The 1,153,433-nt window shown below is 37.0% G+C and overlaps 4 protein-coding genes, 2 long non-coding RNA genes, 1 other non-coding gene and 4 pseudogenes across 65 annotated transcripts; 4 read left to right on the top strand and 7 right to left on the bottom strand.

The window, feature by feature from the left end:
• The first annotated feature begins 74,595 nt into the window (after positions 1-74,595).
• Positions 74,596-174,182, top strand: LRP12 (LDL receptor related protein 12). 3 transcript variants are annotated; one of them, XM_009455780.5, is made up of 7 exons: positions 74,596-75,010; positions 131,577-131,633; positions 154,445-154,580; positions 163,880-164,082; positions 165,329-166,433; positions 168,212-168,344; positions 171,889-174,182. In XM_009455780.5, exons 1-7 carry the CDS (start codon positions 74,932-74,934, stop codon positions 172,753-172,755), a joined length of 2,580 nt encoding a protein of 859 aa, XP_009454055.1. In that variant the 5' UTR covers positions 74,596-74,931; the 3' UTR covers positions 172,756-174,182. The 3 variants fall into 3 exon arrangements, with proteins under 3 accessions (XP_009454055.1, XP_016815254.1, XP_054513438.1); XM_054657463.2 differs by lacking the exon at positions 74,596-75,010 and adding an exon at positions 75,061-75,139; XM_016959765.4 differs by lacking the exon at positions 131,577-131,633.
• Positions 97,336-97,772, bottom strand: LOC129135807 (NADH dehydrogenase [ubiquinone] 1 alpha subcomplex subunit 5-like; annotated as a pseudogene).
• A 22,204-nt stretch (positions 174,183-196,386) lies between the features above and the next one.
• On the top strand, positions 196,387-283,991 carry DPYS (dihydropyrimidinase). Of its 8 annotated transcripts, none has more exons than XR_010159644.1 (11): positions 196,418-196,769; positions 212,001-212,159; positions 215,913-216,092; positions 218,976-219,165; positions 233,701-233,857; positions 235,295-235,436; positions 239,038-239,180; positions 270,439-270,646; positions 281,626-281,783; positions 282,116-282,233; positions 283,587-283,991. XR_010159644.1 is itself a non-coding variant. In XM_003311890.7 (10 exons), the coding sequence occupies exons 1-9, from the start codon at positions 196,506-196,508 to the stop codon at positions 282,230-282,232; spliced, it is 1,560 nt and encodes a 519-aa protein (XP_003311938.5). In that variant the 5' UTR covers positions 196,387-196,505; the 3' UTR covers positions 282,233-282,246; positions 283,587-283,991. The 8 variants fall into 8 exon arrangements, 6 of the variants coding, with proteins under 6 accessions (XP_003311938.5, XP_054513440.2, XP_063673408.1 ...); XR_010159643.1 differs by having other exon boundaries at positions 282,116-282,246; XM_003311890.7 differs by lacking the exon at positions 281,626-281,783 and having other exon boundaries at positions 196,387-196,769; positions 282,116-282,246.
• LOC104007717 (uncharacterized) lies at positions 231,927-234,854 on the bottom strand. Its single transcript, XR_681999.5, has 3 exons — positions 234,692-234,854; positions 233,949-233,998; positions 231,927-232,430 (listed from the first exon to the last, which is right to left on the bottom strand). It is a non-coding gene; the product is annotated as an uncharacterized LOC104007717 (long non-coding RNA).
• A 22,691-nt stretch (positions 283,992-306,682) lies between the features above and the next one.
• Positions 306,683-314,821, bottom strand: DCSTAMP (dendrocyte expressed seven transmembrane protein). Its single transcript, XM_016959759.3, has 3 exons — positions 313,787-314,821; positions 308,186-308,494; positions 306,683-307,245 (listed from the first exon to the last, which is right to left on the bottom strand). The coding sequence occupies exons 1-3, from the start codon at positions 314,813-314,815 to the stop codon at positions 307,171-307,173; spliced, it is 1,413 nt and encodes a 470-aa protein (XP_016815248.2). The 5' UTR covers positions 314,816-314,821; the 3' UTR covers positions 306,683-307,170.
• A 65,353-nt stretch (positions 314,822-380,174) lies between these two features.
• Positions 380,175-388,713, top strand: LOC134810898 (uncharacterized). Its single transcript, XR_010159642.1, has 3 exons — positions 380,175-380,260; positions 383,490-386,423; positions 387,017-388,713. It is a non-coding gene; the product is annotated as an uncharacterized LOC134810898 (long non-coding RNA).
• A 16,342-nt stretch (positions 388,714-405,055) lies between these two features.
• On the bottom strand, positions 405,056-1,134,553 carry RIMS2 (regulating synaptic membrane exocytosis 2). Of its 50 annotated transcripts, XM_063816523.1 has the most exons (36): positions 1,133,470-1,134,553; positions 1,108,497-1,108,677; positions 999,129-999,161; positions 998,656-998,742; positions 954,053-954,263; positions 934,935-934,946; positions 890,493-890,803; positions 847,687-847,728; positions 772,014-772,939; positions 747,632-747,840; positions 745,988-746,107; positions 742,574-742,673; positions 741,632-741,755; positions 739,686-739,732; positions 736,415-736,527; positions 730,308-730,355; positions 726,817-726,947; positions 721,473-721,644; positions 715,262-715,415; positions 697,075-697,143; positions 682,673-682,829; positions 668,592-668,723; positions 659,792-659,857; positions 644,446-644,625; positions 643,455-643,564; positions 642,611-642,643; positions 616,696-616,728; positions 589,438-589,538; positions 564,391-564,563; positions 563,303-563,554; positions 510,601-510,842; positions 414,435-414,576; positions 410,673-410,785; positions 409,882-409,983; positions 408,326-408,465; positions 405,056-407,887 (listed from the first exon to the last, which is right to left on the bottom strand). In XM_063816523.1, exons 2-36 carry the CDS (start codon positions 1,108,541-1,108,543, stop codon positions 407,669-407,671), a joined length of 5,151 nt encoding a protein of 1,716 aa, XP_063672593.1. In that variant the 5' UTR covers positions 1,108,544-1,108,677; positions 1,133,470-1,134,553; the 3' UTR covers positions 405,056-407,668. The 50 variants fall into 50 exon arrangements, with proteins under 50 accessions (XP_063672593.1, XP_016815761.2, XP_054513423.2 ...); XM_016960272.4 differs by lacking the exon at positions 1,108,497-1,108,677 and having other exon boundaries at positions 1,133,470-1,133,744; XM_054657448.2 differs by lacking the exons at positions 747,632-747,840; positions 1,108,497-1,108,677 and adding an exon at positions 747,962-748,029 and having other exon boundaries at positions 1,133,470-1,133,743.
• LOC134810691 (small ribosomal subunit protein eS6-like) lies at positions 887,917-888,843 on the bottom strand (annotated as a pseudogene).
• On the bottom strand, positions 985,915-986,014 carry LOC112204318 (small nucleolar RNA U13). The gene has a single exon (XR_002937885.1). It is a non-coding gene; the product is annotated as a small nucleolar RNA U13 (small nucleolar RNA).
• LOC134810690 (RISC-loading complex subunit TARBP2-like) lies at positions 990,925-992,251 on the bottom strand (annotated as a pseudogene).
• Positions 1,073,226-1,073,631, top strand: LOC104007715 (mediator of RNA polymerase II transcription subunit 21-like; annotated as a pseudogene).
• Positions 1,134,554-1,153,433: the final 18,880 nt, after the last annotated feature.

Genomic DNA, 1,153,433 nt, shown 5'->3' with positions numbered 1-1,153,433 from the left:
TCTCCTTGCATAAATTTTGTGAGATAGGTATTGGAATCCATATTCAATCTAAAAAGAATAAGAAACTTATTGAAGGTTACATAGCATTAAGTAACTGCTGGACTTTGAACTCAAGTCTGTCTGTTTCCAAAGTACATATATAGTTCAAATCAATTAACATAGCCAATTTTCAAAAATTGATTTGCATAAGACTTCTATTTTTAAGGACTTAAAAATTATGATTTCATTTGACTTATTTGTTAACTTCTAAACCAAGTGTCTGCCAATGTCTCTTAGGCCCATCCTCGAACTGTGAGCATTCATTCATAGCTGATAAACATAATTTTCTTAAAGGTTTTAGGCCACAGCAGAATGGGACATCAGATCTTTGCCAATTAGGCAGTAAGTATCAATTTTGAGAAGAGTCAGCTAGGTTTGTACCCCTCCTCAACTAGCAGTGGGACCTAGGCAAGTCATTTACTCTCTCTAAGCTTCAGATTCCTCATCTAAAAATGGGGATAATAATAGTATATGTCTCTAATAATAGTATATGTGTTTAAAGATGAAATTAAGTGGTATTAAAGCAATTCTTATAGCACCTGGTGAAGAATAGGGTTTTATCTGAATCACTACGTACAGTCATTTGCAGGGATCCAGGAGTTTGGTCATTTTCAAAGCAATCTACACATATCCTATATTGAAACAGAAATCCCTAGGATTAGTTAGGGTCTATTTAATGTCCCAGGAGTTATGAGTATGTACTGAGGCTGCTTTGGCTTCAAACAACCCAGTCAATGCCTATAGAGACCTAGATAAAGATCGCTTTATACTGGGACTTGGGCACTTGTTTGGGCAGGCCATAAGAGATAATTATACCCACCTTAGTGCACTCAGCCAGAACAATCCAACGACTGGCAAAGAAAGGAAGTACTGCCATTCATCTTCCATCTGTCTGTGACTGGGCCACACCAGTGCCTTGCCCTTGCCAATCCCTCAGTATTTAAGGATCAGAGTCATGCCATTTACCTTAGTATGCATCTTGAAGCATATGCAATAATTTATCCAGGCACTATTCTAAGGACTGGGGATGGAGAGGCAAGTAAGACAAACAAGGACCATTCTCCTAGGCAGCTCCCATTCCCAGTAGAGATACACACAATAAAAAATATGATTTTTCAACAGCAAAAGAAGTTATGAAAGAAATGAAATGGGACATTGGGATAGAGAGTGATTGGAGGGTCCAGAGTAATCTTAGAAGGCATCTCTGAGGGGTAACATCTGAGCTGGGACTTAAAATACTTTAGAAAGTAAGTGGTGACATAGGAAGTAAGGGAGGCAGTCATTAAAAGATCATATTACATAAAAGCTAGTACACAAGACCCTGGAGTGTCTCAGAGATATTAAGACTGTAAAATAAATGCATTTTTTAACATATTCACAACGAAACCTCTTGCATCATAAGAGGAAGATTAACCATAAAGTTACGTGCACTTCTAAAGTATTTTGTCCAGACATAGCATCCTGCCTGTCTGCTTCTATTTCCTGCCATCTCTGTTAAAGACCAAGATACTATCCTTAAGTGAAAATGACTTTTACCTCTTTAAGCCTCTGTATCCTCATCCATCAAATGGAAATAACAATGCCTCAGAATTGTTTCATGACTTGTAGTGAGGACTAAAAGAGACCATAGACACAGAACCATCTACAGAGCATATGCTTCCAATCCACCTGAAAAAAAAATGGCAAATCTGTGTGACTTTGAATAGACATGAGAGAGATTCAGAGTGATGTTTTTTAATGTAGCTGTGTAGGATTTTTTTCATAAAAGTTTAAATATGTGAGATCTTTGCACTAACAAAAATATAAGAACCATAGAACCAAATAAGAAAAAGCAAAGCAGGCCAGGCACAGTGGCTCACTCCTGTAATCCCAGCACTTTGGGAGGCTGAGGAGGGCAGATCACTTGAGGCCAGGAGTTCAAGACCAGCCTGGCCAACATAGTGAAACTCTGTCTCTACTAAACATACAAAAAATTAGTTGAGCCTGGTAGTGTACGCCTGTAATCCCAGCTACTCGGGAGGCTGAGGCACAAGAGTCACTTGAACCCAGGAGGCAGAGGTTGCGGTGAGCTGAGATTGTGCCACTGCACTCCAGCCTGGGCGACAGAGCAAGATTCTGCCTAGGAAAAAAAAAAAAAGCAAAACAGATGAGTATTACAAGGTGAGGAAGGAATGGGAGAATAAAAAAGAGTGACATCCAGCCTCCAGAGGAATGAATGCAAGCCCCAGAGGATCTTGATGCTGCCTTGCCATCAGGAAAAGTACTGTGTTCCTGAGTCACAGAGTCCCATAGGCCTTGTTCCTGAAAGGCACATCAAGGAACCTTACTAGAAAAACTAACAGGCCTGAATTCATGTTTTCCCACACACAGCATTACTTTCCATCTCCTTTGGATTAAATCAATTTGGATGTTTTGTGAGCAAAAACATTATAGTAGAGAATTACAGTGGTTATTTTTTCATTCAGTCCACAAACATGCACTGATCCCTTTTCATGTACCATGTATCATGCAGGGCCCTGTAGCTGGGAGAGTTGTGAGGTCCTCTTCACTCCTACTCTCATGTCAGGGCAGTGCTTCTGGGTGTGAATTCCCAATGGAATGAAATCAATTTACACAATGCTTGTGCACAAGTTCTTGAAATGGAATATTAAGCCATTGCTGTAAAGCTAATAGTGGATTAGCATATTCCCTTTGGAGTGTGGAAAAGGGAGTAGGAGGCATGGTTAATTACCAGAGGAGGTTTGAGAAAACTAGTCAGTTATCTAACAACTTAACATTCTCCAATGCTGTTTAACATTCAACAACTGTAAATGGAAATTGGCCCTAGCTACTACTTATTAAAACTAAGAGAACACTGTCGAGAAAGATTTATGGTTTTAGCATCATCAAAATATGCATTTCCAGAAAAAATAAAAATCGAATGGCAAGAAACAGATGCTATTTGGAACTTAGCAAATACTTGGTATCATCTATAATTCAGATTACAAAACCTTTAAAAATATAGAGCATATCAAAAATAAAATATCCACTCACTAGTAAAATCAACATAGTATATAGTATTTTATCATTATGTATTACAAATACCCAGCTTTCTTTCCAATGGTCTTTGTGTCTGCATTTCAAATGGTTGTATTCTCAACCTAAGCCAGGGTTATGCATTATTTCCCCAAACTAGTCTTAGAGAAATCTGTTTCCCATAATTGCCGCTTGTTTTGCTGAAACAAATCTAAACTCAGATAACTACTTAAAAATATATCTGTTTAGGGAGAGAAGGGTGTCTCATGTGTAAAACATGTAGCAGATTTATTCTGGGTTTTCTAGGCATGAATGAGGGCATCATTTACACAAATACATAACAGGTGACTTTAGAAACTTCATTTATAACTAAGTCTCCTTTATAGAACTTAAAAACTAGGATTCTATGCATCAAGCACAACATTAGATTTAGTATACAGCATTTCACTTGGTCTTTAAGGGTGGAGTAGGTATCATTATCCCCATGTTACATGAAATGACAAAACTGAAACTGAGTGGTTATGTTAATTTTCCAAGGTCATTTAGCCAGAATTCTGAAACATGTCTGTCTGGTTCCAAAATCCATGTATGTTGTATAATATCCTGCTACTCTTATTGTCCATGGCTCCCTTTCAATGTCGCCATAAAATGACACTATGGCAAAAAAAGTCAAATCATACCTGATTTTCTACATAGTTGTCTAGAACTAAAGAATCAGAAGGAACTCTAGAAATAATCTAGATTAAACATCTGATCTCAGATAAATGTATGGTATTTACCTGTAGTGCTCAGAGGTAATAGTAATGCCACTGAAAATTGCAAGCTGGTATCCTTTTTGCTACCTAGTGTATCATTTTTAGTTTTGGAAGGAGTGTGGTGATATTTTTTGCTCAGAATTTTTTTTATCTTAATGATAAACAGAAATCACATTCAGTCCTCAGATTTGCTATTTGGATTTTCAACAATTTAGAGAAGTCTTCAGTTCAATAGCATTACATTTAGCTTTGGATTTCAACAACTTCAGAAACCCAGCTAAATTAGTCAGGAATCTTTCAATTGCAAGTGACAGAAATACAACCAAACTGACATAAGCAAAAACCATTTAAATGGCTCACGTGACTAAGTAGTCCAGAGGATTGTGGTTTTAGGCACGACTTGGCTCTAAATAAGCTCTCCTCATATGTTGGCAAGATGACCACCACCACTTCCAGGCTTGTGTTCTACCAGCTGAATGACCATAACAGTCTCTTTCCTAATAGTTCAGCAAAGTCTTGGGGTTGAATTTCATTGGCTCAGTCACTGTTAAACTAAGTGTCATGACTAGATAATAAAAAATGTTGACTGGCAAGACTTCAGTCATCTGCCCATCACATGGACTTAGAGTTGGGGATGAGGGTGGGAGCCCAAAGGAAAACTGAGATACCATTTCCCAAAGGAAGAAAAATGGATTCTGAGCAGCTAAAAATAGCTGGTATGCACCCTGCACGGTTCTTACTTTATTGTTATGTCATTTTTTGTTTGCTGTTAACATAACAAATCACAGAAATTCATAAAGTACTTTCCCGAGAAGTACTTTCTTGTTCTCAGGATATTAGGATCAACTCTGTTCAAGAAGAACTTGGTATATAACATACACCTTCAGGCAATAAATGCCCAGTTCTAAACATTGACATTGCCAAGCTCCAAATGGTTCCCTACATCTATGGCCCCCTAAGGGATAGGCTCAACCACCTCTACCAGAGGACCAAACAAGACAATTAGGCAAAAGGTTTTCCAGGTGTATGGGCCCAATGCTCTGAAATTTAGCATCAGCATTTGTTAACTTCTGTATGCTTGATTGGAGAGCTTTTTGACACTTTACGAAAACAGATGAATAGGCAAGTCTTTTTGAGACTTTATGAAAACAGAACTAGGACTAAGTACTAGAAAGCAAGGGGGACTTGAAGGATATCCAAGAAGAGATAATCCCGCAAATAGCCCCAGCATCAAGGCATTGCAGGCACTGCTGTTACTTGTCAGGAAATGACAGCCTCAAGGTTTTCTATAGTTTTTTAACCAGCCACACTACAGAGGACTTTGGTAGGAGGTTTGGGGAAAGGTGAGGCAACTATTCCAGAAGACAAGGTAAATATGGCATACTGGAGTCTGAGTATACAACTGTCTACTCATTTTACACTATACATCTACAAATATACCCTTTGTCAAAGGAAAAATTCAGCAATCCTAGAAATGCTAGGCTGCATGTGTATAACAACAAACACTGTATGTATTGTATGTGCTATGCACTAAGCCAGCTCCTTGACATGCCATATGGATAAATAAATCAAGATCCATGGTGATTTAACAGCTTTCTCCAGGTCAAAGATTAGCAGGCAGCAGAGCCAGACTTTGAAGGCAGATCTGTCTGACTTAGAAAGGCTGACCTTCTCCAAGGGATTCATGTCTCCCTGCTGCTTCCCATAAGTGACTTGGTCCTTGCCACTTTCCAACAAATGTCCCAGATATCAACCTCCTCCCTCCTATTTTCTTGAGTCTCCAAATATCCTTTGCTCCTGAACTCCCCCTTATTGGACCCAGCTTTGGGTCTTCCTGGTGCCACCTGCTCTGACTACAACTGTTCTATTGAATAAGCCTCCTCTTTCCATGACTGACTTGGTTTGGCTCTGTGTCTGCACCCAAATCTCATGTTCAATTGTAGTCCTCAGTGTAGGAGGTAGGGCCTGGTGGGTGGTGATTGGATCATGGAGGTGGTTTCTAATCCCCTAGTGTTGTCTCATGATAGAGTTCTCACAAGATCTGGCTATTCAAAAGTGTGTGGTATCTTCCCCTTTGGTCTCTCTTCTGCTCTGCCATGTGAGGATGTGCCTGCTTCCTCTTCGCTTTCCACCATGATTGTATGTTTCCTGAGGCCTCCCCAGCAATGTTTCCTGTACAGCCTGTGGAACTGTGAGTCAATTAAACCTCTTTTCTTCATAAATTACCCAGTCTCGGGTAGTTCCTGATAGCAATGCAAGAATGGACTAATACAATAACCTATCACCTGGACCAGTTTTTTTTTTTTTTCCTAGAATTTGCTGGGTTTGTTCTCTTGCTCACTCCTACCTACATGGGCTTTCCAGACTCTAGTATCTGCCAGTCTATCCTGTTTTGCTGAAGTTAATGAAATTGACCTTTTCAAGTTCCAAGATAATCACTGTAATCTTCCTTTGGTTTAATGAATATATTCATCAACAGAAAGAAAAAAATGTCTTTAGGCATTCTTCTAGTAAAAAGCTTCAAATTTAGGCTCTTGATTCACAAACTCTAAGAGTAAGTGGAGTGTAAAAAGATGAGATTGTGGCCTATGTAATTTAAAAGTGTATCCTATTATTGAGAAACTCTCCAGGGGATGAGAATTTCTGCAGCTACCTGGAGTGTAGCCTGTCAACAGAAATAAATTTTATATATACATGGAATTTAACCTCTCAGTCCTGCTTCTGGTACTTTATAGAGACAAAAACTTCAGAACCTACAAGTATATATATAAGTATGTTTGTTATAGCACTGAGAAAGTTGGCAAAACTTACAACAACCTGCATAGGAGAGAAGTTGAATGAATCATAGTACATTCAAGCTAAGAATGCAGCTCTTTAAAAGAATTAGCTAGATCAATAACTTAAGCTGCATGGAAAGTCTGGTCCCTTAGGGCAGCTTGATGTTCTAAATACCCTGTAAACACCTACTGATGAATGAGCCATGGACCATCCTTCTACATTCCTCAGCCAGTCTCACCCTGACCTGGCTCTACCACTCCAAATTCCTAGCTCATCCCCTCACCTTGAACCTATTTTTGGCCTTTTGGCCTTTGCTATTAGGTCACCCTCATATTTAACTCTCACTATTCCCCCAATGGACTCTAAAAGTAGCCCTTAAAAAGAGTGAGTCACATGCATATATATGGAGCTACAGGAAAGTCTAGAATGTTGCAAGGAATTGTATTATAGGATGTCATTTTAGAAAAACAAACAGTGGCCAAGGATATAGATACAGCTGTAGATAGATAGACAGATAGATATTTTTAAGAATTTGAAGAAAGTTACAAAAAATTTTTTTCACTGGGGTGTTTTTCTTGATAACCTCAGATGTTAAGGATGGAAATAGGGACATGGTGAGGATATATTCCTATGATTTTTTAAAAAATTTAGTAATCTTTGATTTATTTCAACAGTTAAGTCATCACATGTAATTAATATAATTTTGGAAGAGAACTTCAATAACAAATTTTAAAGGAAAAATAAAGTTCAATAAATATACCCATGAGGAAAGGGAGCATAATAAAAAAACTTCCCCTTTACAACTTCAGGGACAACTCTTACCTCTGTGAATGCCACCCTCTTCCATCTCCTAGGAAAACAACTTAAGAATACAATAGGAATGGTGCTGTCTGGAATTATATAACACAGCAGCCCAATATTAGCCATTCCAGGCAAAAGGAACAGCAAGGGAAAAACATGGAGAGGTGAACCTCTGAGCAGTGTGATGAGACTGGCACACATGTAGAGGACAGGAAATGATGAAGCTGTACAGGACAGCACAAACTACCAAGCTTGCAAATTTTGCTAGCAAATCTCAAAACATGTTTTTCTCAAAAAGAGAAATGACAAATAATGATTTATTTCATAACACACTCCTATGAGCACACCACAGTTTGATAAAGTCCAACACTGTAATAATACATAATCACCTTTGGTAGTAACTATCAACACATTTGGAATGGGAGTAGCTTGCAAAAGATTTCAACATTGGCCTATGATAGGCCTCAGATTATATGCAATTCCCCAAGACTTACTTGTAACACTGTACCTATCATTTCCAATCAAGAAAGCACCTCAAATGAGAGACTGACAAAATATGATTTAGAGAATAGATTTGCTCTCATTTGTATCGGGAAAAAAACTTCACAAACTTTAGTACGTCATTATGAGCAACAAATTGCATGAGACACACCTAAATGTGACTGCACACACACCTAGTTGATTGTAACACACTAGGATATTCTGACTTTATATCGGAGATTGTTATGGCAAGTAGTGAGGTTCTAAGTAGAATTCTAAACGTGATTGTTAGAAATGGAGTAACATAATTTGATTCATATTTTCTAAAGTCCCCTTTAACAACAGCACAGAGAACAATATCTACCCAGTCCCAGATTCCAGTCTGGGATGCCAATCACCATGTACACACCCACTGACCAACAGACATAAACCATGGACCATTCTTGTAGGTTCCTCACCTACTGTCGGCCTAACCTAACTCTACCCAACTCAAAATTCTTCGTTCATCCCCCAGCTAAGAACCTCTTAACAGAAAAACAAAACTCTGTAAAATATTTTAAAGAGGTTTATCCTGAGCCAATATGAGTGACTGTGGCCCAGGGGAAACATAAACTCAAGAAGCCTTGAGTAAGTGATCCTGAGGCGGTCAGATTACAGTTTGGTTTTATACAGCTTAGGGAGGCAGTAGTTACAGGCAAAGTCGTAAGTCAGTACATAGAAGGTGTACATTGGTTTGGCCCAAAAGCAGGGGTTTACAGGTTACATATATATACAGATTATATATAGATGGATTTGGAGATTTTTTAATTTGCAGTTGGAGTAAGGCTCTGTCTGAAACTTGGAGTCAGCAGAAAGGAATGTTTAAGTTATGTCAGTGTCAGCCACAAAATATTGGGTTCAAGCAACCTGTTAAGATTGACAGCCTGCAAGCGTGACTTAACCTTTGCCTCACATGGCGTTAGGTCTTACTTATAATTTGGTATCTTATTGCCACAAAGAGTCTGTTTTGTCAGTCTTACAATCTCTATTTTTAACATTAATGTTGGTCAGTTGTGACTAAACTCCAAGTGGGGGGAGTATAATGAGACACATCTGACCTCCCTTCCTGTCATGGACAGGAACTCTGTTTCGGGTTTCTCTGAGGGTCCCCTTGGCCAAGCAGGGGTCTGTTCAGTTGGTGGAGGGCTTAGGATTTTATCTGTAGTTTACAAACCTATCTTTGGCCCTTTAGCCTTTGGTATTTGAACCCTCCAGTGTTTAACTCTCCATGTTCTCCAGTGGACTCTGATTTCAACATGTCTGTTGACTTCCTCCACTCATAGGCCACTTTGAACAGGAGTCTAGGCTGGTCTTGCCTCCTCATACTCAATACCCACTGCTGGCCTTGATGCAAATCCCAGCTGGGCTAGTCCCAGGTGCTCCCTAAGGAAATGACTGGAAATGATGAGTTAGGGGTAGTGGGAACTGGAGGCAAAAAAACTGGGGAGAGCAAAATTATAACAATTCAAACCAGAGGCAATGGTGAACAAACTAAACTTGGAAATATTACACTGCACAAAGAAAGTACTGAGTTGACAATGACTAATTCTAAGAGATGAATTGTGAAAAGTGCACTAAAGTTACTAACTTAAGCAAATGTATACCACACACACATACACACACACACACACACATACACATAGAATACATAATATAAATTGAAGCTTTGATATTAACTTTAATTCCTCCACACTCAGGAACTTATTGAAACAAAACTTTCAGCCATACATACTTTTAAAATATGATTCTGAAATGTTTTATTTTATCTCCATTATAAGAAACAATTTCTTTTTTGAGGGCTTTCATAGTCATTGCAGAAAATTATTTCACTGCATACAATTGCTCAAACTTCAAACCCTAAGCATAGTATCTCAGGGTTCATAAATAAACCTCAGTGTGTTTTATAAGGTCATTTTTTCTTTTAGTTCAAATTGTACCTTAAAAGGTATCATAACATCATGGGTGTTGTGCTTAGTGGCAATAAAGACACCAATATCTTACTTGCAGCCCACTTCGTGCTTTTATGCAATCCTCTTGGTCCCTGTTTACATTTATGTTAGTTGCTTGGCTCCTGTATGCATTTCAGTTTATTATCTCTCATATTATTTTCATAGGTATATCTATATATCATTTTATCTGCTACTACTCAGATGCACATAATATGGGATTTACAGTGCCTTCATTCTCCCCCAATATTCATTTGCCAAAGTTGTTATTGCTGCTGCTGTTACTGCTGCTGCCTATAGCTAGGAATTCTTTCTCCCACCTCCTGCCCCCTGTTTTCTCCTTCTGTCTCCATTTCCCCCTCCCTTATTCCTTCCTACACCTTCCTCAAGGATTATAAATTCAGACTGAGTATTACCTGAAAAGTGACCTCCACAGTACCAAAGTCATGACACTAGCTTACTTCCTGGGTTACACTATTAGGCACCAGCCTGGGTCCTGGCCAGCCAACTCCTGCAGGAACACCAGTTAGTAGTTTCATGGCCTTCCATCAAAAAGCCTGAATAAAACTATTTTTTAAAAAGTCTAATTCATTACATCATTTGAGAAATCTTTCACTCTGCTCAGTTAGATTGTAAATTAGGCGACTCTACAGCATTAGACATATTTCTAATCAGCATCTAATTACATCATATCACAAACAAACCATCAGCATCACAAATTGTTTATATTTCTTATCTTCAAACATAATCTACCTTTTTTAATTCCCAGTGTTTTACATCTCTCTGCTTAGGAAAAGAAAATGTAGCAGTTCTAATAACATTTTTAATTTTGGTAAGGGTGGCATGGACACTGTTCACTATGGCAATTATCCTTCTCTCCCTGTGTTATGGATTGAATGTTTGCACCTCCCCCAAATTCATACCTTAAAGCCTTAACCCTTAATGTGATGGTATTTGGAGGTGAGGCATTTGGGAGGTAATTAGGTTTAGATTAAGTCATGAGGATGGGACCCACATGATGGGGTTAATGCTCTTATGAGAAGAGGTAGACAGATCTCTCTCTCTCTTTCTTTTTTTTTTTTTCTCTCTCTCTCTCTCTCTGAGCAAACAGCAAGAGGGCGGCAGTCTGCAGCCAGAACTGTGAGAAATAAATGTCTATTACTTAAGCCACCCAGTCTATGGTATTCTGTTATAGCAGCTCCAGCTGACTAAGATACCTGGTAACGAATGTAATAATCATAAAAATCAAAATTAATAAACAAGTTGCACATCTGATGACAAGTCATCAGCACATTAACTTCTCTGTATGCAGAACTAGACATGTTGCCTTATTTGTTGGTGACTCTGAAATGATCTGCATTAAAACGACCATCTGCTCTGCTTGATTTGTAAAGTGGAATTAAGAGAAGAAACAGTAAGTTTATCGTTAGTACAACTTAAGCTTATGTAACAGAAGGTAAATGATCTTTCATTTAGAGGAAGTGAACAGAATATTCTCCAAGGATATAACTTAAATTAATGCTTGTTTTGTGACAATTCACGTGGATTTTTCATTTGGATGGTTTTGTCTCCAGTGGACTTAATGAAAGCTGAATATTCACACTTTTCTGACTTGAACATTGAATTGTTGCATTTTATCACTCTTCCATGCTTCATCTGTGATAAGAAGCAGCAAACATTATATAAAAATTTGAAGGTCAATTAGGTTATTAATGATTATTTTTACTTTCTGCTCTGTGCAGACTATTGATGGCATCTTGTTTATAGAGTTTCCTGCTGATTATGGTGTTAGAGGATTCTGTGATGCTTTATGGCAGGAGTAAGGCTGTGCTCAATATTTAACATGAATGGACATCCTTCTGCAAGCTCTTTAAATGAATTGTCTGTAGTCATTTTGGCAGAAGTAGAACCTAAAAGCACTAGGAGCTAATTGGAAACAGTTAGTTGAACCAAACAATATAGAGCTCTCAGAATCAAAGCAACATTGGACAAGACGCGTTATTGTTCACAATGCATTCTTCCATGAGAACTGAGAAATTCTTAGTTGCTTTATGTTTGTGAACACAGATATTCAGGATTACTATGGTTTTATTTCTTGGCTGCTTGTGATTTTTCCAGAGCTTTTAAAATTATGTCCTTTCCACTTTTATGGATAATTTCCTATTACTGCCTGCAAGGATAATCAAATTATATTTATCACTTCTTCCAGGTCATTAAAAATGATATCCAATGTAAGTAGCCTAATAATAATAATCTCACTAGCATTCTCCTTAGATAACCTCTTCCTCTGTCAATTCACAACAGGACCATTTTTCATTATGTTTTATGTGCTCTTGCTCCCCCTCCAATCTATTCTCCACAGAAGAGTTCAGAACAATCTTTCTAAAACATGTCATTCCTCAGCTTAAAACCCTTTATTACCCTTCTATTATACTTAGGAGAAAGTCCAGAATCTTTCAACCATATGAAGGGCCATCCATGAGCTTGTCCCTAGCTAACTTTCCAGCCTCATCTCATGCCAGTTGCGCTTTCGTTTGCTAGTCTAGTGCCTTGGCTACTTTTTAGTTTTGCAAACATGACAAAGTCCACTTTACCTGAGGGCCCTCACACATACACGGGGAATAGGGACTGTATCCTAAAACTTAAGCTTCATTAGCTTCATGTTAACTTCCTTCTCTTCCCTCTGAACTTCTTTATAACATGTAACACAACATGGGCGATTATTTTCTGCCTCCCTAATTTGACTGTGAGCTCCACAAAGGCAAATCTGGGTTTGCCATATTTACCACCATATCCTCTTCTACAGATCATAAGTACTCCAACAATATTTATGGAATGAACAAATAACTCAGCGAGTAAATAAGTTTTTTTAATAATAAGCTTACATTTGAATCATTTAGCATTTACTTACAGATTCAAAAGAAAAAAGAAAAAAAGGAAAAGAATTGCTTTGATTGTAATAATGACAAAAGTTTCACTTCAGAAAACCGTAACACTTTTTCCTTTTTGGTCATCTCAGTAAAAAGGCAAAAAAGAAAAAAGAGAAATATATAAAGAATAACTTCGTGCCATAGAAGAAGGATGGTGTTTATTTCCACTATGTTTGAAAATTTCAAGTTTGGGGCGTATTCTAAAGAGACAGTCTAGTTCTTTCAATCATCTGCCTACATACATGATAGGTTTCATTTGATCATCTTTCATTTCTCATCAAGTTATGAAAGACAAATAGTTTGTACAGTCTTTTGACATAAACATTCTACTGAGTATAACAAAACTATATCCAGTGATGTGCCACTAAACATTTAATAACCAGTTAGGTATTGGGGGAAAATAAGTATGTACTGTGGCATTTGCCTATTCCTGTAGTGTAAATAGTACCAACATTGGGCCAGATGTGGTGTCTCATGCCTGTAATCCCAGCACTTTGGGAGGCTGAGGCAGGTGGATCGCTTGAGGTCAGGAGTTTGAGACCAGCCTGACCAACATGGTGAAATCCCGTCTCTACAAAAAAAATACAAAAATTAGCTGGACATGGTGGTGCATGCCTATAATCCCAGCTACTCGAGAGGCTGAGGCAGGAGAACTGCTGGAACCCAGGAGGCAAATGTTGCGGTGAGCAGAGACCACACCACTGTACTCCAGCCTGGGCAACAGAGTGAGACTCAATCTAAAAAATAAATAAATGGCAATAAATAAATAAATACTACCAACATGGCCAATTCCAAGCTAATCATGTTTAATAACCAGCTTCCAAAATTCCTAAAAATTTAACAATTGGTTCTTACAAAACTCTATTAGCATCTCTAACATACCATTGGCTACATAATTTCACAAAAATATTTTTGTGTTTTTTACATACATACACATACACACAGTTGTAGAGCATATAGAATAAGTTACCAATAGTAAAATTCACCTTCAAAATATATGCTCTGTGTACTATAATATGGAAGCAAAAAATTGTAGGTATAAAGAATGTATTCTTTCAGTTTACCGTGATGAAGTTTATTTTGTAATCGTTTGATTTCTTCATCCTATTTCCATTTAAGAGTCTGCCCCAAAGCTATTTCACGGCGTAAATCCCATCTGTTCCACTTTATTCTAAACTTTTAAGTAGTAAGATTGTAAGTGTTAAAGACCACAATAATACTTTCCTCCTAGTTACTAGGAACAACAGTAGCTTACCATTCTCCAATTTCCTCCCACTTACTGTCTGCCATAACTCATGCATTATGGAGCATATATGAGTATTTACTATGAGCCACTTACTGGGATGATAGGCTCTGGGGATTCAATAGACACAACCCCTAGCTTCAAGGAGCTCACAACCTGGAAAGGAGATGGACAAGGATAATTCCAGACAGAAAGTAACCACCTGGGGCCAAAAGAATACACAGAATGTGTGTATAACTCAGCACTCAGCCAGCATTGAAAAAGCCAACATTAATGTTTGAACTTGAAGAATGAGTAGGAATTGGCCATGAAAAGAAGGAGGGGGAAAGGCATTCCAGGGAGATGGAAGAGCAAGTTCAAAATTATGCACAGGCAGGTACAGCCGTGATTGAAACAATCAAAGCACAGAGTGTAAGAGGAGGTGGGAGGAATCCTGAGGCTGCAAAGACAGGTGATGGGGCAGCTTCAGGGGCTCATAAAGATTCTGTTGTGTTATGCAAAGGAAATTGGGTTTTATACCAAAGACAATGCATCAGAAGCATTTTAAGGCAAGTTGGTGAATGACAGGATTGCTGCTTTAGAAAAAGTATTCAGACACTGGATTGAAGTTGGGTGAGACAGAAGTGAGAGACCACATGTTGAACAATGAACTCAACTGAGTAATCAACTCTCCTTCCATCACAGTTTTCCCCTGAGTTCTCTATTCATCTTAATTCTCTGCAATTACCAAGTGACATCTTTTCATGTTGAAACAAAAATGGTTCCACTCTATTGTTTCCTTTGGTCCCTAAATATCTCTCTTAAGTCCACTTTCTCTAAAAATGGCACTCAACATGAGTCAGCATTTTGCATCACAAATTTAATGGAGAAAAAAGACATAGACTTAACAAAGTAAAAGGATCAAATGCCCAGAGCAAGTGTAAGTTTAACCAAGGGAATGTCATGTCTATTGTGGTTATCTGTTGCTACATCACATACCACCCCAAATTTAGTGGCATAAAACTATAGCAATTGTCAGTATTATCTCTTCACAATTCAGAGGGTTGACCAGATTCAGCTACATGGTTCCAGTCTCTAGTGCCATTGAATTCAAAGGAGGATTGGTGTGGTGGCATCTCAAAGGCCCTCTCACTCATATGCCTGGTGGTTGTTGCTGGTTATTTGTTGGGACCTCAGTGGGGGCTGTCTACCAGGCCTTGTTATGTGGTCTGGGCTTCCTCCAAGCAGTGCTGGGTTTCAAAGTCAGTATTCCAAGAAAAAAAGGCCTTTTCTACCCTAAACTGGTTATTCACATAGTGTCACTTCTGCCACATTCTGTTTTAGAAGTGAGTCACTATGGCCAGTCCATTCACAAAGGGAAGAGATTTAGAGTCCACTTCTTGATGGGAGATATGTCAAAGAATTTTCAGATGTCTTTTTAAAAATGATCACAATCACTTTCATGTTTTTGACCAATACAAGAGATATCCATTTTCATTTTGGCACACCAGGCAGGAAGTGATGAAATATAACAATAACCAACAATATCCAGAATACACTGAAAAGGAGTAAAACCTCCCATATATGCTCTCTGATAAACATTCAGTTCTTAAGAGGCTGGACCGAAAAATAAATATGGAGACCAAAGCTGAGACCAGGTCATCAGGGTCCATTTCAAAAAGCCAACATCTCAAGAGCAGTAAGAAAAGAATCCAAGTCTGTTCCCGTTGTATTATGGGATAAAGACTAATGCAATTTCCAAAGTGAGAAGAACCTGAAGACTGCTAGCAGAATCATTTTACTTTGAGGTATATACATATGTATGGGAAGTTGTAAATAGTTGTCATTATAGACTACGGGTTGAATAATTACCAAAAAAGCATTTACACTTCCAAAAGTTGATAAAGAACATCTCTAGCTATTATGTATATAGATACCTGGATCCTAAAGTGGGCAAAACTAGGTAAGAAGCTTACCTGACAGAATTTTCTCTTAACAATATTTATTTCTGTCCCAGTGTGATACACTTTACACATCTACCATGTAAGATGAGATATATTTGAAATTCACACAGCTTCAGTAGGTTAGACCAATGTAATTTACAATACCTACAACACTCAACAGTTATTTTTTTAAATCCTGATTAGAAGAGAGAAAAAATGAACACACTAGTTGTAAATACTTATAGAAAAGCTGAAGGGAGGCTGTTTCTTCTACCTGTTTTTAACAGTACTATTGGGACATGAGAAGAAAGCATTTTTATTCTCACCCCTTTAAAGGTTGCCTAATTTCTCAGTCTATTCTTCAGCAGGGCTACTTGGGTTAACAGAATAGAATGAAAGGATAATCCCTAGATTTAGCAATACTTTGTAGGCCTATATTTATTACCTAGTAATGATCATTTTGACAGATAGTTCTCAAATTTAAAGCTCATAAGAATCATCTACGGAACTTATTAAAAACTCAGATTCCTGGGTATCATCAGGAGACTTTGATTCAGCAGCATGTTTGGGGAGAAAAGTAAAATTTATTTGAGTATTTTCTGTGTGCCAATCACTGTTCCAGGCAGAGGGGGTGCAACTGTGACGACACAGTCTCTGCCCTCATGGAGCTGACACTCTAGACAGTGAGGCAGACCACAAATAAATAAATGTATTGTTTCAGGCAGCGAGTGCTATAAAAGACAAATAAGCATTCTAATTAGGCAGAGAGTACTGGATGGTACTCTTTTACCTAATTTATTTATTACTGTCATTATTGTTAATATTTTTGAGATAATCTCACTGTGTCACCCAGGCTGGAGTACAACAGCACTATCATGGCTCACTGCAGCCTCAACCTCACAGGCTCAAGCAACCCTCCCACCTCAGCCTCCTGAGTAGCTTGAACTACAGGCATGCACCACCACACCTGGCTGCATTTTTTTTTTTGAGAGATGGGTCTCACTATGTTGTCCAGGCTGGTCTCAAACTCCTGGGCTCAAGTGATCCTCCTGCCTTGGCCTCCTCCAAAGTGCTGGGACTACAGGCATGAACCATAATCCCTGGCCTGTTTTACTTATTTTAAATGGGATTGTCTTTATTGCTTATTATAAATGTAACGTATCTAAAGGGAAAAAAGCAAAATACCATATGTGTAAAATAGAAAGAGGAGGTCCCTTGACAGAGAAAAATGATTAAATTTTGCCCATTTTCCTGTGCTACTTCTTAAGAAGAAAATGATAGGAAACACGTTGAACATAATAGTGCAGAGATCTTAAGATTCATTTGTTCGTTAAACCATTATTTATTGAACACTTACTATGTTCCAACCACTGTTCTAGGAGGTGGAAACAAAGCAGGGAAGCAGACAAAGAACCTGCTGTCTTTAGGGGTAGAAATGCAGGCATTAAATAAACAACTAATATAATTTCAGGTTATGATAAATACTATGAAGAAAAGCTAGGCAGGTATAGTAGTCCATTCTCACACTGCTGTAAAGAAATACCTGAGACTGGGTAATTTATAAAGAAAAGAGGTTTAACTGGTTCATGGTTCCACAGGCTGCACAGGAAGCCTAGCAGCTTCTGCTTCTGGGGAGGCCTCAGGAAACTTACAATCACTGCAGAAGGCAAAGGGGAAACAGGCACATCTTACATGGCTGGAGCAGGAGGAAGGAGGTGGTGCCACACACTTTTAATCAACTGGATCTCATGAGAATTCTGTCACGAGAATAGCACCAACGGGGGCAATCCACCCTCATGATCCAATCACCTCCCACAAGGCCCCACCTCCAACATTGGGGATTACAACTCAACATGAGATTTGGGTGGGGACACAGATCCAAACCATATCAGCAGGGATAGAATAATATTCAAGTTTGGTTTAAGGGATGGTGGGAAATAAATGGAATCAAGAGTGAAAATATTTCTTGGCAAATAAAAGCAAAGAAATTTTATATCAGAAACAGGATAGAAACAGCAAAGAAGGAGTAGAGATAGAGAAATCTTAAAGTGAAGAGATAGAACCAAGTTTATGTCAGATGACCTTGGCTTTCTCACTCCAGTAGAAGGCCTTGTCCTAAGGAGATGCTAGAAACCAGAAAGAAGCCTGGGAATCCTGGGGTGAAAGAAAACTTTTGAATGATTGCAGTGGAAAAAGCAGAGTGAGAGTCAACAAGACACAAATTAAGAGATTGCTGAAGATCATAAAAGCCCAGAAAGCATCTCCATTTTGAAAAACTTGGTCCAAGCTTCTGTCACCTGTCTTCTGAACCACTCCTATCACATCTCCCCACATCCATCAAAAATCTCCTCTCTTGTCTCTCGACATCCACTCCATTCCAGTCTCCACAATGTGGCCTGATCAGTGTGCCTTGACCTGGGTCTTTTTTCACCCATCAGGCTCAAAATTCATGACCTTCAATTCCAGGGAAATTTAAAAAATCATTTCATTAATAGTTGCTTCACCTCTGTTTAAATTTTTTTTTACTATGAAATATACTATAAATTAAAAACCATACATTTTATAATATGTCATATTTTTATAAAGTCACGATCTCTGTAACCACCACTCAGGTTAAGAAATAGAACACTACTGGGATGCTAGGAGGCTGGGGAGACTAATTTAGACAGCATAATCAGGGGGAAGGCCTCTCTGAGAGCTAACACTGGGTGAAAGACCTGAATTAGACTTGAAGATCTGAGGGGAATCACATTCCCGATAGAAGGAGCAGTAAGGGTAGAGAGTCTCTGAATTTGGAAAAATCTTGACATGTTCCAGGAACAGCAAGAAGGCCCATAAGAATAGCACAAGGTGAATGAGAAATGTGGTTGAAGATGAGGTCAGACAGAGGCTCAGAGCAGCTCACAGGGCAGCATAGACAATGGTAAGGAGTTAGAATTGCATTTTGAGTATGATGGAAACTACTGAAAGATTTTGAGTAGTAGCTTATGTGATGTGATATACTTTTGAAATTATCACTCTGGTTATTACATGGAAAATTGATAGAGCAGGCTATCAGGAGCAGGGAGACCATCCAGGAGATGAAAAGTTACTAGATCTTAAATGTTGTAAAATATAAGCCAATAGGATTTGTTGATGGATTGGCTGTGGGGTGTGTAAAAAGAAAGAAAAATGTCAAGGATGACTCTTGGGGTTCAGATATGAGCAATTAAATACATAGTGGTGCCACTGACTGAATTGGGGTGCCCTAAGGAAGGAGCATATTTTTCAAAAGCCATGGATACAAGAGTTAAGTTTGAAATGCATATTAGATATTCAAGTGGAAATGCTGAGGAGGCAATTGAATATGAAAGATTGGCATTCATGGGGAAAGATCGGGGAACTCAGTGCAAAAGTTCACCTAGGAAGTGAGAATAGATTATGAAAGCAGAGAAACTAGCCCTTCAGTTCTTCAAAATTTACAGATAAGGAAAGGGGGAAATCAAGGAAAAATAAGCTACTGCAGTAGGAAAAAATCCAAGTAAGTGTGCTGTCTCTGAAGACAAGTGAAGAGAATTTTCCAAGAATCAGAAAGTGATCAACTGGGTAAAAGGCTGCTGGGAAATTGAGAATTGGCCATTAGGTTTGACAAAACTGAGGTTGTTAGTAACCTTAGTAATCAAAAAGATCAGTTTCTTGGAGTAGTGGGAACAAAAGCCTGATTAAAGTTGGCTGGAGCAAGAAAGCAAAGTAAGAGACAAGTATATAGAGTTTTTTCAAGAGGTTTTGCTAAAAGGGAAGCAGAGATATGGGCAGTAGCTACATGGGAATAAAGGGTCTAGAGAGTTGTTTTAAAACTAGGAATAATACAGTATGTTTGTGTACTGAAGGGAATGATCCAACAGAGAGAATTTAATGATGCAGGAGATGGGAGTGGGCTTGAAGGGAGGGTAATTGTGATGCAAAGTCCTCGAGTGAATTAGAGGTGATAGGACTGAGTACACAAGTGGAAGAACTGCCTTACATAGAAACAAGTCGAGTTCGTCTATGGTAGCAAGAGGAAAGGTATAGGAATATGGATTTTTCATGTGCACCCTAGGTGATTCTAATATGGTTGGACCCATAATTCATCTGGAGAAAGACTTGTTTAATTAAACATTTCTTATGCAAGGAAGGGGAGTAGATTCATTCAGATGCCAACAAGAGATATGAAGAGAAAAAATGACTCTGCAAAGGGCTGGTCCACTTTCATGTAAACTGGGCTGTCAACATCATCCCTAAAATGGAGATGCAGTGAAGAATCACGAAGGGGTATTGTGGGACATTGCTACCATCATTCAAATTCTAAAGATAGCGCACTCTGGCTGTTTGCCCACTGCCACTTCCTACCAAATTCCTTCCCAGTTGCTCTAGGCCAGTGAGGCTTAACATTCTTTGGGTCACTGACTGAATTAAAGAGCTAATAAAAATTTGTACTTTCTTCCCAGAAAAATGTACACATTCTCTAGAGCTCTTTTGGTTGCAAACCACGGAACCATCTTTGGCTTCCACAAGCAAAAATAATTTATGGAAGCAAATGAGAGATGTGATAGTTAATTTTACGTGTCAACTATTTTACACCATGGTACCTAGATATTTGCGGGGGTGGGGAGAGAGAGAGAGAGAGATGGAGAGAACTCGCCAGCAGACTGCTTTCAGACTTGGACTGCAGCATCAACTCTTTCTTGGGTCTCCAGCCTGCTGACCTATCCTGCAGATTTTGGACTTGCCAGACTCCGCCCACATTCATGTGAGTCAGTTCCTTAAAATCTCCCTCATTTTCTGGAGAACTCTGACTCACACAGAGAAGTTCACAAATACAATGAAGAGGCTAACGGACTGGAAAAAAATAGAATTATGTAATTCTAAAGGGTTTTGGTCATAGGATGCTCAGATCATCTCTGCTAGGATGAATAAACTCCAACTGATTTCATTCTTGTATCACTTGATTCATGATTTAAATTCCAAATGGTGGCTGTTCAATTCGCTTAACATGGGTCATATGCCTAGACCCAGGCTACTGAAGCACAGGCACCTTTGTGAATAGCTTCCCAGAGTGGAATCAATGAGGAAGAAGCTATGCTCCCAAAGAAAACCAGGATGATGCTATTACTAAAATAATGTAGAATTCAGCATACTAGAGTACCAAAAATATCTAATGTTTCAACTACATGTAAATACAAAATTTTACATATAATTTTGGAAGGCTCACAGACTCTCTCTCACTCTATATACAGCCTATATATGTATCTTCTGGGATTGTTGAGCCCTGCCCACCACCAGGTCAAGAACCCCTTGTCTAAACATAACTACTGTATATTCTTGGTTCTCACCTCACTGAATGGTTAGGCTACTGGGTTATTCTGTGAAATGGAGAATGTGGTGGCTTCTTCTGTTTCCTCCCATCCCCAGTCTCAGAAGGTTGGGTTTGCATCTTCTTGAAGGAGAAAGACAGCATTAAACTGTTGGCAAGAATTTACTGTAGCCCCTCATGATACAGGAAAAGAGGTCTGAAACAAAAGAATATGGATTTGAATTCTATTCCTATCAACCAAGAGACCTTCAGCTTGAGGACCTCTTTGAGCTTCAAGTCCTTGTCTTTAAATTTCCCTGCTTGCCTCAATAGATATTGTGAGGTTCATGTAATTACCTCAGAATACATTTTGTAAACTAGAAATTTATGAACAAGTTTCAGATGCAATCCCTATATCTATGTAGATCCATAGATTGAGAGAGAGTGAGAAAGGAAGGAAAGAAGGAAGGAAGGAAGGAAGGAAGAAAGGAAGGAAGGAAGGAAGGAAGGAAGGAAGGAAGGAAGGAAGGGAGGGGAGGGGAGGGGAGGGGAGGGGAGGGGAGAGGAGAGGAGAGGGGAGGGGAAGTGAGGGGAGGGGAGGGAAGGGAAGGGAGGGGAAGGGAAGGAAGGGAAGGGAGGGGAAGGGAAGGATGGGAAGGGAAGGAAGGGAAGGAGGGAAGGGGAAGGGAAGGAGGGAGGGAAGGGGGAGGAAGGGATGGAGGGAGGGAAGGAGGAAGATGACAGATGATAGACAGTACTTCAGTGGTTGTCAAGCCTGGTTAATAAAAGAAACATCTGCTAATATTTTTAAAATGCAGATTCTCAGATTTCCACCTAGACCTACTAAATCAAAATCTCCATAGGTGAAGATATAGATATCTTCATGCATACATGTCAAGTTTCCCACATTATTCTTAAATTTTCCAGATTTCAGGTCCCCATCACATTTCAAATCAGAATTATTCACAGTGTGTTATTTTGATAAAAGTCAGTATTACTATTTGCAAGACTATCTAGAGGTTGACTGGATAAAAAAAATACTGTTAACTTATTTCACACATGTAACCAATCATATATAGTCACAGAATCCAACAGCCCCACTGGTGAAATGCCAGTATAGCAATAACTGGCTTAGAACAAATTCTGCTCTCATTTATATGCTCAGAATCATTAGAGTAAGATTTTACAGCTCATGATCATTTTAAGCATCATCAATTTATGAGTATGGCTATTTCCACAGTTTCAAAAACTTTGCAGAGAAATCTATAGCTTCCTGCAGCCCTTTAATATGGAGATGATGTAATGTATTCTTTAGTGGGGGAAAGTGAGAGAAATTAAGGAGAATGTAAAATACAAAATAATGGTGCCAGCCTTCGTGGTAGCAACATTTTCTTCAACATCTGATATGTCTTTATCATTGAAGTATGAGGATTATTTTCTTCAATGTTTCCTTAGAGGAGAAAGAAATTTCACAAAGTATTTAAAAATAAAGGCAGAAGTGACCTTCCATAAATACCTTTAGTTTCCTCAATCTTCTCCGGTTTCAGCTTTGCACTGTTTTACACTAGATCTTAATAATGTCTTCATGCTGCATCACATTTTTAAAAAATGTTAACTCTTATAACATAAGCCACAGGTAAGCATGACAGAGGTCCTGTCATCTCTCTTGCAGTGAGTACTAAGTTTCCTGGCTGAGGGTGATGTTGCTTTTAGTTCTATTTTCCTGACAGAATAAAAGCAACATGTTTCATCTGAATGCTGTGTCAAACTCTTCCAGTTTGGCTGCCTACAGATGGGAGCACCAATTCCTTCCTTGCTAGCATCTACTACACAGAAGGACCATCTTAAAGACGCCAAAGTGAAGTTAGGAATACTCTTAAGTCTGGATGTTGATCCTTGAATGAATGTATAAAGATGTTTAACATTTTAAAATTCTAAACAAAACTGATTAAAAATGTAAACTAATAAGTGAAAATACCTTCTTGCATAATTACAGTATCCCTCCTTATAATTTTAGGTGCAAATGACAGCCCCCAGTGCACCACCCATTGCAACACTGGAGCCCCCATCACAGGTTAGAAAGAGTTCATTCAACCTCTCCTCCTCCTGGGTCCGCCTCTCCTCCTCCTAGGTCCACCTCTCCTCCCACTGGGTCCACCTCTCCTGAATATTCAAAAAGCCCCCAGACTGCTTTCTGGAGTCCAAAGCTCCAATGAATCTAATCTCAAATCCCATTGAGGCCAGAATTCATAGAAGCTCCCTTCAGATGGGTGGAAGCTCAGCAGGAATGAAGGCTGGGCTTCTTCAGAAGTTAATATCATGCTGCTTTTGGCAGGGCACAGTGGCTCACGCCTGTAATCCTAGCACTTTGGGAGGACGAGGCAGGCAAATTGCCTGAGCTCAGGAGTTTGAGACCAGTCTAGATAACATGGCGAAATCCTGTCTCCACTAAGAATTAAAAAGAAAAAATTTAAATTAAAAAAAAAATTAGCAGGGTGTAGTGGCACACAGCTGTAGTCCCAACTACTCAGGAGACTGAGGCATGAGAATCACCTGAACTCAGGAGATGGAGATTGCAGTGAGCCAAGATTGTGCCACTGCACTCCAGCCTGGGTGACAGAGTGAGACTGTCTCAAAACAAACAAACAAACAAAATCGTGCTGCTTTTGCCACCATTATGTAGATATCGCTGGCCCCTGACTTGTCACTAATTGCTGATGCTGCGATTTGTACTTAAGCTCAAAGTTACCACTTGTGGAGACTAACAGGCCAGTCCCATTGATTCTCACCTTGTTAAAGCCGTGCAGCTGAAGGAGTCCACCTCTACTGAGGGCTGGTTGTTCTAGGATAGCAGTTCTCAAACTTTAGCCTGCATCAGAGCAACTCAGAGGAGTTGATAAAATACAAAGTGCTCATCCCCACTCTCAGAGACTTTGATTGAGTGGGTGTGCGGTGGGTCCTAAGAACACACACTTCTATCAAGTTTCCAGGTGATGCTGATGCTGCTATTCTGGGTCCACACTTCCCAGAACTGCACCCTAGGAGAAGGCCCTTCCCAAGGCTATCTGAAGAAACCCTCCATTTGTTTCCGCGGCTGCTGTTCTAAGGACATAAACTCTGCTGGTCTAACCTAAAGCAAGAGAGCTGGACTGAACCACTCCTGTGGTAGAGACTCCTGGCTGAACTGTACTACTTCTCATGGAGTGAGAGAGGAAGATCCTTCTCTGACCTGGGTTCCTGGTATCCTAGTTCTTAGAATCAGCCACTCAGACACCTCCTTAGAACTCAAGACTGCCACCTGGATGTAGGTAGATGGGTTCTCATGCCTACTGCCTCACAGACCCCAGAAAAACCCTTGATCTTTAATCATCTAACTTTTGCTTAAACTTTGGCTTATGGTAATTTTATCTCAGAATTGTATCACTGGAGTGTGTTTTTTTTTGGGTTTTTTTTGTTTTTTTTTTTTTGAGACAGAGTCTCACTCTGTTGCCCAGGGTGAAGTGCAGTGGTGCCATCTCAGCTCGCTGCAACCTCTGCCTCACAGGTTCAAGCAGTTCTTGTGCCTCAGCCTTGGAGTAGCTGGGATTACAGGCATGCACCACCACACCTGGCTAATTTTTGTATTTTTAGTAGAGACGGTGTTTCACCACGTTGCCCAGGCTGGTCTTGAACTTCTGACCTCAGGTGATCTGCCCACCTCGGCCCCCCAAAGTGCTGGGATTACAGGTGTAAGCCACTGCACCAGCCTATTGCTGAACTGTTTATGCCTACCTTGCCATTGAGCCTTACACAGGACAAGTAGGCTGCCTTAGTAGATTTGTATAACATTGAATTTGGACCCTTCTGTCCAAATCCAGGGACCCTTCTGTCCTAGAGGGTCCCTGGATTTCTAACACAATTTAATTCTTCCTTGTTTTAGCAATCTTCAAATTCCATGTTTAAGGGCCAGAAAGAGACCAAGTGTGACTAAGGGCTGTCAGTAGATTTTATCACTTTAGGTAATAAACTCTAGCTAACAGATACAATGCATTTTTGGAGAACAAATGTGTACACATACACACACATAGACACATACATAGGAAAAAGGAAATTACAGATTTTATAGCAGAACAAAGAAAAAAATCATGCAAGGCTTTCCTTTGTAATGAGATTGCTCTGCACCTTGGCAGTTCCCTGCCTAATAGTGGATTGAGCATTAAGTTATTCAGTAAATCAATAGTTGTCAGTCACATTGTACAACGCGTCCCCAAGTCCTAACCTCGGTAGTGAGCATTGCAATGTTAGCAGAAATGTGATCATCATTACCAAGTAGATCAGTAGACAGGTAAATCTTTTTTCATGATTGTTGACCTTTATTATTTCAGCAAGGTATTTTATTATATACGTGTCCCTAGTAGTCTTGGAAATAAATATTAATAATTACAAAAGCCTTACATTCTCACCAACATTTCCTTATTTGATACGTATAGGGTTTTCTATGCAAAACAAAGGCAAAATTTGCTCAAGGTTATTTACTACCAATGTTTACTCTGTAAAGTGCCTCAAGGCATTCTCGGTATAAAGGCTTTTATATAAAATATTATTTTCTATCCCTATGATAATCTAATAGCTAGAACACCTTCTAATATGGTTTAAATAAGAAAAAAATCACTCATCATCTTTCACAGGTAAACAGTAATGAAGTAGCAAATAGTAATTTAATAAAATATAAAATTTTTTCTACTGCAGATAAAAATTACATTTGTGTTTAATAATTTAAATGATATAAACATGACATAAAGATGTCAATAATTTTTAAAATTTTTTCTTCATAAATTTTTTCTTTCATTTTCTACATTTTGAAGTGTAAGCATTGACTTTGCTTTTATTTTATTGGACAAGTAGTACACAAATTATACATGGGTGATGGTCAATATTGAGTGTCAACTTGATTGGACTGAACGATGCAAAGTATTGTTTCTGGGTGTGTCTGCAAAGGTGTTGCCAAAGGAGATTAACATTTGAGTCAGTGGACTGGGAGAGACAGACCTGCCCTCAATCTGGGTGGGCACCATCTAATCAGCTGCCAATGCAGCTAAAATACAGCAGGCAGAAGTTAGAAGGGCTTGACTTGCTAAGTCTTCTGGCCTCCATCTTTCTCCTGTGCTCGATGCTTCCTGCCCTCGAATATCAGACTTCAAGTTCTTCAGCTTCTGAACTCTTGGATTTACACCAGTGATTTGCCAAGGGGCTCTCGGGCCGTTGGCCACAGACTGAAGGCTGCACTATCAGCTTAGCTACTTCTGAGGTTTTGGGACTCAGAGCTTGCTTCTCAGCTTGCAGCTGGCCAATCATGGGACTTCACCTTCTGATCATGTGAGTCAATTCTCCTAATAAACTCCCCATTCACATATACATCTATCCTATTACTTCTGCCCTTCTAGAGAATCCTGACTAATACAACATGGGTGGTGCTTTTATGAATTTTTTTCTTCTGTGAAATATAGCAAATAGTTATATGCACAAAGTAACAATGTGGAGTTCAACAAAGTGTCACAAAGGAAAGAACTAGCTAGGTATAACCAGGGTCAGAAGATGCTAGCAGGATGGGGGATTATTCTGCAGGTCAATAGACACTGTCAGTAACTGAAAGCCTCTGATATAGTTTGGTGTGTGTCCCCGCCCAAATCACATATTGAAATGTAATCCCCAGTGTTGGAAGTGGGGCCTGGTAGCAGGTGATTGGAACCTGGGGGCAGATTTCTCATGAATGGTTTAGCACCATCCCTCTTGGTACTGTCCTTGCAATAGTTAAGATAAATTACTCAGTCTCAGGTATTTCTTTATAGCAATGCAAGAACTGACTAATACAGCCTCCTACCTGTCCACTTCCAAACATTAAAATCCCCTCCCTGCAGAGGTAAGTACTATCCTGACTTACACACCAATCACCACCCTGCTTGTTCTTAGATTGACCACCTAGGCTTGCATTTCCTAAACCCTGGAGTTTAGTTTTGCCTCCTTTTTGAGCTTTATACAAATAAAATTATACATCACGTATTCTGTTTTGCCTGGCTTCTTGCACTTCACATTGTGTTTTTGAGATTCATCCATTATGAGTACATAAATGTAATTCATTCATTTTCATAGCTATAAAGTATTCCACTGTATGGAATAACATAATTTTCATATTCATTCTATTGTTGATGGACATTTGGGTTGTTGAGACAGTTGACACTATGAAACTATGAAATTCTTATAGGTCTTTGGAGCAATAACTTTTTCAGTAAATCACTAGCAGTCAGAAATATACAACACATTCCAATTCCACATCCTCAGTGTTGAGCACTGTGATATTGGCACAAATGTGAGCACCATTACTAACTACATAAGGAGACAGGTAATTCTTCTACATAATTCTTGGCACACACTTGTGAGCATTTCTGTTGAGTGTATATCTGGAACTCCTGAGTCATAGAACATGCGTGTCTTCAACTCTCCTTATATTACACCAAAGTGTAGTATTAATGTACCTCTCACCAGCATTAAATAAATGTTCTGTTGTTATTCATTCAGGTCTCAGCTCCAATTTTATCTCCTTGGAGCGTCCTTTTCTGGCCATCCTAGTTTATGTATTCCACCCCATCTTCCCTTATTCTTTAGTCCATTACTCCAATTTATCTTCTTGGTCCCCTTCCTGCTCTGTGAAATCACCTTATTTGTTTCTGGGCTCCTCCACTGAAAGGTAAGCTCCATGAAGACAGTGACTTTTTCTTGCCCCTAGCTAGGATAGTGTCTGGAACACAACAGACTCTCATAAATATTTGTTAAATGAATGGTTGGGAACTCCTTGTATATATATAGTATATGTTCACAATAATGCCAGTAGAAAAGACTTTACAGAATATAAACTTTGAATCTTCTCTTTGCAAGGAGCAATACTTTTTGAATAGGAGTTTCATGATCCATGTAATATGTTTAACAGCTAGCGTTCAGAAAAATAATTATTCATTTAGATTTTCCTGGTAGATGACCATCATGACATATGTTGAATAATAATTTTTCCTGTCTCATGAACACAGTGAATACCAGCATTTCATATCCACTGTGAGAAAACAGGTGCCTGTAAATCAAGGCTTCATGTTCTTTAAAGTGCAGACCATAACAATCAATTGACATCCTTCTGCAAATAATAATGCATGGTTTCTCAAGGAACCCAGCAGGTAATTGATTCCCTGGTCTAAAGAAGCTCTAGGACTGTGATTTTTTGATATCTATAGAATCTCTCAACTGACTTTATTGTCTTGTTTTTAGCTAGCACTTGAAATAAAGGTTCATGAATCTTTATTATATATCCAGTCTCTCTGGAATAGAGTAGTAGTGGTGTGTACGCTTGGAATATGCCCAGTCCTATCTGCATTTCTACTGTAAGGCCACAGTGACAAACCCAGTAGGGTAGGAGGATGTGGGTTTTGTGCATGTCTAGAGCCATCCCCAGGTGAATCCAGACACCTGAGGCAGGCGATGATATATCAGATTATATTTTACAATGGGGCTAACCCCAAAGCCCCAAATCGCCAACTACGAATGTGGCTATATAACAGAGAGGAAAGTTTTGTGTTCTAATGCGTTACTGTTCCATGGTTTCTGTTTTTTAAGGAGAGCTGACCATGTGACCTTACTACTCTGATCACAGTTAACTGGACCAGGAATGGGTGCTTGACTCAAGGCTGGCCAGTGACCTGTGAAATGGCATGAGACCTCTGCCAACAGGGCTACTCTTCTTGGGAAAGTGACCAACTAAACAAATTAGGTTATCTTTCTTTAAATGCAGGACATAGGTACCATTAGAGGAAGGTAGGAGAAAAGGAAAACATAGAATATGTTATTTTAAACTATATAATTTGAGATATATAAACCATAGTTTTATCTCTTCTATAATCCTGAAAATATTAAAATTATTCATGAGGATAGAAAATAAAATCAAATAAAAACCATGAGCATTATCTTGTGCAAAGATCTACTAATCTGTGGTTTAAAACTAACTTATGCTCTAACTTCTACCCAGACAACAACAAAACCATCTGTTGGGTAGAAAAGCCAAGCAGTCAGAAATTCAGAAAAAGGCAGGAGGTCCAAGCCATGAGGCAGGAGAATCTGCAAGGTGAGAGAAACCACAATAAGCAGAAACCAGGACTAGCAAGTAGGAGAGTAGAGAATGGTAGTTTTGTGAGCTCAAAGGTTGTGACTGAAAATAAAAAAGCAGAGTCATTACATTGATGGCATGTTAAGATAAGTAACAATAGCATTAAAGAGATAAAACCCATCGCCAGAAACACTGAATCACAAAGTCCTTACAGTTTTCTGTGAGACCAGCTTGTTTGGCTGTTGTGTTTCTTAGTCTTCCTCTCAGTAAAAATTTGGTGTAGATAATAATCACCTAGGATGTGAATTAAAAATCTACTACCTAAAGCCCTGAAAAGGTTCTGATCTAGAGGATGTGGTCCATGACCTAGGAATCTTCATTTTACATATCTGAGCCTGATAGTCCAATAAATCAGCCCTTAAGAAACACAAATCTAAGCTATCCTGAGGTTGTATATATTCCTTGAAACTGGAAAGAAAAAATCTACCTAATATAGAACCCATGTATGATTTCAATTTTGCAGACGTAGCCCAGAGTTGGAGCATCAGGGACACATTGCTGTATTGGTTTTATAATTATCTTTGCATTAAATAAAAGTCACTTTTAGAAATGCTACATTTTAAGTATTTTAAAATAAAAGGTTCTCCCTGTCTTCACCCCAAAGGACTGTATGAGGCTTGTATTCCTCTCTTCCCTTGAAGAACTCTGCTCTACTCAAACTCATTGATTCCCAAACATGGGCCAAATTCTGTTCATGTCTAAACCAATGCATATACTCACCCACCCTATCCCTACTTAGAGGAATAGCGAGGAAGGAGCTCAGAAGCTCAACTAAGGTTGACTGGTGTGGAATATTGGGTGAGGACACTGTTGGGTCCCACAAGACAGGGTCTGGGTGTTGGAATGGGAACTAGAACTTCCCCCTAAAGATAATCCAGCTGGGAATCAAGACAATAGTCAAGTCAAAGTCCACTGGTGAATACCAAGTTTTAAGACTGAAGACACTACGTCCAAAGACCAATGCAAAAGTTGGAGGCAGGAATCAAGGCAGAGGTCTTGAGAGGTGACAACATGCCAACAGCCCTCACTCGCTCTCGGTGCCTCCTTGGCCTCAGTGTCCACTCTGGCCATGCTTGAGGAGCCCTTCAGCCTGCCGCCGCACTGTGGAAGCCCCTCTCTGGGCTGGCAGAGGCCGGAGCCAGCTCCCTCTGCTTGCGGGGAGGTGTGGAGGGAGAGGCACGGGCAGGAACCGGGGCTGTGCACAGCACTGGCAGACCAGTGCGAGTTCAGGGTGGGCGTGGGCTCGGAGGGCCCAGCACTGGGAGCGGCTGGCGGGCGCCACTGGACCCAGGCAGTGAGGAGCTTAGCACCCGGGCCAGCAGCTGCAGAGGGTGCGCCGGGTCCCCAAGCACTGCCTGCCCATCCACTCCGTGCTTGAATTCTTGCCGGGCCTCAGCCGCCTCCCCATGGGGCAGGGCTCAGGACCTGCAGCCCGCCATGCCTGAGTCCCCCCACCCCATGGGCTCCTGCGCGGCCTGAGCCTCCCCAGTGGGTGCCACACCTGCTCTGCGGAGCCCAGTGGATGACCACCCGAGGGCTGAGGTGTACAGGCACCACACGGGACTGGTGGGCAGCTCCGCTCATGGCCCCAGCGCAGGGTCCACCAGGTGAAGCCAGCTGGACTCCTGAGTCAGGTGGGGACTTGGAGAGCTTTTAAGTCTAGCTGGAGGATTGTATATGCACCAATCAGCACTCTGTGTCTAGCCCAAGGTTCATGGATGCACCAATCAGCACTCTGTATCTAGCTAATCTGGTGGAGACTTGGAAAACTTTTATGTCTAGCTGGAGAATTGTAAATGCACCAGTCAGCACTCTGTGTCTAGCTCAAGGTTTGTAAATGCACCAATCAGCACCCTGTGTCTAGCTCAAGGTTTGTGAATGCACCAGTCAGTGCTCTGTGTCTAGCTAATCTAGTGGGGACTTGGAGAACTTTTATGTCTAGCTAGAGGATTGTAAATGCACCAATCAGCACTCTGTGTCTAGCTCAGGGATTGTAAATGCACCAATGAGCACCCTGTCAAAATGGACCAATCAGCTCTCTATAAAATGGACCAATCAGCTCTCTGTAAAATGGGCCAATCAGCAGGATGTGGGTGGGGCCAGATAAGGGAATAAAAGCAGGCTGCCCGAGTCAGCAGCAGCAACCCCTTTACGTCCCCTTCCAAGTTGTGGGAGCTCTGTTCTTTTGCTCTTTGCAATAAATCTTGCTGCTGCTCACTCTTTGGGTCCGCACTGCCTTTTTGAGCTGTAGCACTGACCGTGAAGGTCTGCAGCTTCACTCCTGAGACAAGCAAGACCATGAACCCACAGAGAGCAATGAACAACTCCGGACGTGCAACCTTTAAGAACTGTAACACTCACTGCAAAGGTCTGCAGCTTCACTCCTGAAGTCAGCGAGACCACAAACCCACCAGTAGGAAGAAACTCTGGACACACCATCTTTCACCATCTTTGAGAACCGTAACACTCACCATGGGGGTCCGTGGCTTCATTCTTGAAGCCAGCGAGACCAATAACCCACCAATTCCGGACACAGTCTCAGAGCTAGAAGGACAGAGCAGGCAGAAATAGAGTCCACATAAAGTACCTGGTCACTCTAGGCTAAGTGGCACCAATAACACTGAATGGTTGCAGCTGAAATTCATGAGCTGATGAGTACATGGAGATGTACACCAGCTTAAAGCCCTTGTGAATCAATCTGTCTTCTAACAACTCTTGTTCAATTCTCAGGACAGAAAGTTTGCCAAGACGATCTTTGCCCAGATGCTGGTACCATTTGTGGGCAGAACTTTCTTATGCTGTTTGGTCAGTACCATCTATTTCTGGACTGATGTCTCAATATCCTTATCTATAAAATGGGAATTATAATAGTACCTAACCTATAAATTAGTGATGGTTAGAAGAATTAATATGTGAAATACGATAATATATAAGTGCCTGGCACTTAGAAAACACTAAAAAATTGTTGATTGGGGATGAAGGTGAACAAAATGATATAAATGTATTTATTGCCACCGAACTATACACTTAAAAATGGCAAAGATGTTAAATTAAAAAAAAAAAACTTGTTGATTGCTGCTGCCACCATTGTTGCTGCTGTTTGCCAGTGTTACTATAATTAACAATTTCTCATGAACAACCAATTATTTTGACACCTTTCTCCTTTATGCTGGGTTTTTGTTGTTGTTGTTGTTGTTGTTTTGTTTTGTTTTGTTTTGTTTTTAAGACATGGTCTTATTCTATCACCCAGGCTGGAGTGCAGTGGCATGATCATGGCTCACCATAGTCTTGACCTCCCAGGCTCAAGCAATCCTCCCACCTCAGCCTCCTGAGTAGCTGGGACCACAGGCATATGCCACCATGCTCAGCTAATTTCTTTGTAGAGATGGGGTCTCACTATGTTGCCTGGGCTGGTCTCAAACATGGGCTCAAGCAGTCCTCCCACCTCAGCCTCCCAAAGTGCTGGATTATAGGAATGAGCCACCATGCAGCACACCGTATGCTGAATCTCTCGATACTGACTTCCTGCCTAGGTCATGACACATGTTGTTGGCTGCTTGTTTCCTTCTAGGTACTATGTTTCAGACAGAATTCCCTCATGAAAATTAGTCTGTTTGATACCACCGCCTACCACTTCCTGATAGTGTTACCCATCTCATCAGGTAACAGGTCATTTCCATTATGTCCCCAAATAACACAAATTTCTTCTTCCTTACCAGATATTCTTGAAGACCTGACTCAAATACTTTCTTTTTCATAAACTTTACATAACCTGAAGGGTTCTCCCAGCTCTCTGGAGTGCCTACTATATGTAAGCTGAATAATGAATCTACCAATTAATCATTTGCTTCTTCATAAAATCTTTTCTGTAAGTCCCTCAAATTGTTATTTAAATCATGTATTATTATTTAACTTATCATACATCCATCTTGTGTACACAGAAAGGTAGTACCCTCCTTGATGATAGCAACTGTTATTCATCTTTGTATGCCCCCCAGCTAAGCACCACGCTTTTCACAGAACTCAACAAATATATGTGATTTGATTTGAAATGCTTAGTTAGAATACCATAAAAGACTACCCATTCCACATTCAGAGGAAGTCATTAAGATTTAAAGAGGCCATTAAGGACTAATCCAATAACTCACAAGAGAGTAAACTGCTTACTTTCAGGCAGATGTGCTAACTTTCTAGGCCACTAAGGTTCTATTTAAGCAATTTACCATGAGTAAATTATCAAATGGATCCAGGTAGCTCAAAAAGGTTAATACCCGCTACTTCCTACTAAGAGGTAAGCTATGCCTCCTTTGCCTGCTCTGAGCAATGGCAGGCAAAACCATCTATTGCTTATAATGTACTGAGAATGATATTTAAAGAGTAACCATTTGGACTGAACATACATAGCTGAAGAAAGCAGTTCCATAAACTGTAAGATTACACTGCACTACTGGTACCCAGATGCTACTGACTTGCCCTAACATTGACATCACTCTTCTTTTCTTCCTACCCCATATTCTAAAATGGTCATATGTAACATGAAAACAACAACAACAACAACAACAATGGAAGAAGAACTCAGTTGCATTCACTGTTTTGTTTGTTTGTTTTGTAGATGGGGTCTTGCTCTGTCACCCAGGCTAGAGTGTAGTGGCACAATCTCGGCTCATTGAAACCTCCGCCTCCCAGGTTCAAGAGATTCTCCCGCCTCAGCCTCCCAAGTAGCTGGGATTACAGGCGCGTGCCATCATGCCTGGCTACTTTTTGTATTTTTAGTAGACACGGGGTTTCACCATGTTGGCCAGGCTGGTCTCGAACTCCTGACCTCAGGTGATCCATTCACCTCCGCCTCCCAAAGTGCTGGGATTACAGGCGTGAGCCACCGCACCTGGCTGTGTTCACTGTTAATTGTTGCAGAAATTGCACTCAATAGTAGGGATACAAAGGGATTTAAAGCCTGAAAACATGATACCTGTTTCATGAAACTGCCATTCTAGTTGTGAGTAAAGTGGTGGAAAGGGGAATGAGAGAGGAAACACAAACAATCATGAAACAATGTGGTGCATATTACAATAACGATATTTGCAAAGTGTTCTGGTGAGGATTGGGAACTCCTAACAGCTTTGGGGTAGGAGTAAGAGAAGCAGATGTTGAGCTGTGCCTTAAGGGGGCATCAGGAATTCTCCAAGGGAGACAAGAAGAGAAAAGGCAAACACAGAGAGATGCATGAACAAAGAAATGGTTTTGGCAAAAAGCGATCTTAGTGGTACTTTTGTCCAATCTGTAAATGTTATAGACCAAAGAGAACCAAAAATAAGACTGAGGGATGTTAGGTGACACATAGTCACAACTGGAAATGAAAAAACCAATCTTGAACCTGCATCTGTCTGACTGATGTCAAATCTGGTGGTTAGCCTGATTTGATAAATTGCATATTTAGTGGAATTTCAATGTAAAAAGGAGGCTTGGTAAGTAAATCCTGCTCAATTGGAAGTTCATTTTTACATTCATTCATTCAATCACTCAACAAGTACTTATTGGCATCAACTAGGTGCCAGGTACTCTATTAACAGGAAACTAAGACGCAAAAATAACGAAGGCATTCAAAAATCATGATCTCATGGAACTAACAAATTAGTAGAGGATATGAATAAATAAGCTGGCAGTTAGAGATGAGTGTAAGGGTTGTGAAGGGGAAGTACAGAGTGCCATGGGGGCAGGCTTGGGAGAAGCTTTACTGCATAGAGAAGCATCACCGTGTAGGCTAAAACCTGAGGAATTAGAAGGAGTTAGCAAGGTGTTCCATGAAGGGATAACAGCACATGTAAAAGCACGAAGGAACAAAGATCCAAAAATAAGAGAATGTATTATGTGTAAGAATTCAAATTTCAGTGTGAGTGGTGGTCTTCCTCCCTATGCTATCCCTTAGCCAGCTCCTACTTATCATTTACATTGCAAATGGCATGTAATAGCCTCCCTTTCCTAACACTCTAAAAATCAGCTTCCCATACTGCCCAAGGTAATTTACAGATTCAATGCCATCCCCATCAAGCTACCAATGACTTTCTTCACAGAATTGGAAAAAACTACTTTAAAGTTCATATGGAACCAAAAAAGAGCCCGCATCACCAAGTCAATCCTAAGCCAAAAGAACAAAGCTGGAGGTATCACACTACCTGACTTCAAACTATACTACAAGGCTACAGTAACCAAAACAGCATGGTACTGGTACCAAAACAGAGATATAGATCAATGGAACAGGACAGAGCCCTCAGAAATAACGCCGCATATCTACAACTATCTGATCTTTGACAAACCTGAGAAAAACAAGCAATGGGGAAAGGATTCCCTATTTAATAAATGGTGCTGGGAAAACTGGCTAGCCATATGTGGAAAGCTGAAACTGGATCCCTTCCTTACACCTTATACAAAAATCAATTCAAGATGGATTAAAGACTTAAATGTTAGACCTAAAACCATAAAAACCCTAGAAGAAAACCTAGGCATTACCATTCAGGACATAGGCATGGGCAAGGACTTCATGTCTAAAACACCAAAAGCAATGGCAACAAAAGCCAAAATTGACAAATGGGATCTAATTAAACTAAAGAGCTTCTGCACAGCAAAAGAAACTACCATCAGAGTGAACAGGCAACCTACAAAATGGGAGAAAATTTTCGCAACCTACTTATCTGACAAAGGGCTAATATCCAGAATCTGCAATGAACTCAAACAAATTTACAAGAAAAAAACAAACAACCCCATCAAAAAGTGGGCAAAGGATATGAACAGACACTTCTCAAAAGAAGACATTTATGCAGCCAAAAGACACATGAAAAAATGCTCACCATCACTGGCCATCAGAGAAATGCAAATCAAAACCACAATGAGATACCATCTCACACCAGTTAGAATGGCAATCATTAAAAAGTCAGGAAACAACAGGTGCTGGAGAGGATGTGGAGAAATAGGAACACTTTTACACTGTTGGTGGGACTGTAAACTAGTTCAACCATTGTGGAAGTCAGTGTGGCGATTCCTCAGGGAGCTAGAACTAGAAATACCATTTGACCCAGCCATCCCATTACTGGGTATATACCCAAAGAACTATAAATCATGCTGCTATAAAGACACATGCACACGTATGTTTATTACGGCATTATTCACAATAGCAAAGACTTGGAACCAACCCAAATGTCCAACAATGATAGACTGGATTAAGAAAATGTGGCACATATACACCATGGAATACTATGCAGCCATAAAAAATGATGAGTTCATGTCCTTTGTAGGGACATGGATGAAATTGGAAATCATCATTCTCAGTAAACTGTCGCAAGAACAAAAAACCAAACACCGCATATTCTCACTCATAGGTGGGAACTGAACAATGAGAACACATGGACACAGGAAGGGGAACATCACACTCTGGGGACTGTTGTGGGGTGGGGGGAGTGGGGAGTGATAGCATTGGGAGATATACCTAATGCTAGATGACGAGTTAGTGGGTGCAGCGCACCAGCATGGCACATGTATACATATGTAACTAACCTGCACATTGTGCACATGTACCCTAAAACTTAAAGTATAATAATAATAAATAAATAAATAAATAAATAAATAAATAAAAATCAGATTCCCTTAATGTCTTTGCTGTGAACTGCAATTACTGATTTATCATATGGCTTCCCCACCAAACTGTAAGCTCTTTGAGGGCAGGTATGATGTTCTTGATCCTAATCTCTTGAACCTGTAAATGTTACCTTGTTGGGGGAAAAGGGTTCCTTGTAGATGTGATTCAGTTAAGGGTCTTGAGATGGGAAGATTATCCTGGATTATCCAGATGGGCCCTAAATGCAATTACAAGCGTCCTTCTAAGAGAGAAGCAGGGGGAGACTTGACTACAGGCAGAAGAGAAGAAAGCCACAAGACCACACAGGTAGTGATTGGAATGATGCAGCCACAAGCCAGAGAATACCAGGAGCCACCAGAAGGTGGAAGATTCTAGATTCTCCCCCTCTGCAGACTCCAGAGGGACAAGCCCTGCCAAACCTTGATTTCAGCCCAGTGATATTGATTTCTTTTTTCTTTTCTTTTCTTTTTTTTTTTGAATCGGAGTCTGTCTCTGTCACCCAGGCTGAAGTTCAGTGATGCAATCTCAGTTCACTGCAAACTCCGTGTCCCAGGTTCAAGATATTCTTGTGCCCCAGCCTCCCAAGTAGCTGGGATTACAGGCACATGCCACCACGCCCTGCTAATTTTTGTACTTTCAGTAGAGATAGGGTTTTGCCATGTTGGCCAGGCTGGTCTCGAACTCCTGACCTCAAGTGATCTGCCCACCTTGGCCTCCCAAAGTGCTGGGATTAGAAGGTGTGAGCCACCACGCCTCACCCCAGTGATACTGATTTTGGATTTTGGGACTCCAAAATTGTGAGAGGATAAATTTCTGTTGTTTTAAGCCACCAAGTTTATGATAACTTATTACAGCAGCCACAGAAAACCAATACAAACACTGATATATATCTTTTCCCTTAAGAATTGTTTTGGTGTTTTAGCGTTAATTCCTTTGGATAGATTCCTAAAAGTGGAGTTGTGAATCAAAATGTATGACCCTTATTTTAGGTATAATGAAGATTACTGAATCAGTTTCATAAAACAATTTCTATAAATACCAATAACGTAAGAGTGTATCTATTCACACCATCTTCATCACTAACTATTTTCATTAATTTGAATGTATGCTATTTTGATATGCAAAAAGTTTTTCAATACTGTTTTAATTTATATTTCTTTGCTTGCTAATGAAAATAAATATTTTCCCATGTTTACTTATCAGCCTTATTTCTTTTGTACATGTGCAAAGTTTATTTTTTTAGAGAGATTTGTATGTATTTCTCCTAGAGCAAAGATATCACACTTTTGTTTCTTAAATTTGCTTAAAATGATTTATCTTACTCTATTGTTTGCCAGTTTTTTTAGGTTGGATTTAGGTTTCTGTCTTTTTAAAGGGGCTGTGCAAAACTTTCATCTATACAAATAAGACAAAGTACTGATCTTTTCCTTGGTGCTCCTTTTGTTTCTAAACTTAGAAAGCCCGCCACTCCTCTTCTAGAAGAACACTATAGAGTAAATTCTAGTTTCTTTTAGATTATTTATGGCTTGACTTTATATTTAACCCCTTTTCTATCTGAAATGTACTTTTGTTGTGTATAGTGCAAGTTGAAGAACAAATAATCAATTTTTTCTCCGCTGCTTTATAACACTTCTTTCATTATGTATTAAATTCTCATATACAATGGTATCTGTTTCTATATATTGTGTTTCTCTAATCCAATTACCTATGATAAGGTAAGTATTATATAGTTTTCAATATTGCATTTTAAAATTTGTTTCCAAATACGGTAGGCTTGCCTCATCACCATTTATATTACTTTTTTGAAGTGTCTCTTTGTGTTTTTAATATTTCAGTAAGTTTGCAAAAGTTGTTTAAAATTTTGTATGCTTTTATATCAAATTTATCTAGTTTCCTCCACAACAGAAGGTATAGTGACAGATCTATGATAAGCACTTATAAATTGTAGTGATTATTGCTAAATAATAACTTTTAAAAACATATTTTTGTCTACTTGATTTCTGAGCTATGTAATATTTCATTTTACCAATTATGAAACAACCAAGTCCAGGAATTTTAGCCAATCATCTTTTTTGTTGTTGTTTTTCAAATTTCATTATAGGTTCAGAGGGTATATGTGCAGGTTTGTTACAAAGGCATACTGCATAATACCGAGGTTTGGAGTACAAATAAATCTGTCTCCCAGGTAGTGAGGATAGTAAACAATAGTTCATTTTTGAGCCCTTCTCCCACTCCTTCCTTTCCCTCTCTTGTATTCCCCTGCATTTATTATTCTCATCTTTATATCCCTGTGTACTCGAGGTTTAGCTCCCATTTTTTATTTATTTATTTATTTATTGAGATGGAGTCTCTCTCTGTCGCCCAGGCTGGAGAGCAGTGGCACAATCTTGGCTGGCTACAACCTCCACCTCCCAGGTTCAAGCGATTCTCCTGCCTCAGCCTCCCAAGTAACTGGAACTACAAGCGCATGCCACCACACCTGGCTAATTTTTGTATTTTTAGTAGAGATGGGGTTTCACTATGTTGGGCTGGTCTCGAACTCCTGAACTCAGGTGATCTGCCCCACTCGCCCTCCCAAAGTGCTGGGATTACAGGCGTGAGCCCCCATGCCCAACTAGCTTTCATTTATAAGTGAGAACATGCAATATTTTGTTTTCTTTTTCTGTGTTAGTTTGCTTAGGATAACGGCCTCCAGCATCCAAGTTGCTGCAAAGGACAAGATTTTATTCTTTTTTATGACAGCATAGTATGACCCCATTAAAAGATGGGCAACGGACATGAACAGACACTTCTCAAAAGAAGACATACAAGCAGCCAAATATAGAATGATTCTAGGTTTCTTACTATCCTCCTTTTTTAAAAAAATCACAGATTTATCTCCTTTATATGTTGTAAATAATTCTATAAAGCAATATAACATTGCCAATTTCTTCTTTCATACCCTCATCATTTCTTGCTTTTATCATAACCAATATTATTAGTCAGTTTATATAGTTCCTGGTTCGGTCAATATTTTTTGCATGTTTATATGAGAAAATGCTCATCATCACTAATCATCAGAGAAATGTAAATCAAAACCGCAATGAGATACCAGCTCATAACGGTCATGACCTTGGTTTAAAAAAGTCCAAAACATCTAAAAACAGCAGATGCTGGTGAGGCTGTAAAGGGAAATACTTATACAGTGCTTGTGAGAATTTAAATTAGTCCAACCACTGTTGAGAGCAGTTTGGAGATTTCCCAAAGAGCTAAGAGTTGAACTACCATTCAATCCAGCAATCCCATTACTGGATATATACCCAAAGGAAAATAAGTCATTCTACCAAAAGACACATGAGCCATTTGTTCATTACAGCCCTATTCACAGTAGCAGAGACATGGAATCAACCCAGGTGCCCATCAGTTCTGAAATGGATAAAGAAAATATGGTGCATATACACCAGGAATACTACACAGCCAGTCTTCTTTTGGTGAATAAAAGCTTTGCTAAAACTCCACCCCCACCAACACACACACACATTTCTAAGTGGTGTCTGTTTTAAAAGACCTTAAAATATATAATTAAGAGAATGATTATTCCCATAGTAAGCTGAATAGACACAGTCTTTTACAAGCCTCTTCTTCAAGTCTTTAAAACTGCTGAGCTATACTTGACTCGTGAGCCCTAAAACCACATGTGCACTTCAGCAAAAACTAGGTCAATAGTGAAATTTGACTAGTGTGAGAAACCATCACTTCCTCATATTATTAGACACCTTGCTGTATCTTTCAAAATACAACAGCACAACAATGCTTATTAGAATTCATTGATCTACTTGCCTCCTTTTTATCCCTTGCCATGCATGAACAAGGCTAATCCTTAGGGATCACCTATGTATTCATTTAAATGTTATTTATTCTACATCTGTGTGTATCTTCTATGAGCTAACTGCTGGGAATACAAAAATTAATAAGACCCTGACCCTGCCATTAAGAAGCTCAGATATTGCAAGGGAAGTAGACAAATAAACAACTGCAATGGGACCCCGAGATAACGACTCGCTTCCTTCAAATGGGGTTAGCAAAGTTTTTATCTTAAGAGTAAGGCAGAGTAGAAACCACAGGAATCCCTCCCCCAACCCTGCTTTTCTTACTTTAAAATAGCAGCTGGTATCTCCTGTAATGACAACGCAATGACATGAAAATTGCAACAATATACTATGGCAGATGTCAACAGAGATGGTATTTAAACTGCACCCTAAGGAATAAGATGGAAAAAGGATGGAGGGCATTTCAGGAAAAGGTAACATGAGGGTGTGAGAAAACATAAAATGTTCTGGGAAAAAAAACTACTCCAGCATAGCAAAAGTGTAGAATTTCACTACACACAAATGTAGAAAAGATAAGATACAGAGCAGGGAATCAAGTCTTGAAAAATAAATTGGAGATAGAGTATAAAACTTAAATGCATTTGGTCTCTATGTTATTGCCAATGAGAGTCATATCAGACTCTAAAGAAACAGAGTAAGACAATTCATCAACCCAGTACTTTGTGGCTCTTGTTGCTACCACTTCACTAAAACTATACTTGTCAAGGTCAAACATAGTCTCCATGTTGCACATTAGTGTTTTTAAAACATTACGTTGGTGGCTATATAGAAAGCTGATTGAAGAGGGTTAAGACTTGTGGTAGCAGTACGAGTTGGGAGATTGCTGCTGCCACAATTAAAGCAAGAAATGATGAGGGTATAAAATAAGAAATTGGCAATGTTTATATTGCTTTATTGAATTATTTACAACATAGAAAGGGAGAAATCTGTGATTTGTAGTAAGTGGAGCACAGTGCGAAATCTAGGATCATTTTCTAGTTCCTAGTTTGGTCAATTGCATGAGAAAGATGAGCAATTTAAGGAATCATGTAATAATTTCCATGGTAGACTGTGTTGAATTTGAGTTGATTCTGGGCCATTCAGGCAGGGGATTCAAGGTAGAAGTATGTGTCTGATACTCACATGTAAGAGTAAGGGCTAGAGATATGGATTTCAATATCTTCTGAATTCGCCCATATTAATCTTACGTTCTACTTCTGTTCTCATGGAAACTTATATTTTAATCTGTATGTTCAAAGGGAAGATCATTCTACTTGATTTGTTATCGACAGCCAATATTATTAGTCAATTTACTTAAGTCATTCATAAAACATAACTAGTACTGAATCTGAATTTAGTGAAAAAGTTGAGAGCTGGCTGTAGTCAGAGAAGAGATCTATGTGAAAACTACAAGGACATTATTAGCTCCTAGGAATATTCCTAAAATGGTAAAATCATGTGTTTACATATTTGTGAGTTAGCTCTCATTCATTTGAATTCTTATTTTAGAATTCATTTGTCTTTTCAAAATAATTTGAATTTGAATTCTAAAATAAGAAGTGTTATAGTGTTTATCAACCTACTCCAATATGGCTTACATATTCCATGGAAACTATTTTTGTCAAGTTCACCAACAATCTTTGTGTTGAAAATTCAGTGGGCACTTTTCTTCCCTCATCTTAAGCAACTTCTCTCACCTTTCCACATAGAAAGGTACTTCTTTTTCTTGACATACTCTTCTGGCTTTGGCTTAGTTTCCTCCTGTCTCACTGACTATTTCTTTTCGGTCACTATCTCCTTCTCCTTCTCCAATACTCCTTCTCCAATACTTGACCTCTAAATGTCCCAGAGCTTCTCTTTTCTTTATTTGTACACTTTTCCCCAAGCCATTCCTGTACCTTCAAATACTTTCTATTTTTTGTGACATCCAAATTTATATTTAAAAGATCTAGGAAACAGACATATATATCCAACTGCTTATTTGATATCTCCATTTGGATGTTTCATAGGTATCTCAGATTTAACAAATCCAGTACAGATCTTTTGCTTCTTCTCCATCCACACCTCCCAAAACTGTTCTTTTCCTGATGTTCCCAATCATGGTAAGGGGCAGTTTCACAAGCCAGAAACATACAAGTCAACCCTGATCCTTTCCTTACCCACATTCACAATCCTTCTGCCTTCAGTCCATCAGTCATTTCTACCTCCAAAATATACTTAGAATACTCTCCACTGTCTCTGTCTCCTCTGCCACTACCCTAGTTTGAGCCACCATCATGTCTCACCTGGACTAATCCATTCAATATCTGACTGATCTCTCTGCTTCTTATGTGTCCCTCTCCAATCTACTCTTCATCCAGCAGTCAAGTACTCTTTTAAAAGTATATGTAGATTTATGTCAGTTCCTATGTAAGAAAAAAAAATCATTTACTTCCCAGAGCATTTGGAATATAACCCAAATTCTGCAAGGCCCCACAAAACATTTTCTCTTAGCCTATTCAACCCATTGCTCCCTGGGATGCAGCCACACTGGCCTCTCTATAATTCCTAGACCCTGCCAGACCTGTTCCCTTTTCTAAGAAGACTCTTTCCTTATTCTTTGCATAGTTGCTTCTTCATCTTCTGCTTGGATAGTAAATGTTCCTTAGAGAAATATCCCCTGGCCACCTTATCTAAAGAAGCCTGACCCCTTACATGTACCTCGTTCTCTACCACAGAATTATCTTTATTTTACAGCACTTTACAACACAAATTATAATCATTGTGTTTATATTTATATTTATATTTATATATTTATTCTCCATCTCCTCCACTGGAATACAACCTCCAAAAGGACACAGCCATGTCTGGTGGTCCATCGCTACACTGTTATCTCTCTGCTTGAAATAATTCTTCCTTTGGTTAACAGAATGACTCTCTTCAGTCCCGTGCTACTAATATTGCCACTCCTTCTACAGCCAGATCCCCCTCCTCCCTGGTCCTTTAATGTTGGTAATTGCCAGGGATACTGTCTTTATTTATTTCCAATATTAACATTCTCCTATGTTTCCCAGGCCTGGCGCATGGTGGCACTGAATAAAATGCTGGGAGGAAGGAAGACAAGAACAAGATGCAGGTAGGAAGGGAGAGAGGCAGGAAAGAAAGGAGAGACAGGCTGTAGGTAACCAGAAACTAAAGGTTTTATTTTCAGGGAAACTTCAGAGGATATTACATAAGGACAGTAGCTTCAGTTTTTGCAGTTCTTAAACACTGTGTCAGAAGAACTTCTGTAAGCAAACATTTGGAATTTGCCTTGTGACATCAACATTCACACAACCGAGAGAATTAAAGCTGGTAATTAAGGCTGGCAATCAGGGTTTTTCAGCTCTTACGGATTTAATAACTCTTAATTTGCAAATGCTTGTACCAGAAAGACTGAATCTTCAAAAAAATCAAAAACATGAAAACACAACTAATAAACAAGCACCCATGTTTGATTAAATATCAGAGGAAGAATGAAAACCTGAAGAAAACATTCAAATGATTTCATCTGTCCTAATAAAACATAAGGAAGAGAATGTTTGAAGGATGTTTTGGAGCGTGCTTGGCAGAACTGCGGTTATGCCAAATCTCACCTCCTTCCACCAAGTTTCAAAGGAAGAAGTATCTTTCTTGTTCTAAGCTAGCCCCTCCACCTGGGTTCCTGAATCCATTTCCTCCCATGTCCTCAAGTACTTTGCTTTAAATGTTATTTCTTCTTTCTCCTGTATTTCAACATCTTGCCCTCTCCATAGGCTCCTTCTCAAAAGCTTAAACAAGCTTAGCTTCCTATTTCAAAATACACACTCATTGGCTTTTAATTCTCCACTAGCTATCTCCATCTCTTCTCAGCAAGCTCATCCAAAGACTAGTCTTTCTTCCATTATTGCCTCTTCAGTGAACTGCCGTCAAGATTCTGCTCTTACTACTCTTGTGATACTGCTCTGGTAAAAGCCATCTTTGGCATCCTAATTTACCAGTCTCTTTTTTTCAAAATCTTGGCTTCTCTGCATCAACTGACCATACTGTTATCTCTCTGCTTGGAATAATTCTTCCTTTGGTTAACAGAGAATGACTCTCTTCAGTCCCATGCTACTAATATTGCCGCTCCTTCTACCTGCCAGATCCCTCTCCTCCCTGGTCCTTTAATGTTGGTAATTGCCAGGGATACTGTCTTTATTTATTTCCAATATTAACATTCTCCTATGTTATCTTATCCATTCCTATATCTTCAGTTAACACCTACATATCAGTATCACTCAAATTCGTGCCCCTAGGTCAGATTTCTCCTGTAATCTCAAAGTGCCTATATTGACTGGATTAAACACAGACGTCTCAAACCCATCTCCAATCTCTACTCTATGTTTGCTCCTCTTCTGAACTTTCCTCATCTTAGTGAATGGCCCACTATCTACCCAGTTATCCCAGCTGAGAATCTGGGTATCATCTTAGACTCCTCCCTCTTCTTCATTCCAATTCACAACCAAGTCCTATTAACTCTGCCTTTTCAAAATCATTTTTCCTATTGATCTCCTTGTTTTCAACTTGTGGCTATTGCCTCACTCAGTCTCATAGAAATCATACTCTCAGGCTCTCTCTGCCTCCAGTCTAACATTCTTTTTATCAATCCACCATGTTGTCAGAATTTTTTTTCTCAAATTACAGTTTTTTCTCTATGCCCCATTTCTTATACTTTTATGTCTGTTCATCTGCATTCTTTGGCCTGGAGTGTCTTAGTCCTTGTTTACTCACAGAGCATTTACTCACTTTCCAGGCACATTTCAAGAATAACCTTCTCTGTGGAGATTTCTTGACCCTCCCAACCCCATAAAATCAATGAGTCATCCTTTAATCCCATGACATTCAGTACTGACATGTGTCATGCCATCCTAACAGTGTATTGCATCTAAAGATAATTCTACTATATTCTAAGTTCCGTTTGCTCTATTTTAGGGTTTCTTGATGTCAGGAACTGAAACTTACTTATCTTTCTCCTCCCAGCACAAACACAGTGTGCAGCACATAATTGACAATAATGTCGCTTGCTGAATGAGTGAATAGCCCTTACATTGTCAAAAAATAAAAATACTATCATGAAAGACAGTCCTCTTGAAAGACATGAAAGACAATAGAGCACATTAAAAATTCACTACATCAACACTCATCTCTACCTCAAAATCTGGTTCTGCCTTCAAACTGAAATCCTAACTATAACAATAATGAAATATTAAATGTTCATTGAATAATATTTTCCAAGGCACATAGAAAGCATGGGTTTTCATGATTGCCTGGAGATTTGCTGTACAATCTAGTAAGACCTTTCCATTAACCTCAGCTCCTCTGCTCCTGCCCCACATAGAAGCAGTGTGCCTCTGCACTTCTAAATGTTTCTTCCGGCTACAGTTACACACCTGTGGATCCTGAGCCCTCTATGTGCTACTGATGCATAAGAGTGAAGAGGTCAAAGAACAGGAGCTGCATTGTTTTACATCAACACTCTGTACTTTAAATGATATCCTTGGTCTGGGGCCAAGCCCATGCTGGGCTCCTACTGAAGATGTTATCCAACACTCCTGACCTTGCCTTACTTAACTTTCTCTTCCTTCCTGAATTATTTGACTACCTGGATCTGACCCATTTTTTAAATCTAAACTTTAGTTCCTTCTCATCATTAGTTCCTGGAGGACATGGAACACATCCTAGAAGCAATGGGAGACAGTACCTAGGTAAGAGGAAATTCACTAAAATTTGGTGAGAATAATAAGAACAGAGCCAGAACAGGGGTCCCCAGTACCAGAGGTCAGAGATCAAGATTTACAAGGAGCTATTTGTTGATGCAGTCCAGTCTCAGATCCAGTTCCTTGAAATAAAAGATTACCTGATCCAAGGAGGTATATGCTGGGTAGAGCTTCAGAAGTAGAGATGGGAGAGTAGACCTGTCAGAATCGGAGGCAAGACATACCAAGATTTGGCCTAGCCCCCAAGAACATACAGTGGCGGAGTCACAACAATAACCCAGCTGTCAGACTCCAAAACTCTGTGCTTATGGGCCGAGCACCCTGAAACTTCAAGAGTGTCAGTAAAGATTAGAGTTAAGGTGCATTAAACACCTGGCTCAGTGCCTGGCACATAGGATGTGGTTACTATTCACGCTACTATTACTATCTTACAATTGACCCTACAAAGCCATTGGCCACTTTTTTCTTTCCTGATATATTTTCACTGGTTCAACAGTTCACCATTTGAAGAAGCTTTGTGTACTCTTCAAACTCAACAACTCCATTATGCTCCACAATAATTTTTTTAAAGATATTGATGGATAACTGTTATGATTTTTTCCTAGGGAATTTCTTCCACTGTGAATATTTCTCTGTGCAGATAATTACTTGGTGTACTTACCCCTTCTCCAATATACTTAAATAATAGGACTGTGATTTCAAACTATGGTCCCCTTTCTACTGTGACTCAATTTTGTTTTGTTTCGATGATAAGCTCCTGCACTCTCTTTAGGTACACATTTTCAGTTTCCTTGCGAGGCTTCTTTTCCTCCACTTGACCTTTAACTCTTAGAATGTCAATACACTCTGAAGAGTTGGGGTATAATAATATCTCATCAGAGGTCTTAAATATTATTATTTCTCCAATCACTAAATATCCAGAATGGACTGATTCCAACACCTTTCCTACTAACATGCTGATGCAGTAGTAGCTAAGCTCTTGTTTCCTATAAATGTACAACAAAAATCACTGATAAAATGTATGTTATTAGTGTATGTGAAAAAGAGGTGCATTTATAGGAGGAATAATCTTACTAAAAATTAATGTCCTGGGATATGAAGCACATAAGGAAACAAAACATCTTTTATGTAAGTATAACAACATTATTTTGTTTTGTTTTTGAGACAGGGTCTCACTCTGTCGCTCAGGCTGGAATACAGCGATGCTATCACAGTGCACTGTAGCCTCAATCTCCTGAGCTCAGGCAATCCTCCTGCCTCAGTCTCCCAAGTAGCTACAACTACAGACATGTGCCATCATGCCCAGCTAATGTTTTAATTTTTTGTAGAGACAGTGTCTCTCTATGGTGCCCAGGATGGTTTCAAACTCCTTGCCTCAAGTGATCCTCCTACCTGAGCCTCCCAAGGTGTTGGGATTACAAGTGCGAGCCACCATGCCTGGCTGACAGAACTTTAAAAGATATTTTTAAACACACCACTTAAAAGATATTTTAAAAGATACCAAGTTTGGAAAAGATCAACAGGAGGAATTTTGTTTATTTTTGTCATGTTTGTATTTTGAGTTCTAAATAATTGACTCCATGTAGAAATTGAAGGATCAGAGATTTTTAAATATACTCCAGGCAGGGCAAGATGGCGGACTTGAAGAAGCTAATGTGCACCACTGTCATGGAGAGGAAACAAACAGGTTAGTGATCACTGACCCTGTGGGCCAATCATCTAAGAAACCACATGGATCCATCAAGGAAGCCGGGGGACACAGAGAGCAGAGAGGAATGAAACTGGGCACCAGCCTACCTGGGCTCAGTGTGGAGCCAGGAAAACCTCTCCAACATAGGAAAGAGTGAATGAGTGACAGCTCCCAGGGAGATTCATTCTCTCCACAGGAACTGTGCAAGACTGAAAATAGAAGAATTCCCCTGGTCCCTCATGCACCATCCTACCTTCTAGACTGAGGCAGAGAGCCACCTGGACATTTTACAGGGGCACCTCTCAAGTTCAAGGGGACCTGTACAAGCCTTGGGTCCCTTAGCAGATCAGCACTGCCACCATCGCCCCAATAGAGGCTTTAGTTACAGTGCCTGGGAACAGTAAGTTTGCTCCACACCCCCTTGCTGGATGGGGCTTGGTGCCAGTTCTGGCCCAGGAGTCCCACCTTGTCCCAAATTCAGCTAGTCCCTTCACCCACCCCTACCACTGGTACTAACAAGCCTGCTAGAGCTTCTGGCCCAGAGGTATTGCTTCCGTGGCAATTCAGCCAGTGGGCGCAGCCTCCTGTTATCCCAAGAAGCATCTGGATGGCAGGGCAGGTGTCCCCACTGACCCCCACCACTGGTAGCCAGGAAAGCCATGCCTGCTACAGCAGGAGTCCCCACCCCTGGGCCACTGACCAGTACTGGTTCATGGCCTGTTAGGGACCAGGCCGTACAGCAGGAGGTGAGCAGTAGGCGAGCAAGCAAAGTTTCTTCTGTATTTACAGCCACTCCCCATCACTCACATTACTGCCTGAGCTCTGCCTCCTGTCTCCTGGATAAAAAGGCAGCATTAGATTCTCATAGGAGCACAACCCTATGGTGAACTGCGCATGTGAGGGATGTAGGCTGTGCACTCCTTGTAAGAATCAAATGGCTGATGATCTGTCACTGTCTCCCATCATCCCCAGAAGGGACCATCTAGTTGCAGGAAAACAAGCTCAGGGTTCCCCTGATTCTAAATTATGGTGAGTTTTATAATTATTTCATTATATATTACAATGTAATAATAATAGAAATAGAGTGCACAATAAATGTAATGTGCTTTAGGCACCCTGTAACCACCCCCTGCCCTCCCCACTCCAATCTGTGGAAAACTTATCTTCCATGAAACTGGTCCCTGGTGCCAAAAAGGTTGGGGACTGCTGTGCTAGAGCTTCCAGATCAGTGGTCCTATTTCTGCCTGAATTTGCTGAGGGGCATATCCTCCTGTTGCCCTGGAAACACCCAGGTGGCAGGGGGGCAAATGCACCTCTCTGCCTCTCATAACCAGATGGGCCACACCCAGACAGCTTCCAACCCAGTGGTCCTGCTTCCACCTGAATTCTGCAGGCAGGTGCAACCCCAAGTTTCCCCAGGAAGCACAAGGACAGCAGACTAGGGCCAACCTGGCCAGGGTACAGCTTGTCTGCCAACTACAGCTCCTGCCTGAGGGAGCCCCATGGACCAGAACACCCAACAAAAGAAATGCAGGCATGGAGATAGTATACAGACTCCTCCAAGACCCAAGAGCCGACTAGAATTGAAGTCAGTCAACTGAGCCCATCTTATACAATAATCAAGCCAAACGGCATCAGAGAAGAAAAAAGAAAAAAAAAAATCCAAAGAGCAACTTCAAAGATTGAAGGAACCCCACACAAATGAAACAGAACCAGCACAAGAAATCTGGCAACTCAAAAGGCCAGAATGCCTTCTCTCCTCCAAATGACTGTACTAGTTATTCAGCAAAGGTTCTTAACCAGGCTGAAATGGCTGAAATGAAAGAACTAGAATTCAGAATATGGACAAGAACAAAGATCATTGAGATTCAGGAGAATGTTGAAACCCAATTCAAGGAACCCAAGAATCAAAATAAAACAATACAAGAGCTGATAGATGAAACAGCCATTATAAAAAAGAACCAAACTGATCTGATAGAGCTGAAATACACACTACAAAAATTGCATAATGCAATTGCAAGTATAAACAGTAGAATAGACCAAACTGAGGAAAGAATATCAGAGCTCAAAGACCAGCTCTCTGAAATAAATCAGACAAAAATAAAGAAGAAAGAATGAACAAAGCTTCCAAGAAATATGGGATTATGTAAAGAGACCAAATCTATGACCTGTTGGTGTCCACGAAAGAGACAAGGAGAAAGCAAGCAACTTGGAAAACACATATTAGGATGCTGTCCATGAGAACTTCCCCAACCTCATTAGAGAGGCCAACATTCAAATCCAGGAAATGCAGAGAATCCCTGTGAGATATTACACAAAAAGACCATCCCCAAGATACATAATTATCAGACTGTCCAATGTTGAAATGAAAGAGAAAAATTTTAGAGCCAGCTAGAGAGAAGGGGCAGGTCACCTACAAAGAGAACCCCATCAGGCTAATAGCAGTTTTTCAACAGAAACCCTAAAAGCTAGAATAGATTTGGAGTCTGTATTCAGCATTCTTAAGTGAAAAAGTTTCCAAACAAGAATTTCATACCCAGCCAAACTAAGATTCAGAAGTGAAGCAGAAATAAGATCCTTTTCAGACAAACAAATACTGAGGGAATTTATTACCACCAGACCTGTCTTACAAGAAGTCCTGAAAGGAATGATAAATATGGAAAGACCATTATCAGCCACTACAAAAGCACACTTAAGCCCACAGACGAGTGACACTATAAGGAACCACACAAACAAGTCTGCATAATAAGCAGCTAGCAACACGATGAAAAGATCAAATCTGCACATAACAATACTAACCTTGAATGCAAACAGGCTAAATACCCCAATTAAAAGACATAGAGTGGCAAGCTGGATAAAGAACCAAGACCCAATGGTATGCTATCTTCAAGAGACTCATCTCACATGCAGTGGCATCCATAGGCTCAAAATAAAGGGATGGATAAAAATCTACCAAGCAAATGGAAAACAGAAAAAAGCAGGGGTTGCAATCCTAATTCCAGACAAAATGAACTTTAAACCAACAAAGATCATAAAGGACAAAAAAGGGCATGGTAAAGGGTTCAATTCAACAAGAAGATCTAACTGTCCTAACCATATATGCACCCAACACAGGAGCACCCAGATTCATAAAGCAAGTTCTTAGAGACCTACAAAGACACTTAGATTGCCACACAATAATAGTGGGAGATTTCAACATCCCACTGACAGTATTAGACACATTATTGAGGCAGAAAATTAACAAAGATATTCAGGACCTGAACTCAGCACTTGACCAAATGGACTTAATAGACATCTACAGAACTCTCCATCCCAAAACAACAGAATATATATTCTTCTCATCACCACATTGCAGTACTCCAAAATTGGTGAGATAATTCAAAATTTAAAAAGTACTCAGAAAATTCCAAAAAACCCAAAATCATACCAACCACACTCTTGGACCACAGCACAATAAAAATAGAAATCAAGACTAGGAAAATCACTCAAAACCATACAATGGCATGAAAAATAAATGAGCTGCTCCTGAATGACTTTTGGGTAACAATAAAATTGAGGCAGAAATCAAGAAATTGTTTGAACAAAGATACGACATACCAGGATCTCTGGGATACAGCTAAGGCAGTAAGAGGGAAGTCTATAGCACTAAATGTCCAAATCCAAAAGTTAGAAAGATCTCAAATTAACAACCTAATATCACAACTAAAAGAACTAGAGAGTCAAGAGAAAACCAATCCCAAACTAGCAGAAGACAAGAGATAACCAAAATCAGAGCTGAACTGAATGAAATTGAGGCATGAAAAACAATACAAAAAAAATCAATTAATCCAGGACTTGGTTCTTTGAAAACATTAACAAGATAGAAAGACTGCTAACTAGACTAATAAAGAAAAAAAAAGAAGTTGCAAATAAACACAACTGGAAATTATAAAGGGGACATTACCACTGACCTCACAGAAATTAAAAAAAAAAACCATCAGAGACTATTTATGAACACCTCTATGAACACAAACCAGAAAATTTAGAAGAAATGGATAAATTCCTGGATGCATACACCCTCCCAAGACTGAACTAGGAAGAAACTGAATCCCTGAACAGACCATAATGGAACATTTGGAACATAATGAGTTCCAAAATTCAGTCTGTATTAAAAAGCCTACTAACCAAAAAACAGCTTAGGACCAGATGAATTCAAAGCCTAATTCTACCAGATGTATAAGGAAGAGCTGATGTCATTTCTACTGAAACTATTCGAAAAAATTGAGGAGAAACGACTCCTCCCCAACTCACTCTGAGGCCAGTATTATCTTGATACCAAAACCTGGCAGAGACACAACAAAAAAGGAAAATTTCAGGGCAATATCCTTGATGAACATAGATGCAAAAATCCTCAACAAAATACTAGCAAATCAAATCCAGCAGCACATCAAAGAGCTAATCCACCATAATCAAGTAGGCTTTATACCTGGGATGCAAAATTGGTTCAACATACACAAATCAATAAATGTAATTCATCACATAAACAAAACTAAAAACAAAAACCACATGACAATCTCAATAGATGTGAAAAGGCTTTCAATAAAATTCAACATTCCTTCATGTAAAAAAATCCTCAGTAAACTAGACACTGAAGAAACATACTTCAAAATAATAAGACCCATCCATGGCAAACCCAGAGCCAACATAATAATCAATGGGCAAAAGCTGGAAGCATTCCCCTTTAAAACTTAAAACAAGACAAGGATGCCCTTTCTCACTACTCCTATTCAACATAGTATTGGACATCCTGGTGAGAGGAATCAGGCAAAACGAAACAAAATGAAAAGAATCCCATTCACAATTGCCACAAAAAGAGCAAAATACCCAGGAATACAGCTAACCAGGGAGGTGAAAGAGCTCTACAGCAAGAATTACAAAACACTATTCAAAGAAATCAGAAATGACACTTGTAACAAATGGTAAAACATTTCATTTTCATAGATAGGAAGAATCAATATTGTTAAAATGGCCATACTGCCTGCCCAAAGCAATTTACAAATTCAATGCTTTTCCTATCAAACTACAGATGACATTCTTCACATAAGTAGAAAAATAAAAGTATTTAAAAATTTATATGCAACCAAAAAAGAGCCCAAATAGCCAAGGCAATCCTAAGCAAAAAGAACAAAGCTGGAGACATCACATTACCCAACTTCAAACTATACTACAGGGCTACAGTAATTAAAACAGCATGGTACAGGTACAAAAACAGACACATAGACAACTGAACATAATAGAGAGCCCAGAAATAAGGCTGCACACCCATGACCATCTGATCTTTGACAAAAAATTAATAAAAGCAAGCAATGGAGAAAGGATTCCCCATTCAATAAATGGTGCTGGAATAACTGGGTAGCCATATGCAGAAGATTGAAACTGGACTCGTACCTTACACCATATACAAAAATCAACTCAAGATGGACTAAAGACCTAAATGTAAAACCTAAAACCATAAGAACCCTGGAAGATAACCTAGGAAATACCATTCTGAACATAGGAATTGGCAAAAATTTCATAATGAAGACACCAAAACCAATTGCAACAAAAGCAAAAACTGACAAACGGGATCTAATTAAACTAAAGAGCTTCTGCATAGCTCTTTAGTTTCAGGAAGGAAACTATCAACAGAGTAAACAGACATATACAGAGTGAGAGAAAATATTTGCAATCTACACATCTGACAAAGACTACATAAGGAACTTAAACAAATTTACAAGCAAAAACCAAAAAACCTCATTAAAAAGTGGGCAAACGGCCAAGTGCAGTGGCTAATGCCTGTAATCCCAGCACTTTGGGAGGCTGGAGGCTGAGGCAGGCAGATCACCTGAGCTCAGGAGTCCAAGGCCAGCCTGGGCAACATGGTGAAACCCTGTCTTGAAAAAATAGAAAAATTAGCTGGGCACAGTGGCAGGAGCCCGTAGTTCCAGCTACTTGGGAGGCTGAGGCAGGAAAATCTCTTGAGCCAAGGAGGCAGAGGTTGCAGTAAGCCATGATTGTGCCACTGCACTCCAGCCTGTATGACAGAGCCAGACCCTGTCTCAAAAAAAAAAAAAAATGGGCAAAGAGTATGAACAGACACATTTCAAGAAAGACATACAAGCAGAAACAAGCATATTTCAAAATACTCAATATTATTAATCATTAGAGAAATGCAAATAAAAACCACAATGAGATATCATCTCATACCAGTCAGATGACTATTACTAAAAAGTCAGAAAATAATAGATGCTGGTGAGGTTGCAAAGAAAAGGGAATGCTTATACACTGCTGGTAGGATTGTAAATTAGCTCAGCTATTGTGGAAAGCAATGTGGCAATTCTTCAAAGAAGTTAAAACAGAAATACCATTCAACCCAGCAATCCCATTATTGGGTATATACCCAAAGGAATATAAATTATTCTACCATAAAGACACATACATGTGTATGTTCATTGCAGCACTATTCACAATAGCAAAGACACAGAACCAATCTAAAGCCCATCAACAGTAGACTGGATAAAGAAAACGTGGTACATATATACCACAAATGCTATGTAGCCATAAAGAAAGAACAAGATCATGACCTTTGCAGCTACATGGATGGAGCTGAAGGCCATTATCCTAAGCAAACTAACACAGGAACAGAAAACCAAATATCACATGTTCTTATAGATAGGTGAGAACATATGGATGCTAGGAGGGGGAGGATCAGAAAAAATACCTATCGAGTACTATGCTTATTACTCATTTGACAAAATTATCTGTACACCAGACCTCCATGACATGCAGTTTACCTATGTATTAGTCTGTTCTCACACAGCTATAAGGACATACCCAAGACTGGGTAATTTATGGAAAGAAGTTTAATGGGCTCACACTTCCACAAGGCTGAGGAAGCCTTACAACCATGGCACAAGGTGAAGGAGGAGCAAAGGCACATCTTACATGGCAGCAAGCAAGAGACTGTGTGCAGGGGAACTGCCCTTTATAAAACCATCAAATCTCATCAGACTTATTCACCCTCATGAGGACAGCATGGGGAAAAACGCAACCCCATGATTCAATTACCTCCCACCAGGCCCCTCCCCCACATGTGGGAATTATGGGAGCTACAATTCAAGATGAAATTTAGGTGGGGACACAGCCAAACCACATCATTCTGTCCCTGGCCCCTCCCAAATCTCATGCCCTCACATTTCAAAACCATCCCTTCCCAACAGTCCCCCAAAGTCTTAACTCATTTCAGCATTAACTCAAAAGTCCACAGTCCAAAGACTCATCTGAGACAAGGCAGGTCGCTTCTGCCTATGAGCCTGTAAAATCAAAAGCAAGTTAATTACTTCTTAGATACAATGAGGGTACAGGCATTGGGCAAATACACCCATTCCAAATGGGAGAAATTGGCCAAAATGAAGGGGCTACAGGCCCCATGCAAGTTCAAAATCCAGTGGGGCAGTCAAATCTTAAAGCTCCAAAATGGCCTCCTTTGACTCCATGTCTCACATCCAGGTCATGCTGATGCAAGAGGTGGGTTCCCATGGTCTTGGGCAGCTCTGCCCCTGTGGCATTGCAGGGTATAGCCTCCCTTCAAGCTGCTTTCATGGACTAGCACTGAGTATCTGCAGCTTTTCTAGGCACATGGTGCAAGCTGTCAGTGCATCTACCATTCTGAGTTCTGGAGGACAGTGGCCTTCTTCTCACAGCTCCACTAGGTGATGCCCCAGTGGGGACTCTGTGTGGGGGCTCTGACCCATATTTCCCTTCTGCCCTAGCATAGGTTCTCCGTGAGGGCTCCACCCCTGCAGCAAACTTCTGCCTGGAAATCGAGGTGTTTCCATACATCCTCTGAAATCTAGGGAGAGGTTCCCACACCTCAATTCTTCTCTTCTGTGCACCTGCAGGACCAACACCATGTGGAAGCTGCCAAGGTTTGGGGCTTGTACCCTCTGAAGCCGTGGCCTGAGCTGTCCCTTGGGCCCTTCTGCCACAGCTGATGCAGCTGGGACACAGGGCACCAAGTCCTAAGACTGCACACATTGGCAGGGGGCCTGTAGCCAGCCCAGGAAACCCTTTTTCCCTCCTAGGCATCTGGGCCTGTGATGGGAGGGGCTGCCGGGAAGGTCTCTAACATGCCCTGGAGACATTTTCCCCATTGTCTTGGTGATTAATGTTCTGCTCCTCATTACTTATACAAATTTCTGCAGCTGGCTTGAATTTCTCCCCAGAAGATGGGTTTTTCTTTTCTATCACATCATCAGGCTGCAAATTTTCCAAACTTTTATGCTCTGCTTCCTCTTGAACACTTTGCTGCTTAGAGATTCCTTCTGCCAGATACCCCAAATCATCTCTCTCAAGTTCAAGATTCCACAGATCTCTAGGACAGAGGCAAAATGCTGCCAGTCTCTTTGCATAGCAAGAGTGACCTGTACTCCAATTCCCAACAAGTTTCTCATCTCCATCTGAGACCATCTCAGCCTGGACTTTATTGTCCATGTCACTATCAGCATTTTGGTCAAAGTCATTCAACAAGTCTCTAGGAAGTCCCAAACATTCCCACATCTTCCCATCATCTTCTGAGCCCTCCAAACTGTTCCGACCTCTGCCTGTTACCCAGGTTCAAAGTCACTTCCACATTTTCAGGTATCTTTACAGCAGTGCCCCACTCTCTGCAGTACCAATTTACTGAATTAGTCCATTTTCATACTGCTATGAAGAAACGCCTGAGACTGGGTAATTTATAAAGAAAAGGAGGTTAAATGGACTCACAGTTCCACATGGCTGGGGAGGCCTTACAATCATGGCGGAAGGTGAAGGAGGAGCAAAGGCACATCTTACACGGCAGCAGGCAAGAGACTGTGTGCAGGGAAACTGTCCTTTATAAAACCATCAGATCTCATGATACTTACTCACTATCATGAGAACAGCACGGGAAAAACCTGACCCCATGATTCAATTACCTCTGACCAGGTCCCTCCCAGGACATGTGGGGATTATGGGAGCTACAATTCAAGATGAGATTTGGGTGGGGACACAGCCAAATCATATCAACCTATATGACAAAACCTGCACATATGCTTCTGAACCTCAAATAAAAATTTAAAAAATACACTCCATGCCACATAGAGTGATTCAGTAATGATATAAATTTAGTAACACAGATTCCTTCAGATGAGTAATCGCATTGTTTCACCTAACCTCCACCAGACTCATAATCCGATTTTATTGTTTATAATATTTAAAGTGTTTTAAAATTAAAATCCGACTTCCTACACGGTATAAATTTCTGTGTTATTATTTTTCCTTTGTCTCAAATTTTGTTGTTGTTGTCCCATAGGACATGTGATTGAATGAGTGCAGAGTCTGCCAGGCTGGAAAGTTTGGCAAGTTTGCCACGACTACTAGAGATCACAGCACATTACTCACATAATCAGAACTGAGAACAATTTCTGCCTAAATGAAAACTCATTTATTGCTGATACTTACTGTTGGTAGTAAATAGTTATACTCACTCCTTAAAAGAAAGGAGCGAGGAGGAATTTGGAGTTTAGAAATTGATTCTTTCAGGGTCTCGAGTTTTGTTTTACAAACTTCACAGCATTATACTGATGAAGCCATGATTGCTTGCATTTCAAATGTTGAAAGAAGTGACCAAAGTGATTTGGCTATTAAACATGGTGAAAAGGGAAAAGAAAGATGTAGAGTTAAATGGTTATCCTCGATGCATAGATTTAAAAATATCTTTACAATTGCTAGTTACATCTGTTTCTAAAGAGTAATCTAATTTCTGATTTCTGTATGCTTGGTTGGGCTGTCTTTTGTTGTTTTTCCTTAATGGCCCACAGTTATCCTTCATGGTGTGAAAGGGTTATTTAGTGCTTTTAATGTGTTTCCTCTGCATCCCTTACTTGCATTCACTTCATTTAAGTTTTATGTACAGGAAATGCTTAGAGTTCTCATTATACAGCTCTTATATCTTTCAATATCCATTAAAAACTCTATTTTTAAAAAAATAATCTTATACTACCCTTGTTAAAGCCATGAAATTTGGAACCAGAAAAGCAACGAGACTCAATTTTGCCACTTACCAGCCTTGTAAACATGAACCAATCATTGATCTCTCTGAATCTGTCTCTTCTTCTGTAAAATGGGAATCATAATGACATCTCCTTTACTTACCCAACCTCCACCAGTAACTTGTTATCTAATTTTTGGCACATTACTTATCCTTCTGGTGCCTCCGTTTCTTCTTTTACAAAGGAAAGATAATAGTCCCTACCTTATAAGGCTATTTAAGGATTAAAGAGAGAATATATGTCAAATGTGTAAAACAGGTACATATTAAGTGTTCAAAAAATGTCAGCACTTATTATTGCTAAAAAGATAAAATGAGCTAGTGTATGCAGCATGACGCAGTAGAAAGAACAAGGGCTTCAGAGTCTAACAGATGGGTTCAAATCATTCCCTGCCATTTATTAGTTTTGACATCTTACATAAGTTACTCCACCTCTCTAAGCTTCGGTTACCTCAATTGTCAAAATTATGGATATTAACAATATTCATATGCATAAAGAGCAGTGTGGGTATTCAAGAAATGGTGGTTATTATGAGCATTATGCAAAAGTAACTTTTGTAAAAAATCACTGCTCAAATAATATTTATAAGAAGCTCCTATCTCAAGCCTGACCAGGAGAAGCAAGAAGAAAGCATATTCTAAAGAAACAGGAAAACAATAAAAACAACAGTGAAACAGAACAAATATATGACCATAACAAAATCCTTTACTGATGAATTTGTCAGAAATTTCACAAAATGAAGAGAAAGGTCTTTGGATTCACAGCTGTACACTTCTGCTCAGAAGGTTTGTCAAATATCAACTTCTGCTTGGTAGGTTTGTTAAATAGCAACTGTGTAATAGGAAATACACATATTTCCTTCTAAGAAAATCAGACTTAGTCAATGGGTGGTCTTCACCATAATCATAACAAAAATATTCATATATCTGGAGCTAAAAATGGGTAATGTATATGTAGCATAATGTAACACTAAAAATTGGGATGGTAACTTCTTGTTGGACCAGTTTGATATGCTAGGCTAGCATATCATAGATTATATAATGACATATTTAGTCCTATTTGCTGTAGTGAAGTTGATAGAATACTAACATTTCTAGGATCACGTGCCTAGAAATGGCACATGAATCAGTCCATGAATGATATTCATGGTGACATGAGAAGACAGTTCATAATCATTACCAATGTTGCTATTATTAAAGCCAAATGCCCAGTACTCATTATCATATGATATTCTAGAACCATTTTTATAGTTTAAAAACAGGAAGTAGGGAAAATATAAAAATATATGTTGAGTAAACACAAGCACAGAGAATGCCTGTGTTCTAACACATGTGATAAATATCTCATGTAGTGTTTTATATGTGGTATTAGGAAAAATGAGGCAAAGTGTTATAACAATTAAGCAAGTATATTCAACATATATGGCTAGAATGTCAATGATCTGGGCTATCATGCCCTAACTTACTCTAACAACTGAAGACTGTGTTACACCTATCTGGTTACTTTGGTTCCTGATTCAGGAGCCAATCTCATTCCTATGTAACAGGACAGTAAAACTCTCTAGTTAAGTAGCAAATTGACCCAGCATTAAGTCAGACGATGTGGAGTACATGTCCCCTGGGTTTCCCATTACTGCTTCCACACCATTCTTCCTTTCTTCTCCTTTCCATTTCCACTTAAGTTTGATTCTCATTTCTTCACATAATACCACTGTGATGGTTAATTTTGTGTCAACTTGGCTGGGCCATGGAACCTAGATATTTTGTCAAACATTAATCTAGATGTAGCTAGATTTTTTGAAGGTATTTCTTAGATGAGATTAACATTTAAATCAGTAGACTTAGAGTAAAGCAAATTAGCCTCCATAATGTAGGTGAACCTAATTCAATCAGTGGAAGGCCTTCAGAGCAAAAACTGAAGTTCCCCCAGGTAGAAAGAATTTTGCCTCCAGACTACCTTTGAATTTGAGCTTCAATACCAACTCTTTCCTGAGTCTCCAGCCTGCCAGCTTGGCCTGCAGATTTCAGACTTGCTGGCCCCCACAATTGCATGAGCCAATTCATTAAAAATTTCTCTCTTTCTCTCTCTTTGGTTCTCTCTGTCTCTTTCTCACTAGGAAGACAATGCTAGGAGATGAAGTCAAAGTGACAACCGGGGTCATAGAAGGAAGTTGCAGCTCAAGGGATGGCTTGTACAAATTGAAAGGCCTTTAGTTTCTCTCAGAATGAGTTAGGAAGTCCTTGGACATTTCTGAGTACGTTGACATGATTTGACATGTTTACAAAACTTTAATCTGGCTGTGGGCTGAGAAAAAATCACTACTCACAATCATTTAATTTTTCTGTACCCAATTTGCAAAACCAGTAAGTGAGAATTGGAGATCCTTTTAGGTTACATTGAACTTTTAAGACGTCATAAAAATACGAATGGAAAGGGTATTTTTTAAATCCCTGGTTTAATTAAATGTTTTGTAATTGATGGCAAACAACAAATCAGTTGCTCAACTTGATACCATTTTTAAAATAAATGCTTGGCGTAATTCATGATCTAAGCTACTCATCAAAGTGCCCTTCAAATTATCAGATTTTCCTATTTGCCACGGCCTCACAGTTATTTTCACATGTTCCCACTAAAACTTGGCTTAAAGAACTCCTGAAAGGAAAAATGGCAGAGATTCAGTAGATGCAAGATTTATTGTGACTCAAATTTAGATGAAACCAATCAAGTCTTGGCATGGGAAATTGAAGTACAATGTATTGAGATGTGTTGTTTTCCTGGTAACACTTAAAAAAGAAATCCAAATGCTTCTGGCCTAATCAGACAAAGCTCTTATACTTGTGATGTTGAAGATTTTTCTGCATTTGACTGACTTTCAGTGTGAAAACAGGCCATGTGCATGAGCCAAGTTTTCCAGAGAAACAGAACCAAAAGGATAGATAAATAGATGATAAATATATAGATAGAGATTGATTTTAAGAAATTGTCTCATGTGATTGTAAAGATTATCAAGTCTGAAATTTGTAGGACAAATCAGCAGCTGGAATTTCAGGCAAGAGTTGATGTTGCAGTCTTGAGTCCAAATTCCACAGGATGGAGACTGACGCAGTTTCTATGTTGCAGTATCAAGGAGAATTCCTTTTTCAGGAAACCTCAGTCTTTGTTCTTACGGCCTTTACCTGATTGGAAGAGGCCCATTCACATCATGGAGGGTAATCTGCTTTACACAAAGTCTACTGATTTAAATGTTAATTATATTTTTTTAAAAAAAATCCTTACAGTAACATTTATACTAGTGTCCGACCAAACAACTGGGTACCACATAGCCTAGTCGGGCTGACATATAACATTAACCATCACACCATGTTAACCTTCAGTCCAAAGCTCCTTCACAGGGTAGGGTCTAAGCAAATGCTGAAATGCATAACATTAATTTTCAAAGAACACAGATTATTCTACTCATCTGAAATCTGGTATCGTATTCTAATTATATTTTCATTTTCTTCACTTTTCTCTTTTTGCTGGAAATAAAAGCAAGAGGCACTATTCAAAGTTCTGTTATTAAATTCATGCATGAGAACAAATAATATTATTAATGAGGAATGAAAGAACAAGCTTTCTTCTACTTCTTTATTCCTATGTTGCTAATACAAGTTATATTTGAGAACTGCTACAGTAAAATCCCTAGATCAGGTTCATCTATTGTCTTAGACTGAATGTTTGTGTCTCCTTCCCAACACCCACGATTAATATGTTAAATACTAATGACCATGTGATGGTATTTGGAGGTGGGGCCTGTGGGAGGTAATTAGGTCTTGAGAGAAGAGCCCTCATAAATAGGATTACTGTCCTTATAAAAGAGACCCCAGAGACCTCCTTCACTTCCTCCTACCGTGTGAAGTTGCAGCAAAAAGACTGCTGTCTGTGAACCAGGAAGCAATCCCTCACCAGAAACTGAATCTGTCAGCATCTTAATCTTGGGCTTTGCAGCCTTCAGAACTGTGAGAAATAAATTGTTTACTAGCCACTTAGTCTATAGTATTTTTATAGCAAATTGAATGGACTAAGACATCTATTAAATGTGAAAAGTAACCTGATAATGCACAAAAATTGCTTTAAATCAAGTTGAGTCCGGGATATTAGTAGCGTCTAAATGTAGTTTCACAGGATTTGAAGCCCTATTCTCACAGCTGGAACCACTGAATTTCCACATACCAGGGTTTCTTAGAAAAATCCTTCTCTTAAGAAGAATGTAGGGGCTTCTACCTTAGCATCTTGGAACACACCATTTTTCTACTTTGTTTCTGTGAGCTCTGACCCTGTGCCCCAGTACTAGGAATCTCTCTTGCTCCAAAGCTGTAATACTCACCTTGAACATCCAGTCTAATGATGCTGATTATCTACTTTTAACCTAATTGGCATCCCAGTCTTTCTGGGATTGAAGCCTTGTCTTGCTCTTGTTAGACTTTCCTTCTTTCTAGGGGCAAGACATCTGCCTCTGGATTGAAGATGAATAACTAAGGCCCCAGCTACCAGCTCAGGGTTCACTACCTACCTAGATGTACACGTGCCAACAGATTGGCCTCCCAGTAACAGCTATGTGCTATCCATCTGTTGGAATACTCCTGCCATCTCAGCCCTTCATGTGCCATGCTCTTCTTTTTTTGGAGACAGAGTCTCACTCTGTCTCCCAGGCTGGAGTGCAGTGATGCGATCTCAGCCCGCTTCAACCTCCGCCTCCTGGGTTCAAGCGATTCTCCTGAATCAGCCTCCCGAGTATCTGGGACTACAGGCGCCTGCCACCATGCCCGGCTAATTTGTTGTATTTTTAGTAGAGATGGCATTTTGCCATGTTTCTCAGGCTGGTCTCAAACTCCTGAGCTCAGGCAATCTGCCTGCCTCAGCCTCTCAAAGTACTAGGATTGCAGGCATGAGCCACTGCGCCCAGCTTTGTGCCATGCTCTTTCCGGGAGTTTGGACTTCCTTTCTGAAAACCAGCCTGTCTTTCCTCCCTCACCTCTGCCCAAGGTCTACTTCTAGGTCCCCATTTCCCCAAGAATGCCTGTCCCTCAACAGAATTCACAGGGTATTATTACCCTTATAAAAATGGGCCTGGGTTTTCTCACCTGTAAAATTAGAAGATTGGACTAAAGATGACCCTTTCCGTTCTGACAGTCTTATGATTCTATAAATGCCTCTTCTGCTTAATGGTCCTTGACAACACCTCAGAGAAAATACAATCACACCAGGTCCTGAGTAGATTATTTCTATTCCTACATTTCTGTGCCTAGCTCTCTTTTCTGATAATAAAGTTCTCATCATTCATTTGGAGTAATGCTTCTATTTCTTAGAGAGTACTTTTCTTTAAATACTGTAGTCATTATCAGTTCACCCAGTCTATTCTAGTGAGACTATTAAGGGACGTACTAGAGATTTTCCTTCGCATTTCTTACATAACACAAATTAAAGGGAAAGCATTGCTAATCCACTGCTTCCTGCCCATGAGGAGCGTTAAGACTGAGCATTCTGGGCAGGATGAGCTCGCTGGTCCACACACGCCTCTGATAATGGGCCTTTGATGGTTAGGATATCTTTGGGCTTGTACACTTTCTCCTCTCTTTTGGTAAAAGAATATTTTTACATAGTGCGTTTATTAGGAACCTTGCTCCCTGAGGCTTAAATGTTAACAAAGGATTAAGAGCATAAATAATTTACATGAGATACAAACATATCCATGACAGCATAACACATTTTAAATGATACACTGAACAAAAGTTAATATAGTTTTCCATTGCATATGAGAATAGGCAAATCCTCTTTGTCATTTACCTTTACTTTTAAAAACGAAGTTCATAACAATAAAATTTTTCACTCACTGAGCTATTATTTTTTTCCAATCAGAGAACTTCGGCAGAGACTGTTTTAGGAAACGTGGTATCTATACTTACTGCACACATAAAATGAATCTTAAAAACGAATAATGAGATTGTTTTCCCTTTCTAAACAACTGAATTAAATTAAAAGCACGATCAAACTACTTGGCTGTACAGAAATCAGTTATTAATACTGATTAAAAAATGTAATAGGGAACAGCTGATTCAGTAGACATAGATATATTTGGCTTCTGTAGAGCTGAACTTGTCTGTCCCATACCACATTTGAAGTTATTCCAATAGTGCCAAGCAAAATAGTGACAGAGTAATTGGCATTAAACAAGATAAAGGGTACGTGTTCTTTGGCTATTATGTTAGCAACTGAGTACACTGAAATACTATCAGCCAAAAATATAATTGCCAAAAAGAACATTACTGATATAATAAATGTTTGTGACCTTTAAGTCTTCTAAAGGTATAGTATGGCTCTAGGAGGAATAATTAGGCATTCTTGCACCAACTTGTCTTCTATCTCAGGGAAGGATTGCTGTGCAGTAAGGGGTCACCTTAGAAGGGAATTGGGGAAACATCCCTGACCTCAAATCTCTCCACCCTGACACTTCCACTAATGACCCATTAAATTATAAATACTCTAGAAGAGTAACCATATTTGGCTTCAAGGTGGATTTGTTTATAAAGTTTTTTTTTGGGGTTTTTTTTTTTTTTGCCAGGAATCATTTCTGATGGAGGAAGGGAGAGGGTAAGAAAGCATCAACACACTGGGAGCCTGAAGTCGAAGGAAGAGAATGTAAGCAAGTCTGGGGAGAACAGAGGGGAAATAAAAAAGGAACCACTGGGTGGTGAAGACAAACTTTACATACTTCAATGTTGTATCCAGGGTCCATGCCGAATTTAGAAATCCCTAAGTTTAACTTTGAAATGGATAATGCTGTAACCTAACAGGCTGAGGGGAAAAAATAAAAAAGGACAAAATTCTTGATGAAATCAGAAAAAATAAATAAATAAAGATCACCAAGAATTCAGCTGTGATCTAAATCAAAGGCCAAAGAATTTTCTGTAGAGGCCTCTGGATAAGAACATTAGACTTTCTTGTAGGCAATTCTGTTAGTTCCTCTTGACCTCTTGACCTTTTATTACTTGAGCTCTCTCTGGCACAGACGCACTTTACCTTTCCTTTTTTTGTAAAATTTTCTTTACTTGGTGTCTACAATACCAGACTTTTCTTCGTCTCTTCCCACCCACTGGCCATACCTTCTCTCTCTCTCCTCTTATTGTAGGTTCCTCTTCCTCTACCATCTCTGACCCCTGCAATACTGATGTTTTCCATATTCTCTAAGGGAAACTTCATCCTCTCCAGAAGCAATCTTATCAATGCCAATCATCTTCTACCTTGGGCCCATTTTTCTCCTCTGAAATACGCAGTATACCCAATTGCCTGTTGAATTTCTCTACCTGAATGTGCTGGTTCTAAGTTACACTCATTATTTTCTCTGTCCTCTTCTCCCTACTTCACTCCATCTAGTTGCTCAAACTAGAAATCTCAGAGTCTTAAATTCTATCTGCTACACAACCACTGACTGTGTTCTCTACACCCCATTCCTACCGCTCCTGGGCACTCCTCAGTCCATCTAATCTCCTTGCTGCTGTCTGTAACCCCCTTCTGACTGCTCTCCACCTTTCCATTTCCTCCCATGCTGGGCTCTATCAAAATGGAGCCTGACTCCTCTGCTCAAAATTCTTTCAAGGCTCCCCAAATCCTGCATCATACAAAATAAAACTACACTTATTTGCATGTCACTTATAATCCTTGGTGATGTAATTCCTGATTATAGTTTGATTTCCTCACCTATTGAATCAGCAATACCAAACTACTTTATATTCCCAGAACACACCCTGTTCTCTTCTCCTATCTCTACTTGACATTCCTCTGCCTTCAATGCTTTTGTATTACCCCTCGCAAATCTCCTTCTTTACTGGCCGTCTCCTACTCATTCTTCATTTCTCAAATCAAGTGTTTCTCCTCTGTGAAAACTTCTCTAATTCTCCCCTGTGGTTCTGCTGTATCTCACACATATGTATCTCTACTGTTACCATGTTTGTTCACTGAACAGTCCCAGCACCTGGAACAATCACTGGCACATACTAGGTGCTCAATAAATACTTACTGAATGAATGAGTGTTGTTTATATTTATTGATATATCTGTTTCCCCCACTAGATTATAAGTTCTGTTGTATCTACAAGGACTAGCCTGACAGAGTAGAACCTCCATGGTTTAGTGATTGAGTCAGGTAATGTGAACATCTACACTGTCTACAATCTTTAGCATATTTCAAGTATTCAAAAATATAGAGTGGATTATGAGTAAAATCTCAATAACATTCTAGTTAATTTTTAGAGAATTGATTTTATTTTGCTGAACCATCAACTTTAGCAAATACACATTGATGGACAGAAGACAATATTGGTAATAGCAAATGATGAATAATAAAGATAATTTATTTTGGAGTTTCAAAGTTGGAAAGCGCTTTTTAAACTTATCATTCTCATATGTTAGTGACTGATGGCCCAGATATTCATAATGCATTGAACACATCTTGAATTCATACTTCAAAGATCTGGCTATTTGGGTTCCCTTCTCTGTTCCCTGATCCTGACTTCACACTGGGCATTAATTTCATCACCTCTTCAACTAATTCTAAGGAACAGTTTAACTTGACAGACAACAGAATTGGAATCTGTCTGCACATCTGAAGCAAAGTGTTAGCTCACAGCTTTCTGAAGAATGTTTTGAAAAGACTTCTTTTCTAAGGGCTTCTGCTGAGTTACAGAACAAAAGTCCTGTTTATTTTAATAGTCAATAAAATAAGTAGTATCCAACTTATAGGTCACATAAGGCCAACTGAGGCTATAAAAAGACCACAACTAGTATAGAGGAAATATTAAACATTGACAATAAAATAATAGAAAACTATGGCTTCAATACCAGATTTGTATTTGAAAAAATCTCATTAGGCAATATGTGGAATATCAGCACATGAGAATATGTGGGTCTCATCCTGCAGTGATATTTATTGGCTCTTTCTAAGACCAGGCATCAAAGATTCACTCCCTTTGTGCCTGGGCTCCAAACCTAGCAGTTTTCACTGGAAGGCCACTCGGGCACTAATGTCCAGACAAGTATCTGTCATATCTCTCTCTCTCTCCACTGCATTATCCCTGCCTAATAACTTGGCTTCTCATTTTCCCCAAGAATCTATTTAAGTCTTGAGCTTCTTTATTCATTCACTGAATAAATGTTTACTGAGCATCTATTTGGTGACAGGCCCTCTTTCAGGTGCTTCCAGTGAACAAAACACAAAAGTCCCTGTCGATCTGGAGCTTTCTCTCCTCCTCACTTTCCTTATTTCTCTTCCTCAATGAAGATAGGAGAATCCGAATATTCTAATTCTACTCCCCATATCTGCGAATGCACCAATCAATAAGCTATAGATGGGATTAGTGAATTGAGAGTACTTCTCTCATCTTCAGAGAGAGGTCTATGTCTCAATTCTTAACACTATTTGTTCAGAGTTATAAGGAATGTCCATGAAGTGCCTTGCCAGCAAGAGGAGCCTGTACCAGGAGGAGGCTTGTGGGGAAATTGGTTAACTATTCTGATGAGTGTGGCCAATGCTATGAGAACAGACTTCTTGAAAGACATCATCCACTGAACAGGAAGATGGGATGTGAGTGGGGAAGAATAAGTGTGCATAGTAGGCAGCCTGGGTGACTGCTTCTGCCTGTCTGAGGCAATGAAAAAGCACAAAATGTCCAGAGGAGCCTGGTGCCTATATATCCCAGTCTCTGGAGTGCTGAAGATTAGAACTGCTGAGAATCTAATCCAGAAGGAACACAGTCAGCACAGCTGCTCTAGGACTTGACCTTTCTTCCCCACTCACAGGCCAGTTGAGGCAACCTCCAAATAACAGGTCTCTACTTGTTCATTGCCATTAATTGCCTTTAAGTCATGCATTTAAAAGCTGGAAGTATTTTGTGAAATTGTGTATGTATGGGTATTTATAAATTGGAGTTACCATCTGAGGAGTGTCTGTACTTAAACAGAGCTACTAATTACATAGGAAAAAACATTGTCATGACTGGAGTAAAGTGCACTGGTGACTAGAGCCAGTCAACATAATGTTCTAAAGTGCTTAACTTTTTTCACTTAATTTGCTTTATTGAGTACAAGAATAAAATTTTTAAATTGAACTGCTTTTGACACAATTTCTTTCATGTCCTGTGCTGTGCAAGTGAGGCAGTGGACTCTGGGAATCGAAAGGCTTAGACTGTTCTTTTCCATCACAGCTGGTATGTATTCAAAATGCAAACCGGCCTGGGTATTTCCAAGGAGAATATTCTTTTCATGATGAAGCTGGAGTAATCTATTCTTTGGTAGAAATGACCTGTGTTTTCATGGCTGATAACTGAGCAGTTTCATATGATTTGATGTATTCTTTGAGATCAGAAAAAATCTGTCATAGATCTTTTCTGAAGATTAGGGCAATAAGCAACCTAGGGTTCTCTGATCTTCAAAGGAAACTATAAATACTGACTCCAAGGTCAACAAAAAAAATTACTACAAGCAGCAAAAAGCCAGACTTATGGCTCTTCTAATTTATATTCACTTGCTATTTTCAAAAATTCAAGGAAATAAAACTATAAAAAATAAATCTAAACGAGGTTTATGTCTATTTAGCTTAAACAGAATTTGAGTTAGTATGGGTTATTTCTGGGAAACAGGAGACAGAAAAATAACTATATAGATTTTATTTTAAATTGTATGATATGAGAAAATAGGATCATTTTGCTTATGTCATTTATATGTTTAATAACAGTAGCTGCTATTTATTGAGTACCTCGTAGGTGCCTGGTGGTATATTAAGTGCTTTACATACAACTTGGTAAAATGATTTAAGAGAGCATGCTCTAGAGTCAAACTGCCTGAGTCTAAATGCTGTCCATTTACTGTGATCTTGAGATAATTACTAAATATCTCTGTGCCTGTTCTTTTGAAAAATGGGGATAATCATAGTATCAAAATCACAGGATTGTTTGAGGACTAAATGCATAGCATACCCTAGGCATTCAATATATTGTAGCAATTGTTATCTCAAAGGTATGTAGATGATCAAAGAAGCCCCCGTTTTTTTTCCTGTTTTATAGGAGGAAATATGAGGTAAAAGAAGTTAGGTTCTTTACTAAGGTTGAACACCTAGATCAAACCCAGCACAGTTAAACTCTTAGGCTTATACCTTGTAGTAGTCTGTTCTTGCATTGCTATAAAGAACTACTTGAGACTGGGTAATTTATAAAGAAAAGAGGTTTAATTGACTCACAGTTCCACAGGCTGTACAGGAAGCATGGCAGGGGAGGCCTCAGGAAACTAACAATCATGGCAGAAGGTGAAGGGGAAGCAGACACATCCTAAATGGCTGGAGCAGGAGGAAGAGAGTAAAGGGGGAGACACTACATGCTTTTAAACAACCGGATCTCATGAGAACTCACTATTGCGAGGACAGCAAGGGGGAAATCCACCCCAATGATCCAATCACCTCCCTCCAGGCCTCTCCTCCAACACTGGGGATTACAACTGGACATGAGGTTTGGGCGGGTCATGAATCCAAACCATGTCAGCCTTTATCTGTTACAGTATACTATAGAGTTGACCCTTGAACAGCACAGGTTTGAAGTGCTTGGATCCACTTATTATGTGGATTTTTTTTTTCAACCAAACATAGATCAAATATTGATGGTATGAAACCTGCATATAGGAAGGCTGCTGTTATATAGGTGGGTTCTGGTCCCGTAGAGTCCACTGGACTTAAGTATACATGGATTTTGCTATATGGGAGAGGGAGGTGTCCTGGAACCCATCCCCTGCATATACCAAGGGGTAACTATATTTGCCAAATATACTGGGGAACCTCAAATCTTTTTTGGATTTAGGCAGAATAAAAACAAATAAGTTATATATGCCTGAAATTAGCAGTATTTCCCTATAAAGAGCCATCAGATTGCCATCACAGCAGCCAAATTCATTTCTGATGGGCTCATGGAGAGACATAGAATGAGATTTCATCCTACATACATTTCTAGCTCATATCCTCAGTCAATCATCAGAACTTAAACACAAAGTTATGTGCATTTTGAAACTTCGCAGTTAAACGACAACAAAAAAGCTCAGAGTATCTCTTTATATATGCCAATGTCTGTAGTTAATGCTCCCTTTACTTCTTTTTTCTTGGTGAGGGCAATTGTTTTCTACGTTTACAAGAGACAGATGTTATCACCACTATAAGTTATTGCATGCTCTATGGTCTGGTTTTACAATTAAGTTGAACTTATGAGGGAAAAACTAAATCTATTCGGATTTGTATTAGTTAATTTAGAGCCAGGATTATATATTTGACTACTTGGTACAATGGTGGGTATGCTGTCACAGCCCAGAATATTTAACCACAATAAATGTGCTAGTGAACTGGTTTAGAAGTTATCTAGATTGATGGATCTCATTTGCTAGCCTATATTATTCAACACCAATGGAAATTAGAATTCATTTGTAAAGGGATCTCATTTACTTAACTTCAATCTTAAAAAACTGTCTTTTTTTAGTTAGTTATATGTTTTTTCTCAAGTTTGTTTTTCTTTTTTAAACACAATATTCCTTTGAGGGGGAGTTAAAAGATGTAACTTTCTCTGGCAGCAGGCTGAATAGAAAACCCACTATCATCAATTTTCTTTCCAATAAAAGATGATTCTCAGAGTGGGAGTGATAATGCTCCCCAGTCTAACCTCAGTGTTGATGAGATTTTCAAATGCTACTAAATGAAGCAGAGTCTACATTAGGATGGAGCAAATTTTAATTGGTGACAAAAATTAGACCATTATAGCCAAACAAGGAAAAAAGAGAAGTTTAAAATCAAACAAAAGGATTATTTAAGGGCATGTTTCCATAAAGTGGAAGATTGTAGCCCTTTTCAAAATATGTCAAGGGAAAAAGAAGCAGTCCCTGTACTGCTCCACTCCCAATTGCATGTACCTGAGGAGCTCCAGAACCACTTGGAAAAGGATTAAGCAGCAACTCAAATGGTTGCCTCATTCAGTTTTTCTCAAACTTTTAAGAAAATGGTTGACACAATATTTTAAGAATCTGCTGAAAATAATGTCTTCTCTCTATAAAAGTACATGAACACAAAATCTTCATATAATTTCAGAAGGCTTAAGATTCTTTGAAGCCCATCGGTGGATCCAGAGGACTCAGATTAAGAATGATATCGGTCTCAGGGGCATGATTTATGCTTTAAATCATGCAGTCCAGAACACTGGCCAAGCAAAATCAACTAGTAGTACAACTGCAATGGAATTGTTACCAATATTAACCACTGCATAGCTATAGTTTTCTGGATTTCAAAGTGCTTTCTCACAGATGAACAATTTGATGTTATCAGCCCAGATGGCCAGCTCGGTAGATTAGGTGAGAGAAAGGGAGTAACGTTGAGTACCTATTCTGTGATGTGATGCTTATTAACGTCTGATATCCTACTATAACTGTTTTCAATAAATAAAAATGTTCCCTCAAAAAATATAAATACCCTTCACTGGTGAACATTGAGTACTTATTAGAGCCCTTCTAATAAAAAACAAAATACTTAGATTTTGAAGGCATTAAGGCAGACACCTAGATCTACATTTCTCAAAGTTTTTCTGGGGGTGGTGGGGGGTTAGCGGGGTGTCACTAAGACTATTTCAGGAAAGTACATGAGGTTCTCCCTTTGCCAATTTATATATTGCATGAGTCTAGATTTTCTTCATATACTTCAACCAAAACAACATATTGCAACAGATTGGATGCAGAAGCAGATATGAGAATCCAGCTGTCTTCTATTAAACCAGCCATTAGGGAGATTTATAAAAGTGCAAAAACAAAGCCACTCTTCTTAACTTTTTGTGTTTGTTTTGGAAAGCAGAGTTATGTAAACTTGTAATGCATGTTTTATTTTAAGTGAATTTAAAATAAATTCTTTTTTTTCTATTTTAATTTCTAAATGCTAAATATCAATAGCTATGACCCACATAAATAAAAGTTCTTTGGTGTTCTCACCAAATTGTAAGTGTTATGGGGGGTCCAGATACCCAAAAGTTTGATAACCTGGCAAGTCTGAGAAGACACATCTGGGTGGATGAGCAAGTGTAGGGGTGGAGGGGTGTGACAGGAACTGATGAGGGCACTGTGTGTCTCGTGTTCGGGACAGGATTCCTTGAATGGTACTAAAAGTGGACAGGGGAGGATGCAGTCCAGTCTACTCCTTCACTCTGCTTGTGGCCTGTTCTTAACACAGCTCTCATGGAAGCACAATTTAGAGAAAGCAATCTTAAGAAACAAGAAAGTAGAGTTTAGAATCCCAAAATTAGGAAAGACAACTGCAATTTGTTTAGTGAAAAACACTGAAGTTGCTTCTTTCCAACAAGAATGGAAAACATTTTTGGAGTGCTGGTTGCTTTTTTTACCAGATGATATAAGATTTGTTAATTATTAGATTTTTGTAATACTTATTAATACATTTTTCTCTTATCTTTTGGAATAGCATTTCCTGGTTTAAAAAAAAAAACAACTTAAAAGGGGGCAAATCGGCAGGAGACTGAGGAAAAGCCTAAATGTATTCCCCAGAAAGTATGTTTTAAATTTTAACATTTACTTACTGAGAGGTGAGGCCAGCTGAACTTCCTGGGTCGAGTGGGGACTTGAGGAACTTTCCTGTCTTACAAGAGGATTGTAAAATGCACCAATCAGCGCTCTGTAAAATGCACCAATCAGCACTCTGTAAAATGCACCAATCAGCAGGATTCCAAAAGTAGCCAATCGCAGGGAGAATTGAAAGAGGGGCACTCTGATAGGACAGAAACGGAACATGGGAGGGGACCACAAGGGAATAAAAGCTGGCCACCACCGGCCAGCACCTGGGGTCCTCTTCCATGCTGTGGAAGCTGTCCTTTTGTTCTTCGCAATAAACCTTGCTACCGCTCACTCTTTGAGTCCGTGCCATCTTTAAGAGCTGTAACAGTCACCGGGAAGGTCTGCAGCTTCATTCTTGAAGTCAGGGAGACCACGAACCCCCTGGCAGGCACCGACTCCGACACATTACTAGGCGCTAAGCATTGTGCTAGAGAGTTTGCTGTGGTATAGGGGCAACAGTCTTTACTTTGGAATGAGAAAAACTGTTTCAAACAACTTACTTGCCATCAGTAATTTAATCTCTCTCTTTTCTATAAAACATGGGTAATATTTATCTCACAAGGATGTTTGGGATTAAAAAGTGACAACCTATGTCAATAGGACAGCATGATGCAGTGTAGGTCTTCAATGAATAGCATGGAGAGTGCTTGCAAAGGGCAACGATAGAATCTAATATAAATAAGACGTTGTAGACAAACGCTTTAAAAACACAGGGGGTAAGGTCTGATGTGCCAGCGTCACTACAGACGTACGTAGAAAAGTGTTCTGGGGATCTAAGTAAAGGAGGACTCCCATTTGTTGGGAGTGAGGAAAGAGCTTTAGGGAAACTGCAGCGTGATGGGCAAATCCTCCTTTCAATATATCTACCCTGAAAGTCGGCTCCAGCCCTGCCGAACATCCTGGCCCAGCTGCACCCGACCCAGCGTGAGATGTCAAATGACCTCTTGGGGCTTCCACGCCAGACTGGAGGGGCTCTGCACAAGCCTTGCCCGACTCATTCCGGGCACCTTGAGCGTGGGAGTCCACACTGCCCCTTGACCGACCAGCTGCCAGGTTGGCCGCACTAACTTGAGCCCACCCCCACTCGAAGCTCCGCGCCGACAGCAAGTGGAGACTTGGGGGTACCGGATAGAGGAAGGAACTCCCAAGTTCTCAGCTTCAGACCATCCACGCCTCCCCCAACACGGAACCACCTTCAGCCTCCCAGCTGGTATCCCACCCCCCCCCACCCGCTGGGCCAGAGCCCAGGCCTCGGACAGCGACCGTGCTCCTCCACACACCCCGCGCTCCAGCCCCTGGGCATCCAGCAGCCGGCGTTCGCACGCTCTCTCATCGATTGGCGCTGCCTTGCTCCTTGGGCTCCCGTCGCGTGGAAATCGGCCCGAAACTTGGAAAGTCCAGCGGAGCGCGGGGAGGGAACCGAGGCAGGCGGGCCAGGGGATTGCCGATCGCACGGATGGGCGCGCGCTCAGTCTGGCGAGTGGCGGCGCCGGCTAGCCCGAGCGGCGCGAGGCCGGAGTCCGGCGTCCGCCACCCTCTCGTCTCGCGCTGGCGCGCGAGCTCCTTGCCCTTGCCCCCAGGAGGGCCGCCCCGCGTGGGGCTCTCGCACCGCCCGGGGTGGGAGCAGGCGAGCCGGAGGGAGGAGGGAGCGCGCGCGGGCGGCGGCGGCCCCTCCCCTCCCCCTCCCGCAGCCGCGGAGAGCGCAGGGAGCAGCCGGTGGCTCCGCGGCGGCGGCGGCGGCGTCTACCTCCAGCTCCTCCTCCCTCCTCCTCCGTCTCCTCCTCTCTCTCTCCATCTGCTGTGGTTATGGCCCGTCGCTGGAGCACAAAAGAGTCTCCGCGGTGGAGGTCTGCGTTGCTCTTGCTTTTCCTCGCTGGGGTGTACGGTAAGTGTCCGCGTCCCCGCGCCCCGCTGACCGAACAAAGCTGAGGCGACCCGGGCCCCGAGGCCTCCAGGACGGGGGTTCCCCTGGAGACTCCCGCGGAGACCCTGGCTACCGGCGGGACAAAGACCGGTGAGGGGGTGGATGTGGCGGAACGGGTGTCCCCACACGGAGATGCTTTTCTCCACTCGCCCACCTCCAGACCCTCGGGTGGTGGAGAGGGGCTGGGGGGCCCGGCCGGGAGGGCCCCGGCGGAGCGAGGGGGTGGCGGGCGGACTTCCCGACCTGGGTTCGAGGGCCCCCGTGGCCAGTTGCTCGAGGACCCGTAGCCCGGCACAATCCACACACAAAGATGCTTGACTGTGAGAAAGCAGAGGAGCTCGCCCCCGCCGCTGCCGGGACGGTCCTTCCCCCCGCCCCCTCAACCCGGGGTTAGGAAGTTCTCTCACCGGTGAGATTCCCACCGCGCCAGCCCTTGTCCTACTCGATTCCCTGAAAAGGCTTCCCGCTGACTTCTCCCCACTCCTCCACCTCGGGGGCAAGGGCTCTGCCGAATCCGGGCGTGCAGGGTCCTGTTGGTTCCCCGGGAGCAGCACGCGGGAGAAGGCCAGAAAATAGTTTCCAGCCCCACCTCAGTCTCTCCTGTTAGGGTGTACACATCTGTCCTGACTCCTAGTTCAATTGTAATTTCATCCATCATCGTCCGCCGCTGTGGTCACTGTTACTTTATTCCAGTCGATGGATCGGGTTAGAGATAACTCCTTTCGGGTTAAGAGAAGGCTGAAGACTGTGCGGACAGCTTTATATTGCGTTGGGGTCTGAGCAAGAGCTGAATGGAATTAATTACAAAGAACATCTATCTCTTAAGATAATTAAGTTACACTTCTGACTTCACCGTTCTTAGTTCATCAGTTAAACACACTGAATAGGTATTTCAGAGAGCTCAGTTTTAACCTTTCCTTTTTGGAGTGTTGCTCTGATTTCTCCAGAAAAAGAATTAGAAGATACCATTACTTTGGTAAATTTTACTTATAAAAAGTCTAATTCATTTGCCACAAACATTGATTTGACTAGTATAATGGTGGTGGTGGTGAGGTTTAGTCAACAGCCAATTTGTCAGCAAGTGTTATCTCTTTTGAACGCATTTATCTACGGAATTGAATGTGATGGTGGCTTTTGAAACCTGGCAAGTGACGCTAAAAGAAGAATTAATGAACGTAATTGGGCATTTACTGACAGCCAAGAAATTCTTTTTGGTACAATTAAGGATGTGCTGCTCCCGTACCTGATTAGTAGTATTTTTGTTTGTTTTGGTGAGGAGAGTAGTTTGGTCCATTTTTTATGTAGGGGTAATCGCCAGAGGTGTGCTTGTGTGGGACCAAAAACCCAGTACACGACTTTTGATTGTTAGCTGCATCAAGTGGCTGTAATCCCTGCTTGCCTGATGACTTGTGGGTTTGGGTCTACACCAGAGATCAATAAGCTATTACGTTGTTTCTTCTGTCCTGAAGGTGGGTATAGTTCTGCTCTAGGTTTGGTGTAATGGCCCAGGAGAGAGAAGAAATTGAGAGGTATCTTTAATTTAGGGTGATTAGGATTGTCCAGCTTTGGCCTCTACTATAATAAGAATTGAATTTCTGTGATGTCTGATCAGAATAGATAAATAAATGGGCTCTTCTTTCATTAAAACCTGTGTCATCAGTGTTTGAACTAGAAGTCTTTTGCCTCGAGGGATAAGAGGCTGTGAACCCCTCAATTTGTTTTGGTGCATTTTTTAGTACTTGTACACAAAGTGACTTTCTGGTAGGTGCCTATCAAAGCTTTATCTTTTTGGAATTTGTGTTCAGTGAGGAACACAAATTGTTAGTAAGCAAAGACTGAAACTCCTTTTTCCAACAGTGTGGGCCGCAGATTATAAAACCAGCAGGTGATTATGCCAAAGGTTGATGTCTCAAGCCACAGCAAGTTTCAAAGTGTAAAAAAAAAAAGGAGGTAGTGAACCAGGCAGAACATTAAACTATATCAGCAGAGATTAAAGGGAACCCTTCACCCTGGAACTGAGAAATCCTCTTTATGGCTGCATGTTTTTTGTCCTCTTCTGTCTCTAACCATATGTGGGTTTATAATAGTGAAAAAGGGCTGTAACAATAGTATGGGGTGGATGTGGTTCTATAACAATAGTGGGAATTGAGTAACTTAGAATATATAGTAGTTGTAATGGGTAGTGGATGCATCCTGAGAAATAGCTGTCGCCTTGAGCCTCTTAGAACAGATACTAGCTGTAATTTATGAAACTGTCCTCTATACAGTAAAAAGTGTGGGTGTGTGTTTTAAAAGGCTTCAAAAATAATTAGCTCTGTTAATGAAACTGAATATTCACAATCACTGTTAACAAAGAAAAGCAGGTTGATTGGCCAATATTTAGGGAACTGCAATATTAATTCTTCACAGAGTGACTCTTGAAAATGAAATGACTCTAAGGTGTGCTTCAGATTTTTGAAACATTTCACATACATAAAAAAATTTTTTGTTGTTTATTTTGGTGCTACTTTCCAGATGACGATTTTATGGGCTCTGATATGTGACTGTTGTACTTCCAAATTAACTTTTCTGAATGCCAGAGTCTTACCTGAAACTCTAAATTGTAATCTAGAATATAATGTTTTCTAGAAGTAGTTGTTCAAGGACCTGTAATTATCTTTCAGGGGCTACTGTATCTTAACCGCATTCAATGTGCCTAAGAGTTAGGAGAGAGTAAAGGTTGACCTCTGCCACCTTTGAAAGTTTGAAGGGATAAAAATATCAGTGGTGACAACCACAAGCTTTGCTACGCATTGTCCTAGGCTTACTGTAAGAGGAAAAAGTGCTTTGTCATTTTTCACATAGGGATGTCTTGCTTTTACAAATCTATGGGAGTTTCCAAAACCTCTGTCTCCTAGTCAATAGAAGCTGTTAGTCTTGCTCACCTCCTAAACCACAATTTGGTAATTCTGACAGTTCCGTTGCTTTATCCTTTCCACTTCTGTTTGTCTCCCAGATTAGTGTTTCCTAACTTTTACTCAAACCCACCCTTAAAATACACATTGCTTCGGGTACTATGTACATAGAGAAAAAAGTTAATGAAATCGTACTCTTAACTACCTGTGCACTCAGATGTTTTCTATTTATTCCTCCTCTTTCTCACCCTTCCCTTCTTCATTTGCTGGTCTGGACTCATTAAATAAATTTTGGATCCACTAATAAATTGCAGTCCTTAGCTTGAAAAACACTACCCAAGATGAAGCCTTAAAATATAGTTTAGAGGCCAGGCGTGGTGACTCAGGCCTGTAATCCCAGCACTTTGGGAGGCTGAGGCGGGTGAGTCTCCTGAAGTCAGGAGTTTGAGACCAGCCTGGCCAACATGGCGAAACCCCGTCTCTATTAAAAATACAAAAATTAGCCAGGTGTGCTGGTACATGCCTGTAATCCCAGCTACTCAGGAGGCTGAGGCAGGAGAATCACTTGAACCAGGAAGGTGGAGGTTACAGTGAGCCAAGATTGCACAATTATATTCTAGCCTGGGTGACGAGTGAAACTCTGTCTCAAAAAATAAATAAATAAATAAATGTAATTTAGAATGTTTTTTGTTTGTATATCATTTTACAATAAACTTCAAGAGTTGCAGATGGTTAATTTTTGGTTACTTGCTGCCAGAGCATTTGATAGTCGTAGAACTGTTCACAGCATATACTGATTGACTTGTGATAAAATTCATTTTTAAACTGGTTTTCAGCTTATTACAGTCAAGAGTCTTTACTGTTCACAGTAGTATTCTAGATGTTGTGGTAGCCTAAAATAATCTTTTTACTTTGCATATATGTAATGGATGAATCTTTTCCCATGAATTTTATGGAATGTTCAGTAGCACTTAATAACTGGTTTAAGGGTAGACAAGAAATTCCAATTTTAGAAAGGTTGTAGAAGTAACTGGAACATGAGGGAAAAATCTAAACCAGATACCAATTACTTCTTACAAAGTCAAGTTTGATTACATAAAATGTGTTGAATAAAATTGAATTAATTGCTTAACATAAACCCTTCCTTGAGTTCAGAATCTAAATTATATCCATATCCTTGGGAGAATATGAAGGTGGGCAGCACATTCCACAAAATTCTAGGTGGTTATCAGGCAGAAAGTATTAAACAAGCACTGTTAACTGTATTCTAGATAGAGTATGGAGGAGATTTGAATGATGTATGGTAAATGATTTATAAGGTTCCTAGAAAGTAAAATTTCTTTTGAAGAACATAAAAGGGATTTTAGCCTGAAAAGTGAGCAGCAGTTAAAGAAAATGTTGAGATTTACTTTTGTAATTAGAAAATTTAAAGCTTATTAAAATATTAAGGGAACAAGAGGGCCTTTTTGTGTTTCTGATATGAGATGTTGTTCCTTTTTTTTTCCCCCACTTTACCAGTGATACCACAATTTAAGGGGTGAAAGTTCAGTAAAAATATATATGAAATATAAGTGAGAATTATATAGATTTAAGTAAACATAGAATATTTTTATTTTAGGTATTAATCCTGTTCTTACTGCAAGTCTTTATAAGAAGAGGAAGGTTGTTCTAAATTTAGGAATTGGAAGTTGATGATCTCTAATTTCTAAGGTTACCTTTCTTTTCTGTTTTTCTTCTTTTCTCCTTATCACTCCCTGCTTTTTGAGAGAGTTAAGTAATAGATGTACATTATTTATTCCCATTTTCTAAAATTTAGGATTAGATCCTGCAAATACAAATTACCAATGTATCTATTCAAATACATGTTATCAGAGTCTCTTCTTTTTAAGTATATATAAATATATTATTTCAATACTGTATTAGCTTAGGGAATTCTTACTGTCTAAGTTATAGAAGGGAAGGAAGGAAACTAACATTTATTAAGTTTAATAGCACTTATTTACTTACAAGTACTTAATACTTACATTGAAAGATGCATGATTAGTCTTTATTTATTGCCAATTAATCTTTAGTAGGTCTTATTTGGCAATCCTATCAGATATGTACTCTTTCTTTTGTTTTATGGAAGAGAACATTGAAACACAGAAATATTGTGACTTAACTGAAGTCAAACCAGTATGAAGTAGTAGAGTCAGGATTGTAGCTTAACCCTGGCTGTCTCTTCACTTAGTTCATTTAGCAAATATTTATTGAGCCCTTGCTTATGTCTAGCACTGTGTTAGATAAAACCTGATGCACATAGTTTCTGCCCTCATGGAGCTTATAGTCTAATGAATAAGTTGTAATAAGTGCTCTCAAAGAAACAGACACGGGGCAGAGATAGTGAGTAACAGGCACAGAGTAATTAGGGGAAGACTTTTTCATGAAGGGACATTTATGAGACCTAAAGCATAGCTAACTGTGTTATGGTTGGGTAAGAGAGCTTTACATATGAGAACAATGCATGAAAGGCCCAGGATCAGGAAAGAGCTGGTATGTTGCAGATAAATTACTAAAAACACTGTAACTGGAACATAATGGTTGTAAGGGAGAGTGACAGGATGAGATTAGAGCAATACTTAGAAACTCTAGGATTTAGAATCCATGGTAAAGAGTTTGGGTTTTATTTTAACTATTTAAGTGACATAATATGATTTATGTTTTGAAACAGTCACATTTGCTACTATGTGGAGTATTGTTGTGAAGTGGGAAACAGTAGAGATGGGATGATCAGTTAGGAGATTTTGGCTGTAATCCAGGTGAGAGATAACAGGAGCTTGGACCAAGGTAGTAGTAGTGGAGATAAAGGAGTGTAGGTTGCCCTATTGATAGAGATAGGGGGATTTTTCCTCTTGCCGTAAGAGGTAAAGAAGAAAATATTGGTGCAAGTGTACTTAGGTCTGTAGGTTTTGGGGTGGGAAGGTGGACATTACATCTGATCGTTCTTATTTTCTCAAAGTAATATGACATAAGATCATCAGTGAAGAGGAGGAATGAGAAGTTGAGGGTGATTTTTGTTCCCTCAATTCAGTAGAACAGTTTGGACGCTTAGCAAGTTAGATTTCTGTTATTTAATCTAGAATAGAGAAGGCTATGAACACTATGCAAGCACATATATTGTGAATAGTTGTACAACAGATGACAGGAAGAGATGGACTTAAATTACAAGGGGAGGAACCTTAAGAAGGGTTCTGTGGAGAATTCAGTTCTGAGGGCAGTCATTTTGTCAATGAAATAAGTATAGAACATAACTTTTTACAATGTTTTAAGTGTATTTCAGGCAAGAAGCAAAGGGTGGAGCAAAAGCTGGATTTCCAATACCTTTTTGCCAAAGTTAAATGCTTTCTGCTAAGCTATCAATAAAGATTGCTTTAGAAATCAGATTGTCTTTGGTAGAGGCAAGAATGTATTAAAAGATTGGTGAATTTCAGAGCAGATTTGGAAAAATTGAGCTTTTATCTTTTTTTTTTTTATTGTGTAGCTTTACAGAAGATATAACTTTAGTAGGTCCCAAAACTTCAAAGTAAATAAAACTGACAAAACAGTTTTCTAGTTTTCCTCTTAAATAGTTAATAACTCATTTACTTGCTGGTATCAGTTTGGTGAAGATGTGAAATTGTTTTATGCTCATGTTTTGTCATTGAATGAGACTAACTTGATACCTACCTTTAATTCACTTACATTTCAGTTTTTAGAGAAATTAATAATGATGCCAATCTTTTAATATTAGGATTAAATGGAGCACAATAGGATGTTTAGTAGTTGGAATTTACTTTTTCAAATATAAGTGAGTAGACCTTTCATAATCTGACTTAATTTCATTAATAGTTAAGGCATCTTTTTACATATATTGGAGAAAACATAAGAATAATCTTTGTATCTGATATATTTTGAAGTAGAATTGTTTCGTGAAATTATTACTGCTTGTGAAAGTTTTGCTAAGAGAATACAGAACACCTATACAAAAAATGCCATGATTAATTCTCAATATCATTGTGTGAGGTAGGTATTATTAGAAGAAACTGAAGCTTTGAGAATAGTAGTTTTGCCTAAGGTTCATGTCTGTCTACTGCTGTGCTCTTCGTGTAGAGGCCCATTATTTTTTTTTGTCTACATTATTGTAACAGCCACCAACTAGTCTTAGCTCTAGTCTTGTCCTGATTGAATCATGTCACACCTAGCAGTAGCCAGAGTGACTTATCTAAAGTACAGATCTGATAATGTAACTTTCTTGCTTAAAACCCAACAGCAGTTCCCTGTTCTTAAAATATAAATTAAACTCAGCAGAGCTTTCATGATCTGGCTAGTTTTTTTTTTTTCACTTTTAAGTTCAGGAGTACATGTGCAGGTTTGTTATATAAGTAAACTTGTGTCATGGGGGTTTGTTGTACACAATTATTACATGGGGGTTTGTTGTACAGATTATTTCATCACCTAGTGATATGTTACATCCTATCTAGTGATATCTGTACATCATATCATACATAGTACCCAGTAGTTATTTTTTCTGATCCTCTCCTTTGTCCCACCCGCCACCTTCTGACAGGCCCCAGTATGTGTTGTTCCCCTTCCTCTATGTGTCCATGTGTTCTCATCATTTAGCTCCCACTTATAAGTGAGAACATGCAGTATTTGGTTTTCTGTTCCTGCATTTGTTTGCTAAGGATAATGGCCCCCACCTCCATCCAAGTTCCTGTAAAGGACATGTTCTTGTTCTTTTTTATGACTACATAGTATTCTATGGTATATGTGTACCACATTTTCTTTATCCAGTCTGTCATTGATGGGCATTTAGGTTAATTCCATGTCTTTGTTATTGTGAATCAGTGCTACAAGGAACATAACACATGCATGTGTCTTTATAATAGAACAATTTATATTCCTTTGGGTGTATTCCCAGTAATGGGATTGCTGGGTCAATGATATTTCTGTTTTTAGGTCTTTGAGGAGTCGCCACGTTGTCTTCCACAATGATTGAACTAATTACACTTCTGCCAACAGTGTACAAGCATTCCTTTTTCACCACAACCTCTCAAGCATTTGTTATTTTTTTGACCTTTTAATAATTAGCCATTCTGACTGGTGTGAGATGGTATCTCATTGTGGTTTTGATTTGCATTTCTCTGATTGGTGATGTTGAGCTATATTTCATATGATTGTTGGCTGTATGTATGTCTTTTTTTGAAAAGTGTTCATGTCCTTTACCCAGTTTTCAATGGGTTTTTTTCTTGTAAATGTGTTTTAAGTTCTTTATAGATTAGATTAGTTTTTTGTTTGTTTGTTTTGTTTTTTTTTTTGAAACGGAGTCTTGCTCTGTCGCCCAGGCTGGAGTGCAGTGGCACAATCTTGGCTCACTGCAAGCCCCGCCTCGTGGGTTCACGCCATTCTCCTGCCTCAGCCTCCCAAGTAGCTGGGACTACAGGCACCCACCACCATGCCCGGCTAATTTTTTTTTTTTTTTTTTTTTGTATTTTTAGTACAGACAGGGTTTCACTGTGTTAGTCCTGATGGTCTCAATCTCCTGACCTCGTGATCCACCCGCCTGGGCCTCCCAACGTGCTGGGATTACAGGCATGAGCCACCGCACCCAGCCTAGATTAGTTCTTTATAGATGCTGGATATTTTGCAAATTATGAATCTTTGTCAGATGCATAGTTTGCAAAAATTTTCTCCCATTCTGTAGGTAGCCTGTTCACTCTGTTGACCGTTTCCTTTGCTGGACAGAAGCTCGTCAGTTTAATTAGATTCCATTTGTCAAATTTTGCATTTGTTGCAATTGCTTTTGGCATCTTTATCCTGAGATCTTTGCCTATTTCTGTGTCTAGAATGGTATTGCCTAGCTTGTCTTCCAGGGTTTTTATAGTTTTGGGTTTTATATTTAAGTCTTCAATCCGTCTTGAGTTAATTTTTGTATATGGTGTAAGGAAGGGGTCCAGTTTCAGTCCTCTGCATATGACTAGCCGGTTACCCCAGCACCATTTATTGAATAAGGAATCCTTTTCCTATGGCTCATTGTTGTCAAGTTTGTTGAAGATCAGTTAGTTGTAGATGTGCTGCCTTATTTCTGGGTTCTCTATTGTGTTCCATTGGTCTATGTGTCTGTTTTTGTACGAGTACCATGCAGTTTTGGTTACTGTAGACCTGTAGTGTAGTTTGAAGTTTGGTAGCGTGATTTCTTCAGCTTTCTTCTGTTTGCTTAGGATTACCTCTGCTATTTGGGCTCTTTTTTGGTTCTATATGAATTTTAAAATAGTTTCTTCTAGTTCTGTGAAGAATGTCAATGGTCATTTAATAGGAATAGCGCTGAATCTGTAAATTGATTTGGGCAGTATGGCCATTTTAACAGTATTGATTCTTCTTACCCATAAACATAGAATGTTTTTCCATTTGTTTGTGTCATTTCTGATTTCTGTAAGCATAGTTTTATAGTTCTCCTTCTAGAGATCTTTCACCTCCCTGGTTAGCTGTGTTCCTGGGTATTTTATTCTTTTTATGGCAGTTGTGAATGGAATTACATTCCTGATTTGGCTTCAGCTTGACTGTTGTTGGTGTATAGGAATGTTAGTGATATTTGCACATTGATTTTATATCCTGTGAATTTGCTGAAGTAGTTATCAGCTTAAGAAGCTTTGGGCCGAGACTATGGGGTTTTCTAGATATAGGATCATGTCATTTGCAAACAGGGATAATTTGACATCCTCTCTTCCTATTTAGATGCGCTTTATTTATTTATTTTGCTTGATTACCCTAACCGAGACTTCCAGTACTATGTTGAATAGCAGTGGTGAGAGAGGGCATCCTTGTCTTGTGTCGGTTTTCAGGGGTCATGCTTCCAGCTTTTGCCCATTCATTATGATGTTGGTTGTGGGTTTGTTTGTCATAGATGGCTGTTATTATTTTCAGGTATATTTCTTAATACCTTGTTTACTGGGAGTTTTTAATATGAAGGGGTGTGGAGTTTCATCAAAAGCCCTTTCTGCATCTGTCAAGATAATCATGTGGTTTTTGTCTTTAGCTCTCTTTATGCGATGAATCACATTTATTGATTTGCATATGTTGAATCAACCTTGCATCCCAGGGATAAAGCCTACTTGATCACGGTGGATAAGCTTTTTGATGTGCTACTGGATTTGGTTTGCAAGTATTTTTTGAGGATTTTTGCATCAGTGTTCATGAAGAATATTGGCCTGATGTTTTCTTTTGTTGCCAGTAAGTTTTTTGTTTTTGTTTGTTTGTTTTTTTAATACCAAAACCGCCATCAGGTTTTGGTATCAGGATGATGCTGACCTCATAGAATGACTTAAGAGGGAGCCCTTCCTCTTCAATTTTTTTGAATAGTTACAGCAGGAACAGTACCAACTCTTCTTTGTACATCTGGTAGAATTCGGCTGTGAATCCATCTGGGCATTTTTTGGTTGGTAGGCTGTTTATTACTGACTTAATTTCAGAGTTTGTTATTAGCTTGTTCAGGGATTCAGTTTTTTTCCTGGTTTAGTCTTAGGAAGGTGTATGTGTCCAGTAATTTATCCATTTCTTCTAGATTTTTCTAGTTTATGTGCATACAGGTGTTTGCAACATTCTCTGATGATTGTTTGTATTTCTGTGGGGTCTGCGGTAGTATCCCCTTTGTTGTTTCTGATTGTGCTCATTTGAATTTTCTCTCTTCTTTATTAGCCTAGCTAGTGGTCTGTTTTATTAATTTTTTCAAAAAAAAACCAGCTCCTGGATTTGTTGATGTTTTGAATGGTTTTTTGCATCTCAATCTCCTTCAGTTCATCTCTGATTTTGGTTATTTCTTGTCTTTACTAGCTTTGGGATTTGTTTGCTCTTGGTTCTCTAGTTCTTTTAGTTGTGATGTTAAGTTGTTAATTTGCAATCTTTCTAACTTTTTGATGTGGGCATTTAGTGCTATAAATTTCCCTTTTAATACTGCCTTAGCTGTGTCCCAGAGATTCTGGGATGTTGTATCTTTGTTCCATTGGTTTCCAAGAACTTTTTTTTCTTTTTTTTTTTTTTTTTTTGAGATGGAGTCTCGTTCTGTTGCCCAGGCTGGAGCACAGTGGCGCAGTCTTGGCTCACTGCAAGCTCCGCCTCCCTGGTTCATGCCATTCCCCTGCCTCCCCCTCCCAAGTAGCTGGGACTACAGGTGCCCACCACCACGCCCAGCTAATTTTTTTGTATTTTCAGTAGAGACAGGGTTTCACCTTGTTAGCTAGGATGGTCTCAATCTCCTGACCTCGTGATCTGCCTGCCTTGGCCTCCCAAAGTGGTGGGATTACAGGCGTGAGCCACTGCTCCCGGCCTGTTTCCAAGAACTTCTTGATTTCTGCCTGAATTTTATTATTTACCCAAAAGTCATTCAGGAGCAGATTATTTAATTTTCATGTAATTGTATGGTTTTTAGTGAGTCTCTTAGTCTTGATTCCTAATTTGATTGTACTATTGTTCAAGAGATTGTTTTTTACTATTTCATTTCTTTTGTATTTGCTGAGGAGTGTTTTACTTCCGATTATGTAATCAATTTTAGAGTACGTGCCATCTGGCAATGAGAAGCATGTATATTCTGTTTTAGGGCGGATAATTCTGTAGATATCTGTCAGGTCTGTTTGATCTAGTGCTGAATTCAGGTCCTGAATATCTTTGTTAATTTTCTGTTTTGATGATCTAATACTGTCAGTGAGGTGTTAAAGTCTCCCACTATTATTATGTGGGAGTCTAAGTCTCTTTGAAGGTCTCTAAGAACTTGCCTTATGAATCTGGGTGCTCCTGTGTTGAGTGCATATATATTTAAAATCTTCCTGTTGAATTGAACCCATTACCATTATGTAATGTTCTTCTTTGTCTTTTTCGATCTGTGTTTTAAAGTCCATTTTATCTGAAACTAGGATTGCTTTTTTCTTTTTACCATTTGCTTGGTAGATTTTTCTCTCTTTATTTTAAACCTATGTGTGTCATTGGATGTGAGATGAGTCTCTTGAAGATACCATACCTATGCATCTTGGTTCTTTATCCAGCTTGCCATTCTGTGTCTTTTACTTGGGGCATTTATCCCATTTACATTCAAGCTTGGTATTGATATGTGTGGATTTGATCCTGTCATCATGATGTTTCCTGGTTATTTTGCAGACTTGTTTATGCAGTTGCTTTATAGTGTCATTGGTCTGTATACTTCAGTGTGTTTTTGTAGTGGCTGGTAATGGTCCTTCCTTCCCATGTTTAGTGCTTCATTCAGGAGCTCTTGCACAGCACGTCTGGTGGTAACGAATTCCTTTAGCATTCGCATGTCTGAAAAGGATCTTATTTCTCCTTTGCTTATGACGCTTTGGCAAGATATGAAATTCTGGGCTGGAATTTCTTTAAGAATTTTGAATATTGGCCCCCAGTCTCTTCTGGCTTGTAGAGTTGCTGCTGAGAGGTGTGCTGTTAGTCTGATGGACTTCCCTTTGTAGGTGACCTGCTTTTTCTCTCTAGCTACCTTTAATATTTTTTCTTTCATTTTCACCTTGGAGAATCTGATGATTACATGCCTTGGGGATGATCTTTTGAAATGTCTTACTTGAGTTCTCTGCATTTTCTCAATTTGAATGTTGGCTTCTCTAGCTAGGTTGGGGAAATTCTCATGGATGATATCCTGAAATATGTTTACCAAGTTGGTTCCATTTTCCCCATCTCTTTCAGAGACACCAATGAGTTGTGGATTTGATCTCTTTACATAATACCTTATTTCTCAGAGGTTTTGTTTGTTCCTATTCATTCTTTTTTCTGTTCTTGTCTGACTATCTTGTTTCAGAATGCCAGTCTTCAAGCTCTGAGATTCTTTCCTCTGCTTGGTCTGTTCTGCTATTAATACTTATGATTGCATTATGAAATTCTTAAAGTGTGTTTTTCAGCTCTATCAGGTCTGTTACATTCTTTTCTGTAGTGGCTGTTTTGTCTGTCAGCTCCAGCATTGTTTTATCATGATTTTTAGCTTCTTTGGATTGGGTTTCAACGTACTCCTGTAGCCCAGTGATCTTTGTTACTATTCATATTCAAATTTCTATTTCTGTCATTCAGTCATCTTAGCCCAGTTCAGAACCCTTGCTGGAGAGGTGATGTGGTCATTTGGAGGGAAAAAGGCACTCTGGCTTTTTGAGTTTTCAGAGTTCTTGCTCTGGTTCTTACTCATCTTGTGGGCCTGCTACCCTCAATCTTTGAGGTTTCTGATCTTTGGATTTTTTTTTCCCTTTTATCCTATTTGATAACTTTGAGTGTTTGTGGTATAAGGTGGATCCAGCTGACTGACTTCATTTCTGGAAGATTTTAGGGGGCCAGTGCTCAGCTCCCGACTCCTGGACGGCTTGCTCTTAACTCTGGGGGACTTGTATTGGGCCCCGACTTTGTTCTCTGGTTCTTCAAGGCTTCGAAATCCACTGTGCTGGATTGGGGGACCAACTTGCAGCACCTGTGCCAGAGCGCTAGCAGTGCCAGGGTGCCTGCCTTCCTGTGGGTGTTCACCACAGTGGTGGAGGCAATGCAGCTGGTCAGGGTGTCAGGGACCTGCTGCTGGTAACTGGAGGTGATGTTGGCTTGGGGCTCTAGTCACACTGAAGCTGATGTTGGCTTGGGGGCAGGGCACTGGTGGATCTGGATTCCTTCTCTGTGCCCTGCAAGCAGGAATGATCACTCAGGGGCAGGGGATCTGGCTAGTTTTTATCTTTCTGCCTCATCTTGGTCATTCCCCTTCACCCCTGCCCTTCCCCCTCTCCCACACCATGTTCCTGCCATACTTGTGACTTCCAGTCTTTATACACGCTGTTCCCTCCGCCTGCCTTATTTCATTCTCCACCACTTTCTTCTCTAGGCTAACTCCTGCTGTCCTTCAGCTTTCTTCCCATTGCTGCCTCCTTTGGGGAGTCTTCCTGGTTCCTCAAAACTAAGTGCCCTTCTTAGAAGCATCTCAGATATAATGTGAGCCTCAAGTGTAAATCACATATGTAGTTTTGAATTTTCTATTAACCACATTTAAAAAAAAGAAACAGGTGAAATTAATGTTAATATTTTAAAACTAATATATCTAAAATACTATCATTTCAACACGTGATCAGTAGAAAGTAATTATTAATGAGAAGCTCTACATTATGTTTTTCATGCTCAGTCTTCAAAATCCATTGTAAATTTTATACTTACAGCCCATCTCAATTCAACTAACCACATTTTAAATGCTGAAAGCCACTTGGAAAACAGTGTCTATTAAAGCTGTATGTAAACATGTCCTGTGGCCCAGGAATTCTGCCCCTAGATGTGAACTCAACAGGTATATAATGTGTGCCAAAAGACATGTACAAGAATATTCATAGCATCCTTATTGGTTATAATCCCAGACTAGAAACAACCCTATGTTCATCAGCAATAGAATAGATGAATAAATTATGGTATATTAGCATAAGGTAATTCTATTTAGCAGCAGTTTCCAAACTTTCGGGTCGCAGGACTCCACAGTTATTGAGGAATCCAAAGAATGGTTTTTGTATAGGAGCTATATATGTTTTTAAGAATATTAGGAATTAAAATTGAGTAATTATTAAAACATTAATTCATTTAAAATGACAATAAGAAACCTATTACATATTACCGTAAATAACATGTTAAATAAAAATATGTAAGATGACAACTGTATTTTCCAACAGAAACAAAAATTTTTTGAGAATAGTGGCATTGTCTTAGTTTTTGCAATTACCATAGGGCCAGATTTATATGTAAAACATATTTAATATAATGCCAGACAATACTTGTTGAATAAATGAATTCATTTATCTATAAATGGAGTAAATTACATTTATGTGATTCCTAATGTTGAATCATTTTTGCATTCATTCATAGGGCATACCACCTTGCTAATGATATATTTTAATCTGCTAGAATACATTTACTGATAATTTTTATACTTTGCATTTATATTTATGACATCAGTCCATAGTCAGTCTTAGCTTTCTTCTGCCCTCTACCTCTTTTTTTCCTTCCTGTAACCTAACCTCCCTCTTCTTCTGCTTGATTTTCATATCTGTTAATCCATTCTTTAGATGCACTTACGATCTTTTTTTTGTTGAGTTCAGTGTTTAGAAGTAGTATAAAAGATTCTAGTGTTCCAGTTATTATTATTTTGCCTTTTAAGATTAGAAAAAGAGAAGTAAGTGATTGTTTATGAACTATATAGGTACTGTAACAAGAAAGCAAAAATTAAAAATTTTGTACTAATAAATGCCGAGGGGAGAAATGTTTTCATTCCTAGTATGTTTAGACTTTATTTCACTAACCAAGATAATACAGATGAGCCTGTAAGAAGTAGATCCCTTCTTACGCATCAGCTATAGGACTAAGTAAGCCAGTAAGAGACCTCAGTGGAGATAGATCAGTTCCATTAGAAGTGGAACTCACATCTGAAGGCAGGAGCTGTGTGGGAGGTAAAATGGAGATGCTAAATGAGGACTGAGCTCAAGTCAGGGGGTAGGACTCCTGTATTCTGTCAGTAGGGTACATCCGGTTTGTGTGGATGACACTTTAAGACCAAACTAATTTGCTCAAAAAGTAGCAGACATAAAGTTAACCAAAATATGGCTCCAGTGCTATCTAAACTATGACCTAGTAGTGTACTAACATGATTACTTGTATATAAAAGTATTTGCCCAGGTACAAAGGATGGGAGATTAAGGAGAACCTACTACTATCGGTGCTGCTGGAGTGGATCACTGCACAGGGGCTAGGAGCCATATGAAAAATACAATCGAGTATTAAGAAATTGCATAAATTACATTTGTATACAATTCAACTTAACATTATTTTTTCTACTACGTAAGAATAAGAATCTGAGTGTTTGATTTGATTGCTGTATGTGGGTGGGTTAGAGAGAATTAGAATATATGATTTATCTCTGGTCTTTATTTTATTATTTTATTTATTCTTTTATTCCCTGATCTAAGTAGGGGGCTAGCTACGATAAATAGAAATTATGTTTTTTAAAGGTTTATTTGAACTCTACTCTAAAAGCATATGTTCATGATGCCTTTGGGGAAATAACTCTAATTTTCAATTCCTTCATCCTTGAGTCAGTTTTGCTAATTTATATTAAGTTATATGTTCTAGAACATTATTTTACCTATATTTCCATATTTGCTTTAAATTTATAAATAATATTATTTTTAAAATATTTTCTACATCCGTGATTATATCACCATAGTCATTCCTAATACCCATCTGTCTCTTGTCTGTCATTCTTTTCTTGAACAGACTTATCAAAGGTTTCTTTATTTTAGACGTTCTTCTCAAAGAACCAGCTCTTGGTTTCATGCTGTACTGCTTTCCTTGTTTTCTGTTTTATTAATTTTCTTTCACTATTTCTTTATTTTGTTGATTTTTTAGCTGGTTGTTTATTTTTAAATTTTGTTTTAGACATTATACAGTAAAACTGACTCTCTTTTTTTCTGGTGCAAAGTTATGTGACTGTTAACACATGTACACATTCATGTAGCTGCCACTAAAATCAGGATGTAGAACAGTTCATCACCCCCAGAAAACTCTTACCTGCTCTTCCTTTATAGTCACAACCATGTCCTCACCCATAATCTGTGATAGCCACTGAGCTGTTCCTAACCATAGTTTTGTCTTTTTAAGAATGTCATATAAATGGAATTGTCCAACACATAACCATTTGAGACTGACTGCTTTTACTCAGCATAATATCTTGGAGATTCATGCACATTGTTGCATCAATCACTAGTTTTATTCCTTGCCATTGTATGGATATACCACAGTTTATCAGTTCACCTATTGAAGGACATTTCCATTGTTTTCAGTTTTTAGCTATTATAAATAAAACTTCTACAAATATCCAGTATTTCTGTGTGGACATAAGTTTTTATTTCTCTAGGGCAGTGGTCCCCAACCTTTCTGACACCAGGGACCAGTTTTGTGGAAGACAATTTTTCTGCAGACCTGGGGGGAAGGGAGGATGGTGTTGGAATGAAACTGTTCCACCTCAGATCATCAGGCATTAGATTCTCATAAGGAGCTCCCAACCTAGATCCCTTGCATGTGCAGTTCACAATAGGGTTTGCAGTCTGCCACCAGGAGGTGGACCTCAGGTGGTGCATTAGTCTGTTTTCACACTGCTGTAAAGAACTGCCTGAGACCAGGTCATTTATAAAGGAAAGAGATTTAGTTGACTCACAGTTCAGCATGGCTGGGGAGGCCTCAGGAAACTTATGGTGGAAGGTGAAAGGGAAGTAAGGCACCTTCTTCACAAGGTGACAGGAAGGAGAATGAACACAAGAGGAACTACCAAACAATTATAAATCATCAGATCTCATGAGAACTCACTCACAATTACGAGAACATCATGGAGGAAACCACCCCCATGATTCAGTTACCTCCACCTGATCTCTCCCTTAACACATGGGGATTATAAAGATTATGGGGATTATAATTCAAGATGAGATTTTGGGTGGGGACATAGGCAGACCTTATCAGGTGGTAGTGCTTGCTCACCCACCACTCACTTGCTGCTGTGCTGCCCACTTCCTAATAGGCCACGGCCCATTACTGGTCTGCAGCCTGGGGGTTAGGGACTCCTGCTTTAGGATAAATACTTAGGAGAAGAATTGCTGGGTCCTAAGTTACACATACATGCTTAACTTTTTCAGAAACTACCAAACCGTTTTCCAGAGTGACTATATCAGTTTGCATTCTGACTAGCAGTGTGGGAGTGTTTCAATTGCTCTGCATCTTTGTCAGTACTTAGTATTGTTAATATTTTTATTTTTGTCATTCTAGAAGGGATATGGTGGTAGCTCGTCTGGTTTGCATTTGTATTTTTTAATGGCTAATGATATTGAACATCTTCTCATATACTTCTTTGCCATCTTGTGTGAAATGCTTGAGTTCATTACTCATTTTTAATTGGGTTGGTGGTTTTTTGCTGTTGAGTTTTGGGAGTTCTTATATATTTTTCCCCCCTCTGAATCTGTAGCTTGTCTTTTTTTTCTCTAGACAGTGCCATTGGCAAAGGAAAAGTTTTAAAATTTGATGAAGTTCAACTTGTCAGTTTTTTAATGAGTTGTTTTTTGTGTCATTTCTAAAAGCTCTTTACCTAATCCCAGATCAGAAAGGTTTCCTTCTGCTTTTTTCCTGAAAGTTTTAGAGTTTTATGTTACACATTTAGGTCTAAAATTCATTATAATTTATCTTTTTAAAAGGTATGAGGTTTAAAAAAGAGGTTCAGTTTTTGCATATGGATAACCACCAATTGTTCCAACACTACTTGTTGAAAAGATTATTCTTTCCCATTGAGCTGCCTTTGCATGTTTATCAAAGATCAAGTGGCTATATTTGCATGAGTCTATTTCTGGATTATATTCTGTTCCATTGTTCTGTGTCTATCATTTTGTCATTATCACACTTTCTTAATTACTGTAGCTTTATCCTAAGTCTTAAAATTGGGTAGCGTATGCAATCCTTTCAGTTTTATTCTTTGTAAAAATTAACTATTCTAATTCCTTTTCTCTTCCATATACATTTTAGAATCAGCTTGCTTTTATCTACAAAATGTCCTGCAGGGATTTTGATTGATACTATGTTAAATTTATAGATTACTTTAGGAAGAATTGATATCTTTACTATGTTGAGTTTTCTAATCCATGAATGCAGAGTTGCTCTGTTAATTTAGGTCTTTGATTTCTTTCATTAGTGTTTCATAGTTCTCAACACACAGATCCTTTGTATGTTTTGTTAGATTATACATATTTCATTTGGGGGGAGTTATAGGAAATAATATTGCTTTTAAATGTTGATTTTTAATTGTTTTTTGCATGTGTATGAAATGTGATTGATTTTTGTGTTGACCCTGTGTCTAAACTCACTTATTAGTTCTAGGAGTATTTGTGTAGATTTCTCTCAAATTTTCTGCATAATTATGTCTTCTGTGAATATGGACAGTATTATTTTTGTGTTTCCCAACTATACACCTTTTTTTAACTTATTTATTTTCTTGCCTTATTGCATTGGCTAAGACTTTTAGTACACTGAGTAGGAGTGGTGAGAGTGCTTGCCTGTTTTCCATCATGGGCGGAAAGTATTTCAGATTCCACCATTAAGTATGTTAGCTGTAAGGTTTTTGTAGATGCCTTTTTACCAAGTTGAGGATGTTCTTTTGTATTCCTAGTTTGCTAAGAGTTTTATTATGAATCTTTATTATGAACATTATTATGTTGTATTTTGAAAAATCCCTTTTCTGTATCTACTCATGTCATTATGTGATTTTTCTTTTTTGACTGTTAGTATAATGGATTACATTGATTGACTTTTTTCAAATATATAACTAGCCTTTCATTCTGAGGATAAACCACTTGGTTGTAGTGTATTATGCTTTTTTAAAAATAACAATTTTAAATGATGAACTTCAGCTTTTAAAAGTGTACAATTCAGTGTTTAGCATATTCACAAAGTTACACAACTGTCACCACTATCTAATTCCAAAATATTTGCATTGGCCCAAAAGGAAACTCTGTACCTATTAACAATCACTACCCATTCTTCCTACTCTCTAGCCCCTGGAAACTACAAATCAACTTTCTGTCACTATGGATTTGCCTATTCTGGGCATTCATATAAATGAAATCATACAATATTTGGTCTTTTGTGTCTGGCTTCTTTCATCTAGCATAATGTTTTCATGGCTTATTCATGTCATAGCATGACTGTAACATGGCTCAGTACTTTATTCCCAAAAATTCCATTGTATGGATATTCCACTTTGTGTATCTGTTCATTAGTTGACAGACATTTGAGTAATTTGCACTTTGGGACTATTATGAATAATGCTATGAATATTTGTGTGAAAGTTTTTGTGTGGACACATAGTTTCAGTTCTCTTGGGTATATACAGAGGAGTGGAATTACTGACTCATACAGTAATTCTGTGTTTACCTTTTTGAGGAACTCCAAACTCTTTTCCAAAGGGCAGCACTATTTTACATTCCCACTAGCAGTATGTGAGGGTTCCAGTCTCTCCACATCCTTGCCAACACTTTATTGTCTGTCTTTTTCATTACAGCTGTTTTAATTGGTGTGAAGTTGTATGTCATGGTGGTTTTGATTTTCATCTCCCTAATGGGTACTGATGTTGAGGTTCTTCTCATATGTTTATTGGCCTTTTGTGTTTATACTCTGAAGAAATGTCTATTCAAATCTTTTGCCCATTTCTTAATTGGTTAGAGTATCTGTCTTTGTTGTTGAGTTGTAAGAGTTCTTTAAAAATTGTGGTTATTAACCCCGTTATCTGATATATGATTTTCAAATATTTTATCCTGTTTTGTAGTTTGTTCTTTTACTTTCTTAATGGTGTTCTTTGAGGCACAAGTGTTTTCAATTTTCAGACAGTCCAGTTTACCTAGTTTTTGTTACTTGTGCCTTTGATATTATATCTAAGAATCCATTTGCTAACCCAAGGTCATAGGGGTTTACTCTGGTGTGGTTTTTTAATTCCCCTAAGAGTTTTATAATTTTGCTGTTATATATAGGTTTCTGATCCATTTTGACCTGTTTTTTGCATATGATGTGAGGTAGGGGTCAAATTCATTCTTTTGCACATAGTTTCCTTTGTTCCAGCATTATTTGTTGAAAAAACCAGTCTTTCTCCCATTTAATCCTCCTGGCACCCTTGTTGAAAATCAACTGGCTGAAATTAATGAGAGTTTACCTCTCAGATCTGTATTTTATGACCTATATTGTCTATCCCTATGCTAGTACCACACTGTCTTCATTAGTGTCGCTTTGTAGTAAGTTTTGAAATCAGAAAGTGTGAGTATTCCAATTTGTTTTCATTTTTCAAGATTGTTTTTGCTATTCTGGATTTCTTGAATTTTCATATGAATTTTAGGATTAGTTTATCAATTTCTAGGCACAGGGGAAGGTAGCTAGGATTTTGATAGGGATTGCATGGAATCTGTAGAGCATATTTGTCAAGAATTGTCTTACCAATCTTAGTCCTTCTGATTGATAAACATGGGATATGTCTTTTCATTCATGTAGATTTTAATCTCTTTCAATAATGTTTTGTTCTTAAACTATTTTATTCCTTTTCATGCTATTGTAAGTGGAATTGTTTTCTTAGTTTTCAGATTATCATTGTTGGTGCATATGGATATACTTTTTCTTGTATCCTATGACTTGTTGAACTTACTAGCTCTAATAAGTTTTTGTTTCTGTGAATACCTTACGATTTTTCATATACAAAATTTTATCATATGCAAATAGGGATGGTTTTACTTCTTCCTTTCTGATTTGGTTTGGCTGCATCCCCACCAAATCTCCACTTGAATTGTATCTCCCAGAATTCCCCTGTGTTATGGGAGGGACCCAGGGGAGGTAATTAAATCATGGGGGGCCAGTCTTTCCCGTGCTATTCTCGTGATAGTGAGTAAGTCTCCTGAGATCTGATGTGTTTATGAGGGGTTTCCACTTTTGGTTCGTCCTCATTTTTTCTTGCTGCTGCCATGTAAGAAGTGCCTTTTGCCTCCCACCATGATTCTGAGGTCTCCACAGCCATGTGGAACTAAATCCAATTAAACCTCTTTTTCTTCCCAGTCTCGGGTGTGTCTTTATCAGCAGCATGAAAACAGACTAATACACCTTCCTATCTAAATGGCTTTTTTTCATTACCTAATTCTCCTGGCCAAAACCTCTGGTATGGTGTTGAATGGAAGTGGCAAGAGTGGATATCCTTGTTTTTATTTGTAATCACCTTTAATTTTCCTGCTCTCTTACCACTTTCTTTGTCCTGTCATTTTTGTTTTTGTTTTTTTAATAAAATGACATTTATTATGGATTTTGTAATCAGTATATAATTATATATTTAAATTTTGCTTTACATACATAAGATCACAGCCAAGGAGGTTACCCATAATTTCACATTTTATCACCAGCTGCTTGTGCTATTTTATATTTGAAAATATTCACTCTTATTATTTACATCAAACAGTGATCTATAACTTTGTTTAAACAATAATAATTAAGGGCCTTTTCTTCTTTGGGACAATAAAAAATTAAATAACGTATTGAAGATACTACTAAGGAAACTCTACTTTTTGATTATGGCCTCTGCATTAAAGAGCTGTAGGAATTTTTCTAATTGTCAGATCTTCCCACAACCTCTCTGTTCAAAGAAATAACATCTTTGAAATAATTTGTGTGAGTACTTTACAAATCACAAGTTGATTCACAAGACCATATTAAAAGTCTCCTAAATATTTTGTATATCACTTCTCTTGATTATAAAATGTCAATAGTATGGACACACTCTTAATATAACAGAATATTAAATCAATTTCCTATCAACCCACGAAAGGCATTTAGTAATTGTATTGGCCATTTCCACTGATTGGCAGGAGGCTCTTACCCTAAGGCTCCCATGGTTTTCACTGCATCATTTTCCTCACCAGACTTAGTTAATTTTCAACCTGAGGAATCACCTCTTCTACTTGATCACCTTGAGGTTGGTCTTCTAATTTTTTAACATCTGGTTCTACTTTAACTATAGCCAGCTTCTCATTTATAATCTGTTCTGTATACTTTCTATGTGCTGCATTTTCAGGGATTTGCTCAAGAACATCAAGAATCTTTGTGTACAATATTCTCAGCCTCTCTTATGGACTCTTGCATATAGCCAATCCCACAAGGCCAGTGGTCTTCAGCACACCCACTATGACAGTGCCAACAAGCCAATGACCTGCCATTTTTTTTGAAGTCTTTAATCAGGCTGAATTTTATTTTGCTGTGTCCTCTCCCTCTCCCCCCATCTCCCCCTCTCCCCGTCTCCCCCTCTTCCTCTCTCTCCCTGCCCCAGCCTTTCTCCCCCTCTGTCTTTCCATTCTTCCTCCACAACCAAGTAACATGTATGGGGTGTGTGTGTGTGTATGTATTTTTTTTTTTTTTTTTTTGAGATGGAGTCTTGCTCTGTCGCCCAGGCTGGAGTGCAGTGGTGCGATCTCGGCTCACTGCAAGCTCTGCCTCCTGAGTTCACGCCACTCTCCTGCCTCAGCCTCCCGAGTAGCTGGGACTACAGGCGCCCACCACCACACCTGGCTAATTTTTTTGTATTTTTAGTAGAGACGGAGTTTCACCATGTTAGCCAGGGTGGTCTTGATCTCCTGACCTCGTTGATCCACCCGCCTTGGCCTCCCAAAGTGCTGGGATTACAGGCGTGAGCCACCGCGCCCGGCCTGGGTTGTATATATTTTTATGGGTACACAGCTAAAACTGTTTTTTTTATTTTGCCCTCACGTTTGAGTAATGGTTTGGCTGGATATGGAATTCCAGGCTTCAATATTTTCTTTCAGAATTCTGTGTATGTTATTTTATCCTTTTGTAACTTTTACGTTAACCATTTTGGTTCTCATACCAAAGAGTTGTCCTCTTAGAAGCTTGTAATTTCCTGTTTCTATTTGGAGTTTACAGTTTTCACAAGTATGTGTCTGTGAGTTTACAGTTTTCACAGTCATTATTACCGTTTGTTATTTGGCGGACCATTTTATCTGAGCATATCGATATTATTCTAAAATAGTTATTGTGTGTATATGTCTAGTTGTGTGGATATATGCACACATATGTATTTATTATGGATATGTGTGCACATATATATGTCTACACCTGTATATGTGTTTTAAATCCATTTTATCCTGAAGGTTTCATCCGTTTAGAACTATTAAGTGAATATTATATTACACTTAATAGAAGTACCTAGCTTTTTTTTGTCTCTTAGGTTTTAATATCCTTATCTTTTTATTCTATAATTTAAAGATTCTTCAGTTTAGTCTTCTAAATTATAATTTGTCTGTAATACGTCTATTTATGATTTTTTTTTTTTTTTGACAGAGTCTCACTCTGTTACCCAGGCTGGAGTGCCGTGGTGCGATCTAGGCTCACTGCAACCTCGACTTCCCAGGTTCAAGTGATTCTTCTGCCTCAGCCTCCCTAGTAGCTGGGACCACAGGCGTGTGCCACCACGCCCAGCTAATTTTTGGATTTTTTTGGTAGAGATAGGGTTTCACCGTGTTGGCAGGGCTGGCCTCAAACTCCTGACCTCAAGTGATCTGCCCGCCTCGGCCTCCCAAAGTGCTGGAATTACAGGTGTGAGCCACTGCACCCAGCCTAATTTTCTTTTTTTTTCATAACGATAGTTTTGTTTTTTTAGTTAGCTATGCGGCACTGATTTGTGTCTTTCTTATCTCCCCTGATTACTCCCTCCCTGCCCTGTCCCCTACTCTCGTCCCTACACCTGAGAATATAAGAATTGTAGGTCCTTTCCTCAGAAAGTAATGCCTCTGCGCACATTCACAGAAAATTTTGTACATAATGCGTGATTCTAGAATGTCTAAAAGCTCATTTATGACCTCTAGATCCTTGCTTTTCAAAGTGCTCTTGTAGAAACAGCTACATTGGTCCTGTCTGGTAGCTGGTTAGAAATGCTGAATCTCAGGGCCTGTGCCAGATACCAAATTGGAATCTTCATTTTAACAGATCCCTTGTGATTTATTTGATATTCAAGTTTGAGAAGCATTGCTGTAGGAGGTTAGAAACTTCTGTGATGTATGTGATATATATTCTTTTCCTGTTGTGTTACCTTTTACATATCTGGAGTATCATCTACAGCACTTTTAAAAAAAAATCATGACTTGATCACCAAAAGTGTAAAGTAGAAATATTTTGAAGTAGTTACAATATAGTATAGTATTTGAATAGCAAGCTATCCTATATGAAGTAGCAGGAGGCAAGCAGGGACTGATGTATACACTCATTCTTGTAACAATAGCAAACAGTTATGTAGTAGTTACTATGAGCCAGGCAGCATTCTAATCATTGTGTTTTTGTTTATGTATATGTGTTTGTATATATGTGTCTTAGTCCATTTGGAGCACTGTAACAAAATACCATAGACTGAGTGGCTTATAAAGAATAGAAATTTCTCACAGTTCTGGCGGCTGGGAAGTCCAGCATCGAGGCACTGGCAGATTTGATGTCTGGTAAGGGCTCACTTTCTGATTCATAGACAATGTCTTTTTGCTGTGTCCTCATATGGCAAAAGAGGCTAGCTAGTTCTCTGGGGTCCCTTTTATAAGGACACTAATCCCATTCTTGAGGGCAGAGCCCTCATGACCTAATCACCTCATGAGGTACAAAGACTCCACCTCCTAATACTATAACCTTAGGAGTTAGGATTTCAACCATATGAATTTGGGGAAGGATACAAATATTCAGACTCTGCGAATGTATGTATGTATATGTATTTATTTACACAGATTCATTTGCTTATCATTTGTTAATGATATATAATGACATATCATTATTAACAAATATATAATATAGTAAGACAGACCTAAGTTTGGATATTAGTTGTATGTCTTAGTTGTGTCCTTGAGCAACTTATTTACTATATCTGAAGTTTAGTTTGTTCATTTGTAAACTGGAGACAATACGTACCTCAAATATTTGTTCTAATAACTAAGTAAATTAAAATTTGGGAAAGTACATTAATTTGCTTATCATTTGTTAAGCAAATGAATCTGTGTAAATAAATACATATACATACATCAGCTTCGATACTATTTCCATTTTACAAATAAGGAAGCTGAGGAACAAAAAGGTTAAGTATCTTAGCCAAGGTCACATAATTAGTAAATGGAAGATCTAGGATTTGAACCAAGATAGCATAACCTAAAATCTGTGCTCTTAACCATTACACTATATTGTTCTTTTATAGTTGTACTTGGAGATCTCCATAAACAAAATGCAGCTCAAAAGCAAGCTGATTAATTCCTTATACATTTACCTTTTAAAATTTATTACTAGAACTCATCTGCTTGTGGTGCTGATAGATGAGCCAGACATGCCAGATCATTAATTCTTTCTGAATTAATTTTGGTTTGCTATTAATTGAGATTTCTAAATGGCAAGAAGCTAGATTATTGGATTTTACACTACCTACCCTCAAGGTTTGAAATAAGGTTATTAAATAACTTATGCAAATACTTTCTACATTAAATGTTAATTTTCTCCCATCTCCAGTAGATGGACAAAAGACAATTTATAGAAACAGTAATTGGATGGCTAATAAAATTAGAACAAAGATTAACTTCAAAAGCAGAGAAATACAAATACCACGTGTTAATTTAGTAAATATATAAAAATGAAACTGTTTTATCAAATATTCAATAAAGACATAAAAATAAAATGTGATTAGTGTTTAATGAAATGAGCATTCATACTTGATAAGTAGAAATGTTCATCTTTGCTGATGGGTTTGTTGGTATTATTTGACATATCATGGCCTTCTTTTCCTTACCACTTTTTTTCATAAACTATTTCCTAATTTTGAACATTAAATTGTTTGCAGTTTTGGTCACATAATGCTGTAATGAACATGCTTTTATCTTTGTTTGAATGTTTATTATGGTTTATAAAAGTAGAATTACTAGGTCAATGGTTGGAGTGTTTTCCAGGCTCTCATTAAAAACAATACCTAATTTGTATTGAATGCTTACCATGTGCAGTCATTACTCTAAATGCTTTACATATGTATGAACTCATTTAATCTTTACATCAAAAATATAAGATGGGCCCTATTTTAACTCTGTTTTACAGGAAACTGAGCCACAGTGGAATTAAAATAATTTTCTTAAAGTCACACAGTTAGAGCCAGGATTTGTTTTCCAGAAAGATTATACTACTTTACACTTCTGCTCGTAGAATTTGAGATTATATACCCTCTTATGACTTCCGCAGTAAAATGTTGTGATAATTGCACAATAGCAGTGAGCACAACTAGAACCTCTAAATTATGGTCTCTAAATACCATTCCTCACTGAAAGGATCCAAGGGTCATTGGATGAATGACTGATTTCCATTCTAGGGCAGAAAATACAAGCGAAACCAGGGATGTTCTCTTGTATCAGAAAGCAAGGAAGCTACCAAAGACTAGTATTTCCAGCCAAAAGGACACAATGGCCAATAAAAAGGGGACTCCCAGTGACCAAAAGATGAGAGAACTTGAACATGATGAAAGAATATAACGAAGGCAGTTGGTTGAAATGCACTGAATTTATAAAAACTCCTTGGTTTATAACAATAGATGTGTAATAAGGAACACAAATACACACACACCACTACAACAACAGTGAATTACTGGATACAGTAAAAACAAATAGGCACTAACTCCATACTCTGATAACAAGCAATTATGAAGAAAGAGGGAAACTTCTTTGCAGAATTTTTGTTAATGAATGTGGAAGTAATGACAGGATTAGAATATCATTTTGCCAACCCTAATGAAATGATTTATTCAGGCTGTGATCATCAGTGGATGAAAGCATTAGACATATGGTCATGTGAGAACTTCTCAATGGAGGAATCAGTCTGCCCTACCTGGACCTATTGCTTAATCTGAGTCTTATGAAAAGTAGGGTAAGGAGGTAGTGTATGTCTTCTTCTGTCATACGTATGAAACATACAGCATAAGCTCTGAAGTTTTCCAGCCAAAAATGTTGAGCCTGTGTCAAATTAAGATCAAGCTTCTGTAGCAGGGTTTGGCAAAACACGGCCTTTCAGTCAAATTCTACCTAATGACTGTTTTCAAATAACGTTGTTTTGTTTTGTTTTTTAAACACAGCCACTCTGAATAATTTACATATTGTCTGTAGCTGCTTTTGTGCTGCAGTGACAGAGTTGAGTAGTTGCAACAGAAACCGTATGGCCCACAGAGCCTAAAATATACTAGCTTGTCCTTTCACAGAAAAGGCTTCCTGATCCTTGAGCTAGATGAACCAAAGTTAAGTGACATCAGAAAGAAGCAACACCACAAAATATGGGCCTTCTACAGGACAGCTGATGTGGCTTCTTTAACTAGTCAGAGGTATGGAAAATGAGGGAGTGTCACTCTAGGCTAAGAGAGACTTAAGCGCAACAACCAAATGAAATCTCGAGACTGTTTTGATCCTGCTTCAAATAAGCAAACTGAAAAAACAGGAGACAACCAGGAAAATCTGATTATTGCCTGGCTATATTAAATGTCATCAAGATTTATTATGAATTTTAAGTAGTAGCATTATAGATAGCTGGATAACATATTTTGAGAGATATGTATGTTGAAGTATATGGAGGTAAAATGATATGTGGCATTTGCTTCAACATACTTCACAAAAAGAAAAATACAGCAAAGACAAATTGATCTCAAGATTCTTTGATGTCAAGGCTCATATACTTTATACTGTATCATCATGCCATCATTACTATCTATGGTAGGTTTTAGTGTTGCCTCCTAGGTTGCTGTGCACAACAGCTACCAACCTCTCTTTTAAATGCCCTAATTCCTTGGTTTCTTTGTCAATGTAAGCACACCGTTGTGTGCTTACTCCTGTTTCCGCTATATCTAAGCACGATTGACAGAGGGACATCCATCAAGACTGGATCTGTATCTTCTGATCTTGGTGGTAGAAGAGCCTCGTATTTGATACTTGATTCTGTTCTTCAGTAACTGTGAGATTTAGTCCTGACAGGTTAATTTTTTAGTCTCAACATCCTGGGCCTTTAAAGGGGGAATATCAGTTACTCCTGGAATTGTTTCAAAATTAAAGGATACGTTTGTTCTGTAAATAATGAAATTATTAACCCAAATGAGATCCATAAATATTTTGGAAGGTATAGTGAGGGAATTGATGCATGATCTTTATAATAAGACAGACCTAAGTTTCGATATTAGTTGTATGTCTTAGTCGTGTCCTTGAGTAAGTTATTTACTTATCTGAAGTTTAGTTTCTTCATTGGTAAACTGGAGACAATATCTACCTCAAATATTTGTTCTAATAACTAAGTAAATTAAAATTTGGGAAAGTACATAGTATAGCAACAGATACATGCTAATTAAATATTTTTTCTTTTTTTTCATTTGGGGAAATACACCTGTATAGTATAGCTAGACATATTTACAATGGATAACTTAAAAAACTTTTTTTGAATATCAAATGGTATGATTAACAAGAATTATGCAGAACTTACGTGAAGAAAATTCCTCTAACATAAAGAGGATACTAAATAGATGTCATTTTTTTTGGATAGGCATGTACAATATTGTTAAGAGGTCCTTTCTCTCTAAACTATTTTTTTTTTAATTAAAAAAGTTTTTATTTCAATAGGCTTTTGGGGAACAGATGGTGTTTGGTTACATGAATAAGTTGTTTAGTGGTGATTTCTGGGATTTTGGTGCACCCGTCCCAAGCAGTGTATGCTATGCCAAATTACCCAGTGTGTAGTCTTTTATCGCTCACCCCTCCTCGCCCTTTTCCCCGACTCCCCAAAGTCCATTGTATCATTCTTATGCCTTTGAGCCCTCATAGCTTAGCTCCCATTTATGAATGAGAAATAAAGTGTTTGATTTCTCCATTCCTGAGTTACTTCACATAGAATAATGGTCTCTAATTCCATCCAGGTTGCTGCAAATGCCATTATTTTGTTCTTTTTTATGGCTGAGTAGTATTCCGTGGTATATGTATACCACATTTTCTTTATCCACTTGTTGATTGATGGGACTTTGCACTGGTTCCTCATTTTTGCAATTGTGAATTGTACTGCTATAAATATGCATGTGCAAGTATCTTTTTCATATGACTTCTTTTCCTCTGGGTAGATACCTAGTTAGTGGGATTGCTGTATCAAATGGTAGATCTACTTGTAGTTCTTTAAGGAATCTCCACACAGTTTTCCATAGTGCTTGTACTAGTTTACATTCCCACTGGCAATGTAAAAGTGTTCCCTGTTCACCACATTCCATGCCAATATCTGTTATTTTATGATTTCTTGATTATGGCCACTCTTGCAGGAGTAAGGTGGTACTGCATTGTGGTTTTGATTTGCATTTCCCTGATCATTAGTGATGTTGAGCATTTTTTTCATGTTTATTGGCCATTTGTATATCTTCTTTAAAGAATTGTTTATTCATGTCCTTAGCAGACTTTTCAATAGGATTATTTGTTTTTTTTTTTCTTACTGCTCTGAGTTCCTTGTAGATTCTAGATATTAGTCCTTTGTTGGATGCATAGTTAGGGAAGATTTTGTCCCACTCTGTGGGTTGTCTGTTTACTCTGCTGATTATTTCTTTTGCTTTGCAGAAGCTTTTTAGTTTAATTAAGTCCCATCTATTTGTCTTTGTTTTTGTGGCATTTGCTTTTGGGTTCTTTGCCATGAAGTCTTTGCCTAAGCCAGTGTCTGGAAGGGTTTTTCAAATGTTATCTTCTAGAATTTTTATGGTTTCAGGTCTTAGATTTAAGTCCTTGATCCATGTTGAGTTGATTTTTGCATAAAATGAAAGATGAGGATCCAGTTTCATTCTTCTACATGTGACCTCCCAATTATCCCAGCATCATTTGTTGAATAGAGTGTCCTTTCCCCACTTCATGCATGTTTTTGTTTGCTTTGTGAAAGATCAATTGACTTTAAGTGTTGGGCTTTATTTCTGGGTTCTCTATTGTGTTCCATTGGTCTACGTGCCTTTTTGTTTGTTTGTTTCTGTTTTTTTTGTTTGTTTGTTTTTGATGAAGTCTTACTCTGTCACACAAGCTGGAGTGCAGTGGTGTGATCTCAATTCACTGCAGCCTCCGCCTCTGGGGTTCAAACAATTCTTCTGCCTCAGCCTCCTGAGTAGCTGGGACTACAGGTGTGCACCACCACACCTGGCTAATTTTTGTATATTTAGTAGAGACAGGGTTTCACCATGTTGGCCAGGCTGGTCTTGAACTTCTGACCTCAAGTGATCCTCCCGCTTTGGCCTCCCAGAGTGGTGGGATTACAGGAGTGAACCACTGCGCTAGGCCTACATGCCTACTTTTATATCAGTACCATGCTGTTTTGGTGACTGTAGCCTTACAGTATAGTTTGAAGTCAGGTCATGTGATGCCTCTAGATTTGTTCTTTTTGCTTAGTCTTGCTTTGGCTATGTGAGCTCTTTTTTGGTTTCATATGAATTTTAGGATTATTTTTTCTAGTTCTGTGAAAAATGATGGTGGTATTTTGATGGGAATTGCTTTGAATTTGTAGACTGCTTTTGGCAGTATGGTCATTTTCACAATGTTGATTATACCTATCCATGAGCATGGGATGTGTTTCCTTTTGTTTGTGTGGTCTGTGATTTCTTTCAGCAGTGTTTTGTAGTTTTCCTTGTAGAGGTCTTTCACCTCCTTGGTTAGGTGTATTCCTAATTTTTTTTTTTTTTTCAGCTATTGCAAAAGGGTTGGGTCCTTGATTTAATTATCAGCCTGGTTACTGTTGGTGTATAGTGGTGCTACTGATTTGTGTAGATTCAATTTGTATCCTGAAACTTTCCTGAATTCATTTATCAGTTCTAGGAGCTTTTGGGATGAATTTTTAGGGTTTTCTGGGTGTGGGATTATATCATTGGCAAACAGCGACAGTTTGACTCCCTTTTTACCAATTTGGATGCCCTTTGTCTCTTGTCTGATTGCTCTGGCTAAGACTTCCAGTACTATGTTGAATAGAAGTGGTGAAAGTGGGCATCCTTGAATAGAAGTAGTCAAAGTGGGCAATCTTGTTCCTGTTCTCAGGGGAAATGCTTTCAACTTTCCCCGTTCAGTATAATATTGGCTATGGGTTTGTCATAGATGGCTTTTATTGCCTTAATGTATGTACCTTCTATGTTGATTCCACTGCGGGTTTTAATTATAAAGGGATGCTGTATTTTGTCAAATGCTTTTTCTGTGTCTATTGAGATGATTGTGATTTTTGTTTTTAATTTTTGTTTATGTGGTGTATTACATTTATTGACTTGTGTAAAACTATTTCTGCATTTCTGATATGAAACCCACTTGATCATGGTGGGTTATCTTTTTATATGCTATTGGATTTGGTTAGCTGGTATTTTGTTGGGGGTTTTTGTATCTGTGGTCATCAGGGATATTGGTCTGTAGTTTTCTTTGTTATGTCCTTCCCTTGTTTTGTTATTAGGGTGATGCTGGTGGCTTCATAGAATGATGTAGGGAAGATTCCTTCTTTCTCTATCTTTGGAATAGTGTTAATGGGATTGGTACCAATTCTTCTTTGAATGTGTGATAGAATTCAGCTGTGAATCCGTCTGGTCTTGGACTTTTTTTTGTGAACAATTTTTTAATTATTTCAGCCTTGCTGCTTGTTATTCATCTGTTCAGAGTTTCTGTTTCCTCCTATTTTTCAGGAATTTATAAATCTTCTCTAGGTTTTCTCATTTGTGTGCATAAAGGTGTTTGTAGTAGCCTTGAATGATCTTTTGTATTTCTGTGATATCAGTTGTAATATCTCCCATTTCATTTCTAATTAAGCTTATTTGGATCTTCTCTCTTCTTGCTTAATCTCACTAATGGTCTGTTAATTTTATTTATCTTTTCAAAGAACCAGCTTTTTGTTTATATATATTTTGTATTGTTTTTATTTGTTTCAAATTCATTTAGTTCTGCTCTGATGTTTGTTTCTTTTCTTCTGCTGGGTTTGTTCTTGTTTCTCTAGTTCCTTGAGATGTGACCTTAAATTGTCTATTTGTGTTCTTTCAGACTTTTTGATGTAGGCAGTTAATGTTATGAATTTTCCTCATAGCACTGCTTTTGCTGTATTCCAGAGGTTTTGATAGGTTGTGTCACTATTGTGCCATTCAAATAATTTTTAAATTTCCATCTTGATTTCATTGTTGACCCAATTATCATTCAGGAGCAGGTTATTTAATTTCCATCCATTTGCATGGGTTTGAGGATTCCTTTTGGAGTTGATTTCCAATTTTATTCCACTGTAGTCTAAAAGAGAACTTGATGTAATTTTTATTTTCTTAAATTTATTGAGACTCGTTTGTGGCCTTTCATTTGGTCTATCTTGGAGACTGTTCATGTGCTGATGAATAGAATGTATATTCTACAGTTGTTGGGTGGAATATCCTGTAAATATCTGTTAAGTCCATTTGTTTTAGGGTATAGTTGAAGTCCATTGTTTCTTTGTTGACTTTCTGTCTTGATGACCTATCTAGTGCTGTCAGTAGAGTATTGAAGTCTGCCACTAATATTGTGTTGCTCTCTACCTCATTTCTTAGGTCTATTAGTAATTGTTTTATAAATTTGAGAGCTCCAGTGTTAGGTGCATATATATTTAGGATTGTGATATTTTCCTTTGGACTAGTCCTTTTATCATTATATAATGTCCCTCTTTGTGTTTTTATTTATTTATTTATTTTTTTACTGTTGCTGCTTTCAAGTTTATGTTGTCTGATATAAGAATAGCCATTTCTGCTCACTTTTGGTCTCCATTTGCATGGAATATCTTTGTGAGTGTTTATGTTTCAGATGAGTCTCTTGCAGACAGCAGATACGTGGTTGGCGAATTCTTATCTATTCTGGCATTTTATGTCTTCTAAGTGGAGGATTTAGGCCATTTACCTTCGATGTTGGTATTGAAATGTGAGGTACTATTCTTTTCATCATGCTATTTGTTGCCTGAATACCTTGTTTGTTTTCATTGTGTTATTTTTCATTGTGTTATTTCATTGTGATATTTCATTGTGTTTTATAGGTCCTTTGAGATGTATGGTTTAAGGAGGTTTTATTTTGGTATGGTTCAAGGATTGGTTTCAAGATTTAGAGCTCCTTTTAACAGTTCTTGTAGTGTTCACTTGGTAGTGGCAAATTCTCTCAGCATTTGTTTATCTAAAAAAGGCTGTATCTTTCATTTATGAAGCTTAGTTTTGCTGGGTACAGAATTCTTGGCTGATAGTTGTTTTGTTTAAGGAGGCTAAAGATAGGACCCCAATCCCTTCTAGCTTGTAAGGTTTCTGCTGAGAAATCTGCTGTTAATCTGATAGGTTTTACTTTATAGGTTACCTGATGCTTTTGCCTCACAGCCCCTAGAATTCTTTCCTTCATCTTGACTTTAGATAACCTGATGACTGTGTGCCTAGGTGATGATCTTTTTATGATGAATCACCTGAGTGTTCTTTGAGCTTTGTATTTCAACGTCTAGATCTCTAGCAAAGTCAGAGAAGTTTTCCTTGATTATTCCCTCAGATATGTTTTCCAAACTTTCAGATTTCTATTCTTCCTCAGGAACACCAATTATCCTTAGGTTTGGTCATTTAACATAATCCCAAATTTCTTGGAGTCTTTGTTCATTTAATTTTTAATTCTTTTTTCCTTGTTTATATCAGATTGGATTAATTTGAAAGCCTTGTCTTCAAGCTCTGAAGTTTTTTCTTCTACTTGTTCTGTTGTTTCGATTTTCCAGTGTATTTTCCATTTCTCTAAGTGTGCCCTTCATCTCCAGAAGTTGTGATTGTTTTTTATTTATGCTATCTATTTCTCTGGAGATTTTTCTGGCCATATCCTGTAACATTTTAAAAAAAAAATCTTAAAGTTGGTATTCACCTTTCTCTGATGCCTCTTTGAGTAGCTTAATAATCGACCATCTGAATTCTTTTTCTGGCAAGTCAGAGATTTCTTCTTGGTTTGGATCCATTGCTGGTGAGCTAGTGTGATCTTTTGGGGGTGTTAAAGAACTTTGTTTTGTCATAGTGCCAGAATTTTTTTTCTGGTTCTTTCTAATTTGGATAGACTATGTCAGAGGGAAGATCTCGGGCTCAAGGGCTGCTGCTCAGAGTCGTTTTTCCCACAGGTTGCTCCCTTGATGTGGTGTTCTCTCCCTTCCCGTAGTATTCCTGAGAGGTGAACTGCAGTGATTGTTGTTTCATTTGTGGGTCTAGCCACCCAGCAGAGCTACCAGGCTCTGGCCTGGTACTGGGGAGTGTCTGCAATAAGTCCTGAGATGTGATCCATCTTCAGGTCTCTCAGCTATGGATACCAGCATCTTTCCAGTGAACATAACAGGGGAGTGAAGTGGAGTCTGTGAGGGTCCTTGATTGTATTTTTGTTTAGTGCACTGGTTTTTTGTTTGTTGGCCTCCAGCCAGGAGGTGGCACTTTCAAGAGAGCATCAGCTGTGGTAGTGTAAGGAGGATACAAGCTTGCCCTAAGGTCACCTGGATAAGGTTTCTCAGGCAGTGGGTGGGACGACAGAGCTCCCAAGAGATTATGTCCTTTGTTTTTTGGCTACCAGGCAGGTAGAAAAAGATCATCAGGTGGGGGCAGGGTTAGGTGTGGCCGAGTTCAAACTCTCCTTGGGCAAGGCTTGCTGCAGCTGCTGTGGGGAATGAAGGTGTAGTTCTCAAGCCAATGGAGTTACGTTCCCAGGAGGATTATGGCTGCCTCTGCTGTATCATACAGGTCGCCAGGGAAGTGGGGGAAAGCCAGCAACGACAGGCCTTACCCAGCTCCCATGCAGCCTGAAAGGCCGGTTTCACTCCCACCGTGCTTCTCCAACAGCACCAAGTTTATTTCCAGGCAGCCGGTGAGCAAGGCTGAGAACTTGGCCCAGTCTACAAACCTCCCTGCTGAGAAAGCAAGCAGGGCTTTCAGGTTTCATGCCTCCGCCCCTGCCAAGACTTCTGTGCATGTATCTGCACTCCCCATTTTCCCCCTCCCCCGGATTCTGTCCAGTAAACTTCACATTCAGTTGAAATTGTTACAAAGTTCAATTGGAAGTTTCCTTCTCCCTGTGGTTTTTTGCCAGTTTCACTGGCAGCCCTCCCCAAGGACCCCTGGAAGACAAAGTCAGAAATGGCTTCCCTGTGGACCTAGAGTGCCCACAGGGCTCTTCCCACTGCTTCCTGTACCCCTATATTTCACTCAGCTTTCTAAATTAATCTCAGCTCCAGGTAAGATCAAGTTCTTTTCCCTTGATCTGGACCAGTGAGGATGTGCGTTTAGGGGCAAACGTTCCCCCCTCACACTTTGGGCACTCACAGTTTTTGGCTATCTCACAGAGCCTGCAGCAGCAAGCAGCTTCATTCAAAGGATCTGTGGATTCTCTAGGCTTTCTTGGTATGTCTCTGTGGTAGTTCTTGGAGCAAAAGTTCATGACGTGGGTCTCCACACACTGCTCTGTCTGTCTGAGTGGGAGCTGCAAGTTAGTCCTGCCTCCTGTGCACCATTTTTTTTTCTTACATTGGATAACTTTTATCAATTATGTGAAAAAGGATAATTCTCTGCTTCACATGTGATACTTCTGTAGAAAAATGCCAAGCTGACAGGTTAACTGGAAGATAGTACTTTAAGGTTCCATGAAAGAGTAGGTAAGCTATGAGATGACTTAAGTAGAAGTAAGTGAAAAGTTAGCTATTTGCTGAGAGAAAAAAAAAAATTGTATTTTTAGTAGAGAAGGGGTTTCCCCATGTTGGTCAGGCTGGTCTCGAACTCCCAACCTCAGATGATCTGCCCGCCTCGGCCTCCCAAAGTGCTGGGATTACAGGCATGAACCACCACGCCCGGCAAAAAAACAAAAAAACAAAAAAAACCCAACGTATTTATACATTTATTAGATTGATGGGCTATAAGCTGTTAAGAACCCAGGAGTCACTGAAGATCAAAAATGGTAAATTTAAAAAATGCCATTTTCTTGGTATCCTCCTCCCCAACAAGTTCTAAAGCTAATGCAGAGCAAAGTCCCTTACAATCTAAAGACTGAAGCTGCTCAAAATGTAAAATATTTGATAGTCATTTACCAAACATTTTGAAAGTCAGTGATAATAAATTTCTCTCTAATTCAAGGGAATAGTTGGGTTTGAAATCTTCCACTTGTGGCTTTCTGACTTCGTTCACTCGTGGAAGAATGCCTAGCTTTCTCTTTATACATTCTTTATCCTTTTCCTTCTCTCCTCTTACTTACAGTATCATATGAAACCAAATTGTTAATTATGCAGAGGATGTTTCATGCCTAATTCCAAAATCTGATAATTTTTATTCATTAAAACAACAAACATTTACTGAGATCTCACTGTGTCATAAATTGGGAGATGGTTGCTGGGGAATAGCAAGGCAGGGAGAAAGAGAGTAAGAAAGAAAAGGAAGGAGAGAAGAAAGAAGGGGAGAAGGACTTTCTTTGCCCTGAGGTAGTCAACATTTAGTGTGGAAGACTAGCAGTTAAAATGTGGTACATATGTATATGGAATACTACACAGCCGTAAAGAACAAAATCATGACTTTTGCAGCAACATGAATGCAGCTGGAGGCCATAATCGTAAGTGAATTAGCACAGGAACAGAAAACCAAATATCGCATATTCTCACGTTTAAGTGGGAGCTAAACATTCACGGATGTAAAGATGGGAACAGTAGACACTGGGGACTACTAGAGGTAGGAGGGAGAGGGATGTGGGTTAAAAAACTACCTGTTGGGTGCTATGCTCACTATCTGGGTGATAGGATCCATACTCCAAACCTCAGCATCACACAATCTACCCATGTAACAAACCTGCACATATACCCCCAGTATCTAAAAGTTGAAATTATTTTTAAATATTAATAACCCCAAAATATGATGAGGATTGTGGTAGTAATATGCTTATAACTCAATACGTACTAATACAATGTAATATGTGAGCATCAAGGAGGACCCCTAACTCATCCTAAGGTAGACAGAAATGTATTTCCTGAACTGGGTTGAAGGAGTTAGACAGTAACCAGTGGCAATGCACTCAACTTTTCCATGCAAAGGGTACATCATATTCAACAATGGCAAAATTTCAGAAACTGTATGTATTTTAGTAGTGCTGAATCCAAAATATATAAGTACAAGGTAAAGGCAGAAAAGGAGTAGCAAAATTTAAGGGATGGAGAGATAGAAGAGCCAGATTATGGTGAGCCTTAGAGACTCTTAACACATGGAAGGAATTGAACTAGTTACAGTTTTATAAGCTGAAGATTAATGTCAGATGTACCTTTAAAAAAGATCTCTGGTAGCATTGCAAAGAATGATAGAGGATTCATGAGAGAATAGTGCAAAAAGGATCAAAGAGTTGTGAGACCAAAAGTAGGAAAACCAGTTTGCAAGCTAATTCATTTATTTATACATTGAGCAAATATTCATTGACTGTCTAATATGAACCAGGCACTATTCTGTGTTCTGCCCCTTTGAAGCTTATATTTAATGCAGTAAGAAGGAAAGAAATATCAAAGACATGGAATAAAGAAATAGCAGGAGAGTTGGAAAGAACTGAGAACTTAAGGTATAGTGCATGAAGGGAAGGAAGGAAGGAACGATAAGGAAGAAACTGAAATGACTTCCAGGTTCCTACTTGAACAACTGGGAGATGCTGGTGTCATTCACCAAGGTAAGGAATATAAGAGGAAGAGCAGACTGAGGGTAGATAAGAGTTTAGTCTCACACCTACCTAGTTTGAGATACCTAGGACATTAAGGCAAAACTGTACAGTAGAAAGTTAAAAGACAGTATTTATTGTAAAAATTGGACTAACATCTCCTTCATAAGGTGATTGTGAAATTAAATGTACTGAAACATGGAAATTCCTTAGACCATCATTTGGTACATAGTACATATGTTAGCTGCTATTATTATTTCAAGATTATGGGCTTTGAGCTAGACAAATTTGCTTAAATACTGGTAGCACCACTTGCCACTTTTGTTACCTTGAACAAGTCTCTTCTTTGAGTCTTTTTTTCTGCATGTAAAACTGGAATAGTATCTATTTTAGAGGGGTGCTGTAAGAATTAGTAATGATGTATGAAAAGTACCGACTACAGTGACTGGCACAGTATAAGTGCTCAGTGACTACTGGGAGTCAAATAAAAAATTGCAGTTTAGGAGAAAGTTCAGATTAGGGGTTGAAATTTGGGATCTATCAATATGGAGTACTTGAACCTTTAAACATGTATGCTGAGAACAGACTTTCTAGAAAGGGAAAGGATAATATGCCAAAAGATCCCTGAATAGTTGGAAAGAGAGGCGATTTACTAAGAATAGTGGTTGAGGAAGTTTGTTGGAAACTTGAAGCAAATAATGGAGGGCTGATAGAGTTTTCAAGGGCATTGGAGATAGAGCTGAGTCAATTATTTGAAGGTTATTCAACAGCATTGAGTATCCAGATGAATTGAAACCATGAATTTACAGTGATACTGTTCTTTGTAGTTATATGGTTTTCTCCAACTTTAAGAAAAGTGGAGGCCGGGCGCGGGGGCTCACGCCTGTAATCCCAACCCTTTGGGAGGCTGAGGCGGGCGGATCATGAGGTCAGGAGATCGAGACCATCCTGGCTAACACGGTGAAACCCCGTCTCTACTAAAAATACAAAAAATTAGCCAGGTGCGGTGGCAGGCGCCTGTAGTCCCAGCTACTCGGGAGGCTGAGGCAGGAGAATGGCATGAACCCGGGAGGCAGAGCTTGCGGTGAGCCGAGATCGCACCACTACACTCCAGCCTGGGCGACAGAGCAAGACTCCGTCTCAAAAAAAAAAAAAAAAAAGTGGATTCAGAGTTGATGTTTTTTAGGATAAAGTGTTTTCTAAGTAGGTCATTGGTATCCGTTTCCACATGAGCTTCAGATGTGCTAGGGGTAAAAGCTAGATTGAGGAGGGTTCAGGAGTAAATGATAGGTAAGGAAGCTCTATTAATCAGTATAGATTCTTCTTTCAAAAACTTTGGCTGAGAAAGACCAAAATAGGAAAATGTAAGGAAGGAGATGCACTGGCAAGAAAGTAGTGGTTTTGCTTTTGTTTTTTAATGGACAGGAATTACTTGAATGTATATTTAAGAGGAAACAAGGGAACCAAAAGAGAGGAAAGAAAGGTCTGAAGTTGAAGCAAAGAGATGGGCTAATGAATGACTCCAGGATCCAGAGTGACCTTAGACCTAGTATGTCCTTGACACTCATTATAAAGCCTCTGATAAACTTGAGATTCATATTTATTTATTTATTTATTTATGACAGAGTTTTGCTCTTGTTGTCCAGGCTGGAGTGCAATGGCGCGGTCTCAGCTCTCTACAGCCTCCTGAATTCAAGCGATTCTCTTGCCTCAGCCTCCTGAGTAGCTGGGATTACAAGCATGCACCACCACACCCAGCCAGTTTTGCATTTTTGGTAGAGACGGGGTTTCTCCATGTTGGTCAGGCTGGTCTCGAACTCCCAGCCTCAAGTGATCTGCCTGCCTCCCAAAGTACTGGGATTACAGGCGTGAGCCACTGCACCCATATTAATTATATAATAATGATATAATTAATTTAATTATATCATTATATATGATATACAAAATATAATATAATATATAATTATATATAATTGTATATTATATACAAAATATAATATATAATTATATAAATTGTATATTATATACAAAATATAATATAATATAGAATTATATTATATTTTAATTATTAATATATATTATATATTAATATAATATATTACATATTATTATATATTAATTATATATTAATATATAATAAATAATATATAATATAATTATAATTATATATTATATACAAAATATAATATAACAGAATATTATATACAAAATATAATATAACATAGAATTATATATTATATACAAAATATAACAGAATTGTATATTATATACAAAATATATAACAGAATTATATATTATATACAAAATATAATATAACAGAATTATATATTATATACAAAATATAATATAACATAGAATTATATATTATATATAAAATACAACAGAATTATATATTATATACAAAATATAACAGAATTATACATTATATACAAAATATAATATAACAGAATGGTATATTATATACAAAATATAACAGAATTGTATATTATATACAAAATATAATATAACATAGAATTGTATATTTTATACAAAATATAATATAACAGAATTGTATATTATATACAAAATATAATATAACATAGAATTGTATATTATATACAAAATATAACAGAATTATATATTATATACAAAGTATAATATAATATAGAATTATATATACAAAGTATAATATAATATAGAATTATATATAATATATATAATATACAAAATATATATAGAATTATATGATTATATATTATATACAAAATATAATATAGAATTATATTATATTTTAATTATTAATATATATTTATTATATATTACTATATTATATATTTATTATATATTAATATATAATTATTAATATATAATATGTAATTATATATTATATACAAAATATAACAGAATTATATATTATATACAAAATATAATATAACAGAATTATATATTGTATACAAAATATAACAGATATATACAAAATATAACAGAATTGTATATTATATACAAAATATAACAGAATTGTATATTATATACAAAATATGATATAACAGAATTGTATATTATATACAAAATATATAACAATTGTATATTATATACAAAATATGATAGAATTGTATATTATATACAAAGTATGATATAACATAGAATTGTATATTATATACAAAGTATGATATAACATAGAATTGTATATTATATACAAAGTATGATATAACAGAATTGTATATTATATACAAAGTATGATATAGAATTGTATATTATATACAAAGTATGATATATAGAATTGTATATTACATTTAATTATATATTATATACAGAATATATATAATTATATATTATATACAAAATGTATAGAATTATATATGATATATAATTATATATTATATACAAAATGTAATATACAATTATATATAATTATATAATATATATAATAATAATTATAAGAATAATAATTATAAGAATGAAGAGGGCCTGGGATCAGTCTCCGAATGACAGGGGAAGGTAGTGGGCACTGGGCACCTAAAAATGGCATGCCTCTTCTAAAAGAGGTCAGCCACAGATCCAGCTCAGTAGGTATGTATGCAGAAATAGATGTACACAGATACTAATTTTTTTTCAAAAGAAGCCCAGAAATTCAGTATTTTTAGGTGAAAACTCAATTTTTAATGTTGGAGTTGGGTAAATCTGGATTTGAGTCTGTCTCTGCCACTTACTAGCTGTAGAATTGTCTAAGTTAATTGTATGAGAAAACCTGAGTGAGTTTTCGCATCCTTAATGTGGGGACGATGGAATCTATTCTTACAACTTTAGAAGGTAGATTTAATAATACATCATGAATTCGTACAATGTGTAATGCTTATTAAATGTTGACTGTGATTAGTGGTTGTCCAGCTTTAAAGGTGTGGGAACGGGATTGATTACAAGGGAACATCAGAGAGCTTTTTTGGGTTATGGGAATGTTCTGTGTCTTGATTGTAGTGTTGGTTGCTTGACTGGACATATTTGTTAGCACTTATCAAACCCTTGAAGTTGATGGATTTTTTGCATATAAGTTATACCTCAACAAAGCTGATTTTATAAAGATAACTGCCTTTCCCTTTTCTGTGTACTCCAGTTACATCAACTGTTAATAAAATAGAGTTGATACCAAAGGTTTCTAACATTTTTATCGCTAGTCTCTTACTGTCCCCTCTGAGCCCCAGTTACAAGCCCCACAGTGTGAAAGATCTTGCCCACTGGGAAACAAGAAAGAAAGAAAAAACTACCTTTATTAGTCCAATATACTCTTCTCCTATACTGTGCGAACCATGTACTGGATTTATCAATTTGGGTACTGTGCTTGATACATAATATGAGTAAAGCAGGTCACTTAGTTACTTTGCAGAAGTGTTATAATGTAATCTACAAGCTAATTACCCACTGTTTAGTAATAAGCTATAAAGCTTAATAAACCAAGAAGAAAAATTAGAAGCATAAGTAATATACAGGCATACATCAGAGATATGGTTTGGTTCCAGACCTCCACAATAAAGTGAATGTCACAATAAAGTGAGTCACGTGTATTTTTTGGTTTTCCAGTGCATATAAAAGTTATGTTTATACTATACTGTAGTCTGTTAAGTATGCAATGACATATCTAAAAAAATATACCTTAATTTAAAAATATTTTATTGCTTCGAAATTCTAATGAACATCTGAGCCTTTAACAAGTTACAATTCTTCTCCTGGTTAAAGGTCTTGCCTCAGTGTTGATGGCTGCTGACTGTCAGGGTAGTGGTTGTTGAAGATTGCAGTAGCTGTAGCAATTTCTTAAAATAAGACAGCAATGAAGTTTGTCACATCAGAAACCTTCATAAAAGCTTTCTCTGTAGCATGTGATGCTGTTTGATAGCCTTTTGCCCACAGTAGAATGTCTTTCAAAATAGGGGTCAGTCTTTTCAAACTCTGCTGCTGCTTTATCAACTAAGTTTATGTAATATTCTAAATCTTTTGTTGTCATTCCAACAATGTTGACAGCATCTTCCCTAGGAATAGATTCCATCTGAAGAAACCACTTTCTTTGCTGATCCCTAAAAAACAACTCCTCATCCATTAAAGTTTTCTCTGGAGATTGCAGCAATTCAGTCACATATTCAGGCTCTACTTCTAATTCTAGTTCTGTTGCGATTTCCACCATGTCTGCAGTTTCTTCCTCCACTGAAGCCTTGAAACACCTCAGAGGTCATACATGAGGGTTGGAATCAACTTCATCCAAGCTCCTGTTAGGTTACAGTTCATTGACCTCCAATGGAATCATGAATGTTCTTAATGACATCTAGAATGGTGAATCCTTTTGAGAGGTTTCAGTTTACTTTGCCTGGAACCCATCAGAGGACTCGCTGTGGCAGCCATAGCCTTACAAAATGTGTTTCCTAAATAATAGACTTGAAAGTTGAAATTACTCCTGATTCATGGGCAGCAGAGTGGATGTTGTGTTAGCAGGCATGGAAATATGTGGATTTCCTTATATATCTCCATCAGCGCTATTGGGTGACCAGGTGAATTGCCAACAAGCAGGAATATTTTGAAAGGAATCTTTTTTTCTGAGCGGATGGTCTCAAGAGTGGGCTTAAAATACTCAGTAAACAATGCTGTAAACATGTTTACAATGTGCTGTCACCCAGGCTTTGTTCAAGCAGAGCAGATTTAGCTTAATTCCTAAGGGCCCTAGGATTTTTGGAATGGTAAATGATCATTAGCTTCAACTTAAAGTCACGAGCTGCATTAGCCTGTAACAGGAGAGTCAGCTTGTCCTTTGAATCTTTGAAGCCAGGCGTTGATATCTTCTCTCTCGCTAGGAAAAGTCCTAGATGACATCTTCTTCCAATAGAAGGCTGTTTCATCTACATTGAGAATCTGTTGCCTCGTGTAGCCACCTTCATTAGTGATCTTAGCTAGATCTTCTAGATAACTTGCAGCAGTGTCTCCGTCAGTACTTACAGCCTCACCTTGCACTTTTATGTTATGTAGAGTGCTTCTGTCCTTAAACATCATGAACCAACCTCTGCTAGATTCCAACTTTTCTTTTGAAGCCTCCTCACCTCTCTCAGCCTTCGTAGAATTGAAGTGTTCTGTGTGCCTTGCTCTGTGTTAGGCTTTGGCTTAAGGCGATGTTGTGGCTGGTTTGATCTTCTTTCCAGACCATCAAAACTTTCTCTCTATCAACAATAAGGTTGTTTTGCTTTCTTATCATTTGTGTTTTCACTGGAGTTGCACTTTTAATTTATTTTAGAAACTTTTTCTTTTGCATACACAACTTGACTAACTCTTTAGCTTTCAGCTAGACCTTCCTTAATTAATAAAGGCCTTCCTTACTAAGCTTAATTTTTTTTGTTGTTGTTTTGTTTTGAGATGGAGTGTCACTTTGTCACCCAGGCTTGTGTGCAGTGGTGGGATCTCGGCTCACTACAACCTCCGCCTCGCAGGTTCAGGTGATTCTACTGCCTCTCCCTCCCGAGTAGCTGAGATTACAGGCATGCGCCACCACGCCTAGCTCATTTTTGTGTTTTCAGTAGAAACAGGGTTTCACCATGTTGTCAAGGCTGGTCTTGAACTCCTGACCTCAGGTGATCCACCCACCTTGGCCTCCCAAAGTGCTGGAATTACAGGTGTGAGCCACTGTGCCCAGCCCATTTATAGCTTTTGATTTAAAGTGAGAAATGTGTGAGTGTTCCTTTTACCTGAACACTTAGAGATCATTATAAGGTTATTAATTGGCCTAATTTCAATATTGTTGTGTCTCAGGGAAGAGGGAGGCCCGAGGAGAGGGAGAGACAGCTTGTTGATGGAACAATCAGGACACACACAGTATTCGTCAGTTAAGTTTACCCTCTTTTATAGGCACAGTTCATGTTATGGCACCTCAAAGCAATTATAGTCGTAACATCAAAGATCTCAGATCACAGATCACCATGACAAATATAATAGTAATGAAAAAGTTTTAAATATTGCAAGAATTGCCAAAATGTGACAACAGAGACCTAAAGTGACCTCATTCTCTTGGAAAAATGGTACTGATAGACTTGCTCTATGTAGGGATGCCACAAACCTCCAATTTGGTAAACAAAACAACAACAGAAAAACAACACTGTATCTGCAAAGTATCATAAAGCAAAGTGCAATAAAAAGAGTTAGCCTGTACTTAAGTATATAAAAGTTTAGTTCCTTAAATGAGAATAAAATACCTGAGTAACAGCACTCAGTGTCTTTGTGCATGCTTCTTTGGGTGTATGTGTATGTGTGTGTGTATATATATTTATATATATATATATATATATATATATGTATATATTTGTGTGTGTTCTATAAACACACGCAAATATGTCTTTCACAAACTTTTCCTAACTTCATTCTACCTCTGCCACTCTTGAGACTGCAAGACAAACTCCTTCTCTACCACTTCCTCCTCCTCCTCTGCCTACTCACCATGAAAACAGTAATTCACTTCCACTTAATGAACAGTAAATACATTTTCTATTCCTTGTGATTTTCTTAATGACATGTTCTTTTTTCTAGCTAACTTTATTGTAAGAATACAATCTGTAATACATGTAACATAGAAAATATGTGTTAATCAACTGTTTGTATTATTGGTAAGGCCTCCAGTCAGCAATAGGCTCCTAGAAGTTATGTTTTGGGGGAATCAAAAGTTATATGCAGATTTTTGACTGTGCAGAAGGGTTAGCACCCCTAACCCTTGTGTTCTTCAGGGGTCAACTGTATAATTATAAATTGTGACCAAAGCACAAGCATCAAAAGAAGACATAGGTAAATTAGACTGTCCTGAAAATTAAAAACACTTGTGCTTCAAAGGACACTATCAAGACACTGAAAAGTCAGCTTATAGAATGGGAGAAAATATTTGCAAATTATGTATCTAACCAAGGGATCAATATCTACAATGTCTAAAGAACTCTTAAACAACTCAGCAATAACAGAAAGACAGTCCAGCCAATTAAGAAATGGGCAAAGGATTTGAAAGGACGTTTCTCCAAAGAATAGCATAAGTGGCCGTTAAGCACATGAAAAGAGCCACATTATTACTCATTAGGGAAGTGCAGATCAAAACCATAATGGTATATCACTTCACACCCATAGGATGGCTAAAATGAAAAAGGTGGACAATAACAAATGTTGTCAAGGATGTGGAGAAATGGACCCTTATATGTTGCTGATGGGAATGTAAAATGGTATTGCCATTTGGAATACAGCTTGGCAGTTCCTCAGAAAGGAAAACATAGGGATACCATATGACCCACCAGTTCCACTCTCTCTACATACTAAAGAGAATTGAAAACATATGTCTATATAAAAACTTGTATACCAATATTCATAGCAATGCTATTCACAAAAAGTAGAAACTACCTAAATATCTGTCACCTAGTGAATATGTAAACAAAATGTGATATATCCAGATAATGGAATATTATTCAGCCATAAAAACAAATGAAGTACTGAGTCATGGTACAAGGATGAATCATGAAAACATAAGGCTAGGTGAAAGAAGTCAGACACAAAAGACCACATATTGTATGATTCCATTTATTTGAAATGACCAGAATAGGCAAATCCATACAGACAGAAAAACTAGATTACCTGTTGCTAGGGGATGTGGGGAAGAGAAAAGGGGGAATAACTGCTGATAGGTACAAAGTTTTTTGAGGTGGTGATGAAAATGTTCAGGCATTAGATGGTGGTGGTGATGGTTGTACAACTTCCTGAATATACTAAAAACCACCCATTGTGCACTTGAAAAAAGATGAAGTTCGTGATATAAAATATCTTTCAATAAAGTTGTTACTGTAAGAAATATAGGTGTGTAATTTTTTTTCCTGGAGTTCTGAATTCTTTCAGACTCATATTTATTCTTGTGAACCACAGTCATAGGTAGGAACCTTTGAACTTAGTAGTCCTAAAATTCCTTTTCCAGTTTATGTTGTGAGCTCTTTTATCAGTAGCTCAAGCTAATTTTAGAATAGAGAAGGTGATTTTCACCTGTATGAACACTCACTGAGATGCTCAGCAGTAGGGTGCATAAAGATCGCTGCATGTTCTTTAAGGGATCTGATTCATTCTCTGAATACTAGGAGCATGTGTTTGTTTAGTATTTGTACTTTAAACAATATAGTAGTTCGTTGTCATTATATCCTTATTTCCAAGACATTTCAAACATAAAATCTTACTAACTTAATACTACAGGAAGTCTAAACATATAAAAACACTGAACTCCCAAAGGTCCATTACAGGCGCGGTGGCTCACGCCTGTAATCCCAGGACTTTGGGAGGCTGAGGCGGGTGGATCATGAGGTCAGGAGATCGAGACCATCCTGGCCAACATGGTGAAACCCCGTCTCTACTAAAAATACAAAAATTAGCTGGGCGTGATGGCACGTGCCTGTAATCCCAGCTATTCGGGAGGCTGAGGCAGGAGAATTGCTTTAACCAGGGAGTCGGAGGTTGCAGTGAGCTGAGATCGTGCCACAGCACTCCAGCCTAGCGACAGAGCGAGACTCTGTCTCAACAACAACAACAAAAGAATGGGGTTTAAAAATTATAATGTATCTTTTCATTAAAAGTAATGTTATAAATAATTATTACTATTATTTTAAGTGGGAAATAGGTTCAAGCCTAGTTCATATAAATACATAATGGATGGCCACAATTAAAAAGTTACAGAAATAATACTTTTAGGATACCAGTAATTAAATCAATCAGGAAAATATCTTATTTCTCAGGGATTTCATAACCTTTTTTACAAAAGTAAACATCTCATTATAGGTATTTGTTAGACATTATGGAGCCTTTCCTTAGAAGAATGTACTGAATTTGTCATACACTTGAAAGGGATTCCCAAAAATCTTCATCTAGACCTACATGGGGAAAGTAGGTATATGAGTCTATTTGGACTACCATAACAATACCACAGACTGGGTGGCTTAAACAACAGAAATTTGTTTTCTCCCAGTTCTGGAGGCTAGAAGTCCAAGATTTAGGTGTTGTCAGGGTTGGTTTCTGGTATGGCCTCTTTTCCTAGCATGCAGTGTCCTCCTTACTGTGTCCTCACATGGCCTCTTCTCTTACTGTGTCCTCATATAGTATGTGTGGACAGAGATCTCTGGTATCTCCTCTTCTTATAGGAGGACACCAGCCTTCTTGGATAGAGCCCCCACCCTTACCTTATTTAGCAGAGGGCCAAAATTCACTGAAAATGTTCTCACTCAGTGAGAAAGTGACCACTCTGCACACTTTGATTCTAGATGTTAGGCCTGCCGACATGTAACACAAGCAAAATGAGGCCTCCGCTATCAAGCCTGCCTTTTTGGCAAACTATATTAGGGTTTGGCCTTACAGGTAGTAAAAAAATATGTATTTGCATGGCTTTGTTTTCTGCATATATATCTTCACAAATAAAAAGTGATGATCAGGCTACAGCATATCAGAGTTGAGGATTCTAGGACCTGGGTTTTGAGCCCTCCTCCCTCATTTTTTTTTATCTTCTCACATAATTTGACATGAATTATCTATAAGATTCTTTACAGTGCTGTCTTACCATAAAACTAAGAAAGAAATTTAAAATTATAATTATTGGAAATATTATTTTGCATAATTTGCATATGTGATACTAGATTAAGATACTGAGGGGAATAAAACAATGCTTATGATATTAACCCTGATCTTAATTCACCTACATGTTTTAAGATTCATAAGTCATTTGTACAAATCTCAAATCCAGAATCTTTTGTGTGTTGTATAATATGCTATCAGAGGGGTTTTTTTTGTTGTTTAAAAAATTTCCTATGGATAATTTCAAATATTTGTGAAAATAGATAGGACAGGATAATGACCCCCTATGTACCCAAAACCTAGGCCCTAACAGCAGTTATTAACCCAGAGCCAATCTGCCTCCTTGCTAGCCTGTTAAATTCTTCTGCATATTTTGAAGAAATACCAGACATCATTTCATCCACTAATATTTTAGAGTGCATCTCTAAAAGAACAAATATGCTTTCTTTTTAAATCAATAAAAGTGCCGTGCCATTATCTTAGGAATGATTGTTAATTTTTCCTCAGTTTTATAAAACCAAACTGGTTTGTGTTTACAGTCGTCTCATTAATGTCCTAAGTGTTTGTTTATGAATCAGAATCTAAATGAGGTCCACAGTTTGTAATTATTCAGTACTTCCTTTAAGCCTTTTTCAATCTGTGGACTTTCTTCACAACTTTAAAAATATATATATTTGTTGAAACAATTTAGAGTTTTTCATTCTGGAGTTTGTTGAGTATTCTTCTGTAATATGATTTAAAATGGTCCTCTGTCGTTTGCTTTTTCAGTAAACTGGTAAATGGATTTAGAGCTATAAAGCCTAATACAGTAGCCGTCAGCCACATGAGCTATTTTAAATTTAAGGTTAAATTAATTAAAATTAAATAAAATAAAAAACTTAGTTGCTAAAGTACACTAGGCTCATTTTAAATGATTAATAGCTACATGTAGCTAATGGCTACCATATTGGGCAGTGCCTTGATAGAACAGTTCCATCGTGTGGGAAGTTCTGTTAGTCAGTGCTGCTTTAGATAGAGTCTTGATCAAATTCAGGTTTCTCTTTCTTTGTGTTCTTCCATTAGGAGGCCCATGATGTGTGATGTCTCATTGTCCTTTTTTTCTGATGTTAGCAGTTACTGATAGTCAATGGCTGAATCCATTCATTCATTCAAGAATGCAAAATGTTGACCATAGGAGTTTAAAAGAATTACTTCTGCTTGAGGTGATCTCCAGAAGCTTTATGGCTGAGGTAACATTTAATTGAGCCTTGAAATTTCTCTAAAAATTTGATAAGTGAAGATACAGGGAGAAGAGGATTTTTGTGGTTTTGGGTTGTGGTGGTTGTGTTTGTTTTTGTTTTTTAAACAGGGCAGAAGACTAATGTGTTTGATGCACAAGGAGTATGGGAAATTAAAATTGAAAAGTATATTTGGAGCCTATACTATGTAGATCCTGAATGCAAGGACAAGGCATTGGATTTTATTTGAAAGGGAAAATGCTATAGTAGCTATTTGTTGATTGCCTACCGTCCAGTTATCCTTTTTCTCTTTTTAACAATGCCCTTAAATGCTTCAGAAAATGTAATTCAACACCTCACTCCTAGGCTTACGCCTATCATCATATTCCATTTTGTTTTCCTTGACAGGGTTGGGCATGTGACCTAAGCTGTTCTAAACAGAATGAATATCAAGGCTTTTGGTTGCAAGTGATGAGATACAAATACTGTCTCTTCCCCTGGATGTGGTACCTGGAAGTGCTGTAGTTATTTTGTCAGGATGATGAGGAAGCCAGCACACAGCCTGACAAAATAACACACAGAGAGATCAGGCAACCACTGATCTCTCTGTCACTATAGATTATTGTTTCCTGTTCTAGAACTTTATAGAATAGAATAGAATCATACAGAATGAATACTTTTGTGTTACTTCTTTTACTCTATGTTTTTGGAATTCTTTTTTGTCTTTTTTATATGATTTCATTTCCCTTACCTAGTTGTGGAATTGTTAGGTCATATATCTATATGTTCATCTTGAAAGAACTGTTTTCCAAAGTGGTTGTACTATTTTATATTCCCACTGGCAATTTTTGAGAGTTCTAGTTGAAGCTTGTTTTAAAGCTTTGCTAGGATAATTACAGAGTAGCTTTTACTTGGCAGTTAGCTCTACTCCTAAGGTGTGGGTGGACTTCCTGGTCTGGTAATACCCATGTGTTTATCAAGGTCTCTCCACTTTGGAGCTCTCTCTTGCTGGTCAGAACTTTAGCGTCTTCCAGATTTGTGAGATGGAAGTGTTTATTTAAGCTTTCAGCGGTAGTTCTTTGCCTATTCTTATATGGTGTCACCTTACACATGTGCAGCTTGACATTCAGCCTAAGACTAGGACCGTGATGCAAATTTTGGAGGTTTTTGTTTTTTGTGTTGTTGTCTTAAAAAACTGATACTGATACTCTCAATGTTTCTGTTGCCTGAGCCCCTCTAAACTCTCATCTCTGTCTCCTCAGCTTAGCAAGATCTCCCTGCTTTGCTTGGCAAGTTCTCCTTCAATATGCCAGAGTCCAGGAAGTCTCCAGGCAGAAAGGGCAGTAATAGGACTTACCTTAATTTGTTTCCCTTTTCTCAGGGATCACAGTCTTACATTGCCTGTTGCCCAGTGTCTGAATTTTTTTTTTTTTTTTACATATTTTTCTGTTTTCTTAATTGTTCACAGCAGAATTGCTGATCTGTTGCTAATTCCTCTTTTATAACCAGCAGCAGTTCCATGAGCTTTTTATTTTAATCTTTTTTCATTGCAACTGAAAATGGGGTCTTCTGCCATGTCTTCCAACTGGCTATCGTTTATATTTACAAATGCTTTGGATTTCTGTATGCTTATTTTATATCCTACTACCTTACTAAATTTTCCTGTTCTTTATAGTTATTTTTCTATTGACTGTCTTGGGTTTTCCAAGTAGATATAATCTGCACATGGACACAGTTTTACTTTTTTTTTAAAAACAATTCTTGTCTAATCGCACTGTCTAATATTAGTAACTATAGTGGCCACTCCTGTCCTCATCCCTATTTTTAGTAGAAAAGCCTCTAGGCTTTCCCCTTGAATAAGAAGCTTGCTAATTATATTTTGTTTGCTTCTGTTTTATATATTTTCAATTATTTTGTCAACAGATTACCAACTCTTCAGGAGCAGGGACTCTGCATGCCTCTTACTTACATGGACTAAGTATTCCCTGCTATGTGTTATGTTTTGTACTAGTTGCTGGGGTTGCAAAACAAAACCCTGCTGTGTCCCATCAGAATACTCCCCCCACCCCAAAATTAAGATCTAGTAAGGAATATAGGCATTACACAGATAAAACAAATGTGATAAATTTTCAAAAAGTGACAGTGTCAGATACTAAAGGAGTCTATAACAGAATGACCTAACCTAGTATGGGAGAATCAAGAGATACCTCCCCAAAGAAATAATGTTTAATGAAAATCCAAAGGCAAGAGAGACAGTTGATACTTTTCTAAAGGAGATCCATTATTACTGGAAAGAAGAGATAGAATGGGAAAGTGGGTCACAAGAGATAAAGATTTAGAAGTAGTTAGGAAGAATCGGACTGTGGAGAGCTTGGCAAGCCCTATTAGGATTATGAACTTTTCCCTTAAGTACAATAAAATAGGAACCATCTTTGCTTTTTTGTTTTATATGTTTATATATGTGTTTATATTTGATAACTAATCTCACTGAGCAGTAGAAAAGAAATTGTAGGAAGCTGAGCATTTTCATTTCTTGTAGCTGACAGTCATTTAACTTTTAAACCAATGTTTTTCTTACAAATTGGAATGCTGTGGCAGGTAGATTTTAATTCTGAGAGCTAAGCACTATTTCTTTTACAAGCAAGAAATATATTCATGTCTGAATCCTTTTTTTAAAAAAGTAAGGAACACAAACTTTTTAATGTTGTGGGAATTAGTATTGAACCTGAAATCTTTTTAAGAGGTGAGGAATACAGACTTTTTAATGACTGTGTATTTGAATGTTCAATCCATGCAGTTACTAGCTCTTTGGAAAAAAAAATTACCAAACTACTAGAAGCTTTGGTTTTCTCATTTGTAAAATGAACTGTTGTTTTAAGGATTAGCTGAGTGAACGCTTGTAAGGCACTTAGGATTTGGCTGGTACATACCTATCAAATCTTAGGTGTATTTATTAGCTATTCTTAAGAACTTTAGTTCTTAAATAAAAAGGACAGAAATATATAAAAGAAGACAGAAAGTTAATAAAGCAACAGGGATGCACAGACTATAAATTTAGACATTCTCTTATGATAACGTCCCCATTATATAAGTGAGCAAACTGAATCTTAGGAGTCATTTGAAGTTCATGACTATATAAATAGTAGAGCTGGGGTTTTATTACAGGAGTCTGACTCTAGAACTTAAACTTCATATCACTGTTGTATAGTTTCTTTCCTAAAGCAGCATCTATTTTAGTTGATTCTCTCTCATATTGTAGTCAAAACTACAGAAAGCAATAAATGGGGTTGGTTGATTACTTCTTGGTGTTTAGTGAGACCAAAAAATTGTCATAACAAACTATTTTCTGATTTAGGTGATAATCAAACTTTTTCGTACGTGAAAAATCTTTTTTAGGGTTTATCTACTTAACTGGTTCATTACATAATTAGCTGCTAATGTGTAGTTAAAGAAGTAATGTTTTATCAGACTTTTTTTTTTTTTTTCAGTATTTGCTACCTCTAAAGGGTGACGTCTGAAAAAATATCTGACATGGCTGCATTTGAACACTAGTCATAGTAAGATTGGTGGTGGGTGTTCATATTCATATATATGAAATTTTCTTGGGGTTTGGGAGGGGGCATTAAGGAGAATGTAATTTGCTTTGTGTTAACAAAGCGATTTTCTTTGGGCTATCTACTGGTAACCTAGAAATAATTGAAAGTGACATCTTCGTAAACATATTTTTTAGAATGGTAGTACACGTAAATTAAGTAGCCCACTTCTTCAAGTGATGTTCAGAAGCAGAAACATCACTTTGATGTTAACAGAAATTATCATTGATTTAACTTCTAAATAGTATTGTTTTTAAGCTAGAATAAATGTATGGGAAATTAATTGGCAGTATCATGTTTTCTGTTTTAAAGTGTTAACCATTTTTTAAAATCATTAATACTTTAATGAAATTTTAATATGTTATAATTAGCATGATATTTACCAGATTTCTGTTTATCCAGAATGATGGGAATGAACTATATATTCTGTTCACCTGTTTCTCCTTTTTTGTAATATAAATAAAATTTTTAAAGAAATCTGTGCCTGTTTGTAACAAATTTGGCCAATGCTAAAGTATACAATTCAAATCTTCCTCTCTAATTCCAGTTCCAGAGGTTTTCCTCCACATCAGTGTTATACCCTTAGGCTCATCAGTGTTTATATAAATGCATAGACATACATATGACATGTTTAACATCTGCATATTATAAACTATACATACATAATTTTAAAGTTAAAATTAAATCATACTTTACTGCTCATCTGAAACATTTTTAATTTAATATGTGTATCTATCCAAGTTAGTATATATATAATTATTTGTTTATTGAATATTATAAGGCTGTATCAGTTTATTCCTGTGCATGTTGATAATAGTTTTAGATTTTTTTTTTTTTTTTTTTGCTATTATAAAGAAGTTCACTAAGCCCTATAAGGTAGGTATTATTTCCATTTTAAAACATGAAATTGAGGCACAGAGAGATTGGGTAACTTGCCCTAAATTGCACAGCAAGAAGTAATGGAGCTGGTTTTAGAATCCTGGCAATATAGCTCAGAATCCACAGTCTTCAATATTACATTATGCTGCTTTTTTGCCTTCTGTTTTTGCTCTGTTTACCAAACTGGAAAAAAGATTTCATGTTTAAAATATATCTAAACTGGGTGTGATAGTACACTCCTGTAGTCCCAGCTGCTCGGGAGGCTAAGGTAGGAGGATTGCTTGAGCCCAAGAGTTCTAGTCCAGCCTGGGCAACATAGTCAGACCCTGTCTCTTTTTTAAAAAAGTAAAATCTGATATTAAAACTCTCCTGAGCATAATATGCTATCTTACAGATACTGGAAACATTAGTATCACAAATTATGTAACTGTGATTTGTAGCAATGTATAATATAGAAGTAGAAGATTTAAGCCCAAACCTTGCCAGTGCTTCTTAAACTTTAATGTGCATATAGATCACTAAGTGTGCATATAAATTCAGATTCCATAATCTGGAATGAGCCTGAGTCTCTGCATTTCTAGCACACTCCCAAGGTGGCCAGTACTGCTAGTCTACTCGTGAGTAGCAAGGATTTAGGCAGTTTATACTGACCTTTGGCAAACCTTCTTAGGTGTTTTATTGAATCAGTTTCATGTTTTGTTTCTGCTGCCTGTTTTTATAAGTTTTGTGTGGTAAAGAAATGGGTACAGTCTTTCTGGTCATTTCAATTCTGTATGTGTGACATTTAACAATAAATGAGAAAAAGAAATTGTGCCTTTTTTGGCATCAGTGCAGAGTACTTAAAATGAATATAATCATTTATTTGTATACTTAATATGGCCTTCCCACCTATCTCATCATTTCCACTGTTTCATTCTTAATTGAGGGAAATATAATGTATGTTTTCATTTTGAAGGGTATAGCTGTAGTTGAACCAAAAATATTGTTTTATCGCTGTTATTTTTTCTTTAGTAACAATAATATACTTTACACAGTTACAAAAATCAACACCTGTTCAATGCTATGTGCCAGGCACTATATCAAGTGCTTAATGGGCATGACTTCATTTTAATCATCAGGACATCCCTCATTTATTCATCTTTCAGCTATTTGTGCGCCTCCTCTGTATCAGGAACTGTGCCTACAGTGGGGAGCCAAATAAACACAAATTCTGTTCTCCTACAGCTTAGTGCATTGGGGTGGGGGGTGCAATACAATATTCAAGCAATTATAGAAGTGTGATACTTGTAAACAAAAAGTTGTTAATTACAATATTTGCTATTTTCTCCACTCTCAACCATGAAAGAAAATTCTGCTTTTGCCTTCTAAGCTTTTTCTGACTAGCTTCCTTCCCCACCTGACTCCAAGGAGAATTCTTTGTCTGTTCGGTTTCTGAGCTGTTGTGATGCCAGATCCAACTAATGGGTAAAGAGAGAAACCTTTAGAACTAATGATGTATAAAATACAAAATTTTAAGACAAATATCTGAAGAGACATTGCTTACATTAATTTGAGGGAGTAAATATTCGCAATATTTAAGATTGTTAGAATTGTTGGTGAGAAAAATTTGAAAGATTTTTTTGAAGATTTAGAAGACAATGCAAGACTTTTTTTTTTTTTTTTTTTAAGTACCAACATATGTGGCCGTGACAGATATTACACCGACTTGTGGCTGATTTGGACACGCTTTTAGGGGAATGCTATTTTTAACAAGCTGTATTCTCTTTTTTCTTGTAGCAGTACTGACTTCCCTTTTGATTATTAATTGATAGAAAATTCTTTCTGGTGTTGATCAGATCTATCTATTTGACCTTTATATATAACACTACCTTGTTGAGATTTCTAAAATGTTTGTTTTCCCCATTACTATTATGATTTTGAGCTTCCTAGTATTGTCTTGAAGATTATTATAAGAAACTTTAGCTTCTCTATATTAAAAGGAGCTCTATGTAGTTGTTTCTCTTTTAAAGGGAGGATCTGAAAAAATTTTGTAATTTTATCTTGGATATTAGTTTATTCATTATGTTTAATTTTAGGAAATGGTGCTCTTGCAGAACATTCTGAAAATGTGCATATTTCAGGAGTGTCAACTGGTAAGTCATTTTTTGTAATGTTTAAATTTCATGCATGACTTATATGGTAAATATTGAAAGCCACCTGGTATCTTACGAAGTGATATTTGGCTATAAAAATTATTACTGCTTTTTGCAGCATGTAATAAGGAATGAAGTAACTGGAACATGGAGAAATTCTCATAAGATAAAACTGATACTTGCATGCCCGTGGATTGATTATACTTTTCCAAACGGACTGCATAATTATTTTTTCATACAAACATTGAACCTAGAGAAAAGTTAGCTCAAGTTGAATTAGTATTTTCTTTCCATACAAAGTTATGTGACATGAAATTTACTGAAATGTGATTTTGAATGCTATCCCTAGGATTAGAGCCTTAGAAATTAAGCTTTTTGCTTGATTTTTATAGTACTACTCTACATATAACTATTGTATTTGAGCGCACAGTTTATTTGCTGTTAAAAGCAACACAATATACTTGTGTCCATGAAATTCAGAAATTCATCATTGTGGTTAATGTATTTTTTATACTCATCTAGGCTTTTATAACTTATAATTACTTTATAACTTTATAATTACTTAAAGACTTATAACTACTAAAATTTTTATTCTTAGGCCACTTCCACAGCTCCGTTACCATTTTTGCTGTCAACCACAGTTACTAGGAGAACTAAAATATTTATTTTTGCATATATTGAAATAGGTTTTCTTACTGTTCATTTATTATTTCCCTATATTGATAAGTTTTGTGTGGTTAAAACTGTACTTAGTGTATTTATCAATCCATTGATTAACTTCTTTGTGTCATCTTGTAATTTGTTTGGTTCTTTTTTCCTCACATGAAGCAAATCCTGTTCTTTTGTTTTATGTCTGACTTTGTATTCAGAAAGTTAATAGACTTCACAAATACTCTAAGGGTTAGTATGCCCTAGTCAAACACATCAAGCCCAACAAGCCTAGTTTCCTGAAAACGCAAAGCAAGTGCTTCAGTGCCTGCATCAATTTTTTTTCATAGTTTGTTTCACTTTTTTAAAAATACATTCTCAAATGATATATAATTGTATTTATCAAATAACAGTAAGGTTATTTTAAAGATGGCCTTCTCCCTTTTTCTTTGCATTTTGAATAGTTAATGAGAATTATAATTACTTTTCCAAGTTGTAACTATAAAGTATGTTTGTTTACAAACATTTTAATTTATACAACCAAATGGTTACTGTTTAATTCAGTAGTTTTCAAAAGTTTTGGTCTCAGGACCCATTATAAACTTTTAAAAACTACTGAGGCCTGTTTTAGTCTACGTGCGCTGCTGCAACAAAATACTACTGTGGATGGCTTAAATAACAGACATCAGTTTTTCTCACAGTTCTGAAAGTCCAACATCAAAGTGCTGCCAGGGTTGGTCCCTGGTGAGACCTCTTTTCCTGGCCTGTAGATGGCCACCTTCTCATTGTGTCCTCACATGGCCTTTTTTCTATGAATGTTCAGAGAAAGCAAGAGGTCTCTTGTGCCTCTTCTTCTAATAAGAACGTGAGTCCTATGGTATTAGGGTCCCATCCTTATGACCTCATTTAACCTCAGTTACCTCCTTAAAGGCTGTGTCTCCAAATACAGTCACATTGGGAGTTAGGGCTTCCACATATGGGCTTGAGGGGGGACACAGTTCAGTCTGTAACAAGGACTTAAAAGAGTTTTTGTTTATATGGGCTACAGCTACCAATATTTACTATGTTAGAAATTAAAACTGAGAATTTGTTTTAAAACTCATTAGTTCAATTAAAAATAACAGTAACCTATTGCATGTTTACATCAATATGTAGTATGGTTTTATGAAAAATATATATTTCAAAACAAAAAACATCAATAAGAACAGCATTGTTTTATAATTTTATAAAGTAATGATTGACTTAAAAGAAGATAGCTAGATTCTCATATCTGTTTCCGCATTCAGTCTTTTGCAACATCATGTTTTGTTTGACATACTAGGAGACAGGCCAGCCTCACAGTGACGTATAATTGGAAAAGAAAGGAATATTTTAATAGCCTTTTTCAGATAATTGTGAATATTCTGTGATACTACACCAAAACTCAACACGAGGTAGTTTCTTTAAGGTTAGTTGCAATGTGGAATCTGAAACCATATCATTGAGCGTTTTGTGCTCTGTTACATTAAAATCTAATTGGGTCTTTCTTACCCTTTGAATCAATTTTCTTACCATGTATGTTTTTATAATGTGCATTGATCACTTGCAAATGCAGATTTGCTGAGTTATGCAGATTATTACAGAGTATGAGAACTTATGAAAATTTGGAAATTTAGATAGATATAGTACTATATTCTGAATTTTAGATTATACTTATTTTTAGCTGTTTACTTGTGATTCACTAGGCTCTTCTTGAGCATTGATAATACCCTTAAATAAATTTCTGTTTGAAGAAAGAAATCAGCAGTAAAGATATTTTACATTTTTTAATCTTTTTTTTCTTCTGAATTTCAGATACACATTTAGAAATATGTATTAGTTTTCTAGGGCTACCATAACAAGATGTCCCGGTCTAGGTAACTTAAACAACATAAATTTATTTTCTCACTGTTTTGCAGGCTAGAATTCTGAGATCCAGGTGTCAGCAGGGTTGGTTTCTTCTGAGTTCTTTTTCTTTGGCTTATAAATGGGTGTCTTCTTACTGTCTTCACATAGTCTCCCCTCTGTGTGTGCTGTCCTGATCTCCTCTTCTTATAAGGACACCAGTCATTGGATTAGGGCCACACATATGACCTCATTTTAACTTTAACTCTTTAACTCTGTAAAGACTCTCTCTCCAAATCCAGTTACGTTCTGATGTATTAGGGTTAGACTCTAAAATATGAGTTTTGGAGGCAACACATTTCAGGCCATAACAAAATGTGTGTTTTAATTAAATATATTTATTCGTCAATAAAATACTCCATTTCAGAAGTGAGTAAAACCTTATTCATGGCTTATTTTTTCTAAAGTCTCATCTTACAAAATCTTTCTAACAGAATGAGAAGAATAATACATGAAATCTATTCTAATTATATTATTAAAAATAAATGGATGCTGTTTCCAGAGGTATGTCTGGGTACACAGAGTCATTGCTATTTTTTTTTTTTTTTTTTTGAGATGGAGTCTCACTCTCTCTGTTGGCCAGGCTGGAGTACAGTGTTGTGATCTCAGTTCACTACGACCGCTGCCTCCCGGGTTCAAGCGATTCTCCTGCCCCAGTCTCCCAAGTAGCTGGGACTACAGGTGTGCGCCACCACGCCCAGCTAATTTTTGTATTTTTAATAGAGACGTGGTTTCACTATGTTGGCCAGGCTGGTCTCAAACTCCTGACTTCAAGTGATCTGCCCACCTTGGTCTCCCTAAGTGCTGGCATTACAGGCATGAGCCACCGTGCCCGGCCTCATTGCATTTTTTCTGTGGCCAGTACGGAGCTATAGATGTAATGTTTAATAGAGTATAAGCTTTCTGAAATCCTTGCATCCCCAGTAGAAAGTAGGGCCCCTTCAGTGCTGGTCTAAATAGAGAGCTAGCCTTTGGAAAAATCTCAAAATGCAGGACTTGCTTTCTGTTGAGATCAGCAAGCCACAGAAATGGTGAGATGCTTCAGTATTCTGTGCTGCCATCTATTTCTGCTCTTCCCCTGCTCTTTTCACCTCTGCTACTCCATTTGCCGGTGCTCAGTGCCCTGCTGGATTGTCGTTTGCACTTTGGAAAGTATATTGATGATTTTAGAAAGAATTTTAATTGTCTGCACCTAGTGTTATCAGGTAATTTATTTTCCAAATCAGGACACTTTGAAAGCGAAATAATACATTATTTTTAATTATGCTGCACCAGTGACAAAACCAGGACTGTTCTGGACAAATCAGGCTGTATAGTCACCCTGTTGGCAATGAATTCAATTCATTTAACATGTATCAAGCACCTGATAGGACCTTGTGCCAAGGAGGGTGGAAGTAAGTGGTGAGTAAAATATTATCTGAAGGAACTTATCACTTAATAGCAGAAGTAAATGTGCAAACTGTACCTATAATATGGTCTTTTTTTTTTCTTTTTTTATTATTATACTTTAAGTTTTAGGGTACATGTGCACAATGTGCAGGTTAGTTACATATGTGTACAAGTGCCATGCTGGTGTGCTGCACCCATTAACTTGTCATTTAGCATTAGATATATCTCCTAATGCTATCCCTCCTCGCTCCCCTTACCCCACAACAGTCCCCAGAGTGTGATGTTCCCCTTCCTGTGTCCACGTGTTCTCATTGTTCAATTCCCATCTATGAGTGAGAACATGCGGTGTTTGGTTTTTTGTCCTTGCAATAGTTTACTGAGAATGATGATTTCCAATTTCATCCATGTCCCTACAAAGGACATGAACTCATCATTTTTTATGGCTGCATAGTATTCCATGGTGTATATGTGCCACGTTTTCTTAATCCAGTCTATCATTGTTGGACATTTGGGTTGGTTCCAAGTCTTTGCTATTGTGAATAGTGCCGCAGTAAACATAGGTGTGCATGTGTCTTTATAGCAGCATGATTTATAGTCTTTTGAGTATATACCCAGTAATGGGATGGCTGGGTCAAATGGTATTTCTAGTTCTAGCTCCCTGAGGAATCGCCACACTGACTTCCACAATGGTTGAACTAGTTTACAGTCCCACCAACAGTGTAAAAGTGTTCCTATTTCTCCACATCCTCTCCAGCACCTGTTGTTTCCTGACTTTTTAATGATTGCCATTCTAACTGGTGTGAGATGGTATCTCATTGTGGTTTTGATTTGCATTTCTCTGATGGCCAGTGACGGTGAGCATTTTTTCATGTGTCTTTTGGCTGCATAAATGTCTTCTTTTGAGAAGTGTCTGTTCATATCCTTTGCCCACTTTTTGATGGGGTTGTTTGTTTTTTTCTTGTAAATTTGTTTGAGTTCATTGTAGATTCTGGATATTAGCCGTTTGTCAGATGAGTAGGTTGCGAAAATTTTCTCCCATTTTGTAGGTTGCCTGTTCACTCTGATGGTAGTTTCTTTTGCTGTGCAGAAGCTCTTTAGTTTAATTGGATCCCATTTGTCAATTTTGGCTTTTGTTGCCATTGCTTTTGGTGTTTTAGACATGAAGTCCTTGCCCATGCCTATGTCCTGAATGGTAATGCCTAGGTTTTCTTCTAGGGTTTTTCTGGTTTTAGGTCTAACGTTTAAGTCTTTAATCCATCTTGAATTAATTTTTGTATAAGGTGTAAGGAAGGGATCCAGTTTCAGCTTTCTACATATGGCTAGCCACTTTTCCCAGCACCATTTATTAAATAGGGAATCCTTTCCCCATTGCTTGTTTTTCTCAGGTTTGTCAAAGATCAGATAGTTGTAGATATGCGGCGTTATTTCTGAGGGTTCTGTTCTGTTCCATTGATCTATATCTATTTTTTGGTACCAGTACCATGCTATTTTGGTTACTGTAGCCTTGTAGTATAGTTTGAAGTCAGGTAGCGTGATGCCTCCAGCTTTGTTCTTTTGGCTTAGGATTGACTTGGTGATGCGGGCTCTTTTTTGGTTCCATATGAACTTTAAAATAGTTTTTTCCAATTCTGTGAAGGAAGTCATTGGTAGCTTGATGGGGATGGCATTGAACCTGTAAATTACCTTGGGCAGTATGGCCATTTTCATCATATTGATTCTTCCTACCCATGAGCATGGAATGTTCTTCCATTTGTTTGTATCCTCTTTTATTTCATTGAGCAGTGGTTTGTAGTTCTCCTTGAAGAGGTCCTTCACGTCCCTTGTAAGTTGGATTCCTAAGTATTTTATTCTCTTTGAAGCAATTGTGAATGGGAGTTCGCTCATGATTTGGCTCTCTGTCTGTTATTGGTGTATAAGAATGCTTGTGATTTTTGTACAATTGATTTTGTATCGTGAGACTGCTGAAGTTGCTTATCAGCTTAAGGAGATGTTGGGCTGAGACAATGGGGTTTTCTAGATATACAATCATGTCGTCTGCAAACAGGGACAATTTGACTTCCTCTTTTCCTAATTGAATACCCTTTATTTCCTTCTCCTGCCTAATTGCCCTGGCCAGAATTTCCAACACTATGTTGAATAGGAGTGGTGAGAGAGGGCATCCCTGTCTTGTGCCAGTTTTCAAAGGGAATGCTTCCAGTTTTTGCCCATTCAGTATGATATTGGCTGTGGGTTTGTCATAGCTCTTATATAATATGGTCTTAATGTACTAAGGCACATTATGGCAAATAATGAACATATTAAGTTAGAATATGAATTTGTAAAAAGCCTAGTTAAAATATCTGGTGAGTAGTAAATGAATTAATATTAACTTTTCTTATTAGGCATAGTATTAAGGGCTTCATTTTGTTTACTCATGAATTTTTGGGGGAATTACTAATTTCTAATTAATAATATATTTTTGGTTCTTGTGCTTGGAATAATTTGTTCTGTTTTTAATATTCTGTTTATTTACATCTTCTTCCTCCTCAAATCCTTGCCAGGAAAGATAAATCTTTGCCTTTTTGCTCGTTCTGATGCTACAGGGTTGGCATAAGAAATTGTAGTTAAATTATCAAAAAGTATGTATCTAGTTGTTATATAATGGGAAATAATATTGGATAAAATCTTAATTTTTGTACTTATTTTAATTTAGAACTTTTCTTGGTTCAGAATTTTAAATCTCTCTTCATATATAAGCTAGAGAAAGGAGAAAAGACAAATGGTATTTTTATAAATTTAATAATATATGAAAATCATTATGAATTATACCACAGAAACTGCCAAGTAATTTAATTGCATACATAAGAGAGTAGGAAGGCTCTTTTAATCGCTTTTTTAAAAAGTGTCTAAATTATATGTTTCTTTTTGAAATGTTTAAAATTACCAAATTACTGCTCATCTGCTACATAGAATGAAATATATCTTACGTCAAGTTAATTTACCACAAGGCCCTTGTACACATTAAACAAATATATTTGATTTTTAAAAATATATCTACTTTAAACTGAATTACTCTGTAATCTGTGATATTGACTTTAATCAGGATATTCTAGAAATAATTTATGCTGTCTTTATTCTTGATTACTTCTAAATCAAGTTTTTTGTTTTCACAAATTCTATTACACAAGTTTCATTAAACATTTAGAAAAAAGCAAAAAGATTAAGAAAATCACCCGTTAACCCTACCTTCCTACAATAATTAATAGTAGTATATTAAATTTTTTATTTGTCCTTTTGTGTACATACCTTAAAAATAATTGTATATGCATTTGAATTATCCCTAATTTTATCTCCTGCTCTTTCTGTTTAACACTATGTACATTTTTCCCTTAGCCTTCATATTCATTATTTTAATGCCTGCATAAAATTTCCATCATGTGACTTCATTACAATGGATTGTTTCCAATGGATTTTGCCTAATTTGGATCATGCTCAAGAGACATATTCATATACAGTTGACCCTTGAACAACATGGTGGTTAGGGGCACCAATTCCCTGCATAGTGGAAGAAAAGCCATATATAATTGTTGATTCTCCAAAAGTTTAAGTACTCAATAGCATGCTGTTGACTGGAAATCTTAGCAACAACATAAACATTCAATTAAATTTATGTACGTTATATGTATTAAATACTGTATTCTTTTTTTTTTTTTTTGAGGCAGGGTCTGACTTTGTCACCCAGGCTGGAGTGCAGCGGCATGATCTCAGCCCACTGCAACCTCCACCTCCTGGGCTCAAGCCATCCTCCCACCTCAGCCTCCCGAGTAGCTGGGACTACAGGTGCGCACCACATGCCCAGCCAATTTTTGTTTTTGTAGAGACGGGGTTTTGCCATGTTGCCCAGGCTGGTCTTGAACTTGTGAGTGCAAGTGATCTGCCCACCTTGGCCTCCCAAAGTGCTGGTATTACAGGTGTGAGTCACCGTGCCCAGGCTTAAATGCTGTATTCTTAAAGTTAGCTAGAGAAAAGAAAATGTTATTAAGAAAATCATAAGAGAAAATTCATTTACAGTATGCTACTGTATTTATTGATACCGTAAGTTTACATTATCTATTTACAGATGAGTCATCTGTTTGATAAGATGGGCAGCTGCAGTTGCAGACCTCAGTCTACAGTACATATCAAGCAGTTCGGCTTTTTCTTGTAATGTCATGACTTTCCTTTGCTTCTTGGGAGCACTTGCAACATCACTAGTGGCACTTTGTATGGATCCCGTGGTGTTATTTGGGGTTTATGGTATTGCACTAAACACAATGAAAAATAAGCGAGAACCACCAGAGATCACATTGTACTGTGACACACAATTTACTGGAGATAACAACTGCTCACATGGAGATGATTAGCATCACACAGCGATTTAAGCAGATATTTGCAAATTGAGCTGACCAAAATAGCAATGGGAGGTGGCTACAGAATTATTAGTTGTATAGTATGTCCTATAATTAATTTTATTCAGTTATGATTTAGTATTCATCTCTATACTTCTCTTGAATGTAAATGGTGCTGTGTGTGGTCTGCAAGTGTTTGTGTAGGTTTTGATAAATTCTAACTCTTTATAATAGGTTAGTGTATTTTTTATGGTAGTAAATGATAGACTAGTATTTTACATATATATGCGTTCATGATATACCTAATTTTTTTTCAAAATTTCCAGTCTATGTGATTTGTCTGCAAGGTTTTTCAAATTGTCACAAATCTCCAAAAAATTTTCCAATGTATTTGCTGGAAAAAATCCATGTATAAGTGGACTTACACAATTCAAACCCATGTTGTTCGAAGGTCAACTGTGTATCTAGCCTTTTTTATTTCTAAGAATATTTCCTTAGCATACATTTCTGAAAGTGAAATTACTGTATCACAGGTCATAAATAATTTAATGACTCTAGAAACTTTTTGACAGATTGCCTTCCAAAAAGGATGTACTAATTTACACAGTTGTCTGCATTTACTTTCAGTACAATCATGTTTTTCTTGCTTAACTTTTTTTCTTATTATGTTTCCATTAAAGTCTCAACCTTTTATTTGCTGTCAAACTGTTTTTTTTAAGTAACATTTTCTTTTCTTCTTGATTCATGGCCTGGAGTTCTAACATCGCAAAGAATAAGAGAATGAGATTTGCTTTCCTTTATAGTTAGGCAAAAACTAGCCTGAAGTTTATAAAATATTTTCTGGTTGCTAATAGGAACAGATGTTAAGGCTTGCTGCTTTCTCAGGCAGAAGCTTTTTTTACATAGGAAGATTAACATGGTATTTCCAATTACCAATGATACAACTTCCAAATATTCCTACCTTTTAATGACAGCTGAAGTCTCTGTCTGAGGTTAGCTTGATTTTGAGTCTACTCTGCATTTGACTTAGAATCTTTTGTCAGGCAAATCTGACATTTCTGTGAGCTGAGAGAGAATATTTACTTAGGAAGTTTCTTTCTTAATCCTTATTCATATTAACTGAATTAGCAGAGTATATAAAATAGACTTCAGATAGTTTTGAAGTATTGTTTATGCTGTCAGAATTTTATTCTATCAAAATCATCACCCTTTCTTGCTTTTATGTATTTGCATTTTATAGTTTCTATTCTAATATTCGAAGGCCTAGCACATTGCTAATCCTGTATGCCTTTTACAACTAATAATTTAGTTGTGGCCTTTAAAATAGGGACATATTTTCTAAATTGCAATAAATTTGCTTTCAGATTAGTTAACATTTTGTAATAATGGAGAGTACTAAATTAAAATGGCTTTTGTTTTTAACCACAGCTTTGGGCTTAAATATTATAACATGGTATTTTGAAATTTTCCTGGAAAAACATTTAGTCTGATAAAGCTTTTATTATCCTAGAATGTTTAAGATCTTCCAAATAAAGAATCTGAAAGGAAATAAAGCTTAAATTGTAATTATCTCTGATAGAAGTTTACAATTATTTTTTAAATATAGAAAAGTTACATGAAAAAGTAGCAGGTCAAATGGTCCTTTGCACCTTTCCTATGTAATTTTAATATTATTTTACAATTATTCAATTAGGTACCTGGACCTCTTGTTAAAGTTACTGAGAAGAATTTCACTAGTTCTTTTGACCAGTGTTATAAAAATGTCTTTCATCCATGTTTCAGATGAAGAAAAGAAAGAAGCCTTATTACATTTTAGTTGATTATTAATACATTAGGGTTTTTAGGATTTCAGAATATAAAAACAGAACATAGTGTGAACCCAAGAAGCTATCCTTTATATAAAGAAAATGAGTAGGGAATATGAGACAGAGTACATTCTTGATATATATATATAAAAACATTACTATAGGATGCTAATAATTTTTAAAGTCATTGTCTACCTTCAGAGTTTACTTCTGAGACACTTAAAGTTTTAAAGTAGTGAACTCCCTTCAAGTTTTGGAAATGAAACTAATGGTGGTATTATTATTTCTATATTATATACTCTATAATTGAATCATGGCCAATGTCTTATATGAAACATCTTTATATTATATAATTGTAACCTATTTTATATTATATATCACATATTTATTGAACAATTATGTATTTATAACAAAATAATTATATGTTATATTTTTATGTTACATTACAGGTTGACTATCCCAAATCTGAAAATCCAAAAATCAAAATGCTCCAAAATCCAAAACATTTTGAGCAACGACATAACACTCAAAGGAAATGCTCATTGGAGCATTTCACACTTCAGATTTTTGGTTTTGGGATGCTCAACTAGTAAGTATATATCTGTACATATTCCAGAATTTGAAAAAAAAAATCAAAATACTTCTGGTCCCAAGGATTTTGAATAAGGAATACTCATTGTATGTTATAATAAACAATAACTCCAGCATTAGAACAGCATGTGTGAGTACCAGAACTATAGACAGAACAGGTTGTATTGTGACAGGGTATGCAGTGCTTAGATGGTAGAAGTGAAGTTCATCTGATGGATATATCCATTTCATTGAGTGAGCCAAACCTAGTGAAGGTAAAAAGGCAAGCTCTGTTCAAGCATTTGACATTTTCTTTTCCAGTCTGTAACTTTGGGAATAACTCTTCAAAGTGTGATAACATGTTGGTTATCTGTAATTTTTGCCAAGGCATGAATTTTAATTGGATGTACTGTGAAACTGTTGTGCAAAAGCCAGTCACTTGGTGGATAAGCAAACTGTACTTGGGTATCAGTTGACTAACAGCCTGATGTAAGTAAGGGGGTGATTTGATATTAAACTGCAGTAATAGAAATACAGAATCCAGAACCAAGCAAATGATAGTTCTTCTTTACTCTTCATGCAAACGTACTCTGGTATTGTTTATTTCTGGGTACCACCCTTGACAAAAGACACAGTAACTGGAACACTCATAGAAGATGTGAGTATACTAAAAACTATGTCAAAGCTGATAGAGATGACTTACAAAATCGTGAGCTCCAAGGCCAGTTTGTTAGCTTAAGTGAGGATTTCTGCCTTACCTTTTTATGCTTCCAGCCAGAGTCACAGTAACCTTCAAAAATTAGTAATTTTTCCCATTTGGGAAATAGTAGTAGCTTGCTTTAGCATTTTAGTCTTCTGTAGTCCTTAAAATAGGAAAATGTAGGTACCATGTCAGTAATTTTTATACCCTTGCAGGAAAAAAAAAATTGCCCTCATAAGCCCTTTAAAAAAGGCATAAAAGGATGAATCTTCTCTATTCATCTTACGTTATGCATTGTTAGCAAAATCCTAAATTATTCTTACTAAGAAATTTCAGGGTGAAGCTGGCTAGTTAGTTCCATTTTAGGTGGGTATATTCAGTTTCTTTGCTCTCCTCATCTTCATTCATACTGTGCTATGACCCGCTTTTTTTTTAAATTTCTCCTTCTCTCTTTATATTTTTGCCTCTTCTGACTTTGTATTTTATTTTACTGCCGTATAACCCTTGATTATAGTTTGATTGTTCTGAACATTAGTGACCTTCAAGATACCAAGAAATTACCTGCCTTGATTACAGCTGATAGCCAAGTAAAATATTTTGGTCCTTAAAGAATGTCACTTAGAATAATATGAATAAATATATTGCTGTATTCAGTCTTAAATATCGGTACTAATGCAGAAGAATATTTAAATTATAAACAGCTGGATATAAGATTTCCTACTTGCCATGGCACTTGCGGTTTCTAATAATAAGTCTCAGAGTAATGAGAGTCCTAAGTGGGAGTGATGGATTAATATCATTTTTTCTGCTTGCCTGATTCTTGTCTTTCAAGTCATAATTAAAACCTTTCCCATCTTAGACTAGTAAATATTGCTACAAGTTGAGCATCCCTAATCTAAAAATCTGAAATTTGAAATGCTCCAGGATCTTTTAGAGCACTGACATGATGCTCACAGGAAATACTCATTGAAGCATTTCAGATTTTGGATTAGGGATGTTCAACCAGTATGTATGCGCAAATATTCCAAATTTTGAAATCCAAAACACTTTTGGTCCCAAGCATTTTGGATTAGGGATACTCAACCTATGTTCAAGTGCTAGTAATTATTCCCATACAGGGAGAAGTTCAGTTTTCTAACTTCTTTTTTAAAAAGAATGAAATTTGGAGTAATTCTAAGGAAATCTTACTCATGTTCAATCTCTGTCCCCTTCCAACTCTGTCCATCCTCAAAATGTTGACTTCTGACATTCACATTATAACGCAGCTTGGCTCAGGTGCCAAGGAGTCAGAAAACCCCATTTAAAGAGTCTGGAGGGTCAGAGAAATCAGGACACTATTTAGGCAACAAACACAGTCAAGATACAGGAAGAGGACTTTTGAATCAAAGTCATTTCTGCCTAGCTGTGGGCGTGTGTTTCCTGTTCAGGTTACAGGGCTTAGTTATGTTATACATGGCAGTCCAACAAAGGGCAACTATAGTACTCTAACTTATTTTTCTTGCAGATTCCAACAGTTGGTCGGTCACTTGCCTTGTATTCTCAGTGGCCCATAGACTCTATGCTGAACATGTATGCTTTCCAGACTGTCCATTATTAAGTGTCTTTAAGTATCTGTCTGTTGCTCTTTCCTTTGAAATGTCTCCCTCAGCCTCCACTTCATCCCCTTATTGCTACTATTCTACTCCTTGCCCTAAGCATCTTACCCATAATTAACTATATGTATATATGTTCTCTTATCATTAAAAGTAGGTTCTAGAATGCTGTTTATAAAATTTTTAATACCAAAGATACTAAGAAGCTGGTCAGTTCTGCCTGTAGTTCTTAGATAATGTGTAGCAAATAAGGAATCAATCTTTAGAAGCTTTAAAACTACTAACTATACTTATTTTCTCTGTGTTATTATAGATTATCTACCCTTTCTATCCATGTTAATGTAGGACCAATAGTTCATTTTTCTAGAATAGACCACTTTTGTCATTTAAATGCTATTGAAACGGCTCCCTTCTACCTCCTTGGTAATTTTTCCAGATGTTATAGGGAGTTCGTTAGTGGGCAGCAGTTTGCCTTAGTGGTTAAGAATACAGCTTTTATGAAGCCTCTTGCCTGGGTTCCATCCCAGCTCTGAGACTTACAGCTTTTTTGTGACCTTAGAAAAATTACCAAATTTCTCTGTGCCTCCATTTTTTTCTTATCTGTTAAATAGGGATAATAATAATAAGTATTAAGGTACCTGACAGGTAGTAAGAGTTCAATAAGTGTTAGGTAATTTTATAACATTATCATCAGCTGTGGATCCAAGGCCTGCATACATGCTTCACTTTAATGATACTTACAGTTCTTGGACTTGGAAACCATATATTTCTGACTTGAAGCAGAAATCTCATCCTCAGCACTATGTGTCATACTTAGCCTTTTAAGTTTTCAAACTGCTATTATTTTCCTAAATTAACAGTAGGCCAGGAGGTACCTGATTTTTATGCTAATCATCTAACTACATACTCTGCTTTTTCCATGTTTGGGTGCCTTTAGTTGTTTGCATAAGCATAATATTTTCCATGTATTGAATGATTCACTTGTTAACTTTCAGAATAATTTTTACTGTCATCCCATATGGCCATTCAATCCAGACACCATTTGCTTACCAAATTTTTATTTTGGAGATGGTGGGTTTCTTTAAGTATATTTATTTCCATTGGAATCAAATCCTTCTTACTAGTTTTCAACACTTGGAATTGCTTTTGTACTCATCAGCCATAATGGAATTAATATTCTTTATAATACACTCTATACAGTACTCTGAAAAATGAGATGGCCAAATGACACTAACCACCGTTACCTATATATGCTATTATCCTTTGCTTATGAACAGAGTGAGCATGATTTTGCTGTCGTGAAACTTTCATAAAGTAAAATTGTACAAAAAGATGAGTTTTTATAATTGCTTTTTAGGTGATCTCTTTGCCTCACTGGTTTCTCTTCCCTCAATAACCTTTACAAAATACTTGGATCATATCACTTCCTTTTGTAGTAGGTCTGTCTTGGCTTGACTGCTGTCTATAGAATTTGGGTCATTAAATTCTTTTAACTAGTTTAGAGTATGCTTTTCTGTGGCTCTACCAACTTCTCTTCTATGAAAGAAATCTTTTGTTCATAGTCAAGCATAACCTTCTCTGTTCTATACTTGTATAATATAGGTTTTTGGTCGGCCTTTGTTTCTGTTTAATTACACCATGTGTATAACTGAACATGTGATACTTTGCCGAAAGTTACTTGTTATGCATTATATCATGTACTGTATTATCTGGTATGCTGTCATATTAACTGTTATATGCTTCTTGGATTCAGTTAAAAAGTATATGTCATTGTTATAAAACTATAATTTCCATGAGAGCATGAGTTCTCTATTTCTTTTGTGCCCTTCATATGTGTCTTATAAAGTTAGGTGGTCAGTAAACATAAACAGACATTTACTTGCATTTCAGTTTTGTGATTTATTAAAATCAAAGTCACAAAGATTTCACATAACTTTTAGGGTCAACTACTTTTTGTCATGAAGTATCAACTCTCGTCAGTTTTAAAAAACCCAGTTCTTCATCTGTGGTGCAGGAAATTATACTTTTTCTTTGACAGTAGTTCAGCTCTAATTGTAAATATGTATTTTTTCTGTAATTTTTTAGGTGTTTTGAAACTATGAAATCTCAAATTGTAAGACAACTTGACATTATTTTGAAGTGATCCTCCCTCTTTCATGTGTCTTCTTAATAGAGGCTGAGCACTGCCAATTTTTTAAATAATTGATTTAAATATAATAAGTATGATGCATTAATCTAGTTTTAAAACCATAGTCCTGTGCTTTTCTGTAGGATTATTAAAATAGTATAAGTAAAAACAAGAAGTCTTCAGTGTTTCATCAGTTAACTTTGCCCTGTTTTCTAAACTATACAGTGAGATCTTATATTTTAAATGAGAAAACTAATACCAAAATCTTAAGAACTCCATCAGAGGATCTCTACCTGTTCATTCTTCAGTTAATTCTCCCTTTCTTAATTGACAACATACATGATAAATTTTAAAAATATGTATTCAGTTAATCTTTTCATATAGTTTAACCATTAGCATTATAATAATGTCATTGCCTTTTTTTTTTCATTTCAGATGTCCTATACACTACTTCAACTGTAAATTAAATAGGCTTTTGTGGGGGCTAGTCAGATAGCCTGTAGGTTCCTACTAAGAAGATGCTATCTACGTTTGAAAGTTGCTATCTTTTGAATAAACATTTTGAACCTCTTTAATTTGGGGATTTCTATTTCTGGGTTATAGAAAATTTATAAAAAGTAGAGAATGTAGATCATCATTATCCAAAGTACTTGAATATTTGTTTATATCTAAAGATAACTGACCAACGTAAATTAGATGATGTTTGTAAAACAAAAAGTTGATACTGGCTGGGCTTGGTGGCACACACCTGTAATCCCAGTACTCTGGGAGGCCAAGGAGAGTGGATTATTTGAGCTCAAGAGTTCAAGACCAGCCTGGGCAACATAGGGAGACCCCATCTTTATAAAAAAATAAAAATAGTAAATTTAAAACATTGATGCAAGTAATTAAGAGATGTATTAAGGAAGCAAAATGAACAAAGACTAACAAGGCTTCTGAGAGAAGTGTTGGCATAGATCACTTACAACTACATACCTTTTAAGTATAACCCTAGCAAATAAAATATCAATCCAAATACTAGCACAGTCAAATACCTGTGGACATTTACAATTAGAATCAGTCTATATTCTGCAGCCATATATGCATAGGTTCATGCTCCCCCACTTAAAGGTATTTGCTTTTAATGGAGACCAATTTAATCAAAACTAAAAATACACTTCAGGGATATCCCTCATCAATTAAATTGTTTTGTTTTCATAGTGGTGTGATGTCTTCATATTTCCATCTGCATTTTGCAGCTTCCCAAGATAGCTTAATAGAGACAAAAACCAAGCAGTAATTTTAGCCAAAAAAAGTAACCACATTTTGCAATAAAGAAAGGCAGCTTCTATAGGGTTTTCATATTTTTTCTTAAACTCTGAAAACTTCTACCTCTGGTTATTTCAAATCATTAGCATGCTGGGAATAAGATCTTACATAATTTTGCATTGTACTGACAAGATTTATTTATTTGCCAATTACATATAAACTAATTCTTAAGGAAGAATTAGCCAGACCATAGCTGAAATAACTATGTTTAAGCAATAGAAAAGGTGTGAATAGAATGAATGTAAGCAAAAGAAGGTCAAGTTTGATGTATTTTAAACTGGGAGGATAGTCAAAATATAGAAAGATGAAGTTCAAACCATGTAAAGATTTTGATTTCAAACAAATATTTATTTCCTAAAGTAAAGTTTTGTGAGTATGTGTCCCAACCCTATCCTTCCCATGGCTTTTATCTGTGTCAGGTAACCAGTTAATCATGACATAATTTCTCATTCTTTCGAGTGCATAATAGTGCCCAGCACTTACAAAGTAAACAATCACACATCCTCTTTCAGTCACTGTCCTCTTTCTCACTTAGCCTGAACACAGCCTTAGTAGCCATCTCAATACAGCATTCCAGGCATTACTACCAACCACTCTGATTTGGCATATCATGTAATATTGTTTACTGACAGTTTACTGTAATACAAGCAGTGTGCTATGTCTTTTACCAAAATAATTGCATGTAATCCTTGGAACACCCTGTGTACTAGTATTTTAATCCCCATTTACAAGTGAGGAAATTGAGACTTAGTTTTTTTGTTTTTCTTTTGTTGTTGTTTTTTCTGTCATTTTTTTTGAGACAAAGTCTCGCTCTGTTGCCCAGGCTGGAGTCAGTGGCACGATCTCAGCTCACCTCAGCCTCCTGAGTAGCTGGGACTACAGGTGCGCACCACCACGCCTGGCTAATTTTTTTTTTTTTTTTTTTTTTTAAGTAGAGACGGGGTTTCACCATATTGGCCAGGCTGGTCTTGAACTCCTGATATCATTATCCACCCGCCTCGGCCTCCCAAAGTGCTGGGATTACATGCGTGAGTCACCACGCTTGGCCGGAGACTTAAGTTTTATCTGTTTTATCAATATTATAATAATAAGCCACCTCAAATCTATAACGTAAAATGAGTAACAGTAATATAAATATGATAAACTAGGAAAAATGAAATTACAGGTTATAGTAGGTACTGGAGCTGAAGTATTAATGATAAGTTGGGACTGGGAAGCCATTTATAAAGCACTGAAATAATGAAAAAATGGAAGACCCAGAGGAGGTCCTTTGGAAGGTTGGGGCAGATGTGTAAGAGATAAAACAGGCCTTGGTTCCCTAAGAAGTGGTGAAGGCAGGCTCAATTTCTGACTGAAATTTCCGGTTTTAATCTCTGTGAGGCCTAACTTATTTCCTGTCCTTGAAAATTCTTGAAAACCCCCGTAGTATTCTTCAATTTCTTTTTACTTCAGTACCTATTCCATCAAACAAATGCTGCCTGAGATGATGTAGATTCAGAATATAGGATATTCTGAAGACGGATTTGGGAAACACACAGGTCTGATCATGTTGAATTTGAGGTTAGAATGTCCAGTGGGCATTTGACTATGCAAAGCCTCTGGGTTAAAAATTAAACTCATGACCATAGTTGAAATTGTAAAAGTGGACGAAATCTTCCATTGAGAGTGAGAAGAGCAGAGGGCTTTGGAATTAACCATGAAACCAGTATCAAGGACTGGCTGGCTGGCTGGCCAAGGACAGAGGATCTAGTGCTAGAAAATTAACACAGAATAGAGTTAGAAGGAGAATTAGAGGAGGTGATATCCACAAAGTCTGGGTAGTACAGTTCCAAGTCTGGGTAGTCAGTGTCAGGTGCTCCAGAAAGATCAAGTACCTTGGGAATGAGTGTCCATTGGATTTAGCGGTGAGGTCACTGATGGCCTTTGCCTGCTAGCATGGTTTCTGTGGAGATAAGGTCAGAATTGAAAGTCTATTTCAGTGGGTCAGAGAAAAAATGCAAAGGAAGAAAATGAAAAATTTATCAATGTATCCCATTGAGCTATCAGAAATATAGTGGGAAGAGGTGCATGATTGAGGGCTGAAATAGACCTTAGAGGTAATCAAATAGCAACTCCTTATTTCAACACATGAGGAAATTATTAATAGCACCCCCCAAAATTTAGTAGTTTATATTGTGCAAAGCCAGTAAGTGGCAGGTAGAACAGACAGCATCTAGGTCTTCTGATACCAAATCTGCCAGTATACATAGGCAAACTCTTAACCCAAAAGGGAGTTAAAAATTGCTTTAATGGTTTCTTTTGGCTTTTGAAATGTATTCTTTCTTAGATATAGAAAGGAATACATTATGGCTGTGCTACAGCATATTTGTCTACATACTCAGTGTGTTGTACATGCAGAAATAGGTTGAAAAAAAGCCACTGGCTAGATCTGAAGCCAAATTCCAAATTCAGTCATGTTGGAAATGTGCATAACTAAATCAATATATATATTTATAACCAATTCAGGAAGAAATTTTAAGATACTATGGTTTTGTTTTTGATTAGGAAGAATCATTAATATTTTAAAATAATGTTATAAAAGTACATATTGAATTAGAAATATAAATGTTGAATCTCATAATAGTCATTCTTATTTATGGGTGGTATGTCTTATCCCTGGGCCGTTGCATGAAAATAAAATATTCACAAAATGTATTTTTGAGTACCATACTAGAATCTTCAGTTATTGGTATAAGAGCACCACCTATGGGTTTCTCATGTACTTGAAATTTTTTTCCTAAAAACCTAATAAAATTCTTTCTAGTTTTTCCCTATAATTAGTCTATCAATTTAGTCAAAGGTTAGGAATGTTCTTTGTCCTATATTAATCCCACCTTGTTTTTGGCTGTATGTCACTGCTGTTAAACCATTTAATAAATAGTTGAGTACTTACATGGTAGTACAGAATTATAATTGAGTTAAATGTAATTTAACTCAAAATTGTATTATTCTCTTTAATGTAGGTGAATCTTTTAATAAAAATGAACAATTTTCCATATTCTGGGGAAAGGGTGATGATTGTTTTTGGCTGTTTATTTATATGTTTGTTTATATTTTCATGAACTTAAGATTTCCTTTAGCTTACTGCAACTCCAGAATGCTGTGTTAGGAGATAATGAAAAGTCTCGCTCTGTCACCAGGCTGGAGTGCAGTGGCACGATCTCAGCTTACTGCAGCTTCCGCCTCTCAGGTTCAAGCAATTCTCCTGCCTCAGCCTCCTGAGTAGCTGGGACTACAGGTGCACGCCACCACACCCAGCTAATTTCTGTACTTTTAGTAGAGATGAAGTTTCACCATGTTGGCCAGGAGAAAAAGAAGTTCTTACAAATAACTTAGCTATCTTTTTATTAAATTATTGTAATGATAACTCAGAGTAAAGTGGAAGAAAACTGGCAGTTTATTATTAATAAACTCTTAAAGAATTACATTTGGCTACATATAGTCTTTTTCTAAAACATCATTTATTAAAATTAAAACTTTTTTGTAAGGGAGATTTACTAACGAAACAGCAGCAAAAAAAAAAAAAAGAAAAAAAAGAAGCTTTGACTATGCCTTGGCAATGAGATGAATGCTAAGCCCTTGATATATCTGTGTGCTGTATGCCATGAATCTGTTCTGAAAGCGATTCAAAACAGATGCCCTTTGGCAGTGCACCCTAATTCCAGGGCAGACCCATTTTTCGATATGAACTTTTTTTTCTGCAGTAGAATATACTTTTAAAGCTTTGATTGCATGTTTTCTTCAGGGAGTAGGTTATTCTATAGAAATAAGGATTGACTTTAAGTAATATAGCTTGTTTTATTTTGATCATTATGGATAAAATTCTTTAAATTACATAATATACTTCCTAGCATTCTTAACCTAAATTGAAAAGTGTATAACCCCTGTTACGGAAAACAAAAACAAAAAAAAGTTGCCATGCATGGTGGCATGCTCTTTGTAGTCCCAGCTACTCAGGAAGCTGAGGCAAGAGGATCACCTGCGCCCAAGAATTCAAGGCTGTAGTGTTCTATGCTAGTGCCTGTGAATAGCCACTGCACTCCAGCCTGGGCAACATAGTGAGATCTCATCTCTTAAAAAAAAAAAAAGTGCTGGGCGCGGTGGCTTACGCCTGTAATCCCAGCACTTCGGGACGCAGAGGTGGTAACATCACAAGGTCAAGAGATCGAGACCATCCTGGCCAACCTGGTGAAACCCCTTCTCTACTAAAAATACAAAAATTAGCTGGGTGTGGTAGCGTGCACCTGTAGTCCTACTTACTAGGGAGGCTGAGGCAGGAGAATTGCTTGAACCTGGGAGGCAGAGGTTGTAGTGAGCCGAGATTGTACCACTGTACTCCATCCACCCTGGAGACAGAGTGAGACTCTATCTCAAAAAAAAAAAAAAAAAAAGTCATTTTTCCAAATTACAATTGTAATAGTGGTATTTGGCCATCTCTTGGGTTACCTGATTTTTAAACTACAGCAGAACTTAAAAAGCATGGGAGTGCAGGCCGTGTTTTATACCAGTCATTTTGCCTATGCTGATTCATTATTCACTCAACAACTCTTAGATCAGTATGAATATTAATTTATTATGATGATATAATACAACAGTCTTACCTTTTCAGAGACAGGCAATATATAAATTATGAGCTCATGGTTTTTGAGTTTAGTATGTAGTGTTTGTTTTTCTGAAAATTTACTCGTCACTTCTGATAACTGTTTATGTACCCCTGGCAGCTACTCTCCCCACTTCTAATTTTCTGCATCTAATCTGCTGTTACTTTAAAATCAAGTAATCTAATTTGTTGAAATTGTATTAAATAAGACGTTCTAGAATTTTAAATTCTACTAAAGGCTTAAACATCACGTATTTGAGAGAGAATAAATTGTCACATTATCAACTGAATTCTGGATAATGTTAACTATATTGCAACGAGAGTTCCAGATAGTGCAAGAATAATCCAGGAAAGTGTTGGTATTAGTTTTAATTTATTCTATATGCATGAAGATTTTCCTCTGTGATATGCAGATATCTAATCACATGGTGATATTTTAAGCACTATTTCAAGATTTTACTTATAAATAATGTAGGAATCATTCATAACCCTGTAATAAATAGCTTGGAAGTATTAATGGAATAAATTGAAGAACTGCTTTGCAGTGATTTTGAGTGTTTTACTATCTTTATTCAATCATCCACTAACTTCTTAACAAAAATTACAATCCAGCTTCTTACTGTTAGGCTTATTTAGAGTACCCTAAAAGCAGCATTATGCTCCTAAGGATCTAAACAAAGTAGGTAAGCAAATATTGGAAAGGTAGTTTATGATAAAGAAAATAAACTTGAAAGATGAGTTTTGAAAAAAGATGGGTGGATGGATAGATCAGTCTCCATGGCCAAAGCCAGTAATCTTGAACTCTTGTTCAGTGATCCAGTTTGAAATTTCCTTGCCTGCCCAAAACATGTACAGTAGTCCCTCCTTATCTATGAGGGATACCTTCAAGACCCTCAGTGAATGCCTGAAACTGCAGAGTACCAAACCTGATTGCTGTCCAATTTAATGCCTTTTCCATCTTAACTAAGCACTTAGGTACTGCGGCCATTAACTTTTGCAGTTTGAGGTATCACAGCAAAACTAGCATGAATTTTTTTCCTTCTTCATAATTTCATGGATATAAGATTCATTCTTACCTTAGAGCTCAGACACCTCAGCATACGATTTTTTTTTCTATTGTTGAGAACTTTCACCTTTTCACTTAATGGAAGCACTTTACAGCTTCTCTTTGACATATCCGAATTACCAGCATCACTGCTTTTGTGCTTCAAGGCCATTCATAATGGCAAAATAAGGGTGACTTGAACACAAGCACTTCAATACTGTGACAGTTGATCTGATAAGTGAGATGGCTACTAAGTAACTAATGGGTGGGTAGCATACACAGCGTGGATACACTGGACAAAGGGAAGATTCATGTCCCGGGAGGGACAGAGCAGCACAGCAAGAGATGTCATCACTACTCAGAACAGCACACAATTTAAAACTTAAGAATTATTTATTTCCAGAATTTTCCATTTACTATTTTCAGACCACTGTTGGCTCCAAGTAACTGAACAATGAAAAGCAAAATGTCCGATAAGTGGGGCTACTGTATTTTATTGGAATAAGGGACTTTATCTAAAAGGGAGAAAATTGAAATATCTCATTAGAATAATAGCTTTTTAAAGTTGATACTACCATATCTTATTGGTTATTATTTGGTGTGTAAAGTTTTTTGGTTTTTAAAAAATAAACACTGATTTACCTAATACCATTTAAATGTGTAATAATAAGGAAAGATTGCTTTGGCTATCTTCCAGCTTGTGGAGAGACTCCAGAGCAAATACGAGCACCAAGTGGCATAATCACAAGCCCAGGCTGGCCTTCTGAATATCCTGCAAAAATCAACTGTAGCTGGTTCATAAGGGCAAACCCAGGCGAAATCATTACTATAAGGTAATTCTACCTTTCTGTATTACCATATAATTTATTACAAAACATAAATTCCATTTTCATTTATTATTACTTAACATGCAGTAATATAAAAAGAAGGCTTTTCAGGAGATGTAATAAAGAACAGCTATTAGCTATTGGTGTCATCTTAAGAGTAAGAATAACAGCCCCTCTGGTATGTGTTTTGAGTATTTTCTAAGGGTGGTAATGTATTTGCATTGAATCATCTATATTCTTCTAAGCTACTTTTTAACAAAATATAGACATTTGCAAAATAGCCTATTAGGGTCAAGACTAACCTTTGGCAGTGGAACAAACAAATAAACAAAACTCATTAATTCACTTGGATATCTAGCTCTTAACCTTTGTCTCATTAGTAGAGCCTTCTACCTAAATGAGTTAAAACACAATTTGTCATGCCTGTCTGTATATGTGTATGTATGTATAAAACTTGAAACAAACTGATAATGGAGAAATACTATATCTAGAAAAATCTTTGTTTATGACTTCGAAACAAAAGAACATTTGTTAAGAATACAAATGAAAGGCATTCCTAGGGGAAATAGCTGTAAGTTTAAGATTCTAAGAATGAATGTGACATATAAATAAGGAAGGTTAAGATTAAATTTTAAAACATTTAGCAAATTACTTGCAGAGAAAAACAGTACGGGAATACGATTGTAAAGAATATATTTAGTAGAACTAGATACTGCTTGCTTAGGAAAATTCTATCAAGGCCATTAGGAAAAAAATATTTACCTACAGGGGAAAAAAAAATAGCCCGAATGAAGAACTGCAGTTGGAACAAAACACAAATAAGAATGTCATTTCCATCACAGAGACAGTGTAGCACAAAGGCACCTTCAACATGTTTTCATGTGTAACATTGTATGGGTAGGAGGCATAGAATTTTAGATTTAGAAGAGACTTTGGAGATCATAAACTCAAATTCCTTCATTTTATGTTTTTAAAATAAGACTTATACATTTAGCCTACTTTCTCATCTTTTTTCATCTTCCTTTTTTGTATTTATTAACTGATGAGGAAACCAATCTCTCTTGAGAAGCATAACTGTCATCTATCTCCTTTTTTTGGTGGAAACCACAAACAAGGGCCATAGTTTGTTTTCCTTTTATTTTCCTCTACCCTACATTACCTCTTCTGGAACCCCAGAGCTTGGCACATACAAAAGCTGTTGTTCTCCTCCTCCATGCAGTGTTTTTCTCTTGCCTGATTGAGTGGTAGAATGCACCATTAAGGTTATCTTTCTGTAACAGGGTCAGTGTTTAAATGTAAATAATATACCTATTTTCTGTTACTTCTAGTGTGACTAAGTATGTTTACAAAATAACATTTTTACCACATATTGGGAGTTTTTTAGCATAAAACTAGAATTTATAGAGACCTTCACCTTTTAACCTAAAAATTTAACTTACAGCTTATAGCTCAGTTTTGTAAAACTTGAAAATCTTACCAGCACAGAGGAGATTACATGAAATACTGCCATCTGGTTTTGATAATGTATTGCATCCTTGAGATTTCATGAGGTTAAGATACACTGAAAACCAAGCACAATACTGAAATGCAGAATAAAATTGAAGTGAGCCCTACAGCTAAAGGAAAATTTCCTGAATTTTAGAAGGGAGCAATGAATTTCGATGTATACAGATCAGAAGGTGATTTTAGTAATTGTTCAGATTCTTTACTGAAGTCATTATCATGGTAATACCATAACTTTAAAAAGATGACACACCTGCATATACACAAAGACAAGTTTTACATATGATTATCATTGCATACTCTTAAATGATTCAAAAGAATCATATGCATAATTAAATGTAGCTCTTTTAGACATACAAATGAGTCAGTATTAGGAAATATTAAATTAACTTACCATGTAAACAAGTCAAAAGAAAAAGTATATGATTATCTAGTGTACACAGATGCTTTGAAGCATCTTGGTAAAAAAGAAAATCAGCATTCATTCCTGAATTTAAAATAAAAATTTTAAATTCTTAGTAAAATGGAATTAGAAACATGATTTTTAAAAATCTGGATAGAAGAGGGAAACTAAAGTTATGGAGTAAAAACAATACTGAGAACTGTCTGTATAAAACTTGCTTAAGATGGTGAAATAAAGGCATTTTTACTTCATTCCTCTCCCTTGGAACCCACTATAATCAACAAAGGCCACCTTATCCATGGGGAAGAGAGGATTGAATACCAGCACCCTGCTTGAAGCCAAGGACTAGGGACAGGCAATTTTGCTCCAGACAGGAGGCTGAAAAATCTTCCACCAACCACAGCCTGAATTTATATGGGGCTGAGAGCTTAGAGAGCTGAGAGGGCATAACCTAACAAACATGAATAACTATGTCACCTGCTGACTCCATGAAAGGATCTGTAATACTCTGAACCATCATTTAAGACTTGTTCTGGAATGTAGACCCAAGTAGGGGAACATAGAAGAAGAGAGGATTAAAAAAAAAGAGAGAAAACCAAAAAACTTCCATAAAATAAACCTGTAAACCAAAATTCCAGAATGTGTGAAAAAATTGAATGCTGAGAAAAACAGCCAAACAAAATTAAGTTGGAACTCAAATTTACTCCAGGCATTTTAAGATGTATTCTGTCAGGGATTATTTCTTAACTTTCTTTATGCCACGGCCACCTAGTATTCTGGTAAAACCTATGTATTCTTTCCCAGAATAATGTGTTTAAATTCATTAAAAAAAATACATAGCATTACAAAGGGAACCAATTATGTTAAAGTACAGCTATCAGATATTTTTTAATATTTGTAATGTAATATATGCTTATTTATGAACACATGAGCAAAATCAAGTGGTTAATTTCAAAGAAAAAATTTTACGTGTAAATAGTATTTTTAGATATCTGTAAAAACTGAAATGTAACATAAAAATATCTCTAATTTTGAATAGTGGTGGAGTGGCCAGTGCTATAAATACTGTCATGGTTTGTTGTTTATAAGTATAGGAAATGCTAAATTTTAGTAAAAGGTTAGTGAAAATAAAGCTTTAAATTGTTCCTACCCTATTTGTGATTTTTGAGGGGACAGGAGAAACACCGAATATTCTTACTTGGACTTTGTTAGAAAAAAAGTGTGTTTCAGCATTTCAGTTAAAATATCAAAAGGTAGCCACTGATTAAAAATAGAAGTAATATTGAGCAGTTAACAGAGGAAAAGGAACTTTAAAAATATATTCAAAAAAGACAAGAGGCTAGATGTGGTGGCTCACGCCTGTAATCCCAGCACTTTGGGAGGCTGAGGCAGGCAGATCACTTGAGGTCAGGAGTTTGAGACCAGCCTGGCCAACATAGCGAAACCTCATCTCTACTAAAAATACAAAAATTAGCTGGGCATGGTGGCACGCGCCTATAATCCTAGCTACTCAGGAGGCTGAGGCATGAGAACTGCTTGAACCCAGGAGGTGGAGGTTACAGAGCCAAGATCATGCCACTGTGCTCCAGCCTAAGCAACAGAGTGAAACCCTGTCTCAAAAAAAAAAAAAAAAAAAAAGGAAAGGAGGAAAATGAGAACTCTCTCCCAAGTAGAAAGGTTGTAACACATCTAAAACAAAACTAATACAGAATGTCTAAAAACAAGGAGATGGGCCAGATGCTGTGGCTCGTGCCTGTAATCCTAGCATTTTGGAAGGCCAAGGTAGGCTCAGGAATTCGACACCGGCCTGGGCAAGGTGGTGAAACCCTGTCTTTACAAAAAATACAGAAAACTAGCTGGGCATGATGGCACGTTGCCTGTGGTCCCAGCTACTCAGGAGGCTGAGGTGGGAGGATTACCGGAGCCCAGGAGGTTGAGGCTGCAGTGAGCCATGAATGCACCACTGCACTCCAGCCTGGGTGGAAGAATGAGACTTTGTCTCAAAAATAAACAAAAACAAAACGAGATAGAAAAGGTTAGTTTTGGAGCTACTCAAGAGAAAGCTAGTGTAGGAAGATTAACATCCATTGTAATTGAGCTTAAGGCACAAAATACTAGTAACAATTGGGGTATTCTACCAGGAAAATAAAACAGCAGTAAATTTCATGTACTTAATTACATAGCCTAAAATACATGCAAAGCAAAATGTGGAGAATTGCCCGGCAAATTTGACCAATCCACAGTTGCAGTGGGAGATTTTTAACACACCTTTAATACTTATTTCAACAAAGAATACACATTCTTTTCAAAGACATGTGGAACATATATAAAAATTGATTATGTTTCACATCACAAAGGAACTCTTAATACATTTCAAAGACTGTACATCATTCAGACTGTGTTTTCTTACCACAATGCAATTAAAATAAAAGAAAAAAATAAACCTGTATGTTTAGAAATATATTCCTAAATAACTCCTGAATTAAAGAGGAAATCACAATGGGACCAAATATTTTTTAAATAACCATAGTGAAAGTAATACATATTAAAACTGTTAGAATACATTGAAAGAATACTTAGAAAAGTTTACAACTTTAATGCATTGATTTAAAAATTAGAAAATAAATAAGCTCAGCATTTAACTCAAGAGTTAAGGAAAAGAATTAGAGGGTAAATTTTAAAGTAGCAGTAAAGACCAGGAAAATACGCAATAAAATTCAATAAAACAAAAAGCTGACTTTCTGAAAAACTCAGGAAAATAGATAAAACTCAAAGCAAAACTGAAGAAAAAGAGAAGATAAAAAGAGCAAAAGTGTCTATAGTTATAAACAAAATTTTTAATGTTATACGAGAATATTATAAGCAGTTTTATGTTAATACTTTTATACAAGTAGATGAATTGGATTGTTTTTTAGAAAATTTATATTACTAAAATTGATTCAAGAAGAATTAGAAAACGGATGAAATCAGTAGCCATTGAAGAAATTGAATCAGCATTCAAATTAAGACTCTAGAACTAGTTTTATAGGCAAGTTTTACTAAATGAATAGAAAAGGAATTTCCTTAACCTGGTAAAGGGTGTCTGTTTAAAAATTTTCAAAAGCAAATTTAATGTCAAAGTTAATTTTAGCACCAAGGACCAAGACAAAAATGTGTGCTTTTACTGGTTTTAGTAGAATTCTTAGTCAATGCAACAGTGCAACAGATAGAAATCAGTGATATAAAGAAAATAGGAAGGAAGAGAAAACTTTTATTTGCTAATTATATGTTTGTTTTAAGCAGTCTAAAGCAAACTTAAAGATCACAGATAGGAAAAAATGTCTTTAAATTGTATGAAAGTACTGTGTACAGAGCTTTGTAGTAATAAATTTTACTATCAACATAAAATCAATTTCTAAGAAAATTTAAATGGTCAAAAGTTTAAGAAACACTGATTAAACCAAAAAACATCAAGAAATTGAAACTCTCTCCCTGACTCAATATATTCTAAATAGGCACAGAGCACAAATATGTCAACAGTGCTTTTATTACACAAAGTACTATGAAGCATTTAAAAAACCAAAAAGTAATTTTACTTATTTAAAAATCCTAAATGAATTAGCAAACTAAAATAGGGTATACATGAACAGATATTTATTGTTTCTTATTGTAAACAAGGTTTCTGCCTTCATGAATCTTTTTTTTTTTTTTTGAGAGACACAGTCTCGCTTTGTCACCCAGGCTGAAGTGCAGTGGCGCCATCTTGGCTCACTGCAACCTTTGCCTCCCGGGTTCAAGCAGTTCTCCCGCCTCAGCCTCCCGAGTAGCTGGGATTACAGGTGTGTAAAAACTAAAACTCTGAAATGCTTAAAAAATAGTTGAACATCTTTGGGATCTTTGGAAACACCAAGATAGCTTAGAGAGGACACTAAATGCACTAAACATAAAGCAAAAATAAAAAATTAGACTTCATCAAGACTAAAATTAAAAACCACGCCCAACTAATTTTTGTATTTTTAGTAGAGATAGGGTTTCACCTTGTTGGCCAGGTTGGTCTCGAACTTCTGACCTCAGGTGATCCACCCACCTCAGCCTCCCAAAGTTCTGGGATTACGGCGTGAGCCACCTCTCCCAGCCTTTGCCTTCATGAATCTTAAATGTTTAGTGGACTAAAAGTTTATTAAGGGATTCCCTAGTTTGAATGGGACTAGACCTCCCATAAACAAGAGCTATTAAGTTTGGAAAAGATATTTGAAGGCTCTGGAGAGTAATAAAAAACTGGCAAAAACTGGAGAGTATTCCACCCCTGAAAGAAGGAACCACACTTCGTGAGATAGGCTTGTTTCCTACCAGTTCTCTGAAGATTCTTGCCAGTCTGTGCAACGTGGAGTGACTGGAACTCAAGCAGATCACCATGGTCTTGTCAGCTTGAGGTGTCAGGATGCAGTTGAGGATGGGACAGTAACTGGAAATTAATAAGGTAACTCCTGGAAAGGAGAGAACCACAAGCTGGAAAGTAACTGCATTTAAATTATTCTCGAATCCTTAGCTGACCCATGAATTGTGTGTGCTTAAAGAAGACTCCAAGGAACCTGCTGGAAAGTAACAGCAGGAAGGCTGAAGATTTCAGCTGCTGCACCCCACAGCAGAGGCAGCATGTGGAGTTTGAATCCTGTCCATCACAGGGGAGACCGAGTATAGGGCTTCATAAATAAATGCCTTGAGATTTTTAATGAAACTCTGTGTGTCATACTTTACAAGTAAAGACAGTGTCCTTAAACTAAGAATTCCCCCTAAGACTAAGGGCAAAGCAGAAACAAACTCACTTTAAACAAAGTGTAAAACCAAACCTCCTCAAGTTCATGGTCATCAGACTAATTTAACTGTGTGATAGAACAAAAATTAGTATCTTCTATGTTCTAGATAAATGTAAGAAAGAAGAATCTCATTTTCTACTTGAAAACACAAAAATTTATATAAATCTCAGCTATAAATGTAAAAACTAAAACTCTGAAATACTTAAAAAGTAGTTGAACATCGTTGAGATCTTTGGAAACACCAAGATATCTTAGGACAACAAATGCACTAAACACAAAGCAAAAATAACAAATTAGACTTAATGAAGACTAAAATTTAAAACTTCTGCTTATTAAAAGGTTCCATTAAGAAAATGAAAAGACAAACCACAGGCTGGAAGAAAATATTAGCAATACACATGTCTAACAAAGGACTTGAATCCATTTTTTTTTTTTTGAGGTGAAGTCTTGCTCTGTCGCCCAGGCTGGGGTGCAGTGGTGCGATCTTAGCTCACTACAACCTCCACCTCCCAAGTTCAAGCAGTTCTTCTGCCTCAGCCTCCCGAGTAGCTGGGACTACAAGCATGCACCACCACACCCAGCTAATTTTTGTATTTTCAGTAGAGACGGGGTTTCACCATTTTGGTTGGCCAGGCTGGTCTCGAACTCCTGACCTCAAGTGATCTGCCCACCTCAGCCTCCCAAAGTTCTAGGATTACAGGTGTGAGCCACCATGCCCGGCCAAGAATATAAAAGGGCTTTTATAACTTTTTTTTTAATGGGCAAAAGACATGAACAGATACTTCACAGAAGATATAAAAATGGCCAATAATCACATGAAAAGATGTTCAGCAAATTTGTCTTCAGGGAAGTGTACATAAAACCACAATAAGAGATCACACCCATCAGTGACTAAAATGAAAAAGACTGACCACACTGACTATTGGAGAGAAAGAATGTGGATGTAGGTGGATATGACATGTCTTACATAACATACATGCCCCCGAATAAGCTCATGTTTATAATATGTAGAGTTCTTAAGAAATATTAATGAATAAAGGAGGCAATTTGGAAAACAAGGCAATTTGGAGTAAAAGAAATAGAAATAACCCAAAAATTGGAAAAGGATTTCAATCTCAGTAAATAAAGACATGCTAAATAGAAGTGATAAATCTCTTTTGTCTACCTAATTGGCAAAACATTTTTAAAAATAGAATATGTCATTTTGCTAAACATGTGGGGTATATGGTACTTTGGTACATACTTGGTAGAACTGTAAATTCGTATAAACATGTTTTTCCAGTGTCTGTCAGATTTAAAGAGGAATTATTCTTCTGACCTAGCAATACTAGTTCTAGAATAGTTTGTCCTAGAGAAATTCTTGTTCTTGTAAGAGAGATATGTACATGTATAAGGGTTTTGTTTTGTTTTGTTTTGTTTGAGACAGAGTCTCACTCTGTTGCCCAGGTTGGAGTGCAGTGGCACAGTCTCGGCTTACTGCAAATTCTGTCTCCCAGGTTCAAGAGATTCTCCTGCCTCAGCCTCCCGAGTAGCTGGGATTACAGGCACATACCATCATGCCCGGCTAATTTTTATATTCTTAGTAGAGATGGGGTTTCACCATGGCCAGGCTGGTCTCAAACTCCTGACTTCGTGATCCGCCCACCTCAGCGTCCCAAAGTGCTGGGATTACAGGCGTGAGCCACCATGCCCAGCCAGGAGTTTTTAAAGCATAGTTCATAATAGTGCAAACCTGGAAACAATCAAATTGTCTATCAGCTTTTGTTAGTTATTCAGAATATTTGAAGAAGAAACATTCTGGTATAATAATCCTTGGGTAATTAACTTTATTATCACTTAGTTTAAGGCAAAGGCAAGAATATAAAGTCAGATCTTTACTTTTTGGTGAGGCATGTTCAGATATTGTAAAACTGTATTTTGGTTTCTCTTTTTTCATAAGCAGTGACTAATTTTCTGTGTGCATTTATTTATTTGATGTTTTTGGCCTATACTTATGCCCACATTTTATTAACTACAAGATAGTATTTGGCTATAAAGTGATTTATGTAAAAAAGTATTCCCAAACTCAAGGACTTTTCACCAAAAACATTTTTCGTGTGTTCCTTTTTCAGTCTTTTACCTTGCTCAGATTTGTGCTAATTACTCTCCTAAGAATGTCAGCTGCAAACTTTTCATTAAGCAGGTATTAATCTAAGAGAAGGCTGAGTTTCTCTGTGTTTACTTCAATTCATCAGACTGGGGAGAGGTGATTCTGGTTGGAACACAGAACAGTTTAGGATGTTCTGAGTTAGAAGTGGTCTTTCCCAACCATACACACAGAGAAGAAAAAGAAAAGGTGCCAACTGTCACCTGTTTTTTAACATTATTTTGGAACCTGGCATTACTTGTGAAGAATTATTTTTCTACAATCTGGGGAAGAAATACAAATATGAGGAACATAGAATTAGTATTATTATTTGCTAATGATATGGTTGTATGCCTAGAAAACCCAGGAGAATCAGTCAGTATATGGAGGCTTATAATAATATCCTCAGTTACTTTGTAATACGATTTTTTTTTCCAAAATTGACTTTTTAATAGACAATTCTGATTTTTTTTTTCAGTTTTCAGGATTTTGATATTCAAGGATCCAGAAGGTGCAATTTGGACTGGTTGACAATAGAAACATACAAGAATATTGAAAGTTACAGAGCTTGTGGTTCCACAATTCCACCTCCGTATATCTCTTCACAAGACCACATCTGGATTAGGTTTCATTCGGATGACAACATCTCTAGAAAGGGTTTCAGACTGGCATATTTTTCAGGTGTGTTTTTAAATAAGAAAGATATTGAACTGTATTTTATGGTATTAACTGCTCTGTCACTTCGGAGCTAATCTTCTAAGTAGTGTTCATTTAATTAGGAGTAGGCCCTTGAGGCAGCTGAGATTGAGGATTAGAAGCTAAAGTTAGATGCCCTAAAGCTGGGTCTCCAAAAGGTGTTTTGTATAATTCTAACAAAATGATTAACTTCATATACTAAGGTTAATTTTCTTTTTAAACATCTTAAATACATTTATTCTAAGAATAGCCTTTTCTCCCTCAAGTGCTTACTCATATTCAGAAAGTTACTTCAGAATGTATTTTTGTGGTAATTGTCATTGTTTTTATACCTCCAGAGAAAAGACCTAACAAATTTCACCTTCATAGTTTATAGTCTCAGAAAAAACGACATCTTTTCTTTTCTTAAACTGTGTCTAAAAAACATGACCAGATCATACAAATGTGAATAATTCAGAATTAGTCCTCTCTTTTAGATCAAAATGCAAGATCTTCATGGAATAATAATAAGTATTTAACAAGTTGAATTGTTGAGTAAGCATGCCAGTACTAATTTGTCATTAGAACCCAACCTGTTAAATCATTCCATTTATAAAGATACATACACACATACGTTGATTGCAGCACTATTCTCAATAGCAAAGAGATGGAATCAAACCAAATGCCCATCAATGATAGACTGGGTAAAGAAAATGTTGGTACATATACACCATGGAATACTATGCAGCCATAAAAAGGAACGAGATCATGTCCTTTGCTGGAAGCTGGATGGATGGATGAAGCTGGAAGCCATTATCCTCACCAAAATAACACAGGAACAGAAAACCAAACACTGCATGTTCTCACTTATAAGTGGGACCCGAACAATGAGAACACATGGACACAGGCCCCACATTTATTGTGGCCTTTCTAGGGAGGGTGGGGTGGGAGGGAGAGCATTAGGGAAAAGACCTAATGCATACTGGACTTAATACCTAGGTGATGGATTGATGGGTGCAGCAAACCACCATGGCACATGTTTACTCATGTAACAAACCTGCACATCCTGCACATGTACCCTGGAACTTAAAAATAAAATTAAAATATTAAAAAACCAACCTGTTTTTTAAAACTTCTAGCACTTGGGCTTTATGAACATTTATTATAAAAATATCACTTGCTGTTTTATGTCTTTTAAAGATTATAATTTTTCTCCTTCTCTTTCCATCTCTTTCTACTCACATCTTCACAGGGAAATCTGAGGAGCCAAATTGTGCTTGTGATCAGTTTCGTTGTGGTAATGGAAAGTGTATACCAGAAGCCTGGAAATGTAATAACATGGATGAATGTGGAGATAGTTCCGATGAAGAGATCTGTGCCAAAGAAGCAAATCCTCCAACTGCTGCTGCTTTTCAACCCTGTGCTTACAACCAGTTCCAGTGTTTATCCCGTTTTACCAAAGTTTACACTTGCCTCCCCGAATCTTTAAAATGTGATGGGAACATTGACTGCCTTGACCTAGGAGATGAGATAGACTGTGATGTGCCAACATGTGGGCAATGGCTAAAATATTTTTATGGTACTTTTAATTCTCCCAATTATCCAGACTTTTATCCTCCTGGAAGCAATTGCACCTGGTTAATAGACACTGGTGATCACCGTAAAGTCATTTTACGCTTCACTGACTTTAAACTTGATGGTACTGGTTATGGTGATTATGTCAAAATATATGATGGATTAGAGGAGAATCCACACAAGCTTTTGCGTGTGTTGACAGCTTTTGATTCTCATGCACCTCTTACAGTTGTTTCTTCTTCTGGACAGATAAGGGTACATTTTTGTGCTGATAAAGTGAATGCTGCGAGGGGATTTAATGCTACTTACCAAGTAGATGGGTTCTGTTTGCCATGGGAAATACCCTGTGGAGGTAACTGGGGGTGTTATACTGAGCAGCAGCGTTGTGATGGGTATTGGCATTGCCCAAATGGAAGGGATGAAACCAATTGTACCATGTGCCAGAAGGAAGAATTTCCATGTTCCCGAAATGGTGTCTGTTATCCTCGTTCTGATCGCTGCAACTACCAGAATCATTGCCCAAATGGCTCAGATGAAAAAAACTGCTTTTTTTGCCAACCAGGAAATTTCCATTGTAAAAACAATCGTTGTGTGTTTGAAAGTTGGGTGTGTGATTCTCAAGATGACTGTGGTGATGGCAGCGATGAAGAAAATTGCCCAGTAATCGTGCCTACAAGAGTCATCACTGCTGCCGTCATAGGGAGCCTCATCTGTGGCCTGTTACTCGTCATAGCATTGGGATGTACTTGTAAGCTTTATTCTCTGAGAATGTTTGAAAGAAGGTCAGTATCAAGACAGAACTATTGGGCCTCAATAAAAGCAGGCCCAAGTGTTTGAAACAAGTTCTTTGATGATTAGCAATGTATTTTTGTTTTATATTAGTTTAGAAAATGGTTAAAGATTGTTGATGATGTATAAAATTAGCGTGAAAAGCCCGAGACTCAGAAGGCCAGACACATTACAAACTAAATATTTAGAGTTATGAGAAAAAGCCCATCTATTTACCAGCTCCTGTTTTCAGATTAATCTGTTTTATAGGAATATTGTAAGCTGCAGCTCTCAGTTTTAGTGTTTTAACCTGTATTTTTCTAAATACAAATTCAAAAATTCCAGATATTCTATATGCTATGTTCAAAGCCTACAGGTAAATAGAAAAATGAATAAGGCATAATATCACAAGCAGTTTACAGTTAGGAGGAAGGAATTGGGGCATGGAATAAGATGACAAAAGTATAATACTATAAAGAGCTATGAAACAAAATGGTATAAAGTCAAAAATACCTAATCTAATGAGGGAGAGAGGCAGAAAGGCTTTAATTGGAGGGGTGCCACTTGAAATGCATCAGTAGAAGAATATAGATAGGGGAAAAGGTGTTGTTAAAGCAATAACCTGGGAAAATATATAGAAGTAGGAATGTCCAGCATTGCTCAAAAAGTAAGCACATGATTCAGTTTATCTGGAGCCCAGGATGCGTATGAAGGGCTAACAGGAGATACGATTGGAACACAAGACTAATGTCCTGTTGTAGAGTTAAGTGACAACAGCACTTCAGAGTTCTCAGTTCAGTAAGAAATGGTTAACTGTTAAAGGGTGACCTTCAGAGTGAGTAGTTTTCAGTTTGATGCAGGATAAATGGGACCTGGCAGAAGTTAATGGCAGAGATGTCCCTGTGGAGACAATGACCTTCAGTCCCAGGAGAATTACAAATAATAGATTTAACAACTTTTTACATAACAGATGGCTAATAGATGGCACACAGATGCACAGTATCGTAATAACCATTACTGCATCTTTTCTTTTTTTTCCTTTTTTTTTTTTTTTGTTGTTGTTTGTTTGGAGACGGGAGTCTTGCTCTGTCACCCGGGCTGGAGTGCACTGGTGCGATCTCAGCTCACTGCTCAGCTCACTGCACTCCGTCTCCCAGGTTCAAGCGATTCTCCTGCCTCAGCCTCCCAAGTAGCTGTGATTACAGGCGCCCGCCACCACGCCTGGCTAATTTTTCGTATTTTTAGTAGAGACAGGGTTTCACTCTGTTGGCCAGGCTGGTCCCAAACTACTGACCTCGTGATCCACCCGCCTTGGCCTCCCAAACTGCTGGGATTACAGGTGTGAGCCACGGCGCCCGACCACTGCATCTTTGGCCAAGTGTAAATGGCCAGAAAACTTTTTACCACATTGCAACAAAAGAGCACAATGAAGAGTCAAAGATCCCAGCTGGGCGCAGTGGCTTCAACGTATATTCAGTAAATACAGTATTCTTAGGAGTTTTTTAATCTTGTATTATTTCTCCCTTTACCTTTTACAGGGATTTTCATTTATTAAAACTCAGTGATCTAGGCTTCTACTAGCATAAAGCCCTATGAAGACAGACTGCCTGCATCAGCTTTGTATTCCCACTGTAGGGATAATACATATATTCAGTAAATGTTTATCAAATGACTAAGCTTTAAAATGATCAAATATGCCAAGATTCAGATTGTTTTAATTACTGATAATAGAAAATTGTTCTTTTTCTTCACTCCCCCTTTTAATCATTTTTCTTTCCATCTACTCTCAAAGATCATTTGAAACACAGTTGTCAAGAGTGGAAGCAGAATTGTTAAGAAGAGAAGCTCCTCCCTCGTATGGACAATTGATTGCTCAGGGTTTAATTCCACCAGTTGAAGATTTTCCTGTTTGTTCACCTAATCAGGTATATTGCAATGTGTAATTTCTATTACATTTCCTCTTAAAATGAAATCTGCGCCTGTATATATGATAAAGCAAAGACCCTTGACTGTCAGAATTTTTGCAATCAAGGATTTAAATGTATGGAAGATTTGAAGTCATAGTTTTCATTATAGTTTAACACTACAAACTACAAAAGTATATTTTTCATTCCTCTGATTTGGTTGTGCAATTCTTAAGCATTTTACTGTTCAGGATAATTTAGTGCATTATAATTCAAAAGCATTAAGCTTGGCAAATTATTTTTTACTTGACCTGAACATCTGCAAGATTTAAGAATGAACACTAAAATTAATATGCTAGCAATATAACATGCTAGATTAACCACTTATAAGTAAAAGTAATTAAAATGAAGTTAACATTTCTACCTCAGGAAAAACATCTTGAAGCTGGATTTTACAGTGTTTAACAATTTATAGCATTTTGTTTATATAGTAATTCATTATATGTTTCTGAATTCTTTCAATTTCTCAGCAATTAAAAAAATTTTTCTCGTAGTGCTTAAAAATGTGCCAGTGTTCATTTTAGGCATAAGGATTTATTCATTTAAATTGTAAATTCATTCAGAAACATTTATAAAAATTGTTGTTTCCAGTATTATAATTAAAACTGGTAAACATTGTTTTCCCAGTAATATAATTACTTTCAAAATAGAATACCATTTCCTTTTTGGTAAATGTGAGTTCTGATTACAGTCTATCACCTTATTGGAGTATTTTAGGAAATCTTTGGTGAGAATTTGTAGTTTCAAAACATTTCTCCATATGTAATTTCCTAAGTAAATCATTCAGAAGTTCCACTGTTGGAATTTTGTGTGCAAAGTAGGAAAAACCTAAGTTGTGGCTTCTTTATATCAGCCCTGCTATGGGGAAAGTTTTTTTTTAGGTAAGAATCAGATCACAGTTAATTTTACACACCTACTTCATTCTCTACCACCCACCATGCCTAAACCCCATAAAGTTAGAGAGAACACGGTTCACACAAGATTGTCTTCACTCCTAACACCAATTGCAAATTCAAGGAGTTCCCCAAATCCCCTTCAGGTTTGATAATTTACTAGGAACACTCAAAAAACTCACTGAAAGCAGCTCACTTGCGATTACAGTTTATTACAGGGAGAGGATACAGACACAGATTAACCAAGGGAAAAGATGCATAGGACAAAGTTCAGAAGGGTACCAAACATGGACCTTCCAGTTGTCCTTTCCCCATAGAGGCAGGAGGGCATTACTGTGTGAACACAGATATGTGACAATATGCATGGAGTGTTACCAATCAGGAAAGCTCACCCAGGCCTCGGGTGTCCGGAGTTTGTACTGGTGCACTAGCACATAGGCAGGATTAATTGCACATGTGGCCAATCCCAGTTTCTAGCCTTATCCAGAGATTGACTGACCCAAAGCCCTCACCCTACATGACACTGTTGGTGTGGTTCAGAGCTTCCACTCTAAATCAGTTTTACTATCTGGCTGGTCCAAGGCCCCCAGGCAAAGACACTGCTTTCAGACATGACAGTGGAAGGGCTTGGAGATGATGTACCAAAAGCCAAGGACAGAGGCTTTGGGTGAGGTTAAATTCTTTATTACCTCACACTACCCCAGTTTCTCAGGTTATATTTACCCTCGTGGGAGAATTCTACTTCAACCTTTTAGAATAAAATATGTTTATGGGTGGTAAGTTAGATTGTATTCATTTAATGAGATTAAAAACTCTCAAGTTTGAAGCTTTTGGTAACAAATTACCAAATTTTTATAGCAGATTTTGGAAAAAAATAAGTAATGATGTAATTCACCATCTCACTCAAAGGAGAAACGCTTTTTGAGGAATGCTTTCTCCTTCATAAACTGAAGAAGTATATGAAATTATTCCTAGAACATTCATGAGATCCCCTCATAAAATATAATGTTAGATTGCCAATCCTAATTAACTGACTTTTAACTAAATAGAGAGTTTCACCTCAGTATGACAAACCAAATGTTAAAGTCAGCAATAAAGTATGTTGAAGGCATTGTTGATCTTGATGGCTAATAGCAGCACAACAGAGAAGGATAACAGAAGAGCCTTTTGTTCATTGCTGGACATAATAGCATAGTGCTCAACATGAAGCCTTAAAACTTGCATGCTCACTGTTGAGGAGCACATCTGTGGAGAAGTTCATTATAAATGTGAACCACTTTTTCTTTTTCTTTTTTTTTTTTTTAATTTGTAGTTAGGTACTTCTTAATTGGTGAAAACTCTTAAACTCATCTGTATAGCAAATCCATGTGTGCTGATATCCAAATTTCTTATTGACAATCTGTGCCTTACTAATGTTAAGACTATGAAATGTTCCTATGATAGTAGCTTCTTATCATAAATTATGTTCATGGCACTATGGAAGGGCCTATATGGAAAGCATAAATAAATGCAATACCAGTCACAAAGAGATACAGAACATAAGAGGACATCTTCCTTATTTTCTACCTTCTTTCTTCTGTGAGGGGAAAGGGAAGAGGTGTGAGTTTTGGCAGGAGACGGTATCATCAACTGAAGGAGAGTATATCAACTTAAGATTGTTTCCTGGAAATATAATTTTTAAATACTAAATGCCAGGTTGGTGAAAGCTGTTTCAAGTTTGAATACTTCTTTTTATAACCACTAGATGGAGCTTAAAGACTATCTTATATAATGCTATATGCTTTTAAAAACAAACTCTAAACTCATTCATCTAGAAAAAAGAATAGATTTTTTATTCAGTTGGACAACCTTTCATGTACACTAATTACAGCTAACTAGTTTTCAAAGAATGATATATTTATACTTAATACTAAACTATAGAAAATAAAACTTTAAAGATTAAGAAGGAATCTAAATGTCAATACCATTGAGTAATGATATAAACAGTTTCTTTTGTTGTTTCTTGTTGTCTTCTGTGCTGTATTACAAATATAATTCCTTTATTTGTGACAATATAATTAAATCCTCAGTATCCATTCAGCAAATGCTTGAGAACCAACTCTGTGAAATACAATTTTCACATGTTTTGGAAAAGTTAAGCCTTGTAAATTAAATCTAATTTGTTCTTAAAAAAAAAAAAAGATAAAAGTCCTCGTTTTCACAAACTCATTTTGGTCACTTCGTCAATTATGTAGAGATTCTCCTATGTTCCTAGTTACAGAAGTATCAATTTTATTTTCTAGCTTTGGTACACTTTTCATGTTGGATTACGATGTGAGATTTTGAAACAACTGTTATAATTGACATTAAATATCATTTTTAAGTTGCATATATAAAATGGAATATCAAGAAAAGTTTAAACAAACAATGATTCAAGTTAGATTAGTAGATTAGATTCTGTAGTAGGATGAACCCACATAGGTAAGAGAATTTAATTTTTCCTTCTTAGACCCAAAAGCAACAATGAGTAACAGAATTTTTAACCACAACACATTCTTAATAGAAGGGTGTTTTTTTTTTTTATCTTAGTACCTTGTTGTTAACTATCTTAAGATCTTTTCTTATTTTTGTAGGCTTCTGTTTTGGAAAATCTGAGGCTAGCGGTACGATCTCAGCTTGGATTTACTTCAGTCAGGCTTCCTATGGCAGGCAGATCAAGCAACATTTGGAACCGTATTTTTAATTTTGCAAGATCACGTCATTCTGGGTCATTGGCTTTGGTCTCAGCAGATGGAGATGAGGTTGTCCCTAGTCAGAGTACCAGTAGAGAACCTGAGAGAAATCATACTCACAGAAGTTTGTTTTCCGTGGAGTCTGATGATACAGACACAGAAAATGAGAGAAGAGATATGGCAGGAGCATCTGGTGGGGTTGCAGCTCCTTTGCCTCAAAAAGTCCCTCCCACAACGGCAGTAGAAGCGACAGTAGGAGCATGTGCAAGTTCCTCAACTCAGAGTACCCGAGGTGGTCATGCAGATAATGGAAGGGATGTAACAAGTGTGGAACCCCCAAGTGTGAGTCCAGCACGTCACCAGCTTACAAGTGCACTCAGTCGTATGACTCAGGGGCTACGCTGGGTACGTTTTACATTAGGACGATCAAGTTCCGTAAGTCAGAACCAGAGTCCTTTGAGACAACTTGATAATGGGGTAAGTGGAAGAGAAGATGATGATGATGTTGAAATGCTAATTCCAATTTCTGATGGATCTTCAGACTTTGATGTGAATGACTGCTCCAGACCTCTTCTTGATCTTGCCTCAGATCAAGGACAAGGGCTTAGACAACCATATAATGCAACAAATCCTGGAGTAAGGCCAAGTAATCGAGATGGCCCCTGTGAGCGCTGTGGTATTGTCCACACTGCCCAGATACCAGACACTTGCTTAGAAGTAACACTGAAAAACGAAACGAGTGATGATGAGGCTTTGTTACTTTGTTAGGTACTAATCACATAAGGGAGATTGTATACAAGTTGGAGCAATATCCATTTATTATTTTGTAACTTTACAGTTAAACTAGTTTTAGTTTAAAAAGAAAAAATGCAGGGTGATTTCTTATTATTATATGTTAGCCTGCATGGTTAAATTCGACAACTTGTAACTCTATGAACTTAGAGTTTACTATTTTAGCAGCTAAAAATGCATCACATATTCATATTGTTCAATAATGTCCTTTCATTTGTTTCTGATTGTTTTCATCCTGATACTGTAGTTCACTGTAGAAATGTGGCTGCTGAAACTCATTTGATTGTCATTTTTATCTATCCTATGTTAAATGGTTTGTTTTTACAAAATAATACCTTATTTTAATTGAAACGTTTATGCTTTTGCCAACACATCTTGTAACTGAATATACTAGATGTTAAGGTTGTTAATGTACAAAAAAAAAAACACCCTTATACTCACCTGCGTTTTCATTTGTTTGACATTTGTCTATTATTGGATTTCATTATCATATGAACTTGTCAATGGGAAACAAACTGTCTAAAAATTTTTCTCTTACGTTTAACATACAATCATGTGAAATTTAGGCAGAGTTCGATAAATTACTGGCAAAAACAAAACTCTTTTATAAAGATTTTCTAATGTTGACTTTAATACTCTAACATGGTACAAACCAAATGGTAAAATCCCAAGTCATTTCTTTTTTCATCTCTATTTAGCAACAGAATTAAGTGGATGAAGATATTCTACTATGCATTAAATCTTGAACTTTATAAAACATGTACAAAAATTGTACAAGATAAGTTCCACCTGGTAATGTCTTTCCCTAATACAGGGTTGCGCTTGCATTGGACCCTAGGGATTTGCACTAAAATTATATCAAGGTCTCAGATGAGCTTAGTGCACAAGCACTATCACTTTAAATACTATTATTTGCTACCACAGCAACTATATATTTCCATAGCTTTTGGCTGGGGGCGGGGGACGTTTTTATTACAACTTGAAATTGCTTTGCTGGTTTCATATTTATTTGTTGTATTTAAAAAATACATTGTTGTAAGAGTGATTTTTTCAATATATTTTATTCCTGGGGGGGATCATGCTACACTCTCAAAAGAAAATTAAGAAATCATTCAGATCATCCCCCCTTTTTAAGTAGTGTGAATTGCAAAACCCAACATATTTTTTTTACTGTCAATTGCGGTTTATTTATTCTTTAGCTGTCTGTTTTAGTAGTTTAATGATTATGAAAAATGTATCTATGTGTGATTTGCTATTTATTAAATTTTAAGTACTTTGCTGAATGTCATTTTAAAGCATGTTTGAAGTCTTGTGTATTTGTCTGTGTTAATGCTGTCAGGAGGAACTGACTAAGATGTTTTAATATGTATCAAAAATTAAAATGATTTTTTTTATTGCCTTGAGGTACTTTTTAAATCAAAGCTGTTCTTTATTTGTTGAATTTTGGTGCATATACAAATTCAGGCCATAAAATATGCAATATATCTAGAATAAAAATGATTAGAAGGAGATCATTCCTTAACTACTTTATAGTAAAGTAGTAGCTTTTACCAGTACTCGAGGGTAAAATTTTCTAAGGACTTGAATATTATTTTGCTTGAGATTGCCCTTCAATTGATGTATCTCACAAGATGAGAGAGTTTAATTGATTAAACTGCCTTTTAATTGACGTATCTCACAAGATGCAGTAACACAATCAGTTCTCTTTTTAAATTGTTTTCACATACGTTTTAGACCCCTATAATATATTCTACTGGCAGAATTTGGGTTACCAAATAATCTTTTACGCCCTAGTACTAATATACTATCAAGTACAAGGGTTTTGGTTTTCTAGCATATGTTTTAATTTATTATTTTAATTAACTAATACATCATCCTGGTTCAAACAGTAAAATGTAAATTCCTCTTCTATCCCAACACCCATCTTTTAGTTCACTTGAAAGAGACACATATCAGTACCAGATTCTTGTATATCTCTCTAGAAATAACCATATATGTACATAGGCATATCAGTACCATATATAATAATGCAAATTGTAACATAACTATGCATACATTTTCTGTACCTTTTCTCAAAGGGAAATAATACATCATTAGAGTTTGAATATTAAAAGTAAGATCAAGCATTTCTGTTATTTGTTTTTTTTACATTTAAATCATTGATCTCTCCTGAATTTAGGGCTTCACTATCTTTTTTCCAGATGACTACCTAGTTTTCACAAAGCTATTTATTAAATAATAAATCCTTTCCTTACTAATTTGAAATGGAACTTATATAGTACATTTCCATATTATTTGGGTATGTTTCTAGACTCTATTTTCTTCTGTTGATCTGCTTTTCTCTTTTTGTACCAATCCTTTATTGTTTTAATAACTGTGATTTTTAAGTGTTTCAAATATTCTTATTTATATTTCCATTTGAATGACAATCAATTTGTTGAGTTCCACAAAACATCCATGGGTACTTTTTTTTTTTTTTTTGGACAGTTTTAATTTTATAGATTAATTTAGGGGAATTTGACATCATTATCATGTTAAAGCTTTTTATCTAAACCATGGTGCACTATCTAAAAATCATGCCCATTCATCTTTTTTTGTTTCCTTCAGATGAATTTTACACTTTACAGAGATCTCATACATTTTTAAGAGTTTTTTTTTAATTTTTACATTTTATTGCCTTTATTAATGAAATCCTGTTTATAATTTTGCCTAATTTTAGTGCATGTAAAGGCCAATTATTTATGTTAATTTTCTACCTGGCTACCTGATTCCATTTTTTTGTTGTTTGTAATAGTATTTCACTTAATTATTTTGTGTTTTCCAACTACACAGTCCTGTCATCAGCAAACACTGATAATGTAACCATTGTTACAGTTTGCATTCCTCTTTGTATCTTAATTGCATTGTCTAGTACTTCTAAAATAATGTTCAATAACTGGCTATAATGAATTGAGTTGAGATAGATTTAATCATATTAAGGAGTATCAACTAATCCCTAGTCTTAAAACTTTTTAAAGACTGCATGTTTAATTTTATCACATGCCTTTTCGACATCTGTGGAGATGATCATATGATTTTTTTTCCTTTGATCCTTTAAGATGAATTTTACTAATATATTTTGTAATTTTGCACTATCATTACATTCTTTAAATTCTTTTTGGCCATGTGTATTTTTTTAATATATTGCTAGATTGCACTTCATATTTTATTTAGGATATTTGCACTTGTATTAATCAGTAGTCTATAGTTTGTGTGTGCGTGCATACACGTGTTCACTTTGAGAAGTGTAGTATTTTATGCTTGTGGATTTGGAAACTTCCCTCCTTTTACAATGCCCTAGAACAGTTTAAATAGCATTGAAATTTTCTGTTTCTTAAAATTTCAGTGAAATTATCTGGGTTTCGTGGATGTTTGGCAAGCAGCTTTTTGACAACTTTGTTGGTATCATCTAGGTAATTAATCCATTTAGTTTTTATATCCTATCTGGATCAGGAACCATCCATTTAATCCCAAGTTTTCAAGTTTATTTGCCTAGTTGAGGAAAGTTAACTCTTCATCTTCTATGCATGTGGATGTTGCCCCTTAGTTTGTAAGTTTGTATTATGCTTTCTCCCTTATTTTCTTTTTCTTTTTTTTTTTTTTTTTTTGAGACGGAGTCTCGCTCTGTCGCCCAGGCTGGAGTACAGTGGCACGATCTCTGCTCACTGCAAGCTCTGCCTTCCAGATTCACGCCATTCTCCTGCATCAACGTCGTAAGTAGCTGGGACTACAGGCGCCCGCCACCAGGCCCGGCTAATTTTTTTGTATTTTTAGTAGAGACAGGGTTTCACCGTATTAGCCAGGATGGTCTCGATCTCCTAACCTCGTGATCTGCCTGCCTCGGCCTCCCAAAGTTTCTCCCTTATTTTCTTGATAAAGGTAGCTAACAGTTTACCTACTTTTTTAATTGTGTATTTTTTTATTTTCCCCAAACCGCTTGGATGTCTCTATTCTGTAATTTTGTTCTAATTAGTTGATTTCCACTTTAATAAGTTTTCCACATTTTGCTTTCCTTGGTTTATTTTGTTTTTTTCTAACTCGAGTTAGCATGTAATTTATTTTTACTTCTTAATTCTTAAGAAGAGATTAAGACATGGACTTAAGTGTGAGCACTGCTTAAGGCGAATCATTTGGCTGCATTAATGTCATTACTGTTATTTTCTAAATGTTCTTAAGTTTCAGTTTTGATACCTTCTTTAATCCAAAAGTTGTATAAAAGAAGTTTTTTTCTTTGCTTTTTTTTCTAGATAATGAGAATTTTTTGGTGTGAGTCTTAGTTTTGTTTTCTGATTCTTTTCATTTTATGGCATCAAAAACAGAATGTTAAGAGTATATGTGTTGGGGGGGCGGTTATTGTCTTTCAATTTTTAAATGTCCCAAGAGCACTTTTAGAAAGTGTGTTATTTCTTTACAGGATACAGATTTTAGTGGGAGTTACTCAGATTTTAGATCTTCTCAACAGGATACAGTCCTTTGTCTTGTCAGTCAGAGCACCAATATTAGTAGGGAAGAGAATGGAAACAAAAGGAGCTGTTATCAGAAGGGATCTATGGGCCAGAAGCCCTGTTACTGGCTCATGTCATACACTAGCACTAAGAATATAAAAGCACAGGATGAAGGGGTCTTTCAATAAGCTGTTGAGGTTTTAATTCTCACTACTGCTTACCACCGTCATCCACTGTTCATCTGGAAATAAGTGGGTAAGACAGGCTAAATGGGATAAAGGAAGAACAAGTTCATTGAATTCTCTAAGTGTTTATTGAGCACCTACAACAGACCCAGCAATGTTCACAGCAGTTTACAGCGGCCCTCCTTTCACCTGCTCCACCATTCCCTCACACCTTTTCCCCCAAATTCCAGGGGAGAAGATGACAGCAACTAGATAGGACCTGCTTTACTCAGGAAGGTCCCTGTTAAAAGTAGAAGCAGGCAGTAGAGAGAAAGGCCTTTTCTCTGAATACCTGAACTCTTGCTCAGGAATAGCATACAAATTGCAAATTGTATATAGTTATTGGCATGAGCTGAGAGCTGGCTGTGATTGCATTTGTTTCCTAAGGTAATCAACATTCAAGGTAGACAAATGATGCTAAGTAAAATTCACAGAATTTTAGAGCTGGAAGGAATCTTAAAATGAAGAAGTAACAGACATAGCTGTTTAGTCAGGAATTTTCTAGACAAAAGAAATCAATTATATACCCATATTATGTTATACATACAGGTAAACATAGGCCATGTATGCATACATGGTTTACCATCATGTGATGTCATGAGGTTTTTTCCTATTAGAAGTCAGGCCATTCTGACATTTTTGCACGTGCCTGCTCCTAAATGAGTGCATCCCACACCATGATGGTATTCACACCATCAAATGCTATTCTGCGAGCCTTTTACCACCAGCTACTTCTGCATTATAGGAATTTTCAAAGCAATAATATTTGCCCATTGTTGAGTGCCTATCACCTGCCAATTTCTTTATATGTATCCTTGGAATCTTCACAGTCCTGTGAAGTAACAAACTTACCTTCTATTTATCCAAGGTCATATAGCCAATAAGGGCAGAACTAAGATTTAACCTTAGTCGTGCCTGACGCAACAGCTGTGAATAACATGGATCATAAAGTGAAGTAAGATTTATCAGGAGAAATATCTATCAAGCTGGAGTTGACAGACCTGGATTATTATGCCAACTCACTGAGCCTCAGCTTTGTCATCTTGAGGTAAGGATAACAGCTTCTTCATAAGATCATTGTGAGGAATAAAGATAACGTGTAAAGGCCTTAGCACTTGTTCTGTCCATCTATTGCTGCATAAAAAACTACCCCCAAACTTTGTGCTTAAAGCAACCACAATCATTCAGTTTTCTCACAAATCAATAATGTGGGCAGAGCTCAGTGGTATTGGCTCATTCTGCTCCTCTTGGCCTCTGCTGGAGTTGGAGAATATACTCCCCAAAGAACTCACCTGAGTGACTGGCAGGTTTGTGCTGCCTGTCAGCTGGGTGCTCAGCCAGGAGCCTGGGATCCTCTTCATATGAGTCTCCCCAAGGTTGCTTATGTTTCCTTAGAGCATGGAAGCTGGACCCAAGAATGAATGTTACAGTATACAGAAGCTGCAAGGCTCTTATGACAGAGTCTCAGACATCCTAGAATGTTATTAGGTTGGTGCAAAAGTAATTGCGAGTTTTACCATTACTTTCAATGGCAAAACTGGCAATTACTTTTGCACCAACGTAATACTTCTGCCACATTCTACTTGTCAAATCACTGGCCAACCCAGATTCAGTAGGAAAAGAAATAGACTCACCTCTAAATAAAAGGAATAGCAGGTAAGTCATTCCATCTTTACCCCAGCACAGTACCTAATACATAGCAAGAAACATTAAGTTGCCATTATTAATATTTTAAGTAGAAAAAGTTTTACAGCCTTAGAAATGTATTTGCTAAAAGGATATAAAATTAACTCTGCTCCACTGTCATGTCGGGCATGTATGTGTATCTCATATCTGTTTATTACAAATACAAGGATAAAACAATTTGCCTTAGCATATTCAGTCAGAAATCACAGCATTGATGCAATTTTAAATAAACATATTTAGGCAGTTGGTAAAATTTAAAGATTAGCAGTTATTTCTCTACATTTAAAATAACTTGTATTAATATTTCAACATGTTGTAACCTATAAAATGTTTATTTTTAAATTGCTTAGAGGCAACAGTATAGTGCGTAAAAGTCTGGAGTCAGATTGCTTGGATTCTAATTTCTGTCTAACTCCTTACTGGCATGTGCCTTTCAGGAAGTCACTTAATCACCTGTTCTTCCATTCTTCATCTGTAAAATGGGGATAATAGGGCTACTGGAGGATCAAACAAATTAATATACATAATGCTCTGGGAACAGCATTGTAATATATACATAGCAGCTCTTGGCTTATAGTAGGTGCTGTGTAACTGTTTGCTATTATTGTCATTGTTTAAATGTTAAAACATCTGACCAGGTACGGTGGCTCATGCCTGTAATCCCAGCACTTTGACAGGCCAGGTGGGCAGATCACCTGAGGTCAAGAGTTCAAGACCAGCCTGGCCAACATGGTGAAACCCTGTCTCTATTAAAAATACAAAAATTAGCCGGGTGTGGTGGTGCATGCCTGTAATCCCAGCTACTTGGGAGGCTGAGGCGGGAGGATTGCTTGAACCCGGGAGGTGGAGGTTGCAGTGATCCGAGATCACACCACTGCACTCCAGCCTGGGTGACAGAGCAAGACTCCGTCTCAAAAAAATCTCTGAATCTTACATTTAAATAAGCTATCGTATATGAAAAGTTCTAAAATAATAGTGCTTTCTGAAGAGAAATAGAAACAGATCATTTTCCATTTCTTATGTGTGCTTATTCCTGGGATCATGAAAGTGAATTGCAACCCAGAACAAAGGTCAATAAGAGAGCAGGGGAGAAGAAAGGATAACAGCCCACCTGTGATAAGTTAATAGAATTCCAAGACCAAGCAGACACAGATGAAAGGATCCTGCAGAGTTCAGGGGGCCCAAGGAAGTTACTTAGTGACAGGGAACTAAAGCGAGGTCTTTACAGAACTCCTAGATCCGGATGTTTTTCAGATCACGTTGTTATCTTGTTGTAGCAAACACTACTAATTGCATACCCAGTATCCATGAAAAGAAAAGCCTCATTTTAAGGGTGATGGAAAAGGAAGAGAAAAAGCCTGATTTCACTGAGCAGTTGCATCAACCTTGGCCTGGCTATCTCTGGACTTCTAGTTCCATGAAAAAAATAAACCTGTATGTATTTAAGCATCTGGTAGGCTTCTCAGTTACCCATGGAGTAAGCTTCTTAACCAGTCTACTGGCTCTTAAGTCAGGAATAGTAACGGTGGAGTAGAGGATTAAATGAGATGATGTGAATGCAGCAGAACAGTGATGAGGAGGCACATATCAATGGAGCTCAATCAATGAGTTCAATCAATGTAGGTGCTCTGTCAATGTAGCTCCAGTTGATGGGTTCTCTCAGTAAACTGCTCATCCTTGTGTTCTCCTAACAGCAATTCTATTTATATGTTGGACTTTCCTGCAAGATTTCATTTGAACAGAGGGTTTTAAGGATTAATACAATTTGAAAACTAGTGTTAGAACATCACAGGACCAAGTCGCCTTCTCCTACGTAGGACACACCTGGTTTACTGAGAATGAAATGAGAATTTGCTTAGAGTGTTTTCCAGTAAGGATACTGAGGTGTCAATTAGGGCAGGTTTTCCCATATGTTGGAAGGAAGCTCAAACCCCAAAAAGCTTAATATCCCCCAAAAAGTGACTTGGAAGCTTTACTAAGGAAAAGTAATAGAGTACAGTGAGATGGAAAAGCATGGGCTTTGGAGTCAGGCACATCAAAATTTGAATTGTGTCCACTACTAAAGAGGTCTTTTTTTTTTTTTTTTTTTTTAGACGGAGTCTTGCTCTGTCGCCCAGGCTGGAGTGCAATGGTGTGATCTTGGCTTACTGCAACCTCCGCCTCCCGGGTTCAAGTGATTCTCCTGCCTCAGCCTCCTGAGTAGCTGGGATTACAAACGCACGCCACCACGCCCAGCTAATTTTTGTATTTTTAGTAAAGACAGGGTTTCACCATGTTGGTCAGGCTGGTCTCCAACTCCTGACCTCGTGATCCGCCTGCCTTGGCCTCCCAAAGTGCTGGGATTACAGGTGTGAGCCACAGCACCCAGCCTAGAGTTTTGTAACTGAATAAATCACTTGATTTTCTTGTCTCATCTGGAAAATGGGATCACACCTACCCTTAAGGGTTACCAGTGAAAAGATCAAATTTTTAAAAAAGCAAGAAAAAAATTATGCAGAAGCCTTTCCTAGAGCTTTACGCATAGAGATTGAAAACAAATTTTAATTGTCAATATCATAGATTCACTTTCCAAAATAAAACAGTCTTTTAAAAGAGCTCCCCTATACCATGTATTAAGCATTTTGTGTATTACTAGAGCTTTCTGAAAGAGCAGGTTTCTTATAATAGCCACTGTCCTGTTTTCTTGGTTATAGGGCAACTTGTGGCTGTATCTCAATGAAAACTAACTTCACTAAACAAAGGTAGAGTGATGTCTTGGCTCACTCCTTTTTATTATTTACAGAAGCCAAAATGAAGAACTTCCATGGAGCCCTAGAACAGAAAAGACGTGGCTACTTCCTGTGGGCTTAGCAACATATGTTGAGATCGTAATAATAACAGAAGTTATGATAAAAAGCAACATATAAACAATATTCAATGGAATATTCTCAATTGCATTATAATGGGAGCAGCTTTTTAAGATATTTCTATGTTACTGCTGAGCTCTGATTTCAAGTGACCCTGGAAATTCCTTATAGATTTAGTTTTCCAAAGTCTGGGTTACCTTAAATAAAAATTTTGTACAACAGTCCCCACCTTGTCTGAGGTTTCACTTTCTGTGGTTTCAGTTACCCACAGTCAACCTTGGTCTGAAAATATTAAATGGAAAGTTCCAGAAATCAATTCATAAGGTTTAAATTGTATGCTATTCTGACTAGTGTGATGAAATCTCATGCCATCCAGCTTCATTCCATGCAGGATGTGAATCCTCCCTTTGTCCAGCTTCTCCACACTGTGGACATTGCATGCCCCTGGTCACTTAATAGTGGTCTTGGTTATCAGATCAATTGTTGTGGTATCACAGTGCTTGAGTTTATGTCACTCTTATTTTACTATTCATACTGGCCCCAAAGCACAAGAGTAATGATGTTGGCAATTTGGATATGCCAAAGAGAAGCCAGAAAATGTGTTCTTTAAGTTAAACGTTGGAAGTTCTCCACTTAATAAGGAAAGAAAAAAAATTGTAGGCTGAGGTTGCTAAGGTCTATGATAAGAACAAATCTATGTGTGAAATTGTGAAGAAGGAAAAAAGTATATGCATAGTATGTATAGGGTTTGGTTTAGGCATCCACTGGGGGTCTTGACAGGTATCCCCCCTTATCGATGGGGGGATTTTCATTTTGTGAGTTTTAGCTGCATCCTGTTCCTATTTCCTTTGGTGGTACTTTGCACATTGACATTTTTTATTGAGATTTTACCATACAACCTAATTTCCATTTCTCTATCTCGTGTTGCCATTAGAGTAATTAGTCAAAGGCTGGGCTTGGTGGCTTACACCTGTAATCCCAACACATTGAGAGGCTGAGGCCGAGGAGGGAGGATTGCTTGAGGCCAGGAGTTTGAGACCAACGTGAGCAACATAATGAGACCCTTGTCTACTAAAAGTAAAAATAAATTAGCTAGGCATGCATAATGGCAAGTGCCTGTAATCCCAGCTACTTGGGAGGCTGAGGTGGGAGGATCGATTGAGTCCAGGAGGTTGAGGTGGCAGTAAGCTATGATAGCATCCGTGCACTCCAGCCTGGGTGACAGAGCAAAGCCTTGTCTCTAAAAAAATTGTTTTAATTAAAGAGTTGTTAGCCAAGTGTGCAAAGCAACTGTTTGTAACCAATTCCTTGCTTTTGAGTAAACATAAGCATTTATTGGTACTTCCTGAGTACCAACCCTCATACTAGATGCCTTATGTACTTTGTTTCTAATCCCCAGAGCAAATATGTGATGGATGTTCTTATTCAAACAAACAGCAGAAGAAGCATCAATAAGTACCTCCATCATTGGGATTGGAAGCAGTATAGCTCTTGGAAGTTGAACTAATTCTTTATTGTATTTTCACTTATAGAATAATTGAGGGATTTAATTTTCTATTTTAAATGTTATAGCCTCATAGTAAGGATTTATGTTTTATTTTGGAATCATATTTGCTTTACAAAAAATATAGAAATATTAGAAAACAACCACTTCACAATTACTGGGATGGCTGTAATAAAAAAGACAGGGAATAACAAGTATTAGTGAGGATGTGGAGAAACTGGAACCCTCACACATTGCTGGTAGGAATGTAAAACGGTGCAGCTGCTCTGTAAAACCACAGTCTGGCAGTGTCTCAAAAGTTAAATGTACAGTTACCATATGACCCAGAAATTCCACTCCTAGGTATATACCCAAGAGAAATAAAAACGTATCCACACAAAAACTTGTGCATAAATGTTCATGACAGCCTTATTCACCAGAGCCGAAAAGTGGAAACAAGGCAAATGGCCATCACCTGATAAATGAACAAACAATATGTGATATATTCATGCAATGTAATATTATTTGGCAACAAAAAGAAATGCTGTGCGATGAACCTCAAAAACACTCTACGTGAAAAAAGCCAGTTACAAAAAAACACAAATTGTATAATCCCATTTATATGAAATGTTCAGAAGAGGCAAATCTACAGAGACAAAAAGTAGATCGGTAGCTGCTCAGGGCTAAGGAAGGCGAAAGGAATTTGGAAGGAGGTGGGTGTCAGAGGAAAATTGTGCTACACAGTTGAACAGGCAAGGAAGACTTTTCTAAGACTTAAAATAAGGGGAGAGATCAAACTCAAGTCTGCTGAAACAAAAGGTCAGCAGGTTTGGAAGTGCTGGGTGAGCTAGTGGAAAAGTCCTGGAGGACATAGAAGGGGAGGTTGGTCAGTGTAATTAGGCCAACTGTGCTTGCTAATTTGTACTTAGTGAAGTTAGGCTCCTACCCTTCCACAGAGACTAGGAGATAGGGGCACCAGCTAACTTGATTACATTTGAAGGAATGGCTCTAGGTCCTTGAGAAAGAGATACTTGGGTTATTAAACTGGCAAGAAGCTGGAAGAGGATCTATCTTCATTTCAAAGGAGCAAATAATTTTCAATTACAAGTTTTCTAAAGTAAATGCTCTAAGAACAGGGAGGTCAGGGACCTATAATCAGGAAGGAACTTGTCTATAGGCTAGTCAACCTGAGGGGAATAATAATACTGTCTTTGCCAATGGATACAAAGTTTATTTTTGATATGATGAAAATGTTCTAAAATTAGATCAAATGAATGTTGTAAAACTCTGTAAATGTACTAAAAACCATTACATTGTACACCCTAAATGGGTCAGCTTTGTGGTATGTAAATTATAGCTCAATAAAGCTGTGTTTAAAAGATCAGAGAACAAAAATACAAATAATATCCCTTTTTTTCTGTTTGCTTTTAGAATTAGATCTAGCTATTCCACTATAAATAACCTTGCTTATTCTGCAGGAAACAAGTAGTTGCTTTATGAAACTAAAGTTACAGAAAATACCGGCCAGGCATGGTGGCTCATGCCTATAATCCCAGCACTTTGGGAGGCCAAGATGAGTGGATCACCTGAGGTTAGGAGTTCAAGACCAGCCTGGCCAACATGGCAAAACCCTGTCTCTACTAAAAATACAAAAATTAGCTGGGTGTGGTGGCACGCGCCTGTAGTCCCAGCTACCTGGGAGGCGGAGACAAGAGAACTGCTTAAACCCAGTAGGTGGAAGTTGCAGTGAGCCAAGATCACACCACTGTATTCCAGCTTGGCAGACAGAGCAGGACTCCATCTCAAAACTAAATAAATAAATAAACAAACAAATAGAGTTGCAGAAAATACCATTCATCTTCCTTTAGTCAAAAACATAGGGCTGAGTGTGGTGGCTCACGCCTGTAATCCCAGCACTTTGGGAGGCCAAGGCAGGTAGATCACCTGAGGTCAGGAGTTCCAGACCAGCCTGACCAACATGGAGAAACCCCGTCTCTACTAAAAATACAAAATTAGCCAGGCATGGTGGCGCATGCCTGTAATCCCAGCTACTCAGGAGACTGAGGCAGGAGAATCACTTGAACCCGTGAGGCAGAGGTTGCGGTGAGCCGAGATCGCGCCATTGCACTCCAGCCTGGGCAACAAGAGCGAAACTCCATCTCAAAAAAAAAAAAAAAAAAAAAAAATTCCATAACATAGTGAGTGTAGTGGTTGTAGGTACTATTGACATTAAAATTTGACCAAAGTAACTTACTTTGGCAGTTAACCTCTCTGAGACATAGCTTGTACATCTGTAAGATTGAGGTAATATTTCCTACCTCATGGAGTTCCTGTAGTGATAAAATCATATATGCAAGGGCTTTATAGTCCAGTGCCAAGCATATTCAAATTCAATAACTGACTATTCCATAAACATTGATGGGGGGAATCCCACATGCCAGGCATTGTTCTGATGAGTACTACTCTTGACCTCAAGCTCCAGAGCCCTGCTTGAGAGCACCTCTCCCTGGCTCTCCGCACCACATGCTTCCCTAAGAGGCAAGGAATTCACAGGGTTATGGAGAAATGAGTGCTACTCTTTCACCCTCCACTTCTAGACCACACTCTTGGTACCCAGAAACCTAGATTTTCCCATCCAAGTGGCCTAAGTCTACATGCAGGAACTCCCTCGTGTCTTCCTGGGATCTATCTTCCTGGGGCTGGATGGAACTGCTAGCATGAATATCCCAGGTCCCAGGGGAGTGAGGAACTTGGATGGACTGTGGCTAGGCAGGCTGCGGTGTCCGCAAGCACGAGCATAAGGCCTCTCATGGTGCAGGACAGGGCCTGGGATAGGAAGACAAGGGACAAGTGTTTGCCATCCATAATCCTGCCCTGAGCACTGCAAATATTAGGGGCAAGACAGGTTCTGGCACTGGGGATAAGACAATATCCAAAACAAATATGAATATTATTAAAAACACTGAATTATTTCTGCCATCTGGAAGAATACTTATAGTGCATTTAACTTTTTTCTTTTCTCTTAAAGCCCAAGCCCATTTAGCTCTAAGCGCAAAGCTATGGCCCTGAAAGTTTCTTGCCCCTTGAAGACTTGCTTGACTTGAACTACAATAAATGAAGAATTATTGCCTTTAGTAATTATGCATCTTCACTTCATTTCTAATTTATATTTTTTCTTGTTCCCATGACTCATTGCAAAGAAAATCCAAATGTTTATAAGAATAAAAATGCCTTATTTTTAAAAAGTCATTTATGCAAATTCCCTATGTACCATAATCTTTTCCCAGAGGGAAAAGTAGATAGGAATAAATAGATGTTAAGGAAAGGGGGGGAAATGTGGGATGGAGGAATGAAAGAAGAATTTTAAAGATATTTCATAGTTAGAGTCTGATGGAATAACTTTATTCTTTCTCTTTCTCTATCTCTAAATAAAAGTGGTTACTTATTTCCGTATTGTATGTGTCACTAACATTTTGATATTTCCCCAAATGTTCAAGTCTACATACATCAGGTATAATCAATGTATTCAAGTATAATCGATGTGAGAGTTAAATGCCTGAATAGGAATATGTAAATCAAGTGTATGTGAACTACATAATATTGGAATGTAAGATGGAAGCTTATTATTTAAGGAACTCCCATTAGTAAACCTCTTTTGAAGTGAATAATATGCTCAATCTGTATTTTCTTTTAATCATGATGTGAAAACTTTGCTTAATGTGAAGAATACATTGTATAAATCTAAAAAGCTATACTTTTATAATATAAAACTGGACTTATAACTTAGTGTGCACAAAAGGATGCAGTAGTCATATTCAAAGGGATCAAAGAAGCTACTTTCCTTTCCAATTTTGAAGGAAGGATAACAACTATATGTCAATATAGATGCAAAATCATCAGGAGTGACACTTTTTTGATGACAAATTGGTGAACAAGCCAAAGAAATAGTCTTTTCAAGAAGCCATCTAGTGGTTTATTCCAGCCTTACCCTTACATATTTTGCAACACAATTTGTTTAATAACTTGTTTTTTGTAACACTCAGTTGAACTTCCTTGAAATGAAAAGTGAATGATACTGAAGGTGAGTTTGGAGTTCCAAAGGAGTTTAAAAAAAGACTCCTGGGCCAGGCACAGTGGCTCACACCTGTAATCCCAGCACTTTGGTAGGCTGAGGTCAGAGAATCACTTGAGCCCAGGACTTCAAGACCAGCCTGGGCAACATAGGGAAACCTCGTCTCTACAAATAATTTAAAAATTGGCTGAATGTGGTGGCACACACCTGTAGTTCCCGCTACTAGGGAGGCTAAGGTGGGAGGATCTCTTGAGCTTGAGAGGTTGAGGCTGCAGTGAGCCTGCACTCCAGCCTGGGAGACGCAGTGAGACTCCATCTCAAAAAAAAAAGAAGAAGAAAAAAGAAAAAAAAAAGAATAGAAGAAAAATCTGATCTGTGTCCTTATTAATACAGACCAAACGCTAAAATCCCTGCATAGAGCCCCATATTGGAATGTTGATAAGGCAAAAATGAAAAGTTAGTGAGTTACTCTTTTTGCACTGCTGTTTCAATAGGTTATAGGTCTTTGAATACAAAAATATATGATGTAGTTTTGTTTCCCAGAAGTTCACAGATTAGTGCCCTTAAGTACATGGTTATGTAACAGATGGGCAGTCAGGTGTTATTCTTGACCCACAACAACATATTTACTGTGTTTACCGTGTATAGTTCTACATGAATATCTCTTACAGCAAAAATAATTTTCCCTCAAGAAGTATTTGTATAACGTGAATCACGTTTTTCATGAAGGAGGAAGGTAACACCATTACCTTCCATTTATATTAGAGAAATGCAAGTGTAGTGAAATGAGATCGCATAGACAGTGATGCAGAGGTAGAAAGGTTCTAACTTCAAGGAGAGTGGGAAGAAGTGCAGGTAAAAAGGGGCACACCATGACCGCCTCTCTCTGTATCTCAAAGTCTTGCTTACACTGATTCCTCCAACATCTGGATCATCAGAGCCTCACCAATGTCTCGTCTACATAACTTAAATGCAGTGTTGTGAGGGTTCTGGAACAGTGCCTGCTCTCCCTGCTCCAGCCCTAGCTGTGGTTCTGGCTTAGGGCCTCCCAGGGCTCCTGAAAAAGTTTCAGTGAATCCCAGTGAGGTGCACCTTTCACTTTAGACCTTGACGTCATTCAGAATTTTTGTTTTATATGTAGGGGACAGGAACAGTGCTGCCAAGTCACAGACGTTTAAAACCAAAGTAGGTAATCTCTTCCTCTGCAGATATCCTGCAGCTTGCTTTATATACAAGCCTAAAGTTAAATTTTCTTTTTAAACAAAATAAAATACAAATAATAGATTTGTAGTTGCCAGGGGCCAGAATTTGTGGGAGAGAGGATTGACTCTAAGCAGGGCACAAGGAAACTATTTTGGGGTCGTGGAAATATTCTCTACCTTAATTATGGTGGTGGCGACATAACTGTTTTTTTTTTTTTTTTTTTGCTGTTGTCAAGATTCACAGAACTCTATGCTTCTTAAAGATGACTTTTACTCCATGTATTTCAGCCTATTTTTATTAAAAAGTAAAATATATAATACAGTATTCAAACTCTGATCTATGTAGCAAAATTCCAAGTATTTTTTAATGCTAAATAATCTTGCTTCTTAATTCTCAAGATCAGAAGAAGCATTTCATAAGCTTGTGTATCTCACACTTACAAGTTATAACTACTAATGAAAAGAAAGTTGCTGAAATATGGGAGTAACATAGTTGGTTTTGCTAATAATATATAGCAAGCACTGTGCTGTGGGCTTTAAATGAATATCTCATTAAACGTTTACAGCCACCCTGTGGATTGGAAGCACCATTAGGGGGAAACAAGAGCTTAAGGGTAGTTAAGAAACTTATCAAAGAATCACAGATAACAGATAATAAAGTCAGAGTTCACTTCCAGATCAGTCTGGCTCCCAAGTACAAGCCTATTTATTAATTTTATTTTGCTTTATTATATTTTTTCTAATCAAGGGAACACTTTCATTATTCCCCTAAAGGTTATTATATGCTGGAATATATTTTGCTAAAAAACTCAAAACAACTTGGAAATTTATGACACAAGATGAGTGAGTTAAAGGAGTAGGAGGGTTTCTGTGGGTACAAGTGAGTGCTGTTGGCAGGATGGGCAGACAAACTTTTGAGCAGAGCCTGGTGTTTCTTTGTCATTTCTTAACAAAGACAGCATCCTTTTGTTTAAGGGCAACAATGTTAGGCACTATGATAGGCTAAATTATAGCCCCCAAAGATATCCAGATCCTAATCCCTGGAATCTGTGAATGTTGCCTTATATGGCAAAAGGGACTCCCAAGATGTGCTTAAGATAAGGATTTTTTAAATGGAGAGATTATCCTGGATTATCCAGGTGGGCCCTAAATGTAATCACGTGCATCCTTAGAAGAAGGAGACTGAGGGAGATTTGACACAGAAGAGGAGAAGGCAATGTGGTTACAGAGGCATCCGTAATGTGATTATGGAAGAATGAAGCGATGTGGCCACTGCCAATAAATGCCAGCAGCCACCAACAGCTGGAAGAGTCAAGGAAACAGATTCCTGTTTCATTCAGAGCCTCCAGAAGGAATCAGCCCTGCTAACACCTTGACTTTAGCCCACTGAAGCTAATTTTGAACTTCTGGCATCCATAAATGTAAGCAAATAAGTCTGTGTTCTTTCCAGCCACCAAGTTTGTGATAAGTTGTTAAAGCAGCCATAAAACTAATATACTTAGTTATCCCACTTATCCCTGATTTCACTTTCCAAGGTTTCGTTGCGCACAGTTAACCTGGGCCTGAAAACAGGAATCTTCCCTTTGTCTAGCCTACCCATGCTGTAGAGGCTCCCCACCCACCAGTCACTCAGTAGCCATTTCAGTTATCAGATTGGCTGTTCCAGTATCGCAGTGCTCGTGTTCAAGTCACCATTATTTTACTTCATACTGGCCCCAAAGCACAAGAGTAGTGATACTGGCAATTCTGATACACTAAAGAGAAGCAGAAAAGTGTTTTCTTTAAGTGAAATGGTAAAAGTTCTCCACTTAATAAGTAAAGAGAAAAAATCATATACTGAGGTTGCTGAGATCTACGGTGAGAAAAAAACTTCTATGCATGAAATTGTGAACAAGGAAAAAAGAAATTAGTGTTAGTTTTGCTGTTGCTCCTCAGACTACAAGAGTTACAGCCATGGTGTGTGGTGGATGAGTGCTTAGTTAAGATGGAAAAGGCATAAAGTTTGCGGAAGATGTGAACAGAAACGTGTTCCAGCTGATGGCAATCGAGTTTGGTACTATCTGCAGTTTTGGTCCTATCCGCAGTGTGTCCCCTGAGAATCAGGGAGGACTTACTCTACACTGCTAGAGCCAGCTTCTCCAGGATATGCTTGAAACTGCCTGTTTAGCATCAGAATATCTTTAACAAAAAACAAGCAAACAACCAAAAAATAATACCACTACCATGTAATACCAGACAATATTGGAAATAGGAACTTTTAAATAAGTATTTCCTTGAATTTCTTGGAGTTACACAATAGCATATCTGAAAGTTCTTCCCCCAGGCAGTTCAGTGTTGGTGTGTTGAATCTGGTCCCACCAAATTTGTTAATTTATTACAAAAAGGACTGCTTTATAATTTTTTTGAACACTGATGACATTGATCACCTGAGCAAACACATAGACTGGCTCTACAATATTGAGATGACTAAATGAACCAGCCTGCAAGCAGCAGACAGAAGTGAACAAGGTCTGAAGGTAATGTCCACGATGTCAGATTTCATTCCAGGATCATCATTGATTCATTTATGTAATCTGAGGCCCAGCTGCAGCCAGGATTTGGACATGGCTTTGGAGTGCGGAGTTGCATAGTGGGTAAATGACAGGTTCCAGAAGGGAAGGCCTTGCCTGCCATGTGATCTTGGGCAAATCACTTGACCTTAAAAAGCTCATTTGTTAAAGGGAAAAACAGTACTTAGCTCAAAGAATTGTGAGGATTAAGTAAAATACTGCACGTAAAAATCTTGGCCCAGTACTAACTTGATGTTAGTGCTGGACAAATCTTAGCTACTGTCGCTGGTACTGTTATGTGGATTACCTCTTTTCTCCTTCTGCCCAGGAGTGGTGCTTCAGGGACAGTATCCACTGGGGTTGTGTAGTGGGCCAGCTCTCTCCATGGCCCCCCAGAGTCAGGGGTGACCATCCCTGCCTACCGTGCATGTTAATTCTGAGCAGTGATTAAAATGCCATATCTGCTTTTCAGTCCAAGGACTTTCAAACCAGTCCCACCAAGCATCACAGCCCCATCCCCATGACTGTAGGTTTTACACTCTGTATGTAGCTCCTTTCCAAGGAGAGCCCCTTGGCCCCAGTGGAAGGACCAGGAATAAAATATTTCCGAATCTAGAAGGCAAATTTTACTTGGTTCCCAATTCACTCATCTGAATCTGGGAAGAGTGTAATTCTAGGACTACACCAGGAACTCTCCATTCAGAGAATCATAAAATTATAAAAGTGGGAAGGGTGGGTCTTACAAGCTTTTGCCAACCTAGCTGTGGAGGAGGCGGAGACCCTGAGCATTAAGTGACTCGCCCAAGCTCTCAGCAGAAGCTGGCATCAGATTACTATTAGATTAGATTACTATTTCCTCATTCAATTTTCTTCCACCCTTTCCATGCCATCTACCTTTCCCAACTTTCATCATTGATTCAAGTATAAATACATTACCCTGCCAGGGAATTCTATCCCTCAGTGGTCCAGGGAACTGGAGTTTCCACAGATGCTGGTGCACGTGCACTGCTTTGAGACGCCCAACTCTCCTTGCTCAGTCTCACTCACCCACCCTCACCATTCCTTCCCTGTGCCCCAGAGAACTCTTCCATTGGGTGGAAACAACAGCTTAAAAACCTCTCCTAGCCCACAGGAGCCTCTAGTAGGAGTGGAGAGGGTCAGGAGCAAAGGGAAAGCAAACTTGGCTCCTCCAGGATAGCCAAAGACTGAAATACAACTGACCCTGGTGGACTTGTTTCTCAAAATCTCAACCACTCAGTGGAGGAAGTCACCTGCTTGCTCCTCCAGGCTTTCTCTCCCTGTAGACCATCAAGCAGGGATGGGAGGCTCTTCTTGCCAAATCACCCTCACCTACACTTCCAGATAGATGTGTTTTCATGGGTTAAGCACTGACAATCTTTGTAACCATCCTGTAAAATGCTTCTTTAAAACTATTCCTCTGAGGGGTAATATGTTCTCAGACATCCTTGATATTTTCATCAATACAACTGACTCTCTCCCCAGCAAGAAGAATGAAGAACAGCAGGAGCTCTGCGTCCCACCTTTCTCCCAATGACAACATTGTGTCCCCTGATTCTTGTTTACTGCCCACGGAGGGCCTGGAGTGTCTGGGTAAGGAGGAGGCTGTGTAGGACAAAGAAAATGAAGGTGAGTGTGTGCTGAGAACAAGCTTCCCCCACTGAGCCGGTTTGTCCAGGCTCAGCCACCTGCCCTGCAAGCTAGTGTGCGGGAATGATGGCCAGAAAGGGGCAAAGCCCCTTCTGTTCTGTGAGCTAACATTTATCCCTAAAACTACCCCCCTCTCTCTTTTATTGCTGTCAGTTAATCTCAATGAGCCATTTCCTCCCACTTCGGTGACATTCTACAAGTCCCCTTTTCTGATAAAAGTTTGAGTTAATTAAATGTGGGAAGTTTGTTTTGTGTTGTGTTACAGGGCATTTCACGACGTAAACTGTGTAAGATAAAAGAAACCTTTGAAATCATTAATCTGAACAATTTCAGAAAGGATGGCACAACTGCACTGACATCCAATCTTATTTTCCTAAGGTGGTGCTTACTTGTACAGCTTGTAGAAATTTCATTATGTTTATAATTATCCCTTTCACCCTTACACAAAAGTCCCTTGACAATAATTGCATAACCTCCTTGGGTTTCTTGTTCCTGGCTTGACAGCCAAATCTACGGAACTTTAAATTATTGATGCTTTCTAATTTTTAATTATTTTGAGGTTTGTGTAAGCTGAAGCTTTAGGAGATTTGGCAATAATAATACCTCACATTCCACTATTGAAAATGCCATCTCTGAGGTCACATGTGGCCACCTTGTCTCGAAACATGAAGAAGATATCTTCCCAGTGTCTGTCAGTGGACCCTGCAAGTGACAAAAGACTCAAATCAGCTTAAGCCAAAAGTGGGAAGTCTAGGGGAGGGGGCTTTAGGCATGGTGGGATTCAGGAACTCAGTGTCATGAGAACCCAGCCTCTCTCCGTCTCTCCTTCCTGTTCTTGGTGTTGGCTCTGTTCACAGAAGGGCTATTTCTCTGTGTTGTCTAGAAGGCTCCCAGAAGCCCCTTGTTTACACTCCCTAGAATTCAAGTCCAAGAGGAAAGAACAAGCCTCTTGTCTGCTCAACCTAAAAATAAGAAGTCTTGGGATCTGCACTCACTTCTTGGGCATGAGAAGTCAGTTTGGAGCATGTGCCCATCCCTGTATCATCACTGTGGTTTGAGGATTCCCTGCCCTGATTGGAAGAGTCTAGGTGAGAGCTCAGTCGCAGAGCTAGAGGTCCCATTGTTACGGGCAGGTCTTTGTTCTTAGTGCTCTCAAGATGGTGGTGAGCCGCTCCCAAGATGGCGGCAAGCCTTTTGTTCTCTGACCTGGGGTTCTTGGCCTCATGGATTCCATGGAATGGAACCTTGGGTCATGCAGTGAGTGTTATTGTTCTATTAGAAAACGTGGGTCAAGGAAGAGAACCACGGAACCCAGCGACTAGTGTTCAGTTAGATTAGGACAAACCCGGGCACTTAGCCATGCAGGAACAATGGCGAGCCTCTAGCCTGAACTGGAGCGGCAATGGGCGCCTCGCTGGATCAGGAGCGCAGCGGACTCCCTGCTGGATTCAGAGGGGTGGAAGTCAGCGGCGGGTCTGTGACGGCAGCAAACAGCAGTGGTGGATGGTGAGCAAAAGCTCAGCTCAAGCCGTAACAAACACAGACCAGAAGAGTGTGCAGCTGCAAAATTTAATAGAGTGAAAACAGAGCTCCCATACAATGGGAGAGGACCCAAAGGGGGTTGCCGCTCCCTGCTGGAATGCCTGGGTTTATATCCTGATCATTGTCCCTCCCCCTGTGCTCTCAGGTGATATATGATTTGACTATTTCTTTACCTCCTGCTTTTAGCCTAATTTGTATTTTAGTGAGCCCTCTTTACTACCTGATTGCTAGGGTGTGAGCTGAGATACAAGCCCCATGTTTAAAGGTAGGTGTAGTCACCTTCCCCAGCTAGGCTTAGGAATTCTTAGTCAGCCTAGGAAATCCAGCTAGTCCTGTCTCTCACCATCAGTTTCTCCAAAACAAGTGTTCTGAGACTTCAGGCAGAGGATTTCCCACCAAAGAAATGCCAGTGACTGTTACCAGAATAAGGACAAGAATATATGCCTGGTCAGCAGATGTCCACCCCACCTCCCCATGACCCTTCATAACCCTTTCGCAAGATTCCATCCTGTTGCCCTTCTTAAAATTCTGCATTCCTGCCTTCCATCACACAGACCTGTGGTCTCCCTTCTCTCTGACCACTCTGTCTCTTCTTCCTCCTCCTCCCCTATAAGCAAAGGGATGGTCCAGGATTCAGTGTAAGCCTATCCCTCATAGCTTAACCACAGGGAGTGCATTCCTTCATCCTCTCTGTGCCTTTACACGCTCTGTTCACTCTACCTGGAGTACTATGTCCTCTTCCCACCACTCACCTCTGCGTGTTCACATTCTCTGTATCCTAGTTCAAACACCTCTTCACAAATCTTCCATATCTGATGTCTTTAAGCCAGAAATAAACTCACTCTTTCCTCTAAATTCTTATCTTTATCCCTTCTCAAAGATAGAATGTTCTGTTTTATATATTGAAATATGAATGTGTGTCACTGTTGGCTGTTAGCTACTTGAGGGTGGAAATGTGGTTTATCTTTCCCACTTAGCCCTCTAGCCAATCCCCCTAGTCAGGTAAGCTTTGTAGTCCTTACAAAGCCAGTATTTAAGTGAATTTGCATGGTGCTTCCCACTTTATTAGGGTGTATTCACAGCCATGATCATATTTGCTTCTCAAAGCAAATATGGAAGGCAAGAACAAGTATTAATCAATTTTATATATGAGAAAACTGAGGAACCAAGAGAATAAAAGATTTAACTGAAGATCTCTAAACTGGTTTTGTGGAAAAGCTGGGAGTAGAAATTTAAATCTTTAGAGTTACAGTACCGGTTATTTTCCAAGAAACACTTGCTGGTATGTGTTGTATCATTAAACTGTGGAGAATAGTTGACACCAAGTCGTTTTCTTTCAAATACATTAAATATTTTACTCTGATCCTTCCCTGTGTCTGCCAATTACTGGGATTATATGATAATTTGCTCCTCGCTTAAGAACATTTAACAGGAAACCCAGATCGAGTGGCTCTGTTCTGGCTTGGGTGGGTTTGGGTATTTTTGTTGCTGCTTCTAGTGATGGTTCTTGCTTTCTTTCTCCCTCTGGATCTGTCTTTTGGTACAAACACACCCCCAACCAAGGGAAAGGGTGAGGTGGATTTCTTTCCCTTTAGCACGTAATCTTATGATGAAAAACGCAGGTCCCTTTCTCTTAAAACTCCAAGATCTTTCCCTTCCAATGACTCCGAAGCCTGGGTGGATACCTCAACTCAGGGCGCAGAACACTTGGGGTCTGAGTGTGCAAGGACCATGCGGACCTGTTCAATCCCGGACTTTGGGCTCCAGTCCAGCCTTCCCGGGGGGAGGAGCCGCATATGCGGCCAGGTCATAAACCCGCCAGGCCGCCGGGCTCCGGATTTGCAGCCTGAGGCAGAGCTCGGGGGCTGTCGGTGGGGACCTTGCAGGAGGGCACCCCAAGCCCGCCAGGTCCGCCCAACCCAGCCCCTGCGCGCAGCCCGGGCCGAGTAGGACCCCGCGCGCCCCTCGCCATGGCGGCGCCCTCGCGGCTCCTGATCCGCGGGGGTCGCGTGGTCAACGATGACTTCTCGGAGGTGGCCGACGTGCTGGTGGAGGACGGCGTGGTGCGGGCACTCGGGCACGACCTGCTGCCTCTCGGGGGCGCTCCTGCGGGGCTGCGGGTCCTCGACGCCGCCGGCAAGCTCGTCCTGCCCGGAGGCATCGACACACACACGCACATGCAGTTCCCCTTCATGGGCTCGCGGTCCATCGACGACTTCCACCAGGGCACCAAGGTACCCGCCCCGCCGCGCCCCCGCCCCGCGGTACCCACGGAGGCTCGGGCAGCCTCCCCAGTCGTCCCGGGGTCCTCAGCAGGGCCGCCTCGCGCGGCGCGGCGCCGAGGGGATGGGTGGGCGGGAAGGAGCGCAGCCCCGGCGGGTGTCAGAGGGGACTCAGATTCTCTTCGCTGGGGTCCCTTCCAGGCGCCCCTTCTCGGCGGCAGCCGAGCAGCCTTGGCTCAACCAGATGCCCTCGACTCCTCCTTTAGTGGTTAATTTGACGAGTTTAAGGCCATCCCCTTACCCTAATTTCTCTATACCGCTTACTCCCCAAATCTCCCCGCAACCCCATTTTGATTGGTGTTCTGTGGAAGTCGCAAATCTTCCATACATTCTTTAGAATCTTTTTTTAAAAGTAGGCACTTCCAGCCATTTCTCCCAACCATTTCGACCCATCCTTTATCCGCAACCAAAACCAAATGAAAAATCCATTCACCTGGTAGTTACAGCCTTGACTCAAAGTGAGCAGTGTAGCAGGTGATGTGTCTGAGTAGGCTAGATGCCCACCGTGTTCACGTTCCCGTCCCCTACCCTCTGCCCCCACTCCCACCCCCAGTAGAAAAAATATAGCCCCGACCAGGGTTTAGAAGAGAAAGTATTCCAGAAATGATCTCGCAACACTCACACACACCAACGCAGCCTCGCAGCAGGCTCTTTTCTCCATCCCACTTGCGCTGGGGACACAACATTCTTGCTGCTGGAGTACCCATAGTTTTACTGATGTTGCAGGAGGGTAATCAGATCACCACTCCCCAGGTGAAGGTAGGCTTGGGTTTCTCTAGATACAAAGGCCTAGAAGTTTGGGTCAATGAAAGGAAACTTAAACCAAACTTGTCCAACCTGTAGGCCGCATGCAGCCCAGGACGGCTTTGAATGCGGCCCAACACAAATTCATAAACTTTCTTAAAACATTATGAGATTTTTTTTTTGCAATTTTTTTTCTTAGTTCATTGGCTGTCGTTAGTGTTAGTATATTTCATGTGTGGCCCAAGACAAGGGAAGCCAAAGATTGGACACCCCTGCAACATTTCCCCAAAGCTCCTCAACACAAGATCAAGAGACTAACAGAGCAGCTTTACAGGAACATAGAGTAAAAATTCTACTCTCAGCACTTGGGCTAAAGTAAAGCCCACATCCTCCTTAAGTCCTGTGTTTTGAGCTGCCTTGAGAGAAATGGCTCCTTCCAAAGTGAAGATGTATTGATATACTAAAGGCCTTGGCTTTTCACTTGGACCATACCTTGATGTGTGAAACAAGTTGGGCTATTAAGTCCAGTGTATAGTAGGCTTCCTTCCTCCCTCCCTCCCTCTCTCCATCGCTCCCTCCCTTCTTTCTCCCCCCGCTACCCCCTCCACCCCTCTCTTTCTTTCTATTCCCATGTTACTGTGGACAGGCCGACAGTCTTCCAAAGCAGTTTTGGTGATAGCTACTTCATTCATATACTGATTTCTGACAGTTTTGCTCTCCTTACACCTCCCCTTCTCCAAGTTCCCCAATCCTCTATAATTGACTGGAATGATTAACAGAAAAAAAGGAAGGCAGGTAGATTTGACCCAGAGAGAAGGATCTGGGCAGGCTGCTCAAATCACCATTTGGAAAGCTTCTCCCTGATTACTAATTATCAACCTATATCTTTATGTCAATAAAGTCTTTTGTGGGACAGATTGTTGTATGCTTTGAAAATTAGCAAACTTTGTTTTGTTTATTCGTTTTTCCCTTTTGCTAAAAAGTAATATGCACTGAATTTGAATGAACTTATTTTTACATTTTAAAGAATTTTTTAGCTATCAAAACAATATGTGATTATAGGAAACAATTGGAAAAATAATAGGAAAATTAAAAGAAGCAAAACATTAATAATACTCTCCCTCTCAGTGACAGCCAGTGTTTTGGTGTATTGCCTTTATGCTTTTTAGCATGCTCTATTTTACATAATCGATATCATATTGTGCATGTGTCTGTGTGTGTACACCTATATTTAAAATGTCAGAACTTGCAGTTTTCAGTCATAGTGCAAGCCCTTTCTGTTATTACAGACTTATCATTAACAAAGTGCTTTGCTGATGGCAGGGCATCCCATTGAACACTCCCACCTGCAAGGTGGGGAGCTGCTATTTCTGACCATGAGTTGCCCACTAGCATCATTCTCCCTCTTACAGCTGAGCAGTAGCTTTCATTCTCTTTCTGCCATCAGGGTTCCAGATGAAGCAGCAAAGAAGAGTAAGTGGAATGCTGTGGGGGAGGGGCATTCCCTCTCTTTCTCAAGATTATCTTTGCGTGCCCCAAGGTCCTGGGAAGTGGTTCTTGGTCTTCTATCTTTTCCTTAGCCATTCTGGGATTCTCTAGTTCAGAGAGATTTATAATTCTTAACTGAGAATGTAGGTCCTTATGGCGTATAGTCTGTTGTCAACATCTCAAAGGATTTATCCACCAGCTGATCCTCTAAGCATTTCTGTACTTAAAGGTTGTGAAAACATTAAACAAAAACATGTTCTTCATGAGCTTAGGATCTTAAACAAAAAATGATACGGTCAGAGATATTAAGGTCAAAGGTTTAGCAAATACCAAATTCCTGTTGAATATTAAACAGTACTTACAAAGGGGCTGTGTTGCAATAGTCTAGTTCAGAGTCAGTTGGTTGGATCCCAAGAGGTAACCACTCCCACCCCCAGAAACAGCTGAGGCTTCATAAAGTGAACCAGATGGGGAAATATAGATAAACATAAACATTACAGTATTGACCTGAATTCTGAAAGAAAGGCATTATAGAGTTATTTTGTCTACTTTCCTGGCCTTTGCAATAATCCCCAAAGCAACGCTGGTGGGTGTTTGTTTTGGGGAGCTAGAGACAAAGATAGGCCTTTTGTAAATACTGGTTGTATGATATGTTAAACTTGAAAAACATCTTCTTATTATACCTTTAAGTAACATCTATTTTGTCAAGTACATACCAGGCAATGCCCTAAGTTGTGCATTATCTTCCAAAAATCCCAGATGCCATTGTCTACTTTTTTACAATTGAGGAAATTGAAGCTTAAGTTACCTGCCTAAGGTTGTACACCTAGGGCTGTAACTCATTGAGTGGCTCTTCAAATTTAGTACTGCCTGACCCCGTCGCTAAAGCTGTTACCTATTAGTGTCTGTTCTTTTGAAAAAACATATAATGTTCAGATTTGTCAGGGTGGCAAGTGATAGATGACAGAGCCATATAAGTTGCATTTTAATGGGAGGCATCTTTTCTCAAAAATAGAGCAGAGCCATCTTTAGAAAAGACAATAACTCTTCACTTTCCTAAAGCTAGAGGCAGTTAAGGTTATCAAAATAAATACACACTGCAGGTATTCAGTTTATAAGGCATTTGTATAATACATACATTTATAGCCATATCATTTGTAAGGGTACAGAAATGGACCTTAAGTACAGAAAAAGCATAAAGTAAAAATGATATATTATACTTTCAGGAAATGGGCCCCTAAAGTTTAGACCAATAGCTGTTTGCATTCTACATCCAGCAGGCTGATCATTTATAATACCTGACAAATACAAAAGGATATTATTTGTGGTACTCTATTTATCGATCACTAGATTGTGATGGGACTCAATTTTAAAAATGAATATACATTAACTAAAGGTTATTTATTTTGTAAATCTAATTCATGTCAGAGATTGGCTTAAAGCCTATAACTGATTAGCTTAATTACAGGTAAAAGCTTTCTGAAGTAACTAATGGAAATAATGTTCTGCTTTAAAGAAATCATATTTCATTTCGTTGGTCTATACCAGATGTACAGTGGTCTTCAGATAATTCAATATCTATGAGGAAGGACAATGGAATTTTTTATTCAATGGGTAGTATGAATTCAATAAATTTGAAAGAATCGTGACTTTGCTTTTACTACATTCTGTGATAAGAGAATGAAGTATAAGAGTTTGGCAAGTTTTCAAATATACATAAATTTGTATTCAGAGGTGTATGCAGGTCAGAGTGGGTGGAGTTGCACTGAAAACCCGGTAGTGTCAGTAGCTGGCAGGAGGAACATCTTTTTAAAAATTGGGAAACCATGCAACACATTTTTCTTTTTTTCTTCTCTTTTTTCTTTATTGTAAAGGACAAAAAGTTCTCAAAATTATTGAGAAGGGAAATTACACTTTGCTTTGAAACTTTTTGGTAAAATGCCATTGTGGGGATTACTTACAAGGCAGTGTAAGGCATGTGATTAAGCACACCACACATTTAGTTGTATTTATAGAGCTTCTGCAACTTGTGGAAGAGCTGTGCTTCAAAAACCCTGGTTGCAAATCAAATCCCCTTTTCTGTTGCTTGCCAGAGCTCCCGGCTGGGCTTCAGGAGCTGCGTGGGCTGATTTTGTGACCTTAGGCAAGTAATTTCCTCTCTCAGGATTGTCAGCATTTTCTTGTCTGTGAATGAGGCATTGGTTAGATGAGCAATTCAAAAAGAGTTTTTTAAGTTATAAAAACAATATATACTTATCATCCAGACCTTAAAAAAATGCTGGCACATTATAGTCACTCAATATGCATTAGTTAAATGAATCAACTGCTTTTTCAAAAAAGAAAAATACAGATGAGTATAAAGAAAAATAATATTTAAATCACCTATAATTTTAACATTTGGCTCCCTATCCTTCTAGATATTTATTTGTTGGGGGAACGTGTAAACATTTGTTTCCTTCTACCAAATTGGGCATACTGATGGGAGTCAGCCTTGTTTATTAAACATTTCCCCCTGTCCTTAAATACCACTGGAGAATATGATTTTGTGGCCTCATTATCCTCTCTGAGGATAATGATCTCTGAGTCTCGGATCTCTCTCTCCAGCCTGCATATTCCTTAAGCATCCGGCCTCAATTTCTGCCTGTCTCTGGATATCACAACCTGGATATCCCAGAAGCACCTCAAACTCAGCATGTGCCAAACCAAATGTGACCTCTCCTTCAAGTTTCAAACTCATTTTTCTTCCTGTTTCCCAAACTTTGATGGTTCAGCTCTCATCTTCTCCATGATGGACATTTTGGTGATCTCCAGTGTTTATCCACTATATAGCAATGCTGTGACAGACATCCTTATATGTAAATTATTGTTCATATTCTTGATGATTGCCTCAGAAATGATCCCTTAGAGTAAAATGCCTGGGCCAATGAGTATTAGACACATCTTAAAGGAGTTTAATACATTCATTCAGACTGCTCTTCAGTTTATGTGCCCATTATCATTCCCATTTCACTGTATTCTTGTCGATGGTGGATAATGACATTTTATTTTATTTTATTTTATTTTATTTTATTTTATTTTATTTTATTGAGACAGGGTCTCACTCTCTCACCTGGGCTGGAATGCAGTGGTGCAATCCAGCTCACGGCAGCCTCATCCTCCTGGGCTCAAGCAATCCTCCCACCTCAACCTCCCGAGTAGCTGGGACTGCAGGTGCACGCCACCATGCCCAGCTAATTTTTGTATTTTTTTTTTTTTTTTGTAGAGACAGGGTCTCACTATGTTGCCCAGGCTGATCTCAAACTCCTGAGCCTCCCAAAGTGCTGGGATTACAGGTGTGAGCCACTGTGCCTGGCCTGGATAATGACTTTTTTAAAAATCTATGTCAATTTCAGAGGAAAAACGTAGCACTTCTTACTGTCTTTAAAAGATCATCTCTTTAATAACTGGTGAGGCTGAGCTTTGAACATTCGTGTTGTATTAGTAGTTTAGATGCTCCAGCTTCAAGGGTTTGTAATTCTGTGGTTCCCTTGAATGGCTGTTTAATGATTACAAACTTAACCTTCAGACTCATCAGAGGAAGCACAAAAAAACTCAAAGATGAACTGAAACCACTTGATGCTAACTAAAGCTTTGGTTCTGTTAAGGGTGTTGTGTATTAGGAATCCTTTCACTGACTTAGATTCCAAGACTTGCCTTATTTCAGCTTTGATAGTCCATAGTTCATGCTTTTCACCTCCACCCCTTGTTTTCTCTCTCACATGTCTGGCCTGGGTATTTTCAATGTCTCTATTAGTCTGTTCTCACACTGCTATAAAGAAGTATTTGAGACTGGGTAATTTATAAAGAAAAGAGGTTCAATTGACTCATAGTTTCACAGGCTGTACAGGAGGCATGACTGGGGAGGCCTCGGGAAACTTACAATCATGTTAGAAGGTGAAGGGGAAGCAAGCACATATTCACATGGTGGCAGGAGAGAGAGCAAAGGGGGAAGTGCTGCACCCTTTTAAACAACCAGATCTCATGAGAACTCACTCATGAGATCGACAAGGGGGAAATATGCCCCCATGATTCAATCACCTCCCACATGGTCACTCCCCCAACATTGGGGATTACAATTCAACTTGAGATTTGGGTGGGGACACAGAGCCAAACCATAAAATGTCTGAGAGAGGTAGTCTAGAAATCAAGGTTTCCATGATGCTTCTCTCAGGGAGGAAAGTCTTTTCCTTTACCCTCTTATGTTTAGTAATTGGGGGCCTGCAAATTAAACTGACAAAAGAGAGATTCACAAAAGAAAAGACAAATTAAAAAAATTCACATACATATATAGGAATTCACAGAAAAATGTGACTCAAGGAGGGGGCTAGATTTGGGGGGTTATACACCATCTTAACAGAACAAGGGAAGGCGGAGCAGGCACTTACAAAAAAACAACTTCTTAACAGGGGATGGTCACAGGGAGAAAAGACACATAGGAAAACAAATGACTTTTAGAAAAGATAAATGGGCCCTTAGAAGGAGATATGGGACATATGATAGTTTTGTGACAGTGTCTATTTAGGTATGGTGTCAGCTTCCAAGTCTCTAGTGATAAGTCAATCTTCCCTGGTTGTGAAACCCCTAGAGAGGGGATTTATGATAATTGAGGTCTTTGGGGAGGCTTTGCTTTATAGCAGATTTGGGACTTAAGGAAAAACAAAAACAAACAAATAAAAAAACACCTATTCTCAAATATCTGGAGCTCAAAATAATATTTATGCTACAGTGGTATATTCTAGAGTCTCAACTGCCATCTAGTATGGAATAATCCCAAACTAAGGATTTTTCAAGCTGGCTGCTAGGTTCCATTAATTCAGTCAACAAGTATTTCTTGGAAACCCACTAAGTGCCAGGCATTGTGGCTGGTGCAGAGGTTATAGAGATGAAAACCATGGTATTTGTTCTCAGCGGTAAACAGACTAGAGGTATATGGGTCTCTAATCTGTCTGGACTTTGATAATAAATTTTATATAGTAAGTTTGGGCTTTATAGACTTTGCTTTGATGATTGTGACAATTTTTTAGTAAACATGTGAGGTCAGTGACATCTGGCATTTTCCCTGTTGCTGAGTCATCAATCACAGTGGCCTGCATCACCTGGCTGTGTTTCTGACCTGCTTACTTGGCTGACAAGTGAGCCTGGGCAACTGGCCACCATCTACACCTCAACACTGCTTTGTGCTTTCTTCTCACACGTCAAGTAACAAGTTGAGAAAGGACACTTCAATTTTTTCTGTTATGTTTCATTGCATCTAACAGGGAAACTGTATTATATAGTGATAGTCACGGATGAGTTCCTGAGCCTGAGGATCTTTTCACACAGAAAATACCTTAAAATTCACCTGAAAGTAAAACAAAATGTAATCATTTTTAGAAGTCAAGAAAGTATTTGAGGCATAGATACAGAAATAAACTAAAATTGTGTTTGTTAAAAGTCTTAGTTAACACTGCTTTGGTAATGAACTTTGGAAAAACTGAGCATTCAGCCTTCAGATGTGGTCTGCATTGACACTCCATATTAACATGTTCATAGAAGGATCTAGGAAACTACAGGGCCAGGACTAGCAATATTTTTGGGAAATGACATTTCACACTAACACGCAACTTACACAGCTTTCCCAGTTTGCTATTGGAAAAGTGAACCATCATAATTATTCCATCTCGTGACTTTTAGGGAAATTCACTGGTCCTTCTCTTCCTTTCCCCTTCAAACATTTAGAGAATATTCATGTTCCAGGTACTGTAATGGGCACAGAATATACAGAGATGAACCAACATTGATTAAATCAGAATCTCTGGGGAATGAGGTAAACGCTTTCTATATGATTCCTGCATGATCCAGGGCTAAGAATTGCTTGGACTCAGCACAGGAATGGGTAGAGGAGGGAAGAACATGAATGATGTCTCTCTCTGAAATGGGAAAGTGCTCAGGTCTCCTAAGAGAGGCAGGGACAGTGTCAGTGGAGTGGAGTGAATGAGTTGAGAGGGAATAGCTCAATAGACAGCTTTGGAGAAAGCTAAAGTTCAGGTCATGCAGGACCTTATGGGTTGGGCAACAATTGTTTTTTCTCCATCTTAAGAGCAAAGAGAAGTCAATAAAAGATTGGAAGTGGCAGATATGGCTGGGCAGACATATAGTAGGTATACCTCCTACCTTGGAGTTGTGTTCACATTGTTGCTCTGAGGATTTTCTGGGGACTGAACTCCGGTTGCTCACAGTGGTAACCTACTCATTAACACACCCTCTTTATGGCCCTCTTCCTTTCTGTTTTCCCTCCCTTCTCATTTCTTCACTGTGCTAGTCCAGTGGGAAGACGAAGGTGGCACCGGGCAGTAGAGGTGAAGACGCAGGAGTAGAGAGGCTCCTGGAGTTCATAGAAGACAGCCTCCAGGGTCTTGTTGATGGATTGGATTTGGGGATACAGGGAAGAAGAGAAGTAGGTGTCAAGAGTAACTCTTAAGTTTCTGGTAGGTTGGATGATAGTGTGATTAATATTCCAAACTTAGGGAGGCAAGAAGCCAAGCATGGACAGGAATGTGCAAGACATCTTTACAAAGCTGAGTGTGCTTCTGGATTTGGGACAGACGTTGGGACCATGAAACTTGTTTTTGTAGGTTTCAGTGATTGTGAGAGAGCTAGAAATTCAGCCATGAACTTTTCTCATTAAGGCTCAAACATACCGTTGGGTTTCTTTTTGTTTTACTTGGGTGGTGCAGGTTCTGTGATGGATTTTAGTGAAACAAAGTCACTTGTTTTAGGATAAGCTTAGAAATAAGAATTTGGTGGCACCATAAAAGGGAAGAAAATGCATTTGGATACAGTAGTGTACCCTGAATCACAGTTTCAATTTCTCCAGTTACCTGAGGTCAACTGTAGTCCAAAAAACTTAAGTGGAAAATTCCAGAAAAAACAATCATAAGTTTTAAATTGTACAACATCCTGAGTAGTGTGATGAAACCTCAAGACATCCTGCTCCATCCTGCCTGGGACTGGGACGTGAGTCCTCCGTATGTCCAGCACATTCATGCTATAGACGCTCCCTGCCCGTCAGTCACTTAGTAGTTGGCTCGGTTATCAGGTCAACTGTTGCAATATTGCAGTGTTTGTGGCCACCCACAAGTCACCCTTATTTTACTTCATAATGGCCCCAAAGTGCAAGAGTGATGCTGGCTAATTGTTCTATTTTTTATTAGTTATTGCTGTTAGTCTCTTACTGTGCCCAGTAATAAATTAAACTTTATCACAGGTATGTACATATAGGAAAAAACATAGCATATGTAGAGTTCAATACTATCCTCAGTTTCAGGCATCCACTGGAGGTCTTGGAATGTATCCCTCTTGGATAAGGGATAACTCCTGTACTTTCAGTAATGATTTACAATGGAATATTCTTAAACAAAATCTTGTGTAATATTATGACCCACTGTTAGAGTTTATCTCAATTTCTGTTCCACTGCATTTCTTCTGGAAGCAGTGTGGGCTCCCCTGTCCCCCAAAAGAGTTTTTTAGATAAACTGGAAGGTTTACAAGGAAGAACAGTGAAAGTAATTAGGAGCTGAAATAATTGATTTGTGAGCCAGGTTAGAAAAGCTAAATCCATTTTGTTTGGCTAACTGACAAATAAAAATGGAAATAAGTCAATCAGGAATAAAAGCAAAGGAAATAACTAGGCTTCATGTAGCTATTTGAGAGAAATTGGCCCCAGCCATCCTTTCCCATTCAATACAGCTTCTCCAAACTCATTCCCAGTCTGGGGTTGAGGAGAGGGAGATAAGAATGGGGATAAGAAACAGAACAAGAAGAAACAAAAGATAAGTGGTTGTTCCTCTCCTGTCTCTTTCCTGCTCCTAGTTAATTAGGAAGGTGGAGCATTTGTGATCAACCCTCATTTAAGAGCTTTCAAATTGTAGCCCCGAGAATTTTCATTTGCTTTAGTTTTAGAAGAGTGGCCCTTTGACTATCATATCTTCAGTCTGGTAAGAAGACCATCAACAGCTCTGTCTATTTAATTTATACACCATTTATGGTCATGTGTCACTTAATAGCAGGAATACATTCTGAGAAATGTGTCATTAGGCAAATTTGTGGTTGTGAGACCATCATAGTGTGTACTTACACAAACCTAGATGGTATAGCCTACTACACGCCTAGGCTATATGCTATGACCTGTAGCACCTTGGCTACAAACCTGTTCAGTAGTTACTCTACTGAATACCATAGGCAATGACAATAACTGTGTATCTAAACATTGCTAAACATAGAAAAGGTACAGTACAAATATGGTACTGTGATCTTATGGGGCCACCGTCATACATGTGGTACTGTCATTGATCAAAACACCATTATGGTACATGACTGTACATATATATGCCCTGTGTCATATATTTATATGTAAAATATTTATTTTTCATATAAAATTATGATTTTAATAGAAAGTTTAGCAAATATTGAAAATAAAATTGAAGTAGGGGAAATTAAAATGACCTGGAATTATACCACCTAGATCCAGCCACTGTAAACATTTTGTCTTGGCTCAGTGTGGTTTTGTGTTCGTGCTGAGTGTTGGTATGTTCCGAAGCATGTTATTGTGGCTCATGTTGTCATGTCTGGCTTCTCGCTCCCTGGCCATTTCGGCCAGTCTCGGGACCTCTATGGCATCCTCTAATAGGTCACTCCTACATTTTCTCCTAGTCTTGTATGCTGTTTGGAAACAGGTCTGTATGTCTTCCTGTCTGCAAATGCCACCAGGTGGACATGTGCCCAAGCACCTCACTCTCAGGATGTTCCCCACTTAATTCACGTCCCTCCTAAGTGCAGATCATGCTCCTCCTCTGTCCACTCGCCTGCCATCGTCTCACTCATCCTAGTCAAATCAGCTCACCTGACTCCCTTCGCAACTAAAAACAATCATTGCCCTGTTTTCCTCCTCTGGGACCACCACTTTATATGGTCCCCAGTCACCTTAATTCTGCCCTTTAACATTTTCTGCTGAGCTGCTACCTCTTCCCCCCAGATCTTCTTCCTCAGAGCTTCTCTTCATGCAGTTCACATTTCCCAGAGGCTCAGGCTCTAGGGCCTGATGACTCAGATTCCAACCCTGCCATTGTTCCTTGCTGGCTATAAGACTTTGGCCAAGTTATTGATGGTTCTGTATTAAGTTTTTTTTTCTTTATTTTACTTTAAGTTCTGGGATACATGTGCAGAATGTACAGGTTTGTTACATAGGTATACATGTGCCATGGTGGTTTGCTGCACCCATCAGCCCGCCATCTGGGTTTTCTGTATTCAGTATTCACCACCCTAAAATGGAGTTAACCATAGTACCTACTGTAGAGCTCTTGAGATGGTTAAAATATGCAAAACATTGGAATAGTTCCTAGAGCATCATGGTGCACAAAAACAGCATCACAGCACTTGCTGTGAGTCAGATATCATTATACTTAATTGGAAACTTCCACGTGTATGTCCTAATCCTGATTGAAATCCAAGCCGTCTCTAATCTCTGAGTTGATCTTTCTCTCCTCTGAATTCCCAGTCATCTTTTCTCTGTACCTCTTCTAGGGAGCTTAGCAAATTTTACCTCCCTTTAGCAATTTTTATACTACTGTTTATTTTAAAAGTAGACTTGCTACCTGTTATTACAATCTAACTATTTTATATTTATTTATTCATATTTCTGCTTCTCCTATAAACACCCTGAGGGCAGAATCATTGCCTAATTATTTGTGTGATCTCCCACTCCCTTCACTACATACAGTGGCTTGGATGTGGTAGAACTTTTCTGGTTTTGTGGAGATAGAATCCACCTACAATACAATTCGGCCATTTAAAGTGTATAGGACAATGGCTTTTAGTATGTTCACAGAATTGTGCAATCATCACCACAATCAATTGTAGAATACTTTTTGTTTTGTTTGTTTGTTTTGAGATGGAGTTTCACTCTGTCACCCAGGCTGGAGTGCAATGGCATGATCTCGGCTCACCGCAACCTCTGCCTCCTGGGTTCAAGCAATTCTCCTGCCTCAGCCTCCCTAGTAGCTGGGATTATAGGCACCCGCCACCATGCCCAGCTAATTTTTGTATTTTTAGTAGAGATGGGGTTTCACCATGTTGGCCAGGCTTGTCTTGAACTCCTGACCTCAGGTGATCCACCTGCTTCAGCTTCCCAAAATGCTGGGATTACAGGCGTCAGCCACCATGCCCAGCCAAAACACTTTTGATACCCCCAAAAGAAACACCATACCCTTTAGCTATCACCTTGGACTCTCCTCATCCCACCCAGCCCCAGACAACCACTATTCCACTTGCTCTATGGATTTGCCTCTTCTGGACATTTCATATAAATAGAATCACACAATATATTATCTTTGTGACTAGCTTCTCTCACTTAGCATCATATTTTCAAACTTCACCCATGTCATAGCGTATGTCAGTACTTCATTTCCTTTTATGGTAAAATACTATCCCATTGTATGAATCTATTAGATTTTATTTATCCATTCATGAGTCGATGGACATTTGTATTGTTTCTACTTTTTGGCTACCATGGATCATGCTGCTGTGAATATTCATGTGCAAGTTTTTACGAGAACATGTTTTCATTTCTCTTGGCTATAGGCCTAGGAGTGGAATTGCTTGGTCTTGTGGTAACTCTATCTTTAACTGTGAGAGGAACTCCAAATTGTTTTCCAAAGTGGCTGTACCATTTTGCATTCCCACCAGCTGTGTATCTAGTTTCTCCACATCCTGCATGTGGTAGATTTTAATAGGGAAAGAATAGAAAGAATAGTTCTTTAAGCTTGATTTTCTAGTTCAGTAGATGCTAAAAGAGGACTTTCTTCTAATGCTTTAATTAACAGCAGATTCTATTAGAAAAATGTCTTTCATCCTCAAGGGATGTCTTGTCATACTGGGAAGACACTTTTAGAAGGAAGAAGGTAAGAAGATTAATCTGTATTCAAATAAAAATACAAAGCCTGAGGAATTTTTTTTCCTAGTATTTTCATTACATCAATAGGGATTTCTTAAGAAATGCAAATATGTATTGTTTTGCCACAGATAAGGCAGTGTTATTTAAAGGTGGAGACAACATACAGGATCCTGTATAAAAAGTGAAATTTTTGAGAGCAAAAAGAATTGGAGTGGGGCCAAGTAAGTTAAGGAAAAATAAAAATCTATTGAAGTAAGCAAGAAAAGTGGGAGTAGAATAGAGCTGGCATATCAGGTAGGACATGAGGGCATCCAGTGTATCTGGGGGCCGTTGGGGGAGGGTGGTGGGGGCCGGAAAGAGAGACTGAGGCACTGCCCCCTCCTGTGTTGTAACATGACCACATTTATGGTGATGAGGTAACACGATATAGGGAAGATGGAAAAATTCCTAATCCTGAAATAGTAGTGCTCAACCCATAAAGCACTTACCATGAATCAAACTCTGTACTAAGCACTTTATTTTTATTTATTTGTTTATTTTTGAGACAGGGTCTCTCTCTCTTGCCCAGGCTGGCATGCTGTGGTGCAATCATAGCTCACTGCAGCCTCAAACTCCCGGGCTCAAGTGGTCCTTCCATCTCAGTCTACCAAGTAGCTAGGACTGCAGGCGCATGCCACCATGCCTGGCTAATTTTACATTTTTGTAGAGACGGGGTTTTCACCATGTTGCCCAGGCTAGTCTTGAACTCCTGGGCTCAAGCTCTCCTCCCGTCTCAGCCTCCTAGAATGCTGAGATTACAGGCATGAGCCAAGGCGCCTGGACCTAAGCACTCTGTATACATTACTTCAGTTTAATCCTCCTATCAAGCCTATGGTTTAGGTACAATTGTCCTCACTTTGCAGATGGTGAATTAAAGGCACACAGAGGTTAAGAAATTGCTGAGATTACCACCGCGAGTAAGTGTTGATGCTGAGCTTTGTACCCTGGTGCCCGTGAGCCTCCCAGGTCTGTGGTCTAAGCCACTGTGCTAGCATCTGTCCTGTCTCTGTTTTCTTCACCTACGTTGTTTGAATACAACAATTAAAAACAATTAACCATCTTGTGATTTTAGTTTAAATGAAATTGATTTAAATAATTAGTCAAAGGCATGTGATTTAGTAACAGTTTTTAAATTAGTAGTGATGTAATGTAATATAATGTGCTAAGGGGTATATTGCAAGTTGAGGCAGAATGCAGGGATTTATAGACCATGTTATGAAGATTCCAGTTTGTGCAGAGGCAGGGAGAAGCACTCAGTTTTCATCTTTGGAGTCAAGTGGTTACATTTTTGCTTTGGAAATATCTCTCTCGTTGCAATGAGGGGTTTGTATTGGAGGGAGTGGGAGTTGAAGATCAATCAGGACTCTGTTACAATAGTCAAGATGAGGAATGAGAAGGATCTGAACTAAGACCAGGGTGGTAGCAGTGGACAGAGGGACAGATGCAAATCTAAGAAAGATAAAGGGGTCACCATTTGGTTTCTGGGAATGGAGGCAAGACCGGAACCATGTAAGTCTCCCAGGATTCTGAGAGGACCACAGGGCAGTTAGAGATACAGTTCATCAGGATGGATTCTAATAAAATGGAATTTTATAATAATGAATATCACTTCTCAAGAAAAAATATGTGCATTTTTTCCACTTTTCCATTTTGATTTTTCTTTACAATCCTCACTCTGTTTTCTTTGAGTCAAATCCATTTTCATCTTATCAGATATGACATTCTTTTTGCAGAAGCGATTCCAGCAGGTTTAATACTTTAAACTTAATTTATGAAAAGTCTATTCATGCCCTTCTGGGTCATTTAAACAGGCAGCATCTTTTTGCAATTTCCTGGACCCATCGAGTTTGCCCAAGTGCTTACAAATGCACATTGTTCAAGATGATAAATGACTTAACTAGGAAATTGATAGCTAATTTGTTGAAAACCTCTTATGATTCCAGGCTGCTCTCGCAGGAGGCACCACCATGATTATTGATTTTGCCATTCCTCAGAAAGGTGGCTCCCTCATTGAGGCCTTCGAGACCTGGCGAAGCTGGGCTGATCCCAAAGTTTGCTGCGACTACAGCCTTCATGTGGCAGTGACGTGGTGGAGTGACCAGGTAAAGCACCTGGATTTCAATGTGTTCCCATTGTCCTCTTGTCCTCACTCTGCACAAGAGCAAGAAACTGGTGACATTGATTGCTTCCTAGACAACAGGAGGACAGAACTGTCAGGAAGACTTTTCATTGCATATTCTTTTGTGTCTTTTGAATTTTTAATTCTGCGGAGTATTACCAATTTTAAAAACTAAATTAAAAAAATCATATAAAGACAATAGGATAAATCTTTTATGCTCATTCATAACAGCTTCTCCTAATATTTAATCAATGAATCATCAATGCTTTAAGTGTAATGTTTAATATACTGATTTCTCTTTTTCTTAAATTCAATATCCCCCGAATCTTTTAAACAGTATTTTCCCACAGGTTAGAACTTCAATAAAAAATGTTTAATTTCTCAAAAAAAAATCAAGGAAATTCTAAATTTAGAATTCTCTAGAACTAGAAGCCTGCCTTCCCACTCATGAGCCTTCTTTAGAGAGGAAGGGACAGGCCTGGACTGTTTCCAGAGTCTTCTCCAAGCTGTATCTTGACCGAGTGATCTTCCTACTCTGCTAATGTTACCACACCTGGTCAGATGATTTCATAATAGAGCTTAAAACAACCTTCCATGTCCACTAATTGCCCAGGCCATGGCAGAAATAACATGATTTAGATAGAAAAGACAGTTTTGAGAGATGTTAAAATATGTTGATTTCCTCCCACATAAATGTGTGTGTGAATTTTGGAAGAAACTTTTACTTGGAATTTAAATTGCAACATGTTTTTCCACATTGCACTTAATTCAGCAATCTTTTTACCAGAAAGAGTTCACCATTAGGACATTATTTGCGTATCTTATAATCTCACATCCCCCACAAACTCGGGCTTTAGACAGCAAGTTAATCTAAAACAAATAATCAATCTTTAACAGGTGGTTCAGCAAACATAATAGCAAGGTTTATAGTCCACAGCTAACGTTAGTTTTTCTCCAAAAATGCCATTTTTAGTGATGCATCTGAACTCTTATGCTTTTAGGATCGTCCCTCCTTTTCTTCCCTTCCCTCCCCTCCCTTCTCTTCTTCTTTTCCCTCCCTCCCTCCCTTCCTTCCTCCCTTCCTTCCTCCCTTCCTTCTTTCTTTTCTTCTCTTCCCTCCCTCCCTTCCTTCCTTCTCTTCATTTTCCTATTCTCCTATTTTATAAGATGGAGCAAAGGTGATGGTGTTTGTCCTTATCAGTGCTTCTCACACTTTAGTATACAAAGAGTCACCTGGTAAACCTTGCTAAAATGCAGATTGCAGATTCTGTTCAGGGGGGTTATTTGTTTGCTAGGGCTGCTGTAACCCTAGCAAACAGAACGTACGACAAACAGAATGGCTTAAACAACAGACATTTACTGCCTCACAGTTGTGGAGGCCAGAAGTCTGAGATTTAGGTGTCAGCAGGGTTGGTTCCTTCTGAGGGCTCTGAGGGAGAACCTGTTCCTTTCCTCTCTAACTTCTGGAAGTTTGCTGACAACCTTTGGCATTCCTTGTCTTGTAGAAGCATCATCCCAATCATTGCCTTCATCTGCATATGATGTTCTCCCCATGGAGGTCTGCATCCCAGTTTCCACTTGATATAAGGGCAGCAGTTACATTGGATAAAGCGCACATGCTCGTGTCCTCATCTTAACTAATTACATCTGCAAGGACTCTATTTCCAAACAAGGGGTTAGGACTTCAACATATGAATTTTGGGCTCACACAAGTCAACCCATAGCAGTAGGTTAGGAGCAGGTGGGACCTGAGATTCTGCATTTCTAGCAAGCAACCAGGTGACGCTGCTGCTGCTGGTTCAGTTGCCACACTTTTGGGGAGGAAGGCTGAAGCTAATATGCTTGCAAGTTGTATAATGAGATTCTTCCATGGATGTGGATGGCAGGGATGATTAATGAGGGCTCTTCTACTCAGGGAGCAAAAGATATTTCATGTAAGCAATGCAGATCATAATCCCCTTTGGAAGCCCATTATGTGAATATGCTAACAATGTTTCAAGCATTTTTTTTTCTGACTATAAAACTAATGTACTCATTGTAAAAAATTAGAAACTGTTAGGGGGAACAAATGAGGTGCACTGTCCCATGTTCTGTCCCTTGCTGTTGTCACTTAACCTAACTTGGAGCACATTCCATCACTTGTCCACTCTCAATATTTTGGTGCTTTTTTCTAGATTAATTAAGTAGCAATTAATTTATTCAATAAATAGTTATTGAGTGGGCACTATGCACCAGGCACTGTTCTAGGATACAGCAGTGGACAAGCCTTACAAGGCCCCTTCTCTCACGGGGCTGAAATCCTGGTGGGGCCGACAGGTGATCAGCAAGTAAGGACTGCTATGCCGGGTGATAAGCACCATCAAGAAAAGGGAGGGACATTTCCAAGGGAATAAACAGTGGTAGCAATGAGTAAATTCGCATGTAATATTATCATTCTTAAACTTTGCTGACTCAATAGAATTACACTGCTTTATTTTGCACTTTTTAGTTAGTAGGAAATTTCTTGCATGTGTTTTTAGTCATTTATTACTCCATGAATTGTTGCCAACATTTTTCAACATGTTTTTCTTATCAAGTTGAAAGAACTTTTATTAGCTAAGAGCAATAATCCTATGCTTGTTACACTTTTCATTGTGTGTGTGTGTATGTGTGGGTGGGTGGGTGTGGGTGTGTTTTAACATATAGAAGTTCAAACAGTCTTATTTGGTCAAATCTATGAGTTTTTCCTTTGGAATTTTTGATCCTTATTGAGACTTGAATCTGACCTACAAAAGCAATTATTGAGGCTGGGCGCGGAGGCTCATGCCTGTAATTCCAGCACTTTGGGAGGCCAAGGAGGGCAGATGACTTGAGGTCGGGAATGCAAGACCAGCCTGGCCAACATGGTGAAACCCCATCCCTACTAAAAATACAAAAATTAGCTGGGCATGGTGGTGCACGCCTGTAATCCCAGCTACTCAGGAGGCTGAGGCAGGAGAATCACTTGAATCTGGGAGGTGGAGGTTGCAGTGAACCAAGATCATGCCACTGCACTCCAGCCTGAGAAACAGAGCAAGACTCTGTCTCAAAAAAAAAAAAAAAAAAAAGAGCAATTGTTGAGATAGCTTTGATACTAACTTGCCCCTGACCCCTGGCAACCCTGAAGGCCTCTGAGCTTCCAACGGATCCAGAGTGGAGTCTCCAGCTCTCACCTCCTAGGAGCTGCCAATGGGTCCCATGCCACCACGGCTGGCTCTACAGCTAAACCATGAGTTTGTGCTTTCTTGGGCATGCCCGGGTCCATCTGCATCTTCTACTTTCTCCTTCTAAGAACTCCACCCATGGCTTTCAGATTGGAACCTGAATCCTTACCTCACATTAACGTTCATTCCTGCTGGATCCATGATTGCTTCTGTTGCTGCCAACATGGCTTCAAGGTCATTTTTTAGAATAATTTCCTCGAATCGGGAGATAGATGCAGAGAATTTTACATCCAAGTACAGAAATAAAGCACTTTGGGAAAAGCTATTCACTTTTTCATGATTTAAAAGTATGAGAGCAGCAGCAGTTTATCAGATGAAATGGGGTATAACCTGGGAAAAAGATCAAGGCCTTAATTGCATTTTTGTGGAACTAAACTATTGTTCTTATTTTCCTTATTTTACTTAGTTCTCTTCCGAATGCAACGTTTTAGAGAATGTTGAAATTATCATTTAAATTAGAGTAACGTATTGTTATGGTTGCTGCTTCCTTTTAGGTTAAAGAAGAAATGAAAATCCTTGTGCAAGATAAAGGTGTTAACTCTTTCAAGATGTTTATGGCCTATAAAGATCTGTACATGGTGACAGACCTGGAGCTGTACGAAGCCTTCTCTCGGTGCAAGGAAATTGGAGCAATTGCCCAGGTCCATGCAGAAAATGGAGACTTAATTGCAGAGGTACGCATTTGCATTCCAAAGCTACTATAGAAATGACAGCAGCCATAACATAAGGTGAAGATGATTGGGCCTACATAGGTAAACTCATTTAATGCATTGGAAGATGAGAAATCCAGAAATGGATTTTCCGTGGCTCGGAAACGGATTTTCTGTGGCTCAGAAACTCCCAACTCCATTTCCTTGAGTCCCTGCTCTCAGCTTTATGCAGGTGGTATATGCACTAGAATGAGGATTTCCCCTTTGCAAACCAGCTCTTAGATCTCAAACATGTGCAGTTATGAAAACACAAATACTTTTCTTTGTGTCCTCCAGCATACTTTTGGCTTTGTTGTTGTTTTTCAGAAGCTTAGGCTGCTGGTTCAGAATACCAAAGCGTGGTCAACATCAGTGTCATCTGATGACTTAAGCAGTGTATTAGGTAGCTGTTTAAAGCCCTGCTCTTTTCAGAAACTGGATATTAAAATGTGCTCTGGAGGAAACTAGATGATATTTATTTCTCATGTTAGTCCCATTATTAATGCCTGAAGGATACACCATCTGCAAGATTTAAAGAGCTGTCTCTTGCCCTTTATATTAGCTGACTTTTTTTTTTAATCTCCTTAGGCTCAGCTCCCATTAAAGTGAGTGAGATTGAGGCTCAGTGGCCACAAGGCAGAGAGGAATAATGAGAAGGGAGCGTGAGCTGTGAAAACAAAACAAAACAAAAAACAGACCAGGGTTTAAATTGGACTCTTCTGCTTTATAGTTTCATGACAACAGGAAGTATTTTTACCACTCTAAGTCTGGACTGCATGCTCTTTTTGTAAGGAAGAAATAACATTTTGAAGAAGAAAGATAACAGGTCCAATACCATTTAGTGGGTTGGATTGGGGAGCAAGTGAAGAGGATTATTCCGTAATAAAAGTAAAACTGATTACATAGTATGACAGTGAGTCACTTCAACAAGGATCCACAGTATTTTTATTTTGTCTGAATCAATATTGTCTTAAATATAGATATTGCTTTTCAAAGAATGTGATTAGAAATAACTTCATATCTTTTTCACCTTTTCTTTTTAAATTTTTTTATTTTTGTGGGGTACATAGTAGTGTATATATTTATGAGGTACATGAGATATTTTGATACAAGCTTGCAATGCATAAGAATCACATCATGGAAAATTGGGTATCCATCCCCTCAAGCATTTACCCTTTGTGTTACAAACAATCCAATTATATTATTTTAGTTATTTTAAATGGTGCAATTATTTTTTATTTGTTGTTATTATTATTTTTTTTGAGATGGAGTCCCGCTCTGTTGCCTAGGCTGGAGTGCAGTGGTGCGATCTCAGCTCACTGCCAGCTCCACCTCCCGGGTTCACACCATTCTCCTGCCTCAGCCTCCCGAGTAGCTGGGACTACAGGTGCCCGCCACCACGCCCGGCTAATTGTTTGTATTTTTAGTAGAGACAGGGTTTCCCCGTGTTAGCCAGGATGGTCTCGATCTCCTGACCTTGTGATCTGCCCACCTCAGCCTCCCAAAGTGCTCGGATTACAGGCGTGAGCCACCGCGCCCGGCCAAAAGGTGCAATTATTGACTATAGTGCCCCTGTTGTGCTATCAAGTACTAGATCTTATTCATTCTTTCTTTTTTTTTGTTTTACACACAATCCATCCCTACCTTCCCCCCTCTCCCCACCGCCATCCCTCCCCACTAACCTTCCCAGCCTCTAGTAACCATCCTTCTATTCTGTATCTCCATGAGTTTAATTGTTTTAATTTTTAGATCCCACAAATAAGTGAGAACATGCAATGTTTGTCTTTCTGTGTCTGGCTTATTTCATTTAGCATAATGACCTCCAGTTCCATCCATGTTGTTGCAAATGACTGGATCTCATTCTTTTTTATGGCAGAATAGTACTCCCTTGTGTATATGTACCACATTTTCTTTATCTATTCATCTGTTGATGGGCACTTAGGTTGCTTCCAGATCTTGGCTGTAGTGAACAGTGCAGCAACAAATATGGGAATGCAGGTATATCTCTTTGATATACTGATTTTCCTTTCTTTTGCATATATGTCCGGCAGTGGGGTTGCTGGATCATATGGTAGCTCTGTTTTTAGTCTTTTGAAGAACTTCCAAACTATTCTCCAGAGCAGTTTTATTAATTTACCTTCCCACCAACAGCGTACATAGGTTCCCTTTTCTCCACATCCTTACCAGCAATTGTTATTGCCTGTCTTTTTAATATAAGCCATTTTAACTGGGGTGAGATGATATCTCAGTGTAGTTTTGATGTGCATTTCTCTAATGATCAGTGATGTTGAGCACCTTTTCATATGCCTGTTTGCCATTTGTATGTCTTCTTTGAAGAAATCTCTATTCAAATCTTTTGCCCATTTTTAAATCAGATTATTAACTTTTTTTCCTGTAGAGTTGTTTTAGTTTTGTATATATTCTGCTTATTAATCCCTTGTCAGATGGGTAGTTTGCAAATATTTTTTCCCATTTTGTGGGTTGTTTCTTCACTTTGTTGATTGTTTCCTCTGCTATGCAGAAGCTTTTTAACTTGATGTCATCCCATTTGTCCATTTTTGCTTTGGTTGCTTGTGCTTGCTTTTTCCCCTTTTCAATAAAAAAAGTGATGGTAAAATATGCATATGGAAAATTAACTTATATGATTAGAATATCAAAATTATTTTTACCAAATATACATGTTATATATATATGTGTTATAGATATATTTACACAAATATGTTCATATACACACACACACAGACACACACACACCCCTATACCTAACAGATCAAAAGCCTGGCATTGCATTTAATTTATGATAAAATAATGATATCTGTCATTAGTAAACCTTCCTTGCACATATACACATTCCTGCTGTCTTTTTAGGGAGCAAAGAAGATGTTGGCTCTGGGGATAACAGGCCCTGAGGGCCACGAGCTGTGCCGCCCAGAGGCAGTGGAGGCAGAGGCCACGCTGAGAGCCATCACCATAGCCAGCGCTGTGAACTGTCCTCTCTACATTGTGCATGTGATGAGCAAGTCTGCAGCTAAGGTGATAGCGGATGCAAGGAGAGACGGTAATTCTCGAATGTAACCTCACTTAGAACTCAGTGATAGCTGAAGAGAAAAGTCCACGTCTGTAGCCTCTGCTTCAGCTTAGGAGAAAGTGCACGTGGATTTCCGCTACTTTTCTTCCTCCCTTTTTATTAGCCTCCTGGTTTCATTTATCCTTATGTGTGTCTGTTTTCCCCCACTTTTGTTCATCTTCATCCTTGCCTCTCTACCTTCAGGTTTTATTTGTTATTTCTTCTCTATCCTTGCGACCCCAGGACATTTCCTTTAGCCACCTGCCCCCACACTCAATGCCACTAGCAGCCACTTTTAAATATGATAGCTAAATGCAAAGCTCTCCGGTTTTTGTTTGTTTGTTTTGTGATGGAGTCTCACTTTGTCACCCAGGCTGGAGTGCAATGGCGTGATCTCAGCTCACTGCAACCTCCGCCTTCTGGGTTCAAGTGATTCTCCTGCCTCAGCCTCCTGAGTAGCTGGAATTACAGGTGAGCACCACCACACCCAGCTAAATTTTATATTTTTAGTAGAGACGGGGTTTCACCATGTTGGCCAGGCTAGTCTCAAACTCCTGACCTCTAATCATCCACCCGCCTCAGCCTTCCAAAGTGCTGGGATTACAGGTGTGAGCCACCATGCCTAGCCCTCTTTCGTTAATTTTGAAGAAGCTTCCCTATCTCTTAGGCAGCTCCACTACCCTTCCCACTACCTGAATCAGGGCAGTGCAAGGCACCTAGTACATGCTCAATAAATTTCTTTTGAATTGAATTGATTCATCTGACAGCCACTTGGATGTTGGAGCAATTGAAGCAATTATCCAAATGGTATTTTAATGATGGTTATTTTAAGATTTTAAAATCTAAGTTATTTTTACCCCAAACTGCCTAATTGCCTCAGTTCTCTGGTTCAGCCTAGTATGTAAATACTCATCTTAAAGGAAAGAGAAAATCTCCTATTTTTGATAAGCACTGGGCAAAGAAATGATTTCACTCTTTTGCCAATACTGGTAGAGAAAGGAGGAAAAATAAATAAGGTGCATTTTACTCAATGACTTTAGTCCCATGGTAGCTTCTGTCATCTCAATTTTAGGAATACAGATAATCAGAGACAGTGTTATAATTCAACCTTGCTGTTTTTGTTTGTTTTTTATTAAAACAGGCTGTATTTTTGTAAGATTCATTATAAAAATAATGGGTCTCACTCTGTTGCCCAGGCTGGAGTGCAGTGGTACAATCATGGCTCACTGAAGTCTCTAACTTCCAAGTGATCCTCCCATCTCAGTCTCCCAAGTAGCTGGGACCACAGGCATGTGCCACCATGCCCAGCTAATTTTTAAACTTTTTGTAGAGACAGGGTCTCGCCATGTTGCCCAGGTTAGTCTTGAACTCCTGGGCTCAAGCAATCCTCTCACCTTGGCCTCCCAAAATGTTGGGATTACAAGCATGACCCGCTGCATGGTTTTGGCATGTATATAATTGATACCAAAACAAATTTTGTCAAAATTTCTTCTTGTTGCATTAAGGTTCAGTAATGATTTTGTGCAAGCTGTGTGCATTTTTAAAATGTAATCCATCAACATCTTGCCTTAAGTGTAGGCTTATTTCACCTAGGATTTAATAATATCTTACTAACCAACCATTTCTGATTGCTATTCTCGCATGTAAAAGAATTTCGCCCCTTAAAAAAGAAAATATAAGTACTGCGATTTTAAAGTTATAGGTTTTTCCCACCAGATGGTGCTGTTGCCAACGCTATGAGATGAGTCGGTCTGTAATTATTTCCTTTGTTAAGTCGTGTACCGGGTCCATAATGTCAGAATATTATTTAAGGAACAGTGAAATCAGCAGAAATTTTCACTTCTAACCCACCTTCAAGCTCCAATTTTGACTGTTCTGTCAGGAAGCAGTTTCTTGATCTTGGGTATTTGTTTTGCATTGGGATAGAATTCCATTAGGAGCAAAGTAAAAGTCTAGGGAGGGTTTTAGAATACAGATCATAGGCAGAAAACTAGTAAATACAGACATTTTAATTTTATTGTAAATTATTTTAAAATTCAATATTATTTCTTGTATCTGTAAAACATTTACATGGCCCAAGAGTCAAAATTATATATAAAAATGTTCAATGAAGTTTTACTTGCCTTCTCTAGCTCCTTCTTCCCATACAGTATAAGTAATGATTTTTATTAATTTATTTCTGGCCTATCTTTACCATGTTTCTCTTTACCAAATAAGAATATAGTCCTTCTTTCCTACATAAAAGGTAGCATACTATACACCTTGTCTACACATTGCTTTTTTTTCCACTTGAAAATATGTTCTGAAGGTCAGCCCACATTAGATACAGAGATTTTCCTCATTCTTTTTTGTAAGTGCAGGGTATGCTACTGTATTTATTCAACAAGTGCCCTATTGATGGACATCTGGGTTGTTTCCAATCTTTAGCTGTTTCAAGAGAAACCACAGTGATGGCCTTACGCATATGCCATTTCAATTTGTGAAAGACATATTAGTTCTGGAGGTCAGAAGCCTGAAATGGGTCTCACCAGGCCACAGTCAAGGTGTCTGCAGGGCTGCATCCCTTTCTGAGGTCCTAGGAAGCCCTTGCCAGGCCCCTCGAATTACTGGGCTCGTGGCCCCTTCCTCCATCTTCAGCACCAGCCACAATGGGTTGAGATCTTCTCACATCACATTATTTTGACCTCTTTGCCTCTCTCTTTCACTTTAAGGGCCCCTTATATTAAGCCTACCGATTAATTCAGGATAATCTCCCCATTTCAAGGGCCTTAATTTAATCATATCTATTAATCCCTTTGCCATGTAAAGTAACATATTCACAGGCTATGGGGATTAAGATGTGGACATCTGTTGGGCTCCATCTTTCTGCCCACAAAATGGGTATCTTGAGAGTAGATGCCTAGAAGTGGGTTTGCTGGCTCAAATTGCATATGTAATTTTTGGGACATTGCTCATATTTTCCCCAAGGAATTGTAAACATGAAATATTTAAAATACCACCCTAAACGTTGTAGTTGAGTCAGACTTACTGTGACAGTATAATACTTGTGAAAATACCCTCATGTGCAATTGTCAAAGAGGCAAAATTGCTTCGGAATAAAATAGTTTGAAAGATTTCCTACCCCATGCATGTGACCAAGGCATGGGATCAAGCAGGGGCCCAAAGAGGAAGCGTTGGACATAAACTGTGCCCAGCTGTTCACATGGTGACTGCATCAGCAAACCAAAGGACAGATCCCTGGGTAGTACTGTGGGACAAGAGCTGTTGGACCACACTGACCTTTTACAGAAGATGCTGTCTGTACTCATTTATTATCTAACATCATTTCTAAATGTAAAAGAGCAAGATAGATGTAAATAAGAAATCATTCAGTTTTACACATTTATACTATGAAAATCTCCCATCTGTAAATACCATTGCCAGCCCATTCTTTTTGTTTTGTTTTGTTTTGTTTTGTTTTGTTTTTTTGAGACAGGGTCTCACTCTGTCACCCAGGCTGGAGTGCAGTGGCGCGATCTTGGCTCACTGCAACCTCCATCTCCTGGGTTCAAGCGCTTCTCCTGCCTCAGCCTTTCGAGTAGCTGGGATTACAGGCTCCCACTACTATGCCCAGCTAATTTTTTTGTATTTTTAGTAGAGACAGGGTTTCACCATGTTGGCCAGACTGGTCGAGGTGGCTCATGCCTGTAACCCCAGCACTTTGGGAGGCCGGGGCGGGTGGATCACCTGACGTCAGGAGCCCATTCTATCTTCAAGGGCCTTGACTCTCACAGTGTGGTCCCTAGAATGCAGCCTCCACATTGCCTGGGAGCTCCTTAGACATGCAGAGTCTTGGGGCCCATCCAGATTCCCTGAGTCAGAAAGTGCATTTATAACTAGAATCCCAGGTGATTCATATGCATATGAAAGCCTGAGAATCACGGCTCCAGGAGGCACAAAGGAGATCCAATTATTGATTGCTTCATTGTGGTAGCCTAGAAATATAATGCTATTAAATTTGATTTTATTGTTCAATTGCCAGCTCTATATCCAGAAGAGCGGGATAGTAATGATAACAACTAACAGCTTGTTGAGTGCTTAATATGTGCCTGGCACATAGTAGTATTTTAATCTCTTTTATCTTATTTCAGGTTTTACTATATTTTTATCTTATCAATGTGTTTTAATACACATTGTCTTTTAAAAAATTGTCATAATAATGCTTCATGCTCAATTTTACCACTCTTTTGTGACTGATGAAATTGAGGCTTAGGAGAGATTGGTGAATTAAGCCAAAGATCACTTTATTAGTAAGTGCTAAACTTGGAATTCAAGTCCAAGTCTATGTGACCCCAAAGCCCAAACTTTTTCTGTCACTCTCCACTGTGTTAAAGGAGAAATGGATCTGAAGTTGGGAAAACCTGGATATCAAGTTTGTATTTAATGGGTTTGGGGTTTATTTATTTATTTTTAGAGACAGAGTCTCTCTGTCACCCAGGCTAGAGTGCAGTAGCACAGTCTTAGCTAACTGCCACCTCAAGCTCCTGTGCTCAGATGATCCTCCCAACCTCAGATCCCAAGTAGCTGTGACTACTCATGTAAGCCACCACACCCAGCCAATTTTTAAAATTTTTTTGTAGAAATGAAGTCTCCATTTGTTGTTCAAGCTGGTCTTGAACTCCTGGCCTCAGGCGATCTTCCTGCCTCAGCTTCCCACAGCACTGGGATTACAGGAGTGAGCTACCACGACCCGCTGGCTTTGGTGTTTTAAAATTTGTAATTGTAATTGGTTTTTGGGTTTTGGCATTACATTTACATTTTTTATTTAAGACGTTATCATCATTTTGCTGTTTTTATCATTATTAAGAGATTAATTTTGGGGGTGGAAATGATGAAGTATTAAATGGAAAGTAAATATCTTCTATCTCCCTCAGCTCATTCTTTAGAGCCAGTGATTTTAAACTTATCTATCTTTAGTTTTTGGTGGTGACCTCTAAAATCCTAAACTATAAGTTTGTAGTGATTTGTAATTTTTGACAGTATCACTTGACTCTCAACTATGAAAAATGAATAATTTAGTTCCTGTAAACTTCTCACCTCCTGAGTTTTGTCAGTAATAAATGTCACTTCAAATGATATATTTAATTTTACGTGTTTTATTTTACCTGTTTTAGGTATTCCTTTTTTTTTTTTATTTAAGAGGCAGGATCTCACAGGAGATCTTGCAGTGGCAAGAACACAGGTCACTGTAGCCTCTTTCCTGGGCTCAAGCAATCTTCCTGCCTCAGCCTCCAGGGTGGCTGGGACTATAGGCATGCACCACTGTACATGGCTAATTTTTAAATTTCTTGTAGAGTCGGGATTTCACCATGTTGCCCAGGCTGGTCTCAGGCTAACCTCCCACCATGGCCTCCCACAGAGCTGGGATTAGAGCTGTGAGCCACCATGCCCGGCCTGACATCTCTTTACAGGCTGAAGAAGAAACTTAGAGGCCCTAAGTGCTCTCTCCCTCTGCCTCCTCCAGATGTCTACCAGCTGTATTATTATCTTTACACAGACTCTGTAACTCTAATTAGGTCTTCCATGCTTTGTCTATAGGTTAAGTCTAAAATTTAGAACTGTCACAGGGTAAAATTATGGAAATATTCTTCTCTGTAGAAACAATTAGTGAGAAGAGAACTTCAGAGAAATTTATAGCACTAACTTGCAGTGCAAGTTAGTGTTATTCAAATTGACTCTCAGAGAAGCAATTTCCAAGTGTCAAGGTCAAGTGAGTTTTCTTCATTCCAGTAGGACTCAAAAGCATGCCTTATTTTAGTTTGCTACATATTTAGACCATTATTGTCTTGCAAAGTTTCTTGTTTCTCCTGACATTTTTCCAATTAGCTCTTTTTAAAATAGGTTGAGAAAAGAAATATATGCCTTCTTTACCATATCATGAAGAGTTCTAGCTTCTTCATCATACTTTCTATTGAATAGAATCAGCTCTACTTGCAGAGATTCTTTGTGGGAGGAGAATCTGCTGACTTTCCCTTTCATTTTTGATAGCTGCTTGCTAAGCCTGCAGTAGAGATGTCATTCTGGGATAATGAGGTTGGATATACTGATTCCTGGTTTCCATATCTCCCTTTTTCTTGAATTACTTTGAAGATTTTCAGGTAATTTTTAAGGAAAAGTGTGTAAAAGGTAAATTTTCTGATTCCTTGTCTTCACGCTTACTGGGTGATTTGAATGGGCGTGGAATTCTTGGTTCTGAAATATTTCCTTCTGAATTATGAAGGCACAGTTTCCTTCTCTGCTGGCATCCAGTGTTACTGAGGAACAGGAAAACCCTATACAATTTCTTGTCTTCTTATCACAAACTTTTCATTATCTGTAAGATTTTTATACTTTCTCTTCATTTTAGATGTCCAGAAATTTCATTGAGACTATTACTGGAAAGGAGTTCCAGTCCAGACCCCAATAGAGGGTTCTTGGATCTTGCTCAAGAAATAATTTAGTTGAGTCCATAAAGTACAGTGAAAGCAACTTTATTAGAGAAGTAAAGAAACAAAAGCATGGCTACTCCATAGACAGAGCAGCCCCAGGGGCTGCTGATTGGGTATTTCTATGGTTAATTTTTGAATATCTGCTAAATAAGGGGTGGATTATTCATGAGTTTTTCAGGAAAGGGGCAGGGAATTCCTGGAACTGAGAGTTCCTCATTTTTTTAGGCCATATTGTGTAATTTCCAGATGTTGGCATGGCATTTATAAACTGTCATGGCATTGGTGAGAGAGTCTTTTAGCTAATATATTTTAGCTAATACATTATAATTAGTATATAATGAGCAGTGAGGATGACCAGAGGTCACTCTAGTTGTCATTTTGGTTTTGGTGGGTTTTGGCCAGCTTCTTTACCACATCCTGTTTCTGCAGCCCAGGAGGTTTCAGCCTCATTTTACCCAGCCCCTCTTCAAGATGGAGTTGCTCTGGTTGGAACACCTCTGACAAGCCTATATTTAGTAGTAGGCCTTTTAAAAATTCACCTGCATGTTCAGAGGGCTTTATCAATCTGACGACTGAGCTTTGATTCTGAAAATGTTTCTTCTGTATTTTCCTCCATATTCATGTCCTCTGTTTTCTTTTCCTGGGACTCCATCATAATCCTCCATGTCTTTTAACCATTTTCACCTTTTTAAAAAGATATTTGAATTTTTGCTATACATTTTAGGAAATATTTTTGTTTACTTTTTCCTGCCCTTCTAATAAACTTGTGTCTTGGTAATCACACCTTTATTTCCAAGAAAACGTTCTTGTTCTCTAAGCGCTCTTTTTTTCCATGGTTCCGTATTCTTTTTAATGTTTTTCTTTCAATAGATGCATTACTTTCTTTTTAAAAATAATTTGGTACTTTATTTGTTTTTTATTTATTTTTATATAAAGACATAGTCTTACTATGTTGCCCAGCCTGGTCTCGAACTCCTGGGCTCAAGTGATCCTTCTGCCTCAGCTGCCCAAAGTATTGGGATTACAGGCATGAACCATTGGGCTCAGCTTATCTTCTTAATCTAAGAATACTAATGAAGATTTCTTTTTAATTCTCTTCTGTTTCCTGGGTTACTCTGTTTCTTTCTAGTTCAATTTTTCAGGGTTTTGTTTTGTTTTGTTTTAGATGGAGTCTCACTCTGTTGCCTAGGCTGGCACGATCTCGGCTCACTGCAACCTTCTTCTCCCAGGTTCAAGTGATTCTCCTGCCTCAGCCTCCCGAGTAGCTGGGATTACAGGTGCCCACCACCATGCCCAGCTAATTTTTGTATTTTTAGTAGAAACAGGGTTTCGCCATGTTGGCCAGGCTGGTCTTGAACTCCTGGCCTCAGGTGATCCGCCCACCTCTGCCTCCCACAGTGCTGGGATTATAGGCATGAGCCACTGTGCCTGGCCAATTTTTCAGTTTTTAAAACTCCTGGTCTTCTTTTTTGTGTGTGCGTGTGCTGTTTGTGTTTTCTTCAAAAGTCTGGTGACCCTTGGCTGTCCGTATGTTGACAGGACAGTTCAGTTGGTCAGTGTGGGAATGGGCATGGATTTCCTCTTCCACCAAGCGTGTCTGTTTCCTGAACTTGCTGTGTGAATGCACATGGGGCATAGTCACTGGACAGCTTCAGTTTAAGGTGCAGGGACCTCAGTCTAGCATCAACACCACCTAAGAAGCTTTATTTCCCAGCAGAGGTAAGGGTGAGTGTTGACAGACCCAGACCTCCTCCTCCCCTCCCCTTCACTGCCCTTTCTGCCCCAGGAGGAAAGCTCTTCATGACTCCCTCTACTCCTTCAGGTTAGGCTGTCACTCCCCCTAACTTTTCTTTATGAATTATTGCCATCCCATCTGCTTTCCACATTCCTAAAATCTACCAAAACCCCGGTCAGCCATGATCCTTCTTTCAACCCCAGTACAGCTCTGGATTCTTTCCCTTTTGTCTGTCTTCACCAGGATTTTTTTGTGAACTGGGAAAGAAGAGGTGGGCAATATTCAGTGCATCCAAAGCCTGAGATTTCTTTTTGCTCATGCTTGATATTTTCTTTTAGCATTCTGCAATAAAAAGTGAAAAGCAGGTTACAGAAATAAGAAAACTTTCAAGTCCAAGCCATCGAAAGTGGTGTCACCTTTGACAGTTTGCAAAGAATGCCCATTTCATGCTTAAGTATTTTTTCGTCCAAGTTGAGTAACTATTAGGCTGGTGCAAAAGTAATTGTGGTTTTTGCCATTACTTTCAATGGGAAAAACCACAGTTACTTTTGCACCAGCCTAATAAAACTAGATTAGTTCTCATCCACCCTTCTTGTGAGAAGACACTTTTGCAGAGATGAGGCAAGGGAATCCGGCATTTCTCCCTAAAGTGTTATCCTTTTCTTCCAGAAGCAGAGTTTGTCTCCCTTGCTCCATAGCCCAAGTGTGAAGTTGGACAAACAAGTTGTCATTGTGTTTCATGTGGACAGTCCAGTCTGCCAGCCCCTGACTTCTATCACCCACTTCAGTCCAGTTTTTGTCCGAAGAATATATGTGTCAATGTGTGTCATTGGCTTCAGTGACCCTTTTTAAATTTTGGTCTGAGTAGCTATACATGTTCTTTTTCTGCCACAGTGTTGGCATATGGGATTATTCATGGCTTTTTAGGAAATGCATTGTTCACTTCACCTTCGTACTTCCCAGTAGAACCTGTAGGCTCATGAATTCACTACCTTTCTGTGATTTGTTTAGAATGGTGGCAATTTCTCAAAGCAATTTAACTTGATGCCCTAATTGCTGTGTATCTGGCGTTGTTTCTCATTTATGACTGAAATTGTCAATGCACTGCTTTGCTGTTGTTTTGGTTTACAGTTAAACTTGTTTTAACTTGTCTTAATAAAGTTTACGTCTATTTTAAATCCATGTTCCTTTCTTTAGGGTAAAAATATGATGCTCATTTGAACGTAACAAATATTTTCCTTATATTTTTCATAAACAACAAAGTTCTTGGATGCCAAGCGCATGCTAGGTACTGTGCTCTAGGCATTAGATTTGCTAAGATGATTAAGACAATTTCAGATCTCAAGCAGCTCACAGTAAACTGGACTAGATTGTGGTTGTTTAATGTGTTTGTATATTTGATTGTTGTTTATTTGATTTGATTTCGTTTGGTTTTGGTTTTGCTTATAGTTTTACTTAATAGGCGTATCTTTGTAAAATAAAAAGTTCTCTTGCAGAGAGGTGTAAACCAAAAATAAAATTCTAAGGCCCCTTAACCATCTGAATGGACCCCTCGTCTCAGTCAGGGCATTCCAAAGTTAACCCGAAAATCTGTTTCAGGCCATGCCGGGAAGGGAGGGTTGGACATGCCTCATTATGTCCTCCTCCCTTTTGGAATTCAGGAAAGGCTGACCAGCATTTAACATCAACACAGACCTTAAGTCTAATAAAAACCATTTACAATTTATTCTCTCTGAAGCCTGCTACCTGGAGGCTTCATCTGCATGATAAAACTTTGGTCTCCACAGCCCCTTATCATAATCCAAACACTTCTTTCTATCGATAATAACTTTTTCAACCAATTGCCAATCAGAAAATTTTGACATCTACCTATAACCAGGAAGCCCCCACTTTGAGCTGTCCTGCCTTTCTGTCCAGAACAATGTGTAGCTTACATGTATTTGATTGATGTCTTGTATCTCCCTAAAATGTATAAAACTAGACTGTGCCCCAACCACCTTGGGCACATGTTCTCAAGATCTCCTGAGGGCTGTGTCATAGGCCATTGGTTACTCATATTTGCCTTAGAATGAATCTCTTCAAATATTTTACAGAGTTTGACTCTTTTTGTCAACAGAGGCTTTGGAATTCCTATTTTCCATTTTATGTAAACTCTGTCTCCCACATATTCCTCTTGTGTTTTAAAAGATGGGGAGAAAAATCCACACAGTGGCCCCTCTCTTCCCAAGTAGTCACGCTGAGTGCTGCTTGGCAATGTTGAACAAGAATACACCAAATTTCATTTACTCATGTGCAATGAACTGATGCTTAGGCACTAGTGCTGTAGGAAGAATCGATGTGCAACTGAGTCCAGGTGATTTTGAGTCTCAGGTTTCCTGTCTTCTCTTTTTTTTGGAAAAAGAGTCGCGTTCTGTTGCCCAGGCTGGAGTTCAGTGGCATGACCTTGGCTCACTGCACCCTCTACCTTTTGGGTTCAAGTGATTCTCGTGCCTCAGCCTCCCAAGTAGCTGGGACTACAGGTGTGCACCATCATACCTGGATAATTTTTTGTATTTTTAGTAGAGATGGGGTTTCACCATGTTAGCCAGGCTGCCTTTCTTCTTTCTTGCATATGAACATCAGAACACTCCATTGTCCTTTAAATTTAGAACAAGATAATTTACATTATATCCAATTGCATAGCAGTTAAAAGCTAGCCATTAAAAAAATAGAATCGTGTGGCTATCAGGAAACTAACGTTTGTGGAGTGTATGAGTTTTCTATGGCTGCCGTTGCAAAGTGCCACAGACTGGGCCACTTAAACAACAGGAATTTATTTTCTCACAGTTCTGGAGTTTTGAAGTCCAAAACCAAGGTGACAACAGGGTTGAACAGGGTTGGCTCCTTCTGAGAGCTGTGGAGGAAGGATGTGTTCTAGGCTTTTCTTCTTGGCTTATAGATGGCCATCTTCTTCCTGTGTCTTCACGTTATCTTCCCCTCTATGTGTCCAAATTTCCTCTTCGTATAAGAACCACAGTCTTATTGAATTAGGGCCCACCCTAATGACCTCACTTTAAATTCACTACCTCCATAAAGATCCTTTTTCCAAATACAGTTACATTCTGAGGTACCGGGGTTAGAACTTCAACATGTGGATTTGGGCAGAGGACACAATTCAGCCCAGAACATGAAATATCTCCAGGGTCCCAGGAAGATTCTGGTTACTTTCATAAACATTAATTTATTTGACTTTCACAAAATTGCCACAGTAGAGGGACACTATGATCCCATTTCACAGATGAGAAAAACAGACTAAGAACAATGACTTACCTTGTACAATGTCACCAGCTAAAAAGTAGCAAAAGCAGGATTTGAACCTAAATCTGTATGATCCATTCTACCAAGCTGCTTCTATGTATTTTCCTTCTCAATTCTTTTCTTCCTTTGTAAATGTAATGTTTTGAATCAAAATAAAGTCCAGGAAAGTTTGGCTGTATCCTTTTGGCTAGGAAGATTTATTTCTATGAATATGTTTGGCCTCCTATTTAGTGGCCAGGGCTTTTGGCCCTGGATGCCTATGCTTTTTCTGTGCATCTTTCAACCTTCTCTAGCAGATCTCAGGACTCAATATTAAGCATTGCTTGCAGATCCAGACAAGGTGTTAACATCTGCTCTATCACCGTCATCTAATAAATGGGTTGTCTGGTCAGTGGAGAGTTTGGATTGGTTTGATCTGCTTCATTACTGGGAAATCTTGAGTATCTCTCAAAGGGTAAAACTCCTTTAAGTGGGAGGTTGCATCATAAAGGGCAGAATCTTTTGTTTGTTTGGGTTTGAGCCAAAAAATGGAGAAATAAGGAGAGAACATCTATGGGTAGAGACGATACAACCTAATGTGAAGCTTGCTAAGACAGTGGGAGGAGATTAATGATGAAGATGTTCCTTTCTCCTAAGAGTTGTTGAAACCCTCCAGTTGTGAATGTAATCAGAATAGTACCAGGCTGAAGACAGATAGAGCACTCTTCATTGCCAACCAGCTAAGTGTAGTAAATGAAACCAGTAAATGAAATTGGAAAAATGCTCAGCCACATCCACAAATAGCCTGTGCTTGACTTAAACATTTAGAAATACATGCTCTTTCCCAAGTAATAAAAAATGGCACTTTTCCTAGTAACATAGTGCATATGATATGATATTATAATACTATGACTGTAATTCTGGCTGTACAACTTAGTGCCAGTGTGTGTTGGGCACATTAGTCTCATTGAGCATCAATTTTTTCATCTGTCAAACCAGCATGAAGGCGGCTATGAAGGTCAAATGAGATTGCATTTGGGAGCCTTGCAAACTATAGAATGGTATGCATGTGTTAGCTATTTTTATTGTTATTTTATTTTTAGCCCAAATCTAACACAACCCATAATTATGCTGAATTATCCAGTTTGATTATCCAATTTATGGATTATCCAGGCCTCCTGTTTTCCTTCCCCTTTTTAGTTCTTGCATGCTTTTTAGTCCTTTGAAAATGCCTTAGAAATAGTGAAATAGGAAATAGAATATGCAGTTAGGAATTTTTACTTTTTAAATTTTATTTTGGATATTAACAGATACTAGATGGGGAGAAAGTTGAAAATAGCCCAGTTAACGAAGAGCTTGTTGTATATACCACTAAAGTGGCCTGTCACATTTTAAAGGAGCTAAGCCCTTCCAAGGAAATTACCTGTCATCTGGTTTCAAAACAGTCCTGGCAGACTCCCGGTAGATGCTGACACTTTTAATTTTTCCTGAGTGCTGTTAAAATTGCAGAACTTTTGGAACCATATTCCCGTATCACCTTGATGGGCCAAGTGATTGAATAGAACATGTGATAAGGATCTTTCCTCAATGATAAAGCACCATGGAAAATCCTCAGTCAGCGACTTGTAAAGTGATTGCAGATCAAGTCTCTGAGTTTTCATTGTCCAAGCATCTGTAAGACGTTCCCTTGGAATAGGAAGGTCTCTTCATACTTGCAAATAAAATATCGTGTCCATCTTCCCAGTTCTCCAGTAGATAGTACATTACCTCTTCATTCACTAAAAACGATTGGGCATATTCTATATTTAGAAAGAGTTGCTAATGGTGTTTCTCCTTTTCTGGGGATAGGGCAGTAAGAATCCGAATGGAGATGGGATTCATCCAGTAGGGTATGTCACGGAAGCAAAGTAACTTAGCCATGGCTAAGTCCCTGGGGGATAACTTTTATTGATACTTGGTTACTTAAGAATTGAAGTTCTTAGGCTTCAATAAGCCTTGCTTTCATGGTTTTTCAAATCCCTAAGCTAGCTAGTGGAAGATGGCTAGTTTGAAGAAGGATCTATGAAATAATAGGGTGCTGTGTTCCAATTTGATATGACTCAGGCAACTGGCGGCCATCTACTGTCAGTACTCTCTGAGGAAATCGTTAATTTCAGTTATATATCAGGATTTTAACTAAAACTCAGCATCTGATGAACCAGAGTGAACTAATTTGGTATGCCAGCATCTCTCTACTGTGCACTCTCCTTAATGATTGCCTGAATTTGATCAGGTTGATGCCAACAAACCTATTATTCTGACAAATGCTAATCAGAGATAGGATTCTGATTTTAATTTCAAATTCACTGTGCACTATTAACTTTTCTAACATTGTACACTTTTTTTTGATGGCCTCATTTGCATGATTTTTAAAATATGCATTTCTGGCTAAGACTTTATTATCTGAGTGTTCTTTCATTTAATACAAGTTTTTTGAGGAGTTCTTTTTTTCAAGGGCATGAAAAGATTATCAGTTGATTTGCAGCAGAGATATGCTGTGGTTGAATTCCATATGACCTAACTAATAATTATCTGTCATCAGGGTAGTAAAGCATAAAAGTTAGAACCACTGGAGTCAAATTCTGGGTTCAAATTCTGCCTTCTCCACACCACATAGACTGTATGTAATGTAAATGTAGAGAAATTATTACTCCATAGCTTTATTTTCATCTTTTTATGGAGATAACAATAGCATTTATCTGGTAGGGTTTTGGAGAAGGTTTCATTAGAATGGCTCTTGTACCAGCCAGCTTTTTCTAGGTTATATGGCCATAAAAATGGATCTAAAATATGAATAGCTTATACTTACAGAGGTTTATTTCTCATTCATATTTATGTTCATCATGGATTTTTAAATCCTGTCCACAAAAGTAAATTATAGTTTGGGATTCTGCTAAACTGTAGATATTACCCTCTGCTAGGGCAGAAAAGATTAATATTTATGTGTTTGTCATATGGTCCTCTTAAGAATAAAATTAAAGTGATGAATGCTTCTTTTAATCTTTCCAGGGAAGGTGGTCTATGGTGAACCCATAGCAGCCAGTCTTGGCACAGATGGCACTCACTACTGGAATAAAGAATGGCACCATGCAGCCCACCATGTCATGGGTCCACCTTTGCGACCAGACCCCTCAACACCCGACTTCCTCATGAATCTGTTGGCTAAGTAATCATTTTGCAGATGACTGGGAAGTGTATTGCCAAAAGAAGGTTTGGGTAGAAGGGAGCTCGTCCTCCCATCTGGATCCTCCACTAACCTCCCAGTATTCTCTTCTACTTGACCTGTCAGGTCCTGGGTACCCCTCACCTGCAGAGCAAAAAACATTGACTCAATTATGCTATGATATGTTGTCAAAGCCTTTCCTAGACTCTCAGAAATCAGATCGTTTTCACTGAAACTTTACTCTTTTCTGACTTTTTTCATCTCTCGTTGCCCAAACCCAGGGCTCTTCATTACACCTTACTTTTTATCAGAATATTGTTGAATTTTTTTCTATGCTGATATAATATGGGAACTAGGTTTTTGTATAGGTAACCCTGTTACTTTCTGGGAACATATGATCATTTTTCTTGAAAATTCTACCATTCCTGGGCCAGATGCAGTGGCTCATGCTTGTAATCCCAGCACTTTGGGAGTATGAGGTGGGCGGATCACATGAGGCCAGGAGTTCGAGACAATCCTGGTGAACATGGCAAATCCCCATCTCTACTAAAAATACAAAAATTGGCTGGGCGTGGTGGCTTATGCCTGTAATCCCAGTTACTCGGGAGGCTGAGGCACGAGAATCACTTGAACCCAGGAGGCAGAGGTTGCAGTGAGCAGAGATAGTGCCACTGCACTCCAACCTGAGTGACAGAGCAAGACTCTGTCTCGAAAAAAAAAAAAAGAAAAGAGAAAAGAAAATTCTACCATTCATGGACATCCCGACACTCCCCATTCACAGATACTCAGTCTCAAGCTAAGAGTTTTTCATGACAGACCGTACAAGAGTTCACTTACCCATTCTTTTCAGCTTCCTTCCTCCTTCATGATTCAGCATCCCCAAGATTACTCACAAGTCAAAGCAGGATTCCTGTCCCTGGTAATATCAGCATCCCCAGCCAGTCTCACCCTCTGTTCATCCCAGTGTGGCCGTGTGGCTAGGGACTGCCCCGGAGGGCCTGCCCTCCATTCATGAGGATCACCATGGTGATGTCTTTGTGGATGCAGCATTCTGCTCACAAGGAGTTTTCTCTCACATATTTGCTGGTGATTCTGAAGTTATCTTCATCAAGTACATGTGACTATTCATTTCTAGATGAGAAATGGAGTCTCGGACAAGCTCATATCACAGAGCTAGTAAGTGACGGAGCTGAGCTTAGAACTCAGGTTTCCTAACCCGTCTTGGATCATGCTTCCGATCAGTGTGTCCTCTGAAAGTGCTTCCTAGAATAGAGACAGGAGAGGGATGAAATATGTTCTTGAAAAAACTGCTCATTCTCCATTGGATTTTTCTGACTTCAATTGAGAAGGGAGCCAGGAGATTAGGAAAGGTTATGGCAGTTTCCTCCTAACATATTCTGTATACTCACCCCATCACTCTCGTGTTTTTTTCTTTTACAGTGATGATCTAACCACAACAGGGACTGATAACTGCACTTTCAACACCTGCCAGAAAGCTCTTGGGAAGGATGATTTTACCAAGATCCCCAATGGGGTGAATGGTGTTGAAGATCGGATGTCCGTAATATGGGAAAAAGGCGTGGTGGGTTTCACAGGTTCCAGCCTTGCTTTGCCTAGTTCTTCAGCCAGGATCCTGCCCATTTGAGGACCAGAGTGGCACAAATTTTCATAGAGAAGCTTTTTGATTGTTTTTACTAGGGAGGATACTAGGAATGCAATACTATCACCTCCACCACCATTCCATCCCTCAGTATAGCATCAGCAAAGAAATAATCTTCTCTGCATAGTTTATTTTAGTTTAGACGATGCATCGCACTATTTTGCAGAGACATTAGGGGATGAATTAAGATTGCATACAAAGAGGGTTATTCTTCAATTCTCTGAAATGGCAAAGCCCTTCTACTTGATTTCTCATGCTCTTGAATTCCAGTGCGTCATGTGTCATTGGCACGAATGCTTGAAATGATAAAAAATACACGAAGGGGCAGGGTGCAGTGGCTCACACCTGTAATCCCAGCACTTTGGGAGGCCAAGGCAGGTGGATCACTTGAGGTCAGGAGTTCAAGACCAACCTGGCTAACATGGTGAAACCTCATCTCTACTAAAAATACAAAAGTTAGCCGGGCATGGTGGCACGTGGCTGTAATCCCAGCTACTCAGGAGGCTGAGGCAGGAGAATTGCTTGAACTTGTGAGGCAGAGGTTGTGGTGAGTCAAGATGGCACCATTGCACTCTAGCCTGGGGCAACACAGACTCCATCACAAAAAAAATATATATATATACACGAAGCGTATTCGTTATGCTCATACCTCCTTTCCATGAAATCTTTGTTGATGTCAGTTCTTTTTTTTTTTTTTTTTTTTTTTTTTTTGAGATGGAGTCTTACTCTGTTGCCCGGACTGGAGTGCAGTGGTGCAATCTTGGCTCACTGCAACCTCCACCTCCTGGGTTCAAGTGATTCTCCTGCCTCAGCCTCCCAAGTAGCTGGGATTACAGATGTGCACCACCATGACTGGCAAATTTTTGTATTTTTAATAGAGAGGGGGTTTCACCATGTTGGCCAGGCTGGTTTCAAACTCCTGACCTCAGGTGATCCACCCGCCTTCACCTCCCGAAGTGTTGGGATTGACAGGCGTGAGCCACCGTGCCCAGCCTGATGTCACTTCTTAAAGAATCCTTGGATATCATGTTTTTAAAATTGCTATATGAAGTCACAAAAGTAATAATTTAAAGTCTGGAAAAAAATTTAAATGTCCATGACTACAAAACTTCTCCCTGAGGACGGAGAAGAATCACATGACTAAATGTCTATGTGTTCACTTGTCCAGCCAGTTGACATGTGGAGCTGTGAAGACCAGCAGAGGGGACTTGCCTGGTTAGACTTCTGGTCCCCAGTGTCATGCCCTTTTCACCCATCTCCTGGGATGCCTCCCTCAAATGACACATTAATTATATCTCACACTTCAGAATCCTCTTCAATTGCTTTTACCCTACACATACCACCTACTTCTAACTCTAATGAATTATTCACCAAGTCTTGTCAATTTTATTTCCAAAGGGCCTCCTTATTTCTTTCTTCGTTGCTACCATTCTAGTTGGAGGCTCATATTTTGTTTGGACCTTTGCAGTAATCTCACAGCTGGTCCCCATCTCCAGAGTCTCACTTGCTACAGTGTATTCTTTACTCCAGTACAAGAACTCTTGTTCTGTACTGAGAACAGCTGACAATGCTTTTATTATTATTTTTACAATATTATAGAGGGAGGATAGGTTTTGAATGGGAGTTCTCATTTAGAAATAAAGTTCTGTTTGTGCTATTGTTCTCTCAAAAACCCTTTACTTGTCTCCATTACTTATTGGATGATAGTTGAATCATTAACTTACAATTAGATCTTCAAAACATCTCTATAGCCCCATCTTCTGCTGATTATTTTCCTCACCCCCTCTTCCTCCACCCTAACTCTAACCATCCCAGATGACTTCTCTTCACTTAGATTTTCTTGATAACAGTTCAGGCTTCCACTTGAACTTCTGTTTTACAATGAATATCTTTATTATAGCAGATTTTCATAATCTATATAGTTCCCTGGTATATAAATGGCTTTACAGTGACTGAATAGTTCTTAATAATATATAGAAAACCATGTCATTTTATGAAACATTAATATGGTTTACTTATGGGAATATTACTTTCAGGGCATGGTTCTTAGTCATTTTTAAGGCAAGCACTGTTTGATAATTAAATAAACCTTTAGTACCCTCTTACCATATAAATAGGGATAAACCCCTAACACTTTTAAATTGTATTTTAGAGGAGCCACACCCCTCTGAATTCTGTCCATATTAAAATCTCTTGCAATGGACTATCCATCATTGTTGGTTCATGTAAAACTTCAGTTGCATAAAATTGAACCTCTTGAGTTGTTTTTTTATCTTTTCAAAAGGATTGCATCTGGGTGTGGTGGCTTATGCCTGTAATCCTAACACTTTGGGGAGGCTAAGGCAGGCGGATTGCCTCGGCCTCCCGAAGTGTTAGGATTACAGTTCCAGACCAGCCTGGGCAACATGGTGAAACCCCATCTCTATAAAAAATTAGCCAGGCATGGTGGGGCATACCCCACCATGCAGTCCCAGCTATTAGGTTGGTGCAAAAGTAATTGCAGTTTTTGTCATTAAAAGTGAAGGCAAAACAGATTGCTTTTGCACCAACCTAATGCTTGGGAGGCAGAGTGGGGAGGATCACCTGAGCCAAGGGAGGTTAAAGCTGCAGTGAGCCATGATCACATCACTGCACTCCAGCCTGGGCAACAGAGTGAGACCATATCTAGAAACAAAAAATTTTTAAAAAGCATTTTCACCTGATTCAAAAGTGTTGTCACCTATCCTCACTCTATAATATTCTTTTAAAAATAATAAAAGCATTGCCAGCTGATTTAAAAATGTTGTCCGCTGGGTGCGGTGGCTCACGCCTGTAATCCCAACACTTTGGGAGGCCAAGGAGGGTGGATCACCTGAGGTCAGGAGTTGGAGACCAGCCTGGCCAACATGGTGAAACCCCGTCTCTACTAAATACAGAAAATTAGCCAGGTGTGGTGGCGCATGCCTGTAATCCCAGTTACTTACTTGGGAGGCTGAGGCAGGAGAATCGCTTGAACCTGGGAGATGGAGGTTGCAGTGAGCCGAGATCGCACCATTGCACTCCAGCCTGGGCAACGAGAGTGAAATTCCATCTCAAAAAAAAAAAAAAGTGTTGTCACCTATTCTCACTCTATAATATTCTATCTAATGTCTACATGATTATTTCATAAATCTTAGGTCTGTAATAAATAAGTCAGATCATAAATGTGGTATTGTCAAACTTTAAAGGAGAATCGAAAATACCATTACCAAAATTTAGCTGTCACCTATAACAATTTTTGTGATTCTAGGATGAATGGGAAGAATTAGTGTGGATGCTAAGTAGTGGGGTTTTTGAAAATCATCTTCAGGCTTCCATATGTTACCCCATCATCTCCATCATTGGCATTATGACTGTTTAATACTTACCAGCATCCTCAGATGCTCTACAATATAAGAAATTAGGTACAGTTCTGTTTGTTTAAGAGATGCAAGTCTTGTCATTTTATTGATAGGATACTTTTTAGTATTTGATCATTAGAATGATTCTTTGAATTGCTTTACAGCATAGTGGTAAAATGGATGAAAACAGATTTGTGGCAGTTACCAGCACAAATGCAGCCAAAATTTTTAATCTCTATCCAAGAAAAGGAAGAATAGCTGTAGGATCAGATGCTGACATTGTTATTTGGGACCCAAAAGGCACAAGGTAAGTCTAAGTTCTTGTATTCCTTGGCTTCATTGTGGAGAAGATGCACTAACTTGCACAGAAATAATGCTTTGGCATTAATCAGCCGTTTCTCCTTAGATGACTTCTTTAGCTATGCTCAGGTATTTTGAGCCTGTACACAAGATAAAGGCTTTGATGTGCAAATATTCCTTTGTTTTTCTTGGCATAGAGGATGCAGAAGTTGTGTTGCATTCTCTGACAATGGATCTGTATATAAAACCAATATGAATTTACCACTTCAGTGCCTGGCAAATGCCCGAGTTCACATGGAAGAAAGGTAAAGCGTTATGAAGGAAATAAAAGGCTTAGTTTGAAAAGGGTTGAATTGAAAACTCAAAATAATTACAGCCTTTTTAAAGCTTTCAGATAGAAAAATTCCAGCACAAAGGATGTCACTTTCAGTTAGCCAAATTTTCCAGTTGAGTTCATCTTCAGCCTATCATTCCTAGTAGATTCCAGCTTTTTGTTTCCAATTTCCATAATTCTATGTTAATATTGCAAGTCTGGCAAATTCCACCAACTCAGGAAAACAGTCAATAGAGGCTGGAGCTCTGTTATTGTCTCCTTATAGGACGTTAGTACAGGCAACACCTGCAGCCTGATTTGTGTTTTTCATAAATTTTGCAGTTGTAGTGGAGAAAATCCCATTAAATGCTTTAATAATCTGTATGTATGTGCACTTGCATGGACTTCTGCCTCCTTGTACAGGCATTTATTCAAAGTCTGTTAGGGTTTTTATTGTAGTAAGAAAAAGTCTACAGTTTCTTGGGCTAATATTGTCACAAAGGCCCAGCTTCAATTGAAGTGCTCCTAGGTTACCTTTGGGAAAACGATGATCATTTGAAACACTAAGGTACCATCACTATAAGCCTAAAAACAAGCCCCAGATATTCCTATAGGAAATCTTTGTTTTTTTCCACTTGACACTCTCTGGGCACCCACTGTTCCCACTCAGGGACCAGTTCACATGGTTGGCAGGCCGTAGTCATAGCAAGCAAGCAGCCTTCAGTTAAACACTTCAGCATATCACCTCATCACTGGTTAAGATCCATGCAATGCCATAAAGGGTGGTATACACATCTTACTCACATAAATATCTTAAGATAACAACAAGACATGGTTCAAGGTCTTTCTTATGTTAATAAGGAACTATTGCCCATTTAAGGACTAAATATCTGGTTGCATACAAAATAATTACATGCAAAATGAAGACAAGTAAAACCAAATGTAGGCAGCTTCTCTACAAAGCTAGAAAAATTGTGCTTGGAAAGGCAATGGAAAAAATATTGCTTGGATTTTGATTGTTCTGTGGCTGAATTGAGCATGCTGTGTTTAGAGAACTCCTGATATTTAAAATATCACTCTACAGCGGGCTGCTGTACACCCAGCAGGGGCCTGCCCAGGGCCATCTTGGCTGTAATTCAAACAATTTAGGCTGCTTCAAGGGCTGGGACCAGGCAGACCTTTTGAAATAACTTGTGGCTTAAGGAGATTGTGAGCTTTAATCTGAAAACCTAGAAATTTTCAAAAGGGAGAAAACTATTCTGTAAAGAAATATTTCTGAAAAATGGTGTTTTTGAAGCATAACATCAGGGAGCATCATACTAATGTTAATCATCAGTAATAATCTGTACGTCACAGCTCTCGTGGGTTTTTAAAATGTTTTGGTGCCTTAAATGTAATTTTACCAGGAAAGACAAATATTGATTACCTTATGACAATGAGAAAACGGTAGCTGTACAACCGTGTAAGTGACAGGTTTGCTATGAGAACCCTGACCTAGTGACTTTGACTTCATAAACTCAGATGTTTCTTCATGAGATTCAGTACCAGGCTGTCTGATAGCAAAGCAGAGCACTTTATAATTTTCTTGATTTTTCATATTCCATGTTGTCTTCCAATCAGGTGGGCCAATAACTAAAAGCATTTTTGGATTTGATTTCATTCTCTGTCATTCTTTATCAAAGGTGAGGGAAAAAATGAAAATACTTTATTGTGTGGTGAGACTCTCCAGTCTAATTCTTAATAATATGGAGAATCTCAGGAGGCCATTTGATGTGCTTCTTCTTTTGAATCCTACACCTGAGTATCTCCAACAGGGCCCAGCCTGGCGAGCCCTCGTCTGCCGTTTTAATTTCTAGGGATGACACCAGCTCAGGGGTAGAGCATTGTCTTCCCTAGACAACTGGACAAAGAGAGATGACCTGAACCTAAGGTTGTGAATAATTCACTTGCTTTATTTACCACATATTGCTGCTTGGAGGATATTTATAGGCTGTGATTATGTCTCTTTGAGTCACGTTTTTAGACTATATAAATTTAGACCACTTTCTCACAAGTTTTGCTACTGATTTCTATAACATTGTCTTGCCCTTCCTTTCCTATTCAGTTGTTTCAGAATAGCACATAAAGATCCAGATGTGTAGATTTTTTTAAAAGATCTATATATATTACCTGCTTAATTTCCCTCATTTCTAGTCTAAGAATAACTAACTTAAGGTCAAACTAAAAAGCTCCTCTGTTTTTACATTTCTTTCTATTGCTTTCTCTCATAAGTTCTTTCACATTTCTTTTTTGTTTGTTTGTTTGTTTGTTTGTGATGGAGTCTCGCTTTGTCGCCCAGGCTGGAGTGCAGTGGTGTGATCTCGGCTCACTGCAAGCTCCGCCTCCCAGGTTCACGCCATTCTCCTGCCTCAGCCTCCCTAGTAGCTGGGACTACAGGTGGCCGCCACTACGCCTGGCTAATTTTTTTGTATTTTTAGTAGAGATGGGATTTCACCGTGTTAGCCAGGATGATCTCGGTCTCCTGACCTCGTGATCTGCCCGTCTCAGCCTCCCAAAGTGCTGGGATTACAGGCATGAGCCACCGCGCCCAGCTGTTTGGCATTTTTGTATGATTTCCGTCCTTCACTTTATGAAGGACATTATTTATCACATTAATGATCAAATATATTTATCACAATAATGATAATGAAAAATTAAATATTTACATTTTTGTATGTGTGTCTTTTGGGAGAAAGATACATATTCTGCATTATCTTACTAGTATGAAGCCTTCTTTATCTATGTCTGCTGATTGTGTACACCTCAGTGCCAGACATAAGGAAAACCAGCATAGGCCCCAGAGCCTGATGTGTAGGTTCTGGTCCCAGATCCATCAAAGGCCATTTAAAGTCTCTGAAAATCCACTCTCTCATATGTAAAATGTGATCATTAAGAATTGTTATGCCTACCTCATAAAGTTTTGGTTAGAATCACATGAGATACATGTGAAAATGCTTTGTCAACTAAGAACGTGTTACACAAAGACAAGATATGTATTATTATGGTTATTTTCTATTTCTCTAGTTTGACTAGTTTCATTCTTTGCAGGACATTTTCATTTTTAGATGTTCTTAGCTATTTTGCCTGTGGTGATCAGAAGGCAGATGAACCATGGGGTTCTATTTCTCTGACTGTAGATCCGTTTAAAAAGCTGGTGACCTTTTTGTTTTTCTTTTCTTGTTTTATCCGTTTTTTTTTTTTTTTTTGAAAAGTGGAAAAATATTCTCAGGGTATATTGAATTGATTGAGCCTCCTTTGGATTTCTTTGACTTATTTGACTTACTCTATATCTTGCTTCTTTAATCCTCTAATTTAACATTTTCCTCTAAACCATCATCAGAATATTTTTGCACTATCATTATTCATTTTTTTCAGTTACAGAATGTGGGAAAAAGGAGAGAAGGGGGCTGTTGAAGAGGAGGCTTCATAGAATAATGAATCTGGAAGAATTCAAGGAGAAAGCGTGTTTGTTGTGGTTCACGTTAAAAGAGAGAGATCGTTGCAGCAACTGTATGCTGAGCCCTTATCTGGGTCGATCACAGCACCAGCTTTCTCTATTCTTGGCCTGGTTGTTATGAGAAAGTTGCTCATCTGGGCTGGCTGTTCCCGACCAAAATTTATGCTGATGACCTCAACTAGGACCTTTCTGAAGTGCAATAATATTTTTAGCCTTTTCTAACTGTCCATGAATCATCCATAGCTTTCCACTGTCCTTAGACACTACCCCTACCATTGTCACTGTCTGCCTCTTCTCACCTTGCAGCCCGAGTTCTACTGAATCCAGCAAACCCACTTACAATCCTGTACCACAATCTGTCTTCCTTTTCTTTCTCATTAATATTCTTGAGGTCTAGTTCCATTTTTTAAAATAAATGTTTTATTTTAGAATATTTTAGATTTACAGAAAAGTTGCAAAGATAGTACAAGACACTCCTATGTACCCCAGAGCTGGTTGCCACTATTATTATCTTACATTAGTATGGTACACTTGTCACAATTAATGATCCAATATTGATATGTTATTATTAACTAGAATCCATGCTTTATCATATTTCCTTAGTTTTTGCCTGTTTTTTCCCTTCCGGGATTTAATATTACATTTAATGGTCATGTGTCCTTAGGCTCCCCTGACTTGTGACAATTTCTCTGACTCTGTTTTTGATGACCATGACAGTTTTGAGGAATATCGATCAGGTATTTTGTAGAATGGCCTCTGTTGTGATTTTCCTGATGTTTTTCTCATTATAAGGTTCGGGTTGTGGGTTTGCGGGAGGAAGATCACAGAAGTAAAGAACCATTTTCATCACATTGTATCAAAAGACATACTGTGAGCACGACTTACCACTACTGGTGTTGACCTGGATGAACTGGCTGAGGTCGTACACGCCAAGTTTCTCCACCATACAGCTGTTTTGCCCACCCCTTTCCATGTTGTATTTTCTGGAAGGAAGTCACCATGTACAGCCCATACTTAAGGAGTGAGGAGTTATGCTCTCGATTTTTGTTTTAATTGATCCTATTTGACGTAGGCCAGTTCGGTTCAGCATAGAGAAGAATCACAATAAATGATGAACAGGTGAGTGAGAAGGATGCAGCCTTCCACACTGCATGGAAGATTGGCGGGACTAAGAAACAGCATAAAGGAAAATTAGAAAGATATTATTCAGCACTGGCTATGGTGAGAGGAAAAGTAAGAATAGCATCTTTCCATTTCATGCTTTTTACTTACTGCATGTGATCAATAAATGACTGTGTTAGAAGAATGAATGGATAAAGATGAATTTAAGTAGAAAAGATTTTCCAAGGAGAGGAGGAAGAACTGTCTCGCTGGTCTTATTTTCTTTAAGTGCCCCTTCATTTTTTAGGTTGGGAGCAACGAGTTTGTTAAGCAGAGCTCTTAGAGAGATGAAGTGAAGCCAAAAGAGTCACCTTTGTGTGTTCCTTCATTCACAAATTCACTCTGCACAGGAGCACCTCGGCAAGCTGCAGGCTGAGGGTCAAGCTTATACAATAGCCACACCCTGCCTTTAAGAAGCTGACAGTCCAGGAGAGGAGAGGAGAGGAGATGTAAAGTCAAATATTCTCAGCCTAAGAAGGGATGGGTTAAGAATATCACACGAGAGGCAGAAACAAGATGCCTTAGAAATTCAAAGAAGAAAGATAATTGTGGAGTTAGAGCAGTCATCGACATGAAATCGTACGAGAGAGGTGAGTAGATAACGTGGCCCTGTGAGTCAAGACTAAACATGGAGGTGAGATAAACCAAGGCATTGATGGGGGTTCTAGGAGGAAGCAGTTAAGGCTGGGGATTGCACCACAGAGAGAACAGCTTCAGGCTGTAGAAGGAAACGAGAAGGTGAAGAGGTTGTGGCTGTCTCCACTTTTAATTGTGTTTATCACAGACAGAGGCAATTTTAAGTAGAGTTCACCTTGTAGAGAAGTGTTATTTAATCAAATGAATAAATGAATATATCTATACGGTTTTTTTTTTTCTTCTTGCAATAAAGGCCTCCCTTTTAAATTTTACCTGCCTGATTTTAACATTAAATGCAGGCTGGTAATGTGCAGGCTTTTTGTCTCACACCATTAGATGTTGGCCCAAATTTTCCTACAAAATTTCCTTTAACGGTTTTAGCAAAAATAATTGCCCAGCCGTCTCATTAGTATCTAACAGGAAAGCAACATGCATTGCACCCTAGATGCTGAAGGGGGCGCCCGCAGCCCGAGCACTGAGCTAGGCTGGCTCCAGCCAGGCCATTCGAGCTGCTGGTTATGCAAGAACAAGCCAGCCTCTAGAGAACGGATGCATTTGCTAATGATTTTTGGCTTCATGGTACATAGATGTTTTCGTTTTTAAAATTCTTGTTACTTATTAATGGCATGTAGACGTAAGTATGCTTGCCACACAATCTGTAGCCTTAAAAATGGACCACGTTAAAGTTACCAGGGGAGACCAGTGGAAAGAAAAGCAGGGCAGCCATGCTTATTTTTTCCTTTTAAATCTGTAAAAAGTGAGATGATTCCAAGGTGAGGAATTTGACATATGGTGATGGATGGCGAGAGAGAATTGGGAGTGGGCGTAGTAGGGAAGGTTTGGACATCCTGATGAAAGATTACCTAAGACGTCACTAGCCTGTAAAAAGTTCCTGCAAAAATCAACTGCAATAGCTCTTCTGTGTCATTGCACAATAAAGAACAAACTGCATTTAGTGTAAAGGGAGCATTCACCTTTTTCGGAAATAAAGAGCCTGCTGTATTCAGCCTGACGGCTCATTGAACTGGTGTCTATTGCTTATGACGGAAGTATGTGTCCTACTGCTTCACTACTTGGGTCAAAGTTTCAAATTTAAGGACGTTTTCCATATCTGAATGTCTGACCCATTTCTGTAGAAGATCTTGGTACTTAGAGTCAGGAGAAGAAATCAGGAACATGCTTTTCATGTGATGTAAAGACAGAATCTTGTGGTGTCATGTGGTCAAGACAGAGATCAGCCAAATTGGCCAACTTGTTAAAAATCTTATTAGAGAGAGTGACATGTCAGTTACTTGCAAGCCCATAGCTGCAGCAGTAAGTCATGTTCTGGCAATTTAAAACCATCCTCGGAGCTTCAGTTCTTTGGTATTCATTAAATAGCACTTAGTTACTATGGTAACTGTCCCTTTTCAGTATTTATGAGCTACAGGATATCTCACAGAATCTCAAGCACACAAACACACAGCTAACACATTGTGTGTACTGGAACATTTAATGAAGACTTCTAGCTGGACCGTATTCTGCCGAGCAGACATATTTTCATTTATTATTTTTTAACTCAATTATGGCAGGCTTTGACCTTGAATACACCATTCTTGAAAGCATTGTGCCATCTTTCTTGCTTAATTTCCTTCCTTTTCTCATTGAAGATAGAGATAAATGAATTTAACTTTATATTCAGTGAAGAGTAATGGCTTGCGGCTTATGATGGTGCCCTTCTGGATTCTAGAGGGGGCCTTTTGTGTGAAATAAAGCGGGGGAAGAATGACTGTCATCCTTGGGTAGTAGGGATTGTAGGGCGTGGGGAGGGAGAAGAAAGGAGGAGTCAGGTACCCTTTGGCAAAGAGTGATGGTTATGGCTTATTAGGATAGCTACATCACCAGTGACTGTTTCACAGAAGCTATGAAGCATTTTCCCTTGAAGTTGCACATTGTGTATCCTCTGACTAATTTGTGCGTTATAATCCTCCTCCTCTTCCTCAAAGAAAGCGTGCACACACACACACACTCACATGCACATCAGCACAGCAGCCTGTGTTCCTGCTCATAACAGTTGATCGGCCTAAAGATGCTGCTTTTCATGCCTGTTTCTAAGAGTGTCTGTCACTAACGCGCCCGCCACTCCCCACACCCACAAGCATCCCAGTGTGCATTGTGTGGGTCTTGTCATGGGTGCATAAGTGGAAATGAATATGATTTATGCCATGATTTGTCACTGTGATGTCTTGTAACACAATATCAGGGCTGCACCATGGTGTCAGGGCTGCTGGCTGAGGTGGTTCAGGTTGTGCTTTTGCAAAGTTACAGGGGCACTCTTCACATCATAGTTACCACAGATATATGTGGATAGATAGGTAGCTAGATATAGATACAGGTAGTAACTATGCCAGTTTTCTAGCATATGATAGCAAAGCACCTTGAGGAACAAATATCTGTTGCTAATCCACACAAAATCAAACCTGCCATCTGGGCTATTGGGGGAGCAGTACCATAGAGTGAAGAGAAAGGCTTTGGTGATAAATTCCTAGTCTGCCACTTATGAGCTGGGTATGACCTTGGGTATGTCATTTAATTTTTCTGAATTTCAATTTTTTTATTTGCAAAATGGGCATGATGATGATATTTATTTCCTAGCTTTGTTGTGAGTTTTAAGGTAGCGTCATAAGATGCTTGGAACATAGTTAGTGTTAGTAGCAGTTGGCATGTAGTAGGTAGTCAGTTAGTGGTAATAGATAGTATTAGTAGGTGGTCAGTTTGTGAAATGAGTGGGAGCTCTTATTAGCTATAGCTGTGAGTCAGAAATCTTTGTATAATGACTTAATTCAGACAGGACCAAAAGATACTGTAATTACATTTCATATAAAAACTCTGTCTCCCAGGTTTCTTGCACACCTTTAATTTTTACCACTAAATTTCAGAATGACTAAAATTAAGAAGCTTGGATGGATTATTTTGGCTAAGATAGCCCGAGCCTTCAGAACTGACACCTTTTAAAAATTATTAGCAGTGAAACTGTTCAAACAAACCTCCTAAGATTCATTTTGTGGCCTTCAGAAGACATTGGCTTTAAAAAAAAAAAAAAAGTCTGGGCTATGCATGAAAAAAAGCTAACATTGTTGATTACATATGCATACAATTTTAACCACTCTTTATTCCAAGTTGTTTATTTAAACATATTTTTATGCAACTGAACCTTTCAAGTGAACTAGAAATGATTTCTAGGGACTTTACTACTAATAACTGCATTTTCCCCCAAATTATAAAAGAAAAGCAGCTTAGAAATGAATCACAGTAACCCATTCTATCATTGATCATTTGGCTTGGCCAGAGTAAGCAGTTTATTTTCAGCATTAGCATTGGGCAAAAAATAAGCACCAAGCGAGGCTGTGTGAAAGGCATAGGCTTTCCTAACTAAGCACCTGCTGTATTTTTCTTCCTACCTGACATAGATTCTATGTTTTTATATCTTTGACATTTGCTTGTATTATTTACAACTGTATCCCTAGGTTTAAGCACAGCTCCAGGTATATATAGAAGCTCAATAGTCATTTGTTGAGTGAAGAAACCAGATACTAATGGACAAATGTGTGATTTAACGTTTTTGTCTGAACTTTATCTGCCCATGGAACTGGTTCAAGAGCCGTGTTTGACATTCTTCCCCCCTTTGAATTAAAAAGAAGAGAATTCTCAGCACTTCTGTCTTCTTCCCCAAAGCAGTGCTTGACAAAGATGCATTCCAGAGACAGTGGCTAGTTAGTGTCACCAGACCTGTTCGTGAATGTGGTTTACACCAGGTCAGATCCTTCTGTGGGTCAAACAACACTGTTTTTTGGACTCAGACTCATCTCTAAATCTGGCCAGTTATTTTAAAATTATGGCCATCGGTTATGGAGGAAACAGAGGACAGAGTGAAAATGGCTGAAAAGAAATTTAGTATCAGTATCTGAAATGAATCCCAGGGTCCTTATGTTCTTATTGTACAGCAAAGAACCTTGTCTTCCTATAAAGGCCTTAGAAGAAATCATCTATAAAAGTGGTCCCCTCCCTCTAGAAGACTACAGTGGAAGTCTATTTGGAGGCAGTGAGTAATTCAAGGAAGGGCCTGCATTTTAATGGCCTGACCAAAACACCAAAAAACTTAAGTTGATTTACTATTTTTTTTTTAAGAGCAGAGGTTCTCAAAGCATGGTTTCTGGACTAGCAACATCAACATCATCTGGGAATTTTTCAGAAATGCCAACTCTCAGACCCTACCCCAGAGCTGCTGCCTCAAAAACTCCTGTAGTTGGTTCCAGCAATCTAGGTTTTCCCAAGCCCTCCAGCGGCTTCTGATACACACTCAAGTTTGAGAAGCACTGGTTTAGAGTCATAGAATTAGATAACACTTTGGAACTAAAAAAGTCCAATTAGCGCCCCCAAATGGAGTTCTCTATACCTTTGCTTGATTGCTGCTAGTTTCAGGGAACTTACTACCTAACCAAACAGTCCTTTTCTTTCTGGGATGCCTGTAATTATGAGGACATTCTTCTTCTGGTTGCATTAAAATTATCTCCTCTTAGCCCTTCACATGTTTAGCCTTTGGAATTATGCAGAATATATCTACATTCTCATATGATAGTCCTTTCATTTATTCATTCAAATGTTTGAAGAAAGTTACTGGCTCCCAGTAAGCCTTCCCATCACCAGATATGCATTCCCAGGTTCTTCACCAGATCCTTAGGCCCATGAGTAGCAAAATCCCAATCACCTGACCACTCCTGTACCCACCCTTCTCTTGACACACACTTGTCCGTGTCCTGCAAACATGTGAGTCCCAGAACTAGACATGTTCCTGCCTGTAATACCATCAGAGCAGGAATATCTGAGGCTGATTAGTTTTATAATTAAATGCAGAACTTTGCATTTTTTTAAAATAACATTTTTCTTGAATACACCTTGTACATCCAAAACAGTAATTGTGAGCAATTGCATGAGGTTTGAATATCCTACCACATTTATTCAGTGAGTAATTAAAAAACTTATATTGGCTCTTCTCTGATGTTTATGTTAAAATGACTAGGATTATAGTAAATGGCTGCTTTCTGTGTTTTAAGTCTCTTTGAGTAGACAGTAACTTTCAACGTCCATAATTTTTTTAAAAAGTACAATATTTAATATAAACAAAAGGTACAAAGAGTACTATAGCTAACACTTGTGTATTAACCTTCCCAGGCCTGTCTCCTTCCTCATCTCAACAACTACCCAATTTGGTGTTTATCATTTCCATGCATTTCTTTCTATTTACTATATATATATAGGTGCATTTCTAAGGCATGACTATATATTTACATAATATATATTATATATAATTTTTGTGTATTCTTAGCTTCATATGAATTGTACTATATGTATTGTGCAACTTTCTCAACATTATAATTGTTAGATTTATCTATGTTGAAATGTGGTTTGTTTTATTTATTTTCACTGCTTTATACTATTATGCTTTATGAATATACCGTAATTGATGATATATTCTTTTGCTGGTGGACATTCAGGTTGTTTGCAATTTTTCACTATTTCAGACACTGTATGTCTTTGTATATATGTGTGAGAGTTTCTCTGGGGCATTCATCTGTCCCCTGGTTTGTTTTATATGAAATGCTCTCACATTTTCTCAATAGAAACGTATAAATTTATGGGTCTTTGCAACTAAATGCAGAAATTCCCATTTCTCTCTATTATGCTTTTATCTTGTTCCACATTCATTTATTCAGTCATTACAAACCATATCTTGGGCCCTACCATGTGCCAGAGACATAGTAGGTGGTGGAGACAAAGTGATTAGGCATAATCCCATTCTTTACCAGGGTGGTAAAGGCATGGCCAGCAGAGAAGTGGTGGCTTTTGCTTTTTGCCCCAGTTGTCTTTTGAATTGTGATTCTGATGGTCCAGGTACTAGCTCTCACTGCCAGATTAAGCCCACCAATCAGACAGTGGGTTCTCTGACCAGATCTACCACACCAGAGCCACAGAAACAAAGCTGGTGGGCCCTGCAACCCTGGCAGGGGTGGGCCTGGAGCTGGAATATGAGTGGGGGAGGAAGTGAAGACAACAAAGCTCCAGACCCCTTCCAGTCCCCTGAGGTGACACAGCCGAATATTCACCTATTTGGTGACTTGAGTCTGCACGTATTTCATCATTCTAACTGCACACACAATGCTTGAAATATATAATATTGGCACCCACCCAAGACACACACACATAGACATATAACTGTTTCCTATTAATCAGTACCTCTCTTTATAGCCACATTTTCACAAACATTCGCATTGGCCCTTGATTTCCTGAGCTCATCACATAGAAGCTAAGATCTGTGAATCTGAGGTTAGTGCTTTCTTTCTGTGCTCCAGGGCAACAGATTGCGCATTCTGTCCTTGGTTACAAGTGTGCACTTGGCAGGAGCGTGGCCTGCATCCCTGCAAATCTGCCAATGCTCCTGGACATCGGTTTCAAGCATATCCTGCTGGCAGTGGGGCTTCTTTGAACACCAGCAGGCAGTTGACTTCTAAGTTTAAAAGATTTCATGTACCTGCAGAACACTTCCTTGGTGCCCTCCCAAAAAAGTGGCCTGTGCAACCCAGAGAGCACATGGGAAGGAGAGTCAGAGTACATTAGGTTTATTTCACAGCTGCAGCTGCAGTCACATTAAACTTATTGCCTAATTTCCTTTGTCTAACTTGATTTCTCTTTGGCTGGGAGGCAAATAGATTGATATTTTTTTTTATGCTGAGGTTATGTTGCCTGAAGAAAATTTTCCATTAGTTCACTATGCCTGCCTTTAGTCCAGTAAATGGGGCCGTGTGCTGTCTGGGCAAGGAAGGGCCTCCCCAGATGTGCTCTCGAGGCCAGCTGTCTGCGTGGAGGAGGCACCTCCTGGAAGGGGTAACAGGGGCTGCCCCTCCCATGCAGGGTATTGCTGAGCATTTGTGCTGGGCTCTCAGCTCATTTCTCTGGCTGTCTTCTAATAAATAGCTTTGTTTTATTTTTTCCTTTCCTGTGAAGTCCTTTTCTCCCTATGTTTTCTCTATCATTTTGTATATTTGCAATGCTCTTTCCCTCTCCAAAATTTCTTAAAGGTGGTTTCTTCACGTTTTTGTTATATTTTCTTCCCGTGAGCCCCCCACTATCATCCTGTGCTATGATTGTGCCCTTTTCTTCTCACCAGAGAAGGGAAATGTTCTTACTTTGCTCTCAGTTCTGTCCTCCTACCAGGCGTTTATTTAAGAGAGCTAAGTTTCTGGAGGCAGAATAATGAGAAGGCAATTTACCCACAAGAAAAACAAATGGAGGCTTTATCTGTGTAGGATTGCTGAATTCCTCACATGGTGGAGGCGAGGGGGATGAGGACAATGTTAATCAGTTATCTGAAAACATGTATTGATTGCATGTTCATTATGTGTGAGAAATTACTGAGTACTGAGGGAGACATAAATATAAGGTGTAATACCTGTCATCAGAGAGGTTGCATTTTGGTAAGACAAAGATATAAACATAGTGAAGGATAACTAAGTTTTGGAAGAGAAAAATATCAGCTCAACACATCAGTACCAGAGATGAAGGAAGTCTCACGTGCTGGTCTCCTTGACAAAGGAGTAGTCCAAATAATTGTCCTGAGTTGAGGTCGTCTGTGAAGACTTCACAGATGACTGGTTTGGGCTTGGGAAGGGGCTTTGCACTAACCGAATCCTTGGAGGTGGCTCTGGACAGGTGGATGGGGACAGTAAAGCCATCCAGATGGTGGAGTCAGGGGCAAATGAGGAAAATGGGAAAGATACAGTCGTGGGATAATAAAAACTGGAGAATGAGAGAGGGGTCAGGATGGGAAGGAGTTGAAGATGAGATTTGTCCTCGTCAGACTGCCAAGGGCTTTGAATGTTAGGTGAAGTATAGCAGATTTTATGTGAGGCAGCATGAGCTATTGAATGTCTTTGAGTGAGGGTTTGAGTTGATCCAAATCTGTGCTTCCCAATTTGCCTGGCACCAGTAGAAAATGGTGTTATTTGTAGAGTACATGGCTGTAAAGAGAAGGGGCTTTGGAGATGGGGAGGAGGATGTAGCAAAACCAACTCACCCTGGTTTGCCTGGGACTTTCCCAGTTTTAGCACTGAAACTCCCATGTCCTTGGAAACGCTCTCAGTTTAAGCCTAAGCTGTGAATGTCACTCTAGGAGGTTGCTTTTGGTCAAAGGTGTTGGCCTAGGATTTCTACACCTACCTGATCACCCTAGGGTCTGAGGATTTTAGTCTTGTGTCTAGGCCTGTCGGCTGGGGAAATCTGACTAAATCGTATTTTAGGGTGATGAGTGTGTAGGATGGATTGGACTCAGGGAGAATGGTCAGGAGGCTATTGTAGGAGTCTGGCCTGAGGGGATAAGTCAAGATGAAAGCAAACAAAATGAAGGCCTGGAAAATGGGGAAAAAAAGGAGTTAATTTAGGTTGGTGAAAAATTGGAAATGGACTGAAAGAGAGGAGTCAGAAGTGACTTCAAAATAACTGCAGCCTTGCTCATGTATGAACCAAGCATTTATCGAGTGCCAGCTGGATGCAATACATTGTACTCAAAGTTGAGTGAAAAAATTATTACCCTAAGGGAACTTAGGATCTAATTAGACAGATAAGGAACACCCCAAGTAACTCAAATAACTATAATACAAGGTAAAAGATTAGGCCCAATGGTTAAGGGACATGGCATTTAGAGCCAAATTAGGCAACTGTATTTAAATCTTAACTGTGCCAGTACTGGCTGCAGGACCTTGGGCAAGTTACTCCCCTCTTCAAGGCTCTTTCCTCCCCAGTAAAATGTAGATATGATAATAATTGTAGCAACTTTTGGGGCTTGTTGAGAAGAGTTAATGCCTTTAATATGGTGCCTGGCATATAGTAGAACTTTAAAAAACATTAATATCATGATCATGTATCAAGTGATAAAGCACTAGAGAGTTATACACTAGTAGGGAGATACCAAAGTAAATGACTTTTATAATGTGGGATTCTAGGAAAAAAAGCTTAGAAAAATTCAACTATCCCAAATTTCAGTTTGTTTTGTCAATCACAGTTTCATCCTTGTTTATACATTTCCTGTCCTGCATAATTAGTTTGTATTTTTTTAAGATTTTTAAAATTTTATTTAATTAATTAATTTATTTCTCTGTCACCCAGGCTGGAGTACAGTGGCACGATCTTGGCTCACTGCAACCTCTGCCTCCCTAGTTCAAGCAATTGTCCTGCCTCAGCCTCCTGAGTAGCTGGAATTACAGGCGTGCACCACCACGCCGAGCTAATTTTTGTACTTTTAGTAGAGACGGGGTTTCACTATGTTGGCCAGGCTGGTCTTGAACTCCTGACCTCAAGTGATCTGCCCACCTCGGCCTCCCAAAGTGCTGGGATTACAGGCATGAGCCACTGTGCCCGGCCCTGCACATTTAGTTTGTGACTGGCATGTTGGTGAGGCACAGTGGTAACCACAATTTTGGTAGAATGCCCCTTAGACATTTAATTGCACAGTGCCATTAAACATGTGTGGCCGGGCGCAGTGGCTCACACCTGTAATCCCAGCACTTTGGGATCACGAGGTCAGGAGTTCAAAACTAGCCTGGCCAACATGGTGAAACCTCGTCTCTACTAAAAATACAAAAATTAGCTGAGAGTGGTGGCCGGCGCCTATAATCCAAGCTACTTGGGAGGCTGAGGCAGGAGAATCATTTAGACCTGGGAGGCAGAAGTTGCAGTGAGCCAAGATCATGCCATTGTACTCCAGCCTGGGCAACAAGAGTGAAACTCTATCTCAAAAAAACAAACAAACAAAAAAACATGTTTGGAGGATCCAAATGTATTTTAGAATCCTTTGATTTTAAAGGCACTCTGTCTGACAGCATGGACTAGTGGCCTCAAGGAATGACTCTCTATATAATTTTTTTAATGTTAGGTCCTTGATTTAGATTTCATAGTAATGGGTAACTTAAAGCTTTAAAATTTTTTGCTATTTGAAAACTTAAAACCAAATTTCTTGTTTTTCCGTTGAATGGATTACTAAAAGAAAATTACTGTTTCAAAGGGTACAATCTTTTGATACAGCACAATCTCTGGCTCTTCCTTTTATTTTTGCTACTTTTGCAGGTAAAAATTGTTACCTTTCAGCTATGAATAACATACATTTAAGCACTAAGGAAATTGAACACTTTTTCATGTTTATTAGTCATTGAGGTTTTTTTCTTATGAAGAAATATCTATTCATGCCCTTTGTTCATGTTTCTTTTGGTAACATAATATTATTTGTGTCTTTATTTAAATGGTCTGTCACATTTCTTGCAAAATCCCTAAGGCTTTTTTGAGAAATAAATGCTATAGTTACATGAAAGTGTTTTGTATAAACTGTAAGGTACTATAAGCATGTTACTATTATTGAAACATTGACTTTGTTCACTAAGGTATGTCAGAATCATATTTATAGCAAAGAGATTCTTCCAAATGCAGAAATAGCGTGACTAGGGTGTGAGCTCAGATTTTTATCTTTGTTCACTGCTGTATCCCCAGCACCTAGAACTGTGCCTGGCACGGAGTAGGTGATCAATAAATTCATGTAAAATGAATGAGTGTATGATAATCCCATTGAATGGTAGGGATTTTCTACATTCTTCCACCAAGATGACTTTTTTTTTTTCCTGTCTTAAGCCAGAAGTGAAAAGGGTTGTGTATAGTTCGTGGGCTAGAGCTATGGAATTGTGGTCTTAAGATTCTGGACATAGGAAACCCATTTATTAGAACCTAACTTTCTTTATGGTAACATTTTAAGCCTAGTTAGTATATTATTCTCCCTCATTTAAGAGAGAAACCAGAGGCAAGAAGAGTTTAATGATCCAAGAATGATTTTCAACAATGATAAAAGACTAAGTTGTAGTTTTGTTTTTAATATAGCAGTGTTTCCAATTCCTAAAATATGGCAAACGTTGTTTTCTTCTCCTCTCATGTCTCATTTGTTGTTTTTCTGTTACCTATGAGAATAAATTGTATGCATGGCCTAAAAGAAAACATGACAACTTGCCTTCAATGGATTCATTTTTTGGTTGCCTATTTTTGGGTAAAGGTTTTGTATAGAAGTTTCTGCTAATGAGTATAATCTCCTATGTAGACCTAAATTCCACTACTCACAGGTACATGGTACCATCTTTTTTTCTAATGTTTTCCTGTTCTGTTTTTATCCCTAATTATCCTACCTCCTGTTATGTTTTCCTTTAAAGTACTTTAGTATTTCTGGAAGAAGAGGGGTTAAAATTTTATATAAATGTGCATTTAGCTCTAGACTTGTGTTCTGGATGGATCACTTATAGTGAGAGACACTATACAGTGGTTAAGCACTTATTTGAGTCATATACACTGTGAGGTGAGTTACCTGGCTTCTCTGAGCCTCTATTGCTCCATTTATAAGTATGAAAAAACTCTGCTTCCATAGGGTTAAATAAAATAATGAGGATTGAATAAAATAATGTATGAAAAACTTCTCACATAGGGTTTAATAGCATGCAGTAAATGGAAGCTCCAATGGAATACTTTTCCTTATTAGCATCGTATTCATAATAGATGGCCTTGGCCATGGCTTCCAACCACTGAAGTGCTATTAGTAAATGTAAGAAAAGGAAGTGAAAATGTCAAGGGTGAATGCTTTTGGAAGCAAAACGATCAGGAAACTATTCCAGAAGTAACCCAGCCAGGATATATTAGTCAGGGTTCAATCAGAAAAGTAGATCCACTTGGATGTCTGTGCGTGTGTATGTGTGTGTGTGTGTTTATACATATGCATATGTGTGCATATATACGTGCATAGATATACACATACACATCCATATGTATGACTTGACCTTCCACACTCATAGGGACTGGACTCTCTGCAAGGCTACTGCCTTCATGTCTGATGCTGGAGCCTGCAGGCCAGAGGGCAAGTGGTCAGGAAGGGAAGATGGAGGTGAAGTGGGAAGAGCAAGGACCAGGTCGAACCCCAACCATGAGCTGGAGCCCCACAGGGAAAGATGAAGACCTGAGCCCGTTCTTGTTTGCCTTTGCCCTGGGTATGTGGTGTGGGTGGCTGCTTTTGGTCATGAGGCCAAACTCACACACCTGGCCCAGGAGTTGGAGCAGGTGAAGGAGGATCCGGGGGAAGGTGGAGCATTGCAAACCTGACCACATTCTCACACTACGAGATGAGTCAGCAGGTATCATGTGTGCAAAATGGCTGCTGCGTCACTTCTACCCTCCACCAGAGCTCTAGGTATAGATGCCATCATCAGTGCAGGTAACCATTTTAAGGAGAAAACAACAGAGGTTCAGAGAGGTTAAATCATTTGTCCCGGTTCACACATCTGGAAAGGACAGAGTTGGGATTCAGAGCAGGCCTGGTTGACTGCAGTATCTAGACTTTTAACCACTGCAGAGCTTACAGCCTCTTAGAAGGGCAGGCAAGGAGGGGCCATTTACAGCACAGGGGTTCATACTTGGTCTCTGGAGCCTGACTGCCCAGGTTTGTAATCTGTCCCTCCACTTATTGACGGTGTAACCCAGGGGGAGTTACTTCACTTTGGTTTGCTTCAATTCCCTTGTCTGTCAAAGGGGAATGATTATAACACCTATATCAAAGGCTGAGAGTTGATATATGTGAATTCTTTGCAACAGTGCCCAGAGTTTTAAGCACCCCATGAACTTGGCCGAGCAAGTCAGCAGATCCCGGAGCATCTGGCTGTGGCGGGCAGCTTATCATGCCCTCCTGGGCGCTGCTCCCCTCCACCCTCTCCAGCATGGATGTCCTCAGGCGTGCTCCCTGGTGAAGCTGAGTCAGTTTCGAGGTCTGCAGTTCTGCAGCTTTTCAGCATCACCGCCTTGGACTCAGCCTTGTGCCTGCTCCAGGCAGACAGAGATGATGTTACAGTGACTACATTAGCGCCAGCTGATTGTGCTTCCTAGAAGCAGACACCTTTTAGATTGGCCAAAGCTTGAACCATACAACTTAGTTGCTAATTGGGACCCTGAGGCTGAGCTTCTAGCTCTGACAGAGCCTCCAAGATGCTTTATTTCAGGAGTGTCAATGAAATGTTAGCATGCACCACCACTGGAAGAGATGATTAGCTGTCACCAAGTTCTCACCCAGATGGAAAGTAGATAATTACTATTAAAATTCCAGTGTAGGTAATTGTTTGAATGAGTGAAGAGTATAGTGCTTTCATCCTTTGAGCAGGGGGGTGAACACTGATGGCTGGAGTACTGGGGCAGGAGAATAGAGTGGGGTCAGCGTCAACCTGCTAAGTTTGATTTCTGGCCCTGCTGACTCAGGACAAGTTACTCAAGCTCTCTAAGTCTCTGTTTTCTCATCTGTTAAATGGAAATACAAAGGTGGATTGTTGAGAGATTCAATGAGGCAATGTACCTGAAAGTACTCGGAATACAGAGATGCTTCATGGATAGTGGCCACACCCGACACTGTGGGGACAGTCATTCGTGTCCCTCTGCCACTGCAACTTTTAGTGGTTACTTTTTTTTTCCCCATCCCTTTTGTTCTTGCTCCCTTTAGGTCCTTGCCTGTCGTTTTTTTTTCTTATTTGTGGCTCTCTCACACCAAGTTTTAGGTCTTCCAATTACTCTTCAGAGCCTTGTGTTGTTATTGTTGCTTTTTGTTTGTTTGTTTGTTTTTGCCACTAGAGATATTCAGAGCAGGGGAAGAGCAAACTTTTTGTAAAGAGCCACATAGTACTTTCTTTTTGGCTTTGTGGGCCATATGGACTCTGTTGCTAGTACTCAACTCTGCTGTTGTAGTGCAAAAGCAGCAACAAATAATATGTAAATGAATGTGACTGTGTTTCAATAAAACTTTATTTACAATGCAGGCTATGGGCCAGATTTGGCCTGAGGGCCATGGTTTGCCAACCTCTGGTTTAGAGATTTGAGGATTTCAGACTCCTGTCATTGAATATCCAAGGTCATCTCTTCAGATGGACATCCTGATCTCCAGTTCACACCAAGGAGCCTTTGATGCCTGGAAGCCTTTTTGCCTTATTTTTCCACGGCACAGTCTTCAGACAGTGAAGCATGAAGTTACTTTGTTATTCACAACTGTCACTTTGTTTACTCATTTAAGTTTAGAAGATTCTAAACAAATTCCACTTAAACACTTAGATCATAAGTGGCTTCATCAATTCAAAACCAACTGATGGTTTTGAGCAGTGAGCATTAGGTAAAACTTCCTAGCCTTGGCAGAAATATATAAGCTTAGTACTAGTACAGTGAGCATTGCATGGTTACTGACTGATTGTCTCAGGTCACTTCCAAAAGAGCTTACAGACCCTGCGTTGAGGTTCAAATGAGCTGGGAACCCTTTTTACTACATAGATCTGAGTTCAAGATCTAGTTTTTCCATGTGCCAACTGTGTCTTAGGCAATCTCATTCAGCCTTAGTGTTCTCATCCATAAAATAGGGATAATAATAATAATAATAGTATTGATATCATAGGTTTATTGTGAGGATTAAAGATAAGGCTTTAATGCCTAGCTCAGAGCAAAGAGGCCATAAATATTTGTTATGCCTATTATAAGAACATGTTTGTGGTGGCTTTGGAGTTTCTGAGTGCCCCTTCAGCTGTGACTTGGGAACAGAATCAAAGGCACTTATGTTTCTGTTTGCCTTGTTACCTTCTCAGGAAAGCTGGAGGCCAGGTCTTGATTCTTAGGATTGCAGAACTTGAAGTTCTCTCTGACTTTTAAAGGAGCGCTTCAGCCCATTTTTGTGGATTTCACACAATTCTTTAGCATTCTGGATTTCATGGTTGTCTGGCTTGACTGTAGACTTTCCTTCTCTCTTTTACTAACATACCTCACTCCCTGGTTGTCAGGAAGTTATTTTCTAGTGTCAAACTACATTTCCTCTGTCAGCATTTATGCTTACTCACTCTTTTCATTTCCCTCAGTAGGGATGGAGGGAAAATAGGTCATCTTCTTCCTTTCAAAAAAAAGAGTTAAGTTTAGAAGTCCCCCAGACATTTCTGTTATCCAGCTTCTCTTTTCCAACCCTTAAATTGAGAGCCCTCCTTCCTGTCTTCCCTTCACAGTCTAGCCATTCTGTTACCAGGGGCAGAGATCCTTGCTCCCAGAGCTCCCAAGATGGTGGCAGGCTGCTTCCAAAATGGTGGCAGGCTGCTTCCAAGATGGTGGCAAGCCTCGTGTTCTCTGACCTGCGGTTCTTGGCCTCACGGATTCCAAGGAATGGACTCTTGGGCCATGCAGTGAGTGTTATAGCTCTATTAGAAGCCATGGGTCATGGAAGAGAACCATGGAACCCAGTGACTAGTGTTCAGCTTGATTAGGGTGAACCCGGGCACTCAGCTGTGCAGGAATACCCGATCAGGAGCAGCAATGGGAGCCTTGCTGGATCAGGAGTACAGTGGACACCCTGCCAGATCTGGAGAGATGGAAGTCAGCAGTAGGTCTGTGAGGGTGGCAAACAGCAGTGGTGGACGGCAACAAACACGGACCAGAAGAGAGTGCAGTTGCAAGATTTAATAGAGTGAAAACAGAGCTCCCATGCAAAGAGAGGGGAACCAAAGAGGGTAGCCATTACCGGCTTGAATGCTTGGGTTTATATCCCGATCATTGTCCCTCACGCTGTGCTCTCAGGTGATAGATGATTGGCTATTTCTTTACCTCCTTTTTGCCTAATTAGCATTTTAGTGAGCTCTCTTTACTACCTGATTGGTCGGGTGTGAGCTAAGTTGTAAGCCCCATGTTTAAAGGTGGATGCGATCACCTTCCCAGCTAGGCTTAGGGATTCTTAGTTGGCCTAGGAAATCCAGCTAGTCCTGTCTCTTAATTCCTTTTTCTTCCTAAAATATGGAGCTAGAACTGAACATACCAATAAGTCCCTGGCCTATTGTGTACTTACAGGAAGGATGTTGTGTGAGTTTTACCCAGTGTATTTCTATATAGGAAACTGACATCTTTTCCTGCTCAAGTTGTCCTCGTAGTCTGTCAAGCAATGTCAGCTTGCCAAAGACAACACAGCTTCCTGGGAAGGATGACAATAAAATTATAAGACCAAGTCCACACGTCACCCCAGAAAGTTATTTCTAACTCTCACCAGTATTCAGGCTAATAGCCTAGCTTTCCAAAAGCTAATAATCATACCTTACCTATAAGTACTTATCTGTTTAATATTCATAAGACATACATCCTAGTATCATGCTAGCTTGGCTGATTCACATTCAGTTCCTGTTCCTTAAAGACACTAAATTATTTTTAGTTTCCCACTTTCTAAAAACTACCGTATAGAACAAGGAATATTTATGCTAAGTGGAAATCCAGAAATTTGCTAATAACTTATTTACAGATAAACAAATACATATATAAAATACCTCTGTTTGCTCAGTACTGTGTGAGGCATAGGAGGTGAAGGACATGGTACCTACATACAAGGTCAGCTTGCTCATGTCTAAATCCAATTTATCTCACCATGATCTACATCACCATCCATGACCTATATTACATACCTCCAAGGACAAAATAGCAGAGTGAACTTTATTCCTTTAAGTCAGTGCTTGGGGAGCATTTTTATAAACCTGCATTAAGTATTTTGTCATCTACTGAGCACCGGTAGAGTTCCAAGTTATTGTCCAATTTAGATTTAATAACGTGGCTGAAACAATTCCCATTTTCTCTTCTGCAGGAGGCGGGTGTAGAAGTCTCAATAGAGGGTGGAAGATTGATGGGTGCAGTGAGTGGCAACTTTGCTTAATAATGACAATGTACTTGAAGCAGCACCATTTAGCATTTCCAGAGATGTGGCTGCTTTGCTCCCCATTTATATAACTTGTCACATCTAAGAAACTGACAGAAGAGGTAGTTTGAAATAGACAGAACACACACTTAGAAAAAGTCTTCTATGGTGATTACATCAAGAATGACTGGTCAATTTTGGCTTAAGGAATTCTTAATAGCATCCTAAATCCTTTACTGCTAAACAGAAAACAGACCAAGAAACATCATGGAGTATGAAACAAGCTGCTTCCTATTTATTTTCTGGTGGATTAAGAATGTTTTCATCAACCGCATGCTTTCCAGGTAGCTTCCCATAAAGCTTTCGAGGGGCAGTATTGTCTAGTGGTTAAGAGCACAACCTCTGAAGCGAAAGGCCCAGGCTTATCTCATACGTCATATTCATATCTCAGCTACATGAACTTACTAGCTGTGTAAACTGGGGTGAGTGTTATTAATCTTTCTGTGCCTCATCATCCTTATCTAGCCCATGGGAATAATAATAATAATAATAATAATAATACCTACCTCATAGGAAGATGTCATGATTATTATTGTTTCACACTGAATACATAAGGCATCACACAACACAATGTAGAGAGATGAGGTATATTTTTAAAGATGCCACTAATAATCCTGACATGATTCTATTAACTTTTTTTGTTTCTCATGGCAACCTGGTAAGAATCTATCTGTTCCAAGGCCAAAGTGCCTGAGTGGGAGAGAATATAACAGAATACCTAAAACAAGTCATTTATCTGGGGTTGGGGAGACCCACATTACTCTAGGAAATTCTCTTCCTCTCCACAATGCTCCTTCTGAATGCATATGGGTGGTGTTGCTATCTCCTGCAGGCTCTGCTTCAGTGATTTTCTCATCTGTAAGAGCACGCGGCTCTTTGACAGAAAGCTATTTGCAAAGGGACAGAATGTTTTTCTGCAGCTGTGATGTGAGTGGTATCAAAGTTATTGGCTACGTTGGAAAATAGCTTAATGTTTTCAGGGCTTCTGCTTCCATATCTGCTTCTGCCTTGGAGATGTGTATAATTGGGACTCAGTAAGACAACCTTGACACCCCTCTGCAGCGAGATCTGCCTCTTTCATACAGGCTTAAAGTGAGCTTGACAAAGAGTAGCTTTTGCCTTGGGGCAGAGTGACCATGGAGAACATCATTTCTGTGAATCTGCTAATGAGTCAGCGGCCAGGGACTCAGCCTCACTCCCTAGATGGTCAGGATTCCATCATTCTGTATCCTTCCTGTTGCTGCCAGAGCAGGCCAAAATCCTAGCTGTCCAATCAGTCATTAGAGAGAATGTATTTCTCACAATTGCCACTCTCTTGAGCTGCTTTGCGTTTGGTAAATTTGAAAACTATTTAGTAATGAATCTTGAAGCTCTTTGCTTTTGCCTACAAATGTAGTGATAACATCGCCCCACATCTGCATCTGTTCTGCAGGAAGATTTAGTTGAAAATATCTTCTTGGTTCTTTTTGAGTCACAGGCCTTTTGAACTCTGCCTCAGAAACATCCATGGGCTCTTCATTAAGGGAATTATTCTCCAGAGAACAAGGTGTCTATCAGTCAGGGACTTTGGTTGCAAACCCTGGTAACTAACCTGTGCTCACTTCAGTAAAAACACACTCTGTGGGAAGGCCATGGGGAGCTCACAGATGGAAGGCACAGTCCCTGCTCCAGCTTGGAATGGTTGGAGCCCAGGGTGACCCCAGGCAGCTTGCAGCAGGAATTGGTCTGAGCTCAGGGATGTACCCTCCAACCACTTTTAATTATTTTTGTCACCATGCAAAATATTCTAAATTCCTGGGAAAGAGAATGCAATTGCCCATCTCTTGGTTAGGGAAAAGCAGACAACCATGCCTAAGGGTCTTGTCAGATTATCTCCAAAGCAGGAAAGTAGTTTCTTTCTTTCTTTCTTTCTTTTTTTTTTTTTTTTTTGAGACGGAGTCTTGCTGTCTCCCAGGCTGGAGTGCAGTGGTGCGATCTCGGCTCACTGCAAGCTCCGCCTCCCAGGTTCACGCCATTCTCCTGCCTCAGCCTCCCAGGTACCTGGGACTATAGGTGCCCACCACCACACCTGGCTAATTTTTTGTATTTTTAGTAGAGATGGGGTTTCACCATGTTAGCCAGGATGGTCTCAATCTCCTGATCTCGTGATCCACCCACCTCGGCCTCCCAAAGTGCTGGGATTACAGGCGTGAGCAACCGCACGCAGCTGCAGGAAAGTAGTTTCTTAAAGAAAAACTGGGGTGCTGACACCAGAAGATGGGAGAATGGATGTCAAGGGGCCAAACCACAGTTCTTGTTCTCCTGCATGTCTCAGGATGGGATAGTGTGTGGGGCCCACTTAAAAGCTTAAATATGCTGCAAAAGATACATGATGCCCGCTCCAAATATCTCACAGTGTCACGGCACCCTATGACAATAGCGTATTAGTCCATTGGCTGAATATCTTAGAGCCTGGATGTGTGTTTTCTTGTTTTGTTTTTTTGTTTGTTTTTTGTTTTTTTTGAGATGGAGTCTCACTCTGTTGCCCAGGCTGGATTTCAGTGGTACCATCTTGGCTCACTGCAACCTCCACCCCCCAGGTTCAACTGATTCTCCTGCTTCAGCCTCCTGAGTAGCTGGGATTACAGCTATGTACCACCATGCCCTGCTAACTTTTGTATTTTTAGTAGAGACAGGGTTTCACCATGTTGGCCAGGCTGGTCTCGAACTCCTGACCTCAAGTGATCTGCCCGCCTCAGCTTCCCAAAGTGCTGGGATTACAGGCGTGAGCCACCATGTCTGGCCTGTTTTCTTGCTTTCTTCCAAGATTATCTCCCAGCCTTCAAAGCATGGCCTGCTCATCAGATGACATGAGGCCCATCAGCTCTGCAGGGGAGGTTATGTGAGTCTGACTTTGGCCTTCACACCTGCACCTCAGCTGCTTCAGGAGAAGCCACTTTGGGCAAGTTACAAGAACCTGGGGGATGTTTCATTACAGTGAAATAAAGGCATAGGGTGAGTTTTGAAAGGATGGGTCTGTTCCCATGTGCTATATGACAATGGCCCTAGATGGGTGTTAAGATACTGTGCTAAACACTCACCTCTCTCCAGGGCCTCTCTTAGGGACAATGCCTGGAGGGCAGTTGGGTTCAGCCTTCACATTCAAGAAAGGCCTCAAATTTGTGTTTTTCAAATTATCACAAAAGCAGATTTTTCTAAAAGTTCCATAGATACATTGCAAGAATTGAAAGAAAAAGCTGTGTCAGGCAGGGTTCTTAGCTGCAATGAGGAGAAATTCACTCTAAATAGTTAAACAAAAAGGGAATGTATCAAAGGATACTGGGTGGCTCATAGACTCTCCAGGAGGGCTAGAGGAGCAAGCTGAGAGGCTGAGCAGCCAGGACTGATGCCCCAGGCATCCCACAGGGCATCGGAGAGCTCTGATCCTGCTCCTAGGCACAGATACTGCAGATCACCTCACTGCAGTGGAGCTCAGATCCTGCTGCTAGAATTTCTGTCACAGCTGGCCCTAAACCCAGGATTGACCCATCTCTACCCTCCACATGGATTCCTGTGGTAGCTGCTTCCTGTGTCACCAACTTGCCAGGCAAAGTCTGGTACTAGGGCATCATTTTGAAGGAGCCCAGGTCACATGCCTGGGCCCTAGCTGCAAAGAAGTCTGGGAAGACATGTTTTTGGCTTCTGCCATGGGGAGAATTCCCCAGAGGAAGTGTGTTCAAAGGAATGACAGATGTCCTTACAAAGATGTGTGACTCTGAACTTGCGTTTGTTCCAATAATAGACCACATCTCCCAAACTGCACAACAAATGCATAGATTTTAAACACTGTTTGGTAGTGATCTGAGAAATCACGTGATGATATTGCATTGTATTTTTATGTTTAAAACTGTCTATAATTAAATATTGAAAATGTACCACAATTTTTAAAACTTTCTGATGGCAGGGTTACAAATATAACAGTATTCTCAAAAGTTGGAAGTGGTTTCTGCCTCTCACAAGTTCATTCAATATTAAACTATGTGAACCTTGGGCAAGTTGTGAAACGGCACTATTTCAGCATTATCATCTTGGAAATGGAGTAATAATATTGAGCTGTGTGCTTATTACAGTTGGTAATATTAAAATTGCCAAGTATTTATAGGTATTAGTGAACAAGTACTTCATATAAGCTAAGATGCCACTAAGAATGATAGTTATAACAATTTTACTTATTTATTCATTACTAATCAACCTGTACAGCATGCTAGAAATGTTGGGTACCCAACAGAAATGGGCTGGATGTTTACCTCTCATTTACTTCAGTTTTCTGTTCCCAAAACACAGTCATGTCCCAGAGGACAGTGGAGGCAGGAATTTAAACCAACCTGACTAAACAGGAGGACAATCATGCAGTCTTTTAATTTGATCATCACATAAACGTTTATAAAGCACCTAGCATGTGCTGAAGCTAAACCAACCTAGTCTCTGTCTTAAAGTGTGTACCAAGTAGGAAAAGAGAGCCTTGTCAAGAGATCAATGTGATACCTTCAGATAATGCTAAACGACAGAGGAAAATGTTCAGTTTCACCCCATGTCGTCAGGGTCAGCTTCTAGGGACCAGGGTTCTTGGGTGGAGTTTTAGGGCAGGGAGAAGGGCAGAAGTGAGGAGGGCATTTATGGAAAAGATAACTTCATGTGCAAGGATTCAGAAGTGTGAAAGCTCCTAAGATTGGATAATTACAGCTTCAGCTGGAAGGAAAAAGTTGGGTGACGAATGACACCCTGTCAGACACCTTCCAATGTGAAAGTGGAAGCACATTCCTTTTGCTGCTGGTGATAGTGCCTCAAATTTACATTTTGTGTTAATTTGACTTCATTTACATAATGACTTAATATAAAGAATCTCTTAGATGTTGTCTAATTGTCCTCTTTCTCTTGCTAACCCCAAGTCTGAGAAAGTCAACGTAATGACCTTTTTTTTTTTTTTTGGTATGAGGCAAAGAAATCTGATTTGATATTTTGCTGTGTCAACCTCATTTTAAGATCACAACTTACATCAAGGAAACAGTATAACAAGAACACTGAAGATACCTAGAATCTGCCATCTTCCTTTTCTTAGCCACAAAAAAAGCTACTTTGTATATTCCCTCTTGTATTTGCCCACATGCATATATATTTTTCTGGTAGACATAATGTACATACTCTCTATCACCGGTTTTTCCATTGATATTACATAATTGTCAGGGTTTTTGCTTCCCAATGTATTTTTAATTCTAGTCTTTCATAAATGCCTAATATTCTATAGGATAGACTTTGGAAAATAGTTATGCTTCAGTTTTTAAATAGTTTAGGCAACATTGTAATGACAATATTTGTGTATAAAGATTATTTCTTCTGTTAGATGTTTTCCCTAAGAGCCTCAGTAACTCTTAAGAATTTTTTTCCTCCCATTCATGTACTTCAAATAAATTTCAGCACAGATTTTTAATTCATTTTACTTTCTTCATATAGCAACCTTACTAATGCATCAGTCCAAAAATCTTCTTTATATAGTATGCTGTAATACAATCCCAAGAGTCCCTCCCATCAATATAACTGTTATGTGTAGGAATGCAGCAGCCCAGGCTATGGAAATATTTGGCAGATTACAATGGCCATAAAAAGTCTTTTCACCCTGAAGGTTTGAAGCCCCTCTCTATTGTTTCCTAACTTTATTTTCTTTGAGTTTGTATCTTTCATCACCATAATTCATCATAACTCATTCTATACTTAGTATTCCTTTAAATAATTTTCTTCATTTTCCTGTTTCAGTGACATTATTTACCACTTGATTAATACCCCTCCATCCTTCTTAATGTTTGAAATTATTGTGTATTTGTACCCGCCTCCTGCTTCTTGGTGATTCTTTGACATTTCTTTATATCAGTAAGTTGGTTCCTAAGGTCACCGAAAGCTCTTTTTTTTTTGCTGCAGCATACACTTAAAATATGACCCAGCAATTTCACTCCTGGGTATTTACATTAGAGAAATATTCATGCAAAACAGGTACCTGAATGTTTATAACAGTTCTATTCATATTCATCAAAAAACTATTTAGAAACAACCCAAATGGCCTTCAGTGGGTGAATGTATAGCACTGCGGTATGTCCATACAGTGGAATACTATGCAGCAACACAAAAGGAGCTATTGATACACAAAACAAATTGGATGAATCTCAAAGGATTGATGTGGAATTAGATAAGTCAGTCTTGAAAGATTACATACTCTATGATTCTACTTATATGACAGTCTTGAAAACAGAAAACTATAGTGATGAAGAATAGATCAGTGGTTGCCAGGTGTTAGGGATTGGGGGAGGGCGTGACTACAAAGGGATAGTATGAGTCTAGGGTAGTGGTATCACTGTTCTGTGTCTTAATTGTTGTGATTGTAACACAAATCTATGTATGTGTAAACATTCATAGAAATGTGCACCAGAAGATCATTTTTATTGTAAATTTTAAAAATATAAAAAGATCCAAGTTTCCAACCAGGTGCAGTGACTCATGCCCATAATCCCAACACTTTGGAAAGCCAAGGTGGGTGGATTGCTTGAGCCTTGGAGTTTGAGACCATCCTGGGTGACATGGCTAAACCCTGTCTCTACCAAAAACAATATAAATATTAGCTGGGTGTGGTGGCACGTGCCTGTAGTGCCAGCTACTTGGGAGGCTGAGGTGGGAGGATCGCTTGAACTGAGGAGGTAGAGATTGCAGTGAGCTATGGTCACACCACTGTACTTCCAGCCTAGGCAACAAGAGCAAAACCCTGTCTCAAAAACTAAAAATTAAAATTAAAAAAATCTTAGTTTCATCAAACTGGTCATATGTCCTTTGGCAAGTGATATAACCTTTCTAAATCTCAATTTATTTTTCCTATAAAATGTGGAAAATACTCTCTACATTGGAGAGGCATTCTAAAGATGAAATAAGATGTTATAAACGATCTCCCTGACATACTAGATGCTCCTCTTTCTGTTTTCCATGGCAGCAATTTCTCACTGGGAGCAGATTATTTTTTATTATTATCATCACCATGGTTTTTTACAGCTATTTGGCTCTTAGGTAACAGCCTGGAGCCACTGAGGGTTTCAAGCAGGAAAGTGACATGATCTGATCTTCATTTTTAAAAGACAATTTGAGCAGCTTTGTGGAGAGTGGTAAGGAATGCAGGAGGGTAAGAATTGAAACAAAGAAGCCAGTAAGAAGTGTTGGGGTTGTCCAGGTGAGAGATGACGGTATAGACTCCAGTGGGAGCCATGGAGTGGGGAGAGGAGAAGCGGGGGGTTTATTCTGGGAGGAAGTAGAACAAAGAAGCTTGATGCTGGTTGAGGGGTGAGGAAAGATAGATGGTGATGTCATTTACTGAGATGAGAACTCAAGGGAGGAGCAAACTTGAGTGGGTGGGTTGTGGTCAGCATTACAAGTCAAGAATTCTGTCTGGGCATGTTGGGATTGGAAACCAAGTAAGCAGTTAGACCAAGGAACAGGCCAGTGTTATCTTGCTCATTACTAGGACTGCAGCACACAGCAGCTGGGGCTTCCTCATCAGCCCTTCCAAATAAGGCTGGGGGAACTTTGAGCTGCTCCTCCTTAGACTCACTCAGCCTTGACGATTTTTAAAAAATTTATCTCTTTAATCCATTCCTGAGAGGGATTGTAGAACCTTCCACCAGAATTTAGAGTATGCTATTATTCTAAGTGAAGTAACTCAGGAATGGAAAACCAAACATTGTATGTTCTCACTCATAAGTGGGAGCAAAGCTATGAGGATGCAAAGGCATAAGAATAGCACCATGGACTTTGGGGACTCAGCGGGAAAGGGTGGGAAGGGGTGAGGGATAAAAGACTACACATTGGGTTCAGTGTACACTGTTCGGGTGATGGGTGCACCAAAATCTCACAAATCACCACTAAAGAACTTACTCACGTAACCAAATACCACCTGTCCCCCAAAAGCCTATGGAAATAAAACATTTTAAAGAAAAAAAGGACTCAGATTATGCTCATATTAGTCACTGCTGCCAGATTTTTTTCTTTTCCATTTAATGAGATTTAAGGAAAGGAGGCATGTAGCATTTTCAAATACCCAGCCTGAAAGTCATCAATCGTATTATGTAGGATTGAAAAGTATTAATAAACTACTGAGAATGATGACAAATGTATGACATAGAATATGCTAAGAGATTATATTCCAACGTATTTGATTATTTCTGTTATCTTCAAATTTCTAGTTTTGCTACAGACAATGAAAGAAATTCTATATATACTTTTCCTTGATAACTACCAAGTCCAATTTGATAACTACCAAATAGCTATTTCCTTTGGGAAGGCAGGAACGGGCATGGGATTTGGGAAGGGGTATTGAAGAAGCCCCCATTGTATCTATAAAAAGTTAAAATTTCATAGAGCTGGATATAGGGTCAGTGTGTTCATCAGTCATCTGCGTTTAAAAATATTTTATAATTTAAAAGTGAAAAAATGTGTTGTTAACATATAAATAAAAATAATTTTAAAATCTGAACATAAAAGACAATGCCCTCCTTCCACTCACTCCACCCTCATTAATCACCTTAAAGAGTGATCTCTTGGGTTTTTCTCTCAGAAAAATGTAATTACTTTGTAATGAAATGTTAATGTTATGTTCTATTCTTAAAGTTACTTGTTACAGTGATGAAGCTATGACTTAATAGAGTTGCTAAGTTTTCTTCTAAGTCATTTTTCTTTTAATATTTTATATTTATCAAGTGAGCTGGTGATGATCCAGAACTTTTTTGTTGTTTTCACAAATATAGGACTATCTCAGCAAAAACTCATCATCAGGCTGTTAACTTCAACATTTTCGAGGGCATGGTTTGCCACGGGGTGCCCCTTGTGACTATTTCAAGAGGCAAAGTGGTATATGAAGCCGGAGTGTTCAGTGTCACGGCAGGAGATGGGAAGTTTATTCCTCGAAAACCATTTGCTGAATATATTTACAAACGAATAAAGCAGCGAGACCGGGTGAGTGTGCCACAGTGGGATACTGCCACAAGTCGGACTCTCTCCTGCTTCTGGATGTCTGGCTGGTTATTGTTGGTAGTAGTGGTGTTGACACATCACACTTGGTTTAATGTATTCCTGGGGTGTCAGGATTGATATGAGAGATTAGAGATGCCAGTTTTTAGATAAAGGATCATTATTGGATGCACGCATTTCCCCTTGCAGACTGATAGGTCAGTTCGGGATTTCCAGATTGTGGGGTAATCTGGTGGGGGCTTTTGGCAATTGTGTTAGTCAGGGTCCTCCAAGAGGCAGACACCAAGATGGATAAAGGTGTATGAGTTTTATTAGAGGAAACACCTGTGAAAGAAACTAGGAGGTGGCTGGAAAAGATTGGGAGAGCCCTCAGATTGCAAGTTAAGTCTGAAACCAGTAAAGAAAAGAAAGAGAGAAAATGGGTAGGAGCATCCTGGAACACCCTACAGTCTAGGGGAGGCTGAAAAAGGCCGTCAGGGAGTCCTTGAGCCAAGTCTCAGATCTCCCAGCTACAGGCCAGGCCCAGTCATTGGCTGAGAGCCACTGTGGGAGGTGTGACCTCTGTGTAAAAGTGTAATGAAGTTCAGAGGTCAGCAGCAGCCCCTTGAAAAAATGTGCTCCCATTAGTTGAAGATCTGCAAGGTCAGTTTTTATGACCACCAGAGCAATAGTGGAGTTTTGGGCTGGAGAAGACCTAAATTCTCTCTTGCCCTCGCCACCATTTCCTAGCTGTGTGGCCTTGAGCAAGTTTCTCGATCCTCCTTGGGCTCAATTCCCTCATCTGGAAAATGACAACAATGTTTCCTTCCTAACAAATTGTGACACTCAAATGGGTTTTTTTTTTAATGAAACGCATGGCCCAAAGCAGTAGCTCACCACACCTGTAATCCCAGCCCTTTGAGAGGCAGAGGTGGGAGAATCACTTGAGGCCAGGAGTTTGAGAACAGCCTGGACAACAGAGTGAGACCCCATCTCTACAAAAAATTTAAAAATAAAAAATAATTAGCCAGCCATACCAGTGCACTCCAGCCTGGGCAACAGGTTGGTAGGAGGTCAATAAATGTCACTTTTGTCTCTTTGCTTTCCCCTTTTGATGACCAAATCTCTATCAAAGACCCCTGTTATTATAAAAGAGATATTGGGGCTTTCACACAAGTTTTGTTTAGTTCACACAGAGTTTGAAATAGTTTTAAAATTTTACTACACCAAATACACTAAAATATTTGAGAATTTTAGATTTAAAAAATCTAGATTTCTGGATATGGGGGCCGGGGAGGCAACCCTGTGTCCTCAATCCCACATGGGTCCAATGGGCCAGAGCTAGATGGCAGGCCCCTAGCTAGGAGGTATTTCTGGTTTTCACCCAGAAGGCTTCACACATTACTTGCCTGGCCATGTAGATGGTAGTGTTTGCCACCCTTGGACTAGTTCTAAGGCTTCTCCCTCTTCTTTCCATTTTTCAAATGTACCTCTCCTTTTCCAGAGCTCTCTGGCTGTTTTTTTGATTCAATTCATTTGGATCTTGTAGAGGCTTTGGTTTCTCCTTTAATGTCTTATGAAAAATGTTTACTTGTGGATTCTCAGAGTCCATTATGCAAGATTTATCCATTTTTAAACACTTCCTAAGGCTTTGATTAGGTAAACAAGTTTTCTCACGTGCTTTAAATTCTCAGAAAACTGCAGTTCTTTATATGCTGTATTTATATGCTCAGTCAAAATAGGTGGTTTAAGGTTACAGTTAATATTTCTGGGGAGTTAGTTTATAAATGTTAACATTAATGGGTGACAAGTAGGTGGTAACTATAAGAATCCTAGGATCCTCGGTGTTTCTGAAGATGTATGTGATAAATAACAGCAGCACTAACATTTAGTGAGTGCTTACTGAATGCAAGACACACTGCTAAGGTCTCTGTCACTATAATAACCCTGGGAGGGAGGGAGGTATTTTTTTCACTTAAAATTAGAGAACTGGCCAGGTGTGGTGGTTCACACCTGTAATCCTAGCAGTTTGGGAGGCTGAGGCAAACAGATTGCCTGAGCTCAGTAGTTCAAGACCAGCCTAGGCAACATGGCAAAACCCCATCTCTACTAAAAATACAAAAAATTAGTTGGGCGTGGCAGCGCACCCCTGTAGTCCCAGCTACTTAGGAGGCTGAGGCACGAGAATAGCTTGAACCTGGGAGGTGGAGGTTGCAGTGAGCCAAGATCACACCACTGCACTCCAGCCTGGGTGACAGAGTGAGACTCTGTCTTAAAAAAAAAAAAAAAAAAGTTAGAGAACTGAAGCTTCAAGAAATTAAGAAATTTGTCCAAGTCACACAAGCAAGTGTATGGCAGAGCCAGGACATAAACCCTGCTTATATGATTCCAAAAACTTTATCCTTAAGTAATAATAGATGCTGTAAATTATAAACATTGAGTTAAATGAAGTAATGAAGGATAAGTTACTCAGCATTTGTTTTGGAAAGTCTCTCAAGGAAAAAATTAATCTAAGTTGGAGGCACTGATGGCAGCTGGTGCATTCATGAGACTGTAGCAGTAATCTAGGAGATGAACATAGAGGGTGGATTTAGGATATTATAAAGTAGTAAAATCAATAGAACTGGATGATAGATTATGTGACGCCTGAAGTGGATCCAAGGTAGGGCCAATCTTGGCATCAGTTCCAGTTGCTTCCAGCAGGGGCGCTAGACTAACAGGGAACCCTGATAGACCATATTTAAATGCTTGGCTTTGCCTTAGTCTTCTTGTAGAGAAAACGTTTTGAGGCAGCAGAGATCATCAAATCACTGGTTTCATCAGTTCTCCTTTGCAAATTGTTTTGTGATTTTTTTGGCAGAATTAATGCCAACTGCAATTTTTATGAGTTCACTATCAATTCTGTGAATTATTTTAGTTTCTTAGTATTTTTTTCTGGTATCAAATTTTTAGGCATTTTAGTGCATCATTGTTTTAAAAATACCAATAAATGATAGTTATCATGTGCTGTTTTGAGCACTATCTGCCAAGCTCTGTACTAAGTGGTTTATATTCATTATTTTACTTAATCCATAAAGCAAGCCAAGTGGTAGGTATTATTGTTCCCATTTTACAGAATAGAAAGCTGAGTCTCAGTAGGATTAAGTAACTTTCCCTAGGTTAAGCATTAAGTAAACCTAAGAGCCAGGATTTGTGATAAGGTCTTTTTGATTCCCACTGTACCACTGGACCTCTGTAGAGACAAAAATAAAAATAAAAGGAAGAAAATAGTCATGAAACCCAAATCATGGAGAAATGCCTTATTCAAAAAATGTTGGTGTGGAAAAGATATTAAATAAAATGGATAAAATGAAATGAGGTTTGGGAACTGTCTGGAGATGGTTCCCTATGGCATTAGGCAAAGACAACTTACAGGATAAAAATATCACATGAAGGTTAAGAAAAAGAATCATAAAAACTCTAGATTTTAAAATTCACATGAGGTTATCAAAGTCCTTGCTTTGGTTTTCATTTCAAATATTCAGATTTCTTTGTGAGTGGGGATAAGAGTTTGAGGGCAAGCAGGAATAGCAAATGCTATTTCTTTGCTTATCTGTTGTCCCTACCAAGAAAATTAATCACTTCCTATTCTGGACTCCCAAAGCACAGAGTACAGAGTCACATCAGCATTTGTCAGTCCCTGAACTCAGCTGGTCTCCTGGCTAGAGTTAGTTCCTTCAGAGCAGCATCTTATTCTTTTTTGCCAGTACTTGGTACATAGGTGGCATCTGGTAAATGAATAAACTGCACACAGAAGGAGCAAAAGCTATAGTTTCAGAGATGTGTAGAAGGAAATTTAACTAAATTTACCCAGCAGATTACCCCTGCCTTATTTCAAATAGTGGGATTATCTGTGAGAGCTTGATTTTTATCTATGATTTTATTGCATAATAATAAAATTTGTCAACATCATACCATGCAGCTATTACTGTTACTGGGTCTTTTGGGAAATTTCAAAGGAAAGAGAAGATGTTTTTATCTGATTTGACAGCTTTGGAGAATTGTTAATTTATTTATTTTAAAATGTAGACAGCTGATCCTAAGGGAAAATATTGAATCAGAAGATGAGGCATCAAACTTTATTTGATAAATATAACATAATAGAATATATTTCAACTTCAACTTCATATAAAAGTTGTTTAAGGAAAGAAAAGCAAAAGAAAAGAGGGAGGGGAAAAATGTAAGAGCAACTTGGATGTTCAAGAGAATCCTGACTGAGCAAAACTACATATTATTAATTGTTTACAAAAAATATATAGCTCTTTAAGTTAAAATGGATTATGTTTCTTGAATTTTTTTGTGTTTAGAGTGTTATAAGTTCCAACAAAATGTGAAAGTACAGACATTTGTTAAGTCATCTGTTTTTCTCTTTTTTTTTCAGTAATAGGGAACCCCAACCTTTTCTGGAAAATCAGGATCACATTGCATTTTATAGAGAAACAGGAATAGCTTCATGGAGTGATGTATGGTTTCAGAATACTGCTGCCAAAGCTTTTAAACTGGGTTGTATCTTTGCAATGATAAGCATAATTTGCCTTGTAGATAAGATAAAATTGAGTGGATGGCTGCTTTGGTCCTTGAGATGGGTATTCTCCATTTCTGAAATAACCATTTGTCAATGTCTTTCTCAAGGTGGTAGCTCAGAGAAAATAATTTAAGACATATCACTTGCCATATAATCCTAATTTCTTCAGGTTAATCACTACCAATACAAGGTAATACACATGCTGGAGTTGGCTCATTTTGGCTCACAAGAGACATATGTACGCATCTATGCCCAACTCTTCATTCAGTGGTGTCAGTTTGGTAGCTTGAAAACAGCCAGAGAAGGAGTATTTACACCACAGAAATAGGCAGGTGCTTTAAGTTAGGGCTTTAAGGATGGTGAGGAAAAAGGAAGGTAGAGATAGTTGTTAATATTTACCAACACATCACTATACACAGGACACTTTCTAAGTACTCTTTTTCATGCTTTATCTAATCAATCAACATTCGTTCAGTAAATATTTATTGATCACCAGTTATGTTCCAAGCACACTTTAATTCTTTCAACAACCCTTGGAGGTAAGTAGTGATATTCCTATTTTATATATTAAGAAATAGAGGCTCAGGGAGCTCACATAGTTACCAAGTGGCAGTATTGGGACTCAAACCCAGGTTTGTCTACCTCCAAAGCCAATCCCTTTAACTTGTATCACTGCAGTATCCTAACCATAAAGTTTAATCCCTACTCAAACAAATAGCCACCCATTCCCCCATCCTTATGATATTGCTCCCTCAGTCTCCCCTCTGCACAGAGGGTTCACTTCCTCTCGGACTGGCAAATTTACCAGAGGAGCCAGCCCTGAAATGAGACAGCCCAGCTTTGTAGCTCACAGCATTTTGTTTGTTTGTTTGTTTATTTATTTATTTATTGCTTCAAATCTTTCCCTCTCCCACTCCAGCCAGGATATTTTAAGGATTAAATTGAGATATTTGGTAAATTGTAAACATCATCAAAATGCCAATCTTCATTGTTATAGATCACCTCTGTTGCACCTAGGGCTTTCTCATTTACAAGTGATTCACAGAGCCCTGGGTAGCTCAGTTCAATGTGTGCTGAGTACCCTCTACATTCACCAGGCCAGGCGTGGATTTCATTCTCAGGGAGTCACTGTTCATTTGGTCTGCTTGCTGTTGACCCAGCATCTGCTGTTTGGTATTTGGAAGTTCTGTTGTCTTTATTGATATTTTAGTATCTTAGCCTCCATGAACAGCATTCAATCATTAATACCTTTGGGATTCTTCTCTGTTGATCTTGCTAATTTCAGAAAATCTAGCATCCAGCCAGGCATGGTGGCTCACACCTGTAATCCCAGCACTTTGGGATGCTGAAGCGGGTGGATCACCTGAGGTCAGGAGTTCAAGACTAGCCTGGCCAACATGGTGAAACCCCCTTTCTACTAAAAATGCAAAAATTAGCCGTGAGTGGTAGTGCATGTCTATAATCCCAGTTTCTTGGGAGGCTAAGGCAGAAGAATCATTTGAACTCAGAAGGCAGAGGTTGCAGTGAGCTGAGATCGTACCACTGTACTCTAGCCTGAGCAGCAGAGTGAGGCTCTGTCTCAAATAAATAAATAAATAAATAAAAAGAAAAAAAAAAGAAAATCTAGCATCCCAGCACATTCCATCCTTAGCAGTCAATATGATTAAATTTTCGTTTTCTTTTCTTTTTTCTTTTTTTTTTAAGAGTCTCACTCAGTTGCCCAGACTAGAGTGCAGTGGGATGATCTTGGCTCACTGCAACCTCCACCTCCTGGGTTCAAGCAATTCTCCTGCCTCAGCCTCCTGAGTAGCTGGGACTACAGGCGTAGGCCACCACACCTGGATAATTTTTGTATTTTTAGTAGAGACGGGGTTTCACCATGTTGACCAGGCTGGTCTTGAACTCCTGACCTCAAGTGATCAGCCTCCCTCAGCCTCCCAAAGTGCTTGGATTATAGGTGTGAGCCACCATGCCCAGCCCAATATGATTAAATTTACTATCAACTTATGTCTTCCTTTTTCCTTGGTCATGTAACCAAAGGGCATTTCTGCAGTTATGAAAGTGTAATGATAATTGGAATTAATGTTTATTTATAGAACCACAAATTATATAATTTTCATTTCTGTCTCTCTATTAATTTGTCACAATGACAAGTATCATCAAATACTGAGAACTCAAGTTCAATTCTCATTTACCAAAGTAAACCACTGATGTCCTGCTAGGTGAGGTGCCACCTATGTCTTTTGTATTACTTATTTTTTGTGCTTGCTGCTATAACAGAATATCTGAGGCTGGTTAATTTATAATGAACAGACATTTATTGGCTGACATTTCAGGATGCTATGAAGTCCAAGAACGAGGCGCTGGCATCTAGAGAGGGCCTTCTTGCTGTGTCATCCCATGGAGGAAGGCATCACATGGCAGAAGGGCAAAGAGAGAAGAAGGGAGAGAGCCAAAGGGGCCAAACTTGTCATTTTATAAGGAATGCACTCCTAAGATAACAGCATTAATCCATTCATAAAGGCAGAGCCCTCATGGCCTAACCATCTCTCAAAAGTCTCACCTCTTAATACTGTTACAATGGCAATTAAATTTTAACATGAGTTTGAGAGGGGACAAACATTCAAACCACAGCAACAGCCTCTCATGTGGTTTTACCCTCAAGCCATTTTATTTGATTGTGATACCATCAAGATGGAAAGAATTGCTGTCAAGGTGTGATCATCTAATCTTGACCAGCATGTACTGGGGGGAAAAAATACCATAATCAAATTAGCCTTCCAACAGTGTGTTCTCAGGACTTGAGTCTCTTGAAGTATTCCTTGAGAAAGTTGTCAAATAATTTTAGATGATGTTACCCTCAGGTGATACAAATGCCCAATATCATAAAAAGTTTCAAGAAGTCCTATAGTCAAGAAATCTCCCTTCATTTAATAAGTGTTTGTAGATCACCAGGCACTATTCTAGATGCTGAGGATATAGGCATTAATAAGACAGCCAGTCTGATCACAAAGAGCTTATATTCTACTTGTTTCAAACTGTGGTTCGTGGTGCTTAAGTTCTAGTTGTGTTTGAGCAATTTTACACCTCTTTGTGCTGTAGCTAATGAGCACAAAGGAGATAAAGGAGTCTGGAGATCAAGAGACATCAAAGCTGGAGATAAAATTTGGGTGTCATAACATATAGATTTAAAACCGTGAGTCTTAAGGTCACCAAGGAAACTATATTAGAGAAGAAAGGGGGCTTAAGATAGAGCTCTGGGCCCACCAACCTTCAGAGGTGGAGGAGAAGAGCAAGCATCAGTGGAGTCTGAGAAGGCTGACCAGTGATGCAGGAAGACCATCAGGAGAACATGGAGTCCCAGAAGGCGAGAAAAGAAACCTGCTGTCTTTGTTCAATCCAGAGTACTCTGTTTCCTCATCCTGGTTTTTCTATGTGTTTTATGCTGCATAAATGTCCTGTAAGAATTAGGTATGCTTTTAGCCAGGAGAATAGGGATGGAGTCTTTATTATCACCATATTCATCTGGGATGCCAGAGAAAGAGGCTCACTTTATTTTGACCCTGACTGCTAGTGTCAACTACATGCATTAAGCAATGGCTCTGCCATATGCTGGGGTCTGTGTCAGGCTGGGCAGTTCATACTTCGGACAGAGGTTTGCCATCGTCATTAGAGAGAAGGAATAAGACAAGGATTGCTAAGAGTTGGAGGTTAAGTCTACTTAGAAAACAAATGTGCAGCTGAACTTCTGAATAACAGCAGTGATGGTTTCAGATTCTGCAGAAGGAGTGCCATCACTTTTCCATTTTGTCACAGTGAACATCTAGTGATGTCCTAAAACATGCCCAGAGAACAATGCCAGAAGTGACAGACAGCACAAAGATGAAGAAGGCATGAGTCTAGCCATCATAGAGCTTATGTAACCCAATTCTAAGGACGAGCAAATATTAAAAGGTTAAAAGGGCTGAGAGGCTTGAGACTAGAACTTAAGTTGTCTTTGATTTCTGTCAACTTATCTATCAAAGGGAAAGACTGTGGAGTGTGAGACAGCACAGGACTCCTTACAGGAGGCTGCTTGTTTCTGAGGTGGCCGTGCACGCAGGCGTGGCTCCCATTCATGGCCATTCTGAGAGGAAAGCAGACCTGGCCCACCCAGAGCCTCAGAGGCAGGCAAGAGAGAGACAGTGTGCAGGTTAGACCCAGCCAGTCGGGTCAGAGACATGTGATGGTCAGCGTGACCAGGGTGACAAGCCAGACATGGCTGGCTCCATGACTGAACAGCCAGAAAGCAGTTTGTAGACAGCCGGCCACAGAAAAAGTACAGCCCAGGCCAGGCTCAGTGGCTCACGCCTGTAATCCCAGCACTTTGGGAAACTGAGGCAGGTGGATGACTTGAGGTCAGGAGTTCAAGACCAGCCTGGCCAAGGTGGCGAAATCCCATCTCTACTAAAAATACAAAAATTAGCTGGCCATGGTGGTGTGTGCCTGTAATTCCAGCTACTTGGGCGGCTGAGATATGAGAATCGTGTGCACATAGGAGGTGGAGTTTGCAGTGAGCCGACATTGTGCCACTGTGCTCCAGCTTGGGTGATGGAGTGAAACTCTGTCTCGAAAAAAAAAAAAAAGTACAGCCTGGAGAACAGATAAATGATGCAGCACAACAAAAGAGTGTGACAGAAACTGAGTCAGCCCACGCCAGGCCAAACCACAAAAAGAAGAAAGCAGGCTTACATGGGAAGCCCCCTTCATAGCTCCCTCCCCCAAAATCCCTTCTACCCATATCTATTGAGTGCTTGTTATGAAGAAAGAGAGCAGCACACCAGCCCTCTGTCTGCTGGGGGAGACTGACGAGTGAACAGATTATTCCAGAAACCTGGGGTAAGCAAGATAGTGGATAGGGGACAGAGGGCCAAAGCTTCCTAGACTGATGATTAGCTGAGCTGAGTGATAAAAGAGAAGTCAGATAATTACACAAAAATGAGAGCGGCAGCCCAGCCCATGCAAAAGCATGGCCCTGACTGGAAGCTACCAGGAAGGATTCTGATGTGCATGGCCTGGGTGGTGACTGCTTCCAGAGCCTGCAAGCTGGGTTCTGGGGAAGCATCCTCTAGGTGATGGAGCAGGCTGTAGAGCAAGCCCCGTTCTGAGTGAGGAGGACAGGCCCTGTGTGTGATGGCCCCACCTGAGCCACTGGCATGGGCAGTCAGTTCCCAAGACAGAGTCCAGGACAGACAAAAAATGAACAGCTGAAAAGTGCAAGTAGTGTAGGTTCAAGGAAGTGGTGTAGGAAGAGGGAGACAGAATGGGATCTGAGGAGGGCTGCACAGTACACAGTAGGTGGCACAAAAGTGTGCTCAGTTAGGTCACATGCTCCAGAGGCACTCACTGCAAAAGAGCCTGAAGATTGAACTGAAATATGCCATCGGCTTTGCTGAGTATGAATGCCAAGAGGAGCAGAGAGAAGTCAAGCCCTCTAGGTGACAGGCAGGAACGAGCTGAAAGAAGGACATAAATCTTGGTTTGCTCAGACGGGCCTGGATTATACTTATGTTAATTATGTTTAGTGCCCTTTTCATGCTAAGAAGTGTCCTACTTTGGATGATAAATTGTACAGTCACCCTAGGTTTAAGTGATATTCATGCAGTCTGGCTTGGAAAGTCAAGTCAGGAGAAGAAAAAAAAAAAAAAAAAAAACAGGGACCAAGGACCGGAAAGGGAGGATGTGGCCAGAGAGTGGGGTATTAGTGAGTTTAAGGTTTCAGATGTGGTGGTCCAAGGTGGTAGAAATGGGAGGCTGGCCCATCATTTCCTGGTGTCTGTGTTCCTCAAGATGACAACAGGGCTCAAAGACTGAGTAGACAGTGAGCCAAAATGGAAGTCCAGCAAAGCATTTAGACAGATACAGAAAGTGAGCAGAGGCTTGGCCTAGTGAGGGAAGGGCAGGAGTCCCCCCATTTCCTGAGCACTCAGTGCACACCCTATGCAGTGCTTCAAGTTCTGTGGCTGCAGGAGCTGTGGGCCTTGTTCTGTGTTGGATCCTCGGTGTTTGGTGTACTCTCTGGGGCTGTGTGAGCTCAGTAAATATCTGCTGAATGAATGAAGAAAATGCTTTGGCTCTGGAAATTCTCCACTATCTGAGAGATAGGTTTATTTCCCCCATTTCATGGATGAGGAAGTAGGCCTGGAGGCATTAATTAACTTGTCAGTTTCCTACGCATAGTAAATGGCAAATGGAGAATTCTAACTTAGATCTGTCTCACTTCAAAGGTCACACTGTTGATCACTACAATGTATTAGTTTGGGTGGTCAAAATGAGACCCACAATAATTTGTTATTTGTGTGTGTATGTGTGTGTGTGTGTGTGTGTGTGTGTGATTTCAAAACTCTGCTCAAGCACTGACAGCTCTTGCTGAATCCAGCAGAGGGTTCTGCTGCATAGTCGGTCACCAACGAGGTGAGATTCTGTGGAAGATCCATAATGCACAGAGACGGGAAAGTGGAAAGCGTACCCAATTGCTAGAATCTGAAGCAACTGCTCTGAGAGTGTTAGGAGAGGTACAAAGAAGCACTGCAAACTCAGGTGAGTAGGACTGAAACTAGAAGAAAAGGTCGGATGTTGGAAAGGACAGCAGGAGACAGTTGTGGGACTTGGAAAGGCGTGAGGATATGGCAGAGGCCCCAGTGAGTGTCCCTGGGCCTCTGTCTGATGCAGATTAATACCCACAAAAAGTGGGACAATCCAGATTCTCAAGGTTTCCAGGAATTTCCATGAAAGGCCAAGGGGATGGGGAGGCACGTGATAAATTTATAAGATTCTTTTTTTAAAGCTCTCACAATTCATAAAGGGAGCTACACTTAACTTTGAACTCAAGAAAATAAACCACAAGAGAGAAATGAAATGTTCTCTTTCAGACTTGCACACCTACCCCTGTGGAGCGTGCACCCTATAAGGGAGAAGTCGCCACACTGAAATCCAGAGTGACAAAAGAAGATGCCACAGCAGGGACCAGGAAACAGGCCCACCCCTGAAGTATGTGCCGTCGGTAAGGGACTGTAGGCAAGAAAAGTCTTCCTGCATGACAGCATATGAAATTAGCATCTCTCCTCATAAGGGTTGAAGAGATCAAGGTCAGAGGCTTCACAGTGATCCAAGACTCAAGGACAATTGAGCCAAGGGAAGATTGATCAAAGCAGAACATTTAGATAAGCCTTCCAGATTGTAGAAGGCCTTGGGCTTGCTAGAGAGTCATTCTTTAAGATGTTAGGAAACATTCAATACAGCCTTGGAGAATCAACTATGAGCAAGTTGCACTAAGGAGGCTGATAACATACAGAGGGAACTACTTAAGACAGGGAGTATAATTTCATGGTCAAAATTTACAAATGAATTAGGACCTTATCTGGAGAAATGAATCTTCATATTGTAAATACAACAGTGTTCTAAAATTTAGAATAAATGAAAAATGAATAAAATGTTGCTTTAGGAGATATAATCCTTCAGAAAAATTCTTTGATAGTATCTGATTATTTCACAGTTAGTTTTGGGAATAATATTACAGATACAGTCATTTTTGCAGAAGTATTTGAGCACTTCATCAGTTTTCTCTGTCTTTTGACATGCAGATCTTTCTTTTCTGAAGTGCCTCGTATCATCATCCTTGTCAATTTTCTTTCTTCAGTTGTCTTCTGGTCCTGCTCTCTCAGATCCTCATTTGACAACAGCTTTGCTGTAATTTTAGCATCTCCCTAATATCACTTCCACTGACTTCATGAAATCTACATGTTTTGCCAGTTTTGCAATTTTGCTAGGCTCTTAATTTTTTTTTTAACGGTGATATCTTTTCAGACAGTTCAACACGTGGCCATCTGCACAAGACTTAACCCCAGAGGTTGACCTAATGGACCTGGTTAGACATTTGTGTTAATGAGAGGCACAGTTTGACAACGGTTTGGTTTTCTACATATTCAGGCACTGCACCTTTTCACATTTGGACAACCTCTTATTCCCTGCATAAATCCTGTTCCTGCAGGGATTTGGATAATGAGGGCTTGAATGGCAAAGCCCTCTGTGCTACATGCCATGTTCTTTCATTATTGAATGTTGTGTCTTTAACAGGACTATCTAGCCCAAAGTCTCAACATTTTTGTCATTTTCAGACTACCAGAATTATTCTTCTAATCTAGGATGATTTTGTTAAAAATTCAGGGAAAGATTAGCAAGAGAAAGGAATGCGATTCAATGCTATAACATGCTATTAATGACATTTATAGGAGCAGGATTAGTGTTTACTTTGATTATAGCATTTCTTGGGGGTTAGGTTTGAATTCTGCATCTCTTTGTGAGGGAGAATGTTACAGTGAGTTCCTTTCATTCTCTTCAAAGGTAAAATCAGAGGAAAGGAGGCTGCCATTCCCTTCACAGCCAAACATTGTCAACCCATGGAGAAGCAGGCCTTATTCAACTCCCTAGGATCCTTTAGAAAAAAATCACCACTATAGGCTTCTTTGATTTTCTTTCAGAAGCAATTGCTGTCTTTCTCACTGTGTCTTTGTTGCTGCATAAGATTGAAGGTATAAATTTATATTATTGTGATGGAAAGGCTGTGTGGAAATTCATTGATGATACTTTAAAATGTCATCTTTGCTTGTACTAGATTTCTTACTTAGAATTTTTAAAAAGCATTTTCTTGTTTAAATAATTTCTTTTTTTAAAAAAATGGTTACATTAGTTTTAAAATAGCTCTGTGATTTTACTTTTTATTGTAATTAAAAAACATTGAGATCTTCATTTTATACCTTATTATCTGATTTATTTGTATCTCCTTCTAACTAGTGGGATTGGGATTCTAGGAGGTTGGTTTTCATTTGAGAGCATGAGTTCCTGGCCACGTCTCTTCAGCAACTTTTGGAAATCTGGTCTTGGAAAACCCACCTAATCAAATTAGATGCTCAAGTTTAAAATAAGTCCAAGGCAAATTATCCAATCACAATGATGAATGCGAGATTTGAGGGAATTAAATGGAAACAGCATGGCTGAAAGAGGCTGCCTTAATACCTTCCTTCCCCTACACTTCCTAGTCTATGGTATGATCCTTCCGTGTGTGCAGAGAAACTAAGCTTCGATTTCTTCTCCTAGATAACTAGGTCAAGAGGGATTTTTAAAAGATGGAATAAAATTGGGGTGATTATGCTCTCCTTGCAGGTGCATCTGCCCCCAGCATACTCACTTAGGAGTATATTTGCACATTTAACAAAGAAATTCAGTTTACCCAATTGTGATTTGAGCACAAAGAGAAAGGATGGTGAGCTGCATCTGAAGAAAATCCTTCTGGTTCAATCAAACTACAGCTCTTTTTTCTCAGGTTAAGAGATACTTTAAAATATTTATTTCTCTCCTCTGCTTTGGTTGACAATGGAAAGTCTACAATAAGACTACTGAATCCTGTCGAAAGAAATATTTAAATTGCTTTCTTACCCAGAAGTCAATTCCCACTCATCCTTTGGTATTTAGCTGTAATAGCACCCCACTAAGAGTCTTACCCAGATCTGACATGCTCCTCCGTAGGAGGCCCAGCATACACCCATCACCGTGCCTTATCTCGTTGCCTTATAATACCTGTTCTACTTGTCTGTCTCCTCTAGGAAACTGAAAGCTTCTTCAGGACAGGGCCTGTCTGGTTCACTATTATTTCACCAGCATCTAGCAGAGTACCATGCAATTGATGGGTATTCAATGGATATTTATTAATATTCAGATAAGGGAGGAAGTGAAGGAGTTCCTGTTCAGTTCTCAAATTCATAAAGTTAGTGAGAACTCTCAACAAAATAGGGACAAACTTTGTAGAACATTTTAGTGTAAGGCTGCTTTAAATGGAGAGCACAGGTCATTATCTATTTGATAGATCTGTTCGGGAGAATAAAATAGCTATAGGATTCTGCATCAATAAAGACATTTGAAATGAATGTGGAAATCCCTTTGTTGCTTTTATTAGATTTTGTCGCAATATTTTTATGGAAAGATAGGTCTAAATAATAATATAAAGCAACAGAAAAACATGATTCAAGCTATTAATATTTAATACCATAGTTTTCAAGGCTGCCTCACTATACAGTGAAAGATTTGTCACTAAACAATTGCATTTTTAAGGTCTGCAGAAAGAATAGGTGGAATGAGTAACATTCTTTTTCCATATTCCCCTTCCATTGCCTCCCTCCTCCCCTAGGTACTGTGATGGATTGGGAGGGAACCATGTATTCACGGTGGGCCCTAAACTTCGCTCCTCTATTTACTAACGACGAGGCCTTCAGAAATTTTTAAAACTAAAATATGAGATTATTGAAATATACAAAAAGCATCAAAATTAACATGACCACATCTCTGAACCTATCACCCAGTGTGGAAAATAAAACTTTACCAATACAGTTGAAGTCCCCTGTGTTTCTCTCCCTCTGATTGGCCCCTTCCTTCCCCAAGGTAGCCAGTGTCCTGATCTGCTGTTTTATTCCAGTGTCCATCATTTATATATTTTTCTTTTTTTTGGAGACAGAGTCGCCCTGTCACCCGGGCTTGAGTGCAGTGACTCCATCTCAGCTCTCTGCAACTTCTGCCTCCTAGGTTCAAGTGACTCTTGTGCCTCAGCCTCCTGAGTAGCTGAGATTATAGGCTTCCCCCACCACACCCAGCTAATTTTTGTATTTTTAGTAGAGATGGGATTTCACCATGTTGGCCAGGCTGGTCTCAAACTCCTGACCTCAAGTGATCCGCCTGCCATGGCCTCCCAAAGTGCTGGGATTACAGGCATGAGCCACTGCGCCCAGCCTATACCTTTGCTATGTATATACATATTTCTTTTTTTTTAAATTATACTTTAAGTTTTAGGGTACATGTGCACAACATGCAGGTTTGTTACATATGTATACATGTGCCACGTTGGTGTGCTGCACCCATTAACTCATCATTTAACATTAGGTTTATCTCCTAATGCTACCCCTCCCCCCATTGTTTTGTATGTCAGGGGTCTCCAACCCTTGGGCCATGAACTGGTGCACAGCAGGAGGTGAGCAGCAGACGAGCATTACTGCCTGAGCTACACCTCCCTCAAATCAGCGGCAGCATTAGATTCTCATAGTGTGAACCGTATTGTGAACTGTGCATGCAAGGGATCTAGGTTATGTGCTCCTTATGAGAATCTAATGCCTGAGGATCTGAAGTGGGATAGTTTTATCCAGAAACCATCCCTCCCAACCCCCAGTCTGTAGAAAAATTGTCTTCCATGAAACCAGTCCCTGGTGCCAAAAAGGTTGGGGACTGCTGTTGTATGTGGTTAAATCTTATAGAAGCACAACATAGTATGTATTGTCTTGATTCCTGCTTTTTTGTAGTCAACATGTTTGGGAGTTGTTTTCATAGGCCTAGCTCTGGTTATTTACTTTATTGCTATGTAGGATTCCATGGTAATAGCCATACCACAATCTATGTTGGCATTCTCTTGTTTAATAAACATTTAGATTGTTTCCATTCTTTTGCTATCACAAACAACACTGTCATAGGCATTTCTGTACCGGTTTCCACGTGGCACGTGTGACAGCTCCTCCAGGGCACATGCCTTCAGCACAGGGGAGTGGGACTGGTGAATCCTAAGGTGGGCCCTTTCTCGCCTCACTTAAATACTGGCAAATTGTCCTCCAAAGTGGTGAGTTATGCCCTCATTAAGAGAGTGTACGAGTTTCTGTTGCTCCACATTCTCATCAATAGCAGATATTGTCCAATTTACTAATTTTGCCATTCTGATCCATGCAAAAGGGATCTTATTGAAGTTTGAATTTGCATTTCCTGAGCACTAATGAGGCTGAGCTCCTTTTCATTGTGTAGATAATTGATTTTTCTAAGCCTCCATTTTTTCATTTATAAGAGGAGAATGATAAGGGTGTCAGCCCAATACACAAGGACACCATGAGGATTACGAAGCCCAGACTGTGTGGTCAACAAGTGCTAGCTATGATTACTGTGTTAACAGCCATGCAGTGAGTTAATAAATGATACGCTACCAAGAGACTGCCAAAGTTGACTGTTCTTCTCTTTCTATGGGGAAATTCACCATGCTTTGTAGTTCCAACTCCTTTGACAGCTGCAAAAGCATGGAAGCCAAGAATGGGAAGGATGAGTGAGCCCAGGCACAGGGTGAGGGCGTCAGGCGGGCCTGGAGAGGGTCAGTGGGCCTGGGTCCCAGGCACTAGCATTGTGAGCTGTCTGAGAAGGAGTACAGACTGAAATAGGGGAGTGGGTAGAGCCTCACTCTCAAGTGACCCGCGCAGGTGCAGCAGGTCCCAATGTCAGCATGCAGGCCAACTACAGCAGGCCCTTTTCTCTCCGTTCTCTCTCTACATGATGCAGCATCCTGTAGCGGAATGATCAAGAGCTTGTTAGAGGCTTTCAAGTCACAAGAGCTGGATTTGAACCAGTTGAGCAAGATAGGTAAACTTCCTGAGCCTCAGTTTCTCTATTGAAAAAGTAGGAGTAATTAATCATACCTCTCTTTCACGGGATGGTTGAAAGGACACATTGGGATGGCACATGCAAAGCCCCAGCTCTCCCTCAGTGGTAGACAGATTCAACCTTGTCTCTTTCTCTTGCCCCATCACGACTGCCACTCTTTTCGTTCCCATCTGTCCAATACAGAGCCCCCTGAAGGCAAATATTTAATTAGGTTAATTTTTGACAAATGAACTTTCTCCCTTTACTTCGTTTTGGAGAATATCTGTGCACGAGTTAAAATTTAAAAAAAAAAAAAACACAGAGCGTCCATCATTTATTAAACACCAACTGTTTATAAAACACAGAAGCAAACCCCTTAGTTTGGCTGCCACTGCTCCTCAAATGCCTTGCACAGGGAGTGGCACAAAGAAGTGCTCAGTAAATCCTTGATGAGGGAATGAATTAACCTTGGGAACAGAAGATGATAGAGGAGGAGGAGAGGAATAATTCATGAATAAAAAGTAACACTATGACAAATCATTATTTGTGTCCAGGGCTCAGGACTCCATTTGTCTTAAGAGCCATCCTAGTGTGAATGGTGATTGTAAAAGTATAAATGGCACTGGGGAGTGGCCTTCTGAGACTCTGTGGGCTTAGGTGAGCTTGCATAACCAGCTGCAGTAGTGAGAAAGCATTCAGGGCTTTTTCAAGCAGTGGTTCTTTTTTTGTTGTTGTTGTTTTTGCCTTATAATAGGATGCAGTCTTCACAAGAACATAGGACCTTGGCTTTTTCTTTAACAAAACCTATAAATGTGCTCAATAGAGTCTTAATGAAAATATTTATTAGGCCCTTATTAGGTGCCCAGACTTGTGCTAAGGTCTGTATAGATACCATCATTTAATTGTCTCTGCAGCCCTATGAGGGCAATGTTATTATTTTATTAATATTATTAATAAATTATTATTTATTATTTTATTACTATTATTAACAAATTATTTTTATTATTTTATATTATTGTTATTATTTAACAGATGAGAAAATGAAGGCTGAGAGAGGTTAAGTAATTGCCCAGAGGCACTCAGCAGGTCAGTGGGTGGCCCAGGACATGAATTTTGGTCCATTTGACTTCACATCACCCCTCTAATGTATCTCTTAATCAAGATTTTGGAAATAACTCACTCCTGAATGATGTACATCATTAGAGCTCGGGAGAAAAAAGAATCTGAACATCATTAGAACTCAGGAGAAAATATCAGGAGCTCACAATTATTAAGGGCTCCACCTAATGAGCCCCAAACACTCTGCAAACATTAGTTCACGTGATCCTTCCAACAACAACATGAGGCAAGCACTGAGATTATCCTCACTTTATATATGGTGAAACTGAGGCACAGAAAGGTCCATTAACTGTAAGTTTTCAGGCTACACAGGATGACATGGAAAGGAGTTTCCAAGGTATATTAAGCCATTTCAGTAAACACAGTTTCCAAGCCAATATCAGTGAAAGTATATCATCTCATCTCTACAGTCTTGCTAAAAACTTTCTCCAATTACTAATACATAAAAAGCCAAAGCATAAGAAATGATTTTCTGAAATCAGTGGCAGTTATCATGGAATCAGACTTGATTCCTTATGAGAAATCTAGCATTCAGGTACGGACGTCTCTCTTGGAGCAGCCTGAGGTTGGTTGTTTTGTTTTCTTTTAAACATCTTATTCAAGAGAATTGAATCCAAATTTGATGTTTTTCCCTCTTGAACCCAAAGACAAGAGCACAGGTGGGAAATGGAGGCTGGCGAGCGGTGGGTGGGAGAGACCCATGGTGCCAAGGGCCTCTGAGTGGGCTGCTTCTCCAGGTGGGCGTCGCTCTGCTGCTGAGAAAGTGCCACAGACCAGTGGGGGCCTGGTCACGCCGGCCCTCCAGTCATCCAGAAACTGAACTTGAAGCAGAGTCAATGAGGACACACTGTTCCTGGGCTATCCCATACCCATCAGCGCCTCTGCCAGGGGCACTTCCCATGATGCAGAGTGGGCTTGACTCCAGGAACCCGGCATTAGTCCCGGCTCTGCACCATTTGCCTGTGGGGCTCGTGCAAGTTACAGCTCCGCTCTGAGCTTCCCTGTCTTCACCTCCATGGGAGGAGGTGTGGCTGGTGGTGTAGGGAAGGATACGGAGCACAAAATCTAGAATCAAACTGACTGGGTTCAAAACTTCCCTCTGACACTGGCCACTTGTGTAACTTAGGCAAATTACTTACATTTGCTTAGCCTCACGGGTCTCATCTGTAAAATGGGGGAATAATAATACCTACTCCCTGGGTTTGGGAGAGAATTAACTAAGACATAAGCGATCAACATTGCCCTGAGCACAAAGTGAGCCCTCAATCAATGACAGCTACTATTATTTCTTTGAGCTTGACTGCCTTATTGCTCTACATCAAAGCAGGACAAAACTATCTGATGTCATCTTAGAAACTTCTAGTCTCCTCTGAGTCACAGCTGATGGCTACTGCTGCTCAATAGTACAATTACAAAACTAAAACTGAAAGACAAACCCTTCAGCCAACAGCGATATTGTCCTCCTGTTTACTTTTGTGGGTTTCCTGATTGATATGGTTTGGCTGTGTCCCCACCAAATCTCATCTTGGATTGTAGTTCCCATAATCCCCACGTGTGGTGGGAGGTAACTGAATCATGGGGGAAGTTACCCTCATGCTGTTCTTATGACAGTGAGTGAGTTCTCACGAAATCTCATGGTCTTATAAGGGGCTTTCCCCCCTTTTGCTCAGCACTTCTCCTTGCTGTCACCATGTGAAAAAGTACGTGTTTGTTTCTCCCTCCACCACGATTGTTAAGTCTTCTGAGGCCTCCCCAGCCCTGCAGAACTGTGAATCAATTAAACGTCTTTCCTTTATAAATTACCCAGTCTCAGGTATGTCTTTATTAGCAGCATGAGAACAGACTAATACACTGACTTAAAGAGTGATTTCTGGCTGGGCACAGTGGCTCACGCCTGTAATTCCAGCACTTTGAGAGGCTGAGGCAGGTGAATCACTTGAGGCCAGGAGTTTGAGACCAGCCTGGCCAACGTGGCAAAACCCCATCTCTACTAAAAATACAAAAATTAGCTGGATGTTGTGCTGAGAGCCTGTAATCCCAGCTACTTAGGAGGCTGAGGTGGGAGGATCACTTGAACCTGGTTGGGGGGCAGAAGTTGCAGTGAGCCACGATCACACCACTGCACTCCAGCCTGGGCAGCAAAGCGAAACTCCGTCTCGAAAAAAAAAAGAGTGATTTCTTACTTTAATCATTGAGGTGCACCGAAGCACAATCTTGTTCCTCAGGTAATTTACGAAACCGCTTGAGAAATAGACCTTGCTGTTTTCTTTTCCAGTTTTCTCATGAGCCTATTAAATGATAAGACTTTCTGTCTCCCCAAATATATTATTTGAGTTAATTACTGGTGAATGAGATGTCAACAATCATTGGAATAAAACACTGCTGCTACAAACTCTTCTAAAGTTATAAATGTCTTGGAACTTTGTTTTCACAAAAACCAAACTTAAACTGAAAGTGTTTATTTCTCAAAACTAATATTATAATAGACAGAAAGAGAGAGTTTTTTGCTGGATGAAGTCTTCATTATATCCAAACATAGTTCAGACTTAAATTTTATTCAGATGAGAAATAAGAACATGATAGAAATTTAGGGATAGAAAGGCCATTTAGTTTCATATCACAGATGAGGAAAGGGAGGCTCAGAGGATATATGACACTGAGCTCCCCTCCTCGCTCCCCTATTCACTGCTAGCTCTTGCCCTTAGACAACTAATATTTATTGAGTATATATTATGTGCCAAGTTTTGGCACCAGTGATAAAATTGTGAATTTAAAAAAAAAACAAAAAACATTGTGTCTGCTCTCCTGGGAAAAACAGACACTGATCACAGGCCAGCCTAAATATATAACTGTACTGCTACAAAGAAGGGGGATACAGTGAAACAAGAACCGGAAAGAAGATTTGGTGATTTGGGGAGTGGTCAGGGAGGGCTTCCCTGAGGAAGTGATATAAGAGCTGAGACCTGATGAATGAGTAGGAGATAACCAGGCAAAGGAGGGAAGGAAAGTCTTCCTGCAGAAAGCCATGTGTGCAGCTGGGGCTGGGGAGGGTGAGGACCTAGAAGGGTGAGTAAGAAATGAAGGCTAAAGTATGGGGTTGGGGTAGTAGGAGAAAATGAAAGAGAAAGATGAGAGAGAGAGAGAGAGATTAAGACTGAGAAAGAGAGAGACTGAGAAAGCCTGAGAAAGACAGAGATGATCCTAGAGGAACCAGGACAGTTTTTCTTCATCCTAAGAGCAATAGGAAGCCTTTGAAGGGTCTTAGGCAGAGTTCTGATCTGATCAGAACAGCATTCCGTAAGGATCACTGGAGCTATAGCACAAAGGATGAATTGGAGAGGACCAGAATGGAGACCTACAGGCCAGAAAGGAGGCCGTTGCAGGTGTCTAAGCCAGAGATGGTGATAATTTGCACAAGGGTGGTGGTAGTGGTGGTGGTAGAGATGAAAAGTGGGACATTTTAGCAATATTTCATTGGTTAAATTGACCAAAAAAAAAACTGTAAAAGGCTGGGTCAGCAAGAAAAGGGAACCAAAGATGACTCCTCTTTTTCTGGCTTTTGAAACTGGATAGATGTTACTGCCATTCCCAAAGAAAACAAGACCAGATTCGGGAGACAGATCAGAGGCTGGATTTTGGACACATTATATTTGAGATGCCTGTGAGATATCCAAGCAGAGAGATCAAATAAGGTGTTGAACACAGAGAGGAGAAAGCTGAGTCCAAGATTAAATTTGTGAGTCTTCTCCAAATAGAGAGAATATGCTTCCATTTCCTTTACCTATAAGCTGGAATCATCATAGTATCCACCTCAAGATTAAATAAGATAGTGTAAAGAATTCACCCAGCACAGCAGCAGCACACAGAAGGTGCTCATAGAAATCAACTCTCATTATTTCTATGAGGCAGCTTATTTCCTGAAGTCACAGTTAGTAAGTCACCTGAAAATAGCAGCCCTATAGATAACCATAAGATTCAACACCTCAAGTGGGGAAAACTTTTAATTTATTAAGTAATGAGATATGAAAGCTAATTCTTCTTGACTGGAAACTGCAGTTTCTGAGCAGGGGTACCTAATTCTGCAGATGTGATTAACGTAAAAGTTCCCAGTTTACCAGGCCCTTAATATAATCCCATGAATTTTGCCACTGAATGTGCTCCAGTTTTGTAATCTAGAAATACAACACCGAGCAATGAAGTGAAGATGATGTGAGACGGCACTTCTTCCAATCTTTCTGAAATGAGGCAGGTACAAATAACTAAATACAATTTAAAATGTCAAGCAGTGTCAAGTTCTGGCACTGTGTCTCTTCTCTGAGATGCACCTGCACCTTTGAGTACTGTGCACGTCATTCATTCAATTGCTCAGCAAATGTTTGCTGACTCTTTCATTCTTCCTGGTTATGTGCGAGGCTCCCAGAATGTAAATCACCCCTTTGTGCATGAGCAGGGCTTGACAGTTTATTCTATTTAACTTTCTCCTATGGTCCCTTCAAACTTATTCTGTGCATTCATTCTTTCCCCTCTCCCCTGCCCTCTCTCTTTCGCTCAGGTTAAATCTTGGCCAGATCCCACAGCTCTGATGATCATGCTTAGGTGGCAAGATAATATTCTGGCATTTAAAAATCAATTTCAGTCTAATGACCACAAAACGACAGTCCAATCTAGGATAATAATTGAAACTCTTGAACCTGTGAGTACCCCAGTTACGTCAGTTCAATCCTCTCACCAACCACCCCATTTGCTTCTCTCAACTCCACTACCTTCTCCCCACTCACCTGGTTGACCAGAAGCAAATGGTCAGAGATTGCTAACCCTCCAGTCAATCACACAGCCCCACCCTGTGTGATCTGGAGCAAGCCACTGAAACCCTGTGGCTCCATGTCATTATCTCTAAAATGCTGATATTTTGTCTACCTCACTGGATTCTCATGAGGCTTAAATGAAAGTATTTTGAACAGCATCTGACACTTGATAAGCACTCAGTACCTGTTAACAATGACTATTCCTAGTGCCTTCCTCTCTTCTGCCTACAAGTATGCTTTGTAATAAATCAATGGCACTACCTTTTGTTCCCTGTTTCTATGCCTACTCCAAGCCCCAAAGCAATTCTTGACTGTGTCACAGTCCTTCCTCAGCTTCTATGGGACATGGTACATATTCTGAGGACCAGTGGCCACTGATATTCTGCAAGAGACTGGAGTTCTAATATCCCATAGCACTGTTACCGTCAGAGTCCTTGCCTTGAGAGAGCCTCTTAAAGGGTTGGGTTTGAGCAAACAAAGTCAACAGTTACACACTCCTGTAATTGCCCCTACCACATGCCAGTCTCTCCAGCTGGGCTATGAATTCAACCAGGCAGAGACTATGTCTTACTCATCATTGCATCCCAGTGCCTGAGGTGATGCCAGACAAAGAATAGGCACAGCAGTGGAAGTCAGTTGGGTGCTTCCTCAATCAGTGTAACAGAACTGCCATGTGACCCAGCAATTCCAGTCCTAGGGACATTCCCAAAAGAACTGAAAACAGGCATTGAAACAAAAATCCATACACGAATGTTCATAGCAGATTATTCATAATAGCTAAAATGGAGAGACAACAAAAAATGTCCATCAACTGTCGGCTAGATAAACAAAATGTGGTATATCCATGTAGTGAAATATTATTCAGCTATTAAATAAGGAATGAAGTACTGATGCGTGCTACAACATGGAAGAGCCTTGGAAACATTACATTAAGTAAAAGAAGCCAGACACAAAAGGCCACATACATGAGTTCATTTACATGAAATATCCAAAACAGGCAAATATGTGGAGACAGAAAGCAGATTAGTGTTTCCAGGGGCCGCAGCAAGGGAGAAACGGGGAGTGACTGCTCAATGGGTACAGGATTTCTTTTGGGGGTGACAAATATTCTGAAATTAGAGAGTAGCGAAGGTTGTACAACACAGTGAATGTACTAAAAGCCACTGAAATGTACATTCTAAAACTACCGTGGTTACAATAGTAAATTTTATATGTATTTTACCACAATTGTTAAAAAACTAGAAAAAGGAAGTAGGCTTCACATAACCATTTTAAAATAAATTGGTGAATATAAGTGAGGCATTTGGGAGTTTAGGTTGTTGAAAAGTTTAAAGGAAAGTTGGAGAGAGGGGAGTTGAAAGGCAAATGTCTCCGAATGGCAGTAAAAGGTTTAAGGAGCCCACCTGCGATGCCCCTCAGTCTTCTTCCCAGAGGTAAAGAAACAAGTCCTTCCAGATGATCAGGGAGGGTCTGTGAAAAAGTCACATTCGAAATCAGCAGTCCTCTACTGTGAGAACCAGAACTGTATTAGGAAACCGCTTTGTTTCCCTAAGTTCTATAACTGAGCATTTCCCTGATCAAAGCAATTTCTTAATTCAAGGAGAACCTGTGGGTCACCTCTCTGCCTGGCAAGGCACCCTGCGTGCTCCATCCTTACTGCTTCTGAGGTCATCTACTTCCATCCTCTGCCCACTCTCCAAGAATCAAACTCTGTGGGAAGCGACCTCCAAAAGGCGACGTTGTTTACGGTCATGAGATGTGACCACAGTGTTAGATCTGCCTTGAACGGGCTCCTGAGAACAGCGTCCAAGGGACTCTCTCTACGCCCGTCTCTGCTTCCTTTCTAAGCTGGGTGGCCTTGGGAAGTCACTCAAACTCTCTAAGCTTCCATTCCTTTAACTGGAGGTGGTAGCATTCACGGAGTCTTCCTCACAAGGTTATTGTGAGGCACAGATCGCTTTGAAAACTATCAAATGCCAGAAAGAGGTAAGAGAGTCCCTGTTTTACAGCGTTTGGGAGTCCAACAAGCAGCGTTTAGCGGCTGGGAGGCCAGGGCCGAAGGACCTCTGCGCTCCGGACCGCAGGTTCCTCGCTGGAAAACAGGAGCGTCGTCAGAAGTGTGTGGGCGAGGAGAGGATGAGACTGCAAGCAACGCGACCCGCGCAGAGCGGGACGGGGCGCCAGCTGGTAAATGACGGCGACTGCAGGGGCTCCAGTGCGCGCCATGAGTCAGCGCAGGCCCTGGGAAGGGGCTGCAGGAGTGCAAGCCTCACCCACCCTGAGCGCGCTCCGGTCCTGTTCCTTACCCAGCGAGGTTCCGGCTTGGCCTGTCTCCGACTCATCTGTCCCAGGGGCGGCCCCGCGAGACCCCCGGAGGCGGCTCCCGGCCTCTCCCCTCCCCTCGGCGCTGCAGACGGGCCCCCTGGGAGTTGTTTACTCTCCCCGCCACCGCCTCCCCAAGTTCTGTTTCCTTTTCTTAAGTGGTTTACAATCCTCTGAGTCGCTTCACACTTTGGGGCCAATTTCACTGTAAATAATTCTCTTGTCTTGGGATTTCTTGTTGCAAGAAGGCTTGCTTTCTCCTTCCCAATAGAACAAGCACGCCCGCACCAATCAATATGTACCGCCCTGCACTGGTCTGCGGAGAGGGGGCGAAGTTTCCAGAACATTGAGATGTGGACACAGCCCTCGGGGCGCTTATAATAAAAACGTGCCAGGGAGACGCTTCTCGGAGTGCAGGCAGGAGTGCTAGGCAGGCAGGACTGGGATTTCAAGGGAGCTCCTGAGATAGAGCCTCCCAAGATTTTCTCGTTGTTTCGTTTGTAGGCAAAAAGGAAAAAATGGAGCATCCTGCATCTTAGCTGGAGGGCCTTAGACAATGTGGTTATGCCACTGGGTCTAACAGGAAATGGGAAAAAGCAGGCATGAGTTGGTGTTTCTGTTTATTTAAATTCTTTGGAGGATGCTGGCTTCATACCAAGCAGGAAGAAGTCTTAGAACAAGAGTGGAGCATAGTGTGGGCACAGACTCAGTGCCACAAAAGGCAGAGCCTCAAGTGCCACATGACACGTGACAGGGACAAGGCGCCCACTTAGAACGAGAAGACAGGTTTCATCACTTCTCAGCATGTGACCTGGACAAAGTCACTTAACTTCTCTGAACCTCACTTCTTGATCAGTGAACTGGAGGTGATAATACCTGCCTTGCTTACTTTACTGCATTGTTAAAAGGACCATAAGAGAGGAAGTTGGTGAACAATAAAGTAATCCAAGTGCAGTGTGATCACAATAGGAACATCTAGCTCAGTGTCCGTTGCTCTGGAAGGAAAGTTGGTTTGTAGTGAAAGATGCAGCATGAGCGAGATTATAAAGGCAACAGGAGGTTTTAAAATAGATTGGTGAGATCGCAGTAATAACAGAAGGCCACTGTTGAGGAGAGGGTGCTAAGGAATGAAGAAAATAATGAGGACCTGAACAGGAAGTTTATCCCTGGCGACTTAACAGGAGGAGGTGTTGCCGGGTCCCACGGGAGGAAGCTGGAGGTTATGTTCACTGATGTGCAGAGGAATGGGGTTAGGATAACAGCTTTGATGTGAGCATTTTCCATGAGTCACTATCCCATCCATATTGAAGGTCACATGCAAAAGCCAGAGCCAGGAGCAGGATGCCAAAGTCAAGGCTAGGACTGAGCATGAGAACCGATAGGGAAGACACACAGGGTTGGGAAGACCAAGATGGTGAAATGGACATTCCAGGCAAGTTCTGAGAAAGCCCAGCAGGAGGCGTCAGAGGAGGTCGGGGAGCACAGAGGAGGCTGATCACAGGTGCTGCAACTGCCATGGGGATGAGGTGGAGGCCAAGAAAATCAGTTCTGAAGGAGCTGGAATCCTGGGCACAGTGGTCAGGGTGCCCCTCAACCAGGAAGGAGACCTGGCAGGCCCCCTGGAACAGGACCAGAGCTTCAGGGCAAAAGGAGGCCCAGTTCCCAGGAGTGAGCCAGTGGCTGTGTTTACGTCTTGCTCTTCCAGAGAGCAACCAGCGACAGCGAGCTACTGTGCCTCCTTAGTCCCTAGCCCTACACCTATGCCTGGCACACAAAAGGCATTCAGTCAGTGTTCTTTGGAGTAAAGCAACATATGAATGACAAATGAATATGGTCAGATTGAAAATGCCCAAGAAGCCCTGAATTGTATTCCCCTTTTTGGTGGCTTTGGAAGCCGTTGGCTTTCTTTCTGGTGGCAGACAGCTAATGGGCAGGCTGTCTTATTGTCCCTCCTGAGGACTCCTGGCCGTCTAGCATGTTCCTGGTCCCCCTCCCATCTCTGTATATGGTGTCCGCCCGCAGGATGGTCGTGTCTCACTTGGAGGCTCGTTTCCCTGGCAACTCACTTCTACATTATGCTGTTCTCAATTGGCCTCTAGTTCCCAGGCACTGCTGTACTTTATTCAAATTTCTAACCATGGCAATCCCCAGCCGTATTTACATCTAGTCTTGATACAGAATCTCTTAAATTAAGGGAACATTGTCTTCTCAGAAATTAACTTTGAAAATGCATTTAAACGCATTTTAAACTAGAAATATAAAATTTCTTCACAACTTCCTTGCCAAGAAACAATTCTTGTCAGCCATTTTCATTGACTCTTTTCAAAACTGTTTTCTTCTCACATATTGAAAGCCAGCCCTCAAAAGAGTCTCTAGGAGAAGCATTTGGTTCCAAAAATAATGTCTGGTTCTCAAACTTTCACCCACCTCAGTAGACCCTGTCCACTCCTGGTCACTGCCATCATCAGGCTGCTGGTAGTCTCACCGTCAAGACTGAAGAAGACCTGAACATCATCGCAAGCAAATATAGGAATAACAGTCACAGTAAACACTTAATTTTGTTTTACCTTGCCATTTCTATTAGACTGGTCTATTTGTGTTTTCCAAGCTAACATGGTTTGCACCCCTTTAATGAGTGAGAATGGATCTTGCTGAGCCATTCTCTATTCATGTAGTGTATTTTTTTTTTAACCATGGTCTCTTCTTCAACTGTAAACTTGTAAGACTTTGTTTTGTTTTTGCTTTTTGAGACAGGATCTTGCTCTGTCTCCCAGCCTAGGGTGCAGGGGCACAATATCAGTTCAATGCAGCCTCAACCTGCAGGGCTCAAGTGATCCTCCCATCTGAGCCTCCTGAGTAGCTAGGACTACAGGCGTGTGCCACCACACCTGGAAAATTTTGTTACGTCTTGTTTTAGTTTTTGTAAAGATGAGGTTTCACTATGTCGCCCAGGTTGGTCTTGAACTCCTGAACTCAAGCAATCCTCTCGTCTTGGCCTCTGTAAGTGTTGGGATTGCAGGTGTGAGCCACCACCCCCAGGCTAAAACTTGTAAGACTTTTAAGAAATACTCTGGTGGGGCCCACTAATACTGGTTGAGGATCACCTCACCTTTTCTTTTCAAGGTGAATTTTCACCTCTTCTAGGAGAACTGTCTGCCACACATACACTACTCACAGCCGGTGTGGATAGAGATTCCCTCGGTGCAGCAGCTGATCCTATTCCTCACCTAAGGTCCTTAACCATCATTCTCTGCCTTCCCATAAAACACCGTATTGATTCCCACATTTGGTATCTCTCGATATACGGCCTCTGGTGGCTCAGTTCAATGTATTGCTGAGGTCTTCTGTTTAGGTCCTGAACATCACCTGGGCGCTCTCGGCCAGCGTGGGTTCCAGGTGGACGGGGGCTCTGCAGGCCCTGCTGTGCTTGATCAGGGGATGAGCTTCCTCTGGGCTGCTGGAGTGCCTGGGTTGGGTGCCGCAAAATCCCGCCAGGAGTGCCACTGAGAGGTGAAGCTGCTGGGCTTCTGGGTCTGGTGGGGACTTGGAGAACTTTTCTGTCTAGCTAAAGGATTGTAAATGCACCAATCAGCACTCTGTGTCTAGCTAGAGGTTTGTAAGCACACCAATCAGCACTCTGTCAAAACAGACTAATCAGCTCTCTGTAAAACAGACCAATCAGCTCTCTGTAAAATGGACCAATCGGCTCTCTATAAAATGGACCAATCAGTAGGATGTGGGTGGGCGCCAAATAAGGGAATAAAAGCAGGCCACGCGAGCCTGCCTACGCAGCTCTGTTGGGTCTTCTTCTATTCTGTGCAAGTTTTGGATTTTAGCTCTTTGCAATAAATCTTGCTGCTGCTAATTCGTTGGGTCCGTGCTGCTTTTATGAGCACTAGCACTCACCGCAAAGGTCTGCAGTTTCACTCCTGAAGTCAGCGAGACTGTGAACCCACCAGAAGAAAGAAACTCAGCGAGACTATGAACCCACCAGAAGGAAGAAACTCCGGACACATCTGAACATCTGAAGGAAAAAACTGCGGACACAGCATCTTTAAGAACTGTAACAGTCACCGCGAGGGTCCGCGGCTTCTTTCTTGAAGTCAGTGAGACGAAGAACCCATCAATTCCGGACACACCAGTACCTATGAGTATAATCTTACTTGGAAATGAGTTTTTTGCAGATGTAATAAAATTAAAATGAGGTCATACTGGATGATGGACTGTAATCCAATAACTGTTCTTGTAAGAAGCGAGAACATTGGACACAGAAAGAAGGCAGTCATGTGAAGACAGAAGCAGAAATTGGTTTATGCTGCCATAAACCGGGGAATGCTGGGGAGTGCGAGCAACCACAGGAGGCAGAAAAGACAACGGAAGATTTCTTCACTAGAGAATTTAGAGGGAGCATGATACTGCTGACACCTTGAATCGGCTTGAATACATTCACCAGCTGAAAAACTAGATAAAGGGGAGAGGTTTAAATTCTCCGGAATCTTCCTGCCTTCAAGGTTCAGCCCTACGAAAGATAACTAGGAATTTGTATTTTGGGCGATAACACTTTCTCTACTTTTAAGAGACAGAAACTTTTTCCACTTTTGTGAGAAGAAAAAAAGTACAAGAGAGTTTTTCTTTTCCTGGCATTTGGTAACATTGTTGTCCATAATGCATTAGAGACTTATATTTGAGATAGTGTCTAAATACTTATAGCTCCTCATGGGGTATGAATGTTTGATTTCTTAATGAGGGACCACTTGAGAGCACCTCCCCTCATGCCCAGCTTGTGACTTAAAGATGACCATTAACCTACAAAGGCAGCAGGCAATTTGGGGATTGGCTGTGATAAGCAATGGGGATTGTAAATGTTGCATGTAAATTCTCTTCCAGGGAAAAGCTCTGAACCAAGTGCTTTTAAATTAGTTTTTGTTTCGTTTCTGGGCCAAAGCTGAGGGGCTGTGGAGAAGCTGGAGTAGAGATGTAAGCAAATGTAGTGATTTGATAAGGAAATGACGGTGACAGCCAACATTGTGGGGTGGGGAGGAGGGTTAAGGGATGCTGCAGCAACAGAACTGGTTGGGTGTTACACAGCAAGAGAGTTACGAATAAAGCGAACTTCTAAGCTGAGAAAATCAGGAAAATATTCGGGTCACTCATTGTGGTGTGGAATTTGAGATCAGGAAGGGCAAGGAAGGGGAGATGAGGATGAAGCTCTGTCAGACTCACTGGCTGATAGAGCTCTCAAGATCATTGTCTCTAATTGCCCATTTTAAAGATGAGGAAACTGTGTCCCACAAAGGTGAAACTAACTCATTCAAAGTTCCATAGTTAGCAAAGGGCAGAGCGAAACCCAGAACCCAGGACTTACCATCATCCCATACTCTTTGTAAATTAGAAATCAAGAACTGGAAAAAGTGGGAGGGTTTATCTAGATTTTGTAGAACTTCATGTTATAGCTGGTAACACACGACTTCCTCATAGGAGAGGGTGTGGGGCAGAGATCACAAACTGAAAGCTTATGGTTTGACCTCCACTCTGTTTTTTAAATTAACATTCTAATTTATTTGTAACATTTCAAGATTAGGCAAGTTTCTGTACCAATCTGGATTTTTGCATGCTCTGGGAAAAGCCAGTCGAGCTGTCAGAGATTTAGTAAGAGACGCCCTCCTTTCAAGAAGGGGCGTCGTCTAGTTTACCCTCATCCACCTTGTTGGCTTCATGTTGTCTACCTGAACTCTCTAGTCCCTAGTTTGCAGTCCCTGGGAGGGCAAAAGGAAAGCAGAAGCTCTGAGCCCAAGACTGACACTTGGGATTGTTAATGGCAGGGGGTGAAGTGAAGTGACCAAAGGAGCCCAGAACAAGAAGAGCCTGAGCCCCGAGGTCACAGAAGCAAAAGGTCTTGTCCAGGAATTCAGGGACAGGGTTTTCATCTATTTTTAGATAAATTAGCAGGATGTGGGAACCAAAAAAGTGGTCAATTCTCCAATACCGCACAATGGTGATGACTTACGCAAAACATCCTCTTTCCTATTTTTAACTAGATCACAGAAGCTGCGTCAGAGAACTTTGCTGCTGACTAATCCTGTTGAGGCATCTTCCTCTGAATTGCATAAATGTCATATACATAGGCTAAAGAACATTTGAGAAAAAGAAAAATTGTAAAGACTACTGCATACGGGGCATTCTTATAAATAGTGTTCTGAGTGGGATCGGGGTGTTCTGGGCCACAGCTTTCTGGAAGTTGTCTAGGATTTCATGGTTGAAGAATGCAGACAGAGAAATCATTCATTTTGTAAGCTGAATTAACGATCCCGTGATTTTTTGCACTCTAAAGAACAGTGAGGACTGTTTAGAATTATGCTGATTTTTCAGGAAAACAATTTTCTAGTTGTATAGATATCCCTGCACAGCAATAGGCTTTTTATTGGAGAAGGGAATCAGGAATGACAACAGAGGTTTCTCAATGCTTTATAGATAACTTGTGGACAAGTTAGCCTCTTTGTGCCTCAGTTTTCACATCTACAAAACAGCAATAGCAGCAGATCGTCTCTCAGGGTTTGGGTGAGGATTAAATGAAATAATTCACTAAAAACAGTGTCTGGCATCTAGTAAGGGCTTACTAATAACTATTATGATATTTTCTATGAATAACTGAATTGAGTCAGAGAGAAGTGCTTTGGCTAAGCTACTTGGTAGCAGTACCAGAATTAGAGACCAGTTCCTCCAATTTTTAATTCAGTATCCTTTCTTTCATCACATGTGTTTTTAAACAACTTATTATATATTTTCTAGTACATATTAACATTTCCTCTTGCAAGACATAGCACACTTACTGTTTCAGTACAAACACACTTCCACAATGGTTTCCTTTGGAAAAACAATTTTGATTGATTTCTTTTACTCCGTAATATATCACATTTAGAGTGAGAGTACTGCTCGCTTAGAAAAAAGCAAGACTTTCAATTTTCAGGTCTTCAGCCACTGACATGGGAATCTGACTTTAAGCCATATGAAATTACACATGACATTTAGAATTGAATAACCATACTGATTGCTTCTTTGTGTCTGTGGAGAAAATAACATTTATTTTGACCAAATGTTATCTTTTCTCTTTTTCATCAAATAAATCATACTTAGGAGTGGAGCACTTCTGTTTTTCTTTATGATTCATTGATCAACCGTGAAAGAACAAACACATCAAATGCTGAAACTTGGGTTACAGTCCATTGGTGATTCTCTCCAGGACACTGCGGTCTCCCAAAGAATCATAGGCTTAAAGAGATGGCAGAGATTTCAGAGATTCTTTAGCTAAACCCCTTGATCTTTATAGATGAGAAAATTGAGCTCAGAGAGGTGACATGACTTGCAAAGTCATCCAGCTAGTTGGTGGCAAAGAGGGATTTCAAACCTTGTTTTTTCTGACTTTCAGTCCCCATTGCATCATGTCCTGCACCAACTCATGTCCTGCACCAACTCATGTCCTGCACCAACTCATGTATTTCTAAAAAGCCTTTCTGTATTATCAGGTGTTGGCAAAGAGCCACAGGCCATGTCCAGCTTGCCACTTGTTTGTGCAAATAAAGTTTTATTGGAACACATCCATGTTCATTTGTCTACTTATTGTCTATGGTTGTTTTCTCGCTACAGTGGCAGAATTGAGTAGTTGCATCAGAGTCGCTCTAACGTCTGGCCCTTCACAGAAAAAGTTCGCCAACCCTTGTTGTATATCAAGCTTGACTGAAATTCTCTTTTTTTTTTTTTTTTTTTTTTTACTCTTTTTGTATCAGACCCTATTGTCAAAAGTTGAAGAAAGTGCAGTTGGGTAGAGAATTATGGGAAAGAAGAAAGAGGAAGAAAAGAACTAACATTGCTAACATTTATTTATCTGAGACAGGATAATAGAGGCTTTATATATGTCATCTCATTAAGTTCTCAAAAAGATGCTGGAGACTGATATTTTCAGCCCCATTCTGTAAATAAGAAAACAGGCTCAGAGAGGTGAGAGTTAAGTTGCTAGGTTTATGTCACTAACAATTAGCAGAATGAGGATTTGAATCCAGCCTTCTCCATTTGAAGATTCTGTAATTCTTTCAATTATGTCATGTGGTTGTTGTAGTCAAGGTTACCTTTCATTTTCTTAAAAAAGTGCTATACTATCCTCCAAATTGAAATAGTTTAATTAAAAAATAAGATTTGGTACCAAATAATATTTAAAAAGCAAGTAACTATAGGTTAACATTATATAATTCATGGTGTTGCCATGGGTTATGTTTTTGTTTGGGTGCTTGTTTATACAAGTAAGTGAGTTGGACTGCAGATGATGAGAACAACACATTTCTTGACAAGAAATTTGCATTTTGCATTATTGGAGAAACTTAATGGCTCAGCAACAGGTAGAATCAAAGTCCTGTATGTATGTTCACACAGATAATTACATAGATAACATGTAATGTGTTTTTATTTAATCAGCAATCCCCCCTCTCCAAGGCTTGCCACAATTCTCTAAACCAGTGGTTAACAAACAGACCTAATCAGCTGCATCACCCATGAAGTTCCTTAGGGTGCAGATTTCCAGGACCTTCCCTCCACCTACCTAAGTCAGTATATCTGAGTTTAGGTTTGGGCGTCTGTAATTTTATTTTATTGTTTAACCTCTGGAGATGGTTCTGATGATCAGCCAGCTTTGGGAACCATTACCCTAGAGAACGAGTGAACAGGCAAGGCCTGCGTCTTTGTCTCAGTCTTTCCTGGTCCTCCTCTAAGTCCTGTAAACCTGTCCACCACCTGAGCCCTACGCTTTGGTCAGTGTGCGTGCTCTTCTCTGTCTTTGTCAAATGAGGCTGAGTGCAGGGGTAGGGGCACTTCCTTCATCACAATGTATTTTCTCAGCATCCAGGAAAGTGATGCAAACACCTTCTGCCTTAATTGCAGTGAATGTGGCTTGTTATGCTTTTATCTCTGTCATTGCCTTTTCTGCTTTCTATTTGCATTTCACAGAGTGCTCCAATGACAAATTCAATTCTGATTTCTTCTGCTCCCTGAGTACAAAAGTAAAGTTCATGGACACTCAGAATTGAGATCATAAAAGGTCATACATTTTCCCCACTACCCAGTTACTCACCTCCTTTTCTTTCCTGCTTTTAACAATGTCACTGCAATCACGTTGGATTGAAACCAAAAGGGGTTTTGAGCTGGGAAAACTTGGAAAAGCCTCAGCCACCTGTTAATTTAAAATTTTCCTCCCCTCTGTGTGGGGGTTATATTAGCCTAATATAATACAGGCTTTTAAATATAGACGTATTTATAAAACACATTTTCAAAACATATTAAGGAGATGGCAGAGATTTCAGAGATTCTTTAGCTAAATTCAACCCACACTCATTTTTTCAGCCAGTTCCTCTCTTCCATACTATAATCTCACCAATTGACTTCAGTAGTCTTTACTACTTTTTGGGAATCACTATTATTGAGTTTGGCTGAGAAAGCTAGTTCTTACTTTCTTGGGGTGAGATATGTGTACTTCTTTCTCTTAAGTAAATTAAGACAAAAATATGTGACATGTGAGGACTTCAACATATCCCATATTATAATTATGATTGATTAGGTCCCAACAGACAAAGTAGTAGATACAGAATCTGAGAAGAGGAAAGATAACATTTTTTAATCCCAGGTAGAACAATAAGAGAGACCTGTTCTCATGAAGGTGTTTAGAATTCCCATGTCTTGCTGTCAAAGAGAAACTCAACTGACAACAGAGTTAGTAAGCACATCAGAAAGACACTTGACAGCTCCTAACAAAATATGGCACCAGACAGAGATTTGTGAGATGAGAAATGGTGATTTAGGGGATAATGCAATATACTTTTATAGGCCATTACAATTAGAGGTGAAAAAAGGGTGCTCTATGAAATTGCCTTGGGCAGTACCTTTCTGCCTCTATAAGATTAACAGAGCGCATTTCACAATGGATTTCTCAAGAAATTTAACTTAACATTCATTTAAATCAAAGTGAATAAGCTGCAATTAAATAAGCATTTCCCATCCAAGTGAGATGGACCCTAATGAGCGAGTCTAAATCCTGTTTTCAAGATCAAAATTGCCTTTGGTGACAGCACTGCTTTCCAGTCTGTCCTTCCAACAGGGAAGAGCACTTCAGACTGAGGGCAAACGTGCCTAACAGATAAAGACAGTGTGTCCTGTGACTCGTTAAAAGTGATATGGGGGCTGGGCGTGGTAGCTCACACCTGTAATCCCAGCATTTTGGGAGGCCAAGGCAGGTGGATCACCTGAGATCAGGAGTTTAAGACTAGCCTGGCCAACATGGTGAAACCCCATCTCTACTAAAAACACAAATACACACATATATATATAAGCTGGGCATGGTGGCAGGCGTCTGTAATCTCAGCTACTTGGGAGGCTGAGGCAGGAGAATTGCTTGAACCTGAGAGGCGAAGATTGCAGTGAGCCAAGATCACACCATTGCACTCCAGCCTGGGTGACAGAGTGAGACTCCATCTCCAAAAAAATAAAAAATAAAATAATAAAAATAAAAGTGATTTGGAGTATAGTTAAAGAAGAAAAGGGGCCCAAATATACATTTTAACAAGAATTGTATATAATTTTAATGCACATGGTCCGTAGGCCACCCTGTCATAAATACCAGCCAGGGGATTTGCTAAAAGAGGAGAAAACAAAATAGAGGCAGGTAGAGGGCAGAAGTGCAGGCGGTGGTAAGAAGAAACGAGGAGCTGCTAGGACTGAGTTTCAGAAAGAGTTCTTTAATAAGGGAGCAGGGAGAAAAGAGACCATTGTGGGGGCAATAGCCGTGGAAGACATTAAGGACGGAAGAGTTTGAAGATAGTTTGCTGGCTTTTTACATGTATGTTCCCCTTAGCATTTGCTTGTGAGGCTGTGGTAGAGATTTAAACTGTTTTCGTTTTCTTTTCCTTGAACATTATTCTATGCTGAAACTCATCACCAGGGGACCCAGCTAGAGTCTTGTTACATTGTGACACAGGCAAGATCATGTGGTTTGTTTGGAACATAGACCACATAACCATTTACCTGGCAGCTCTTTGGCTTTGAGATGAAAGGAGGCATAACCAGGTGCTGCAAGTTGGCTCTGTAAACTCAGACTCCTGAGAGGACTGCGTCACATAGTTCTCTATTATCCGGCATGAATAGTGACTGCCATCCTAGACCTGAGGAGAATTGTTGGTGCGATGTGGCTGAGGAGTAGTCGGGGTCTCTCATGGCTTGTCTGCACTTGCCATGTCCATTTGCTTCTTCCTAATCATTTTCAGGACTGGAAGCCAGAAATGAATCTGAAGAGACAGAAAAGTGGATAAATGGGCATTGGAGTTGGAGTCATTTTAAATGCCTCTGACATCAATTTTTCGTTGTGTGATTAAAGATGTTGGGAAAAACAGCAAAAGACTGAAATAGACAAGCTTATTTTTGTGGGTTATGTTGGTCTTCCATTGTCTATGGGCTATTTCCCAATTCTGTAAGTTGCAGATGGCTGATAGAAACAATGTGAGTGATTCTTGTCCATGACATGCACATGATCTCCGTCCAATAGCATACAACTGACCCCTCCCATCCACCCTTAAAGAAAAAGACAGTTTTGCATCTATTAAGCAAATTCGTTTGGTATTCCTGATGGCCTATATATATGTGTGTTCTTTGAATTATTCTTTGGTTCTAATTTTTATTACCATTCCCTCATTAATAAATATGTATTAAATTACGTAAAATTTTTGATATATGTCCATTTTATGTATGAGTCATGTTTTTATTTATATATTTGTGTATATATTATATTTTTGTATATCCTCTCTCTATATATATACACACATAAACACACACTGGAAAATGAACAAATTCTTTGGCGTTTACAAAGCTATAGTAGACATTTCCCTGTCTGTTTTTTCTTTACCTAGGAAAGCATATCTTACTGTGCTTTGTCCTTTACTAGTCAACACTAAGGACCTCTCCAGTCGCCTCTCTACAATGACTGAACATATTTTCTTGAAACCAATATTTTAAGATATCTTGTAGTATCCTTTGGATCAGCATTCAAATCACAGAGTTAAGAGTCCTAGCCACGTACGTTTGTTCATTTTTCCTCAATGTCCTATCTACTGCTGGGGTACAAGCCCTGATGTGAAGTTGAAGCATTAAATGCTTCGAAGTCCCCTTTCCCATTTCCCTCCAAACTCGACACTTCCTCAATTGGAGTTTACACCACCATCTTGGCCTTACCTTTGTAAGATAGAGACTCAGCCGTCTTTTGACTTCTCCCAGCGGCTGCTTTGATCTTTTTTTAAGCAGCTTTGCATGCAGATATTGGATGCGCTTCCTCTCCACGCTGGGGTAGAAAGATGCTGACACCAGGATTTTAAGTTGCATAAGGATAGAGGACAACAGTCCCAGCATCACTAATATCAAAAGAATAACACTGAGAGGAACCCAGGTCTCAGATAGAAGGAATTTTGGTTTTGGGATACAGTTGGGTTCAAACACAGATATATTAAAGGAAGAATCATGGATAATATCTTGAGTTCCTTGTTTCTAAAATGAAAGAATAAAATAATCATGATGCATGCCATTTTTGTACTCAGTTCTTGTCTTTCTCAGTACTTCCCTGCAGCACATGGCACTATCTTCAAATATACAGGGAGCTTTGGCCAAAGGAACTATCACATCTTCCTTTGTGTGTTATGATTGGAGCAAAGGAGAAGAGATGTGTCTTATTTGTAACTATTGCAGTGTTTTCTGAAATGGGTTTGTAGAAATACAGTAAAGATTCCCTTGAGAGAAGTGTATTAAATACATTTTTTTACTCTATCCCTTCTTTTGAAAATCACAACGCCCATTAGACTGTTGAAGGCTCTGAGGAGTAGGCAGAGGAATCTTTTAATTTTAGCCAGCAGTTTTCCTAACAAATTTGATCACATAACTCATTTCCATGGAATACTTGTTTCTACATGTTAGCACACATGGGGCGAAAGAAAGAGCGGGGAGTCAGCTAAACTCAGGGAGACGATTGCTTTAGAACATAGCCCCTTAGGACCCCATCATCTCCTCCCAATACCCCTTAAGCAGACCACAAGGTCACAGAGATGTTGAGGCACTAAATTATGTTCTACATCTACCTTCTGGAGCTTAGGGGGGATTATTCTTATTTAGTGTACTATATTCCCTTCTGGGTTGACACATTGGCCCTCTAGCCCACATTATCGAAGGAGACTCTAAAATCATGTTTGGGCAGGTCCTAAAAATAGGAAAAATTCTCATCCCTATTGGATGCTCATGAGAGGTACATTCCTTCTTTTTGAAGGCAAGAGAATAAGCCAGTTGCCCTCAGCAGACTGACACAGAGGGCAGGAGATGACATTGAGCCACCCAGCCAAGCCACCCACAAGAGAAGTGTGTGCTGATCCAACTCTTTCTTTCTCTGACCTGGGAAAGTCATTTAATCTCTCAGTGGATTTCTTTTCTAATTTGGCAAAACAGGAGTTAATGGACCAGATCCTGCCCATGAATAAACTACTCCCAGTGTAAATTAAACACCTTGGGGAAGGAGCATTAGCCTTATAGACTGGGGTGCTTAGTAAGTTATTATCACTCTAGTGCCACAGAGCCCTGGGGCCGGGAAAAGGTAAATGACTTCTCAAAAAGAACCCAACCACACCCAGCGGACGCTGGGCACCTTGGATCTATTCCAGTGCCTGTGAAGACTTTGGAAACCCCAAACCTGGGACCTCTACACAAATGCCAAATCAAATCTATAATTTCCCCCCACTGTGCCGAAGCAATGAAAAACATTTGTGTTGCCTCTCCCTTTCTCTTATTAAAAAGATAGGCTGCCTACAATTAAATAGAGAGATTTCAGTCCCCAGAGCAAAGACATGCACTCTTTTTAATACTACTGAAGAAACAAACACATCGATTGAGTCAGTGATGAGAAATCCTGCAATAAGAAAGCAGCGGGTGTTCGGTCTGGGACAAAGTTATTTTGTCTAGAAATTTAACTGGGGATTTTGCAATTGGGAATCAGGGCTTCAGAACGGTTGAGTCAACACTTTTGTGTGGGATTGGTTGAGGGTAATGTGGAAGACAAATTAATTCTTTCAAAATGCCTAAGCAATATACTAAATGGCACCCCAATGTTTCAATATTTATATTCCTCTCTTAAGTAAACAATTTGTTGGCACAACACTAAGCAATGAATGGAGGGCAGGCTCTGCTGTCAGCCAGTCCTGAAAAGTTAATGCAGCCAAGTGCAGTGAACATAGTAGGTGCCCAATAAGTAGAAACTCTGGCTATTTTTATTCACACTGCCCACCCACAGAGCTAGCTCTACCTGGGTCATTTCCCGTCTTCTTTATTCAAAACACATAATTAAAATCATACAAAAGTGAGGGAGAAATATTGGCAACACCTTGAGCCAGTGTTTCTCTTCCTGTGTGACTTCTCCTTGGCAAATGTGAGGCAATGGTGAAGACAAGGAGCCCCCAAGGGCACCCTGGCATAAGGGCAGGGCATCGTCAGTCATGCAGAAGCTGGCTGCTGGCAGCACAGTCTCCCAGACACAGCAGGAGAGAGTTTGAGACGCGCTCCCACAGCAGTCTCGTACTCACATCTGTTCCAGTGCCCACCACCCTACTGTTTCACGTGTGTTCATGGTGACCTCCCTCCCAGGACATAAGCCCCTCAAGGAGGCCCTCACAACCTAGACGTCTTTGTGCCCCCAGGAGCCAGCAGTGCCCAAAGACAAAGGTGTCAGGACATTGTCATTGGAAAGCTGGGTTTTTTTGGAAGGCAGAGCTTGCTTTTTTTCCCCCTCTATCTAACATGGTGAGAATTCACAACACAGCCATGGGTACTTGCTGAGAGAGAAGTAAATGAGAGAGAAGAAAAATGTAGGAGAGAGAGGGAGAATTGAGGGGGGAAGACAAGAAAGGAGAACACAGGAGGAGAATGGCGGGGAAGGAGCGAGACCCTTTTCCTGGCCACCCCCAAAGATCAAGCATGTCTGAAATTCTTGTTTGGCTTTCAGCTAAAACACTACTTCCGTTATCCACCCTGCTCCAAATATCTAGAGCAACAGGGTGCCTTGTAATTAACGGGATTCTTCAGGGGACTCAGAGAGCTCAGAATAATCAACTCTGAGAGGCAGCCCAGGCTTAGGAGGGCAGGAGCCATGGGACTAGATCTGCTGAGCCAGAGGAAAAGGGAGGAAAAGTGTGAATGCAGCAGGAGGATTTAAGGCCCTGAGAGAGAAAGAGAGAAATGGCAAGTGGGGCTTCATGGGAGGGTTTGCAGGCAACATTGTGGCCGTTTTTCCTCCATGATTTCCCCAGCAGCTGGCACAGCCTATTGCAGCTTGAGGAATAGTAGGGCAAATCAGACCCGTGGAAACAGCTACTGGATACCCCATAAATATGTACAATGATTATGTGTCAATTAAAAATAACAATAAAAGTTAAAAGTAATAATCTTTTTAAAAAAAGAAACAGCTGTTGGTGTTTTTGAGGCAGGAGATAAGCAGGACTTATTTACTGAGCCTCTGTCGTGACCCTGTGGATAGAAACAAGATATAACAAAGAAACCAGCCAAAATCAGCTAGGACCAAGATGGTGATGAAAAAAAACCTCGAGTTGTCCTCACTGCTCATTATATGCTAATTATAATATATTTGAATAAGGCACTCCTACCAGCACCATGACAGCTTACAAATGAGGCCATGGCAATAACCCAGAAGTTGTCTTACATGGCTTGGGAACTCCCCACCCTTTTTCCAGAAAGCTCATGAATAACCCACTCCATAATTAGCATAAAATTAAGACTAGGTATAAATATAAGAGATCAGCAATCCATGAGTGCTACTCTGGGCCACTCTGCCTATGCGATAGTCTTTCTCTGCCTATGGAGCAGTCATTTTGCTGTACTCTGTTCTAATAAACTTGCTTTCTTTCACTGTCAGCTCACTCTTGAATTCTTTCCCAAGCAAAGCCAAGAACCCTCCTAGGCTAAGCCCCAATTTTGGGGTTCACCTGCATTATTTTTGCCAGCCTGGGCTAGTGTACTTAACCCAGCATGCATCACACACATGCACATACACACCCATACATGTGCATACACACACCACATCATTCAGCCGGGCAATTTCTGGGTTTAAAAAACAATAAGACAAGTGTCTGACAATATCCAGATCCTCTGAAATGTCAGCATAAGCACAAATATCCACAGAGAAAATGGAAAAGAAAAGATAAACGATGGGATGCCCCATCCCCACCATCTTCTCTGTTTGTCCATGGCTGCCAAGAGGAGAGAGAAGGAGAATAGAGGAGAGAAAGCCACATCCCTCAAGATGCGGGAGGCACCAGCTCAGAGACAGATGCTATCCTGGCTAATGAAGATTTTTCACAGATCCATCTGATGGCAATTAGGAGTTAACTTTCTGGCTTTGTTCTTGGAGTGAGGGGTTTAGAACAGGGGTTCTCAATCTTGGCTGCACATTAGAATTACTCTGGGAGGTTTTAAAAACCTCTCGCCGCAGTCCAATTAAAACAGAATCTGGTGATTCTGGAGAGAGGAATTGAGTTGGTTTGTTAGTTCAACTCTGCAGTGATGCAACTCTGTATCCAAGGTTGAGGACCTCTGGGTTAGCAGGTCCTTGCTTTCTAAGACCTAGACCAGAGTTGCTCAAAATGTGGTCTATGAACCACCTACCTTGAAATCACAGGCATGCTCATTTAAAATGCTCTCCCAGTTAAAACAAAATCTGTGTAAATCGAGGCCTGAAACTCTATGTCCAACTCAGGAAATTCTTAACACACTTTTAAAATTGAGAACTAGTAATCCAATCTGTCTCAAAAAACCGAAGTGCAGCTGTGTAGCATTTTTAAAAGTGGGTGCTATCAGCTACTAGCACCAGCCATTTTACTGGGTAACTTAGGAGCCCTTTTCAACAATCATACTTTTAAACATTGCACTGATGCCTTGGGAACCGTCTTGTATTTGATAAGGACTCAAGATGCACAGAAAAGTTCTCACTCAGAGAAGGTGCTCGAAGTCTACTTGCCTAAGCTTGAGGATGAGAGGAAGGCAGACCCTAAATCCGTGTCTCTTAGGTTCACGCCGGATAGTCCTGCTTGGGAATCCACTTCATGTTCAACCTCAGAGATACTTATTTCCACATTTCAGAGTTTGTTGACTGTAGGAGGCTGGATGATGCCCTGAAGATATAAGATCTTAGTGCCTGGAACTGTTAATGTTACTTTATTTGGAAAAAGGATCTTTGCAAATGTTATTAAGTCAAAGATCTTGAGATAGAGAAATTACCCTGGATTATACTGGAAAGTCCTAATACAGTCATACAGATTCTTTAAGACAGAGGCAGAGAGAGATTTTCCACATGCAAAGAAGAAAGTGATGCGATGACAGAGCAGAGACGGGAGTGATGTGGTCACAGGCAAAGGGATGCCATCGGCCACTAGAATCTGGAAGATGCAAAGAGCGGCAACAGCACCTGGATTTCAGGCCAGCGACACTCACTTCATACTTCTCCCCCCAGAACTATCCAAGAATAAACTTCTGTTATTTTAAGCCATTCAATTATTGGCCATTTGTCACAGCAGCCACAGGGAACTAATGCAGAATCACACCCTAACATTGGGACTTCGATTCAATTTGACCTGCAATTGTTGGGTTCCTTCTATGTGCCAAGCACTATGCTGGGCACCAAGGATGCAAAGGTGAATGAGCCACTGCCCTGCCTCGGGAGGTTCATGATCTTTTGCAAGACAGACCAGCAAATAGCCGGGATAAACCATGAGAAGTACCTGTGGGCCCTACCTCTCCGTGCAGTTTCAAGTGAACCTCAAACCCTGGCAAGCTTTGAAACTGCTTGCTCACTGAGAAAATGAGCCGATACAGCAGATAATCTACAGCTGCAAACAGCACCCAGAGGCAGAGATGGATAAGTATGGGGAGGAAAAACAGCCCCAGGTTTTTCCTTTCTTTAGGAGTCGGCCAGAAAGTCGGGATGATGACATACTTCCTCCTTTCCTCCTTATTCAGCGGGAGCACACAGGGCCTCTGTTGATGTCTCTCCCTTTCATCAAACTGAACAAATTGTCTGGTGATGTAGATGTTTTCATACTTCCAACCACAAGGGCCCAAAAATCGCTTCATGAAGAGGCCAGTGCCAAGCAGGACGAGCGAAAGCCCTGCAAAGGCAAGTAGCTTCTGACCCAGGGAGGACAACACCTCTGTGGTTGTTGCCATCTGGTACAAGACGCTCAGGACTTCCCCTTTGCTGTCATTTAGCTGTGCCTCCAGGACATGGCTGGGACTGAAAAGAGAGACTGCCAGGGTCTGGTTCCAAGAAACAAGGTCATCAAATACACTTAGTGGAGTGGCAAGGCCATAAATCCACTGAATTGCCTCAATATATTTTTTCAAAAGTGGAAAATGTATGGTAAAGCTCTTTGCCCTTAGGTTGCAAGTCATACCATCTAGGAGACCTTTAAAGTTGTGAAAAATATTTTCTACGTGTCCCAAGATGACGATCCCTGTGCCAGCTGCAATCAAAGCATTCCTGCCTTCACGCAGGCCACAAGAGAGAAAGACAAGAAGAATAAAACATCGTGCATGCTTGGAGCAACACAGCAGAACACACGTGATAATCCAGGAGGCAGCGGCCGCTATGATTGATGACAGAAACCAGCAGAAGGCCACAGACAGGAGGCCCACTGAAATAAGAGCAACCAAACAGCAAACTCCCAAATGCTGGATAAAGTCCATCCATCCGGGGCTTCTTGGAGACACGTAAATCTCCCAAAGACTTAGGAAGATATCAGTGCCTGAGGTCCAGATACCCATGCTCCCTGCGTCCTGAAAATGAAAAAGAAACCAAGGTCAGAAATTACTTTTGAATGTCCTCTGACCTTCGTAAAGGCCATGGTGGTAGACTGACTACAAAAAACGTGGCCATAATTCTTTACTCTTCCTGTGTCCTCTCCCTTGAAATATGACTTTACAGCTTCTTTGACCTTCCACCACCAAGAGTTGAGGTCTATTCCTCCATCCTTTGCATCTGACCTGGCCTTGTGACTTCTTTGCCCAATCGAATGCGGCAGAAATGACAGTGACAATCCTGGGCCTGGGACTCGCTCCACGTGCTCTCACGGAACCCTGCTCCTGCTGTGTTAAGTCCAGCTGCATTTCCCTGCTATCGCTGCTGTACAAATAACCACTGGGTATTTTAAAGGAGCACGTATTTATTCTCTCACAGTTCTGGAGGTCAGAGTCTAAAATGGGCCTGCAATGCTGTGGTCCTTCAGGAGGCACTGGGGGAGAACTTGATTCCTTGCCTCTTTCAGCTTTAGAGGCCACCTACATTTCCTGGCTCATGGACCCTTTTTCCACCATCTCAAAGCCAGCAATGTTGCATTTTCCCTCTGCTTTTATCCTTATGTTTTCTCTCTAGACTCTGATCCTCCTACCTCCCTCTTATAAGAGCCCTTGTGAATACGCTGGGCCCACCCAGATAATCTGGGATAATCTCCCCATCTCAAGAGACTTAATCACATTTGCAGGGTCCCTTTTACCATGCGAGGTAATATATTCATGGGTTCTGAGCAGTAGGACATGGACAACTCTGAGGGGGCCATTTTTGAGCCTATTATACCAGGCTGGACTGCTGGATGACAAAAGGCACCTGACCAAGCAATTCCATCAGCTCAGCCGATAGCCGTCCAACTGCCAGATGTGAGAGAGGCCATCCTAGACCAGCTGGTTCTCAGCTGGCCCACCGGCTGACCACAGACACGTGAGCCATCATAAATGCTGATTTATTTTAAGCCACTGAATTCTGTACTGGTCTGCTAGAGAGTCTTTGTTTATTGATAAAGGCAACAGTCCTATATCATAAGCCTTAATAGTTGAACCCTAGGTTGATAGGCTGAAATGTCAATAAACTGCATTATGCAAGCTTACTCTTTAATAGTCATCTGTTTTCTTGTGCTCTAATTTTACAGACCAGAAAGCACACCAAGGGCATCCAAACTTAAATGCAGCCTTGGACTGAGGCCATTGTGTCTCTGCTCTGTAACCACGGCTTCTTCCCTCTTATGCCCCTGCCCTCCAAGAACAGTTTCCTCCTGAGACTCTTACAAAGAAAAGAAGAATATTTATTTTTTGTCACTGAGATAATCATCTTTTCTTTTTTCCTAGATCGGAATAATTAAAATGAAGGCACTCTGGAGCTGCTAACATGCCATCAGTCACACAGATTTAGGTCTGTGATGCTCTCAGAGAGACTTGGATTCATTTGGAGTGATATATATATAAAATAAATTTGATATTCTCTCCTGATTGACATGAAAATATCTAATAAGCGTTATATCATATGTATGGGATTTTAATGCGGACATTGATCAATTTTTAAATAATCTCAAATAAATCCCTTCTCACATTAAATAGGATGGGTCTGAATTTACGGAGTAGCTGAATACAGTGAGAGCCAGTGAATTACATTTGTCGTGTAAGATGAATCCAGGCACTGGATAGAGGTTGTGAACTGAGCAACCAGAGGTGAGGAAATTATTCTTTCTGTGTTCAGGCCGAATGAGGTTAACGAAGGGCAGAAATAAAATGGGGGGAATAGGCAGGTTATGAGTAAACATGTGTAAATTTCTCCACCAGGAATAGAGAGTGCTTGCAGTTCCTGCCATATAATCTGAATGGAAATGCTCAGAGCAGAAAAGAGATATGAGGCGAACCTGAGTGTTGAAGAGTGGTCACTGCCATGTGGAACTGGCCTTAGCAGAGTCCAGATCCCACATATAAGGATGTTCTGACAGCATCAGCAGGAAAGGGAATTAGAATGGTCATTAAAATGGGGGCCAGCAAAAGGCCATAGTTCCTTTTTCCTGAAAGCTTGCTTCCTTTTGGAATCAGAGGCTGGACTGAAGGGTGAAGATAGAGACAGGCCTTACCATAGGCCCCTGTGCTGCTGAACCTTCCCTGGCATTACAGACCGAGTCAGACAGGCTCCACGGCACAGGCAGGAGGACTGCGGGCAGGTGGGCAGAGGGCAGGACGCCCAGCACCAGACGAAGTCAGGAGCTGTGGCCTCTCCTCCCAGGCATGACTCTTTGCTCTCCCATTACTTTGGGTTTGACCCCAAACCATTATTTGATTGATACCCTAAAAGATGATAATTCCCTATTACATTGTAAGCACTTTTTATAAAGCATCTCTCTAACCCTGCCCCAAGCCTGCAGATGCTCTTTGCATCTGGCACATTGGAAACTGAGGCTCTGAGTGCTTGCCGGAATTTGTCAGCAATCACACAGTGGAGACGGCACAGCAGGATTTAGGCCAGACTTCCCCGACTCCTGGGCAGGCCCTGTCATCTGTACCATGCCCCAATTCCATGCTCTGCGTGATGTGACAGGACCCTCAGCTCACTGTTTGCCCCTGCTGGAGGCATCACACCTTCTGCCAGTGGCTGTTAAGAGCTGACCTGTATATCACAAGCCCATTTCCATTATCTGCTCACTTTTTGTTCCCTGCATCAATATAGTTGACTCTGTAAGGATATCTCTCAAACTAGCAGATTCTTCTGTAAAGGAAATCAGAAATCCCAGCTGTTTAACTTTTTTCTAATTTCCTTTATGAGGCACCATTTTGCTTCCTTCCTAAAAAATTAATAATGTATATTCTGGATTCATTTTTCCTTTCTCTTGCCTTCATCCTTGTACAGTGTGTTCCTAATACAGACATTTTTCTGAAAGTATGAAAAAGATTTATGGACACATTAACATTTTAACGTTCTGCAATAAAATCTAGTATCAATTAAAGAAGATATATGACTGCAATTTTGTCCTGAGAGAAGAACATGTTTTCTTAACAGGCAACAGCTCTAATATTATCCTTCTTATTTTTGTGTTAAAACCAGCACGTCACCAGCCACCAAAACTTTCTGCAGTGAGAGGACTGAAGGTATCTTCTCTTATTTTACAGCTCAAGCTCCAGAGCACAATTTCGGCCCATGAGCCCAAAGGCTGATGTTCCAGTCTGCCCTTTTGGCATCGTTGACTGTGGCATTGATTTCTTCTCTGTTCCTCATTTTCCCTAATTGAATATATGACCTACCTGCTCCCTTTGGTTTAATGAGGGGAACCTTAGCAAGCACCTTAAGACTCTCTGGATAAAAGGTCCCCAGTAAATGCAACTCATTCCTTGTTGTTTCTTTGCTGCCACAGAAAATGAAGAATGTCCATTCTCTGCTCTTTAGGCAAAGATTGAATGCCCAAGCTGACGGGAGGCTTAGAGACAGGCACTGGAGGCTGAGCGTGGTGGCTCATGGCTATAATCCCACACTGAGGTGGGAGGATTGCTTGATTGAGCCCAGGAGTTTGAGACCAGCCTGAGCAACAGAGAGAGACCCCCATCTCTCTTTTTAAAAAACAACTACAAAAAAAGAGATAGGAGCTGGATTGTACCAACCTCCAAGGTGTACAACCCTCCAGGCACGGTGACGCCACCCATGCCTCCTTTAGACATCTGCTGATTTCTTTTTGCTCCTGTGGAGGTGCAGCCATTCTGCTGATCTTCCTTCAGATATTTCAATTCTTTCCTCTTAGGCAAATCAGTAAACTGGAATTTTGATAAGCTAAGCAAGTGTTTTCTTTCTCAAAGACTTTGTCAAGCAGATACCCAGATTCATAAATTTTCTTTTTTGAGCTGGAGGGAATCATACCTCAGAGCTTCTTAGACTTGAGTACGTGATCACTGGAGGGAATCTTGTGAAAATGCAGATCTTGATTGAGAAGGTTTAGGGTGGCCCCTGAGAGTTGGCATTCCTAACAATTTCCCAGGTGCTGCTGAAGCTGCTCTTGTGAAGACTAGGCTTCAGGTAGCAAGCTCTAGAATTCAGCGCTGTTGGATAGAACTGTCTGTGATGCTGGGCGTGCTGTATATATGCACTGTCCAGCATAGGAGGCACTGGCCACATGAGCACTTGACATAGGGCTCATGCGACTGAGAAATTGAATTTTAAATTTTACTTAATTTTAATTAATAAATTTAATTACTTTTAGTGTTATTTAATTATGATATTTAATTTTAATTTTAATAAATCAATTCACTTACATTTAAATTAAGATTAAATAAAATTTAAATTACTTAAAGTTAAATAAATAACTGGAGCCTATGTATTGGATAGCACAAGTCCAGATTATTTTGATTGACACCTCCCTGGCTGATAGTCACAGTTGAGGAAAATAAAATCCAAAGAGGCTAAGGGACTCTAAGCTAGGAGGGAGACCCCCAGTTTTCCACCACTTGGTGACACACTTCCCATCACATTAATATCTCACCTCTGACTTTTCATGAGTCCTGTTTTAAAATTCCACTACAGTTCCTGAGTAATGGAATTAAAATTTCCTATGTACCTGTTGTCATCTGCCAGTGCTGCCATAGCAGAACCCCACAGGCTGGGTGGCTTCAACAGCAGAAATTGATTTCTCACAGTGGTGGAGGCTGGAAGTTCCAGATCAAAGTCTGGCAGGGTTGGGTTCTGGTGAAGACCCCTCCCCGGCTTGCAGACAACTGCCTCCTCCCTGTGTCCTCACATGGCGGGGAGAGAAGGTGGGTGAGCTCTCTGGTATCTCTTCACGCTGTGTCGCCTTTAATTAAGTACAAAGAATTTTCCAACATGGCACCCAGAAATCATTTTACCCACTGCTCTGTTTGGCTGCCAGTCTCTTGTCTCTCTCTTAGACAATGGTGAGGCAGTTACATTTTCCTCTTCTTATAGGGACACTAGTCCTATCAGATGAGGGCTCCACACTTAGGACCTCATTTAACCTTAATTACTTCCTTAGAGACCCAATTTCCAAATACAGCCACACTGGGGGTTCAAATAAATTGGCAGAAGACACAAACATTCTGTCCATAACAATATCCAGTTGGCCCTGAGTCACCACAGAATACATAATTAGAGAAGCAGACAAACTATAGCTTGTGTCAATGTCTGAGGCTTAGTGAAATACTCCTAATAATAGACGGTAGTTATTAATGTGTTACTTTATGCCTGGCCACAGCATCTGATATACACGCTTTCTAACCCTGTACTATTGTAGCTACATCTTTTTAGGTAGGAAACTGGGGCTGAGAGAGGTTAAACAACTTGGTCAAGGTCACACAGCTAATAAGTGCAAGAGCCAGGATTTTAACCCATGTTTAAATGACCCTGAGGGGTCAGAATGGACAACTGCTCAGCCCCTCTTTGACATGATCATAGAGCAGCTTCTGAATTTTGTTGAACTATATTCCCAGGATCCCAATCACAAAAGAATCCTGAAATGCAGATTCACCATGCCAGGATGAGCTGTCCTGCGTTGTCAGCCACATCCAGGGTCCTCCCCTCCTCTGCCAGCATAGCTTTATTGAGCCATCTAAAGCTGACTGCAGCTCTCCTTTCCCCAGGTGAACACTTGCTCTGCAGCATCGTGCAGTCGTGAATACCTATATTTTACTCAGAGACTGTTACAGCCAGCGTTAGGCTCACCTTGCTCACCCCTTAAACTCGGGCACCCCGGACGCAGGCCCATCCTGGTCTGAGGTCCAGATCAAGGGCTGTCTCTCCCAACTTAGCCATCTTTCCCAGGGATGGGGAAGAAAAGTGCATTCCGTGTTGGTCTCACCTTCCCTGTTGAGCTGGGGTCAGGAATGGGGGCTCATCCTGTCCCCTGCAGGCAGCACTTAGCATTTCAAATGCCTACAGGGGTCAGACAAGCACCAGAAACAGTGAAGGAAGTAAGGAGATAGAGATACTCCTTGGGAGTGTGGGGTGTGGGCCAGTGGGCCATGGGTCTCTGGGGGGCTGGAGAGCCCATGCCCCCATTTAACTTGTAGGAACAGCAGCCTCCAACCCAGCAGATTTTCTTGAAAGTTCTCTATAGAGGCAGTCACCAGATTTTCTGACTTTTTTTTTTTCAAGTCAGAAATCTAGATTTCTTTGGGTGACATCTTCTGGTTCTTAAAAAACTGTTGGCTCAAATTATTTTTAAACACTCTGACGGCTGATTTTGGCCACGGATTGTGAGAGTGCAGCCTTGATCATCAGATGACGTTCACATGTCTCTCTTCTCTCCTCTCTGGCCGGCTTCTCACCTTAGCCCTCCTCTTCTCCGTTCTTGTGAATTACCTTTTCCCCTTTTATCCCTGGAGACATTTAAAAGCCATGCTTAAACCAAGTTCCAGTCTCACAAATAAAGGTTTTCCCCTATATCTCAGAAATGTTCATTTTTGCCCAAAGATTTCTAACTGTTTTATTCCCCTCTCCTGTGCTTAGAGTCCCTCCCTCTGCCTCTCCATCGTTTTTTTCTGGCAGCTTCTAAAAGTTTACCTGATCCCTTTAACCTGTAATTTCTCTTTATTTTGCCTCCATTGTCAATAATGTCTATTCCTGACTCAACATGCTTGTGTCCCCAGGATATAATACCTGCTTCTGGCTTTTACCAACAGCACTATCCCTAGAGTAATGGCCACTCTCTTGCTTTTATCTCAGAACTGCAGTTTCTACCACACCTCAGGCAGGGGAGCCTTAGCTGCCGTCCACAGCAGAGTACCACCAAGGGCCCCATCTCTCTTTCATGAGGTTAAAGCCATTTTTGTGGCTGGGTGGAAGGGAACAGGAAAATAGCAGAACAGGGTTAGGGATGAAGAGCCCTGATTTGAGCTGAGAGCCCTGCAGAGCCATGCAGTCTGTGCATCTGGCTTGAGCCCACATTTACCTGCTTTCATGCAGGGCCAAGCTGTTGCCATGGGAAACAGAAACAGCCAGACTTCCACATCAACCCTGCCCATGCTAGCTAGCAGACACCTCTGCAAGGTACATACACCTCAATCGTTTTCCTGCATGGGATCTCAGTGTCAGTGGGAGCATTGAGAGCCCCAGCATGGAGGGCACAGGGCTCACAGCCCCCACCCACAGAGCTCTGTTTGGCCACCTTTTTGATGAGTCAAGGAGACCGGCATTCCTGAGCACTGTCTTTTGAGCACAGATCAACTTTCAAGGTGCAGATGAATGTGTCCTTGCTTCAGATACAAGGTCCAGTCAGAAGCTACAAAAAATGGAGCCATGAAATAATAATGAGAACCTCCACATGAATGGCCCACCCTAGGAGCTTTCTAGACTGGGGGGGTATTGAAGCTGCACATCACCCATGTGTCTCCAGAGCTGGTAAGCAGAAACCCACAGGCTTACTGCTATTGAAAGTGTGGGAGGAAGAAATGTGACCTTCTCTGGAGGAAAGGCCAGGAGACAATGACCTTGGGAGCATCTTATTGCTCCCCTCTCTCCCCATTTCCAAAGCTCCTGCCTCATCTGATGTCCTGCAATTCCCATTGAGTGACACCAGTTCATTCTGACTCTGCCTGTGCAGAAACCAATGGCTTATGCTCAACAAGCCCAGATATAGTCTGCAGACACCCCAGGGGACAATAAACCCAAACGGACAAGCACTCTGTTCTTTCTGTACTCCTCAACCAGCCCTGCCGGTCCCTTGTGGGAACCCAGTCTGAACCCATCAGCCTCCCTCACTGGCTTGATGTGAATCTCATTTTAAAAGGAATTCGAACAAAGGACAGAGCAGAACAGGAAAAGAGCGCCAAACAGGGAGACCTGTGGTCCAACCTGCCTCTACCCAAGCCAGGTTGCGTGGCCTTGAATAGGTCATGTCACCTCCTGGACCTCAGCTCCTATGGGCTAGCTGAGTTCTAAGATCCCCACTAGCCCCATGCTCTCTGAAATGAAAGGTGCAGTGAGCAGCGGAGCTGGTTCTTGGAGCTGGCATTCTGCAGTCACTTCTGAGACAGAACATCAAAGCCCAGCACCTGGGAGTGGAACAAAAGAAGAATGGAGGGTTTCTTTCCCTTTTCCTTTTTTCTCCCTTTCTTTTTTGTATAAGCTCTTGCAAACTTACAATGTGGTTCAGAATGTACTGTTCTCTCAGACTGCCAAAATAGCTTGAGCAGGAGCTGCGGCCTTCATTTGAGGTAGAGAGAACTCCTCATGACTTTGTTTTCATTGTTCTTGCCTTGGGAAAGCCAGCAAATGCCTTCCTCTGTGAAAGCAGCCTTCACACAAGAAAGGAAAGATTAATGAACGCTACTAGGTAAACAGAATAGCATTTACGGAACAATTCAACCCATTGCTGCGTGTGCCAGGTGCCGGGAGCTGCATCGTCGGCCAGGCAGGACTGAGCCAGCCTAGGGCTCCCCATAACCGCCAGGAGGATTAGCTGAGGGGATTCATAAAGTGGAGGGTGGCTCGCGTATACCCAGGCTACACCCATAAGAAGATATTCATGCAGCAGTTTTCCCTGAGCAGAGGATATTCAGATACCAACATGAAAAGACTTTCTGATACTTCCATACATAGGGAGACTGTCGGGGTATAGGGGGCCTTAAAGTATGCTCTGGTTACAATTGTTTATTCCAATTTACTAGTACTTTTTTAAAAGCAATTTTAGAAATAAGATTATTCTGAAAGTTTACTTACAGGTTTCTCTCAGGTTCTTCTTCGAATGCAGAAATGCACTTCCCAAGGGCTGTAGGTCTTGATATATAGCAGGAAAAAGGGAACCAGAAGTGGCGAGAGGGTCACATCACCATGAATCAACCTCTTTATTTCCCCCATAAAGTGACTAAGCCATTTAATATCAACAAAGAGTAACGCTGATACAAATGAATAGCATATTTCTTTCTAGCATTTTCCTCAGAATAGATGTTCTAGAAATTAATTATAGAAAATAATGAAATCAGATATTTTCAAACACAAGAGAGTGAGTTGTGAAAGCTTGGATGGACTCTCTCCCTCTTTCCTCTTTTGCCCTCACTCCCATACTCCCCACATCCACTCGAGCCATTGGGAAATGACAAGCATCCGCCATACCCACCTCTCATCCACACTTGAAGAGGCAGATGGTTCGTAGGAGCCGCCTCTGCACTCATGACCCCAGACAGGTCGAATAATTGGTTTCATGCCTCCCACTCATACATGTGACTTTCCATCTTAGAAATTTAGCTTCCAAGTCAAAAGGACCAGCTTGTGTAGTTTCAGAGAGTTAGGAAAGTCTCAAAATCTTTCTACAAAATTATTCTTTACTTTTTGTTGGAGACCCCTATTATACCTGCAAGAACTTTTATCTTAAAAAAAAAAAAAAGGATCAGAATAGACCCTTGGGCTCAGGCTGGGCACACAGACTGCATGCCCCTCATGAGTCCTTTGTGTAAGGGCCTGACTTAGTCCTGAAGATGAAGAGAGCTGTTGAAATGAGATGTTTTCATTTGAACAGGAAGGATGGGACTGCAATGTGGGTGTCTGATTGAGTCATCCAGAAGCAGCCATGGTGGCCCCAAGGGAGGGAAGGGTCAGAGAGTGGGCAGGATCTTGAGGAAATGGCCCCAGACTTTGGTGAGTGTGAAGTCACTGGTGTTTCTGGAAGAGCCATTTAGGCAGGGGCCTAGGGGTGGGCACCACTCTTCAGTGGGCTGGAGCGTGAACTGGAGTGGGAGGAGGGGAGGAGCAAGCCAACCGGCTGGACTGGATGGGGTTCCTTTGTAGTAGTGCTAGGGATGGAAATGGAGAGGGAGAAGGCAGCAGTAGAGAGGTAGTGGTTTGAGTTTGGGGGAAACTAGATGAAATTTAGCATATCAGCCTCACAAAGAAGAATAAAGATAAGAGAGAGATGTTGGTACTCTCTGAGGAGGGAGGGAGGAAAGCTGAGGGCAGTTGCAACCTTCTTGGGGAAGGAGGAGATGGAGCCTTCTGAGAAAGGGGGATGGAGACAGAAGTTGCTGGATCATGGAGAACAAACCTGGGGGCAGCTGCAGAAGAAAGAACTGGGAAGAGGAAATGGAGGGGCTCCCAGCTCCCAAAACCAAAAGTGGAGTCAGTGACATGGTTTTGAGAGTCCCCAGCAATTCCCAACTTGGGAGTGAAAGAAAAAGGCTGATTTGACAATACCTATACAAATTTATAAGCTACTAGAATTAGTCATTCCAAGAATTTATCTTATATTTGCATGATATGTGTGTGCAGTGTGTATGTGTATGTGTACGTGTGTGTACAAATCTACCATATACCTCTCTATGCCGGCTGGATAGCTAGATACACAGATCAGCATTGATTGTAATAGAGAATATGTAGAACAACCCACATGTCTATCAATTGGGAATTGGTTACATAAGTGTTCATATCTCCAGTAAAATGACTTATTCCCATAATGTATCCTTCTTCCAACTGAGATGGTCTTCCCTTCCTCTCCTTCCTTCGGGAAGCCTTCACAGGATATCTCATATCTTCCTGATTACTCCTTAGTAGATGCTAAGGTATTCCCCACCATATCAGTTTTCATTCTCTTTTACCACCCTGCAGTGGTAGATCCCAATTAATGACCTCTCTGTATGCATGACCTTTGCCTTGTAACTTTGTAGTTCCCACCCAATTTGAATCTGGGCTTAACCATGTGGCCTGGTTTGGCCAGGAGGTAGGTAGCAAACTTGATACACGAAAGAAAGAAAGAAAGAAAGAAAGAAGAAAGAAAGAAAGAAAGAAAGAAAGAAAGAAAGAAAGAAAGAAGGAAGGAAGGAAAGAAAGAAGGAAGGAAGGAAAGAAAGAGAAAGAAAGACAGAGAAAGAAAGAGAGAGAGAGAAAGAGAGAGAGAAAGGGAGAAAGAGAAAAAGAAAGAAAGAAAGGGAGAGGCCAATTGGGTTTAAAACTCAGAGACCCCTACAAATTGGTGCAACTTAAGGTGGAGGGGCTGTGATATAGGCAGATGAGATTCAGCTGGTGCTGCAAGATTTCTTTCCTGCACTCCTAGATAACTCAGAGAATGGAAAAGCTATGCTCAGCTGGGAATTTTAACCTGATCAGCTCAAATGTTGTTTAATTATTTTGAAAGTCTGTAGTTAGTGAGCTGGACTCTTTGAGTATCCACCTGCACTTCTCAGAAGAATAGCCTCAGAACAGCAATTGTTGGTTAAGAGGGCCTGAGAAACAGGAATCATCCTGATTTTAATGCCAACGCCATTGACCAAATGAAGTCAGGGTCTGAACTTCCAGGACATCTCTGGGATTCTGCCTCAGGGGCCCAGCAAGGAGTAGTCACTGCTGAAATTACTGTATGACCCTAAGGTCAGGAGCATCTTCTGTTCTTTCTCTTGCCATCAAGGAATCTCTGTCCTGCAGAGGTGGTTTTAGGTTTGATGAGTCACAGAAGCACAGATAACACTAGGCTCACTTCAGACCCATGACTCACCTAGCCCAGGAACTCCTCTAGAAAACCAGCATAGAGAAAGGGTGTTTTGTGAAGCTGCATGGCCTGACATAGACAAGACTTGTCGCTTTGTCCATTTAGTAGCTTTTAACCCCTTAAAAATTGCTATGGCCAGGTGTAGTAACTCACACCTGTAATCCCAGCACTTTGTGAGGCCAAGGTAAGAGGATCCCTTCAGCCCAGGAGTTTGAGACCAGCCTGGGAAACACAGTGAGACCACATCTCTATTTTTAAAATAATTGTTATAGTCTTTCCTGAATAACCTACTAGAGGTAATAAGTTTCACATGTTGAATGAAGAATGTGAGAATTCTATTCTATGAGTCCAGCTGTGCTTTATCTGCCCTAAAGCACTCTCCTTTTCATTTCAGAGTGATGTTCCCAGGTGTGTTCTTCTGAGATCATCAGTTATATCCTTCACAATGATAGATCTTGACCATGTCTGCTATTTCTATAATGAAACCTTTTAGTGTTTTGCACTCACTTCTGTACTGAAGCTGCTTCCCCACCTTGGCCTTTGTGTTCTCCCCAGGATGGGAAAAGCTCCATCTGCTTTTTTCTGCCATCCAAGACCACTTTTCAAGCACGGCTGTGCACCAAGCCCTGTACAAGGTCCCTGGGCTCCCCTGATGAAAGAGGAGAGATTGCAGAAGCTCATGTCTGGCTGTTAAGACAGATACACACATAAAAAAGTCTACACAGAGGGAAGATAAAGTTACATACAAAGGCCTGAGGGAGATGCAAGGAGGATTCCTGAATGCTCTCAGCGAAAGAAGGTGGGTCAAGGGAGAGCCAAGAGAAGCGAGAGGGAAGGAGCATGAGTAAAGGCACAGAATTCTGCAAGTGCCTGTGTGGCCCCAGTGGGTGCTCGCCCTGCAGCCCTCTCCCTTCCCTGCAGTCAGATCATGGATATGAGACTCAACACTGACCAATGGGACCCAAGGGGAAGTCTATGGGGAGCTCATAGGAGAGCGTTTCTCTCTCTTAAAACAAGATGCATAGGAAGGAAACTGTTCATTTTTACTGGACGCTGTTTTGCCCACATGTGTGACTTCAACAACTGCAACACTTTTTATAATATGAAGGGGTACAGAGCCAGAAGATGGGAAGCATCTGTGTCCTTAATAGCACTTTTAGCCACTGAACCAACCTTTGATCCTCTCTACCCGCCAGACGCCTGATTTGGGAGACAATAAATATCCTAATTGTTCAAACCACTTTTAAAAGTAGACTATTTTTTAGAGAAGTTTTCGGTTCACAGAAAAGTTGAGCAGAAAGTAGAGCGATTTCCCACATACCTTCATCATCACACACGTACAGCCTCCCCCAATATCAACATCCCCCACTGTGGCAGTGCATTTGTTATAATCAATGAACCTACATTGGCACTAATCACCCTACATCCATCATTTACATTAGGCTTCTCTCTTGGTATTGTACATTCTATGGCTTTGGACAAATGCATAAGGACATGTACCCATTATTATGGAGTCATAAAGAGTATTCTCACTGTCCTAAAAATCCTCTATACTCTGTCTATTCATCCCTCCCTCTTCACTAACCCCTGGCAACCACAGATCTTTTTACTGTATCCACAGTTTTGCCTTTTCAAGAATGCCATATAATTGGAATCACACAGTATATAGTCTTTTCAGATTGGCTTTTTTCTCTTAGTAATATGCGTTTAAGTTTTCTCCATGCTTTTCCATGGTCAAGCCACTTTTAAATACCATTTTATTAAAGTATGATTGGCATACCACAAACTGTACACGTTTAGTGTATAATTTGATAAGTTTAAGTTTTTGCGTATGTGTACACCTGTGAAAACATCATCACAATCAAGCTAGTGAACATATCTATCATCCCCTGAAGTTCCTGGTGATCTCTTCCTCTTGCCCCTCCCCACTCCACCCCATCTCCAGCCACCACTCATCTGCTTTCTGTCACTATAGTTTGCATTTTTTAGAATTTTATAAATGGAATCATACAGTGCATCTTTTTTGTAAATTTTTTTTAATGCACTGGTATTATTTTGAGGTTTATCCATGTTGTTGGATATGTCAGTAACTTATTCATTTTTATTGCTGAGTAGTATTCTTTTGTCTGAATATACTACAATTGTTTTATTCGTAAATCTGTTGATGGCATTTGGGTTGTTTCCACTTTGGAGCTATTAAAAGTAAACTTGCCATGAACATTTGAATATAAGTCTTTGTATGGGCATATGCTTCCATTCTTTTGAGGGAAACACCTAGGAGTAGAACAGCTGAATCAAATAGTAGCTGTATGCTCAACTTTTAAGAAATGGCCAAAGTTTTCTAAAACAGTGGTACTATTTTATAGTCCCTCCAGCAGTGTGAGAATTGCAGTTGCTTCATGTCCTCACCAACACTTGGTATGGTTAGTCTTTTTCATTTTAGCCACTCTAACAGATGTGTAGTGCCATATTGTTGTAGCTTTAATTTGCATTTGTCAGTGACTAATGATGTAGAGCATCTTTCTGTGTAATTATTTGCCATCCTTGTATCTTCTTTGGTAAAATGTCCATACTGGTCTCTAATTCATTTTTGATACAACTACCACAGTAACAGGATTTCTGTTAAGATTTGTCTTCTTTACAAAAAGTAATGCACATTCATTGCAGAAAAGCATCCTTAACTCTACCATTCAAAGATAATTCTCTATCAATTTAATACAATTCAAATATTTTTCTAGTTTGTAATTTGATTTATAGATTTTTTTAATATAGAGGTTTTTAAAAATGCTATAACTCTTTGTCTTTGAAATTATACTTATAAAATTCCCCTCTTTCCACAAGTTTTGTTTGTTTGTTATGTTTTGGGGGGTATCCCATATAAACATTTCATCTATCTAATACATACTTGATAGATTATAAACCAGGGATAACTATAAACAAGGATTACACATAAACTTATAAACTAACTATAAACAACATGTCTTCTTTTTTCTCTTTTTAACCTGGCTTTTTTTCATGCACTGTAATTATCAATAGTTTGTTCCTTTTTATTGCTGAGTAGTATTCCATTGTAAAATATACTACAGTTTATTTATTCATCAATATGTTGATAGACACTTGGGATCTGTATTCCTTTCCTATTGATACTGTAACAAATTGCCAAAAACAGTTGCTTAAAACAACACAAATTAATTTTCTTAAAGTTCTGGATGTCAAAAGTCTGACATGGGTCTTACAGGGCTAAAATAAAGGTGTCCACAGGGCTGTTTTTCTTTCTGGAGGTCTAGGGAAGAATGTGTGTTCTTGCCTTTTGCAGCTTCTAGAACACCACCCACATTCCTTGGCTAGTGTCCTCTTCTGAGCTTCAAAGCCTGCAATTGTCTCACTCTAACCTCTACTTCCATCACCATTTCTGTTTCTCTGAATATGAGGCCCTGCCCTCCTCTTGTACGAACCCTGGTGATTACCTTGGGCCCACCTAGAACCCAGACCCAGGATAATCTCCCAATCTCAAGATCCTTAATTCAGTCATATCTGTTTGCTATGCAATGTAACATGTTTACAGGTTCTGGGGATTAGGACATGGATCACTTTGGGGGACCATGATTCTGTCTACCACAGGATCTAATATTGCTTTTTGTCCAAATGGTTCAACAGTTGGCCCAATATTATTTATTAAATAATCCATATTTTCTTCACTGATTTGAAATTTCAGCTTTATCATATAAGAAATTCATATAAGATGTATTTTTTTTCAGAACTTTCTATTCTGTTCCTCTGCTCAGTAGAATCAACTTTTTTTTTTTTTTTTGAGACGGAGTGTCTCTCTGCGGCCCAGGCTAGAGTGCAGTGGTGTGATCTCAGCTCACTGCAATCTCCGCCTCCCATTCAAGCCATTCTCATGTCTCAGCCACCTACGTGGCTGGGATTACAGGCACACGCCACCACGCCCAGCTATTTTTTGTCTTTTTTAGTAGAGATAGGGTTTTGCAAAGTTGCCCAAGCTGGTCTCAAACTCCTGGGCTCAAGCGATCCACCTGCCTCAGCCTCCCAAGGTGCTGGAATTACAGATGTGAGCCCCTGCACCTGGCCTCAGTAGAATCAACTTGCTAATATGCACACCTGGTCCCCATTGCTGTAGTTTTCCGTTCAAACTCCTTCCCATGCCTCTTGTGACCTACCTGACCCTCTCCTGCCTCTCTTTTCAGCTTCACTGTCTACCATGCCTGGTGGGCCTGCCACGCTCCCACCAGGCCTAGGAGTTCAGTGATACAGTGTCCTGTCTAACTTGCATGTGACAAGCTAGTCACTAGGGCTATAGAAGAAACAAGCCACCATCCCTGACTTTGAGGAATTCCCAGTCTGGTGACCTACTCAAATATGTAAAATGAAAGTTTTAGTACAGAGATGTAATATGTAATAGAGGCAGTTTTAGCTCACCCACCAGAGTTACATACTTGTCAACCTTTCCTGATGTTTCCATTATGTTAGCATTCATTAAGAACCACCATGTTATGGCCGGGCGCGGTGGCTCACGCCTGTAATCCCAGCACTTTGGGAGGCCGAGGCGGGCGGATCACGAGGCCAGGAAATCAAAACCATCCTGGCTAACACAGTGAAACCCTGTCTCTACTAAAAATACAAAAAATTAGCCCAGCATGGTGGCGGGCACCTGTAGTCCCAGCTACTCGGGAGGCTGAGGCAGGAGAATGGCGTGAACCCAGGAGGCAGAGCTTGCAGTGAGCCGAGATTGAGCCACTGCACTCCAGCCTGGGCGACAGAGTGAGACTCTGTCTCAAAAAAAAAAAAAAAAAAACCACCAGGTTATTAATTTCATCAAAAAGTTGTTCAAACATTTATCACATATGTTCAAAACTTGTAGTGTCCTTATCAGCATCTGAATGTCGATAATGATATATCTCACAGTTGTCCTTGGTAAAATTACTGCAAACATCCCGAGCTCACCTTGAAAGGCTGTCTGGTAATTCTTCTCAGGCCACATCAGCTGCCTGTTGGCATCATATCCAGCAACCAGGGTAGGAAATGCTATAATCATTTTTCTAGTCATGATAGACCCTTTTCTCACTATTGAGTGGTGTGTTCTCAAGCAACTCACTTAACTGCTCTGTGTTTCTATTTGTCCACTGCAGTGTTGCAGGGTATAACCAGGTGAGTCATTTCTAGCGTTACAGCTTTATTATACCATAAACCCTATTACTAAACATTATTAAATGTGTGGGTCAGAGTGACATCAAGAGTTGTAGCCTCTCCCAGTGCCCTCTCCTTAAATTCATAAGATGTGATCATTAACCTCATTTGACTCCTGAAAACATGGGCTCTGCACATGGTGGGATAACATCTGAAACGCTTCTCGATCACAGCTACAGAGCAGCGGTGGACCCAATTCCACGGCACGCAGCGGAGGAGGCATCACTGCAGAAAGTTAGGACCCCAGTTTGTAGAAGGGCCCAGACTGAGGCTGGGCAGAGACTCTGCCAACTAACAGGTCAGAGTACTTGGGATCAAGGTTCAAAATGGAAAGTTCAGTTAGATAGAAGATGGAACCTTTACAATAAATGTGTAAGACAAGAAGGGAGTCGGGGAAGTATTTATGTCAAAATTGAAATATAATTTAATATGATATCTTCATACTATGGAGCCATAAATAGAAATTAGGCAACTCTTTATATACTGAAATGGAATGATCTCCAAGAAATACTAGGTGTGAAAAAATACTAAGTGGGGAAGAAAAATGAGGAGTAGAATGATGTGTATTGTACACAGCATTTGTATAAAAAAGGTAAAAAAGAATATATAGGCATATTGTTTTTATCTTTCTCTGTTTCCATCTCTGAAAGGATAACCAAGAAACTAATTAACTGTGGTTACCTCTGAGTAGGGACCTGGGGAGCAGAAGGACATAGGTTGAGGAGGGGACTTCTCATTGAATTCCTTTTGGTATATTTTGAATTTTGAATCACATGAACTATTGCCTATTTGAAAAATAAATAACATAAAAACTCCAGCAACAATAATAAAAATTAAAATTAACTACTGTATTAGTCTGTTTTCACACTGCTATAAAGAACTACTCGAGACTGGGTAATTTATAAACAAGAGAGGTTTAATTGGCTCACAGTTCTGCATGGCTGGGGAGGCTCAGGAAACTTAGAATCCTGGCGGAAGGCAAACGGAAAGCAAGGCACGTCTTACATGCGGCAGGACAGAGACACAGCAGGGGAAACTGCCACTTTTAAGCCATCAAAGTCTCGTGAGAACTCCCCCACCATCAGGAGAACAGCATAGGGAAAATAACCCACGATCCAATCACCTCCTACCTGGTCCCTCCCTCCACACCTGGGGATTACAATTTGCGACGAGATTTGGCTGGGGACACAGAGCTAAACCATATCAACTACAAAATTATATTAAAGTTACATAATTAATAAATTGTAAGTATATGTTAATTACTAATTAATAAACATGTATATATTTATATAACTATAGACATCGATAGCTTACTATAATATAGATACTGGAAAAATAAATAATAAAGCAGATGGACTTGCATTTGAAGGCAGTCACTAGCTGGGTGGTCTTGGACAAGCCATTTATTCTCTGTGATGCCTCTGTTTTTTGTTCTGAGCTAAATAATATTTATTATTGTTGCACAGATTAAAGGGGAGAACGGTGAACTGGCCGGCACAGCACACAGTGGCTGTTCCACTTGTCAGCCCTGGACCCACTGTCTTGGGAGGAGATGATCCAAGGACCCCAGGGACGCTGGGGCAGAGAGGGGTAGGGGCGACAAAGCCTCCTGGGGCGAGGAAAGTGTCCTTAGGACACGCGAGTCTCCCCCTGGGGAAGCAGCTGTTACCGCAGCGGTTTTGTGACTCTGGCCCGGAAGCCTGGAGAGTTCGTGCTGCTGTGAGGCTGTCTTCATAGCGTATGTTCCTTAGGTCATCAGCAGGATATATGCTGCATTCGCGGAGCCCCAGGCGCCTGCCCCTGCCTAGTCTCCACGGCTGTGGCTGGGCCCGCAGTCTGGAAGCCAGAGGGGGCTCCCTAGCGCCCCCCGCGGCCAGATTTCTCCTCTTGCTTCCCGTAGTCGGGCGGCCGGGGTGGGCCTGGCGGCCGGGTGTTGGTGGCCTTTCCAGTCACCCTTGCAGTTCCTCATTCTAGAGATGAGAAGGGCTCATGAATCAGTTCATGGGTCATGGAATAGGGAAGTGGCTTCTTCTTCTCCTAGCCTTTTTTTTTTTTTTTCTTTTTTTCTTCTGGGTAAAACTGAGGCACCAAAAAGCCTGAGTCACAGGTGCAGGGGCTTAGAGCAGGGATAGGCGCTAAGCTTCTAGGAGCTTCGGCCCCCACCCAGCCCCTGACCCGCAGCCTAGGTCCTTCTTCCTGGGGCCTCACTTTTAAAAATCAAATTCAATAAGGGGGAACAAAAAATGGAAAGAAAGATTTCAATAGAAGATTGAAATAAAACTTGTTTTTTCATCTGGTTTCTGTAGGGTCCCCTCATCCCCCCGCACCCGTTCCCTGTGCCCAGTTGTTCATTTGAAACCACAAAATTAGCAGAAAAAATAAAATAATATTACTGTCCTAATTTAATTGTTTCTTCTCTATAGGCATCACAGCTCTCTCAGCCTGGCCTCCTTGAGTACCTTGAAGAGAGCCAGATTTAGAAGAAATATGACTTCAGCTCTCAAGATGGGAAAACATCTAGCCAAGAGGCAGGGATTCTGGAAAATTGCTAATAAATTGTTACTTCCTGCTATTAAAAGGATCGATGATAAGGCCAGAAATGACTGATGAGAGGGCTTTGTGCTTCGGGGACTAATGGGGGAAGAGGCGCCTGACAGCTCAGAACAGACTGGCTGGGACAGTGCATGCCTGTTCACCTCCTTCAGCAAAAACTCCAGTAGCTTCATTCATTGCTTTGACGATCAGTAGTTATTGATGGTGGTTATGAATAATTAAATCAATTGGCATGCTGGGGAGCTCAGGTATCGGGGAAATTGCATTATATATGTCTGTAGCATTGAAGATGCACCAATGTGCCTCTTCTGTAATTTTTATTTGTGATGCTGTCTTGGGGCAGAACTGGGGTAGGAGGTGTTGGATCCTTGTGGGGCCGAATCGAGACAGGAAGGAGCCCAGGCAGACAGCTGGCTCTGCCTCCACCACAGCCTTGCCCAGCTGCCCTGCATGCCTGCCCAGCTCCTGCATTTTGTTCCCTGTCCCTTTGTAGGCAGCCCTGGGGGAGGCAGCATGGTCTTCACAGCCAGAGGCATAGTTGGTGAAGTAGGCTCTTCTGTCGGACTAACTTCTCTTCCAGCCAGCAAGAGCGAGAACCTTCCCAGAACCAAGAGTGAGGCACCATGCATCCAACAGCCTGATCTTTCAGGCACACACATCTCTGTCCCTCTTCTTCCCTTTTTTCTGCTGGTCAAGTTGTACCAGCTGATTCCAGGGTGCCCTAGGAGCCTTGTTAGCTGAAAGTTCTTCTTGTCCCCTCCCATTCTTCCGCAGGATTCTCCCCACTTAAATATTCCTGAATGCCTTAAAAACCTCCCTCTTTCTGCCCAACCTTTGCCCCAACATGTAGATATTCTCAGGGATATCCCAGGGGATCTGCCTCCTCTGCAAAGAGCAAGGCCACAAGATTATGTGACATGAGTGGGCTGCCAGGCAGGGCCAGACCTGGGGAGGCTGGGTGGGTAGAAAACCTCAGAACCTGTATTCAGCCTGAGGATGAGCCATCTTTGGGCAAAATGACAACACAGGCAAATCATTTGTGGCTCCTTTACCATCCTCCCTACTTTCTATTCCAAATGCCCTTCAATGCCTCCCTCTTCTGCTTCAGGGAGTTCTGGATTTTGCTGTGTGTGTGTTTTCTTTTTGTTTTTTTTTCAGGCAGTGCCTGGGTTCAAGGCAACTTCCTACCCTTTCTCCCAGCCCAAACTAACCCAGCCTCCTTTCAGCAAGGCTTCACATCCAGCCAGCAGCCATGCTCACCAAACAGCTGGGATGTCATGGGCTTAGTGTAATAATTCAGCAAATTGAAACCACCTTTGCAAAATTATGACCGTAAGAGAAATCTGACATGGCTGACTCCATCTTGCTTCTAGCTTCACAGGCGGGCTGTCTTTGCACATTCCTGGGTATGGGCCAAACTAACTTTGGGAGAAATTTAATTTATAGTTTAAATGGTAATAGCCCTTCCCCCAAACTAAAGTGCCCTTGTAAAACTAATGAAAGGCCACCGACTTAGGAGATGAGAAGGGCCTGAATTCTAAATAACTACCAGTCATTATTCCAGAGGTCATAGGATTTGCAACCTCCCCAGTTACTCTTGCAGAATACATTACTATCATAGAACCTAAGATAGGCTTTTTGAGATGTCTTTTCAGGTTTTTGCATTTCTGAAAACTGGATGGCCCTAACTGGTGACTCGACCAGTCCGGTGGCCCCCACCCAGAAGCAGACTGAGTGCCTGAGGACCATTGTCCACACCCCTATAATTGCATCTGCAACCAATCAGCAGCACCCATTGCCTAGCTCCCTGCCCACCAAATTATCTCTGGAAAACCCCTAACCTCTGAGGCTCACAGGAAATTGATTTGAGTAATAATTCTGTCTCCCACGTGGTGTGGCCAGCCTCTCATCAATTAAACTCTTTACTGCAATGCCACGGTCTCCATGAATTGATTTTGTTTGTGTAGCAGGCAAGAAGAACCTATCAGGTAGTTACATAGTGGCTAATGAGTATCAAGTGTGTGCAGTGGATGACTTCTCAGAAGGTTTCTATACATTCTTACTCCTTCATATACAGTGATTAATTAGACATTGCATAATCTGGTTTCTCTTCAGATCGTATAAATCTTTTGCCTTTTTAAAGGAGGCATTGCTCACCCTACCATGCAGGTGGGCATCTTGAGGAGTAGAGGCACCTCTTGCGCAAGGCTACACATCGCTCATGTTCTGGAGCCCAGATCTGGCCCCAAAGCCTGGGCTGTGTCAACACCTCACCCCTACTCTTCCTGAGGGGCCTCTGGAAGTTGAATCTCTAACAAGGGCAGTTAAGGAGCCATAGCAGGGGAATGGCAGGGAAGTGTTATAGGGCCCACATCACTCCAACTGGTTACATCCTTGACATTTGCTGAGCTTGGCAGGACAGACCGCAGGAAAGCCAGGCCCTGAGGAGATTGTGGCTGGGGAGTGACGGACACCAAAGACCAGCAGCTTCTCAAATCAACCTAGGGCTACCTTGTCTACTTGAAACAACACTGGTGGGCCCTTGATCCAGGGAAAGTCAGCCTAAAACAGGTGATATAAACAGAGCCTAAATAGATCATCACAGGCAATCAAGAGGCCTGGCCTTTCTGATGGGTGACTCCAGGGTATTGAAGGCCCAAGGAGGGGTTGGGTGGCAGGTTGCAGACATGGAGGTCTGCCCACCTCCAGGGCCCAAGCCCAGCCTTCAGGAGACCCACGCTCCTGGAGTTCACCCTACCCCACCCAGCTTGCGGAGGTCAGCGCAGCCTGGACCCCTGCAGAGTCCACAGACTTCTAATCTGCGTTCTATGCTGTGGAGCAGCCGCTAACATAGGCAGCTGGCAGTGCACCACAAAGCAAGATAGGCAAATGTGGAGAGTGGCTGCCAGAGACAGCTGCGTGTCCTCTTACCTGGGGACCTAATTTAGTGGGGGCACAGAGAAATTTATCCACACCTGCCCAGAAGTGAGGCCACGTAGATAGATAGTGAGCAGGGCACAGGCTCTGGTTAGATCCTAGGAATTCCCTGCCAGCAGGCAGGAGACAGGTTTGTGAGCTGTTGGGTCCCACAGGGGTTGAACAGGTGGCTGAGCATTTTAGGAAGAGGCCTGTCATCTACACTTGGCCTGAAGGTGGCAGCTCTTCCCGTGTCTGCAGAGGGCTGGGAATTTCATTCTCTGAAGCTCTTTAAAGTAGGCCAGCTTCTCTTTCCACTGCCTGGAACGTCTCCAGCCTTTGGAGATTATGAAACAGCCTCATTTCTGATTTCAGAGATTTGTTGGTGGAATCATCCACACCAGCCGCCGCTCCAAAGCCTGGGATGGCACAGAGCAGCCCCTGGTGAAAGGACCACTCCCCAAAGGGCTCATAATGCTGAGTGGGGGCACCCTCAGAGCCAGTCTGTGTGGATGAAAATGCCCGTTATGCCTCTTGCCAGTAGTGAGGGTTTTGCCCAGTGACTGAGCCCTTCCGAGGTTGGGAATCAGAATCCAGGTGATTTCCTCCCTGTCTTCCTGCTCTCTTGCCTTCCTCACAAACAGGTCACCTCCAGGAGTCTTCAGGCACGATGGTTTAGAAAGATAAAGATGGAGCCTGTGAAGGGATGGAAGCACCCATTGGTCCAATGGGATCCATTAAGTGGGTATCTGGCAGTCGGCATGCAGGGGAGCCCACAGTGAGGCCACCTCCTGAACACTCTGTGCCTCTGAACTGCAGGGCGCACTCTGCTGGACATTCTCGGGACTGCAGCTCCATCCTCCCAGGAATGTTTACTAATAGTAATAATAATTACATCCAACACTTATTGATGCTAAGTGTGCCTGGCACTTTTTTTTTTTGAGACAGGGTCTCGTTCTGTGACCCCAGGCTGGAGTGCAGTGGCACAATCATAGCTCACTGCAGTCTCAAACTCCTAGGCACAAGCAATACTCCTGCCTTAGCCTCCTGAGTAGAAGTGACCACAGGTGCATGCCATCAGGCCTGGTTAATTCTGGCTATTTTTTGTACAGACAGGGTCTCACTTTGTTGTCCAAGCTGGTCTCAAACTCCTGAGCTCAAGCAATCCTCCCACCTCGGCCTCCCAAAGTGCTGAGATTACAGGCGTGAGCCACCACATCCAGCCTGGCACTCTTCCAGGAAATTTATATCTACTACTTTGTTTAATGCTAACAAAGGCCCTGTACTGTTGATACCCAATTTTATATGTGAGAAAACCGAGGCACAGAGAAGTTAGAGAAATTGTTCAAATTCATATAGCTGGTAAGTGGCAGTTCTGAGATTCAAACCCAAGGCAATCTGGTTTGGCTTAAGAGAGTATTTTAAAAGGCTAAACTGAAGTGCCTCTTAAAGACACAGTCAGCACCACTGTTGACAGAAGCCAGGTGCAGAATTATGAAGAAGCAGGTTCCAGGGACCCAAGTCTGTTCTGTGTACAGAGCACAGAGAGCTGTCACTTCACCACTAGTCTAGAATAGGTGCTCTGCAGTCCAGGTGACAATCAGCAGAGCAAAAGGGCAGCCTGTCTTTGGGGCTGGAGAGAATGAAGCTGGGGAAGCTCATTTCCAGGGTGCTGGGCCACTCCTGAGCTGCCCCCATCAACACCCGAGCTCTGTAATTCTGCTCCAAACCCTGAAATGATACAGTGAAAGCCCCTGACAAGACAGAAGACCCTGGGGAGAATAGCTGCAGAAATGGAATCACAAGTGCCAGCTGCAGGTGGGAGTCACATAAACATTAGAATGGAAATTAAGTTGGAGAAGAGACAGCTCAGAATGGACTTTGGGGACTGTTTTTCTTCGTTCTGTAGATTGCCTTTCAAAGAGAAAATTAAACACTAAACATAAAGCAAATGTCCAAGGGAAGAGGGAATCTGCTTCCCTGCTGGTACCCTGGATGTTCTGGGCTGGGCCTGCCTCTGAGGCCCCCATCAGGCCGGAAGCCTAGAGTCCTTGGCCCCCTTCTGTGGACACTGTGGGTGGAAAGGTGCAATGAAGGCCTATTTCATAGAACTAACCTGCAGCAAAGACTCTGTACACTATGAAGTGTTCAGGGTTGGGGGAGGAGGCAGCCCAAATCCATCAGCTGAAATCATTAGAGCCACTAATTGCTGCCTGGGATGAGCTAAGCTCTAACCAGGACTTTTATGAACCAGCAGAATTCCCAGGGAGCCCGCAGGGCTGCGGCATCTCAGCGTCCTCCTCCTGCAGAACACCAGCAGCCACTGTGCTAATCAGCCTGTCCTCAGCCTGCCTGTCTCTTTCCTCCCAGACCTCAGTTTTGTTCCTAGCGTCTTGCAGCCTAATTATTCCTGGAGGTTGGGGGAGGGGGTGCATGGAGAGGTTGGACTCATAATTATATTAAGAGCTTTTGACAGGACCAACCTTTCTGTCTTCTATTTCTGTCTTGTTGAAATTCTACTGTGCCGCGTTAATGGGTGAAATAAATGTGAGGGGAAGGATCCATCAACCCTTTCTGGAAACAGGGGAGGCAGCGCAGTGCATTGTGTGCCCAGCACTCGTGTCCATGGCAAGATTTATGGCTTGTTCTCTTGACTAATAGGAAAACTGCCCAGACTTAAATGAGGAGGAAAAAAAAATCCCATGTTGTCTCACTCAGAGTTAAGTTTATTACATTCAATTTTATCCCAATCTCAAACCATAAAACAGAATGGGGCCCCCAGAAGGTATCTGGTCGACCCCTGTTTCTATTTCATGGGCTGGCTCTTTCCTGGCACCCCTGCTCTTGTCTTGACCTGCCCTGTGGTAGTTTGTCTTGTTGGGTATAAACAGGTTAGTGCTGGGAAAGTCAAGGCCACTGGCCAAGGCCTTCAGCTGGAAAGCGGCCAAGGCTCTGACTGTCCACCATCCCCAACACTGGCTTTTCTGACCTCAAGGGGAGTTAACAGTGTGAGCACATAACGGTCAGCACAGCAGGACTCAAGCAGAAAGCAGGAGAGTTGGAGGTAAGAAGGCCTTCTTGTGTGATAATAGCACCATGGACAAATAGCCATCTGCTCTTGCTGGAGACCCTAACAATAACTAACATTATCAATCATCATAAGCCAGGGCCTGAGTTAAGCACATGGTGTGGCTTATCTAATTTAAGCCTCATGAAAACCCTGTGAATTAGGCACCATTATTAGTCTGTTTTATAGATGGAGGACAGACTTAGAGAGTTTAAGTAACTTGTCCAGTGCTATATGGATAGTAACTCTCATAACTGGGTTGTATTCATAAACAAGTTTGCTCCTGAAAGTCTATCAACTTTAGTTCGTGTTCTGTGCCTGACCATTGATCTAATATTTTAGTTTGGAGAAATAAAACACCAATTTTACATGACTCTCATCATTCCAGGAGTTTTATTACCACATCCAAGAGCCTTGTGTCTGGGGCTGACTAATCAATAGAACCCACCTGACCAGGGCATCACAAGGTTTGCTACTGCTTTATTCTGTCCCATAAGAACTTGCATTCATCAAGAGTATGCTTGGCTGCAGGTTATAGAAAGCCTGACTTTCAGGGGCTTAAAAAGAAAGGAGGTGTATTTGTTGCACATACCAAGAAGCCTACAGCTAGGCAGCTGATGGTGTAGATCCGGTGGCTCAGTGATGTCAGGGCCACCTGCTCTTGGCCTTTCTTACAAGTTTGCAAGATGGCTGGTGCTACTCTAGGAATGTGACCTCATTAAACCAAGAAGAAGGCGGGAAGAGGTGGAGTTAATGGCATCTATCCCTTTCCTCAGAAAAAGCAACAGCCTTCCCAGAAGCTCCTAATGGACTTCTGCTGACATCCCATTGGTCAGAACTGTCATGTGATCAGACCAGGGACTGAGAAAGGAAGCAATTGCCCTTTGTAAAGAGACGCCCAGCATAAGGGAGCAGGATTATCCACTGAGTCAATCAACAAAGAGTATCTGCCAGAGGAGCCACTTCTCAAATACTGTCTAGAGCCACAGTTCCCACCCAGGCTCTGCTGCTAGCTACTAGCTATGTGACCTGGAGAGTCACCTAATCTGTGAAGTCTCAATGTCCTCGTTTGTAAAGTGGAGGTGATAGCAGCTGCTCAACAAGCTTGTTCTGAGACTGAAACAATCTAATAAATGTGAAAGCACCACGCCAATGCCTGGCACATGTCGTACAGCTGGATCCCAATCAGACTTAACAGGGACAGCTGGCGGCCAAAGAACCGAGCAGGACTTCTCCATGCCCCTTGCCCTTTTCATGGCTGTCTTCCCACTCTCTGCCTGCCACGTGGAGTAGCCCTGGCTTGATAAGTTCCTAAGATGAATGTCAGAGAACCACAGAAAAAGCCAGTAGAGGACAGTGGTTCAGAGCAAGGACCTCACGCTCAGACAGGCCTGAGTTTGAATCCTGGCTCAGCTCCTTACAGCTGTGGCCCATGGGGAAGTTACTTAAGTTCCCAGAACCCTCACTCTCTAAAGTGAGGTATCATTAGTTGTTGTGAAAAATAATGCAATACTGCTTGTAAAACACGGAGTCAGACATCTAGCGAAAGTTTGAGTAATTGTTAATGTGAGAGGTGTGAACTCCTCCAGTACTATGCTACCTTCAGGTACGAATCAATCCCAGTCTTAACCTTGCTGAACTGGAAGGAAGTTCGGCAGAAGTGTCCGCCTGGGTTCGAATGCCAGCCCAGTCCCTCTGTGAGCCTGAATTTGTTTATCTGCACAGTGAGGTAGAGCCTTCCCCACTAGCTACCTGGGAGATCTGGAGACAGCCCTGGAAAAGCCCCAAGCCCAGAGCCAGGCACAGAGGAAGAACTCAGTGGGCCATTGCTGTTCTTACTACCGGAACCTTCATCGGTGATGCTTGGCAGTGCCAGACATGGCTTGGGGCAGAGGTGCTTGGTATCACTTCTGAAAGGCAACTTGGAGATTTCTCTGGAATTCTTTGACAGGGCCCCTGTTGATGAAATGTGACAGCACCACAGCACCTGGGGCTCAGCCGTAACCCTAGACAAGTAGAGCAAAGAGGAATGACACAGGCAGTCATGCCAGCCCTGCTCTTGGGGCCTGCGATGGCACAGGAAGCAAGCTGATGATGACAGGGATTGCCAGGGGCCACGCCCACTCGGAAGCACCAGTGATTCGCTTTATGAATCTTCCTAAAGGGGTCTGGGGAACTTTGTGGGTGAGGGGAAGAAAACAAAATGCTTTACGATTTCTGTGTGAGTCTTTCCACACACACTCCCTCAATTCTACTGGGTCAGGTAAATCTCACAGTTTTTCTTCTCTGTGATTTAAGGGATAAAATATTAGGGAAGACAAACCTTTGCCCCATATATCCAGAAATAGCACCTTCATTCCTGGCGATTCTGTGAATTGATTTCTACTGGGAGTTTATAGGTTCACTCTGCATGCCACCAGAATGGGGTATGGGAGGACCAAGGAGCCACCAGCCCAGGGAGCAGACACAGATTTTGTTTGCAGTATACAAAGGTTGAAGCTAATGCTATTTTAGGTACCTCCTAGATGCATTATTTCTTTATTTACCAGTAGTTAAAATAGGCCTTGTTTCACCCACGTTTGCTTTGCACGTACTCTTCCAAACTGTTAATAGTAGTTAGCAAGGACTTTGCACATGCATTTTCCTATTCAACATATGTAAGAGTTGGCTAGTCGTATGAAAATTGGAGAAATGAGGAAACTGAGGTGCAAAGAATTATTATACAACTTTTCTAAAGTCACAAGTAGAAAACTGCAGAAAGGGCTCAAACCCAGGTCCTCAGACTCAGCTCTTTTTTACAATACCATTTTGCATAATTCATTAGCAAGTTTTGCGCCCATGCATGGTATCACATTGCCTATCTGTGCCTTGGCTTCCTCATCGGGGGCAGCATAGCCTCACAGCTCAGAATATAGGATCTGCGACTTGGCCATTACCAGCTCTGTGACCTTAGCACTTCACAGAGTGATACGGCTTGAATGTTTATTCACTCCAAATCTCTGGTTGAAATGTAATCCCCAGTGTTGGAGGTGGGGCCTGGTGGGAGGTGATTGGATCATGGGGGCAGATCCCTCATGAATGGCTTAGAGCCATCCCCTTGGTGATGAGTGAGTTCTCCCTCTGAGTTCATATAAGATCTGGTTTAAAAGTGTGTGGTCCCCTCCCCCACTGCCTCTCTTGCTTCCTCTCTCACTTCCTCTCTCTCCATGTGACTGCTCCCCCTTTGCCTGCTCCTGCTTCACCTTCCACCATGATTGCAAGCTTCCTAAGCTCCCACCGGAAGCCAAGCAGATGCTGGCACTGTGCTTGTACGGCCTGCACAACCGTAAGCCAATTAAACCTCTTTTCATTATAAATTGCCCAGCCTCAGGTATTCCTTTATCTTAACACAAGAATTGACTAACACCAAGTTTGTTGTTTTGTCATCAAAATGGGGATAGCGACCACCTTACAACTGCCAGGCACATACCATATGCTCAATAAATAGTGTCGTGTACTATTACATTAATAATAATATTCTCTAGGTCAGTATTATTTAACAGTGTGTCACCAACAGGGATGACCCTCTGGTACTTTATGTATGCATTTATTTGAATTGATCTATTTAAACATTAGATAGGTACTTAATTTAAATGCAAGCCTCCAGAGTTCAGGGACCATCATTCTACTCTGATACCCAACCTCTTCCTCCTTCCTCATCTCCAGGGCACCTGCCTTATACATGTCTATCAATTGGACTTAAATTAGGTGACAAAAGGCTTGATGTACATGTGTATCCAGGCAGTCAGAAAAAACGAATATCTATAAGAAAACCCACAAAAAGCTAAATGAATTCATTCTAACAACTTTTGAGTAGAGATCATGAAGAAGGGGTTGGAAAGACTAGACCCATTGGCTTTGAATAAATGTTTAACGTTGATCTGGATGTTCTGTCCTCAGGCAAAGCCAGGAATCAACTCTGGCCAAATCTCTACATATGGGTTCTCCAGCTGTGCCCCATGAAAATGAAACGGCTTATCCAATAACGTGCCTCACCATTGTTTTTCTTGTAGAATAACAGGCAGGCATCTGTTTAGGCAGGAAAAGAAGAGACATGCAAAAGTGAAGAAGTTCCTGTTGAAAGTGCATGATGTCATGTATAGCTCTTAGTAAGTGAAAATCGTGTCTTTGCAGGAAACCTCGTTCCAGCACAGATGGTCCTGACTGACAACCCCAGCCAGCCTTGGGAGCAATAGTTGAGATAAATCTAAAATTATAGGGTCTTCCCACAAAGGTGAGAAAAGGTGATATTTGAAGAAGAAAAGGTAATTTAAACTGGAATGTTTATACCCAAATTACTGGGCTCCCTTTGCCTCTCTTTTTTTCTTCCATTAGATTCATTTTGTTCTCAAAAGGGAAATTTTAAAACACTGTACCTTGCTTATGGTGGTGGAGCAATAATTTTTTTTCTAAATTGAATCAATCATTTCATTTTCCATTCATGCCTTCTCCTGCCCTCCAGCAAGTAACTCTCTCTCCAGTGCTGACACAGAACCAGAGATGATCACTCCCAGTGGGGAGCGTCTGTGGATCAGAATCACTAGCTCCATCCCATTCCCATCCTTCCATTCAGTGATGATGTAAAGTGCTCAGAGACTACAAGGCAGGCATGTGCACTCAGATGCATGGGTCCTTACCTACAGCTGTGTGAACCTGGATGAGTTACTTAACCTTTCTGAGCTTCAGAATCCTTATTGGTAAAATGGTAATACCTCATAAGGTTGTCATGAGACTTGGGAGATTTAAGACAGGCAAAGTAAACCAGGTGCTGTGGCTCAGGCCTATAATCCCAGCACTTTGGAGAGCCAAGGTGGGAGGATCACTTGAGGCCAAGAGTTTGAGACCAGCCTGGACAACATAGCAAGATCCTGTTTCAATGACAAAATTTTAAAATTAGCCAGAATGGTGGTACATGTCTGTAGCCCCAGGTACTCAGGAGGCTGAGGCAGGAAGGTCTCTTGAGCCCAGGAGTTGGTGAAACTGCCTTTGCAAAGATTATGACAATGAGAGAAATATGGCATGGCTGACTCCATCTTGCTTCTAGCCTCTCAGGCTGGCTGGCTGGCTTTGCTCATTCCTGGGCATAGGCCAAGCTAATCATGGAAGGAATTTAACCTTGAAGCAAGGATGATAATAGTCCCTCCCTAAAACTAACTCCCTCCTTGCTCAGGGACCAAAAACTAATGAAAGGCTATGGGATTAGGATTATGGGAGGGACCTGAATTCTGCTAAAATGTAGACATAGTTTCTATAATCCCTAAGTGCTCAGGAGTCATATAATCAGAGGGCACAAGATTTGTGACTTTCCCAATTGCTCCTATAGATAGACCCCACCTGGACCCATGACTCATGACTCAGCCAATCCTGTGGCCCCCACTGAGAGGCAAACTCAATGCTCAAAGACTGTTTCCCACACCCCTGTGATTTCATCCCCAGCCAATCAGCAGTTCCCATTCCCTAGCCCCTCTGCCCACCAAATTGTCCATAAAAACCCCAGCCTCTGAGTTCTTGGGGAGACTGATTTGAGTGATGACTTCATCTCCCACATGGCCAGCCTCCCATCAATTAAACTCTTTCTTAATTGCAGTATCATGGTCTCAGTGAACTGGTTTTTTTCTGTACAGTAGGCAGGAAGAACCCACTGAGTGATTACACTAGAGGCTGCAGTGACCTGTGATCCCTGCCACAGCACTCCAGCCTGGGTGATGAACTGAGACCCTGTCTCTAAAAAAAAAAAAAAAAAAAAAAAAAAAAAAAAGACAAGCAAAGCATGCTTCCAGCAGTTATTGACAACCATTATTAGACATAGTAGGCATAAATTGTAAGGTAGTCTCATATATTCCCCTGTTCACATGCTCCCAGACCCTGAGGTGTGTCCTCACCACTGTGTGTGCCCATTTTGGACTGTGTGTGCCCTCTGGGCACAAAAGGCACCACACCAGGCCATCTCAGAGAAGGATTTACTGAGGCCCAGACGGGTGGCTTTGTCAGCCAACCAAGAGCCAGGCCTGGAGGTCAGGTGACCTCATTCTCAGGCCCATAATTATTAGCCACCTTAAGGATTTTAAATTTTGGCAAAGGATGAAGCATTCTCAAGATCCAAGTCACATGAAGCAGAGTCTGGTTCTGTGTGTTTGTTTAAATGAAGCAGCTTATGACGTGAGTATTCAATTTCTGTCATCTGTTCTAAATTTAAGCATGCAAAATGTCAAGTTATCTCACTATTTTGCTTGAGCTAAAAAAAAGATTTAGATTTACGGCTGAATGTTATAAGAGCTTCTGCTTCATTTCAAATCCTGACAGGCCCCGCAAAAGAAGCAATTGACCGGTAAGTCCCTTCCTGAGCCTAAGGTCAGTGTGCTGGTCCTGGAATGCACATTAGCAACAAGATCCAAACCTTCTGTCCAGCCACCTCTGGAGGGAGGGTCTGGATGCTCCAATTGCTCCTGCACCACCTGTGCTCCCCACCCATGCCTCTCCCCAGCTCCCTCCCCTACTCCTCTCCAGGGAGAGCTCCATACCAAGGGCTACCTCTGAGCACCTCCAAGGCCAAGAGCTTGGAGCTCCTCCAAGACCTGGAGGACTGAATCCTCCTGGCCCTCAGCAACTTGCCCCTGGGGCAAGAGGATGTTTCTACAAAGGTGCCCCACCTGAAAGGACACCCTGGACTTAGGGCTGAGGCCCAAGGGACAGTGCCTGGCTTTAATATCCCAAGTTACTTTCCAGTGTCCCTCGATGTCTGCCACTTAAAGATAGCATCAGGTAAAATATGCATCTATTGGTTTTGTTTTCTTAGATAATAGCTTTTAATACCATGCCATTGCCTTATCAAAGACCTCATAAGAAAGCTTTGTGATAACTAAAAATTCTCTAAACAGACAAAGGAAATGGCACTTGGAATCACTGTTTATTCATTTTCTAACAAGGCCTGGTTACACCCTCTGTCTGGTATAGATAAGAAAACTTACTTTTTGTGTAACTTAGAGTCAAAATTGCAGAACTCTGCAGTGTATCTGATACTTTCTCAACCTGATTAATGGTGTTGTGGATCATAAATTGTCAACTCCCCCCCACCCTCAACACCACAAGAGCTGCAGCAAAAGCCACCCAATCTAAAGCCATCCCCTGATGGAGCACGCAGTTGCACTCTCATCTCTTCATTTTAATTATCAGCACATTACACTCTGATAGTTTCCTTGTTTGTTTATCTTCTGCCTCCAAAACACAAGAACGTAAACTCCTAAGTCAATCTCATCCACAGCTACGGCCACAGAGTCCAAAACAATGAGGTGCTCAACACCTAGGTCTCTTTGCAGCTTTACCTCTTGTTATCTAGGCAAGATCAGGAAGCCAGTGGAGAGCTAGAAAGGAAGGAAAGTACCATAGGAGAGAGGGACATAAGGATATCCATTAAGGAAAGGAAGCTGTATCCAGGAGAAAGCCAAGGAGGGAAAATCTAAGAAATGTCATTCTCCCCCATTCTCCATTTCTGGACCTACTAAAATAAGTAAGAATTTCAAGAATGAACTGAGCTTTTCCATCAAGCTGCTTTGCAGGTGAGCTGCCTAATGTCTACATGATCCTCTTTCCCATTCTCTGCAACCATGGCTCAAACCAGCTGCTGGAACCCATTCTTCCCTCTGTTTCCATCAACCCCTTACCTAGCTGCCCCATGCCGTGGGCATCAAAGGCCACACCAGCCAGCTGATAGAAGCCTAACAAACTATGCCTACTGTATTAGTCTGTTCCCACGCTGCTAATAAAGACATACCCAAGACTGGGTAATTTATAAAGGAAAGAGGTTTAATTGACTCACTTTCCACATGGCTGAGGAGGCCTCACAATCATGGTGGAAGGGGAAGGAGGAACAAAGTCCCGTCTTACATGGTGGCAGGCAAGAAAACTTGTGTAGGGGAACTCACCTTTATAAAACCATCAGATCTCTTGATGGTTTTATACCTATTCACTACCATGAGAACAGCACGGGAAAGACCCGTCCCCATGATTCAATTTACTTCCACCAGGTGTCTCCCACGACACATGGGAATTATGGGAGCTACATTTCAAGATGAGATTTGGGTGGGAACACGGCCAAACCATATCACCTACCTACCAAAACTGAGAATGAAAATTACTGCATAGGTGTTACACACTGACATTCAGAGACATGAGTCAAGAGAGATGACACAGGGGCAGTGAGTGAGGCCTGGGACAGCGCCTGGGAGAACTATCAAATGGAGCAATGTATCAGTCAGCTCCAGCTGCCGTAATAGAATGCCACAGACTCAGCTCTTTTTTTTTTTTTTTTTTTTTACTATACTTTAAGTTCTAGGGTACATGTGCACAAAGTGCAGGTTTGATACATATGTATACATATGCCATGTTGGTTTCCTACACCCATCAACTCATCATTTACATTAGGTATTTTTCCTAATGCTATCCCTCCCCCAGCCCCCTACCCCTCTACAGGCCCTGGTGTGTGATGTTCTGTTCCCTGTGTCCAGGTGATCTCATTGTTCAATTCCCACCTATGAGTGAGAACATGTGGTGTTTGCTTTTCTGTCCTTGTGAAAGTTTGCTGAGAATGATGGTTTCCAGCTTCATCCATGTCCCTACAAAGGACAAGAACTCATCCTTTCTTATGGCTGCACAGTATTCCATGGTGTATGTATATGTGCCACATTTTCTTAATCCAGTCTATCATTGATGAACATTTGGGTTGGTTCCAAGTCTTTGCTATTGAGAATAGTGCTGCAATAAACATACGTGTGCATGTGTCTTTATAGCAGCATGATTTATACTCCTTTCGGTATATACCCAGTAATAGGATGGCTGGGTCAAATGGTATTTCTAGTTCTAGATCCTTGAGGAATTGCCACACTGTCTTCCACAATGGTTGAACCAGTTTACAGTCCCACCAACAGTGTAAAAGTGTTCCTACTTCTCCACATCCTCTCCAGCACCTGTTGTTTCCTGACTTTTTAATGATTGCCATTCTAACTGCTGTGAGATGGTATCTCATTGTGGTTTTGATTTGCATTTCTCTGGTGGCCAGTGATGATGAGCGTTTTTTCATGTGTCTGTTGGCTGCATACATGTCTTCTTTTGAGAAGTGTCTGTTCATATCCTTTGCACACTTTTTGATGGGGTTGTTTGATTTTTTCTTGTAAACTTGTTTGAGTTCTTTGTAGATTCTGGATATTAGCCTTTTGTCATATGGGTAGATTATAAAAATTTTCTCCCATTCTGTAGGTTACCTATTCACTCTGACGGTAGTTTCTTTTGCTGTGCAGAAGCTCTTTAGTTTAATTAGATTCTATTTGTCAATTTTGGCTTTTGTTGCCATTGCTTTTGATGTTTTAGTCCTGAAGTCCTTGCCCATGCCTATGGCCTGAATGGTATTGCCTAGGTTTTCTTCTAGAAGTTTTATGTTTTCAGGCCTAACATTTAAGTCTTTAATCCATCTTGAATTAATTTTTGTATAAGTTGTAAGGAAGGAATCCAGTTTCAGCTTTCTACATATGGCTAGCCAGTTTTCCCAGCACCATTTATTAAATAGGGAATCCTTTCCCCATTTCTTGTTTCTGTCAGGTTTGTCAAAGATGAGATGGTTGTAGACACGTGGTGTTATTTCTGAGGGCTCTGTTCTGTTCCACTGGTCTATATTTCTGTTTTGGTACCAGTACCATGCTGTTTTGGTTACTGTAGCCTTGTAGGATAGTTTGAAGTCAGGTAGCGTGATGCCTCCAGCTTTGTTCTTTTTGCTTAGGATTGTCTTGGCAATGTGTTATCTTTTTTTGGTTCCGTATGAACTTTAAAGTAGTTTTTTCCAATTCCGTGAAGAAAGTCATTGGTAGCTTGATGGGGATGGCATTGAATCTATAAATTACTTTGGGCAGTATGGCCATTTTCACAATACTGATTCGTCCTATCTGTGAGCATGGAATATTCTTCCATTTGTGTCCTCTTTATATTTCGTTGAGCAGTGGTTTGTAGTTCTCCTTGAAGAGGTCCTTCACATTCCTTGTAAGTTGGATTCCTAAGTATTTTATTCTCTTTGAAGCAATTGTGAATGGGAGTTCACTCATGATTTGGCTGTTTATCTGTTAATGGTGTATAGGAATGCTTGTGATTTTTGCACATTGATTTTGGATCCTGAGACTTTGTGGAAGTTGCTTATCAGCTTAAGGAGATTTTGGGCTGAGATGATGGGGTTTTCTAAATATACAATCATGTCATCTGCAAACAGGGACAGTTTGACTTCCTCATTTCCTAATTGAATACCCTTTATTTCTTTCTCTTTCTTGATTACCCTGGCCAGAATTTCCAACACTATGTTGAATAGGAGTGGTGAGAGAGGGCAACCTTGTCTTGTGCTGGTTTTCAAAAGAGAATGCTTCTAGTTTTTGTCCATGCAGTATGATATTGGCTGTGGGTTTGTCATAAACAGCTCTTATTATTTTGAGATACATTCCATCAATAACTTTTTTATTGAGAGTTTTTAGCATGAAGGGCTGTTGAATTTTGTCGAAGGCCTTTTCTGCATCTATTGAGATAATCATGTGGTTTTTGTCGATGGTTCTGTTTATGTGATGGATTACGTTTATTGATTTGCGTATGTTGAACCAGCCTTGCATCCCAGGGATGAAGCTGACTTGATCGTGGTGAATAAGCTTTTTGGTGTGCTGCTGGACTCGGTTTACCAGTATTTTATTGAGGATTTTTGCATCGATGTTCATCAGGGATATTGGTCTAAAATTGTCTTTTTTTGTTGTTGTGTCTCTGCCAGGCTTTGGTATGAGGATGATGTTGGACTCATCATCCTGTTGAGTTAGGGAGGATTCCCTCTTTTTCTATTGATTGGAATAGTTTCAGAAGGAATGGTACCAGTTCCTCCTTGTATCTCTGGTAGAATTCGGCTGTGAATCCATCTGGTCCTGGACTCTTTTTGGTTGGTAAACTATTGATTATTGCCACAATTTCAGCTCCTGTTATTGGTCTATTCAGAGATTCAACTTCTTCCTGGTTTAGTCTTGGGAGAGTGTATGTGTCGAGGAATTTATCCATTTCTTCTAGATTTTCTAGTTTATTTGCGCAGAGGTGTTTGTAGTATTCTCTGATGGTAGTTTGTATTTCTGTGGGATCGGTGGTGATATCCCCTTTATCATTTTTTATTGTGTCTATTTGATTCTTCTCTCTTTTTTTCTTTATTAGTCTTGCTAGCGGTCTATCAATTTTGTTGATCCTTTCAAAAAACCAGCTCCTGGATTCATTAATTTTTTGAAGGGTTTTTTGTGTCTCTATTTCCTTCAGTTCGGCTCTGATTTTAGTTATTTCTTGCCTTCTGCTAGCTTTTGAATGTGTTTGCTCTTGCTTTTCTAGTTCTTTTAATTGTGATGTTAGGGTGTCAATTTTGGATCTTTCCTGCTTTCTCTTGTGGGCATTTAGTGCTATAAATTTCCCTCTACACACTGCTTTGAATGCGTCCCAGAGATTCTGGTATGTTGTGTCTTTGTTCTCGTTGGTTTCAAAGAACATCTTTATTTCTGCCTTCATTTCGTCATGTACCCAGTAGTCATTCAGGAGCAGCTTGTTCAGTTTCCATGTAGTTGAGCGGCCTTGAGTGAGATTCTTAATCCTGAGTTCTAGTTTGACTGCACTGTGGTCTGAGAGATAGTTTGTTATAATTTCTGTTCTTTTACATTTGCTGAGGAGAGCTTTACTTCCAAGTATGTGGTCAATTTTGGAATAGGTGTGCTGTGGTGCTGAAAAAAATGTGTATTCTGTTGATTTGGGGTGGAGAGTTCTGTAGATGTCTATTAGGTCCGCTTGGTGCAGAGCTGAGTTCAATTCCTGGGTATCCTTGTTGACTTTCTGTCTCGTTGATCTGTCTAATGTTGACAGTGGGGTGTTAAAGTCTCCCATTATTAATGTGTGGGAGTCTAAGTCTCTTTGTAGGTCACTCAGGACTTGCTTTATGAATCTGGGTGCTCCTGTATTGGGTGCATATATATTTAGGATAGTTAGCTCTTCTTGCTGAATTGATCCCTTTACCATTATGTAATGGCCTTCTTTGTCTCTTTTGATCTTTGTTGGTTTAAAGTCTGTTTTATCAGAGACTAGGATTGCAACCCCTGCCTTTTTTTGTTTTCCATTTGCTTGGTAGATCTTCCTCCATCCTTTTATTTTGAGCCTATGTGTGTCTCTGCACGTGAGATGGGTTTCCTGAATACAGCGCACTGATGGGTCTTGACTCTTTATCCAATTTGCCAGTCTGTGTCTTTTAATTGGAGAATTTAGTCCATTTACATTTAAAGTTAATATTTGTTATGTGTGAATTTGATCCTGTCATTATGATGTTAGCTGGTGATTTTGCTCGTTAGTTGATGCAGATTCTTCCTAGTCTCGATGGTCTTTACATTTTGGCATGATTTTGCAGTGGCTGGTACTGATTGTTCCTTTCCATGTTTAGTGCTTCCTTCAGGAGCTCTTTTAGGGCAGGCCTGGTGGTGACAAAATCTCTCAGCATTTGCTTGTCTGCAAAGTATTTTATTTCTCCTTCACTTACGAAGCTTAGTTTGGCTGGATATGAAATTCTGGGATGAAAATTCTTTTCTTTAAGAATGTTGAATATTGGCCCCCACTCTCTTCTGGCTTGTAGGGTTTCTGCCGAGAGATCCACTGTTAGTCTGATGGGCTTCCCTTTGAGGGTAACCCGACCTTTCTCTCTGGCTGCCCTTAACATTTTTTCCTTCATTTCAACTTTGGTGAATCTGACAATTATGTGTCTTGGAGTTGCTCTTCTCGAGGAGTATCTTTGTGGCATTCTCTGTATTTCCTGAATCTGAACGTTGGCCTGCCTTGCTAGATTGGGGAAGTTCTCCTGGATAATATCCTGCAGAGTGTTTTCCAACTTGGTTCCATTCTCACCATCACTTTCAGGTACACCAATCAGACGTAGATTTGGTCTTTTCACATAGTCCCATATTTCTTGGAGGCTTTGCTCATTTCTTTTTATTCTTTTTTCTCTAAACTTCCCTTCTCGCTTCATTTCATTCATTTCATCTTCCATTGCTGATACCCTTTCTTCCAGTTGATCGCATCGGCTCCTGAGGCTTCTGCATTCTTCACGTAGTTCACGAGCCTTGGTTTTCAGCTCCATCAGCTCCTTTAAGCACTTCTCTGTATTGGTTATTCTAGTTATACATTCTTCTAAATTTTTTTCAAAGTTTTCAACTTCTTTGCCTTTGGTTTGAATGTCCTCCCGTAGCTCAGAGTAATTTGATCGTCTGAAGCCTTCCTCTCTCAGCTTGTCAAAGTCATTCTCCATCCAGCTTTGTTCCATTGCTGGTGAGGAACTGTGTTCCTTTGGAGGAGGAGAGGCGCTCTGCTTTTTAGAGTTTCCAGTTTTTCTGTTCTGTTTTTTCCCCATCTTTGTGGTTTTATCTACTTTTGGTCTTTGATGATGGTGATGTACAGATGGGTTTTCGGTGTGGATGTCCTTTCTGTTTGTTAGTTTTCCTTCTAACAGACAGGACCCTCAGCTGCAGGTCTGTTGGAATACCCTGCTGTGTGAGGTGTCAGTGTGCCCCTGCTGGGGGGTGCCTCCCAGTTAGGCTGCTCGGGGGTCAGGGGTCAGGGACCCACTTGAGGAGGCAGTCTGCCGGTTCTCAGATCTCCAGCTGCGTGCTGGGAGAACCACTGCTCTCTTCAAAGCTGTCAGACAGGGACATTTAAGTCTGCAGAGGTTACTGCTGTCTTTTTGTTTGTCTGTGCCCTGCCCCCAGAGGTGGAGCCTACAGAGGCAGGCAGGCCTCTTTGAGCTGTGGTGGGCTCCACCCAGTTGGAGCTTGCTGGCTGCTTTGTTTACCTAAGCAAGCCTGGGCAATGGCGGGCGCCCCTCCCCCAGCCTCGCTGCCGCCTTGCAGTTTGATCTCAGACTGCTGTGCTAGCAATCAGTGAGATTCCGTGGGCGTAGTACCCTCTGAGCCAGGTGTGGGATATAGTCTCGTGGTGCGCCGTTTTTTAAGCCGGTCTGAAAAGCGCAATATTCGGGTGGGAGTGACCCGATTCTCCAGGTGAGTCCATCACCCCTTTCTTTGACTCGGAAAGGGAACTCCCTGACCCCTTGCACTTCCCAGGTGAGGCAATGCCTCGCCCTGCTTCGGCTCGCGCACGGTGCGCGCACCCACTGGCCTGCGCCCACTGTCTGGCACTCCCTAGTGAGATGAACCCGGTACCTCAGATGGAAATGCAGAAATCACCCGTCTTCTGCGTCGCTCACGCTGGGAGCTGTAGACCGGAGCTGTTCCTATTCGGCCATCTTGGCTCCTCCCCGGGCCGTCCTCTTTCCTGTTCTAAGGCTTTTTAATAAACTTCCACTCCTGCTCTGAAACTTGCCTCAGTCTCCTTTTCAGCCTTATCCCTCTCGGTCAAATTCTTTTCTTCTGAGGGGGCAAGAACTGAGGTTCCTGCTGACTCATATGGGTTTGCCAGCAGTAACTCAGATACCTTCTACCACTAACATATTTTGGTGTCTTGTGACTCGGATCCCCTCTGCCAGTAACACAGTCTTGTTGCCCACCTGACAAACCCAGACCTCTTCAGTCAACAGCATATGGAGACTTTGCTTTCTAATATGGGACAGAAATCATTCCTGGTCTTTGGGCTTTGCTGCGGTTTGAATGTCTCCTCCAAAACTCATGGTGAAATTTGATTGCCATTGTGATGGTATTAAGAGGTGGGACCTTTAAGAGTTAGTTAGATCATGAGAGCTCTGCCTTCCTGAATGAATTAATGCTGTTATTGTGGGAATGACTTAGTTATTGCCAGAGTGGGCTCCTGATTTAAAAGATGAGTTTGGCCCCCTCCCTCTCTCTCTGTCTTGCATGCTCCCTGGGCCTTCTTCTGCCTTGTGCCATGGGATGATGCACCAAGAAGGCTCTTACCAGATGCTGGCCCCTCAACCTTGGACTTCCCAGCCTCCAGAACTGTGAGAAGTAAATTTCCGTTCTTTATAAATTATCCAGTCTCAGGTATTCTGTTGTAGCAACACAGAACGGACTAAGACAGGCTCTAAAAGATCTTATTCATTTCTCATCCCTGGGAACCTACTACACCCTGTACTCTACTGGATTTCCTGCTTGGCAGGAAAATGTTCCCACTCAGTGCCCAGCTTTGGTGCCTCAGTTTTTATTTTCTTTTTAACTGACTCCATTTTGTTCACTGTACTTGGAGCAAAATAGCTTACTATAAAAGCAAGATGATCCACAGCTCTGATTTCCACACAAAATTGAAAATAAAATAAATAGACTGGGAATATAAGCTCTACAAGGGTAGGGATCTTTGTTTTATTCTCATTGTTGGATTTTAAGTACCTAGAGCAAATATTTGTTGAGCATGCATTGAATAAAAATGTGCTGAATGAATAATGATTGATAAATGAGAAGACAAGTATATATTCTGAACAGATCTCAAAAATTAATCAGTAAAGCAGGAACTTGAGCTATTCAAAATGAACTGGTAGTATTTCAGAATATAGGCAATGCCATTTTTTAAAAAGATATGATGTGGTTTAAAATAAAATTTTCTTGCATATTCCTCTGAATTTATTGCTTCCCCTGCAACACTTTTAAGTGGTAGATGTTTTTTCCCAATAGCCATCACACCACTTGACCTAGTAGGGCCCCTACTTATTTATTGACTATAACTCCTAGTGCACCATCACTCTGTACAACATAAGCCCCTGTTAATTTGTGTAGATTTACATAAAGATGATTCTTCCATCACCCTAGACTCTCAGATCCTTGAATTCTTCTCCTTTAAAAGCCCTCTTCCATTTTACCTTACTTCTATTTCCAAGATGCACTTATTACCAATAATCAAAACTCCTTCTCATCTCATTTCCAGGTATCCTACACTGACCACCACCTTTTATCTTTCCTATACGCTCCCTTCAGTCCTTCAATTCCAACCATCCTTCGAGTCTAGCAGAATGTTAAAGCTATTGATCCTATCACTCACCCACTTGCTATCCTATTTCCTCATCTTCCTCTGCAAGAATTCCATGGTTAATCATTATAATCACTCCCTTGGTACATCCTCAACTCTCTCCCTGTCTCCATTTGTCATGCTGGCTCAGCAAAGAAACAATCCTGGTTAAATGAAAATTTCTGTTTCCTCCATGCCTGCTCTCATGTGGTTGAATGTGGCTGGAAAAAAACCAAAAAACCAAAAAAACACACAATCTTGCTGGCTGGTCTCACCTTAAACTCATGACCACAGTCTCAAATGGGCTTTTAGTGCCTCTGGGCAATCTTACTATACTTTCCTAACCCATTTGACCTTGTGCTTTTCTGGATGAAAATTTCAAGCTTCTCTTTTTCCAGACCTCCAGCACCTTCTCCCCGATCCTCTCAGCTAACGATCTTGACTCCTATTTCACCAAGGAAATAGAAGCACCAGAAGGCTTCTACCCACTGCTACCACCACACCTACCCACCTGCAAGCACCTGTACCTGCAGCATCTGTGATTTCTCTCTTCCTGCACAGGAACCATTCATGCTGCTATCTAAAGTCAGTTCCTCCACTTACACCTTCATCCCATCCTCTCTTACCTACTCAAGGGCATCACTCCATCAATCTCTCTCCTGCATCAAAAATTTCCTCTTTCTGCCATTTCTCCCATCTGAAGGCATGGGGAGGGTGAAGAAATAGAAAACTGCTTTTGACCTGAGTTCTTTCATCAGGCACTACCCTATTTCTTTGCTCTTCCTTACAGAATCATCTATACTCTCTGCCTTCAGTTCCTCTTCTCCCATCATCTCTTAAAATCTTCTCTGGTTGGGCGTTTACCCACACCAACCACCAACTGTTCTCAAAGTCATCAATGTCCCCCATGTTGACCTTATGACAATGTATGACTGATTGTTCCCTGTAGCTTAATCTTTCCAACAATACTTGATATTGCCAGACTTTAATTTTTGCAAATTTAGTGGGTGAGAAATTATATCTCTTTGACATTTTATTTTCAATTTCCTGAGTACTAACGAGGTTGGTCATATTTTCCTGTAGTCATTGGCTATTTATACTCTTTTCTAGTATAGGCATATTCATTACCTTTGCCCTTTTTTTCTATTATCTTTTTCTTATTAATTTGTAGAATTTCACTTTAAATTATGGATACTAATCTTTTGTCATTTTATGTGCTACAAGTATCTTTTCTGAAAATAGATTTTTTGGAAGCTAGATCGTTTCCTATGAACAGAAAATCTTAATTTTAATGTAATTGTCATTGTCTATGTTTTCCCTTAGGTTTAGCACTTTTTGTGACTTGCTTAAAACATTCTTGTTTATCCTGAGGTCATAACGATATTGTCTTACTGTAAAACTTTTAATGTTTTGTATTTCATATTTAAGTCCTTGATCCATCTGGAAGCATCTTTGTGTATGATGTGAAATAGGGATACTTTTTCTTTTTTCTCATCTGAATAATTAGTTGTGTATAATGCTAACACATTTATATTGTCTATCTTTTTCTCTTGGTCTACAATGCCATGTCAAGTGCATATCAAGTTTTCAAATACATATGAGTCTATTTCCGAGCCCTAGTTCCTGTTCTGTTGGTCTATTTGTCTGTTTTTGCACCAACATCACTCTTTTTAATTACTACCACCTCAAAATAACTCTTTACATTTTATAGGCCAATGTCTCCACACTTCTGTTCTCACTCAAAAGCGTCATCGCTATGGTCTTATGGTCTTTATACAAATGTAGAATCAGTTTAACAAGGCCTATGAAATCACCTGTTGGGATTGATTGGAGTTACATTTTGTTTATTGGTCAGTTAGAGGATAAATATCTTTTTGTATTTAAGTCACCCTATTCATGAACATGTTATCTTTCTACATTAGTGTAAACCTTTTTTTTTTTTTTTTAATTGAGACGGAGTCTCGCTGTATTGCCCAGGCTGGAGTGCAGTGGTGCGGTCTCGGCTCACTGCAAGCTCCACCTCCCAGGTTCACCCCGTTCTCCTGCCTCAGCCTCCCAAGTAGCTGGGACTACAGGAGCCCACTGCCACGCCCGGCTAATTTTTTGTATTTTTAGTAGAGACAGGGTTTCACTGTGTTAGCCGGGATGGTCTCCATCTCCTCACCTCGTGATCTGCCCGCCTCGGCCTCCCAAAGTGCTGGGATTATAGACGTGAGCCACTGCGCCCAGCTGACCTTTAATACCTTTTAGTAAAGCTTTATAATTTTATCCATGAAGATCTTTCACATCTTTTGTTAGATATGTCCCTAGATCTGTTTTGTTAGGCTTCAGTTATTTTGTGATATTTTAATTAGTATATTTAAAAAATTATATTTTCTAACTCTTTGTTGTGGATATTTGAAAGTGTAAAGGATTTTTGCATTTTGAGTAGTAGCAGAAATTTTGATAAACTCTGTTGTTAATTCTGATAATTAATCCTTAGATTATGAGGTTCTGTTCATGTAGAAAATCTTATATAGATAATGATAGTTTGTTTCTTCATTTCCAGTCTTTATATCTTTTGTCATTTTTATTTCACTATAGCTAGGGCTCCAGTGTGGTTGGATCACAGTGGTAATAGCCGGTGTGGGATGAGCCAGCATCTTTCTAGTTTCAATTTTTCAAAGGCGCTTTTAATGTTTCACTATTGGGCCCTTAGGTTTAGAGTTGGGATTAGGTTTTTGTTAGGAATCCTTTATTAGGGTAAGAAACTTTCTCTCTAAGCCAAATTTGCTAACAGATTAAAAAAATGTTTTTAATCATAAAAGATTGTTAAATATTATTAACTACTTTAACTACCTCTACTGAGCATATCCTATTTTATTTTCCTTTAATCTATGAGTGTGATAAATCACTATTTGATTTTTAATATTCAACTACCATTGTATTCTTGGAATAAACCCAGTCTGATCATGTTTTATTATTTTGCTATGTTCTGCTGGACTTGAGTTGCTAATATTTTGGATAGAATTTTTGCTTTTATGTTCATGAGTAACATAGGCTTTAATTTTTATTTATTGTACTGTCTTATCTAGTTTTGGAATCAATATTTTACTAGCCTCAAAGAAGGGGAGTGTTTTCTCTTTTTATTCTCTGGAAAAGTTTGTATACGTTGAAAAAAAATATTCCTCAAAATTTGGTTGAATTTACTCCTAAAAGCATCTGAGCCTAGCATTCCCTTTTTGGGTATGTTTTGGGGTTTTCTGGACTATTTATTTTTAGTTTTAATTTTTTAAGAGCAGTTTTAGGTTCACAGAAAAATTGAACAGAATATACAGTTCCCATACACCTCCTCCCCGACCACAAGCGCAGACTCCCCCATCACCAACATCCCACCAGAGTGGAGCATTTGCTGTAATTGATGAACCTGCACTGACACAGCATTGTTGGCCAAAGTCAATAGCCCACGTTAAGGCTCACTCTTCATGTACAATCTATGGATTTGGACAAATTTGTGATGGCATGTAGCCACCATTATAGTACTGTAGAGTAGTTTCATTGCCCTAAAAATCCTCTGTGCTCTGTTTATTTATTGCTCCTTTTTGGAAACGTTTCAAAATACAGATTCCATTTGTTGTGTAAGTTAGTTTTGGTAAATTATATTTTTCAGATAATTTATCCTTTTTCTTAGGTTTCAAACCTATTTACTCAGTAATAATGGCTACAGTTCTGGCACTGGAGATACTGTAGTGTGTGAAAATATAATAGATGTGAATCCTAATTTCATCAGGTTTACATTAAATGCACTACAATGTTCCTATTATTTTTTCATTATTTCTGTTGTATCTGTAGTTGACTCTTCATTTCTACTTTTTATTTTTATTTTTTGAGACAGAATCTCTACTCCTGAGCTCAAATGATCCTCCCACGTGTGCAGCCTTCCAATCCCAATTTTTGTATTTTTCTTTTTCTTTTACTTTTTTTTTTTTTTTTTTTTTTTTGAGGTACGGGCTTGCTCTGTCACCCAGGCTGAGTGCAGTGGCACAATCACAGCTCACTGCCTCAACCTCCCTAATTAAAGGAGCTTCACCATTGGCAGGGAACAGGAGGCTCTGCCATGGTGGCAACAATCCACAGCTTCTGTCTTCCACTGATGGCATCTCAAAGCAGAGACCCTGATGAACTTGCCCTCTCATTTTTAGTCAAAATAAGGAAACCCAGTCCAGATGACTTCAAAGAGATACAATAGGGCTCAAGTGATCCTCTCGCCTCAACCTTCTGAATAGCTGGGACTATAGGCGCCCACCACACAATGCTCGGCTAATTTTTGATTTTTTTGTAGAGACAAGGTCTCGCTATGTTGGCCAGACTGGACTTGAATTCCTGAGCTCAAGTGATCCTCTGCCTTGGCCTCCCAAAGTGTTGGGATTACAGGCTTAAGCCACCATCCCTAGCCTCTTTTCATTTCTAATATTGGTTTTTATATCTTTTTCTCTCCTTTTTTTAACCTAGGTCAAACCCATCAGAGGTTTGTCCATTATACCAACCTTTACAAACAGCCAACTTTATTTTGGCTTCAGGGTTTAATATGTGGTCACTGGATCAAGTGTATTAAATGGCTTTGCTTGTCAATTACTCATTGTAGTTTCATCAAATATTCTTTACATATTGTAAACTTCACTAATAGGTCTATGCAAATTTAGAACGGTATATTCTGCTGAACTCAACTTTTTCTATTATGTGCTGGTCTTCTGCTATTTGCCTCAAAGTTTTTACTGATATAATAGATAAACAGTGACTTTATTTGGGTTAGTATTTGCCTGGAATATTATTGCTTTTGTCCTTTTATTTTAAGCCTTTCTATGTTTTTATGTTTTATGCGTGTCATGTCTTAGACTATAGCAGAATATTTTTTGAAAATTCCTAATTATTAAGTAAATAATTCAGCCCATTTTCATGTTTTGAGGTTACTGATATATTTGAACTTACTTCCAACATTTTATTATATGCTTTTATTTGTCCCAATTTTTAAAGTTGTATTTTGTCATGTTTTGGAACAGATTAAATTTTTCCTGTATTCTATTCTTTTTCTCTCTTTTTCTAATGGTTATTCTAAAAACTACAACATGCATCCTAAAGAATGAAAAGTTCATAAGTGTCTTTAATTCACCTTTCAAATAATACAAAGACCTTAGGAAAACGCCAACAAGAAATTGTCCGTTGTGTTAGCTCTTTTGACCCCACAAGTTAAATATTATTTTGTATAACATGTTTTAGATTTTTTCCAAACTTAACAATTTAAAATAATTTATTTCTTTACTTATAATTACAATTTATTACTTTCTGTATCTCAGAACTAGATTCTGGAATCCTTTTTTTCTTCTTTTCTCTTACTTTTTATAGTATGACATAGATTTTCCATTAGTGTGAGTTTGGAGGCTAACTTTCTCAGTGTTCATCTGAAAATGTGTTTATTTTGCTCTTGTTCTTGAGAAATATTTCTACAAAATGTATTAACCTAGGTTGACAGTTATTTTATATCAGCATTTTGAAGATACTTATCTAGTGTTTTCTGACTTCCATCATTGCTGCTAAGTCAGCTGTCAGCCTAATTGTCACTTGTTAATAGTTAGCTTTTTGTTTCTCACTGTATTAAAGATCTTTTTGCCTCTGATTACCTTCGTAGATAATTATCTGAGTTACTATTGTTCCCGTTCCTCTCAGTCACTCTGTCATCCTCAGAATCTCTTTCCAGTTCTCCCAACAGCCTATGTTTTCTATGCACATGGTCTGGTGTATTTATTTATACTCCAGACTGCTCTTTGGAAGAACAAGACTTCTCCTTGTTCTTCCTTGGGTCTGTGAGTCCAGCTGAGCCATGCAACATGTGGCTATGGTCTGCTGAGGTCCTCTCTGGAAAGAGGAAGTGAATAGCTATTCCCCAAATGGAGTCAGATGAGGAGAAAACTGCTAACAGGATAAGTGAGTGTGTTTAGGTCTCTAACATCTGGGGATACAATGGCGTCATATTTTCATGTGTGGAAACAAAGATGTATGATTTGAAGTCAGCTTGATTTTAAACAGGAGAAGGTCTGAAACATCACTGGAGCCAAAATAAATTCTTTGTTTACTCTAAGCAACCAAGAAATACACATACAGCTCATCATTGCTGAGAGCACTGGATCCATGTGATCACTAAAGAAGCTTCGCCATTGGCAGGGAACAGGATGCTCTGCCATCGTGGCAATGATCCACAGCTTCTCTCTTCCACTGATGGCATCTGAAAGCAGAGGCCCTGATGAATTTGCCCTCTCATTTTTAGTCAAAATGAGAACACTCAGTCCAGATGACTTCAAAGAGGTACAGTATCTCAAAATAATAAAATTCTTTCTTTCTTTCTAAAAGATTTTAATCAGAGAAGGATACCTTATTTTATAAAATCACATTGTAAAATGGATTTTACTATGATAAAGACAAAAATAGACTAATGGCAATGAAAACACAGGTTTAGCTTAAGTCACACAATTGAAGATACTGGGATTAATGAAGTTGAGTGTTTTTCATCCCAGTCATCCTGCTAGTTTGCCTAAGGAGCTCACAATTCATCAGGCAGGTGGTTTATCATTTTTGAAATTGTAGCAAAATGAGATTGTCTCAACAGCAAGTCAACTGGCTGGGCCAGGGCTCTCCATATTGTATACATCCTCTCTAACCTACACCTTGAGTTAGGCTAGAAGCTCCCAGAGAGCAGGGACCTATTTCACTTGTCTTTGGTACCCATGACATAATAAACACACTCAGGTGAGGACAAGTGTAGGCATCTCTGCCCATGATTACTTAACTGGCTGTCTGTGTAAGTGAGCAGGGATGCAAGCGTGTTTGTATATTGATAATGTAAACCCAGGGCTTCCTGACATGTCTGTTGCTACAGATGGAGTTAATGCAGCAGGTCTTGGAATTTCATGCTGTCTTTTAAAAAATATATACAACTGATATGTATTAACTGTAGGAGAAAATACAGAAATACCAACAAACCAAAAAATAAAATAAAAGTCAATTATGACTTTTCTACCCAGAGAAAACTACTGATAATATTTTGGCTTACATTCCACTAGATTTTTTTTTCTAGGCACATATATTTTTAACTGTTCAAATGGGATTCTATTTCACATGTAGTTAAAATTCAAACATAGAAACATACAGAGTAAAACATTCCCATCCCCTTACCTTGTTTAATCAGACACATCTTACAGATTATCTCCTATGGACATTGTAGTAGGCATCCTTCCTGACTTTGAAAAAGCTCATTTGCATAATAAGTTTATGTATATATACCACATTCCTAACAAATATATGATCCTTTTGTTTGTAAGGTGTGCAATGATTTTATGTACCACTAAGAAAGAAAAAACACTGCCAATTAATCTATGATGTTATTGATTTTAAGATGTATTCAGATTTTTGATGTTCAAAGTAGGGGATAAAACATCATATGATGCAATATATTTTTTAAAAAAAATATAAAAGAGACCTTGTATTGTTCTGTTTTGCTTTTCTCATGTAATGACATGTCTTAAAATAAATTTCTGTGTCACTGTTTAAGGCTCTGCCTAGTCATCTGGTTATGAATAGATCATCACTAGATTAACCATTCTCCTATGAGGTTGTTTTCAATTTTTTACTCTAAAAAAAAAAGCTGCAGTAAATATCATTGTTTACATATATATAAAACATATGTAACAATCATGTTTTATTTAACAAATTGACATCAGTGGTATATATTACACATATTGTTCCACCTTATGTAGCTTATTTTTTCTGTGTATGGTCTTCTTGGACCCCATCTAAGGGTAAATTCCAAGAAGGGAACCGCTGGATGAAAAGCTATGTACATTTACAATTGTGTTAGATGTTACACGATTGTCCTCCCAAAAGGAGAGGGCAATTTACACTTTCTCCAGCAGTGTGTGAGGAAATCTTCACAACCTCACCAAGAGTTAACATTGTCAATCATTTTAAACTCTGTCAAACCTATCAACAAAGGATAGATTTGTCCATGAACACTTGTAAGAGTTAACATTTTTTTCACGCTTATTGGCATTTGTATTCTGTAACTTTCCTGTTTATGTCATTTATTTTATTTTATTATTTTTTTATACAGGCCCTCACTCTGTCATCCAGGCTGGGTACAGTGGCACAACCTTGGCTCACTGCAACCTCCACCTCCTGGGCTCAAGTGATCCTCTTGCCTCAGCCTTCTGAGTAGCTGGGACTACAGGCATGCGCCACCATGTCCGGCTAATTTTTCGTATTTTTGGTAGAGACAGGATTTCTCCATGTTGCCCAGGCTGGTCTTGAACTCCTGAGCTCAGATTATCCACCTACTTCAGCGTCCAAAAGTGCTGGGATTACAGGTGTGAGCCACTGTGCCCAGCCTATGTCATTTTATTTATCCTTTTTTATAGATAGCTTTTTAAAAATTTACCTTTCTCATTGGTCTTTATATGGTATGGATAATATTCTCCTCTTTGGTGGCTTTTTAAAAAATACTTTTTCTTTACTGAAGAAGTTTTTAATTTTATATGCTCAAATCTCTCAATATTTTTCTTTACGGCTTTATGGTATTTTTTGTTTATTAGGAAGGTCTTTCTTATCTCAAGAATATAAAGAGATGTTCTATTAGCTATCTGGGTTTTCTTTTTGCATCTTGATCTTTAATTTACTTGGAATTTATATCTGTGTATGGTATAAAATAGAGATCCAATTTATTTTTTTCCTTTAGGAAAATCCTTCGTTGCTTCTTAATTACCTATTTGGCCTCCCTGAAAAGATACACCTGGAAATTATCAGTCCACAGTGTACTCTGAGGTCAGCAGTAGGATTCTGTTCTAGCTTCATAACTCATGGGGATTTTTTCAAGTGGAAAAAGTGCAAGTGAAACCAACCACGAATACTTCATTATTTCACACGAGTGACTTGCTGCTTTTCTTCCAGAAGATGCTCTGACTGCAGCACTCTGCTTCCCCAAATCCATTTACTTTCCATTTCAAAAGGAATGATCGTAGCTTTGCTTTATACTCTGCACCCTGTGAATTAACACGAGATACAGCCCCAATCTCAAAATGTCTCAAATGCTTATAGTCTTATGGGAAAACCAGTTCATACATATGTAATTAAAACATAGATGTATACACATGCAGATGAAGTGAAAAGCATCCTAAGGCAGTATACATTAATATTAATGAGTGATGCATGCTCTGACGAGCGTGTGTCTCCCTGCCAACTCCCCACGAGGGGAGGATGATGGCATTGTCATTTTCATTTGCTTGTAACAAAGTAGGAGCTTGGTCAATGTTAATTGAACAGATGAAATAGTAGGTAGCGTGGGAATTTAGAGAGAGCAAAATTCACGTGGTTAATAAAGGTCAGAGGGTGTTTCCCAGAGGCGGGATTGTACTGGCCCTGAGGATTTGGAGAGATGGAAAATGGGAGAGTGGGCCTGCCGGGTTCAGGCCCTTAAGGACTGGCTTTCTGGGCGTCAGCTTTCTCTGTTCTCACACATTAGTTCAGGTTGTCTGGGAGGGAATTGAAAAGCTACAAACATTACGTAGATCTCCCTAAATCATCCTTATTCAAATGCTCGTGGAGCCCCATAGCTTTTCAGACCTATGAAAATCAATGCTCTGGGAGCCACCTGACTGACTGTACTGCTGGAACCCATTTTGCCCAGGGCATTAGCTCCATGAGTGCATATGGTGCTCACCTTGTGGGAAATTCCAAACAATTATAACCCTTAAGTCTCAGCACAGAGGTAGGCCTGACCTTTCCTCTCAGAGCCAATTCTAGCAATAGGCACAAAACAGCAACAAGTTCTCTGCCCATGCAGAAAAGTGACACCGCTTTTCAGTGTCAGCCCGGAGAGAGCTGACCCTTCAAGTCAGTAGTGAGGGCTGAAAAGAAAAGATGTCACAGACCAAAAATGGACCTGAACCTTCAACCTCAGTCAGAGATGCCTGGATCTGCCTGATGCATTTCCTGGGACATCGGGACACTGGCACAAAGAGGAAGGTGGCAGTGCCTGTAGGGCAGATGCACCCTACAGCAATAACAAGCATACTCTAAGAAGAACCCTATGGTCTAAGAAGAACGTGTGTTCAGAATTCCAAGCTAAGGAATTGTAAACATTGAGTATCTGAGACAGTTTCAGTTAATTTAGAAAGTTTATTTTGCCAAGGTTGAGGATGTGCACTCTTGACACAGCCTCAGGAAGTCCTGATGACATGTGCCAAAGGTGGTCAGGGCACAGCTTGGTTTTATACATTTTAGGGAGACATGAGACATCAATCAATATATGTAAGAAGTACATTGGTTCCATCCAGAAAGGCAGGTACAACTTGAAGCAGGGAGGAGGCTTCCAGGTCACAGGTAGGTGAGAGATAAATGGTTGCATATTGAATTTCTGAAGCCTTTTTGAAGGAGGCAGTCAGATCTGCATCTAGCTCAGTGAGCAGAGGGATGACTTGGAATAGAATGGGAGGGAGGTTTGACCTAAGCAGTCCCCAGCTTGACTTTTCCCTTTAGTTTAGTAATTTTGGGACCCCAAGATTTTCCTTTCACAGAATCTAAGAGTGGCAGTGGCCAACCCAGAGATTTGCTTTATCTATGATGGTCGTCTGAAACCTCAGCCCATTCTTTGGAACACAGGCCATAGAGGGAGTTGAGGCCCTTTGTTTTGGGTTAAATGGAGGTTGCCAGGTAGAGGGTGCTAAGTGAAAATGTTTTATACACAACGTGCTTTTTACAAACAATAGCGGTTCTCCTGTCCAGCCTGCCTCCGCTGGATTTCTCTGTATGTAAGTTCCCACCCCCCCATGCTAATAAACCCTTTGTCTCCAGGTCTCCTCTCTGGCCTCTCAGACATGGTGCCATCCCTACTGGAGTCAATAGGGGGCTGGTAGGACAGTCCCACAAGTAGAAGAAACACTGATTCACTGGATGCTTCATGAGCTCCTTCTCCAGGTCAGGCACTTTCTAGGAGCTGGAGAAATATCCAGGAACAAAGCAGACAAGTATTCCTGTATTCAGGGAGCTATGTTATAGCAGGGGGGAAATAGGCAAATATTAAGAATAAATAGAAATAAGTTAACACAAATTAAGCCTCTTCCAGATTATCCCACCACAATGGCATCATCCCAACTTTAAAATATATATAGTTTTTCCTAGTGGCAATTTAATTCAGACCATAATGGCCAAAATGATTGCTTTTGTAAACTAAAAATAAATGAAGAGACCACCAAACAGGCTTTGTGTGAGCAATATGGCTGTTTATTTCACCTGGGTGCAGGCAGGCTGAGTCCGAAAAGAGAGTCAGCAAAGGGTGGTGGATTATCATTAGTTCTTATAGGTTTTGGGATAGGAGGTGAAGTTAAGAGCAATGTTTTGTGGGCGGGGTGGATCTCACAAAGTACATTCTCAAGGGTGGGGAGAATTACAAAGAACCTTCTTAAGGGTGGGGGAGATTACAAAGTACATTGATCAGTTAGGGTGGGGCAGGAACAAATCACAATGGTGGAATGTCATCAGTTAAGGCTATTTTTACTTCTTTTGTGGATCTTCAGTTACTTCAGGCCATCTGGATGTATACATGCAAGTCACACAGGGGATGCGATGGCTTGGCTTGGTCTCAGAGGCCTGACATTCCTGCCTTCTTATATTAATAAGAAAAATAAAACAAAATAGTGTTGAAGTGTTGGGGTGGTGAACATTTTTGGGGGGTGGTATGGAGAGAGAGTGGGCGATGTTTCTCAGGGCTGCTTCAAGCGGGATTAGGGGCAGCCTGGGAACCTAGAGTGGGAGAGATTAAGCTGAAGGGAGGTCTTGTGGTAAGGGGTGATATTGTGGGGATATAAGAAGAAACATTTGTTGTATAGAATGATTGGCGATGGCCTGGATACGGTTTTGGATGAATTGAGAACCAAAATGGAATAAGAGAAGGAGAAAAACAGGTATAAAAGGTCTAAGAATTGGGAGGACCTAGGACATCTGATTAGAGAGTGCCTAAGGAGATTCAGCATAGTCCTGCCAGCCAAGATTATTTATTTACTTCAAGAGTTTAGAGTGGCAGTTTGGGGATAGCACCAGGAGATATCAGCTGTGATGGCTTGGAGAAACAGTGTAAACCGGCAGTGTAAACAAGAGCAGGGCATGTATGAGTAGTTGAGAACAGTGAATAGGAGTATGACTAGAAAAAAGATAGTAGGGATGACAAGTTTTTTTGGGGCACAGTCTAAGTGGTGGGGGTGGCTTCGTAAAGCCCTGTTGCAAAAAGTAGAGTAAGGACGAAAAGACCTAATAGAATGAAGGGATGTATTAGGCTCATAAGGGTTATTACTGTTCTTCAGAAATATGAGTGAGTTTAAGGGAAGTAGGGGAGAGTACTTGCGACTTCCAGGAGGAAGAGGAGGGATTAGGCTGGCTCTCCAATGGACACAGCTTTATTCTGGAATGGTGAACCCAGTGGGGAGGATCCTGCAGGCAGACGGCAGTCGGGGTACTATAGATGACTAAGTAGGGTCCAGTCCATTGAGGTTGTAGAGTTTGAGGGGTCAGATTCTTAACAAGAACTGATCATCCAGCTAGGGTGTCTTCATATGGCTGGGGATCTGCAGTAGGCAAGAGAAGATTAGCAGCCTGGCAAATTTCCTGTCTAGCCTGCTGGAGGACTGGAAGATAGTCGCCTAGAGGGCTGGTGTCTGGGATGAGGTTGGGGCCAAGCAAGAAAGTGCGTCCATATAAAAGTTCAAATGGACTGTACCCTGTAGCATCTCGAGGACAGGCTCTGATTCTGAGAAGAGCAAGAGGTAAAAGTACTGTCCACTCCTTTTTAAGTTGGAGGCTGAGCTTGGTGAGGTGTGCCTTTAAAAGACCATTAGTCTGTTCCACCTTTCCTGAAGATTGAGGATGGTAAGGGATATGAAGGTTCCACTGAATACCAAGAGCCTGAGAAACTGCTTGGGTGATTTGGCTAGTAAAGTCTGGTCCGTTATCAGACTGTATAGAGGTGGGAAGGCCAAACCGAGGAATTATGTCTGACAGAAGGGAAGAAATGACTGCGGTGGCCTTCTCAGACCATGTGGGGAAGGCCTCTACCCATCCAGTGAAAGTGTCTACCCAGACTAAGAGATATTTTAGTTTTCTGACTCGAGGCATGTGAGTAAAGTCAATTTGCCAGTCCTGGGCTGGGGCAAATCCTCAAGCTTGATGTGTAGGAAAGGGAGGAGGCCTGAACAATCCCTGAGGGGTAGTAGAATAGCAGATGGAACACTGAGAAGTTATTTCCTTGAGGATAGATTTCCACGATGGAAAGGAAATGAGAGGTCCTGAGAGGCGGGCTAGTGGCTTGTACTATAGCATAGCCTGCCTTTGCTGGTGTGTGGCGATTAGGCCTGGTGGAACTGCCATCAATAAATCAAGCGTGATCAGGGTGAGGAACAGGAAAGAAGGAAATATGGGGAAATGGGGTGAATATCAGGTGGATCAGAGAGATACAGTCATGGGGGTCAGGTGTGGTATCAGGAATAATGTGGGAGGCCAGATTGAAGTCTGGGCCAGGAACAATGGTAATTGTGGGAATTAACAAAGAGTGAGTACAGCTGAAGGAGCTGGGAAGCAGAAAGTATATGTGTCAGGTATGAGGAAGAAAATAGATTTTGGAAGTTATGAGAACTGTAGAGAGTGAGTTGAGCATAGTTTGTGATTTTGAGGGCCTCTAAAAGTATTAATGCAGCGGCAGCCGCTGCACGCAGACATGAGGGCTAGGCTAAAACAGTAAGGTCAAGTTGTTTGGACAGAAAGGCTACCGGGTGTGGTCCTGGCTCTTGTGTAAGAATTCTGACCACGCTAACCATGCCTAGGAAGGAAAGGAGTTGTTGTTTTGTAGAAGGTGCTGGGGTTTGAGAGATCAGTCGGACACGATTGGCAGGGAGAGCACGTGTGTTTTTATGATAATTATGCCAAGACAGATAACAGATGAGGAAGAAATTTGGGCTTGATTGAAGTAATGGGGGCTGTCTGTGAAGCTTTGCAGCCGTACAGCCTAGGTAATTTGCTGAGCTTGATGGGTGTCAGGGTCAGTCCAAGTGAAAATGAAGAGAGGCTGGGATTAAGGGTGCAAAGGAATAGTAAAGAAAGCATGTTTGAGATCTACAACAGAATAATGGATTGCAGAGGCAGGTATTGAGGATAGGAGAGTATATGGGTTTGGCACCATGGGGTGGATAGGCAAAACAATTTGGTTGATAAGGAGCAGATCCTGAACTAACTTGTAAGGCTTGTCTGGTTTTAGGACAGGTAAAATGGGGGAATTGTAACGAGAGTTTATAGGCTTTAAAAGGCCATGCTGTAGCAAGCGAGTGATAACAGGCTTTAATCTTTTTAAAGCATGCTGCGGGATTGGATATTGGTGCTGAGTGGGGTAAGGGTGATTAGGTTTTAATGAGATGGTAAGGGGTGCATGATCGGTCGCCAAGGAGGGAGTAGAGGTATCTTATACTTGTGGGTTAAGTGGGGGGATACAAGAGGAGGACGCAAAGGAGGCTTTGGATAGGGAAGAAGGGTGGCAATGAGACATAGCTGTAGTCCAGGAATAGTCAGGGCAGCAGATAATTTAGTTAAAGTGTCTCAGCCTAATAAGGGAACTGGGCAGGTGGGGATAACTAAAAAGGAGTGCTTAAAAGAGTATTGTCTAAGTTGGCAGCAGAGTTGGGGAGTTTTTAAAGAGGTTTAGAAGCCTGGCCGTCAATACCCACAACAGTTATGGAGGCAAGGGAAACAGGCCCTTGAAAAGAAGGTAATGTGGAGTGGGTGGCCTCCACATTGATTAAGAAGGGGATGGGCTTACCTTCCACTGTGAGAGTTACTGGAAGCTTGGCATCCGTGATGGTCTAGGGGGCTTCCGAGGCGATCGGGCAGTGTCAGTCTTCAGCCGCTAAGCCGAGAAGATCTGGGAAGGAGTCAGAGAGCCTTGGGCCAGAGTTCCAGGGGCTCTGGGAGTGGCTGCCAGGTGAGTTGAACAATCCGATTTTCAGTGGGGTCCCACACAGATGGGACGCGGCTTAGGAGCAATCCCGGGCTGCGGGCATTCCTTGGCCCAGTGGCCGGATTTCCGGCATGTGTAGCAAGCTCCTGTGGGAGGAGGTTCTGGAGGAACGCCTGGCCGCTGCAGTTCAGGCATTTGGAAGTTCTTGTGTGCTGGAGATGTGGCTGGGGTTTGTCTCACAGTGGAGGCAAGGAATTGCAACGTTTTTCTATTATTGTACACCTTGAAGGTGAGGTTAATTAAATCCTGTTGTGGGGTTTGAGGGCTGGAATTTAATTTTTGGAGTTTTATTTAATGTCGGGAGCAGATTGGGTAATAAAATGTATATTGAGAATAAGATGGCCTTTTGACCTTTTAGGGTCTAGGGCTGTAAAGTGTCTCAGGGTTGCTGTCAAACAAGTCATGAACTGAGCTGGATTTTTATATTTGATGAAAAAGAGCCTAAACGCTATCTGATTTGGGATAAAGAAAAAGGAGCATTAACCTTGACTATGCCTTTGGCTTTTTAAGAGTAAATTGCTGGGCAGGTGGGGGAGGGCTAGTCATGGAACAAAACTGCAAGCCGGACCAGGTGTGAGGAGGGGTGGTGATAAAAAGATTATAGGGTGGAGGAGCGGAGGCTGAGGAAGAATTGGGACCTAGCTCAGCCTGGCGAGGAGCAGCCTGGGGAGGAAGGGAGAGGTCAGATGGGTCTGTAGAAAAGGAAGATTAGAAAGACTCAGCGACGCTTGGGGTTGGGACTGAGGGGACAGGCAGGAGGGAAAGAAGGAAGATTTGGGATGAGTTGCACTGGGCACAGGGACTAGGAAGGGACTGATGTGTAAAAGAATGCCTGGACGTCAGGCACCTCAGACCGTTTGCCTATTTTACGACAAGAATTATTTAGATCTTGCAGGATGGAAAAATTCAAAGTGCCATTTTCTGGCTATTTGGAACTACTATCAAGTTTGTATTGGGGTCAAGCAGCATTGCAGAAGAAAATAAGGCATTTAGGTTTTAGGTCAGGTGTGAGTTGAAGAGGTTTTAAGTTTTTGAGAACACAGGCTAGGGGAGAAGAAGGAGGAATGGAAGGTGGAAGCTTACCCATAGTGAAGGAGGCAAGCCCAGAGAAAAGAGTAGAGACACGGAGAAGGGGTAGGGGTTTCTTGCCCTCCAGAAAAGCAGAGAAAGGGTTGGGGCATGGAAATAAGGGATTGGGGCACAGACATAAGAGGTCAGGGTGCAGAAATAAGGGATTGGGGCACAGAGATAAGAGGTCAGGGTGTGGAAATAAGGGATTGGAGGACAGAGATAAGAGGTTGGGGTGCAGAAATAAGCGATTGGGGGGTTTTTGCCCCCTAGGAAAGCAGGACTTGCCGCTAAGGGTGAAGGAGAAGGGGTTGAGGGGTACTTGCCCCTGCCCCAGGAAAGCAGAGAAGGGGTAGAGACAAGGAGAGAAGGGGTTGGGGTACTTGCCCCTTCCCCAGAAAAGCAGAGAAGGGGTAGAGACAAGGAGAGAAGGGGTTGGGGTACTTGCCCCTTCCCCAGAAAAGCAGAGAAGGGGTAGAGACAAGGAGAGAAGGGATTGGGGTACTTGCCCCTTCCCCAGAAAAGCGGGACTTGCAGCTAAGGGTGAAGGACCAAGGCAGGCGTCCCTGCGTGGTCTGACACCCTTGAAACGTGGGTGTATAATCAGAGAGGCATCCCTGCAATGATTAAACACCAAGGGAAGGCTGCCTTCCCAGTCCATGACCGGCGCTGGAGTTTTGGGTCCAGGGATAAAACGTGTCTCTTTTGTCTCTACCAGAAAATGAAAGGAATTGAAATTAAGAGAAGGGAGAGATTGAAGTGTAGCACCAAGATTGAAAGAAGAAAGAGGTTGAGGGATAGTGAGGGAAGTTGGAGAAGAGAGTAAAAAGAGGCCACTTACCAGATTTGAAATTGGTGAGATGTTTCTTGGGCTGGTCAGTCTGAGGACCTGATGTCGTAGGTGGATCTTTCTCACGGAGCAAAGAGCAGGAGGACGGGGGATTGATCTCCCAAGGGAGGTCCCCCGATCCAAGTCACGGCACCAAATTTCACGTGCGCCCGTGTGAAGAGACCACCAAACAGGCTTTGTGTGAGCAACATGGCTGTTTATTTCACCTGGGTGCAGGCAGGCTGAGTCCGAAAAGAGAGTCAGCAAAGGGTGGTGGATTATCATTAGTTCTTATAGGTTTTGGGATAGGAGGTGAAGTTAAGAGCAATGTTTTGTGGGCGGGGTGGATCTCACAAAGTACATTCTCAAGGGTGGGGAGAATTACAAAGAACCTTCTTAAGGGTGGGGGAGATTACAAAGTACATTGATCAGTTAGGGTGGGGCAGGAACAAATCACAATGGTGGAATGTCATCAGTTAAGGCTATTTTTACTTCTTTTGTGGATCTTCAGTTACTTCAGGCCATCTGGATGTATACGTGCAAGTCACACAGGGGATGCGATGGCTTGGCTTGGGCTCAGAGGCCTGACAGTTGCATATTGAATTTCTGAAGCCTTTTTGAAGGAGGCAGTCAGATCTGCATCTAGCTCAGTGAGCAGAGGGATGACTTGGAATAGAATGGGAGGGAGGTTTGACCTAAGCAGTCCCCAGCTTGACTTTTCCCTTTAGTTTAGTAATTTTGGGACCCCAAGGTTTTCCTTTCACAGAATCTAAGAGTGGCAGTGGCCAACCCAGAGATTTGCTTTATCTATGATGGTCGTCTGAAACCTCAGCCCATTCTTTGGAACACAGGCCATAGAGGGAGTTGAGGCCCTTTGTTTTGGGTTAAATGGAGGTTGCCAGGTAGAGGGTGCTAAGTGAAAATGTTTTATACACAACATGCTTTTTACAAACAATAGCGGTTCTCCTGTCCAGCCTGCCTCCGCTGGATTTCTCTGTATGTAAGTTCCCACCCCCCCATGCTAATAAACCCTTTGTCTCCAGGTCTCCTCTCTGGCCTCTCAGACATGGTGCCATCCCTACTGGAGTCAATAGGGGGCTGGTAGGACAGTCCCACAAGTAGAAGAAACACTGATTCACTGGATGCTTCATGAGCTCCTTCTCCAGGTCAGGCACTTTCTAGGAGCTGGAGAAATATCCAGGAACAAAGCAGACAAGTATTCCTGTATTCAGGGAGCTATGTTATAGCAGGGGGGAAATAGGCAAATATTAAGAATAAATAGAAATAAGTTAACACAAATTAAGCCTCTTCCAGATTATCCCACCACAATGGCATCATCCCAACTTTAAAATATATATAGTTTTTCCTAGTGGCAATTTAATTCAGACCATAATGGCCAAAATGATTGCTTTTGTAAATTAAAATAAAATTCTAAGCCTTCCAGCCCTTTGATTGGACCCCTCCTCTCAGCTAAGGGAATTCTAAAGTTAACCTGAAAACCTAGTTCAGGCCAGGATGGGAAGCCGGGGTCAGGGGTGTTGGCCATGCCTCATTATGCCCTCCACCCTTTGGAATTCAGGGACAACTGACCAGCATTAACATCAAAACAGACATCTTAAGACTTTTTGTAACAATAAGGCTTCAAGTCCCAGCCTGACTTTAGTATAGCATCACTTGACAAATAGCAGGCCCTGAATGAAATTGAAGCATTTTACCCTAAAATATATTTATTTGACATATTTTGAAATGGCCCTGCAAAGCTGTCTCTCGTGGGGAAAAATCTACATTCTGTAGAGACTCCCTTTCCCTTTCCAGTTCTTTTCTTCTGATCCAGGAGAGAATTAACTAAGAGTCTAGCACCTTTTTAAGTCTGAGAAGAAACATTTACAATCTATTGTCTCTGAAGCCTGCTACCTGGAGGCTTCATCTGCTTAATAAGAACCTTGGTCTCCACAACTCCTTATCTTAGCCCAGACACTTCTTTCTATGGATTCCAGGTCTGCAGATAAACTCTTTCAACAAATTGCCAATCAGAAAATCTTTGAATCCATCTATGACCTGGAAGCCCCGCTTCTCGCTCCCACTTCAAGTTGTCCTGTCTTTCCAGACTGAACCAATGTATATCTTACATATATTGATGGATGTCTTATGTCTCCCTAAACTGTATAAATCCCAGCTGTAGCCAAACTGAAGCAGAGCCATTTGTCTGGGAAAATACCTGAGGTTTGTTACCTCACGGCCAAGGAAATCAAGGACACGAACACACAAGGAGTAGTTTAAGAGTGGATGTTTAAGGCTGGTCATGGTGGCTCACGCCTGTAATCCCAGCACTTTGGGAGGCCGAGGCGGTTGGATCACGAGGTCAGGAGTTCAGGACCAGCCTGGCCAAGTTGGTGAAACCGCATCTCTACTAAAAATACAAAAATTAGCCAGGCATGGTGGCACATGCCTGTAATCCCTGCTACTCAAGAGGCTGAGGCAGAGAATTGCTTGAACCCAGGAGGCGGAGGTTGCAGTGAGCCAAAATCGCGACACTGCACTCCAGCCTGGGCCACAGAGCGAGACTCTGTCTCAAAAGAAAAAAAAAAGGATGTTTAATAGGCGAGAGAAAGAGAAAAGTTCTCTCTTCTGCATAGAGAGGGGGTTCCTGCGTGGGTCTTCCATTTCCATGGTGAAATGCACGTGGTTTTATAGATGAGTTTGAGGAGGTGGTGTCTGATTTACATAGGGGGTGAGAGATTGGTTGGATCAGGTGTGCCATTTACATAGCACACGAAGAAGCTGGCCGCCCCACCCTTATCTGTTATCATGCAGATGAGTTCTCTACCTGGCCGGTGCCATGTTGCTTGCTTCTTTACACGTGGTTGACAAAGAAAAGGGAAGATGGAGCCTCCATGTTGTGCACAGCTGCCGGCATTCACCCCTGCAAGCTTCTAGCTTGCTTTTTTATGTCTGCAGCTTGATTTTTCAGGCTTCTCTTTGTTAGAAAAAAAATGATTTGGGGGCTGCTTTTTATTAAAGGGGAAACCTTGCCAAAGACTCTCTTACCCTCACTAACTGCCTAAATAATTGCTTTCTAGCTCCTGTATCAGAACTTCCTTGGGCACATGTCAGAAACTCCTGAGGCTGTGCCACGGGCACATCCTTAACCTTGGCAAAATAAAATTCTAAGTTGACTGAGATTGTCTCAGATACATTTTGGTTTATACTTTCATCTCCTAAAGCTACAGAGGCTAGTCATAGAGTTCTGCAGAGATCTGTTTAAGTTTCTTTTTCAAAAACCCACACGGGTAAAAGAATAGACCCAGGAAAATCCTTCCTAAGTCCCACAGTAATATTTGAGAAAGCTCAGCCTTATACAGGTATATGACTAAATTCCGTACATCTGAAACTAGGGCAAATCCAAGTAGAAGATGTATTGCATGTTAAGCCAGTAAGGGCTGGTTCAAAAATCATACAAAGAAAGAGTCTGCACTATTGAAAACACTGAGAGAATCCACCTCAGCAGATTGCTACCCGGCAGCCATCTTTCCCAAACAGCTGTTGGGACCAAGGGAAACTTCCCGTTCACCCTCTGAATGTTCACTGAAAGATCATCTCACAAAAGGCAGATTAGTTGGTGAAAAGGCATTCGAATTTTATTAACACGTACATGAGGAGAATCACAGTGATTACCTCCTGCCAAGGGGATTTGGACGCTTCTCTAGCATCCTGGCAAAACAGATTATGGGAAGAGGAGAAGAGGAATTCTTTTGAGGAACAGTAAAGGCTTGCTGGGAAGAACCATGGATCCTGGAACAGAGATTACTTGTAAACACTTCTCTTTGGAATTTGAATAAGTCTGAGAGGCAGACATTACCTTGTGAAAAGGTCTGTTCAGGTGTGGTTACATTCTTGGTCTTACAGTGACAGGAAGACAAAATAATTGTTCTCCTTTTTGGTGGGGAGGGGGGTCCAGATTTAAGGGAGATAATGGAACTTAACAACTTTATCCTGTGCTTTGAGAGAGATGGTGGGAAGAGGGGAAGGTTGAAGAAACCTTAAGGCTTCTTCTACAGTTCAGCATGTCAAAGCACCATATTTTGGAGAATGGTTTCTGAGCTCCAACACTGCTGAAGATGATTCTGTGGCAGAGTTGCCTAAGGGAGAAGGCATATACCTCTAACTAATGAATCTTACGTATTGAGAAGTAAATGTCTTCCAGAAACTTCATTTACTGTAGGTATTTACACACAAATATACAAACACACAAGTATATAAACCCAGATATTTAAAATTTAAAATTTTAAAATTTTAAGATTTTAAAATTTTAAATTTTAAATTTCCACCTTGTCCCTATTTTCTGTGAGAGCTTGATCTTGAGATAGGAGTTTGGCAGGACTGGTTTCACAAGATACAGGTCACAAAGACCCCACTGATAAAGCAGGATGCGGGAAAGAAGCCAGCCAAACTCCACCAAAACCAAGATGGTGACAAAAGTGATCTCTGGCCGTCCTCACTGTGCATTATACACTAATTATAATACATTAGCATGCTAAAGGAAACCCCAACCAGTGCCATGGCAGTTTATAGATGCCATCACAACGTCTGGAAGTTACCTTGTATGGCCTGAAATGGGGAGGAACCTTAGTTATGGGAATTCCCGGCCCCTTTCCTGGAAAACTCAGATGAATAATCTGCCCCTTATTTAGGATATGCTCAAGAAATAACCATAAAAGTAGCCAACTAGAAGATCTTGGGGCTGCTCTGCCTGTGGAGTAGCCACTCTTTTATTCCTTTACTCTCTTAATAAACTTGCTTTCACTTTACTCTTTTGACTGGCTCTTGAATTCCTTCCTGCTCAAAGCCAAGCACCCATGTGGCCTCCTGGGATGAACCCTAATTTGGGGGTTTGCCCTGTGACATTGCCATTGGAGATTTTGCATGCCATGGAACATTCCAGCTCAAAACCTCAAAATCAGCTTGACTGATGTTTCTTGTCCTCTGGGAGTCAACTTACATGTCACATCCTGAGAGACCTTTCCTGACTAGTGTGAATATGCTCTTCAGCTCACACCTCCCACCCACATGGTTACTTCCTTTCAGAAGGGAAGGAAGAACTAAATATAATTTATCTTATCTGAACTAGATATAATGGGAAATCATCTCTTCACTCATTCATTTCCTTGCTCACTTGTTTATTGTATGTTGCCTCCACTAGAACAGGGGTCCCCAACCCCTGGGCCATGGACCAGTACCATACAGCAGTAGGCAAGCTGTGGGCAGGCAAGCATTACCACCTGAGCTCTGCTGCCTGTTAGATCGGAGGTGGCATTGGATTCTCACAGGAGTGTATAAAATTTATAAAAGAAAGAAGATTGATTCACAGTTCCACATGGCTGGGGAGGACTCACAATCATGGCAGAAGGTAAATTAGGAGCAAAGTCATCTCTTACATGGTGGCAGGCAAGAGAGCTTGTGCAGGGGAACTCCCATTTATGAAACCATCAGGTCTTGTGAAACTTATTCACTACCACAAGAACACTATGGGGGAAACCTCCCCCATGATTCAATTATCTCCACCTGGCCCCACCCTTGACATGTGGGGATTATCACAATGCAAGGTAAGATTTGGGTGAAGACACAGCCAAACCATATCAGAGCACAAAACCTGTTGTGAACTGCACATGGAGGAATCGAGGTTGTGTGCTCCTTATGAGAACCTAATGCCTGATGATCTGAGGTGAAACAGTTTCATCCTGAAACCAACCACGCCCCAGTCTATGGAAAAATTGTCTTCCACAAAACCAGCCCCTTGTGCCAAAAGTTTGAGGACTGTTGCACTAGAAGAAAAGTTCCATGGGAACAGGAAACTTATCTTGCTTTCTCTCTCCCAGCTCCTAAAACAGTGTTTGGCAAGAGTGAATGTTCAATAAATATTTGCTGAATGGATGAATCAAAAACTGTGTCAGGTTTGATTTAACAAAGCAGCTTTGCTTTTGCTGCTACCTTAAGCAACCATCTTGTGTCCCTTCCTTTTTCCCATATTTCAGTGTTCTGCCCCCACTTTTGATGGCTCCCTTCTCAGACTGGCTTCTTATCCAGCCCCCTTGCCTCCCTGAAGCAGCTCTCCTGAAGGCCAACCATGTCTTCTTCAAGGTTAGACCCAGCTTTGCCTCATTGACTTATCTCCAGATTGGGCACTGAGGAAACTTCTTGACATGCTTCTCACAGATGTGACCCTAGATGAAACTGAGCCCTTCGCTTGTCTACATGTTTTTATTTTCCCTTCTCAAGTATGTGTTCCTCCTACTGTCATATAAATAAGAATGTTCTTTGAGGTTGTATCTTTAGAGCTTTGCTTTTCTCTCTTTCCTCTTTACGTCAAAGATGGCACCTCCTGCTCTGTCATCATCGTCTCTTACATGGATGGTACCTATGGAAGTCAGTACAGCAGTTTACAAATGGTGGTCTTTTGCCATAGGCACATGTAGAATCATTTTTCTACATGTGATAATGTGATAATGTGACTCACTTTGCCAATGAAATGTAAGAAAAAAATGTCATATGTCACTTCCGGGCAGAAATTTTGTAAGCCAATGCTTGCTCCTTTCCCTTATTCTCCTTTCCCTTTCTCTGTAATCATTGAGAACATATGGATGAAACTGACTTGATTGTCCATTAGAACAAATATTTATGATTTTTTTAAATCAACATAGAAATTGAGGCTCCCTAGTCTTAAAACTTGAAACTTAACATTTGTCTCATTTGAGTTTCTTTCTCAGGAAACTTACCTTCAGGCAAGGAACTGAAACTCACCAGATCACCACAACCAGTGAGATGCCAGACCCCTCATCCATCATAATTGCTTCCTTACTCTTTTCTAATTCCTGTTTTCCTACCTTGCCTGCTACATAAACCCCCAATTTTAGTCGATTGGGGAGACAGATTTGAGACTATCTCCTGTTCTCCTTGGCTGCAGCACCCTATCAAAGCCTTCTTCCCTGGCAATACTCGTTGATTTAGTGATTGGCTTTCTATACAGTGAGCAGCAGGACCGATAGTGTTTGGCTCTGTGTCACCACCCAAATTTCATGTCGAATTGTAATTCCCAGTGTTAGGGGAGGGACCTGGTGGGAGGTGATTGGATCATAAGGGTGGAATTCCCCCTTGCTGTTCTTGTGATAGTGAATGAGTTCTCACAAGATCTGGTTGTTTAACAGTGTGTAGCAGCTCCCCCTTTGCTCTCTCTCTCTCCTGCTCTGCCATGGTAAGATGTGCTTGCTTCCCTTTCAGTTTCTACCATTATTATAAGTTTCCTGAGGCCTCCCAGCCATGCTTTGCTTCCTATACAGCCTGTGGAACTGTGAGTCAATTAAACCTCTTTTCTTCATAAATTATCCAGTCTCAGGTAGTTCTTTATACCAATGTGAGAACAGACTAATACAAGGACCTAGACCAAACCCCTGCTATTTCAGTAACAGATTTTGGTTCCCTAACTGGGAACATGCTGCTTGTGGCTTGACCACAGTGGGCTGGCAGAGTTTCAGAAGCCCTCCTAAGCAGCTGCCCACCTTTTTTTGGCCAGAGGTTGGTTTCAGTCTCTCTCTCTCTAGCCCCACCGTTGCCAGCTCCAACTGCATTCTTGATTGCCTAAGAACAGCCTTTTTAATTTGGCATCAGTGTCTGGGTAGGTGAGTGTCTTTTGTGGGCTCAGAGAGCAGGATCAGCTCCTCTCAATTTGGGAAATTCTGGAGGAATTTCCATTTGTAGATGGAACAAGCCCAACTGTCAAAGAGGAAAGCACTCTGACTGTTTCAGTTTGTACACTCTTGGGGCTTGTTAGTAATTGCTTGTGTGTCTTGGCAATTGAGTGTCTTTTGTGGTTACCAGACAGTGAGATCAGCTCCTCTCAGCTTGAGAAATTTCAAAGGACTTTCCATTTGCAGGTTGAACAAGCCAAACAGACAGAGAGAGGAAGCACCTCAACTGTTTCAGTTTGGGCCTTTTGGCCCTTGTTTGCTGCTGCAACAGTTGTATTATATTTTGTTGATTGTTTTGTGTGTGTTTTGATGTAGTTGTGGGAGGTCGGGATTTGATCCCACAGCGCTGCCCACTTTGATGCATCCTTCACGGTTGGTCTGAATATAGTTGTGGGCTGATGGCTATGGCCATCCCACCTCAAAAGTGCCAGGTCTCATCTCATCTTGGAAGGTCTTTGAATTATAGGGCAGTCTTCATTTTGCTGTTGAATAGGAAAGCAGGAGGGACTTCCATGTACCCAGGATTTTATGCTGCTGTTCTAAGCAGGGTTGGGCCTAGTTAGTACATAATGTTCTTCTGTAGTGTGTTTGGCCCCAGTATTCTTTGGAGTTTGGGAGAGTTTGACCTCTAAAAGGAAATCTAACTACCATGGAAACTGCTTTACCCAAAGTTTTGGTTCACAGCCTTCATCGGATTACCTATCAGAGCAAATAAAGTTTAGCCATGTGGACAGGTCCCAATTTTGTCAGAAATCATTTGGATCCAGCTATCTTTTACAGACTAGTAAGTTTGCATTGCTATCTCATGGCTAGAATTCCAAGGTAAAAGTTACTGGCTCTTTATTTATATGGGTGTACATGTATCTGAATGTTATGTGTTTTCATACAGTACCAAATTGGCCTATAACTAAAAGAGCACTCATAAGTTAAGTAAATAAGTCCAAGCATTTTTCAAACGTGTATGACTAAAGTAAATGTATAATAAGCAAGCTGGCTTTAAGATTATTAGTAAAATAAAAATAAAAATGTCTTCAGAGTTGTCAGCATATATTTTTGTCTGGGTTTTATATTTGTCTCTGCTGGAAATTTTAAGGTGTCAGGGTTTGGCACAAAAGGTTGTAAGACTGCAAAGCCAGACAAGAACAAAATGATCTTTCTGTGATTTTTTTTAAATGAATAAAACTAATTTAATGTTGTTGGTTTAACAAAAACAGGTGAATCTTCTGCGTTATGGGTGAAAATACCTATGTGTGTGCCTTTAAGATTCTTACCTAGATGAATGCCTATTAGGCACTGGTCATAAAAATGGTTAACAAGGAAATCATTACTAGCTTTTTCTGATATCACTGTTTTCATAAGTCATCTAGATAAACTGCTAAAAATGAATGAAATATAAATGGGGTAAATACTGTAAGGGAATCTTTGTGGGTTTAAAAATCTTATAATTATTTTGGAAGCTCATTAGATGTCTGGGTCATTTCCAATAAAGAAAGGGTTATGACCTAGAGAAACATGTTTTTAAAAATTGTGGAAAGTTTTCATCTGTGAAATGCTAAATTCTGATAGACAGTTCAGGATTTCTTGCATCCTAGGTTTTCACTAAAATTTAAGGTTACTAAAAATAAGAATTCTAGTTAATATATAATTCTGTATATAAAGCATGCCAAAGAAGATGTGTCCTTATTGAGAAAAAGAATAATTTTGTCTAAATTCAGAAGTTATCTAAAGGTTGATTCAAATTATGGACTTGGAAAAGTTATTTATGAAACAACGAAAAAAAAAGGAAACACTAAGTAGGGGAAAGACATGTAAAAAAGTTATGGATATGAAGATGTATTTTTGGTAAGAAAGGTTATAAGGAAAAGAGAATGATTTTATATGAGAAAGGATCTTGTATAAGAGGCTTTGATTTTAATTCTATAATCTGTTTCTTTTTGAAAACTTCTCAGAGTTCTATCTCTGAGGTGCAACTTTGTTGTGTCTTGCTGTTTTCAGCTTTTTTCTCTCTCATTGTAAAGGCCTGAGATGATAACTCTCTCCTTCAACTTTTTTGTCAGCTTCTGTAACTTTATTTTTCCTCCTGTTCTAACTGATGTTGTGGCCTGATGCTTGAATGTTTATTTTGAAGGTCTAGAAAAGTAATGTTTTCCTCTAGAATAATTTGATTCTATACTCTTGGTTTTTCTTGCCATGTTGAAATTGTTCATCAGGTTTGACTTTCAGGTTATCTAAATAAGCTTCCCATAAAGAGAAGCAATCACCACCTTACGAGGCTGAGGCAGGCAGATCACTTGAGGCCAGGAGTTCAAGACCAGCCTGGCCAACATGGTGAAACGCTGTCTCTACTAAAAATACAAAAATTAGCCAGGTGTGGTGGTGGGCGCCTGTAATCCCAACTACTCAGGAGACTGAGGCAGGAGAACCACTTGAACCCAGGAGACAGAGGTTGTAGAGAGCCGAGATCTTGCCACTGCACTCCAGCCTGAGTGACAGAGTGAGACTCCATCTCAAAAAAAAAAAGAGAGAAGCAGTCACACTGTGGAAGGTCTTTCTTTGCCTTTTGCTATATGCCCCCCCCAAAAAATTTTATATTTTACCAAGATAATTCCTGTGTCATCATTATTAGGTTTTTGATTGCTTAGGAATACTGGGACTTAGAGGCATTGAGGAATTAAGGCTTTTACATCACATAATTTTCTCTATTGCTAATAAAGTCCTTGTGCTGTTGAGTTACAGAGCTTTGGCTGGGTCCGAAAAAGGCACTGCCTTCTGCTAAATCTTGAACACTGACACCAATCAAAGCCTCATCTTCAGACTGAGAGAAGATGGCAATCAAAATGAACTGCTTTCATAAGACGTGAGGCCAGAAGTTAAAGTGTTTGATCTCTCTTGGCCCAGGGACTATTGGGGAAGAGGTGGGCAGGTGAGATTGTAGGGCTGATTTTGAGGGATAAGATTAGTTCAGATTTTCTCTAGAAAGTAAACAATATCAAAAGCACACTTTTCCAAGGCCAGTGTCTGGGCCCCTGTGTCAGAATCACAGGCTTCTCCTACAGCACTGACCTGCCCTTTCATAGAGAATTGTGAAAGGTTATAAAAGGCTTATGAAAATCTTACCTGTGGTCAAATGTATTAAACTTAGATAGAATTATTTATAAAGATTTATTGAAATTAGCTTTAACATAAATAATACATCATACCAAGGTAAAATTTGTTTTTATCTTTTGAATAAAATTTTCATATAATATTAATAAGAGATAATAAAAGTTTTTTGTTTATCTTTTGAGTAAACTGCAGGAAAAAAAGAGGAGAGAGAGAGAGAGAGACTTTTTTTTTGGCCTCATGCTGTCTTTATTAGGCCTTATTATTTGGTAATTATTATTTTGGCTAAATGAATACCTATTTTATAGTGACCTGTGATATTATTTTGTGATACGAAATGTTTTAAGCCTTTGTTATTTGACCAACTTTCCAAAATCAAAATTTCAAGTTCTAAATTCAGTCTTTTGACTTGAAACTAACCTTTTAGATAGTAGGGTTCCCTGAAGCCCAAGAGAGACATATTATTTTCATTTGATATGTTAAAATTTTACAGGAAGCTTTGTCAAATATGAAATGGAGTTTGGCTTTCTTTGGGTTATATTTATATAAATGTGTTCCAAAATTGTATGAGATTCCTAAAATCCTGATTTATCTTAGTATATTATCAGGAATAATTATGATTATTATGTTAAATTGTCACAGAAATAACCAAATTTCCTTGTCAATTGTGTCTTTAACTATGGGTGTCTTAAGACTTTTGTCGTCTACAATTATTGTTTCATTTTGATTCTTCTCAAAAAGCAGCTTACAATCAGCTATAGTCCAAAATTTGCTTTTGCAAATTGCTGATTATTTTTGTTTTTGTTTTTAGAGTCAACGAGGCTTTTTTTTTTCCTTTTGAGCTAAGTATAGCCTTCGACTATTGTGTGGAGTATATCTTGTGATCAAAATTTGAAGCATATTTCTGTTTCTACCTGATTTCTGCAAAATTTGGAAACTGTGCATATTCCTAATTTATAGCAATAGTTATTTGCATAAGTTTAATAAAATTCTGTTTTCTTTTATAACTGGACACAATTGGAGGCACTGGTTATTTTACCAAGGCTTTGACTGGAATAATGTATTTTCAGATATGAGCAGAATGCTTTGAGGAATTGATGTTGACTTACAGAGCCTATGAAAGTCCCTTAGAAATACTGCCCTTGTACCTGGTCTACACAGTTCCTTTGCAGGGTTGCTGGCCTGTGGTAAGTAAAGAATGTCACTTTCTGACAGGCCCAGAAACCACAAGTTATTCTGGGACCTCAAGAAGAGAGGAATTCACCCAATTCATACAAGTATATTCAGGCACAGATAAATCCTTGGCCGGGCTTGAGAGGTCTTTAATTTCAAATCTGAGATTCCTTATGAAAAGTTCCAGCAAAGCCCAATTTAAAAGAACCTATGAGAACAATAATTCTTGCTGTATTTTATGCAAATAATCAGGCCGCCTAGAATAAGACTAACACTTAATTTTGCAAATAAATTGGGTCTACTATGATTTGTCTTTGGTAGAAATGGGGGATGGGAAAAAGAAAAATTGTGTTTCAAAAAAAAAAACACTAGAGTACACCTGTTATTAAACTAACCTTTGATTCTTGATGGCACTCTGGTCACCCATCATATGGAGTTGCAGCTGTGCTGCTTTCAGTTATTAAAGCTACAAGTTACCCATGGAATTTACAGATGGATTAAGCTCCTGGGGAGCTGGCTCACTGGATGCATAAGGAAATGTGAACTAATGAGGAAAAAATATTAAATTCCTTAGTTATTGTTATCTATAATAGTTCCAAAGAAAGTAAGAGAGTGCGGAGTTCGGGCTTCAAACTAAACCAAGCTCAGATGTGAGACTGTTTGGATTCAGACCACTAGCCTCAAAGCTACCCACAAAAGGGAAAATTATGCCAGGGCACCAAAAAGCACCTCTGAGACCTGCAGTTTCCAAAAAGGTAGTCAATGTTGGAGAAAGGCAAAATCAAGTAATTATTGAAACCAGAGGGTATAATGTAAAGGGATAAGTTCTGTTTTGTAGATTGGTACCATCAGCTTCCTCAGAAACCTTTACTAAAATGGGTTGTGAGAATAACTAATTGAAGAGCAATGTCTTTGGTTTTAAATGCTGCAAAGTAGAAGAACCTGTTTTGGTTGACTCAGAACCCACAGCTTGCTAGTGAACAATCACAGATAAATATATATATTACAGGCACACAGGAGGTTATTCCCAAGACAATAGCCAGCCTGGTTGACTAGATAAAAGCCACTAATATCTGTTTACTTACTGAATACTTAAAGCCAGTAAGATCTGTTTACCCTGAGAAGGGAAACTGCTCAACTCCACTTATCAATGTCAAGTGGAGCACCTCAGATGAAGCAGATGATATGTTTCCTATGCAAACCAGTGGGGGCTGGCTTTATAATGGCAAGGGTATTAACTTTACCCTTTGGAAATATATTAACTACTTTCTCTGAGTTTACTTCCAATAGGCTCCAGTTCCCTACAGATGTGCCTCCTCACTCTTTGAAACTGAAACCAGAGAACCAAGTCATGCGGAGGACCAGCTGCAACCACAATGGATCGGCCCTTCTGAGGTGCTGCTGGCCAGCCACCTTCTGTTCTTAACCAGTGTTGAGACTTGGATTCACCAGACCTGAGTAAAACCAGTCCCTTTGGGATCCCTCCAGGGAAAACAGTCATGGTCTTGTGAACCTTGGGAGGGCCTTAAGTTAGCATTCAAAGCCCAGACAAAGACCCTAGATAAGAAATCATAAAGTGAACATGCGGCTTTCAGGAACATTCTCTTGGCTTCCCCAAGGGATCAACTCCATATTCTTTGGTATTATCTAAATTTGGGTTATCTATGTAATTTATTTTCTTAGTCAATGTGGTATAAAATGTTGCTCTAAAACCAAGATAAAAGTACCCCTGACTGATTCCAACCACAGGGGCAACATTTCCAAGCCTCATGATCCCACAACATCCCTCCTCAGCATGAAGCAGCCAGAAAGATCGATGACCAGATTCCCCATGACTGAGGAACTGATCTATAGAAAAGGGGGACTGAAGTCATCCCTGTTGTCCCATAGAACTAACATTTACAGTTGTTTGAATAAACATAGAAATTGACCCTCCCTAGCCTTAAAACTTGAAACTTACATTTGTCTGATTTGAGTTCCTTCCTCAGGAAATCTACTCTCAGGCAAGAAACTAAAACTCACCGGATCATTTCATCTGAACAACAATATTCCAGACGACTCATCAATCATGATTGCTTCCTTACCTCCATGAATTCCTGCTTTCCCACCTCCCTGCTTCCCTGCTATATACACCCCCCGATTTTAGTCGGTCAGGGAGATGGCTTTGAGACCTTATCTCCCATTCTCCTTGGCTGCAGCACCTGATTAAAGCCCGCTTCCCTGTCAGTACTCATTGCCTCAGTGATTGGGATTCCGTCCGTGCAGCAAGCAACAAGACCTAGACTGAACCCCTGGCATTTTGGTAACATCGAGACAGAGCCTCTATTAAATGGAGCTCCTGAGTAACTAGGATGGACACAGTGCCCCTGATGAACCACAATGAACATGAAGCATGAGTTACAAATAAGCAGCATTGTTTCAAGTCACCAAGATGTTAATGTAGCTTATTATTGTAGCATAAGCTAATCTATGTTTACTGATACAACATCTCAATTTGTTTCTTTCTCTGAAGCTCAAGTTCTACTTCTCCTGCTGCCGTCAACATTTCTATATGATTTTACTTATAGAAGTACAAGCTTAACATATCTATTTCTATATTAATTATTTTTCCTCCCTAACCCAGAAGCAAAAGTCGCTTCCTGATTTTTTTTATTTTGGTCAATGGTACGAACACTCTTCTAAAAACCTAAACTTCATTCAGTCACTTACAGTCATGTGCTGCATAATGATGTTTTGGTCATGACAGACCACAAATACGATGGTGGTCCCATAAAATTATAATGGAGCATATGCAGAAGCCTGATATGTGGCATTTGATACTAGCATTGCAGATTAAGTAGGGGAAATTATTGATATTCAGCAATGCTGCTGGGAAATTTGTTTTTCATATATATATATATACATATATATATACACACATATACATATATATATATATATACACACACACACACATGATCTAGGTTTCTGTAAGTACACTCTGTGATGTGTGCAGTACTGCAAAATCGCCTAATGATGCATTTCTCAGAATGTATCTCCATTGTTAAGTGATGCATGACTATTTTACATTTTGTCCTCACTTTATTTGCAACTCTGCCTTATGGTTCCCACAGGTGCCTCCTTGATTCTTGCTTTGGTCCCTCAATTCTTGCACTATTATACGTCTTGAGTAATTTTGCTGCTTTTATTCTCTTCCCTTTTATGATCAATTATCCTTCCTTTGTCATTAGCTATTCATGAATGTGATAAAAGTAAATATCTAGATTATATTATGCCTTTGCTCAAAACTCCGATGTGTCCCCATCGTCTACTGAATAAACTCTCAATCCTTGATCTGGCATTTAAGACCCTGCATTCTTTCACCTCTAATCTCATCTCCCCTACTCCTTTGAGTGGATCTTACATGAGCACAACACCACATAGCCCACCATAAATGGGATATAACCTGTGATGGTTAATTTTATGTGTCAATGTGACTGGGACAGAGGATGCCCAGATATCGGGTTAAACTTTTTTGTTTTTTCTTTTTTTGAGATGGAATCTTCCTCTGTCACCCAGGCTGGAGTGCAATGGCATGATCTCCACTCACTGCAACCTCCACTTCCCAGACTCAAGTGATTCTCCTGCCTCAGCCTCCCAAGTAGCTGGAATTACAGGCACGTGCCACCACACCCAGCTAATTTTTGTATTCTTAGTAGAGATGGGGTTTTACCGTGTTGGCCAAACTGGTCTTGAACTCCTGACCTCAAGTGATCCTCTTGCCTCTGCCTCCTAAAGTGCTGAGATTATAGGTGTGAGCCACCACGCCTGCCCTGGTTAAACATTATTTCTGGATGTGTCTGTAAGGATGTTTCTGGAAGAGATTTGTTTGAGTTGGTGAACTGAGTAAAGTGAATTGCCTTCCCCCAGTGTTAGGATCATTCAACCTTTGAGGGCTCTGAACAAAAAGTCAGAGGAAGATGAATTCTTTCTCTCTGCCCAACTACTTAAGCTAGGTCATTGGTCTTCTTTTGCTCTTAGATGGAGGATTACACCAACAGCTCCCCAGGTTCTTAGGCCTGCAAGCTTGGACTGGAATTTCCTTTACCAACATTACTGGGTCTCCAGCTTGCACACAGCAGATTGTGAGACTTTTCTACTTTCATAGTCATATGAGCCAATTCCTTATAAAAAATCATTCTATATATATAGAATGAGTATATACTCTGATATGGTTTGGCTCTGTCCCCACCCAAATCTCATCTTGAATTGAAGCTCCCATAATTCCCACATGTTGTGGGAGGGACCTGCTGGGAGATAATTGAATCATGGGAGCAGTTTCCCCCATACTGTTCCTGTGGTAGTGAATAAGTCATGATATCTGATGGTTTTATAAGCGGTTTCCTCTTTCACTTGACTCTCATTCTCTCTTTGCCTGCTGCCATGTAAGATATTTCTATGCTCTTCCTTTGTCTTCTGCCATGATTGTGAGACCTCCCCAGCAATGTAGAACTGTGAATCCATTAAACCTCTTTCCTTTATAAATTACCCAGTCTCGGGTATGTCTTTATTAGCAGTATAAGAACAGATGAATACATACTCTATTGGTTCTGTTTCACTGGAGAACCCTGACTAATACATACCCTGAGCTTATTTGCTCAGTGCTCTTAGAATTAATTTTCTGTCTTTGAAATCCTTTTCTTCCCACATACTCATGTCAAAACCCAAGTTCACTTTTAAAACTCAGCTGAGATGCCACTTTCTTCATAGGAACGTCTCTGATCCCTCCAACCAAAAGTGACTCCCCTCTCCTGGGACCCCTAAGGCACCTGCTCTGCTCTATTTCTTGTTGTTGCAGTAATTTCTCCAGAAGTCTTATCTCCCCTACTGGACAGTGAGTTTTTTACATGAAGAATGAAGTTTTTTACATGAAGAATACAATGGCTAACCTTCGTGTTTTTCCATAAACATTAGTTGAGTAAAGAAGCACCAGGACATGACCTCAATTCACAGAAAAGTTGTGTGGCTAAGCAAAGATAATTCATATGAGAATTTCACATTTTGAGAAAACAGAGGGCAATATTAAGGCTAGGTAATAATTAGTGTTGTTGTTTTTTAGTTTTGCGACAAATAAAAAATGGTCCACCCTTGGGTTATGAAATTTCATTTTATTTGATTTAGAGATGTACTGCTGGTGATAATAAAACACCTAAATATTAGAAACATCTGTAATTCTCCATCATTAGCCTTTCCAGTATAGTATATTAGATAAATACAGCCAGACCCCAGTTGTATACTTATGGCTCTTTATTGACAGCACCGTAAGTTCCGGAAACCCTCAAATCTCTCTGCTGTCATTTCTTCCAGAGAAAGAAAATCATTATTAATGTAATGGCTTATTTATGACCTTCTCTTTGCTCTTGGATATTATCTTCCAGCCCTACCCCTCTGTGTTAGTCAGGGTTCTCTAGAGGGACAGTACTAATAAGATATATGTATATATGAAAGGGAGTTTGTTAAGGAGAATTGACTCACACGATTACAAGGTGAAGTCCCATGATAGGCCGTCTGCAAGTTGAGAAGCAAGGAAGCCAGTGGTGGATCAGTCTGAGTTCCAAAACCTCAAAAATAGAGAAGTCAACAGTGCAGTCTTCAGTTTGTGGCCAAAGGCCTGAGAGCCCCTGGCAAACCACTGGTGTAAGTCCAAGAGTCCAAAAGCTGAAGAACTGGGAGTCTGATGTTCAAGGACAGGAAGCATCCAGCATGGGAGAAAGATGAAGTCCAGAAGATTCAGCAAGTCTGCTATTTCCAACTTCTTCTGCCTGCTTTATTCTAGTCGCTATGGCAGCTGATAAGATGGTGCCTGCCCAGATTGAGGGTAGGTCTGCCTTTCCCACCCCACTGACTCAAATGTTAATCTCCTTTGGCAACACCCTCACAGACACAGCCAGGAACAATACTTTGCATCCTTCAGTCCAGTCAAGTTGACAGTCCATATTAACCATAACATAATCTAACCCTGGGAATATGGATGGCAGAATTTTGTAAAGTAGTAAGTTATCATGGAACTGGTGACTCTGTAAAGGCGGGAACCATAAACAGATGAACATTAACATGAACTTACTCTGAGAATTCTCCATGCCAGTTGTTCTTAAAGTGGGTTCCCCAGATCAGCAGCATTAGCACCTTGTTGGAAATGCATATTCTGGGGCCTTTCCTCAGACCTACTGAATCAGAATGTCTGCCAATGGAGCCCAGACACTTATATTTTAACAAGGTTTTCTTGGCGATTCTGATGCACATTGAAGATTGAGAACTATTGCTTGATATCATCTCTTAAGTCCCAAAGTTAAGAGAACTAGAATAAATTCCTTTACCCAGTATGGTCAGAAAATGTCTCCAGACTTCCAGCTTCACATCTGTTCTTGACGTTTATGCCACTTCCTGTACTTACACAGTGCTCAGATTTGATGAATGTATTCATGTCATGGTTTGACAAATTATCTGAATTATAGATGATGTTACAGTTTAGCTTGTCTCTTGGCTAAATAAACGAAGATTTACTCAAGCAAGCTAGCTTAAGGAAGGCGGGTGTTTATTGTGAGGAATTACATGAAGTGATTAGGAGAATCTCTTGGATATCTAAGAAGAGAAGATCTAAAATAGGGCTGGACCTCACACAGTCCAGATTCAAGATGGGTCTAAACATCTTGGCAGAGTGTTAGTGATACGTCATGGTTTTTATACAATTACACTTCATATGTCTGCTTCTTTCATCCTGCTATCAATTAGTTTCCTCTGTTTAATCACGTTTCTGATCCTCCATAATTTGTGGCTGTAGGGTTAATTATTTCAATGAAAAGAAAGACTATGATAGGTTGAACTTATCTTTGAAGTGTCATGCTATTGGTCATTCATGTTGATAGTCAAATACTAAAACTTAGCAATTGATACATAAGAGGTATCAGCCAATCGGAATGAAGAACCAACTTTTTAGAACAGGATGTCAATCAATTAGATTAGGCACTGACTACATAAACCTGGCATGGCTGTACCAATGCATACCTGCTAAATATTGGGCTGAAAAAATGGCTATGTACATTTGTCCCTTCAGAAGAGAGTATGAGCACAGCAGAAAGATTTGTATAGGTAGAAATTATGATTTTATTTTTGCTTAACATCACATCCACAAATTTCAACACAGTACATGGCACATAGGAGACACGCATTAAATGTTTAACAGGACATAATTTTGAAAAGTTACTTAAATATTTCCCAGTATTTAAATAACACCAATAAACATATTTAAAATTCAAGCTTTAAATCAAATTTAATGTTATCCTGTCCTTGCAAATGGCCTTTCAGCCTCCTTATCTATTATTTTTGCCCTTACTTCTTCCTCACCAACATTCATTGTGGATCATTTCAACAATCTTCTAATTAATCTTCCTGTCTCTAGAATCTCTTTTTCTTTTTCTTTTTCTTTTTTTTTTTTTTTTTTTTTTGAGACGGAGTTACGCTCTTGTTGTCCAGGCTGGAGTGCAATGGGGAGCTCTCTGCTCACTGCAACCTCCGCCTCCTGGGTTCAAGTGATTCTCCTGCCTCAGCCTCCCAAAAGGTGGGATTACAGGCACCCGCCACCATGTCCAGCTAATTTTTTTTTCCTTTTTTTTTGTATTTTTGGTAAAGACAGGATTTCACCATGTTGGCCGGGCTGGTCTCGAACTCCTGACCTCAGGTGATCTACCCGCCTCAGCCTCCCACAGTGCTGGGATTACAGGCACGAGCCACTGCGCCCGGCCTCCTTTTCTAATATAACTTCTGTCTCCAAAGCATCTCTCTAATACAAGACTTAAGTATCCCAGTTACTTATCCATTTTCCTGTTTAAGGATAAATTCATGAATAGGAAAAGTATACTCATACATAGAAGCAATAAATGTAAAAACACAATAGTGGTTGCCTCTGGGGGTACAAGGAATAGTCAGACAAAGGTTTAACCTGGAAGTATAATCTTTATATGTTTTAAAATTTAAAAATCAAAATAAAAAAACTACACTTTATAAAACAGTCAGGAGTTGATGTTATTATGCTCCTGTTAGTAGCGTTATCAAATGACAAGCCAGAGTGGACACAGCTGAGTGAGTACTTCAGACATGCAGTCGTGACTCCAGAAAGACTAGGCCTTAGGAATGAGGGCCATGCTCTAAGTTCAAAACTGAAATAGACTTGCCCTAACAAAGAATGAAACAAATCTGACAGGACTAAAAGAACCCATCATTAACTTAATAGTAAATATGGGGTAAAAACATTCAACACAAAATTCTTTATCCTTTAAAATTATACTTCAAAGGATGAAATAAAGATATTTTCAGGATAACAAGCCTGTAGAATTTATTGCCAGCAGGTCTGTATTATAAGAAATGCTTAAGAAAAATTTTCAGACTGAAAGGAAATGACACCATATGGAAACTTGGATCTACAGGAAAGAATGAGAGAACCAGAAAAAGTAAATGTTATTAGAAATACAAAGAAATGTTTTTTCCTTCTCTGAATTTTTTGAAATATAACAAATTATTTAAAACAAAAATAATACATTGCATTATAGAATTTTATTACTTATGTGGACAAACTAAAGGACAACAATAGCAAAAAGGATAGGCAGAGTAAATAGAATTTTGCTGTTGTAAGGGTCTTACATTTTATGTGAACTAGTAAAATATTAACTCTAAATTGACAGTAATAAGTTAAGGATCCATCTTGTACTCTATCTAGAAGCAACCATAAAAAATTAACACAAAGCAAATAGAGGAATGAAAATGGAATATAAAAAATATTACTTCAGAAGACAGGAAAAGAAGAAACAGATAAACAAAACTAGATAAGATAACTTGGAAATAAATAACAAGAGGGTAGACTTACACCCAACCATATTATTAATTATATTAAATGTAAATGAATTAAACTTTCTATTTAAGAGGCAGAAACTATCAGACTAGATTAAAAAGCAAAAGGCAGCCATATAATCCTAAAGGAGACAGAGAAACAATTTAAATAAACTGGCACAAATAGATGAAGAGTAAAAGGATGGAAACAGTAAGCATAAGAAGGATGGTATAGGTATATCAACAGAAAATAAACTTCCAGACAAGGAATATTACCAGTAATAAAAGGGTACTGCATATAATGATAAACAATTCAATTCAACAAGAAGATATAGCAATCATATATCTTATGCAGTTAATAACGGAGGTTCAGGATACATGAAGAAAAAAACTGACAGAGCTAAAGGAAGAAATAGACACACCCACAAACATAGTTACAGATTTTACTACTTCTCTCTCACTAACTGACAGAATTAGACAATCAGGATATAGAAGATTTTAACAACAATATTAATCAACTTGACCTAATTAATATTCACAGAACTATAACATTATACCCAACAACTGCAAAATATACATTCTTTTCAAGTACACTTGGAATGTCAGCCAAAATAAACACTATGCTCAAAAGTAAAATAAGCCTCAACACTCAAAAGATCAAAATCTTAAAGAATTTGTTTTCTGGCCAAAACAGAATTACTTAGAAATCAATAACAATAAGATAGCTAGAAAATGTCCAAATATTTGGAATTAGTACATAGCCCATGGATTCAAATAGCAATCACAGGCATGACAAAACATTTTAGCTGAATGGTAATGAAAATAACAATGTTTGGTAGAAGCAATTAAAGCAGTGTTTGGAAGGAAATGTATAATTATAAAGATTATATGGGAAAGGAAGAATGATTTTAAAACAATGATCTAGGCTTCCATCTTAAAAAACTAGGAAAATAACAAATTAAATCCAAAGTAATTAGAGGTAGGAAATAATAACAGAAATCAATGAAATGGAAAAAATAGAGAAATATGACAAATCCCCAAATAGGTATGTTGAAAAGATTAACAAAATCAATAAACTCATAGTAAGACTGCTCAAGAAGGAGAGAAAAAATATCAAAACTGAAAGAGAGGTCATCTTTTCAGATTCTACAGACATTAAAAGGATAATAACATTACACATACCTTTATAAGGAAAAATTTGGAAACATATAAAATTGACAAACTCCTTGAAAAATACAGCCCAAACTGACAGATATTCTATTAACCTTTTATTTACTGAACAAATTTAATTTAGAGTCAAAATGTTTCCACAAAGAAAACAAACTTCAAGTCTAGATGTTTTCACTGTTGACGTTTATCAAATATTTAAGAAAGAAATAGTATCAATATTAAACAAGTTGGTTCAGTAAATAGAGCAGGGAAACACTTCCCCACTAGTTTTTTCAGAACACCAACACATTAGAGGAAAAAAAATTGAAAACAAATATCTGTCATAAATATAGGTGCAGAAATCCTTAACAAAATATCAAATTGAATCCAGCACTATAGAAAGAGCTAATACATCATGATCAAGTTGGCTTTCTTTCCAAATTTTCAAATGTCTTAACACTGGAAAATCAATCAGTGTAATTCATTATATTAACAGAGTACAGGAGAAAAAAAATACAATCATCTTAATAGAAGGAGGAAAAGCATTTGGCAACATTTAACATCTATTCATGATAAAAAAAAAAAAACCTCTCAACAAATTAAGAATAAGAGGCAACTTCCTCCATATGACAAAAGAGCATCATATTTAATGGTTAAATATTGAACCATTAATATTTTCCTCCTTAGACTGAAAGTCTTGGGCAGGACTTCCAGGTCCAGGAAATCTTTAAAGGTAGCTACCCAATTGGCTGGTCCCTTTACTCTTCCCTCGTCCCCTGTCTCTTTTTTCCTAGAATGTAGATGGCAGGAGCTGCAGCTACCATCTTGTAACCGGGAAGTAACTAACTTTGAAGAAAAAATAAGCTTCTATAATTTTAGGTTACTTTTACTGAGGACTCGGTTACCCATGGCTGAATGCAATGCCTGATTGATACGAAGAAACAACTTTGGTTGAGTCCTTATTATATGCTGGGCTGTCATTTCTTTTGTTACTTAAATTCTCAAGGGCCTTTGTAGTGGGCATTGTGCACCCCAATTTACAGATGAGTTAACAGTAAAAAGAAAAGCTCACCTCCTCTGGGCAGCCTTCCTAAAGAAAATTAACCAATGCTTCTAAGATCCTGTCTAGCAGATCTTAGCAACTGACACATCATATTTTAGGTATAGAAGCATACAGTTCGGTCATATTTGAGTAGGCTATTTGAGGTCTGGAATGACATCTTATTCACCATGTCATTGCTAGTGCTTGAACAGAATATGTTTTAAAAATACAATTCAGGGAATAGACTGTCATGTACTGTGTTATTCAGAATCGTCATTATCAAGAAGACCAACTGCATACTAGAGTCAGGAGCACGTGGCAATTGGTAAAGTTTCACCACCTAGACATCAAAGATTGAAAAGTTCTTGCATTACGCAGGCTCCTTCCAGGGCGACTGCTTGCTAGTGCCTACCCCTATGTTCTTTGGATCCTTGGGGCCTATCCTGTGTTTTATGCCCCATGATCCTATTTCCTAGGTGCAAAATAGTGTGTTTGAAATACAGCTGATAAACCACTCTACCCAAGAGACAAGAAAAATATCCCTGACTGGGCAGACCAGTAATCTGATACTTCTTTAGTAAAAGAAGAGAAAGGAAAAATAATGGACACACGATTTTGCAGTGGATGACAGCAGCAACAGCAAGGTATTCCCATTGCCACACATCGTGTTCCAAAGGAAGACCTTTCCATGGCAACGTTGCTGTGGTCCCACTGTCTGTGAGTGTGGTTTGTCCATCCCCAAGTTTGTTCCGCCCTAGGTTTTAAGTGTCCTCTTAAAGCCATGACCCCTCTCCTTGACCCTTTCAAGGCACACTCAGCTCTTCGGGAAGACCCTGGAAGTAATTATGTAATTAAATGAAGTCTCCATATGTTTGTTTCTGTTTCCATTTTGCTTTTGGTTCTCACTCACATTCACCTACTCTCCTGCCTCACTCTGAGCTAGGTCTGAGAAAACAAGGATTATAATTCTAGACAGAGAAAAACAGACCAAATTCCAGTTAAGGGGTAGGTGGTTTTGAGACATTTTCTTCCCTGGGTCCTTCTTTTTCTATACTCTTCTTCCCTCTCCCTTTTCCTGCCCTCATTTCCTCTTTTCTTCCATGAAAAAGAGGGACAGGGTTTGAGGTTCAGTGTTGAATGAGGAGTCCACAATGTTTATACCTGAAGACAAAAATGGGATTTGTCGTGATGATAGGAAAGATGTAAGACAGAAAAGATGTGCTTATGAGTATCTAGAGGTGGCTATTGAAAGAAGTCCAGTCCTTTTAGAAGGACAATGATTCCTGGATATTTTTAACAGCCTGCCTCCTGGTGGATTGGAAGACTGTTGCTCTGTTTGTGGAACCCTATCACTTCTCTCTGAGAAAGCCCCGCAGATCTAGGTTTCTGGTTTTGCGAGTTTGGGATTTTCCTCCTAACCAGGCTTGTATCGACAAGTTGACTGAATTGTCAACTTTAAGTGTGCAGCACTCATGGCATCTCAGGACACTCAGGATGCCCCTCCCCCTGCCACCAAAGTTTTAGGATTTTTTGTTAGTTTTTTACTATGTCGCAAACAACTTGCATAAGCTCCATGGATGTTAGCACATGAAGTTTTATAACAAATCAAGAATATCCCAGACAACGTGTCTCTTTCCCCACAGCTTCAATATTTCTCCAGCGAGAGCATAAGGTTTGCCAAGGAAGCTCATGACTATTCATCAGACACAGATCCCTGCCCTTCATCACTACCCAGACAGGGACCGAGTTGTTACAGGGTCAGGGTCTGGATAACCCCAACGTATTGCCAGAGTTCCATTGTAGTCCGCAGGGGCTCTGCAGTCCTTGGGTGTGACTGTGAGCCCACCCAAGAAGCCTGCTGTCCCCAGCAGCCCACCAGCCAGACCTATGACACAGGGAGCCCAGCCTTTGGAGGTCAGAACTAGAGAAGAGCCTGACCTATTCCTTGCTTAGGAAATAACCAGAGAAGCTGTGTGATAAGGAATGTGAGTATCCATCCAGGAGGATTCTGAGGTCGCCATTCTCCTATGTAGTGTGATCTTCCAGGGGCTGAGGCGTCCTCTGCCGTCCCTGACTCTCCAGGACCCTGAGAGCCAGCCCAAGGGTGTGAAACTCTGCTGGGGCGTTTTTAAAGCCCTATCCTTTGGATGACTGCTGGACTTGTCTGCCCAGCTGCTCCTTTCTGAGAAGGCCTGGAGCCGCCTTGCGGTGTGGGATTCCTCACTGGGGTCTCTCTTTTAAGTAGTCGTGGGCAGTGGACTGCTGAGCCTGTGGGGGGTTCCTTCCTCTCCAGGAAAGGTCTGCTATGAGAGGGCTCAGCAGAGTCGTCTCCAAATCCAGCAGGGATGCCCCAGCTTGGTCCCCAGTGTTCAGAGGGAACTCTTTGCTTCCCTTAGAAGACTTGTGCTTCAGATGAGACAGTCCAGCAAAGAATGAAATGGTTTTCAAGACATTCTAATCAATTACTTATGCTAATAATTGGCAGTTTGAACACTAATTTTATAGCACTTATAGTACCATGTATTCTATATACAGAATCTCATTTAATCCCCTTAACAGCCTAATGAATTGGGTAGTATTATGATTTCCATTTTGCAGATGGGGATAGTGAGGCTAAAAGAATATAAATGACATTGTCAGGGCTGAACAGCCAGTAAGTGTCAGTCCAGGAACAAGCCAATAGAATGTAATTCTTAAAGAAATAAAAACAAAATTGTAGTTCGTGATGTAGAGATTTGTCACTTACACACTTGGGAATAAGTCACTATTTCATTTTATAGTCATGACAATGAGGAAAATGGATGCTGGTTGTTATCAGACACGTGTCCTGGAATTTTTAATTGATGTGTGAAAAAATTCAGAGGATGTAAGGATGTTTCCTTGGCAGGAGTGGTAATAGCCAAAGATACATGGAAAAATCTAGAAAAAAATAAAATTATTATTCTAAAATTCCAATGAGAAACAAAGGGAAATAGTAGGTATGTATAAATATTTGCCTATATAAAATGAATATATAAACAAATACATAAACAAAACCAAAGCCAAAGCCAGTTTAATTACAGACAGGCACCACTGCTGAACTCAGATTTTAACAAATAAATATAAAAGAAGGAGGCTGGACCCATAATGAGGACAAATAGAACCAGGGCATGCACCTGAAAGAAGAGTGGCTGGAGGCAGAGGGTTAGAATCCAGAATGGCTGAAAAAATGCTGAAGGTGATAAAAAATGTCCTTTATTTCCTTTGGGTCCAAGGAGTTGTCAAGGAGGGTGCAGATCCCTTCTACTACTCAAAGATAATGAAAGGAAAAATGCTGAAGCATTTCATTTCTCTCTTGCTTCTCTTGCATGCAGCTAGAATAGTCTTTAATTGGAAACAAAACAGGAGTTGAGGCTCATGATAAGAAAAAGAGCTGCCGCTCGTGGGTGCCCATTTTATGCCAAGTCCATATACATGTTCTAGTCAAGTCCCAACAGTAACTCAGAAAAGTTGCCATATAACCAGCAACCTCCTTCTCCATCCCCGCCCTGCCCTGCCTGACATGCTTTCTGTTGGCACCTAGATTACTCTATGAGGAAAACATATCTGTATTTCTGCAAATCATTCGAGAAAGCCATAATGAATTTTCTGTGGATAAAGTGGGGAACTGTGTGGTGGACTGTGGTCAAGTGAAGCGGCCCTACAATTGATGGACCCACTCAATTTATTGTCAGAAGACCCATGTTTCATCTGGATGTGGCCCTTCTCAGATGGGGGACTTTGGTCACATTATTTAAACTATATGAACCATAGTTTTCTTATCTGCAAAATAAAGTTGATGTTACTACTCACCTCATAAAGTAGTCATAAGGATTAATTTAGATCAGGGTCCCTAGCCTCCAGGGCATGGACCAGTACCGGCCCATAGGCTGTTAGGAGCTGGGCTGCACAGTGGGAGGTGAGGAGTTGACTAGTGAGGGAAGATTCACCTGTATTTATAGCCACTCCCCATCACTCTTATTGCTGCCTGAGGCTCGCCTCCTGTCAGAGCAGCAGTGGCATCAGATTCTCATAGGAGTGCAAAGCCTATTGTGAACTGCACATGTGAAGGATCTTGGTTGCATGATCCTTATGAGACTCTAATGCCTGATGATCTGTCACTGTCATTACCCCTGATGGGACCATCTAGTTGCAGGAAAACAAGCCGAGGGCTCCCACTGGTTCTACATTATGGTGAGTTGTATAATTATTTCATTATATATTACAATGTAATAATAATAGGAATAAAATGCACAATAAACATACCATGCTTGAATCATCCTGGAACCATCCCCCAACCACACCAGTCTGTGGAAAAATTGTCTTCCAAAACCAGTTCCCGGTGCCAAAAAGGGTGAGCACTGCTGATTTGGATCACGTGTATTAAAGTCATTTTGTAGATTATAATGTGTTAGATGACAATAACTACTATTGATATCAATTAATATTACCAGAAAAGAGTTACAAAACTTTGATCTTGGCCCTATTTTAGTCAACATTTTATCAAAGATGTGAATCAAGATAGAGGAAACGTCCTTATCAGAACTGCACATGACACAGAGCTGGCAGTGAAAGCTGACATGTTTTATAAATCTTAAGCTTTCAGCAAAATTCAGAGTGAATGCAGATTTAGGGCAGTTGTAATGATTTTGATAGGCTGGAATATTGGACAAAACCAATAAGAAAAAAATTTAGCAAGAAAACTTTTACATCTGTGCTTGGCTAAAAATGAAATTCCACAAGGACAAGTAAGAAAGCAATTCATATGGAGGATCTGAGAGATTCGTTTGACCACCAGCCTAGTCTGAAAGGGCTATGTGAGGTAACTGCAGAACACGGCAACAGAATCACAGGTTGTGTTTACAAAGCAGAGTCCACAGTACTCTTCTTGAGCCAGTACTCATCCAGAGTCATTTGCTTAAGCAAATGGAGAGGGTATATTTAGAGGACAGATAAGATGATGAGGTTTCTAGTAAGTGACAAGTGTTGAAGGCATTAGAAGTGCCTGGAAGAGAAAAAAAACTAACGGTAGTAAAACTAATAGTAATAATGACAATCAGTACCACCACAGAAATAGCTAATACTTACTGAGTAATTGTATGTCTGGTATTGTGCTAGTCCCTTGTCTGCGTTACATTGTTTAATCCTCTCAACAACCTTGTGAGTCAGGTACTGTTATTATCTCTACTTCCCCATTTAATAGATAAGAAAACAGACACGATAAGTGGCTTATTCAAGGTTATATAGCTATTACATAGTTATTATACAGCAAATGAGAAAGCAATATTTGAACTCAGGCATTCTTATTTAGAACAGGAATTTTTAGCCAACATGCTATTCTGCTTTCTAAGAGTTGGGGATAATAAGATAGCTCACTTAAATATTTGAAGGACTATCTATGGAAGAGCGATCAGCCATTTGCTGTACATTTCTGCAAGGTAGTGCTATCCCAGGAAGTATAAAATACTGGAAGGAGATTTAGGCTAAGTGTTAAGGAATACAATTTAGGCTAAATGTTATGGAATGAAATGGATTGCAGCGTTTATTTCTCCATCCACTTGTCAAGCAGAGGCTTAATGGCCACCCCTTAGGGTTTCCCTTCAAGCTAAGAGGTTGCCCTAGGTGAACCCAATGGCTCCTTCGAGATTCTAGTTTCATTAGAATCATCTTTGGCCAAATATATTAATTAGGACTCATGACCTCAAGCAGCAGGAACTCAACTAATTACAGCTAGACTGTGTGAGCTTTCTTGGAAGAGCAGGGATGCCACTGATTCTCAGTCGTAATGGAACTAGGAATGCGGAATCTGTAGGACTCTTTCCACATTCTTGCCTCCACTTGGTTTTGTTGACTTTCTTAGCATAAACCAACTTTCATCAGATATCAGAAAACACTGTCACTGGAAGCTCCTGACTTTTCCCCCACAATGGGATAGTTTTTGTCACTGGAGATGGACTGCCTCTTTGGTATCAAGGCAAAACAAAATAAAACAAAAAAATAACAAATCTTCATAGGCAAGGTAAAGATTGGCCCAGTTTAAGAGTCTGCACCCTCTATACTACCATCACATGGGGCCGGGGAATGGCAGGTCTCAGAGGAAAAATGTGGATGGACTAGAAAAGAAAGCTTATAATAAGCAATAGGGTCCCCTGCCCCAAGGCAGGATGATAGGAAGCTGGTACTCAAAAGGCATTAAGGACACGACAGGTTTAAAGTCTTTTTGATGTAACCATACACAAACTATGAACATAAATTTCAGGACTCAGGAATCTTCCATGTTTATGACAATAATCTTTTCTTTTATTTATTTATTTATTTTTGAGACACAGTCTTGCTCTGTCGCCCAGGCTGGAGTGCAGGGGCGTGATCGCAGCTCGCTGCAACCTCAGCCTCCGGGATTCAAGTGATTCTCATGCCTCAGCCTCCCACAGGTGCCTGCCACCATGCCTGGCTAATTTTTGTATTTTTGGTAGAGATGGGGTTTCTCCATGTTTCCAGGCTGGTCTCAAAACTCCTGGCCTCAAGTGATCTGCCCGGCTCGGCCTCCCAAAGTGCTGAGATTACAGGTGTGCGCCACTGTGCCCAGCTGACAATAATCTATCTGAGAATATTTGAGAAGGACATTCACTGTTAATGCTGGGTATCTGGCACCTATAATGTGCTCGGCATTTAGCTAGGTGCTGTGCTGGGTATGGAATTGCAGGCTTTGATTCCTGTGTTCAAAGGCCTAACCATTTAATGGGATTAAGGACTAAGCATCATTCTGAGAACCATTTCAAATATAATGAAACCGAAGATTAGACCTTATCAATTATCTCATTTAGAAATAGATTTCACATCAAATTTAAATCAAAACTAGCTTCCCAATAAAACTCTCAGTGCTTTAGAAATAGCCCCAAATGCAGGAATCTACAGATGCATTCATTCAACTCATTCACTTCTTATGTGCTCATCACTGTTTTAGACACTATAATACAAGTAGTAATGATTCCCTTTCCTCAAATTTCTTGCCATTGTTCTCTCTGCCTGACATAGTCTTGCTTCCCATTGCCATTATCTCCTTCTATTTAACTCCTGTTCATTTTTTTAATAAGCTTTCCCTAAATGTCTAAACTGGGTTGAAACACTTTGCTGTATCCTCCTGTAGCATTCTGGGGGCTTCACTTTAGGAAAGTTATCACACTTGGAATTGTTTACCCAATGTGTCTTCTTTAGAAGAATGAAAGCCCCATGAGGACAGGGCTACTGTTTGTTTTGTTCACTACTATGCCTGAAATAGTGCCTCAAATAAAGCAAGGACTAAATAAACCTTCATTGGACAGATGTTTATTGAGCAGCTATGTGTCAAACATTGTTTTTGATACTGAAGATGCGGTCTCTGCCCTGAAGGAGCTTACATTTTAGTTAAAGTGTTGATTTAATGATAGATGAGAATCTACCTCAAACTCCATATTTTCCAGGTGAGGAAATGAAATCCTGGAGATTAAGTGACCTGAGTCAGGGCATATGGAAGATGTGTGTGGCACAGACTTGTTGTTTGTTCACTTAAAAAAATTCTCTCTTGCAAAGTATTTCTCAATACACATTTCACAGTCCAGAGGTGGATGTGTGAACTCCTGTTTCTTCAGTGCATAAGTGCCCACAGAACACTGAGGGCATCACGAGCTGAGGGAGTTGAGACAAACACGTTGAGCACATGATTTTTACGTGCACAGAATGTCAAGGTTTACATCAGTAGTAGGCAGACAGCTTTGGTGATCTCTTGCCTAATTCTATCATACCCACTACAGGACCATCATATCCTTTATTGTTGCCTATGGAGCCTTGGCATCTGGGGTCCCTGGGAAAGTGAAGGTGTTGGTGTCAATGGCAGCCGTGTTGTTAGGGTTTAGTCAGGAGTTGCCGAAACAGCTCATTCGTGAGCTGGGAGTTGCAAGAAGGGACTCGCAGGGATCATTATTGAGAAAAGTAGAAGGGCTTTTCAAGAGAGGGCACATAAGAAAGGGAAGGGAATTTTTATAACAGGAATGTATATGAACAACAAAGAAACAATTCACTAGAGTAGGGGGTATATATGGGATAAAGGAAAATGTTGTTCATATACAGGAATGTATATGAACAACAAAGAACAGGAATGAACAACAAAGAAACAATTCACTAGAGTAGGGGGTATATATGGGATAAAGGAAAAATATATGGGACAGATATGGGGAAATGGACTCGAGTTGAGTCTTTGGAAATGGTGGAAATGGTTGTTTCCAAGAATAGAGAGACAGCTAGACTTAGATTTCAGTTCGATTACTAAACATGAATCCAAACTAGCTCTTAAATTTCAAACCTGAAGCAGACTCCCATGAGAACTCCGCAGGGTTTCCTTCTCCCAGTTGAGGAATTGCCCCAGAAGGATATGGAGAAATCCTCTCACCCATTCATATCCACACGTAGAAGCTAGTCTCCGGACAGGTTGTTACATGTCAGGTTACCACACGTCTCCCCATCCCGAAAACACACCCTCCACTCCCCACAAAGCAAAACTGACACTTTAGCAGAAACACATATGCTGCATAAAGCCAGTTATGCCTTCGCCATCTTCACCCAGGGGCTAGCAGAGCCTGTGCCTGAGTATTTGTGACTATGCTGTCAGTGAAGGCCATGACTAAATTAAAAATTTCACTCATAAAATCTGTCAGTTGCTGAGTCATTTAATCAGAAAGAAACTCAATCCAAAATAACAACCTTTTAAAAAACAGCAACTTTTAATAGTGTGAGCAGAAATCCTTTGGCGTTTTAAAGAAATGCTCTACTGAGGGCTGCTGCTAAGACCAGCAGTCCACTTATGTTATTGAGAAGTAGGAGACGGTGATTTCATTCTTTAAATGATACATGAGTTCAGGGAATGAGCTGCAGCAGGCTCAGGGCTGTGTGGGGAGAAAAGTCAGAGAAAGCACTGCAGACGTCTGTAAAGAAAATGTTTTATTTAAAGTGTTAAATACCATCACCAGAATGAATTTGATTTACATTAGTTGGTGTTCATTACAGGACTAATCTGCCCTTTTTTCCCAACTGGAATTCCCTTTACTTTTCAAACATACTATGTACAGGGCAACAATGGTCACTGGCATAGTGCTTGTTACATGACTAAACCATAAGTCGAGGTGCAGATGTGAAAATTAAAAAAAAACACCAACTTTTAAATAAATACTGCATAATGACAAGTACGTACAAATATTCCGTAGTCACGTCCTTCTTATTAAAATTAGAAATAATTTGTATAGGAATATGCACAAAAGATTATGTGACTGCATCTTAGTATCAGGAAAATCATAAACCTTTATTTTAGGGGATAGTATAGACACTATAGGTCTATTAAATCAATTGTTGCTGGTACACAGGTGTCTACATTATTTTAATAAAGTTTTATTCGTTCTTTTAACAACTTTACCTGGGTCCATCAGAATGTCAAGACACAGTCTTGGTGTATTTCATATTGCACCACATAAAAAGAAGGCATTTTTAGTGATACTCATTTTAACTTTTGCACCGTATCAAGCATGATAGTTTTTAATGGTCAGCACTGAACTAAAAAAAAATTTGTGCATGGCCTTAATTTAAACAAATGAGATGTATGTGGATTTCAAAAATTAATGCAAAAAATTAAAATCAAGCTATAATAATGTGTTATCAAAATGTACATAAAGAACCATGGGTGGTTTATTACAATAACCAGTGACTTTTCCTCTAAATAGGGGAACTTAGGAGAAATTTGACCTTGCAGCTCCACCCAATGGTAATAACCGTCTGTAAAACCAAAGGCAGGGGTTTTGACTTTAGGAGATTTTCACATAGACTTTTGGTGATGGCATCAAATAACTATTAATAGGCATAATGACTTTCTTTGAGTCACCTAAAAACTGGAGCTTTAAAATTGTTGCAAATTTATGTTTACTATATTTCTTTAGAAATATAATTTGTGAAAAATTGAATTTTACTACAGAAAAATGAATTAATAAACAGCCCTGTGTTTCAGGGTTCCCAATTTTTAGCAGTGCTTCTATTCACATAGTAAATGGAAACTGGCTAAAGAAATTGCTTTAAATGATTAAAAAACAAACAAAACCTAAGACCTTCTACAAATAATACTTTAACCCCTGTATGAATAATGCTGGTGCTAAAAACAAATTTATTGGACATCACAATGGCAACATGATTTTAGAATTTTCCTGTAAACTGAATTTTAAAGGTGAAAAAATTACCATGCACTGTACAATAAACTGCAAAAGTTCAAATATCTTCTTTGTCAAATACATGCTGACTTACTTTAATGTACTCCCAAGTCATGTTGCAAAATCCTTTTCAACATGCTTGAAATAAAGAAAGCTCTTAAAGTTAATTTTCCCTTGAGAAATTCGCAAATTCAGAGGCATCTACAGCTCTGAATCAAACATGGGGTAGGAGAGAGGATCAGATCAAAACTTGTAATTTTTTAGTATAAGGTTCACTCTGGCAGGGAGAAAGAAAAGTTTAAAAGAGGGAGAAGAGGTAAAGTGAGAGAAGGAGAAAGATGTGAAAAATTTGCACATATTGAACTTCATAAGATTTGTATATTTAACATGGAAATAAATTGAATATATTATACTTGTCACATAAAGAGAATTTTAAGTATCTTCTAGAAAGTATTTCCATTTGTAATGTCTGCCAAAACACAGACTATGATTAAAGAATAAACATGGTGTATCTTTGTATCACCCTGTTGCATTCTCTCTCCTTTTTAAAACCATGCACTAGTGAAATTTATTTTTAAAAATAATATAAATTGTTGAAAATGGCTGATTTTTATTTTTTTCTTTTTTTTTTGCAAGTTGCAGCCCCAAGAAAATAATTTAAGTATTCAGCTAATCTGTGTCCATGCAAAAAAAGTTTCTTTAATTTCATTCCGTACAGTGTAGCCACAGAATTTTGTTTTTCAGAGTCCAACACATCTTAGCATTAGTAAATGACGTGCCCATGGAGCTACAAAGTCTGCCACTCTTCCTGCTGGACTGACTGCTCTGATCCCCGCCCAGAGGAGGGCTGATGATTGTTCCTGACCACTTCTTTGGTCTCCTGCTTTTCACCTGATGCTTCCTAGGATTTCACTCCTCACCTGTAACACCGCTTCATGGCTGTGTAGCTCCATTTCTGTGGCATATCAGGGCTTTGGGGTTAGATAAATGAAGAAAAAGGAATGATAAAAATATAAAGGTGCCATTGAAAAGGGCTTCTGTTGCATGAAACTGACTGATTCTTTGAGATTAATCCATGGCTTCAGATTGGACCAGAACTCGAGTGTCATTGAATTCCAAACCTGATAGTTCTTCACAGCTCTGCTCTTTCACCTGAGGGCCTTCTTTAGGGCACAATGTGTGCAACTTCCTCTGAGAACACAGGATTGCTTTGTATCCCTAGAAACAGGCTCAGAAGACACAACATTAAGCATGCAGTGTTACCAGGGTTTGCAACCTGTGATTTTTTTTTTTTTTTTTTTTTTTTTGTAACGCTGGTTGCTGTGACAACAGTTTTTTTACAGCTGCTATGAACGAGAGTAAGAAGGTCCAGTTGAACTTTCCAGAGATGATTGGGAAGCTCTTCTTGTCAGAGGGGCCAAGGTTGGATCTACTAGGGAGGAAGGAGGGAAAAGTTTGAACCATCCGATCACCATATTGGATAGCTCTAGTTCATCTAAAAGTATCTGGGCCACTCCCATAAAAGATTTGTGATCCATGCGGCCATAATCTCCCCAGACGATGATCTGTTGGCAAAATAAAAAGTAGAGTGATGTCAGTGTAACTGTGTACATAGAAAAACTTGTAAAATATATTAAAATACTAAAGTACATTCAGTTAATTTTCTGACATCAAAGATCAAGTTAAAATATGTATAATAGAACAGTTGTCTTTAACTAGTGGTATCTAAAGGTACACTGGGGAAATTGTACTGAAGCATTAAGGTCATAAGAAATCCAGAGAGACTGGAATTTATGTGTGGTGGGGATTTGCATGTCTGTAAATCACTTTAAAGAAAATGACAACGTATATTGCTTTATAGCACGGGCCACTGCTTTGAAAAGTTTCCAAAGAATTTCATTTGTGAGGAACATAAAAGAATACAACAGAAAAGATTTGGGGTATAATGTCTGACCCCATGAAAAATACTTTCTTAGGTAAGGGATAAACAATTAAGTAGATACCTGTAAAACTTTTCCTTGTGGACTCTCTTCGAAAGATAATAGCTGCTGGTAAAGGGGTTCCAGCGTTTTTCTTGCCACTTTTGTTTTCTTTTTGGCTATGCAGACTCCGTTATCTAATAGATACACTTTTACATATGGTGCTTGGGAAAGAAAACACAGAGGAGAATGAGCAATAAACTATGGACATGAAATGGCCAACACACGGTGACATTTACCAGTTTAATCTTTGGCTGAAAGAGCTAGCAATCATGCCACTGGCCTAGCTGCATTCTGTCAAAATCATTAGATAAACAGTGGATAACTGTGTCTTTCAGAGAGTTTTAGGGGATGCTGACATAACCTCTGAGTTTATTATCATTTTTTTCAACAACTGGTTATATAGGTTTACACACTGTATTAAATAAAGTGAAATGCTTCCATTCCTGAGAGATGTCCTACTCAGTCTTTAATTTATCAATACTTAAATCTATTTAACATGCTTGAAGCTATATTGTTTCATTCACTCATCCCCACAAATAGTGATTATTACTCAAAAGTACTTACTTACTGGTGGTGGTGTGGGTGTAATAGTAGTGGAATTTCATGTGATATTGATCAAATTAGCTAAGAGGCAACTAATTAGAAAATCTATGGCTTAAAATTTATCCAACAGACACTTCATAAAAACCATTTTCATGCATGTACAAATCATGATTTTTTTATAGCAGAGTGAGTTGACTAGCTCTAAGACATATATAAACACAACTGTCTTAATCACCAGTGCAAGGTTATACAACAGATTATATATTATAATTAAAAATTTCTGCAAGGATAGAAAAGTTAAGAGTCAAAGTTACAAGTCAATCAGTAGAGATGCTGAAGCTAGAAATAGAAAAGTTGAGAGTCAAAATTACAAGTCAATCAGTAGAGATGCTGAGGCTAGAAATCAAGTTTCAGAATCCTCAGAAATTGTTTTATACATCTTATCAAACGATCTCTACACAATGTATTTGGAGCACTGTAGCACCTTCCATGGCTTCAATGCACCTTAGATTAAAATGACATTTCAATTTGAAATATGTAGCATAAGAAGTTATAATAGTGCCTCTCTTTCCTCAGATTATAGGAAGTAAAAGTCTTATAATTAGAATATCCAGCATACATAGCTTATGCTACTCTTGGAGCCTGTATCTATTTTTTATTCTAATTCCAGAGACTTATGGATTCCTGAGGAGAATTTTGAAGCTCTAGAGAAACTGAAGAATAACACAAAAGACTAGCTAATAAGAAAAAAGAACACCTTGTGTACATGGTGTGACAAAATGAATGATCTAAGTGGGGTGGTTTTTATTTTGCAGTGGTTTCTACTATGTATGTACTTATTTAACAACTTACATTATCCCCAGAACACTCATTCAGGATAAACACACAAATGACTCCAGCACCAGACCAGTCATAATGGACCATACATTAGTAATCTTGATTAACTAAATCAAAGGTCTAAACCAATCAAAAGGTCTCTAAATTGAAACAATATGGATTATGGACAATAATAGAAAAATCTCTTTTGTTTTTACCTGGCAGTGTCTTGGAACCTGGTTTTACAACAAGGCCACGGGCCCGGATGATTTCTACCTCCAGCTGTCCCTTTTTGTCCATCATTCCTACCTGAATGTCACCTAATGGAAGAAGGAAGGAACAAATGTGCTTTAATATACAAATGCACTAAGGGAAATAGAGTCAAAGACCTTGGTTTAACATCGTTTCATCATTTCCCATATATTTTCTTAAATTCAAATATACTTAAAATTCTATCAATAATATCTTCCTTTAGAAAGCATTAAAATTAAAAGAGAAATAATGGTTAAATATTTTTTATTCTTAAAATCTAAGGTCTTGATTCCTGCTGATAATATTGTTAAAGATTCCATTGGGCTGAGCCCAGTGGCTCATGCCTGTAATCCCAGCACTTTGGGAGGTGGAGGCAGGAGGATCGCTTGAGGCCAGGAGTTTGAGACCAGCTTGGTCAGCACAGTGAGGCCCTGTTTCCACAAAAAAAAGTCAAAATATTTGCTGGGTATGGTGGCGTGTGCCTGTAGTCCCAGCTACTTGAGAAGATGAGGTGGGAGGATTTCTTGAGCCAAGGTGGTCGAGGCTGCAGTGAACCATAATCATGCCACTGCACTTCAGCCTGGGCAACAGAGTGAAACTCTGTCTAAAAAAAAAAAAAAAAAAAAAAAAAAAAAAAAAAAAAAAAAAAAAAAAATAGAGGGAGAGAGAGAGAGAGAGAAGATTCTATGAAATTTAGAGAATTTCATTTTCAACAATCTAAAACAAAATAGTGAAATCATGTGGCAGAAATTCTTACCCATTGCAGGTGTTGCCAGAGTCTGGCGTCCCACTAGCTGAGCAGGGCCAAGGCCATCCAGGAAATCACTGAACTGGCTATCAGAGGCCAAGCGAACACCAGGGAAAATGAGACTGAAAGCAAAATAACATATGAGATTAAATCCCCAACCCCTATTTATTTTCAGGTAAGCTTGGTTTCATTCTAGCCTCATTATTGTGGCAAGACTAGTCCTATTATTTTGCCACTTATATTTACTGGATCCAAATACCCAGTTCCACCTCACAGGACTCTTCCTTCATATTCTCAGCAGCCCAAGTATGACACCAGAAGCACCTGTCACACTGCGCTGCAGGCTTCTGCTGGTGAGTCTTTCTCTTCCTTGGTCTCAAAGGCAGACTGTGATTTCTATGAGTAACACTCAGCACATATTGAGCACTTACTCCATCCAGGCTTTATCATATTTAATCCTCTTAGCTGCACTATGATAGATTCTATTATTTCTCCTATTTCATACACGAAGAAATGTTTCTGGATCATTCCCATCTGCATACAAATATGCTGTTATTTCTTCCACCATATAAAAAAATCCCTTTCCTGACCCCATTTCCCTCTCCAGTTACTACCCCATTTCTCTCCTTGAAATAATTGTCTCTATGTGCTGTCTTCAATTTCTTTCCTCTCATTCTCTCTTGAAAGTCTAATCATGTTTTCATTGTTGCCACTCCACTAAAATTATCTGATCATTTGACACAATTGTCCTTGCCCCCTCTTCCTTGAAGCACTGTCTCCCACTGCTTTCTGCACACTCCAGTCTCCTGGTTTCCCACTTTTCCCTTCTGCCACTCAGCCTTAACCTCCTCTGCTAGTTCTGCCACTAAACACTGGAGCTCGATCCTTTGACCTTTTATCTTTTTTCTATGTCTGAATTCCCTTGATAATCTCATCCAGTCTCATGGTTTAAAATGCCATCTATGCTGCTATTGCCTAGATTGGCATCTCCAGCTTGGATCTCTCCCTTGGGCCACAGACCTATGTTCCAATTGCTTAGTCTACATATCTGCTTGGATATGTAATAGACACCTGAAACTCAAATTGTCTAAAACTGACTCTCTCCATGCTCCTGTCCCCCCACTGCAACACGCAAACAAAAAATCCAAACTCTGGTCCTGTCAAAAGATTTCCATCTTGATAAATGGTAACCTCATTCTTCATTCTTCCAACTGGTCAACCTTGGAGCCATCTTTCTTCCTTCCTCTCTGTTATGGACTGAATCGTGTCACCCCAGAATTCTAATGTTGAAGCCCTAAAGTTCAATATGTCTGTATTTGGCCATAGGCCCTTTAAAGAGAGAAGGTTAAATGAGGCCATTTGCGTGGTGCCCTAATCCAATATGACCCATGTCCTTATAAGAAGAGGAAGAGACACCAGGAGTAGATAAGCACAGAGAAAATGCTGTGAGAAGACATCACAAGAAGGTGGCCATCTGCAAGCCAAGCAGAAGAGCCTCAGGAGAACTCAAACCTGCAGACACCTTGATCTTGGACTTCTAGCCTACTGATCTATGAGAAAATAGATTCCTGCTTTTTAAGCCACCCAGCCTGCGGTATTTTATTATGGTAGCCCTGGCAAACAAATATACTCTCTTTTCTCTCATTACCCACATCAAATGCATCAATAAATCTTACTTGCTCTACTGTCAAAATACATTCAGAATCTGACCTCACTAATGCTACACTCTGGTCCAAGCCACCATTCCCTAGCTTCTGTATTCCTGTAGCAGACTTGTGAATGCTCTCCCTGTTGCTGCCCTTGCTGTCCTGGCCCCTTGCCCCCTCAGCACTCAGACTGATATGCCAAAAATGGAAGTCAGATCCTGTCACTCCTCTGCTCAAAACCATCCAACATCTTCTCATCCCACTCAGTAAAAGCAAAGTCCTTACAATACATAAAGTCTATATAAGCTGCCCCCGCCCCTGCCACATGCCCTAATTCCTCATCCTTTACTGCTCTCACCTTTCCTCCCCAGTGCTGCCCTCCTCACTGCTGACACCAGGCCAGCTCCTGCTTCAGGGCCTCTGAAGCAATCTTCATTCTAGAATGTTCTTCCTTCAGATATCCCTCTGCTCACTAAATTCCTTCAGATCTTCACTCGAATATTTCCTTTCCCCGTCTATCCTGTGTCAAATCTTACCTCCACTGTCTCGATCACCTCTCTTCCTTGCCGTATTTTTCTCCTTAGCATGTATGCTATCTAATCTACTATATATTTTACTAGTTTTTCTTTTATATACATTTTAACAATTTTTCTTATTGTTTGTCTTTTCTATGAGAGTGTAAATGTGATGAGAGTATTTTATTTTTGGGGAGATGGGGTCTGCTTTGTTCACTGCTGTATCTCTAGCATCTAGAACCATGCCTGGAATATTGTAAGTTCTATAGAAGTAAAGGAAAGGAAAGGAAACAAAAGAAAAGAAAACAAACAAAAAAAAAAAAAAAAAAAAAAGGAAAGAAAGAAAAGAAAGACCCAGATGAGAGAACCAGACCTATATGACTGCAAAGCCCATACTCTTAGCCATGGAGATTTACTCCCTCCCTCCTATGACTTACATCCCCAACGTACAGCACAGTGACTGGCCCACTGGAAGGTATGGTAATATTTGTTGAATGAATTTATGGGTATTCATCCTCTTTTTCCAATAAGACTATAAACATCTGGAGCAGGGGCTATAGTGTAAACATTTTTATATCCCTAACAGTATCTAATATAGTTCTTTGCAATGATTAGTGCTCAGTGCACATTCACTTTTCAGTTGATTTTCCCTCTCTTTTTAGACTTCCTTAATGAATAGTGAATCTATTTCTCCCCCCGACCTCAACTCTCAAATATTTAGTTAATACAAATGTTTTAGTTTGTTTCTATAAGTATCCCATATAAGCCTACTTACAAATGTAGAGAAACCAGTTATATCTCTTGTATTTATGTTGTTGTGCTAGACAAATTATCCTGAGACATACCATTCATGCTGTGCCAACAGCTCCTACGGCCTCACATGTGTAAACTGGCCACACATAGGTTATCTAAACATCTAATACTTACACAGTGATGACAGCGAGGCCAGTAAACCCCATTTTCCTTTGTTAATGTCCTTTACAGCCCCACTTCCAGATCTTTAGTTGCTAAGTACTATTAATTTGTTGGTGACAGAACTACACAAGCTAAAAATGCTTTAAAAATATCTGAGACAGTTGATTCAAAGGAAAGCTACTTGATAACTATGTAAAAGGCTCCCCAAGTTTTTGGTGGCATTTCTTTTTGGCTGTTATATTTAATATAATTAAATAATTATAGTTGTTTGTTGCAACATGGAACTAAGTATACGCCAGCATTCCATATTTTTTAGCAATAATTCTCAGGATGGAGATTCTTAAAACTAGCATTGTTCACATGGTGTGGCATGCATGCTTATTATTTTTGGGCTTTTATATAATATTTCAAGCTAGGGCAAAATATTTTATTTGCATTGCATTGTAAGAGTCACACTTTAGCAACTTGCCATTAAGGCAAAACACTTTATCCCCAAACCTATTTCACTTGATATAAAAAGCCAGATATGTCACATTGTTCAGTGGCAGGTGAGCAAAGTTCTCTTCACAGGAAATCAGCCAGTGAAAATTAAAGTGGTTCTGAAGAGCATGAGAGTTGGAAAATCTCTGTGAAAGCACATAGAGTGAGATAGGTGAGGCACGGAGGAGACACACATCACATGCAGCCTCACTCACTTTCCTTCTGAGCTGTAGCTGTTCATGCTACCATCTGTAGACTCTCGGCTTGCCTGTCGAGTCATCCAGTTCCTCATTTCCACGGCCAGGCCTGTTTCTGTACTTCTTTGGACAGTGCTCCTTAGTTTTTTACCTCCTGCTTCTGCAGAGATAGAAACAAAAAGTGTAACAGCTTTGTAATCACTATCTGGTAAGAAATATCAGCGAAGGCTCTGAGATCATCAGATGCAAAGAACTGTGTAAATAAAAAGTGCTCTTGTTAAGGAGGCAGAAAGAAAAGGTATTTAAAACAATTTTAAACAATGTCATGTTGAGTGGGATGAAGATTTTCTAAAAAATCTGTAAGAAGCACAAAACACCATTGTTTTATTTCCATTTAAAACAGTGTGCAAATTGTTAATATAAGAAACAAAAAGATTCAACCTAAGGAAAAAAAATAAGCCTTATTTTCATTGTAATACTTAAATGCAGGTTAATTTATGCCTATCTTTTGTTTTCATTGTAATATTTAAATGCCAGATTAATTTCTGCTTACCATATTTTTCCCTTTCTTTTAATCATAGTAAAAGAACCAGGCCTTCACACAATTTACAAAGAAACAGATGGTGAGTAATCCTCAAATTCCAGTCTTAACTTTTATAGGAAAGTCTGTTTTTGTAGGGTGATAGATATTAGAAGGAAAAAGAATCTACACAAAGGAGAGAGCCTAGTTTGCCAATAGTTTCACATCTACTGGTAACTTTCAGAAAGATATTCCAAGGGCAATGCAAAAACTCACCAAAATAATTTGAAAAGAGATTTTTAATTTTTGTTCACGGGTAGTCATGTCCTCAAGGATTTTTAGTAGTTTGGTGATGTGATTTACTAATAGAAACCAATTAGAAGACCAAACAGGAAACTGAGTCAAATACTACAGATGTGACACAGATAGGAAGTACTATCTGGAGAGGTCAGGGAAGAAGGTATGTCATAGAGGCTGTGGGATTTGAGCTGGACATGAAAAATAGGCAGATTGGGACTTAACGAGAGGTGAGAAGAGAGCTTCGTAAGCAAGGGAAACAGCATGGCAAAGGTGCAAAGATAGGGATGACCATGTGCATTTAAGGGAGGTGCAATGACCAAAGCACATGTAAAGTAATGGGGGAGTGGGTTCCACAAAAAACTGAGCCCAAATTACAAAAGCTATGAGTGTTGAGATGTGAAGTTGAGAGGCTACCAAAGCTCGAGCAAGAGGGTGATAGTCCAAATGATTTGTACTCGATTACTTCTTGTCAGGCTTAACTATTTATCCACACTGTGCATATTGATAGCTTTTTGGGATACAACCATACGGTTAGCTCTTTTAGTGGCTGGTATTAATAAGTTCTTTTTTTTTGAGACAGAGTCTTGCACTGTTGCCCAGGCTGAAGTGCAGTGACACAATCTCTGCTCACTGCAACCTCCGCCTCCCGGGTTCAAGTGATTCTCCTGCCTCAGCCTCCCAAGTAGCTGGGATTACAGGTGACCACCACCATGCCCTTCTAATTTTTTGTATTTTTAGTAGAGATGGGGTTTCGCTATGTTGGCCAGGCTGGTCTTGAACTCCTGACCTTGTCATCTGCCCGTCTTGGCCTCCCAAAGTGCTGGGATTACAGGCATGAGCCATCGTGCCCAGCAATAAGTTATTTTTAGGTCTATAAATATTTGCTGATATTGCCAGTGATTTGTCGAAATCTCTTTTCACCAAGTCTCTTAGAAGTACTTACCATTTTGAAATACTGCTTTAAATTTCATCCATTCTCTACTTCCAACATTAAGGTACACCAAAATGCTTTAAAGAGTATAAATGAAATATAAATTATGACTGATCTATAACTCAGTTCCACAATCTAAGGCTGATATTTTAGATAATTGGTAGTAAACATGTTGTACTGATATGAACTGTAACAAGACACAAAACATCCCCTACTAATAAGGGAAAGATCTTCTTTACAGCAGAATATTAGTAAATGTAAAAGCATTAAATTTTACATAAAATTTAAAATTTACCAATTTGCAACCTCCATTGGAACCAATGATATAAGCAAGGCTCATCAATGGAGGCTAACACTATTAGATGAAAGGTTGTAGAAAGGATACTCATATGAGCCAAGTAATTGTTCCATAAATTATTCTAATTGTTAAAGGAAAAAAAATACTTTAACACTGGGAGACCAGGCTGCCACCATCTTAATCAAGTGATCAAACTTAGTAGCACTAAGAGGGGACAATCATATGCACCTCCACATTTAAAATACAAAGCATCACTTGTCAAGTTGTTCTAGACAAAAACATGCAACCTGTTTCTAATCAGATCTTTGGAGCCAACTTCAAGTTTTCAAAAACAGGTGATAGAGTAACAAGATATATGATAGACACACATACACAAAACAATCAGAGAAATCCAGAACATGGACTATTGTTCAAGAAAGTTGGCCTAGTCTCTTAAAAGAAGTTAATATCATGAAAACAAACAAAGAAATAAGGTAAGGGAATTATTCTGGATTAAAATATATCAAAGAAATTTAACCATCAAATGCTACGAGTGTACTCGAACTTCTTGTTTGGGAAAGCAAAACAAGAAACTCTATATGCAAAACAGTATAAAAGTAATTTTAGGACAAGTTAAGAAAAATTTGAATATGCATTTGACATTAGATGAGATTAGAAAATTGTTATTTTTTAAGGTGCATAATGACATGTATTATAAAGAATTTTCTTATTAGGAGATACATGCTAAAGTATTTAGACCTGAAATGTTATATATTCTGCAATTTACTTTCAAATGGTGTAGGAAAAAACAACAAAACAACAACCAAGCCCCCACCCCCAACCCAAAACTGCACATATATGTTTTAAAAGATGAGGGAGAATGTTAAGGAGAAATGAAAGAATGAGAATGCAGAGTACATCCTGATATACATGAAGTTAATATTTATGATTTCATTTGAGTGGTCCTCAAATAACTATATCAAAAAGTAGGCTGGGCACAATGGCTCACACCTGTAATCCCAGCACTTTGGGAGGCTAAGGCAGGCAGATCACTTGAGGCCAGGAGTTTGAGATCAGCCTGACCAACATGGTGAAAATCTGTCTCTACTAAAAATACAAAAATTAGCTGGGCGTGGTGGCCCATACCTGTAATCCCAGCTGTTTGGGAGGCTGAGGCTAGAGAATCACTTGAACTCAGGAGGCAGAGGTTGCAGTGAGCCGAAATTGCACCATTGCACTCCAGCCTGGGTGACAGAGCAAGACTCTGTCTCAAAAACAAACAAACAAACAAACAAACACCCCAAGCAAGAGGTAATACAATTTTGTACAAGTGTGTCTCTCCATGTAGCTTTAATGTTCATTTCCTGTGAACAGCGCTCTTGTGAAAAAATTGCCATCAGGTGAGACATAAAACTTCAGTGACATTTGAGCATGTGGAATGAGGATACGTACAAGAAACATACGACTTAGAAAGGAAATGAGATTCTTAAAGATCTCAGAACACAGCCTCTGCAATGTCAAAGATCTAAAGTTTTTAATTTAAGGTCTGACTCTATCACAGTTAAAGCGACTTGAAAATCTGCCATTATAGGGTTATGAGAACCAGCACCATTTGTCAAAGAATAATATGATAAGCATGTAATTTTTTTGTTTACAGGTTGCTTCTTACATGTATCCCCTTCATAACAATGCTAAAAATCCCAATTTTACAGTTATAGCATCTAAGGACCCCAGAAGTTTACATAATTCCCTGAAGCAACATAGTAAGTGACAGAACCAGCATTTGTAGACAGTTCCCAGACTCCACATTTTCTGCTATTCAGTACTTCATTGTCAGAATATAACTAAATGGGGAGCTTGTGCAGCTGTCTATGGAGATTTTACTGTGCTAATGCTGTAACTGCATATGGAAGGCCCTATTAGAAGCAGCTTAGTGGGGTGGGAAAAGCAGAGCACAGTGAAGGAGTCAGGCCCTGGGATCAAACTGCTTCTTTTCTAGTCTCCACTCTACCATTTACAAGGTGGATGACACTGAGGAAGTTACATACCCTCTCTGTGACTCAGTTTCCTCAAACTGAAATGACAGCAATAATAAGCCTACCTCATTAGGAATCAGGTAGGAATTTTTGTGAGTATTAAGGAAAACAATGCATTTAAAGCACTTAGGATAGTGCCTGATGCATAGAAAAGCTTCAATTAATTATACTGTTATTATTACCAGATACGGAATTTGAAACTATGTATTCTAGGTCTGACTCTACCACTAACTTGTGAGCTCTATCTATTCTCCTCTCTGAGTCATATCCCCTCTCTGAGTCTCTGGCTCCTCATTTATGAAAAAGGGAGGGGGAGGAGGGCAGATGATATCTGATATCTTTGAGTTCTAATGTCTATGAGTTTGCGTATTAATGCATAACCAAGACCATGATTAACAGCATACATTGAGGAGATATGCTAATCACTATCATCTGACATAATCAAATAAATCCAGCTAATATACTGAACATTTATAGTAGCCCTTTAATACATGTCTTTTTCAATGTTCCATTATCAAATACATTTATAGGCTAATTTTAAAAGTAATTTATTTTTCAGCACCACAAAATCTTTAGCTACATTCACAATAAAACTAATTTAACTTGAATGTCATTCATTACCATGAATCACATTTAATGTTCCAAATGATTTGTCACATTATTCAACTTAAAAACTGAATCTACATAACAGTGAAGGTCTATATAAAGAAAATGTGGTAGTGAGAATTCTAAGATGACACCCATGATTATGTTACTTTACATGGTAAAAGGGATTTTGCAGATGTAATTAAGGTTACTAATCAGTTGACCTAAAGATAGGGTGCTTATCTGAATGGGCGTAACTGAACCACACCAGCCCTTTCAAAGCAGAGTGCTTTCTCTGTCTGGTTCCAGAAAAGGAAATCACAGAGATGTGAAACACAAGAAAATTCAATATACTTCTCTCTGCCTGAAGAGGGAAGGGGCCACCTGGAAAGGATGTGAGAGCAGCCTCTAGCTGCTGAGAGTGATGCCTGGCTGACAGCAAGAAAATGGGGACTTCAGGCCTGCAACTGTAAGGAATTGGATTCTCTCCACTACCGAAAGGGCCTTGAAAGCTGATTTTCTCCCCTAGAACCTCCAGACAAGAACTCAGCCCAGGCAACATCTTCATTTCAGCCATGTGATGCTCTAGAGAAAAAACCCAGCCAAATGTGCCAGACTTGTGACCTACAGAACTGTGAATTAATAAATGGGTGTTGTTTTCAGCTATTAAATTTGTGATAATTGTTATACTGTAATATAAAACTAATACAGTAAGTTCTGAGTCCTTTGTAGATAAGTTTTTCACATGAGGAGACATTAAAATATCCTATTATGACTTAGGGGTAGACCATCAAAACTGTAAAAACTTAACCATTATTTTAAAAAGTGTACATTTTAAAAAGTATACACATACATATAAACATACACATGCATACATAAACATATATGTATAATGTGTGTGTGTGTGTGTATTGAGACATCAAAAAAATACTCAGGTAAGGCCCAGATGGTGTTGTTGTTGAGCCCTTAAATCACTAATTTTGGTATTAGGTATTTTAAGCCAAAGCACATTTGGAGAAGATGCCTGCAGGTAAAAATCAAGTTCTTGAACTGCAAAACATCACAGGCAGAAGGAAGAACACAGGTGTCCCCGTTATTCTGCCCTGCTTAGTCTGATGACTCATTTACCTGGCACCCTCAGTAAAGCCATTTGATTAAACAAAAGACCAAAGGGTCAGTTTCCCCTAATAATATCTGGAAACCAGAAAACCTTTTTGGTTACTTGACAACAAAAACCAAAAGATCCTTTCTGCTACTGACTTGGAAACTATTTTAAGCCCCACCCAAGGCAGGGCTTACAATGCATTGTCAAACTTAATGTCATGGTGACCTCCTTTCAAATCTTGGATTCACATAACCCATTCCTGGTTGCTCTCACCTGCAAGGTCTCATCTACTGCAGACAGACTTACTTTGGATTCAGGGTTTTCTCAATGTCAATATGGAAAATGGTTTATGGAAACAGGATGAAGAATAGTTGGCAGATTATGAAAACTGACTTTACATTTTAGTTTAGACCACAATTTATATGCTTTAACGAGTTGCTATTTTTGCATTTATTCAAAATTACCATTTCTCAGAGTGAGTATAATTTAGAAAACCATTTGTGTTACATTTAAAGCAAATTAAAAATGCATTACAATGAATTTCTAAAATTATTGACTCACAGATTTTAGGAAGCAATCTTGGGTATCCAGTATATCTATGTAGTTTATGCACTCCCTTATTGCAGCAATGAGAAAGTTGAGGTCCTGAGTGGCTAGTTTGTCTTTGGTAGAAGACTTTTTCGTCTTTAAGAATCAATAATTGTAAACTCTACTTTTACTCTCTTCCATCTTGCTCCTTTAATTCCTAAAATTTAAATATAACAATTGTCTCCAGCACCTTCATCAACCTCTGTGGTAGACTCTGTGGACATGACTTCTCTCCCCTCAGCAGATTTTTTTTTTTTTTAATTTTACTTTAAGTTCTGGGATACATGTGCAGAACATACAGGTTTGTTACATAGGTATACATGTGCCATGGTGCTTTGCTGCACCTATCAACCCATCATCTAGGTTTTAAGCCCCACATGTATTAGGTATTTGTCTTAATGCTCTCCCTCCCCTTGCCCCCTACCCCTCAACAGGCCCCAGTGTGTGATGTTCCCCTCCCTGTGTCCCTGTGTTCTCATTGTTCAACTCCCACTTATGAGTGAGAACATGTGGTGTTTGGTTTTCTGTTCTGTGTTAGTTTGCTGAGAATAATGGCTTCCAGCTTCATCCATGTCCCTGCAAAGGACATGAACTCATTGTTTTTTATGGCTGCATAGTATTCCATGGTGTATATGTGCCACATTTTCTTTATCCAGTCTATCATTGATGGGCATTTGGGTTAGTTCCAAGTATTTGCTATTGTAAATAGTGCCCATCGGCAGATTTTATAACTTCCCTCCCATCAGCAGATTTTATATCAAGATATGAAAGATGTTGATTTATTTATTTATTTGGTCCTGCAAGACCTCAATATGGGGACACTGTCATGGATTACTCTGACTGCATGTAAAAGCTCATACACTTATGTTTCTCAGGTCTTGCTACTATCATAAATATAATTCAAATCTCTAAAAGTCTAAACAAAATAAAGACAAATAGCCAACAATTTCGTTTGGGCTAATCCAGGCTCTGCATTTACAATTAAAACAAAATTGAGATTAAAAATTAACAATTGACACTCAAAATTGTTCCGGACTTTAACATGAATCCATTCATTCCAAAAGCTTTGTCACAACTATTTAATATTATAAAAGTTACATATCTAATAGCTACAGCATGGTGAGCTTCAAGCAGGGGTCATGATTATGGTAGATGTTAGGGCTATTCATGTATATTCACTTTATTCCCACCTCTGAAGTTAGGTGTGGTCATGTGACTTGTTTGTCCAATGAAATGTGAGCAAAACTAACCCATGTAACTTCAAGGCAGAAGATTTAGCAGCTGATGTATGTATGACTCACTATGTCTCCTTCCATCAGCCTGAGTACAGCCACACACAGGACTCTCAATGGACAAGTAGCGGGAGTGAGACATAAATTTTTTGTGTTAAGCCATTAATATTTTTAGTTGTTTGTTACTACAACCTAACCTATTCTGACAGATACATACAATAGACAGTATTCCATTTTCTTGTAAATAAAGTTTTAAATTTGTCTACTTTTTTGTTTTCAACATCATTTAAAAATTGGCCATTTTGAATACAGCTCTGTTAAAAACTCTGAATTTGATATTCTATTTTATAACTGTTTTCATGGCTTTTGCTTTATAAGCATGCTTAAAGAAATTTTAATCATTTTTCTTAAAATTCAGATTCCCATTTAAAACACACTGAAATAATTTTAAATAAATATTTGATTTTAGAATAGTTTTAGATTTACAGGAAAATTGCCAAAGATAGTACAGAGAATTCTAGCACCCCCACATCCAGTTTTCTCAATTATTAACATCTTACATAGGTATGGTAAATTTGTGGCAATTAACTAATATTGATATATGACTATCGACTAAAGTTTATACTTCATTCTGATGTCCTTAGTTTTTACCTGAAGTGCTTTTTCTGATCCAGGATACCACATTACATTTAGTCATCATGTCTCCTTACGCTCTTCTTGGAAACTAATTTTTTATGTTTCTAATTCCTGATATTCTTTTATATTTCTAACTACTTTTCATCTGCTCTTTGTATATAAAATTAACATGCAGTATGATGACCCATAATAGTATTCACATATCCATTAATAAAACCACTTATTTTCAGTAAAAACTATATAAATCGAAAATACTTGTCTATAGAAAAGTAGAAAATGTCACGTCATATGTGAAAATGCTGTATGTAAGAAAATAAGTTATCAATACTATATTAATCCAGACTCTATGACATAATGTAAAAGCATAGACTTAATACACATTTTAAGTCTATTTTTAAGTTTGATTATGTTTCAAAAAAACTCAATTAAAATTCCCAGTCCCAGTGTAATAATTGATTCAGGCAAGGGTCAGCACTGGATATTACAATTATTGGATAATTTTTAGAGAACAGAATATTCACTTGGTACCAAAGTATTACTCCAGAAATTGCTTAGTAATTATAAAGGGAAAAATATATCTTTTCCATAGAGAGAAACTAGCAGTCACCTCTTAACCAAGTGATGAAATGTAGCATGCCTAGGAGTAAGAAATCTTGACATTATGTGTCTATTGATGGACTATATAAAGTTTATATCACCTATGACATTTAACTCAATGTAATCACATCCCTAGGTCTAACCTCCAGTTTACTGGAAATACAGGGAATAGAGAGAATGATTAAAAAAAAAATCCAGAATGTTGGACATTCTACAAGACAGTTTTGTCTGGATTCTTCAAAAGTCAATGTCATGAAAAACAAAAGGGAAAGTACTGTTTTAGATTATGCGTAACAACCAAATGCAATGAATAAATCTGACTGAATCCTGGATTAAGGAGAAAAACAACAAAAAGCTTTAAAAAACATTTTTTTGGGGGACAACTGAACTAAAGAAATTGGATACGGAATGAATATGAGATAACAAAGGGGTTTCTGGGTTAATTTTATGCTTACATATATTTTTTAAAAATTTGAGATGTATGCTAAAAGTACTTAATGATTTATCATGATGTCTGCAACTTAACCTTATGCTCAAATGGTCGGCAAAAATACATACCACGTGTATGTGGTGTATGTATGTGAATGCATGTGTGTGTATGAGTGAAAAGAGAGTGAGAAAGAGAAAAGATAAAGTCAATAACGTCTGTCAGTCTATGTAGTGGATGTTCATTGTATTATTCCTTTTTTTCATATTTAAAATATTTCAAAATAAAAGTTGGGAAAAAACTCAACTACTCAATTCAGAACAAAGGAGGGAAAGAGCTATTGTTTCATGACTTACAACTATGTGGAGATGCTTTGGATATAAAATCTACCTATCTCTAGTTTTCGTAAGAAGATTGTATGGCAGTGATGACTACTATCATTTTCCATATGAGGAAAGTGCCCAATTCACACGGTTGACTAATAATATAGATGAGATTTGAACTCAAATTTTGGCAATGTCAAAACCTAAGCTTGCTTCTCAAAGCATGCTGGGCTTCCATCTTCACTTAGTATTTTGGACACAAATTTCTAATTCCAGAATAATCAGTGACTTGAAACCTCATCTCAGGTTCTCCTTGCATGTCCAAATAAACTTAAAATACATTGTTTTATGGGTAGTGTTGAGAATCAGATCATTCACGTTTTTTGTTCTCTCATGAAAAATGGGGATATGTCACTTTCATCACTAAATTCTGACTTCATGAAAATGATGGTAACGTATTTATGATAAAAATGGAAACAAATGTGCTAGAAACAGTTATTCCCTACAATATACATATGCATTTCAATCTCTCAGCGTGCCACTTTGGACCAACCCACATGAAAAATTGGAGATTTCATCAAACGATACCATAGCTGTCAATAGGACTGAATACACCGTGAAAAATTGCGGATTTGCCAACATGTGGAGTTGAAAAGGATCTTGACCTCTTGTGTGTCTTGATCCTCATCTGCAAAACAGAGGGATCAAGCCAGAGGACTGGCATACCCATTTCCCATTATGGGTTCCTGTAATTGTTAATACTGACTTTTAATGAGAAACAAGACCTTATGATGAAATAAAGCTTATGACTCTTCTGCAGTAAGATAATTATATTTTTTTCCATAAAAGTAAGGCTTATCATTTTGGTATTCTTAACATATTTAAATACAAGAAATTATAGCTGTCATTGTTATTTTGGCATTTGTAATTTTTTGGTACTTTCTTGTTTTTCTTGTCTGATGTTGCTATTACTACACTAAGGGGGATAAAGTAAAAGCCCATTAGAAAATAATCCATTCCTGATCCACAGTTAAACTACTTAGATAGAGTTGCATATCCACTACCTCACTCCTTGGCTTTTTTTTTTTTAACTTTCAGATCTGTACTTGATCATGCATCAGTCCACTGATACCTGTGCCTGTTTCTGTCTCAAGAATGGATGTGAAATATCACCAATCTCTTCGTAACTCTCAAGTTAGATATTTTGAGGCAATATTTTATGGTTGGATGAACACGCCATTTTAGAATCAGATGATATGAGTTCAAGTTCCTATTTGACTATTTGCAAATTTTGGGCAGGTAACTTATCTTTCTGTAGGTCAGAGTTCTTTGGTGCAAACTTGGAATCCTAATTACCCTATGCCATAGAGTATACAACACGTAGTGGTGTTTAATAAATAGTGTTGAAAAAGAATCAGATCCTATAATCTGCACAGTTTTGGAAACTGAATAACATATGAAATTATCATAAATCTCCAGAAAAAAAACTATGCATAAATAACAGGCCTTGCCATGAAGGGGAGAGAGCCTATTGGCCAAATTGAACTAAGGGGTGGCCTTCCCACCCAAATCCTTTTTTTCAGATGATATCAAGGTGGCTGCCATTAAGTTGAAAGCAAAGGAAGTGAGTAGGGCACAGAGGCTAGAAACTAAAATAACAGAATCTTTAGGCTGAAAGCCTGTGTCTAATGAGGCGTTTGGCTGAAGAGACTCACACTGGAAACTGATTTGAAGCAAACAGACTGTAAGCCTACTGAATTTCTGCACTACTGGTATAGAAAAAAAAATACTAGCTTACCTTACAAAATTCTGTTGAACCCATAAGATAACAATGGAGTTTCCAAACCTGTACTAGAAAGAAGCAGGCTATGACAGCAATGAAGCCACCTCTTCAATACAAACCTTCATGGCCATAGAGAATAAACAACAAAGTAACACCTTCCTGAAAACAGATCCAGGGTTGCCAGATGAGTAAACTAAGAAACGTACTCTACTGTCAATCTCTGCCATTCCTGCCGAGTGAGATTGATAACTCCTATAGATGACTGATTGTTTTGTGTTTCCTATTCTCTCCTTTCTAAATGGGAATTTTTCTTTCAGTTTTTCTGTGGCTACCATACATTTAAATTAGATTTAACAGAGTCAGATAACGGAGGCAGATAACCTGTTTTCAGCTTGCAGGTCACCATAACATGAAAAGCCACATCTAGATATGAGAGGACTACACATTGCTCAAAGATTCTAGATTTCGACCAGCCAGATAAGATTTTAAGGTTTTAAGGTTGTCCTTCTGAGGAGGAATTTATTATGCTCTATATGAAAAAACAAGAGAATGCATGGATATTGGGTGGTCAAATCTGCAGAAAAAGTTAAAATTGAGAATGCCATCTTCTTTACCTTAGATTTCTTCTATAGATTTCCCCCCGTTCTTGTCTGCTTATGCTCAATGAACAAAGAGGAAAATAACAATATGACAAACTCTTATTTAAAAGAATTAAAAAATAGCTAATCATATTGAGCTTAGTTTTTTTTTTCTTACCACTGGTAATTATTTTATATTACAAAGTGGATATTTGTTAATGTTTTTGGCTTACCAGCATTTAAATCTTCCTTCTACATTTGAAAAATATCCCATCCTTCAACTATAGAAGTTAAAATAGGAAGGTGGTACTTTTCCAGCCTGCTTTGCAATTAGGGTATAAGCACATGGTTGAGGCACTACTTTTCCAAACTTTGAATCTGAAGCTAATAAAGCAAAGAAGCAGAGACACCATAGGCTTTCATTCCAATGAGGGTAGTGGCCAGAATATACTTTCCCGAAGTTATCCTGTAGCAGCATGTAGTGATTTGCCATGAGTCCTGACAATGGTGCAAGCTGTGATATCTGTGCCAAGTAGCAGTGATAGTTTAGCAGGATTAACCTGCAGTATGGTTTTGGGCATCACTCCTAACCTACAGCCCAGAATCTCCAGCCTTCCTAGAGATTCTATGACCTATCCAGGATCCCTTAGCAAATACCTTTCTTTTCTGCTTAAATTGCCAGAACTGATTTCTGTTGATTGCAACTGGGCACCTGAAAGGAAACATGTTGCATATGCATGTTTCTTTGTAATGTATGATAGAAAAATATGTTGCTAGTTTATATTAAGCTAAGTATACACAACTTCTATGTGTAGCACAAAGAATGCATAACATTCAAGTACTGTTGTACCTGCAAGAATGCAAACAATCACCTAATCAGTATGGTCCCTTTCAGATCTAATAGCTTCTTTTCATTCCACAATAACAACATAGAAACCGACCAGGTACTTGTTCATTTATTCATTCACTACATGTTTGTTAAGTACTTCTTGGATGTAAGGTACTGTGGGAGATAAAAAATATGTAATACATGATCGCATAATTCCCAACTATATGATTTTTAAGTTTAGTAGGTAAGATAGTACACAAATAATGATAATGCAAGGCAATATGCGCTAAGTGCTTTATGAGTGGTAATAAGTTCCTAGAGCTGCATTGTCCAGTAGAACTTTCTGTGAATGAGAGAAATGTTCTATAATTCTGCACTGCATGATAAGGTAATCACTAGTCATACGTAGCTACTGAACACTTGAAAGGTGGCTAGTGGGACTGAAGAATAAAATTTTAAATTTTTAAAAATTTATTTAAATTTAAACAGTCACATGTGGCTAATACCTCATGTAGTAGATAGCACATATTTAGAGGTTCAGAAAAAGGCAAACATATTTTGAAATGGGAGTATAAGGGAATAGTAAGCATAATACTAGTTCACGATATTCATCAAGATAGGTATTGTTATGTACACTTTACATACAAATGAGGAAACTAAAGCTGAAAGAAATTGTCTTCACAGTCCATACAACTAGGAAGAGGTGGAGCCAGTATTTCCAATTCAGCCACACAGTTTTTCCTCTGTCTACAGAAGCTCCTATAGCTTCTGAATACTTCATACAGTAGACGGAATATGAGCCCAGCTTTGAAGGACAATTAGACAGGATATATATACAGTGGTAAAGGAAGAATAGAAAGAAAGGCATGAACAAAACTTTGGAGACAAAGAGCAAGAAGACTTAGTTTAATAGAATTACTAGCCTTGGGAGGTGGGGATGCTAAACCACACACACACAAAAAACCTCATATTGTTAAAGAACTTGAATGTCAGGCTAAAGGCTTTACTTAGTAGGAGATGTAAATCTACTGAAGTTTTTGAAGGAAGGGTAGTGTTAAGATGAAGATGGGGTTTAAGAGAACTGATACAGGAGCAGTGATGTTGGATTGGTCCAGAAGGGAGAGAGAGAGCAGGTTGGGGGGTTATCAGATCACTTCAAAGGTGAGCTCACGTGTCCCAAACTACCAAGGTGACAACGAGAATGGGAAAAAAAACGAGAACTGAGAAAAGTTGGGAATGAAGCATTTCCTTGGCAGAAGTTGCAAAATGTTGGTCTTTAATGTCAGGCCACATTTGGTCAATAAGTGTGTTTTGTTTGGCCCAAATAATGTTTGAAAGTTTTTATTCATGTGCCAACATTTTAAAATATAAAAGTTTTAAGTAAACAACCAGATTTATAGCTTTCCTTCAGGAAAAAAAAAAAGAGTAAATTTTCCAACCTTGGGCTGACATTCAGTCTGGCATTAATTAGCTAGAACTGACTATTCATCCTTCTTTTATAGATAGATAAGCTTTCTCCAGCTCTTTGAGTCCTTGTCTTTTCCCTTTCGTTTTATTCCCGTCCGACTTCACTGATGCATGTTTCTTTCCTGGCCTGTGATTTACAGGAATAATAAGGGAACAACCGATTATTTTATTTTATTTTTATTTCTTTGAGACAGAGTCTCACTTTGTCGCCCAGGCTGGAGTGCAGTGGCTCGATCTTGGCTCACGGCAACTTCCGCCTCCAGGGTTCAAGCGATTCTCATGCCTCAGCCTCCTGAGTAGCTGGGATTACAGGAGCCTGACAACACGCCCAGCTACTTTTTGTGTTTTTAGTAGAGACAGGATTTCACCATGTTGCCCATGCTGGTTGTGAATTCCTGACCTCAGGCGATCCACCTGGCTCAGCCTCCCAAAGTGCTGAGATTACAAGCGTGAGCCACCGCGCCTGGCTGATAGTTTTATTTTTAAGTTGCTAAAATAAAATTTCCTTTCCTTTTAGTCTCATTTAAACAAAACCTATTTTTTTTTTTTTTTTTTTTTTTTGAGATGTAGTTTTGCTCTCGTTGCCCAGGCTGGAGTGCAATGGAGTGATCTCAGCTCACCCCAACCTCCACCTCCTGGGTTCAAGAGATTCTCCTGCCTCAGCCTCCCGAGTAGCTGGGATTACAGGCATGCGCCACCAAGCCTGGCTGATTTTGTATTTTTAGTAGAGACGGGGTTTCTCCATGTTGGTCAGGCTGGTTTTGAACTCCCAACCTCAGGTGATCCGCCCACCTCAGCCTCCCAAAGTGCTGGGATTACAGGTGTGAGCCAGCATGCCGGCACAAAAATCTAAATTTTAAAAAATGGTACTTCAAATCCTTTGTTCTTGATGATCCAGACAAAAGCAGACACCTTTGGTGATGTCTACGAAGCTCACAATAACCACTTCCCTTCTTAGTTGCCCACAGAAATGCATTTTTGGTGACTAAATTTATACATACATGGCCTTGCCTTCTGGCTGTATTGGGATGGACCAAACTGGGTAAGTGAAATCTCTTCTTTGGGAATTTGGGAGTGGGACTGAGAAAGACAGAAATATGCAGTGTGGGTGGAACTGTGACAGGTGAACTTGGATGCCATTGGCTGCCATTTTCCATAGGCCACATGGTCTGGGTAATAGAGCAAGGGAGAGAGCTAGCTGCCGAGAAAGAAAAAAGCAGCCATGCAAAGACAGAAACAACGGCAAGAAATGGGAAAAGAATGCTCATGGGTTCCTAACAGCCTTCTGGCTCCCAGTTTAGGTCCATGTGAGGCCTGGTGGGATTTCTGCTCATGGGTTTGGTACATTATCTTTGCATAAAGCATGATTTACATTACAATAAATACCCTGTTTTCATTTAAAGAGTGATACTTCCAAACTAGAATGATACTATCATTTTTGTGTGTTTTCTACTTGTTCAAATAATATTATATATACACAGCATTAGGTAAATCTCCCTCCTCCCCAATCAAAAACATTTCAATATGAAAGAGAACAAATATACAGAATGATCTTGTCTGATCCATAAATAGGGGCCTATGTAATAACAGCAGAGAACATTTACATTAAAACACAGTCCTTGGAAGAAATGGGATGCTGTTATTATAACTTTCTAGTGGGTTTCCTTCATAAGTCATTATATATAAGATGTTTCTACAGGGAAACTAATTCCTGTTACTGGTAGTGAACCTGTTAAAGGATGAAAGCAAATTGAGGTTTAATTTTACTTTTATATTAAAGGGTTTTTTCCTTTGTAGAACTCAGTCTATTAAAGTTTTAAATTAAAGATACTATTTGGACACATGGTGGTGAAAGATTCTGAATCTTATATGAAAAAGGTAATATTTGATAGGCATTGAGTGGAACTGTTACTCAATTTACTTTTCTTAATTCCAAAATCTTTTGCTTCACTTTGTCTGTTATAATGTAAATCTAACATAAAAAAATATTGTGCTATTTTTCAACAAGGTATGAACTCATTTATGGAATGATTTATTACACATAATCTGGAAAAAATAATATCCCCTATAAAAAGATCCATAGTAACTGTCTATCCATGTCCTGCCTCCAAGGTTGGCTTCATGAAGATGGGTAAAAACTATGATCACTGCATTTAAAAAAGTCTCTATCACATGTTACATTTTTAAACAGTATAAATATAATGGATGGATGGCAGTCAGTTACACTGATATTCAGTGTGAAAAGAATGGTGGAACTATATACTGTTAATTATTAATAGACACTGAATATCACTGTGCTAGGTATGATGTTTGCACTTTAAGAGGATTACATTTAAATGTATGAAGAATTTTTCTTATTTCAACGGCGTAAGGGCAAAGTTCTAAACTATTTTAATCAAATGGGACTGATTATTAAGAATTAAGTATATTATTTACTATACACAAAGACTAGAATAAGATATGTCTCTTTATACTCTTCTTGCTGGGTGAATAAACCTCTTAAAGAGTGAAGCTAGGCCGGGCACGGTGGCTCATGCCTGTAATCTCAGCACTTTGGGAGGTCGAGGCGGGCTGATCATGAGGTCAGGAGATTGAGACCACCCTGGCTAACACGGTGAAACCCCGTCTCCACTAAATATACAAAAAATTAGCCAGGCATGGTGGCACATGCCTGTAGTCCCAGCTACTTTGGAGGCTGAGGCAGGAGAATGGTGTGAACCTGGGAGGCGGAGCTTGCAGTGAGCCGAGATCGCACCACTGCACTCCAGCCTGGGCGACAGAGCAAGACTCTGTCTTAAAGAAAAAAACAAAAACAAAACAAAAAAAAAACACACAGAGTGAGGCTGAGTTAAATAGGTCTTTTTATTCCAGTTTATTTAGTCAATTTTATTTTAATTCCTCATAGCTTCACTATCACATGCAAAGACTCTTTCCTCAGTTTTCTGGTGATTTTAAAGCTATTCTTATTTCTTAGATGGTTTTCCTATAATTTATTTTTAAGCTAGTGGGATGTAAAAGAAGTCAGATGAGTTAATTTATTCAGTTTTATAGTATTAAGCTGATAGGATCTCTTCTGTATGATTGCCAAACTATATTTGAAACAAAGGTGGCAGATCATAAAATCAGGCAGGCCAAATTCATCGCATATGGACATAATTAAACAAGAATCACTAACCCAGAGCCACATGTAACATTAAGATATCTTCTGAGAAACCAGATTCCCCAAGTATTAGAAAATGTGCCATTTTCCTACATTATAGGGCCATAATCATTTGCCCTTGGATCTATGGGTGAGAAGTTGTGGGGCTGCTTCTCTTATTAAGAATGGTAACATTTGCTTGAAATAGTTCTTTCTTTCCTATAATTGTCTCTAATGTTTGAAAACTCTACACATAGTAATATCCTACATTAGGGAGGTGGACTCAGTGTCGAGGCCAAGTAGTTTATATAGTGAAAATAATTCTTATCTCAAAGGGTTCAGTGATAAAATAAGTAAACATAATTTATAAACTGTTAAATAACATATAAGGTACTATTACTACTTTCACTTAAAACAAAAAAAACCTCAGAGATTTGGAGAGCATCTACCTGGAATACACCCAGGGAAAAGGATGCAAAAAAAAAAAGAAAAAAAGAGCTCCAAGTATACAAAAACGATTCCACAAAGACCATCAACAATCTTAATTTATTTTGTTTATGGGAATGTCCCTTTCATCCTCACTGAAGTAAGCTTCACTGAGATTTATGATCTGGGGGCAAGTTGTTTAGCTTCTCTAAGTTTTGGTTTTCATATGTGTAAAATGAGGAAAATAGTAACATTCTTGAAAAATTATCATGAAATTAAAGGAATGTGGCACATAGAAAGTGCACAATGAATGGAAACTTTTATTATTGTTCTTGGTTTTCAAGACCATAGCATATTAAAAGGAAATGTCGTATAATAATGAAGAAGCAACATATAGAGTAATTAGATTATAAATTTCAAAGACAGATTTTGGGTTTATATCTTAACTCCACCACTTATTAATTGTGGGCTCCAGGAAAATTCCTTTCAAAGGTGTGTGGGAGGCTGCTGATACTGGCTTGGTTCATGAGAAACTGAGAGTTATCACTGACACCTGAATCAATGTTTAACCCTCACTTTCTCAGGGCACCCTTCTCTAACTCCTAAATCAGGCTTTCTTATAATTTCTTGTTGTGCTCTGCCCTTTACCTTCCTAACACCTGTCACAGTTATAATTATGTAGTTATTTCTATTAATGTCTACTTATCTCCGTTAGGCTGAAAGCTCTGAGAGGGAAAGGAGCACATTTACCTAATTCATTAGAGACTCATTGCTTCTAACACATCAAATACCCCCAATAAATATTTTTGAATGAATGAATGAGTGGATGAACGAAAAGAATATGATCTCTCTGTAGACTTTTTGGCACTTTTTGTGTAGAATGGAAACTCAACACGCTGTACAAGAAGAGAATGTGAATATGGAACTGGAAGACAGGGCATACTTGAAATTATTTAGCTATTGAACTCTTTCTGAAAAGAATAAAAAAAAGAGACTAGCTTTAAAATCAGACTGGCTTACTGAACTGATTGGTTAATTTGGTCAAATCACACTGGTTAAATCATACTGGTTAGTAGATCCGTGCTCTTTAGACAACTTGCTATTAACCAGTGTGAAAATCATACAGTGGGATGGATTTTCTTTATAAATGTGAATGAGTCTCACAGTTATGATAATAGTAACATAATCCTGAATATGTTAACCACATGACCTTCATGTATCCTGTGTGGGTGTCTCAAAAGAAAAAAAAGGAAGTAGAGAAGCACTGCTTTAGGCCAATGATTTCTAACTTTTACAATCCTGCAGAGTATGTTGAAATACCTTTAAAAATCCCAGGACTTTCAAAGGTGTTAAGAGAATCACAAAATCAAGAAAAAAGTTAAGATTTCTACTCGTGGCTGTAAAAATGACTGTAAGCCAATGGAAAAACCTCTAATTTATGGAGAATGTCTCCTCTCTAGTTACTAGTAGAGAACTGTATGGTTAACTTTAAAAACGCCGTTTCCCATATAAAACATTTTAACTTGGCAACTTAAGATGCCATATTATGGGATAGAAATCTGTTCCAATTTCCATGTGTAGATGTAGGAATTTCCTTTGGGATTAGTCTGTGTGAGCCATAGTTAAGCAAACGTACTTCAAATATTGAAATAATTTCATATTTATATACATTTTTCTTGTCTCAAAAAGGTTTTTGGAATGATATTTTGTAAACTCAACAATCCTAATCATAATTTAAAGGATGATACCTTATCTGAAGCAAACTCAAGACTGAAGACTTGGTGTAAAAATAAAAATCTGGGAAATGAGTCCATAATAACCTATGTTTTATTTAAATATGTATTTTCAGGCACAAGTGGTTAAATTCTAGCCTCATCACTTACTAGGTATGTGAATGTGGCCAAATATAAGAAAATAATAATCTAGTATAGCTTGGGAGCTGAATGAATAGGTTGTGTTGCTGAATGCCTGGGTTCAAACGCTGGCTCTATTATCTACCATCTTGGTGACCCTGGGCAAATTTCAGAACTCTCTCCCTGCCTCAGTCTTCTCATTTGTGAAATGAGGATAACAAAAGTACTGCTTCATAAGGTTGTTGTGGGCCTAAAAGAATACACGTCAAGTGTAGAACAGTGCCGGACTAATAATAAGTACTAAAAGTTTTAGCTACAATTATGATCATTCATTTACTCAATTTAATTTACTTCTCGACTTGTTTACATTTCCTAGAATTTTAAATATTTAATTATAGGAAGCAAGTGAAACGTAAACGTACAAACAAAAACAGAAAAGGACTAGTATGGAAATTAAATCATGTTTATATAGGGAAGTCCCCTGCTGTTAAATCTATATTGATTTATATCCGATATTGCAACAATAACCTAGAAGAAACTTGGATAGCTCTAGCTAATAAATTAGTTTGAAGACAACTTTCCAGACATATTACCAATCCTCCATCTTCTACTTTTCCCCCTCCCCTATCAGGAAAAAAAGCAGAAAAAAATTATTTCAATCTGTTTTTAGAACGGGCAATTTCTTTTAAATCAGGGCTCACTACAGATGTCCTAATAAGTGGTCATTGATTGTCTCGGGATAAAAGCAAAACCAACCCTGTTATTTACAAAAATAGAGTTAACATCATGATAACGAACCTACTCCGGATATACATCTAAAAATGAACACAGTTTGCAACTAGTGTATCAGTAAATTAATAAATATTTCAAATGTTGGGACACTACTTACTATTTACCAGTCAATTATCATTTTGATTGACAAATTGTATTTTCAGTATTAGTTGTTAAATCTTATAGGAAAGTTCATGAAGAAAATACATGTTATGTTATTCAAAACTTTACGGACTCCAAATCAACTGGTGAAAAGTTTAAAACAGCGAGTCCTCCTCCTCGTGTTTTTCATTAGCTTAATTACAATGGCATTGCTGAAACACTAGAGATTGTGCCTTGAGCACAAACTCACCTTCGGTACTAGCAACCCTCTACCTGTCTGTCCACTGTGTAACCCCTTCCCCTCATCCGATCTTGGGTTTTCATAGGCTGACATTCCTGTTTCAAAGTTTTGCTGCTGCATTTCCCTCTAGTTTTCAAGTATTTCTGTCCTCCAGGCCGGATGCTAATACCCGGACTGCGAAGGGTAAACCAAAACAGAGTGGGGTGCACCCAAGAGGCGCCGCCTTGCCTCCCACCAGTTTACATTCTCTTTAAACTTCCAAGCACTTGTAATACAACTCCACTAGGAGAGCCTTTTCCCAAGTCGGCGCCTGTGGAGCTCTCCAAATAACCAAGAAACAACTTCTCTGCTCAGCTGACGTGCTCTAGGGTTGTCGCCCCCTGCACAGTCCCGGAGAGCAGAGGGGCTGGGACACTGCTACGTGGAGTTCTCTCTGCCCCGGCCAACCCTCCAGCCACCGACTTTCTAAACAGATAGAGACACCAGCTACGGGGGAAGGGGTGTCTCACCTCCTTCTTCCTCCTCCAGGGAGTTCATGCAGGGAAAGTAGCCGGCCAGTGCCTCGAAGGAGGCAGACAGGCTACTCCGGCTCTGGGAGCGCTGCATGGAGCGCCCCGCAGCGCTGGCACCCCCCAAGCCCTGCCGGCCCATCTTGGACGAGGACCCGCTTTTCCCGCGGTACAAGATACGCGGCGTCTTGGCGGCTGGGTCGCGGCGTCCGCAGCGGTTCCGGGACCAGTGGGCCAGAAGCCAGGTTGGTGCCACGGGACCCTGAGGCTCTGGCCCCTGCCTCCCTGACCCAGCCCGGAGGAGACGTGGCTTTCCTGGCCGCCGGGACCTCCAATTTATTGGAGAGGGGTCCAGAGGAGGAGATGGAGGCGGTGGCGGGCGGAGCGGCTGCTCGCAGTGAACGTCCGAGGTCTCGCCCGGGAGGGAGCTGAGAATCCTGGAGGCTGGAGCTGCTGGAGTCTCGCTGCCCTCCCCGCGCAGGGAGATGCCGCTGATGCTGCGGTCCCCGCCAATCAGCGGCCGGAGGGGGAGGTGGCGGCGCGGCTGCACCTCGGCGGGCTGGTGGCTCCGGGGCGGGCGCCTCAGGTCCCGGGCAGCTGCTCCGAGTAGCTCCCGCTGTTTCCTCTTCCCTCCGCGTGGTTAAGGCCAGGGAGTGGTGACTAATTAGATGCAGTGAGTTAGGCATCTCATATAAGTAAACAGGTAAATTTCTGGTAGTCACTTTCCCTTTCCTCAGGTTCACAGTTTTTTTTAACGCTCCTCAAACACAGGCAAAAAATATTGAAATTTTCTTCAAGTCATGACACAAAGGCTCCTCAATTTTTACCAAGTTCCACGAAAACCTACAATTAAAGCTTTCGCTTTTACTCTCTTTGTTAAAAATGATAAAAAGTGAACTAAAGAAACCAAGAACCGATAAACACCAGCACTGAAAAGCACAATGATGTCTATCAACTTTGTTTTAATTTTAGGAATTTTTATTGCCTTCTTTCTCTAAATTAAATAATCTACCCAGTATGGCTAAGAATGACAACATTGTACGGCTTAACATCTAAGCAAAAGGTATAACATCCTGTTAACACAAATTTGGAAACAACACAAACATACTAGGGCAAAGTAGTTTATAAGCAACATTACATGATGCATTCTGCAAACTGCACATCTCTATCCCGGAACCTAAAGCAACTTTAATTCCGTTTTCCCAGGAGTCAGATGACTGCCTTACTTTTTGTAACCTGAGACAAGTCATCCCACCTCTGTTTCCCAATCTAGGGAAGTGGGAAGGTAGGGTACTATTCAGTCCTAACCCTGTCAAACATGATCACTGGGCGTGTGTAATAGGGGATTTCAACGTAAAATGTAAATTATACAATCTAAAATGGTTCATTATTCAATAAATAGTTCCTAGATAGTATATATGTACAAGTTACTTGCTTGATATGCTGAAAGATTCAAATACTCATTCAATTAATATTAATTGAGCTCCTAGTATACGCCAGGTACCATGGTAGATGTTTATATGATGCAACAGTGATCAAAGCAGCTAAAAAAAATCCCTGCTCTCATGAAGCTTACATTTTAGTTGCAGCGGAGAGACACAACAAATCAGTAAATTATATAGTGCTAAAAAGGAGATGAATGCAAATAAAAAATTAAGTTAAGGGGTATGGGACACTGCAATTCAAAGAGTTGTCAGGGTGGGTTCTCACTGACAGTATGACATTTGAACAGAGGTGTGAAGAACCTGAGGAAGTGGATAGTCAGATATTCCAGGAAGAGAGTTAGTTTGAGGCAGAGAGAACCTCTAGTGCAAAGGCCCTGAGGTATGGTGTCCTGGTGTGACCACAGAACAGCAGAGAGGCCAGGGCAATTGGAGTGAGTGGGAAGGAGTGAAGGACAGAGAGACAAGAGTCAGAGAAAGACACAGGTCATACAGAGCCTTCTAGGTATCATAAGGACTTTGTCCATTGCACATCACAATTTAGAAGGTATGAAAAATGCATACAAGTAACAATCCTTTTAAATACACTGAAAATTAGGAAACTTTCAGTATAAATAAGAGTTCCATGGTAAGAAAAAGTAACAACTTTAGCTGTTTAGACTTAGGCTCATCCAGATTTATTGCTTTTGTTTTCCTGATAGACTTGTCCTTTCTCATTAATGTCCCTACAACTCTGTTAGTCCAATTTTCTTTTTGTTATTTATCTTCCTCAAATATCAGCATTTCAAAACAACGTTGATAAAACCAGAGAACTCTATGAGTACTTTTTCAAACCATATCACTTTTATTCAGAGACTAGAAAATTTTATTAAATGAGATTTTCATTATAAGAATCATAGAATTTTAGAAACTGCAAGGACTTTATTAAAAGTCACCTAATTTTTTTTAAACTGTGGGTCACAAGTGAGTCATGAAAATAACTTATTAAGTTTTGATTAGAATTAAAAAAATAAAATACAGTATCAGAGTTCAGCCCACATGGTTAGTGCATCAATTGCACTATTGTTTTATGAATATGTATGTTTATGTGTGTGCACACATATGTATTGAGCTGTGATGTAAAACGTGTTTCTCACTTTTGAAAAAGTTTGAAAAACATGAATCTAATGTAATAAAATACTTTATGTAAGAGAAAATTTAGATTAAAGGGTAAAACAAATATAGAAAATATATTTATATTTAAGAGGAAACAGCTGTTACCATACAAATCTAATTATACTCGGAGAAATGGGCAAGTTTACCAACCAGTCAGACTCTCCTAAAGATTAAGTTACTTGGTTAGAAAAATTTGAGTACTTTTGACTGGACATCCCTAACTTTAGATCGGGGGAAGGTATCAAGGAAGAGAGATTGAGCAGAGAATCTTAAAGAAATAAATTGGCAAGCTGAGCTCAGGTGGCTCATGCCTGCAATCCCAGCACTTTGGGAGGCTGAGGTGGGAGGATCACTTGAGCTCAGAAGTTCGAGACCAGCCTGGGCAACATAGTGAAACCTCATCTCCAGAAAAAATTAACAGTAAAAATTTAGCCAGGTGTGGTGGTCATGCCTGTAGTCCCAGCAACTCAGGAGGCTAAGGTAGGACAAAGGCTTAATTAAGCCTGCAAGGTTGAGGCTGTAGTGAGCAGTGATGGTCTCACTGCACTCCAGCCTGGGTGACAGAGTGGGATTGTGTCTCAAAAATAAAATAAAATAAAATAAAATAAATTGGCTGGGGATGCATGGAAAACTTTTATTTTGGCACTCAGGGACATCACAATGCTGGCTGAAAGTCATTTTGGAAAAAGACTTCTTGGGTTTCTGCAAGTAACTGCTGGGGATGGGGAGTCTGAGAACGGAATCAGTGGTTATGCCTGAGTTGCCTGGGCCCTGCCTTGTCTGTGTTAATAACCTGGTTTCATGAACCAAGAAAAAGTTCGTCTGGAATAGTCTAGATGTGTCTACTACATGACCACCACTTCCCTCTTGCAGTTTCAGAACAAGGTTGTCCTGGGAAGCTTTTTGATATTTTTTTCCTAGGATCTTACAGATACAGATGAGTGACAGAAGAATGGCACAAGGTAGAGTAGAAAGAATGAAAGAGAAGGAAGAAAATAATCTTATTTAGGGGAAGAAAGCTTTAAGGAAAGAGTGTTGGCACAGAGGTACCAGAGAGACAGACCTTCAATAATGGCCAGAGACTTCTAGTCTTGAATGACAATTTGTGGAATATACTGAAATTATTGAGAAAATGTAGAATTCTACTTTAAAAAATTTTTTTATGTTCAATTGTTTTCCTATGTATAACATTATCTAAATAATATTTCTGGTTTATATATTTTAATAGGTTGATTTATTATTCCTTAATTCCATTCTAAGTACTGTCACCCCCCAAGGAATTTAAAAATTTACATAAAAATAAACTACTGATAAAAGATTGAAAATGTCCTTCCTTCACATCAGAATATACAAGTAGTATATGTAGTTTTGGATGTAGTTCTCAAGTAATGGGCCACTATATAGTTTTATTACATAAAACTAAGTGTAATTCCAGAATCATTATCATCCAGTATTTCAAATTATTTATAACTTTCTCATTAATTTATAGAGAAAAAGTGAGTCACAAATATACACAATAAATTGTCATCTAAAAGCAAAACACGGCCTTGAAAAAAAGACTGCACTATTAAACATAAAAATCACCTTTTTGAAGAAAAGATAAACAGATATAACTTGGATAAACTATCATAGTATCCTATTTGACAAGTGTGTACTCACATTTTTATAGATATGTTGTACTTTAGAGTTTATAAAACATAGTAATTATGCCACTTAATTCTTACATCAATCCTGACAGAATGTCATCATTATCTCTTTATAGATAAGACAATAAGGCAACATTAAATGACTTGCTTAACTACAAAGTGGCAGAGCAAGACTCAAACTCAGGGTTCCTGATTTCAGGTTCAGTGTCCTGTATATCATATTACAGATATCTTATACCACATATACTTTCATAAATCATAGGTTATAAATATGATTTTAACTGTGCAGTAAGTTACTTTGTCCAAAATAAATGTCGACAATGCATCTGTAAAACCATAGTGATTACTCAAACTATATACCAATGTTAAATCCATAATCTTTTTAAAAATAAAAACATTAATATTAAATAGCCATATATGTATTTAAGTCCCATCAATTCTAACAGGGCTAGAAAGTTACATGTCATTTATGTATCACTTTTTGTAATAGTTTTTTAAAAATCACCAGAGTTTTAAATTACGTGAAATTAGTTTATTCCTGAAATAGAGGTTTGATCACTTAAGTAAATACTCAGAAAGGTTGTTACATGAAGTAGCTCTATCATGTCTAGACCATGGATTAGTTCCATCAGGAACATGGTTACGCCTGTGGCAGCCTGCCCCTTTTCTATGCTACAAATGATGTAAGTCAGGGGTCCCCAGCCTACCCTGAGCCACACAGTAGGAGGTGAGCAGTGGCGGGTGAGTGAGCAAAGCTTCATCTGTTCTGTATTTACAGCTGCTCCCCACTGCTTGCATTACCACCTGAGCTCTGCCTCACAGGAGTGCGAACCTTATTTTAAATGCACACGTGAGGGATCTAGGTTGTGCACTCCTTATAGAATCTAATGCTTGATGATCTGTCACTGTCTCCCATCACCCCCAGATAGGACTGTCTAGTTACAGGAAAACAAGCTCAGGGCTCCCACTGATTCTATATTATGGTGAGTTGTATAATTATTTCATTATATACAACAATGTAATAATAATAGAAATAAAGTGCACAATAAATGTAATGCCCTTGAATCATCCTGAAACCATCCCTTGCTCCTGGTCTGTGGAAAAACTGTCTTCGACAAAACTGTTTCCTGTTGCCCAAAATGTTGGGGACCACTAATGTAGTTGATGATGAGGAGAATGCAAACTGCTGGCTAATACCAAGGGAAGGGAAGAGAAAGAAAGTCCCTCTGGGAAGTAATGGAAAAAGAAAAAAAAAGCAGTAAGGCTCAGAAGTGGCTATGCTAAAAAGAAGTAGAAAAACGAATGCCCACTTCCATCACTATTTAAGTGTTTTCCAGTCAACTCAGAAAAGGCTAGTTGCTGAGAGAGATGGGAATTTCTCACGAAAAGTTATAAATCATGCTGCAGACTGAACTAACCTCTTTCCTCTTGATATACACTTGTTCTTGGTAATAGGAGGATTAATCAGTTGTGAAGATAGATACGATATTAGTTTTCACAACTGGTATCAATTACCTGTGACTGTGACTTAATTCCTTACATACAAGTGTCTTTATGCTAAATAGGAATATTTGTGGATATATTTTGGTTTGGTTTATTAAAAACCAACTCTCAGGATCCTAAATTATTTTACTTTATTTTTTATTTTTTGCTGTAATACAATATCATTGCATTTAAGTCATGAGCGATAAATCCATGAAGTTGATATTTTTAAACTGACTTAAAATTGCTAAAGGTATTTAATAGTCTTGAGAAATTACCCTTGACGTGAATATGAAATCCAAAATATATAATCTTTTCTTCCATCCCCAGTTTTATGTCAATATTGTACAAATAAATTTTAAGCTTTTGTGATTTCAGTTTTCAAAAGTATTTTTGGTTTTTACTCAGCAGGTTTCAAGAGTGAAGAGCAGATGTAATACTTCAGCAGCTGGTCGACCCGAAACTTTCATAAAAATTGATGAGGTCAAAAAACATTTGCAAGCTGGACACTTCAGCTCAGGCCTGTAGTCCCAGCATTTTGGGAGGCTGAGGTGGGTGGATTGTCTGAGCTCAGGAGCTCAAGACCAGTCTGGGCAACAAGGTGAAACCCTATCTCTACAAAAAATACCAAAATTAGCCCGGTGTGGTGGTGCGTGCCTGTAGTCCCAGCTACTTGGGGAGCTGAGGCGGGAGGATCACTTAGGCCCTAGAGGTCAAGGTTGCAGTGAGCCATGTTCATGCCACTGCACTCCAGCCTGGGTAACAAAGCAGGACCCAGTCTCAAAAAAAACAAAAACAAAAACAAAAAAAAACCAAAAAAAGATATTCACAGTATGAGAAGAAAGATTAAATGATTAGTATTTTCATTATCTCTGCAATGAGATTTATGCTAATATATCCATGGAAGTTAACAAAATAAACTTATTGAGTAAGCTAAAAACTAATGGTAAGATTTAACTCAGGAATGAAGGGGAAAAAACTCTAAAGATCAAAATAATGAGTTATAAAAGCAGAGTAGTTAGATAATACAGGGGAAGAATAAATATCTGGATTCTAATTTTGATTATGGCCCTTTATAATAATGATGATGATAATAGGTTACTTTAGTTCTTCACATGCATTGTCTCATTTAATTTTCATAAACACTATATAAGGTAGTTAATTCCATTATTCTCATTTCACAGACAAGAAAATTGATGCATATTCGTTCAATAAATATTTGTTGAGTGCTTACCACATGCCAGGCACTATTCTAGTCACTGGGGATACAGCAGTGAACAAATACGGATAGAATCCTCCTCTACCTTCATGAAGCTCACACTGTAGTGGAATAGTGGCTAACACTTACATCCCACTTACTATAAGCCAGGCCTTTTTCCTCAACAACTTTACTTACCAGCACATACACTCATTTAATACACACACAATCCTATGAGGGAGATATTACTATACTCTTTATATAGATGAGGAAACCAAGGCATATTGAGGATGTCTCTTGCTCAAGGTCACATAGCTTATTAAGAAATGAGATCAGGAATAAGCCCATGAAGTTTGAGGCACAGTGTTACAAATAAATTTGTCCAATGTCTCAAGTAGCAAACCCAATATTTGAATCCAGGCCTTATGACTGCATAATCCATAATCTTTAATTGCTAAGTGACACAGCTGAAGAGACTCTGCTGAGATCAACAATTAGACAATGAAACTGCTAATAAGAACTGTTGACCATGATAATAAGACCATGTTGCCCAGGCTGGTCTCGATTTCCTGGCCTCAAGTGACCCTCCTGCCTCAGCCTCCTAAAGTGCTGGGATTACAACAAGGAACTTTTAACATGATTAGTTCTGTTTTCTTATATGGCATATTTATGTAAATCTTTATTTAGCTATCACCAGGAATCTAAAACTCTCACTGAATGTCTTCAAAAAGTTTTAGGAATCAGCATATGGGTATGAGTTCAGTCAAAATCACATGAACAACTCAGCCTCCAGACAAGATAGGAAATATATATTCATGAGATTTGCAATTCATTGCTATTTGGCCACCCATGAAAGTATATTTCCAAAAATGAAATACAATCAATCATAAACCAAACATTTTGAAGGATGTTTGGTAGGCAGAAAATAGGGAAAAAGAAAACTGAAAATGGAAGTTTCTCTACCCTGCCCATAATAACTACTATATATGCCTATTTTTGATCTTTGAAAATGGGCAAGAGTTTGGGCTTCTCATGAGGGCTTCTATTTTTCCCAGTCTCCCTAGGGCAGTGGTAGTGGCAAGGATGGTTTCCAAGTTTAAGAAACTCCCTGCTCACGCATTCTGTTCCACTGTTCCAAGCAATGCTCCAGCTTTGTGATAAATTCATACAAAGTCTTCATGGCAATGTTAGAAGAATATCCTCAAACACTTGAGAAAAGAAGAAACATGTCTCTTATTATAATTTCCTTGAAATTCCAGATGAACATCACCTAGCAACTTCTTATATCATTATGAGATGAACAGCACTTTGAGATTTTGTGAGTGTAAGCATTCTACACAAATATATGGCAAGATCTAAAAACTTTAAGTTTCAGATACCAATGTCAATAACTTTATGCAATATTTGTAAAAAGTTTGCATATTTACACTTTTCCTTATTCATTTATTATTTATTCATTCACTATTCATTTACTCCTTACACCATAGTGTGACTAGAATAATATTAGGTATGAATGGAAAAATAAAAAATTACCTTAACCACAATTAAAGTCTAGTTCTTACTTGTTCCTTTTTTCATTACTAGCTAAGCTTCATGTATTCATTACAACATTTATGGCAATAAAGACTTCTTTTGATTACCACTTTGTTCAACTAAGTCATATATTAGTGGATATAAATGGTTGTAAGTTGCTTATACTGCTTGATATGCTGACATAAAAATAGAAAATTTGGCATTTTTCATAGATGTTTTTGCTTAACTGTCTAGTTGACTTTTCAAATTGCAGACAATTTATTTTTTACTATGTATGAAGACATAAGATTTGTAATAAAGTCATCTAAAGTTATTAAAGACCAAAGGCAGTAGAGAAGAGTGAGGGGTCTGTCAAAGCATTACAAATTGCAAGATTTTAAATAGCGCATTGGAAAAAAAGAGCCCACGGAAAACATTCATGTTATACAGATCCAGGTCAAACATCACCTAGATTGGGTATAAGTGGACTGTTGCTTGAAGGTAGTTCTATTTGTAGCTTAGTATATTTGGTAAACAGTTAAGGCTGTGGGCAAAGTAGCCAACTCAGGAACCAATCTACGCAAGTCATCATCAGCTGATTCCCACTTAAGATACTCTGTTAAAGATGTCTCTCGGGCCTGGCGAGGTGGCTCACACCTGTAACTTTGGGAGGCCAAGATGGGCAGACCACTTGAGGTCAGGAGTTAGAGATCAGCCTGGCCAACATGGTGAAACCCTGTCTCTACCAAAAATACAAAAATTAGCTGGGTGTGGTGGTGGGCGACTGTAATCTCAGCTACTCGGGAGGCTGAGGCAGGAGAATCACTTGAACCCAGGAGGTGGAGGTTGCAGTGAGCCGAGATCATGCCACTGCTCTCCAGCCTGGGCGACAGAGTGAGGCTCTGTCTCAAAGAAAAAAAAAAATCTTTCAATAAGGGTTTGTCTGTCTTGTTGATATGAAACTTTATGATAGGAAATAATAATACAGATTAAACATGTTTTCCTCCTAAAATCCAATTCAAAATGGTTCCATATAATTTGCTTCATTTATACATCCACAATAAGGTGAGTGGCTCATGTCTAACAAGACAGAGGACTATTACCCAAGAAAAACAGTCTCAGTAAGAGGTAAATTTGTGGTATAAAACAGAAACTCTCTAATAAATACAAGTAATTACAAGGAGAGGCAAATCAGTATGTATTCTAATTAAGGGAAAATGCTGTAATGCTTCTCCTTGACCACTGCTTTATAACTTGGATTCCTCTGCTTGGCAACTCCTTCTGCACCTCAACTTTCTAATGGAATAACATTTCAAACCCCAATCTCCTTTCCCATACTTGACAACAAACTATGAAAAGACATTTGCAAAGGAGCCACAAGTCTTGATCCATGATTTACAGCCTACAATGTAACCAAATTAACAAACCCAAAAGCTATTCTATTTGCGGTTATTTCTCTTCTTCTTCTTCTTCTTTTTAATTTTTATTTTTCCGAGGCAGAGTCTCGCTCTGTCACCAGGCTGGAGTACAGTGGCTCAGTCTCGGTTCACTACAACCTCTGCCTCTGGGGTTCAAGCGATTCCCCTGCCTCAGCCTCCTGAGTAGCAGGGACTACAGGCACGTGCCACCACGCCCAACTAATTTTTGTATTTTTAGTAGAGACGGGGTTTCACTGTGTTGGTCAGGATGAAGTCTTGATCTCTTGACCTCGTTATCCGCCTGCCTTGGCCTACGAAAGTGCTGGGATTAAAGGCATCAGCCACTGCACCCGGCCCATTCATTTCTTTTCTATCTGTTCAACAGATATTAGTTGACCACTACTATTTCCCAGGCACTTTCTTAAGCTTGAGAGCAAAATAATGAGCAAACGGGAATGACTGCTTTTCCTCATAAAGTTGACAATGTAATGAGTAGACAGACGTTAACAAATAATCATAAAAATTAACTCATAATTATTGTTAAGTACCATGAAAGAAAACTGCAAAGTGTAATAACAGTGAGGACTTAATTGAGATAGGAATTTGGGGAAGTCACAGAGGGAAGAAGACTTTTCTTTTTGAGACGGGATCTTGCTCTGTTGCACAGGCTGGAGTGCAGGGGCATGATCTCGGCTCACTGCAACCTCTGCCTTCCAGTTCAGGCGATTCTCCTGCCTCAGCCTCCTGAGTAGCTGAGATTATGGGTATGTGCCACAATGCCTGACTAATTTTTGTATTTTTAGTAGAGATGGGGTTTCACCATGTTGGCCAGGCTGGTCTCGAACTCCTGACCTCAGGTGATCCGTCTCCCAAAGTGCTGGGATTACAGGGTTGAGCCACCACACCCAGCCGAAGAAGACTTTTCTGAGAAAGTTTCTTTGATTGTGAGACTTGAAGGATAAATAGGGGTTTACAGGTAAAGAAAAAATTGAGTTAAAGATCTTCCAGGTAGAGGGGACAGCATGTATGACGGAGAGCTATAACACACCCCCACCATACTCAACCATTTCTCATAGGTCTCAACACAGTTCTCAATGTGTCTGTGTGGCATAGTGAAATTGTCATCTCTTATGAGGAGAGTGTTCACTTTTTTAGGTCACTCAATCTAAGTTTCACTCAGTTATAATAGCACTAAATTACTGAAGTGGTTTATGAGACCTTTTAAAACCTAGCTTACTAATTAGTGAAGTACACAAATATCAGAGGAACAGAGTATACTGTTCTCTTGAGTAAAGAAATCATGATTTAGTTTTAGTTAAGAATGAACATGTGTGTGTGTGTGTGTGAGACTCAGGAAAGAGTAAAACAACAACAAAAATAACAAAAATTAAACTGCTCTTTAGAAGGTTCCAATGACTAGCTTGTTGTCACATCCAATGGGACTTTCAGGTCCTTATCTTATTTGCTCTCTGAGCAGCATTCCACAGAGTTGAACACTCTTTAATCTGAAATTATTATCTTCTCTTGACTTCCATAGGATTACATTCTTGTAAGTTTTCTTCCTATCTCTGTGGCATCCTCTTAAAAAAAACCCTTGGCTGACTTCACCTCTTCTATCAAATGTACACCTCCAACACCTGTTGTAACACATCCTTCATGTTCAACTTTGGGCCCTCTTCTTTTATTATACATTCCCTCCAGAGGATATAATTTCAATTCCAGTTTTAAAAACCAAAAGCATTTACTCAAATGTAATTATCTAGCTTAGACCTCTCGTCTGAGTCTCAGAGCTGTCTACTTGACATTACCACTAGAATAACTCACAGACTTCTCAATCTACTCTTGATTTCTTTCCCACAGAAATTTACTTCTTTTCTTATTTTCCCTCTCTAAATAAATGACATCAGCAGCCAAATAGTTGCTCAAACAACAAAAATCTGGACATCCTCCTTTATTCCTTACTTTCCCTTACCGTGTGCCTCCTCTTGTCCAATCGTCATCATAAAATTCTGTCGATCCTACTTCTAAAACAGATCTCATTACTATCCATTTCTCTTAATCCTATTCCAAGATACTTTCACTCTTGCCCCCAAGATATTCCTCATAAAGCAGCTAGGACTATCTTTAAAAAATAATCCAGTCATGCGCGGTGGCTCACGCCTGTAATCCTAGCACTTTGGGAGGCCGAGTTGGGCAGATCACTTGAGGTCAGGTATTTGAGACCAGACTGGCCAACATGATGAAACCCCATCTCTAACAAAAATACAAAAATTAGCCAGAAATCACTTAAACCTGGGAGGCAGAGGTTGCAGTGAGCCAAGATTGTGCCACTGCACTCTAGTCGGGGCAACAGAGCGAAACTCTGTCTCAAAAAAAAAAAAAAAAAAAAAATTCCACATTGGGTCATGTCACGAACCTCTTAAAAACCCTTCAATGTCTTATCTCTGCAATCAAAATAAAATACAAACACGTAGCATAACCTTGGAGGACCTGTATGTCTAATTTTATCACAAGTCGTACTCCCTGGTGATCACCAGACTGAAATCACAATGTTTTGTTCCTCAAACAGGCCAAATTATTTTCTGCTTCATGATCTTTTGTTATTGGTTTACTTCCCATTCCTATAAGGCCTTTCCTGGCAATCCAATCTAAAGTAGAAGGCCATTTTATTTTTTCATGTGGTGTCCTATTCTTTTTCTCATAAATATTATTGCAAGGTATATTTATAAATGTCTTTGTTTATATTTTATTCTCTTCCCACCCCTACTCGACTCTAACCTTCATTAGAAAAAACCTCTGTTTTATTCCCTGCTGCACACTTTCTTCCCATCCAGCGCCTAATATATAGAACATATTATCTTGTTGAGTTAATGTAATAAAATAAATTAGATTTTGGGTGTGTGTCTCTAGTTTCGAATGATTTTAAAATCTAGGTCCTCAGCTGAAGTAGCACAATGTCCAACATGAAGAGAAAAGATTTCTTAAGTTTTAAGCCTATAATGTAAGTTTTATTTCAACAGACATAAGATTGCAGTCAATCACCTTACTCCCAACCCCAAGAATGTCTATGTCAGAGATACATTTTGTTCCTACATAATTGAACTGAGCTCCTTATTTAAAATATTAGACATATTGCTTCAGGTTATACCATGTAGCACTGTTCTTGACAGGTCAATTTCAGTGAAAGAAATATAAATTGAATTAGAAAAAGAAATGAGCAGCCTGCCACTGTGCAAAAGTCAGATGGAAAGGCCCTGTGATACTGCATTTCCACACAATAATCCAGAAGTCTATGGGCAAACACGGATGTGCCTTCTGAATTTTTATGCAGATTTATGGCACTCCCAAAAGGGTCCCAGAACAACATTTAAAAAAAGAGAGATATGTGTATGTAGAGATCAGGAGAGGAATAAATCCTTTGCATAAATACCTTTTTCAATTTAAAAGAATCTCCTTTTATTTTCCTAGAGAACACTCTGACTCAAAGTATAGGGCCCTCATTCCAAACAAACAGCCAGTGAAATTCCAAAGTACAGAAGAGGTAATAGACACTTAATATTTTATGCAGTGTAATATTTCTACCTGTAAACTCTTCTTGAACAATTTTCAGTGATGAAGATTTGTGGTTTTAATTAATAAATAATTATTCTTACTATGATGTCAAAAATTACCTCACTGTAAAATCCAGAAATTGGTTCTAGCTGTGTCTTCTGTAATTGTAAAAAATTTCTCTTCCATGGGGGAGCCTTAAAATATTTAAAAGACTTCATTTTACTTTCTCCACAGCTTTCTGTTTTCCTATCTTTTCTTTCTACCTTGTTTTTGGTGTTTCTACGTATACAAAAAATCTGCAGGTCATTTGGACTTTAGCCTTTGTGGTATCGTACTTATAGTTCTACATCATTTCCCTTCATAATTTACCTGAATCTTTCATTGTATGTCCCTCTGTTTCTCTTTCATTCTTTGGTATTTAAAAATACGTAGTGATTGCAAGCTCCCTGCTCAGCCTAAAATGGTTTCTTATATATCCCTTTCCCTTACTTTTTATAGAATCAATTTCATTTTTTTATTATATATGTCAGGATTGTATTTTTAAGCTTTTTCTACTACTCAAGTCTAATTATTGAGTCAAATCAGCATAACTGCAACTTTAACACATTTCCAGTTTGTGTCCTTCAGACATACATGCAAGAAGTTTAATTCCTCTTCTACAAGATAGTCTGTCAGATATTTCATTCATTTAACAAAATTTTTAGGCACCTACTATCTTAAGTACTTCAGACACATTAGTATACAAAACAAAGATCCTTGCCCCCTAAAGCTCACATTCTAGCAAGGGGAAACAGACAACAAACAACAAACAAAATAAGCCAGTGAATTATACAGTAAGATGAAAGATGAGTGTGATTGAAAACAACAACAGTATAGCACAGTAAGGGAGTGGTGGGAGGTGACAGTCAGGGTGTTCCTCACCAAGAAGGAGATATTTGAGCAAAGTCTTGAAGATAGTTCTCTTGTTCCTCTAAGGCTATTGCCTTCTCTTCCTTTATTTTATTACCAACTTCTTCCTACAGATTTTTTTAGCACCTACAATGTGTGAGGCAATATAACAGGTCCTAGAGATTAAAAGATCCATGAGAGAGTCTATTTCCATTATTAGCTCACAGCTAATAATGGAAAGCAGAACCATAAAACAAATATCCCTATGTTAAGTGTTGTAATAAAAGGGTGAATAAATTATAGAATTGGAAGTAATTAATTCTGCCTGCTATATTTTGATTACTTTTGAAATCTAGGGAAATGTGGTCTCCTTCTCCCAAGATTTCTAACACTTGCTCCTCTCCATCAGTTCTTTGTTGTTCCTATGAGTCTAGAAGGACAGTAATCCTGATTATCCTCAAAAAGACTTCTGCAAATGTATAGATATTTAAAGCTTTCTAATTACCCCATTTTGCCTGTGTAGTAGTTTTATGACATGTTTCTAAGAAAGTATTTTATCTTCTAGACTGTATTAAATCTTAAAATTACGTAATTTTTCTTTTCAGCTTCACTTAAATGGTGTGTACTTGGCTTCCTTTGTCAAGTTCATGGAATTTCGGGTCCATTTAAAAGTGTCTATCAGGCTGGGCGTGGTGGCTCATGCCTGTAATCCCAACACTTTGGGAGGTTTTTCAAGCCTCAGTTTTACCTCTAAAATTATATTTACATCTTCATGTTCAAATTTCAGGTTTTCCTTCTTTATTATCCCACAGGACTTCCCTGTAGTATTTGGTTCCTGCTATTTACTCTTAAAAAGTCCCTGAGCACCTTTGTCCATTGTGGTTTCTCTTGTTATGTCATACTGATACCCTTTACAGAAAGTATTCTTCATTTTTTTTTCTTTTTTTTTTGAGATGGAGTCTCACTCTGCCACCCAGGCTGGAGTGCAGTGGCTCGATCTCGGCTCACTGCCACTTCCGCCTCCCGGGTTGAAGCAATTCTCCTGCCTCAGACTCCCGAGTAGCTGGGAATACAGGTGCCCGCCACTGCGCCCAGCTAATTTTTGTATTTTTAGTAGAGACAGGGTTTCACCTTGTTGGCCAGGCTGGTCTTGAACTCCTGAACTCAGCTGATCTGCCCCCCCTCAGCCTCCCAAAATGGTGGGATTACAGGTGTGAGCCACTTTGCCCTGCCTAGTATTCTTCAATTTTAAATAGACCTTTTCTTCCTCTCATATTTCAGTTTAAAGAACTACTTAAAGGTCAGTCAATTCCTACCAAACGTATTTTTCAAGGTCTCATGAAATGTACTATATCTCTGGCCAGGAACATTTCATAACAGCATCATAATCCAGTGCTTGTTTAACAAAACAATCACTTGTTAGAAGAGGACTTTAAAACTTACACTTGCTAGCTGGTCATGGTGGCTCATGCTTGTAATCCCAGTACTTTGGGAGGCTGAGGCAGGAGGACTGCTTGAGCCCAGGAGTTTGAGACCAGCCGGGGCACCATAGCAAGATCCTGCCTTAAACAAAAATAAAATAAATAAAAACCTACACTTGCATCCATGAAGAACCTGTGTCTCATTTATGCAGTGGGCCACTATTACCGAATATTATTCACAAATATATGTAATATATATTATATACACATATATATATTTTTTTGAGATGGAGTTTTGCTCTTGTTGTCCAGACTGTAGTGCAAGGGTGTGATCTCGGCTCACTGCAATCTCTGCCTCCTGAGTTCAAGCAATTCTCCTGCCTCAGCCTCCCAAGTAGCTGGGCCTGCCACCAGGCCCAGCTAATTTTGTGTGTGTGTGTGTTTAGTAGAGATGGGGTTTCACCACGTTGGCCAGGCTGGTCTCAAACTCCTGACCTCAGGTGATCCGCCTGCCTCGACCTCCCAAAATGCTGGGATTACAGGTGTGAGCCACTGTACCTGGCCCACAAATATATCTTATGGACAATATTATGCACAAGTATATTTCATCCCAGGGAATATTATCATATTCCCTGGTTGAAAATAAGCAGGGATAGGCTCAGGAACCTCAGGACCATGACATAGACAGCTGGATATTATTATTCTACTCCATCTACAAAGTCATTAAGAATATATTAAACTGGATTTAAATTTTTTAAAATGTATTTTAAATGTCACCTCTCATGTCCACTCTAATAAAATCTTCCAGTCTCTATTTGCTAGCTCTGCAGCTGGACAAAGACATTGGTTTTCAATGATGGAAAAATGAGCTGGGCGTAGCAGAAATAGGTAGGCCCAGATGTTAGTCATCTTAAAACAAGACAAATTATTATGAACCTCCATACATACTTTTGGGTCTTTGGCAGACATTTCAAACCTTATATGTAAAAAAAGAAGCCTGTTTTTTTTTAATCCTAGTCTCTCATTAACTAGATATCTCTTTAACAGACATTTGATTTTAGGCAAATTTAATCTCTCTGTCCCTTGGTTTCTTTTCTAAAAAGAGGTCAGATAACTTCTCTGTCCTGTCTATAAAGATCACTGAGCTCCCTTCCAGCTTCAATAGCTTGCAGTTTTAAATTTTCTGCTTTCTTCCATACAGAACTACCTTCTATCCCTCCCTTGTAAGAGACAGGAATATATGAAACTGTCTGGAAGCTAGGCCTCCCTACTCCTTGGGACATATTCCAAACAGTCTGGTCAGATGTTTACTTACTCTTGCTCAAAGGGACATTATGACACAGTGGTTAATGGTATAAACTCAGGAATCAGACAGGCTTGGGTATGTGTCCCAGCCTTCACACATCCTAGCTGTAAGCCATGCTTGAGCAATTGCTTAAACTCTCTATACTTGTAAATAGGAGATAATAGTAATAACCGAATAGGTTGTTGTGAGAATTACTTCATTTAACAGTGAATACGAAGCCCCCAGTACAATGCGTGGTACATAATGAGAACTCAGGAAGTATTATTATCATCACTATATTTTATATTATTTTAAATGGATAATTTAATGGTATGTTCTTCTGACACTGATCCAAGGCAACATCTCCCATGATATACATCTACAAAAATGCAAAGAATTTATTTCCTTTTAATGCAGCTAACATATTACTGAAGAAAGCCTTGGTCAGTTTGAATTTTTTGTTTCTAAAGTTCAGATAGATACGAATTTATATTAACTATAATTCAAACTATGCAAAAATTAATATCCCTTTTCAACTTTCAATATAAAGTGCTAATAAGATTTCCAAACACAAGAATAAAAATAACTCAATAACCCCTTTCTGTGACTTTTGATAAAACAAACTTTGACAATTACAGAAACCAGTGAATCATGATGCAACCTAAAATTTTATGTTATTATGGTAGATTACAGGGTCTTTATTACATAGGACTTCCTTTTCCTCTTCATAATATAAATAAGCAGTTCTTGGCTGGGCACAGTGCCTCACATGTGTAATCCCAACACTTTGGGAGGCCAAGGCAGGTGGATCACTTGAGGTCAGGAGTTTGAGAATAACCTGGCCAACATGGTGAAACCCCCTCTCTACTAAAAATATAAAAATCAGCCGGGCATGATGGTGTGTGCCTATAATCCCAGCTACTTGGGAGGCTGAGGCAGGAGAATCGCTTGAAGCCGGGAGGCAGAGGTTGCAATGAGCCGAGATCACGTCACAGCACTCCAGCCCTGGTGACACAGCGAGACTTCATCTCAAAAAAAAAAAAAAAAAAAAAAAATCAAATAAATAAGCAGTTCTCGATGATGAGTGTGCCTGATAATCACCTACAGAGCTGCTTCTGCTGCAGAGACTTTGATTGACCTATCAGGAAATTTGTATTCTTAACTATCACTTTAAGTGATATTAATATAGGTAGACCTAAAAACACACACCAATAAACACTGGTATAGAAGGCTTCTGATCTATAAGAACTCACAACTTAAGTTATGACGAATAGGGAGGTAGGTGCACATGTATGTGCGCGCGCACACACACACAGACACTTCACAAAATTTTTATTGTGAAGTGTCTATGTGTTAGTTGTTCACAGCTCATAAACCATTTTCAAAAAATTACAATGTAAATCAGAGTGTCATTCATTTCCTAGGTCATCTCTGGCAAACACTCAAGCCAGAAAGTAATTACATTATATTTAATACAGTATCAGTTTGTGTTCTGATTCTGGAATCCAGTAATTATATAACACAGGAGGGAGAAAGAGAGAAGAGAAAGAAAATTTAAAAATGAGAAAATAGAAGAGGGTTTACTTTTCTATTCTTTAGCACAATGAAAATCCTAAAAACACTCTGAAATGGGAAAAAGGTATAGTTTTCACATTCCTAACAAATTTTCTTCATTGCTTTCTTATCTCCCTACATCTCTGAACATCTCCAGATGGCTAGATCTGGAGATAAAGGTAAACTCTGTCTCTCACTTTAGTATGTCACCAAGGATGATGCCCAAAGTCTTCAGAAATTCCAAAACCATTAGCTCCATATCCTCCCTCCTTCAATTAAGACTTCTGCTCCTAAAGTATTGGTAATCTTAGGCTTGTTTAGCATTAAAACAAACTGGTGGAGTCTATTCATCTTTCAGAGATATTCTTATTTTCAAACAATAACTTTAACTGGTCAAATTTCAGGGACTGTTAAAAGTGCATTTAAAAAATGTATAGGCAAACTTATAGAGGGATTGTAATTTGGAGCTGGTTAATTTCCTTATATACAAGCCTCTTATAGGATTCTTCTCTGGGCTCAGTTCTCCTGAGTACTAGCTTTGTCATAGCTTCTCTCTTTCCTCAAACAAAACACACTCATAGATTTGCTAAAAATGTCAAGTAATTTTTTTTTGTTTTTGTTTTTAAATCAGGTGCTCTAGAGGTTGAGGTTGAGGAATTGAGGTCAGTGTTTCAGACAAGTGTTTAATATTTTTATGAGCACTCTCTGTAAATTTTTTAATATAGTCACATTTAATTAATACTGTCCATAGAAATTTAACACCAGCTTCTGTACAACACCCCTGTAAGGCAGAGGAAGAACACCATATGCAAATACCACACACTAAAATAACAGCATCATGTTAAGACAGGTTTTTGATTAAGTAAAACTAAGCTTGGCAAAGCAGCCATCTCAAGTTAATCCCACATTCAGGACTAAAGGTTTATTACCTAGTTTGCATTACTTCATGATTATAATGTGAATATCACGAAGATTATTAACATGTAACATGCACTTACAAAGTTCTTAATTCTCCTCTAACATTGCATATATAGATAGGTTCACAATGTAGAATACTGTACACCATATATATGTATATTTTAATGTAAGTCCATATGTTAACAACTGCCCACAGGTTTTATGGCCAAGTGTACTCAGGGCAAATTTATGCTCCAAAATTATTTTGCTGTGTTTTATCTAGCATTTTTAATGTGGGTGGAATGGCAGGCAGAGAGTTCTTCTGCATCAACTATTTTTGCTATAGCCACATGGGGCAACTTTGTAGACTTAGGAACTGTCAATTAAAAATATTCAAACTATTGGCTTTGCCTCGTCCCTTTACTCAATTGAGAAGTAGCTGTAGCCATTCTTTATAAAAGTCACCAAAGCAAAAACCGTTTGAATGTTTCAGAAATAGTTTTTAATGGATTTATTGCTTCAATTGTTTTATTTAGTGTAATTAAAAGAAATAAAAAGTAGATCAGGCACTGTGGCTCACACCTGTAATCCCAGCACTTTGGGAGGCCAAGGCAGGTAGATCACTTGAAGTCAGTAGTTTGACACTAGACTAGCCAACATGGTGAAAACCCATCTATACTAAAATTACAAAAATTAGCTGGCCGTGGTAGTGGGTGCCTGTGATTCTAGCTACTTGGGAGGCTGAGGCAGGAGAATCGCTTGAACCCAAGAGGCGGAAGTTGCAGTGAGCTGAGATTGCGCCACTGAACTCCAGCCTGGGTGACAGAGCGAGGCTCCGTCTCACAAAAAAAAAAAAAAAAAGTACAGTGTCTAGTCCCATGTCTAATAACTCCTAAAACTTGTATTAAAAATTCAATTGGTTTTAAATGATCCTAAGTTGCTCTCTTCACTTAGTGTCTTCACTTAGAGATCATTTTAATAGGTTTCTGTGTTTGGGCCATAATATATTTATGAGACATGACATAACTAGCAGTTTAAGAAATTTACTATTTTAAAAGCTTTTTCACATATCTTTTCCAATTTAATTCTTTTCTGCACATAATACATGATAACATTTTTGGTATAAAAATATATTAATTTTATTTTCCTGAAAATTCATTTCTGATAAAATAACTTGATATTTTATACTAAATGTATTACTACTATAAATGTTTTCATGTTTCTAGGCCTGATAAATCATTTTATATTTGCGGGGCTGGGAGGAATGACAATATCTTACATTTGAAAATGTCTTGAGAAAGTACTAGTATAATCTGTCTATGAATACAACTTCACGTGAAGAGAATCAATTACACTTCTCTTCTAAATATTTAGGAAACATACTTCCCAACATCTTGTACTTCCAGGGTCATGAGAGTCTTTAAGTGGAGACACTATCCTTTACATTTCATTCCATACTTATTCCTACTTAACTGGAGAAAAATTATTGTGATTTGTATCTTTTCACATGTGTTATGGGATTAAACAGTGTTCCTCCAAAATTCATATGTTGAAGTCCTAACCCCTAGTACTTCAGAGTATAATCATATTCACAGATAGTATTTAAAGAGGTGATTAGGTTAACAAGGCATTAAAATGGGGCCCTAGCCCAGTATGACTGGTGTGGTTAAAAGAAGAGACAGCAGAGATGGACTGCAACAGAGGAAAGGCCATGTGAAGAGGTAGCAAGAAAGTGACCATCTGAAGCCAAGGAGAGGGACTCAGAGGAAACCAATCCTGCTGGACGCTTGATCTTGAACTTCCAGTCAGCCTCAAGAACTATGAGAAAATTAAATTCCTGTTGTTTAAGCTACCTAGTCTGTGGTACGTTTTTTGTAAAGTATGCTTCAAGATAAAGTGTCCTATAATCTTTAGCTTTACAGTGCTTTCAAAAGCTTTCACCAGTCTCTTTTAAAAACTTTAAGGAATTTACTTAGGATTATTTAGATCTATTCTAAGATTTTAAAAAACATCTTGCACAATTTTGCTGTCCTAATATACCACGTCTCTTTGTATGATAAAATTCAGCTGTAAAGTGAATTTCCATAAGTTAAATGATATGTCCTAAGTACTTCTGCTCTTTTAAAAATTGGGATGTCTATACTAATTCTGAGTATCATGCTTTCAGTTTAAACAAAGGTAAATTATTTATATAATCTCTTAAAAACCACACTTGTTATTGCATTTTTACATATGTAAGACTTCAAGTTTCCTAAAGGCAAAAATTCTATTTTATTAATGATGTTATTCTAATTCCCAGGGCCTACCACAATGATCAGCTCACTGATTTGCTTCTAAGGACGCTATTTTATCTAAACAAATTGTAATAAAGAAACTTACCAACAGGCATACTTCAACTCTTATTTCATTATTCTTCTACAGAAAATATTTTAAAATGAAAACTGTTAATACTAGCTTCTACAATAGAGCTGAATGAGTCATCTCAATACTATTACTGTGGATTGTAGCTTTTGAAATTAATTTTTCTACATTAGCATCCTAAATCATTACAAATTCTATTTTTGATATTTAGAAAGCTCTACAAAATGGAATTATAACTCGTTCAAATCACCAAAGAAAATAGATGCCCCGAACCCATTTTTATATCTCCACTTATCAGGAAGCAAATCAAAAGTGAACATGTTTCTCATTTCATCATTTAAAGGGTTCAGTACTAGAAGCCTGGATAATTTTTTAAGACAGAATACACTAAAAATTAACTGTGTAATTTTCTAGCTACTTAATTAAATATAATAGAAACATAAAATCTTACATTTCTAAAATGTCTCAATCCAATATCATTTAAATCTATGATGCCGAATTTTTTACATTCCTCGATTATGCATTAGCTTTTATGACTATATTCTTCTCCTAGATATCATTAATGACATATATTTCATTGAAGAGACTTAAAACTTATTTTGAGAATCTTTTTAGAATTTTTTGATGGTTCTGAAAAAATATAGAAACCTTAAGTTGTTACAAAATTAGCTTGGAAAGCCCTGAATTCTATGCAGCAATTAAAAATTTCCCACAAAAAGAATAAAACAAAGCACATACATCTAATTATGTTTTAAAAATTACTTCCTATGTTAGGATTAAAACTTTGTCTCAGCCTTGAGTACACATGGACACAAAGATGGGAACAATAGACACCAGGGCCTACTTGAGGGGAGAGGGTGGGAGGAGGGAGAGGCTTTAAAAAACTACCTATTTGGTACTATGCCCACTATCTGGGTAACGAAATCATTTGTACACCAAACCCCAGTGATGCAATTTACCCATGTAACAAACCTACACGTGTACCTTCTGAACCTAAAATCAAAGTTGAGAGAAAAACAAAAACAAAAACAACCTTTGTTTTAGTACCCATTGGCTAGGTTTTGTTGTTGTTGTTTTTGAGACAGGGTCTCACTGTGTCACCCAGCAGGAGTGCAGTGGCAAGATCATGGCTCACTGCAGCCTCGACCTCCTGGGCTCCAGTGATCTTCCCGCCTCAGCCACTCAGGTAGCTGGGACTACAGGTGTGTGCCATGAGCATTGCCCAGCTAGTGTTTCTGTGTTTTTTCTGTAGAGATTGGGTTTCACCATGTTGCCTAGGCTGGTCTCCAAGTCCTGGCTTAAGTGATCCACCCGCCTTGGACTCCAAAAGTGCTGGGATTACAGCGTGAGCGCCACGCCCGGCCTCTCACTGGCATAGTTTTAAGGTAAAAATGACTGTTGACCCTGGCACCAACTCATATTTAAAAATACATATGTTAAGTATTCTTTCTTTTCAATTTCCAATCCTCATGCCCTTGCCCTAGACCTTACTACTTTGTGTTTGGATTCCTTCACAGTCTGCTCACTGGCATTCCTGCCTCCAGTTTCTCCCTTTTAATCCTTTCTAGACATCTCTGCCAGATTTATTTTCCTAGAATATATATATTTTAAAATAAGTTTCTAAGGAAAACAACAACAACAAAAAACTCTTAAGTGAACTGATAGGACAAAATCTAATCTACCAATCTTGGAATTCAGGGCTTCCAACCAAACATCTTTCCAATTTTACTCCTACTTTTCAACACATACAGTTTTAACTAAGTCTCTCTATTTGCTACTCCCCTCCCCACCCAACATACCTCTTTGCTTCTCATTTCTTATTTCTCTTCATTTGGATCCATTAGTAGGGTGTAGAATGCATCTTCCTGTCCAAAGCTGCTTCTTGTCAGAGTTAAGCTCTGCCCTGACCATTCCTATATCCTGGGGCCAAAAGCTATTTGATTCCTCATGCTCTTAGTCTCTGGACCTTCAGAATCATGACAGGGTTTCTAGTCTGACTTGGAATACTGCCATTTCTAGGCAATTTCTCTTGTCATGCCATTCCCTACCTCCTTTCCCCAAGTAGGACCCAGGTTCATCATATTCCTCTTTAAAGCACACTTTAGACTTCAAGTCATGGTCCTCAGGAAGGAGGCCCAACTCCATAGCATTTCCAGCGCCACCCAGTTCAAGTTTCTTTCCTCCCAACCCTAGGCTTATGGTCCCAGCAGCCTTGCATATATGGAGCCTGTTAAAGACATTATTGTGTGCCGCTCATAGAATGTTCTCCTGCATCTCTGCTTATTGATATACTGTCTGTCCTTCAAGATTGAGTTCAGTTCCACCAGCTCTCTGAATCCCCTGAACCACAGGCATGCCTTCCTACTCTGAAATTCCTTTCTCTTACTCATTCTTTGGGAGTTTATCACACACTACCTGCTGAAGGAGTTAAAAATGTACCAGTCTGGCATACTGACGATTTCAGTTAAAGACACTTGAGTGGCAGCCGGTGGAAAAGATCACTCTAACAGTGCTGTTTCTTAAAAATAGAAGATGAAATTCCCATGTGAAAGATTCCCTCCCTTTACATCTTAACATCAAGAATGGGAAATTTAAACCAAGAAAATCCTATATAGATCTTGTTAAAATAGGCCGGGCGCGGTGGCTCACGCCTGTAATCCCAGCACTTTGGGAGGCCGAGGTGGGCGGATCACAAGGTCAGGAGATCTAGACCCTCCTGGCTAACACGGTGAAACCCCGTCTCTATTAAAAAATACAAAAAATTAGCCGGGCGTGGTGGCGGGCGCCTGTAGTCCCAGCTACTCGGGAGGCTGAGGCAGGAGAATGGTGTGAACCCTGGAGGCGGAGCTTGCAGTGAGCCGAGATGGCGCCACTGCACTCCAGCCTGAGCGACAAAGAGAGACTCCGTCTCAAAATAAAATAAAATAAAATAAAAGTTATATTTTAAGCCTCCCTCCATAATTTAGTTGCTTCTTCATAGTTTACTATTCTTTGTCCAATTCATTATATAAGTAACTGACTTTAACTGCTTCTTTGGGTCATTTCCTTATGAAAGTTCCCGTGCCATGTAAAACTTGTATTAAATAAATTTGTGTGCTTTTCTCCTATTAATCTATTTAATATCAGTGTAATTCTTGGGCCCATCCAGGACCCTAAGAAGATGGTGGTGGAATTTTGCTCCCTTGGCAGTCTCTGGTGAAGAGGACTGGACCTAAAAGGCTGGGATACTCCACTCACTCCAGAGCCTGAGGATGGGATCCTAGGAGAACTGACAAAAACCAGAAGGTAGAAATTCCTACCAAAATCAGCTCTCCTGGATCTCTGTCTGGAATGCCTCGCGGAGAGAGAAAAGTAAATATTTTTCTTTGTCTCTTCCTTTCCAAATCTGGATTGGCAGGAGAAAAACATTTGTAAGAATTAGTTATTTCAATTGTGACTCTTGTGAATTTGGTTCTGGGTACCATTGGTTATTGATCCACAGCCTCCTAGAAATAATCATTGTTTTCCTTGCCTCTGTCTTTTGTGTGGTTTCTCATAAGGAGGAAAATAGTAGAATAAGATTCTCCTTCTGTCTTGTTTTATGTCTTGAAAACTAGACTTTGTGACCAGTGAAAATATTCTCTCTGGTCTTCACCATGACAGGGGCACAAGTTCTCAGGCTTGCATCAGGCAGCTAGCTAGCTGGCCAGGGGTCTGAAACACGGAGTGTCTCTTTTTGCGACTCTGCCAGCACTCAGAAGAATTTGTCTTAATTGTCTCAACCTTTGTTGCCTTGTTAACATTGAGTGTCTTTGTTTTTTTAGCAAAAACTTTGGATCTTGAGGCGAACCACATCCTTTGTACCATCTTTGGGATAAAATGCATGCATCTGTAATTATGCCATAAAAGGATTATTGATTTTGAACCATAAAAAGGCTTATTGGTTTTGAATCACAATTAACATAGGTATATTTTTGAAGATTTTGACTGTTGTATTTAAAGTTTTAAAAAAATTTTTATTTTATTATTATTATTTTTAGAGAGCTCACATCCTAAGCAATTGTCTCATTGGTACCTATGTAAAGATTAAATTAAAAAGAGGACACGAAAAATGTGATGGCTAGCCTTAGGGACACCCTTAGCAAGATTAAATAGAAATCAGACTTAGAACAAAAGCTAAAATCCACACCTGCAAAAAATTCTCCTTTTCCATCCACCTATACTCCCCTTAACCTCCAACTCTCTGTCCCTGACCACCAACCCCAGAAGATCCTCTGGCACTCTGAGTCCCTGGCTTAAACCACTCTCGCAAAATCCAGTCCCAACTCCTCAGACCTCAATGAGGAGTTTTAAGTTTTCAAGATCATGTGATCTGGGGCAATCTTTGATAAATAAAAAGTTAGTTTAAATGTGTTAGTTTAAATAAAGAAGGTTTGTCTTCAGAGTTGTCAACCTTAAACATAATGCAGACATACAACTTATTCTACCTGAATTTACCAATAAAATTGCTTATGTTGGCCAGGCACAGTGGCTCACGCCTATAATCCTAGAACTTTGGGAGACCCAGGCGAGTGGATCACTTGAGGTCAGGGGTTCAAGGCCAGCCTGGCCAACATGGTGAAACCCCATCTCTACTAAAAATACAAAAAATTAGCCAGGTGTGGTGGTGGGCGCCTGTAATCCCAGATACTTGGGAGGCTGAGGCAGAAGAATTGCAAGAACCCAGGAAATGGAGGTTGCAGTGAGCCAAGTTCACGCCATTGTACTCCAGCCTGGGCAACAAGAGCAAAACTCCATCTAAAAAAAAAAAAAAAAAAAAAGCTTATGTTTAAGATTGTTGAATTACAAATACAATAAATTCAACCTAAGAACAAAACATACCACCAAAATAAATTGCTTAATGTATGACAAACACAACAGTGAAAAAAAAAGAATTAAAAGAGCCATATGTCTTAATTTTTAGGTTCTTTGCATCTGTGATTTTTTAAATATTTGCCTGATTTATCTATAGGAAAAATATAAGATAATGACTAGCTTTGTTTAATATCTCATGAAATTTTCATGAACAATTATTAAAACTAAGTAAATTAAATGTAAGTGGGATAGAAGTTTATAAACTTTTCAATAATTATGTTTTTTAAAGTATGCCTACTTAAAAATCATTTTCAAAATCTTTTTTGCAACTTAAAACTTTAAAGTTATACTAAGTTAAATTAAATGATGGATATTTGTTAAGCATCTATATCATTTCCAAATACGACATAATACTGAAAAATATTCATTGTGAAATGTAAGTTTAAGCTTATAAACTTTGGACTTCTTATTACAGAACAAAGGACATTTGGGTCTGTTAGCAAACACATCCTGTACCACAGTGAAAAACTGTACTATCATCAAACATATTTCTAGAAATTATAAAATGGTGTTAATATATAGAATGATGTTATATAACAGTTCATAATTACTTCTTAGTTTTCTAGTTTTCACTAGAAATTAAGGTTACTAAGAATTAAAAATTCTAATTGATATATGTAATTAAAGCTACTAGTAATAATAAGGGAAAACAACTCTACATAAAAAGCTTAAAAGGAAAATAAGATATATTTTTGGTAAGAAAAGCTAAACATAGGAAAGACATTTTTGTTAAGGAAAGAGTACTTTTGTTTCGTAAGGTTATTCAAAGGTTGTTTCAGAATCAATCAGTGAATCAAAGATTAAAAGTGAATGGATATAAAAAGTTGAAAAGGAAAAACAAGAGAGAATCTTGCATGTCCAAGCAGACTAAATTGAATAAATTCATTATAAGACTTTGGAATTTGGTCTTTGTTAAAAAGACAAAGTGTTTTTTGGAGTATTGGTCTGCTCTTGGTAGAAAAACATTATAAAAGATTTTTCTTTACCTTTAAAATTATCTACCTAAAAACCAAATATTTCATGTTTTATAAAAATAATTTTCTGTGCTTCATGTTGTAGTCATATTAGGTCTTTGATTCCTTAAGAAAAAGAAATCTTCTCAATATTTAAAGAGCTAAGCATTTTATCTCTACAACTATGTAAGTTTCTATATTTGCCTTAAAAGTCTTTTAATTATATAAAACTTGTATTAAATAAATTTATACACATTTGTCCTGTTAATCTGTCTCATGTCAATTTAATTATTGGGCCCAGCCATAACCCTAAAAAGATGGAGATAAGGTGGGGCACGGTGGCTCATGCCTGTAATCCCAGTACTTTGGGAGGTTGAGGTGGGCAGACTGCCTGAGCTCAGGAGTTTGAGCCATCCTGGGCAATACAGTGAATCCCCATCTCTACTAAAATACAAAAAATTAGCCAGGCATGGCGACGTGTGCCTGTAGTCCCAGCTACTTGGAAGGCTGAGGCGGGAGAATTGCTTGAACCCAGGAGGCGGAAGTTGCAGTGAGTCGAGATCGTGCCATTGCATTCCAGCCTGGGTGACAGAGAGAGATTCTTTCTCAAAAAAAAAAAAAAAAAAGGAGATAAAATTTTGCCACCCTTACACTTCATTATTATTTAACATTTCTTATTCAGAGGCCCACTACACATCTTTACTTGAAAGTTCCTGAGGTATCAAAACCTCAAAATATCCCCAAATGCTTTATCTTCTTTGTCAAACTTGCTCCTAATTCTGTGTTCTCTCACTTAGTCAGTGACAGCACCATTTATTCACTCAGTCATCCAAGGTAGAAAACTGGGAGTCACCTTTGACTTCTACCTCTTCCTCAACTTCCCATCCATATCTAATCAATCACCAAGCCCTAATTCATACCTTCTAAATATCTATAAAATCAATTCTTCTTAATCCCTAATTCAGGGCCTCACAATCTCTAATTTCTATTATTAAAAATACTACCATTCTGTCGTTCCACCTTCAATCTAAATACTTTCCAATTCACCCTTCATGAAGCCAGAATGAGCTATTTAAAAGGCAGCTTAGGCCATGTCACTGTTTTGCTTAAAAAGCTTTCAGCAGTTTCCCTTTCCTTGACCTAAAAGGCACACCTGTTATCCGTGTTTATCTGTTGCTTCTTCTTGTTTCTCACACCAAGCTTCAGTAATACTGAATTATGTGAGTTGTCTTGAATATCAGAGGTTCTTAAATCCCACATGTTTGTGAAGGTGGGGTACCTGGCATGTCCTCTTTGCTCCTTTTCTCTTTACCTGGACATTTTCTACTAATATGTTCAGGTATCTTTCAGGGAACAATTCCCAGTCTCTCTAGGTCAGAGTAGATGCCTTTTCTCTGAGATTCCATACCATCTGGAGTCTGCCTCTACCAAACAGTATTAAACACTATGTTATATAATATGTCTATTTATTCATTGATTCACCAAGTATTTATTGAACACCCACTCTGGGTCAGACACTTTTTGTGCCATGTACTAGATGGTCAAGAAATGATTTTTGCTAATGAGTGACTGAATATATCCAATTGAACTTCAAGAGCAAGATTGTTATGTTTTAAAAATGTATTTCCATTCACCTTCATGTCCCCACCCTATATCTAAAGCGTATTTTATATGTAGTATAGCTCAAAAACTTCTTTAATTTTACATTCAGTCTTTATTTAAAGATGTTTTCAAGAAAAATTATCATTGATTATAAATCACCATAAAGATTTTGAAACGCTATAAGAGCACAGAAAGTAAATAATGCCCAATAATATTTGTAATATCAAAAACCTTAATTGCTCATAATTTTGGTAAACTATTTGCAGAAAGCTTGCCCCAACACATGAATTTTGGGGCCACAATGTCTGAAGATTACAGAGAAATCATATGCAACAAAGTTTCAAGTGCAAAAAGGGTCTATAGGAGCATTTTGCTCATTTGAAAAAAAAGAAAGAAAAAAATTCTCCTAATACTGATTATTTGCCATGGGAAAGTACTCTAAGCAGGCTGAAAAATAATGTAGCCATTGTGAAAAAGACCATTTGAAGATCTTTGGCTCTTGGCACTATGCCTATACTGCCTAATGGTGAAGAGTCTTGCTTTGAGGTATTCTAGATTCTTCCAGATTTTACCCCATCACATTCCAAATGAAAAACAACAATAAAAACCTTCAAGATGACAGCTAGCAAGATTTTATAATGTCTCGATTCAAAGAAGGTATTAATATCAGAAATATTTGAAAACCAAAAGGATAAAGATAGAAACCCCAATAAAAATGAGCAAGGGTAAGGAATAGGAAATTTATATTAGATCACACTGAAAGATTGACTTGCGTGAAAAGATTTTCAAATTCATTGGTTATCAGAGAAACACAAGTTAACACAACAATGAGATATCACTAATTGCTATCACTCATGCTAGCCATCACTAATGCTGATATTAGATGTACTGATATTGGCATGTTAAAAATTAGGAAGTAATGCCCATCTTTGGCAGAAATGTTGTGATACAGGGATCCTGATGCACTGCCGGTAGGAAGGTAGATGAGAGCAGGCAATCTGATGAAGAAGCTGTCAGAACTTGGCCCCAAATTAATTAAACACATATTGAAGGGTTGACTCCATAAATCCAAAAGACATTCTCACCCAGGCTCATAAGGAGAGATATATGAAGATATTCAGCTCAATGTTATTTAGGATGGCAGGAGCTGGAGCATATCTGGACATCCAGCATTGGAAGAACAGTGAGGAAAAATGCAGTAAATTGAACACCATGGAGTACAATGCAACAATTAGAAATATAGGAATAAAACCAGGAAGAAGATCTGAAAACCACAGTACTCAATCAGAAAAGTAAAAAGAGAATCTAAATTAAAATGCATACACAAACACATTTATGAGTTATATAAAACAATACTATTTTACAAGAGCACATACACACACTGAAGGTACACATTAAACATGTAGAAAATTAGAATAACCATTCTAACAGATGGAGGGAGAATGGAGATTAAAGGGAAGGAGGGAGGGGGGAGAGAGAGAAAGAGAGAGGGGAGGAGAAAAAGAAGCAGACTCTTTCTCTCAGTGTAGACCTACGTGAAGCTCTCTCCACCCTGTTTCTCTAGTTTCTCTAAGTGTTTCCTTGTGCTGACTCCTTTCTTATCAACAGCACATCTCATTATAGCGTAATGATACATTAAATGTCTCTTCAGCTAATTTAGAAGTCACGTGGTAGTGGGTACCATGTGTCTGTCTTGTTCACTGCTGTATCGTCTACAACTGGTATGATGCTTGCACACAGTAGGTGCTCAAGGAATATTTGTTGAAAGAAGGAATGAATGCACAACTTTATACAAGGCTTACTCATGCTAAAAGAAAGAAAACCAAAATCTGAATTTAAGATCTTGAAAAAATATCACATGGATCTCTTCAGCATTAGATTCTGGGTTTCATCTCCAGAAAGACAAGTTCTTACATTTCATTCAAGTGAGTAAGTACAGCAGCAATTTTGTTTTGAATGATACTCATTTGTGGCACTAGCTGAACCACTTCTATATTAGCTAATACATTTAAAATGGAGAAAATAAAAATTTTTATCTCCAGCTTATTGTATCACAATGATAAAGAAACACTACTGCTCAAATAACAAGAAATATTATTTTGAAAATGAAATTTAAAGTATAAGAATTGGAACTTTCACATCAAAATATGATTGTTATGCTTTCTTTTAATGGAATTTCTTAGCCACAAATGCTGTCAGTGAGTTTTCCTTTCAGAGTTTATAATAATTACTACAAAATAATTCAGACTAGCACTCTACCTATCAGTTTCACAAAGCATGCATTTTTAAAGTATATCACTCAGCACTAAATACTGTATTATACTGAACAAATGGCCCTATTCTTTCAATGCAGATACTGTTGATATTTGCATTTCATATGTTTTTCCTACTGGAATTTATAAATGTCTATCACTACTGCCTGCAGTTGAGAGAACTCTTACTAATGAATTAACTTGCATAAAGACCCTAACTTCTCTTTATAGTAAAACCATATATTTTTTGGCTCATACATAGTATAGTGAAAATTTTCATTAGGCTTAATTCTTCTGGGAACAAATATTTTTCTAGGATAACTGCTCTTCTTGGGAAATGAATTTCTATTCCAGGGCATAAGATAATTTACTTAAATATAATTTTGTGACTGGGCATGGAGGCTTCTGCCTGTAATCCTAGCACTTTGGGAGGCTGAAGAGGGAGGATTGGCTGAGGCCAGGAATTCAAAACCAACCTAGCCAACACAGTGAGACCCCATCTTAAAAATTAATAAAGTAATAATGATAATAAAAGAATTTTGCTCTGGGGCTACGCTGATCAGCTCTACACTAACAAATTTTCATTGTGCTATTTAATTGTTTATTATTAGCAAATTAGAAAGAGCCAAATATCATAAGGGTTAAAGACTGGTTAATACAAACTAATTTGCACTTAGATAATAATTTCCTTGAAACGGCTAAAGCTTCTAAATATTTCTTTTGGCTTTCTAATCATGTTTTATTTTCAATATACTTCCTGCTAAACTTCTTTTATCTTTTGGTCTTAAGCTCAATTGTTTCTTGGAAAGGCATAGAACTCACTCTATATGTGTATGATTGGTGTCACACTTTACTAAATCAGATCTGATAAATCAGAGTTCTGACACTCATATATATATGAAACTAGTGAATTAGAAGATGATTTTCACCACAAAAATACCTATTAGGTAGAGTATGCTGATTCATAAACATGGGAATTTAAAACAGCTACATTTTGTGCAAGAGTCTCCATTTCAGAAGCAGAATCCATGGCATAATCTTTATACAACTAAGACTTAAAATGATAGGCTCGATTTTCACTGCGCTGAGAAACCCACCATAAATACCCTCAAAATAGAGACTATGTTTCAACTGACAGCTTGCAATAAAATAAATTTTTGTTGTTGGAAATAAGAGAAACTAGATCCTGCTAAAAGAGAGACTCCAAAAATGTATAATGATTTAGGTAACAAACCTTTGCCTCCTATGGCCCTTCTTATGAAATGACCACATATATTTGCTTGATTCTATCTTTATCACCTCTGTCTACTGCTTCCCACATCAGAAGAAGAGATTGAAGCAAACAAAAATAAAAACAAAAAAAGAGAAGAATTAAATTTATCATTCTTCAAATGCTTAAAGTGAGATTGGAGGAATGAGCCTATAAAATATTTGCAACCTGTTATCAATAATTCAGTCTGCCAGTAGCAACTATATCTTTCTTATTTTTGAAGGCTTGAAATTATCTATGAAATGGTGAGGTTGTTAAGTAGTTACCCAAAAGGTCAATATGCTCATAGGCTGCCAAAAAAAATGCATGCTCTCATATCTATAGGGAAAGAGGAGATAGCCCACTCTACATCAATGCAGTCATTGCGCACCCAGAGCCTCACTCACTTTTCAGTACTAAACTTGAGAAATACAGGCAAACTTGAATATATTTGGAGGAGACAAATCAAAATATTTGGAGACTTGCATCATAAAGACAAAAAGGACAAAGCCTAAAAAGGAAATTCAGGCAAGACACCGGAACTTTCTTTTAAAATAAGAAGTACCATATAGGAGCTAAATGAGTCCAAAGAGTAGAACTAGACTTTTGGATGAAAGTCACGGAGAGCCAGATCCAAATCATATTAAAAGTTCCTAGAAAGATGGATTAAGGATCCGCTCCTAGAAAGATGGAGTAAGGATCCTTATCTTTTTATTTTTCATTAATTAGTTTATATTTTTTAGATACAGGGTCCCACTCTGTCACAGGCTGAGGTGCAATGGCATAATCATGGTCCGCTGCAGCCTTGAACTCTTTGGCTCAAATGATTCTCCCACCTCAGTCTCCTGAACAGCTAGGTCTACAGCCATGTACCACCACATCCAGCTAATGTTCTAATTTTTTGTAGAGAGAAGGTCTTATTATGTTGTCAGGCTGGTCTTGAACTTCTGGCCTCAAGTAATCCTCCCCCTCAGCCTCCCAAAGTGTTGGGATTACAGACATGAGCCACCATGCTGTAATCTGTGTCTGTCACTCTTATCTTTAAGTAGTGAATTCTCCATCACTGGAGGTGTTTAGGAGAGGCCAACGACCCTTGAAGATGATGTGAGACCCTTGAAGATGATGTGAAAAGATTCAATCAATGAGGTAGTTGGATTAGATGGTCCCTTCCAGCTCTGATATTCTATTTTGATCTCTGAAGCAAAGTAATTATTGGTTTTTTTCTGTCTTCAGAGATTCAGATTAAAAACTGGTTTACTTCGTAATTTAATAATTAACTTAAAATATATACTACCTCAAATTATAATTTTGTAGCCATTATTCTGCATGTTGTGGAAACTATGTATAATTTAAATGCGTATATATAGAGAGACTATATATACATTTGGAATATATATTTAGAATTGTATACATATATTTGAAATATATATATATTTAGATAAATATATATATATAAAATGTATATATTTGGAATTTATCTCTTTCTCTTTCTCTATCCAGTTTAGATAAACTTTCCAGAGTTTACGCCAGGATCTTTTGGTGATTTCACTCTTTTGGACCTCTAGGGAAATATTAGGTTCAGTTACACAGTAAGAGAGTAACAGAAGTGAAGGGACACACCTAAGTGAGTGCAGTTCTGTCCCATTCCTGGATCAGGAAGATAGACTAGTGTTCTGATGACAAAGGGCTAATGATTTATTCTCTATCAGAGACCTGTGTTTGTAGGTGGTGGAATGTGTCTCTAGTGCCAAAAGCTGTAAATGGTTTAAGGAGAGAACAGGTGCTCTTTTCCAGCACCTTCTTCCCATTCCTTGTTTTGAAACTTATTGGGGGCTTCTTTATCTTTCTTTGATTCCCATAGAAATATCCATCTTGCAGGATAACTTACAGAAAAGTCTGGCTGCTTATTGTTCTTAAAATAATAATTATTAAGAATTTACAATTTACTTTTGAAATACACAAAATAATTTGAAATACCAAATAAATTCACAATTTATTTTTTGAAATACAAAAAACATAATTTAACTTATGAAGAGCAATTAAAGCTATGGAAGGATGAACAATTTGTAGACATTGGTGAGCCTTATGAAAGTCTAATATTTGTAATTCACAAGACTGCTAGTTATGCTCACTAGCAGTCCCAGTCCATACAACTACTGCTTCTTTCTTTGCAGAATAGAAAAAGACGTGTAATTTTAAAAGTAATATATGTTTATCATAGAAAGCCTGGAAAATACTGAAGAGTCTAGTGAAATAAACCCCCACACTCTTACTGCCTGAAGGAAGGAAATGACATTTTGTTATATTTACTACCTGTAATTAAATATAATAAAAATGAATCATACTCTATAAGTTTGTGTCCTATTTTTAAGCTTACATATTGTGAACCATTTCCCATGCATTTAGAGTAAACTGTAATTTGGATACTACATCTCTGCACAATGCCTACTACAAAAACCATTGAATACCTCTTATATTGGGCATATACCTAGTTTGACAAATTTTGAGTGTTTCACCCACAGGAAATGTACAAATCTTATTTGTAGTTGGGTATCTAGGAAATTCTATAAGCCTAGCATATAATGGATACTAGATATGTTTATTATACTCTTTTTGAATTATACATAGCAATTAAAAACTACTGATTCAAAGAAAAACACTATTGAAATGGATACCAGGAATACTGAGAAATTTTTAAGCTCTGGATAGCTCTAGATAAAAAATTAGAAAGATCAACTTTATACCTAGATGATTTTATACTTCATCTATCTATCTATCTATCTATCTATCTATCTATCTATCTATCTATCTATCATCTATCTGAACAACTATCATCTATCTGAACAAACCATTAAAAGTCCCACTTCTTCATTCCTACTTCGCCTTCCCTAATAAAAGTGGCCCTCAAGCTGAACTCTCTATACCTTTAGTACCAATCATTTAAGTATTGTCCTATTGAACAAAGTGTTAGGCTACATCCATTCTCATACTATAAATACTATTATATGTGATTACTTCTACATCTCCTATGTTATATCTGCAGCCCAACTCCCTGAGGGAAGCTAGGTGAAGGGTTCATGAGACTCTCACTATTAATTTTGCAACTTCATGTGAGTCCATAAATTATTTCACAATAAAGAAGTTTTAAAAGAACTCTTCTCTTGAAAAAATTACTAAGAAATATGTGTGATCTTGAAAAGTATCCACTGTTAAGAGGAACATTTTTTTATACCAAGCTTGAAAAATTTTATCAAGCTGAAGTCTTAAAGAGTTTGGCAGGTCTTACCGCTATAGAATCTCATGATTTCTAAACAGTAAACAATGTATCTAAAATATATTTTATTCTCTTAATCATAAAATCATTTAAATAATTCAATAAAAATATGAATATGAGGAAAAACTTCAGTTAAACAAGATGGATTTCATGCTTCCAAATACAACTTTAAGAAATACAAGTGTGTTGCTTTTAATGTTGGAAGAGATTTAGTTTTCAAGAAGGAACAGATCTAAACAAAAATAGAGTCACATTTCCATGCTAGATATGAATGTAGTGATAGAATAAAAGATGTCAGCTTTGAAATGTGTCAGTTTCACCTACAGATTTATTTTCTAAGCCTATTTTAATTCTGCGTTGATACTTCCCTAGCAGCAGGACACTACTTGCCTGTCACATCACTATGTTGCTTGAGATTTATTCTCAAATACACTATTATCATCATTATATTGTTCATATTATAAGCACTGAATTGAAATTCTCACAGTGAAGAGGAATTAACCTCAAACAACAAACCAAGTGCCTACACTGAATTATTTTGGAATTTATAAGAACAGTTTCCATATTTATATTTCTACAAAGTTTGCCTCATGAAATCCATGAAGGAAAAGGCAAGAACCATACAATGACTTTTGCATAGATTACCTCATCTCCAAAATCAACCAGTTGACTGCTTCTAAGACAAAGTATATTAAAATCATATAACTTGAGATTTGAGACTAGTACTATGACTTTGTTTCATTTCTCAGTCTGTCAGTACTATTTTTTCCCATCTTCTTTCCTTTTTTTCCCTAAACCTATTTGTACAAATAGGTTCTTTCCTCTATTTTCCTGCAAGACATATTTTCCTTTGAACAATATATTTTCCTGCACTTTAGGAAATCTGGAAGATTGTGGCAGTCATGCTAGAGGTCTGGCCTTTTTAGGTTAAAAATGTTACTTTTGGATCCTGACTTGGTCCTAGAATAGGCAAAAGGCCAAGGAGGAGTATCAAATATTCTCTAATACAGATAAGTAAAAAAATCTGGCCTATGTAAGGAGACCCTCTCTGGACTGGAACCCAGCAATCTATGAGTAGGTGAGGCCTAAAAGGACGAAAGGATTTAATTAGTGGAAGGCATTAATATGGAAGCGACTGGCTGGGATATTAACATGAAGGGCTATGGAGAGCCTCTGGAGTTCTGAGAATGAAGTGACATGGTAGTCAGACCTATAGACAAAGGGAGCTACTAATTCTCCCCAACTGTTTCTGCACACTGTATCCTCTACCCTGGCATTGCTAGAAGTCAAACCCCTCAGAGTAAAGAGTAGTAGAAATATTTTAGCTAAGAAAATATTTAGTTAGGAATAAAACAATAAATTTATATTGAAGCTTTAGATGTTTATTACATCATTCAGAGGTTTCTTTTCTATAAATTTACCAGGTAGAAGTATAATTTTGCTACATGCATAGGTTGTATAGTAGTGAAGTCATGGCTTTTAGGGTATTCATCACCCAAATAATATACATTGTACCCATTAGGTAATTTCTCATCATCCATCCCTTCACTCTTCCGAATCTCCATTATCTGTAATTCCACACTGTACGTCCATGTGTACATATTAGTTAGCTCCCATTTATAACTAAGAACATGTGGTATTTGCCTTTCTGCATCTGACTTTTTTCACTTAAGATAATAGTCTCCAGTTCCATTCATGTTGCTGCAAAGAATTGATTTCATTCTTTTTTTATGGCTGAATAGTGGTCCACTCCATATATATATATATATCACATTTTATCTAATCATCCATTGACAGACACTTAGGTTGATTCTATATCTTTTCTACTGTAAATAGTACCATGATAAACATATGGGTACAGGTATCTTTTTGATATAATGATTTCTTCTCCTTTAGGTAGATACCCAGAAGTGAGATTGCTGGATCGAATGGTAATTCGATTTTTAGTTATTTCAGAAATCTTCATACTGTTTTTCATAGTGATTTTACCAATTTACATTCCTACCAACAGTGTATAAGGGTTCCCTTTTCTCCTGCCAACATCTCTTATTTTTTGTCTTTTTAATGAAATTCTGACTGGTGTATATAATATCTCATTGTGGTTTTAATTTGCATTTCTCTAATTACTAGTGATAATGATAATGAGCATTGTCTCATATATCTGTTAGCCATTTGTATGTCTTCTTTTGTAAAATGTGTATTCATGTCCTTTGCTCACTTTATTGTTTGAAGTTTTAATGACAAATTTCTTTAATTTCTATCTACATAGCCAAAGGCCCTCTTTTAGTATAATGTTTACTATTTGCATTAGCGCCTCTTGTCAGAATTTTTGGCTACAGATACCATTGATCCAGGCAAACCTAGAAAAGGTGAACACTTTTGGCCCTTTGGAAATAACACCTATATATTATTTGTCATGTTGAATAGCTCTTCATTATTTGACAGCTTTGAAAGGTTACAGAGATCTAGGACAGTTAAAAACCTACATATAACCCACTATTACCAGGAAGGAAAAACATACAAGTATAAAGAATCATTTTTGTTTACTATGAAATGCAATTAATAACTGGCTTAATTAAGCAAGATCGTATGCCTTATTCTCAGGGCTTATTGAGTTGAAATTAGGTTCCTGGTGTGAAATGAAAAGGTAACTGTAAATTTAAACAGTTTCATTTATTCATAAGAATAAAAAGATATAATCAAGGCAATTATGCTTCATACAAACTAGGGTTAACTCTGAAAATATTTTATAACCCGCCAGTCATAACAGACGCTAGCTAGTACTATTGGTACACCCAAAATAATGTAAGTCAAACAAAAAAGCATTCCATAGACCATAAATTTCTATCTTCTTCTTCCCTATTATAAATTTTTGCTAGAATCTAATTTCTTATCATGATACATATGTACATACGTATTAAAAAGTTTCCTAAACACAGTACTTTTTAAAGGAGGCAGATGAGTGTCAACTGACTTGATCTTTATTACTTCTAAAAATCTTTGATTTACAAATCTTTGATTTACTAAGGATTTCTAGGAAGTCCATCATGTTATCTTGATTTTTTTACTGTATCTTTTTGTATTAAAACAAAACAAAACAAAATAAAAGTCATTCACTAACAACTACTAATAACCTTTGGAAATTTCTTTAATCTATTTGGAAGCAGTTCTAAAGAGAAATCCTACAGAATGAGGTCTATAGTTAGTGAAATATTTCACCTTGATACTATCAGAAAGGATATTATGGCGAATCAAGCAAGACATATTTCTTATGCTTTTCAATAAAAACATTGTTTAGATATCATGAGGTAGGTAAAAGAGTTATAATAAATAGTGTTTTCTCTAGTAGTTTTTAATCTAGCTGGGTAACAAGTAATTAAATTACATGAAACATGTTTACACATGAATTTGAGTATAGATACCTTAAGAATAATAGTAATATACACAGAAGACAAGGTCTTTGTTCTTTAGAGGCATATTACCCAATTTAGTATAAGCAAACTAAGTAGAGTGTGGATATGATGACTTGAGAAAATATAGTCTCAGAAATACTATGTCTTACATTTCATGTAATAACATTGTTACTTTGTTTGTCTCTGGTCATGTAGATGACCTGTTTAAGACAAAAAATCACATTATGTACATTTCCCACATAACTGTGGTAGAGCACAAGTTATGACATAGATAGCACATTGTTCTTTTCCTTTTGTGGGGTGTGTGGACAACTCCCATGCTTTCATGTTTATAGACCATGGCCGTAGGAAAAAATACAATGTTTCAGTACCAACTAAAGGAACAAAAGTTTTTTCCTCGAAAACCTCCATAATCTAAAGCTGCTATTAAGTGTTATAGGAAGTTTTACCAAAATATGTTGCTTTCACAGTTTTAAACTCTAGTCCAGAATTTAAAAGATAAGTCTATCTACCACTTTCCCCGAAGTTTTCTAATGGTGATAATACATAAATTAATGAGACTGTTAAAAATAAACTCTAAAGTTTATTTTATTTAACCTCAAACAGTTATGACAAAAGTTGTAGATCTTAGGGGCAGAAGATAAAATCATATTATTTTATACTCTGATAAGCTGTTCAGAATTCAATTTTTAAAAAATGAATACCTGCAGTATTTCCTAACAATTTCATCTCTATATTCCTTAATAACTCAGATTTTTCTCTCTAAAAAAAGTCAAAGCTTATTTTCAAAATAATGCTCATTTTCCCCCCCATGGTATTCTGGAACTTCTGCATTATGGTGTTACTGGTATTTTAGTATTCAAAATTGTCTAGTTTGAATGTCAATCTTATTAACCTTAAACATCTGCAAAATAGCATGATCTCTGTCTCTGACTACTTATATTCCCGGTTTTACAAAATGTATGGATTTATGTAATAAAGAAAAATGGAAAAAACAATGGTAAAATAAAGTAAAAAAGATAATAAAATAATTATGTAAATTAGTAGAAATACATAGATTATAAAGTCCTACTTAATTGCTATAGTTGAATTGCAAATTTAACTTTGAATTTCTTGACAGCCAAAGTTAATACAGAACATAGATTAAATAATTAGAAAAAATATATCAATTCTGCCATAGAAAGCAATCCCTTTGATAATTTAATTCTTTAGAAAGCTACTGGGCTAAGTGATTGGATTTATTTTGTTAAGTTGTACTCTATCAGGCAGAGCAGAATATAGACCTGCAAGCAACATTTAATATGGGTAAAAGTTTTAGTCACTTCTATATCCTTATGGATTCATTTTCAATGGCTCATTTATTTCTTTTTTTCCCCTAAATCTCAAAGGAAGAGTGTGCTTTTAGCTGGATCACTGGAATAGCTGCAGCTGTTCCATGGCTTATATTAAAAGTAAATAATCATCAATATTTGTAAACAGTGCACAAATACTTTCACACAAATTATATAACTTGATCTTAGCCTATTGAAATGGATATTATCTTCACTTCATAGAGGAGAAAACCAGGGCTGAAGAAAATGCACACCTATAAAACCGATAGAGTCTAAACCTACACTGTCCAAGATGGCAACCAGAAATCACACATGGCAACTGAGCACTTGAAATGTTGCTGGTGTGAACTGAGATGTGCAATAATTATGCTAAGCGAAATAAGCCAGTCATAAGAGACCACATACTATATGACTCCATTTGTATGAAAGTCCAGAATAGGGAAAGCTATAGAGACAGAAAGTAGATTAGTAGTTGATTAAGGTGAGGGGAGGAGGGATGAATGGGTGAAATGAGGAGGGGGAGGAATAGCTAAAGGGTATGCGGTTTCTTTTTGAGGTAATAAAAGTGTTCTAAAATTGTGGAGATGGTTGTATATATCTCTGAGTACACTAAAAACTACTGGATTGTACATTTTAAATATGCAGATATGTGCTGTATGAATTAATCTCAATAAAGCTGTTAAAAATAAGATATTTTTCTAAATTCAGTACATTTTTAAAAGTACAATGTTATTTAAATTGTATTATATTTCCGTGACAGATTATTTTTGTAGCCAAAATATCTGTGATAACCTAAGAATATACTTGTGTCAGAATATTATTTGGAATATACACAGAACCCGTTGTATAAAAACATGCTAATGGATTAGAAGAAAATATTCCTAATATTAACAGTAGTTTGTGGGATTTAAAGTTTCTGCAATAATGGTACATTAAAATATTTATCCCCTAGGGCAAATATTATAACTTTCAAATATGACATTCCTCAAATCATATAAAATATTTCCATAAGGAAAAAAGTCCTAAATGGATCTAACATAAAAGCAAAAGTCTACCAGTTAAGATCGGATTCAAGGAAAGGATATTTTACCATTCTCAAACTACATCTAACATTTGCCTTGAGTAGTAGTAACTTTAATTTGTAAAAAAATGCATCATTAACTTTTAAGGGGAAATAAAAGGCTATGTAAACATAAATATTCCTTCAGAAATAAATGGTTATAAATGTTGAAGTACATAAAAAATTATATACAACAAATGTTACCCAAAGATTACTGCATAAAAATCAAATTTTTTCAATTTTAATTTGGTAAATTTAGTAAAATGTGCCATTATTTTCATAAAATCCTGGATTATACTCTTTTCCCCTTAGAGTTCAAAAGCAATAATACAAAATTATCTAAAATAAAATTACTTTTAAGAGAAAAATTGTGAAATTAAACAAACATTTGTGGAATTTTTGTTATCTTGACATAATTTTTCCCAAAATTTTTACCATAATTATAGCTCCTTTAATGGACTCAGTAGTACAGTTTAAGTTTGGGATACATAATATGAAATTACAACAGAAAGGGTTGATGGCTCAGATTTAAGATTTTACCTACTTAAGTGATTTGGTCATGGTATTCCTAACGGTGAAAAGTCTTATTTTCTCTATGACCCTACAATGATCACAAGTAATATCTTAGAATGCTGAATTAATCATAATTTTTTTTACCTACTTCTAAGTGTATCTTTTCATAAAAACACATGCTGCAATTTAAATTTAAGGATATTTAGATGTTTTCCAAAATACTCTAAGGACTATTAATTCCAAGATATGCTTCAATAGACAAAGGGTTATTTGGTCAAAGTGAGTCAGGAAAAAGTCACCTATTCTATTTTGCTTTTGGAGAGTCACAAAGCACATAAACATAATAAAGGACTTTATGAAGTCCTGCAATTAAGAAAACAGAGTAAAACTGTTTAACTCACATTTTCTTCTATACTTATTTGACTATGAAGCCTTATTTTTCTGCTTAATACCAAATAGCTTCAAAAGAATTATTGTTTTGTAGGATACACTTTGGGAAACTCTGCTTTAAGTAAAAAGGTTTTCTGTTTTCATGATGCTTCATATTGTCCACTTTTAATCAGTAGCACATTTAAATGAGAAGAATTAGAAAGCTACAGGCATAAAAGCCCTTAATAAATATTGCTTCTGATTACTTTTTTGCCCTTGTCCTAGTTACTTTATTAATACATTTAAAAAATTTACTTCTTATTCCTTTGAAAATATTGATAGCTGGAAAAAGATTTTAGATTGGCAAAAGATCCAATGTCATATTAATACATTAAATAGTGCAATGACCTTAAAAAGCAATGAGTCATAGATTAAAGTCTATGCTTCAAAGAACTACAAAGCAACAGTACAAATGAAAGCTTAATTTTGCTTTCTTATTTGACAACATAACATACAATGCATATTTGGGGTTGGGAAGGAAAAAATTGCTTCTTCTCCTCCTTCCCGTTTTTAGAAAGCAGCTAGTCATATTGATCTACTTTCTGGAGTAGCAGGGAACAAATGCAATATCTTTTCTGAACATATTTCAACCAACTGCTCCAATTAATAATCTGTTGTTGAGTACTGAAAAAAATGAAAATGAAAATTTGTACCAGATTGGCAAAGATTAAAAAAAAAAAAAACCTCACTAAGAAAATACTACACTAGCATGGCCAAGAGTGGGCAAAAATAAGTTCTCTCATATTCTCTCTGAGAGGATGTAAATTGTATAATACTTTTAGAGGGTAATTTGCAATATTTTTCAAAATTAAAAATGAGCATGCCCTTTTAGTTAGTTATTCTATTTGCAGAAATTATCCTACAGATAAATCATATATACATTAGGTCAGTACAAGTTTGTTCACGGTAGCATTGTATAGAAAAGCCTAAATGCCCTTCAATAGAGCATTACATTAAATCTATGCAGTAGAAGAGTATTCAACAGAGTTCCCTGAAAGATGAGATAGATCTTTATGTACTGACATGTAAAGATTCTAAATTATATTTTTAAGTGAAAAACAGAAAGCAAATTGCAGTAGAACATGTGGAGGGTACACACTGGAATGTATGATAAAGTCTGTATGATTATGCAGCAAAATGTTAACAGGGGTTATCTTTGGGAGATGAGATAAAAGCAGAGGAGGTAGGTAAGTAAGGAAGCAACTTTTATTTTCTATTATAGGTATTTGTATTATTTTGACTTTTTAAAAATAAAAGCAGATATTAGTTTTATAAATTAAAAACACAGAAAAGGGAATATTTTTGATGCATGTTTTCCTGAAAAAAAAAACAAGGTAATAATTATAAATAGGTGTATATTCATTAGAGATTTACAATTTGAAAATAATTTGCTGTTATTTTATTACATTTTCCTAGCTGAGCCACTTAACTTCAGTAGCTACGTTTACTAAGCACAAAATAGATATTATGTAAATTTCAGAGAAGAAAGTTTTGTGCAGTAAATAATTAGTGGTTATATAAAATTATTCACAAAATCCCATATTTTATCAAGTGAAAATGGATTCTCCTGTGCATTATTATTAGTAAAGACTGGTCAGAACAATGAAGTCATATTTTTCTGTACAAATCCAGGAAATGTTTTCTTAGAATCCTTAATAAGATAATAAGCATAAGTATGAAGAATTGAGGGATTACAAGAAGTTTATAGTTATAGAAATCTAATTATTTCATTGCACTGATATTTCATGCAGTTGCTATTACCAAACTATTAAAATCCCCATTTTGCTGTCCTCAAAATAAGAATATAACCAAGAAAATCCTGATTCTTAATTCATAGGAGACATCTATTTGAAGTTTTTATAGATTAACCTGAGGTATTCTTATTGTTATGCCCAGGCTCCCTATGTTCAATGACTTACAGGCAAAAAATAAAGGCCACTGTCTCTGATTATACCAGGACTATGGTTCAATAATTAAGCCCATCAGTTCAGATAATGTCTGGGAATTGCTCATTATCTTGATATTCTTTAGCAATGGTAAAGATACTCTCATTCTCCTTAATGAAATAAAAATTCAGATTTTCCCAAGTTAGCAATGGTGTAAGAATTTCCACCTAGAGAGGCACATCCTGAGCATAATTTCTCTTATTATCCAAGAACTACTTTGAGATTTTTCTAACTGCTGTTGCTACCACGATGTTGGTATATTCCTCCTCTAATCTGTTTTAAGTATGCATGATTGGGTGTACAAACTTTTTCTTAATTCCCTGAAGCGTAGTAGAAAAATTGGAACAGTTAAATACGAACTCACTAAAGCATGTAGTATCAACAGCAACAACAAAATGTAGATTTTGATGTGAAACTAAATAACCTCATTTATATAATATGGCTTAGTGTTGCTGACGTTGTATGGTAGGCAGAATTCTAAAGATGTTCCCCCAAGATTCCATCCTGTGGCTATTCAAACACTAGACTAGGTAATGGTGTTAACATTGGGAGCTTGTCCTAGATTATCCCTGTGGGCCTAATATAATTGAATCCTTAAAAGAGGAAGGCGGGAAGAGTCAGTTACACAGTTTTTTCAGAAGAAAGAAACAAAGGGGAGACAAGGTGGAAAAGATTAGAGGCTGAAAACACAAGAGGGACTTGACTCACCATTGCTGGCTTTGAAAATGGAAGGGTCCCATGAGCCAAGTAATGCAGGCCAGCTCTAGGAGCTGACAATGACCCTCAGCTTACAGGCAGCAAGGAGATGCGGACTTTAGTCCCACAGCCACATGTAATGGAAATTCTGCCAACAACCTAAACAAGTTTGAAGAGGACTCATCCCTAGAGCCACCAGAAAGGAATGTAGTCCTGCCAGCACCTTGATTTTGGCCTTGTGAGATTCTAAGCAGAGAACCAGCTGAGCCACACTGTGTCTGAACTTCTTTCTGATCTAAGAAAGTATGAAATAATAAATTTGCATTGTTTTGAGCCTCTACATTTGTAGTAATTTTTTACAGTAGCAATAGAAAACTCAGAGTCTCCTAGACTCTAGCTCATTTCTTGTCTGCTTCCATATGGTAGACACCATCATTAGAGTTCTTTATTAAAGCTTTGACATCTTCTTTCAAGTCTAGAACCAAGCCCAGAGAGAAATGCATTAAGGAGAGACTATTATCAAATACCACTTTTCCTCTATCTGTTATGGTTATATAATTAGCAAATGTTAATTTAATGATAGACACTGAGGCCAGCATTTTACAGTAAAAAAATAAATATGGTCTCTGTCCTCAGGTGGCCTACAGTCGGACAATATATAGCCAATAGAGTTACTTATAGTCTATATCTATGTAGTTAGCAGTGAATTACAATTTGTTTACTTGTGTTTTTCTTATATGATCATTTGAAAATAGCAGATTATCTTATATCTAGGAATCCAATGTGTGATTATTCCTTCTTTGCCTATGTGATCGATTTGAAGAGATCACATTTAAGCATTTAAATTTATTTTACTTTTGTAATTGTTTATGTTATGAAAATTTTTCAGTAGCACTTCATATTGATTAACATGTAAAAGCTAGAAATTGGGCATAAATGTGTGAGATCTTATTAAGCAAGCAGTCAGCTCAGTTCAGTAAAAAGTAAAAATATTACATATGAAGTACATAAATTTGCCATCCTAATGTAGTCCCTATGGAAATAGCTGTTACATAGAATATAGCCATAAATTTTAAAAGAAATTTTCCTACTACAAAGGCACCATCACCACACTATTAAACAATGAACTAACTTTTGTCTTTATTTCATAATTAATATTACTCTGAAACCTTGAGAAAGTCACTTAATATGTTGCTTCAGTTTCACATCCACAAAATGTTCTTACTACCTGTCTTATTTCACAGAGAAAAGTAATTCAAGTTTTAAGAACTGTGGTTACCTCTTTTATATGCAAACAAAATACATTATATTATTAACCATAATTATAGTTAGTTATAAACATATGAAACATATTTAAACATATCTATGAGTTGATTAACCCATTGATGTGATCTATACACGTGTCTGCTGACCTTCCGTATTTCAATACAAATTCACTTGTTGAATTTGTCACTTTCTTACATATGTCAAATAACCATACTGCTTTTAGTCAGCAACTATTTTGAAAGGCTGTTAATGATAAAATAGGAGTAGTACATAAAACCATGTGCTGTTTATATCCTTCAGATACAAGTTCATAACTTCTGTAGCTTACAGAAGTATTGAGAAGGCCTCGTGGAAAAAATATGGCTGTCATTCAATTATTTATGTTTCATTTTTTCTTTCACTATCATATATAATGATATGAAAATATATGATTATATATTCATATATAATGATATGAAAATATATGATTATATATTCATATATAATTATATGAATCATTTTCATTAGCATATAATGTTTAAATATCTTTTCTTCATTATAAAAAGACTTAGCTTGACTCTCCAAAGCTATGAAGATGCTGTATTGTTACTATGGTTACTATAACTTCACAGCAAGGACAGAATAAATAAACCAATAGTTTAAGGACCAGGATTAAAGCCTGAGAGAATGGAACCATGCCCACTATGATTTGATGCCAGGCCAGTAATGCTGTAATGGAGTATGATGATGTTGATAGTGGTAGGTGGTCCAGCTTATAATACAGTCAAAGAAGGTTTCTAGGTTGTTCCCGATTCAGCTTGTTTTTACAACCAAAAGGGAAATGCTTAGGGAATCTACCAATTATCTTACTTATTTTGACGAGGTCCAAATGGAAGACAGGAAAAAAGCCACAGCTGGAGATACAGGCAAAGCTGTATCAGTATTAGCCAAGAAACAAGAAGTAAGGGAGCACATATTGCCAGATACGTGGCAACGAAAGGTAGCACAGGTATAAGCAAGTTAGAATTACAGATATAAAACTGTGAAACAATGGTGTGAGGAACTCGAGATTGTTATAATTCCTGCTTCAGACAGCACTGCAGATAGAGAAACACAGAGAGAGAGAATGAGAATATGAATGTGCCATCCTGAGAAGTTGGGTAGGACTAGTTTCGGACATAGCCACATCCTACTATATAGCATGTCCTAACATGAAGAGAATTATGCAGCTTGGCTCAGTTCTTTTCAGTCTTTGAGGAAACGAAAAAATGCAAGAAGAGAGCATACATCAGTGACTGGCCACCTCTAGAAACTGTGACAACCTGCATCTTTAGAGATTACTGGGCCCGTTTGGTGATGCTTCTTCAATTTTTACAGAAAGAATTCCTCTAAGGTGTGAAAGCTTTATATGACTCATCATGATACACTTTTCTTTACTTGTTCTTTCTCTTTTAGTCTCTGTTCTTCAAAATCCACCTTTATGAGTAAGTTTCAATGTGGTTTGGGGATTCATTATTCAGTAATGTAACTGGAGAAGTCATTGTGTTTCTTATTGCAACTTAAAAGTTGTTGAAAAGGGAAGTGGGGACAGTTAATGGGTACAAAAACAGAATGAATAAGATTTAGTATTTGCTAGCACAACAGAGTGATTACAGTCGGCAATAATTTATTATACATTTTAAAATAACTGAGTATAATTTGATTGTAACACAATAAAAGGATAAATGCTTGAGGGGATAGAGACCCCATTTACCCTGATATGATTGTTACATATTATATGCCTGTATCAAAATAAATACCTCGAGTACCCCACAAATATATACACCTACAGTAAAAATATATACACAAAAAAATTTTTAAAGTTAACAGGAAATTTAAAAAAAGAAAGAAAGTAAAGATCCTGAGGTGTAGGAAATAAATGACAGATATTTCTGAAAAAAAAAAATTGTTGGAAAGTTTTTATGCTAAAACAATTATATTTTAGCAGATAACACATCTTTTGGCTTAACGAAAATGGCAGCTCTTCAAAGGTGCACTTGGTGTATGTACAAGAAAGAAGAGTATGTATTCATCATAGAGGTGATTTTGGGGATACAGGAAAACTCTCTGTCTCTACAGACTTTTCTCTCTACTTGTCAATGACTAAAATCTCCATTACAAATTCACTATTTTGGCTTAAGACTTTTCAAATACTTGTAGAGAGTACTTAAGCATTTTAACCATTCTGTATCTTAATGGAAATGTATTAGCCAATTAGTTCCTGAGAAAATAAAAGGGGTGAAAGAATCTGAAAACACTTTAATAGGGATCAGGTATTGAAAGGAAGGGAGCCCTATTCAAAGAGAACAGAAAGTGGAGAATATCAGAAAATTCTCCAGCTTCACAATTTTGAACAGGACTTAACTCAAAATCATTTATTGTTTCTTTTCCTTCCTTCTTCCCCGCAACACCTTTCTTTCTGTTGCTTCTTTAGTTTCCTCATATAAGAAGTAAAATCAAGAATCGTAATACCTACTGTAAAGAGCAACTGTGGGGTTTAAAAAAGTTAATAAACTAGAAAGTGCTTTGCAAAGTACCAAGAACACAGCTGATGTTCAAATAAATGACTATCACTTCTCCTGCTTCTCCTGTCTCTTTGTTATTTGGCTTAAGAAATAATGCATTTTCTTCTAAATGAATATGCCAACAAACCAATATTAAGAAGGTAATATATTGTCATTACTCCCAAACTTATTTTTTTTTAGCTCTTTGTGCCTTTTAAACCCAGAATCTTTCAGCTTGCCATTTAACCTCCACCCCAACAACAAAATATGTCAAGAAACCTATTAACTAGTCTAAGAGCCTGATTTAAATTTCACTTCTATTTCCTTTTCCTAAACTTCTTTAGTAATGGTTAAAATGATCCTTTAGGGCCGGGTGCAGCGGCTCACGCCTGTAATCTCTGCACTTTGGGAGGCTGAAGCGGATGGATCACCTGAGGTCAGGAGTTCCAGACCAGCCTGGCCAACATGGTGAAACCCCATCTCTACTAAAAGTACAAAAATTAGCTGGGCGTGGTGGCAGGCACCTGTAATCCCAACTACTTGGGAGGCTAGGGCAGGAGAATTGCTTGAACCAAGGAGGCAGAGATTGCAGTGGGCCGAGATCATGCCATTGCTCTCCAGCCTGGGTGATGAGAGAAACTCTGTCTCTACATAAATAAATAAATAAATAAATAAATCCTTTAACGTTACCCATTACTTCTAGACCATGAAACTCTTAAGTCCTAGAATCAGATTTAATTTTAAAAATCAGAAGAGCCTGGCTAACACTGTGAAACCCCGTCTCTACTAAAAATACAAAAAATTAGCCAGGCGTGGTGGCGGGTGCCTGTAGTCCCAGCTACTCGGGAGGCTGAAGCAGGAGAATGGCGTGAACCCGGGAGGTGGAGCTTGCAGTGAGCCAGGATTGCACCACTGCACTCCAGCCTGGGCGACAGAGCGAGACTCCATCTCAAAAAAAAAAAAAAAAAAAAAAAAAATCAGAAGAGCTAAGGTAGTAAATATTTTAAGAAAGCAATAGCTTATAACTTTTTTCTTTGTTCTGTAAAAAATGTTTCATAACATCATAGAAACTCTCATGATCAAAACCATAGTAAAAAAATTAAAGATTACTTCAATAAAATAATCTGGTGTTCATTAAAATAAATAATAGAGTCATTGTTATCCTATAATTATCCACAAAGGGCAGAACTTCCCAAACTGCACAGATCAGGAAGCAGCACATCCTAACTGCCTACTCGTGTCATTTTTCTTGAAGAATGCCAAAACCCAGAAAGATTAATTCTAGGTAACAGGTATGAAACAAGAGTCTTCCAATAGCATTCTGAATTAAGTAGAAAAATGAAAATGAATACTCATTTTAAAGAATTTTTCTTTAACGTATGAGTATTAAATTTGTTACACTTGTTTCATAGTCTTAAACACTTACATTGATCAAAAAATAAAAGACCAAAAATGAGAGGAGGCATTGTTAAATGCACCAAAAGCAGATGTAGCAAGCAGGAAAATTGTAATTTTATGCAGAGACTACAAAAAATGTGCTAGATAGCAAATGTATGGACACTGGTAACATTTCAAGGCTATTTTAGTGGAAAACGCCACTCTTTCACAACAATGGAGCCAAACTTCTTGACTGGGCAATCTTCATGTAATTCACGTAGCTAGAGTACAGAACTCCTTTTGGAGTTTGGAAAGAACTGAAAATTAAGTATGAGGTGGAATACTGGCTGGACTAAGTGACATTTAAAGTTCTTTCTTATATTTTGAGATTTTAAAATTATCCAAGAAGATGTTTGGGAATCTATTTCCACACTTAGTCATATCCTCTTCTACATCTTCAATATTCTCTTCCATTTATGCTCCAACACAAAATTATTTCTCTCATTTTGGAGTATAAATGTTTGAATATCCAAAAGCATCAACTAGAATAGACAGGCAAACTTTTTCTGTTAAGGGCCATATGGCAAATATTTTAGGCTTTGTGGATCATGTGGTTTCCCTGATCCACAGATGCTCAGATACTACTCATCTCAGCCACTGGAGCACAAAAGTAAACACAGACAATATACATTAACAAATGAACTTGGCCGTGTTCTGACAAACTTTATTTATCAAATAAAAATTATTTATCAAGCAAAAATCCCAACCAAACATAAAAGTAGCAGGTTAAGTTTGGCTTGTAGCCCATACTTTGCCAGCCCCAAAACTAGAGCTTTTTCTTTGTTTCTTTACAGTTGGTACCTCCCATTTCTACCATGTATTTCCTCTTTAAGTCCTGATGATCCAGACTTCTTCACATCTTAAAAGCTAACATTTATTAAGAATTAAATTAGATGATGCCCTAACTGAGAGCTCCTCCAGCTACCTTCATCAAGGCTGGGACCTCTGTCTACCATTGGGTATTACATCTACCCAAATGCTTTAGCTACAATGATTGCCTACCTAAGGGATATCTCCCCTATTGGCCTGAAGCCTGAATCATCAACTCAGTAAATAAAACATTGAAGAAAAATTAAGTACATAAAGTACACACCATGAGAAAATGAGATAAGCTTTAAGAGGTTCCTGCCATTCCAACCCCATGGGAGACAGTGAACTTGCCCACACAACAAGTACCAAACTACTACAAGCAGCATTTGGGAAAGCCAACACACAAAGACTCTATAACTAAGGAACTCATCCAGAGGCTTCACATAAAATATCTGAGAATCAAATTAGGCTATAATAAACAATAAACATTAAAGTCTTATCCTTAAGAGGGGAACAAAAGAAATTTAAAAAACACAGTCCAGTAGAAAATAAATTCAAGAACAATTTCAAGAAATAGTTTACCCAAATGAATGGGAACCATAAAAGTGATTCTGGTAATATGAGAAAACAGGGTTTTATAACACCACCAAAAGATCATACTCGCTCCCCTGTAATGGATCCAAACCAAAATGAAATCTCTGAAATGCCAGATAAAAAATTCAGAAGGTTGATGATTAAGCTACTCAAAGAGATAACAGAAATGTGAAAACAAAATTAAAGAAATTTTTTAAAAATCCAGGATACAAATGAAAAATTTTCCAGAGAGAGATATATATATAACAAAAAAAATCAATCAGAACTTCTGGATATAAAAGACACACTTAGGGAAATACAAAATGCAGTGGAAAGTTTCAGCAATAGAACAAGTAGAAAAAAGAATTCCAGAGCTCAAAGACAAGGCTTTTGAATTAATCCAATCAGACAAAGACAAAGAAAAAAGAATAGAAATATGAACAAAGTCTCCAAAAAAAAATGGGATTATGTAAAACAGCTAAGCCTAAGAATAATTAGTATTCCTGAGGGAGAAATGAAGTCTAAAAGTTTGGAAAATTTATTTCAGGTAATAGTTGAGGAAAACTTCCTTGGCCTTGCTAGAGATCTGGACATCTAAATACAAAAAGCTCCAAGAACTTCTGGGAAAATTCATTGCAAAAGATCACCACCAAGGCACATAGTCATCAGGCTACCTAAAGTTAAGATGAAGGAAATAATTTTAAAAGCATCAGGTAACCTATAAAGCAAAACCTATCAGACTAACAGCAGACTTCTCAGCAGAAAATTTACAAGGCAGAAGGGATTGGGGTCCTGTCTTTGGCCTCCTTAAACAAAATAACTGTCAGCCAAAAATTTTCTATCCAGCAAAACTAAGCTTCATTAATGAAGGAGCGATAAAGTCTTTTTCAGACAAATCTTGAGGGGATTTGCTGCTGTCAAACTAGCACGACAAGAAATGCTAAGAGGAGTTCTAAACATTGAAACAAAACCTCAGCATACACCAAAAGAGAACTTCCTTAAATCATAAATCTCACAGGACCTATAAAACAATAACACATTGAAAAAAAAGTATCTAGGTAACAGCTAATATGATGAATAGAATAGTACATCATATCTCAGTATTAATGTTGAATGTAACTGGCCTAAAGGCTCTACTTAAAAGATACAGAATGGTAGAATGGATAAAAAACCACTAACCAAATACTTGCTATCTTTAAGAAACTCACCTAACACATAAGGACTCTCATAAACTTAAGGTAAAGAGGTGGAAAAAGATGTTTCACAAGAATGGAAACCAAAAGTGAGCAGGTGTAGCTATTCTTAGATCAGACAAATCATACTTATAGTAAAAAAAGACAAGAACCATGTTATATAATGATAAATGGATTAGTTCAACAGGAAGATATTATAATCCTAAATTTATATGCACCTAATGCTGGGGATCCCAAATTTATCAAACAATTACTCCCAGACCTAGGAAATGAGATAGATAGCAACACAATAATAGGCAGTCACTCCAATTCTCCAGTGACAGCACTAGACAGATCCTCAAGACGGAAAGTCAACAACAACAAAAAAATGGACTTAAACTAAACCATAGAACAAACGAACTTAACAGATATTTACAGAAAATGTTTCCCAAGAATTGGAGAATATACATTCTTCTCATCAGTACATGGAACATTCTCCAAGATAGACAACATGATAGGCCACAAAAGAAGTCTCGATACATTTATGAAAATTGAAATCATATCAAGTATCTTCTCAGATGAGAGTGGAATAAAACTGGAAATCAACTCCAAAAGGAACCCTCAAAACTATACAAATACATGGAAATTAAATAATCTGCTCTTGAATAATTTTTGGGTTAACAATTAAATCAAGATGGAAATTAAAAAATTCCTTGAAATTAATGATAATAATGACACAACTTATCAAAACCTCTGGCAAAAGCAGTGTTAAGAGGAAAGTTCATTGTGTTAAATGCTTACTTCAAAAAGTCTGAAAGAGCACAAATAGACAACCTAATGTCACACCTCAAGGAACTAGAGAAACAAGAACAAACTAAACCCAAACCCAGTAGAAGAAAATAAATAACAAACATCAGAGCAGACCTAAGTGAAACTGAAACAAAAAAATACAAAAGATAAATAAAACAAAAAGCTGGTTCTTTGAAAAGATAAAATTGATAGACCATTAGCGAGAATAACCAAGAAGAGAAAAGATCCAAATAAGCTCAATTAGAAATGAAACTGGAGATATTACAGCCGATACCACAGAAATACTAAAGATTACTGAAGGCTACTATGAACACCTTTCCACACACAAACTAGAAAATCTGGAGGAGATGGGTAAATTCCTGGAAATATGCAACCCTCCTAGTTTAAATAGGAAGAGACAGAAACTCTAAACAGACTAATAACAAGTAATGAGATTGAATCTGTTATATATATATATATATATATATATATCCAACAACAAAAAAAGTCCAGGACTGATGGAGTCACAGCTGAATTCTATCAGACATTCAAAGACAAATTGGTACCAATCCTGCTGAAACTATTCCAAAAGACAGAGAAAGAGGAAGTCCTCCCTAAGTCATTCTATGAAGCTAGTATCACCCTAACACCAAAACCAGGAAAGGACTTAACAAAAAAAAGAAAACTACAGACCAATATCCGTGATGAACATATTTAATAAATGCAAAAATCATCAACAAAATACTAGCTGACCAAATCCAACAGCATATCAAAAAGATAATACACTACGATCGAGTGGGTTTCATAACGGGGATGCAGGGATGGTTTAACATACACAAGTCAATAAATGTGATACATCACATAAAAATAATTAAAAACAAAAATTATACGATCATCTCAATAGATGCAGAAAAAGCATTTGATAAAATCCAACATCCCTTTATGATAAAAACCCTCAACACAGTTGGCATAAAAGTGACATACCTCAAAATAATAAAAGCCATCTATGACAAACCCACAGCCAACATCATACTGAATGTGGAAAAGTTGAAAGCATTCCCCTTGAGAACCGGAACAAGACAAGGATGCCCACTTTCACCACTTCTATTCAACATAGTACTGGAAGTGCTAGCGAGAGCAGACGAAAGAAATAAAGGGCATTCAAATTGGAAAAGAGGAAGTCAAACTGTCGCTGATATGATCGTATACCCTGAAAACCCTAAAGACTCATCCAAAAAGCTCCTAGATCTGATAAACAAATTCAAGAAAGTCTCAGGATACAAAATCAATGTACTCAAATTAGTAACATTGCTACACACCAATGACAACCAAGCTGAAAATCAAATGAACAACCCAATCCCTTTTACAAGAGCTGCAAAAAGAAAATAAAATACTTAGGAATATACTTAACCAAGGAAGTGAAAGATCTCTACAAGGAAAACTACAAAACGCTCCTGAAAAATCATAGATGACACAAACAAATGGAAACACAACCCATGCTCATGAATGGGTAGAATTAATATTGTGAAAATGACCATACTGCCCAAAGCAATCTACAGATTTAATGCAATTCTCATCAAAATAACATCATCATTCTTCACAGAGCTAGAAAAAAATCCTAACATTTATATGGAACCAAAAAAGAGACTGCATAGCCAAAGCAATACTAAGAAAAAAGAACAAATCTGGAGGCATCACATTACACAACTTCAAATTATACTACAAGGCTATAGTTACCAAAACAACATGGTACTGGCATAAAAATAGGCACCTAAACCAATGGAATAGAATAGAGAACCCAGGAATAAAGCCAAATACTTATAGCCAACTAATCTTCAACAAAACAAACAAAAACATAAATTGGGAAAAGAACACCCTATTCAATAAATGGTGCTGGAAAAACTGGCAAGCCACATACAGAAGAATAAAACTGGGTCCTCTCACCTTATATAAAACTCAATGCAAGATCAAAGACTTAAATCTAAGATCTGAAACCATAAAAACTCTAGAACACAACACTGGAAAAACTCTTCCAGACACTGGCTTAAGCAAAGAATTCATGACTAAAACTCCAAAAGCAAATGCAACAAAAACAGAGATAAATAGGTGGGACCTAGTTAAACTAAAAAGCTTCTGTATAGCAAAAGAAATAATCAGCAGGGTAAATAGACAACCCACAGAATGGGAGAAAATATTCGCGAATTTTGCATCTGACAAAGGACTAATATCCAGACTCTACACAGAGCTCAAACAAATCAGCAAGAAAAAAACAAATAATCCAAGCAAAAAGTGGTCAGAAAACATAGACCATTATCAAAAAAGGATATACAAATAGCCAGCAAACATATGAAAAAATGCTCAACATCACTAATTGTCAGGAAAATGCAAATTAAAACCACAATGATATACCCACTTACTCCTGCAAGAGTGGCCATAATTAAAAAGTCAATAAACAATATATGTTGGCATGGATGTGGCTGGAGGAGATGGGTAAATTCCTGGAAATATGCAACCCTTCTAGTTTAAATCAGGAAGAAACAGAAACTCTGTTTACACTGCTGGTGGGAATGTAAATTACTACAATCACTATGGAAAACAGTATGGAGATTACTTAAAGAACTAAAAGCAGAATTACCATTTGATCCAGCAATCCCACTACTGGGTATCCACCCAAAGGAAAATAAGTCATTATATGAAAAAGATACATGCACAGGTGTTTATATCAGCACAATTTGCAATGGCAAAGATATGGAACAAATCTAAGTGTCCATCAACCAATGAGTAGATAAATGTGGCATATACACACCATGGAATACTGCTCAGCCATAAAACGGAATGAAATAATGTCTTGTGCAGTAACTTCAATGGAGCTGGAGGCCATCATTCTAAGTGAAGTAACTCAAGAATGAAAAACCAAATATTGTATGTTCTCACTTATAAGTGGGAGCTAAGCTATGAGGATGCAAAGGCATAAGAATGATATAATGGACTTTGGGGATTCAGAAGGGAAGGTTGGGATATATTTATAGAGTATATTTATAAATAAATATAAATATTTATACAGTTATAAATATAAAACTGTATAACTCTACCTTATATTTATAACTCTATCTCTTGTACTCTATGCTTGAGGTCTTGAATATAGTTTTAGTTCCTTGAGTATGCTCTAAGGACACCCTTAGAGATTGTATTGTCCTGTGCTTCTAAAAGTTAAATGGGTTCCATTTGCTTAAATAAAAAGTTTGGAAATGAATACTTTAGTCAAATTAGATCATTTATCTTTCTCTGCTGCATACTAAATGTTTTTTCTGAACTTACTCTACACTTCTGAAGCTCCCTATGCTTGACATGCATTCCTATCTCATTTCATTGAAATATGACTTATTCTTTGAAGTCTGGCTCAAATTACAAACCTTCAAGAAGTCATCCAGGCCGGGCCCGGTGGCTCACGCCTGTAATCCCGGCACTTTGGGAGGCAGAGGCGGGCGGATCATGAGGTCAGGAGATCGAGACCATCCTGGCTAACACAGTGAAACCCCGCCTCTACTAAAAATACAAAAAATTAGCCGGGCGTGGTGGCGGGCGCCTGCAGTCCCAGCTACTCAGGAGGCTGAGGCAGGAGAATGGCGTGAACCCAGGAGGCGGAGCTTGCAGTGAGCCGAGATCGCGCCACTGCACTCCAGCCTGGGCAACAGAGCGAGACTCCGTCTCAAAAAAAAAAAAAAAAAGAAGTCATCCAAAATACCACTCCAGTGAGAAGTGATCTTTCTGAAATCTTATAGCATTTTGTGCACTGAGGCTATCTAACATCTCTTCCCTAATAGAATTTAAGCTTTCTGAGAGTAGGTCTATGATTTGTTTAACTTTTATGTAATTTGTGTAATTTTTAAATTTTCCATAGTGCCTGCACGACACCATTTTTCTTTATTAGAAACACAGTTAATCATAATTGAATGGATATTTAGAAATTTGTATGCTTTTAAAAAATCTAAGTGCTTAGTGCTAGTCTGATATTCTATTTAAAATTTTAAGCAATATTTGATAAAAATGGAATCTAAACTAACCTTAGTATATTTAAGTGTTTCACTGAAAAACAGGATAAAACTTAAAGTGGACTATTTTAAGAAAAAAAAAAGCAGTTGATAGCAAGGACAGATAAAGACTGATGGAACAATCATAAAGGACCAAAAAGATACAGCAGATTAAAACTAAATGAATTTACATAGTTCTCTTATTCAAAATGAGGTACAGAGACAGCATAAGGTTTCACTGACACACATGAATATTCCATTAAAAAAAAACAGAAAAAAGTATATTTATATGACATTTTACAATTTTTCCCGCTAAGTTTCTACACATTAAGATAAATGCAAAATAAATACACATCTAAGAAGTAGGTCTAAGGAATAATAAATGTACTTAAAATGATTAAAAAGAGGAATAATCCAGTATATAAACCTGTGAGGGAATTTTATTGTGATTGAGATTGGATAACTCAGAATAAGAAGGCTAATTCATAAATATATGAAAGTGTACTCAAATATACAAATAATGCACACCACTTGGTATTCATCACAATCAAACATAAAACAAAAAGATTTGACAGTTAGTGGGATTAATTCTAGAACACAGTTTAAAGAGGATCCTGTATTGCTTTAAAATTGTGCACTGTACTGTAAAATTTGGAAGAAAAGAATATTATCCTTCCTTGAGAAAGGAAATAAACTCCAGTTTACCATTTCGGTTAAAAATAAGAAGTGAACTTTCAAACATATAGTCATATGTATTTAGTTATATGAAATGCCATCTCTTTTTTTTAACTTGTATTTTAAGTTCAGGGGTACATGTACAGGATTTGCAGGTTTGTTACATAGGTAAACATGTGTCATGGGGGTTGGTTGTACAGATTATTTCATCACCCAGGTATTAAGCCTAGTACCCATTAGTTACATTTCCTGCTTCTCTCCCACCTCCCAACCTCTGCCCTCTGACAGACCCCAGTGTGTGTTGTTCCCCTCTATGTGTCCATGAGTCCTCATCATTTACCTTCCACTTATAAGTAAGAACATGTGGTATTTGGTTTTCTGTTCCTGCATTAGTTTGCTAAGGATAGTGGCCTCCAGCTCCATCCACATCTCTGAAAAGAACATAATCTCATTCTTTTTTGTGGCTGCATAATATTCCATGGTATATATGTACCACATTTTCTTTATCCAGTCTATCATTGGTGGACATTTGGGTTGATTTCATGTGTTTGCTATTGTGAATAGTTGAAATGGCATATCTTTCATTGTTCATTAACTAAATTTATGATTTTTATTTTTAAAACACAAGTATTTTCACTTGTGTAAAAAACATTTTTGTCCTTATTTTTTTGGAAAAAACTTTCCAAATGAAATAAATCAAATGAATGCAGATTTCTTAAATAATCTGTGTTTTTTTGTAAAACAGAAATCTATTTTAATGTGTTGAAGCAGAACTTTATCAAACTAGTACTTCCAGTAAGATAATTTCACAACTGACAGGTTAAATGAAGAGGAATTCTGACTGACGGCAAGTCAGAAAACTTTGGTCATTTATCTTTCCTTTCACACAGATGGCTCTAATTCCAGGATAAAATGACTGCTGGCAGTAGGAAGAGGAAGACAAAAAGAGACAAGAAATTGAGATACTTCAAATGTCAATGGGACTGGAAAGGATTTGATAAAGGTGGGTGGCCGCTGTTCCCCTACCTTTGGGCTACTATATTTCCTTTGGAAAGGAGGATTTGGCTGAAAGGTGGTGAAGTAAAATTCCTCAATACCTCAGTTAATGAGCACAGTGCCTTTCCTGGAGGGTCTCTGTGGTATTCTTCCTATTCTTTCTTATACTTCTGTATTACATGTTGCCTCACCATCAGTTTCCTCATCAGAACATTTCCCCATCTCAACTCATACTTCTGTACTAGCTCTCATCCTATTCTCACTTTCTAAGCAATTATGAAATTTCAAGTAAAAAGCAATAAATTCCTCACATTACAAGATCAAAACCAAAACCACCCTTTTACATCTTTGGATTAAAAGCTACAGAAATTACATTCTTATGTCAGCACCAAACTTTAATGCCTAAGAGAAATACACTAGATTCCACTTTTCCACTGTATCGGTCCCAAGCATATCCTAGGTTACATTAGAAACTACTGCCTCTCTTCCTCATTGTATGCACAGTATACAAATTCAGATCCTACACAGTTGATTTTAAATCAAAAGGTCATTTGTCTTTGTGGACAGAAAGATGAGCCATAGTAGGTTAGTATCCTCTGCAATAAACTCGTATATCATTGGAACTTTTCATCAAGGCAAGCTTCGTAATGTTGACTAATTATTACTTTATTTATTTGTTAAGGCCTGTCTTTCCCACTGGAACAGAGATACCATATGAGGAGGACAATAGTTGGCACATACCATATTGTTTGTCACTCAGTGGAAGTTCAATAAATATTTACTGAATAATAATATACTGTTATACTAAAAGTTTATATGGCAGTGAATAATAGAGTGTCAGTTAAAAAAATACTTCATCCTAGAATAATATTAGAAGAATTTGTCCACTTAGAGCTGCATCAAAGGGAAGATGGATTCATCTTAGTGTTTTTCATTCTATAAAGTCTGCAATGCCAGACAGTTTTCAAAGCCCAAGGGGACAATGAGCCAACAGTCTTATCTTTTTCCATACTCCTGATATCATTGCTCCTAGTATCATTACTGCTTAGCTAGGATTTTATGATGTTTCTATCAAATAACTGCAACTGTGTCTTTGGAAGTCTTTCTAGTAGGTAACACGGACAGGACTCAATTGAGTAAACAGCATTCAGCAGCTCCATATACCAATTCAGAGTGTATGGGGATTTCATTTAAAATGGCCTTAAAATTGCATTTCTGTTTATACTCTGATGCTCAAAAACCTTAAGGCACTTATAAATTTTAATGAAATTAAAGACTTCTTTTTCTTGTATGTATTTCTTGGCTCAGAATTAAATTCTTTATGGTTTATTTACAGTTACCAGGACTTTACTGATTACTAACCTGGACAATGCCTGTTGGCTATTTACATCTTAAAATATGTCCAGTTAAATAAAGCTTATACTAAATTAAAAGTACTTTCCTGAGGAAGTTTTATTTTGAAAAGAAAGATCTCCCCCCCTAATAATATGAAAAAAGCTAATTATAAAAATACACTGTTAGCAATAATGGGGGTCATATAAAGAATACCGGCTTTAGAGCTTTATCTGTCAACCATGAAACTGCATTTTAGTTTTCTGATTTTAGATTTCTGTAAAATGGTAATGATAATAGTTACATCTCAAGTTGTGAAAATTAAACAACAAATTCATGCTATTGCTAATTACATTTTTTAATGACTGATAAATTCTTCTAAATTTTATATTAGAAAAAAAGCTTAAATCTTAATAACTGTGGGTGTTCTTTGGTCAAAGAAGGTAAGCTATGAAAGTTAACATTTATTTCTATTTGCATTGACTCCCAGGAAGCATACAGGATGCATATAATAACTTCAAAAACATGTCTACAGTATTTCTTGAATTTCCTTACCTTTTCATCTATTACTATCATTTCTGGTAGACAGAATGGTCCCCCAAAGATGTCCATGCACTGCACCCTGGACTCTGGGAATATGCCACATTACATAGCACAAGGACCTTTTCAAATGTAATTAAGGTAATGAACCTTAAAATAGGGAGATTTTCCTAGATCACCTGAGTGGGCCCAATCTAATTACATAAGCCCTTAAAAGCAGGGAAACTTCTCTGACTGGAAGGCAGAAGGGATAAGGCAGAATGGATAGTCAGAGAGATTAAATGCACAAGAAAGATTCAATGTGTCTTTGTTACCTTGAAGATGAAGGAGGTCATATGTCCAGGAAAATGGGAACCTGAGGTCCACAACCACAAGGCACTGAGCTCCGCCAACAACTGAATGACCTTGGAAATGGAGTCTTGCCTTGAGTCTTAAGATAAAATCCGAGCGTGGATGACACCTTGATTTTGGTCTTGTGAGACACAGAGCAGAGAAGCCAGTAGAGCTCACCTAGTCTTAGGATGGCATGGTAAATGTGCATTGTTTTAAGTTGCTAAGCTAATGATAATGGGTTACGGCCTCAATAGGAAACTGATACACCATAGATCATGCCCTCATCATTTCTACTCTAATCTAAAAAAAGTTGTCTCTTATTCTTGATCTCTAGTCTTTCTTATTGACAAAATGTTTCTAATTTACGTTGTCATGACTCTGCTTGAAATTCTACAACAGATCCTATTGCCAACCCTAGGTTTCTAACTCCTTCAACCAACATGATTTGTAATCTGGCCCCAATCTCTATTGCTAGTCTCATTTATCACTATGTGTCAAATACTCTCTGTCTGCTCATACATAAGATACCTTTCCATATTTCTGAGTCTAATATTTCCCATGTCCAAAATGTCCAGGCCATATTCTCAGCATCTTCACAATTTAAACATTATCCATACTTCAAGGTTCAGATCAATTGGTACCCTGGCAACAATGCTGGAAGGAATCATTTCCACTATTACATTAATGACAATATAATAATAATATTAATGATAAAAGCTAAACTTATGTTAACAATAATATTAATAACAGCTGTCATTTAATAGAAACAGTATATGTTAGACAAAGTTTTAAGTGCTTAGTATAAGTGCTCATAACAACTTCATGGAGTAGGAGGATAGAGTCCATAATTTTTACAGCTGAGAAAATGGAGATTCAGAGAAGTAACTTGCCCAGGTGGCAGAACTGGGACCTGAATTCAGGCCTGCTTGAACTCTAAAATTTATGTTTTCTTCATTCTGCCACACTCCCTTACAGAATCTTGCTAATCCTCATGATGTTCCACCTTGTTTTATGTTTACTCAAGCTGACAACTCATTTCCTCTAGTAGATTTTAAGATCCTAAGAATATAGAAGCTATGAGGTAGTAGGGACAATGTTTTGTCAAGTTATGTCTTTCATGGCATCCATTAAAATGATTCTTACAAATAGTGTAGTTGATAAAAATGTTTATTTAATGAATAAATGTATGAATAATATTACTGACTTAGGGAAATGATTAAAATACCATAAGAATACATTAGCAAATTATTAATAATTTGATTATGACTGCAACCTTCATGTTTGGAAAGGGATAACGCAAGATAATTTGCATTTGTAGCTGTAGATATAAATATTCCTTAACAAAAGCTTTCAAGAGTTCTACTTATTTCCATAAACAATAATGAAACACTAGAATATGAGATGATAAATAAGAAACATTTGACATATATCCATATGATCATTTATAGCTTCAAAACATCAATATATCAGTTTAATACCTTGGGGAATACAGTTTTAAGTTATCTTCTCTAAAGAGATTAAATTGTTATTCATTCATTTGTTCACTCATTTATTCATACATGCATTCTAACAAATACTGAGTATTTTGTGGATATCAACTATTATCTTAGGTACCAGAGATGTAAAAACGAATGAGTATAGCTCCTTCCCTTAAGAAATTTATAGTCTGATGGGATTTGGACAAATGCAAATAAGTTATAATATATGTTATTATTAATATACAGATGACTCTTTTTTTTCTTTTTGAGATGGAGTCTTGTTCTGTCACCCAAGCTGGAGTGCAGTGGCACCACCTCAGCTCACTGCAACCTCTGCCTTCCAGGTTCAAGTAATCCTCCCGCCTCAGCCTCCCAAGTAGCTGGGATTACAGGTGCCAGCCACCATGCCCACCTAATTTTTGTATTTTTAGTAGAGACAGGGTTTCACCATGTTGGCTAGACTGCTCTTGAACTCCTGACCTCAGTTGATCGGCCTGCCTTGGCCTCCCAAATTGCTGGGATTCCAGGCATGAGCCACCGTGCCCAGTCAGATGACTCTTAAGATTGAAAAAACCTGCTTCTAGTTTTCTATTTTAAAAAAGTTTATTTTTAACTCAACAAAAACCCCCTGAAACCTGATTAAGAAATGGGCAAAGGTCTCCAATAAACAGTGTTCTAAAGAAGATAAACAAATGATCTATGAGCATATGAAAAGATGCTCAATACCACTAATCATTAGGGAAATGCAAATCCAAACCACAATGAGATACCACCCTCATACTCATTAGAATGGCTATTATCAGAAACCACCCCCACAAAAAAAATTAAGTATTGGCAAGGATCTGAAGAAATTGGAACTCTTGTGCACTACTGGTGGGAATATAAACTTGTACAGCTGCTATGAAAAACAGTATGGCCTGCCCAAGGTAATTTATAGGTTCAATGCTATTCCCATCAAGCTACCACTGACTTTCTTCACAGAATTGGAAAAAACTACTTTAAAGTTCATATGGAACCAAAAAAGAGCCTGCATAGCCACGATAATCCTAAGCAAAAAGAACAAAGCTGGAGGCATAATGCTACTTGACTTCAAACTATACTACAAGGCTACAGTAACCAAAACAGCATGGTACTGGTACCAAAACAAATATATAGACCAATGGAACAGAATAGAGGCCTCAGAATTAAAAACACACATCTACAACCATCTCATCTTTGACAAACCTGACAAAAACAAGCAATGGGGAAAGGATTCCTTATTTAATAAATGGTGCTGGGAAAACTGGCTAGCCATATGTAGAAAGCTGAAACTGGATCCCTCCCTTACACCTTATACAAAAATTAACTCAAGATGGATTAGAGACTTAAATGTAAGACCTAAAACCATAAAAACCCTAGAAGAAAACCTAGGCAATATCATTCAGGATATAGGCATGGGCAAAGACTTCATGACTAAAACACTAAAAGCAATGGCAACAAAAGGCAAAATAGACAAATGGAATCTAATTAAACTAAAGAGCTTCTGCACAACAAAAGAAACTATCATCAGAGTGAACAGGCAACCTACAGAATGGGAGAAAATTTTTGCAATCTATCCATCTGAAAAAGGGTTAATATCCAGAATCTACAAAGAACTTAAACAAATTTACAAGAAAAAAAACAACCCCATCAGAAAGTGGGCAAAGGATATGAACAGACACCTCTCAAAAGAAGACATTTATGCAGCCAACAGACACATGAAAAAATGCTCATCATCACTGGTCATCAGAGAAATGCAAATCAAAACCACAAAGAGATACCATCTCACTCCAGTTAGAATGGCAATCATTAAAAAGTCAGGAAATATCAGATGCTGGAGAGGATGTGGAAAAATAGGAATGCTTTTACACTGTTAGTAGGAGTGTAAATTAGTTCAACCATTGTGGAAGACAGTGTGGCGATTCCTCAAGGATCTAGAATTAGAAATACCTCTTGACCCAGCAATCCCATTACTGGGTATATACCCAAAGGATTATAAATCATGCTACTATAAAGACACACGCACACATATGTTTATTGCGGCACTATTCACAATAGCAAAGACTTGGAACCAACCCAAAGGTCCATCAATAATAGACTGGATAAAGAAAATGTGGCACATGTACATCACAGAATACTATGCAGCCATAAAAAAGGACGAGTTCATGCCCTTCGCAGGGACATGGATGAAGCTGGAAACCATCATTCTCAGCAAAATATCACAAGGACGGAAAACCAAATACTGCATGTTCTCACTCATAAGTGGGAGTTGAACAATGAGAACATATGGATACAAGGAGGGGAACATCATACACTGGGGCCTATTGGGGGAGGGATAGCGTTAGGAGAAATATCTGACGTAAATGACGAGTTGATGGGTGCAGCAAACCAACATGGCACATGTATACCTATGTAACAAACCTGCACGTTGTGCACATGTACCCTAGAACTTAAAGTATAATAATAATAATAACAATAATTAGAAAACCAGTATGGCAGTTCCTCAAAAAACAAAAATTAAATTATCATATGATCCAGCAATTCCACTTCTGGGTATATCCCCAAAATAATTGAAAGGAGGGCCTGTTAGAAATATTTGTACACCTATATACATAGTAGCATTATTCACAATAGCCAGAAGGTGAAGGAACCCAAGTGCCTACTGACAGATGAATGGATAAACAAAATGTGGTGTATACATGTACATACACACAATGGAATATTATTCAGCCTTAAAAAAGAAGCAAATTCTGATGAGTAGAAATATCTAGAGCAGTCAAATTCACAAAGACAAAGTAAAATGGTGGTTACTAAGGGCTGGGAAGAGGGAAGAATGAAGAGTTATTGCTTAATGGATACATAGTTTAAGTTTTGCAACTGAAAAGAGTTGTGGAGATGGATTGTGGTGATAGTTGCACAACATAATGAACATATTTAAAAACACTTAACTGTACACTTAAAAATGGTTAACAGGTAAACTTTATGTCATGTGTATTTTACCACAATTAAAAGTATTTTAAAAATATGTTTTTTAGAAGACAAATATGAAATCCAATTCAAATTTAAGAAATGCTAAATTAGTTTCCACGAACAATAAAACTATCTTTCTTAGCTACATGCCGAGCCTAGATGCTATGTAAGTACCTTAACACAATTTATGATATATTAACACCAGCTTTCACTTACAGAAAATGTTTTGTTTACCTCATCTACAATACTTGAGTCACTTGTAGTAAATAACATACAGTAGCATGATTCAATATTTTTAAATAATGAATGATAATAAGGGCTAAAACATTGTTATAATTTTAAAGGCAAGAAATATGCCTAAATTTAGTGGTAAAGGCACATTGTTAGAATCCTACATTAACATGCCATATCCTATAGGGTTAGTTTGAGATTTGTGATGATGTGAAAAGATAATACTATTACTTAACATCTCTTTTATTCTTATTACTTGTTTCCACAGATATTACTGTATTTAATGTACGCTTGTGTATTAATAGGGCATACATCAAGTCACTTTCTGTATGCCTGGTCTGAATGCTGTTCAAAAAAATAAGCATTAGGAAGGATGGATCCAGGATTACAGTGAGTTGGCCAGCAATTGAGTTTCTCTATGTTTCCTTAGCAAACATCCACTTAGCGCTGTTACATACTAGGTCAGTAGTTTTAAATCTCTAAAAATCTCACTTCTAGTTCTGTAAAAATTTATTTATAAATGATACACATATTCTACTACACTTTAACAATACATAAAATATATGTAGATATTTTTAAAGGTGATTAAAATTCAATAAATATTTGCAAATAGTTATTTTAAATAATAAAATAAGACATGCTCTCAGGAAACATATTTGAAGTAAAGTGCCTTATAATTTCTGAAAACAGTTGCTTAATGCTGTGTGGCAGTATTAGATTGTGGTTTGCTTATCAAACCTGTTTGCTCTTTTTCCTGGGCACTCTCTAAGGCTATAAATTTCCCAATGTCCCATTTTCCAGTATCAGCCTTCTGACTAAGCAGCCAATGGAATAGAAGCAGAAGTGATGTTACCATTTCCAATTCCTGTCCATAAAAACTTCCCAGGTAGTGGCTGAAGAGAGAGGGCTCTAAGGCCTTCTAAGAGGGAAAGCCCACAAGATGGAAAAAGTCTTGAGCCCTGGATGACTACAGAAAAGGCCACTGCCTACTGGAAATATCTATATTGGACTGATATTTGATGAATAAATGAACTTTTGTATTAAGTTTTCAGGGTTTGTATATATTACAGCAGGTAATGTATGTTAGGTAAATACAGTATTTTGAAGGTTGGCTTCCAAATTCAGTTTTCTCATAGTTAGTTTTAATTATGTCATAGTTGAAAAAGAAACATCACAAAGACACACCATAGGCCATGTAAAGTATAAACCTAGGGTAAGGTTTCTTGTTAATAATAGTAGATGTAAATCCATATGTTATTCATCTTTTTGATAACTTAGAATTTTTTGGTAAACTTCTTGTCAGATCTTAAAGTGTCATAGTGTCTTTATTGGGGGCTGATGAAGAGCTTAACTAGGAGTGAAAGTTGCAAACTTGGTATCATCTTCAAACCACAGTTTCATCGCAAGAATCTTTTTAAGCCACTTTCCTATTTTCTCATTGTTAGTGTAGTTGAAACTAACACCCCCAAGGCCGGCGCAGTGGCTCATGCCTGTAATCCCAGCACTTTGGGAGGCCAAGGCGGGCGGATCACCAGGTCAAGAGATCAAGACCACCCTGGCTAACACGGTGAAACCCCATCTCTACTAAAAATACAAAAAATTAGCCGGGCATGGTGGTGGGCACCTGTAATCCCAGCTACTCGGGAGGCTGAGGCAGGAGAATGGCATGAACCTGGGAGATGGAGCTTGCAGTGAGCCGAGATCGCACCACTGTACTCCAGCCTGGGCGACAGAGCAAGACTCTGTCTCAGAAAAAAAAAAAAAAAAAAAAAAGCAAGGCCGGGCGCGGTGGCTCATGCCTGTTATCCCAGCACTTTGGGAGGACGAGGTGGGCAGATCATGAGGTCAGGAGATCGAGACCATCCTGGGTAACACGGTGAAACCCTGTCTCTACTAAAAATACAAAAAATTAGCCAGGCGTGGTGGCGGGTGCCTGTAGTCCCAGCTACTCGGGAGGCTGAGGCAGGAGAATGGCGTGAACCCGGGAGGAGGAGCTTGCAGTGAGGTGAGATCGCACTACTGCACCCCAGCCTGGGAGACAGAGCGAGACTCCATCTCAAAAAACAAAACAAAACAAAAACAACAAAAAACAAAAAAAAACTAACACCCCCAGAAAGGCATGAGACCATCTGGCATTTAGACTGAGAATACTAGGTGAAGCCATATATTAAATATTTGTAAAGTTTAATTTCTTTTTTGTTTTTTAGATTAAAAAAAAAAAGTAAACTCTACTATTTCTTTCCATTCCCCAGGGAAGTGTATCATGTAGCCTCATGGAATTCATGGCCCTTTCATTGAGGATCACCATATGTGATACAATACTAGAAACTGAGAAGGATAAACTAAACAAGAAAAACAGTTTAGGCAAGAGATAGATGAGTAAATGATTACAGTTGCTAAATGTTATAACAACAGTTACTTTAAAGTACTGTGTGAGCTTATAAAGTATTACAAGATGAAAAGAGCGTAGATGCCTGAGTGACCACAGGTTACAACCAATGATCTCCACTTAAGTTCTGGATCTCACCTACCCAATTGTTCCCACAAGTAAGTCCCTGTTTTTAAAAAACAAAGCTCTTCTTTAATTCTCTCTCCCTCAAGTTATAGTCCTATTTTAAAATTTCTATTTCTTATTTGTTTTAAAAAATCCCAGAAAGAATTGTTTTTAACTGTGCTATCCAGTAATCACTAGTCGCATGTGCCTATTTGAATTTAAAATAATTTAATTAAAAATGTAAAAGAATTAAAAATCCAGTTAACTTAGTTACCCTAGCCACATTTCAAGTGTTCAATGGCCACATGTGACTAGCGCTACCATATTGTACAGGACAGGGCAGATGTAGGAGATTGCCATCACTGCCAAAAGTTCTATTTAACAGTACTATTCTAGACTGTAATAGAAAAATTAAAAGTGAAGTATCCAGATCCAGATTGTCTGGATTCAAATTCCAACTTCCACCCATGACATTAGCTGGGTAAATTTGGGGAATTTATTTCCTGTCTCCCTACTTTTTCCCCCCATCTATCGAATGGAGATAATAACTCATTCCTCCTTCATAACTTTGTTGTGAGGTTTAAATGATTTACATGTAAATGCTTTGAACTGTGACTAGCACATAATAAGTGCTTAAAAAGTGTTAGGTGTTCATATTTTTATTCTCACTGACTCTAACTCACCTCTTCGTTTTCTTTACATGCTCCCATCAGGCTTTGTCCACCACTGCAAGGTTTGTCAAGGTTTACCAAATTTCTCCATCTTGCCAAATTCAATGGTAAATTATCAGTCTTCATCTTACTTGACCTGTCAGAGCCCCTGACACAGTTGATCATGTCCTGCTTCTTAAAATATTTTCTTCATTTGGTTTCTAAGATATCCTTTTTTTGTTTTTCCTTTAATGGTTGCCTTCTCTTAAGCCTCTGATGAATTTTCTTCTTCTTCCTGACCTCTAAATGGTAGAATGTCTTAGGGCTCAGTCTTTAGTTTTCTTCTTGATTCAAGTTACCATATATAATCTTATCCAGTTCTATGGCTTCAAATGTTACCCGCGGATTACTCCTAAATTACATCCTTAGCTTTGATCTACTGGGCTCTGAATTCATCTATGCACTTAATCATGTAATAACTGTACTTAGATGTCTAATGGACATCTCAAAATCAAAATCATGTCTAAAACAGAACTCTTGATTCCCCTATGAGGCTGAATTGGCTACTGATGTCTTATATCTACCATGTGATTTTAATGTACTTTCCTTACATTTAAAAATATTATCTTTATAGAAATGCTGTTAGGATAGCACGTGTCAATTCCATCAGTCAGATAGACATACTATGACTCAGATCTGCTGGATAAGTTTTTAAAGAGTCCATATTTAATATATAACCCAGAGTAAGCAATAGAATTCAAGTCTCCTTATTCCCTCTATATGCTCTCTACTAGGTTATGATGCCTATCAAGTCATACTCAATTCTTTAGAAACAGTGATTTAAAAGATGAGTTTCCAATTAACAGGCAATGGAACATACAAATAGTGTGACAGAAGAGAGTTATAACTTAGCCTCTATGTGTGTTGGTCAACATACCTTTATAAAAGGTTTCTCCTTTGCCAATTATTATTTACATATAATTACTGTGATATCATCCAGAATCATTTCACTATTCTTTAGGAAGACCCCGTTTTGCTGAGTTTCTACTCTTCAGAAGGGAGGTAAGTTGTCTTGTCTGATCTTGAAATCCATGGTGGTACAATAACATTTATTTTTACAATAGTAAATACCATCTCAAAATATTGAAATCATTATGATACATCATTCATCACATGATGACTCTTTAACTTAATTACATATAGATCTTCACATAGAGACCAGGAAAATAAAGAGAATACTAAACAAGTCTTTGAAAATACAAACATATAGCTGAAAACACACAAAGAATTTCTTTGTTTCAGGCAAGTTACTCAATACATCTTATATATTTATGTCTGAAGAAAGAAGCTATTATAAGATCCAGCATTATAAAACTAGTTCATTATTGTAGATAATGACTTTTGATAATTTAATATCTAAGCTACTAGATCATATGCTCAAATACTGAAATTTGAAGATTTGTTTCAAATACTTTTGGAGCTTATGATTCCATTTTTTTCTTAAGAAAATAAAGCATAATTAAAACCTTATTTTGAACACATATACATATGCACACAAATACAGAACTGAGAAACCCATTGGAAGTTTGAAATCCAGTAATTGTAAAACAATCTCTGTTGGCTATGCTACAGTTAAACTTGGGCTTTAAAATGAGAGATAATCTGAATTCTATTGTCAGCAGGTCAAATCTATTAAGGGGAGTAGGTATGAATAACTGCAAATTTTAAGAACAATTAAAAATGTACCCATTATAATGTCACTGAATAGTAATGAAGACAGTGACAAAGAGATTTTATCATTTGCTATGTAATATATAGGAAGAAACTTTATGATATAACAAGAAACAAGACTACGTTTCTTAAATCTGCCAACATCACAATGTTTTTGAGACAAAAACCTATAACTACTCATACATGAAAATCAGTGTTGTTACAGAATCTCAATGTATGGTCAATAGAGCTATAATTTTGTAATACAAATACAATCAAAGAAAGATATATGGGACAGTTGTGCCAAACATGTAAAGACATGAAATTGATTATTGAGAAATACTGACCCTTCTGTTTTTGAATATTCTACCCTCTTAATTTCTGTGATACTATCCTCTCATAATTTTGGTCTTTTCTTTGTGATTGTTCCTTCTTCTTCTTCTTGGGCTCTTCCTCCGCGCAATTCTAAAATGTTAATCTTCCACAGGGCATTGTCTTGGCCTACTGCTGTTTTATCTGTATAATTCTTCTTGGGCAATTTCAGCCATGTTCATGAGTTTAAGTATTACCTAAACTTTGTAACTCTCAGATTTATGTCCCTGCTTCTGACACAAGCTTCAAAAGTGTTTATTTAAATGTTCTAGATATTTCCACTTGGAAATTTTCACAGATATCACAAATTCAAAATTTCATAAATCAAAGACTCATCCCTCTTCCTCTTTCCCCAACATCTCTTTTTTTTTTTTTGGAGTTGGGGGAGTGCAGGACAGAGTCTCGCTCCGTCACCCAGGCTGGAGGGCAGCAGCCAATCTCGGCTCACTGTAATCTCTGTCTCCCGGGTTGAAGCAATTCTCATGCCTCAGCCTCCAGTGTAGCTGGGACTACAGGCATAAGTCATCATGAGGGGCTAACTTTTGTATTTTTTGTAGAGATAGGGTTTTGCCATGTTGCCCAGGCTGGTCTCAAACTCCTGACCTCAAGTGATCTGCCTGCCTTGGCCTCCCAAAGTGCTGGGATTACAGGCATCAGTCACCATGCCACAACCACTCCTCTTATACTTCCAATATCCATTAATGGCACTACCATCCACTCAGTGATGCAAGTCAGAAATATGGGAGTCATCTTAGAATTTTCTCTCCTTCACCTCCTCATATCCAATCAGTCACTTAATCAGGTAAATGACTACTAATTTTGCTCTTTAAAAATTCCCTGAATCTATCATTCCCTCTCTATCTTTATTACGGCTGGCTTAGCTCAGGATCTTATCTTTTGTCTGAATTATCATACTTCTCTGTTAATTCATCCTTAAATGCTCTTTTCCAGGTGTGGACTTAAGTTTACCTCTTTATTGTAGCCCCACTAGAATATAAGCTCCAAGAGAAGAAGGATTTCTGTCTTCTGTTTTCTTTAGGATAGTCCCTGGCAAATGATAGGTACTCAAAAATTATTTGTTACATAAACAAATGGCAGCCTGAATGGCCTAAAAACTATACATAAAGTACATACAAATATGACCATATCAATCCTCTACTGAGAACCTTTTAAAACTTCCTATCATCTATAATTATGATCTGAGATGCTCTATGACCTGGTCTCTATTTATCTACTAGCCTCATCTCTAGCTATTTAGTCCAATATTTTATGTTAAAATTATGTAACTGTTTATCATTCCTGCACATATCATGGATCTATGCCTTGTTTCTTACGGTTTCTATCTAGAACACCTTTCTAATTGTCTTTTACCTAGTTGGCAGCCACTTGAGTCACTGAGATGATACCTCTGATTAGGTATCATCCCCAGGAATTCATTCCTGGAATTCCAGGTTGAGTCAAGTGGCCTTCCTCTGAGCATCCAGTGTACCATCTATGTAATTCTAGATTCACCACTGGCGTATGACCTTGAAGCAATCTGTTTAAGTATCTGTCCTCTATTAGACTGTAAGCAACTTGGGTTATAAATGATTTCCTATTCATCTTTTTTCTTCATGTGTCTGGCACACGGTAAGCGCTCAATACTTATAAATAAGAACCCTGAGTGAATGGAATTAATTATTTAGTTTCATATATTTTCTAACTTGTAGTCTTACTAACGTCCATTTTAGGTTCCTAATTTAAAAAAAATTAGTAGACTTTATTTTTTAGAGAAGTTTTAGATTGACAGATGTTTGTAAGTTTTAAAGAAAAACATGCAATGAAGTTCTATTAGAGAAGTATAAAAAAACCTCAATTTCAAAAGGCCAACATGTATCATATTAGCACAACATAGTTAATTAGGTATAAATACTAACAATTTTAAAAATCATTAAAATATGATCTGTATGTCCACTGTCCATAAATTAAACTTCTATTTATATATTAAAATGCAAAATAGTATTTTACAACACCAAATTAAAAATCCTATGACAAAAATCACTTTAAATATCTTTAGTTACAATCAGAATATAAAAAATACCACCAAATAATTATTTCAATATAATATTGTTAAATAAGACTAAATTCCCAGAATCACAAGTACGGTTTGTAAAAATCAAGATTAGCCGGGTCCAGGAATTAGTGTAACCTTAAATTCTTTTGTGCTGTAGATTTATATGACTTCTATGTGCAAGAGTCCTAGTAGTCAAACACAAATTAGATTTAATCCAGCTGCCTATAATTTATTTTGCTATAAAAGAAACACCATATTACATGCATTTGTTTGTCAAGTAGAAGATATGCTATTATTTCCAAGATACCAAGGATTTAATGTTTAATTATCTACACCCATTTGAAAAAAGACATTGCTTTGATTCACAAATTTCTTAATTGCTAACAGTGGCTTTTCTGAGTAGGAGTGTTGTATATAATTTATTTTTGCAGATGTGATTTAGCAACTGAATTTTAAAGTAGCAAAGCTTTGAATATCTTCACTGTCAGCAGAAAATTCCTCCATCCCTGCTGCTGGAGAATATTGCTGTTTGAAGTTTTAACAGGGAAATAAAAATTGCAGTGAGAAAATTGATAACTACTGGTAAATGTTGCTTACAAACTGAAAAGGAAGTTGGGTTGTCAGCAAAACAAGAACTGTATTATTCACACAAAATATGAGAAGTCATCTTCACAGCATCTTGCTGGCAATGGAAATTAATTTAGCTGGTTCCAACTTGAGGAACCTAAAGAAAAGCAAATATCCCCCATTTCAGATTATCTTTACAAAGGATCAGCAGCTGGCAATTGGGTGTCACAGCGTAACTCCTCCCTGAGGAGGAAAGACATTATCTACATTTTAAGAACACTGGCCAAGGTTCACTTGGAAGCAGGCTCATTGATCACTGGAAAAAACATCATTGTTGATTTCAGAAAGGTTAACTAGTTTAAAATGCCCTTTCCCTCTGGAACATGTCATCATCCACACATTACTGCAATAAAATGAGTAAGAGAAAAGAAATATATCTTGTAATGACAACTCAAATATCAAGTTAAAAGTAACATTGAAATTCCTACCCGTTTGGCTGAGCTGAGAAGCACTGCGACTTTTCCGTGACAGACCAACGATAGCTACCATTTTGGCACCAAGGCTAGAGCGCCGCTTTTTGCCACTGGTGCCCAAGGTGCCCACTGCAGTGTCAGACTGGCTGCCATCATTCTTCTCCAGTGAGCACATGTCTCCACTGATGCTGGTGCTTTTTGTCATGTTCTTCCCTGATATGCCCATTTGTCTGCTTTGCATTTTGGATGTAAAGACACTGTCAGCCGATGGATCATTAAAAGTGAGGACAAGAGTAAAAAGGAAAAGACAGAAAATGCATTTTAGATAAAACGTTTGGAGTATAATTAAATTATATCATCTATGGAATATATTTTTAGGAGTTAAAAAATTTCAAATACCATGGTCTTGATTGTGCTTTGCTACTCTGAGCCAACCTTAGAGCAAATATGCAAAATCAGATTTATGATTTTATTTCTGCTGTCAAAGACAAGGTGCAAATTCGTATGATCACAGGAAAAAAATTCATGAAAAATCAGTGGGTTCATTTAAGACACTATGCTGTCCTGCAGCACCTAAAGGTAGCCATACGACATAAGGGAGAAGCTTACAAAAACATTCTTCTCTATTTTACTGTTGCCTTCAAAAGGTAATTAGACAAGTGGGAAAATTTTACCAAAAAAAAAAAAAAAAGGCTGATAATATAATATCCATTTCAAGAGTGGCCCTGTAAGTTTTCTCATAATAAGGTTTATCTAATAATGGTTAAATTTTCTAAAAAGGCTTGCTATTTTCATTAGCTTTGAATTAAAAAATACTTTATTTCACTTTACTTAATCATTACTGATATAAATCTATATTACAAAAATAAAGAAAAGAAAGATTTTCTTCTTGCACTCTTTTGAAAGAAAGAAAAATCATTATCAGTTTTCCAGACAGTGCGCCAGAAAGCAATTGATGAATCACTGAGGCATGTGAGCTGATTGATAATCTACTGCAAGACTAATACTGCAACTGGGAGTAATTAAAGAAATGACTTTGGATTTTTCCACGATTTGTGGGGTATGGTAGAGGTAGATTAGAAAGCGAAGAATCTGGAAGCAGGCTATCCAGCTAGCCCCCATAAACCTAGGAGGGCTATGAGGGAAGCAGTCTGTTTTGCAGGAATGAAAATACTTATTTACACATCAATTTTTGACTCAGTATTAGAAAGTTTTACTTTGGTTCTGATAATGAATGTTTAATACATAAAGTGATAAAAAAGAATAAAAATCAAGAAACAGAAATATCTTTAAACATTATTTAAAGGATGAGAATTAGAAAACTAACTTATTGAGGTGAACTCCTATGTCTAATTCAATATCTTTGTCTTCCAGAAAAAAAAAAAGTGTTTTCTATCCTAGAGTAAAGTCTGGTTAAAGGCTAGAACCACATATTACTTTTATTAACCTATGTAATATCTTCTCCAAGTATTTAGGCGGTAAAAGACCCAGTGTGAAATTAAAAAAATATATAGTGAAGTATACTATTATATCCCTCACATTTGTTTTAAGAAAAAAATGTGGCATACATAGTCAGAAACAGGACAAAGAGAGTTAGTGTGTGTGTGTGCGAGGGAGAGAGAGAGAAGGTGCAGGTGGGTGGGGAGAGAAGAGAAAAGAAGAGAAGAGAAGAGAAAAGAGATGAGAATATGTTTCTGTAATATCCTGAAACGATAATTTTCAAGTTTGTTTTATTTTGATAGAAAGTAAAAAGAAAAGGCTTGTTATCGTTTAAAAGAGCCAAAGTTTAACAGAAACGAAGGCTTTTTATATAACCTATGTTCCATACTCAGAATAACCTAGTGTTTCTGTTATATAGCAATTTTTGGGTGTGCACAGTAGCTCACGTCTGTAATCCTAGCACTTAGGGAGGCTGAGGCATGACGACTGCTTAAGCCCAGGAGTTTGATACCAGCCTGGCAACATGTGAGACCCCATCTTTACAAAAAAGTAAAAAATTAGCCAGGCATGGTGGCACATGCCTGTAGTCCCAGCTACTTCGGAGGCACAGGAGGATCACCTGAGCCCGAGATGTTGAGATTGCAGTGAGCCGAGATGGTGCCACTGCACTCCAGCCTTGATGACAGAGTTAGATCCTGTCTCAGAAAAAAGAAAAAGAAATTTTCATTCAAAACATATACTCTTCTAAAGAACCACCTAATCTACTAATTACCAAGGATGTCAAAGATACACTCACAAAATTGTATCTTGTGATTTTTGCATTTGAATTTTTATGTTTGAATATCAAGGCCATAAAGAACTTGACCAAAATCAAATAAGACACTACAATAAAATACTAACTGGAACTGATACATCATTTTGCAGATAAACAATATTTTAATGAGAACTTTGTTTGAAACAAGTGCACTTCTCTTCAACCTAACAACTTTAATAAAGCATTATTTACAAAAGGAGTTATTTATTTTTATTCATTTGTTTTTTAGAGATGGTGTTTTGCTCTGTCACCCAGGCTAGGGTGCAGTGGTGGAATCATAGCTCATCGTAACCTCGAACCCCTGGGCTCAAGTGATTTTGATTTTCCTGCTTTAGCTTCCTAAGTGCTAGGACTACAGTGCATGCCAGCACACCTGGCTTTTTTTTTTTTTTCTTTGGGAGGGGAGAAAGGTTCTCACTGTGTTGCCCGGGCTGGTCTCAACTCCTGGACGCAAGTGATTCTCTCTCCTGATCCTCTCAAAGTCTTGGGATTACAGGCGTGAGCCACCGAGCCTGGCCCAAAAGGGGTTATTAAAAGTTTTATAAGATGGATGCTCTTTTTATTTCCTTGAAACTTAGAGATCACCAGGGATGAGTTTATGAATAGTAGCACTAGAGTGGTGTGTTTTGATGAGAGAAAGATTGCAGCTATGGTTCCTTTTCTTTCTTCACTGGACATCATCTAAAACGATAAGCAAAAAATGTTGTAAGCAAATAAGCTACCATTTTTCTTTTTTTTTGAGATGGAGTTTCGCTCTTGTTGCCCAGGCTGGATTGCAATGGCGCGATCTAGCTCGGCGCGATCTAGCTCACAGCAATCTCTGCCTCCCGGGTTCAAGCGATTCTCCTGTCGCAGCCTCACAAGTAGCTGGGATTGCAGGCATGCACCACCATGTCCGGCTTATTTATTTATTTATTTATTTATTTATTTATTTATTTATTTATTGTATTTTTAGTAGAGACGGGGTTTCTCCATGTTGGTCAGGCTAGTCTTGAACTCCTGACCTCAGGTGATGCTCCCGCCTTGGTCTCCCAAAGAGCTGGGATTACAGGCGTGAGCCACCACGCCCAGCCACAAGCTACCAAAATTTTTAAAGTTTTGGGACTCTTGATTTTTGAAAAAGTGTTTAAAGTTTTGGGAGTCTTGATTTATGAAATACTTTGGAGTAAAGAATTTGTAATTATGGGCCATATTTTAAAATGCCCAATGTGGTTAGGAAAAGACGTATTACATCAGTAATTTTTTTAAAAGAGAAATTTTATAAGGGTTTGGAAATACAGTATATTTCAACACTTCTAGTGGGATCTCAGTGATAGATTTCTAAAGAGCAACTTGGCAATATATGTCAAAAGCTTTAAAAAAAAACAAGCCTACCCTTTAACCTAGCATTTCAACTTCACAATTTATCATAAAGGAAAACTTAGCAATGTGTACAGATTTAGCTATAATGATATTTATTGCACAATTGATTATAATAGCAAAAACAAAACAAAATAAGACAAGGGGAAAAACCCACAAATGTCCAACAACAGTGGATGTTTAAATAAATTATGTTCATCAATAAAAGACAATGTACTTTTGAAAATGCTGTTATACATAAATGTTTATGGACATAAAAAGATATTCTTGATGGTGGGGGATGGGGAGGGAGAAGCAGATATCTGTAACTTAGCTTTGGATGACATATGTATCAAATATGGAATTACCCTACTACTAGGGGACACAGGCAAATTCAAATCCCAGAGTTTTTCCAGTGACAGAAATCCAAAAATAGTTTTATAAAAAAAAGAAGCAATATTTTGTGCTAAACTAAGTAATTTGAGAAGCCTAGATTCATGAGATGATGTGCCAGTCATCTGCACAAAAGAAGAATGAAGAGATATGAAGAAAAATAAAATTATGTGTTCAGAAAAATTTTATTTTTAGGGGAAAAATATAAATGTACGTAGCCAAAAATATGAAAGGATATACTGTGACCAGTCTGCTAAAAGTCATTTTAATTTTTTCTGGTTGATAGCTATGTTTTAAAAAAAGTTTGTCTTTTTCTATTTTGTTTTTTCCAGAATAAACATAAAAAGTGTTGGTAACTAAAAAAAATTAAAACAGACAAACGAAAAGAGCAATCAAGGTCCAACATCGCTTCTTCTTTTATGTAAATCAAATTACTCAACCCACATTAGTTCTTGTCATGGGTTAAAGGTACAGTATGGATTTCTAGCTAATCCTAACAGATTACTACACAATAGATTAAGTGTTGATATAGGGTGTTCGGTTCTAGAAAAGGACACTGTTTTTACATTTCTAAATATTGTTTTGTGCATATTTCTAATTTTTGGCTTTAGAAAAACAATAAAAACTGTATATATTTAGTATTATCGAAGTTAAATATATAAAACTGCCAATACAGAGATTGATTTATGGCAAAATTATAGTTGTTGAAAAGTTGTATCCTGAATGGTTAAAGAAAAAGGCAAATCTAGTATTGTCAATCATTAGGAGAAAAACAAGTAACTACAAAGCAAGTGAAACACAAGTATTCCCCAAATACATAAATAGCATATAGGGATTATTGGAAGATGTGATTAAATCAAATGAAGTTTATATGCTATAGGGCCAAAGTTTTCATTTATAGGTTTGAATGAATAGAGGTAAGTGGTTTGGCTTAAAGATAATAAATAGCAAAGATGAGACAAAGACAAATTCTGAGTCTTAAGAATGTATAGTCATGCCAAAACAAATATTTCATCACATTAGAGCTGAGAAGGTAGTCTGGAAATAATTTACCAAGGAATGAAAGACTGGGGTGATTGTGTGGAGGCCTAACAGCTAATACAACGGAGAATTAGGACTGTGGCACGGGGACAGAAAATACATTGAAGGATAGAAAGTAGACAGAGATAGTTCCAGGAGTGAAACTATTTATAACATCTTTGGCAAGAAAGTGGTGATAAGGCTTGTACTGTTCAAGAGTTTGAAGACAATAGCATTCCTGGTAGATTAGAAACAAACCCAGTAGGACTGGTCAAGCTCCTAAACATGGTATCTTGAAAGGCTTACTTCCTTTTTCTTCCTACTGTTGTGCTTCCTGAGCCAGGTGCCACAAATTAACTGAATACCTGTTACTACTATAACTCATACTTCATCACACCAGTTGGCAGTAATTGGATAAATGTCTGGGTTTTAAAGTGCCGTTTCTTGCATGTTCTTTGCAGGAAAAAAAACAGCAACAAAAAAATCTGGCTTCTGTCTAAAGTTCTCCTTTTATGTAAAAACTTCTCTACATTAAATACCATTCCTTTCCTAAAATGTGGTAGCTGAAATTACTATTATCCTAATTTACTACAAATAAACTTTATTTCACTTAAACTCAGATTATCATCTATGATTTTAGGCTAGTAAAGTAGTAATCATTTATTCAACAAAGATTTACTGAACACCTATTATGACAAATATGCGGATACAAAAATGATATGACATAGTCTCTGATTAATTTGCTGGCAAATATCAGCATATAAAACGCAAATAAGGCTGCATAAGAACTTGGTTTTGGTTTACAACTGAAATTCCAATGGTCAACTCTAATGTCAAGAAACTGTAATTAAGTTAAATGAAAACCTCTCTTTGAAGATTATGTAAAAACTGAGTTTTTCATACTAATTCTTTGACTTCTGGAGATGACAGAAATTTAAAGTTTAGTATTTTTAACATTATTGCAAGTACTGTATATAAACACATTATGTTAATACGCTTGAATGTATCAGTATAGTATCTAAATGTATTAGAGGGCACACGCGTGTGTCTGTGTGTGTGTCTATGCCACAAAATGTCCAGGGTTAGGGAGAAACATTTGGCTAATTAACAAAGTATATTTAGTCAAAAACATCTGCCTTGATTATAGCCATTAGTAATTAATCTATGTTTAAGGTTCTTAAGTCTTAGGTCTCATGGCAGGAAGCAGTATTTCAGTGGTCATAAGGTAGGTCACTGCTTACTTGGGATAACTTAAGGAGCATCCAGGAGGCCTGTAATTTCCAAAATTCCTTTCCCAAGAGCTTGTTAATGCCAAAAATTCCAATATATTAAAGATTTCTTTTTTTAAAAAAATGATTTGTTTCTTAAAGTTTGCTCCCTTTTAACATGTCACATTCCCGGGATTTGGACATTCTTATTTAAAAGATATTTACTTTGGGCCAGGTGCAGTGGCTCACGTCTATAATCCCAGCACTCTGGGAGGCTGAGGCGGGTGGACCACCTGGGGTGAGAAGTTTGAAACCAGCCTGGCCAACATGGCAAAACCCCATCTCTACTAAAACTAACAAAAATTAGCTGGGTGTGGTGGCGGGCACCTGTGATCCCAGCTATTCAGGAGGCTGAGGCAGGAGAATCGCTTGAACCCGGGAGGCGGAGGTTGTGGTTGAGGAGAGATCATGCCATTGCACTCCAGCCTGGGCAACAAGAGCGAAACTCTGTCGCAAAAAGAAAAAAAAAAAAAAAAAGGAAGATATTTACTTTGAAATAAACAAAAATAAATTAAATTAAAAGTAGTAGGCTATGTAGCAGGCATTATTCTCAAAATTAAGAGGTATAGCATAGAAAAGTATAGAATACTCCTGTTTCATGGAGCTTTCATTCATACTGTCATAGTGAAAGACAGTAAACATATAAATAATTGATAATTTTAGATAGTGATATGTGATCTGAAGAAAATAAGATGGAATAAAATAACAAGGGACTGAAAAGTTTGGCGACAACATTAAATAAGGTTGTCAAGGAAGGCCTCTCTGAAGAGGAGACAATTTAGCTGAGCCCTGAATGATGAACCCAGTCAGATAAAAGAAGCATGTTCTAAGCTTAGAGAGGAGCAAGTGCAAATATCCTGAGGCAGGAATGAGAATGCTTGTTAGAGGAAATTTACAAAACTAAATATAAATGGAATGAGGTGAAGGTGAGCATTGTAGACAGGATAAGGCCTACATGTGTGGGGACAAATGCATGGCCTGCACGACTTACTCGTATTTAACTGCCTATTCAGATATTACATCAGAGCTGTCCTAAGACTGTGAGAACATAGATTGCACAGGTTCTTGTATCAGGAGACTTGGGATTCAGCTCAGTATTATGTCTCCAAATACAACATCAAAGGGCATTTTGGAGAGATCATGGCTATCTTCCTTAAAAGTGATAAATTTATGAAGGCTAAATCTTTAAGGAAACTAGGAATATTCCTTTATTAACTGAACACAAAAAGTTTATTTAAACTCTTAAGTCTGTCTATATATTGAACCTTTACTATCTCTTGAATTTATTAATTCTCTACCAAATTATTGAATAATAGACCTCTCCCTCCACCATGAGTTTGAAGGAAGTTACTTTAAAGAAAAATTTTAAACGTTATTACTTTATAGATCATATGTTTCTCTGTTTATCACACCATGCTCATGGTTCCTAATCATTTGTCTATCATCAAATGATAATTTTTCAGTATCTTTTTTTATGCTAGTTATATGTCCCTGCACTCTCTCTAGCTATGTTTTGTCTTCCTTAAAAACAATTAAGCGCAAAAACTACATTTAAAATGTACATGTTTCAAAAATAGGTGTCACTTGCTTCCTCTGTCGATTTAAGATAAAAATGTATACAAAAATTATGATTTTTAAAATGTCTTCATTATAACATGTATCTTACAAAAACTGTATCTCTTCTCTGATGATTTCAGCTACTTCATTTTTAATCATCCTCAGAGAGATGACCTGGTTTCCATTTTGTTTCTTTTTCCCCTTGAATTTTTAGTTCAAACATTTCTGTACTCAGCTAATTTAAACCATAGTAAACATCTTGCCACAAATTGATTGATTCCTTTAGCAAACATCTACCTTGCATCTACTTGGTGTTAGGTCCCAAGGCAGCAAGTGGGGGCTGAAATGGTACCTGCCCTCCATGCTCTGGCATACGGGGACTGAAATTGACAAAAAGGAAGAATACATTTTTTTCTTCAAATAAAGAAGGAATTTTCTCTAATTGTTCTGTTCAAAGCAAGTATCCATTTCTAATTATCTACCTAGAGGTACCACTTTTTCTAATTTGTGCAAAGCCTCCATTTAGGCAAATGGTAGCTTTGGCCCTATGGTCAATAAGAACAATAAATAAGACATGAGACATAGTTATTATCTAAGGGACATGTGCTTTAGGGGTACAAATATGAGTGAAAATGCTTATACAAATTAGCAAAAGTTATAAGTACAGAGAAAAGGGACATAAACCCAGTGTTATGAAATTTCACTGGAGGGAAGGATACTATTGAGAATCAGAGATGAGAAAAGCTTTATAAACTTGGGTCTTGAATGGTGGGTAAAAATTATGACATGTAGAGAGAGAAAAATATTCAAGAGAATATTATAAATAATACAGTGGTTAGAATGCACATATCATGGTTTTAAGATGCAAAAATCTTCAAAAATAGCAAACTGAATTCAACAATACATTAAAAAGAACTTTCATCATGACCAAGTGGGATTGATCCTAGCGATGCGAAGATGGTTCAACATATGTAAATCAATCAATGTGATACATTGTATCAAAAGAATGAAGGACAAAAACCATATGATAATTTCAACTGATGCTGAAAAAGCATTTGATAAAATTAAATATCCCTTCAGGATGAAAACTTTCAAAAAACTGGGTATAGAAGGAACATACCTAAACTCAGTAAAAGCCATACACAATAGACCCACAGCTAGTATCATACTGAATGGGGAAAAGCTGAAAGCCTTTCCTGCAAGATCTGAAACATGGCAAAGATAGCCATTTTCACCACTATTATTCAACATCATACTGGAAGTCCTAGCTAGATCAATCAAACAAGAGAAATAAACAAAGGGCATCCAAATTGGAAAGAAAGAAGTCAAATTATCTTTGTTTGCAGATGATAGGATTTTATATTTGGAAAAACCTGAAGACTACACCAAAAAAACTATTAGAATTGATAAAAAAAATTCAGGAAAGTTGCAGGACATAAAATTGACATACAAAAATCAGTAGCATTTCTATATGGCAACAGTAAACAATCTGAAAAAGAAATCAAGAAAGTAATCTCACGTATAATAGCTACAAATGACATAAAATGCCTAGGATAAACTTAACCAAAGAAGTGAAATATCTCTATAATAAAACTACAAAACACTGACAGGAGAAATTGAAGAGGACACAAAAAATGGAAAGATATTCCATGTTCATGGACTGGAAGAATCAATATTGTTAAAATGTCCATATTACCCAAAGCAATCTACAGATTCAATGTAATCTGTATCACAATACCAATATTCTTCACAGAAATAGAAACAATAACCCTAAAATTTATATGGAGACACAAAAGACTCAGAATAGCTAAAGCTATCCTAAACAAAAAGAACAAAACTGGAGGAATCACATTATCTGACTTCAAATTATACTACAGAGCTGTATTAACCAAAACAGCATGATCCTGGAATAAAAACAGACATTTTTTTCTAACATGTAGAATTTCTAACATATATGTGAAGCAGTTACATCTGTGATCTCATTAAACAAACCTACAAATGAACAAATAAACAAGGCAATCTATTCAGTGAGGATGTCAAGAATAAAGCTATGCTTCTCTTCTAAGTATCTTCTATTGATTATATACCTTTCTGCTATTTATCATATGCCATCTATTTATTATATACATGATTGTAATATATAATGAATGTATAAATGGGACAAAGACTTTTCTTCCTTTGTTCATTGGTAAATTGTAGGTTTTAAAATAATGTTTGCCACATGGTAAGTTTTCAGCAAATATATGTTGAATAAATGAGTTAATCTTTAAAACAAATGTAACTCTCTCAACGTTGTGATGAGGTAATCCTCATGAATTAACGAAGCAACCTCAATGAAGTAACATATATAGCAATTAGCACAATGTCTAGAATATGGTTAAGATACGTTGACTCTAATTATTATGTATATTTACAATTACATGGAGGCACTAAGGCTTTACTAAAAATATAAACAAACTTGTTAGATTTATTTGAAGAAGCAGCTATTTTATATAAACAGAGATGGTCTGTGGCCTTGAAGAAACAGTCCCTCAGATTTCCTACAGCCAAATAATCCCCATACCTTTGGTAATTTCAAATTTGAAAAGTATGTAATTCAATAAAAACCATTCATAAAATAATCCTGGCATGTAGATGACTGATAATAATGCATATACAAGTAAATTTAATTTCATAGACTAATTTGTTAATTTTCAGATTATTTATTGTTAATATATGAGTACAATTGAATTTTTTTTAACTTTTAAATCCAGGGTACAAGTGCAGGTTGTTACATAGGTAAACTTGTGTTACAGGGGTTTGTTGCACAGATTATCTCATTACCCAGGTATTAAGCTTAGTACTCATTAGTTATTTTTCCTGTTTTTCTCCCTCCTCCCACCCTCCACCCTCCAAAAGGCTCCAGTGTATCTTGTTCCCCTCTCTGTGTCCATGTGTTCTCATCATTTAACTCCCACTTATAAGTGAGAACAGGTGGTATTTAAATTTCTGTTCCTGTGTTAGTTTGCTAAGGATAATGGCCTCCAGCTCTATCCATGTCCCTGCAAAGGACATGATTGAATTCATTTTTATGGCTGCATAGCATTCCATGGTGTATATGTACCACATTTTCTTTATCCAGTCTATCACTGATGGGCATTTAGGTTGATTCTATGAAGAGACTAATTTATTATCTACAAAATGTCAAATATTATGGTTGGCACTAAATTGAAAGTTATACACTTTTGGCATAAATGAAATGCTATACACAATCCACGTGAATAAATTTACTCTTCATTTTTGTTGGTAAATAATTCTTAAAATTGGAAATTTCCTTTATTCCTTAGATTATCCCTAGAAAACATTCCAAAACTCCAAAATGTAGACTTTCCCATACACCCCTTTTTGTCTGTTAAGGATGACAATTTAAGTGCTGTATTATTGCTTTTAGCTAAATGTTAATTAAAATTGGATAAAAATTCTCAGTGAGAGTAGAGACATAAGATAGACAATAAATGGGTCATCAAAAAAGTCACCACTGTAACCTGAACACACTTATGGCAAAAGTGTTGAACAAAGTACATGGATGATTTGTATATTGAGTAGACAGAGTAATTCTCTACTGGTAAGCCAACCGAATTTAATTAGAAAACTCACGTTTGAGACATAGCTACACTAATCAAGTTGTAACTGAATAATCAAAGTAGTCTTTGTGCCTCGGTTTCCATATTGTATAAAACGGGGATAACATTATCCAGAAGGTTACCCCAGCAGTATCCAGAAGGTTGCTACAAGGCTTTCTGTCTCCTTTCCTTCCAGCTCAATTAATTAGTTATCTCTATTCTTCAACATTTTGAGAACCTTGAGCCCTCCACTTTTTCTCCAAGTATCAGCCCCTTCCTCTTCATTTATACTTAACCAACTTAGATTCCACAGCCCATCATTCCAACCACTCTTTTGCAAATATCTTAAACTTTTGAGTATCCCTCCTCATAAGACATCCAACTGGCTGAACTCCTTGATAAATCCTACCACATGCTGCTTCTCTGTGTACATCTCAACATTTCAGCATTCTTTTTTTTTTTTTTTTTTTTTGAGGTTGGGAGACAAGGTCTCACTCTGGCACCCAGGCTGGAGTGCACTGGCGTGATCACAACTCATTGTAACCTTGACCTCTTGGGCTCAAGTGATCCTCCCACCTCAGCCTCCCAGGTAGTTGGGACTACAGACATGCACCACCACACCTGACTAATTTTTTCTATTTCTCCTTTTTGTAGAGATCAAGTCTGGCCAAGTTCCCCAGGCTGGTCTTAACTACTTCTGGGCTTGAGTCATCTGCCTGCCTTGGCCTCCCAAAGTGCTGGGATTACAGGCATGAACCACCATGCCTGGCCCATATCAGCATTCTTGAAAAAAATTCAGTAGAGCACAGTTGCTCCACTATAGTTCACTATCATTGGCCTCAAAATTACAGCATATATGTTCTCCCCACTCATACAATAAGGAGTGCATACCTACCTTCTTCATGCTATTCAAATCTCTCACCTTCTGCTTTCCTCTCTGCAGACTTCTCCTTACATTTCATAGAGAAAATAGACGCTATCAGATGAAATTCCCTTATGCCATATACATGAAGTTTTCAAAAATTAATGGAAAATTCATATTATGAAAAAAACTTCATGAATTTCAATTTTTTTTTTGCACCAAAAATAAGCTCATACTAACTTGTTGTAACATGTCTGAACAGGATCTATTTTGAGGTACTAAGAAGAATAAGACATCCATTTGAAAAGATCCCCTGTCAGAGCAATATAAATTCTGCTTAAATTGAAGTAAGAACAACACATTTAGGATGAAGTTTGGGTAGAAGAATGGTGAAATCACTAATATTTTATGAAAAGTTTATGGGGACAATGCCCCAAAGAAATCAGCAGTTTACAAATGGATAACTTGTTTTAAGAAGGGACAGAATGATATGTTCAAGATGAAGCCCCCAGTGGTAGATCATCCACATCAATTTGTGAGGAAAAAATTAATCTTATTTGTGCCTAATCAAAGAGGATCAACAATTAATAGCACAAACAATAGCCAACACCATAGACATCTCAATTGGTTCAGCTTACACAATTCTGACTGAAAAATTAAAGTTGAGTAAACTTTGCACTCAATGGGTGCCAAACCTGTTGGATTCAGATTACCTGCAGACAAAAGCAGAGCTTTCAATCGATTTTTTTGTTTGTTTTTGAGATGAAGTCTCGCTCTGTCACGCTGGCTGGAGTGCAGTGGCACGATCTCGGCTCACTGCAAGCTCTGCCTCCCGAGTTCAAGCAATTCTCCTACCTCAGCCTCCAGAGTAGCTGGGATTGTAGGCGCTCAACACCATGCTCGGCTAATTTTTGTATTTTTAGTAGAGATGAGATCTCACCATGCTGGTCAAGCTGGTCTTGAACACCTGACCTCAAATGATCCACCCGCCTTGGCCTCTCAAAGTGCTGGAATTACAGGCGTGAGCCACTGTGCCTGGCCCCAAAGTATCTTGAATTTGCTGCGGCTTATGTTGAGAAATAACATTTACTTTTTAAAATTTTTATCTTTTAATTCCATTTTTTCACAAACTTTTTGAGGTCTCCTCATATGATACATATGTATCATATATTAATGATTATTTGTAAATATATATAATCTCCAAATTTAAGTTAGTAGGCTGAGCTTCTTTCTGAACTTCATATCTACCCAGTTGCCTAGTTGTAACAAGCACTCAGATGTTACACAGAATATCACAAATTTGATGTGTTCCAAATTGAATTTAATCTTTTCTCTCAAACATATTCCTTCTTCAGTGTTCCTTATTTCAGTAAAGAGTATAACTATTTACCTAGTTGCTGAAGGTAAAAATCCAGAGGCACCCTTGATTTCTCCCTTTCCTTCATCCCCACACCTAATCTATCATTAAGTCTTACAGATTCTATCTCTAAAACATATTACATATCCTTCCACTTCTCCCCATCCAGATTTTGACCATTCAAATCCATGCCACTCTCTACTGCAACAGCATCCTACATGCTTATGTTTCAACTGCAACTCATTCTCCACATAGAAGCCACTTGATTTTTCTAAAATACAAATCATTTTATGGCAGTCTGCTACTAAAATTCTTCAGTGTCTTCTCATTGTACTTGGGAAAAATCCAAAATCCATAAAATATAAAATATCAGAAGGAATTCCCTTATCTTCCAAATACCAGTCTATAAACCTAATTGTTCTGCACCCTATCCTCTCTTTCTTGTGCCTATAACAAAAAGTGTCCCTTCTCCTTGGAAAAATCAATTCCTCCACAGGACCTCAGGATCCCACTCTCTTCTCTAATAGGGTCCTACAAGATTTTGGAGATCTGGTCTCTGCCTTTCTCTTTCACCTAAATGTCAAGCCATTTGTCTTTGTAAACAACTCTTTAGCCACAGTGGCCTTTTCTAAATTTCTCAAAAATGTCAAGCTCTTCTCCAACTGAGCTTCACATGTTACGTACCCCACTTAAAATGGTACAAATACAGATGTGGAACATGAAGGGCAGAAAGGTTATGAAGTTTGCTGAAGGTTTCATTGCTAGTATTTGAACCCAGCAGTCTGACACTAGAACTTAAGTTTTTAGTTACCAACTTTACCAGTAGTATAAGATGAATACGAATTCCCCTTAGCTTAGAGCAGGGGTTGCCACACTTTAACCTGCATCAGAATTACCTGGAGGGCTTGTTAAAACACAAAGTTTTTGGTTCATTAGGTCTGGGGTGATACCTGAAAACTGCATTTCTAACAAATTCCCAGGTGATGCTGATGGTGCAGATCCAGCAAGCACATTTTGAGAACTGCTGGCAGAGACTTACATAATACAAAGTACATGCCACGTGAAAAAATACTAAGTCTTCATTTATGTTTAGTAAACAACATACAGGTCACTCCTTTTGTTTTGCTCAATTCTTTCAGACCTGTAAAAACTGTCTGCATGTAGCTGTTACTCTGCCTTACCGTACAGGTATGATACGCTGTGGTAATTGTGCTTATCTGTCCTCCTATATCCCTTAGTCAGGAATTTTATAACACCTACCATCAGAGGTTTATTTTATCTCTGTATACCCGGTCAACATTTTTGCTTTCATTCCCTCCTATAATATAGCAGGTCAGAAAAAAGGTTGGAATTCAAGTATTTGGCCTATTAAAAGGTAGTTCTATGCTTTTAAATATTAGCAAATTTAGGTAATAAGTACCTAGGATCATGAGACTGGAGTTCCAACGTTAGCTCTAGATAGCATATACAGCATATACCCTGAGACATATGATATTGATTTTTCTGACCTCAGTTCTTCAACTGTAAATGTAATGAAATAGATATTATGGAATATAATCTAATTCTGTTACAAAAGACAAATTCTGAAATGACCCAAAAAGAAAGTCTGCAAAGTAGAATTTTAAAATAATGATTAATAAGCTTAGAGTAATAAAGAACATGAATATTCCATCCACGAAAATAACAAATACTCTAAAATGCATTTATCTTAGTTCTAATTATGTTAACATACAAAATAAGAAAAGGAAAATGAATAACTTTCAAAATTATTTGAATGTGTATATGCATTTGATTGTAACAGAAACAGAAAATATGTATTTTATGAATTTAGAAGATTACTAGATGCAATTAAGAATTAGAATCTTTACTTTTATCCTCTCATCTTTCACACATTCTTTCATAATCACAATAATAACATAAAAATGGCAATTGGTTCCCATTATTTACTTCTTTTCAAAATTCTATAGTGCTTGTATTATTAAATGTAAATCACTCTTTGGTTTTAAATCAATCCAATTTACATAAAGGTATTTGCCAGAAATATTCCCCAATAAACCCCAATCCTCAGTTCCTGCCTTGGTCAAATTTAGTTGCCATCCACTGTGCATATGTTTTTCTCTCTTGCCTTTCCCTTTATTCATCATTATTTTCCTTTTTTGAAAGATTCAATTTTCTCTCCTCCACAAATTTAAAATATTGTTTTTAGCTTAATGTATTACTCACCTCCTAGAGCAATAACTGCATGATTGCTTCCAACCACTTACCATCTTTTCTAAGGGTAAAGAAATCCAACTCAATTTCATTTTCATATATCATGTGAATGGATGAAGTGATTATTAGTTGATTATTCCAGGTTGTCTATGTATCATCAAATATAACATATTTATTTTAAATAATGTATTAATTAACACATGCATGCATTCATATATATTTTCTCCTCAGACTACCTGAGGGACAACATTATCCATCTAACTGCCCAGATCAGAATCCAAGAAATTTAAGATATGTGTTCTCTTATCCTTACTCTCTCTATCCAACCAATCAGCAAGTTTAGGTTGGTTTAGTTTCCTATCTCTGCCTCTAGCCTTGCCCACTCCAATCATTATTTATAGTAATATTAATAACAACGCTAATAGCTACCACTTACATAATAATCTATGCTGGACTCTATGCAAAATACTTCACACATTTTCTCTTTAACTTACACAACTCTGTGAAGTAGGCACTATTATACTATGATGTCTATTTTACGGATGAGAAAGATATGTTTATAGTAATATTTTATAGGTAAAATTATTGAGAGAATTTCTTTAATGACTCCTTCATCTATAGAATAAAATAGAAGCTCCGTTGCATGGCCTACAAAATGAGTAATGCTCTGACCCATGCGTAACATTGACTTCACCTCCTTCTCTTTTCCCTCTTAAACTAAATGCTCTAGAAATACATCACTATATGTAGTTACTGAAATACCTGCCTAATTTCAGTTTTATGTGCCTTGACATCTGCTTTTTTCTCTTTCATAAATACCGTTCTTGCACATGGCCACTTGGTTTACTAAGTCTCTGCTTGAATAAGAGTTCCTCTGTGAAGTCTTACCTAATCTCCATCCTCTAGCTGGGATAACTTTGATGTGCTTTCTTTTATGCCAACTGTATATACAGAAAAACTTTGAAATAACATTTTCCTCAGTAATGTGAAATTAGATAACACTTTTGCCAATTTGCTCTTATCTTCCACCTAAGCACCTGTTGGCAAATTGGTGGGTTAAAATTCTCATCTCCGAAGAGGGGGATGTGGTGAGGATGGCAAGGCTCCCAAGCCCATTTTGAAGAAACAGGGAGATGGAAAGTAGGTCCCCCAATCCTCTTCCATAGGCTTGGGAAACCAAGAAAGAGGTACCTGGACTTCTGCCACTATGCTAAAAGTTTCAGTCAGCTACAGGATTCAGAATCATTTTCATTTTGGGTATTTTTACTAGAGTAGAAAACTGCCACCAGGTGGCGTCAAATTGTAGCTGGAATCTGGGCAGCGGTTATGCAGCAGGACTGCTCGGTGTACAGGTTCACCCAGATCATTACATGAACCTAGTATTTCCACATTGCATCTGACATAATGAATTTTTGGATATCAATTACAGTGTTTTCTCAGGATCTTACTATATATCCATTATGGAAATTCTTCTATTGCAATTGTTTGCCCTCATGGCATTTGGATATTTTGTCTGTGTTACCTCAGCAGCCTACTACCTGATACGTGGCACTTAATAACTCTAAAGAAAGAATTTATTGAATAAATTAATTCAATAAATTTACTATTTGAATGAAAACTCCTAGTAATGTAAGGATAGTTAAATACTAATATTCAAGCTGCATTTAGAAATGTTTGTAAATCATTTAGGTATTCAATAAATATTTGCTGATGATAAAGTAAACCTTCCTAATAAATGTTTTAGAAATATATAGATGTCAACCAATTAACACATATTATTTGTACATCTATTATGTATAAGGCACTGGAGTCAATGCTATGCTAATTAAAAAGAAATACAAGACACAACATCTGTTCCAAAGTCACTTATAACCCAGATTGCTAGATGAAGCATAAAGACAATCCCAAGGTAAAACATGGCAAGTGCTAAGTGAATGGTAAAGACATCAAATAATAAAGAATTTCCAGTAAGAAATGAAGAAATCCACAAACATCTGCCCATCTGTATGTTTCACAACAGTCCTCAGTTCTTTGTAGGCCAAGCTGTTGTCTGATGATGAACCCATTTTTGCTTCTATGACAATACAGAATGCATCACCCTATCTGGCACAGCTTCCTCCTTCTTCCACTTAAGCTAATCCTTCCATCTTCCAGGAACCACAGGTTATGTTTAGATTATACTCTCAACAATGTGCAGACAATTAACGCCTACAGTGGGATGTCAAGAAATGTTTTTATTGATTTGTTATAAAATCTTATTTATTTCTTTGAGACAGGGTCTTGCTCGTTCCCAGGCCGGAGTGTAGTTGTATTACTAGGGCTGATTGTAACCTCAAACTCCTTTGCTCAAGTGATCCTTCTGCCTCAGCCTCTATGTAGCTAGACCTACAGGATTGCACTGCCACACGTGGCTACTTTTTTTTTTTTTAATAGAGACAAGGTCTCGCTATGTTGCCCAGGCTGGTCTGGAACTCCTGGGCTCAAGGGATCTATCCTGCCTCACACTCTCAAAATGTTGGGATTACAGGCATAAACCATTGTGCCTGGCCATAAAATCTTGAGTCTCACTTTTGTCCCTTCATATAAACAATTTAGTCAAAATGTACCACTTTATTCTTCAGCCACTTTTGAAGTCAAGATGTAAGGCATAATTGAAGGAAGAAATTATTTTTACATCTAGTCTAGAATAACATTCAGAAATTGCAAATTAGCTCACACCTTAGCCCACTGAGCCCAAGATTCTATAAACAACAAATATATTTTTTTCCTCCTGCAAATGTAAAATATATTTAGCCACTCTATTTAAAACAGGTGTAACTATTTTTTAATTTAAATTCAGTCTAGCATACTGAAGAAAACAAAAATTTAATGAAATGGGGCACAGCTGGGAGTTAAACAAATATTACTATTTATTTTGTTACGTAAGAGATAGATTTTTTATTTTTTATTTTTTTGTGATGGAGTTTCGCTCTTGTTGCCCAGGCTGGAGTACAATGGCGCGATCTTGGCTCACCGCAACCTCCGCCTCCCAGGTTCAAGCGATTCTCCTGCCTCAGCCTCCCTAGTAGCTGGGGTTACAGGCATGTGCCACTACGCCCAGCTAATTTTGTATTTTTAGTAGAGATGGGGGTTTCTCCATGTCGGTCAGGCTGGTCTCAAACTCCTGACCTCAGGTGATCCACCCACCTTGGCCTCCCAAAGTGCTGGGATTACAGGCGTGAACCACTGGGCCTGGCTGAGATAGATTATTTTTATGTATCTTAATTCCTCAAAGTTTAGAAAGTAAAACTCATTATTTATTTAAAATGTATTACTCTTGTAAAGGCCTTTGGCAATTGTTTGATCAAATATCCAACTAATCAGCACAGAAGAATTTATAAATACCCCACCATCCCAAAACTGGACATACTCATTCTTGCCCATGTTGGCTGTATGACCCTGTGGATCAGATAGTGACTGGGAAGAATTTAAATTTAGTGCCAGATCATTCCCACTTCTAAAATTAGCAGATTTGGTGATCTCCCTAGGTACAATTAATTAGCTATCATTTCAAATTGCCTCAGAAGAAACTCCCTGTTTCACCTGTTTCAGTTGAGTGACTTAATGTCATTTAATATGATAAAAATTTATGTTGTTTATAGAACCTTAGGCTACATGAGTTAAGATATACTCTGATGAAGCAATTCTTGAGTGTTACTCTGGACTAGATGCAAATCCCCTGTGACCTGCATTTGGGAAATGAGATGCTGCTTTTGGGCAGAGTCAGTATCAGGTGGCAACATGAGTTACCAAGCTGGTATTTATTCCCAGTAATGTTAAATTAGTAGTACATGATTTTGTAAGTACTGGCATTTCACGTATAAGTTTTGTCTTTGAGGGCAAAAGTTATATTTCTATTTCTTTTTTATTGTTTTTTTTTGCAACCATTTATCACTGTTTACTATGTGGTATTGTTGTAAGTGCTTTGCTAGTTTTAACTTAATCCTCAAACAATCCAATGAGGAAGTATTATTATCACCATAATTACATAAATGAGAAAAGTGGGCACAGTGAGGCTAAGTAACTCATCCAAGGTTACATGTTAACACAAGACAGTAAGTGGGAGAGCCAGGATTCAAACCCAACTGTCTGGTTCCAGAGTCTGCACTCTTAACACAATGCTATATACAACACATGCTATTCATTCATTGATTTGCCTATTCATTCACTCTTCCAATATAGTGAACTCTTACTAGGAACCAGCTCTGGGCCGAACATTGATTGGAATTGAGCCCAGATGGGTAAGACTCAAGAGATGTTTGCTGAATTAATGGTTTTGCTTCAAGTTTTATCCTTTTTTGTGAATCCTTAGGTCACTTCTGATGTAATTATAACTTAAATTAAAACAAGTACAGCTGTAAGTGGCCAAGGTTTTCTTTTAGAATAAGATAATTTAGGGTATTTTATTTTAGAATAGCCAAAAGCAGGCATACTTATGGAAAAAGTTAACCTGAAAAAAGTGAATATTCTAGAGAGTTAATACTTAACTAAAATGTAAAAGCAGGGTATTATTTATTTTCCTGCATTTTACAAAAACCACTGAAATAATTTAACTCTTTCTTGCTAAAAGGATAATAATTATAAATATTATTTATTATTCTGAGTTTCAGATAATTTAGAACTTTGAGCTGAATGGGCACTAGCCTTTGGGTAGCACTGATGAAAACTAGCTTGAAAACTTGCCATTCCTCTCTAATCCCTTAGCTCTTGAGGCAAGTGTATTTGCAGGGATTTTTTCTATCTTGAAAAGTACTAAGGAAATAAAAGACCAAAGCAGCTTTATAAAAATTTATTTCTTGCCTTTTTAAAAAATAATTTTTACTAATGCCATCAATGTGCTACTTTTCAGTTTCATTCAAAATATGTTGATTCCACTACATAAAAACAACAGCTTCTAACTTTGCCTAACATGTATTGAAAGCTTACCCTATGGTAGGCATTGTGTTACAAGCACTCACATATTTTAAAAATCTCATTCCACATTTCTAACATTCTTTAAGTTAGGTAATTATTCCTATTTTGCTGTTGAAGAAACTGAATATTTGGGAAGGTCACAAGCCAATGTGTGGTTCTAATGTAAAGCCAATTTAACCTGGTTCTAGAGACCATTTGCTTGAGTACTGTACTATATTGGAGGACTTAGGCCCCACCAGCAAAACCCCAGTGTATTTTATTACCCCATAGGTCATATTTAAAATCAGATTGTACCTATCACTTGATTTAGCTGGCACTATTTATTATCTAGCCATGGAAAAGTTTTGATATCCCCAAGTGAGTTTGAAAATTGTTCCACTACAGTTGCAAAAAAGGTAAGAGAACCCAGTAAAAAAACTATTTTTCAATTTATACATGTTTGCTTGTTTTTTGATTAGCCAACCTTTTATTTTGCATTTTGACAATAGTCTCTCAGCTTCCAAACTTTTATTAATTTTCATTAAGTAAATAAAATTAGACTTGCTTTTTCTCAACCACAGTAAGACATAAAACCGGTTTCTTCCATGAAACTGGTCCCTGGTGCCAAAAAGATTGGGGAATCACTGATCTAGTCCACCTTCTAGCCTCAATCACAAGAAACCTAAGTCAGCCAACACTAAACTTTGCTTCTGAGGAGGAGAAACTTTGTAAACACAAAGGCGGCCAGCAAAGATAAGCCTCTTATTACAACTTCACTTCTCATAAAATTGGAAGAGACCTTCAGGAATCAACAGCTATTCATTTATTCATCAACTATTTTGGGGCTCTGAAAACTTTCCCCGCAAATATAAAAATTAGATTTAGCTTGCAGTTTTTGAGTAGTTAAATATGTGTGACCTTTTGAAAGATTTTAGAATTATAATTTTTTGTCACCAAGAATACCATACATTTAAGAACAGGTAGTCAATTCTTATTTGTTTTCAAACTGGAGACACCTGATTTACTGATATAATATCATGGTATAAGTTGGTCATCATTAACATATCAATTTTAAAAAAATTATTCTCTAGGATCATTTAAGATATCTCCTGTAGTAATAGAGATGTTATTAATAGTGCCACAGCATCCTTCTAAAGCTTTATGATTTACTAACACTTTACTCAAGCTCTTTAATTTTGTCTCTTAGTTTGAATAGTAACAATGATGACAATAACCATCTATTATGTACTAGGCATTATTCTAAGTAGGTACATGCACTAATTTAAACCTCATAAAGAATCTGATATAAGTACTATGATTATCCAGATTAAAGAGAGAAAACTGAGAAATCATAAAACTTGAGGAAGATGTTGGAATCAGGGTTTCAACAAAAGCAACATGGCCCTAGCATTTGTGCTGTCTCTCTTGAAGTGAAGCTTTCTTAAAATACATATTGCTCAGTCAATTGTCATTTAAAAGTGTTTAGACTTTTAACTTGACCAGAACATACAGACACTTACTTTCTATTCAGCTACAATAACTCAGAGAGAACATGGTCTAGACATCCAGATTTATATGTATGCAGACATAGTCCTTTACCACGGGCAGCACAACACAATTCTATATACTGTTTGGATTTTAGTCTTTCCTCTACCGCTGATTCTCTTTTCTGGGTGGTAGTCTGCTGCTTACCACCTCCACTGCCTCCTGCTGCAGCTACTCCCCACTCACTAAGATTTGATCTATTTTTTTCTGCTTTGTCTTCTTGTTTTTCATGTTTAATGATAAAACATTCATAGACATGACCATTAAATCAAAGTGCTCCTTGTTCTCTATAGGGCAAACTGACAAATCACAGAATGCTGATTGTCATCATTGGTCTTCAGCTCCTTTTATTGCAGGTTGGACAGGTCTGCTTCTCTTTTGGCAAAGCTTTTGGTGAAAATTCCATAAAGCTGGACATTCTCCAAGGCATCTGGGCAAAAAGCCATGCACTAAATTTTGCCCTTGAATTATATGGTCCAATTGGAAGAGCATATGAAGTATACAATTTCTAAATTAATTAGAAAAATAGTTCTCAAATTTTAGTATTCACCACAACCACTTGAAGAGCTTTTCAAGAATACAGTCTGTGGTCTTAGCCTCAGGAATTCTAATAAGATACTTTTGGCATGAGGGGCAGATATTTTATTTTGAGATTTCTCTGGCGATTCTATTGCAAGTGACAAAAACCATTTGAGAACCCTGGTAGAGGCTAACAAAAAGTGACATTGAGTGAGAAGAGGATAAATGAACTCACTAACTCACCATCTAACCAAGTGATATATTTTTAATCTCACTTTGTTAGTTTTGCTTTTCCTGTACTTAGAAAAGATTTTTATGGTTATATTTCTAAGTCCACTGGCAAGCAGAAAGCAGATAATAGATAATACTGGATTTCTCCAGCCCCAGCTATTCACATTTTCCTTTTTGGTTAAATATGTTCTGCATTATTTTCAGTTAGTTCTTAGTATATCTAGAACCATATTGGCTTCTTTGTGTCATTCTGATTACCATACACTTAAGAAGTATTTAAGAAAAAAAGTTTTGTTTTTCTCTCATATATAGACATGATTGCATATCTTTAAATTAAAAAAATTTTTGCACTGGCTGCTTTTAAATTAAAAAATACCAAGATGTTATTTTCAGTATAGCAGTTGGTGTAATTGCACAGGTCCACTTTTGTTGTTGATTCCACATATAGACATACTTTATTTTATTGAGCTTTGCTTTATTGCACATGGCAGACAGTATAAGAAAATCCACTTTAGAATTTTTTCATGTGTTGGTGTATAGAAATTTTATTTGGAAATTAGCTGATTTAACTTTATTCTGCATCTTATTAACTTTCTGACTTTACTATTCTCCTATTTTCCTACAAGATTTGAAGTAATTTTGTATTATAGTGCATTTTAAACATTTGCCCATTTGCATTTTGAGCTTTGAAAATAATTTAAAGCATTATCGGGCCTATATGTTTAAATTGGTTTAAAAATACTAGTTAATCACTATTTGTATTTTTTTTTTTTGTAATCTACCAATGTTTTACATTTGGCCATGTCCTATTACTACATGGAACATATTTAAGAAATAACAGAAAAATCTACTTTGCATATCAAATGCTATTTCTAAAAAAAGTCTACTGTTGTATTAGCCTCCTGTCCCCAATGATGCACATAATCAAAAATTTAGTGTAAATAATACCTGTCATACTCATTGATTCTTACAACTACTGTAAAATTTCATACTTAAAGGTTTTAATTTTTTTAATGGAGGAAACTCCTGCCTATGTAGAATGAACTAGTGCATTCTACATAATAAAAGATATAGATGATTTTTCTGTGTACCAGACTTTTCAGAATTATTTCCTATAATAATTAGAAATGCTTTTTAGAGTTGTTTAAATATCGTAAGATCATTTCCTCTACATATACATTAAATAAAATAAAAATATATACATACTGAGTGAAAGTTAGCATTATACCATATTTTATAAACAATAATTAAATATCTCCCTTAAAATGGCAAAAATCTCCACACTTCCATTTTCAAATGCAAATTTTTCTTTGTCTAAAAATGTCATTTGACTTCAGTCTAATGTATTCAGCATTTTTTGGAAATTATATTATATAAAAATAACACGGCAACAATGCAATGACTTCAGCACATTGAAAACTAAGATATTAAAATATAGCATCATTTGGTAAATCATACATTCTTTATTCAGCAATACAATAAAACTTTCTTTAGAATCATATTTCTTGGGATTCTGAGAAGAAAGATAACTTGTTGATTGTCAAGTACTCTATTCAGAAAGTACATAGTGTAATAGAAAATGTAAACATTTGAAGAGTTAATAGTTTAAAATAATCTGAAGGTGGAATAATTAATGTCTTTTAAAATTACCATTATTTTAAAAGCTGAAGTTAAACATGAAGTTAATACCTATTTCAGTAATAATGTAGATTGTTCTCATTTCCTTTCACCAGATTAAGTATGAATCTAAATAGAAATATGCAGATCCATTCTCCAATTAGCTTCAGGCCAATTTCAGGCCTTACATGAAAATTCAAAATTTCTAAAATCTTTTACTCTTCATCCACTCAAAACTCCTAACCCTATTGACATCCCAAACTTTCTTTCAATAGTCATAGTTACCCAAAATAGGAGCACTGATGTCATTGCTATTTCTTTCTTTCCCTTTGCTTCCTATGTTCAGGTCAAGAGGGAAGCCTGAATTTGAACTGCTTTGTGTAAGATCACCCCTCCAGCCCTATATGTTTGAGGGAACTAAGCCCTAGAACTTTGCATGCTCCAGGTAAAAACGAACTCCTACCCTAACCCTAGCACTTACAGCTTCACATCTAATATCAGCCTTCAGATTACCAGTGCAAATCTCATTATATATCCCCTTTATCCCTGTTAATTTCAATCACCCACAAAGCTCAGAACTCTTAAATCTCCACATACAAAAAAAAAATCTCCACTTACTTCTGGGATTTAAATCCACATTCTCCTTTCTGGGAAGTGAGGCAATGCTTCCATCTCCTCTGACTGACACACACTGTCACCCTTCTCTACTATTATCATCTTATACCCAATATTTTGCACTTCTTTGTCAGTCCCCCCATCAGAATATAAACTCCATGATGACAGGGATTTTGTGTGTTAGTTCATTACTTTATTCTATTCTATTATTTTATTTTTATTTATTTTTTGAGATGGAGTCTCACTCTTGTTGCCCAGGCTGGAGTGCAATGGCGTGATCTATGCTCACTGCAACCTCCGCCTTCTGGATTCAAGTGATTCTCCTGCCTCAGTCTCCCAAGTGCTGGGATTACAGGCGTGTGTCACCACGCCCGGCTAATTTTTGTATTTTTAGTAGAGACAAGGTTTCACCATGTTGGTCAGGCTGGTCTCAAACTCCTGACCTCAAGTGATCCTCCCATCTCGGCCTCCCAAAGTGCTGGGATTACAGGCTAGAGCCACCTCGCTCAGCCATTATTTTATTAAAAGCCTCAAGAATAGGGCCTGGCACTCAATAGATATTTATTAAATAAATGAGTGAAGTAACTCAATCAAATACCAAAACCTATTTACACATACTTTGTAATAGTCTTGTATTTTTTCCTTTCTTATCCCTTTCTTGCTTTTGCTTTAGTCTGGAACCTTACTGAAACCAAATTAAAATTAATATTTAGATTAATAGTAACAGTCTGATCATGACAAAATATTACCATTAAGAAAAAGGTAACGGTCTGAGATGATATACCACATGCTAGGATATGGCAGAATTAGGGATGTAAATTCATGTCTCAGAACTTCTGCCTTAACGTATTTAAAAATCCTCTGTTCCACCATGGTTTAAGTGGTATCTCCCCAGATTCTTTCCTATTTATTTGCACTTCCTTACTCAATGAAAATATGGAATTAGTAGTTATTTAATATATATCACTTTGGAATATTCAACAATTGAATATATCTTTATAATAGCAGTGATTATAACTGTATTATAATTATTTAAATGTCCATGTCCTCCACTAGCCTTGACCTTCTTAAGGCAACAACTAGTTTTCATGTATTTCAGTATCGCACCACGAAGTACCATAATTGCCTATGTGTAGCAGCTAGAAAAATGGTTAGAGAAAAAAAAGAGAGAGAAAGAAGGAAAGAGAAGAGATGGTGTGGGAAGAAGGAAGGAAAGAAAGAAGGAGGTTAATTAGCTCACTTTCTTGTAAAATACTGCTAAGGTGAGAGAGTAGTTAGCTAATCCCCATGTTTATTTCTTTCAGGATTGGTGACTAGAGGGAAAGAACTGGATCTTTTAGAAAAATTCCTATAAGCAATGCTCTCACCCCAAAGACAATGAAATTAATTGGCTATGTCTTGATAGGGAATAATGTGAAACTTCTAATTTTTTTTCCTTTTTTATCCTCTTCTTTGTATCTTAATTTATAATACTCTAAGTTGCTGCCTGTTGTAAGATCATTTTTTCCCAGAAAACTTGTCTAAAAAGTTTTAGTTAAAAATCATCACTTAATTTGATCATACACTGTGTATTATAAAATGAACCAAAATAATGAATAAAAATATCCTTTAACTTTTTTTGCTAACAGGTTACTTATTTAATCTAAGGCAATACACACTTCTGAGGAGAATGAATTACTATTTCTGGTTGATGGATACCGAAATTACTAACATACAGTCACAAACATCACAGTCTAGAAATATACCTGAAAACTATTCAACGGTGAAAGAAAAACAGAGGAAAAGGTTACTAGACACTTTTTCAAGAAATTGCCAATGACTAATGTTAGGAATTAAATAGATTGTCCAAATAATAATATAATTCAATAATAATATCATTTTTGGATAAAAAGCATTAAGTATTCACTTTTCTATGTTACAAATTATGATCTGGCTCATATGCTTTGGATTTTAAATGTTAAATGTTTACATTAAATGCTACTTAAATGTTAACATTATGATGATTTTAAATGTTTTATGAGTGAGGAGACTTGAAGATCATCTGGTTTGCTCTCTACGTGAGTGAGAAAACTGAAGCCCGAAGAAATGAAAATACTTGCCCCAGATTTCACAGAGGGCTAAGAGTCAAGATGAAATTAGAATCTATGCAATTCAGTGCTGTCTCTATTATAGCATAAGGAAATATGCTAAAAAACTTATTGGACAGTAACTCTGTGTTTTCACAATGTGCCCTACATTTGTCTAAAAATACAGTAGCTTACTGTCCTTAAGTACAAATGGAGCTCTAAAATAATCTTTTATTAATACATGCATTTTCATTTGCTGTTCAAACAACAAGATGTGTCCCTTTTGAAGGTTCTAGTGTAATTTTTCAGTTACCACGACTTTTATTTTGAGTGAGACTGCAGCAATATGATAGGCAAGAATAGTAAATTGGCCCTCATGGAGCGTCAGCCTGGTAGTACTTGATTCATAGACCCTGTTGGGTAGAAGTTGACAATACACTACTAAAGAAGACAGGCTTTATTTGTACTATAATTTTATTTCAGAGAGAATACTCAGAAACCAAATTTAAAAGTAAACAAAAGTAAATACCATATTTTTGACTTAAAAATAATAATTTTAACATTCAGAAAATCTTACTTTTATCTTATGAATAAGAGAATACGGTGACATTTTTAAGTTTGAAAATGTTTACTCTTCAATCTTATGGGCAAAGTGTCTTTTGCTAAGCATTTTTCCTTAACTGCCATATATAAAAACCCAGATTTATAGCATGCCTAAAACCTAAAGTACAATAAATTATGGGTTTTTTTTTTTTTTTTTTTTTTTTGAGATGGAGTCTTGCTCACTTGCCAGACTGGAGTGCAATGGCGCGATCTCGGCTCACTGCCAACTTCTGCCACCCAGGTTCAAGCAATTCTCCTGCCTCAGCCTCCTGAGTAGCTGGGACTACAGGTGCATGCCGCGAGGCCCAGCTAATTTTTTATTTTTTATTTTTTATCTTTTTTTAAGTAAAGACGGGGTTTACCATGTCGGCTAGGGTGGTCTTGATCTCTTGACTTCATGATCCGCCCGCCTCGGCCTCTCAAAGTGCTGGGATTACAGGCCTGAGCCACCACGCCTGGCCTAAATTCGTACGTGTCCGTGCCCGGACACATATGCTGAACATTTGTGTCCCTCAAAAATTCCTGGTGATACCATAAATCCCCAATGTGACAGTATCTGGAGATGAGCCCTTTGGGAGGTAATTAGGTCATAAGGGTGGAGCCCTCATGATGGGATTACTGCTCCTATTAGAAGGGGCAAGAAAGACCTTGCTTTCCCTTTCTCTGATTTCTGCCACGTGAAGACACAACGAAAAGACAGCCATCTGCAAACTAGGAAGAGTGCTTTCACCAGAATCCCACAATACTGGCACAAGCCTCCCAGAACCGTGAAAAATAAATTTCTCTTTTTTAAACCACCCAGTCAATTTGTTATAGCAGCCTGAGGTGACTAAAACACCATGAAAACTTTAGAATTTTGGTCGGGCCCGGTGGCTCATGGCTATAATCCCAGCACTTTGGGAGGCCGAGGCAGGCAGATCACCTGAGGCCAGGAGTTCGAGACCAGCCTGGCCAACATGGTGAAACCCCATCTCCACTAAAAATACAAACTGGCACATGCCTGTAATCCTGGGAGGCTGAAGCACTTGGACTTGTAATACTGGGAGGCAAAAGAATTGCTTGAACCTGGGAGACGGAGGCTGCAGTGAGCTGAGATTGCGCCACTACACTCCAGCCTGGGCGACAGAACAAGACCCTGTCTCAAAAAAAAAAAAAAAAAAAAAAAAAAAAATCCAAAAAACAAAAAACAAACAAACAAAAAACCCCAATAATTTTGGTAATTATCAACTGGAAGTTGGGAGAATCTTTGGTATTGAGTTTTTGCCTAAGAAATTCTTATATACTTCTTATAAGTTCTTCCTTTATGTAATAAGAATATCTCACACTATATAAAATATTCTAAAATTTTCATATTTTATCTATTATAATAAACAGGTAAAATAGGGTTAAAAAAGTAAACTCCTGTATCATCATGAGGAACTTTGTTACTTATTGGAAGTATTTTTACTCCCTTCTCATAATTTGTTTGCAATGCTGAAATATTCAGTTGTCAATGCCAATAGAAGTTCATATTCTGTCCAGAACTGTTGTCCAGTTCTATTTAAGTTCTTGATATGATTCTAAACAATCTGTGTAATCATAACATAAATCTCACTAATAAGAAATCAATTCAACGCTTAAGAATTGCCTTAAGTTATTCATTTAAATACTTAAATATATACAGATATTAGGCAGCCCAAGGACAACTACATTTTTAACAAGGCTATGTAGATATCATGTCAGAACTAAGTACTAGAAGAAATAAGACAACATTTCCCAAATATATACATAGGGTTTCTTTGATAAAATAAAGCAGAAGACAATACTCCATATAAACAAATAGAAAATGTAAAGATTATTTTGCCCACAATTACATTCCCTGGAAAATTTTAAAGATAAATTTTTGGCTAGGTGTGGTAGGTCATGCCTGTAATCCCAGCACTTTGGGAGGCCCAGGAAGGGGGGATTGCTTGAGGCCAGGATTTCAAGACCAGCCTGGAAAACAGAGAGAGATACCATCACTATAAAATATTTAAAAGTTAGCCAGGCATGGTGACACAAGCACAGGAGTTTGAGGCTGCAGTGAGCTATGGTGGTGCTACTGTGCTACAGCCTGGCTGGCAGAGCAAGACCTTGCTTCTATTAAAAAAAAAAAAAGGAAATTTATTTCAAAGGTATATATTCTTATATAAATTTTAAAGTCCATTACCTTAAAACTATAGTCCTGTGTGAATACATTAGATTATAAGATATCCAAAACTTACAGAAGTACATGCTAAAATACACACTGTGCTCAGCTATATTATTGACGTAATTAAAACTATTAATATATGCAAAGTGATAAATTTTGTTTCGTTTTATTTTGAGATGGGGATTTTGCTGTGTTGCCCACACTGGACTCAAACTCTTGGGTTCCAGTGATCCTCCTGCCTCAGTTTCCTGATTGGCTGGGATTATAGGTGAGTGTCACTGGGCCCACCAAGTGTGATGAATTTTAAGCAAAACTGAATTAATCTTATACAAATAAATTTACGAGCTACTAGATTAGAAAACAAGAATGACAAAGCTGTCAACAGATTTCCAATGAATAGTTATTGATGTTACTCAGTGTATGCAGAATTATTCCAAATTCATGCAATATGTACTTTATTATACTTAGAGTGATAAGAAAAGCTCTTTATCATTAAAAAACAAATCTGAGAAGTATATTATAATTACCATTTATACTTAAATTAGACTGATAAAGAAATATGTTTTTTTAAAGACATCTTATCTACCTTTCCAAATTATTCTTATAAATATAATCATGTCATCCTCTTTTGGTTTCAGACACATTTTATCAGGTTTAAAAACAAAATTGAAACCATCATCTTTCATGGTAAATTTTATAGTATCTCCCAAGTTTTAAAACTACTAGCTGAAGGTACAAAACTCAGCCTAACTCACTTCATACAAATGTAAATCCTAAATCAATCAATAATATAATTTTGCATTTTAAAGAGTTGCTTTTATTAAAACCATTTCAGAACAGATTTAACTGTTTTCCATTTTCTAGCAATATCAATAAAGCTTAATTTAATTTCTCCTTAATCTAGGTGGTCATATTATAAAAAATAGAAAACATAATTTCCACATGGGGCAAGATAATTTATTTATACATATTTAACATTTCTATAATTAGCTCTACTTCTGGAGACTTAAAATCCATTACAATATTTCTTTTCATCCCTGTGAAATACTATGGATTAATAGTATTCTACACAATTTATAGAACATCCTATTATTTTGCTTGTTATCTGAGAAAAATGAGGCAGAGCCAGAGTTTAATTTGCTTTTAACACATACATGTACACACATGAGTACAGTGAAATTATAACCACCAAACCTTCATTAACAGGAATACTTTAGAAATGCAATCTTCTGGTTAACTTTTATTCATATTACTAAAGACTGTTCTAAAACATATGAGCAGTTTCTGACTTAGAAATAACAAAATGAAGAACATGATTTATTCCCTTTTTGATTGTTCAGCAATTTTTGTCATTGAGGATCATCATTCCAACAATTACTACTGTAGCTGCAAACTGGTGGCCCATCCATTAGATCTGGCCCACTGATATACTCTCTTTGGCCAAAAGAGTTGTTTACAAAGATAACATAAGAATTAGGGTTTCTGATCTCCTGAAACAGCAGATCTGTCAATACTGCTGCATGTCAATAACTAGCTTAAGGGGAACAGCACTTTCCCCCTTTAATGGGTGCATACATTCTCCAGCTCACCACCATTCCCAACACTACCAAGTTCTTAAGGCTGACTTACTTCAATCACTTATATTACCTGCTTGGCCCCTTTAGGTCTTTAAGTTTGAGTTCCCCAGTCCACTACTATATCACTGTAACTGTAGGAGTCCCAGGAAATTAAATGTAATATGGTCTGGTGAAAATTCTGTGAAAGTTGCCTTAAGAAGAAATCCGTTATCTTGATGTAGGCAGTTTCTATGTTCACTTTCCTATTTCTGGTAAAACATGGTTAATAAAAATTCTAGTCAGTTTACTTCTAGTTGGCTAATGCCAGATTTACTAAGTAAGTGTTCCCATATTGTTAAAAATAATTAAAGATTTAGTTTATAATAAATGGTAAAAAAAAATCCTTCCCTCCTCACTGAACCATTTCAAAGATCGTTTTACTGCATGTAATTCTCATTATAAGTATGCAAATACTAGAACCATAAATATTTAATGATTCAGTAAAGACATCAAGCATGCTATTGTCAAGCTAGCACTGAAGAAACTACACTTAATGAACAAAACACCTCATTGAATAAACAACTATTTCTGAAATTTAAAAAAGCGAAAGGCAGCTGTTATTCCTATGCAATCTATTTTGCTGAAAGTTTAAGAATTTAATCAACATTATTAACATTTCATTTTAGGGTTTATAATAAATTGAATGCAAACTGAAATACATTTATAATCTTAAGCTTCAGATCAGTACTCTTACATTTTGTTACTACAGAATAATTATTATAAACTATTATGCAGTAATATTCTGAGACAATGCATCTAGTTATTTTCAATTTACAAAGAAATATTGACTTGCACGTGTTCTTATATTTATTAGAGTTAAATATTTGCAATCCTTCAATGTAAGCTTGAAAAGTTATTAAAGCTTAAAAATTAAAAAATTAGTTATTAAAGCTTATACATTAATGTAGATGAAAAACTTAAATGATTTTAAAAATTGAATAAAAATACTGTAAGCATATTGATATTTTAATCTGTCATTTCTGCAGCAACTATGCTAATAATTAAGACATGAATATCTAATCCATCAATACAAAAAAAAAGGCAATTGCCAGATTTTTCAAAGTCAGTGATGTAGTTCCTAGAATCTTACTTTGGCTAATAGAAATATTAATGATTAACATTTACGAACAAATTTCTAATGGGTTTAAATACTACTGTTATTTAATACAATGAAAAGATTAATAAAATGCTTTATAGTATAATTTATATATTCCTTAAGGAAAATAATAGTACCTAATCCTTTCAACATCTTTTTGTTCTCTTCTTTAACTGTCATCTTCCTTTTTTCTGTGTTTCCATATAGTAACAACAAACTGACAATGTTTTTAAATTGCACTAAAGGCAAACCAATCTTTCAATACAAGATGAATGCATTATGTACTGATTTAATACCAAATTGTGTAATAACCACAAATCAAGAAACAACTAGTATATAGCAAGTGAAATGCAGATAAAAATGGAATATGACAAACCCTTAATGCAGAAATGAATATTATTTAAAATGCCAAAATAGAATTTCTCTTAGGTGTTGTTTTTATCTTAAAGGTAAATAATAATTTTAAAATAACAGTAAAAGTATTTTAAACACATTTAGAGAACATGAAAATTACTTTTCAGTTCAAATAACGTTGACAAAAATTAGGAATTCTAATATCAGAACAATTTACTTGTCAGAGACAAATTCAGGTCTCTAATTATCTAAATGTATTCAATTTAACTATTCAAGCCACATTAAAAGAAAATATCTACAAAATAGATTATGAAAAGACAGTTTCCTTATTTGTGGTTATTTTTTTGTATGCCATTAATCCATTATCTAACCTTATAATGTGGTAGAAAGACTGAAAACTGGATTTAAAAAAATAACTGAATTGTTTACATATCTTCTTGTGGCACTCAGCAAAATTTGATAGGGGGAGTAGCCTGTTCTATTTGAAAAAAACATAATTTGGGATCAGCAGTCTAGGGCTGGAGCATAAAAGCTCTATGAAAAAATGAAGAATTATACTAATAAAAGTAGAACTATATGTACATATTATATGTATATATATGATATATATATGTATGTAATCCACTAGTTACTTTATATATATAGTCAGTGGGTTAAAGCATAACTAGAGCCAATTCCAAAATGATAGTCCCTGATGCAATTCTTTCTTCCAGTCCTGTTTTCATGTTTTAAGAACTGTGAAACATATCATAAATACAGAAATGTGTAAGATATATGCTCAATCAAAAGATAATTTTAAAATTAATATCTTTGTAATCTTCTCCCAAGTAAAGAGTAGTCTCCTTTAAAGAAGTTATAGGCAGGTAGGATTTGGCCCAATTGGGAAAAATCTTTATAATAATTACAAATGTCCAAGAATATGAACTGCCTCATAAGGTAGAGGGCTCTCAACTGTTCAAGCAGATTGGACAATCAACTATTAGTGATATCGTATAGCGTTAGAGCATTCATCACATTTAGATACAAACTGGAATAGAATTCTCATGTCAAGGCCAGAAAATTTATGTTTTTAAAAAGCTCCCCCAGTGTTTTGTTTATGAGCCTGATTTGAGAACCACTGATACAGGAAGAGTCCTATAGTTCAGGGTACTAGATAGTTAACTTCTAAAGTTCTTTCCAATGATGGCCTATGGTTTTCTGGATATTATAATCTAATTATGAAAGAGAAGTACTATGTTACAATTTTAAGAATGAATAATTAGCATAAAAGTATGAACAAAAGGAACATGATGATTATATTTCATAACAGTTAAAGGATTAATGAAAAGGGCACTAAATTTTACCTAATACTTTGATATTTAAAATTTGGTTTTTAGAATTATCTTTCTCATTTATTGTCTGAGTTCAGTAGTTTTAATGAAAAACTGCAGTTTTAAAAACGACTGAAATAGGGACTCATTCATCCTTCAACAGGTATTTGCTGAGGACCTATGCTGTGCCAGGCAGTGTTCTAGGCACTGGGGATACAGCAGTGCTCACAACAGATGAAGACTTTGCTCCCATGAACCTAAAATTTCAGTATGCCCTACATATTGTTCTCTGAAAGAAGCATGCCTGAAACACAAGTTCTTTTTCTTTTGTAGTTATAATCATTTATACAGATTGAACCTAAATTCTAAATTTATTTAGTTAGAGCAGCAACAGAATCTTAAACCAGGAGAATCCTCATCTCAGAATGTAAATAATAAAATCTGGTCTGTCAGTCTCTCAAGTTTACGGTTAACATCCCATGACACATACATATATCATGTATGTATGTATATATCATATACGTATGTAGGTATTATATAGAAATATATCTATATAGTATAGGAATGCCATATGTTATACATAAATATATACATATATTACATATGCATGAGCTATAAAATCAGTTTTTAGCCAGAAAAGCACCCTACAAATGAGATATCAACATTATTATTTGTTAAAATCATGATTAAAATAAAATGGTGAAGACTCTGAAAGTATAACAGGAAATGAGGTAGCAATATTTTATCTTAACAGAAGTCTCTAAATATCTCCTTATAACATTCACTCATTATTACATTGATTGACCTTGAATATTTTATTTGACAAATATAAGGGAATTTGCTCATTTTGTGTAATATGTAAAATTAATTCTTTTAATGAAGAGGGTATATTCCAATTAATAGTGGAAATAGGAAACTTTAATGATGTGTTGAAATATTAGATATGGGAATAATGGACTCATAATCATTAAATAACAATGTAAAACCAACCTGGAAATGAAAATGAGGAGGAGAGAAATAAACAGACATTATGGCAAGAATAGGATAGAGCAATTCATAAAGAGGGAAACTGGGAGAGAGTCTTCTAAGCATGTGCTAGATTAGAGCATGGTATATACACATGTATACATAGACACACATATGCATGCATGCACACATGTATATATGACATAAAAGGGAGTTCTAGAGCTGTAACCTCCTTTATTACAGCTAATGGTTCCAAGCCAACGTATTGTTGGAAGCATAGAAAAAGACAGACAGATAGCCAATGGGAGGCCGGGTGCGGTGGCTCATGCCTGTAATCCCAGCAGTTTGGTAGGCTGAGGCAGGTGGATCACGCGGTCAAGAGATGGAGACCATCCTGGCCAACACGGTGAAACCCCATCTCTACTAAAAATACAAAAAGTAGCCGGACGTGGTGGCAGGCACCTGTAGTCCCAGCTACTGGAGAGGCTGAGGCAGGAGAATCACTTGAACCTGTGAGGCAGAGGTTGCAGTGAGCTGAGATCACACCACTGCACTCCAGCCTGGATGACAGAGTGAGACTCTGTCTCAAAAACAAACAAACACACAAAAAGAAAATGGGCCACTTGTCAATTCCATCTCTTTATACTGTGGCTTAACTGCTTTGTTTGAAGTGATTCCCCAAACAACAGACAGACTGAATTTTTAAAATATATTTGGGAAGTCAGCAAAAATGATCAATTCTCATAATACTTATTGAACTATAGAAACTATTTTTATATTCCCTCTATTAGTGTCATTGCTTGAGAGATAAATCTCATCTTGTATTCCTTGGATAACATTTTTCCTCTTTACTGGATTTGTTAATCCTTACTTGATTTTACAATTCATTTCCTAGTTCCATCTGTCAGCTTTTTTAGAGATAATATCAATCCCTACAGTGAGTTTTTTCTAGACAACCCCATATTTTGTACCATAATTTTATGCTTAAACTCAACAAGAATAAAAATATTTATTTTACTGAAAGAATAGAGGCCAAAGTTTGAAATGGAAAATTAAAGCATGTCAATGAGTTTTAAGCACATTCCCTGAATGACTCTGAAAGTATTACACTAAAATAGTTCCACCATAAACAAAGTTTGGAAAATGCTGGTTTAAATACAACTTTATTATAGCGCGTCTCAGAGTGTTCAGGTATGCCGTGAATCTTGATGAGAAGGACTGTATGTGTAGTAGTTCCCAAATTTATTTGATAGTGGAATAATTTTTTTAAAGCATCAGTGCAGGGGATTAACTTTCTGAAAATACACTTGAAAAGCACTGATTTAAAAGATTCAATTTTATATTTCTAAGTATTCATAACTCATATTCTGATCTTGTTGACTGATTTTAGCTAAAGGTCCTCTCAGATTCACATAGCTGGAATATTTTAAAAAGACTTAACAAGAGAACCCATGGGACTCATGTGCAAAATAATATGTAATGTTTTAATTACTGTATTTTTTATAGCTTAAAAACCTTATGCTTGGTTTGGATCAAGGATGAGAAAAACTGTTTAAGCTTCTCAAATATGTTCTTAAGCTATTAATTCAGAAAAAGACTTTTTAATGGTTAGAGGCAGCAAGAAATTATAGATTTTCTTTTGAGAATGTTTTTCTGCCTTATATAAGGCTGAAAGAGTTTCACTTATCTTTTCTTGTCACAGTTTATGTCTTCAAAAGGTATTCTGCAGTGAAGTGGAAGGAACCCTGAACTTTGGTTACAAACGGTATGATTTTTATCACTACTTTGACACTTATGTAATACTGGGCAATTTAGATCACCTCTTATAACATCAGTTTTCCATCAATCTGAGCTTCAAAGAGAGCTTTAAGTGAAATTTAAGTGGCTTATAAAATGCTTTACCAATGGGAACTATTATGTTTAAATCAATCTAATTACTTTTTATACTTTTTATTCTATATTGTAATCATTTGTTCACTTATCCATCTCCCCTCTAGAAAATAAGCTCTTTGAGGAAAGGGATAGGTTTTGTTAACAACTATTTTCCCTATTTTGGCACAGGGTCTAGCACATAGATGTTAAAAATTATTTGCTGAATAAAATGAAGGCAATTTAAGAAATAAAATAATTTTAATTCCATAACCACTAAAGGTCAACCATATCAAACTATGAAACAAACCTTATAAACATTGTCCACAATCTCTACCCTATTACTTTGTGAAATTATAATGAAATCTTTTGGTACTTCAGAAAATATTTTATCTTGTCTGAAATGCAAAATGGATCTATCCTATTCTGAACTGTCATGTGGAAAAGTGTGAGGAAAGTTTCTATGGAATATGCAGTTCTAAAAAGCTAAAATATGTGAGAATTTTATAAATTTACTTTTCCTCTTTCCGATTCCTTTCTTTTTTTAAACCCATCTCTACTATTTATGAAATGCTTGTCATGTGCCAGAAAGTGTTAAGTGCCTTGAGGGCATTACTGCGTTGAGTTCTCATGACAACCCTCTAAAAAAATTACTATTATTATCCCCAGTATGTGAAGAGAGTGGCTTTTATTTTCCCAAGTTTATATTGTTAGAAACTGGCAGAACAAGGACTCAATCGAGTTCTGTCTGAATCCAGAGCTAACTTTTAATCATTATGCTATATTACCTCTCATGCATGTTTTTGGGGGACTTAGAGCATTCTTTCTTTCTTTTTTTTTTTTTTTTTTGAGACAGAGTCTCACTCTGTCGCCCAGGCTGGAGTGCAATGGTGCGATCTCGGCTCACTGCAAGCTCCACCTCCCGGGTTCATGCCATTCTCCTGCCTCGGCCTCCGGAGTAGCTGGGTCTACAGGTGCTCACCACCACGCCCGGCTAATTTTTTGTATTTTTAGTAGAGACAGGGTTTCACCATGTTAGCCAAGATGGTCTCGATCTCCTGACCTATTGATCTGCCCGCCTTGGCCTCCCAAAGTGCTGGGATTACAGGCAGCATTATTTCTTATACTAAAAATTTGGATGATGAAAAGTGATGAAGACTCATTGTATGCTTACTATGAGTCAGTGTTCATGGCATCAAGTTCTCATTCACAGCTTAGCAAAGCAAGCCAGTCTAATCCTCAAGGTGCCAGATCAGAACTCTAAGTCTCTATATATGACAGGTGTACCATATAAGGTAGCAATTCATACTCTGTGGTATACAGAAATAGTAAAAGAAAGCTGAGTAAATAATAGACTATCTAGAAAATACATAGTGGTCTTCAGACAACTATATATCTACTCAAAATATTTTCATAGAAAGTCCCAGAAGACTAATTCTACAAATTTTCTTATTTTTGCCATCTCCAAATGATAATTACATTATATCTAAAAATCCTGCATGAAATCTAACAAGAGTGGGAGAAAACCATAAGAAAAGGTAACAAAAGGCTGGGTATGGTGGCTTATGCCTATAATCCAAGCGCTCTGGGGGGCCAAGGTGGAAGGATCATTTGAGGACAGGAGTTTGAGACCAGCCTGGGCACGCAGCAAAATCCCATCTCTACAGAAATGAAAATTAAAAAAAAAAATAGCCAGGTGTGGTGGTGCATGCCTGTAGTCCTAGCTACTTGGGAGGCTGAGGCAGGAAGATCGCTTGAGCCAAGAAGTTGGAGGCTGCAGTGAGATATGATCATGCCATATCATATGGCATGCAGTAATCATATGATCATGCAGTGAGATATGATCATGCAGTGAGATATGATACAGCCTGGATGATAAAACAAGACCCTTGTCTCTTAAATAAAAAAAAGAAAAAATAACAAAAGATACCATTAGAATTTAAACATTAAGCAAACTCATGCCAATCTTTGAATATGCCCCAAAAGAAAAGTGTAAAGAGAATTCTTTTGAAAGATGAAAAGATGAGGGAAATGACTATTCATCATATATCAGTAAATCAACCAACCAACCAACCAAATTGTTCCTAAATGGAATACATATGAGCCATGAAATACATTATTATGAAGTAATTTCCACTGATTTCTGAAATAGTAGTTTATTTCCATTGTGGTGGGGGGGGGGCAGGGGAAAGACCACCTGGACTATTTATTTATTATTTATTGAGACAGGATCTCTCTCTGTTGCCCAGACTGGAATGCAACGGTTTGATCATGGCTAACTGCAGGTTTGAACTTCTGAGCTCAAGCTATCCTCCTCCCTCAGCCTTGGCATGTGCCATCACAAGGTAATTTTTTTAAAGTTTTTGTAGAGATGGAGTCTTGCTGTGTTGCCCAGGATGGTCTTGAACTGCTGGGCTCAAGCAATCCTCTTGCCTTGGCCTCCCAAAGAGCTAGGATTACATGCGTGAGCCACCAATACCAGCCTGTCCTGGACTATTTAAAAACTTTTGTCAAAGAAGACTGTGACTAGCATATTGGATATTGCATTACGTTAGAAGTACTATGTTGGAAGCTCTATTCCTTTGGAGCTCTTCACATGTGTAAACTTTCACTGTTTTGTTGCAATCTAATTTATTCATATACAAAGTTTTATTGAGTCCCTACTATGTATGAAATATTGTAGATACTGGGAGGCAGAAAAATAAAAAGATAAAAATGATAGATATACTATACTCAACTAATCAACCATGATAGATTAAATATATACTTAAAAAACTATCACAGGGGAGAAAATGGGTATCACAAGAGAAACTATTATTTTAAAAGAACATTATATATGAGCTGTGAAGAGAAGAGAAGGTACGTCATGGAAGAATTCACATGTGAGTTGAGTGGTGAAGGATGAGTAGGTACTTTACTCAAAAAGAAACCAGAAGCCACATTTCAGGTAGAAGAGTCAACGTGAACATACGTGCAAGGAACAAAGACAAGATCCTGGAAAGAGAATGGTCAAGGAGAAGTGCAAAGGGTTGAAGTCAAGATATGGCTAAAAAATAAAGACTGGAATTGTTTCTTCCTTAAAATCCTAAAGTCTCAGGCCAGGTGTTCTTGGATTTTTTTTTCACTTTTGTATCCTGAAGATTAGATTCCATTTTTTCTGTATGGAGAATCAGAATTTGAAAATAAAGTCATACTATAGTACCACACTATACTGATGTTATGGCATCTAACAACAATACTCATGCATGAAAGTTATTTTATTTCAAACTTTTTCTTTTACTATATCTATAAAATTCGAACTTCTGTATGTTAAATTTGCTTATCATGAGGGATAAACATGATTATGAGGGAATCACTGGTCAGAATACTGCATTTAGTTTGAATAACGGCTATAGATTAATTGTCCTTATTTGCTTTTAAAAATAAATATTGAATGTGATGGAAGCTACTGCAGCATTTTTTTCTACTGTAATTATTTCATACAGTAGAATTTATTCCAATTTCATGATTTCTCTACTTTCATACTAAATTCATTTTACTCCTTAATGTATAATCAGTGGGAAAAATGTTAGAAATTAAATGTGAAAAGAGCATGGAAATGCATTTTATCCCTATAGCAGACAAATTAATAGAAATAATATTTACCTGCAAATTAATCAATAGTAGTAACGCCATAAAACAAAAGTTGAATATATTAATCAATAATGAACATTTTTAATGTATATAACTCTAAATTATTATTTTATCTATAATGAAATTAATCAGTAAAAATTAATCTGTGCAGGCATCTCTGAATAAGGATAGAATAACCAGTTATCACAGAAATACAAATAAATAGAAGTTACTAACTAACTATATTACAAATTAAAACTGTAAAAGTCTCTTAAAACTTATGTAAGACATGAGAATGAATTTTAGGCTGGGGAGCTCATGCCTATAATCCCAACACTCTGGGAGGCATCAGTGAGAGGACTGTCTGTGGCCAGGAGTTCAAGACAAGTCTGGGTAGGTAACATAGTGAGACATTGTCTCTACTTAAATTTTTTCATTTCTTTTCATTTCATTTCTTTTCTCTTTCTCTTTTTTTTTTTTTTTTTGTGGCGGAGTCTTCTCTGTCACCCAGGCTGGAGTGCAGTGGCACAATCTTGGCTCACTGCAACCTCCGCCTCCCAGTTCAAGCGATTCTCCTGCCTCAGCCTCCCGAGTAGCTGGGACTACTGGTGCGTGCCACCATGCCCAGCTAAATTTTTTTGTATTTTTAGTGGAGATGGGGTTTCACCATGTTAGCCAGGATGGTCTCGATCTCCTGACCTCATGATCTGCCCACCTCGGCCTCCCAAAGTGCTAGGATTACAGGTGTGAGCCACCATGCCCAGCCTTCTAAATTTTTTTAAAAAATTAGCCAGGCATGGTGGCATGTACCTGTGTAGTACCAGTTACTTGGGAGACTGAGGTAGGAGGATTGCTTGAGCCCAGAAGGTCAAGGTTGAAGTGAGCTATGATAGCACCACTACACTTTAGCCTGGATGACAAAATGAGACTCTGTCCTAAAACTTTTTTTTTTAATTAACACTGATGTCCAATTTCATATCAATGAAGAGAGATATGGTATTGAATTAGAAATAATATCAGTTAGTAGAAATGATCACCCTGAAAGTGTGGTGACACCAATAGCAAGTGGAACCCTTTTCACTATGCACAATGCAATACCAACCTTTATCTTGTCTTAACTAAAACCTGGTACTTTCTTGAACACGCTGTTTCCCCTGAGGTTCTTTCTAGTAACAAATACTTATCCTTCTTCCTAGGTTGTAATATTTCTGGCTAGTTGATACTTTTTCTTGAATATTTACCTTCCACTTTTATTTAGAAGTTTAAATTTCTTTGCAGTTTATGACAACTGGCTATGCTAACTTATACCTCTGCCCCTCCCGACACCCAACCCCTTTTATTCCCTTTCTGGTATCTAATGGTCACTCCTTCATTTACTGAAGTCCTTGAGAGCTGGCTTAGACTTTTCTTCAATTCTCAATTTTACCACAATCCTAAAGGATTTAAATAGCCGTTACAAAAACCTAACCAACCGCCCAATTATCCCAAACTTACATAAATCCAGTTATCTTCATATTTATCTTCTCTTCCATTACACTCTATTCACTCCAATGCTGTGTCATATAATATTTCAACTAATAGAATAGCATCTACATAAAATCTTACATTTCAAAAACATGTTCTCTCTCTTTTTTTTTTTTCTTTAGACAGGGTCTCACTCTGTCAACCAGGCTGGAGTGCAGTGGTGCGATCTCAGCTCACTGCAGCCTTTGCCTCACTAGCCAAAGGGATCCTCCCATCTCAGCCTCCCAAGTAGCGGGCCACAGGTGTGCACCACTGTGCCTGGCTAATTTTTGTATTTTTTGAAGAGGCTGGTCCCAAATTCCTGCAGTCAAGCTATTTAACTGCCTTGGCCTTCCAAAGTGCTCGGATTACAGGCATGAGCCATCACACAGGCCTCAAAGACATATTATAACTAAAACCTCTTACCTCCCCGAACCCTATTTTTACTATATCATATAATTTTCCAATTCTTGGATTTCATCTGTTTTATCCTACTTCATCAGTTCCCACATGAACTTGTCTTCCTTCTTATTTAGCACTGACATTTATACAAGCACTCTCAGTTTCTTTCTACTGCTATTTTTCCAGCAACCCCATCCATCAAAACTCCCACTCCTCAATAAATGCTATAGTGTGACTTAACTGTTTCTACACTTTACCTATCTCAGTGCTAGTGAGAAAGATCACACTGCTCTCTCATGCTGGTGTCTCTTGAAACTGTTTGTCTCCAACCTGCAGAACTATTCAACAACCCTTTAATTTGTCCATTGTAAGCTACTTCTCATATTTTCTTCAGTAGTTATTCCAAATCTTCAAACCCCCAACTCAACTTTTAAACTCTTATATTCTTACTTCTTATGTGATTGAGAAAATTAAGGCCATCAGGCAGTATTAGCCAACTTCCCAACTCCTTATCTAATAACTTATCTATTTTCATATTTGTTTTTCCTTTTTCAAGCCAGTTTATCCAGCTATGTTTCTGATCCCATCTCCTCCTCCATCTTCAGGTTCTTACTCTAGTAGGTTTGCCTTCTCAGTCCTCTACCTTCAGATAGACCTTCTCTTCAGACCATGTATGTTACCTAGCCTCAAATTTGTCACTTGCAGGGTCCCATATAGTGACTGTGAAGTCATGAGTACACTCAAGTTTACCACACAGGAAAATAATATGATGGCGTATCAACATTTAACCTAGTCATTTTCCTAAATTTTTGAGAATAATATATTTAATTATTAATTGAGAATCTTCAATATGTAGCCAGTTCACAGTTTTAGGCCAATTATTATATTTATGTCCAAAGAATAAATTTTGGACAGTAACAGAAAGGAAAAAAAAATCACCTTTTCTTGAGCATAAGGTCTGTGTTTTATTCATCTTCAACACTCTGGAAATTTAAAAATATATGCACAGATGAAAAAAATAGAAAAAAGATGAATATTTTGGGAAAGGTGGCTTGGAAGGAGTATTAGAATAAAAGAAAATATGCTTGACAAACTAAACCCTAAATAAAATATTGTTTGCATATTATCACCTCTAAAGTCATATTTATAGAAGAAGCAACATAGACTATAGATTCTCCTTCCCTCACTTTTTTTTGGAGACTTTTTTTGGCATTTAAAATCATATAATTCACAGGTGATAAAACACACCCTTTTAAAGTATATGATTCAGTAGCTTTTAGAACATTCACAAAGTTGTGTGACTATCACCACTATCTATTTTGACAACATTTCATCACCCCAAAAATGAACTCTGTATCTATTAGTAGTCATTCTCCAGTCTCCTTTCCCCTTAACCCCCGGCAACAAGTAATCTACTTTTTTTTTTAAGGATTTTCCTATTCTGGACATTTCATATAAATGAAATAATACAATATATGGCCTTTTGTGCCTTTCTTCTTTTACTTAGCATAAGTTTTGCAAGCTTCATCCATGTTGTAGTATGAATCAGTGGTTCAATCCTTTTTACAGCTGAATAATATTCCATTGTATGGATATACCACATTGTTTACCTATTTACCAAAGCAGAGATCTTTTTCTCTGATGTTTTCACAAATTAACTACTTCAGAGAAACTGACTACTCATATTTTATGCTATTATCCTAATGAGCTTGTTATATGGTTTGGCTGTGTCACCACCCAAACCTCATTTTGAATCATAGCTCCCATAATCCCCATGTGTCATTGGAGGGATTGGGTGGGAGGTAATTGAATCACGGGGATGGGTTTTTCCCATGCTGCTCTCGTGATAGTGAATAAATCTCATGAGATCTGATGGTTTTATAAAGGGCATTTCCCTTGCACATGGTCTCTTGCCTGCTGCCGTGTAAGATGTGCCTTTCTCCTCCTTCACTGAACTTCCTCCATGATTGTGAGGCCTCCCCAGGCATGTGGAACTATGAGTCAATTAAACCTCTTTTTCGTTATAAATTATCCAGTCTCAGGTATTTCTTCATAGCAGTATGAAAATGGACTAATACAGTTTATATTTATAAGTTATTTTTTAAGATAAGAATTTCCTATTAAACTAATCTCCATGAGAGATAATATCTCAAGTTATGGAAGGAGAAATGGGGTTATGGAGAAATAAACATATTTCAGAGGCAATTAAGCATTAGAATCAACAAGACTTGGTGAATGGAGGGAAGAAATTGTGCCTAGTGGAGAAGAACTAATCAAGAGTGATGCCCAGGTTTCTGGTTTGAGCAGGTGCAAAGATAACAGGCCATGCACTGAGACTGAGTGTATAGAAGGAGGAGTAAGTTATTTATTTTGGCTGCTGGTTTGGTGAGGGGTATAATGAATTTAATTTTACATGCTGAGCTTAGCATGCCCCTGGGACATACAGGAAGATGTGCAGAACCCAGGTGGACAGATCTGGCAGATAATTAGGAGGGAGATCTGGGCTGGAAGTATAGATTTGGAAGTTATCAATACATACATGCTACTTGAAGCCATGAAGCATTGAAGCCATGAAGCATTAAGATAATACGTGTAGATAGTGAAGAAAAGAGGGCCCAGGATGGCATCCTGGAAAATGTCAACATGGAGGACATATAGAAAGCTCACAAAGAAGACAGAGGTGGCCAGAGTGTATGCAGAACTAACAGACAATCATAAAAGCCAAGAGGGCAGACAAAATGTTTCAAGAAGAGATTGGCAATGAGATCAAATTCTAAATAAAGTTTGCCTTATAAAATATAAAAACTGCTAACTAAATTTAGCAGCATACATAATTTCAGTTATGTAACAAAAAGTTAAATAACTTGTAGTTGTAATAAAATAGAAGTAGAAAAACAAATCCTCAAAAAGGAGGCAAACAAGATAGTAGATTTTAGGTACTCCTAACACACACAAAATAAAAGAAAGAAAGGTAACTATATGAGACAATGGGTATGTTAAGTTGCTTGACTACAGTAAATGCTATGTGTGTGTATATATATGTGTGTGTGTGTATCTATATGTATCTCAAAATAAGCATATCAAAACATCACATTTTAAACCTCAAATGTGTACAATAAAAAATAGACAATGGTAAAAAATTTCAATTATTATGTCTAATATAGTAGAATTAATATAGTCCAAGAAGGCCGGGCACGGTGGCTCATGCCTGTAATCCCAGCACTTTGGGAGGCCGAGGCGGGTGGATCACTTGAAGTCAGGAGTTTGAGACCAGCCCCTGGGCAACATGGCAAAATGCTGTCTCTACTAAAAATATAAAAATTGGCTGGGCATGGTGGCACATGCCTGTAATCTCAGCTACTTGGGAGGCTGAGGCAGGAGAACTGTTTGAACCCGGGTGACGGAAGTTGCAGCGAGCTGAGATTGTGCCACTGCACTCCAGCATGGGCAGCAGAGTGAGACCCTGTCTCAAATATATATATATAAAATATATATTACATATATAATATATGCAATATGATATATATTACATATATAATATATGCAATATGATATATATTACATATGTAATATATGCAATATAATATATATTACATATGTAATATATAATATATCACATATATACTATATAATATATCACATATATATTACATATAATATATAACATATACAATATGATATATACTACATATATAATATATATTACATATATAATACATATATATTATATATTACATATATAATATAATATATAATATATATATAACAGGAAATTGAATGGGATTAGTATGTTTTTGGCATTTCACTTGAACTTGCCAACAGACTAGATAAAAAAGAAAATACAATGGGCTACATTGTTTTCTTATCAGTAAGGCAGCTACATCCGTTCTTTAAGAGAGATAATAATAAAATCTTAAAGTTTTACCTAGACTATTCTAAAATGGATGAGTAGCATAAGAAACAATATCCTCAAAAATGCTTGGATAGCTAATGTAAAAGTAATTCTATATGGCTATTGCTGTTTCTTTAAGAACTTTCCATGAGCCTCTTCTACTCAACATAGTAGAGGAGGTTCTAGCCATAAGTTAACCAACATAGCAGAGGAGATTCATGAGGCAAGAAAAAGAAATAAAAGGGATTCAGATTGAAAAAGAGAAAGTAAAACTATCTTTAAATGCAGGTGACATGATCTCCTATACAGAAAATTCTAAGGAATCAACAAAAAACTATTACAGCTAAAAAATGAATACAGCAAGGATATAAGATCAACATACAAAAATTAATTGTATTTCTATACACTAGCAATGAACAATTAAAAATGAAAGTAATGAAACAATTCCATTTACAATAGCATCTAAACAAAATACTTAGAATAAATTTAACAAAAGAAGTAAAAGATGTATATACTGAAAACTACAAAACATCATTGCAAGAAAATAAAGAAGCTGGGTATGGTGGCTTACACCCATAATCCCAGCCCTTTGGGAGGCTGAGTAGGGAGGATTGCTTGAGCCCAGGGGTTCGAAACCAGCCCAGGCAACATGGCCAAACCCCGTCGCTACAAAAAATTTTTAAAAAATTAGCTGGGTGTGATGGCGTGACCCTGTAGTCACAACTATTCAGGAGGCTGAGGTGGGAGGATCACCTGAGCCTGGGGAGATAGAGGCTGCAGTGAGCCATGATTGCACCACTGTACTCCAGCCTGGGCAACACAGTGAGATGCTGTCTCAGAAAAAAAAAAGAAAGTAAAGAAAAAATAAATGTTTTCTGCCGATCATATGGGGCAGAAAAATAAAGAAAAAATAAATGGAACAACATTTTGTGCTCATGGATTAGAAGACTTAATATTCTTAAAATGGCAACAATCCTGAAATTGATCTAACTGAACACAATCTCTATCAAAATCCCAGAAATTTTCCCCCTGAATTGACAAGCTGAACTGAAATTTCAGTAGGAAATACAAGCAACCCAAAAGAGAGGAGGAATAGCACCTACATACTACTGGCATCATAATCACCTGTGGTGTTTTAAAAATGCAGAATCACAACTTTAGGAGCGATGTTCAAGTACTTTCAAAAAGTTCCCAGTTGAGTGTTATGCACAATCATAAAACAGAGTAGAAGTTATTTGGGCTTATAAGGTTTTCATTGGTAATAAATAGAAGATAGCCTTGGTGATAAAGAAGAAAACAACAACAAAAAAGAAAATACAAGCCACAGGTAATACTTGGTGGAGGAGCACAGCCCATCATACCCTCTGTGATGAGTTGGCACTGAAACACACTTCCAGAAAATTAAAAACAAAACAAAACAAAAAACTAAGCTTGATGGAATATTGGAATGGAATATTAAATACTGTCTGGAAACATCTGCCAAATAGTAGAAACTTATGTTCAGCTGTTTGTTATACCAGTGGTCAGTCACAGAACCAATTACCTCTTGAATTTATGATAATAAAGGCAAATCATCAGAATAACAGGCAATGCTCACTTTCCTGTTTGTTGTATACTATCATCTAAGCTATGGAAAGGTGCGTGAATCATTGAAAAATCCATTCTTCTGTTTAACAAGCTAAAAAGCCTAGATAGACAAAATAGATAGGTGTACACAACAGTCAGGATGACAATCCTGGTATTTTAGAGTCCTAATCACAACTATTTTCAAAAGACCTCTGCTTCCCCTTTAAAATTCCATAATATAGGCATAAATAGACTGTATATATCAAGTTACATCACATAGCTATGTAATCTGTTTTCACACTAACTCTGATCTAGAATATGTTAGCAGCAGTGACTGAATAAATGTTTCATTAACAATTATTCTGCTTGTCCTTCTAAAGATTATGAGATCTTTTGCTAGATAATTGAAATGGCTAAGTCTCTTAAAATCAGTTATTCATGAAAATTTGAACTGATGCCCCAAATTTTTCCTTAAAAAAGTCTCTATCTCAAAAAGAGCAATTCTCTTAAAAAAGAGCAATGATAATTCCATAGCATTTATAGATATGCCTGAGAACCATAAGTGTATAGAGAAATAATTTCTTGATTTTTAGTTTGAACACAAAATTACCAACATTGTTGCTTTTGACAATACTATGCTTTTCAGTATTTGTTTTTTCTATCTTCCATTACAAATTACTTAAGATTGCCTCTCTCTGAATATTTCATCAAATATGCTTATGAATTTGTTGAGGCCATCCCGATGACATTTTAATATGGAACTATCCTCAAACATCCATCCACACATGGCTAAGAAACTGCATCACTCTCAGGCTTAGAAATTTTAACATGTTTAATTTCATTAAACTTTTTAAATTTTTATTTTTGATGTGTGTGTAAATATAGCTAAGTATAAATATATTAGTCATTAATTAACTTAGGAAAAATATTATATTCAAACATTTAACAAACTATTTTTGAACTTACTTTTTGCTATTCATTTCTACTTTTACATTCAGTAGACTTACTAAATGTGACTTACTATAAAATGAACATAATCATGCAGTAAGATCTGTATCATGCAATTAGATCTAATTAACGAAAATAGCAATTATAATGGCTTCTGTTTATTTTAGTTACTGTGTTAATTGTAAGTACTAGCATTGCTATAAATGTTAAACTCTGAGGTAAATTTTTTTTCCCTTCATATTAGGTTGGTGTAAAAGTAGTTGTGGCTTCTGCCATTAAAATTAATGGCATTAAAAGTAATGGCCATTAAAAGTAATGGCAAAAGCCGCAATTACTTTTGGACCACGCTTCATAAAACTTAGATTTCAAATAAAAGATATAAAATGTCAATCATATATAGGTTGAGCATTCCCTAATTTGAAAATCCAAAATCCTAACTGCTCCAAAATCCAAAACTTTCTGAGTGCCACAATGCACAGTAACCTTTAAATTAAAACACAACATTGTAGGGAGAAACTGAAAGCCTGTCATTGTTTTTTTTTTGCTATTGCTTAACTGCTGATAGAGGTGTTCTGGTGATGCTACTATGCTGCTTAGTTCCCTGAACACATTACCTTTTCACTGTATTAATAGTTTGTCATATTTTTTACTGTTAACTACTTATGTGTTAAGTGCAAGAAAGTGACTACTGGTTGGGAGCATAGAAATTCAGAGTCAGAAATGGTATGATGCCAAACAACCACAGACTGTCCACATGAGTGACTGAGACAGATGTCTTTGGTTGCTTCTGATCATTCAATGCAGACAAACTTTGTTTCATTCACAAAATTATTAAAAATATGGGATAAAATTACCTTCAGGCTATGTGTATAAGGTGTCTATAAAACATAAATGAATTTAGTGTTTACACGTGGGTCCTATCCTCAATATATCTCATTATATATATGTAAAAATTCCAAAATCTGAAAAAAATCCAAACTCTGAAACACTTCTGGTCTCAAACATTTCAGATACGGAATATTCAGCCTGCAGTATAGAATAAGATTATTTCCAATAATGTTGTATAAGAACATAAGTTGTTATTAATGTTTAAACAGTCTGTGATTGTGTTTATCAACTACCAAAACAAAATGATGCTTGGAATACTCAGATATATTTTCTCTCACAATAAAGACTGAGATTTATTCTAAGAAGTAAAAGCAAATTCAAAAGCCTATGTTGAAATGATTAATGAGTGCTACCAACATTTTCTTCTTCTTTTTCTTTTTTTTTTTGGGGGGGCGCCGGGGATGGAGTCTCACTCTGTCACCAGGCTGGATTGCAGTGGCCTGATCTCGGCTCACTGCAACCTCCACCTCCTGGGTTCAAGCGATTCTCCCACCTCAGCCTCCCGAGTAGCTGGGACTATGGGCGCACACCACCACGCCCAGCTAATTTTTGTACTTTTAGTAGAGATGGGGTTTCACCACGTTGGCCAGGATGGTCTTGATCTCCTGACCTCGTGATCCTCCCACCTCAGCCTCCCAAAGTGCTGGGATTACAGGCGTGAGCCATCGCACCCGGCCCCAACATTTTCTTATAAGCAATTGCCGTTGATACTTCTTGGCATGTTCCAGGATATATGTTCCCTACAGAGATCAACCTGGCCTCCTCTAGTTTACAGTTCCAGAAGTATTACACAGTTACTTAAGCTAAGTGTAGTGCTTTGATCAACCACATTTCTAGAATGTACCATCTTTCCCTTTTCCTTGAAAAATAATGTGCTCTTTTTTTGAAGAAATAATGAAGCAAGTACTATTTAAAAACCAGAAACTTAAGGTTATAGTCTTCTCTGAATCTCTGCCTAGCAAGCCAGGTATGGCAGCGTGGGATCTCGGCTCCAGGCAAACACCAATGGGCTCATGTGTTCTCATGTATACAGTATGTAGAAAACACATTAGAGACTCATTCTTTTCTTTGCTCCTGGAAGAAAGGAAACTCTATGTATCTTTCCAAGGACACCTTGGAAAGCTTTTCTCTGTGAATTAGTGATGAAATTATCCTATGCCCAACAAATCAGAAAAATGGTCATCTTTATTAGTAAACCAATGTAATTATCAAAAGTTAAATACCAAAGACAGATTTGAAATTGCTAATTTAGATTCAAATAATAAAATATGCCTTAAGATTCATTTTTATGTTTAATGCCTGTTATACAGAAACTTTCATAGAGCACAAATACAGTTAAATATATCTAAGATAACAAGGGAAGGGACATCGGCTAAATCACTGAATTGTATACTCAATGGGTAGAGTTCTACCCCGAATATCTGTCTCACTGTGAGAAAAGTGAGAAAAGCACAATTTTAGATTGGGCTTAGATATAATAAGGCAAAATCTTGCTTATAAATAATGCGTGCTTTTATTGAGCAGGCTTTGTACTAACACAAAATCAAATTCTGGACTACTAGAAAACTCTATCCCTCCAAAATGTACATAATTTACAATTTTCAGTCTCATATAAATGTAATTAGAACAACCTCATATCCTCAAGCAGAAGGATAAAGTCTGACTGCACATTTGTGCTAATTTGACTGTATGTAATATATATAATACTGTAAAGATAGCTTCATACTTACTTACTGACTTGTGCTATGAAAATTAAAATATAGTTGTTTTTATGCCATGCTGCCTGTATTTTTTCCCTGCCCTTCTCCCTGTTCAAAGTTCCCTCTCCAGAAGTTTATCTAATGGATTGAGTTTAAGAAAGGCATAACCAACACTTGCGTTCTAATAAACCCTAAGGCATCTATTCTTTCTTTTCAGAGTATTAAAAAACATTGCTCCTGCTTTGTAATTTTCTGCAGGACTCAAACTGCACTAGAACCTACCAGAAAACTAAGAAGAAGCAAGGGAACCAGAGCCAGAATAAAGTCTACTATTTGCTACCTGTTTTCTCATTCATTTTTGAAGTTTGTTTCCAGGAAATAATATTTCTTGTAAAGTAAGCTCAATTTTTTTCAGCCACTTCAGAAGCTAATTTTAAAGAACTCTGCCTTATTTTTGTCTGAAGCAGTTTTCAATATTGGTAAAGAATTTTCAAGTTTCTCTTTTCAATGATCTTTATTAGACCTCACAGATAAAGAAGATATACAGTAATTCATGTTAAAAGAGACACAGGGAAATTTACATTGGATTCAGCTACTCATAACGAACTTGGTAACCAAATAAATCAGACTCTCAGAGCTAGTGGATACAAATTCAAGACTGTTTAATAAATCAATCTATTTGATAATAGTTTGCCAACATATTAATTAGTAATATTAGAAGCTAAATAGATAAAACACAAGAAAATAAAGCAAATGTAAATGGCAAAATAATTTTTAGGAATGGTAAAAAAGACTACATTACTAATGGGAAATGCCTACAAATAACATATTTTACCTGGTATCATCTTGTGAGAATCTCCTTTGCAAATCCTCTTTATTCCACTGTTCTTTTTCTTTCCCTTGCTCGTGTATATCTTGTGTTTTTTCCTCGTCTCCTGATTCTCTGTTTTTCTCCTTATTACACGTTTTGGCAATCTCTTTCCCTTTCTCATTCTCATTAATTCTTTCTTCCTTTACCTCTTCCTTCTCATGAACTATCTCTTCATGCTTATCCCCTTCTTTCCCTCCCTCTTCTATTCCCTTTGGTCTTTTGAAAGCAACAGAAATTGAAGGCATGCAAATAAACACACAAAAAAAGAAAGTAAGTCAAGAAAAAACACTTATGAAATTAAACAGAAAGGTAATAAAAACTATCAAAACATAAGTAAAAATTATATCTTTTAAATGTTGAAAACTTACTTCAGTGTATACTAGAGAAGCACTGTATAAATAGCTTAATTGTAATAGTTTTTAAATCATATTTTCCTTTTACAAAATTACATGAAAAAAGGTAAAAGTTGTGATCTCCCTGTTATAAAATTTTTAATCCAATAAGAGTAAAACAAAATTTAGCTTAGGCATCTATAAAATCTATAGGACAAGTAAGAAATGCAAATTATACTAACTTATATACTATATGTATAAATTTTCTTGAGAAGATGAGGACTTTTTCTATGCATATATAAAAATTTCAAGAGGATAGGAAAGCATCCTACTGAAAAAGTAATATTCTTATGTTTTCTAATAACAAAATATATTATTTTTCATGTTCCTTGGAACATGAAAAATTCAAGTCTCAGCCATCACTTTTATTTCAATAAAGATATAAGAGGTCTTAATTTTTAAATTACAGACATGAAAAAAGATATTATTTCCAGTGATGTAGTAAGCAAAATTATCCATAGTTTCATAACATTTTCTTCTGTGCAGGAAGTCTGAAATGTGGATTAAAATATATTAAAAAGTAGTATGTACCGAAGTTAAGCTCCCCTGGCTTTAAAATATATATTAACCTGTTAGAAATAAATAATTTTATGTTCATCCAGGAAACATAAAGACCTTCTAAAACATATTTAGAGAAGTTTGTTGTTGAAATCCCCTTACCTGATTTTCTTGTTTCCTCCTGGGCGTTCTGATTGGACAGACATGTAGCTTGTGCTGCTGAAACGAGAAGCACTACTAGTCCTTGAAACCGCAGATATATCACTTACATCACTGTCCGAAGATTTAGTAGAAACATTATCTGCCCCTCTATGAGGATCCCATCCTGATCGATACTGTTAACACAGATTGACAAATACGCAGAAGTTGTCAGTATTACCACACAAAACAATTATTAGCTTTCTCCTATTTCAGCACTTTAATTGTCCACAGAGGAAACTGCAAAATCCCACTCAGTTGCATATAAAACAAAAGTGAATGGCAATTATCCTAAAAGAAAAATTCAATTTATATGAAACCTTTGTTTTTAGCAAAGTAATTAGAATGTTTTTACCACACCCCAGTGAAGGCCATTAAAATAGTTTCAAAACAGCACTGGCCTCAGGAAAGAACATTTAGGTAAGATCTGGGAAATAAACATTTGGCTTAATATGAGGAAGTAGAATTTTTTTAATTTTTTAATAAATTCTAGTAGCCATCAATTAATCCATTATGCTTCACTGAAAACCTAGAGATAATATAAAATCTAATTATTAAACCATTAACTCTTTTTAGAAAAGCCAAGAGAAAAGAGAAAGTTTAATTTCAGAGTGGTTGCTGGATTTTGATGAATCCTAGAAATACTAGAAAAAGTCATTATTATTTACAATAGTTCAAACTTCCTGGAATTGAAATAGTCAGATAGTTAACTGGCACAGCCAGGGTTGCAGGGTATTCTTGGGTGTTCAAATATTCTGGTAAATTAAAAACCATCGTAAATGCTTTAGGTTAATGACCTAGTCTCATAAAATACATTTAATGCAAAAACTAATGGACAAAATTTAACTTTATTTTGACAACAAAAAATCATTTGCTAAGAGTCCTCTTGTTGAGATGTAAAAAGGATAGACTTTGGAGTCTGCAAACCTGAGGTAAGAAAAACTCTCACTAGTTGAGTAAATTTGAGCAGATCATTTAACCTGTAAAAGGCTTCTTATAAAAAAATGGATAATAATATCTTTTTTTGCAAGGTCTAGAACTAAGACATATGTGGTATCTGGCATAATGTAAGTAAATGTAGCCTGTATTATTACTGCATTATTACAACTTGGTGATGCAACAGTATTCTTACTATAAACATCAAATATGACTACTATTGGGTTAAGAGATTATCTGCTAATTGATTTTTATTTGTTTAGATGCACTTCAAACTTAATGCTGAAACATTCTTATCTAGTTAATTTTGCAAAGGAGAATATTCTAATCACAGATACTAGCAAATTTCATAAAGCCTTAGAAAAATGATTTTTTTAATCAACCACTTGCTATGTCTTAAAGAATAATTACCTAATAAACAATCCCCCATGAATGACAATTCATTGCAAGTATTAGATAGATATAAACATTTTGGCCAAGATAAATTGAGTGGCAACAAAGCATAAACAGTAGATCCGATATAAGTGATCTGTTGATTGTTTTCTTCCAAAACCTCTCAGTATCTAGATATCCATTTTTAATAATTGACTCTTCTTCAAACGTAAAGAAATTATTTCTAAGGCTCCACAAAATTTTAGTCAAATCCATTAACCTAGCAACATATATTCAAATTACGTGAGAATTGGCCTTTCTTAGTCCACTTTAACTTTCTGTCTTGTTAGATAAACTCTCAATTATTGAAAAGCATACAATTAAATTCTTCTAAAAATTGCTGCCTTTTCCCAGGAAATATCTATTTAAATAGAACCATAGGGTTTAATTTTAAAAGAAACATTATTAATGCACAGTGGATTTATTCAAAGACAATTTAGATCATAATATTATTTTTCAAATAAAGTCATTTTAAAATACCAAACATTTTGCCTTAAATGACAATGTTGAAAGCCATTGCCTAGAATAGCATTTAAATGAATGGTGTCAACATTATCCATGTTATATCTGTCTATATAATATATACAATATGTACACTATATAATAATATATTGTATACTATATAATACAATAAATGATATATCTATACATATTTTCACAAAATTTATTGAAAGTAAATGTGATCTCAAGGTAAGGTATATATGGAAGGCTTTCATTTTACTTATATGTTTTTTGGGCATTTATTCATACAAAAATCGAAGTTTTAAGAAATTTTTCAAAGCTATAAAATTGTTCAATAGATACTATACTCCATATGGGAGACTTTTCTCTGATTCTTATAATTTATAATAAAAAAGAAAAGTAGCTGCTATTCTTTCTTTTAAAGTAATTTATTATTGAATATGAAGGCAGTTTTGGTAATATATTTCTTATTTGTTTTTGCTCATGGGATTATTATATCATCTAAATTCAAATGGAAAACTGTAAGTTTTAACTCTAGCAGTAGTAAGGGCAATAATGTAATCATTAAGAGCCAATGCTCTGGAATGGGACTGAATCATTTGAATTCTGGCTACATAGATTATTAGGTTTGTGATCTTGGATCAATTGCTTCTATGAGTCTCAGTATTTCATCTGTTAAAATATGGATAATAATTGTGCCTATCTCCAAGGCTTGCTGCAAGGATTAAGCAAGATAACGCGTGTAAAGCACTTAGCACAATATCTGACACATAACAAGTGATAACAAATGATGACAAAGATAATGATGATGATGATGATGATTAAACAGTAGCCAAAGACTGGCTTATGTAAATTTCAGGAATATCTTTAGCTAAATAATATTAGCTAGAAATACTTAATAAATATATTAAGACTATTCTAAGCTACAAAAACATAATTATTTTTACATATATCCAAGAGATCTGCTTAAGAAAATATGTTTATAAAACAAAATTAAAATATTAAACCCAACTTTACCACTGACTCCTAGTATGTCCTCAGGCTTCACCTTCCCCATTTGGCCAGGTTCATCCATATTCCATCACCTAATAGGGAAATACTGATTCCCGACTGCAGGATGAATAATATCTTTATCTCAGCAGGAAATATATGACACTTCTTGGCTGACATAGAACATGCCTCATTTTTAATATTTGTCTTAGAACCTTATCCTGACATCCAAAGCCACCTGGTACTCGTGTATCCCATGCTTTCCTGATTGGTTTTTGTCCAATTTGCTTTTCTTTCATATCTGAAACCTAACTGCTTACTTGGCTTTTCAATTTCAGTAGTTAGGATTCTGATTTTGTCTACTCTAGCCTTTGTCTTTTTAGGTCTGTCATGATGTCTAGTCTTGTTGCTATGATTCATAGGTGCATAAAGGCTTTAATTTGTTTAGTTTTTAAAAGACAGGTTAGCATGGTGTGCACTGTGCATATCTTTATCCAAGACTTCTCAGATCATCCAATTTGCTGAGCTAAAATTTTAGATATGCAAAATTTAAGGAAAGATTCCCTATACTGTAGTTTTACGCCTTTTTTCACAGCGTTATAATAGTGTAAAGGTTTTATGCCTTTTATTCACACACAGCCCTATGACAAGAGATAGTGTATGTGTAATTCATCACACATGACCTCTTGTCATTGGGCTCTGTGTGTGTGTGTATATATATATAATATATATATGTGCATGTGTATATAAATGTGTTCATGTTTAATTTTCAAACCCCCTATTAGACTACAAACTCCTGAAGGCCAGCACAGTATCTTCCTCATCTTTGTGTGTCTCTTAGCACCTAAAAGTCAAAGATTTAACTTAAACTCTGAGGTTTAGCCTTCTTACTAGGGAGATAAGAATACACTCCATTTTAAGAATTTTTGAGAAAAATATATTCAAAATAATATATTCAAAATACATAATAATATGCTTAGCAAATAGCAAAGGCTTATTTCCAATGCCTAAAGCAGAAGGTCATTAAATAGAAGGACACTGAATGGAACAGTTTGTATAAAGAAAGAAGAGAAATTAGCTAAAGGCTCCAGTTTAATGATGATTCTGCTATCTACTCAAGGCTTGCACCAAATGTATTTCTCTGTTGACTTCTAAGCCACTGAGCATGTTTATCACTGGGATTAGCTCAGGTTTCTATTACAAATAGACATATGCTTTTAAAAATGAGAAATCTGGACAGTGAGAAAGAATACGAAAAATATTTTTTATAAATAAAATTTCAGAAGAATACATTTTGAACATATTTAGAATATAACATATTCACATATACAACTCAACCCCCACCCCCAGAAATCTAAGTACTAAACAACTTAATACTACAGTCAACATTTAAAATGGATAAATGTAGTTTTACTTTTCCTAAAATATGATAAACAAAAGTTATATACTTCAACAATGAGAGAGAAGCTAAATTGTTATTATACCAAGGTAATGAGCTACGAATGTGAGTAAGTAAATTTATTTATTTATTTAGGAAATGGTTGGTGTTGTCTTGGCACTATACAATACATAATGTTTTAAATAATTAGCATGTATTAGAATATAGCTGATGGATGAACAATGAATGGCCTGTTAACCATTCTCTTTAATGGAACAAAAACAAAGAAGGATAATATGATCTTAGCTGAAAACTGTGCTCCGATTAAAGATCATTAAAATCTTGGAAGAGAGTAAAGAAGTTTTTCCGGACAACATTTTAATGTTTTGTAGATACTATTAAGAAGATCATGAACTAGAAAAATTTACAGCAAATGATTATTCTTCAGGATGTTCCAGACTCTAAAGAGTTCCTAAGTGGCCTGGAAAAGTTAATGTTCTTCCTATATATCTAACATTAGTGGAAAGTAACAGTGTATCTGCAGAGCTCTATTGAAAAGAAGGCTATTATTAAAGTGTCAGAATGATATATTAGAATGATATACTTAAAAAAATAAATTACAATTTCTAAAATCAGTTTCATTTTCTCCAGTACTCATTTGAAGTTCTTAGGTTTGGCCATTTCCAACTCTGATTTTGCTAAAGCACCTCAAGAACTCTGGTTGTTTGATCTTCAGACAAAAGATGGGGGCAGGATTATGAATTTCCTTAAATATCACTTGTCTTCAATAAATCTCACCAGATAACCATTTATTGTACAAACAATAATTAAAAAATTAATTATTGCAAAATACTGGATAATATAGAAGCCCAATTTTGAAGAAAAACAAGTCTCATGCTATCGAGAAGTACGTGGATACCTGAATACCACATTCAAGGAAATACTGAGTTTATCAAAAGATAGGAGCGGGGAAAGAAAACTAAGGCAAACATAATCTTTGGAAGATAAAAGTTAGGCTCAAGTTGTGGGCAGGGCTCTTGGTATCAATCTAGGGGAGGTAGAGGAAAGAAGAGGGCAGAGGGAATTCTGGCACTGCAGTCATTAAATAACCATGTGCATTTTCGTCATCCTGTTTTTATTTCATATCATAATCGAAAGAAAATAGTTGTTGCTCTTTGATAGTAACACAATTGCAGGTACTTTTTCTCTGAGGAGCTACTTCCAGATGATGTTTTTCTCTGTCCTACCCAAGGCTCTTATCAGTGCCTGATCTGAATGCTGAATTGTATAAAAATAAATAAAAATAAATTGCATAAAAATTAAAAAATGTACTGGTCAGAGATAATTTTGTTTAGCTATGACTTCTAAAGAGGGTATTATGTGATAATGGTCTAAAATTGGGAGGAGAGGGCAGTGAGAAAAGGCCAAAGACATTTGAGGACTTATTTAAGATTTAGTCTTGTAAACAATATTCTGCAAATGAAACCCCAGCTTGAAAGATTTCTGATAGCTGCAGAGCTCAAAAGGAAGGAGTCTGCAGCAAAGCTGAGCCTAATGAACATCATGCCTCAGTCTGGAAAGGAGTCTAGGACATAAAATTTTCACTGGAGACTGAGGCACTGAATTTTCTCCCTTGTTGGTCCTCAGGCCTGATGGCCTCTTCAGTTTGGTATAGTAATTAAACTAGCTACAATTATTATTTGTATACCCTGTGAAACATACTGTTGTAAATAATATGTGTGGATTATTTTATTTAGTTCTCCCAAACCTTATGAGGTCGCCTTTGTGATAGCTGGAGTCAGAAGGAAGTACAGTTAGGTAGGATGAGCCATACTCAACACCCTCTCCATTAAATAGGTCTAGTCATCTTCTAAGGCACAGTTTAAGATGTCACCTCCTCTGTGAAGTCTTCCTTAACTCCTTCAAAGAGAAGCACTGCTTCGAATGTTCCTCAACTACTTTACTCATGCCTTTATTATAGTTTTATCATGTGGTATTATGTGTACTTCTCCCTTGTCCATCCATCCATCCATCCATCCATCCATCCATCCATCCATGTATCAATCATCTATCCAGCTATTTATCCATCTATTTGTAATGTACCCACCCCAGTAGATTATAAACTCCCAGAGGATAATGACTTCTGTTGATTTTAGTAATCTTATTATCTATATCTGGGCCTGGCATTTAGAAGGAACTCAATGAATGTTTAATGATCAAAATGAATGGAATGATTTAGCTTTATCTGGGCTATATACTGAAGTATTATTCCATTATGAAGTATCAAATCAGTGTACAAGATACATTGATAGCTGTATAGAGTTTAGTCACCTAATTATTTCATTCTCTGTGGTGGGCATAGGCAGTGCTGTTACAGTAAATGTTTAACAACTAGCTTTCTGAGGAAAAAAAAATTCCAATTTACGGAGTTTTCTGATTTCCGTGATATAAATACTCCCATTATGGCTGATTTCAAGTTACCAAGTGGTCACTGAACAGACAGTTGGGCACACCACTGGTTGTGGGGTTTAGGAATACAGGCTTTGTTTATAGGGCTCACTAAGACTCCTTAGGAGAGAATGAGTAAGGGACAATAAATATTTACTGTGTATCAAGACCTGTGATCTCATTTAAAGTTCACCTTGGACCTGTGAAGAAGGTATTTTCTCCATTCTATAGATCTAGAAACAGACTCACTCAGGGAAGTCTTTGAAACATGACATAGCAAGAACAGCTTAAAGTAAAAAGCGGCAGTCAAAGAAAGGGTAGCCATTAGCATGTATGCCAAGACTTACTAACGAACCAGCTGTCGCTTGATATGAAGGAAATTTATGAGGTGAATAATTTTTCCTGGATAATTTACAGAGGAAGAGTTATTGCCAGTAGTCAATTATGACCTTCCCTAAGGCTTGGCTTTGTGGGAACTCAATGTCTATTAGTAATCAGCTTCTCCTTGAGAAACAATCTTAATTTACTTCTATCGATTTCTCAGTTTTCAGAGATAGAAGTGCCAGCGCTCCAATGAAACCCCAGGTTTAGAGATCTCAGGTAGCTGCAAAGCTTATGCTTTTGCCCTTAACAAATGAATTTACCATGTTCTTCAAGAGAATCAACAACTCTTAAGCCATTCTATCATGTACTAAAACTGTTCTCAAAAAAAAAAAAAAAACCCACCAGAACAAAATTCCCCAATAACATCCTAATTTACCAGTCAGTGGTATCTTTTTAGGTTTTTTCTTTCCCCTCTCTTCTTGAAAATTTCCCATAATGACTTCTTAGATATTGCCACTCAGCGTTTCTACTCTATGTCCCTGAGTGTTACTTTTTAATCTCCTTTCCCAGCTTTGTTTTCCCTAACCTGATTTTAAATTATATTTTCTCAAAGTTCCCATCTTTAGCCTTCTTTTAACTATATTACCCCAGGATCATATAATCCATTGTCTACCCATTTTAATTACCAAGTAATGACTAATAAAATCCTTATTCTCACCTCTCCCAAGCTTCAGATCTGTATTTCCAGATGCTGACAGGACATCTCCTGTACTTCCTTTTGCTGGCACATCAAATTCAATATAGCTCAAACCAAATTTATTCTTTCACCCTAAACCAGCTCTCCTTGTACCTCTTATGTTCCCTGCACTGTAGGCTCAATATCCAACTAAAACCTAGATAAGTTGTGAATTATCTTTGACTCCCCCTTCCCCAGTATCCTCCATTCTAATCAGCCAAGAAATATTACTTAGTCATTTAATGGAAACAAATATTATCTAAATATTTAGCTATCGGGGGTTATGAATGGGTCCTTGGTCTTTCCTTTTGGTAACCAGAGTATTTAATATCTATTTATTTGTGGCAGTTGCTGCTGAATGCCTACTCAATATTCCCTCTCCCACTTTGGTCTTTATTAAAAGAATCCACACTGATTTTAATAACAACAAAACAAAACAACTTCATTTTCTACCTTGTATGTAAGGTGATCATTTGATGTGAGTGTGACCTCTGAAATATAAGCAGGAATCTAGGGTGGGGTTTAGGGAGAGCTACTATGTATCTGATTACAGTGAGCTAACATAGCTGGTATGACCGTATGTCTTTCCCTTTCCTTTTTTCTTTCTTATTGGAGTTCAAACCCAAGTCTACAGCTACAGCAGGCATTCTGTGATGATGGGGATGAATGTCTTACTCTAAGAAAGGAGAATAGGAAGACAGAGTGCTTGGGTCTTACATAATAGTACCAGCCCTGGGCTGTTTGGATTTCTTGTTGTGTGAAGTAAAATTCCTTGTTTATTCAGATAATTTTGTCAGGTGTTTTGTTATAAACAGCTGAGTGCAAACATGACTGATACACTTTTCTGAATGCAAATTCTTCCTGGTCTGTGTCAGAAGAAAATTTCTGACCTCATAGTATAAACATATTCCCTAAGCAACAATATTGATGAAAATCATAATAGTCATCTAATTTTGATAAGAGGCAGTATACCATAATGACCAAGGGATTAAGAGCTGAAAGATATGGGTGTGTAACTGCTCTTCCACTTACTAGGAGCTACACAATCTTAGGCAAGTCTCTTAACATCTTTAAGTCTGCTTCTAGATTCACATTGTGGAGACAATACCTTCTTAATAGGACCAATATGAGTTTTAAATGAGATCACAGGTCTTGACATATAGTAAGTATTTACCATGATAATTAACTAGGCATAGTCCATGATGAAATAAAAGAAACTGTATATTATGATACTAAATATTCACCATCATTAAGCCATGAGCTCAAAAATTTTACCTTGACTTGAAAAAAAACCATGAAAATGGCTATGAATACTTTATAAATAGGTTCTTAATTGCATGTCTCATAAAAAACAAAAAACGAAAGGGCATTGTCCTTTGCTGCTAGATTGGTTTATTTACTTAGAGTAGGATAATACCAAACCTGCCTTGGAAATTCAGGTTTATTCATTCTTGAAACTGTTCTACTTTAGTTTTTTTGTTTTGTTTTGTTTTGTTTTTTTGAGACAGAGTCTTGCTCATTCGCCCAGGCTGGAGTGCAGTGGCGCGATCTCGACTCACTGCAACCTCTGCCTGCCAGGTTCAAGCAATTCTGCCTCAGCCTCCCAAGTAGCTGGGATTACAGGTGCCTGCCACCACACCCGGCTAATTTTTGTATTTTTAGTAGAGATGGTGTTTCACCATGTTGGCCAGGGTGGTCTTCAACTCCTGACGTCAAGTGATCCACCCGCCTTGGCCTCCCAAATTGCTGGGATTACAGGCATGAGCCACCATGCCTGGTCACAGTTAGTTTTTATAATTATGTTTATACTTGATACTAAGGAAAGTTAAACTGAGGACAGTAACAATCTATCACCATAACACATTATTAATAATAATTAAAATTTAAATACTTTTTATAGTTTACAAACAACTTTCAAATATCTTACAGTTTTCTTTTTCACATCTGATAAAACAGCTTTTTAACCTTTTACAGATAATATATAACATTAACACTTAGCTGTGTATTGATATAGATGTAACCACAAAAAGTAAATATTTTTTCAATAGCTTTAGTCTTAGATTTGTAAACCCTTTATTATTCAGTAATAGCTCAAACTCATGTCATCTGAAATATCTGCCTCAGTCAAGAAGTGTTTCAAAGTCTGTTTTTCTCAGACCCTTACATATATTAATAATAATATTCTGATACATACAATTTCATGTCTATCCAAGCCCCAGAGGGTAGAACAAAATGCCTGCTGCTAATCTAAACCAATGCACCCAGTTTAAAGCCCTTATGTTTTTATTATGACTAAATGCTTCTCCAAGCCCTCAGATCAGAAACCCATAAGATCTAGCTAGAATTAAGAAAAGTCATAAAGAAACCGTCACTAGCCATAAGAATTCCTGGCACATGGCCCTTTGTGACCATCTTTAAACATTACATGGATTATATGATTTTTATGAATGTTTAAAGAATATTTATCTAATTGATTGGGATATAGGGTATAGAAATTACAGATATCATGTGGCAAGCTAGCATCCCAAAAGTTGCAACAGAAATAAGACATGAGAACACATCAGTAGGACCAGTGCCCTGGGGATCTGAAGCAGGCAGAAACACAACAAAAACATATGAGCTGGAGACAAGAAATAAGGTTCCCTTTCAATTATTAGTACTTTAGAAGGTAATAGCGTAACTTTAAGTACTTGTGCTGAAAAGAGTCAAGGCTAAATAATAGCCTGAATAACTACGTAATGTTAAAAAACCTGAAGGGGCCTGAGAATTGCTCTGATCTATCAAATTCAGGGATAGGGCAAATATAATTATATTCTGTTGGAAGTCTGAAGAGGCCCACTACTCCTGTTCCCTGTGTGAGAAGACAGAGAAGCATCAACTGGGCTTACAGAAAGACCATTTGGGATGGAGCCAACAGTCAAAGCAGGGACAAAGACTAACAATTACCTCTTGCTTGGACTACTACAATAGCCTCCTAATGGGACTCTTTGTCTGTAATGTTCTTTTCAAATGCATCTTAAGTATATCATTAAAATTACCTTCTAAAAGCACAAATTTGTTCATGTCAGCAACTTCCTCAAAAATCTTCCAAACCCATCATTCCATATGGGTTGTATAAAATATAGAAAAATAATATAGAACATAAGTAATACAGATAATAAAATATTAAAAGAATATAGATATATAGATGTTAACATATAAGATACAGACTTTAAAATAATACAGGTATTTAAAATAATATAAAAATATAAACATAAAATTTAAAATGTAGAACATTCTATATTTTTAACTGAGAGATTCAAAGTTCTCCACAATCTTGTCCCAGCCAACTTTTACATTCTTTTCTCCGAATACATATCCCCATTTGTTGTATATTTCCACACTAAAGAACTATTAGCTGTTTCTTAAACATGGCTTGTGCTCATGTAACGCCATAACTTTGTTGGAGCTCTCTCTTCAGCCTGAGAAGTCCTTCACTTCATGTGTTATATTCTATTCTATTCCCAGATTTCTACCAGCCAAATGAATATTTCTTTTGCTGTTCTTCCTTTGTACGTGTATTTTTAAAAATTATATCACTCAACACAGCCTATTTTGTACCATCATTACTTATGTACATGCGTTTCTCTAATTTGATAGTGAACTCTTGGATTGAAAGGATATGCTAGCCTGCCTTCCTCCATTCTTTCCCTCTCTCCTTCCTTTAATTCTCTTTTTCCTTTTCTTTTTTCCCCTCTCTTCATCCCCTTTCCCTTCCTTCCTTTATTCCTTCTTTACTCACTATTTCCTTCATTTTATTGTTATTCATATGGTTATTTCTCTGGCATTTTCTTTCTTTAATGTTGCAGAACCAGAATCCAGAATTAAAACTGATGAGCTTCAGCAATACCCGAGGTATGAAGTTCTGACTTGCAGGTAAGAGAGAGAGAATGAATGACCACTGAATGACCACTGAAATTGAAAAAAAAAAATTTAAATGTCTTAAAAAACAGAGAGGGAAAGAAGACTCATATAACCACTTTTTTGTTTGTTTGTTTTTTGTTTTTTGTTCAAGAGAACAGCCCAGGAAAGTTACCTGGTACTGAACCACACATTTGGTTACTTACTCATCACTGAATCATTCACAAGTTCACCATATTTTAAAGCTAAAAGATACCTCAGAGAGAATGTAATCTAGCTTTCTCATTTTATAGATGAGAAAATTGAGAAATAGAGAAGTGATTAAGATTATACAACTTGTTGTTATAAGGTCTATTTCTTTTCATTAAACTTTTTTTCACTTTTATTGTCAAATTTGTTTTTACTTTTAATTAAAAGTGATAATTTGTATTCATTTTAATGGGACACTGGGCAAGCAAGTTTAGAACTGATTTCTTTTGAAAATATTCATATTGTTTTCAACTTTAGGGATATGCTTAAAATAAAGATTTTCAGCCTTTTTTGAAATTTTGAAAAATCTATCTAAAATGACCTAAATAATCAGAATACAAAACAGCATTAAAATAACACTACTTGTAAGTATAATTGGATGGATTTTAACAAAGTAAAACTTTGACAATAATATTATATTAACTAACTTGAATAAAAACATGTTTTATGTTCTATTGAATAAAAGCATGTTTTATGTTCTATTGAAATAAGCCCTTTAAACTCATTTAAAATTTAGGTGATTTTATTTTTTGGCAGAAAATCGAAAAGGGCTTAAGAAGTAACATGTTCTTATGTGACTGGACCCTGGAGACTGTTGGCCTTGTTTGTAAGCATTCCGAGTCATAAAAATGACCTGAAAATGGCCAATCATAAAATCACAGCCATTTCTTTGTTACTCAGGAAGTTATATTGAGGTAGTAAGTTTTAATTCATCCATCAGAATGAAGTTCAACTGTAAGTTAGTTTTTATTACTCCTACCTCCCATGTTATAATAAATACTAAAAAATAACTACGATTATGGACATTCCCATGTGCTAGGCCTAGTGCTATAGAGATGTTTCCACTCTCTGAAGTTATCACCAAAGTCCCTTCCTTCATATGAAATATATTCCAAGGTTAGCTATATTATTTCCAGACTGGAGTATTATTTTACGATCTTCAAAATTGATGCAATAGAAGTAATCAAATTTCCAAATATTTAATAAAACGTTATATTTATTTTGCTAATAAATGATCTCTGTAATCCTTCCAACTAAAGAAAAATTACAACTGAATTTTGTGCTGATGAACAAAGCCATTACATAACAGAATTGTAGATATATTTGTATTATAATTAGCTGAACTAAATTGAAGTTATAGATGTGAATGGTTCCATGTTACCCTGGATGACTGACTTTATTGACTAAAGGTTTTTACACAAGTGTCAATTCAAACTTAATTATCAATTACTTCATGTAAAATGTGCAAAACATTACACATATAAATTTATTCTCTAAGTCATAGTTATTATGGCACAAGTTCATTAAAAATTATACAGATTCAGGCACTTGTGAGAACATGTCTAGTAGAGAGCCTTACACTGATCAGACTACTCAATCAATGAATGAAACATTAGAATTGAAAGAAATAAACTATAGAAAATATATTTCAAATCTAATTTTAAGACTAGGCTCTGTGATTAAATAATTTACTTAATTAATGATGAGACTGATTAAAACCCAAATGTTAATTCATAGTGGTCTTTTCAATGCTGCCTCCAAAGTACCACATATTTGTTTAACACTTTATAAGTTTCCTTCAATTTGTAGATAGAAAAAAGTTGAGTTGTGAAGAACTATTGGGCAACTTACCCAAAGTCTTATTACATGAATGGCATAACCAAAGTTAGAAGCCCAATCTTCTCATTCTTTCTCAGTATTCTTTCCACTATTATTATCTCTAGATGGAAATCAATAATTGTATGCCCATTAGAAAACATGCTTTTGACTATTACCCAATAATCTACCTATATCTTCTTCTAAAAATCATATTTTGTTCTTATATTGATACAAAATGCTTAAAATTCACCTTCTCTAGAATCTTTTTCAAACTATCCTATCCTACTTCTCTCAGCATCCACGTCCACGTTCATTCACTAAAATTAATCCCATTGAGTGCTTATTGTGGCCAAGGCAAAGTACATGCTACTGAGAGACTACAAAGATGAATAATATAGTCACCGTTCTCAAGAAGTGTATAGTTTAATATAAAAGACATAAATATTCCACATATAAAACAGAATATATGTATTTTATGTGGTAATGCCATGGTTGGTTCAGAAGGTATATATGTTTTCACCTATCTGTTGTTTTCCATATTCTTTTACTTCTTACATATATATATATATCATGCTTAATCCTTTCAGTTATATGAAATTTGATTGGAAAGAATGTATCTGTTCTATTTGATCACATTTTCTTCCTTCTTTTCCCATATCCTCCCTGATTTTATAAAGCAAGACCTTTCCCTTCTGTGGTCTACGATAATTCATTCCCTGTAGAATATTCTAGCTGTTAACAAGCTAGCAACTCTGGAGCCTTGATGAAAGCAAAGATGAAGTCATATGTTTATTATTATTTTTTATTTTGCTGACGGTAAAAGGAAATGTTTCTCCTTTATATTCTTAGGTAATTACAGGAGGGTACTGCACTCTTGGCAATGGCAGCTATTCTCCACAGATTGACCCTCTTACCTGCAAGTAGCTGCCTGCAACTTATCTACAATTCTCTCTTTGTCAGTTTTTAGAAACTTTATGTTACTAAAAAGGGAGAAGTTAAAATTTCTGCTATAATTCTACAGTGTTCTATAATATACAAGTTGCTGTTTTTGTCATCTCAAATGACTTTTTTTTTTACATAATACTGCCACACTGGAAGACTTACTCATAATTAAAAATAGTCTCTTTATATTTCCTGGCTTAAAATGTGAATATATGGTAAAAGGTAGCAATTCACAAATACATCTAAAGGAAAGGGACCCATGCTTGAATATCAGCATAAAATTATGGCTACGCGAGTCATATTTAAATGTGGTTTTCATGGCTAAGACAGCTAATTTTTAAGATGCATTTGCAAACACAAAACCAAAATATTTTATCTCTTAGGATTTGAGAAGGCAGTTGTAAAAATAGGAAGAAATAGAGAAAAGTAATAAAATCAAAAAAGAAATAAAAAGTTCAAAGCAAAACAGCTACAGTTAGTTGCCTAAAAATCCCTATTCACATTCTAATCAAATATGCTTTCACAGTGCAATAAAGTTTTAATTTAAAAGATCATTAGCTACTTTGTAGAGATGTGTTATAGACTGAATTGTGTTCCTCCCAAATTCCTATACTGAAGTCCTAGTCTTCAGTACCTCAGAATGTGACTGTACTTGACGCTAGAGCTTTTCAAGAGGTAATTAAGGTAAAATGAGGTCACATAGGTAGTTCCTAATCCAATATGATTGGTGTCCTTATAAGAAGAGATTAGGACACAGACACACACAAAGTGAAGACACAGCAAGAAGGCAGCCATCTGAAAGCCATGGAAAGGCCTCAGAAGGAGCCAGCCTAGCCAACACCTTAAAGTTCTAGCCTCCAAAACTGGGAAAATACATTTCTGTTCTTTAAGCCACCCCTCCTATGGTATTTTGTTATAGCAGCCCTAATCAACTAATATGGGATGTTAAGGAAAAAGAAACCTAAACTAGAAACTTTTAAAATCAAAGATTAATCACAAATAAAAATACAAAATCGCTAAAATTTCATTAAAATCAGTTACCATCAAGTGTTTTTTTTTTGGTTTGTTTTTTTGTTTGTTTTTGAGACGGAGTCTCGCTCTTGTTGCCCAGGTTGGAGTGCAGCGATCTCGGCTCATTGCAACCTCTGACTCCCGGGTTCAAGAGATTCTTCTGCCTCAGCCTTCTAACTAGCTGGGATTACAGGCACCAGCCACCACACCCAAGTAATTTTTGGTATTTTTAGTAGAGATGGGGTTTCACCATGTTGGCCAGGCTGGTCTCAAACTCCTGATCTCAGGCGATCCACCTGCCTTGGCCTCCCGAAGTGCTGGGATTACGGGCGTGAGCCACCGCGCCCGGCCACCACCAAGTTTTTAACTGTAGATCTTTTATGTAACAGGAGAGACAAGAAATAAATGAGAATTTCTTCCAATGAGGCAAGGAATAAGTGAACAGTTGTTGCTTCTATCAGCTAAATCATCATTTATACATCTGTGTTTACACATACACTTACTCATACCCTAAAGCTCTGAACCCTGAGTTCAGAGCTTTAGGGTATGAGTAAGTGTATGTGTAAACACAGATGTATAAATTATGTGTAAATACATTATAATTTTATATCTGCCTACAGGTATATCTATACCAATAGACAGATATTTAGATTAAAATTTAAATACAATCAGCTTGCTAGGGAATATAAACTATACAATAAGAATTTTGGGTAGAAAAAAATTTGAATAGATTTGCAAAAAAGACAAATCATTTTTAGGCTTTTAAAAGTATCATTTTTTTAAAATTTTCATCCTTTTCTCCCCACCTGTTTTTAAGATTACCTTAAAGATATACTTATCTATCTCTACTAGATTCCTGATGACAACAAATATACACTGGAACCCCCAAGGGCTTTGGTAAGTGGAAGTTATCTGTTGGAAACAGTGTTTCTTCCTTTTGTCCTTCTTTCCTATCATCATCGTCACCACCACCACCACCACCACGACCACAACCATCATTATCATATCACAGCTAACGTTTACTGATTGCTGTTACATATCAAGCTCTGCTCTAAGACTTTAATCTTTATATGTAGACAATCTTGAAAACAATCTGGCTGGGTGTGGTGGCTCATGCCTGTAATCCTAGCACTTTGTGAGGCCAAGGTGGGCAGATCACTTGAGGTCAGGAGTTCAAAACCAGCCTGGCCAACGTGGTGAAACCCTGCCTTTACTAAAACGACAAAAAAATTAGCTGGGTGTGGTGGCACGTGCCTGTAATCCCAGTTACTCGGGAGGCTGAGGTAGGAGAATCACTTGAACCCGGGAGGCAGAGGTTGCAGTGACCTGAGATCACGCCACTGCTCTCCAGCCTGGGCAACAGAGTGAGACTATGTAAAAAAAAAAAAAAAAAAAAAAGATAAAACAATCCTCGGAGGTAGGTACTATTATTGACACACCTTATAGAATAAGAAACTGAGGCACAAGAATGTTAAGTAACTTGCCCAAGGTCATACAGATAGTATAAGAGGTAGGGTTTTAATCTAGGCAGTTTGGTTAAGGAGTCTACACTTTTAATACTACTCTGTAGTCTTTATTTAACCCTAATCACTAAAAATATATTGAAGAGTGATTATCAAACTGTCCATATATCTCTATTACTGTAAACAAGACTTCAGAATTTCTGCTATAAATGTGTGTCTGCTATAGTTAATAATAATATTGTGTACCAATTGTAAGAAATTATACTTCCAATGGCTCCTTCTCTCTTGACATCACCCCTTCTTTTGCTTATCTCATAAAGGAAGAAATTATACAAACACATACAGAAATTTTTAGTTACTTTTAAATGCTAGTTTGATGGATGTTTAATATCACACAAATGAGAAATCTATCCTTGCAAACATGAATTCAAAAAAAACTATAGAAGGGGGAAAAGGGCATAAATGATTTTAAAAATGTAATTTTATCATTTTTCATTCTGAACTATGACTCTTTTAATTAGGCTATATAACCATTTGGCGATTTTGTAAGTGGGACTGAAGGCTTTAATCAGGCCTTGATAAGATTACCATTAGCATCTCGTGCAATTCTACAGCTATATTATATAATGCTGCTCTTATTTGCTAGCTTAATAACCTGGATTTCAAAATCTAAGTTTATGTATCTTCATAAATATACTTGGTAAAGGAAGTACCTCAGGGTGATGTAAAAATAAAACATACACATCAGGTGACTAATTAAAATCCTGGAGGATGGCTGGCTTGGACAAGCAACTTAGACAGCTTAGAAGACTGTGGCCTGGTTTGGGGCCAGGAAGCAATGAAAAGTGTGCAATACTTGGTCAAATGTATCCTCAGCTGGTGGAGAGGTGGGAAGTATAGTAGGCGGCAGTATCATTGAGTACTCAGCATACTCTCATAGTTTCGTAGGCTAGTCTGGCATTTAAGAATACTTCCAAGTAATGTAGGCTGTCCTTTTTTCTCTTATGCTCCCATATCAGCAGGTTCCCTGATTTCCAGATATTTCTCTTGGGATTCTGCTATAGGACCTGAAGTTATCTGCTTGCTGAGGCATGAAGAAATAAATAAAATAATAGGAAAATATGAAAAAGTAAAATAAGCGTTTATAGAAGTGATGTGTTTCATTGAAGAAATCCAGGTACAGCCACTGGCATAGTCTCTGACATCTTCATCAGTACAAGATAAGATTACTTGACTTGGCTTGAGTTGAAAATCATGAGTAAGTGATCTTAATTCTAATTCAAAAATAGGAAACCATTCTGCTGGATATCTGTTAGACTATGCCTAGCAGGCATTTTTTTGAAAATCTGAACCCAACTTCTGTTCATGAAACAGTAGATTGCTTATTCCAAAGAAGAATGCTTCATTCATTACTTTCTATTTAAAACATCTTATTGTACTCCCTGAGACTGCGTTCACAAGATCATGCCTATTAGAATCCTCTTGTTCTATTTATCAGAGGATTCCATCTTACACATGCATAATGACGTCTGTTTTACATGAATACTAGGTTCTCTTGGTAGCTTGAGAACTGACGCTGCAGCAGCTCTTCCTGTAGCAGGCACAAAGCCTTGCTCTATCCACCTCATCATGTTACTGGGCTGAGTTACATACTAACAGCAGCTCAATTTTTCTCCCTAAGAAAAATACTTTTCCCCAAGTATTTTGTTTCTATCACTGCTGTAAAATTAAAACATAACTCTTATTTCTTCATGTCTACATTATATCTAAATTCATGTATTGTCATGTTTCTTCTTGATAATATATATAAGGCTATCTAATCTACATTTTAAAACTTGCCTTTTATAAACGTGGTCTTAGTTGTCAGGTCCATTTATGTCATCACTATTAATGAGTATTTCTTTGAAAACACCCACACCCATATGCATGTCTATTAATCGCTTCATCAAGGACCAGTCACCTTTAATGTCAACCATGATAGCATAATTTCTTAATTTCAGTAATTTGGTTTGTAATTTTTCATCACATATTATGTTCCAGTCTCCTTTAATTAAAAAAATCTTCATATCCCCTTAAGATTCATAAATTTTTTTCCTCTAAATTTCATTTTTCCTTTTAGATTTGTGCTACTTGAATCTCCTTATTTGAGAGTAAAGGGAACATTCAAAGATATCTGAGCCACACTAAAATCAATAAAATCATTTTCCTTATCTTAGTCATTTCTTTATCATTTCTTTTTGGTCTTGTCAGATTCACATCTGGTGTCTATTATTATATTTGCTGTTGTTACTATAAAATAATAACTAATATTAGCTGCATTATTTATTGAGCATTTACTAGGTGCTAAACAATTTATATACATCATCTCGTTTAATCCTCATCACTACCCTATAAAATAGATACCAAAACCTTGTTTAATAGATTAAAAAAGCTGTGAGGTTAAACCTACCCCAAGCCACCCAGGCAGAGTCCACTTGACCCCAGGCTGTGCCCTTTCTAATACACTACTCACCCACTGCTGCCACATTCTGATGATATTTGAGACTTAAAGTATTCCTGACTTACATTAAATTTTTGAAGAGCTCATATATGACCACTTGTAACAAGCCTCAACTTTTCTCCCCTCATTGCCTGTGCCTTGAAAGTCAATGTAAAATACTTAAGGTTAGCACTGAATATGTCTTCTCAGTGTTGAGAAGCGCATAAGCGCTAATCAAATGAAACAAACAGTTTAGATAACAGTGGCATTTTAATTGACCAAACATACTTTAACTATCTGAAATATTTTCTATTAATACTGCTTATAAGTCCACCAATTTCAGTTTATGTTGTATTTATAAGGGCTTTTTAAAAAATGAAGCTCTGTGTTGTCATTCATATTTTAACGTAAACTAGTTTAATCAAATTGCTTTCCCCAATACATCTTTGAGATCTGTGAATGGGTGCCTAAAAGACTAGAAGCCTGGGAAAAAAGCGACAGGATATAGGTGAAAAGTGCCTAGGGTCAGGCATGCACAATAAATGGAGACAAACTTTCTTTTCCTTTATTTTATTACATTGTCCTCTGTTCTAACCCAATCTATTATATTATGGGTTAAATAGATTATCATAGGCTTCTGGCCTCCATTTGAAGAGATCTGGGCAACTCATAGATTATACTGCTTCTTAATTCCAGGGAGACAAATAAGAGAATGGAAAATTATGATATAACTGCTATAACAGGAGTGAGACATTTTTGTGATAATTTTGTAGAAGTATTGCCACAACATACTCCTTAAAAAAGAGCATTGTTTTTCCAGAGAAATAAGCTTTGAGTTCCAATAAATACTGTGCCAATAAACATCATTTGTTGAATGAGCCTTATTTGTTGAAATGCTATGGGGCCACTCTTTCAAAGAGTATCTTCATAGCAATATATAGCTTTTGGGAACACTTAAAAATATTAAATATGGCAAATTTAAAAACTAAAGCTCATATGTTTAAATAAGCATTATCAAATCATCCATATTAATTTCCATGTATAAATACATTGTTGGACTTTTAAGTATTGATAATTATGCCAATTTATCATTATATAACTCACAGAAGGGTAGTTGACCTGTGGTGAACCATAATTTACACTGTTAAACTTAATAAATCACATTTTTCTGAGAAAATAAAGAGGAAAGAAGGTTGATTTTATAGAAAAAATACGTTGATCCTTAAATTATTGCTAAGAATAGATGAATCACATTCAAGCTGGGATAAAAAAAGTACAAGAAGCATGCAAGAGTACATTGAGTATAATAAATTCTATTTTGAGGGAAACTCCCTGAGAAATCATCCACTGATTAACTAGAAATCATGTCTGTATATGCCTTTGCTGCTCTTATTAAAAATAGACTCTCTTCTTTCAAGTTTTCTAGTATACTGAAAATATTCTTAGAAAGACAGTAGCTTAATAGGCATTGCTCTATAGATGCTTTCAAAGTGAGTTACTAAGAAGATTTCTTTAAATTTAGTAGGAATTATTTAAAACTATCAATGCAGAAGTCTTGAGAAATTCAGGGAGCAATGCCATGTAGAATGTGAACTGTACAGTTTTTTTAAAAACAACCTAGGCTAACAATTAGATTCCACACAGGGCTTCACAATTGTGTCACTGGAATTTCAGGAATACAGCTCAGGAGACAGCATATGCTTCATATGTCTGAGGCTTTGGATTTCATCACAGTTATGTCAAATTTGAAAAACTAAATTAGCCCAAGTAATACTTTCCATGACTTAGTGGCTATGTGGACCTGGATAGATTACATAACCTTTCTATATCTTAGCTCCCTTATTTGTTAAATGATTTTCTTCAGCAACTAGATCTAATGTTAAAACACATAGCTCAGTAGGAGGCTCTATAACTTGCATTTGTTATCAAAATAAAAAGTAAAGAATGTAAATATAAGCTAAATAGCCCTCATCAAAAAAGAGAGAAATGATGTTGAAAATTTTAATCTAAGGAATTAATTGAAAATTAATGTAACTTAATATATATATGTCTGAAGAAGATTCCTCTGTAACTTTCTCTTTGACATATCAGAGGAAGATGAACCTCAGATGATGGGGAGATAGGTGATCCAGCAAAGATAGTTCCACATCAAGAAATACTTTGTTGTGGTACAAAATAGGGTTGTATTTTGGAACCCCTTAAAAAGTTGTACTTAAGAGACTTGATTATATTTTGAGGTAAGCTGCCTGCATAATCCTGGCAATAGAAAACAGAATGATAAGTATTCTACATTCAGTAGGATTTGTCAGACATTATTAAAGGCCTTATAAAGATGTCAGATCATTTATTCTCAAAATGTCTCCATTTTCTTGAAGACATCATTCACCTCTGGCTTCTAGTTGAAACCCTAATTGAGGAAGTCAACTCAATTATCTAAAGGATAATTTTACAATAGTTCTTCACCTTAGAGCAGTAATTCTCAAACTTTAGTCTACATCAGAATCATCTGATAGACTTGTTAAAACACAGGGACCCGGCCGGGCGTGGTGGCTCATGCCTGTAATCCCAGCACTTTGGGAGGCCAAGGCGGGCAGATCACGAGGTCAGTAGATTGAGACCATCCTGGCTAACACAGTGAAACCCCATCTCTACTAAAATAATATAAAAAATTAGCTGGGCGTGGTGGCGCGTGCCTGTAGTCCCAGCTACTCAGGAGGCTGAGGCAGGAGAATCACTTGAACCCAGGAGGCGGAGGTTGCAGTGAGCTGATATGGTGCCACTGCACTCCAGCCTGGGTGACAGAGCAAGACTCTGTCTCAAAAACAAACAAACAAACAAACAAACACCACAGGGACCCCAACTCCAGAGTTTTTATTCCATTGGTCTGAAGGGGCCCCAGACAATTGCATTTCTAAAAGTCTCCAAGTGATGCTGATGTTGCTGATCTACTGCCTTAGAGAATATCTAGGAAATTATAATGCTTAGTACAATTAATTTTTACCAATATTTATTTTTTCCCAACTTAAAATGATTGCTGTCAAAGATATAAAACTTTGAAGCCTTAAGCATTCATTTATTCATGAATCGAAGTAAAATCAAAATTAGAAAAGAAATCCCAGCTATGCCTATAGTATTCCTTTGGTCCATCCAATAAATTTCTGTCAGGTTTCTATAACAAGAATCATTGCTATTGCTTCTAAGAAACTTGTCTTTATTGTATGAGCAATGTAAATCATATAACTGATCAAGTTTCCCTTTCTGCCTTTGCTGCTTGTTAAGAAGCTCAGTGTTGACATATAGCCCACATTTAATGGGTATGTGGGATCTTACACTTACTTGCTGCTTGTTAGGAAGCTCAGGGTTGACATTGCCCACATGTAGTGGGTATGTAGGATCTTAGACTATATATTTTTTTCACAGACTTTACTTCTGGAGTTACCTTGTTTTATCGTGACTTTATTTTCTCTTGATCTTTTCTTCACTGACAATATTATTGAGACTATTATAATTATTTTTATAAATCATCTACATTCCTTCCTGAAGTACAGTAAAATATAAACCAACAAATTTATGTTATCTGAAGACACATTTACAAAAAATTTAGTATCTTATTTTATCAGGACTTTATGCTTTGGCCTCTGGATTATACAAGGTGAACAGATGAGAGACTACAGCATAAAAAAACCACAAAAGGTCAGGTGTGTCTATTTAGTTCTAGGCAGAAATACAAAACAAACAAATGAAAAACACAGATATCATTTCTGATATCCAACTCAAATAGTTAGGAATGTTCTAAAATATTATAGCATTATAGAATTATTTTCTACAAAATTTACTATACCTGTTTGAAGTTATTCATATTTTCATTTTAGTGAAAAAGTTCTAGAAATTTAGAACCTACTGAGTAAAGCCAAGGCTATTTTAATTTGTCTTAAATTTACTTTTGTCTGGCTTTAGGCCTGTGACATTTCCAGTATATCAGAATTCTGTGATAAATAATTTTGTATGCACCATGTTGGTAATAATGTAATCTGGGGAAGAGACTGGTAGTTTAGAAGTAGATGCTGATGTTAAGAATCTCTGCCTTCTCTATGTTGTCTTATTGAAGAAGCTAGAAACTGGTACATATGTACATACCTGCTACATATGTATATCCAACATAGCCACTTATGCTTTACTTAATTAGTTCTTGAGGTTATGAAGGGATGTAATGTAATAGAAACTGCAGATTAAGTATGTAAGGATAAAACAGGCCTAACTTTCAAAAAATCCAAATTGCTTTTCTCTATTACACGGAGACCACAAATATTACAACTATAATGATTCAATTACTAAGTCATAACAGCATATAACAGCTACATGTTATGAGTAAATTTTGCTATTTTAATTCTTTTATTAAATCTTCAATAGCTATATCAGAACAAAGTATTTTCATGACTTTGACCACGAATAATATCAAGCAACTAAAAATGTCTTGAATATAAAAAGGTAATGGAGTACAAGAACAATGAAATAGGCCGGGCGCAGTGGCTCACGCTTGTAATCCCAGCACTTTGGGCTGAGGCAGGCGGATCGCCAGGTCAGGAGTTTGAGACCAGCCTGGCCAACAATAGTGAAACCTCGTCTCTCCTAAAAATACAAAAATTAGCTGGGCATGGTGGCGCATGTCTGTAGCCCCAGGTACTTGGCAGGCTGAGGCAGGAGAATCGCTTGAACCCGGGAGGCGGAGGTTGCAGTGAGCCAAGATTGCACCACTGCACTCCAGTCTGGGCAACAGAGTGAGACTCCATCTCAAAAAAAAAAAAAAAAAAGAACAATTAATTAATACTTTATTTCCTCCCTTGGTAGACCTCATACTTCAAGTTATTCCCAAACAGTAGTTAAAAAAGATTCATACCAAAAGACTTTTGAACCTCTAACAGCACTTCGTGAATATGTACAGAAGCTCTTTGCTTCATGATGGGGTTATGTCCCAATGAACCCACTGTAAGTTGAAAATGCATTTAATACATCTTCTGAACATCACAGCTTAGCTTAGCCTACCTCAAACATGTTTAGAACACTTAACATTTGCCTATAGTTGGGCAAAATCATCTAACTGAAAGCCTATTTTATAATAAAGTATGGAATAGCTCATGTAATTTATTGAATACTGAAAGTGAAAAACAGAATGGTTGTATTAGTACTTGATATATGGCTTCTACTGAATGTGTATTGCTTTTACACTACCCTAAAGTCAAAAACTTGTAAGTTGATCCACTATAAGGCAGGCACCATTTGTATTTTGTTCCAATAATTCAGTAATAAACCAGATTCCATTAAAATACTATAAAATGGGAAAAAATCTATATGAAAGAAAACCATAAGATCATTTAAGTTCTTAAACATTTTTGAGGGGCTATAGATTTTACAAAATGAAAAATTGTAAAAGATTTGTCCTTCAGATGTTTAATCTTCTGTATTTTATAATAGTTTTTTTAAGTAAGGCAAATTCTATTGCTAAGAGCTGTATACAAACACATAAATTTTAGCACTTAATAATATCATGGGGCCATGGCATTATATGTTTGTGTCTGACTAATCTGCATTTAGTAGTTTAAAAGAATCTAACTGTTTCATATGATTGATTATTTTACAACTTTTAAAAAGAAAAATGTCTTGCCTTCGAATGGTAATCTTGTTCCAGTCTGGGATCTGATCCGGCTACCTGTTTGTATTTGTTAATTTTCATTTGGCGATTTCTCTCCTCTATATCCATAGTACCTATCGAGTAGAAAAAAACCCATAAAATTAATGTTCAGTTCTTATTTCTGAGTCCGACTTACAGGATGTATAAACGAAGAAATGCTAGGCTGGTATATTACTTTCACTCAATGTAGCATGTACAAATTAAATGTCATATTATTTTAAAGATTTATTTAAAGTATACAATTTCATAAGTAAAAACATGATGTTAAATATGTAAAATAATTTCAATCTGAATAAAATATAAATAAGTTTAAAGAGAAGATAACAAATCTTCATTAGATAGAAAACAATTTCTGGTATGTGTATGTCCAGAATACATTTGACTGCACAGAAATTTGACAATAATAATATCATGTGAACTCTGACTTTTAATTCATCATGATTTATTTATAGGTATTAAAGTTATAAGTTGCTTTCAAATACAATTTTAGAACTGCATTTAGAAACTATTATCATAAAATTAGGCTATGCATTGAAGCAGTTTGCCCCAGTATATGTGTGAATCCAATTATCAGAAACTTTTGAATTTGAATTTTCTAGAACTAGGATCAACAAAGAGGTTCTTGTAATAATACTGCTGATAGCATACCATGCCAGTAAAGGCACAAAGTATGACTGAGATCAATTTTATAAAAAAAATTAGAATATAGAGTTAAGAAAGCGAGACGGTAAGCCTCTTTCAAAAAGACATTAATGCCCTCTACAACAGGTGCTACCTAAAAGACATCAGTTGTAAATATTCAGAAGGCCTTCAAAAATTTGGGTTAGAACAAGAACTAAATTCAGTTAGCAAATCCTAGAAAACATGAAAAAGCATTTTGGAAGTATATTTATGGGGCAGGCACAGTGGCTTATGCCTGTAATCCCAACACTTTGGGGGGCTGAAGCAGGAGGATTGCTTGAGACCAGGAGTTTGAGACCATCCTGGGCAACATAGCATGACCCCGTCTCCACAACAACAGAAACAAAAAATTAGCCAGGTGTGGTGACACATGCTTATAGTCCCAGCATCCTGGGAGGCTGAGGCTGGATTTGAGACCAGGAGTTGGGAGGCTGCAGTGAGCTATGATCACACCACTGCACTACAGGTTGGCCAATACAGTGAGATCCCATCTCAAAAAAAGTACATTTGTCATTTTTAAAGGAAAGTTATAGGAATATTCCATTTCTCAGAAATATATATAATTTAAAAATCTCGATCATATACTACAAATCTACATACTGGGAAAAATGAGCTTAGTGAACTCAACTGGATATCCATAATAAAATGTCAGTAAATTCACACAGTGTGTTTAGGTAGGAATGTCAACATACACACACACACCCCTTGCTTAAGATCATGACTTTAAAACTGCGGTAAAGACAACTAGACGTAAGCGTGCCTATTAAAAAATAGGTATTTTAATACTTACCTGATTTTTAAAATGGATTAAAGGAAAAGGGGATTAAAAAGATACCAGTATAACTAGAAGTTATGGTATCCCCTCCTGAGCCAATATTTTTAAATTTTTAATGTTTTAATTTTTTAGTATTATTCTCTGCCCTGCAAAAATCTCATTGCATATTAGATAGTTCTTGTTAGTAACAAATTTTAAAGGAAAATCATTTAATGAAAATAATATGAAAAGGGAAGAAAATGTTTCAAAAAGAAAATCTTAGATAAATATACAAAAACTTATACTATATTACCTCTAAATACCAGAAAATTTAAATCAACTATTCAATAAAGTGAGACAATTTCTTCCTTATAATAGTCACATGTTAATAATGATTTGACTAACTGACTCTGAGTCAAATTTGAAAGTGAGGAATATTAATGCTAGGTTAATATAATTTGAATGACATATAAAACCAGGTGAGGGCCTCCATGATGTAAATGTGAAATATAGTCAAGTACAAATACCTATTAGTCTATTAAAATACAACTTTGGAATTCTTTGTACTTCAAAAGATATTTTCAGGTAAACATGTCTTCTCCAAAGGCAAGCCAATTAAAAAATGAGCCCAACATTACAAAATGATGGGTCCTAAAAGAATATTAGCTATAAGGTGTGTTTGGAAAGTTTCTCAAAAAGTTCCATCTTGATATAATATAAATAGCACCAATTGACAAGTTTAAACACACACACAGATATATAGATATAAATATGTAGTGATAAATATATACGTAGAAACAGGGATATACATTTTGCAATATTTAGACTATTTTCTGGATGGCAACATCCTAGGAAAGCTATATTAAAATTCTTTCTGATTACTAGGTAGTAATGTGAATAACACTGGCAGTAGTTGGCAAACTTTTTCTGTAAAGGGCCCAATAACAAATATTGCAGACTTTGTGAGCCATATGGAAACTGTTACTCTGCCACAACTCTGCCACCATAGCATGGAAGCAACTGCAGACAATGCATACATAATAAGTGTGGCTTTATTCCAATAAAACTTTGTTTACAAAACAGGCAGTGAGTCAGATTTGCTCTCTGGCATATTGGTTTAACAGTGCTTGCAAAAGTGTCTTTCTCTTTAGAAATGGTTTAAAAATTAGGTAGAATCAGATTTATGCAATATAACTTTTACTTAACAGACCACTGGCAGATCTAAGGAGAATATTAATCTGTATTTGCTGGATAAACAAAGCAAGATGCAAATAGAGCTTTCTAACCATTTAAATATGTCATCAATTAAATTACAATCTCAAACAAATCTCTCATCTCCAGACCCCAATCATCATCTATAGACAGTTCCCAAATTGGAAAATTCTTTATTAGAGTCTTAACCAATGAAATCTCAAACGACTATTTTAGTCAGCAAACTTGAGTAAATATCCTTTTACCTTATAACTTCAAATCCTCCTAGAAGAATAACCCTTGGGACAAACAGTAACCAAACAGGTCTCCCTACCCAAAAATTATTTGGTTCATATGAAGTCTTCTGTTCCTTTTCTATATTTGTAGAAACTATTCCTAAAAACACTCCATGTAGAATAATAACCTTAGAGAGAAAAGTCTCCTATAGATAAAGTGATCCAGCGTAGAGGATTCTTCACCAGCAAGGTGATTTTTCTTTGCTGGTCCTTTCCTCTATCTAAGAAAAATAATCCAGTAATAATATTTTTATTTCAACAAAACTTAGTCTTTTTTTTCTTCCTTGGAATGAAAAGCAATTTAGAGAAATCAATAAAATAGAAGGGCTGTTCACTAGTTGAGGAAAGGATCACATAATTCCTAAACTTTGTTTCAGCTCTGATATCCTATATACACTCTATAAAAGGAAAATAAATGAAAGTGATAAATTGGATGAATTTTGTTCAATTTCCTCTCTCTTTCTCTCAGATTGACAGTAAAAATCTGTATATACAAGGCCCTCAAAAACCTGCAATAAAGAATAACCACTTGACCACAGAACACTTACCTTTTTTCTCCATCTGTTTATATCTTGCTGAAATAATTTCAAATTTCCAAAATAAAAATTTTGAAAAATGACGGTTTACAGATTTAGAGAGTAAGTTTATCTAGGAATCTCTAAGATTAATTTTCTTATATGTGATGAACTATGTTTATTTCAGAAGACTTCTTAGTGGTTTGATATGGTTGTATAATTCAAGTATGCTTAAAAAATTAGGGTCATTATATCTTAGAAATCAAATCAAATATCAAAACATTTTCAAATTGTAAAAAAATTTGATTGAGATGGTAATGAGACAAGCCAATTTCTTTGACAAATACATTTACAATGACAGTTTTTACATGTTTGTAAATATATATTAATGTGATAATCTGTTAATGTATAATGTATTAAACTAATATTCAAGTTATCTCAAATTCTTTTTTGTATAAGTAAATTATTAACTAAATAGAGAAAATATAATTTGTTTCATAAATATCTTGTTTCATAAATGCTAGAGTTGTTTTAAATTATGGTGGAAATGGCCCTCTGTTTTTTGATATGTATATATACAAATACTCCTAAATTCCATAAATGTTAGCATTCCTACTAAATAAATGACATTTTAAACAAAACTTTTCTTCCTTTCCCTTAATTTATAATAATCCCCTTCCTTAAATTACACAAGACCTTTATTCTACTTTAGAAATTTTAAGGCAGAGCACAAAAAAAGACAGCATATGTGGATGTTCAGGAATTAATAAATACCTCAAAATATTCATTTTTTTAAATTGGAAATTTCTGGCCCATTTCAGCCACTGATGAAAAAAAATCCAATATTTTGTTGCTCTTGATTTAACTTATTTCCTTAAATCATATCACATATTCTGCAGCTATTTATTTTGGTGTAAGTCTTTAAAGAGATTTACTTCTTCTTAAATAAAAAATTAATTCTATAGTTACTTTGAACTTTAAAAAGCCTATTTAGTGTGCCCAGAAAGTTAAAGTTATATTGATAAAGCTGCTATGGCATCCAATATAAAAAAAGTTAACTTCTAGATGAATTTTTTTAACCAAAGATATAGTTGAATATGGTCACAATAGCTGGCAGCCAGCTAGTGGTTGTTTAGGTTTTACTACACGCATGTACTACAAAGATCATCGATATACCTTCAGTGATTTCTGTAGTATGCAAACAGTAATCGTTTTAAGTTTGCTTTTCCAAACACACACACACTCCCGACACAAAGACAGAGAGAGAGACTGAAAGAGCATGAGCATGCCCCTGGAGTCCTAGAGCAATTTCATAACCCAAACTTCTTTGAAGTAGGGGCACAGGTTTAGCAGTGACACAATCCACAAGGAAGCTGAACAGCGACCAGAATATGGCAGTATTGTTGACTCAGTCATCCATCTTGTAGTCTTAAACAAAATGCTCAAATCTGAGGATCTTACAAGGGAAAACTCTTAAGCCCAATATGCAAACTCAAGAAAGAACCCCAAACTTCAGGAGAAAATTAGAAATTTGCAATTATAGACATCTTGGAAGTCAGAAATTGCATTGATTAGTACTTCAAATTCTTGTGGGTAATTTAATTACTTAAAAACATTCCCTCTATTCCTTACCCCATCTCTTCTATTTTTATATAAATATTCAACCTCAGGTTAAAAAAATCTTTCCTTTAATTGAGCTAAAGAATTGCACTAACTAGCTGTTTCATGAAGGTTTCTGATAAACAGTCATATGTGGAGTTGTTTTTGATTATTGTATGTCTTTACAAAACTAAGGACTGCCTTGAAATAATTTGAGGTTAGAAAACAATTTTTATTGTTTATATTTTTTAACATAACAACATATCAAGAACTTGTGGGATGATCATTAAACATTTGCACTTTATAATTAAACTTATTCTAAATAGTATTCTTTTAATAAGTACAAATTATATTTGTTTTTCAGTTACATTTAAGAATTAAAGGTATTGGTGTAAATATTAAGTTGTAATCAGTAGTGAAGGATTCCCAAATGAAAAATGTTTTCTGTTGAAATTATCCAAATAATTGATAACAAAATATAAAAAGTATAGTTTTAATAAATCTAACTGATTTTTTAAAAGTAGAGTGATAAATGTAATCTGAACATAAATCAAAATATTATCTGAGGCTTTTCTTCTAATTGAAGCTAAAGAAGTATATTACTTATATAGAAGAGACATATTTTAAAAAATTTTAAAGTTAATTAATTTAAACCATTGAGAAAAAGTAATTTTGATAACTATCTTATTACATTTTATTAACTTTTAAGAAAATACAAACAATGTGGAATAGACACAAAAGAAGATAAAGAAAATAATGAGAATGACAGAAATAACATATTTAAAATGAACAAAACTAAAAAAGCCAAATTGTGGACTCTCAATGTTAAATTCACCATTTAAGTATGTATCAAATGAAGTGCAGTGAATAAAAAGGTATCATCAGTGTATACAGCTATTGGCTCACCTAAAGGTGGCAATTACAGATGAGAAAACATGGCTACATATATTTATTTTCTAGATTCAATGAGATATACTATAAAAAGAACAATTTCTTTCAACAGAGAACTAAGTATAGAAATTGCTAATATGTCTCATGAGATAAGAATGTGTAATATTTTCTCATAACTGTATTTTAAAAGGTAGTGCCACTCAAGAAGAAAATAAAGTACTTAATTTTAATGAATTTTTTAAAATTTTTTTGAGATGGAGTTTTGCTCTGTTGCCAGGCTGGCTGGAGTGAAGTGGTGCAATCTCGGCTCACCGCAAACTCTGCCTCCTGGGTTGAAGCAATTCTCCTGCCTCAGCCTACCGAGTAGCTGGGATTACAGACTTGCACCACCACGCCCAGCTAATTGTTGTATTTTTTGTAGAGACAGGGGTTCACCATGTTGGCCAGGATGGTCTCGATCTCTTGACCTCATGATCTGCCCGCCTCGGCCTCCCAAAGTGCTGAGATTACAGGCGAGAGCCACTGCGCCTGACCAATTTTAATGAATATTTTAATTGTTCTTTCAATATCTAAAAATTGTGAAAAAATTACTTCAAAATATAACTTATTGGCATTGTATATGAAAAAAACTTAAAAATGACCATATTTTTGATCATTTTGATCAAATTTTTGACCACATTTGAACATATTTAGATCATTTGATTTTTGACCCTGAAATTTCACCTCCCAGGAGCTTTCCTAAAGAAATGTCAACGTGCAAAGATGTGTACACAAGTATATTAATCATACCATTGTTTGATAATTGTAAAGACCTTGGGAAAAAAATTCCTAAAGGTGCAAAACAGGTAATTATCTAATTGCATAATGGTATATCTATAGAATACAACACATCCATAAAAAATGATGAGGATGTTGTACATGTGTGTTCATATACTATAAATATATTGCAATTAGTAATTATAAAACAGATTAAACAGTAAAAATAGTAGCATAGCTTAGAACAATTTTAAATATAAATATATATTTATAAAAATATATATACATATAAACTATAAATAAGACAGAGAACAAAAAAGATTTGAAGACTGATACACCAGAATGTTAGCAGCTATTACTGGGTATTGAAAGTATGTATAAATGCTATTTGATTTCTTATTTGGGTTAATACATGATTTATAAATTTTACACAACTGTATGTTACTTTTATAAGAAGAAAAGTGTAATTAAAAAATACAAGATACACGACTTGCTTTATGAATCTGGGGTTGCAATCCTAATCTCCTATAAAACAGACTTTAAACCAACAAAGATCAAAAGAGACAAAGAAAGCCATTACATAATGGTAAAGGGATCAATTCAACAAGAAGAGCTAACTATCCTACATATATGTGTACCCAATACAGGAACACCCAGATTCATAAAGCAAGTCCTGAGTGACCTACAAAGAGACTTAGACTCCCACACAATAATAATGGGAGACTTTAAACACCCTATTGTCAACATTAGACTTTAAACACCCTATTGTCAACATTAGACAGATCAACGAGACAGAAAGTTAACAAGGATATCCAGGAATTGAACTCAGCTCTGCACCAAGTGGACCTAATAGACATCTACAGAACTCTCCACACCAAATCAACGGACTATACATTTTTTTCAGCATCACACTGCACCTATTCCAAAATTGACCACATAGTTGGAAGTAAAGCTCTCCTCAGCAAATGTAAAAGAACAGAAATTATAACAAACTGTCTCTCAGACCACAGTGCAATCAAACTAGAACTCAGGATTAAGAAACTCACTCAAAACCGCTCAACTACATGGAAACTGAACAACCTGCTCCTGAATGACTACTGGGTACATAACGAAATGAAGGCAGAAATAAAGATGTTCTTTGAAACCAGCGAGAACAAAGACACAACATACCACAATCTCTGGGACACATTCAAAGCAGTGTGTAGAGGGAAATTTATAGCATTAAATGCCCACAAGAGAAAGGAGGAAAGATCCAAAACTGACATCCTAACATCACAATTAAAAGAACTAGAAAAGCAAGAGCATACACATTCAAAAGCTAGCAGAAGGCAAGAAATAACTAAAATCAGAGCAGAACTGAAGGAAATAGAGACACAAAAAACCCTTCAAAAAATTAATGAATCCAGGAGCTGATTTTTTGAAAGGATCAACAAAATTGATAGACTGCTAGCAAGAGTAATAAAGAAGAAAAGAGAGAAGAATCAAATAGATGCAATAAAAATGATAAAGGGGATATCACCACCGATCCCACAGAAATACAAACTACCATCAGAGAATACTACAAACAACTCTATGCAAATAAACTAGAAAATCTAGAAGAAATGGATAAATTCCTCGACACATACACTCTCCCAAAACTAAACCAGGAAGAAGTTGAATCTCTGAATAGACCAATAACAGGCTCTGAAATTGTGGCAATAATCAATAGCTTACCAACCAAAAAGAGTCCAGGACCAGATGGATTCACAGCCGAATTCTACCAGAGGTACAAGGAGGAACTGGTACCATTCCTTCTGAAACTATTCCAATCAATAGAAAAAGAGGGAATCCTCCCTAACTCATTTTATGAGGCCAGCATCATCCTGATACCAAAGCTGGGCAGAGACACAACCAAAAAAGAGAATATTAGACCAATATCCTTCATGAACATTGATGCAAAAATCCTCAATAAAATGCTGGCAAAACGAATCCAGCAGCACATCAAAAAGCTTATCCACCATGATCAAGTTGGATTCATCCCTGGGATGCAAGGCTGGTTCAATATACGCAAATCAATAAATGTAATCCAGCATATAAACAGAACCAAAGACAAAAACCACATGATTATTTCAATAGATGCAGAAAAGGCCTTTGACAAAATTCAACAACGCTTCATGCTAAAAACTCTCAATAAATTAGGTATTGATGGGATGTATCTCAAAATAAGAAGAGCTAGCTATGACAAACCCACAGCCAATATCATACTGAATGGGCAAAAACTGGAAGCATTCCCTTTGAAAACTGGCACAAGACAGGGATGCCCTCTCTCACCACTCCTATTCAACATAGTGTTGGAAGTTCTGGCCAGGGCAATTAGGCAGGAGAAGGAAATAAAGGGTATTCAATTAGGAAAAGAGGAAGTCAAATTGTCCCTGTTTGCAGATGATATGATTGTATATCTAGAAAACCCTATTGTCTCAGCCCAAAATCTCCTTAAGCTGGTAAGCAACTTCAGCAAAGTCTCAGGATACAAAATCAATGTACAAAAATCACAAGCATTCTTACACACCAATAACAGACAAACAGAGAGCCAAATCATGAGTGAACTCCCATTCACAATTGCTTCAAAGAGAATAAAATACCTAGGAATTCAACTTACAAGGGATGTGAAGGACCTCTTCAAGGAGAACTACAAACCACTGCTCAACGAAATAAAAGAGGATACAAACAAATGGAAGAACATTCCATGCTCATGGGTAGGAAGAATCAGTATCGTGAAAATGGCCATACTGCCCAAGGTAATTTATAGATTCAATGCCATCCCCATCAAGCTACCAATGACTTTCTTCACAGAATTGGAAAAAACTACTTTAAAGTTCATATGGAACCAAAAAAGAGCCCACATCATCAAGTCAATCCTAAGCCAAAAGAACAAAGCTGAAGGCATCACGCTACCTGACTTCAAACTATACTACAAGTCTACAGTAACCAAAACAGCATGGTACTGATACCAAAACAGAGATATAGACCAATGCAACAGAACAGAGCCCTCAGAAATAACACCGCATATCTACAAATATCTGATCTTTGGCAAACCTGAGAAAAACAAGCAATGGGGAAAGGATTCCCTATTTAATAAATGGTGCTGGGAAAATTGGCTAGCCATACGTAGAAAGCTGAAACTGGATCCCTTCCTTACACCTTATACAAAAATTAATTCAAGATGGATTAAAGACTTAAATGTTAGACCTAAAACCATAAAAACCTTAGAAGAAAACCTAGGCATTACTATTCAGGACACAGGCATGGGCAAGGACTTCATATCTAAAACACCAAAAGCAATGGCAACAAAAGCCAAAATTGACAAATGGGATCTAATTAAACTAAAGAGCTTCTGCACAGCAAAAGAAACTACCATCAGAGTGAACAGGCAACCTACAAAATGGGAGAAAATTTTTGCAACCTACTCATCTGACAAAGGCTAATATCCAGAATCTACAATGAACTCAAACAAAGTTACAAGAAAAAACAAACAACCCCATCAAAAAGTGGGCAAAGGATATGAACAGACACTTCTCAAAAGAAGACATTTATGCAGCCAAAAGACACATGAAAAAATGCTCATCATCACTGGCCATCAGAGAAATGCAAATCAAAACCACAATGAGATACCATCTCACACCAGTTAGAATGGCAATCATTAAAAAGTCAGGAAACAACAGGTGCTGGAGAGGATGTGGAGAAATAGGAACACTTTTACACTGTTGGTGGGACTGTAAACTAGTTCAACCATTGTGGAAGTCAGTGTGGCGATTCCTCAGGGATCTAGAACTAGAAATACCATTTGACCCAGACATCCCATTACTGGGTATATACCCAAAGGACTATAAATCATGCTGCTATAAAGACACATGCACACCTATGTTTATTGCGGCACCATTCACAATAGCAAAGATGTGGAACCAACCCAAATGTCCAACAACGATAGACTGGATTAAAAAAATGTGGCACATATACACCATGGAATACTATGCAGCCAGAAAAAATGATGAGTTCATGTCCTTTGTAGGGACATGGATGAAATTGGAAATCATCATTCTCAGTAAACTATCACAAGGACAAAAAACCAAACACCGTATGTTCTCACTCATAGGTGGGAATTGAACAATGAGAACACATGGACACAGGAAGGGGAACATCACACTCTGGGGACTGTTGTGGGGTGGGGGGAGGGGGAAGGGATAGCATTAGGAGATATACCTAATGCTAAATGTCGAGTTAATGGGTGCAGCACACCAGCATGGCACATGTATACATATGTAACTAACCTGCACATTGTGCACATGTACCCTAAAACTTAAAGTATAACAATAATAAAATAAAATAAAATAAAAGAAGAAACTGATATCTAAACTATTTTGGATATAAGTTGATTAGGAGGGATCTAGTAATCTAAGAAAATAGCATGTTTTTGTTTTGTTTTTGATCTCTAAATTCAGTGAACAGACTAACTGAAATTTTATTATTCAGAGGACCTAGATTTTAGCATTATTTTAGGTTTCGATATTAAAAATCAGGATATAGCCATGTGAGATGGCTCACGTCTGTAATCACAGCACTTTGAGAGGCTGAGGCGGGAGGACTGCTTGAGCCCAGGAGTTTGCAACCAGCCTAGGCAACAAAGTGAGAACCTCTTCTCAACAAAAAATAAAAAATTTAGCTGGGGGCAGTAGCATGTGCCTGTGGTCCCATATGCATGGGAAGCTGAGGAAGGAGGATTGCTTGAGCCCAAGAGGTCGAAGCTGCAGTGAGCCATGTTTGCACCACTGCACTGCAGCCTAAGTGACAGAGTGAGACCTTGTCTCAAAAGAAAAAAAGAAAAAGAAAAAGAAAAAAGGATGTACTTGGTCCATAGGGGAAGATTAGGGTTTTATGCTGCAGAGTACAGTGGAAGTAACCACCACAGAGTTGACGGGACCTTGAAACTGCTCAGATTTGGGGAATGGGTATATTTAGGATACTTAGGATTAAATAAAAACTTTTTTTTCTTTTTGAGACAGGGTGTTGCTCTGTCAGCCAGGCTGGAATGCAGTGGCTCAATCATAGCTCATTATAGAGTTTTTACCTCTCAGGCTTAAGTGATCCTCCTGCCTCAGCCTTGCAAGTAGCTGAGACCACAGGCGTGCATACCACGCTCAGCTGTTTTTATTTTTTATTTTTAGTAGAGACGAGGTATCGCTATGTTTCCCCGGCTGGTCTCAAATTCCTGGGCTCAAGCAATCCTCCCACCTTAGTTTCCCAAAGTGTTGGGATTACAGGCATGAGCCACTGTGCCCAGCTAAAGAAAACCTTAAAAAACAGCACTGGTTGAAAAGATACAAAGAGATAAGACTTGGGTTTTAGTCCTGGCTTCATGAGTCCTGTACCTACAAACATGTCACTTCCTGAGCATAAAATTCTTCATCTATAAAACGAATAGTTTTGTACCAGATACTCTTTATAATTCCATCTGCTACAAAACTCCTTTTTTTTTTTTTTAAGATGGAGTCTCACTCTGTCACCCAGGCTGGGGTGCAATGGCGTGATCTCGGCTCACTGCAACCTCTGCCTCCTGGGTTCAAGCGATTCTCCTGCCTCAGCCTCCTGAGTAAGTGGGACTACAGACACGAGCCACCATGCCTGGCTAATTTTTTGTATTTTTAGTAGAGTCAGCATTTTACCATGTTAGCCAGGATGGTCTCGATCTCCTGACCTCATGATCTGCCCGCCTTGGCCTCCCAAGGTGCTGGGATTATAGGCATGAGCCACCACGCCTGGCCGGTTAGTTGACTTTGAAGTCAAATGATGTTTAAGTATTTTTTGTTTTATATTATCATATTTATTTCATTAATATAATGTAAAGTGCTCTTAGAAATTTTTAATATTTGTCCTGGTACTGCATTCATTACATTTCCCTTTACAAAATGTTCGTATGTGTGCAGAGGCAGAGAAGAAAATGGAATAAAGGAAGAAGTGAGGGAAAGACAGAGATAAAGAAAGAGGAAGAGAGGAAGAAAGAGATGATTAGCCAGAGCCTAGGAGAGACAGACAGGACAAACGAGACACTGACTATATTGAGAAATTCATTAAACTAGGAACTTTGTGCAGGAAAAAGAGTCCCAGACTGCTCTTATGTAGAAGGATCTTTTAGGCTAAAGTGCAAATGCTTCACTATATACATTTCTTTTTTCATAATATACAGTGACAGGTATAGAAGAAAATGTTACTAACCTTCTAGTAACTTAGTTAATTTGTTAGTCACAATTCCTTATCTTTGAAAAAACAAGATATATTTTGAGGGTAAACTAAATTTTAAAATGAAAATTCCCTCAGAGAAGAAATATAATGGTTATTGAAATTGCTTCTAAGAAAAGGTACAATAATTGTTTATAAAAGATACAAATATCAGTCAAATTCATTGTGTTAATTGACTATTCCCCATTTGTGGTATGGACTTTAGAACATTCTACCTTTTACATGATTGCTAAATACCCACATTAAAGGAGATATTATTAACAGAGTAGCATGTATTATCACCCTGTACATACATCTTATCCTCAACTTTTTATGTTGTCATATGACATAATTATCAAATACCACTGTATTCCACATCTGGGATCTAAATTTATGAACTAAATAAAATTTGTGAACTAAATTTAAATTATATTAACTATGGCATTAAAATGATGATATAGAATATTTTTGAGAGTATTAAAAGTATCTTTTACCCACCATGTCAGGCAGACAAAGAGGCACACAAAAAATGAGAAAAAATTCACAATAGAATCCTATGATAATATGTATATTCTTAAAAGGATCCAAACACAACACATGTGATCATGCCCCCCAAACCTTAATGAAAGTGTGAAATAATGAACCTCACTTTTCTCCTCCTTCAAAAAGAGTGGAATCATAAATGGATTCCTATACAGAGAGAGGAGTGAAATAAGGCAAAATTACTAAATGAAAAGTATTAGTTGTTAGATATATCACTTCATATTTTCAATGATGTTATAAAATATTTACATTTTCTTTATGCTAATAACATGTTGCAAACAACACACATGTCAGATAAGATGATTAAACAGGGTCTGGAAAATTAAATTGTGCAAACCTACAGAGAAAAATAAAATTTTTGATACTTAAAGAAACATCATTAAAATAAATTCTGATTATAAATTGCAAATGTGATGTAAGATTCTAATATAAGAACAGATAAGAAGGATTTGTGAAAGTAATTTCCTCCTTATATCCATGGTGATCAGCCTGGAAAATGATTATACACTTGGGTTATGAATTAAAATAAAATCAGTGAAGCTTATGTAGCAATATTGTGATGAAAACAAGAGCAGCACATTTTAACTTTTGCTACATTTTATCCATTTGGCTAAATTTTTTTAATAAAGTGATATTAACATTTTTAGACAAATTAGGATCACCATTAAATTGAAATAATTATTTTTAATGAAAAAAGGAAATATTTAGATATATGGATTTTAATAGTACTCATGCTTGGACACTAAATTGTATTGCTTTTTCCCAAGATGCTGCCGCTGATTGCTATTGGTCAAGTGTATAAGAATGACTACAGAGAGCAGCTAATGTCATGTAGTGTAACATTACCTTAGAATTCAAAGGAATGTATCCTAAATGTTTCATGAATAGGAAAATCTCATAAAGTGTTTCCATTCAATACTGAGAATAAACAGGAATTAACAATTAGATGGGGTTACTCTCAGATTAAGAAGGATGAGAATTAGATGGAGAGACATCAGGACAGACTAGGAGAAACTGGACTGAGTTTTTATTTTTTTCTTTTTTCTAAATGTAATGTTGGCTCCAGTAACTTTTAACCTTTCAAATGCCCTTGTGTGAAAACTAGTTACATTGAGGATGTTAAATACAACTGCAAACTAGAGTGAGTTGTTCTCCATGGATGTTAAATATCCGTTTCTGAATTCCTCTCTTATTGCTCTCCTCTTCCCTGACCTCTAGTATTGGTCTCTCATAATATTCTCTGCACAGTGTCCCCATTCTTGGTTTGGCCTTCTCGGCTTTAAAGTTTCTATATCCTTCTCTTTGTCACTGTAAGGCCACCATTTCCTAAGGTTAAGGACATGGGTTCTGGTACAAAGTCATTGCTTCGGTTAAAATTCCAGCTTCAAATGGCTTGGGTAATTTATTTAACTAACCTGTACTTCAATTTTTCAATCTGTAACTAGAAATAAAAATAGTACTGAATACAGTGTTAAACTCAATTACATATTAAAACAATTTATACTAAGTGATTTAATTATCCGAAATATTGACTGCATTTTAAAAGAAGAGTTAAGAAATTTGATTGAGAAAATGCACAATAAAAATTGGTTTTGATCACTGAGTCCTCCTTCCTCAACTACTCTAAAACTTTCCCAATCTCCTTGTCAGAACTAGTTCTTATACTGAATCTCCCAAGAGAAGATGTAATATGTGGAATTAACAATCTAGCCATCAATTATTCATTATCATTCCAAGTTTTTCAAGTGGGACCTATTGCAGCTAGAATAAAAACAATGAGTTTTTATATAACTTGAGCATCTGGGTTCATTCAACTGAGCCTTGTATACTTGAGTTATAAAGTAAGAATATCCAAATATAGGGAGCTTCTTACTATATCTCCAATATTGAGTTCAATGCAACATGTGGTGTGGTTTACTGGTGGTTCATTAGCAAGAACTCCCTCTACTTAACTGGTGGTGACTTTAAAGAAAAACCTAATCATTGATTGCTGTAGCTAAATGGATATTGTAAAACATATCTCTCAAAGGTTACTAGAAAAACCCTATTTGCCAAATCAACTGATCATTCCTCAGGACCATTCTATTGGACCTTACTTCAGCATTTGCTAAAATTATTACACTGTCCTTGATATTTTATTCAACTGTTTAGCCCTGTACTTTTCTCTCAGTTCACTCTTTATCAAGCTACTTTGCCGGCTCATCTTTCTCAGCTGATTTTTCAAATTTATGCATTTCCCAAAGTGTTGCTATAGCTTTCCTTTTTATTCTATCCTTGAGTGTTTTTTTATTTAATTCCATATCTTCAATGTCCCATCAATGCTGAAGGCTCTATCCTTCAGCTTCTACCTTTCCTGTAAGCTCTAAGACTCACATTTCCAGTTGTCTCCTAGTCATCCCCAAGTGGGCCCCCTTAGCACCTAAAACCCAGCTTGCCCCAAACAAATTAAAATTATATCTCCTATCTGTTCTTCTCCTATAATCATTATCAATGAATATCTACAATACCCAGAATCTATTTCTTTGTTAACTGTCTTGCCTATACTTGGACACTATGTTAGCCCTAAACATCTCTTGATCTTTTTTGGTTTCTTGCCCACTGCTTTAGATTCAAAGCTTTAGTCCCTTCTTTGATTTCTAGCTAAACCCCTTAGTCATCTTGTCTCTTTCACTTTGAGTTCTGAAGCTGCAGGCAAACCCCACCCATGACCATGCCCCTGTGGACCCCTATCTTGGGAGGGGATCTTAGTTGCTTGGGATGTGTTAGATTAGGTAAATTATTTTTTCTATTAGCATATTAGAACTATTTGAGTAACATATAAAATCCATTTTAGTTTTCTATATTTTCAATAATTTTAAAAGTCAGATTTATTGAGGTATAATTTACATAAAGTAAAATTCACACAACTTAGTACAAAGTTCTGTGACATTTGACAAATGGATTTAGTCATGTAAACTCACCACAATCAATATACAGAGTATTTCTATCACCCTAAAAATTTCCTGATGCTGCTTTGATGTCAATCCTCTTCTTGCTTGCCCAGGTAACCACTGATCATATTTATGTCTAGCTTTTTCTTTTTCTTCAGTAATGTTTTCAGTCTAGAATTTTACTTGCTGAAGGCATAGAAAATGAAATGCAACAAAGCTGTAGAGACTACACAGTTAAAATCTACTATTTTAGAATTTAGTAATACTGTTCTCTGAAAAATTAAATTCTTAAAAAGAATAATACTCTGTATATCCCAGGAATTGTGCTAAGAGCTTTGCATGTATTATGTCTGTCACTTAATCAGCACAACTATATGTGCTAGGACTTATTTTTTTCTCAATTTTACTTATTAGACAATTTACACAAGGTCATATAACTAGTAGGTGGCAGAGATTGACGTGCCCTTCTCCAGAACTTATGATCAAAAATATTGTCATGAAATGAACCTTCTTTCTCTCTCTCACACACACATGCAAAGAGTCAAATTTTATTTCATTCTTTTCTCTTTTTCCAGCATCTTTCCTTCCTTTTGACATCTTCACCCTTTTCTTTTTGAGCAGTTTCTCCTCTGTCCATTTTTTTTTGGTAATATTTCATCTGATTTCCCTATGAACCCAACCTTGGACTATAATATGGTCATTCTTTAATATTTTTACAGATTTCCTTAAATTCTCACCCCTTTACTCTAAACAAGCCTATCAACCTCCTTCATACTCGGCACGATCTATAATCTATAACTATGTCCTTCCCATAAGTTATGCAACATAATGTATTAATCAAATTACTTTACATAGCTTTCTTCATGTCAACTTACCTTATTTTGAAATATATATATGTGTGTGTGAGTGTATATATATACACACACATACATATATATATATATACACACACACTTGTTTTGAGACAGAGTCTTGCTGCATTATCCAGGCTGGAGTGCAGCGCTGCAATTATGGCTCACTGCAGCCTCCAACTCCTAGGCTGAAGACATCCCTCCACTTCAGCCTCCTAAGTAGCAGGAACTACAGGCTTGTGCCACCACACACAGCTAATTTTTAAATATTTTTGTAGAGATGGGGTCTTGCTGTGTTGTCCAGTCTGGTCTCAAACTCCTGGCCTCAAGTGATCCTCCCTGCCTTGGACTCCTGAAGTGCTGGGATTACAAGCATGCACTACCACGCATGGCCAATTTACCTTCTTATATATTATGTTTTCATCACAGATATAGAAGTATAGAGCTTTAAATGGGCAAAGAGAAAGGGATTAAAAAAATCATAAATTCACTATGTTCTAATGAATATTAAGTATTGTTACATGTTAATATTTACTAAATATTTGATCACAAACTTGGCTTATTACAAGTGTACTCTTTCAATTCAACTCAGAAAATTTAACAAATATATTTTAATCATAACTACCGTCCAGTGCTACGCTTTACTTATTCACCTTCCTGTAAAACTTAAAGTTTGAAAACTCCCTTATCCTTCACTGATGCTTAAATGCCTGCTTGCAAAAATACTTTATAGCATAAATTATTCTCCTCTTCTAAACTTTAATTCCCTTAGTTTATCTTCTGTTTAATGGTCTTTAGTATGATGTATTTCCTGGCTACTTTACATAGCTGGTTTCTTCTTACTCTTCTGGTTTAGTCTTCTGGTTTAGTTCAAACATCACCTCCTTAGATAAGACTTCCTGGATTATTCCATCAAAAATAGCTCCTTCCCCACCCCAATCCCACTAGGTTACATAAGAATTTTAAATAAGAGCACTTAAAACTAAGTTTAACTTTTTAGGGACTACTTTCTCTCAAAAAGATAATTTCCATGAGGGGAGATCTTGTATGTCTATGTCACTGTTATGTCTCCAGCACCTAGAATAAGGCCTGATACGTATATATTTAGTAGCTGCTTGTTGAACAAATAAAATTTTTGGAATATAAAATATCTTTATAGTAGAATAAGAATTTCAGAAATAACCTTTCCTTTATGGAGAGCAATTATATTGTATTACAGTTTAATATACCATATAATAACCAGGAATGATTTGAGTCTAGCATAGCCAAATTTGCTGGTTATTTGGCTATTTTATAAGGAGATTTTAATAGTCTGTCTTGGAATTTTATTCCTATCTTAATAAAGACTCATATATTCACTACTAACACCTGAAATCTAGAATTGACTATAATTCTGAGCACAAAATATACATTTGGGCATTAGAAACATATTTAAAGAAGGAATTTGAATAGTTTAAAATGATTTTTATTAACAATATGCTTTTGGCCACCTGCTAGACATTTAATGAAAAATTTATCTAATTTTAAACACGACTCTTCAATCCTAAATGAGAAAAGTGGTAGACTATATCTTTTTGTGTGTTTTCCTTTTTTGAAATTTGCTTGCAATTGAAGTGGAAAATTTTTCATTTTGGCTGGTCATTTATTTTTATTTTTCTGTTGGTTGAAAGTATACACACACGCACACATACACACAAATTATCAACCCTCAACCTCATTTTTTTAACAATGATGAAACTGAGATTGGAGAAATTAGGAAACTTGTCCAAGATCGCATTGGCCTTCTAATTTCATGTTTTATTGCCTGTACCAACATGCCTCTAAACAGGGCAACAGAGAATAAAACATTACTTGTTTTACTGTTCTTTAACAAAAGCATGGCTTCGGGTTTTTTTGTTTGTTTGTTTTTTGTTTTTTGAGATGGAGTCTCCGCTCTGTCGCCCAGGATGGAGTGCAGTGGCGCGATCTCGGCTCACTGCAAGCTCCGCCTCCCGGGTTCGGGTTCACGCCATTCTCCTGCCTCAGCCTCCCGAGTAGCTGGGACTACAGGCACACGCCCACCCCGGGTAATTTTTTGTATTTTTAGTAGAGACGGGGTTTCACCGTGTTAGCCAGGATGGTCTCGATCTCCTGACCTCGTGATCCACCCGCCTCGGCCTCCCAAAGTGTTGGGAATACAGGCGTGAGCCACCGCCCGGCCTTTTTTTTTTTTTTTAAAGAAAAATCTAGAAGTAATTTGTCTTGTTTCTGGTGCCACAGATGAACACATGAAGTGTCCAAGCTATAGTCCGATGCCCAGTTCTACTATTAAAAGAAATTTTCTCTTTTTAAAAATAATCCTAGAAGTGGGTATTATCCAAACTCCTTAGTAATTCATCATTACAGGTTACTGATGTATTAAATCTGGATTCAAAATCCTACTGATTTTGCTTATAACAAACATAAATCATAAAGAGTTAATGATATTTATCTAAAAAATAACCTCGGCATAATTTGAGTTGTGTAATAATTAATAAGAGCTACCATTCTTTGATTATTTACTATGGATGAAACTTTGTAACAAGTTCTTTACAGACATTACTTTCAATTTCTTTCAAATTACAAAAAAAGAAATGTGTTTCTAATGTATATGTCAAAAAAATTCTTCATTTAAATGGCTGTATATGCATATAACTTATTTAGCCATTGCCCCATTATTTAATATTCATTGTAAGATCGTTTTTATTGTTACAAATAATGCTAGTGAACATATCATACATATGTTTTTATTTGAATTTCTATTTCTACACAGTCAAAAGTCTATGAACATTTTTAAGGTTCTTCATTTATATTGCAGAAGTGCTTTTAGAAAGGTTATGCTAAATTTCACTGCTACTCTGTTATCACACTCTTACCATGGTTTTTTAATAATTTTTTCTCTCCACATACAGGCATCACCATGGTGTTTTAAATAGGTGGACATGATATCTCATTTAAAATAGTATTTATTGGGTCATGACTGAAATAAAATGTTTTCATATATTTACTTACCACTGCATTTCTTGTTTGGAGAAATGTCTGTATATATCCTTTGCCCATTTTGTCTATTAGAGTTTTATTTAATATATACTTTGTAAAAGTTATTCAGATGTTAAGGCTTCTAATATTTTACCTGAGTTGCAGCAAATATCTTCCCAACTTGTGTGCCTTTTATTTATGATGATTTTGATATTCTGAAGTTTATACCTGCCACATTGTACTCAGGATTCTTCCTCTTTTTAAATTTATTTAATTGCTTTTATTTTTAGGATGGCTTTCTTTTTTCACAGAAATAAATATTTTGTGCTTTCATTAAAACATAACTAACCCCTTAATCTAGCTGGAGTTTATTAAGATTAATAAGAAGTGTTAAGCAACCAGCCCAAAGTCATATCCCTACTGACTGGCAGAACCTGAATAATAATTCGTACCTGTCTGATTTCAATGCTCTTGCTCCTTCCACCCAACTATGTTTTTCAGAAATGATAAAGCTTAAGAGTACAGGTGCAATAAGCTTGATGCATAGATTTGCTTGTCAGTTATCTCCTAAACTAGCAGTCACAAACTAGTATATTTGTAATGCATATAACAAAGAATTAATTCTAGATCATGGAAATAATGCATACACATCAAAATGCAGATGATTTGAAATAAAAATTCAGTTTTCATGTATTTTTATAAAAAATAAAATTCTTCATTTATGGTGCTTGCTCTGTACTGGACACAGTTTTCATGTGTTTTGTACACTATATTTTGGTTAACTTAATCTTTGCAATAACCATTTGAGGTAGTACTATAATTATTCCCATTTTACAGATGAGGAATCTGAGGCACAGGGTAACTTTCACAAGATCATGGAGCAAGTAAGTGGTGGAGCTGATGAGGCAGTTTAGTTCCAGAATCTGCTCTTATACTGCTTCTCAGACCAATATTTCTTACAGGAACAAATATTTTCCCTAACAGCTGAAATTTTTAGGACACAGAGTTAAGGTGGGTGATAGGCATAGGTAAAACAGAATGTTGTAGTTTTCAGAATGTATGAGTAATATATTAATAATTTAGCAGTAACATCCTTTAATTTCCAATGTAGACGAAATTTTATATCTAAAAAGAACTAAAAAATGTTGCATTCCAAACCTCATTTTAAATGACTTACTTAATCACTAAATAGCTACTTGTTCCACAGTTATTTGTTCCATGTTGGGGCATCCTTACTCTTTTGAGTCCCAAGAGCTTTAACTCTTTTCTTTTATTTGAATATTTATAAGCTTTAGTAAATTGAGCTTAAGTATTATACTTTATAAATAGAAGCTGTCATATAATTTGTGATATATTTTTATATTATACGTACATATATTTCATTTGAGACTTTTTTGTTTAGATGTATCATAAGAATACTTAATAAAATATTTAAGCTTAAGCTTATGTAAAATATTCCTATATACTAACATTTAAAGTATCTAGCCCAGTATTGACACTTTGTGCCTCCTTATAGACTGAGTGATTTGCATTTTCAAGATTTCAGGGTACTAGGGTTATATAAGGTTTTCATGACTGAGCCATCTTGAGTATCTCTGTCTTTGACTTTCATCAATAATACTGAGTTAATCAAATAAAGGATGTAATCAATGCACACAGACTATCTATAAAATGGATAGAATGTGAAATAATTGATAATAATAATTAAGCTTTTGGAAAATTTCAAGAACAGCTTATATGTGCATTTATATGTGTCCGTACATGCACATATATTAAATTACTACTATAATGAATGTTACTTCTCTTCACTTTTTAGGACATAAGTATAACAACATGCCATATAAAAGCACAGAGCATTCAAAATATGTCATATATGCCACTCAAATCTGACAAGAATTGATATACAAGTTTGAAATAATACATGCTAGTCTGAATATTTGTGTCTCCTCAAAATTCATGTTGAAACCCTAACAACTAAAGTGAGCATATTAGCAGATGGAGCTTTTGGCGGGTAATTAGGTCATGAGGGTGTTGCGGGATTTGTGCCATAATGAAAGAGGCCAAGAGAGATCCATTGCCCCTTCTTTCATATTAAGACAAAGGGAAAAAAAGATGGCGGTCCATGAACCAGAAAGCAGGCCCTAGCCAGACACTAAATTTGTTGGTGCCTTGATCTTACTTAGACTTTCCAGTCCCCAGAATTGTAAGAAATAAATTTTTGTGAATTATAAGCCACCTAGCTTATGACATTTTGTTACAGCAGTCTGTATGGACTAAGATAATACATATCAATGGGCAACATTCAGAATAATCAGAGAACCAAAACAGAAAAGAATACTGTAATTGTATTAATTTTTAGAAGTTTCACTTAGCTAACCCTAACAGGAAGTGATTTTACTAAACATTATAATTACAACACAAAATATATGTTACTTATTCCCAACTGTATTTTTATTAAGAAATGTTTGAAATCTATTCAATTTGAATTGTTAAGCTTTTCAAATTAACATTAGTATCTGGAAGACAAATGGATCAGTCTGAAATAGTAATTTATAACATATTTTCTCAAACTCTTAAGGTAGCACAGACCCAACTGTAATAATAATTTAATAATTATTAACATATCATAACAAAAATAAATATCACAATAATAATAATTGATCTAAGAGACTGGTGAGAAACATAGCTGACAAAACATTTTTTATGTTGAGATCTACTTATGAGTAAAACTGATATATTACACAAGCACTAATCTTGTCAGATGCTCTAAATCCGGTCTGGAAGTAATTCTAAAAATTTGTGTAGCTGAAACTTAAGATGTTGTTTCATGTAACTTAACAAATAGTATTTTAAAATTTATTTTGTATTAGACTTGTTTAACAATTATTTTAAAAAATTGTCATATGAAATTTCATATGAGTAAGAAAAGGTAAAATACACCCTAATAAAGCATGCTACTTCTCATTTAAAATAAACTTCATTATGATTTGCAAGTGCTAAGTCAACATATTTTGCTGCTTCAAAATGTGTAATCAATTCCTCCATTTATTGTGTAGAAGATGTTGTAGTGACTGTAATTGGACCTCGTAATGCAATTGAAGGTCTTATAATTGTGGTTTAAACATAAAACATACATTTTGACCAAATATATTAGTGAAGTAATTGGACTTGTGAAATTATTTCTCCATCATATTTTGGGCTAAAATTTATAAAGAAAGATAACCAACTTGCATATTAATTGGAGATGTGAGTGACAGGCTAATAAAGATATTACCTTTTATTGGTCACATACTACAGTCAGTTTTTGAAAAGCCTTAACTTTAGTTTGCTTTTATTAAACAGGTGAAATACATTCTGAATTGCTTGTCACAAAATTTACTGCTTCCTTTTCTAAAATAATTTCCTTTTTCTCTGAACGTTTTCTTATCGTCTGTATTATTCTCTCTTTACTCTTATTTTGGAAGAGAATGCATTAGTCTTTATTTATCTCTAGGCTTATGTGAGTTTGCAGAATCCCAAACACAATGCTGGTTAACATAGACCATGTCTCCCTTACAGTATTAGGGGTCTGTAACAGAAATCCAGAAAGCTCAGGTTTCAACTTCCTCATACTAGGAAGAAAAGGGGTGTTATAGATCTATAGCTACCATTACAATTTTAAAAGTGTATGTTAAGAGAGACTTCAAATTATGTTTAGTTAACTATGATAATTAATTTAGAACTTAATATTTGAAGACAATAAAACATTTTTGCCTCCATAAATTTAAACATCCCACATACATCCTAGATACCATTTTTTTTTTTGTAAGAAAAGTTGCTTCCATTATTAATCCTCTCCTCTTTGGAGTCTTCAAATTCTCCCAACCAAGTCCTTTTCCTCTGCCTTTATGCATATCATAAAGATTCCTTTGCTCAACCTCTAAGTTGTATCTCTGAATTTTCTTCCCCCTCTAAGCTTAAATTCCTTATTATTCTCCTTGTTTTGCTACTACTAAATTACATGGTTCATTCCTTCCAACCAGCATTCGTTCTTAACATTTTCCGGTCGGTACTGTCAAAACCCTACTATCCTGAGCTTCTTTCTCTAATTCTTTCTGCATTGCTTAGAGACCTCCTAATCTTTTCTACTGTGGTCTGAAACCCTATTGCTTTTACTTAAATACAATATATCCCTCAGCTTCATCAGAGAACGTTCATTTCCTTTTGTATCATGAATGGAATGTTGACCCTTCAAGAATACTATCTTCCCTGAGGGAAACATTCTGAGGGGAAGCTGCTCAAAATCCTTTAACTTACATATATGCTATACAATCCCAGAAACGGTATCAGCATTCTTGGTATAAATTGCTCCTTCCACATGTTTACTTTTCTAATCTATGTGAAGTCTATGCCTTTTATGTTCATAGCATTATTCTTCCTTGTTGCTACCATCTATATTCTAGGCAATTTCCTTCACATATCTATCAAGCTGAGGCCCTCAATAATTTCAATGTCTGTATAAAAATGCTAGCATCAAAATTTGTAGCTTTATTTGCATTCCCAAACTGTAATCCATGCTCCATCTTGGAAACTCACTCCTCGAAACAAACATTGTATCTTCACATTATTTGGAATTGTCCAACATCTGAAAATTCTTAAGATAATTAAATTGTCTCTCATAATAACCTGCTCAGTTTGCTTCTATTGCCTTAGATATCGCCACAAATTTCAGTTCTATCATTGAGACCTTATCTCCCAATTCATGAAAAATTCTGCATGATTTCACATGAAAACATGATTTCACACAACTAACATCCTTCCCAATCCATTTGAACATTACTTCAACTACTTCCCTTGCCAACCACCCTTGACATCCCTATTCTTTTCTTCTTTCTATATAATCACCCACAAAGTTCCAACTGTGATCCAAATGATTAATTACTACATCCGAAGTGTGCTAATGAGCCAATCATTACACAATCTTAGAGAACCAATGCCATCACAAATTTAGGGTCTCCACTCAGCTAAACTATAACCATTCTTCAGGATATCCTTGGGGACCTTCCTGTCTTATTTCCCATGGTATTCTTAACTTTAAAATTTCCCCAAGCCATCAAGAAGCCTAGTTTATATTAACTACCTTCATTTTTTTCTTTTCCATCTCCTTTCCCTTCTCTTCTATTTGGTTTCTACCTACAACTTGACTGAATCAATAAGGCAAAGATCATTACTGTCTAGTTCTACCATTTAACAACATATTTGTCTTCTCTGGAATTTGTCTCTGCTGATTGTACCCCTTTCTTAAGATTCACTTCTATCACAGATTTTTTAAAATTCTCTTCTTTCATGAATATCCGTCTTTAATCATTTTCAACATACTTTTCTGGCTTTTGTTCTTTCATCCATTCCTTAAATGTAAATAAGTGCTGGTGATCCCCAAATTTTGATTCTTGTCTCTCTTATTACTCTTCATATGCTACTGACAATTCCATTAATTCCAATGGCATCACTTGAATGCTGATATGCTACCCTAATCTATGTCTCTAGCCCAGACTTCTCTCCTGAATTCCAGACCACCAATCACCTCTATAAGATATTTATACTTGAATATTTCAAATGAGGCTTAAATTTTACCTATCCTAAAAGTGAACTCTATCTTTCCCCTGAAACTGGTATAACATATATTCCCTATCCTAATAAAATGTACCATCAAACATTTCAGTCACCTGAAATCATCTTATTCCTCCTCTTTCTGCATCAATAATATCTAGTCTGATCAGTGACCAGGACTTGTAGGTTCTACATCTTTATATAACTTCTCATGTATTGACTGCCTCTACTGATACCTTAATTCAGACCATTATCATTTCTTAACTGATTCATTACACTATTCCCATATATGATCTTTCTGTTTATATTGCTCCGGTCCATCTTTTATATAACTGCCAAAGTAATCTTTCTAGAAACAAACATCTGACCTATTCTGTTGCTTTATATGTGTCAGTAACCTACATAATCTTCATAAATCTGGTCTCTGCCTACTTTCGCCAAACTTGTGTGAAGCTACTGGCCATACTGTTTCCTCTGCCTGAAATGCTCTCTACAAAAGAGGCTAACAGTGTTCTAGCGTTTAATATTCAATTAAATTCTTCTATGAAGTCTTTCTTGAACTAATATCCATCCTCCCCAGGGGAAAGGAATCATACCATCTTTTCTGATTCCATTATATTTTATATATGTGTGTACATACATGTACATACATATTTTTTATATATATAAAATATATACACTCACACTAGGAAACGCCTGCAAGGATAGGGAGCTATTGTGTGTCTCCTGTTACTTCCAGCACCTAGAACAGTACCACATGTGTTCAAGTTTCAGCTCAAATGTTACCTCTTCCAAGACACTTTTTCTGACTGTCTAGTTGAAATAAACTTCATTTCAGTTTATATCTCTGTAGAATATATTGTCAGAATAAGCTGCCTTGACACATAAACAGTGCATGTTATCCACATCTCTTAACTCTTCAGTGATATTGATAGCTTTTTTAGGGTATTAGGTCTTTGGTATTCTCCACAGTGTAGAACACTGATGAACTCATGTTAGAAATCAAATACTTTTGGAATTATTTTAAAAAGCAAAAAACTAGTTTTAAGTCTAAAATGCTTGAAACCAAACATATGTGTATGTGTGTACCTAAATATACATATGCATACATACACATCCTATTTGCCTTTAGTTATTCAGTTTATGGAAAAATTACATCTATACATATTACATAAAAATTAATTATTTTACTTTTATCCATCTAATTGGAGCAGTTGCTGTTGATAGTTGAATACACAAATACCTAAATCAAAATGCTCATAAGATTTAATATTTTGTTATATTACAAAGGAATGAAAAACTATGAAATGAGTAAAAAAATGATTAAACATTTCTAGGACAAGTTAGATAAATAAAATAATAACAAAAAAAGCAGAAGAGACAGACCTGCATATCTTCTCCTTGTAGAGTCCAGTTCTTCTGTGATCACATCGTGTAATGGACAGACATAGACAAAGGAGATGGGAGTGAGTGGCTATACTCAAAAGGTAAAAAGTGACACTGATGGAAAGGGCCTCAAATCATTTTGAGAAAGAATCCTGTGTACAGTTTTAGGGAAGATATAATCAAATGCATTCCACAAAAAATACATAAGAACTGATGGCAAGTTGATTTTGCTACTATAGGTTAGCGGATTCAGAAAAATAAAGTTAGTGTAGAAATAAAGAAGATCCAGAAGTTTACAATTATTTACGTACAGCAAATCCTGAACACCAATGCTGAAGAAAGATACCATTAGTAAAAACAGTGTTAGTTGCATGACCACATTGTTCAAGACATTACTGAGTCAATTTAAAGTCTGTTACAATGCTTTCAAACTTTTAATTATCTGAAGAAAAGATTTAATTGAGTCATCACCAAAAAGAGCAATAAAAATAGTTTCAACAGATTTCTATTCCTTTTATGTTTCCCCAGTAAACCAGTGTGCACACAAAAACAAAGAATGGTCATCAGGCCAATATTTAATTGAATTATTTCAATACAGCAAAATATCATAAAAATTTTATGAAGTAATAATTATAGTACAAGTCTTTACTAGAAGAGTAGCTGAAATACATGGCTTCGTTTCAGCATTAAAAATCCAAACTAAACTTCAATGTAGACAAATTTTCTTTGATCATATTCCCTTTTAATGCCTATTCATTCAACAGATTCTAACAAATGCCACTTTATAGATTATTAAAATTTACGCTAAAATGTATCCATCCAAATCCATCAACTATAACAGATATGACATGATATGTTTTGGAAAAACTTTTTTCCCTAGTGCTAGTGAAGAAGTTAAAATAACATTTTATACAGTGACTTGGAAACAGAAAAATGTCTGTTAAACTCAGCATTCTAAGAAAAAATTTCTTCCAAAGATATTAGAGAACTAGTATGACTGACACAGATGAACAATATGCCACAAAACCCAAATCTCCTATTTTAATTTAAACACTTAGCTTTGAATCAGATACTACAAATTCTAAAATCAAACACCACATTTAAGTTCTGCAAGAGTTGCATCATTATTTTTGAGTGACTTATATAGCAAAGCATATTGCATCAAAATATACTTGCAATATCAACATATTAAAATTATAGCTCTTTAGAGAATGATTTCCTATGACAAATTTGTCTCTTTATATGAATAGTGATAAAATGAAAACATTCCATCAGACTAAGTCCATTAGTGCTAAGATGACCAAAACAATTTTTCTTAGAAAAAAACCAGAAATCTTAGCATGAATTATAGAAAACTGGAAAAGAAATGACATTTTGAAATTTAGTATCATTTTTATTATTATATGAACACATTTTTTCACCTGTTGAAAATAAGACATTAAATCTCATCACAATTAAATTACAAATCATACTGCTAACAGGATTAACCCCTAGAAAAAAAATCTTCAGATTCTCCAGAAATATACTAATACACATTAAAATGACACATGCTATATTTTTGTTTCCATCATCAATCCACCTGCTTCTCAAAGAAGAATAAGGTAGGATAATCACAGTTTATTAATACCCTAGGCAAATGCCGACTTTCGTATGTTGCATTGTGTTTTTATACACAAAATTTCCCTAGATACACATTTTCCATACTATTAAAATAGTTCCCTCACAAGTAAAAATGAAATTGGTATGAAGTGGATGAAATAATGGCTTCCATATATTCCATCTCTAAGAAAAGATCTTATTGTTTGCAGAAAGTATAAAAACTACGTAAATAAATGAAGCTTTTTTCTTCATCTAGTATTTTCCTATATTTTGAATTACTTTATGTGTCATCAATGCAATGGTTTTCATATTATGTGGATCCAAACATGAAAAATTATTCTCAATTCACTCATGAATTAATTTTAGTGAATAACAGAGGCACACATAGTTCCAGTGACTTACCCAATGATACAAAACAAGTTCAGTTGCAGAGCCAGAAATAGAACACAGGTCTCCTGATTACCAGGTCAATTTTCTTTGGACTAGGTACTATATGACCCAGTAAAAACATGTAAAATACAAAATCAAACAAAGAAGAAAAAATAATTCTCTCATGGTGACGCCTGAACTGGATATTTTATTATATAGTATTTAATTGGAAACAGTTGTTTTCAAAGTGGCACATTCTACAACTGTCGAGTAATTCACCAATGCTTTCATTCTTATAAGGAATATGGCAAAACTTATCTTAGAATCAATAATAAAATTTTTTTTTTCAGGAAGTACAAAATTTATATGATTAATAAGGTGATGAAAATGAAATATTTTGAAAATGATTTCACTACTAAAAGTATCAGTTAAGTCATTTGCCATAGTTTATCTGAATATGATCCATTAATAATTAGTCCATAACTAAGCCTACATAAAAATATAACTTTAGCAAATAAAAATTCATGTAATGCATAAAATCTCAATATATAACTATAGTTGTATCAGATATATTTAAAACATTTTTGGTTTTTTGGATTTCCTGTGGTTATAGTTTTATTATGTACTATTGCATTTAAACAGCCTCATTTTAAAAGAGAAACTTATAGTCAACTCCCTTACGTAAGCAGCCATGTCTTAGGCAAATGATAATATGCTGTAAGTATTTATTTTGCATATAGTATTATAATGAATAGCAGACTTCAGTGAAACTTGGAAGAAGCTAAGAGTATCCCCTCTACTTCTCCCATATTTCTCATTACCATGCCACAGTCAAATATTCTACTTTTTAGTGCAGTTAATGAAGGGTTCTAATGAGAACTCTTTCTTTTTCATTTATCCAATAACCAGTTACCAGACTCTTCTATAACAAACAAACCCAACTTTTCATCTAATCAATAACCAGTTAAGACTGATTAAGGATAGTAAAAGTATTCCCTCTTTTAGGTGTCCAGGTACTATCAAAATTATGGCTGGATCTTTGTTTCAGACAGAAAATATAAAGAATTTCTTTGTAAAAACAAAAACAAGTGCGGTATTTTTTGTTCATTCCATCATACAAAAGAAAATATTTTCACAAATTACAATGAAATAAAAGATACATAAAATATAATGAATAAACTCATAAGCACCATTTCATCACTTACGGTAAACTATATTACAACAAATATTTTGAAATTTAAGATACCATCAAGTTGCAAACTATTTAATATAAAAAGCAAGATGGGTGTGATTTCATTATTGTGTATTATAGAGTGTAATTACACAAACCTACATGGTATAGCCTACTACACACCCAGGCTATGATATAGTCCTGTTGCGCCTAGGCTACAAACCTGTACAGCATGTTATTCTATTCAATACTATAGGCAACTGTGACACAATTGTATTTTGTATATCCAAACATAGAAAACATACAGTAAAAATACAGTATTATAATCTTATGGAACCACTGTCATATATGCATCCATCCTTGACTGAACTGTCATTATGTTATGCATGACTGTATATCTACATATCTACATATATAGATATTAATGCATGTATAAAATCACTTTCATCAAGCATATTTGGTAATATAGTAAGCTCATGAGAATATGATGTGAGCTTTTATGTAAAATTTTGTGCAAACTAAGAATTCTTTCCTTGCCAATGTAAAATGTTTTAACTATTGTTATGTTTCAACTGAACACATGTCTCAAGTTCAAACAGAAATGATCATCTGTAATCAACTTAAAAAAGACAAACACTTGGGGCCTCTTTATCCACAAACGCAGTTTTCACCAAGGGTGTTTGATATCTATCTGAAATTCTGCTGATTGGCTAATGTTCTCACTTACCACCATTTACAACAGGCATACACTTGGTACTGTTACCAGATTTAATTGTAGTTGAACAATATGTGTCTATGTCTCATAGAAACAAGCATTATGTTAAAAACGTTCCTGACACAATGAAACAGAAGCATGAAGATTCTAAGTGTATATTAGAATTTGAACATAATTAGAAGCTAATCATAGTGTGAGGGCTCATTAAAGGTCACAGAGTCTTAGAATGTTTCCTCTGGGGGAAGGAGAGATACCTTTCAAAAAATAAGCCTAAGTAAGAACCTAGTAGGAGGACCTCAGTGATACAAAGATCAGAATAGAAGTCTCCTATAAAAACTAAATGCTTACCAAGTTTACAGATGACAAACTAGAACATCTCCACAGTGACAAAACCTTTTTGAAAAATTTCTCAATCCAAATGATGTGAACTAATCATTTCTAAACTGATTATTTCCAATAATTTTGTCTATAACCATAAAATTACTGAACATTTACAATAATTTCAACCTATTAAATGGCCATCTATTAAATTAGGTGCAGTATTTTCAAATACTTTGCTATTTTTAAAAATTCACTATACTTACATAAAAAGGTTATTTTTTATTTACTTTTTTTTTTTTAGAAGGAGTCTCACTGTGTTGCCCAGGCTGGACTGAAGTGGGACGATCTTGGCTCACTGCAAGCTCTGCCTCCTGGGTTCAAGCGATTCTCCTGCCTCAGCCTCCTGAGTAGCTGGGATTACAGGTGCACGCCACCACACCCAGCTAACTTTTGTATTTTTAGTAGAGACAGGGTTTCACCATGTTGGTCAGTCTGGTCTCGAACTCCTGACCTCATGATCCGCCCACCTCGGCCTCCTAAAGTGCTGGGATTACAGGTATGAGCTCTTGTGCCCAGCCTAAAAAGGTTATTTTTTAAATGCCTTCCTATTTTGGGCTGTGCTGTTTTTCTCTGACTTTATCTTTGAAATCCAACATATAATACATTTTTAAATGCAGAAAAAAAGAGAGTATGTACTGAGGGAGTTTAAAATAATTTATTTCCAGACCGGGCGCTGTGGCTCATGCCTGTAATCTCAGCACTTTGGGAGGCCGAGGCAGGCGGATCACGAGGTCAGGAGACAGAGACCATCCTGGCTAACATGGTGAAATCCTGTCTCTACTAAAAATACAAAAAAATTAGCCAGGCATGGTGGCCGGCACCTGTAGTCCCAGCTACATGGGAGGCTGAGGCAGGAGAATGGGGTGAACCCAGGAGGCGGAGCTTGCAGTGAGCCGAGAATGCACCATCGCACTCCAGCCTGGGCGACAGAGCGAGACCCCATCTCAAATAAATAAATAAATAAAATAAAATAAATTTTATTTCGAAACTATAGCATGCTGTTTATCATAAGAAGGATGGTTACTGAAAAATAGGCTTGGCATTACAAACTTATCTGTATGTGCAGAGAAAACTGAACTAATTTTAAATGAGCAACTAACTTCATAAATCATGAAATTTCACTTCATGGTTACAATGAAAGAATGTACTTCTTAAGATACTAGTAGTAGTTAATTCCGAATTCTATCACCTGATTTGTCATATAAAACATTTGTTTGTCTTACATAAATTTTTTCAATTAAGAATAAAATATGTTTATTTTACAACAATTCAGAAATTATCAAGCTGCTGATAATGACCAAGAACAGAACCCTGATTCCTTTTTCCAGACTGGATGGCTTAAACTAACATTTAATAAGAAGACTGATGTGGAATACTGCTTTAGACTAAAATAAATTTTTTCTACTTTCAAAAAATCTTAAACATTCAAGAATAAAAAGAAACAAAAGTACAAAGTATCAAAATACTCAAAAAAAATTTTACAGTATAAAATTCACTAACAAAATGCTTAATTGAATATTTACTTTTCCTAAAGATACATTTTATAAAACATAATTCCAAAGGTAAAATTAAGTAAAAAAAAAAACCCTACCTACACTATACTTATATATTCCATAAAGAACACAATATGGAAATGTACATGTTAGAAAAAAATTAAAGGTTAATATATTAATTAAAGCAAATAATGCCAAATCTGGGAGCTTATGTACACATTAAAATATTATAGTAAGTTGTAAAACACAATTTGTTACTCTGAATATTTTCAATTTTCAAAAATACTGTTAAATCATACAGTATATCAGCAAAGGGTTTAGTTGCCTTCACTTTTACAAAAAAAAAAAAAAAAACAGTTATTTTCCATATAAGATACAAGATAAGAGCACGTTATGGTTTCAGTTGCAATAACAATAGCTGTGTCAATTCAAGATTTTCCTAGATGTAGCATAACTTACACTCAGAAAATAACAAATCAAAGCTCATAATCATTTTAAAGTTATATGTCCAAGTAAATAAATTCTGAACTATGTAAGTCCAAGATTAGTTTCTAAGACTAATTTTGGAGAATATGCAAAATTGTAACACTTCCAAAACATTCATTAAGCCTGAAGAACTTCTAATTTAAGGGAGCTTTCCCACTACTTTTTTGTGTGGTAATTAAAATATCAGCTTAAAATATTTTATATGTAAATGTGCTCTTTTCTCATAAACATTTCTAATTACTATAAGGAAAGATAAACTCACAAGTTAAAAATTATTAATATGATAAATATTACATTTCCCAGTGATCTTTATCTATATTGATGTCAATTAAGGTAAAAATACTGCAAGTAGGGCTGGGCGCCGTACCTCATGCCTGTAATTCCAGCACTTTGGGAGGCTGAGGTGGGTGGATCACCTGAGTTCAGGAGTTTGAGACCATCCTGGCCAACATGGTGAAACCCCGTCTCTACTAAAAATACAAAAATTATCCAGGCGCGGTGGCGGGTGCCTGTAATCCCAGCTACTTGGTAGGCTGAGGCAGGAGAATTGCTTGAACCAGGAGGTGGAGGCTACAGTGAGCCGAGATCGCACCATTGCACTCCAGACTGGGCAACAAGAGTGAAACTCTGTTTCAAAAAAAAAAAAGATACTGCAAGTAAATCACTTGTTTTGCTGATAATCCTCTCAAGACATCCCAGTTCAGAAATACCAAGATCATTCTTTAAAAAAAGCAATTACTAGTCATAGTACTCAAAATTCATCCAAATACTTGTTAACTCGTTTTCTAGTCCATGTCATACCATTTAGCTCCTTGGTTCTATAGTCTCACATTTAAAATAAAAATTCCAAGTGTTATTTGTATTGCTAGTAAACATCCCAGAAATGGCAAATTCCCAGGTATTATAAATTGTTCTGGCATAGATTTTCATAAAACACCAATTGAAAAGGAAAACAATATATGCTATTGATGCACAGCCAACTTTCCATCTCAAGTTTGGGCTCATTCCCATACAGTTTTTCTGATGCCACAAGTTTGCCACATTAACCCTTTGACGAGGAATCTTTGACAATTTATTGAAGTGGGTTTCTTAGATTTCAGCACATAAAAATTATACATTAAGCACTTTACATTCAATAGATTATTAATATCATAAATGCACTTAAACATAAGAGAAATAACTCCAAACATGTCTTCTGTAAAGCATAGGCATATACAAACATGTTGTTGAAATATAATCTGCTATACCTGCATCCTACTACTTTCCTCCCATTTTATCACTCCAAAGTTTTGATACTTAAAAATATTCTTTAAATATCCCAATTTCCTTTTAGAAACAAACAGATAAGAATATTTGTGAAGCACTAAAATTTAACATTGTTTTTACTGCCTTAGAATATTGCATACTTACTCATGACATTTAGGGTTTCAATTTCCAGGACCAATTTTCCTAGTATACAGGAAAAAAAAAAATCGCCAAAACAAAAAAAAACTATAATCATTTTCAACTATGACATTAAGGCACTATAGTTAAATTCAACTAAGTAAAATATTTAAAATAGATCTTTAAAATGTTGTGTTTCTGAGATGTCAAAATATTTTTTAAACATTGCATTGTTTTGTGTTTTAATATACAATGTAACTTATTTACATAGATACATATGGCCACAAACATATTCGTGTATTGGACATGATGACAAAGTGGACAACAAATAAATAATAGCTTATGATCAAGGATAACCTGTATCACACAATGTAGCAAGGGGAGAGGTTTACAGTAATAATTTTTGATATATAAATCATAACATAAAACATTAATTTTATATTTATCTTGTTTACTTAAAAATATCCTTAAATATATTAAGCTAATCACTATTTTCCCAATAAACTGATATTAACTGAAGATTTGAAAAAAAATATATTTTCTTACAACTTTACGAAAAAATTTAAATTCCCAATGTGAATTCCAGTTTATTTTATTACATTTTCAGTAGGTACTGTTTTACTAAAAAATAATTCACAGATTAATATTAGCACTACGCCATCTTTCTTTGCTCTTCAGATTTATGTTACATGATACATTTTCTCAAAGCATCCTATTCTCCTTAATAGCACTTACTACAATTGTAATAGCTTAATCATTATTATAATTATTTTTAAATTATGTATTTTCGCAGACATAATATGCTGTGTGAGGGTAACTGCTGTATCTGTCTTGTCTACACTAATAGGTCAGTGCCAAGTATAATGTTTGGAATACAGCAGGATGGCAACAAATACTTGTTAAAGACTAGTTTAATTTTTACATTGACATCTTTTAAAATATGGGACTTAGAGCTGTAACATGAAATAATGAGTCGGCACATAAAAATACTTTAACATTATTACTACAGACACAACTATTTTTAATTATAATCTCATTAGTAAAACTCCCCTTGAAGTTTTAAATTTTCAATGAAAATTTCAATGTATTCTCATCCAATTACTAATTAAAAGTAGTACTGGTTTTTTAGTTAATCAATTATCTCTGCACTTTGTCTTTTTTCATTTTATTCTTGGTTCAAGTTTTGTCTCCTACTTAATCCATTTATGCCTAGTGTTCCATAATTGGAATGCTAAGCTTGTGGGAGTTATTTATATCCTACTGCTTAAGGTCATTGCCAAGGTCTGATTTTCACACAAAAAAAATGTGTAACCTCCAGCATAAATGGGTTAATTACATCTCTCCACAAAAAAATAAGAAAGGGAGAGGAAAACAAAAACACTTTGTTTCAATTCACTGGTAGAATTAACAGTTTGAAGAGACTCCTTATTGAATTCACATACTATGCTAACCCTCTTCCTTGTGGTTGGTGATATTTTTTATCTCCAGAGATTGTAAATAAATAATTACCGATATATGGTATAAATATCTCAATAGCATTTGCAATTAAATAATGGAAATATCCTACAAAGACAAACTTTAGATAGTATATTGAGCTTTTATTGTACTTTTTAGGGAAGCAAGTACCTCTGCATTAAAGTACTTCAATTTTAGTCAACATAATCAAATATGTAAAGTGGATGACCATCTGTATTTAAATTAGTCATTTTTTCCCTAAAGGACTAATCTTCATAATAATAAAATAACTATATTTTTTCCCAAAATATGTGTAATTAGTTTTCTAAACAAATCTTGAAATAAAGTATTTACCACACTAATCTAAATGGAATCTACACACTATCAAGTCCACACCAAAATGAGAAAAATGAGGTACAACAAGCACACACGCATTTTAAAAAGCATGAAATGCAATGCTTGTAGTCTCATGCTTTCATATGGTTTCCAAACCCTGACAAACCTGTCTCAGACTGGTGTTTCTTTTTCGGCAATGGTTTGTCATCACTTATTGTACCATTCACCTTTTTCTGCTGGTCTTCCCATGTAACTTCTAGTATAAATCAAAAATAATAATCAGGGCTTATCAGAAACATTAGATAATATGCATAACAAGAATCTAAATATACTTCAGGGATCTATGGGATTTTGGGGGATATTTTTCCTAAATTCTCACATAAACTATGTAATATGCAGTTAACATTTTAAATATAGAAATGTGACATTAAAATTTTGCTTAATAGATTTCAAATTCCAAAGCACAAAATTTACTTCTAGTATATCCCAAACTTTATTTTCAATAAAATGAATGCAGTCAAGGTATGAATAAACTAATAATTAAAATGGTTTGACAAGGTCTTTTCTTAGTTTATATTACATAATACATACTAGCTTATTTTAGAAATAAGCATTTTACTAAACATTGTTTTATTGTGATGAAATGAAATGTTTATATAGAATTACAATGTAGAAATTTTGAAACATCAAGAGAAAATTCATAAATACATTTCAATACATGAGATAAAACGGCTATTTTATTACCATATTTAGTATCTTCATAAATGACAAACATTTATATGCTATGAGATATTATTTTGATAAAAATCTTGATAAGGGAAGACAAAGATATTTAGTAGTAACAGCTTGGTATCATTGAATATGAGTTACTTGGCTCATCTAAGATTATCTACAATTATTTCTCATGTGGTTAACAATCATTCATTTAATAAATATATGCTCAGCACCTACTATAATCCAGGCATGTCTGGGTACAGGGATATAACAACAAACAAAACAGGCAAAACCCCATACATTCATAAAGTTTATATTTTAATGGGAGAGAGTGATTATAAACAAGATAAGTAAAATATACTATGACCTAAATATTGATAAATGCTAAAAAGACAAACAAAGTAGGTAAGAAGGAAATAAAATATCCAGAGGTAATGGAATTTTTGATAAGGCAGGAAGGGAAGTCTTCTCTAAGAAGGCAACTTTTGAGTATAGAACTTAAGATAGTAAGGGAGTTAGCCATATGGTTATTTAAAGAGAAGGTATTCCAGGCAGAGGAGCAGCATGTGCAAATGTCCTGAGTTAGAAGCATGTCTGATATGTCCCAGAAAAGCATGGAGGTCACTTTGGCTGGGGCATAACAAACAAAGAAAAAAGTAATAGATGAGGTTAAAGTAGTAATGGAGATGGGAAGTGGGGGAGCACAGGTCATGTAGGGCATTATAGGCCATGGAACAAAAGATTCACTGGCCACCATTTAATCTTATTCTAATAGTAGCATTCACAAATAATCATATATCTTATAACTTGCCTTTCTTTTTATTTATATGTTTCTAAAGCCATACTATAAGTCAATCAGTTATTAATTATGTATATTTTATTTTTATTTAGGAAATATTTTAGCCACACGATCTTGCTATGTTACTCAGGCTGGTCTTGAACTCCTGGTCTCAAGTTATCCTCCCGCTTCAGCTTCCCGAGTAGCTGGGATTACGGCATGAGCCACCTTGCCAGGCTCTATGTGTATTTTAATCCCTATAGAGTTTCACCATGCCATACACAATGCTCTGGTATCCTATCTACCTTTAGCCATAAATAGTGGAATACTAACATATTTTATAATATCAAGCTAAGTAAAACATAACTGGAAAGAAGAAACCACTGCCAAAAATGGAAAAATATGCTATACTGTAACATCAAATATAGGTGATTTTGGATACACTACTGCTCCCTGATGAGCATTAATCTGCGGTAATGCAAAAAACAACAGAGTATTTCCCCCATGTTGGGAAAAATAATCTCATTAATATTAAAGTATTTGTTGATTCTGAATTACCTACACTTTTTGTTATCTACGAATAATTAAGAAAGATTTTACAAGTGTTACAGAGTTGTTCCCAAAATCAAATGCTACATGGTTATCATTTTTAAAAGCTATTTCACCTTTTGCCATTTCATAAATTTGTGATGTTCCAAAAAATAGATGACATTCTATCTTCTGAAGCAAGATTGAGTACACAGAAGAAGAAATAGGCTGTTTTAAAAATAGTCAGCCTATCTGTAAATTGGCAGACAGCATTTTCTGAAATGTGGAGGAAAAAATAAACCTTTGAAATTAGCAAATATTTGTTGAAAAGTAATATATGCTGGTAACAGAAAAGTTCCAATAACCATAAATTTATGAATATCAGCTTAAGACAATGAAGGAACTAGATCAAAGCTATCAATGATTGATAGAAAAGGTAATATATATGTCACCATATTGAGCCAGGAAAGCTGGCTGGTCGGAATATCTCTGCCATTAACTAGGCCTATAACTTTAGGCAAGTTTTGTCAGAAGAATTTGAACCAGAGCAACTGCATGTTGAATAGGGGCTGGGTAAAATAAGGCTGAAATTTGCTGGGCTACATTCCCAGGATGTTAGGCATTCTAAGTCACAGGATGAGACAGGAGATCATGAAGACCTTGCTAATAAAACAGCATGCAGCAAAGAAGCCAGCCAAATCCCACCAAAACCAAGATGGCAACGAGAGTGACTTCTTTGTCCTCACGGCTCATATGCTAGTTAGAATGCATTAGCATGCTAAAAGGCACTTACTCCAGTGCCATTTCAGTTTACAAATGGCATGGCAATGTCAGGAAGTTACCCTATATGGTCTAAAAAGGGGAGAATCCCTCAGTTCTGGGAATTGTCCACCCCTTTCTTGGAAAATTCATGAATAATCCACCTCTTGTTTAGCATATAATCAAAAATAACCATAAAAATAGGCAACCAGCAGCAGGCTGCTCTGCCTATGTAGTAACCATTCTCTATTCCTTTACTTTCTTAATAGACTTGCTTTCACTTTGTGGACTTGCCTTGAATTCTTTCTTGTTTGAGATACGAGAATCCTCTCTTGGAGTCTGGATCAGGGCTCCCTTCCAGTAACATCTTGATAACCTCTCTGACATCTAGATTTGTTATATTTGATGTGATAAAGCTGGTCTTGAAAATTTATAAGGTTATTTCCACCTCTAAAATTAGTTACTCTTACATCTTATGATCTTAAGTTGATTTGTCAAATGGGATTTTATAGAAGAGTACCTATAACAGAGATGGTGAAATTGAGGCACTGAGAGTTTACAAGATTTTCCAGAAGTTCCAAATGTGGCTACTATTAAGCTTTATACTGAAACTCAAGCATCTATTTTTAAAACATAATTAAAGTCATACAAAGAACAGAATTAATTAAAATGGCATGTAATTAAAAGTTAATTTGTTTTTAAAATTCAATAAAATACAGAAGAACAAGCTTTAAGATTTGAAATTCTTAAATGATCATTATATGTATCCCATCTTTAACCTGTAGATTAAAGCTTGATTTAATAAATATTAGGTAATTTGAAGAGTGATTATATTCATGGAGACTTAACTATGAGGTGACTTTTTAGTAAGTAATATTTAAGAAACCCATACGTCTGCAAAGTAATTATATTCTAGCTAGTCTTCATCACAACATGTAGCCAATTCTATCTGAACACTATAATTTAAAGAGCATACAGTTTGAGACCAGCCTGGAAAACATAGGTTCTCTTTCTTTAGATCTTTTTTTTTTTTTAGAGATTCTATCTCTAAAAAAACTTTTAAAAATTAGCCAGGCATAGTGGCATGTGCCTGTAGTTCAGCTACTTGGAAGGCTGAGGTGTGAGAATCAGTTGAGCCCAGGAGGTCAAGGCTGCAGTGAGCTATTATCACACCATTCCACTCCAGCCTGAGTGACAGTGAGACCCTTTCTCTAAATAAAATAAAATAGCATAAATTCATTTATTAGTAAGATTTGTATAATAGTATATGTTCCAATATGCTTTCACAGATGGCATCACATTTGACCCTACAAAACACAGATGGGACCTTCTATTAGGTGGTTTATACAGGTGAGAAAATAGAACTGACAGATAAGGATAAGCACTGAAAAATTATCTTAGTTTACAATTTCATACCCATTACATCACTTGATTTTCATAGTCGCATACTGGGAATGAGAGAAATATGTTACAATTTCCTTCTCTCAGATGAACTAACTTGGGGCAAGGGTCTAGAGTCACACAGTTAGTACATTGTAAAGCAGGCCCTGAGGCAAAGTTTCAAGAACTACACTCTTTCTCTTGTATCATATCACCTTCCTAAGATTGTTACTTTCAACAACAAAGAGAAGATGATTTAAGGATTGCATTTAGGAAGTCAACAATGATATGGCCTTGAAGAATGACTAAGTTCGCAGGAAGGTATGAGGTGAAAGGGAGTTCTTTTCTAAATTTGTTTAGTCAGTTGGGACTTTGGAAGCATAGAAGAAATAAGATGAGAAAAGGGAAACAAAAGTAAATTAAAGGGGAAAGGCTCCCAGAATGAAAGGAAAGGTTAGGAAAAGAAATTACAAATATTCATTTACAAGTATTTCACTTAAACAACAGGTACACTTAAGCTTATGGATTATGAATGGGGAGAGGAAATCTTAAGTGCATTCCTTCCTCTTTATTCCAACCTCTGCTTTAGTTCAGGCCATCAAATACCGGATGACTGAATTGCCCTAAATGGTCCTATGCCCTCAGTTTCTCCTCTTTCAAGTCCATCTTGCTTGCTGTCACCAAGTTACTTTTCTTAATACAGATGTGACTGAATGTCCATCCTGCTCAAAAACATATGATAAATCCCTTGGTATTTTAAAGTATCCCTGAATCTCTCTCATATTAATTTTGGACACATAGTCATTTATCTAAGTTGGGAGGGAATGATATACTTAGGAAATATCCACAAATTCCACCATAAAATCCATTCCTAGCTAGATATTAATCAAATTTGGAAATTAAGATATGGGTGCTAACATTCTCCCTGCCCTAGTAGCATTCATGAGAATAGAAAGAGGCAACAAAACAAAGCCAAGCTCCTTCATCACTGTTGTATCCTGTCACCCTAAATGGTATCCAATACCTAGAATGCCTGCAGAAGCAATCATTAATTACAAAGACTGTCAAAATAACTATCACTTTTGGTTCCTTTGTAAACTTTTTAAATATGTTTGTTTGTTTTTATTTTCCCCCCTCTCCTCCCTCTTTCCATTTCTTTCTTTCTTATTTATAAGGTTATCTGTATTTGAAACAATGTAGAAATTGTACACATTAAAGAAACAAAATTTTTTTTCCATCTCATTGTGTATTTTCAGGGATCTGACTTTTTAATAGGTGATACGGTAGGCTTTAGTCTATATAATCCTGGCAAAGAATTAATCACTAACAGCCAATTAGGAAGGTTGTAGATGTTAACTTTCCAAAACCAAACAAAATTAACAAACAATAATAAAACATAAACAATAAATTGGAAACAAAACTATTTGAGACTTTAGACTTTATCAGCCACATCTCCAAAAATTCTTACTTTTTGTTAAATCCTAATGGATTAAACAGTTCTCTGGCCTAGAGAAAAGTATCCTAAAATTTGCATATTGATTTTTACACATGCATTGAAATATGTAGAAATGTATTAGCACATTATGAAATAACTTATACTGCAATCCAATTCTATTTATTTCCACCCTGGTATTGTTTCTTATGCAAGTCATTTGATTAAAAATAGCATTGTGATTACTAATTTCCAAAAATCTACTAAACTATATACAGTCATACATTGCTCAACGACAGGGATATGTTCTGAGAAATGCATTGTTAGGTGATTTCGTCATTGTGCAAAGATTACAGAGTGTACTCACACAAACCTAGATGGGGTAGCCTATTATATACCTAGGCTATTTGATATAGCTTATTGCTCCTAGGCTACAAACCTGTGCAGCTTGTTACCATACTAAATACTGCAGGCAATTACAACACAATAAGTATATATGTATTTAAACATATCTAAATATAGAAAAGGTACAGGAAAAACACAGTATGATAATATTATGAGACTATTGTTGTATATGGAGTCTGTTATTGACCAAAACAGCATTATGTGGTACATTACTGTGTGTGTGTGTGTGTGTGTGTGTGTGTGTGTGTGTGTGTGTGTGTATACGTTTAACAACTGCTTCAGGGTGATCATAATCAGACTTAATTTGGCTTTAAATATAAAACAAAAATTTTCAGATTTTGTGCCGCAAATACAAAATTATAGCAAGACATTACTAAGAAATTACAGTAATAACTAACATTTATATAGTAATTATTATGCAACAAGTATTGTTTCACTTCATCTTCCCAACTTCAAACTTATTTGTTTGTATATTTGCTTTACAGACAGAGTCACCCTCTGTCACCCAGGCTGGAGTGTGGTGGTGCAGTCACAGCTCACTGGAGCCTCAAACTCCTGGGCTCAGCGATCTTCCTGCCTCAAGCTCCCAAGTAACTGGGACTAGAGGTGTGCAACACTATGCCTGGGTAATTTTTAAATTTTTTTGTTTTTGGTAGAGGCAGGGTCTTATTAGGTTGTCCAGGCTGGTCTCAAACTCCTTTCCTCAAGCAAGTCTCCTAAAGCTTTGGGATTACAGCTGTGAGCCACTGCACCTGGCCTATTATGTGACAACTATTTGTTCTAAGCAATTTTAATATACCAAGTTATTTTAAAAAGTAGATTTATAGCATATCTACACGGCAAATAATAAAATTTAGAATGAACAGATTTTGCCATTATAACCCTTCCAAGACAACTAGCACTCTACCACATCTTTCAGCATCCTTTTTCCTACACTTGATTTTCTCCACCCACTTGCTTTCTATGAAGATTTGTATGTGACAATAGCTTGGGATAGTGCCCTCAGGAATATTTATATTTCAGTGTTCCAGAAAGGCTAAAAGCTTTGTATTATGAAAATAAGCTATTAGGTAATAGCGGAATATGAAATACTATGACAGGTAATAGGAGAGATATTTAGGACTGAAAACCTACCCAGAACCTCTCAAAACTTACCTTCTCCTTATAAAATTGACCCTGAATATGTACCACAATCTTAAGACACTTTATATAAGTTACACATTATAGAGTAATTTTACCAGCTATGTTTTATTTCTTATCATTATATTATTTTTTCCCTTGGGAGCTCCCCAAAGGCAAGAAATATATCTTGTTCATCTTTGCATCCTCAATGGCTACCTAATACAACACATTTAAAATAGCACACATTGGTTGAACTACATCTTTAGCTAATGTCTAAAAACAACAACAACAACAACAACAACAACAACAACAACAACAACAACGAAACCGGTTGAAGTCCATGCAAAGAGAACACAATCTACAACAGTGTCATAGAATGCTATGAAGAGGCATGGTATATCAACACATGAGATTAACAGTCTAGACTACAGATCTGCTGCTATGTGGATTGAAGAAAGGTAGTTATCCTCCAGAATTCTCCTCCTTTATCTATAAGGGAAAACAGTTTTAACAAAAGATTTATAATGTCCCTTCCAAATCTAAAAGTCTTTGATTCTAAATCAAGGAGCTAAGTCACAGAACACTGATAGATATCTTGGTAAACTACAAGCACAAGGTTCGAGGCCACATGGCATTACACAGCCAAGTGGCAGAGCTGGATCAGAAGAAGCCAAGTGAACAAGAAGTTTCCCACATATCCTTCATGTATTCTGTTTCTTTGACCTCTCCTCATGGCTCTAGATATTTTTCTTTTCTTCCCTTTACAGCCTTTCAAAGGTGTCTGCACTTGCTGTCTCCATTCCTCTCTTTCCTTGAATCCCCTCTAATCAGTCCTTTAGCCCTTATCACTCCACCGAAACTGCTCTTAATAAAGGTCAACATAGTGACTTCCTACTTGCTAAGTCCGATGATCATTTCATATTCTTGATAAATTCTCTCCTTCAAGTAATTTCTTAACTTGTCCCTCTTCTCCCACTTTCTTCATCTCTGGTTGCTTCATCTTCTCAACTTCAAAATATCAAAGTGGTCCAGTTTACACTTCTTGGACCTCTTCGTTATCTACCTACATGTGTCCACTTGTCCTCTTGATAACCAGTCTTATGGTGGTAAATACCTCTTTATAAGGATGAGTCCCAGATTTATAGCTACAGTCCACACCTCTAATATGAAATGTAGACCATATTTAATTTGGCATCTTCACTTGGATGTCTAACAGCATCTCTAACTTAACATATCCAAAACTGAGCACCTGATATTCCCACTCAACCTATTATTCTCAAGTATTTCCCTGTATTAGTTAACAGAAACTCCATTATTTTTCTATTCAGACTAAAAACCTGGATGTCATTATTGAATCTTTCTTTCTCTTTTACCTTGTTAGGAAATTTTGTTGGCTATATCTTCAATATCTATTCAGAATCCAGCTACTTATACTGCTATCATGCTGGTCTAAGCCACTATCATCTCTTTCCTGGGTTAGTGCAAAACCTTCTAACAATGTTCCCTGTTTGCAATCTTAATTCTTCAGGGTATTCTCAATGTAGTAATTGACATCATCTTACTTAAAAAAAAAAAAGTGGTATTGTGTCACTTTAATCCAAACTTTCCCATTTTATGTGATAAAAACCAAAATCCTAAATATGATCTGTAAGTTCATATATGAGTCACCCCTCTAGCCTCAACTATCCTTCTGACTGCACCTGCTACAACAATATACTTTAACATATCCACGAAATGCTTTAACCAATTAAAAAAACAATGTCCTCCCTTAAACTTACTCATGAACTTTATTGTGATACATAAAATAAACTGTAAATAAAAAGCCATTCTCTCAGAAGATAGCAAAAGGACAAATTGAATAACCAAATCTTAATTACAGGTAAATAATCAAAATATTAAGCCAAGTAAAACCAAGTTAGCATATGTGAAATATGTACAGAGTTCTCATCTTACAAATTTATTCATTAATTTCTAGGTTCAACTATATCATATGTTGGATTGATTTATATAGCAATAGCAATATTTTGCAGTGGAGAGGATTTCATATAAATGATAAAAACAAATTTATAAGTGTGTGTATAAAAACAAATTTATAACTGAGGTTCCAATAATCATTGTCACTAGAAAACTTTACATGTGAAACTGCCTGTGCAAAATCAAGACATTAAGAGAAATCTGAGGCTTGGAGTGGTGGCTCACACCTGTAATCCCAGCACTTTGGGAGGCCGAGACGAGGCGGGAGGATCACCTGAGGTCAGGAGTTTGAGACCAGCCTGGCCAAGGTGGTGAAACCCGTCTTTACTAGAAATACAAAACTTAGCTGGGTGTGGTGGCAGGTGCCTGTAATCCCAGCTACTCAGAAGGCTGAGGCAGGAGAATCCCTTGAGCCGGGAGGTGGAGGTTGCAGTGAGCTGAGACTGTGCGCCACTGCACTCCAGCCTGGGCGAGAGAGCAAGACCCTGTCTTAAAAAAAACAAAAAAAGAGAGAAATCTGACACAGTTGACTCCATCTTGCTTCTAACCTCCAAGCTGTCTTTAATCATTCCTGTGTGTGGGAGGAATTTAATTTATAGTTTAACTTTAAAGCAAGGATAAAAACAGCCCTTCCCCAAAACAAAACTGCCTTTGTAAAACCAATCAAAGGCCATAAGGCTAGGATTATGAGACGGGCCTGACTTCTGCTAAAATGTAGGCTTAAATAATAACCAGCCATTGTTCCAGATGTCACAAGATTTTAACTTCTCCAGTTACTTCTGTAGATAACATCACTATTGTAAACCTAATACGGTCTTTTGAGATATTTTTCAGACTTTTGCATTTTGGAGGATTGACTGATTCCATCCAGCCCTGCGACTGATGACTGAATCCACATCCTGTGGCTCCCACCCAGAGATTAACTCAGCACATAAGAAACATTTTCCACAGCCTTACAATTTCATCCCCAACCAATCAACATTCCCCATTCCCTACTCCATGCCCACCAAACTATCTTTGAAAAACCTTAATCTCTTAGCCTTCAGGGAGACTGGTTTGAGTGACTCTAACTCGTTATTCTGCCTGCAGTACCACTGTCTTAATGAACTGGTTTTGTCTGTGCGGGGGGCAGGAAGAATCTGTCATGGTGATTGCACATGCAAGATCATAGGAAATAAGAAGAAAGCATAACAGTCTGAAGGTAAAAGATGTGAAAGTATTCAGGGCCAACTAGAAGTCAAGAAGACAAAAAAACCTTATGATAATACTTCCTCAGTTAGTTAAAATATTTAGCCTAGTGAGTTCATGTGAAAAGATACGATCTTGACACATTTAAATGCACCTAAATACAAAATGGCATTAAATGTTCTCAAAACTTGTTGAACATTTAGGAAGATATATTTATTATTTCAGATTGCCGACATATATTTAAGTACATATCAACATTTCCTTTCATAATTACTAATCAAAAATCATGGAGCTCGTGAAATAGATAAAAATGACAAATATGTAAAAACATGTTGAGATGTTGAGAAGTCATTTAAATGTTTATTGTCTTATGAATACTATTCATATTTACATGATTTAACTTTATTTTGTTACATTATCTTTTAAATCATATTCTAGAATGTGCATTAAAGAATAATTAATACTTCGCAGTAAGAAAAACTGTATTTTAGTGTTAATTAGGTTTTACAAATAACACTGTAGACATTCTTTATAAAAGAAGAAGACAGGGAAGAATACATTCAAGACTAAAAACCATTTCAATGAAATTAATGAAGCATAAAACTACTTATTTCTTAATTTGGTCCAGTAATGGGCCAAATTTTATGATATAGAACGGGATGTTACTTTTTTGATAAAATCATTTTAAAATGCTAATATTCTAAATCAATATATGTAGACATATTTGATTATCAATTACTGCAAAACACACACAGTCCTACCATTTTGACAGAATTTCGTTGTGGTAGATTACAGAATTATGTCAGCAATAATTATAGGAAAATCAAATCTAAGTATTAAAATCAATCATCTTTTTACTTTCCAGGCAATATTAATTCATGTGTATAGAACTATGAAAAATCCACAAATGTTATAAATCTTTTTATATTATTGTTTAACTTACGATTAAATTTGTCTCATTTTCTACTTTAAACTTCTACTTTAAAATGTTTTAAAAATAATTCAATTTTAAAACAATTTCTGGATTGAAAAATATCCATGCTGTGATTTTGTAAATGTATAACATGACCACTAGTATCTTCCTCAGAATCCTTTCCCTTAACATGATCAACAAAGTAAATCTTCCAATTTTAATGCCATTACATTCAATAAAATAGAATTGTATCAGAATCATTAAAGGTAAGTATTTTGAAGACTAATTTCATATTCAGAAATAAAAAAGAATAGACATTTTAAATACTGGATAACTTAAATTGAGACTAATACTTGTGCTTATTTTAAAAAGCATATTCAAATACATTACAAATGTCAATATGGAATGTCTAATATCTAGAAAGATACCATAAACTTCATTTTAAGACTTGCCTTTTTTCCCATTAGTAGGTGGTGTTGATGTTTCTCCCTCATTGTCTTTATAATATTGAAAATAGACAATAGTGATTAATGATTAAGATCATTAATAACCAAAATAAAAACCAAGCACATCAAAAAAGATGAAATCACACAATAGGGAAACAAATCCATGCACTAAACATGACACTCTATATTAATGAACACAAGAGAAAAGTATATACTTCCTATCTCACAGGAAAAGTAATAAAAACCAAATAAATGAAAAATCATTTTTATAATATATGGTTATGCTTTTATGTTAATTTAAAAACTGATGCAACTTACTAATTACTTTTGACAATAAAACAGCAGCAACAAACTGGTTTAGCACATGGGCTTCTTTATCTTAATGAATTTAAAATAAATAAAAGTGATATTAACTATTGCTGAAGTCCCCAAACTAATGCTACCTTAAAAAATGACTTTAATGTGGAAGACAATTAACAGTGTGAAAGGCTGCAGTGTTTGTATGGACTATATGAGATACAGAGGAATGAGCTAATGGGAAAACATTAACTTAACAGCTAAGCTAAAATGAAATTCATTCTTATAGTATTCCATAAAAATGCAATTCCTAAATTATTGCAGGAAAATGGAAGAAGGGTGACATTCTAAAAGTTAGATAGTAGATATTCAGAACCAAAGCAATTCTACATGTCTAGAAATATGCAATTAAACTTGCCTGTTTCCATTATCAGATGACTGATGATATTTGTCACCTTTATGACATTAAAAAGTTACTGATAATGAGCAATTCTAGTAGCTTAAGAGATGTTTTCAGTTGTAAAACTAAAAACTCCACTGAGAGAATGCTTCCATGAAAATATATCTTATGTACAATATACGTAATGGCATTGCTTTCACACCATGAAAACCAGAGGAAAAAAAGGCACAAAAAGTACACTCTATTATTCATAAATAAAAAGTGGTCAGTTAAACACTTGACAAAATTAAAGGTATTCTGTATTATTCAAAGAAAGTTACAATTAAACTTGATAATTGGTAAGATTAGTATTCAATTCTGAGTTTCAAATAAAAATAGTGAAAATTTGATAAAAGAAGTATATAAAAATATACTGATTTACTGATTATATAATGTTTTAACTTTTTTGAGACAGAGTCTCGCTCTGCTGCCCAGGCTGGAGTGTAGTGATGTGATCTTGGCTCACTGCAACCTCTGCCTCCCAGGTTCAAGTGACTCTCCTGCTTCAGTCTCCCAAGTAGCTGGGACTACAGGCATGCACCACCACGCCCAGCTAATTTTTTTATTTTTAGTAGAGATGGGGTTTTGCCATGTTGGCCAGGCTGGGATCTTTTAAGTTTTAAAATCCTTTCAAGAACATTAAACATTATGATATATAAACATAATAGGGACTTTAAAAACAACAAAAATAAAAGGTATGCATTTCATTTAGAAAGATGGGGAGAAATTATGATTGACAATAAATGTTAGAGTAATATTGAACTGGGATGAAGAAGAGAAGCCTGTAATTGCTTTATTTTAGGAAAAAAATATAATGGAAAAAATGATCATGGTCTACAAATGTTTTAATGGAATTTATATTCCGTTCTATATTTCTTTATAATTTGCTTCTACTAGATTCAAAATCCATAGGAGAAGGGGCTAAAGCTTCAACAAAACTTTACTCACCATAACACATGATAAAATATAGTTTTCTAGTAGGTACTCATTAAATATTTTTGAATAAACAAATGAACTGAATGTAAAGCTGGGTAAAGGGTAGGTGTATGTCTTGGTCGGGGCACTACCTATAATTCTAGTTTGATTTAAACATCAGGGAAAATATTTAGCCAGTTGGGTAAATTAAATATTCTGACAAATTGCCTAGATAGCTTAAGTAATACCCATTCATTAACAAAATGAGGTAATTTATCTTAAAGTTAGTTGTGAAAAACAATCTATTCTTCATTGTGCATTTATAAATTTGGAGCCTAAAGTCTTATGTAAAATTGAAAAGTCATATTTGAAAACAATCACTTATTTATTTTAGATACACAGTCAGACAGACAGACCTGCCTTGACCTCTTCTCCCTGCTTTTCTTCCCCCTGCTCTTCCACATGCTCAGTTTCTTCATTAACTTCTGTACTTGCAGAAGCAAAAGTAAAGAAAAATATAAGACCAAATAGGTATATCTGTTACTCTTCAATGAAACTAAACAAATAACAAATTCTAAATTATTCAGAATGATAAAGACACCAATAGATACTTATTATTTAGAAACAGAGTCTCACTGTCACCCAGGCTGGAGTGCAGTGGCACAATCACGGCTCACTGCAACCTGCGTCTCCTGGGCTCCAGTGATCCTCCCACCTCAGCCTCCCGAGTAGCTGGGACTATGGGAGTGGGCCATCATGCCTGGCTAATTTTATATTTTTTATAGCGATGGGGTTTCACCATGTTACCGAGGCTGGTCTTGAACTCCCGAGCTCAAGCAATCCACCCACCTCAGCCTCCCAAAGTGCTGGGATTACAGACGTGAGCCACGTGGGCCAGTGCAACTGGCCCAATAGGTTATTTTTAATACGTTTCTGACATGCTATAGAAAAGTAAATAAATTTACTGGTTAATTATCACATCGCTTTTATGATGACTTTGATTTGTAAAAGAGAAATTGTGACTTTTAAAATATTTGTAATATGTGGATAACTGGGTAAAGTAGGCAAAATACTTTATATATAAACTTGGTATATTACTAAAAAAAGTTATATAACTTTTCTTCTAGAAAAAGAGAAAATGACATTTTATAAAATGGCAGTACATAAAAGTTAGGGAAAAATAATAATAATGCCTTATAGTTTTTTAGTACATTGTGCTTTCTATACTATTCTTATTTTACTTCTCTGGTTCTAAACAAAGATAAATGGCTAAATATATAACAGACTAAAATATAAAATAATCAAAATCATAAAGAGTTAAATTATGACTTGCTCATATTTTGGCTGTTGAAAAGGATTTGAAAATAAATATTTCAACACTTTAATTCTAAAATAATGCCATTAAATTACAACTTCTCATAATTAACTTTTTAGGTGATAATCCAAACATAATTTGATTTAGACCATCAACTGATAGTCTATTTTGTGTTACTTACTGAAGATTAACTGAAGTTGAGATTTCTAAAAGAGATATTATATATCTTCTTTAAAACTAAAAAAAATTGCATAATCTACTGAAGTCTCCATATCAACATTTATAAAAACACTTTAAAAAATCATCCATACTTTTATATAAAACAAAACTAAAAAACAAAACCCCTTTTATTTCATACTAAAAAGGATAAGGGAGGTTTTGGCTCCTCTTTGTTTTATGAAATAAAAAAAATGGAAAAATCACAATCAGGGACTTTAAAGGAAAACTGTGGTTTTAATTAATTTTATAGGGACAAAAACAATAGTAAAGATAATCTTTATTGAGAAGCCCATCAGAAACCTCACCAACTCTGAATTTCAGTATTACCAATAGGCTCTGTTTTCTAGGATACTTGCTATTACAAAGAATAGAGCTACTTATATTTCAATAGACTATTGCTATAAACAACATTAAAAATTCAATTTTAAAAATGTGCATAAATTATAGTTTCTGACTTTAAATGCCAATAAATGATGTTGAAACTCCATCTTTAAAAACACTGAAGAGACAAAAAGTTCCATAAATATTACTAAACTTTCCTTAGGAAAAGTGATTTAAAATTCTATGCCCCCAATTTTAAGCAAATAATTAAGAACTATAAAAACGCTGTGAAGTCTTTTTCTCAGGCAGCATAACAGACCGTCAGTCACAATATCACTGGATTGTTCAGAATTATGGTACTTGGAAATAGAAAGAACGACAAAACAGAAGTTGACCATCATCCAGTTAACAAGAACACAACTTATATCAACAAGTTATATAAGGGTATAAAATATTGCTGCTCGAATGCAGCACACTTACAAATTTGTTACAAATAGGTTACAGAAATACAAATTTAATATAAACATATATATAATGACGAGATTATTTTAGTGGTACTTTGTATACTATTTGAGGTAGCTTTTCCCTTTTTAAATAAATATTTCATGAATTCATTCAACAAAGATTTATTGAGGGTCTACAATGTGCCAGGCATTATTCTATGTGCTAGAGATTCATAAGTAAACAGTCAACAAGTTTTTAAAGATACAAAGTTAATTTCAGATTTCCATAACTGGTAGAGAATTTTGTATTGATCTAGCAAATGTATGACACTCCATATATCACCATTCAGTATTTTCTTCTGAGTCATAATGTAGTGTTTGATAATAAAACTATATCATATTTAACTCTGATATACTGTAAGCAGCCTTGCTACAACATGAAAAATGATGTTGGAAACGCAAGCCACAATCACTTTCTAATTCAACAACTTTCTTTTCTAGAAAGCCAAATTTAATAATTAAAAACATCATCATAAATAAAAAATGAAATATATGATGGTAAATATAACTACACTATGTGTACATCCTCAATGATGTAAACGTAGACTGCAATTGATATCTTTGGTTAAAGTCTTACTCGAAATCTAGTTTCTGGTTAAAAGGTACATAAAAATTTTATGAAAGAGCACATTTTATCTGCTCATTTAAAAGAAGTTAAACTCTTTGCATTCTTATTTGAATCAAAGATATTTAACTCCTTGGTATAATTTCCAAGTTAAAAAAAAGTTGAATACTTTGTCAGATATCATAAAACAAAATAATTTTACTGTATTTAAGTCTACACAACGAAAGGATATCAATTGCAGTTGGGTTTATTTTTGCTTACTAGCCCCCCAAAAAGGCTGTTAGCACAAAACAAACCCTCTTTTATGTACAGACCTTCATAAGGTTCTATCTCCTTGACTCCATTGTCTAGGGAAAACAAAATAAAAACAAAAAACAGAACAAAAACAAACAAACAAAAAGGGAACCAAAGCACAGGGGTTAAAAACAACAGAAATTTCCAAAAGCACAGAATGTATTATCTACTAGAGAAAAGTTAAATGATTTAAATATATATGTATTATTTGCAAAGCACATCCAGTTACTAAATAAAGGGATCATTTAAAAAATGATCTTAAAAACCATTATATTCAGTTATCCATGCTTTTAGAGGTCCTTTATCCAAGAATTTATAGATGTTTGGGAAGTATGTTCATGTGTGTGTCAGCAAATAGTGCTTCTTATGCAAAAATGTAAAATTAATAGAACATCAGTACAACATGCATCTTTCATTGTATATTCATGATTACCTTTTTCTTGTTCTCCAGTTTTGAGAAGGATCACCATTGTTGTGCATCAGCTAACCAGTCCTTTGCAGTGTGTGAAAATTGATTTGGCTAGTTACTAATAAACTTTATATAACTATCAACAATTACATAAACTTATTTGTAGCAAAGAAATATTATCCAACAGCTTATTTAAGAGTATTGTTTACTTTTTAAGATGCATTTATTCAAATTTAAAAATGTGCAAGAGCAATAAAGATACCTTATTTTACCTGGAAATATTACAAATTTTTATTCAAAAATACATAATATTTATAAATATAACTATTATCAAATACAGACAAGGCATACAATTAACAAAAGAAGAAAATTAACACAAAGGTAATAAGAAAATCTTGATTCACCTTAGCTTCCATGTGTATTTCCTAAACGAGACAATTAGAAATAAAACTTACTTCTATCCAACGTTCCCTTTGGTGGAAGCTGTGGAAGCTGTCGGCCCCTTCGTCCTGCCACTGGAGTACTTGATGGGCTTGTCTGGACAGACCCAGTACGAGGATGAGACCTAAAGACACACCATTAATATTCATTTTCAGTATAATGAGTTACATATTTTTAATACCTACATTTGGTTCATATGATAGCTGTATAAATACAATTTAAAAAGAAGTTTAGCTGCAGATTAAAAGGTTAGGAAAACTGGACAAAATATGGATATCTGAATGATTAAATAGCAAAAGATGTTTATTTTTGGTGTAATATGCATACATACACATACATGCACACAAAACCCTACAGTAAAATCCATGGAATTATTAATGTAAATTAGTACTCTATCCATTGAAAGCAAGAGAATTTCGCTGCTCAAGAAAGAAAAGGTAGTACTTTTCTTTCTACCAGATTTCAAACTTTCAACACTAACCTTTCTCCCTTGATCCAGAGATTTTTACTCAGGCTTATATTAAATATCCCTTTATTAGAAAACATTTCATGAAACTACAAATAAAATCCTGAACAATTCAAGATTCAACTAAGGAAAATACTGGTTAATACATAATATTAGTATCGATAGAAAGAAACTTAAAAAATCTAGTTTTATTTATAATCATTATGATGATTTGAAAAGTGATGTGTAATGGACACAAATAGTTTCTCATTCTGTAGGAGAGGAACATGACAGTTAATGACAGAATTTACCCAGGACTCCTGATTAATGAGAAATCACAAAACAAATGCAGTCAGGACAGTTAATAAACAAATTACAATGGTAGCCACACACTATTATATCCAGTGAATATAAATAGTGTGTTTACATTGAAAAGGTTAGTATTGATTGTTACTAGTGATCAGCCAAAGATGATAGAAGAGACCAGTTAACTGCTGGGAAAATAAAATGGTGTGCTGGTGGGGCAAAGGGGAAATTAGTCTGATTGATTTATCTTTCACCTCGATAAGGCAGGTGAAGGAGGGGCAGATCTTCCAGTCATTAATGAAGGCATCGACCTCATGAGGTTTGTATCAGGACGTTCAGTGGATCTGGAGCGGGTGGTGGTCCGCTCAAGAAGAGGCCGTTGTTCTGTTGATCTGGATCTGTGATATGGCTGTCTATCTGCTGCTTCACAATCCCTGAAACGTTAGTCAAAAAGCAGCTCAGTTGATCTTTAGTGCCCTTCTTCTATTTGGTTATGATGCATCAAACTGATTTTGAAAAAGGTAATTGTTTAAAATTATGGAGTATGTAAAAAGTTTTCTTTTCCCCAACATATTCTGAGCAATTTCAAACGAAACTTAAGAATTTCTAAAAAACCAAAATCTGCCTTTCGAAGTAATTCCCAGCAAAGATAATAGTTGCTCAGTTATAATAAACAACAAACAAAACTGCCTGCTTTCCAAAATGAATTCCCTAAATGGAATACGTGAAATATGTGAATTATTCTATTTTAAAAGAATTCAATGACTTTTCCTAACATTTTCAAGAGTGAAGAAAACCATATAAGCATTAATTCTGTAGCACCTGAAGCTGTTTAGTACTATACCAACTAAGATATAAAAAGGCTTTCAGAAAACACTATACACCTGAACATTTAAACAGAAGAATCAAAATGAGGTTATAAGAAAATAGGGTGACTGTGAAGTCTGTAGCCATATTTAAACCTGATCCACAAGAAAAATCACTCTGTAGAAAACTGGTTAACTGGCTGTCTATCTTGGTGCACTTTAGCTATGCCAACTGATTCAATTCAGAGTGGGTATTAATTGAAATAATAATTCTGAAACAACATGATCTCTTTGACCACAAACAAATCTAATACCAAAACTTAATCCTTGTTGAAGGAAGTATCCTTAAATTTAAGCAACCTCTCATTGTTGACCTTTCTATCCCTGGAACCTAGCATAATACTTTTACATTTAACATGATCAATCAATGTTTTCTAACATCAGCCCCACAATTTGGGAGATGACTTTAAAAACACTAGCTTTGGCTCCAGAATTCAAAAGGAAAACATATGTCAAAGTATATTTCAAATAAAATTATTACCTCCCCATCCAGTTGTAAGCACAAAAATGGAAATGCTTATATAATATAGACAGTCAAGAAAGCATTAGTCTCCCTCAAAGCTAATGTTTCAATGACATCCACTTTACCTATAAGTTATCTCAACCTTATTTTGGATAATGAAAAGTGCAAGTAATTTAAAAAAAAAAAAAAGAAAAAAAGGACATAATTTCCCAAATGTCATGAATTATATGGCAAACAATTTTATACTACTTGATAATAGATTAGGTGACTTTAGAAAGTGAATATTGGCTTTATTCTACACCATATCTTGTGATTATTTTACATTTTAAAGTCATAGGGTAACATAAAAGTCAGAGCATTTTTAAATACTTTTAAGTCCGTATACTATCATGTGATTTACTTTCTAAGTTTAGTATTTTCATATAAGTGCCTCAAGAACATGTCAAAATAACTGACATTAAATGTAAATATATAAAAAATATTTAACTACTAGTAACAGTTAAATGGTAAGAGAAATGAAAAGGTAACCTCATAGTGTAAATATCACAGCTGTCTTTTTGTTTCTGAAAAACTATTTTAAAAGAACACTTTTCTTTACAAATAAGTGTGTTCAGTAGTTTGCTGCATGTTTTTAGTCTAACATCTTTATATATCTTCATCACAATCAACAGAAACAAAGGGTATATCTATGTATGATTTCTTAAATTGCTTAAAGCCTATTTTTTAAGAGTACCAATCTTTACATTTATTTAAAGATTCATCTTACATTAATTATAAACATCTTATTATATAACAAATCTTTGGGAAATAGCTACAATTACCCTAGCAGAAAGTTAGACTAATATTTCATGTATTTATATACAATTTCATTTATTCTGATTCCATCTAGAAATTTTTCCAAGTGGAAAGTGGAGTAAATGTTAGGATATGCAGTTTCACTTCTTTGTGAAGAATCATTTGTAATAATTGAAAAATATGATAATGAGTGAAAACCAGAGAATTATTTTAAATGTGTTATGTCCTATGTCGTCAAAAGGAGACCATTATTTATAAAACAGAGGTCACTCCTTAGGAAGTAGCTCTTACAAAAAATGTCTCTTTATAAAAAAGTTGTTTGACAATTAACCCATCTTTTACATTTTACTTATATATTTTTCTCCGTAAATACAAAGTATATATTAAATAAATACCATAGTGTGAAATGAAAATAGGTTAATAAATGAAAAGAACCACAGTAGAAGGTAGAAATTTCCCCAAATGTCCCAACACAGTTAAGGGGAATGGAAAGCTACCACATTTTAAACTTTCACAGCACATAAGAGAAGGCTGACACAGGCTCCTGCTCCCACATTGGATAAAAATAGGTCTGACTAGCTTAGACACGATGTTACTGCTATGAAAATTTAAAGCAGCAATGCCTAAATTACACAGTCTTACATCAGGTCCCTTAAAGGGATTGAGATATAGTACTCACAAACTCCCACCAAAATTCTGAATTAGTTTTAATTTTAAGATGAGAATATATAATTAATTTTGAATAGCAGCAACTGAAAAGTGGGAAATAATAAATACTTGCAAGGCTTAAAATATTTTAGGGCCCACTTAGGGTTCTTAACTTGGAGTGTTTATTTCAATATAAGTCGTTTCCTCTGTAACCATTTTATTTACCTTATTTTATGTTATGCATATAAAATATTATTCCAAAAAGAGTGGCCATGGTTTTATCAGATTACCAAAGGGTAAGCCACTGAAAAAGCCAGGGCCCCCTCACCTGTAAATTTAAATCTTTCTTAGGTAAATAATTCCATTGTCTTTTAAAAAGTGATTTAATATCTATCACTGTTACATTTTTTGAATAGTTTATATTTTCTAATCTCTGTTTATAGTTCTTTTTTTTGTACTTGAATTGATCTAGGCTACTGTCCATCATTATCTAATGGGTGCTATTCTAAACTGCATGCGTTCACAAAGGATACTGTGTATCAGCCCCTCCACTAATTTACATTGACTAACAATGTTATAACAATACATACTATTGTTAACAACCCAGTCTTAAAAGCACATTATTAGCATATGCAGATTTTGAGATGAGGATGAACTGACAATAGGCCACAATAATAAAGAGAACAACTTAGAAGGCCTTTGTCTTAAACAGCAATCTTTATGCATAAGAAAAACTAAAACTGAAAGTGTTTAGTATTTATTTTCAGTCATTCTAAGGGAAAAATAATTTTATAATCATCCAGCAAAGTTGTCAGTTTTGAATCATTTTTTTGGGTCAACATAGTTGCTCATAAAAGATTTTTTAAAATTTCCAAGTATTTGATGCAACTTCCTACCTATTTTATCAGTTTTGCGATGTACTTTAGGTTTCTTAATTCAATGAAAGGACAAGGGATTTGTATGCAAGGGATTGTATGCAAGGGAATTGTCTTGCAAGGGATTTCCTTCTAGTAGTGGGAACTCTTGTCTATAACCCAATGTTATTGCCTGCCTGCCGTCCGTCCGTCCGTCCATCCATCCATCCATCCATCCATCCATATCTTTCACAATGATACAACTCCAGATCAAAGTAAGCTCAATGTAGAGTATCTCTACAGGTATGATAAATACTAAGAATACTAAAACTCAGAAATCAATGAAAATTTCCCCAATATGTAACTCAGGACCTAGTCTGTATTAAATCAGACTTACTTCGTGTTTATATTGGAAAGATGTCATAAGTAAATGTAATAGGTTTTCTTGAAAAGTAAACTTGTAAAAAGTAAAGCTACTTAGGAATTATTCTTTTCCTTTATAAAGCTGACATCTTAAATTTAAAAAAATTGGATATATCTCTGAAGAACAAGTATGGTCTCAGGTTTGGGGCAAGAAATGACTTCTCTATATCCATACTGTACAGAATATGCTGATCAATAGCAGAAGTGCCTGACACAGTGGCTCATGTCTGTAATCTCAGCACTTTCAGATGCTGAGGCAGACAGATGGCTTGAGCTTAGGTGTTTGAGACCAGACTGGGCAACATGGTGAAACCCTGTATCTACAAAAAATAAAAATAAAAAATAGCGGGTGTGGTGGCAAACACCTATAGTCCTAGTTGTTCAGGAGGCTAAAGTGGGAGGATTGCTTGAGCTCGGGAGGTCGAGGCTGCAGTGAGCTGTGATCATACCATTGCATTCCAGTCTGGGTGACAGAGTGAGACCCTGTCTCAAAAAATAATAAAAAAAAAAAAACAGCAGAAACATTATATTTTTGTTAAAATATCTTGAATGTCTACAGATTTTCTGCGCATTAACTGCATAACTGAAGTATAAATATATGATAAAATATACTAGAAAACAATTAAAAATGAAACATTTTAGAATAATTAATATAGCATATATACATATTTGTATATAATAAATAACTTAAAGTAATTATGACAACTTTAAAATTACAATTCTCATGTTCATCATTAATGTGCAAGATTAACTTGTTAAAAACTCTAGCTCATTATTTTAGCATTGTTTCTAATGTTATGAGGATTGCAAGATACAAAATATTTGCCATAGAAATCATGGTAAATAAGCAAATAGGTAATGTGCACAAATACGAATATTATATTATTTTGGAGGAAGATTAATTTATCCTTGGGTGTAATAGCATTATTCTACAGAATCTTTCTTTTGAGTTAGATGTAAAGACTCTACGTTAGTTAAAAGTAAATAAGCTTATTCAAAGATGACAACAATATTTAGAGTCAGCCAAGTTAATAACAATATAAAATGTGAAAATGGTATAATATATATATTGATGTGACAAAGCAAGACACCATTCACGTAGAAAAAAATTACTATTACCCACAAGCCTATTATTTTATTATCAAAAAGAGAAGTATTCTCACATCTACAAAGGTATTTAAAAAATATATTCATTATTGAAAATTGCATGAAGAAATGACCAAACGTCCCAATTTCCTCAAGAAAATTAGGGACAAATACAATACTGAACAGTAACATATACTGTATTATTAAACACACACACACACACACACACACAAACATATAAGATGTAAATATTTTGAAGATATTTTTAGTATATTAAATATTTATAATTTTCATTGTTAATTTTTATTTAAAAAATAACAGAAACAAAACCACAAATAAGCAGGAATATTTACCCATAATAATTAATACAGAACAAATTAATAAATCTTTAAAATATAAATTTTAAGAATACTGAGAGATAATATGACATGTTACCTGTAAAATCCTTATTTTTATGAAATAGGTTCCCATATTCAGTGAATGTTTGAATTTAATAATGATTTGTCAAATGTAAAAATTAAAGTTATTCCACCAAGGTACTGGCCCTACTTTATCACTTCCCAGATTCTCAGATTCCATAAAATAGCAAACATTTTTTAAAGTATATCTCTAAACAATATAATTATGAATTGCTATTGTATTATATCAGTATATCTGATGAGGTATGGCTCTCAAGCTAGAATACAGATTCAATAGTTTCACTGATCAATTTTGAACAATTCACCAGCATTCCTTTTGTTTTGCTGTTTTTACGTGGATAGAGAAATGGGTATAATACAAATCCCTCGTATGCACTGTTGCCTGCTGCCAGTAGCAGTCACTTCATAATAAGTCCAAATCTCATACTCAGATGTAGCAGTCTGAAGGTTGTTTAATGCTCCCCAACACCCCAACTAACAGAACAAAATTTGTGCTCATTTTCAAGCATAAATACTATCTGCCTCAGTCATTACTGATGATATGATCTCAACATTCAATACCAATTTATTGGAAACACAAAAAAAGCATGACAAATAAGACCTACTGTTAAGGACAAAGCCACCAACAGAGGCCAACTAAGAGATGGTATAGATGTTGAATCTATCAAATGGGGAATTTGAAATAAGTCTGCTTGATATGGTAAAGACTGTAGTAAAAAAGATGAACAGCATGCATGAACAGATGGGGAAATTTCAGCAGACACATAGATGATGGAAGATAAAATAGTCAAATGGAAATGCTAGGAATAACAGAAAGCAGAATATGGTAAAATGTTAGTTAAAAAATTAGATCGGAATCCGTTTATGACAATTTTTAATGTCTAGTTAAGAGGTTTAAACAGTTTAATTTTCAATGAGAGTAATAAGAAAAACTTCTGAACAAAGGTAATTTCCAAGTAATAAATTAAGAAGAATAATTCAGCAGTAGTGCAGAGAATGAGCTAGATTAGGAAAAGGCTCTGACTTGTAGTAATGAGGGTGGAAATAGAGAAGAAGGTATGAATGATAAACATTACAAATCACAATATACAAAATATATAATATAAAATATAGAGAACATACATAATATTCAGAAGCATACAAACAATGTTAGTGATAGAAGGAATCTCAGAAGTTATATAATCCAAACTCTCTCACTTTAGAAATGAGCAAACTAAGGCTTCTAGAAGCTTGGATGAATTCACATAATTTGATATTTTCTGGGCTGGAACTTGAACTGGGCTGTCTTTATTCTAAGCCTGGTAATTTCACTGAACTGTGTTTTCTTTGATAGCAGGGATAGTTTTTTCTCTCAATAATGTTTGACAAATCACCATATAAATTAAATATAAAAAAACCTTTAAAATTTTCAGCCTCAGAAATGAAATGATGATCTATTAACAGAAATTAAATAGTTCAAAAAAGGCACATACAAAAACCCAAACCCAAATATATATATATATTATCAGTAAAGCACTGGAGGTAGAGGTCAAACTGTAGAAGGTTAAGGCTTAGGAGCTGATGGAGTGAAGGAAGCATATGTAAAAATACACACTTGAGATATCTGACCTAAGTAAAAAGAGAGAGACACAGAGAGAGAGAGAGAGAGAGAGAAATAGATCACTCTCAAGTTAGCTTGAAGGGGTAGCAGAACAGAAAGAAGGTATTATTATTATTGTTTATTTTTATTTTTGAGGAGTTTTGCTCTTGTTGCCCAGGCTGGAGTACAATGGCACCATCTCAGCTCACCACAACCTCCGCCTCCCAGGTTCAAGTGATTCTCCTGCCTCAGCCTCCTGAGCAGCTGGGATTACAGGCATGCACCACCACGCCCGGCTAATTTTGTATTTTTAGTAGAGATAGGGTTTCTCCATGTTGGTCAGGCTGGTCTCAAACTCCCGACCTCAAGGTGATCCGCCCACCTCGGCCTCCCAAAGTGCTGGGATTACAGGCGTGAGCTACCGCGCCCAGCCAGAAGGTATTATTAAGACAATTTCAACAGTAATTTGCGGAGAAATAAAATCAGTAAAGGAAGAAAGATTGAAATACAACAGAAACAAGAAATAATAAATGCAGGAAAATTCTAGAGAAACTAAGATAGGCTAGAGTCAGAAATGTAAATAGAACTTAGTTTTGATGGAGAACAAAACAGTTGTAAGAGGACAGAAGATGATTGGTAATGTAGAGAAATTAAGATTAAAAATGATAGCAGTTGGGAAAGTGTGTTATTGGCTTAGATCACATTGACTAAGAGTTCTCAGCACTACCTTACATGTAGGGAATCTTTAAGAAAACAGTCTATGTAGAACATAGAACATAGTCTATGTTCTACATAGACTGTTTTCGTCCTTTACCGTGACTCCACTAGCTTTGTCAGAATCCTTTCTTTAACCAGGGTTCTAGTTATGTTACCCATCTTGACAAAGGACCATCATTGCCTCTCTTCAAACTTCATAGCAGCCCTCATCATTAATCTGGACACAGGTCAAACCTGTCCAGGGACCCTCAGCCAGTTCTGGCATTAAAACAACTGACAATTAACTTAGAATATTTTAATTTAATCAGTTCTATTCAAGTATGTTATCTCTGTGATTCTTGGCTATCAAGTAAAAGGCTATCCCCTCTGCCCCCTGATATCTTCTCCCAAAATTCTTCTTTTACTATACTCTCTTCCATACCATTCTTAATCTCTTCTAATTCTCTTCTGTATTTTTGAGAATCCTTACTCCATTGTTAATAAACTTCCTTAAACATCAACCTTCCTGCAGGATGGTTTTTGCATATTCTTGCCTTAAATAATATTTAGTTCAACTGTGTAGCCTCTGCTTCCATTGTAGCCTTCATCTGCAGAAGCTACTTATTCTTTCACATTTCACAGTCCAGGAATCCAGGAGGGGAAGCTGGCTCCCTAGAGACATTTCTGACAATTACCCCCCGAATCATAATGGACATAGTCCTTACTTCTCTTAAGCATTCCACTTGGCAGTAACATTCATTATTAATACAGGTTGCTATTATCTATCCAACTTCCAATCACTATCCCTTAGTCATTGGTAATTTTAGGGATTGACTATGGTAGTGCTAGAAGATTTCAATGCAAAGGCAGAAAATCATTGAACAATCATGAACCCCAGTCTCCAGATTTTCAAGACTGCAATAACCCTTACTTTATTCTGGCATCAGTCCCACCAATTCCTGGCAGTATATATCACCATCTTTGACTTTCTTCTTTCCTTATCCACCCTGGACTCTATGACTGATCATCTGAACCACTCCCATACAGCACTCAGATTCCCTTCTAACCAATCTTCCTACTCACACAGTCATTAAAACACTAACAATGGTTTAATAACAAACTTAATTTCTCTCTATTAGCATCCTTTTACTCAGCTTCACTTCTCCCATCTATTTTCTTCCTGTCTCAGTGGTAAATAATAGCTTCTTTCTGTTCACAAAATCCATCTGTGTGTTTAGTCTGATGACCTCCTACCTCCCCTAAGACTCTTCTTCCAATCATTCTGTCTTTTTTTCTGTATTTTTGACTTATCTTTCTCTAAAACATCCTTTGCTCCAGTGTGTGAACACATGGACACATTTCTTACTCGAAGGGAAAGAAATATCTTTTGATATCACATATGCTATCTAATTTTTCTCCTTCACACTTTCTTGATAAGTTCATTTTCTTATCTCCTGGTCATACTTAGGCTACTGCAACCTGTTTTTTCCCCCCTCACCATCCTTCTAAAATTACCCCAGCTAAAGTCATCCATGACACCTCACTTGACATATCCAACAGGCATTTTTCATTCATTATTTTTACTGTAATGTTATTACTTTCTTCTTGAAACTATTCCTTTAGCTCTCATCATTCCACTTTTCTCATTCTTTATGTCACTCAGAAGCTCCTCTTCCTCCCTCTGCCACTTAATGTTAATGTTCCTCAGGCAGGGAAAAACTTCTAAGCCCTCATTTCATGGGTTGTTTCTCAGACTGATTTCACTTACTTTTTATGACTGCTTACCATTAGTAGTGAATTTACTCTGAAATTACTCTGTAGCTTAGGTAACTTCAAGTTCAAAAATTGTTTACTCTGTTCCTGCTAGATATTTCCTCTTAGCTTTCTCAGTAATTCCAAAACTGAACTTGTCTCACACCTAAACTGATTCCTCCCCTAAGAACCCACTTGGACCCTGTTAAGGTACCTTATGAATCTAGTTATTGAAGGTATAAGACTGGGAATTTTTCATGACTCTGCACTCTCTCAAAATCCAAATTCCATTATTTATCAAGTATTGCTGATTTTAATTTATTAAAACCACTATTTTCTCTCTGTTCTTCCATCTACTACATGTCTCTCTTTTGCTTTTTTCTCTTCAAATCGATCATTCACATAGTTTATAGGTAGGTACTCCAAGGTGAATGAACTTGTTATCACCATTTCTAATTAAATCCCTTCCAAGTACCTCTAGAACCTACAGTCTTTGATCTAAGTTCCTTAACATTTATGAAGAGTATATAAGATTCTTCAGGCTAGGAATGGTGGCTCACACCTATAATCCCAGTGCTTTGGGAGGCCAAAGCGGGCAGATCACCTGAGGTCAGGAGTTCGAGACTAGCCTGGCCAACATGGGGAAAAACCATCTCTACTAAAAATACAAAAATTAGCCAGATGCAGTGGCACATGCCTGTAATCTCAGCTACTCAGGAGGCTGAGGCAGGAGAATCGCGTGAACCTGGGAGGTGGAGGTTGCAGTGAGCCAAGATCATGCCATTGGCACTCCAGCCTGGTGACAGAGTGAGACTCCATTGCAAAAAAAAAAAAAAAAAAAAAAAAAGATTCTTCACAAGTGGAACCCTCTCTATCATTCCAGATTCATTTCTTGCTATTTCCTGCCTTGCCAATAATGTTACAACAATTCTAAAATACGATATTTATTACTTCTGTGACCCTCTTCATACATTTCTTTAAAATGTCACAAATATCCTCCCTCACCTCCACATCAATCTAAATAATTCCTATTTATTCTTTAAGATACAGCTGAGTTGTTGTGTCTTCCATGATACTTTACATAAAAATCTAGCTGCCCACCATAGATGTTAGTAGTTCCTTAATATGTTGTGTATAGCTCTAAGCAGGGATAAGTACTAGAAAAATAAGTAGGGTACAAAGGTAAATGTTAAAAAAGGTTATATTTATTAAAATAAAGGGTATATTTTAATAAAGAGATATTAATAAAGGGTAACATGATATCCATCCTAAACATGTTTGTTCAAATGAGTGAATTTAAAAATGCACAATGAATCAAATATTATTTCATACTAGTTAGCATAACCTGGACAGAAGACATGCTTTGATTTCTAGTGTTAGTTAATATTGTCTCTTGAAGTAATATAAAAAAAGCGTAGCAAACATTATTTAAGTCTCTACTCTCCTGTTCCCAAAGAGGTAGTCCTTATAACTTTTCATGTTATACCCCAGGGTAGAGAGACCAGTGAAAGCCCAGCTTCTTCTAATGGAGTGGGCATAACTGGGGATGCCATGTTAAATTTACTACCTTCATCCCATTCATTTAGAAAGTTCCAGATATCATATAGCCAAACTATGGCCCAACTGAAGCTATTAATACATATTTTATTCCTAGGAAACAATTTCCAGTTGAAAGTATATGCTACCTTGAAACCGAGGCTAGAGAACTGAATACTTAGATACTGATGTTACTTTCTTTTTCCACAGCTCTCAATAAAAAAGTTACTTTTTATTGTCCACTTCTATGTGGTCAATTATTTTGACTCAAGTAAGTAAAAATTTGGATAATCTAGTCCAAAAACAATTCTACAAGAGAAAGAGAGTAATCCAGGTTTGAACTTTGTTAAATAGGTAAAAGAAGAACAATGCAGCAAGAGAATTGAGGATATTTTTGAGAATGGATTCAACTTCTGGATATGTAAGTAGATAAATAAAGATGGAGGCTAACAGCAAGAATAAAGGGATCAAGAGAGTAGCATTCTCTACTGAGACAGAAGAACAAGTGAAGTAGAAATAACTTAATGAAACAATAAGAAAAAAAAAGTGTGCAATCATGGAGTCCAAGGGCATAGTATTCAAATTAAGATTTTAGAGCTAGAACAATTTCTACTGATAATAAAATGTAAAGTATGGTCATGAGAGTGACCGACCAAAGTAGAATTGGAGGTAAAGCTTGCTACATTAGAGAAAGTTAAGGAAGTGAGTGGGTGCTAAATAGATTATTCAGGTAAATGCTGACATTACTCAGGCTTGATGGCAGGAACTGTGAAGTTTAGGAAGACTACAGCCAGGTTCTAAAATCATCCGTGAATAAAATGATATTACTAAGAGCTCAACAAATGACAGCAACAAGGAAGGGTAGTGGGTGGTTGTGTTTAGTTGCATTACATACAAAGGTACAAGATATAAAAATAACAAGCACGAAACATTACAGAAATAAATACAGGAAAATGGACAGATTACTAGGTCAGCATTCACATGTTCAACAAATGTCCAAAAAAAGGTCAGTCCAAGAATCTCAAAGTGGATTGGGATGGAGGTCAGAGGGAAGAGAAACTTAGAAAGTTAGTAGAGTAAATAACAAATGATCAAAGTCCCTTAAAAAAGATAAAAAAAAGAGAAAGTTACACTGCAAACTCAGCATAGCATTTATTACTTCTGTGAAAGAGGCACAGGGATATAACAGGCAAGGAGAGTGCAGGGAAATATAAGATACATAATTAGATGTTCTGTTCTTGGTTTGGGTAGTAGATTCAAGGATGTTCATGTTATTACATTGTGTTGTAACTAATACACATTCATTTATATGTAGCAAAATTAGAATGAAAGCTAATATTTTTTAAAAATTTATGGATATATAATAGTTGTACATATTTATGGGGTACTGTTACATTTTGATACAAATATATAATATGTAATGATCAAATTTGGGTAATTGGGATATACATCACTTCAAACATTTACATTTCATTGTGTTGGGAACATTTCAAATCTTCTCTTCCAGATATTTTAAAATATACAGTAAGCTATTGTTAATTATAGTTGCCTGACTGTGCTATTGAACACTAGATTTTATTCCTTCTATCTAGCAAAGATTTCTTGAGTAAGACCTCAAAAACACAGGCAACCAAAGCAAAAATTGACAAATGAGATTCTATCAAGGTGAAAAGCTTCTGTACAGTTTAGAAAACAATAAACAAAGTGAAGTGACACCTACAGAATGGAAGAAAATATTTGCAAGCTATTCATCCAACAAGGGATTAATAAACAGAATACATAACGAACTCAAACAACTCAATAGCACAAAATAACAATAATAATCTGATTTTTTTAAATGGATAAAATATTTGAATAGACATTTCTCAAAAGAAGACATACAATGGCCAACAGGTATATAAAAAAATGCTCAACATCACTAATTATCAGAGAAATGCAAATCAAAACCACAATGAGATATCATTTCACCCAGGTTAAAATGCCTATTATAAAAAAATTCTGAAAATAACAAGTGCTGGAGAGGATGAAGAGAAAGGGGAGTGCTTGTACACTGCTGGTGGAAATATAAATTAATACAACCAGCATAGAAAACAGTATGGAGGTTCCTAAAAATCTAAACATGGAACTATCATATGATCTAGCAATCCCTTTGCTGGGTATATATTCATGAGAAAGGAAATCAGTATATTGAAGAGATACCTGCACTCCCATGTTTACTGCAGCACTATTTACAATAGCCAAGATATGGAATCAACCTAATTGTCCATCAACAAATGAATGCATAAAGAAAATGTGATATATATACACACAATGGAGTATCAGCTAAAACAGAAAGAATAAAATCAGGTATGAAATGCATGATTAGCAAGATGAATGAAAATGGAGGACATTATATTAAATGAAATAAGCTAGGCACGGAAAGACAAATATTGCATGTTTCCACTCATATATGGGAGCTAAAAATTGATCTCATGGAGGCAGTGAATAGAATGGTAGTTACCAAAGACTGGGAAGGATAGTAGAGAGAAGGAGATGAAGAGGGGTGGGTTAATGGGTACAAAATATTTTTTAAAAAAACAAAGGAACTTCATTCTTACAAATTCTACCCATATTGTCTAGGTCACTAGACTTAGGTCCTCAAGAGTTTCTGTTGCACTAGGGCAAGGCAAATACTTTAATACATATAAAATAAATATTACATATACATGTAAATATACATAGTAAATCCTATATTAGATATTTGATAACTTGCTTGTGGAAACAGATTTTAACATGTTATATTTTAATATAAACATTAATGATCTCTGTTTTCTCAGCACAAACCAAATTGTGGCACAGAAAGACAATTCATAAATGTCTTCCTCAAAATGGGCCAATTAGGCCGAAGTTGAGAATTTGGGGAAAAGTACAAAATTGAGATGATCAAGAACTAATTCTAGCTACATTGCTGAATGGAAAAACTAAGTAACATGAAGTAGATAACCTATCTGTTGATAACTGAGACTAAGAAAATACAAACTATTGAAAAAGTGATGTGATATGACTTTAACTTAGCATGAAATGAAGAGACACCAGAGTATATACAGTAAGTCTATAATCAGTAATGTCTCATTCATGTATGTCACCCACCTTTAAAAAAGGTTTAGCCAATTATCAAAATACAGTTATATAACTACTTTTCCACATTTTTGTAAGGTAAATGTATAATTACTGAAAGTAAAAAACTAGTCGGAATGCAATATATAGCAACAGTAAAAACAAAAAACAACAAAAGATAATTATTTAGGATTGAAGCAGAATAACAAAAAAGAGTGAAAAAATGCAAAAGAAAATTAAATATAGCAATAACCATTATCATATAATAAACTGGAAGGCACTAAATTTCAATCATATTTGCTGAAAGACATTACAAAAGTTATTAGTAAATTACTGTTGCTATTACCTCTTATGTTTCCTTTCACATTAACCCACATAAATAAAATACTTATAAATTTACTCTTTAGTTTTTAATCATTTTTATAAACTCTTTTATTATCAACTCTTAGTTAATTTCATAGGGATGAAGGAAGTCACACATAACTCCAAATCACTTAGAAACAATAGTCAAGGCGACCAACCATGGCACATAATTCCTAATTTATACTAGCTAAGCCTTCCACCACATTATTTCTTTACCTAAAGGATCTCAAATGTTGTCACTGGCTCAGATCTCTAAATCTCCATACAGCCTTGAGAACTTTTCAGATTTTAGAGATCTTCTCTCTCTTTTCTTTCTAATTAACCCCTCTTTCTAGTTAACCCCTCTTGCTATTATATGCCAGGTAACTGAGATTTCCCTCCAATGTAAATTATATTTCCTTAAGGCATTGTAGCTGTACTATCTATGATTCACTGCAAATTCCCACTTTGGAAAGAGAAATGGTGGTAGGGTAGAAATGACAAGTGTTTTCTCACAGACTCAGTATTCTCTGCAGATAAGGATTATCTACTATGACAAAGGAGTAGATTACAGCCACCTCTGACAAGGCAACCACAAACAAATCAGTTCAACCTAAGCACTTCAAGGACAGATTCCTCTACTCTGGAGGTGGGAAAGTGAGTTTTCAAGACCTATGCCATCTAAATACCTAATTATGGACTCTGCTGAGGAAGGTGAGTAGTCAACTGGAGTTAATTTAAAGATAATACTGTTATTCTATATTTGTAGATAAATAGAGAGTTAACTGTAATTCCTGATGAACTAAATTTTTAGAATCACCAAAGAGATTCTCCTAATTTACAAAAGGGACACTGTATTTTTGATGTCCTACTACAATTAGTTAATACGTTTTATTTCATGTTATTTTATGTGGGTGATATTTCTATATTTCATTAACAACCATATATGTATATACATAAAAACAGAAATAAAAGTGAACTATATCATATCAATACACAGGCACAAGCAATTCCACAAACAGACTCAATTGTAAGAAAAATATACCTGCCATCCCTGTGATGATGGTCAATGGTCTGACTGTATCTGGAGCGAGGTAGAGTAAGAAAATGACTGCAAGCATGGCAGAAACAAGAATATAAATAAGACTCAAGAAAGAAGTGAAAAAAAAGTATAGTTTAATTTAAAAAGTGAGATTTTAAAAGATAGGCAGACGGTAAGCAAAGCACATGGAAACTGTTATTGGAAAGCTTGCCCCCTCCTCCCAATGTTCACTGTAATATGACAGTGCCAAAGGTTAAAATATTCTAAATATTTTAAAATAAAATGCAACAACAATATAACATTATCAGTTATTACTCAAACATCTTTAGCACCACCTAGAATATGTTATATGATAGAGATGCTTTACCATTTTTTATGAGGAAAGATGAGATGAGAAAAATAAAATAAGCAGAAAGTTTAAGAAGGAAATAATAAATGAGGTAATTTCAAATACTTATAAAAGTTGGGAAATTTAAAAGGTAACTATTTCTCTTTTAATTATTAATAATTAAAAATAACTACAAAGGGCCTTAACAATTCCATTTAATAAAGAGTAAACTGATCCAAATTACTTTGATTATTAATTGTATTTATTAAATTTATTGGGTGCTATTCATTTTTCCATTCACTATGTTTATTATGTATTATGTATTACATGCTATTGGCTTTGCTACCTTTCACGCCTCATAACTACCATAAGCAATCCAAGCAGCACACTGATCTTTTACCCATCTCTTCTTTCCACAGCACTAATTTAAAATTTCCTACTTTCTTAGAACCTTTAATACTAAAACAATTAATCTTAGCAGATTATCATTATGTTTCCATAAACAATGGAAATGAACCTTGAACTCTCTCAACTTCCACAATTCTATCTCTAAATATAAAGTAAACATACATTTAAATCTTCACTTGTCCTTGTCTTCTGCACCAAAAGAGATGCCTCTACTTGTAATCCTGCTTCCCATATGACCTTGCTTCATTTATTATTCCCTTCCTCAACTGCACTTAATCCTAAAAATAAAACCCTTGCTAATCTTTCCTTCCTCTCAAGCCACTGTATCTCGCTCATTTTCTTTTCAACATAGAACATCTTAAAATACATATCTACAATTCTTGCCACCTCTGCTAGAGTTTGCTTTCATGCTTTAAGCTTACTGTAATTTGACTTCTGCTTCTACCACACTCTCGAAGCTATCTTATGAATGTGCAATTCCCCCAAAATTCTTTCGTCTCCTCTTAATCCTCATCATACTCCACTTACCTTTGGTATTAGACATTGATTTTCAAACCTCTATTTTTTAATACTCTCTCCTTTTTTGGTTTCTGAAACCTCTCTAGCTATTAAAAATAGTCTTTATTTAACTTATAGTTCAGTTCATATACACTGAACTATATGCTGAGTACTCCATTAAAAGCTTTGCCTACATTATCTCATTTACTTCTCATAACAACTCTTTGAGGTAGGTTCTACTATTCCCACTTTTGCACCGACAGATAAACTGAGGCTATGAGTGCTTGTTCAGAGCTATATAGTAAGTGGCAGGACTGGGTTTCAAACTCAGGGCTTTCTTAATTCAAAACTCAGGCTCTTAACACATTTGTACATACAGCCTGGTCTCTCACCTATATGAGTGGTTCTTCATGCATTTAATGTACTGGATTTCCTTTCTCTGTAGAGAGGCAGTAGTTTTCCAAGATTCATTTCCTGATCTTATATTCCAACATGTTCTTTCTAAATAATGCAATTGTTTTTATGGTGTAAACAATAACTCTGCTTTATTACTGATTATTCTTTGGGTTGCACAACACTTTTCCATCTGCTTCTGGGCTCTCCACATAATGCTTGAGTGACATGTAGACACTTCAGGAAAACATATGTTCATTGTGAGACTAGAACAATACCCTTTGCCTATTTATGAGGAGGTTCAAGCAGTGGTTTTCAAACTCTATTTTTTTTTTAGCAGATCACTTTTTTTCCAAATAAAATTTGATATAGAATCAATATACAGTAATCAAATAATATCAGGATGATGCTGGCTAAAGAGAGTAAGAAGCCTAGATCTCTATCCATTTGGCCTCATTTTTACCTGTCATAGCAGTCTCTCAGGTACCTCTACAAAACACAGGAGTCCATCATCTCTAAAGTCCCTTCTAATTTCTAACGTAATTCTTTAATCCCCCTTTGGAACTTAATATAATACTTCAGCTATTCTTTTTTTGTAATCTCTTGCAATTCCAGCTTCAACTAAGGATTAAAGTATTTATTTAATAAACCAAGTTTTACAGTCTCAAAATTTAACTCCTCCATTTCCTCATTTTTCACATTCAATGGATTTACAAGCCTTGCTTGTTCTGATGCCTAAACAACTCAGATTTCTCTCCTTTACCTTTTCTCCTGCCACCACCTTAAATCAGGTTTACTATGTCTATTGAAACAACCTTCTCTTAGGTCTTCCTACCTTCAGACCCCAGTCTTCCCCTGACTAAATACAATCTTCATCCTGTCTACAGAAGTTTATTTGCATATTATGCTTTCTGATCACATAGGTACCTTACTAAAAATCCTTCACTGGTTCCTGATATCAAAAAACAAGTATAAATTCCCTAAAAGTTCTAAACTACTTTCAATCTTCATCTTCTATCACTTTCCATTCCCCATACCACTACCTCTTATCTAGGTACAACAGACTACCTAAGATTCTCTAAATTATCATGTGTTTTCCTGACTCCAAGAATTTGTTCATGTTCATCATTCTGTCAAGAATGCCCACCATTCTCCCTCTGTCTCCACTGCTTCACTTTTCACAATCTTATTCAATCTTTAAAGCCCAACTTCTCTGTGATGCCTTTTCCAGTTCACCCAATCAAGTAATTTTCTCTCCAATCTGTTCCAGTATTGTTATCCTTCTGCCACACAGTCTTCAACGTTTTAAAATTAGTTGATATACGATAATTTGTCTGGCTAGACCAGGATAATGTCTGTTTTAAATCTTTGTGCACAATGGCTGACCCACTCAAATATATTTTGGATTGCACTAAAAAGTAAAATCAAAATTATACTGTTTTCACGATGAGCCTTCTCTCAAAAAAGAGCAGTGGTTCATATAATTATAGAAACATTCTAGAAACATAAACAGAAGATTATGAGCCTATGTAAGAAAATATTTAAAACAGTATACATAGCTTTATGAAGAAGAGAAATAATACCCAACAGTTGTGATGTTGGGCTTTACTGCTTTAAAAGGAATAGGTTTTCTCCAAAATTACTTAAGAATAACAGAAAATATGTAAATTTCAAAGCTTGTTAAAATTTATAAATTTATAAAATATATATATAAAATCATCCAATTTCTAATAGTTTCCTTGAAGAGTCTTATAATTAACTTTGTCCCTATAAAGCCAAAGCAGCCATTAAGCAAGAATCACCTTTATCAAGCATCAATTTATTTTATTTCTCTTTTCTGTCTCTAGTCATGTTAGTTCTTAACCTTATCTGGTCATGACCCTCCTTGAGATTCTGTTGAAAACTATAAAAACTCATGCATGAACATTATACAAAATTTACCATTGTGTTTTAGTAAGCCCTCTAAAATCTACCTAAGGTCCACAGCCATACTCAAGGTCCTTTGCTGCATCCACTTGGTACAACCTTAAAACATATTACACTTCTCCACTGAACCATGCTTACTTTTTTTCCAAAATTAATGGACATTATTAAATTTGAGCAATAAGTATGCATAGTGTCTTAAATATGCATAATGACTAAACAAATAAAGTAAGTTATATTAAAACTGCAGTTAGTCCAATCTGAGCAGTAAATCACTGTAAAAGAAAAAAATAAAAAAACAATACATTTACTAAATTTTAAAAAGCAAAAACAAAATAAAGAAGTCATAGATTCTAAGGCTCATGATAAAAAATTACTATTCAAAGTATTAAACTAGATTACTAATCCAATTTCTAGACACTTTGATTCTTAAGCAATATAACCTTTAAAGACAACACAAAATTATATTTATAATGAATTGTCCTTCCACTATGTGAAATTAGCCGAATGTCCCCTTTAGGAATCACTTTAGTCCATACAAAAAAGAACTGCAAAAATGGGAGATAAAGTATTCCATTCTTAAGTAAAACTATAGCTTCCAAAAACCCTTACTTAATGCAAAAACATTTTTTTTATTTTTATTTTTATTTTTTTTTTTGAGACAGGGTCTTGCTCTGTCACCCTGGCTGGACTGAAGTGGTGCGATCTCAGCTCACTGCAGCTTTGACTTCCCTAGGCTCATGCAATCCTCCCACCTCAGCCTCCTGAGTAGCTGCAATAAAAAAAAGGTGCACACCACCACACCTGGGCTAATTTTATTTATTTTTTATTTTTTGTGTGTGTTTGTGGAGATAGGGTCTCACTATATGGCCTAGACTGGTTGAGAACTCCTGGGCTCAAGTGATGTGCCTGCTTAAACCTCCCAAAGTTCTGGCATTACAGGCATGAGCCACTGTGCCTGGCACGTGTCTTTAATATTGTTAATGCTTTCCTTATGTTGTAGTCCCTACATTCTACTCAGTATGATTTAACTGTCTTAAAATGTTTCCGAAATACAGCAAATAAAATAAGTAAAATAAAACGTTATATTATTTTTGTAAAGTGAATTTTCTTTTTTCATTTACTTCATAATTTTAAACTATCAGAGATATGTTTCCTTCATAGTTGATAACTGAAAGGAAAAAAGAGACTATTCTTTTTGGTGAAATAGTTATGAGTATGAGTTACACTTTCTGGTAGCTGACTTCCTGACAAGGAATAGATAAATAGCATGAGTGTGTAAGGTATGCCAGTGGTCCATATAATAGGGCATTTTCCTTTTTAGAATATATATCTATTAATTGAATGTATAGGAGAAAAAAAGCTTATAAAGTAATTTATCTTTTGCCAACATTAATTGTATTCTTATGATGCTAAAAGTATACTCCATGGAAATAAATGCATCTAATGTATTTTGGCCTCCAGGATAGACATAAAAATGCATACTGTGGAGTACTTCTGACATGTTACAGAAATATTATCTAATACTCTATACTTATTCTAATAGTAAACTAATTCAAGTAAACAAAAAGCTCTTAAAATATTTTTTTTTTTTTTTGAGACAGTCTTACTCTGTCACCCAGGCTGGAGTGCAGTGGCGCGATCTCGCCTCACTGCAACCTCTGCCACTCGGGTTCAAGCAATTCTCCTGCCTCAGCCTCCTGAGTAGCTGGGATTATAGGCACCTGCCACCGTGCCCGGCTAATTTTTGTATTGATTTCTAATACTAAGGCCACATAGTCTGCCTCAGGAAAAATTATGTTCCTAGTTGTAGTAGTTACCAGGACTTATCAGAAAAACAATGGTATAAAAAGCGGTGGAATGGAAGTAGGAGATGAAAGATATGCTTAATAATTCCTTGTTTTAGCTGAGTCCTTGCATCCAGGTTACTAAATTACTTGTGAAGAATCTATCTACTTTGCAAAGCAGAATAGGATTTTGACTAATGATAACACAGTGAGATAGGCAGAGAAACAAAGACCTAATAAAAATTTAAAGTGTAAATTATTTTTACATTACCTATAGAAAGGATATAAATACTATATCTTCTCCTTACACCACCCAAGTTTAACCAAGTACTATTAATGAATATCAAATAGCATCTTTTCTCACTCATTATAGTCTATCCTTGCTCTTGGTCTTGCCTGAATAAACATGCCCATTTTTCAAGGTCCAATTCATGCCCTAAACAAACAAACAAACAAAAAACTACATGGGCCAGGCGCGGTGGCTCATGCCTGTAATCCCAGCACTTTGGGATACCCAGGCAGGTGGATCACCTGAAGTCAGGAGTTCAAGACCAGGCTGGCCAACATGGCGAAACCCCGTTTCTACTAAAAATACAAAAAAAGAAAAAAAAAAATTAGCTGGACATGGTGGCACATGCCTGTAATCCCAGCTATTTGGGAGGCTGAGGCAGGAGAATCGCTTGAACCTGGGAGGCAGAGGTTGCAGTGAGCTGAGAAAATGCCATTGAACTCCAGCCTGGGTGACCCAGTGAGACACTGTCTCAAAAAACAAACAAACAAAACAACAACAACACTAAGTGAACTGGCTGATTTCTCTATCTCTCTTTTTTTCTTGTTTACTAAGCACATTAAATGTAAATTATTTGCAAGTGAATATATCCTTTTAAAATGGTAAGGTTAAGGCACGTATTTTCAATACCTACTATACAATTGGAGGCAGTGTCATTTAATCTACACAACTCAATAAAGTTGATACAAGTCATTTAATCTACACAACTCAGTAAAGTTGATACTGATATTCTAATTTTACAGATAAGAAAATCAAGTGTCAAAGAGGTTAATTTTCCCAAAGACACAGGTAGCAAGAGGTTAAATCCTGCATTCAAAATCAAGGCCATTTGGTTTCAAATCCTATAAAAAAGATTCAATAAAATATTACATTCAATAAAATACTATTCTAGTCCAGTGCATCAATTCTTACTGACAAGAAAGGTTAGTCATTGTACCTCTCAAAAGACCTAAATTACTATTATTATCTCAAAGGAAATTCTCTCTTAGGCTTTTTAATCAACATTATTATTGATTAAAATGCTATTCATGAAAATTCACTGTAAGAGTTCTAGAGTATTCTTATCTTCTAAAAATCATAACGCACCCATATGCATTTTATTACCAAAACTCTTAGAATATTAAGATAAAACAGAGATTAAGAATTTGTTGCTTAATGTGACAGACCACATATATAATATTGAACTTTTAAATTTTTTATTCCTCATGTTAATAAATAATTACACAGATAAATAATATTAGAAATGGTTTTATATTTCTATTTAAATAAAATTCTATTTTATTTATTCGAAAAAAGGATTTAAGGCAGCTCACAATTAAGAGGAATTGTGATCTGGCATTGACAGTGCTCTAAAAGAGAAATAAAAACCACATGGGTCAATTTTCTTGAAAACTTCAGAAAATAGTTATATGAACATTTTTGCTAAACTGAAAGATTTATAAATTTTTTAAATAAAAAATAAAAATATAATGATGTTTCAGTTGCAGACATAAATTGGGACAGACCATAAAAATGCACATTGTAGGATATCTCTGACATGATAATTACCTAATATGACCATATTAACTAATACCAAGGATTAATCATCTAGGCTTTAATAGGAAGCTTTGCTGCCATTAAACCTAGGGTCATTTGCCTTTAAATATTTATAAAGTATTATGCATTTGACATGATAGCAATCATTTTTATTTATAATTCTAGATGTTAATTTTATTTTTCTTCAAGATTTAGACAGCATTTATTTGTCTTAAAGAAAACAAAGTCCATTTTTTCATTAAAATAAAACTTTACATAAAATTGAAGACAGTTTAAATTCATTTCAGAATTTTCTCTCTCATCATTTCCATTAACAAACCTTCAAGGAACAAGGATTTTATGACTTGGTATATAAATAATTTCCAGAAACAATCAAGCTCATTAAAATGCTATATTAGGCAACTAAAATACCTCTTCATTCATCCTAATGACTTCTTTCAACTCCTAATCATGCCAACATAGTTACCCTTCTTTCTATTACAGTATTGTACTTGATAAGCATCAACTTCTACAGGTAGCATGTCTATAATTACCCCTAAAGACACAGATCACTTTGAAAAAGTTAAGCAAATTAAAAGAAAATAAAATACTACATTAGCTTTCATTTATCACTAAAAGCAATATTAATTTAATAACTTCTTACATATAATTTCTTCTTAGATCTCAGGCACAAAAGCCAATACTTGTTAGACACTATTGAAGACTATGATAGCCCCTCTTTAGTTCTGGAGAAGTATACTAAATCATAGTGAAATTAAGCATGAATTAAGTATAATCTTAATTTAGACAAAAAAATTAAGTGTTTAAATGTAAACAGTAATTTCTCATATCAGCTTATTTAAAAGCCCCCAAATGTTCTTCCTAAAATCGGTTTAGGATGCATACAAAGGGACTTCTGAGTTCCTTCGTTATTTTATCATATCTTTGAATAGTTTGAGAAATATAATGGCATTTACTTCATGTATAACCAAAGCATGAATTAGAGAGTTTATTGATTTGCTTAAGTTAAAAATATTAATAGCAGCTAATGTAAGCATTGTAACATACCATGTTACTTCCAAGTTTGTGACATTTAATGGAGCAAATTCAGAGAGCTCTTCCAAATACAGCAAACAATCTTTAAGATGCTTAAAAGGTTTACTGAAAGCCATGAGGAAAAACCTCTTCATGAATCATAAAATATTTCCTAAACAAATCAGACTCCGTCTCAATACTTCCATATGTGAAAAGTCACACCAATTTCTCTGATGAATGTAAAAGACTTTAAAATCTTTTGTCTCATGAAAGTATTTATATATATAATTGTTTATGACAAGGAAAAATAATAAAACATCTTGGTTTCACTATAATTAACATTATAATCACTTATACAGATTCACTAACTTAACTGGTTTGATTAAACCAAAAACAAAATGGTAGGAGAAAGATAATTTTGTTTTTTTCTTACCAGAGAAAAGGTTGTTTGTATTTATTTACCTTTAACAATGTGGCAGTCATAAGAAATAATGTAAGCATTGTAACAGAAAAACATTGTTTCAGAAACTAAGAAAAAGGAATATGTGAAAACATTTTATGGTAACCCCTTCCTGAAAGCAGTGATTATATTAATAATAAGGTCTAATAGTATTTAATCATATTTACCTGTCTCTATCTGGAGAATAATGGTCATCCATGACACGATGTCTATCCATTCGGCTAATTGTATTATAATGTCCGGTCGTAGTGCGGGTCCCTCGAAGCCCCTGTTCCACATTCCGACTAAAACAACAAGATCTATTAAATATCTTAGTAAACCATTTGAAACACTAAGAAACGAGGTTTATTTTAAAGCACAGTAGAAAAAGACAAAGTCACTATATGGTGAAGTCCAAATTTTGTTTTAATTAATTGCATCTCTAACTAAAGGTATAAGTTTCAGTGGAAGGTTGACAAGTAAGATTACTGCTACAAGAGATGCAGCACAAGGAGCTCAAATTAAACTAATAACAGTGGGGATATGATAAGGACTATCATATATCCTTACATATAACCATCATATGGATGACTACCAGGTCTCTAGTACTGATACTCAATAATATACTCAAGAGGAGAAGATTTGTATGGAGAAAATATGTTCAGTGTTAGACACATTTGTATACATGACCTATAGGATTGCAGATGGAGATGCCTCATAGGTGGTTGGACATGAGTTTGGAGCTTAGGGGAACAAGTCAAAATTTGCACACTTTGCGCCATCTCCCTTGATACCACTCTAGTCCAAACTACCATCTTTGTGAATATACCATAAAATAGCTACCTATGCTGGGTGTGGTGGCTCATGCTTGTAATTCCAGCACTTTGGGAGGCTGAGGTGGGCAGATCACGTGAGGTCGGGAGTTCGAGACCAGCCTGACCAACATGGAGAAACCCTGTCTCTACTAAAAAATAAAAAATCAGCAAGGTGTGGTGGTGCATGCCTGCAATCCGAGCTACTCGGGTGGCCAAGGCAGAAGAATCGCTTGAACCCGGGAGGTGGAGGCTGCAGTGAGCAGAGATCCCACCATTGCACTTTAGCCTGGGCAACAAGAGCGAAACTCCATCTCAAAAAATAAAAAAGCTACCTAAGTAATCTCTGGCTTCAACTCTTACCTCATCCATGATGACACGCAACAGCCCTTTAAAACACAATTAAGACATGGCATGTCTTATTGTAGGATGAAAGATAGGAGTCCAGTTTTTAATTTATTCCATTGGTGAGCTAATTTTCCTACCCTGTCTGACCCACCCCTTGCATATTAATTGTGGTGCCACTTTATCATCATATGTCAAGTTCACATACAAATATCGCTGTAAATGTATATATATTATTATTTTACTGTCGATTCCCTTCAATATGTCTATTTTGCTGCTGTTATTCAAGTTCCATCCTAGTTTTAATTATTTTTGCCTGCTGGCAAATTTTTCTCTTCTTTTTTCAAAATGGATTTATTGGTATGTCTTTATCCTTCCACATAATGCCTAGAACAAGTTTGTAAAATTGCACACAAAATTTTGATTGTTATGGCATTAGATTTATAAATTAATTTATGGAAAATTGATATCTTTATTATAGGAAGTAATTTTACCCATGCATAGGGCATATCTCTCATTAATTCCTTACCCAAAGTTTTACCTCTTACTTAAAAAGATCCTGTGAATTCTTAGTACATGAATTGTTGGATACTTTGGGTTACTTTTGAGAACAGTACTTACATTTTACTATATTTTCCAATTAGTAATTACTCATAAGTTGATCTATGGACAGCTACTTGACAGAACTCCTATATTAGTTTTAATATTTTGGTTATGTTGGGTTTCCTGTGGAGATAATCCTGTCATTAACAAATAATGATGGTTTTCATCTCTTCTCTTCCAATCCTGAAACCTCTTATTTCCTTTTCTCAACATTTTTCAGGACCTGAAGTACTATTTTAAACAGTGACAATATTAATGAACATCCATCTCTTATTTCTGCTATTAATGTAAATTTCTCTAAAGTTTTTCCATTAAGTATAATGCTTGCTTTATTAAGCCTTTATGAAGTGTAGGTGGTTCTCTTCTAGTTTAGTATCTTATGTGAATATAAGTTGAACAATAAAATTCTTTTTCTGCCTCTGATAAGATTTATTTCCCCATTAGTCCATTAATATGATGAATTACCATAACAATTTTTCTGGTGTCTCACCGACATGATTTAAATTCATGGTAAGGTTTACTTAAAGTAAGATTTTTTACATACGTTTGTAACTAAAATGGGCTTCTTAAGCTGGGCACAGAGGCACATAGTCCCGGTATCTGAGCCTAGAGGATTGCTTGAGCCCAGGAGTTCGAGTCTAGCCTGGGCAACATAGTGAGACTTTGTCCTTGAAAAAAAAAATGAAAAAGGAATACATATATATTTTATTATACTCTAAGAATTAGAACTAAGGTTATGTTAGTTCCAGAAAAAGAATTAGGCAACTTTCCTTTTTTATCTGTTTTTAGAGCCAGTTGTATAGAACAGATATTAGTTCTCAAAAACTTGCTTAAAACTTACCCATAGTACTTTTTAGTCTGGAATTCTCTTTATGGGTGGATGGGGGGAAGAGAGTAGTTTGTCTTTGAGTACCATTTCAACCTATTTGCTGGTTGTTTTTTTTTAAATTTTATTTTACTGTTTTTTTTTTTTTGAGACGGAGTTTCACTCTTCTTGCCCAGGTTGGAGTGCAATGGCAGGATCTCGGCTCACTGCAACCTCCACCTCCCAGGTACAAGCGATTCTCCTGCATCAGCCTCCTGGGTAGCTGGGATTACAGGTGCCTTTCACCATGCCTGGTTAATTGTTTTGTATTTTTAGTAGAGATGGGGTTTCACCAGGTTGGCCAGGCTGGTCATGAACACTAGTTGTTATTTTAACTTTCATTTCTTCTTGTGTCAATTTTAATATTTTATATCAATTTCAGAAATTTAACCATTTCACCTAGATTAACAAATTTAATAACATAATTTCATAATGATTGCTATTTTTAAAGTCTTTTCCTTATCTGTAGTTGTTTCCCTTTTTCAATGTTTTATTTATTTATACCTCTCATTTTCCATGTACAATCCTTTTATTGTATTGATGTCACCAATCTTTTCAAATAACTAACTTGTGGGTTAACATACATTCTTATCTTTCACTTCTTTTTCTTACTGTCTGTGCCTCATTTTGTTTCAGTTTCACTGATTTTTCCCTAATCTTTATTAATTCCATCCTTCACATTTCTTCAGGACTTTCTCCATTGTTCTGCACTGTTTCCTAAATTCGGTGTTTATTTAGCTCTCTATTTTCGTTAAAAATTTTTTTGTCAAGTAAACATTGCACATATTTATGGTATACATGATGTTTTGATAAGTGTATACATTGCAGCATGGCTAAATCAAGCTATTTAACATTTGTACTACCTCAAATATTTATTCTTTTGTGTGAGAACACTTTAAATCTACTCTCTCAGAAATTTTCAAGTATATATTAACTATAGTTGCCATTATATACAATAGATCTCTTGAACTTATTCCTCTTGTCTAAGTGAAATTTTAGGTCTTTTGACCTATATCTCCCCAATCTTCTCACCCCACCAGGCTCTTTTCTCTGCTTCAGAAACTGCAACTTTTTAGATTCTACATATAAGTTAGATCATGTGGTATTTATTTTCTATACCTGGCTTATTTCACCTAACATAATGCCCTCTAGGTTCAACTATGTTGTCAGAAATGATAGAATTTTCTTCTTTTTAGAAGTTGAATAGTATTTCATTGTGTATATTTACATTTTTATTACCTGTACATCTGTTGATGACAGTTTCATTCCATATCAATTCTGTTGTGGCTAACGTTGCAATGATCATGGGAGTGCAGATATCTTTTTTAATTTTAATTTTTTAACTTCGTGAGTACATAGTAGGTGTATGTATTTATGGAGTACAGGAGATATATTGATAAGGGCACAAAATACTTAATAATCCCAACATAGAAAATGGGAAATCCATCCCTTCAAGCATTCATCTTTTGTGTTACACAGAATCCAATTATACTCTTTTTTTTTTTTTTTTTTTTTTTTTTGAGACAGAGTCTTGCTTTGTTGCCCAGGCTGGAGTGCAGTGGCACAATCCTGGCTCACTGCAACCTCCGCCTCCCAGATTCAAGTGATTTTCCTGACTCAGCCTTCCAAGTAGCTGGGACTACAGGCGCGCACCACCATGCTCGGCTAATTTTTGTATTTTTAGTAGAGACGGGGTCTCACCATATTGGCCAGGCTGGTCTCGAACTCCTGACCTCATTATCCATCTGCCTTGGCCTCCCAAAGTGCTGGGATTACAGGTGTAAGCCACCGTGCCTGGCCCCGATTATACTCTTTTAGTTATTTTTAAATGCATAATTAAATTATTTTGACTATAGTCACCCTGTTGTGCTATCAAATACTAGGTTCTATTTATTATTTCTATTCTTTGTACCCGTTAACCATTGCCACATCCCCTTCACCCACTGCGACCCATCCCAGCCTCTGGTAATCATCCTACTAGTCTCCATCTCCATATGTTAAATTGTTTTGATTTTTATATCCCACAAATAAGTGACAACATGCAATGTTTGTGTTTCTGTGCCTGGCTTATTTCACTTGACATAACGACCTCCAGTTCCATCCATGTTGTTACAAGTGACAGGATCTCATTTCTTTCTGGCTGAATAGTACTCCACCATGCATAAATACATTTTCTGTATCCATTATGGACATGTAGGTTGCTTCCAAATCTTGGCTATTGTGAACAGTACTGCAACAAATATGACAGGGCAAATATGCCCTTGATATACTGATTTCCCTTCTTTTGGGTATATACCCACCAGTGGGATGGTGGATCATATGGTAGCTCTATTTTTAGTTTTTTGAGGAATCTCCAAACTGTTCTCCATAGAGGTTGTACTAATTTACATTCCAACCAATAGTGTACAAGGGTTCCCTTTTCTCCACATATTCACCAGCATTTGTTATTGTTTTAGGATATAAGCCATTTTGACTGGAGTAAGATAACATGTCATTGTAGTTTTGATTTGCATTTCTCTGATGATCAATGATGTTGAGAATCTTCTGATATGCCCGGTTGCTATTTGTATGTCTTCTTTTGAGAAATCTCTATTAAAATCTTTTACCCATTTTTTAACTGGCTTATTGGATTTTTTTCCTATACAGTTGTTTGAGTTCCTAATACATTCTAGCTATTAATCCCTTCTGAGATGGATAGTTTCTTTGCAAATATTTCCTCCCATTCTGTGGGTTGTGTCTTCATTATTTCCTTTGCTGTGCAGAAGCTTTTTAACTTGATATGATCCCTTTTGTCTACTTTTTTTTTCCTTTTTTGTTCTGAGATGGAGTCTCGCTCTGTTGCCCAGGCTGGAGTGCAGTGGCGCGATCTTGGCTCACTGCAAGCTCCGCCTCCCAGGTTCATGCCATTCTCCTGCCTCAGCCTCCCGAGTAGCTGGGACTACAGGCGCCCGCCACCACGCCTGCTATTTTTTTTTTTTTTTGTATTTTTAGTAGAGACGGGGTTTCACCGTGTTAGCCAGGATGGTCTCGATCTCCTGACCTCGTGATCCGCCCGCCTTGGCCTCCCAAAGTGCTGGGATTACAGGCGCGAGCCACTGTGCCCTTTTGTCTACTTTTGCTTTGTTTGCCTGTGTGTGGGGTATTACTCAAGAAATTGTTGCCAAGATGAATGTCTCAGGGGGTTTCTTGAATGTTTTCTTGTAATAGTTTCATAGATTTAGGTATTAGATTTAGGTCTTTAATCCGTTTTAATTTGATTTTTGTATATGGCAAGAGATAGGGGTCAAGTTTCATTATTATTCATATAGATATCCAGTATTCCCAGCACGATTTATTGAAGAGACTTTCCTTTCTCCAATGTATACTCTTGGCACCTTTGTCAAAAATGAGTTCACTGTAGGTGTATGGATTTGTTTCTGGGTTCTCTATTGTGTTCCATTGGTCTACATGTCTGTTTTTATGGCAGTACCATGCTCTTTCAGTTACTATAGTGCTGTAGTATAATTTGAAGAAAGACAATGTGATTCCTTCAGTTTTGTTCTTTTTGCTCAGAATAGCTTTGGCTATTCTGTGTCTTTTGTGGCTCCACATGAATTTTAGAATTATTTCTTCAATTTCTGTGAAGAATGTCATTGGTATTCTGATAGGGATTGCACTGAATCTGTAGAATTCTTTGGGTAGTATAGAAAGTTTAACATCATTGATTATACCAATCCATGAACATGGAATATCTTTCTATTTTTGTGTGTGCCATCTTCAATTTCTTGCACCAATGTTTTATAGTTTTCATTGTAGAGATCTTTCATTTCTTTGGTTAAGTCAATTTCTAGGTATTTAATTTTATTTGTGATTGTTATAAATGGAATTACTTTCTTGATTTCTTTTTCAGATTGTTCACTGTTGCCATATAGAAATGCTACTGATTTTTTATGTTGATCATGTATCCTGAAACTTTACTGAATTTATCAGTTCTAATAGTTTTTGGTGGAGCCTTTAGGTTTTTCCAAATATAAGATCATGTCATCTGCAAGCAAGGATAACTTGACTTCTAACTTTCCAATTTAGATGCCCTTTATTGATTTCTCTTGGCTGATTGCACTAGCTAGGACTTCCAGTACTATGCTGAATAAGAGTGGTGAAGCTGGGCATCCTTGCCATGTTCCAGATCTTAGAGGAAAGGCTTTCAGTTTTTCTGCATTCAGTATGATACTAGCTGTGAGTCTGTTGTATATGGCTTTCATCATGTTGAGGTATGTTCCTTGCATCCCCAGTTTTTTGAGGGTTTTTATCTTGAAGGGATATTGAATTTTATCAAATGCTTTTTCAGAAACAATTAAAATAATCATATGGTTTTAGTACTTCATTCTGATGATATGATATATCACATTAATTGGTTTGTATATGTTGAATCATCCTTGCATCCCAGGGATAAATTTTACTTGGTCTTGATGAAAGACCTTTTTAATGTATTGTTGAATTTGGTTTGCTAGTATTTTTTTTTTTAGGATTTCTGCATCAATATTCATTAGAGATATTGGTCTGTAGTTTTTTTTTTATGTGTCTTTGTCTGCTTTTGGTATCAAAGTAATAACGGCCTTGTAGAACGAGTTTGGAAGTATTCTCTCCTTCTTTATTTTTTGAAATAGTTTGAGTAGAGTTGGTATTGGTTCTTCTTTAAATGTTTGTTAGAATTTAGCATTGAAGCCATTGGGTTCAGGCTTTTCTTTACTGGGAGACTGTTCATTATGGCTTTGATCTTGTTATTTGTTATTGATCGGTTAAGCTATTGGGTTTCTTTGTGGCCCAATCTAGTAAGTGTCTAGGAGTTTATGCATTTCCTCTATATTTTCCAATTTATTGGCATATAGTTGCTCACAGCAGCCACTAATTATCCTTTGAATTTCTGTGGTATCAATTGTAATGTGTCCTTATTCATCCCTGATTTTGTTTATTTGGGTCTTCTATCTTTTTTCCTCTGTTAGTCTGGCTGAAAGTTTGTCAACTTTGCTTATCTTTAAAAAAACAAACCTGTTTCATTGATCTTTTGTATTGTTTTCTATCTATCTTAAAGCCAATAACTCTTAGATTTGCTCTTTTGAGTCTATTTTTTAGATCTTGTAGGTGTGCTTCACTGTTTTTTATTTGTTTTTCTTTTGTTTGCTCTTTGCATTTTCAAATGGCCTCTTGAAGGTCACTAATTCTTCTGCTTGATCTATTCTGCTCTTAAGTGACATTGATGCGTTCTTTAGTATTTCAATTGCATTTTTCAACACTAGAATATCCACTTGATTATTTTTAATTATTTCAATCTCGTTGTTAAATTTATCAAAAAATTTGGAATTCCTTCTCTGTGTTATATAGAATTTCATTGAGTTCCCTCAGAATAGCAATTTTGAATTTTCTATCTGAAAGGTCACATCTGTTTCTCAAGTATTGGTCCCTGGTGCCTTATTTAGTTCATTTGGTGAAGTCTTGTTTTCCTGGATGATCCTAATGCTTATGGACGGTCTTTGGTGTCTTGGCATTGAAGAGCTAGGTATTTATTGCAGTCTTGGCTTGTTGTGCCCATCCTTCTTGGGAAGGTTTTCCAGGTATTCAAAGTGACTTGGCCCCAAGCCCAATAATGCTGTGTTTTTTGCAGACTCACAGAGGTACCACCTTGGTGGTCTTTGATAAGATCCAGAATAATTCTCTGGATCACCAGAGACTCTTATTCTTTTCCCTTACTTTCTCCCAGACAAATGGAGTCTCTTTCTCTCTCTCTGCCGAGCTGCCTGGAACTGGGGTTGTGGTGATGCAAGCACCCCTGTGGCTACCACCACTGGTTCTGCACAGGGTCAGACCTGAAGCCAGAACAGCATTGGGTCTTGCCCAAGGCCGACTGTAACCACTACTTGGCTACTATCACCGATGTTCACTCAAGGCCCTAGGACTCTACAATCAGTAGGTGGCAAAGCCAGCCAGGTTTGGGTCCTTCTCTTTGGGGTGGTAAGTTCCCCTAGGCCCTGATCAGATCCACAGATGCTATCTGGGAGCTAGGGATTGGAGTCAAACACCTTAGAAATTTGCCTGATGTTCTATTCTACTGTGGCTAAGGTGGCACTCAAACCACAATATAAAGTCCTTCCTGCTCTTCCCTCCCCTTTCCACAGGCAGAAGAGCCTCTCCCTGTGGGATCTACCACCACTGGACCACAAGGGGGTTCCGTCAGGCCACTGCAATGTTCACTGAAAGCCCAAGGTTTCTTCTGTCAGATTGTGGTAAATGCTGCCAGGCCTGTGACTCACCCTTCAGGGCAATAGGCTCCCCTCTGGCCCAGGGCAGGTACTGAAATGCTGAGCTTGTACTAAGCTTGTACTCAGGGACTCCATGAGCCTGCTTTTTGCTCTAACCCACTGTGGCTGAGCTGACATCTAAGGTGCAAGACAAAGTCACCTTAGTTTTCTCTCGTTTTTCTCAAACAGAAGCAGTCTTTCATCACAGCCACCACTGGTGGGAATGTGCTGAGTCACCCGTGAAGCCTGCGCATCTCAGAGCCCAATGCCCACAGCATAGTTCCTGGGTATCACTGCTGGTTATTCAGCGCCCAGGGGGTCTTTATTCAGCAGGTGATTAATCCTGCAGGACTGGGTCCTTCCCTTCAAGGCAGCAACTTCCTTTTAGCCCATGTTTGTCTAGAAATGTGCCAGAGCTAGGGCCTAGAACAGGGGCTTCTTAACTCTGCCTCGTTCTCTCTCCTACTGTGGCTGAGCTGGTATGCAAGATGCAAGACAAAGCCCTCTTTACTCTTTGCTCTCCTCCCCTTAAAGAGAAGGAAAGAGACACTTTAATTGCTGTGAGTTGCACTGCCTGGGGTTGGAGGAGGAGTGGTACTAGCACTCCTTTAGCCATGCCAGCTGGTATCTCCTTAGGTCATGTGCCATCCTAGTCCTCTGGCTCTGAGCCCAGCCTGGCACTAGGTGTTGCCTAGGAGTTGTAGTCCTTGTGTCCTTTCCAGTTTACCTAGGACTCCAGAGCACTTTGTCCCACTGTGGCATAGCTTGCTAAGAAACTTAAGTTCTGACTGATGGAATGGGTGATTCCTCTCTGGCTAAATCTGGTCCAAATGCTCCCTCCATATCCAGGCACTGGCTGAGCCCAGCAAAGCTTTGCCCTCTGCCATGACAGGGCAACACTGAGTTCAAGGTAAAGTTCCCCAGTCACTGCGCTCTTCCTCTCCCAAATGCACAGACTCTCCATGTTGAACAACTGTTGCTGGGGGTTAGGAGAAGGATGGCATTGGTGATTAAAGACTGTCTCTCCAACCCTCCTCAATGTCACTTCCAATCATATGAAGTTAAACCCAGGTACTGTGTTTGCTCACCTGATTTTTGGGTCTTGTGATAGTGTTTTTCAGTGTGCAGATAGCTGGTAAAATTTGGTATTCCAGTGAAGATATGAATGGTGCACGTATTCCCCATCTTGCTTTGTCCCCTCACAGGTATCTTTTTGACATACTGATTTCATATCCTTTGATACTCAGTAGTGGAACTGCTGAATCATATGGTAGTTCCATTTTAAGTTTTTGGAGATACCTCCATACTGTTTTCATTAAATAATGACTGTATTAGTTTACATTGCAACCAATAGTGTACCAGGGTTCCCTTTTCTCCACGTCCTTGCCATCTCATATTATTTTTTGCCTTTTGATAAGAGCCATTCTAACAGTTGTGAGGTAATATCCTATTTCATCATTTTGAAGCATCCCTATTTTTTGATGAATACCCTTTACGGTAAAAATTTCCTAAATACTGCTTTTGTCCCCCAAATGCTTGCATCATTTTCATTGTCATTCAATCCTAATATTTCCTAATATCTCAATTATTTCACTTATAATTGAAAGTTATTTCACAGTATTTTAGATAAGTTCCAGGAATTTAAAAACTATCTTTTTAAAATTGCTTTATAAGTTTATTGAATAATATTCAGAGACAATGTTTTATCTGGGATTTATTGAGGTTTACTTTTTAACAAGTTTTTGTTACCAGTTATTTTTTGTAAAGTTATGTTTTGTTAAAAATAATTTGTATTCTTTGCTTTAATGTTATGTAATTTTATACTGAGATACACAAAAAGATATATATACAAAATATAGCATATTTGAGTCGCACAATAAATTTGACATTATTCAAATTTTCTAAGGCATTGCTAATTTTTTTGGGGGGGTCTGATTATTGATTTCCGTTAGGGATATGTTAAAATCTCCAACTACAATTGTTTATTTCTTTCTTTCTATAACCCTGTCAGTTATTGCTTCCTATCTTTAGAAGCTCTTTATACATTAAGGAACAAATTTGTCCATGATCATTATACCCAGGTATTTTTATTAGTTTTTATAATGCCTTAGGGCAAATTTGAAAAAGTACTGCTTCTTTACAGAAATGGCCTTATGAGCATACAATTGAGCAAAATTCTAGCTGCAGTTTGACCCTTTCTTGGCCCTTGGTCCAGTCTTTGTGCAAAGTACAGACTGTCTAATTCAAAGTGGTAGTAGTGGTTACATATTTTAAATTTAGTAATTTTTTCTAGAACATATATTTCTTTGTCCTTTATGACACTTTTGACATTGCATTCATTTTTTTTCCCTCTGATTGAACTTGGGATCTTATTTTCATTTTAGTTGTTCTCTGTGTTCTTTTAAGGACATTGCTTATGAGTGATATATTAGTGGATCTTATTTTAGGAATGATAAGTTACTTGTATTTTAAAAATGTTACTTCTCTCTATAATCAATGATGCCTTTTTTTAAGCTACCATTTTTTCCCTAGATTGTCTAGTTACACACTTCTGTTTTATCATGGAATAAACATTTTATGTTTGAGCCCCTGTTATGATGGGCTATCATATGAAAGAGAATCTGATCTAAAATGTATTCCTATCTTCTATTGGACTGTTTAAATGTTCTTTCCCTGATAAAAGTAAAGTGTGGTATAATATGAAATACATTTGGTCTTTGTCTTGAGTTCCTAAAACCATCGGAATTTCTTAAGTGATAGAATGTCTTTTGTTACTGATCACCTCTGATAACTTTTGAGTTTATGCTAATGATTACTAAGGGTGGGTCCCCTGGGTATCCTCATGATAGGACCAGTCTACAGAGCTACAGAGGGACCAAGTGATTACAGGGCTGGAACTTTCAGCCCCACCTACTGACCTACAGAAAGAGGGTTGAGGGCTGGAGATTAAACTCCATAGAAACTTTTGAACAAGATTTGATGAGCTTCCAGGTTGCCCAAATCTCATCCTATGCATTTCTTCATCAGCATTTTAAAAAATATCTTTTATAATAAACTGGTAAACATGATTAAAGTGTTTAACTGAGTTCTGTGAGCTGTCCAAGCAAACTATCAAACTAAGGAGAGGGGCTATGGAAACTCCAATTTATAACTGGATAGGTCACAATCTGGGACTTGCAATTGGCATTTGAAATAGGGGACAGCCTTGTGGGACTGAGCCTTTAACCCTTTAACATGTGAAATCTGATACAATTTCCAGATTACAGTGTCAGAATTGAACTGAATTACAGGATACTCAGGTGCTTTCTGCTGGCAAGTTGCTTGGTGTGGGAAAAAATCCCCACAAATCTGTTCACAGAGGTGTTCTGTGTTGAGTAGAATGTACAAAGAACAAAAACATTTTGGTTTTTCCTCTTACATAGGTATTCTTTTATTTTCCTAGAGGAGGGAAGGGTTCAATTTATTAAAGTTACAAATTTAAAACTAGTTCTCAAACTTCAAATTTCAGATTACACGTTATTCTATTGATAAGTGTATCACATTTAAGTACTTTTAAAAAATGTTTAATAATTTTGGTCCCATTTATAAACTTTGTTAATTCAACATCTTCAAACACTTTAAACCATGTTTGTCAACTTAATATGTCAGATATTGTTTAATTTCTGCAATTGTCTAAGTTACATAAATCTTATTTTAGTGTCTTATATCCTTCAAACATAATAAATCTAAAGCTGTCTTAGACATTCCAATATTCTGTGTAAAATTAAGACTCAATTAAAATTCTAAGTCAAATAATCATTTATTTAAAATAGGATGTATAAGTGTGTCATTCTAACTGGTCAAAATTTCTTAAACATTCCAAGTATGTACAATGTAAATTATGCACATATTTCTTGTTAGCTTCAACTATTATTTCCGTGATTCTTATTCCATTAAGCTTGTCTGTACTTAACCAGGTTGATCAGAGATTTCCAGTAAGCTTAAGACCTGTAGCTGCAAATTTTCTGAGCCATTCTTACCACTGCACATGCTTTTAAAAATTATTATTCTCGCCTGTAATCCCAGCACTTTGGGAGGCCAAGGCGGGCAGATCACCAGGTCAGGAGATCAAGACCATCCTGGCCAACATGGTGAAACCCCGTCTCTACTGAAATACAAAAAATTAGCCAGGCATGGTGGTGTGTGCTTGTAATCCCAGCTACTTGGGAGGCTGAGGCAGGGGAATCGCTTGAACCCAGGAGGCGGAGGTTGCAGTGAGCCAAGATCGCACCACTGCACTCCAGCCTGGTGACAGAGCAGGACTCTGTCTCAAAAAAAAAAAAAAAAAGAAAAGAAAAAGAAAAAGAAAAAAATTATTATTCTGATATTTGTTACTAATTTTAAATATCAGTCAGATTTTCATTTTTTCCTATATATTAAATTACCGATTATCTATATCATTCATGAGTATAATTAATTGGTTCTACCTAGATATACTCCTATCAATATGTGATTGAAAACTGGTTCTTCTGAATTATTTTGAACTCTTACAATAAAATAACATATAGGTTGTCTAAAATTACAAAATAAGTCATGTTTCATTTTACTCTCGTTACATAGGTTATTGTATAGCATCTTGTTTTTCCTTGAATAGCATTTTGTTTTTCCTTAAATAAACAAAACCATCTTGTTTTTCCTTAAATTCTTTTTCCACAAGAATCTCTTATCTTTAGAGATTATTACCGATATGTGATAAATAGGTCTGTAATGCCATTTTGATGGTTAACATTATGTGTCAACTTGAATGGAATGAAGGATGCCTAGGCTGGTAAAGTATTGTTTCTAGATGTGTCTGTAAGGTGTTGCCAGAGGAGACTGACATTTGAATATGTGGACTAGGAGAGGAAGACTCACCCAATCCACCATCCAGTCGGCTGCCAATGCAGCTGGAACAAAGCGGGTGAAGAAGGTGGGATAACCTTGCTTGCTAAGTTTTCTGGCTTCTTTCTTTTTCCTGTGCTGGATGATTCCTTTCACTCTTCCTGCCCTTGGGCATCCAACACTAGGTTCTTTGGCCTTTGGACTCTGGAACTTGCACCAGTGGCTTGCTGGTGGCTCTCAGGCCTTTGACCACAGACTGAAGCCTGTCCTGTCAGCTTCCCTGGTTTTAAGCCTTTCAAAATGGACTCACACTTGGACTAAGCCACTACTGGCTTCTCCCTTCCCCAGCTTGCAGAAGTTCTATGGTGGGACTTTGTCTTATAATCATATGAGCCAATTCTCCCTAATAAACTCCCTTTCGTATATACATATATCCTATTAGTTTTGTCCCTCTGGAGAACACTGACTAATACAGCCACCCTACAAGTCAAATAAGTAGTCTATCTTACCTTTGTGGAGGAGGGACACTGGGTGACCATGATCTAGTCCTTCCTATAACATCTACTCGATGAGGAGACCCTGATGGTGAACAGTGGTTTGATGACATTACTTGTTCTGGCACTGATAATGTTGAGCTTTGAAGATCTCGACCATCATGTCGATAATCTAAAGGTAGAAAATTAATAAATATTATAGTTATGTATATACAAAGTCCTTTGTGTCTCTTCTACTTTACTCAAAAACAAAATGTTGGTGAAATTTAAAGACTTCTAATATATTAAATATAAAGTATAGTGAATAAACCATGATATTAAGACAAAATATTTTATGAATACAGAAATTAAAAAGGAATGACAGATATTCAAATATTTAGACAGTTACTATATCCAAGGCATTGTGCTGCGTAAAGCTTTTATATAAACTTAGAGTAAAATTTTACATACAGTTAATTATCTCCAATAGAAGACTCAAATTTATTCTAAAAATATTTTCATCTCTTCAATGACCTAGAAAAGCTTCAAATAATTCTTAACAATTATTTAAAATTATTAAGCTCATAAAAACTCCTAAACATTAACATCATTTTTTTTTAAGTGATAAAAAGTTTTAGAAAACACGCTGAATAACATTTGTAGTAGATGTGTAAATGGCTTTTGCTTTTTTTTAAAAATGAGATGGGGGTCTCACTATGTTGCTTAGACTAGCCTCAAATGACCCTCCCACCTCAGTCTCCCAAGTAGCTGGGACTACAGGCCCGTGCCACTGCACCTGTCTATCATTTTTCTTACAGTATATGACAGGGCTGAGATACAGTAGAATTCTGAGAATAAAAATATGACAAATCAGAAGAGAGTAACAGCCCAGTGATCTGACACATTTATACAAAGTATATTAGAAGAGATACTATCTAAAAGAGTAGCAGAAAGCAACTGGTATGTGGAGAGATGGAAGGAAAGTAGAAGGACTTCTAAGTTGGTAGGAAAACAACAGCTCAATGTGGGGAAATGAGCAGGAAAAGTACGTTTGACTCAAGTTGTAGATATCTAAAACATCATAAGGTTGGAAATGGAAAGAGCCTGAAAATTTCTGAGCAGGAAGTAATATTATCACCACCACCACCATTATCTTCATCATACTCTTTGTGGCTATTAGTAATTGACCTTTTACTATGTGCTAGGAACTCTGCTATGCACTTTAAAAAAGTGTTCCATTACAACATTCGTTTCAGAAATAACTCAGAAAAACAACTGTTCATATGTAATATTTCCTATCATGATAATACTTTACAATATTATCTCACATTAGATTCCCTAGAAACAAGGATTCACCTGCACATGAATAAGTGAAGTAGTGCCCTCAGGAAAAAGGAGAAGAGCAGAATAGGGCAAGAAAAAAGGGAAGAAACTAAGCAATGATGTATTCTCAGTCTGATCCAACTGTATGCTCTGAAACATGAACAATTGCCCAGGGTTGGTCTGACTTTGAGGTAAGAGGCCTGGATTTTTGTACTCCTGTGTTAGCCATTCACTGGCTAAAGACCGCCAGTGGAGAGTCAGCAAGGTGTTTAACCTCATGGATGAGGTGGTTTCCATTTGACCAGGCAATTCTCCAGAGAGAGAGGGACAGCTGTGAGTTGTTAACAACCAACACTCCCCATAACTGAGGATGAGTAAACCAGCTGGTAAAGAGGATATGGGTGGAACATCAACAGTGTCCACTACAACTTCCAAATAATTGCAGTTGAATGTAAAGTTCACTAACACAGCGGGATGCAGCAAACCAGAGAAATACAGAACTGCACACAATGCTCATTCATCCCAAGAATCTCATGTTCCTCCTCCTCTTGGCTCTTTGGTCACAAACTCTGTCTTAGATATATGTACTTGGTGGGTCTTTACTGATGTTTGTGGATAGTCCCCTTGAGTTCATAACTTTGCAGACTTATCCTTCTTTCCATCTAGATATACTCTTTTCATCTAGATATCTTCATTTTATTTTAGACTCCTATTATATAGTAAATATTTTTATTGCATAAAATTTAACATGACTTTTTAATTGTGTTATTTTATTTTTTACTCTTCAGTTTTCAAAGCTGCATGGGTTTTGAATGGTCTTTCCTAACCTTTCTTTTCCAGAAGCCCTGCTGTTTTTAGTCCATGATTATGCACAGCACAAGGTTTCCTCAGGAACACATATATTATGTAATAGAAAACAACTCTGCCAAGATATCACCTCTATTTCCATTTGAGAAAACAGAGGTAAAAAAAATCTAAATTAAGTGTCAATACCACAGTTGAGACTTAAAAGAAGATATTTCTGACTCCAGTGCTCTCACTGTGTCCCAATAGTACATTCTGCTCTGATGATGGAAGTAATACTTTAGGAAGATGAAGCTGATAGCAGTATACAATTCATACTGAAGGATAGAGAGATTGCAGCAAGAAGATTAACTGTTCTTATAAAACTTAGAACAGTATTGTCCAATAGAACTCTAAAATGATGGAACGTTCTTCTATCAGTGCTGTCCAATTTGGTAGCCACTAGACACACATGACTACTGAGCATTTGAAATCTGGATGGTATTAATGAGAATCTAAATTTTAAACATGTTTATTTTAAATTCATTTAAATAACCACATACAGCTAGTGGCTATATATACTATACATTTAGTAAAATAGAACAAGAAAAAGGAAAATCAAAATGCCAGAAGAGGAGGGCATTTTGCAATTTTATATAGGGTGGTTAGACTAGGTAACACAAATTGAGAAGGTGACATTTCAGAAAGAATTGAATGAGATGGTTTTCCAAGCTGATAAACACAGAGAGAAGGGTTCTAAGACAAGTGAAAAGGCCCCAAGGTAGCAGTGCGTCTCACATGTTCACAGAACAGCAAGGAGGATAGGGTGCTTGGAGTGGAGCAAGTGATGAAGAACAGCTATTGGAGACATTTGGAGGGAAGGGGGAAGATTATGTAGACGCTTGTAAATTATTGCAAACATTGTGGCATTTAATCTGAGTGATTTTAACCCATTCGCGGGTTTTAAGCAGAAATTGTGCATGATTTAACTTTTGCTTAAGGCTAGACAAGGTAGTAAGTCATATAGGCAATAACAGCAGCTTTAACTAGGATAATAACAGAGATTATAGAAGTGGATATATTTTGAAGGAATAGCAATAAAGACAATTTTGTGAAAGATTTGAGGGATATGAGAGAAAGAGAAGAGACAAGAACAAATCTAAAATTCTGACTTAAGTAAAATAATGAAGTTATCAAATGACATGGTTTGGTGGAAAAGATCAAAAGTTTAGTTTTGGACATGTTAAGCTGGAGATACCTACTACATTTCCAAGTGAAGATGTCAGGTGGGCAGTAAACTATAAGAATTTAAAGAAAAAATAAGTAGAATTGACTGGAGATATACATTTGGGAGTTTTAGCATATAGATAACTATTTAAAGCCATGGGACTTTAAACATGGGACTTGAGATCACTAGGAGAAGGAGTAAGATAGAGAAAAGATCCAAGAATAGAGTTCAGGCCATGCCAACATGAATCAGTAACATTTTGTGACTAGATGAAAAAGCAAAAAAGAGCAAAAATTAACGCACCTTAACTTTTTAAGTTAGCCTATTAGGAAGTCAGAGTATACTATTGGCCAGCTGTGGTGGCTCATACCTCTAATCCCAGCACTTTGGGAGGCCAAGGTGGGAAGATCACTTGAGGTCAGGAGTTCAAGACCAGACTGGCCAAATGGTGAAACCCCATCTCTACTAAAAATACAAAAATTAGCTGGGAATGGTGGCATGTGCCTGTAATGCCAGCTACTCAGGAGGCTGAGGCAGACGCCTTGCTTAAACCCGGGAGGTGGAGGTTGCAGTGAGCTGAGATCACACCACTACACTCCAGCCAGGATGACAGAGCAAGACTCTGTCTCAAAAAGAAAAAAAAAAAAAAAAAAACTATGCTACTAAGATAAGAGTAAGAAAAGTTTATTGAGGTTGACTAGCTTGGAGAAGGGGAAATGAGGGTAGTTTCAGTTGCGTAGGTCAAATATTAAATATGTGGAAAAGAATCTTGAGAAAGATGTTAGGACTGTTGCTAAACATTTGAAAGTCATTTATAAAGAGATCATCATTGTAACCCAAGGAAAGATTACATATATAGATAGAAAAGAAGTCTGATTATTGAGTTTAAGAGACACCACTGAGAAAAGGAGAAGTTAATTCAAGAACTCAAATTATGCAGTCACATGGAGATTAAAAATAAACAAACATCTCTCCAAAATTAAGACATAATTAAACCCTCAACATTTTCAATGAGAAATAAATTATTTACATTTGTGTGTATTGTTTCAGGTCACAGTAGAAAATAATTCTAAAATTGTACATGACTAGGTTTGATATTTTATCTATATATAGTCTATTTATTCAAGTTGTGAAGTGCATCAATAGGTTAAAAGGAATGGTTTATAACCATTCCCATTCCTGTTGCTCAGTATACTATGGGGGGGAAAACTCCATGCCTAGAATTGCTTACTTGAGAAGAATTTCCATACCAAAGTTTCAACTTACTTTAAAGAACATTAACAATGCAAATATCAAAGTTACCTCTGACTTAAAGACTTGGTATCAGAATAAGCCAAATAAAGAGCACACGGAGGAACTTCTAGTTTCTGTTTCTGTTTGTAAGGAGCTTGTAATGTTTTCACTGTCCTAACAACAAATAAAAAGCTGAAGAGACTGAAAAAGCGACAAATTATCTTGGATCTGTAAAAGAGGGATGACACAGGGCAAACAACTGCCCCCAAGATTGAAGAGACAGGCAAAAACAGGGAGTCACAGCTTATGGAGAAGATACTTATGAGGGGAAAGCAGTGTGGGAACCAGTGCCAGAGTAGGAAAACTTGACCTTCAAATGACAAATTGCTAGAGGATCAGTTAAGAACAAGTCTGAGAGTTATAAACTCCACAGGAACCCAGTCATTGAGGTCTCTTACAATATTGTGAGACTCACCTCCAGGAGCTCCACCAGGTTCCCACAGTAAATACTGAAGAAAAATCTCCTCATGCTTCCAAGAGGGAGAGGGAAACGAACCATTTTGAAATACTCCAGAATGCTCTACTTTTCTTAACAAGACTTTCCCTCAGGGGAAACTAATTAACCAAAGCCTAACCAATCTGGGAGAAGGGAAATACCCAAATCTAGTCCACTCTAGCTTTCCACACAGGAGAAAGAAAACAATTCCAGCCCACTCTAACCATCTTGTTCCACCTAAGGGAGGAGGGAAAAAATGAGAACCACTTGAAATTTTCACAATCCAGAGGCTCACTAAGACTGAGACCTAATCATAGGAATATAGAATGTTTCCCTTCCCTGACCTTACCAGCACATTACTAAAGGCCTATTTACAGCAATTTCTTTTAACCAGCACATCATATCTGCCTATCAATAAAAAAATTATCAAGAAAAAACAACTACAGGCTGGGGATAGTGGCTCACACCTGTAATCTCAGCATTTTGGGAGGCCAAGGCAGGTGGATTACTTGAGGTCAGGAGTTGAAGACCTGTCTGGGAAACATGGAGAAAACCTGTCTCTACTAAAAAATACAAAAATAAACTGGACATGATGGTGCACACCCATAGTCCCAGCTAGTAAGGAGGCTGAAGCTGGGGGACTCACTTGAGCCCAGTAGGCAGAGGTTGCAGTGAGTTGGGATCGTGCCACTGCCCTCCATCCTGGGCGACTGAGCGAGTCCCTGTCTAAAAAAAAAGAAAGAAAAAAATTACATACCAAAAGGCAAAAAACACAATTTGGATAAAAAGAACAAGTGTCAGAATCAGATATAGCAGGAATGCTGGATTTATAAGACTGAGAATTTAAAACCACTATGATTAATATACGAAGGGCTCTAATAAATAAAGTGTACAGCCTGCAGGAATAGATGAGCAATGTAAGCAGAAAGAAATTCTAAGAAAGAGCTAAAAAGAAATGCCAGAGACAAAAGAAATACCTGTAATAGAAATGAAGAATGCCTTTGATGGGCTTATTAGTAGACTGAACACGGTTGAGAAAAGAATCTCTGAACTTCAGGATATGTCAATAAAAACTTCACAAACTGAAAAGCAAAGAGAACAAGGACTGAAAAAATAACAGAAAAGAACATCCAAGAATTGTGGGACAACTACACAAGGTATAACATATTTGTAATGAGAATACCAGAAAGAGAAGAAAAAGAGAAAGAAACAGAAGAAAGATTTGAAAGAATAATGATTGAAAATTTCCCCAAATTAATGGAAGGAACCAAGCCACAGACCACAGATCTAGGGAGCTCAGAGAATACCAAGTAGGACAAATGCAAAATAATAACAACAAAGAGAAAAAAGAAAAACCCTTGAAAGAAGACAAAGAAAAAGAAAAAAACACTCCTCCTCTATAGAACAAAGATAAGAATTACATATGAGTTCTCTAGAGAAGCCATGCAAGTAAGAAGAGAGTGGAGTGAAATATTTGAAGGCTTGGAAGAAAAAAACCACCAACCTAGAATCCTATGACCTGTGAAATTATCCTTCAAAAGTGAAGGAGAAAGAAAGACTTTCACAGACAAACAAAAATTTGGATTTTGTTGCCAGTAGAACAATATTACAAGAAATATTAAAGTAAATTTTTTTAGAAAGAATGAAAAAGATATAGGTCAGAATTTCAAAGCTACATATAGAAAGAAAGAGCATTGAAAAAGGAATAAATGAAGGTAAAATCAAAAGCTTGTATTTTTCTTATTCTTAATTTATCTAACAGATAAGAATTAATTCAAAGTAATAATAGCAACAATGTATTCAATTATGTATGCTTAAATTTAAGTCAAATGAATGACAGCAATGATACAAGAAGTGGGAGGAAGAAATTGGGATTTTCTAAGTATATGATATAACATTACCTATGAAGTATTACTTGAAAGCAGACTTGCATGAATTGCAAATGTATACTACAAACTCTAGAGTACCTACCCAAAAAAAAAGGTAAGAAAAAGAAGTATAACTGATATGCCAAGGAAGGAAAGACATATGAAATGAAGGAAGGAAGGAATCATATGAAATGCTCAATTAAAAAAAAAACACTGAAAAAGAATAGAAGACAAAAATAAACAATGAATAAGGGTAACAAAAACAGTAGATATTAATCCCACTATATCAATAATCACTTTAAATGTCACTCATTTACATGCACTAACTAAAAGAGACTGTCAGAGTCGATTAAAAAAATGAGGCTCAACTGTATAAGAAACCCATTTTAAATGGAAACAATCATATAAATTAAATGGATGGAAAAAAATGTACTATGGTAACACTAATCAAAAGAAGTTAGGAGTAGGCCGGGCATGATGGCTCACCATGCCTGTAATCCCAGCACTTTGGGAGGCTAAGGCGGGCAGATCACCTAAGGTCAGGAGTTTGAGACCAGCCTGGCCAACATGGTGAAACCTCGTCTCTACTAAAAATACAAAAATTAGCCAGATGTGGTGGCACGTGCCTGTAGTCTCAGCTACTCAGGAGGCTGAGGTGAGAGAATTGCTTGAACCCAGGAGGTGGAGTCTGCAGTGAGCTGAGATTGTGCCACTGCATTGCAGCCTGGGGCCTAGGTGACAGAGCCAGACTCTGTCTCAAAAAAAAAAAAAAAAAAAAAAGCAGGAGTAGGTACACTAATTTTAGACAAAGCTGACACCACAGCAAAAAAAAGTTATCAGGGATAAAGAAGGACATTCTATAAAGAAAAAGGAGCCAATTCTTCAAGAAGAGATAACAATTCTTAATGTGTATGCATCTAACAAGAGAGTATCAAAATATGTCAGGCAAAAACTAATAGAAGTGCATAGAGAAATAGATGAATCCACCATTATAGTTGGAGATTACCGTACCACTCTATCAGAAATGAACAGATCTGCTTGAGCCTGAGATGCAGAGGTTGCAGTGAGCCAAGATTGCACCACTGCATTCCAGCCTGGGTGACAGAGCCAGACCCTGTCTCAAAAAACAAAACAAACAGGCTGGGCATGGTGGTTCATGCCTGTAATCCCAGCATTGTGGGAGGCCGAGGCTGGTGGATTACGTGGGGTCAGGAGTTTGAGACCAGCCTGACCAACATGGAGAAATCCTGTCTCTACTAAAAATACAAAAAAAATTAGCCAGATGTAGTGGCACATGCCTGTAATCCCAGCTACTCAGGAGGCTGAGGCAGAAGAATCACTTGAACCTTGAACCTGGGAGGTGGAGGTTGCAGTGAGCCAAGATCGCACTGTTGCACTCCAGCCTGGGCAACAAGAGTGAAACTCTATCTCAAAAAACAAACAAACAAACAAACAAAAAACAGCAACAACAAGAACAGATCAAGCAGGCAGAAAATCAGTAAGAAGATAAGTGAACTCAAAAACACCATCAACTGGATATAATCAACATTTATGGACTACTTCATCATCAAAAATTAGCAGCATATACATTCTTTTCAAGTTCACCTGGAACCATTCACTAAAATAGAGCATATTCTGGGCCATAAAACACACCTTAGCAAATTTTTTAAAACATACAATGCTGCTCTGAGTCCGCAATGAAAATAAATTAGAAAGCAGTAACAGAAAGATAACTGCAAAATCCCAATAATATATTTCTAAATAACACATGGGTCAAGAAAAAAATCTCAAGAGAAATTTAAAAATATCTTTAAATAAATAAAAATGAAAACAACAAAATTTGTGGGATGCAGTGAAAGCAGTACTTAGAAGAAAATTTATAGTACTGAATGTATATGTATATTAGAAAAAAAGCAATACCTAAAATCAGTCATCTAAATTTCTACCTCAGGAATCTAGAAAAAGAAGAGCAAATTAAATGCAAAGTAAGCAATTACAAAATAAATAGTAGAATTAGAGTCAGTAAAATTGAAAACAGAAAATCAATAGAGAAAATCAACAAAATCAGAATCTGGTTCTTTAAAAAGATTAATAGAATAAATTAGCCTCTAGACAGGCTAATTAAGAGAAACAGGGTATAAAAATTACTAATATCAGAAATGAAAAAAAGGACATCACTACAGATCCCATGGACATTAAAAGGATAATAAAGGACTATTATGAAAACTCTATGCCCACAAATTTGATAATGTAGATGAAACTGGACCAATTCCTTGAAAGACACAGTTATGTCAAATTCAAACAAAAACAGATAACCTGAACAGGCCTACATCTATTAAATAAATTGAATCAATAATTAATATCCTCCTAAAATGGAAAGCAACACAGTTTAGATGGATTCACTGGCAAATTCTACCAAACAAGAAAGAAATTATTCAATTTTTCTACAATCTCTTTCAGAGAACAGAATCAGAGAGACTACTCTCTAACTCATTTTATAAGGCCAGTATTACCTCAATATCAAAACCAGACAAAGACATTAAAAGAAAAGAATACATCTCTCATGAACATTACTGCAAAAATTATCAATGTAATGTTAGCACACTGAATCCAACAATGTATAAAAAGAATTATACACAATAAGTGGGATTAATCTTGGATACACAAAGCTGTTTCCACATTCAAAAATCAATTAATGTAATCCACCACATCAACAGGCTATAAAAAAAAATCACATGACTAAATCAATAGATGGGGAAAAGACAATTTGACAAAATCTAACACCCTGAATTTACTAAAAACTCCCAGTACACTAGGAATATGGGGGATCTTCCTCAAGTTGATGTAGAATATCTACCAAAAACCTACAGCTAACATCATATTTACCAGTTAAAAAAAGCTCAAAACTTTCCCACTGAGATCAGAAACAAGGTAAGGATGTCCACTCTCACCACTTGTATTCAACACTGTACTGGAAGTACTTAGATAATCCAATAAGGAAGAAAAGAAAATACATGCATACAGATTAGGGAGAAAGAGATAAAACTCTTTCTGTGATGCCATGATTGTCTATGTAAAAACCCAAAAGAATTGAAACAAAGAAACAAAAAGCTCCAGGAACTAATAAGTGATTATAGAAATGTTGTAGGATATAAGGTTAATATTCCAAAGTCAATAACTTTCCCATATATCAACAATGAACAAGTGAAATTAAAAATGCAACACCATTTACATTAGCAATTCCCAACAATGAAATACTTAGGTATAATCTAACAAAATATGTATAAGATCTACATGAGAAAAACAACAAAACTCTGATGAATGAAATAAAAAAGAACTAAATAAATAGATATTCCATATAAAGGAATACTCAATATTGTCAAGATGTCCAATCTTCCCAACTTGACCTACAGATTCAAAGCAATCTCAATCAACTTCTCAGCATATCAATTTGTGGAGTCTGATAACCAGATTCCAGAGCTCATGTGGAGAAGACAGAAGATTCAACACAGTATTGAAGGAGAAGAATGAAGTTGGAGAATTGACCCTGACTTTTCAATACTTACTATGAAACTACAGTAATCAGGACACTGTGGTACTCTTTGGTCAACGAATAGACAAATAAATCAATAGAACATATAGACAGCCTAGAAATAAACTGATATACATATATTGAACTGATCTCTGGCAACATAAAAGCAAAGGCAATACAATGGAGCAATGATGGTCTTTTCAACAAATGGTGCTGGAACAATTGGATGTCCACATGCAAAATAGGGAACCTAGACACAGACATTACACTCTTCAAAAATTTAACTCAAAATGCATCAGATATGTAAATATAAAATGCAAAATAATAAAACTCCTAGAAGATAACATAGGAGAAAACATAGATAACCTTGGTATGGCGATAAATTTTTAGATATAACACCATAGGCATGATTGATGAAAGAAATGATTAATAACCTGAATTTCAATGAAATTAAAACTGCTCTGCAAAAGACAATGTCAAGACAATCCCTGCTTTAAGAAGCCACAGAAGAGAGAAAATGTGTGTAAAAGACACATTTTATAAAGGACTGTTGTCCAAAATATACAGAGAACTCTTAAAACTCAACAATAAGAAAACAAACAACCCAATTAAAAAAAAATGGGCCAAAGACCTGAACAGACACGTCACCAAAGAAATTAAACAGATGGCAAATAAGCATATGAAAAGATGTTCAACCTCATATGTCATCAGGGAAATGCAAATAAAAACAACAAGATACCACTATACACCTATTGGAATGGTCAGAACACTGACAACACCAAATGTTGGCAAGATGTGGAACAACAGGAACTCTCATTCAACAGGAACTCTCATTCATTGCTGGTGGGAATGCAAAATGGTACAGACGTTTTGGAACTTTCTTACAAAACTATACTCTTACCATACGATCCAGCAATTGTGCTGGTTGGCATTTGCGAAAAGGAGTTGAAAACATGTCCACACAAAAACCTGCACACAGATGTTTATAGCAGCTTTATTTATAATTGCCAAAACTCAGAAGCAACCAAGATGTCCTTCAGCAGATGAATCAATAAACAAACTGTGGTATATCCAGACAATGGAATATTATTCAGCACTAAAAATAAATGAGCTATCAAACCATGAAAAGACAAAGCATATTACTAAGTGAAAGATGCCTATCTAAAAGGCTACAAACTGTATGATTCCAACTATGTGAAATTCTGGAAAAGGCAAAACTATGGAGACAGTAAGAAGATCAATAATTGCCAGGGGTTAGGAGAAAGGGAAAGATGAATTTTTAAGGTAGTGGAAATATTCTGCATGATAATATAATGATGGATACATGTCATTATCAATTTGTCCAAATCCAATGAATGTTTGACACCAAGAGTGAGCCCCAATGTAAACTATGGACCATGGGTGATTATGATGTGTCAAAGTAGGTTCATCAGTTGTAACAAACATACCAGTTTGGTGGAGGAGGTTGATAATGGGAGAGGCTATGAATGTGTTGGGGTAGGAAGACATACGGGAAATCTGTATACCTTCCTCTCAATTTTGCTATAAACCTAATGCTGCCCTAAAATTTAAAAAAAACATAGAAAATATTACTTCTGGCATAGTTAATATTCAAGACATCTGCCTTGCAAGCTTAGAAAAACTGAATAAGTTAGTCGAAACAGTTCCTACTTAAGAACAGTTTTGATAGTTCAGGTTTATTATGAATGATTGTAATTGATACTCTGAATTTGACTTTATTCAATGTGCAATTGGAAAGAAATCTCTGGATATAAGCAACAAACTATCAATAGATTTTGCTGGTTTGTTGACTCATACTATGTGTTTAAATATTATTAAGAGAGGTAGGGGTGTGCATTTTGTATATGTATACATTGCATTTCACATCTGAGTTGCTTTACCCAGAAAATATATTATTTATTTTATCTGGTGGTCCTTACATTATTTAATAAGCTATTGATTAAAAAATTTATTCTCTATTAAAACTAGTTTTAATATTGGAGTTGTAAAATGAAAAGGCTATAAAGAAGAAATGTAAGGAAAATATTTAACAGAACTAATATATATTTAAGTCTTGGTGATCATAAGTCTTATGTAAATGTAATTCCTACAGCGTTTACTAAAGTGATGGGTTATGAAAAAAAACTACATATACCATAATTTCAGAAACTACAATACCATCATCCTAATTTTTGAGTACTAAAGGTATTGTTAAAGTGTACTATATCCAAAATTTAGCTGGGTTTAGAAAAAATAAGGGATTAGTTAGTCCTAGTTAGTACACTCAATAGGTATCGTGCCCTAGTTAGTAACCCTAGTTAGTACACACACTAGGTAGTGTGCACCTGTAGTCCCAGCTACTGGGGAAGCTGAGGTGAGAGGGTCAAATGAGCCTGGGGAAGTTGAGGATGCAGTGAGCTGTGATTGCACTACTGCACTCCAGCCTGGGCAACAGAGTGAGACCCAGTCTCAAAAACCAATCAATCAATCAATCAATAAAAAATAAAGTGTAGTATACTACGAAAAATCTATTTCTCAAAATCGCATTGGATTTCAAAATAGCAAAATATAGTATATTTCATGGCAGTCTTTTCAGTGTCTTATTAAACAATTCACCAGACAGTTTCTGACTGGCAAAATAATAAGAACAATAATGTCAAGATAGGAAAGAATGTTTTTCATATGAAGAAACTTAATGAATCCAGAGTAAGCACTTTGAGTGGGGTAGGGTTTCTAAACACAATTCTGTAGTGCCAGAAAATTATTCCAGAGACTATTAACCCAAATAAATGAAAAAATATACAACTTTTTCAAAAGATACAACTCCTTTTATAGGAGGGAAAAACTTTAAATGATCATATTAAATAAAGAAATATTTCTGTCATCTTGAAAACAGAAAATGAAAGGACAGAAACATCCAAAAATGGCATCAAGATGAACGATCTGAATGGAAAGAATTTGGAAGAAGAAAACCTAATGGACTAGATATTTACAAAAGATAAGAAATGGAATAGTCAAATAACAAAGGAATAGAATACAAATAGAAAAAAAATTTAATGACCTCCAAGAAAGCAATCATGAGAAATATTTCTCAAAACTACTTTATGAGTTTTAGCTCTTCTAAACCACAATACATGAAGAGTATTTTTGTAGTCGTATATTGTTCACCCTTAGTACAAAGAAAGGGAAAAAATAATCATTGAGTTTTTAAAAAGTGGTACACTGATAAAGGCATGCTAACTGACTCTTAACAAAAATTGGCAAAAAAATATTGTTATCAATCACTAATGCAACTGTGGCATGCCTTGCATACATTTTGTTTAGAGTAAAATTAGTCATAATTATGAAATCTATTAGGTTATTTAACCTTCAAAAGGAATAGAATACTTTATTTTACAATATTAAAGGTATTACATGTAAACATTGTCATCAGAACTTGCAGAAAAGATATATACTTACCTAAAATATTAAACCATTGGATAAGTTTCTAACTTTAAAATGAGGCAAATATTTTAAACTACAATACTATAATTTCAAAACGTAGCTGTACATGATACTTCATATAAAAACAATTTTAAAGTTTCAAAAACTCCCATTTAAACATTTGACATATTTAGATATGGTGGTTACATAAAAAAGATTTCATCTTTTTTCCACCATATTAGTGCAGTATAAAAAAGTCTGATTATGCAAGAACTCCTCCAATTTATTGTAAAATCCTTATTATTGTCTTAAAATAGAAAATTTATTGACATCTACTTATCTGGCATCTTTCAAGACTATCCAATCTGATTGGTACAGGTGTTCCAGCAATTGGGATTACTCAGGGGTTTAAGTTGTCATAGGTTGCCATAGGCTGTTTTGGAGGGTGAGGAGATGAGTTATATCTTTCTCTTTTATTTATTTACTTTTATGGTAAATGATGATGAATTGCACTCCCTTTTTAATACTATAAAATAATTCTAAAATTCTTACCTGATACTACACCAATTCCATCATCACAGTCATAGTCAGAGACTTCACTATCACTTATTCTCTTTGACCCTATAAAGTAAACAATACTAATAATTAAAAATTCTGATTCTCTAAGGAAGAAAATTCCTCAAACACCTGAAAAACGAACGAAAATATTCTGAGTGAATCAGTTAATAACAAAAAATATGTACAGAAGAAAAGTCCTTATGAGCTTTTTGTCATTTATTTTCACATGCATTTCATGACGTGAGGATATGGGTGATGAGGAGTTAACAATTTATAAAATTATTATTCTGCAGATGTATAAGATAAAGTTCCTAAATGGTTGAAAGCTTAAAATAACATTAAATACTAAATAATATGTGTAAGTTATCCAACACTGATAAAATCTATTAGAAAATAGATAAGTCAAGTTAATTTTAGATGCTTATGGACAAAGACACTTAAGACCAGATAAATTTCAAAACACAATGTGTTATATTCAAATGCATTAATGTGTCTTTTTCTAATATGCATCACCAATACATTGAATATAGTCAGTTCCTTATTTTTCATGCTCATGGAGAGAAAGTATAATTCAGAAAAGCAAACTCACTTAAGACATCTTAAATATCCTTTTTAAAAAAACTATGTAGTTTAGCTATTTGTCTATTGCTTTGAAAAGACAATAAGAAAAAAGTCATCCACAATACTAATACATCAAAATTGTGAGTTTTGTTATGTTTTCTAAGAAATAGACTAGGAAAGGCACTCATAGTTATTACAATTCAAAAGCACCATGTTTGTGTTTTTCCTCACATAACAAATCTATAGCAAAATTTTTAAATGTGAATCTTACTGTGGCAAAAATAGCATCAAATTGAATCAACCAGAGCTTTGAGGACTAAAGTAGATTGTGACTACACGCTTATATATGAAATTATTGCATATAAAAACAAACGTTGTTATTTGTTTTTAATTTGTTTTCACCTCCATGTGTTTCAGGAACAGACACACCCCACACAACAGAATTCTTTATTAGTCTTGCTAGCGGTCTATCAATTTTGTCGATCTTTTAAAAAAATCCAGCTCCTGGATTCATTGATTTTTTGACGGGTTTTTTGTGTCTCTATCTCCTTCAGTTCTGCTCTGATCTTAGCTATTTCTTGCCTTCTGCTAGCTTTTGAATGTGTTTGCTCTTGCTTCTCTAGTTCTTTTAATTGTGATGTTAGGGTGTCAATTTTGGATCTTTTCTGCTTTCTCTTGTGGGCATTTAGTGCTATAAATTTCCCTCTACACACTGCTTTAAAGACTGAAATATAATTTGAGCCTCAGTGAGGAAGCCAAAGGTACAATTCTGTAATATGTTAGATGATAGGGAAGAGAGTGCTTATCAAATTGCAAAATTGTATATGGTTTGGAAGAAAAGGTAGAGATACACGGTGGCTCACGCCTGTAATCCTAGCACTTTGGGAAGCTGAGGCGGGCAGACTGACTGAGCTTAGGCATTCGAGACCAGCCTGGGCAACATAGTAAAACCCCATCTCTACTAAAATACAAAAAAAGAAAAAAAGAAAAAAAAATTAGTCAGGCATGGCGGCGTGCACCTGTAGTCCCAGCTACTAGGGAGGTTGAGGCAGGAGGCGGAGGTTGCAGTGAGCCAAGATCACGCCACTGCACTACAGCCTGGGTGACAGAGTGCGATTCCATCTCAAAAAAAAAAAATTACTTTTTTAGGTATGCATGTTAATATTTCAAAAGTAACCACTAAAACAATAGAGATTAAAAGCAGACAGAAAGCAGAGTATAAAAATAGTAATAACATGTCCCTATTTATGATACAAAAAAGAAAAAATAATAATCCATATACATTTGTCTGTGTGTGCATTTTTGAGATATTGTCACTATAATTGTAATTTTGCAATTTCTCCTTTCACTTCCTTCTGGTTTTTAATACAGGTGTGATAAAACCAAAGTCTAGGATTTTAGATGCTTTTCTGATCCTGATAAATACCCTTTTTGAATCTTCTCCCAGACCTGAGCTAAGCACACCTGGAGATTCATGACAAGGACATCAGTTGCAACTGCTTCTGTAGATGGCCCACAAAATCAAGGTGCAAGGGGATGAGAGATAAACACAGGTTCCAGTTTGTCTGCATGGGTTCTAGTTTTCTTTGATTTTCCTTTTTGGATGCGTTTTTCCTAACCAGTCTATCCTTCTGTCCCACAGAGACTTCCAGAATCACTACTATATGAACAGGCAACAGACTTTCACAGACTTTTTCACTAGCTCCTCTTCATGGTCTTTGGCAAGTGACTTTTCTCAGACTCCTCAACCATTGTCTTACAACCTTCCTAAAACAATTCCCAGTTTCTCCCACCACTTTGTAAAGTTTAATCTTTAAAATAAATATCTTATTTTGTAGTACTTCAGCACTAAATGCTTTGGCTTCCTCACTGAGGCTTAAATTATATTTCAGTCATTGATCCACCTAGAGTTTACTTTTTTGTACATGGTGCAAGAAAAAGATCAAGTTCTATTTTCTTTTCTTTATGAATAGCATTTTTTCAAGCTCATTTATTCTTTTTTAAACTTTTATTTTAGGTTTGAAGGTATATGTGAAGGTTTGTTACATAGGTGAACTCATGTCCCGAGAGTTTGTTTTACAGAATATTTCATCACCCAGGTATTAAGCTCAGTATCTAACAGTTATGTTTTCTGCTCCTTTCTATCCTCCCACCCTCCACCCTCAAGTAGACCACAGGGTCTGTTGTTCCTTTCCTTGTGTTCATGAGTTCTTTATTTAGCTCCCACTTTCAAGTAAGAACATGTGGTATTTGGTCTTCTGTTCCTGCATTAGTTTGCTAAGTATAATGGCCTTACAGTTCCATCCATGTTCCTGCTAAAGACATGATGTTGTTCTTTTTTATGGCGTCATAGTATTCTAAGGTGTATATGTACCACATTTTCTTTATCCTATCTGTCATTGATGGGCATCTAGGTTAATTCCATGTCTTTGCTATTGTGAATAGTGCTACAAAGAACATTCACATGCATGTGTCATTATGGTAGAATGATTTATATTCACCTGGGAATATACCCAGTAATGGGATTGCTGGGTCAAATGGTAGTTCTACATTTAGCTCTATGAGGAATCACCATACTGCTTTCCACAACAGTTGAACTAATTTACACTCCCACCAACAATGTGTAAGTGTTCCCTTTTCTCCACAACCTTGCCAGCATCTGTTATTCTTTGACTTTTTAATGATAGCCATTTTGTCTGGTGTGCGATGGTATCTCATTGTAGTTTTGATTTGCATTGCCCTAATGATTAGTGATATTGAGCTTATTTTATATGCTTGTTGGCCGCATGCATGTCTTCTTTTTTTATTATTACACTTTAAGTTCTGGGGTACATGTGAACAACGTGCAGGTTTGTTACATAGGTATACACATGCCATGGTGGTTTGTGGCATCCATCAAACCATCAACTACATAAGGTATTTCTCCTAATGCTATCCCTCCTCTAGCCCCTCACTCCCCAACAGGCCCCACTGTGTGAGGTTCCCCTCCCTGTGTCTATGTGTTCTCAATGTTTAACTCCCAGTTATGAATGAGAACATGCGGTGTTTCATTTTCTGTTCTTGTGTTAGTTTACTGAGAATGATGGTTTCCAATGCCATCCATGTCCCTGCAAAGGACATGAACTCATCCTTTTTTATGGCTGCATAGTATTCCATGGTGTGTATGTGCCACATTTTCTTTATCCAGTCTATCATTGATTCATTGATGAGCATTTGGGTTGGTTCCAAGTCTTTGCTATTGTGAACAGTGCTGCAATAAACATACATGTACATGTGTCCTTACATTAGAATGATTCATAATCCTTTGGGTATATAACCAGTAATGGGATTGCTGGGTCAAGTGGTATCTCTAGTTCTAGATCCTTGAGGAATCGTCACACTGTCTTCCACAATGGTTGAACTAATTTACACTCCCACAAACAGTGTAAAAGCATTCCTATTTCTCGATATCCTCTCCAGCATCTGTTATTTCCTTACTTTTTAATGATCGCCATTCTAACTGGCATGAGATGGTACCTTACTGTGGTTTTGATTTACATTTCCCTAATTACCAGTGATAATGAGTTTTTTTCATATGTTTGTTGGCCACATAAATGTATTCTTTTGATAAGTGTCTGTTTATATCCTTCCTCCACTTTTTGATGCATTTGTTTGTTTTTTTCTTGTAAATCTGTTTAAGTTCTTTGTAGATTCTGGATATTAGCCCTTTGACAAATGGACAGATTGCAAAAGTTTTCTCCCATTCTGTAGGTTGCCTGTTCACTCTGATGATAGCTTCTTTTGCTGTACAGAAGCCCTTTAGTTTAATCAGATCCTATTTGTCTATTTTGGCTTTTGTTGCCATTGCTTTTGGTGTTTTAGTCATGAAGTCTTTGCCCATGCCAATGTCTTGAATGGTATTGTGTAGGTTTTATTCTAGGGTTTTTATGGTTTTAGGTCTTATGTTTAAGTCTTTAATCCATCTTGAGTTAATTTTTGTATAAGGTGTCAGGAAAGGATCTAGTTTCAGCTTTCTGCATATGGCTAGCCACTTTTCCCAACACTATTTATTATATAGGGAATCCTTTCCCCATTGCTTGTTTTTGTCAGGTTTGTCAAAGATCAGATGGTTGTAGATGTGTGGCATTATTTCTGAGGCTTCTGTTCTGTCCCATTGGTCTATATATCTGTTTTGGTACCAGTGCCATGCTGTTTTGGTTACTGTAGCCCTGCAGTATAGTTTGAAGTCAGGTAGCGTGATGCCTCCAGCTTTGTTCTTTCTCCTTAGGATTGTCTTGGCTATGTGGGCTCTTTTTTGGTTCCATATGAAATTTAAAGTAGTTTTTTCCAGTTCTGTGAAGAAAGTCAATGGTAGCTTGATTGGAATAGCATTAAATGTATAAATTACTTTGGGCAGTATGGCCATTTTGAGTTTTGATTCTTCCTATTCATGAGCATGGAATGTTTTTCCATTTGTTTGTGTCCTCTCTTACTTCCTTGAGCAGTGGTTTGTAGTTCTCCTTGAAGAGGTCCTTCACATCCCTTGTAAGTTGGATTCCTAGGTATCTTTTTTCTCTTTGTAGCAATTGTGAATGGGATTTCACTCATCATTTGGCTCTATGTTTGTCTGTTATTAGTGTATAGGAATGCTTGTGATTTTTGCACATTGATTTTGTATCCTGAGACTTTGCTGAAGTTGCTTATTAGCTTAAGGAGATTTTGGGCTGACATGATGGGGTTTTCTAAATACACAATCATGTCATCTGCAAACAGAGATAATCTGACTTCTCTTTTTCCTACTTGAGTACCCTTTGTTTCTTTCTCTTGCCTGATTGCCCTGGCCAGAACTTCCAATACTACGTTGAATAGGAGTGGTGAGAGAGGGCATCCTTGTCTTGTGCCAGTTTTCAAAGGGAATGCTTCCAGTTTTTGCCCATTCAGTATGATATTGGCTGTGGGTTTGTCACAAATTGCTTGTATTATTTTGAGATATGTTCCATCAGTGCCTAGTTTATTGAGACTTTTTAGCATGAAGGGGTGTTGAATTTTGTTTAAGGCCTTTTCTGCATCTATTGAGATAATCATGTGGTTTTTATCATTGGTTCTGTTTATCTGATGGGTTATGTTTATTGATATGTGTATGTTGAACCAGCCTTGAATCCCAGGGATGAATCCATCTTGATTGTGGTGGACAACCTTCTTGATGTGCTGCTGGATTCAGTTTGTCAGTATTTTACTGAGGATTTTCGCATCGATGTTCATCAGGGATATTGGCCTGAAATTGTCTTTTTTTGTTGTGTCTCTGCCAGGTTTTGTTATCAGGATGATGCTGGCCCCATAAAATGAGTTAAGGAGGATTCCCTCTTTTTCTACTGTTTGGGGTAGTTTCAGAAGGAATGGTACCAGCTCCTCTTTGTACCTCTGGTAGAATTTGGCTGTGAATCCATTTGGTCCTGGACTTTTTTTGATTGGGTAGGCTATTAATTGCTGCCTCAATTTCAGAACTTGTTATTGGTCTATTCAGGGATTTGACTTCTTCTAGGTTAGTCTTGGGAGGGTGTATGTGCCCAGGAATTTATCCATTTATTCTAGATTTTCTAGTATGTTTGCACTGAGGTGTTTATAGTATTCTCTGATGGTACTTTGTATTTCTGTGGGATTGGTAGTGATATCCCCTTTATCATTTTTTACTGCATCTATTTTATTCTTCTCTATTTTCTTGTTTATTAGTCTGGCTAGTGGTCTATTTTGTTTGTCTTTTCAAAAAACCAGCTCCTGGATTTGTTGATTTTTTTGAATTTTTTTTGTGTCTCTGTCTCCTTCAGTTCTGCTCTGATCTCAGTTATTCTTGTCTTCTGCTAGCTTTTGGATTTGTTTGCTCTTGCTTCTCTAGTTCTTTTAATTGCGATGTTAGGGGGTAAATTTTAGATCTTTCCTGCTTTCTCTTGTGGGCATTTAGTGCTATAAATTTCCCTCTACACACTGCTTTAAATGTGTCTCAGAAATTCTGGTATGTTGTGTCTTTGTTCTCATTGGTTTCAAAGAACATCTTTATTTCTGCCTTCATTTCGTTATGCACCCAGTAGTCATTCAGGAGCAGGTTGTTCAGTTTCCATGTAGTTGTGTGGTTTTGAGTGAGTTTCTTAATCCTGAGTTCTAATTTGATTGCACTGTGGTCTGAGAGACTGTTATGATTTCTGTTCTCTTGCATTTGCTGAGGAGTGTTTTACTTCCAATTAGGTGGTCAATTTTAGAATAAGTGTGATGTGGTGCTGAGAAGAATGTATATTCTGTTGATGTGGGGTGGAGAGTTCTGTAGATGTCTATTAGGCCGCTTGGTCAGAGCTGGATTCAAGTCCTGAATATCCTTGTTAATTTTCTGTCTCGTTGATCTGTCTAATGTTGATAGTGGGGTGTTAAAGTCTCCCACTATTATTGTGTGGGAGTATAAGTCTCTTTGTAGGTCTCTAATAACTTGCTTTATGAATCTGGGTGCTCTGGTATTGGATGCATATATTTTCAGAACAGTTAGCTCTTCTTGTTGCATTGAACCCTTTACCATTATGTAATGGCCTTCTTTGTCTCTTTTGATCTTTGTTGGTTCAAAGTCTGTTTCATCAGAGACTAGGATTGCAACCCCTGCTTTTTTTTTGCTTTCCATCTGCTTGGTAGATCTTCCTCCATCCCTTTATTTTGAGCCTATATGTGTCTCTGCACATGAGATGGGTCTCCTGAATACAGCACACTGATGGGTCTTGACTCTTTATCCAATTTGCCAGTCTGTGTCTTTTAACTGCGGCATTTAACCTGTTTTACATTTAAGGTTAATATTGTTAGGTGTGAATTTGATCCTGCCATTATGACCCTAATGGGTTATCTTGCCTGTGAGTTTATGCAGTTTCTTCATAATGTCGATGGTCTTTACAATTTGGTGTGTTTTTGCAGTGGCTGGTATCGGTTGTTCCTTTCCATGTTTAGTGCTTCCTTCAGGAGCTCTTGTAGGGCAAGCCTGGTGGTGACAAAATCTCTCAGCATTTCCTTGTCTGCAAAGGATTTTATTTCTGCTTCACTTATGAAGCTTAGTTTGGCTGGATATGAAAATCTGCGTTGAAAAATCTTTTCTTTAAGAATGTTGAATATTGGCCCCCACTCTCTTCTGGCTTGCAGGGTTTCTGCCGAGATAGCCACTGTTACTCTGATGGGCTTCCCTTTGTGGGTAACTCGTCCTTTCTCTCTGGCTGCCCTTAACAGTTTTTCCTTCATTTCAACCTTGGTGAATCTGACAATTATGTGTCTTGGGGTTGCTCTTCTCAAGGAGTATCTTTGTGATGTTGTCTGTATTTCCTGAATTTGAATGTTGGCCTGCCTTGCCAGGCTGGGGAAGTTCTCCTGGATAATATCCTGAAGAGTGTTTTCCAACTTGGTTCTGTTCTCCCCGTCACTTTCAGGTACACCAATCAAACATAGATTTGGTCTTTTAACATCATCCCATACTTCTTGGAGTCTTTGTTCATTTTTCACTCTTTTTCCTCTAATCTTGTTTTATTTCATTGAGTTGATCTTCAATCTCTGATATCCTTTCTTCCACTTGATAAATTCAGCTAATCATACTCATGTATGCTTCACAAAATGCTCAAGATGTGTTTTTCAGCTCCATCAGGTCATTTATGTTCTTCTCTAAACTGGTTATTCTAGTTAGCAATTCGTCTAACCTTTTTTCAAGGTTCTTAGCTTCCTTGCAGTGGGCGAGGACATGTTCCTTTTGCTTGGAGGAGTTTGTTATTACCCACTTTCTGAAGTCGACTTCTGTCAATTCGTCAAACTCATTCTCTATCCAGTTTAGTTCCCTTGCTGGCAAGGAGTTGTGATCCTTTGAAGGAGAAGAAGCGTTCTGGTTTTTGGAATTTTCAGCCTTTTTGCACTGGTTTCTCCCCATCTTCATGGATTTATCTATCTTTGGTCTTTGAAGTCAGTGACCTTCAGATGGGGTCTCTGAGTGGACGTCCTTTTTGTTGATGTTAATACTATTTCTTTCTGTTTGTCGGTTTCCTTCCTACAGTCAGGCTCCTCTGCTGCAGGTCTGCTGGAGTTTGCTAGAGGTCTGCTCCATACCCTGTTTGCCTGGGTGTCACTAGCAGAGGCTGCAGATCAGCGAAGATTGCTGCCTGTTCCTTCCTCTGGAAGCTTTGTCCCAGAGGGGCACCCACCAGATGCCAGCCAGAGTTCTCCTGTATGAGGTGTCTGTCAGCTCCTACTGGGAGGTGTCTCCTAGTCAGGATACACGGGGGTCAGGGACCCACTTGAGGAGGCAGTCTGTCCCTTATCAGAGCTCAAACACTGTGCTGGGAGATCTGCTGCTCTCTTCAGAGCTGAGCTGCCAGGCAGGAACGTTTAAGTCTGCTGAAGCTGCGCCCCCAACCGCTCCTTCCCCCAGGTGCTCTGTCCCAGGGAGGTGAAGGTTTTATCCATAAGTCCCTGACTGGGGCTGCTGCCTTTTTTTCAGAGATGCCCTTCCCAGGGAGGAGGGAATCTGCGGAGGCAGTCTGGCCACAGTGGCCTTGCTGAGCTGTGGTGGGCTCCACCCAGTTCAAACTTCCTGGCTGCTTTGTTTACACTGTGAGGTCGAAACCGCCTACTCAAGGCTCAGCAATGGTGGATGCAACTCCCCACACCAAGCTCAAGCGTCCCAGGTAGAGCTCAGACTGCTGTGCAAGCAGCAAGAATTTCAAGACAGTGTATCTTAGCTTGCTGGGCTCCATTGAGGTGGGATCCGCCGAGCCAGACCACTTGGCTCCCTGGCTTCAGCCCACTTTCCAGGAGAGTGAATGGTTCTGTCTTGCTGGCATTCTGGGTGCCACTGGGGTATGAAAAGCAAAACTCCTGTGGCTAGCTCAGTGTCTGCCCAAATGGCTACCTAGTTTTGTGCTGGAAACCCAGGGCCCTGGTAGCATGGGCACTGCAGTGAATCTCCTGGTCTGCGGGATGTGAAGACCATGGGAAAAGCACAGTATCTGGGCCAGAGTCCAAGGTACAGTCCCTAATGGGTTCCCTTGGCTGGGAAAGGGAGTTCTCCAACCCCTTGCACTTGCCGGGTGAGGCAACGCCCCACCCTGCTTTGGCTTGCCCACCTTAGGCTGCACCCACTTCCAAGCAGTCCCAATGAGATGAACTGGGTACCTCAGTTGGAAATGCAGAAATCACCCGCCTTCTGCGTCGATCTCGCTGGGAGCTGCAAACCAGAGGTGTTCCTATTCGGTCATCTTGCCAGCAATTGTGCCAGTTTTCAAGGGAAATGCTTCCAGCTTTTGCCCATTCACTATGAAGTTGGCTATGGATTTGTCATAGATGGCTCTCATTATTTTGAAGTATGTTTCTTCAATGCCTAGTTTATTGAGAGTTTTAAACATGAAGAAACGTGGAATGTTATTGAAAGCCACTTCTCCATCTATTGAAATGATTATGTGATTTTTGTATTTAGTTTTGATTATGTGATGAATCACATTTATTGATTTGTGCATGTTGAACCAATCTTGCATCCCAGGGATAAAGAATACTTGATCGTGGTGAATTGACTTTTTGATGTGGCACTGTATTTTTCAATTTTCAATTGTTTATTGCTGGTACATAGAAATAATTGATATTGTATCTTGATCTTATATCCAGTAACCTTGATAGATTCACTTCTTATAATAGTTTTTGTATAGATCCCATCTGACTTTCTATATGAATGAACATGTATGCAAATAAGCACCCTTTTACTTCTTTTTCAATCTGGATGCATTTGATTTTTCTTGCCTTATGATACAAGCTAGAATCACAATTACAACTTTCAATAACAGCTGGGAGGGCAGACATCATTTCTCATTTGTGACCTTGGGAGGAAAGAATGCAGTCTTTTACCAATATGATTTAGCTGTAGGGTTTGATACATGTTCTTTATTGGATTGAGGAAGTTCCTTTCTATCCTACTTTACTTAGGGTCTTTTACAGGGATGAACATTGGATTTTATCAAATGCTCTTTCTTGAGATGATCTCTTGAGATTATGATATAATTTTTTTCTTTTTTAGTTTAATATGGTGAGTGACATTCTGTTTTTCAAATGTTAAACATTGCATCCGTGGTATAAAAAACATTTGGTCATGATATATCATCCCTTTTATGTATTGTGGATTCAATTTTCTGTATTTTTACTTTGCAAAGTATTTCTAAATTTAATATGCTAAATTTGCTAAAATTTTCATGAGGTTTATTGGTCTGCAGATTTCTTTTAATATGTTAGTTGTTGGTATTAGAGTAATGTTTGTTTCATAAAATGAGCTGGATGGTATTCCCAACATTATAATATTCTGCAAGAGTTTGTAAAGAATTGGTATTTTATCACCCTTACATGTTAGGCAGACTTCATTGATAAAGTCATCCGGGCCTGAAATTTTTTTTGAGGGAAAATTTTTAGCTACAAATTCCATTTCTCAAATAGATATTGGGCTACTCAAGTTATTTCTTTCTTCTTGGGAGAGACTCAAGTTTGTGTGTTTCAAGGAAATTTTCTATTTCACCTAGGTTGTCAAATGTATTTGCATCAAGTTGTTCACAATTTTCCCTTACTGTCTTTTTAATATTTGTAGAATGTGTACTGATATCACCTTTTTCCAGATATTGATAATTTGTCTTCTTTCTTTGCTGATCATTTTGCCTAAAGGCTTATCAATTATATTGATAATTTCATAGATCCAACCTTTGGTTCGATTTACTTTCTCAATTGACTTTCTGTCTTTATTTCACTTATTTCTATTTTGACTTTTATTCCCTTTCTTCTACTTAATTTGAGTCTATTTTGTTCTTCTTTTTGACGTTTGTTAAGGTGAAAACATGTCACTGATTTGAGATTTTTTTTGGTATTAATAATATATGTCTGTCTTTAATGCTATACATTTCCCTACTGTTTTGCTTTAGTTGTATCCCATGAATTTCGATACATTAGGTGTTCATTTCATTCAGTTCAAAATAATTTTTAATTTCCTGTTTAACTTCTCCTTTGATTCATGGCTATTTAGAAGTGTTATTTCATTTATAAATATTTCAAGCTTGTCCAGAGATTTTCTGTTATTGATTTCTAATTTATTTCTATCGTGATCAGATAACAAACTTTGACTTGAGTACTTTTAAACTTATCGATACTTGTTTGGGCAGGACTAAGGTCTACCTTAGTGAATGTTCTCAATGAACTTGGAGAGAAGGTGTTTTCTGACTTGTAGAATGTTTTGTAAATGTCAGATAAAACCTTCAAGCCTTCTATTTGTTCTATAAACATTGACAGCGGAGTACTAAAATCTCTTACTGTAATTGAGATTGTATCTATTCTGTAGTTTTATTACTGCATTTTCTTTTCTCTTCTCTTCTCCCTTTCCTTCCCTTTCCCTTTCCCCCCCCCTTTTTTTTTTTGACAGAGTCTCACTCTGTTGCCCAGGCTGGAGTGTAGTGGTGTGATCATGGCTCACTGCAGCCTCGACCTCCCAGGCTCAAGCCATCTTACCACCTCATCCTCTCAAGTAGCTGGAACTGCAGGTGCATGCCACTGAACCCGGCTAATTATTATTTTTTTTTGTAAAAATGGGGTCTCATTATGTTGTACAGGTTGGTCTCGAACTCTCGGGCTCAATCAATTCTCCCACCTCAGCCTCCCAAAGAGGCTGAGATTACAGGTGTGAGCCATCATGCCTGGCTTTGACTAAAATTGAGGTATAATTTATATAACATAAATATTTGTTTTAAGTATACAGTTCAGAAATTTTCAGTAAATTCTAAAATTTGTGTATACATCACTACAATCTAATGTTGGAATATCTCCTTCACCCCCAAAAGATTGTTCACACCCATTTTCAGTCAGTGTCTATTGCTACTTCCAGCCAACTGCTAACTTAATCTGTCTCAATAGATTTGTCACCTCTACATATGTTATATAAGTAGAATCACAGGACACATGGCCTTTTGCATGTATCATCTTTCATTCAGCATTTAGCATAATATTTTTGAGGTTTGACTATATTGTAGTATGTAGCCGTATCTTCTTTCTTGTTATATATAGAAATCAATTGTGAGGATATACCACATTTTATTATCCATTCACCGGTTGATGAATATTTGGACTATTTCTACCTTTTAATCATTGTGACTAATGCTGCTGTGAACATTCACGTACAAGTCTTTCAGTGAACATTCACTTTCATTTCTCTTGAAGGTGAATTAGTGGTCCATACAGTAAATTTATTTTTAACTTTTTAACAAAGACCAAACTGTTTTCCAAAGTGGCTGTACCATTTCACATTTACATCAGCAAATGGATGAGGGTTCCAATTTCTCCACATTCTTGCAAAAATTTGTTATCATCTTTCTTTTTTATTACATCCATTCTAGTGGGTGTTAAGTAATGTAATTGTGGCATAACTTGCATTTCACTAATAACTAACGATGTTGGGCATCTTTTCATGGCCTTATTTGTGATCCATATATTTTAATCTTTCAAATAACTATCAAGTATTTGCCCACTTTTTGACAGCACTATTATTTTATTATTATTGCATTTTAAGGGCTCCTTATATATCATGGATGCAAGTCCTCTGTCAAATATATGACTCACAAATAAACATTGTGCTGTATAATGATGTTTCAGTAAACAACTAACTGTATATTAGATAGCGGTCCCATACAATTATGATGGAGCTGAAAAATTCCCTATTGATGTCATAGCCATCACAATGTCACAGTATAATTACTTTTTTTTAATAAATAAAGTGTAGCCTAAGTGTTCAATGTTTATAAAGTCTACTGTAGTATACAGTAATGTCCTAGGTCTTTGCATTAACTTACCAAGTTGCTCATTGACTCACCCTGAACAACTTCCAGTCCTGCAAGCTCCACTCATGATAAGTACCCTATTCACGTATATCATTTTTTAATCTTTTATACCATATTTTGACTGTACCTTTTCTATATTTACATACGTTTAGATAAACAAATACTTATCATTGCGTTACAATTGCTTATAGTATTCAGCACAGTAACAAGCTCGTACAGGTTTGTAGCCTACAAGCAACAGATTATAACACATTGCTGAGGTGTATAGTAGGCTACACCACCTAGGCTTGTGTAAGTGCACTCAATGATGTTCATACAATGATGACAATGTTTAATGGCACATTTCTCAGAAAGTAACCTGGTCATTAGCTGCCACATGACTGTATTTTCTCCCAGCCTGAGGCTTTAAAAAAATCTTCTTAATGATGTCTTGAAAAGCAAATATTTTAAATTTTGATGCAGTCCAATGTATTATTTTTTATTGATCAAGCTTTTGGTGGTGTTTTGGGGAAAACTCTGCCTAACCCAAAGGAATGAAGATTTTTCTCCTATGTTTTCTTTGAAGACTTTTATAGTCTTAACTCTTACAGCTGGGTCTATTATCCATTTTAAGTTAATTTTTGTGTATAGTGTGAGGTCAGGTCTAAATTAACTATTTTGTATGTGGATATTAAATTGTTACAGCATTATTAGTAAAAAGACAACAACAACAAAAAACTATTTCCCCCCATTGATTTGCTTTGGATCCTTTGTTGAGAATCAACTGACCATGAATATAATTTTTAATTCTAAATTAGGTTCAATTTATCTATAGGTCTATCATTATGCCAGTATTACACCACTGCAATTACTGTAGCTGTACAATAAGTATGGAAATGAGGAAATATACATCTTCCAGATTTGTTTTGGCTGCTCTGGATCTTATACTTTCGCATATAAAGGCTAGAATCTGCTTACTAATTTCAGCAAAATATCCTGCTTAGATTTTGATAGGAATTGGGTTTAATCTGTAGACTAATTGGGGGAAGAGCTACCATCTTAATAATACTGGGTGTTCTAATTCATGCATGTGGAATACATCTCCATTTATTTATATCTCTTTTTCATTTCTCTGAACAATGTTTTGTGATTTTTTATTGTACGAGTTTGAACATCTTTTGTAAAATTTAATTCATTCTTTTTGTTGTTGTTGTTTTGTTTTTGTTTTTCATTTGTTTGTTTTGAGATGGAGTCTCGCTCTCTCACCCAGGCTGGAGTGCAGTGGCATGATTTTGGCTCACTGCAACTTCTGCCTCCCAAGTTCAAGCGATTATCCTGCTTCAGCTTCCTGAGTAGCTGTGATTACAGGCGCCTGCCACCACGCCCGGCTAATTTTTCTGCTGTTAGTAGAGATGGGGTTTCACCATGTTAGCCAGGCTGGTCTCAAACTCCTGACTTCAAGTGATCTGCCTGCCTCAGCCTCCCAAAGTGCTGGGATTACAGGCATGAGCCACTGCACCTGGTCAAAAATGTTTTCTTAATTTCAGTATTAAAATGTTAATGGATAGATTCTAGTATATTGTTCATGTATCTCGGGACCTTGCTGTCCTTGTTTATTAGTTCTAGTAGTTTTTGTGTGGGTTCTTTAGAATTTTCTACATATAGAATCATGTCATCTGTGAATAAAGGCAGTTTCTCTCTCTTCTCCCTCACCATTCTGAATGCCTTTTATGTATTTTTCTTGCCTGACTGTCCTAACTACAATCTCTAGTGCACTGCTGAATAGAAGTGATAAGAAGAGACATCCTTTCCTAGTTATCAATATTAGAGGGAAAGCATTTATTACCATGAAATATGGTTTGTCATCTAAAGGGTGTTCATAGGTGGTCTTCATCAGAAAGTTCTCTTCTATGCCTACTTTGTGGAGGGTTCTCTTCTAGGCCTACTGTGTTCTCTTCTATGACCATTCACTTTTTTTTTTTAATTGTGAATGAGCATTGAATTCTGCCAAAGCTTTATCTTCATATTTTCATATATTCATGTGGTTTTTGTTCTTTTTTCTGTTAATATGTTGAATTATATTAATTGACTTTTGGATAATAAATCAACTCTACATTACTAGGATAAATCCCTTTTGGTTATGGTATATAATCTTTTGTATACACTGTTGGATTCGATTTATTAATAGTTTGTTGAAGATGTCTGTGTGTATGTTCATGAGGAATATTGGTCTGTAGTTTTCTTTTCTTTTAATGTGTTTGTCTGACTTTGGTATGAGGAAAATACTGGCCTTATAGAATGATTTGGTGGGTATTCCCTTTCTCTTTCTTATCAAGGAATTTGAGAAACATTAGTGTTTCTTTTCTTAGGTTTAAAAGAATTCAAGAATGAAGGCTAGGTTTTTCTTTGTGGGAAGATTTTTTCATTATCAATTCATTAATTCAACTTCTTTACTTATTATAGGTTTATTCAGATTTTTAGCTTTTTATGGATCAGTTTCTGTAATGTTGTTTAACTTTTTGGCATAGAGTTGTTCATTGTATTCCAATGTAATTCCCCAAAGGGGAATTACACACTTTTAATGATAACTGTTCATCTGTATGTTCTATCAAATATGATCACGATCTTTGAAATATGATACATATACTTAAAATTAAATGCAATATTTATCCACTGGATGAAGAAAAACCCTTAAGGAGGTTCTTGTCATCAAAGGAGTTTATAACATATTAGTAGATTTATTTATTCATATTCTAACTTGTACCTTCCATTATGACTAATACATCCTATTAGCCTAATTAGCCAAAGGTAATGTGGTTTTTAGCTTTCTATCTATTCATAAATGTTATTTCCTAGTTTTTGTTTCTTTCTTTTATGTGTATGTACATGTTTTTACTTATCTTCAGGCTTACATATCATTAATAAATTATTTATTAGAGGTTAGTTGATAGTGACAAGACTGACATGGTACTACACGCAGCCATTATATTACCCATGGGTAAGTTTAATACTATTACTAAGTACCAGAAAGATCATATGGGGATGTGAAAATATTAAAAGCTACAAGATAAATTATAATAATTCCATGAAAATCCATGACACATACAGCTAACCAGTACTCTAATCTCATTGTTTCTCATATCCACTATCCCTAAGTAGTGTGGGGAAAAAAATGAAAAATGTTGGTGGATTTAAGCGTTTCAGGTATTCAGAGTCCTCAATCTATTACCTATTGCTGTAAAAACTGAAGGCCAATCCTGAATGAAAAGAAGATGCTGGCAAGTGTTAGCAGCCTATAAACTTTAAGAATTAGTACATAAAATATATTAGGTTGGTACATACAGTAGTAATCATCATGTAGTAACCCACCATCCTACACTGTAATTCAGAGAGAAAGTACTGAATAGATACAATGGTCACAAAGAATAAAATTAATTTACATACAATTCATTGTAACGTAATTATTACAACAAAGGATGTCGTAATGACATTTGAAAATAGAAGTGTATGGGTGTTTACTATGTGGGGAGGCTGAAAGACATTGACGCTGTAGAATTAGTGCTCAATTAATACCATCCAAAGGTACAAGACTGTATTAAGTGGAAATAAAATTCCAGTAATTAGAGAGGTTATTTTAAAAAGGAGTGAAAATAATTCTCTAGGCTTTCCTATGACTACTAAGTATCCCATAAGATCAATCCTTACCTCTAATTCTCTACTAATCAAGCAGACTTCTAACATATATAATGTATTCTTCTATTCAGCAGAAGGGTGTGATCCATATACACAATACTCATTTGTTAAGTTACCAGCTATACTTCCCATGATTAATAAATGACATGGCATTTGTGTTTATAAATTTATACTTCTAAAATTTGGTTAATGTCAATCAGTCCTGCAGCACTTGACAAAATGTTGCTAAAACTGGAGCATGCTGTCTCCGTAAAGATATAACTACCCCATGAATACTATGCAAAACAGTATGCATACACCTCGGTCTCCAATAGTAGATTCATTAGAAAAATAATGACCTGAGTTTTAGGGGCGAAAAGCCTACAATGTCATTATTCAATCTGGAAAATATTTCTGAGTTTATTTTAAGCATCTATGGAGTGATGTAATTCTATTTCATATTTCAGACTGTAAAATCCAGGGCAAAATGTGCAGGTAGATGATAATAACAATAGTAATAATAACATCAGTTTATATTATTGAGACTAATTAATTCTTATAACTACCCTGTAATGCAGGTATTACTATTTCCCTTTTATAAACAAAGAAAGTGAGGCATAGAGAGAGGATCTGCCACAAGACATACAGTTCTAAAGTGTAAGAATTAATATTTAAACTCAGGGTAGTCTGGAATTAAAGTTCATGGTTTCAACCACTATAGTATACTTGGTATACTACATATTCATAAAATACCTAGAATAATAAAGGAGGAAATGATAATTTTGTGTATACAACTATGTGGCTAAACTCATATTAGCCATCTTATTCCTATATTTAGGATTCTAAGCACTAAGATTTAAATGTAAATATGCTTATTTGGTGCCATATCATCCAAAATACAAATATAAACCACTTCAACATTGTGATAGGTGAATGTTATGGGTACAACCTTATTTTAGTGTTTCAAACAATTCAAAAGCTTCAAACAATTGTTTTCAAACAATTCATAGCTATGGAAACACTAACAAATGACTATTAATATTCACAAAGATATCTTCAAGTTCTTTATCACATACATCACTCAAGATTAGGAAAATACAATAAAAATATGAAAGAATTTTAGTAAAACTTACTTTGCAACCTCCGTGTTGGGCTCTCTCCATGGAGCTGTCTTCGTGGCATATATGGAGAAGGGTGGGGAAGTGGCAATGAAGAGACATCATGCGTCTGAAGTTTGTACCAATGTGGCTCATCATCTAATAATGCTGTTTCTAATTCAATTAAAATCTACAAACCCAAGAGACAAAGGACAGTTAAAATATACCAATAATAAAGAAATTATGTTAAATGGTCCTATAACTTTTGTAGTAATAATTATAATAGTAATGCTATTACATGAAAAACAAGGTCATTTAGACGTTGCAAAATTGTCAATATGTTCTTGACAAAAAATAAACTTTTATAACTTCTTAGTGATTTAATAGTTTTAAATATCTAAGACATTTATTTTGTTGACCCTTGACTACCCACTACTAGAGTCTATCAAATTTACCATTACAAAAATAACACTTTTCATTTTAAATGACTGTAATAATAACTAATATTTGTATATCATTTTAGAATTTAAAAAGCATTTTTATTTAGAGTCAACCTAAATGGCCATCAGTGACGACTGGATAAAGAAAATATGGTACATATACACCATGGAATACTAAGCAGCCATAAAAAAGAACAAGATCATGTTCTTTGCAGGGACATGGATGGAGCTGGAGGCCATTATCCTTAGCAAACTAATGTGTGAACAGAAAACCAAATACCACGCATTCTCACTTTTAAGTGGGAGCTAAATGATGAGAAACACATGGACCCACAGAGGCAAATAACACGTACTGGGGCCTATCGGAGGGTAGAGGGTAGGAGGAGGGAAAGTATCAGGAAAAATACTAATTGGTATTAAGCTTAATACCTCGGTAATGAAATAATCTGCACAACAAACCCCATGAAACATGTTTACCTATGTAACAAACCTCCACATGTATCCCTGAACTTAAAAGTTAAAAAAAATTAACTCTTACAATTGAAGTGCCTACTGTGTATTAAGAACCGTGCCATATTGTCTGTCATAATTATTAAAAAATTACTAGCTTCGTCTTATTGTTTAATTTTCATAAGCAAAAGTACCAAGGCTAACAAAGGTTAAAAGAACTTGTCTAAGGTCCCACCAGCTTGTAAGTGAAAGAGGTGTAAACTGAATCAGCCTGTCTTATTTAAAATTCTGTATTTATCATACTATCCTGCTAAAGATTTAAAACAAAAAAAGAAAAAAACAAGAACGGATTTTAAATATGAACCATATTATAATATAAATTTTATAATAGGAATATTTTTAAAATTTACCCAAAATATAAGTCTGTAGAAATGAATGTCTATTTTTTTTTAGGAGGTTGTGCAAGTGACAGTGTTTGTGCTTTGTGTTTACAAGAACTGCCACATAAAGATCAATTACTATTTATCTAAGGGAGGTAAAGAAGCAATACAGCCAAGTTAATATTTCATTCTTTATTTTTTGTTTTTGAGACAGGGTCTTGCTATGTCACCCAGGCTGGAGTGCAGGGGTGCGATCATAGCTAACTGCAGCCTCAAACTCCTAGGGTAAAGCAATTCTCCCACCTCAGCCTCCTGAGTAGCTGGGACTACTGTATGCACCACCATGCCTGGCTAATTTCTTTTTTTATTTATTTTTAGACATGGGGTTCTTGCTATGTTACCCAGGCTGGTCTTGGACTCCTGGTCTCAAGCTATCCCCCTGTCTCCGCTTCCCAAAGGATTGGTATTACAAGTGTGAGCCACCATGCCTGGAGTTGTTTCATTCTTCCTAAATTTTCTCTAGTCATTTTCAAAATTATAGGTACTGTGTTCGAAAGGATTACAAACACACAATACAACACACTTATTTAATTCTCATATTAACCCTGAGTTGCATACTAGTATTATTCCTACTTGGCTGAAGAAGAAACTGAAGCACAGATGGGTTAAATAACTTGTTCGAAGACACAAGGCTAAGAAGTGGTAGTGCCAGGAATATAAACCCAGGCAGCTAGCTCCAGAATCTCTGCTCCTAACAACTGTGTGACCCTTCCTCCCAAAGGTCACACAAGGGATTTTAGCTTTTTTTTTTTTTTTTTTTTTTTGAGATGGAGTCTCACTCTGTCGCCCAGGCTGGAGTGCAGTGGCGCGATCCTGGCTCACTGCAAGCTCCACCTCCCGGGCTCAAGTGATTCTCTTGCCTCAGACTCCCAAGTAGTTGGAATTACAGGAGCCCACCACTGTGCCCAGCTAATTTTTGTATTTTTAGTAGAGACAGGGTTTTGCCACACTGGGCAGGCTGGTCTCGAACTCCTGACCTCAGGTGATCTGCCCCCCTCGGCCTCCCAAAGTGCTGGAAATACAGAAGGGTTTTTAGTTTTACCACTCTTTGGTTCCTTAGCTGACAACATTCACTTCAATATTTCTACAGATTGTTGTTTTTCCCATGAGATTACCATTTAATTTACTCAGAAAAAAAAAAACTGATATAGTTTGGTTGTGTTCCCACCCAAATCTCATCTTGAATTTTAACTCCCACAATACCCTTGTGTCATGGGAGAGACCCAGTGGGAGGTAATTGAATAATGGAGGTGGGTCTTTCTCGTGCTGCTCTCATCATAATGAATAAATCTCACAAGATCTGATTGTTTTATAGAGGAGTTCTCCTGCACAAGTTCTCTCTCTCTTTGCCTGCTGCCATCCATGTAAGACATGACTTGCTCCTCCTTGCCTTCCACCATGACTGTGAGGCCTCCCCAGTCATGTGGAACTGTAAGTCCGTTAAAACTCTTTTTCTTCCCAGTCTCGAGAATGTCTTTATCAGCAGCATGAAAATGACTAATACAATAAATTGGTACTAGTACAGTGAGACACTGCTAAAAAAAATACCTGAAAATGTGGAAGTGCTTTGGAACTGGGTAATGGGCAGGGGTTGGAACAGTTTGGAGGGCTCAGAAGACAGGAAAATGTAGGAAAGTTTGGAACTTCCTAGAGACTTGTTGAATGACTTTGCCCAAAATGCTGATAGCTATATGGACAATAAAGTCCAGGCTGAGTTATTCTCATATGGAAAGGAAGAATTTTTTGGGAACTGTAGCAAAGGTGATTCTTGTTATGTTTTAGCAAAGAGACTGGTGGCACTTTACCCCTGCCCTAGAGATTTGTGGAATTTTGAACTTGAGGGAGATGATTTAGGCTATCTGGTGGAACAAATGTTGAAGCAGCAAAGCATTCAAGATGTGACTTGGGTTCTGTTAAAGGCATTTAGTTTTATAAGGGAAGCAGAGCATAAAAGTTTGGAAAACTTGTATCCTGACAATGCGATAGAAAAGAAAATCCCATTTTCTGAGGAAAAATTCAAGCCAGCTGCAGAAATTTGCATAAGTAATGAGGGGCCAAATGTTAATCGCCTATCCGCAATGGGGAAAATGTCTCCAGGGCATGTCAGAGGTCTTCACGGCAGCCCCTCCCATCACAGGCCTGGAGGCCTAGGAAGAAGAAATGGTTTTGTGGGCTGGCCCCACGGTCCCTGTGCTGTGACACCAAGTATAGGGACTTGGTGATGTGCATCCCAGCTGCTCCAGCTGTGACAAAATGGAGCCAAGCTACAGCTTGGGCCATGGCGTCAGAGGGTGCAAGCCCAAGCTTGGCAGCTTCCACATGGTGTTGAGCCTGCAGGTGCACAGAAGTCAAGAATTGGGATTTGGGAACCTCTGCCTAGATTTCAGAGGATGTATGGAAATGCCTGGATGTCCAGGTAAAAGTTTGTTGCAGGGGTGGGGCTCTCATGGAGAACCTCTGCTAGGGCAGTGCAGGAGGGAAATGTGGGGTCAGAGCCCCGGTACAGAGTCCCTACTGGGGCACCACCTAGTGGAGCTGTGAGAAGATGGCCACCAACCTCCAGACCCCAGAATGGTAGATCCATCTACAGCTTGCACTGTGCACCTGGAAAACCAACAGACACTCAACGCCAGCCCATGAAAGCAGCCAGGAGGGGGGTTATACTCTGCAAAGCCACAGGGGCAGAGCTGCCCAAGACCATGGGAACCCACCTCTTGCATCAGCGTGAGCTGGATGTGAGACACGGAGTCAAAGGAGATTATTTTAGAGTTTTAAGATTTGACAGCCTCACTGGATTTCAGACTTGCATGGGGCTTTGTTTTGGGCAATTTCTCCTATTTGTAATGGCTGTATTTACCCAATGCGTGTACCCCCATTGTATCTAGGAAGTAACTAACTTGCTTTTGATTACACAGTCTCATAGGCAGAAAGGACTTACCTTGTCTCAGAAGAGACTTTGGACTTTGGACTCTGGACTCTGGACTTTTGAGTTAATTCTGAGTTAAGACTTTGGAGACTATTGGGAAGGCATGATTGGTTTTGAAATGTGACGACATGAGATTTGGGAGGGGACAGAATGGAATGATATGGTTTGGCTGTGTCCCCACCCAAATCTCCTCTTGAATTGTAACTTCCACAATTCCCATGTGTCGTGGGAAGGACCCAGTGGGAGGTAATCAAATTATGGGGGTGGGTCTTTCTCATGCTGGTCTCCTCATAGTGAATAAATCTCACGAAATCTGATGGTTTTATAAAGAGGAGTTCCCCTGCACAATCTCTCTCTCTCTTCGCCTGCCACCATCCATGTAAGACGTGACTTGCTCCTCCTTGCCTTCTGCCATGTGAACTGTAAGTACATTAAATCCCTTTTTCTTCCCAGTCTCGGGTATGTCTTTATCAGCAGCGTGAAAATGAATTAATATACCAACCACACTGAAAAAGGCTGAAAGTGAGTAACTTAGCATGCTAATAGCTGGATAATTGCTTCCCATCTTTCCCCTCTTCAATCATTCTCCACATTACAGCTGGAAATACTTTTCTCAAGTACAATTGAACCATTTTCTTTTTAAAGAAAATATGAGACTGGGCAAGATGATGAGACCCCATCCCTACAAAAAAACAAAATTAGCTGGGCATGGGGGTGGGTGCCTGTAGCCCCAGCTACTTGGGAAGCTGAGGCAGAAGAATTACTTGAGCCCAAGAGCTTGAGGGAGCAGTGAGCTATGACTGTGCCACTGTGACAAAGCAAGACTCCATAGAGAAGGGAAAGAGAGAATTGGTTATTAGTCATTGGTTCCTATTATCGATCAGATAAATCCAAATTTGTTTATATATTAAGGGACATGCCCTGGTCTCAGTTTAAGCCTCAAACCTCATTTCTTACCATATTCCCTTCCAATTTCAATGCAATTGACCAAGATCTCCTCACCCTGATGCCTTCTTATTTCCTCTGCAGGAATTTCACTCCCCTTGAATTTGCTAAATTCCTCTCTCTTTGTGAAGACTTCCTTTGACCACCTGCCCTCCTCTGCACAGCAATTACGTATTCCTATTGCATTTTCCTCTTCATATCAATTGGCATGTTATATTCTAATTGCTATTCATGTGTCTGTATCACCAACGAATTGTAAATTCCTTGAAGTAAGTAACACTCCTTATTTACCTTTGAAGGCTCAGTCTATAGCACAGTGCCTGTTACATTGTAGGGCTTGAAAATAATTCATAAATAAATGGTTTAACTACTTATTAGTGGTACGGTCTGTTCAGTAAACTACCAAGATATATACATATCACTATAAAACAAAGCAATATATTTGTGAAATACAAACCTTTTATCATTCAACACTGAGAGTTCTAAAATAAGAACTGACATGTAAAAACTGTCAGAATACGTAGAACCACTGTTTTCTATAGTATCAACGTTTGTCCTAAAGCAGCAGCTGAAATACATTCCATTAAAGAAATTGTGCCTACCTTTGCAGATATTCTACATCTATTATTTATTTATTTATTTATTTATTTATCTTTAATTATTTATTTTTTGAGACAGAGTCTCGCTCTGTCACCCAGGCTGGAGTGCAGTGGCGCAATCTCGGCTCACTGCAACCTCTGCCTCCCGGGCTCACGCCATTCTCCTGCCTCAGCCTCCCGAGTAGCTGGGACTACAGGCGCCCGCCACCATGCCCGGCTAATTTTTTTTTGTATCTGTAGTAGAGACGGGGTTTCACCATGTTAGCCAGGATGGTCTCAATCTTCTGACCTCGTAATCCGCCCGCCTCGGCCTCCCAAAGTGCTGAGATTACAGGCATGAGCCACCATGCCCGGCCTATTCTACAAATGAAATTATACTGACAGTTATATAAATAAAAGTATTCAGGATAACATGAATAGCATAAACTTTAAAACAACTCCAGATACCTCGCCTAAGAATTCACTTTCTTCCTCTCGAACACGAGCTTGATCCCAAAGGGTAATCTCTAGCATTCGTTCCCGAAATTCTCTTCGGTGGACTGGAGAATAAATGAATGTTTGGTTCCATTTGGGTTCCAATGTTTTCTTTACTGTTTTAGTTCTTCTCTTGTTTTTATCACTATGGAAAAAAACAATGAATTATGAACTTAGATAGAACTATAAGTTTTGTCCTAAAGTTTTTTAATTTAAAATTTCTCAGGAGACAAGTCAGGCGAAGTTTTACCATAAAATTATCATACATTGCAAATGTTATAACCTTTAAAATTATTATGAAAATTTTAAGGTGTATACTATATCACACTTTATAGGTATGACAATAATAGCAATGTTTCAATAAATGTTAAATTTTTTCCATGACATATTATTGAAAACTGAATATTTCTCAAAATCTAAATAAAACCAGACTTGAGAATCTTAACTCCATAATTTTTTAAAAATATCACCCTATTGAAAATCTTCTAAATGATAATTAACCAGTAACATTACATATACTATTCACTTAAACTACAGAAGTCATATTACAAAAAGATGAGTAAATTGTGATATTCACAACTTCTTATCTATAAAGTTCTAGCTAATGACCAATGATAATTTATTTTTTATAAAGATACTTTTTTAAATATAAGAAATTCATATTTATTTGACATACATCTGGTATTTTAAAACACTGTACATTTATGTCTACTTGAGCTAGTCACCACAATGTGGGTTGAAAATGCAAGATAACCATCCCAATAAATGGGATTGCCAGCTCAGAGGTTTTCATGTTCTTTTTCGTTGTATATTTCTGTACATGTGTTACCATACTGTTATACTAATATATTGTCCATATTGGGAAATATACTAAAACAGAAACCAAAAATAATAAAATAAAAATTTTTAAACATTCAAATATTTCTTCCTGACCATGAAAGGATTATCCTATATATCACCTAGGGTACATCCAACCTATTTGGAGATCATTACTCTTGCTTATTAGACAGGATCACTGGCTGGATAGGAATACAATTTTCTAGGAAATACAATTTAAGCTACCTAAGAGAACTATTTAAAATGACAGACAAGCTCCAATTAGAACAGTATCAACTGCTACAAATTATCTCAGCACAACACAGTTCCAAGAGTTTTGGGAAACAGGGAGGAGAGAGAACAAAGAAGGGGTAGAACTGTTTCTGAAATTGGGATGTAATGCAACTTCTTCTCATTGGAATTTTAAGTTTAATGTAGATTTTACTTGAATGATGAAGAGGTATTATATGTTTCCAGAGCACACATATATAACATGGCAGAAAGATGACTTTAAATACACTAATTAATAATGAATTTTGCTAATACACATGGAAAAGATAACATGCAATGTAGCTTTATTAACCACGAAGGCATTGGCAGAAAAATGACAATGCAAACCCATGTAGGAGATTTTATCTCTATACATGGAAAGAAGTGATAATGTGTATGGGAATAACTTATCTGAAACAAGGACTGTGATGTATGATCTTTCTCTCCCTCCTTTCGTTTATAGCTTTAACAAATATTTATTTAACATCTACTCATATTTCATTGACGAAGAATGAATTCTGAGACCCTGTCAAAAGATAAAGTTCCTTCCACGAAGGCCAGGATGAAAGTATTTAACCAGAGCCTTGCTATCTAATTTGAGAATGGTTTATCTGGCTGGGGGTGGTGGCTCACACCTGTAATCCCAGCACTTTGGGAGGCCGAGGCGGATGGATCACGAGGTCAAGAGCTTGAGATCATCCTGGCCAACACGGTGAAACCCCGTCTCTACCAAAAATACAAAAAATTAGCCAGGAACGGTGGCAGGTGCCTGTAATCCCAGCTACTAGGGAGGCTGAGGCAGGAGAATTGCTTGAACCCGGGAGGTGGAGGTCGCAGTGAGCCGAGATCGTGCCATTGCACTCCAGCCTGGGCAAAAAGAGTGAAACTCTGTCTCAAAAAAAAAAAAAAAAGAATGGTTTATATCAAAATCTGAAAGGAAAAAGAAAAGTAAGTCATGAACTTCCTCGTAAGGACAGAAAAAAGTTCTCAGATAAAGAATGAAAATTTTAGACAGGATTTCTATATTGGATAGGAAGAGGAATAGACAATCTCTGAAGTTTCTTATAAGTTATATATGATTACAATTTAATAAGGCAATTTAGTATGTACCCAAGCACCAATTCACAAAAAGAACTATGAAAAATAACCTTATCTTCAGCAAGTTAAAAAAATGAGTTTTACTTTCTCTAGAAGTATAAATAAAGCCTTTAGAATCAAAGCATACTGCATAAGTCAAACACTGAAAAGTTGCTAAAAATATTTAAACACTAAGATCAATAAGCATGCTATAGAGATCATTTTAAAATAAAAGCCTAATTATAATAAAATAAATGATCTTTTAATGAATCATCAAATTGCTGAGAAGGTAGTTAACTTTTTTTAAAAAATAAAATCCAACCTAATCCTTTTTTAAAAATTTATTTTCATGTTACTAGGACTTTGGTTTCCATTAAACGTAATTTAGTAACAGCATGCAAACACTTGATATTTTTACTTAAAATTAGAAGAAATATATTTGAACTAGTAACTAACTTCAAGATATAAAAAAAGAGTATAAAACAAGCCCAGTTATTTTTTAGAGTACACAGTACATTACCTAGAAAATAATTTTCACATGGCTTAACTGAAATTCTATACTAGATTTCTTCTATGTAGTCTCCCTGGCCCCTCTAAAAAGACTCATCAATAAAAAGGCATCAATTGTTTTCTGTTTACTTGTTCAAGTATTTCTTTCAGAAAAATTATCAAAAAAATTAATAATTCATAACAAAAGCACAAACAATCCTTTATTAATGTGTAAAAACTTGTGTCAACCACAAATAAAAAATTGTTAAGATGATAATGTAACTTTCTGAGTTAGGCAGATAATTCTTTTCACTATTACAGATGAAACCTTGACACAACCTAATCAATAAAGTAAGCTATAAAATTTATCTAAAGAATCTTCAAATTCCTGATAAATAACAAGGAACTCAGCTAAGAAAGAAACTCAGAAGGAAACACTCAAATGCCTCTCACATTCCTTGGTGTTGACAAAAGATAAAAAATACTACATCTGGAATATAAAGGACTGGTTAAGAAGAGCTTCCATTTCATCTTTTACTCTTTTTTTTATTTGAGATGGATTCTTGCTCTGTTGTCAGGCTGCAGTGCAATGCCGCATGCAATCTCAGCTCACTGCAACTTCTGCCTCGCAGGTTAAAGCAATTCTCCTGTCTCAGCCTCCCAAGTAGCTGGGATTACAGGCACCTGCCACCACTCCTGGCTAATTGTGTGTGTGTGTGTGTGTGTGTGTGTGTGTGTGTGTGTGTGTGTGTGTGTGTGTGTGTGTGTGACAGAGTCTCGATCTGTTGCCCAGGCTGGAGTGCAGTGGTGCGATCTCGGCTCACTGCAACCTCTGTCTCCCAGGTTAAAGCAATTCTCCTGCCTCAGCCTCCCGAGTAGCTGGGGCTATAGGCACCTGCCACCACGCCTGGCTAATTTTTTGTATTTTTTAGTAGAGACGGGGTTTCACCTTGTTAGCCAGGATGGGCTCGATCTCCTGACCTCGTGATCTGCCCACCTCGGCCTCCCAAAGTGCTGGGGTTACAGGCATGAGCCACCGCGCCTGGCCAATTTTTTGTATTTTTAGTAGAGACAGTGTTTCACCATGTTGGCCAGACTGGTCTCAAACTCCTGACCTCAGGTAATCCACCTGCCTCGGCCTCCCAAAGTGCTGGGATTACAGGCATGAGCCACCACACCCGGCCATAGAGATAGGGTCACATTACGGTGCTCAGGCTGGTCTTGAACTCCTCACCCCAAGTGATCCTGTGATTACAGGCATGAGCCACTGCACCCAGCCTAGAAGAGCTTCCATTTTAGCTCTATCTGGTCAGAATCCAGAAAGAGGGGTTACATAAAAATAAAACTAAGCAAAAATAGTCACGAAAGAAATTCAGTAATTTGCAAGACTTTAATCGTCTTAAAAATATGTTTCTCTTTAAAGTTTTGAGTAAGTAGAAACTTAAGTAATGTGCACAAAAGCATAGATGATTATGGATGACCTCTTCCCTTATAGTTCCACATGTATCTCTCTCCAAAAGACAACCTAAATTGTTAAAAACAGCTTTCTTAATCAAACTTTATAAGATAAAATTATATAGCAAACAGTTTCTAATAACTTTTGATGTTGTGGCATCTTGATATATCCTGAAGAATCTGATATACAGCTTTGACTTCAAAATATGTATCAAATAAAATGCAAAGCCTTTGTTCATTGTCTATTCTTTTGTCCTTTTCTTTTCTGAGATTGTTGTTCAGGTGACACTTTGGTACCCAACTCAACCTTGACTTTCTACTTGAACTAAATAACTAAATCAATGAGATTCCAAAAGCGTATAAACATATTTAACATCACATCTGTGCCTATCCACTTTCAACCTGAGAAAAAATAACGAGATCTTGAGAGCACTCTGCCGTGGGAGGCAGGGATGCAGACAGATAATTGGGGAAAGGTAACTGGTATTATTCCTTCTTTCTTTTTTCATGATGCCTATTGAATAGTCTCTTTTATTTTTTATATGCCTGAAATTCAGAGTGATTAGATTTGTTTTCAGATAAAATATTTCTCCAATCAAATCAGGGTAGAACAAAAAGAAAAAAAAATAAGGGTAGAACAATACCATTTATATTGATTAGAAGAGACACAAAACAAATAATGCTTGAAGAAGGTGATTCTGGGACTTGTGGTAAGTTTTCTTGACGATATAAGGTGATGATACAAAACAACTTGTTAAATTTATAGAATAGAGAGAAATAATATCTTGGTAAGAGGAAGTAGAAATTGTATTAAAATGAGTACTTTTTAGTAGTATTTTTAGCTTTTTTACTAAAAAAGCTAGTATTTTTGACTAAAAATTCTAGTATTTTAGCTTTTTGATTCTATACTTTGTGTTAAAAATTTGATTTTAGGAAGCATAACTTTTAATGATTTTGAATAATGAAAATATATACAAGAAATAATACACACATGCCTAAAATTAATATTCAAAATCACATATACGACATGTGAGTTTTAAAAAATCTTATTTACTGTCACTATTTTGTTTCCTAAGAACATCACGTTTATGTTAAACTTCACACATCTCACTAGTATGATACCAATAAATGATACAGAATTGAAATACCCATTGCTATGAACATTTTCTCATTTATTTTCCAGAACATTTATTTTGTTTTATATCCTTACCTTCTGTCTGGAAGAAAGTAAATTTTAACATAAGGATTCCTTGGCCTCCCATCTTCCCTGGAAGGGAGATCTTTTGCTCCCAAAATTGTAACTATTAATTGGTGACCAACCTTGTCAAACCATAGTTTTATCTGAAAAGCAAAAATATTCATTTATCAATTCAAACATTTACTACACAAACACAATGTTTACTTTTCCAATCTTCACCCCATTCTCTTACAATAACATTAGCGCAGAATATAAACTTTACTTAGTAAATTGTGGCTAGTTAAAATAAAAGGATATACTATAATAACTTCAATGAATAAAAGAATGATTCAGACATTTCAGTTTGACTGATCAAGCATGTGGGCTTTTTATTATCTTAATGTGATTGCTTATTAACATGCAAATAATTACATTATCATAATTAAGGACTTTATATACAATGACTGATCTGTATCTTTACTTATGCAAGAATCACTAGTTCATTTTGGTTCCCCTACAATACTGAGTTCAGAATAAGTGCTCAAAATGAATTGAGTATAGATAGTATCCTGTTTATATAACATTCATAGGGAATTTTCAAGTAAATGTTTTATGTTGTTTCACAGTTAAAAACATTTAAAATATTATAGGCAAAAGGGATTTACTAGTAGCTTTAGTGAATAGATTCCTTCAGTTTGAACTTAAAATGATAATGAATTCATCTTTAAAATTTTTCCTTATTCAGACATTAAGTCTCATTCTTTTGTGAAGTTGATGAATAATATCCTTAGGATAAAAGAGTACATTTTATTATTTGAGATAAGAAAATGAGAACAATTTCCCTGTGCCATAATTAGGGAAGGGAACTTCATATCCAACTGCTGAATTCACTTGATTTAACAGTTATCACCTCCCACACACATACCTCACACCTGCACACCTAGCTGTCTGATTCTATGTCAGGATCTATGATAATTACGGCTCTGATCCATATCTTGGCCCAGAACTCAGCACATACCTAACCACTATGTTGAGACTGAAATGGACAGAAATTTGGAACTTGAGAATAACAGTTAAAAATCACTACTGGTTATACATGAAACACTGGCAGTTCAGTTCCAATTCCAACATAGCTTTGTCGAGTCCCTCACTTCATATCCTAGAGCATGAGACACCGAGCAACTTTTGAGTCAGAAAAGGTAAACTGACAGCCCAAAAAAGTATATAAAATTATTTCTTTTTTTTTGCCAAATGGAATCAGCCCTTTTATAGGAATAAGAGTAAGAAATACCCAAATTGTTTAAATTATAGTTACCAATTTAGCTGCTAAATACAAAAATAGACCCTAGACAAGTATTTCTCAAATTGTGATTAATAAACTTTCCATGTCAGTATTATCTCACTTATTTATTATAAAGTTATAAATTCCTGGGGCCCACTTCTCACCTACTGAATCAGAATGAGGCCCTGGAAGTTGGATTTTAACAAGTCTTCTGGTGATCCTCAAGTGCATTAAAATTTGAGAACCACTGCCTTAGATTAAGAGATTAACAACTTGAAGAAAAAAGTCTCCAAAATACTAAAGGAAAACAGTTCAAATATTTGCTTGTCTAATAATATTAGAACATAGATACAGATAAGAAAAACGGGCAAAAAAGAGACTATTCTTCTGGCAAAAGACATAAGTGAAAAAGAAAGAAAGAAATGCAGGAGTGTTTAATTGTATATGAGATCAAAGAGGTGTTATAGATAGTATCATGGTTCTAAATGTGTGACAAAAACCCAACTGATTTCTATGGTATTCTCTATTTTCACCAGTTTTAAAGAGTTTATGGCTTCATTTTTTCTGAGACATTAAAAAGCTTTCTCTGAGGGTCATGACATGACCTCAAAGGAAAAAAAAATTCTGCAATTTATTTCCAATAAATGTTACATTTAAGAAACAAATAATAATTATTATGAGACTAAGCTAAAAATTATTAGAGCAAATTATTGATTTCTATGAGAACCTTTTGGGGGGTTAAACTAAGTACTTGTTGCCATCTCCACCATCAATATTTTTTCTCCTTTAAAATCATTAAAACTAGCATTTGAGATATATATTTCAAAAGTCTGATAGAGAGTATTCTTTTCAGATTTCCTTATGCCATGGAAAACCTGAATATTATCAGTTACTAATATTATCAATTTCTCATACAGAGTAAACATATGGCTTTCATATTTTTGGTATAATATTTTAGAGTTTACTAAAGTATAAATTACAAATGTGCAAATATTAAAGTAATTTAAATAGCAAATAGGCACATTTTAACTTTACTAATTATTTGACCAAAATTACACCTTTTAATAGACTGCCTTAAACTGAGTATTTGAATATAGCACTAATTTTTATTTATATTATAGGACTTGCATTGAAGTTTTTTATAGATATCCAGTTCACATAATCAAAACAGATTTTATTAGGTACATCACTTTATAACATTCTTAATTTCTTATCTGTGCTTTTTAAATAAGTGTTTAAAATATAGCTGTTGATTCCCCCAAATATAACAAACATATCTTCACAATTCTGGTCCTGACATAGTTCCTGTTCAGCCCCAATTTCATTAATAAAAATATTAGTATAATTTAAATTGTTTTAAAATATTTCTCATTCTGGCTTTAGCATGTAACTTTTTAATTTTCCTAAGTAGGACCTAAGCAGCATAGGTAAATATTTTATATTGTATAATATTAACAAGAATAATTTAATTTTAAAAATTTAAACAAAATAAGTATTACTCAGAAGCAACAAATTTTTTAAAAACAACATGCAGCAAAGCAAGGAGAGCATAATACTACTTAAAAAAAACTATATTGCCATTACTTTACCATATAAGGGTTTCCTAATGAAAAGAGGCAAACAACTTGTACCCAAGTATTACATAAAATTAAATAAAACAATGGCAAAATATTAACAAAATAAATCCAACTTATTTTATTTGGATTATAATTTTGTTCTTTCAAAGCAAAATACTTTCCAAAAACTGAACCTTATATATAATATGTGTAAAATTCATATTTTAAATAAGGTACAAATTTATTTGCCAATCTCCTCAAGGAGTTATAACTTGGAAAATGCAAGAGAATATAGATGTTAAGTGACATAATGAGTGATTTAAAGAGACAGCAACCTTAGTGTAATAAAGGAAAATATCAACAGTATAAAATTAGCTATTTCCGTAAATGTCATATATATGTAGAATCTACATTAAATCTACATTAAATGCCATTTTGAAATCTATAAGGTTTAATATTTAGTTTATCATATAAAATCACTAACAAAGATTGTCTCTTTAAATTTTTATTCAATATTCTAATCCCCATGCAAAATTTTACAAGCTGGCTAATAAAATGATTTGAAAGTCAATAATGTGATTTGGAGCAACATACCAAAAAAAGTTTTCCTACTAACGCATTTTCCAAAAACATACAAATAGGGTTAAACACAACTTTAGTTTCTATCAGGCAGACAAGGCCTTTACCTGAACCCTAGGAACAAAAGGCGTTGTTCTTCTACTAAGGCTTTGGCTCTGGTAAGCAAAATTAAAGAAAAAAGCAATAAAACAAAACCAAAAAGGACAACACGCTGGAACTAAAAGACCAAAAGTAAAAACAAACACATACAACTATCCCTTAAATACAATTTTTCCATGACAATATTTATCAAAATTAAGTACTTCAGTGTGATGAATAAATTAATTTTGTCCAATGCCAAAAAACATTAAAAACTATACAAAATATTAGAATTTGTATAATCCAATTTTTCAAATGTAGTTCACATAACAAGAATTAAGACTGGATATAAAATAATATATTTGGGCTCATGTACTTTGAAAGAATGATTATAAGCATAACCCAAGAATCAATAAATTTCATATTTTATCCTTAAACACACTACATAAAAAATAGAATAGTGCAAAAAGAAGTTAGTTGAAAATGTATTACAGAGTTATTAGTGAAAAGCCATCTGTGGAAGTAATTGTGTGACTTCTCCAAAGTATGTCTACCCAAAGTCCAAAAACTATTAGCCAAGTTGGCTTTAGAATTTCTTAAAAGAATAAACACATTAAAATAAAAATGTGCAGAAATACGTTGGACTAATTAGTTGATTCATACTTGGTGAATCCCTATCAGGTTCTAGTATTGAAACACCATCATCAGATATTTATTATGTATCACTCAAGATAACACTGCTTATTGCTAATCACACCTATTAATGACAATATCTTGTTTCTTTTTGCTTATACAGTTCGTTATACTTTTCCAAGCCTTTATTGACAGTTTGTTGTAAGTTTATTGCCTCATGGTATTTCCAACAACCTTATGAGGTAGTTGCTTCTACTCACAGTTTGTAGATGAGGAAACACAGAAAAGGGCTAGTCATACTTGCCCATACTCAAACAAAAAGCAAGATAGTGTAAAGACAGAAAATATAACCCAGTTCTAATTAAATAACTAAATCAAATTCTCAGAATCAAATCAAATTTCTTTTCTCTTACTGACTTTTGTTTTCATGTTGAAACAGTTTCCAAAAGACATCACAATAATCAGAATGTTGTGCCTTTATTAGGCATTCCAACAGTTAATCAGAACATAATCAGGTTTGGGAATGGATTTCAAGGCATTTAATTCTGCTTCTATCACCAAGATTCCATCCCATTCCTCACATTTCTTATGGATGTCTCTCTTGTCTACTTCAAAATCATAAATAGTTAAAGGCTTCTCTCTTTCCACTGCTAATTGGAAACAGATAATGAGTACTAGGAGTACTTTTGCTCAATTCAGTTGGCATTGAACAGACACGTTTATTTAAGACATAAATCTAAAACCCAAAGGAAAGCAGACTTAAAAGCAGACTGTCATTCAGTCATGAGTCATCTTTCTCTCTCTCTCAATCTCTCTCTCTCTGTCTCTGTCTCTTTCAAAACCAAGGCAGTTTCAAATCTAAGCTGTCTTCCTTTTTATGTGGAAATATTCCCAAAGGAAGAAAGAAATATTCAGATGTGGAGTGTGTTACTGATGTCTGTTGGCATAACCACAGGCTATTATAATGCTTTAGCAAATGACAGAGGGGATATATGAAATTCATAGAGAAATTTGGCATGTTGAAGAAAGGGACTAAACAAGGTACTTTAGAAATACATTTTATTTCCCCTGTCTTCCTACCTGTTTTGTTTTAGACCAAAAATATTAACGTTACAGAATATTTTTACAAGTAAATATTATGTCATAAAATAAAAGATTCACTTTAAAAGAAATACTTTCAAATAAATTAATCCTTTAAAAGCAAACATTTTTTCATGTTCTAAAATGAACTCAGACATGCATCTCACAGACTTCTGAAATCAACCTTCTGAAACCTATGGCAATTTACACCTAATCTTCACCCATGAGTTTATATTTTAAATATGGCTATAAAAATATATTTTTGTGTTGACAGTATTTTTTAAATTAAGGTAAAATTCACAAAACATACAACTGACTATTTTAAAGTATACTATTCAGTGGCAATTACTGTGTTCAGAATTCTGTGGAATCACCACCTCCTTCCAGTTTCAAAATATTTTCATCATCCCAGAACACTCTGAACTTTACGTAATCACTCCCTACTTTTCCATCTCGCTGTCCATTAATAACCACTGCTTTCTGTCTCTATGGATATTTCAGATAGGGATGGCAAACTACTATGTGTCTCACTGTAATTTGTAATTACTATTAATTCATTTATTGTAAGCATGAGAGACCTGATGATCTCTATAACAATTCAGGCTTCATACAAATGAAGAATCTGAATTTGTACCCCACAATTCATTTTGCATTTTTAATGTCACTTTCCACTATTAATTGCACTACTATCTTTAGAACATTCCTTTCATACAATACTTTCAGAATAACAAAGTTATGACAATGAAATGTAAAAGATAAAAGCTCAAAAAAACCTGTCATTTATAGAAAGTTTTTAAAAGGCTATGGAGTTTCTAGGGAGATAGAAAGGACACATACCTCTCCTTAAATTATGTATTCCTTTTAAATGGGCATATAAAACGGATATTTGTAATATTTACTTAAAATGGAGTCAAAAGATATTTTTAAAAGTAACTTGGAAAAACACTGCAACCATAAATCAACCACAGATCATGAAGTGAATGAAATAAAATATGATTATCAATAGTATCAACTGTGTAATACGTTCCCACAGAAAGAGAATTCTGAGCCTTTTCTCACTTCGAAAATAATTGAAAGCTATATTTTCTTATAACACCCTGTTATAAAACTAGCCAAAGACTACAAACTAATTAAAACTATTAAGAACTACAAAAGTAATCCACTGAAGGAAAAAACTGCTAAATTCTGGAAGAACACATATTAAAAATGGAGTCCTAATAAGGGAGTGCTGTCAGTGAAAATGCTAACAAACAGCCTACTTGGCATAAACCTGAACTCATGCTGATTTTCTTCACCAAATACATTAATGGCATTTTCACTGTTATGCTCTAGAATAATAAGCAGCAGGACAATTCAAGCATGGAGAAAAAATAAATTGCATACATTTAAAAAAATCAACAGCCTTGAGCATGAAAATGTAAACAACGAATTTACATTACATGTTTTTTTATAATCACCTCCTTTGAGAATGATATTATATGTATATATTTTCTATTTGAGACATGAACTGACAGAATATTAGGAAGGTCAGCTCACATACTATAGAAATTATCATTGTTCTCAGGCATTAGCAGTTTCATAATTTTGTAAGTGAAGTATGGGCCCAAGTAAAAACTAACCAAAAGCAAAAATGTCCAAAGGTAGAAAAGAAGGAAAAAGGAATTGTCATGTTGGTTTATGACTTCCTAGTTTTCCTTAGGGTTGATATATGTAGATATATTTTTCCAACCTCTACATCATTAGAGCAAATCAAAATTGTCTCCAGGCTGATACAGACAGGATTAAATATAAAGGGAACTATTATATACAAGATAGCATCTTAGTTATGTTTTCCTGGATGCAAAAATATAAGAATAAAATTCATAAATTACATGAAGGTAAAAACTTGTATTTGCAGTGACTAGCACTATACCTGATGTGGGGGTCAAAACTTAACATATATTTCTTAAGTAGATGATTGGAGTTTAATTAGGTAAAATCATTTCTGAAGGAAAAATATGAAAATAGATTTCAAGAATCCTAAAATTTTCCTTTGCCTTTTATATTGTAATTTTATTTCTGGAAGGTTATTCTGACAATTGAATTTTGTCCTAACAAAAATATTCCAGATTTATATTCAAGGATTTCCACGGTATCATTATTCATAAAAATATAAGTTAGAAACAAGCAAGATAACCTATAATAGTGATTTAGGTTACAATGAAGTATTAAAATGGCTATTAAAACAATTTTAAGAGGAATTTTTAAGGACAGGAAAAAGTCCACAATATTACTAAGAGAAAAATCAGGATTCAAAAGAGTATTTCTTTTTAGTTTTGTTTAAAAATTTATATGTAGTGAATGGTTATATTTCAGTGTCAGGATTATAGGTGATTTTATGTCTTATTAATTTTCTGTACTTTCCAGATTTCCCACAATAAATATGCAGTATATTTATAACCAATATTTTTTATATATGTGGGTGGGGTATGGGTATATGTGTGAACAATTTCAAAACATATACAGCTAAAAGTTTTACTACTAATATCATAGTGGAACATATTCCTTCCAAGTCATAAGAAAAGGAGAAAATAGTACACATTTTAAATTACAAAATCACTTATAAATCTAAAGACTATAACTTTACATCATTATACATAAATTTAGAAGTGAAACTTCTACGTTTATATTTCCCCCAAATATTTAACAGATGTACCTTTTACCATATTAATTTTGAACCATGAAGAAAAATAGTTGAATTTGAAATTTGTCTAAATCCCTGACCTATGCTTCTCATCCTCCCCTCCTAGTCCAATCTGTAATAAGACCTTGGGATTCAAATGAGATAACAAAGTGATACTTACTTATTATAGAAATCTAACTTCCACTCCTTCTTTACCAACTCAAGCAAACTATACATACACACAGACACAGACAGACAGACACGCACACACACACACACACAGTTTTATTTATGGACTGGGATCATCCAGCCCCAAAAACATTATTTAAGGACGAACTATTGAAATGGATCCATAATAAGAAACAACATTTATTAGCATTTTATAGTATAGTAGAAGAAAATACACATTTGTAACTATAAATGACAACATATGGGCTGTCGATATATGTAAGAATAAGTAGAAAGATGCTACTTATTTTGTAGACTTGAAAAAAGACCACTGGCCTCAAATGAAAAAGTTCACTCTGTTTATGAAATACAAAGGAAAAAAGATAATAAAGGAAGAAATATATTTTAGTGGAACATTTACAATCTCCTAATAGCATCACATATTCCTTACATAACTTTTCTGTTATTGTCACCTTTATGGTTAAAATCATTCTTAAAAAGACATGTCTAATGATTTTTTTAATAACTTCAAATGAACTTTTTTCCTTTTTGCATATACTTCCTATAACTCCTTTTAATTAATGAAAATACTTCAGAAAAATCAAATACTACCCTTTCCTCCCCACCCACCCCCCAAAAAAAAACCAAAGGAGAAATTTCATAGCTAATTTAACAAAAAGCTATCTTTTTTGGGCTTAAAATATCAGCCTCAAATAATTTAGTTTTTAACTGTAACTTTTTTTTAATCCAAAATTCAAGGTCTGAATTTTGACAACCTAAATAGCTTTTTAATACTCATGAAATTTCAAGTTTAGTAATCACCAACAATACTGGTAATATTAACCTGTATTTTTCTAATATATAACAATAAATTTATTATTTCACTATTTTAAAATGGTTTAATGAGGGAATTACAACAGAACAAACGAATAAAAAGTAAAGACTTAGATTTGTAAAGTTTCTCTAATATCAACACAATATAAAATTCATAAATGAATATTTAAGTTTTATTTTAAAATGTTCAAATCAGGGATCACTTAATGTGCAAAGTTATCTGAAGTATTTAGCAATCCATTATATATTTCTCTATTTCATTTTGTCTATTGACAAAAATATCTCAAGTATCATTTTATTTCATAGCAATATTCAACTCCAATGATTACTATGAGCTGACACCAAATATCCTTAAAGTTGAAAAGCAGTGAAGAATACATGTTTACTTTTATCTGAAATACCATCTTTATATAGTGCAACATTTTTATTTCTCTTAAAAATCTATGACAATTTATAGTCATCTTAAGGTATAGAGCAAAAATTATGAACTTGAATTTTGTTATAATTACTAACATAAAAAAGTTTAGGTACCTTTACAAAATGTAACTTTTATTAAATTTCAGTAAATCTAACTCTTAATAAATGAAGCAGTATGATAAATAATCAAAATTGGATTTCAAAAATTAAAAGAATGAGAAAGTGGGAGGTTAAAAGCACAATTATGTTCTAGGAATAACTTGGTTTGTAAAAAACAAGCATCATATTTTAAAAACACTATTTGATATTCCAAAAAGAAGAGTAAATGTAATGACTACATACTGAAAGTTGTCCTGATAAGAACTGTGGGACATCCCTCAACATTCCAGGACTCATGGGAGAGGTAACAGAAATAGAAGGACGATCCATTTTTTGAGATTCAAAGGAGCTAGAACCTGAAACGATAATTACACATAACGAATAATAACAATGTCTCTTCACAAGTATTTAGTAAGTTTTGCCATATATCTTTTAAATTATTTATTTTTTTGATGTCCACAAGGTGTCACTATATAGACCATTTCTTAGACACAACATTCCAAATATTCTTAAAGGGGTTTTTTTGGAAGCAAAAGTGCACTATAGGGATTCTCTTAAGACCAACAGTGAACCATTTTCTGTGCCAGTTATAGCAGAGACAGGCCTCTACCTCAGGACTTAGTTATTATCTGTTAAGTGTACTATATTCATATCTTACAATGACATATTAAGAAAAATTTAAAAGTAGAAACAAGGAGTAATCAAAACATAAATCATTAAAGCAACTGAAAGACAGACTACATTTGCAAACATTAAGAAAATAAGTCCAAAATTATTAAATTTTTAAAACGATGTCTGGCAGAATATAACAAACTGGCAGAAAGAAGTGAGGGGCATGAAAAAAAGGAATAAAATGTTAAATATTTATTGTCACTATTTTGATTCTTGGGGACAAGAACATTCCCTGTATGTCTGTCGTGTTCTCTCGACAGAACATTGCTGATATTCATTGAGATTCAGAACACTGGGGAAGACCTGTTTTTGTTGTTGTTGTTGTTGTTGTTGCTTTGAGACAGAATCTCATTCTGTGGCCCAGGCTGGAGTGCAGTGGCGTGATCTCGGCTCACTGCAAGCTCCGCCTCCCGGGTTCACGCCATTCTCCTGCCTCAGCCTCCCAAGTAGCTGGGACTACAGGCGCCTGCCACCACGTCCGGCTAATTTTTTGTATTTTTTTTTTTAGTAGAGACGGGGTTTCACCGTGTTAGCCAGGATGGTCTCGATCTCCTGACCTCGTGATCCGCCCGCCTCGGCCTCCCAAAGTGCTGGGATTACACGCGTGAGCCACCACGCTCGGCCAGGAAGACCTATATTTAAGGGAATGGATGTATAAAAACTTAATTGGGAACACAGTGAACCTACAACACCTCTGGGACATCCAATGGGAGATGTAAAGCAGGTATGTGGAAGTACAGATGGGACCAAATGTCAAAGTAGAGACTAGTGTTGGAAATTAACCTGTAGAGTGGTATGCCTAATTGGAAATGAGGGGAAACTGCAAGCCTTGGGATTAGAAGTAATGGTGATACCTTTTATATTACTAGCAAGTAGAAAGAATGAAAGCTTTTTACTAAGAAATAAGCTGGGTTTTTTTTTGGTTGTTGTTGTCGTTGTTTTTTACAATAAAGGTTGTTAAGCTTTAGGTAGCAGGAAGACACAACAGAATGTATTCTTTGAACATCCAGGCATGAAGGGACAATGATAGCTCCTTTTGGTAATGTAAACTTGGAAGTCATACAGCTGGCAATTACAACCATAAGAAGAAAATAATTTATTGAGGAACCAGTAATAAAGAGGGTTAAGGACAGGGGCTTGGAAAAAAATCAATGTTTAAAGAATAAAAGATTGGATCTAATCTGAGAAAGGACCCCTGTCTCCTCAGAAACGATTTTGGAATTATAGCCTAGGGTCTTTTTAAATAGCTAAAATAAGATAAAGGTTTCCATGCTGCTCATGCAGTATCTGAGAGATGTAATAAAGGTGAATAAAAATTTTAACCTATCCCATAGGATTGTTGTAAAAATTAAATGTGATGGTATAGGTACAACATCAAGCACAGTTACAAGTACTAAATAAAAAGGGAGCAATAAGGATAATGATGATAATATCATTTTATAATAATTATAATTTTATTATTTATGTTACAGTTTTATGTGATCATGATATTACTTTGGATAAAATCATTTAGCACGTAGCCAAAGATACTAAATCAAATAAGCCCTGGGACCATATTGTAAAGTATAGAGCTATGGCATTCAAAGGACTACTCTGATAAAAACTTTAAAGAAACTTGTAATTGTAAATATGAAAGTAAAAAACATCTATTTTAATAGTACATTCTCAACTATTGTGGTATATAGAGAATCTGACCACTTCTCACCATCCTCATTGCTACCACCACAGTTTAAGTCACCACTATCTTGCCACTAGATTAGCCTTCTCACTAGTCTCTCTGGTTTTACCCTCGACTCTATTTAATCTATTTGCAATCTAGTAGCCAGATTTTAACACTAAGTATCTACTCAAAACCATCCTAGATAGCTCCCAATTTTCCTGAAAGTAAAAGTCAAAGTCCTTACAGTGGGTTATATAGCCTATGCAATTTGCCCATTATTCCTCTATCCTCATTCATACCATTCTTCCTCTTGCTCACTCCATTCAGCTACACTGGCCTCGTTGAATTTCCTTAAATGCACCTTAGGCTTTCTTGCCATTGCATCCACCTATCCTGTACCTGGAAAGATTTCCCCCCAGGCAGCCACTCCAAATGTTTCCTTCAATCCTTCCTTCTCCGTGTGGTCTATCCTGATCAACATATTTCAAACTGCAATCCTTTTTTTCCTCTCTCCCAATATCCCTTACTGTACTCTCAATCAATAAAGTAACTTAGTTCATTGGAAAAAATTAATTTAACATTGGAAATAGCACTCAAAATAATTTTTTAAATTATAGATAAATTTGACATTAAACTTCTGTATTTATTGTTCCACTACTGCTCTGACGTTAAATCAGAACTGTTATCCCACTTTCCAAAAATAGAAATTAGAATAAATGTAATTATTCACTAGTTTATTCCAAGCATTTCCCCCCACTTAATGAGGATGAGGTTACAAATAGTAAATTTTAAAACTAGGGGAAGTTTTGGGGATGAATTTTTGGGAGTAGTGAATATATTCATGATTTTTTGTTGGGATGATGGTTTCACAGGTATATATGTATTTCAAAACTTACCTAATTGTGTACTTTAAGTATATGCAGTTTATTGTAGTATACCTTAATAATGCTATCTAAAAATCTGTAATAAGACATGTTTAAAAAAAACTTAAAATATTCTACATTTTTGTATTTTTTCCCACAGTGACATGAAATAATACTAAATTTTCCATCTTTATATGCTTACAGACTTGATAACAAGGTTATCATATTTCTTACTTCACATTACTAGTTAAATACTTCATCTGATCTCTGATGAATGCAATTATAAATAACGTTTTCTTCCAGCATAAATAAAACTTACTGGACTCCAGTTGTGCATGTGTGCTATCAGGTATTCGCGGTATATCTCTGAAATGATTAAAAAAAAAAAGAAAGAAACTGTTTCAACAATTAATGCAACTCATATTTTTTATTATTATCAACCTATTAATAGGAGAGTGTAAAATGAAGAAAACTGTGTATAATAGTGGCATTATATAAATAAGAAACAAACAAGCCTTAGTACTTATTGCTAATAAAATTATCCTGGGCTAACCCCAACTATTTAAAAGGAATTAAAATTCACATGCATCCATAGCATACTTTTAAAAACAGACTTTATTTTCTATGTGCCTCACTACACAATTACCCATTACAAAAAATTTGCATTCAACAAGGTAAGTTTTACAGATACATTTTTATTCTATTCTGCTCTTTGGTTTTACCTGCTATTCTAAATCAATAACATTAAAGTGCAAATAAAATATCACCAAAATAAAAAGTAAGATATTCATATTGTGATTAAAACTCATTTTATTTTATTTATTTTTATTTTTTTAAGATGGAGTCTCACTCTGTCACCAGGCTGGAGTGCAGTGCCGCGATCTCAGCTCACTGCAACCTCCACTTTCTGGGTTCAAGCAATTCTCCTGCCTCAACCTAATTTTTGTATTTTTAGCAGAGACGAGGTTTCACCATGTTGGCCAGGCTGGTTTTGAACTCCTGACTTCAAGTGATCCTTCCGCCTCGCCCTCCCAAAGTGCTGGGATTACAGGCTTGAGCCACCGGAAACTTTTAAAATGTAGTAACATCATTGAGAAAAAGGCAAACATGTTTCTTATGGGGAATCTCAACATTACCTTGCAACTATATTTATACCAAAAGTAAGTGTATCTTTTTATTTGAGATTTGACACAAGGGGTAAATATTAATGGTTACATTCATTCAGTAAATTACATAAAGGACTATAAATTCTTTAAAATATTAAACAAAAATATGACTTGAAGATCCTTTAATACCAAGAAATATATTTGATCAATACCCAAATCTTATGCACTGCAGTTTTACCATAATACAAAACTATGAAAGGACAAAATAAAAAATGAATACAATTTCAAGTGCCAGATTTAATACTTTAAAAGGAACATTTTAATAAAACTAAGCTACCACCCTAAGTCGTTTTCTTCAGCATTTTTAAAAAAGAGATAAAAATAATACAGGCCCATCATTTCCTAAATGAATTAAAACTGGACATTACCATTCTACAACAAAGGATTTCTGTAGGCTTCACCCTAGAATGCTCTTACCCCAAATCTGCATGTAATAATTCACTAACAGTAGTATTTTTCTGTTGCTTTTACTCTGATATAGGTATATATTTTACCTTGGCATGTAATGTAATTCACTTGCCTCTTTAATATTTATTGCTAATGTTTGGAAACTGTCAATTTTAATTTATAGGCATTATATTTAATGCATAGGCATTATAAAACAGAGGTATAAATTACAAAGCCAAAGAGTACTTTGGTGTTTGCTTATTTTTGGTCTGTTTGTCTACCTTGTTAAAAAAGATTTCATGTTTTTCCATAAACTATTACCTCTATGTAGGAATTGTATGTCCTTTGGCCCTTTCTTTCCTATGTTGAAATCTCTATTTTGAAAAATGTAAAATTTATAGACTATAGATGATTTATAGTCTCCTTCCCCTACTATATCCTATAACCACCTTCTAAAGTGTTACAACAAAATGAATAAACGCCTAGATATTTCTTCTTCTTTTGTAATTAACTATATATTCTACCATCTATATGATCAGATAAAGAGATATCATTATTTTTGGTGTGGTGCTTTTGTTAAGGAAAGAGAAAAAGTTATTGTCTACAAAATAATTCATTTCCATAAAGCAATCAGAAATTATTAAATGGCACATTACATATTGTTTAACAGTATTCAACTTCACACACATATAAAATACTGAAACCAACTTACCCAATAGGCCTTGAAACTACAAGTTCTACTTGTGGTTCAGGTTTGGATTCTAGAATGATGTTGTACACTTCCTCAAATGTGGCTCCTTGCAGTAGTCTTCCATTCCATTCTAATACTTCATCACCTATAGTGTGTGTCAGTAATAATAATCTTTACAGAAAATTTGATCTGACAAATTATACTTAAGAGCATCTTAAACTTCAATAAACTCCATAGGATAAAATAACCATTATACAATACGAAACATACTGAGAACAACAGTTCCAGTGACACAAAATTTGATGACCATGGTGATTAGTATATTTCACAGGAAAGGACAATGATCAGAGGAAAAAATTATGTGAACATTTTCTCTATGGGATTTCTTAATAGAAATTCGAATTCTAAGCAACTATCAAAATCAGTTGCCTCCTTAAAGATTTTATGACTCTATACTCCAGGTTTCTCAATATATGTGCAACTGAGCACCTTGTTTTTTTGTAAAGGGTTTCCAGTATCTAAATTCTCTTGTAAAAACCTTAATAATTAGTATATTATCAAATCCTCTTTAAGGTACTCAAGGATTTCTCCAACAGTATCCATTAACAAAGAGATAAGGGGTGACACACACGGTAGGAAATATGCCTTTATCCATAAAGTGTATTCTAAACTATGTTGGAATTTTCTCAAAAGAAAAAGGTCTTAGGGGAAACAAAATAGGTTAATATTAGATACAGATTAGAACACCAATCAGAAAAAAGTAAGATAAAGTCAAATAAAAATGATTTTTATCTACTATGACTCAAGAAATAATAGTTTTGCCTTTCCATTAATGAATAGAGATTTATATCTAAGTTAAATGAGCTCTTTGTTATTGTCAAATCACTTCTAAATAAATGAAAATAACTCATAACTACTAAAGTTGAATGGTTTAAATGTAAATAATCAAAGGTAAAACCCTACCTGGTCTAAGATGTCCTACAGTATCAGCTAAACTTCCTTTTTTTACTTTAGTAATAAATGCACAAAGCCGACCTGATTCAGTCATCTTTCCTCCTACAACCTGTTTAAAAGAGGAAAGTATTAACATGGGAATATTGTTAAAATGAGCATGGTTGAAGATTCAGGTAAAAAAATACCTAGAACAATTTGCAACACCTAAAACGCTAATTTAATGTACAGAAAATGATTTCTTAAATAATTTATTGTCTCTATTAGGTTAGCACATGCCCTAAGAGCTAGGTCTTTTTCACATATTCCAACTGTTTTGCCATTTAATCCATAATTTGCTGAAATGTTGCATAACTTAGAAACAACATAACAATTGGTAATTTTTGTCCTTATTCAGGAATTCTTTCTTTTGTCATTTACAAAAACATTTTACAGTATCATTAATTATATAAACATTTCTAGTTATAGATGTAAATACTTTAATACAAAATTTTTGTTTCTTTTACTATAATTAGGATATACCACCAAATTTTCATTGATAATCTTTTAGAAACACTGATAATGTGCTTAATGATGATGGATCTTTCTTGAAAAAAATTACAAAATTTACGTAATCGCATCAGAAGTAATATAAAATTCAGACCATCTGAATCCCAATTTTTCATTTTTATGTTTCTATTAAAATATAACTTTTAGAAAATGAATAAAAATGTTAGGAATAATGCTGTGGAGTCATATGTATACCTGCTGTGGAGTCATATGTATACTTGCATATCTTACAAAATTAATGCTTTGATTCTAATCAACTGCCATTCAGTCAATATCTCAATTTGATGGCAAGTGAAGCAAATAATAGCAACTCACTGACTGAAATGAATTGGTTTTTCTCTCCTAAATAGAGTGAAAGTTATTTGAATTCAAAAATCACGGGGTGTATCTTATTCCATGCATTTTTTCCATAATTACAGTGACTTGAACATAGCTTCAATTCAGTTAATAAACTAATTAGTCCTATGTTTGATTCTGAAAATTATATGTATAGCTCTTATTGACTTATATCCTTAAGTAAATATTTAAAAACTTTTTGGCTTAACAAACATTAATAATAATTAATTATACTGGCTATAATGATTATTGATATCTTAAAGCTTGCCAGACACTTTACTAAATGTTTGTATGTTGATTTATTTAATCATATTACAACAATTCAATTATCCTCATTGAACAGGTAAGAAATCTAAAGCTAAGAGAAGTTTATTTGTCCGGTTTCACATAACTAGTAACTCCTGTATTTGGAATTGAAGCCAAGACTTCCTAACCTTTATTTTAACACTATAATAGGCATATCTGGATTAAAAAAATTGTTTTTAAGACAAAGGGTCTCACTATTTTGCTCAGGCTGGACTTGAAACCCTGGGCTCAAGCAATCCTCCTGCCTTAGCCTTCCAAGTAGCTGGGACTATAGGCACATCTCACTGTCCCTGGAAATGGTCAAATCTGAATTTAAATCCCACCATCGTCACCATCTTGTGACCATGGGTAAGTTAAACACCTTTCTGGGCCTATTTCTCATCTATTGTGAGTGTTCTAGGATAACAGATATAAAATGCTCAGGTTGAGTGCAAGCACATGGATGCCACACAATAAATGTTAGTAGTCTGATATAGTTTGGATGTTTGTCCCTGCGCAAATCTCATGTTGAATTGTAATCCCCATTGCTGGAGGTAGAACCTGAGGAGAGGTGTTTGGATCATGGGGCAGATCCCTTGTGGCTTGGTGCTGTCTTTGTGATAGTGAGTTCTTGCAAGATCTGGTCATTTAAACCTATGTGGCACCTTGCTTCCCACTCTCACTCTCTCTTGCTCCTGCTTTTGCCATGTGACATGCGTACTCTCCCTTCACCTTTGACCATAATTGTAAGCTTCCTGAGGCCTCCCCAGAAGCCAAGCAGATGTTGGCATCATGCTTCCTTTAAAGCCTGCAGAACTATGAGCTGATTAAACCTCTTTTCTTTATAAATTACCCAGTCAGGTATTTCTTTACAGCAATGCAAGAAAGACCTAATACACAGCCCAATTCCGCCTACATCCAAAGTTTCCTAATATCTCTTATATTCTACAGGACAATTTTTATAGGAATGGCTTAGCTCTAAAACATTTACTTTTTTTAGAGAGAGACAGAGTCTCACTCTGTTGCCCAGGCTGGAATTCAGTGGTGTGATCACAGCCCACTGTAACCTCGAACTCCTGGCAATCCTCCTGCCTCAGCCTCCTCAGTAGCTAGGACTCCAGGCATGTGCTGCTATGTCCAACTAATTTAAAATTTTTTGGGCTGAGCGCAGTGGCTCACGCCTGTAATCCCAGCGTGCTGGGAGGTCATGGTGGGCGGATCACAAGGTCAAGAGATCAAGATCATCCTGGCCAACATGGTGAAACCCCGTCTCTACTAAAAATACAAAAAAAAAAAAAAAAATAGCTGAGTATGGTGGTGCGCGCCTATAGTCACAGCTACTTGGGAGGCTGAGGCAGGAGAATCGCTTGAATCCAAGAGGCGAAGGTTGCAGTGACCCGAGATCATGCCACTGCACTCCAGCCTGGGACATACAGCGAGACTCCATCTCAAAAAAAAAAAACCAAAAAAAAGTTTGCTAGAGACAGGACTTCACTATGTTGTCTAGGTCGGTCTCAAACTCCCGGTCTAAAGCAATTTTCCCACCTGGGCCTTCCAAAGTGTTGTGATTACAGGCATGAACCATGACACCCAGCATATTTTTTATTCATTTCAGGTTTTAATTGGTTATACTAGATGCACAAAAACCAAACAAAGCTCTATTTAATGTATTTACCAAATAATTTTCTGGTATTTTACTGTAAAACATAAATCAATATTTGTATTTAATCTCCCAGCATAATTATTTGTTTTTAGAATTCAAACAGTACTCTCTCTTAAGTGCACATACGCACATACACATACACACACACACATTTTACAGCATTTATACAAAATTATATATATACACATATGTAATATACATATATATACATATTACATTCCCGTTTTCATTTTCAGTAATTATTAAAAAACTATCACTTTAATAAAATATAAACATAGATTTTGACTTAAAGAATAAACTGTATAATTAAAATACATTCGACCACTGTATTTAAGATTCAAGTAGATCTTAATGAGGTTACTTTTAATGTCTTCCAAATTTATATATATACAAGTATTACTGTGGAATTATGGCAACTTCTTAAATAATAGTGGGAAAATGAAATGTTTTAGATAGTGAGTGCGAATCTTCACAAACTATTGAAAATGGAAAAATACACTACTAAATTGGTACAGGTTGAAAGAGTTATCCTTTGCTTTTCTGGTAAATCTGTAAGAGTATAGAGCCAAAACCTCATACATTTTATTACATACCTTCAAGCCAAGCATTGCTCCTGAATCTCGAGGTACACTTCCATCTTTTAGACGCTTATTCAATAAAATGCGACCAATTAAATGATCTCCATCTTTAGATGGTTGCCAGGTTACAGGGTGCTGACATTTTGCATCAACAAACAAAATAAATAAATAAAAAATAAATAAATGATTTTATTTATCGCTTTATGACAAATGATCTCTGATTGTACGACCTCTCTAAACTTCAGAATTTCAGTGTTATGATTACACAAACCAGCTTTCATTTCAAAGCACTGATCATAAGGGTGTACTATATTATGCTTATAACCTCAATATAATCTCAAAGTTTTTTTTCAAAATCCAATTACTTCCAATTCTTACAGTTCTCTAACACAATACTGAAGTTATATAGCTCTACAAAATCTGAGAAATTTTGAAAATGCATGCAACTCTAATTATCTACATGCTGAAAAATAAAAATTCACGGGCAGAAAAGATGCATTGAAATTCTATGCAAGTGAATTCATTTAAAAATGAAAATTTCCCCTTCAAACACTTTTGGAAGATTTTGAAAGCCTGTATTACAGTAAAAATTTAAAAGTCAAATCATATTAAAACATTACATTTGAGCCTATGATGAGGGCTTTTTTGCATAGGTTTCTAGATTAAAATAATAAAGTGTACACAAGCCCCAATAAATTCCCAGTTGAATCTGCATGGGAGAAATAGGCTTCATCTACAGGTGAGAATAGATTACAGTTCTCATTTCTCAGAGGTTCTTTCATGATTCTTTCAGGTCTTTGATCTATTTAGTAAATTACCTTTACTAGATAATTCAATGATATCCATTGTTAAATAACCTTGAAAACATTATTCTTTCTTTCTCAGGGCTGAACCAAGGCCTCTGTAAATAATGACAGTATTCTTTTATGAATGATATTCTAAGTAAGGAAAGTAAATGATTTGTGTAATCATAGTTTCACAGTTATCAAAAAGTAACAGGCATATCTTCATGCAAAATTTAGCAGGCAAAACACAAGTTCCAGTCAATTACATCTATATTGTAAAAAGATATCAAAAGTCCTACTATCCTAAGAGCAACAATGATAAATATCAAAGCAGATGGCAAGGGCTCTAATACTAATTAATACCACATTAAAATGCTATGACAATAAAACAAAAGACCAAAATGACAGTGAAAGGGAAAAAAGAAAAACAACTTTTTCTGTGCAAACAGACCCAATTATCTCCCTTTTGCCTGGGATTCAAACTATTAATAATTTAATTTTCATCCCAAGGAAAATATATGCAAACAATCAAATAAGCCAATCCAAAACTTATTTATTATTTGTGGTTTTTAATAACATTACAAAGTTCTCTCATGCGACAAAAGACAAAACATTCCTTTGTTCCTAAGTTTTATTTTCATATACTTATTTTTTGGTATGCCGTCAAACAATAAAAACAGCAAAGCAAGCAAGAGGTTCTTTTTGGTTTGTTGTTTGTTTAGTTTGGTTTTGTTTTTCTTTTCTGCACCTTAAGAAATGCTACAGTGACCCTTGAGATGCCCTGTCCTTTTATTATGTTCTGTTTTAATGAGTGACAGAGAGCAAACGAAGACCAAATGAGCAGGTTAAAAGGCAGGCTCCACAATCTCAGTACCTTATCACTATGGCTATGCTCCTCGTTAAGGGTTGTGCTACTACACGTATCTACCCCAGAGTCCTTAATCTGAGGTTCAGACCATTCCAAATCCTCTTCCAAAGAGTGGCCACCAAAGTACATCATTTCCTTTTGTCTCTCAGACCTGGTGTTAGAGTCCGACAAAACTGCCTGCTCACTAGTTTTTCTTTTTCCCTTTTGACTGTCCCCTACAGGTATGGGATAAAAAAAAAAAAAAAAGATACAAAAAAGAAACATGCAAAGGTGTAAATAAAAAAGGAAAAGTGAAATGATAACGAAAATTAAATAGTAAGGCTCCACATGTCTCACCAAAGACATTGGGGATGCCTCACTGCTATGCCAAGACGTATGATCCAACCAGTTGTAATCCATGTCTCCTGTGAGAGTCAGACAAAAGAGTGCAGTAAAGGAGATGGTGAAAAAAGGGACAGACAGAGACATTATAAACATTTTAAACTGTGTGATCCTGTCTGGTCTCAAGAACTTTGTCTGTAGCACTCACCATATATATATATATATATATATATATATATATATATATATATATATATATATATATATATATATATATGGTGAGTGCTATATATATGCCAAAAGAAAGCTAATATTCAAAAAGTAAAATTTATAGAAAGTATAATATAAAGTTTATATCTCTGGACAGATCCTACAAAAGTCCTGCAAAAAGAGAAAAAGCTAATAATAAACAGAAATAATAAACAGAAATAGAAACAAAAAATGTATATGCTGAAAAAGACTATTAGCTATGACTGTTATTCATGCCATATTTTTTTTTACTCCTATGCTGGTCTAAAGACACGAGTTTGTTCTCCAAAGATTAAGGGACATTTAAAAAGTTTACATTGGTTTGCAATAGCCAGTATTTTAAAAAGCCAAATAATTAAAAGTCATTCTGAAATGCAGTATGATATTCTTCATCATGCTAAAACCTCCTAAGAAATTTGTATCGTTAAAAAAATTGTTTTCACAAAAGATTAATTTGTATGAAAATTATAAAACAGGTTCATTCAATATCTATTAGTAAAAATAAACTTTACTTAAACATCATGAATCACTTAATATTTTGAAATAACTTTTTCCACATTTTTCAGAAATCACATTCTTATAATAAGTAAATTACAAAAAATTTTGTCAGACAATTTATGTAATTGGCAACTAAGAATATATATCCACCATTTCCCAAACTTACATGCTTATTTGCTCACTATTTCAAAATATAAAATATTTTTTATCTTAAATTTTTTAGTCTATATATGTACATATATCTTTTAAAATTCTATTTATAATTTTATTTTTCTAAAAATACTTACTGAACACCTTCCATTTGGTATGTATTGTGCTAAGCTCTACTTGAAAGGGTAAAACAATGAAATATGCTTACAACAGAGTAGGGATAGAGAAACAGATCATCAGTGTCATATAGAAAAATACAAGACACTACGAAAGAATACAATAAGATCTAATTTAGACTTTGGGGTCAGCAAACACCCCTCAAGTAATGTTTAAGATGAGAACTGAAAGATGTGACATGGTGCTATAAAAGAACTGAAGGAACACCATGGTTTCTGAAACAAAAAGAATGAAGAAGAATATAGTATTAAATGAAACTGGTAAGGCAGCACAGAACAACTTAGGTAGGTCTTTCTATTTCATATTAAAGATTTTAAATTTCAAACACTGAAGGATTTTAAGTGAAATGGTGACATAATCTGATTAACATTTTAAAAAGGATGAATATAAGTACTATATAGAGACTAGGTTGTATGACACCAAAAGTTAAAAGACATTTACAATAACCCTTAGGAAAGGTAATTATGGCTTGAATAAAGATAATAGCAATAGACATGGTAAGAAAAGAGGGATTGAGAGATGTTTTTGAAGTAGAAATAACAGTGTTAAGAAAGACTAAAGAGTCAAGGTTAACTCCCCGGTTTCTGGCATTAATAACTGAATGGAAGAAAAAATTTATGAGATGGAGAAGACTGGAGGAAGAGCACTTCTTGTTAGGGAAGGGTAACAGGGAATTACTCTATTTCATAAAATATATGATGCCATTGACTATAGGATTCATAACTTTCAGGATATAAAATGATAAAAATGTACATCTGAGAATGTATTAAATATGGTGGTTGATTTTTGATATATTATTTGAACCTAGTGGACATATAAGAAGGAATCTGGTCAAGGTGTAATAAAACTTAAAGTTTTGGCCAGGCATGGTGGCTCACGCCTGTAATTGCAACACTTTGGGAGGCTGATGCAGACGGATCACGAGGTCAAGAGATGGAGATCATCCTGGCCAACATGGTAAAGTCCCATCTCTACTAAAAATACAAAAAATTAGCTGGGCATGGTGGTGCACGCCTGTAGTCCAAGCTATTCGGGAGGCTGAGGCAGGAGGATTTCTTGAACCCGGGAGGCGGAGGTTGCAGTGAGCTGAGATTGCGCCACTGCACTCCAGCCTGGAGACAGAGCGAGACTGTCTCAAGAAACAAAACAAAGGCCGGGCGCGGTGGCTTACGCCTGTAATCCCAGCACTTTGGGAGGCCGAGGCGGGCGGATCACGAGGTCAGGAGATCGAGACCATCCTGGCTAACACGGTGAAACCCCGTCTCTACTAAAAAAAATACAAAAAATTAGCCGGGCATGGTGGCGGGTGCATGTAGTCCCAGCTATTCAGGAGGCTGAGGCAGGAGAATAGCGTGAACCCGGGAGGCGGAACTTGCAGTGAGCCGGGAGTGTGCCACTGCACTCCAGCCTGGGCGACAGAGCGACTCCGTCTCAAAAAAAACCATAAAAAATAAAAATAAAAATAAAAATAAAAAAACAAAAAATTCAAAGTTTTGATCTGGAGACATAAATTGGCAATAATTAACATATAGACAGGAGTACGTGAGATCATTTAGAAATAGAGGGTAAAATAAGGTATGAAGAGAATCCAAACTGAATTCTAACATTTAGGGTTTAATTTGAGAAAAAACAAAAAAGAGAAAAGATTCAGAAACAGCATGCAGAGAAAAAAAAGGAAGGAAGGAGGGAGACAGAGGGAGGTCTACAAATCAAATAGAGTTTCCTAAAACAAAGAAGAAATCAACTATACTGAATGATTTTTACGTATCAAATAAGATGAGGAGGTGAAAAATATGCATTGGATTTGGCAATCATGAAGATTAGAAAAGATGTCAGGAAGAACAATTGGATAGAATGATGAAAATTAAAATCAGGTTGAAGAAACTGAAGAACCAAGGGAAGTAAAAAAGTAGAAAAAGTTGTGTGTAAATGAATGGTTCTCAAATTGCAGTCCTCAAAATAGCATCATCAGCAACACCTGGGAACATGTTAGAAATGTAAATTCTTGGGTGCCACCCTAGACTTAATGAATCAGAAACTGTTGGTGGGCACAGCAGTCTATATTTTAACAAGCCTTCCAGATGATTATGGTCAGATGTTTCAGAATTACTGGAGGCAATTCTTTTAAGAAACTAATTTATAAAAGAGAATAGGCTTTATTACCTAACACACACAATATGCAATTTGTAGAAAGAACCCCATTCTTTCTGTGGGCTAGGGAAGTGCTTCCCAAGCTTTTTCATGGCACAAATAATTACAATATTGGTAAAACACACTGGAGTATATGGAGATGACCAGTACATGGGATACTTAATGCCCATGCCTGGATGGCTACCCAAAAAGCTAAGTGTATCTATGTCTCAGAAAACCTGTAGCCCTTTCAAAATACAGTATTGTCCCATAACAAAGCATTGACAAATCTGTGCACTAGAGATAAAACAGTATGAAGCCTGAAGCGTGTAAATAAAAATTCTTAACTGGTTTATGTGACAGTAAGAAAATTCAGCTCAAAATTTCTCTTCTCCCTCTGTGCTTGCAACCTACCAAAAAGGCAGAAATGTAATTCTTTTTCTCTGAAAATAAAAAACCATAAGCTGTTTAACCATTTGAAACTAAAGCAAAAACATCTGATTGACAAAAAAACCTGTCATATAGGCTGGGTGCAGTGGCTCACGCCTGTAATCCCAGCACTTAGTGAGGCCGAGGCGCATGGATCACCTGAGGTCAGGAGTTTGAGACCAGCCTGGCCAACCTGATGAAACTCTGTCTCTAATAAAAATACGAAAACTAGCTGGGCATGGTGGCATGTAGCTCCCAATCCCAGCTACTTGGGAGGCTGAGGCAAGAGAATCATTTGAACCCGGAAGGCGGAGGTTGCAGTAAGCTGAGACAGTGCCATTGCACTCCAGCCTGGGCAACAACAGAACGAGACTTCATCTCCAAAAACAAAAACAAAAACAAAACAAAACAAAACAAAAAACTGTCGTGTATAAGTACTAACTAAACACTTGTTGAATAAGTAAAATTAGTGTCCCTGTAAGAATAAGATAATGGTAATTCATATAGAAAATAGTCCTAAAAACTATTAAGACTATTATTATAGACCTAATAATAGTTTCCACTGGATATTCTTATTTTTTGCAGCTTAATAGTACAGAACTAAGATAATAAAATATCTTTCTTTAGTAACAGTACAAAAATGTATTATTGGGCTTTCCAGTCTAGAACAAGAACTAGAAAGCACATAAAGAACCAAATGGAAATTTTAGAACTAAAAAATAACTGAAATACAAAAAGCAAATTGATGGGCTCAACCACAGAATGGAGAGGACAGAGGAATGACTCAATGAACTTGAAGATGGAACAATAAAAATGACCCAATCTGAAAAACAGACAGAAAACAGACTACAGAAAAAAAAAAAAAGAAAAGAAAATGAACGGAGCCTCAAGGGCCTAAGAAACTATAGCAAAAAGTCTAACACTCATATCATTGTAAGTCCAGGAGAAAAGAAAGTGAATGGGCTTAAAAAAAAAAGTATTCAAAGAAATAAAGACTGAAAATTTCCCAAATTTGGCCAAAGATATAAGCCTACAGATTGAAGAAACTATGTAAAACCCTATACAAACAATACCCAAAGATATCTGTTACAAGATACACCATAATCAAACTAAAACTAAAAATGAAATATCTTAAAAGCTCCAAGAAAAAAGCAACACCTTACTTAAAGGGGAAAAACAATTCAAATGATAGCCAACCCCTCATCAGAAACCTTAGAGGCCAGAAGGAAGTGGCACAATATTTTTCAATTGCTAAAATAAGAGAAATGTCAACCTGAATTCTAAATATGATGAAATTATCTCTCAGAAATGAATGAGAAATACATTCTCAGGCAAAAGAAAACAAAGACAATCTGTCACCAGCAGATCTATCCTAAAAAAATAACTAAAGGAAGTTCTTGAAACAAAAGAGAAACAAAAAAAGAAGGAATCTGAAAGTATCAAGAAGAAATAAAGATACTAAACAGAAATACGGGTTTTCTTCTCCTCTTGAGTTTTCTAAATTATGTTTTTGATATTTAAAGTGCAGAACATACATTGTCTGATGTGGTTTTCAACATATATAAAGAAAATATTTAAGACAAGTCCATTATGAGATAAGGGAGAAAATAAAGGAATTTAAATGACTTAAGGTTTCTACATTCCAGTCTAGTTAAACGTCAGCACCAATACAAGGTGATAAGTTGTGTACATGTAATATATTACCCAAAGCAACCACACAAAAAAACCTACAAAAAGAAATACACTTAAACATTCTAGCTCAATCAAAACACAATTCACAAAATGTTTAAAAAAAATGTTCAAATAACCTGTAGGAAGGCAAGGAAAAGAAAACAACAAAATGAACAATAGAAGGGACAAACAGAAAACAAAAAAGAAAATGACAAACTATAAATGAGCTGTAGACCAATATTGCTCATGATTATAAACATAGAAATCCTTAACAAAATATTAGCAAAGAGAATTCAGTGATATGTAAAAAGAATTATACACTATGACCAAATGAAGTTTATTCCTGGAATGCAAGACTGGTTGAATATTTGAAAATCAGTGTGATCCACATATTAAAAAGTTAAAGGAAAATAATTACATGATCTTATCCATTGAGTGCTGATGTAGAAAATGCATTCATGGTTTTTAAAAACTCTAAAAAAATAATCGAGGGGAACTGGCTCAAACTAACATAGAACAACAATAAAAATCCAACAGCTAAGATCATACTTAATGATAAAAGGCTGAATGCTTTATATAAACAGAAATTTCACCAAAGAAGATATCTTCATTTATAACAGGCAAAAAGTGGAAACAACCAAAATATCCATTAATAGCTGTGGTATATCTATACCATGGAATGCTACTTATAATAAAAAGGAAAAAACTATACACACAACATGGATAGACCTCAAGGGCATTATATGAATTGGAAAAAAACTCAAAATGTCACATACTGTATGATTTCATTCATATATCATTCTCTAAATGATAAAAATATAGACATAAAGTACAAATTAGTGGTTGGCAGACATCAGGGATGGTGGAGAAGGAGTAGGATGTCATTAGAAAGAGGAAGCGTAAGAACAATCTTTGTGGTAATACAGTAGTTCTTCATCTTTATAGAAGTGGTGGTTATATGAATCCATATATGTGATAAGATGTCCTAGAACTATAAAAACACTGTTCCAGTATTAGTTTCTTAATTATAGCTAAGCAAGATATAACCACTGAGGAAACTCGGTGAAGCATATATAGGATCTCACTGAACTATCTTTCCAACTTCCTACAAATCTATAAATACTTCAAAGTAAAAATCTAAATGTTTTGCTGCCTTCATAGACTGTCACCACCCCATCACAACAGGTGTTCAAAGAAAAGGCTAGAGTATCACTTGTCAGCATGATGTAGAGAAGGGTCAATGCTTCAGATAGGAAGTTACACAAGAAGCACACTAAATCCTGTCTAACTCTGGTATTCAGTTATTCTATTAACACAAGTTAAACATACTTAAATATGAGGACCTGACAAAAAATAATCTAAAAATTTGAACCTTTGACTAAAATTTCCCCTTCACTTACTTCTATTGTAAAATACAAACTAACCTAATTATGTGTGTATGTGTGTTCTATACACAGAGAAAAAAATGTTCATATATTCTATTTACAACATTTTTTCATACAGTCATTACATTAAGACAATAGTTCATTAACTATTTTATATCATTGTTTTTCATTACTTTGGGTTAATAAATACTTAAAAATTAAATCACATAGTACATAAAGGCATTCTTCAACAACCTCATTTTCAACTTCATCATGTTTATAAAGTAATAACATGTTGTAACAGAAAGAGTTTTATAGTTGAAGCTAGAAAACCTATACTAATATACTGACTTCACCCCTTATCAATTTTATGACTTGTACAAGTCATGGGCCTCATTTTCTCATCTGTTTTGAAAAAAATTAGTTGTGATATCTAACAGATTGCTGAGAGTTTTAAATAAGATAGTCATGAAAGCTCTTTGCAAAGTGTAGTCATACCAAGTTCATGATCTCATCATCATTTAAAAACAAATATTAACTTTCATTCTAATTAGGTAGGGAACATTTAACTATGACTCTTTTATGTTTTTTATTTCTCTTCTTGGTATTCTGTCCTCCTTTTCAACTTGTCAAGTTATATATGTGGCATTTCCCAATGTGTATTGCATGGAATACTGGTTCTGCAAAATGTTAAAGGGCATTGAGTAATTTAAAAGTTCTCTAATCAAATTACTTTGGAAAACTCTAATTTAAGTACAATTAAATAGGTTTCTTGAGTGTAGGACTTTTTTCAAATAATAACGACAATATGCTTCACTAAGAGGATTATATAATACATTGTTTCCACAAACTTAATTGAAACACAGAAGCTTTCTCAGAGGACAAGTGTCCCAGGAACTATATTTTGAGACATATTGATGAAGCCTTCCTGGAGGGTCATTTCCTCTCATAAGATAGTCACTAAAACTGATAATAAGTCTTAAGTCTTTCCCATTCCAAAGAAAATGTTCTAGTAAACTATTAAACACAAAGTCCAACTTAAAAAGGTCATATATAGGGTATATTATGTAAGGCAATGGTTTGCAAACTATGTTCCATGGAGTTGCTTCAGAGAAAACTGTTGGACACTGTGCAGAGGACTGATTGTAGCCCATAATCCCCACCTCATGGTATTCATGGCTTTGTATATGAGTCACAAGTCATATGACCTGTGACTTGCTCATAAACAAGGTAGGGGGATGGCAAGGTGATGGGATCTTACTCCCATGACACTGTTAAGTTTCGTAAGACTTTGCCTTGCTAGTCAGCTTGTTTTAGATACTCTCTTTGCTGGCTTAACGAAGTAAGCAGCCATGATGTAAAGCACATGTTACAAAGGAAATGCAGGCAGCCTTTAGGAACTGTGGATACCTTCTAGGAACTACTAACAGCCTTTAGGAGATGTGGGGGAGCTGATGGCAGCTTCTTGTCAAAAGGAAATAAATTCTGCCAACAATCTTATTAAACTTGGAATCAGATTCTTCCCTGCATCAAGTGTCCAGATAGAAATGCAGCACAGATGACAACTTGATTGTAGCTGTAGGAAACCTAGCTTAGCCATGCTAAGACTCCTAACCAACAGAAACTGTGAGATAATAAACATGTGTTGTTGTTTTAAGCTGCTAAGTGTCTGGTAATTTGCTCTTAATTCACTGCCAGCTCTGAAAGCAGTAGATTTTAGAATAGGAACCAAATCAAAATGTCAGTAGATCTAGAGGCCCCATGTGCTTAGACCAAGTCTTAAGCTCCAATACAAAAGCATGGCTGGCTAAAGTACAGTAGAATTTGAAATAGGATGATAAACATTATCCATAATTAGCTTATTTTTTAAAATCTTGCTCTTTTGGTATTACCAACATATTCCTCTTTAAAAACATGTAATTGATGAAATGATTGTATATATGGCATATATTAGAATTCATCTTAATAATTACACAATTTGAAACTGTTCTAGGTTCCACAGGTACAAATAGGAGCTTAAGAAATTCACATTCTAGAAAGATAGACAAGTAAAATATATAATTTAAATATGTATATAGATTTCTTTGGAAGCATATAGTCTCATTTCCTGCAACTAGTGGGCATAAACAGCTAAGTATCAAGCCCAAGTGTTAATTATAAAGGTAACAATGCTCTAAAGAAAGTAAAATTCTCAATGTCAGCAAGTTTGCCACACTAAGGGCAGATTTCTGAAAGTAGGGAAACCTGAGGCATGGAATGGGGACATCTTAGCTGCATGTACTTGAAATTCCTAAAACTAGATCCCCTGAACCCTCTGAATCTGAGGATTCAGATGCCCCTCCATTTGCTAAAGAAATAAGAAACACACTGCTGAGGCAGACACCAGCATCATTGAGAATACCAGTGTTGGCTTTCCTCTTACTGATAGGGCTGACAGTAAGAGATGTTGTTACTTATCTGGGCTCCCCAAAAACAATCAGATAAAGAGGAGCCTGAAATAGAGGCCAGGCGACAGCTATTAGCAATCAAATACATAGTGAGTATGCCATTATTATAATGAGTGTCAAGGTAGGAGTGGTAGCCACAGAGTATGGATACACATTGCTAAGGAGAAGATCATTGAGCACAGCGTCCCTGGGGGCAAGACAGATGGTCAACTAATGAAGATATGCCCAATCTATATAATCAAAACAAAAATTATGGATGATCAGGAGGCTAAGGGAAACCACCCCAATAACAAGACAAAACTCCTTGCATAGTTTCTGGATCTAAACCAGTTTTCAGACATGGAATCCTGTGACTGAAAGAAAGGATGAGTTGCCAGGAGGAAGAACTCTAACATCATGGAAAGTGAATTCAGCTATTTTCTCAGGTAACAGTAAACACAGGAAAGGAAATAACCCACACATTTTAAGAACTATTGGACACAATGAACCTAGTTGACAGTGACACTGAGAATCCTAGTATCATCATAACCCCACTTTTAAATTGGGGTTATATAGAAAATAAGTAATAAATTGAGTCCTGGCCCAAGTCTGGCCCATGGTGGGCTCAATAATTCCACAGATTCCATTTAGTGGTATTTATAGCAGTCTCCATATAGACATACTTGGTATTCAGAATAACCCCTACATTAGTTCCTTGGCCTGTGGAATTAAGAACTACTATAATGGCCTGGCCAACACGGTGAAATCCTGTCTTTACTAAAAATACAAAAATTAGCTGGGCGTGGTGGTGGGCACTTGTAATCCCAGCTACTCAGGAGGCTGAGGCAGGAGAATCGCTTGAACCCAGGAGGTGGAGACTGTAGTGAGCTGAGATCACACCATTGCACTCCAGTCTGGGAGACAAGAGTGAGACTCTATCTCAAACGAACAAACAAAATCTCTCAGCATTTGCTTGTCTGTAAGGGATTTTATTTCTCCTTCACTTATGAAGCTTAGTTTGGCTGGATATGGCTACCTGAGTTCAAACTATACTACAAGGATACAGTAACTAAAACAGCATGGTACTGGTACCAAAACAGAGATATAGACCAATGGAACAGAACAGAGCCCTCAGAAATAATACCACACATCTACAACTATCTGATCTTTGATAAACCTGACAAAAACAAGAAATGTGGAAAGGATTCCCTATTTAACAAATGGTGCTGGGAAAACTTGCTAGCCATAGGTAGAAAGCTGAAACTGGATCCCTTCCTTACACCTTATACAAAAATTAATTCAAGATGGATTAAAGACTTAAATGTTAGACCTAAAACCATAAAAACCCTAGAAGAAAACCTAGGTAATACCATTCAGGACATAGGCATGGGCAAGGACGTCATGTCTAAAACACCAAAAGCAATGGCAACAAAAGCCAAAATTGACAAATAGGATCTAATTAAACTAAAGAGCTTCTGCACAGTAAAAGAAACTACCATCAGAGTGAACAGGCAACCTACAGAATGGGAGAAAATTTTTGCAATCTACCCATACGACAAAGGGCTAATATCCAGAATCTACAAAGAACTCAAACAAATTTACAAGAAAAAAACCACCCCATCAACAAGTGGGCAAAGGATATGAAAAGACACTTTTCAAAAGAAGACATTTATGCAACCAACAGACACATGAAAAAATGCTCATTATCACTGGCCATCAGAGAAATGCAAATCAAAACCACAATGAGATACCATCTCATGCCAGTTAGAATGGCGATCATTTAAAAAGTCAGGAAACAACAGGTGCTGGAGAGGATGTGGAGAAATAGGGACACTTTTACACTGTTGGTGGGACTGTAAACTAGTTCAACCATTGTGGAAGACAGTGTGGCGATTCCTCAGGGATCTAGAACTAGAAATACCATTTGACCCAGACATCCCATTACTGGGTATATACCCAAAGGACTATAAATCATGCTGCTATAAAGACACATGCACACGTATGTTTATTGCGGCATTATTCACAATAGCAAAGAGTTGGAACCAACCCAAATGTCCAACAATGATAGACTGGTTTAAGAAAATGTGGCACATATACACCATGGAATACTATGCAGCCATAAAAAAGGATGAGTTCATGTCCTTTGTAGGGACATGGATGAAGCTGGAAACCACCATTCTCAGCAAACTATCACAAGGATAAGAAACCAAACCCTGCATGTTCTCACTCATAGGTAGGAAATGAAGAATGAGAACACTTGGACAGGAAGGGGAACATCACACACTGGGGCCTGTTGTGGGGTGGGGGGAGTGGGGAGGGATAGCATTAGGAGATATACCTAATGTAAATGACGAGTTAATGGATGCAGCACACCAACATGGCACATGTATACATATGTAACAAACCTGCACATTGTGCACACGTACCCTAGAACTTAAAGTATAATAATAATAAAAAAATAAAAACAAACAAAAAGAACTACCATAATGGGGAAAGTCAAGCCTAAGCCTCTGAAAATTCCATCTCCCACTGGTGAAAATTACATAAAAAATAAGGGCACAAAGGTGATGGCCTACATTATATTCCTTTTTTTAATTCAACAGTCTGCCCTCTAAAAAAACAGTGCATTGATACATCCTAAAAAATGACAGTGGACTACTATAAACTCAATCAAGTAGTAGCCCCATCTCAGGTTAACATGCCAGATGTTGCATCTTCCCTAAATAATTAATACTGCCCCAAGTACATGATATGCAGACACTGAACTGGTAAATATGTTTTTTTCCATTCCTATCAAGAAGGACCAGAACTATCACATACCCCTGGGATGGACAAAAGGACATACTGATAGTTCTTTCCAGGGTTATGCTAATTCTCCTGCCTTCTATCATAATACAGTCCAAAAAGACTGAGACCATAGGGACATTCTACAGGACATCATATTGGTCCACTATATGGTGAGAAAGAAGTAGTAATTATATTTGAAGTCTTGTTTAGTCATATACTCTTTAGAGGGTAGAAGGTAAATCCTACAAAGATTCAGAGGCCTGTAACACCAGAGAAATTTTTAGAGACCTAGTGGTCATGGGAATGGTCAGATCATCCCCTCTGAGACAAAGGACAAATTATTACCTCTTGTACCTACCACCAATGAGAAGGAAGCACAACACGTGGTAGGTCATCTCTTTGGATTCTGAAGGCAGCATATTCCACACTATGCAATATTGATTGGACTCAATTGCCAAGAATACAGAAGGCTTCCAGCTCAAAATAGAACCCAGAGCAGGAAGACGCTTTAGATAAAGTCCAACCCTGTCACTTGGGCCACATGATATAACAGACTATATGGTATTAAAAGCATCTATGGTGGGAAAAGAAGCCATATACAATTTATGGCAAGTCTCACTAGGAGAATCACAATGTACACACTTGTTCTGGAACAAGGCCATGTAGTCTGCAGTGGAAACCTATATACTACTTCTTGGTATGCTCTTAGCCCTGGTGGAGGGCAAAGATCTAGTCATAAATCATCAATGACCAAACAGCTAGAAGTGCCCCTCATAAGCTAGGGTCTGCTAGGTCTGCAAACTGAAAGGTTGGACAAGCCAAACAATGATTCATTATAAGACAGATGTAGTGATCCATATTTGAGCATCAGTAGGACCAGAGGGCATGAGTAAAATGCATATGAAGGTAACGCAGACTTCCATGCCAACTACTAATATTGTATTGGCATCTCTCCCTCAGCTCACATCTATGGCCACATGAGGGGCCACTTATGGCTACCTGACAAAGGAGGACAAACATCATGCCTGGTTCACTGATGGGATAGCTCAGCATGTGTATGAAAGCCAAAAGTAGACTGGTGCTGTACCACAGCCCTATTCAAGAGTGGCCCTGAAAGAAAGCAATGAAGAAAATAGGGCAGGGCTTCAGATGGCCATCCACTTTGTGTAGAAAAAGAAGGTGCCATGAAGTAAGAATATATACAAACACATAGGGCAGGGCAAATGGCTTGGCTAATTAATAGGCCAACAAGGGAAAATAATTCACAAGATTGAAGAAAAGGATGTCTGGAGAAGTGGTTTGTGAAAATATCCATGGGAATAAGGGGAAAAAAAGATGTATGTATCATGCTTTAAAGCCCTTTGGGTAACGGGGCTCTTTGGATGGTCCTTGAACAAACCATGTCTCCCAGTATCCACGCCCTTCTGTGGACCCCTCTCCTTGTATTTTCTGTGACTTTTTTTTAATACCAAATAGAATATTGTAGGAGTGATGCCACATGAGTCCAAAGCTAGGACAGAATAAGTGGTGTCTCAGAATTATATCTCTGTGAGCCCTGAGCCATCATATAAGAAGTCCTTATAGGGAAACTGCTATGTTAGACCAAAAGTAGGTGCACTGGTTCAGAATCCCATCTAATCATCCCTGCTAAGGTGCCAGATGTGCAAAAGAAGTCATTTTGGACCCTCTAGATGAGCTCATACCACCAGCTAAATTCCACCAGTGTTAACCTCTACAGCATCATTTGAAAAAGAAAAACTACACAGTTGAACCTTGCCTGAATTCCAAACTCACAAAATCATGCAAAAGGTGGTAATTCTAGGTAGTGGCACAAAGTGTTGACTATTTCTCTTCACAAAAATCAAGTATAAGCCTTGAAAAATTGGTCACAATAATTGTATGGCTGTGGAAACCAAACAAAAGCAGATATCAAATTGAGAAAAACTTCTAGAGCTTCAGATAATAACAACAGATATATGTTACCTTCTTACCTAGGGTTGCTTCCATAACTTTCTTCTACTAGAGTACATACATAGGACGGGTCTACTGAAAGGATCAATAAATCTATCAGCGTGAGGATGGCTGGGAAAACCAGCAGCTTTTTTGCTACCAGAAGACATAAACTTGATTTGGGGTGGAGCTGAAAACCCAAGGTTTTGTCAGCTAAAAGAGGCAAACCCAGTAAGAAATAGAAAACCAGCAATTTTTCTAGCCTAAGGCGTGGTCCAACAAAGGGTGAAGCAGACCAGTCAGAAATTTGACAGGAAGACCATGGAAATAAGAGACCCTCAGAAAAGCTAAATACACTCTCCACATATATCAGGCTAAGAAATTATACCACTTCTTAGACACAGGGGAGATCCTGAGAGAGCACGGTAGAAAGTAAAACCCAAGGGTTACTTGAGAACTGGCTGAACTTTAAATGTGTCTGTATACCACACAAACATTAAATGGCATAAGGTGGAGGCTTTCAAATTCAAGATATTTGAGCACAACTTCTACCCAGATCTTTGGCTAACAATTTGGATCATGACCCAAAGAGTAGAGACTTCAGAGGGACACATACCACAGGGAGACAAATTCTACATTTTAAGTCCAAGAAAGTTACTATAAAAAGGAAAAGAAAAAAGAAAACTTAATCCTCAGGAAAATCTGTAAGAATCCAGAGTTATTACATGATCATCACTTAAAATGCCCAATTTTCAACCAAAAATTATAAGACATTCAAAGAAATAGGGAAACATTACTCATAACTAGGAAAAAAATCATTCAAAGAAACTGACTGCTACGGACTAAATGTCTGCATGCCCCTCCTGCCAAATTCATGTGTTGAAGCCTTAATCCCCAATATAATAGTTTTTGAGGTGAAGCTTTTGGGAAGTCATGAGAGTGGAGTCTTCATGATGGAATTAGTACCTTTATAAGAAGAAACACAAGAGAGATTATCTCTCCCACATCATGTAAGGATACAGCAAAAAGAGCTATTTGCAACTTGGAAAGAGGGCCCCCACTAGACACTGAATCTGCCAGCACCTTAATCTCAAACTTCCCAACCTCCAGAACTGTAAAAAATAAACATCTGCTTTTTAAGCTATCCAGTCTATGGTAATTTGGTATAGTAGCCTGAGCTAAGATACGGACTCTCAGTGGAACAGAGGTTGGATTTAGCAGACAAAGATTTTAAAGCAGCTATTAAAAATATATTCAAAAATGAAAAAAAAAAAACCTTGTCAAGGAATTACAGGAAAATAAGAACTCAGTAAGTACACATAATTTTATTTCCTATAATAAATTGTATTGCTTAAAAAGTGAAGCAAAGTAATTTAAATTCTGAAGAAAATAAATGTCCAGCAGAAAAATTATAAGCATAATTATAACAATATTTAATTTTTAAAACTTAATTTTTTTAGTTTTTCAAAGTTAAAAAAGTATTAATGATTATTTTCTCATTTTTAGAAAATATCAACTGATCTCAAGATAACTTTATCGAAAATGAACAATGCATACTGTACTGTAATCCAGGGATTGGCAAACTTTTTCTCTAAAGAGCCAGATAGCAAATATTTTAGAAGCAAAAGAGCAAAATTGAAGCTATTATGTAGGTCTTAAGTAAAAACAATGAAGACAAACTTCCACAATTTTTATTGATGAAACTTAAAATATAAAATAATAATTGACTATAATTTTTGAAATATAGACCTATACATTTTGGGGATAACATTTCACTTAATTAGGGTTCAATGTTAGTGTTTCCTATCATCGAAATTTCATCTGCTACCACTGATCTGTATTAAGAGGTATTTGATCTTCAAAAATTTTCTTTTCATACAGATAGGTACTGCCAAACGCTGATATCAATTGATAAACATATAATCTAATTATGCATATTTATCCCTTTTAATACATTTCTAGGTTTTTACTAGATTCTTCTACTAAAAGCTTGGCATGTTATTATACTGCAGATTAGTCATTTCTAGTTGAAGGTCCTCAACTGCACAATTAAACAAATTTTGAAATACGGAGGTTTCTTTGTATTCACATTGAAGTCTGAGAAACATTGCTGGAACTGTACTTTGACCTTAGAAGATATTTCTACTGCAAAATTCTGCAGGGACAGAGATCTTGCTATTTTGTTTTAACTTTTGACACCAAGTAAAGTATATAAAACAGCTTGACATTAGTTAAGATTCAAACATTAATTGTTGAAATAACTTTACCACAGTATAAGTTTCTCTTAAAATAGTTATTTTTTTGTCTCACAATTTTGGGTTAAGTTCATTAAGAAAAGTCACCAAATCTGGTGACTTAAATTTTCAAATTTTTCTGGACTTTGCTTTCCCGTGAGTTGATAATACCGTGATGGGTGTTTAATCTGGTAACATGTGATCCACATTCCATGGTGCCTTAAAGCTGTAACATTCAAAGTCCGCTTTCGTTATCCTTTCTTGACATGACATAATGTGCGCACAGTTAATAAAAAATTAATGAAATGACACAGCATGGCTGTGTGCATGCTACTCAAAACACTGTGGAGTTACAAACAAGTCACTGTAATTTGTAGTTGCTGAGCAGCACTGCAAAGCAATGAGAGCACAACATGTAATCTGTCTCAACTACTCAACTCTGTCATAAAAAAAGTATCAATGAAAGAACCGATAGGCAATACATAAATGGCTGGGTTGGCTGTGTTTAAATAAAATTTAGTTTACATAAACTAAAATTTAAATTTCATGTGATTTTCATATCACAAAATATTTAAGTTTTTTTAACCATTCAAAAATGTAAAAAACATTCCAAGTTCAAAAACAAGAGATATACAGAAAAGTGATGGGCTGAATTGTGCCCACAAACCATAGTTTATCTATCCCTGATCTAAACTGCATTATTTGATCATTTTCTCAAGTGACACTTCCTAATAAATGGATAATCTCCCACATGCAGTAAAAGTACATTGTATACCCAAAAGGTTGAGGCTTAAATAAGAAGTCAAGTTGTTTTGCTGCTAAACTAACTCTAAAATCCTTTCACTTGTGTAATATTTCTAGCACAAGCTAACAAAAATAAAAGCCTACCCCAGATACAATTTTCTAGGATGAATCAACTACCATATATGCAGTTAAATTTACAGTCCAAGATTTTACCCCTGTACCCCAAAGCTGGAATTCTAGAGCAAGAAAAAATGCTATCTTATTTCATGTTTCATACTCTAGTATTACATATTATTGACATTTGATATATTTTAGCTGAAAGAAATAATGAATAAATGAATGAATGAATCTACTCTATCCCTCTTGAAATATTGAATTAGTCTTAAACCCAACTTATCTGCTATTTCAATGCTTTTTCAGGTCAATTATAAATGCCCTATACACCATTTGTAATACCATTAGGACATTTGCTCTTTTATGTCTCTCATCAATTAATAATAATAATATAATAATAATATATCCTCCACAAAAGTATACATTTTTCTATCCATTGAACAAATTTAATCATCAAATGTTTAAAGCTTTACTAAATATTAAAATCTAGGCATCCTCTACTGAATTCCAATCCAACATAACAGCCTTCACTTTCAATTAAAATTTGGGCCAGGTGCAGTGGCTCATGGCTATAATCCCAGCACTTTAGGAGGCCAAGGCAGGCCAATTACCTGAGGTCAGGAGTTATAATGATGCCTAATATAGCAACAAAGGAATTTATTATATCCATGTAACATCAATGTGATTGAGTCCTTTTTATTCAAGGGTAAAGTCCTAAGACTCACATTAAAATTGGAATAATTATTTAGCATAAGATTATTTTACCGATAGGTGGAGTGAATACATAAGAGAATAATCAATCTTTGACTTTTAAAAACTTTTACTTGTGAAAGTCTTAGTAAATTTTATTACAAGTCAGGAGTGGTGGCTCACAACTGTAATCCCAGCACTTTGGGAGGCTGAGGCAGGAGGATTGCTGGAGCCCAGGTGTTCAAGACCATCCTGCGCAACATAGTAAGACCTCATCTCTAATAAAAATAAAAAAATTAGCTGGGCTCGGTGGTGAAAGCCTGTGGTCCCAGCTACTTGGCGAGCTGAGACAGAAGGATTTCTTGAGCCCAAGAGGTCAAGACTGCAGTGAGCTATGATTAGCCACTGCACTCCAGCCTGGATAACAGAGTGAGACCCTGTCTCAAATTAAAAAAAAAAAATTGTTATCTAGCTATCTAAGAATTTTTAACATATTCTTATTATTAGAATTTGTCCTAAAAATTTTTGAGTCCAATTGGTTTAGAATTCCTTAGATGTTTAATTGGTCTGAAATACCACAAATTAATATTTTCCTCACACTGCTAATGTATATTGTCTTCAACAGCCTATCTTCTTTACAAACATATAGTAAATTCATTACTTAAAAATTATAAAAAATTATGAGATTATGTAAGTCAGTAAATTTCACTAATGATACTTACAACATCTAAACTCAGATAAATACAAAGCCGACATCTTTTGGGTTTGTTTTAAAAGCTTAAAGGATAATGCTTCTATCTGAAAGGTGTAGTCTATTTTTCCTTCCTCCTATGCTAGGTCTTCTCTCCAAATTAATCCACCACCATTTCCATTCACCCTCTCATCTTACAAAGTAAGTAAAAGTGTGTTGTGCTAATTTCAAAACTGTAAGAATTGATTCAAACATTTCATAATTTATAGCTAGAAAACTAAACACATGTATTCTTACATTTGCTAGGCCACTTTTTACACAAAATTTTATACAGAAACAAAAAAAGGCCTGCAACTACCAGGTAAAAATAGTCAGATTAGGCCATGAGACACAGAAGAAACTAAAACTCTCCACAACAGACCTCAGCTTAAAGAAGATCAAATGGGGCATCTTTTGTGCAGTTGGGCAAATGGTTGACAACATGGCTATTTAATTAAAGTGAAAAATTTCACTGGATTATAATATTAAGATTAAAATATATCTAATGAAAAGTTCAGAATCTATTATACAAGATATTAATTCACCACTGAAACCAATTTCTAGACCTTTCTCTGGGTCTAAACGTGAAACACGAGCATCAAGTAAGTCACAAAATTCTAATATAAGTGAGTAACTTTAAAACATTTTTGGCCATAATCTACAGAAAGAAATATATATTTTACATTATAACAAAACAAAAATTTACCAAACACAATTATCCTTACTCTGTGAACTTGACTTTGATATTTTCTACTCTATTCTAGTCTACTCTTTTTTAAAAAATGATGGTTATGATCCTCTCAATTGGTTCTGAAAGTGAAGTGGGGAGGAGACCCAATGAAGTGGATAAGGATGAGGACGAGAGTTGGAGATGGTGAACTTTGCCCCACAAGAGATATTTTGTAATGTCTGGGGATATTTCTGGCTGTCACAACTGTGATTAGGGGTGCTACTGGCATCTAGTAGGTAGAGGCCAGGGATGCTGTTAAATACCTTACAAAGCATGAGATAGTGCAACACAACAATTATCCAGCCTCAAATGTTAATAGTGCTGAGGTTGAGAAACCTGCTATAGACTACTCAATAAGAAAATAATAGATCAAATTACAAATCCAATATTACTTTTTAAGGCTATAAAAAAATATATTTTAAACTTTGAGAAGAATGTTCAAAATATTTAAATTCAGAAATACTATGACATTAGCAATCTAAGACTTACCTCCTTCTATAGCCCAAAGGCAAAAAACAAACACACACACAAAAAACGAAAAAGAAAAAAAATCAATTTGCAATTTCCTAACCGAACAGAAAGTATGGGAAAGCGATCAATTTAGTGTTATAAAAAGCAAACTATATCACACTGAGTAAAAGAAAAGTGTTACAAGACATACAGAGTGCGCAAAAATCAGTAAATACAACTAATGCTTCTTTCCTCTGAAGTCCTACGGTACCTGTTTAGTACAATTGCCTTATATTGCTAGTTATTTTAGATTTTCAATTTCCAGAATAGAAAAAATGTGTAAATCATTTCTACATTTTCCACTGGATCCAGTCCAACACCTTGCAAATTATAGGCACTGAAAGAGTTCTTGGCAGAAAAATGAGTAAATAGGTGTTCAGTATTCAGTGAGACACTGAATTACATCTCAAAATTACATCTCAACAAGTTAAGCATATTCTTTCCACCCTGAAAACAAGCTTCATTCAGTTTAGGACAGATCTTGGAAGAGGTGAAACCAACACAAATGACCACATCCGTATGACCACAATTATACTTTCATTCAAAGCTCTTGAGAGTTGTCCTATAGAAGTCTTAACTATCACAGAACATTAAGTAATCCAAAAATGATTTGAATACCGTATGATGAGTATTGTGTATACACAGTCTCATTTGATCCTTACAATGACTGAACAATAAAGATACTATTATCCTGATTTACAGATTTATAGGTAAAGAAACAGACCTAGAGTGGTTAAAAAGGTAGAACAAAATCACATAGTGAAGGACAGAACCAGGGTTTGATCATCCTCTTTTACTCCAAAACTGATACTCTTCCCATGAAACCTCTCTGTTTTTGTTACACAAACAATGGCCCAGTCATTGTAATTAGCAGCATCATTTAACAGAACATACTGAATGAAATGACATCTATTATAAATTTGAGTGAAACTCTGTATATTTAAAATAATGAAATCCATCCGAAGTGACAAGTAAGAGACGAGCCAAAGTCACTAACACACCAATAAGGCTAAAGATAGAAGAAGAAAAGAAACAGAATATCCAAAAGGACAGCAGAGAAAAAAAAATTAGGTAGAGTAAATTATAAACTTGCTACCAATTTCCAAGGAATTTTATTATTTATAGACCAGGAAAGATTCTGCTACGTAGTAGAAGCTATGATGTACTAGGACCTCGAAAAAAAATTATTCTGCAATGATAATGTTCCCTGGTGCTATTTATAAAGTGTTGGTTAACATTTTAAAATTAGATAACTTGATGCAAATTTGCCTTGCATATTTTTGAAAGATTATGCACAAAATTGAAAAAAAACAGAAAAGTAAAGACAAGGAGAAAGATATCTGAGTTGTAAAACACATTCTTTGGAGTTATTTAGTGTAGGGATAATAAAGAAAAGTGATGATTATTTTTTAAAAGTTGGTTTGTTCTCAGAATGATGTCTCTCCATATAAAAATACAGAAAAACATGTTTAAAATTCACTAACAAAATTTCTTTAACTATTAGGAAGAATTTTCTAACATTAGTTAACTATCAAAGATGAATCACAATGTTAGATACTTCTAAAGGTAATTTATTCCCAAATCAAATTGCCAATTTTCCACAAATAATAAAAAAATGCTACTTTAATGATGAAAAGTCAAGACATAACTCAATCTCTTTCCCATAATACCCCAGTGTCTCAACAGCTACAATTTATCCTCACTGAATTCAATTATTGGGGGAAATATCAAACAGAAAAAAGATTACTTCATTCAAGTTTATTCTTCCAAATTCAAATTAAAGTGTAGTTTTCTGCCAAATACATGTTGGCAGAAACTGTCCTCTGTGAAACAAATGATTAAATAAATGAGAAAGAGGCCTGTCTTCAAGAGCGTCTATTAGAAGTTCAAGTTTTGGAATAAAAAAAAGTGAAAGCCATTTTTTTCTATATTTGATAAATGTTTTAGTTTTGCTAATTTGTTTCAAATAGGATTTTAATTTAACTCATATATACCTTTTTACTTATATGAGACTTTTATAAGTGGATACTTCGGAATACTAAAATAAAGATATCACATATAAAAAAGCTTTCAAGCACTGAATTGATACATTTCTGAGTTTTTTACATTTTTATGTGGTACAAGTGAAGGCATTACTTTAGCAAAGGATAATAGAAATACCTACCAGATAGAATCTAAACCAAACCACCAAAGATAACAAAACTATCCTTTTTCTTATTTTTTAGTATCATGATATACTCTGGCAAATGTGAAAAATGACCAAACTAAAGATTATTAAATATACTTAAGGAAGTACTACAGCTTAGGGAAAATAAAATCTCTATATACTCCATAAAAAAATTAATTAAGATCGATAGTTGCTCTTTATAGATAACTATATTTTAATAAGCAAGTTTTTCTTAGTATTTATCATTTGAATGCAACAAATATGAAATATCCCTAATGTGATTTTTTAAAACTTCATATGCATTTCCCCAACCCTATTTGTTGAATAGTTTATCTCTCTCCCCTTGGATTGTTGTGCATTTTATATTTTATCATTTATTAGTTTTAATATATTATATTAGAATTTCACCGATATGTCCAAATTTTCTATCAGTATCACATTTTCAATTATTGTCATTTTATACTATCTGGTCAAGTGAGTTCTCCCTCACTACTCTTAATTATTCTTACAAGTGTTGTTTCTTCCAGATTAACTTTAGAAATAAAATACTTCAAGGGTCCAACTGGTATTATGTCTAGAATGTTATTAACTCCAAGAGATTATCTGCAAAGAGCTTGCATCTTTATACTACTTAGCCTTCCTAATTAGGAACATGAAATGAACCGCTACTCACATCTTCCTTATGTTACTCAGTAAAATTTTATGGCTCTTCCTGTGGGCCCCTCATTTCTTGTTAGTTATTTTTATATCACATTTTTTATTTTTAATTCAGAATGGAAACAATTAATGTGTTCTAACTAATTATTTTGGTACAGTATAAAATGATTCCATAATCATTTCATACCTAGCTCCTTTCTTGAATTCCCTTAGTGATTCCTGTTGATTCGATAAACAAAAAATGGACTATTCATCAAATAGTATAAGGAAATTGGGGGTAGGAGGTTGGTATGATACTCATCCATCTGGTATATTTTTGTCATACACCAAAATAAATACAAGAATGTTAAAAAAGTTAATGGTTAAAAATAATTTAAAAATGAGATAATATACAGTTAAATACTTAATTGATTTGGAAGCGAATAAAGAGCTTTTAAAGATGAAAATAATGGAAAAAAATCACCAAATACAAAGGTTTAGATACATTAAATTCAACAGTTTAAAATAAACAAATTAAAATACTAGATAAACATTAAAATGAGAAATGTATTTGGCAAATAATAGTTAAATGGGGTAAAATCCTAACTATATAAAAAGTGCTTATAAATCAATAATAGAAAAACTAATACCCAGAAAAAGATGGGCAGAAGGAATTAAAGGAATGAACAGATAATTCACAGAAGATATCAAATGCAGATAAACATATAAAACATTCAACTTTACAATCAAATTCAAATTAAAATGACAAAGAGAGCATTTTTGTGGCTATTCAATTGGCAAAGATTTGGTGAATTGAGACTGAAAACTCAAGTACATTTGACAAGAGTAAAGCATGTTACAACCTTTTTGGAAAGCAATTTGGTAATCTGAATTAAAGCTTAAAATAATCCAAAGTACAAATATATATTTTTGAAATACTCAAGAGATGTACGCAAAAAGTATGTATAAAGATAACCATTATAATTTTTACATTGGCAAATGGAAGCCACGGCAATGCCCCAAATAAAGAAATATTTAGTTTGTGGTATAATCTTATGATAGAATATTAGTGTAGCTATTTAAAACGTATTACTAAAGAACATCTAATGGCTTGAAAAAAATCACTTATGATGTGATAACAATTGAAAGCATCAGTATACAAAATTATATATAGCATGATATCAATTTTATAAATCTATAAACCATACATGCATAGGAAAAAAAAGAAAGAAAATACAATAAAAGGTTAACAATGGTTATATCTGGGGGAAGAAATATGGATAACTTGCATTTCATTCTTTATGCTTTGAGGACTTTTTCAGATGTTTTATAGTGAATATATTGTTACTTTTATAAGGAGACAAAAAATAAATGTTATTTTAAAAACTACAGTTAATGGATATTTTTGAAATATGCTGTCAAATGATACAAGAAAACTTTCAGAAACAAAGCAAGAAGGCAATTTTTAAAAATCAATAGAACATCATTCTGTCGTTCTTATACATGAACAACAGAAGATACTTTTTATAACACGAAATTTTCTTCACACGTTCGATGCCATTAAAAGACTTTTAAAATAAAGCTACTAGTAATACCTATTAAATTTTCACTCAGAAATGCAATCTATTAAAAAAACGCTTATCTAATCAATTACAGCAAAATGTATGATTAGAAAGCTTACCTTTTTCACTTACACTCTCACTTTCAATCTCAACATCATCACAACTTGTATATTCAGGCGTGGAAGCCAATTCCTCCTCTGAACTGCTCAACGAAACCTGGCGCATTTTACCGCCTTTCTTTGATTTATGAGGCTTTGGTGGTGGAGGTCTCACTGACTCTGACTGGTCTGAACTGAGAGAATCATTCCTTAACATCGTTTCCATTTTTTCCCGTTTTGTTTTTCTTACAGCAGAGCTAGGATCTAAGTGGTGCTGTTTCCGTAGTGAGTCAGTACGCCTCAAGTCTGGTCTATCTATGGGTAGTGGACTCCTCCTGGGGGTAGGAGGACTATGGTTTGTGGTCCTTTGTGCATAAGAACTTGGTCCCTGAGCCTCTCGAGTTCTTTCCATTGAATAAGATCGCTGATTTTCCATGGCAGCTCTACGTTCTGATATAGATCTTTGCCTTGATGGTCGATCCATCCTTAGCATAGAAATCCTGGAATCTTCCAGATCAGCATTTGCCAAAGAAACATCACTATGCCTTCTCTCATGCCGTGCTCGGGACACTTCAGCATGGATCCGCATTTGTTCTTCATAGGGTTGTGGCTTTACTGGATAACGGGCCAAATTCGGATCACTTCGGTAGCGTGACTGGTACTCTTCCTCTCTCCTTTGCCTTTCGTATTCATCTCTGCTTTCCACATCCTCATCATCTACAATATATTCTTTGGAATGCCTATGACTTCTCCTGTTGGAGTCCCTATAACTTAAATGATCAGAGTCTTCATAAAACTGAGGTTCATGTTGAGATCGCCTATCAGCATAATCTGATGGAGATCTAGGCATTGCGGTATCCGAAGTAGCATACTGTGAATATTCCTCTCTTTCTTCCCTTTGGTCGTATCTTCTATTCTGATCTCTGGACACAGATGGGCTTCTTTTCCTAAGTAACCAAAGGAAAAGAACAATGAGAAGAGCAAAAGTTTATCAATTTTACATTTCATTGATTTGCTGGCAGGTTGATGGATAACTAAGTAGTCCTTTTGCCTTTTTAAAATTTCATTTTAAAGGCATAGTGTAACAATAGTTTTAGTAGTATTCATTATATTCAGTTCAAATAAGTACTTTGTTGTGGTTATTAAGTGCCTGCAACACTATATCTGGAATATGCTTATGCTTGAAAATTAGATAATATGATATTCCACTGCTATAAACTAGCATTTATTCTAATTTCCTTGCTTGGTTTGCTACGTACACTTCCACTACCCACCAACTATTATTCAGCAGCTTAGAAAAATATTTCCTCCATCTTCTCTATACCTAACATGCTGATATGAAAGTTACCTGAAAATGTAATGAAGCCAAACTGATTTGGCTCAAGAGTTGAATACTTTCTGACTAAAATTAAGTGCTGGCTCTTAAAAGTCATTTTTCATTCATCATCTTCTAGATCATTCCTAGTATTGGTTCACCTAAATTTTCATTTTATCATCATGTCTCCAACCGTTTTTTATTGATCTAACTTGAGATAAGCAATAAAAATAGACAAATAATAATGATTTATTCATTACAAAAATCCTAGAAATCAGAAAAAACTGCTATTTTTATTCCATCTTCATTTAGATTAAGAACAACTTGGTGATATTATTCTACTAAGTCTCCACATCTGACCCCTCATATTTCCTTATAGTCTCAGAGGAAGAAACTGCTTATTACCTTCTCAACTTACCCTTCTAACACTGGTAAAACCTAGTGAACCTTGCAATCACACATGATACCCTGTTAACAAAATATTCACACTAACCTTTTCTCTGGAATAAACTTAGATAATATCAACTATTAATCATGAAAAGCAATAGGATTAGAATCCTGAAGATAACAGAAAAGGTTTAGAAAACTATTATGGGGATTTTGCCAGGACATGAACAGGAGATAATGAAAGAGTGAAGTCAGCTGAAGTTAAAGATGACTAAGATTCAACAGTTCAGTTGTGAATTTCTTAGTCAATGGTTTCTTAGCCCAAAAGCAAGAGCAGATAAAGGATACAGTAGAATGACCCAACCTGGCAAAATCAGCACTCTTCTCTAATATCTCCCCCGGGTCACAGAATCCCTTTTCCCCTCATATTTGGAACACAGTCTGCCAATCTACCAATTAGGTTCACTAACGAAAACAGAAGTTAGTCTAGGTTTTCCAGGTAGGAAGGGTTTTAATTCAGGAACCAGAAGCTACATAACAGTTGAATGGGCTACAGGAATAAAGGCCAAGAAAGTTAATGCTGATGATCTTAGCCTGAAGATGCAAAGACAAGGGTTCTCAAAATGGACATTAGAAAGCTACTGTGAATGTCAGGAGTCTATGGAAATCTGCCAGCAATTACCTGAACCACCTACAGCATCAGGGTGGCCAATTAACAGGAGTTTGCCCAGGAGCCACTAAGACTTTTATATCTGCCCATCTGCTAGCCAACAACTAATGCTTGACAATAATGGCTTCTGTATATCCTCTACCTTTCAAATCTCATGTAAGTACAAAGCCAGGATAAACTCTAACCTGGAACTATAAAGGAATAAGTACTGTAGAAAGTGAAAAAATTAGTCTATCCCTTAAATGTTTTATAATTAAGAAAGTGGATGTGATATTTTTTAGCATTTACATTTATATATGAAACACTTAGGACTTAATTACAAATCTTTTAGATTACAATTGTTACATAAAACCATAGATTCCTACAGTTTAAAATTTACAATCAAAACAAAACATTTAAAAAAATTTATAGTACCCAACACCCTATGTATCTGTGTATATGTGTGTGTGCACTGTGCATCATTCATTTTACTTTTGTCATTACTTTTATACATTTGACTAAAAAAAACTCTAGCATGATAGTAGTCTATCATGAAGAGAACACTAGATTTAAGGAATCTACAGTTCTTAGTCATACTTTTGTAATTAGCCAGTTATTTCGAACTATATAACCATTAAATCCTTAGGAGTTTGTGCTTTAAATTGAGAGGCATAGATTTTACATGTTAACTTATATATTACTTTAACAAACATATATTAGGTTAAGAAATAAATGCCACACACTATCTTATAAATTAGGAATGCAGAAATGATTAAGACACCTTCCTTGTTCTTAAGAGGGTGAATGATTCTAAAACCATCTTCCATTTCTTAGGTACTATGATTTTACAATATTGATACCACAACTTCATCAAGTTAATAAGCCTACATGAAAGCTTAATGCATTAAAGATTTCCCATAATACATTTAATGTTAAACTGAGTATTTTAGGATAGAAGTTAAAAAAAGGAATATTTCATTCCTATCTTAAGGAATTAACATGAATTTTTGAAAGTAAGTAGAGTATAAAGTGAATACAATGAGTCTTTATAACAGGGGATTATATTTTATCTTACAGATAAATAAGAATATTTACTTCCTATTATGGAATTCAGTTCCAAGAGAAAGGCTATTAATAATTAGTCACTAGCAAGCCATCTAAGTACTTTTTAAAAATCATACCTTAGGAAAATTGAATTCAATGTTAAATCCAGCAATCACATTGTTCTAGAGATTATCAAATTTGCCAGAAATATGTGAATCATACTGTAGATGTCGATTTGTACTGGATTTAAGATTATAACCACTATAAAAATGGAACAGTGGTTATAATCGGAAATTGGGATGACTACTGTCACTGTTACAAAGACTTAGGTTTTCAAGAATACCCTTTAAGGTATAGTACCTTACAGTACGTTAACACTATGCGAGAAACAAGGCAAGATTTCATTCTAACAATACATGTATCAAACAATGAAGAACCTGCAATCAATTATTTCAAAATAATAAATATTCTATCAAACAATTTTTACCAACTATATTATGAATTACTTCATATATACTGTCCTTTAAATTTTAAACTTCTATATTTCATAGATACTATATTCCTTTCAGGAACTAAATAAAATCAGTGTAAATTCAAGTAATGTGTTTCTACTGTATATCTTTGCTATTGGCCTTTATAAACAAGCCTTAGCATTTATTATCATCAGGTGGAAAATATTTAATAGATAAAGCAATATCATTGATAATTTGTACATTTCTCTACAGAACCATAAGGCATTTAGCAGTATTTAATTCATCTGTTATAATACAAAGGAAAAGGAACAATTGGTCTAGGATTTTACATTTCACTTAATCCTTCAAAGACCCTGAGAAATTAAGAGGCAGAATCCAAAATTACGCCTTTCTTTAGTATAAATGTATTTGTGGCATCATATAGTGCCTTAATCTTTACTCCTACGCATTCTATTATCCTTATTTCTGTTATAATATCAGTATATATTTATATTCACTTTATATTTACCTAATATCGATTCACTTCTCTTTATTGCCACCTGTGTTGTTAGAATTGTTTTCTCTTTTGCCATAGTATTCTGTCCTTAATTAGAACCAGTTTATAGAAAACCACATTTTAAACATCCTAAATCTACTGTAGTAAGTATCATTTCTATTCCCTGCTTACAATTGTTTGTCATGTGGACTATTCAATCTATTTCTAAATATTCTAGCTTGTATAACACATCTGATGCTCCATTATAAATGTTATTCTAACTATGCAAAATAGTTTGCGTAGGAAATCCTACCAATTAGACTCCTTAAATTCTATGTCCAAAAAGCATACTGACTGATGGGAAAACTCCAAAGAAGCTTCTTTCCCAATTAAAATCACTTCTAGATTTCCCAAAGGCATCCAGGGTTTACATGCCATAAATTAATTCATCATGTTTTTACCATAACTTCCATTTTAATATTTACAGGCTTTACCATCTTAAGTGATTTGTGTTACTAATACCACCTATAATACTGACCATATTGATAAAAGAATCATCAAATCTCTGAACATATAGTCTAATGAACATTTGAAAACATTTATAAACAGTGAAAAATTACATGGAAACCTACACTGTAATATTTACATATTTTAACTCAACTGTAGAAATATGCAATTTTTAAAAATTATGACAACACTGGACATACAGTGCAAAATTTGAAGATTATTAATTTTTGTAAATTCAAATTTTATATTATTAAATTAAGTACTACCTATATGAAAATTCCTGACTCATAAGCATTATTAGTAGAGATCATTAAAAAATTGTTACTTTATAAATAAAAATATGTAAATCACTCTTGAAAAATCAATAACCTGAAAAAATACCTACTTGTTTTTAAAAATCTTTATAAAGCATGGATATTGCTAAATAAACTAATGTAATACTTCATGAATACAATTACACAATGCTAACTAACCATACAGTTTAAACATAACATTGCAACCAAATTCGAAAATTTTAAGTTGTTAAAACACATTAAATCAAGGATTTAACAGAAGTATATAATCCTGTAAAACATGAAAACAAAGGCCCGTTTCTATAATTCCTACAAAAAGCTTTGAATAAATCAATTTCTATTTATAAAAAAACAAAAATATATAAATTTTTACATATCACAATTAAGATTTAATATATTTTTATTGTTTTACCTTTGTTCAACCAATGCACATCTGTCGAGCATGAAGCATCATGTTGACAAAAATACATCAACAGTGTGCCAGGCAGTGCTTTCATTTAATCCTTCTAGCCCTGGCAAAATCATAGGAGCCATCCTTAATCAGATGATTTGAAAGTCTCTACTTGCTTACAATCGTTTTATTTCAAAACTAAGTTACTAAAAAATTACACAAAAACAACACTCATTCAAAGGATGGAGTCATAGAATCCTCTAGTGATGGGCCTGTTAAGAAAAAGGTTATTCTTTAATGCTGTTACTATGTGGCTGTATATAGCTCCAGGTCAAGTAAGAATGTACCCTGTAAGGAGGATTATGGTACTTAGCTGATTAGTGCCTCACAATACTGAACACCAAATGCAAGCTGCATCCAAGGCATTTCTGGGCACTACGCTTAAAACTGGTGGATTTAGAAATTTATAAATCACCTTCTCCTATATGAATTGCAGTATTTCTAAAATAACAATTCTATGTGCTTGTTATTGATAATTGTGCTGCTTAAGCTTTCACCATAAAATGTATAGTAATAGTTTAACAGGCCTATTCTGTAACTTCTTTTCAATTATTCACTAACAAGTTTCTTAATCTTCAGTAAAAAGGCAATGTTTCCCCAAAGGTTCAAGAAGCAGCAGTTTTTGTACAAATTTAATAAAAAGTAATGTGCTCCATTAACTAAGAAGTTGGTTAGACACTAAGTTTAAATCAAATTTTGCTCATTTTAATTTATCAATTAACATCTCAATGCTCATTCAGTGATTTTAAAAAAATTAAAAAGAATTTTAATAAGGCCACACAAATTCCTTCCTAGCAAAAGCCAGTTATCTGGATACTAATATTACTACTCTGAAAGTTATATTTAAATGTTTCCAAATACTTTTATATAAAACTAAGAAAAGGCCAGTGTTAGACGAGTAGAAAAAGATTAAAAAGTGCTGTGCTGTTTTTAGATCTCACAAACAGCAAGTTTAAATGACGGTCTAGGAATATATGGTAGTACCATTCCACTATTTGTATAGGTATTCACCTCTATCATTTTATTTTAGAATTAAATGTAGGTCTTGAAAAGATTGGGGGGAAGATGTGGACAGAGAATGTGATTTTTTTACCTCTCAGATTTCTAATAAAGACTGGTAGATTATTCAAAGAGAAAGGCAATAAAAATTCAAAATAATTCATTTTCATAGGAATGTAAAACCAGTAATTTCAACCATACAGACCCCACAGTTCATACCAAACTGAAAAAAAAATCCATTTGCCCACAGCTTATTTTTATTCTTAAGTCAAGAAAATTTCAGAAACATTGCAGTTAATAGCAATCCTTCTTCCTCTTTACTTTTCCTTCCATTCACTTTTACCCCCTCAGTGAGTTCTCTTGGTGGTGTTCCTCCAACTGTAATGCACACTCTGGTGCCAATGCCTTTCTCTATCAATCATCTTGTTTCTAGCTCCTCTTATTCATCTACCCCAGACTTTCATTTGTATCACCTTTAATACCACTAGTGCTTTCCCTTCACTCTCTACTGATCTTTCTAGGGCTCCAATTTCCTTCTCCCTTTCTCTTTAGAGTGTTTATTCTCCTTTCAGGACTATTTTCCTCATTTTTAACTCTTTACTCTTAACATGTTTTCTTTTGTTTATTGCTTTTGTAACTACTTCCCATGCATTCAAATTTTTGAGGACCCAAATTGGGATCTAAAAGGTTTTCATGAGAATAATTGTAATCTTATTATCCAGTTAAGATTACAATTGGATCTTAAAATACAAAACAACAAAAAGATTCTATGAATCAGATGCTAGTTAAATTAATTTTTATTTTATTCATGACAATATTTTCAACTCGTATTTAAAAGACAAAGGTTCTTAGATACTCAAACCTCTAGAAAATCGTGCACAATTGATGATCCCCTCAGGGGATCAATAATGAGTAGTGAGATTGAATCAGCAATAAAAAAATTTTCAAACAAACAAACAAAAAGCTCAAGACCAGGTGAATTCACACGTGAAATCTACTAAACATTCAAAGAAGATCTGGTACCAATACTACTGAAACCATCAAAAGATTAAGAAGGACGGAATCCTACCTGACTCACGCTATGAAGCCAGTATCACTCTGATATCAGAGCCAGGAAAGGACACAACAAAAAGAAAGAGATAGAGATCAATATCTCCGATGAACTGAGATGCAAAAATCCTCAACAAATACTAGCAAACCAAACTTAATAGCATATCAGGAAGATAACTCACCACAATCAAGTAGGTTCCATTCCAGGCATGAAAGGATGATTCAACATACACAAGTCAATACATGTGATTCACCACACATAAAATACCTAGGAATATACTTAACCAAGGAGGTTGCTTTAGTCTGTTCTCACACTGCTATAAAGAAATACCTAAGACTGGGTAATTTAAAAAGGAAAGAGGCTTAATTGACTCACAGTTCTGCATGGCTGTGGAGGCCTCAGGAAACTTACAATCACGGCAGAAGGAGAAGAAAAGACATGTCTTACATGGCAGCATGCAAGAGTGAGTGTGTGTCAGTACAGGAAAAACTACCATTTATAAAACCATCAGATATCGTGAGAATTCACTCACTACCAAGAGAACAGCATAGGAGAAACCACCGCCATAAATCAAATCACGTCTCAACAGGTCTCTCCCTAAACACCAGGGAATTACAATTCAAGATGAGATTTTGGTGGGGACACAAAGCCTAACCATATCAGAGGTGAAAGATCTCTACAAGTAGAACTACAAAACATTAATGAAAGTAATCATAGATGACACAAACAAATGGATAAACATCCCATGCTCATGGATTGGAAGAATCAATATCATTAAAATGATCATACTGCTCAAAGCAATCTACAGACTCAACACAATTCCTATTAAAGTATCAGCATCCTTTTTTTCACAGAATTAAAAAAAAATCCTAACGTTCATATAGAACAAAAAAAAAGAGCCTCAATAGCCAAAGTAATTCAAAGCAAAATGAACAAAGCTGGAGTCATCACACTACCTGACTTCAAATTAAACTATAAGGCTACAGTAAATAAAACAGAATGGGATTTGTATAAAAGTAGACATATAGACCAATGGAACAGAATAGATAACCTAGAAATAAAGCCAAATACCTATAACCAACAAAACATACACTGAGCAGCAGAGTAAACAGACAATCCACAAAGTGGGAGAAAATCTTCAGAATCTATACATCTGACAAATGACTAATAACCAGAATCTACAAGGAACTCAAACAAATAAGCAAGAAAAAAACAAACAATCCCATCAAAAAGTGGGCTAAGGACATGAATAGACAATTCTCAAAAGAAGATATACAAATGGCCAACAGACATATGAAAAAATACTCAACATCATGAATGATCAGGGAAATGCAAATCAAACCCATTATGTGATACCGCCTTACTCCTGCAAGAATGGCCATAATCAAAATATCAAAAAAATAATAAATGTTGGTGTAGATGCAGTGAAAAAAGAACACTTCTACACTGCTGGTGGGAATGTAAACTAGTACAACCACTATGGAAAACAGGAGATTCCTTAAAGAACTAAAAGTAGAACTACCATTTGATCTCACAACTGGGTATCTACCCAAGGGAAAAGAAGTTGTTATACGAAAAAGGTACTTGCACGTGCATGTTTATAGCAGCATAATTCACAATTACAAAAATATGGAACCAGCCCAAATGCCCATCAATCAACGAGTGGATAAAGAAACTGTGTTATGTATATGGGTGTGTGTGTGTGTGTATATATATATATATATATATATATATATATATATATATATATATAAAATAGTGTGTGTGTGTGTATATATACACATATATATATACATATATACACAATCCACACACAATGGAATACTACTCAGCCACAAAAAGGAACATAATAATGGCATTTGCAGCAACCTGGATGGGATTGGAGCCTATTATTCTAAGTGAAGTAACTTAGGAATGGAAAAGCAAACATCATATGCTCTCACTCATAAGTGTGAGCTAAGCTATGAGGATGAAAGGCATGAGGATGATGGACTTTGGGGACTCAGGGGGAAAGGGTGGGAACGGGGTGAGGGATAAAAGGCTACAAATTGGGTTCAGTGTATACTGCTCAGGTGATGGGTGCACCAAAATCTCACAAATCACCACTAAAGAACTTACTCATGTAACCAAATACCACCTGTTCCCCAAAAACCTACGGAAACAAAAAATTTAAAAATTCAGACGACCCTACTTCTTCATAAGGTGTTTTTTAAAATATAAGTTTGGATTTAAAAAAAAACCATACACTGGGGAAGGGATACCTTGTTCAATGAATGGTGCTTCGAAAATTAGACAGCCACATTCAGAATAATGAAACTGGATCCCTATCTCTCACCTTTGTCAAAAATTAACTCAAGATGGATTAAAGACTTAAATATATGATCTAAAACCATAAAAATTCTAGAAGAAAACTTAGGAAAAACTCTTCTGGACATTGACTTGGCAAAGAATTTATGACTATTATCCCAAAAGCAAAGGCAACAGAAGCAAAAATAAATAAGACTTAATTAAACTAAAAAGCTTCTGCACAGCAAAATAATCAACAGAGCACATAGACAACCTAGAGAACAGGAGAAAATATTCACGAACTGTATATGCAACAAAGGACGAATATCTAGATTGTACAAGGAAGTCAAACAAATCAGCAAAAAAACCAAATAATCCCACTAAAAGTAGACAAACAACATGAACAAACATGTCTCAAAAGAAGATATAGAAGTTGCCAATAAACATGAAAAAATTCTTAACATCTCTAATCACAAGAAAAATGCAAATTAAAATCACAATGAGATACCATCTTACCCCAGTCAAGAATGGCCATTATTAAACAGTCAGAAAACAATAGATGTTGGCACAAATGTGCTGAAAATGGAACACTTATACACCACTGGTGGAAATGTAAATTAGTACAGCCTCTATGGAAAACAGTATAGAGATTTCTCAAAGAACTAAAACAAGATCTACCATTCAATTCACCAAACCCACTACTGAGAGTATCTATCCAAAGGAAAATAAGTCATTATATTAAAAAGACACCTGCACACGTTTATCACAGTACAATTTACGATGGCAAAGATGAGGAATCAATCTAAGTGCCCATCATCTGATGAGTGGATAAAGAAAATGTGGTACATATATACCATGGAATACTACTCAGCAATAAAATATAAGGAAATCATCTCTTTTGCAGCAACTTTGATGGAACTGGAGGCCATTACCCTACATGAAGTAACTCAGGAATGGAAAACCTAATATTGTATGTTCTTACTCATAAGTGGGAGCTAAGCCATGGGTATAAAACGGAGTGTATAATGGACATTGGAAACTCAGAATTGGGGAGAGTGAGATGCGAGTGAGAGATAAAAAAAATCACCTATTGGGTACAATATACACTATATAGGGGACAGGTACACTAAAAGCTCAGGTTTCACTACTACACAATTCATCCATGTCACCGAAAACCACTTGTACCCCTAAAGCTACAGAAATAAAAAAAATTTAATCTCTTTTTAATAATTCTGCTCTTGAAGTAAATCTCTCTTCAATAAAGCTCTCATCTTCTTGCCAGCTTCTTTCCCAACACTCCTATAGAAATTTCCTCTGCCAGTGATGCATTAGAGCCAGCAAAAAACCAAAAGAAACAAACAAACAAACAAAAAAGTGTGGTGCTTGCTGGAGCTAGGCTCCAAATAAGATGAGGAAGCAGATGCAACCAGATGCTGGTGAGGCTGAGTTTTGTAAAAGAAGGTTGTTAAATTTCAACAAGTGTTTCTATGTGATCTGACCATATTTTAAACATGGTGTTCTTTTTTAAACACCACATTAAAAGAGGGATATCAACTAAGAGGCATGTCTGAGACCATGAGAATGATGAGTCACCAGATTAGACAACACAGTTAGAATTTTCTTTTAAATGTGGATATGTTTTTAACATAAATTCCTCCAAATTACGTGTTTTTAACACTTTTATAGAAAAGTTTCTTTAGCAATTTTAAAAGTAACTGATAGAAAATAATTTCACACTGTGAAATTACTTGTTTAGCCTTTAATTTAAATCTATTCTCTAAAAATGTGTTAGATTACAAGCTAAAAGTAGGTGACTTTTAGGGTTACTTAGTCTTTTGAATGAAGAAAATAGGAAATGTACTCTGGAAGCAACTGTAATGAAGTCTGTTGTTGGCTTTCTGTCATCTATTTCTCTTTCTCCTTGAAACGGAAGGAATGTCTCCTCCATTCTAAGCTTTGTGGTTTTGATTGAACTGGCCTCAACTGCTTCAGGGTTGAGCCATGATTAGCAGAGCTAATCAGAATGTACCATTTCTGTTCAGAATGACTAGCACAATGACCTAAGCTGGTCCAATCACAGTGCCTCTTAAGGACATTGGTCTGACAGCACTGAGACATAGACTTATTGTTTCATGATTGAGAGTTCATGTAACTCTCACAGCCACTAGAAGACAATTTAAGGGCATAAGTCAGAGAACCTTCCCCAAATGGAGTCAATATCCACATAGTGATAATTAAAAATAGAAATAAAGAAATTAGGTTCTAGGTCGCTTTACAGGAGATTCAGGATCAATCCCCACCTGAATCAACTCATGTACTTCTGAAGTTTCAATGAGGTAAACTAATAAATTATCTTTAATTTTAATGCCAGCCTCATTTGGGGTTTCTATTACTTGAACCTAAACTTTTCTTTGTTGACACAGAATCTGTGACATAGACAGACCCCAAAATCTGTATGTTGCTTTCTTATCAGCTGTCATGATGCTTCTGAGCCCTGTTTCTATGAAAATTGTGTTTTTCCTTTCTGAAATACAGGCACTCTGGCACCTTTATATATGCTGTAGTCATATGGTTTCTTTAAAATATTTCCAGTTTTACAGCAAAAATAGTCACTTAATGAGATGAAAATCTTTCCTGAGATTAAAAATCAAAATATTGCATATTTAATATCACATTTTACATGATAATTCTGATGTTTGGCTTGTTCTATTTAAGGCTAGAAAGAGATAACAACAAACCACATGCCACATGTTTCAAGCAACAGCAACAAGCTGCTTTTTTAAAGTAATTCTCAGTAAACTATCCCTTGGCCAACTGCTAACCTAATTCAGAAACAGAAAAAAGAGGTAGACGACACATGAAATATTACTTCTATTACTGACAAAACAGAAATTGTAGAATTGGTCTCCATGTAAAAAGTGGGATTCCTAATACAAAAACTCAGAATCATACAGACACACCCATCCAGGCAAAGACTACATTGGTCTGAGACTATTTTACAGCCTGTTTCTATAAAACTTGTGGCAGGAACAGGAATGTACTCTCTGTGAGCATCTTGTTCCCAAGAGAAAGAGGAAAAACAAAGAAATTGCTACTTATGCTCACTTCCTTATCCCAAGGGGCAGAATAGAAGAGGGATAGGAGGAAGCCAGGAATATTATTTTAAAGCAGCTCCATCCATGAGGGAGGAAACATAGGAGTAAAAAGGAGGATATCCTATCTACCAAAACATTTTAAGTCTAGAGTTGTGTTCAGTTAAAGCAGCTCTAGTGCACCCAGAACTTCATGATTTAGGGTTCAAATAACACTTCTTAAACTGAAAGTTGACAAGATAGCAGTAAGAATTAATAGCTTTATAAAATCCATAAAAGAACCAAAGACAAACAGAATGTGGCAAATACAATTGGTTGCCTACTGAATATCTAATCTCTCTACTTTCTTACAAATAGAATCCAAATTTTATTCAGGGCAGCAGTGTGCCTGGTCTGACAAATTTCTTTTCTGGGTTTTCTCGTGGCTGTGATTCAGGCCAATAAGATTTAGATAGAAGTTTATTAGGTACAGTTTCTACAAAGCTACGCATTCTTAGTGAAAAGACATAAGCCCAATAGGCCTACACCTTTCATACTTTATTCTTTCAACTTAACTGTAATGTGGTGCTACTACCTATAACACAATAGCCCTCTTTTAATCTTGAGTTTGAGAGCCACACATTGTTGTAGCAGGGCATTAAGCAAGAGGAAGACAGGTCTCTGTTAACTTCCTTGAGCATAGCATCATCCTTGAGCTGTCTACCTCCAGACTTCTTTTTACACGAGAAAAACATAAACTTCTTTATTTAAGCATGTGGTTATGAGATCTATGTTACATTTAGTTAAACATAATGTCAACTAAAGCCGACTTGTCTCAAGTGATAACTCTTTAAGACATCTACGCTCATTAGTAAATTAACAACAAACTTGTTATAAACAAGTAAATAAAAGGTTACAATAGATACAAGTGGTCTAGGAACAAAAAATATGTGCAGGTTATCTGATGAAATACAAGCCAAGGAGAGAGTGATTTCAAATAAGACATAGAACAGTACAACACAAGTCATAATTCCTTAATCAGTGGCTGCTGGAGCCAAGAGTCTATCATGAGCATCTCCTCCCAATTCTGTGTTCAGTGATGTCACACTGGTAGCTTAAACTCAGCCATGGATATTGACACCACAGAAACAGGCTAATGCAGTAAATCAGGTCTTTTTTCTTTGGTAAGCTTGTTGTCAAATATTTACCAGCACATCACTGCTTACAGGCCACTGTACAGTTAAGCAAGAGTCTAGAAAAAAATGTGCAATGGGTAGCCAAACTGCTAATGCTGTTCATCCAGAGACTTTATTATTGTAAAGAATACCTAAAGTAGGGTCTGACATTTAGCAATAACTCAGTCACAGTTTGAGAAAACAAGACAGTAGGAGAGAAAGAAAGAATTCGTTCTTGGCATTATAACTACAGAGTTAATTTTACTTCCCAAAAGAACTAAATGTAAAAAAAAAAACAAACACCTTCAGTTTTAATTTAAAGACACCCAAAAATCAATGCAATTCTTTGAATATGTCATTCTACCCCTGATCCTACACAGTCTTTTGAGTTGCATGTTGTGACAGAGTTTAAGTGTGTTTATGAAATCAGAACACGTCAGAGCATTAAAAAAAACCTTTGTAAATATGGTTTCCAAAGATCTAATGGCTAACGTAATGACAGAAAGCAGGAAGAGTGTCAGACTTCATTTAAAGTGGTAGAGCATATAGAAAATAAAAAAATCTGAAAGTAGTTACCACTAGATGGCACTAGAATATATAACTGAATCTACACATTTGTATCCACAAAAAAAAATTATACTAGATTTTTATATTATACAAAGTCCCTTTGACTTTATTTAGTTATTTATTTAGACGGAGTCTTGCTCTGTCACTCAGGCTGGAGTGCAGTGGTGCAATCTCAGCTCACCGCAACCTCTGCCTCCCAGGTTCAAGCGATTCTCTTGCCTCAGCCTCCCAAGTAGCTGGGATTACAGGCGCTCTCCACCGCATATTTTTAGTACAGATGGGGTTTCACCATGTTGGTCAGGCTGGTCTTGAACTCTTGACCTCAGGTGATCCATCCACCTCGGCCTCTCAAAGTGCTGGGATTACAGGCATGAGCCACTGCGCCTGGCCCTTTTACATTATTTTCTATTGGAATTATTTATATCATACTTCTTTGCACAACGAATTTGAAATGGCACAAAAATAAGATGCAGAAAATAGTTAAGTAGAAATTGAAATTGGGATCAAAATCAGAAGTGGCAGCAGAGGCCATAAATGAAAGTTGGATAAAAATTGAAAAAGGCTTATAAAACATGACAAGCATTCTGAACTTTTATCCTGTAGACAAAAGGGATATCATCAGATGTTTTGTATTAGCAGATATTCTGGTTGTAATCCTATGGTTAAACCTAGGGACCAGGAACAAATCTAGTGTTATAAAGATCAATTGGATTATTCCAATAATCCAAGTAGGAAATTACGAGGTCCTGAATTAAAGCAGTGGAAGAGAATGAAACAAAATATATTTAGGAGGTAAATTCTGTGGAACTTTAGATGTAGGAAGTAAGAAAAAATAAACATTAACTATGTTTTTTTTTTCTTGAGGGGCAAAATGAGTAAGATTTGGAATAGAGGAAAAAGAAAGTTTGTAGAAAAAATATGTTCTATTGACCAATAAATAAATATATTTAATAAACAACACTGAACAGAAAGAATTTGACAGTGTTTTCCCATCACTAATAAAAGTCTACATGGCAGATTCTATTTCTATAATGGGTATGAGGGCTTGAAGACATTATGCCATTAATGTGTGTGATAAAGAATGCTATAATTTTTTTTATTATTGCGGTGGTGTAGTAGTGGTGGTGGTGGTGGTGCTGGTGGTGGTGGTGGTGGTGGTGGTGGTGGTGGTGGTAAGAGTGGTTTAGCTAAACTTAGCACTGAGTTGTGGGTACTTTACATGTATCCACGAATTCATTTTTCAAAATAATCCTGTGAAGTACTATTATTATCATCCCCATTTTTCAGATGTGTAAACTGAGCCCAAAGTCATTTACTTTGCCTAAAATCACACAGCTGGTAAATAGTAGAAAAGGAATTTAAAACTAGTTAAAAAAAAAAAAACAAACAGCTGTCCTTATAGCTATCGGCTGTTAGCTGACCTAGTTGCTACCAGTTGGGCTCTGATTCCCCCTAGTACACATAAACAATTTCACAGAATATCAACATCAGCCAAAGGCTCACTGTAACTATTATAGAACAAAGGAAAAACAATACTACTCCATCATCATGTCTGAACAGAGATAAAGGCAAAGATGCCGTGCAACCAAAAATAACCAAACATTCCCCTCCCCTAACTGCCACAAGTGACTATTACTTCTTCTCCAGTAACAACTCTACCACTGTTCTGTTTATCCCATCTCCAAGATTAAAATTAAGATCCTCAAACTGCCCCCACTTTCTAACAGCATCAAACTCAACAAAGACCCCATTTTTAAAATCCTCCCTCAAATCACCTAATACAAGCCCAACTTGTATAAGTGCCCCTTAACTCCTTCTTATTGAGATAACCCACAGTTTCACAAGGTTTGTGTCCTGCCTCGCTGTAGCCAACTTTTTTTTTTATTAGAAACGTGTTCCTTGTCGGGCATGGTGGCTCACGCCTGTAATCCCAGCACTTTGGGAGGCTGAGGCGGGCAGATCATCTGAGGTCAGGAGTTGCAGACCAGCCTGGCCAAAATGGTGAAACTCCGTTTCTACACAAATTAGCTGGGCGTGGTGGTGGGTGCCTGTAGTCCCAGCACTTTGGGAGGCCAAGATGGGCGGATCACTTGAGGTCAGGAGTTCAAGACTAATTTAACCAACATGGTGAAACCCCGTCTCTTACTAAAAATAAAAAAATTAGCCGGGCGTGGTGGTGGGTGCCTATAATCCCAGCTACTCAGGAGGCTGAGGCAGGAGACTAGCTTGAACCCAGGAGGCAGAGGTTGCAGTGAGCAGAGATCACACCACTGCACTTCAGCCTGGGCGACAGGAGCGAAATTCCGTCTTAAAAAAAAAAAAAAAAAAAGTGTTCCTGGTTGTCTTTGGCTGGTGGACATCAACAGTAGCTCTTCAGGCTCCCTCCAAGGCTTATGTTCTTATGTTCTTAAACACAATGTGAACACTCATCATACATGAAATGCACATATCAGGGAAACTATCAATCTTAAAGCTAATTAAAGAGCTGGAAAAATAATCCAAAAAGAGAAAACTAAAAAATAACAAATTTTTTCATAAAATAAGTACTTGCAGTTAAATAGTTATGATGAATTTTGGTATAAAGTATTTGCAGTTAAATACTTAACATATATGCCAAATTAATAATGATGATGCTTATATTTATATTAGTTTTTTCTGTGTCTTATACCACAATAGGACTACATTTGTAGCTATTTATAGATCGTCACTTCAACAAAATATAGGGAAACATGGTCAGAAGTTCCTCATGAATTATATCAAGTGAACATATTTAATAGGTTCAAATAAATGTTTTTGATATTCTAATAAGTGATAAAAGTTTTACAAAGAAAAAACTAAAATTCACATAAAACCATAACTTTTTACTTAATTTGCATAATACTGTCTCAAAAACCACGAAAAAAATTTAATCAAACTTGTTTTAAAAAGTATGTTTAATCTTAACACATGGGAATTTGTTCATGCTATTATCATTAATAATGACTACTAAACACATTCACAATTCAAGAGGAGATTCTTTAAAAAGATACTGAACAGATTCATGACCTTTTTAGAACTTAAACAAAAAATACAAAAAATGTTTATAGTTCAGGAACCATAAAGGAAAAAATCCAGAGAGTAAACAGTCTATATTGTATTTTATTTTTTTAATAAAACAGAAGCAGGAACAAGAATGTATTGCCTTACGTTCATTCTGGGCTAGTCAAAAGAATCCAAGTTCAAGGAAAACTAAGATGATTTCTAGGTTTTTCACCTTGTAGTTTTCATCATCACTAAGAGTTAAGACAATGTTTCAAATACAAAATTTATAATACTAGAACCTTATCTAGTTAACCAATTTATGTATACGTATCCAACCAAGACTGCTAAAAAAATTAAGAATTACTTAGCTGTTACAATCTCTGTGATCCCAGCTGTTGAAAATTATCCCTAGCACTACAAAAGATGTCTAATAAATGTTGGCTATATGATGAACAAAGAATGAATAAACAAATGAAGCCAAAAACAAATTTGTAACAGAACATTATTAAACATAATGGGCTTAAAATTATAATCTTCATTTTAAAAATTATTAGAAAGACATAATACCAATGGTAATTATTATTTTGGTATATAAATTTTCAGTAGCAGGCATCTCCAGAAAGTGTTTTATACCAACTAAAGCAAATAGCAGGTACCTCTGACCTTCCCAGTGAACCATTCCAGTCTCTTAACTTCATAGCCTAACTCTAATTATTAAATTCTTTGTTTTGCATAAAAATGGAATTTTATTTTTTATTTAATTTGATGTTTTCATAGATTTTTTCTAACATTAGAAGTACATGCTATCTTTGTCGAGGTTATTATCATAATTATTATTATCTCACAGCATAGAAGCATAAGTAGAACAACTAATTTTGTAATTCCTCTCAGTTGCTACTTTGGCATTTATTATTGTATTTATGTATTCATTATTAGCTTTTTACCTTAACTATTAATCAAAGACTAACTCCTTGCATTCTTTTATAATGAGTTATTTGCCTTAGAAAACTTAAAAGGTTAGTTCTGATGACAAAGAGTAACTGAATATAATTTATTTAAGCCAATTTTTAAAATGGATTATAAACATTTATGTTTTCAGAATAGATTTTTCAAAATATTTGTATCATAATGAGAATACATAATATTTGTATTCTATGAGTATTTCAAAATGTTAATTATTAAATTAAATGAATGTTATTTCCGAATTTTCAATTTTGCTTATTACATGCTTATTTTTCAGTTGACACAATTTATAAAACCTTAAGAATGTAGACAATCTTAATAATATTTAGAAAATTTGATTTTCTGAAACTATAACTGGCTAGTATCTCCTTAAATACTTCCTTTTAAAACAGATTTCATTTTTATTTAACTGAAATTTTAAAGTTTAGTTAAGTAAAAACTTATTTTAATCATAATTTCAAATTTTTATATTAAACATTTAGTAAGGATTATATCACATTTTAAAAATGTGTATGTAATAATTCTTCCTTTCCTTAACCTAAATATATTTCCAGTTTATTGGTGGTGCTAAGTAAATGACACAGAACCTCATGACAAGATATTCATCCTATATGAACCTAGCTCTTCCATTCTAAATATTTTAAAACACCTGAAAATGCAAAAAATAAAATAAAATAAAATAAGAGTCACAAAAGCATCAGATTAATTTCAAAAAATGTGGTTATAAGATGGTGTAATTAATAGTAAAAGCCAAAATACTTCCTACAATTACAGATTCACTTGTCATCCTGTTCAATAATATCCGATGTTAAGAGGTCTCTCTTTTGAATAGCATTAGTAAACATATTACCATGTCAGATTATACAAAGACAACGTTAATCCAAAAGTTTATGAAAGCACAAATCTTTGACAGATGATGGATCTACTGACATTAGTACCTGTGCTTAGGTAAGTAGCAAAATTGGAGTCTCTGAAGAGAAATGACTGTTCAAATATCGTTTGTTATGCAGAAAAGTACCAAAATAAGTTACCAAAAAGGGAAAAACAAATAAGGTGTTAAGCAAATACAGCACAACTCTGTATACCTGTGCAGTGACAGGAAGTGTAAAGGCAAAGATTTATTCTGAAGACCTTGAGATTCAAGTAATTGTTTTATTCTCAGAAACGCCATTACATGTAGATATGAATTCCACATTAAATGATATTATCAAAATATTGTGTTAATAAAATCTAAGACATTGTAGTCCTGTTATTGTCAGCTTTATAAAAGGAAGTAGAATCAGAATATCACTCACTTTCTGCTGCTACATTATGAAGGTAGTCCCTGTTCACAAAAGGTGCTATGATAAGTAATCTGAAAATATTTTGTTGATGATACACATTAACATGGCATTTTGGAGCACCAGAATGAACTTCTTAGACAATTTTAAGGACTGCATTTTTAAAATATTACTGTTTTCTAAGAAAGTTTATAAACTCAGAATAAAAAACCTAATCTGGAAAAGTGAAACTAAAGTTATGAAATTTGTTATTTGAGTCCTAAAGAGCAACATCTATATGTACTGAAGGGCAAGTGAAATAATTGAAACACTTGTAGAAATAAGTTGAAACGATACTAAATCCAATTGCATTATCACAATAATACAATTTTCCAATGTTAGAAAAGGAAGAGGTGTTAAAGACTAAAATATTACACTTTAATCAATTTTTTAAAAATATTATCCAAATTCTGAATAATAGAAAAAAAATAGTGCTTCTGTTAATCAGAGAAAAGGCAGTAATCTTCTATTTTTGTCACCTTTTAAGGAAAGTTTTTTTCTGATAATGAACATAAAGAATTTAAAGACATCATATTTATGAATTTATATTAATGAATTTAAAGACATCATGTTTAAATACATTAAGTTATCAGGAAATGAAGGTAGCCATTTGAAACATAAAAACTGATATGGATGCTGGGTGTGGTGGTTCACATCTGTAATCCCAGCACTTTGGGAGGCCGAGGTGGACAGATCATCTGAGGTCAGGAGTTCAAGACCAGCCTGGCCAACATGGTGAAACCCCATCTCTACTAAAAATACAGAAATTAGCTGGGTGTGGTGGCATGCACCTGTAATCCCAGCTACTTGGGAGGCTGAGGTAGGAGAATCTCTTGAACCCAGAAGGCGGAGGTTGCAGTGATCCGAGGTCATGCCACTGCACTCCAGCCTGGGAGACAGAGCAAGTCTCCATCTCAAAAAAAAAAAAAAAAAAAAGAATAAAACTGACATTGAAAAGTTATATTCACAGAGAAACTCAAATTTCTCATTAAAAATTTTAAAGGTAGTTGGAAAGTTATAATAATTCATGAGACTTTGTATTTATTTTTATTTTTATAATTATGATAAATAAAATTATAATAAAAATTATTACCAAACCTCATATAAACATCTCCAAGTCCCATATGTTTATTCAAGTATATGATGTATATTAACATTTTCTATGTGTGCTATGAAGGGAAATAGTTTGGGAAGCACTGTTATTTGGTCTTGTTTAGAAAGTATAGTATGGTTAGCATCAATCCATTCTGAATACAAAGCTCAACTCATTTGCCTTACTGGATGAGAGATAATATCATTTAATTAATTATCTTAAGGAGTTTATTTTGCTCTTCCAAAATAACTTTTAAATAATAAATGGTGTGACAGAATACTTCGGTGCACAAGCCACAAGCTCTAGAGTCAGGCACACTTGATGCTCTGTGACTGTTAGTGCCCTAACTCTATGACTGTTAGTTGTATGACTTCAGTTTACTGATCTATTAGTGGGAATAAGAAATTAATTTTCTTAAGAATAATTAATACAATTAAATGAGATAATATATGTCCAGTGCTTAACACAATGCCTAGCACACAGCAAGTGCTCAATAATGAAAACCATTTTTTTTTTTACCATGTGTCAGGTCATAAATTTAGCATAAAGTAAGTCTCAGGAAATTTTTTAAAATCAAAATCATAACAAGCATTTTCTCAGACCATGGTCGAAGAAAATTAGAAATCAATATATAGAAGAACTCTCAAAACCACACAAGTACCTGGAAACTAATTAACTTGCTCCTAAATGACTTTTGGGTAAACAATAAAATTAACACAGAAATCAATTTTTTGAGAAAAATGAAAACAGAAACACAACATGCCAAAACCTCTGTGATGCAGCAAAAAGAATGTTAAGAGGAAAGTGTACAGTATTAAATGCCTACATCAAAAAGATAGAAAGATCTCAAACTAACAACCTCATGTGACACCTGAAGCAACCTGAGAAACAAGAATAAACCAAATCCAAAGGTAGCAGAAGAAAAAAAAAATAATGATGAACTAAATGAAACTGAGACAAAAAACACATCATACAAGGAATCAGTAATATGCAAGTTGGTTCTCAGCCTGACCAACATGGTGAAACCCCATCCTTACTAAAAACACAAAAATTAGCCAGGCATGGTGGAACACACCTGTAGTCCCAGCTGCTCTGGGGGCTGAGGCAGGAGAATGGCCTGAACCCAGGAGGCGGAGGTTGCAGTGAGCCAAGGTCACGCCACCGCACTCCTGCCTGGATGACAGAGCAAGACTCCATCAAAAAAAAAAAAAAAAATAACAACAACAAAAAACAACTTGGTTCTTTGAAAATATGAAAAAAATTGATACACTGCTAGTTACATTAACCAGGAAAAACAAAAAGAAGACTCAAATCAGAACAATCAGAGACAATAAAGGTGACATTACAACTGATACTAAAGAAACAGAAAAGATCCTCAAAGACTATTATGAACATCTGTACACACACAAACCACAAAACCTAGGATATATTTCTGGAAATATACAACCTCCTAAGATCCCAGAAGAAATAAAATCCTGAACAGACCAGAAATGAATAATGAAATTGAATCATTAACCAAAAAAAAAAAAAACTTCCAACAATAAAAAAAGCCCAGGATCAGATGAATTCATCCCCAAATTCTATCAGACATACAAGGAAGAACTTACACCAATCCCACTGTATATATTCCAAAAAATTGAGGAGTAGCACCTCCCTAACTCATTCTATGAAGCCAGCATCAGCCTAATACCAAAATCTGGCAGACATACCACAAGAAAACTTCGGGCCAATATTCTTGATGAACATAGAGGCAAAAATCTTCAACAAAATACTAGCAAACCAAAAAAAATTAATACACCACAATCAGGTTGGCTTTATTCCTGGGATGCAAGAATGGTTCAATATAAGCAACTCAATAAATGTGATTCACCATGTAAAGAGAATTAAAAACAAAAAGCATATGATTATCTCAACAGATGTCAAAAAAAAATCTGACAAAATCCAACATCCCTTCATGATAAAAATCCTCCACAGACTAGGCATCGAAGAAACATACCTCAAAATAATAAGAGCTATTTATGACAAACCCACAGCCAATATCATAGTGAATGGGGAAAAGTTGAAAGCATTCTCTCTAAGAAGCAGAACAAGATAAGGATGTCCACTATCACCATTTATATTCAATACAGTACTGGAACTCTCAGCCAGAGCAATCAGGCAAGAAAAAGATAAATAAATAAAACACATCCAAATAGGAAAAGGGAAGTCAAATTATCTCTGATCACTGATGACATGATTTTACACATAGAAAACTCAAAAGATTCCTAGACTTAATAAATGACTTCAGTAAAGTTTCAGGATGCAAAATCAACCTAAACAAAATCAGTAGCTTTTCTATACACAAATTATCACCTCAAGCTGAGACCCAAATAAAGAACTCAATCCCATTTACAATAGCCACAACAAAATAAAATACCTAGGAATACACTTAACAAAGAAGGTGAAAGATCTCTACAAGGAGAACTACAAAACACTGATAAAAGATATCATAGATGACATCAACAAATGGAAAACATCCCATGCTCATGGATTGCAGGAGGTAATATCATGGAGATGACCAAACTTCCCAAATCAAGCTACAGACTCAATGTAATTCTTATCAAAATATCAATATAATTCTTCACAAAATTAAAAAAAAAATCTAAAGGCCGTATGGAAGCAAAAAAGAGCCTGAATAGCCAAAGCAATCCAAGGGAAATGAAAGCTGGAGGCATCACATTACCTGACTTCAAATTATACTACAAGAATAGGGTAAATAAAAGAGCAGGGAATTAATATAAAAATAGACACATAGATCAATGGAACAGAATAGAGAACCCAGAAATAAAACCAAGTATCTACAACCAACTGATCATTAACAAAATCAATAAAAATAAACAATGGGTAAAGGACACTATATTAAATAACTGGTGCTGCAAAAATTGGATAACCACATTAAGAAGAATGAAACTGAATTCCTCTCTCTCACCATATATAAAAATTAACTCAAGATAGATTAAATAATTAAATGTAAGACCTGAAACTATAAAAGCCCTAGAAAAAAGCCTAGGAAAAACTCTTTCAGACATTGGCCTAGGCAAAGAATTTATGACTACGAGCCCAAAAGCAAATACAACATAATGAAAAATAAATAATAAAATTAAACTAAAAAGCTGCTGCACAGCAAAAGAAATAATCAACAGAGTAAATAGACAACTTACAGAATGGGAGAAAATATTTGTAAATTATGCCTCTGACAAAGGACTAATATCTAGAATCTACATGGAACTCAAATACCTCAACTAGAGAAAAACAAACTACCCCATTAAAAAGTAGACAAAGGACATGAACAGACATTCCTCAAAGAGAAACATATAAGCAGCCAACAAACATGGAAAAATACTCAACACCACCAATCATCAGAGAAATGCAAAATAAAACCACAGTGAGATACCATCTTACACCAGTCAGAATGGTTATAATTAAAAAGTCAAAAAACAACAGATGTTGGCAAGGATGCAGAGAATAGGGTACATTTATACAGTGTTGGTGAGATTGTAAATTGGTACAACCTCTGTGGAAAACAGTATGGAGATTTCCCAAAGAACTGAAAAAGAACTACCATCAACCCAGCAATCGCACTACTGAGTGTCTACCCAAACGAAAATAAATCATTATATCAAAAAGACACATGCACTCATATGTTTGTTGTAGCATTAATTGCAATTACATAGTCATGGGATCAACCTAAATGTCCATCAAAAGTTGATTGCATAAAGAAAATGTGGTGTATATATACAACATGGAATATTATACAACCACAAAAAGAATGAAATCATGTCCTTTGCAACAGCATGGGTAGAGCTGGAGGCCATTCGCCTAAGTGAAATAACTCAGAAACAGAAAATCGAATAGCACATGTCCTCACTTGTAAGTGGGAGCTAAACAACAGGTACACATAAACATAAAAATAGAAACAATAAACACTGGGGACCCTAAAAATGGGGGGCTTAGGAGGGGGGTGAGGCCTGAAAATTACTTATTCTGTATGATGGTCACTATTTGGGTGATGGGCAAGAAGTCGAAACCTCACCATTATGCAATATATCCATATAACAAACCTGTATATGTAATTCCTGAATCTAAAATAAAATAAAAAATAAAAACAAAATATAAAAAGAAAAAATATAACCTACTATGTCTACTTACCTTTGTACAGACAATTGCTTAAGTTATGCTGTTTTTAACATTTGTACTTGGATAAAATGCTTATGTGTGTATAGGAATGTCATAGTACAAGATGCTGCTAACCCAGGCACAAAGTATTAAAATTATTTTGTAGGGAAAAAAACATTATTTTACAATATTTCTGCTCATTGGGATGTGTAAAGTTTCCCTTACTTGACCCTAGAAGAAATGTTGAATTAAGAAAAATTTGTCGTATTTTCCCACATACTTTTTTTTTTAATCTCTAGTTTACCTCCTAGTGTATGCACTCTTTCACTAAGCCCTCAAATGGCTAACAATAACAGTGGCTGTTAATATTTATTGAATATGTACTATTTGCTAAATACTATACATGGTGATTTACTGCACTATCTCATTTAATTCTCACAAACAACTTGCATGCACCCTTTCCCTAAGCCCCCAAATGCCTAACAATAACAATGGCTGTTAGTAGGTACTGAATATGTACTATTTGCTAAATACTATGCACGGTGATTTACTGCACTATTTCATTTAATTCTCACAAACAACTCCATGAAGAAGGCTCTATTACAATATCATTTGGACAAATAAGAAAAGTGAAACAGAGTACTTAAGTAAAAGATGAACCACTAAGGAGTAACAAAATCTAAATTTGGGCCCAGCGTGTTGTACTCTAGAACCTGCACTCTCAAAACACGCCATTCCCTTATGTGTGCAGATCAGTGAGCCATCTCAGTTCAATAGGGAATAAATTTGAGAATATTATTATTTTTCTCCAATCAGTGCTTTCAACTATGTTCTGTTGAACTTCCCTTTCCCATTCCATAATGACATCTAGAATAGCTCAATCATAGCCATCTTCAATGATGTTGATTAGACCTATGGAAAATTCATTATGGTAGATATTACTGGAGTCTTGTGACATGATATTTTCCTCCCCTTCTGGCACACAGAGGAGTGCACGTCTTATTTCCATTTATTAGGGAGGGGCCAAGTGATAGAGTCTGTCCACTGAGTTCCTAAAGAAAGTGTATCATTTCTGTGCTGAGGTAGTAAAAAGCCCATGCCCTATTCTCCAGTCTCTTCCCTCTGCCCACATGCACTAGACAGTGAAGCTTCAAGATGTTGGACCCTGGACTGCTAGACCACATAAGAAGTAATTACCCTGGAGAGTCCCCCTTACCCACAGTGAAATATACAAGAACAAAAAGTAAACCTCTTTTGTATGTTAAGCATTGACATATTAGATTTGCTTGTTCCTGCTATATAACCTTGCCAATCATGAATACTAGATAAACACTCCTTTCCACCCCACAAATGGAAATACAGGCTGCTCTCTGACACCCATCCACCTACCCTCTTTTCAATTATCTTTTTCTGTGTTGAAATAAGAATAGGGATAGATAGATCAGTAACTTTACTGCTTAAGTAGATGGCTGACCAGGGAATAGAATGCTATCATCACCTTTCTGTTAGCTCCTCTAATTGCTACAAAAAATTCTGTTGGAGATTTCCTTCATTTGGCCTTCAGTGGGGGGTGGGAGGAAATAGTACATCCCTCCCCAAAGTGGTGGAAAAGGGAGAAGAAAGCTTCTGCATTCTCCACTAGGCTCCAGATTTATTACTCAGATTGCTCTCTTACCCCTTTCCTTTCCTCAGTCCTCATTTATATTATGGAAAGTGAAGGTTCCAGTGGGTTTAAGGGCTGAAGGTAATTATCAGTTTCTTTCCTTTTAGAAAACCCTGAGAAAAGTATTGGGACCAATTGCTGGCAGAACTTTTTTCAATGAGATGCTTAATGCTTTCTTGCCCACATTAGATTTCAGTATGTAATTCCAAGGCAACAGAAAAAGACCCTCTCTGTATCCAATTATAACATTTTAGTTTCTCATGATCTATCTTGTAGTATTTAAGTTTATTTGATCCTGAAAATTAATTCAAACCTTAATTATCTATATCTATTGCTATGCTATAAAGAACTACTTCAGATTGAACCCATTCACACAAATGAATGAATGACAAGCTCAATGAATATATTCCAGAGGGCTTCTATTTCCCCTTCTTTGTAAAACGTATGGCTCAGACTAGAAAATGAAGATTCCCTCTAGTTCTACTCCAGTATAATCTTATAATTCTGTATACTATTTTGTTGTATATTATAATCCCATATATGTGTGTGTGTGTGTGTGTGTGTGTGTATAGGTATGTATTGGTATGTGTATATATATACACACGTATATATATATATACACACACGTATATATATATGGTTAAGGTTTCCTATACTATTCAGCTAGGAGAAATATATATATACACACACACATACAGACACACACACATATATGTGTGTGTGTCTGTGTGTGTACATATATATGATTAAGGTTTCCTATACTATTCAGCTAGGAGAAATAAAAATAATTTTAAGTAACTAGGTTCTGAATTAGATGAGCTCGGCCAATCTCTTTGCTAAGGTCCTCCTTAACTTAATTTTTCTGATTTTATATGATAATCCAATGCCTTCTATTAATATTAAAATAAAATTGGAAAGTTGGCTACCAGTACCCAATAATTTATAAATTGTTTCACTCAATTTTTATTCCTTCATATATATCTTAATTTTCTACTAGCTACAAAGCATTATGCTAGACATGACTGGGATTTTAAATGTTAAAACAGTATTCACTGTGTCCAAAAACGTATTCTGAGGACATGCCAGGCCAATGTCTCATGCCTGTTTTAGCAATAGTATGCAAATGTTTTTGAAGCTCATCCCAAAAAGTTAACCTAATTATCAGTTAAGACTACATTTGGCTGCAAGTCCTAGAAAATCTATAAAACATTTTAAACAGGAGAGGTATTTATTTCTCTGTACAACAAGAAGTCAGTGTAAGCCTGGTGTAGCACTAAATGATGCCCAAAAGGCACCAGACTCTCTCTAACTTACTGCACTATAATCCTGGATTTTGGATATTACAGCTCAGACATTTCTCCTTAGGAAGGAGAAAGGTCAAAGCCAGAGAAGCTGCACTAGCTGACAACATACTCTTTGTCCAGAATGGAGTCACAAGGCTACCTGAAGCTACAATGAAAAGATGAGCTTTTTGCTTTGCAGCTTCTATAGAGAGGAGAATGTAGCGTAGAGGAATAAAGTGAGAAGAGAGTTGTAATAGACATAGTGAGATCACATAGAGTATTGACACATCTCTGGATCTGGTGACTATTATTCTGATTTTCCAATTAAGTGGTGTAATTCTAAAAACAACAAATTGATTAGAATATAATAATAATTGTATGATAAACTTAAAAATATTAAATATTGTGTATCTCATGGGGAATTAATGATCAACAACTACTTTGAGATTAAACTAAAGGCCAGAATACACACAACTGCATATACATACATATCCTAAAATAAACAAAAATATTCCAAAGCAAAATGTAAGCTTCACAACTCCAAAAAATTGATAAACGAGGACTTTTAAAATAAGTACAATATTAAATATTGAGTAACAGTTTTTTATAATATATATGAACAAATAGCTGCTTAAGATTAAGGACAAAAATAAAAACAAGTGAGCATTATAATATGCAACTGATTTGAAGAATTTCAATAAACTGTAACTATCCTATTCATAACAAAATAAGCAAATAGCTCAATAAAAGATTCTGAGGCACTAGCCATGTCCGCAGAGTTTTCATTAAATGCAAAATATATTTGTAAATCTAGATTTGTATATTGATAATTAACCCCTTATCTGATTTCTTATCCATCAAGTTTGGTAACTCATGAACCATCGTGAGTAAAATTTTATGTAACACCGTATCTCATCTATTATCACACTTTAAAGAAGACAGGTTGCAGATTTGTAGGGGAAAAACTCAAAGTTCAATGTAATGATATTGTCTCTACCTATACATAAATATTTAAAAGAAAAAACTTAGCTTAAACTTATTGGAAATCTTTTTAAAGATAACTGAGTTGTGCATCTGTAGTCCCAGCTACTCGGGAGGCTGAGGCAGGAGAATTGCTTGAACCTGAGAGGCGGAGGTTGCAATGAGCCGAGACCACGCCACTGCACTCCAGCCTGGGCAACAAAGCAAGACTCCTTCTCAAAGAAAAAAAAACAAAAAAAAAGATAACTGAGTTATCTATATTATTTCACCAGGACTGAAAGATGGCGAATCAAACAAACTATTAATTAAAATGTTCAATTAATGTTCATGGTAGCTAGTATTAGATATATGCCATATTTACCATAAGTAGAATCAGTGCTTTGGTTGTTTAACAAATGAATGCTTTCAGGCATAAACTATGTGCATAAACTATGAAAGGCCACCAACTTTCCTCTTTTTAATCCTCTCTTTTCAAATTGCCATGTGAACTTTTTCTTGACAAATTAATCAGTTACAATTGAAAATCAATTTAGTGTAGCAGACAAGACAGCTGCTTCCAAATAAAAATGTTTTGTGTTGCCATTCCAGTATAAAAGTCACATCTGAAACACAGAAGTTTTGTATTCTCTGTGACACGTTAGTAAGTTAAAACTTGTACATAAAAGTGCTTTGTGACACAGCAAGTTGGATAAAAAGACAAGCTCCAACCATCTCTGGCTTCAAGAGACCCAGCTCATGTGTAACAACACCCACAGGCGCAAAGTAAATTAAGATTTACCACTGTACCACTGTAGTAAGATTTACCACCCAAATGGAAAACAAAATGAGCAGGAGTTGCTATCCTATATCAGATAACAGAGTTGCTATCCTATATCAGATAACACAGATTTTAAACTACTAAAATGTAAGAAAGACAAAGAAAGACATTACAAAATGATAAAGGGTACAATCCAATAAAAAGAAATAAGTATTCTAAATACATATGCATGCAACATCTGATTCAATTTTGGAGTACCCAGATTCATAAAACAAGTTCTTCTTGGCCTACGAAAAGACTTAGACAACCACACAATAATAGTGAGGAACTTCTACACCCCACTGACAGTATTAGACAGATCATCAAGGCAAAAAACTAACAAGCAAATTCTGGATTTAAACTTGACACTTGACCAACTGGACCTAATAGACATCTACAGAACACTCCACCCGACAACCACAAAATATACGCTGTTCCCATCTGCACATGGAATACATTCGAACATTGACCATGTGCTCAGTCATAAAGCATGTCTTAATAAATTCAAAAAAATAACATACCACAGAGATTCCTGGAACACAGTGCAATAAAAACAGAAATCAATATCAAGATGACCTCTCAAAAGCTACTCAAATTTATGGAAATTAAACAACTTGTTCCTCAATAACTCATAGGTAAACACTGAAATTAAGGCAGAAATAAAAAAAATTCTTTCAAATTCATGAAAATAAAGACACAACTTACCAAAATCTCTGAGATGAAGCTAAAGTAGTGTTAAGAGGAAAGTTAAGAGAAAAGTGACAAATGCCTTTATCAAGAAGTTAGAAAGATCTCAAATTAACAATCTAACTTTGCACTTAAAGGAACTACAACAAAAAGAATGAACCAATCCCAAAGCTAGCAGAAGAAAAGAAATAACTAAAATTAGAGAAGACTCTAATGAAATTGAGATGCAAAAATCCTTACAAAATATCAATGAAACCAAGAGTTTGTTACTTGAAAAAATAAACAAGATTGATAGATAAGTAGATTAATAAAGAAAAAAAGAAGATCCAAATAAGTACAATCAGAAATGATAAAGATGACATTAAAACTGATCTCACAGAAATACAAAAGGTCTTTGGAGAATAGTGTAAACATCTCTATGCACAAAAACTAGAAAATACAGAGGAAATAGATGAATTCCTGGAAAAACACAATCTCCCGAGACTGAATCAGGAATAGATTGAAACCCTGAATAGACCAATATTGAGCTCTGAAATTGAATTAGTAATAAAAAACCTACCAACCAAAAAAAGCCCTGGACCAGATGAATTCACAGCTGAATTCTACCAGTTATACAAAGAAGAACTAATACCAATCCTAATGAAAATATTACAAAGAAGTGAGAGGCTCCTCCCTAACTTATTCTATGAAATCAGCATCAGCCTAATACCAAAATCTGACATATATACCACGAGAAAAGAAAACATCAGGCCAATATCCCTGATAAACATAGATGCAAGAATCCTCAACAAAATACTGGCAAATCAAATCCAACAACACATCAAAAAGTTAATATACCACAACCAAGCAGGCTTTTTCCTGGGATACAAGGATGGTTCAAGATACACAAATCAATAAATATTATTTACCACATAAACATAATTCAAAACAAAAAGCATATGTTCATCTCAATAGATGCAGAGAAAGCTTTTGATGAAATCCAACGTCTCTTCATGATTAAAAAAAAAAACCCTCAACAAACTAGGCAACAAAACAACATGTCTCAAAATAATAAGAGCCATCTATGACAAACCCACAGCCAGCATCATACTGATTAGGCAAAAGCTGGAACCATTCTCCTTGAGAAATGGAACAAGACAAGGATGTCCACTCTCACGACTCTTATTTAACATATTACTGAAGTCATAGCCAGAGCAATCAGGCAAGAGAAAAAATAAAAGATATCGAAATAGGAAAAGAAGAAGTCAATCTATCTCTCTCACTGATGATATAATTCTATACCTAGGAAACCCTAAGGATTCTGCCAAAAGTCTACTAGAACTGATAAAAAGTACAAAATCAATGTAAAAAATTAGTCATATTTCTATACACCAATAATGTCCAGGCTGAGTGCCAAATCAAGAACACAATCCCATTTACAACAGCCACAAAGAAAACGAAATATCTAGGAACACAGCTAACCAAGGAGGTTCTAGAAGGAGAACTATGAAACACTGATAAAAACAAATCAGGGTCTACACAAATAAATGGAAAAATATCCCATGCTCATGGATTGCAAGAATCAATATTGTTAAAATGTCCATACTGGCCAAGGCAATTTACAGGTTCAATGAAATTCCTACCAAACTACCAATGTCATTCTTCACAGAATTAGAAAAAAAAAGCTGTTCTAAAATTCATATAGAATCAGAAAAGAGCCTGAATAGCCAAAGTCATCCTAAGCAAAAAGAACAAAGCTGGAGGCATCACACTACCTGCCTTAAAACTATGCAATAATTCTACAGTAACCAAAACAGCATGGTACTTGTGTAAAAACAAACACATAGACCAATGGAACAGAAAATAAAACTCAGAAATAAAGCCTCATACTTACAACCATCTGTTCTTTGTCAAGGCTGACAAAAACAATCAATAGGTAATGAACTCCCTACTCAATAAACAGTGCTGAGACAACTGGCTAGTCATATGCAGAGTAATAAAACCAGACCCCGACCTTTCACCATATGCAAAAATTAACTCAAGATGGATTAAAGAGTTCCATGTAAGACCTCAAACTATTAAAATCCTAGAAGAAAATTAGAAAATACCCTTGTCAACTCAGCCTTAGCAAAGAATTTTTGGCTAAATCCCCAAGAGCAATTGCAACGGAATCAAAAATTGACAAATGGAACCTAATTAAACTAAAGAGTTTCTGCATAGCAAAAGAAACTATTAACAGAGTAAGCATACAGAATGGGAGAAAATATTCACAAACTATGCATCAGAAACAATTCAACAAGCAAAAAAAATTAAAAGGTTGGCAAAGGACATGAACAGACACTTCTCAAAAGAAGACATACACGCAGCCAGCAAACATACAAAAAAAATGCTCAGCATCACTAATCAACAGAGAAATGCATTTTCAAAACCACATTGAGATACTTACTATTTCATGGCAGTCAGAATGGTTATTATTAAAAAGTGAAAAAACAAACAAAAAAACCCAGATTTTTTTGGTGAGACTGTGGAGAAAAGGGAACACTTATACACTGTTGGTAGGAATGTAAACTAATTCAGCCACTGTGGAAAGCAGTTTGGAGATTCCTCAAAGAACTTAAGATAGAGCTACCATTTCACTCAGCAATGTGATTACTGGGTATATAACCAAAGGAAAATAGATCATTATACCCAAAAGACACATGCACTCATATGTTCGTGGCGGTGCTGTTCACAAGAGCAAAGACAGAGAATCAACCATTGCCTATCAATGACAGATTGGATAAAGAAAATGTGGTACATACACATCATGGAATACTACATAGCCATAAAAAGAAGTAAATCATGTCCTTTGCAGCAACATGAATAAAGCTGGAGGCCATAATCCTAAGCAAATTAATGCAGGAACAGAAAACCATATACCATATGGTCTTACTTACAAGTGGGGGCTAAATATTGAACACCCATGGACATAAACATGGGAACAATAGACACTGTGCTGCACTTGAGGCGGGAGGGAGAGAGCGAGGTTTGGGTCAAAAAACTACCTATTAGGTACCATGCTTGCAACCTGGTTGCAATATACCCAATGAGATATACCGCAATTGAGCACAAACCTGCACATGTACATCTTGTATCTTAAAAAAAGTAAAAAAAAAAAAAAAGTGCTTTGTAACTACAAAATTTAATTCTACTGTAATACTACCTATGATCTTAGTTTCAGACTTCAAATAAATGAAATCATTTAAAAATGTATTTAATTAATTCATGATTAAATTGCTAAAATTAGCCCCCAAGTCCCTATGCGAGTCCATCGCTATTATATCTATACTATTTTCTTTTGTCACTAGCTTGCTTCTTAGTTCAATTAATGCTAATTCCCCTCAGGCAAACCAGCTTTTCTGACATAAGAGAAAAAACAGGATCCAATCTTGCTGGAAGTTGCAATCACAATCCTACTGTTAAAATAGCCTCTTCACTCTCTAAGTAATGTTTTCGGGGAAAAGTCATTAGTGTCTATCCCGTCTTGGAGTAAGGGAGAAGAATACAGAAACTGCAGTGGAGGATTGGTCTAAATGCCCATCTGCCTGAGTACGATTTGCAGCATCTACACATGAGAGATACAAAAAGATGCAATCTAGCTAGTTCTAATTTTTTTTTTTTGTTCTTTACAGGGCTGAACCATACAATTAATGATTTTTCTAAAAGTGCAATTCATTTTCATATTCTACATGTCCTTGCAATGCAATCAAAAATATATGCAGCAAATGACATCATAATATGAATAAAGTCCCATTTTGCTTATCAGTGCACATAATTTGTTTGGTTTAATTTATTTCAGTCCAAAAGTGTCATTCTTTGAATCTTAAACTTTTGAGTTGCCTGTGTGTGTGTGTGTGTGTGTGTGTGTGTGTGTGTGTGTGTGTGTACATAGCATTCCTATAGACACAGGCATACACATCTATACATACACAATTGGTCTGCAGCTAGCAACTATAAGAATACTAAAATCAAACTATTTTCAGTACATAAAGACAAGGAAGAAAATATACTCTACTCTTAGTCATATATTTGAAATCTCATTGTTGTAACTATATAGAATATAATTTTTTTCATTTATATTATTTTTCTTATTCTATTCTTATTTTAAGGAATCATTCCTACATTATCAGATTTTGTTCATGTTTTATTGGCAGCATAAATATTTCTGAATTATCAAAATTATAAGGCAACTTTATACATAACTAGCAAAACATATAGCCTACAATTCTTAATAGAAATATAGTACCACATACCAATAGAATATTCACAACCATTTTAAAACCAAGTTCCTTAACTCTAAGAATTATCAAAAAGAAAACTAGATATATAACTGATTGATTATTGCTGGTCACTTCATTTCCCTTTTGATCTTCCATGTTACTTCATGAAGAAAAGTTTAAATAAATATTAATAGTTGTTCTCTAAGCACCTTTCCCTTTATGCCTGAATATAAAAATTCACATTAGATTTGACAAAAATAATTTACAATGCAAAAACCACATGAATTTGTAAGTTACTTTTCCAAAACTCCAACAAAGTGAATAGGATATTCTTTAGCATTTATCTAAAAGTTATAAAAAGCTTTCCCCACTCAAGGACATCATAGATTTAACATAGGAAAACATATCTAATGCACCTTATACTCAATAATTAGTTGTCTTATCCAGTAGTGAATACTGGATAAGAAACATATAGGATTCTAAATATACTTTCAGATAAAGAAGATCATGTGCAACAGAGCAGATCTGGTACATTTCAGTCATTCACATTAAAAATATATGACTTACCTACTAAACTCCAAGACTGTTTCTTAGCTCTGTTCGTTTAAGAGTTGTAGCCAGAAATATAAATACAAGGTAAAAGTACAAAGTCATAGTCATCCAAAAAGAATAGGTGGCCACAAAAGATACAAAGATTAGAATTAGGATGCCTCCAGTCTCTTCACCCTCAACCAAAACCACAGCATTTGATCTTTGGCATTCATTGGAGAACTAAACAGGCACCAAGGAGCTACATTGGAAGATGATCCTTCCTATCAGACAGTTTATTTAGCAGCCTCTGTAACAGGACTCCAAACAGCACAGGCACCAGAGGAAATCTACTGAGCTGTCAACGACTTCGGGGACTCTGATCATGATGGAGTAAGAATTTTGTTTGACAATTTATTATCAATACCAAGTATATATTATATTTTGAAATTAAATACTCATTGCATAAGAATAATGTTTTCTTCAAATGTAATAGTATTTCATTCTTTTGTTCTACAAGATACAAATCTTGGAAATTTTTCTATTTGTGTAATATACGGTCATATGTAATTGAATGACTATATTTAAACAGTAAAGACTAGATTAGGAATATTACCTTAAATTATAAAGAATGATTTCTGGAGTGAAATAAAAGTGAGTGAAAAGAAAAATGTTAATACCTTGTTAAATAAGATACTGGCAAATTTCCCAACATTCAATATTGTTTTCCTTCTAGTATGGAATCCATTCAGTAATTCTTTTGCTACGTCCATCCTCTTTAACAAAGTTACATGTAAACAGCTATATTAGGACCATTTTTCTTTTTGACATTTTTCCTCACCAACTTACTCAATGACTAATATATCCACCTCCCTCTTTAGACAAAAGAGTTAATTTTTATAATATGGTAAAACACTGAAATCTGTCGAGAGTTCCTAAGCCACAGTATTTCAGGAAGATACACATAATTTTTGTTTCTCCCTATGGTACAGACTGTTAATGTCCTTTACAGATACCCTTTACCAGTCTTATGAATCCCTCCCGCAGCTGCTATAAGTGTTGGCTACAATAATGGCTAACATTTTCCCTTCTGCAGAGAACTGGTCCCCTCAACTAACAGAAGTCACCTCCACTGGAAAGTAGCACTGCTATTCCCTCCCCAGGTATGGTTTAGAGCTAATGACCTACTGATATGGTGATACCAAAGTTGGCCACCCTTGCTTCAAAGGAAAAAACAGTGCCTTGCAATTTACACTCAAAAAACAACTCTCCAAAACACACACTTCCCCATAAACACACAGCGAGGATTAGCCAAGGCAAGGCTTTACCTGAGACCACATGTTTCCTCAGCTCTTTTCTCATTCCTATCTTGCTTCCATCACCTCCTTAAAGATTTTTCCTGAAGAACATTCCTTCATTAACTCATGTGTACAGAAATCCCTGTCTTAAGCTCTGTTTCTAATGAACTTGACCTGAGACAATTAATGCCAGGAGTGAACCTAGAGACAGACACTAGGAAGGAAATTCTGGAGTTGGATTACTTGCTGGCCAACTAGAAATGAACACTCCATCACTGCTGTAAGTGGACTGAATATATCCGTGGTCCCTGCCACACAGTGGCCATGCAACTGTTAAAATTTTCACCTATAGCGAATTGGAATAGATTATAGGTAGCAAGGGATGCACTGGATTATGTGGTATCTCTATCATTTCAAAGGTATGAGAGAAACAGTAATTGTAAAGACTAGTTTTAGATGGTCATTGCTGAATGCCAAATGGATGCATTACAAATTAAGAATGACAAGGTCAGAGAAGTCATCCACTAATATAAATCAAAGTATGAGAGTCAAAAGGCCTCTCTAGCATTGTTTAAAGGCTTCTTCATCTCTTAAAGTTAGAAAGAAGATAGAGCTGAAGACTAGTCACAGAATTTAATTATAACATTGACAGAACTTCACAGAAGGCTAAATTCTCAGCCTAAGCAAATCTTCTATGGTAAAGTGAGGGTCCTGTCAGAGTAGGGCCCAGAGCAAAACCAGAGATTCACAATTGGTCCAGAACATGACACAATCCCATATAACCCATGGTACTAGAGATATCTGTGGTAGAACAACATAAACCCATAGGGTTCTAGAATAGAGCATACTGTCAAAGTAGAAAACCATTCAGGTCATGAGTCAGGGTAGAAATGGAACATCTGATCTCAAGACATCAAGTGACCATGAATCCAGAAGCACCCATCATGAAACCCACCAAATCATAAGACCAGACAGACTCAGCAGTATTCCATTTCTAATAAAATGGAAGTAGCTGATCTGGGCCTAGGGTTGAGCAGGTCCAGATGGGACAAGGAAGATGCCCAAACATGTGACTTGGACAACCAAGTTACTTAACACTATTGCATCAGTGCTGCCTCTGAAGTTCATATCCACTTGAAGAAAAAAGAAAAAGGCCAAGCTTGGATATTGAATGGGTCAGCTCAGTATGTGAGTGTAAACTAAAAATTGAGTGCTTCTTCACTGCAGCCTCATTCAGTGTTGGCCTTGAAATAAAGTAATGAGAAGAAATCCTCCCAATAAGTGGAGTTTCAGTTCACAACCTGGTTATCCATTTTGTGTAAAAAGAAAAGAAGCCTAAGGTCATAACACATATGGACAGGAATAGTGGTGAATAGCTTAGCTGATTGATCAGGGGCTGCTGGAAGATTGAGGACAAGGAGTTCTAATAAAGAGGCATGTGGATGGACGTTTGGGAGTGGGCTGAGGGTGTGTGGATCCTTGCATTACATACTTATGTGTACCAGAGAAGATCTACACACGAGGTATTAAATAACCAAGAAAACCAATGAATTCATCCTGAGATATCTGCTGGTCTCTGTCCTCAACAACTCCACCCACCTCCATAAGTAGAATAAAGCCATACTGACAGATATGTAGGCAAGCATGTGCCCAACAGCATATTCTACTCCTAACATAATGTATATAATCCTTGCTTCTGCTGAATGCCTCATCTGTCAATCACAGACCCCTCCCCAACCTCAACATGATTCCACCCTTCAAGGAGACAACTGGACATCTGGTGATAAGTTGGCTGCACTAGATACCTTCCACCTTGTAAGGGCCAGTAATTCATTCACACAGACATAAAGAGGCATTCCAAGTATGAGTTTGCCTTTCCTGCCCAAAGCACCTCAGCAAGTGCCTTTATACATGTGCTCATAGACTGCCTGCTTTACCTACATGGAATACCACATAACATATTTAAGACAAAGCAAAGGAAATATGTTTCTTTGTAGTGTTAATGCAGTAAAAACACTAATTATGAGATCCACTGATCCCACCACATACTGTGCCATCCAGAACTCTTTAGTTTGATAGTAAAATGCCCCATTAAACATGTAGCTAAGACTGCGCTTACAGTGGACACCTTGCAGGACGGGACACTATCCTTCAGGATACAGTATATTCTTTAATTCAATGGTTATCATAAGCTGCTATGCCCCTGATACGTAGAATTCACAGATCTAAGAACTAAGGGATAGAAGAAGGAGTGGCACCACTAACCATTACTGCCAGTTATCCACTTGGGAAATCTGTGCCATACTGTTGCTTCAGGCTCTGTGAAGCAAGAAATCCTGGTTCCTAAAGTGGGGGATGCTTCAACAGGGGACACATAAAGCTATGGCTACTGCCCGGTCACTGTGATCCCTATGCCAGAAAAAATAATAATAATCACACTGGCATTAGTAATTGACCCTGATCACTGTGAGCAAGTAACACATCTGTTACAAAATGGGTATGGGAGGATATGTTTGACATTCAGGTTAGCCACTGGAGTGACTCGTTATTCCCAAGTCACGCTGCAACTATAAATGGGAAACCGTAAGTACATGATGACAAGGAGCTCAGACTCTGCAGGGATGAGGATCTGAGTCAATCTACCAGGTATGTCACCCAAATCAGTAAAAGTGGAAAAAAAAATTTAAGTATCAGTTATGGTCACAAGATCAGAGACAAGTTTTTACAGAAATTGTGAGCATAGAATCCTGGAGGACCTGTGCCTGAATAGAGTAAACTTAATTATCAGAGGCAACTGGCTCTGACTGGTACAAAGGGTACACTAATGTACACATTGTTGGTGGCTTATCCAAATCTCCTTTATCTGGATAGTGCACTCATCTTCCAGCTGCTGTGAATACTGGCTGCTAATTGCACATAGTATCCCTGTTCTCCAAAGAAAGAACCTCAAATGATAGCCATCTCATGTAGGAGGTTACCCTCAGTCCAAGGATAGCTCTGATAGGGGTATATAGATAAGAGAAAAAACTGAGGAAGGATTTATATTCAGAGTCCTTCAGCCCCATGGCTAGGCTTAACCTGAAACCATGCCCTTGACTAGTTCTTCTTTCTCTATCCTGCTTCACTCCATTCCCTTACAATTTATTCCTGAAGTGTATTCCCACTATAAAGCATATGCACCTGAATTCTTGTCTTAGACTCTGCTTCTAGGCAATACTCCTCTTTTTCTTTCTTTTTCTAAGCCTCAGCATAAATTCAAATAAACTGGAATTTTCAAGCACAAGGCAGTAAAAAGAAAATAGACTTCAAGATTAATATTCATTAAATATCAAGATTCTGACTTATAGTCATCAGGCCCCAGATTTCACACAAACTTAATTAAAAAGAAGTGAGACAGCCAGTCAATTGGGCAGAAATTGGGCAGTCAATTGGGCAGTCAATTGGGCAGAATCAAGGTGAGACAAAAGGCCTAGTTTAAGAATGGCTTGTTTGAAAACAAGTTTTCCTTGTAGTTAAGGTCACCAGTAAGTATTACGTTCTTCAAGAATAGAGATCCTTAGCATCTTTTCCCCCACCTTCCTCCTCAGTGCCTATAAAGCAGTTGGCAAGTTGTAGGTACTTAAATATTAGTTCAAAGAATAAATAAAAAGCACTGGATAAATAGCTGCCTTTGATCTTCCTATTCTACTCAAGTATGAACTACCATAAAAAACTGGAGATGTTGTCTTAGGCTGTTGCTCTTCCCAACCTTTACCCCACATAAGCTAAGTTCCTAGAGTGTGGGAACTTTCAAGCCCCTTTTCTTATAACTAGCAAAAAGCATATTTGACATGTATCCAGCTATAAAAAATTACTTAATTTTAAGTAAGAGCACCTGGGTTTGGGTACTAGTTTCTGCCAGTTGTGAAATCATGGGCATATTACTTATCTAAATATAATTTCTAAAACCTGTAAAATAATGGTAGTATACTAATACGACATGATTTAGAGAGTCACAGTAATGATTATCTAAGACAAGTGAAAGTAGTGATTAATTGTAAGGCATCAAAATATTAGTAAGCATTCCAATTGTTTTAAAATCGTTTTCACTAGTAATAACAGGTAGGGATAGTAGTAATTAATGGTGGCAGTTTCCTAATAATGAAAGAATTATAGATAATGTCTCCATTTCTTCTGCTTTTCCTACCACCATTGGCTACAGAAATCAAGCATGCCCATAAAAAAGGAGAATGGTACAAAGTGATATAAAAAAGAGTGATGTACAAGCAAGAGATTTTGGATGTGTAAAAAATGTTTTAAAAAAGGATCTTTGACTATTCTCTGCAAAACTTGCTTAAAATTAAAGTGATTGTAGGTTTAACTTTCACAAGCAACAATAAAATGGTATAATTTTGAAAATAAAAGATTTTATTTTGTTAAAAAACAAAGACTTGACAGAAATATGGAAACTAAGAAAACATATTTTTCCACAAAAAAATTAAAAATCTTGAAGTTGGAAGTCTATTAAGAGCTGGAAAATGCTGAAATGCTGAAGTATGTTGAAAAGGATTTCAAAATGTAACCAAGTCAATAAAGTAATATTCTCTTTAAAAATTGAATATTTTTACTGAGTGGCAAACAGAAAGAATAGCTAAGGTAGAAGAAAAAGGTAATAGGGAGAAGCAGAAACAAAAGGTAGATACTTTTCAGTAATATGAATGAAAAAGACTAGAGAATAATCTCTCATTCTCTCTCTGTCTCTTCTTAACCAAAAAGCACTGAAAAATGTCCAAAGAAAATAAAAAGTGAAGGTATTTACAGGTTTACCATTTTTAGGAAAAAATAAACATTTATAAAAACTACAAAGAAAGTTACTAACAAAGTGGCTTTATTTCTATATGATGGCTTTCAGAGCCAATGGCATTATCAAAGAGGAGTGAGCTTGAGATAGAACTTAGAAATATTTTTTAAAAGAGAGGACTTGAAAACTAAGACTAAATACAGTTCAAGAAAAGAATCATAACCAACCTTCAACAGTCATGAACCATATCTGGGACTGACAGTTCAGTTTGAGTACAGCTGAAGTAAATCTCTTAAAACCTTTAATGAAATATGGAAATAGAAGAAGACTAAACTGACTACAATATTTTCCTCTTTTCAAAATACAAGGGACTAGAGGTTGCTAAGCACACTAAAAATACAGCACACTTCTCATAGATATTACCTTATAAAAATTGGTGAAAGTAATTAAAGACACACAAACAAGGATGTTTTAAAAGGAAAATGTATTAGTCCATTTTCACGCTGCTGATAAAGACATACCTGAGACTGGGCAATTTACAAAGGAAAGAGGTTTGTCAATTATAGTTGCACTAGAAGTAATGTTAGTGCTGAATAAGTGTAAGACATAAAGCTATCTATTTCTTTTTTCTTTTTTTTTTCTTTTTTTTTTTTTGAGACGGAGTCTCGCTTTGTCGCCCAAGCTGGAGTGCAGTGGCAGGATCTTGGCTCACTGCAACCTCTGCCTCCCGGGTTCTAGCAATTCTCCTGCCTCAGCCTCCTGAGTAGCTGGGATTACAGGTGTGTGCCATCACACCCGGCTACTTTTTGTATTTTTAGTAGAGACAGAGTTTCGTCATGTTGGCCAGGCTGGTCGATGTAAAGCTATTTCTTAATGGCAATCCTCAAATGTCTACAGATGTGTAGCCAAGGGTAACCACAAACAGGATTCAAGCAAAACAGGTAGAAGCAGTTTGAAAGTTTCAAACAGATGCTAAGAGACTGCTGAAACATCAGAACCATCTGTAAGATTTTGTGGAGTAAAATATCTAGCTGATTGGGTTAACAAGGCTCCCCTGCATTTCTGGAGCTACACACTGATTGGACAGTACTATCAGGCTGTGAAGACTGAAATTCTTATGATGATTCACCTGGTTGTATTCTGTTGCTGATAACGGTCATTTACACCGAGACAGAGAATCATCAAGTCTAGATTTTTCAATGTTTAATAAAAAAGGTTTTTAAAAAGAGATATTTATAAAGTAATATTATGTATGAGAGAGAGAAAGTAGGGAAACATTCTTCTGAGCTAGTAAGAAAAAAAGCAGCAATTTCAGATCTTGAAATACATTTTAGAGACTTGGCATTTATTATTTCTGGATATAAAAGTCAAAAAGGAATTAATTTCCTGATAAAAATGTATGTAGTGGGAGGACACATGGTACTAATTAATTGGCAATAAATAAATAATTCCTAAACAGCAGCATTAAAGACCTAGATGAGCTCAGAGAGCCTAATTTGTTTTCACTACAGCAACAGTTTTCTCTGGCAATACGTAGCAATCTGGAGACTTTATCCATGAAAATTCCCTGTGCTCTTTAAGTCCTGCTCTATAAACTACACCTAGCATTCCTGCCTATTTCAAAGCCCTTCCTTCACTGACGCAGGAAGGTTTTGTACATTGTTTTGGCATTTTAAAAAAGGAAAAGAAAGAAATTTCTGATACGAGTAAGTTCACTTAAAATACACTTATGCTATAATTATATTTTTGTCAAAATAACAAGTGTACCTTCCAGCAGCTGCCTGGTTTAAATTTTCCAGCTTTTTAATTAAGGTTTTGCTCTTGAACCGTTTCATTCCCACAGTATACAGTGAATACACTGAACTGTCATTGCCTTAAAACTATTATTATTCCTAATTATAGTATATAGGTATATAGGATATATATAGTATATCGTATATAGTATATAGGAAATACTTATAGTATTTTTCCTAAAGTTAACATATGAACGGAATGTATCCACGAGAAGTTCCTACATATGTGCAACAGAAAACATACACAAAAATCTTCACAGCAGCACTTTCACAGTGGCAAAAGCGGGAAACAACCCCAACAATCTCTCTGTGGGAGAGTGGATTAAAAACTGTGATATAATCAAACTCTAAAATATTATACAGCAGTCAAAATAAATGAATTACCACAACCCACAACAATATGAATGCAATGTAAAACTAGTGGGAAAAATAGAACAATGACTTTTTACAAAGATGAAATAACCAACGATTTTTAGAAATACATATAAGAAACCTGTATAGAAGAAAAAACAGAAATGATGAACTTGGGGCTGAATATCATGATAGCCACAAACTGGAGGAGTCAAGGAAATGATTGCCAAGGTTCTAGCTCTTGCTTGATAGGGTATGTTCATGGATGTTTATTACATTATTATGAAATAATTAACAGGTTCCTGAGTAGCTAGTATTAGGTTTGCCTTCTTTCTATAAACAACTATAAAACTGGGCAGAATATGAAACAACCACTTTAATGTGTTGGACAAGACAAAACATAAGGCTGAGATTCTTGAGAAAGCGGTAAGCTTCACATTAGCTTTCCACCTGGAAACAATCTTCCAACTGTAGTATTAGGAACTGGAGTCCAAGCAGAAAGCATTGGTTTCATGGAGCATAAGAAACACAGTCCAGTGTTAAAAATAGAGATTAAAATTCAGGCTTGTTAAGACAGCTAGAATTTTGTTTTTGTTTTTGTTTTGCGCTACATATTCATAGAAACTTCTTTTAGTAATGAACTGCAGAAATAATCCCTTAAAGTATGGTCTTGGCAGCTAGAATTTTTGATGCAAAGTACTAGGGCAGAAGAGAGCTAAGTGAATAAGCTCCAGAGATAGGAATAGAAGTTCTGCTCTTGTTCCTGCCCAAACTCTAAGTAGTACATATGCAGGCTATCTGGAGCCTGGTAGACTGCACCTGCTGAGGACTGAAAGTTGAAGAAAAATTTCAGAAGTCACACCCTACTATAAAACTCTCTGACCAAGCAAGCTTGGAGAGATATTTGTGAAAAATCCCAGGGCATTCAGTTGAGGCCTCACAAAGGCCATGCATTAAGAGTAAGAAAACCATACCCTAGAAGTAAGGGCTGTGTCCTATGACAAAGAAAAAAAAAGAGTACTCTCCAAATAAAGCCTAAAACCAAACTTTGACAAGATCAAGGTGATCCTCCTTAATTTAGCTGCCTGACATAATCAAAATTAGCATTCTCAAGATGAAAACATAATATAAAAATTCTACAATACATCATTTAGGTGTTTACCCTGCAAGACAATGTTACAAGACATCCAAAGAAGCAAGAAAATGAATCCATAACAATGAGAACAAAAAGTCAATAGAAACATTAGAAACAGTCCTACAGATGACCAGAATGTTGCAACTAGCAGAGAAGAGCTTTAAAATAACACAATGAATATGTAAAAGGATTTCGTGGAAAAGTGGATAAAGTAGGAAAACTGACGGGGGAATTTCAGCAGATTAATAGGCCTTTTTTTTGAGACGGAGTGTCGCCCTGTCGCCCAGGCTGGAGTGCAGTGGCGCGATCTTGGCTCACTGCAAGCTCCACCACCCGGGTTCACGCCATTCTCTTGCCTCAGCCTCCCCAGTAGCTGGGACTACAGGTGCCCGCCACCACGCCCGGCTAATTTTTTGTATTTTTAGTAGAGACGGGGTTTCACCGTGTTAGCCAGGATGGTCTCAATCTCCTGACCTCGTGATCTGCCCGCCTCGGCCTCCCAAAGTGCTGGGATTACAGGCGTGAGCCACCGAGTCCGGCCAGGAACTTTAATAAATGGCAATTTTGAAGTGAAACATGCAATAATAGAAGCGTAGAATACACTGCACATGATTAACAGTAGAATGGAATAAAATCAGAGGTGTCCTATCCTACACCTTCTGCTTATCCAAAATATACATAACTTTTGAGAAGTAATAGAATGGTAGACACTCTGACGTTATTAGATAATAGAGTGAGAGATGTTGAGATTGGTATCTGTGTTCTCACAAATCACATGATGAAAACAAAAGCTACCTAATAGTTTAGCCTTGTTGAAACCAATATGGAAAATAAATTATGCTAAGAGGCAGGAAATATTACTTTAAAATTGGGCCTATTTTCTTTGGCTTCTCCTTTTGCTATAATGCTGTAGGGTCACGTACCTCAGGAAAACAGCTGTATTAATTCTAAATCACAATTTCTAATGACTTTTGCTTACATGTGGTTTAAACCTTGCTAGCAGAAAAGGAAGTGAGAAGGATTCCAAGCAGGTGAAGTATTTGATATGCTATTGCTGGCTTTGAAAATGGAGGGAACAAGATCTGGCACAGTGGCTCACGCCTGTAATCTCAGCACTCTGGAAGGCAGAGGTGGGTGGATCTCTTGAGCTCAGCAGTTTGAGACCAGCCTGGGCAACATGGTGAAACCCTTCTTCTACAAAACTACAAAAATTAGCCAGGCATGATGGCTTGTACCTATAGTCCCAGCTACTGGGGGGCCTGAGGCGGTAGAATCACTTGAGCCAGGGAGGTCAAAGCTGCAGTAAGTGGAGATCCTGCCACTGCACTCCAGCCTGGCTGGATCCTGGGAGGGAGACACTGTCTCAGAAAAAAAAAAAAAAAGAGAAAGAAAGAAAAAGAAAATGTGGGGCACTATGAGGCAAGTAACATTAAGAATCCCATTACTGGGTATATACCCAAAGGATTATAAATCATGCTGCTATAAAGACACATGCACACGTATGTTTACTGAGGCACTATTCACAATAGCAAAGACTTGGAACCAACCCAAATGTCCAACAATGATAGACTGGATTAAGAAAATGTGGCACATATACACCATGGAATACTATGCAGCCATAAAAAATGATGAGTTCATGTCCTTTGTAGGAACATGGATGAAGCTGGAAACCATCATTCTCAGCAAACTATCGCAAGGACAAAAAACCAAACACCGCATGTTCTCACTCATAGATGGGAATTGAACAATGAGAACACATGGACACAGGAAGGGGAACATCACACACTGGGGTCTGTTGAGGGGGGAGGGATAGCATTAGGAGATATACCTAGTGTTAAATGACGAGTTAATGGGTGCAGCACACCAACATGGCACATGTATACATATGTAACTAACCTGCACGTTGTGCACATGTACCCTAAAACTTAAAATATAATTAAAAAAAAAAAATCCTCTAGAAGCTGAGAGCTGTCCCCAGCTAAAAGCCAATAAGGTAACAGTGACATCAGTGCATAACTGCGAAGAACTGGGTTCTGGCAGCAATCTGAATTGTCTGGAAGTACATTCTTCCCAAGAGCTTTCAGATAAGTGCCAATGCTAGTCCACACCTTGATTTCAACCTTGTGAGACCCTAAGCAGAGAACTCAAACAAGCCCACCTGGACTTCTGACCTACAGAACTGCAAGACAGTAAATAGGTGGAGTGTTTTAACCCACTAAGCTATGGTAATTTATTAGACAACAATAGACAACTAACATATAGTGTATCTGCATTAAGCGTTTTATAAAGTAATGAATCTTCTTTGTATTAACCGTCATAAAAAATACGTAGAGAAAATTAAAAGATTCATATGCTCATGCAGGTGAACAATTCCATATAATCTTTGCACTGTACTATCAAACTGTGGTACCACTTTTCATTGAAACTGCTCATCTATACATTTGTTGCAACGCCAACACTAAAAAATACAAATAAGAATGTCCTTAGCTGTGTGTGTTTCATGGGAAATATGGTAATAGTTTTTTTTGTTTTGTTTTGTTTTGTTTTTTATCTTTTCATCTGTTTATTGGTCAGTTTTTCCATTCTGTGAATCATGTTTACATTCTGTTCCTGTTTTCCTCTTGATTGCAACTTTTTAAATGATTTTTAGGCTTTTTGAGTGTGGTGGTTATAAACCCTTTGTCAAGTATATTACAGATATTTCCCAGCCTGTAGATTGTCACTTTTATCATATGAATATTTAAAATTTTGATTTTTTTCTGTGAATTTTTTTTACTATTTTTATCTAAACAAAAACTTATCTTTGTTTATTTTTTTTATATATACTTTAAGTTTTAGGGTACATGTGCACATTGTGCAGGTTAGTTACATATGTATACATGTGCCATGCTGGTGCGCTGCACCCACTAACTCGTCATCTAGCATTAGGTATATCTCCCAATGCTATCCCTCCCCCCTCCCCCCTCCCCACCACAGTCCCCAGAGTATGATATTCCCCTTCCTGTGTCCATGTGATCTCATTGTTCAATTCCCACGTATGAGTGAGAATATGCGGTGTTTGGTTTTTTGTTCTTGCGATAGTTTACTGAGAATGATGGTTTCCAATTTCATCCATGTCCCGACAAAGGATATGAACTCATCATTTTTTATGGCTGCATAGTATTCCATGGTGTATATGTGCCACATTTTCTTAATCCAGTCTATCATTGTTGGACATTTGGGTTGGTTCCAAGTCTTTGCTATTGTGAATAATGCCGCAATAAACATACGTGTGCATGTGTCTTTATAGCAGCATGATTTATAGTCATTTGGGTATATACCCAGTAATGGGATGGCTGGGTCAAATGGTATTTCTAGTTCTAGATCCCTGAGGAATCGCCACACTGACTTCCACAATGGTTGAACTAGTTTACTTAAAGCACACATTTCTCTATGTGTATTTTCATCATCAGATTTACATTTTGTGCAAATAGTTTTTATAACAAGCTGTTTAACTTCTCTAGAAAAGGTAGTGTGTCCTATTTTTATGTTCATCATGTTTTGTTCCAAAATTAAGATATAACTCAGAAAGACCCAAAAAATTATTGTTGAGAAACTTACTGCAAAAAAATACATTGGCATAGGAAATTTTATTTATTAATTTATTTATTTAGAGATGGGGTCTCAGTCTGCCACTCAAGCTAAAGTGCAGTGGTGCAATCATGTCATGGCTCACTGCAGCGTTCAACTCTTGGGCTCAATGATCCTCCTGCATCTGCCTCCCAAGTAGCTGGGATGACAGGTGTGCAACACCATGACTGGCTATTTTTTTTCTTTCTTTCCTTGTTTTTGTAAAGAGGGGGATCTCACGATATTGCCCAGGCTGGTCTCAAACTCCTAGCCTCAAGGATCCTGCTGCCCGGGTTTCCCAAAGGGGTGGGGTTACAAACACCATGCCCAGCTTGAAAACTTATTAATTTAAAAGATAAGCCATGATTATAAATAATTATCATAAAATTCTTCAGCACACACTTTTCATTTCTTATACTGTGATGGACACGAGTTGAAGAATCAATTGATCAATTAATTTCATCTTTAACCTACTCATTCTCACTACAACCCTAAATCAAATTTCCTTTAAAAATTCCCTCTGGAAATTGTCTTTGTAATGGATGCCCACCCAGTTAGAAGGTAAAGAAAAAGTATGATAGCTTTTGTCTCTTTATTTTATCTGATCAGAAGTTTTCTTTTAATATTAGATCAGTCATACCAATCTTGCATTTTCTGTGAAGAAAGCCTTGCACATCTTGCTCATGTTTTGTCATTACCAATAGTCATTAGAATCTAGATGAAGTAAAGTAGTAAAGAAAGAATATTGAAAAGTTATATATTCTCAATATACTCTGATAATACAGTGATTATTTAATTGGGACATACAGTTCCAAATCAGCCACTGGACAACAGGCTAACCAATTATATTTAGAATACACAATAAATTATAAAGAATGAAAGTGAAGATTACAGAAGAAGCTACATATATAATTCCTACCAGCAAGTATAGGATCAATACAACTTAAAATATAAAAGAACAGATTCCTTTTTTTGATAATGGCCAGCCAGCTCCACTCAAGCTAACCTTGCAGAGATGGTAAGTATAAATCCTGGACAAAGTATGAACATACAACTATTTGAGGCCCTCAATAACAAAAAGACAAAAGATACTGGAGACCAACTGATTTTTCGAGGAAGATGACACCAAGTGAATTTCTCATTTTTATGATTTTAACCAAATTCAATCAATGCCTGAAGGCTAAATATATGTTAGAAAACCCAGTCTTGGCCAGGCATGGTGGCTCATGCCTGTAATCCCGGCACTTTGGGAGGCTGAGTCAGGCAGATCACAAGGTCAGGAGTTCAAGACAAGCCCGGCCAACATAGTGAAACCCTGTCTCTACTAAAAAGACAAAAAATTAGATGGGCCTGGTGGCACGTGCCTGTAGTCCCAGCTACTCGGGAGGCTGAGGCAGGAGAATCCCTTGAACCCGGGAGGTGGAGGTTGCAGTGAGCTGAGATCGCACCACTGCACTCCAGCTTGGGCAACAGAGTGAGACTCTGTCTCAAAAAAAAAAAAAAGAAAAGAAAAGAAAAGAAAAGAAAAAAAGAAAACTCAGTCTTGGCCAGATGCAGTGGGCTCATGCCTGTAATCCCAGCACTTTGGGAAGCTGAGGTGGGCAGATCGCTTGAGTCCAGGAGTTCAAGACCCACCTGGACAACATGGCGATAACCTGTCTCTACAAAAAATACAAAAATTAGCTGGGCAGGATGGTGCATGCCTGTAGTCCCAGCTACTCAGGAGGTTGAGGTGAGAGGATTGCTTGAGCCAGAGCAGGTGGCAGTAAGCCGAGACAGTGCCACTGCAGTCCAGTCTGAGTGATACAGTGAGACCCTGTCTCGAAAGAAAGAAAGAAAGACAGAAAGAGAGAGAGAAAAAGAAAGAGAGAGAAAGAAAGAAAGAAAGAAAAAGACCTCAGAGGCTTGCTGGCTTGAAAAACCTGAGGAAGGAGTTCGAGCAAAAACAGACTGGAAAGTGAGGGAGATATGACAAAAAGAAAGCTAAAGAAAGGAAAAATAAAATTATGTGTATTAAAAACACTGCCAAAATCTCATGCATACATAAGAAGACTTCAAGGAGCTCTGCTGAGCACAGTGGCATGCCCCCTACAATCCCAGTACTTTGGGAGGCCGTGGCAGGAGGATTCCTTCAACCCAGGAGTTTGAAGCTGCAGTGAGCAATAATTGTGCCAAGGCACTCCAGCCTAGGTGACAAAATGAGACTACCATTTCTTAAAAAAAAAAAAAAAAAAGAAAAAAGAAAAAAGAAAAGATTTTTAATTTACAAAAAATAAAAGCTCAGATAAAATTAAAACAAATTATATTTTAAGCTACTGTCATCTCAAGGGAAACAGGGTTAATAGCTAAAGCTCAAATAAAAACAATCAACCCTGTCTGTACAAAAAATTTTTTTAAAAAATGGTGCATGCCTGTAGTTCCAGCTACTCAGAAAGTTGAGGCGGGATGATCACTTGAGCCCAGAGGGTTGAGGCTGCAGTAAACTCTGATCACTAGACTGCACTTGAACCTGGGCAACAGAGTAAGACTCTGTCTCAAAAAATAAATAAATAAATAAATAAACGAACGAACAAACATCAGCATTCTTCAGAGGGACAAACTAATTTCAGAGTCTACAAAGCATTATTAGTCATGTCCAAAATACACTTCAAACTTACCTGATATATAAGGAAATAGGAAAACAAGATCCATACTCAAGAGAAAAAGCAATCAATGAAGACTGTGAGATAACAAACCCAGATGTTAAAAATAGCAGAAAAAGATTTTAAAGCCACTATAACAACTATGTTTGAGGAAATAAAGGTAAGATTCTCAAAATGAGTAAAAAGATAGGATATCTCAACAGAGATATAGTGGCTATAAAAAACAAATGGAAATTTTAGAACAAAATATAAAATATTGGAAATTAATAATTCACTAGATGAGCTTTACCTCTGATAAGAGATTCTGAAAGAAATAAAATCAATAAAATTTAAAATTAATCTAAAGAACACAAAAAAAGTTGAAAAAATTCCAAGAACTGATGGGATAATCTATAAAAAGTCTAAAATACAAATAACTGAGAAATCAAAAGAAAAATAGAAAATAGTGTAGAATAAATGCTACAACAATGGCCGAACTTATTAAGTTAAAAATTAAAATTTGGTTTAAAAAAGAACATAAATTTATACACATACAAAGCACAGCCAACCCAAGCAAAATAAATCCAATAAAAACACACATGTAAGCATAACATAACAAGACTATTATAAACAGAAGATAAAGTTAAATTTTTGAAGGAAACCAAAGAAAACAAATTAAATACAGAAAGACAATCAAGTGCCAATGACTTGTCATCATGAACCATTTACTTCTCATCAAAAATCTATGAAGGCCAGTTTAAACTACAGAAACGTAAATTTAAAAACAAACAAACAAAAAAGAGTGTCAACATAGAATTCTATTACCACCAAAAATATTCACAAAGAATGAAGGCTAAGAAAAGATTTTTTCAGGTAAATGCAAATGGAGATGTGACTATCTGCATTTCAAGTAATATTACAGGGTGTTCTCCAGGCTGAAGAAAAAGTCTATCAGATGGAAATCTGGATCTTCAGAAAAGAAACTTAAAACAAGGAATATGTGAATAAATGTAAAAGACTACTCATTTCTCTTGATTTGTTTAAAATACATAAGACTGCTTAAAGCATTTCACATAAAATTTGCACATATAAACACTAAATAGATTGTGAATGATTGTAAATAGATTGTGAAAGTGCAACCAATAAGAACTAATGGTAAAGAATAGATGTAGCTAATAAGCAAGTAGATAAATTAAAAATTGCAGCCATAAAAAAAGAATGAGATCATGTCTATTGCAGGGACATGTATGAGCTGGAAGCCATTATCCTCAGCAAATTAATACAGGAACAGAAAACCAAATACTGCATGTTCTCACTTAAAAGTGGGAGCTAAATGATGAGAACACACGGACACATAGAGGGGAACAACACAAACTGGGGCCTTTTGGAGGGTGGAGGGTGGGAGGAGAAGGGAGAGGATCAGAAAAAATAACTAATGAGTACTAGGCTTAATACCCAGTTGATGAAATAATCTGTACAACAAACCCCCATGACATAAGTTTACCTATGTAACAAATCTGCACATGCACCCCTGAACTTAAAATAAAAGTTAAAAAAAATTCAGTTCCACAATGTATTCATGTAATTCAAAAAATATGGCAGGAAGAAACAAAAGTAGAAGAAAATCCATAAAACAAATACCTAAATTCAAATATATCAATAATTATATTAAATGTTAATGAACTAAATACTCTATGTAAAAGGCAAAAATTGTCAAAAGTTGATGAAAAAAGTAAGAGCCAATTATGCTCTTAAAGTGATAAAAGATACATTTTATATTAAAGCCACAGATATATTGAAAGTAAATGACTACAAAAAGACACACTAGAGAAACAGTATTTGCACACATGGTTATATTAATATCAAATAAGATGTTTTTGTAACAGGAGCATTTTTCACTATTGAGACAAAAAAAGGAAAAGACATAGGGTGCTGAGCTATCCTAGTGATCTCCCTGAGCACCTTCAACTAAGGGTTAGACCCATGAGACAAAAACAGGACTCTGAGGCTCTTTGTGAGCACACAGATCCAGCTGAGGCTGAAACTAGTACTATCAGTTTTGTTTTGTTCTGTTTTCAGTTATGTGAACTGATAAATACTCTTTTTCCTTAAGCCATTTTTAGTTGGGTTTTCCATTTCAGCAAAAGAATAATCACTGGTCAGGACTCTGCCTGAGCCTCACTTTCCTTAATGGTATAATGAAGCTTGTAATACCACCTTGCAGGGTTTGAAAAGAAAAAAATGGCAATTAATGTAAAGGACAAAGCCCAGAATAGATGCCCCCAAAATGCTAGTTAACTACCAAAGACAAGCTCACAAAAATTAGATTTCATATCATTATGAAAGCAAAAAGCAAAGGAAGCAAAGTAAGGTGTGAAAATTCTCTGGAGCTCCTCTGTGTCCAGAGAAGGCCAATTGGCCGAGGTCAGTGCTCAGTGAAGCCTAGGGTCTGGCTTGGACTATTCAGTTACACAAGTAGAAAGGACCACTGACCTCGAGTCACTCTGAGACTGGTTTTTCTCCAATGAGTGTTTCCTGACACTGTGTGTTATTAGCCACACAGAAAGAAAAGAAAAGCCCTCTTTCAGGTCAAAGATGAGGCTTCTCACCCCTTTTCTCTTTACTTTGGTATGTGTCTTTTAAAAAATCATTGACTATTCATATTTGGAAGGGGGAGTAAATGCTGTAAACCAAGAATAAACACAGAACAAGTACAAAAAACATTAATATTAATAAGACTTATACACAAACAGTAATACCAAGGAAAAGAGAAACATTTCACAAAGCTTTTCCTATAATGTCAATTAATCAAGAAAACATAATCCAGGCACGATGGCTGATGCCTGTAATCCCAGTACTTTGGGAGGCCAAGGCAGGAAGATCACTTGAGCTCAGGAGTTCGAGACCAGACTGGGAAACACAGTGAGACCTCATCTCTACAAAAAATAAACAAAATTAGCCAGGTGCGGTGGCTTGCACCTGAGACCCAGCTACTCAGGAGGCTGAGGTGGGAGGATTGCTTGAGCATGGGAAGATGAGGCTGTGGTGAGCCAAGGCTGCACTACTGCACTGCAGCCTGAGCAACAGAGCAAGACCCTGTCTCAAGAAAAGAAAACGTAAATATAACAAACGTGTAGATATCCAGTAACAGAGCTTTAAGGCACATAGAGCAAAAGCTGACAGAATTAAAAAGACAATAAATTCTATAATCACAGTTAAAATTTTTAACATGTCTCTCAGCAATTGAGAGAAAAAATAGGATAAAAAATCACTGAGACAGAAGATCTGAACAACACTATTAAACATCATGACATAATTGACATTTATAGACCACAACATCCAGCAAGTACAGAATACACATTCCTTTCAAATACATGTGGAATGTTCAAGATAGTCCTCACAGTGGGCAGTAGAACAAATCCTAATAAATTTAAACTGATTGAGATTATACAGGTATGTTCTCTCACTAGAATAAAATGTCATCATAAAAAATAATAAGATATTTCTCTCACCAGAATAAAATGTCATCATAAAAAATAATAAGATATTTTATTTTTAAATTAAATGTTTAGAAATGACCACAATTTAAAATAATCAATGAATCAGAAGAAATCATACAGTTCCACCTTCCAAAGCTTTAAAAAGAAGAGGAAATTAAATCCATAATAAGTAGAAGAAAAGGACTAATTAAGACAGGAACAGTAATCATTGAAATGGTAGACAAACAAGACAGAAAAGTAACAAAATCAAAAGAAAAAAGATGATACACTCCTAGGTAAACTAATAGGCAAATGAGAGAAAGATCACACATCACAAAATAACAATATCAGAATAAAATAAGAGTCATCACTATTAGATCCATAGATATTAACAAGATAATAAAGAAATATGAAATTTATAACAACAAATTAGTCAACTTAAATAAAAATATTAAATTTACTGAAAAACGTAACTGACCATATTGAGAAAGATTGAACATAAAACCTCATCAATCCTATTTATCTTAAAGAAATTGAATTCTTTTTAAAATTTGTATTATTTTTCATCATCATAGTGTTATTATCTTTCTCTTTCCAATTTTTATTTTAGGTTTGGGGGTACATGTGCAGGTTTGTTACATGAGTAAACTTGGGGATCTGGCATGTAGACTATTTCATCACCCATGTAATGAGCATAGTACCTGATAGGTAGTTTTTCCATGCTCACTCTCCTCCTACCCTCCATCCTCAAGTAGGCCCCAGTGTCTAATCTTCCCTTCTTTGTGTCCATGTGTATTCAAGCTTAGCTCCCACTTGTAAGTGAGAACATGCGGTATTTGGTTTTGTGTTCCTGCATCAAATTGGTTAGGATAATGGCCTCCAACTCGATCTATGTTGCTGCAAAGGAGATAATGTCATACTTTCTATGGCGGTATATTTCATGATGTATGTGTATATTTTCTTCATCCAGTCCATTATTGATGGACATCTACGTTGATTCTATGCTTTTTCTATTGCGAATAGTGCTGCAATTAACATATGCATGCAGGTGCCTTTATGGTAGAACAATTATATTCCTTTGGGTATATACCCAGTAATGGGATTGCTGGGTTGAGAAATCTCCAGACTGCTTTCCACAGTGGCTCAACAAATTTATGTTCCCAACAACAGTGTATAAACATTCTCTTTTCTTCACAACCTTGCCAGCATCTGCTATTGTTGACTTTTTAATAATAGCCATTCTGACTGGCGTGAGATGGTATCTCATTCTGGTTTTGCTTTGCATTTCTCTAATGATTAGAGCTATTGAACATTTTTTAAACTACCAACAGTATTTTGCACCAAATTAGCAAAAAAAAGACAAAAAACCTATTATTAAATGCACATAGAACCAGAAAAGAGCCCAAATAGCCAAAGCAATCCTTAGCAAAAAGAACAAAGCTAGAGGCACCATCACAGTATCCAACTTTGAACTATACTACAAGACTACAGTAAACCAAACAACATGGTACTGGTACAAAAATAGATATAAAGTCCAACAGAACAGATTACAGAACCCAGAAGTAAACTCACACAACTACAACCATCTGATCTTCAACAAAGTTGACAAAGAAAGCAATGGGGAAAGGGGACTCCCTATTCAATAAATAATGCTGATATAACTGGCTAGCCATATGCAGAAGATTGAATCTGGACCCCTTCCTTTCACCACCTACAAAAATCAACTTAAGATGGATTAAAGACGTAAATGTAAAACCCAAGACTATAAAAAAAAATAGGAAATACCATTCTGGACTAGGACCTGACAAAGATTTCATGACATAAAGGCTCCAAAAGCAATTGCAACAAAACCAAAAATTGACAAATGGGACCTAATTAAACTAAAGAGCCACTGCACAGCAAAAGAAATTATCAACAGACACCTACAGAATGGGAGAAAATATTTATAAACTATGTATTTGACAAAGGTCTAATATCCAGAATCTATAAGGAACTTAAACAAATTAACAAGCAAAAACCCAAAACCCCATTAAAACATAGGCAAAGCACATAAGCAGACACATCTCAAAAGAAGACATACATATAGCCAAAGAAATTGAATACTTTATCAAGATTTTCAGACAGAGAAAACTTTAAGTCCGGATGGTTCTGCTGGTGAATTCTATCAAATATTTAAGGGATAAATAACACCAATCTTGATACCAACTGTTCATCCAATAGAGAAAAAGTAAATGCGAAACTCATTTCATGAGGTCAGAATAACCCTAATGCCCAAACCTGTCATAGACATTTCAACTTAAGAAAAACTAAAATCTCTCATGAACATAGATGCAAAAAAAACCTTATCAAAATCACAGAAAATCTACACCAGCAATATATAAAATTGTAAGTATCCCATGAGGTGGTATTTAACCCAGAAATGCAAAGTTGGTTTAATATTCAAAAGCTAAACTAATAAAATTAGCATTATTATGGAATCAGGAATAAGAATTACAAAATAATTTCAATTACTGAAGAAAAAGCACGTCACAAAATGCACACCTTTTTTTTTTTTTGAGATGGAGTGTCTTCTATCTGGTTAGTTATCTACTGTTGCACCTTCTTTTTTTTATTTTTTGAGATAAAGTCTCGCTCTTGTCACCCAGGCTGGTGGAGTACAGTGGCACGATCTCAGCTCACTGCAACCTCTGCCTCCCGGGTTCAAGCAATTCTCCTGCCTCAGCCTCTTGAGTAGCAGAGATTACAGACACACACGGCCACGCCCAGCTAATTCTTGTATTTTTAGTAGAGACAGAGTTTCACCATGTTGGTCAGGCTGGACTCGAACTCCTGACCTCGTGATCTGCCTGCCTCAGCCTCTCAAAGTGCTGGGATCACAGGCGTGAGCCACTGCGCCCGACCCATTCGTGATTATTTTTTAAAAACTATTATTTAACAAAGAGACTCTCACAACTTCTGTTTGACATACTGTTGGTTTTATGCATTATAATAAGGCAATAAAAAGAAATAAAAAGCATAAATACTGGAAAAGAAATAAAACTGTCTCTGCAAATGACATGATTGCTTACACAGAATAGCATAACAAATCTACAAAGCAACTATTAGAACTAGTAAGTGAATGTGAAAAGGTTAAAAGATAAAAGGTTAATATTAAAAATAAGTTAGATTTTAATATACTAGCAGCAAACAACTCGATATTGAAATTTTTAAAAGAATTCCATTTATAATGAGATAAAAAACTTAAAATACTTACGGAAATTTTCACAAAGTCATACAAGATCTCTACTCTAAAAACTATAAAACACTGTTTGGATAAATTTAAGGAGACCTAAATAAATGAAGAGATACACCACTGGAAGACTCAATGTTAAGATGTTATTTCTTCCCAATTCAATCTACAAAAATACATTGCAATCCAAGATTTAATCCCAGCAAACTTTTCAAATCAAAATTAACAAAGTGATTATAAAAAATATATGAGGCTGGGCATAGTGGCTCATGCCTGTAATCCCAGTGCTTCGGGAGGCCAAGGCAGAAGTATAGCAGATAGCCTGAAGCCAGGAGTTCCAGAACATCCTAGACAATATAGCAAGACAAAAAAAAAAAAAGTTTTGTCTCTACAAAACTCTACAAAAATAGTTCTAGCTACTGGGAGGCTGAGGAAGAAGGATCACTTGAGTCCAGGAGTTGGAGGCTGCAGTCAGCTATGATCACACCACTGGGTGACAGAGAGTATATATATGTATATAATATATACATATATATATATTTGAAATATATATATGCAGAAGACCTGGACTATATAACCTATTGGACAAAAAGAACAAAGGTGGAGGATTTACACTGCCTGACATCAAAATTACTATAAAGTAAGACTGGCGTATTGCACAGATCAGAAATAGAACCATGCTTATACAACTATTCAATTTTCTACAAATGTGATAAATCCATCCAATGAGGAATAGAAACCTTTAAGCCTTTTCAGCAAATGGTAATGAAATAACTGGATAACCAAACGGAAAAAATATTAATCTTGACCCCTACCTCACACTATATTCACAAAAATTAATTTATGATGGATCATATATGTGAACCAAAAAGCTAAAACTCAAGCTTCTGGAAGAAAAAAAAAAAAAGATAGTTGCCTGACTTAGGGGTTAACAAGGATTTTTAGAGTGCAAACAGAAAATAAAAACCACAATGGAAGACAATTAGTAAATTACATTTTATCAGAATTAAAACTTCTACTCATCAAAAGGCATTGTTAAGAAAATAAACAGGCAAACCACAGAATGGGAGAAAACATACACTTTATATATATAAATTCACTTACTAGTGAATTTAATAAAAACACAACCTAATTTAAAAAATATTGGACACTTTACAAAGGAGGATACACAAATAGCCAACAACAGTATGAAAAAGTTCTTGTAGTTGTTAGTCATGAGGCAAATATAATAAAATTATCATAAGAGGATGCCACTATAAACTTACCAGAATGACAAAAATTAAAAACCTATATCACCAAATGTTGGAAAGCATATGGCATCACCAAAATCTTCAATCACTGTTGGTGGGAGTTTAAAACTTCTTTCAATAAAGAAAATACTTAAAAACTGTAGATAAGTATCATTTAAATGTGCTTTTAAAAATGATGTGGCATTATAAAATTAAACATACACCCACACTATGATCCACAAATTTCTCTTTTAGTTATTTACCTAAGAGAAATAAAAATATATGGCCACAAAAAGACTTACGTGAAAGTATGGTATATTCATATTCATAAAAAGAAATATTATTCAGCAATGAACAGGAAAAAACTACTCACACATGCCACAATATGGATGAATGTTTTAAAACTATGTTGAGTAGGCCGGGAGCAGTGGCTCATGTCTGTAATCCCTGCACTTTGGAAGGTGAGGCAGGTGGATCGCCTGAGCTCAGGAGCTTGAGACCAGCCTGGACAACATGGCGAAACCCCATCTCTAAAAACAACAACAAAAAAATTAGCTAGCCATTGTGGCACATGCCTGTGGTCCTAGCTTCTCAGAAGGCTGAAGTGGGAGGATCACTTGAGCTTGGGGGAGGTTGTAATGAGCCGAGATCACGCCACTGCACTCCAGCCTGGGTGACAGAGAGAGACAACATCAAAAAATAAAAATAAAAACAAACAAATAAATAAAATTATGCTGAGTAAAATGCCTTATCAAAAAAAGATTACCTTCTATAAAATTTCATTATGTGAAGTTTTAGAACAAGCAAAACTAATCTACACTAGGTGGGGAAGCAGTACAACAGTTGGTTCTGGAGGCTGAGGGGAGTGGGTATTGACTGGCAAGGAGTGTGAAGAATATAACTGTGGGAATTCAGAGATTAATAAATATGTAGTCCCTAATTCAAGGAGCTCATAGGACAGCAACTTTACCAGTAACACATAGCCAGTAAGCAGCAGACCCTAGATATGAGCACGACTTCTATGTTCAGTACTACCCAACATAAAGCTACAATGTGTAGCAGAAAAGTCAGGCACAAATAAATCCTTACTTAAAAGCAGCAGTTTTCCTTATCATTTTCCATTAACTCTATGTCTCACATTTCAAAGGACTTATGATGAAATGAAAAGTTTAAAGCCACATGAGTAACCGTAAGTCCTGAGTTTAAGTAAGCAGCTGGACTTTAGTTTGTTCAAGAGTAAAATGACAGCAGTAGAATAAAAAAGTCTCCAAATGTGTTTCTTAGAACCAAACATGGGTCCCATGTCCCACTTTCTATACCAGAGCTGCTCTACTTCTATCTGCTTTGCATATTGAGTTAGACCTTGAAAGCGTTCTCTGCCCAAAACAGAAAGCATAGTTTAAAACACACTAGGCAAAATAAAGAGCCCTCATATTTTAAGATACTATAATTTTTAACGTGCAATGGGTTTTTCCATTTTTCCCTATAAGAAATGTTCACACATTTTTCTAAAATACTTACAATTTCTCAAATTTGAAAGCAAAACTAAAATTGTGGATGAGTCCTAGGAATTCTTTTGTTGGGGCCATGAATTTTTTGTGAGTAATTCATACATGGATAGGAAGAAAGCCTATAGCCCATATGAAATGAATTCATTTTACTATTTAGTGAGTAGTGCCAGAATTAAAGAAGTTTACTAGTAATTATTTTCAACTTTTAAAATCCTTTATGATCATACAGAAGTTGATAATTTAAAACTATAGTTAACATTTACCTGTCAGTCATCACCAAAAGCAGAAGCTTTATAAAACTTCTTTCAATAAAGAAAATGCTTAAAGACTGTAGATCAGTGTCAGATTAAGGACATATACTAATAATTGTAGTATATTGCTAAGGTCCACAGTAAATATTCTAGTGAAAATACTAATGACACACATATCTAAATCAAAAGCCATTTTGATTAGAAATCTAAATAGATAATTAATTGTGTTATAAGCTTTTATGCCTATAATGAATAATGTTATAGTTATAAAAATATTTTATAATAACAATTATGCATGTTCAATAAAGTATATATATATGTACATAAAATGTGTATATTAGATGACTGGATGCTTTATACCTCATAACACAGACTTTTCATGCAATATGAAAAATCAACTGTGCTGGAATCATACCAAGTCCAAACAATGCACACTGTGTAGATTGCACCCTGAGAACTATGAAAAGTAAGCATGCTGTTCTTTCAATGTCAAAGTAGTCATTAACGTACCATAATGAAGAATCATTATCTGTGCCAAAATTCCTGAACACAAATTACTGGTTTGATTACAAACCAAAGCAATAATAAATGCTACAGGAAAAACTAAGAATTTCTGACCAAAAATAATACTAAATAAACATTTATTTAGCAAGTCAGATTTTACTTAAAATATTAATGTTTTAGAACAGTGGCAATGTTTCAAAGGAAAAGAATCCACTTAAACTAAGTGAATTTAAGTTTTACATTTCACTTTTATAATTAGAGTAGCCCTGTAATTTATTTTCAAATCACAACACTATTTAGAGAGAATAGTACTAATAATAATCACTGGATGACTGCAGGCATAAACTGGGAGTACTCCAGACAAAGTGGATCGTATGGTTATCTTACCTGCAATTGAAAAAAAAATCCAAATATTCTTCTGTCTACTAATATTTTTTCTTTTCTTACTTTTAAATATGAAAGTCTGCATATCTCATTGTACGTATACGGAGAGAAAGACTGTTTTTAATATCTACTCTAAATAAATTCCAGTTTTATTATGCCTCTGTGTGGCCAGAAGTCACAGCAAATTCACTGTCACACATTCAGTGGCAAAAAAATAATTATATCTAGAGGAAAATACAGATCTCTTCGTTGTATAAAAAAGATGGCTAAAAATTAGCAACTGGAAAAACTCAGAGGATCAATTTTATCACAAAAGATAGCCATCATTAGCATGTTTATTTGAATATTGCCCAAAGCAACTGATAACTCAATGCAGTGAACAATGCTAAAAAATATATCTTCTAGCGTCTCAATATTTATGTTTGCTTCCAAAGACAAGCTCACAAAAATTAGATTTCATATTGAACTCAGTACTTGATTTTTTTACTAATGACAAAAGCATTTATCTTTGTGTCCTGATTAAATAATTTCACTTGAGAGTTTACAATGAGAAAACTTGATAACAAAAAATTAAACTAAAGTGGCATTTCATCAAAACCTATCAAGTGAGTCAAGTGAGTTTATGCAGGATGCAGACACATGTTTTCTTTTTGCTAGACGTCCAGTTGTTTCATTTTAGCTGTAAAAGAACAGAGAATCCTGCTTCATGCACTAAAATGGTACTCAAGAACCATACAATAAGAGAATAAGCTAAACACTTTCAGTATGAAAATAAGGTTTGTGCTATATGGTTTCCAACAAAAAGTTAGTCTAAAATATTTTAATAATTATTACTCATAGATAAATTTCATTTAATCATTAGTTAATTAATTCACTTAAGAATCTATATTAATCTCCACTTTGGGGACTTATGACACATACAGTATTATTGGTTGGTTTAAAAATCTTTCCTCCTTTAACAAGTTGAACTTGGAAATGTTTCTGGAGCAGTTGTTATGGAAGATTTTCATCCTTTAATGTTTTATTGCTAATATGTCACAGAAGTCAACTGCCTCACCATCTAAAATCCTAATGAAAGTTGAGTTGCAGATTTGGGGATAAGATTAGTTACTGAACAAAAGTCTTAGTATAAAAACTACTTGAAAAGGTGCCCTTTTAATAATACATTGTCTACAAATGATGCATAGTACTATTCTAGTAATCCCTACTAGAAAGCAATTCAGAATAAAATATCTAATTGTCCAAATTGATGGCTTTTTTTTCTATCAATTTAAAGATCATTGTTAATGTCACAATACAAATATTGAATATTCCATGTCAACTAGTCCAAACAATTAAATGATTACTATTCATGTACTAATAACCAAAACTGTTCTTTCCAGAGGTGATAGTTATATAATTGATGCTTAAGAAGATCATAGATGTCTAATTGAAAGGTCCATTATTCAGAAAAAAAATCTAAATTCTTGCATATGAGATCTTTTGATGACATATTCAGGCCATTCTTCTTCCATGATTTTTTTCTTCAAGAATAATTTTTTAGTCTATACTAAAGTGGAAAGTCTTTACTTTCCACTTTAGTGTTAACTAAAATGTTAATACCTATGCAGGATGCATAGGCATTTATATTGTTTAAAAGAGTATAAGCAGAATAAAAGGTTTAAAAGACCCTTGTATCTAAAGTGAACACAAAAAATAACCAAAAAATTAAAATATGTGGAAGCATAAAATTCATATACTTATTTTTTCACTCATCATACTTCTAAAACAATAACTATTTGCAGAACTTTTTGATTGATCTTAAAAGTAAATCAAGTAGCTGATGGGACATTTATGAAGATGCATAGATGTATTTGTGGTATAAGGGCAAATGATTTTTAAAGACTAATAAGAACATATAAAGGCCGAGATTTTTTCCCCTAAAGCAAGATAAATTATTTATTGAGTAATTGGTAGTTTGGGATAGTTTTAGATAATAATCAATATAAGTTAAACCATACTGGTCGTATAGAAGCATTAAAAACTTCATAATCTTATGTTTAAGAGAAGCAGCATAAAAGTCCAGATTTTAATGAGAGCCTTAAAGGCTCTTACTGAAATTATAGGCATGCCAACAATAAAAGAAACTTGAAGCCAAAGCAAGTACACAGTGATAGGGATGCACACAATTCCCTCAAAAAATAGTTATTTTCAGATTTTTTAATTAATACTTTAAAACCAATTCCTTACTATGCTGTTAATAGCATAATTTCTATACCTAAACCCTAATATTAATAAATTTACACACAAATTCTTGGCATTAAAAAAAAAGATGGAACTAAAACAAGGAAAAGGTTTATAAAGGATGAGTACAAATCCTAAAACTCTGGTAGCTTCAGGTCATGGAAATTTTTAGAAAGCAATACTTGCTTTTTAATTTAAATATAACATAAAATACATATTTTTATGATAAATTATAGACACTAAAGTGATGTATTACTTTAAAAAAGGAAAACAGCATCTTAAAATACAGATACCCAATTTAGAATATCCTAACATTTCATATACTGTTTGATGTTTTTAATTTGTCTCAAGATAAAATATAAACAAAATCCAATCAGTTTATTGAACAGAACTGGATTGAGGAAAGAAAGTGAAATTTTATAAGAAATAGATATGTTATCCCATATTCAAAGTAAAGGTTATAAATATATTTATCATCAGTAAACATTTTAAATGCCAACAAATTTTAAAAGCCTTCTTTTCACTTGCTAAATTAAAATACATATTGTATAACCGGTATTTTTTTAATCTCCAAAATAGGATGCCTCACATTGTTCAGAGATACTAAGAAGAAGAGACAAGTAAAACCATTCAATATTTTATGCACTATTAGTTCCCCATCGGTTTCCAGAAGGTTTCAGTGCATTGCCATGTTCACAGAATTTCTTTCTCAGTCTTCTCCACATATATTTAGTTAAATGGGGTCTTTTTTTTACTAAGCATGTAACATGAGAAATTCTCAAAAGCCAAACAACTTAAATGACGAAAGAACTGGATGATAAAACTGCATTCCAAAAACATTCTTTAATAGAATATCTTTTAGTGTAAGCCAGAGAAACCATCTGAGAGATATGTTCATAATTTAACAGCCTTCACCATAGAAAAATGATCAGGTTGGAAAAGCAATAGGAATTTATAACAAAGAATCCTGCCAAATTAGCTGACCTAATGCAAAGCATTATTCGCAGTTCCACAATATATCTTGTTTAAAAGTGATTATTGAGCTACCCAGCATAGAGAAATGTCTTAAACCTAGAAAACATCTTCCACATGTTTTACAGGAACATGTACGATTGCTAATTCACATTTTCAAACAAATCACATATGATTATATAGCCCCATCCTTATATATGCAATGTAATCACTGCCATGATCACAAAGAAAACATCTATCGGGCATTTTTAAGTCATTTTATGTATCTAGAAAACAAAATAATGAAACAGCCTGATATCTGTATTACGTTTCAGAGGTCAAGCTAGTTAAATTTAAGATGCTTTTTCTGCTTGAAGTAAGCTTATTTTCCTTCTTAAAATCAAATTAAGAATGCTATATAAAATTTTATATTTACAGTAAACAGATAACACCTTTATAACACTAGCACTTCAATACAAAACAATTTTTACTGGCATATAAGATTATTCTGAAAATAACAATATTAAAAGAAAATACAGTTTGGCTCTACTCACCTTGCATTGTTCAGTGTTTGTCCAAAAAGCTCATTTTGTAAGATATTTGGTGGGGATGAAAAAACCCCATGAAAATGAGATAAAACAGAATTGCAGACCTGGCGCAATGTCTCAAATTGCATTTTCTTTCTTTTTTTTTTTCCCCTTCTCTTATTTTTCCCTACCACCTGTCTTTAAAATCATCTATTTGCTGACACCATCAAATAAAAACACGCCAATCAAGTTCCATATTTCTCCTGAGCTCTGTAAAAACTGTGCTTAAATGAACAGAGGTTGATAGTTAATTGTACAGTCATTATTCTTCTAATTCAGTCGTAGAAGATTCAGTACCCGTGCAGCTTTCGGCTTTCTCCTGACTGTAGCAAGAATTCTAAACAGCAGTAAGCTTTTTGGGCATTCCCAGCTGAAGTGTGAAGCTGAGCTGCTTTCATGTACTCTACTCATATTTCTCTAAGCTTATTAAAAACATGCAATGAATAGATGCTGTCATCAGGAGTTTTAGCACATCTGGCTGCCAGCAATAAAATATCAGAAGTAATAAAAATGGGGACAAGGTATCTTCTCAATGCTACTACTGGGTAAGAGTAAGAGAAATTATGCATTTCCCCAACCCTTTTCTCTTTTCCTGAAAAACAACTCCAGCAACAGCATATATCTCTTCAATGTGCAAGCTGCTGCAAAGGACCAGAACACTCTAAAAATAAGTGGTATATTCTTCTTTTGATGTCATGAAGCAATAAAAATATGATCAACAATAGAGCATTTATCATCTGCATTTAAAATGCCATATTTCTAAGAGAAGTACATTTGGAAAACATGTACTTAGGTGTTTTAATTTCTTATTTTAAAATTTCTCCATTTATTTATTTTTAAAGAAAAGTGGATAATGTTGAATCTGGTCTTTTCTAAAGGCTATATACATAGTGACTACATGGTTATTCACATAATTTTAGAAAAACATTATAGCTTTTCAATTAAAATTCACCTAAACACCACACATTAAATTAAAACTTCCCTCCAAATCCAGGTGGAGGAAAAACCCTACAGTCAAGGCCAGAGACACTTTATCAATTATTACTAATTTATTTCAATAATGGTGGTCATAGCATTTTGTAGAAGAAAATGTTTCCTGAAGGCTCCTATGGTCTTGGAAAGCCACCCCATCATCATCTATTCTCAGTGAATAATTCTGTTTCTGATAAACATTTAGGTTATTCTATATCCAAGTACATCCATCTTTCCATAACAGATCTCTAAAACTAGTGTGTAAACCAAATTTTAAATATTAACTCACTTGCAGAGATGCTTAGTATTTTCATTGACTTTTAATAGCTCCTAACCTTTGACATTTCTTTAATAGATCCAGCCCTTTTTGCCCTTTTTACCTTAACTCTTTGCCCTTTTATCCCTTTCCATACACTATCAATAAATAGACATTTAAATACATTAAGTTTTTAAAAGCTATGAATTCTTTTTTGGCATAATCATGTCACAAAAGAACAACACAAATTAAACATGTAATAATATAAATTTTTAAACAACCATTTTTTAAAATAAGATGTTCAATTATGGGTTTCTTCTCAACTAAGAGTGCCCCCATTTTATTTCAGTTTATTATTTTATTTTATTATTTCACTATTATTTATTATTTCAGATTTTTATAGGTATACACCAATCTATTTGTCAAACACACATACATACCTAAAAATCATAAAGTATTTTTAGTTTATAAAGCACTTCTAAATTTATTTTTTAATATCCAGAAAACATTGTATGTGCTAATGCCACCATCATTTTATGGATGAAAAGAAACTGATGCTTTATTTATTTATTTTTAAATTAATTAATTATTTATTTTTTTGGAGACAGAGTCTCACTCATTGTCACCCAGGCTGAAGTGCAGTGGTGCTCACTGCAACATCTGCCTCCCAGGTTCAAGCAATTCTGCCTCAGCCTCCTGAGTAGCTGGGATTACAGGAGTGTGCCACCACACCCAGCTAATTTTGTATTTTTAGTGGAGACAGGGTTTCATCATACTGGCCAGGCTGGTCTCAAACTCCTGACCGCAAGTGATCCACCCAGCCTGGCCTCCCAAAGTGCTGGGATTACAGGCGTGAGCCACTGCGCCTGGCCTGAAGCTGTATTGAATTAAACATCACACAATTTATAAAAGATAGAAAAAATATTTTGATTTTCCTGTTGCTTTTGTCTTTGCTTTGGACTCCATTTTCTATGTTCCTTCCCTGTGATTCTATTTTTTTACATATGTGCATACATGTGCACATGCACACACACACACAAATGCACACCTATTGTAAAATGGCCAATTTCAATAGATGAATAGGAAAACTGCCTGCCAGTGGCCTAATCAAGGGTATTTTAGTTAGAGCAAATATCTCAAATGTTTTAACTCGCAAGTAACTTTAAATGGGCTTCTTCCACTTACCTCAAGCAGAAGCAACCTGAGGTGCTTTAATTTTTAAGCCTCTGATTATGAGTTGATTTTTCACACCTTTGAAAGGTCAATTTCTACAAGTGTAAACAAACATTTTTAAATTTCTTATTTTCAAGTCAATTTCACAGCTCATACTATCTGTGATGGGAAAAAATGTAAATTTTCCCCTTTTAAATAGATTTAATTTTTATAAATAATCAGAACCCCTTTAGAAACAAGTCTACTAAGTAAGAAGGTGATTATACTGCAAATCAACATTTACTGTTAAAAAGGTTTCTTTTATATTTCAAAATTGGATATGAAGACTAAGTCATAGAAAAAGCATCGAAGTGGTCTAAGTAATGGAAACACTAGAATGAGACTTAAAAATGACTCATTTGAAAGAGTCAATGATACATCAACTGCCTTCCTCAGAGACGTATTTTTCCAGCTCTCACTATACTACACCCATGCTAGTGAGCAGCTTTCTTCTAGTTCCCTCAGTATCCCAGAAATGATCTCTTCCACCTTCCCTCTCCATTACCACCCTTTCACCTGCCCCTACTCATCCTTAAGGTTTCAAATGTCCCTCCTTTAGAAAGACTTTGTCTGACCTAAATTAGGTCCCCTATTATACATTCTCATTATACCCTGTGCTTATTCTTCACAACATTTGATATGTGTGACCATATATTTACTTGAAAAAATGTTTAATATCTTTCACCCTCAATTCCATGAGGTTAAGTCCTGCATTCTTGTCTCATTCATCTAGCATAGTGCCTAGTACAGGGTAGGCGGTTCATTAAACATTTGTTGAATAAGTGGATGCCTACATGTTATCAAAAAGTTAATTCTTTTTCAATCACTTACATAGACAGGATAGGAAACCGCCACAGGACTTCATCTGGTTCTCAGTTTCTACAGGGTTTATTTTATTTATTTATTTATTTGCTTGTTTATTTTTAGCCTGCCACATCATCTTCTATAAGGGTCATAAATACAAGAGTAACCAATATTTGCAATCAAAAACATTGTGCTTTGAATGGACTCTGTAATTTGTTATGGATATCCTGAATATTATAAAGAATGTTTATAGATAACGTGTGTTTTAAATTTTCAATATAGTGCAGGTTCACATGTAACATAAATATTGGAGACTTCTGTCAGAACAGAAAGAACATGGTATTTGGCATCGGGCAGCCTGGTTTTAAGTACTGACTCCAACCCAAACTAGCTGTATTACCTCAGCATATTTACTTTATGTATCTGAGCTATGGTTTTACCAAATGTAAAATAAGCTATATCACCTCATAGGGAAATTACTGTATTAAAATCTCATGTGTATCAATGCATTTTATAAATTATAAAGTATACAGTGTTTGGAAGTAAACTCAGTATGAACTATTTAAGGAATCAAATTACTGGTACCTGAATTCTAACAATTATGTTCATGTATCTTTTATTTATCACGCTTATTCATTTGACAAATATTTATATTTTCTTTGTCCAAGTCTCTATCCTTCTATCTGTTAGTGCTGATAGGATGTAGGGCTTATGATTATCCTTTTCCAGAAAAATTAGATAAACTCAAAAGAACTTCCAAGCAAGATCAGCTCCATATTTACATTGAGTCCAGCAGAGAGACATTAACTATTACAAATGGTATAGATGATGGCAATTGGTTTCTCTATGTATGTTCTATTAGAATTTTTAGAGTCTCACTGGAAATGACAGTGATAATAAGAGTTCTAACAGAAGAAGTGTTAAGGAACTTTTGGAAGCAAAGGCAATTTCGTGACAGAAAATATCTAAAAAACTAATCAACACTTGAATAAGTTCAATCTAAAAGTAATCAAAAGAATGCAAATAAAAATAATAAGATAATGTATTTTGCCTATTAAATTGGCAAAATATTGACCAGAGGATCAAAAAACGCACAGTCTCATACCATGTTTATTGGTAGGAGTGTACATTGGTACAACATTTTGAGAAATATTTAGTAGTATATCTCAGGTTTTTAAATGTTCAAAATCTGAGAGCACACTGGAACAATACAAACCAAAATGATAATATTGATTATCTCTGGGTAAGAACATGACAAATTTTTTCCATTTATACTTTTTGATACACTAGCCACAAGTAAAGCTCAAAATTTAATTTTCAAACAGTGGAGAACTCTAAAATTATAACAATCATTAACCATCACATATTAAGTATAATGTTGGCCCATGAACTTTTCTTTAGCAATGCTCAAGTAAATAAAATAGTAGATTATTAGTTTTCATGTGATTAGCTATATCATTAGCAATGGTTTCTCCCCTTCTATATCAGTATAGATATAGATATAGATATTTTGAGACAGAATCTTGCTCTGTCACCCGGGTGTAACTCCGAACTCCTGGGTTCAACTGATCCTCTCACTTCAGCCTCCCATGTAGCTAGGACTATAGGTGTGCACCATCATGCCTGAATAATTTTTGATTTTCTTGTAGAGATGGAGGGGGTCTCACTATGTTTCCCAGGCTAGTCTTGAACTCCTGGCCTCAATCAATCCTCCCTCCTCAGCCTCCCAAAGTGCTAGGATTACAGGTGTGGGCCACTGTGCCTGACTTCTCCTTCTTAAACAGTAAGTTCCTAAAATTCTGTAATAATTCAAATTGTTTAATTAGTACTATGAAACATCCAAATGACAAGAGCAACCAAAACTCAGCACTAACTTCTTTACATCATCATCAAAAATATTTGAAGTGTAAATTCTTTTCTTTTAAGTTTTTTTTTTAGTTTTTTTAACTTTTATTTTAAGTTTAGGGGTACATGTGCAGGTATGTTACATAGGTAAATTTGTGTCATGGAGGTTTGTTGTACAGATTATTTCATCATCCAGATATCACGCATAGTACTTATTAGTTATTATTCCTGTACCTCTCCCTCCTCCTATCCTCCACCCTCCAATGGGCCACAGTGTCTGTTGTTCCCCTCTATGTGTCCACGTGTTCTCATCATGTAGCTCCCATTTATAAGTGAGAACATATAGTATTTGGTTTTCTGTTCCTGTATCAGTTTGCTATGAATAATGACCTCTAGCTCCATCCATGTCCCTGCAAAAAAACATAATCTTGTTCTTTTTTATGGCGCATAGTATTCCATGGCGTATATTTACCGCATTTTTTTATGCAGTCTACCATTGATGGGCATTTAGATTGATGCAATGTCTTTACTATTGTTAGTAGTGCTGCAATGAACATACGAGTGCATGTTTCTTTTTTTATCCCATTACTGGGTATACACCCAAAGGATTATAAATCATGCTGCTATAAAGACACATGCACACATATATTTATTGCGGCACTATTCACAATAGCAAATACCTGGAACCAACCCAAATGTCCAACAATGATAGACTGGATTAAGAAAATATGGCACATATACACCATGGAATACTATGCAGCCATAAAAAGGATGAGTTCATGTCCTTTGTAGGGACATGGATGAAGCTGGAAACCATCATTCTCAGCAAACTATTGCAAGGACAGAAAACCAAACACTGCATGCTCCCACTCATAGATGGGACTTGAACAACGAGAACACTTGGACACAGGGTGGGGGAACATCACACACTGGGGCCTGTCGTGGGGTGGGAGAGGCAGGAGGGATAGCATTAGGAGATACACCTAATGTAAATGACGAGTTAATGGGTGCAGCACACCAACATGGCACATGTATACATGTGTAACAAACCTGCACGTTGTGCACATGTACCCTAGAACTTAAAGTATAATAAAGAAAGAAAGAAAGAAAGAAAGAAAGAAGTGTAAATTCTTAAAATTATTTAAGAATCTTGGTTTATAAATGCCTAGTGGCTAAGGTAAATGTCTTAAGAAAATTAACACAAACTCAAAAATTAAATGAAAGAATCAAAATTGGAAAGTTATGCTCGTCTGAATTAATAACAACACAAGCCTCTAACCTGATAAGCCATGATAATTCATGACATACTTAGATTTTACAGGCTAGGTTTAGTTTTCATTTTTAAGAGTACCAAAGCATTTCTATTAAAATATTCCACACATGAAAATAAACATATAACTAAACAAAGCTAATGAATCATTAAAATCATAAGATACACAATATGTATCATCTATAACAAAAATCCCTGAAATGCTAAAGGAATACTTCCTTTTCTTAAAATTTATATCTGTAGTCCCATCTATATAATTGAAACAACTGCATTCTCTCTTCCATTGCATTATTCTTGTTCTACTGACTACTTGAAGCATCCGACTGATAAAAATCTAAAGGCTATAAGAAAGACAGTCCAGAGAACAAACATTTTGAAAACAGTATCTTCATGTATTTTGCACATTAAAGTACTCTGCTGTAAAGTATTCTATATTTCCCTGAGGCACGGATCATAGAACAATTCACCTCAGGGATAACATATAAGCAAAAAATAAAAGGCAGATGATGGAATTCCTAACAAAAGGAGGAAGAAGAAGGCATTCAAAAAAGGTAATTTGGGCCTGGCATGGTGGCTAATGCCTGTTATCACAACACTTTGGGAGGCCAAGGCAGGCGGATCACCTGAGGTCAGGAGTTTGAGACCAGCCTGGCCAACATGATGAAACCTCGCCTCTACTAAAAATACAAAAATTAGCCAGGTGTAGTGGTACGCGCCTGTAATCCCAGCTACTCGGGAAGCTGAGGCAGGAGAATCGCTTGAACCCAAGAGGCGGAGGTATATACCAAGATCGCACAGTGTGCAGGGATTGCACAGTGAGCCAAGATCGTGCCATTGCACTCAAGCCAGGGGGACAAGGGTGAAACTCTGTCTCAAAAACAACAACAACAAAACAAAACAAAACAAAACAAAACAAAAAAGGTAATAAGGTAATAATTTGACCTATGCTTCAACTTAGGATGAACCATACAGTACATTCAGGAATGGAAGAAAGGAAGAACAGCCTGGAGCTAAATAAGCACACTACAAATCTAAAGATGACGAGTACATTTCTACTCACAAAATTTGAAATAAAAATCAGAAAACAGTTCAGAATTGTTACATCAGTTTTCATAAGTTTTAAAAATTTGTTGATGGCCAGCTGAAAAAAACATGCTGTTTTCTGATGTACAAAAACATTTTATAGCATTTCTTAGGGACTGAAACCCTGTATCTATCCATAATTCTGACCATTGCTGCAGAACAGACTAATAACACAACAGTTTATGGCATCTAATTCAAAAAAGAAAGGGAAAGCATGGTGGAAGCCACCACAAATGTGTGAAGCCACACCATAATTGTGATCTCTCTCACTCTTCTTTCTAAGCCAGAAGTGTAAGGGCTAATCCTACTGTGCTTTGGTTTGAGTGGCATTATTCTCAAAAGTATTACTAGGTTGCTTTAATAATCCAGTGCAAAAGCAGGTTTTGCAAGAGCAGTTCCCACACCTAAAACCTCGCAACAGCTGGGTGTGGTGACCCACGCCTGTAATCCTAGCACTCTGGGAGGCCGAGGTGGGTGGATCACCTGAGGCCAGGAGTTCGAGACCAGCCTGGCCAACATGGTGAAACCCCGTCTCTATTAAAAATGCAAAAAATTAGCCAGATGTAGCGGCGGGTGCCTGTAATCCCAGCTACTCGGGAGGCTGAGGCAGGAGAATCACTTGAACCCAGGAGGCAGAGGTTGCAGTGAGCCAAGATCACGCCACTGCACTCCAGCCTGGGTGACAGAGTGAGACTCCAACTCAAAAATAAATTAATTAATTTAATTAAATAAAAATAAAAGCTGGCAACAGCAGAAATATCTTTCTTGTTGAATACAAGAGTTAGTTATAGAGTACCAAACCTAGATTTAAGCTCCACAATGAGAATGTCCAGAGTGACACCTGAAGATTCTACCAATTAAAAGAAAGAGGCCCAAGATCCCTGAAAAAAAAATTTGGAAAATCCTTTTAGCGTTAGGACTGCTTGTTCCAAGTATATATTTCCTTGGTAACTAACAAGAGAACCACTGAAAGCAACATTACAATTTCAGGGAGCTATATCAACATGAATAAGCTTCAACTCCATCTTCAATAGTTACATTCACCAACAGCCACAATATAAGGAATGTTTATAGCCCTGGGACTTCAAGGACTCACACCTAAACTTGCAAACTGCCTCTACAAGTCACCTCTGCTATCTAGTAACTTCCAAGTACACCTAGATTCCTTGAGAAACAAATATTGACTGCACATTGCTATTATATAAGATATTAGAAATAATAGTCATTTGCACAACTATAAATGTGTTTCAGCAAAATATGTGAACAAATGAAATATTATGGAATAACATTGGCCTCCAAGAGTGCCCATTCATAATTCCTTTCTTTCATATAATTCCTCTCTCTACTCATTACACTATGAAAAAAGGCGGTGAAGGATCTTTTCTCCCAAAGGCTACCTATTCTATAAATACAAATATTTGTTTCACTTTGACATTGGCTGTCAGAAAAAAGTGCTTTAGAAGCTTTAAGAACATTAGGATATGTCAATTTGCTTGAGTAAAGTAACCTTTTTAGTATCTATATGTATATCAAAACATCATGTTGTAGACCTTAAATATTTACAATAAAAAATTTTTAAAGGACATCATTAGGTTCAATACTGAAGAAAAAATATCTACATAAAGGTATAACAATAAAGTTTAAAGTACTTTGTTTTCACTAGAACTTGCATATGACAGAACACTTCTCATAAAATAGAATATATTGTCATTGCCAGCTATATAATACATTCAATTAAATATGCTGCAAGTACTGACTAGCTGCTTGCCACTGATTGAGTGTAAATGGGAAACAGTGAGTTGGAAGGTACTTGGCTGACTCTCTTCCACTGCCTACCTTCTCCTTTCTTTCTTTTTTATCTTTCCCTGCCCACCTTCCTTGTCAGCATAGCCCAGGAGGCCACTAGAACTAATACAATTGCTTCTAAGGAGGCTCAGCTTAGAGGCAATATTAATGGTGATTCTAATGGGAACATTTTTTTCTATTCCCATATAGGCAGAAGTCTTTGGAGAGCTACTGAAGAGTGAACTGGTTAGAATTAGTCCTGTGACAAAGGCTCAAACAATTGCTGTTAGATTCTACCTTGCTGCCCTTAAATGTATTCAAGAAGAGGACATAAGGGATTTGTGTAAAGGAAGACTGAATTATGCAGAAGCTAAGATTATCTGACTTACAAAGTTCCTTCAAAATTTTATGCTGAATCCCAAATGCCTTCTGCTTCATCATGCTTTAGTTACAAAAGGGATTACATCAAGACTAATATCTCAAATTTCCCTGGATTTTTTACCCTACCTGTGTTTAGCAGGACGTCAGCTTCCTGCTAAATGACCTCCTATAAATGCACAAGTACCCAGGCATTTCAAATATGCCTCCACAGTCCTCTAAGTCTACTCATATCCTCTCATCAGTAATATGTGCTGATTATAAAGCCACTTGAGGATGGAGCCTCCCCACTTGTTGGTGCCCTCAGTCTGAATTCCAGTCCTCAGCCAAAGGTGACGAATCTCAAGGTTACAGCAATTCAAGGTACTGTGCTTTATGCAGGTATTGGGAGAATAAATCACTGTTCAAAATTCACTCATTCACTCAACAAGTATTTAAATACTGACTAAAGTATCATAGGTACTTTTCTAAGTACTAAAGAGCTCACAGGAAAGAAAGAAAAAGGAGTGGAGGGAGGAGGGAAGAAGAGAAAAAGAAAAGGAAAAGGGAAGTAGGGAGGACACCATCCAGCCCTTACAGGGGTTTTTATCTGTAATATAGCAGGGAAGACAGAGACTAAGAAATTATATGTGTTATTGAGAATTCAGATTAGAAATGTTAAGAAAACTTGTAATAATAGGTTACCTTGAAATAATCTTGGAGTTCAGAAGTTCAGAGGAAGTTTTCCTAAAAAAAAAAAAATAGATTCAAGATGAGAAACATGGAATGATAAGCATTGGCCAAGCCAAAAGCGGGACAAAGGAGTATTCCAGATATGGAATACTCATATATAAAGATGTACAAAGATCAAGAGATGACACTGATTATGGCATAATCAAAGAACCACAAGAGGCCAATTCAGGGAGAAATCAAATAGCTGGGGAAGAAACAGTAGCCACATCCTATAGAGCATGGAAAACTGTTGAGATTCTGATTTTTAATCAAATCCATGAATAATTATGTGTTTTGCTGTAGCAATGCTTTTTGAGTCAACAGATATATCAAGTCCTAGCAGTCAGAGTGGAGGAGATTCAGGAGTTAACAAGAAACACATAGGAGGACATATAACCATAAATACCCCAAAATATTATCTCACTGTATGTGGATGCAGAGAGATCATTTAGAAAGCTAATGTAATAGTCCAGGCAAGATTTTAGTTGGCCTGGATTAAAGTGATCATAACAAGATAGAGAAAAAAGAATAGACTTAAAAGGTAGAAGTCGAATCAACAGGACTTAGTCGTTGATTGGTCACGGTCAAGATAGGTGTAAAAAGTAACTCTTAGATTTATCTCTTAAGTACCAAGTAGACAGTCTTAAAATTTGCTGAGACAAAGAATGCTAAAGGAGAAGCAGGTTGAGGGAGAAGAAAGGGGAAGATGATGGATTGTTGAATTTGAGGTGCATGCAAGACAGCTAACAAGACAGAGAAGTAAGCAATTAAATATGTCACTCTGCAGTTCAGAAGAGAGTTCTCAACTGAAGATATAACTTTAGGAAGCATCAGCGTGTTAGTAATGATTTCAACCAAGCAAGTAGATGAGATCACCCGGAGATAAAATTTAAAAGGAAAAACACGCAAATAAGAGGTTTATGACAAAGCATCAAGGAGCTAAGTTCCACATTAACTCATCAGTTAAAGAAGGAGAAGCCAGTGAAGGAAACAGAAGAGGAGCAGCCACAGAGGTAAGAGAAAAGTCAAGAGAGAGAGTGTGGTAGCCCAGAAGACAATAAAAGACAGTATTTTAAGAAAAATGTTATGATCAACTCTGTGTTATATATTCTGCCATTTGGAAACTGAAGAATTGCTGCTTGTTTTCCTGTGCTTCAAAACAACTCTCGGGAAAATAGCTCTTTTGGCCTGAAATCACTCAATCCATAAAACCCAGATCTAGCCTATGAAATGTAGTCTGGGAATAGACATCTTCTTAGCCTCTTCCATCATCCCCTTTTCCTCCTTTGGTGAAAGGTAAGCAAATAAAATTTTTAGTCTTTTTTCAGCCAAAACAGAAGATCTGATGCAAATAAACTCATGCAAATCTAAATGTATTTCAATCTAATCTTATCAACTTAAAAAATATAATTTGTCTGACCTGTAGATATGGACAGAGATCAGGATTAATCAAAGATCCTAGCTACTTAAAAGTAAAGGTGTTTAAGCACCAAATGTGAAAATAGAAAAGAAAGGAAAATATAATATAAACAAGATCTATTCTATCAATTTTCCATCTGTCTTACCCTTTTTATTACCAGCTCCTCCATAAAATACCTAGTTTATTTACTCTTTAGTCTATTTTAGAACTCCCTTGGTTCCAATGATACTTGTAATGATAAACAAATAATATTAATTTTATATGTGAATCAAGTTATCAGTGATTTTATTACTATATTATTTCCTATCTTAACAGAATTTCCCTTGACCTCATATTCCCTTCCAGGTACTACCCCATTTTTCTGCTCCTCTTCACAGCAAAATTTCTTGAAGAAGTTGTCTTTAGTTGCTATGGCCATGTTTTCATTTCACATCCTCTTTTAAATCCATACTAATCAATTTTCTAGCACTAATGTTCTATTGAGATTGTTCTCACCAATTACTTGCATGTTATCAAACTAAACAGACAATTCTCTGTTCTTTTCTTACCATGACTTATCTGTATCATTTGACACTAATGCTATCCATGACTTTTAAACCATTTTTACTCTTCATTCCTGAGACACATTCTTCTGATTTTCTTTCACAGTGTCAATTTTTTCACAGTGTCTTTTGTTGGCTCTCATTCCTCTCTTAGATCTTTAAATGTGTGGAATGTCCAAGGCCCTGTTTTGGCTATGTTGTGAACCCTCTCTGCTCTTTTTATTTACAGCTCCCCCTTCCCGGTGACTTAGGTCCCATGGCTTTAAATATCTTCTGTATATCTTTGCCCTTATCTTCCCCTAAAACTCCAGACTCATTTAACCATCTGTCAATTTGGAATCCCCAAACGGAAGTCAAAAGGGCATCTCAAACATAACATGGCCAAACAGAATTCCTGATTTCCTCACCCAAACCTGTTCCTCCCATTTTTTTTCTGTCTTAAAACAACACCATGATTTATCTAGGAATTAACCTTGATATCTCTTTTGCTTTCACACTCCACCACACAAATCAAATCTATCGGTAGGCTCTATCAACTCTATCTTCAAAATGGAACACAAATCCATGAACATTTTCCATCTCACTACTATAATTCTAGTTCAATCTACCAACATCTCTCTAATGGATGACTTCAATAATCTCCTAGCTTCTCGGTGCATTAATCTTGTCCTCTACAAACCATTCTCCACCAAAGATTGCCCACACACACACACACACAAAATAATATCATGCTCCTTCCATGTTTAAACCCTACAATAGTATCTTATCACATTTAAAATAGAATCTAAACCTCCTCCGTCTACAGAAAAGAGATGTGATGCATTGTTTCATCCAAGGCTTTTTGGACCAAATGGCTGGTGACAAAGTTAGAACTAGTACCTAGAGCTTGTGATTTATAGTCCAGTGCTCCTTCCATGGTACTACTGTATCTGTCATTCAGCAACTTCTTATGGAACTCTCATTTAAAATGTAAGTTAATGTTATAGTTTCTAAGGGTCCTTGGAATTTAAAATCCAAAGGTGATGTAAAAATACAGATAAAAAGAACAAGGCCTTCAGCCTTGAAGATAAACATAACTCTTAAGCCTTATGTTTTCTGAGAGAATAAAACAATAAAGCATAGATTCAAACATGTTTAGACAGAAAAAAGAAATATTGCAAGAGCACAAATCAAATCTTCATAATCTTTCCACCCTCATGACTCTAATTCTTATTAAACGAAGTCAAATAGAAGAGAATCTGTTGTCTTACCACTTTCCAGACAGGGGTTTTAAGTTATATCTCAAAACTTTATGTTAAATTTTTCATATAAGTGAGTTTCAGATATATATCACAGAAATAAAAAAGTTATTTTATATTGCAACAATTTTGACTCCCCACACACTGTAGTCTTGCCATCTTGGTTATATGAAGAATATTATAAATATTTCTGAGAGATGTAACTAAAATTTATTAATCCTGCTTTATCACAACTGATTAAGTCTGAGGCAGAGGAAAGGAAGACTAAAGTGATTAAAGAGATTAAATATACAGAAAACTCAATAGGAATTTGAAAATATCAATGAGGAAAAATAAGGTGAAAACTAGCTCTAAGAAATAGACAAAAAAGTTCAGGTGGAAATATAATAAAAGAAGAAATGAAAAGAAAAAGTGGAAGAGAGATTGCATTAGTAGGGATTGGGAAGTCAAAATAAAGTTTAATTTTCCAGCTCAAGCACTGTGTAATTAGGTAAGCAAAGTGAGAACTGTTCTACTAATAACCTTCAAACCAACCTTGAAAGACCTTATTTCCAAACAAAGAGTTCCAGATCATACCTTAAAATTTCCAACTGTGTCAAATAATAGATGTTAGCAACTCTCAGGTATGTATCACAGAAATAAAAATAGTTGATTATATGTAACAACAATTTTGATTCTCTGTACTATTTATTTTTGCTGACTTAGTTATTTAAAAAAACAAGAGTAGCTGCAGCTTACTAAAGAAGAAATCTACATAACATATTAATGTTAATAACACTAAGATGCATCCCAAATCTTACGACAATAGTGAATTTATCATATACTGAGCTATCTTGAGATTCATGGGACTAATTCACTCTTCAGGATTCCTAGGGATAAAACAGGTCACACAAAATTAAACAAAAACACTCAAGAGAAATAACAATTAGTACCATTATTAAGTATTACACATACAGAAAAAAACACATACATAAAAATAGATACACACACTTTTTTTTAAATGAGGCTGGGTGTGGTGGTTCATCCTGTAATGCCAGCGCTTTAAGAGGCCAAGGCAGGAAGATTGCTTGAGGCCAGAGTTTGAGACTAGCCTGGGCAACGTAGTCAGACCCCATCTTAACAAAAATAAAAAATTAGCTGGGTGTGATGGCATTCACCTATAGTCCTAGCTACTTAGGAGGCTGAGGTAGGAAGATTGCCTGATCTCAGGGGCTAGGGGTTGCAGTGATCTATGACTGTACCTCTGCACTCCAGCCTGGGTGACAGAGCAAGACTCTCAAAGTAAAAAAAAAAAGACAATTTCTACAAACTCCTTATAAGTGAAAAACTACAGTTTAAAAACTCCTCTTGGGTTTTAAATCAAATCTCTCAATGGCTACAGCACCTTTGCAGGTAAATACCACAGTCAAAATATGCCAGGATGATTTAGAAAAACTCTGTCTCAATTCACTACATATTAAACATATTCCTATCTATTCCTCCTAGAAATGAGAGTCAGTAAGGATCTACTGCATTTTCTTACCAGGAGGAGCAGAGAAAATAAACGACATAGACAAACTCAAGGACAAAAGCAGAAATCAAGTGAAAAACAGTCAAGGAAGCTGAGTGTTCCATATATGTTATGTTACCTTATATAATCTTGTCCACATACAATCCAATACTCTGTTGGTGGTAGAGGAGGAGACTACAGAAAATTTATTCCAAAATCTAGCAGTTCTTAAAAGTGTAATCCAGTGCCCTCAGTAGAATCCCCAAATCCCTTTCAGAGGATCTGCAGGGTCAAACCTATATGCATAATACTAAAATGTTATTTGCCTTTTTGATTCTCATTCTCTCTTGGGTGTACAGTGGAGTTTTCCAGAGGCTAAAGTATGTGTGATATCTCAATATATTGAATACAGAAGCTATCTTCCACTAAGTTAGACAATAATGGAATTTCCCAAAAATGTAAAATAATGTCACTTTTCTCACTAAATTTTTCTTTACTTTTTTTGAAATATGCTGTACTAGTTTTCCATTGCTGCAAAACAAATAACCATATTTTTAATAGCTTAAAATGATGTATATTTATTATCTTGCAGTTTCCATAGGTCAGGAGTCCAAGTATGGTTTAAATGATCCTCTGACTCAGGGCCTGAGAAGGCTGTTATCAAGATGTCCACTGGACCACGTTTATTTCTGAGCTCAGGATCCTTTTGCAAGCTCATGTGATTGTTGGCATGCCTGAGTTCCTTGTGGCTCAAAGACTTAGGTCCTCACTTTCTCACCTGCTGTCAGAGATGTACTACTCAGCTCCTAGAGACCCCACACAGATCCCTGACACATGGCTCTCTCACAGCCCTTTTACAACATGGCAGTTTATTTACTTCTAAACCAGCAGAAGAATCTCTTGCTCCAATTGAAGACATAATCTCATACAATGTGATATAACTATATAACTGACTATCCCAACATCTTTGCCATACTCTACTAGCTAGAAGCAAGTCACAGGTTTTATACATACCCAAGGGAAGGGTAAGTCTCATTGTACATAACTTAGAATTCTGTCTACTGTATACAGTTAGTTGTCATATGGTGGGTTCACTGTTATTTTTAAATTAATTAATAAATGCATATTTAAAAATTTTTTATCAGTTATTTCTAATATGGTAAATAGTAATAAATATAATCCACATAAACAAAAATTCTTTGAGGTCTTCAAGCATTTTAAAGATTGTAAAGAGGCCCCAAGACCAAAAAGTTTGAGAACCACCACTTTAATCTAAGTTACGTCTTACATTTGACACATAACACTAGTTTTAGACAGAATAAGCAGAAGTCAAATCCCCAATATAAAAGACATTTTAAATTATGAAAATTATTCAAGTTATTCAGTTATTCCATATCATTTAGCATAAAAATTTGAACTATAATAATTATTTTTATAAAACTTTATTCCCCACCCAATCTCATACTGTATTTCAGAGAATTCCACGAGCTAAGTCCTTAGTAGATAAAATAGGGTGGGTTCCATGCACAGTTAGAGCAGGGATTGCTTATCTATAGTAACAAGCAGGAAGGCAGAGAATATAAGTACATATGCTTCTATGTAAATGAGTAAAAAATCTCAAAGTAAAAAACCACCATGATGCTGAATTCATGTTATTATGAATTGACCAATTTAAATGCCTGAATCCTTGGAAAATTAAAAATATGCAATAGGAAAATGTATCTTCATCTTTATTAAAAGTGTTGACTCCAACTCCCCCCCCGAGGTGGCTAGACCTTATATGACCCTGGAAAAGACTATTTCTGCTCCTTAAACTTCAGTAATAAACAAGATCAATTTAGTGGCTAGCTCCTTAGTCTCACTCTTCTTTCCTTTTGACCCTCCAAAGGGTACTTCCTAACTGGTTCATCCCAGGCCTGTCTTAGCACATTGGCTCTAAGAGGGAAAAATATCCAGTGAGGCAAATAAAAGAAGAAATTTATTTCAAACCAGTTTTCCTTATTACTGGTTTATTTGCTTTACAAAAAGATCTAAATAAACACTTCTACATTCACCAGCCCCTACCCTTGCCTCACCTTAGTATGGCTGCCAAATTTTGTAGCCCTTATCCATTATATCCTTGACCAATACCAGAATTACTTCACTGGTGTGTATTGGGAGAGCCAAAGGAGAAGGTGAAAGGTGGGTGAGAAGTCAGCATATAGCATTAATATTGCCATAAAAGCCCAACTAGAGGCAATGTACTCCCACAGTCCACTATGCACACTCACATATATACTTCTACTGCCAATATATCTGTAAAATATCTGTGAAAAAGGATTATATGAGCATATACGCAAATATCAGTTAAGAACGCCTTACAATTTATTAAATTTTATGTTGTTAATGCATGAGAGACTTGGGTAACTAAGACACACATTAGTGTTGGAATAAATTAAAGAGGCTCAAAAATGGTCATTTTGGTGTTAAAATTCTCTCCACAACAGCTTAAAAAAGAGTGCTGCTGGCTAATAAAACCACCACCATTGGCTAACAAATACTCCCATTTTAATGCCTTACTAGCTTTTCTTTGATTGTAATTTTACTACTAAAGAATTTTCCTTGCTACAATTATCAATACCAAAATATATTTTACAAATGAATATATGACGCTGAAAGAAAGCTTGTTAAAAATGAATTTACAGATATTGTCAAGAAATAGCAAGTAATAAGTAGTGTCTTGCTCAATTGAATGTCACCGATTATGACATTGGATATTGGCATAAAATAGTTAAAGTATGATTGAAAAGCAAGTGCTTCAAAAGTGGACAATCTAGTGAAGTCATGCCCTACAGGAAATGGATAACGGCTTCACTAGACTTTAAATAAGAATGACAAAACAAGTGGATAGCAGACTAAAAGGCAAAACTTCTGCAAGGTAAAGGTGAATGACAATGATTGAATATCTCAGATGAAAAGTAAAAAGTCACTAAGTCCAGCCTGAGACAACGAGAAATTATCACTAAAATTATCCCAATAGTACTGGCAGATATAAAGGTTAGTTGAAATTGGAATTAAATATAGGTGTAAGATATACAGATTAGTATGGAACATGAAAAAGGTTACGTTGAAAAAGAGTATGAAAATGTCTGTTCTGCCTCTAATATTTTAAAAGGAAAAGAAAGAATACTTTTTAAATGATTATTTAGACAACCCTAGAATAAATATAGCTACCATGGCTATATATTTACTAGACTGTAAAAATATCCATATGCTCAAGGATAAATAAGTAACCTGAAAGGCTGCATAATCATTGAAAAAACGGAATTCATAGTCTTTAAAGACATTGCTGGCTGGGTGCTGTGGCCCACGCCTGTAATCTCAGCACTTTGGGAGGCGGAGGCGGGAGGATTGCCTGAGCTCAGGAGTTCATGACCAGCCTGGGCAACACGGTGAAACCCCGTCTCTATTAAAATACAAAAAAAATTAGCCGAGTGTGGTGGTGTGCACCTGTAGTCCCAGCTACTTGGGAGGCTGATGCAGAAGAATTGCCAAAGGCGGAGGTTGCAGTGAGCGGAGATCATGCCACTGCACTCCAGCCTGGGCGACAGAGCAAGACTTCATCTCAAAAATAGAAAAAAATAGAATAAATAAATAAATAAAAACAAAGACAGAGCTACAAGAGAACTCTAGGCCCAAATGGCAGTAGAGGCAAATTCTATCAAACATTTAAAGAAATAACAGCTCTATAAAAACTATTCTAGAAAATTGAAGATAGAAGATCATTTCCTAACTTATCTTAGGAGGCCAGCATTCCCTGATTAAATCAATGATGTTACAAGGAAAGGAAACTACATACAACTCTCCCTCATGAACATAAATTGTAAAAATTTCAAACAAAGTATTAGTAAATCCAATCCAGCAATACATAAATAGAATAATACCACCATGACCAAGAGGAGTATCCCAGAAATGCAAAGTTGATGCAGCATTTGAAAACAATCAGTGTAATTCACCATATAAAGAGACGAAAGAGGAAAAACCATGTGATCCTTTCAACAGAGGCATAAAAAAAGCAAATGACAAAATTTCATAGCCATTCATGAAAGAATTCTCAGCAAATTAGTAATAGAAGACAATTTTCTCAGTCTAATAAAGGACATCTATGGAAAACCTATAGCTAACATCACATTTGATTGTGAAAGACTCAAAGCATTCACCCTAGGACTGGAAAGAAGGCAAAGATGTTACTCTCACCACTTCTATCTAACATTTTAGTGGAGGCACTAGCCAGTAAAATAGGATTAAAAAATGAAATAAAAGGCTTACGACTTGAAAAGAAAAAATAAGCCTTTTTTCATTATAAGTGATGCAATCATCTATGTAAAAAATGCCAAAAAACCTAAAAAAAAAAAATCACAGTGTGGTACTATCACAGGGTAAAACATAGACCAGTAAGACAGAACAGAGAGCTAAAAAGTGGCCCAATTATATATAAGTGCATTATAAACATTATATATAAGTGCAAAAACCAGTGATGTGAGAATAGTTTGTCTAATAGCTTCTGCTGGGAACAGTGGCTCACCATATGGGAAAATAAAACTTGGGATTCATACTTCATCATGTCCACAAGTGAACTCTGACTTAATTTAAAATATACATGAGAAAGGTAAAAACTGTAAAGCTGGTAGTAGAAGTGTAAAAGAGTATTTCTAGGGATTCTGAATGATGACTGACTTTTTAATCATGACTAAAAGAGCACAAACTATAAATTTTAAAAAGTAATGAACTTAACTACATCAACATTAAAATGCCTGCTAAAAAAAACAACAGACAAAAATGATGTGGAGCTAATTATTTCAAATTGACAGATAAATAAATACTTCATAGTAATGGCAATCCAAGTAGCTAATATGTATGTGAGGGGATCCTCAGCTTCAATGTAATGAGGAAACTGCAAATTAAAACAAAAATACCCCCTCATATCCACCAGACTGCAAACACATGAAATGCTTAGTAATATCAAATATTAGTAATGATATGGGAAATCACAAATCCTTAAGCACTACAAGTAGAAGTATGGACTGAGGCATTTTTGAGAACAAAACTAGTGAAATAAAGTATACATACCCTATGCCACATTAATTATACACCTACATAGACAGACTACAAAGTCTTGCATAGGTCCATAAGGAGACATGTACAAGGATGTTCACTGACTCACAGTTTATAGTAACGAGTTTTGACATAGCCTAGATTGTCCATCACTAATGGGATGTCAAATAAAATATAGTGTATTCACACAAGGGAGTATCTATTAATTTTCCATTGTTGAGGTAAAGAAAATTACCACCAATTAAATGGTTCAAAACACAAGTTTGTTGTCTTACACTTATGTAGGTCAGAAAGTCTGGTAGAAGTCTCATTGGACTAAAATTAAGATGCCAGCCGAGTTTCTTTTTGGAGGTTCTGAGGGGAGTCTATTTTTTGCTCATTCAAACTATTGGCAGAATTCACGTTGTGGTTGTAAGACCAAGGTCCCCATTTTCTTGCTGGCTATAAACTGAGGGAGATTTCCAGCTTCTAGAGGCTGGCAAATTCTTTGACTCATGGTCCCCTTCCCCCATCTTCAAACTCAACAATAGGCATTTTCGTCCTTTTCCTGCTTTGAATCTCTCCTCCTTCTATCTCATCTCATTGACGCAGCAAAAAAAAAAAAAAAAAAAAAAAAAAAAAAAGTTTTCTACCTTTAAGGCTTCGTGTGATTAGATTGGGCCCACATAGACAATCTAAGTTAATCTCCCTATCTCAAGGTCCATAACCTTAATCATGTCTGCAAAATCCCTTTGCCAGGTAAGGTAACATCCAGGGGTTCCAGGGATCAGGGTGTGGACATTTTTGGAGGCCATTATTCTGTCTACCACATTACAATGCAGCAGTCTGGAACAACAAATTGATATTCCCACATGAACGAATCTTTTAAAATGTAAGATCTAAAGCACCATATCCTTTCTGTAATTTAAAACACATGCATACAAAAAGCAACATTCTGTATTATGCAAAGATATATATTTAAGTGGGAAGAAAACATAAATCACCGAAGTGCCATAAACTGACAAATGATTAACAAACCTCACTGTATCTGAGGACCAAAATAAAATAAAAGTGACAGAAGAAAAACTGATAATATAGAAATGTCTATACTATACAAACTTGCTGTCATGCTATTTTTACACAATGCTGTATCTTCTATCTTTTAAAATTCCTTTATTAAAATTTAGTTGGTTTTAACAAATCTACAAAATTTCTCCCAAATTTCCCTATTTGGTTCCATCATTTAAATTTGTTAATGTACAAAAGTAGTCAATTATCTGACTACTTTTATATATTTCTAAATTACATTTTGTTACATTTATATTTGCCGATTTCAAATATTTATGTTTATATAACTATATCATTAATCCTGACTTATTAGATTATAAATTCATATGACACAGAGAATCTTCTACTGTCTTTGTATTTCTCCATATAAACTGTTATATATAAAGTATATACTTAATCAATATTGTAGACTACGTACCTGAAGTAATATTTGCTGCAGTATGATTCCATTGGAATTTTCAATAGGTCTATCAAGCATTGGGCAGCACAGTATATGAGCTATCACATAGAAAGCCTCAAAGAAGAATAGGAAGACCATGTAATTTATCGTCAACCCCAGGATACTTTTGAGAGTAAAAAGGGTGCTCTTAATAATTATGCCAATATAACATATATGAGCCAGGACCGGCAGTGACAAACTGGGACATAGGTCATGCTGCCCAAAAATGGATAGGAGAACATGGAAAAAAAGCAAGACATTCAAGCAAATTATTTAAAATGAAGCTAGAATGTGACAGGTTAAAGCAAATAGGCATAACAATTTCTTTTCAAATATGCTAATACACTTAAAATGATCCATCACCATTGCCAGTTTCTAAGAAAAAATCGAACACTAAAGATCAATCTGACATGTAGCAACAAGTAGTTTAATTCTTTTATGCATGTTAAGATGGTTTTACAAAGACATTGGGGCAAAATGAGGCTAAGGGGCAGGGAAAATTACCAGATTCTTTAAGTAAATTCCATTTTTGTAAACACAGGATAATTGTAACAAGTAACAGATATGAAGAAGATAATGGGTAGCTACTACTTTTTCAGTGATTTAGTTCAATTCATTCTAATTCAACTAGTATTCCATTTCTAGAAGCTTAACTTGGTATGTATAGACCCAAAGATGTAAAAGTAAGTATGCTCTCAAGTTGTTTGAAATTGAGTAAGAGAAAAGAAACATTGACAAGTATACTGAAGGTCAGACAGTGGTAAGTGCATTAAGAAAGGTATCCTTTCTAAGCAAAAATATAATTCTTGCTAGAAAAACATACAGGAAGGGCTCAAGTAACTAGGAATACTTGAGTTAGGCTTTGAAGAAAATGGTAAGATTTAGGCCGATATGCCAAGGCACATCCTCACTTAACAATCTTGGCACTTGCTATTTCTCTGCCTAGAGTGCTCTTCCCTCAGATATCCACATGTCTTACTTCTTCACTTCCTTTAAGTCTTAACTAAATCTTAAGCAATGCCTTCCCTAACACTCTATTTAAAATTATAAACTGTTTCCCCACAAAAAATCCCTTTCCCTCCTCCCATGTATTATTATACTATCTTCCTCCACAGCACTTGTCACTGGGACCTCAGAGGTGCAGAACTCCAAGTTGTACCACTCACATCTGAGTGAATTGTGCCCCCTGGAGTTCTGCTGCACACAACCTGGACAGCCAAATGCACAGGCCTAAAGCTACACTCCTATCCAACATACTAGTTATTTCTTATTTCTTTGTCTTTCCCAACTAAAAAGTAGTTTTGTCTATTTGTTCACAGCTATACTCTAAGCATCTAGAAATCTGACACACAATCAATACTCAATAAATATTTGTTGAATTCACACATACATAGCTAGAATAGAATTCTAGATAAGAGGAAAAGCAGAGCAAATACTTAAAATTTTAAGAAGGAAAGATTTTTAAAAATTCATTAGTGATCTGCTGAGGCTAGATTATAGGGGAAAGGAAAAAAAGTGGTGTGAGATGAGGTAAGAAAAGATAAATAATAGTGAGTCTCAAAAGAGGGCATAACAGGCTTTTGAGTTAGAAAAACCTATGTTCCACTGGAAAATCTACCTCTAATTTTGGTATGTTAAAATTATTTTTGTATAAAAGGATATCTTAAATAGCACTTTATAACATTTTTATAGGAATTAAAATTACATGCATTAAATTTTTCTCACAAAGTCTAGAACACTGTAGGTACTCAGTAAATGTTCATTTCTCTTATAAAGTTAAGAATTTGAACTTTAAGTCCAAAATGAGAAGGCATCAAAAGTTAGCAATTTAATGACTTCATATCTACACTTTAATATCACGTTTCAGGAAACCAAGTAGAAAATGGAGAGCAGTAAATAAAGTTGAAAAGCAGGAGGGCAGAAAGGAAGAAAAACATATTGTGGGGAGTTGATGGGGAAGGGGATGAAATTAATCAAAATCATAAATATGTACATATTATAAAATCAAGAGGAAGATTAGAAAAATGATACCTAAGTATCTTTAAATGGCCATAACAATGATTGATGGTGCAATAAGATGGGCTAGGGGATGACAAAGAAGCTGCTACTTTGGGAGGAAGTATACACTTACATTTTAAATGTCTCGATTTTGAAATATTTGTGGAACACAAGGTAAGATTATAGAACTTGCAGTTGTAAATACAAGTCTAGTACTTGGAAATCTCAGAACTGAGATAAATATTTGGGAATAAATATCATATTTGAATATGAAAGGCAGCGATACATGTGAAGGCTTGTTTTCTACAATCTCAAATGTCAACTAAACAATCTCTGCAACTAGTTCAGGTGGAAAAATCAGAGAATTGTGTATCTTTTGCTTTTAGGACGCATGTTCGCCATCTGGTGGGAAAAACGATAAATACAGGCTTATCCTCTTTTTTTTTCTTTGTACTTCTTATTTTTCATCATTATTATTATACTTTAATTTCTAGGGTACATGTACACAACGTGCAGGTTTGTTATACATGTACACATGTGCCATGTTGGTGTGCTGCACGCATTAACTCATTTTCATTAGGTATATGTCCTAATGCTATCCCTCCCGCCTCCTCCCACCCCACAACATGCCCCAGTGTGTGATGTTCCCTACTCTGTGTCCAGGTGTTCTCATTGCTCATTTCCCACCTATGAATGAGAACACCTAGCGTCTGGTTTTCTGTCCTTCCGACAGTTTGCTCAGAATGATGGTTTCCACCTGCATCCATGTCCCTACAAAGGACATGAACTCATCCTTTTTATGGCTGCATAGTATTACATGGTGTATATGTGCCACATTTTCTTAATCCAGTCTATCATTGATGACAATTGGGTTGGTTCCAGGTCTTTGCTATTGTGAATAGTGCCACAATAAACACACATGTGCATGTGTCTGTATAGCAGCATGATTTATAATCCTTTGGGTATATACCCAGTAATGGGATGGCTGGGTCAAATGGTATTTCTAGTTCTAGATCCCTGAGGAATTGCCACACTGACTTCCACAATGGTTGAACTAGTTTACAGTCCCACCAACAGTGTAAAAGTGTTCCTATTTCTCCACATCCTCTCCATCACCCGTTGTTTCCTGACTTTTTAATGATCGCCATTCTAACTGGTGTGAGATGGTATCTCATTGTAATTTCGATTTGCATTTCTCTGATGGCCAGTGATGATGAGCATTTTTTCATGTGTCTGTTGGCTGCATAAATGTCTTCTTTTGAGGAGTGTCTGTTCATATCCTTTGCCCACTTTTTGATGGGGTTGTTTGATTTTTTTCTTGTAAATTTGTTTAAGTACTTTGTAGATTCCGGATATTAGCCCTTTGTCAGAAGGGTAGATTATAAAAATTTTCTCCCATTCTGTAGGTTGCCTCTTCACTCTGATGGTGGTTTCTTTTGCTGTGCAGAAGCTCTTTAGTTTAATTAGATCCCATTAGTCTATTCTGGCTTTTGTTGCCATTGCCTTTGGTGTTTTAGTCATGAAGTCCTTGCCCATGCCTATGTCCTGAATGGTATTGCCTAGGTTTTCTTCTAGGGTTTCTATGGTTTTAGGTCTAACATTTGAGTCTTTAATCCATCATAAATTAATTTTTGTATAAGTTGTAAGGAAGGGATCCAGTTTCAGCTTTCTACATATGGCTAGCCAGTTTTCCCAGCACCATTTATTAAATAGGGAATTCTTTCCCCATTTCTTGTTTTTGTTCCGTTTGTCAAAGATCAGATGGTTTTAGATGTGTGGTATTCTTTCTGAGGGCTCTGTTCTGTTCCATTGGTCTATATCTCTGTGTTAGTGCCAGTATCATGCTGTTTTGATTACTATAGCCTTGTAGTATAGTTTGAAGTCAGGTAGTGTGGTGCCTCCAGCTTTGTTCTATTGGCTTAGGATGGTCATGGCAATGTGGGCTCTTTTTTGGTTCCATATGAAGTTTAACATAGTTTTTTTCAATTCTGTAAAGAAAGTCATTGGTAGCTTGAAGGGGATGGCATTGAATCTATAAATTACCTTGGGCAGTATGGCCATTTTCACGATATTGATTCTTCCTATCCATGAGCATGGAATGTTCTTTCATTTGTTTATGTCTTCTTTTATTTCGTTGAGCAGTGGTTTGTAGTTCTCCTTGAAGAGGTCCTTCACATCCCTTGTAAGTTGTATTCCTAGGTATTTTATTCTCTTTGTAGTAATTATGAATGGGAGTTCACTCATGATTTGGCTCTCTGTTTGTCTGTTACTGGTGTATAGGAATGCTTGTGATTTTTGCACATTGATTTTGTACCCTGAGACTTTGCTGAAGTTGCTTATCAGCTTAAGGAGATTTTGGGCTGAGACAATGGGGTTTTCTAGATATACAATCATGTCATCTGCAAACAGGGACAATTTGACTTCCTATTTTCCTAGTTGAATACCCTTTATTTCTTTCTCCTGCCTGATTGCCCTGGCCAGAACATCCAACACTATGTTGAATAGGAGTGGTGAGAGAGTGCATCCATCCCTGTCTTGTGCCAGTTTTCAAAGGGAATGCTTCCAGTTTTTGCCCATTCAGTATGATATTGGCTCTGGGTTTGTCAGAAACAGCTCTTATTATTTTGAGATATGTCTCATCTATACCTAGTTTATTGAGAGTTTTTAGCATGAAGGGCTGTTGAATTTTCTCGAAGGCCTTTTCTGCATCTATTGAGATAATCATGTGGTTTTTGTCTTGGTTCTGTTTATATGAGGGATTACGTTTACTTATTTGCATATGTTGAACCAGCCTTGCATCCCAGGGATGAAGCCCACTTGATCGTAGTGGATAAGCTTTTAGATGTGCTGCTGGATTCAGTTTACCAGTATTTATTGAGAATTTTTGCATCAATGTTCATCAGGGATATTGGTCTAAAATTCTCTTTTTTTTGTTGTGTCTCTGCCTGGCTTTGGTATCAGAATGATGCTGGCTTCATACAATGAGTTAGGGAGGATTCCCTCTTTTTCTATTGATTGGAATAGTTTCAGAAGGAATGGTACCAGTTCATCTTTGTACCTCTGGTAGAATTCGGCTGTGAATCCATCTGGTCGTGGACTTTTTTTGGTTGGTAGGCTATTAATTATTGCCTCAATTTCAGAGCCTGTTGTTGGTCTATTCAGGGATTCAACTTCTTCCTGGTTTAGTCTTCGGAAGGTGTATGTGTCCAGGAATTTTTCCATTTCTTTCCGATTTTCTAGTTTATTTGCATAGAGATCTTTATAGTATTCTCTGATGGTAGTTTGTATTTCCTTGGGTTTGGTGGTGACATCCACTTTCTCATTTTTTATTGCGTCTATTTGATTCTTCTCTGTTTTCTTCTTTATTAGTCTTGCTAGCAATCTATCAATTTTGTTGATCTTTAAAAAAAAAAAAAAAACAGCTCCTGGATTCACTGATTTTTTGAAGGGTTTTTTGTGTCTCTATCTCCTTCAGTTCTGCTCTGATCTTAGTTATTTCTTGCCTTCTGCTAGCTTTTGAGTGTGTTTGCTCTTGTTTCTCTAGTTCTTTTAGTTGTGATGTGAGGGTGTCAATTTTAGATCTTTCCTGCTTTCTCTTGTGGGCATTTAGTGCTATAAATTTCCCTCTACACACTGCTTTAAGTGTGTCCCAGAGATTCTGGTACATTGTTTCTTTGTTCTTATTGGTTTCAAAGAACATCTTTATTTCTGCCTTCATTTCGTTATGCACCCAGTAGTCATTCAGGAGCACGTTGTTCAGTTTCCATGTAGGTGAGCGGTTTTGAGTAAGTTTCTTAATCCTGAGTCCTAATTTGATTGCACTGCGGTCTGAGAGACAGTTTGTTATAATTTCTGTTGTTTTACATTTGCTGAGGAGTGCTTTACTTCCAACGATGTGGTCAGTTTTAGAATAAGTGCGATGTGGTGCTAAGAAGAATGTATATTCTGTTGATTTGGGGTGGAGACTTCTGTAGATGTCTATTAAGTCCGCTTGGTGCAGAGCTGAGTTCAATTCCTGGATATCCTTGTTAACTTTCTGTCTCGTTGATCTGTCTCTTGTTGACAGTGGGGTGTTAAAGTGTCCCATTATTATTGTGTGGGAGTCTAAGTCTCTTTGTAGGTCTCTAAGGACTTGCTTTATGAATCTGGGCGATCCTATATTGAGTATATATATATTTAAGATAGTTAGCTCTTCTTGTTGAATTGATCCTTTTACCATTATGTAATGGCCTAATGGCCTTCTTTGTCTCTTTTGATCTTTGTTGGTTTAAAGTCTGTTTCATAAGAGACTAGGATTGCAACCCCTACCTTTTTTGTTTTCCATTTGCTTGGTAGATCTTCCTCCATCCCTTTATTTTGAGTCTATGTGTGTCTCTGCATGTGAGATGGTTCTCCTGAACACAGCATACTGATGGATCTTGACTCTTTACCGAATTTGCCAGTCTGTGTCTTTTAATAGGAGCATTTAGCCCATTTACATTTAAAGTTAATATAGTTATGTGTGAATTTTATCCTGTCATTATGATGTTAGCTGGTTATTTTGCTCGTTAGTTGATGCAGTTTCTTCCTAGCATCGACGGTCTTTACAATTTGGCATGTTTTTGCAGTGGCTGGTACGGGTTGTTCCTTTTCATGTTTAGTGCTTCCTTCAGGAGCTCTTGTAAGGCAGGCCTGGTGGTGACAAAATCTCTCAGCATTTGCTTGTCTGTAAAGGATTTTATTTCTGATTCACTTAAAAAGCTTAGTTTGACTGGATATGAAATTCTGGGTTGAAAATTCTTTTCTTTAAGAATGTTGAATATTGGCCCCTACTCTCTTCTGGCTTCTAAAGTTTCTGCCAAGAGATCCACTGTTAATCTGATGGGCCTCCCTTTGTGGGTAACCCGACCTTTCTCTCTGGCTGCCCTTAACATTTTTTCCTTCATTTCAACTTTGGTGAATCTGACAATTATTTATCTTGGAGTTGCTCTTCTCGAGGAGTATCTTTTGTGGCATTCTCTGTATTTCCTGAATTTGAATGTTGGCCTGCCTTGCTAGGTTGGGAAAGTTCTCCTGGATAATATCCTGCAGAGTGTTTTCCAACTTGGTTCCATTCTCCCCATCACTTTCAGGTACACCAATCAGATGTAGATTTGGTCTTTTCACATAGTCCCATACTTCTTGGAGGCTTTGCTCATTTTTCACCTAACACCATACTTTAATAAATGTTGGACAGATCCATTTTTTACAATGTAAACATAAAATCATAACAGTATTACAATAACAGAAATATGTATTAATCTTAGTGAAGAAGAAAGGGCCTTTTCAATATAACCCCAACAAAGGATTTGATTTGATATTTCTCCAAAGAAGATATATAAATTGCCATTGAACACAAGAAAAGATGCTCAACATCACTGGTCATTAGGGAAATACAAATAAAAACCACTTCATACTCCCTGGAATGATTATAACAAAAATACAGACAAGAGAATTTAAAACATATGTCCACACAAAAAGTTACACACAAATGTCTATAATAGCATTATTCATAAGGCTAAAAAGGAGAAACTCAAATGTCCATCAACTGATGAATAAAAGAAATGTGGTATAAACATACAATGAAATATTCCATCATAAAAAGGAATGAATTATTGATTCATGCTATACAATCAATGAACTTTGAAAACATTATGCTAACTGAAAGAGCCAGTAACAAAAGGCTACATAATTGCATGATACTATTTTTATGAAATGTCCAGAATAGGCAACTCCAGAGACATAAAGTAGATTAGTGGTTGCCAGAGGACTGAGGAAAGAGAAGAATGACAAGTGACTGCTAATGGGCACAAGTTTTCCAGGGTTTATGGAAATATTCTGGAATTAGATAGTCGTAATAGTTGGACAACTTCAAAAATAAACTAAACACCACTTAGGTGTACATTTGTAAGGGTTAATTTTATGACACATGAATTATATCTCCATTACAAATAAATAAATTAAGAGCCATAAAAGAAAAACACATGCTGGGCAGGGTGGCTCATATCTGTAATCCCACCACTTTCGGAAGCCAAGGCAGGAGGATCACTTGAGCCCAGGAGTTTGAGATCGGCCTAAACAGGCTAGAGAGATGGCATCTCTACTAAGAGTTTAAAAATAGAAAAAAATATCTGGACATGATAGCACACACTTGTAGTCCCAGCTATTTGGGACGCTGAGGCGGAAGAATTGCTAGAGCCTGGGAGGTTGAGGCTGCTGTGAGCATGACTGTGCTACCGTCCTCCAGCCTGGGCAACAAAGCCTGACCCTGTCTCAAAAAAAAAAAAAAAAAAAAAAAAAGAGTACAATCCATCATAATATATGTTTATGTTTATGCATTGGTAAAAAGAATAATATAAGCAAAGTCAAAAGATAATAAACTGGGGAAAAGTATTTGCAATCTGAAGTGAGCAGAATTCTAACCTGGCTCCTACAAATCTTGCCACCTGGTGTACACACCCTGGTCATCATCCCTCCCCTTGAACGTTGGCAGGATCTGTGAATATGATGAGATATCACTCCCATTATTAGGTTACATTATATGACAAAGTGAGGTGATTTTGCAGATGTGATTAAGGTCCCTCCTTGGTTGACTTTAAACTAATCAAAAGGGAAATTAATTTTATCAGGCCCTAGGTGCGTCTGATAAATCATATTAGCCCTTCAAAAGAGAGTTTAGAGGTCAGAGACAGAAGTCAGAGAGATCCCAAACAGCATAGACACTCTCTACTGGCTTTGAAAAAACAAACTGCTGGGGAGGAGCCAAGATGGCCGAATAGGAATAGCTCCGGTCTACAGCTCCCAGCGTGAGCGACACAGAAGACGGTGATTTCTGCATTTCCATCTGAGGTACCGGGTTCATCTCACTAGGCAGTGCCAGACAGTGGGCGCAGGTCAGTGGGTGTGCGCACCGTGCACGAGCCGAAGCAGGGCGAGGCATTGCCTCACTTGGGAAGCGCAATGGGTCAGGGAGTTCCCTTTCTGAGTCAAAGAAAGGGGTGACGGACGGCACCTGGAAAATTGGGTCACTGCCACCCGAATACTGCGCTTTTCCGACGGGCTGAAAAAACGGCGCACCACGAGATTATATCCCGCACCTGGCTCGGAGGGTCCTACGCCCACGGAGTCTCCCTGATTGCTAGCACAGCAGTCTGAGATCAAACTGCAAGGCGGCAGTGAGGCTTGGGGAGGGGCGCCCGCCATTGCCCAGGCTTGATTAGGTAAACAAAGCAGCCAGCAAGCTCCAACTGGGTGGAGCCCACCACAGCTCAAGGAGGCCTGCCTGCCTCTGTAGGCTCCACCTCTGGGGGCAGGGCACAGACAAACAAAAAGACAGCAGTAACCTCTGCAGACTTAAATGTCCCTGTCTGACAGCTTTGAAGAGAGCAGTGGTTCTCCCAGCACGCAGCTGGAGATCTGAGAACGGGCAGACTGCCTCCTCGAGTGGGTCCCTGACCCCTGACCCCCAAGCAGCCTAACTGGGAGGCACCCCCCAGCAGGGGCACACTGACACCTCACACAGCAGGGTATTCCAACAGACCTGCAGCTGAGGGTCCTGTCTGTTAGAAGGAAAACTAACAAACAGAAAGAACATCCACACCGAAAACCCATCTGTACATCACCATCATCAAAGACCAAAAGTAGATAAAACCACAAAGATGGGGAAAAAACAGAACAGAAAAACTGGAAATTCTAAAAAGCAGAGTGCCTCTCCTCCTCCAAAGGAATGCAGTTCCTCACCAGCAACGGAACAAAGCTGGATGGAGAATGACTTTGACGAGCTGAGAGAAGAAAGCTTCAGACGATCAAATTACTCTGAGCTATGGGAGGACATTCAAACCAAAGGCAAAGAAGTTGAAAACTTTGAAAAAAATTTAGAAGAATGTATAACTAGAATAACCAATACAGAGAAGTGCTTAAAGGGGCTGATGGAGCTGAAAACCAAGGCTTGAGAACTACGTGAAGAATGCAGAAGCCTCAGGAGCCGATGTGATCAACTGGAAGAAAGGGTATCAGCGATGGAAGATGAAATGAATGAAATGAAGTGAGAAGGGAAGTATAGAGAAAAAAGAATAAAAAGAAATGAGCAAAGCCTCCAAGAAATATGGGACTATGTGAAAAGACCAAATCTACGTCTGATTGGTGTACCTGAAAGTGATGGGGAGAATGGAACCAAGTTGGAAAACACTCTGCAGGATATTATCCAGGAGAACTTCCCCGATCTAGCAAGGCAGGCCAACGTTCAGATTCAGGAAATACAGAGAACGCCATGAAGATACTCCTCGAGAAGAGCAACCCCAAGACACATAATTGTCAGATTCACCAAAGTAGAAATGAAGGAAAAAATGTTAAGGGCAGCCAGAGAGAAAGGTCGGGTTACCCTCAAAGGGAAGCCCATCAGACTAACAGCGGATCTCTCGGCAGAAACCCTACAAGCAAGAAGAGAGTAGGGGCCAATATTCAACATTCTTAAAGGAAAGAATTTTCAACCCAGAATTTCATATCCAGCCAAACTAAGCTTCATAAGTGAAGGAGAAACAAAATACTTTACAGACAAGCAAATGCTGAGAGATTTTGTCACCACCAGGCCTGCCCTAAAAGAGCTCCTGAAGGAAGCGCTAAACATGGAAAGGAACAACTGGTACCAGCCACTGCAAAATCATGCCAAAATGTAAAGACCATCGAGACTAGGAAGAAACTGCATCAACTAACGAGCAAAATAACCAGCTAACATCATAATGACAGGATCAAATTCACAAATAACAATATTAACTTTAAATGTAAATGGACTAAATTCTCCAATTAAAAGACACAGACTGGCAAATTGGATAAAGAGTCAAGACCCATCAGTGTGCTGTATTCAGGAGACCCATCTCACGTGCAGAGACACACATAAGCTCAAAATAAAAGGATGGAGGAAGATCTACCAAGCAAATGGAAAACAAAAAAAGGCAGGGATTGTAATCCTGGTCTCTGATAAAACAGACTTAAAAACCAACAAAGATCAAAAGAGACAAAGAAGGCCATTACATAATGGTAAAGGGATCAATTCAACAAGAAGAGCTAACTATCCTAAATATATATGCACCCAATACAGGAGCACCAAGATTCATAGAGCAAGTCCTGAGTGACCTACAAAGAGACTTAGACTCCCACACATTAATAATGGGAGACTTTAACACCCCACTGTCAACATTAGACAGATCAACGAAACAGAAAGTCAAAAAGGATACCCAGGAATTGAACTCAGCTCTGCACCAAGTGGACTTAATAGACATCTACAGAACTCTCCACCCCAAATCAACAGAATATACATTTTTTTGAGCACCACACCACAGCTATTCCAAAACTGACAACATACTTGGAAGTAAAGCTCTCCTCAGCAAATGTAAAAGAACAGAAATTATAACAAACTATCTCTCAGACCACAGTGCAATCAAACTAGAACTCAGTATTAAGAATCTCATTCAAAACCGCTCAACTACAGGAAAACTGCACAACCTGCTCCTGAATGACTACTGGGTACATAACGAAGTGAAGGCAGAAATAAAGATGTTCGTTGAAACCAATGAGAACAAAGACACAACATACCAGAATCTCTGGGACACACTTAAAGCAGTGCGTAGAGGGAAATTTATAGCACTAAATGCCCACAAGAGAAAGCAGGAAAGATCCAAAATTGACACCCTAACATCACAATTAAAAGAACCAGAAAAGCAAGAGCAAATACATTCAAAAGCTAGCAGAAGGCAAGAAATAACTAAAATCAGAGCAGAACTGAAGGAAATAGAGACACAAAAAACCCTTCAAAAAATTAATGAATCCAGGAGCTGGTTTTTTGAAAGGATCAACAAAATTGATAGACCGCTAGCAAGACGAATAAAGACGAAAAGAGAGAAGAATCAAATAGACGCAATAAAAAATGATAAAGGGGATATCAACACCGATCCCACAGAAATACAAACTACCATCAGAGAATACTACAGACACCTCTACTCAAATAAACTAGAAAATCTAGAAGAAATGGATAAATTCCTCGACACATACACTCTCCCAAGACTAAACCAGGAAGAAGTTGAATCTCTGAATACACCAATAACAGGATCTGAAATTGTGGCAATAATCAATAGCTTACCAACCAAAAAGAGTCCAGGACCAGATGGATTCACAACCGAATTCTACCAGAGATACAAGGAGGAGCTGGTACCATTCCTTCTGAAACTATTCCAATCAATAGAAAAAGAGGGAATCCTCCCTAACTCATTTTATGAGGCCAGCATCATCCTGATACCAAAGCCAGGCAGAGACAAAACAAACAAAGAGATTTTTAGACCAATATCCTTGATGAACATTGATGCAAAAATCCTCAATAAAATACTGGCAAAACGAATCCAGCAGCACATCAAAAAGCTTATCCACCATGATCAAGTGGGCTTCATCCCTGGGATGCAAGGCTGGTTCAATATACACAAATCAATAAATGTAATCCAGCATATAAACAGAGCCAAAGACAAAAACCACATGATTATCTCAATAGATGCAGAAAAAGCCTTTGACAAAATTCAACAACCCTTCATGCTAAAAACTCTCAATAAATTAGGTATTGATGGGACGTATTTCAAAATAATAAGAGCTATCTATGACAAACCCACAGCCAATATCTTACTGAATGGGCAAAAACTGGAAGCATTCCCTTTGAAAACTGGCACAAGGCAGGGATGCCCTCTCTCACCACTCCTATTCAACATAGTGTTGGAAGTTCTGGCCAGGGCAGTTAGGCAGGAGAAGGAAATAAAGGGTATTCAATTAGGAAAAGAGGAAGTCAAATTGTCCCTGTTTGCAGATGACATGATTGTATATTTAGAAAACTCCATTGTCTCAGCCCAAAATCTCCTTAAGCTGATAAGCAACTTCAGCAAAGTCTCAGGATACAAAATCAATGTACAAAAATCACAAGCATTCTTATACACCAACAACAGACAAACAGAGAGCCAAATCATGAGTGAACTCCCCCCATTCACAATTGCTTCAAAGAGAATAAAATACCTAGGAATACAACTTACAAGGGATGTGAAGGACCTCTTCAAGGAGAACTACAAACAACTGCTCAATGAAATAAAAGAGGATACAAACAAATGGAAGAACATTCCATGCTCATGGGTAGGAAGAATCAATATCGTGAAAATGGCCATACTGCCCAAGGTAATTTACAGATTCAATGCCATCCCCATCAAGCTGCCAATGACTTTCTTCACAGAATTGGAAAAAAATACTTCAAAGTTCATATGGAACCAAAAAAGAGCTCGCATCACCAAGTCAATCCTAAGCCAAAAGAACAAACCTGGAGGCATCACACTACCTGACTTCAAACTATACTACTAGGCTACAGTAACCAAAACAGCATGGTACTGGTACCAAAACAGAGATATAGATCAATGGAACAGAACAGAGCCCTCAGAAATAACGCCGCATATCTACAACTATCTCATCTTTGACAAACCTGAGAAAAACAAGCAATGGGGAAAGGATTCCCTATTTAATAAATGGTGCTGGGAAAACTGGCTAGCCATATGCAGAAAGCTGAAACTGGATCCCTTCCTTACACCTTATACAAAAATCAATTCAAGATGGATTAAAGACTTAAACGTTAGACCTAAAACCATAAAAACCGTAGAAGAAAACCTAGGCATTACCATTCAGGACATAGGCATGGGCAAGGACTTCATGACTAAAACACCAAAAGCGATGGCAACAAAAGCCAAAATTGACAAATGGGATCTAATTAAACTAAAGAGCTTCTGCACAGCAAAAGAAACTACCATCAGAGTGAACAGGCAACCTACAAAATGGGAGAAAATTTTCGCAACCTACTCATCTGACAAAGGGCTAATATCCAGAATCTACAATGAACTCAAACAAATTTACAAGAAAAAAACAAAAAACCCCATCAAAAAGTGGGCGAAGGACATGAACAGACACTTCTCAAAAGAAGACATTTATGCAGCCAAAAAACACATGAAAAAATGCTCACCATCACTGGCCATCAGAGAAATGCAAATCAAAACCACAATGAGATACCATCTCATGCCAGTTAGAATGGCGATCATTAAAAAGTCAGGAAACAACAGGTGCTGGAGAGGATGTGGAGAAATAGGGACACTTTTACACTGTTGGTGGGACTGTAAACTAGTTCAACCATTGTGGAAGTCAGTGTGGCGATTCCTCAGGGATCTAGAACTGGAAATACCATTTGACCCAGCCATCCCATTACTGGGTATATACCCAAAAGATTATAAATCATGCTGCTATAAAGACACATGCACACTTACGTTTATTGCAGCATTATTCACAATAGCAAAGACTTGGAACCAACCCAAATGTCCAACAATGATAGACTGGATTAAGAAAATGTGGCACATATACACCATGGAATACTATGCAGCCAGAAAAAATGATGAGTTCATGTCCTTTGTAGGGACATCGATGAAATTGGAAATCATCATTCTCAGTAAACTATCGCAAGAACAAAAAACCAAACACCATATATTCTCACTCATAGGTGGGAATTGAACAATGAGATCACATGGACACAGGAAGGGGAATATCACACTCTGGGGACTGTTGTGGGGTGGGGTGAGGGGGGAGGGATAGCATTGGGAGATATACCTAATGCTAGATGACGAGTTAGTGGGTGCAGTGCACCAGCATGGCACATGTATACATATGTAACTAACCTGCACAATGTGCACATGTACCCTAAAACTTAAAGTATAATAAAAAAAAAGAAAAGAAAAGAAAAGAAAAAACAAACTGCTATGCTAAGGAGAAGGCCACCTGGTAGGGAACACTGGGTAGCCCCTAAGGGCTGAGGGCATGTCATACAAGTGCAAGGCAGTGAATTCTGTCAACAACCATACAATTGCAAGGCAGCGGATTCTGTCAACAACCAGGGAGCTTTGAAGACGACCCTGAGCATGAGATGAGATCTCAGCCTCAGGCAACACCTTGATTTCAGCCTCCAGAGATCCTAAGGGGAAGACCCAGCTAAGCTAGCTTGTACCCTAATCTTGACCTACACAAACTGAAATTTAAAAAGTATGTTTTCATAAGCCTCTAAGTTTGTGGTCATTCGTTATACAGATATAGAAAACTAACATACAGTCCATTCCACAAAGAGTTATTTTCTATAATATAAATGGAGATGCTAAAAATCCATGTAAATAAAGACCAAAAACTCAATGGGAAAATGGAAGAAGATACAAACAGAGTTTTAAAAGAAAAAACTACTCTTAAACATAGACAGAAATGCTCAGTTTGACTCACTTATGATAAAAAAAGAAAAATTAGAACTATAATGCAGTAACATTTTTCACCTATTGCACTGGTAAAGATGTATAATATTGTGTTGGCTAATGAATTAGAAACTAAAACCCTAATACCTGCTGATAGAAGTGTAACTTTGTACATCCTTTCTAGTGGGTCATATCGCAATGACTACAAAAACTTAAAACTGCATACATTCTTTAACCAAGTGATTGTACTTCTAGGAATTTTCCTTTATCTTACAGATTTACTATTTTGCAAAACTGTAAGTACACACACACACACACACACACACACACGGGATTTATGTATCATGATAGCATTTGTAATAGCAAAAAAATGTTGTAATAATCTAACTGTTCATCCTTACAGACTAAATAAATATGACACATCCACTAAAATTATGAAGAAGAACACTCACTATGCACTGGTAAAGAAAGATTTCCAACATATGCTGCTAAATTAAAAAAGAAAGATAAGGAAATACAATATATAGTATGGTATCACTTCAAAGAAATATATATATAGTGTACGTATATATTCTTATATTTGCAGACAGTGTCTATAAAAATACACACTCAAACAAAAATAGTAACCGTGTTAGAGAAAAAAAAAAAAGAAAACAGAAACCGAGCGAAATTGAGCAGCTGGAGTATGCAGTAAATATATAGAATAGGGGAGATAAGGCCACGTGTGGTGGCTCATGCTTTTAATCCAAGCACTTTGGGAGGCCGAGGTGGGCGGATCACCGGAGGTCAGGAGTTCAATACCAGCCTGACCAACATGGTGAAACACCGTCTCTAATAAAAATACAAAAATTACCCGGGCATGGTGGTACACACCTGTAATCCCAGTGACTTGGGAGGCTGAGGCAGGTGAATCGCTTGAACCTGGGAGGCAGAGGTTGCAGTGAGCTGAGATCACAACATTGCACTCCAGCCTGCATGACAAAAGTGAAACTCTGTCTCAAAAAAACAAACAAACAAAAAAAAGAATAGGGGAGATAATATACGGAAGAAATAAACCTTGAAGCATAAGAAAATTCTTCTTCAAGAACTGAGGAGTCTTAAATTTTACTCCAAAACACATTCAAAGAGAACATGCAAATCAAAAAATTTGAGTAATTATGGAAACAAGATTTTGAACCGTTTTTTAAAATAAGCGTAGTAACTTTTTCAAGTACCTATCAAAGCCATCTCTATAGCAACAATACTAAGTCATTTTGAACAAAATAACTTTTAACACTTGCTGATGAAAAAATAATTTTAACTTTACTAAAAATATATACGTTTGTTCCAGTTCCAAAACGACAAAGAACCAAGCTGGCTTCACTCCCTCCACCCCCACAGAAAATGGAAAACAAATATACAGCACCAATTTATCATCAGCAATATCCCAGAATTCAAACGTGAGGAAGAGACAGTTCTCAGGGCCACAAAGAAGTGAAAAAACTCCAAGCAAGCTGTAAGGTATTTGATGCCTTTCCCCATAATCTGCCCACCACGAAGTGTGTGGAATACTTCCCCCAACTCACAGTTTCTACACTGGATCTCAGTCCTGGAAACTGTTCCTTAACTCAATCAAAGGAGATGCCAAATCAGAGGGGCTATTCCACAGCACCATGCTACAGGAGGTATATTCCATAGATCCCCTGGGCATGAGCCCCTGGCCAGCCTCCCAACACTGCCAGAATATCCCCTTTGGACTTTTCCCATTCAGTATGGGCAGCAACCCAATCATTTACTACAGCCAGGCAAACTTTGGCTTAAGGTACCATCCATCAACAAAAAGAAGGCAGCAACCTAGAAAAAAAATCAACAGGTAAACTAAAAAGAATCTCTAAGAAAACAAGTCAAGTAAAAAACAAAACAAGCCAGACAGGGAAGATTGGAATAAATAACCTTTCAATGCAAAGACATAGAAAGACATCCCCAAGAAGCAATAGCAAACAGGAAACCATTATCTCTCCAAATGGACAAACCAAGGAACCAGCTACTGATGCCACTGAGAGAGTGATATGTGAGCTCTCTCACATAAAAAAATAGCAGTTTTAAGGAAATTCAGTGATCTCCAAGTTAACACAGAAAGCAATTCAGGTATTCATCTGAGAAATTTAGCAACAATATTAAAATAATCTTTAAAAAACAAAAATCTTGCAACTGAGAAATACATTGGCTGAACTGAAAAAAATCATTAGAGGCTCTCAACAACAGAATGGATCAAGCAGAGGAAAGAATCGGAGAGCTTGAAGACAAGCATTTGAAAATACGATCAGAGGAGAAAGAAGAAAAACAATGAAAAATATGAAGATGATCTACATTAAATAGAATATTACCAGAAAAGACCAAATCTAAGAATTATTTGTGTCTAAGAGGGAGTTGAACAAGAGCAAAAGGTAAAAGCTTCAAAGAAATAATGTTGAAATTTTTCCAAAACTTGAGAAATACATAAATATCCAGGTAGAGGAAGGTCAGAGAATATCAAAGAGATTCGACCCAAATAATACTAACTCAAGTCATCTAATAATCAAATCCTCAAAGGCAAAGGATAAAGAGAGGATCCTAAAAGCAGCTAGAAGAAAGAAGCAAGTAACATATAAAGGACTCCAATTCATCTGATAATTTCAAGAGAAATTCATCTGATAATTTCAAGGGATGTTAGAGGCTTCACACTACCCAACTTCAAAATGTACTACAAAGCTATGGTAACCAAATCAGTATGGTACTGGCATAAAAACAGACACATAGACCAATGAAACAGAATAGAGAATCCAGACATAAACCCATGCATTTATAGCCAACTCACTTTCTTTCTTTTTTTTTTTTTAATTATACCTTAAGTTTTAGGGTACATGTGCACAATGTGCAGGTTTGTTACATATGTATATATGTGCCGTGTTGGTGTGCTGCACCCATTAACTCGTCATTTACATTAGGTATATCTCCTAATGCTATCCCTCCCCTCTCCCCCCACCCCATGACAGGCCCCAGTGTGTGGTGCTCCCCACCCTGTGTCCAGGTGTTCTCATTGTTCAATTCCCACCTATGAGTGAGAACATGCGGTGTTTGGTTTTCTGTCTTTGCAACAGTTTGCTCAGAATGATGGTTTCCAGCTTCATCCATGACCCTACAAAGGACATGAACTCATCCTTTTTTATGGCTGCATAGTATTCGATAGCCAACTCATTTTCAACAAAGGCACCAAGAACATTCATAGGGTGAAAGGATAGTCTTTTCAATAAACTGTGCTGGGAAAACTGGATATTCATATACAGAAGAATGAAACTAGAATCCTATCTTTCACCATATAAAAAAATCAAATCAAGATGGATTAAAAACTTATATTGAAGACCCAAAACTGTGAAATTACTAGAAGAAAACATTGGGAAAATGTTCCAGGACATAGATCTGGGCAAAGATTTTGAATAAGGCCTCAAAATCACAGGCAGCCAAAGCAAAAACAGACAAATGGGATTCTATCAAGCTTAAAAGCTTCTGCACAGAAAAGAAAACAATAAACAAAATGAAGAGACAACCCATATAATGGCAGAAAATATTTGCAAACTATCCATGTGGCAAGGATTTGATAACCAGAATATATAAAGAGCTCAAACAACTCAGTAGCAAAAAAACAACTAATCCAATTTAAAAGTGGGCAAAAGATCTGAACAGACATTTCTCAGAGGAAAACATACAAATGACCAACAGGTATATGAAAAATGTTCAACATCACTAATAATCAGAGAAATGCAAATCAAATCACAATGAGATATCTTCTCACCCCAGTTAAAATGACTTCTTCAAAAAGACAAGGATAAGGGATACTGGTGAGGATGTGGAAAAAGGAGAACTCTCATACAGTTGGTGGGGATGTAAATTAGTATAGCCACTATGGAGAAGAGTTTGGCGGTTCTTCAAAAAACTAAAAATAGAACTATCATATGATCCAGCAACTGCACTACTGAGTATACATCCAAAAGAAATGAAATTAATGTATTAAAGAGATATCTGCACTCCCATGTTTAATGCAGCACTATTCACAATAGCCAAAATATAAAATCAACCTAAATGCCCATCAATGGATAAACAGATAATGTGACATATATACAGAATGGAATATTATTTGGCCATAAAAAGAATGAAATCCTGTCATTTGCAGCAACATGGATGGAACTGGAGGTCATTATGTTAAGTGAAATAAGCCAAGCACAGAAGACCAAATATTACATGTTCTCACTCATGTAGGAACTACAAAAGTGGATCTCATGAAGATCTCTAGAAAGTAGATTGATGGTTACCAGAGGCCAGAAAGGGCAGAGGGAAGGAGCATAAGGAGGTTGATAAATGGATACAAATATACAATTAGATAGAAATAAGACCTAGTGTTTGATAGATCAGTAGGATGATACTAGTTAACGATAATCTATTGTACATTTCAAAATAGCCAGAAGAGAAAAATTTGAATATTACCAGCATAAAGATAAGATATTTAGGTAATGGATATCCCAACTACCTTGATTTGGTCTTTACATATTATATGAATGTGTCAAAATATCCTATGTACCCCCAAAATATGCATATGTATTATACATCAATAAAAAATCAAAAATACATAAATGTGTACTTTTCATGTCACTCCATTTTTTTATTTCTAACCTATGAAGAAAAGTAACAAACTTTTTAAAAATGTCAAAGTCATAGCAAGTTTTGACATTTTTAAATGTCAGCAAAGAAAAGATAACTTAAAATTATATGCTATGATTGAGTTCCGAAGTTGTTACTCTTGTCTTTGTAGCCAGTTTATACCCAATTTTGTACCCAGTTTATACCCAATTTCATACCCAGCATGAAACAAAATTCTATTTTTATCTTTTTAAGAGAGGATTTTTTTTATGGTCCACAAATCAATTTTGATAACCAATGTCAGATCAAAATGCATACAGCCCATTTTAAAATACTTTTATATGCATACCATTATGAAATCAAATGATGAAATATTTTAACAGCTTTCAAATGGCAGAATTTATATTTATTTTCTGTCTATATCAACCCTAATTAGCATAAAGCACTGTTCAACTATATGCTATCTTAGACCTCAACTGTATTTTCATCACCAAAATAAATAAAATAGCTTTTTACTTAAATAAAATAGCTTTTATTTAAGTTATCTTAATTCCCAAGCAGGATATATGATACATATGCCAATAATGTACTGATTTTCAATATGAAAGCCAGTACAAAACTCCTTTCACTCATTTATTCAGAAATTTCTATTGATGATCATTTTTCATTCCATGTAGAACAGCTGACCAGTGAAAATGTTTTGGAAAGACACAAAAGAATAGATATACTGAAAAAAAGAGGCAAGATACTGGGATAGAGTTCATAGCATTTGAGTCCGTAACTCTAATTGTTTGTAAGGTCTCTCTTCATTCTTTTCCTGGGGTTCTGTCCTTTTAATTCTTCCTCCTTTTTTCTTATAATTCTTTCTCCTTTTTTCTTAAGCTTTTTTACTTATCTACTCATTCAGTCTTTCAACAACTATTTAATGAGCACCACTATGTATCAATTACTGTGTGATGTGCTAGGAATACACTGATGAAGAAGATACACATGACTGTTGCATAATGAAATTTGATTAATGTGTTCAATTCTTCCCTTGCTTTTGTAGAGAAAATCTAAATGTCTTAGTGTTGAAAAGCATTGGTTTTAAAATGCCTTTTAAAATGTCAACACTTACTAATATAGTAAAGTTATTCTGTTAATGAAGCCAATGATTTACTTTTTGATTGCACACACATGTGCACACACAACTTGGAACTGAAATTGACTAAAATTAAAAAGAACAGCTGTTTAATCTAAAGGAAAAGTCATGCTTCACAGCTAACTTATAAAATGCACTTTGCCCATCTTTGTCATCGTTGGGTTTTCTTAAAATAATTCTACTAACTTTTGAAATTGATGTTGCTTCTTCAACAGGTTTATTTATTTCTTTTTGCAAGGATGTATTCTGTGACTACTAGCCCCCTAGTGGATAGCAAATGTCAACAAAAAATTTGTACAAGTTACACATTCATGAGTAAAAATGCATTTTCATTTTTAGCATCTTGCTGCTGAAATATTTATTGCAAATTTTTAAAATTACCAAATAATAAAATACAAAAATATTTATAAATTTACACTATACAATAAATGACAAAACCACTGGAGAAAAAAACATCCAGACTACCTTCTGTACATTCTATGACAGGACTGTTCAACCTCTATTTCCTACCCTAATTTATAATCTCCAACAAACTTATAGTCTCCCATCTCAAATGCCAAAGAATGGATCATGACTAAACTGACCAATACATCAAAAGGCAAATGGCATAGCAATGTCAAATACTTCTACCACCACCACCAAAGATCTTTCTATCACACTTCGTTTTAGTAGTGGTACCTTCATCCTGTCCTTAAACAAGAAATGTTAGCTGTCTTGTGTCTGAAAAGTTAGGGAAAAGATGGGTTATTGCTGATTATATTTCAGTTGAGAACCCTTCACCATACATGCATCCCACACAGGATGAAATCATGGCAGCAGCAGTATGTAAGTACAAAATGGAGACCTTCCAAACTCACCCCAGCTTATTTTAATGCAACTCTTAATAAAATACTTCATATAAATCCAGAACAAATGTCAATCTATGAAGAATGCTGGGACAGCATGTGTAAACTGGGACTGTCCTAGGCAAGCTGGCACATGTTGCAACTCTATTTATAGGTCACTTAAATGAAGGAAACTTGACAATGGTTCAAGTTTAATTCAGTTGAAAATAGAAATAGAGATTCTTTTTTTCACCTAAAAATTGAAATATTTAAGTTACATATTCCATGAGAACAAACTGACTTCTATGCAGTAAAACCAATTATTATACTATGTTAAACATCCTTTTTAAGAGAGATACTTTGTCTTTCAGAGCTCATATCATATTCTTGAAAACAGAAGTCTATTAAGCATTGGCCATATAAGAACAGATCATTATTTGTCTTCAAGTCTATTGATTAATCATCCTTTCAATAAAAGATAAAAATGCTACAGAAAAGACATCAGTCATGTTAAAGACATTTGTTATTTAATTATTACAGCTTTCTCTCATTCATCATATGCACCAAGCATTTATTGAATGTGCATAATTCACAGAAAGTGGCACCAAAGACATAGCCATCTTTGTTGCCTTTTTGTTTCACCTGTATTCTAAAAAGTATAAGAAGAAATATCTAGGAATAAAGGTTATGAGATCATTTGCTTCCAGGTTATTAGATTCTTTTTTCTCCTAAGAAAAACATTGGTGATTTATTTTTTCTAGTTCCTTAGCTCTATAGTTTAACCGCTTTCTTAACCATACTTTGATTTCCTTTTACAAATTATTTCCCTTTACATCATTTTATCTTATTTCTCTCACGGTTATGCTATTTTTTCTTACCACATAGCTCAGATGACCACTTTGAATAAGAGTCATGGCAATCATGGTCATGATTTCATGAAAGCAGACTACCTAGATAGTCCTTAAACCATATGTAATGCACACTTAGTAAATTCTAAATACCATTGATTTGGTGTTAGGTACACTATCAGCATTCTATAAATATAAGCATCTCTGAATTTACTGAAAAAAAACCATTACTGAAACACTGATTATAAAGAAAATTGCATTAATTTAGACTCAATTTCACAATAAGTCTTAAACATTTACTACTAATAAAATTTCAATGAAACCAGTGATTTTGAAATGCAGCAATTATGCACATAATTCTCCTTTAATTTTTTACTAAATATAATTTACATGCAGTTAAAAGTATACAGATCTTAAACGTTACCGCTATAGTAGCCACTGACAAATACATCACCCAGTAATCCATACCCCTATGAAGATACAGAAGGTTTTCATCACCCCAGAAAGTTCCCTCAAGGAAAACATTGTTATGATTTCTTTTCTATAGATTTGTTTTATCTCTTCTTGACCTTCATATAAATAGAAGCATATCATATGTACTCTTTTGTGTCTAGCTTCTTCCATTCATCACAATGATTTTGAGATTCATCCATGTTTCTGTGGATAAAAATTGAATTATATCTTATGTACTCTTTTGTGCCAAGCTTCTTCCATTCATCACAATGATTTTGAGATTTATCCATGTTTCTGTGCATGTAAATAGTTCCCTCACTTCATTGATAAGTAATACACTTATTTGAATATACTTGAATATACCAGTTTGTTTATCCATTGTCCTGTTGATGGACATATGGGAAGTTTCCATTTTGGAAATTCTATGAATGAGACTGCTATAAACATTATCATACAAGTATTTTGTAGATATATTATTTCATCTCTCTTAAGTAAATACCTAGGAGTAGAACTGCTGTGTCATTGGGAAAGTACATATTTAATTTTATAAGAAACTGTCAAACACTTTTCTAATGTTTAGACCAGTTTATTATTTATTTATTGAGACAGAGTCTCAGTATAAGAAACTGTCAAACACTTTTCTAATGTTTAGATCATTTTAATATTTACTTATTTATTTATTGAGACAGCGTCTCACTCAGTCACCCAGGCTGGAGTGCAGTGGTGCAATCTCAGCTCACTGCAACATCTGCCTCCCGGGTTCAAGCAATTCTTGTGCCTCAGCCTCCTGAGTAGCTGGGATTACAGGCATGTGCCACTGCGTCCAGCTAATTTTTGTATTTTTAGTAGAGACGGGGTTTCACCATATTGGCCAAGCTAGTCTCAAACTCTTCACCTCAAGTGATCTGCCTGCCTTGGCCTCCCATGTTTATACAATTTTAAATGTTTTATACTTTCACTAGCAAGATATTAGCGGTCAAATTCCTCTGAATTCTCACAAAAGGTAAGTGTTGTCAGGATTTTTGTTGTTTTAAATCGTAGGATTTCTAGTGGGTATATCAAAGTATTTCCTTATAGATTTGTTTTGTTTTTTTAGATGGAGTTTTGCTCTTGTCGCCCAGGCTGGAGTGCAATGGCGCCATCTCAGCTCACCGCAACCTCCACCTCCTGGGTTCAAGTGATTCTCCTGTCTCAGCCTTCCTGAGTAGCTGGGATTACAGGTATACACTACCATGCCCAGCTAATTTTGTATTTTTAGTAGAGATGGGGTTTCTCCATGTTGGTCAGGCTGGTCTCGAACTCCTGACCTCAGATGATCTGCCTGCCTCTGCCTTCCAAAGTGCTGGGATTACAGGCGTGAGCCACCGTGCCCAGCACTTGATAGTCTTGATTTGCATTTCTCAAATAACTAAACACATAGGACACTTCTTGTACTTACTAGCAATTCATATTTTTTTATAAACAGCTTATTCCAATTTCTTATACTTTAGGCTTATTTTAAGTTAATGAATTTTAAGAGTGCTTTATATATCTTTTTAAGCAATATGCATTTTAAGCAATAAGCAAATATTTTCTCTTGAAATTTCTTGAAATACAACATGGTTATACAGTTTCTTAATGGTGTCTCAATGAATAAAGTTTTTATTTTGATGAAGTCTAATTTGTTGTGGATTTTTTTTTCATTTCATAGAATTAGTGCTTTCTGTGTCTTGTCTAAGAAATTATTGATTACCCTAAAATTTGGAAGAAGTTATCCTCTAGTTCCTCCTACAAGCTTTACAGTTTTAGCCTAAACCAAGATCAAATAATATTCTCCAATATTTTCTTCCAGAAGTTTTATAATTTTAGCTTTTACATTTATCTCTATGATCCACTTTCAGTTAATTTTATACAGTAAAAAAAGTATGCTTCAAATTTTTTTGCATATGGATATTCAGTTATTCCAGCACCATTTGTTGAAAACACTATCCTTTCTCTACTGAATTGCCTTTGCCTCTCTGTCAAAAATTACTTGTCTATACATGAATGGCTTTATATATAGACTCTCCATTCTGTTTCACTGATCTATTTGTCTTTATGCCAATGCCACAATGTTTTGATTACTGTAGACTTATAATGTGTTCAAATCAGGTAGTGTTATGCCTCTAACTTCGTTCTTCCTAAAAGCTGTTTTGGTTATTTCAAACATTTCTATTTTAATTTTAGAATCTATCTGTATATATAAATCAAATTGGGGAGAAAGACATCTTAACAACATTGAGTTGTATGATCCGTGTACACAGTTTATCTTTCTATTTATTCAGACTTTCTTTTATTTCTTTCATCAGTGCTTCAGTGTTTTCAACATACGGACCTTGTACATATTTTGTTAGATTTATATCTAAGTACTTCATTTTTTGGTGCTAGTATAAATGTATTTTGTATTTTTAATGGTCTTAAAGTTTTTTTAAATTTCCATTTATAAGTTTTTCCTTGCTACTATTTAGAAAGATAAATGGTTATCAGACATTGACTATATTCTACAGCCTTACTCTAGTAACAATTTTATAGATCCCATTAATGTTCTATATAAATAATCATGTTCTCTGTGAATAAAGTGTGAGTTCTTTCTTTTCAATCTAGATGCCTTTTATTTTATTGTGCCTATTGCATAATAGTAAATCCAGGCACTATTATTCCATTTGTACTAGAAGCAGAAGTATTAAGCACATATTTTGAATATTATTTTTATTTTTAAATAATCAATGTCACAGAGATATTTGGAAAGTCATAAGTACTAGATAATAAGGAAATGGTGATTACCAAACTGCTAAATATTCATCATATTGAACCTACCTTAAAACTTTACAGTTTCGATCCAAGATAATTGTTTTATATTTTTATTACCCTTGGTATTTTCATTAAGCGTCATCATCTAAGCAGAAAAATGTAGAAACAAATACTACACTGAAATTCAATAAATATCTGTTGAATGAATGAATTATAACAATGAATTATAATATGAATGAAGATAATCCTGCATTAATTTGTCATACAACTACCAGTTATGGGAGGAAAACAATAGTGAAAGAGAATGCCTTCAAGTTTATCTCATGGCCAAGGAGCTTAAAATACAACACAATAAAGAATTTTAGAACTGGAAGTCTTCTCAGGATTTAGACTGTCTTTTCCCATTCCAGAGATGAGAAAACAGGACATACAGAGAAAAAAATAAACATCTAGAAATGATGACACTATGGGGAAAAGGTGAGAACAGGGCCTAGGTCTTCTGACTTCTAGTTCTTTCTCATCTACCATACAAACTATCCATATTTCTTACTTTTTAACTTCTCTAAATGTTGTAGAAACTGCTACAAATTAAATAGTAAAATTTTGCAAATAAACTTTCCTACATTTCACTAATTTGCAACTATGAAAATTATGAAGCATCCAACTTAAATAATTTCAAATGTAAGAAATATCAATTAAATGCTTTTAAACAGTTTTACTTTAGTTTTCACTAATTTTATTTTCTTAACCAGAAAAAAATCCAGTTTTACAATGTATTTCACAAGTTATTTTGAAATAAAAACATACTTGAAACTCAAAAATATTTTGCATCTAAGTTGATAAAGAATTGCAATTTTATGACTATATGTTAAGTAAGTATTCACCTACTCAATGCTAAGGTTTAGAACCAACTTGATATTCATTCATTCAATAAATACTAATGGCCTATCTGTAAAACACTGTACCAAAACCTGTGAGAGAAATAACAAGTCATTTAAAAAGGTCAAAACTACTACATCATGTTATAGATTAAAGCTCCTTAAAATAGTAACATACTTTTCTGTTTCAAATATAGTTATAAGTCCATAGAGATTTAAATTAAGTTGAACTGAAGCTTCTCTTTCTGAAGCCACTGGTTTCTGAATGGTATTGAAAAAACAAATTACTAATGCTTCAAACTGAAATTATATTTCTAGCATTACCTCCATTTCCCTGTCCAATTCAAATACTGCAATAAAACCCATTCTGATAAGAAAGAAGAAAGAGAGACAGAAAGAGAAGGATAGAAGCTGGCAGGCAGGGTGGGAGACGAAGGAACAACAAAAAAAATAAGTTTAATTAAAAAATTTAAATGGTGACAAAAGAAAATGGGCAAAGGGAGAAATTTCTACAACACTAAGAGAACTGCTCTCTAGGGCAGGGATTGGCAAACTTTTTCTGAAAAGATCAGAGAGCAAATATTTGCAGGGTTTTTTTTTGAGACAGAGTTTTGCTCTTGTTGCCCAGGCTGGAATGCAATGGCACGATCTTGGCTCACTGCAACCTCCAGCTTCCAGGTTCAAGCGATTCTGCTACCTCAGCCTCCCAAGTAGCTGGGATTATAGGCATGCACCATCACACCCAGCTAATTTTTGTATTTTTAGTAAAGACGGGGTTTCACCATGTTGGCCATGCTGGTCTCGAACTCCTGACCTCAGGTGATCCGCCCTCCTCGGCCTCCCAAAGTGCTGGGATTACAGGCATAAGCCATTGCACCCGGACTATATTTGCAGTTTTGAGACCCATATGGTCTTTCACAACAACTCAACTACGGAATTGTAGCTGACAGCAGCCATAGACAATAAATAAATGAACAGGAGTGGCTGTGTTCCAAAAGAACTTTGTTTACAAAAACCAAGTGGCAAGTCAAATTTGGCCCAGGTTCATAGTTTGCTGTCCCCTTGCTGTAAGGGAAAAAATTCAAAGGACTCAATACTGGCTACAGATAAATGTCTAATTAACTACTGTATAATCTGCATTTTAAAATAAAAGAAATACTCTTTAAAGTGTTTCCCAAATAAAAGTGTATGTAAATTACAATGAGTTCCATTTTCTTGGCATAACTACCAAATCTGATATTAAACTCTAACTTCTTTCCTGACTAAAAGTAATTTTTGTGAACAAAAGGAGCTATTGGTTGGGCATTTGTAAGGTTTGGAAAGAAGATATACAGTATGCTTTTAGTCATTAAGCACGAATTTATTAGTAATAGTAGCCAAAGCACCAGGCAAAAGAGAAAAGAATAAAAGGAACTACAACCTGTTGGCTCCCCACAATAGGTCAATTTCAATTGTTTATTCAGGCCAGTACTTGTGAGTGAAAGAGGCATTAAAGAATATAAGATTTTTATTTGTTCTCATTACCACCTTCTTCAAAGATTACAGATAGGCAACCGGGCACGGTGGCTCACGCCTGTAATCCCAACACTTTGGGAGGCCGAGGTGGGTGGATCATCTCAGGTCAGGAATATGAGACCGGCCTGGCCAACATGGTGAGACCCTGTCTCTACTAAAAATACAAAAAAATTAGCCAGGCATGGTGGTGGGTGCCTGTAATCCCATCTACTTGGGAGGCTGAGGCAGGAGAATCACTTGAACTCGGGAGGCGGAGGTTGCAGTGAGCTGAGATCATGGCACTGCACTCCAGTCTGAGCAAAAAGAGACTTCTGTCTCAAAACAAAAACAAACAAACAAAAAACAAAGATTACAGATAGGCTTTACCTTGTCTATGATGAATTAATTACTCATAAATTTATTGAATTTATTTTTAACACGCATAACTTCCTGATGAAATGCATTCCAAAACTTAATATTCTATTATGTGACCTAGTGCTTTAGTATTTCATTTTATTCTTACTAACCCTGCCTCTCTAAGCTCCACAAAAAGCTATCTCATGTGGTTAATTTTTAAACAAATGGAGTCTATATTCCTATTATCCTTTTTTTTTTTAGTCTGATCTTATCGATTTGTTATTCAAAAAACCTTATTTCTGACTGGATTCAGACTTAGAAGTAGAAGCTTGCAGACAGGAAAGCCTGCATTTCTTAGCAATTTGTTCCTGACGCTTCTGTTTAGCCTCCTTCATTCTCTTGGCCAAAAGTTAAGCATATTCTGCAGCCTCTTCCTAATTTTTCTTAGTATGCTGCTTCTCCAGAGCAATATGGCGCCATTTGTGCTGCAGGACACATGGAGTAATAAGACGCTGAATTTTGGGTGCTTTGGTCCTAGGTTTCTTACCTTCTTTGTTTAAAGGCTTTCTTACAACATACTGGTGGACATCATCTTCTTTAGAGAGATTGAAAAGTTTGTGGATTCTGCTAGCTCTTTTGGGCCCCAGGTGATGAGGCACCGTAGTATCAGTCAATCCTGGAATATTTTTATCTCCTTTTTTTACAATAACCAAGTTAGAGCGCTCCGATTGGCATCCACAATGCAACCACGAACTGATTTTCTCTTTCTTTCTCCAGTTCTCCTTGGTCTGTAACAGGAATGCCCCTTACTCATTAGCAGGCGGACACGGCCATGAATCAAGACACCCCGCTTCATGGGGAACCATTGTTTGTCATTCCCACCACTGATTAGGACCACATAACCCTTCCATTCTTCAACCGGAGCATCAGCAGCAACTTCTGTGGCCATATGCTTCTCATAAAAAGTGCAGAGTTTGCGTTTATCATCCACTTCAATGAGTTTCTGGCAGCCAGTGGCTGGGAAGGAGATATCCAGCTTCATCTTGAAGCAGGTGAATGCCTCCAAGGCACCACGAAAAAGAGCCCATTATTCATTTTACTTAGTCATTCATTCACTCATTTTTTAAAAATTCTATCTCCACTGGTTATCTATTTTTTTCATATACCTTGACCATTATAACTGCCATTTGGGGAACTTTCTTGATCTCTGAAGTCACTGTGTAGCAGATACTACCAGCAACCCAACCACATTGCCTCATCATTCACCATTCCCTACATAGCAAAATCTGCTGACTATAAGTGTTTGTTACACTCTGCCTGAGTGCTTTCTCTAGCCAGTGAGTTTCAGAGAGTTAACAATTCCCAGGATCAGCCCTGGACCAACAATAAAGGAGAGTTGATAAATTAAATACTCCAACTTCCTTGTCCTCTATATAGGATAACTCTGAGGTCTTTCTACCCAGTCTCCCAGAGGAAGTCCCCACAAGATTAAGATGATTGTTTTCCCCAAAGATAGGATTACATGTACTGTTCCCTTTTACTACTTTGCAAAAGAACTGGTGCAGTCATTGTTTTCTTTTTCTCTCAAGATCCAGCAATGTATTGGAGTGGTGACTTTAGGCACCATCTAAAATGACTCCCAGTGGTCTTACTTGTTAGAACTGATACCCAAGAACCTACCATACTATATGTACAATTTAGATTTGTTTCTGCAGGAATGCATGACTTTGTACTTATTCAACACAGAAATGTATCTGCTACTTCTGGGCAACAGAAATAGTATAAACCAGATTTAAATTTATCTTTATTCAAACAGAAAAATAAGGTATAGAAAAATAGGCCGGGCACGGTGGCTCACACCTGTAATCCCAGCACTTTGGGAGGCCGAGGTGGACAGATCACGGGTCATGAGATTGAGACCATACTAGCCAACGTGGTGAAACCCCGCCTCTACTAAAGTACTAAAAATTAGCCAAGCATGGTGGTGCACACTTGTAGTCCCAGCTACTCGGGAGGCTGAGGCAGGGGAATTGCTTGAACCTGGGAAGCAGGGATTGCAGTCAGCCGAGATCGTGCCACTGCACTCCAGCCTGATGACAGAGCGAGACTCCATCTCAAAAAAAAAAAAAGAAAGAAAAAGAATCTTCCCATCAAAATCCTTTATTCTCCTTCCAAAGGTAGGAAATATAAGAGCCCTATGTACTATTTTAAGTATCACACTTTGAACACAAAGAAGCCCATAGAACTGAGCCAAAATAGTTACAACAGAGTTAGCACATGGATATATCAAACTCATGAAATCCTTCACTATAAACCTGATGTCGGATCTGCATATACTTGCTTGAAAACCCACATCATCCTTCAGCCCAAGATAGAACCTTTGGAGATATTGTTAACCTTCCCTATTACCTTAACTCCCACTTCCAACTAGTCCCATCAATCCAACCTCTATAAAGAGTCTTATAGCCATCTCTTCTTCATTCCCATTAGTCCAATGCCAGTCTGTCTTTCCTTTGACAAAAACTTCTAAGTTCCCTGTTTTATTTCACTTCTTTATGCTGGGAAATCTATCTGATAACCTAACACTCCCACATCAAATCTAAGATAGTTCAAACCTATGATAGGTCAAGTCCTGAACATCACATATAGTATTTATGTAAAACATATGAATGTTTACATTACTTAGACAACTCACCATTGCCTAAACATTTCATGTATTGTTATCTCTGTTTGGAATGAAGACTAAAAGTAATACATTTGCCTAAAGATTAAACAAAATGTTTACCTGTCTGAAGCTATGTCACTGGCAATGTGATGCTTCACGCCTGACCCATTTTTAATAGAATCCTGTCTTGTGAGCCCATGAGATCGACTTTTCTCCACTGCAGGTACAGATAAGTCACCTGAGGGTCCTTGGAACTGGGTCTGCTCATGTAGTTTTGGTTTCTTCTCCTGAGGTGCCTCCTCATTTCTGAGCCCTCGAAGAACCTTTTGATCAGGTTGCTGTGGTGTATTAGATCCACTATTATAAAACCATGCTCCTGATTTAGTGAGGATTTCTTGTTGTTTTCGGCACAAATTACATACCCACATAACCTGCACATGAAGACATAGGGGGAAAAAATTAGTGTTCCCAAAAGTTAAAAACAAATAAAAAGAGACAAAAATTCAAGCAAACAAAAAATTACGTGGTTATCCTTCTGAAGTTAAAACATAATCCTAATTAACTGCTACTGTAAATTAAATAATATATACTTTCTTTTAATTTTTCTGAATAATTCTAATGAAATAGTCAATATTTATTGACCACAGAGATAGCAAACTAGAGTCCTAAATTGCTGATTGTTCATTTGTATTATTTAATTAGTTTTATTTAAATTAGAGGCATTGTGTAATACACAGAAAATAGATTTTGAAACTAGACAGTTGGGTTTAAATACCAACTCCAAAATTAGAAACTTTGCAACTTTCAACAAGGAACTGAAACTTCATATCTATAAAACTTAGTTTCCTTAATGATAAAATAGGGAAATAAAGATGATAATTTCCCTGTATTTTGAGGCTGAATATTAGAAATAATTTATTTAAAATATCTAGAATATTACTTGTTATACGGAAAATTAGCTGTTAGTATTAGGTTAACATTCTATCAGCAATTATATTCTTAAGGGGGCTTTTATTTTTTTCAAGTAGCACCTAATGGCTAAAATAAAGCTACAAGCTTTGTTGATCCTCTATAAAAAACCAATTAATTGCTAATAATTTATACTAATGCATCTGATGTTTTTACTGTGGCAAAAGACACAACATAAAATTTGCCATTTTAACCATTTTTAATTGTACACCTCAGTAGCAGTAAGTATATCCACATTGTGAAACAGATCTTTAAAATTTTTCCTGCAAGATTGAAACTCTACACCCACTAAACAGCAACAGCCCTTTTCCTCTCCTCCAACCCCGGCACAACTACTCTATACTCAATTTTTCTACAGATATATTTTTCTGATTCCAGAAATCTAAACATATTGTAATTAATATCTCTGTGGCCAGAAAGCCCTTCACCCTTTTCTGAAAAATCCTTTTCAATTAATCATTTAAAAAGCCATATTATCATAAAATAACCGTTCATAATTCAAGTGTGTGAGTGCTAATGTTTTGTTTATGTCAAATACTTACTCTTACACAGCTCTCCACGTTGCTAAACATTTTCTCACATAAAATAAATTACAACAGTATAGATAATCACAGTAAAAGTTTCAACATGGCATTTTCAACTGACACAAAAATGTTTTTGTAAAATACCATGTAGATTTTTTACCTTATTGTCCATTATTCCATTTCATAGTTTGTACAGATCTTATCACACAACATTGTACTTGCTCATTTTTATTATTTTGTTCTTTCATTGAATTGTATATACATTTCTTTTCTCCCCAATTAAATCTGAAGTTTATTGAAGGCAGGAACTACATCTTCTACTAGCATAATAAAACCTTATAAATTATAGAATAGTAAGATATAATAAATGTTTGCTAAGTCTAGGTTGTTTAAAATTCTTCTGGGGGAAATACGGTAATAATATATTTGATATTATTAAGCCAAGATGTATGTTCATTAATTTCCTAAAGAATTAGTCATAAATAATATCAATATATGTATGTATTTTATTTTTATAAGTATTTTGATGTGAAAACACCATTATCTCACTGAAATTAAAAAGAATATGCCTCAGTTCAAATTTCTTTTGCTATAATTAGTTTTAATAGACATGAAATATATCTAACCCATCAACAGTCTCAAAAAATGAAATTTGAGCCAGCATCTCAGCCTTTTGATGCCATCTTGTGACAAACGCAGGTACTACAGATCTCTTTTAAAAAGTCACGCAAAACAGAACCACAAAATAATGTAAAAATAAATGAAGTTTGAATTTCAACTTCTCTGTTTTAAACAAGTTGTTATTTATGCTTCAGTGATAATCTATTCTAGATGATTATAAGATATAAATTTATCTGAATTAGGTCACACTCAGAGTACTGAAGAAGAGCATCCCTTTGTGCCTGGTAATTAACAACAGAAACGAGAGCTTGTGAGACAGACAATTATCCAATCACTATCATCTGCAGAAACAGCATTTGCTGCTTTGTAACAGTTGAAAAATAAAATTTTTCACAAGGTAAGCAGGTTACTTAATGTATTTCAGAGCAGAGCTTCTCAAAGAATATCCCTGGGAGAATAGCATCAGTATCACCAGAAGTGCCGATTACCAGGTCCCACCCCAGATTTACTGAATAGGAAACTCTGGGGCAGTGCCCAGCAATATTTTTTCCCCAAACCCTCCAGGTAATTCTGATGTTTGCTAACATTTGAGAACCACCGGTCTATGGCAGAGATTCCTAGTTCAATATGTTAAATAGGTTACAAGTATGCTCCTCAGACTGGCTAAGACCAAAGGAGTTCATACACAGCCTTGTCAGTTTACCTTAATGTGAACTGCTGACTGTACAAGTAGTATTGTTTCTGTGGAGCCCAAAATGAGAAAAAGAATTGGAAACACTATCAGCTTAATTTTCCTCATCTGTTAATATCTAGTGAATATTAATATAAGACAGATGAGCATAAGGTATGAAGGATGATGTCTGATTCCTATTAAAGACTCTCCATGTGTTAATATCCTTCTCACATTGCCTGGGCTATGCACACTGCTTGTTCCTTTTCTGACTAGATCATTTGTTCCTTCCTAAATCACTAGCTCCTATATCCTTCCTTTCCTCCCTTCTTCCCTCCCTTATTCTATATCCCTCCTTCCCTTATCCTATATTCCTCGCTTTCTCCCTTCCTTATTTCCTTCCTCCCTCCCTTCCTTTCTTCCTTCTTCTTTTTTTTTTTTTTCCTTGAAACAGGGTCTTACCTTGTCACCTAGGCTGGAGTTCAGTGGCACAATGTCAGTTCACTGTAGCCTCAACCTCCCAAGTTAAAATGATTCTCCTGCCTCAGTCCCTCAAGTAGCTGGGATCATGGGCATGTGCCACCACGCCAGCTAATTTTTGTATTTTTGTAGAGATGGGGTTTCACTATGTTGCCCAGGCTGGTCTTGAATGCCTGAGTTCAAGCAATCTGCCCACTTCAGCCTTCCAAAGTGCTAGGGTTACAGATGTGAGCCACCATGCCTCCTAGTATTTTCCTATTCATATATTGACACCCTGGTTACCTTTCTTTTCTTCTTCTACCATCTCCTCCTACTCTTGGATTAATAGTTTATTAATCCTTTAAGCTCAGGAATTCCGGATCTACCCACATCAAGTACTGCCATGTGCTGCATAACAATAGTTCAGTCAACAAAAGACCATATATAGAAGGGTGGTTCCCTAATATTATAATACCGTATTTTTACCATGCCTTTTCTATATTTAAATATGTTCAGATACATAAACACTTTTAATTATGTTACTACTGCCTACAATATTTAATACAGTAACATGTTGTACAGGTTTGTAGCCTAGGAGCAATAGACTATATCATCTAGCCTAGGTGTGTAGAAGGCTATATCATCTAGATTTGTTTAAGTACACTCCATGATGTTAGCATGACAAAATTGCCTAATGATGCACTTCTCGGACTGTATCTCCATCATTAGCAACACAATTGTAGTACAGAAAAACTGATACTTTCACTTGTAGCCCTTTACACAGATAGCAGCTTAGCTTATAAATTGGCGACGGTATTGAATTACCTCTCACACACACCAATACCTCTCACAAATATATATATGTTGTGAAATGATTTTTCATTAATTGACTATGAAATGATTAATAGCTATTAGAGATAAATTCTGTGTCCACGGAACAAAATTTATCTAATTTGGCAATAAAGTCACAGGCCTTTTGCTAATAGAACCCTTTAACCAATTAAGTTAACCACATAAGGAATGCCATCTAAAATATGTTAGAAATATATATGCCTATAAATCTCCCTGGTTAGAGACTATTAACTGATTCTCATAATTACCAAAAACATCTAGAACCTGAGAATACAAAACATACAGGGTCCAAAATTATAAATTATTATTACCTTCAGTCCTAAATATGTCAAAATTTTAAAAATAATATAGAAATATTAAGAGATGGAATAATCTCTAATGACCCAAATTTGTCACTTACTTCCATATGTTTTATTCCATAAACATTCTTAGGAATGTTAGGAAAGGAAGGGAAAAAAACTAAGGAAAATACAAATATCTTTTTTAAACCACAAAAATAATAACCATAACAGCTGCAGTGAATACTAAAAGAAAGCAAAAAAAAAAAAAAAAAAAAACCTTACATTAGGTATATACAATAATTGAGAGCAATCTAAAGGTCTGCAAAATACTATGATTTTCTTCTAAACAGGGACAAAAAAATAGAGTAATTCAAAAAAGGGAGGGATTATAGTTTAAAGACTTACACTAACGAGACCATAGGCCAAGCTCCTATGATCCAGCTAACTGCACAGAAAAACGAATTCACTAGACTCTACCTCTAACCATTGCCAACCTGTTTACAAATATGTGTGCATTTGTCAGAGAAGAAATAAGGTAAAAGAGTATAAATTGATCAAGTAACCATTACATAAATAGAAAATTGTGAAAGATTCTGGCTAGCTATTCAACAACTTATTTCCTTTCCTCTTAGAAAACTACATTTTCCATGTTATCTTGGGCAGCTATGACCATACAATTATATTCTACCAATGGATTATAAGTGGAATGGGTGTGCCACTTTCATAAACTTTTAAAAATTCTCATGTGCTATCTTCATGCTGTTCAGCCAAGACCTTGGAGATAAGGAAGCCACAGGAAAAAAAGGTGCCTGGGAACCTGAATAATCACTAGGAGGAGAGCACTCAGCTGATCAGCTTACCAGTGTGGACTTCACATAGGTGAAAACTAAACTTCTACTAAGTTGAGCTTTAAAGATTTTTTGAGTTTACCTTCTATAATTGATTGCATTACCTTGACTAATTCACAGTCTTTTTAAAGTACATGCTTATTCAATGTGTATTACTAGCACAGTCTTGTATGTGAAGAACAATACATTACCAGGGCATGAATATGAAAGAGCTTCGGTGTTGTTCACTAACTCATGAAAACAAATTGTGTGCTTTCTCCCTAACTCCACATTCCATGAAGTAATGTGGGTTAGCTTGAAATCAGCTGTGGTGGATGTATTTAGACTAAATAAATTGGAAAATGCCAAAAGTCAGAGATTTTTCTAAAAGAGAGCTGGTTGTTAGCACGTATGAACACACCAGTGACTATAATATATTCACTACATTCTACTAAAAGAATAATATTACATTTAGTTTAGTAGATAAACTTAGATGAAGCTATAATTTGCCATAAAAATTAATTGAAATCATAGAATTCCAATTTATTTATAGATGGGCAAGTAACTATTAACACCAATTCATTATTTATTTACTTATACAATATTTACTAAATGGCTACTATATGCCAAATGCTATGCTAACAGCTGGTGAATAAAGCTCAACAAATATACATTTTGCTACAGAGTATAAAGTGTAGTAGGGAGACAATAAGCAAACAAATAATTGCACAAATATTGTTATAATTATGGTAAATGTTACAAAAGGAATGCAGTCCCACCATAGATCTTTCCCTCTGGCCCACATTGTGTTTGGAAAAAAAACAAGAATGCAGAGATCTGCAAGAGGTCTGGAAATCCAGAGGCTCAACCAGAGCATTACCCTAAAGCATTCCCATGATCAGATCCATGGTGTCTGTGTCTCTAAAAAGGCAGAATTCAAGGGTAGCTTGTGCTACTAAACTACAAGCCCTCACCCAGCACTGCCATGGTGGATTTTGAAAGTAGACACATTGGCTCATATCCCAGAAGGTTAACATTTTCTAATAGGATTCCTTAGGCAATTAAGAGATACTGTCATCTGTAAATACTAAGATTCTGGATTACAAAACAAAAATCAGAAATTTTCTTCATCTGATGCCCCTGATACAAGCAGCAAGACTTCCAGATTTACCATGAATTGTAATCACAGCATTTCTAGCAATAGTCACACTTACAGGCTGAAGCAGGAATGTCTGATGGGTCTTCATTAAATCTCTTGGGAGGCAACAGCACATCCTCCTGAGAGCTTTAACCTTAAGCATTTCCCAGTCTTAGCTGTTACAAACCCTTCTATGTTGGCTATCGCTGTGGCTTTGAAAAATTTACTCACAAAGAAAGGTAGCTTATTTATTTCTCTATTTTTGATCTGATTTTTGTCAACAGCACACTTGCCAGATTCTTCTTTAAAGCTACTCAGTAAATTGTAGTCCAATAAATAATAGCTCCTTTGGACAAGTTCTCTATTTCTGATATTTCTGCTCCTTTTTTGGCTGTTCTCCAAGAAAGTATTCAGGTGTTCTGTGAGGCTTATGCTGCTACACAACCTGCAGCTCATCCAATCGATAGTCTGATTCTTCTCAACTTAGACAGACTTGCACTTCTCAATAAACCTGATCTCACTTCGGTTCCCACCAGCACTGCCAAACACTTAGTCCCCGAATGATCCTCTATTCCACTATGGCAAAAGCTGTCTATTCTGCAGCTTCTTCTGCAAAGTCATCTCATCCCTCACTATAGATAGGTGTCATGTCTGGGACATGTAGTTATGCTCATGCCACACTAGAACAAAGGACAGTTCTGGAAGTCAAGTCTGGCCTTTTCTTGGCCTTTCTTTTCTTTTTTTTTTTTTTTTTTGAGACGGAGTCTCGCTCTGTCACCCAGGCTGGAGTGCAGTGGCACAATCTCTGCTCACTGCAAGCTCCGCCTCCCAGGTTCACGCCATTCTCCTGCCTCAGCCTCCCGAGTAGCTGGGACTACAGGCGCCCACCGCCACGCCCGGCTAATTTTTTGTATTTTTAGTAGAGACAGGGTTTCACCGTGTTAGCCAGGATGGTCTCGATCTCCTGACCTCGTGATCTGCCTGCCTCGGCCTCCCAAAGTGCTGGGATTACAGGCGTGAGCCACCGCACCTGTCCTTCTTGGCCTTTCTTAATCATGATCCACTGCCAAGTTCATTCTGAAGTATCTATGCCCCTGATGGATGCTAGGGCATCCCGAAGGGTGATTCCCTTCCATGGATCTCAAATAATAATAAGAGTAAAAGATGCCCTTCAATTTAACAAAAATGCATCCTCGTCCTGAGTCAAAGCCTGGAAAGAAGAGACTGGAACATACCTCTAATCATCTACTGGCCTCACCTGTCTTCTTTCTCCTCCCCTACAATGTAGAAGAATAGAAGAAACAAGCTTTTCCTTGACTGTTCTTTTCTGTATACCTAACACTTTCCCCAAATACCCTCAGCTTGAAGTAATGAGCTTCAGTCTTCCCATTTCATCGATTTCATCCATTAAGCAATCCATTGCCTTAATGGCAAAGGAGAAAAAAGATGCCGGCTTACTGATAAAAGAATCTAAGTAGGAAGGCAATTATAATATAATATATGTGTTTCATTGAGCTTTGAACATTGTCGGCTATGTTCAGAGATTAATATCTGCCTAAGAACAAAGTATGGACCAGATACACCTCGAGAAAGAGAAGTCCTGGTAGCTTCTGGTTTCTGGTAAAATGGCTGATTTCCCAGCTTTAGGCAGGAGTTGTGGGGCGGAAGGAGGAAGTCTGAAGAAGATGGAAAAGGAAGCCTGGGCTGATACTTAAAGAGTGTTAAAAGTGGCCAAGCATGGTGGTTCACCCCTGTAATCCCAGCACTTTGGGAGGCCGATGTGGGAGGATCATGAGGTCAAGAGATCAAGACCATCCTGGCCAACATGGTGAAACCCCATCTCTACTAAAATTACAAAAATTAGCTGGGCGTGGTGGCACTTGCCTATAGTCTCAGCTACTCAGGAGGCTGAGGCAGAAGAATTGCTTGAACCTGGGAGGGAGAGGTTGCAGTGAGCCGAGATCATGCCATTGCACTCCAGCCTGGCAACAGAGTGAGACTCTGTCTCCAAAAAAAAAAAAAAAAAAAGTTAAAAGTGCAAGTTTTGAATATAGCAATATCAACCGATAATAGCTCTCAAAAGAAACAGCACAACAGATCAAAGGTAGAAGGACGTGGAGTAAATATCAGAAACTAGAAAACAGATGGTTTAGCAAGTCATAAGGAACAAAGCATGGGACTGCTGAAAACAGAAACTGCTGCTAAGGTTGAACTTTAACACACTATTTAAAGCATGTTAGTATTAAGCTATTTCTTTTGAAAAGAAACAGATGGCAGTATCAGAATTATTGAGGGATTCATTCAGTATGTGGGTACGCTCCAAAGAAATAGCAAATGAAACTCAAACAAATTAGAGAACTGGGATGGATAAAATTAATAAGTATTAATTTCTGTAAACTTACAATAAATAACTGGTTAAATCAGAAAACTGAAACAATCAGATAATTAAGTAGAAATTTTAACAGCTTCATAATTAGTATGATGAGTACATGTTCCAAGTTTTGGCAATTTTAAATGCCAAATATTAATTAAAAGACAGGAAATGATAATAAAAACAAGACAAGCTGAAAATACAGTCATACATTATGCCATGAAGTTTGTATTACTAAAAATTTTAGATATCTACATTATTATTTATCAAAACAAAATACAAAATTGCAAAGAAATGCAATGTAACTTGCACGTAAAGCCTCAGATAAATTATAATTAAAATTATAGTGAGTTTTACCACTTTGCCTAAATTTAAACTTTTAACCCTCTCTATTACTTTTCCCAAACTCTATTTTTCTCTACTTATTTGTAATTTGTAAGTAAGTTGTTTTATGCCATGATATAAATCTAAACTTTTAACCTTTCTTCTGCTAAAAGAAGACATGTCTTTCAATAGAAAGACTGTTGTTTCTACACCCAGAATTTTAACGTATAAATGAATAAATAAAAGTAAAAAAGAAATGAAAGGAAATTAGCAGAGCTAAAGCCTCAGGTCTACTATGTCTCCAGCCAAACAGCAGGTATCAGTGAATAAGAGCACAGGTCTTATGGTTTAACAGAACTAGAAGTGCTGCATGTGAAATGACAAACTGAAATTCATGTTCACGTCTTCATTAATAAAAAAAAGCTGAAAAAATGCTGTGGAAATCTTCTCAACCTACAGCTTCCTAGAAGCTGTAGGCTTGGGCAAGTGGGACACACTTGTAACTTTGACACTGAACAAAGCCTCCACAGACTTGGTTTGTATATATGAATTTATAAGATCACTAATGTAAAATATCACTAATATATTAATTTGCAATATCACTCAACACCAAGATTGAGGCAAGACCACAGCTCATTAATGAATATCTGGTTCTGAACTGGAGATCCCAGAGACTGCATGAAGGCAATCATGAAATTATTAATAAGGAAGAAGTAAGTTCAGAGGAAAGAGGAAGGAAGAAAGAGAAGAAGAGAAAGACAGGAGGTCCTAGATAGCTATCTAAAGTCTATCTAAGTCTAGATAGCTATCTAAAACTTATTCAAAAATATTACAGAAGGGGGAAAAATGGAAACTTCCATGACTCAAATTACAAATTACCCCAAACTGGTGGCTTAAAACAACAAGAAATGTATTCCCTCACAGCTCTGGGACAAGAAGTCCAATTTCAATATCACCTGACCAAAATCAAGATGTCAACAGGGCCATGATCCTTCAGAAGGCTCTAGGGAAAACCAGTTCCTTGTCTCCTCTGGCAATCAGCTTCTGGTGAGTATCATCATTCCTTGGCTTGTGGCCACATCAATCCAATATTCAAAAACAGCATCCTCGAACTCTCTCTGTTAAATCTTCACATCGCCTTCTCTTCTGTGTTTGTGCACAGATACATACGCACTGATGATACAAGGGATTGCATTTAGGGCCAACCTGCATAATCTCCCTATCTCAAGATCTTTACTGTATCACACCTGCATGTTGTTTGAAGAAAGAGAAGAGTTGGGGGCCATATAAGATAACATTCATAGGTTTCAGGAATTAAGACATGGTTATCTTTAGAGGGGTCATTTTTCTGCCTACCATAGACAAAATTAAAGTAAAATTATAGCCCAATAGCACAAGTGGAAATGAATGCATACGTCTTAAAAATGTGAACCAAATCCTTAATTTTATACAGCAAATATATATGAGAAAGAAATGAAGAAAGACGAACCTACCATGACAAAGGGGAGATTACACCAAAGATGCAAGAATAGTTAAATTCATCAAATTAATCAAATTCATCAAATTAATTAATTAAAATAGAAATAAAATGGCATTATCAATACATACAGAAAAACCATTCAGCATTCATAAAATGCAAGATTCGTTTGTGTGAAAACAATATAAAATGCAGCAAACTAAAGATTATAAAAATTAGCAATGCTTTAACCTAATAAAGGATATCTACAAAACCTCTATATCCTATTTTATATTTAAGAATCAAAGGTAAGAGCATTCCTTTTAAAGTAAGAAATGAGCTAAGGATTCCCAGTATCACCACCTCTGTTCTACACTGTATTGGAGATGCTAGCCAAGTAAATCTCTCCTGAATATCTCTCTCTGTATCTCTCTCTCTCTCTCTCTCTCTCTCACACACACACACACACACACACAGACACACATACACATACGAGAAACGATGAAATAAAACTGTCCTTATTTGAACACTATTTGATTGGCAATGCCATTTGATTATGACAGAAAATCCAAAAATCTACAGCCAAAATATTGAGTAGTAAGGGAGCTCAGTAAGTTTCCTGGATCAAATCATGATTAAGCAAAATAAACAGCATTTCTATACACCACCTATAACCAATTACAAAACATTAAATAAAATTTTTAAAGATGTCTGTCATAAAGAAAAATAACAGGCTGGGCACAATGGCTATGCCTATAGTCCTAGCACTTTGGAAGGCTGAGTGGGCAGACTGCTTGCACTCAAGAGTTCGAGACCAGCCTGGGCAACATGGCAAAACCCCATCTCTACAAAAAATTAAACAATTAGCTGGACATAGTGGCATGGCCCACCGCACCATAGGTCTGAGACAGGAGGATCAGTTGAGCCCAGCAGGTCAAGGCTGCAGTGAGCCAAGATGTGCCACTGCACTCCAGCCTGGGTGACAAAGTGACACCTGTCTTAAGAAAAAAAAAAAAAAAAGAAAGAAAAGAAAATAATATGCAAGAGTCCTGCAAAAAAAAAACCAAAAACAACAACAACAACAAAAAACTCTCCCAAGGATCCATTCCAAGATGGCCGACTAGGAACGGCTCCGGTCTGCAGCTCCCAGTGGGATCAAGGCAGAAGATGGGTGATTTCTACATTTCCAACTGAGCCTCTGCTGGTGATACCCAGGCAAACAGGGTCTGGAGTGGACCTCCAGCAAACTCCAACAGATCTGCAGATGAGTGACCTGACTGCTAGTAGGAAAACTAACAAACAGAAAGGAGTACCATCAACATCAACAAAAAGGACATCCACACCAAAACCCCATCTGTAGGACACCAACATCAAAGATCAAATGTAGATAAAACCACAAAGATGGGGAGAAACCAGAGCAGAAAAGCTGAAAATTCTAAACACCAGAGCACCTCTTTGCCGCCAAGGGATTGCAGCCCCTCGCCAGCAATGGAACAAAGCTGGACAGAGAATGACTTTGATGAGTTGACAGAAGTAGGCTTCAGAAGGTCAGTAATAACAAACTCCTCCAAACTAAAGGAACATGTCCTAACCCAATGCAAGGAAGCTAAGAACCTTGAAAAAAGGTTAGATGAATTGCTAAATAGAATAATCAGTTTAGAGAAGAACATAAATGAACTGATAGAGCTGAAAAACACATCACGAGAACCTTGTGAAGCATACACAAGTATGATTAGCTGAATTGATCAAGTGGAAGAAAGGATATCAGAGATTGAAGATCAACTCAATGAAATAAAACAAGAAAACAAGATTAGAGAAAAAAAGTGAAAATGAACAAAGCCTGCAAGAAGTAAAGGACAATGTGAAAAGACCAAATCTATGTTTGACTGGTGTACCTGCAAGCGATGGGGAGAATAGAACCAAGCTGGAAAACACTCTTCAGGATATTATCCAGGAGTACTTCCCCAGCCTAGCAAGGCAGGCCAATATTCAAATTCAGGAAATATAAAGAACACCATAAAGATACTCCTCGAGAAGAGCAACCCCAAGACACATAATCATCAGATACACCAAGGTTGAAATGAAGGAAAAAATATTAACGTAGCCAGAGAGAAAAGGCAGGTTACTCACAAAGGGAAGCCCATGAGAATAACAGTGGATATCTTGGCAGAAACTCTACAAGCCAAAACAGAGTGGGGGCCAATATTCAACATTCATAAAGAAAAGATTTTCCAACCCAGAATTTCATATCCAGTCAAACTAAATTTTATAAGTGAAGCAGAAATAAAATTATTTACACACAAGGAAATGCTGAGAGATTTTGTCACCACCAGGCCTGTCTTACAAGAGCTCTTGAAGGAAGCACTAAACATGGAAAGGAACAACCGGTACCAGCCACTGCAAAAACATACCAAATTGTAAAGACCATCGACACTATGAAGGAACTGCATAAACTAACGGGCAAAATAACCAGCTAGGATCATAATGGCAGGATCAAATTCACACATAACAATATTAACCTTAAATGTAAAATGGGCTAAAGGCGCCAATTAAAAGACACAGACTGGCAAATTGGATAGAGTCAAGAGCCATCAGTGTGCTGTATTCAGGAGACCCATCTCACGTGCAGAGACACATATAGGCTCAAGGTAAAGGGATAGAGGAAGATCTACCAAGCGGGTGGAAAGCAAAAAAAAGCAGGGGTTATAATCCTAGTCTCTGATAAAACAGACTTTAAACCAACAAAGATCAAAAGAGACAAAGAAGGCCATTATATAATGGTAAAGGGATCAATTCAACAAGAAGAGCTAACTATCCTAAATATATATATACTCAATACAGGATCGCCCAGATTCATAAAGCAAGTCCTTAGAGACCTACAAAGAGACTTAGACTCCCACACAATAATAATGGGACACTTTAACACCCCACTGTTAACAAGAGACAGATCAATGAGACAGAAAGTTAAAAACGATATCCAGGAATTGAACTCAGCTCTGCACCAAGCGGACTTAATAGACATCTACAGAAGTCTCCACCCCAAATCAACAGAATATACATCCTTCTCAGCACCACATCGCACTTATTCTAAAACTGACCACATCGTTGGAAGTAAAGCACTCCTCAGCAAATGTAAAACAACAGAAATTATAACAAACTGTCTCTCAGACCACAGTGCAATCAAGTTAGGACTCAGGATTAAGAAACTCACTCAAAACCGCTCACCTACATGGAAACTGAACAACCTGCTCCTGAATGACTACTGGGTGCATAACGAAATGAAGGCAGAAATAAAGATGTTCTTTGAAACGAATAAGAACAAAGAAACAACGTACCAGAATCTCTGGGACACACTTAAAGCAGTGCGTAGAGGGAAATTTACAGCACTAAATGCCCACAAGAGAAAGCAGGAAAGATCCAAAATTGACACCCTAACATCACAATTAAAAGAACTAGAGTAGCAAGAGCAAACACATTCAAAAGCTAGCAGAAGGCAAGAAATAACTAAGATCAGAGCAGAACTGAAGGAGATAGAGACACAAAAAACCCTTCAAAAAATCAGTGAATCCAGGAGCTGGTGTTTTTAAAAGATCGACAAAATTGATAGACCACTAGCAAGACTAATAAAGAAGAAAACAGAGAAGAATCAAATAGACGCAATAAAAAATGAGAAAGGGGATATCACCACCGATCTCACAGAAATACAAACTACCATCAGAGAATACTATAAACACTTCAACGCAAATACATTAGAAAATCAAGAAGAAATGAATAAATTCCTGGACACATACACCCTCCCAAGACTAAACCAGGATGAAGTTGAATCTCCGAATAGACCAGTAATAGGCTCTGAAATTGAGGCAATAACTAATAGCTTCCTAACCAAAAAAAAGTCCAGGATTCACAGCCGAATTCTACCAGAGGTATAAGGAGGAACTGGTACCATTCCTTCTGAAACTATTCCAATCAATAGAAAAAGAGGGAATCCTCCCCCTAACTCATTTTATGAGGCCAGCATCATCCTGATACCAAAGCCGGGCAGAGACACAACCAAAAAAGAGAATTTTAGACCAATACCCTTGATGAACATCGATGCAAAAATCCTCAATAAAACACTGGCAAACCGAATCCAGCCTCACATCAAAAAGCTTATCCACCATGATCAAGTGGGCTTCATCCCTGGGATGTAAGGCTGGTTCAATATACGCAAATCAATAAATGTAATCCAGCATATAAACAGAACCAAAGACAAAAACCACATCATTATCTCAATAGATGCAGAAAAGGCCTTTGACAAAATTCAACTACTCTTCATACTAAAAACTCTCAATAAATTAGGTATTGATGGGATGTATCTCAAAATAAGAAGAGCTAGCTATGACAAACCCACAGCCAATATCATACTGAATGGGCAAAAACTGGAAGCATTCCCTTTGAAAACTGGCACAAGACAGGGAAGCCCTCTCTCACCACTCCTATTCAACGTAGTGTTGGAAGTTCTGGCCAGGGCAATTAGGCAGGAGAAGGAAATAAAAGGTATTCAATTAGGAAAAGAGGAAGTCAAATTGTCCCTGTTTGCAGATGACATGATTGTATATATAGAAAACCCCCATTGTCTCAGCCCAAAATCTCCTTAAGCTGATAAGCAACTTCAGCAAAGTCTCAGGATACAAAATCAACGTACAAAAATCACAAGCATGCTTATACACCAATAACAGACAAACAGAGAACCAAATCATGAGTGAACTCCCATTCACAATTGCTTCAAAGAGAATAAAATACCTAGGAATCCACCTTACAAGGGACATGAAGGACCTCTTCAAGGAGAACTACAAACCACTGCTCAATGAAATTAAAGAGGATACAAAAACAAATGGAAGAACATTCCATGCTCATGGGTGAAAATGGCCATACTGCCCAAGGTAATTTATAGATTCAATGCCATCCCCATCAAGCTACCAATGACTTTCTTCACAGAATTGGAAAAAACTACTTTAAAGTCCATATGGAACCAAAAAAGAGCCCGCATCGCCAAGTCAATCCTAAGCCAAAAGAACAAAGCTGGAGGCATCATGCTACCTGACTTCAAACTATACTACAAGGATACAGTAACCAAAACAGCATGGTACTGGTACCAAAACAGAGATATAGATCAATGGAACAGAACAGAGCCCTCAGAAATAACGCCGCATATCTACAACTATCTTATCTTTGACATACCTGAGAAAAACAAGCAATGGGGAAAGGATTCCCTATTTAATAAATGGTGCTGGGAAAAGTGGCTAGCCATATGTAAAAAGCTGAAACTGGATCCCTTCCTTACACCTTATACAAAAATCAATTCAAGATGGATGAAAGACTTAAACATTAGACCTAAAACCAAAAAACCGTAGAAGAAAACCTAGGCATTACCATTCAGGACATAGGCATGGGCAAGGACTTCATGTCTAAAACACCAAAAGCAATGGCAACAAAAGACAAAATTGACAAATGGGATCTAATTAAACTAAAGAGCTTCTGCACAGCAAAAGAAACTACCATCAGAGTGAACAGGCAACCTACAAAATGGGAGAAAATTTTCGCAACCTACTCATCTGACAAAGGGCTAATATCCAGAATCTACAAAGAACTCAAACAAATTTACAAGAAAAAAACAAACAACCCCATCAAAAAGTGGGCAAAGGACATGAACAGACACTTCTCAAAAGAAGACATTTATGCAGCCAAAAAACACGTGAAAAAATGCTCACCATCAATGGCCATCAGAGAAATGCAAATCAAAACCACAATGAGATATCATCTCACACCAGTTAGAATGGCGATCATTAAAAAGTCAGGAAACAACAGGTGCTGGAGAGGATGTGGAGAATTAGGGACACTTTTACACTGTTGGTGGGACTGTAAACTAGTTCAACCATTGTAGAAGTCAGTGTGGCGATTCCTCAGGGATCTAGAACTAGAAATACCATTTGACCCAGACATCCCATTACTGGGTATATACCCAAAGGACTATAAATCATGCTGCTATAAAGACACATGCACACGTATGTTTATTGCGGCATTATTCACAATAGCAAAGAGTTGGAACCAACCCAAATGTCCAACAATGATAGACTGGTTTAAGAAAATGTGGCACATATACACCATGGAATACTATGCAGCCATAAAAAAGGATGAGTTCATGTCCTTTGTAGGGACATGGATGAAACTGGAAACCATCATTCTCAGTAAACTATCGCAAGGACAAAAAACCAAACACCGCATGTTCTCACTCATGCATGGGAACTGAGATGGGGCAATTTACAAAAGAAAGAGGTTTATTGGACTTACAGTTCCATGGGGCTGGGGAGGCCTCACAATCCTGGTGGAAGGTGAAAGGCCCATCTCACATGGGAGTAGACAAGAGAAGACAGCTTATGCAAGGAAACTGCCCTTTTTAAAACCATCAGATCTCTTGAGACTTATTCTCTATCAGGAGAACAACACGAGAAAGACCTGCCCCCATGATTCAATTACCTCCTACTGGGTCCCTCCCACAACACGTGGGAATTCAAGATGAGATTTGGTTGGGGACATAGCCAAACCATATCGCTGGGTAATTTATAAAGACAAGTGGTTTAATTGACTCACAGTTCCACTTTGCTGGTGAAGCCTCAGGAAACTTACAATCATGGTGGAAGGCATCTCTTCACAGGGCAGCAGGAAAGAGAATGAGTGCCAGCAGGGGAAATGCCTGTCACTCATTCTCTTATAAAACAGACACCTATAAAACCATCAGATCTCCTGAGACTCATTAACATGGGAACAACATGGGGTAAACCGCTCCCATGATCCAATGATTTCCACTTGGTCCCACACTTGACACGTGGGGATTATTAAAATTCAAGGTGAGATTTGGGTGGGGACACACAGCCAAACCATATCATAAACACGTAATAATGAATGGGGTCTCCATCCCCTCAAATATTTATCCATTGAGTTGCAAACAATCCAATTACACTCTTTGTTATTTTAAAACGAAATGACTTATAATTTTGTAATTTAAGCATCATAACTGGCAAATTCTTCTATATAATGGAAAAGAAAACTGTCAACTGATAGTATATTTGTATTTATGTCTTGTTTAATCTTTGAATCAGTAAATATGTGATGGAAAATAATTCTTCTAATTAATATCACCACATTTTGTAATGGGGAATTATGATACTTTTTGAACTGATTCTTTTTGTTTTACTAAAGTTACTATATTTTTAATGGAAATTTTTTTTTCTTAGGGGAAAAAATAGGTTAACAATGTAATATCAATATGCAGTGAATCCAGTTGGGCCAGATTGAAAAAAGTGCTATAGCACAGACTAGTGGGAAAACTTAATAACTGCAGAAATGTTCCATTTCCTTAATCTTGTAGGATATACCCACTGTTTTAACAGCTGTCTTTAAAAAAAATTACTTGGAGGAATTTAAGCTTAGAACGCAATTCTGAATTAAAATAAGATTTTTAAATTGTGTATTTATTATGAAGGCAGCAATCATCTATTCTGATAATAATCAATAAACAATCAAATGCTTCCCAATGACTAATTTACTTTGGAAACCACTTCCTAGTTTTTTGATAAAATTTCATTTAGAACAGAACATTTATAAAATGAATTGGTTAACATTTATGTAATCACCTGATCCCTTTATTCCCACTACTTCACAAAAAAAGGCCTGAAAATAAACTATATTGTATTTGTAAAATTATATTAGTGTGAAAATTTAGTAATTCTCAATTAACTAATATATTTATGTCAAATGCATATTTACTTCCAGTAATAAGCATGAAAACAGACTAATACACCCAGTCTCAGGTATTTCTTCATAACAACATGAGAACAGACTAATACAACTTATTTCACATTGCATGCCTCTATCAAAACACCTCATGCTCCCCACAAATATATACACCTACTATGTACCAAAAAAATTAAAAATATTAAAGTAAAATAATAGTTTAAAAAATGAAAAGAAAGAGAGTTTAGTTTTTCTTAAAATAGAAAGTGGCCAGGCGCCGTGGCTCATGCCTGTAATCCCAGCACTTTGGGAGGCCAAGGCGGGCGGATCACGAGGTCAGGAGATCGAGACCATCCTGGAGAACATGGTGAAACCCCGTTTCTACTAAAAATACAAAAAAGTTAGCCGGGCAGGCTGGCGGATGCCTGTAGTCCCAGCTACTCGGAAGGCTGAGGGAGGAGAATGGCATGAACCTGGGAGGCAGAGCTTGCAGTAAGCCGAGATCACGCCACTGCACTACAGCCTGGACAACAGAGGGAGACCCCGTCTCAAAAAAGAAAAAAAAAATAGCATATGGCCAGGCACGGTGGCTAATGCCTGTAATCCCAGCACTTTGGGAGGCCGAGGTGGGCGGATCACCTGAGGTTGGGAGTTTGAGACCAGCCTGACTAACATGGAGAAACCCTGTCTCTACTAAAAATACAAAATTAGCTGGGCTTCGTAGTGCATGCCTGTAATCCTAGCTACTCAGGAGGCTGAGGCAGGTGAATTGCTTGAACCTGGGAGGCGGAGGTTGCGGTGAGCTGAGATCATGCCATTGCGCTCCAGCTTGGGCAACAAGAGTAAAACTCTGTCTCAAAAAAAAAAAGTAGAATGTATATTCACATAGAAGGTTTCACTTAAAATGGTGATTGGAACATGAAAATTTCTGAAGAGGATAAATTATAAAAGACAAAGGACCAGACATAATTATATAAAGATTAACAGATGGTAAAGAAGACAATGCTTTATACAAATTGAAGAGAACTGAAGATGTAAACTAGAGGCAATGATGGTGAAATAGTAATGAAATTTGGTGATATGGAAATCACCAGAACGACCTTGCAGAGAAGAAATTTTTAAAGAAGGAATGTTAATTCAGAGAAAAAAGTTGAGGGTATAAAGCTTCATTCACCTGTTTTTCAGATTCCCACTGGTATGTATGTATGCATGTATGTATGTATGTATTTGAGACGGTCTCATTCTGTTGCTCAGGCTGGAGTGCAGAGGTGGGATTGATCATGGCTCGTGCAGCCTCAACTTCCTAGGTTCAAGTGATCCTCCCACCTCAGCCTCTCAAGTAGCTGGGACTACAGGCACACACCACCAGATCCAGCTAATTTTTTTTTATTTTTTGTAGAGACAGGGTTTCACCATGTTTCCCAGTCTAGTCTTGAACTCCTAGACTCAAGGAATCTGCCTGTCTCAGCCTCCCAAAGTACTGGGATTACAGGTGTGAGCCACCACACCCCGCTAATTCTTGGAAACTTTAAGGTTAATGAACAAAACTATTTTAGATCCTCCATGGTTTCTTGCAAATAAATTTCCAGAAGCCATGGACTAATATATGAACTTCCCTTTGCGAAATGTGCTTCTTTCTCCTGTACTGCTAAAAAGCAATAGCATCACTTATCAGGTATAGTCATCTGACCTACTCCAAATGTAAGGCAAGTCCAACTTTGCCCACCCAAGGAGGATTTACTATTCTAAGATAAACTATATCACAACACTACCACAGCACAAAATTAAAAGCACAGCCTTATTTATATCTAAGCTTCAGTGTACTTGTATTTTGATTTATCTCAATCTTAATAAGTCCAAAAGTGAATTTCAGACCTTTACACGGAAATTGCTCCACCTGCAGTCTTACCCATAGCAGTTAATGGCAACTTACCATTCTTCCAGTTTGCCTCAGGCCAAAAATCTTGGAGTAATATTTTTCTCTCATATTCTACATATATTCCATCATAAAATCTCTTTTATCCCACTTTTAAGATACATCCACAAAGATGACATCTCACCACCTCCACCACAATTACCTTAGCCTGAGTCACCAGGTATCTCTCATAAATTATTTCTTCATAACTAATCTTCCAGCTTCCATTCTTTTCATACCTCCACTAATGTATCTCAACAAAACTATCAAAGTAAGCCTTTTAAAATGTGTTAAAATGTGAGTAAGATCATGTCATATTTTTTTTTTGGTCAAAACGTTTTAATACTTCCTGTTTTGCTCCAAATAAATGCCAAACTCCTTAAAATGACCCAAAAAGTTCTTTACAGTCTCACTCCCCAACCCTGTCTCTTACCATTTTTTGCTTCTCTGCTCCATGCTCACTTGGACACAGGAAGGGGATCATCACACTCTGGGGACTGTTGTGGGGTGGGGGGAGGGGGGAGGGATAGCATTGGGAGATATACCTAATGCTAGATGACGAGTTAGTGGGTGCAGCGCACCAGCATGGCACATGTATACATATGTAACTAACCTACACATTATGCACATGTGCCCTAAAACTTAAAGTATAATAATAATAAATTAATTAATTTAAAAAAAAGAAAGAAGATCATGTCCTTTGCAGGGACATGGATAGAGTTGGAGGCCATTATCCTTAGCAAACTAACACAGGAACAGAAAACCAAATACCACATGTTCTCACTAAAAAGTGGGAACTCCTGTAATTCCAGCACTTTGGGAGGCCAAGGCAGGCAGATCACAAGGTCAGGACATCGAGACCATCCTGGCTAATATGATGAAACCCTGTCTCTACTAAAAATACAAAAAATTAGCGGGGTGTGGTGGCACATGCCTGTAGTCCTAGCTACGCAGGAGGCTGAGGCAGGAGAATCGCTTGAACCCGGGAGGCGGAGGTTGCAGTGAGCCGAGATGGCACCACTGCACTCCAGCCTGGGTGACAGAGCAAGACTCCGTCTCAAAAAAAAAAAGAAAAGTGGGAACTAAATGATGAGAACACATGAACACATAGAGGGGAACAACACACACACGGTGGCCTTTCAGAGGTTGAGGGGTGGGAAGACGGAGAGGATCAGGAAAACAACTAATGGATACTAGGCTTAATACCTGAGTGATGAAATAATCTGCACAATGAACCCGCCTGACACAAATTTACCCATGTAACAAACCTGAACATGTACCCCTGAATCTAAAACTTAAAAATAAATAGAATAAAATAAATACAGCTAGTCTTTAAAATATACCAGTAGGAACTAATGAGGTATCAGAGACCTCTTATACAATTCAGATATCCTGATTTCAAACTTACTACAAAGCTACAGTTATAATGACTGAGATATTGGCATAAGGATAGACATACAGGTCAAGGGAATAGAATTGAGAGTTCAGAAATAAACCCATACATCTATGGTCAACTGATTTTCAACATGGGAGCCAAGATCATTCAATTGGAATAGTCTTTTCAATAAATGGCACTGGAACAATTTGATATCCACATGCAAAACAATGAAGTTGGACCCCTAACTCATACCATACACAAAAATTAACTTAAAATGGATCAAAGACCTCAATGTAAGAACTAAAACTATATAATTATTAAAGGAAAATTAGGAATAAATCTTCATGTCCTTGGTTTAGGCAACTGTTTCTTAGATACTATGCCAAAAGAACAAACAACCAAACAAAAAATAGATAAATTGGACTTCATCAAAAAAACCTTTTAAGTATCAAAGGACATTTTCAAGAAAATGAAAAGACAACCCACAGAATAAGAAAAAATATTTGCAAATTATACATCTGATAAGGGTCTGGCATCCAAAATATATAAAGAACTCTTACAACCCAACAACAACCCAACCTTAAATGGACAAAGGACTTGAATATTTCTGCATAAACATATCCAAGTGGCCAAAAAGCATAAGAAGTAATGCTCAATGTCATTAGTCACTGGAAAATGCAAATCAAAAGCCATAATGAGATACCACTTCATACCCACTGAAATATATGTCATTTTTTAAAAGAACAGAAAATAAGTGTTGGTGAAGATGTGAGGATAGTGTAACTCTTGTACATTGTTGGTGGGAATGTAAAATGATATAGTTACTGTGAAAAACAACTTGGTAGTTCCTCAAAAACTTAAACATAGAATTATCATATAACCCAGGAATTCCACTCCTAGGTAATATCCAAGATAATTGAAAACAAATCTTTACACAACCTGCAAATGAATGTGCACAGCAGCATTATTCACAATAGCCAAAAAGTATAAACAACAAAAGTGTCTTTCGATTGATGAATGAAAAAAAAATGTGGTATATCCATGCAATGGAATGTAATTCAGCCATAAAAAGAAACAAAATATTAATTCTTGCTACAACACAGATGAGCCGTAAAAGCATAATAGGAAATGTCCAGTACAGATAACTCCATAGAATAAGAAAGTAGATTAGTGATTGCAGGGGTATAGGGAAGTAAGGGAGTGACTACTAATGGGTACAGGGGTTTTTTTTTTGGGGAAGATAGTGATGAAAATGTTCTGGAATTGGACAAATTGTGATGGTTGCATGACACTGTTAATGTACTAAAAACCACTAACTTGTATACTTTAAAATAGTTAATTTTACTATATAAATATCTCAACTAAAAAATGTTTTAATGTAGCTCTTCTACAGAAAATATTAGGCCCAGATGGCTTTTGTATTATTTCAGGCTTTTCTACAAGCAGATCCTGAGCCCAACATTTGATGCAAAGAAGTTTATTTGAATGACAATCCAAAAAAGTATAGTCAGAGTGAAGAAGTGAAACATGAAAGGTAGGAAAGCCAATAGATGTCAATTAAAGAGTAGATTATTTCTAGGGGCAAATCTTGGCCATGATGAGACCTTCTCAGAATCAACCCACTGAAGAGCAAGGGGTCTGGGGTATTTATATATTAGCTCATTGGCATGCCTGTCTCTCCTCTTCAGGTTAAGCCTGTTCCCTTGGCCATAAAATGCCCTTAGGCATAGAGGTACAGGATGCAATTGTTATGTTCAGGAACCATTTGCAGGTACCATTTGGAATGCGCTGAAGGCATATGAGTAGGGTACATATAACAATTGTTACAGTTTTGCAGGTGAATCCTACTAAACTTTTCAGGAACCATTAATTCGTATCTTAAGTAAATTGTTCCATAAAATTAAATTAAAAAATAAAGCCATACAGCTCATTTTATGAAAATAATATAATTTTGACACAAGATAAGCAAAGCACAGGCCAATTCCACTGACATATATTTGGAGCCAAAACATAAGCCAAAACTTAAATATAAAAATCCTAGCTGGGCGTGGTGGCTCACGCCTGCAATCCCAGCACTTTGGGAGGCTGAGGTGGGTGGATCACAAGGTCAAGAGATCGAGACCATCCTGGCTAACATGGTGACACCCCATCTCTAGTAAAAATACAAAAATTAGCTGGGCGTGGTGGCGCATGCCTGTAGTCCCAGCTACTCAGGAGGCTGAAGCAGGAGGATCACTTAAACCTGGGAGGCAGAGGTTGCAGTTAGCTGAGATCCTGCCACTGCACTCCAGCCTGGCAACAGAGCAACACTTCGTCTCAAAAAACAAACAAACAACAACAAAAAATCCTACACAACTAGGAAACATACCATATTATAATCAATACCATTTAACTTCTTGAATGTAAGGATGATCCAACTCAAATGTACTTCAACGTATTAATAGACTAAAGGAGAAAAAAATCATTTGATTCTCTCAATCAATGAAGAAAAAGCATTTAATAAAGTTCAACCCCATTTATGTCTTAAAGTAATTCTTAGAAAACTAGAAATACAAGTGTATTTCTTTAACTTGGTAACAGAAATAGGAATAAAAGGACATTTCCTTAGAATGGTAAAGATAATATATCAAAACACTGTGTCAAAGATTATATTTAATGGGGAAGCTTTAGATTCATTCCCTTTAAATTTGCATACTATCTGACCAAATAAAACCAGGTTTTCTCAAATACTTCCTTAGAGCATAAATTAATATATGTTTACAATATAAATGTAAACAAAAGAATCTGTGATATCAATAAAATCATAAGTAATAAAGAAATATAGATGCTAATTATACGATATGACAAAAAGGAAACTTCAGTTCAGTTATGCCACTTTTAAATGATCTTGATAGCTAGGTAAACTATAATGCGGTTTTTTATCCTAATAATCCAGAGTTATCAATTTTTAAAGATATTTTCAAATCAGACACTGTTAACTCAATGGAATAGAAACTGCAGATAAACAAATTTATCCGGCAATAATTCTGGAGTCATCGTAATTTTCTTAACTTAGTTTCCCAATAGATCTCTGAAGTATTCATTGTAGTCAATTGGCAAATATCTTGAAAAGAAAGAAATATATGGCTGATTCCTGTTATATACATGAAATATAGAATGCATTTGTAGATTAGATATTGACATAAATGGAGTTGTGTCAACAGCTAACAAAAGTACTTGCTTATTAAAGGTGCAGAGTTTTCTTCTGTGTCCAGAGAACATTAGTGATGCTACAGTTATACACCCATGACTAAAACAAGGTACTTGCTAAACAAATTTTGGAAGAGGGCATAAAAGGAACTTAACTGACATCCTTTATAAAAATATCTTAATTGCTAATAATGTAGATCAGACCTTAAAAACCCTGTTCATGGTACGCTATCTTATAATAAACTAATGCTGTTTAATAGCTTGAAATTTGTTGGAATTCATAAAGCATTAAGAAGAAAGGTACGAGTATATGTAAGATAATGTCCTCAGATATATAATCCTCCTAGGAAAGTGACTCCTAATTATGAAAGAATGCACTGCTCCAGAGAGCCCCTGAGAGATTCTGCTCTTGAGACATCGTTGTTAAAGAAAACAGCATGAAACCATCTCTCTTGAAGCATCATTTATTCGCAAAACATTCAAACCCTAAAGAAAACTATTCACATTATAAGAAAACAGAGGGTATTAGCAACTTACAAGCAGTTAACCAAGACTGGCTTTAGAGAGCCTTTATAAATTAATATTGCTCACTACTAAAGCTAGGAAATCTTATATGACAAAAAGGGTTATTGCGTCTGCTACAAAAGTGAAAAGCTAAAAGGATGTTGCCTGGTAAGTCTGTCAGTGCAATTGTATTAAACCCTTACAGATATAATTATAGAGTTTATAAAACTGCAGAAGGCATTGTTCAGATCACGGCAAAAGTAATGGTAGACAGAAGATATTACTTACAGACTCATTATGTACATATGGTTCTAGTCATTTGCAATCATAACAAAAATAACATATTTGATGAAATGATGGCACATTAAGAGACTTGCCCAGGAATCCACTAGTGAAGAGAATTCAAAACTGTAAATACTCACATTTGGGTTGTTTTGGTTTTACTTGGCTAAATATATAAGGATCTTCAAGATCTTTATATCCATCTCAAGAATGGAGTTGACTCAGTGGATAATCATAAGAAATAGACTAATGGATAATACTTATACTTTAAAGCCTACATTGAAAGCATTCATATTCATAAAGAAACTGTTCTTAAGAAGTTGAGTCCTGATTGGAGTATCAGATGCTACCATTAACATGGGAACTATTATTAATACAGCATTAATACATATGATATTAAATTTTTTCAAGTGGTGAGTAAGTAAACAGGGTGCACTCATACATAGCTTTTGTCACAGTATGTAATCACATTCTCAGATGATCTGTATTAACATACTTATTTAAATCGCAAAGTAAAGCGAGACTTTCTCTGACAGAAAGTTTCATGTGGCTGATTGGTTTGACAACAGGACCAGCTTTGGAAATTAGCTCATATGTTTCACATTTTCTATAAGCTCAAAGCTAAATATATAGTTCTAAGATACTTATAAAAATAACTTAAAGCATGTGAAAAGGCAAAATAACTTTATCAATAGTAACTGTAATCGGCAGGGACACTAAAATGAGCATTTTCCAAATCCTTTTTAGTATATTGGCTTAAACAAGGTGCCTCTAAGTGAAAGGATGGTTAAGTTTAAATAGTCATTTGATAAGTCTTGGTACAGCTTTTTTGGTATAACTCCCAGAAACAGACAGAATGACTCACCACCTGGGTAACAAATCATTTTGCAAGCCTGGTGTCTTCAATTCTTTGCTTTCAACAAGTTGAGAAAAAACCTAAATTAATAGTCAGCTGATATATAATTAAAAATAATTTGTGATGATAGATTACTATAATTTTGTTCACATAATTTGGAAAGAGTTCAAAGAATTGAGTGAATTGTTCTAACCAACCTCTTTCTATTCACATCTAGCCATTAATGTGAACATATTTCCTCAGCATTTGCATCTATAAAAACGAAGGAAATAGAAACAGAATTGATGTTGAATTCTATCTGGGTCTGTACTAAGTAATATTTGTCCATGGATTTATGAACAATTTTGAAAGAAAACCAGTCCCTTTTGTCTCATCAAGAAATGAATTTCCAGTAAAATTTTATGTCTTATATTTAATTATTTGTAATCAAAATTTGCATTTATTTTAAACAATTGTGTATTAATAATTATTACAATTAAACTCAATCCAATAGAAATTTTTCAAAACTTTAAGACTTATGGTCACTGAAATTCTTAAAATGTTTAATTTCAACTTATATACATATTTTGTTGAAAAAATATAAAAAGGTTATCTTTTTTAAAATTCTAGCAAAAAATATATTACATGTGGATAAACTGCTGTGAAGAAAATGTAAATAAAAATTCAATAAAAAACAAGGAAAGAAAACTTTCAATTGTTAAAAAAAAGTTTGTTCATGTATTTGTTTCATTTTTAAGGCTAATTGAAGTTATCAAACTGCTATGCTATTTATATTCCACTGGATACATTTTTAAAGAGGCTGTAACAGTTTTACTGTAAAAGGTCGTATTGATAACTTGCTAGAATTTGTACCCTTTGCAACCACTTAAACATACAATGAAAATATTAGATGTCATCTTAAAAATATGTGAGAAAGTAACAGGTTATTCGAAATTAAATTACGGATTCAAAGTAAACATATTTCAAGATCAATGTCAGAACTGCCATCTCAGCTACTGCATATAATATTCAGCTTCCTCCACCCATCACCTAACACCAGACTAGATAAGTTCCCCAATCTATAACCATCTTCCATTGAGCTAAAGTGTACAATATTTTCTGAGCAAGTCATAAATTGCCATCCTCTACAAGAAGCCCTATAAGCCAGGCGTTGCCTACTAAGGCATTTCTTCCCTTCTCTACCATCTGACTGCCAAGAAGTCAGCAGGCATCTAGGTTAAGTCATCATGGCTTATGCAGTAATACTCACTAATATTCTATTTAATCACCACTTATAAAATTGTTTCTGTGGGAAAATACATTTCACGTTCCCACTTGGCATGTTAACAACGTATATTCTTCCCCTCCTTTCTTTTCACTGCCCCACAATCTTAATAGTAGTGACTATTCTGACAACAGAAGAAAAGCTACATATTACTGAACACTAACAGAATGTTAACTTCCTATGTTGGCATAAAACAATGCTTATCTAAACAAATCATTTACCGTCCACTCTAAATTAAAGTACAAAGGGTGGATATTCTCTCTGGGCCTGGGACAAGGTTCATATTTATAAATATGCATCTTAATCTATTTCTACCATCCATTATAATAAAAATTGCCCTCAAAAGTGAAACAGACCCCAAGATATATAATGATGACACTTGAGGACTTAGTCTATGGTACAAAGAAATAGACTAGCCAGTGAGCACTCTATTAGACTTAAGTGCTATGTTTTGCTCCTAGAGACTCTGAGAAGCAGAGGTCTCTGAGAAGCAGAAAAAGGAATCCCTTGGAATGCACACTGAGGAAGGAGTAATACATGATAAAGAGATAATTGTTACAATATCTAATTGAACTACTCATTTCTATTTTCTATGTTCTCTTAATTTCAAATGACTGGATCAAAAGTTAGAAAGCTAATGTAAAGTAAACAGAGAAAAAAATCACCAGGTCTGTCGCAGCCAGTGTTAGCTAAGTTCCAGTGATATGCCTGACACAATTTTTAAAATTTTAAATAACATTGAAGTTTATTTTATGTTTTATATTATACTTTAAGTTCTAGGGTACATGTGCACAACGTGCAGGTTTGTTACATATGTATACATGTGCCATGTTGGTGTGCTGCACCCATTAATTCGTCATTTACATTAGGTATATCTCCTAATGCTATCCCTCCCCCTTCCCTCTACCCTACGACAGGCCCCAGTGTGTGATGTTCCTCTTCCTGTGTCTAAGTGTTCTCATTGTTCAATTCCCATCTATGAGTGAGAACATGCGGTGTTTGGGTTTTTGTCCTTGCGATAGTTTGCTGAGAATGATGGTTTCCAGCTTCATCCATGTCCCTACAAAGGACATGAACTCATCCTTTTTTATGGCTGCATAGTATTCCATGATGTATATGTGCCACATTTTCTTAATCCAGTCTATCATTGATGGACATTTGGGTTGGTTCCAAATCTTTGCTATTGTGAATAGTGCCACAATAAACATACGTGTGCATGTGTCTTTATAGCCGCATGATTTATAATCCTTTGGGTATATACCCAGTAATGGGATGGCTACGTCAAATGGTATTTCTAGTTGTAGATCCTTGAGGAATCGCCACACTGTCTTCCACAATGGTTGAACTAGTTTACAGTCCCACCAACAGTGTAAAAGTGTTCCTATTTCTCCACATCCTCTCCAGCACCTGTTGTTTCCTGACTTTTTAATGATCACCATTCTAACTGGTGTGAGATGGTATCTTGTTGTGGTTTTGATTTGCATTTCTCTGATGGCCAGTGACGATGAGCATTTTTTCATGTGTCTGTTGGCTGCATAAATGTCTTCTTTTGAGAAGTGTCTGTTCATACCCTTTGCCCACTTTTTGATGGGGTTGTTTTTTTCTTGTAAATTTGTTTGAGTTCTTTGTAGATTCTGGATATTAGCCCTTTGTCAGATGAGTAGATTGCAAAAATTTTCTCCCATTCTGTAGGTTGCCTGTTCACCCTGATGGTAGTTTCTTTTGCTGTGCAGAAGCTCTTTAGTTTAATTAGATCCCATTTGTCAATTTTGGCTTTTGTTGCTATTGCTTTTGGTGTTTTAGACATGAAGTCCTTGTCCATGCCTGTGTCCTGAATGGTATTGCCTAGGCTTTCTTCTAGGGTTTTTATGGTTTTAGGTCTAACAATTAAATCTTTAATCCATCTTGAATTAATTTTTGTATAAGGTGTAAGGAAGGGATCCAGTTTCAGCTTTCTACATATGGCTAGCCAGTTTTTGAAGTTTAAATCAAAGTGACTGAAATTTAAAATCTTTCCACTTCAATTTGGAGTGTATAATATGTTATACAATAACTTAATAAAATGATGATCTCATTTTATGTCCTTTTTCTTATTTCATCTGCTCATTTTGGGTTGAGGGCAGGGAAGAAAATTAGTGATATCAGGAAATATCTATTTCATTCAATCACTGAATTATTTACATATTAATAAACAATCATTGAACACATATTACTGTGTACCAAGCCCTATGCTACTTATTAGAAACACAGTATTAAAGAAGACAGACATGTTCCTATTCTCATGGAACTTATCGTCTAGTGGAGAAGACACACAATAAACAAGTAAACAGACATATAAACAAAATAATTATATAAGTGCACTTTCAAGAAAAATCAGAGTGATATGATGAGAGTAGGTGATGTTGATGGAAGTAACACCCTACAGAGGGTAGTTAGAGAAGAGCCCTGTAAAATGATGACAGGAGAACTATATCAAAGATGAGAATGAGCTTGCCATGTAAAAATCTGGTGAAGTGCATTCCAGGTATAAGAAACAACATATGTAAATGCCTTTAGGTAGGAAAGGGCTTGGTTGCTTCAGGAACAGAAATACCTGAGGGGAAGAATGGTATGAGATGTTAGAAAGATAGTCAGAAGCCAGATTGCGTTTTGCCTTCCCTGTGTGCCCCAATAGGAAGTAACATGAGTAAGCATGTAAGAATGAAAATGACACAATCTGATTGCATTTTGAAAAATACCATCCTAGTAGACGTATGAAAGGTTGGAGGAAAGAAGCAAAGAGACCAATTAAGAAGTTATTCCAGGCTGGGCACAGTGGTTCACTCCTATAATCCCAGCATTTTGTGAGGCTGAGGCGGGAGGACCACCAGAGGTTGGGAGTTTGAGACAAGCCTGGCCAACATGGTGAAACCCTATCTCTACTAAAAAATAGAAAAAAATTAGCCAGACATGGTGGCATGCACCTGTAATCCCAGCTACTCAGGAGGCTGAGGCAGGAGAATCACTTGAACCTGGGAGGCGGAAGATGCAGTAAGCTGAGATCGTTCCACTGCACTCCAGCCTGGGTGGCAGAGTAAGACTCTGTCTCAAAAAAAAAAAAAAAAAAAAAAAGAACAAAGAAAAAGAAAAGAAAAGGAAAAATTATGCCTAGAGGTTTTTGGTTAAAGGAAAAAAGTATCCAATAATGCTTTCAAGGGGATGCATATTAAGTTTGAGATGCATATTACATATCTAAGGAAACAAGTCATAGAATATACATTTAGAAAATATCGGTACACAGATTATATTTAAAGCCCATCTTCTATTCCCATCTTCTATTCTCTCACTCTTGGAATTTCATTTGATACTACAGATAAAATAGATGGCTGATCTGAGGAAAACAAGCCCAATAATTCACAATTCATTCCTGCTCACAAAGGTCTATAAGATTCTGTTCTACCTAAATGTCAACCCTAGTATAAAATAAAAGAAAGAAAAACTCTTCATGGAAAAGGTGTCATTTTTAGTGACAAAACTCAATTATAGGCCATTATATTATGTTTCAAGAATCCCTAAAGTCCTCCCAAGAACAAACCAAAATTTTATTTCCATACAAAATCCAATTCTCAAATTAAAATCAGTTGAGAAGTAAACTTGAGCCAAACGTGAGTAACTATAAAGAGAAATATGTTTTTAGATTCACGCCAGCCAATTCATAACTGGACATAATAGACCAAAATTAGTCCAAGGTAAGGGTAAAAGAAACAAGGCCATATTCTCACTAATACCAGAATATAGTTTTGTGTCCCTTCACTTGGGTAAAAAATATGAATAAGTCATTTCTCATAATGAATAGATTCAAAACATGCAGAAGTTCAAGCTAATAAACTGGCTAGGTCTGTTCATACAAGTGGCAAAATGGAACCAGCTATTTATTGTTGTACTGTTCTCCTCTTTAAAATGTAGCCCCATGGGACTTTGATGTCAAAAACTTCTATTATACATTGTTCTGCAGAATTCCAGCTTAACTCAATATAATAGATATAAAACTCTAAAAATATTCTAATTGCCATGGGTTACTTCAAGGAATTCAAATTTTGACTTGAGTTTTGACTCACATTACAACAAGTATGACTGCACATTAAAATATTCTGAAAATTACTATGGCTATTAAACCCAAATTATATTAAATGAAAAGCTGAGCTGCAAAGAAAGAAAAGCCAAGGTGCCACAATGGAAGATGGAGTTATAAACCAGAATATTACGCGCATAAACTGACATTGTGTAATTTACATTTTAGCACCTATGCAGGAGCAACACAGAACTTAAAAATAAAGCCTAAGTACTACATAGGCTGAAGAGCTGAATCTAAGATGATGCACAAAGCCAGGGTATTTAAAACTCAATATCTTTAATGAAAAGATAAACTAGAAAAAGTTCATCTACTGACAAAAGAATGCACAAAGAAGTATGTCTCTGCTTATACTCTGGACTAACAAAAAAACGTCTCTCCCAGTAATTCAGAACATTGTCCTGTACTGCACACACAGGTTTATAATTTGCAGCTTGGTCCATGAACCAAGAAACCTGAAATCATCAAGAACACTAATCCCAGGCCAAATATTCCAGGAAAACACTTAGGAGAAAAATTTAAAACTTCTTAAGAGACACACCATCAGCAATGGCTGCCAAAGATTCCCATGATTTGAGGTCCTCCAAAAATAAGTTCACAGGTGAAAATTATAAATCACATGAATAATCCACCATGAACGAACATCAGCAATCATAAAAACAGAATCAAAACCAAAAGAACTTCAAATAAAAGAACAAGATATTAAAAATTATAAATATGTTTAAAATTATTAATGATGTAAAGGAGTAAATAAAAACACCAAAAAGGATTAAACATATATGAAATAAAATAGAATTTCTGGAAATTAAAAATATTTTCATTGACATTTGTCTGTTTCTGCTTAGGCTATAGAAAGTAACAAGAAAACATCACTCCCACTTTAACAATGAAAATCAGCCAGGTTCAACTACAAAATCAGTTTTCTGGAGCCCTTCACTGTACTGAAGTCAAAAAGAAATTTACTGAACTAAAAACCAAAATAATAACAAGGCTCTTTGAGGAGAAAGCAAAGCAGCTTTCATCACTAACAGAGCAGTGAGAAGAGGAGGAAGCTGCCACAGATGTGAGGAGAAATAGGCTGAACTTTTAACAAATGTTGGAAAGACTGAGTGTGGGTTGGTGTAGCAGTGTTAGTATCCCTGCAACTCCAGACGCAGGGGAATCTAAACCCACCTAGTGACTATTTTCCATGATCCCTTACCAACTGCTCATAAAAAAGACTAGTGACAGTACAGAAAACCTGAGAGACAGCCCTTCGGTGGCACAGAAGTGTGATTAGAAAACTGAGAGAAGAACCCTCCAGTATTTCAGGCCTTATAATAAGAGGTAGAAAATATGCATTATCACTAAGGGATGATCATGGGAACTGAGAGAAACCCTTGACCAAAAAAGAAATAGGCACAAGAGGCCTACCAAAGCTTGCAGATGTAGCTAGAGATCTGAGGAACGCTTCAGACATGCTAGACTTTGCACTTAGTATGAAGGCATCTGCAAATGACAGAACTGCAGAAATGTTAAAAAAGATACTCTGTCAGGAACAGGCATATAGTACCTGTTGCCAAGGCAGCGGAATTGAGAGAAAACCTGCAGATACTCCAGTCCTTACAAGGAATAACAAGCAGAGGGTGTCTACTATTTCACCTGAGAAACAATGGAGTTCAGAAGACAAAAAAAGAAATAAAAATACTAATATGTTTAAAGTGCTAAAAAAAAAAGAACCATCCAACCTAGAATTATAAATCCATAAAATATATCCCCAAAAATGTGGATAAAATACATTTTCAGATGTACAAAAGTTGAAATATTTTATCCCTAGCAAACCTGCACTAAAAGAAATGTTAAAAAAAAAAAAAAAAAGCTTTTAGGCCAGGTGTGGTGGCTCACGCCTGTAATCCCAACACTTTGGGAGGCCGAGGTGGGTAGATCACGAGGTCAAGAGATTGAGACCATCCTGGCCAACATGGTGAAACCCCATCTCTACTGAAAATACAAAAATTAGCTGGGTGTGGTGGCGTGCACCTGTAGCCCCAGCTACTTGGGAGGCTGAGGGAGGAGAATTGATTGAACCCAGGAGGCGGAGGTTGCAGTGAGCAAAGATCACACCACTGCACTCCAGCAGCGAGACTCCGTCTGGAAAAAAAAAAGAAGCTTTTAGGAGAGGTAAAGCAAGATGGCCACATAGAAGCCTCCAGTGATCATTCCCACCATAGAAACACCAAATTGAACAACTATCCACACAAAAAACACGATCATAAAAACCCAAAGCAGGTGAGCAATCACAGTATCTGGTTTAAACAACATATTAAGAAAACAGGAACTGAAGATAGAAAAGACCATCTTAAATCACCTACACCACCCCTCCCCAAGTCCACAGCAGCAACCATGAAGTGTGGAAAGAGAATCTGTGAGTTTGGAGGAGGGAGAGAACAGTGATTATGCGACTTAGCGTTGGAACTCAGTGCTGACCTGATGAAGTGGAAAGCAACACCAGCCAGCACTCAGCTACCACCCACAGAAGAAGCATTTAGACCAGTTCTAGCCAGAAGAGAATCACCCATCCCAGCAGTGAGAACCTGAGTTCAGACAAGCCTCACCACCATGTGCTAAAGTGTTCCGGGGTTCTAAATAAACTTGAAAGCCATTCTAGGCCACCAGACTGCGATTTCTGGGTAAGTCCTGGTGCTATGCTGGGCTTGAAGTCAGTGAACTTGGGAACATGCAACCAAGTGAGACACCAGCTGAGGTGGCAAGGGGAGTGCTTGCACCACCCCTTCCCCCAGCCCCAGGCAGTGAAGCTCACACTACTAGGAGAGACTTTGTTCCTCTGCTTGGAAGAGTAAAAAGGATTTGTCTTGCAACATGGATACCAGTTAAGCCACAGTAGAACAGGGTACCAGACAGACTCATGAAGTCCCCATTCCAGGCTCTAGCTCCCAGACAACATTGCTAGACACACCTTGGGCAAGAAGAGAACCTGCTGCCTTGAAGAGAACCCAGTCCTGGCAGGAATCGTCACCTGCAGACTAAAGGGCCCTTGAACCCAGAATAAACACCAGTGGAAGCCAGGCAATACTTGCTGTGGGCCTTGAGTGAGACTCAGAGCCATGCTGCCCTCAGGTGTTAGCACATTGCAGCCTATGGTGGTTAATAGACTCCTGCTGCATGAGAAAAGAAAAGGGAAGAGTAAAAAGGACTTTGTCTTGCAGCTGTACCAGCTCAGTGACAGTGTGGTAGAGCACCAAGTGAGCTCATGGAGTCCCACTTCCAAGCCTTCACTCCTTGACCCTGGACCTCCCCTGAGTCAAAAGGGAACTGACTACCCTGAAGGAAGAGACTCAGGATTTGAAGCATTCACTAAAAGCTGACTAAAAAGATCTTGGTACTTGAGCAAACATCAGCAGAAGCCAAGTAGTAGAGGCCATAGGTCCGCGGTGGTGGTGATGAAGGGAAAGTCCTCTTTGGAAGGAGAGGGAAGAGTGGGAAACATTTTGTCTTTCAGCTTGGATACAAGCTCAGCTGCAGCAGTACAGAGCACCAGGTAGATTTCAAGGGTTCCCAACTCCAGGCCCTGGCTCCCAGATGATATCTCTGGACCCACCCAGGATTGAGGGAAACTTACCACACTGAAAGGAAGGATGCAAGCCTGGCAGGCTTTAATCACCTGCTGATTGTAGAGCCCTTAAGCCTTGAGTGAACATAGATGATATGTTCACCAGTGGTCACTGCGGGCCTTAAGCAACTCCCAGGGCTCTGCTGCCTTTGGATCTGACGTAGCACAGTCACAGTGGTGTAGACCACAGGAGTGCTTGTGTCACCCCTCCCACAACCCCAGGCAGCTCAGCACAAAGAGAGGCTCCATTTCTTTGGAGAAAGGAAGGGAAGACAAGAGTCTCTGCCTAGTAATACATGAAATTCTCCCAGATCTTACCCAAGACCACCATGGCATCAGCACCTCGGTGAGTCTGTTAGAGTCACAGCATTAATGGGCTGGGGGTGCCCCCTTACGTAGATATGGCTACAGTGACCAAAAACTTAGATCACAACACCCAAGTCCCTTTGAATATGTGGAAAACCTACCCAAGAAAGTGCAAGTACAAACAACCCCAGACTGTGAAGACTATAATAAATACCTAACTCTTCAATGCCCAGACATCAACAAACATCAACAAGCACCAAGACTATCCAGGAAAATATGACTTCGCCAAACAAACTAATGCACAAGAGAGACAGATATGTGATCTTTCATATAGAAAATTCAAAATAGCTGTTTTGAAGAAGCTCATTGAAATTCAAGATAACATGGAGAAGAAATTCAGAATCCTATCAGATAAATTTAACAAAGAGATTGAAATGATTCAAAAGAATCAAGCAGAAATTCTGGAGTTCAAAAATGCAGCTGACATACTGAAGAATGCATCAGAGTCTCTTAATGGCAAAATTGATCAAGGAGAAGAAAGAATTAGTGAGCTTGCAGACAGCCTATTTGAATAAACACAGTGATAGGAGACATAAGAAAAAATAATAAAAAAGAATAAAGTAGGACTACAAGATTTAGAAAATCGCTTCAAAATGGCAAATCTAAGAGTTAATTGTCCTGAAAGAGGAGATAGAGAGTTAGAAAGTTTGTTCAAAGGGATAATAACAAAGAACTTCCTATACCTACAGAAAGATATCAATATTAAAGGGCAAGAAGATTAGAATACCAAAACTTAACTCCAAGAAGACTACCTCAAAACATTTAATAATCAAACTCCTGAAGGTCAAGATAAAAGCTTCCTAAAAGCAGCTACAGAAACAAACAAAAACAACATAGAATGCAGCTCCAATATGTCTGGCAGCAGACTTCTCAGTGGAAACCTTACAGACTAGGAAACAGTGGCATGACATCTTTCAAGTGGGAAAGAAAAAAAACCTTTTATCCTTGAACAGTGCATCCACTGTGATATGGTTTGGCTGTGTCCCCACCCAAATCTCACCATGAATTGTAGCTCCCACAATTCCCATGTATCATGGGAGGGACCCTGTGGGAGGTAATTGAATCATGCGGTGGGTCTTTCCCATGCTGACCTCATGATAGTGAATAAGTCTCACAAGATCTGATGGTTTTATAAAGAGGAGTTCCCTTGCACAAGCTCTCTCTTGACTGCTGCCATCCATGTAAGATGTGACTTTGCTCCTCTTCACCTTCTGCCATGACTGTGAGGCCTCCCACCCATGTGGAACTGTGAGTCAATTAAACCTCTTTCCTTTATAAGTTATCCAGTCTCGGATATGCATTTATCAGCAACATAAAAATGAACTAATACACAGTGAAAACATCCTTAAAACATGAAGGAGAAATACAGACTTCCCCAGACAAACTAAAGCTGAGAGATTTCATCAACATCAGATCTGTCCTACAGAAAATACTAGAGTTCTTCACTCTCAAAGAAAATAATGTTAATGAGCAATAAGAAATTATCTGAAGGTACAAAACTCATTGCTAATGGTAACTACATAGAAAAACACAAAAGATTACACCAATGTAATTGTGACGTGTAAGGTATGCATAACTTGAGTAGAAAGACCAAAAGATGAATCTATCAAAATAATAGCTACAAAAAATTTCTAGACAAAGACAGTATAATAAGATATAAATAGAAGCAACAAAAGTTAAAAAGTGGGGAATTTAGGTTAAAGTGTACAAGTTAGCTATCCTTAGACAAAATAAATTTCAAGACAAAAACTATAAAAAGAGACAAAGAAGGTAATTATATAATGATAAAGGTGTCAATCAGCAAAAGAATATAACAATTGCAAATATATAATCACCCAACACTGGAGCACCCAGAAATAGAAGGCAAATATTATTAGAGGTCCTCTATATATATAACAATTGCAAATATATAATCACCCAACACTGGAGCACCCAGAAATAGAAAGCAAATATTACTAGAGCTAAAGAAAGAGAGAGAGACTTAAACCCCCCACCACCCACGGACAATACAATGAGACCTGAAGACTTCAACACCTCACTCTCAGCACTGGACAAATCATCCTGGCAGAAAGTCAGTTAAGAAACATCAGACATAATCTGCAGTATAGTCCAAATGGACCTAATAGATAATTACAGAACACTGCCTGCATCCAACAACTGCAGAATATACATTATTTTCCTCAGCACATGAATCATTCTCAAGCATAGACCATATGCTAGGCCACAAAACAAGTCTTTAAAAATTCAGGAAAAACTAACATTATATTAAGTATCTTCTCTGACCACAATGAAATAAAACTAAAAATCAATAACAAGAGGAATTTTACAAACCATGTGAGCACATGGAAATTAAACAATGCTCCTGAGTGACTTGTAGGCCAATGAACAAATTATGAAGGAAACTGAAAAGTTTCTTGAAACAAATGAAAATGGAAATACAACATACCAAAACCTATGAGATAGAGCAAAAGCAGTACTAAGAAGAAAGTTCATAGCAATAAACGAATACCAAAAAAGTAGAAAAACTTAAAATAAACAAACTAACAGTGCATCTTAAAGAACTAGAAAACCAAACACAAAATAAGTAGAAGTAATAATACAAATCATAGCAGAAATAAATGAAAATAAAATGAAAAAATACAAAAGATCAATAAAACAAAGTTAGTTTTTTGAAAAGGTAAACAAAATAAACAAACCTTTAGCCAGACTAAGAAAAAAAGAGGGAAACCCCAAATAAATCAAATCAAACATGAAAAAGGAGATGTTAAAATTGATATTGCAGAAATTCAAAGAATCTTTAGAGGCTACTATGAACAGCAATATGCCAGTAAGTTGGAAAACCTAGAAAAAATAGATAAATTCATAGACACATACAACCTACCAAGATTCAAACATGAAGAACTCCAAAGCTTGGATAGACCAAGAACAAGTAATGAGATCAAAGCCATAATTAAAAGTTTCCCAGCAAAGAAAAGCCCAGGATCCAACGTCTTCATTGCTGAATTTTACCAAATAGTTAAAGAAAAACTAATACCAATCTTACTCAAAGTATTCCCAAAAATAAAGGAGGGAATATTTCCAAACTCATTCTATGAGGCCATTATGACCCTGATACCAAAATCAGACAAAGACACAGTGAAAAACAAAAAAACTAAAGGCCAAAATCACTGATGAACATTGATGCAAAAATTCTCAACACAATACTAGCAAACCAAATTCAACAATACATTAGAAAGATTATTCATCATGATCAAATGAGATTTATCCCAGGGATACAAGGATGGCTCAACAAACATAAATCTATCAATTTGTTACATCATGTCAACAGAATGAAGGACAAAAACCACATGATCATTTCAATTGATAATAATAAAGCAAATGAGAAAATTCACCATTCCTTCAAGATAAAAATCCTAAAAAAAAAAAAAGAAGGAGCATATCTCAACAAAATAAAAGCCATAGGGACAGGCCTACATTGAGTATAACACTGTACAGGGAAAAACTTTTTAAAAAGGGCATAGAAGGGTATAGAAAACTAAAAGAAGGGTACATCCCCCAAAAAAAGGGTATAGAGGGAACACACCTCAACAAAATAAAAGCCAAACTGAAAGTCATTTTAAATCATTTCTTACTAATATCATCTTCTATAAAACTTCAACATATGTTCTTTATTAATATTTTCAGTTGTCATATACATTTTTTATAATTGCCCTATAGGATATTTTAATTCACAGAATTTTCACAGTGTGGATTTTTAATCCCTTTTTATAGGAGACCTGTATTAGTCCATTCTCATATTGCTATAAAGAAATACCTGAAACTGCATAATTTATAAAGAAAATAGGTTTAATTGGCTCACAGTTTCTCAGGCTGTACAGGAAGCATGATTCTGGCATCTGCTCGGCTTCTGGGAGGCCTCAGAAAACATATAAACATGGCTTCAGGAAACATGCAATCATGGCAGAAAGTGAAGGGGAGCCAGCACATCTTACATGGCCAGAGCAAGAGTTACATACTTTTAAACAACCAGATCTTGTAAGAACTCTATCAGGAGAACAGCACCAAAGGGATGGTGCTAAACCATTCATGAAGGATCCACCCCCATGATCCAATCACCTCTCACCAGGCCCCGCCTCTAACACTGGGGATTACAACTGAACATGAGATTTGAGCAGGGATACAAATCCGAATCATATCAAGACCTAAATCAGATTTTCTAAGTTCATTTGTGCATTTATTCTAAATATGCAATCAGGTAAGTGGTTTTTAAAATTACGTATCTTTTTTCTAAACTTAGAATGTATAATATATTCAAACAAATAGTCAGTAGCCTCTCTCTGCCTTTTAAATTACTCAAAACTCTTCTAGCCTTCTAGAATCATTTTGTCCTATATTCTTATTGAATAGTATGCTGTCTAAATAATACAGTCCAAAATACCTCTATGTTGCTGATAAAAATACTCTGGATGTTTGTCTAATTTCCTAGTTAAACAATGTAAGAATGCTGGTCTTCGTCAGGTTTACAATACAATAGGACTAATGGTAGTAGTAATATATAAACTTGTGATTTTTTTATGAGTTTGCTATGACAGACGGTTATATTCAGTTTCTAGAATGATTTTATTAAGGTGATTTACATCTTACTGTATTAATAAATAGAAGTGCAAATGCAAATAAATTAATCTACCACTGTTAAGTCAGTATTTACTAGAATGAAGCTCCACACAGCCATTGCCCAGATGAAATGGAATAATCAAAAATGATGTAATTTGAAAAATAGTTTTAAGTATATGCTAAATTACATATACTTAATTTAGCATAAGTACATGCTAAATTGCAACTCTATATGAGAATAACAATGAGCAGCTAGAAGAATACACAGGTTATGAAGGCCTATGTGCTTAAATTATGAAGGTATAATGCACTTAATCAGAAAGAGATTACATTGAAAAGACAGAGCACCTTCCTCTGAACATCATAGCTGCAGCTGCAAACCAAAAGATAACTTGTATACTTCTGAAATGTGAGAATTACTGCAGGTCATATATCACCCTTCCACACCCTTCATTTCAATAATCATGACCATTAGTAACATTATTCTTGTACAATAAAAGTTAACAACTGTTACTAACAAGTGAACTTTTTATCTAGTGTTGTCTCAAGAGATACCAATATCCTAAGAAAACTAATAACTGTTGTAAAAAGAGAGAAAGGAATAATTTAATACCCACATTAAAGTTGCCTTTCTATAAACAGATGATACGCCTCTAGACAGTGAAATGGGCTTAATTTTGTTCCAAAACTTTAATTTCATGTTGTTCTCACTAGACACGCCTAGGTCAGTATTTAGTAATAGATGAACAGTTAGATATATGTTCTGGCCTGTGAGAAAATAATTTACCATAGAGTGTAAGTTTACTTATTTGCTCTATGCATCCTAAAAGGTCTGGGAAACATTAAATTATGTTTAAAAAATTTCATTTCTCTTTATTTTGATCCTATGTAAAATAGAAAATTCATAACTGAGGAAAAATTCAATCTCTAAGACCAACATGTTCATAGTAATTTACTACTAACAACCTGAGGTTATTTATATGTAATAAATGAGAAAATGTGTTAAATTATCCTACTTCTTAAAACATGTATAGAGGCAAAAACATACAGATGAGTACTGGGCAATGATCATCACGCACTTCCTTTACTGCACTTCTGCATTTCTGAAGAAAATCAACTCTAGATGTTTGTATGGCTTCCCTGCTGCATACTGCATATCTTACTAGTGTTTCCATTAGGAATGTTTTTGGGTATAAGAAGCAAAAAAACACTGACTACCAGTGACAGAAACAAATTTGGGAAGGGAATATTTTTCTCACATTGGGAAAAGTATCTGATTACATTGAATCAGTGGCTCGACAATGTCATGACTAATGACTCCAGTGCTCTTGGCCTTTCCTTCATCATCACAAATGGCTGGTCAAGTCAAAACATTACTTTTGCACTAAAAGGTTGTGCCAGCTACATTTTTTTTTAACTTATGACCTCCCAGCAGCTCTCAAAGACTTTCTTATAACTCATTTGCTAGAACTGTGTCACACAGCCATTCCCAGTTAGAGGAAAGCTAAGAATATTTTATATTTTTCCAGTCTATCTAGTGGGGATTGCAAGAGGGAAGGAAGTTAAAAATGTCTGTTGGAGGAAGGGCACAGTGGCTCATGCCTGTAATCCCAGCACTTCAGGAGGCCGAGGCATTTGAGATCAGCCGGGCCAACATGGCAAAACTCCATCTCTACTAAAAATACACACAAAAATGTACCCAGGGGTGGTGGCAGGCGCCTGTAATCCCAGCCACTTGGGAGGCTGAGGCAGGAGAATCACTTGAACTCGGGAGGTGGAGATTGCAGTGAGCTGAGATCACACCACAGCACTCCAGCCTGGGCAACAGAGTGAGTGAGACTCCTCCCTCCCCACCCCCACAAAAAAAAAAAAAAAAAGGTTGTTGAGCCATTGAGCAGAGTCAAAAACAGTCTCCTTTTTCAGCTACTCAACATTCCATATGTATATTTTACATGTAATACATTCACCTCCTCCATAAAGGAGGTAATCCCAAAGTTTCATCTAGTTATAAAATCTAATTCCAAATCCAGGATCTCTGAGGAAAAACAAATCTTACCATCATGGCCCAGTGTGCATCATTGTGAACCACTCAACTATACACTAGAAGACAAATTACACCTGTTCCCAATACACCCAATACACAATGACTGAGAAAAAACAGGGTAACTGTAATAAAAACTCTCATTCAGAAGTATGAACAATAATAAATATACAGCAACAACTGTCCATAGCACACAGCAACCCATATATGAACAATAGCTTAGTTTCATTGGTTAACCTATCTAGCTGCCCCTGATTGAGCTATCTAGATATTTTCCCTTGATGACTGTCTTTCATGTCCCTTGATTCTACCTTGGCAGGATGTCCCTTGCCTATTATCCTCCTTGGCATTAGATACGATTGGGACTAGCAAGTATACTCTTCTTAGAGTCTGTATGGCATTCACATGCACTGCTAGAATATACATCATATTGCTAGTATGAGTTCAAGAGCTTGTATATTGCCTTAGAAGTTGAAAACTCATAGAATTTGCTGTCTAGACTTAGGATTACTTTAACCATTAGCCACATGTGGTTATTTAAATTAAAATTAATTAAAATTAAAGAAAATTTAAAATTCAGTTTCTCAGTCAACCAGCCACTTTTCAAGTGTTCAATAGCTATATGTGACTAGAACCTACTGAATTGGATAGTGAAGATGTAAAACATTTTCATCATTGCTGAAAGTCCTATTGAACAGTGATGCATAGTATTAGAAAAAGGCCTGCTGAATTTTATTTGCAATGTCCCAAATCCACACAAAATTATACTTTTATCTTGTAGTCAATATTTAGTTTAAAATATAGACTGTTATATTATGAAATCTTATCAATGCATAAAAGTCATTTCTAAAGCTGAGTTTTATCATCAAGTGCCTCATTTCTGGGATGGGTATCAGAATTCATTGTGGAAGCCACAAACAGTAATTAGACCATTATGCATCCTGCATTAACTCTGGACACAAAAGTAGCACCAGAGATTCTAAAGGTTATAAATTGCCTGAATTATGCTACTTGTGAGTCAGAAAATCAGGTGGGCTGGAAGATAGCTTATAGGTTCTCTAGGGAACCTGTCCCAGATCAAGGATGACGCACATTCTGGGACATGTCTACAGAAATTGACCCATATATCTTCAAAACTGCATCTAAAATTTGGTAGGATTCCTACAGGTTTTTTTTTTAAGGAAAGAAAAAGAAATTGCAGTAACCTTTTTTCTACTAAGAGATTTTATTCTGAACCCACATTCGATATTTGCCACCATCTACATCATCCCCAACTGAGTAACTAAAGACTTGGAGAGGAAGAAAAAGGCTCCAACTGGTAAAAGGAAAAAAAAAAAAAAAAAAAAAAGAAGGCACTATTTAGAAACTATCAGCTGAATGATATTCTCTTTGAGTTTTATGCCAATTTGAAATGGGAAAACTTGAAAAGTCCTCAACTTTAAGTCTGACTCATCCAAAAGAATCAGATAAAATGATTTTTATCTATATTTGCAGGGAGTCATCAGTCTCCATGGCAGATCCAAATTCAAATTAGACCACTAAGGGCACACACTAGCAGATTATTAAAACCTAGCCGGTAGTCTAGTCGTATCTACCTGAGTATTTTAAAGTATGAATACATCCAACATTTAACATGAAGATAATAAGGTAAACATTTTACCAAATTCTAAAACATATAAGAAAAATAAAATACATGAAATACTTATAATCAACTGCCAAATATATACTTCAGAAAATTCATATTCAGTGTTATTACTTCAATATTATAACAGTTAAATCTTTATACTAAGTCAGAAGGTTAAGATTTTAAAACCTTATCAGTGCAATGATGAGTTTAGCATAATAGAAGATTATAGAAATTTATCACAATGAGGAATGCTATGAGGTTTCCTTGAAAAAAAATGCTAAATTCTAAAAGGGCAAGCCTTTTTAAAAATCAAATAATCAACTTTTCATCTATAATATATGAAGTGTAAATAATTTAATGTAAGTTTTTCAGTAAAAGCAGATAGCATGCTTAAATAAGCCATAATGTTTAGCAATTACCATGCATCATAACTATAACAAAACACTGAGAAGTATATAAATTAAATATAGCTACAAAATTAAAACTGGCAATAACAACAATAAGGAAAAACTAATATTAGACAGAAAAAAAGACTCTAACCACTTTGTCCTCCTGGAGTGAATATCCACGAAAGCAAGTTAGAAAAGACAAAACAAAAAAGAAATAATTAATTCCATTCTTAAAACAAGTAAGAGTTTTAAAAAGTTTTCTTACTGAAATTAAAATTCTGAAAATGTCTAAATTACATTTTGACTGAAATCTAAAATTCTAGATTTTAAAAAATTTTAGGGGAGATTTTTTTCCATACATTTCATTCAATTCAAGCAAAAGCATGCTACATAAGAGAATATATTAAGATATATAAACAAAATAATTTCCATAACAGCAATTAAACATCCAAACATTGGGAAAAAAAGAATACTCTTCCTACAAACAAAATCAGTTAAACACTGAGCTCAAAAAACTGAAAAATGTTTAAGAAAAAAGTTTTATATACAAAGACAATAAAAAACATAGCATCAATGTTTAATTTCATCATATACTATCAAAAGTAGATAAAATGTAATTTTCATGAATTATACATATTGTTTCTGAAGTTTATCTCTGTCCCAATTATTCAGAAGTCTTTTATACTTAATATAACTAAAAAGAAAATCTTTTTGAAGTTGTTATTATTGATTACCACTGGTAATTTGGGGTCACTGTTTCCCAATATGATAAGTGTGGAAAATAAAATGAGAAAATACATATTTTGGTGAAAAGGTGATTTAAATACACTACAAAGTAAACTCGTTTCATTTCTCTTTTCTTTAACATAAAGTAACAATAACAGTGAAAGTGACAATGCAATAATAATGGCTGATACAAGAACTTACAATAATTAAAACCAAAATCATGTGTTTTGAGATATCACTGTTTCTTTGAAATATGGGTGATAGTACAACATTTGTGACTCAGAGGAAAGACAATCGCAAAGTCCTATATTAAAATCCCACATTTTGGGGAGCTGAACAATCAGAACACATGGACACAGGGAGGGGAACAACATACCATACACTGGGGCCTGTTGGTCGGGGGCAGGCAGTACGGGTTGGGGACGTAAAGCATCAGGAAAAATAGCTAATGCATGCTGGGCTTAATACCTAGGTGATGGGCTGATAGGTGCAGCAAACCACCATGGCACACATTTACCTATGTAACAAACCTGCACATCCTACACATGTATCCTGAAACTTACAATAAAATTAAAAATAAAAACAACATCTTGTCTCACTTCAGATCTTGCACTATAGCCACTCAATAGTGCTGCCTCTATATAATGCCAGTGTCCTTGGTTGATTTTATATCTCTTTTCTCTGTAATTTAATTGATCAGCTAATTATTTTAGGTCATAATTACTAGACCTGGAAACTCCAGTGGTAACTTGAAGTATGCCCAGGAATATTCATTAAAAATTTAATAATATAATTACATGTTAAAATTTCTTTTAAATAGTTAACATCTTATCCTATTTTATTATCTAAAAAAATTTTATACCAACTACTTTTTTCTCAAAATCAACCATCCTTATGGCCATCCTTACTATCTTATCACTTCTAATAATCAGTCACCCTTCCTCTCCACAAGATCAATTTACTTTAAGTATTACTCCCAAATCTACCTTCTCATTATCACTTATATATCATTGATTCTATCATTATTTTCCACCTCTGATATTTCCTCTTATCATGGCATCATTTCAGACTATATATGACAAAATCATCTGTCAATAACTATTCTTTGTGCAACTTTCCATGATTAGTTCCCCAGTCTCCTAGGAAACTAATGTTAATTTCCCCTCAGAATCCTTCTTTAGATAGAGGTATTCCATCTTTCTGATCCCTCCCTCTGTATCAGTGCTCTATATTCTATATAGTTAAACTACCATCACTTGCCTCTCACTTCTTGACTACCTTCTATAATCAACCCAAAAATACCTCTCTTTCACACCACTACAATATTCTCTCTCAAGGCTGGTCTTCTTTTTTCCAAGAATAACAACAATTAAATTCTGTCTGTATAGTTTATATTTTTAATTCATCCACAAGTTTAGATTGTTATCTTCCATAAAACATTATCACAGTGCTGAGCTACAGCAAAGAGCTGGACTTAAATGCAATGCTTATCCCATAATAACATGCCCATAGTAAGTACACTAGACTTCTTTGTTCCATTAATTCACTGACCCATTATGTGCCAAAACATAGAAGCCTACAGCAGTCAAGGGGAATTAAACAGATCTAATCAATTAATAATAATACACTTTTAAGAGTACTAGATTGGAGGTCTGAAGAATCCAGTGTGGCACAAAAAAGTGAGTGGTTAATTCACAGGAGATACCCAAAGAAAGCATCATAAAGGAGATGATGCTTAAATCCAGAAAAATAAGTAAGTGCTCATCAAGTGGGTAAGAATTGTGGACTGGGAGTGGGATCTAGAGGGGATAAAAGAAGTATTTCAGGAAGAAAGAAAAAAAGGCAGAAATAAGAGAAGTGTAAGTAGTATAATCTGGTTAAGACATCTAGAATGGAGTGAAGCTCATGCCTAGAGTTAGGCAAGGAATAAATCAGAGAGCGGTGACTCTTTATGCCATTAGAAACTTCACTCAGGTGATGAGGAGTCACTGAATCATTTTTAAACAGAAGGTAAAAATAATCAAATCTGCATTTTACAAATCACTATAGCAGTATTTGAAGGATGTGATTAACAGGCCAAAACTGAAGCAGAGAGACCAATTACAAGATTGGCCTTAGTCTAGGTGACAGAAGATAAGAACCTAAAAAAGACAGCATCCGTAGTTTACATAGAGAGACAGGAAATGATAAAATCAAAAAAATTTGGGGAAAGGAAAGAAATCTGAGATGATTCCTACCTTTCTGGCTTAGATGACAAAGTGGATAGTAGGGCCAATTAAAAAGTTGAAAATTATAGGAGGTGTAGATTTGGGGGTTCTTCCAGCAATAGGAAATACATGGAAAGTCTGCTTGGACTAAGTGAGATTCAGCAGTATTCTAATGTATTTACCGCAAAGGACTTAGAAACACAAGATATTAGGCCAGGCATGGTGGCTCATGCCTGTAAACCCAGAACTTTGGGAGGCCGAGGCAGGCAGATCACCTGAGGTCAGTAGTTCGAGACCAGCCTGGCCAAAGTGGCGAAACCTCGTCTGTACTAAACATACAAAAATTAGCCAAGCATGGTGGTGTGTGCCTGTAATCCCAGCTACTCAGGAGGCTGAGGCAGGAGAATCACTTGAACCCAGGAAGTGGAGATTGCAATGAGCCAAGATTGCACCACTGCACTATAGCCTGGGCAACAGAGTGATAATCCATCAAAAAGAAAGAAAGGAAAGGAAGGAAAAGAAGGAAGGAAGGAAGGAAAAGAAAAATCCAATGTCCTATTTAATGGATTTTTACATAAAATAAGTTAAAAATAAGGATTATTACTACACTTTTATTTTAACTTCAAAAAAATTCTTTTATTTTTCATTTACTTTTTGCTTATGTTTGAAATTAAAGGTTTCTGTTAGGAATTCTTGAAAAGAAATTGGGGAAAGTTAACTGGGTATTCCATTTAAAAGGGATAAAGGAATTCATGACCAATGTCTAACCCACCTTACATGTCTTGCCTGCTTTCCATTTCCTTTGTGTTCCTGTGTCTACAGTCTGTTTTACCATCCTGCAGTTTTGGTGATGTCATGAATTTTTTATATCTTAAACTGTTGTATAGTCTCCTATTATGATTAGAATTCATTATAGATTCTATTATTAATCTTCCTTATATATGCTAAATGAAATCTATTTAACTTGGTACTCACCTTATCTACTGATAAGGAGCTTAACTACTGATGAGCACATCATGTACTAAGCAGTATCCTTGACACCAAGAGATCAGGAACAAGTGGATACCAAAAGCAGCTTTCATATGTAGATGTACCAACAACCAAGCACACCTTGCCTTTGCCATATGTCCAGTGAGCTAAGAGTATTTTTTCTCTAATCTAAAATAAATCTCTAAAACCATATGCTCCTACATATTTTTAAATTAACATTTAAGTTTTAAGCCAGGCATGGTGGCTCACACCTGTAATCCAAGCACTTTGGGAGGCCAAGGCAAGAGGACTGTTCGAGCCCAGGGGTTTGGGACTATTTCCTGGGCAAGGTGGCGAGACCCTGTCTCTATTTAAAACAAAACAAAACAAAAAGTTTAAAAATTAAGCGGGTGAGGTGGTGTGCACCTGTAGTCTCAGCTACTCAGGAGGCTGAAGCAGGAGGATTCCTCGAACCCATGAGTTCAAGCCTCCAGTGAGCTGTGATTGTGCCTCTGCACTCTAACCTGGTTGACAGAGTGAAACCACATCTCTAAAAAAAAAAAAATTGAAAATTAAAATAAAGTTTAAATGGTTAGGATGCATTTTCAGATATATTGGGTATTGTACAAGTACATTTTAAAAGTGTGATATATATATATATATATATATTTATTTATTTATTTATTTATTTATTTATTTCAGATGGGGTCTGGCTCTGTTGCTTAGGCTGGAGTGCAGTGGCAGATCTTGGCTTACTCCATCCGCCGCCTCCCAGGCTCAAGCGATCCTCCCACTTCAGCCTCCCAAGTAGCTGGGACCACAGGCACTCACCACCACACCTAGCTAATTTTTTGTATTTTTGGTAGAGATGAGGTTTCACCATGTTGCCCAGCCTGATCTCAAACTCCTGAGCTCAAGAAATCCACCCCACCTTGGCCTCCGAAAGTGCTGTGATTACAGGGTTGAGCCACCGCACCTGCCTGATATATTTTCATCAAATCTTGGAACTGCATATTTAGCTTATACACGGAATATATATGGCAAATGTCTACTATAGAACCCATTTGGCAAACCACTCCACACTGTTAAACCATCAAATCTGGCTTTCTATCAAAAAGAGTCCAACTTCATTTTTAAATTAAAATTGCTATTATAATGATTCACAAATGGCCATCTCACATCCAAATTCTAATTCTAAAAACAATAGAAGAGGCAATAGAATCTTGCCAAAAATCTGTTGCCTGAATGAAATAAGGCGCTGCCCCCTTCTATATTTCTTACAAACCTTCTCATTGCTTTGCCTCTGAACTCTCCCTGAGGACAACACATTCTGGAATTGTCACTTTGTGTGGTGCCCCAGAGATTTCTACACCCTGAGCCAATGTACTATATAAAAGCTAGATTCAGAATAGGTAAGGTTGAGGAATGTAGCTTTCTTTTGAAAAATAGAACAATTGTAAAAGTGAGTTGAAAAAGAAAGATCCACAAAAAAGATAGTGTTCTAAGGTAGATCAACTTTAAGAATATGCTACTAAAATCTTTGCCCTTGAAGTTATTCACACCAGTTACTCCCAAAAAGCATTCCTTCCACAGTAGGTGATACACTATCTCACTTTCAAGACTACTGTAATATATTTCAGAGTATAAAGAACTTGTGAACTCATCAGAGATTCCTGAAGAGAAACAACCCTCAAACTGGCAATGTATATCAATATATTTCAAAGAACTTGCTTAAGAATCACTTTCTAAAAATAAAATAAAATTTTTAAAAATCACTTTCCTTTATAACCATTATAAAATTATGTCATTATGCTTCAAATCTGATAATTTATAAAGTGAAAAAATTCATGTTACATTTTAAGTTAAATAATACAACTGTGGAAATGTACATTATTTATTTTTTTCTAAATTAGTGATTAAGCAGGTGGTAATATACTTTTCTTACCAAAAAGTAAAAGAAACAAAAAGTTAAAGTTGCCACACTCTGACGCTTAAAATAATCCTTATTGTAAATTACTTTTAATGTCTTTCTAACATCACTATCCAATAATTACAAAATAATTGTTTTCTTATGAAGTCATTATTTTTTCACTTGACTAAAAATATGGCTTTTATTTATTAAGAGGGTATAATCTGAAAAGGAAACAAAGAGAACCGATATTTCATAAAATTTTGTTGTTTGGTACTTCCATATGTCCTGCCCTTCATTTATTTTCTATGTCCTAAGTGTACCTCAAGAGAATTAACTAAATGTTAAGGATGGCTCCACATGAAAGAGCCTCAAAATTAAAACAAAAGATTATTTTATTATATTCTCTTAAAAGATTACTAAGAGAATTTTTAAATAGCTTTATAATTAAATCATAAGCTATATAATATTTGTGTTACTAAGAGAATTTTTAAATAGCTTTATAATTAAATCATAAGCTATATAATATTTGTGTTCTCATTATTCTATTTCATAAGCTTAGTAAGACCAACTTTCACTGAGATTAATCCTTTTGGGCTATGAAAAATCAAAGAAATGTATTTAGTACCTGTTGGGAACAAAAGCCTTCTACATAAGGCAACTAAGCATGATGATCAAATTTGAAAAAGAAAAATACATTCCAGATTCTTTTTATTTAGAATATAGGCAAGTTTTATACATGACAAGTCTCTTGCTTGAATAAAAATGTAGAAAAACTCATGAAAGAAATCCAGGGATGTCTTCCTTGAGCTAAAATCTATCTTTACAAATCCTCAGACTTAAGGAAAATACGAGATAAGTGGGGAGTATTGCCTCTGGCTCCATCCTTCTTCCATAAACCATCCCTATCAGGCTAACCCTCAACATATAAAGAGACAGAGTTGATACAGAAAGCTGCACAGAGACAGAACCCAAGAGAACTCCAGGGGTTTCTTCAAGTCTTCAGCTCAGTAATGATCAGTGAACATACATATGAGAAAAATACTCAAGGGAATGGGGTTAAAGAAAAAAAAAAGAATATCTAAAAGAATTAGAAAGGAAATAGTTGTTCCTACCAGCAAGACTGGAAAAACTCCTAATTCATGGGATATTGGTTAAAGACTCAGTCTTTCCTCTGTAGAGGAGAATAATTAGTGCTAAACTGAGCATTGCTCCAAATACACCTAACAAACCCTCAAAGAATGTGTAAAAGTATCAAACTGTTTCCATGTAACTTAACTACATCTGAAAGCTCAAGAAGTTACAGAAACACAAAAATAGCCAACATCCAACAAAGTAAAATATACAACACCTGTCATCCAACCTAAGATACCACACATGAAAAAAGTACAAAAAAAAAAAAAACCCACATACCGTAATGAGAGTAATCAATCAAAACTAACCCAGACTCAAGGGGGGTTAGAATTAGCAAAAGAGAATATCGAAACAATAATTATAACTGTATTCTACATGTTTTTAAAGTTACACAGAGCATGGAATATATCTTAAGTCCCAAATTAAAGTTCTAGTCATAAAAACTACAATGTCTGTGATTATTAAAAAATATACTGAATTTTATAAACAGCAGATTTGACATTGCTACAATGTCTGTGATTATTAAAAAATACACTGAATTTTATAAACAGCAGATTTGACATTGCAGAAAGAAAGACCAGTAAACTTGAATGCACATTAATATAAAGAATACAAAATAAAACACAAGGAAAAAAATAAAACTAAGATTAAAGGAAAGAACATAAGTGAGCTGTAGGACAATTACAAGCTGCCTAATATACTGGGAACAGGAGTTCTTGAAGCTGTCTAGAGAAAGGAAGGAACAGTAAAAATATTTGAAAAATAATGGCCAAAATTCCCCCAGGCCCTCAACAAACCTCAAACCAAAGAGACACAAAGAAAAATACACCAAAAAAAAAATTTAATTGCACACAACTAGTGTTAAAAAATACTTAAGCAGCAAGTGAAAAATGCTACATTATGCACAGAAAACCAAAGATGAGAATGATATATTTCTCAATGGAAACAGTGAAAGGGAGGAGGCAGAAAAGCAGTACATTTAAAATACTGAAAGAGAGAATGATTTAGGGAAGGTGGAGCAAGATGGTGAAAGAGAATCTCCTGTGATCATGTCCCTGGCAAGAACATCAACTTTGAACAACTATCTACACAAAAAGGCACCTTCATGAAAATTAAAACATCACGTGAGAGATCACATACCTAGTTTTAGCGTAATAACAAGAAAAGATGCATTGAAGAGGATGAAAAGAACAGCACTGTCTACACCACTCCTCACCCAACCCTAGAGAGCACAGCCAGAGGAAAGAATATATGCTTAGAGTGGAACATTAACACCAGGCAGAATTCCACAAGTGCCCATGGAGGGAGTATTTAGAACAAGTCCTGGAGCAGAAGAGAATCTGCCACCCCAGCAGGAAGAACCCAAATCCCGGTCCACTTCACCACAGGCTAACAAAAGTGGCCTTGAGCCGTGAATAAATTTCAGTGGCATCCAGGCCATAGCAACTGCAGTCCTTGGGTGAACCCTGCCACTGCACTACTCTCGAAGGCTGTTTACTCCAAGTGCAACCCAGCATGAAACCTTCTGGTGGTATCCATTAGAGAATGCCTGCATCACTCCTCTCCCAACTTCAGGCAATACAGTGCAGAGATTCCTTTTTCTTAGAGTAAACAGAGGAAACTTTTTCTTACAATTGTGTACCAGCCCAGCTACATTAAAATAAACCACCAGGCAGGATCCCAAAGCTCCCAGTTGGCCATTGGTTCTGGATGGTCCTTCTAGACGCACCCTAGGCCGAAAGGAAATATGTTGCCCCGGCAGTACAAACCCAAGTCCCAGCAGGTTTCACCGCCTGTTGACTACAGTGGCCTTAGCCTTAAGTAAACATCAGTTGCAGTCAGGCAATAGTGGCCAGGGTCCTTGGGCAAGCCCCTGTACTGTGCTGATTTGAGACGCCATGGGATTCGAATATAACCCAGCATGGTGCCACTTGCTATGGTCACAGCAGTGCCGAGTCACCCATCCCCCAACTCCAGGCAACACAGTGCTGAGAGGGACCCCTTTCACTTGGGGAAAAGGGAGAAAAGAAAGCTAAAGACTTTGCCTGGGAACCTTATCTTCCCCAAGTCCACCAGGGCTGGATCGCGAGGATTTGCAGCACACATGGGCTTAGAGTGCCCTCTAGTGCTGAAATGGCTACAGTTACCCACAGGCTTAAGTAAATACTCAGTACCCTTAGCAATTATTGGAAGACCCTCTGAAGGACTGGAACAAACAAGGCCTGACTACAAAGACTGGAATAAATACTTAGAGTCTTCAACGCCTAGGCATCAACAAACATACACAAGCATCAAGAACATTCAGGAACATATGACTTCACCAAATTTACTAAATAAGTTCCCAGTAACCAACCCTGGAGTCATAGAGATACATAATCTCTCAAGCAAGGAATTCAAAATACCTAATTTGGGGATACTCAATGAACTTCAAGAAATCACAGAGAAGGAATTCAGATATTTATCAGAAAAAAAGGCAGCATGGAAACTGAACTAATTAAACAAATCCTGGAGCTGGAAACATCAATGATTAAAAGAAATGCATTAGAATGTCTCCGTGTGGAATCGATGAAGGAGAAGAATCAGTAACTCGAAGACAGGCTATTTGAAAATTCACATAGGATAAAAAAGAAAATAAATGAAAGAAATGAAGTACACTTACATGATCTAGAAAATAGGCTAAAAGGGAAAAATATATGAGTTATTGGCCTTGTAGAGGAGGCTGACAAAGAGATTGGGTAAAAAATGTATTTAAAGAAATAATAAGAGAACTTTCCAAACCTAGAGAAAGATGGATATACAGGTACAAGAAGGTCAAAGAATACCAGCAGATTCAACTCAAATAAGACTACTCCAAGACATATAATAATCAAACTTTCAAACATCAAGGACAAAGAAAGGATCTTAAAAACAGCAAGAGAAAAGAAGCAAATAACATATAAAGAAACTCCAATACACCTGGCTGCAGACGTAGCAGCAGATGTAGCAGCCAAGAGGAAGTGAGGTGACATATTCAAAGTGCTGGAGGAAAAACTTGCAACAGAGAACCCTGTACTTAACACAGCAATCCTTCAAACATGAAGGAGAAAAGTTTTCAAACAAACAAAACCTGAGGGAATTCATTACCACTAGACCTATTTTACAAGAAATGCAAAAGGGAGTTAATCAATTTTTTTTAAAAAAAGAAACAATCATCCAAAAAAATCCTGTGAAGGTATAAAACTCACTGGTATAAGTAACTACACAGACAAATTCAGACTACACTAAAACTGTAATCGTGGCATGTAGTGTCTTTAGTATGAAGACTAAAAGTTTACCAAAAGTAATAACTACAACAATCTGTTGAAAGAAAGGCATATTTAAAAGATAAAATGTGAGATAACAAAAACTAAATGGGGAAATGAAGCTAAAGTGTAGTTTTCACTTTGCTTGCTTGATTCTTTTCTTTGAAATCCACGGGAAGTTGTCATCAGTTTAAAATAACTTTCTATAACTATAAAATATATTTTGTAAGCTAATAGAAACGACGAAGAAATACCTATAATAGGTCCACTAAAAATAAAAAGCAAGGAATTAAAATATAATACCAGGAAAAAAAAATCACTTATCCACAAAAGAAGACAGTAGGAAAGAAGGAAGAAGGAACTTACAAAGCAACTAGAAAACAAATTTTAAAATGGTAGTAGTAAGTGGTTACTGATCAATAATACTATCAAATGTAAATTGCCTAAATCCCCCACTTGAAAGACAGAGGAGTGAAATGAATTTAAAAAAAAAAAAAAAAAAGATCCAAATATATGCTGCCTAGAAGAAACTCACTTGCTTAAAGACATACATGCATGGAAAAGATATTCCATGTAAGTAGAAAACAAAACAGATCAGCAGAAGCTATTAGATTTCAAGTAAAAAACTGTAAAAATGGCATTATTTAATGATACAGGGGTCAATTCAAGAGATATAAAAACTGTAAATCTATATGCAACCAATGTCATAGAACCCAAATATATAGGGAAAATATTATTACATCTAAAGGAAGAGAGAGATTGCAATACGATAACATTGGTGAACATCAACACCCCGCTCTTAGTAATGAACACAGCACGCAGGCAGAAAAAGCAACAACAAAAAAAAATCAGAATTAAACTAAACTCTAGACCAAATGGACCTAACTGACATTTACAAAATATTTCATCCAACTGTGACAAACTATACATTCTTTTCATTAGCACATATAACATTCTCCAAAACAGATCATATCTTAGGCCAGAAAACAAGTCATAGTGAAATTTTAAAAGTAAAAATCATATCAGTATCTTTTCTGACCATAAGGAACAAATTCAAAATCAGTAAAAAGAGGAAAGTTGAAAACTGTATATATACATGGAAATAAAACAACATGCTTGTGAATAACCAAAAAGTCAATGAAGAAATTAAGAAGAAAATTTAAAAATTGTCTTGGAACAAATTTAAATGGAAATACTAAATTACTAAAACCAATGGGATCCAGTAAAGCAGAGGGAAGTTTACATCAATAAATGGCTACATCGAAAAAGTAGGAAGACTTCAAATAAACAACCAAATAATGCATGTTAAAGAACTAGAAAAGCAAGAACAAATCAAGCCCAATATTAATAAAAGAAAAAATATAATAAAAAAGCAGGAATAACTAAAATTGAGACAAAAACACAAAAGAAAAATGAAAGGAAAAGTTGGCTTTTTGGAAATGTAAACAAAATTAACAAACCTCTCACTAGGTAACTAAGAAGAGTCCAAAATAAATAAAATCAGAGATAAAAAAGAAGACATTAAAACTGATACCATGAAAATACAAAGGATCATTAGAGACTACTGTGAACAAATATATGCAAAAAAATTGAAAAATACACAAGAAATGGATACATTTCTAGACACATACAACCTACCAAGATTGCATCATGATTAAATGGAAAACCTAAACAGACCAATATAAGTAAAAAGATTGAAGCCATAATAAAAAGTCTGTCATCAAACAAAAGCCCAAGACATGATGGAGTCACTGCTGAATTCTATCAAATATTTAAAAGAAGAATTAATACCAATCCTACTCAAACTCTGCCAACAAGTTTTGAAGAGGAGAGACTACTTCCAAACTCATTCTGTGAGGCTAGTATTAACCTGAGAATGAAAACAGGCAAAGACACAGAAACAACAACAATGACGACTAGAGGCCATTATCTCTGATGAACGAACATAGATGCAAAAATCTTCAAAAACATTCTAGCAAACTGAACTGAATAAAACATTATAAAGATCAATCACCACAATCATCCCAGGAATGCAAAGATGGTTCAACATTCACAATTCAATAAATGTGACACACCACAATAATAGAAATAAAGACCAAAACCATACAGCCATGTTAGTACATTCCAATAAAAGCATTTAATAATGATTTTTAAATCTGAACATACTAGATATAAAAGAAACATGCCTGAAAATAAAAAAGGCCATATTTGACAAACCTACAGCTAGCACCATATGGAAGGGAAAGAATTAAAAGTCTTTCCTCTAAGATCTGGAACAAGTCTAGGATACCCATTTTCACCGCTTTTATTCAATATAGTACTGGAAATTCTAGCAAAAGCAATTAGGCAACAGAAATAGACAAAAGGCATTAATATTGGAAAGGAAGAAGTCAAATTAGACTTTTACACAGATAACACAGTCTTATGTTAAAACCATAAAGATGACACCAAAATCTCTTAGCACTCATAAACAAATTCAGTAAAGTTACAGGATACAAAATCAACATACAAAAATCAGTAGCATTTCTCTACGCCAGCAGCAATCTGAAAACAAAATCAAACAAGCAATCCCATTTATAGTAGCTACAAAAATAAAATAAAATACCTAGGAATAAACTTAACTAAAGAAGAGAAAGATCTCTACCATGAAAACTATAAGACACTGATGAAATAAATTAAATACCAAAAAAAAGGAAAAGTATCCTATTATCATGGATTGAAAGAATTGCTACTGTTAAAATGTTGAAACTACCAAAAGCAATCTATAGATTCAATGCTATACATAAAATACCAATGAAGTCCAGGCGTGGTGGCTCATATCTATAATTCCAGCACTTTGGGAGTCTGAATGGGTGGATCACTTGAGGTCAGGAGTTCGAGACCAGCCTAGCCAATATGGCGAAACCCTGTCTCTACTATGAATACAAAAATTAGCTGGGTATGGTGGTGTACGACTGTAATCCCAGCTACTCAGAAGGCTGAGGCAGGAGAATCATGTGAATCTGCGAGGTAGAGGCTGCAGTGAGCCAAGATTGTGCCACTGCACTCCAGCCTGGGCAAAAGAGGAAGACTTTGTCTTAAAAACAAAACAAACAAACAAACAAACAAAAACAATGACGGAAGTGTGAGAGTGAAACCAGCCAGGACAACATAGTGAGATCTCATCTCTACAAAAAAAATCAAAAAATTAGCCAGGTATGGTGATGCATATCATAGTCCCAGATACTCAAAAGGCCAAGGCAGGAGGATCATTTGAGCTCAGTGGATCAAGGCTGAAGTGAGCCATGACAGCTCCAATGCACTCCAGCCTGGGTGACAAACTGAGATCTTGTCTCAAAAAAAACAAAACAAACTCACAAAAACACCCAATAACATTTCTCACGAAACAGAAAAAAAAAGTCCTAAAATTCTAATGCAACCAAAAAGATGCTAGATAGCCAAAGCAATTCTTAGCCAAAAGACAAAAAAAAACAAAACAAAACAAAACAAAAAAAAAACAGCTGGAGGAATTACATCGCCTGACCTCAAAATATGCTATAAAGCTAGAGTAACCGAAACAGCATAGTACTAGCATAAAAACAGACATAGACCCAGGGAAAAGAACAGAGCATTCAGAAATAAATCAATGCATCTACAGCTAAGTCATGTTCAACAAAGGCACCAAGTATATCCACCAGGTAAAGGACTGTCTCTTAAACAAATGGTTCTGAGAAAATTAAATATCCATTAGCAGAATGAAACTAGAACTCTGTCACTGTATATAAAAATCAAATCAAAAGAAAGACTTAAATCTAAGACCTGAAACTGTGGCACTACTACTACAAAAAGAAGTAAACATTGGTCTAGGCAAATATTTATTGAATAAGACCTCAAAAACAGACAACAAAAGCAAATATTGACAAATGAAATTACATCAAGCTAAAAGATCATGCTCAGCAAAAGAAACAATCAACAGAGTGAAGAGACAGCCCTCACAATGAAAGAAAATATTTACAAATTATCTATCCAATAAGGGATTAATAACTGGAATATACAAAAAACTCAAACAACTCAATAGCAAAATAAAAAATAATCAGATTTAAAAATGGACAAAAGATATAAATAGACATTTCTCAAAACAATACAAACAAATATCCAACAGGTATATGAAAAAATGATCACCATTACTAATTATCAGAAAAATGCAAATTAAAGCCACAATGCGATATCATCTCACCCTCATCAAAATCACAATTATGAAAAAGAAAATAACAAATGTTAACAAGGATGCAGAGAAAGGTGAACACTTGCATACTGTTGGTAGGAATGTAAATTAGTATAGCCACTATGGAGAAGAGTATAGAGGTTCCTCAATAAAAAACCTAAAAATAGAACCACCATATGATCCAACAATTCCACTACCACGTATGTACCAAAAAGAAAGGAAATAAACATACTGAAGAGATACCTGTACTACTCTGTTTATTGAAGCCTATTCACAATAGCCAAAATATGAAATCACCCTAAATGACCATCAACAGATGAAAGGATTCTAAAATGTTGTATATATACACAATGGAATATTATTCGGCCCTAAAAAAGAATAAAATTCTGTCATTTGCAGCGACATGGATGGAATTGGATGTCATTATGTTAAGTAAAATAAGCCAGGCCCGGAAAGACAAATACCACATGTTCTCATTCACATGTGGGAGCAAATAAAAAAAAAAAAATTGATCTCATGCAGGTAGTAAATAGAATGGTAATTACTGGAGGCTGGGAAGGGTAGGAGGAAGCGGGAATAAAGAGTGGTTGGTTAATGGGTACAAAAATATAGTTAGATAGAAAAAAGAAGTTCAGTGCTCAGTTACAACAAGAAAGAGACTATGGTTATCAATAATTCACTGTATATTTCAAAATAGCTGGGAGAAAAGATTTGGGATGTTCCCAACACAAAGAAATGGTCAGTGTTTACTGTGACGGATATCCCAATTATCCAGATTTAATCATTACACATTGTACAGTTGTTATCATTATCACATATACCACATTAATATGTACGACTATTAAATATTATGTATCCATAAATTTTTAACTTAAAAATACTGAAATACAAAAAGTGTCAACCAAGAATTCCACAATCAGCAAAAATATCTTTTTAAAAAATGAAGGCAAAATTTTCAGCATGAAAAAATTGAAACTATTCATCAGCAGCAGACTTGCCCTTCAAGAAATACTGAAGGAAATACTTAAGACAGACAAAATGTGATACCAGATATAATTATAGATCTACAAAAAGAAATAAATAATGCCAGAAATAACTACAAGAATAAATATAGATCTTTTCAAAAATTATTTAATATTTGAAAGTCATGGAAGATAAACTCTTTATACAAAAAGAATAACAATATATTGTGGGGTTTATAAAATGAATAAAAGTAAAATATGACACCAGTAACATAGAATCCAACATTTCTGTGAGCTTCTTATAATACACATGAAATAGTGTAATATCAGTTGAAGGTTGACAACAATAATTTAAATATGTATTCTACAAATCTTGAATAACTTGATAAAATAACAAAACAGTTACAGCTATTGAGCCAACAAAGGAGAAAATATGAATCATAAAAATACTTCAGTAATCTCAAAAAAGGCTAAAATTGAAAAAACAAAGAACAGATGACATAAGACAAAATCAAAAAGCAAGATGATGTAATCAAATGAAACCATATCAATAATCACAGTAAACGTAAATTTTATAAACATCCAATTAAAAGGAAGAGATTGTCAGGTTGAATAATAAAGCAAGATCCAACTATATGCTGGCTATAAGAAAAGTACTTCAAACAAATAAATTTTAAGTAAAATAATAGAAGAACATATACTATGTTAATACCTAACCCAATACATATATGCAATTCCATTTCCAAATATACATCTAGATAGAGAGAGAGACAGAGAGACAGAGAGAAAGAGAGAGTACTTGGTCTATATACATGTATTAGACCAAGTGAATTTTAGAGCAAAGAATATTACCAAAAATAAAGAATATCACTTAATAATGATAAAGAGGTCTGTTAAACTAGAGGATATAACAATCCTAATGTTTATGTCCCTAAAAACAGAGGCTAAAAATACATAAAACTATAACTAATAGAACTCCAAGGAGAAATAGACAAATCCACATATTATTATATATTTCAAAACCCCTCTCTTAACAAATGATAGAATAGGCAGGAAAACAACAGTGAGATAACAGATTTAAATGACTCTATCAACGAAACTGGTCTTGAGTGGGCATTTTAAAATATTCTGGCCAAAAACAGAAGAATATGCATGCTTCTTAAGTGCACATGGTTTACTAAAGTAACCATATTCTGGGCCATAAAATAAGTATCAACAAATTCCAACGAATTTGAGGCATATAAAGTATATTCTAAAACCACGAGAGAGGTAAATTAGAAATCATTAACAAAAAGATCCCTAGGAACCCCACAATATTTGAAAAATAAATAACATATTTCTAAATTATCTATGTCAAAGAAGAAAAGGAAAATGAGAAAGTATTTTTAACTTAATAAAATGAAGAAACAACACATGAGAATTGTGGTGATGCCAGTAAAGTAGTACTTAGGGAATATTTATAGCATGTGACCCCTAATTTACAAAAGAAGAAAAGTTTCAAGGCAATGATCTCAGCTTCTATGTTAAGAAAGTAAAAAAGATAAAATTAAACCCAAAGTAAGCAGAAAAAGAAAAGACAAGAAAAGAAAAAAGAAAAAAAGATCAAAGCAGAAATCAACAACAGAGAAAAATCAATAAAACAAAAAATCTGGGCCAGACGTGGTGGCTCACACCTGTAGTCCCAGCACTTTGGGAAGCCAAGGTAGGAGAACTGCTTGAGGCCAGAAGCTCAAGATCAGCCTGGGCAACACAGCAAGACCCCATCTCTACAAAAATAATTTTAAAAATTAGCAGGGCATGGTGGCACACACTCATAGTTCCTGCTACTCGGGAGGCCAAAGTGACAAGATTACCTGAGCCCAGGGGGTCAAGACTGCAGTGAGCTGTGGCTGTGCCACTACAATCCAGCCTGGGCAACAGAGTAAGATCCTTTCTCTAGCCAGGTTGAGCAGGAACAAAAAAGATACAAATTACCAATATCAGGAATGAAAGAGGTAGCATCAATGCAGATTCCATGGATACTAAAAGACTAATAATGGAATACTATGAACAAGTTTAGGCCAATAAATTCAGCTATTTATGAGGAACTAGACAAACTAAGATTTAACAATGAAACCTTATTCAAGAAAGATAACCTGAATAACCCTATATCCATTAAGAAAACAAACCTTACTTTAAAACCTTCCCAACAAATAAAATTGCATGCCCACATGGCTTCACTGGTGTAATCTACCAGTTCTACACAATCTCTTCCAAAATTTTGAAGAGGAGGAAATACTTCCCAACACATTTTATCAGGCCAGCATTATCCCAATACCAAAACCAAAGAAAAACATTACAAGGAAGAAAAATACGGACACATGCCTCATGAATATAGAAGCAAAAGTTGTAAACAAAATTTTATTAAATCAGCCAGGCACCATGGCATGTGTCTGTCGTCCCGGCTACTTGGGAGGCTGAGGCAGGAGGAACACTTGAGCCCAGGAGTTAAAGTCCAGCCTAGGCAACATAGCAAGACACTCATCCCTAAAAAAATGATCAAATCAAATCCATTAATATATAAAAGAGATAATCCATCATGACAAAATGAGGTTTATCCCAGTAATACAAAGCTGATTTAACATATAAAAATCAACCAATGTATTTCACCACATTAAAAAACAAAATAAAAAACATATGATTAATCTCAACAGATAGAGAAAACACATTTGGCAAAATCCAACATCTATTCCTGATCTTAAAAAACCAACCAAACAACAACAACAAACTCGGCAAAGTAGGAATAGATGGCATCTGTGAAAAGCGTACAGCTAACTTTATACCTAATAGTGAAGACTAAAGGCTTTCTCCCTAAGATTAAGAACAATACAATGGAACGTCTGCTTTCATCCACTTTATTCAAAATTATACTGCAGTTTCTAGCCAATGTACCTAGTCAAGAAAAAAAATCATAATCAGGTAATCCAGGGGAAACAATTATAAGTGGTTAGTTCTTAGCAAAACAAAATAATGAAAAATGGGGATTAACAAGAAAATGAAGAAATGAAATCACATAGGGAAATGAATTTCCACCATTATGTCTAAGTAATGTATGTAAAAAAAAAGCTTCCTATTTAAAAACTACTGAAATAAATAAGTAGGTGATAAGATTAGTAAGTAGATAAATGCAAAGTCTAAAGAATTTACTGACACAAACTTTTTTTTTTTGAGACAGAGTCTCTGTTGCCCAGGCTGAACTGCATCCTGCCTCAGCCTCTTGAGTAGCTGGGACTACAGGCACACACCACCATGCCCAGCTAACTCTTGTATTTTTAGTAGACATGGGGTTTCACCATATTGGCCAGGCTAGTCTCGAACTCCTGACCTTGTGATCCGCCCACCTCAGCCTCCTAAAGTGCTGGGATTACAGGTTTGAGCCACCACACCCTGCCCAAACTTTTTCTTTTTTGAGACAAGGTTTCACTCTGTCACCCAGGCTGGAGTGCAGTGGCACAATCATGGCTCACCACAGCCTTGACTTCTCCAGCTTAGGTCATCCTCCCACCTCTGCCTCCTGAGTAGCTAGGACTATAGGGGCCCACCACCATGCCTGGCTAATTTTTGTGTTTTTTTTTGTTTTTTTTTTTTCGTAGAGACAGGGTTTCACCATGTTGCCCAAGATAGTCTAGAACTCCTGGGCTAAAGTGATCCGCCCGCCTTGGCCTACCGAAGGGCTAAGATTACAGGGGTGAGCCATCGTGTCTGGCCACAAGCATTTTAAAATGTTTTTGCTAATTTCAACAAAATATTATTTGGGTTGAATTAACATACTCTCTAACGTGAATAGATAAACACAATAAGCTTAACTAGAAGAGAACTGTAATTTTCATTTCTGTACCTTGTTTGAGCGTAATGACACTCGACCTCCACAACGAGCACAGAACTTTGTTTGGCAATATGAACAGTTATGGCCACATCCATCAGCAAACTTTGTTTTGTGGCAGATACCACAGGTTGGCGCATCACCCTTCTGTTCTTGCTGTTGCTGTGATTCTTCTCCCATCTTCTTTACCTGCTCTTTATACATTTCAAACTGCTGATGCAGTTTTCTGCAGAGAAAATAGATAAGAAAAAAAGTTGGTTTCCTGATGATCTCTAAAGGAAAAATTATCACAATTTATAGACACAGTTTTATAACCAAAAAAAATACAAGATGAGAATAAAAAGAATGAAAATTTAATTTTCTGATGATAAATTAACACTTTTCATGGCACATTATTTGTAAAAGTATTGCAACTAGTTCTACCTTCTTTTTTTTTTTTTTTTTTTTTTTTTTTTGAGACGAAGTCTCGCTCTGTTGCCCAGGCTAAAGTGCAGTGACGCGATATTGGCTCGCTGCAACCTCTGCCTCCCGGGGTCTAGCAATTCTCCCACCACAGCCTCCTGAATAGCTAGGACTACAGGCACACACCACCACGCCAGCTAATTTTTATATTTTTAGTAGAGATGCAGATTCGCCACGGCCAGGCCAGTCTCGAACTCCTGACCTCAAGGGATTCGCCTGCCTCGGCTTCCTGAAGTGCTATGATTACAGGCCTGAGCCACCATACCCAGTCTCTACCTTCTAATATACATATTAAATAACCAATTAATATAATATATGTTTATGGAAATATTTATTGAAATTATATTTCTAAATTTCTATCTTCCATTTGGAGTACATTTTCAATTATATGCTCTAAAATATTTACAATATTATTTTTCTACCATTTAACTTCAGAAATACAGAAAGCTAATTTGACTTACACAGTGAAGCCAAGACCTATGAACTTCAAATCACTGAGACACAGTCTCAGTCAGAGTGATTAAAAAGAATCCAAAGAGAGAAAAAACACTAGATAGGCGCTCCAGTCAAATGGAAGAAAACTTACATGCTATTAAAAATGAAGAATTCCTTCATTTTGGGGGCTCTTGAGTAGATTTGAAAGTGCTGAGGCAAATATAAATAAACTTAAAAATTAGTCAATAAAAATTATCCAAACTAAAAGAAAAAGAAAAATAAGTGGGAAATATAAAACAACAGTGCATCCAAGAGTTAACCCAACCTACCATATGTATAATTGTTCACAGAAAAAAAATGGAAATGAAGGAAATATTTGAAGGGATTATGACCAAAAATTTTCCCAAACTAATGAGAGACAACAAATTAAACACAAGAACCTCAGGGAATCCCTGGAAGCACAAATGTCAAATCAACTACCAAATATAAACACATGCCCCTAGTCTGCCTTCATAGTCAAACTGCTAAAACCCAAAGATAAAGAAAAACCTTTGAAAGTGGCCAAAGAAAATACACATTGTGTAGTGAGACCCAATAAGAATTAGAGAAGATTACTCTTGAGAAACCATGCAAGCTGGAAAGCTTTGGAGTAATGTCTATAAATTGAGAGAAAAACAAACAAACAAAAAAAAACTGTCAACCCAGGATCTCATACACAGTAAAATTAGGCTTTAAAAAATATAAATAAGTAAATAAAAATTATAAAAATAAATAAAATTTAAAAATAAAAACTTTTCCAGATGGACACATATTGAAGAAATTCATTGGCAGTAGACCTTCACTGCATGGAACTTAAAAGAAGTTCTTGAAACAGAAAGAGTATGATACTCCTTGGAAGTATCATATGGAAAAAGAGACCTAGACAAAGAAATAAATGCTCATATTAAAAATAAAATGTGTCTCAAAAACTTAAGAAAATAGAAAATTAAACTCAAAGAAAGCAGAAGAAAAGAAATACAAGAGATTAGAACAGAAATCAATGAAACCAAATGCTGGTTTTATGAAAAAAATCAATGGAGACTGACATAAGCAAGCTGAGGGAAAAGGACTTTCCAACATTTGTCCCTCAGCAGAAACATCAATTTGAACAACTACTCATATGTGAAAACACCTTCATGAGACCTAAGGAAACCAGGTGGGAGATTATAGCAACTAAGTGTAGCAAAAAAATAAAAGACGCACTGAACAGGGTAAAAAGGACAGTTTAACATTTCCTGTTCATCCCTCCCCAACCACAGACAACACCGCATAGAGATACTCATCGCTAGGGGGAAAAAGAGAGAACAGAACACTCAACTCTGCCTTGAACTCCAATATCAGGCAATTGTTTACTGTTTCACCAATAAAATGAGGTGCTAGGCAGACCCCCACAGTCTCAGACATCAGGGTTGTATGCACAGACTGAGCCTCCAGGCCCACTCCAGTGCCAGAACAAATCCCACATCCCCAGGCCCCATGCCTGACCATCAGACTTGGTCTTTGGGCCTGCCCAATCTCCAGGATGACTCCAGACTTCTACAATGCCCTCAGTGCCAGGCTGGCTTCCCTGACCTCAGGCTTCAGGCACAACCCAGTATCAGGCAAGGCCCTGCAGTTCAATCATCAGGCTAGCACCCTCAGAACCAGCCTCCAGACAAGCCTCTGTGGATACAGGCTCCAGGCACACCTAGCACCAAACCAGCCCCCGTAGCCCAGGATCCAGGCTGGTATCTGCAGACCAAGCCTCCAAGCCCACCCTGGCATCAAGTGAGATCCCACAGCTCTAGGTTCCAGGCCTGCCCAGTAGACAAGGTCTATATGGAACCTCCAGGCATATTACAGAGCCAGGATAGCCCCAGCCATCCTGGGCTACTGAATACTCCCATTATTATACTGGCTCACATAGTCCCAGGTTACAAGGCATGTCCCAGCACAGCACAAGTGCCTAAAGCCCTAGTCATCAAGCCATCACACAAAGACCCAGCCTCCAGGATGGCACCAGAAGATACAAGTTCCAGGCCCACTCAGCAGAAGACCAGCCCCTGTAGCCCTAGCCTCCAGGCTTCCTTCAGGTTTCAGACCAGCTCAGTAAAACAGAGGCCCATACTACTGCAAGCATCAGCCCAACACAGCAACATGTTAGCATCCTGGTCTAAGGCAAAGATCAGAACCTGCAAAAACAGATTCTAGGCATACCCAATGCCATGCTGCTCCCTGAGGCCCACCCTTCAGGCCAGCCCTTACAAAGCCACACTCCAGCAGACCAACAGATCAATAGTGTGACAGTAGAACCCAGTGCCAAGCCAAACCACATGGAAAAAGTCTCCAAATCCACTCTTGCGGACACAAGAACAAGTTCCACCCTAAAAGACTCGGGCCCCAGGACCAACCAAGCACCAGGTCAGGTCCCATGGACTCTGGGTCCATCCCAGTGCACCTGTGCACTAACACCATACCAACACCTAGCCAGCCCCTCCTGACACAGGCTCAAGGCCAACTTCAATGCCAGGTCAGCCTCTGTGGACCCAAGTTTAAGGTCAGTTCCCAAAGAAAGAGATTTGAGGACAAAGCCTGCAGACCAAATGAATCGGCCCACAACAGAGGCTCCAGGATCAAAGACTAACCCAACAAACCCAGGGGCCAGGGACACACACCTGCTGACCCAGGCACTGGTTCAGTCTCCCCAAGAATTCCAGCAACAAGCCCACCTACCAACCATGCAAACAGCTTGCCCAGAATCACCACATGGGCTGACTGGTGAAGACATTTTCCAAACAAAGACAATCTAAACAGACTGGAATAAGTCCCTACTTCCTACATGCACAGACATCAACAGAAGGTAAGCATAATCATGAAAAACCAAGGAGATATAACACTACCAAAAAAGCAATCATTTCCAGCGAGGAAGAATAAGAAGATGGTGGAAGAGAAGCCTCCATTAATTATCCTCCTCACAGGAACACCAAATTGAACAACTATCCACATAAAAAAGCACTGTCATAAGGACCAAAGATCAAGTGAGCAATTACAGTACCTCGTTTTAACTTTTATATAAAAAAGAGGCACTGAAGAGGGTAGAAAAAACAGTCTTAAATTCTCGATGCTATCCCTCCTTCACCTATCAGCAGCAGCCACAGGGTGCAGGAAGAGAATCTGTGAACTTATGGAAGGGAGAGTTTAGTAATTGTGGGACTTTGCATTGAAACTCAGTGATGACCTGTCACAGGGGAAAGCAACATCAGGCAGAACTCAGCCACCCCTCATAGAGGGAGCATTTAGACCACCCCTAGCCAGAAGTGAATTGCCCATCACAGCAGTAGGAACCAGAGTTCAAGCAAAGGTAAGCCCCATCACCATGAGCTAAAGGGGTCTGGGATCCTAAATAAACCTGAAAGGCAGTCCAGACCACAAGGACCACAATTCCTGGGCAATTCCTGATTCTGTGCTGGGCTCAAAGCCAGTGGATGAGGGGAGCATGCAACCCAGTGAGAAACCAGCTGAGGTGGCAAAGGGAGTGCTTGCATCACCCCTCCCCCAATCCCAGGTAGCAGAGCTCATAGTTCTGAGACTGTATCCCTCACTTGGAAGAGTATAAAGGACTTTGTCTGGCACCTTGGATACCAGCTCAGCCACAGTAGAATATGGTACCAGGCAGAGTTGTGAGGCCCCCATTCCAGGCCTTAGCTCCCAGACAACATTTCTAGAGATACTCTGGGCCAGAAAGGAACCCACTGCCCTGAAGGAAAGAACCCAGTCCTAGCAGGATTCATCACCTGCTGACTAAAAAGCTTTAGGCTCTGAATAGTCAGCAGGAATGCCCAGGCAGTACTTGCCATGGGCCTTGGGTGAGACTCACAGATGTGCTGGCTTCAACAAATTCCCAGTTGTGGTAGCCATAGGAAGAGACTTCACTGCTTGTGGAAAAAAGAGAGAAGAGTGGGAAGAACTTTGTCTTGTGGCTTGGGTCCAGCTCAGGCACAGTAGAATAGAACACCAGGTAGATTCCTAAGGTTTCTGACTCCAGGCCCTGGCTCTGAAATACCATTTCTGAGCTTGTCTGGGAAGAGGAAGCAACTCACCATCCTGAAGAAAAGGACAAAAGCCTGGCTGGCTTTAGCACTTGCTGATTGTAAAGCCCTTGAACCTTGAGTGAACACAGGTGGTACTCAGGCAGTGGTTGCTGTGAGCTTTCGGTGAGGCACAAGGCTGGGCTGGCTTTAGGTCTGACCCAGCGCAGTCTCATTGGTAGTGGCCACAGGGGTACTTGTGTCACTCTTCCTCAACCCCAGGCAGTCCCACACAGACAGAGAGAGACAGAGACTCCATTTGTTTGGGAGAGAATAAGGAAAGAGAACAAGAGTCTCTGCCTAGCAATCCAGAGAATTCTTCCAGATTTTACCCAAGACCTTACCCAAGGCAATACCTCTGTGAGTCTGCAACATTACTGGGATTGGTGTGGCCCCTTGTGAAGATACAGCTACACTGATCTAAGACATACATCACAATACCCAAGTCCCTTCAAATACCTGGAAAGCTTTACCAAGAAGGATGGGTACAAACAACCCCAGACTGTGAAGACTACAATAAATACTTTACTCTTTGATCCCCAGAAACCAAAGAACACCCACAAGCATCAAGACCACCCAGGAAGACATGACCACACCAAACAAACTAAGTAAGGCACTAGGGACCAATCCCAGAGAGACAGAAATATATGTCCTTTAAGACAGAGGAATTCAAAATAGCTGTTTTGAAGGAGCTCAATGAAATTCAAGATACCATGGAGAAGGAATTCAGAATCCTATCAGATAAATTTCACAAAGAGATTGAAATAACGTAAAAGAATCAAGTAGAAATTCTAGAGTTGAAAAATGCAACTGACATACTGAAGAATGCATGAGTCTCTTCAAAGCAGAATTGATCAAGCAGAAGAAAGAATTAGTGACCTTGAAGACAGGCTATTTGAAAATACAGTCAGAAGAGGAAAAAAAGAACAAGAAACAATAAAGCACACCTACAAGATCTATAAAATAGCCTCAAAATGGCAAATCTAAGAGTTATTGGCCTTAAATATATAAACAGAGATGGGGTAAAAGTTTGTTCGAAGGGATAATAACAGAGAACTTCCCAAACCTAAAGAAAGATATCAATATTCGAGCACAAGCAAGTTACAGAACATCAAGCAGATTTAACCCAAAGAAGACTACCTCAAGGCATTTAATAATCAAACTCCCAAAGGTAAAGGATAAAGAAAGAATCCCAAAAGCAGCAAGAGAAAAGAAAGAGAAAACACAGAATGAAGCTCCAGTATGTCTGGCAGCAGACTTCTTAGAGGAAATCAAGACAAAGTAGCATGATTATTCAAAGTGTTGAAAGAAAACAACTTTTATCCTAGAATAGTACATCCAGTAAAAATATCCTTCAAACATAAAGGAATCAAGACTTCCCCAGACAAACAAAAGCTGAGGGATTTCATCAACATCAGACCTGCCAACAAGAAATGCTAAAGGGAGTTCTTCAATCTCAAAGAAGAATGTTAATGAGCAATAGGAAATCACCGAAGGTACAAAACTCACTAGTAATAGTAAATGCATAGAAAAACACAAAATATTATAACACTGTGATTGTGGTATATAAACTACTGATATCTTGAATAGAAAGATTAAAAGATGAATGCATCAAAAATAGTAACTACAAAAACTTTTTAAGACATAGACACTACAGTAAGATATAAACAGAAACAACATAAAGTTAACAAGCAGGTGAGTAAAGGTTAAGTGTAGTATTTTTATTAGTTTTGTTTTTGCTTATTAGTTTATGCAGTCAGTGTTAAGTTGTCATCAGTTTAAAATAATGGATTCTAAGATGTTATTTATTAACTTCATGGTAACCTCAAATCAAAAAACATACAACAGATACACAAAAAGTAAAATACAAGCAATTAAAGCACACCACAGGAGAAACTGACCTTCACTACAAAGAAGACAGGAAGGAAGGAAAGAAGGAAGAGAGGACCATAAAGCAACCATAAAAAACAAAATGGCAGGAGTAAATCCTTATTAACATTGAATGTAAATCAACTAAACTCTCCAATCAAAAGACACATGCGGCCAGGAGCGGTGGCTCATGACTGTAATCCCAGAACTTCAGGAAGCTGAGGTGGGGGGACCACTTGAGGTCAGGAGTTTGAGACTAGCCTGGCCAACATTCTGAAACCCTGTCTCTACTAAAAATACAAAAAAAATTAGCTGGGCCTCATGGTGCATGCCTGTAACCCCAACTACTTGGAAGGCTGAGGCAGTAGAATCACTTGAACCCAGGAAGCAGACGCTGCAGTGAGCTGAGATTACACCACTGCACTCCAGTCTGGGCAACAAAGTAAGACTCCATCTCAAAGAAAAAAAAAAAAAAAAAGACACATGGAGTAGCTGAATGTATTCAAACAAACAAACAAACAAACAAAAAATCCAATATTCTGTTGCCTAAAAGTAACACACTTCACCTATAAAGATACACATAAACTGAAAATAAAGAAATGGAAAAAGGAATCTTTCTATTCAAGATATCAGTAGTTTATACACCATAATCACAGTGTTATAATATTTTGTGTTTTTCTGTGCATTTACTATTACTAGTGAGTTTTGTACCTTCACATGATTTCCTATTGCAAAAGGAAACCAAAAAAGGAGCAGGAGTAACTATACTTGTATCAGACAAAATAGATTTCAAGACAAAAATTATAAAAAGAAACAAAGAAGGTCATTATGTAATGATAAAGGAATCAATTCAGCAAAAGTATATAACAATTGTAAATCTATATCCACAAAATACTGAAGCACCCAGATATTGAAAGTAAATATTATTAGAGCTAAAGAGAGAGATAGACCTAAATACAATGATAGCTGGAGACTTCAAAACCCCACTTTCAGGGTTGGACAGATCATCCAGACAGAAAATAAACAAAGAAACATCAGACTTAATCTGCACTACAGACCAAATGGAATTAATAGGTATTTACAGAACATCTCATCCAATGACTGCAGAATACACATTCTTCCCCTCAGCACATGGATCATTCTCAAGGGCAGACCATAAGTTAGGCCACAAAACAAGTCTTTAAAAATTAAAAAAATAAAATAAAATTATATCAAGTATCTTCTCTGACCACAATGAAATAAAACTAGAAATCAATAATATGAGAAATTTTGGAAACTATGCAAACACATGGAAATTAAACAATATGCTCCTGAATGACCAGTGGTCAAAGAAGAAATTAAAATGCAAGTTAAAAAAATACCTTGAGACAAAGAAAAATGGAAACAACACACACCAAAATATATGTGATGCAGCATGGGCAATTCTAAGAGGACAATTATAACAATAAATGGGTAGATCAAAAAAAGAAGAGAGATCCAAAATAAACAGCCTAAAATTACGACCAAAGAAACTACGAAAAGAAGAACAAACGAAGCCCAAAGTTAGTAGAAGGAGGGAAACAATACATATCAGAGCACAAATCAGTGAAATCAGAAATTTAAAAAATAGAAAAGATAAAACTAAGAGTTGTTTTCTTAAAAAGATAAAATCAACAAGCTTTTAGCTCTAAATGAAATCAGGCATTAAAGAGGAGACATTAAAGTTCATACCACAGAGATACAAAGGATCATAAGACACTACTATGAACTAATACCAATCCTTCTCAAACTCTTCCAAAAAACTGAATAGAAGAGAATGCATCCAAACTCATTTTATGAGGCCAGCATTACCCTGATACTAAAGCCAGAAAATAAACTACAAAAATAATAAAATTACAGGCCAATATTCTTGATGAACATAGATGCAAAACCAAATACTAGCAACCAAATACTAGCAAACTGAATTCAACTGCACATATAAAAGGATCATCCACCATGATCAAGTTGGATTCCTTGATAGTTCAGAATGCAAAGATAGTTCAACATATACAATTCTATCAATGTGATACACCACGTTAACAGAACAAAGGACACAAACTGTATGATCATTTTAATAGATGCAGAAAAAGCATTTGATAAAATTCAATATCCTTTCATGATAAATAAACTCTTAAATTAGGTATACAAGAAATATATGTCAACACAATACAGGTGTTACATTACAAACCCACAGCTAACATCATACTCAACGGTGAAAAGTTGGAAACTTTCCTCTAAGATCAAGAAGAAGACAAGGATGCCAACTATTGCAACTTATATTCAACATAGTAATGGAAATCCTAGCAAGAGCTATTAAGCATAAGAAAGAAATAAAAGGCATCCAAATTGAAAAGGAAATTTAATTGTCTGTTTGTGGACAACATGATCTTATCTACAGTAAACCCTAAAGACTCCAGTATGTTGAAGAGATATCCATATTCCTATGTTCATTGCAGCATTATTTACAATAGTCAATATATAAATCAATGTAAGTATCCATCAGTGAATGAATCAATAAAAAAAATGCGGTATATATAAACAATGGAACACTATTCAGCTATAAAAAAGAAAGAAGTCCTGTCATTTGTTACAACACAGATGAACTCAGAGGACATTATGTTAAGTGAAGTAAGCCAGGCACAGAAAAACAAATACTGTATGATTTCATTTACATGTGAAATCTTAAAAAGTTCAACTCACAGAGGTAGAGGGTAGAATTATGATCACCAGAGACTGGGGTATGGGAGGTTAGGGAGATGTTGGTCAAAGTATACAAAATTTCAGTTAGATGGGAGATTCAAGTGATCTATTGTACGACATGATGTCTATAGTTAATAACAATATATTGTATTTTGAAAATCATAAGAGGGTAGACTTTGTTCTCACCACAAAAATAAGTATGTGAGATAATGCATATGGTAATTAGCTGGATTGAATCATTCCACAATATATACAGACTTCAAAACATCATATTGTGTAAGTATACACAATTTTTGTTAATTTGAAATTAAATTTAAAAATTAAAAAAGCATTTAAGAAAAAAAAATCACTAAAATTGATAAACCTCGAGTTAGAATGATGAAAAAAACAAGACACAAATTACCTACAGCAAGAATGACAGAGATTACAACAGAACTCACTATTAATCTAAATTAATTTAAAAGACTACAAAGGAATACTATAAGCAACCATATGCCCATATGTATGTATGTCTTTCTTTGAAAGACAGAAGCTAGCATACCTCATTCACCAAAAAAAAAAATAGATAGCTTGACAAGCTTTATATCTATTAAATAACTTTAATTCATAGTTTAAGAACCTTTCAAATCTAAAACTCTGGTTCCCAATGGTTTCATTGGTGAATGCTACCAAACACTGAAGGATGAAATAATACCAATTCTACATAGTCTCTCCCAGAAAACAGGATGGAACATTTCCCAACTAATCTCTTAATGCCAGTATTACTCTGACACTAAAACCACACAAAGAAGCTGGGCATGGTGGTATATACCTGTAGTCCCAGCTACTCAAGAGGCTGAGGCAGGAGGATTGCTTGAGTCCAGGAATACAAGGCTGCAGAGACCTATGATTGCACATTGTACTCCAGCCTGGGCAACAAAGCAAGACCCCATCTCTTAAAAAAAAAATTACAAAGATACTGGAAGAAATTATAGACCAATAAAGTATTTCTCATAAGCAGATGTAAAAATCCTCAACACTAAAAATATTAGCAAATCAAATCCAAAAATGTGTTAAAGAGTAATACCTTACAAATAGGTGATGTTTATCTTAGGAATGTAAGTTTGGAACCACATTTTAAATTCAAGCAATATAATCTGTCATATTAATATGATTACCTAAAAATATGCTGAGAAAGCATGTCACACAACTGCTTAGCAAACTAGGAATTGACAAAAACTTCCTTAGCACAGTAAAGGCATCTGTAAAACAGTCTACCACTAACATCACACTGTATGGTAAAAACCTGAATGCTTCCCCCTAAGATCAGTAATAAAGCAAGGTATCCTCTTTCACTACTTCTAATCAACATCAAACTGAAAATTCTAGCCACCACATTAAGGCAAGAAAAGAAAAGGAAAATAAAAAGCTTACAGATTAGAAAGGAAAATAGAAAACTATTTGCAGTTGCCCTACCTGTCTTTGTATAAAATCTCAAAGAATCTAGAAAGAAAAAACCTCTTGTAACAAATAAATGAATTTAGCAAGGTCACAGGATACAAGATCAATATACAAAAAACAATTACACGTGTATTTAGTAGCAATGAACAATTGAAAATGAATATTTTTATAAACAGTCTGCAACAGCAGCGAAAAATAAAAAAAGAAAAAAGATTCAGGTATAACTCTAATAAGATATGAACAAGCTTCCTATGGCGAAAACTATAAAACACTGATAGAAGTATCAAAGGAGACCTAAATAATAGGAAAAATATACCACATTAACCAATGGCAAGACTAAAATTGTTAAGATCACAATTCTCTTCAAATCAATCTATTCAATCAATGCCATTCCCAATAAAACTCCCAGCATTTTTTTAATAAAAATTGACCAGCTAGCTCTAAAATTTATGTGAAAAACAAAATCCTGGAATAAACAAAAATATTTTTTAAAAAAGAAGAAAGCTGAAAGACTCAAAGTACCTGATTTGAAGACTTACTATAAAAGCTGTAGTGATCAAGTAAACATGGTACTGACAAAGGATAAAGATACATATCAATGGATGCAATGGGAAGTCCAGGAGTAGTACAATACTTAGTGATCATTAACATTTTTTACAAAGGAGCTGAAGTAATTCAATGGAGAAAAAAATTGTCTTTTAAGCAATTAGAAATTTATATGTAAAACTAGTGATATTATTTGGATGTTTTGTACCCTCTAAATCTCATATTGAAATGTGATCTCCAATGTTGGAGGTGGGGCCTGGTGGGAGGTGTCTGGGTCATGGGGGTGGATCCCTCATAAATGGCTTGGTGCTCTCCTCATGCTAATAGAGTTCTTGCTCTGCTAGTTCACAGGAGAACTAGTTGTTTTAAAAAGTTTGGGACTACTCCCTGCCCTTGCTCCCTCTCTTGCTATGTGACATGTCTGCTTCCTGTTTGCCTTCCACCATGAATGGAGGGTTTCTGAGGCCCCACCAGAAGCCAATGGCAGCACTTTGCTTCTTGTACAGCTTGCAGAACCATGAGCCAAATAAAACTCTTTTCTTTAAAAATTACTCAGGTATTTCTTCATAGCAATGCAAAACAGACTAACATAAATAGTAATTGAAAATCCAAAAAAAAAAAAAAAGAAAAAGAAAATCCATGTGTAAAAAACAAAAACCTCAAACTTGTATCTTACACCTTATACAAAAATTAACTCAAAATGAATTATAAAACTAAATATAATGGCTAAAACTATAAAACTTCTAGAAGAAAACATTCAAGAAATTCTTTGTGACCTTGGGATAAACAAAGACTTCTTAGATAGGTTAGGAAAAGATTTCTTTAATAGGATATAAAAAGTATGTGCCAGGTGAAGTGGCTCATGCCTGTAATCCCAGCACTTTGGGAGGCCAAGGTGGGCAGATCACCTGAGGTCAGGAGTTTGAGACCAACCTGGCCAACATAGTGAAATCCCATCTCTACTAAAAACACAAAAATTAGCCAGGCATGGTGGTGGGCACCTGTAATCCCAGCTACTCAAGAGGCTGAGGCAGGAGAATTGCTTGAACCTGGGAGGCGGAAGTTGCGAAGAGCCGAGATCACACCACTGCACTCCAACCTGGGGGATAGAGCGAGAGTCTGTCTCAAAAATAAAATAAAATAAAATAAAATAAAAAAAGTATGAACCAGAAAGTAGTCATGAACAATATATAAATGAATGAGTGTAGCTGTGTTCCAGTAAAGATTTATTTATGGGCACTGAAATTTGAATTTTATGTTGTTTTTACAATTACAAAATACCATAAACTTAAAAAAATTTAATCAACCATTTAAAAGTGTAAAAAACTATTTTTAACTTGCTGGTTATACACAAACAGGCAGTGGGACAGAACTGGCTTGTGTACCATAGACTGCCTACTTCTCTATGATATAGTTTCATTTATATGACATTCTGGGAAAAGCAAAATCAGATTAATGGTTGCCAGGGGCTGGAGTAGAGTGATGGGCACAAGAAACCTCTTGGGGAAAAGGAAATATTTCTATGTCTTGATTATGCTGATAGATTTTATGTTTGTCAAAACTCACTCAACTATATACATAAAAGAGGTAAATTTTACTGTAAATAAACTATAGTTCATAAAACCTGACATTAAGAAAAGTTAGATTTCAAAGTGCTAACCTAAAGTCAGCCAGTAAATTAACAGATAAAATTCCAGGAGTCCTTATATCTACTTTGTCACAAAAGTATACTTCCTTTCTACACCTAATATCAATGAAAATTGCTTTAAAACCAATTTTATTAACTTTTTCTGTCACTTCAGATAATACCCTGCTTTTCCCTGATAATCTCACACCAGGTTTAAGTGAAGCTCTGCTAACACAAAACGAGCACCACTACAGGAGGTTCAGGCCCATAAATGAATGAGCTCTGCATTAGAACTTCTCCCACCATTTAGAAGAATCATCTTTCCAAGTGTAGAAATTTGACACATATTTGTACCTTTGTGCCATACTGTGCATTTCCACTGCAACACTGTTGATAAACTTCCTAACTTTGAGATGCTTCTCAGTAAATGACTAAACCCCATTGGGAGAAAGAACAAGACAGAAAAAATAGAAAGAGCAATATTGTTTCAGTTCTGGAGGCATTGGAGTACTGGACAATTTACCAAGTGCTATGGTTTGAACGTCCCTGCCAAAACTCATGCTGAACTTAATTCCCAGTGTGGCAGTGTTGTGGCCTAGGAGTTGTTTGGGTTATGTGGACAGATATCTCATGAATAGATTAATGCTCTTCCTTGGGGGTGAGTGAATTCTGGGACTAAAATGGATTAGTTCTCACAAGAGTGAGTTGTCAAAAAGACTCTGGCTTTATTCATTTTACTCTCTTACTTCCTCTTTAACCATGTTATCTCTTCACACCTGCCCACTCGCGTTCAGTTTTCTGTTAGAGTGGAAGCAGCATAAAGTCCTCACCAGAAGCCAAGCGGATGCCAGTGCCAGGCTTCTTGAACTTCTGAGCCTGCAGAAACATGAGCTAAATAAACTTCTTTTCCCTATAAATTACCAGCCTCAGCTATTCCATTAAAATAACACAAAATGGACTAAGATACCAAGGAACACTGGAACAGAAACTAAAAATCCAGGTGACTGAACTGTGCTATAACTATAATGACTATGCCTCAAGGGAAGTGGAAGCCGCATTTCTCACACACAAGAGTAGGCCAGTTAAATTAGTAGCAGAGCTAGTAACTATTTATCCCAAACTGTCATATTAGATATTTAAAACTCTCTTACATAAGAACTGTAATGATCCCAGATACTGCAGCACTATCAAGGCTGCAAAATGGAATCAAATGGTTCCAGCTGTAGGAAGAACAGAGATACAGAAGCTACAAGCCAGATAAGACAATGTCTTGATAAGACAGTAATTTGAGGTACTAAGAAACAGTATTTACCTTACTTTAGTTTGAGGTACTAAGAAATATTTTTTAAAAAAATTTTATTTATTCATCCTACCAGGCCTATAAAATGAGACACTGCTAGACAAAGAGGTGGTGGTATATGGGCAGACTCAGGAGTTAATTGACGTTCCTTGCCAAGATCATATCTTCCCTTCCCATTTACACATACACAAAATTCTCTGCTTCCTCATGCCAGGCACTCTTCTACTCTATCTCATCACTTTCCAGTCTACTTCCTAATGCTCACTAAATTTATCAATGGCTTCCATGTACCTAAAATTAATGGACAAACGTTTCAGTCATCATATTACTTCAGTTCTGAACAATATTTAAAACTATGTGTCACAGTCCTCACTGTCCACTTAGCTTTTGTAAGACTCCTGGTTTCTTCCTGTATCTAGGTCCTTTCATTTTCTTTCTCCTTCGCAGGTCAAGACTCATGCCCTCTTCTCTTTTTATTATGTAGAGTCTTCTTAGGCATTTTTATCCATACTTAAGGCTTCAACTTCCACCTATATATAAGTGACTTATAAATGTATACCTCTAGTTCAGACTTTTCCTCTGAGCTTCAGTAGTCAATCGCCTACTTAACATTTCTATTTAAATTTCTCAATGCCACCTCAAATTCAAGAAAACTCACAGTTTTCCTACGCAAACCAGATTCCCTTCCATTGTTCCCCATATCAGTAAAATGGTGCCACCATTCAATTATACAGGCCTGAAATCTGGAATTACTCTGGAAATGTCTCTCTCTCTCAAATGCATCTACCAATATGTCCTTTCAATTTTACATCCTACATGTGCTTTGAATCCTTCCACTTGTCTCCATTATATGCTGCCAATACTACAGGTCTTGCTAACATCAATTCCCACCTAATCTAGAGAATAGTCTCCTAGTTAGGCTACTCACATCCATGCTTCTTCCCTTCAATCTACTCTGTACACTGCAGAAAAAATTATCTCTACTTAAAAAAAAGAGTTATTCTTCTCTCACTGCTAATTGTTCTTAAGAAAAATCTTATGAGGACCTATAAAACCTTGGATATACTATACACATCTTTAACTTAATTTTTTTGCAGTTTCTTTTCCCACTTTCTGCTAAAGCCTTTCTTTCTTTCTATCCTTTTTCTTTCAATCCTTTTTCTTTCATCCCATTATAGACTATATTTTATACATGCTCTTGCCTGTCTAGAATGAATGAATAGATTGCTATGTACACTTTTTTTAATTCTCTTTTTTAAAACCTTAGGTATCCATAATATAATTGATCATACCCTTGGTAGCACTGGTCCATGCTTGGTTCTTGTTCTAATTAACTATTTTCCCTTCCCCAATTTGATTTCCCTTCCCTGAGGAAACCAGTCTTGTACATTTACATATATGGCATGTGCCATTTACTTATTTCCATTTATTTTTGTCACTCAATTTTACATTTTTATATTAAAATCTAAATAGCTAATGTGCATGGTACTTACTATGTATCAGGTAAATAGATGCTGTTATCATTATTCATATTATTGTCCCTATTCTACAGACAAGTTATGTGGCTCATAGTCAAACAGCTGGTAAATGGTAAAAGCCAAATCCAAATTTAGTGTTGTTCCAAGAGTTCGTGCTCTTTACCCCTATAGTTGCTGCATCTAGTTCATGCATTTTAATGGCTGTATAATGTTTCTGTTTGGATAATCACATTTTATTCATCCATTTCTTTAAGTTGGCTCTTTATAATTCGTTACTCTTTAATATATCTATGCCATATTTTTTAAACCCATATAAAGTTTTCCCTAGGGCATTTACGCAGAAATATGACGAACATACTAACATTCACTAGATACTTTTTAACTGCTCTTCCAAATGGATTAACCCTGTTAGTACACCTGCAAGCAAAGTATGAATATTCTAGTTTTCTCTCATTCTTGCCAATGTGTGATTATTACTCAACTTTTTAAATTTTTGCTGATTTGATAGGTATTAATTGATGTCCCATTTTTTAGTTCATAGTTTTCTGATTTCAATGAAATCCAGTCAATTTGACTGCCCTTCCGATGAACTGCCTATTCATATCCTTTACTGATTGGATTTCCTGTATTATTCTTCATGATATGCAGGCATATACTATATAGCCTATATATACATAGTTGAACATAGGACATTTCTTCTCTCAGTCTGTTAATTTTGCTAAACAGAAATCTTTAATTTTGAGGTAGTCAAATACATCAATTTCTCCCTTCATCATTTGTAGCTTTGGTGGCTGGCTATATAAAACAAAACAAAACAGAACAATCTTACCTACCCCTAAGTCAGGCACCAAAAATTTCTGTGGTTTCTTCTAGTAGCTTTATAATTTTACCAGTCATATTTAGGCTTTTAATCAATCTGAAGTTTATTTTTATATGTGCTGTGATGCAGGGATTTAATGTCAATCTTCTCCATATAGAGATCCTATATTCCAAGCATCATATACTAGCTAGTTCATCCTTTCTTCCACTGATTTGTGATATCAATCTATCATATACTAAGTTCCCATATATACATAGGTCTGTTTATGAACTCTGCATTCTATTTCAATGGTGTTTTTGTCTGCCTTTACTCCATAACAAGATAATAACAACCAAACTCCAAATAAAATTAAAGATCCAAAAAATCTTAAATATATAAATTTGAATATATAACTTTCTAGTGATGTAGATCAGAAGTCAACAAACTTTTTCTGTAAAGCACCAGACAGTAGGTAATTTAGGCCTTGTGGTCCATACAGTCTCTGTCACTACTCAACTCTGCCACTGCGATGCAAAGGCAACCATTAATAATATGAAAACATGAGTTTGACTATATTCCAATAAAATGCTATTTACAAAAGCAGATAGCAGGCAGGATTTTGGTCCACAGGCCATATTTTGCAAATTCTTGATGTAGATAAAAGAGGCAAAGATACAATCATAAAACTAGTTTAAAACTTTTATTACAAATAAATATTTAAATAAATATAAATTTAGAAATATTTTTCTACTTTCTTATCTCATAAAGTTATTGTATCTAAATTTTTCAGGTATATCTTCTATATCAAAGTCTCCCTCATCACTAAGGAAACTCAATGAATTCAGTATTTTCTAAAGTAAATATTTTTCACTTCTGAGTTCTGTGAAATAATGAAACTTCTTCAATTCATATTTACTGCTGTTCCTGGCAATTTTTTCCCCAGCCACTTAGTTTTGTTGTTGTTGTTTACCTATTCATATTATAAGTGTGTTTTCATATTCTCCAAAAGTTAACTACCTATATTACTCCTTTTTAAAGTAATCTTTTAAAAAGTTTGTTTACTAGGATTTCCAACACTTGCCACTGTGAGGTCATACCACTGTGAATTTCTTGATTGATGTTAAATTTCTTGTTTCTCTATAGGATAGGTATACAAAACTAGATTTGTTTGAGGTCCCTTAAGGATAATATGTTCTCTCCAAGCAGTTCTCTGTAGTTCAAAATAAAGAAATTAAGAGCTCCTCATAAGATAAGATTTATGAGGACTCAAATCGAGCAGTTTCCTTTTACTAGAGGGTTGGTTTCGGGGGAAGGGGAGAATCCATATATTTCAGGATATATAGTGTTCTGGCTTTGTAACTTGCTTTGCTATCTGGTAAAAAGGGTTTGCCTCTGGTCTTCTTCATGGAAACTTACTATTTGTAAAATGACTTCTTCCATATAAATATTATAACCCTTTTATCCAACTTTCTTGGAAATCCTAGAGGGACTTTTATTAAAATTGCATTATATTTATAGATTACTTTTAGGATAATTGACATCTTCACAGTGTTGAGTCTTCCCACCTAAAAACATGTGTCGGCATTTATTGCCAATCCTTAAAAAAAAACAGTAACCACCTGTATGGATTACAAGTGATTCTTTTAACTCAAATTTTTCTATCTTAACTTGTGATCCACCCCCAGATAGTCCATGAATAGATTGGTATTTCAATTGAATTGACTTCCTTTTTAATTGCATGTATTATCTTTTATGCATTTAAAAACATTTTGAGAAAGAATCGATAGGCTTCAACAGGCTGTCAAATGTATTCATATACAAAACAGATTAAGGACCTCCAATAAATATTTCCATGTTCTATATGTTGTTTCAGAAAGAAAGAAAAAGCAAGTTCTCTAACAATGTCATGAAGCTAATATAACCATACTTTCTACTCTTCACTTCCATACTCCTACTTATTCTCATGCACTTCAATATCACTTCCTTGGAGAGGTATTCCTTAACATCACTGACTAGGTCAAATCCCTCTGTTAAATATTATCAAAGCACTGTATTATATGACATTTACTACAGCTGCACCTTTTGTTCATGTATGTAATTATCTCATTAATCTCTACCTCTCTAATTAGAAAAGTCATGAGAATTGCTTTGTCTGTTTTTGCTTTCCATTTTATCCCAGCGACTAGCATAATACATGGCTCATAGTCAAGTTCTCAATACTTACTGAATGTTTACATTAATAATGAATAAACAAATATGTATTGTGTGTATATTATTTGATACGATAGAGAAAAATATAAAGTTGAATATTACCCTGTTCTTGTCATCAGTAAAATAAGATAGATAAGAACATGCATAGATATGAGACAGACATGGAAACAAATATAATTAAGTCTATTAAATTAAGTTTAGCCTACAGCTGGCTCCTTATAAGTTTGTCCTAAAGGTTTCGCCATACATCTGTCTGGAGTACAGTTACATAGTGAACTGTAACCTAAATGGATGTATACACAGACTGTAACCTACTCTTGTAACTATCACTGAGTTTCAGCAAAGCACAGATAAATAAATAAATGCATACACACATACATACAGAATAAATAAATAAGGCAAGCACCTAACTGTAACTAATTCAGCTCCTTCTATACATCCCTTCTGTATTTTTGTATGTCACTTCTTTTTTTTTTGTCCATGAATCTTTTCCAACCACACAGAAGCACTGGAGTCTCTCTGACTCTGTTCTGGTTGGGGGGCTACCTGAGTCACAAATCATTCTTTGCTCAATTAAACTGTTAAATTTAATTTACCCAAAGTTTTTAATTTTACCACATGGTATCAGAAGTAGGAACCAAAATAGAGCTTCTAGTGAGCCCCAGGAGCATTGAGTAACCAAGCAAAGTACCTGCCTGGCCATTGTGTCCATTGCTGTCACAGAAACTGGAGACTGTGGGTAAGTTCTCTCTCGGATTCTTAAGATCCATGGATTTCTAGTTTTGAGCTATCTAAGTTTGTTTGAGCAAATTTTTTATCTGAACTGGGTTCAGAAGTTATGACAGAAACTAAACTGGGTCCCAGATCACACTCTATCTGTTAATTATCTGGCCTGATTCCAGTTAGAGGCCTAAGGTGTCTGACTAGGTCAGGTAGAAACTGGCAGTAAATGACAATATTGCATGGGATGTGAACTCCAGCTTTCAGGAGTTCTCAAAGACTTTTGTGTACCATCCCCTTTGTTTCTTTTTTTTTTACACACTTAAGTAGGAAAAAATCATTGGCTAAGTTGATCAAGCGGATCTGAGAGGCAAAGCCAAGATTCCATGTGAAAATGGAATCCTAATTTCTAAAGAACTGAGTACATCAACTTCCAACTATATCTACATTTACCTGTATAAGTATTAAGCCCCAAAAGCATCAAACACTTGGAGAAATGGCAAAATCTGACTAAAGGTAATTTAAAATTACACTGAAACATTCCAAATGAATGACACTACACTTTAAAAAGTATATTTTATTTATTTTTAAGACAGTCTTACTCTGTCACCCAGGCTGGAGTGGACTGGCACAATCTCAGCTCACTGCAACCTCTGCCTTCTGGGTTCAAGCTATTCTCCTGCCTCAGGCTCCTGAGTAACTGAAATTACAGGCATGCGCCACCATGCCTGGCTAATTTTTTGCATTTTTAGTAGAGACAGTGTTTCACCATGTTGGCCAGGCTACTCTTGAACTCTTGACCTCAAGTGATCCACCCTCCTTCGCCTCCCAAAGTGCTGGGATTACAGGTGTAAGCCACCATGCCCAGACAGGGAGTATATTTTAAAATGAGGGCTCCTGAATTAAGCTCACCCAGATATGCCTATTGATATGCAGAAGCTTCTAAAAATATTTCAGTATTGTTATTCCCTCTTTATTAAAAAAAAAAGACTTTAAAAGGCAAATAAAAAGCTTAAGCAACTAACTGAGAAGAAGAATTGAATCTGCTTAACTTTGGCTTAATTAATATCCTGTTCTGAAGGAAAAAAGAAAGCTATTCTGGATAAAGTGTTTATAAAAGGTAGGCCCTCAGGTAAAGTAGACTTGCTTCTTTTTAAGAGCTATACATGCTAAATCCAGGCATAAAGGCTTTCTTTGCCCTATTCCTTAAGGGGCTGTACCCTGAGCTCAGTAATTTTAGCTAAGAAACAATAGCTTAGTTTAAAAGACCAGCTATTGAACTAAATTGTTTTGAAAATATACCTTTCTGGCATTTAACAGTCTATATTAAAAACCCTTTTGCAAAAAAGTTTACATCTATAAGGAAATTTCCATTTGTAAGGGTGTATGAAAGGGAAGACTAGGTCACTAGGAACTCTTACCATTGTTTTAAATTTACATAACAAGTCTTACCTTTGTTTAAGGTAGTTTTCTGGCCATCTTGTCTTAAATGGGTCTTTATGTAACCTTTTTTCCTTGGGTTGAATAAATGGTGATAGGATATTTAGGCCTAAAGTCTCAGCTCTGTGCTTTTCAGATATAAATTTTCTACCTTTTTTTCACCTAAAAGTCATCACTTTAAAAGACAAATTGTTGCTTAACTAATAATTGCTTAGGACAAAAAAACAGGTATTTGGAAGACTGATAGAGTAAATAGAGAAAAGAAAAACTATTTAAAAGTCTACAAACCAGAATTCCTTATAAAAGCTAAAAGATCTGCTTTTGTCTGAGTGTCTGTATGTCTGTAAGTCTATATGTGTTATGTGCATGTGCTGATACTTTGTAAAAAAAAGTAGTTTTAAAATTGTTGGTAAAAAAAATAAGAATGGCTTCAAAATTGTCAGTTAAATATAATACGGTAATTTCTGCCTGGGTGTACTGGTCAGACAGGCTTATGCTATCTCTGTTACATGTTTCAAGGTCACAAAACTGCTGCTTCCTTAATATTTTTAATCCTTGTTTAATTTGACGGTGAACTTATGTTTATGTTTCAAGCCTCTAGGTTCTGGGATCTGGACAGGCATCCAAGGTAAGACCTGAAGATATGTCCTCAGTACTTAGACCACCAGCTGCAGGGCCGAGTCAAGCCCATTCCTCCCTGGTCCAGTTTTGCCTCCTAGCCATTCTGCAAAGGGTTGCATGGAACAGGAATCACTTTCACAGCTGTCTTCTCTTCTGAGTTCTATGCCTAATATGTAAATTCAGGACCCAGATGGGCCCTGGGCTTCATAGCCATCCAGGATGCCATGTGGCTACCTGAGACCCAGGACTACTAGGAAAGACTTTAGAGAGGGTCACATTACAAAATTCTCTTCAGGACCAGTTCTGGTGGCTCATGTCTGTAATCCTAGCACTTTGGGAGGCCAAAGCGGGCAGATCACTTGAGGTCAGGAGTTCGAGACCAGCCAGGCCAACATAGTGAAACCCCATCTCTACTAAAAATACAAAAAATTAGCCGGCCATGGTGGCGAGTGCCTGTAATCCTCGCTACTCAGGAGGCTGAAGCAGGAGAATCATTTAATCTTTTCAGTAATTTAAAATCTTCAAATCATATTAAATTAAGTAACAAATAATCAAAAAATGATTCATTTGTAAGTAAATTAAAATATTGAAACATTAATTATTAAATATAAATTCAAGGTTATATACTTTGCCATCTTACTTTTATGTTGCATAAAAATGCTAAACATATTTAAATCAATTAAACAAAAATTTGAGAAAACATAATTCTAAAAATCATAAAATCATTTTCATCAGCAAATGCTGATATAAAACAGTTCAAAATTACTTATGCTAGGTTTTCACTAAAAACTAGGGTTGCTAAGAGTTAAAATTATAGTTAATGTGTGTAATTATAACTACTAGATATAGGAAAAACAATTCTATATACAGTGTATAAAGAAAAGTAAGATATGTTTTTAGTGAGAAAAGTTGTAAAGGCACAAAAATATGCATTTGTTGAGAAAATCAATTCTGCCCATCTAGAAGTTACTTAAAGGTTGCTTCAAATTAAAAAAATAAAAAAGATATAGATACAAAAAAAACAGTTAAAAATAAAAAGAATTTTAAAATTTTCTAAGAGATTATAAAAGGTTTATGAAAATCTTGTGTGGTCAAAAGCTGTCTGAGACTGGATGGATTTGCTTATAAGATTTTAGCAATATTAACTTCTATATTGATAGTATCAAGGAGTAGGGCATTGCTATAAAGATACCTGAAAATGAGGAAGCAACTTGGGAACTGGGTAATGGGCAGATGTTGGAAGAGTTTGGAGGGCTCAGAAGAAGAGAGGAAGATGAAGGAAAATTTGGAACTTCTTAGGGACTGATTAAACAGTTGTGACCAAAATGCTGATAGTGGTATGGACACTAAAATCAAGGTGGGCAAGGTCTCAGATGGAAATGAGAACCTTACTGGGAGCTGGAACAAATGTCATGCATGTTATGCCTAAGCAAAAAGTTTAGCTGCATTCTGCTCATGTCCTAGGGACCTGTGGAAGTCTGAACTTCAGAGTGATGACCTAGGGTATCTGAAGGAAGAAATTTCTAAGCAGCAAAAAGTTCAAGATGTGGCCTCCCTGCTTCTAACAACCTATACTCACATGTGGGACCAAAGAATAATCTAAAGTCAACACTTACATTTCAAAGGAAACAGAGCCTAAAAGTTTGGAAAATCTGCAGTCTGGCCATGTGGCAAAGAAAAAGCTTTTATGGGAGAGGAATTCAAGCTGGCTGTGAAGCAACAACTTACTAGAGATATTTATATTACTAAATGGGAGCCAACTGCTAATATTCAAGACAATGGAGAAAAGACCTTGATGGAGTTCAGAAACCTTCATGGCGGGCCCACCTATCACAGGCACTGAGGCCTGGGAGAACAGAAACCACTACCCTGTGCCACCTCAAGACATGGCACCTGGCATGCTGGCTGCTCTAGCTACAGCTACAGCTGGGGCTCAAAGAGGCCCAGATACAGCTTGAGCTGACACTTTGAAGAATGCAAGCCATGAGTCTTGGCAGCTTCCACATAGTATTAAGATTGCAGGCACACAGAGTGCAATCTCGGCAGCCTCCTCCTAGATTTGAGAGGATGTATGAAAAAGCACAGTGTCCACGCGGAAGCCTCCTAAGAGTGGAGCCCTCACAGAGAATCTCTACTAGGAGAGTGCAGAGGAGAAATGTGGGGTTGGAGCTTCCACAGAGAGTCCCCCCTGGGGCACTGCCTAGTAGAGTTGTGAGAAAGGGACCACCATCTTCCAAAATCCAGAATGGTAGATCCAGTGGGAGCTTGAATCCTGCATGTGGAAAAGCTGCAGGCACTCAATAACTTAGGAGAGCAGCTACAGGGGCAGTACCCTGCAAGCCACAGGGGTGGAGCTGCCCAAGGCCATAGGAGCCCATCTCATGCACCAGTGTGTCCTGCACGCAGGACACAGAGTCAAAGGAGATTTCTTGGAGCTTTAAGAGTTAATGACTGCCCTGCTGGGTTTCAAACTTACATGAGACCTGTAGCCCCTTTCTTTTTGCCAATTTCTACCTTTTGGGATAAAAATGTTTACCCAATTCCTATACCCCACTTGTACTGTGGGAGTAGATAACTTGTTTGATTTTACAGGCTCACAGGTAAAAGAGACTGGCCTTGTCTCAGATGAAACTTTGGACTTTGGACTTTAAACAATAGAACAAGTTACAATGTTGGGGGACTGTTGTGAAGGCATGATTGTATTTAGCTATGTGAGAAGGAAATGAGATTTGGGAGGGACAAGGGATGGAATGATATAGTTTGGAGATTTTTCCTTACCCAAATCTCATGTAGAATTGTAATCCCCAGTGCTGGAGGTGAGGCCTAGTATAAAGTGTTTGGGTCATGGGGCTAGATCCCTCATGGCTTGGTGCTATCTTCACTATAGTGAGTGAGTTCTCACTAACTCTGGTTATCTTTAAAAGTGTGTGGCACCTCTCCCCACCACCCTCTCTTCTTCCTGTTCTAGCCATGCTCCTACAATGGTCTGTTCCCCCTTCACCTTCCACTGTGACTGTAAGCTTCCTGGGGCCTCCCTAAAAGCCCAAGCAGATGCCGGCACCATGTTTACTTTAAAGCCTGCAGAACTGTGAGCCAATTAAAACTATTTTGTTTATAAATTACCTAATCAATGGCATTTATTTATAGCAATGCAAGAATGGCTTAATATAATTCATAATGTATTAATACATAAATAACATTTGGTATTTTACTTTGAACAAGATTTTCATATAATATTAATAAGAGATAGTAGATAAATTTCTGTTCAACATTTGAGTAAACTGTGAAGAAAAAAAAAACAATAGAAGACAGAAGCAGACACAGATACTGTCCCATATTGTTTTCATTAGGTCTCCAGATTGTTTGGAAAACTGAAAACAGATTTTTGCTTTTTAAAACCTTTTATTTATCCCTTTGGCTAAATAAATATTATTTACAGTGACTAGTGATCCTGTTTTAATTGTTTTAAACCTTTGACATATTTGATATGTTTCCCAAAATCAAACTTTAAATTAAAAGTTGTCTTTTTGTGACCTCAAACTACTTTGGAATGCTACAGAGGGACCCTGAAACATTCAAAAGAGAGATGAACAGGCTTATTTGGTATGTTAAAGCATATGGGAAGCATTGTCAAATAAGAAATGTTTTACCCTCTTTGAGTTATATTTTCATGAATACGTTATTAATATATGTTCCAAAATTGTATGTGATTCCTAAAATTCTGTTATATCTTGGTAGGAAATCAGTCATAACTATAGTTATTATGTTAAGTTATTATAGGCCACAGAAATAACCAAATTTTCTTCTCACTTGTGTCTTTGACCATGATCTTATTAATTCTTATCCACAGTTAACTGCTTAATTCTGATGCATTTTAAAACAGCTCTTTACAAGCAAATAAAATCCTAAAGTGTTGTGTCTTCATGGAAGTTCATGGAAAGGGTAGAAAGGACCATAAGAAGCACCTTTGAATACAGGTTTCTGATGACTTTAGGATCATATCATTTGGACTAAGTAAGGATTCCTAGTACTCCAATGAAAAGACTAACTGATTTATAAAACTGCTAATCCAAGGAGGACAATAATTAATTGAATACCAAGAAAATACTTTGCCAGGTTTTCATAATAAATCAGCCAGCACTGAAATTATTAAGATGTGCTATTCGAATGAACTCCATGATGCAAGTCAAATTACCAATGTGATATGGTTTGGCTGTGTCCACACCCAAATCTTATCTTGAAATGTAGCTCCCATAATTCCCACGATTTGGGAGGCACTCGGTGGGAGATAACTGAATCATGAGGGCGGTTTCCCCCATATTGTTCCCATGGTAGTGAATAAGTCTCACAAGATCTGATGGTTTTATAAGGGGAAACACTTTCACATGGCTCTCATTTTCTCTTTGCCTGCCACCATGTAAGACGTGCCTTTCATCTCCCACCATGATTGTGAGGCATCCCCAGCCACGTGGAACCATGAGTCCATTAAACCTCTTTCCTTCATAAATTACCCAGTCTCAAGTATGTCATTATCAACAGCATGAAAATGGACTAATACAGTAAGCAGGTACCATTAGAGTGGGGTGCTACTGTAAAGGTACCTGAAAATGTGGAAGCAACTTTGGAACTGGGTAACAGTCCAGAGATTTGGACAGTCTGGACGGCTCAGAAGAAGACAGCAAAATGTGGGAAAGTTTGGAACTTCCTAGAGACTTCTTGAATGGCTTTGACCAAAATGCTGATAATGATATAGACAATGAAATCCAGGCTGAGGTAGTCTCAGATGGAGATAAGTAACTTGTTGGGAAGTGGAGCAAAGCTGACTCTTGTTATTTTTTAGCAAAGAGACTGGCAACATTTTGTCCCTGCCCTAGAGATTTGTGGAACTTTGAACCTGAGAGTGATGATTTAGGGTACCTGGCAGAAGAAATTTCTAAGCAGCAAAGTATTCAAGAGGTGACTTGGGTGCTGTTAAAAGCATTCAGTTTTAAAAGGGAAACAGCATAAAAGTTCAGAAAATTTGCAGCCTGACAATGTGACTGAAAAGAAAAACCCATTTTCTATGAAGAAATTCAAGCCAGATGCAGAAATTTGCTTAAGTAACAAGGAGCCAAATGTTAATTGCCAAGACAATGGGGAAAATATCTCCAGAGCATGTCAGAGACTTTTGCAGCAGCCCCTTCCATCACAGGTCTAGAGGTCTAGGAGGAAAAAAATGGTTTTGTGGGCTCAGCCCAGGGTCCCCCTGCTGCGTGCAGCCTAGGGTCTTTGTGCCCTGCATCCCAGCTGCTCTAGCCATGTTTAAAAAGGGCCAAGGTACAGCTTGGGCTATGGCTGCAGAGGGTGCAAGCCCAAAGCCTTGGCAGCTTCCACCTGGTGTTGAGCCTGAGGGTGTACAGAAGTCAAGAATTGAGGTTTGGGAACCTTTGTCTAGATTTCAGAGGATGTATGGAGACACCTAGATGTCCAGGCAGAAGTTTGCTGCAGGGGCAGGGCCCTCATAAAGAACCTCTACTATGGCAGTGCAGAAGGGAAATGTGGGGTTGGAGCTCCCACACAGAGTCCACACTGGGGCACTGCCTAGTGGAGCTGTGAGAAGAGGGCCACCATCCTCCAGACCCCAGAATGGTAGATCCACTGACAGCTTGCACTGTGCACCTGGAAAAGCCACAGGCACTCAGTGCCAGCCCATGAAAGCAGCCGGAAGGGGGTCTGTACCCTGCAAAGCCACAGGGCAGAGTTGTCCAAGACTATGAGAACCTACCTCTTGCATCAGTGTGACCTGGATGTGAGCCACATGGAGTCAACAGAAATCATTTTGGAGCTTTAAGATTTGACTGTCCCACTGGATTTCAGACTTGCATGGGGCCTGTAGCCCCTTTGTTTTGGCCAATTTCTCCCATTGGGAATGGTTGTATTTATCCAATGCCTATACTCCCATTGTATCTAGGAAGCAACTAACTTACTTTTGATTTTACAGGCTCATAGGTGGAAGGGACTTGCCTTGTCTCAAATGAGATTTTGGACTGTGGACTTCTGAGTTAATGGTGAAATGAGTTAAGACTTTGAGGGACTGTTGGGAAGGCATAATTGGTTTTGACATATGAGGACATGAGATTTGAAAGTGGCCAGGGATGAAGTGATATGGTACAGCTATGTCCCCACCCAAATCTCATCTTGAATTGTAGCTCCCATAATTCCCACATGTTTTGGGAAGAACCCAGGGTGAGACAACTGAATCATGGGGGCAGTTTTCCCTATACAGTTCTCTTGGTAATGAATAAGTCTCACGAGACCTGATGGTTTTATAAGGGGAAACACTTTTGCATGGCTCTCATTCTCTCTTTGCCTGCCACCATGTAAGATGTGCCTTTTGCCTCCCACCATGATTGTGAGGCCTCCCCAGCCACATCAAACTATGAGTCCATTAAACCTCTTTCCTTTATAAATTACCCAGTCTTGGGTATATCTTTATCGGCAGCGTGAAAACAGACTAATAAACTATGATAATCCATCTAGAAAACAATGCTACACACTTAATTTGGAGAAACAAAATTGGTATTTAAGAGAATATAAATCCAATGTTAAATGTAGACTCACAGAGAGAGGCTGGACAGTCACCTGTAATTCCTAAGTCCTTAAACCTCCATTATTAAAAGCTCTAGCTGGGCATTGTGGCTTCTACCCATAATCCCAGCTTCTCAGGAGGCTTAGGTGGGAGAATTGCTTGAGCCCGGGAGTTCAAGGCTACACTGAGCTACAACTGTGCCACCACACTCCAGCCTAGGTGACAGAGCAAGACTCCATCTCTAAATAAATAAATAAATAAATAAATCGTCTATACTCCATGACTCACCATGGAGGAGATAAAATGATTCAAATAGAATACACACATGCATGCACACACTCACACACACACACACACACACACTTACAAACTGGTGTGGTGACTCTTCTAAATTACAAAAATGACTTGTGACAAATATACTTCAGGTATATTTCTGCTACCTGATTGGCCATTTGAACATAGAAAGATTTCATTCCATTGTTGTTTTCAATGCATATATTCTGGTTATACAGAAGCTTTCTCATACAAGAAGGTTAATCCTATAACAGTAGCTAAAAGGTTATCAGAAAATGTATTTCCCTCATGGGACATTCCTGGAAAAATCTCTAGTGATAAAGGTACTTGTTTCACTGGACAAGTAAAATAAATAAGGTATTACAAATACAGTAACATTAAGCAAAACTAATTGAATCAACTAGGTTGCCTTGGTCAAAGATATTGCAGATTGATAACAATCAGATCTAGTTCCAGAGGAAAATATAAGTTGATCCCTTATGAAATAGTCACTGGAAGGCCTATGCTCCTAATAATAGAACCTCATGTATCTTCCACTCCTAAACTCTAATATGACTAAATTCTACCAGGCTTTAATGTATTATGCCAAAGTGTATTTTCACCAGGTTAAAGAAAGTTTGTCATGGTCCCCCAACAGAGGACAATCAAACCCAGGTGATCTAAAACTCAGAGATTTGGTCTTCTGGAAACATCAAGGAAAGACTGCCCCTGCCACCCACACTGCAACAAAACTGTGGGACTGTGAACCTTAAGCTTGTAATCTCACAACTCAGAAGATCCCCTACAGACTCTTGGAACTCTACACCCATTGGAGACCTTAAGGTAAAGCTAACCACAGAAGTTTCTCCCTAGAAGCAGATGACATCCCAGATTCAGACAGCTTTCCCAAGAACACAGATCAAGACTTCTCTGCTATCATGAAACTCTTACTTCTCAATTTTTTCCTTGCCTATACCTCTATGAGCAATACCACTGGAAAAGGGGTTTGTGTGCACTCATGAAGTATACTTTTATTTGTGGGGGATTTTGCAGCCAACCTTATTTATGGACAACCTATGCTTTGATACATGAAAGATGAAAAACAACGTTTTCAAGAAATTTTAATATCTTTGTTGCTTCATAATCTGTCAGAGACAGAACAGTGGTCCACTCCTCTTAACCTACGTCATCAGTTCAAGAGAAAACTGCCAGAAGGCCTTCATTATTCCAGATGGGCGGTCTCTTTCTACACAGTTTGGAGTAAATGAGGCAATGATTAAAAATTTATTCCTTATAACAGGTTCTACAGCAGATTCTACTGCAAAGACTATGGGTGCACAAAAAGCTTCTTTAAATTCTCTTGCTGAAGTTATGCTACATCCAATAAAATTATAACTTACTGCTGAACAGAGAAGTATCTGTGAAGTTACTGACACTTCTTGTTGCACATGACACATACATTATGTATTATAGAGATTCTGTTGTAGGGGATTAACAAATAGGTTGCTTGGTTGAAACAAACAGATGCTTTATCTAGCTTATTCTTTGGTCTTTGATTTTAGCTGATTTGGTTCATGAGGATCCCAGCTAAGGCATACTCCAAACTCTTGGTATTATCCTCCTGACAGTCATAATAGTCATCTCCCTGGTGCACTGTATTCTCTCAAAAGTTTTAAATGTTTGCATACAGTCATCTATAGAATGTCAAATGGTTTCTCTTCAACTGGAACAGCAAAAACTCAAAGAAATGCATGATTATGAGAACACCATAACCTATGAACGACACACTGTGACTGGAAACCCTAAATGATGGTAACTAAGAGTAGTGCTAATGCCCTAAGCTTTGCTCACACTCTCACCTACGTAAAAACCTGACCAAAAGGATGAGTTAAACAAAATTATGGGAGGTCATTGTTTTGGACTGAGCTCATACACTAGGCCTTAACAGACCAGACCAGATCAAATCAAGATGGAGTCACTCATGCTAAATGCGACATAATCAAATTGAAACTTTAAAGAAGCAGATAGCCCCCCAAAAAAGACTAGAAATGTTTTTCTCTCTTGAAAACGGGACATTCCAGCATAATAAGGAAGTCTCCTCTAGGCTACCTTTTACAAAAAAGTAAGTTAAAGTTCTGTTTACAAGGACTTACAAAACCCACTGTTCTGCTATTTTCTAGTGAGATTTGAGACCAAGTAAATACATTTATCATGGCAAAAGAATGATGTCAACGCATAAAGTTTTGGTCAACCTCTCAGGTTGACCAAATGAAGGGAATTGTTAAATTAGGCTTAGCCTAAAACTGCCCTCATTATAAGTTTGGCCTAAAGGTTTCTCTGTACATAGTGAATTGTAATCTAACTAGATGTATAAACAGACTGCAACTTACTCTTGTACCAATCACTGAGTTTCAGGCAATAACAGGTGACCAACTGTTCAACTGTAGCAAATGCTGAACTGCAACACATCCAGCTATTCCTGTACCTCATTTTCATTTTCTGTACATCATTTTCCTTTTTCTGTCCATAAATCCTCTCTGACCATGTGGCAGTGCCAAAGTCTCTCTGAACCTATTCTGGTTCAGGGGATTCCTGATTCAGGAATCATTCTTTCCTCAATTAAACTCTGTTAAATTTAATTTGTCTAAAGTTTTTCTTCTAACAAGTCAACTGAAATATGTACTAAATAAGTATTAATATATAAGAAAAATGTTACTGGAGCATAAGGAAAAGAGGCATTAGTTGTGAATGGTGTTGATAAAACTTCAAAAGAAGAAAAATATTTTTTAGTTTTTTAAGCATTTGGGCCATGAAAGACATGCAAAATTGTGATAGGCATAAAATGAAGAATAAATTTCAGGCTTACATTTTTTCACATGCAAAGTATGAAAGCAAATGGAAAATTCAGGAAGTTGAAAGTATTCTCATTTGGAATAAGGTATGCATGGGGGGAAAACAGGGAGGAAAATACAATAGAAGAAGCTGGAAAGTCAGCGTGAGGTAGAATACTAAGAATTATTTCCCATATTATCTAATATCCAATTAAGATTGTAACATCACAAGTTATAGAAATCAGTAAGACAATGTTGAGAAAGATTACAAACCTATCTTGAATAGGTCAGATATTTGATTAATTCTTTTTAGACTCACAGCATATCTCAAAACCATTTCTGAACTACTGAGTAAAAAAGACTTGATGCCAGAAGTCACATGAAGTTCTTTATCAATGTTAATCCTTTATCTTTCACACATTTCTTTTTTTAACATCAGATGTGTAATGTGCAAACATCATACCAAGGTTTGAGGGAGGAACATCTCAAATGAGCGTTAAACACCCAATCACACTTATGAACTATGAAAGAATCTCTAATACACATTTTTTCATTATACTTTAAGTTCTAGGGTACATATGCACAACTTGCAGGTTTGTTACACAGATATACATGTGCCATGTTGGTTTGTTGCACCCATCAACTTGTCATTTACTTTAGGTATTTCTCCTAATTCTATCCCTCCCCCAGGCTCCCATGCCCAGACAGGCCCTGGTATGTGATGTTCCCCACCCTGTGTCCATGTGTTCTCATTGTTCAACTCCCACCTATGAGTGAAAACATGCGATGTTTGGTTTTCTGTCCCTGTGATAGTTTGCTTAGAATGATGGTTTCCAGCTGCATCCATGTCCCTGCAAAGGACATGAACTCATCCTTTTTTATGGCTGCATAGTATTCCATGGTGTATATGTGCCACATTTTCTTAATCCAGTCTATCAGTGATGGACATTTGGGTGGTTCCAAGTCTTTGCTATTGTGAATAGTGCCACAATAAACATACATGTGCATGTGTCTTTATAATAGCATGATTTATAATCCTTTGGGCTTATACCCAGTAATAGGATTGCTGGGTCAAATGGTATTTCTAGTTCTAGATGCTTGAGAAATTGTCACACTGTCTTCCACAATGGTTGAACGAATTTACACTCCCACCGACGGTGTAAAAGTGTTCCTATTTCTCCACATCCTCTCCAGCATCTGTTGTTTCCTGACTTTTTAATGATTGCCATTCTAACTGGCATGAGATGGTATTTCACTGTGGTTTTGATTTGCTTTTCCCTAATGACCAGTGATGATGAGCTTTTTTTCATGTTTGTTGGCCAGATAAATGTCTTCTGGCCAACAGAAGACTTCTGGCCAACAAAAGAACAGACACTTTTGAGAAGTGTCTGTTCATATCCTTCATCCACTTTTTGATGTGGTTGTTGTTTTTTTTCTTGTAAATCTGTTTAAGTTCTCTGTAGATTCTGGATATTAGCCCTTTGTCAGATGGGTAGATTGCAAAGGTTTTCTCCCATTCTGTACTGCCTGTTCACTCTGATGATAGTTTCTTTTGCTGTGCAGAAGCTCTTTAGTATAATTAGATCCCATTTGTCTATTTTGGCTTTTGTTGCCATTGCTTTCGGTGTTTTAGTCATGAAGTCTTTGACCATGCCTATGTCCTGAATGGTATTGCCTAGGTTTTCTTCTAGGGTTTTTATGGTATTAGGTCTTACATTGAAGTCTTTAATCCATCTTGAATTAATTTTTTATACTGTGTAAGGAAAGGATCCAGTTTCAGCTTTCTACATATGGCTAGCCAGTTTTCCCAGCACCATTGATTAAATAGGGAATCCTTTCCCCATTGTTTTTGTCAGCTTTGTCAAAGATCAGATGGTTGTAGATGTATGGTGTTATTTCTGAGGCCTCTCTTTGGTTCCATTGGTCTACATATCTGTTTTGGTACCAGTACCATGCTGTTTTGGTTACTGTAGCCTTGTAGTATACTTTGAAGTCAGGTAGTGTGATGCCTCCAGCTTTGCTCTCTTTGCTTAGGACTGTCTTGGCTATGCGGGCTCTTTTTTGGTTCCATATGAACTTTAAAGTAGTTTTTTTCCAATTCTGTGAAGAAAGTCAGTGGTAGCTTGATGGGGATACCATTGAATCTATAAATTACCTTGGGCAGTATGGCCATTTTCACAATATTGACTCTTCCTATCCATGAGCATGGAATATTCTTCCATTTGTTTGTGTCCTCTTTTATTTCGTTGAGCAGTGGTTTGTAGTTCTCCTTGAAGAGGTCCCTCACATCACTTGTAAGTTAGATTCCTAGGTATTTTATTCTATTTGTAGTAATTGTGAATGGGAGATCACTCATGATTTGGCTGTTTGTCTATTATTGGTGTATAGGAATGCTTGTGATTTTTGCACATTGATTTTGTATCCTGAGACTTTGCTAAATTTGCTTATCAGCTTAAGGAGATTTGGGGCTGACACGATGGGGTTTTCTAAATATATAATCATGTCATCTGCAAACAGAGACAATTTGACTTCCTCTTTTCCTAACTGAATACCCTTTATTTCTATTGTAACACACCTCCTTAATACAAATGGCTTTGTTTCTCTGTTTTATAATGCCACCATAACTAAAACTGTATTGAAAAGGCAATTAAATTAAGAGAGTCTTTTCCTCCAGAAAAAAAAAATTTTTTTTTTTTTGAGACAGAATCTCACAGTCTGTCACCCAGGCTAGGGTGCAGTGGTGTAATCTCAGCTCACTGCAATCTCTGCCTCCCAGATTCAAGCAATTCTCCTGCCTCAGCCCCCTGAGTAGCTGGATTACAGGTACGTGCCATTATGCCCAGCTAATTTTGTGTATTTTTAGTAGACACAGGGTTTCACCATGTTAGCCAGGCTAGTCTCGAACTCCTGACCTAATGATTCGCCTGCCTGGGCCTCCCAAAGTGCTAGGATTACAGGCATGAGCAACTGTGCCTGGCCTGCTCCAGAAAAATTTATGTAGTCGCTAGATACAGAATCTTCAGAGCTGACATTATTATTCTGTTCACAAAACAAAATAATATTGATATTAGAGACTGACATTAAAAATATGTAAAAATTACACTTGTAGCTTGTTATTGACACTAGAGAATGACTATATTTATAAGACTACAGATGATAGATAGATAGATAGATAGATAGATAGATAGATAGATAGATGATAGACTCTTCTGACACCAAAGGGCAAAGGTGTTTCATTTCTTCTCTGAAATTTGCTTCTTGAAGAAAAGTATCAACTCAATTCTGAAATAAAAATATGGTGATAAATAGAAGAATAATTTGAGTTCATTGTAAATATTCCACCTGTAACTGCTTTCTGCTTGACCAAAAAAAGTACTTCTTTGAAAAAGACATTGGAGAGTAAAAACACTTTTATCCACTGTTGCCTGGGTATAAGAACATGTGTTTTTCACACAAAACATAAAAAGAAAAAACTCTGATAACAATATTTACATTTTTTACAATTTGTGTAAATTTAATTGCACTTAATCTCAAATGATGTCGTTAACTGTAAACTTCCTACTACTATATGATGCACAGTGATATGATCTGATTTGTATTTTAGAAGAGATCACCACCATAAGAGGCACATAGCTTACACAAAAACATCTTCTGTCTATATGAAGCTTGTCTAACCTGGGACCCATGGGCCACATGAGGCCCAGGACAGCCTTGAATACAGCCCAAGAAAAATTTGTAAACTTTCTTAAAGTATTATAAGATTTTTGGAAACTTTTTTTAGCTCATCAGCTATCATTAGTGTTACTGTATTTTATGTGTGGCCGAAGACAATTAATTCTTCTTCCAATGTAGCCCAGGGAAGCCAAAAGATTGGACACCCCAGGTCTATATCATTCTCAATATCATTCTCTGTATCTTTCTCAATCTTCAGAAAAAGTAGAAATAACAAGTGAAATTTCAAAATTGTATTTTAGAACAAATCATATCATATCACTCCTTTTCTCCCTTTCTAGGCCAGATGCAAAGGCACCAAAACATCAAATGGTAAGGCATGCTCAAAAAACAGCATCTAGGCTAGATGCAGTGGCTCACGCCTGTAATCCTAGCACTTTGGGAGACCGAGCGGGCAGATTGCCTGAGCTCAGAAGTTTGAAACCAGCCTGGGAAACACGGTGAAACCCCATCTCTACTAAAAATACAAAAAAATCAGCCAGGGGTGGCGGCGTGTGCCTGTAATCCCAGCTACTCGGGAGGCTGAGGCAGGATAATTGATTGAACCCGGGAGGCAGAAGTTGCAGTGAGCCAAGATCACGCCACTGCACTCCAGCCTGGGTGACAGAGCGAGACTCTGTCTTAAAAAAAAAAAAAAAAAAAAAAAAAAAAACAGCATTTATAGTATTACCAAATAACTAAATGGGAAATTAGGGAAATTAGAGAGCAACTAGCTTTAATATTTTAAAGTATTTTGAAGTAGCTGAAGTACTTTACTTTCACAAATAACTCCAAAATTCTCCTCCAAAGTCATAGGAAAAAAAATAATGACATCAGAATGTATACAGCAGCACTATTCATAATAGGCAAAAATTAGAAACAAACTCAAACGCATATCAATAGTAAAACTGATCAATAAAATGTGGTATATTCAGATACTGAAGTACAGACAGCACTGAGAATGAATGAAATACAACTGCATGCAATTATATAGCTGAATCTCACAGACATTATATTGAGCAAAACAATACAGAACCAATAGAATACATTGCATGATTCTTTCTGTAAACTCTAAATAAAAATAGGCCAAAATAATGGTGCTGGACAGAAAATAGTGGTGCTAGGCAAAAGGATAAAAGTTACCCTTGGAGATGGGAAATAGTTCTCCCTGAAAGGGAGCATGAGGAAATCCTGCATGGCTGTTAATGTTCTGCTTCTTGATCTCAGTGCTACTTTCTATACTTTCAATCTGTGCACTTTTCATTTTTTATATTACTTATAAGTTTTACTTAAGTTTTATATTACTTAGCAATAAGTACTTTGCTGCTTTTATCAATTTTTCTAAATATCCTTTTCTGAGCAACCTATCATTTGTCATTTTAAAAGTTTATTTACTTATCCCTGCCTTGAGCCACACAGCATTTAATATGATTCTAAGGTATGAGAAAGATTCTGGCAATTTTACATTATTCAGATTAAAGATTATCTATGTTAGACCTGGAAACACATCTATGTCCAGGAACTGCCTTTACCATTTCACAACTCCGTATCAGCTTTGTTTTTTTGTTTTTGTTTTTGTTTTTATCCACGAAGCAGCATGTTTATTCCGGGCCCTAGTATACAGCCCGCTGATTTCATTCCCACTCATCATTACCAATAAAATGAGGACAGATTCTGGGCTGGCTGAGGCCCTGAGGTCCTTGGCTCCTTGCCCTGTGCCTTCTCAGCCTCGAGGCAGACAGTCTGTGTCAGAGGTAGAGATGGCACCTATAGAAGGTACCAGAGCTGAGCAGATACGTGAGCACAGAGGCAGGAATAGCAGGAACCAAAGGGTGCACATCCATGAGTCCAGCTAGCGCTTCACTTGCTGCCCGCCATGATCTTGTGGTACTGCAGGGCACGGCAAGCAGCCTCACCATGGGCTGCCTCCCTGGTGGTTGCAGAGCCATGATATGCAGTGGCCAGCTGGAAGGACAGTTCCACCAGACACTGGCAGAGTCTACTCAGGCTCAGCTCCTCAACATCCAGGTAACTGACGTGGAAGACCTGCTTTTCAGAGAGCTCACTGAGGACACGGCAGCAGGCAGGGCCCAGGGCACCTATGGAGCCCAGGGAGCAATTGCAGAAGGACAGGATCTTCTCTCCCATGAATTTGGTAGAAAATCTCAGGTGCAGCCTGGGCCCCGGTTCTGAAGACCATCCAGGCGGGAGCCCACATCAATGGAGAAGTAGTCATCATCAGGCTCTGCCTCATTGCCATCCCAGGCATCCACAGACACCGTGTGCACTCTAAGCAGCATTTTGGTCACTGCATTACAACTTGTTGATTTTTTGGAAGTGCCACTGCCAATCTCAATGAAACGCTCCACTCGTCAGGTCAATTCTTCGTGTTGATCTGGCCTGGACTCCTAGGTCACTGTGTGCTCTGGCAACCACCAGCCTTTCTGCACCACCAGTTTCTGAAGAGCACCAACAGGGATGCACTCCGACTGCTGAAGGGAGGAGCGGGGGCTGCTTTTCCATGGGGGTGCTCCTGGTTAGGAAAACAGATGAAACTGGGGTAGCAGCTGCTGAAGCAGTAAAAACTGGAAAGTCCTCAGGCAGTGAAGAGTCTAGGGGAGAAAAAGAACTGCTGTCCTCCGGGGCCGGCTCCAACATGCTCTCCACTTTGAGGTGTCTGAGGGCCACCTCAGCTGCCTTGTGCTTGACTACCTTCTTCCTGGGGCCCTGAGCAGTGCAGCTGGTGTTGCCAACAGTGACCCAGAAGGTGAAATTAGGCTGGTGGGCCCTCGGCTTTGAGAAGGTAGTAGACAGGTGTTCTTCCCTATTCTGGTACCATACTTCTGCAGAAGGCTGATTGGGGTCTTGCCCGGGTTGGTGGCCAGCATTTTCTCTACACTAGGCAGCCCGCAGCCCGTGGTAGTGCCAGAGTCTTGCTCCTCTTCACTCATTCCCTCCTCTGTCCCCACAGGCACCACTGTGACTGCCTCCATATCAACTTCTTTGACCAGTCAAGCACCATAAGAAGCACACAGCTTACAAAAACAATCTTTTGTCTATATCATTCTTAATCTTCAGAAAAAGTAGAACAAGTGAACTTTAAAAATTAAAATTAAATATCCTCAAGGACTCTTCGATTTCTATCAGCATTAGCCTTCAAAACAAAAAGATAAACATTTTTGGGGACCCATCTGCTCTCTCCTTGTGAATGAATAATGGACTGCCCCACATATTTTTAAATTTCACCTTTGATCCTATATTCTGCTATTGCAAGCTAACATGAGTAGACACAGCAAAGAAATCATGTGATACACTCAGTCTTGTCATCAACAGGTAAAAGCAGTCTTTCCAAAACATCCTTCTAAGCAACTCTCTATGACCTGAGATCTGCACATTTAGTACTCTGGAGGAGACAAGGGAGAAAAACTGTCCTGGACACTTAATGAAAAGAGTGTGGTAAGTCATGCTAATAATTAGCACTTCCGTTAAAAGCTCCAAAACGTTGACCCTTGAATTCATGTTTCACAACTAAAAAGATACACACCATTTTCCCTGGGCTTGAAAATCTTCTCCACTGGGAGTCCTTAAACAGGAGTCTTACGAAGCTTCCAGAAGCAGATGATCTTTGGAAAAAAACAGCTAATGACTCCTGGATCAAGCAAATGACAAACCAAAGTATACAGCTTCCACCCAAGAACAGAAGATTGTAATTCTTCTGGTATCTCTGCTCCTGCTTTCTAAAACAATTTTGTTTACTTGTAATCTTATTTATTATTGTGCTTTGGCATCCCTAGTGATCAACTAAAGGCTTCTCAGAATATGTGTATACATTCACACACGGCCAGTGTTATCACGTTCTTTATCTTCATTAGTCTTTCATTACCACCTAAGAGAAGGCAAAAATCTCCCTGTTATCTCACTGACAAAACTTAATATTAGGTTGGTGCAAGGTAATTGCAGTTTTGGCATTGAAAGTAATTTACTTTTGCACCAACCTAATAGCTGTTATTTAAAACACTACAAATAGCAAATTTCCTTCCAGAGGACACTTGTATATTTGAATTTTCTTCACGTTATAACCTAACCTTCAGTCTTGTAAAAATTAGACCTTGATCCTAGTCATTATAGCAGTTACAGTAGAAGCAACTACGGTATTGGAGTTGTGAACAAATGTGAACCTGAAAGAGTTAATCCTTCAAGGTGGAACTCAAGTGGCTAACTGGGTCTAGATTTTAAATACAGCCAAGCTGCCATTTGCTAACTAGAGGTCATCACATACTCTGAGTTTCCAGAAAACCCACACCTCTATTGAACTTTGTGCTCACCTAAACCAAGTAATCAGGGCTCAGCTATACCAACCAATCAGAACCCAGCTGTATCAACCAGTCAGAACTGAGCTGTGTTAACCAATGAGAATGAAGCAAGTTTGAATCCTTCATTTTCATAAAGAAACTGGATTAAAAACATGGGCAGGAACGTTTGCTATAAAATCAGATCCTCCCTTTGCTTTCTGGAATGCACCTTCCTCTATCATTGAAAACTATGTCTACCCCATTTGCAAACAAAGTCTCTTTCCTCAAAATTCCTTTCCAGAAAAATTTTGTTGACAGAGCAATCCTTGCTACAGTAACTATTCTTTTGGGAAATCTTTATCTTTTGGCATCCTAAAATTTCTGTCTCATTGCAGTAAATAAGAATCAAATGTAAACTAACTGTAGGTGTTACTAGAACTCATTATATAGAGGATAGTGCCTTGTGAGAAGTTTTAGGCAATAATCTGTGAGCAAAAGTGACCTATGACACTTCTGTCTTACATAATTAAGAATAAGTGTGAGTTCTCCATTATCTCTCTTCCACTGGTGTAGCAACCCTGGAAGCTATGTGTTCCAGATGGCTTACAAGAGAGCAGCAGCCTAAATCTCTGAATTGCCACTTGGAAGAGAAACCTACTCCTATGAATAGGTTTTGGTCTTTAGTGAACCTGTGCTCTTGGGCTGTGACTCTGAAAGTGATTCTCAGCTTCTTGTCCCCCTTAGGTGAGGCGGAAAATCTAAAGACTGGAGTTATTTTCCTTTTCTCATATTGATTCAGCTCTGGTAAAGTTGTTTCTCTTGAGGGAAGGTGGGGAACAGAAAGTTCTGGGAGTATGTCAAAATGGTTACTCCTCCCCTGGGCTATTTCAGAATGGTTACTTTCCCCTCCCCCAGCTGGAGGCATGAGGGGACTTTTCTCTGATCTTCACTTTCAGAGCTTGATGGTACTCCCAGAAGTAAAACCTTAAAATTGTGGGGGCTTCCCTAAGGCTAGGACCGCAAGAAGTTTTAACTTTTAAGTTAGTCCACATTCAGCTTCCAGCAGTTCATCAATTATAGTTTAAGTTTTCCTAACAGAATCTGGTTTCTTCACCCAGTAAACTTACTCTTTGTATTTGCCTCTCTCTCCACTACTCATGGCTTGATTTGCCCTGTGACCTCAATTTTCTGATGGATTTAAGAAAAGTTGTTGGTTTTCAGTTCAGCATTTTTCTTGTTATGAGAATAGCAGTGACATCTTTCATGCTCTTTCACATATCAAAAATCAAACCAGAAGTCCCCACAGAACTGTTTTTAATTACTTATCAGCTTGTCTGTTTTTCCCACTTAACCATGAACTATTTGAGAGTAGGAACCACAGTCTTTTTATCTCAGGACCCAGGATAAGTATAAGGATTTTTCAGAGCTTAACCAATCTTTGTGTCTGCTCTTTATCACACACTCTCTCTCTAGGTTATTTTATGCATTTTTCTAGCTTTATGTGCCATACTAACCACTCTCAAAAATATATCTCTGGCCAGTCCATCTCTCTCCTTTAATGCTGGATAATTATAAGCATCTTAAATTTTAAAAGTTCAAAATGTAAGTTTTAGTTTATACCTCCAACCTGTTAATCTTCTCCTCTTCTTGATCATATTTAATAACATCATGACCCAATTAGTTCTTTCAACTAGAAACCCAGGAGTCATCTTTGGTTCTTTTCCCTTCTTCAACAACTTCTAAATCTTCTCCTCTGACAAATCATATCATTTCAATCTTCAAATATATTCTCAATTTACTTCTCTCCATCTTCACTGTATTCACTGTAATCAGTGTGGTCCAGGTTATCACTATCACTAGCAAAGTCCTCAAAAAAGGCCTCTTCCATTGCTCTCTCCATTTCTATTCTCACTCATGCTACTTATAGAGCAGTCAATATGTTCTTTATACATAAAGTAAATCATGTCACTCCCACGTTTAAATCTCTTCAATATCTTCCCTGTATACTGAGACTCAGATTCAAACTCCTTATCATTCTCTGTAAAACCACTGCCCTATCTGAGTCCTACCTCTGGAACCTCATCTCCTGCCACACTCCCTCTCATCTACTATACTACACCCATGTTGGTCTTCTTTGTGTCCCTTGCTACTTAAAGACTCTCACATATCATGTTCCCTATGCTTAAAACACTCTTCGCTTTAACATTTTGTTTCTATTAAAAGACCTCACAACCAAAGAGGATTACTATATTAGGTGGTTATCTAATTCCAATAATTCAAATTTTAGATTTCTCTAGTATTTCAAAAGTACATGTATTAATCATAGCAAAACATAAATAAAACTAAAATATAAAATTCAAAGTAAAGTAATCCAATTGATTAGTTTAATGTATTTGCATTGGAAACTTTTTAAATTACCTTTACCATTTTGCTATGTATTGCAGATACAAAGTTAAAATGACAGTTGCATTATAAGGCATTTATCAGTTTTCCTAGTATTTCCATCTTTAATTATCCAGAGGCTTGTTTTATACTTTACATAAAACCTATGTTATGTGATATTCTCTTTGCAGAAAACTTTCCCTCATTTTAATGCTGATGCAAAAAATAGCAAAAGAAAAGAGAAAGTAATATTAAAATTATTTAATTTATATATTAAGCAGTTTCTACAAAGGGTGAATTAACTGGCAACTAAAACAAATGGCTCATTCAATTTTCTATGCCTCAAATCTCATGAAAAGTCAAAGTTGAATATACAGTAGTCTACTTATATCTATAATTTCACATCAATTGCCAAAATCAAAATTAGTAAATCTTCCTATTATGCTAAAGAATATGAAATGAACAAACCTCAAAAATACAGACCTCAAGAAGCCTACATCATCACTACATTTTTCAACAACCGCAAAATGGAATTTATACAAATGGATTAAAATGAACTACTGTTTAGGAAACATAATAGATTTTTAATACTAGCTATCTGGTAGAATATTTCGTTATTCTACTATGAAAGTATTTGCACAAAATATGAAAAACTTACTTTTTAACATTTAAAACTTAAAATGAATACCTGGAATTCAGCTTCCAAAAATAATTTTATGGATGAATAATAGAAAGTAAGCAGATAGGAAGTTATCCCACTCACATAGTATTCATATTGAGAAAGAAATAAGATAACCCAGAAAGAAGAAGCCTTATAAATCCGAATAGAGAGTAAGTGAATTAAAGGGCATTCAGAAGTAACCCTCGTCTGTGGTTCAGAAAGATAAAAGGAAGGCTTCTAGAAAATTACATACCAAAAATCTTCAATGTAACAAGAATGTAAGATGAAGAATGTAGCTATTAAGAGAATCTATTGATTCTGAATTTTTAAAACTACATAAATCACAGAGCAAGAATGAATTAGTTGTCAAAGAAGTCTTAACTGAAATAATACCAATTAATCAAGAATTAATTTTTAAATCATCTAAAAGTGCTAATTTTTTCTACCATTTTCCTATACAAAAATCAAAGCAGATTGGATTATATTTATTATTAAAGTGATTTCTTTTGTGTTTATGCCAATCAAATGTCACTTTGTTACAATAATCTAAATATCATTTTTTAAAAGTTACTCACAAAATATGTCATTTTATTTGATGGCCATGGTAATTAATACATAATATGGCACAGTCTTGATTATTTTCAAAACCTCACACACAAGATACATTAACTGAAGTCATTTAAAACCAAGACAAAATTATATCTAATTATATTTTGTTATTGGTTTCTCCATTTTATTTTAAGCTTCAGTGCCATAGTGAAAAAGCAAAACAATGACATTGTGTGGCATTTTAATATAATGCTTGCTAGTTAGAAAAGCAATTGTTAAATTTAATTTTACTCCTTATGTCATAAAATTCCTGTATCATAAAAGGATAAAATATGAAAAATCAATTGTGAAGAAATATTTATTGAGTTCCTACTATGTATTAGGCATTTTGCTAAATGCCAAGAATAAAACAGTAGGCAAGACAAATACTGGCCCTACTTCAACGACCTTAAGTACAGGAGAAGTTCCAATTTGAGAACTACATATTAACTATTAGGAAGAGTACACATCATACTTTTACTTCAGTTGAAATGAAGACCCTGACAAAATATAACATAAAATGTATGCAAAGTAGCATAAAATGCATGAGGAGATTATCCTCATCAATAGCAACAAGACATAAAAGATGTTTATCTTTTACTCTGCATTAAAGGCAAAATATGAATGTTTTTCTGAGTGTTTCATCATACTCATCATTCTCATTCTCTCCTGGAGTCCATGTCACTTGTCAACTTGTCCATTCCTACAACCAAACCAGCTTCTCCAAAGTCATAATTCAAAAGGAAGCACAGAGGCTAAGTGGTTGGAGCACATCTGAATATTATGACAACTGTCAGGAGAATACTGGAATTTAAATATATGCAGTCTCTCTCACATCCTCAGCTACCTCAACTTCACAACATAAATAATATTGCTTGCACAAAATTAAAATGCTACAGAAGTGAACAACTTTTTAAACAGTGTTTTTTAATCTAATAACAAAAAAATGAAGTCAATACTTCTTTAATGTTTCAGGTCAGTGTGAGAATATATTGCCACATTTCCCAAATTATGTTTCATAACCTAATGAAATGTTTAGTAAAAACAGGATTCAGTGGTCAAACAAATGTATTAAACAGTGTATGTTCTAATACCCTTGGAGCATATTTGGGTTCTCAGAATAATTATAATAAAGAAACTTGCTTAACCTTTTTTAAAACAACCTTTCCAAAACTATTTGACCAAAGATTGAATTTGGGGGTTAATATCTTTTAATGTCCTCTAGAACAATTTTTGAAAGAAACACACTCTAGTTATATATTGCATTGTTGGAAAAGGATGTTTTACTGAATAAGTATGGCTTACATTATTTATACTAAAATATAGCAGGGTGGGGGGAATTACCTCTTCTTTTTTACTACCCTATTAATCATCCTTGCCTTCTTTATAGATTTTCATTAAGGGTAACAGTATCAAACCCTAACCGAACAATTTTCCTTTCTGAGGGCATACTATTCCAAGGACAGTATTTTAACACATACTTTTCAGTATGTTATACTATCAGAGATAATATTTAGTCTATATAGATCAGCTTACTTACGTCTGGGGCTCCTTTTCATTTTGTTGTTTTTGCTGGGGCTGAAGAACGTTATTTACCAGTTCAGTGATTCCACTAAAGGGAAACCACCTGTTTAAATAAGCAAATAATGTGACTGAATAACCAAATGAATAACAACGTAGGTTAACGTTTTCTTATCCATAATAAAAATACACAGGCACAAAAGCTACAGCCAATGGTAATGTGAGCTCCAATTATCATCCAGGCAGTCAAAATGTAGGGAAATTAAATTTGAACACTTAACTAGTCCACAAGCAGGCAGCAAAAAACTACATCCAGTCACTATGTGGGTGACGTAAGAAGCTGCAAGCAGCTCTCTTACAAGCCAGAGAGTCAGAAAGCAGAAGACACACTAGCTGCAGCCTATCCAGTATTAGTGTAAGCTAATACCAGAAAGCAGTATGTGGCAAAAGTACAGAAGTCAAGCCTACTACACTCTTAATACATTTACTTACTGTGTCAGTTGTGGTTTGTGTTCTTCTTTGACCCTAAAAAGATAAGTTTGCACAACTGAGTGCACTGTACTATGAAGAGATTTCTATTTACAAATTTGTGTTCATATAAAATGGACACCAAAAATAAGAATTTTATATAGAAAGACTTAGTGCTTTGCCATATATTGAAATTATACATTTCAATCAATTTTACACAAAAAAGAGAAAATGAATCATTTGTCCTTAACAGAAAACTAATATTAAAATTCTACCTCTGTTTTAAAGCAATGATTTGGTCCTGAAGTTTTCTGAATATTTTTATTGATATTGAAGATTTTTAAATAATTATTTTAACATACTATATTAAACACAATCACATTTAGTTAAGTGCAAATAGATTTCCTTTTTTTAATTTTTCCTTAATATTGAAGTAAAGGCATAAGTATTTTAAATTAAACATAGAGTTTTACGAATGTATTTTTAAAAGCCTTACAAATGAATTTCTTTATGCCTAAAGGAACAGAGAAAGAAATGGGAGGTGGGGGAGGGCAGGTATCCAAACTCTCTTAAAATAGCTATTAAAATAACTAGGTATATTAAATTAGAAATATTCATAAGTTAATTATGCAAACAACTATTCCAGACTGAAAATGAATTTAAATAAATAGTATAGAAATAACTATAATAATCAAGTCAGTGCTTCACTTCTAGTTCTGCTGAGTTCAATAAAGTCTTATCTAAAATAGCATATAGAAAAAACTACTTTCTAATTCTCTGAGATGAGAAGATATTTTTATATTACAAAAATCTAAAAATTCACAGTCAGAAACTGATTTAGAAGTAGACAGTTGTGGAAAGCTAAGACAGCCAATTGAAAGCAGCTGCATTCCACAGCACTCAAGGAGAGGAATGAAAGGAGCAAGTCAGTTCAGCACCTTCAACTGAAATATCTGAGTTCTCACGTTGAAACTGACTAAGCAAACAACTTGACCCTCAGAGAACAAAGAGAAGCAGGGTAGGGCGATAGCCCACCTGGGAGCAGCACGGAGCAAAGGGAAGCTGTCAGTGATTGTGTGACCTGCCCAGGAAACCACGCTTCTCCCACAGATCCTTGCAACCCATGGATCAGGAGATATCCTCGTGAACCCACATCACCAGGGTCCTGGGTCCAATACACTGAGCTATGTGAGGTTTCGGCAGGGCGGCTGCTTAGACACACACAGAGACCCAGGAGTTTTGCATACTCTGGCCCCGGAATCTGCATCAAGGCAGGAGATTCATCTGTGAATACCCCTAGGAAGGGGACTGAGTCCAGGGAGCAAAGTGGCATCATTCTGTGGGCCCCACTTACATGGTGCCTCACAAGTTGGAACCCACTGGCTTGGAATTCCAGCCAGCTGGTAGTAGCAGGCTGGAGTCTGCCTGAGTCAGGACTGAGTTCCCAGGGGGATGGGTGACCACCATCTCTGTGGTTCAGTAGACTCAGTCATTTCAGCCTGCCAACTTTGAAGAATACAGGCAGTTTGGATGAGGAGGAGTCCCCCACAGAGCAGCATAGCTGCCTTGACAGATCATGTCCAGACTGCCTCTTTAAGTGGAACCCAATTCATTCATCCTCACTTGGCAAGACCTCCCTGTGAGGGCTTCACCCACTCCAGCAAGGATTCTCCGGACAGAGCTTTGATCTTTCTCAGGGATGAAGCTCCCAGGGGTTCTCTATCTCTGCAGTTCAGTAGACTCAGCCATTCCAGCTTTGGAGAATACAAACAGTCCAGACAAAGAAGAGACCCCTGAATGCAGCACACCTGCTCTACCAAAGGGCCACCTGATGGCTTCTTTAGGCAGATCCCTGATCCTGTTCCTCCTGACTGGGTGAGACCTCCCAGCAGGAGTCTCCAGTCACCTCCTACAGGCATATTTGGGCCAGCAACAGGTCAGTGCCCCACTGAAAAAAAGCTTCCAGAAAAAGGGGAAGGCTGCCATCTTTGCTGGTTCACAGCTTTCACTGGTGATAACTCTGGGAAGGAGAAAAACGAAGGCAACTAGGGTCTGAAGGGGACCCCTGCAAACCACAGCAGCCCCACAAAACAGTGCCATAACTATTAAAAGAAAAACAAACAGAAAACAACAACAACGTCAATAAAAAAGACCCCATAAAAACCCAATCAAAGGTCACCAACCCCAAAGACCAAAGGTAGGTAAGCCCATAAAGGTAAGAAAGAATCAACACAAAAACGCTAAAAACTCAAAAAGCCAGAACAGCTCTTCTCCTTCAAATGACCACAACACCTGTCCAGTAAGGGCACAAACTGGGCTGAGGCTGAGATGGCTGAAGTGACAAAAGTAGGCTTCAGAAGGTGGGTAATAACAAACTTTGCTGAGATAAAGGAGCATGTGGTAACCCAATGCAAAGAAGCTAAGACTCACGATAAAACAATACAGGAGCTGATAGCCAGAATAGCCAGTTTAGAGAGGAATACAACCAACCTGATGGAGCTGAAAAACACAACATGAGAACTATAGACCAAGCAGAGAAAAGAATCTCAGAGCTTGAAGACTGTCTTTCTGACGTAAGACAGGCATACAAGAACAGAAAGAAAAAAAAAAAGAATGAAAAGGCATGAACAAAACCTCCAAAAAATATAAAATTATTTAAAAAGACAGAACCTAAGACTCATTAGGGTACCTGAAAGAGATGGGGAGAATGGAACCAAGTTGCAAAACATACTTAAGTATATCATCCAGGAGAACTTCCCCAACAGAGAAAGACAGGCCAACATTCAAATCCAGGAAATACAGAGAACCCCAGTAAGATACTCCATTAGAAGATCAACCCCAAGACACATAATAATCAGATTCTGAAATATACAAATGAAAGAAAAAAATGTTAAAGGCAGTCAGATAGAAAGGCCAGGTCACCTACAAAATGCAGCCCATCAGACTAACAGGGGACCTCTCAGCAAAAACTCTAAAAGCCAGAAGAGATTAGGGGCCAATATTCAACGTTCTTAAAGAAAAGAAATTCCAACCCAGAACTGCATATTCGCCCAAACTAAACATCATAAGTGAAGGAGAAAAAGGATCCTTTTCAGACAATCAAATGCTTAGGGAATTTCCACCACCATGCCTGCCTTGCAAGAGCTCCTGAACAAAGCACTAAATATGGAAAGGAAAAACAATTACTACCCACTACAAAAACACACTGAAGTACACAGATCAGTGACATTATGAAGCAACCACATAAACAAGTATGCGAAATAACCAGCTAGCATCATGATGACAGAATCAAATTCACAAATAACAATACTAACCTTAAATATAAATGGGCTAAATGCCCCAATTAAAAGACACAAAATTGCAAGCTGGATAAAAAGCCAAGACCCACTGGTATGCTGTCTTCAAGAGACCCACCTCACATGCAAAGACACACATAGGCTCAAAATAAAAGGATGGAGGAAAATTTACCAAACAAATTTAAAACAGAAAACACAGGGGTTGCAATTCCAGTATTTCTGACAAAACAGACTTTAAACCAACAAAGATCAAAAAAGACAATGAAAGTTATTATGGAATGATAAAGGGTTCAATTCAACAAGAAGAGCTAATTCTCCTAAATATATATGCACCTAATACAGGAGCACTCAGATTCATAAAGCAAGTTCTTAGAGACAAAACGACTTAAAATTCCCAAACAATAATAGTGGGAGACTTTAACACCCCACTGTCAATATGAGACAGATCATCGAGACAGAAAACTACCAAGGATATTCAGGACCTGAACTCAGCTCTGAATCAAATGGACCTGATAGATACCTACAGAACTCCACCAAGGAAAGAACAGAATATACATTCTTCTCATCACCACATGGCACTTAATTTTATCTAACTAAAATTTTATTGACTAAAATTTATCACATAATCTGAAGTGAAATACTCCTCAGCAAATATAAAAGAACTGAAATAATAACAAACATTCTCTCAGACTACAGCACAATCAAATTAGAACTCAAGATTAAGAAAATCACTGAAGAACACACAACTACATTGAAATTGAACAACCTGCTCCAGAATGACTCCTGTGTAAATAATGAAATTAAGGGAAAAATAAGAAAGTTCTTTGAAACTAATGAGAACAAAGAGACAATGTACCCAAAGCTCTGGGACGCAGCTAAAGCAGTGTTAGGAGGGAAATTTATAGCATTAAATGCCCACATCAAAAAGCTAGAAAGATCTCAACAACCTAACATCACACCTAAAACAACTGGCAAACCAAGAGCAAGCCCCACAGCTAACAGAAGACAAGAAGTAACCAAGATCAAAACTGAACTGAAGGTGATACAAAAATTTAAAAAAAAAAAATTCAAAAAAAAATCAATGAAACCAGCAGCTGGTTTTTGGAAAAAAAATTAATATAATATACCACTAGGTAAGACTAATAAAAAAGAAAAGAAAGAAGAATCAAATAAACACAATCAGAAATAAGAAGGATATCACCACTGACCCCACAGAAATATAAACGACCATCAGAGAATACTATAAACACGTCTATGCACATAAACTAGAAAATATATAAGAAACAAATAATGTCTGGACACATACACCTACCCAAGGCTGAATCAGGAAGAAACTGAATCTGTTAATAGGCCAATAATAAGTTCTGAAATTCAGGCAGTAATAGATAGCCTACCAACCCAAAAAAGCCCAGGACGAGATGGATTCACAACTGAATTCTACCAGAGGTACAAATAAAAGCTGGTACCATTCTACTGAAACTATTCCAAAAAATTGAAAAGGAGGGTCTCCCCTCTAACTCATTCTATGAGGCCAACATCATACTGATACCAAAACCTGGCACAGATACAACAACATAAAAAACCTCAGGCCAATGTCCTTGATGAACATCGATGCAAAAATATCACATTGATACCAAAACCTGGCACAGATACAACAACAACAAAAAACTTCAGGCAATGTCCTTGATGAACACTGATGCAAAAACTGTCAAACATAAATGCAATATACTGGCAAACCGAATCCAGCAGCACATAAAAAAGCATATCCACCATGATAAAGTAGGTTTCATTCCCACAATAAAAGGTTGGTTCAATGTACAAAAATAAATAAATGTAACTCTTCACATAAACAGGACTGAAGACAAAAAATGCATAATTTGTCTCATTAGATGCAGAACAGGCCTTCAATAAAATTCAAAATCCCTTCATGTTAAAAATTCTCAACTAGGTATGGAAAAAACATACCTCAAAATAATAAGAGCCATACATGAAAAAGCCATAGCCAGTATCATACTGAATGGGCAAAAGCTGGAAACATTCTTCTTGAAAATGAGCACAAGACAAGGATGCTTTCTCCTACCACTTCTACTCAACATAGTATTGGAAGTTCTGGCCAGGGCAGTCAGGCAAGAGAAAAAAATAAATGCTATTCAAATAGGAAGAGAGGAAGTCAAATTATCTCTGTTTGCGGATGACATGATCCTATATCTAGAAAACCCCATTGTCTCAGCCCAAGATCATGTCCTTTGCAGGGACATGGATAAAGCTGAAAGGCATTATCCTCAGCAAACTAACACAGGAAGAGAAAACTAAATACCATATGTTCTCACTTATAAGTTGGAGCTGAATGATGAGGACACATGGACACATGGGGGAAACAACAAACACTGAGGCCTGTCGGAGCTGGGTGCGGAGAGAGGTAGAACATCAGGAGGAACAGCTAACGGATGCTGGGCTTAATACATAGGTTGTGGGATGATGTGTGCAGCAAAACACCATGGCACACATTTGCCTATGTAACAAACCTGAACATCTGGCACATGTACCCCTGAACTTAAAATAAAAGTTGAAGAAAAAAAAGGAGACAGTTAATTCATGATGCATATGATACGAAAAATTAGGTACACCTAACTAAAAAAAAACTTCTACCTCACGTGGCACACATTTAGTGAGTCATTCTTGGGATTAATTCTCAGGCCTCTGAGCCCAAGTTAAGCCATCATATCCCCTGTGGCCTGCTCATACACATCCAGATGGCCAGTTCCTGCCTTAACTGATGACATTCCACCACAAAAGAAGTGAAAATGGCCTGTTCCTGCCTTAACTGATGACATTATCTTGTGAAATTCCTTCTCCCGGCTCATCCTGGCTCAAAAGCTCCCCTGCTGAGCACTTTGTGACCCCCCACAACTGCCCACCAGAGAACAACCCCCCTTTGACTGTTAATTTTCCTTTACCTACCCAAATCTTATAAAACGGCCCCACCCGTATCTCCCTTCACTGACTCTCTTTTCAGACTCAGCCCACCTGCATCCAGGTGAAATAAACAGCTTTATTGCTCACAGAAAGCCTGTTTGGTGGTCTCTTCACATGGACGTGTATGAAATTAATATTATTCATTTTTTTAATATTCCTTTATTAAAATTAAATTATTCCTTCTACAGACCTATTAGTGTGTACTGGTTTCACAATATTTGGGAAATTAAGGGAGACTGGCCCAATATAGATCACTGAGTACCAAAATGAAATAAGACTGGATATTTATAAGGCAGAGAAAAATCATGCACAAGGATAATAAAGGCCTCTGAAATTTGGCTTCTCACAATTTCCTAGAACTTATCCTAAGAGGTAAACTTATGACTACATGATCAGTTTATTAGTTTTTACCCTCTCAGAGGGAAACTAAGAATTAGTCATGAAAACTGGTCAGCAAAATCCTAGACTTTCATTACAAGGCTATACCTAACACTGTAAATTAAATTCTCTTTAGATCAAATTGATTCACTTTTACACTGTGTTCATTTTTTAATGATATAGTAATAAATGAAAGCCATATTCTTAGACATATTTGTGTCACAATAACAAATATAATTGGTATCTATTTCTATATTAACAATAAAATTATATCCTGTATTCTCTTTATAAATTCAGAGTGTAATATCTTATTTGCAAGAATGAAAGTCACATCATTTAGTATTTAAATACAGTCACAAAATGGATTTAATATTTAAAAGATTATTTTAACACCAAATGTCATATAAACATTCAAACACAAGCAAACTATATTGACACTGAATTCTATTTAGAAAACTTGTATTTCTTTGAGAAAAAGATAAAAATCTCTTTTTAGAACAAAACATTCACAAATAGATAAAAAGATAATGGCAAAGAAAGATTACCATATGAGCTCATTAAAATGAAGAACAATTAAAATGACCCTTCACCAAATAATAGTATGCTAAAAACAAGAAATACTGAAATAAATATGTAAATGGGCTCATTTACTTGTTAAAGAACTCCTGGGTGAGAATCTGCAAGAAATCATGTTGCTCTTAATCAGTGACAAGTTTTTATCATAAACATGTTGATATTAATCTAAAAATCAGTTTCCAATTTCAAAATCTTTACTAGAAAACATAGGCATAAAAATCTAAATTATTAAAACTGGGATTTGTAAAAACATCTATATATGAAATGTATAACATTTGCATCATCCTCCCAAACAAAATATGTATAAATATTTAAAATATTTATATTTTATATTTATGTTTTAAATAAATATTTAAAATGTCTTTAAATACAATTAAAAGTATAAAATTATTCTTCTCCTTTTGCCGATATTTTAGATAAAATCACATTACAAAGTATCTCACCAAAATTAAAATGTTGAGATAATGAATTAAAAATTGGTAATACGAGAAACTAATTACATCACCTATTTCTCTGACAATATGCTAACATTATTAACAGTGAACTCCTACATTCGTCCATTCCAAGAAGCTGATGAGATTCTAGTTTCCAATCTGACACATAAAGATGTTGGAAATTATCACTCCCATCCTCAAAATGAGAAAAAAAGCTGAACTGAAAATCAACAACTCTTGTTAGCGTCATCAAGAAATTAATGTGACCTCACAAACTGCTGCCACAAAAACTAAACAAACAGACAAATACAAAGTTGCACAGCTTACCAGAACCAAATGCCCAGGAGCAGAGGTCTGCAGGTGGAACCAGTATATCCACAAACACTTTATAATTAATTGCCAGAGGCTCAGGGTAGACTACTTCTAAGTTTCAAATTCCAAATCTTAGTTTCTCAGTCTTATGGGTGCCAACACACTTGCATAAGTGTTATCTCTAGAAGCTCCACCAGGTTCTCTCGGTGAAAATCAGAGAAAAATCCTCTCCTGTATCTAATAGGGGGAGAAGGAAAGTAACCATTTTGAAATGCACTTGAAGCTCTGTATTTTAACAAGGTCTTCTCTCAAGGGAAACTATTTTATAAAGATGGTGTTTTGCCAAAGCTTAACGGGCCTGAGGAAGGTAAATACCCAATTTCATCCTCCTCTAGCCTTCAATGTAGAAAATGGAAAACACCAAATTCCAGTCCTCTCTAGCCTTCAATGTAGGGAGAGGAAACTCAACTCAAGCTCATTGACAGACTGAGGCCTAATGACAGAACTATCAGATGCCTCTCCTCCCTCTACACTTACCACCAAATCAGTAGAGTTCTTATATAATAACAGGTGAAACAACTAAAACAACTGCAATCCTCAGAAACTATTTAGTAAGGAGTCAGTACAGAAAAACAAAACAGCAAAAAATAAAAAAAGATAAACACAAGGACAATAGAAAAAATTTTAGCCTCTGACACCACAGCTACAATAAACAGCAAACACAGTCTAACTCTTCTCCAGATAAACATAAAATGTCATACTTAAGACCTAACTACCTAAGCTCCTTTTACTGAATAACCCTTCTCCAGCTTTCAAGAACAAATTACAAGGCATTCTAAGTGGCAAGAAAAAAGTCTGAAGAGACAAAGAAAGCATAAATCAAATATGGCAGAAAATTTGGAATTGCTAGACTGAGAAAAATAGCTGTGGTTAATATACTAAGAGTTCCAATGTAAAACGTAGACAACATGCAAGAATACACCGGTACTATGAGCAAAGAGAGGGAAACTCTATGAGTGAATCAAAAAGGAAATGCTAAAAATAAAAAATAATATAAAAGAAATAAAGAATGCCTTTGACAGACTCATCAACAGAGCAGTAGACTTGGCCAAAAAAACAATCAATTAGCTTGAAAATATGTCAATAAAAACTTCTAAAACTGAAAAACAAAAACACAAAAGAGTGAAAAAGATGGAACAGCATATTGAAAAACTGAGGGACAATTATAAAAACTATAACGTATGTGTAATGGGAATAGCAGATGGAGAAGAAAGGAACAAAGGAAATATTTTAAGTAATAACAACTGAAAATTTTCTAAAATTAATGACAAACACCAAACCACGAATCCAGGAAGCTCAGAGAACACCAAACAGGATGAATATCAAAAAATGTTTCAAATAAGAATATACTATTCAAACTGCAGAAAATGAAAGACAAAGATGACATTTTGAAAGAAAAAAGGCAAACACCTTATCTACAGAGAAACAGTATAAGAATTACATCAGACTTCTGTTCATAAAAAAAAGAAAAGGGTAGAATGAAATATCTAAAGTGTTGAATAAAGAAACCAACCAACCTATAGGTCTACACTCAGTCAAATTATCCTTCAAAAGTGAAAGAGAAAGAAATATTTTCTCAAACAAACAAAAATTATAAAAATTTGTCAACAGATCTGCCTTGCAAGGAATATTAAAAAAAAGTTTTTCATTTCCTTCAGAGACAAGAAAATTACATAGGTCAGAAATTCTGATGTACATTTAATAAAAGGAATAGCATTAGGGAAGGAAAAAATAAGGGTAAAATAAAACCTTTTATTTTTCTTATTCTTAATCTATCAGTTTGTCAAATATGGAACTGTAGCAATACTGTATTCTGTGATAATATTTTATGGATAAGTGAAATAAATTACAGTGATGTTATAAGGTACAGAAGAGAGGAATTGTGAATAATCTGTTACCAGGTTTACATCATTTGTGAAGTTGTACAGTGCAATTTTAAAATGGACTTGGATTCATTGTAAATAAACACTTCAATCTCTTAAGCAACCACCAAAATAAAATTTTAAAAGGAAGTACAATTGATATGCTAAGAGAGAAAATAGAATTGTATAAAATGCTAAAATAAAGCAAAAGAAGAGAGAGAAAAATTAGAAGACAAAATAAGAAATAAAACAAGTACAATAAATGCAACACAGTTACAAACACAGTAACCATGAATTCAACTAAAAATAGTCACCTTAAACGTGAATGGTCTAAATATGCCAATTAAAAAGCAGAGAATATCAGAATGGATGAAAACAAAAAGACACAATGTCTTAGTCCATTTGTGTTGCTATAAAGGAATACGTTAGGCTGGGTAATTTATAAAGAACAAACGTTTATTTGGCTTATAGTTCTGCAGACTTTCTAAAAAGCATGGCAACAGCATCTGCATCAGATGAGGGCCTCAAGTTGCTTCCACTCATGGTGGAAGGTGAAGGGGTGCCATGCAGAGATCACATGGAAAGAGAGGACACAAGAAAAAGGGGAGGAGATGCCAGGCTCTTTTTAACAACCAACACTCATGAGAACGAACAAGATGAGAATTCACTTACCCTCCACCCCCAAGAATGGCATTAATCTACTTATGAGGGATACACCTCCATGACCTAAACACCTCACATTAGGCTCTACTTCCCAACACTACCATACTAGGGACCAAGTTTTCACATGAAATTTGGTAGGGACAAACAAACAATACCCAAGCTATAGCATCACGAGATTGGGGAATTAAGAGAGGTTGATTGATAGGTACATACATACAGTTAGACAAGAAATATGACCTAGTGTTTGATAGATCAGTACAGTAATAATAGTTTACAATAATCTATTGTATATTTCAAAATAGAAAAGAATAACTCAAATGTTTCTCACATAAAGAAAAGACAAATATTTAAGGTGATGAGCATCCCAATGACACTGATTTAATCTTACAAAATATATTAATGTATTAAATCATTACATACACCTCTAAAATTTGTATATCTATTATGTATCAATAAGAAATTGAATAAATAAATAACATCAAGCAATGTATTGTCTCTACAAGAAACCCGCTTTAAATATAAACAAAAGCTAGAGTATCCACATTAATTTCAAACAAAGCCAACTTTAGAGCAAGGAAAATTATCAGAGAAAAATCAAAGTATTTCATAATAATAAAAGGATGAATTCCTCCAAGAAAACATAACAATCCTTAATGTGTGTGTGCATAACAACAAAGTGTCAAAATACAGGAGGCAAAAATTGATACATCTGCAACCATTAAGAGATTAATCCACTGTTACAGATGCTCTTTACACAGCTATCAATAATTGACATATACAGTTGGCAGAAAATCAGTGAAGATGTACTTGAAATGAACAGCATAAATAAAATTGATCTAATGAACATTTTATAATGCTTCATCCAACAACAGCATAATACACATTCTTCTCAAGCACCCAGGGAACATACACCAAGACAGACCACATTCTAGGCTATGAAACACCCTTTAATAAATTTAAAAGAATACAAATCATTCAAAATATGCTCTGAGTTCACAGAGGAACTAAATTATAAATTAACAGCAAAACTATAGTGAAAAATCTCAAAATATCTGGAAATTAAACCATATGCTTCTAAAAATATGTGAGTCAAGTCTCAAAATAGATTAAAAATATGCTTAACTAAATGAAAGTGAAAATACAACCTATCAAAACTTGTGAGATGCAGCTAAACCAGTGCTTAGATGAAAATTTCTAGCATTTTAATGCATATATTGTAAGACATATCTACAATTAATAAAGCTTCTACCTTAGTAAACTAGAAAAAGAAAATAAAATCTAAGCAGAGAAAAATAAATAATAAAAGTTAAAAATCAATGAACTTGAAAACCGGGCATCAATAGACAAAATCAACAATACCAAAAGCCACCTCTTTGAAAAGACCAATAAATTGATAAATTCCTAGCTAGGCTAATCGAGGAAAAAAGAAAAGACACAAATTACTAATATAAAAAATGAAAGACAGTCCATCACTTCTGATCACATGACATTAAAAAGATTTAAAAAATAGTTAGAACAACTATCCCAAATTTGATAATTTTGATGAAATGGACCATTTCCTTGAAAGAAACAACGTACCAATGCTTACAAAAGGAGAGGTCTATGTCTATTTTAAAAATTGAATCATACATAAACCAAACAAATATATACCAAATCTATAAAAGGAAAACTACAAAACTCTGACGAAATAAATATAAGAAAATTTAAATAAATAGGGAAGTATGTCATGTTCATGAATAGAAAGACTCAACATTTTTTAAGATGTCAGTTCTTATGATTTGATCTATAGAAACATGGCAATCCCAACCAAAATCTCACCAAGTTATTTTGTGCATATCAACAATGACTCAAAGTTTATATTAAAAGGCAAAAGACCTAGCAATCCCACTTTCTAGGTATGTAATCAAATAGAATGAAAACTTATGTTCACACAAAAACCTATACATCAATGTTTCTAGCAGCTTTATTCATAATCTCAGAAAACTGAAAATAACCAAGATGTTATGAGGTGAATGAATAAACAAACTATGGTTAAATCCATACAAGGGAATACTACTCAGCAATAAAAAGAAATAAACTACTGATATGAACAGCATGACTAAATATCAAATGTATTTTGCTAAGAGGAAGAATTGAGAACTAAAAAGCTACATAAGGTTTGATTCAATTTATATGACATTCTGGGAAAGGCAAAACTATAGATAAAGAAAACAGAGTAGTGGCTAACTGGTCAATGAAAGAGGGAAGTATTAACTACAAAAGTCACACAAGGAAATTTTTAGAGTGTTGAAACTATTCTATAGTGTTGCTGGATAATTACATGTTTGTCAAAACCCATGGAATTATGCATCACAAACATTAAATGTTAATGTTTGCAAACTTTTTTTTTAAATCCCTGGAAGGAATACAAAGTGTGACAAATTGATCAAATTGTATTTAAAAGGTACAATATAACCTAGTTAGTTACAAGAGAGTCAGGAATAAAGGAGGTGTCCTAAAGAACATTAGGAAAGGATATTTTAACTAGATAACTGTAATACCAAAGACAAAAAATAACAATACATAAGCATTGTACTCTGGTAAGTTTGTTTCCATACTATACAAGTTAGCATTTGTGAAACTATTCTACATTTATACTGGGGTTGAACATGAGCAAGTAACTGCCACAGAATACAAATAAACAAAGAGAGGAGGCTAGAATGAACCCTGCCAGCAGTGCTAAATTTAGAGACAGACATATCAGTACAAAATCATGCAAATTTACATATTTTAAAGATAGATGATAGATGAATAAATAAATAGAGGTCGAGAAATAAATATAGATATGTGTGTCTACACAAGTTTATATATACAAGTATTTCCTCATTTTGTTTGCTGAGAGAGCCTAGAAACAGTGACATCCCAATTGCAGTGAGCCCATCTGGTACAAAGATCTTTGTTTCTAAATACCATCCTCCAATCAAAGATATTTTGAGAAATGGCTAATTTTCCAGGTAGACAGAAAAAAATACAAAGTTAACCTAGATTATCTTGTAATGCCAGAAAATGAGAAATTGTTCAAAAACATAAAAACATGGAGTATGTCAAAAGACACAAAATCAACCTGAAAGAGTTCCCAATGGCCAAAGCTGGAACTATTTGAGGATGAACAAAAACCCCATATGGATTATAATGCTCCCTCAAGAAATAAATATCCATTAATCCATACTGATATAGATAAATAAATAAATAATTAGAGAAGACGGCGCATATTTCCCTTACAGAAGAGTGCCAAATAAGAAACATGAAAGGTATGAAGAAAATAGAAAGTCATCATTAGAGCATCACAGTAGTAACTGTTGCAGGTAAGATCCACTGATATATGCTAACATTAGAAATCAAAGCTTAAAGGAGAAGCAATATTTGCATAGCCTCAAGTATCTCCTGTGAAATATTTATTAATTAATGTGGTTTTGATGTCTAAAAATTATTTTATACCCTTTCTTCAAGTGGTGGAGCTTAATTCCTCTCCCCTCAAATAGGGACTGAAATTAGTGACCCACTTGCAACCAATAGAAAATAAAAAAGAAACAATTATAACTTTACAGTGGAGAAAGCTGAGAGACACAACTCTAACTATACGATCAAAATTAACCCCCTGATATGATGTGATACCACTGTGGTATTCTTCCAAAAACTTCAAAACCCAGTTGAATCAGGGGAAAAATCAAAACAAACCCAAACTGAGGAACGTCTACAAAAATTGAAATTAGGGAACACTCTTTTTCTGTTTTCACAACTTTCACCAGTATTCTTCACAAGTATCAAAATCATGAAAACAAGGAAAGAGTGAGAAACTGTCACAAATTGGAAGAGACTAAGGAGACATGACAATTAAATGCACTTATCCTAGATTGAATCCTGGAAAAGAAAGTCAGTAAAATATATGGTAAGATTTGAATAAATCCTACAGTTATTTAATAGTATTGTACCAATGCTGTTTTCTTTGTTTTGATAAATACACTGTAATTGTGTAAATTGTTGACTGCAGAAACCTAGGTGAACAAGATACAGGAACTCTCTGAACCATCTTTGCAACTCTTCTAAAAATTTAAAATTATATCAAAATGAAAAGTTAAAACAAAACAAAAAACCTTCCCACAAAAAACTCCAGGCCCACATGGCTTCAATGGTGAATTCTATAAAACATTTTAAAAAATAAGTAATACTTATCTTTCACAAGTACTTATCTTTCATAAAAATCACATTCATTTTCAAAAAATAGAACACATTCCAAATCAGTTTGTGAAGCCAGCATTATTACTCTGATAACAAAACTAGAAAAAGTAAATTCAAGAAAAGAAAGTTACTCATATCCTTAATGAACACAGATGCAAAAATTCTTAACACATTAGTGTGAAATTAAACTGTAAATGAGACTCCAAGCACTCCAGACTAGATGGACTCACCATGACTAATAGAAGAAATACCAGAATTGAGACTACAGAACAAAGTGGCCATGGTGGAGTGAAAGAAGAGTGTTTACTTGCCTTTTGTTCATAGAAAGGCAAATCTGGATAAACATCCTACTTTATGCCCGTAAGCCAGAACAGTTCCTGTGACCAAAGCCAAGAAAAACTGGCAAGAAATGACCCACGACTAGCCCTTTAGAAGAAACATCTCACAGAGCCTTCTAGTTTGGGTCTTAGGAAGCCACCCAATCAAGGGCTCAACTATCTTGGCCAATCAGAACTAAACAAGCTTGAATCCTTCGTTTGCATAAATAGATCTGATTGAGAACTTGGGTGAGAACTTTCCTTATGTGAGCCAAACATTCCTTTTGTTCTTTAAAGAGCACACTTTCATTTTTCTTGAAGGCTGTGCCTCCCCAAAACGCAGATTGGTGTGTGTGTGTGGGGGGGCGGGGGTTATAGAAAAAAAGCAAGGGAGTGGCCAAGATTGCCAACTAGAAGCAGCTAGTATGCATGGCTCTCAAGGAAAGGAAAGGAAGGGCCAAATAAATAGCAACACCTTCGACGATAACATCCAGGTACTTGCACTGAAATTAATCAGGAAAACAACCTGACCCAAAGAGAATGAAGAAAAGCAAGACAGGACAACGGCCCACCTGGGAGCAACACAGACCCAGGGGATTCTCCTCTGCACAAAGAAGCAGTGAGTGAATGAGTGACCCTGGGAAACCATGTTTCTCCCACAGATCTATACAACCCTCAGTTAGGAGATCTCCTTGTGAACCCACTCAACCAGGGCCCTCAGTCTGACAAAAAGAGCTACATGGAGTCTCAGCAGAGCAGCTGCTCTGGCATGCATAGACACCCCAGAGTGATAGATACTTACAATTTCTGACAAAAGTAGCTGCAGTTCCAGCAAACTGGGAGGTTAGACTTCTGTGCACACCCCTAGGAAAGAGACTGACTCCAGGGCACTGAGCAGCAACAGCCCGCAGGCCCCACTTCCACAGCACCTCACAAGATAAAACCCACAGGCTTGAAATTCCAGCCAGCTACCAGTAGCAGCATTGCACCTACCTAAGAAGGAGCTCCCAGGCAGTGGGGCATACCACCATCTTTGCTGTTAAGGCATCTTAGCCGTTCCAGCCTTTACACTTTGGAAAGTGTGAGCTGACCTGGAGTAGAAGGGATCCACCAGCACAGCACAGCTGCCCTACCAAAATGAGGCCAGACTGCTGCTTTAAGGGAGTACCTGATCCTGTTTCTCCTCACTGGGCAAGACCTCCCAACTAAGGCCTCCAACTACCCCCTGCCCAAGCTCTCCAGCCAAAAGAGATCTAAATTCCCCCTAGTACAGTGCTCCTAGAGGAAGGGATAGGCTGCCATCTTTGCTGTTTGGACAACTTAGCCATTCCAGCCTTTAGGCTTCAGAGTGCATGACATGACTGGGGGCTGAGGTGGAACCCCAGCACAGCTCAGCTGCTCCGCCAAAATGTGGCCAAACTTCTTTCTTAAGCAGGTACTGATCCTGCTCCTCCTCACTGGGCAGGATCTCCTAACTGGGGTCTCCAGCCACTTCCTGCAGGTGTCTTTGGGACAATAAGAGGTCAATACCTCCCTGTGACAAAGCTCCCAGAGGGAGGAACAGGCTGTTACCTTTGCTGTTTCACAGCCTTCACTGGTGACACCTCCAGGTTCTGGAAGATCCGAGGTGACTAGGGACTAGAAAGGGCACCAAGCATACTGAAGCAGCCCTATGGAAAAGTGGCCAGAGTGTTATGTGGGTGCCCATTCCCATATCTCCTCACTGGGTGGGTCATCCAGGCCTGGGCCTCCAACCACACCCCACCAGAGCTATGGATCCAGTCAGTACCAACTCAGCAACTCCCTGGACAGAGCCTCCAGGGACAACTGAAAGCCTCTCTGTCTTTTCAGATAAGAAAATGTTAAGAAACTTCCTTACCACCAAACCTGCCTCACAAGACATCTTGAAAGAAGCACTAATATAGAAAAGAAAGACCACTACCACCTAATACAAAAACAAACATAAACACAAAGACCACTGTTACTGTAAAACAAGCCACACAAACAAGCAACATAATAACACACAAACAAGCCAACATAATAACCATACAAACAGGCCAACATAATAATCAGCCAACAGCACAATGACAGCAGCAAATCCACATATAGCAATACTAACCTTGAATGTAAATGGGCTAAATGCCCCACTTAAACAGCAAAGAGTAGCAAGCTGGATAAAAAAGACCCAATGGTATGGTGTCTTCAAGAGACCCATCTCACACATAATGACACTCATAGGCTCAGAATAAAGGGATGAAGAAAAATCTACCAAGCAAATGAAAAACAGAAAAAAAAAAGCAGGGTTGACAATCCTCATTTCAGACAGAACAGATTTCAAGACAACAAAAATCAAAAAAGACAAGGAAGGGAATTACATAACGGTAAAGAGTTCGATTCAACAAGAAGACCTAACTATTGTAAATACGTATGCACCCAACACAGGAGCAACCAGATTCATAAAGCAAGTTCCTAGAGAATTACAGAGACATAGACTATCAAACAATAACAGTGGGAGATTTCAACACTCCACTGACAGAATTAGACAGATCATTGACAAGAAAACTAACAAAGATATTCGGAACCCGAACTCAGCATTGTACCAAATGGATCTGATAAACCTTTACAGAAGTTTTCACTCAAAAACAACAGAATATACATTCTTGTCCTCACTACATGGAACATACTCTAAAATCAACCACATAATTAAACATAAAATAATCCTCAACAAATGTAAAAGAACTGAAATCACACCAAACACACTGTCAGGTCATAGAACAATAAAAATACAAGTCAATACAATGAAAGTCACTCGAAACAATACAATTACATGGAAATTAAACAAAATGCTCCTGAATGACTTTTGAGTAAATAACGAAATTAAGGCAGAAATCAAGAAGTTCTTTGAAAATAATGAAAACAAAGATACAACTTACCAGACTCTTCGGGACAAAACTAAGGCAGTGTTAAGAGGGAAATTCACAGCACTAAAAACCTACATCAAAAGTAAGAAAGATCTCAAATTAACAACCTAGCTTCACAACTGAATGAAAATTAGAGAAGCAAGAACAAATCAACCCCAAAGCTAGCAGAAGATGAGAAATAACAAAAATCGGAGCTGAATTGAGGGAAATCGAGACACGAAAAATTATTCAAAAGATCAACAAATCCAGCAGTTGATTTTTTGAAAAAATTAATAGGCCACTAACTAGACTAATAAAGAAAAGAGAACATCCAAATAAAAACAATTAGAAATGATGAAGGGAATGTTACTACTGATGCCACAGAAATAGGAACAACCATCAGAAACTACTACAAACACCTCTATGCACACAAACAAAATAACTTAGAAGAGATGGATAAATTCCTGGACACATACACCCTTCCAAGACAGAGCCAGGAAGAAACTGATTCCCCGAATGGACCAATAATGAGCTCCAAAATTGAGTCAGTAATAAATAGCCTGAAAATCAAAAAATGCCCAAGACCTGATGGATTCACAGTGAAATTCTACTAGATGTCCAAAGACATAGTACCATTCCTACAGAAACTATATGAAATAACTGAGGGGGAAGACACCTCCCAATTCATTTTGTGAGGCCAGCATCATCTTGATACCAAAACCTGGAAGAGACAAGAGAAAAAGAAGAAAACTTCAGGCCAAAATTGTTGATCAACATGATATAAAAATCAGCAAAATACTTGCAAACTGAATCCAGCAGCACAACAAAAAGCTAATCCACCATGATCAAGTAGGCTTCATCCCCAGGATGCAAGTTTGGTTCAACACATAAAAATCAGGATGGGCATGGTGGCTCACACCTGTAATCCCAGCACTTTGGGAAATCGAGGCAGGTGGATCATCTGAGGTCAGGAGTTTGAGACCAGCCTGGCCAACATGGTGAAAACCCATCTATACTAAAAATACAAAAAAATACAAAAAAAAAAAAAAAAATAGCCGGGCGTGGTGGCACGTGCCTGTAGTCCCGGCTACTCAGGAGGCTGAGGCAGGAGAATTGCCTGAACTCAGGAGATGGAGGTTGCAGTAAGCCGAGATCACACCACTGCACTCCAACCTGGGTGACACAGCAAGACTCCATCTCAAAAAAAAAAAGGCCTGGCGCGGAGGCTCACACCTGTAATCCCAGCACTTTGGGAGGCCAAGGTGGGCAGATCACAGGGTCAGGAGATAGAGATCATCCTGGTTAACATAGTGAAACCCCATCTCGACTAAAAATACAAAAAATTAGCCCGGCGTGGTGGCGGGTGCCTGTAGTCCCAGCTACTCGGGAGGCTGAGGCAGGAGAATGGTGTGAACCCAGGAGGCGGAGCTTGCAGTGAGCCGAGATTGCGCCACTCCAGCCTGGGCTACAGAGCGATACTCCATCTCAAAAAAAAAAAAATCAATAAATATGGCCGGGCACAGTGGCTCATGCCTACAATCCCAGCACTTTGGGAGGCCAAGGTGGGCAGGTCACCTGAGGTCAGGAGTTCCAGACCAGCCTGGCCAACATAGTAAAAACCTGTCTCTACCAAAAATACAAAAATTAGCTGGGCATGGTGGCAGGTGCCTGTAAGCCCAGCTACTCAGGAGGCTGAGGCAGGAGAATCGCTTGAACCCGGGTGGCAGAGGCTGCAGTGAGCCGAGATCACACCACCTCACTCCAGCCTGGGCAAAAGAGCAAGACTCCACCTCAAAAAAAAAATCAATAAATATGATTCATCACATAAGCTGAACTGAAGACAAAAAAACACATGATTATCTCAATAGAGGTAGAAAAGGCTTTTGATAAAATTCAACATTCTTTCATGTTAAAAACTCTACTAGGAAATGAAGGAACACACCTCAAAATAATAAGAGTCATCTATGACAAACCCACAGCCAACATTATACTGAATGAGCAAAAGCTGGAAGCATTCCCCTTGAAAACTGACACAAGACAAGGATGCCCTCTCTCACTACTTCTATTGAACACAGTACTGCAAGTCCTAGCTACAGAAATCAGGCAAGAGAAAGAAATAAAATGTATATAAATAGAGGAAGATGAGGTCAAACTATCTCCATTTGCCACCTATATTATTCCACACCTAGAAAACCCCATAGTCTCTACACAAAAGCTCAGATCTAGCAAACAACTTCAGCAAAGTTTTAGGACACCAAATCAACATACAAAAGTCAACAGTATTTTTATACACCAACAATGTCCAAGCTGAGAGCCAAGTCAAGAACAGTTTAATTCAGAGCAGCCACAAAAAGAATAAAATACCTAAGAATACAGCTAACCAGGAAGGTAAAAGGTCTCTACAAGGAGAATTACAAAACACTGCTCAACGAAATCAGAGAAGACAAAAACAAGTGTAAAATCATCCCGTGTTCATGGATAGGAAGAATCAGTATCATTAAAATGCCCATACTACCCAAAGCAATCTAGATTCAGTGCTATTTTTATCAAACTACTAATGACATTCTTCACAGAACTATAACAATCTATTTTAAAATTCACATGGAACCAAAAAAGAGGCCAAATAGCCAAGGCAATCCTAGGTGAAGAGAAAAAAGCCAGTGGCATCACATTACCTGACTTTGAACTATACTACAAGGCTACAGTGACCAAACAGCACGGTACTGGTACAAAAACTAGCGCATAGACAAATGAAACAGAATAGTGAGCCTAGAAATAAGGCTGCACATCTACAGCCATCTGATCTTCAACAAAACGTACAAAAATAAGCAATGTGGAAAAGAATCTCTATGCAATAAATGATGCTGGGTTAACTGGCTAGCCATAAGCAGAAGATTGAAGCAGGACCCCTTCCTTACCCCTTCCTTACACTGTATACAACAATCAACTCAAGATGGATTAAAGACTTAAATATAAAACCCAAAATTATAAAAACCCTGGAAGAAAACCGAGGCAATACCATCCTGGACATAGGAACAGGCAAAGATTTCATGGCAAAGACACCAAAGGAATTGCAACAAAAGCAAAAATTGACAAATGGGATCTAATTAAACTTAACAGTTTCTGCACAGCAAAAGAAACTATCAACAGAGTAAACAGACAACCTACAGAATGGGAGAAAATATTTGTGAACTATGCATCTGACAAAGATCTAATATCCAACATGTACAAGTAACTTAACCAAATTTACAAGAGAAAAACAGGCAAGCCCATTAAAAAGTGGGCAGAGAACATGAACAGACACTTCTCAAAAGAAGACATACGTGCAGCCAACAAGCATATTAAAATAAAAAAAATAGCTCAATTCACTGCTCATTAGAATGATATTTTGGGCTGTGTTCCACCTGTTCTCACTATTTTTCTTTTTTTGGTTCCTTTTTTCCTGTTCTTTTGTGGGTTACTGCAGTATATTTTAATATTCTAGTATTTCATTTTATTTTATCTATACTGTTTTTGGCCCATCTCTTTTCATAGTTTTCTAGGAATATGTGTGTGTGTTTGTGTGTGTGTGACTTATCATAGTCTTTCAACATCTTACTACTGTAAGTAGCATGTAGACATCTTTGTTTCTTTTTTTTTTTTTTGAGATGGAGTTTTGCTCTTGTTGCCCAGGCTAGAGTGCATTGGGACGATCTCGGTTCATTGCAACCTTTGCCTCCCTGGTTCTAGTGATTCTCCTATTATTTCCTATCTATCTGTTTCTAAAACTGCCTTTACTCATTCTTTTAGAGTAAGCCTGTGGTGACAAATGTTCTTAGATTTCCTTCATCTGAGAATGCTTTGCATTTCACCTTAACTCTTGAAGGATATTTTTGCTAGATATAAGATTTTGAATTTATAGTACTTTTGTTACAGCATTTCAAAAATGTAACCATTTACTTCCAGTCTTTATGGGTTTTGATGAGAAATCTGCTATCATTCAAAAAAATCTGCTATTGTTCTTCTAGTCAAACTATTATTACTCCTATGTTAGGCATCATTTCTTTCTAGCTGCTTTCAAGATTTTTTTTTTGTCTTCAGTTTTCAGAAATTTGATTATGATGTGTCTCAGCCTGAATTTCTTTTGGTTTGGCCTGATATTGGTTCACTCAGTTTCTTGAATCTGTATGTTTATGACTTTCCCCCAATTTGTGAAGCTTTTGCTCATATTTCTTAAAAATTTTTTTTTACTTTTGTACTGTTCTTTTTTTCTGGGACTCTGAGGACACATATGTTAGGTATTTTACTCCCCCTCTCCCTGCCTTCCTTTGTACTGCCAGAGTATCCAAGATGGTTCATTTGTTAATTTGTTTTTTCTGTTCATCAGATTTTAAAATTGGTATTACTCAGGTTTCAAGTTTATAGTTTATTTCCTATTTCATCTTGTCCTGCTATTGAGCTCATCTAGTGTGGTTTTTGTTTTGGTTATTGCATTTTTTACTTCTAAAGTGATAGCCTTTTAATGATAACTGCTTTAAAATATTTGGAATTAATCATCATCTATATCATCTTAGTGTTGGCATATGTTAATTGTATTTTTTCATTGGAATTGAAATTTTCCTAGTTCTCAATATGACAAGTAGTTTTAAATGGTATCCTGTACCTTTTACATATTATTTTATGACACCCTTCTTCCTATTTTTTTACTTCCTGTTAGGTTGCATATACATTTCTTAGCTTATTTTTGTGGGCTGCAGTTCAAATGTCAGTTTAGTTCTCAAAGCCTTTCCAACATGCTTCTGGTCTGCCCCACTTATGTGTTATCCCGAAGTCAATCTAAAATCCAGGAGTTATTCTGTACCACTGCTGAGTTCTTAAAGCATTTGCTGTTTTGATTTTGGTCAGCTTCATGCATTGTCTGTTCAGGGATCTGTCCAGGACTTCATATGCAGATTATAAAAATTCTTCCCTCTAACCCTCTCAGTAATCCTCCTTCAGCTCTCTAATTGACAGGATATGGTATTCTGGCTCATTATTGCATCATGGGGATGGAGGAGAGGGTCTATCCACAATCTGTTGGCTGCAGCACCCAGTTGAGTCAGGTGCAGGGTAGGGGCAAAGGGGTACTATCTCATTACTGAAGGGCAGGGATGCAATATAGTTTCTCCTGAGAGCCTGCATCTGGGAACAGGGGCCTCTCTCACTATTGCAGGGCAAGGATAAAAGGGCTCTTACCACAATTCCCACAGGTATGGAGAGGTTGCTGCTTTGTTTTTCAGGCTGTGGTTGGTGGACAGAGCTCTGCTCACAATCTGGGTAGCTGCAGTGCTCCATGGGGAGGGGAAGGAGTCTATCTCTTTTCATGCTATTTTCCTGGAGCAGGCAAGTATAATCAAAATGCTTTTGTTCTGTTGGCTGTCCTTTTTCTGGTCCTTTAGCTAGAGACAGCAGGCTTTCCTTGGGACCTCTTTTTTTTTGTTTGTTTTTAATATGGGTCTGTTGATGTTTCTCGGTTGTGGGTTTCTTTAGTGCCCATGTTGGGGTATAGAGAGGGCAAAACAAAAAACCCCAAGGGCCAGCCACAGTGGCTCACACCTGTAATCACAGTACTTTGGGAGTCCAAGCCATGGGACGCCAAGGTGGGCGGATCACCTGAGGTCAGGAGTTCGAGACCAGCCTGACCAACATGGAGAAACCCCGTCTCTTCTAAAAATACAAAATTAGCCAGCCATGGTGGCACATGCCTGTAATCCCAGCTACTCAGGAGGCTAAGGCAGGAAAATTGCCTGAAACCGGGAGGCGGAGGTTGTGGTGAGCTGAGATTATGCCATTGTACTCCAGGCCTGGGCAACAAGAGTGAAATTCTGATTCAAAAAAAAAAAAAAAAAAAAAAACAGGGATCTCACTCCCACTCACTCCCAGGGGTTTTCTCTTGAAGTTCCTATCCAGTCCACTTTATTTTCTTTCTCTTGTAAGGTCTTCTATTAGTTGCTTTTTGAATTTTGTCTAGAGTTTTAAAATTGTAATTAGTAGAGAAAATAAAGTGGAGTGTGCATACCCAACTTGTCTGGAACCAGCCATAGTTTCTTTTTTGTTCTCTTAATGTTTTGTTTCCTCACCTGTTTATTTTCCCCAATGCCTTATATAAAGTACCTAATTTGCTAATATTATAATGATTATACAAAATTAATTATAGGTAACTCTTGATTGTGAAATTGTCTGAGGTCTAGATAGCATGCATGCAGTTGTTCAGTAACTCTGGAGAGCCTGAATCCATGAAGAGAGTTGTAAATTCACCACCCAGTTACATAAAGGAGCAGGCGCATTTAGGTTTTGAAAGGCACTAAATTAACATAAAAGCACCCAAAGTATGCTTCATCTAAATTTAAAGCATGAAGAAAGGTATAAATGATTATTTTTTCTACACCAAATAAAATGATCTTAACTGATTACTACTTTGGGTTGACAATCATTATGTTATAACATGTTAAGTCAGTAGTTCTCCATTGTAAAACTGATCCCTCTTTTTACTTTCTTGATGAACTCTTAAAGGACATCTGTTGTGGGAAGTCAGGGACCCTGAACGGAGGGACCGGCTGGAGCCGAGGCAGAAGAACATAAATTGTGAAGATTTCATGGACATTTATCAGTTCCCCAAATTAATACTTTTATAATTTCTTATGCCTGTCTTTACTGCAGTCTCTGAACATAAATTGTGAAGATTTCATGGACATTTATCACTTCCCCAATCAATACTCTTATAATTTCTTATGCCTGTCTTTAATCTCTTAATCACGTTATCTTCATAAACTGAAAATGTACATCACCTCAGGACCACTATTGTACAAATGGATTGTAAAACATGTGTGTTTGAACAATATGAAATCAGTGCACCCTGAAAAAGAACAGAATAACAGCGATTTTCAGGGAACAAGGGAAGATAACCAGAAAGTCTGACTGCCTGCGGGGTCGGGCAGAATAAAGCCATATTTTTCTTCTTGCAGGGAGCCTATAAACGGATGTGCAAGTAGGAGACATATTGCTGAATTCTTTTCCCAGCAAGGAATATTAATAATTGAAACCCTGGGGAAGGAATGCATTCCTGGGGTAGGTCTATAGATGGCCGCTCCGGGAGTGTCTGTCTTATGCAGTTGAGATAAGGACTGAAATACACCCTGGTCTCCTGCAGTACCCTCAGGCTTAGTAGGATTGGGAAATTCCAGCCTGGTAAATTCTAGTCAGACTGTTTGTCTGCTCTAAAACCCTGTTTCCTGTTAAGATGTTTATCAAGACAATGCATGCACAGCGGGACATAGACCCTCATCAGTAATTCTAATTTTGCCTTGCCTTGGGATCTTTATTGCCCTTTGAAGCATGTGATCCTTGTGACCTACTTCCTGTTTGTACACCCCCCCTCCCCTTTTAAAATCCCTAATAAAAAACTTGCTGGTTTTGCGGCTCAAGGTTGCCATCATGGTCCTACCAATATGTGATGACACCCACGGAGGCCCAGCTGTAAAATTTCTCTCTTTGTACTCTTTCTCTTTATTTCTCAGACCAGCTGACATTTAGGGAAAATAGAAAGAACCTACATGGAAATATTGGGGGCTGGTTCCCCCGATAGACATCAATATTTTTTATGGTATTAGATCAATATATGCATTACTGGAAAACATTCAGTTGTGTCACTTTTATGTGAAACAGCTGTTTGGAATAATTTTAACTTGTTTGTAGTTTTTTATGTTGTGTGCTACATTACATTATTGTAATAATTGTTTGCTGTTCATATTTTTGCAGTTAGTCTGGAATATTTTATTATTATTATTATTACATTTTTCTTTCTTGACTGCTGCTAGTATATTGCTTCTTCAATGACTGCCCTATTCATTTTTTTATACACATCAAACAAAAACTGGCAGTAGAGAATGATTGTAATTAGTTGGTAACAGAAGAGGTTGACAGCTTTGTAACCATGCTCTATTAAGAATTGAATATCTTCAATCTATGAATCAAAACTCAGGTTTTCAACATTCAACAATTCTGTTAATACAAATATCTGAATGAAACATTCTCATGAGAGTTAACATATATATTTAAATTAAACTGTATCCCTATGTTTCAGATAATGTACCATCTAAAGTGGTAAAATATAAAGAAATTTATAATTCACTTATGCACTTACAACATTTATCACGTACTTATTATGTGACAGGTATTGTGTTAGGTCTTGAAGTCATAAAGATGAATGAAACATGTTTCCTATTCTCAAGGAGTTCATACCCTATTGAGAAAAGATAATATATGAACAATTTACTAGTGTGTGTATATATATAATATATACACACATACACATAATAAATGTATGTCTACATTTTATATATATTATATAATGTATTCATGTATGTATACAACTATCTATCATAAAAGCAGAATAATGTTACAAAGCCAGCAGGAATACAAACTATTTAGTTCATTGATGTAAATTATAACTATGTCAGACCTGCCTGCATTCAATAAATTTCTGTTAAATGTTTGCTGAATTAACATAATTTTCACTCACTTTGCTTTTTTTCATCATTGTACCCTTTATCACTGTGATCTTGAGATGTCATATAAACTATTCAAGCTTTGGTTCATACTATGTTAAACAGTCTTTATCATTAGAAATAATTCTCCCTTTATATGTTGTTGTGAGGACTAAACAAATTAATACATGGGAAAGCATTTTGTAAACTTTAAGTTACTGCGTTAGGTAATGTAAAGAATCCTATCCTTGATTTTATGCTATTGTATGAATAAAAAGACAAAAGCTAAATGTTCTATTATTAAATCCATTTTTTATTTCTGCCTTCTTAGTGCTCTGTTCTAGAATGTAGCTCTTCAACCAGAATGTGAACTCATTGTGGGCAGGATACTTTAAGTCTTAGTATCTACCTTATTCAGTACTCCTTAAGTGCCTCAACTTTGTGCCTGATATAGTAGGTGCTTAAAAAATGTTATTGATGGACAATTTTGCTTTGTGCACATGTACCCTAGAACTTAAAGTATAATAAAAAAAAAAAAGGTTGCATTATACTGCAAAATAAATAAACACCCCTGCCCCAGCCCTTTACATATCCAACCTCCTTCCCCCTAAAAACACTGTATGAGTTAGTAGCAGGATGAACAAGAAAGACAGCCAGTTGAAGTAAGAAACAAAACTTAATTAGATTAAAGAATCTGACAGGATATAAACTGATTCTATTTAAAAAGTAAAAATGCTGTTTTTACATATTTCCTTTATTTCCTTTACCCTTCCATATTCTTCTGCCAAAAAGGGGCTTAGTATTTTCTGTGCACCATTTTATTTATTTTTGTGTGTATGTATGTATGTATCTGTAAATATTCATTGGTTAAAATCAGAAAATACAGATATGTATAAAGATGAAAACCACTCATAAGACTTATCTTTTAAATTGAGGATAATAAGAATCCCTACCATATAGAGGTAAGAGGATTAAATGAATTAATATTTGTAAATACTTAGAATAGTGCCTGATATATAGTAAGTCATCATATAAAAATGTTTGTGTATTAAATAGAATAAAATCCCACAAGCAAATGATATCCACTATTAATATTACCTATATACACATGTATAGCAAAGTTAGATTATTCCCTCAAGAATTTCACGGTGACAGTAAGCAAAAGAAATTCTTATAATAAACCTTGTCATATATATAAAGGGAGAGTTATTAGGAGGAATTGGCTCACATGATTATGGAGGCTAAGAAGTCCCACAGTCTGCCATTTGCGAGCTAGGAAATCAGTGGTGTAACTCAGTCAGAGTCTGAAGGTGTGAGAACTAGTGGAGCTGATGGTACAGATCTCAGTCCGAGGGTCTGAGAAGATGAGATGTCCTAGCTTAAGCAAGCAGGCAGGCAGCCAGCAAATGGGGAGGATTCCTCCTTCCTCTGCCTTTTATTTTCTTCAAGCCCTCAACTGATTGCATAATGCAACACACATTGGCAGGGCAATTCACTTTACTGAGTTCAGCCTTTCAAATGCTAATCTCAACTGGAAACACATTCACAGACACACCTCAAGATAATGTTTAATCTGGGGCCCCTTGGCCAGTCAAGTTGACACATCAAATTAACTATCATAATGGGTTTTGTTTGTGGGTTTTGCTTACTATGGGTTTGTAGCTTTTAGCCATTTAAACTAGAGAGGTCCTTAGAAGTGAGTCTCTTTTTACAATTAACATTAACTTAGTCTATTCTGGATTTAATTGACCATTTTTTCCCTTTTAAATTTCTTTTCTCTTAGACACTGAGAAAAATCTCTCGTACGCTGAAGGTCATCAGAGGATATTTATTTAATGTGATAGATCTCCCTAGAGGTAGAGGTCTGAACTTGATACTTGATGACCTCTAGTTCCTTCCTTTTTTAAAAAAAAACTGAAGAAACCCTAGTTTAATTTTTATGTCTGTACCAAGGAAATGATTCAACATTTATTGAGAGCCAATTATTTGCCACACATACTACATATTTTTATAATTAAAAAATATTTCAAACATATAAAAAATTTATATAGAAATAAAATGTGTTCTGTACTTTAATTTATTGTTTTACTTAATCTGAACTACCAGTCTATGAGGTAGCTATTGTACTCCCCATTTTTACAAATGTGTAATAAAATGGTTAAATAACTTACTAGGTATGAATGTTAGGGCTAGCATAAAACCTCAGTCTGCTTGACTCAGAAGCCCATACTCTTTCATATAAAAACTAGCAAAATCACATTGCGAGATCATGTTGCTTTTTTATTAACCTTCAATATGTCAGATCAAATTTGCCATCATCTGCATTTTCTTTGAGACTCTCTTATGGAACAAACAGAGACAGTTAGTGTCTTTCTTTACTCTTTTCAAGTTGTTTCAGAAATTCTCATTATTTTAAGTGCTCTCATATGTTGTGACAGCAGGTTCCTTTGTCAGCCATCCTGTTCAGAATAAATAATCTGTGCTATGCCAGCATGATTTATTGCTGCTACTTCCTTTCTTTATGTTTTGAGTAATTTTATCACAAAAGGACATAAAGAGTTTTAGACATGTGCAAATGCCTGAGTGACTAGAGCAGTTTCCCTGGCTGTTTAGCCAACTGCCTGTGGCTGGTGCTCCATTTGATAGCAGGGGGGAGAAGATAGGAGAGCATATAAGGTTATCAAATAAGGCAGACATACTGAATCACAGCACCCTTGTTGAACAGGTGGTGCTAATTGCAAATCCCTTTTCTTGAGGACTTTGAAAACGGAATGTGCATCTGTATGTATGAGATTGCTGAATCTATGACCTGGCTATAATCATAGGGTATATTGGGTGGTTACCTCTTTTTTAAACCAGATGGCATCTTAAAAATGTTACATATATTTAGTTATATAAAAAATTGAAAAATAGAGACAGGAAAGATAAAATTCCCCACAATCTTGACACTCTCATTGAAATACTAGTAACATTTTTATGTGTTTTGTGTTTGTCTTTTTAAAATGTTATGCATTAAAAAAACACTTAGAGGTAATCTTCCAGATAATATCTTCACATTTCTTCTGGACTCAAGATATATATGACTTATAGTGATGATGCTGAAAAATTTCAGAATATAATGTATGTGTCATTGTTTGTATTCACTTAATCAGACATAGATACCCTTCTATGTGTTGCTCTACTTAAAATTATAAATTCTTATAATCCACTACAGCAAAAGTATTTTTTCTTTCTTCATAATTTACTTTTGTCTTCTCTTCTGTAAAGGGTAATAACCTTATTCTTTGTGAATAATTTTTATATTGTTAGAAATGTACTTTTCTCTACAAATCTCTAGAAATTAATGATAATTTTAAAAAATGATACTATGGCAAATCACAATATTTTTGGATTATTTTTATACACACAAGCATTAAATGTATCATTTTGGAACCAATTATTTTTGGTTACCCTGATAGCCCAGTAAATTAAGTTGCTGTACTCATATTCTATCACTTAGGTACTTAGAAACAATAGAGAATTAATTTCAGTTTTATTTTTGCTACCATACATATATGATCAAAATGTGCATCAATGTCTCAAAAATACAACCATTTCTCCTACATCCATTCCTTCTGATGTTTGTGAATATTTACTATGTGCCAAGCATTGTTCAAAAATTGTGGGTCCCAGAGATAAATGTAAAAAGTAAAGCAGAGGTTCCTCTTCAAAGACTTTCCTCCCCATCTAATTAGGAATAAACAGTAACTTCTCTTAGAAGCAAAATTTATTCAAAGACCTGTGCTAACATTCTTAAATATCTGCTAGACGTAATAAAGAAATCCATGAACTTTATGTTCTTAGCTCCCACAGTTTAGCCTAAATATTTGCCCTGGCATGCTTATACTGGTCCAAGCAAGCATTAGGTCACAGCCTATTCCTCTTCCTTATTTGAAGGTGTTTTTACCTTTCTCAGCATTCCACAAGTTACTTCCTCCTTCCTTTGTTCTCCTCTGCCTTTGCCTCTTTTAAAAAGTTCTAAGTTGCTAACCAATCGGGACAAATACAGAATGTGAGGTCCCGTTCCAGCCAATGGAAACCAGACACAGCAGTAGGGTGGGCGCGTCAGGTTATCAATGACCCTGTCTCCTTTGTTCAGTGTACTCTCGTGGCAAAACTGCTGGTGGGTGTACCCTTTCTGCAGAAAGTAACAACGGCCTTGCTGAGGAAATTAAATTTATGTTCAAGTGCTATTTCTTTATGGCAATAAGGAACAAGCATTTCTAACATAAATAAGACATAATCCCTACTTTCAGGGAACTCACATAAAATTATTAGGACATCATGTGTAATATTTATTTGGCTATGTTTTTCAATTTACTGTTTTATTATTTTTATTTAAATTTCATTTATTTAGTTTCAAATATATAATATAGTCACATAGTTCAAAAGTTACAAAAAGTATGCAGCGAAATTTTCCTTCCCACATCTTTGTTCTATCCACCTATTCTTCTCCCTTAGGATAATATGTTCACAGTAAATACTTAAAAGGATAATTTTTTAAATTTTGAAAAGAAAATTAAGTTTTGAAAAGGGTGTTCTTATTTACAGAGTAACCACTATATGCCAGGCACTTTCTACATAAATTATTTAATCCACTCAATATCCTTTATCTGGTATTATCACAATTTTATTAATTATAAACAGAAACTCAATGAAATAAAGTAAGTTCCTGATGATCACATAAATACCAAACAATGAACTAAGAATCGGGACTAGGTCTGTCTAAATTCTCCTTTGCCCATTCTCTTCGCACTCAGCTATCTTACACAAAATTAATGTTTTGGAATTCCAGCTGTTTACATTAATCGGTTGCTTTCATTTTTCCCTCAGATGATGGATAAAAAACAGGTTTTCACCCCAAACTAATAATGATAAGCTTGAGTAAGTAGTCATAGAAATTTAGGCATTTTTTTTTAAATTATAGCTTTTAAATGATGCGGTCAACATTTAGTTGTTCATATTGAAAAAAACAAGAATTAAAAGTAATTTGGTGTTGAGTTTTCATTATGAGTTTATTGTCATATATATGTTTAACTTAGAAAAAAAATTTAAGCTTGTATTCCCTGAGCAAATATCATCTAGCAGTGAAGGAACATCTTTGGTGTCAGAGGAAAAACAATTTCACATTGAAAAGTTGCCACGTATACAACCTGGATAGATTATTGTAACATTTATTGACTACTTTTAATATGGAAATTACTTCAGCATTCATTGACAACCACTTTATTAGCCAACAGTTTGACAAATGTTACCTTATTATTCATAAGTATAGTGGCTCATTGTCATAGGCAAGGGTGGTGACAGCTAGAGCTTAGGAGCAATAGTTTCTAAAACACTAGTCTGTTTGTTATAGGTAAAATGCAAAAATAAGTCCATTTATAGATGTATATAGATGTTAAAATATTTGGCATCATACAGAAAATAATGTGTTTGTTTCATAGAAATGTTCATATTTTCCCTTTGAGTATTTCCAGCTATGTACATATATCTTGTAGCAGAAAAATACATAGCCTTTTCTAGGAACTGTTATAAAAGTAGAGTAGCCAAAATGCGGATTAAAGGGAGAATCCTGTGTGCAAGCAGTAGTAGTGGTAGCTTTGAGTACTGATGGTAGAGGTGAAGGAAGCAAGAAAGTGGTTGGTCTTTGTTCTGTGTTATTTCATTTTGGTTTACATTTACACAGAGAGTAGAAGTCTTTCTCTATGTGATCTGTTTTCTTCTCCTGCCTCCTTCTTGTAGTTCTGATTTATTTTACTGCTCTTTCTTTTCTTCCCCACTGTTTACCAACCTTGAATGCAGAAGATTTTTTTCTGCTGCTTAAAAGTTTGATTTTGATTTTGTTCTCAGAATATTTTTCCTTAATTCAGATGCAAATATTGGGAATTTCCCCAATATTCCAAATATTTATTTATATATCTTTACTTCTTAAATATGTTAATATCTACATAATTTCTCTAATAAGACAAATATTTAAATATATTTTCATGATTCTTTGATGTACATCTACTCTCCCTCAACCACAATGTTGATATCATCTAGAATTTTAGCTTAGTTTTTAAAAAATACAACTTTGTTTTTTTTCTGAAATAGACAGTTTTTACAGAACAGACAATAATAAATTTTACTAAGATACTTTTCTAAGTACTCTTACTTCATATATTTCTTGCCATATCTCTTCGATTTGGTTCTCTTGTTACTTGAGAGCTTTTTCTCTTTTCAAGTACTCACTGTTTTCCATATTGGTTTTTTTTTTTTTTTTTTCAGCAAAAAGTGAAGTTATTGACTCATGTAATAGGGGAGCATATCCAGGAGTGGATTGGCTTCAGGCATATCTGGATCTACAAGTTCAAACATTGTCATTCAAGCAACTTTTCTTTCTCTACCTTTTTGCCTCTCTTTGTCTGTTCTACAGACAAGTTCCCTCTATGTGGTAGTCAAGATGGGTGTCAATATCCCTGAATTGAATTCTCAAGCTTAGCAACCACGAGTGAAAATAGGTTTGTCTTCCAATATCCTTGCATTACCCTCAGAGAAAACTCTCATTTGCTCCACTTGAGTCATGTGTTCATTCTTAAAGTAGTCCCCCAGCTGGGAAGACAGTACATGTGAACTGAATGATCTGGGTCAAGTACTCATCTGTGTGAAGATGACAGAATACTACCATTGAGGGGCCCCTAAGGAAACATGTAGTCAGGGAATACTTTCTCTAGAGGAATCAGAAGAAGAGGGGTGGGAAATGGGATGGATAGACAAAAGTCATAGTTATTACAGCCTTGAAAATGGTCTCACACAATAATTCCCTTCCTCTCATTCTACCAGATTCTCCCTTTTTTGCAACTGTCTGGGTCTCTCCAGCTTCAGGAAACTTCTTTGAATCCTGTCCCTACTCTAGTGTCTTTTCCAGCATACACTGGCTGTACTGCCAATTTACAAATTAATGATATGCTGTACTGTGTTCTTCCTCAACCCATTTCCTGAGGGTTTCTGTAATAGCTATCTTTTCTGCTCCTCTCCCTCCTCCCACCCTCCCCATTCAAGTAGATCCTAGTGTTTGTTGTTTCCTTCTTTGTGTTCATTAAGTTATAATTTAGCTTTCTCTTATAAGTGAGAATATGTGGTATTTGGCTTTCTGTTCCTGTGTTACTTAGCCTCCAGCTCCATCCATGCTCCTGCAAAAGATATGATCTCATTTTTCATGGCTACATAATATTCCATGGAGTATGGGTACCACATTTTCTTTATCTAGTCTGACACTGATGGGCATTCAGGTTGCTTCCATGGTCTTTGCCATTGAGAACAATGCTACAATGAACATTTGCATACCTGTGTCTTTATGGTGAAATGATTTATATTCCTATGGGATTGCTGGGTCAAATGGTATTTCTGCTATTAAATCTTTGAGGAATTGCCATATTGCTTTCCACAATGGTTGAACCAATTTACACTCCCACCAACACTTTATAAGTTTTCCATTTTCCCTGCAACCCTGCCAGCATCTGTTATTTTTTGACTTTTCAGTAACAGCCATTCTGACTGGTGTGAGGTGGTATGTCATCGTGGTTTTGATTTACATTTCTCTAATGATCACTAATACTGAATTTTTTTCATATGCCTGTTGACCGCATATACATCTTCTTTTGAGAAGTGTCTGATCATGTTCTTTGCCCAATTTTTAATGGGCTTGTTTTTCTCTTATAAATTTGTTAAAGTTCCTTGTAGATGATGAATATTAGACATCATCAGATGCACACTCTGCAAATATTTTCTCCCATTCTATAGGTTGTCTGTTTACTCTGTTGATAGTTTCTTTGGCTGCGCAGAAGCTCTTCAGTTTAATTAGATCACATGTCAATTTCTGCTTTTGTTGAGATTGCTTTTGGTGTCTTTGTCATGGAATCTTTCCCCATTCCTGTGTCCAGAATGGTATTGCCTAGGTTTTCTTCCAGGGTTTTTATAGTTTTGGGTTTCACATTTAAGTCTTTAATCCATCTTCAGTTGAATTTTGGGTATGGCATAAGGAAGGAGTCCAGCTTCAATCTTCTGCATATGGCTAGCCAGTTAACCCAGCACCATTTATTGAATAGGGATTCTTTTCCCCATTTTTGTCAGTTTTGTTGAAGATCAGATGGTTATAAATGTGGGGCCCTATTTCTAGGCTCTCTATTCTGTTTCATTGGTCTATGTGCCTCTTTTCATATCCATACCATGCTGGTTGGTTACTGTAGCCTTGTAGTATGGTTTGAGGTTGGGTAACGTGATGCTGCCAGCTTTGTTCTTTTTACTCAGGATTGCCTTCGCTATCTGGGCTTTTTGGTTCCACATGAATTTTAAAATAGATTTTTCTAGTTTGTGAAGAATATCATTGGTGGCTTGGTAAGAATAGCACCAAATTTATAAATTGCTTTGGGGAGTATAGCTATTTTAATGATACCGATTCTTCCTATCCATGAACATGGGATGTTTTTCCATTTGTTTTTGTCTTCTCTGATTTCTTTGAGCAGAGTTTTGTAATTCTCATTGTAGAGATCTTTTACCTCCCTAGTTATCTGTATTCCTAGGTATTTTATTTTTTGTGTGGCAATTGTGAATGGTATTGCCTTTCCGATTTGGCTCTCAGATTGGTTATTGTTGGTGCATACAAATACTAGTGATTTTTTTTTACAATGACTTTGTATCCTGCAACTTTGTTAAAGTTGTTTATCAGCTGAAGGAGCTTTTGGGCCTAGACTATGGGGTTTTCTAGATATAGAATCATGTCGTCTGCAAATAGAGATAGTTTGACTTCCTGTCTTCCCATCTGGATGCCCATTATTTCTTTCTCTTGCCTGACTGCTCTGGCTAGGACTTCCAAAACTATGTTGAATAGAAGTGGTGAGAGAGGGCATTCTTGCCTTGTGTCAGTTTTCAAGGGGAATGATTCCAGCTTTTGTCCATTCAATATAATGTTGGCTGTGGGTTTGTCACAGGTGGCTATTATTATTTTGAACTATGTTCTTTCATTTCCTAGTTTATTCAGAGTTTGTAAGATGAAAAAATGTTGAATTTTATCAAAAGCCTTTTCTGCATCTATTGAGACAATCATGTGTTTTTTTGTCTTCAGTTTAGCTTATGTGATGAATCATATTTATTGATTTTTACGTATTGAACCAAACTGGCATCCTGGGGATGAAGCCTACCTGATTATGATGGATTAGCCTTCTGTTGTTCTTCTGGATTCAGTTTGCAAGTATTTTGTTGATTTTTACATCAATGTTCATCAACAATTTTGGCCTGAAGCTTTCTTTTTTTTATCATGTCTCTTCCAGGTTTTGGTATCAAGATGATGCTGGCCTCATAGAATGAGTTGGGAGATGTCCCTTCTCCTCGATTTTTTCAAATAGTTTCTGTAGGAATGGTACCACATCTTTTTTGGACATCTGGTAGAATTTGGCTGTGAATCCATCAGGTCTTGGGCGTTTTTGGTTTTCAGGCTATTTACTACTGATTCAATTTTGGAGCTCATTATTGGTCTGTTTGGGGAATCAATTTCTTCCTGGCTCAGTCTTCGGAGGGTGTATGTGTCCAGGAATTTATCCATCTCTTCTAAGCATTCTAGTTCGTGTGCATAGAGGTGTTTGTAGTAGTTTCTGATGGTTGTTTTTATTTCTGTGGTGTCAGTAGTAACATTCCTTTCATCATTTCTAATTGTGTTTATTTGGATGTTCTCTCTTATTAGTCTAGCTAGTGGCCTATTTTATTAACTTTTTAAAAATCAACTCCTGAATTTGTTGATCTTTTGAATGATTTTTTGTCTCTTGCTTTTCTTCCTCAATTCATCTCTAATTTTTGTTATTTCTCATCTTCTGCTAGCTTTGGTGTTGATTTGTTCTTGCTTCTCTAATTCTTTCAGTTGTGAAATTAGGTTGTTAATGTGAAATCTTTCTAACTTTTTGATGTCGGCATTTAGTGCTATGAATTTCCCTTTTAACATTGTCTTAGCTGTGTCTCAGAGACTCTGGTAAGTTGTATCTTTGTTCTCATTATTTTCAAAGAACTTCCTGATTTCTGCCTTAATTTCATTATTTACCTAGAAGTCATGAAGGAGCATGTTGTTTAATTTCCATGTAGGTTTTGAGCGATTTTCATAGTCTTGACTTCTATTTTTATTGCGCTATGGTCTGACAGTGTGCTCAGTATTATTTCAGTTCTTTTACATTTGCTGAGGATTGTTTTATGTCCAATTATGTGGTCAATTTTAGAGCAGTAAAGGGTACATTTTAAAAAGATCTTTATTATGCTAATTATAGCCAGTAAGAGCAAATAATATAATATAAACATAATTAAAAGATAAAAGCTAATTAGCATTGGATGTGAAACAGAGAAATGTAATGAGATAGAAATTTCTCCAATAAATGCCAATTCAACTGTAAAGTCAAAAGTTTAATATTTGTTAGAAATGTGTCACAAAAATCTTCATATAAAGGACAGTGAACATCATATTAGGTAATGTCCTCAACAGCATTGTCCCGAAACATGTATTAATAGAAATATGACACAGCTGTTAATTTCATGTGACTTCTGCAACTCTTACAAGCATAATATTCAATCTTTTTATGGAGGTAGAAAGATATACTAAGATATACTCCTTTGTGATGATCACTCTCATTATAAAGATTAATTTTGGAAACTTGAGTAGAAAGGAGGGTTGCTGTACTCACCACGATTTGAGAATACAAGCTCTGGAGGAAGGCGGAGCAAGATGGCAGAACAGAAGACTACGCCATTTGTTGCCCTGCATGAACACCAAATTCCAACAATGATTGGCACACACAAAAGCACTGTCTCAATAACCAAAAATCTAGTGAGCAATCACAGTACCTGGCTTTAACTTTGAATCATTAAAAGGGGCATGAGAAGGATCAAAGAGACAGTCTTAAATAGCCAGTGCCACACCTCTCCAATGCACTAGCAAAGGCCATGCAGCACAGAGTCTGTGCACTTAGGGAAGGGAGAGCATAGTGACTGGGGGACACTACACAGATCTCAGTATTGCCCCATCATAGTGGAGAGCAAAGTTGTGCTGGGCTCCGCCAGTGCCCATGCATGGAGAGAGCAAATGGACCAGACCTGGCCAGGGGGAAATTGCCCAACCCAGTGGTCAGAACTCAAGTTTCTTGGCAAGACTTACCACAGGCAGAAGTACTCTAGGATCCTAAATAAGCTGAAAAGACAGTCTAGGACACAAGGACTGCAATTCCTAGGCAACTTCTAGTGCTGGGATGGGCTCAGAGCCAGAGGACTAAGGAGGCATGTGACCTATGGAGACACCAGCCGGGGTGGTTAAAGTAGTGCTTGCACCATCCCTTCCTGAACACCCAACATGGTAATAAAAGTGTTTCCCTCCTGATGCTTAACAGGCAGAGAGAGAAAAGTAAAAAGAAATTTGTCTTGAACCTTGAATACATACCTACTCAGCCACAGCAGGACAGGGCACTGAAAAGAGTCATGAGGCCCCCATTCCTGACCCTAGCTCCCAGGCAACATTTCTAGACACACCCAGGACCATGAGTGTGTCTTGAAGGAAGAATCCAGTACTAGCTTTGGCAGGATTAATCACGTGCTGACTCTTAAGGAGCCCTTGGTCCCGGAATAACCAGCAGTGATACCCAGGTAGTATGCCATGGGCCTTGGGTTCTGAGACGCACTGACTATAGGACATTCCCAGCTGTGGTGGCTATAGTGAAATACTTCTGTTTGATAAAATTAGAGGGAGACCTAAAGGAAACTATGTCTTGCATCTTAGGTACCAGTCCAGGCACAGTGGGGTAGAGCAATAAGTAGGTTCATGAGGTCACTGAGCCCAGGCTTAGGCTCTTGGAGAGAATTTCTGGACCTGCCCTAGGCCAGAGGGGAGCCCACTGCCCTGAAGGATGAGTCTGACACATGGAAGCATTCACCACAATTTTATGGAAGAGCCCTTGGGCATTAAGTGAACATCAGTGATGGCCTGGCAGGATCTTCCCTACCACCTCAGTGGGCTAGGGTTGGTGTGCCCACAGGGATAGACTCCTCTGCCCGTTGAAGGGAGACGGGAGAGTGAAAAGGACTTTATATTGTGGTTTAAGTGTCACCTTAGCCACAGTACAATACAACATCAGACAAATTCCTAAGGCTTTAGACTCCAAATCCTAGCTCCAAGAAAGCATCTCTGGACTCAACCGGGGCCTGGGAAAATGCACCACCCTGAAGGAAAGGACCCAAACCTGTCTGCCTTTACCGTCTGCTAATTGTAGAGCCCTAGGGGTTTGAGTACACATAGGTGGTAACCAGGGACTTAAGTAAGACCCAATGCTCTGTTGGCTTCAGGTCTGACCCAATGCAGTATCAGTGGTCGTAGCCACAAGAGTGCTTGCATCAACACACAACCCAGTTCCAGGTGGCTCAGCACAGAGAGAGACTCCATTTGTCTGGAAGAAAGTAAGGTAAAAGAACAAGAGTCTCGGCCAGGTGCAGTGGCTCACACCTGTAATCCCAGCACTTTGGAGGCTGAGGCAGGCAGATCATGAGGTCAGGAGTTCGAGAACAGCCTGGCCAACGTTGTGAAACCCTGTCTCTACTAAAAAATCAGCCAGGCATGGTGGCACGCACCTGTAATCCCAGCCACTTGAGAGGCTGAGGCAGGAAAATTGCTTGAACCCAGTAGGCGGAGGTTGCAGGGAGCCAAGATGGCACCATTGCACTCCAGCCTGGGTGACAGCATAAGATTCCGTCTAGAGGGGGGAAAAAAAGAAAAGGAACAAGAGTCTCTGTCTAGTAATCCAGAGAATTCTTCCAGATGTTATACAAGACCACCAAAGTGGTACCTGTATGAGTCTGCAAGAACCACGGTGGTATTGGGCCTAAGACCCATGTCCATTCAAATACCTGAAACACCTACTCAAGAAAGACAGGTAGAAACAAGCCCAGACTGTGAAGACTACAATAAATACCTAACTCTTCAATGCCCAGAGACCAACAAACATCTACAAGCATCAAAACCATCCAGAAAAACATAACCTCACCAAACAAGCTAAATAAGGCACCAGGGCCCAATCCTGAAAATAGAGAGACATGTGACCTGTCAGACAGAGAATTCAATATAGCTATTTTAAGAAAACTCAAAGAAATTCAAGATAACACAGGGAAGGAATTCAAAATTCTATCAGATAAATTTAACAAAGAGATTAAAATAATTTTAAAAAATCAAGCAGAAATTTTAGAGTTACAAAAATGCAACTGACATGCTGAAGAATGCATGAGAGTCTCTCAGTAGCAGAACTGATCAGGCAGAAAAGAGAATGACTGACCTTGAAGACGGCTATTTGAAAATACATGCTCAGAGAAGACAAAAGAGAAAAAAAATAAAAAACAATGAAGTATGCCTACAAGATCTAGAAAATAGACTGAAAAGGGCAAATCTAAGAATCATTGGCCTTAAAGAAGAGGTAGAGAAAGAGATATAGATAGAAAGTTTATTGAAAAGGATAATATCAGAGAACTACCCAAACTTAGAGAAAGATATCAACATTCAAGTACAAGAAGGCTATAGAACACCAAGCAGATTTAACCCAAAGAAGACGATGTCAAGGCATTTAAATAAGCAAACTCCCACAGCTCAAGGATAAAGAAAGGATCCTAAAAGCAGAAAAAAAAAAGTAACAAATAACATACAATGTAGCTCCAATATGTCTGGTGGCTGACTTTTCACAGGCCAGGAGAGAGTGGCATGACATATTTAAATAGCTAAAGGAAAAAACGTTTACCCTAAAATACTACATCTGGCAAAAAAAAAAAAAAAAAAAATTCCTCCCAACACAAACAAAGGCTGAGGGATGCATCAACACTAGACCTATCCTATAAGAAATGCTAAAGGGTATTCTTGAATCTGAAAAACACAAATGTTAATGGGCAAGAAGAAATCATCTGAAAACACAAAACTCACTAAGCATGCAGAAAAAAACAAAATATTAAAACACTGCAACTGCTGTATCTAAACTACTCTTAAGCAGAAAGATTAAGTGATGAACCAATGAAAATAATAATCACAACAATAATCTATCAAGACATAGTATAATAAGACATAAAGAGAAACAACAGAAAGTTTTAAAACAGGGGAATGAAATAAACAAAATTAGAAATGACAAAGGGTAAATGACCACTGACCCCAGAGAAATACAAAACAAAACAAAACAAAAAACCCTCAGGGACTACTACTACAAACACCTCTACGCACACAAACTAGAAAATCTAGAAGAAATGAATAAATTCCTAAAAACATACAACCTCCCAAGACTGAACCAGGAAGAAATTGAATCCCTGAACAGGCCGATAATGAGTTCGATAATTGAATCAGTAATAAAAATCCTACCAGCTCAAAGAAGCCCAGGCCCAAAAGGATTCACGCCTGAATTCTACCAGATATATAGAAAAGAGTTGATACCATTCCTATTGAAACTATTCCCGAAAATTGTGAATGAACTCCTCTCGAACTCATTCTATGAGGCCAGCATTATCCTGATACCAAAACATGGCAGACACATGACAAAAGAAAATTTCCAGCCAATATCTTTGATGTACATAGATGTAAAACTCTTCAACAAAATATTAGCAAATCAAATCCAGCAGCACATCCAAAAGCTACTCCACCACAATCAAATTGGTTTTAGCCCTGGGATGCAAGACTGGCTATACAAATGCAAATCAATCAATATGATTCATCACATAAACAGGACTATAAACAAAGCACATGATTATCGCAATAGAGGCAGGAAAGGTTTTTGATAAAATTCAACATCCCTTCATGTTAAAAACCTGCAATAAAGTAGGCACTGAAGGAACATACGTCAAAATAATAAGAACCATCTATGACAAAACCACAGCCAACGTCATACTGAATGAGCAAAAGCTGGAGGCATTCCCCTTGAAAATCAGAATAAGACAGGGATGCCCTCTATCACCACTCCTATTCAACAAAGTATTGGAAGTCCTGAACAGAGCAATGAGACATGAAAAAGAAATAAAGGCATCCAAATAGGAAGACAGAAAGTCAAACTATCCCCTTTGCATATGACATAGTTCTATATCTATAAAACCTCCCACTCTATCCCCAAAAGCACCTTGGTCTGATAAACAACTTCAGCAAGGTTTCAGAATACAAAATCAATGTACAAAAACCAGTGGCATTCCTATACACCAACAATGTCCAAGCAGAGAGCCAAATTAAGAATGCAGTTCCATTCGCAACTGCCACAAAATGAAGAAAATGCCTAGGAATACAGCTAATGAAGGAAGTGAAAGATCTCTACAATAAGAATTACAAAACACCACTCAAAGAAATCAGAGATGACATAACCAAATAGAAAGGCATTCCGTACTCATGGATGGGAATAATCAATATCATTAAAATGGCTATACTGTCCAAAGCAATTTACAGATTCACTGCTATTCTTATCAAACTACCAATGACATACTTCACAGAATTAGAAAAAAACTATTTAAAAATTCATACAGAAGCAAAAAAGAGCAGAAATAGCCACGGCAATCCTAAGCAGAAAGAACAAAACTGAAAGCAACACATTACCCAACTTCAAACTATACAAGGCTACCATAATCAAACAGCATGGAACGGTTACAAAGACACATAGGCCAATGGAACAGAGATAATGCCACACACCTACAACCATCTGATCTTGGACAAAGCTGACAAAAACAAGCAATAAAGTACTTCCTAATTAATAAAGAGTGCTGGGATAACTGACTAGTGTTTGCAGAAAATTGAAGCTGGACCCCTTCTTTATACCATATCCAAACAGGAACTCAAGATGGATTAAAGAGTCAAATGTAAAGCCTGAAACTATAAAAACTCTGGAAGATAATCTAGGAAAGACCATTCTGAATATAGGACCTAGCAAGACTTCATGACAAAGATGCCAACAGCAATTGCAACAAAAACAAACATTGGCAAATAGAACTTCATTAAACTAAAGAGGTTCTGTACAGCAAAAGAAATTATCAACAAAGTAAACAGACAACCTACAGAATGGGAGAAAATATTTGCAAACTACACATCCAACGAAGCTCTAATATTCAGCACTTATAAAAAACTTAGACAAATCTACAAGCAAAAAACAAACAATTCCATTAAAAAGTGGGTAAAAGACATGAACCAGCACTTTTCAAAACAAGACATACATGTGGCCAACAAGCATATTAAAAAATGTTCAACATCACTAATCATTAGAAAAACGCAAATCAAAACCAAAATGAGATACCATCTCACACCAGTCAGATAGATATTATTAAAAAGTCAAAAAATGGGAGGGAGGAGCCAAGATGGCCGAATAGGAACAGCTCCAGTCTACAGCTCCCAGCGTGAGCAACGCAGAAGAAGGGTGATTTCTGCATTTCCATCTGAGGTACCGGGTTCATCTCACTAGGGAGTGCCAGACAGTGGGCGCAGGTCAGTGGGTGTGCGCACCGTGCACGAGCCGAAGCAGGGCGAGGCATTGCCTCACCTGGGAAGCGCAACGGGTCAGGGAGTTCCCTTTCCAAGTCAAAGAAAGGGGTGATGGACAGCACCTGGAAAATCGGGTCACTGCCACCTGAATACTGCGCTTTTCCAACGGGCTGAAAAAACGGCGCACCACGAGATTATATCCCGCACATGGCTCAGAGGGTCCTACGCCCACAGAGTCTTGCTGATTGCTAGCACAGCAGTCTGAGATCAAACTGCAAGGCGGCAGCGAGGCTGGGGGAGGGGCGCCCGCCATTGCCCAGGCTTGCTTAGGTAAACAAAGCAGCCAGCAAGCTCCAACTGGGTGGAGCCCACCACAGCTCAAGGAGGCCTGCCTGCCTCTGTAGGCTCCACCTCTGGGGGCAGGACACAGACAAACAAAAAGACAGCAGTAACCTCTGCAGACTTAAATGTCCCTGTCTGACAGCTTTGAAGAGAGCAGTGGTTCTCCCAGCACGCAGCTGGAGATCTGAGAACGGGCAGACTGCCTCCTCGAGTGGGTCCCTGATCCTTGACCCCCGAGCAGCCTAACTGGGAGGCACCCCCCAGCAGGGGCACACTGACACCTCACACAGCAGGGTATTCCAACAGACCTGCAGCTGAGGGTCCTGTCTGTTAGAAGGAAAACTAACAAACAGAAAGGACATCCACACCAAAAACCCATCTGTACATCACCATCATCAAAGACCAAAAGTAGATAAAACCACAAAGATGGGGAAAAAACAGAACAGAAAAACTGGAAACTCTAAAAAGCAGAGCACCTCTCCTCCTCCAAAGGAACGCAGTTCCTCACCAGCAACGGAACAAAGCTGGATGGAGAATGACTTTGATGAGCTGAGAGAAGAAGGCTTCAGACGATCAAATTACTCTGAGCTACGGGAGGACATTCAGACCAAAGGCAAAGAAGTTGAAAACTTTGAAAAAAATTTAGAAGAATGTATAACTAGAGTAACAAATACAGAGAAGTGCTTAAAGGAGCTGATGGAGCTGAAAACCAAGACTCGAGAACTACGTGAAGAATGCAGAAGCCTCAGGAGCCGATGCGATCAACTGGAAGAAAGGGTATCAGCAATGGAAGATGAAATGAATGAAATGAAGCGAGAAGGGAAGTTCAGAGAAAAAAGAATAAAAAGAAATGAGCAAAGCCTCCAAGAAATATGGGACTATGTGAAAAGACCAAATCTACCTCTGACTGGTGTACCTGAAAGTGATGGAGAGAATGGAACCAAGTTGGAAAACACTCTGCAGGATATTATCCAGGAGAACTTCCCCAATCTAGCAAGGCAGGCCAACGTTCAGATTCAGGAAATACAGAGAACACCACAAAGATACTCCTCAAGAAGAGCAACTCCAAGACACATAATGGTCAGATTCACCAAAGTAGAAATGAAGGAAAAAATGTTAAGGGCAGCCAGAGAGAAAGGTCGGGTTACCCTCAAAGGGAAGCCCATCAGACTAACAGCGGAACTCTCGGCAGAAACCCTACAAGACAGAAGAGAGTGGGGGCCAATATTCAACATTCTTAAAGAAAAGAATTTTCATCCCAGAATTTCATATCCAGCCAAACTAAGCTTCATAAGTGAAGGAGAAATAAAATACTTCATAGACAAGCAAACGTTGAGAGATTTTGTCACCACCAGGCCTGCCCTAAAAGAGCTCCTGAAGGAAGCGCTAAATATGGAAAGGAACAACCGGCACCAGCCACTGCAAAATCATGCCAAAATGTAAAGACCATTGAGACTAGGAAGAAACTGCATCAACTAACGAGCAAAATAACGAGCTAACATCATAATGACAGGATCAGATTCACACATAACAATATTAACTTTAAATGTAAATGGACTAAATGCTCCAATTGAAAGACACAGACTGGCAAATTGGATAAAGACTCAAGACCCATCAGTGTGCAGTATTCAGGAAACCCATCTCACGTGCAGAGACACACATAGGCTCAAAATAAAAGGATGGAGGAAGATCTACCAAGCAAATGGAAAACAAAAAAAGGCAGGGGTTGCAATCCTAGTCTCTGATAAAACAGACTTTAAACCAACAAAGATCAAAAGAGACAAAGAAGGCCATTACATAATGGTAAAGGGATCAATTCAACAAGAAGAGCTAACTATCCTAAATATATATGCACCCAATATAGGAGCACCCAGATTCATAGAGCAAGTCCTGAGTGACCTACAAAGAGACTTAGACTCCCACACATTAATAATGGGAGACTTTAACACCCCACTGTCAACATTAGACAGATCAATGAGACAGAAAGTCAACAGGGATACCCAGGAATTGAACTCAGCTCTGCACCAAGCGGACCTAATAGACATCTACAGAACTCTCCACCCCAAATCAACAGAATATACATTTTTTTCAGCACCACACCACACTTATTCCAAAATTGACCACATACTTGGAAGTAAAGCTCTCCTCAGCAAATGTAAAAGAACAGAGATTATAACAAACTATCTCTCAGACCACAGAGCAATCAAACTAGAACTCAGGATTAAGAATCTCACTCAAAACCGCTCAACTACATGGAAACTGAACAACCTGCTCCTGAATGACTACTGAGTACATAACGAAATGAAGGCAGAAATAAAGATGTTCTTTGAAACCAACGAGAACAAAGACACAACATACCAGAATCTCTGGGACGCATTCAAAGCAGTGTGTAGAGGGAAATTTATAGCACTAAATGCCCACAAGAGAAAGCAGGAAAGATCCAAAATTGACACCCTAACATCACAAGTAAAAGAACTAGAAAAGCAAGAGTAAACACATTCAAAAGCTAGCAGAAGGCAAGAAATAACTAAAATCAGAGCAGAACTGAAGGAAATAGAGACACAAAAAACCCTTCAAAAAATTAATGAATCCAGGAGCTGGTTTTTTGAAAGGATCAACAAAATTGATAGACTGCTAGCAAGACTAATAAAGAAAAAAAGAGAGAAGAATCAAACAGACACAATAAAAAATGATAAAGGGGATATCACCACCGATCCCACAGAAATACAAACTACCATCAGAGAATACTACAAACACCTCTACTCAAATAAACTAGAAAATCTAGCAGAAATGGATAAATTCCTCGACACATAAACTCTCCCAAGACTAAACCAGGAAGAAGTTGAATCTCTGAACAGATCAATAACAGGATCTGAAATTGTGGCAATAATCAATAGTTTACCAACCAAAAAGAGTCCAGGACCAGATGGATTCACAGCTGAATTCTACCAGAGGTACAAGGAGGAACTGGTACCATTCCTTCTGAAACTATTCCAATGAATAGAAAAAGAGGGAATCCTCCCTAACTCTTTTTATGAGGCCAGCATCATCCTGATACCAAAGCCGGGCAGAGACACAACCAAAAAAGAGAATTTTGGACCAATATCCTTGATGAACATTGATGCAAAAATCCTCAATAAAATACTGGCAAAACGAATCCAGCAGCACATCAAAAAGCTTATCCACCATGATCAAGTGGGCTTCATCCCTGGGATGCAAGGCTGGTTCAATATACGCAAATCAATAAATGTAATCCAGCATACAAACAGAGCCAAAGACAAAAACCACATGATTATCTCAATAGATGCAGAAAAAGCCTTTGACAAAATTCAACAACTGTTCACGCTAAAAACTCTTAATAAATTAGGTATTGATGGGATGTATTTCAAAGTAATAAGAGCTATCTATGACAAACTCACAGCCAATATCATACTGAATGGGCAAAAACTGGAAGCATTCCCTTTGAAAACTGGCACAAGACAGGAATGCCCTCTCTCACCACTCCTATTCAACACAGTGTTGGAAGTTCTGGCCAGGGCAATTAGGCAGGAGAAGGAAATAAAGGGTATTCAATTAGGAAAAGAGGAAGTCAAATTGTCCCTGTTTGCAGACGACATGATTGTATATCTAGAAAACCCCACTGTCTCAGCTCAAAATCTCCTTAAGCTGATAAGCAACTTCAGCAAAGTCTCAGGATACAAAATCAATGTACAAAAATCACAAGCATTCCTATACACCAACAACAGACAAACAGAGAGCCAAATCATGAGTGAACTCCCATTCACAATTGCTTCAAAGAGAATAAAATACCTAGGAATCCAACTTACAAGGGATGTGAAGGACCTCTTCAAGGAGAACTACAAACCACTGCTCAAGGAAATAAAAGAGGATACAAACAAATGGAAGAACATTCCATGCTCATGGGTAGGAAGAATCAATATCGTGAAAATGGCCATACTGCCCAAGGTAATTTACAGATTCAATGCCATCCCCATCAAGCTACCAATGCCTTTCTTCACAGAATTGGAAAAAACTACTTTAAAGTTCATATGGAACCAAAAAAGAGGCCGCATTGCCAAGTCAATCCTAAGCCAAAAGAACAAAGCTGGAGGCATCACACTACCTGACTTCAAACTATACTACAAGGCTACAGTAACCAAAACAGCATGGTACTGGTACCAAAACAGAGATATAGATCAATGGAACAGAACAGAGCCCTCAGAAATAACGCCGCATATCTACAACTATCTGATCTTTGACAAACCTGAGAAAAACAAGCAATGGGGAAAGGATTCCCTATTTAATAAATGGTGCTGGGAAAAGTGGCTAGCCATATGTAGAAAGCTGAAACTGGATCCCTTCCTTACACCTTATACAAAAATCAATTCAAGATGGATTAAAGACTTAAACGTTAGACCTAAAACCATAAAAACCCTAGAAGAAAACCTAGGCATTACCATCCAGGACATAGGCATGGGCAAGGACTTCATGTCTAAAACACCAAAAGCAATGGCAACAAAAGACAAAATAGACAAATGGGATCTAATTAAACTAAAGAGCTTCTGCACAGCAAAAGAAACTACCATCAGAGTGAAGAGGCAACCTAACAAATGGGAGAACATTTTCGCAACCTACTCATCTGAGAAAGGGCTAATATCCAGAATCTACAATGAACTCAAACAGATTTACAAGAAAAAAACAAACAACCCCATCAAAAAGTGGGCAAAGGACATGAACAGACACTTCTCAAAAGAAGACATTTATGCAGCCAAAAAACACATGAAAAAATGCTCATCATCACTGGCCATCAGAGAAATGCAAATCAAAACCACAATGAGATACCATCTCACACCAGTTAGAATGGCAATCATTAAAAAGTCAGGAAACAACAGGTGCTGGAGAGGATGTGGAGAAATAGGAACACTTTTACACTGTTGGTGGGACTGTAAACTAGTTCAACCATTGTGGAAGTCAATGTGGCGATTCATCAGGGGTCTAGAACTAGAAATACCATTTGACCCAGCCATCCCATTACTGGGTATATACCCAAAGAACTCTAAATCATGCTGCTATAAAGACACATGCACACGTATGTTTATTGAGGCATTATTCACAATAGCAAAGACTTGGAACCAACCCAAATGTCCAACAATGATAGACTGGATTAAGAAAATGTGGCACATATACACCATGGAATACTATGCAGCCATAAAACATGATGAGTTCATGTCCTCTGTAGGGACATGGATGAAATTGGAAAGCATCATTCTCAGTAAACTATCGCAAGAACAAAAAACCAAACACCGCATATTCTCACTCATAGGTGGGAACTGAACAATGAGATCACATGGACACAGGAAGGGGAATATCACACTCTGGGGACTGTGGTGGGGTGGGGGGAGGGGGGAGGGATAGCACTGGGAGATATACCTAATGCTAGATGACGAGTTAGTGGGTGCAGTGTACCAGCATGGCACATGTATACATATGTAACTAACCTGCACAATGTGCACATGTACCCTAAAACTTAAAGTATAATAAAAATAAATAAATAAATAAAAATAAAAAAGTCAAAAAATAACAGATGCTAGCAAGGCTGCTAAGAAAAGGAAACACTTATACATTGTTGGTGGGACTGTAAATTAGTTCAGCCATTGTGGAAAGCAGTGTGACAATTACACAAATAACATAAAACAGAATTACCATTTGACCCAGCAATCCCATTAATGAGTATATGCCCAAAAGAATGAATATAAATTCCTCTACCATAGAGAGACATACTTGTGTATGGTCATTGCAGCACTATTCACAGTAGCAAAGACATGGATTCAACCCAAATGTGCATCAATGATACACTGTATGAAGAAAGTGTAGAACATATACACCATGAAATACAATCAGGCCATAAAAAAGGAGTTCACATCCTTTGCAGCAATATGGATGGAGCTGAAAGCCACTTTCCTAAGCAAACTAATGCAAGAATAGAAAGCCAAATACTGCATGTTCTCACTTATAAGTGGGAGCTAAACAATGAGAATACATGGATACTAGGAGGGGAACAAAAGATGCTGGAGCCTCTTTGAGGGTGAAGGGTGGGAGGAGGGATGGGATCGGAAAAAAAAATACCTATTAAGTACTATGCTTATTACCTAGGTGATGAAATAATCTGTACAACAAACCCCCATGACATGCAGTTTACCTATATAAAAACCTGCACACGTAACCCCAAACCTAAAAATAAAAGTCATAACTTTAAAAAAGCATGGACCAGGCGTGGTGGCTCATGCCTGTAATCCCAGTACTTTGGGAGGCCGAGGCGGGCAGATCATGAGGTCAGGAGATTGAGACCATCCTGGCTAACATGGTGAAACCCCGTCTCTACTAAATATACCAAAAAAATTAGCCAGGCATGGTGGCATGCACCTGTAGTCCCAGCTACTCAGGAGGCTGAGGCAGGAGAATTGCTTGAACCTGGGAGGCAGAGGTGGCAGTGAGCCAGGATCGAGCCACCGCACTCCAGCCCTCCAGCCTGGGTAATAAGAGTGAGACACCATCTCAAAAAAATAAATAAATAATAAAAATAAAAAAGCATGAAGATGAAGTTAAAGGCTAGAATTTTTATTAGATTTTGTCAAGTTTGTTTGTTTATGCTATCAGTGTTAAGCTGTCATGAGTTTAAAATAATAGGTTATAAGAAAGTCTTTGCAAGCCTCACAGTAACCTCAAATTGAAAAAAACAGAACAGATACATAAAAAATAAAAAGCAAAAAGTAAATCATAAAACCAGAGGAAATCACTTTCACTAAAAAAGACAGGAAAGAGAAGATCCCCTAAACAACCAGAAAATAAATAACAAAATTTCAGGAGTAAGTCCTTATCAATAATAACAATATAAATGGACTAAACTTTCCAATCAAAAGACACAGAGTAGCTGAATAGATGAAAAAAAAAAACTCCATGATCTGTTGCCTACAAGAAACACACTTCACCTATATATATGCATATAGACTGAAAATAAAGGGATGAAAAAAGATATTCCATGCCAATGGAAACCAAAAAAGAGGAGAAGTCACTATATTTATATCAGACAAAATAGATTTCAAGATAAAAACTGTAAGAAGACACAAAGAAGGTCATTATATGATAAAGTGTTCAATCCAGCAACAGGATATAATTATTGTAAATATATACGCAACCAACACTGGAACACCCAGATATACATAGGTAACATTATTGGAGCTAAAGAGAGAGAGAGGCCCAAATAAAATAATAGCTGGAGACTTCAACAACGCACCATAAGCATGGGCAACCAAAGCAAAAATGGACAAATGGGATCACATCATGTTAAAAAGCTTCTGTATAGCAAAGGATACAATAAACAAATTGAATCAACAACCCACAGAATGGGAGAAAATATTTTGCAAACTATGCATCTGACAAGCGGTTAATACCCAGAATATATAAGGAGCTCAAACAACGCTATAGGAAAAGAATCTAATAATCCATTAAAAAATAGGCAGCAGATATGAATAGACATTTCTCAAAAGAAGACATACAAATGACAAACAGGCTTATAAAAAGGTGCTCAACATCACTGTTTCATTGATTAATTCATCAGAGAAATACAAATCAAAACTACAATGGGATCTCTCACCACAGTTAAAATGGCTTATATCCAAAAGGCAGGCAATAACAAATGTTGGAGAGGATGTGAAAAAAAAGGGAACCCTCACACACTGTGGGTGAGAATGTAAATTAGTACAACCACTATGGAGAACAGTTTCCAGGTTCCTCAAAAAAACTAAAATGTTGAGCTACCATATGATTCAGCACTCCCACTGATGGTTACACAGCCAAAACAAGGAAATCAGCATATTGAAGAGAGATCTGCACTCCTATGTTTGTTGTAGCACTGTTCACAATAAACAAGATTTACAAGCAACCTAAGCATCCATCAACAGATGAATGGATAAAGAAAATGTGAGCCAGGCATGGTGGCTCACGCCTGTAATCCCAGCACTTTGGGAGGCCAAGGCAGGCGGATCACTTGAGGTCAGGAGTTCAAGACCAGCCTCGCCAATATGGCAAAACCCCATGTCTACTAAAAATACAAAAAATTAGCGAGGCATGGTGGCACATGCCTGTAATCCCAGCTACTCAGGATGCTGAGGCATGATAATTGCTCGAACCCGGGAGGCAGAGGTTACAGTGAGCCAAGATTGCACCACTGCACTCCAGCCTGGGTGACAGACTGAGACTCTGTCTCAGAAAAAAGAAAGAAAGAAAGAAAGAAAATGTAGCATTTATACACAATGGAGTACTACTCAGCCACTAAAAGAATGAGATTCTGTCATCTGCAACAACATGGATGCAACTGGGGGTAAGACAGGCACGGAAAGGCAAACATTGTATGTTCTCACTCATTTGTGGGATGTAAAAATTTGTGGGATGTAAAAATTTGTGGGAGATAGAGAGTAGAAGGAGGGTTATCAAAGGCTGATAAGGGTAGTGAGGGGTTAGCAGAGATGAGGATGATTAATGGACACAAAAAATAGTTTGAAAGAATGAGTAAGACCATATTTGATAGCACAACAGGGTGACTATAGTCAAAATAATTTGATTGTAAATTTTTAAATAACTACAAGAGTATAATTGGATGGTTTGTAACACAAAGGATAAAGGCTTGAAGGAACAGATACCTATTTTCCATGATGTGATTATTATTCATTCCATGCTTTATCAAAATATCTCATGTACCCTATATATATTTACTATGTATGCACAAAAATTAAAAATAAAAAAATGACCAGGTACAGTGGCTCATGCCTGTAATCCCAGCACTTCAGAGGCCAAGGCAAGAGGATCACTTGAGCCTAGAAGTTCAAGACCAGCCTGGGTAGTATAGTGAGGTCTCGTCTCTACAAAACAAAACAAAACAAAACAAAAATTAATTAATTAGCCAGGCATGGTGGTGTGCAGCTATAGTCCCTGCTACTCTGGAGGCTGAGGTGGGAGGATCACCTGAGCCCAGGAGGTGAAGGTTGCATTGAGCAGAGATCACACCCCTGCATGACAATCAGGGCAACAGAGTGAGACCTTGTCTCAAAGAAAAAATATATATATATATACATATATATTTATTTATATATTAAAATATACATTATATATAATAAATAAAAACAATACAAACTCTGGAGTCAAACATACTAGATTTGTATGCTGATTTCATCACTAACTACTTGTGATACCTTGGACAGTTCCCTTCCCTCTCAGAGCCTGAATTTCCCCATTGGTAAAAACGGAGAATAAAAACAGTATCTATTTCACAAACACAAATATTCATTTGTATTTGAATAAAATCCAAATACAGATGAAAGGTCCTGGTTCATATATTAAGTGCTGTACAACTGTAAGTAGTAGCAGTAGTGTTATTGTTGTTCTTAAGAAGAAAAAAAGAGGAAGGAGAAGAGTTTTAACATGGCTTTCAGACAACTTTTGCCTAATAGCTGTCTCTCCCTAGCTCTTGGCAAAAATTGAGGAGAAAATATTCAAAGTTGAGGCCAGTAGGAGTAGATCTTCTGGGTTAATAGAAAGATCAATATGTTTTAGCTAACAGATACATCAGTGGTAACAACAATAACTTACTGTAAAAAAAAAAATAAAGATCCTATCTATCTTGGTCATCCCCCTTATAGACAAAAGCAGATCATAGAACTACCTGTCAGCAAAGCCAGGACTTTTCTTTAAAAGAAGCTCTATCTCCTATTTACTTTTGGAACAAGTATTTGTTGAAACCTCAGAATTCTGTACTTTAAACTATGGAAGAGATGCTCTTGGTTTGGAAGACTTTGAGATCAAGACTTGCCACTGAAAACCATTATATCATCATGTCAAAGAACACTCCCCAATCGGGCAAGTAACAAATAATAATGTCCTTCGCCAGGACAGAGTATAGGGGTAAGGTTTTGCTTCTAACACTACTTGTTATTAATTCATTAACCACTTGCTGCCACTTGAATCTGCCCAATTTATAATCCTGCCACAGTATAAAATCTCCTAGTGCATATTTTCCTGACAAATAAAATTATTACCTCAATGAATTCCATTTTTGTAAGATTACGAATAGGAAGATGAATAAGGATTTATTTCAGTATCTTGACATCTTTCAAAGCATTCATCTTAGCTCTCTCAGCCTATTCATTTCTAAATGTAGCACAAGACCAAAAGAGCTGCAACAGAGCTTCAAATGTCCATATGATCAGGAATTGCTTTGGAATCCCAGTTTTTATAGTAGTTTTACTAAATTAAGTTGACCTAAGCACCTCAGAGACAGTAATGTTATTCTGGGGCTCATACAAAAGTTGTGATGGAATTTAAAGGTTTCTATGGGAAATCTGATTTAGTTCAGATCCATTCTTCCAAGGCTTTCTATGAATGTTTCTAAACTTGATCACAAACATATAAAGTGGTTGATCCAAATAAGTAAACTATGAAAGCAGCTAAGGCTAAAAAGTATATCTTATATACAATTACATTCAAACTTTTTTTGAACTTGACCCACAGCAAGAAAGACATTTACATATAATATATACTTATAGAAATGCATATAATTAAAAATAAAATTCCATAAAATAATACTTTTAAGTGCAATATCGGATATAGCCTATTCTTTTCAATTTACATCTTTGTTCTTAATTAATAGTTTTATTCACACCAAATTGATTTCATGACCCATGGTTTAAAAAACACTATTATATACAGATGATTATAGCTTATAACCTCTGGACAACTTTCAGAATATTCATAAGGTTCAGATAGCAGGTGAATACAAAAAAAATAATAATAACATGAGGTGCCTTTATAGTTACCTATCATAGATGCAGAAAGGCAGGTTGTTTAGTCACCCTATAGGTTTCAAATCACTGTAGTTCTATATATAAAAGAGTTCAAAGGAGAGGGATAATTATTAAGGACAGAAGGAAAGTATAACATTGAACAGAGAAAAGGAAATGAACATTAAGTAAGCAGAGAGGCAGGAGGTGTGGGACCTACTGTGCTGACAAAGGAAGCAGAGACTGGAAAATAAACACAGCCAGAGCCAAGAAAACAAGTAGAACCTGAAGCAGGAGGCTAAATGGAGCCAGAGCCAGAAGGGTATGCATAAACAGGGACACAAGAGGAAACAAGGCCAACAGAAAATAATGTGCATGCCAGAAAGTAAAAAGCCTGACGGCATTTGGCTGTCTTATGCATGAGAGCAGAAAGGCCTGAAACTGTGCTACTATGTGTATTCTCTCAGGCTATCAGAGAACTAGAACTTTATATGCAGCTAAAACTCACTATAGTTAAAGAAAATATGGTCATTATCTATTATGCTCTATTAATTAGCACTTCTTTTCTACCAATAAATTTGATCTTTTTTATTAGAATGCTCAACTGAGAAAATAAGCATATGTTCTTAATCTGTTTGTTAATTTTCCACTGCCAGAATTTAGAATCAAATTTAATTTCTACCACATTGTTATCCAAATCATTTCCTGTAGATATGCTTTTCATTGTAGAGATCTTTCATTTCTTTAAGCTAATTTCTAGGTATTTAATTTTACTTGTCACTTTTGTAAATAGAATTGTTTTTTTCTTTTTCACACTCTTCACTGTTGGCATATAGCAATGCTACTGATTTTGTATGTTGCTTTTGTATCCTGTAACCTTACTGAATTTGTTTATTAGTTCTAATAGTCGTCTTGTGGAGTCTTTAGGTTTTTCCAAATATAAGGTTATGTCATCTGTAAACAAGGATAATTTGACATCTGCTTTCCAATTTAGATATCCTTTATTTCCTTCTCCTGTCTGAATGCTATAGCTAGGACTTCCAGTACCATGTTGAATCACAGTGGTGAAACCGGGCATCACTGTCACGTTCCAGGTCTTAGAGAAAAGGCTTTCAGTTGTTCCTCATTCAGTATATTAGCTGTGGGTCTGTCATATGTGGCTTTTATTATGTTGAAGTATGCTCCTTCCATCCCCAGTTTTTTGAGGATTTTTCATTATGAAATGCTGAATTTTATCAAATGCTTTTTCAGCATCAATTAAAATGATCATATGGTTTTTATCCTTTATTCTCTTGATATGAGGTATCACACTGATTGTGTATGTTGAGCCATCCTTGCATTCCAGGGATAAATTCCACTTTGTCATGAGGAATGATCCTTCTAAAGTATTGCTGAATTCAGTTTGCTAGAATTTTGTTGAGGATTTTTGTACCAATATTCATCACAAATATTGGTGCATAGTTTTTTCTTTCTTTCTTTCTTTCTTTCTTTCTTTCTTTCTTTCTTTCTTCTTTTTTCTTTTTTCTTCCTGATGTGTCTTTGGTTTTGGTATCAGGGTAATACTGGACTTGTAAAATGAGTTTGGAAGTATTCTTTCCTCCTCTATTTTTCAGAATAATTTGAGTAGAACTGGTATCCACTCTTCTTTAAATGTTTGGTAGAATTCGGCAGCGAAGCCATCAGGTTCACAGACCTTTCTTTAATGAAAGACTTTTTATTATGTCTTTGATCTCATACTTGTTATTGGTCTGTTCAGGTTTTTTATTTCTTCCTGGTTCAATCTTGGTAGGTTGTATATGTCTAGAAATTTGTCCATTTCTTCTAGATTTCCCAATTTATTGGAATATAGTTAGTTGCTCAGATAAATGGATCTTGTTTTTTCATTCATTCAGCCAGTCAATACTTTTGATTGGAAAATTTAGTCCATTTACATTCAATGTTATTATTGATAATATATTGATAGCATATAGTAGCTCATAGTAACCACTAATGATTCTTTAAATATCTGCAATATCAGTTGTAATGTCTCCTTTTTCAATCTGATTGTATTTATTTGGATCTTCTGGGTTTTTTTTTCTCTTACTCTGGCTAAAGATTTGTCGATTTTTTTAACAATTCAAAAAGCCAATTTTTGTTTCACTGATCTTTTGTGTTGTTTCATTTCAATTCCATTGATTTCTACTCTGATCTTTATTCTTCCTTTTCGTCTACTAATTTTGGGTTCAGTGTGCTCTTGCTTTTCTAGTTCTTTAAGATGCATTATTATATTTTTCATTTGAAGTTCTTCCTATTTTTTGATCTAGGCACTTATAAATTTCCCTCTTAGCACTGCTGTTGCTGCATTCCAAAGGTTTTGGTACATTGTGTTTCCATTATCATTTGTTTCAACAAATTTTTCAGTTTCCTTCTTAATTTCTTCATTGACTCACTGGTCATTTCAAAGCACATTGTTTAATTTCCATGTGTTTGTTTAGTTTCCCAAATTCCTCCTGTTATAAATTTCTAGTTTTATTCCACTGTAGTCAGAGAAGATGGTTGATATGATTTCAATGTTTTGAATGTTTTAAGACTTGTTTTGTAACCCAACATATAGTCTATCTTTGAGAATGATCCATATGCTGATGAAAAGAATGTGTATTCTGCAGCTATTGGATAAAATGCTCTGTAAATAAATATTAGATCCATTTGATCTATAGTGAATATTAAGTCTGATGTTTCTTTGCTAATTTTCTGTCTGGAAGATTTGTCCAATGCTGAAAGTGGAGTGCTGAAGTCTTCAGCTATTATTGTATTGGGGCCTACCTCTCTCTTTAGCTCTAATAATATTTCCTTTATATATCTGGTTGCTCCAGTGTTTGATGCATATAGATTTACAATTGTTATATCCACTTTCTGAATTAACCCCTTTTATCATTTTATAGCAACCTTCTTTGTCTTGTTTTATCATTTTTGTCTTGAGATCGATTTTGCCTGATATATGAATAGGGACTCCTGCTCTTTTTTTTTTTAATGATTGATGCAATTTTTTAAAATTTTTCTTTAAGTTCTGGTTCTTTAAGTGCAGGTTTGTTACACAGGTATACATGTGTCATGGTGGTATGCTGCACCTGTCAGCCTGTCATCCAGTTTTTAAGCCCCGCATGCATTAGGTATTTATCTTAATGCACTCCCTCCCCTTGCCCCCAACCCCCCAACAGGCCCTAGTGTGTGACGTTCCCCTCACTGTGTTCATGCATTTTCATTGTTCAACTCCCACTTATGAGAACATGTGGTGTTTGGTTTTCTGTTCTTGTGTTAGTTTGCTGAGAATGGTGGTTTCCAGCTTCATCCATGTCCCTGCAAAGGACATGAAGTCATTCTTTTTTATGGCTGCATAGTATTCTATGGTATATATGTGCCACATTTTCTTTATCCAGTCTATCATTGATGGGCATTTGGGTTGGTTTCAAGTCTTTGCTATTGTAAATAGTGCCGCAATAAACATATGTGTGCATGTGTCTTTATAGCAGAATGATTTATAATCCTTTGGGTATATACCCAGTAATGGGATTGCTGGGTCAAATAGTATTTCTGGTTCTAGAAGAATCACCACCCTGTCTTCCACAATGGTTGAACTAATTTACACTCCCACCAACAGTGTAAAAGCATTCCTATTTCTCCACAGCCTCACCAGCATTTGTTGTTTCCTGACTTTTTAATAATCGCCATTCTGACTGGCATGAGATGATATCTCATTGTGGTTTTAATTTGCACTTCTCTAATGACCAGTGATGACCTGTTTTTCATATGTTTGTTGGCCGCATAAATGTCTTCTTTTGAGAAATGTCTGTTCATATCAACAGACTACTGCTCTTTTATAGTTTCCATTGACATGGAATATCTTTTTCCATCCCTTTATTTTCAGTCTGTGTGTCTTTATAAGTAAAGTGTGTTTCTTTTAGGCAACAGATAAATGGATCTTATTTTTCATCCATTCAGCCAGTTTATATCTTTTGATTGGAAAGTTTAGTCCATTTACATTCAATGTTATTACTGATAAGTAAGGGCTTACTCCTGCCATTTTTAAATTTGTTGTCTGGTTGTCTGTGATCTTCTCTTCCTTCTTTCTTTAATTCCTGTCTTCCTCCAGTGAAGTTGATTTTCTCTGGTGATATGATTTAGTTTCTTGCTTTTTATTTTTTGTGCATGCATTGTATGTGTTTTGAATTGAAGTCACCATGAGGCTTGCAAATATTATATCCCATTATCTTAACCTGAGAAAAACTTAGCACTATTTGCATAAACAAACAAGCAAAGAGCAAACTATTAAAACTCTATGCCTTAACTTCATCCTCCCCCTTTTTAAATTTTTCTTGTTTCATAAATAATTTGTACTGACTATATCTTAAAATGTTGTAGTTATTTCGATTGTGTCATTATTTACTCTTTCCACTTAGGATAAGAGAAGTTTACACACCACAGTTATAGTGTTAAAAAAATCTGTTTTTCTGTGTACTTACTATTACTAGTAAGTTTGGTACCTTCAGGTGATTATTTATTGCTCATTAATGTCCTCTTCTTTCTGATTGAAGTATTCCCTTTAGCATTTCTTGATGACAGGTCTAGTATTGATCAAATCTCTCAGTTTTTGTTCATCTGGGAGTCTTTAATTCTCTTTTATGTTTGAAGGATATTTTAGCCAGATATACTATTCTACAATAAAAGTGTTTTTCCTTTACCACATTAAATATGTCATGCAACTCGCTACTGGCCTGTAAAATTTCCACTGAAAAGTCTGCTCCCAGATATACTGGAGCTCTATTTATGTTATTTGTTTATTTTCTCTTGCTGCTTTTCGGATCCTTTCTTTATCCTTGACCTTTGGGAGTTTATTAAATGCCTTGAGGTAGTCTTCTTTAGTTTAAATCTGTTTAAATATGCCAAAGGGAGTACTGCTTTAGTTCTATAACCTTCTTGTACTTGGATATAATATCTTTCTATAGGTTTGGGAAGTTGTTATTATCCCATTGTGTGTGTTTTTCCCCCACTCACGTGATATATGTTGACGTTGTTACCCTTTGAATTAACTTTCTACACCTATCTACCTACCTCCTCTTTAAGGACAATAACACTTACACTTGCCCTTTTGAGGCTAGTTCTAGTTCTAGGTCCTATAAGTATGCTTGAATGTTTGTTTGTTTTTCTTTTCTATTTTGTCCCCTCTGACTGTGTATTTTCAAATAGCCTGTCTTGAAGGTCACTAATTCTTTCTTCTGCTGGATCAATTCTGCTATAAAAGGACTCTGTTACATTCTTCAGAGTCTTGATTCTTTTTAATTATTGCAATCTCTGTTAAATTTATCTGATAGAATTCTGAATTTCTTCTCTGTGTTATCTTTGATTTCAAAATAGCTGTGTTTCCTCAACACAACTATTTTAAATTTTGTGTCTGAAATGTCACATACATTTCTCCAGGATTGATCCCTGCTGCCTTATTTAGTTCACTTGGTGAGGTCATGTTTTCCCAGATGGTGTTGATGCTAGCAGATCTTCTTCAGTGTCTAGGCACTGAAGATGATATAACAATTTATGGTAGTGTACACTATCTAGGCTTATTTGTAGACGTCCTTCTTTGGAAGGCTTTACAGATATTTGAAGGGACTATGATGTTGTGATCTAAGCTTTATCTGTTTTAGAGAGCACCCCAAGCCCAGTAACACTGTGGTTCTTACAAACTCATAGAGGTACCACCTTGAGAATCTAAAACAAGAACCAGGAGAATTCTCTGGATTATCAAGCAGAGACTCTGTTCTCTTGTCTGTCTCCCAAACATAAAGTGTCTCTCTCTGTGTTCTGAGCTACCTAAAGCTGAGGGTGGAGTGACACAATCACCCCTGTGGCCACCACCACTATGACTGCGCTGGGTCAGACCTGAAGCCAGCACAGCACTGGGGCTTGCCCAAGGCCTGCTGCAACCACTCCATGGCTACTTCCTATTTTGCTCAAGGTCCTGGGGCTCTACAATAAGCAGGTGGCAAAGCAAGCCAGAACTGTATCCTCCTCTTCAGGGCAGGGAGGTCCCCCAGGCCCCAGGTGGGTCCAGAGGTGCCATCTGGGGGCCAGGGACTAGAGTCAAAAACCTTAGAAGTCTACCTGGTGTTCTATTTTATTGTGGCTGAGCTGATACTCAAACCATAAGACACAATCCTTTCCACTCTTCCCTCCTCTTTCCAAAAGCAGAGGAGCCTCATTCTGTAGCCATTATTACCCCCAGCCACAAGGAGTATTGCCAGACTAACACAGATGTTCCTTTAAGGTCCAAGGTTTCTTAAGTCAGCTTATTGTGAATGCTGCCTGGCCTGGGACTCACCCTTCCAGGTATGGACTCCCCTCTGGCCCAGGACACATCCAGAAATACCATCTAAGAGTCAAGTCCTAGAATTGGGGACCCCAAGAGCCCTCTTGGTGCTCTATCCCCCTGTGGCTATGTTGGCACCTAAGGTGCAAGACAAAGTTCCCTTTACTTTTCCCTCTGCTTTTCTCAAGCAGAAGGAGTTTTTCCCCGTAGCCACCACAGCTGGTAATGTGCTGAGTCTCATCTGATGCCAGCAAGTCTCAGAGGCTCGCCCAAGGTCCTCAATGTAGCACCTAAGTATTGCTGCTGGTTATTCAGTGCTCAAGGCCTCTTCAATTAGCAGGTGATGAATGCCTCCAGGACTGAGTCCTTTCCTTCAAGGCAGTGGGTTCCATCTTGGCCCAGGATGTGTCTAGAAATGTCATCCTGGAGCTAGGGCCTGGAACAGGGACCTTGCAACTCTGACTAGTGCCCTATCCTGCTGTGGCTGAGCTGGTATTCTAAATGCAAGACAAAGTCCTCCCCACTCTTCCCTCTCCTCTCCTCAATTGGAAGAAAGAGTTCTCTTTTGGAGCCACAAGCTGTGTAGCCTGGGTTTAGGGAAGGAGTGATGCTTACATTCCCCTGGCTGCACCAGTGGTGTCTCAGTATGTTGCATGCCACCTCCCCCAATTCACTGTCTCTCGGCCTAGTTCGGTACTAGGACTTGCCTTAGAGTTGCAGTCCTTATGGCCTACACTGCCTTTCAAGTTTACCTGGAGACAGGGCACATGCAGCCTTTGGTGGTGAGGTATCCTTACGGGAGAGATGATTGGTGGAGGCTTCTATCCACCGTCTTGCTCCTCCTCTGACCTCACGTTTTTCTAAGTATAAGATCATGTCATCTGCAAACAAACCTAATGTGACTTCTTCCTTTCTAATTTGAATGTCCTTAATTTCCTTCTCTTGCTTAATTGCTCTGGCCAGGACTTTCACTTTTATATTGATTAAAAGTGGTGAAAGCAGGCATCCTTGTCTTGTTCCGCATCTTAAAGAAACCGCTTTCCATTTTTCTCCATTCAGTATGATGTTAGCTGGGGGATTTTCACATATGGCCTTTATTATTTTGAGTTATGTTCCTTCTACATTCAGTGTGTTGAGGGTCTTTGGCATAAAAGGATGTCAAATTTCATTGAATACTTTTTCAGCATCTATTGAAATGATCATATAGTTTTTGTTCCTGGTTCTTTTAATGTGATGTATTATTCATTTACATATGTTGGCCCATGCTTGATTCCCTGGGATGAATCCCACTTGATCATGGTGAATGATCTTTTTAATGTGTTGTTGAATTTGGTTTGCTAGTATTTTGTTGAGCATTTTACATTTATGCTCTACAGTCTTCTTATTTTGTTGTGTCCTTGTCTAGTTCTGGCATCAGGGTAATGCTTGCCTAGTAGAATGAGTTTGAAAGTATTCCCTTCTCGGCCAGGCGTGGTGGCTCATTCCTGTAATCCCAGAACTTTGGGAGGCCGAGGCGGGCAGATCACGAGGTCAGGAGATCGAGACCACAGCAAAACCCCATCTCTACTAAAAATACAAAAAAATTAGCTGGACGTGGTGGCGGGCGCCTGTAGTCCCAGCTACCTGGGAGGCTGAGGCAGGAGAATGGCGTGAACCTGGGAGGCGGAGCTTGCAGTGAGCCAAGATCGTGCCACTGCACTCCAGCCTGGGTGACAGAGCGAGACTCTGTCTCAAAAAAAAAAAAAAAAAAAAAGTATTCCCTTTCTCTTCAGTTTCTTTGAGGAGTTTGAGTAGACATGGTATTAGTTCATCTTTAAATGTATGGTAGAATTCAGCTGTGAAGCAATCAGGCTGTCAGCTTTTCTTTTGATGGTAAACGTTTTACCACAGTGTTGCTCTCATTACTCATTACTGGTTTGAGGTTTTCTATTTCTTCATTGTTAAATCTTCTTAGATTGCATGTGTCCCCTGCTATTACTGCATTGCAGTCTATCTCTCCAATTAGATCTATTAATGTTTGCTTCATGTACTAGGGAGCTCCAGTGTTATGTACACAGAAATTCATAATTGTTATGTCATCTTGTTGAATTGATCCCCTTTATCATTTTACACACACACACACATGCACACATATATAGTCTTTGTTTTTACAGTCTTTGATTTGTAGTCTATTTTATCTAAGTATAGCTACTTCTGCTTGATTTTGGTTTCTAATTGCAATGAAATATCTTTTTCCACCCCTTCAAGCTTAGTCTATGTGTATCTTTACAGGTGAGGTGGGTTTTTGGTAAGAAACATATAGTTGGTTGTTGTTTCTTTAGCTATTCAGTCACTCTCTGCCTTTTAGTTGGAGAATTAAGTCCATTTACATTCAAGGTTATAATTGGTAAGGACTTACTACTGCCAATTGTTGCTTGTTTTCTGGTTGTTCTGTAATTCCTCTCTTCCTTTCTTATACTGTGTCCTTTGGTGGTTGATATGGTTTTGCTCTGTGTCCCCACCCAAATCTCATGTCGAATTGTAATTCTCAGTGTTGGAGGAGAGACCTGATGGGAGGTGATTGGATCATGGGGGCGGATTTCCCCCTTGCTGTTCTCATGATAGTGAGTGAGTTCTCACCAGATCTGGTTGTTTAAAAATGTGAAGCATCTCCGTCTTCACTCTCTCTGTCTCCTGCCACCATTTGAAGACATACTTGCTTCCCCTTTGCCGTCCCACCATGATTATAAGTTTCCTGAGGCTTCCCAACCATGCTTCCTGTACAGCCTGCAGAACTGTGAGTCTTTATTCATAAATTACCCAGTCTCAGGTAGTTCTTTATAGCAGTGTGAGAACAGACTAATACAGTGGTTAAGCAACGCTTCTGGTATTATATTTTAATTGGCATTGTGGTTACCATGAAGCTTATAAAAAAATCTTATAGATTAAGAAGTTATTTTAAATAAGTGAAAACTTACCTTACATCATAAAGAACACAGAAAGAAAAAAAAACTCTACACTTTAAATCCATTCCCTCCCATTTTTACTTTATGTTGTCTCAAAATACATATATAGACTTTCTCTTAAAAGGTAGCTATAACTATGATTATTGTTAGATCTGTCTTTTGAGCTTCATACTAAAGTTATGAATGGATTGCACACTGTAATTACACTATTATTCTGGGTTTGTCCTTGTACTTAATTTTATCAGTAGGTTTTATACCTTCAGATGTTTTCTTTTTGCATGTATTTTTTCCTTTCAGATTGAATAACTCCCTTTGGCATTTCGTGTGTGTGCGTGTGTCTGTGTGTGTGTGTGTGTGTGTGTGTGTGTGTGTCAGAGACAGAGAGAGAGGGAGAGAGAGAGAGAGTATTGCTATGCTGCCCTGGTCCTGAACTCCCAGGCTCAAGCAATTCTCCCACTTCTTTCTCTCAAGTAGCTGGGATTACAGGCACATACCATTGTGCCTGGCTCCCTTTAAGTATTTCTTCCCATATTCGTGGTGGTGAATTCTCCCAGTTTTTGTGTATCTGGGAAAGACTTTCTCTCTCCTTCATGTCTGTTGGATAGTTTTGCTAAATACAATATTCTATTTTTTTTTTTGAGACAGAGTCTTGCTCTGTTGTCCAGGCTGCAGTGCAATGGTGCATTCTCAGCTCAGTGCAACCTCCACCTTCCAGTTGGGTGATTCTCCTGCCTCAGCTTCCTGAGTAGCTGGGATTACAGGTGTGTGCCACCATGCCCGGCTAATTTTTTTGTATTTTTAGTAGAAACAGGTTTTCACCATGTTGGCCAGGCTGATCTCAAACTCCTGACCTTAGGTGATAAGCCTGCCTTGGCCTCCCAAAGTGCTGGGATTACAGGATTACAGGTGTGAGCCACTGTGCTCAGCCATGGTATTCTTAAAACAGCAGATTTTTTCCTTCAGCACTTTGAAAATGTTGCCCCACTCCCCTCCTGGAATGTATGATTTCCATTGAAAAGTCTGTTGCCAGACAAAATGGAGCTCCTTTATATGTTGTTGGGTTTTTTGTTGTTGTTGTTGTTGTTTTGTTTTGTTTTGTTTTTTGTTTTGACAGGAGCTCACTCTGTCACCCAGGCTGGAGCACAGTGTTACTATCTTGGCTCACTGCAACCTTCAACTCCCAGGCTCAAATGATTCTCCCGTCTCAGTCTCCCGAGTAGCTGGGATTACAGGTGCACATCACTTCCTCTCAGCTAATTTTTGTATTTTTAGCAGAGATGGGGTTTCACTATGTTGGGCTGTCTGATCTTGAACTCCTGACCTCAAATAATCCACCTGCCTCGGCCTCCCAAAGTGCTGGAATTACAGGCATGAACCACAACGCCTGGCCGATATGTTAGTTGCTTCTTTTCTCCTGCTGCATTTAGAACCCTCTCTTTGTCCTTGACCTTTGAGAATTTGATTATGTGCCTCGGGGTACTCTTATTTGGGTCTAATCTGTTTGGTGTTCTCTGACCTTCCTGCACCTGGATATTTATTTCTTTTCCAAGGTTAGGTAAGTTTTGTTATTATTTCTTTAAATAATCTTTCCACTCCTTGTTCTTGCTCAATTCCCTCTGGAACATCAATAAATCTTAGATTTGCTCTTTTAAGGTAATTTTCTATATCTTGTAGATGATCTTCATTCCTTTTAAATTTTTTCTTATTCCTCTTCTATTTTCAGTATTTCATATTTCAGTATTTTCAAAAAACTTGTCTTTGAACTCACGAATTCTTACCTCTGCTTCATCCATTTTGCTATTGAGAGCCTCTAATGAGTTTGTCAGATCAGGAAATATATTTCTCAGGTCCAAGGTTTCTGTCTGGCTTTTAAAAATTATTTTATTTTCTTTGTCAAATTTCTCTGATGATTTCTGAATTGTTTTTTCATTTTTGTAAATATTTATTTTCATTCATATTGTGTAAATACCAAGAAATGAAATAGCTAGATCACACAGTAACTGTATTAATACTTTAAATTTTCTAAAATTATACTTTAAGTTCTGGGATACATGTACAGAATGTACAGGTTTGTTACCTAGGTATACACATGCCATGGTGGTTTGCTGCACCTGTCAACCCGTCACCTACATTGCATATTTCTCCTAATGCTATCCCTCCCCTAGCTGCCCCTGACAGGCCCTGGCGTGTGATGTTCCCCTTCCTGTGTCCATGTGTTCTCACTGTTCAACTCCCACTTATCAGTGTTTGGTTGAAATAGTGTCTCACTGTGGTTTTGATTTGCATTTCTCTGATGACCAGTGATGATGAGCATTTTTTTCATGTGTCTGTTGGCTGCATAGATGTCTCCTTTTGAGAAGTGTCTGTTCATATCCTTTGCCCACTTTTTGATGGGGTTGTTTGTTTTTTCTTGCAAATTTGTTTAGTTCCTTGTAGATTCTAGATATTAGCCCTTTGTCAGATGGATAGATTGCAAAAATTTTCTCCCATTCTGTAGGTTGCCTGTTCACTCTGATGATAGTTCCTTCTGCTGTGAAGAAGCTCTTTAGTTTAATTAGATCCCATTTGTCAATTTTGGCTTTTGTTGCCATTGCTTTTGGTGTTTTAGTCATAAAGTCTTTGCCCATGCCTATGTCCTGAATGTTATTGTCTAGGTTTTCTTCTAGGGTTTTTATGGTTTTAGGTCTAACATTTAAGTCTTTAATCCATCTTGAGTTAATTTTTGTATAAGGTGTAAGGAAGGGGTCCAGTTTCAGTTTTCTGAATATGGCTAGTCGGTTTTCCCAACACCATTGATTAAATAGGGAATCCTTTCTCCATTGCTTGTTTTTGTTAGGGATATCAAAGATCAGATGGTTGTAGAAGTGTGATGTTATTTCTGAGGCCTCTGTTCTGTTCCATTGGTCTATATATCTGTTTTGGTACCAGTACCACGCTACTTTGGTTACTGTAGCCTTGTAGTATAGTTTGAAGTCAGGTAGCATGATGCCTCTAGCTTTGTTCTTTTTACTTAGGATTGTCTTGGCTATATGGGCTCTTTTTTTGTTTTTATATGTTATCTTGGAGAACATTTAGATTCCTTAAAACTGGTATTTTGAATTCTTAAGAGAGTTCACATATGGCTGTCTCGTTAGGGTCAGCCACTGTTTTCATTCGTTCTCCATTTGAGGAGACCATGGTTCCCTCTTTGCTCTTGTTTTTTTGAATGTACATTTACATCTTTGCATTCAAGGATTAGTTATTTATTCTAGTCTTACCTATCTGGCTTATTGTGGTTTTTATTGGATATGTTTGCTTACAGATGCTTTGTGATTTACACGTTGATTTTCTTTCTTATGGTTGTTTGTTTTTTCTGCCATGTTGCTGCCTCCTTTTTGGCATTAGTTGGTGCATTAAACCCAAGTTTGCCTTGGTTGTAGTAAATATTCAGAGTGCCACCCATTCCAAATGAGTCCCAAAGGGGATAGCCTTATAGTGTGGGAAGGCTGGCTAGGGATTCATGCCCAGGGGACCTGTGGAACAAACCTCCTACAGCATGGCATCTCCTTTGGCTGACTTACATAGCAGGGTTTCCATGCTGAGGATAGTGGTCCTGCCCTCCCACTTTGTGTTTGGTTCTCCTCAAGGATAATTTTTCCTTCAGGTACTCCTGATGTTTCCCCTGGGTTGAGGCAGGGACAGTCTCCTGCTAGGGAACTGAAGTTAGAAGCAAAACTAGTTATCCACCTTGATCTCACTTTTTCCAGTGTAGAAACTGTAGTTTTGGGGAAACTTTAGGCATATCTGGTGCCAGGCAGATTGTGGGGAGGAGCATCATGGAAATCCAATTCTCTTAATCCGTTCAGAGTTTTTTCAATTCTCTGTAGTCTCAGGAACTGTCTCTTCCTCATATTTGAATTCTGGGATATTACTGGTGATAATCTCAGTGCTGTATGTGTATATATATATGTATGTGTGTGTTTATATATATAAATTATATATAAAACATAAATATATATTATATAAATACATATTTCCTGTGGTGGGGGAGTGCAGCCAGCTTCACTTCACCACCTTTGAAACCAGTATTTGTGGTAATTTGTTATAGCAGCAATGGGAAACTAATATAGGAATATTATAAACATTGTTGCACTGGACATTCTTTACTTTTCTTTTGGTGAGTACATGCATTCATTTCTGCTGAGTATATACCTAGGAATGGAATTTCTGGGTCATATGGTATCATATGTTCAGCTTTGGTAGATACTGCCCATTTTCCAAAACGGTTGACTTTAGTTTAAACTGCTAAAAACAGTGTATCAGAGTAGCAATTGTTCCATAACCTTAAAACACCTACTATTGTCTCTTTTTTAAGCCACTCTAGTGGGTACACAGTAGTGTTTCACTGTGGTTTTATTCTGTATTCCCACTGCGACTAATGAAGTTGAGTACTTTCCACGTGTTCAATGGCCATTTATATAAGTTCTTTTATCTAGTAATCTCATAAGTGTCTTTCCTATTTTTTAATTGAGTGATATGTTCTTTTACTGATTTGTGTGAGTTTTATATATTCTGGATATGAGTCCACTGTCAGATAAATTAGGACCTTATGATAGTAAAAAGGGACACATTCTTGTGGCTCTGCCAAGAATCCTTCCATGTAAAAATTTTTAATAGCTACAATGCTGATATTGTGATTGCTATCACAGGCATTCAGTGTAATATGGTTAAAAGTCTAGATTTAAAGTTACTTCACAACAAGGGCTAGAAATATCTTCTATCTCCTTTGTATCTTTGGCAGATCCTAATCATTAAGTACACATTTGGTGTACGCTAAGTAAACATTTAAATCAAAGAATGCTCTAAGGTAAACAATGTATTTCTCTTCCCAAGGGCTTTCTTTTAACCCACCAGTTACAATTACTAAAGCTCATGAATATGTCTACCAGCCAAGTACCACTCGTAACACTGAAACAACGCAGGGAGTCCCAAGAACCAGGGAAGACCAAGAAGCATATTTATAAAGGGGAACCAAAGACAGTTTAGAAAGAGAGAATGGAATTGCAGTGAATCCAAACATTATAGACAGAGAATGACATTCTTGGAATAGCTCCATATCAGAGGAATAAAGTGAAGAAATAAACAGACGAAGTAATCTCTAAAAATAAGAGCAAGTCAACCATAATAAACTAGAGCAGGAGTTCAGGACAAGGCTATGAACAATATCGGTCTGTGAGATGCTTGCTTTTATATAACAAAGCTTAGTGGAAACTACACAAAGACTGGTGTTTGAGAGTATTGTCTGAAGATTCATTGCTATAAAGAAGAATGGCAAAAGCACTCCATACCAGAATTATTATGGTTTGTCCAAATATCTTTTTATTTACTAAAGTGGGGGAACCTAGGGCAACTATGATATCCAGTTTTTATTTGAATAGCATCCAGTAAGTGATATCTCTTAGGTCGTTCTAAGCAGATTATAAGTAAGCAGTTCAACTTGCAAAAGAATGAAGCATACATACACTGGCCAGATGAAACACTTTTAGATAGGAAAAAAAAAAAGTATTGCTTACTGAAGTCAATGGCCAATCGGGAACATGTAAGATGCAAAAACCTGAAACAAATAAATACAATACTGACATGCCAGTGAAAATAATACAGTTATCTAAAAACCTTTGTTTTTGCCCATACCTAAGAATACATCAAACCAAATAGGTGAAAGATCTCTATAAGGAGAACTAAAAAACACTGATGAAAGAAATCACAGAGGACACAAACAAATGGAAAAACATTCCATGCTCATGAATTGGAAGAATCAATAACATTAAATATCCAGAATGCCCAAAGCAATATACAGATCAAATGCAATTCCTATCAAATTACTAGCATCATTTTTCACAGAATTAAAAAAATTCTAAAATTCATATGGATCCAAAAAAGAGCCTAAATAGCCAAAGCAATCATAAATGAAAAGAACAAAGCGGGAGGTATCACATTACCCAACTTCAAACTGTACTACAGGGCTATAATAACCAAAATGATATGGTACAAAAATAGACACAGGGACCAACATAGCAGAATAGAGAACCCAAAAACAAAGCTGCACACCTACAACAAAATGATCTTAGACAGTCAACAAAAATAAACAATGGAGAAAGTATACCCTATTCAATAAATAGTAATAAACAAACTGGCTAGCAATATGCAGAATAATGAAACTGGACCCCTAACTGTGACCATACTCAAAAATTAACTCAAGATGGATTAAAGACAAGGCCACCTGTGGTAGCTCACGCCTGTAACCCCAACACTTTTGGAGGCTGATACAGGTGGATCACTTGAGGTCAGGAGTTCAAGACCAGCCTGGCCAACATAGTGAAACCTCATCTCTACTGAAAAAAAAAAAAAAAAATACAAAAATTAGCTGGGCGTGGTGGCATGCACCTGTAGTCCCAGCTACTTGGGTGGCTGAGGCATGAGAACCACTTGAAACTGAGAGGCAGAGGACCTGAGCCGGGATCACACCACCACATCCAGCCTGGACAACAGAGCGAGACTCTATCTAGAAAAAAAAAAAATTGGATTGAAGACTTAAATGTAGGGGTAAGGCCTCAAACCATACAAATCCTAGAAGAAAACCTAGGAAATACTCATCTGGACATTGGCCTAGGGGAAGAATTTATGACTACGACCTCTAAAGCAAATGAAACATAGACAAAAATTGACAACTGGGACCTAATTAAATTCAAGAGCTTCTCTACAGCAAAAGAAGCTATCAACAGAGTAAACAGACAAACTACAGTATGGGAGAAAATATTTGCAAACTATGTATCCAAGTACTAATATCCAAAATCTATAAGGAACTTAAATAAATTGACAAATAAAAAATAAATGACCCCATTAAAAAGTTGGCAAAGAGCATAAACAGATATTTCTCAAAAGAAGACATACAAGTGGCCAACAAACATATGAAAAAAATGTTCATCATCACTAATCATTGGAGAAACGCAAATAAAACCACAATGAGATACATCTCACACCAGTCACAATGGCCATTATTAAAAAGTGAAAAAAAAAACAAACAGACATTGGCAATGCTGCAGAGAAAAAGGAATGCTTACACACTGTTGGTGTGAATGTCCATTAGTTCAGCCCCTGTAGAAAGCAGCTTGAGTTTGTAAACTCACCAATCAGCACTCTGTAAAAATGGACCAATCAGCACTCTGTAAAATGGCCCAATCAGTGCTCTGTAAAATGGACCAATCGGCAAGGCGTGCGCAGGGCCAAATAAGGGAATAAAAACTGGCCACCCGAGCCAGCAGCAGCAACCCGCTCAGGTCCCCTTCCATGCTGTGGAAGCTTTGTTCTTTCGCTCTTCACAATAAATCTTACTGCTGCTCACTCTGGGTCCGCGGCACCTTTAAGAGCTGTAACACTTGCTAAGAAGGTCTGCAGCTTCACTCCTGAAGTCAAGCGAGACCATGAACCCACTGGAAGGAGGAAACTCCGGACACTTCTGAACATCGGAAGGAACAAACTCCTGACACACCATCTTTAAGATCTGTAACACTCACTGCGAGGGTCCGTGGCTTCATTTTTGAAGTCAAGAGAGACCAAGAACCCACCGGAAGGAACCAATTCTGGACACACTATTACTATTATTGATGCTGTTGCTTTTGTTATGTGCATTAGAAATATGTGAGGGAACTATTAATTTTGGACAATGCAGCCTAAATATGGAAGCTGTGTGTCTTTCTCAGTTGCAGAACAGACAGAAGAAAATTTTTGAAGCAAACAAAAGGAAACAGAACCAAGAGAACAATGGAGAGAGTCCTAAAGATATTCTCTGAGGCTCTGAATCCAGTTACCTATTGGACTTTCCAGTTATATGAACCAATACATTTCTTTTTTCTTTCCTCAAGCTAGTGTAAGGTGAGTACTTTTTTACTCACAACAAAAAGTATTAATATAACACCTTTTGCCTATAAATCACAAAAATAGAAATGCATATATACACATATAGTAGGTACATATATACATATACACACAAACATACATATGACAAATATATATGCCATATATAAGAAATCTGTGTGTCAAACAATTAGTTTTTCATTATTTGCTGTCACAGTATCCACACCAAAAGTAAAAAAAGGAAAGCAGCTTTATTCTATACTCCTAGTTGATAAGTTAATATTCCATCTCTATTAACATCCTATTACAGTATTTTCAAGAAACTTCAAGGAGGCTTGTGTGTGTTAAGGTGGGAAAAGGGGAACAATGCAGATGTGGTTGGAAAGGTAAATTGATCAGACTATTATGAATGTTGTATATTAGGGGATTTGAAATTTTATTTTGTTGAACATAGGTATGATGTTTTTGAGATCATAAGTGACATTCTTTATTCATTCAATAAACACTTAATGAATACATAGTATGTACCAAACACAATACTAGAGCATAGACACATCACAGCTGCTGTTGTCAAATTTATAATCTAGTTAACAGGTCTGTGTTCTCTAACATTGATGGCAGATCATAACAGATAAGAAAAATGAGTGAGAATTTATATAGACAAGAAAAAGGAAAAATTATAAGTAGACCAATTGATCATTAGGACAGTACAAGAACAGTCAAAGAAGGCTCCAAAATATTTATTTTGTGTCATTGGTATAGGAAAAACAGTAAAAACAATAGCTTTTGTCAATAAATACTTAGGTTGGTGCAAAAATAATTGCAGCTTTTGCAATTACTTTTAATTGCAAACTTTATCTGGAAATATTGAGTTCTCCCAGTTATTAAAAGCTAAGCTCCTTGAAAGCTCTAATCACTATACAAAACAGAGACTAGACTAGTGACTGGTACTTAGTAGGTGCTCAATAAATGTGTTATTTTTGAACAAGCTATCTTTAAGATTTGCAGGTAGAAACATTAATTCAATAATTAATTTATTGATACCTATCATGTTATCAGGGATCATGCTAACAACCGGGGACTATGCTACCAATAAATAAAACACAATTCCATGCTCCTAAGGTACTCTCAGTGTGCTGGAGCATTATCGACCTTTTCCACCCCTAAACACATTTACAATCTCCTGCAAAAATTTTTTCCTGGAAAAGTTTAGAGAAGCGAAGCATCAGAGGATTTATGAAATGTGAGAGACTTATTTATAAGAACATTCAATATGCATGTGAGTTTAGCTAACTCATTTAAAGAACTCAAAAAATTGCCTTTTGATAATGAATAAATAAGTAATAAAGCATGTGATAACTCATAATTTTTTCAATTCTAACTCTATTTTTTAATTGGTGTTATTTTTCCAAAACTCTATTCTTTGTGGAGAATGTGCTGGCAACATCAGTACTGAAAATCAATCTAAGAGTTTAGATGAGAGGTCTAGAAACAAACCTACAACAACAAAACAGCATAGAAGTACATTGTATAATGAGGGTACAGGGAGGGATTTAGGGCAACACAAAGAAGGGTTACCTAATGCAGTCCTAAAGGATGTGTAAAAACTTCCTGGAACACGTGATATTTGACAAAAGTCTTAAGAACTGAGTAGATTAAAACTAATTGCAGGATACAAGACCAATATTCAAAGATCAATTGTATTTCCAGACACTAGCAAAGAACATTTCCAAAATGAAATTATGAAAACAATTGCATGTTTAAAATAGCATGAGCCAGGCATGGTGACTCACACCTATAATCCCAGCAACTCGGGAAGCTGAGGCAGTAGGACTGCTTGAGGCCAGGAGTTCAAGACCAGCCTGCGAAAGACCAGACATAGCAAGACCCTGTCTCTGCCAAAAAAAAAAAAAAAAAAAAAAAAATTTAAATTAGCCAGGGGTAGTAGCACATGCTTGTAGTCCTAGCTACTCAGGAGGCAGATGTAGGAAGATTGTTTGAGCCCAGGATTTCAAGGCTACAGTGAGCTGAAATCAACACCACTATATTCTAGCTTGAGCAAAAGAGCAAGACCCTGTATCTTTAAACAAAAAAAAAATCAAAAAGAAAAAAATACTGAGGTACAAATTTAATAAAAGCAGTGTAAGATTTGTATACTGAAAACTACAAATCATTATTGGGAAAAAAAGAAGATTTAAATACATGGAAAGACACCCCATGTCCATAAGTCACAAAACTTAATATTGTTAAGACAGCAATATTCCCTAAATTGACCTACAGATTCAATACAATTACTATTGAAATCCAAGTTAGCTTTTTTTCAGATCAGTTCTATTGATCTGAAGTCCAGAAATAAGCCCTTGTATCAATGACAAATTGATTTTTGACAAAGGTGCAAAGGCTATTCAGTAGAGAAAGAATAGTATTTACAACAAATAGTGCTGAGAAAACTGTTTATCCATATACAAGAGAATGAAGTTAGACTCCTATTTCACATCATATAAAATTAACTCCAAGGGGATTAAAGACCTAAATGTCAAAGCCAAAACCGTAAAACTCTTAGAAGAAAACATAAAAGTAATTTTCATGACCTTGGGTTAGGTAATGGTTTCCTTCGATATGACACTGAAGCACAAGCAACAAAAACAAAAAAAAAGATAAATTGGACATCAAAATTAACTTTGTGCAAAGGCCTCCATCAAGAAAGTGAAAAGAGCAAGAGGAACACGGTGATCAGCTCATGCAGCTCCCTAAGACACCATGAACTCGCTTTCAGATCAGTTTTGCAATGCCACTGATGTGTTGCAGCAATGTGGTCTTCCTGCCTCTTTTAATAATATTCAGACAGCAATTAACAAAGACCAGCCAGCTAACCCTACAGAAGAATATGCTCAGCTTCTTATAGCACTGATTGCACAAACAGCAAAAGACATTCATGTTTTGATAGATTCCTTACCCAGTGAAGAATCTACAGCTGCTTTATAGGCTACTCCCTTATGTAAGCTAGAAGAACAAAACCATGAAGCTGCTACATATTGTTTATCTAGGGAAATGCTTCTAGAAAAGATACAAAGTGCACTTGCTGATATTGCACAGTCACAACTGATCACAGTTACAGCTGAAGACAAGAACTAGTACCCATGGCCAGTCTCTTCCAGACTTATAGCACCAGTGAATACTATGTGGCTGAGAAAAGGATTGTTCCAACAACATTAAGAATTCTGTCTCAGATTTAGATGGTAAGCCTTACCAACAGTTACAGAAACATTAAACACTGACATGTGTTACCTTTTTAGCTACTTTTAATAATCTCCAATTTTCACTCTTGATAAACAAGGTTATAAAACTGTGATTAAACCATCTCTGAACCATAATTTTAATTTATTTTACTTTATTTTATTCCTATTTTATTTTGAAACAGGGTCTTGCTCTGTCACCCAGGCTGGAGTGCAGCAGCAGGATCACAGATCAGTGCCACCTCGACCTCACAGGCTCAAGGAATCCTCCCACCTCAGCCTCCTGAGTAGCTGGGACTACAGAGGCACACCACCAAGCCCAGCTAATTTTTTTTGTTTTTATTTCATTTACTTTTATTTATTTATTTGTTTTGTAGAGATAGGGTGTCACTATGTTGCCCAAGCTGGTCTTGAACTCCTGGGCTCAAGCAATCCTCCCACCTCAACCTCTCAATGTGCTGGGATTACAGCCATAAGCCACCATGCCAGGCCAAGAATTTGAATATATATTTCTTCAAATAAAATATAAAAACAGCCAATGAGCACATGAAAAGATGCTCACCATCATTTGTCATTAGAGAAATGCAAGGCAAACCCACAGTGGGATACTACTTCATACCCACCAGGATGGAAACAACCAAAAAGAGAAAATAACAAGTGTTGAGAAGGATGTGGAGAAAGTAAAACCCTCACACATTGCTGGTGGGAATGTAAAATAGTGCAACCCTTTGGAAAAGTCTGGCAGTTTTTTAAAAACTTAAACCTAGAGTTACCATATGACCCAGCAATTCCACTCCTAGGTATATATCCAAGCACAATGAAAATACACACCTACACAAAAACTTGTACATGAATGTTCACAGCATTATTCATAATGGTCAAAAAAGTGGAAACAAATCACCTGATGGACATTTGTCAACATATATGTGGCATATTCATACAACAGATTATTATTTGGCCACAAAAGAAAACAAAAATGTACTATACATGTTACGACATGAATGAACCTTGAAAACAGTATTCTAAGTAAAAGAAGCCAGACACACAAAAAAATTACATACTGTATGATTCCATTTATATAAAGTAATGAGAACAGACAAATCTAGAGAGACAGAAAAGAGATTAGTGGTTGCCAGATTGGTGGCTGGGATGAGGGAATAATGGGGAGTGAGTGTTTAATGAATACAGGGTTTCCTTTTGGGGTGATGAAAATATTCCAAAACTGGATAGTGGTGATGTTTGCACAACACTGCAAATGTACCAAATGCCATACGGTAAAATTTTATATGTGCATTTTACCACAATAAAAAAAGAAGTAAAGTACTGACACATGTTATGACATGAATGACCCTTGAGAACATTATGCTAAGTGAAAGTAGTCATAAAAGACAACATACTGTATGGTTCTGTTTATATGAAATCTCCAGAACAGGCAAATCCATAGAAAGATTAGTGGTTGCCTAGGATGAGGGAAGGGAAAAGGGAGGAGTTGAGTGCTAACGGGTACAGGGTTTCTTTCAGGAGGAACAAAAGAACAAAATGTTCTAAAATTAGACTATGGTTATAGTTGCACCGCTCTGAGAATATACTAGAAAGCATTGAACTCAACACTTTGAAAGGCTGAATTGTACAGTATGTGAATTATCTCAATGAAGGGATTCAAGGAGACAGAAAGGGAGATAACTGAGTAAGAACTGGCCAGGAAAATGAAGGGTTAGTAAAGGACAGGAATAATCAGTACAAGGATATAGGAAAGGATATAGAACAAGACCACCTTTGCTCTTGAAGATTCCATACATCTTGTTCCAAAGTAATTACCACCTAAAATAGATGGCTAGGAAATTTAGCATACAATTCGATAGAAGGAACAGGTTTCTATCCTGGGAGAAGTAATCAATAAATGTTCACTACAAAATATGAATATATGTAAATATATCCAAGCAAGTATTAAGTGGAAAGTAGAAAAACTGAGAGTACACATGTTATACACTCCATTTTCCCAACAAAGTAGGAAGTCTTTGGGTATCAGCTGAGAGTTAAGGGTATCAGAACAGTGTTGAAAATCTATAGAAAATGACAACTTTGAACATCTCCCTGAAACAACTGAGAAAGAGAGCCATTTTCTTGCTTCCTTATGAGACAGGAATATGGGGTGGTCACAGAAGAAATAGGAAATACCAGGCAACAGTTTCACATGACTAAAATAGAAGGAACACAGAAACCAGCTACAGGAATGGGGAAGGGGGAGGAGCCAATAAGACCCTGACAAACAGGATGTAAGAAATACCAGTTAAGACAAGCTAGATCTAACATGGCACTGGATTTGACTCAAATTGTACCCCAGGTTCAATTATAAACTCATTATTATACTAAACCACATCTCACCAGAACCATGACAGTTCCAGGTATACCTATGTTTGTTATAAAACTCAGTGGCACCTCAATTCCAAGAAATCTTATTCTCTTCCCAGAAATCCTTATGATCATTCTGCCTCTTAATTTGAAAAACATTTTTTGGTTTTGACAAACCCCAAACATATTGGGCATAACATACTCTCCTGAGTAGGCCTATACTCCCACCCTTGAGTGTGTACTTTCACTTTACAAAAAATACTTTCTACTTTTGCTTTGACTCGTCCTTGAACTCTCTCGCAAAGGTGTCAAGAACCGGGACAGTGGCTGGGGTCAAGGTCTCACCACTGTTCAGAGGCCTCCCTAAGCCCACTGGCATCACTGATACTCCATAAGACTACAGCACCAATATTAACAGTATAGTAGACCTATTCTTGGCCTTCACCTTCAGTAAAATTCTACATCTCATTCTTCTCAACTTGCTCCTTTTTATACAATTATATAAAATTCCACAGAGTCAAAACACTTGCTAGGCCAAGTGCGGTGTAATGCCAGCACTTTGGAAGGCCAAGGTGGGCAGATTGCTTGAACTCGGATATTCAAGACCAGCCTGGGCAAAATGGCAAAAACGACGTGTCTACAAAAAAATACAAAAATTAGCAGGTGTGGTGGTGCATGCCTGTAGTCCTGGCTACTTGGAAGGCTGAGGTAGAAGGATCACCTGATCCCAGGCGGTCAAGCTTGCAGTGAGCTGAGATGGCACCGCCGCACTCCAGCCTAAACAACAGAGTGAGACCTCGTCTCCAAAAAAAAAACATTAAACAGCACAAAATCAGATTTCCTTCTCCCTCCCTCCTTAACTTTAGTACATTTACATCTAACAAAGGCCACTGGAGCTAAAGAGAGTTGCTGTACGGCAGCTTTTATAAACTGCACCTAGACTATTCATTCTGTCACTAACCAGGGCACAGGTGCTATGTAGTTCCTAGGCTAGTGTAAATGTTAATGAGAAACAATGAACTTCCGTACACATACATGTCTTTAGCCCATATGTCTGTCAAGTCTCAGATGACAACATAAATAGAACCCAGTAAAAGTCCCAAGTATGAGGCTTCTCTACATGTGTGGTTAAAAAGCTGAAGATAGAGCTGTGTCATATAACGTTTAGTCTCTCTCTCCTCACTCTCACTCTTTAAAAAGATAACCACGCCTAATTCCTAAAAAATGGTAAGACCAGCGTGATGGTTGAGTGTCAACTTGATTGGATTGAAGGATGCAAAGTATTGTTCCTGGGTATCTGTGAGGGTGTTGCTAAAGGATTAACATTTGAGTCAGTGGACTGGGAGAGGGAGACCCACCCTCAATCTGGGTGGGCACCATCTAATCAGCTGCCAGCACAGCTAGGATAAAAGCAGGCAGAAGAACGTGGAAGGACTAGACTGGCCAAGGCTTCTGGACTTCATCTTTCTCCCATGCTGGATGTTTCCTGCCCTCAAACATTGGACTCCAAGTTCTTCAGCTTTTGGACTCTTGGACTTACACCAGTGGTTTGCCAGGGGCTCTTGGACCTTCAACCACAGACTGAAGGCTGCACTGTCAGCCTCCCTACTTTTGAGGTTTTGGGACTCAGACTGGCTTCCTTGCTCCTCAGCTTGCAGATGGCCTATTGTGGGACTTCATCTTGTGATTATGTGAGTCAATACTCCTTAATAAACTCCCCTTTATATATACATCTATCCTATTAGTTCTGTTCCTCTAGAAAACCCTAATACAAACAATGACAGATGGCTGGAATAAACCCATAGTCTCCCAAAGTGACTACTTTGAAGAAGACAATACTCATTTAAAGGTACAGAATCTGATGGAGTTGTTTTAAATCAGTTAAATTTTGCACGTAATCATATTTCAAATAAACACACTTTGGATGAGTTGAACAAAGAGATTAACTTTAGTGCATGTCTTAACAAAAGTTATGTTCTTCTCCTGTGCAGGAGAATTAAGACCAAGAGTATGCAACAGACTTAGACACTGCAGTGCAACAATGTGGACTGTGATTTAAGGCCATGATATGGTTTGATTGCGTCCCCACCCAAATCTCATCTTGAATTCCCACGTGTTGTGGGAGGGACCAGTGAAAGGTAATTGAATCATGAGGGCAGGTCTTTGCCGTGCTTTTCTCATGATAGTGAATAAGTCTCATGAGATTTGCTGGTTTTATAAGAGAGTTTCCCCTGTACATGCTCTCTCTTTGCCTGCCACCATCCACGTAAGATGTGACTTTTTCCTCCTTGCCTTCTGCCATGATTGTGAGACCTTCCCAGCCACCTGGAACTGTAAGTCCATTAAACCTCTTTCTATTGTATATTGCCTAGTCTTGGGTATGTCTTTAATACCAGCGTGAAAATGGACTAATACAGTAAATTGGTACCAGGAGTGGGGTGCTACTGAAAAGATACACAAAAAAGTGGAAGTGACTTTGGAACTGGGTAACAGGCAGAGGTTGGAACAGTTTGGGGGGCTCAGGAGAAGAAAGAAAAATATGGGAAAGTTTGGAACTTCCTAGTGACTTGTTGAATGGCTTTGACCAAAATGCTGATAATGATATGGACAATGAAATCCAGGCTGAAGTGGTCTCAGATGGATATAAGGAAGTTGTTGGGAATTGGAGCAAAGGTGACTATTGTTATGTTTTAGCAAAGAGATGCAGCACTTTACCCCTGCCCTAGAGATCTGTGGAACTTTGAACTTGAGAGAGATGATTTAGGGTATCTGTGTGAAGAAATTTCTAAGCAGCAAAACATTCAAAATGTGACTTGGGTGCTGTTAAAAGGCATTCAGTTTTAAAAGGGAAACAGTATAAAAGTGTGGAAAATTTGCAGCCTGATAATGTGATAGAAAAGAAAATCCCATTTTCTGGGGAGAAATTCAAGCCAGCTGCAGAAATTTGCAAAAGTAACAGGGAGCCGAATGTTAATCACCAAGACAATGGAGAAAATGTCTCCAGGGCTTGTCAGAGACCTTTGCTGCAGCCCCTCCCATCACAGGCCTGGAGATTAAGGAGGAAAAACTGGTTTTGTGGGCCAGGCCCTTGGTCCCCCTTCAGTGTGCAGTCAAGGGACTTGGTGCCCTGTGTCCCAGCTGCTCCAGCCTTGACTAAAAGGGGCCAAGGTACGGCTCAGGCTGTTGCTTCAGAGGGTGGAAGCCCCAAGCCTTGGCAGCTTCCACATGGTGTTGAGCCTGCGGGTGCACAGAAATCAAGAGCTGAGGTTTGGGAACCTCCACCTAGATTTCAGAAGATGTATGGAAATGCCTGAGTGCCCAGGCAGAAGTTTGCTGCAGGGACGGGGCCCTCATAGAAAACCTCTGTTAGGGCAGTGGAGAGAGGAAATGTGGGGTCGGAGTCTCCACACAGTGTCCCTATTGAGGCACCGCCTAGTGGAGCTATGAGAAGAGGGCCACCGTCCTCCAGACCCCAGAATAGTAGACCCACTGACAGCTTGCACCATGCACCTGGAAAAGCCGCAGACGCTCAACACCAGCCCATGAAGCCAGCGGGAGGGAGGCTGTATCCTTCAAAGCCACAGGGGTGGAGCTGCCCAAGACCATGGGAACCCACCTCTTGCATCAGCATGACCTAGATGTGAGACATGGTGTCAAAGTAGACTGTTTTGGAACTTTAAGGTTTAATGACTGCCCTGTTGGATTTCAGACTTGCATGGGGCCTGTAGCCCCTTGTTTTGGCCAATTTCTCCCATTTGGAACAGCTGTATTTATTCAATGTCTGTACTCCCACTGTATCTAGGAAGTAACTAATTTGCTTCTGATTTTACAGGCTCGTAGGCAGAAGGGACTGCCTTGTCTCAGATGAGACTGGATTGTGGACTTTTGAGTTAATGCTGAAATGAGTTAAGACTTTGGGAGACTGTTAGGAAGGCAGGACTGGTTTTGAAATGTGAAGACATAAGATTTGGAAATGACCAGGGGCAAAATGATATGGTTTGGTTGTTTCCTCACCCAAATCTCATCTTGAATTCCCACATGTTGTGGGAGGGATTCAGTGGGAGGTAACTGAATCATGGGGGCAGGTCTTTCCCATGCTGTTCTCATGATAGTGAATAAGTCTCACAAGATCTAATGATTTTATAAGAGCAAGTTTCCCTGCACAAGCTCTCTCTTTGCCTATCACTATCCATGTAACATGTAACTTGCTCCTCCTTGCCTTCCGCCATGATTGTGAGGCCTCACCAGCCATGTGGAACTGTAAGTCCATTAAACCTCTCTTTTGTAAATTGCCCAGTCTCAGGTATGTCTTTATCACCCGAATGAAAATGGACTAATACAGGCCATAAAAACAAAGGCAGGGAAAAAAATACCTGCCCATATAAAGATCTTGAGTAACCCATTCAGGTAGGCATTAACTCACTTTTATGGCTGTCAAGAAGCTAACATTTATTAACTCAAGATATAATAGGAACACACTTTTTTGTTTTGTTGCTCTAGTTTTGTTGTTGCTGATATAAGAAAAGAAGTGGTGCTGTGGTTTGGGGGGTTTTTTTAAAGAAGAAATGTCTTTCGATGGGTAAGAACTGGTAATGTTTATGTATCTCTTGACTTCTACCACTGTCATAACAGAGAAATAATTTTAATCATTACAGAAGCAATAAATCAAATATCAAGACATAGTGATTGGGCTATATAACAAGTGTTTAAGTAGCTATTTCTAACTGAAAGGAGTACTTCTTTCATATGCCTGGATTTTCTAAATTGATTCAATGGGTATGTTTCTTATTTTTCAAATATATAGTCATTTGGAATTCCTATTATTTTTATCTAGCCAGATCAAAATTATCTAAAATAAAAAGTATATAAAAATTGCTCTTTGTTAAGCCTATACTAAGTTGTTATTCTTAAATATATATGACTAAGATAATCTCTTAAGATATATATATATTTCAGATTCTTGGTCACAGAGAGGAAAAAGCCGCAGGAAGCTACACTCTGTTAGATTAAGCCAGCTAGTATAAAAAGCTCATGACCAATTATTTGGAACAGCTGCAACTGAGTCACTGAGCTAAATTTTAAAACCAACCTAAGTTTATCAAACAAACTCTAAAAAATGCTTACAAATTTAAAGGTACAGATAGTAATTTTTGGTTGTTGGTTTGTTTTCACTGATGTCTGGTTTTTAGGATTTGTTGTTGTTGTCTGTTTACAAGCACTACTAGTTAAGTTGCTAACGATTCCTACTTAACATAAAAAGAACACCTATATTTATTAACACAACCTCAAAATAACATAAATATGGTATCTGGGGTTTCATTTTTGATTAAGAGATTTGATAAAGTGAAAGAAATGTCTGAAATAAACTTATTCTTGAAATTTAAAAACATATCTTAAATTTCAAATGATTGTGTTTACCTTGTGTTCTTTAACAATCTCTGAATCCCCAGACATTGACACACAGCCCAATTACTTTATATGTAAAACACTTGAATTATTATATGAGCTACCTTTCCATCCTTTCCTTGAGTCAATGAGTAAGCATAGTTAAATGTTTGATCTGTGTATTCAGCAACATTCAAGAATTTACTTAAATGTTGCTTTCAGAGTGCGCTCCCTTCTGAAGATTGTTTATATAAAGGGCACATGTTTATCAGTTTCTAATACTTTAGTTGGTAGAGATAGATAAGATCAAGTCTAAACTTAGCTATTTTTCTTTTTTTTCTTTTTTTAGACAGAGTTTCGCTCTTGTCACCCAGGCTGGAGTGCAATGGCGCAATTTTGGCTCACTGCAACCTCCACCTCCCAGGTTCAGTGATTCTCCTGCCTCAGCCTCCCGAGTAGCTGGGACTACAGGCACATGCCACCATGTCCAGCTATTTTATCCTTTAATATAACAATAATTCTAATACTCTGTTGGAAGGCAATTCATGGATGTCCCTTATTTCTTCATGTCCTGTGAGAAGATGCACTGACTTATTGTTCTGAACTATTTTGTTTACACCGTAAACACTTGGAAGATAAGCTCTGCTTCAGCAACAGATTTGGGGGCAGCTTTGGAAATAATAATGTCTCCTTCTAGGTCAAAGGGCAGTAAAGCATACTTACTACATGCTATAAAAGATTTGACGCCCTAGCCTCAGAGCTCCTCTCCTATAATTCAGCTCACTGCATGTGTAGGTATAATCTGGCCTTCTTTATTTCATCCTGTGGGAATAGGAGCTTACAGAATTGAAACAAATAATACACTGGCTACTATTATTGCTGTGAGTAATCAACTGCCCTTCATCTCTGACCCAGAGTTTCATTTCTTCTGCCAGCATCCTGAAACCATGGCAGGCTAACTTGTTAGTTTGTCAATAGAATAAAATCTCAGACATTTCATGGTTTTTGATAATCTAACACATATTGATTTAATTTCATTAAGTATCTATTGAATGTCCTCAGTGTGCTAGCACTAGTTTTAACTTATAATGAGACTTGAATTCTGGATCCACCATGAGTTGACAGTGTCATTAGGAAAAGATCACATTCTAAAGAAAAGATACTTTAGCCTCACTGGCTGCTCTTAAAAGCCATCTCTGCATTGTTCTCAGTCCTGCTCCCTTCTCACAGCAGCCACCTCCACAGCAGGAAACTCTGCAGCTTGATCACCAGAGTCCCTGAACTCTCTCTTTCTTTTTAATCCCCTGCATCGGATCACTGGCATGCTCCACCGTGAAGCAGCCGTGGACACCAGCTCCGAGATCACCACCAAGGGCATAAAGGAGAAGGAAGTTATGGGGAGGCAGAAAATGGAAGAGATGTCCCTGCTAATGGGAAGGCTAATTAGGAAAATGAGGATCAGAAAGCTGGCAATGAGAGAGATGAAAAAGAAGAAGAAGGAAGTGAGGAGGAAGAGGAAGAGAAATAAGAAGATAATGGTGAGGAACAGGATGGAGATGAAGATGAGGGAGCTGAGGCTGCTGGGGGCAAATGGGCAGCTGATGAGGATGACGATGTTGATACCAAAATAGACCAAATAAGGATGATCAGAGAGCAAAAAAAAAAAAAAAAAAAAAAGTTAAAAAATATTTGAAAGGCCACCATGACATATTTACTCTCCATTTCCATCTCAGAATCTAAACACACGGTCACCTTTGAGAAGAGAGGCCCAGCAGTGCTACCTGTAAATGATGCATGCTCTCCACCACCCAAACAAAACCACAAGAATTTGTAACAGAGAAGGAAAAAGAACTAAAGGCCCTGCTTGTTTTTTAAAAGTACTTGAAAAAGGAAATTTGTTTGTATTTTTAATTTACATTTTATATTTTTGCACATATTGTTTGGGTCAGCCATTTTTAATGATCTCCAATGACCAAACCACCCTTCAGATTGTTCTCTGTCCTACTTCTGACTTTACTTGTGGTGTGACCATGTTCATATTTACAATCTCAAAGGAGGAAAAATCCTGTTTTAAAAAAGCAAAACCAACGACAAAAAAAAAACTATCTTATCCCAAGAATTCCAGTAAATTTTTTCATGTATGTACTTAGCTGTACTATAAGTCATTGGTTTGTATGAAATGGTTAAAAAGGCCAAAGATAAAAGATTTGGGGCAGGCACGGTGGCTCATGCCTATAATCCCAATACTTTGGGAGGCCGAGGTGGGCAGATCACCTGAGGCCTGGAGTTTGAGACCACCCTGGCCAACATGGCAAAACCCCATCTCTACAAAAAATACAAACATTAGCCAGGCGTGGTGGTGTATGCCTGTAATCCCAGCTACCGGGAGGCTGAGGCTCAAGAATCATTTGAACAACACAGGAGGCAGAGGTTGCAGTGAGCCGAGAGTCACGCCACTGCACTCCAGCCTGGGTGGCAGAGCGAGACTCTGTCTCAAAAATAAAATAAAATAAAAATAAATACAAGGTTTCTTTTTTTTCCTCTTTTGTCTATCAAATTTCGAACTGCTGGGTTTTTTTGTTTGTTTTTTGAGTTAATGCCTACCTGTAAAACAATGCGGTCCAAAAATAAACTGGAATTTTAGTTTGCTGACTTGTTCAAAAAAAAAATAAAAAATAAAGGTACTTTATACACCTTTTTGAAAACTTTAAGATCACAGAAATTTTTACAACTGAAGGAACTTTGGAGATAACCCAATCTTAAATTTTAATTTTACCCATAGTTGGGAGAATTTATGTAACTTGTTCAAGGTTGCACATTCATTTACAGGAGAGCTGGAACTGGAGCACAGACTACTCATTTTCAGTACTCTTTCTATAATACTAGAGATTATTTTGTTATGCTTGATTTATGTACATTTTCAAAATTGTGCATGGTTAGGCCTAAATTATAACTGAAAAGGTTACAATTTAGTTATAAATCAAGGAGTTATAATTCAGTTAGTTATAAGTGAAAAGTGTTGAATAAAAACAAAAATATTTCAGCCATAAGATTGTTACAGTCATTACTTATGGAAATAGCAATGATAGAGAATGTAAACTCCTGTATGGTAGAAATTATCAAGGGTTTATCTGATAGTTTCATTCACTGTAGTGTCCCAAATTTCTAGAACAGTGCCTGGAACACAGCAGGTGATAAATATTTTCTAAATGATATATAAAACATGTTTTTAAATATCACAAAGTCTAAAACCAATATAAAACTATGTTTACTCTGTGTTTTTCCCTAAAAGTGGGAAAGAAAATAAGAAAATCAGAATGAACACATGGACATTTTTCCTGACCAAGAAGGCCCAGAAAGACAGGTAAGGTGAATGGAACATTTGATGCCGGCAGTTCAGAAGAGCCTTGAAAGGGCTTTTGAAAACACACTGCTTAGCAGTCCAGTGTTAAGATAAGGTAGTTCTATCCTAGCCAGGAGACAGAATGGAGATTATATTGCAGTGTTGGTAATCACTAAGGATCAGTAATATGAGTAAAAAGAGGAGAGACAATGAGCTATCGGTTTTTGAGAATCTACTAGCATTTATTGAGATAAACACTGTGTTAAGTACTTTACATACATTTTTTCATTTAATTCTCCCAAATCAGAAGATTTATATTTTGATTTGTATTTCCCAAACCACTGATCCTAACTCTATTTATCGAGATTTAATTTTCAAGTTGATTATATTCTAAAATTATCTTTCCTAAATCAGTTGTTTTAACCTATAATGCATATTCCCATAGAAGTAGCTTTAGGTCCCCGCCATGATCCATAGAAGCTAATATAGATAAAATGCTATAATGTTGCAACAAATGACAAATCCTGCTTTGTCATTAAACCTACCTATTTGTTAGGTAGGTTTTTGTGTTAACCCTGGGAACCTAACCCTTATCAGTATTTTTTTTCCTATAGAAATATGTGGTATACCAAGAAAACACAAAATTACTGAGAACACGTTCAACTCTCTGGCAGTGGCTTCTCAATATTATAAAGAAAATATAATAGCTTACAAAATACTCTCTGAGTTCTATGAGTAAATTGATCTCGACACAGCATTATGCCAGCCTTAACTAATACATATAACTTCCTATGGAGAAGAGGTAGGTATAAATTCAAAAGACTTAGATGAAGTCCGGGCTACCCCAGTATAACTTTGAATGTCACCTAACTTATTTAAATTTCAGTTACTGCATCTGTAAAAATAATATTATTTCCTCTACATTATGGGATCACTGCAAGTATAAGATGAGATAACTTGTAAAAGGGCTTTTAAGCTGAAAATAACTTGAGAAAGTATGTCATTTTACATTTGAATAGCTATTTTGGATCAAGCTTTACAGGAATTTTTTATCTTCATTTTTTAATTGACAAGTAGTATAAATTGTATATATTCATGGTGCACAAGTTTTGATATATGTATACATTGTAGAATGACTAAATCAATATATAAAACAAATGCATTATCTCACATATCATTTTTTGTGTGGTGACATTTAAAATCTACTCTTAGAAATTTTCAACTGTACAATATGCTGTTATTAACTATAGTCACCATGTTATACAATATATGTCTTGAACATATTCATTCTATCTAACTGAAATTTTGTGTCTTTTCACCATCTCACAAATCCCCTTATTTCAACCCCACCACAGAGTCCCTGGTAAACACAATTCTACTCTCTCTTTCTATGAATTCAACTTCTTTAGATTCCACATATAAGTGAAATCGTCCAGTATTCGTCTATCCATAGTTTATTTCACTTAACATAATATCCTCTGAGATCATTCACGTTGTTGCATATGATAGGATTTCCTTCTTTTTAAAAGTTAAATAGTATTCCACTGTGCATTTATAGCACTTTTTTTCTTTTTCTTTTTTTTTTTTTTTTTTTTGAGAGAGAGAGAGGGTCTCTCTCTGACACCCAGGCTGCAGGGCAGGGGCACAATCACACCTTAATGCTCTCAAATTCCTGGGCTCAAGTGATCCTCCCACCTTGGCCTCCCAAAGTGTTGGGATTACCAGCATTAACCACCATGCCTGGCCAGATTTTTTCTTTATTCATCTGTTGATGAACACTTAGGTTGATTCCATATCTCGGGAATTGTGAATAATGCCACAATGAACACGGGAGTACAGATATCTCTTTGACACACTGAAATCATATAGTTTGGATATATACTTGGTTAAACGACTGCTATATCATATGTTAGTTCTCTTTCTAGTTTGTTGAGGAACCTCCATACTGTTTTTGATAATGGCTGTACTAACTTACATTCCTACCAACCATGTGTAAGGGTTACCTTCTTTCAACATAATTTCCAAAACATATATTTTACCTTTTTTATAGTAGTCATTCTAATAGTTGTGAGGTAATATATCTTTGTGGGTTTAATTTGCATTTCCCTGATAATTAGTGAAGGTGAGCATTTTTTCATATACCTATTGGCCATCGATATGTATTCTTTCGAGAAATTTCTATTCAGGTCCTTTGCCCGTTTTTTTAACTTTTATTTTAGCTTCAGGGGTACATGTGCAGGTTTTTTATACTGGTAAGTTGTGTTTCTTGGGGCTTTTGTGTACAGATAATTTCATCACCCAAGCAATAAGCACAGTACATGATAGGTAGTTTTTAAAATTCTCTCCCTCTCCTTCCCTCCATGCTCAAGTAGGCCCTGATGTCTGTTATTCCCTTCATTGTGTCCATGTGTACTCAACGTTTAGCCCATACTTACACATGAGAACATGTGGTATTTGTTTTTATGTTCCCACATTAGTTCACTTGGGATTATGGCCTCCAGCTCTATCCATGTTGCTGCAAAGGACATGATCTTCTTTTTATGGCTGCATATTATTTCATGTTATGTCTGTATCACATTTCCTTTATTCAGTCTACTGTTGATAGGTATCCAGACTGATTCCATGACTTTACTATTGAGAGTAGTGCTGCAATGGACATACATCTCCGTGTGTCTTTATGGTACAGTGATTTATATTCCTTTGGGTAGGTACCCAATAATAGGATTGCTGGGTCGAATTATACTTCTGTTTTAAGTTATTTGAGAAATCACCAAACTGCCATCCATAATGGCGGAACTAATTTACATGACCAGCAACAGTGCATAAGTGTTCCCTTTTCTTCACAACCTAACCAGCATCTGTTACTCTTTGACCTTTTAATAATAGCTATTCTGACTGGTGAGATGGTATCTCATCATGGTTTTGATTTGCATTTCTCTAATGGTAAGATGAGCATTTTTTCATATGCTTGTTGGCCGCGTATATGTCATCTTTTGAAAAGCATCTGTTCATGTCCTTTGCCCACTTTTTAATGGTGCTGTTTGTTTTTTGCTTGTAAATTTGTCTAAATTCCTTACAGATGCTGGATAGTAGACCTTTGCTGGATGCATAGTATGCAAATATTTTCTCCCATTCTGTAGGTTGTCTATTTACTCTGTTGACAGTTTCTTTTGCTATGCAGAAGTACTTTAGATTCCATTTGTCAAGGTGCATTTGTTTTGCAATTCCTTTTGACGTCTTCCTCATTAAATCTTCGCCAGGGCCTATGTCCAGAATGGTATTTCCTAGGTTATCTTCAAGATATTTAGAGTTTCAGGTTTTACATTGAAGTCTTTAATCCATCTTGAGTTGCTATTTGTATAAGGTATAAGGAAGGGGTCCAGCTTCAATCTTTCACAAACACTACCCAGTTATTCCAGCACTATTTATTGAACAGGAGGTCCTTTTCCCACTGCTAGACTTTGTTGACTTTGTTGAAGATTAGATGATTATAGGTGTGTGGCATTATTTCTTGGCTCTCTATTCTGTTCCATTGGTCTATCTGTCTGTTTTTGTACCAGTACCATGCTGTTTTGGTTACAGTAGCCTTGTAGTATAGTTTGAAGTCAGGTAGCATGATGCCTTCAGCTTTGTTTTTTTACTTAGGATTGCCTTGGCTATTTGGGCTCTTTTTTGGTTCCATATGAATTTCAAAATAGTCTTTTTCTAACTCTGTGAAGGATGCTGTTAGTAGTATGATAGGAATAGCACTGAATCTGTAAATTGCTTTGGGCAGTATGGCCATTTTATTATTACTTTTTATTATACTTTAAGTTCTAAGGTACATGAGCACAACATGCAGCTTTGTTACATATGTATATATGTGCCATGTTGGTGTGCTGCACCCATTAACTCGTCATTTACATTAGGTATATCTCCTAATGCTATCCCTCCCCTCCTTCCCCCACCCCATGACAGGTCCCAGTGTGTGATATTCCCCACCCTGTGTCCAAGTGTTCTCATTGTTAAATTCCCACCTATGAGTGAGAACATGCAGTGTTTGGTTTTCTGTCCTTGTGATAGTTTGCTCGGAATGATGGTTTCCAGCTTCATCCATGTCCCTACAAAGGACAAAAACTCATCCTTTTTAATGGCTGCACAGTATTCCATGATGTATATGAGCCACATTTTCTTAATCCAGGCTATCAGTGATGGATATTTGGGTTGGTTCCAAGTCTTTGCTATTGTAAATAGTGCCACAATAAACACACATGTGCATGTGTCTTTATAGCAGCATGGTTTATAATCCTTTGGGTATATACCCAGTAATAGGATGGCTGGGTCAAACGGTATCTCTAGTTCTAGATCCTTGAGGAATCACCACGCTGTCTTCCACAATGGTTGAACTAGTTTACAGTCCCACCAACAGTGTAAAAGTGTTCCTATTTCTCCACATCCTCTCCAGCACCTGTTGTTTCCTGACTTTTTAATGATCGCCATTCTAACTGGTGTGAGATGGTATCTCATTGTGGTTTTGATTTGCATTTCTCTGATGGCCAGTGATGATAAGCATTTTTTCATATGTCTGTTGGCTGCACAAATGTCTTCTTTTGAGAAGTGTCTGTTCATGTTCTTTGCCCACTTTTCAATGGGGTTGTTTATTTTTTTCTTGTAAATTTGTTTGAGTTATTTGTAGATTCTGGATATTAGCCCTTTGTCAGATGAGTAGATTGCAAAAATTTTCTCCCATTCTGTAGGTTGCCTGTTCACCCTGATGGTAGTTTCTTTTGCTGTTTTGGTACCCTAAAACTTTGCTGAAGTTGTTGTTCTTTGGATGTGTTTTTTTCTCTTGTATCTTCTTTGATGCCCTTGATGGTTTGATTGTGGTATAAGCTGGGTTCACTCAACTCGCTTTGATTCTAGTCTGCTCGTGGGTCTTGTAGGAGCCCCCTCCGATTACTGTCTCCATGCCTGTATTTCTTTTCTTGGGTGTTCTGGTGCACAGGGCTTCCTCAGGCAGGGTCCACAGTTGGCAGACAAGCCGTATCTTTGCCACCTTAACCCTAATCTGCTGTCTGAGTGCTTCCCACAGGAACATGGCATTGTGGCTGCACACAGAGTTCAGGCAGAAGTGGGACCACTGGGCTGGAAGCTCTAGCAGGTGTGGCTGTAAGAGGTGGGGGAGGGTAGAGTTGCCTGCCCTGCCATCTAGGTGTCTCTAGCGCAATAGGAGGTTGCTCCCCTCAGCAAATGCAGGCAGAAATATGCTCACAAAGCTGGAAGCTCTAGCAGGCACTGACTGCCTGCCTGGCGGTGGGGCCACTTGCCCTGCCCTGCTACACAGTTATTTCCCAGGACAAGTGTAAGCTGCACCCACCAGCTGAGTTCAGGCAGAGGAGGTATGGTGGGGCCAGAAGCTGTAGCAGGCATTGCCCACCTGGCTACCAGCAGCAGGGGTAGGCAGAGTCACCTGCCCTGTCACTCAGGTGTTTCCCCGGACAACAGGAGTCTGCAACTAACTGCTGAATTCACAGAAAAGCGGGACTGCTGGGCCAGAAGCTCTAGTAGAGATTGCCTGCCTAGCTCTTTGCCCATTGTTAAATTGAGTTGTATGTTTTCTTGCTATTGAGTTGTTTGACTTCCTAATATATTCTGGATATTAACCCCTTATCAGATGTATGGTCTGCAAATATCTTCTCTGTAGGTTGCCTCTTCACTCTGTTGTTTCCTTTGCTGTACAGAAGCTTTTTAGTTTCATGTAATTCCATTTGTCTACTTTTGCTTTGGGGATCATATCTAAAAAAATCATTGCACAGACCAATGTTATGGAGCTTTTCCGCTATGTTGTCCTCTAAAAGTTTCAGAGTTTCAGATCTTAGATTTAAGTATTTAACCCATTTTGAGTTAATTTTTGCACATGGTGTGACATCAGGGTCTAATTTTATTCTTCTACATGTGAGTAACTGTTTCCCCAACACCATTTATTGAAGAGATTGCCCTTTGCCCATTGTGTATTCTTGGCATCTCTGTCAAGGATCAATTGACTAGAAATGCCTGAATTTATTTCTGGACTCTCTATTCTGTTCCACTGGTCTATATATCTGTTTATAGTACCATGCTGTTTTGGTACTATAGCTTTGGAGATTTTAGAATCAGGTATTGTTATGCCCCAGCTTTGTTCTTTTTGCTCAAATCTGCTTTTGCTCTTCAGGGTCTTTTGCAGTTCCATAAATATCTTTAGGATTGTTTTTCTGCTTCTGTGAAAAATATCATGGAATTTTCATAGGGATTGCATTAAATCTATAGTTTTGAGTAGTATGAACATTTAAACAATATTAATTCTTCTAATTCATTAACGATATATCTATCCATTTATTTGTGTCATCTTCAATTTCTTTCATCAATGTTTTATACTTTTCCGTGTACTTATCTTTCACCTCCTTGGTTACATTTATTCCTAGATATTTTTTGTAGCTATTGTAAACAGGATATTTTCTTGATTTCTTTCTCCAGTACGTCATTCTTACTGCACAAAAATGCTACTGATTTGTGTAGGTTGATTTTGTATCCTGCAACCTTAGTGAATTCATTTCTTAGTTTTAGCAGTTCTTTGGCTGAGTCTATAAGGTTTTCTGTATATAAGATCATATTATTTGCAAATACAGACAATTTAACTTCCTCCTTTCCAATTTGGGTGCCTTTATTTCATTCTTTTGCCTAATTGCTCTGGCAAGAACTTCCAGTACTATATTGAATAGAAGTGGTAAGAGCAGGCATCCTTGTCTTATTCCTGATCTTACAGGAAAGTTTTCAACTTTCACCATTGAGAATGATGTTAGTTGTGAGTTTGTGATGTAACACCTGTATTGTGTTGAGGTACATTCTTTCTCTACCTAATTTTTTAGAAGTTTATTTATCATGAATGGATGCTCAGTTTTTTCAAATGCTTTTCTGCATCTATTGAGATGACCATATGATTTTTGTCCTTCATTCTGTTAATGTGGTATATCACATTTACAGAATTGTGTATGTTGAACTATCCTTGCATCCTAGGATGAACCCCACTTGAGCATGGTGGATGGTCCATTTAATATGGTGTTGAATTCAGTTTGCTAGTATTTCATTGAGGATTTCTGCATCTATGCTCATCAAGAATATTGGCCTGTGAATTTATTTTCTTTGTAATTAAAAATTTTAAGAAATTCTTACTTTCTTAGTGTCCTTGTCTGGCTTTGATATTGGCATAATGCCAGCTTTATAAAATAAGTCTGGAAATATTCACTCCTCTTCATTTATTTTTGAGAAGTTTGAGAAAGATTGGTATCAGTTCTTCTTTACATGTTTAGTAAAATTCAGCAGTGAAACCATCAGGTTCTGGGCTTTGCTTTGATGGGAAACATTATTACTGATTCTAGCCCCTTATTCATTATTGATCTGTTTAGCTTTTCTATTTCTTCATGATTCAGTCCTGGTAGATTACATGTGTTAAAGAATTAATCGTATTTTTCTAGTTTATCCAGTTTTTTGGTGTATAATTATTCATAGTAGACTTTTATGATCCTTTGTGTTTCTGTGGTCTGAGTTGGAATATCTTTTCTTTAATTCCTGATTTCATTTAATGGAGTCTTCTCTTCTTTTCATAGTCTAGCTAAAGTTTTGTCAGTTTACTATTTCCTTCCCTCTAACCTTGCTCTTGGTTGTTTTGTGGATCTTTTGTTCCTTTTTCCTTCTCCAGCCGTCTTACTTTGTGATTAGATTATTTTCTGTAGTGGTGTGCTTTGATTCCTTACTTGTTAGCCTTATATATCTACTATAGGTTTTCATTTTGTGGTTACCATGAGGCTTATCTAAAATATGTTATAGTTGTAACAGACTATTTTAACATAATAACAACTAAACTTTGATTGCATTTTTAAAGCTATACTTTTACTACACCCCTCCCCAACATTTTATGTTTTTGTTGTCACAATTTATATCTTTTTGCATTGTATATCCCTTAACAAATTATTGTAGCTATTACTATTTTTAATAGTTTGTTAACCTTCATAACTAAAGCTATAAGCGATTTACACACCACCATTACAGTACTAGAGTATTTTGAATCTGACTGTGTACTTACTTTTACCAGTGAGTTTTATACTTTAATATGTGTTCATGTTACTAGTTAGCACCCTTCTCATTTCACTTGGAAAGCATTTCTTTTTTTATTTCAGTTTGAATAACTCTCCTTAGCATTTCTTTTTTTTCTTTCAGCTGGAAGAACTCTCCTTAGCATTTCTTGTAAGACAGGTCTGGTGGTGATTATCTCTGTCAGCTTTTGTTTGTATGGGAAAGTATTTACCTCTCCTTCATTTCTGAAGAACAGCTTTGTGGGTAAAGTATTGGTTAACAGATACTTCCTTCAGCACTTTGAATACATCATCCCATTCTTTCCTGGCTTGTAAGGTTTCTGCTGAGAAGCAGGCTGTTGGCCTTACTGTAACTACATTATGTGTGGTTTGCTTCTCTTCTCTTGCTTTCAGGATCCTCTCTGTGTCTTTGATGGTTTGATCATGCCTTGATGTGGTTGTGTATGGACTGAATCTGATTGGAACTCCCTGACCTTCCTGTAATTGGATATTTACATTTTCCCCAATTTGGAAACTGTTCTGCTATTATTTCTTTAAGTAAACTTTCTGCCCCTTTCTCTCTTCTCCTCAAATCCCTATAATTCAAAACTGCCTTTTTGATGTCCCATAAATCCCATAAGCTTTCTTTGTTCTTTTTTGTTTCTTTTTTATTCCTCTCACTGTATGTTTTCAAGTAACTTGTCTTTGAATTCACCAATTCTTTCTTCTGCTTGATCAACTCTGCTGCTGACATTCCCTATTGCATTTTTCATTCCAGTCATTGTTTTTTCTCCTCCAGATTTTTTTTTGTTTGTTTGCTTGTTTATTTACAATTCCAACTCAAAAGTTTTTTGTTCATTTGCTGTTTTCTTGATCTTGTTGAATGGTTTCTCTGTATTTCTTGACATTTGCTGAGATTCCTTAAAACAATTACTTTGGATTCTTTCTCAGGCAGGCTTATATAGCTCCATTTATTTGGCATTAGTTAGTGGAAAATTAGTATGTTCTTTTGGTGGTGTTATACCTCACTTTCTCATGTTTCTTGTCATTTTATGTTGATGGCTGCACATCTGGTGCAGTAGCCAACTCTTCAAGACTTTATGAGCTAGTTTTACTGTGGAAATACTTTCCCCTATGGTGGGGGTACAAGGGTGCTTACATGAGTGGAGTACAGATGTTCTGGCACCAGTGAGGGTGCCGCTATGTTGTCTCCATGCAGCTCTGGCAGCTGAGGTCGGTGTTGATGAAGACTGCAAGGATCCTCAGCGGCCAACATTGTGGATGGCCACAATGGTGGCAAGGACTGGAGTCTTCAGTGGTGATGACTGCTAAGGTCCACCCAATTTCTTTTTCTCCCACCGAGGAAGTTGTGTCTAAAGGGGTCCCTCTTCATGTTGGGTCTCGCTTATGAGCCCACTCATGTTGGTGGTGGCAACAGTGTCAGATGAGTGGCACCTGTAAAGTACCCATGGAGCTGAGGCCTGAGGCACAAACGTGTGGAGTACCTATGGCTCTGAGATCCAGGGCAGAAATGGTACTGTTGTCTGTGGCACAGGCAACCCCACTGCCATATTGGAAATAGTACGTGATGCTTGTGAAGCAGCCAAGAGCCAAGAACGGGAACACAGATGTGCACAGAGTTACTGTGGCTCCAGGGTTTGGTCAGGTTCTTGCTCTGTTAGGTGGCTGAGCTGGTGCCTGGAGCATTGGCATGCACAGCAAGAGCTTGGCTCCAAGGCCCAGTATGCAAATTAACTCACTATGGCAATGGCTCCAATGTCTGGAATGTGAGCAAGCACAGTGCAGCCACAGAGCCTGAGTCTGAAGTGTGAGCACTCTCAGGGTGACTGCAGCTCAGGGGTTAGGGCACAGGCAGGGTTGGAAGAGAGGGCATTTCCTTTTCTGAAGCAACTTAACAGTGGCTGCTTCTTGGGCAGGGGAAGAATATACAGCTGTGTAGCCCTCTCTGGGATCCCTCAGAGGGAATGATTGTTGGTTGCCTTGGTGGCAAAAAATGCCTGTATGCTCTGTGGAGCAGGCTCTTGGGGATGATGGTGGTTTCAACAATATAGCTCATACTGATAGTCTCTTCCTTTCTTTCCTGCCCCTAGATATCTCCTGGCATCTCAGGTAAGCCAATTCACCAGTGATTATTTCTGTTTGGATATTCTCCATGTTTTCTGCTCCACTTTGTTGCTTCAGTATACTTTATTGGGCCCTTGAGCCCTCTCAGGCCTATTTCAGTTTATGGATAGCTGTCTATACTTGTTTTTGTATGTGTGAAATAAAGGCTGGTATCTCCTACTCTGCCATCTTGGTGGTGTATTTGAGGCCTTTAAATGCCAGTCAGAAGTGTTTGGACTTTTTTCCCTAAATGAATGAGAAGCCATCAAAGATTTTTTAGTAGAAGAATAATGTCAGCTTTTTCTCAGCAGCAGAGTCTCATTGTGTTGCTCAAGCTGGAGAGCAGTGGCTATTCACAGGTACAACCATCACACACTACAGCCGCAAACTTCTGTACTCAAGTGATCCTCCTGCCTCAGCCTCTCAAGTAGCTGAGATTAAAGGCACATGCCATTACTCCTGGCTAAATTTTCTAAAAAATAACTTATGAAAAATTAACTTGGATACAATATGCAAAGCATAAAAGGTGAATACTATCCAGCCATAAGAAGGAATGAATTAACCACATTTGCAATGACCAGGATGAGATTAGAAACTATTATTCTAAGTGAAGTAACTCAGGAATGGAAAACCAAACATGGTATGTTCTCACTGATATGTGGGAGCTAAGCTATGAGGATGCAAAGCCATAAGAATGATACAATGGACTAGGCTGGGCGTGGTGGCTCACGCCTGTAATCCCAGAACTTTGGGAGGCCAAGGCGGGTGGATCACGGGATTGAGACCACCCTGGCTAACATGGTGAAACCCTGTCTCTACTAAAAATACAAAAATTAGCCAGGCGTGGTGGTGGGTGCCTGCAGTCCCAGCTACTCGGGAGGCTGAGGCAGGGGAATGGCGTGAACCCAGGAGGCGGAGCTTGCACTGAGCCGAGATTGCGCCACTGTAGTCCAGCCTGGGCAACAGAGCGAGACTCCATCTCCAAAAAAAAGAATGATACAATGGACTTTGGGGACTTGGGGGGAAGAGTGGAGGGGGGCGAGGGATAAAAGACAACAAGTATGGTGCAGTGTATACTGCTTAGGTGATGGGTGCACCAGGTTCTCACAAATCTCCACGAAAGAACTTACTCATGTAACCAAATACCACCTGTATCCCAATAACTTACGGAAAAATAAAATTTTTAAAAAAGAATAAAAGGTGAATATAAGGAAATCTGTTATAATTGCAATAATTCCAGAATAAGATAAGATTGTTATTAGAATATTAACAGAAGAAACAGAAAGAAAAGCAATATTACAAAGAGAGGAAGAAGCAACAGGGCTTTGTATCTAATTGGGTCTTTGTTGGTTTCTATCAAATAGGTCAAAGCCTAACTATGCCATATATATATACATATATGCCATTTTAAAGACCATAGGAGAGATTTTATATCAATTCTAGGATCATATCAGGAAATTCTTTCTAATGTTTATCCTAAATATCTCATACTACAGTAAACATATTCCATATATTGTCAATAAAACAGAAATTAACTGTGTTGGCCAGAAAATTCAGAAAGTTATCTTTTTTTGCAGGTAACCAAAATATATCGCATGGCCCTCCAGAGAGGCACAGGGTTACTGTATATTGGTAAACATCTCCCATTCTCATTTGGCAGAAAAAAAAAATATGCCATAGAAAACTAACCTTTCCATTTTCCCCTTAGTTGGAAAGATTAAAGCAAAAGACCATGGCAAAGACTATAATCAAGCAGCAGTCAGGGAATACTACCTGACTACTTAATATTACTACATTATTAAAAACCATTATTATAATTTCCCTTCACTGATCACTTGGTAAAGCCAGTGATCTGGCTTGGTAAAGCCAGACATGGTAAGTACTACCCTATGAAGGAAGTACTATTGTCCTCATTTTATATAAGGAGGCTGAGGCAAAAAAAAAATGAATTTGCTAAAGGACAGATGCTTAAAAACCAGGCTTAGAACCCAAATCTCAAGGTCTCAAATTGCTGTCCTGGTAGAACAGAAGGATTGAAGAACTACTCTTTGACAAATACACTAGATCTTACTAAAACTGTCATATCCTTAACAATATCTCTGAATAAAGTATGTGTTTGGTGAGATACATTTTGAACTATTCTAAGTTTTCAATTCCAGAAATCACATTTTTCTAATTTCATTCAGGTTTCTTCAGGATTCAATGCCATTTGCTCTCAGGCGTTAACCATATAGCATTTGTAGAAACCTCAATTACAATATAATCACTGTTAATTTCTGTCTCCTTTACTATTGTGTTAGTTGAGCTCCTAACTATGTAGCCAAGTGCTTTATATGAATTTAATGTATTTTCTTATTTAAACCTCACACACATGCAAAATAAGTTGAGCTAAGTATTATGATTTTATGGGTAAGAAACTGAGACTTAATAGAGATTAGGACAAAGACCATGTCTTCTTCATCTATGTATCCCCAGTGCCTGGCAAATATGCTGCCATATAGTGAATTAAAAGTTCAATGAATAGACCAGAGAATTAATTTATCAGTTGTGAGTTTGGTTTTTGTTTTACAACCTATTGTCAAGTGTTGCAGTTTTCCTTTGTTATAGTTCTTGTCATTTTTAAATTTACAATCCAAAAATAGACATTATTCAAAGTGTGACTGATATGTTTTGGATCTATGTCCCAACCTAAATCTCACATCGAATTGTGATCCCCAGTGTTGGAGGGTGGGACCTGGTGGGAGGTGATTGGATCATAGGGGCAGAGCTCTCATGAATAGTTTAGCACCACTTCCTGGTGCTGTTCTCATGATGGTTAGTGAGTTTTTGCAAGATCTAGCTATTTAAAAGCGTATAGCACCTCCCCCTTCAGTGTCTCTTGCTCTTGCTCTGGCCATGCAAGATGTGCCTGCTTCCCCCTCACCTTCCACCATGATTGAAAGGTCTCCCCAGAAACCGAGCAGACGTCAGCATCATGCTTCCTGTACAGCCTGAGGAACCATGAGGTTAATTAAATTAACCTGCTTTTCTTTATAAATTACCTAGTCTCAGGTATTCCTTTACAGCAATGCAAGAATGGACTGATACAGTGACCAATGTACATCTTAAGATTATTTCACCGTTTCTATACTCTGCATTAATACTTCTCCTTTCTTACTGCTTGTTCTTAGGTCCATGGAGAGTCTTAAAGTCTTCTCTGCCATAAATCACATTTATAAAAGTATTTAAATAAACTTTAAATTTTTAATTTGGTCCCATACCCACAAAAGTGCCCTTGTTTGTTTCTGCTAACACAAAGTCAAAAGAGCATCTTTCTAGAACTTACTACAACCAAAGTAGGTTATCAGAATATCTCTGCAGTTTCCATTCCCAGAAAATAAGTCTGAACCAAATAATTGGCTCCCCAGTAAAACACAATATGATGACACTAAAGTCAGAGGTGACCCAAACTACTATTTTATTATTAGCTGCTTCTACTTTTGCTATAGTCTCTACTTGTGTCAACTATATCATAAGAATACAAGTATTGAAGACAGATGGACTTGGCTTTTAACATACTACCTGCTACTGTAATTACTTGAACTCTGAGTTCCATCTATAAAATAAGCATGGTAGCAACTTCCCCCTGGATTTTTTGCTATAATAAAATGATACACATAAAGCACCTCACACCATGCCTACTGCTCTATACATGTTAGCTCCTTCTGAACTTTGTTCCTTATGTGATTTCACATTCTCTTCATCACTCGAATCTCAGAGTATTCAGAAGCTTATTAAAGTTGAGCCCTACTTATCTTGTCACATTTAGCTACCTGAAAGACTAAGCCATCACCCATTGCTAAACCTATCATTAATCAAAATGCACCAAATTGTTGCCCCACAGTTTGGCAAGAACTGAAGGTGAGGAAGCAGAACAGATGGCCAAAGTATACCACTGGCTCCTGGAGTCTAGCCAAAAGCTAACGTTGAATTCTGGCAAAGCTCTGCGGGCATTCAAATCAGTTCTTCTAGCTGTAATCGACTCAATAATGGGGTTACACATTACAGTATTAAAATCCTGTAGATATACTTGAGCCTGATCTGCCACCTATGGAATGAATAATCACATTTCTGAGCAAGGTTCCTGGTAGTTTCTAATATCAGAGTCAAAAGTCTAGGTAGAGAGAAGGCTTTTCTAGCAGTATAGCTCATTGCCAAACTATGTAGAAATAATTAAGGGCAATCGATAGGCTGCATAGCAAGAGAAGAGGAAGCATTTATACTCCTCCAAACTTACTCTACTTCTGCTAGCATAACCTCTGCTACAGCTAATGCTTACATGACTAGGATAAAATTTCACAAAGAGAAAGTTCTGACATTCAGAGCTGATGATAAAGGTGGTTGTTGAAATTAACCATATATAAGTATATTCTAAAGTCATAAATAACAATTTATATTCAAAGGCAAAAAAAATTCTTTTAGCCAGAAAGAGGCAACAGTAAACTGGATATTTTCAAGCTAAAGAGAAATAAATTTCTCTTGTTCATTCAAAGAAGAAAATCAATACAATGTAAAGATTTCAAATAAGTCTCAACTGGTATTTTTTACTGGCCTAAATCAAGGGTTGGCAAGCTTTTTTTCCTGTAAAGTGCCAGACAGTAAATAAGGTTTTGTAAGTCAAAAGGCAAAATTAAGGATAATGTGTAGTGCTAACAGAACAATAAAAAACAAATTTCTACAAAACCCTTATTGATAAAATTCAAATAATTGAATGTAATAATACAGGTCTACTGATGAGAATAATGGAATTCTCTTTGGGGGGAAAATATTTCACTCAATTGGGATTCAAAGTTAGTATTCCAAATGATCCAAATCAATTGCAAATGTCCTTTTGTTAATGCTGATCTGTAATATGATTTTATGTATTTCATTTTAGTAATATATTTTTGCACAGATAGGAAATACAAATACGTACTGATATCAAACAATGAGAATGTTTTTAATTGATGATATTCATCACTTAGAGGATACTTATAGAATTGAGTTTGAGACTTCTCTAGACATTTGCCTTTTAGCATGTTATTATACATCATACATTGCAGACGAAAGTTGGATATTAACTCTTCAATTACACAGTTAAATAAATTTTGAAATATGTAAATGTCTTTTGTACTTGCTTCAAAGTCTGAAAAATTAGGTTGATACTATAGTCTGAGCTTGGAAAATATATCAACTGAAAATCTGTGTGGGAATGAGGAGCTCACTACTTAACTATTGACAGCATAGGAAGCATATAAAGTAGCTTGAAATTATTTGTGATAAACATTGTCATTGAAATGACTTTAAGTTCCATGGTAGAACTTATAAATTCCATATGTAAGCACAGTTTTACCTTATATGTGGAGCTTCTAAGTTGAACACAGAAATTTATCAATTTTGCAGCAAAAGCAAATTTCCAAAGCCATCCAGTGTTCAATAACAGGGCTTAGTGTATTTTTCAGAAACAGTTCAACGTCAGCCTTGAGCTCAAAAAATTGAAATAAAATTTTATGACTGCTAGACCATCACACTTCTATTTGATAGAATGAGTCATAATATTCAATTTCTGACAAAAATGCACAGAAGTGATGATGGTTACATCTACAAGAAGGAACGAAGTTCACTGTTGACACTAGTGACTCAGTAACACATGATGATTCAAATATTTTCTGCAGAATATCTACTCATAAATAACACAATGAATAACCATAAGCTCTAAACACCTTAATTTTTACAAGCTTTGAAAAGTTGTCCAACTAAGACTTTTTCTACTCCATACATTATTTTTATCTTTTATCAGGTTTTTTTCTTTTTCTTTTTTTTTTTTTTTTTTTGAGACAGGGTCTCGCTTTGTCCCCCAGGCTGGAGTGCAGTGGCATGATCTCAGCTCACTGCAACCTCCGCCTCCTAGGTTCAAGCAATTCTCCTGCCTCAGCCTCCCATGTTTTATCAGTTTTTAACACATCTTAGCAGATTCCACTTCAGGTTGTACTAAATTAATGTTTTCTCAAATTATTTGAAAATGTTCTTGCCACTAATTGTTCCACACTGACTATTCAGAGGCTTATTAAAACTCAGTACTAACTCCTAAAATAAAAAACAACATTGATAACATTTGTCAATTCACCAAGAGTCAAGGAAAACCACTCAAAAATCACTTGTTGTGTTTTGTAACTGACTAGAAATGCTGCTCCCAATACCCTCAACTCTTTGAGAAACTGTTCCCACCAAAAGGCTTAATGTTTATTTTCTCTAGATACATTTTTTCAGTTCCTGCAATCAAATATGATTTAATTAACTAACCATATCTTAAATGGATTTATTTGCTTGGCTAACAAGAGAACCACTTAGAAACTTACTTTTTGGTCACAGCCTTATTTTCATTTATTACTTTCGTAAAGAAAATCAGCTTATATTCCACTTTAATATTCTAATTTTCCCTACTTGAGAATATTGTGATCAATGCTTAGTCTGGTAATGTCAACATATATTATATTCCTTTAGTATAACTACAGCACTAATACATAATAAACCCAGTGCTTTGTCATCTAACTTAGCAACTCATACTCTACTGTACTTTAAAGTCACATTTGAAGTCCATTTTCCCTTTTTTCTTTTTTTGTTTTTTTGTTTCTCTTCTTTTATTATTTGACATGATATGTACTCACTAGTAATTAAAAAGTTAATAGAACTAAATGTCATAGTAAAGCTATATTCATGGCACTCAAAATGCTGTTGAGTTGTAACTGTATTATTGCAATTTGCAGTGGACCAAACAGCAGTGTAAAGTGAAGTGTGCCACATTTGGTCACAAGTGTGCCACATATAGTCACTGTCTCAACAACTCAATTCTGCCAGTATAGTGCAAAAGCAGCCCATACAATACATAAACAAATGAGCATAGCTTTGCTCCAATTCCATATTTTTCACAAGTCGTATCCTTTTGACTTTTTAAAAGCATTTAAACATGTAAAGGCCATTCTTAATTCACAGGTCTACAAAACAACAGAATGGATCAGATATGCACTGTAATATCTGATCCATTCTCTGGATCAGATATTATTAACAGATTAGCTATGTTCCTGTCAATTCCTAATTTGCTATTGTTTTAATCAAAAGTTGATCAGATTTTGCCCATAAGCAGTATTTGCTGACTCCTGGCCAAAACCAACCAATGGAATGAGAAATAGAGAAATCAGAACATTCAGAAACTACTTTTTCCTTCCCTCCTGGGACCACATCTCAGAGCTACTAAATCACAATTCTATGGTGTAATAAGTGGGAAGTAGGTTTGGATGGAAAAGAAGATCATATTTGTGTACAATGAAGAGCCAGAAAATGAAAGAAGATGATCTAACTGGGAACATAACAAAGCTATTTCCTTCAGCTATGCCTGGCTCAGCATTTTGACATAACTTAATGAGGGAGAATTAGAAGTTAACACTAGAAGTACACAATAGTTATATCTGCATTTTATTCTACTTTATTGCATATAATTCATGCCTAAATTGACTATAGTTATTTAATATTGCATAGTGTCATTTCTAACTAATTATTTTTCTTGTCATTATGTAGCCTCAGGTACAAAGTCTGCTGAGATAGTGTTAAAGAGAGGATATAAGACAAAATAAATATTTAGCAACTGTAAATACCATGGTTATGGACTGTATTACAAACTTCATTGGTTTTTTCACTTAATTTTCACAACACTACCTACATGGTACATTTACTAGTTTATTAAAATGTTTATTAAAACATTTACTAGTTTATTAAAATTCCAATTCATATGAAAAGGCATTTGAATTAGAATTTGAACTCCATATTTTTTATGAGTCATATTCTTTTGATGTTTTAAAATCATTTAAACATGTAAAAGCCATTCTTAACTCATAGGTCTACAAAACCAAAGAGTGGATCAGATATGCACTGTAATGTAAAGGGTGAGGTATGAGGGTGTGGGCACGCAGAGCTCCCATGCCCTCTCCAGGTGTAACACCTCCCAGCAACTCCAGGTGTTCAGCAACCCAGAAACTCCCAAGTAAAAATACTTTTTAATTTTCCTTGTGATTTCTTCCTTAATCTTTGGATTATTTAGAAGATGATTTATTGATTCCTAAATATATAAGAATCTTCTTATTTTTTTCATTATTGATTTCCAGCATGGTGATCAGAGAATGCAGTCTGTATATTTCAATCTTCTGATTTTTTTGAGAACTGCCTTATAATATAGGAGATGGTCGATTTTGGTATTCCATGTGTCCTTGAAAAGAATATGTATGTACTCTGCAGTTGTTTAGTGTGCACATTAAAGATATTCTGCAGTCATTGGGTAAAGTGCTCTGTATATGCTGGTAAAGTCCAGCATATTAATTATTTGTTCATATATTCTATAATTTTACTAATTTTTTATCTGCTTGATCTACTGATAATCTTGTTTTGCCTATGTGTTAACGTTTCTCATTATTTACCTTTAAATTCTGCCCATTTTTAAAATAAACTTTTAATGAAAGTATAACATACAGACAGAAAGGTACATAAACCATAAAAGTCAAGGTCATTAAATTTTCACATTTAATACATCCATGTAACCAGCACTTCAAAGCAAGAAATAAAACAGTTCTAGCCCCTGCCTCCCAGTCAATATCATTATGATTTCTAACACCATAGATCTGTCTCGTCTGTTTTTGTTTTTACTTACACTTCTGTAAAATTTTGCCTTGTACATATTTTAGCCTATATTATTATGCATAAAAATTAGAGGTATTATACATTTATTATAAATTCTGGTGAAGTAAAACTTAAAATGTCCTTCCTTACCTCTAGTGATATTTTTGCTTTAAATTCTACTTTATCTGATATTAATATAGCTTCACCAGATTTCTTTTGCTTAATGCTTGCAAAGTATATTTTAATATCATTTTATTTTTAATCTTTCTATATCATATACTTTAACCATCTATAAAAGAGATTTTAGACACATCTCATAAATAGCATACAGTTGGATTCTGTTTTTTATCTAATCTGTCAATTTTTTATTATAACAGTCCATTTACATTCAATGTGTTAACAGATTCGTGGTCAAATCTACTGTTTTACTACTTGCTATTTGCCTCCAACTCTTTTATGTTTATTTTCCTCTCCTTGTTTGTCTTTTTTAATTAATTAAATACTTTGTATTATATTTTTATTCTCTATTAGCTTGGAAGGTATATATTATGCTACTAACATTTTAAAATAAACTCAGCAATTATAACATGCATCTACAAATCATCAAACCCTAACATATGTGATATGTTTACTTCTTCCTGGCAATGTAACTTAAAACCATTTATACTGTCCCAACATATACACTACTATTATGTATTTTTAATTCTTACCATATATTTAAAACACACTAAGATATTTTGTTTTACACCCAACACTAATTTCCATCTATCCACACATTTATCCTTTTCATCTTTCCTCATTCCTTTCTCCACTTCTAGCTTTCTGTCTGAGACCATTTTCCTTCTAACTGAAGAACGCTCTTTAGTACAGTTAGCCTTCCATATCAATGAGTTCTGCATCCACAGATTCAACCAACCACAGATAAAAATATTTTGGGGATAAAAACAATAAAAAGTAATATTTATTTAAAAATATTGTATAACAACTATTTACATAGAATCTACATTGGATATTGTAAGCAATCTAAAGATTATATAAAGTATACTGGAAGATGGCCGAATAGGAACAGCTCCAGTCTACAGCTCCCAGCGTGAGTGACACGGAAGATGGGTGATTTCTGCATTTCCAACTGAGGTACCGGGTTTATCTCACTGGGGCTTGTCGGACAGTGGGTGCAGGACCGTGGGTGCAGAGCACCAATCATGAGCCGAAGCAGGGCGAGACATTGCCTCACCCAGGAAGCAGAAGGGGTCAGGGAATTCCCTTTCCTAGCCAAGGGAAGCTGTGACAGACGGCACCTGGAAAATCAGGTCACTCCCACACTAATACTGCACTTTTCCAGTGGTTTTAGCAAATGGCACACCAGGAGATTATATCCCACGCATGGCTCGGAGGGTCCCACACCCACGGAGCCTCGCTCATTGCTAGCACAGCAGTCTGAGATCGAACTGCAAGGTGGCAGCAAGCGTGGGGGAGGGGCACCCGCCATTGCTGAGGCTTGAGTAGGTAGACAAAGCAACCCAAAATCTCCTTAAGCTGATAAGCAACTTCAGCAAAGTCTCAGGATACAAAATCAATGTGCAAAAATCACAAGCATTCTTATACACCAATAACAGACAAACAGAAAGCCAAATCATGAGTGCACTCCCATTCACAACTGCTTCAAAGAGAATAAAATACCTAGGAATCCAACTTACAGGGACATGAAGGACCTCTTCAAGGAGAACTATAAACCACTGCTCAATGAAATAAAAGAAGACACAAACAAATGGAAGAACATTCCATGCTCATGGATAGGAAGACTCAGTATCGTGAAACTGGCCATACTGCCCAAGGTAATTTATAGATTCAATGCCATCCCCATCAAGCTACCAATGACTTTCTTCACAGAATTGGAAAAAACTACTTTAAAGATCATATGGAACCAAAACAGAGCCCACATTGCTAAGTCAATCCTAAGCCAAAAGAACAAAGCTGGAGGCATCAGGCTACCTGACTTCAAACTATACTACAAGGCTACAGTAACCAAAACAGCATGCTACTGGTACCAAAACAGAGATATAGACCAATGAAACAGAACAGAGCCCTCAGAAATAATACTACACATCCACAACCATCTGATCTTTGACAACCCTGACAAAAACAAGAAATGGGGAAAGGATTCCCTATTTAATAAATGGTGCTGGGAAAACTGGCTAGCCATATGTAGAAAGCTGAAACTGAATCCCTTCCTTACACCTTACACAAAAATTAATTCAAGATGGATTAAAGACTTAAATGTTAGACCTAAAACCATAAAAACTCTAGAAGAAAACCTAGGCAATACCATTCAGGACATAGGCATGGGCAAGGACTTCATGTCTAAAACACCAAAAGCAATGGCAACAAAAGACAAAATTGACAAATGGGATCTAATTAAACTAAAGAGCTTCTGCACAGCAAAAGAAACTACCATCAGAGAGAACAGGCAACCTACAGAATGGAAGAAAATTTTTGCAATCTACTGATCTGACAAACAGCTAATATCCAGAATCTACGAAGAACTCAAACAAATTTACAAGAAAAAAATAAACAACCCCATCGAAAAGTGGGCAAAGAACATGAACAGACACTTCTCAAAAGAAGACATTTGTGCAGCCAACAGACATATGAAAAAATGCTTATCATCACTGGCCATCAGAGAAATGCAAATCAAAACCACAATGAGATACCATCTCACACCAGTTAGAATGGCGATCATTAAAAAGTCAGGAAACAACAGGTGCTGGAGAGGATGTGGAGAAATAGAAACACTTTTACACTGTTGGTGGGACTGTAAATTAGCTCAACCATTGTGGAAGACAGTGTGGTGATTCCTCAAGGATCTAGAACCAGAAATACCATTTGACCCAGTCATCCCGTTACTAGGTATATACTCAAAGGATTATAAATCATGCTGCTATAAAGACACATGCACACGTATGTTTACTGCGGCACTATTCACAATAGCAAAGACTTGGAACCAACCCAAATGTCCATCACTGATAGACTGGATTAAGAAAATGTGGCACATATACATCATGGAATACTATGCAGCCATAAAAAAGGATGAGTTCATGTCCTTTGTAAGGACATGGATGAAACTGGAAACCATCATTCTCAGCAAACTATTGCAAGGAGAGAAAACCAAACACCACATGTTCTCACTCATAGGTGGGAACTGAACAACGAGAACACTTGGACACAGGAAGGGGAACATCACACACCAGGGCCTGTTGTGGGGAGGGGGGATGGGGGAGGGATAGCATTAGGAGATATACCTAATGGAAATGATGAATTAATGGGTGCAGCACACCAACATGGCACATGTATACATATGTAACAAACCTGCAAGTTATGCACATGTACCTTGAACTCAAAGTATAATAAAAAAATAAATAAATAAAAAATAAAGTATACTGGATGATGTGCATAGGCTATATGCAAATACTATGCTATTTTATATTAGAAACATGAGCATCCACAGATTTGGGTATCTGCAAGGGGTCTTGGAACCAATTCTCCAGTGATACTGAGGGATAACTGTACTACCTTAAGTGTGGGAAGCTGGTGACATATCTCTGGTTTTATATGTCTGATAAGGCCTTTATTTTGCCTTCATTTCTGAGTGCTATTTTCATTGGACATAAAATGCTAACTGTGCGGTTTTTTCTTCAGCACTTTGAAGACATAAATCCATTGTCTTATAGCATTTATTGTTTCTGTTGAGAATCAGCTGTAAACATTATTGGGGATACTTTGAAAATGGCTACATTTTCCCTCTGGATACATTTAGGATTTTTGTTGTTTCGGGGTTTTGGCCATTATTGTGATATGCCTAGCTATGGTTTTCTTTTATTTCTCCTTCGTAGTTTTGCAACACTTTGTGAATTTATGGCTTGGTGTCTTTCATCAGTATTGAAAAAGTTCTCAGCCATTATTTCTTCAAATATTTGGTCTCTTGCACTCTCCTTCTCTCCTTCTGAAACTCCAACTATACATACTCCCCATTTCTATTACTTTTTTCTTTCTCCTACATACTGTTATATTTCTGTGCTTTATTACACATATTTTCTCATTTCTCCTAGTTATTTCTCTCTTCACCTGTATCTAATGCTGTTAAATACATTCAATGAGTTCTTAATTTCATTTATTACCTTTTTCAGTTCTTTTTTTGCTTTTAATTTTCATGATGTATAGTGCTCTGCCAAAGCGCTCTTATATTTTGCTAGTCTAAACAGATTCATTTTTTAAAATTCAATGACAGAACTCCATTATTTGAATCCCCTGTTGGTCTATTACTATGGTCTATTGTTTATCTTAGTTTCAGTTACATGGCATCATATAACTTATGTCTTGTATGCCTGATTATTTTTGTGTCCATGTAAGACATTATAAGTAAAAACTGTAGAAATTATTTGAGGCCTAGGATGGTATTATCTTCCACCAGAAAGAATTTACTTTTGCTTTAACAAGTAGCTAGAGTCATTAACAATCTTAGATGTCTGTAATCTAATTAAAGACTACGATGATTCTAAACTGGTTTTCCTCTGTATGTGGACCATTCAATTCACAGCTCATCCTTACTCCTAAGGAATCACCCTTCAGGTCCCAACCCAAAGCCTGGGGGATTTAGCAGGCAATCTCCCTGTTCAGTGGACCATGAATTCAAACTGTTGCTCCATTAGCCCCACCCCATGAGTGTGTCAAAAGCTCTTCTTAGCTTCTCAGCCTCTTGGCCACCTCTACTGGAAACAGCGAGATTCCCATAGTAGAAAGAGGCTTCAAATGCACAGCTCACCTTTTGGGTTTCCTTCTTCTCCAGGATCTTGTCTCCACAGCCTTCATTGATGTGTTAGCTCTCTGATACGAACAGATGATTTTTATATTTGATCCAGCTTTTCTAGTTGTTCTCAGTGGAAGAGTTAGTCCAAATTGCCTAATCCACCATCATCAGAAGTGCACCTCTCAATTTTTCTCATCTGTAAAATGAGGATAATAATGACAACTTCCTCAAAGATATTATTAAAAGAGATCATAGTGCCTATTACATATTAAGTGCTCAAGAACTTTCAGGTATGGTTTTGAGCTACCTACTGCTAATTTAAAACAAGCTTCAATTAGTAGATATTTTGTCATTTTTGCCTGTCTAGTATCTATTCTCCTCTAATATCTCAAATTTTCTTTGAGAACTAGTCCTCAATTATTGAATATAGTCTTGATGTCAATCAAGGTGCCATACCCTCCTCTGTCCAAGGGTAGGTAACTAACCCAAGCTAGGCCGGACTGCCTCTTTCCATGTAATGTGAACTTCAAGCAGCAAATAGTGAAGCTGATCCATACAAACAGTGGGTAGCACATTGAACAGGCCATCCATTAGTTTCTGCAAACAGCTATCCAGAGCTAACCTAATTTCTGTCTTTTCCAGGGACTAGTCAATTTTTCTAAGAGCTATTCCTTAGGGCTTACAATAAATTATTTTCTGTTTAAGTTAACAGGGGCCATTTTTGTTGCTTGAAACAAAAATACCTTGATACCTCAATGAAGAACTATCATACTTTCAAAGTTTTTCTACCAGCCCCTGTAACTTAATCATTTGACCACAAAAAAAGAAGAGTCTTGATGTTATTCAGAAAATTTGCAAAAATGCTTCTTTCTTCTTATTATGATTAAAGAATCAATATTTTGTAACTTCTTCCTGTGCTGGCTTTATATTGGCTCTCAGCCCATTCCTGCTCTTATTTCAGACTATCCTCTCTAAAGATTACATTTGTCACACTCCCTTGAAAGCTGGTTTCCAATTATGTTCTGCCACTGGGAAGCACTGGTAAAAACTGGATGACAGAAGAAGGTAGATCATTTTATTTTCTTCCTTCTGTTTCTAATTCCTGCAGGAGCAGCATCAGTATTCCAGGAAACTCACAGATTGCCCATGGTCTCTGGTTCTAGCAGCAATAGCAGCACCAGATAACTACAATGCAAATTCTGGCTACTGTAACAACAGTGCAGTTCTGGCAGGGGTAGCAATGGGTGACTGCAGGCTCCAGCATCCTCTGAGGTGAGTCCAGCACCATCAACAGGACTATAGGTTTTCTGGATCAATAGAAGTGCAGGCTCATGGCATCCTGTAAAGCAGCAGCAGCAGCTTCAAGGGTAGCAGTAGTACTCCAACAACCTTAGCATCATAGTACTCATTAGCTGTTTAACACCATTTTCCTTTTTTTCTCTGCCAGCCCTAGGAGCAGTAGTGTCTTCCTGCAGTTACTGATCTTTTGATGAATTCATTGTCCATTTTCTGCTTCTCCAGCCCTACCAGGACTTTTGGCAATTGATTCCCTATGTATTAAATTTTCTTTGTTTAAAATATTTAGTGTGGTTTTTGTTTTCTTAATCACACAACTTTCGGTGGCGTGGATCTCCTCATTTCAAATGCTTCATTTCAAATGTATCAGCACTATCCCATGAGCAAAAAGAGAAACCCTGTCATTTTTGTGTTTCTTGTCCACTCTTCCTCTCATTCATCCATTCCAATTCTCTATACTCTCTCTTCAACTCCTTTTTTTTCTTCTTAGCCTATTTCTTAAGTATACCAATGACACCTATGTCGTTATGTATTTTAATAACACTTGGGGCAAATGAAGTTGGACCATTTTCAATTGAAACAATCAGCAGTTCAAATGCAAAAACAGAAAGTCCCTCTGAAACTATAAATCTTTATTAAAATATAATCCAATTTTTATTATAATTACAGTTGTCAGTACTTAGAAAATATTTTCCACAAACACTACAATTCATTTTTTGGGTAGCAAAATCATCTTAGTTTTGAAGACTAAAGGCAAGTAACAATTTTAATTAAAATAGGAATTATAACTCATACCTATAGGTTGTACTTCATGTATCATTTCAAATGTAGCAGCACTATCCCATAAGCAAAAACAGAAACACAGTAAACATTTTAGAAGATAGAAATAATAAAATGTCAAGATAGCCTAACTCATCTGAAAAATTGAAAAAAAAAATCACAAGTCTTGGGAGACATAAGACTTCATCTATTTACTTGGGATCACAAACCAAACTACATGTTTGTTCAAAACTGAACTGTTATTTGAGGCAGAAATCTGCCACCTCTTTTGCCCTCACTCTATAACACTGACTATCATCATGTCCCCCAACACCATACCCCTCAACCTGCCTGCTTTACATTGTCAGTATAATTAGAATAAAGCCAAATTCCTTGCCATGTCATACAAGTCCCTGCCTAATCCTGCCCCAACCTACTGGTCCATTTTCAACTTATCTACTTTCCTTATTCAAGACAGATATTTTAAAAATAACTAATGGTCACAGAATGACTCAATCCTAACTCACCATACACACACAGACACACACAAACACACACACAAAATTACTTTAAGTCCATGGGCAAGACCCAAATAGCTGCAGTCAAAGTCAATCACATCTTTCCTAGGCAAATAATAGGTGGCAAGTGAACTGATGCCCAATGCAAAATCAAATGATGAATCTGCACAGTTTGGCAAGTAATGCATTAACACAGAATGGATACTGAAACTCAAGACATCCTCTATGTAAAGAGTAAATAATCTCCCATGTGCTTCTCCCATTTTTCTCTCTCTCTGTATCTCTCATACTGCACACACACACACATGCACACACACATTCACACACACACATAAACACACACATCCCATCATCATTCCTGGCCACAGCAAAATGATTAATTCCAGTTTACATTCAAGGTCAGTTTTTAAAGTGTTCTTACTATGATTCTAAAATTCTCTGTCATTGTACCCCTTCATTTCTTCTACCAATCTATTGAAACTCTTTAAACAAAGTGTCTTTAACTCCTTCATTAATTCATTACTTACACCTACTATGTGTCAGGCACTGTGCTAAACTCAAGGAGGAAAAGAACACTATATCACACTCAATTTCTGCTCTCAGTCTCCACAAAAAAGTAAGTTACCAATAACTGGCTTAACTGGTAAGTAAATATCTGTTTAAGGTTATAACTTATTAGCCATTCAGAAATTAAGGTTATTGTAATTTCCCATTTGGAAAAATATAAATAATCGATTACTCTTTTTCTAATGCACTAGGGACTGACGAGAGAATAAAGAGTTGGAAACCATCAGATACCCAAAGGAAGAAGTCATTTGTAAGTGGTAAAAAGAAAGGTATCAAATGGGAAAATGACAAAGAGCACAAGATAGGTTCCAACAAGCTCACTACTTTACCTTGGCCCAGGCTTCATTGTTATCAAACTTGGGCAGATAAATAGAAACTGCACTGCCACTAGTAACATTGTCTTAGAGCCACAAGAACCAGAACAACTCTGTTTAACATGACCAATAATTTTTTCTTCTATTTTACCGAGGCTATTTTAAAGGAGCTATATCCTCGAAGAATTTGTTAGTCAAAGTATCACTCTACTCCATATGATCTTAAGAAAAAAAATTGCTGAAATCTAATTATAATGACAACCTAATGGCTCTTCACCTTTCTCTTAAGTAGATGCAGTAAAACCCTTACCGAAATCTTAGTATTAGTTAGGTCTAGGCAAACCTAAGTCTGAAGGAATCCCCTAAAGACCAACAAAATTCAATTGAACAACAATTGATAGAAAAGACTATGCAGTAGAATGGACGAAAAATACTTTACCAAATGATATTGAAGATTTTTTCTTTGAGGAAGAAACTGTCCATTTAGGAAAATACTTTGATAAACTACTGCAGAGTTGAAAGGAAACTCCAACAGAAAATAGACTGAAAGAAAAAAAACATTACTAGCCTGATATTACAAAACTAATAGAGATTGGAGAGTGGGAAAGAAATGAGAGAAGCAAGGTAGAGCAGGAAGAAGCAGGGGCAACAAAATGGACATAAGTGGGTAGAAATGCTCAAAGTGTTTTTTGTTTTTTTTTTTTAAGAATGAGAAAGTCTACTTCAATTTTGAATTATCCACTCTTGGGAACCTCATCATCTTTATCCCCAAATCTCCAGAGAAATGCTACTAATGCAGCTGCCTGATATGAGTACAATTTTAGAATCCAGGAAATAGGGTTATGTCCCACATTTGGCATGACACCGGAGCAAAAATCAAAGCAAAACACACAGCAAAAATGAATAGTAAAATGTTGACTATTTTTGTTTTAATTGCAATGAAATTTTCTGCAATTACTGAAAACTAGAATGGAGAGGAACCCATTTAATTGAATATGGCAAGCATGTGACAGATGCTGAGGTAGATGGCTGAGAAAATCTATTCATGGAAGAAATATTTATGATATCCTATTAAGTAAAAAATTATAATAAATAAGCAAAATATAAAACTGTATATATACCATAACTGCATCTATGTAAAACATATGATGCATACAGATAAAAATAGAGAGGAAGATATAAAAATGAACAGTTGTATAGGATGGTGAGGTTACACACTTTTTTCATTTTAAAAACTATTATTGTTTTTTTTAAATTTTATTATTATTTTACTTTAAGTTTTAGGGTACATGTGCACAATGTGCAGGTTTGTTACATATGTATACATGTGCCATGTTGGTGTGCTGCACCCATTAACTCCTCATTTAGCACTAGGTATATCTCCTAATGCTATCCCTCCCCCCTCCCTTCACCCCACAACAGTCCCCAGAGTGTGATGTTCCCCTTCCTGTGTCCATGTGTTCTCATTGTTCAATTCCCACCTATGAGTGAGAACACGTAGTGTTTGGTACACCACGGAATACTATGCAGCCATAAAAAATGATGAGTTCATGTCCTTTGTAGGGACATGGATGAAACTGGAAACCATCATTCTCAGCAAACTATCGCAAGGATAAAAACTATTATTGTATTACATTTTTATAATGAAAATTGAGATAAAAAATGAATAGTCTTTGAACTTTCTATGTTTATATAAGGTAATCAGAGCTCCAGATGAAAGTATTTGAAAGATGGTGATTTCAGTACTTAGAATGGTCAGAAGAGAATTAATATAAACTTAAGAATACTACTATTTTGATAAAATTTGAAAAAGTAATGAACAGCCTTGAAATACATACTTCTCAAGCTACATGGTAAGTCCATAGCAGGGCTTAGATGTGAATAAGATGGTTTGCAGAATTTTTTAAACTATTTTTAAATTATTACTATTTTGAAATAGTTATGAAAATACTTTAAAATTATAATTGTCAGATAACTAATGGCAAGCAAAGAGCAAAGATGACACTCTGTTTAACTATTTTCAGTACACTGTTTATTTTTTAAAATGTTTAAACAAACAAAAAACATCTTCTTACCCCAAGAGAGCAATTTGCTGTTATCAACAATCTCAAAAACTCTCTAGTAAAGATAATGTTCAAGGACAAATACTCAGATGAATTTCACCTGTGTTCTTCTCACTTCCTCTCACTCTAGGCTCATCTTCTAACCCTCAAGACTTCATGTAAACAAATGAATCTAACTTCAGATGGGGATGTAGAGCACAAGCATGGCAGCAGAAAAAGTAGCCTAAAATTCATAGTATCTGTTTTCCTTTTAACATTTATTGAATGTCTTCTGTGTACCCGTCACATTACATTTGCATCTTACCACAACCCTATGAAATAGTCATTGTTTTTAATTTATAGATAAAGAGACAGAGAGTCCAAGAGATTAAGTGACTTGCTCAAGGTCACAAAATTAGTAACTGGGAAACTAGGATATGACCCAGAGTTGACTAATGCCAAAGCCCTTCCTTATATACACTGTACTGCCTTGACTCCAAGGAGTTACTAGCTAAGTAAACACAGGATTAGAAGGAAAATAAGCAGGAAAGCAATATTTGCAGTCATAAAAATCCAGCTACTTATAAAAAGCCATTTTAATTGATTAGATTTAGACTACAGAAATTCCCCTAAGCTCTAACCAGATGAATACAGGGTTTCTAAGAGGAAAATTTTTCCTGAAAATATTATATTGTTACAGGAGCCAGCCTGAGTCTAAACTGTAATGTTTCTGGCTCTGGTAAATTTAAACAGAGGTTAAAAAAAAAAAAAAAAAAAGTAGTAAAGCCATGAAAACATGTACTGAGAGATCTGAGAGATCAGAACCCAAGCCAGAAATCAAGAATTCTAAATTCAGGATTAAGCACTGCTTATTTTAAGTGACTTAAAAAAAGTCCAGGAAGGAGAACCAGTATAGAATGAACTCCAAACTGGAAGGCTATAACAAAGATTAACCATGAATCAGAAAAATAAATGAGAATTGTGGGGTAAGAGCTGGGACAAAGCTGAGAAATGTGAACTGGAAGGGGTGGGAAAGAGAGAAGAGTGTTTGAAAACATTGGAAATATTGAAACATATGGTAAATTGTGAGACAGTTTGAGCTATGGCATGATTATATAAATTCCTGCTGCAAAATCTGGTGGCAGATTGGAAGCCTGTGTTCCAAAACAATTCCATAAGATTTCCTATTGAAGTTGAAGAAAATGAGTAATGAGAGTTTTATGTCTTTAATGGTGTCTGAATTACTTCCAAAGGTGATTTTAAAATGAAAGCAACACTGATTTGGTCCCAATTTCAAATATTTCAGGATATATAGTATATATGACATATAAATTCACTGAATTGTTTATTCCATACATATCTCCCTTATGAAAGGGTCCCCTTTACCCCTTCAATGCTCCAGAAACAGTAAAAATTTTATTATAACTAAAAGTAAAGATACATGAAAGGGTGGAGTGGAAGATGAAGCTGGAAAAACAAGTTGGAGAGGGGCTGTGAAGGACCGTGTATGCAAAAGGAGTTTGAATTTTATTCAAAGCAATAGAAAGCCTAAAAAGATTCTTCAGCCATAAAATTAATTATTTAAATTTCATTTTTAAGAAGATACTCTGCAGCAATACAGAGGACAAACCCAGAATAGAGACACAAGATCTCAGGATACAAGGCAGTACCAGTGAAAATGCACTCGTAGGAATTCTCATGCTAGTGAGCACTGGTAAGAATTCTCATGCTAGTGAGAATTTTTTACACTAAGTCATCAGAAGTCACTTGTTAACATATCATAACAGGCCCTATCACTATCTCATTTCAAAACCTTTCACTACAGATCAAATATGCCAATAAGATAAACCCAAATTTCTTAGCATGACATATAACCATAGGTGATTCTAAATATTTAACAACTGATACAGCAATATAAAATTAATATAAAAATCAATATATAAATTAATATTAAAATATATTTTCTTTTTTCCAACTAAAGTATAGATGTATATATATAGATACCTGCTTTCCATATGACAAGAGTTACAGCAAGCTTGTCCAACCCGCAGACCGCAGGCCACATGTGGCCCAGAAGAGCTTTGAATGAGGCTCAACACAAATTCATAAGCTTTCTTAAAACATTATGAGATTTTTTTTTTTTTAGCTCATCAGCTATCGTTAGTGTTAGTGTATTTTATGTGTGGCCCAAGACAATTCCTCTTCTTCCATTGTGGCCCAGGGAAGCCAAAAGATTGGACACATGGGAGTTATAGCATAAATTATTTATACAGTCATTCTAATAACTTACAAATCATTTTTTGAATTTTATAAAGTGTCAATCTCTTAACAGAGCCATGGTTGGATATTTAGAACAATATTAGACTTCTCCTGACACATTCATAATTAAAATGAGAGTCATTAGGTCCCTGATACCCACCATTTTGCTACAACTTTAAAACAAACTGGGCAGGCTGCCTGCATGTCATAGTCACATAAACATCTAGATTGAGCCTGTCCAACCCGCGAGCCAAGGGCAGCTTTGAATGTGGCCCAACACAAATTTGTAAACCTTAAAATATGATGAGATTTTTTTGCAATTTTTTTTTAGCTCATCAGCTATCATATTCGTGCATTTTATGTGTGGCCCAAGACAATTCTTCTTCTTCCAGTGTGGCCTAGGGAAGCCAAAAGATTGGATACCCCAGATCTAGCTGTTAGTGTTTTCCACAGAGACTGAAAGCACTGTGCCTCAGGACACTCCCTGCAAAATGCAGTTACCACGAAAACCACTTGCACTGCAGCCTTCCATTGCCTCCACCAACAACAGGGCACAGGGGTATCAGGTAGGCACTGACACTACAGGCAGTACATGCCTTCCAAGGACCATGTTAACACATACCAGCAAGGTTACTAGGTTTCATAATTCTATAAGACTGCACTAGACAACATCATTAGATAATTTATTCTCTCAATAATATTTAGTAGTCTGCATCAAAGTGATTCAGTTTTTAAAAATTAGTGTCTCTGTACTGGTGCAGGTCAATTGAATACCAGTCCTGCATATGATGCCCTTTGTAACTGACTCTCACCAACTAGCTTCACCTTCCACCACTCCATCCCTTCTTTCCATCTTCCATGCACCTAGCAATATAGGAATACTGGCTATTCCCCAAAGACACCATGCACTATGCTTTTCACAGTCCATGTCTAAATGCTTTTCACAGCATATGTCTAAAATGCCCTTCTTCTCCACATACTTTTTCCTGCAAGGCCAGTTTGAATGTGATCTTAGGTTATAAAGACTTCCTTAAATCCTCCATGTTCGTATACTAGCCCCTTCCTCTGTTCAACACTTGGTATATAACTACTTTAAGGCACTTATCATGCATTTGGATTATTTATTTACATGACTCTTTACCACTAAATTATAAGCACCTCAAGGGCAGAGACTGTGTCCTATTCCTCTCTGTTTCCTAAATTAGTACAGTGGCTGGTATAGAACAGATGCTCAAAATGCATTTGTTTAAAGGAAGAACAAATAAATACTTAAATCAAAAACAATCATTATCTTTGATTCCCTATACTGTATTGCTGGAAATTTTTAGATGCAGACTTAAACATGTATAAGGGGATATTCATTTTTTAAATTCTTTTAGAGAGTAGAGTGTATATGGCTTTGTAGAAGCAGCGCCATGTAGTACCTCTCCCCTGACCTTCCCATTGGATCATCTCAGGTAGTCCAATTATTACTTTTGTCCCAATTGGGTTATTATTACTGAAGTTCTTTGTCTTATATACACATGTAAAACATTTATTTTTAATTTTCCCTTGTTTCTACATTTTTCCAGCACATAAAGTATGTAGGAATACTACATTGCAACAATAGCAACATCTAGTATTAGATGTCCCACATAGGATATAAATTATTTTGTCAATCTTTTTATTGTTTGTATTTCCTTCTTTTCTTCCATCTTTCATTCTGGCCCTCTTTATTTCTTTCTTATTGGCTTTTAATGTTAACAATTACCAAGAGAGTCATTCGTGACAGAATTTCATAATCGATTGTTTTAATTTTAGAAATAAAAAATAATGTAACATAATTTAATTAAATAAGTTCAGTAAAGGGACTGCAGACTTTTTTGAAAATATAAGTATGAGTACAAGTATGAAATTTTTGAAATTTTAGTTATTGAAGTAAATCATTATTTCAGTAATATAATACATTTCTCAAATTTTGGTTCCTGTACTCCTATAATTCTTCTCTTTCTCAAACTAAATGTCCTATTTGTAAAAAGAAGTTAGCACATAAAGCTATGGGGCCAATAAACAGTGCCTGCACCTTGCCACAAAGCAAGATTTTAACTTTTTAAAATGTCTGCAAGTTTAAAATAACAAAGCATAATACAGAACCTCTCGTTTAGAAGTCTACATAGAAACTGCCAACTGCCAACACTATATTTGAAATCGATGAACCAAAAAGAAAAAAAGACAAAGAACATGTGTCACTTTCAATGATATTAGTAAGTGTATAGATGGCACATGAGAGGATATAGAGACAACACTAATCAAAATTACTAACTAAAGTTTTCACTGCAGATTAATGAATCTATAGTCAGCAAACAGTATTAAGTTAATAACTGACACTATAGCCACTAAAGAGGAAAAACTAAAAAGATATTTGTCCTGCAAAGATGTACCAAAAACAAAATATATTCAAATTGGCAAATTAAGATTTTAAAACACTAATATTTATAAAATATTATAGAAATATTGTATAAATTTGCGATGACAAGTAGAAAAGTTCTATCATCAGAGTTCATTCTGAAAAATCTGAAATTCAAGTAATATTTTATTTCCAGAGCTCTTGAATATAAATTTTGCCTTTAGATATGAATTCCACATTAAATGTTATCAAAATGAAAAATCTAATCAATTCCAAGCTGCTTCAATCCCAATTACTGTTGGCTTTACACAAAGAAACGAGATCAGAATATTGTTCTCTGTTGTTTCATACCTAAGTTTGTTGTCTATGAAAGGAAAAGCTTGTATTCTGAAGTTTATGGGTTAAAAATATCATTGAAATTGTAAGTGATTCTCACTGTACAGATCTGTTGAAAGGTAGTTATTGACTTCAAAAAATGGCTTAACTGAGTTTAGAACATCTGAACGAACTTAATAAAAAATTTTCATAAACTGTGTGAAAGTATATTAATGAATATGACGAAGTTTATAGATTCAAAGCAACAGTTTAGCTCCAGAATAGTGAGGTTAAAGTGATAGTCAAATGTTACAATATGAGTCCTAAAGAAAAATTAAGATGAGCAGAGCATTATATATGCTTGTGGAACACCAACATTATTTTTAAATATTTGATATTGTTTTTAAAGTTCAAATGGATTAGAATACCATTCTCATTATCAGAGGAAATTTCAACATTATAATTGTCACTGAAAGAAAAGGACATGAGTTAAAGGATATTACTAGCTTTGAAGTAAAATTTAAAGAGGATGAATTTTCAAAATTCTAATAGCATAAAAGCAGTTTCCATCAATCAGAAAAAAATGAAGTTTTTTGTTTTGTGTGTGTTTTTTTTTTTGTTTTTTTGTTTTGTTTTTTTTTTGTTGTTGTTGTTTTTGAGACAGAGTCTTGCTCTGTTGCCCAGGCTGAAGTGCAGTGGCGCCATCTCAGCTCACTGCAACCTCCACCTCCCGGGTTCAAGCAATTATCCTGCCTCAGCCTTCCAAGTAGCTGGGATTACAGGCACATGCCAGAAAATGAAGTTCTTCTCTGCAATTTTCTACCAACTACTTTAAGAGTTTCTCGTCAATGGTGACCAACAGGAATTTGAAAAGATCATCATTAAACAACCTTGGAATAATGTGTTTCTGTCCAAAAATAAATAAATAAACCTGATATTAAAAAGATATGCTCATAGAAGCTGGCTAAGTGTCTCATTGTAGATATTGAAAAAAATTTAAAGTTTTCATAACTCAACATTTGCTATCTTCCATAATACCTTGCCTTTTGTTTTGCTTAGAATTTTGTAACTTAAGATGTGATTAATTTTTTTACCAACTTTCATGTAGATGCCCCTAATCTTTCCCAGTTTATCTCAACATGACATATACCTCCTTTATTGTTTTCTACATGTGGAATCACGTGAAAAAGGTTAGGAAGCATTAAGTTAAAGTAAATTAACTATTCAGCCAAAATATACAGTGGGAAGGGAGAAGAAAAGTCTAAAAGACGGTAAATGAAGAGAGGACAAATCATGAAGGACCTAGTTTGACATGCTAAGAATTTTACACTTTTTCTAGCCTTTGTCAGCTAGAGGTCTGGAAGAGAGGTAAGCTCTAATGTTCTAAGTCATCCATTGTATGTAACACATTAATTTATTTCTTATGCTTCTAGAATGGTACTATTTATGTATCCATCCCTGGTAGAAGAAAAGAATTACTTACTATTTTGTATGTTCCATGGTTCAGAGAAGGGAATCCAGTTAAAGGTTGCATGTAGCTGGCAATAGGGAAACACTGATACGTTAAACAAAACAGTTATATAATCAGATATTTTATGTGTAAAGCTCTTTCTGGAAAGAGTAAAATTTAAATTGTTTTAAATCAAAATTCAAATGACCTGGGATCAATAAAGACCCCAATATTGATCTATCTAAAATCCTACAAGTAGCAAAATCTAATTTTCAATTTTTCCTTTAAATATTATTTTAAATAGCTGGTGATAATGATCACATCAACAGCCACTATGATTACAATAATTAACATATTACAGCAATTTACAGCTCACAGGCACTTTCATTTATATAGCATCACTTTACTCCTATGATAAAGATACCACACACCCATACTTCCTTAACCACAATTCCCAAATCCAAAAAGCTCTGAAAACAAAAATTATTTTTGTGTAAGTCTGGGCCAAAATTCCTGGCCTGACTATATATAGTCCTTATTTAACCCTTTTGTAAATATTCATATGTTTCACGAGAGAAATATCAATGTTTGATTAGGGGCTACTGTCCTGACCCTGCTAAGAGTTACATATCTTACAGTATATACACCTTTACATTTTTAAATTCTAAAATACTTGAATTCCAAAACATCTGCCACCATGAGTTTCAGTTACAGAATTGTGGACTTGTGTTTTCAATCTTCATTTTATAGAATGCAGGAAGTTAACTGACTTCTTCAAGATAGCACAGCTTATAAATGATGGAGCCAGGACTATTATCCAAATATCTAAATCTCGTTTTCTATCCCCTATCCAAGACTAACCATAAATGGGAAAAAAATCCTATAGAGGCATATAGAGGCATTTCATATTACATGTACCTGTAATTCCCTGGCCCAGCTCACCCAGAGCACTTGCCGACTGCAGGCAGCCTCCAAGCCCACACATTCTGGGTTCATCCTGGGAAATCCAGTTCAAGGACTATGCGTACATCCAGGAATGACATGACCTGGACAGCAGGCTCCAGCCCTGCCACTTTCTATATCTTATAAGAATTAGTTAACACAACATTTTCAAAATGCAAAATTTCAAAATAAAAGTCTATTTGTACCTAACCTTCAAAAAAAAATTTTCTGCTGATTTAGTTTATCAGCTTCACTATGTTACACAAATGACTAAGCTCATTGTCTAGTTTGAGTTCACTGATTCAGAAGTAAAAAGCATCATCAATTTGTATGTTGATACTATTTTTCACTAAAATTTATTCTTTAAAAAGTAGAAAGCAAATAAGACAAAACTGTAAAGCGGGAACTACAATTATCCTAAGGATTGCCCACTTTTCTAATGCCAATTCTATCAATCCTGTGATAGTTATATTTTTCAACAAATTCTCCTGGTTCTCCCTCTATACATGATAGGATTGTCCTTCTCTACCCTGAGTTAGGTAGGCATGATCATGAAATTTGCTTTGGCCAACAAAATGCAAGCAGAAGTTGTATGCATACCTCTGAGAGGAAATTTTAAGAGACAACTTAGGATTCACTGCAGTCTCCCTTTTCAGCTGCTCAGAATGTTCCAGAAAGCATTTTCTCCACTAACCTGTGTCCCAGGATGAGGATGACATGGAGTAGAGACCCAAAGGGATCCAGAGAAACATATAACGCCAAAAAGAAATAAACCTTTGTTGTTTTAAGATACGAATATTGGGGATAACATAGCCTACTATAAATTTACTGCCTCTCAGCTCCAAATCCACCCTTCTTTGACCTGCTTTGTGATAGTGAATCTGGACTGTCACCATTTCTCCTTTGCAGTTGGCAAATGTTAAACTTTGTCACTAGAGGGAGCCATAGTGACATTAAAGGAAGAAAGGACTTCAAGGTTCTGGGTGTTTTGTTGTTCTTGCTACAGTGCATGGTTGCCAGTAGCTTATAGACACCCAGTGTTACTCAACCTCTTAGCAAGTTTCAGTGGCACCCCAGCAGACAGTTTCTCAAGAAGTCTCACTGGCACCCCAAGAGGTGGCTTCCCAATAAGTTTCCTAAGCACCTCAGCCAGCTTCTCTGCAAGTCCCACCAACGTTCCCACAGATGATGTCCTGCTTTCCTGCCACAGCCTGAGACAGCTCAGTGGGCCACAATCACATCCTCCAATGAGGGCTGAATCTCAGCCTCAGACACACAGGAAGGGCTTCTCTGAAATTTGTTTCTGTCATAGGTACTGTACCTTACCCCTAGAAGAGGGCTGCTCCTTGCTATGAGTAGTAATACTTTATATCAAAATGTCCCTGTTCAAATTACTATTATAGTTTCTATCAAGACTGGACTCTGATATCTAGTCTATCCTAACATACTGTCAACTGCAACGTAAATTTATATTAGTAGTTTTAAAGAAAAATTTTGGATTACTTTCTTTTTCTACTTTATTTCATAGCTACTTTTAATCTTTACATGCCTAAGTTAAACAACTGATTATATCCTAAACCCTGTCATGAAGTTTAATCATAACATACACTACTGTGCATCTTTTCATTAAACCAGACTCTAGGGTAAAAAATTACAAAAAAGTAATATATGAAGGCACACTTATGTAGAGTATGGATATTCAACCAAGCATGCCAAAAGAAACTACTTCTTGTGGAAATATTAAATTCAAATATTTACTTATTCATACTGGAATATAAAGTTATGCTGAGTCTTTTAACATGACCATTGGATAATGAAAATACTGCATATGAAAATATTTCAATGACTCTTCACTATGTTAGTCATATGGTAAAATTATTTACTCCTCTCCCTATAAAAATAAATACAATTATTAACTAACATGACTACTGCTTAGGAATAGTACTTAATCTTTACATACAGGGCACAGAACAATTCACACTTCTTGCCCCCAGTCCCTCCACCTAAAACCCAGTTACACAAACATTTTAACTCTGGAGGAAACTGTTAAATAAATAAAAAGTGGAATGCAGATTGGCGGCACTTTGAAGGCAATATAGTATTATAAACTATAGTACAACATATATAGTAAAATATTATTTCAGAGATATTCTGGAATTTGTATCTCTGAATACAAAATACTTTTTAAAAAATAAGAGTAGTTCAGTATCTACTTTATAAAAAATATATATCCAAATTTATATCTACTGGCACTCTTTAGAGGAATGTCATAAGGAGAATAAATGGTCCCCCAAAGATGTTCTGTCCTAATTGCAGGAACACATAAATATGTTTCCTTATATGGCAAAAAGAACTCTACAGATATGATTAAAATAAGAAGATTATTCCGGAATATCTGGGTGAATTCAAGCTAATCACATGAGTTCTTAAAAGAGAAAAAATCTTTCCTAGTTGTGGGCAGAGAGAGATGCAATGACAGAAGAAAGGTCAGAGAGACGGCATCGCAATAAAGATTCAAAATGCCCCACCGCTTGTTCAGAGATATAGCAAGTTATGTGCAAGTGCCAGAAAGAGGCCTCTAGGAGGTAAGAACAGCCCTCAGCTGAATAGCCAACAAGAATCTCGGTCCTATAACTTAAAGAACGTAATTCTTTCAACAACCCAAATGAGCAAGGAAACAATCCTCCTTTAGTTTCTAGAAAGAAATGCGGCCCTACCTACACCTAGATTTTGGCCCAGTGAGAAAAATAAGTGTGCTAATAAAAGTATTAATTAATTCTTTCAGATTGAAGACTGTTTTATGTGTGATAAAACAGATTTTCATCTATGTGCCTGGGAAGCAAACTATTATAAAAATGATAATAGATACCAAATATGCCAACAAAACAAGATGAATGTGAGCACCACCTCCATCTGTCAACTGAACAATACCAAAGCACCAAACACCATTGTGGTTATTCTGCTACCCAGTTATATTGTTTAGTGTATCCTTTTCCCCTAGTTTTAGCCTCCCAGAAGCCTAGTTACAGGATACAAGAAACTACCAAACTATTTGTCTCTTCGAGCTGAACATAAGCTTGATTGGAAGAAAAAAATGCTAAAGGGCATTCCTCCTGTGCCTTAAAGGAGCATTTATCCAGTTCCTCTGTTTAGCAGAACCTATCAAAGTATTTGTATTATATAAAAATACTAAATGTTTATAACCATGTAACTATACAAAAGTTGTTAATTCCAAATGCCTTAAAAAGCATTTAGCTAGCACTATATTGTACAAAAAGTAAGAGCTTTGACAGGTATATATAATATAGATATATGTTCATAATATATAAACTGTATTAAAGTTGTTAGTTCTTGACCAATTAATTTATACTATCTAGTTGTCTTCAATTTTATAGGTTACCCGTATTAGAAAGAAAGTAGGTAAAATAATATATTACTCCTGTGTAAACCTTTTCTTAACTTTCCCCTTTCCATAACTCTACCTCAATTCCTATTTCTGGAGCTTCCCATCACAAAACCCAATAAAATTTATCTCCCTTTTATAATACAAGCACTTTCTGAAATTCTGCAATAATTCAGTAAGCTAATATAAAGATGCACAGAATCTTCACCAACTTCAGCATGTCATTTCCATAACTAATCTCCTCTCTCTATTTTCCTAAAATACATTCATATTTCCAAAATTCCCTTAGAGGTGATACAGAAATATATACAGGGAAGGAAATTTGTCCTTGCTAAGCCTAACATATAAAACAAAGATTGTGTGATAGTTTAAAATACACAAAGAATGAAATAAAACCAGAGGGTGAGAAATTCATTGAGACTAAGTTATCAATGGGAGTAGGGAATATTCAATAAAAGGATGATAGTCCTGAAGTTCTGAAAAGATTACATGGTGTGAATATACCCAGTAGAAAAAATTGTATAAGCTATTAAGAAGGGTTCCTTCTAATTATGAATGGATTCCAAGAGCCCTAATCTTACTTTCTCCCCTTTGTTCTTTGTCCTTTCTTTTCTTCTTTGTCCCTTTTGGCCCTTTCTACTACCATCCCATTATACCAAGTTATAGTCACTTCTATTACTCATATTAATGTTACAAACTCTCTAGAATAACTAAAACAATAAAATAAGCCACTTCACAACTGCTCCCTCAAGAGAACACTGGTCCTAGGACCAGATGACTTCACAGAGCTAACTATAAGTGAGATAAGCAGATACAGGCAGATATATATTATGTACAGTAGTCAGTTAAGCAAGTCTGGCATCATAAGAGTTTACCTGACCCTTAACACACAGCTGTCAAATCCTGGCAATTTTGGCTCCTCAATTTTTCAAAAATTTGTCTTGACTCTCCACCTCCACCTCTACTGCCTTATTTCATATCTTCATCATTTATTACCTGGATTACTGTAAGAATCTCCTAAATAGTGCCTTTATCTCTAGTATTACACCTTCTAACCAATCTATTAAATGAGAGTGGTTTTTGTTCCAACAGAAGTCTAATTATATTGTGTCACTGCTTAAAATCCCTCCATGACTCCCTATTGCCAAATCCAAAGAATAGCATAGAAGGCTTTTTAGGCTCTGAACCTTGCCATCTCTCCAGTCTCCTCTATTGACGCATCACCATTTAAATCTGTGCTCTTCTGAACCACTTCAAGCAAACTTCTTGACCATGTCCTGCATCGTCTTCTTTTTTTTTTTTTTTTTTTTTTAACAAATGAAAGGTTTTGGGGGCAAAGAGGAATTGGGAGTTTTAAGATTTTTGCTTAGAGAACAATCTGCCCAGCTAACATCTACTCATCATTTGAGATTCAGCCTAGATGGCATCTTCCCAGGACTGAATCACGTGCTCTTCTTGTAAAATATATCCATGATACACTGTAGTGCACAGTAGTCTCCTGGTACTTACCATGCAAAATTTTCATGTGGTTTATCACGTTTCTTACAATGAGCTCCTTAAGAATTACCTGATAATGGTTAAAATTATTTCAACTCCCAGAGATATCTGTATTTCATTAGGTGACTAGAGAATACAAAAGTTTTTAATATCTAGCAGTGAAACTTTCAGATATTTTAACAGGAAAAACTATGTGACACCATGTAATATAACACAATATAATCAAACAATACCATAGAGGCAATAAACTACTAGTAAGATTAGTCTGACATATTTTTTACCATGGTTATAATGTACTAAAAACACCTTTACAGTACTTTTTCATGACATTTTACATTTTTATGTCTTCATATTATTATGGTTGGCCTTAGATTATCTGTCCCTGGAGGGCATGAACTATTTCTATCCAAAGCCTTCTGTGTACTCTTTACCACTCATCTGTGCTAAACACAATGGAAATGTATCAATTCTCTTAAAGGATCACTTTTACAGCCAAATTTTCCCTAATTCCTAATATTCCTTAAATTTAAAAATGATATCTATCACAATGTTCTTCTAGTTTCTAGTCAAAAAAGATATGCTCTTAGTCCAAAAGAAAGATAAGCTGCAATCATACACAAACACTGTAAGTTTCCTTCCATGTAAAATAAGCAAAATTAGGCATATGTTTAAAAATTACATTTGATTTCAAAAATAAGGACACTACTACATAAGCAAATCTTTTTTTAAGATTATTGGAGTTCACCTTGAAAGTTGGTACCACCTAGATGAACATAATATTTCATTCCCAATGTGCGTTCATTCACCCGATTAATATTTTTGAGTACTACTACGTGTAAGGCATTGTATTACATTAGAAGTTGAAGCTGCATTAGTGAACAAAACAGACATGGTGTGTGCTCTCTTTGAGTTGATAATCTAGCAGGGTGGACAGACCATAAACAAGTAAATAAATCATTATAAATTTTGATAAGCATAATTGGGGAAATATAAAAGGTATTGTTATAAAGAATAATGGAGAGAATCTACATAAGAAAGAGTGGTCAGAAAAGAGCTCTCTAAAGATCCAAATTTGAAGCTAAGCCAGAAGGATGAGAAACCGGCAATCATACAAAGCTTAAGTGTATTTGAGGGGCGATGTGAAGATCAGCATTCTAAGCTCAATAACCATACTTCAGAATTAGCTTAACCTAATACAGTTCTCTGGGTTCTTAGATACAATGTGAATAAGACAAATAGGTAAATATAGATTTTAGTTAAATAATAGAGTAAAAAGTTTAACCAAGGCAAATCTAAAGTCAATTACAAAGTAGTTTCCACAAGTAAGTCCCCTCAATTCACCTTTGACTATCAGTATCTTGCCGATTACCAATAACTTGATGTCAGTGCTATTTTCACTGCTATGTCTTAGTTATCAGGCTCCTTAAGAATGGTATTTGCTGAGGAAACTATTTTCAAGTTGTCACCCACCCTCTCCCCATCCCTAGTCTTCTAAACAAATAATGAAGTCGCTTAAAAGCCCTCCTGGCATATTTTGACTTCATAATAGACAAGGAAAAGAATCTCTCAATTTTTAGAAAGTAAGAAAATTTCACCCAGCAATCCTATGATAAGGTTTAAAGAGTGCTATCTATATCAGTTAACAATAATGATTATTTATTGCACCACTACTTATGCCAGGATACTTAGTCTATAACAATCACAATCCTTCAAAATAGGTGTTATTACTCAAATAGTATAGATGAGGAAACTCAGAGTTTAATAATAACAATCACAATCCTTCAAAATAGGTGTTATTACTCAAATAGTATAGATGAGGAAACTCAGAGTTTAATAATATAAGCAAAACGTTACCATTATTAATTAGTAAAGTAAGGTGTCAAGTCAAAGTTCATCTGGTCTATCACACTTGCTTCCACTATCTCTTTCTTCATCGCACAATATAATTAGTTCTTTATCAAAATCTATTGTCAAGAGGAAGATATTATTTAATTGCCCTTACTTTAAAATAGAATATATATAAATTTATTGGGTACTCTTTCATAAAATATAAGTCAATTTTTTGTTTGCTTGTTTTCTTATAAAATGTCAATCAATTTTTTAGAATGCATTTTGAATCCTTAAAAACTAGTTTTTCATTTTTTTGGCAATGGCAACAGTGGTTTACATATGCAATTTTTATTTAAAAGTATTCATGATTCAATTGGTACTTTTTAAAAATACTAGAATAGGGAAGATCATTCTAAGAAGATCACAAACTCAAAATCCATAAAACAAAACTACAATAAATTCAATTTTTTTAAATCCTGACCAGTAAAAAAGGCATAAACAAGGTCCTAAAACAAATAACATGTAAGAGAGCCTCCACAAATCACTAAAAATTACTAATAGAAAAGGGAATACAAATGGCTGTAACCAAATTTTTTTAAAAGGCTCTCAATCTTTCTGACAAGAAAATTGCAAATAAGTCTACAGTGGCATCTTTTTCATTGAAACATTGGTAAAGATTGCCATACACTGAGTTGGCGAGGATGTGGGAAAGTCCCCTTAGTACACACCACTTATACACACTTCCTCTACAAAAGTAAATTTCACAATATTTATTAAATTTAAAATATACTAACCCTTTGGCCCAACAACTTTGTTTCTAGGAATCTGTCTCAAATATACATTCATACATGTAGGAAATGCATGTACAAAGATATTTATCACAGATAATACTGTGATAAATACTAAAAATTTCTAATGACAAAATACTTAGAAAAAAACTTAAATACCCACAAATATGGTACTAGTTAAAGAAATTACAGAATATTCATTAAAAGGGATAGTATATATCCTATATCCATTAAGGTTAACGAGGCAGCTATACAGTCACAGATGTGGAACTGACCTCTTATAAAGCAAACTGCAGGACACATTTCTGTTTTTACGTTTACATCCATCCATACATACATGTATGAGCACACACATACACACATATACAGACACACACAATATTATATATACACATGTATTTATTCTTATGCATAGACTGTCTCTAGAAGAGTATACAATATAAAATACACTAGTAACAGTAGTTGGCTCTGGGTAGGGGAAATAGGTAGCTAAGAAATTTGGGGGCTGCGGGTTGCTCACACCTGTAATCCCAACACTTTGAGAGGCCAAGGCGGGAGGATAACTTGAGCCCAGGAGTTCAAGACCAGCCTGGGCAACATAGGGAGACCTCAACTCTATAAGAATTAAAAATAAATTAGTCGAGTGTCATGACACCTGCCTGTGGTCCCAGTTACTCCAGAGGCTGAGGTGAGAGAATCACTTGAGCCCAGGAGGTCGTGGCTGCAGTGAGCCGTTATTTCGCCATCTCACTCCAGCCTGGGCCTCAAACCAAGAAAGACCCTATCTCAAAAAAAAAAAAAAGAAAGAAAGAAAAGAAAAGAAAGAAAAAAAAAAGATTTTATTTCAAAATTTTATAAATTAACTTTAGAAAATACTTTTAAAATTGAATTATTTTAAAAAATAGAGAACTGCTCACTATATATGTGCTAAATATATACTAATTGTTATCCTAATCTATCAGGAAAATTTTTACTTATTGCCTTCCTTTATTTGGGAAGCAAATTAACCCTTTAACAGAAAATCTAAACTATGAATGAAAATATACACATCAAGAAACACATAATTTCTAATTTGTGTTACAAAAAGCTTATCTGAAAGGCTATGATATGTACATATTAGAAACTCAGTATTTACTGAATACTTTTCTATTGATTTAGTGGGTTTGCTTTCCTCAGACATTTTTTCACAATTACACAAAAACCAACTGGAAATTCAACTTTTAATAAATTATGTTTTTCCTTCAAACAATGATTCCTCATTGTCCCACAAAATTGATAAGCTACCTCATTAACATTACCACAATTTAAATAAACACAATTTATTAAGTACTTATTACGTGCAGGTGTTAAGGATGCTGCAAAACACAAACTCAAAAAAAGGGTAAATTTTGATTCTTGCCCTCAAGAAGTTTACAATCTTGAAAGACAAGACTTAAAAACATTAATCATTCAGATATCTTGGAAGATTGAAAAAAAAACATTAGTCAGTAAAAGGACATTATAAATTTTACTGATAAATTGAATTAGCCAAATTTAAACTGCTACAGCAATACATGAAAGGATTTTTTAAAGTAATTACTGATTAGGGTTCTACTGAGATTTTTTAAATGCTTCCAAAATTATAGTACCTCGCTGATATGTAAAATGGTATTATTTGATGATGATAGACTTCCTACGTGGATGTTCAGCTGGACTTTGAAGAAATTACTAATAATTAGGAATAGCTTTTAATTATTCAGGCTCCTAAGGTGAGAGATAACAGTAATGGTCTCAGTTTTGATCACTCAGTTCTCTTATTAAAAATATCTCAAGCATGAATCTTTCACTACATGCATATTTACTTATAAATTATATGCATCTAGGTATTGTCATCTATATATTAAATATTAATAAGGTTCAAATTCCTTCTTTCTCTCCACTTTGCATGAATACTTAATATGAACATTGAAACTCACAGATCATGCAAAAATATTTTTATCTAACCATTGCAGTATCTTCACACATCAAATGTATTTTTTAACATAAATGTTAAAAGGCAGCAGACATGCATTTAAATTTCAGTTTATTTTTCTCTCTACTCTTAAAATACACGTTAATTTTCAATGTAATGAACAGCACTAAAAAGAAACAAAGCATAGTAATGACTAGGTAAGCGAACCCTAAAACTTCATGGGAAATAGTAACCATTGAAGACCGTTAGTATTATTTTTGAATTATAGTATATTATATAATAGTATAATTATAATTATACAATAATTATCAATATTGATAATGTATTATTTAGTAAACTGTCAAAATCTTCAAAATGATTTGTCTCTCATTACTATAATTCCATTATAAAGTCTATTCATTTCCTCATTTCCTTGCCTACTCTTTCGTTAAAAAAAAATTAAGAACATTTAAAACCAAATGTCCAAATATATTATGCTTTAACCTCCAAATAACTTTTTGTTAAAATAAATATAACAAGAATGTGAAACCATGAAAGCCATTTTGAGGTAAGACTCCTTTCTAAGACTAAGTTAGGTAGCAATGCAAACAAATATTTAAAATAAATCTGAATATATATTTTTCATCAATGTAATTTTATAGATTGTATGAATATGTATTTAGAGAACATTTGTTTCTATCTAAACTATGGAAATATGAATATGTAAATATTATATGTATTGAATAGTATGTAGGTTTACATACAGATATAATATATACATATATAGCTACCTGAAAAACCCTTTTACAACATCTTCCTGACATACTGTTCATTTTGAATAATCCTAATACTTAAAGTCCACTTAAATTTCTATATTAAAACAACAAATAAACTTAGAACTACAGTGAACTAGCCACATAGTATTTCTACTATGAAGAAATAAAAACACATTTTACATTTAAATAGGTAAGTCAAAAAAATAAAACTACATTTTACTGGAGCATCATTTTGGCCGCACTGATTTTTATCAATGATAGTAAAAGGCATTAAGTTCACATATTTAAATATCAAACTGCAAGTCATCAAAAGCTTGGCATTGTTAGTACACACAAAAAAAGTTAAGCACAGTAAGAAGTATGCTCAAAAAGCTTCTAAAAATAATGCTTTATTCTTCTATTAGTTAGAGTAAACTGCTTAAGTCTCTTAATTTCTTCATATCTCAAGGCTGTTAATAAATAACATTCCCAAATAAGTATTCAACGCCAGAAATTAGCTTTCATGAAGACATTCTTAATTTCAGTTATTTCAGGAACATATTTGCTCTTTTAGCCACTCAATATTTTGTGAGAAATAGTATCTTTCTCTAAGATTTGTGAATATTTGATGTTTGCTACTATAAATTATTTAAAGTGGTATTTTTCATTAAAATATGAAAATATATACCTATTGACAATGAAACCTGTTTCTTTATTAGTACATGAAAGACTACTAAATTCAACAACCTGCTTTTAAAATGTACCTGAATAGAGGTGAGTGTATTAGTTCCTTCACAGAGGAACTCTACACTTTCAATTGTATATTTCTGTGGAGAATATGGGAAACGTATACTTGACAAAACGCAAAAGAATCATCTGAATAACTCACTTCAAGTAAAAAGAAAAAAGCCAAGCTGGAAAAACATAAAAAGGTTACACATCTTCTGAATAACCTCTTTCACAAAGTAACTGAGAAATCAAATAACCATAAAACATTCAAAAGCAAACCTTGTAGAAACAAATCTCTTTGCTAGACTAACCAGAAAAGTAGTCTCAGAGCTAAAGATAACCCTGTCTGGACAGTTCCCTGGTGCTGAAGTTCCAGAGCCGGTAAACGGATGCCTGGGTGCTGCTTTCACTCCTACCACCCTCAGAAAAACCCGGTCTGCCAAGACCGTGAGCAAGAATAGTAGAACTTCACAAGGTAGGGAGCATCCCAAACTGCAGTGATGGTAGGAACTGGAGTCTCTTCAGGATTAAACAGATTTACTAGTTGCAAACAGGAAGAGCAGCGGAGTGCAGGGTGTTAGCACTCGCCGAGGGGGAGGGGCTGGAAGATGGCGGCGGACGCACACCCACCCGACCGCGACAGAGCTTAGGCCCCTCGCCCGCGCCGCCGCCCGCTGCTCGCAGCCACTGTGGGCAGCCCTACTCTGTCCCGCGTTGCTGGTAGAGCCGCCCCGCGGAGGCGTGGGACCAGGATGGCGTCCGCATCCCCTGCCAGCGCGCCTTCGCCCGGGTCCGTCCAGGGAGCACCTGTGCACGGCCATATTGGATTCTGTGCCCCAGTCACTGCCTCAGCGCGGCGGGAAAGGAGAGGGTACGCACAGAGCCTGGGTTCAGCCCCAGTCCCGCTGGGGCCCCGGAGCCAAGATGACCAGCGGGGAAATCCGGAAGGCGCCAAGGAAAATCACACCGCCCTAAGGCTCGCCACCCTCACCTCAGCCGGCCTTGGCGCCCTCCCTCCCCGACACACACCCCTGCTCTCAGACACCCCCAAAACAGCCCGGGCGGCCGGCGCTGGCCGCAGCCCTCGTGGCCTGGGCGCCGCCGGCGGGAGGGAGGGCGGCGAACTGGGGCGCGCAGGCGGCCGCAGGGCAGTGGCCGAGGGGGCGGAGGGCAGGGAGAGAGGCGGGAATATGGAGCCAGGTCCTTACTTGAGCACGGACTGCTCCTTCTCCTCTTCTTTCTTCTGCCTATCCATGACGGCCAGGATGATTTTCCTCTCCTCCTCCGTGAGGTGGCTGAGGTCAGGCATCTCGGGCTGCAGAGGCGGCTGAGAGGCCGCCGGGATGGGAGCCGGGCGGCCCCGGGGCCCGACAGGAGCCGACATGTTTGGTGGAGCCCAACCACCCTAGGGAAGCGGGGAGGCAACTCCACTGGCAGCGGCGGCACCGGCGCGGCGGCTGGGGCAGCCTCCAGCGCTGGGACAAATACATACAAATCAATGGCCTTCAATCCAAGGCGACAGCCCCCTCCCCCAAGAAAGAGCAGGGGGAGGGGAGGGCGAGCGCGTGGGGAAGGAGGGCTGAGGAGTGCGCTTCGGGAAATGTTTCTTCTTCCCGGGGGCGAAGGGCTGTGAAGTGAGCGGTTCAAGGGAAAGGGGAACTGGAGGCCGGGACGCGGAGTGCGCGGAGAGGCGGGGGAGGGTGGTGGAGTAAGGTGGCGGAGACAGCTAAGGGTGGGGTGACTGGAGGGAGCAGGCGGGAGGGCGACAGGCGGACCGGGGCGCGAGTGTGTCCGGCCGCGGTCAGGGCCGGGAGCGCGCGCGCCGCCTCGGAGGGGAAGGGGTGCCTGCGAACCAGCCCCCCGGGAACTCGCTTCGAGCGCCCGGAGGCGGAGTACTGCCGGCCCGAGGGGCACCCAGGCGGGAGCGGAGAGGGTCGTGAGGAAGCGAGGACGGTTTCCCGGAGAAGCAACTCAGCCGTCCCGCCTGCTGACGCGTCACAGGGCTCCCGCGCGCCACAGAGGGAGAACTCCTCCAGGCACACCCGGGAGCGGGCCGCGGGGCCGGAAACCCCCGCGGAGACCCCAACCCCACCCACCCCACCCCCGGCTAGAGTGGAGAAGCGAAAGCGGAGAAGATATGACGGGGGCTAGCGGCGGAGAGTCCCGGGGCCAGGGCCCTTCGGCTGCCAACGCCCGGATCCAGGCGAGCTCCGACGTGCAGCGGGGTCTGGCGCCGGCCCCTCCTCATCACGCGCCCGGCCCAGGGTCGCTCAGCCGCCGCCGCCGCCGCCCCTTGGGTCGATGGAGTCGGCGCGGAAGGCCCGCGCGCCCTGCGCCGCCGCCGCCGCCGCCGCTCAGTGCCGCCGCCAGCACCTCCTCCGCCCCTCCGCCTCCCGGGCTCTTCCCGCGGGGGCGGCGTCACCTCCTCGCTGCCCAGGCCCGGGCACCGCGGGCGCCCCGCGGGCGGCAGCCGCCCCTCCCGAGCGCGATCTCCAGGCTGGGTCCGGGGCCGGGCGGGGAGGGAGGGGAGACTGAGCGTGAAGGGAGGGGGCGCCCGAGTTTTCGGGGACGGAAGTGTGGAGAATAGGAGCGTGTGGGGGGGCGCCCGAGGTGTCGGGGGCGGGGGAAGAGTATGAGCAGGGGTGGGGGCAGGGGTGCCAGGTGTGGCAGGTAGGGAGGTAGAGGCGGCGAGTGGGGGCGCCCGAGGGACCGGGGCGGGGCGGGGAGCGTAAGGGTGGCAAGGCGCCCGAGAGTCAGGGCTGGAGCTGAAGGCAGGTGACAGGGAGGGGGCGCCCAGGTGTCAGGACCTGAGGAGAAAGAGCGCGCGTAGCGGGAGGGCCCCGGTGTCGGGGCGGGATCCTGGAAGGAGGGAGAACGTGAGGAGGGAGGAAGGGTCCCTGGGGTGTCAGGGATGGGGGCCAGGAAAGGGGCAGAGAGCTGGAGGTCCGCAAGGGGGGATAGCGGGGGAGGGAGGTTGGAGCGAGTGGGGAACGCAGGTGGTGTCGAGGCGGGGACAGGGCGAGGGGAGCGGGGCGTGAGGAAGTTGTGGGAAACCGCGCTGGACGCTGAGAATGTGCGGAAGGATCCTGAGGGGAGGACGCGGGACAGCGCGAGGAGAGACGAGGAGAGTTAGGGTTGGCCGGGAGGGTGCGAAGATGACGCGACCACTGGAGGCTGTGAGGGTGAAAGGAGCAAGAATCGTCTAGAGACGGGCTGGGCCGGTGCTGGGGCCAAAGGCTTCTGTCTGTCAGGCCCTTTTTGGCGCTCACTCTAGAAAGAAGAGGCGGAGACGCGAAGAGATCGGGTTAGAGTCAGATTTTCGAAGCACGGAGATGGGTTCAATGAAAGGACGAGGAAAGACGAGAAACCAGCGGCCGGAGAGAACGGAGGTGGCCGCCGCCGTCCTTTGCTCTGCTCGGGGCTGGGCGCCGCCCGGAGAGCCCTCCCGGAGGGGGCGGGGCGGGGCCGGGTGAACAGAGCTGGGCGGGCTCGCCACCTCTTCCAGGCGCCCTGGGCAAGCAATGTGGGTGACTGAGCTGGGGTGTGTGTGCCTGTGTGTGTGTGTACGTACACAAGTGAGCGTGTGTGCGCACCCCACCCAGCCTTCCACACGCGCGCTGCTTAGTACCAGGCCATATTGTGGTCTGATAAGTAACGTAAGCCTTTGGGGTTTATATTATATTTACCTTCTTGGTGTGTAGTAAGCGCTCTCCCTCCTCCCTCTGTTCCCCAGGTACCGTCTGACTAGCTCCCCATTTAAGAGAGCTGGGGACAGGCAAAGCAGCCCTGGAAGTCTCCTGTGATTTCTAAGCTTAAATGTCTATTTTTCTTTTCTCCCATGCCTTGTAATTGGGAAGAGGGAAAAGTTTACTTAAGAGCTGTTTTTTAAATTATTACTAACTTGTTTCAAACAACACTCTCATACTCCAGATAATTCAATTTTCATCTCTTTGGAGCTGAGCAAACCAGATGAAATTATATGAATCCCAGTTTATTTCATTTTGTTGTAGAGTTCAACAATTTTTATGAATTTCTAATCCAACCTCATCATCCTATGGGAAACAGAAGACCACCAAGAACAGCCAGCTGGTAAGTGGCGGGGCTGGAACTAGAACCTAGATGTTTTTAAGCAACTTTGAAACCATGCTGGTTTTCAACCGTAGCTGCACACTAAAATTACCTGGCTCACTTTTTTTTTTTTTTCCAGTCATCTGAGTTAAAGATTCACTGGGTCACTTTTTTAAAATACCACCTGGGCCCATAGGTCAAATGAATCAGACTCTGGTGTTAGGACCCTGGCTGTGAATATAGTTTGAAAGTTCCCCAAGTGATTAAGGTATAGCAAATGTTGAGAACTGCACTATATGCATTGCAAAATAAATAACGGAGAAGGGAAAAAAAAGTGACAAACTAAAAAAAAAAAAAGCGACAACTAAAACCAACAGTTTTAAAGAGAACATAATTTTTTACCTGAAATTGAAATTGACGTTTACTATCCGTACTTTCCCCTCATACACAATGACAGGTACCAGTAAATACATTTATCTTTGACTTTCGCTTAGGAAAACCTAAGTGCTGCTAAAATCCACAAACTGCTCCTTTAGAAGAAAGGAGAGCAGAACTAAAAATAATCAAAAGGAATGGGTGGAACAGTCTACCTTATTCAACTATTTCTGTGCCAGATTTAAAAAAACAAACACCACTTCCCACCCCCAGCTAACTATCAACCCAAGCAGAACCAGAAGCCAGAATATACACACTGCTCTGAGGTTTAAACTTTTTGAGGTTAAAATAGCTTAGTTATTTTGAGTCTATAAAATGTGAACTTCAAAGTCGTGGTCCAAATTAGACGATTTTGGCTTCCTTTACAGTAGAGGGTCACCCCCTGGGCCCTGCACTGCTTTCTAGCCGTCATATGGTTAGCATGCTGGGTGCCTGAGGCTGTGTCTCCCTGCACCCCCACCCATGCTTCGCCTACCTGGAGACAGTGCCAGCTCATGAAATACAGTGGGCATGAGTCAGTATCACTGGAACATATGACTTTTTACAGGAATGAAGCAGAAGTGAGTGGGGTTACTGTTACGGTGTTTCCTTTTTACAGTTTTTACTACAACTAGATGTGTTTTTCCTATTAAAGGGACTACTTAGGAGTGGAAGGAAGTCTTTTAAACCATCTTCCACTGTTATTCACACACCTGGATGAAGTAAAAATTTGTCACAGTATTTATATATCGCATACATAGAATATATATCATATAGAATTTTTAAATTGGCTTTAGCATAAATGAACTACTTTTCAAAATACTTGCCCCAGTTTGACATAAAATTGCTGGGCTCAGAACTAAAGAAAGTAAAATGTATTCACAAGATCTCTGTCTTTTGGTCTTTCTACAATATGGATCTTAGAGGTGTTTTGTTTGTTTTGGTACAGTGTTTTACTTAAAATCTTCATCACATCTGACTTTGTCCTGTACAGCATTATCTTTTACTTTGGCCTGTCCCTCAGTGTATGAACACATTTAAAGTTGAGTCAAAACCAGTATTCTTCTTTAACTTTAGAAGTAACAGCTGTCTTCATCACTGAATTTTCAAGTCTTGACAGGCCATAAACTAATCCTAAAATGCAAGTCCTGGCCAGGCACTGTGGTTTACACCAGTAATCCCAGTACTTTGGAAGGCCAAGGCAAGAGGATCCCTTGAGCCCAGAAGTTCAAGGCTACAGTGAGCTATGATTGCTCTGCTGCACTTCAGCCTGAGTGACAGACTGAGACCCTGTCTTAAAAAACAGGCTGGCTGGGCATGGTGGCTCACGCCTGTAATCCCAGCACTTTGGGAGGACGAGGCGGGTGAATCACCTGAGGTCAGGAGTTCAAGACCAGCCTGACCAACATGGTGAAATGCCATCTCTACTAAAATACAAAAATTAGCCGGGCATGGTGGCGGGTGCCTGTAATCTCAGCTACTCGGGAGGCTGAGGCAGGAAAATCACTTGAAACCTGAAGGCAGAGGTTGCAGTGAGCCAAGATCATGCCACTGCACTCCAGCCTGGGCAACAGAGCGAGACTCTCTCTCAAAAAAATAAATAAATACAGATAAAAAACAAACAGGATGGGCATGGTGGCTCATGCCTGGAATCCCGGCACTTTGAGAAGCCGAGGCGGATGGATCACCTGAGGTCAGGAGTTCAAGACCAGCCTGGCCAACATGGTGAAAACACGTCTATACTAAAAATACAAGAAATTAGCCAGGCCTGGTGGCAGACACCTGTAATCCCAGCTAGTTTGGAAGCTGAGGCAGGAAAATCACTTGAGCCTGGGAGGCAGAGGTTGCAGTGTGCTGAGATCAGGCCACTGCACTCCAGCCTGGGTGACAGAGTCCAAAAAATAAAAAACAAGCAAACAAATAAAAAACCGCAAGTCCTTTCTGCAGTTCCTATAGGCTCTTGAAGTCTATGATTCTGTGAACTTTCATTTTTACATATGAGTAAGGGCTGCTTGTAATCTAGTAAATCAGTATTAGGAGGTATATCTAAAGTCACAAACTAAAATAGTTTTAGTTCACTAGAACTAAAACTAAAACTAAAATTCACGAGAATTTACTGAGGACCTAGTACTCTGCTACAAAAGCTGGGTGTTTCACGATGCTCAGAATCATTGCAGCACCCCTTAGTGCATGTAAATATACTTCGATGGTTGGCATTTCTATCGATTCTCATAACAGGTTTCCCTGCTTCTGTGCTTGCAGCTCTATAGTCTCTTCTCAACACTGCACAAACCAGAAGCCTCCTAAAACATTAGATCAAAACACTCTGCTGGTCAAAATCCCAAGGTGGCTCCCCACTTTATTCACAAGCGTTCTTTAAATGGCTTACAAGTCCCACATGATCACTGACTTCATCTCCTAGTACTTTCTTTTAGGCTTTCCTCGAGCTGTTCCCTGTGCCTAGAATACCCTTCACTAAGATACTCACTTGGCTAAATCCCTCTTCCTCAAATTTTTGCTCAATTGTCCATCTTATTTAATAGTCCTACCTGCCCCACACCCTCCCTGGTCATTATGATGATCTTCTTTACCTTACCCTACTTTTTCTTCTTCCCACAGCACTTACCACTCTCTCTGACAACAGTATTTTTACTCCAAGTTAAATATATACCAGTTTATTATATTTATCATCTACTTCCTTGTACTTCAATATAAGCACAAGGACAGAGTATGCATTTTATTAATGTATCCCAAACACTTAGAACAATACATGGCACATAGTAGGTGTTCCAACAAATATTTGTTCAATAAATTTCTGGAAAGAGGATTTGACATTATTATATTTGTCTAAGTTGGGCAGCAAAAGGGAAAAAGCATTCTGAAAAAAGAGAAAAGCAGTGCAAATAAGTAAGACCTAAAGTATTTGCCAAACTGTACAGATTCCTTTAGGATTAAATTGCTGTCTACCTCTCCAGCGTTGCCTCCAACCCAGCCTACAAACACATCCTCCTCTTCAGCCATGACGGTCTACTTGCACTTTACTGAATATGTGAATTGTCTCATCTCTCTAACTTTCTATTCCCTCAGCTTAGATCACCTTTTCTACTCCCTCTCTCATAACTTTCTTAGTTAATTTCTTTGTCTTCACCATATACTCATCCCTCTCTCCCTTTCTTCCACGTGTTTTCCCTAGACTGTCATACCAATATACCTACTGTGCTTATAGATAGCACTTGTCACAGTGTGTTGTGGCCATTTATTTCCTTGTCTGTCTCCTCGACTGGACCATGAATTCTTTAAGATCAAGTAATGTGCCTTCAACTTCAGTTTCCCCAGGGCTTATCAGAGTGTCTCATACATTATAGAGACTCAATAAATGTATACTGAAAAAATATATGAGCAGTCACAAAATAATGAGAAAATTACAGTTGTTAGAGTATGAAGAAAGGGAGGCAAAGAGTTGTAGCAAAAGATAAAGCTGGAGAAATTGGTTGTTATAAGATTATGCTACAATCCTATATGCTGTGCTGAAGAATTTGAACTTATATCATTAGACAGTGGAGGTTTTTTAGTGGGAGAACTAACATGATCAGCTTTGATTTTCAGGAGGATATCCTGCCTTCAGTTCTTCACCCATGTCTAAAATGCCTACTAGTAGAATACTCAATGGACACAGATGCATGATGGTTTGGGCCTGGAGACACAAATAACAGAATTTTTTGCTTCCTGCTTTCAGAATTTATTTTTGTAGCTATTTTGCTCAGTAGATTATAACAGCATGATAATGAGGCCAAGGTCATGGTTTAAATCCCTGAGTGAGTCAGTCAGTGCAGTGGCCACAGCTGACTGTTAATCTTTGCCAGTTGTCAGATGACAACATGTTATTTCTTGACCAGGAATTGGGTGAGAGACTATGACTGGTTCATCCAAAGTTAATCACCATTATTGTAGAAGCAACTCAAAGTACATGGCTATTGGTTATAGGACTATAATTTCATTTTAATGAAAATAATAGTATTATATTAGTGATGACCAAAGAGCACAACCTCAGAGAGAAATATACATTGTTTGTTCCTGGAGAAGAAGCTAGAGATTAGTAAAATTTAATTATTGGAATTCAAGGCCAAAAAATAATGAAAAACTTAATGGATGTTAGTGTAGGTAAGCATTATTAATTACTTTTTGTGTATTTAGCAATATAGGAAGTTATTTATTATTATGTCATAAAACTCATAGAGCTATTCATATTAAAAGTGGGAACATAATAATTGTCTTTTTTTTTTTTTTTGAGACAGAGTCTCGCTTTGTTGCCCATCTCAGCTTCGTTTGTAGCTGGGATTACAGGCGCGCACCACTACATCTGGCTAATTTTTGTATTTTTAGTAGAGACAGGGTTTCACCATTTTGGCCAGGCTGGTCTCAAACTCCTGACCTCAAGCAATCCACCCACCTCGGCATTCCAAAGTGCTGGGATTACAGGCATGACCCACCTTGCCCAGCCTTCATCTTTCATTTATAGCATTATAAAGTTGTTTCTATTTTTGCTTCCCTCCTAGCAATCAATAAGCACATCTGTAAAGTGAAATAGGACTATATTAGAGGTAGAGACATAGCATAACTGATGTTATTTTGTTAATTACATCTTTATCCTTTTTTATTTAACTTTTAAGTTCAGGGGTATGGTGGGCGTGGTGGCTCATGCCTGTAATCCTAGCATTTTGGGAGGCCGAGGCGGGTGGATTGCTTGAGCTCAGGAGTTCGAGACCAGCCTGGGCAACACGGTGAAACCCCATCTCTACTAAAATACAAAAAATTAGCCAGGTGTGGCGGCATGCACCTGTAATCCCAGCTACTCAGGAGGCTGAGGCAGGAGAATTGCTAGAATCCGGGAGGCGGAGGTTGCAGTGAGCCGAGATCGCACCACTGCACTTCAGCCTGGGCAACAGAGCAAGACTCCGTCTCTAAAAAAAAAAAAAAGAAAGAGAAAAAGTTCAGGGGTACAAGTGCAGGTTTGTTACATAAGTAAACTTGTGTCTTGAGAGTTTGTTTTACAGATAATTTTGTCACCCGGGTATTCAGTCTAGTACCCATTAGTTGTTTTTTCTGATCCTCTCCCTCCTCCCACCCTCCACTGTTCGATAGACTCCAGTGTGTGTTGTTCCCCTGTATGTGTCCATGTGTTCTTATCATTTAGCTCCCTTACAAGTGAGAACATGTGGTATTTGGTTTTCTGTTCCTGTGGTAGTTCGCTAAGGATAATGGCCCCCAGCTCCATCCATGTTCCTATAAAGGACTTGATCTCATTCTTTTTTATGGCTACATAGTATTCCATGGTGTATATGTACCACATTTTTTTTTTATCCAGTCTACAATTGGTGGGCATTTAGGTTGATTCCATGTCTTTATAATAACAATTTCTATTCCTTTGAGTATATACCCAGTAATGGGATTGCTGGGTCAAATAGTATTTCTTTTTTTATATCTTTGAGGAATCGCCATGGTGTCTTCCACAATGGTTGAACTAGTTTACACTCCCACCAACAGTGTATAAACGCTTCTTTTTCTCTGCAACTTCAGCAGCATCTGTTATTTTTTGACTTTTTAATGATCGGCATTCTGACTGGTGTGTGATGGCATCTCATGGTTTTGATTTGCATTTTTCTAATGATCAGTGATATTGAACTTTTTTTCATGTGATTATTAGCCACGTGTATGTCTTCTTTTGAGAAATGTCTATTCATGTCCTTTGCCCACTTTTTAATGGGGTGCCTTGGTTTTTTCTTTATAAATTTGTTGAAGTTCACTATAGATGCTGGATATTAGGCTTTTATAAGATGCATAGTTTGCAAAAATTTTCTCCCATTCTGTAGGTTGTCTGTTCACTCTGTTGATAGTTTATTTTGCATGCAGAAGCTCTTTAGTTTAATTAGATCCCATTTGTCAATTTTTGCTTTTGTTGCAATTGCTTTTGGCATCTTCGTCATGAAATCTTTGCCCATTCCTATGTGCAAGATGGTATTGCCTAGGTTGTGTTCCAGGGTTTTTATAGTTTTGAGTTTTACATTTAAGTCTTTAATCTATCTTGAATTAATTTTTGTATATGGCATAAGGAAGGGATCCACTTTCAATCTTCTGCATATGGCTAGCCAGTTATCCCAGCACCATTTATTGAATAGAGAGTCCTTTCCCCATTGCATGTTTTTGTCAGATTTTGTCAGGTACGTGTGTGGCCTTATTTCTGGGTTCTCTATTCTGTTCCATAGGCCTGTGTGTCTGTCCTTGTACCAGTACTATGCAGTTTTGGTTACTGTAGCCGCATAGTATAGTTTAAAGTTGGGTATAGTGTGCTGCCTCCAGCTTTGTTCTTTTTGCTTAGGATTGCCTTGGCTAGTTGGGCTCTTTTTTGGTTCCATATTAAGTTTAAAATAGTTTTTTTTAGTTCTGTGAAGAATGTCTTTGGTATTTTAATAGGAATAGCATTGAATCTAAACTGCCTTGGGCAGTATGGCCATTTTAACAAACTGATTCTTCCTATCCATGAGCGTGGAATGTTTTTCCATTTGTTAGTATCATCTCTGATTTCTTGAGCAGTGTTTTGTAGTTCACCTTATAGAGATCTTTCACCTATGATTAGCTGTATTCGTAGATATTTCATTCTTTTTTTGGCAATTATGAATGGGATTGTGTTCCTGATTTGGCTCTCGGCTTGACTGCTGTTGGTGAATAGGAATGCTAGTGATTTTTGTACATTGATTCTTGTATCCTGAGACTTTGCTTTGCTGAAGTTGTTTATCAGCTTAAGGAGCTTTTGGGCCAAGACTATGGGGTTTTCTAGGTATAGGATCCTGTCGTCTGCCAAAAGGGATAGTTTGACTTTCTCTTTTCCACCCTTTATTTCTTTCTCTTGCATGACTGCCCTGGCCAGGACTTTTAATACTATGTTGAATAGGAGTGGTAAAAGAGGGCATCCTTGTCTTGTGCCAGCTTTCAAGGGGAATGCTTCCAGTTTTTGCCTGTTTAGTATGATGTTGGCTGTGGGTTTGTCATAGATGACTCTTACTATTTTAAGGTATGTTCCTTCAAACCTAGTTTATTGAGAGTTTTTAACATAAAGGGTGTTGAATTTTACTGAAAGCCTTTTCTGCATCTATTGAGATAATCATGTGGTTTTTGTCTTTAGTTCTGTTTATGTGATTAATCACATTTATTGATTTGCGCTATGTTGAACCAACCTTGCATCCCAGGGATGAAGCCTACTTGATCATGGTGGATAAGTGTTTTGTGTGTACATCTTTATCTTAATTATAACTCTGACTGCTTACAGAAGTAAAACGAGTGAATTTTATGAGATCAGAAATAAATTTAAAACTCCTAATGAACAAGTGGACCTAGATATTCAATATCGATTAAACAACAACGGCTGCTAACATCAAAGAAAATAGACAACCAGGCATTGTATGCTTCCTGATAGAGGAACACAACACCCCCCTATGAAGTTGTCTTGCTAAAAACAAAACAAAATCAGATCTGAAATTGAACATCTTCTAGTTTCACCTATCAATTTACAGGAAATAATGGAGACAGAGGAATGTATTAAACTGTACCAGGAGATTGCCGTCTGTGGAACACTTGAGAACGTTCTACATGACAAAACCCAGTTTTTTCAGCATATTGCAAGGAGGATATATAGTTAAGATTAAAAGACATCAACCAAGTGCAAATAATTCATGAAATTTCATTTAGTACCTGAATTTTTTTCGTTTGTTTCTTTTCTTTTTTTAGAAACAGGGTCTTGCTCTGTCATCCAACCTGGAGTGCAGTGGCACAATCATAGCTCACTGCATCACTGCAGCCTTCACCTCGTGGGCTCAAGTGGTCCTCTTGGCCTTAGGCTCCTGAGTAGCTACAACCACAGGCAGGTACCACCACACCTGGCTAATTTTTAAAAAATTTTTTTGCAGAGACAGAATTTCACTGTGTTACCCAAGCCAATCTTAAACTCCTGGTCTCAAGCGATCCTCCTGCCTCGGCCTCCCACTGTGCCTGGCCTAGGGACTCTGAATTTTTTTAAAAGACTGGAAAAAACTTTTATAAGAGAATTGGAAATTTGGACAGTAAGTATTTGAGGATAATAGGGAATTATTGTTAATTTTAGGAGAATAATTGTAATGATATTAAAAATAAATCCTTAGTGATAAATACTAAAATAATTCTGGATGAAATGATGTGATATCTGAGATTTGCTTCAAAATAATATGACTAGCAGGATTGGCAATGGAAGATCAGAAAAAAAATCTGCATAATAAGTTTTCACAAAGAGATTGAGTCTTCTAGCTTCCTTTCTGGTTGCCTTTCATTAAACTAGAACATCAGCAAACTCAGATAACCTTTTATCAAGCATTCATTATTTGACACATACTGTGTCAAGTGCTGTCGCATTTTTTTACCTTCTCATTCTGTGAAAAATTAGTATCATTCCATTTTACAGGTAAGACAACTGAGCTTCAGAGGGGTTAAATGATGTGACCAAAGGGAGTGCTTGAAATTCAAGGCTAATTTTCAAATCTAGGTCTCCTGGCTCCCTGTCCAGTATTCATTCCGCTATACGCATTTGCTCAATATGATTGTATGCATATATTTGGTTTCCCTGACTCAAATCTGAGCACACTTTTATTGTAGTGCCTGTCATGTAATAGGCATCATAAAGTAGTTATATTTAACCCAACATGGTCCCTAATAACTATCATACGTACAATGTGAAAATACAAGTATAACAGAAACTGATATTTAATTAAGGTGACCATATGTTCCACTTTGTCTGACACTATCTCAGTTTTCCCAAGACAGTCTTTATTTAATCTGTTGATCAGGTATGATTATTAATTACAACTCCTTTCACTCCCCACAGTATCCCAGTTTGCACTTCACATTACATAGTCTTGCTAAATTTAGTGTAACATGAATTAGACTCAGATGCACAATATGTAATGGGTGTAGAAAATCTTTAAAATCTAGACAATATGTTCCTAAAGCAAAGGTGTATGTCATGACCATCCTGTAATTGCAATACTACATGTAGACATTTAATAAATGTTGTTTGAAATTAAGTTAATTAATTCCCCACTAGAAAAGAATAAATCACTCTGATTAGGTTATATTCTCCCCAGGAAAAGATTTTTGACACCAGCTGGAATTCAGAAATAACTATTAATAATAGAAATACCAGGAATACTGAGCCCATCTTCTAATAAAGTTTCATGGCGAAAAAAAAAAAAATGAGTCAAACTACCCAGGGGTTTGTATGAAAAGCATTATAATTGATATAGAAGTAATCAACATAGGCCTGATATTCAGTGCAAGAAGATAAAGTCATAGCAAGCTTCCCAACTGGAAAAAAAAGTAATCACTGTTTATGTAAAATCATATAAGAAGTGACTATAGAAATTTGGGGCAAAATTTGGGAAATTAGAAATAGCCTGCAATCCAAGATTTCCCACAACTGTGGCTTTCTGAAACAAAAGGTGGGTTTATCTTCCACAGTGTGACTGACTGCTGTATGCTTCAGATGTCTCCCTGTGCCTACAAGGATTGATTTAATCTTATCTAGATGGTGCCTGATCCAACTGCTTTCCTCCATGTCCTTTACTCTGCCAGACACTATGAAATTCAAGAAACCTCATCCTAGATCTGATGAAAGGAGATGCAAAGCTTACTATCAGCTGTGTACTGATGGTACTGCATCCCTAATTACTTCACTATCTTTCTGATTAGCATCATATAACACTAAAGTGAAAGGGAGACAGAAAAAAGCCATGTCGTTTCCCAGAAGGGAAGAGTAAAGAAAGGGTTAGCAGAAGAAATCAAGAAATAACCCAACTTTATTAGACTCTTTATCTTACTAGTGGAGAGAAATTTAGTTCATCCCACTACCAGAGAAAGAAAAATAAGTTTGTCATGTTTATTAGCTGCATATTTTATGGGGTGCCTAGTATAAAGAAAATGTTACCATGCCAATAATTTTGGAAAAGTCATTCAACTTTGAAGGCTTCAGTTTTCCCCTTGTAAAATAAAAATTCTCTATAAAGTGATCAGTAAGAATTTCTTTTTCTTTTTTTTTTTTTTTTTTTTGAGATGGAATCTCATTCTGTCACCAGGCTGAAGTGCAGTGACGTGATCTTGGCTCACTGCAACCTCCACCTCCTGGGTTCAAGCGATTCTCCTGCCTCAGCCTCCTGAGTAGCTGGGATTACAGGTGCGTGCCACTATGCCAGTTAGTTTGAAGTGGAGGCTGAGATTCTGCATTTCTCTCGAGCTCCAATTGATGCCTATACTACTGGTCTTGGGCACATTTTGAGTGGGGGAAGCGTATTCTACAGCAAGGAACTGTTATGGTGAGATTGTATTTAGGGAGGTTATTCTATGAGGAGATAGGAAGTGAAATGGAAGGAACCAAGAGTGGTATAAAGAGAAATATTAGAAGCAATAATAAAGGTCAAATCGAAAGTAAACAGTGGTGATGAAGATGGAAAGAAGGGGTATCTTTAAGATGTATTTAAGATGTAGGATGAATAGGACTTGGTGACCAGGCACCTGTGATAGATGAAGGAGAGAGAGGAGCCCACACAGTAATCCAGTCTCAATTTGATTTAAGTTAATAAAATCTTATTAAATAAGCCAGGTGTGCCTCTCGCCTGTAGTCCCAGCTACTCAGGAGGCTGAGATGGGAGGATCACTTGAGCCCAGGAGTTCAACTCCAGCCTAAGCAAGATAGTGAGACACTGTCTCTTAAAAAAAAAAAAGAAAGAAAGAAAACAAAACAAAACCTCATTAAATGCACATTGAACAACATCTCAAGGATTAAAAAAAAAACTGTAGAAGTACACTTGTTAGGCTAAAGCATTCAACTGCCACTTATTTAACCCTGCAATATTCTAGCGTTGATCTTCTGCTGTGTTGTCTAATATGGTAGCACTAGCCATAGCCATACTAACCACATGTGGCTATTGAAATTTAAACATATATTAATTTATTATGTTAATTAAGATTAAGTAACATTAAACATTCAGTTCCTCAGTTACACTAATCACATTTTAAGTGCTCATAGCTATATATGGCTACTGGCTGCCATTTTGCATAGTGCAGATATAAAATATTTTCACCTTGGAAGAAATTTCTATTGAACAGCACTGATAGAGGATTAGTTAAGCATCTGTACTGCAAGAAGTCAACATGGAAAACATCCCATTGTCTTTATTTTTTGTTTACTTCTTTTAAAATGTATATTTTTCTTCTTGTAAGATGCTTTAATTTTTTTAATGTGATGGTCAATGAATTAAGAAATGGAAATATTCGTAAACCATATTGAAGGTGGGGAAATCTTGGCAGGCTCAACAACATGATTTTCTCTTAAGAAGCAACATCATGCTTTGGAAATCCCAGAAGATCATAACACCCCTGAGGGAATGACCTCATTTGTAAGTAAGTCTATGAGAGTGATAACAGACATACTGCTCGCATGTAAGTAAGGGATAAATAAAGCTCAATTTCAAAGCCTTGTGCAACTGCCATGAGTAGCTTAGTCAAGAAGGAAGAACTAAGTATAGAGGTGTAAAGTTGGAATCTACAGGGCTTTCCTGTATAATAACGGTTAGCTTATCAATAGAAAAAGAAAGCTCTACCTCTTAGGACACTTCCAGTAACATATAAAGGAAATTCGACATAAAATGACAAACAATAAGGAAATTTATTGGCTCATGTAACTAGAAAATTCAGAAATAGATAATCAGAATTGATTAATCCAGCAGCCTAGTTATTTTGTCAGGGACTCAAATTTCATTCTGGTTCTGTACTTTGCTGTCCACGGTATTGATTTTAACAATGATTCCTTTCACGGACATAATGTGGCTGACAAAAACAGTCAGGCCTTTCCACATCTGAGCTAGTCTACTCCTATATCCATTCAATAGAAGTTCTGAACTGTGCACTGATTTGAGCACCTTTTATTCATCCCTGTGGCCAGGGCAGGCCATGCTCTGATGACTTAAGTCTGACTAACCTGAACCTATCTCTGTAGCAAGGGAGTGGGATTACTTGATAGGCTTGACCCAACAAAACCACATGGTTGCCACATAATAGGGAAGGGTGAAATAGATGCTGGGAAATAATCATAATACTCAACTATGTCGGTGGACAGAAAGTATTGATTATTTTTTAGTTTTCATTAATGTGAACTAATTTTTGAAATCTTTACATTTTAAGTACTTTTTTTCACACACAAAAAAAATATGCTGTGGGCCAGCCGCAGTGGCTCACGCCTGTAATCCCAGCACTTTGGGAGGCCAAGGCAGGCAGATCACTTCAGGCCAGGAGGTCCAGAACAGCCTGGCCAACATGGCGAAACCCCGTCTCTACTAAAAATACAAAAATTAGCCAGGTGTGGTGGCACGTGCCTGTAATCCCAGCTACTCAGGAGGCTGAGGAATGAGAATCGTTTGAATCTGGGAGGCGGAGTTTGCAGTGAGCTGAGATCGTGCCACTGTACTCCAGCCTGGGCGACAGAGTGAAACTCTATCTCAATATATATGTATATAATGTGAAGCGTAAAAGTGAGCAAATGATGTTGACTTCAGAATCACAATGAAAATAACATAGAGATAGCATAAGGAAAAAAATAGCATGAAAGTAGTAAATTTTATATTTTCAATGTAATCAAAAAATGAGGGAAAATAGAATTTTTAAAATGTTATGAAGAGATGATTGAGATATATCCAGATTTTACCCTAAAACTATAGATAAGAATCTTTGAAAAAATAAATAGCACCAAAAGTGAAATAGAAGGACTCTGACCACCCCACTGTTAAAACAATACATACATAGGAATTATTTACTTTATAAATAGAGTTCCTATTATAATATATAAGCATGTATTGACTTGATGACCATGATAAGGTACAACCATAAACATGTTATTTCTTATCATTTCTTCACTCATGAGAGAATATTGGAGAATTTTTACCCAAGTTCACTATAAATATTACAAAAGGTTTTTTTTTGTTTTGAGATTTTTGAGCCTCAGCCTCCCAAGTAGCTGACAAAAGTTTTTGCAAACAACCAAAAGGACCCTAGATGGATGCAGGAAATTTTTTTAAAATAATGATGATGCCCTCACTTTGTTTTACCTTCACTTTAAGATTAATGATAAAATTATGGTTTCAACTATTACTTTAATGAAGCTAATATCTAAAACTGTATCTCCATTTTCAGTTATTCATTCCCAGTTGTCTATATAGCATGTATACTTGAGGGTTTCACTATCACCTCAAACTGAATATATCTAAAACAGTTTATACACTATCTCCTCCAAGAACAAAAAACCAATTCTTTCTCTGACTTCCATTTTTCTGTCATTGATGTCATCATTTTCCACAAATCTCCCAAGGAAGGAATGTCAAAAACATCCATGATTATTCCTTATGGTTTTCTTATTTTTAATCAATTTCTACATACTATCAATTATCAGGTATTAATACATCAGTTATTTCTTTGTAATATTTCAGTTGTACTAAAATTTTATGCCAGAACTATTTTCCCTTGCTTCAGTCTCTTCTGTCCTTCTCCTCCAAATTATTCTGTATGCTGCTACCAAATTAATCTTTTAAAAACACCACTTTTATTATGAGGCAGACTAAAGCATTAGTTAAGAGTGCCTGCTCTGAGGTCAAATGCAAGGGTTTTATGTCAGCTCTACTACTTAGTAGCCACTGTACTAAGCATGTTCCTCATTTGCAAAACAGGAAAAATCATAGGACTTTGTTAAATACTGCAATAATTAAATGAGATAATATAAGTATCATGCCCAGCACATAATAAGTAGTCAGTAAATGTTTATTGTTTTTACATTCCCCAGTCAAAACCCATTAACTGACCTTGCCTACAAAAGGTCCAAAATCCATAGCTCAAGTTTTACATTTTTCTGCATCTGCCTCTGAACCATTTTTTTTGTACACTTTTTACAGTTTACCATTACATTGTATACACCCTCCATCTTCAAAATATTGTTCTACTTTTTATCTTCCAGGGCTTTCTAACTTACTTGCATTTCTTGAGTACTACTTGTTTCTGGAACAGTCTAACTTCTTTACTTATTTGAAATGTACCCATCTAAATCAGAAGGCTTTCAACTACATAAAACAAAACAAACCAACAAAACTTAAACTGAGTTAAACAGTAAGAAAATATATTGGTCCAGCAGTAAGACAGGCTTCACGTTGGCTTGATCCAGTGGCTCTACTTCTGTTTCTTTGCAGGTATCTTGGCAGTAACCTCCTCCATATATTTCCTTGGCCCTCAGCTTACATCTAGCAAAATGACTCTACTGGTTCCAGGCTTCACATCCATACAACATGGTGTTGGAGGAACAGAGATGTTTTCTCTTCCTGGTGTTTTCCCAGACATTTCTTAGCTGGCATTTCAAACAAGGGTCCTGAAATTCACCCTGGTTGGGTCATGTTTACCCCTTCCCATTCCCCATCCCCACCCTCAACCGAAAAATGATGTAAGCAGGGGAAATTGAATGTACCAATGTTTGTTTTTAAACAAGCCACAGCCCCCTCCCCAACTCCCCGACTGAAGCTTGAAGTGGGATCAGCTTTCCCTAAAGTACTTGAGCTTATGGTAAAGCATTTATGTTATCCAAGTTAAAGTCTGGACGCTGTTAGTAATGGGAAGGCAAGTAATGAATGTTAGCTACGGAGCCAACAGACAGTGTCCACTCCATTGTCTTTAAGGCCCAACTAAAGACAACCTCTTTACCAATGTCGGTTTATTTATTCATTTATTTATTTATTGAGATGGAGTCTCACTCTGTCACCCAAGCTGGAGTGCAGTGGAATGATCTCAGCTGACTGCAATTTCTGCCTCCCAGGTTCAAGCAATCTCCTGCTTCAGCCTCCCAAGTAGCTGGGATTACAGGCGCACACCACCATGCCCGGCTAATTTTTGTATTTTTAGTAGAGATAGGGTTTCACCATGTTGGCCAAGCTGGTCTCGGACACCTGACCTCAAGTGATCTGCCTGCCTCGACCCCCAAAGGTGTGAGCCACTGCACCTGGCTACAATGTCAGTTTCTATAAAAACTGCCTTGACTTGTTTTGTTTGCTTGTTTTGTTTGTTTGTGTTTTAATTTTTATTTTTTTTTTTAGAGACAGGGTCTCAATCTGTTGTCTAGGCTTGAGTGCAGTGGTGCAATCATAGCTCACTGAAGTGTTGGACTCCCAGGCTCAAGCAGTCCTCCCACCTCAGCCTCCCAAGTAGCTGAGACTACAGGCATGCACCACCCTGTCTGGCTAATTTTTTATTTTTAGTAGAGATGAGGTCTCACTATGTTGCCCAAGGTGGCCTCAAACTCCTGGCCTCAAGTACTCCTGTGGCCTTAGCCTCCCAAAGCTCTGGGATTGCAGGTATGAGCCACCATGCCCGGCCTACTGTATATTTTATGCATTTGATATAAGTCTTGCCTCCCTAAGTATATTACAAGTCCCTTGAAGTTAAAGACATTAGATTCCTACTCAGTGCTGAGCTGCAACAGAGAGCACTCAATGAAGGATAAAATAGTTTTAGCATGCATTCAGCGATATATATTTAGAAAGTGGAACTAGGTGGTTGAAAAAAGTGTATAGATAGGTGGAAGGGAATATTACAGCTCTTAGAATTGCCCTAAGGTGAGAGTAACAAATTAAGCAATGAGTCCCTGGGTTCACTCAAGCAACTTCACTCTCTAAAACAAGAGCCCACAGAATCCCATTTCTGCTTTCAGAATGAGTTTGAGGCCAATATTATTTCCATTTTTTTTTCTTTTTCTTTCTTTTTTTTTTTTTTTTTTGAGACGGAGTTTCACTCTTGTTGCCCAGGCTGTTTTGATCTCGGCTCACTGCAACCTCTGCCCCTGGGTTCAAGCGATTCTCCTGTCTCAACCTCCCAAGCTGGGATTACAAGCATGCGCTACCACACCTGGCTAATTTTGTATTTTTAATAGAGACGGGGTTTCTCTGTGTTGGTCAGGCTGGTCTCAAACTCCCAACCTCAGGTGATCTGCCCACCTTGGCCCAGCCTCCAATATGATTTTCTAATAGCTGTGTTTGATGATTATATTTATTCCTCCATCAGTAGCTTTTTTAGCCTTGAAAATATCTATTTAAGTTTCTTATTTCCTTTGGATCTATCAAAGTGTTTTTCCCCAAGTGGCACCTGGGAAAACATATTCTATTCATTTATTTTATAACTGTTCCCTTGACCTCTTTATTGCTTCCCTATTACAACCCAAGATGCTCTTGTAAACCTGACTTAATATTGGCAGTCTTCATCCCTTGCAAATGGAAGTGATGACAGACCCAATACTTTGTGTAAAAATATTTTGCTATTTCTATACAAAATATTTTATTAATGGAAACCACATGTTATGTATTTTACATATGTTATGACTTCAAATTTATGTTATGACTTGAAATTGGGGAATCTGATATGTCTCTAATAATAAAGGCTTCACAGTACAACTGTTGTTTGTAGATTTACAGATGGCTGGCATTTTAATTTTTTAATTTAAATTTTTAATTCAAATATGATTGACGTGAAATATTAACAAAAATTATCCTTGAATTGTTGCACTGCAAAATAAGGAAGCAAAATCAGCTAT

The sequence above is a fragment of the Pan troglodytes genome, chromosome 7 (genome assembly GCF_028858775.2).
Source record: "Pan troglodytes isolate AG18354 chromosome 7, NHGRI_mPanTro3-v2.0_pri, whole genome shotgun sequence".
In the NCBI taxonomy this organism is placed as follows: Eukaryota; Metazoa; Chordata; class Mammalia; order Primates; family Hominidae; genus Pan; species Pan troglodytes.
Note: the sequence above shows the minus strand (reverse complement) of the source record. Positions and strands in the feature narration are given on the sequence as shown.

Coding starts and splice junctions, on each gene's coding strand:
- DCSTAMP (XM_016959759.3), bottom strand. CDS start 314,815: ATGGGTATCTGGACCTCAGGCACTGATATCTTCCTAAGTCTTTGGGAG. Junction 308,495..313,786: donor ACTTGAAACTGCACGGAGAG/GTAGGGCCCACA, acceptor CTTTCATTTTAG/AAACAAGGAACTCAAGATAT. Junction 307,246..308,185: donor TGAGTCTCTATCTTACAAAG/GTAAGGCCAAGA, acceptor CTGTCTCTTCAG/ATTCATTTCTGGCTTCCAGT.
- RIMS2 (XM_016960272.4), bottom strand. CDS start 1,133,645: ATGTCGGCTCCTGTCGGGCCCCGGGGCCGCCCGGCTCCCATCCCGGCG. Junction 954,264..998,655: donor AATGAAAAGGAGCCCCAGAC/GTAAGTAAGCTG, acceptor TTTTCTCTGCAG/AAAACTGCATCAGCAGTTTG. Junction 414,577..510,600: donor TTCTCAGCTCAGCCAAACGG/GTAGGAATTTCA, acceptor CTATCTCTGCAG/AAGCAGGAGGTAAAAAACTA.
- LRP12 (XM_009455780.5), top strand. CDS start 74,932: ATGGCCCGTCGCTGGAGCACAAAAGAGTCTCCGCGGTGGAGGTCTGCG. Junction 75,011..131,576: donor TTTCCTCGCTGGGGTGTACG/GTAAGTGTCCGC, acceptor GTTTAATTTTAG/GAAATGGTGCTCTTGCAGAA. Junction 164,083..165,328: donor CAGACTGGCATATTTTTCAG/GTGTGTTTTTAA, acceptor ACATCTTCACAG/GGAAATCTGAGGAGCCAAAT.
- DPYS (XM_003311890.7), top strand. CDS start 196,506: ATGGCGGCGCCCTCGCGGCTCCTGATCCGCGGGGGTCGCGTGGTCAAC. Junction 196,770..212,000: donor ACTTCCACCAGGGCACCAAG/GTACCCGCCCCG, acceptor TTATGATTCCAG/GCTGCTCTCGCAGGAGGCAC. Junction 270,647..282,115: donor GAATAAAGCAGCGAGACCGG/GTGAGTGTGCCA, acceptor GTTCTCTTTCAG/ACTTGCACACCTACCCCTGT.